This window comes from Macaca mulatta, chromosome 9, assembly GCF_049350105.2.
Source record: "Macaca mulatta isolate MMU2019108-1 chromosome 9, T2T-MMU8v2.0, whole genome shotgun sequence".
In the NCBI taxonomy this organism is placed as follows: domain Eukaryota; kingdom Metazoa; phylum Chordata; class Mammalia; order Primates; family Cercopithecidae; genus Macaca; species Macaca mulatta.
Genome location: NC_133414.1, coordinates 118,496,764 through 119,650,196, shown reverse-complemented (window position 1 = coordinate 119,650,196; position 1,153,433 = coordinate 118,496,764). Strand labels below are relative to the sequence as shown.

The following is a 1,153,433-nucleotide window of genomic DNA, read 5'->3' as shown; positions in this document are numbered from 1 at the left end:
TTCATTTGTTCCAATTTCAGTGCTCTTCCTTTTCGTGGTGTAGATCTAAGTTTCTGTTTAATATCACATTCCTTGTTTCTGAAAACCTCCTTTTTAACATTCAATGTAGAATTAGGGTGACAATGAATTCCCTCAGTAGTTTTTTGTATGACAAAGTCTTTGCTTCTCCATTATTGAAACATATTTTCTCTAGGCAGAGAATTCTAGGTTGAATGTGTTGTTGTCTGTATTGTTTTTCAATTTATCATTTTAAAGATGTCATTGTATTTCCCTCTACATTGATTGATTTTACACAAGAATGGCTAACTACTTCCTCAATAATTCTTATACTTGTTACTCTGTGTGGGATATCTTTTTTCTCTTTTGCTGCCTGCATTCAAGATTTTCTATCTGACTCTTGTTTCCAGTAGTTTGAACATGATATAGCTAAATGTAGCGGTCTTGGTATTTATTCTGCCTCTGTTCTCTGAGGTTCTTAGATCTGTTGTCTGATGACTGTTATTAGGTTTGGAAAGTTCACAGCTATTATTTCTTCAAATGTCCCTTTAGCCTAAATTATATCTCTTCTTCTATGATTCTAATGACCCTTACATGCATTGTTCTACACACGTCTTAATGTTTTGTTCTGTTCTCTTTTTCTATCTTCTGTTTTGTTTGTTTGAAAATTTCTCTTGAAACATCTTGAGGTTCCTTTGATTCTTTCCTCCTCTGATGAGCCTGCTGAAGTCACTGTTCCTTTCTGTTATTATGGTTATCATTTCTAGCTCTTCCATTTGATTGTCTCTTACAGTTCCCATCTCCCTGTTGAAACTACCTACTTTGATCTTGTAATTATTCAACTTTTCCATTAAAAAATTTATCATATAAATAAACATAGTTATTCTAAATCATCTATTAGATAATCCTAAATTCTGTCATATCTTAGTCTCATTCTGAGGACTGGTTTTATCTCTTGGTAGATTGGCCTTTCTTGCTTTTTCACATTTCTTTTCTTTTTTTTTTTTTTTTTTTTTTGAGATGGAGTCTTGCTCTGTCGCCCGGGCTGGAGTGCAGTGGCCGGATCTCAGCTCACTGCAAGCTCCGCCTCCCGGGTTTACGCCATTCTCCTGCCTCAGCCTCCCGAGTAGCTGGGACTACAGGCGCCCGCCACCTCGCCCGGCTAGTTTTTTGTATTTTTTTTAGTAGAGACGGGGTTTCACCGCGTTAGCCAGGATGGTCTCGATCTCCTGACCTCGTGATCCGCCCGCCTCGGCCTCCCAGAGTGCTGGGATTACAGGCTTGAGCCACTGCGCCCGGCCGCTTTTTCACATTTCTTAATGTGCTTTGTTTTTGAAAGCCAGAGATCTTGTACAGGATAGTAAAGACTGAGATAAACAGCTTTTATGCCTGGAGATGGGCACATTTTCTTTCTGCTTGGTCATTAATGCTGGGGTTTGAATTAATCTAGTTAGAAATTTGACTAATGTTGAGATTTCTATTGCGATGGTTACTGCCAGCACATCCACTCTTCAGATCCCTGTAGCCGTACATTGTATTTAAAGACGAGGCTGCTTCCCAGAGGCTTTTGGCTTCGTTTTTGTTTTCCTTCAATGCTCCTCCATTCTCAGGTTCATGCCTTCTCTTTGCCAACACCGTATCTTGGGTCTTGGGGGTGTCCCCTACACGGTGGTCCTGCTCTTACCCTGGCCGTAGTTCCGAACCCAGCACACATTCCTGCCTACTTTCCAGGATAGGGATTTTTTTTCTGTTTGCTTTCCTCAGTTGCTGTGGATCCTCACCTGTACCCTAAGGGCAACCATGTTTTTTGTCCTCCCCAGCATAGGTGAAGGCTTTTGTTCCTGAGCAGAGATAGAGAAGAATGCTTCTCTGCATAAACTCCTGTTCCCCTCTCCTCTCAGCTCTGTACCATAAAGAACATTTAGTTACTTTTTTCCCATCTTGTCTGTGAGCACTCACCATGGTTCGTGGAGAAGAATCCCTGAAAAGGGCATAGACTTCCCCAGTTTGTGTGAGTTTTAGGGGCCTCACATTCTCAACAGCACCTGATCAGCTTCCGCCAATTTAACCAAGGACCCTTGCTGGGTTCTGTGATTGGAGTCCAGTTGTGTCTGTCACAAGTAGGCCAGTGTTCATACACCATCTCTGCCTAAAGATGCCTAGCTTTCTTCAATTTTTGGCTAGGTGCTTGCACTGAAAACTCAGATTGCTGATGAATTTTTTAAAACTCACAAAATTAATATCAATTTGTCTGGCTTATTTTTTGTTGTAATAATAAATATGGTGCTTTTGCTATCCCCAAGTGTCTCAATTAATTTGAGAATATTTAAACCCACATGGAATTCCTGAGTTACACAGGTGGATAATTAAATGAATTGTTAAAAAAAAAAAACACAACTACATGCTATAAATTACTTATATCTAGTTTTACATTTGTAGGTAATCCAATTCTGTGTTCAAGGACAAGGTTACAACCACACCAATTCCAGAGTCTCAAACTTTGAACATCTGCTTTCTAGGACCACTACTGGTACAGTACAGATCAGACTCTAAAAAGAAAAACTGATATTACATTCTGTAATTCAACAGTGAACATTTTACATAAAGTATTGTTAACCCAGACATAAAATGATGAAAGAGCAGAAATGGAACAGTATGGTAACATAGAAGTAATAACTGCAGGAAATAACTAATACCCATAAGGCTGGGAGAACAAATGGATGAAGACAGAGTTATCAAAATCTTGAATTTCGTAGGAGGGGTCATGTACAGGTGGATCAGTGAAGAGAGGTTGGCTCCTAGTTACTGCTGGTACCTCGAGAGCTTACAGAAGGTACCTTGCAGACCTGGGGATGAGACTTCTCTGGAGTAAGTGTTGCTTGTCTGTTGCTGATATTCAGGAGATCCTCAAAGGGATCCTGTGGATCTGGGTTTGGATTTCCAAGAAGTGCTGCTCAGCCTACTTACTGCTAGTGCTTCTGAGGGGCTCCTAAGCTGGTGTTAAGAGTGCTGAAATAACTTGAAGGCAGGAATCAAGTGTTGCTACTGCATTAAATTCCTTCATTGGGTGACGCTGACAGATGTAACAGTTACAAAAGGAGACACATCCCTTTGTCTCTCTTCCTCCAGAGTCTGCCTTTTATTGGCAGATTCTAAAAAGAAGCCTTTGGACAGGGGAAAAATATAGTTTGCCTAATTCGGTCCTGACATTATGACACAGAGTAAATAAATGTAGATAATTAACAGATAATTGTATAATTGTTTAAATCTACATGGCTTTGGAGAAAAGCTTCATGTCACATTTGGCTATATTTTATATAAAATTTGGGAAGAATATATAAGTTCAAGCTCAAGGAAAAGAGAGAGGAAATTAATGTGTACTTGTTTTAGAAGAAGGAAGAGAAAATTCATAAATACTTATATGTTATGTTTATATATAGTATGGAGACATAATGTATGTGCCAGTATGGCTTTAGTCCTCTACGGTCCTAGTTAAGGAAAACCTGGTGTATAATGTGTGTGGTGGAGGCCAGGTGTACATGGGCATGTGTTTCTGCATTGTTACTCCTCCCACAGTATTTGAACTTAAACCAAGAGTATAACTTTTATATACATTTACCTCAAATCAATTCAAGTCTCATTTATTTTGTAATACAGTTACCTTGTTAAGTATAAATCAGAGCACTACAACAAATAATTACATAAAATGATATCAAATAAACATAAAACATAAAAATAGGAGGGGAGGAGAGCTTAATAGAATTACCTTATAAGAGTTCTTCTCTTTCTAAATGTTTTATCTTTCATAATAAAATAGTATATGGGAACCCACATGCAGTGAGCTATTTGTCTGTCCAGTGATAAAAGGGTAGAGCTATTGGAAATTCTTCACTCTATGTCTCATTGTTCTTCCTGTATAGGATACAAACATATCATGGAGATGGTGAAATATTACTCCCTTTATAGGAAATGAAAGGATCAAAAGTGTCTTTTGCAATAGTTAAATAGTTTATAAAAACCATGTTCTGTGAAATAAAGAGAAATAGAAAAAAAGGGTTGGACCAGAAAGGTCTTAAGAAAGGTTAACAAGAACGAAAGCAAAGAGATAGGTTTTGAAAGTCAAACTACAAATTGGCAGGCAGAAATTCCAGACTTCTTTCAAGCTCCTGTGTCTACAAATAATTGCCAGATAACCTAGAACAATCAGGAGAATGACTCACAAAAATAATTTAGAATCAAGAGCAAGAATCTATGAAAATGAGACTTACACTGAAAAACCCGGCTAAGAGGTATGTAGGTTAAATGTATTGTTTAAATTCAACCCCTCAAATGCATTTCTGATTGATGAGCAAGTTCCAGAGACTAGAATAAGAAATAAAAGATAAGGGAAAACAATCTTCTCTACAAACTGCATGTACTACCTCAAGGTTAAAGAGCATATTTCTTCTTTTTGAGACAGGGTCTCGCTCTGTCATCCAGGCTGGAGCGCAGTGGCATGATCATGGCTCACTGTAGCCTCGACCTCCTGTGCTCCAGCAATCCTCCCACCTTAGCCTCCTGAGTGAGTAGCTGGCACCATAGGCATGTGCCACCACACAAAAATTACACTTTGTAATTTTTGCAGAGATGGGATTTCACCATGTTGCCCAGACTGGTCTCAAACACCTGAGCTCAAGTGAACTGCCTTCCTCGGCCTCCCAAAGTGCTGGGATTACAGGTGTGAGCCACTATGCTCGGCCAAGAGCATATTCTTAATTCCAAAAATAGTGACCTTTCTAGAAAAAGCAATATTGTCAAGTTAATAAGGAATTGATTTGAAATCCTGCATGATTAAGATGGGAAATCGGTCTCATTCCCATGTTTGTTGTTCTTGGAAATTTACATTCAACAAAATGTCATCATCCTGTTTCTATCAGGTATTGATAATAGTAATTTCCCAAAATGTTGGTTTCTCAGTCTTGATATTTTTCATGATACATAAACCTATGTAGGAGTTCCTGACTAACACTAGTTTTGGAATTCACTAAATGGTTTAGAATCAAAGACAGTTGTACTTGCTGTAGCCAAGGCTTGGCGGGATCACAATTGTTTTGATCCAAGGTTCCTGAGGGATGCCTGAGTTACCAGCTCTTCTTTTGGTCAATATTCAGCTGTCAGGATATGACCTGGAAGCTGACTGAGTAAATAAAGTCCACTGAGCCAAGAAATTCTAATTCCCTAGCCACCTCTCCATCTATGACTGCATATACTCATTTCTGCTAAACCTGGGCCTGGATTTTCCATAACGTCACAAGGGAATCTCGCATTACTGACACAAGGAATTCAAAGCTGAGTGAAGCACAATACCCGCTCTTAGGATGCTTATAGGCTTTGGAGGGGATACAGGCATACAGAAAGGGAGGAGAAATTCCATATTATGTATCAAATGCTGTAGTGAAGGTGTGCCTAGGATTTGATGGGAACGCACTGGAAGAATGAGAATGGGATAGTAGAATTCCATTCCAAAATGGGTGCTGAAAAATGTAAGCTTTAAGTCTTGAAACATGAATAGGGTCTTCAGAAGCAAAAATATTGAGGTGATAGAAATATTAATATTGATAGTTAACATTATGGAGTGCTTATTTGTGTAAGTAACTATACTAAATTATTTGCATGCACTATTACATTTAATACCCTAAAAACCCTATAAGGTAGATGTCATTACTATTTCCATTTTATTATGCTAATAAGAAAAGGGTAGCTCAGCATCATTAAGTGGGAACTCAACATTCAGAAGCAGAGTATCTAACTCTAACATACTTGCTCTTAAATACCATGGGTCCTCCCTCCCCCATGACACTAGAGGGAAGAACACTGAGGCAAATGGAAGTACCTGTGTATGATAGTGAGCTGAGCAAGAACACAGCAAAATGAGAAAAGAAAGTACAATGGAGGGGCAAGACGGGATCAGATCAGAGAAGACCTTGAATGCTGTAGTAAGAAGCATGGATTTTTGAGTGGGAAACGGTTGAACATCACTGGATGACATTTAGCTGAAGAGATGCCATAATATAGTAAACGTATACCAGCACAACTGTGGATAATTGGATTAAAGACAGATGAGAACAGGAACAGAGAAACAAGTCCAAAAGTTGTATAATTCAGGTTAAAAATAAAGAGATCCTGGAATAATGCAATGGCAGCTGAATGCAGAGATGAAGCAAGAATTAAAAGCCATTTAAAGGTAGAGATGTAGGACTTGTTGAATAATGTGCGTAGGTTGGCGGGGAATAGGAATCTTAGATACTTACCTGGTATCACAATTAGGTAACTGAATAATTGTATTATTCATTTAAATGTAAAATACAGGAAGAAAAAGATAAGTTTCTGAAGGAAATAATGAGTTTAATTTTGTTGTCCATGAGACCCAGGATATACAGAGAGGTACCTTTGGAGAGAATGCCTTGGTGGAAAGGTAAAGAGAAAATTTTATCGGTAGATGGGTGTTTGGTTTAGATGCCACAGATACTGCCTAGTCATTTTATAAAGACTAGGATGCAGTACCAGACTATTTAGTAATATATTTTCTTATGTTCTCAACTAAGAATGATGATAACACATGCAGAATTTTGATAAAATAGACTATCACAATGGTAGATTTATCTTTTAATGGTGACTCCAATTCCCCACTTCTTCATAACTTTGACGTGGGACTTGATGGCTTCTCCACTCATCATCAACAGGTGGAATATATTCCTCCACCCCTTGAATCTGGGCTGATCTTTAACTCACTTCGGCCAATAGAATGCGTTAGAAGTTCTGAACCCAGGCCTCAAGAGACCTTTCATGCTTCTGTTCTCTGTTTCATGGAACCTCATGACTGTTACGGTAAAAAGTCAGGACTAACCTGCTACAGCATGAAATGTCCAGAATAGATAAATCTATCAACTCAGAAATATATTACTTAGGATAACTGGGGTAAATGGGGAGATTTGGTTGAAGGTGAAGAAATACAGTCTTTTTTGAGGGGATGATGAAAATATTCCAAAATTGATTGTAGTCATGGATGCTCCATTGTGTACATATGCTAAAAGCCATGGAATTATATTAAAAGGGCAAATTGTACAGTGTATGAATTGTGTATCAAAGCTGTTTAAAAAATAAAGAAAATAAAACACATCTTTAAGTTTTCAGAATGTTCACTGCAGGTTTCCTTCACATATTGAACTGCCCTAGTGAATTACCTCAATGAATATAATGAGATTAAGTTTATAAAACCTATTACTCTTGTATAAAGCAAGGCCCTGCAGTGTGAGAATTCAACAGATTATATTGCTACCTGTGGTCCAGCAAGGTCTCCTTTCTAAGAGAAATCCCATAAATCTGTCAGCTGTATTTTTTCCTCACAGGACTATTTGGTGTGAGGCTAGCTTTAACCCTAGAAATGTTTCTTACAATTTCGTCCCTGGGAGTCAGCCTTTTATGGCTGCTGATATACCCTTAATGGCTTTTGGCAGAGATGAAATTAGAGAACACAGCAAATACTATCAAGGATGGCCCTGGGGTCTAGGAGGGCCATACTACCAGAAACACTGTGTTGTTTCAGGCTTTTAGTACTTTTTTCTATTAAAAAAAAAAAAAGCAAAAAAAACCTTGGTTGCTACAATCTAAAAGACAGTGGCATTTCCTCAAAAAGTTGTGCAGCCTTAAATTCAGGCCATTACCTGTTGGAAAAGGCAGTGTGTGGCCATGGTGAGGTAGCCAGAGTGTGGAGAGAGTTTGGGAATAAGGGAGGTACTGCCCCAATCCTGCCTACCCTGCTTGGAAACGGTTAAACCCATGCATCTGCCAATTCATCATTTTTATCTCTATACGAGTGAATAGATCTTCATGTGTGTGTGTTTCCAAGGAAAGTTTGGCTTCAGCTAATACTGAGCTTTAAATAGCAAATCTTGGCTTTGGTGCTTTGTTGGAAATATTTCCAATTACTTCAATACCATTTTTATTTTGGGCTGCCATGTGCTGGTACTGGAAGGAATATGGAACATAAGGACCCTTAGTGTTCCAGGAAACCGTGTCTTCATTACAGTTATAGTTAAATATATGGACCCAGATTCACCTTACCAGCTGTAAGTAACCATCTCTGCCCCAAAATCAGAATGAACTTTGTAATCTTTGATCACAGGAGATTCTATCTACTGATGTCTCCTCTGATATCAGGCCTTTGTCTCCAACATTATACCTGCCCTTCTCTCTAAGACCACCAGCCTTGTACTGCAGTCTGATCCCTGTATAAGGAGAGGATATATATATTTGTGCGTGTGTGCACATGTGCGTTTTGCATGTGTGTGTGAATATATCAAAGAATTAGTAGGGAAAATAAAATTATTAGAGGTGTAATAAGAAAACTCACTGGTTTTAGAGTCAGAAAATCTGAATTTTAAACCATCTTAGCAAAAGGATGAGATACAGAAAAATTCTCATTTTCTTAACCTAAAAAATGGCCACAAAGACTGTACCAATTGCAGCCTTGTCCTGAAGATGAAGAAATGTGATGAGATATAGGAAATTATTATAAATATAGGATCGTCTTTGATAATGAAAATCTACGTGCCCCTTGGTTCAATTTTGTGTCGGTACCAGCCAGAGGATGACTTCCTTCCTCACGGGTGTGACTGAGTCTTTCCTGTGCAGAATAGAAGTCTCCCTTTCAATTGTTTCAAACCAGAGAGCAACCAGGGCAAGGTCTGAGCATCCAAAAGTGTGAATCAGCCTTACACTTTCTGTTCTGTCTGCATTTTCAATGGGATTCAGGCAGCTGACCATCTCAGAACAGGCTCTAGCTATAAAGCTTAATTATGTGAAGTATGCACCCTGGGGCACTGGCAGCTGCCAGTGGAGAAGATTTGGGAAATTAGATTGGGGAATTGGATTGAAGTAGTTAAATGCTGCCAATTTGCACTTTGCAAGTTAGGGACTAAGACTACCACTTAAAGGATTAATACATAAATATGTCGGTTCCCTTGCAAGACATGCCATTATTAAACAAATTTCAGTAACTAAAGACCAGTCTCTTCCATGCAAATAGCATTCCCTTGGCCTAAATGCATGTCATCAATCCATAGCCTTGTGTCATTGAGGTAGGTGTGCCAAAACATGGTTCTCAAAAAGGCAGAGGGAGAAACTCTGAACCATCCCTTTAATGTTTGGCATCTTGGGCAATGGAACTCTACCCATTGCTTGAGACTAGAATATGCTGCAGAAATATACCGGCATAATCTGACCCACACCTTAAGATGCAAATGCAGCTGTCTACCTCAGACACCCTGATAGATTAGAAAATCAGCAGAGGATGACTTTGAGACCTTGAGGCACAGCTCTCAGATTTCTTGTGCCTTCCATTAATCATACAATATCCTTCAAGTGTTATATTTTCCCACCTCAGTTCTCCCATTCTCATTGACCTCACCCCCAGCCACATCCCATGAAAGAATCTGGTAGAAGTCATTTACTCTTTATAGTGACTTTAAATTAGGAAGGTGGAATCCCTGTGAAAGGATGTGAGTTTTATCACAGTGTCAACTCACATAGGAAATGATGATCTGGAGCATTACACTGAGATTCTGAAGCAGCATTCTAGGCTCAAAGTGGAGTTTATGGTAGAGGAAGGTGCAATGATCAATGATCAATGGCTAATGTCTTAGAACTTTAAACCAAACCTGAAAGGGTGTTTTAACAGGCTCCTCTTTCTACTTCATTAGTGGGGAAAGTGAGGGCCCTATGTGAACCCAGCTGCCGTAAAAGGAACAAGGGGTTGTCTACATCCTTTCAGACCAAAAGAACTCTGTTTCAAGGAAGGGATGAGTCCTAAGTTATAAAAATGTATTTAATTATAGCACATAGCTTGCTTTCAAAGTAGAAAATTTTATTTTGTACTTCATTTCTGTTACTGCCTCAAAAGCAACCTTCTCTGAAGATTCTGGTGTGAGATAGTTCCACTTCAGTATGGATTCGAGGGAGTGAGCTGTGATATTTAGAATGGAAAATAGGTTTCAATCTTAAAGGTTGCCTGAAGCAATGAACTGAGGAGGATACCAAGACTGGACCATGCCTCTGTTAATTGATTATCAATATCTGCTTTGGGCATAAGAAGGGAGGACTTGGAAAACTGATGACTTGTTGATTGTTGTTTAGTAAAAAGAATACCTGAGACTTAGTTCTACACCTGGCTCTGCTTCTGACAAATTGTCTGATCTTAGTAATATCATGTTACCATTTGGGCTTTGCCAGGACCAGAAAATTATTTACTAATGCATAGAATTATAATCTTTTTTTTTTCTTTTAAACTTTATTTGGACATAATTTCAGGCTTATGAAAAGTTGTAGGAACTGAACAAGACATTTTCACATACCCTACACCCACATTTCCCAAATCGTAGCATTTCCTTTTGTGCTTTCTCTTTCCTTTGTGCACACACATGATAATGTTCCCTCACTCTCACTTTTTCTTTCTCCATGCCCTTCTCCTTTCTTCCTCTGTCTTTTCAATGTGTCTATCTATGCCTCTATGGATATCTACACACACACACACAGACACATGTTTACATACTTTTTGAAACATTTAAGAATAAGTTACAGATGTGATGCCCCTTGTTCCTTTAGAGTATATTTCCCAGAAGTAAGACTATTCTCTTATATAACCACAGTACAATTATCAAAATCAGAAAATTAATATTAAAGCAATATTCTTTAGTTTCACCACTGTTCTAGTCATTTCCAAAGGAAAATTAGATCATTTGTTGCAAAAAGTTATCATGTTTCTCTAATTTTCTTTAATCCAGGAGCCTTCTTAAATTTGAACTACATGATACTAACATTAAAAAAAATAAAATAAAATGTAGGTATTTTGTAGAACATGCCTAAATTGGGCCTGATATTTCTTTTCTTTTTTCTTGTCTTTTTTTTTTTTTTTTTTTAAACTTTCTTTTTTCTGAGACAGAGTTTTGCTCTGTCACCCAGCCTGGAGTTCAATGGCGCAATCTCTACTCACTGCAACCTCTGCCTCCTGGGCTCAGGCAATTCTCCTGCCTCAGCCTCCTGAGTAGCTGGAATTACAGGCAGTCACCACCATGCCTGGCTAATTTTGTATTTTTAGTAGAGATGGGGTTTCACCATGTTGACCAAGTTGGTTTTGAACTCCTGACATCAAACGATCTGCCCACTTCGGACTCTCAGAGTGCTGGGGTTACAAGCTTGAGCCACCACGCCTGGCCTGATATTTCTAAATGATTAGGTTCAGATCATTATTGCCTGGAATTCTTCATAAGGGATTTTTCTGTCCTTCTCAGTGAATCACATTAGGAGGAACATGCTGTTGACTTACTGCCTTTCTGGTGATATTAACTATGATCACTTGGTTTCTCCAAGGTACAGGTACTTATGCTTCCCCTTTTAAATTAATAACTTGTAAAGATATATCTTGAAACTATGTAGTTTCCTTTCAAATATTTGCTTGCCAATGTTTTACTCAACAGTTTCATCATCTCTTGAGGAGTCTTACCTCAAACAATGATTACAATAATGGCTGCCACTCGATTTTCTAATTCCATCAGTCCTGCATGTATTACATTAATTTCTGCTGTAAAGAAGAGCTTTATTTATTGATTTATTGTTATGCATGTGGACACATGAGTTATTACTTTATTGTGTGGATGAAAATCTTTACTATCATGTGTTTAAATGTACTCAAGTGATCCCAGATTTAGCAAGTGGTGCCCCACAGAGCTGGCATTCATTGAGCACTTCATCATTTTATGACACAAAATAGTATTTCAAGTACATCTTTCGTTGTTCCATTCTATCCCTGAAATCAGCCGTTTATCTAAAATGTCTGCACTTTTTAAGTGGAAAATGTGATTAGAAATCAAGACATGGCTACTAGGTATGCCCATTGCTACTGAAGTATTATCACTTCCAGGCTCCCTCAGTGGATAGAGTTAGAAGCCATGTAGATACAAATATATATACAGGGATATATACATACTCATAGTTTTATATTTGTATGTATTTCTTAACAGACCTACATTTAAAGATATTTATATTTATATACACACAACCATACACATACACATATATAAGAATATACATGCAGCCAAAACATTCTTAACTACTTCTTTATTTATGTATATTAAAATCAAGTTCACACTCATTCTTCCAGTCAAATACTAGAGGGTTCATACTATCCTTTCACCTTTCCATATTTATAGCTTCCTTCTCTGACAGTGAGAAATCTGGCTCCTAGTATCTACAATATATTTACTTATTTGCTTAGATCTAGAATACACAGAAAGTAGTTTTAGAACTGTTAACCCATCTGTTTGTGACAAAGAAACCTATTAACTGGAGTCCAGCATATTTCCAAAGTTAATTTTGTCTTTGGCCTGAAGTGTGTAATGTAAATGCTGTTGAAAATTTTCTGATTTAGTTCTTTTTTTCTCTTCCTCCAGTGTGGTTACATGACTTCTCCAAATATGGTTTAAAAAATGCATTTCTGTTTGTGTTTTGTTTTAGACTTCCCCACACATCGTTGTATTTATTTCCCTTCATTTAATTATTTGAAACATTAGCAGGGCTCTAGAAGTCAGACTGTTCAACATGGTATGCTTGCAGAAGCTTCATTCTCCTCCCTATCCCCATTCCTTCCATTGTTCTCAACTAAGCGATGTAACTAACCAATTTCATTAATCTCTAAAGTATCTTTCCTATATGTACAACAAAAAGATACATCCATATTTTCTCACTCCCCCATCTTTCTTACACAAAAATAGCATATGTTTTAGAGATATATAGAAGTTTTTATTATATTTGAATGTGTTGAAACACATATCTGCATTTTTTTCAATTTATTTTAACACTTGTAGGGCACCTATGATATTCCAGGTACTGTACATACAGTGGTGAACAAATCAGAGAAAATTTCCATTCTCACAGAATTTATGGTCTAGCAGAAAAGATAGATATTAATCAAGGAATTTCAGTACTTTTCCTTCTTTTTAAACTGCATGATTGTTAGTATTTTTTTTTTAATTTTAACTTTTCTATTTCAATAGCTTTAGAGCTACAAGTGATCTTTGGTTATGTGGATAAACTGTATATTAATGAAGTCTAGGATTTTAGCGTACCCATCACCTGAGTAATGTATAATGTACCCTATAGATACTTTTTCATCCTTCATTCCCTTCCTCACTCTCCACTTCTGAGTTTCCAACGTCCATTATGTCACTCTGTATGCCTTTGTGTACCCATACCTCAGCTCCCACTTTTAAGTGAGAACATGTGGTATTTGGTTTTCCATTCCTGAGTTACTTCACTTAGAATAATAGCAGTTCCATGCAAGTTGCTGCAAACACCATTATTTCATTCTTTTTAAATGACTGAGTAGTATTCCATGGTATAGACGTATGCCACATTTTCTTTCTCCACTCATCAGTTGATAGGCATTTAGGTTGATTCCTCGTCTTTGCAGTTGTGAATTGTCCTGCAATAAGCATACATGTATAGGTATCTTTTTGGTATAACAACTTCTTGTCCTTTGGGTAGATACCTAGCAGTGGGATTGCTGGATGGAATGGTAGATCTACATTTTGTTCTTTGAGAAATTGAAATCTCCATACTGTTTTCCATAGAAGTTGTACTAACTTACATTCCCACTAACAGTGTAAAAGTGTTCCCTTTGCACCACTTTCACACCACTATCTATTGTTTTGTGACTTTTTAATAATGGCCATTCTGGCTGGAGTAATGTGTTATCTCACCGTGTTTTTAATTTGCAATTCTCTGATGATTAGTGGTGTTAGACATTTTAAAAATATGTTTGTTGGCTATTTGCGTATCTTCTTTTGAGATATGTCTACTTATGTATTTTGCCCCATTTTAATAGGATTATTTGTATTTGTCTTGCTGATTTAAGTTCTTCTTTGTAGATTCTGGGTACTAATTGTTTGTTAGATGCATAGAAAATATTTTCTCTATTTTTGTAGGTTGCATCTTTACTCTGTTAGTTATTTTCTTTTGCCTTGTGGAAGCAGTTTAGTCTAAGACCCATTTATGTATTTTTGCTTTTGTTGCATTTGCTTTCAGGTTGTTAGTTATAATTTCTTTGCTTAGGTTAATGTCCAGAAGAAATTTTTCTAGGTTTTCTTCTAGAATGTTTATGGTTTTTTGGTCTTAGTTTTATGTATTTAATCCATCTTGAGTTCATTTTTGTATATGATGGGAGATGTGGATTCAGTTTAATTCTTCTACATGTGGCTATCCAATTTTCCCAGAACCATTTACTATGTAAGATGTCTTTTCCCAAGTTTATATTTTTGTGTGCTTTGTCAAAAATCAGTCAGCTGTAAGTATTTGGCTTTATTTCTGGGTTCTCTATTCTATTCCATTGGTCTATGGATCTACCTTTATACCAGTCCCATGCTGTTTTGGTTACTATAGCCTTTTAGTATAATTTGAAGTTGGGTAATGTGATGCCTCTAGATTTGTTCTTTTGGTTTAAGATTCCCTTGGCTAAGAATAGTATGCTTTTTCTAATCTTTCTATTTTGGCTTTTTCACTTAACTGTATTTCTTAAAAATCACTCCATATCATAGGAATCTTTCTCATCCTCCTCATTCTATTCTGGGTGTATTGAGTCCATTCTGTGGATATACCTTAGTTTACTGAATCTCTCTCCTGTGTATGAGCACCCAGTTTGTTTCCAGTATTTTTTCTTTGTAATCAATGCTGTAATTAATAACTTCACACTTATGTATTTTTTCATATTTAGAGATATATCTACAGGAGCACTTTTTAGAAATTGATTTCTGGTTTGAAATATGAACATACATGTAGTTTTATAGGTTACTGACAAGTTCTAGTTCATTTTCATAAGGTGCTTACAAATGTTATTTTATACAGAATAGTATGAGAGTGACTATTATCTACATCTTCGCTGAGTATGTTGTCATATAATTTTTTTCATTTTTGCCTATCTAATACATGAGAAAGGGTAAGTCAGTACAGTTTTATTTTCTGTTTTCTCATTATGAGGGAAGTTAAATGTCTTTTTTGTGTTTACATTCGTCTTGTGAACTATCCATTTATATCTTTTGCCCATTTTCTATTACATTTTTGATAACATTTCACTCATTCAAAAAGTTCTTTATATTTAGGGATGTGAATTTTTATCTGTGATATATATTGCAAATATTATCTCACAGTTTTTCTGCTGTGCTTTGAGTTTGAGTATACAGTTATTTTTTGCCATGTAATTATTATTTTAATGTCAGTTTTATGTCAAAATTGTTAATATTTTATTTTATTACATCTACACAGGGCAAGATTTTAGATATTGTTATTTTGGCCCCATTAAATAAATAAGAAAATTGATCCCCAGAGACACAAAATTGTCTAAAACTACAATATAGATAGACATATATATATAATATACATAAAAAATAATATATACAAATATTCACACACATATACTACATAAGCCAAATCATATTCATATAAAATACATATATATGTAAAATTAAACTTATTGAGCTATTTGTTTCTGGGGATACAATGCTGAATATAAGAAGACATCCTTGCCCTAATGAACTTGTACTCTCGGAAATATATTTAAATGTGGTTACAAATATTAATCAAATAGAGAAAAATTCTAACAAGTTAGGATTTAATTTTTGTGCTTTTAGAGCACATGATAGAAATGATTGATCCTGTCAGGGAGGTTGTTATGAATTTTTCTGAAGAAATGGGCTAAAATGAGCTTGAATTTAAAGGATGAATAGGCTTTAATTAGGAGGTGATTGGGGTGGAGTAGAGGACTGGATCAGAGAGAGGACACCATGTCTGTAGAGCGTATGGTGAGTGGAAAGGGCCTAAAGCAGCCTGGTGGTTGTTGCAGTGAGGGAAATGAGAGAGCATGGGATGTGATGGCTTTATAAAGAGAGAACTCAGATAATTGATGTGGTTCTTGAGGATTAAGATTTCATTTACAGTGGGAAAAAGTGAATGACAATCTTATTTTGTTGCATAAAGCTTCCAGCTAATTGGGAAAGTGGGTAATTGTTATAGTGGTGTAAATCTGTACTGAAGAGATCAATTCAGAAGCTCTTGCAGCAGGCTAGGCTTTTACTAGAGTGTTGACGATAGTGATTCTTTAATTCAAAATTTAAATATTGAGTTCTTGTTATATGCTGGGCCCTAAATTAAGGGGTGACAATGAAAAAAAAAGATGAATAGATATAAACAATATTTAAGAGGTAAAATAGATACTATGTATGATACATTTGATATTAAATGTAAGAGGGGCTATTTTCAAGATACCACTTAAGTTTCTAGTTTGAGGGAGAAGAATACATAGTGATTTTGGAGGAGGTCCATGCTTGGGAAAGAAACTCAGACATTTAGACTAGACATTTTGGGAATTGAACTAAGATTAGGACACATCTTTTGGAAGATGTCAAAGGTTTAGCTTATTAAGTGAGTCCAGAGTTTGGAGGAGATGTCTGAGTCAGAGTCACGGGCCAGTTTATGGGATGCCTGTAAAAAGAGGGCATTCAAGGCTATAGCTGTAGGTGAGGTCTTCTAGAGAGAGTTGATGGAAAGAGGAAGGATCAAAGCTTATACTGAGCCTTGAGGGACACCAGCATTTAATGACTGTGGGTGAAGAGGAATAAACTTGTCAATAGAGATAAGAAGGAAACTAGAATAGTATAGAATCCCTAACTGGATATAGCGTTTAAAGAAGGAGGATGTATCAATAGTATCCAATAATTATGATAGGTCAAGAATGAAGACAGCTAAAACTACTCATTGGTTTAGTTACATGGAGCCCATTTTTGACTATAGTAAACCTTACTTGGGTAGAGTGATGGTGCTGTAGCTAAAATAGAGTGGACTGGGAGCAAGAGAGTGGTGAGGAAGGGGAGGAGACATCTGGGGAAGTTTGGCTAGGAAGAGGAGAGAGGGAGACTGGAAGCTGGATAATTGTCCAATGAAAACACGCAAGTTTGTTATGGGGCTGAAATTCTTAAATTTTTTGTTCGTTTCTGTTTTTCTTTAGATTTCATGCTTCAGCAAACCACAGAGGTGTAGATCTCACATTGTCACAGAAATGCCCCAGAGGTCAGTTAAGGGAATCTACCCAAGTTCTGAAATACACATGAAGATCTTACACTAAGCAAATCTTATCAGGGAATAAGTGCCCAGGTTGCTGTTGGAAGGGTTCCTAGGATAGGAAGATATCGTTTGACCACCAACATGAGGGTTTATCTTTATTAATCAAAGTGCAGCTCTGGGGGAACATTTCAATAGGAATAATGCAGGATGTTTTGGTTAATGCAGCCAGCATTCAAAAGTAACAAATCCACTGCTTTACATGGCAAACAATAGTGACAGCTCTGTTTTCCCTAAATAATACATCTCATTAACTGAAGCTGTCTACTTCCTTAGCATTAACTCAATGCTGTCACTTGGATAAACACTAACTGCCTGAAACATGTATTTTCTTTATGATCCCCCAAACCCTTCTTCTCTATGGCTCCTTTTGTTTTTATTGAGTGAGTTTATGGTGGTAAAAATGTTGCAAAGTGAAACTTGTCACTTTCTGATGGTAGTAATCTAGCATCTAATGAGCTAAACTCCTAAGCACTGGAGAAGTGCAGTAGCTCAGGAGCTGATTCTGGGGACACAAATCGGGTTGACTTTAAAATGGACTGCATGTGACTCAGACATGGAAATTAGGCTGAGAAAGCATTCTCCAGTGTGTACTTGAGAAGGAACCAGCAGGGAATACTGAAGTCAGATTATTGAAAGATGTTAAACAACTAAAGAGGAACAGCTGATATTATGGTAGTAAAGTTAACAATATATTAATCATAATATTGATAATGACCCTTATTTATCAAATGCTGTAAACTACGGTGTCCTACACTGCACTGTGGGTATACAGGCTGAACTCATTTTATCATTACCTGATGACTTGTGCAAACATGTTAACTTCTTGGAAATTCAGTTTACAAATCTGGAATGTTAAAATTAAAATATAATGAAGTCACAAAGGAAGCTTCAAGTTGTGGAGATAGATTTTTTAAACTGGGGTCCATTGATCAACCTCTTAATCATCATGTCTATCATTCAACTAGTAATGAGGATCCTTCCATAATGACTACAAACCATATGACTTGGTAAGAGAGGTTAAGTAACATCTTCTGAGTTTCCCAATGTATAGAATAAGGAGACTGAATGAAACAGATTATCTGATCCTATTCTGAGTTAACAATTAATTCTTTTTGTTGGTAGAAACTTCTTCAGAGGGGCTGATTTTTAAATCCATTATTGCCACTAGGAAAACAAACCCTAAGTAACCCTTTACTGCTGAAAACCAGGATGTATACATGAAGGACTAAGCAGGTAAATGAATGATCAGGGTCCTGTGTGTATGGCACTGTATTGGGTACTTTGGGGTATAGTGACATGTGAGGCTGAATGACCACCATCTCTCCCTGACACCCCTGGCCTGAGGTATTTTCTTATATAAGAACTCATAAGCTAGGTGCAATGCTCAGATATCATCAAAAGAAGCTTGCCCTAATATTCTTGATGTAACCAACCTTTTGATTTATTTTTTCATTTTGATTTCCCAATAATCAGAGTCTCTGGAATGCACAATCACCTTCCCATGAGAGAATAAATATAGGTTTTATTGATAAGATGCTGTCATGTGAATATTCATAAATACCAGCATGGTTATATGTCTAGGCTTGTATAAATACAAGGATCTCTGAAACTAAAGAGTGTGTATGAATGTAAAACATGCAGCTTTATAATACATGTCTTATATATTAGAAAACCTTATATTCAAATTGATTTTATCTTATATTAATCTTGATATACTGGATGTTTGCCTACTACTTGAGTTTTCTTTTCTCTCTCTATTTTTATTAGTTGTATCTCTTTTAATCTGCATATAAAAATTATTTTAAAATGTTAGATTTTTTAACATGCAGGTGTTATTAATTTACATTTACTAATTTACTTTTTACCTTTACTAATTTATTTTTCTACTTTATTATCTTGTTTTGTTTCTTCTCTTTCCCTTCTCCCCATCTTACTACATTCTCTAGTCTTTAGTTTCTTCTCTTTTTTTTATATTATGCTGTGTGAATTTTTTTCTCTAATGTTTTTCAAATGTTATGTATGTTGCTATTTGCAATTTTTTTCTTCTCTTCCCCATTTGACAGTTTTAAATAGTGATAGCATAATTCCCTTTCAATGGTTTTCCTTTCCTTTTGATTATTTAGATAAGCAGTTGGTTATGAAACTGGAAAATTTCCCTTATCCCCTCACAGGGCGTGCGATGGGAGTGAGGCTTGCTTCTGCGAGGCCCGGCTGCTCAAACCTCTAGGGAGTATACAGACGAGCAAGCTGTGGGGCTCCCACCCCATGGCAGCATCTGGGGTGAATGTTTACAGCTGAGGCCCCAGTGGGCGTGTGTTAGAGGGTACTCTTTTAGTTTAGCCGTCCATAGGCGGCTTGTGTTAGTCAGCTCAATTAGATCCCCTGTCTCATCGCAAGGACAGAGGACTTCCTGTATCCCAGACTTCTTGCCTTGGTGTACCGAAGAAACGGATCACATGTGGGCTTGGAGAATGAGTGCAAAGTTTTATTGCGTGGAAGTAGCTCTCAGCAGAGAAGGGAGCCTGAAGGGAGAAGGAATGAGAAGGGGGTTTTCCCCTGGAGTTGGGCCGCTCAGCAGTGGGGGCTCTCCTCTGTCCACCCCGCCAAACTCCAAGTTGTTCTGCAGGTCGATGGCCTGCCAGCATCTGTTGGTGTGCTTTTCTGTCCACATGTTCCCGTCGACGTCCTCTGTCCTCTGGATGTCCAGCTGCTTGTGTCTCTGCCAGCTAGGGTCTCAGGGTTTTTATAGGCACAGGGTGGGGGTGTGGCAGGCCAGGTAGTCTTGGAAAATGCAACATTTGGGCAGGAAAACATAAATGCTTGTCCTCACCTAGGTCCGTGGGCACAGGTCCGGGGATGAAGCCCAAGCTGAGGACCACGCCCTTCCCTTCCCAGCACTTCCCTGACCCCCTCCTGTATCAGTTATAGCCTGTAAATTTTACTTTATATTATTTTAAATCTCATCTTATGTAGAGAGATTTTTCCCTATGGCTGATCCATGCATTCATGTGTCACTACTGAGAAGTTTTACAATTTCTTCTGCCAGGAATCCAAGAATTCATTGGTCCTGGGTTAGTTTTTTGTTTATATCTTAAATAGCAATTTCAAATTCATGTGCAGTTCTTAAAACTGAGTCACAAGTCCTGTGTAGTCCAAGCATAGATAAAAATTTTTCAGAGTTTTTCTCAAAAACTCTTTATATACAAACATTATCACAAGTATTAGTTATTTCAGCAGCTATTTAAGATAGGGATCATTTCATCAACTTAGCAAAAAGAAGAAGATGAATTTTAGAAGTTAATTCAGCAAGTCTATTCACAACCTGATAAGAAAATTGAAGTAGAATTTGGCTTTGTATTTGTTAATTTTTAGTTACTTCATGTTTTTATATATCTGTATACAAACTCATGACGTAAGTTAAGCTACAGACTTAGCATATGATAAAAGGATAGAAATAATTGCTGAAATTTTAAGTAAAATATGTGTGTTACACCTCTTGGTTGAGTAATTACACCCTATATTTTATTCTAAGTATGTAACTGGAGAATTGTGCAAAGCTACAAATATAAGAATGTTCATTACCACATTGTTAATAGTATTGGAATATTTTCAACAACATTAATGTTCAACAATAAATAATTGGCTAAATAAATTATGACACTTCTATGCAATGGAATATGATAAAACTATTAAAGTATTATTTAGTTGTTTTCAAAAGTTCCAGGATACTATGTTATAAGACCATTTTTGAGAAAAAATTGGAGAAAAATATGTAGTTTTACATGGCAAAGTTGACAAAGCTCTTTATATGGTAGATTTATGAATATTTTTTATTTACTTCTTAATGCTTGGGTTTTTTATTTTCTCTCAGTATACATAATAATTATGCAGTCAAATAATTTAAAAGAATAAAATACATATTAATAAAGATTTTGAACATTTAATATATTTCTCTGAGTTAGGTTTTGCTGAAATTATTGCTTACAATTGGCTAATAAATATGAAACCTAGTATCTCATAATTCTTTTTTTTCCAACTGAGAGCCAATTAGTCAAGATAATATCCAGCTTTTAGAATTAAAATGTGATATATGAATAATTTATAAATCAATTTTGTGTGCTTCTCTGCTGAGGTCATGTACCCACCCACAGGCTGCCAAAAATTGGAGAGAAAACAGACAATGTGCTCTCTTGGATGGACTGTCATCTGCATTCTTATTCAGAGTCATTGTTATCCCACTCAAGCCTGTCTCCTGACAGTAAACACTTAACGGGCTCCTTTTGAGGTTCTAATCGTAAAAAGTATTCTGCTTTGTCTGTTTTTCCATCAATAAGAGTTGATCACATGGAGGAAATATGATTGTCTGAGCAACTAATAGCCCAGAGAAAACGTCCTTGACAGAATGGAGACTGTGTGGTCTCAAATTTCTGTGAGTAACTGTTTCACTTTGTGTAGTTGTGAGTGAGATTCTGAGTCATAACCCAGCTTACAGATCAGCTAACTGGTCTGAAGAATACCAAACACTAAATGGCTAAATGAGTGGTATAAAACATGCATCATGACAGTAAGTTAATTCCTTAATGTATAAAATCTTGCATTCAATTTATATTGAATTTCACTGTGTTGTGTTGAATGGAACTGATCTGAGAATGCTAAATGCCATGAATGAACCTATAGATTAACCTTAAAGTGAGTCTTTCTATAATGGTGAAAAGGCTGGGACCTTAAGAAACTCTTTCTCCTTACCCCAATCTCCTCTTCTTACTGTCTACTTTATAATTCTTTCTCATCCAAATTAAACAATATGTGTATCCAAGTATTTTTCATTCCTGTCCTTGAAATTTTACTTGTGCCATTTTGGTCCTGAGTACACACCCAGATGAAGTGGCTGAAGGTTCAGTCTTAAGGTCTAGAAAGGATCACATAGAAGGCCATGGTGCAGGCAAGACATCTACTTAGAAGATTCTAGCAGCAGACATTTAGGACTAGGACTACTCTGAAATGAAGGCACTCAGCCATTTGGTATGGTAGAAATATGTTGTGGGGCCATGGATTTGTGTAAAGCATTCATTATAAGAAGCTAGAATTTAAAAAAAAAACAAAAAAACAAAATCACATAAAAATAAAAAAATTTATGATGCTATCATGATACAAAAATTTAACATTTGCTCGGTAAAATAAATAGAGAAAATAAGTTGTTTCTTTGATAGCAATAATAAAATTATACTCCCCATCAAGACTTATCAACAAAAAGTATAGATTAAGTAATGGAATATAATTTCAGATTTATATTGAAATTAAAAATAATGAGTACATAATATGATCAGATGTCATTATGAGTGGTGAAATAGTAAATGATTTCCTGCTGAGTTATGGACAAAGAAATGTATGCCCTCTATAATCACCTTGGTTTAACCTACTGGAGGTTTTAACCATTTCAATAAGATAAAAAATAAATAAAAAGCATAAGTTTGCAAAAATTTTAAAAAACAAATATCTCAATTTTTTCAAATAATGCATATGTCCTTAAAATATCTAAAAGAAACCTACATAAAAATATTAAATTAGTAAATTAATTTAGAAAGGCAGTAAGGCTTATATATGAAAGTCAGTTTATATATCAGCAACAAAGAAATATAACCAGAAACTTTAAAAATTAATACTATTTAAATGACATAAAAGTCATCAAATATTTGGGAATAAATCGTTGCTAAAGTATCCAAAAGTATGCAAAAAATCACACGTGATTGATACAAAATGTTTAAAGTTATGTTAATGTGGGCATTTATCTTTTACAAGTATTGGAAAATCACTATTATGAAAATATTTCAACTTCTCTCAAATTTTTATAAAATCAATACAATCACATTATAGATATCATGGTGTTATGAAAGTGATGAGTTTATTCTAAAATATATATGGTATTTCATAGTGGGAAAAAATAGCCAAGACAATCTTTAGGAAGACCAAACCTGGAGAACTTACACTACTGGAAAAAAACTTTTAAATATAAGCTAGTGTAAGAGCAACAATGTGGTACTGGCACAAAGATTGACAAATAGAGCATTCGAGCACAGTAGAAAAGTCAGCAATGACCCACGCTTATATAGTCTCCCTATAGGGCAAAAGAGAATTCTATAGTATAAATGGGAAAGGATGAATATATCAATACAGGATGCTGACCAGTGGGATATCCATGTTGGGACAAATATAAACACACGTACACATATGCAGACTTCTTTCTACCAGAAAATAAAAACTCAATTCCAGATAGATTGCAAATGTAAATTATAAATGAAAAATAGTAAATTTGCTTTAAAAAAGCATAGGGGTATCTTTTTGACACAGAGGCTGGCATTTTTTTCCACAAAGATTTAAACAAAGAAAATACTGATAAACAGGACTATATTAAAATTAATAATTTTGTTAATTAAAGGAGACATTGTGAGAGTAAAGCCTTTTAATAACTGTTACTGTGTCATTTTCCATATCTATATGTATTATGTATATACCTATCAATATAACCTTGATCCCGCTTTCACCGCACATTAAAAAAATCAATTTGAAAATGATAATAAATTAAATATTTTAAAAGTATATCTTCTTTAGAAAATTGAGGAATATTATGTTGGGGAAGACAAAGATTACCTGAATATGTTTATCAAAGAGTACTAACCACAAAATAAAACATTAATCATACGTTTCATTAAAATTTAGAACTTTTATTCATTAACCAATACTATTAAGAGAATGAAGGATACCACAGACAAGGAGAAAATGTTTGCAATATGTATATTCAATTAAGAACATATACCAATCAAATAACAATCATATAACAATAACTTCAAATTAATGATCAAAAGGCTAAAACCCAATAGAAAATTGATAAAATAATTGAACCACCACTTCACAGAAGATATGACAAGCAATCACATAAAAAACAGTGGTTGTTCCTAAGTTATCTGTGACGTGTAAATTAAAAGCACTGCGAGATTATTCTAAACATACTCACCAAAATCACTAAAATGATAAAGACAGACAATATTAAGTAGACATAAGGATGAAGGTATCTGGAACACTCACTGCTGGTGTGGGTATGCATTGGTAAAACTCAATTTAAATGTCTTCGGTTGCACTTATTGTTTCTGGTTCCACATGTACGGAGCTTAGAAGTCATCAATTTATTCTAACAAGTGAAAAGCTGAATGGATTGAAAAACAAACTCTTGTTGGATCAGGAAGAGAGTGGAGAACACAGGGCAAACCTCTGTTGTCCCCAGGATTGGAGAGACAGACAGGCAACTACAGGGAATGAAGGCTTACTGGAGCAGAAATGCAGGGGCGGAAACTGCCAAGAGAACCGGGGTTCGGATAGGAACATCTGAACAGTAATTGACAAATTGCTGAATTGCTGGAGGCTCAGTGCAGACAAGTATGAGAGTTAAAATCTCCAGAGAGACCAGTCACACCGCCCACCCTCCACTTTTGTAAGTTTTCCCTCCAGGCACGCAACCCAGTTGTCACAGTAAATATCAGAGAAAAATCCCCTTGTGTTTCCAGCAGAGGGAGGGGAAAAGGAGCCATTTTGAAACGCAACAGAACATTCTGTTCTTCTTAAAGAGGACTGCACTCAGGGAAAACTAGTTAACCAGAACCTAAGCTGCTGGGGTATTCACAGCCTAACTGACCTGGGAGAAGAGAAATACTAAATTCTAGTCAGGTCTAGCCTTCCAATGAGAAGGGAAACACACAACTCAAGCCCACTCCAGCCACTCTGTTTCACCTAGGGGGAGAGAAAAACAATGAGAAATGGTTGTAAAACTGTCAGTTCAGAGGCATACATAGGCTTAGTAAAAGACTAACCTAATCAGAGAACTACACAGTATGTCCTCAAAGTCACAGAAAGGTTCTTGAAAATTGTGACTTTAACTGAACAGACTATAAAGATACCAATTTTATTACAGGCTAATTGACATAAGCAAGAGTTAAGTTCCTATGGCATATTTTTGGTCATAAGGAACATCATCAAACTTCTAAATAAACCCAAAACACTTCTAATATTAAACATTAAAATAAATACGAGCTAGACCTACATTTCCCAAAGATTAATAAAAACAAGATAATTATTTACTTCTTTATTCTAGTTCAGAATCTCAGGTGGCTGGACAGGATGTCATCCCATACCAGGACACACTCATACACACACACACACACCACACACACTCATTCAGACTGGGACTCTTTAGACATGCCAGTTCACCTCAGGGGCACAGCTGTGGGATATGGAAGGAAACTGGAATACCTGCAAAAAATCCCACAGACATGGGCAGAACATGCCAACTCCACATAGACAGTGACCCCAGCTGGGAATTAATTTTTTTTCTCACATGTTTTATAACAAAATGATGTCGAAGGAAATGGTGTTATTTCAGGACCTGCTGTAGAATACTTCCCACATCCACAGCTTATTGCCACATTACTAACGCCCTATTTGAAGCAGTCGCTTTGACATGGTATATCATGGCCTATTAAAAAAAAAGAGAATACAAAAGCATACTAAAAAGCAAAAACAACAACAACAACAAAACAGAATTTGAATAGACAGGATGCATCTGAAACACACATGGTAAAGATGTTGGAAATCGACTGAGAATGGCTTGTGCCTCTCTTTTAACACTGGCATTTCAGCTGGTGATGTTCAGGGTTCTCACATGGCTTCATTGCCGACTGGACTGCAATTTAGGACGTCTGACCAAGGGTCAACCTGTGCTTTCTCAGCTTACAACTCTCCAAGTGGACGTTACAGAAGCTTAGCCTCAGGGCAGGGCCAGCTCTTCTTGGCAGTGCCCTGTGAGGCCAACAACATCATTCTACACCTAGAAAATCTGTAAGTCTCTGAAAGTTTGTCTTTTTTTTAATTCTTCTCCCACCAATTCTCTCTATTTTATTTTCTTATTCTTTCCTCTTTTTCGTTTACTTTCTCTCATCTGATTCTGTTTTCCCTCTTTCTCTCCCTCCATCAAATCCTTCCATCAGTTGAAGTTCCCATACTACAGATTTCCTGATCAAGTCCAGTCTTTACATGTCCTTCTTCTTTTCTTCCTACTAAGAGTGCTCTCGGCCCTTATCTCTATGTTTTGGTCATGCTTAAACTTCTAAGATCAGCTGAACCCTCATTCCCCTTAATAATCCTTTTCTGAGTTCTCCAGCTGACATAGATCTTTCCCTTTTCTGAAAACCTGTACCTCTGAGAATCTGTTCCACTTCTGCCTCTTACCCACCATCGCTCAAACGGTATATACACCTTAAAACATGCATCTGTGGGAACACACATAACACATGTGCCCAGCAAATAGTACATGATCATTCATTCGGTGCTTGCTGATGAATTCAGCGATGACTGGTTAGGAGTCTAAAACAGGAAAACAGAGACATGTATTCAAACAGGTCGGGTATCTGGCCTCTCTCCTATGCCTTTCCATAATCTTTTCTCTACACACTTTTTCAGTTATAACCTGTCCCTTGTTCGTGCTTTCTTGGCTCTCTATTTTATTGCTTTACCTGTTTTATTCTCTTACTTTCTTTTATCGTCTGACAGGTGGTGACATATTTTTTCTCTTATTTCTTCTTTGAAAGAACTCCAAAGCTTTGCAGATAGTTTTTCCTTTCACTTTCTCTCTCTCTCTCTCTCTGTCTCTCCCTCTTCCTCTACCTCCTCCCCCTTCCCTCCCCACTTCTCCTCCACGTGAATCTCCTGATGACCCTCCCAGAATTATCTTCTGGGTAACACAGGTTTTATTTAGAATGAGTAAAAATAAAATTGCTTCAGGGCTTAGACCCTGTAGGCCAATCTTTGCCTGGAGATAATGTTTACAACTTAGTGATAAATTGGGATTGTTATCAAGGGGTTGACAGACTGGTACCTAAAGCGCAGCTGGAAATAATGCCATAAAAATTGCTGAACATGGGAAAGTAAATGCTAATGGCTCCTACAGTAAAAACAAGTTGGTAAACAGCAATCAACACAATAAGAGTTACTGTGGTCAGTTTGGAGATGGGGTTGTGATAAGGTTAGGGATGTCATAATAGAGTCTTACTGGCCTGGAGAATATCCTCCAGGACAAGACAAGGATTGGCTGGGACTGAGATCTAAGAGCTGATCCCTGGATAAGTAGTGGCTAAAGGATCTTTCTAAAGGTATCAGAATGTTATGTCACAAAATACTCTAACCATATAAAACCTGGGATTCAGACACAGAGAACAAGGCAAGAAGCTCATTTTCTTGCATGCGGACATAGACTTTTTTCCCCTCACCCCAGGAAACAAAATGGAACCACTCACTAGATTCAGGGAATTAGGTTTAAGCTCCTCTGTGCTCAGAGATAAATTACATTTCTCAGTTGCCCTTGCAGTTGTGTTCAACCATAGCCCTGTGTTCTGACTAATGAAATGTAGGTGGAAGTCATATATGCACATCTGGGCCTGTACCATATAACTCACTCATGCACATTCCAATTCTTCATACTTTTCCCCTATCCATGGCTGGTTGGAGAAAGCTTTGAGATGAAGAGTCTTAAGATAGAGGAAGCCTGGTACCTTTAGTTATTCCTCTAAAGGGGAGTCATGCAGAAAAAAGAAAACAAATAAAAATAAAAGAAAGGACATGCACAGGCACACGCACAGACACATGTTCAATTACAAGAACCAAAAAACAAACTCACCTTAGCCTGTAGATTAAAAAATAAACCTTTATTTTATGACGAAAATACATGATGAACAATTAGTCTACAGTTGGTTGATCATGATGATCATGAGTGGACTGTGATTTCCAGTTTTGCCATTCCATATGTGTTTTCTGGTAAGAGCTCCTCTCTATTCCTAGAAAACAATTTCCAATATCAGTTCATGTGGTTTGGATTGGTTCATTCCAACTTCCTCTGTATCTATATATAGTATATATATGACTCAGGTCTAGATGATCCGCCTACTCAATCTCCAAGCCTCCTACTTACATGCAGATTCATAACCCAAAAACCGTCTCATCAAAATGAATTTTGAGAGTTGCTGGTGTCAACCAAAGGAGTCTCACTAAAGGATGTGTAGCTACAAGAGTGTCAGCCTGTATCTTACAGGGTCTCTATAAGGAGAAAGCCATTTTGAGAATGAAACCAACATAGCAGAAAGCAAAACTGAGAGGTAGAGATAGCTCCTGATGACATTTTTGAACACACAAATCCAACTATTCCTGAAATGAGGTAGCGTTGAGCTTTTCCTTTTTCCCTTAAGAAAGTCCAAGTTAGGCCGGGCACAGTGGCTCACGCCTGTAATTCCAGCACTTTGGGAGGCTGAGGCAGGCAGATCACGAGGTCAGGTGATCGAGACCATCCTAGCTAACACGATGAAAACCCATCTCTACTAAAAATACAAAAACATTTAGTCTGGCGTGGTGGTGGGTGCCTGTAGTCCTGGGTACTCAGGAGGTTGAGGCAGGAGAATGAGGTAAACCCAGGAGGCTGAGCTTGCAGTAAGCTGAGATCACGCCACTGCACTCCAGCCTGGGCAACAGAGCCAGACGCCATCTCAAAAAAAAAAAAAAAAAAAAAGGTCCACAGGGCAGGGTATCTCCCTGTCAGGTCATCATTCAAAGGAATATGTAATACTGAGCTGAGCACATAGAGGACACTCAATAAATGCTTTTGAGGGATCATCTGCATATCCTATACCATGTAAATAATAGTTGATTGCAACTATTTTATTTCTTGCACAACCTCAGTCATAAAACTTTCTTATAACTAGGATGCCAATATGATTTACCATCAAAACTGAGATACTTTTGAGACTAAGAGTGAAAGCTATTAATAATTAAACCAGAATTATAGGCATCAATGGGGACTTTCTTGGGCAAAGCTGAGCATATATTTTTTCTTACATGTAAATAAGGATTTTGATAAACTCATGTATAAACGTATTTGTTGAAATCCCAGATAAGATATCCAGATCTGATTTGTGCTCTCTATGAAACAAACAATAGAGGGAAGTATGAGTATGTTTAAAAATATGAATAAATAAGGATTATCCAGTAAGGATTTTTATTTCTCCTAAGATAAAAAAAATAACCTGTGAATCAATATAGAACACTGAATTGTCATAAGGACAGTGGCCCTTAGAAAATCTTTTGCAAATAATGATTTCTCAATGCACAAAATCTTGAAAGTGGTATTTCTAATGCTTTCTTTCTCATTCCTTCTCTTTCTTTCTTTCTTCTTTCTTTCTTTTTCTTAAATTTTTAATTAAACTTTAATGTTTTATTCACTGTGCTCAAACATAGAATAGCCATAGTCATTTAAGGACAATAAGAAATATAAATACAGAAAACTGAAGGAGGAAAAAACACCTGAGAAAACTAGGAAGAAGTTCGATGAAAAGGAAATTAAAGGATATGTTGTTTTTGAAGAAGAAAGACATGTTCAACATAATTTACATTGCGTTAGATAGAGATTATCGAAGGGAAAGTAGAATGACTTCAGATCTTTAAAAGCCAAAGATTGAGAATTTGCCTTTGTGCCTGTAGTCAAATCAGTAGAAAGGCCTTCAAGCATGTGAGAGATATGATTCTGAAGCCTATGTGGCATCTAAAATGCCATAAGGCTAAAGTTTATGATGAAAATAATAATGATGATGGCTAACATTTATAGGGTCCCTACAATTTTCTGAGCACTGTCATAGTCACAGCTTTACATGTCACAGGTGCTTTACACGTTTTAACTCACATAATACTCATGCAATCCCATAAGTTAGTTACTATTACTAACCTAATTTTATATCAGAGGAGAACAAGACACTAAGATATTAAGAAGCCATTCACATCATAATGATTTCAAGTAGTGCTGCTTAGATTCAAATCCAGGCTCTCTTACTTCAGCCCCAAACAGGCAATCACTAAATTGTAACATGACCTCTCTGAGATGAATAAGTCCTCAGATAAGAGGAATAAACTTAGGAAATCTGTGGAGAAAAAAGCTAGAGGATGTATCTTTGAAGTGGCAGGGTTTTGATTTTCTGATCTTATGACAGCATGGTTGCAAGGTCCAGAGAGAGGTAATTTTTGAGGTGCAGAAATTAGAATATTGGTTGGATGGTATCAGGATAAAAAACCAATTTCATAGAGCAAGGAGTAATAATATTGAGCAGAAGTCGACAATGAGACTCAGTGGATCAATACAAGACAGGATATTAATCATTGCACAGCAGCAATGAATAGGAGTCTTGGCTTGGTAGCACCAATTCCCCTGTCCACAAGGCCCACAGAGTGATGTGATGGGCCAAGACTGCAGCTACACACTCAGTGGGTTGCATTGCAGCTGAGGAACCCAGGGCTAAGGGCCCAGTATATTTTATAGCAAGCACTAAATAGGACAGTTCCCAGTCTTTGGGGAGCAGGTGGTCCTACTGCATCATGTTGCAGTGATCTTGGCCTGCTTAAATGCCTGTATGACTAGCAATAGAAATGGCTCTGGGTTAGAGAATGATTAGAACTTTGGGTACTCTTGCATACCCAGCAAGAACGGGCAAAGACACTCAGGACCAGGGCAGAAAGCTTCTCCTAACAGATGGTAATGACCTTAGTTGAGACAGGAGCTATACATAGTGCTTATTTTTTTATGAAAAGATAATGCTCACAATATATGTAAGAATGTGTTAAATTTGAGATATTATTAGCGTATCTGGAGAGAACTACTTTCCCAGAGTCAGAGAGAGGAGTTGGGGATGAGGACAAACATATGGGAATTATCAGCAAGTAGTTACATCTACAGCTAAGGGAAAATTGAATATGATTTTTTAAATTTACACTGACACCCAATTAAATACATAGGGAAATTAATCCCACTTTCTCTACCCTCTCCATACCCTTCCTATTTACCTTTGAAGGCCCAATGCAAACATTACCTTTAGTATGGCTTTTGGAACAATATTGGCATTCACTAATATTAATAATTGACAGGCTGACTTGCAGATGGATGGACTAAATAAAACAAGAAAAGATTCTCTGTTAAATGTTTTCCCATATCGTTTCACTCTTTCATCTCAGTTCCTGTAGCACTTTTCATCTTGACTGTTCATTTGACCCCTATACTGCCTTTTGCAACTCATTTTTTCCTGCTGTGTTTTACTGGTTTGGAAGCTATTTAAAGACAAGGGTTACTAAATAAATTTCTTTGTATTCACTAGAGCTTCAGCACACTGCCTTGCCTAAGTTCAGCATTAAATAAAGGCCTTCACTTTGACAGAGTAGGCAAAGGCATAATACGTATTTTATGTTTTTGTCTATATTCCTGAAAGATGAAAAAACATTAAAGTAATAGCTTTCCTATTTGAACATTTAGCATGTGTTCATTACAATACTCACCTCATTATATATTATCTCTTTTAATAATATTTAATTAAAATGAACTAGAAAAGCTGGGATTATTATCCCATTTAAAGAGATGATGAAACCAAGATTGAAAAAGACTATGTCATGTACCTAGAAATATAAAGACACTGAATAGTAAAGCTGGGTTTTGTATACTTGATTTCGAAGCCCATATTAAGCCCAAGGATAACCTGTTTACCTTTTTTATGCTGCTTGCTTTTTGCTTTGAAAAAGACAGCTCACACCAGAATTATTTCTGGAACCCGGATTTCAGAGACAAGCCCCCCTCTTTGCTAGCCAGAAAATTTCCAGGCCACAGCCACTGAGTAAGTCTCAAGTGCAGACAAAGTTATGGAAGCAGGTACCTAAGGAGTCAGAAAAGTTCTTGACCTCGTTCCAAGTGCTTGGGCTGCCCAGCTTAGCCTGCACAGCAAGACACTGCTGCACGTGTTCTCCCAAGGATGGAAGGGCTCAGTGGACGAAGGTAGCTCTCCACTTCTCCCTCCTCTGGACAGTAAGGACAGCAGGGACTTGCCTAGCACACGCTCTGATGAAGACATTATATTAAGAGTAACCATCCTTCTATGCACCAAGTCTTCTTAACGCCACCCCCGCCCCAGCCCCCCACCACTGGAAGAAAAGTCTGTGTCTTAGACTTCAGACTTCTTCTGACTCAGACTGTGGAACACCACCATTTAGGCTGATTATGCCATGATCTATACAGGTTTGCCCCGCAGCCTACAAAAGCCCTCAGTTGCCTGAAGTTGTTTCATCAAATCATACCGATCTCTAACCTTTGTGTATATTTATTTGCATTTTATGGATGTTTTAATGTGTATTTCCAATAATCAATTGTGGTAAATATTAGAATGATTTGTAAACAACTTTAGTTAAGTTCTAAGAAAAACCCTCATTAATCTTCACAGAAATCCTGCGAGAAACTCTGTTTCTCTATTTTTCAGATTAGAAAACTGAAGCTCAGAGACTTTAAGGGACACGCATAAGCTTACTCTGGCAGTCAGTGGCATCACTACAATGTGGGTTCAGTCCTTGTTAATGTGACTCTTTCTCTAGAAGCAAAGCTTCCTGCCAAGTAACAATGCTTTCCATTTGTTTCAAGCTTTATAATTTAGTTGTTTTCTCCATTTTGAGCTTCTGATTTCATCCTCCCATCAGCCCTCATGAACGCAGAAGGCAGCCAATGTTTTCTTTTTTAATAAATGAAGAAACTGAGGTACAAAGCATTTGAGATACTTCTCTGAGGGAACTTCATAAATGAGCAGCTGGGTCAAAACCGAAAACTGCTCCTAGGAAAGTTATATGTTTTGCCTTCCCGGAGCATCATTATGTAACCATTCATTCCAGAAAGTTCCATTTTATAGCTATAGCTTTTCTGTTAGTGACAAGAAGACATGGTTTTGTAAATTTTCAAAGGGGCACACGGTTGACTAAGAAGAAAAGGCAAAGGGCATTTAGGGGGCACAGGGACAAATCAGGGGCAAGAGAGCCATAGTGGGGAGCCCTGGGTACCCTGAATCCCAAGTAAGGAGCAGCAGGCAGGCAGCCCTCAACTCCAAAGCCTGTGTGGCATAGCCTTAGAAATCCTTTAGCAAGACTTTGTAGCCAGATTTTAGCATCTCACAGAGGTGGGCTAGGGTCAAGGCCTGCCTTTGCTCATTAAAGATGTGTGACCTTGGGCTGTTCACCTGTCTTATCTCAGTATCACTTTCCTCATCTGGGAAATGGGGTAACAGTAATATGTGCTTCACGGAGAATTTGAGAGAAGGGGAGTTACAGTATTTGCCACTAAAGAGAGAAAAAATGAAGAGTTGTGTTAAAATTGGAGGCAGTGATGTGCATGGCACTGGTATGAAAAAGAGGAGTCCTGGAGGTAAAGTCTAGTGCTGTCTATTGCCTTGTTGCCATAACTGATTGTAAGTCAAAAATATCAATTGTACTCTATGCTCCTCAATCTCAATTTGACACTGTCTGTGACAATTTACAAAGAACTTCTATAGAAATTAAATCATTAAATCTTCACAGCCATTCAAGTGAGAGAGATATTGGAGGGGAAATCCAGCAGCCTTTCTGTCCATCCACATGGTGTACTCACCATATGCACCACTAAACAGAGAGAGGAACATACCTATGGTTATTTGGTGATGAAATCATTAAAGCCCATTATTCCCTTGGCAGGCCTTCTAGAGGTAAGCCACAGAAACTAAACAGGAGAAAAATATCAGAAGTTATCTACTCATGGTGCATCCAATTCAAGACTTCCCTGTGATGATGGTGTTGAGGATGACCCTGCAATCTTAGATAGACTTTTCCTTCACTGGAAAATTTTTCTTTGTCCTCAAACTTCCTTCTACAACCAAATTCTACCATTAACCTATAAGGTTAATCTTATTATGTCCTCTGTTGATATAAACAACATGAATCTGCTCCAGCCAAGAGGACCTACTCACTGCCAATTAGAAATGCCTACCTTTCCAAATACCATAACTTCCCCAGTTTATTCCTAGGTTTGCAATATCCGTTCCTTCCTTTTAATCCGGGAAAGACGCATTCACCCTATAAGATCTAACTTGGGATTTTACTCATCAGTAGTGCTTCCATAGATCACAGCAGTCTCTCTCTCTCCTTTGGATTTTAAGTACACATGGCTGGTACAGTTGGTTCAGTAATTCATTATAAACGGAGACAATTGTAATATATATTTATGGCTTACTATCTAACTTGGGGTTAGGTAATAAACTCAAGTTTATTCGCATTCAATTAGATAATAAACAATGAATAAACAATTATCTAATCCAATGTGAAGGTACAATAGTGGTTATCAGGGACTTGGAGCAGGAGAAGGGAGGGGCATAGATTTGTAATCGGTACAAAGCTGCAGTTTCTGGGGAGGAATGAATTCTGTTGTTCCACAGCAGTGTGACTGTCTAGCTGATTTTTCAATAGAGCTAAAAAGGAGGGCACTGAATGTCTGACCCATGTTGCCTGCTCCTTAAAGGAAGGAAGCATCTTTTTTTTTTTTTTTTTTTTTGTCATTCACATCATATAGACTAATGTCTAGCACATTTTAAGAATTGGATATGTCCCACACAGCTGCCACCAGCCTTCGAATCCTCAGAAGGCGGCTCCTCTGAATTGAGATGTGTTGCAAATGTCAAATACACACAGGATTTAGGAGACTTTGTACAAAAATAATGCACAATGCCACATTGGTTTTCTAAAAGCAATTTGAATACAATTTGAAGTAATATTTTGTATGTTTTGCGTTAATTAAAATCTATTCTTGAAAAAAAGAATTTGATAAATATTTGCTGAACAATGCATTTGAATTCAAAATGACAATAACAGTTTTTGGCATTGTGATTGATTTAGTACAGAATTAGTGCCTCAGACAGTTAATAATGACAATGTCCATTTATTGGGCCTTCATTATCTAATTATAAAATCTGATAATCTTTTCAGATTTTATAATTTTATACTTTCAGTAATTCAACTTATGACAGAAGAGAAGAAGAGAGAGGTTAACTCAGTTGTCCAAAGATAGTGATAGATGGTAACTATCTGGTAAGATGATAGAATTGAGCCTTGCTTGATCTCGGTGGTCTGACTTCAGAGCACATTTTTAGCCACTAGTCTGTATTGCTCTTTGGTACTGGGGTGACCCTGTGATTCTTCTACATGCAATGGTTACTCAGTAATTGAGTTTTCTTGTTGGTCATAGTGTTGGCTGGCAAGATGCCATGGAGGAAAGCTATTCTCACTTCAGATTTCTGGAGCAGAACTGTATGTGAATAGATGTCTAACCCAGTTTAAAGTCTTTCATATCTACAGTGAAAGAAAAAGTGATCTCAAATGCATCTACTTTTATACCTGCTCCTACTACTTTAGCCCCAAATCCCCTTTCCATAATTATGCATCTGTCTTTCTTGCAAAACATGCAAATATCCAAATAACCTGAGTGGAATTTCATTTTCCATGGCAGCTCCCTTCTAGCCATAATAGACCAGCTGGCCAATTTCTCCGGAGTATGCATAAAACATATATTTTTATCAGTAATAGAAATGCTACTTGTCCTATTATTCCCTAAAGCATCTGGGGAGGGAGGGAGAGAGAGTGTATGTGTGAGAGAGAAAGGAGAAAGAGAGCCTCTATTTATTGTAATTCTGCTTTTAAAATGCATAGCACTTTTACCCCCCTCCAAACAAATGTTCAAACTCTGAAGAGTTTTTGGGTCCTGGGCTGGAAATTTTTTTTAATCCCTTGCAAATTCCTCTGTAGTCTTGGCTTATTTGAAATTCAGAGTCTTCTTTTAAAAATCAAATTAAAAAAAAAAAAAAAGAAAGAGAAATATACTTTCTTGGCATGTTTTGCTCTGGCAGGTCAAAGGCCATTCCTCCTATTAATTAATGCAGCCCTGCAGGGCCCCAGAGGAGCAGCCCTGGGATCTAGCTCCATCGGTAGGAGTAGCCCTGGCAGGGAGGCCTTCGCAAGCTTACCAGGGGCCTCAAGCAAAACAGGCTGGAAAGAGCTGTTTTCATATCATATGTGTCAATCCACTGTGTCCACGCACAGCCTTGATATGGAGAACTCAGGAAATGATTCTGACTGCAACGAATGTCAAAGTGAAAGCAAAAGAAGGACCAAAGAGGGTCAGACTTCTCTGCAGCCACTGCAGAATGTGTCAGTGCCTCACTTGCCTGGTCCGTGTCTCTGAAGTAACCAACCTCACATCTCCACTGCAGAATGTATCAGTGTCTCACCTGCACCGTCCGTGTCTCTGAAGTAACCAACCTCACATCTCCACTGCAGAATCTATCAGTGCCTCACCTACATGGTCCCTGTCTCTGAAGTAACCAACCTCACATCTCCACTGCAGAATGTATCAGTGCCTCACCTGCACCGTCCGTGTCTCTGAAGTAACCAACCTCACATCTCCACTGCAGAATCTATCAGTGCCTCAAATGCACTGTCCGTGTCTCTGAAGTAACCAACCTCACATCTCCACTGCAGAATGTATCAGTGTCTCACCTGCACCGTCCGTGTCTCTGAAGTAACCAACCTCACATCTCCACTGCAGAATCTATCAGTGCCTCACCTGCACCGTCCGTGTCTCTGAAGTAACCAACCTCACATCTCCACTGCAGAATGTATCAGTGCCTCACCTGCACCGTCCGTGTCTCTGAAGTAACCAACCTCACATCTCCACTGCAGAATCTATCAGTGCCTCACCTGCACCGTCCGTGTCTCTGAAGTAACCAACCTCACATCTCCACTGCAGAATGTATCAGTGCCTCACCTGCACCGTCCGTGTCTCTGAAGTAACCAACCTCACGTCTTTTCTTTGTCATGCTTCTCACTGAAGTCCATCTCAGCATGTCCTCCTTTCACTACCCCCTTTTCCTGGAAAATTCCTATTCACCCTGCACATTCCCTGCTTTATCCATTCATTCAGCATATTTCTTACCTCCCAGAGTCAGTTACTATCCTAGACACTGGATAAGTCAGGGAACAGAACCAAGCGTCGGCTCATGGAGCTTACAACAAATTCCAAGAGAAAGAAGTCAACACTCAAATAGACAAACACACATACTATTTCAGGGCTTCCAGAATGCCTTGAAGAAAAACCAAATAAGATCAGACAACAGATAAGGAGAGGTGAAGAGGGGGTTTACTTAGGCTTCCGAGAAAGCTTTCTTTGATAGGATCACATTAAAGCTGAAATCTGAGGAGAGTGAGGACAGGGGCCAGGCTGACATTTGGGAGAAAAGTGTGGGTCGAGGGAAAAACAACTACAAAGACACTGGGGCAAGAGCAGGTTTGGTCAGCTTAAGAACCGCAAGGAGGACAGTGTGGCTGGAGGCGAGGGCCTGTGGCGGAGAGGGAAGAGATTAGAGCAGTCGCTGGGGCTAAACTATAAAGAAGCCTGTAGGCCATGATAAGGATTTTAGACTTTGACAGAGATGGAAGCCATTGGCATCTTATGAGGATAGATGTGACATAATGTGACCTATGGTTCATTGGGCTAGCGTGAGGCAAGCAGTCTGACCACAAGGTAAGTGGCAGGAGATGAGTGGGCACTAGTGCAACATTCCAGGTGAGAGAGGACAATTTAATCCAGAATTATAAAGGTGGAGTTATTATAAAGTTATCAGAATTGAGTCTCTGCAATAATCATGACTTACACATGATATGAAAACAAGGGGAGAATTAGGAGTGATTTTTTTTTGTTTGCTCGTTTGTTTTTGTTTTTATAGAGACAGGATCTCGCTATGTAACCAAGGCTGGCCTCAAACTCCTGGTACTCTCTGGCCTCAGCCTCCTGAGTAGCTGAGACTATAGGCACACGCCATCGCACCCAGCAAGAGTGACTTTAGTGATTTTGGCCTGAGAAAATTAAGACTAGGAAACAGAAATTGCCATTTACTGAAAGAGAAAGGATATCGGCAGAGATGATTTGGGATGAAATATCAAAATTTTGGTTTTGAAACTATTAAGACGTCTATCAGATATAAATAAAGAACATTCCCTTGATTCCTCAGAATACAACAGTCCCATTATTATATATTTTTATGTAACATGGTTTTGTCCAGAAGTTTCCAAAACTGGCTGCTCATAAAACACATCCGAAGATATTTGTATATTTCTGCGTCAACACGGTTGTCACTACTCGTGCAACTGTATCTGATGTAATTTGTTTCAGCAGCCCAGTGACCACCCACAAGTTCAGTGCTTCCCTAGCAGGACCCAAGGGACGCAGCACATAATTTTATTCATGACTATGATTTATTGCAGTGACACAGTAAGAAGATATAGCCAGATCCACAAGGCAAAAATGCACATCAAGCAATTTCTAGTTTCCAAATCCACAAGCACCCTTTCTAGTCTCGCTCCAAAGGGGCAATGCAGAGCACACTCTCCCTCCAGTCCTGAAACGCAGTAACCTGCATGTAGTTCTTATGCCCCAGGAAGTTTACTTGAAACTCAGAGTCCAGGATTTTTATTGGGGATGGGTTACATAGACACAATGATCTGTAATAAATATCAAAACTCCAGACTCCTAGAAGAATATCAGGTGATCAGTGCCCCAAGCAGGCAAATATTCTTATCACTTAGAGAACTTTATAGAATCTAAGTACTAAGATACCAGCAAAGAACCAGCATGGAAGAAGATCCTCCTAAAAATCAGACTTGTTATGTTAACTCTTCTCTGCTCAATTACAGATTCTGAGACAAAAACACTAGCACAGATTTAGATATCACACCGTGTGGAATGGGATCTGGCAGCCTGTAGGTTTTTAAAATATTTACAGCTAAGTCTGATGATCACTCAGGTTTAGGAATCATTCACCAAAGCCACATGGAGTTCATCATAGCCCAGCCCACCTGAAGCAAACTTTTCAATGAATGAATAGCAAGGCACAGGAGAGGGACTTGGAAACACTCTCTGTCAATATCCAACTGAAGACCTAGGCAAGTCACCTCACCACTTGATTTCTTCATCTGTAAAAGTATTGGGGGTGGGAGGAGATTAGGTGATTCCCCGATGTCCCTTTCAACCCTAATAATCTTTGGTCTAGGTCAGAGAAAGTAGTATGAAATGAAAAGATACAGGGATCTTGGCCAGTGGTCTTCCCCACTTTCTCCTCCCACACTCCTTGAAATGCAGAAAGCAAAGCCCATACTCTCCCCTCTAGCTGTGTTTGCACTTGAGGATACCTTGGCTGAGGCATGCTGCAAGATCAAGAGAAGCAAAGGCTGCCTTTAAAAGATTTCTCCTCTACGTTAATGTCACAAGTGACAAGACAATTTCACAGTGGAAGGAGGAAATGTACTTGTTTCGTGGAAATGAAAGAGAGAGATTAAAACTTGAACAGTCACAAGGGCCTTTTGGGGAATTTTAAAGACAAGTCTACCCGAAGACAACTCTACCGATAAATCTTAGATTTCCGGGGGGAGCTTTTCAGCCTATTTTCTGTCTCTAATCTTTTATGGTCTTTATAAGAAAACTGTGGCTGCATGTTACAGAACAGAAGTGATCAAGATGAAATAAGAAAATTGAGTTTGTAACTCTGTCATAGAATTAAGAGATCTTGATGTCAAAGCTCTTCCTTTGCAGTTAGAAGTTACAAAGTAGTTCACTGAGTCCAGGTCCCCCAGCCACTAAAAGGTAGATCAGGACTAATAAAAATAATAACACCTCACAGGTATTAAATTCCCACTAATGGAGCAAGTAGCCAATAACAATATAATGGTAGCTTTTTCAGAAAATTCTCAATTTGTAAATGTCTCTTCTTCATTCATCCTTCCTCTCTTCTCCTATCTCAAATTTGTCTTATCTGTTGAATCTTTCTTACCAATATACAAGTCTATGTTAGTATGTTAGTATCCCTAATCTTAAGCTACTCTCTCCTGGATTAACTTTTTATTACCAATCAGTTTCTCTGTTTTTTTTGTTTTTTGTTTTTTGTTTTTTGTCTCGCTCTGTCGTCCAGGCTGGAGTGCAGTGTCGGGATCTCAGCTCACTGCAAGCTCCGCCTCCCGGGTTCACGCCATTCTCCGGCCTCAGCCTCCCGAGTAGCTGGGACTACAGGCGCCCACCACCTCGCCCAGCTAGTTTTTGTATTTTTTAATAGAGACGGGGTTTCACCGTGTTAGCCAGGATGGTCTCGATCTCCTGACCTCGTGATCCGCCCATCTCGGCCTCCCAAAGTGCTGGGATTACAGGCTTGAGCCACCGTGCCCGGCCTCTCTGTTATTTTTACACACAAAGTGTTATATCAAATCTTACACATCAATGTATTAATTATACATATCAAGTGTTATGTATGAAGTCTTACATATCAATCAGTTATTCATTCCTTCAACAAAATATTCATTAATATCTGTCACAGTCAGTGGATGAGGCACTATAAACCAACTGATGAACAACACTGGCTTGGTTCCTGCCATCATAATGTAATGTGACTCACTGTTGTAGTGGAGGTAAGTGGGGAGAAGATACATGGACAAATCTCTCTCTCTCTCTCTCTCTCTCTCTCTCTCTCTCTCGTTCTCCCTGTATTTAGCAAAAGCGAGAACATTTATTTGTAATGTGGCTTTGCAGCTCCTCTCAATAAGAAGTAGAGTCTCTTACGATTTTAATCCAGGCTTGTGTGTTACTTGATTTGGCCAATGGGATATTTTCTGTCTGTAATCTTTTGTGATCTTTATAAGAAAACTGTGGCTGTGTGTTATAGAACAGAAGTGATCAAGATGAAATTTTAAAAAGCTAGACTTTGTAACTGTCACAGAATTAACAGATCCTTATGTTAAGACTCTTCCTTTACAGCTAGGGATTATAGAGGGATTAACTGAGTCTAGGTCACTCATCCATTAAAGGGTAGATCAGGACTAATAGAAATGATAACACCTCGCATATATTAAGTTCCTACTAATGGAGCAGGTTGCCAATAAAAATATAGTACAGTAGTACTTTTATTTTAAAATTCTAAATTTTTTCAATGCTTCTCCTTGGTAAGACTATAGATGGCTATAAAAAATAGAATAAAATACATGCTTCCCCTTCATTTATCCTTCCCCTCTTCTGCTATTTCAACTTTGTCTTGTCTTCTAGATCCTTCTTATCAATATACAAGCATATGTTAGTATCCCTAATCTTAAAACACTCTCTCCCAAATTAACTTTTATCACCAATCCATTTGTTTGTTACTTTTAACAAAGTATTTAAGAGAGTTATTTAAATGTGATACCATCTCAAATTTCTCACCGCCTATTCACTGTTAAACCTACTCCAAAATGGGATCTCTCCCCAACTATTTCCATGAAAACTGTTCTCACCAAGTATATCAACAACCCCCACATTGCTTGATCCAGTACAAACTTACTATTTTCATCTTACTCAATCTTTTGACCACATTCATCATAACTGAACATGATTATCTCTAGCTCCTGTGATACTATACTCATGCAATTTTTTTATAACTCATGAACCATTGCCCCTTGGTTATGTGTGTGTGCATGTGCATGTGTGCACATGTGTGTATATAAACAGGGACAATATGCATAAGTGTAAGTCCTTAATTTTTCAGCTCAATTAGTTTTTACATATGCACACACCTGTTTAACTACCACCCAGATAATGATATGGAATAGTTCCAGAACGCTCCTTCATGCCACTTCCAAATCAATACACTCTTGTCCAAAGAATTAATACTATTCTGACTTATGTGAACATATATTGCAGGGCTACCAATAACATCAAGAGATGGCAAAGTCCATTGACACGCAAATTGCATGCTTCTTTCTGAGTCTAAGAAGCATTTTTTAAATATCCCATTGGCCAGATCAAGTAACACGGGTAAGCCTTGATTAAAAGAATAAGAGATTCCACTTCTTGCTGAGAGAAGCTGCAAAGTCATTAAGACAAAGGAATTTTTCCATTTGTGCTAAAGAGAAAGAGACACACAGAGAGAGAGATTTGCCTATATAACTTCCCCTCATTTACCATCATTCCAACAGTGAGTCACATTACATCAAGGCAAGCATTAAGCCAGTGTTGTTCACCAGTTGGTCTCTTATCCACTGACTGTGGCAGATATTATTAAATATATAGTGAAGGAATGAATGACTAAATGATTTATATTTACTTAGTACGCGGTTCTGTAACTTTTACTTGGTGCTTAGAAAATGGCCCTAGAACAGGGTTGTTGTAAATCTGCAGAAAGAAGAACTTGAGTTAGGGGTGCATATTAAAATTCAGGTCAATATTACAAACAGACTGAGTTGTGATGACAATCTGTCCCCAAATCCGTATGGTTCCAAGCCAACGAAGGATCTGTATCCCTTTGTTCTCCCAAAATTCCCTTCTACTGTTTTGTTTGCTTGTCAGTTTTCTGTTGGAGAAATTGTTTATTATTCCTTCTGCTTTCAATTGTATTCACTAATAATGATAATCACAGCTCTCGTTCACTGAGTGATTGAAAGGTGGCAAGCACTGTACTATATACCTTTGTTATGTTTAGTGATCAAAATGTTTCTACTTATCAATATTATTTATTATTTATTTATTAATGTATTATTCCTATTTCATATGAAAAGATACTGAGACTCCAACATAACCAAGAAATTATATGGCAGAACTGGGAATGCAATACGAAAAACATGACTCCAAGCTCACAAGCCTAAGCTATGCCCTCCTGGCCTTCGTGAATACATTTGTTTGGAATTTTAGAGTTAAAATTTAGTGGAATTTATCTATAAAACTGGAATCTTGGGATGTACACAATTTCCAATGTTATCTAGTTCAATATTCAAAGTTTAACACTTCTCTCCAGTATACTTGGCAAGCAGTAGCCTGGTTATTTTTGTAATTCCTCCAGTCATAAGGGAGCTAACAACTTTACTAGAAAGCCCATGCCATTTCTAGGGTAGAAAATGTATTTTATAGTCATGAGTGAGTGAAGGAGAGAGGAAGAAAGAAATAGAGCCAAATAGATGGGCCCCACTCCCTGTACTTCAGCCAAGTGCCAATGCCTTCCTGTTTGGGATAATCCAGTTGATGTCAGATTGTCCCCAATATCTCTTATCAGGTTAGTGATTCCTTTTTTAGAGGGGGCAGAGAATGAGAGAATTGGCAACATGAAATAAAAGTATTCACCCAGAAATCCAAAATTTGGAGTCTGCATGTGTTTCCATGCACATTTGTAAGGATCAGGAATCAAATAAAAATCTCCTTGGAGAGTCATGACGCATAAGAAGTAACTGTCTCAACCTACCCCAACAGATACTTATACATCATTTGTTAAAAAAAAAAAAAAAAAAAAAGGTAGGCTTCTCTTCCTTAGCAAAGCTGAGGTAAAGGGCAGTGAACGAGGAGACGAAGGGTGTCTCTTTAGGTGAGTGTTGTTCCAGATCCATTTCACAGAATATTTTCCCGGTAGTTGGTCCCTGAAGAATATGTTTTGTTTATTTTTCCCCTTGGGCAGAGAAAACTGAGGAATGTAAATATCCCCCTGTCTGGACATCCATAAAACCCATCAAAGGATATGACAAGTACTATAATGGAAACAAAGCAAATACAAATTAAGCATAACTATCTATAATCCACTGCCTTAGATAAAACTTTTTAATAGTCTGTGGAACTAGTAACAGAAAACACAGGCCACCACTTACAGCTGTTTAAGATGTACACTGCACCAGTCCAGAGGGTGACTTTCATCTTGTGTTCATTAACAGACTTGTGTGCCTATTTTTCCAATTTCCCGACAGGTGGCAATACTGTTTTTTTTATTTGTTTGTTTTGTTTTGAGATGGAGTCTCGCTCTGTTGCCCAGGCTGGAGTGCAGTGGCAGGATCTCTGCTCACTGCAAGCTCCGCCTCCCGGGTTCATGCCATTCTCCTGCCTGAGCCTCCTGAATAGCTGGGACTACAGGCACCCGCCACCACACCCAGCTAATTTTTTTTTTTTTTTTTTGGTAGAGACGGGGTTTCACCATGTTAGCCAGGATGGTCTCCATCTCCTGACCTCGTGATCCGCCCACCTCGGCCTCCCAAAGTGCTGGGATTACAGGCGCGAGCCACCGCGCTCAGCCGGCAATATTGTTTTTTAAGGAAGGCAAGCCTTTTTGTTGTTTTGTTTTCCCCTAATTCACCCAGATTCTCCCATGATGATAGGAAAATATCACCACGCATCTCAGAAGCTATGCTCCTCACTGGCACTGGAAGAAATCCTGCACACCAAGACATGGTTCTTTTAAGGTAATAAGCTCAGTTGCATTCCTTCAGGGTTTTTACAAGACATAAAATTGGTGTTCCGGGAAATATTAAATTCAATTGCTCTCGGATAGCCCAATACCTTCCACTGGCGATAGGTATATTTTTTTCTTCAGAACTTAATAAAACCAGTCAGCAAACAAATGGGTTTCATCTCTGACCTGGGACAATGAGCCATGCCAAACACCAGTGTTCTCCTCCCTAAGGCAGTGGGATTTGTGAATTTCATTAGTTTAAGAGTCCAGTTACCTATGGATTTATAGAAGTAGTGTGATGCAGTGATTAGACAATGGGCTGGTAGACAAAGTATCTTGGTTGCAATTCTGACTTTTGCATACATGTGACTGGCATATCAATGGCCTTCTATCTACCTCCTTCTCCTCATATGGAAAACTTGAGGTGACCATATCTACCATTCCTGCCTTTCATAATTGTGGAGCTTAAATGCACAAACTTGACACAAATCAATCTGATAAAAGGACATTATAGATCATAATGTATTATACAAATATAGGGGCCTGTTAAATATTTTAATTTTATCTTTAAGGCCAAGATTACAAACTCTAGCTGGCAAAGGACCAGTTAGATAGCTGTAGCAGCCATTAGGCTATTCACTTCCATTTTCAAAACCTCTTTCTTTATGCTATTTTGTGATGCTAGGGCCTGATCTCTGAAAACCACATTTTGACTTAGCCAACTACTAGAGGCTTAGCTCACAGAGGCACTAGAAGGTGGCTGGAAGGCCTGAAGAGGATGAAAGAACTTAAGTCTTTTCTGTTTTCTTCCTGTTTCTGTTTTATTTCAGTTTTAGTTTTCCTTCTGTTCCCATCAGTGTCCGCTTAGCAACATTTCTCCATCCTAGTGACAGCAGTGCATTCCAGGACTAGCAATGCTGGGATTATAATTTTCAGTGTGTCCAACTTTGGCAGAATAAGTCTCATCATTTCTCATCAAAGACACCCATACTAGCTGGCACTACTTTCTGCAAAAGTCTGGGTTTCAGCCTCACCGGGCCCCTTCTCAGAGGTTGATCTGAACTTTGCAGAGGCCCCTCACATACCTTCAAACTTGAACAAGTACAACGTTTTCCTTGATTTTCTTCCAGCCTCTGGGGTCACAGCGACTTCCTGCATTTGCTATCTGTGATTCTTCAATATCCAGTTTTGTTTTTTTTTTTTTTTCATATTAAATCCTCTCTGTTAAACTAACTGGTAAGAGTTACATCTCCTCACTGGCTCCTTACTAATACAGAAATAAAAATTTGTTAAGCAGGTTTGATATTTCTTGCACACCTACACGTGTTTTCTGTTAGCTTTACATTGCTTGTTTTTTCTTATATAGTGTATTTTTTTCATGCATACCTGTGCTTGGTTTGCATAGTAAACAAGAACTCCATTTCAACAGACTTATGTGCTCTTTTTCTTTCTCTTTCTCCCTCTTTGTTTTTTTTTTCTTGTTGAAGCTTGCCTCTATCTTGCACTACCTTAATTTACCTACTTCTGCTAAGTATGTGTATCCAAATAATATTTGACTTTGCTCTAAACATTAGGGGAAAATTTAAGCATAATTGCAACAACAACAACAAAAGACAATTTTCACTGGAACTCAGGACCCAGGGGAAACAGGGAGAAGTGGAGAAAATGACAAACTAGAGAGTACACGCTAAAGGCCAAGCTTGACTTGGCTCCTGCTGATGGTGATGGGGAAGGCAATGTGAGCTCACTGGGACCAGATTCCCACATTTTTCACAAGAAAACAAAAATCCATATGTTTGTGTTTTGAAATGAAATGCTCATGACTATTTTTAAAAGAATATTAAATATTGTGCTGGCTGACATTGTGCAGACTAAAAAATAGCCATCAGTGCTAAGTAGTTGCCAGGGTTGCTTTACAACTTCCAAATCTTATTTCTATCAACCAACTTTTCCTGCATCCTCTATACTCTCAGATAATCACATTACGGCAGACGGCGCACAAATGCCCTGCCACCAAAAAGAAAAACCCAGTTATTAATAGAAGCCATTGATCAGATCATCATGATTTGAGAAAGCTCTGTATGTATTCTCTATTCTCGAAACAATTTAGGAAAAAGTTGCTGTTGAACGGTTTTGAGGAATAGAGGCTGGATTGGAAATATAACTCTAAATTACTGTTTTTAAATCACTTAAATATAATTGGCATTTCCTTCCAAATATGAACCTCAGAATAATAACAGTAAGTTCCAGACCCACGAATGCTATCACAGTTACAGAGCTACTGCTGGTCACTAGAAGATCTCTGACAAGCTTGGGAGAAATACTGATGGCAGACTATCATTTTTCAGGGGCATATGATTTTGGAACTCTTTAATGGTAGTGAATTGAGGCAAATTTTGATTAAGGGATCTTCTTGCATATGATGGTGGATTGTGAAGACTATATTTACACTGGAACTATGCCAATTTTAGTTTACAATTAACTAACTTCTCAATAAATCATTTAATAAGACTCTATTGCTCCTAGTTGGTTGAAAAACTGTGAAGACTTTGTTTTTCTTCTTCCCTGTCACTTTTCCTCAAGCTGTTTCAGTTGCCTAGATTCCCTATATGTTATAGTTTGGATGTCTGTCCCCTTTAAATCTCATGTTGAAATTTGATTGGAATGAATTTGATTTGAAATCTGATTCCCAATGTTGGAGGTGGGACCTGGTGGGAGGTGTTTGGATTATCCGGGATGCATCCTTCGTAAATGCCTTGGTGTTATTCTCATGGTAATGGTGAGTTCTCGCTTCATTAGCTCCCAGGAGATTTAATTGTTAAAAAGAGCCTGGCTCCTTCCTCCCATCTCTCTTTCCTGTTTTTTTACAATGTGATGCCCGATCCTGTTCACCTTCCTCTATGAGTGGAAGCTTCCTGAGATCCTCACCAGAAGCAGATGCTGACACCATGCTTCTTATACAGCCTGCAGAACTGTGAGCCAAATAAATCTCTTTTTTTAAAATAAATTACCCAGCCTCAGGTATTTCTATATAGCAGCACAGATAAACTAAGACACCATCTTACCCCATTTCCACCTGAATTTTACTGAATATTCACTACCCACATGCCTACATAACCATTTTTATATCCTTCATTGGTTTCTTTGGAAAAAAAATAATGTATTTCTTTCTCCTCCCTAGATAAACGTTTTGTATGGTGGGCTTCCATAATTTCGTATTTTCTTCTCCTTGTCAGAATTTTTCAAGTAAGTGTTTTCCTTAAATATTTCTATTTTCAAAGTTTGGTGTTCAGACTCTCTCCTTCTTTCTCTGTACCGTTACCCTGGACAATTTTATCCACACATTTATTTTTAATTATATTCTATGTGTTGATGGATCCTAAAGATATAGATTTTATTTTAACTAATTTCCTTTATTCAAGGCAAGTTTTTCTATTTGACTGCTGGGGGTTTTCTCTCAAATACACGTTTTCATCACCTCAAAGTCATCACAACAGACCCTATTGTCTTTTTTCAACCAGTTCTGTTTGTCCATTGATTTCTGTTATCTCTCTTGCAGTTAAAGCCATTCAACTTCTACAACAACTTTACTTCTTCTTCTCTCTTATCCCTCACAGGAGTCAGTCAAAAGATGTACTCTGTTCTTGCCTTTTAGCATTTTTCAAGTCTCTCTAACTTCCTCCCATTTCTACTAACAGAGACGGGAGGCAGCAAAGGGTCCCTCGGTGAAACTCTACCTTCAAACCTAAAACAGCCTGAAGGCTGAAAAACCAGACTGCCATCCTAGGTGAAGCCCACCCTTTTCCCCAGTGATTCTTTCTGAATAATGGCCACCTACAGACTGGGAGGACAGGGTGGGGCCTCAGGAAGTTGGTGCAGTTTGCAGGGGAGAGGAGCCTGCCTCTCCTGTTCCTGAGTGGTAACCTGCGATTCAGTCTGTGAGATGGAGGCCTCTTCACAGGAACCCCTCTTGCTCTGCTGAGTTTTTCCTTTTCGCCCAATAAATTCCATTTCCCCTCACCCTTCAGAGTGTCTGCGAGCCTGATCTTTTGTGGTCATGTGACAAGAACCCAGTTTTTCTACAACACTACTACTGCTGTTATCTTAGCTGAAGCCATAATTTCTCTCACTTATATTCCTTTAATAACCCATAAAAAGGTCTTGCTAGCTCAAGCCCTGCCCTAAACCAATCCATTGTCTTCATTGTGGCCAGAAGAATTTTGCTGAAGTATAGTTGTGGTCCACTTCGCTGATTGCCAACCATGAATTGGCTTGGCTTATGAGATTTTTGTCATGTAGCCGGTGACTGGCTATATGTATTTTTCTGTATTCTCCCGTGTATCTTCTACTTCTGTGTTGCTATGGGATCATCTTCATTTCTCTGATGCTGACTCCTTGAAAAGCCCTTCTAACTTCCTTCTCTTTCTTCTTTTATATATTAAGGATTCTCTTCTATCTTTCCTTCCCTTTATTCATAGTGTTGAAATTATCTATTTGCTTGCTGTTTTCGCCTATTAGGCAAGGAACAATATAAAAATCATAAGCTACACACCAACTTCATTTTAGTGGGTAGATATTGTATGAAACTGTGTAGAGAAGATTTCTGAAGTTTAACTAATCCTACTGGAGGAAACATAAGAAGAGTGAATATTAATGTCTACTCTGAACAAGAGAGCAATGGACCTTTTTTTTTTGCATCATGTATATTATTTTAATTTTACACCCATTCTCCGTGGAACATATCCCAGCTTTTCAAATGAGAAGAATAAGATTACTAAGGTACATTCTTATAAAAGGACATATAATAAAGGGCAAAGACAAGATTAACCTGGTATCCTCTAACTTGAAAGACCTTATTTCTTTCAGAAATGCATTCTACCCCCAATGTTCACAGAATTAATAGATTAATGGTAATACCTGATATACATCCAGACCAGTACCAAATATTGTGAGACTAAAAAGAATCTAAAAGAAGACATTATCCCCGCACTCAAAGAGCTTGTGTGAAACAGACAGAAAATATGAAATAAACAAGATTCGATTCTGCATTCATGACTATTTGAGAACAACCAATGACAGAAAGGAAATGGAAACATTTAAAACCTACAAGCTTGTGATAATGGTGATGTAAAAGCAGATGCTATGTAATCTCTCATGAAGTTAATTACCCTCCATTAAGACAAATCTCATTCCTTTTTAGAAAAACAGACCACCTCCTGTCCATTAGGCTTTGTTTTTTTTGTCTTTTTTTTTTTTTCCTTTTTGTGGAGAACGGGGTCTCGCTATATTACCCAGGCAGGTCTCGAACTCCTGGGCTCAAGCTATCCTCCCGCCTCTGCCTCCCTGAGAGCTGGGATTACAGGCGTGAGCCACCGCGCCCGGCAGGCCTTGTTATCCCTGGCATCCTTTAGCTTCCTTGAGGAAAGGTAGAATGAATGATGACCTTGCTTTTGGAGCTACAATTAGGTGGTGGGAATTATCATGATCCCCTTCTGCAGAAAGGCCATGTAAGGTACAAGAAAGAACTTTGACTCAATTCAGCCAGGTGTAGATTCAAATTCTTGCTTTACCAGTTATAAAACTTACTAGTTTTATAATATTTATAAGTATTATATTCTCACTGAGCCTTGCTTGCCTTATCTATAAATTGAGGATGATGATACTTACTTCCCAGGATTTTCTTGCATGAAGATTAAATGAAATAATGCATGCAAAGTGCCTTGCATGAAGTAAGTGATCATGAAATCATAAGAACTGGTAGCAATGATGATGTTAATAATGACAATGACTAGGGGATAATGATGATGCCATCAATGACTTTGGTTGGGATGCAAACCCAGGCCCTCCAGGCTCTTTATCCCAAATATAGCTCTGAACCCTGGATAGTCTCTCCAGGCCTCTTTGGCCTTCATTTTCTTTGACCCTCTGCCAGCATGTAAATGCTACACCACAAAATTTATTTCAGAAGCTCATTCCGTGTCGAAGAGTTAACTTCTGCTTGAGGTAGCCTCATGCTCAAGAATAGCAGTCACACTTTGATTTTTAGAATAGTTTGTAGTTCACAGATTTTTTTCTTAGTAAACCAATTAATAGAACACACTTGAAAGAATGCCTGGCACATATTAAGTGCTATATAAATGTTAGCTGTTTTCAGTATTCATGTGACTATGAATATTATTTGTTAGATCATTTAATTCCTGCAACAACATACTATGAATAGGTAAAGCCAATGTACTAGTGTCAGTTGAGCATATTAAGACAACAAATCTAACAAAAGTCTACTGATTTTGAGCACTTAGCTCTGTGTTCAAGGGCAGGGTATTTTCTGCTTAAGATTATTTTCCCCAGTGCCTAGTACAGGGCTGCTCACACAGCAGGTGTTTGGTCAATATTGGTAAATGTTTACATAGCTGATATATAGGGGACATAGGAAGATATTGACTCAGGAGCCGAATTGAGTCTATGCCAAGAATAGCAATCCATATTAATATCGAAATAAGAATTAACAACTTTCTTCAAACATTTATGTACAGACAAAATAAACGACTAGTTAAACATAGATACTGTAGGAACTGCTGGAAAGCATTGATTAAAATCACAAGGTCTTGGGTATCCACTGATCCTTCAGATATCCTCAAATGACTTTCATTTACTTGCTTTTGTTACTTTGAAGGGAAATCTGAAAAGGGCTGGTGATCAATACTGTACTTAGACAGTTGGACAAAAGATAAAAATGCGCAGGCCGTTGACTGGGGCAAGAATGATTGAGATGCTCGCATAATTATCTCTTAAGATATGGTCCACCTACCGAGAAGACCTTGTCCTTTTCCTTTATATACAGGGTGTGGTAGAAAAAGGCAAAAATCTAGAAACTAGCAGCTGTGCTTGATCACAAAATCCTATCATAGAAACATGTAATTGAATCTGAAGAAAAAAAAAAAAAGAGTTCCATATTAACCTATCCAAATGGTGGAAGACCATTTAACAGTCTCAAGAGGGGACCCACCTGTGGCAGGCTATGCACTGGGGGTGAGGTGGGGAGTCTGTGCTACACAAATAATTCATAAAGCTATGTTTTTTTGTTTGTTGTTTTACAACAACGTTTATCACTCAGTGTGGAACATTATTTTGACAAACATACCATGGTAATTAAGATGATAATTGATGAACAAGTCTGTAGGATATCTCTGTATTATTTTTATAACACTTCTGTAAATTTAAAATTGTTCAAAAATAAAAAGTTTATTTTAAAAGGTCTGTCAAATTTCCTATGCTACTGTAGCATGAAAATGAGGAGGATGACTAAGGTAGTCAGGCAGTATTTTCAAGACACAGTGGTACTCGAGCCAAAAAAATTAAAATAAAATAAAAAATAAGGTCTGGGTGCAGTGGCTCACACCTGTAATCCCAGCATTTTGGGAGGCTGAGGCAGGCAGATCACAAGGTCAAGAGACCGAGACAATCCTGGCCAAAACAGTGAAACCCCGTATCTACCAAAAATACAAAAATTAGCCAGGCGTGGTGGTGTGTGCCTGTAGTCCCAGCTACTCAGGAGGCTGAGGCAGGAGAATCACCTGAACCCAGGAGGTCAAGGTTACAGTGAGCTGAGATCACGCCACTGCACTCCAGCCTAGTGACAGAGTGGAGGAAAAAAAAAAAAAAAGAAAGAAAAAAAGTGGCAAATAAGGTGGATAAAGGATAGAAAAGCATGTGTTTAGTAAGCTAGTTTTTTACCCAATAATATTTCACAGACATCTCTCTATGTCAGTTACTAAAAATCTATTTCATTTTTGTTGGGTTCATCATAGTTCTTGGAATAAACATGAGAGTTACTTATTTCTTTATGATCATTTTTCTCCTTTTATAACCAAATCTACAGGAAACTTACAATACTATTTCCACTTATATTTTAAATACCTGTTTAAGTTTTTTCCTACTAAACCATTATCTTTCCAAGGACAAAAACCGTGTTTATCTTGTTCACTCCTTAAGTCCCCAAGATATAGTACGAAGTTGAATAAATGAGGATATAGAACATGCAAAGACATGGAATGAAAAAGTAGAAAAAGTAGCAAGGAATGTAAGAGACTTGCAAGCAGTTTTCTACAACTGGAGTAGAAGATTCTTATTGTGGAAGTTTGAGAGGCAGGGAATTAATTGAAGAAGTTGACATTCATTCTCTAGGAATCATCAGAATGTTTATTTTGGACTCAGTCTGTATTAGTCTGTTTTCACACTGCTATAAAGATGCTACCTGAGACTTGGTAATTTATAAAGGAAAGAGGTTGAATTGACTCCCAGTTCCACATGGCTGGGGAAGCCTCAGGGAACTTACAATCATGGCGAAGGGCAAAGGAGAAGCAAGTACTTTCTTCACAAGGTGGCAAGGAAGAGAGAGAGAGATCAAAGTGGAGACTGCCAAACACTTTTAAAACCATCAGCTCTTGTGAGAACCCACTCACTATGATGAGAACAGCATGGGGGAACCGTCCTTATGATCCATTTATCTCCCACCAGACCCTTCCCTTGACAACTGGGGATTGCAACTAGAGATGAGATTTGGATGGGGATACAGAGGCAAACCAAATTACCGTCTATATTATGCACTGTAACTACAGATACAAGGAAAACATAGCTGTTCAATCAGGAAGTTTATAGGATTGCAGGGCCCACAATATAAGGGAACTTTTTTCCTCTTCATCCTAAAGACTACTGGAAGTCTCTGGATTATTTTAAGTAGGAACTTTAGAAAGATCTTTGAATCAGTTGTTCTCCCGCAGAAGGAAACCGAGAGAGAAGGGCAATATTAGGAAACAGAGACTCCATTAGAAGTTTCTTGCAACATAAAAATAATGAGAGATTCCACGAAATTGCTTGTGTGGAGACTGAGAAGTGGCTGCAGCAGTCACTGATATTAGGAGGATGTGATGTGGAGGCAGCTGGGAGAGGATTTTTCAGGAGGAGAGGGTGGAATTGAGATCTATCTGGAGGTTATATCAGCTCTGCTCTATAACTGACTTGATGTGGAGGGTGATGAGCAAAGAAATTGAGTATGATTCTCAAGTTAATGGCTTGCATCACTGGATGGGTGAAAATGGCAGACAGTAAAGAAAGTAAGATGGAAGACAGTGCAATCTATTATGTGTTTGGGATGGGTTAGTCAAACTCTTTGTGGTGGAGATAACTCCAAGATCCTAGGTGAAGGTACCCAGTAGATAGTTAAGGACACTGGTCTATATGGAGAAAGCTGATGGGCTATATATATAGATCTCTGACTGAGTAGCATATGAGTTAATATTACACAAAGTCTCACTGTAAATGAGACCCCCTCAAGGAGACTAGGTAGAAGAGAAGAGAATCCAGAGTGAGCTCCAGAGAGCACCAGCATTTAAGATGGAAAAGAAGAAGAGCATGAGAAAGAAACACATTTAGAAGTCAAGATGAGGGTGATGAATGGGAGATAGGTGAAAAATTCAGAAGAGCCCACTGAAGTATGATTGAGGAAAGAAAAAGTATTCAACACTGCAAGGTGCAAATGAGGGTTAATGTGATGAAAGCCTTCATAAGTGATAGGATTTTTCAATTAGGGTGCCATCCACAGCCTTAATTAGAGCAATGCCAGACACTTCACACAGATAATTGCATTTAATTTATACAACAGCTGATGAAGCAGGTAATATGATCCTAATTTTACAGATGAAGAAACAGTAACTTAACTAACTGACTCACAGACATGCAACTAGTTATCAGCAAAGCTCAGATTCAGACTTAGGAAAGCCGATGCTGAAAACTGCACTCCGAATAACTAAGCTCTACTGTGCCACCCACTGACGCATCTAATTAATTTCAATTCAGCATGTCACTTCACAGTTTACGGTTTTGTTTTGTCCTCTAATTTTTCATGAACACAAATATTAGTTCCCCAGTGCTATTCTAAAGCATTATCAGAACTGAGACATATATGTTGCTGTGTGTTGGCGTCAAGTTTTTAGTCAAAAGCAAGGTAGTCCCCATAGGTGTCCCGTAAATTCCATTAAATAAATGATATTCAAAAGAAACGAGCATTTGAAGTGTTAGAGTAAATGCAGATCAGCCAGGTTATCCTCCAATGACACACATAGCAGCTCAAAAGAACAATGCAACTATGGACTGTGCTCCCTGGTCCTAAGTACTAGATCATTGCACTTCTCTAATGATTTGTGTGTGAAATTTCCAAGGTTATATGAATAGGTCATAAACAGACCTTGATACACCCATAATGGGTTAATAATGCATACTCCATACTTAATGCATAAGAAAGTAAACCACAGAAATTGCACAAAAAAGGACAAACTCATATCTCTGGTGAGCAGTTCCTTTGAGCTTAGAGTCTGGAACAAACTATTGTGGAAGGAAAATGCTTGTAATCTTCCTGCTGATGAATAAATCACAGTTTTTTTTTATATTTTAAAACATTTGAACAGCACCCCCCCCCCCCAGGGCTTCATACAAGCTCTGTTTTTTAGTTCTATCAGCATGCAAGCCATTCTCTTAATTGTGTACATAGCCACGTACACAAGCAATGCCATGGATTTTGCACACTTCTGAACAATGGACACCATAGATATCTTGTGTGTAATACCAGCTGCCATGGTGCAATTAGAAGAGAAATCAATCTTACCATCTTGATGACAGCCTGTGCATCCAAAACCAGGCAATATAGATGTCTTTGAGAAAGCGGAATCTTGTATTCTTGGACAATGTAATTATTATGCTCTGTCAGCTCATTTGACTTTTTCATAAAAATCACTTAATACTTCACAAGGATATTACTTTTGCCATCAAATACCACTTTGGGAAATGTTAATAATTTAGGAACTCCTATATTAAAAATGGCTAATTCACTAAGTACATGAAATGCCATAATCTGAGAGGCTTTCTAACCTAGAGGATTTCCCCTTCCCCATGCTTTATTTAGGTATAACTAGCATACAACACACTGCATACAATTAATATGTACCATTTGGTGAGTTTAGACATATGTATATACTCATGTTACCATCACCACAACCCAGGTAATAAATAGATCCACCACCTCTAAAAATTGAATACTTCAATCCCACTATAAGACATTGGGGAGAACAAAGGGCTGCATTAAGGAGCTATTGTCTGGTATTTAAAGACTGAATAGTCAACAACTCAATTACAAATGATTTAGGAAAGAGATGCAGCTATATTCAGCAGAGAGTTTTCTTCTCCGGCACCAAACTTATATGTTATTATATGCTAATTTTTAAAAACTTAAATCTAAAGCCTTGTCTAGTAAAGACTCTTTTTGAGTTGAATGAAGTTCATGGGCAATAGAAATTGCATATTTCACTTTTTTTGTTGCCTTTCTAAATTTAATTACATAAGATAAAATTCACTCTTTCTGAGGTAGATGACTGTGAATTTTGACAAACGCTTTCAGTCTTGTGATGACCACCACAATCAAAACACAGAGCAATTCTGTCACTCCCCAAATTTGTGCTACCCCTTTATAGTCAAACTCTCTCTCCATCCCCAGCCTCTGACAACCACTGACCTATTTTTTGTTCTTATAGTTTTGCTTTCCACACTGTTGTATACTAGTTCGTTAATTTTTATTGATGAATAGTATTCCAATGTATGGAATATCATAGCTTTTATATCCTACAAACTTGCATTTGTGATGTGACGATGGCAGTGATAATAATAGTGACATCTGACATTATGGGAATCCTTATTGTGAGTCAGGCATTGTTCCAGCTCTGTCAACATACTACCTCATAAAATTTTCTCATCATATTAAATAGGCAATATTATTATTCCACTTTAGAGAATAGAAAAAGGAGGCAAAGAATATTAAGTAACCACCCTAGGATCACACAATTTGTAAATGTCACAGCCTATATTCGAATCTGGGCAGTCTGACTTCAGGACCTAACATAATAGCCACCATCATAAACTGCTTCCCAGTAATAGCTACCAATTATTGATCATCTGCCCTTGGGCTCCATGGCAAGCATTTCCTTGATCCATTTTCACATGAATAAGGTAGGTAGTAGAAAATGAGACTTACAGAGACGAAGCAATTTGCTCCAAATCACTCTGATAATGTTACCTAATTTTTAACCAAATCATAAAAACTGGGTCTTAGTACCTATAAGGGTATTTAATTTTGATTAGTTTCTGGATTTCAATTTTTTTATTATTATTTTCTCTTACGACATTGCATTTCCAATTCGTCTCAGCATGCACAGAACCTTTTGGAGTTGGACTAACTTGTTGGGCATTGGTACAAATCATCTTCTAGGCTTTAACATTAGATAATAAAATATATTTGGTATAGAAGAGACCTTGTCTCTATCTTGATTTATCCCTGCCTGTGGGAAATTGAAGGGATGAAAAAAAATATCTGCTATCTGAATTAAACTCCATGGAGTGACATGTGGAAAAAATTTATATACATTTTAACTTTGGGTTGTTCCTCAAGAGGTTAAATCTTTGTTCCAGCATGAAGATAAAAATAAATTTTGCCGCTAGATTGCTTATGTTATCACCTTATCATAAGCACTGTAGAATTGGAAGCAAAAATCTCCAGTAGAGATGTCTACAGGGAGAATGTGATTGTATTTTTCAATTTGTATTTATAGTAATAATAATGCACTCAGCTCACATCTTTAAGGAAAAGTCCTCGAAGTACTTTACGTATTTTAATTAACCTTCACTGTACTCAGGACATAGACAATATATCAATTTTATTAAGGCATAGCACGTGGAAAGCAAATTTAAGGTCTTAGGGTCAAAGTCATGGCATGCTGGTGATGATAATAATGTTTCAGGGTGGAGACAAATCTGTGAAAAGAAAGAATAGGAAACAACCCAGCAAACTCCGTGGTCTGACATGTCAGCAGCGTTGCACCCTTGCACGCTCCAATGGCCTTTTGAATTACAAATTTCTCAATATAAGAAACATCCTGAATATCCTGAGTATTCTTTCCTACTGTCCTCTCTGGATTTATTAACAGAGTGTAAATGTCAAATATGGGTGAAGGTGTGAAGAATGGAGGGCTCATCTGTTTTCTGAACAACCCTAAATACTCTGGTCAAATTTCAAACAATTCCTAGTTAGACATTTGGACGCCTTTGATTTTGAGTCCTGCATACATTCTCATTATCATAAGAGATATGCCACAGGAAATAAAAGACATGTTCTGAGTCAGAGTTACAAGACCAGATAGGGCAGAGTGGGATTTTGATATTGTTTCTGGATCTTCAGACTAGTGGTAGATATTACTTATTTGGGAATTTAAGCTCAATTATAAGGGGATTTTTTTTTTCAGATAATTGGGGTCATCCGGGGTGAATTAGCTTATCTAGAAGGCAGTGAATTAAGAAGAGGAGATTCCTGCATTGAGTGGGTAATTGAACTACACGCAAAGCAAGGCCTCCTGCAGTTCTAAGGTACTAACTGGAAAACTGATTTGAACTTTCATTTAACAGCTTTATTAAGATTTAATTCATATAGAATAATCTTTATATATATCTAAAATATACAACTTAAATGTTGTTTATTTTTAACATCTTGATCATTTTATGTGTACAGTTCAGTAGTGTTAAGTACATTCACGTTGTTGTACAACAATTCTCCAGAACATTTCCATCTTATAAAACTGAAACTGCATACCCATTAAGTAACCGTTCCCCATTTCCACTTCCTCCCAGTTCCTGCAATGACCACTCTACTTTCTGTTTTTATGAATTTGACTACTTTCGATACCTTATATGTGGAAGCATACAATATTTGTCTTTTTGTTACTGACTTCACTAAGCATCGTGTCCTCAAGTTTCATTCATGTTATAGCATATGGCAAGATATTCCTTCTTGTTAAGGCCAAATAATATTCCACTGTTTGTACATACATTTTGTTAGTCCATTCATCTGTAGATGAACATTTGTATTGCTTTCTCTTCTTGGCTATTGTGAATAATGCTGCTATGAATATAGGTATGCAAATATTAATTTGATATCCTGTTTTTCATTATTTGAAATATGCACCCAGAATGGGGATTGCTGGATCTTATGGCAATTATGTTTTTAATTTTTTTAAAGAATTGTCATACTATTTTTCAAAGTGCCTGCATAATTTTTCATTCTCACCAATAGTGTACAAGTTTTCCCTTTCTCCACATCCTCATTAACATTTGTTAATTTCTATTTGTAGTAGCCATCCTAATGGGTGTGAGGTATAGGTTAAACTTTTATAACTAGAAAATTTAAAATCTGAAAACCATACAGTTTTTCTGGCTCAGGTTGTTATTATTCTGTTCCTAATGATAAGTTTGACCTTGTAAAAGCAACTTCACCTCTCCTTGCAAGTTTTCTAAAATATTAAATAAGAATAATAATGCACATCCTAAAACCAAACAGGCATTTGAAACTGTTCCACACACCCTACATATATGATATGTGATTATCTGTGATATAATTTATATAAGTATATATAATATAGTTAACCATATAAATATAATATATATAACTCTATAACTATAGTTATATAGAGAGATATAGATAGAAATACAGGTGATTACATATGATAGATAATTACATGTGATTCAATTTGCATATATAGTAAACTATACTATTTCAGGGTATGGTAGCTTTCTAGGTAAGCATCCCTCTACAGAGAAAGACCCCTCCCCTCCTTTCTCTGTTTTACTTACCCACTTCACTGGAATCACTTCTCAAATTAACTCCTTGCCTGGAATCCTTGTCTCAGGGTCTGCTATGGGAAAACCAGACTAAGACAAGTATCTGTTCACTCTTACTCATTCAAATAATACTTAAAGTGTAAATTAGGGAGTGAATATTAGATGGACCTACTATGGTTCTTGGCAGTTATCTTTATTATATTATACTCATCATGGAGTGTGAGGAATGCTTTGTTATCCATTATCAGTACCTTATCTTTTCTTCTAGAGGAATAATGATAGACATGTATACAGCACTACACAGTCAGAGGCTGAGAATAACAGGCCTGAGCAAAACCAATCATAGCTCAAGGTCCATTTTTTTTCATAGCTATTAGCAAATATAAGTGCTGTATTTGACAGTATCTTTTTTTCATCAGCATTTTCTCTTCTGATCATCAGAAGATGAGGTGGGATGAAACAGCAATAGAATAACAGCAATGGAATTAATGCCGTGCAGGTTTGAAGCGCATTTGACCTACTAAGGCCAATTCCTGGGAAGAAGCAGCTGGAAGTGGATTTTTCTGCTACTGAGGTCTGCTTGAAACACCCTGGTCTACTGAGAGTGAATGGGGAACAAATAACTTTACCAGCCAAAATGCACTACAGGTATGAGAGTGCAGCCTCCAGTTTTCTTATGAAACCCTTCTTATTGATTTCTGCCTGCTCTAATCTATCTCAATAATCATCTAGATACTATACCTGAAGGATTAAAAATGAAAGAAATCAATGTGTTCAACCTCTGTCTGACAGCAACCTCTGAACAACTCAAGGTACAAATCAAAGCTTTCTCCATTGAGTCCTCCCTTCCATTCACCCGTCTCCAGGCCAGATTCATTCTACTCTCCGATATGTTTCCATTGCATTCTACACTTACTTCTGCCACAGTAACTAAATTTTGTCTTAGATTCTACTTACTGTCACCCTGGTTTGAATGTAAGCTCCTAAATGATAGGAACTAAGCTCTTTTCTTCTTGCCTTCTCTGGGAACCAATATAATACTAGGAATATATGCATAGATAAAAGTTTTAATGTCTAATATTGAGTTTATAAACTGTCTTATTTTCAGTTATTCTGGGGAACAACTGACATTATAGACCTAATACTCCACACTAGCATTGTGCTAAATACTTTATAAATGTCAGTTCATTTCATCTCACGAACACTATCATTTATCTTATGCTGTACAACAGACATGAAAACTTGGTTCTTAAAACAAAAACTACCAAGTCTCTGAAGTTGCTGATCAGAGAGCACAGCCACTTCAGAATGCGCTAAGTCAACCTGAGTTGATAGCAGTTTTAGCAGGTCTCTCTCAGACTCTTTCCCTAATCTCTTTGCTAAGTTCTATGTCCCTGTTGGTATCACAGCGACCTTTTAGTTTCCTCTATTTGATGCTTGATTGTGCCAGTGTTATCAACTATGCCCTAGGGCATAAATTACTACACAATCTGAACCAATTAAATTGGAGCTCTTTTGCTGAGGTAGTTTTTGAGACTAGTCTTTGAGGTTTGTTCTGTCCGTGGAGAAGCTCTTCTTAGTGGTCTCTTCTCATTGTTCTCTCTGGTAAACTAGCTAGTCTGTGGTTTAGCTACATGACTTTTCTCATTTGCTTGCCATCACATCTTACGTGGGGGAAAGGTGGGAAGCACCCGTAGGCTTGGGCTATTCCATGCTCTTTTTCAAATAAAGTTTGTTTATTTGGGGACAGCTTCAGAGCTCTCTGCCCTTGTGGACTAGTTCTACCAGTGAGGAAATTCTCTGAATTACTGATCTGAAGCTGCAGGTTCAGGAACAGTGGTCTACTTTTCTTACAGGGTACCTCTGCTTTATGAGAAGAAAGCTATGTTGGGGAAGTACCTTCTAGTCTTCTGGCTTGCCTTTCCCCATTAGGAAGCTTCACTCTGTGAGTGAGCTGGAAAAGGGCAATTGGAGCCCTATTATTATTAGCCTGCTGTGCCTAGTGTAGAGCTTCTGCTCTATTTGTAAGAGGAAGAAGGGCCACACTCTTGGCAACACTCTCTTGGATTTGAGCCTCTGTAATTTACTTGGAGGATGTGAGTGAGCTTGTAGGTATGGGGATGAGAAATGCCTACCTCTCTTGGGGAGATATTGACCTTATCCTTTATTTTGGAACTCAGAATAGAAGGAACCCTGTTTTTCTTGACCACATCCTCCCAAAGTGGGGGCATCCAAAATGCTGAGCTGGAAACGTTAGGATGAGAGGAGCAAGTTGTAACTCATATCAAACAGACTCTTACTGTTCTCACTGAGGTTTAATGGATTTTCTTTTAAGAAATATTTCTTCACCCCACAAGCACAGACAACCAAAATAAAAATGGACAAATGGAATCACATTAAGTTTAAAAGCTTCTGAAAAGCAAAGGAAAAAAACAACAAAGTGAAAAAAACAACCTATAGAATGGGAGAAAATATTTGCAAACTACCCATCTGACAAGGGATTAATAGGTAGAAAATATAAGACGCTCAAACCACTCCTTTGGAGAAAAATCTAATAATCAGATCAAAAAATGGGTAAAAGATCTGAACAGAGATTTCTCAAAAGAAGACATACAAGTGGCAAATGGGCATATGAAAAGGTGCTCAACATCACTGATCATCAGAGAAATGCAAATCAAAACTACAATGAGATATCATCTCACCAAGTTAAACTGGCTTTTATCCAAGAGGAAATCAATAACAAATGCTGGCAAGGATGTGGGGAAAAAGGGAACTCTCACGCACGATTGGTGGGAATGTAAACGTGTACAACCACTATGGAGAAGAGTTCGGAGGTTTCTCAAAATACTAAAAATAGAGATACCATCAATCCCATTTTTAGGTGAATATCCAAAAGAAAGGAAATCAGTATATTTAAAAGATATCTACACTCTCATGTTGTTCACAATAGCCAAGACTTGGAAGTAACTTCAATGTTCATCAACCGATGAATGGATAAAGAAAATGTGATACTTATACACAATGAAGTACTGTTCAGCCATAAAAAGAGTAAGATCCTATCATTTGCAACAATATGGATGGAACTGGAGATCATCGTGTAAAGTGAAATAAGCCAGGCACAGAAAGACAAACTTCACATGTTCTTACTTATTTGTGGGAGATAAAAATTAAAACAATTGAACTCATGGAGATAGAGAATAGAAGGAAGGTTATTAGAGAATGGGAAGAGTAGTAGGGAGCGTGGAGAGGAAATGGGGATGGTTAATGAGTATAAAAAGTCATTAGAGAGAATGAATAATACCAAGTATATGATACCACAACAGGGTGGCTATAGTCAATAATAATTTAATTGTACTTTTAAAAATAATTAAGAGTATAATTGGATTGTTTTTAACAAAAGGATAAATACTTGAGGTGATAGATGCCTCATTTTCCATAATATGATTGTTACATATTGCATGCCTGCCTCAAGGTATCAAATGAACCCCATAAATATATACACATATTATGTACTCACAAAAATAAAAATTAAAATGCTTCTTCATTTGTTGTATGCTCTTAAGACAATTCCAAAACTTTAACTCTTTTTACATTAGAAATATTACCAATTACACTTGTTTTTCCAAGAAGCAGGTCCATGTAGCTGTTTATGTAGCTATTCCAAAACCAGGACTTCCCATCATCCTGTGATTTTAAGTTATAAAATTGAACAAAATCTATGAAACAGCTGCTTTAGGGCATTGAGCAATATTACTGCATGGCTCTGTTCCTTGAGAAAGAATAAATAAATAACCTGAGCCCTATGATAACCCCAGGCAATCTACCTAGGAATACTTTCCAGACAAAATTGCTTGAGTGGAAAGGCTAAGGAGACTGCAGTCGTCTCACTGAGTTGAAATTATAGTTCTAGGTAGTGAGGTGGCTGGAAATGAAGGTACTATAAGAGACTTCTTGAGTCTTTGTCTAAAAACTAAGCAGCAAATATGTAGAATTAAAGAAAATGAGGATGAACAACAATTTCTGGGGTGAAAATGATAACTACCTGAGAGCTGTCAGCTCAAAAAATCTTCCTAAATCTCACGGAAAGCTAAGAGATGCTCAGATTCAGCCAGATAGATAAAGGAAACTCATTCAAAATACAGGTTATTCATAGATGCCAAAAATTACACCTCTGATGATGTGGATTAAACTAGACCTAGAATGACTATTACTCTTTAGGACTTAACATACCGTAAAAACAATCTAAAGAATATCAAGTAGATCAAGAAGATGAGAAAAGCAATGCCACTCAACAATGTCACTCAACAATGTGACATTAAAAACATCTGACATCCAATAAAAATTACTAGATGTGTGAAGGAGCAAAAAAATTGACGCACATTTTTGCTTATATCAGTAATTCATACCTTTTTTATTCCTCAAATGTATTTTATTGTGTGAATATATGCAAATGTTAATCCATTGACATTTGGCTGTTTCAGCTTTTTATCGTAAATAAAGATGCTGATGCTGGGATAATTGACCCTCTATATGCAGAAGATTGAAACTGGACCCCTTCCTTACACCATATTCAGAAATCAACTCGAGATGAATTAAAGACTTAAATGTGAAACCCAAATCTATAAAAATTCTGGAGGATAACCTAGGAAATACCATTCTGGACATAGGACCTAGCAAAGATTTCATGATGAAGATGCCAAAAGCAATTGTAACAAAACCAAAAATTGACAAATAGGGCCTAATTAAGAGACTCTTTTTCAACACAGTAAACAGACAACCTACAGAATGCAAGAAAATATTTGTGAACTATGCATCCAACAAAGGTCTAGTACCTATAAGGAACTTAAAAAGAGTTACAAGTGAAAAACAAACAACCTCATTTAAAAAATAGACAAAAACCCAACAAGGTCAGAATCTATAAGGAACTTAAAAAGAGTTACAAGCAAAAAACAAACAACCTCATTAAAAAAAAAAAACAGACAAAAGACATGAACACTTTTCAAAAGAAGACATACATGTGCCCAACAAGCATATGACAAAATGCTCAACAGCACTAATCATTACAGAAGTGCAAATCAAAACCACAAAGGCATACCATCCCACACCAGTTAAAATAATTTTTATTAAAAAGACAAAAAATTACAGGTGCTGGTAAGATTGTGGAGCAAAGGGAATGTTTATACACTGCTGGTGCGAATGTAAATTAGTTCAGCCATTGTGGAAAGCAGCTTGGCGATTTCCCAAATAACTTAAAACAGAATTACCATTTGACCCAGCTATCGCATTATTGGGTATATACCCAAAGGAATATAAATCATTCTACCATAAAGACTCATGCATGCATTCATTCATTGAAGCACTATTCACAATAGCTAAGACATGGAATCAACCTAAATACCCATCAATGGTACACTGGATAAAGAAAATGGAATACTCTGCAGCCACAAAAAAGAATGAGATCATGTCCTTTGTAAAAACTTAGCTGGAGCTTCAGGCCATTATCCTAAGCAAACTAACCAGGAAGAGAAAACCTGATATTGCACATTCTCACTTATAAGTGGGAGCTAAACACTGAGTACATATGGACACAAAGAAGGGAACAACAGGCACTGGGGCCTACTTGAGGGTGGAGGGTGGGAGGACGGTGAGGATTGAAAAGCTACCTATTAGTACTGTGCTTACTTCCTGGGTAATAAAACAGTCTGTACACCAAACTCCTTTGATACAAAATTTACCTATATAACAAAACTGCATATGTACTCCTGAACCTAAAAAAAGTGAAAAAAAAGTAAAGCAAATTTTAAGTTAATATATCTATACATCTGTAGTTGTAGCACTAGTGATTGATTTAATAAATTTATATTTGCAAGCATGAAATAAAATACAGAAGAGCAAAAAGTACATAAATAAAGATGTTGTAAATATTTTTGCATAAGACTTTTGGTGAATACAGGTGTTTATGTATTTTGAAGCTCTATTTGGTGCATACTATTTAGAAAAATTATATCATCTTCATGAATTAACCCTTTCATAATTATGAGATTATTCCTCTTTATCTCTAGTAACATTTCTTTTTCTAAAGTCTACTTTGTCTGATACTAATATAGCCAGTCCAGGTTTATTATAATTAAAAATTGCATGTTATGCATCTTTATTTCATCCTTTTACTTTTTTTCTGTGTCTTTATCTTTAAAGTCCAATTTTATAGACAATGCATGGTTGGGAAATACTATTTATAAAGTTCTATAATCTCTTTCCTTTGATTGGAATGTTCAGATCATTTCAATTTAATGGAATTAGTGACTGGGATTCAGAATGAGATACATTTAATATCAGATATCAGAGTTTGTACTCATCACCAATGGTATTTCAAGTTCCTAGATGGAAACTATAGCCTATACTTGTGTCTTTGTTTCAAGTCATTTTAGTAACCTGTACCCCCTCATTCCTGCTCTCATTTTTAGCAATGCAAGCATTTTTAAAAGTTGTTTGGAACACAGAGCTTGACATATGGAAAAGTTCTTAGGTATTTATGTAACAGAAGAGAATGCTGGACATTTATCCAGTACAAACACCACCTCCACCATCTTAGAAGTTAAGAGACTATATCAGATATTATACAAACAATTCACAATTATGGTAAACATTTGAAGGAAATATATATTTTTCTACTTTCTGAATGTATGCTGAACCTGTTACAGATTTTGCTAAGTAATTTAATGTCTTACGTTTTTCCTTAGTTAAATGGGGATATTTGCTTAAGTCTAGACAAAAAAAAAAAAAAAAAAAAGGTTCTTTCTTTTGAGCCTTGAAAGCACACCCACATCTGAGAGACAGTTAAGTAGGGGTTGTATAGAGGCTGATTGTCTAATTATATGACTCTAAAATATTCTTTAATTCTGAGATCTAAAGAGAAGAGAGTCAAACTATTACTTTTTTTGACAAAATGGAACATTCTGCAACAAATCTCCCCCATCACCTTCCTGTTACTGAGACACATCAGAATAACCAAGGATTAACTGGGAAGATGTCAAATTTCATTACTCATTTGGATTCTGTATAGCTGAAAACAGAAAACCCATGCGCATGCTCTTTCTCCCCTTCCGCTCATTGAGCAACCCGGTGCTCAGACTCAGAACATGTTCAAGGTCATACCACTTGCTTGATGAGAAATTCTTAGCAAGTTTTCTATCAGTGTTGGTTTCCTCTTCAGTGAAATGAGACTAATAAAGATTCCTACCACACAGAGCTTTGTGAAAGTTAAGTAAGATAATATATGTTAAATACTTAGCTCTATGAGTGGCTTAAATAAGGTCTCGATAAACAATATTTACTTTTGTTATTTTCATCACAGTTTCTTTTTTTTTTTTTTCTTTTAAGACGGAGTTTCTCTCTGTCGCCCAGGCTGGAGTGCAGTGGCACGACCTCGGCTCACTGCAAGCTCCGCCTCCCGGGTTTACGCCATTCTCCTGCCTCAGCCTCCCGAGTAGCTGGGACTACAGGCGCCCCCACCACGCCCGGCTAATTTTTTGTATTTTTAGTAGAGATGGGGTTCCACCGTGTTAGCCAGGATGGTCTCCATCTTCTGACCTTGTGATCCGCCCACCTCGGCCTCCCAAAGTGCTGGGATTACAAGCATGAGCCACCGCGCCCAGCCCATGGTTTCTATTTTTAACGTACAAATCCAGAATCTCATTCTTCAAACACTTCACAGATCCTCCTTGGATTCTTCCATTTTAACCACAGAAACAAAACTAAACATCACCTCTTCTGCTTCCCGATTCTTCTATACACAGTACCTCGTAAACGGCACAAAGGAAATTTAAATCCTGATATGGTGATGTAGAAAGCAAATTAAATAGTCATAGTAAGGGAACTCAGATCTGGTCCAAATTTTCCCCGAGTTCTGGTGTAGCCATAGTCAATGTCTTAAATCTCTGAGTTTCAGGGTTTTTCCCTCCATTAAATGAGTGATTTTGGGAATAGTCCTCGAGGATGCTTCCAGCTGTATGTGTTTATGTGCCTTCATCCAACTTCGTTTTTATTTTAATACGTCCTGTTTTATTTTAATATGTCCCATCACAGACATAGAGTCACTATAAAATAATATAGAGGCCTCAAAGTATTATTAGCAGAAAGTCCAGGTAAGTTTTTTTCTCAGGTGATCTTGGATCCATGAATTAAATCTCAAAGGACAATCTACAAAGTCTCTTGTAAAACAAGATGAAAATAAACATATATTTTTTAATTCTACTTTTTTAAAGGAATATGTTGGTTAATTAACAAACTGAAAGGAAAATGGATTTGAGAAGTTAACTGTAAAGCTAGAAGAGCTCTGTAAAGTATAACCTTTATCTGCATTGGTAAATAAAATCTAGAGTAGAAAACGGATGAGGGAAGAGAATTGGAATGAATCCAGCAAGTAACTGGGTTATAGCTCTGAGGCGAAGAGAATCAAGCCCTCAGGGAATGTCAGTTGCACTATCAATTCTTTAGGAAAGAATGATAGCCAGCAGCCTCTGCAAGGTGTACTTCCATGTGCCTGGGAAGAGCATAATTCACAGGAGGATAGGCTACACATGCGATTATTGAGCACAGGGTTCCTGGGTTCAGTACTATTAGGAATGACAATTCAGAGACACATAATTTATAATCAAATAGGAAAAAAATAGTAAATATATGACACAACATTAAGAATACATTTTAGAGGGTCTATATTCCCACTCGCATTTGAATTCTTTAAGAATAGGAACTGGTTCTAGTTTGTCTCCATCCGTCCCATACAAAATCACAATTCTTGGCACATTTCAGGTGCTTAATAGAACTATACATTTTGAACAGCATTTTGCCACACCATACAAAACCATGACTGTGAGTAGTAATGGAATGCTAGGTAATTGGTTGTAATTAAAGTTGTGGGGTTAATGAAGAAAGAAAGTACTGGAAATTCTGGGCATATTTTTACTGAGATAAGAGGCCAGGATATTGAGGAGCTTACCTGCAAATTCTGAATACAAAATGGACTTGGGAAATCTCAATCTTGACAGGTTATTTAAATTACTCAGAAGCGGGGGTAGCCATTTTGATCTGAGAGCTGAGGTACAACTTTTACTTCAAATGGGCTTTCATAAGCAAGGCATGAGGTAAATTCTCATTTTACCTATCCCCTTGAGGCAAGAGTAGAGCAGAAAGTCTGTCAGGCACTAGAAGTTGCAGTCAGTTCAACAACTAGATGTATGTGTTGTTTTAAAATGTGAATCTCCAAACCTTGCCAGTGAATCAGCATGATCAGGGACATTATTAACTACATTCAAGAATATAGGAAGTCCAGGAAGTTTTCTGCTCTGCATCTCTTTTACTGGCAATTCCTCTACACATTCTATTCTGCTAAGTTACTACCTCTTCACAGGAAACAACATTTATTTCCTAGTGTCATGAAGGGATGGTTTATTTCAGAGATGTACAAGTAAGGGGTATGAACAAACATTCCCACTAGATGGTATTTTCTATATTCCTACCCAAGCTTCTCAATATTCTCTTATAGCATCTTGTTTGTTTCCTTTTTAATGTAGATCACAAGTAATCATTTTGTTAATGTTTTGTTAATATCTATACATATTAAATTGTAAGCCATGAACAAGAAAGACAGGTAAATCGTTTACTACTCTTTCCTAGGGTCTTATACAGAGTTTGGGTCAGAGTTAGCACTTAAAATATTTTGTGACTAAATTAAGGAATGAACAAATCAGTACGAAAACAAAGAGATGAAATATCGTAAGAACTATTTTCTTTGGCATCTTAAAGGCATAACTCATTCAATTATGCCCAGAAATCTCAAAAATAATTTTCTTATTATCCCAGGAAAAAATATGAAATCTAAAGAGGAGATATTAGAAGTGTTATCTATTTCTCCTTTGCTCTCCTCTTCCTTCACCACTACTGCCACCATCACTACTTTTTAAAGTGAAAAAATACTTCTTGTTATAATATGCTGGTTTGCAGGAGAAAAATAAACTACCTTACCCCTCAAAATTAGGTAGGAGTAAAGTTTAATCAGTATGAAATGTTTCAAGAATTTTCTATTGATGTAAAAATCATTTCAGCACTATTACTTTTTTGGGAAGTGATGGGGAACAGGGGGGGCAATTAAAAAAGACTTTGCCATTGAGTCTCTGTCTTTTTTAACGTCAGAAGCTCCAAAACCCTTTTGAGTGATGGTGCAACAACTACCAAAAGTAACTCTGGGAACTTTAACACCATGGATATAGGGTACATTTATTTTTAGAGAATTGGGTAATACAACCTGTGGGCATTTTAAGTTCACAGCACGAAATCAAACCCATTCCAAACACATCAATCCAAATACCAAGGCAACATTTTAGTGACAGATGAAAATCTGTCTTAATTACTATACCAGGGTAACTCCATCCAAATTGCCTCCCAGATTGAAAGAGGTGGAGGTCATTAAAGAAAATTACCTTTCTTAGTCAAAGTCTGTAGGAAGTTAACCAGTGAAGGCATTGGTTCTGTAGAATAAGAGACAGGATAGGAGGGAAAGACTGTTTTGTTTTGCTTTCCTCTTGGGAGTCTTAGGGCCAGAAGAAGGTACCAGGAATGTTTACTGGCCTGACAGACAGCATCTTGGAGATGTCCAGCAGCGGTGGAAATTGAGGTAATTCCCACTAATGTTCACTGACTGGCAGTTCTTGTGATTCCCATGAAGAAACCAAAGTAGAGACTAACTCTTAGCAGGATTGAGGAATTTGTAGCGATTTTAAACTCTAAAGGTGGAAAGTTAGCTTAAAATTTACACTTCATTTATTTTGGTGGGTATTTGAAAGAGCTTTGAAGGTTTCCATGGGGATATGAAAGCAATATCATGATAGCTATTTAAAGTATCACAGAATAGTATTATTTTTTTCAATTCACTGCTAGATGAATTTGTCCAAAGTGGAATAATTTTACTGAGGATAGGAACTAATCAAAACCCCATTTATTGTTTATTTATTTTTTCTTCCTTCAAAAATCACTACCAACAATGATCCAGAAATAAGACTTCTGGATATTTACCCAAAAGAACTGAAATTAAGAAACTGAAAAATCATGAGTTTTAGTGAGTTATAATTGATATAAAAAGAACTGTACATATTTAATGCATACAATTTGATGAGTTTAGACATATGCAAACACCTGTGATACCAACATTAAAATCAAGAAAACAGACATATCTAGCATAACCAAGTTTATGCTGCTTAAATAAAACACACTTGGAGCTCTATCCATCTCCTGCCCGATGGCTTCATGGGGATCCTACCATGTCTCAGGTGATCCACATTAGACCAAGTGGTGGGGGAGGGGAATTGTCTAGGAGGATACAGTGAAATTCCCAGAACTTAAAGAACTGTTGCTGGATTGACAGGAGAGGAAATAAGTTATAAGAGGCAGGAGCATTGTTTGGGCTGCAGAAACCATTATCTTATGAGTTATAATTTTGAAACTGACTAGTGGTTGGCAATTTATAGGAAAAAAGGCAGTCTTTGTCTTCGATAATAATATTGGTGGCTTGTTACTTATTGGGTGAACTATATGCGAGAAATTGTTCTAGACAATCCATTTGTTTTAACTCATTTAGTCTTCGTATTATACCTATGGATTAGGCACTGTTAGTATGCTTGCTTGCTTTATGAGAAAGCTGAGACACATACAGCTGAAATAATTTGCCCAAATCAACTGGCTTTTAAGAGAAAGCTTTGAGGTTTGAACCCAGTCTTTCATTACAGCCCATAACTTTCATTGTTATAGAAGGGGTATGAAACACACACACCTAAATTATTATAATATATTACCAATGTAATAAAATAGTTTAAATTTTTTACCCAATGAAAAGGAAAGGAGGTGATTAAGGGTTTCTTAAGGGTAGAAGAACTCGAATTGAACCATGTTGGAAAACACAAAACAGAATTTTTTCTTATTTTTGTTTGGTTGGTTGGTTGTTTGGGTTGGTGAGTTTGTTTATTTTAGTAATGGTTAGAATTTCAACAATCAAGGATAGCCATTTCCAGTTAAAACTAATCATTTGAGCAAAGTCACCATAGTAGAAGAAATGATAATAAAGAGTTGTATAGTGTTTTTAATTTAACTTTTATATCCTCTCACTTTATTCTTATGACAACCTTTTGAGAGAGACATTTTTATCACCTTTCTCAACTTCCAGACAAGGAAACTAGGTTTCAGTAAATATCTTATGGAGAGTGCACAAGTTGGGTCCTGAGCAACCTGACTGGAACTGAAAATTCAAGTAAAAAAGAAGACAAGATTAAAATGGCAGTGTGGAAATTGACTTGCCAAGCACTGAATACTGACTCTCCTTACTTACCATCTTCCCTGGAACAGTATTCCAGAATACTCTTCTATTATTTGACTTAACAATAATGGCTAATATTTATTAAGTATTTACTACAAGATCACACTGTACTAAATGTCTCATTTATCCTCACATGAAGTAAATAACTTTACAATGAGCAAGCTGACGCTTATAGAGGTGCGAATAAGTTGGGCACATCACACGGCTAATAATAAGCTGTGTGTGGAACTAAGATTTTTTCGATGCCAGAGTTCAGGTTCTTAGCCTCCCACCACACTGCCTAATGTGTCTTGTGGCGTTCCTCTAAGCAGATTCTAAGTTCCTTGGACGTATGGACTTTTGTTTTTGTTTTCATTTTGTATAACCCATGTCCAGCACAGTACTTGGCACATAATAGATGGTCAATAACTTTTGCATTTGCAAGTAAATAATAAGAGAAAGAATTGACTAAATTAAGTAATCTGGCAGCAGCAGGAGTGTAGGAGTTCTACTGAGACATGGTAGGACACAGGTGAAACCATCCAGGCAAGAGATAAATAAGGTTCCACGTGTGTTTCATTTAAACAGCATAAACTTGGTTATCATGGATATGTCTTTTACCTTGATTTTGGTGATGGTATCACAGGTGTTTGTAGATGTCTAAACTTGTCAAATTGTATATATTAAATATGTGCAGATCTCTGTATGTCAATTATACCTCACTAAAACTTCCATAATTTTCCAGTTTCCTAATGTCAGTTCTTTTGGATAAACACTCAGCAGTGCGAATGCTGGATCATATGGTGGTTCTATTTTTTAATTTTTTAGGAACCTCCATACTATTTTCAATATAGGCTGCACGATTTTGCACTCCCACCAACAGTGTACAAACATCAGGGAAATGAAAATCAAAGCCACCATGAGATATCCTTTTATATCTGTCAGGATCACTATTATCAAAAACACAAATAATAATAAATGTTGGTGAGCATATGGAGAAAGCAGAATCCTTGTATTTCATTATGTGTTGTGAACTCTGTAATACTTTGCAGTTTCATTTGGCTTTAAGTAGTCACTCATTCTGTCAGTGTAAATTTTAAAAATAATGTTTTACCACATATTTGCCACTCTGGTCCTTTTATTACTTCATAAAGATTTGGCTTTCATCTACCCAGATTTCATTCAACCTAAAGAATATACTTTTGCATTTCTTGTCATATAGGTCTCCTGGCATCTAATTCTTTAAGCTGTTATTTATATCAAGTTATTTTTATTTCAGCTTTATTTTCTCTCAACAATATATAGAATTCTAGATTGTCAAGTTTTTAAAATCATCTTAAAGAAACAATCCTGTTGTCTTTTGTTCCCAATAAAGTATCAAATGGCATTTTTTTTTTGTTCTCCGAAATGTAATATGTTTCTGTTTCTATGACCCCTTTTACAATTAAAAAAATTTTTTTTTGATTTACCTTGCTGTAACCTTCTTTGTATTTCTCTAGCTTGGGGCTTACTGAGTACTTAGATCTGTGGGTTGATGTCATTCTTTACTTTGGAATACTTTTTGCTCGTTACATCTTCAATGTATCTCCATGTGCAACTCTAATTTATGGAGTTAAATCATTTAATTTTGTCCTGCAGATATCTAATGGTCTGTTTTTTAATTTATTTTATTTTATTTTTGTCTTTGATTTTTAGTTTAGATAATTTTGATTGACCTATCCTGGAGTTCAATCATCTTTCCACTTGTGTGTCATTCTGCTGCTAATCTTTTCTAATGAATTTTTAATTTTAGATGTTGGGGTTTTTTAATAACTTAAATTCAGAAATGTCTATATGTTTCTTCCTGAGAGTTTTCATTTTTTATCAGAATTTCCCATATGCTCCCACATGTCTATTTTTCACTTCAAACTCTTTAACAGATATGTGATACATGTAAGGTCCTTGCCTGTTAATTTTAATACATAGGTTGTTTTTGAGTGTTTCTATTTATTTTTTTCCTTTCTTTATTGGGAAATTCGCCTCTTGAGTATGGGTTGTATTTCCATGCTTTGTTGTTTATCCTATGTTATTTTTTATTGTATGGCAGACACTTTTGTAAAACATTAGAGACTGAAGTAGACAATATACATGTTGTTTTTCAAGAGACCTCATGCTTTTTCCTCTGTCAGGCAGCTATGAGGAAGGGCTCATCACTTAATTTTAATCAGATGCTAATCTGAATAGGGCAACCTGAAGCTTTAATTAGTTTCAATTCAACTTCACTTTTGAATGTTTTCAGGATGAGTTCCATTCTTCTCTACAGCAGGTCTTTGAGATCGAAGCACCACAAGATGTAAAAACTATGAGGAGCGAGAATTTTGTGTTTAAGGGTCTGCACTGTTATGGTACTTAACAACCCATAATGTCATTAAAAGTTTCCTGATTTCTCTTTGTCCCAGAAAACTCTCTTCACATATTGTAGGCCTGCTCTCCCACTCACCCATACAAAGAATAGGCAACTGATTCCAAGCACAAAAGCAGCCAGTGGTCCTTGCTCACCTAGGAAAATAGACTGATCCTCTTTGAAATTTAGTTGAAGTTTCTTTGTGTCTGAGATTCTTTCATGGCTTTAAAAGAAGGTGTTATCTTGTTTTCATTTATTCAGGCTTTTGTATAGTTAAAGAAGGAGTGATGGCTTTTGATAACTTTCTACATCCTAACTGGGAGCAAAGAAAGCTCTATGTTGTACTATTATTTTAACATGGACTGAAAAGGAAGAGGTAGGAAAATAACATGACAAATGATATAAATTGCAAACTGAGGAAAAGGGAATAGATGTATTTGGTATGAACAAAGTGGGTAGAAATGTATTTTGAGCTAATTTGAGAACTAACTTTTCAAATCTAGGACTGTTCAACGGTGAAAGAGTTTCCTTGATGTGGTATTGCAAGTTCCTTGTCACTATAGATACTCAAAGCCAAAGCGTAATGGCTACTTGGGCATTGCAGAAAAGGAAAGGAAATTCAAAACTTGGGTTTAGTTTGGGTGATTTTTAGAGTCCCTTGTAGCACAAAGGTTTTATGACCAACAGTATGACTAAATATAGTTTTTCCACTGAATTCCCACCTCTAGGAAACAGCAGGTGCCTTTTGAGGCAAGGTGTTGCAAATAAAAGCAAATGTTATTTCATGTTGAGAGTGCCTTTTCAGGGAACTACTGCTTCCCATAAATATTTTTGGCAAGCAACTAGTGACTCTAGAATGTCTTAGGACCTGGTATAGGCAAGACATATGGACCATTTGTAAATAGATTTTAATAAACCCTTGAGTAACATTACATAGTAACTGACTGTTTACTTGCATGTCTTTCTTTTCAGACTATATGTATGAGGCTAGTGAGTTAGAGTTTTTTGTTGCAATTACAAGATGCTGACTCTGCCTAATTTGAGCAGAAAGTGAATTTACTAAGACATATTGAGTAGTTCGATGCATTTCTTAGAGAACTGAAAAATCATGCTTGCACACCAAACAGAAAAAAAAAATAGCCAAAGTCATGCCACATATCCCATGATGATACCACTGTACTCAGGTACCTAAGAGTGAGTGAACTGTTACTGCTTCTGGATCTCGGATATGCATTTTTTTTATTTTTTCCCTGTTGCCATCTTCACCAAAATGAACTCCATCATCTCTTGTGTTGTACCTTTTTTTTTTTTTTTTTTTTTTTTTTTGCCTCACTAGCTTTGGAATCAAAGTAGATGTGAGTGCACTTGTTTTGCAGAGTCTAGATCGCATCCCTGCATTCTAGCTGTAGGAGAAGTTGGAAAAGGGAGTAGCTAGCATCTTCACTTCAGACTAGGAAGTAAATTCTGCCTTCTTTCAATACTTATGAAGTGAGAAGTTTCCTACACATAGAAGGAGAGTACAGATACTTGTTACACATGTTTATGGAAAGTATAAGTTGAGTTAATGAATGACAGAACTAGGAATAGCTATTAAGAGAGGCTAGGCTGTGCTTAACTGGAAATGGGAACTTTCCTCAGGTCTTTCTCGAGGATAAAGAGCAGGATCACAATGTGCTCATTCCTTTAAGAAGCCAGTGAGAAGACCAACCTGAGTTTCATTTTTCCATGAGTTTATTGAATTCCTTCTGTGTCCTGTCCTTGAAGCAAATGGGATTCAATGGTGAGGACAGACATATGTTTGCATTGATAGTGACTACAGTCTAACAGAGGATAAAGATGTCAAATTAAAAATGTATTCAATATTTTACATGTGTTCTGAGAGTGTGCCATTGGGGATATGACCTGGGTAAGAGACTCAGAGAAAGCTTCTCTTGGGAAGGAATGACTGAACAAAGATCTAAAGAATAAAGAGGAAATAATAGATAAAGGGGTAGATGGGGATGATATGTGAAAAGCATTCATGGCAGAGGAGAGGTGTTTACAAAGGTCAAACATTTGCACAGGAGGCTGGAACAAGGTCTCTTAGACACTGAAAAGAGACCAGTTTTTAGATTTCCCTAGGGTTTTGTGCAATTTTAAAATACAAAAGGAGACAGGGATAAAAAAACATTGACTATTGGAGAGGTTATTGCTTATTAAAGATATAGACATTTGTCCTAGGGAATTATGGGAAGTCATTGAGGTGTTTTTGTTTTTGTTTTTGTTTTAAGAGCTCATTCTCCTACAGTTGTATTTGGGTTTGGAAACAGTTACTCTAAATCCAGTGAGGAGAATGAGCTACAGGGTGCAAGAGTAGCTACAGGACACCAGCTAGAAGGAAATTAAGACTAGTGCCGATGGAAGAGGATGGTGGCTTTGCCTAGGGTGGTGGCAATGAGGATAGATATAAAAACATATGAATCCGCAGCTAAAGCTGAGGGTGATATTGTAGAAGAAGGTAGTGAAAAAGTACAGACACCAGCCTTGTATTCACTGACACCTAAGTTAATGCTACACCAAATATGTTAGCGATAATGCAGTCATAGCAGATTTTTCCCCAACTTCACTATTTGCTGCTATTTAAAATAAACTTTTGGCATATAAAATGAAATATACTTAGAGTTTCTGTATTTCTCTCTCCTAAAACTTGAAACATCCATTTGGTCCAGTAAAATTTTTAATAAACCTTTTTTTAAATTCCTACTTAAAAAGTTATCTTTTACATTTTTTAACTGTTGTAAGTAAAACGGTTATTTACTGGACAACAGTTTCTTAATCCACAATTTCTTTATTAAATATTGCTAACTTTCTAGCTTTAAAATGCTTACAATCCAAGATCTAACAAATATGTTTTTATTTAACAAAATATTAATAAAACAATTAAAATAAAATTGTTAAATTTTAAATAAAATATTTACAGTAATTTCCTCTGAAATTAAGGTATGCAAGGGACATTTAATTGAACTGAGAAGCTCTGGTGTTTATGTATATTTAGACCTGATCTCCCCTGGCACAAATCAGGCAGAATCAACCAAAAGAAGAAGCAGGATTAATCTTTGGCTTTGTTTCTTGCAGAGTATGAATGTGCGTGAATATGTGTGTGTTAATTTGTGTGAGTGTATGTGGTATGGGTCTGTGTGTATGCAAGCACATAGGGTGTAGCTTGTCATAAAAGTATATTTCACTAACAGGTGGGCCGCATGCTGAGTAATAACACACTTGAGTCTCAGTGGACAGAAGTTGTTAGTAAGTGGTTTTCTATATGGCCTGAAAGCGTTGCCACCTGGATCCCATTCCCTGAAATATCCCTCTCCAGTCTCTATCTCAGTATCTCAGATGTCTTTGTGTTAAACATAAATACTCCTTAGAGAGGTGTCATGGAAATTTGGATCAAATCTTAAAGACTGGATGGGAACATAATTATGAGATATTTTGCACTTGCCAGTGGTGAAAAGCAAATCATAGGGGCCATGGAAACTTTGGAAGATGCCATGTTGAAATCATAAATTTTGGTGCTGTGTTACTTCTGAGACTGCAATGAACAAATATAGGATACTGGACAATTATTAGTGCAATAATGATTATGGAAACCTTAGGGAACCAAAAACAAACTTAGCTAATTTCACAAATTTGCTGAAGCCAGCTCTGCCTCCTATCTTGATGGTCTTTCCAAGTTCTTATTATGACTCACCCTTTTAGAAACAGTCTTGTGATTCTTCAGAAAATAGCGCTTCTCGAAGTATGGTCCTCAGACCAGCAGCATAAGCATCCCAGGTAATAGCATTCACTACTCACATTTTACAGCAAAATATACTTTACTAGATATTTTGGGATAAATCAGAGGAAGGGGACTGCATGTACAGAAAAGAGTGTCTGCATCTCTGTATCATGTCTATTCCTCATCCTCTCCCTTCAAGGCTGCCCTGGAAACTCCAAATCTGTTTCCGTTATAAGTTTAGGTTACCCACATTTAGCATCAGATACTCAGAGCATTGCCTTCTACACATAGCTTTTAACTAAAATGACTCAACAAATCAGTCTGTCACCAAGAGAGAAACTAGTGCTTGCTGTCAAGGTAAGCAATTTTCTCTATGTCCATTTTTTCTATTTTGTTCCTCTGATTATATACTACTTGAGAGCATAATTCTGTCTGCTTTATTCATCTCGCTGAATTCCAGTGTGTCTGGCACAGGGTTCTTGGGGTTATTTATTGAACAAGTAGATGAATAAATGCAAAGTTGATGATTAAATTAGCAAAACATCCACCCACGAAAGTGACCAGATTCTGTGGCTGTGTAACATTTTTTATCAATAAATGTATGGGAAGGTGAGCCCTGTAGGGAGAAGCTCAGTCAAGGTAATGAGGGGAAAGGGAGCTCAGTGTGCATGCAAGACAGGAAAAGGTGATGAGCCAATGGAAAGTAATATGTATATTATTTATATACACTTGAGAAACATGAAAAGGGAAACATGAGAGCCACAGCCACATAAGTACAATCTGGGGTTGCAGATGCCTGTGTAAGAAGACAGACGGCAAATGAATTTGGGCCCATACCTTTAAGGCATAAGGAGCCACTATTGGCTCTTGAGCAGATGAATGACATGATAATAACTTGGGCTAATTTTCAGGAAGCCATTCCTCTATATAAGACATCTTCGTACACATCACTCATACCCCTCCCAACTACCATTTGGGTGAGAGCTTATCTGTGTTTCAACAATCAGAAGATGGAGGATCAGAGAGGCTGAGAAACTTTCCCAACATTATGGAGCAAGTGAGCGACAGAGCCTAGATCCATCCCAGATACCCTAATCCAAGGTCAGTGCCCTTTACAGAAACATTAATTACGCAGTAGTGTGTGAGGTGGCAAAATTTTCAGAAAAGAAAATGATTGAGCCTTAAGGCAGTCCTCTTGTTTCTAAAGGGTGGGAGGAAACAGTGGGGATGAGAGAGAAGCTCTCAGTAGGTGAGGACCTCACATAGCAAATATGCAGAAATACCGCAGGTTCTCCATCTACTCCAAACTGAGGGCCAGGAGGCAACCAAGGAGTCTGTGGAAGAGAGCAGTCTGTGGGTTCCTGTAAGTTCTCAAAATAGCATCTCCCTTCTCAGGGCTGTGAATTGTGCCCCAGAAAAATCACAGCAGGGGCAGGCAAGGTGGGAAATGAATATATCATTCCTGAATGTGAGCAAATTCTGCTTTGTCACTGCTGTCAGTCCCTGATGACTTTCTTGGCTGAGTTTATGTTCACTTTGGGGTTTCCTGATTTCCTGCTATGTCTCTACATAGTATATGTACCCCCTGTGCAATTATGAAGGCAGGGAAAGGTGAGGCAAGGGCAACGAAGTGAAAAAAGAGGAAAAACAGGAAAGCAGCCATGTACAAAGACTCTAAGTGTGGCCAGTGACAGGATCCAGGTATTTATATAGACACTGAAGCAGGGAGGAATGTGTGGAGGATGTTTCTGTGGAGGCCTGTGGGCATCAATATGATTACAGGAGAGTGTTGGTGGCCCCAGCAGGTCAGGTTGCTGCTTTGATTCAGGAAAGGTAGGAATCACCCAGAGAGGAAGTTGGATACTGCTTCTGAACTCTCCCTAGTCAAACACTGGCTTCTGTTGACGATACCATGTGAGTGCTTCCCTTCAGTGTTCCCAGGGGGACTGTACATTCATTATTTCTTGCTTACATGGGATATGTCTTTCTTTCAGTCCATTGAATCCCTTTTGTCAAGGTGAGAAATGGCCCCTTGCCCTATAGGTTTTAAGAAAAGAGAATATTAGTCTGGGCGCGGTGGCTCACACCTGTAATCCCAGCACTTTGGGAGGATGAGGTAGGTGGATCACCTAAAGTCAGGAGTTCGAGACCAGCCTGACCAACATGGTGAAACCTCATCTCTACTAAAAATACAAAACAATTAGCCAGGTATGGTGGTGCATACTTGTAATCCCAGCTACTTGGGAGGCTGAGGCAGGATAATCATTTGAACCCAGGAGAGGGGTTGCAGTCATCCAAGATTGTGTCACTGCACTCCAGCCTGGGTTACAAGAGCGAGACTCCATCTTAAAAAAAAAAAAAAAAAAAAAAGAATAGAGAATATTTGCTCATACTTGAGTTTCAAGAATTATAATATGCATAGAAATAATGAAAATAATTATATTCATATAATTAGTTTTGGATATATTTCTCATTTATCAATGCATTTTTTATGAACCAGGCATTGGGCTTATTTTTATATACAATCATTAATCCTAACCAGGCATTTTAAAGTAAATGTTATGTTTTCCTGTTTTCCAGTAAAAGAAAACAATAATCAGAGAGCTAAGGTGACTTGTCTAAGATCAGTTAGCTCATCCACGGTAAAATTGGCATAAAGACTCTAGAGTATCTGTTTCTGAAATTTTAACTTTACTGCAACACTCTACACTGACAGCTCAATCAAAATATTTAGGGGCTGATGTCACAGTGAGAGCTTTCCTTGGAGTCAGAAAAATGAAGTGTATTCTGTATGTCCTATTTCCTGATCACGAGTTGTTGAAAGTTTTTTTGTTTTTGTTTTTCTTATTCCATAATTGATATGTCTGATTATTTCTTCTTAGAAAAAGGCATATTTAACAAAATGTTTTATAAGTAGTTCTATCATATAAGTTAATGAAAGCTGCAGAGATTTTTTTACATTTTGCTCTTTATCCATATAGTACAAAAAGCTGTTTCTGTATGTAAGAGCTTCCATCTCATGTGAGACAGTCACAAATACAGAGTAGAGAGATCCCAGGCAAGGAAGGAACCCAACGGGAGCAAAAACTGGATAGTCTTGGCCTCTGTATTATAAAGTAAAATGATTTCATTCTAGGGATCACAGGATTTCTTGTTATATGTTACGGGGAAGAGAAGGTCAGAAGAGTTAACTATGGGACACAGCAAACTGGAACTGAGTCCTGTTCCTACGTGTACTACAGCCCTAGTGAAACAGGAAAAGAGGTTTCTACCCTCTGGCTCTCAGTGAAGTCATATATAAAGGAAATAGCTTGTTTAATTCACATTTACATTGATTTAAATTTCACACAAAATTACGAGCAAAGTTAAAGTCTTATTCGAAAGCTAATATAAATACATATAAATGTAAATGTACAACAAAAAAATTTTCAAACTCTCTATAAATTCCTACTTTATTTGTAGGAATTACCCATTCGTACAAGAATTCTGGAGGCGAAATTAACTGTTAGTAAAGAAAAAAATATCAGGAATAGTGTCAGCTCTGAGACAGAAGGCTCCGTTTTAGGCAGTAAATTCTTAAATGATCAATTAACATATGTTTTTCTTTGAAGGATAGCCTGACTACTACAGAGTTCAAATTGTTTTAATAAACTGTATTATAAACATTAGAATATTAATAACTTGAAGATAAGCATACCTAAGCTGAAGCCCAGCTTGTTACATGAACCAGATAATCTAAACAGCAATGTTATTGCTTAAGGTGTTATGATCCCCCAAACAGGATATTAAGGATGTCAAAACACAGGAGGAATAGGAGCATATGAATTAGATCCCCAAAAGTCATGTTAACATAGATAGTATTTAGATAAACACAGTCTATTTTTATCTTAAAGGCAGAATTCAATGATGTTAGAACTTGTGCATAAAATGAAAAAGCTCTGAACAGTTGAAAGTTAAGAAACAGGAATTCTTACATGTTGGACCCTGGGAAATCATAGTAACTTCAGATCATGCCACTGTAGTAAAAGAATAAGAATCCTGTTGGATCGAGGAAGAACGGGGCCCTTGTCCTTGAATAGATACCAAAGATTTTTTAAGAGCATTGAGAAACAACGCTAGGGCAAGTTTGGCAGCAAAGAATATCCTCTGATAGAAGTCAGAGCCCAAAGTATCAAGAGCTAGTATTGGAAAACTGAAGTTTTTAATGTGAAGATTCAGAGTAATGCAAATTTTACAGTTTTGGAGTTTCCTCATAGTTCCTTTCAAAGTTAGGGTAAGAAAAGTTATAACCCAACAAATACATTTGTAGGGGTACGCCTAGCTAATTCTGCTCAAATATGCACACAGAAAGATCTATAAGAGTATTAAATATCTTAAACGCAATCTTGATTCCTTTCAATAGTAGAATGGATAAATAAATTGCAATATGGTTATACAATAGAATGCTATTCAGCAGTAAAATCAACTCATGTAGAAAGCATTATCTGAGGCCAAGTTCCCAGAAAACAGTCTCTGACTCAGACATTGTACCAAGAAAATTTATTAGTGATTGCTCTTGGGAACAACACCTATAAAGGAATAAAGGAAGTAGGACTGGGCAGAAGGAAATGTTTACAGTGATGCAGTCAGAACAAAGAGCTCAGCTTATCCTATGTGGAGCTCTGAAATAGGGATAACTTTTCAAAGTCAACCAAAATCAGGAAAGGGGGTTATATATTTGTAATTTCACCCACCAGTCATTGGACAGTTGCTCCTGGGGAGGTGTAACATACAGCAAGTCAGATCCCTTTAGCTAAGGGAATCTAGGGAAGGAAATGCCTGGAAAGGGTCTCAGCAGAGAGTGATCAGCAGCCAAAACAGCCAGCTGCTGAAGGAATGAGTAGCTCAGTTCTAAGGATCCTGAAAAGGAACTCTGAATAGTATACCACAGTATCCAGAACAGACATATATATCAACATGATTTGATTTCCTAACATAATGCTGACTGCAAAAGGCAAGTTGCATATGAATACAGAAAAATGCAATTTAATGAATGTATAATATTATCATATCATTTTTAAAATATGCCAAAACAATAATTTATTTCCTGAGACATCCATAAGGAAGCAATAGAAGGTAATGAAAATGCCAAGATCACTATAATAGTTACTTTTGAGTACACAGAAAGGCTTTCTATCGAAGTGTCAAAGTGGTAAGTTTAGTAATGCCTTCTATTCTTTACAAAGGTATTCTTTATGTGTTTGTGTGATGGTTAATTTTATGTGTGAACTTGACTGGACTAAGATTTTCCCAGAAAGCTGGTAATACATTATTTCTGGGTGTGTCTACAAGGGTGTTTCTGGAAGAGCATTTGAATTGCTAGACTGGGTAAAAAAGTCACCCTCAACAATGCAAAGGCCATCTATTGAGGGCCTGAATAGAACAAAATGGTAGAGGAAGGGTTAACTCATTCTTTCTCTCCTTGAAGTGAGATATTCATCTTCTTCTGTCCTCAGACATCCTTGCTTCTATTTCCTGGGCCTTAGGACTCACAGTGAGTAACACCATCAACCTTTCTGCTCCTCCAGATTACAGGCAGCAAATTGTGGAACTTCTTGGCTTTCATAATCATGCAAGCCATTCCTGTTGGAATTCAGGGGTGATTGAGGCAGATATAGGTGTGCTTTCAAGTAGGATATAATCTAAGGAAGAAAATAGGAAAATGGAAGGACATAGTCTTTTTTTTTTTTTTTTTTTTTGCCAGAGGAAGTGACCACCCACACTGGTCTTTCCACATTTATTTGAGGGGATTAACCTTTCATTGACTGAAAAAATTGGTAATGGCATCCCCTAAAGCAGTTTCCATGCAAGGCAATGCTGATTCTACTCCTGACCCACTCCCAACACCCATCTTTGCATCTAGACCTATATCTAGACCCTAGCAGGCCCCTAAAGGTGAAGTACAATATATGACTTCTAGTGAGGTATGCTATAATCCAAAATAACAACTTGAATTTTCTAACTTACACAAGCAGAAATCTGGGGAACATGCATGGGGATAATATTAAGGGTATATAATAATAATAGAAGGAGCATAAAGTTGGATCAAACCAAATTTATTGACATGGACCCGCTAAACAAAGATTTTTCATTTAGCATTACATCTCAGAGAGTTGAAAAGGGCTCTAACAGTTTGGCTGGTTGGTTGGCTGAAACATGGATCAAAATATGGCTCACAGTGAATGAATTAAAGGTGCTTAACCTTTCTTGGTTTAATGTACAGTAAGAGATACTAAGGCTTGGAGCGATTGGAAAATTAGAGTAAATTTGTCATATAAGACCTACTCTCTCACACTAGGAGGTTCCAGAAGACATACCTTTCACCAAAATTTTGAGAGATAAATTTGTGAAGGGAACCCTAGCATCCTTGAAGTAGTCCATGAATGTTCTTCTCTGTATGAGACCTCACAGTAAGAACTGCAGCCACTGAATTGGAGACCTAAATACAATAGGAATAATTGGATCCCAGAGTGACAGGGGCCAAGTGGAGGCACCCAAACAGCAAAAGAAAGTCGGGCATAGTTTCCTTACTGGACAGCAGATTCAATGCAGCAATCAGAATAATCTGACTCATGCAGACCTATGGTGTTGGCTAGTTAATCCTGGTGTTTCTCGAAGCGAAATAGATAGGAAGCCCACTCAATGTTTACTTGACCTGTAAGCAGAAAAGTTCTTGTCCAAGTGAACAAAAGTCTAACTCAAATCATATAAACAAAGTCAAAGCCTCTCAATCAATTCTAAGTCCTAAGGCATTTACAGACCCAGAACCCCTTGAGTGAAAGCAAGGCTATTCCTCCTCAAGGAAGGACCCTGGTACACTAACAAAAATTTATTTTAAACTGCTAATATTTCTCCCAACATTCCCCAAAAGTACCTACAGCCTTTTAAACAGGGTAACTATGCACTGGAGTAAAGGAAATAAATATACGTTTTAAGGACTACTAGACACTGGCTCTGAACTAACATGACTCCAAACGATCTAAAATATCACCATGACCCTCCATCCAGAGTCGGAGCTTATGGAGGTCATCTGATCCATACAGTTTTTGATCAGGACCCTCTCACCGTGGGCTCAGTGGGTTCCCAAACCCATCCTGTGGTTATTTCCCCAGTCTTTAAGACATAACTAGAATAGACATACTTAGCAGCTGGTAGAATCCCTGTATTGGTTTCCTGAACTGCAAAGTAAGGGCTATTATAGTGAAAAAGGCCAAGTAGGAGCCATTAGAACTTCCTGTACCTAAGAAAATAGTAAATCAGCAGCAGTGATGCATCCCTGGGGGGACTGTAGAGACTTGTGCAGAATTTGAAAGATGCAGGGTTGGTGATCCCTCCACATCCCTGCTCAATTTCCTATTTGGCCTGTAAAAAGAACAGATGGATTTTGGAGAATGACAGTGGATTGTTACAAGCTTAATTAAGTGGTGACTCCAATTGCAACTGCTGTACCAGATGTGGTTTCATTGCTTGCACAAATGGTCACATCCTCTAGTACCTTGTATGCAGCTATTGATCTGGAAAATTCCATTTTCCTACCCTGTCCCTAAGGTACACCAGAAGCAGTCTGCATTCAGCTGGCAAGACCCACAGTATACCTTTGCTGTCCTGCCTCAGGGGTCTATAAATTCTCCAGGCCTGTGTCAGAATTTCTTCTGCAGGGTTCTTGAACATCTTTTTTTCCTACAAGATGTAGCATGAATGATATTATGCTGATTGAACCCAGTGAGAGAGAAGTAACAACTGCTCTAGACTTATTGGTGAGACAGTTGCATGTCAGAGGGTAGAAAATGAATTCAATTGAAATCCAGGGGCATTCTACCTCAGCAAAATTTCTAATAGCCCAGTGGTGTGAGGAATGTCATGACATCCCTTCCAAGGTGAAAAATATGTTGTTCCATCGGGCTCTTCCCTCAATCAAGAAAGAGGCACAGGACCTACTGGGCCTTTTGGATTTTGGAGACAACATATTCTCATTTAGGTGTATTACTCTGGACTCTTTACTAAGTGATCTGAAAAGCTGCTCATTATAAGTGGGCCCAAGAGCAAAATAAGGCTCTGCAACAGCTTCAGGCTGCTATGCAATGTGCTCTGCCTCTTGAGCCATGTGATTCAGCAAATTCAGTGGTGCCTGAAGTGTCAGAGGCAGAGAAAGACACCAATTGGAGCATTGGCCTGCCCCTATTGATGAATCACAGCATGATCCTTTCGGATTTTAGAGCAAGGCCCTGCCATCATCTACGGATAAGTACTCTCTTTTTGAGAGGCAGTTCTTGGCCTATTACTGGGCCTTAGTGGAAACTAAATGTTTGACCATAGTCCACTAAATTACTATGCGACCCAAGCTGCCCATCATAAACTGGGTGTTATCTGACCCACCAAGTCATAAAACAGCTTGCATAGCAACACTTCATTATCAGATGGAAATAGTATATACATAATCAGCCTAAAGCAGACCCTAAAGATGAAATAAGTTACATGAAGAAATGTCTCTAATGCCCATGGTTCTTGCTCCTGCCATATTGTCTTATCTCTCCCAACCTATACTTATGTTGCTTTGGGTAGTTCTCTATGATCAGTTAACAGAGGAAGATAAGACTAAGGCCTGGTTTACAGATGGTAGTATTCATTGTCCTCAATGATACACAGGCACTACCTAAATGTGGAGAGTTGCATTACTAGAGTCCCACTCTGGGACATCCTTGAGGACATTGGGAAAGGAGAATCTTCCAAGTAGCAAAACTCTCAACAGTTTACTGGCTTCATACTTTTCTGGGAAGGAGAAATGGCCAAATTTGTGATTATATTTTGATTTATGAGTTGTGGCTAATGGTTTAGCTAAATGGTCAGATATCTGGGAAAACATGATTGAAACATTGGTGACAAATTTGGGGAAGGTTTATGTTCACTTACGTAGGTAAGTGAACAAAACATACGAAAGTTGTATCCCATGTGAATGCTCACCAGGGGTGAGCTCAGTAGAGGAGGACTTCAATAATCAAATGGATAGAATGACCCATTCTGTGGATACCAGTTTGTCTCTTCCCCCACCCATCCTTGTCATCACCCAATTGGCTCGTGAACAAAATGGGGCCCTGGTGGCAAGGATGAAGGTAATGCATGGGCTCAGCAAAATGGACTTCCACTCACCAAAGCCAACCTGGTTACAGCCACTACTGAGTGCCAGGACTGCTAGTAACAGAAACCAACACTGAGCCCCAATATGGTAACAGTCCCTTGGGTGATGAGCCAGCTACCTCGTGACAGGCTGATTACATTGGATAAACTTCCATCATGAAAACAGCAGTGTTTTGTTCTTGCTGAAACAGACACTTACTCTGGTTATAGACTTGCCTTCACTGCATGCAATGTTTCTGCAAAAACTACCATCAGTGAACATATATAATGCCTTTCTAACCATTATGGTATCCCACACATATTGTTTCTGATGAAGGAACTCACTTCACCACAAAAGAGGCATGGTAATTTCATGCTAATGAAATTCATGTCTTACCATGTTCTTCACCCTCCTGAAGCAGCTGGTTTGATAGTACAGTGGAATGACCTTTTGGAGCTTTGGTTACAGCACTAGCTAAGTGGCAATATATTTCAGGGCTGGGGCAAAGTTCTGCAGAAGGCTGTATATGCTCTGAATCAGCATCCAATTTATGGTGCTGTTTCTTCCATGTCCAGGATTCATGAGTCCAGGAATCAAGGGGTGGCAACACACTGTTACCCTTAGTGACTCAATAACAAAATGTGTACTCTGTTCTCAAGGTTTTATGCTCTAAGGGCTTAGAGGTCTTAATTCCAGAGGGGAAAATGTTTCCACCAGGAGGAACAATAATGAGTTCATTGACCTGGAACAATAATGAGTTCATTGGCCAGTTTCAGGTCAATGAACTGGCCACTTTGGGCTCCTCATGCCTCCGTGTCAACAGGCCTAGAAGAGAACTATGGTGTTGGCTGGGGTAACTGATCTAAACTACCATTGTAAAATCATACTACTGTTCCACAACAGAAGTAAGAAAGAGTGTATCTGGAATACAGGATACAGGAGATACCTTAGGGTATCTGTTAATATCCATGCTCTGTGGTTAAGGTCAATGGAAAACAACACCACCACCATCTAGGCAGGACTACAAATGACCCAGATTCTTCAAGAATAAAGGTTTTTTCAACCCACCAGGTAAAAAAAAAACACAAAAACAAACAAACAAAAAACCAGTGAGCTACAGTACTTGCTGAGGGCAAAGGGAATACAGAATGGGTAGTAAATGAAGGCAGTTTTAAATACCAGTTACAACCATGTGACTAATTGCAGACATGAGGACTGTAATTGTCATGAATATTTCTTCCTTGTTATGTGATATATACAATTATTAAGCAAATATCTGTGTATTCCTCCCTCTTATTCGCTTATTATATAAGATAAGATGTACTGACTATATATCGTTATTTAGGCATTGTTAATCTTAAAGCATGATATTTAATTTATACATTATCAGGAAAATAGTAAACATCACCCAAAGACTTTACCCCTTCTGAGGAAGGGATTAGTGTGGTTTGGGTTGACTGTAGGATAGTTGTATTATGTCACCAAAATTATGACCGTTACTATCTTTATTTGGAGATTAAGTAGAGTTTAAGGAGATGCATATGGGTGCCAGTTTGAGAAAGGGTGGACTTCTGATGATTAATTTATGTCAACTTGACTGGGCTAAGGGTTGCTCAGATAACTGGCAAAACATTGCTTCCAAGTGTACCTGTGATGGTGTTTCTGGAAGAGATTAGCATTTAAATTGTAGCCCTAGTAAAGAAGATTGCCTTCACCAGTGTGGGCAGGCATCATCCATTCTGTTGAGGGCACAAATAGAACAAAGAGGTGGAGAAAAGTTAAACACACTCCCTCTCTCTGTTTGAGCTGGGACATCCATCTTTTCCTGCCCTCAGCATTGGAGCTCTTGGTTCCTAGGGCTTCATTACACCACGGGCTTTTCTGTTCTCTAGCTTGCAGATGGCAGTTCCTGGAACTTCTCAGCTTCCATAAACACATTAGTCAATTCCTCTAATAAATCATATATATATTAAAGTATATACTTTTTTCCTGCTTCTCTGGGAAACCCTGACCAATACAGTTTGACATCTCATTTAAAAATGTTAAATATTTAATCTGAAAAAATAAAATTAGGATTTCTCCATAAATTCACATATCATTCGTTCATTCATTTGTTCTTTCTACATATGTATATAAGTAGTTAGATAATACACATTTTTTAAACTCAGGTCAAACTTTGAGACCAACCTCCTAAATGCTGAGAGAAAAACTAGAGAAGTACAAGGTGTGTCCCTTGCTTTCAAGGGACTTTAGTCTCATAAAAATATGAGACACACAGGGAAATTAAAATAGCAACTTAAGATTTATAAAGGGGAACCTGTGTGGAAAGCAAAGATACAGCTTTAGGGCCATGGTGTGTGTGTGTGTGTGTGTGTGTGTGTGTGTGTGTGTATAGATGTGTGTATATATATGTGTGTATATATATGTGTGTGTGTATATATATATAGTGTGTATATATATGTGTGTGTGTGTGTGTGTCTTTGTGTGTATATATATATATACACACACACTCTCTCTCCAAACCCCGCTAAAAATGAGAGAGATCATGGGTGTGAAGCAAGAGCATAGGAAAAATAAAACCTTTATTGAATCCTTCACTGTTCTTTCTAGTATACAGAGGAATCCATTGACTTGACAAGTGCCCCCATCTGAGCCTCCGTTATATCGCAGTCTCTTACAATGACCTGAAGTCCTCCACTGGAGTGATTTTCAGGCAGCGGCATATGCTTTGTCTAAGTATCACAGCTCTCCTCTTGGAGGTGTATCAGAGACAGGCATGGTTTTAATCAGTCATTATGATGTCTCCTGTGACATAGTATTTGTAGCTGTTTTTCTACCCAAATAACTTTTTCTATAAGAACATATTGGGTCATACAAGAGCATATCCTCCTCTTCAGAAGAGAACAAAGTGATTTATTGTGGAAGGATTTCCTGTCCTTGACAACCATGTTTGAAGGATTGTATAGGTAGGATTTACTTTCTGCTAAAGGCAGTGTCTAGAACACAAAGGAGGCCCTATAGGTTCTGATATCCATTAGTTTCAGCTCTCAGAAGTCAGGGCTGTGTTTTAAATATCACTGGCCGCCTTTGAGAATTGTTGTGCCTTCCTCTTCTATGGATATCTCTAATCCCTATGATCCATTATAGTATGATAGTTGTTTTGTTGTTTATGTAGGAATGGCATGCATAATCTTGAAAGTGACAATTTCAAAAAAAAAAAAAGAAAGAAAGACTTCCATTGATATAAAGGATTGATATAAAGGGGAGGGGAGGGCTTAATAGTTTTTTGTTTGTTTGTTTGTTTGTTTGTTTTCCCCTAAAACTATCTCATTTGAGATTCAAAGCAGACTTCAACTTTCTAGTATTGCAAAAATCATTCAACATTTCTGAGGTTACCTCAGATGTATATGGGGTTAAACTACCCATGCTTATTGTGGCTTCAAACTCAGTTCTTCACTCTGCTTTCATTTTTACATCATGAGAAGCTATCTGATTTTGAGGTATACTTTACATGTTTTATTTATTTTTTATTTTATAACATCCTTATAGTGTTTCGATGAGGAAACTGAGGCCCAGAGAAATTATGATTTTGCCTCAGGTCACACAGTGATCATTGCAAAACTGAATTTAGAACCAGAAACATTGACATCAAGCCGTCTTTAATAGATACTTAATATACCTAGGGAAATATCCACCATTCCATATTACATTGAAGTGTGAACCAAAAGAAACCTAGGAGATTGTATTAGTCTATTCTTACGCTGCTATGAGGAAATTCCCAAGACTGGGTAATTTATAAAGAAAAGAGCGTTCATTGACTCACAGTTCTGCATGGCTGGGGAGGCCTCAGGAAACTTAAAATCATGGCAGAAGGCAACTCTTTGCAGGGTGGCAGGAGAGAGAATGAGTGCCCATTGAAAGGAAAGGCCCCTTATAAAGCCATCAGATCTGGTAAGAACTAACTCACTATCATGAGAACAAGATGAGGGAAAGTGCTCCCATGATTCATTTGTCTCCACCTGGTCCCTCCCATGAAACATGGGGATTATGTGAACTATAATTCAAGATGAGATTTGGGTGGGGACACAGCCAAACCATATCAGAGATTATCAAGTTTGAAGGATCCCAAAGAAAGTTGATTAGATCATTTCATCTGAGGGATCATTATCAATGGCTGTCAGCCAAGGATAAAAAATTATCTCATTAAATTAACCTGAGATAAACTCTGAAATAATGTAAAGCAGGTTTCTGCATCACAGAACTCTTTGGGACCTTTAGAATGTTAATGGTTACTTTCCAGGTGAAAATATAGGAAATATGAAATATGTGATCTTCCCAGATTTGTTTGATCACAGAACTATTTTGGGGATTGATGTATTTGCCAAACACACTTCGGGAAACATTGATCTAAACAAGATCTATTAACATGTGAAATGGGAAAACAATGCACAGGAAAAGGGAATGATTTGTCCAAGGTCACTGCACTAGTTAGTGATACCAGAAAACAAGGAAGGGAGGATAAGGAGTGCTCATTAAGTAGCATTTGCCTGAATGTGTCTAAAAACCATGCAGTCATTTTCTACAGCCAATGTAATGCTAATGAGAAAAATATATCCGTCTGTGAAACAAAATACGGAGTAATGTGCAAAACATACGACTTTTTTCATATTTTCAAAGATGTCCATCATCATTAAATGCTAGACAGAAAACCCTGGAACAGATTATGGCAGCGATAATGCTACTCTTGCGTTAAATGTCTATTAGACATCTGGAACACAGAGGAGTAGCTTAATATTACTAGCTTAATTATCCTCTCACATGGAAATTATTTCATAATATACATGTTGCTATAAAAGTGTGCTTCCCTTATTCAAGATTGTTAAAGGAAGATGAGACTTAGAGATCTCTTAATCTAAATTTTGGTTAGTTTCAGATCTGGAAACTGAGGCCCTGTTTGGGAAAACAGCAAGGTCAAATGACTAATTTGTGACAGCACTGGGCTGAGACCCCAGGTTCCCACATTTTCACAGCAAAGTGCTTTCAATCTCATTGTATGAGTGCGTACAACAATGCCAAATTACTGGAGATAGCTCCTAGGGTGCCACATTTTACTCTGATTTAAACTTCCATTTGGTTTTTCAGGAAAGAGTATGATTTTTAAATGAGATGACTTATCATTCCCTGGCAGCCAGGGCCCCTGTTCAGTTGAGCCAGAGAGTGAGGACTGTGGCTTTCCCCTCTGGTTATGAGAGCTGGAGTGTCGCTGCTTACTGCATGCAGAATTCATCAACCACAAACCACTCTTTAAGAAATATTTCTAAATGCATTTTGTTTTTCCCCTTTCTAGGGGAATAATATAGCCCTTCTTTGTCATCTGTAAATTCATCTGTGTTGCAAAGCATAAGTAAGAGCAATAATCAAAAGAAATAAGAATATGATCTAGCTCAGAACAAAAGAAGAGCAGATGGCAGATTTCACTCCTCGTTATAATATACAGTAGAGGGAAATACTGGGATGCATTTTGTTATTGTGATTTTTGACTATAGGAGATAGAAAGATCTAAGGATGTTGCTCCTCGGCCCCTTGAACATTTGTCTCCGGATAGATTTTGTGTCATCATGAAGGCTCATACTGTAAGAGGAAGAACCACATTTACCTTATCAGCTTCACAATAACAGACTGCACTATCTTGTCACACTGTAGTTTTACGTTCAGCAAAAGCTAGGTAATAGAATGCAGCATACATTGGATTTACCTCACCAAAGATTAATTCTACCTCTTAGAGCTTAGTAAGTTAGCTTTTGTTTTTAGGTGGCATGTACTCTATGGCATAAAAATTAGACATGTAATGCAGATTCGGAAAACTATATGGATACATAAGTGCAAAGCTCATGAATTTTCACAAACGGAATGTGCCACCCTGATCAAGGAACAGACCATTACTGGCACCAACATACTCTTCTTACGTTGACTTCTAGCCACTGGGTCCACTTTGATAAATACTACCCTCACTTCTGGATTCGTTTTGACAACTTTTGAGCTTTATATGGATGTAATCTTTTTGTACAAACCATAGGAAATAGTTTGGTTTCTTTTGTTCAACAGTTTGTGCATGTAATTTATCAATATTATATATAATTATAGACTGTTCATTCTCCTTGCTTTGAAGTATTTCATCATCATGCATTCAACTGTTGATTAGCTTTTAGGTTGTTTCCAGTTCTTAGCCTTTACAAGTAATGCTGCTGTGAACATTCTAGTACATATCTCATAATGTATACATATATGCATTATTTAGAATAATATAGATAAGAATGGAATGTATCTAAAATATATACATGTGTGTATACTCATATGTATATATGTCTAACTTTGCTAGATACTGACAAAATGTTCTGGGGGCTTTACAGCTTCTAGAACACTTGATATTTTTTAGCTTTATCATTTTGCTTATTTTAGTGGAAGTAAAGTAGTATTTCTTATGTTTTTAATTTGTATTTACTACTAATTATTAAAGTTGCATCTTTTCATATATTTGTTATTAAAACATGCCCTTTGTGACATGCCTGCTAGCCTTTTTTGCCCAATCTTCAACTTTTTTTCTAATTTTTTATTGATTTGTAAAAGTTAGGTATGTGTGTGTATATATATATGTCTACATATATGAGTGTGTTATATGTATATGTGTGTGTATGTAGTGTATATATAGAATGAATACAAGTTCTTTAGCAGGTATATGTATTATAAATGTATTCTCCATCTTTCTGGATTGAATGTTCACTCTCTTATTGGTACCTTTTGATAAAGAGGATTTCTTAAATTTGTCATTTTTTTCTTCTTTGGATAGCAAACTCTGTGTGCTGTCTCATAGGTTTATCAACACTGATGTCATCAAGACATTCTCTATTTTCCTCGAAAAGGCTAATGTTTGTGAATGGTTTGAAGGACAGATGAAATACATTTTTTCCATGTTCTTTTTGTCTGTCTATTGAAGCAGCACCATGCGTTAAAGAAAAATAGCATCCTTTCCTCACTAAAGTCTCACTTCTGTCGTAAGTTGTTTAACTGTAATTCTGCAGAACTGTTACTGGGTTATATTCTGTTACCTGCTCAGTTGTCTAGCCTTGTGTCAGTAGGACATTATCTCATGCACTCCCTATGATGGGTCTTTCTATTTGGTAGTGTAAGTCTTCTGGCTTTCTTTGTCAAGATTGCCTTAACTACTCTTAAATATTTGCATTTTTAGTCACCTTTATTTTTAATTTTTAATATGTAAAGATTATACATAGTTCTGGGGTACATGTAATGTTTTGATACATGCAAATAATGTATAGTGATCAAATCAGGGTAATTGAGATTTCCGTCACCTGAAACATTTATCACAGATGGAACTGGAGGATATTATATTAAATGAAATATGTCAGGCACAGAAAGACAAATATCACATGTTCTCACTCATATGTAGAATTTTAAAGTTGATGTCATGGATATAGAGAGTAGAATAGTGGTTACCAGAGGTTCAGAAAGGTAGGGAAAGGGAAGAGTACAGAGAGGTTGGTTAATGGGTACAAATACACAGTTAGACAGAAGGAATAAGTTCTAGTGTTCAGCAGCACAGTAGGGTGACTATCATTAACAATAATTTATTGTATATTTCAAAATAGCTAGAAGAAAGATTTGGAATGTTCTCAATACAAAGAAATGCAACATAAAATATATAATTTTGATTCAGATTGAGTTTGGGTGAATTAGCATTTTTACACTATTGAAATCCTCAAACAGGACATTCCCCTGTATTTATTGCACTCTTTTTAAATTACTTTCATTGGAGATCTATAATTTTTCAGAGTAGAAATCATACACGTGTTTTGTTTTATTTTCTAGACTTATTCTATTTTTTTGTGGTATTACACGTGTGTTTTTCATTTTTTGTTGAAAAAGTCATAGAAGTAAAATGGATTTTTATTAGCCTGGTGCTCTGAAATCTTATTAACACCCTTTAATCATCTTAAATTTGTTTATAGATTCTTTTGAATTTGACAATACACAATTATTGATTCTAAGTAATAACTGCTTTATTTTCTATTATCCCATTCTTATTTTGTTTTCCCTGCCTTATTCCACTGGGTGGCCCTTTAGCAAAATATTAAGTAGAATAATTGAAATCAGATTTCTATATTTTTCTTGTTCTCACAGATACAAAATTTTCATCATTTTATTACTATTCATGATTTTTAGACATATCTTATTGGATAGGGAAGTTCTATTATTAGTTTGCTAAGAGTTTTATCATTAAAAAGTGCTGCATTTTGCCAAAAGTGTTGGCTCTGTCTGTTGAGATGATCACATTATGTGAAGTTTGTCATTGTGGAGTACAGCCTTGCATTATACACTGTTACATACACATATGCAACAGTTACTGGAGTAGTGTCATGGTTCCCTTTGGGAAAAGTACAAAGGAAGACTTAAAGTATATTATACTTTATACTATATATATATATAAATAATATATATATACACACACATACACATAGATATATACAAATTAGTTCCAGCTTGTTACTTTTACATCTTCTATATCTTTACTGATTGTATCAGTTCAGTTTCTATGGAAGAAACAGCCATCAAAAGTATTATGGACATAAAGCAATAAGGTGGGAGGAACCAAGGAACTGAAGTTCTGGAAGGGAAATTCACAGTGTCAGAGAAAGAATCACTCACTACTCAGTCGGCCTGAAGTACTATTGTAGGTGGACAGGTTGGAAGCTAGAGGGAAATTTTTAAAAGCAAGCATTTTCACCCACCAACATGGGATCACATATCAGGGGCTCATGAAGAGTTCTGCGGGAAGCGGTGCATCTGTGAGAAGCAGCTCACACCTCAGCGGATCTACTGTCTACCAGAGGCCTGGGGTCACTTTTTGTAGGAAAAGCCAGCAAAGAAATATCAGATAAAATGTACTTTAATGCAAACATGATTACTAACAACAAACAGGGCAATCTCATAATAATAAATGGCTAATCCAACATGGCAATATCAAATTCTAATTTACCCAATAGCATAGTTTTGGAATAAAGTAGAAACTGACAGAACAAAAAGGAAGAATGGAAAAAGTCATAATACCAGTGTGCAACTTTAACAAACCTCTGCTGACAACTAATTGAATAAACCAAGAGAAACAAAAATTGTGTACTGGACTGTGCTGTAACAACTTGGCTAAGTCTGGGAACTATGTTTCTCCGAACCCCACCCCCCTCTTTTCTGCATTGTTCTGGATTACAGATGATGAATAGAAGAACTTACATGAAACCTGGAAGGCAGAGATGAAGCAGTAATTATCTCTCAAGAGTTTGTCACAGGTTGGTATGCTGCTGGACAGATGTAGAAACACCCCTGCAGATCCCTGCTTGCTCTAGTTCCTCACTCCTGTAGGCCCACTTTGTCTTTTAGACTGATTCCCCTGCTTACCAATAGCATCTCCAGGCCCACCACCAGATGCCTGATTGTGAATCAACAGTAAGTCACTGATGATCAGACATGGTAATGGATAGATGCAGAGGTGCCTGAAGCATCCCAGAAGTTAAAGACAAGGTACTACACCTCACATTATATACCATATAAAATAAGCATACTGCGTGATGGGCCTTTCTAGATTGTGAAGGCAACATATAATGTATTTGAGTGTGTGATTTCAACCCATCTATCAAAGTAAAATAAAATTGCTTCTTGGTGGTTCTTACAAATTAGAATGAAGAAAAAATAATTAGCTGGATCAATGACTCACTGTCAACTGTCAAAATCTGTGCTGATATACCCTAGTAAATCTAAATCTGGAGTTACTCCCTAATTAGGCTCTACATAGCCCACAGTCATTTCCCAAGATCCATCTGATTTATTCACAGGGAAAACAGTAAGTTAAAGAAGGGTCGATGATTATCATCAACACTGTGTCTTTCAAGTCTTTAGTGGTAGCACTAATCCGTTATCCTCCAAGGGATACACCATTGTTCCTTGATTACTATTTTGTAATGGAGAGAAAATTCCAGGGGCTTCTACTTAGCCCTTCCTATTATAATGGCTCTTATCCCATGGGTGAGAGATCCCATGTGAGAATTCCACCAATTGTCAAGTATATCTATTCTAATCATACATTCAGGAATTGGGGAAATAGTCACAGGATAAGTCTGTAGAACAATTGAGCTGACTGTAAATGGAATGTGAACTAAAACCACCACAGTCACAACTTTGGTTATCTATGGTAGCATTTTGGGGTATGAGAAATTAATGTTATTTCAGAGCCAGTGTCTGGTAATATCAAACATGTCTAGAAAATCCCTTTGGTACAGTACACAGTTATTTGAGTAGTGTCATGGTTCCCTTTAGGGAAGATACAAAGGAAGACTTAAAGTATGCATTTGTATGAAGTTGCTTCTATTTTCTGACAACATGATCTTATATAGAGAAAAACACAAAGGCTCCATACACATACACACACACACACTATTAAAACTGATAAATTCAATAAAGTTACAGGATACAAAATCAACCTACAAAAATCAGTAGCATTCTGTGTAATAAATACAAACTATCCAAAGGGGAAATTAAGAAAACAAATTTACAGTAGCAACAAAATAAATACTTACGTGACAATTTAACCAAGGTGATGAAAGACCTATATACTGAAAACTATTAAACGCTAATGAAATAAATTGAAGAAAACACAAATTAATGGAAAGATATCCTGTGTTCATGGATTAGAAAAAATAATGTTGTGAAAAAAATCCATACTACCCAAAGTGGTCTATAGATTCAATGTAATCCATATTAAAATTCTAATGTCATTTTTCACAGAAATAAAAAAAAACTGTACCTAAATTCATATGGAACCACATAAGACTTCAATAGTCAAAACATCTTACGCAAAAAGAGCAAAGCTGGAGGCATCACATTCCTCAGTTTCAAACAAATATTATAAAGCAATTATAATCACAACAGCATGGTACTGGCACAGAAACAGGTACACTGACCAATGGAACAGAATAGAAAATCCACAAATAAACCCATGCATTTATAACCAATTGATTTTGGGCAAAGATGCTCAGAACACACAACGGGGAAGACACTCTCTTCAATAAATGGTGTTTGGAAAACTGGATATCCACATGCAGGAGAATAAAATTAGACACTTATTTTACACCATCTACAAAAAAAAAAAAAAAAAAAAACCCTCAAAATAGATTAAAGATTTAAATACAGTACCTGAAACTGGTAAAACTACTAGAAGAAAACAGGAGAAAATCTCATGACGTTGGTCTGTGCAATAACTTTTAGGATATAACCCCAAAAGCACAGAAAACAAAAGCAAAAACAGAAAATGGGATGGCATCAAACTAAAAGGCTTCTGTACATCAAAGGGAAGAATTAAGAAAGTGAAGAGATGACCCAGAGAAAAGCAGCAAATATTTGCAAACTGTGTATCTGATAAGGGGTTAATATCCAAAATATACACCGAACTCAAACAACTCAATAGTAAGAAAACAAACTAACTTTAAAAATTGGCAAAAGAGCTGAGTATGTATTTCTCAAATGAAGACAGGTACATTTAAAAAAAATGTTTAGCATCACTAATCATTCAAGAAATGCAAATTAAAACCACAGTAAGATATCACCTCACATGCTAGAATGACTTTTAGCAAAAAGATGAAAGATAGTGTTGGAGAGAATGCAGAGAAAAGGGAACTCTTATACATTGTTTTTGGTGGGAATGAAAATTAGTACAACCATTATGAAAACTGTATGGAGGTTCTTCAAAAAACTAAAAATAGAACTAACAGATTATCCACTAATCCCACTTCTGGGTATATATCCAAAGGGACTGAACTCAGTACTTCAGAGGCATATCTGCACTCTCATGTTCATTGTAGCAGTATTCACAATAGCCAAGATATGGAGTCAACCTAACTGTTCATCCACAGATGAACAGATTAAAATTGTGGTATATATCCACAATGAAATACTGCTCAGCCTTAAGAAGGGGTAAATCCTGTCATTTGTGACAACATGAATGAATCAGAGGACATTATGCTAAGTGAAATGAGCCAAGCACAAAAGGCAAATACTACATGAATTCATGTATATACAAAATCCAATAAAGTTTAACTTATAGAGAAATAGATTATAATGATGGTTATAGAGGTTGGAGGGATAGGGAGCAAGGGAATGGGGAATTGTCATCAATGAATACAAAGATTCAGATAGAAAAGAGAAATAGATTTTGAGATCTATTGCACAGCAGGGTCATTGTAGTCAATAGTAATGTACATTTCAAAATAACCAAGAGTAAATTTTAGATGTCTCATCATAAAAAATAAGGAAGGCGATGTATATATCAAAAAGCTTGAGTCTGAAAACTAGGAGAGAGACCATGACTTTCAATTGTGATAAGTTAAATCAGGATTTGGGTCATTAGACCCAGAATATTTCTATTATGTAGATTTAAGAAATATATTCTAGATGATTTCCTATCTGTATAATTCCTAAGAAAATTGTTTTCAAATAACCATACCCACAGGTCTCTGAAGTTTAAAACAATCCTGATTATCTATACCTTTTTGCTTCCTTTTAAAAATAATGTGTCCATTTTGTCTGTGCCACCTTGCCTCTGCTACTCCAGAATACCATCTACTGAAGTAGAAGGTGGTGCTCAACTCTGGAGGCAGGGCTCAGACAGTGGACCAGATTCAGGACTAGAGAAGACAGAGAAGAGGTGAAAGCATCTCCCCATAAGAGATGCCAGGACAATGGCAAACTGATATGGTGCAACCAGCAGTGCCATTTTGCCATTGTCCTGGAAACACCTGGAAGTTACCACCCTTTTCCATGACAATGACACAATGACCCAGAAGTTACCAACTTTTTCTATAAATTTCTGCATAATCCATTACCTTATTTATAATTAAAAGTTTGTACAAATATGACTGCACAACTAAGCTGCTACTCTAGGCACACACCTATGGGGTTGCCCTACTCCACAAGGAGCAGTACCTCTGCTGCTGCTGTACACAAGCTGCTTTCATAAAAGTTGCTGTTTTAAAACCACCAACTCACACTTGAATTCAGTCCTGGGTGAAGCCGAGAACCCTCCTGGGTTAAGCCCAATTTGGGGGTTGACCTGCCCTGTGTCATTACCAGTAAAATGAGAATGTTTATCTAATAAGAGAAATTACCCATGGTCATACCTAGCCTACAAAGAAGAGAAAATACAGTGATTCAAGTTTCAGTGTATTCCTCTCACTGATATATTTATCAACCTTCTAATTGAAGGAAGTATCTACTAGGCCTTTACAAAGAATGTAACCAGGTTATAGGTATGCAAGTTGCAGATGATAAATATGTCCATATTTCTATATAAATCTGTCCATATTCCTCTTCTGAAATACATTATTTCTGGGGGAAATTAAAATGTGGTGCAAAGATCCTTATACTTTGGGTTTTCCCCATATATTATCCATATACTTCTTTCCAGAACCTTTTTCCTATTGATTTTCGAATGATAGTCCTTCAAGCCTCTGAGAAAACAACCCAGTCATTTGCTATTCTCTAGAATTCCCTTGGGCGGTTTCCCTTTTCCCCACACAAAGTGCAATACTTTAGGCTTTACCTACTGAGAGGATTTCTCCTCTTCACTGTCTTTCAAGGACACCCATAGGCAAGATATAGTGCACCATTAATCTATTATTGTTGCCTTAGAATAATTTACACAGATAGCCCATTAGTGAACAAAGCCTGGGTATGTTTTCCTCCTTCAAATTGTCATGCAGAATCTTTCAGGAGCCATGGGAGTTTATAGGAGCAGCACTGGTGCAACAATGGTGGGTCACATGGGAATCTGATCCTCTTTTTCACGCAGCTTACTAGTGCCATTTCATCCTACTGCAGGCTGATTCTTGATGTACTGCTTTAACTGTATAATAAATTATTATTGCCCTGCCCGATCTTACGATTGTGGGTAGGAAAGCTCTCAGCTCATGATGGACAACACTGGTTATATTTATTTGATGTATTAGTCCATTCTCATGCTGCTATGAAGAAATACTAGAGACTGGGTATTTTATAAAGAAAAGAGGTTTAATTGACTCATAGTTCCACATGGCTGGGAAGGCCTCAGGACACTTAAAACTATGGTGGAAGGCATCTCTTCACAGGGATAAGGAGAGTGAAAGAGGGCCAGCAGGGGAATGCCGGACGCTTATAAAATCAACAAATCACTCGAGAGTTCACTCACTATCAAGAGAACAGTACAAAGAAAACCACCAGCATAATTCAATTACCTCCCATGACACATGGGAATTATGGGATTAAAATTCAAGAGGAGATTTGGGTGGGGACACATAGACAAATCATATCACTTGCTATATCATGGCCAGTTACTGGGTCTCTACCATAGCCCAGTAGGTCATCAGGAGCTTCTATTTAAATGGTTAACAATTATCTGCTAAAGAATGTATGCTTTTTTGCCTGAGCCCTCTGCCCTTCTTATTGGGTCTTTCAGGAGATCTATACAGTGCCTTTATTTACCCAATGAAGATCAATTACTATAATATCCACTGGGTCATATAGTCCAAGAAACAGGGCTGCTTTTATCACAGCCTGTACCTAACGCCAATCCCTTTCTTCCCCTGGCCTTCATGCACAGCTGGCAGCTATCAGCATCACTGTGTAAATGAGACATAGCAGTATTTCTAAGTGCAGTATTTGAACTTGAATTGGTCTAACAACTTCTGTGTCCCTTTTATTGTGATAAAAAGATTCAAATGCAGTAACTTGTCACTTACTTTGGAGTGCTGTCTCATCAATGCTCCAAACCACTTGAGCCCTAAAAGCTTTTCTAAGCTGGGCACATGGTTGTGTATGCCTGTAGTCCCAGCTACTAGGGAGGCTGAGGTAGGAAGATTGTTTAAGCACAGTAAGGAGTTCAAGGTCAATCTGAACAACATATCGAGACCCCCATCTCTAAAAAAAATTAAAAAATCAAAACTTTTCTAATGTGTCAGAACCCTAAATAGTTGTACAGTTTATCTCCTCCCATTTGGTGTACACATGTGTTATCAGACCTATTCCTGTTCAGTAGGTCTAAGGTTATTGATACAGTTGATCATCATGAAAATCTTTGGGATATCTAAATGATCTGAGACCTTTCTGACTCTACTGTTACAAAGTAAGAGGATAGCACAGCCCTGAGGCAAGACAGTGAATGTTTACTGTTGTTCATCCCAGGTAAATGTGAAACTCTTGTAATTCCCCTGTAATGATGATTATCAGAAACAACATATGAAGCATTTCAAGAGCCAAATTTTATGAACCAGAGATCAGATTGCTCAGTACTAATCTATCTAACTATCTATGTATGTATCTGGCATAGAGCTGCATTTGAAGCTGCTCATTAGTTCAGTTTACAGTAGTCCAATAATGTCAACTGCGACTCATCTGGATTGTTGAGGAGTCATACAGGTGAATTAAAGAGAGAAATAATGGGGACCACCATTCCTGTGTTATCCAGGTCCTTTAAGATTGTACTAATCTCTGCCTTTCTAATTCAGTTGCCTTTGATTTAATATGGCCAAGACATATTTTCATAGGCTTTCACCTTTCCTACAACAATAGCTCTTCCTTCAACATGTCAAAGAACCAATGTGAGTTTTGTGCCAAGTTTTAATTATGTCCATTAAAATTATGTGGATGGGAAGCAAAGAAGTGATTACTGTGCTACAGTCTAAGCCAGGTATCCATTAGTTACTTGACCCGCAGGTGCTCTTACTTTAACAGGGGTCCCTAAAAGTGCTTTTTTCTCCTAGTATCTGAACTTGTCTTACGAACTCAATGTTATACTAGAGCATCTCTTGAATGATTTCAGATTTTCCAGCATTACAAGTAGACATCTAAGAACTACCTATGACACTGACCTAGGTCTGGATTCTACTCATTACTTGAACCCCATACACTTCACTTTATTGGAAGGAGCCTGTATTAGTCAGGATTCTCCAAAGAAAGAGAAGAAATTGGATAGGAATAGAAAGTCCAAAATCTGCAAGGTGAGCCAGCAGGCTGGAGTCCCCAGAAGAGACAGTGTTGTAGTTTCACTGTGAAAGCCTCTGCCAGCCACATTTCTTCTTGCTCCAGGGAAGTCAGTCTTTTTTTCTATTCAGGCCTAAACTGATTGGATGAAACTTACCCACATCATGAAAAGCAATGTGCTTTACTCAATGTCTACCAGTTTAAATATTAATCTCATTCAAAATCATCCTGGCAGAAATATCAAGAATAATGTTTGATCACATATTTGGGCATCATTTTCCTGCAAAGTTGGCACCACTACTGAGTCTTATAAAATTTTATTTCTCCTTGTTTCAGGCTAGCCCTTGCATCTAACTGGCTCTGTAGAGATCTAAGTATCCTGCTTTCCTGCTTCGTCTTATGTACAGTTAATTTGGTAATTCAAGGAATATTGACTTTTAGAAAGAATCACTGCCGTTGCACTTGCTAAGCTACTACAGGTTTTACTTGTTTGTTTGTTTCTCAAGATGTATTCATCTCTCTTTCAAGTGTTTTGTTTTGTGTCTCAGAATTAGCTCAGATCTCGAAACCAGGCAAGGTATAATGCGTTTCATTGGCACATCTGACACAAACCTTCTGTTAACCTATTATTTATTTCTTTTTATTATATATATAATTTATTTTATATATAAGAATATTTTATTATATATAATTTTAAAATATTTTATTTTGTGTATATATATGTAGCAATTTCTTGTCAGATATTCAACTCCCCATCTTTTTTGAACTGAATACATGATTTGTCAGCCATCTCCACAAATCAAGGCCCGCTGAATGTCTATGATAATTATTCCCACCATTTCTCTGATATTTATGTTCTAACCCTGCCTTCTGCCATTCTAGAATCCTATCTACCCCAGTGAAACTAGGGAGCCCAGTTTCTTAACAGTATCTCCTACTATCATCTCTGGCTTAAAAAGGGTATCCATAGCCACACTGCTCAGCAATGCCAATGCATTCTTCTCCAGCATGCTTCTTACCATTTTAGTGGGGAATATCTTTTGTGCCCTCTTCAATAACATGGCTTGATGATGACAGTTTAAGTCTTATGTAATATTAATAGATTTATTTCAGCATTTCAACTTACCTAAATCCTTGATCTCTACCTAGATATTCTGCCAAAGTAATTCTGGCATATCTATTTCATTTATTGTGAGCTACTAGTTTTTCCAGCCTTCTAGTAGCCATCCTAGATGCACGTTAGAACCAGTTCCAGGAGTGCTGGCTTGGGTGTCAAGGAGAAGGTCCCTATATAGACAAGATCTACTGTCAAGGTGTTATTTTCCAGCTCCCACCTGGATATATTATGCAGGTCTTCAGTGTATAATCTCTGAATATAAACCCGTCTCTCCTTAGCGGGCACAGTACTTCCCCAATAAGGCCATGTTAAGACTTGACCTTGGTTGTTGTTCTGATATCCAGAGGATGGACCTTGTAGATATCTGCCTCGTTTGAGGTTGCTGAATACTCTTTAGCTAAAATATGGACTACAGTCTCAAACAGGGGAAGCAAACTGCTGCTCCAGGTCCAAAGGCTTCTAGGGAATCTGGAGGGTCAACGTACCCAAGCCCAACCAAATATTCTCATCCTACGTCTAAGGGTTCCACTTATTTCCTTTCAGGGGCCTGATTTGGCAGAGCTACCAAGCCTGCAAATTCAGCCTTTTCTCAGGTTCTGCTATTTCTACAATTAAGTTCCATCTTTGGTGGTCACTACATTTTCCCCTCTGGTTACTGGTAAAGGACACTTTAAATGCTGCCATGTAAACCAGGATTTAATACATTGCCTCATGTTGTTAACTGGTCACATTTGCCATTTTCTCTCTCAGAGCTTCATTGGTGCTCAGCAGCAGCCACTCAACCCCAGTGTCCTTATAATTACTATTTTCCTCATATCTCACAAGTCCCAGAGATACTGCACTACCTCTTCCATCAGTATCCCATCCCAGTTAAACAGCGAAAAAAGCCTTAGCAATTGTAATGCTGCAGCATGCCAGTGGCTATCACCACTCCACTCTCCACCCATGATGGATTTTTCATTGCCACTTAGTGAACGAGTGCACCAACTCCAGAATCCTATTCTTAGAAGTATCAGCTGTTGGCTGACCAGGAATAGTGGCTCATGCCTGTAATCCCACCCAGCACTTTGGGAGGCTGAAGCAGGAGGATCACTTGAGGCCAGGAGTTTGAGACAAGCCTAGGCAACATAGTGAGAACCCATCACTACTAAAAAAATACACAAATAAATACAAGAAAAATTAGCCAGGCATGATGATGCATGCCTGTAGTAGGCTGAGGTGGGAGGATTGCTTGAGCCTGGGAGGTCGAGGCTACAGTGAGCCATAATCATACCACTGTACTCCATCCAGCTTGGGTGACAGAGTGAGACTGTGCCCCCCCCCCCCAAAAAAAAAGTGTCTTAGGTCGTATTGTCTAAAAAGCCATCAGAGTTAGAGTACATGTTCAAATAGTTTGTTAAGGGAATACCACAAGATTAAACTAGTAAGTAAATGGTGAAAAGTACATTAATGAAAAGGAAGAAATCAAACTAAGACTAATTTCAACTGAAGCTCCATCCTCAGTCTGATCACATGAGAAGCTCTAGGGTTTAAATTTTTCAGTTCATCCCACATTGATAAAAGAAAGCTGGGACTTTGTATTCCCTAACCAAGTATTTATTGGCTGTGAGCTTCTGTAGAACAGAGGGCATGCTATAACCCCCAGGACTTTCTGGATGTTCACAAAAGTAAAGTGCCTCTAGTACCCAAGGGGCATACTCTGAAGAAAGTCGTGGGTGGAAACCCTTAAGTGCAAAGCTCTCCGAAGCTAAAATGGTTTAGAGGCCCAGAAAAAAAAAGATCCAAGTGAACCTAGAAAGTACTCTAACCATCTGCTATGCCTTCATAATTTTTCCAAGACCCCAGAGAGCACTATGGCAACATACGATGGGATTAATACCGATATCTAGGAATTTGCATGGCATTAAACATTTTTCATGTCTACAATATTTTTGTAATCACAATATTCAATTAGAATAGGCAGAAGAGATATCTCGTATGATTGATGAAGAAACGTTGTTATAAGGTCTTCAAATAAGTTATCCCACAGATAGGGCCAAAGCCCAGATTGCCTAACTCTTTGTACAAGAGTCTTGTTCTCCCATTAATGGATGGGTCTTAATATACTTGAGCATCTCCCAAATTTGTTATTCATCTGTCTAAAGATGTTTTCTCATCTATGAGTCTTTTTATGTTCAATATTCTACAAAATCAATATTCTGTACCAAACATCAAATATTAATGTGATCAACACTATGCTGGAAGACCCAGGTGATCCTGAAGATGACCAGGAACACCTTCTTTTTCTATAAAGGACTTATTGTCTGTTATGGATTGAATTGTGTCCTCAGAAAAATATATATTGAAATCCTAATCACTAATATCTGTGAATGTGACTTTAATTGGAAATAGAGTCTTTGCAAATTTCGTCAAGTTGAGATGAGATTACCAGGGTGGACCTTAATCCAATATGACTGGCGTTGCTTTAAGAAGACAGCTATGGAAAGATAGTAACACAGGGAGAATTCCATGGGATGACAAATACAGAGATTCCACTGCATGTCAATGAACGCGAGGATTGATGGCCTCAGCTAGTGCTAAGAAGAGGTAAAGAGGATTCTTCCCTATAGGCTTTCAAACGAATCATGGCCCTGCCAACAACTTAATTTCAGACTTCTAGCCTCCAAAAGTGTGAGAGGATAAATGTCTGTTGTTTAAGCTTCCCAGTTTGAGGCATTTTGTTATGGCAGCACTGAAAACCTAACACATGTTTTATGTAAAGAGTCAAGAATACTACACATGACAAGATTCAACATAGAGCTAATTATACGTTTGAGCCCAGTGTAAAAAAAGGAACATTCGAAGAATCATTTTAGAATCTTGATTCCGTGAGGTCCAGTTTTTAACTTCTTGTAAATCATTCATCCTTTCTGAATCTTAAGTCCTTCATAGAAGCTATTTTGTTCATTCCTTAGAAGGAATACTAAGCCAAGTAAAAAGAGCTGTTAGGAAAAGAAAGATGAGCAGTATTACCTGCTTAATTTCTGTTTTAACCTGAGGGGAGAGATTTACATTATTACTTCTGAATGATGGTATAAAAGCAACTTCTTCTGTATGAATTCTTATAAAATAATTTTTAAACAATCCAAAAATACAAAAGGCTCTCTGGGTTTGGGCTGCATTTAACTTTTCCATTTCAAATTTCCAGGGACTGACATTTGGTTTGTTAAGGCTCCTTGTTTAACTGACACACATTCATATATTTGTGCTGCACTGAAGAAAAGACAGAGATAAAATGAGAGGAGAATATTGTTAAGACATCTGCATGATGGCAACCCATCAGAAAAACGCTAAACCACCTTAAAGAGACAAGAACATGAACAGACTTGTTGGAAGTCACTTGTGTCATTGGAATACTTTACCGAGTTACTATGCACAGAAGAGAGACATTTGGATCACAAGTGCTTCCAGAAAGTGGAAAGTTCTAAATATATTCATAACCGACCCCCTCAGGTTTGGGTTTTGCTCCAGATCCAGTTTAAGAGTCTTATTTTAAATAAAAGTTCTTACTCAATCTGTAATGAATTGAGATTCCAGCAGGTAGAACTCATTGAGGGAAATTGCTTCCAGATATGGTATATGATTCATTCATTTACCTCTCTGAGCTATGTAGAGGAAATTATCCGTGGGATTGTGTCATTAGTTTAAAAACTATTGTAATTGTTTTCTTGTCAATATAATTTTAAAACATGTTTTAGTTGGAAAAATATGTTGGACAAAGCATCTAACTATTTTCTTATTGTTGAAATTAAAATTCCAGAGATTTTTTTTTCCTTTGTAACCAATTGGATGAATAAGCCTGAGAAGAGTCAGTGCTCTCCTATATATGTCACAAGATTTAATTCCCCCTTTTAAATCCTCTGTTAGACAAACGATGCCAGATCCAAGTATAATGACATAAGAAAAAGTTTTCAAGAAAAATTTTCTTGAAAGTTGCTGTGATTCATCACCTGGATATGACAACTGGGTTTCTGAGTTCCATGTGGAATTTGAGCTACTACTCCAAAATCTATATGGCATTAAAGTTACTCCTCTGAAGTTCTCTTTGCTAATGGGACAGAAATGGAAAATCATATTCATAAAGTGATGTGGTTTGGCTGTGTCACCCAAATCTCATCTTGAATTGTAACTCCCACAATTCCCATGTGTCATGGGAGGAGCCTGGTTGGAGATAGTGATTCATGGGGGCGGATCTTTCCTGTGCTGTTCTTGGGATAGTGAGTAAGTCTCACGAGATCTGATGGTTTTATACATGGGAGTTCCCCTGCACAAGCTCTCTTCTCTTGTCTGTCCCTATGTGAGATGTGCCTTTCACCTTCCACCATGATTGTGAGGACCTCCCAGCCATGTGGAACTGTAAGTCCATTAAACCTCTTTTTTTTTTTTTTTTTTTTTGTAAATTGCCCAGGTATGTTTTTATCAGCAATGTGAAAATAGACTAATACATAAAGGAAGCATTAAAACATTGGGGGAAATAAAGGATGGGAAAATTATGCCTGCGTAACATGCCATTTTGTTATTTCTCATGGGGGAACCCTAAATGTCTAAAAGAAGCAAGTAAATAAAATCTAAATAAATTAATACACCAAAAAGCAAATGAATGGTGAAAGAAAATTCATTGAATATTATGTCAGTTTTTGATTCAAATAAATAAAAGTATCTTAGTTTTGATTATTTGTTTGCTTTGCATTTCCAGTAAGATATATTTATTTTTCTACAGGGAGATAGTGGGTATTTTTCTTCTTTAGACAATGGCAATAATATTTAACATTTAAAGTTTGTCTTTTGGGGTCTTCAAGATGGCTGACTAGAGGTATCCGGTACTTGCCTTCTGTATTAGCACATTTTCACACTGCTATAAGTACCTGAGACTGGGTAATTTATAAGGAAAGAGGTTTAATTAACTCACAGTTCCACATGACTGGGGAAATCTCAGGAAACTTACAATCATGGCAGGAGGCAAATAGAAAGCAGAAGCCTCCTTACATGGCAGCAGGAGAACGATAAAGGGGAACCACCAAACCCTTTTAAAACCATCAGCTCTTGTGAAAACTCACTCACTGTCATGAGAACAGCATGGGAAAAACCATCCCCATGATCCAATCACCTCCCACCAGGTCTCTCCCTCAACACATAGGGATTACAATTTGAGATGAGATTTGAGTGAGGACGCAGAACCAAACCATATCACCTTCTGCACAGAGAGAGAGCTCAAATAGTGAGTAGATAATCACAGTTTGAATAGATCATCTAAGATAGAACAACGGAATTGAACAGAAGTGACAGGAAACACCTAAAGTAAGGAAGGAGAGGGAAGCAAGGCAAACTGTTTTGCTGGGATTTTCTAGAAGCCTGCATAGACTCCCCATTATGGGGAAAGGGTCAGTGAGAGGCCTCCAGCAGTCCACATTCCCATAGCAGAACTCCTGCAATGTCAGCCAGTAGAGAGACTTTACACCCTCATGGACTCTGAGATGAACATAGGTTGCTGACTAGAAAATGTGCAATGGCATTGCTCTAGAGAGGGAGCTCACACTGCATCCCACGGAATCCACAGAAACACGCCATTCTGAGGGCCCAGCAGCTGCATCCTGCCCTGGGGCTCAGAAGCCCCGGCATTTCCATATTCATGGAGCCCCATTGACATCCCCCACCTGTAGCTATGCCACGGCTGGCTGCTGCTGTCAGGGCCAAAACACAAGCCATTGGCAGCAACCTCATTGCCTGCAGCAGCAGAGTAAACACACACTTTTACATAACCCAAGAGCAGACTCCTCTACCCATAGCCACCACTGCTACAGGCCGCTGTTGGGGCCAAAGTATGAGCAAAGCATGTGCTCACCAGGCATCTTCCTACAGTTGCTGCCACCAAAAGCAACCTTGTCCTCCCCAGTAGTGGGATTTCAGCACAGCTGCTGCTGCCCCTGCTCCCACACAAGTCTGCTGGGGGCCTGTGCATCACTCCACCCATGCCTACCACAGCCAGTACCTGCATGTACCACCAAGGTCCCTGGGAACAGGGCTGCCTGCACCAACTCTGCAACCCCAGTGCCCAAGCATGCTGCCCAGAGGCCTAGGGATTATCCAGCCCACTCCATCACCATTTACATGTAAACTTTCCTCCTTGGACTTGAAGATGGATCCACCCAACCTGCCACTACCACAACAGCTTACACCCACCTACACATACCACCTGTGGACCTAGGGACTGCCTCACCCAGCCCGTCACAGTCATCACCAACAACTACATGAACTGCTTGGGAGTGAAAGATTTGTCCCACCACTGCTATTGCCATTGCCAATGCTACATCCACTGCCTACAAGCCCTGAATGTGCTGACCTACCTGGCCCACTGCTGCCACTACTAGCATTCCAGCTATGTGCCTGGAGGCCAAGAATAAGCCTACTGGGACACACTAACACTGGCACCAGTGCACATGACCCTAGGACTTAAAACAGGCACAGTCAGCCCACCACTACCACCACTGGGGCCTGAGAACCGCCCACCTGGCATCCCTGTCCCCATTAAAACTTCACCAAAGCGTTCACTAAAAACTGAACCCTAGGCCACAAAGGAAAGTGTAGCAACCACTGATGTTACAGCTAAAGAAATCATAGGTAAATTGTAGTATCACATGCACCTAAAATCAATGCCAAAGGACCCTAACCAACCAAAACCATAGATTCATGTTAAGAAAAAAATCTTCTCCTACAAAAAGCAAATTGAAAAAGTTGAAAGAAGCAACTGTTATACCAGATGTGCAGATATCAGCATAAAGACACAAAAAACATGAAAAAAAAAAACAAGGAAATATAATACTTCCAGAGGAACACAATAATTATCTAGCAACATATTCCAATGAAAAATAAATTGATGACATTCTGGAAAAAGAATTCTAAATAAAGGTATTAAAGAAGTTCAGTGAATGTAAGAGAATAAAGAACAATTATACAAATAAATAAATAAATTATAAAGTAAATGAAAAATGTACCAAGGAGAAAATAGTGTACAAAAGAACTAAAGAGAAATTCTAGGAGGAGAATTAAGGAAGAGTTAGTACTCAAATGTTACCACCACAGAAAACCACCAAACCACCATGATAAACAGTAAGAGAGAAAGAAAGGAACAAAGGATATAGAAAACAACCAGTAATTAATTAATAAAATGAGCCTTCATGTATCAATGAGTTTGCTGAATGAAATACAAAGTACTTTAAAAGGCTTTAACAATGGACTACATCAAGTAGAAGAAAGAATCTCAGAACTTGAAGACAGGTCTTTTGAAATAACCCAGTCACACAAAAATAAAAAAAGAATTAAAAAGAATGAACAAAGCCTACATGATATATGAGACATCATTAAAGTGACCCAATATTTGAATATTTGTTGACCTAGATGGCAAAGAGTAAAGGAAAGGGATAGAAAATCTATTTAACAAAATTATAGCTGAAAACATTCCAAGTCTAGTAAAAGATTTAGATGTCCAGATACAGGAAGATAAGAGATTCTCAAATAGATATTAATCTAAAAGGTCTTCTCTATGGCACATTATAGTCAAACTGCCAGAAGTCAAAGACAAAGATAGAATTCTAAAAACGGCAAGAGAAAACCCTTCTAGTCACTTATATGGGAACCCCCTTCAGACAAACAGCAGATTTCTCAGAATAAATGTTACAGGCCGGGGAGAATGGAATGATGTATTCAAAGTGCTGGGGGGGCGGGGAACATCTGACAGTCAAGGAAACTACACCCAGCAAGGTTATCCTTCATAAATGTAGGAGAAATTAATCCTTTCTTAACAAGCAAAAGCTGAGGGAATTCATTACAAATAGGCTGACCCTAAAAAAATTTTTAAGGGAGTCCAATACCTGGAAGAGATGATATCTACCAGCAGGAAAATGCGTGAAAGTATAAAACACACTGGGAGAGCAAACGAACAATTAAGGAAGAGGGTAATATTCAAATATTACTACTATAGAAAGCCACCAAACTGCAATGATAAACAATAAGACAGAAGGCAAAGAACAAAAGCTATACAAAACAGCCAGAAATCAATGAATAAAATGAGCCTTCATATATCAATAATAACTTTGAAAATAAACAGACTAAACTTTCCAATTCAAAGACACAGACTGGAGGAACTCTTTTAAAAAGTATGTTGCTGGCTGGCACAGTGGCTCACGCCTGTAATCCCAGCACTTTGGAGGCTGAGGTGGGTGAATCACAAGGTCAGGGGTTCGAGACCACCCTGACCAACATGGTAAAACCCCTTCTCTACTGAAAATACAAAAGTTAGCTGGGCGTGGTAGCGGGTGCCTGTAATACCAGCTACTCAGGAGGCTGAGGCAGGAAAATTGTTTGAACCTGAGAGGCGGAGGTTGCAGTGAGCTGAGATTGTGCCACTGCACTCCAGCCTGGGTGACAGAGCGAGACTCTGTCTCAAAAAAGAAAAGAAAAAAAAAAAAAAAGTATGTTGCCCACAAGATACTTTTGTCACCTGTAAAGACATAATAGACTGAAAGTAAAGGAATGAAAAAAAGACATTTCATGCAAATGGAAGCAAAAAGCAAGCAGAACTAGTTATGCATATATCATATAAAACAGATTTTAAATCAAGAGTAAAAAGAAATATAATGATAAAGGGATCAATTTAGCAGGAGGATATAACAATTCTGAACATATATGCACACAACATTGGAGCAATCAAATTCATAAGGCAGATATTACTGGATCTAAAAGGAGAGACTCCAATACAATAATCGTTGAGGGTTTAAGACCTTACTTTTAGAAATAGATGACCTAGAACAAAAATTAACAAGAAAACATTGGATTAAACTGTATATTAGGTAAAATGAGCCTAAAAGACGTTTACAGTTTACACATGATTTCTTTAGCTGTAACCATGTCAGTGGTTGCTGTGCTTTCCTATTTGGCCTAGTGTTCAGTTGTTAATGAACGCTTTGGTGAAGTTTTAATGGGGACAGGGATGCCAGGTGGGCGGTTCTCAGGCCCCAGTGGTGGTAGTGGTGGGCTGACTGTGCCTGTTTTAAGTCCTAGGGTCATGTGCACTGGTGCCAGTGTTAGTGTGTCCCAGTAGGCTTATTCTTGGCCTCCAGGCACATAGCTGGAATGCTAGTAGTGGCAGCGTGGGCCAGGTAGGTCAGTGCATTCTTGGGCCTGTAGGCAGTGGATGTGGCATTGGCAATGGCAATAGCAGTGGTGGCACAAACCTTTCACTCCTAAGCAGTTCATGTAGTTGTTGTTGGTGGCTGTGACAGGCTGGGTGAGGCAGTCCCTAGGTCCACAGGTGGTATGTGTAGGTGGGTGTAAGCTGTTGTGGTAGTGGCAGGTTGGGTGGATCCATCTTCAAGTCCAAGGAGGAAAGCTTACATGCAAATGGTGATGGAGTGGGCTGAATAATCCCTAGGCCTCTGGGCAGCATGCTTGGGCACTGGGGTTGCAGTGGTAGAAATACAGAATATACATTGTTCTCGGCACATAAAACTTTCTCCAGGATAGACCATATATTAGGACACAAAACAAGTCTCAACAAATTTATAAATTCAGGTTTTATCAAGTATCTTCTCAAACCACAGATGAGTAATTCTAGAAATTAGTAACTAGGAGAAATTGGAGGAAATTTGGAAACTGTAAAAATACATGGAAATTAAACAAAACACTCCTGAATGAACACTGGGTCAAGGAAGAAATTAAGGAAGTAACCAAAAATTTCTTAAAACAAATGAAAATCAAAACAATGTATCAAAAGCCATGGGATACAGCAATAGCAGTGCTAAAAGGGAAGTCTTAACAGTAAATACCTATGTAAAAATAGAAAAATTTAAATGAACAATCTAATGATGAACTTCAAGGAATTAGAGAAGCAGAACAAACAAAACTCAAGATTAATAGAAGGAAAGAAATTATAAAGATCATAGAAAAATTAAACAAAATAGGGATTAAAGAGAATACAAAGGATCAACAAAATGAAAATGATAAAAGCTTGCAGTGGTGGACACCCAAATACGCTGACTTGACCATTAAACAATCTATACATGTGACAAAATTTCAAATGTATCCCATAAAGATGTACAAATGTGATATATCTGTTTTAAAAATGAAAACTTATTTATATATTCTAGATACAAGCCATTTTATCAAACGTGTCATTTGTAAGTACTTTATCCCAGAGGGCTTGTATGTTCTTTTTCTTAACTGTGTCTTTTGAAATACTATTTATCATTTTTTTTCTTTTTATAGATTTTACTACTGTTGCTATATCTAGGAAATCTTTGCCTGATATAAAGCTTTGTTCCTATGTCTTCACCTAGCAATTTTATAGTTTTAGGTGTTTTACAGTGAAGTCTATAATCTATTTACAGTTAATTTTTATATGGTATAAGGATCTTTTACTGTGTTCTTTTTTTTTAAGATTGCTCTAAATTTATTATCTTTTAATTCATACATAAGAGTTATACATCTGAGTATATTGATAAGTTTCAAATAATCTTTCTAGAAAAGCTGTTTATTTTGGAAACAAATAAACAAGGATCTAGTTAAATTTGAATCTCTAGGAGTACTTTAGGACATCTGGTATTTTCCAACTTTAGTAGCATACCTGAAGCAGAAATAGATCCTGCCTTCCTCCCCCAACACACACATACATACACACGCACACACACACATACACACAAACTAGGTGGCTGTGGTTACTCTGAAGTTTCCAGTCCAAATCCACAGTTCCAGTAGAATTTGTGACCCTCCTAAGGATCCTGTGGTATTTCTTTACTCCTTTGAGTCCTCTTCAACATGATGTTGGTGCAGACACAGCTACTTTGGTCTTCAATTACCTTCATTTTAATGAGAAAATTTAGTAGACTATTTGATGATTTATTCATTTTCAGTATCCATGCCTTGAAATCATTCAGGTTTGTCTCATCTGCACCATGTGTGCTAGAGTCCATTTATCTGTGAACTGTCTTTTCTAACCTTCCATTCAAGTATATATATTTCCTGGTTTCCAGATACAGACAACTCCTAAACCAACCACTACTTTTGCCTGAATTAAGAAAAATGCTTTGGATTTTTATACATGATGTCAGACTAGAATGGTGAGTAAAATTTTCAATTTTTTTTTCACAGCCAGGGTTGCTATTTTATGGAAATAGTCTTTAGATTTTTTAATATGGTTATAGTAATATGGCAACTGATCTGTCTGGCTTTGACAAAGGAAAATGGCATTTTGAGTGACAGACCATTTGTTTGCTAGCCTTGCGTATCCAGAGGATTGGAGGGAGTATTATTCTGTCAATATGCACAAAATAAATGGTCTATGGAAATAACAATTCATTCATTTTATAATGCCTCAGTGATCAATGATGATCACTACTTGATTGATCCAGTTGTGGTGATCAGAATTAATCAGGAAAATGGCTGAAATTAATGGATTGACAGTGATATAATATGTTTGCTGCTACCTAGAGTTTGTCGTAATAATTCAAACAACACCCTGTTTATTGTTTGTTTTGCTTTATTGTTATTTTTGGGCAATTTTGCTGTTAAAATGGGCATTTATTTGATAACAAACCCATCAATGTGGTGAATATAATAATGTAAGTGTCTCTGATTGTATTTATAATGACAATCAATTTTTTCCTCTAATTACATTAATTATAGCATTACATACCTTTGTAATTTGCACAGGATTATACTCAATTAAGTTCATGTTGTATTTCAATAAAGCATTTTTGCCACTGCCGTAAATCTTTGCAACACTAAGTTGTAGAGATAGTGGCAACCAAAGATTGATCGGAAGTGCTGGAATTCAGTGGTAAATCATGTCTTGTTATTGATTACTAAAAGGGTCATTAATTTATGGAAACTGGTTGGAGATTTTGGCAAGTTTAAAACTTATTTCAAAATCATTCTTTTTTTTTAATACTTTTTATTCTTTTACTGTTTTCTAAATGTGGATATCCAATTTTTCCAGAAGCATTTATTGACATGACTATTCTTTCTTCTCTAATTGTCCTTGTACATTTATCAAAAATCAATTGACCATATGAGTAAAATCAATTTCTAAATTCTATACTTTGTTACTACTTTGTTTGTTTTATTTATCTATCTGTCAAACTTTAGGCTAATTGTACATTATCTTGATTTCCCTTTATTTACAAAGTCTTAATATAAGGTAATGAAAGACACCAAATTTATTCTTTTTCAAAGTTATACAGGCAATTCTAGATCCATTTCATTTCTTATGAATTTTAGAACAATTTGTCAGTTTCTACCAATTATTGCCTACTGGGTTTGTAGAGAATTGACATCTTAATAACATTGAATATACCAATCCATGAACATGTTATATCTTTTCATTTATTTACATCTAGTATAATTTCAGTTCTCTGTATTTTCTAGTTTTCACCCTACAAAATTTGCACCTTCTTTTTCAGATTTACTCTGAAGTATTTCATATTTTGAGACATTGTAAATGGTATTATTAATTATAAACTTTTGTTTTTTATTATATGAAACACAATTGGTTTCTTTTGGTATACTATTTCATATTCAACCATCTTACTAAACTTACCTTTTAGTTCTAGTAGGCCTTTTTAAAATTTAATAAATTTTTCGACATAGGGAATCATATGTCCTGTTAATAAAGTCAATTTCATTTTATTTATTTATTTATATTTAACTTTTTTTTATTTAGAGATAAAGTCTTACTCTGCTACCCAGGGTGGAATGCAGTGGTACAATCACGGGTCACTACAGTCTCAACCTTTAGGGCTCAGGCAATCCTCCTGCCCCAACCTCCTGAGTAACTGGGACTACAGCCACATGCCATCATGCCCAGCTAATTTTTTGGTCTTTTGTAGAGACAGCCTCCTCCCATGTTGCCCAGATTGGTCTTGAACTGCTGGCCTCAAGTGATCCTTCCACCTAGGCTGTGATTACAAAGTGCTGCATTACAGGCAGGGGCCACCATGCATGGCCAGTAAAGTCAGTTTTAATTCTTAATTTGCAATCTGGACTTCTATTGTCTTCTTTCATTTTATTATTTTATTGTACTAACTGGAAATTCAAGCAATAAAAGTAAAGAGAGCATTAAGTTTTTCATCATTAAGTCTCATAACAGCTTGGTCAAAGATGTTCATTACCAGGTTAAGAAACTTTCTTTCTATTCCTATTTAGCTCAGAGTTTTTGCACAGATAAAAATTAGATATTTGATTTTGTTAGATAATGTTCAGCCTCGATTGATTTTTTTTTTAATTAAAACAATTGGTTTTGTTTGTTTGTTTTTATTTCAAGACAGCCTTGGATTCCTGAGATAAACTACACTTGATTATGGTGTTATCATTTTAAAATAAATATTGTTAGATTCTATTTGCTAATATTTTGTTAAGACTGTTTTTTATCTCTGTTCATGAGGAACATTAAAAACCTTATTGTCTTGTAATGTTGTCTTAGTATCAAATAATGCTGATTGCTTGCCTCATTGAAAGATTTCGGGAGTAATATCTCCTCTCTCTTTATCTGGAACTTTAAAAACAGAACTTATATTAGTCTTCCCTAAATGCTTGATAGTATTCACCAGTGAAGCCATATGGCCCGAAATCTTCTGAGAAATTTTTAAACTATAAATTCTACTTCTTTAGTAGATTAAAGGCTGTTCAAATAATATGTTTTGAATAAATTTTTGCTATTTTGAGTATTTTATGTTGATCCAAATTTCCATCTGATAGAGTTTTTCTTCTGCCTGATATATTTTCTGTAATATTTCCTGTTCATGAATTCCTTCAGGTTGGATGTATCAAAACTTTTCCCCCCATCATTACTGAAATATATTTCTACTATTTATAGAATGCTACTTTAACAGATTTTTTTCAGTACTTTAAAAATGTTGATCTACTATCTCCTGGGATGCGTTGTTTCCAAGGAGAAGTCAGTTCTGATTTTTATCTTAGTTCCTTTGCATGTATTTTTTTTTTTCTACTGACTGATTTTAAGGTTTTCTCATCATATTGATTTTGAGAAATTTCAGCAAGGGGACTTTGTATAGGTTTCTTTGTATTTCCTGTACTTTGGTTATATTGAGCTTTGTGGATTTGTGGAATGATAGTTTTCATCAAATTTGGAAAATTTTAATCTATTGATTCTTCAAACATTTTCTGCTTGTTCGTCCCTTTCTGTTCATTTATTCTTAGAGATTTCAATGTATATCGAGCTGCCTGATGTTATCTTAAAGTTCACTAATGAACTCAACAGTTTTTCAATCTTTATATTCCTCAGTGTGTTTTATTTTAGATAGTTTCTATTGTTATGTCATTCAGTTTACTAATTATACTTTACCTTAAATCCCCTCAATTATATTTTTTATCTCAAAATGTAGTTTTATTCTCTAGAGATTCTAGATTTAAAAAAATATTGTCTCTGCTTTACTTAACAGGTACAACTTTTACTATAGCTTCTTAAAAATAAGAAGTATTCTTAAAATAACAGTGATAATAGTTATAATAGCTATTGCAATGCCATCGTCTACCAGGTCTATAATTTTTTCATTATTTCTTTATGTGTTCCTATTGATTAATTTTCTGATTATTATGGGTCTTTTTTACTGCCTCTTTTCATGCCTGATAATTTTAAAATTAGATGTCATACTTTGTGAATTTTACTTTTTGTGTGCTGGATATTGATAAAGGGCTGAAAAAACAGATACTCTATCACTCTTCTTTGAAGTTAGAGGAATCTATATGACATAGATCTGATCAAAAAAATATATAGATCAATCTGATCTGAGGGCTTCTAGAAAATACTCCATGATAAAATGACAGTCATAGGGAAAACCGTATTTTCTTTCTACCCTCATTTTCCTATTTTGGACTTTTATTATGTGAAAAATTGTTTCCTGGAGGAAGGCATCATGTTGCAAATGTAAGCAGTAAATTCACCAGCTTAGAGACAACGGAAGAGTAGAAAGAATTTAGGTTCTTTATAACATTGTTGTAAAAACCATATCATGCCTACAAGTGTTCAACTTTCAAATTTAACTATAAATGCCATTATAGTTGAGGCCATTGCTATTTTTATTAGTGGTGGTATATATTGTTACTTACAGTCCGAATACCCCTAGATTTTTAAGTACTATGTTTGTGTAGAGCATGATGTTTTATGGGGTAGTAATGTGTTCAAACCTTTAGCAATGATGTTTAGTATTGAGAGGAACTGTGGAATGTTCCTTGGAACGAATTTGAATTGATCATAGATATGAGAATCTTTAATTAGCTAATTCTCTCGCAGAAATGCTAATGAAATTTTTTGTAGAGCACATTATTGAAAATTAGATGTTAAAATTCAAATTATCCTCAGAAAAAAATAACCAAGTCTGTCCTATCCTTGAAACCTCTCCACAGCAATCTACAATGATAATTCATACATTGAAAAAAATCCTGAAAGTTCGAAGATACTTCTAGTAGTTCAGAATACAACTTAAAAGTAATTTCTGTACAATCTTTAAAGTAGCTATGATTATAAAATACAGCTATGTTATCTCAGGAAAATTCCCAGAAGACATCCCAATGGTTTATTATTTTATGTGTTGTTTCATGATAAAGTAAACTTAGTCTTCCAGGTGTGATGATATTCTTGGGAGACTGTGTCTGTTTTCTAACAGCTTCTTTGGTCGTGAATCAGAAAACAGTACCACTATTTCCATCTCTGCCCAACTTGAGGCTGCCTTTATAATTTATGTATCCATGTCACCTGCCCCCTCTCCCTATATATGACAGTAGAGTTGAATAATGCAGTAAAATTCAGTGTCCGTTTCTCCACAGATAACTCAAGTTTTTAGACCATGGGTTGACGGAAAACTAGGATGGCAATGGATAGACATGAGTGTTTATTTTGAGAATATAAAGTCAGAAGTGAATTCTAATAGAAAGTCAGAGATTAGGATAAAGTGAAAGAAGAACCAAAAAGTATTAAACAGAGACCCTTGTTTAGCACTATGTTAAAGGAGTTGGGCAGGTAGAATCAGGGGCTCAGAAAATCCTGCGAGAACTATGACATCCTATTTCAACCCAATAGTTGCTGATTAAATCTAAAAATAACTCTAATAAAACAGAGACACTCACAGATTTCAAATAAATGCATATTTTATTTTCTTTTTGAAAATGGTATTTTTAAAGTCACATAAAGGAAAGAAAGGGGAGAGAAAAGGCACATATATACCATGGAATAATGAACAGTCTCATATTTCTATAAATCTCAGAGGCCAAACCTTAGAGACTATTTATAATCATTACAATCACTAAAAAGGTCAACTGGCATGGGGTGGTAAGCCTGAGCCAATTTCTTTGTTTTTTCACACTCTGCCATTATGTGAGCTACGATCGAAGGGAACGTTTGATTTTATGGCTCCCATACACTAAGATGGAGCAGGGGCTCTAATGATGTTGAATTTTAGGGATGGGAACTTGGCAAATCTTCCAAAGCATTCATGCCTCTCCTGTAAGAATGAACCTTCCAGTCAGTTAGACAGTCAAATCTCAACTTTGTCCATAGACCAGTGATTCCATAGAGATAAATGGACCTCTGAGACGTATAATCACAACCTCTAAATTTGAGTTAATAATACCTAATAATAAAGTTTTGTGAACTCAATAAAATGATATGTGTAAAATTATTAAGGTAATGTATATGAAATACACATTGTCTGGGTCATATTATTAAGTGTCGAGGAAAGAATATTTATATGTATGAGGAAACGAAAGAGAAGGCCCCATCCTAATTATTTTTTCTCAATTTGTAATGCAGTAAAATACACACACACACAAATTTGCCATCTTAACCACTTTAAATGTACAATTCAGTAGTATTACATTTAGAACATTGTGCAACCATAACCACCAGGGTTCTAGCTCTAGAACCCTTCATATTGTAAAACTGAAACTCTATACCCATTAAACAATTATTACGCCTTTCCTCCTACCTCCAGCACTGGGAAACCACCATTTACTTTCTGTCTCTCAGATTTTGACTATCCAAGCACCTTATATAAGTGGCTCCAAACAGTATTTGCATTATTGTGACTGGCTTATTTTACTTAACATAATGTTTTCAAGGTTCATTTATTTTGTAGCATGAGTCAGAATTTCCTTCCTTTTCAGACTAAATGATATTTCATTGTAGGCATACACCATATCTTGTTTACCAATTCATGCACTGATAAACACTTGAGTTTCTTTTACATTGTTGCTATTGTGAATAATGCTCCTATGAACATGGATGTACAAATATTTCTTCAGGATTCTATTGTCAAGTATTTTGTATATATACCCAAAGGTGGATTACTAGGTCATATCTTAATTTTACTTTTAATTTTTTGAGGATCTGCCATAATGTTTTTCACCGTAGCTGTGCCATTTTACATTCTACCAATAGTGCACAAAAGTTCCAGTTACTCTATGCCACATCCTTAGCAATACTTGTCATTTTCTGGGTTTTTTTTTTCTCTTTTAATATAGTATCCATTCTAATGGGTAAAAGATGGTATCTCAGTTTAGTTTTGATATGCATTTCTCTAAGAATTAGTGATACTGAACATCTTTTCATGTGTTTATCAGTCATTCGTATATCTTCTTTGGAGAAATGTCTATTAAAGTCTTTGCCCATTTTTCAATCATTTTGTTGTGGTTAGTATTAGAAGTTATTTATGTATTCTAGATGTTAATTCATTGTCAAGCATATAATTTGCAAATATGTTCTCTCATTCTATGGGTTGCCTTTTTACTCTGATATTGAAAAATCGAAGAGAAATAAAACATGATTATTTAATTGATACAGAAAAAGCATTTGCTAAAATTTAATACATGCGTATCACAAAAACCTTCAGCAAACCAGGAATAGGAGGAAATTACCTCAAAATAATAAAAGTCATATATAATAACCACAACAGATATTATACTCAATGGTGGAAGACTGAAAGCATTTTCTGTAAGATCAGGTGCAAGGCAGTGATACCTGTTTGCACCCTTTTTTCAACATCGTAGCCATAGTAATTCATAAAGAAAAAGAAATAAAAGACATCCCCATTGGAAAGAAGTAAAATTATCTCTGTTTACAGATGATATGATCTTATATATAGAAAACCTTAAATATTCCACTAACAAAACTGTTAGAACTAATACACGAATTCAACAAAGTAACAGGATACAAAGCCAGCACACAAAAATTATTTGCATTTCTATAGACTAAACAATCTGCAAAGGAATTTATAAAAGCAATTTCATTTACAATAGCAGCAAAAGGAATATAACACAGGAAATAACTTAACCAAGGATGTTAAAGGTTTGTACAATACAAACTATAAAACATTGCTAAAGAAGATATAAATAAATGTAAACACAGTTCATGTCCATGGATTAGAAGGCCTAATGATTTAAAAAAAATTTTTAAACATTTTTCAATTTAATAGAAAAATATTTCCAGTATTCTAATTCATAGAATTACAGAATTAAACAACATATTTCTGAACTAATTTTAAAAGAAAAATTTACTGTTTTGCTGTTGAAAGTACATAGAAATTTGATATAATTTTATGGAATCTTTGGATTTTTTAAGAATAATTACTGGCAAAATTTTAAGACTGAAGGATTAAATAGCATGGTGTTATAGTGACACAGAGGCAATGGCTATTTCTATCATTTCCCTTGATATTAGGTAAGAATATGACTGTGCGAGGGAGAAGGCAAAACAAACAAACAATCAAAATGTCAGAAGAAAACATAGAAAAGTTATTTTTCCTCCACTTCCCAATATGGGTGTACAGACACACACAATGGGCGCCTGTAGCTTTTTATCTGGACTCTGGGTTATTTTCTTCTCCCTCAAAGTTACTTTTCCTTTCTCAAGAAACATGGCTGGTGTTTGCAGCTGAGTGGCCTTGTTCCTCCCTGTAGAAGACTGGATATTCAGAGGTCCCTTTTCCTTTGGAGCTGTCTCTGTGCCTTTTAGTCTAGAGTGATATAGTTTCAGCTTTGGATCACAAAAAGTAACTAATGGATACTAGGCTTAATACCTGGGTGATGAAGTCATCTGTACAATGAACTCCCATGACACAAGTTTACCTATAAAACAAACAAGCACGTGTACCACTGAACTTGAAATAAAAGTTTAAAAAAATCTAATAGATGAGATCAGGTGCCTTCAGGGTGATATGGCTGTAGGCAGTGTACAAAACTCAGCAGAATTTCTACACACCAATAATAATATTCAAGCTGAGAACCAAATGAAGAACTCAATCCCTTTTATAATAGCAACATTAAAAAATTAAAATACCTGGGAATACATCTAGCCAAGAAGATGAAAGATCTCTACAGGGAGAACTACCAAACACTGATGAAAGACACAAACAAATGGAAAAACATCCCACACTCGTGGATTGGAAGAATCAACATCGCTTAAATGATCCCCCAAAGCAATCTACAGATTCAGCACAATCCATATAAAGTTAGCAACATCAGTTTTCACAGAATTAGAAAAAGAGATCCTAAAGTTCAAATGGAACAAAACAAGACCCTGAATAGCCAAAGCAATCCTTAACAAAAGACCAAATCCAGAGATATCACATTGCCTGACTTCAAATTATACTATTAATATAAAGCTACAGTAACTAAAACAACAGGCTAGGCACAGTGACTCATGCCTATAATCCCAGCACTTTGGGAGACTGAGACAGGCAGATGGCCAGGAGATCGAGACCATCTTGGCTAACACAGTGAAACCCTGTGTCTACTAAAATTACAAAAAAGCAAAATTAATCAGGCATAGTGGCAGGCACCTGTAGTCCCAGCTACTAGGGAGGCTGAGGAGGGAGAATGGCATGAAATCGGGAGGCAGAGTTTGCAGGGAGCAGAGATAACACCACTGCACTCCAGCCTGGGCAACAGAGTGAGACTCTGTCTCAAAAAAACAAAACAAAACAAAACAAAAGCAGCATGGTACTGGTACAAAAATAGGCACATAGATTAATGGAACAGAATAGAGAACCCAGATATGACACCACATGTCTCAACCAACTCATCTTTGACAAAGTCAATAAAAATAAATACTGGGGAAAGGACACCATATTAAATACATTGGGCTGAGAAAATCAGCCAGCCATATGCAGAAGAATAAAACTGGACCCCCTATCTCTCGCCATATAAATAAATTATCTCAAGACCACTTAAATACTTAAACATAAGACCTGAAACTATACAAATCCTAGAAGAAAACCTAGGAAAATCTCTTTCAGACAATGGCCTATGGAAATAATTTATGATGAAGGGCCCAAAAGCAAATGCAACAAAAATAGACAAATGAGATTTAATTAAACTAAAAAACTTCTTCACAGCAAGAGAAATAACCAACAGAGTAAACAAAGAAACTACAGAATGGGAGAAAATATTTACAAATTATGCCTCTGACAAAGGACTAATATTGAGAATCTATAAGGAACTCAATAAGACATAAAACAAAAACAAAACAAAAAATAAACTACCCTATTAAAAACTGGGCAAAGGACGTTAACAAAACAAAACAAAAAAACTACCCTATTAAAAGCTGGGCAAAGGATGTGAACAGACATTTCTCAAAAGAAGAAGTACAAGCAGCCAACAAATGCTGTAATGAGAAAAAAAAAGCTCAAAATCACTGATCATCAGAGAAATGCAAATTAAAACTGCAATGAGAGATCATCTTACACCAGTCAGAATGGCTATTATATAAAGTCAAAAAATAACAGATGTTGGCATGGATGTGGAGAAAGGGGAATATTTATTCACTGTTGGTGGGAATGTAAATTAGTTCAGTCTCGATAGAAAACAGTATGGAGATTTCTCAAATAACTTAAAATAGAGCTATAATTTGACCCAGCAATCCCACTAATTGATGTCCACTCAAAGGAAAACCAATTATTATATTAAAAAGACACCTGCACTTGTATGTTCTTCACTCTGGGCATCACTATTCACAAGAGCAAAGTCATGGAACCAACCTATGTGTCTGTCAGCAGTTAACTGGTAAAGAAAATGTGGTACATATATACCATGGAATACTATGCAGCCATAAAAATGAATGAAATTATGTTTCATGCAGCAACATCAATGGAACTGGAAGCCATTATCCTAAGTAAATTAACACAGAAACAGAAAACCAAATACTGCATCTTCTAAGTGGGAGCTAAACAATGGGTACATATGGTCATGAAGATGGAAATAATAGACACTGGGGACACTGGGGAGGGCAAGGGTTCAAAAATTACCTATGGGTACAATGTTCACTATTTGGATGTCCATTACACTAGAAGCCCCATCCCTACCAGTATGCAATAAACAAATGTAACAAACAAGCACAGGTATCTTCAAATCTAAAATAAAACAACAAGAAAAAAGAAAAATGAATAAAATATTGTGAGCTTTATATGTATCAAATTATAATATATCAGAATAGATAAAATGTACAATCATAAATATCCTGGTTTGTGTATAATTTTAATTTTAGTTCTTTCTCTTTGTGGATTTAATTTTTTGTATTTCCATAACTCAAAATAGATAACTATGCTATCTCTTTGTATAAATATATCCATTTTATATTATGTAATGTCACTCCTTTCTCTGTCTTTTTCTCATTTCCTGAAGTCCTTGTAACTATTAGCTTCACTGTTTATCACATTATCCTCCCTCTATTTCACTTTGTAAAGAGATGTGTTATTCTTCTCTCCACAAGTTTCTTACACAGTATATATCCTTTCCTGTGTTTAGATTTCTTCATACAGGAATCACATCATTTTAGTTCATATTTTTTTATTCTCTATTGAAGTCTCATAAATACAACATAGTTTATTCAGCTTATCTTCTCTGTCTGGATATTTAGGCATCCAATATTTGGCAATTAAAATAATGCTAAAATGTTTTCATACAAATTTTGTATTGTTGAGAGTGTGAGGAATTCAGAGTGAATTCCTAGAAGAGTAATTTCTGGGACAAAACGCAAATTCACACATAGTTTTGTTAGATAGTGCCAAATTTCCTTCCCCAAGCTGCACTTACTTTCAAATTGTTGCCAATGTGGTGGGTGAGAAATGGTATCTCAATTTAGCTTTAATTTGCATTTGAATATCTCGTAAATTTCAGGTCCATTTTAATATCTCCCTGGTGAATTGTCTGTTCACATCTACGGCTTACTTTTTGCATCTATTGCCTAGTTTTCTATGGAATTTTTAGTACTTTTCTCAATTTTTATAAGTTATTTTTATGTTAAAGATATCAACCTTTATCTATGACATATGTTACAAGTATTTTTCTAATTTTTTCTCTTAATTTTTTGCTTATAAGGCTTTTACCATGAAAAGCTATTTTAAAATTATTTATAGTCAAATTTATCAATCTTTACTTTTATGAACTCTAGATTTTTGAGTCATACTTACAGAGCTTTTCCTTATATTTGGGTTGTAGAGGAATTGGATTTTCTTTTAGAATTATATAGTTAATATTTGTATTTGTGTATGATGTGATGATTAAATCTAATATTGTGAATTTTTAAATAGTTATGTAATTATTCACTTTAAAGTCCATCTTTGATTTATTAATTAGAGATATCACATTTATTACATACTAGATTTCCATAGGTAGTTGTGTCTACTTGAATTTCTGTTCTATTTCACTGTATTGAATTGTCCTGCCTATTCATTTGTAACAAAGTTTTCATACAGAAGCTTTGTAATGTTTTCAAGTCTGATAGAGCTAATTCCTTTCATAGCTCTTCCTTTTCAGTATTTTCCTGTTTTTGTGTGTTTATTTTTCCATACAGATTTTAAAACCAACTTTTCCAGCTCCATAAAAACTTTGTTGGTATTTCCTTTGAAATCACTCAAAATTTATAAATTGCTTAGGGAGAACTAGACTTTTGATGACTTTGAGAGTGCTAAGCAACACAAAGTCAGTGCCTTTTCATTTTTCAAGTTTACATTTTAATCTAGAGGGATGTATTTTATAGTTTTCCTGATAGAGGTTTTCAAAAAGAAAAATTGTATTATCATAACAGCTGATGCTTGAAATTCTCTCAGCGAAAAAGTTCTCTTTTATTTGTAAAGGAATACCGTGATCATTATGTTGGATAGAAGGGAATAGTGGGTGCCAAAGTGTCAAGATGTCAGAGAGAAGATAAATTGCATTATAAACAGAGAAAAATTTTGAATTCTTGGGAATAATCCCTAACAAAGTGGAAAGAAAGCAAATTGATAAGCAGAGGACAGCACAGCCAGAAAGGTAGTAGAAAGCTTTGCACAGCATAATGTCAACTTGGTCCCTGTCAGATCTCCTCAGGAAATCTAAAAATCCTCTGAAAGATCTACTAGAGTCACAGGAAAACACTGGGATTCATTCAAGTTGATAATTGTTAGGGAGAGGGTACACACAGAGAAGCAGAAATGTAGTGATTCAGAATGCGGAATCAGAAGTAACGCTGAGTCAGAAGTCACATGGCGCTTTGCTGAAATCTTCAAAAATACCTCATTTGTTATCCAATTGATGGTGGTGGTAGGACTAAAATAGTTTGTTGTTTTTTTTTTTTTTTTTTTTTTTTGAGATGTAGTCTCGCTTTGTTGCTCAGGCTGGAGTACAGTGGCGTGATCTCAGGCTGGAGTACGGTGGCGTGATCTCAGTTCACTGCAACCTCTACCTCCCAGGTTCAAGCAACTCTGCTGCCTCAGCCTCCTGAATAGCTGGGATTACAGGCACATGCCATAATGCCTGGCTAATTTTTTTGTATTTTTAGTACAGACCAGGTTTCACCATATTGGCCAGGCTGGTCATAAACTCTTGACCTCAAGTGATTCTCCTGCCTCGGCCTCCCAGAGTGCTGGGATTGCAGGTGTGAGCCACCAAGCCCAGCCCAAATTAATTTTTAAATTAGTTTCAATTTGTTTTAAATTAGTTTAACCTGGATATTTGGTGACTATGAGGGCCTCTAGGCATCTGGATTATAAGAATAAACAAGAAAGAGACAGTCATAAGTAACTATCACATACTAACTTATAAATAGCCATTAGGATTGTCCTGATAGTTAATTTCAGGTGTCAACCTGACTAGATTAAAGGATACCCAGATACCTAGTAGATCATTATTTTGGGGTATGTTAGTGATGTTCTTTCCAGAAGAGACTGGCATTTAAATCAGTAGACTGAGTAAGGACGATCTCCCCTCATCCAATGTGGGCAGGCACCATCCAATTGGTGGAGGGCCTGGTAAGAACAAAAAAGCAGAAGAGTAAATTCATACTGTCTCTTCTGGAGCTGAGACACCCATCTTCTTCTGCTGTGGGACATCAGATCTCCAGACTCTTCAGCCTTCAGACTTCAAGACTTGCACAACAGCCCCCCAAATGCTGTGGCTTTTGACTGTGGACTGAGAGTTACACCATTGGCTCTTCTGGTTTTCAAGCCTTCAGACTTGGACTGAGCTATATACTATAAACCTCCCTTATTCTCCAGCTTGCAGATAGCTTATCATAGAACTTCTTAGCCTCCATAGTCACATGAGTCAACACCCCTAATAAATCCCCTCTCATATATCCCTTTCTCTCTCTCTCTCTCTCTCCCTCTCTTTCTCTCTCTCTCCCCACCCCCCTCCCTCCCTGCCTACCTATCTACCTATCTATCTCCTGTTGCTTCCATTTCTCTGGAGAACCCCAACTGATATGGTGGTTTTGTTCCATTATCCAGCAAGAATGATGTTCTTAGAGATATGTAGGTAAATATATTTGCAGATGAGGAAATCTTTCTAAACTGAGAAAGGCCAACTTTTCAGTACCATAATTGGCAATAATATAATAATAGTTAATAGTATATAGTTATACGTAATAGCTGTCATAATAAAAGCCCTATAATATAATATATAATATAAAAACTATTATATAACTATATAATATATAGTTATATATATTATAATTATATATTATAGGTACATGTAACTATAATATATACTAGCTCATTTACGTATATTTATATGTGTAATTTATTTTATATATACACATATATATAACATATATACACACACACACACATATAATTTAATATCCACTGTAACCATTTGGAATAGCTGCTGTACATCTACCAGTATTGCAGATTAAGAAATTATAGTTCAGAAAAACAGAGTAAATTGCCCGAGGTCACATAGCTAGTAAATAACAAAACTGAGAGTTAAAATAATTGTTTGATTCCAGACTGCAAGTAACTACACCACTATGCAAGTGCATCCCAATCTGTTACTACATCAGGCTAGATGGAGACTCACAAACTCCAGGAAAGAATGCATAAGTAATGATGACATTTGAAGAAAGACTATGCAGATTTAAAATAAAGGTCAAGGGTGGACTGAAAACACCATTCACTGACTCTCTTCTCCTGCCAAAAAAATAAAAGAACATCAGCCAAGAAATAAATCACATGTGTAAGTGACACTTAGTGTAGTAGACACGTGAACAACTTCTCTGTTCTAGAATAACCTGATCCACCAGTAAAAGGTAATCAGTTGCTGTCTTTTCTCTTGCCTAGAACAAGAGTTGCTCTTTTTAGAAGAACTTAAAAAATGCATAAAAAAATAAAAGGGAAAAATTATTTCCAACATATTTATAATTTCTGTTGTGTTCGGGAGAAAAAAAAGCAGGTAATTTTTTTTTCAAAATTTATCTGAGTTTGCCATTGTTAGATCTAAAAGCACTGCCACAGGATCTGTTAAAATTGTTTAATTCATGTTGTATAATGTCTCATTTTTTCAATATATGCTTATTATGCATTGCCAAAATGCAATAAAAGAAAATTAAAATAACCAAGGAAGCATAATTGATGACATTTTGGAAGCATGCTTTTAAATAACATTCAGTCAGATCAGTGTCATCCAAAGCATTTGGGGGTTAAACACTGTATTATTAATTAATGGTTTGGGTAAGATGAATTGTGCTACCAGAGGCAACACAAGTTAAATGCATATTTCACAATGTGAAGAAATGGCTTCCTGGGGGAGAGTGTTGAACATTTTTCATCTGTCACCAAATGAATCCTAGAGCGATTAGAGAAGAGGCATTGAGAAAGACTCAGAAGATCTGTAGAGAGGGTGAGTCGGAACCGCATCCATCTCAAATTCAAGTGAACTTTGACTCAAGAGAAGGATAACCACCAGACTACAAGTGGGATGTAAAACCAGGTGTTGTCAGTATCTACCATCCTACACCTTCAAAGAAGTCCTGTCCTAAAGATCCTGTGGTGGATAAATTAGTTCTCTGTCCATAGGAAAATTCTTATGGCTCTGGGATTCACTATAAACATCATGGCTTCATTAAGGCTATGTCTGGATACCTGCTATGTGCAAAATCTTGTATCTCCAGGTAGAGATGAACAACACAGAAAAGATGAGAATGGGGTGGTACGTGGGTAAGAAACAAAATAGCAGGGAGTAAAGAGAATGCACCTTCTTTCAATATTTGCAGAACTAGGAGATGAGGTACACGAGAGGCAGAGAAGAAAACTGAAAGCCGTGGTACAGAAAAGTACGCACTAGCTCCTTAGAGGACAGCTAGTTGTACTGGAAAAGGGAGCATCTGATGGATTTAACGTAGGAGGAATTCAGAGTATCTATACCGGAGAAGTATGCAACTGTGAGGTCAGCTCAACCCAAAATGGTAGTTTGTGAATGTGTGTTTTTAAATTTTGATATATAATATGATTGAAGGACAGAGCATCATTCATAAATACACAGTTTAGTGAATTTTTACAAACTAAACCCATCCAGACAAAATATAGGACATTAGTAGTACCCAGAAGTTCTGCTCATGCTGTCTTCTAGTCACTATCCCCCAAGGGAGTACACTACTCTGACTTCTAACAGTATACATTAGTATTGCCTGCTTTGTACTTTATGCAGGCGGAATTCTATTACTTTTTGTGTCTGGTTTCTTTCACTCAACATTGTTGTTTGTAAGATATGATTTGTCCCTAGTGTAAGATCATTCATGGATATTTTATTCTCATTGCCGTGGTGTATTCCATTGTGTGGATAGAACACAATTTTTTTTTTATCCATTCTACTGTTGGTTAGAATTTATATAGCTTCCAGTTTTGCTTATTAAAAAACCTTCCAGTTAATGTCCTTTTTAAAATGTTTGTACATATTTCTCTTAGATATAGAACGAAGAGTCGTCTTGTTAGTTCAGAGGTTGTAAATATGTCCAGCTTGAATAGTAGTGCCAATTTTCAAAATAGTTGCACCAAATTACCCTTTCTCTCGCTATCATAATATAAGAGTTTTAATATTCTGATTAGAACTTGATATTTCCCATCTTTAACAATTTACTGTTTCTAATGGTTTTGGGGTGCTATCTTATAATTTTAATTTGCATTTCTCCATGACAAATGAGGTTGAGCACTTTTCAGTTTCATTGGTCATTTGAATATCCTATTTTGTCAAGTGTGTAAACATCTTTTGTCCATTTTTCTACTGAAATATTTCTGCATTTTTCTTATTGAATTTTAGGAGTTAACAATAAACATGATTACTTTGTCCAATGTACCACAAATATCTTCTTACTCCTTGCATTTCCATCTCCAATATGTGTTTTAATTAGCCAAAGTTCTGAATTTTAATATAGCAGAATGTATTACTTCTTTCATTTCTTAACGTAGTGCTTTGCTTGTCACTCTACAAGAAAATCTAGTCAACTCCAAGGCAATCAAGTTTTTCTCCTTTACTTTCCTTGAAAGCTTTCATTTGTCTTTCTAATTCAGGTCTACAACCAATCATCTGGCAATTATTTTTATATATAATATGAGGTAGAAATTCAGATTCATTTTTTTCCGATATGGATATCTAACTTGTATAGCCTAATTATACAAAAGACCATCTTGAGAGTGAAGCCAGATGGTGGAATAGAAGCCTACAGTGTTCTTACCCACGTAAGAATGCCAAATCTTAACAACTATCTGCACACAGAAAAGCACCATCACAAGAAGCAAAAATCAGATGAGAAATCACAATACCTGGTTCTGACTTCATCTCCTTGAAAGATGCATTGAGGAGGGTCAGAGACAGTCTTGGATAGCAGATGCCACTCTTTCCCTGACCAACACAGTCTCTGTCCCCACCCCCTGACAACCAGAGAGAATCTGTGCACTTGGAGGAGGGAGATCACAGTGACTGGGGAACATTACATTGAATTCAGTGCTGCCCTGTCATAGCAGAGAGCAAAGCTGTGCTGGGCTCAGCCAGTGCTGGTACAGACAGGGAGCATTTGGATCAGACCTAGCCAGAGGGGAATCACCTATCCTATCAGTCAGAACTACAGCTTCTCAGCAAGCCTGGGCACGACAGGCCAAAGTGCTCTGAAGTCCCAGGTAAACTTGAAAGTCAGTCTAGAACACAAAGAATGCAAATCCTCAGAGCCAGAGGACTAGGGTGGCACATGAGCTAGGTAGACACAAGCCAGGACAGCTAAAGAAGTGCTTGCATCATGCCTCTCCCAAACCCAGGCAGTGCAGCTTGCAGTCTGGAAAGTGTCTCTTACCTTCTGAATAAGGGGTGGAGAGCAAAGAATAAACAGGACTTTGTCTTGCATCTTGGAAATCAGCTCAGCCACTGTAGGATGGGGTGCCAGACAAAGTTATGAGGCCCCCTTTCCAGGCTCTAGCTCCCAGACATTTCTAGAAACACCCTGGGCTGAAGGAGAACCCACTGCCTTGAAGAAGGGACCCATCCTGGCAGGATTTGTCACCTGCTGACTAAAGAGCCCTTGGGCCCTGAATAATCAGCAGTGATGTTCAGGTGGTATGCTGTGGGCCTGCGGCTCTGATACGTGCTGACTATTGGTGTGGCCCAGCACATTTCTAGCTGTGGCGACTGCAGTAAAAGACTCCTTCTGTTTAAGAAAAGCAGACGAGAAAGTAAAGGGGACTTTGTCTTACACCTTCGGTTCATCCAGAGCCAGGTAGAGCAACAATCAGGCTCTTGGGTCCCTGAATCCAGGCCTAGCCTCTGGGTCTGCATTTCTGGACCTGCCATGGGCCAGAGGGAAGCCCACTGCCCTGACCATATCTTAGACCACAAAAGAAGTTTCAGAAAATACAAAAAAGTAGCAGTCATATCAAGTATCTTCTGGAATAAATCTAGAAATCAGTAAGAGGAAGAACCTCAGAAACTACAATGATGCATGGAAATTAAGCAACATACTCCTAAATAAGCAATGGGTCAATAAATAAATTAAAAAGAAAATTTAAAAATTTCTTGAAACAAATGAAAATGAAAATACAGCATGCCCAAATTTTGGGGATACAACCAAAGCAGTACTAAGAGATACTGCTAAATGCTAAGAAGTACATACTAATGATTATATCAAAAAAGTAGAGTTTTTAAGTAAACAACATAACAATGTACCTCAAGACACTAGAAAAATGAGAAAAAACCAAATGCCAAATTAGCAGAAGGAAAGAAATAATAAAAATCTATGCAGAAATGTATGAAATTGAGACTAAAAATAAGTACAGAAAATCAACCAAAAGAAAGGTTGTTTTTTAGAAAAGATAAAATCTGCACATCTTTAGCTAGAGAAAGGAGGAGAAGATTTAAATGAATAAAATCAAAAATAAAAAAGGAGAGACAACAACTATGATTATATAAATACAAAGAATCATTAGAGTCTATTATGTGCAACTTTACACCAACAAATGTAAAAATTCAGAAGAAATAGATAAATTATTGGACATATGCAACCTACCAAGTTTAAGCCATGAAGAAATAGAAAATATCAACATACCAATAATGAATAAAGAGATTGCAACCATAATAAAAAGTCTCCCATGAAAGAAAAGCCCAGGACCTGTTGACTTCACTGCTGAATTCTACCACCTATTTAAGAAGCTAATACCAATTCTATTCAAACACTTCAAAAAAAAAAAATAAAGAGCAGAAAATACTTCCAATCTCATTCTATGAATCCAAAATACCCTAACAGCAAAACCAGACGGAACACAACAACAACAACAACTACAACAACAAAATACAGACCAATATCACTGATGAACATAAATACAAAAATCCTTAACAAAATGCTAGTAAACTGAATTCAACAATACATTTAAAAAGTCATTCACCATAATCAAGTGAGATTTATCCCAAGGACACAAAGATGATTCAACAAATGCAAATCAATAAATGTGATACATCAAATTAACAGAACCAAAAACAAAAACCATACAATCATTTCAATAGATGCTGAAACAGCATTCAATAAAATTCAACATCAGTGCATGATAAAAACACTTAGCAAACTGGCTATAGAAGAAATATACCTCAAAATAATTAAGAACGTGTATAACGAGAAACATGGTACTGAATGGGGAAGATTGAAACCCTTTTTTTCCCCCAGATCTTAGAATCTGGAACATTAAAAGGATTCCCACTTTCACCACTATTATTTAACATAAAAGTTGAATTCCTGCCCAGTAGGCAAGAGAAAGAAATAAAGAACATCTAAATTGGAAAGGAATAAATCAAATTAGCCTTCTTCAAACATGCAGTGATGTTATACTTAGAAAAGTGAAAGATATATACACAGAAAACTATAAACACTCATTAAAGAAATTGAAGAGGACACGAACAAATGGAAAAGATATTCTATGCTTATGGACTGGAAGAATCAATATTGTTAAAATGACAATACTACCCAAAGCAATTTACAAGATTCAGTGTAATTCCTAGTGAAATACCAATGACATTCTTCATAGAAGTAGAAAAAATACCCTAAAATTTATGTGGAACCACAAAGGACCCTGAATGGCCAAAATAATCCTGAGCTAAAAGAACAAAGCTGGAGGCATCACACTAACTCACATCAAAATATATTGCAAAGAAATAGTAATCAAATCAGTATGATACTGGCATAAAAACAGACACATAGACCAATGCAACCATATAGAGAACCAAGAAATAAATCCACACATTTACAGCCAATTCATTTTTGACAGAGATGCCAAGAACATATACTAGGGAAAAGGAAGTTTCTTCAATAAATGGTGCTGGGAACCGTTACCCAACCATATGCAGAAGAATGAAACAAGGCCTCTGTCTTTTAGCTGTCTATTGGTCTGGGTATAGATATTTTTGCATAAGATCTCAAAAGCATAGGCAACAAAAGCAAAAAATAGACAACTGGGATTATGTCAAGCTAAAAATCTTCTGTACAGCAAAGTAAATGGTCTACAAAGTGAAGACAATCAACAACCCACAGAACGGGAGAAAATATTTGCAATCTATTGTAAAGAATTGACTAGAATACATAAGTAGCCTAAACGACTTAATGGCAAAAAAAAAAAAAAAAACAAACAAACAAACAAAAAAAAAACACCACCCACAAATAATTTGATTTAAAAAATGGGCAAAAAGCTTGAATAGATGGCCAGGTGCAGTGGCTCACACCTGTAATCCCAGTACTTTGGCAGGCTAAGGCAGGTGGATCACCTGTGGTCAGGAGTTTGAGACCAGCCTGACCAACATGGGGAAACCCTGTCTCTACTTAAAACAGAAAAATTAACTGTGCATGGTGATGCATGCCTGTAATCCCAGCTACCAGGGAGGCTGATGCAGGAGAATCATTTGAACCCAGGAGACAGAGGTTGCAGTGAGCCGAAATTGCACCATTGCACTCCAGCCTGGGCAGCAGAGCCAGACTCTGTCTAAAAAAAAAAAGAAAAAAAAAAGAGTAGGTATTTCTCAAAAGAAAATGTACAAATGGTCAACAGATATGTGAAAAAATGTTCAACATCACTAATCATTAGAAAAATTCAAATCAAACCCACAATGAGATATCATCTCACCCCAGTTAAAATGTCCTTTATCAAGAAGACAGTGGATAAGGATGCTGGTGAAGATGCAGAGAAAAGGGAAAACTTGTATAATACACTGTTGATGGAAATGTAAAATTAGTACAGCCACTATGGAAAACAGTATGGAGGTTCTTCCAAACACTAAAAATAAAACTACTGTATAATCCAGCGATTCTACAACTGGGTATATATTCAAAAGAAAAAAAATCAATATATTGAAGAGATATCTGCATCCTATGTTTATTGCAGCATTAGTTACAATAGCCAAGACAAGAAATCAACCAAAGTGTCCAGCAGTCAATGAATGGATAAGGTGAATGTTGTATATATACACAATTGAATATTGTTCTGCTATAAAAAAGAGTGAAATCTTGTCATTTGCAGCAACACAATTGGAACTGGAGGTCATTATATTAAGTAAAATACATCAAACACAGAAAGAAAAATGTTGCCTGTTCTCACTCATATGTGGGAGTTCAAAAAGTAGATCTCACAGAGATGTACACTGATGGTTACTAGAGGCCAAGAAAAGTAGTGGGGAGGGTGGTTACCAGGTGTGGGGAAGGGAAGGAGGAAGGGAGGGAGATTGATTAATGGTAAAAGTATACAGTTTGATAGAATAAATAAGACCTAGCGCTTGATAGATCAGTAGAATGACAACAGTTTACAATAATCTATTGTAGATTTCAAAATAAGTAAAAGAGAATAATATGACTGTTTCTAGCACAAAGAAAACACAAATATTTAAGGTGACCTATATTCCAATTATTATCATTTTGTCTTTGCAAATTATGTAAATGTATTCAGTTATCACAGGTAACCCCCAAATATCTACATACTTAAAAATAATTTTAGGCCGGGCATGGTGGCTCACACCTGTAATCCCAGCACTTTGGGAGGCCGAGGCAGGCGGAGCACCTGATGTCAGGGGTTCAAGACCAACCTGACCAACATGGAGAAACCCCATCTCTACTAAAAATACAAAATTAGCTGGGCATGGTGGTACATGCCTGTAATCCCAGCTACTAGGGAGATTGAGGCAGGAGAACCACTTGAACCTGGGAGGTGGAGGTTGTGGTGACCTGAGATCGCACCATTGTGCTCCAGCCTGGGTAACAAGAGCCAAACTCCATCTCAAAATAATAATAATAATTTTTAATTAAAAAATTAACATACACTTAAAAATTGAGTCTCTTGTAATAAATAAGTAAATGAGAGAGAAGAGACAAATCTCCGCAGAATTCCAAATAATTTATACATACATATACACACACACACACACACACATATATATATATATATTCTGTTCTCAAAAGGTGGAGCAGAACGCCCCACTCTTTAAGTGTGGTTTGTGCATATTGAGCTTCTTCCAAAGAATTCAATATGGAAAGAGGGGAGGAGAAAGGGAGAGAAACCTTACAGTGGAAAAGTCTGACAAGCAAAACCTCAGCCAGATGATCAAGGTCAACATCAACAGTAGTAAGCTATATTAATCATATATCTCTTTGATATAATGTGATGAAGGTATCATTTTATCTCGAGGTTCTTTGTATTCCCCAAACCCATAATCCCAGTCTAAATATGAGAAAAGTATCATGCAACTCTCAGGAGATATTCTACAGAATACCTGACCAGTATTTCTCAAAATTTTCAAGGTCCCCAAAACCAAGAGAAGTCCAAGAAACTGTTGCAGCCCAAAGAATCCTAATTCAGAAATACAAAATCAAATACGACATATTCTAATTTATAAGTGGGAGCTAAAAAATGGGTACACATGGATGTAAAGATGACAATTATAGACAACTGAGGACTCCAAAAGAGAAAAGGGTGGGATGGGGACAAGGGTTTAAAAAATTACCTATGGTGTACAGTGTTCATTATTTAGGTAATAAGTACACTAGAATCCCCACCAACACACAAACTACCCCAATAACACACCTGCACATGTACCCCTTGAATGTAAAATAAACGTTTTTAAAAAGTATGAGTAATGCATCTGCAAAGGCCACGACTGGGCATTATCCTAAGGAAATAGTTAAAGTTTAAAGACAAAAGTTGAGAAAAAAAAAAAAAAGAAATGACAAGCAAATGTAATATAAAGAGGTATGCTGGATGGGATTCTACAACAGAAAAAGTAAAGTGGGCCAAAAAAAGTAAATCTTAATAAGGTGTGAACTTAAGTTAATGATATTATTTCAATATTGGCTCATTAATTGTAACAAATGTGTCATACTAACAAGTTGTCAATAATAATAGAGAAAGCTAGAGGGTGCAGAGAGGTATATGAGAACTATCTGTGTTATCTTTATATATTTTTTTAATAAATGTAAAAGCATTCTAAATTTTATTTTGATAAATTTTATTTCAAAATGAAGTTGAGCACCTTTTGATTGTTTATTTATATCATTTTTCTTTGTTTATAGAATGCTAAATAAAATACATTCTATGTTTCTATAATGACCTTGAATCCAGGGACCTCATTTAATTCACGTATAGTACAATCTTTTTTTTTTAAGATTTGTTTTTGGATTTCTTGGTACAAAAATAAGATCATTTGAGGATGATACTTGTATTTTCTCTATTCCCATTCATATGACTTCTCTGTAATTTGTTTGTCATATGACATTGGTTAGGACATCCAGTACAGTCTGTAATTTGCTTTCCTGTAATGTCCTTGTCAGTTTTTGGAATCAAAATCATGCGGGCTTCAGAAAAAGACAGTCAGAACTTGCCCTGCCTTTTTTATTACTCGGAAGTGTTTGTTAAGACTAATGACAGTCTTTTCTTAAATATTTTGGGGAAACAATAACGAGTGAATTCATATGGATTTGGGTTTTTTCTGCTGCAAGTTTACTTTTCAATAATACTCTCCAATTCATTAACAGATACAAGTATCTTCAAAGCTCTATTTATTTTACTGTCAGATTTGGCCAGTTTTATTTTTAAAGTATTTTGTTTGCTACACTCAATATTTTTAAAATATTGGCATAATATTTTCACAATTGTAATTTTTACCATTTTTTCACAGAGTTTTAATTTTTTTATGCCTGTAGGATTTATATCAATGTTCCTTTCTTTCCAGTCTGGAAGAATGAGAGAGCAGTAGCAGATTAACATATTAGAAAATATAAATGTAAATATAAAATGATCGACAGCCATGACAATAGCAAATCTTTAGTCTAATAAACATCAATAGACTGTATAATGATAGCAAAATGCGAGCGCTAATATATTTGTAACTTGGGAAGATTCTAAAATTGGGACATGGCAAAAATATAAAATATAGACTATATATGTTAAAGATGACCTTTTAAAAAATTTCCAGGTAAACCACTCCACAACTAATAAATAGGGAATAAATACTACACAAGACAATAAAAATTACAAAATAAGTGATCAGTGCAAATGAAAGTGATGAATTAATAGCAAAATAAAATATTTTAAAAATAGCAAGATTACATACACAATAACAAACATGTCATCCTTTACCTTACATGTGAATGAAATAAGAACTTTAATTAATAAAAAAGGTTTTCAGACTGGAAAACCATCTATGTATTGTATAAGTAAACAAACTTAAAAATTAAGAAAATAGAAGTTAAAAGAATGGAAAAGTCAGATACCAATCAAAAGTAAATAAAAAAGAAATACAATGTAATTATACTAATCTCTGGCAAAGAATATTTTTATAAAAATATATATTAAAAACCAAAAAGAGGGAGATTCATGAGAGAAAAGATCACTCTAACAAGAAGATATTACAATTTGAAATTTGTATGCACATAATAACACTATATATATACCTATTAGACCAAATTTAAAAAATTAAAACTCTATCAAATATACTGTTAAATAAATGTGGCTGGGCACGGTGGCTCATCCCAGCATTTGGGAGGCCAAGATGGGCGGATGAACTGAGGTCAGGTGTTCGAGACCAGCCTGTCCAACGTGGTGAAATCCCATCTCTACTAAAAATATGAAAATTAGCCGGGTGTGGTACTGGGTGCCTGTAATTTCAGCTACTCTGGAGGCTGAGGCAGGAGAATCACTTGAACCCAGGCGGCGGAGGTTACAGTGATCCGAGATGGCACCACTGCGCTCCAGCCTGGGCAACAAAAGCAGAGTGGGAAACTCTGTCTCAGTGAATGAATGAATGAATGAATGAATGAATGAATGTATGAATGAATGAATGAATATATGAATGAATGAATGTAAAGAGGTCCACAGACTGTGAGAAGATATTTGCACATAATATATATGTACACACAATTATATAAATGAATTGTAATCAGACTATACAAACAACTCAAAATTTAATAAATAATAAAACAGAGAACTAAAATAAAAAGTACAAAAATGTGAACAGACACTTTGCCAACTATGCTATATAGATTACGAACAAAGACAAGAAAAAGCCACAATTTCATTAGGCACTAGTAAAATGCAAGTGAAAACCATAATATATTTCTATCACATAATTATTGTGATAGCTAAAATCAGACTGAACTATACCGAGTGTTGTCAATGATGTGATGAAACTGGAACCCTCGTACATTTCCAGAGGGAAAATAAAATGATATAAAGAATTTGAACACCTTTGAAAGATTATTAAAAACTTACATATGCATCTATCATACAATTAAGCTATTCAGCCTGTATATTTACTCTTGAAAAATTAAAGAATATATCCATAAAAACCTAGTACACCAATATTTACAGCCACTTTATTTGTAGTAACCCAAACCGGAAGTAAACCAAATGTCTATCAAGAGGTGAACAGGTGAAATGTTCTGTTATATCTGTGCAACATAGTGAACAATATAAGGAAATGAGCAACATACTGAGAAATATAAATAATTATACACAGCAACATTGGTGAATCTCAAAATAATGATGCTCTGAAGAAAAAAAGACAAAAAAGAGTACATGTTTTAAAATTAGATTTCTATAAAATTCTGGAAATGACAATCAATAAAATTCTAAAGCTTACCCTGTAGCATATAATGAAAGACTGAATATTGTTTTCATAACTTTATGAACATAGCGAGAATGCACTCCCCTATCACTTCTATTCTGAAGGTCCCAGGCATTAGAATAAAGCAAGAAAAAGGAATAAAAGCGTAATAATTTGGAATGGAAAAAATAAATATTTTTCTACCTGCAGGTAACTTGAGTGTTTACATAGATAATGAATATACAAGATCTATTGATTTAGCATTTGTAATACGTAAGTAAATGATTAAAAATTATATACATATATATATATAAGCACAAGGTGATTGGAACTGCAAGTCAAAAAACTAAAATTCAATGTGTGATAGTGTATAAAACAAAAAGCTTAAGAATAAATTTAAAGTTTTCAATAGTTTTTTGCACAGGAAACTATAAAAGATTGCCGATTGAAAATTTAAAAGGCCTTATTATAAATAGAGAGATAGACTGTGTTCATGATTCAAAAGAGTCAATATTTTAAGGTTTTAATTATCCCTAAATTGATCTATAAACAACAAAATCCCAATCAAAATGTTAGCAGATGTTTTATAGAATTTGGCAAACTCAAAATTGTATAAGGATACACAGAGTCCAGATTGTGTAAAGTAAACTTGGAAAAATAAAGTTTGAGGACTTCAACACTTAATATACAACTACCATAATCAAGATATGCTGAATACTGGAATATAAATTGAGAATAGATAAATAGAACAGAATATATAGTCCAGAAATGGACCTACACTTAATAGAGCACTTTCCTCTTTTACAAAGTTGCCAAATAGAGATGGAATGAAAAGCATTTTTAGAAATGGTGCAGTATATCTACATGAAAAAACATGAAACTTATCCCTGTTTCACTTGATATAAAAAAAAAATCAGACCTAAAGGTAACATCCATAAGTATTTAAAACAACAAACAAAAAAAGAATATCTTTATGACTTAAGGTTTAACATAGGCCTTTGAGACTGGTTACAAAAATAAATAACTATAAAATAAAATTATGTTACAATTAAAACAAAATACAATCCTAAGATAATAAATAGCTAATTATTTGGAGAGAATATTTGCAAAGCATATATGACAAAGGACTAGTATCCAAGTTATAAAAATTATTTAAATATCCATAAAATAAGATCAGGCCAATATTACATTAATACCAATCTATTATCATATGGGCAAAAGAATCAAACACTTCATAAAATAAGTTATGTAATGGGCAATAAACACGTTAAAATGTGGTCAATATCATTAGTCATTAGGACACTACAAATTAAAGCTACAACAAGATGACACTACATGCCCCCTCCCACCTTAGAATGACTAAAATGTAAAAATCTGACAATACCAAGTGTTAGCAAGGATGTGGAACAACTAAATCTTCACACATTATAAAAGAAAGTGTAAAATGGTATTACCACTTTCAAAATTTTCCTAGTAGCTTTTAAAATAAGACTTAACATACATTTCCTGTGTGATTCCTAGATGATTACATACAATCAATAAAAACATATGTTCATAGAAATAATTGTAAAGAATTGTGAAAGAATCTTCATTTTACCTTTAATTACAAAAGCCTCAAACTGGAACAACTCAGGTGGTAATGTTCTATAATTTGGTAGGAATTTGGGTTACATATCTATATGCATTCACCAAAGCTCAGTTAAATGTAAACTGAAGGTTTGTGTACTTTCTTTTATGTGATGTTACATCAAAGGAAAAAAATGGAAAATACTAGTTAATTTTATAAGTAACATACCATTTATAGGGGTACAGATGTCTACAGTGTATTTTTTAATGTATGAAGATTTATTAGTAATCTGGATAAAGATGGTATGTAGGGAGGAAGGATGGAAAAAAGAAAGGGAAGAAACAAAGATGGAGTGGGGAAGGAAGGAATATTATCAGACAAATATAGTGAAATATTAATAGTAAAATATAGAGTGTGAGTAGTGTTATTTACCATAAAATTTTCTGATCATTGCTATATGCTTCAAAATAATTATAGTAAAATGTTGGAAAATTACAACAGCAATTAGAAGAGAAATTTACAGTCAAAATTCAAATTTTAAAAAAAGAATACAGAAGATCTCAGGTTCCAATTGTGAACAGGAGTGAAAGAAATACAAATTAAAACCAAAGAAAGTAGAAAAAAATGAAATAGAAATAAAAGAGATACAATAGATATAATAAAATTAACTTTAAAGGGAGATTCAATAGATAAGGCTAAGGATTAGTTCTCTGAAGGGATTAAAGTAATTAAAAAAAAAAAAACTCTATGAATCCCAATCAAGAAGAAATGGGGGGAAGGGGAACAGAGAGAGAGAGACGAGAAATCCGTAACGAGAACAACTATATGGTCTATAAAGTGTACATTTTGCCTTTTCAATTTCTGAATAATGTCCTTAGATAAATGAATGTTCTGAAATTCAATAAAGCCTATTAAGAACATCTGTCTATCAAAGTACATCATTATCTAGGCCAAATACTTAGGGAATATATTTGACAACAGAATTTGACTCCTCTTTATTCAGAATACAAAAATAATTGTCAAATATCAGTAACTGAAAAAAAAACTAAGTAAAACTTAGGGAATAACCAAATGACTAATAACCATATCAAAATTTGCTCAACATCATTACTCATCATGGAAATGCAAATATTAGCATAATGTGATAACACCACAAACCATCAGGTAAGTAAAATAAAGAATATAGTGCCAATGCTAGCAGAATAATAGCAACTGGAAACTTCAAATATTACTGGGAGCGTGAATTACTTCTATTACTTAGGAAAGCCATTCTGTAATTTATAAAAGATAAGTATATACCTATGTTCGAGTTCCACTCTTAGGAACATACCCAACAGAAACTATACATAAATCCCCCAAAATATGAGTGTAACGTTATCTACAATAGCCAAAGTCTAGAAATATTAAATGTCTATTAACAGTGGAATGAGTAAATCATTGTATATTCATTAGAAAAACAAATTATAACACAAATTATTGATACACATAGCATGAATGACATTTACAAACATTATGTTTAGTAAAAGATGCCAGAAACAAAAATAGTACAACATACCAATGTGCTTACATGATACTCAGAAACAGGTTAAAATAACCTACACATTAGAAAGTTCAATTCAGGACTACCCCTGTGGAAATACTGACTTGAAATGAATACGAGGGGATTTTCCAGGTTCTGGATATGGTGTATATCTTGGTGTTTTAGATTTACCTAGGTGATTACATGTGAAGAATTCAACAATCTGTGCATATAAGATTCATTTAGGATAAATTCACTTATACTTAATTAAGTGAATGAATAAAGCAACATCTGCTGTGCTACCTGGTCTTGTATGTATTAAGCACTTGACCATCTCATATATTGGAGCTGTCCATCATATGCTAAATATGATGACATCCATTTCACTGTGAAGGAGGTACAAGATAATGCAAATGACCAGGAAATCTACTCACACTCCCATATATTGTATCTCTCAGACATTACCAGTTAAGAGAATCTTGAAATGACCTTGTAAAGCATATCTAAGGTACTAGAGGGAATCGTTCTCTGAGGTGTTAAGGTGCTGCTCTTTAAAAACTTGTTTTATAACTTGAAACAACAGCCACTGTATGACGTAATTTCCCTAGTAGGGAAAACATGTGAGTGAGAAATCTGAAGGTGGAATTAGGAATGGATTCGTCATCACACCCAGTGATACACTTGGGGACTTTGTTCTGCTGCATTAAAAATCTGGTGGTGTGCACCTGTAGTCCCAGCTACTCGCAAGGCTGAGGCAGGAGAATCGCTTGAACCTGGGAGGCGGAGGTTGTGGTGAGCCAAGATCACACCACTGCACTCCAGCCTGGGCAACAGAGCGAGACTCCGTCTCAAAAAAAAAAAAAAAATCTGTTTTTCCAAGGTGAGAATGTTTCTGCTGAGAGACAAAATAAAAGTTCTATTAAACCTAAGAATATAGATGTTACTGGCCATTTGGTCTCTTATTACCTGGTTGCTGCTACACAATGGGAAGGAAGATTCGTGTCTGTAATTCACTTGGATATATTTTTTACTTCTATCCTCAGTAATAACCACGAATGGGCAACTACAACAACCTTACCCTAACAAGGTCATTATAAATAGACCATACCTCATAGCGATACAGGTCTGGTTTATGCTACAGGCTAATCAATCTAGAGTAGCCAAAGTGCTGTGCAAGTTTGAAGGGGATTTTAGAATGGTTGGCAAAAAAGAAAGATCTTGTATAGCAGTAGATGTTTTAGTAACAATGGCAGTGGTAAAAACTATAGTTCTACCTCTGTCTCTCTCACTCTCTCTCATCACTGACAGGACAAAGTAAACCTAACACATCCCTGAGATACACGGCATAGGAGGTGGACTGCAATAGAGTCTGTGATGCCTAGCATATATGCTCTCTATACCCCACTGTCTTCTGACTACAATCACATGCTTCTCTTTATCTGAAGTGTTCTTTGATCACTTCTGCTTGGTCTGCTACATGTTCAGTATGCTGGCCACTCTAGAGAGTCAGTACCACTTGGGAATAACCTTCAATAAAGGACTAAGTAGTAATAATATGCAAATGCACATTCTTTTTCATTCTTTGGGTGAAATAACTATGTCTCATTCTGGCTTCAAGAGTTCTCCAGAAGGATTAAGCCTTGTACACCGAACAGTGCTTTGCTTGACAGTGCTTGACAGTCCACTATTGACTGCCTCCTCTTACTAACCAATATTTCTCCCCACTTTTTCCTCCAGTATGTCTTAGAATAACCCCCCAAATAAAATCCCTATGTCAACATTGGCTTTTGAAAGAACACTAAACAGAGTGCAATATGCAACATTCCTCATTATATTTTTGAGAATGAGAAAAGACTATTTGCCAGTGAAGTAGCTTATCTTACCTTTTGGGGAAAATAATTATTTTTCAACAAAATCATTGCCTTAAGGAGACAGGAACTAAAGCCCCAGCTATAGTTACTGGGTGAACTTGGAAAAGTCACATAACCTCTCTGCATCTCATTTTCTTTCACTGTAAAATGAACTCTTAATGATTCAACATTGGTATTTTCTAATTCAAATATTTGCATTATTCTATAAAGGACTGAGATTGTGTGTTTTTTGCTCTCTCTTTCTTCTGTTCCTCCCAGGCATGGCCTCTGCACCACATCATTTTCAAATGTATTATTCAAATTATATTTTTGTCTAGTTACTATGGTGATCAGTGCAACTTAAATCCTTAGATAGGAGTGCTGAATTTTTCTCTCATCAAAAATAATACTTATTGTTCCTGCTGCATCTTTTGAGGAGCAGAGAAACCTAAGAGCTGGTTGCTGATGGTACTTCAGAATCTGAACACATGCTGAAATCTTCTGTAGTAGGGGAAATAGAGGCATAGCAGAAGAATTTCAAGGGAGTAGCATCCTTAATAATTGTAAAGTAACATTGTACAGAGGATCAGGGATTTTCTGTGACTATGGAGGAATTTACCTCTCGACTTAATTTCAGCAATAAACCAATTAACTAGGTAGTCAATTTTGGCTTCTGGAAGATACCAACAAGCTTCAAAGCTGCAATGAAATTTCAGACTAGTTAGTTCTTCATAAGCACAGTTATTGTTTCTTTAATGTCAAATAATACATACACATGGCATTGCCTCTACCAATTCTCCAACCCCGGTCTGCAATACTTGCCCTTAAAACTTCACAGTGGAAATGGAACCCCTTACATTTCCTCAAAATGAGGAGTTATATGCTCTGAAGTTACACATGGCAGCCTTTGAGCTAGATATGACCCTATGAGCTAGAAGGAGTGATCCTATAATGAAGGTGACCAACTGTCCTAGTTTGTCTGGGATATAGGACTTTTAATTTTAAAACTGGGATAGTCCTGGGCAAATCAGAATGAGTTTGTTACTCTAAAATTTTTCTTTGAATTTCACAATATTTAAATATGTGTATTTTTGAATCAATAACCTGCATATAAACATCAACACAGTTGATTTTTATACACAGTTATTCAGAATTTTAATTTCTCTTGCAAAAATCATACCTGACAACATCGGATCCTCAAAGGCTCACAGCAGTGGAGATGTGCATAGTGCCTGTTTGCCCTGTAGACGGGGCCTAAGCTCTTCAGTTAGTCACTATTCTTACCTTTACTATAGTCTACCAACAATGAGGTCAGAACCTTATCTTCTCTATTATGCTCTTTTTCTCATCAGTGACCAATTTCACCTATGTGTTACCTGCCTGGACATAAGTTTTTGTGATTATAACCCTGGTTTTTCAAATATTTTATTTTTACGTATTTTCCAGGAACATTCACCCTCCTGCTATACTCAGAGACCATAATCTTACCTTTTAAGACAATTCAAACTTCCTTTGACACTGACATATTCTAAAGCTTGGATTCATTGTTCCCTAGTTTTCCTCTCTACTTATCCATAGCACATTCATCGCACAATGGCTCAATTATTTATTAATATTTGTCTCACATGAAACCATGATACACACTCAGAGAAAAAGAGAGACTGACTCTTAATAAGCATTTACTGGGATCATCAATTCACTCTGAAGGTAAGATTTGTTAAATGTGAGTTGAAGTAGTTAGGGAGTTGGTACATGGATTAGAATTGGAGAACTTTGTTTAGAAATGTATAATTCTGATGAGAATGCAAATTTATAAAGACATTTTGGATAGCAAAAATAATCTGTGTTCCTTACAATCCATCATTTTCACTTCTCAGCATCTATCTTAGAAAAATTCACTTGTGACCCCAAAAATATTCACAGTGATGCTTATTTTAGCATCTATTTAAATTGCAAAGATTTGGAAACATGTTAAACATGTTAAATAACCAAAAAAAAATGGGAGAACAGATAAAGAAATTGTGACTGTCTATATCACAAAATATTTTACAGAGTTAAATAAGATCTTTATATTTTATATAGAGATATTCATAACTTAGCAATTCAAAAGAAAAAACAGTGGAACAAAATATACAGTATGAAAATATTACATAAACATAAATAAAAATGAGACTCCATACATAGGTATGTTAGGACATACATAGAAAAAAAGGTCTGAAGGGAGACCCACCAAAGTAGTGTTATAAAAACAGGTATCTCCAGGATAGGAACAAGATTTTGAATGTCATCAAAGGATATTTTACATGTATATCTTCTTTGAGTGGGAAAAGATAAATTAAAAATACAGAAACAAGAAGAAAATAATAAACATCCTTATATCTACAGTTTACTACTATTAACTATTGCATTTTGCTTCTACTTTTTCATTTGTGAAAATGATGCCTGTTTATTTTAAGCATTTCAATGTTCCCCGCTACACATTTAATATAACATTCCACATCACACCACTCAGAAAGTAACCATCTTTTATATTAGGTGCACACAATTCCAAAATTATGAATAGATGGTTATACAGGTATTATTAAATATGACTTTATACTGTAGAGAGATGCTTTTTTAAAAGGAAAAGTATTAATTTCAATTTTATTTAACTTAAAAGAGAGTAAACTAAAGGAGTTCTTGAATTTAAAATGTATGATGCGTTACCATAGACATATTATTACCTAAATTATAGCTTAAAAGTTGAAAAACACTAAGGGAAAAAATCAAGAGAAAGTGTTTACTTAACCTTGTGTTTTAGTTTAATGTAATAACACTTCACTCCTGCTGAGAAAGACAAGGATAATAGATTGCTCAGACTTGCTTCTTCTCCCTTACCTCTTCCCTCCTGATGCTTTAAGTTATTTTACACTGAAAACTTTCTTTTAATAGTCTCTTCTATAAGCAAAATTTGACATTGTCTTATGTATACATTTATTTACTGCCCACCATCTATCCTGAATGTGCAGTTTATCCTTTTTTGTGTGTGAGATTCCTTTTCATAATATCTTAAATCACAAGATTTGATCATTGGATTTCTTTTAATTAGAGAGATTCATGGATGCTTCATTCCCTGTGATATTTCATGTTTTTGAGGGCCTTTATATTTGAATACCTTGGCTGGTTATAATATTCTTGGACCATAATTTCTTATCTGCAGAACAGTGTTGCTGTAGAGAAATCTGAGGCTCATCTGATTTATTTTTACCTTATAAGTGTTTTTCTATTTTTGATGCCTGAAATGTCTGTCTGTATTCTTGATGCTCAATACTTTAACTGGCAGCTTGAATATCTTCTATTAAATTGTCATGGAATATTTCATAAGCTTTCACTATTAGGATACAGTTTTTTAAGATTCTAAACATGTCATCCTGGCTAACATGGTGAAACCCCATCTCTACTAAAAATACAAAAATGAGCTGGGCGTGGTGGTGCATGCCCGTAGTCCCATCTACTCAGGAGGCTGAGGCAGGAGAATCACTTGAACCTGAGAGGCAGAGGTTGCAGTGAGTCGAGATCACGCCAATGCACTCCAGCCTGGCTACAGAGTGAGATTCCGTCTCAAAAAATAAATAAATAAATAAATAAATAAATAAATAAATAAATAAATCTGGAGTTGTTTTATTATATAGTTAATTGAATTATATTTCATATTAAGTACTCCAATTATCCTTACATTGAAAGATGTTTATCAATTTATTTTATATGCTCTTGTTGTAATTAAACATTTCCTTTCCATCAGTAATTCAATTCAAAACGATGTCAATGTCGTTCTTGTTTCCATTCAGGTATTACTTTTGACGTTGTTTTGAATTTGCTACTCAAACCTGCAGTGTTCTCTGCCATCTCCTTCTGTCACCCTTTTATCTTGTCTTTCAGTTATTTTATTAATAGAAAATTATTTTTATGAAGTAAATTATTTTTTTGAAGTAACATAAGATGAGAAATTGTGAATAACTTTCCTCTCTTCCTTGAAATATATTTTTCTTTCAGATCTATTTTTATTTTTTCATGTTTTTTTTAATTTTCTTTCTTTTGTTTTCTTTCTCCTCACCTACCCATCTTATCCCCCACCACCTGTGTCACCTTGGCAGAAGGAACCCAGGGAAATTACATCAGTTCCACATTTATTTTTTAAAAATTTATTTTTAGGTCATGGGTACATGTGCAGCTTTGTTACATGGGTAAATGTGTGTCATAGGGGTTTTTGTGCGGATTATTTCATCTCCCAGGTATCAAGCCTAATACCCATTAGTTATTTTTTCCTGATCCTCACCCTCCTCCTACCTCTGCCCTCTGTTAGGCCCCAGTGTGTGTTGTTCTCCTCTATGTGTTCTCATCATTTAGCCCCCACTTGTAAGTGAGAACATGTGGTATTTGGTTTTCCGTTCCTGCATTAGTTTGCTAAGGATAATGGTCTCCAGCTCCATCCATATCCTGGCAAAGAACATGATCTCATACTTTTTAATGGCTTCATAGCATTCCATGGTGTGTATGCAGTACATTTTCTTTATCCAGTTCATCATTTATAGGCATTTAGGTTGGTTCGATCTCTTTGCTATTGTGAATAGTGCTACAATGAACATATGTGTGCATGTGTCTTTATAATAGAAGGATTTATATTCCTTTGGATATATGCCCAGTAATGGGGCTGCTGGGTCCACATTGCAGTGTATCACCCTGAAGTCTCAGTCTTCATTAGAGGCAGTCTGTTCACTACCTTTTTCACCAGGTTCCAGTTCTCTTAAGTCAAGGAAAAAAAAAAAAAAACCCTGAAACTTATATATATATTAATCATGCTTTTTTCCACAATTGAGTGCATTGGTAAGAATCCTCAAAATGTTGTTGACACACAGGGCTGGTGGGATCTAGGTGAGAAGCGCAATCTCACCATAGCTCCTACCTTCCTCTATACTCATCTGTTTCTTTCATGTGCCCCCTGTTTCCAAAGTCCATCAAATTCAGTTCTCAATCCTACATGTATGTTAGATTCATTTGGAGAGTTTATTTTATTTTTTTACGTATGTTAGACGTATGTTAGATTGATTTGGAGAGTTTTTTTGTTTGTTTTTTTGTTTGTTTGTTTTTTAATGCTAACACTGATTTAGACCTATGCCCTAGGTCTAAATCAGTGAATTTGATTTAATGGATCTGGGGGATGAATCCAGGCATTCTGATTTTTTGAAGTTACCTGGTAAATTCTAATAGCCAGACAAGTTTGAGGGCTCTTGCATTTTTCTATAATTTTCTTCTTATTTGATGGCTATTACTAATTACTTTTACGGAGATGGGGTTAAATTTTTTTCAGTTAATTAAGGGATGCAGTATCAATTCACTCTCTCAACCTTAAAATTTCTTACAACATGTAGAATCGGATATCTCTATAGTAAACAGTCCTCAAATTTCAGAGTCCTATAAGAAGAATGGTTTATTTTTCCTACATCTTAAAATAAAAGTTCAATGTAGATGTTCCGGACCGTATAGCTCTCTTGAGTGGCTCTTCTTAAAGTGGTGGCTCAGAAATCATGGCTAACCAAGTTATGGTTCTACCATAATGCCAGGTTCAACATGTAATTTGGAAATTATCCTGTCATCCTCCAGCTGACTGATGGGGAAAGAGAGAGGAAATGGGGGAAGCACACCCTCTTCTCAGCACCGCTGTCTGGAAGATGCTTTATGTGGAGTAAATTAGATGTTAGGTCATGGACCATTAAGAAAACATAGATTTGTCTGAAAACCAGCCAATCTCTGCCACGCAAGCTCTCTAATGTTTTAGCATTTTTCCACAGCAAATATCCACGTATTATTTGCTATAACTAAATTGAATTTTTAAAACAAAAAATAAATTAAATACTTTTGACAAAGATGTCTGGCAATGAAGAGACTAAGCTTCCTGGAAAAGAGTTTTCTGAAAAAGAGAAAACTAATGGTGAATAGGGTAGAATAAATCAACAAACAGAGAAACTTAGACATCCAGCCAGAGAGTTTACATTAGATACAATTGACAGCAGCCACAAAGTTCCTTGAGCAGGTGCAGAAACATGACACATTATGCCAATTTGAGTTAAAGTGCAGAAAATTAGACAAAATATTTTCCAAATTCCCCAACAATATCAGAAAATAGTGTACATGAGCAGAAATTGTAGTTCTTCTTGTCGTCCTAATTTAGTCACAATTTCCTGGCAGAATGAGTAAAATGGAACTTCAATTTCTATGCTCCCAATCATTCCCTTCATCTACAAGTACAAACCTGTGGAGACAGGAGTGTTTACAGGCAAAAGAAAACACATCCAGAAGGCAAACACCATATGCCAACAAGAGTTTCCCAATTTTTATAGAAAAAGAAATAATAAAAGGAGATAAGTAAGTGTCCACATAATCTGGGAGGGAAGAACGGCCTCGATCCCTGCAGGTGTTTGCAACAAAACTGTCAAAACGAAGCTCAACTTCTGTCTCGAACGAATTCCAGAGCCTCCCTCTAAGAGGAGGCTAGTAAAGTTGCAGTCTACAGCTGAATAATCTCACAATTCCTGCTTTTATCCTTTCTCTGCATATTCTGATTTTTCAGAAGCAATGGGTAATGGTTTCCCAAATGATGGTGCTGTGTCTTATAGGCTAGGCTCACTGGGTGATGCCAGCTCTGGGAACTGCTGCAGGATCAGGATATTGCAGAAAGCTTCCCTGGGCATAGAGATCATAAAGCTGAAACTTAGTCCAGGATCTCTCTTCTTGCCAAACCAGGAACCTCTGCCTCACTCGATCCCCAAGGTGGTACCCATGGGATCCCTTGACACTGTAGGACCAGGGTTTTCTAACCATTGTTCTCCTGGAGAAAGTGACTGTTTCCAGTCTGCATAAAGGCCCCATAAAGAGAACTGTAAACCATTCCAAATAGGAGCGCTTTCCGGCTGATACTTGATCAGAAGTGATCCCTGTCTTTGAGACAGCATGACAAGTTCTTTATTGTTTTATTTTTCTGGTCATGGCCAGGTTGAAAGTGACTTTTCCTATCCTCTATCACTTTACAAGGGCATTTTCTTGCCAAGGATGAGACCTGGGACTTTGCTTTTTTTTTTTTTTTTTCCAGAGGCCTATCAGATCATTCACTAAACTCCAAGTAGAAGCCTTGTTTTTGTCATTCATATCCTATGGTAATAGTCATAGTTAATATATTTGAAGTCTTTCTATAGACTACATTCTAGGCTAATCACTTTACATTCATAGATTTACCTAGGTCCTACAACTGGTCTATGAGGTAAATAGGATTACTCTCATTTCAGGGAGAGACCCAGAGACAATTAAGTAACTATTGCATAACAATGCAATAGTTAACTTGTATTGGAACCCGTATTTCTGTGACTGAAAGGTCCATATGCCAATCCAACTTCCTGTACACGCTGACTGTAGCATTTCAGTGAAGGTTTATTGAGATCGTGTCTGCAATATATGATGCTTAAAAGGAAAAACAATGTATAATCACTATTTGTTCTAGTCTCTCTCAGTCCTTATCAGTGGTGTAATATCACGTCTATCATAAAGCCTCTTTGGATTTAGGTTATTTTGTTATATAATCAGGATTTTAATCCCTATTTTCTTCTTTACGTTGTTTCTGAAAGGTCTAGATTCTCTTTGTCCGTTTTTTTATATTTCTTCAAAAAAAAAATCTCTGAATGTTTCTATATGTCAGGAATTGTTCTAAGTGCGGGGGATACAAAGATAAACAGACAAGAACATTGCCCTCATGGAACCTGTAGTCTCAGTGAGGAAGTCCAATAAAGAAGAATTAATATGACAGGCAATTCCCAGAAGTGTTTATAAGAACTGTCTCTCTGAAAAGGTGACATTTGAGTAGAGAGAGACCTGCAAGCATGAGGGAAGAAGCCCCACTAAGCTTTTCTATTTTTTATTTTATTTTATTTTTTGAGATGGAGTCTTGCTGTATCACCCAGGCTGGAGTGCAGTGGTGTGATGTGGGCTCACTGCAGCCTCTGTCTCCCAGGTTCAGGCTATTCTCCTGCCTTAGCTTCCCAAGTAGCTGGGATTACAGGCTCCTGCCACTCCTGCCACGCCCCGCTACTTTTTTCTTTTCTTTTTTTTTTTTTTTTGTAGTAGAGAAGGGGTTTCGCCATGTTGCCCACTCTGGTCTCGAACCCTGACCACAAGTGATCCACCCACCTCGGCCTCCCAAAGTGCTGAGATTACAGGTGTGAGCCACCACACCAAGCCCCCACTAAGCTTTGAGGAGAGACTATTTCGGTTGAAAATCAACACAAATTTCAAAGACTTGTAGAAGGGAATTAGTATACTTAAGAAACAGTATGTTTAATTAAGGCTATGTTTGCAAAAATGCTTTATAATTTGTTCTTATTTCTTCTGAATTATACTTGATTTATATTATTTATTTTTAATTAAAGAAGCAAGTGGCAAAATTATTGGAATTTCCTGCAGGATTGTGAATCAGTGGAATCTTTGCCACTATGAATACTTTGATGTTCATCATAACAATACTCCTCAGCAAGAAGCTCCAAGAGCACCTCAGCCAGAGGGAGAAGAATGTGAGAAGGGAGATGCTAATCAGAGGAGAATGTAGAAATGTGGTTGGGAATCCTCCCATCCCATATTTGGTGTGTGTCTGGTGTATGTGTGCATGTTTGTATGTGTGTGTGACTGTGGAAATAGTTCTATTAGATGGCAGAAAAGGACACTTTCAGTACCCTATGATAAAATATAAAATAGTACAATAAAGTAGAAAAAAGACTTGGGGTAGGTCCATTTAATGTAACTCTAGGGAAAAAAAAAACAATCCAGAAGAATACAGGGACCAGTGGATAATAGATTATAATGTATACTCTTACAATAGCCAATTATTTATGATTGCACCAGTATTATCCACAGATGTGGCACATCATTATGTATTGATGTTTCGTTTCTTCTGTTCAAATTGGCACTTTTGTGGGACTAGTGCCCACCCCACCCACGCTCCCACCATCAACCTCACGGTTGCCATAAAGAAGCACAATTTTGCCGCATGTTGTTCTGAATTCCTGCTTACAGTTGATTGATTCAGGTTAGACACTAAGACCAAACTGTGGATTCTCTTCCCATCATTTTTTGGACTGAAAAAGAAATTGTTTCCTCATGGTTTTCATGTCCATGGGGGAAATAATAAAGATCTGGAACCATCGATGAACATATTTTCTGTCCAATGACCAGAGAAATGGAAGGGAAAATTTTGCATTAAAAGGTGGGGTGGAAATGAAGTAGCTATGGAGATGTGATCAGAGACAAGAGACAAGGAATAAATCCTTGTTGAAGTATAAGACATTGAAGTCCCTGGTTCTAGTTGTTTGCAAAGCCCGGCAGGTTTCCTATCCTTGAATTCCTTGAGACAGTCTCATCCCCTATTTGTGTTTTCCCTTTATTATTTAAGGTCGTTGGTGTTGGGATTTATTTTGTTGTAAATGAAGAGTACTTACTAGAATTTTCCATATATTTTCTATTTTGATCTTTGCAATATCTCTGTGGGGTATATATTTCCTCCTTATTATGGATAAGATCTCTGAATAAGAAAGTCTAAGTGAAGAGTGTACAATCACATAGCTTTGGAGTGAAAGGCCCCCCTTCAACATGGTCTTAAGCATAAAACTGTGCAAGAGGAGGATGAAATTATGTGATGGATTCAACTCACAATTTCTAAAGATTTCTAAAAATTTGTTATCCAACCAGTCAGAAGGATTGCTTCATGGCAGGTCTGGCACTTATTGCTGGCTGCGACATCTCTCTTCCAGGTTGCTTTCACAGAATTCATATTGGTTGGTGTGTAAAATTACACACAAGGAAAGGACTGAGGGGTAATACAGGTGGAACCCTGCATCTTTGTACAGTAAATCCCTTGTACAAATTGTGGTCCTCCATCAGTACCAGCTAGCTCCAAATCCCAGAAAAAAATAGAAGCATTTTTTAAAAGTCCCAACATACTGGTCCAGCACGCATAAAATGGCCTCTATCAGTGCACACCTTCTTCTCTTTCTCTCTTATTTCAGTAAGAAATGTGTCCATTCTCCCTCCAAGACTAATCATTCCATGTATGTTTTTAAAATCTTCTCTACCTGCCCTTCCAGGACTTTGTTTTCTTGGCTAATTTTCCACCCTTTATCCTTGCTTATGTCTCTCTCGATAGCTAGCTAGCTAGCTAGATAGATAGACAGACAGACAGACAGACAGAGAGGTATAGTTTGTTTTGAGGCGGAATCTCACTCCCAGGCTGGAGTGCAGTGGTGCAATCTCAGATCTCTGGAACTTCTGCCTCCTGGGTTCAAGCAATTCTCCTGTCTCAGCCTCCAGAGGAGCTGGGATTACAGGCACGCAACACTGAGGCTTCACCATGTGTCCTCTCATGGTAACAGGTGAAAGGGCAAAAGGGACTAATTCTCTTCCTCAAGCTTTTATTATAAGGCATCAATCCCATCTATGAGGGCTCTGCCCTCATGTCCTAATCGCCTCCCAAGGGCCCCACTTAATACCATGACTGGCAGGTTTAGAGGCACCACATGAATTTTGGAGGAACACGTGCATTCAAACAAAAAATCTTAGAAGAGAAAGCTCAATACATTTTCAACAAAGCAAAATGGACCTCCTACATTCACAACAGTTTTATTTTCCTATCTGAATAATGTTTAATGGCATCTATAATACCAACTTATTTTGTTTCCACTAACATTATTATAAATAACATCAGAATACTTCATTTTATGTTTTTTACTGAATTGCAATTATCACCAACTGGCAATGGAAAACTAGGGAATGATATGTTATTTCCTGGGTACCCTGTCACGCATAGTGGCCAATATATTAACAATATTGCATTGACTACCTTAAGAATTATTAATGATCAGAGTAACCACCCATTACTTTGTTATGACAGATATATTTAGTATCCATATACAGAAGTAACTAAATATAAGTTGCTGCTTAGAAAAATACATGAAATCATGGCAGCTGCGGTTGTTATTCTTAATAATATAATATGATCTTCTCAGTCTACTTTTTACACCAGAGTCAGATGTCAACAGTAAAATTAAGAAAAAGAGGAGAACAGGTTATCTTTAGCATTTCTCCAGTTCTTTCAACTTTCTGCCTCTATGTGGTATCACAGTCAGTTACACCACAGTCAAATCCAGCCTTCATGCTGTATTCTGGGCACTCAAGAGGATCCATTCACAGTTCAGGCCTCTTCAATTGATGCCCATGTGCAGGATTCTCCAGTTCCTCCACACCAAGGCATTTCAACTTCTAGTTCTGTGTCTGTTCATTATTATCTCCTCTTGGATGGTGTCAATTGAAAAGGATTGTGGTACTTCATGAGGAGTGCTGTTTATTTGCTTTCTTTCATTCCAGTAATGAAAAAAGGGTATTGAAGGTCTGCTTCCCATCCTCTATGGCTCTGTCCTTCACTCTTTTGTGTTTTTGTTTTTGCTTTTTTAATAAGAGGAGTGATTTATCTGACTGTGTAAGCCCAATCTCCTGACCTTATTTTCTTGCCTGTGCTGCATGCTCTGTGAAGAGAAAAGCCCTGGGAATGGTTTTGGCTGCATCTCCCATTTGGTGAGAGGACGAAGCTAGACCTGCAAGAGAAAATCTGCCACCCTCCATGTTCTCATCTTGTCACTAGGTGTGAGTTCAGTTCATTTCAATAGGGAAAGAAAGAGAAAGGCTTTTTCTTTCTTTCTTTTTTTATTATACTTTAAGTTCTAGGGCACATGTGCCCAACGTGCAGGTTTGTTACATACGTAAACATGTCCCCTGTTGGTGTGCTGCACCCATCAACTCGTCAGCAACCATCAACTCATCATTTACATCAGGTATAACTCCCAGTGCAATCGCTCCCCCCTCCCCCCTCCCCATAATAGGCCCCGGTGTGTGATGTTCCCCTTCCCAAGTCCAAGTGATCTCATTGTTCAGTTCCCACCTACAAGCGAGAACATGTGGTGTTTGGTTTTCTGTTCTTGCGATGAGAAAGGCTTTTTCAATCCTCTGTTCTAAGATGGGTTCTCCCTTCTAGGTTTACTGTTAATGATGCCTCTCCCTGTTTCTCTTTGATTTTTATAACCCAGAAGAGAGGAGAGATACTCAGAGCTACTCAATATGCATAGCAAACTATACCGTGTTCCCATTAAAACAGTATGTTATACAGTAGTTATTACAATGAAATACATCTTTTAAGATGTTTCATTTATCATTGATAGCCTGAAGAGGAAGATACTTGAGGTTAGGAGAATTGTTTAATGCACCACACATACAGCCAAACAGTGATCTCTCCATAACTCCACCTCAAAGAAACATATTTAAGGTTAGCCATGCTGTCAGATTTTGTATCATTTTGCTTAAAAATGCAGACTCTACATTCAGTGCATATGGCATCTGTTTCTTGCATATATCAGTGACCTTGACCAAGTTACTTACATTTTCTGTGCCTCAGTTTACATATCTGCAAACTGTGGATAATATTGCCAACTTCATAGAATTATTTTGAGGGGTGCATGAATAATTGAAAACTCATAGAATATGAACTAGAACAATCATTCAAGCTCAATAAATGTTTGTTACTGTGATTATGGTTATAATTATGATTATATTTTGTTCCTTTTTTCAGCTCTTCAACCTTTCCCTTGTATCTTCTTCCTTCTTCTCCCTTCTTTTCACTCTCATGAGTTTCTATCCTTCATATGTATCCATCATATATCCTACAATATATTGATTGCCTTATTTCTTCCTCCTTGAGATGTGTTCTCTTCTGGAGTTTGGAGGAAATTGACATTCACAGTTCGTGATTAATGTACTACAAATTAGGTAGACACTTAGAATACACTGCACAACTGAAAGTATTGCAGACACTTAAAGGTGTTAAAGCTAATTGCTCCAACTGGAATTTATCCAGAATAGTCATGGAAAATGCATCGTGAAGATTTTATTGACTATAAGTGGCAAAGACCTTGGTTATATATGTCCTCTAAATGACAACACCTCTCTTTTCTCTGTTGTCTGCCAGAAGTAGATGGCAATTTTAGGCTCCTCATGGAGTTGGGTCCAGCATTACTTGGACATAAAATGTCACAAAACTAATTCTTTTCAGGCATAGCAGTAACGTTATAAAGTATGTGGGAAGCCATCTGGCAGAGACACACAATCTGGGTTTCTCTGATCTGCAATTTTCAACCTGTTATTCACTAGCTATGAGGCTTGGACAAGCGACTTACTGCTTCTTCACCTGAAGAAAAAATGAGAATTAAAACATCTGTATAACAATTTTGCTGTGAGGATGAAAGGAGATAAACAGTACCAATGTTCCTTGCACAAGGCCCAGATCAGACTAAGTAATCCGTAAATGTTACTCTTATTCACATGATTTGAGAAGATTCCTTTGTTGTTTTCAGACTTCACTTTGGCTGAAATCTAGGTGAATAAGTCACCTATTTGATGTATCAGTATTCAAAAACATAGAAAGAGTAAATGATATCCTCAAATCTAAGCTAAAGTTTAAAAGGACCCCTTTTCAAGTCTTTATAGACGCTATCGCTTCTGAGACATTTTTGTGACCAGTCAATAATGAGGATGCTGAGTTATTTATTATTCATTTATTTCATGCATTAAATAAAGGATTTTTGACACTTTTTATAGGTTGGCCACTATTCTAAGTGCTGAATAAGACAACCAAGTTTCCTGTTCTCAAAAGGCTTAATTTTCAGTGACGAAGAGTTAGAACAAATAAGCAAACAAGCAAGATAATTACGGAATATCAAGAGTGCTATGAATAAACTAAAACAGGAAAATGTGAGAGACAAACGTCTGGGTGGGGGTTATGATTTGCTTATAGGTCCCTCTGACAAACATTTGAACTAGTTCTCAATGTAATGAGAAGAATACAGCTTGTGACAATCTCTGAGAAGAGTCTTCTAGCCAGAGGAGAGAAAACCTTCAAAGGTCTTGAGGTAAGACTGAATTTAGAAGATTAAAAGAATACAAAGAAGGCCCATGCAGCTGGAGCAAGGAGACTTTAGAAGAAATAGTAAATACACCAGAGAGGGAAACAAGGGCCAAGGCAGAAGAACCTTGAGACCAGGAGCCAGGCTCAGGTCTCATTCCATATGCAACAAGGAGTGACTGAACAGGTGTAAGCATGGAAACACCTTGATCTGAATGCTTCTAATATTTTCCAGAATCTCTTTAGTTTAGAAGTGAAAAAAGATTTAGATTTCTAGATCTGAAAGAAGCTAACAGGTCTTTAGCCCCAAATTCTTTATTTTAAAATGAAAAAAACAACTGCAGCCACAAAAAAAAGGAAATAATTTATTCAAAAGCTTAAGTTTCGTTAGTAGTCAAAGCAGGACCCAAACTCAGAACTTTAGTATCTTGGCCTATGCTGTTTCTACACAGGGGCCCCAAACTTTGCTTAATGTTCCTTAAGTCCTCAATGATGCTTAATTTCAGGAGAATAAAGTAGACAAAATACCTCATCAGAACCCTCCCAAGAATCTGTAAGAGTCTCCAGGGATGGCCCCATCTATCAGCCAGTTAGTCTATTCTAATCTGTCTCTCCTCTCTCTCATTCCTTTCCATTTACTGTTCTTGTGAGAACACTAATGCATTGTATCTGGGGAGCCAAGCTCCATGCTCCAAAGTCCGTCAATCCCAAAGTTAACAGCGGGATTTCCTGCAGCACTGGGAAATAGCTCTTTCCAAGCTCCACACAGCATTGTGTCTTCTGAGCTGCTATGCAGAATTTACGTTACTTTGGCCACAGACTCACAGAACTCCAATTAAAATAGCATCTTCACAGTCTCCCCTAACCATTCGCTCTTCAGGAACCAAAACTGAGCCAAGAAACTGGACAGGGATATGTTCCCCTCATTTCTCTCTGCTCCATCCTCTCTTTCCCCGTCCATCCCTCTTCCATCAATCAACAATTAAATATCCTCCTGCCCACATAAAAACACAAGAGAAAACGTATGCATTTCAATTTATGCAGTTGGGTACCCAAGGAGTAATTTCTCCATAGTTTGGCTTTTCAAACAGCTCAACTTTGGATCCCATTCAAGAACTCAAAGATTCCATGCTGAGTGAAAACCAAGGAAGATATGGCTGCTGATTGGAGTTGCAGACACTGCCTTAAATCCTTTCTGCTGTGGCCTTAGCAAGTAAACTTTTGATTTTTAGGAAGGTGTTAATGTCACAAAGGGAAGCACTGTATTTCTCTGGGACTTCAGCAATGCCATTACTGCCCAGAGAATGCTGAAAGCATTTAGTGCTTGAAAGACTTCTTAATAAGACACTCCTCAGCTAAGGAGGTTTTCCTTAATCAATAGAGGAAGTAATCAATCACTGCACTAGAAAATACATCCTACCCATTAAAGTGAGCTCTTGGACCCCTGCAACGTCCATCCCACTGGACTGGATGGTCTGGACCAGGGCATGTGGGGCAGCCTCTCTCTGCCATTGGTTTTCAAGGCACAGTCATGAATTTTGTCATTGCATCAGAGACCTTAAAACCTAAAGGAGCAAAGATTTGAAAAACAGGTGTGTGGGGTGATATATGAGGTGAGAGGAGGTTATCTTTTCTGGGACTAACTAGAAGAAAAAATTTCTAGGTATTCCTGAAGGTATAACTGACTCTTATGCCTGTGGACAGTGACCATCTGTAAAATTTGGAAACTGGTTGTTGATGATCAAACTAGGGACTATAAGATATACAGTGAACACAGGGTTGTTAAACACCTGTGACTTTCCTTTTCAAAATAAGGGGAAAAGGCAGAAGGAATATAGGAGGAAACAGAAAAAAAAAAAACAAGAAGAAGGACAGGAGAAATGAAAGAAAAAAGAAACTGTAACACTTCAAATCAAGGAACCTGAAGAGACAGAGGAAGGTGAAATCTAGAATCACAATATGCCCATAATTGCTTAGCAGCCTGGTTAACTTGAGCCAAATCTTGTGTCATTCTTATTTTCAAATACTCAGGAGCTCCAAGCAATAGCTGTTCCCTGTATCATGTAATTTGTGAAAATGTAAAAACACAGACTCCACAGCTGCTCTGCAGGCACACCACATCATACTGGCCTGAGCTCTTGCTGGTTTTTCTGACCACATAGATAACTCTAGGGCTGCTGCTTTCTGACCCCCAGGTCCTAGATGTGATCCTTACCATCCACAGAGAAGGAAGGCTTTGGCCATTAGGAACAGCCCAGAGATAAGTCACCCTTCTGCTTCCACTGAGGCATTGCTATAAGGGCCTCTATGGACTGAAGCATGAAGTAACCACTCAGTATTTTCGTTTCCTTCACTCAGGACTTTAATAAGAGAAAGCATTAACTCCTGCCCCAATAAAATCTGTTTTCAGAGAAATCATTTACATCAAGTCATCAGAATAATTCCCTCCCATCTGTGTTTAGACTCTAAGTTGAAAAGAATGAATTGCTAAGCGGAGAATTTTAGTTTCTAGCCAGCCTTATGAGGAGTCTTTTGTCACCTGGATCGTAGCAAAATCATCCTTGATATTGTCTTTAAGATTCTAAGTGATATGGCTTCTTCCCAAGTCCCTAAATTTTATCCTGCTACTTGTGACACTCCTCTTTCTTCTCCAGCCACCATCCCATCAGTCACAGGACCTTGGTCCGTCCTTCCTTCCTTCCTTCCTTCCTTCCTTCCTTCCTTCCTTCCTTCCTTCCTTCCTTCCTTCCTTCCTTCCTTTCTTCCTTTCTTCCTTCCTTTCTTCCTTTCTTCCTTTCTTTCTTTCTTTCCCTTCAACTTTTAAGTTCAGGGGTACCTGTGCAGGATGCACAGATTTGTTACATAGGTAAACTTGGGCGGTTTACTGCACCTGGGTACTAAGCCCAGCATCCATTAGCTATTTTTCCTGATGCACTCCCTCCCACAGACAGGCCCTAGTGTGTGTTGTCCCCCACACCCTCATTGTGTCCATGTGTTCTCATCATTCAGCTCCCATTTATAAGTGAGAACATGTTCTTCTTTCTATCTGGAGCTCTCTGCTGCTACTCTTCATATAGATAAATTCAGCATAGCCTTCACATCTCGGCTCAAGTGTCACTCCTTCACAGAGGCTTTCACTGCCTCCAAAGATCTGGCCTCCCTACTACTGATGCTCACGGAACCATGTGCTACTTGCTTGTAGTGTTTATCAAGTGTTTCTTATTAGTATCATTTGATCAATAGCCATCTCTTCCCCTACACTGTAAATGACTTGATGTTAGAAATTTCTGTGATTTTTTTTGTCTTTAGTGTTCTCCCAGAACTGCATGAAAATTCAGAAGGAGAATATTCCTGACAGAGTCAAAAGCTATTCTAAAGATCCTAAGCTAAGACTAAGCCTGGCATGCTCCAGGTAACAGAAGAGGGCTAATGTGGCTGTTCAGTGGGCAAAGGAGAGAAATAGTGGGAGATTAGATTAAGGAGGTAGACGGGGACAGAGGTTGTTGGAACTTCAAGGTCTAGTTCTGGATTGGACTCTAGGAAGATGAGAGAACACTGAAGAGGATTTTTTAAATGTTTGTTTTATCGTACTTTTTATTTTCAAATAATTTGGCCTACAAGAAGTCACCAAAGTAATATAGACAGTGCTCCAGCATGCCTTCCAACCAGCTTTCCATAACTATAGTACCTATGCACTGTGAAAACCAAGAAATGTCCATTGACACAACACTACTAAAACACTACCAGCTAAACTGCAGACCAGATTTCATCAGTTTTACGTGTAGTGTGTGTGTGTGTGTATGTGTGTTACTGTGAAATCACATCACATGTATGGATTTATATAACTCACACCACAATCAGGATATGGAACTGTTCTATCACCACAAAGAAACTCCTTCGCTACCCCTTTACAGTCACAAGTACTGATCTGTTATTCATTACTGTAAGTTTTTCATTTCTAGAATGTCATATAAACAGATTCACACAACATATAACATTTTGCAGTTGGCTCTTTTTCACTCAGCATAATGCCCTTTTGTTATGTTCATCTTACAGAGATGAAAAGAACAATTGACCTGAAATTTGGTTTAGATGCCACACACCGACCAAAAGGCTATGAAAACATTTAATGCTCACACCATGAGGCTTTGGGGGAGAGCAGGGCATGCTTCCAAATGGGTCCGGAACTATCTTGAGCAAGCAAAAAAGGAGCTACTGGCTTTGCTTTTTACTGTTGATTGGATAGAAAGTTGGACTGGGGTGTGGGTTCCCATGTGCAGTCTAGAGCATGTGTGGTTTGAACTTTCCACCAGCACTAAAAGAAAGGTACTTCAAGCCTTTTTATCAGCTGCCCCACATAGAGGGCAAGAGGGGAAGAGGGAGTAGTGGAGTTTGAAAGAGTCAGCAGCCAAGCATCAAAAATGATGTTACATACTTTATTTACACCTTTAAATCCACCCTAGTTGTTGCATGTATTAATAGTTCATTTTATTGCTGGATAGTTTTCCATTTTATGGTTACTTTATGGTGTGTCTATCCATTTACCCACTAAAAGATGTTTGGTTATTTCTAGCTTTTGGCTATTACAAAGATAGCTTCTATGAGCATTTGTATAAATATTTTTATGTGAATATAAGTTTTCACTTCTCTATGATAATTACCTAGGAGTGCAATTGCTTGTTTTATGAGAAATATGTGTCTACCTTTATAAGAAACTACTAAACCATATTCCAAAGTGGCTATTCCATTTTACATTTGCACCATCAATGCATGAGACATTGAACTGGAGAGTTTTAAGTATGACAACCACATTGATTTATACTTTTAATGATCCCTTTAGCTACCCAGTGAAAAACGGGTAAGGAAGAGTTAGGGGTAATACTAGGATAAGGGAAACTAGTTAGGAGACTATTGTAGTAATCCAGGTAAGAGATGATTATGGCATGTGCAGAATGATGGTAGTAGAGGTACAGAGGAGTAGATAAATTCAACACATTTGTTGTAAAAAAAAAGTTCAATGAATTTAGTAATATGTGTGATATTTTGTTGTGGTGGTTGAGGGGAAAAGAAAAATCAAGAAATTAAGATTTTTAGGTGGAGCAATTGGATAGCAAATAATGGTTTTATTGACATGGAGAAGATGGAAGAACAGTTTATAGAGGGCATCAATTGTTATATTTTGGCCATTTTATGTTTTCAGTGCCTTTTTCCATGTGAAAATGCTAAGGAATCAGGTAAAATTGTTAGTAAGAGTCAGAGTTGGAAATAGATATTTGGCAGTAATTGACATAAAGAGAGGTCTAACCAGATTTGAGTTTTTCCATTCAAAAACAATGAAGAGAGAGGGTTTGGATACTTCATGTTTTTATGACACAGTATAATAGACCATACTGACAGGGTAAAAGTGGTGTGTAGGACATAAGAAGAGTAAAGAAAGTGAAAAAATAACATCAAAAAATTGACAACCACAATGAGTTGTATAATTGGCAAAGTGGAAGTGGTATTTTATTAATTCCTCCCAGTGATATGGAATGACAGGAAGCAGTGGTCATTGAATGTAATTCAGGAGTCAGAAACCACCATTTCAGGATATACATGTCCAGTATATTTCCAACCTCAATTCTTGACTAAGGTGAGGTGTTGTTATAATCTAGGATGCTATGGTGGCTAATTTTGGCTATAATTGCTAATTAGCTCTAATGGCTACTTTTATGCCTCAATTTGGTTAGGCTATGATGCCCAGATACTTGGACAAACTTAGTATAGATGTTTCTATGAAGGTATTTTTTAGATGAGATTGACATTTAAATCAGTGCACTTTGAGTAAAGCAGATTATCCTCTATAATATGAATGGGCCTCATCCAATTACATAAAAGCCTTAATAGAAAAATACTGAACTCTCCCAAGCAAGCCTGAATTCTGCCAGCTAACTGTCCTCAGACTCTCTCCAGCCTGATGGTGTATTCTGCAGATTTTGGACTTGCCAGCCTCCACAATCGTGTGTGCCAATTCCTTAAAATAGATCTCCCTCTCTGTATACACATTCTATTGATTCTGTTTCTCTGAAGAATCATAACTAATACAGATGCCTCTCCCTCTTTTTAGATGCCCATCAACCCACAGTTTTGAAGCTAATTCTGAAATTTTAAAACAACTTGATATTGCTGTGGCCTACGTATACACTCACAAGTAAAGGAGAGTTAAAAACTCTCCAATGCTGTTTGTGAAAATCTTTCGAGATCACTTTCTGTTTGCTGCTGTCTTGCTTGATTCCTAAACTCTTTGTTCTTTGTTCAATCATCCATTTGGAGTCCTGCCTCCAGCCTGGGATTGTCCACTCCAGTCAGTCTCTTGGATCTCAACCTCTAACTAAGGGGCATTTCAGCTCAGGTGAAGAACTACCTCTGTAGTCTTTCTACGAGAAATCTCTCATGACCCCCATCTCCACTCTATCTTCTCCCAATATTCAGGAATATGTTCCTTCATGACTGCTCTGGTTATTCTACCTGACTGTTTTGTTCCTTTCGAATTGAGTACCATCCCTGCTACCCACAAGGCTGTTTACCTTCCAGGCTCACATCCATCACAACTCACTTTCATCTTTTATTTACTCCCACTAAGGCAGTTCTCTAAGCCCTCCCAACTTTCCTATCAAGAATCAAGCATATTCACACCACACACACACACACACACACACACACACACACACACACACAGTGTCTGTTTATAAAAATGATCAAAATTATTTTATTTTCTATATTCATGTCCTTATGTTATTGTCTCTTTATATATTTGTTTTTGATGCTCTATAGTTTGTTTTCTAGTAGAAATCCCTAGAAGAACTCATAGAAACAATATTCCCTAAGTTATATGTTATATATAATAATTATTTTCCATCTTTATATTTGGAAGTCAGTTTGTCTGGATTAAAAAATCCTTTGATTCCATTTTTCTTTCCTTGGGAATGTTAAAAATATCACTGCATTTTCTTCTGGAAACAACACTTCTTAAAGTGTTGTTGTAGAAAAGACTGATAATAAACTGATTTTCATTCACTTATAAGCATTGTGGCAACTTTGCTGGGATACCCAGAAGTGTTTTTGTTTGTTTGCTTTTCTTTTTCTTCTTCTTTAAAGTCTAGAAATTTTACTAAATATATCTCAGTATTGGTCATTCAGGGTCAATTTTCCTTAAGTATGCAACTAGCCTTTTTAACATATAATTTTAAACCTATTTTTTTTTCAGAAAACAATACTTAGAATTATAGTTTTTACTCTTTAACCTGTTTCTATAATTTTTGTCATTCTTCTGAGACACCTATTTCATAATGCTGAATCTTCTTGCATGTCTTTACTACTTCCTCTCAAATCCTTTTTATGTTTCTTCATCTTTGTTTTTGTATTATTATTCACTCTCTATTCCTTCATAGTTAATTTTAATTGTAAAATAATTGTTTAAATTTTATTGATAATTCTTTACTGAGATCTAAGACATGTCCAAGAGTTTCTAATTATTACTTATGCTATATATGTTGCATCATTATCTTTACATAATTTATCTTTCATTGATATATAATTCTCATCTTTTTCTGGCATGCTTTCATTGAGGTAGAAATATTATTCTACTACTTATTCTCTTTTTCTTATAAGAACTTTTATATGATTTTCAAAATTCTTTTGTTATTCATTATATAAGAAATTCATTTTTATATGCTTTGTGGCTCTAGAGTATCCTTTTCTGTTGTTTTGGTGTGATGTTCAAACTATGCTTCCTTATTTCCTGATGGCTCTGAATCGTGTTTCTCTCTCTCACTTTTTTTTAAGACTTTCTTTTGTCTCGATTGTACTACTCCTCAGTGTGGAGATTTTAATGAAAGGGCACTTTGAATGATTGACTTTGAGAAGTTGTGTAACTCAGAGAATTCATCCTCTTTAGGACTTATACCAACCCCCTGCAGTCACTCACTTTTGGAGTTTGCAAAGCCTCTAGGCTTCTGTAGTTGCTTTCAAGTTGGCTGTGAGGCTCCAGTGAGCACATTTTTATTCATGTATCTTTTTTGTTTGTATTGGGGATTATCAATACTAGAAAACTAGGTTTTGCATTGTGTAACCCAGTAAATATTATAATACCATCGTTATTGTGGTTGATGATGGTTTTATCCCCATATTCCTGTATTTTGTGGTTCTTGTTGAAAATATTTTAACCAGTGTTAACACAGATGTTTTCCAAGGTGGTTGTATAGTTTGTTTGTGGGTTTGTTCTTATATAGACACTACCCTACTTTATGGGCCATTGGAAAGATTTTTAAATCATACTATCATTTCCATTTTCAAGAAATTTATTGGACTATCTTATTTTTTCCACAGTCCTCTAGCTATTTAAATTATTATTTTCACTTTAGGGAAGAGGAGACTAAGGCTTTAGAGGTTAAGCAATTTTTTCAAGGTCAAATCTCCAGTAAGAGAAAGAATTCAGATATAAAATTGTCATGTTTTCAACAGAGTATAAACTATTAAACACTCTCATAGACTGCTTCTATGTCTAACTGAAGCTGATAACCCATGGATAAGTAGAAAGTGGACAAGTGAAGAATAGAAAGACGCTTGTGCTAGTTGTGTGTTGTAAGACTGAAATTGTCAAAAGCCATGATACTTAGCTTCTCAGAAACTGAAAGAAGGTCAGTGTGGCCAGAGCTTGGTGGGTTAGGAGAAAAACAGGAACTGACCGATGAGAGGTAAGCAGAGATCTACCATATAGAACATCGTAGAACATAGTCAAGACTTTGGATTTTATGGGAGGCCATTAAAATGTTTTACAGTGTGTACAAAATGGCATGAGAGCTCAGAAGGATAAATTAGGTATTACTTATCTTAGGCTTTGAATCATCATTGATTAAAAGTTCAAGGGATGGAGGATAGGACATGTATAGGTTACTCATGAATCAGCGGGGTCTTAACCAAGACTGAAATTCAAATGGTGCACAACGTGTAAAGAAGACACAGAAAATTAGGCTGGAGAGTTAGACCAGGTGAGGCCAGTCCTTGCTTGAAGGATAATGAGAACAACGGCTCTGCCATCACATCAATTGCTGCTAGAAAAAGAGTCAGTTTGTGGGCCCTGGTACCATGTGGCATAGTCAGAAACTGAAGAGAAATGCCACTTTAGTTTGAAATAGGAAGGCACCTATTTTAGAAAGCTACATTACCTTTTATAGTTTTTAGGGCCTTGCATTGGAAAGTCCATAATATACACATATGAAGATATTGTGGCAATAATGACTCTGCTTCCTTGCTTTTTATATCAGCTATTTTTTAATACAGCCACTGTGACTTTTTGAGTGGGTTTTGTGATATCTTTTAGAACACTGTAACATTTGATACTTTTCCCATTTTTATTCAACAAAGCAAATACATCAGGGAAAACAAGAGGAAAGGAAAATGCCTGTGACTCACATGGTATTTTTATATGTATTCACATGAGTGAGGATATTGAAATGCATGTAGCTCTGTTTATGCAAGACTTAATATGTAACATCCTTAAAAGAGAAATTTATAAATGCATAAATTAAAGCCACAGTTTTACATTCCACTAAACATGTATTGTTAATAGGAGTCTTAAGTGTCTATGTAAACTTTGGTTTGTTCTTTCATCCTTGGTATTATTGAGAAGTATTTGTGTGAGAAACACTGAATAATGTGCTGCAGATTAGGTAACATTGTTACCTTCAAGAAGCTGTCAGTTTATAATTAATTGTTTAAAAATTGTTTATTTTTAGTTCTGGGGTACATGTGCAGATGTGCATGCTTTTTACATAGGTAAAAGTGTGCCATGGTGGTTTGCTGCACCTATCAACCCATCACGTAGATATTAAGCGCAGAATGCATTAGATATTTTTCCTAATGCTCACCCTCCCCCCACCCCACCTGCTGAGAGTCCCCAGGGTATATTGTTCCCCTACCTGTGTCCATGTGTTCTCATTGTTCAGTTCCCACTTATAAGTGGGGACATGTGGCGTTTGGTTTTCTGTTCCTGCATTAGTTTGCTGAGAATAATGGCTTCTGGCTTCATCCCTGTCCCTGCAAAGGACATGGTCTCATTCCTTTTCATGGCTGCATAGTAATCCATAGCGTATATCTACCACATTTTCTTCATCCAGTTTATCATTGATAGGCATTTGGGTTGATTCAAATGTCTTTGCTATTGTGAATAGTGCTGCAATGAACATACATGTGCATGTATCTTTGTAATAGATGATTTATATTCCTTTGGGTATATACCCAGTAATGGGATTGCTGGGTCAAATGGTATTTCTGGTTCTAGATCTTTGAGGAATTGCCACACCATCTTCCACAATGGTGGAACTAATTTAAGCTCCCACCAACAGTATAAATTGTTCCTATTTCTCCACAACCTTACTAGCATCTGTTGTTTCTTGACTTTAATAATGGCCGTTCTGACTGGCGTGAAATGGTATCTCATTGTGGTTTTGATTTGCATTTCTCTAATGATAAGTGATTTTGAGCTTTTTTTCATATGTTTGTTGGCTGCATGGATGTCTTCTTTTGAGAAGTATCTGTCCATGTCCTTTGTAAGGACTTACTTTTTTAAAGTGTTACATTGGTCTGTATGAGTCATCTCACCACCTCCAGGAGTTGAGTGATTATGTCTTATTCTTCTTTTAAAAATTTATTTTATTGTATATATAGAAGGTATCCACATGATGTTTTGATAGTTTTATATAGTTTATATACATAGCTTATAAATTGTTATTACATGTCAAACAAATTAATATATCCATCACCTTTATAGTACCCTTTTATCTGTGATAAGAACACTTAAAATCTATTCTCTTAGCAAATTTTCTGTATGCAATACAATATTATTAACTATTGTCCTCATGCTATACAACAGATCTTTGTACTTAGGTAGAATAAATAAGGCAATAATGGTAATAGTAGTAACCTACTTCTAACCATTTTTTCCCCTCCCTGCCCCTGGTAACCATACTTCTACTCTCTATTTCTATTTATTCAACACCAGTTTTTTAGATTCCATATATGTGTGAAATCAAATAGTATTTTTCTTTCTATGGCTGGCTTATTTCACTTAGCATAATGTCCTCTGGGTCCATCCATGTTGTTGTAAATGGTGGTATCTCTTTTTTAAGGCTAAATAATATTCTGTTGCATAAATGTATATAACGTATGTTTTTAATTCGGTCATTTGTTGATAGGCACAGATTATTTCTATACCTTGGCAATTGTAAATAATGCTGCAATAAACATGAGAGTGCAGATATCTTTATAAGGTGCTAATTTAATTTCCTTTGGACATACAGGCAACAGAGGGATTCCTGGGTCATCAGGCAGTTCTACTTGTAATTTTTTGAGAAATCTCCATACTGCCTATACCAATTTACATTTCCACCAAAAATATCTAAGGGTTTTATTTTCTTTACTTCCTTGCCAATATTTATTTTTTGTCTTTTAGACAGCAGCTATCTTAAATGGTACTAGAAAATTTCTCATTGTGGTTTTAATTTGCATTTCCCTGATGATTAATTATGCTGAGCACCTTTTCATATACCTATTGGTCATACGGAATTCTTCTTTTAAGAAATGTCTATTCAGATTCTTTGCATTTTAAAAATCAGTTTATTTGTTTTTTTTAACTCTTGAGTTGTGTGAGCTACTTACACATTTTGGATATTAACCCCTTATAAGATATATGGTTTGCAAGTATTTTCTACTAATCCAAAGGCTGCCTTTTTAAAAAATTTTAGGTTCAAGGGATACATGTACAGGGTTGTTACATGGATGTATTGCATAATGCTGGGATTTGGGCTTCTGTTGAACTCATCACCACATAGTGAACACAGTACCCAATAGGTAGGTTTTCAACTCTTGTCCCCTCCCTCACTCCCTCCCCCAGTTTGGAGTCCCCAGTGTCTATTGTTTCCATCTTTATGTCCATGTGTTCCCCTTATTTAGCTTCCACTTATAAGTGAAAATATGCAGTATTTTATTTTCTGTTTCTGCATTAATTCATTAAGATAATGGCCTCCTGCTGCATCTCTGTTGCTGCAAAGGACATAATTTTGTTTCTTTTTTATGGCTGTGTAGTATTCCATGATGTATATGTACCACATTTTCTTTAATCCACTATTGCTGCACACCTAGGTTGGTTCTACAACTTTGCTATTGTGAATACTATTGTGATAAACATATGAGTGCAGGTGTCTTTTTGGTAGAATCATTTCTTTTCCTTTGGGAAAATACCCAGTAATGGGATTCCTGGGCCAAATAATAGGTCTAGTTTTAGTTATTTAAGAAATCTGCAAACTGCTTTCCACAGGGATTGAACTCATTTACTTTCCCATCAATAATGTACAAATGTTCCTTTTTCTCTGCCTGCTTACTGTTATTTTTTACTTTTCAATATATTCATTCTGACTGGTGTGAGATGGTATCTCATTGTGGTTTCAATTTTCATTTCTCTGATGATTAGTGCCATTGGGCATTATTTCATATGTTTGTTGGCTGCCTGTATGTCTTCTTTTGAGAAGTGTCTGTTCATGTTATTTGCCCACTTTTTAATGGGGTTATTTGATTTTTCTTGTTGCTTTGTTTAAGTTCCTTATAGATTTTAAGTATTAGTCCTTTGTCAGATGTGTAGTTTGCAAATATTTTCTCCCATTCTATAAGCTGTGTTTATGCTGTTGATAGTTTATTTTGCTGTGCAGAAGCTTTTTAATTAAATTATGTCCCAATTGTCAATTTTTGTTTCTGTTGCATTTGCTTTTGAGGTCTTACTCTTAAATTATTTGCCTAGGCCAATGTCGAGAAGAGATTTTTCTAGTTTTCTTCTAAGAATTTTATAGTTTTAGGTCTTACATTTAGATATTTAATTCATCTTGAGTTAATTTTCATATATGATGAAAGTAAGGGTCCAATTTCAATGTTCTCATGTGGCTAGCAAAGGCTGCCTTTTTAATTTTGTGGTTTGTTTCGTTTACTGTGCAGAAGCTTTTAGTTTGATTCAATCCCACAGGTTTGTTTTTACTTTTGTTATCTGAGCTTTGGCTGTAATATCCAAATAGTCATTGCCAGGGCCAATATCAAGGACCATTTTCCTTTTAATAGTTTTTATTTCTTTTAATTGTTTTACAGTTTTGGGTCTTATATTTAGGTCTTTAATCAATTGAATAAAAGTAGAGATCAATAACAGCAAGAATATGGGAAAATTGATCAACAAGTAAAAACTAAATAACACACTCTTGAACAACTGCTGGGTCAAAGAGGAAATCAAAAGAGAATTTTAAAAATATCTAGAGACAAATGAAAATTAAAACACCATCTAGAAAAAACTCATGGATGCAACAAAAGCAATAATAAAATGGATGTTTATAACAATAAACAGCTACATTAAAAAAAGAAAGAGAAAGACTGTAATTCCAGCACTGTAGGAAGCAGAGGCAAGAGGATCGCTTAAAGCCAGAAGTTTGAGACTAGCCTGTGCAACATAGTGAGACCTTGTCTCTATCAAAAATTGAAAAGTTAGCCAAGAGTAGTTATGTGTGCCTGCAGTCCCAGCTATTCATGGGACTAAGGTAGGAGTATTGCTTGAGCCCAGGAGATCAAGGCTGCAGTGAGCTATGATCATGCTCATGCACTCTAGCCTGAGTGACAGAGCAAAACCTGTCTCTTAAAAAAAAAAAAAAAAAAGAACAAGCTTATGTAAACAAGCTACTTTATACCTCAAAGAAATAAAAAAAAGAACAAACTAAACCCAAAGTTAGCAGAAGGAAGAAGATAATAAATATCACAGCAGAGATAAATTAAGAATTTTTAAACTACAGAAAAAATCAGTCAAACTATTATTGGTTATTTGAAAAAATAAACAAAATGGATAACTGCTTAGCTAGACTAACAAAGAAGAAAAAAAAAAAGAAATAAATAACACCAGAAATGAAAGAGGCAGCATAATAGAATAAATAGGCTCATAAGTAAAAGGATCATAAGGAACTGTTACGAACAATTATAATGCCAATAAATTGGAGAACCTAGAGGAAATAGATGAATTCCTAGAAACATACACCATCCAAGACTGAATCAAGAAAAAATAGAAACTCCAAACTGACCAATAGCAAATGAAAGGATTGCAGTAGTAATACACAAAAAAACTACTAAGAAAGAAAACCCAAGGACCAGATGGCTACACAGCTGAATTATTCCAAACATTCAAAGAAGAATTAGTACCAATCCTTGTTAACTCTTCCAAATAATAGAATTACAGAAAATACTTCCAAACTCATTTTGTGCAGCTAGCATCACCCTGATAGTAAAGTGTCTAATGCATTTTTAGCTGCCCAATTGCATTCTGTATGGCTGTAGAACTCTCTCTCTCTGATAATTCTAAAGATTATACACATAACTGGACATCTGCTCTATGCCAAGTACTATTCTTGATGTAAGAGACTGTAAAGTTGCAGATGCTATATTTGCTGTTATTGGGCAGATAGACCTGTATGCTCAAATTTGGGCATTTTAAGCAACTTTAGATAAAGTAAATAACTTGACATATGTTATAATTATTTTTCTCTTGTGTTATTTTTCTTCACCTGAAACTTCTGTGAAAGCATTGGCTACAACCTAATCAACTCTGCATCCCTCAGAGTGCCTAAAACTTAATATATTTTTTGTTCAAATAATCATCATGTTGGTAAGACAACAACAAAATACCTGAAAATTTTAACATTATGGGGATATAATAAATATACAACACAACAATTCAGAAATGATCCTAAATATTTATTTCTCTGAATTTCATTTTTAAAGACCATGTTAGAAATATAATTCTTATCTCTTCCTTAAATGTACCTGGCAACCTTATGGGAAAGTAGGAAAAAAAAGCAATGTAAACCCACTGAAACATTAAGAAAAACCTTACAGACAAACAGGAATACAAAGTGCTTACAGTGAGAGAGGTTGGTGTGAAGACTGTTCCTTTTTCTGATATTTTGCAGTAGTTTTATTTATTTTGCAGAAATAGTACTTCAGCCTAATGGTGAATAAGAGGGAAAAAATGTGGTATTGGTTAGACAACAGGCAGTGAGGTCCAAGAAGCAACAGGTGTTTGTTTTGAATTTATATTGTAAAACAGCCACAATACATGACCTACTGGGGCATTGTGAAAAGATTCTACTATCATTAATAATCACATCTCATACAGCATCAGAAAGTCTTTACTTCCTTGCTTCATCCTGTCACTTCAAATTGATAGTTTTGCTTTCAGATTTCTCTCTTGGAATATACCCGGTGATTTTAAACACTCTGTTAGCTGTTTCCTTTGAAACGCATTTTTCTTTGAAATCCTGAAAAAAAAAAATCTTCCATTTTACTTTGTGACAACTTCTAAAAAAGACAAGGTTAGCAATTTAAACTAGTATGTGCAGCCCTACTGCCCATTTTAAAAGTCTCCAGTGACCCTACATAGTGAATTATTAGTTTTCTTTTCTATGGATTTTAGGATTTCTCCATAAAGTAATTTTATTAACTCCAAACCCATGTTTAAGGTCTAATACCCCTATTTTACTTCCTACTAGTGCCACAATAATATCCTTTCCAAAGAAATTTGGACTTGGGGTGGAGCAAGATGGTGGAATACAAGGTTCCATCTATTGTACCCCCCACCAACAAAGACACCAATTTAGCAACTGTCTACACACCTTCATAAGAACCAAGAATCAGGTAAGAACTCACAGTACCTTGTTTTAACTTCATATGGCTGAAAGGGCCACTAAAGACGTAGGAAAAACAATCTTGAATCACCAACAACACTCCTCTCCCATCCTCCAGTAGCAGTAACTTGGTTCAGAGAGTGATTCTATGCTTTGGGAAGCAGGACAGCACAGAAATTGTGAGACATTGAAGTCACCACTGTCCTATTAAAGCAGAAAGCAAAACTGGACCGAAATCAGCTGATGTCCACCTACAGAGAAAGCATTTAAGCCAGCCCTAGCCAGAGGGAAATTGTTGATCCCAGTGATCAGAAGTTGAGTTCCTGCAAGCCTTGGAACTGCAGGCTAAAGTACTGTGGGACCCCAAATAACTTAAATGGCAGTCTACGCCACAAGGACCATAACTCCTAGACGAGTCATAGTGCTGAACTAGTCCAGAGCCAGTGGACAGGAAGAGATGCATGTAACCTACTAACACAACAGCCAGGGTAGCCAAGGGAATGTTGGCATTACCCCTGCCCTAACCCTACGCTGCATAATTTGTGGCTCCAAAAGAGATCCCTTCCTTCTGCTTGAGGTGGAGAGGGAAAAGTCGGAAGGACTTTGTCTTGCATCCTAAATACCAGTTCAGCCACAACAGGATAGGGCACCAGTCAGAGTCATGAGACCATAGCTCCAGCACATTTCCAGATACACCCTTGTCCAGAAGGGAAACCACTGCATTGAAGCGAAGGACCCAGTTCTGGTAGGATTCATCATCTGCTAACTGAAGAATCTTTGGGCCCTGAATAACCATTAACAATACACAGGTAGTACATAGTGGGCCTTGGGTGAGATTCTGTGACTTGCTGGCTTCAAGTGAGAGACTCAGCATGTTTCTAGCTACTACTTCTTCTGCTTGAGGAAAGTGAAGGGAAAAGTAAGGGGGACCCTATCTTCCACCTTAGGTACCAGTTCGGCCACAGTGGGTAGAGCACAAAGCAGACTCTTGGGGTCCCTGATTCTAGGACTTGGCTCTTAAATGGCATTTTTAGACCTGCTCTGAGCTAGAGGGGAGACCATGGCCCTGAAAGGTGAGTCCCAGGCCAGGCAGCATTCCCCACAAGGTGAGTAAAGTGCTCTTGGACCTTAAGGGAACACAAACAGTAGTCTAGCAATACTCCACATGGGCCTGTGGTGGTGGTGTACATGGGTGCTCCTGTGCCTTTGGAAAAGGGAGGGAACAGTGGGAAGGACTATGTCTTATGCTCTAATGCCAGCCAAGCTACAGTACAATAGAACAACACATAGACTTCTAAGGTATTTTACTTTAGTCCCTGGCTCCTGAACAGCACCTCCAGACCCATCCAGGGTCTAAGGGAACCCAGCCTCCTGAACAGAAGGACACAGGTCTGGCTGACATTGACACTGGCTGATTGTAGAGCCCCTGGGCCTTAAATCAACCAGGGATTGGTTACAGCAGACCTTAGGTGACACCCAGTGCTGAGTTGGCTTCAGGTCTGACCAAGCACAGACATAGTGGTAGTGGTCACAGGGGTGCTTGTATCACTCTATCCACAGATCCAGGTGGCTCAGAATAGAGAGAAACTCTGTTTGTTTGGAAGAAAGTAACAGTAGGGAACAAGAGACTCTGCCTCATAATCCAGACAAGTTTTCTGGATCTCTTCAAAGACCATCAAGGTGATACCTCCATGCGTCTGCAAGAACCATAGAATTTCGGGGTTTGAGGTGCCACCTAAAGCAGATACTCCTTAGATAACAACAGTGAAGTTCTTTTGAATATCTGGAAAGCCTTCCCAAGGACAGGTACAAACAAGTCCATACTACAAAGATTACAATAAATACCTAACTCTTCAATGCCCCAAAACAAATAAACATCTACAAGTGTCCACAACATCCCAGAAAACATGACCTCACCAAATGAACTAAATAAAGCATCAGGGATCAATCCAGGAGAAATAGAGATATGTGACCTTTAATACAGAGAATTCAAAATAGGAAACTCGAAGAAATTCAAGATAACACAGAGAAGGAATTCAGAATTCTATCAGATAAATTTAACAAAGTGCTTAAAATAATTGAAAAGAATCAAGCGGAAATTCTAGAGGTAAAAATTGCAATTGACACAATGAAGAATGCATTAGAATCTTTTAACAGTAGAATTGATCAAGCAGAAGAAAGAATTGGTGAACTTGAAGGCAGGCTATTTGAACATACATGGCCAGAGAAGACAAAAGAAATAAGAATTTTAAGCCGGGCGCAGTGGCTCAAGCCTGTAATCCCAGCACTTTGGGAGGCTGAGACGGGCGGATCACAAGGTCAGGAGATTGAGACCATCCTGGCTAACATGGTGAAACCCCGTCTCTACTAAAAAATACAAAAAACTAGCCGGGCGAGGTGGCGGGCGCCTGTGGTCCCAGCTACTCCGGAGGCTGAGGCAGGAGAATGGCGTAAACCCGGGAGGCGGAGCTTGCAGTGAGCTGAGATCCGGCCACTGCACTCCAGCCTGGGCGACAGAGCCAGACTCAGTCTCAAAAAAAATAAATAAATAAAAATAAATAAGAATTTTTAAAAAATGAAACAAGCATGTCTATAGGATCTAGAATATAGCCTAAAAGGGAGAAACCAAAGAGTTATTGGCCTAAAAAGAAGAGGTAAAAAAGAGATAGGGTGGCTCACACCTATAATTCCAGCACTCTGAGAGGCCGAGGCAGGTGGATCGCCTGAGGTCTGCAGTTTGAGACCAGCCTGGTCAACGGGGTGAAACCCCATCTGTACTAAAAATACAAAAATTAGCTGAGCATGGTAGTGCACTCCTGTAATCCCAGCTACTCGGGAGGCTGAGACAGGAGAATTTCTTGAACCCAGGAGACGGAAGTTGCAGTGAGCTGAGATCATGCCACTGCACTCAAGCCTGGGTGACAGAGTGAGACTCCATCTCAAAAAAAAAAAAAAAAAAAAAAAAAAAAAGAGAGAGAGACAGAGAGAGAGAGACAGAGAGATGGGGTAGAAAGTTTTGTAAAAGATAACAGAGAATTTCCCAAATCTAGAGAAATATATCAATATTCAAGTACAAGAAGATTATAGAACACCATGCAGATTTAACCCAAAGAAGATTACTTCAAGGCATTTAATCAAACTCCCAAAGTGCAAGGATAAAGAAAGCATCCTAAAAGCAGCAACAGAACAAATGGACATAATAGATATTTACAGAACATTTTATCCAACAGCTGCAGATTACACATTCTTTTCCTCAACACATGGATCATTCTCAAAAATAGACAATATGTTAGGTCACAAAACAAGTCTTAAAACATTCACAATAATTGAAATAATTTTAAGCATCTTTTCTGACCACAATGGACTAAAACTATAAATTATTAATTAAAGAAATTTTAGAAAGTATACAATTACATTGAAATTAACATGCTCCTGAATAACCAGTGGGTCAATGAAGAAATTAAAAAGGAAATTGGAAAATTTCTTGAAAAAAATGATAATAGAAATACAACATACCAAAATGTATGGGATACGGCAAAACCAGTACTAAGAGGAAAATGTATACCTATAAGTGCCTACATCAAAAAAAAAAAGAAGAAAAACTTCAAATAAACAACCTAAGGATGCATCTTAAAGAACTGAAAATGCTAGAGCAACTTGAACCTAAAGTTGGTAAAAGAAAAAGATCAGAGCAGAAATAAATAAAATTAAAATGAAGAAAATACAAAACATCAATAAAACAAGAAATTGATTTTTTGAAAATTTAAACAAAATTGATAAACCTTTTGCCAGACTATAAAAAAAGAGAGCAGATGCAAATAAATAAAATCAGAGATGGAAAGGGAGACATTACAACCAATACTGCAGAAATGCAAAGTATCATTAATGGCTACTATAAGCAACAATATGCCGATAAGTTGGAAAATCTAGAAGAAATGGACAAACTCCTAGACACTTGCAACCTATGAAGATTGAACTAGGAAGAAATCTAAAACTTGAATAGACCAATAAGAAGTAATGAGATCAAAGCCATAATTAAAAAGCCATGTCTTCACTGCTGAATTCTATGAAACATTTAAAGAAGAATTAATACCAGTTCTACTCAAAGTATTACCAAAAAACGAAGGAGGCCAAGATGGTTCAACACACACAAATCAATCGATGTGATTACATTGTATCAACAGAATGAAGGACAAAAACCATATTAATTTTTCAACTGATGCTGAAAAAGCATTTGATAAAAATTCAACGTTTCTTCATGATGAAAACCCTCAAAAAACTGGGGATAGAAGGAACATATCTCACCATAATAAAAGCCATATATAATAAACCCACAGCTAATATTATACTAACTGTAGGTTAGATCTGGAGCATGACAAGGATGCCCACTTTTGCCACAGTTATTCACCACATTCTGGAGGTTCTACCTAAAACAATCAGACAAGAGAAATAAATAAAGGAAATCTTAATTGGGAAAGAAGAAGTCAGATTAGCCTTGTTTGCAGATGATATGAGCTTAAATTAAAAAAATATATATCCATTCTAACTGGTGTGAGATGGTATCTCATTGTGGTTTTGATTTGCATTTCTCTGATGGCCAGTGATGATGAGCATTTTTTCATGTGTCTGTTGGCTGTATGAATGTCTTCTTTTGAGAAATGTCTGTCAGGAAACAACAGGTGCTGGAGAGGATGTGGAGAAATAGGAACACTTTTACACTGTTGGTGGGATTGTAAACTAGTTCAACCATTATGGAAAACAGTATGGCGATTCCTCAAGGATCTAGAACTAGATGTACCATATGACCCAGCCATCCCATTACTGGGTATATACCCAAAGGATTATAAATTATGCTGCTCTAAAGACACATGCACACGTATGTTTATTGCAGCACTATTCACAATAGCAAAGACTTGGAATCAACCCAAATGCCCATCAGTGACAGATTGGATGAAGAAAATGTGGCACATATACACCATGGAATACTATGCAGCCATAAAAAAGGATGAGTTTGAGTCCTTTGTATGGACTTGGATGCAGCTGGAATCCATCATTCTTAGCAAACTATCACAAGAACAGAAAACCAAACACCGCATGTTCTCACTCATAGGTGGGAACTGAACAATGAGATCACTCGGACTCAGGAAGGGGAACATCTCACACCGGGGCCTATCATGGGGAGGGGGGAGGGGGGAGGGGGGAGGGATTGCATTGGGAGTTATACCTGATGTAAATGACGAGTTGATGGGTGCAGCACACCAACAAGGCACAAGTATACATATGTAACAAACCTGCACGTTATGCACATGTACCCTACAACTTAAAGTATAATAATAATAAATAAAAAATAATAATAAAAAAAAAATAAGTAAAATGGAAAAAAAAAAAATATATATATATATATATATATCCTAAAGACTGTCCAAAAAATGTATTTGAGCTGATAAACAAATTCAGTTAAGTTGCAGAATACAAAATTAACATATAAAAATTAGTAGCATTTTATATGTTAATAGTGAACAATCTGAAAAAGAAATCAAAAGTAATTTTATTTATAATAGTCACAGATAAAATTAAATACCTATTAATAAACCTAACTAAATAAGTGAAAGATACCTATAATGAAAACTATAAATCACTGATGAAAGAAATTGAAGAAGACACCAAAAAAATGGAAAGAGGTTCTGTGTTCATGAATTGGAAGAGCAAATATTGTTAAAATGTCCATGTTATGCAAAGCAATGTACAGATTCAATGCAATCTCCATCAAAATACCAATGACATTATTCACAGCAGTAGAAAAAAAAATCTTAAAAGTTTTGAAACCATGAAAGACCCAAAATAGCCAAAGTTATCCTAAGCAAAAAGAACAAAACTCAAGGAATCATATTACCTGACTTCAGATTATACTACAGAGCTATCATAACCAAAACAACATTGTACTGGCATAAAAATAGACATATCAACCAATGGAATAGAATAGAGAACCCAGAAACAAATTCACACACTACAGTGAACTCATTTTAGACAAAGTTGCCAAAAACATACACTGGGTAAAAAGACAGTCTCTTCAAAAAATTGTGCTGGTAAAACTTGATATCCATATGCAGAAGAATGAAACCAGACCCTTATCGCTTGCCATACACAGACATCAAATACAAATGCAATAAAGACTTAAATGTAAGACCTCAAGCTATGAAATTTCTGCAAGAAAACATTGGGGAATCTCTAGAGGACATTGGTCTGGGCAAAAGTTCCTGAAATTAAACCCCACAAGCACAGGCAACCAAACCAAAAATGGACAAGTGGGATCACATCAAGTTAAAAAGCTTCTGCCCAGCAAGAAAACAATCAAAAGAGTGAAGAGACAACCCACAGAGTGGGAGAAAATGTTTGCAAACTATCCATCTTACTAGGAATTAATAACTAGAATATAAAAGCAGATCAAACAACTCTATAGGAAAAAATCTAACAGTCTTATTTTTAAAATGGCCAAAAGATTTGAATAGGCATTTCTCAAAAGAAGACACACAAATGACCAACATCATTGATCATCAGAGAAATACAAATCAAAGCTACGATGAGATGTCATCTCACCTCAGTTAAAATGGTGTATATCCAAAAGACAAGCAATAACAAATGCTGGTGAGAATGTGGAGAAAAGGGAACTTCTATACAATGTTGGTGGGAAAGTAAATTAGTACAACCACTAAGAAGAACAGTTTGGAGGTGCCTCAAAAAACTAAAAATAATATGATCCAGCAATCCCACTCCTGGGTATATACCCAAAACAAAGGAAATCAGTTTAACAAAGAGATATCTGCTCTCCCATATGTCTGTTGCAGCACTATTCACAATAGCCAAGACTTGGAAGCAACCTAAATGTCTATTGATAGACAAGTGGATAAAGAAAATGTGGTACATATACACAATGAAGTACTTTTCAACCATTAAAAAGAATAAGATCCTGTCATTTGCAACTGTATGGATGGAACCAGAAGTCGTTATGCTAAGTGAAATAAACCAGGCACAGAAAGACAAACATCACATGTTCTTACTTGTTTGTGGAATATACAAATCAAAATAATTGAACTTATGGAGATGCTAGAGGGGTAGTTATTAGAGACTGGAAGGGTAGTAAGGGGCTGAGAGGAGGTTGGGATGGTTAATGGGTACAAAAAAATAGTTACAAACAACGAATAGTATTTGATAACACAACATAGTATTTGATAGCATAACAGGGTGACTATAGGCAATAATAATTTAATTGTACATGTTTAAATAACTAAGAGTATAATTGGATTGTTCATAACACAAAGGATAAATAATTGAGGGAATGGATACCTCATTTTCCATGATGTGATAACTATGTATTGCATACCTATATCAAAACATCTTATGTACCCCAAAATATACACACCTACTATGTACCACAAAAAGTAAAAACAGTTTTTTTAATGCTACCCATCTGTTGTGCCTCTAACCATCTCTCATATTTGATGGGCAATGCTGCAATTGAACCTGTGAGACCCTGGGACAATGACAACAGTCATCTGGTTTCTTTTTTCTGAGTGCCCCTCTTGCCTTGAGCAAAGTTAAGGCAGCATGGAAGTATTCAGCGAAAACCAAGTGGACATCCTCATGGATGCATTTCCAGACTTCTAGTCAGTCATTCTAGAAGAGGTTATATATAGGAGGAAGGTAGAGTTCAACTTAGGTTTTTTGGGGCCTAAGCTAACAAAATTTTGTGAACAATTTTAAGAAAAATCATCCAAAAGTATCAATAACAATTGGATTAAAAAGTCTTTTTTAAAATATGAAAACAGGGGCTTTGTTTTGATGTGTGTTTAGCAAGGTCATTAGTCCTGGATCCCTTAAACAGAAGTTCTGGGATGGGGAATGGAATGGAATGAAATGGAATGGGGAAAATGTTATTCACCAAAAAATTTCTTAGAGGAGTGTTTCTTGGCTAGAAGGAAAGCCTCCAAGTGCAAACTCAAGTTAGCAAACATAGTCACTGGACTGTTTTATTAGGTCAAGTAAGAAAATGTGTGGCTGACAGACAGCAGAAGAAGATGAAAAGGAAAAGAAGAAATGAAGAGGCTTGCTAGAATATTCTAGTCTTGTCCCTGGTGGAAGATTGAACAAAAATATCTTTTAGGATAATATAATTTCTAACAGGTGGATTTTAGATTGTTTTTCTGGAAAACATACACTATAGAAAGAAGTCTATCTCCTCAGTCTATCCTTACCTCCCCCATGAGAACTTCAGCACAGGCTGCTTTGCTCACTCATCTAGCACAGGAGAACCAGAGGATGTGCCTTTTTTGCATCTAGAATGTCAACACCAATAGACACGGGTCAAGCATAAGCTGCATCTTACATTGTAAAACCAGAATAAGTATGAGAGAGTCATAGGGGAAATGAAGCAATAAAAGATGAGAAATTCCCTCTTGTGTTAGATTAATACAGAAGCATTTTGTTTCACATCCATTATTCCTCATTTTACCAATGGAGAAAACACAGTAAAATTTAAGAGTATGTGTGTGTTACATAGGCTAGATTATATTTGTCCCACAGCACAGGTCTTTTGACTCCAAGTCTAGCACGCTATATGTGGCTAACCATTTTCATTCTGATTAGCTTAATGAATACCTTTTTTTTCCCTCTTGGAGATAAAAGGAATATGTATACCTACAGTAAGATCTAAGCATTGGCATCTACTGAGTATCTATAGATGGAGCCAGCAGAAGCCCTTTGGCATCTGACTTTTGTCTGAGTTACAAGCCAGTGGAGCCTTGGCATGAAGACATGAGCATTCTGTTGCCTATGCTCTGTATCCAACTTGCTCTGGTCTCCAAGCATGTCTTTATCGAGTGTGGAATTGACTTGGAAAAATAAAACTTTGATGAGACCCTTCTCAATAATGCTACACGTTTCTATGTGTTTCAAATTTAATGATTAAAGAGAAAAGAAAAGAAAGATACTCAGATTTATTTTGTTTTTCATTGGGTTGACCAGAACTCATTATTCCTTAAATGTCTTTCTAGGTGTTCTCACAGTTTTCATGAATACAATAAAATGCTGAGGCATTCGGTCTCCTCTGTCTGACAGCCATCTCCTTCTTGAAAGCTTGTAGGTGACTCATCTCAGCTGTTCTTTGTTTCACTGTATTACCATCTATTCAGGCTTAAGAGAAAGGCACATCAAGCAAGGTGTAGATTTTGACTAGGTGGCCTAGGACAAGAAATCCAACTGTGTTTTCAGGTTTTCTGGGTCAGAGAAACACAGGTCAAACTTGATGGAAGCAAGGCTGGAGAAAGCTGGTAAATAAAGAACCTTTATACATCACTTGAAATCCTTTTGCCATTTGTAATTTTGAGATTCCCATTTTCTCTCTGTATAGAAAAATTTTCAATCTGCAATTAAGAAAACATTGGGTTTATCGGGTTTCTATGTTGTCATGCCTTTTACATTTCTGAATGTTTTTTCTCCAGCCAAAAGTATACCATTGTATCTTCTTAATCCTTCCAGAGGTTCTACACACATACATATATACATACATATACACACTTTATGTTTGGGGATACATGTGTAGAATATGCAGGTTTGTTACATAGGTATACACATGCCATGGTGGTTTGCTGCACCACCAACCTGTCTTCTACATTAGGTATTTCTCCTAATGCTGTCCATCCCCTAGCTCTCCACCACCTTACAGGCCCCAGTGTGTGATGTTCTCCTCCCTGTGTCCATGTGTTCTCATTGTTCAACTCCCACTTATGAGTGAGAACATGCAGTCTATTTTGTTTTCTGTTCCTGTGTCACTTTGCTGAAAATGATGGTTTCCAGCTTCAACCATGTTCCTGCAAAGGACATGAACTCATCCTTTCTTATGGCTGCATAGTATTCCATGGTGTATATGTGTCAGATTTTCTTTATCCAGTATATCATTGATGGACATTTGGGTTGGTTCCAAGTCTTTGCTATTGTGAATAGTGCTGCAATATACGTATGTGTGACATGTGTCTTTATAGTAGAATGATTTGTAATCCTCTGGGTATAGACACAGTAATGGGATTCCTGGGTCAAATGGTATTTCTGGTTCTAGATCCTTAAGGAACCACCACACTGTCTTCCACATTGGTTGAACTAATGTACACTCCCACCAACAGTATAGAAGTGTTCCTATTTCTCTACAACCTCTCCAGCATCTGTTGTTTCCTGACTTTTTAATGATTGCCATTCTAACTGAAGTGAGATGGTATCTCATTGTGGTTTTGATTTGCATTTCTCTAATGACCAGTGATGATGAGCTTTTTTTCATGTTGGTTGGCCACATAAATGTCTTCTTTTGAGAAGTGTCTGTTCATATCCTTCACTTACTTTTTGATGGGGTTGTTTGTTTTTTTTCTTGTAAATTTGCTGAAGTTCTTTGTAGATTCTGGATATTAGCCTTTTGTCAGATAGATAGATGGCAAAAATTTTCTTCCATTCTGTAGGCTGCCTATTCAATCTGATGATAGTTTCTTTTGCTGTGTGGAAGCTCTTTAGTTTAGTTAGATCCAATTTGTCAATTTTGGCTTTTGTTTCCATTGCTTTTGGTGTTTTAGTCATGAAGACTTTGCCCATGCCTATGTCCTGAATGGTATTGCCTAAGTTTGTTCTAGAGTTTTTATGGTTTTAGGTCTTACGTTTAAGTCTTTAATCTGTCTTGAATCAATTTTTCTGTAAGGTGTAAGGAAGGGGTCCAGTTTCAGTTTTCTGCGTATGGCTAGTCAGTTTTCCCAGCACCATTTATTAAACAGGGAATCCTTTCCCTGTTGCTTGTTTTTATCAGGTTTGTCAAAGATCAGATGGTTGTCGATGTGTGGCATTACTTCTGAGGCCTCTGTTCTGTTCCGTTGGTCTATATATCTCTTTTGATACCAGTACCATGCTGTTTTGTTTACTGTAGCCTTGTAGTATAGTTTGAAATCAGGTAGCGTGATGCCTCCAGCTTTGTTCTTTTTGCTTAGGATTGTCTTGGCTATACAGGCTCTTTTTTGGTTCCATGTGAAATTTAAAGTAGTGTTTTCTAATTCTGTGAAGAAAGTCAATGGTAGATTGATGGGGATAGCATTGAATCTATAAATTACTTTGGGCAGTATGACCATTTTCATGATATTGATTCTTCCTATCCATTAACGTGGCATGTTTTTCCATTTGTTTTTGTCCTCTCTTATTTCCTAGAGCAGTGGTTTGTAGCTCTCCTTGAAGAGGTCCTTCACATCCCTTGTAAGTTGTATTTCTGAGTATTTTATGCTCTTTGTAGCAATTGTGAATGGGAGTTCACTCATTATTTGACTTTCTGTTTCTCTATTATTGGTATATAGGAATGCTTGTGATTTTTGCACGTTGAGTTTGTATCCAGAGACTTTGCTGAAGTTGCTTACCAGTTTAAAGAGATTTTGGGCTGAGATGATGGGGTTTTCTAAGTATATAATCATATCATCTGGAAACAGAGACACTATGACTTCCTCTCTTCCTATTTGAATACTTTTATTTCTTTCTCTTGCCTGATTGCCCTGGCCAGAACTTCCAATACTATGTTGAATAGGAGTGGTGAGAGAGGGTATTTTTGTCTTGTGCCGATTTCCAAAGGGAATGCTTCCAGTTTTTGCCCATTCATTAAGATATTGGCTGTGGGTTTTTCATACATAGCTCTTATTATTTTGAGATACATTCCATCAATACCTAGTTTAAGAGAGAAGAATCAAATAGACACAATAAAAAACGATAAAGGGGATTTCACCACTGGTCCCACAGAAATAGAAACTACCATCAGAGAATACTATAAACACCTCTAAGCAAATACACTAGAAAATCTAGAAGAAAAGGATAAATTCCTGGACACATAAACTCTCCCAAGACTAAACCAGGAAGAAATCGAATCCCTGAGTAGACCAATAACAAATTCTAAAATTGAGGGAGTAATTAATAGCCTACCAACCAAAAAAAGCCCAGAACCCAACAGATTCACAGCCAGATTCTACCAGAGGTACAGAAAGGAGCTGGTACCATTCCTTCTGAAACTATTCCAAACAATAGAAAAAGAGGGACTCCTCTCTAACTCATTTTATGAGGTCAGCATCATCCTGATACCAAAACCTGGCAGAAACACAACAACAAAAAAGGAAATTTCAGGTCAATATCCCTGATGAACATTGATGGGAAAATCCTCAGTAAAATACTGGCAAACCAAATCCAACAGCACATCAAAAAAGCTTATCCACCACAATCAAGTCGGCTTCATCCCTGGGATGCAAGGCTAGTTCAACATACACAAATTAATAAATGTAATCCATCACATAAACAGAACCAATGACAAAAACTACATGATTATCTCAAAAGATGCAGAAAAGGTCTTGGATAAAATTCAACACCTATTCCAGAGGTTCTTAACAAAGAGTATGACAACCATATCATGAACTTTCTTTTGCCCTTAAGCTATGTCTTAAAGACAACATCCACAATTTGGAATTCATCCTAAAACTTTGTATTTTAATGGCCAAATATTTGAAATGATAAAGAGATTTATTTTTTAACTTTGTAAATCTTGGAATATGTGGACTGTATATATTCCTCAATTATATTTGCAAATTGTTTTCCTGATTTCAGTTTTTTTCTTAATGTAACTTATCAAATTCACCTAGTAGCCATCAACTAACATTTTCAATATAAAGCTTCTAAACCACCTGGCAGAATATTCAACTTTATTAAGAATATTTTCTGTCTTCCAATTTACCACAGGTGAGAGACAGATTTACCAAATATGTTGCTACCACATAAAATGGATTTCCACTTTTCCTAGCTTCATATCAGTGTTTTCTCACCAATTACCATGAGTCCTAAAAACAAGATTTTAGACATCTGTTATGTTAACACTTCACTTTCAGTACCAATTTCTTTATCAGTCAACTCTTGCACAATAACATTACATACTACATCATGCCAAAGTGTCAAAAGATTACAAGAAGTACTTATTCATATTTTATGGGTCTGCAAAAGGACTTTGGTCTGGGTTATGTAAACTGGCTTAGTTCCAGGTTGCAAATTTGGTTTATGTCTACTCCATGTATGTTTACTCTGAGGTCCAGGCTGAAGGAACAGAGGCAATGTAGAGTACATTCTTCTATTGGCAGATCACTGGAGCATAAAAGGACAACCGTCTGAGCATAGTTAAAACTTTTGCTTCTGCCATATCCATTTAAAGTCCATTAGGCAAAGTAAAGCAAATCACATGCCAATGCCCAAAGATAGTATCCACCCAACATAAAGGCATAACAACAGTGTGAATGTTATTGTTCTTCTACAAGGAAGTGACAAATTAGAACCAATAATTTAGTCTACCATAACATCCAATACAAAGTTGGGCCAATCGAAAACTTTCATTGATATTGAACAACTACTCTTGTTCTACACAGACAAAGAACAGCCCTTTCTACCATGTAATTAAGTGTAAGTGTAGGGGAAAAGCTAGTCTTCAGAGAAAGACAAAAATGATCATATAAAGCAGAAATGTGAGAGGCCCAGGGAGCTCCCTACATGCCTAACACCTTTCCCTTTTCTGCTTCCATTCCTTCCTGAGACTCAGAACCTGTCTTCTGCCTCATCGAGACCTTCTCTTAACCTCTAAGTATATTTTAATTTTAATCTTAAACTAGCTCAAGAGGTTTTCCTACAACTTAAAACTAAATACTAATGAATACAGAGGAATATCTGTTACTGAGGTCAAAGTCCTGTATTAGATTCTCGTTGGGCACAATATCTCAGCCCTGGCCAGTGTAAAACTAGACTAGAGTGTTCCTCAGGTCACTTTTAGCTTAGAAGTTCTGGAAGGTGTTCCCTTGAGTGATTTGGCTGACATGGAGAAACTGTGCCTCCATCACAGTAGCAAGGCTTGCCTACTCATTGAATACCACTCCAAAAATAGGTGGATAATTTAACATACTGCAGTGTTTCACAGACAACTCAAAGCGTGTATACCCATGTATACCCTTCTGGTACAGCATAAAGATTACCTAAGTATCCACTGAGTATCTTCTTTCTGGGTTCAGAGTAAGCACGTTAACTCCAGTTTATTGTCATTTTAATGCACACACACACACACACAAATACACAATAAATCAAGGAATAAAGAGCACAGTGAGTTTACTTTATAGATGAATGTCTTTGCAGTTAGCAATGAGCTGAGTGTAGAACATGGCTCAGGTTTAAAATTGCTTTGTTGTTTTCTAGGCACAGGATCATTCAATCAATCAACTTCACTCACTCTCCACTTCCTCACAAAACTGGATGATAAGTTGAAGGATCATGGCCTTGGAGACATTGCTGATGAACATGACAGAGATGCTGTCTCCCGCAAAGGACAGATAGCAACAGTCTGATATGAGCAAGATTTATTTTTCTTATTTAGTCATAGAGCTACACTACTGAAAGATACATGTGAGTTCCAGGTTCCTTCACACAGCCCAGAACAAAATATCCTTCAGTTTGTACTGAGATGGACTATAGAGTTCTCCAGAATCTGTAGAATTGGACTAAAGAGTTATCCAGAATCAACTTATCCAGGTGTTAGATCCAGCCACTTAACAAAAAATACGGAGTGGCACCAGTCTCCTTCCCTCTTGGGGTGGCGGTGTTATTTACATCACAGTGAGTTGGATTGGAATACAACATATATAATTTACTAGTGACATGACATTAAGCAAATTACTTAACCTCTTTAAGGCTCATGTGTAAGGTGGAGATAATAATGCCTGCCTCATGAAGCTATTGTATTATAAGAAGATATGTGCAAAGCATTCAGCACAGTGTCTGACAAATAGTAAGATTTGTTTTTATCTCCCCTACTATTTCCTCTTATCTTGCCTTGTTGCAGTAACATTATATATGGATACAGTATGGATGATACACATTTTTAGGGGAAAATAAAGGCATTACCTTTTGACAGTTTAATATCTATTGATCTTTCCTTCAGCCTTATATGTGTATTCACTGGACTAGAGCAGCTGTCTCCCTCTCCAGACTCTCTAAGGTATTCTGACTTCTATGTCTTCATAGAATATTAGAGAAAAAGGAGCTTTAGAGTTATTTATTTTACCGATGAAGAAAGGGACACCTGAAAGGATGAAGTAGCTTGCTCAAGGTCGTTCAGCTAGGTGGCAGCAACACAGAGATTAGACTCTATTCTAGACCACATTTCACTCTGCCATCCAACCTAATGTCTAAAAACAAAGTCGCAAGTTTCTCTGGTTAGCTCCCTGCAATTTCTTAGCTAAAACCACAACACAAAAATAAATATAATAATAATAATGAAATGAAAAAGGTCTATTTTTTCTACTTATTCTTAGCTCCAGATTATGTGCTTATATATTAAAACTAAGGTTTCACAAGCAGAAGACAGAAACACAAATCACTTTGGGTGGATTTCAGAAATTAGTGTGAACTAAATCAGTCTGTAAAAACCAAATACCTTAAAAATCAATAGTCTTTGAAGAGTCCACCACAGAGTCCAATAACAGAAGATAGAGGCCCTCTCAGAAGCTCTACAAACTTAGGACCCAGGAACACTCAGCAGGGAACCTACAGTATGACTCAAAAACAAGCTTTGTTAAAACACACAGCAGTGAACAAAGCTGGACCACCTGCATGGCTGAGATCTACTATTTGATTTAAACAAAACAAAACAAAACAAAAAATCCCATTGTTTTAATTAGTCCCGGGAGAGCTATGTTGTGGTTGCTTTAACATCCCATGAGAGGGTGTCTGTATAGATTAGCCAGGCCTGAAACTTTAAGCCTGTTCAGCAGTGGGACCAAAATATATAAGAGGTGGCGGTAGGATGTGCCTGGAGATTATTAGTACTGGAGGTGAGAATAATGAAATGTGACTTAGATGCAGAGAATGACTGTTTTCACACTTGACATATCTTTCAGCCATGTTTTATGCTATGCACAAAGAAAGCAAAGAGAATAGCTAAAGATGCTATATTCTGAAGATAATGACCACCAGAAGCATCAAAATCTCAGTCTTTTGGATAAAACAGGGAGTGAGTACAGCAGAGTCTAGGTGAAAGGAAATGACAAGGGTTGAGGACATCACAGGAAACTGGGATCCCCCAGATCCCACAGATTTGGGCTGAGTCTGTACCTTATCTCTGGTCATCTTTTGTTGGATCTTTGGCCATTTAATTTAGGTTGTTACAGTATCATGCTTGGCTAAACTTTCAATTCCAACTCATACACTTTCTAAAAATTGTGATTATAAAACCTTATTTCTGAAATAGATTCATTGTTTTCAGCTGTCTCTACTACTTTGTGTGGAATGCCCTTCACCAATGCAGACTTAGTACAATAACTCTTTTTAAGCAATTTTTATGCTTCTGCTTACATAATTTTCAAGTTCCTCAGTTCTCCTATAAAAAAGCTCATCAAATATTTTTTACTCCCTCATAGTTTTACAAATACCCATGTCCTTTTATCCCAGCAATAACTCTGGAATAGATTTCTCCTCCTAAAATTACTAGCATTGCTTCTTTTTAAAATTGACACCTGTAAATGCTGGATTTTAAATTTACCAGTTCTCTGTATTCACATCTTTGAATGATTCAGTTTCTGAATGTGGAGAAATTTTTCCTATCTCTAACAGGGAATCTCTTCTAATCCAGTATGTACATCTATAGAATTTGAGTCTCTTAATTGATATATCACAGTTAGCAATCCACTAACTATAGACTACTCTGAGAAACTATTAATTTTCTCAAGATATAGGCAATTATTGTTAACCTTAACTAGTATTATAATCATTTTTCACTGGTAAATGCTAGCAACAGACTCTCAAAAAAAAAAATAGCCCTGATTTCTAGTGTTGGCCAATTTTCATGGTGTAAATACTCCCATCATTTCTGACATCACATTACATATTTGACATGATTGAACAAAGTTAATCAGAGCACACAGTCACAAGCCAATATAACCTAGCTTCAGCACACCACTGAAGAGAGTTTACTTAACAACACACTTTCTGCTGTAAAAAGTAAATATATTCTTTTTAGTCTGTTTACAGATTGAATTAGAAATAAAAAATACACACATATGCAAATACAAACACGCGGACACATATATGAAAAGATACAGAAGCATAGGAGAAAAATGTCCACAATCCACAATAGAAAAGGTAACTATTAAGTAGAGATATTCTACGTGTTTGAAGTGGAGTGTGGGTGTTCTGTTGTATAAATGGGAATTATAACAATATATTTGCACACAGTTGGGATATTTCTTTGATGACTTAAAAAGGCAGCAAACATGTTTCCACGTGGAAAATGCTTTGTTTTCTCAATTCAATTATTTTTAATGGTCTCACAAAGGTCGTTGAATTTGGGCAGTTGCTCTCCATTCATTCTCTGATATGGTTGTAACATACAGTGACTAATCCAACAAAAAGCTGTACATTATGTACTCTGTAGCAGCACGGCCCTAAGGACTAGTGGTACCAGACAGTGAAATAGACAGGATTCTGTCTTCATAAAGATTTATTTCCAGTAGGAAAAAATACATCTGCATGTTTAGCTATGCAATTGTGTGATTAACTATAATTGCTTTGGGGGAAACGTATAGGATCTTATGAGAATTTGTGACAGAAAAACTGATCTAGTATGGGAGTAAGGGTGGTCAGAGAACTTTTCTCTGAGGATGTGATAATTAAGCAATAATACAAAAAGTAAGTGGGGTTTCATTGGAGAAGGAGGATGGTATTGGATAACACAGTAAAATCCAAGGAAACTACAGCATGTGGAGGCCTCTGAGGTGTGGAGGCATGCGCCACTCTTTAGAACGTAGGTCATGGGCAGTGTGGACAGGATGCAGGGAAGATGGCCAGAGATGAGGCTGGAGGGACAAGCAAGGACCAGATCAGTCAGGGTCTGCTGTTAAAGATTTTGAATTTTATTCCAAAAACGACATTAGTTGTGCTAGGAGATGGAGGGAGGGCTAACAGGAGAGTAAAAGGCAGGAAAATAGGGTCTGGAGGCAGGGAACATAAGGCCAATCGATTCACACTTCCGCTGTGACAGGAAATATCCTCTCCATAGGGCGTAGACCAAGTAAATGACTTTGTAACTTTACTTCATCCTCTCCGTTTACACAGGGCATACACCAAGTAACTGATGGAATCCTCTAGGGGGTAAACTCCCAAAAATTCTGTAACATGTAACAGGGCTTTTGAGCTCCTATACTTGGGCCTGCTCCCACCCTGTAGCGTACTTTCATTTTTCAATAAATCCCTTCATTCCTTCCTTGCTTGCTTTGTGCACTTTGTCCAATTCTTTGTTCAAAATGCCAAGAACCTGGACACCTTCCACCATTAACAAAAGTGTGGCATCAAATGGATAAGATGAAACACATCTTGATTTCTCTTAAAACATTGCTGCTTTGGGGTGACATAAAGAAATATTTCATTGAGCATCACTCCTACAACTGAGTATCTTTTTACAAGCAAACCCTAAGAATGCCATCAGATGCCTTTACCCTTTGTGGCACCCACCTGGAAACTCTGCTTCCCACTACCCTAACGGGAACAGTGGGAAAGAATCTGGTGCATTTTGTAATCTCTGGAAATGACAGAGCCCTCTTGAGTGCTACCTGCTAGCCTCCTATTAGTTGAAGACATTGAGTACCTTGAGAACTCACAGTTACAAAACTGAGAATAGGAGGGAATTTTCAGGGGTTGGGGAAGGGAGTGAAGTGGTTGTGGGCGAAAAAAGCAACAGACATGTTACAATTTTAAATTTGGAAGAGATAAATCTCGTTCAAAACTGCCTTTCTTGCTGCATTCCCCAAACTCTCCAGAGCTAATGTTCCAGATTTGTTAGGCAGATTAACATGGGTACAAATGGATTTTTAACTGGTTAAATATCAATTTGAAGTTAACAACCTGAGACTCGACCATATCCACAGAAATTACGAAAATCAGCACCTTGAGGTTCATTTCACATGGAGAGTGAAGAAATTAGACAGAGAATTTGCTATTGATTCTTGGCTGCTAGTGCCTCCTCAGATCCATTCGGAGAGACATGTTTTATTTCTCTCTCCTCAACCCATCCTTTCCTTTAATGTGTCCTGGCACTACCTGTCTATATTCCTTCCTCCCCTCTAGCCAAAACAAAACCAACCCAACAAACAAAATGCCACTCCCTTACCCCTGTGCTTTTTGCTACCACTTTCTTTTCTTGCTTTTTAATTTTTATACTTATTGATCTCCTTATTGAGGTTAAATTGACTAAAAGAAAATTTCTCCAGAATTGAACGTAAGAATATGATGTCAAGAACTCCTTAATAGCTTCATTACATGGTGGAATAAGATTCCAGGAAAAATAGTAAGAGGGCAATCATCTGAATTATTTAAAACCCAACTGGACAAAGTCATGGAAGATGTGCCACCAGAAATGTTCCAGCTTCAGCCAAATGGGAATGAAGAAAATGATCATAAAAGATTGCTAGCCTCAGCTCCATCTTTCTCTAGGCTAAAATCTATACATCATACTAAAATCGGCTACATGTATAGACCAAAATATTCCTTGCTTTTTCTGCTACCACATACATTAAACTAGGGGGGAAAAAAAGAAAAGAATTATCCCTGCTTCAATTACCAAGAAGCAGCCTAAATTCACAGGCAAAAATCTGGACTTGGGTTTTAGGATTCAGGTTCTAATTCCAGGCCTGATGCTATAGCAATTCTGTGCAAATTGCATGGGGAAAGGTTGTATGTAACATTTCATGACAAACATGTTTACTTATATACATCACTTCCTGCAATTCTAAGTGTCATTTCTACCCACAAATGAATAATTCTTTTTTCCATAAGAAAGTACCATTTTACAACTGCAAAGTATCATAGCAATTACTCTGTGGTCAATTAATAATTTTTTGTTGGTTTTTTTTTTAATGCATCCCACCTGCCGAGTCTGGCCCAAGCCAAAATCCTATGTGTGATCTTTCAGGCCTGACCATAGACAATTACAGGGCTTTGCCTGACAGGCCTTATGGGTGTAACCTGTACTTGCCAAACGAGACCTAGTACATAGTCATTGCACTGCAGTTCTCTGAAGGGAATTGCAGCCAAGGACTCAGGCTCAGCCAAGTCCATTTAAAGGCTTCCATATTGGAGGCTCCAAGGTGCTTCACAGGAGCCTCTCCCAAGACCTTAACTTTTCTTCACTCTGACTCAAAATTATTTCACTTCTGTGGTGAAAAGGAAACCTTTATACACTGGTGGTGGTACTATCAATTAGTATAGTCATTTCAGAAAATAGTATAGAGGTTTCCCAAAAAAAACAAAAATTAGAATTAACATAGGATCCAGCAATTCCACTACTGGGTACATATCCAAAGGAATTAAAATTAGTATGTAGAAGAGATATCGGCCCTCCCTTGTTCATTACAGCATTACTCACAATAGCCAAGATATGGAAACAATTGAAGTGTGTATCAACAGATGGATTTTTAAAAATTGGTATTAAACACAGTGGAATACCATGCAGCCCTTAAAAACAGGAAATTCTGTCATTTGCAACAACATGGATAAACCTAGAAGACATGATGCTAAGTCAGATAAGCCAGGCACAGAGGCAAACACTGCATAATCTCACTTCCATGTGAAATCTAAAAATGTTGAACTCATGGAAGTAGAGTAGAATGGTGGTTACAAGGGGCTTTAGGTGGGGTTTGTGGACTGGGAAAGGAGAGGAGTTGGTGAAAGGGTACAACGTTTCAGTTAGCCTGCAGGAATAAGTTCTGGTGTTCTATTGTACAGCATGGTAACTATTAATAATAATGTATATTTCACAACAGCTAAAAGAACAGATTTTAAATGTTATCACCACCAAAAAAAAAAGATAAGTATTTAAGGAATGAATATGTCAATTAACCTGATTTGAACATTCCATAATGTATACATGTTTTGCAATATCACATTGTACCCCATAAATCTAATGAATAGTATTTGACAATTGAAAATAAAATATTTTTCCACTCCTGCCTTTTCCCCCAATCCCTTCATCTGGTCCCCTGGGTGCAGAAAAAGGCAAAAGCCTTTTCTTCGTGGCTTCTCAGCAGTGAGGCGACTCCTTCATCTGCACTGCATGTCATCCAATCCTAGCCTGGTACCATTCCATGCGGAAAAGCGAAACACTGAGGATCTGGAACCTATTTTTTCATCTGCCTCTTGCATGCACTGTCTCAGGGAATAAGGGCTTGACTGATAACTTTCAATTTGGCTCATTGTCCCCACATCTGGCAGCTTGACAGCAGCCTTCCAAAATATTATGGAAAACCTTTTAAGCACAAAATATTTTAAATAGACCGATCAAGGCATGGAGATAAATGAACCACCCTACCTCTTAACATACTAGGCCCCAGGAAAGGTGAAGTGGCTTCTAAGACAACGGTGAAAGTGAGATAAACATACCTGACATCTCTACAACTTTTCAATAAAAACCCACTATGTTCCAATAAGCCAATAGCACCATCTGCAGAGCTCCCATATGTTTGGGGCTCTATAGTAGACAAAATAATGTTTTCCCTAAAAATGACTGCATTCTAATCATTAAACCCCCTTTCATGACAAACAGATCTCAACAGATCAGATTAAGTCAAGGACCTTAAGAATGAGAGAGGATCCTGGATTAGCTAGGTGGACCCAGTGTAATCACAAGAGTTCTTAAACGTGGAAGAAGGAAGCAGAAGAGGCATTCAGAGTGACATGATGAAAAAGGATTTGACCCACAATTCTTGGCCTTGAAGATGGAGGAAGAGGGCCTTGACCCAAAGTATGCAGTAGGCTTTAGGAACTAGAAAGGGCAAAGAAGCAGGTTGTCTCCTGGAGCCTGCAGGAAGGAATGCAGCCTTTCCAACAGCTTGATTTTAGCCCACTGGTACTGCATTGCCCTTCCATACAGCAGCACAGTAAGATAATAAATTTGTGTTGTTTTAAGCCACCAAGTTGCGGTAACTTTTTACAGCAGCTATAATAAACTAATACAAACTCTTTCACAAACACCTTTTCACTTCATCCTCAAAACAGTTTCTTGAGGCAGGTATTATTATTAACACTAACTTGATTTTAAAAAATTACTTCCCATTTCTGAGCTTTCGTTTGTCCGTTTTACCTGAAGCCTAGCAAGGGGAAATCGTTTGCTCAATGTTTCATAGCTATAAGTAGAGCTGGAACTCAAGCACAGGTAGATGTGATTGTCCTCTTTCTCTTATATCCTCTGACTTTTCCAGTGTTTTTGAGACCTCAGACTCAAAAACAGATGACTCGCATGACTAAATACTAGTGCCTCTCAACCCAGTACTCGATAAATGTCTGGTGCTCCAGATTGTTGATATGGTTCCTCCCTCACTTTATATGTTAAAGCCTAATCCTCAATGTGGTAATATTTGGAGGGTGATTAGGTCATGATGACAGAGACCTCTTGAATGGGATTAATGTCCTCATAAAAGAGACCCCAGAGAGCTTGCTTCTCCTTCTGCCGTGTGAGAACACAGCAAGAACACAACCACCTATGAACCAGGAAGTTCACCAGCACTGAGCCTCCCAGCATTTTGATTTTAGTCTTTTCATGCTCCAGAACTGTGAGAAATAAACCTATGTTGTTTATAAACTACTTTGTTCATAGAATTTTGTAACATCAGCCCAAATGGACTGAGATATCTGGCCAAATAACTACATGTACATACAATGTTTTAATCAGTATCTCCAGAAGCAACAGCTTCTTATCTACTTGCAATTGATTTTCATGCATAGGAAAATGCTCATGGAAACTATCTTGGATTATATGTCACTGGGATGAAGACAATTCACCCTGCACCTGATCATCACCAGGGTCACGTTGCAGGGTTGTCTGATCCCTGGCTTCCTTATCAACTCAACCTCCACCACCACGGACCAGGGCACTTAAATACCTCTTCATGTGCTTTCAGCGAGCAGCATGTGTGGGTAGCAACTACTTACTGTTGATTAAAATTAGCAAAGAGGCCAAGCAATGTTTATTACCCCACTGTCATGGGCAAGAGCTTGCTCTCTCCTGTGGCTGATGGGTTCCTTTTGCGAATGATAAATAACCATAAAAAACTTCAAAACTCTGGCCTAATGGATGACAAGTGCAAAAGTAGCAAACTGGTGGATGTGGAATTAATGCTCTGAATATAGTGAATTTTTCTCCAGAGAAAAATGTGCCTCAATAAAGAAATTAATCAGACCTCTGCTCGGTTGCCCTTCAAAGGTGAACTACTCAACATTCACTTCTCTTCTCCCTGCCAGGAAGAGTGCTATGCTGTCACCTGCCAAAACTAATATGTGTTTTCCTAATCTACTGTATATCTTTTTCCATTGAATAATTCCTATATTCTTAGGTCCTGCCTTCTAATTCTTAGCAAATATTCATCTCAGAAAAAAATAATAAACAGAATTACTTCTTTCAATTTTTGTTTTGTGTTTCTCTGCTCTCATGGTTCCCTGAGAAAAGACTTGCCTTTGTAGGAAACAGCTGCCTCCACAAGCAGCCAATAGAGCTGGAGTCCCAGATGCCAGGCCAGAGTGAGTCAGCAGGCAACACTCTTTGAATTCTCTAAAAGTTGCCAAGAAATGAAATATCTGGAGTTGGTCCAATTACTTGGGCCCATTGTAAATAGTGGTACTGATACAGCAATAAGCATAATAATACCATTACAATAATAATAATGCCATATTGTTATTGAGTATTTCTTTTGGTAGGAATAATGAGAAGATTTAATTTCTGTTCTCACTTAATCATCACATAAACCCCAGCAGGCACATATTAATATTCACACATTTTTCTCAGAGGAGAAAATTGAGCTTTAAAGAAATGAAATGCATTTCTGAGGATCACTTGCAGACAGACCTGGGTTTGATGCATAAGTGAATACTCTTTCCACTACTCCTTGGCAGAGTTAGAGTGCATGACTAGCTCTCATCGTTAGTGACTTCCTTTAACTACATGTGTCTGATTCCATCTCACCTTGTAGCCATTACTACAATTCACAAGAACTGGGTTAAATGGAAGCAGATAGAGAAGCATGGTCAAAATGAGGAGCAGTCCAATTAAAAGGCCAGGCAGACTACTAAGCTAAGTTTTCAGTCTAAGGTTAAGACAGAAAGAGCAAATCTGTATTCAAAGCTAATAATATAGAAATTAATCCAATCAGGTAAAAGCCAAGGTTGGAACAAAAGGTAAGAAGTGGAGCTTGGATTAATTACCCAAGCTGCCTCACACCAGGAATGTTATCTAATTGCAGTACAATGTATTTCTGCAACTCAAGAAGACAGAGTAGAAAGAAGATCAGACTGCCCTAATCCCCGTATGTTCAGTACAGCCATAGTGACATGCAGGAGAATTTGGGTGGTACAGAAAAAAATTATTTAAAATAACAGTTTTTGCAGATATCAGGAAGAAATAAAGCTTAAGTAAGCCATTTAACTAATGATTTTATGTTTGGGATGAGGCTAAATGTGCATAGGTGAGTAGTGTTTACAGAATTTAAAGTCAATATAAGGAAGAACACTAAGTAAACAAAATAGTGGTAAAGGTATGGGAAACTGGATAAGGTCAAAGTCACTAAGCTCTTGCGATAATATTGCTTAAAGTAGGGGTACCATTTGATTAGAAAATATAATTGCAACATTCCCAGCCAGGAAAGACATATGACTCAACATTTAATTGGACAATATTTCTTATGATTCCCTTGTAAGCTCACCAAGGTGCTGATTTATTGAGTGTTGAAAAAATAAGAGACAGATAAAACCCCTACTACCTCTCCTCAAGCAGCATCTATTATGGGGACAGAATAAAATCCACAGAAAAAAATTGGCAAATAATAGTATGAATCTCAGAAAGCCTAATGATATATATTCAGAGACACAAGGAAGCAGTGAAGCATGGAGTGGTTAGGGAAATTTTGTGAAATGGAGGAAATATAGCCTGACCCTTGAAGGATCCATTGAATTTCTCAAAGTATGGGGAAAAGGAGAAATATGTAAGGCTAAAGAGTATTAGTCAAGGTAGAATGAATGTGTTGCATTTTATGAGGATGTACAGGTGAGGTAGGAAGGAAATGTGAATTAAAGAGGGAAAGTGGTGTTGGGATTAGTAATCTTACTATAATTAATATGTCCAAATAATTCAACCAACTTGAAAGCCTGGGATTAGTACCTGTTGTCTATTGGGAAATTCCCAGACTGCTAGTGACAGAAGAGACTTACCATCTCATCAAGTCCTTCTCTTCAACGAATAATAGGGCTCAAAGATCACCTCTTTCAAGCAGTCTCTTTGAAGACACAATCTATAGTGACAGAAGCAAAACTATTCATTGATAAACCAACTACAAAATGATCTAGCACGTGTCATGTGTCAAGCACTATAATAGTAGGCTCTGAAGATATTGAAAGGTACAAAAGAGTCACTCTTAATTAAAAAAACACCTCACAATCTGGAGAAGAACACATAAAAATAAACATCTGATTATAATAGAGGATGAAACTCCTCTATTTATGGAAGCAGTCAACAGAAATTGTAGGTATCATATTGGAACATCAAGTAATTCGTCCTAATGGGAGAAAAGAAACAGGTTGGCCAGGCGCAGTGGCTCATGCCTATAAACCCAGCACTTTGGGAGGCCGAGGCAGGTGGATCACCTGAGGTCAGGAGTTTGACACCATCCTGGCCAACATGGTGAAACTCCCTCTCTACTAAAAATACAAAAATTTTCCTGGCATGGTGGCACATGCCTGTAATCCCAGCTCCTTGGGAGGCTGAGGCAGGAGAATCGCCTGAACCCAGGAGGTGGTTGTTGCAGGGAGCTGAGATCCCGCCATTGTACTCCAGCCTGGGCAACAAGAGCAAAGCTCCATCTTAAAAAAAAAAAAAAAAGGTGGCTGAGTACTAACTTAAAGAATAAGCAGACCCCTACAAAGTCAATAAGGTAAGGAAAATTATTGAAAAAGGACAAAATACCATATGTAAAAACAAAGGCGTAAGAGAAAGCAGTGTTCAGAGAATAACAAAAAACTTTAGTACACTAAAGTGTAAGCCACATTGAAGTAAAAGATAAATGAATAAAGTTAGCAGCAAAGGCAGAGATCCAGCTTATAAATTGGATTAGACGAACTCTCCCACTGAAGAGAATTATCAATATAGTCCTCCCTTGGTATCTGTGGAGGATTGGTTCCAGGACCTCCTAAGGATACCAGAATCTGCAGAGGCTCAAGTCCCTTATATAAAGTGGTGTATGGTTGCATATAACCTCTGTACATTTTCCTGCACACTTTAAATCGTCTCTAGATTACATATAAAACCAAGACCATGTAAATGCTATATAAACAGTTGTTATACTGTGTTTTTAGGGGGGAAATGACAGGGGAAAAAAATCTGTACATGTTCAGTACAGATGCAATATTTTTAAAATATTTTTAATCCACAGTAGGTTGAATCCATGGATGTGGAACCATGGATATGGAGGGCCAACTGCACATATATACACATACATACATATATGATATATATGGTTATATGTTTGCATTGAAGAGCAACTAACTCAAACAGTGCCTGAGGGGCCATAATATGAGAGATAAGGAAGATACACAGGTGAGCAACACATGACTTTTGACTTTTTTCTGAGGGCATTTTCCACTGTGCAGTGCAGGGAACATATCTCCAAGTACTAAACACCAATTTCAGTGGATTTAAGAATCTTAAGTGTCAGCAATTACATTCCAGAACCACCAGACAGCAGAACTATAAGAGACAAAGTCTTGAAAGAGAATCACATGGAAGTCCAAAAATATCCATACAAATATTCTCATTTTTATTCTCATTGAGTATCTCCAAAATTCTTCACGCACTAGGAAAACTCCATGAAACGCAGCACAAAATATAATCTAAGGAGCAGAGATACCAGCAGTCATTCAATGCTGGGGAGATAAAAATTGGAGTTCAAATATTGCCAAGAAGGGCCTTAATAAACACCCTGGGATCTCTTCGCTATCCCAAAAAGGCTTAGCTTTAGGAGTCAGGACCATTCTCTAGAATTAAACACAATACTGAAGTAGATCAATAAAACCTAGAAGCATTCTTGAGAGAATAAAGCTTACTTGCTGCAACATGACTTGCCTGGCAAAATTTAAGCATCTTTGCAGGAAGAAAGCATCATCAAGATTCCCAACTTTCTTTCATTTATAAGTCCATCATTCAATCAATAAATTATAATATATGTCAAAAACAAAGACTAAGTGACACGCACCAAATAAATGGAGGAAAAAAGAGGAAAAGTCAAAAAAAGTTAGACTTTCCAGACAGGAACTTTAAAATAATTATAATTCATATATTCAAAAAATAGAGGAAAGGAGGGAATTTCTCAACAAAGACTTGATACATGAAAATGTGTCAAAACAAAAATTTTAGAAATGAAAAATTCAATCCCTAAAATTAAGTATTGGGTATATATAATGTCAGATTTGAAATAGCAGAAAGCCTGTAGAAAATATCTAAATTTAATGCAGAGACCAAAAATGATAGAAAATAGAAAAAAAAGAAGACTATAAAAAACTCACGAGATATATTTAAAAGATATACAACGCATGAAGTAAGACATTTCAGAACAAAAATTTGAAGAAACACCATTTTTAACTGACAAGATTCAATCATATTTAAGAATCCCAAGGAAGAAAAATTACAAAGAAAGCGCTAACTAAGCAAATCACATGTAAGCAATAATTTAAAAAACAACAAAATGATAAGAGCGTCCAGAGGTGGGGGAGCTGGGTGGGGGGATGCATTACCTTTAAGAAAACAATAATAGCCTTTGGGCTGATTTAATCATGTGAGTAATTAAAAACAAAAAGCAAAGTGAAGGATCTAGTTAAAGTGCCAAAAGGAGAAGAAAAAATTTCCATTCTAGAATTTTATACGTGAGAGACTATGTCCCACAGTTTACAGCAATGTATAGGCATTTTCAGATTAACTCACTGGGAAGAATCTATTGCCCATATATCTGCCTACAAAACATACTAAAAGCTTAAGAATAATTATCCCAGGTGTTAAGTACAAAACTACAGCAATGCATGAAAGGCACAAGACAGAGAAAAGGTCACAGGTTAACTTCCTGGGATGTATACAGGAAGTACACAGTGGGTTACTGTCAGAATCAACACCTTTGGGAATTAAAGGAAGCAGGATGGGCATAGGAATAAATTTGACTGCTGTACAGTGACAACAAAGGCCTCCACTGATCCTCCAAGCCGATCTACCCTCTTATCTCCCACTCACTGATGAGGCCTGCCCAATCTGGGACAAATGGCTCTCTTCACCCCAGTGCGAATGCTAAGAAGGGCAACCAGGTTTTGAGTTATTGGCTATTTACCTACGGGCAGCTGAGACAATGGGTGTGCTAATCCGAAAGGGATTAGGTATGGGCAGTGCAACACTCTGCTACAATCTGCCTCTTGGGCCTCTTGGGGGCACTTTGATCTGCTTATATTATTTCTGGAAGATTTTTCAGGATTCTGGCAGGCTACCCTTTTTTTTTTTTTCCCCTGGATGAAATGTCTAAGGAGAAGATGTGTGATATTAACTAGAACCCTTACTACCACAGCGGGTTTCTAGGCCTAAACAGATAACTTATTTTCTTTTTCTACCATCGATTTTATATTCTCTCTATGCCGGGGCCACTGCTGATATAGGTGAACTTCCTGGTGGCATGACACAGACCCTCATTCCCAGTTAAGTTAGCAGGCCTTTCTCTGGATAAAGCTGCTGTTTTTGATCATTTGCCAGTGATGCTGGCCAAGAGACTCCCATGCAGATCGTTCAGGGGCCAAACATATGCTTTCCTGACCCATTTTGTAACAGTAGCCTTAGATCTTCCTGGTGATCACAGCCTATGACCCCTTTCATCAGCCGAAGGGTTGGGGCACTAAAAATGTTTAGGTGACAGTTACAGTTTGTAATTTAGTTGTGCCGTGGCTGTCTGGAAGTTAAGACCTCTGAACTTAACTCAGAATAGGTTTTTCTCAGCAGACGCTGGGTCATAAACAGAGGCTCCACCCATCCCGTGCTTTCACCCCTCATCTACCACCACATGATAATGGAGGTACCTGTACCAGCCTCCACCCAGGAAGGAAACAATCAAGCTGCCTTGTTCCTCTCATCTAAATGTGAACATTACAAAGAACTCTAGGGCTCCGGGCAGGAAACTATGGCACCTTGCAGTACTTGGCAGAATGCCATAATTAGTTACCACCTCCGACCTAAAGAGTTGCACACGAGAGACTGATGGATGTGAGATGTTTGCGGCAAGACTCAGCCTTCCCTTCAATGTTTCGCTTCTTCTTGATGTTGCCAGGTTCCAGCTTGGCTCCCACGACATGATCTGCTATTTACCGACTTGCGTCGTGACTAAAATAAAAAGAAAATCAATAAGCTGTCTGTCCCGCGTCTGAAGATGATGATATTTGCCTTCTGGCTCACCCACCTCCTCCACACCACCGGCTCCGGGAGACTCGCTGCCGGCTCCTATTACATCCTCATCATCCTTCTTGGTATGTGGTAAGGAAAGCCACAGGATTGCCTGTTTTCCTCTGATTCACGGTGCGTTCTCATCCTCCCCAGATTTTGTATCTAGCATATTATTGGAGACAGTTGGAATCACTGCAAAAGGATAGAATTTGGAATTTGGCAAGCTAAGCCTCTAGTCTTCCAACGTGACTTTGAGCAAGCATCTTATACTTCGAGGCATCTCAAACAGGAAGGAGTTGAATTGAAATATTTTCACTTTGCCTCTAGCTAACTAGTTTTGTGATTCTGTGATCAAAGATATTTCAGGAGCCGGGCGCGGTGGCTCACGCCTGTAATCCCAGCACTTTGGGAGGCCGAGACAGGCGGATCATGAGGTCAGGAGATCGAGACCATCCTGGCTAACACAGTGAAACCCCGTCTCTACTAAAAAATACAAAAAAACCAGCCGGGCGTGGCGGCGGGCGCCTGTAGTCCCAGCTACTCGGGAGGCTGAGGCAAGAGAATGGCGTAAACCCGGGAGGCGGAGCTTGCAGTGAGCTGAGATCTGGCCACTGCACTCCAGCCTGGGCAAGAGAGTGAGACTCTGCCTCAGAAAAAAAAAAAAAAAAAAAAAAAAAAAAAAAAAAAAAAAAGATATTTCAGGAAGATATGCCAAAGATTTTTCAAGAAGGAACAGGTGTTTTACATAACCTTAAAACGTTGTAAGAATGAGATAGGCCTGGTTCATTGCCACTGCTTCTGTCACAGGACACCTATTTGATCACATCTAGATTATGAATGAACATGAGTGCATTTAGTCAGCTAATTGTACCGTATTGAATGAGGGTGATGTGGAATCAGACATGGGGTAACTCACATCACAAGTGAGTGGCCCTAGTTAACCCTCAGTTTCTTTATCTGTAAATTTAGGATATTACCTGCCTCACAAGGTTTCCATAATGATAACATGAGACATAGGTATAAAGTACTTAGCACAGTGCCTAAGTATATTAGCTGTTTAAAATACCTTGCAGAACTCTGTTGATTTTGAATATAATCACGATTTCAAGGGCAATAGTTATGTGAATAACAAGTAATAGTCATGTTTACAAGATTACCAAGAATGTTTCTTGCCTCCCTTTGATTAATCAGCTCTCATAAGCAGGACTATGAAAACTATTGAGTTGTAAACCCCCAGACTTTCTAAACATGCAATTAAAAAATAGACACATAATATTTAAAGCTATCAATACAGTAAAAGCATTGTGAAGGATGGGGGAATTGAATCTAAAATGTTTGTATCTTTATGGAAATGTGCTGCACAGCCCCAGGAATCATGGACAACACTGTAGAAGCCTCTACCATGGGCCCTTCACATTTACAATACCCCTTCAAAGTAGCTATTAATACCACCCTCATTTCAGTGGAGATAGTCTGTGCTAACTTTTAAACTTATGCTAAGTTTTTTGGGGTTTTTTGTTTTGTTTTGTTTTGTTTTGAGACAGAGTCTTGCTCTGTCACCCAGGCTGAAGTACAGTGATTCAATCTCAGCTCACTGCAACCTCCGCCTCCCAGGATCAAGTGGTTCTCTTGCCTCAACCTCTCAAGTAGCTGGGATGACAGGTGCACGCCACCATGCCCAGCTAATTTTTCTTTTCTTTCTTTTTTTTTTTTTGTAGAGGTTGTGTTTCAACATGTTGTACAGGCTGGTCTCAAACTCCTGACCTCAGGTGATCTGCCCACCTCGGCCTCCCAAAGTGCTGGGATTACAGGCGTGAGCCACCACGCCTGGCCAAAAGATAAATCTTATGAAGTCCACTTAATCAATTTTTTTTTCTTTTGTGGTTCTTGCTTTTTAGGGCCTATTGAGGAAAATTGGGATTCCTTAATGATCATGGAGATTTTCTCCTATCATTGCTGAATATTGTATGGTTTCAGTTTAGTTATATGATCTATTTGAGCAATTTTTTTTATATAGTGTAAGGCTCTAGGTTATTTTTTTGTCCAAATGGATAACCAGTTGTTCCAGCTTCATTTCTTGAAAAGGTTATTCTTTCACATATTGAATTACCCTGACACTTTTGCTGTAAATCAATTGAATACACACACACACACACACACACACACACACAATTCCTCTGATCTTACTGTTCTATTCCTTTTATTTCTATATCTATTTTCAATGGAAATATGATATTGTCATATCTACGTTTACAGTAATATTGAAATCAGGTGTTATGTTTATCCAACTTGCTCTTTTCAAAATTATTTTGAATATTTTAAATGATTTACAATGAAAAATATTAATATCAGATTGTATCTATTTTTAGGACTACCACTCAGATTTTGACATGGTTTGTATTGAACATATAGATACATTTGGACAGAACTGACATTTTAATAGGATTAAGTCTTCAGTCCATAACTATGGCATACATCTCCAATTAGTTAGGTCTTTTAACATTTCTTGTAGAAATATTAGTTTTAGTTGTCACTAATTTTTGGTCTTCTGGCCATGCAATATTTTACCCTGTTTGCTCTGTTTATATCTAAGTGGTTCATGTTTTGATATGATTATAAATGTTATTGCTTTTGTAATTTCATTTCATTTGCAATTGTTTATTGCTAGTATATGGGAATATAATTAATTCAAGAGTATGAAACTTGTATCACATGAGCTTGCTACATTCACTTCTTAGTCTACTAAACTTTTTAAAAACTTACTGACATATAATCTGTAAATTAAGACAGCTATATTTCTTCCTTTCTAGTCTTTATGCCTTTAATTTAATCTTTTGCCATCATGAAACTGACTAGGACCTCCAGTACAATACTGACTAGAATTGCTGAGAATATATAGCCTTGTATTACTCCCATCTTAACCAGATGATGTTTATTCTTTCATCTGTAAGTATGATTTTAGCTGTGGTTTTTCACAAATGTCCTTTATCAGATTGAGGAAGTTCTTTTCTATTCCTTGTTTGTTCCGTTTTTTTTTGTAATGAATATACGTTGACTTTTGTCAAATCCTTTTTCAGCATATATTGAGATAATCACATGGGTTTTCTTTTCATTTTATTAACATGATGAATAAAATTGATTGTTGCTCAGGAGTTAAATCAATCTTGCATTCTTGAAATAAATATCCATCAGCTATAATATACTATCATTTTTCCACAATTTAGATTTGATTTTCTAATACTATCATAAAGATTATTTTTGTCTATATTCATGAGGGAAATGGTTGGTAATTTTTATTCCTTATAATGTATTTATCTGGTTTGTTATCAGGATAAATGTGGTCTCAGAAAATGTGTTTGGAAATGTTTGTTTCTCCTCCATGTTCTGAAAGCATTAGTGTCCAATTCATATTATATTCATATTATTTTCCCTTTAATATGGTTGGTAGAATTGACCAGTAAAGCCATCTTCATCTATAGATTTTTTTTTAAGCAATCAAGTATTTAATTAAGATCTGTGCATTTCTTTGGACATAATGCTATTGCACATTAAGACTACAGTATAGTGAAAACATAACTTTTTTTATTTCAATAGGTTTTTGGAGAACAGCTGGTATTTGGTTACATGAATAAGTTCTGTAGTGGTGTTTACTGAGATTTTGATGCACCTATCACCCGAGCAGTATACACTGTACCTACCCAGTGTATAGACTTTTATCTCTCACCCTTCTCCTACCCTTCCCCCCAGGCCCCAAAATACTTTGTATCATTCTTATGCCTTTGCCTCCTCATGGCTTAGCTTCCACTTATGAGTGAGAACATTTGATGTTTGGTTTTCCATTCTTGAGTTACTTCACTTAGAATAATGGTTTTCAATTCAATCCAGGTTATTGCAATTGCCATTATTTTGTTCCTTTTTATGACTAAGTTGTATTCCATGGTGTGTGTGTGTGTGTGTATATGTACACTATATATATATATATATATATATATAGTGTACATTTTCTTATCCACTCATTGAAGGGCGTTTAGGCTGGCTCCATGTTATTGCAACCGCAAACTGTGCTGCTATAAACATGCATGTGCAATTATCTTTTTTATACAATGACTTCTTTTCCTCTGGGTAGATACCCAGGAGTGGGATTGCTGGATCAGATGGCAGATTTACTTTTAGTTGTTTAAGGAATCTCCACACAGTTTTCCATAGTGGTTGTACTAGTTTACATTCCCACAAACAGTGTGAAAGTGTTCCTTTTTCACCACATCTATGCCAACATCTATTTTTTTTTTTTTTATGGCCATTCTTAAAGGAGTGAGGTGGTGTTGCATTGTGGTGTTGATTTGCATTTCCCTGATAATTATTGATGCTGAGCATTTTTTTCATGTTTGTTAGCTATTTGTGTATCTTCTTTTGAAAATTATCTATTCATGTCCTTAGCACACTTTTTGATGGGGTTGTTTGTTTTTTTCAAGTTCCTTGTAGGTTATGGATATTAGTCCTTTGTCAGATGTATAGATTGCAAAGATTTTCTCCCACTTTGTGGGTTGTCTGTTTACTCTGCTGATTATTTCTTTTGCTGTGCAAAAGCTTTTTAGTTTAATTAAGTCCCATTTGTTTATCTTCGGGTTTTTTTTGTTTTTGTTTTTTTTTTTTGGTTTTTTGTTTTTGCATTTGCTTTTTGGTTCTTGATCATGAAGTCTTTGGCTAAGCCCATATCTAGAAGGGTTTTTCTGATATTGTCATCTAGAATTTTTATGGTTTCAGGTCTTAGATTTAAGTCTTTGATCCATCTTGAGTTGATTTTTGTTTAAGGTGAGAGATGAGGATCCAGTTTCATTCTTCTACATGTGACTTGCCAATTATCCTTGTACCATTTGTTGAATAGAGTGTCCTTCTCACACTTTATGTTTTTGTTGCTTTGTTGAAGATCCGTTGGCTGTAAGTATTCGGCTTTATTTCTGGGTTCTGGGTTCTGTTCCACTGATGTATATGCCTGTTTTTATACCAGTACCATGCTATTTTAGTGACTATAGCCTTGTTGTATAGTTTGAAGTTGGGTATTATAATGCCTCCTGATTTATTCTTTTTGCTTAGTCTTGCTTTGGCTATGTGGGCTCTTTTTTGGTTTCATGTGAATTTTAGCATTGTTTTTTCTAGTTCTGTGAAGAATGATGGTGGTGTTTTGATGGGCATTTGATTGAATTTGTGGATTGCTTTTGGCAGTACGGTCATTTTCACAATATTCATTCTACCCATTCATGAGCATGGGATGTGTTTCCACTTGTTTGTGTCATCTATGATTTTTTTCAGCAGTGTTTTGTAGTTTTCCTTGCAAAGGTCTTTCACCTCTTTGGTTAGGTATTATTTTATTATTTTATTTTTTACTTTTTTCTGCTATTTTAAAAAGGGTTGAGTTCTTGATTTGATTCTCAGCTTGGTTACTGTTGATGTATAGCAGGGCTACTGATCTGTGTACATTAATTTGCATCCTGAAACTTTGCTGAATTCATTACCAGTGGGAGCTTTCTGGATGAGACTTTAGGGTTTTCTAGGTATACAATCATGTCATTAGCAAACACGAACAGTTTGACTTCCTCCTTACTGATCTGAATGCTGTTTATTTCTTTCTCTTGTCTGATTGTTCTGGCTAGGTATTCCAGTAGTCCGTTGAATAGGAGTGGTGAGAGGGGCCATCCTTGTTTTGTTCCAGTTCTCAGGGGAAATGCTTTCAACTTTTCCCTGTTCAGTATAATGTTGACTATCAGCTTGTCATAGATGGCTTTTCTTAAGGTATGTCCCTTCTATGCCGATTTTGCTGAGTGTTTAATTATAAAGCGATGCTGGATTTCGTCAAATGATTTTTCTGCATCTATTGAGACGATCATTGATTTTTGTTTTTTGATTCTCTTTATGTGGTTTGTCACATTTATTGACTGGTATATGTTAAACCATCTTTACATCCCTGGTATGAAACCCACTTGATCATGGTGAATTACCTTTTCGATATGCTGTTGGATTCAATTAGCTAGTATTTTGTTGAGGTTTTTTGTATCTGTATTCATCAGTGATATTGGTCTGTAGTTTTCTTTTTTGTTATGTCCTTTCCTGATTTTGGTATTAGGATCATACTGCCTCCAGAAAATGATTTAGACGGGATTCCTTCTTTCTCTATTTTTTAGTATAGTGTCAATAGGATTGGTACCAATTTGAATGTCTGATAGAATTCAGCTGTGAATCCATTTGGCCCTGAACTTTTATTTGTTGTAACTTTTTAATTACCATTTCAATCTTGCTGCTTGTTATTGTTCTGTTCAGAGTCTCTATTTCTTCCTGGTTTAGTCTAGGAAGGTTGTATATTTTCAGGAATTTATTCGTCTCCTCTAGGTTTTCTAATTTATGCACGTAAAGGTGTTCATAGTAGCCTTGAAACATATTTTGTATTTATGTGGTAGTATCTCCTGTTTTGTTTCTAGCTAAGTTTATTTGGATTTTCTCTCTTCTTTTCTTGATTAATCTCTCCCATGATCTATCAATTTTATTTCTCTTTTCAAAGAACCAGCTTTTTGTTTCATTTATCTTTTGTATTGTTTTTGTTTGTTTCAATTTTATTTAGTTCTGCTCTGATCTTGGTTATTTCTTTTCTTCTGCTGGATTTAGGTTTGGTTTTTCTCCTGTTTCTCTAGCTCCTTGAGGTGTGACCTTAGATTGTCTATTTGTGCTCTTTCAGACTTTTTGAGGTAGGTATTTAATGCTATGAGGTTTCCTCTTAGCACCACCTTTGCTGTATCCCAGAGGTTTTGATAGTTTGTCACTATTATCATTCAGTTCAAATAATTATTTAATTTCCATCTTGATTTCATTGTTGACCGAATGATAGTTCAGGAATGAGTTATTTAATTTCCATATATTTGCATGATTTTGAGGGTTTCTTTTGGAGTTGATTTCCAATTTTATTCCACTGTGGTCTGAGAGAGTACTTGCTATAATCCTAATTTTCTTAAATTTGTAAGACTTGTTTTGTGGCTTATCATATGGTCTATCTTGGAGAATATTCCATGTGCTGATGAGTAGAGTGTATATTCTGCAGTTTTTGCATAGAATGTTCTGTAAATATTGGTGAAGTCCATCTGTTCTAGGGTATAGTTCAAGTCCATTGTTTGTTGGTTGACTTTTTGTCTTGATGACCTGTCTAGTGTTGTCAGTGGAGTATTGAAGTTCCCCACTATTATTGTGTTGCTGTCTATCTCATTTCTTAGGTCTAGTAGTAATTGTTTTATAAATTGGGGAGCTTCATTGTTAGGTGCATATATATTTAGAATTGTCATATTTTCCCATTGCACTAGTCCTTTTATCATTATATACTGTCCCTGGTTTTGTTTTGTTTTTTTTTAATTGCTGTTGTTTTAAAGTTTGTTTTGTCTGATGAAGCTACTCTTGCTTGTTTTTGGTGTTCATTTGCATGGAATATCTTTTTTCATCATACTATATGTTGCCTAAACACCTCGTTTTTTGTTTTTTTTTTTTCATTATGTTGTTGTTTTATAGGTCCTGTGAGATTTATGCTTTAAGGAGATTTAATTTTGGTGTATTTCAAGGATTTCTTTCAAGATTTAGAGCTCCTTTTAGCAGTTCTTGTAGTGCTGGGTTGGTAGTGACGAATTCTCTCAGCATTTGTTTGCCTGAAAAAGATTGTATCTTTCCTTCATTTATGCAGCTTCACTGGACACGGAATTCTTGGCTGATAATTGTTTTGTTTAAGGAGGCTAAAAATGGACATCAATCCCATTTAGTCTGTAGAGTTTCAGGTGAGAAATCTGCTGTTACTCTGAAAGGTTTTCCTTTATAGGTTACCTGATGCTTTTGCTCCACAGTCCTTAAGATTCTTTCCATCATTTTGATTTTAGATAACCTGATGACTGTGTGCCTAGGTGATAAACTTTGTGCAATGAATTTCCCAGGTGTTCTTTAAGCTTCTTGTATTTGGATAGCTCTATATAGCTCTCTAGCAAGGTCAGGGAAGTTTTCTTCGATTATTCCCTCAAATATATTTTCCAAACTTTTACATTTCTTTTCTCCTTTGGGAACACCTATTATTCTTAGGTTTGGTTTACCTCTTCTAGGACCTTTGAATTTGCTTAGAGATTTTGAAATTAGTATATAAATGTCTACTAAAAAAGACAGCTGGGATTCTGAAAGAGATTGCATTGAATTTTTAAATCAACTTGTAAAGTATTTACATCCTAAAAATATCAAGTCTCCTGGTCAATAAACATGAAATGTCTTTCATGTACTTAGTTTTCATGTACCTTAATTTTTATCAGTGCTTGTAGATTTAGAGTATAATTTTTTGCTTTTTATGTTATATGTATTGCTCTTTATTCTTTTTCATGTTATTATAAATGTAGTTGCTTTCTTAATTTCAATTTTGGATTATTCATTGCAAGTGTATAGAAAAATAATTGATTTCTTTATATTGACCTTGTAATCCTCTAACCTTACTGAACTTGTTTACTAGCTCTAATAATTTTTAGTGTATTCCTTAGGATTTTCTATATACAAGATGATATTATCTGCAAATTGAGATAGTTGTTGTTTTCTGATCTGATGCTACTTATCTACATATAGTACCTAATTTATCTGTATAGAACCCACAGTACAAAGTTAAATAGAAGTGGAGAGAGAAGTTGTTCTTGTTTTTTCCCTGATCTTAGGGGAAGAGCATTCAGTCTTTTGCCATTAAGTCTGATCTTAGCTGGGGACTTTTCATAGAAGTCTTTTATCGGGTTACAGAAGAGCTCTTCTATGCCTGGCTTGTTAAGTTATTTATCATGAAGGAGTGTTGAATTTTGTACAATGATTTTTCTATATGTATTGAAATGATCATTTGGGTTTTGTCATTTATTCTATCAGGGATGTATTGTATTAATTTATTTTTATATGTTAAAGAATCCATATATTCTTGGGATAAATCCAACCAGATCACAGTCTATCATCCTTTTCATATGTTGCTACATATGGTTTACTAGTATTTTGTTATAGATTTTGCATTTATATTCATAAGGATATTAGACTGAAATTTTCTTCTTATTTCATGGTTTTTCCTACTTTTGGTGTCAGAATAATATGATCTCATATAATTATTCTGAAAGTGTTTCTTCCTTTTTTTTCTTTTAACTTTTTGAAGATTTTTCTCTTTGTCTTTCAGTATTTTTACTATGATGTGTCTTGGTGTGGGTCTGTTTGTATTTATCCTACTTGGATTTTGTTGAGATTTTGAATTATTAGTGTTCTCATCAAAATTGAAAAGTTTTCAACTATTATTTCTTTTCTGTTTCTTCTCTCTCCTCTCCTTCAGTCATTCTCATAATGCATATGTTAGTGTACTTAATGGTAGCCCATATTTCTCTGAAGCTCTGTTCATTTTCCTTCATTCTCTTCCCTTTCTCTTCTCAGATTGTATAATCTCTACTAGTCTATCTTCACTTTTGCTGATGGTTTCTTCTATCAGCCTGCCTTTCATCATTTATCACCAAAATCCCCATTATTTTCAAGAGTGGCTTTAGTTTCAACTACTCCACCCTCTTTTTCAAATGAAATCAATTCATTCAGAGAAAGCTTTGGAGCTCTTTCTCATGTACAGCTTCTCTCCTTGGCAACATTTCCAAAACACAGCTCCAAACCTGTGGACAAGAATATAAAGTCTGCCTCTCTCAAAATGACACTTCAACTTTGTAAGTAGAGAATTGTGCAGGGTCAGTAGCTTCTGATGTTCTTGGCTTGGCTTTCCCAGCATAGAATCTCCAGTTTACAAGCAAGCTGGAGTAAGACCAATAAAGGCTCAGCATTCTAGGCCTGTTGTACCTAAGGTAGAACCTCCACAACATGACTAGGGACTGAGTACAGGAAGGGATTCCCTGACTTCTCAGCCACCCTTTCCAGGAATCTACTCTCTGCAATTTGCAGCTGAGGGGTGATGTGAAATATGGGGCACATGTCCATCCCAGTGAAAAGTCACATCCTTTGACTGAGAATTGAGGATAGAGGGACCATTATCTTTCTGGCCCTCCCCATCTAGAGTGGTGCACCATGCTGCACTAGGGAAGGTGGAGGGAGGGACCAGGTCACAGATCAAGTGCCACAAATTCACTGTTCTTTCTAAGATTTAGTAGATTTCTTGAGTAAATGTTTCTTCATGGTATGCCCATAGGATAATTTCCAGAAAATTTAAATTGTTGTTGTTGCTTTCTAATAGTATTAACAAGATATGTTTGTTTCACTAGGGAGCAGGTCTACAGATCTTCTCACATAACCTTTCCAGAAGTGGAATGACTTTATTTATTGTATTACTAATGACTATAGGATTTATAGTAATATCCTCCTTTCTCATTATCCTATTGGTAATTTGTTTGTTCTTGATTTGTGCTTCATCAGTCTACCTACAGAATTACTAATGTTATTATTTTCAAAGATACATATATCAATTTTATTGAATTTTCTCTATTTTTGGAAACTATAGATTTCTACATTTATATGATTTCCTTCCTATTGTTTATTTTTTTCTCCTTTTTCCATCTTCACAGGTAACATTCTCAATCACTTATTTTTTTGGATTATTCTTTTTGTCCTTTATATGTATTTAAAACTATACATTTTCTTATATGCACTGATTTAGCTATAAGGTCAAAACAGAGACATCAGATGAAATAGGAAAGGAAGAAGCAGTTATACAGTTCAGAAAAGTATTTGCTACTTCTTTGGCCTGAGAACAAGTAAAAAGAAATAAACAGCCAGGCACAGTGGCTCACGCCTGTAATCCCAGCATTTTAGGAGGCTGAGGTGGGCAGAACACAAGGTCAGGAGCTCGAAACCAACCTGACCAACATAGTAAAACCCCATCTCTACTAAAAATCCAAAAATTAGCTGGGCATGGTGGCACGTGCCTGAAATCCCAACTACTCAGGAGGTGGAGCCAGGAGAATCCCTTGAACCTGGGAGGTGGAGCTTGCAGTGAGCCAAGATCACCCTATTGCCCTCCAGCCTGGGCAACAGAGCCAGATTCCAGCTCAAAAAAGAAAAAAAAAAAAAAAGAAAGAAAGAAAGAAAGAAATAATCTAATAATCTGGTACCCCAAACCTGCCAGGAAGAATATGGAAGCTTCTATTTCCTTAAGGATAACAGACTTAGTTGGTCAAAGAGCTATCAAATTTGAGTATGAGTTAAAAGAGTAAGAGGTTGAAACATTCTTTCACAGCCAAATGCATCATGACCACCCCCCACCTGCCTATCTCTTTCATTCAACCATTCTTTAATGAGCACCCAGTCTGTGCCAAGCATTGGACGAGGTCCAGGGCACTCCACAATGAACAAGGCACTACTCTTAAAAAGTTCAAAACCTCAGACACTGTTTCCTTGTGGAAACTAAATTAGATTCCTTGATAGGTTAACACTTAAGGTTTGGTATAATAAAATGTCCCTAGTTCCAAACCTAACTTTTCAACTTAGTAGTTGTGTAAAAGCAAAACCAGTTGCTTAACTTCTCTGGTTCTCAGGTTTGTCACCTTTGGAAGTGAATTAGAAGGCTCCTTGACTCATACGGCTGTAGGGAAACCATTTACTATGCAGAACTGAGGCAGTGCCTGTCATAACATAGGTATGAATTTATGTTCTCTTTTTATCAACATCGGTGACACCTCTGAAGATCTTTGTAGAGAACATGGTGAACAGGCTGGACCCCTGTGCAAGGAATGATAGAAAAGCCAGAGGTGGAAATGCCTAGGAGGGAAGTGTATTTAGGTATAATACATTTAGCTTTTTGGACTATGAAAGAGATTATTTTGCATAGAAGGTACCTGCTACAGCACTGAAAGGATGTTGATGAGTTCCCTAGAATTGAGAGCATTTCAGAATTTCTGAGATTCTGATGCATGGACCTCAGCTAAGGTCTCTATTTTCTGGAAGATGCAGTGAGGTGTTTGGGTATTATTTTAAGGCACGGATTGTTTTTTCTAGATGTTTTATATTGCTCTGACATGCTTTATTGCTGGAGAATGAGTTCAGCCTGTTGAGCTTGTAGTTAAAAATCCTAATTTACATTTTCATGAATCTGGGAATACATTTTTCTTCAGGAGAACATGTCAGTGATTTATAAGAAGAATTAACTCTCAAGAGAGCATAAGAATGATGTGAATACTGTGGATGGAAGTCATAGGTAAATTTGCAGAATAGGGCAATGTTTTAAGGAGCCATCTCTGGGGGAGGCCTTAATGCATCCATTGATGACCAATGTATAGACTATAACTTCTTGAAAGGGAGACATGAATGTCTTCAGGTTACTTGACATGCCAGACCACATGACTGTGGGAGCCCAGGGGAATCTTACCTCTCACTTTATGACAGGAAGGAAAAAGGGATACATAATAGGAAAAAAGAAGTTCACATTTATTTTGTTCAAAATAGTGGAGCCCAAGATTTTTAAAATTCAGTATGCATTAAACATCTTCTGCTAAAGAGTTGCCCAAAATTCATTTGAAGAATCACCCTTTACCAAGGCTCAGGTCATGTGTTTGAAATGAGCTTGCCTTAGTCACAACTTCAGGTTTGGGTCCTAAATTATTTGAACTGCAGTTTGTCAAACCAGGATTCACACTGGAATCACAAAGGGAGCTTTAAAAAAAATAATGCCTGACTCTCACTCCTAGATATTCTAAGTTAATTTCTCTAGGGTGGGAAACAGTGTAAGTATTTTTCAAAGCTCCTCAGGAGATTCTAATGTTAACTCTTATACTTATGGTATAAGCTTGTAAACAGATCTAATCTCCCTAGCGATAGTGATTGGTTCACAGATAGGAATTCAACCTCATTGAAGTCAATGAGGGCCTGGCTCTGCACAACTGCCAAGGCCTAACGAAGAGGAAGCTTCCTCTATCCAGCTGGACCTCAAGATAAAATGATATAAGATGTGGATCTTCTGCAGTCACATTACAAGGAGAAAGCCATTTGAGAATAAAGCCAAAAAATGAAAAGCAACGCTGAATTAAGAGATGGAGAGGAGGGGATCCTGGTCACATGATTCAAGCTGCATCTGAAACCAGCCCTAAGTTGGAACTTTAAGTCTGAGAGTCAGTACATTCTTTAATTTTCAAGCTTGATCTCCCAACAATATAAACCAACCACACAGTTATTGAAATTACGGATTTCTAATCAATGTTTTTTTAAATTTAGAAATGAAAAGACTAAGGTCTACAATGACTAGTTAGTGATAAACTTGCATCAAATTCAAGGTTATTGACAGGAAGACAAGTGCATTGTCTTGTCCATCACCCTATACTACTTTAATATTACTCAAAAAATAGACTTGACTTTAACTATTGAGAGCCAACAAAATGCTCAGCTTTATGTGTTGTTTCCTGCAGTAGAGCAAGAAAAACTAAACAGACCCGTAGCCAAACATCAATTCATTCAATCAGCATTTGCTAAAAAATCTTACATGTCTAACAAAATGTTAAGGTGTGCGGAAAAAAACATATATGCAGCATGCTTCCTGTCCTCAACAAGTTTACATTCAACCATATAAACTAAAGAGACAGTAATTGGACATACATTATGTATACACTGATTCATAGAAGAGAAGAGTTATGCAGCATGGCATTAATGGTCAGGCATCAAGACTTAATGTAAGGTGTACCCTCCATCCTGCCTCTTTTACTTAATAATATTTTGACCTGTACTGGCTACTTCATCTTTTTAAAAACCTCTGTTTTGTGGTCTAAAAATTAGAGATAACCATGTATTTCTTCCCAAAGTAAAGATTAAATGAAATATTATAGGTTTGAGTGCTCAAAACAGTGCCTGTTAAGTAATGTTCGATAAAAGAATTAATATTTTCTTTCTGGCATAGAATTTACATAATAAAATTCGTGATTTAAATATCCTTATAAGACTATCGTTTGCAAAAGATGTCACAAAGTGGCAGATGCATGCTATTCAGAGGTTACACATTGGCAGCTTGTGGATTCAATCTGTGTGACAGGTTCTTTTGTTTCACCTATACAGTGTTCTAAAAACCCCCAAGTTATTTGCTAATATCCAAAAATAGGAAGATTTCACATGAATAACTGGATTATTCTCTTCTCTTGGAAAAACAAAAGATCTGAAAATACTATGGTGAAATTTCTGCATGGCAGCAATCAGCGGGAGCAGAGCAGTGGCTGCTCACTTTTTATGAACATGCTCTTCCCAATTTGTGAAAGTCCTTACCTTGTCTCCTTTATCCATTTGCAATAGATGTCTTATCCTTGTAGGTACTTGAGTTTTGAGATTCTAATCAGTGTTGTCGACCGAGAGGCAAAGTCCGTAAAATATTTGAAGAGATTTATTCTGAGCTAAATATGAGTGACCGTGGCCGGTGACACAGCCCTCAGGAGGTCCTGAGAACATGTGCCCCAGATGGTCAGGGTGCAGCTTGGTTTTGTACATTTTAGGGAAGCATGAGACATCAATCAAACACATTTAAGAAATGCATTGGTTTGGTCCAGAAAGGTGGAACAACTCAAAGTGGGGGTGGGTGGGGGTGGAGGTGCCTTCAGGGTACAGGTAAATTTAAACATATTCTGGCTAACAATTGAGTGAGTTTGTCTAAAGAGTTGGGATCAATAGAAAGGAAATACTCGGGTTAAGATAAAAGATTGTGGAGACCAAGGTTCTTTTGGAGTGTTATAGTGACTGCCCTTAGAAATAATAGATGACAAATGTTAACTATACAGACCTTTGAAAGGTGTTAGATTCTAAAATAATCTCTTCAGGATTGAGAGGGCCTGGAAGAAAAGGATCTAGCTATGTTAATAGAGATTCTTTACAAATGCAAATTTCCTCCCACAAAGGACAGCTTTGCAGGGCCATTTCAAAATATGGCAAAGGAACATGTTTTGGGGTAAAATATTTTGACTTTCTTCCTTGTCACATAATGTTATGCCAGAGTCAAGTCAAATTGGAAAGTCATGATATACGGGGTTAGATAAAACTCATCTGATGAGAATTTGTGGTTTGTAGGGCATGACTCCATAGACCTCTTAGATAGGAACTTGGGCAAGATAAAAAAATCAGAGCTTAGTCATCAGTGTGCATCAAGGTGTTGTATATTCCATGTATGATAAATAGTTTTTACATATGCACATGTACACACACAATTACATAAACACACAAATAATTACTTAGTCAAAAATAGTTAGAAATGTTTCATAATAAATTCTCACTCCCTTGAAGCATCACAATTGATTCAAGCTCCAAGAAATGCTTATGTACAGAAACCTATTTTTTAAATTAATTTAACCGAGTTTTTTCAAACCTTCTCCCCCAAAGAGATGGTGCTCAGCAGTGGTGTTTCTGCAATACAATTGCAGTCCGCTGGTACAGATGTAAACAAACCTGTGAGGTCGTAAGTGGGAAAGTTTCCTAAAAAGTTGATTGTGTCATATTTCTGATATTTATATACATTCTCTAAAATAGGGCTTCAGAATGGAATTAATTATCTAAGAGTAAGGAAAAGTTGGGCACAGGAGAGGCAGAAATAATGATGTGCAGTGTAGAGATACACGTTGAATTCTCATGAAACATAAGAGTTATGGGGAATTAATCCAAGTACAGTTTTTACACTATTCCTTGAGATGAAGGGCCTCTAGGGCTATATAGTATAATATTTTAACACAATCCTAGTTTTGTGCTGTTGTCATCTTTGTCTGTCTCTTTTCCCTCATATTTTAAATTATGATGATCACATAGTTGACATCAAAATGTGTCTCTCCTTGGACACATTTCTTTGAAAACCGTATATTTTTCTGCTTGTACAGGTCATCAAAAGGATTGGAGGATTGGAGGGCTGGTTTGCTTTTCTTCTCTGACATGAACTCAGGGTGATCAGTAGACTTTTACATAAATCCTTTGTTCACTGACCTCATTTTTCCTTTTTCCCTCTGGGGCATGTTACTCAAAGAAGCCTTGTTTTGTTCTGCACCATTGGTTGCACATGGTAAGTTTTCAGTTATTAGCAGATGTCAATAATCTATAATGAGACTAATTAAAATATTTATTACAGATAGAAAAAAATTAAAAATTTCAGAATGGAATAAATGCAATGAAAAATAAATCAACCAGCAATGGTGTTATCTGGTAATATTTTAACGTGTTTCCAATGATCAATATTATCTTAGCGTTCCCCTTAGTTTACTAAACTTTAAACTTGTTTCTTCCTCACCATAGGCCCGTCCCCTCCTTTTTCCTAGAGCATTTACTTTAGAAAATTTGCAATTATAAATTCTTTCTCTGCCTTTTTGAGATGTAAGTCTTCTCCTTGCCACTTGCCAGTTTTATAACCAAAGTCTTTGTTAAGAACCTGGGAGTTATATCTTTGAAATGTAATCATCAAGTAAGGAAGTGTCCCTATCTCCTGTCTCTGTAGGAAAGTACAAACTAACTCCAGTAAGAGCCAATGAGCAAACACAGGGGCTAATCACATAGACCAAGCTAATCTCCACCCTAATGTCCTCCAGCACTATCCCACTAGCTCATTCCAGTGATTAAAATTTAACCTGCCTTTTGTTTCAGTGGAGTTGACTTTAGTCTCCCTTGCCTATTGCAATATTCTTGATTAAAGTCTTCCTTGACTGTTCAGTTCTGTCTGATACAATTTTTCTTTGACACCTATTTGTTTGTTCTCCCAAATTACAGTTTATTATATTATTTTGTATCTCGTATAATATGTATTTCAATTATAGACTTATCAAAAGTTCACTCAAACATCATTTAAAATGAATCTAAGAAAACTTCTCAAATATCAATCAACAATAGAAGAAAGCTTTGTAGTATATTTACAAAATTGATAATATATACAATAAGAGTAAATTACAACTACATGCAGAAGTGTGGCTGGATCTCATACACACCATGTTCAACCAAAGAAGACAGATATAAAAGAGTAGATACTCATAGATAGTTTATTTATATAAATTCCCAAAGAAGCAAAAGTAAGCTATGTTAATAGAAGTAAGAATAGACATTCGGGGAGGGGGGTGGCAATAAAGACTGAGAGAGAATATGTGGGTAGGATTCTGGAGTATGGGTAATGATCTGAGTTTTGATCTGGGATGCTAAGCTGTACACTTTGGATGTATGCAAGCTTCCCTGAATGCATTTTTTTAAACTACACACAAACGTACATTATATACATTACATACATGTGTGTATGTACATACATATATATTATATATAACATATGTATGTGTGTATAAATACAGTTATTTTAAATATGAATTCAACTGCAGTTGGAAGCAAATAACTTGCTTCTTGAAGATAACCCTCACATTTATTTATCACAAAATAATTCTCATTTTAATCTTTAAATAAAATTAAAATGTCTGTTTTTATAAAGATAAACCAAGACATCGGTCTCTCTTGGTTCATTTTTGGACATTATTTTCTAAATTTTTAGAAGATCAGGGATAATTGATGCCCATTTCCTGTTTTATTTACTTTCATTCAGCTCAAAAAATATATGATGCTGATTCCAAAAGGCTGTTTCATTCAGCAAGGGAGTTTCTATCATCTGTGTGGTTGGAAAGACTAGGTCAGCAATGATCCATAAATATGAATTACTGTTACATGAGACACAAGTTGGTTTCAGGGATCTGTTTCAATACACATAATTATGACATGTATTGTCACATGTAAATAAAGAGTCTGTTGTAAAGGCAGCAGCACATTTTTTCCTCTTCAGATTAATTCCTATTTCTTATGTGGAATTCTCTCAAAAGACAACACATTGATGATTTGGCATTCTAAGGCTGAAAAATTATTTTCTATGGCATGCAGTTGTTACTTGTGATATCTGAGAGATGTGCCTTTGGCATGATCTTTCAAACTGAGAATTGTATCCTTACTTGAAAAAAAATTTTTTTAAAGCAAATTTACCTACTTGGGACTGGGGCTCCTCTCTTCCTGTTTCAAGGGGTGGAGATAGCCTTCCGATTTAAGGTTTCTATAATTTCTCCATGTGCATTGTGGAAATGTTCTCCCAAGGGCTGCAGCCTAGGCAGAATTTCCCTTTGGCCTCTCACAGGCTTTCGCTGAGTATGAGACAGCACGAGAAGGAAAGTTGGCAAAGTCTCCCTAGCAACTTTCATATTAGAATATATTATATTAATTTGCTAGACAATCCTGGCACTTGTCATCATCTATTAATTCTCAGAAGCACAGGCATTCTTCTTAAATGGTAAACACAGTTGTTTACTACCGTCAGAGCAAGTCTTGCAATTATAAATCTAATTACTAAGAGAAAGAAAACATGAAAATAATGAATACAAATTCTAAATGAAGTTTTTCAACAGCTTATTGTCAGGAAGTAAGTGGACTGACTTTCGCAGGCATTAAGAAATGGTCATGGCAAGATTTTCTAGAAACTGGAGTAACTTTTCACTTGATGTCTATCTTACTTGATCACAGATTTGGAAATGTAGGATAACTGTAAAGGCAAGAGTTTATCAGTTAATAAAGAATGGTTGAGTTCAAAGATATGATGAAGAAACCTATATAAGTTTACTGGCTCATAAATTGCTAGACAAAAAAACTATTTTCAGGCTAGACTACTATGAAATAGAAGATAACAGGGCCAGGTGCAGTGGCTCATGCCTGTAATCCCAGCACTTTGGGAGGTCGAAGCGGGCAGATCAGGAGGTCAGGACATCGAGACCATCCCGGCTAACATGGTGAAACCCCATCTCTACTAAAAATACAAAAAATTAGCCAGGTGTGGTGTCGGGCACCTGGAGTCCCAGCTACTTGGGAGGCTGAGGCAGGAGAATTGCTAGAATCCAGGCGGTGGAGCTTGCAGTGAGCTGAGATCACGCCACTGCACTCTAGCCTGGGTGATAGAGCGAGACTCCATCTCAAAAAAAAAAAAAAAAAGAAAAGAAATAGAAGATAACTAATTGCCAGTTGATTTTTGAGAGGGATGGAAAGAGGATTGTCTTCTTGAACTTGAGGAAATTGCTTTGCAGATGATCTGGTACTGAATTCACCAACATCCAGAGTATGTGATAATAACGCCAAGAGACCTTGGAAATCAAGACTTAAACATGACTTGGGTTTCAGATTTCTATGCCTTTAGAAGACTTTGTAAATACACTTTATTTTATAATAAAACACATAGGTGCATTATACATTTAAATGAGAAAATTTGTACAAATTTGAAAACTGAAAGTCAATACTGCAAAAAATTTTTACTGGCTATTGTAAGTTGCTTAGTTTGTGCTAGAACCCACAAGCAGCTGCCCTCACTCTCCTCTGCCATCAGGAATATCAGAGAAGTGCAGTGTTCTGCCTTTTCACCAATTTTGAGGAAACTAAAGTGACTTATCCAGATGATAGAGTGTTGTCTATAAGCAGAGCCGGAGCTATGTACCTCTCTCTCCTCCTCCTGGACCCCTCCAGTGATTCACACAAAGGGACAGGGGCCGTACTAGTGATTGCTGAGCACACCCACATAGCAGACGCTACCTGACCCCACTTGCTCTAGCCTGCATCTCAGGGCAGAGTCACTATATGTGTCCCTTCTGGATTGAAATCAGCCCCTGGGTAAATGGTATCAGGTCTTGCTTTAGGAACCAGATCTCCTCCCTTCCCATCCCAGCTCCAGCCTTTTGTAACGTTCTTGCCCTAAAAGGAGCCAAGTCCCTGCACTCTGCATGGATCATTTTTAAGATTATTCATTCATTAATTTCCTCCTATGTTCAGGTTTATTTAACAAATGATTATTAATCACGTATTAGGTGCCACATATGATTTTACAGCTAAGTATATACCCAAAAGAAATTGGTACAGATAACCATGAAAAAGACATGTAAATTATGTTAGAGCAGCTTTATTCATCGTAGCACAAAAGGAAAGCAGCCCAAAATGTATTTACAACAAAAGAATGAGCATGTTAACGGAGATACAGAGCCAGGTAAGCCAGCCATCATCTCTTCCCTCTAGGGACAACCAGTCTAATCTAGGAAGAGAGAAGAGTGAATCTGTGTCTCTTCTCATATATTTTCCTCATGGACCTCATCCCCCAAGAGCAGGTTTACCTTCCTTTGTTATGTCACACTTTTTATTGAGAAATTACGTACACAGAGTGAGGTGCATAAATCTTAAATGGCCAGCTCAATAACTTTCCCATCTCTATAGAACATTTCCAGTTCCTTTGAGGTCTCTCAGTCTCTTTCTCACTCAAAAACTGATCCAGAATTTACCACTATTTTGACTTTCATCACCACATACTACTTTTGCCTATTCTTTAACTTCACTTATGTGGAATCACATAGTGTGTTTTCTGTTAAAGCACTGGCTGTTTTGCGTAATAGCATGCCTATGTGAATCACTCAAGTTATGGCATTAGTAACAGTTCATTTTAACGGTTCTATAGCAGTTCCCTGCACCCATATACACAATTCATTTTTTAATTCATTGTGGGTAAACATTTGGGCTGATGCACATTCTCATGCATCACGATGAAGCAGAGAGTGCCATGTAACCTTTCTCTCTTTAACTAACTCCTTCAGAGGAGGGGAAAGACTTCGCATTTCCGAGGCAAACCTGTTCAACAGAGTGTACACTGCAGAAGAGTATCTGTGAATAAATATTTAATGGGATTTTAAATTCAAAATATCTCATCATCTTGCCACACCCTACATTTCTCTAGAGTCTACATTTTCCTCAGAAAACCACAAGGAACACTTCTGCTTTTTAACGTAGGATGAGTTAGATTTTTCTATTCTTATCGAGCAGCTGAGGAGGAAATGAGCTTGGGTTCTCACAACACTTACATTCCAGCTGTATTAACAAGGATCTCTGTGGTTGCTAATACAGATGATATTTGTCTAGTTGAGAGATTAGCAGAACTTCTGATATGTGCAGAGTATGTTTTAGTCAACACAGAACTTTCATACACATTATCTCACTTGATTCTTACAACAAATCCATAAGATGGAAAGCACAGATACCATTAACCTCATTTCACAGAAGTAGAAATCTACTCAATTAATATTTATTGCGTCTATTCAGTGTCATCACTTGTTGAATACTGCAAATACAAAGTTGAGCAAAGCACATTTCCCCTCTTGAGAAATTAATAGTCTGTTGCAGAGGATGGGTATGTAAACAGAAGATTAAGATCCATATTTTAATTTGCATTAAAATGCAACATATTATAGATAAACCCTATAATTTTACATACATGAAAACAATAAGTGTTTTAAGTTATCATTATTATTTATACATTTTTTAGAATCAACCCTACATGGAGAAATAAAAGGGAATGTCTATTAGAGGTGAAACTTGAACGAAGAGGAAGAATTTACCAGGAAGACTAAAGGGAGGGGGGCATTTACAACAGAGATAGCACCTTGTCTGAAGGCCTGGTACATTATGTAGTAAGCAGCACCAGCACATGAAGATGCAATTATTAAAGATAATGCTCAGGCTTAAATTTGATGTTTTTTTCCAAAGGATCTTTCTCTCTAATTACAAGTGTTCAAGCTCTGACCAACGAATTGCTTTGAGCTTCCAGAATGAAATACTGCCTGAGGAATTGCCTCTAAAATGGGTGCTCAACACAAACCACTGCTGGCATTCTTGATTTCAAGCCACATTACATTTGGGAAGAAATCACTCTGTACTGAAATATCACAACAGTTATGAACATAGTAATAATATAACAAGAATAATCAAATGCAATTGAAATGAACATGCATCAATTCAAGCTGAGTTTTAGCTATTGCAATATTCATTCAAGTTTAATGTACCTTATGATTTTCTGAAAGCTGTGATAGACTGCCTTCAGTAATTTGGTTTTGTTTGGCAATTTGTATTTCCAACCACAGCCTCAAATTTTAAAAGGAAAAAAAAAAATCCACATACTGTCATCTGGCCATACACAAATTAAGCTAGGGGTGTGCTCATGAAGCATGAGCAATTTATAATTATGTTTGATCTATTATCAGACTCAGATTGAACTAGTATAACTTTATATATGAATAATCATTGGGAAGTGATTTTTTAAAAAAAATTTGATACTTTTGTTATTTTGTTGAGGCTGATCAGAGACTGTAGAATATTGTCCAATATTGATGATTCTATTCTGGTTGCTTGATCATTTTAATTATCTTAATTGGTGACAGTTTCTGCCATTAAATTTCTCTTTTTTTAAAGTATGGAGTCTCCTCAGAAGTGGGGGCTACTAGACTTGTTTTGAAGTCTGCATTGTTTTTACTTAGACTGAAAGGCTGGAGGCAAAAATCAGGGAGCTTGGTGGCATGGCCAGAGCTCTCCCATTTAACCTTTCAGTGGTAACCTGGTTAAAGTTCAGGTTTCCCTTCCCTCCCTTCTAGCCTTCTTCTCTTTCTCAGTGGGGTAAGCCTCTTCCAGTCACTGATTTTGTGTCATAATTAAGTCAGCTGTGAACACATCCTATAAATAGCCTAATGAAAGAAGACATTCTGGGTATGAGACAATGCACATCAAAAATCGAAGACTTAATATTTTCCACCCTGGATTCTCGCTCATTTGTATGTGAAGAGAAAACAGCACATCATTTCTACTCTTTCTTTTTCATTTAAGGTCCAATGGACTAAAACTGGAGGCCCAGTACGGTCACTAATTTTCTAATGAAGCATTTTCCCAACAAAGAAACATAACCTGAAAACACTAGATTGACATGCTGAAGTTAGTTGTTGAATCCATTTACCTTGGCTTCATGTCCTATGATTGTCTTGCAATTTATGTCTTACTAGCCTCTATGCCAAGCGTATACTTCTTGATATAACTAGGTCATCTCTGTGTGGGAAGAGGATAGCTTTTCTAGAGTTCCACATGTCAGCTCTTAATGGAAATTATAGTGAATCAACTTTGATTCACCTATTCCACTGTGACCTCAGATGTGCTATGCAAACTGTAACCCAGGGACCAAATCCACACCTGCGTGTGTGTGTGTGTGTGTGTCTGTGTGTGTGTGTGTGTGTGTGTGTGTGTGTAGTTTGTTGTTGTTGAGCACATATGTACAGTTTATTATAAGGATAAAGTGGTGTCTCCTGGATGCTGGATGGAAAACAAGCCCTTGAAAGCCACTCAAATGAGGCATCACTCAATGGTGAATTTCACTAACTCAGTACTTTCCTTTGGCTTCACTTCCTTCAGGTCACTTCCTGTTGTTGTAAATAAAGTTTTATTGGAATACAGCCATGCCCATTCATTTATGGTTCAATAGCAGAGTTGAATATTTATGACAGAGGCTATGTGTTGTCTTCAAAACCTAAATTATTTATTGTCTAGGTCTTTACAGAAAAAGCTTGCCAACTTCTCTATTTTAACAAGATTCAAACACAATGATCTCACTCTTTTGTATTATTTTTAGAAATAATAATGGAATTTTACATATTAGAAATTCTATTTTTCTTGCACTTCAAAGGCATCAAAGAAATAGTTGAAGATTGACCCACTAAATTGACCCTAAGTCCACAGTCACAAGAGATGGAAATAACTATTTGTATGATTATTCCTATTATTGTTATTATTATTAGGATGCATTACCTATGTGAATGTTACATGCAGAACACATTGCGAACATCTCATACAATCCCCACATCAATCCTATGAGATAGGTAATATTATTATGCCTATTTTGTAAATGAGGAAATTGAAACAGGAGTGTGGCATTATTTACCCCAAATACACACTTCCCCAACTGTATGATTGCTAAAATCAGATTCTGAGTCTTTCTGATTTTAACTACAAAGATAAGCAGCTACATGGAATATGTTCCATAAAGTTGCATTCAGTAACATTAATTCCATTTGATTGCAGTGAATTCAACATTTATTTGAACTCTTCATTTATTCATGCACTATGGAAAATATGGAGGAACACAGAAACATGGATAAGACCCAAGTATGTTTTTAGGGAATGTAGGCTTGGGTTAGTATGTACTCTCCTTTAAAAGGTAAATTTTCCATAAGTGATGCAACTTCATTCTTATCTCCAACTGAACCTCTTTTATTAGTTTGCTTTCCTCTAACTCTTAGCTAAGTAAACTGGTTTCTAAGGAGGTATAACTGATTGATAGCCATAGAACTTTCTGAACATAATTAGGGAATGTAAATTTAGCTATTAGGAGGGTGAAGGGATATGGGTTTGAATTGAGAATAATAATATTAGAGAAAGAACAGAATGTGAATCTCGGCTGGGCCTAAGGAATGCAGCATGAGTGCTTTAGGAGTCTATGTAAACGAGAAAATGAGAGATAAGAAAAGACCAAGAAATTGAATGAGAAGACCCTCCACAGCAAACTAACCTAATGGATGATTTAATCAAAATCGAGCTGGGTGGGTGATTTGATGTGAGAAGGTGAGTGAGTGCAATGGCAGCTTCAAGAATTTCTACACCATGTTGCTAAATTTGGAGAGTCCAGTTGATTCGAGGGCTATATCAGGTCCTGAATCCATGAAACACACTGTGATGTAGCTCCAGCAAATGAACCAATAAAAAGGGTGACACAACGTCACCTCCAGGGATGTCCCTGGTGGAGCAGTTTGGAGATGTGATCACCTGGATGAGTGAATACTTGTCCTGCTAGCAACCCTACCTCTCTGGCATGAAGATCACTCCTCATCTCCAGTCTGATGTTATCCTGGGACACAGTTCACAGGTCTATCCCTCAGCAACAATGAAGCCATCTTTGGGCTTAGAACTCGCCCAAGCTTTCTATCCTCAGAGAATTTCAAGTCGTTAAATGGAGAAAATGTGTTCTTCTTTTATGCTGCCAACCTTCATTTGTCCTGATGTCTTTACCTCCAGTATCCTAGGTCTCATCTCGAGATGCCAATCTGAACATAAGAGCTTTAAACCCACCAAGACCTTCTTTAAAATTAATGAAAAGAAAGGGAAAAAAAACCTCAGTGAGAAAAGTGTACAGTACTGAAGCCATCAGGAGAAATGAAGACTGGCAGTTTAATTTTACTAAATACCGTAAGAGAAAAGATGTCAGCCACGATGGCTGGTATTCCCACCCTGGGTGACAGCAAGAGACTGCTGGAGAAAATTAATAGTTATTAAAAAAAAAAAAATCAAGATGAAAAGCCCTGGGAGTGACCCCTGTGAGTAAAGACTTCAGTCTATCCGTTGCTTCTTTATCCCTGATTTCTCCCATATAGGTTGAACTGGGCTTATTTATTTGCTAATGCATAAAACAGAATTCCAAAATGCCTCTTCATGTTCATCTTACTTAGGTGGTGTGCCCTCTGTGCATCCTCAGCTCATGCTGTCTTTGAGGATGATGTCTCAGCAGTGACAAGTACATTTACAAGGCTCAGGTCTTCTCATTTCAAATGCTTCTCAATTTAGAATCCATCAGACACATCAGGTGCAAGAGGTTTGACATTATTGAAACGGGCAAATAGTGCATACCATGTTTTTACTTTCACTTGGACACAGGGACTACAACCTTGGAATTAATTGCAAAGGGCCAGTTTACTGAACAGAGGTAGCAAAATCAGCACCACAGATTAAAAACAAATCTCCACTTAGTAGGAAAGCAGTGAATAAAATTAGGAGTTTTAGATAATTCAACCTGTATGCAAATGTGTTAGGGGACAGTAGAAGAGTGACTTTTAAGGTAGGGATGGTGCAGTTTGGGGAGGGAAGCTGTCCAAAATCAGGGTACCCAGGAAGTAGACTCTGGAAACAATTTTAAGGAAAGGTCTCAGGATCAACGCCCACAGAAGAAGTGAAGGAAGTAGAATTGTTAAGGAGAAATTCAGTTGTGATGCAGTCATAACAAAGGGCTCAGCTGATCTTAAGGGGAACCCTGAGATTGGAAAGACTCTCTGAAGTTTTTCTAAATTTGGGTACAGCTGTGTTGAGCCTCTATATTTCCACATTTGCCCCCAGAGAAGAGGGTATGATGTTGAGCAAGGTGTTTCTCTTCAGCTGAAGGCAAGATCTGGAGGGTATACCTGTAAAATATTAGTCTCCAAAACCATGTGCAGTTGGAGGAATAAGAGCTTCAGTTCTGAAGTGGGGGGATTGGAAGGTGCCACGCAGCATCCACAGCAGCTTTTCCCATGAGTCACTTGGATTTACTTGCTTCATATATGTTCTGGAAGCCACTTCTTCAGGATTCAGGTGACGTCTTTCATTAAAGTAAACTTACAAGAGGAAGTATAGGAAAAATTACCCCTGCCACTGCCTCTTGTCTTGAGGCCACAACTACACTCATCACCTTTCATTTCGTTTTGCCTTTTTTGGTGGTGTTGTTAAGAGACTGGTCTTGCTGTGTTGCCCAGTCTCGTCTTGAACTCCTGGCCTCAAGTGATTCTTCTGCCTTGGCCTCCCAATGTGTTGGGATAACAGGCATGAGCCGCCATGCCTGGCCATCACCTCCTTTTTATACTATGCATTCTAGATTCCTCTTTGCTTGTCTAGATTGCTTGCTAGTAAGGAAACTCGGATCTGTATTCCTAAGAGCTTGAGACCCTTCTCAGGCTGTGGCTGTTGCTCTTGTCTATTAACTGCCCACATTGGTATCAAGAGACAAAAATGTGGATCATATTTTTCTTCATCTTCATGGTAGAAAATTATCTCTACTTCCTCCCAGTGATCATGTTCATTACTCTTGCTGTGATGACAACACCTCCCCTTTCCTGCTGGTCCCTCAGTTCAAGGGGCCCAAAGTAATGGGGATGTAGTCATAGCTTACGATTTAATGGTTCTCTTAGTGTATCCCTTTTTGATGCATTCATTCTCTGAGAGCCAAGTCTTTTAAATCTGCAGAGCCCAGGACTGGGAAGACAGAAAACAAATCGTTCCGAGTGGGTCATTGGGAGTGATTTCATGGTAGACTACCACTATTTCTACCCCTTACTTACCAGATCCATGGACTCTAGCTGTTAGAGACATAGTACAAGATAAAAAGCGTTGATTTAGAGGATGTACATCATCTTACAAGTTGGTGCCTACCCTCACAAGGTGTCCACTCCAAGCTGGGGATTTAATTATACCCTCTACAAGCTGTTTCTTCACTTTGGCAGGTCAGCAGCTTCTGGGTGGTGTGTTTATAATTGAAGCAATGGATAGCATGGTCATATGTGCGCTGCTGCACCTCCTTTGCTGAAAAGTAGGACACTTTCTCTAATGCAATCTCGTATGGAAGCCCACAGTGGTGAATCATACATTTTGTAAGACTTATTGTAGTAGTACTGGCTAAGGGAGGGTCCGTTAACCCCAAAATTAAACTTATTCCTTGAATTTGAAAAAAATACCTATTCACATTAAAAGGACCTACTACCCTTTACAGAATGGAAGAGGATAAATTGGCACACTTGGCACCAGGTAGGTAGGTAGTTATTCTCAAAGGATGGTGTCCTACTCAGTACCGTCTCTATCTGGATAGTTGGGCATTCAGCGTCTGGGTTAGTTAGAACAGACATTGTAAATGGGAGCTCAAGCTGTTGGCTCCAAACATTGCTTCCATGCCTGCCACCATAGCTACTTGGCTCAGGAGTTTATTGTGACAGCACTGGGGTGGCCAATTACAGAGGCTGACCGATATCAGTTGAGCAAGTCATTTAGTCTGCTTGATTGTATAGAATAACTAAGCTTGAATTTCATGCTTCTCTATCAGAGAATTATGAAGACCTTTCATGCAGCCACAATCAGGGACTGGTAGAAAGTCACCGGGGCAACAGTGGTGAATAATATAGGAGTCTAGGCCACCTGCAGTTTACCTGTGCCCTCTAGCTCTGCTCATGCCTGACTTTGGATGTACCGCTTCCATCTTAGTGTGCATTATTGCTAGGCCTTCATGCCCTTGTGGCTTGGAGGGTGTACCTGAACCCAGCTCATGGTGAACACCTCTGCCTGAACGGACTTTAATTTCTCATTATCAAATATCCTGTATCTATTAGGGTTCAGTTGCCTGCCAAGGGCTGTTTCTAAAAGCTTAATACATTACTGCAGATTACCTAGTCACGCTCCAGAACACTACAGTATCACATTGTGAGTCTCCTACTTAGCCTCACTAGAAATTCCTGATGCATCTTTTCCTAACACAGCCATTTCTAATACACAGGACCTTACATGTCATATAGAACAAGCAGCAGGGCTGCTTGTATCAGAGCCTGGTTCTACTACAGAGCCTTTTCCTGATGCTTTTCATGTGCCCTGATATGCGTGTCAGTACAGTGTTCCCAAGATACAGCTGCTGCCTCCAAAAGTCAAAAAGGTCTGCTAAGCATTGTGCTTCCTTCTTCATGTGCTGCTTCTTCAGACATTGTGAGATGCAATAGTGTCCTCTACTTTGGAGGTGATTTCCTGGTATGGCTCATTGGATCCCTAAATAATTTACTGATGTAGCAAGTTTCCAAATATTCATGGGTTTTATATCCCACTCTCTGAAGTGCATGTCTTTTACCAAGTCCTCTAGTGAACTTGTCACTTCTTATCTGGTCTGATTAGCTTGATATCATCAATAAATTCATTACTGTGATTCTCTGTGGGATGCCCAGGTGGCCTGCATCTCTTCAGACTATATAGTAACCAGGGCCAGGAGAGGATAGTGACCTCTGAGCCTCTCAGTGACACTGGTTTTCTGTTCAGCAGCACATTCTTCATTGCTTTGATAAGTGGATGGTCTTTCAAGTCTTCCCATGGAAAAACATTCATCTAGTGGATTTTCAAGACTTATGTGGCATGTAACTCTAAGTACACTTCTCTATGTCTTTTGATTCCTTCATCTACCTTTTCCATAAAACTTCTGGCATTTCTTCTTCATTCAGTGAGGCACCTCACTTTCTTCAAATCCCAAGAAAGAAGATTCATGTCAAGAAACTCTCCCAAATCGAACTCTATATTCTACCACACTTTATTCCACACCCTCAGAATCTGGTTCCAAATATACTCTCCCAAATTCTGTCTATATGTTTGCTATGTCTTGCAGTTATTTTTATAGTCCCTTCCTCAACAACCCCAGAAATTGCATGCTATATTATTATTGTGCATTAACCCTGGCTATTGATCTAGTGGCCAAGAATGGAAGTACTGTCTAGCACTGCATTAGTCCATTTTCATGCTCCCAATAAAGATATACCTGAGACTGGACAATTTACAAAAGAAAGAGGTTTAGTGGACTTACAGTTCCACATGGCCGAGGAGACCTCACAATCATGGTGGAAGGTAAAGGCACATCCTACATGGCAGCAGACAAGAGAAGAGCTTGTGCAGGGAAACTCCCATTTTTTAAAACCATCAGATCTCACAAGACTCATTCACTATCAGGAGAACAGTGCAGGAAAGACCCAGCCCCATAATTTAATCACCTCCCATGAGGTTCCTCCCATGACACGTGGGAATTGTGGGAGTTACAATTCAAGATGAGATTTGGGTGGAGACACAGCCAAACCATATCAAGCAAAGCAGAGGCTTTTGCATAATCTTCAATGAAAAGGGTGGAGGTGTGGAGTAATAGGGAAAAGTAGTACACTTCTCTAAGCATAGAGAATTCAAGGGAATCTAGTGAATCAACATGTTTTTGCTCATCAACCTAATCCTATTCTTCGAAGTCCTATTTCTTCCCAGTTAGGATCCTGACCTTGGCTTAGCAGACCTACCAGAACTGAAAACCCCACACCCTCTTTGAAACTCTGTTAGCCTTCTAAGTAAGTCCTATGACTGTCCTCCTCTTTTTTTGCCTTCTAGTTGCAGGATATGTGAATCTCTATAAATGCTTACAAGGAGGTCCTCTGGCTTTCATTTCCAATTTTTAATTACTGATGAACTGCCCCCAGCCTTTTATTATCTTGTGTTTTTTTGTTTGTTTGTTTTGTTTGTCTGTTTTGGGTGTTTTTTTTTTTTTCTTGTTGTTGTTGTTGTTTTTTTGAGATGGAATCTTGCTGTGTCACCCAGGCTGGAGTGCAGTGGTGCAATTTGGCTCATTGCAACCTCCACCTCCTAGGTTCAAGTGATTCTCCTGCCTCAGCCTCCTGAGTAGCTGGGATTACAGACACGTGCCACCATGCCTGGCTAATTTTTTTCTATTTTTAGTAGAGATGGGGTTTCCCCATTGTTGGTCAGGCTGGTCTCAAACTCTTAACCTCATGATCCACCTACCTCAGCCTCCCAAAGTGCTGAGATTATAGGTGTGAGCCACTGCACCAGGTCTTACTATCTTCTTCAAAGTATCTATTGCATCCAGTAACAGTGTTCTTCTAATTTCTATTTCCCAGTATTTCTCAAGTATCAGATATATTGCACCTTCTGGTACACTTCTTTTCACAGGTGTATGATCTCAGTTCCCTACCTGCAAAACGTATAATGTTGTATTGCTATCTTGTGCCACGGCCTATGTATGCTGCACATAACACCAGTGATGGGGTCCTCACTGTCAGCCTGCCAGTGGGTGCTTCAGCTCTGAAATCCCATCTTAAGATCTCCTCTTTCAGACCACTCCTGGCCACAACTGTCACAAGTTTTGTTCCTGGGAGTCAGATTCTGGGATGGATATTGGGGTGCCAGGAAACGTATTGGAGAATGTTCTTAGAATCAACTCTCGTGGGAAAGTGAAGGAAATAAGACTGAGCAGAGGGAGAAGTTGTGCTGGGATGCAGCCACAACAAAAGCCTCAAACAATCCTCCAAGGACTTTTGATAACCCTTTAGAGTCTTCTGAAACTGGGACAAGGGGACTAGACCTTTTGGTCCCACACCTACCAGTCATTGTATGTGGATGCCCTGGGAAGGGCAATGTGATTGAGACAAGGCAGCTACCATTAGTTAAGAGCGATCTCTGGAAGGGACTCAGCACCAGTATGAGATGCCAGTAGCTCTTGGCCTCTGTGGAACTGGCCACTCTAACCCTTAGCCAGGGAAATCTAGGCAGCACAACACAACATCCAATATAGGAGCAGAAATATCAATAAGAGAATGAGAATGTATTTGACACTGGGAGTGAGGCACTTGTCTCAGGGGCAAATTTTAGAAACTTCCAAAAAAGCCAGTAATCAAAAGAAATCATGTCTTAATCCAATGCTTTTAAATCAACATTAATGCAAAAACAATCAATGTTGAATAATACATAAAAATTTTAAATGGACACAGGATCCATATTACTGGCTTTTTCTTTTGCCTCAGGCATATGGCTTGGCACATCATTGATGTGTATAAATTGGTTTTATTTCTTGATAATTCCCTAAAAAGTAACTTACTGTTCATTAACCCTGGGAATGATATACCTCATAATGGAATCACAGGAAAAATTTACTGAGAATCTTTTATACAGGGATTGCGATAGGAATTTTAAGTAAAGCGCAGCTCCAATATTTGCAAGCAAGGTATTATAGCCCCCATTTTACAGAGGAGACAGGAACAATCCAAGAGATTAAGAATTTTTATGCACAGGAAATATCTATTTTTACACAAATCATAGCCTATGTTTTTAAATAAATCAATGTCATTATTTTACAGTCATACCACAAACTCAGGAAATGACTCAACAATCTTGATAAATCTTCACACAAGCTATTATGAAATATCACTGCAAATAAGAACTCCATAAAAGTTTTTACTTGACATGTGGTAAGTATAGAACCACAGCTTTTGAGGCCTTTACAGCCTTACTCTTGGGGGGAAAAAAACCTTGCTTTGGGATTCAAGTTCATATTAAATTCCTCTTCCCCAAGGATCCTCCAGACAGCACACATTGACTACTATTTCTCCATCATCACAGGTACCAGGGAATATTCACCTTCATTAGTACACTTTTCTCAGAGCGCCCTGGATTACAAAGAGCCGGGCTTACAATTACCAAAGGTTACATATCTTTTCTCCATTAGACCATGAGCTCTCAGAAGACATAGTGACATATTCATTATTATCCTACACATATGTTAGAGGGTGAATAAATGTATGTTGAAATGCATTGAAAGAAGAGATGCTGTCTGTACACCCCTGTGTGACTGCTGATTGTCCTTCTCTCTAGCTCATTCTCTGTCTCCTCTGCTTCTCCCTCTCTGTCTCTACCTCTATATGTATGTACACACACACACACAATCTTAAGTTATTGTTTCTTCAGAGAAAAATAAATTAATCCTGACCTTTCCACCTGCACCAGCTCTCTAGTGGTGTCCTATTCAAAAATAGGACTAAAAGGACACCTCCAAAGGAGGGACTTTCATCAGTTATTTCTAACTAAATTGGTTTTTTTTTAAAAGGTGTAATATGCACATATCACGGAGAGTGTTAATCAAAGAGGTGTGAAAAAATGAAAATAGAGGTTGTGTGTATGTGTCCTACATTGGATTCTCCAGAAACAGACCCTGAGATGAGGATTAGTGTGCAAGTGATTTGTTAAGTGCATGCTCCCAGGAGAAGTCGGAAGAAAGAGTGGGATAATAGCACATCAGAGAAGAGGAGAAAGCCAGGAAAAGATGTGATGATTGGCCAAAAAAAAAAAAAAAAATCCAAACAAAATACAACATCAGCCTTATCTTATTGGGCACTCCAGAATAGAAATCTACAACTCAGGGTTTGCCCCACTTTCAGGCAAAGGAGTTGAGATTTCATTGACCTTTCAGTCAGTAGCTGAGATGCCAGTCAGATAAAAGTTTCCAGGAGCCTCTAATATGAACCTGCAGGTGAGGAGGCTCTAGTAGCCCAAGGTCAGTCTTCTGGAGAAAGTCACAAGGATGAGACATAGCAAAGCACATAGAAGCTGGGAGTGGGCTCATAGAAACAGTAAAATGGCTCTGAGGCAGTTGGAGCAAGACAGCACCAGCACCCCCTCTAGTCTACCACTGGCGCCACTGATATCCACTTGCTTCTCACATTACATTTACTGCATGCTGTGATACATTTTCTTTTTTTTCTTTTTCTTTTTAATTAATTTATTATTATTATTATACTTTAAGTTCTAGGGTACATGTGCATAACGTGCAGGTTTGTTACGTATGTATACTTGTGCCATGTTGCTGTGCTGCACCCATCAACTCGTCAGCACCCATCAACTCATCATTTACATCAGGTATAACTCCCAATGCAATCCCTCTCCCCTCCCCCCTCCCCATGATAGGCCCCGGTGTGTGATGTTCCCCTTCCCGAGTCCAGGTGATCTCATTGTTCAGTTCCCACCTATGAGTGAGAACATGCGGTGTCTGGTTTTCTGTTCTTGTGATAGTTTGCTAAGAATGATGGTTTCCAGCTGCATCCATGTCCCTACAAAGGACACAAACTCATCCTTTTTTATGGCTGCGTAGTATTCCATGGTGTATATGTGCCACATTTTCTTAATCCAATCTGTCACTGATGGACATTTGGGTTGATTCCAAGTCTTTGCTATTGTGACTAGTGCCGCAATAAACATACGTGTGCATGTGTCTTTATAACAGCATGATTTATAATCCTTTGGGTGTATACCCAGTATTATCACTGGGCACAATTTCTGAGAGAAAACTTCAAGAGAAAGTTTAGCCAGATGAGCTATAGTCTCCCTTGCTGTAATCTCCAGGATGTAACTGGTCTTCATCTTCCTCGCTCCAAAAAATAGCTGACCTGTTCTACCACATTCCACTTACCTCTGGCTGTACTTCTTTTTTTAATCTTCTTGGTGTTTTGTTTTGTTTGTTTTGGTCATTCTTCTTTTATTTATTTCTTTAACATATAGAATTGTGCATATCGATAGTTTACAACGTGACGTTTTGAAATGCATGTACATTGTGGAATGGTTCAATCTAACTAATTAACAAATCCATTGCGTCCCATAGTTATTATCATTTTTGTGATAAGAACATTTTACATCACTCTCTTAGCACTTTGCAAGAATATAAGATGTTATTAACTGTAGTCCCCATGTTACACAATAGATCTCTTGAACGTCTTCCTCCTATCTAACCGAAATTTTGTATTATTTGACTTCTGTTGGTTCAAGTGAGTTGCCGGGTGGCATCATACAGACCTTAATGACTGAGGCATCTGAACCCTGGGTTACCATCCATATTTTTGACCATGTCTAGTGTAATTACTGATTTCAGGGGAAACATTTTCAAGGAAGTAGCAAGAGATGCCTGATGTATCACCTGAGAAACTGAAAGAAACTGTGTTGTCAATTTCATATTGAATGGCAGTTATAATTTACTGAGGTCAAGCAAAATGAAGATGCTGTTTGTTTCTTTTTCTTTTCTTTTCCTTCTTTTTTTTTGAGACGAAGTTTTGCTCTTGTTGCCCAGGCTGGAATGCAATGGTGCAATCTCCACTCACTGCAATCTCTGTCTTCTGGGTTTGAGCGATTCTCCTGCCTCAGCCTCCCAAGTAGTTGGGATTATAGGCATGCGCGACCACATCCAGCTAATTTTGTATTTTTAGTAGAGACAGGGTTTCTCGATGTTGGCCAGGCTGGTCTCAAACTCCAGACCTCAGGTGACCTCTCTATCTCGGCCTCCCAAAATGCTGGGATTACAGGTGTGTGCCACCACGCCCAGCTGTTTGTTTCTTGTATAAAAAAATTAATATAAAAAAGGTAACAATGTTAATAGACTTCACAGTAAATACACAGTGAATATAGTATGTGATACAGTGTATAATAGAACCAGTGGATACCCTGGTCAGTGGCTATAACTGCACTTTTCTTGCCATAAAGTGGTAACTTTGTTTGAGGTGATAGTATCCACTGTACAATGTTATTCAAGCAATGCATGAACCCTTGGATAATTATGCTAGCCACCACAATCACGAAGAGCAAACCATTACTCACAACCTGTGTGACTCCTGGTCAGAATAAATAGTTGCCCTTTTCAAGCTGAAGAGGACCAACAAAATTAGCCAACCCTCAAGAATTTGGTTGGTATACTTATGAGATAGTATCATATCAAGTGGTCAGGGTTTGCCTTTGATGCTGAGGTTGCATGTCCGTCAGCAGCAGTACTTAGTGGCCTTGGTGAAAGGAAGCCATGATATTGCATCTATGCATAGCCTTCGTCTCTATCATCATGGAGACTTCATTCAGTGGTCTTGTGTGTAAGGATATATTTCTGGACTCAATTCAGCCCCATTGCACTATTTTTGTCCTTGCATAAATAGGACACCTTCTTGATGACTGTTGCTTTATAATTAAGCCTCAAAAATATTGTTACAACTTCTTTTTCCAAATCCTTTAGGCTACCTCTTTTATAATTGCTTAAAAATTTTAGAATCATCTTGTCAATTTTATTTGTAACAGCCTGCTGTAATATTCATTTGTTTTATGTGCAGTCTATAGATCAAATTGAGAGACATTGATATGTGAATAATATTGAGACTTCAGATTCATGAACATAGCACGTTTCTATTTATTCAGGTTTTCTTCTCTTTCTCTCCGAATTCGAGTTTTAGTTTAGTTTTCAGCTATTTTATCAAATTATTCCTAATTGTTTCATATTTCGATACTATTATGAGTGATATTGTTTTTTAATGTCACTTTGCGATTGTTCCTTGCTACTGCATACACATTCAATTGACTTTATGTATGCATCTTCTTCTATCTTCTAAATTTGATAAGTTCATTTATTAGCTTTACAATTTTTAAATATTATATAGTACTTTTCATCATGTCTGAGAATAAATTCAATTTGACTTGTTTCTTTGCAAGGTTTTTGTTTTTTTATTTGTTTTACTCGTTTTATTGTAGTGACTAGGACCGTTAATATTATATTGAATAGAAGTGGTGAGAGCAGATATCTGTAACTTATCTCCAGAGTTTAGGAAAGGAAATCTGTCTTTGTACCTTAAGCATGTTATCTGTAAGCTTTTAAGTTGCCCTTTGAGAAAATTTCATTTTGTTTTTATGTTACTGAAAGTTTGATTGTAAATATATGTTGATTTTTGTCAAGAGCATTTTCTGCACATCTTTATATATTAAGTGCTTTTCCTGCACATCTTTATATTTTTTTAAATGTAGTGTATTACATTATATGATTTTCAAATGTTAAGCCAACCTTGCATTCCTAGGATACTTAATTTGATTATGATGAATTAACCTTTTTATAGTGAATTTGATTTTATTAAGAACTTTTGCTTCTATGTTGCTGGAGGATATTGGTATGTAGATTCTTTTACTTTAATGCCTTTGATTGATTTACTATCAGGTAAACTGGGCCCATAAAATGATCTGGAAATTGTTGAATTACCTGAGAAACTTTATGTAACATTGTTATTATTTTTTTCTTAAATATTTAATAGAATCCCCCGTGAAGGCACCAGGAAAGCCATCTGAGCCTTTAAGCATTGAAGGTTATGAGTTTCATTTTAAGCACTTTTTAAAATTTTAAATGTTTACTTTCTGTGAGTACCTAGTAGTATATATATTTGTGGGGTACATTAGATACTTTTTGATATAGGCGTGCAAGGTGAAATAATCATATCATGGAGAATGGGATATCCATCCCCTCAAGCATTTATCCTTTGCATTACAAGCAATCTAATTACACCCATTTAGTTATCTTAAAATGTACAGTTAAGTTATTGTTGACTATAGTCACCCCATTGTGCGAACAAGTAGTATGTCTTATTCATTCTTTCTAACTATATTTTCTTTTTGCTTTTTTTATTTTGAGACAGAGTCTTGCTCTGTCGCCCAGGCTGGAGTGCAGTGGCGCGATCTCGGCTCACTGCAAGCTCTGCCTCCTGGGTTCACACCATTCTCCTGCCTCAGCCTCTGGAGCAGATGGGACTACAAGCGCCTGCCTCCGCCCCCCGGCTAATTTTTTTTTTGTATTTTTAGTAGAGAAGTGGTTTCACTGTGTTAGCCAGGATGGTCTCAATCTCCTGACTTTGTGATCCACCCACCTCGGCCTCCCAAAGTGCTGGGATTACAGGCTTGAGCCACCACGCCGTGCCTCTAACTATATTTTCTTATACCCATTAACCACCCCATCTCCCCTCAACTCTCTTGCACTACCATTCCCAGTCTCTGGTAACCAACCTTCTACTCTCTGTGTCCATGAGTTCAACTGTTTTGATGTTTAGATCTCACAAATAAGTGGGAACATGTGATATGTGTCTTTTTGTATCTGGCTTATTTTACTTTATGTAATAATCTCCAGTTCCATCCAAGTTGTTGCAAATGACAAGATCTCATTCTTTTTTAGGGCTGAATAGTACTCCATGGTGTAGATGCACCACACTTTCTTTATCCATTGATGGATACTTAGGTTGCTTTAAAAAACCAGCTGCTGTGAACAGTGCTTCAATAAATAAACAGTGCTGCAGCTATTGTAAACGGTGCTGAATATACCCAGAAGTGGGATTGCTGGATCATGTGGTAACTCTGTTTTTAGATTTTTGAGGAACCTTCAAACTGTTCTCCATAGTGGTTGTACTAATTTGCATTTGGTGAGAATATAGTTAGAAAAGGGTTTCCTTTTCTCCACATCCTCACCAGCATTTGTTATTGCCTGTTTTGGATATAGGCCATTTTCACTGTAGTGAGATGATATCTCATTATAGTTTTAATTTGCATTTCTCTGATGGTCAATTATGTTGAAGGCCTTTTCATATGACTGTTGACCATTTGTATGTCTTCTCTGGAGAAATGTCTATTCAAATATTTGGCCCATTTTTTAAATCAGATTATGAGACTTTTTCCTATAGAGTTGTTTGAGTTCCTTATATATTCCAATTATCAATCCCTTCTTAGATGGGCAGTTTGCAAATATTTCCTCCCATTTGGTGGGTTGTCTCTTCACTTTGTTAATTGTTTCCTTTGCTCTGCAGAAGGTTTTTAACTTGATGTGATCCCATTTGCCCATTTTTGCTTTGAATCTAAGCACTTTTTTGGCTTCATCACACAAAAATTATGTTCTGTTTTAATTTTTACAAAGCTCATTATTTATTTCATTAATTTTTTTTTCTTGAGACAGAGTCTTGCTCTGTCACCCAGGCTGAAATGCAGTGACACTATCTCGGCACACTGCAACCCACGCCTCCCAGGTTCAAGCGATTTTCCTGCCTCAGCCTTCCGAGTAGCTGGGACTATAAGTGCCCACCACCATGCCTGGCTAATTTTTTTTGTCGTTTTAGTAGAGACAGGGTTTCACCATATTTGCCAGGCTGGTCTTGAACCCCTGACCTTGGGATCTGCCTGCCTTGGCCTCCCAAAGTGCTGGGATTACAGGTGTGAGCCACCACTCCCAGGCACTCATTTAAAAAAAAAAAAACAAAAAAAAAACTCGTCTGTTTTCTTTGATTGAGGGATATTTCATGAGTTTGTTGCTCAATTTCTAAATATTTTGAGATATGCAACATATTGTTCCTTTATTAATTCCAAATTTAATTACATTGTAGTCAGAAACCGTGCTTTGTATGGTCTCAACCCTTTTAAATTTATTATGAGACTTATCATATGGCCAAGAATATGATCTCTCTGGGTGAATGCTATTTGTGCACATTAAAGTAGTATGTATTCTGTTGTTTAACATTGAATGTTCTCTTAATATCACTTAGGTTAAGTTGGTTCATTGTTTTGTTGAATGTTATATATATGTACATAACATGCGTGTGTATATATATATATACACACACACACACACACTGAATGTGTATATATACCCTGAATATATAGAGAGAATATATATTTATATATCAATTACAATATCTCTCCTTATTCCTGAGAATCTCCCTTGTCCTGAAGAGATGTTATCTGATAATAATATAGCCATAGCCCACAAGAAAGGTACTGTGTTTGTATGTTTCACTGTTTTAAAGCCTTTTAATTCAAACCTACCAATGTTCTTATATTTAAAATGTATCTCTTAAAGAGATTACATAGTTGGTTCTTGTTTTTGTTATCTAGTATGACAAAATCTACCTTACAATTGCAGTAGACCTGCAATAAAATAAATAATTAAAAGAGTTCTTTTATAAGAAAGAAATAATACTAGATGGAAATTTAGATTTACACAAAGGAAATCTTTTCTTTTCTAGTATAACAAAATCTACCTTACAATTCAGATGTTTAGAACATTTACATTTAAAACAGTTATTAATGTGATTGGATTTACCATATTGTTATTTGTTTAAGTACTTATTTCACCTATTATTTGTTCATTATTTTTCTGCCCCAAATTCTTTTAAGTTGTTGATTTTTACTCTGTATTTTTTAACTGTACTAATGGCTTTTCAGCTATGCTTCGTTTTATTTGTTTTTATAAATGCTGCTCTAGTGTTTCCTATACACATATTTGTAAACTTTCACATGATATTAATCTATTTCATGTATATTTTGAGAACTTTCAAATGTACAATTTCATTACTCTCCAGTTTTTCAATTATTTGTAACATAAATTTTACTTCTATAGCTGTTGTAAATTACATAGAATTATTTTTAGTTCAAACAATCAATAATCCGTTCAAAAATTTTTAAAGAAGATAAAATTTGTTTTCAATATTTAATCACATAGTAACAATTTCTATTGCCCTTTCCTTTGTGTAAATCTAAATTTCCATCTAGTATTATTTCCTTCTTATAAAAGAACTCTTTTAATTATTTATTTTATTACAGGTCTATTGGTAACACATTTTCTCAACTACTTTTTCCTCTAAAACAGTTATTACTTTGCCTTCATGATTGAGAGATATTTTTGCTGGGCCTTTATCAAGGCCCTGACTTTGCTATTGCAGATTGCTGAGAATAAAAATTCACCTTCCCTATAACTCTCTTAAAATTAAGCCAATTAGTCTTTTAGCTACAGAAGATGAGGGTCCATTTAAATGCCACGAAAGATATTCAAGCCAGTCTATATTCTATAGAATATTTTTCCTTTAAGAGTTTCTTGCTTGCCTAGTATTTTACCAATAATGTATAGTAAGTCCTATCTCATATACACTTAATTTAGCCTTTTTTTTTCTTGTTCCCAGGATGCTTCTGAAATCCTCTCTTTTTCCCCGATCATCAAAAATCTAATTATGATGTGGATTGGTATGACTTTCTTTGTATTTTTCCTATTTGAGGTTGATTGCGGTTCTTAAATCTGTCCTGTCTCGCTTCCTGAGAGCCTATTATAGGGGAATCAGGCTGAATTAGCAGGCAGGTGGGACTCGACTCGGGACCAAATTGAGGACTAACTGAAACTGGATAGAGGCATAGAAAGCCCCTCTCCATAAGACATGCCTACCAGTGCCATTACAGTTGACCATTGCCATGGCAACAACTGCAAGTTACTGCCCATTTTCTATTCCTGAAAACCCCATCCCTTAATTAGCATGTCGTTAAAATTGATATAAATATCATGATTCAATTATCTCCCACTGGGTCCTTCCCACAACAGGAGGGAATTATGGGAACTACAATCCAAGATAAGATTTGGGTGCGGACACAGCCAAACCATATCACACTGCTTGAATCAGTCTTCTAATTGTGTAAAGTCTAGTAACTAATATTGACTTTGCAACAAATTCATAAACTGTTCCATGGAAGGGGCGTTCTCTTTTAGTTTTTTCCTGCCCTTTATAGTTCAATTCAAATTTCTTAGATTGATTCTCCTGGGTGTATACCCAAAAGTAGAATGGTTGAGGCATAGGGTAGCTGTATATTTACATTCAGTAGCTATTACCAAAACATTTTTCAAAGTAGTTGAACAGATTTCACTTCCATCAGCAAGATACGAGTTATCCAGTTGCTCCATGTCCTTATCAGTACTTAGCACTGTCAATTATTATAATCTTTGAACTTCTAGTGTGTGTATAGTGGTATTACATTGGTTTGGGTTTTTGTTTTATTTTTTGTAATCTCACTGATGAGTGAATTGCCTATAGACCATCTAGATATTCTATTTGTAAAGTACCTGATTAATCCCTTTCTTTATTTTTAATATAATGGTCATCTTCCTATAGATTTGTAGAAGTTCTTTATTCTAGATGCAAAACAACTTTCAGATATATGTATTGCAAATATAATTTTTTTTTTTTAATTTTAGAGACAGGGTCTCACTTTTTTGCCCAGGCTGGAGTACAGTGGCATGATCATAGCTCACTGCAGTCTCAAACTTCTGGGATCTGGGGATCCTCCTGCTTCAGCCTCCTGAGCAGCTAGAACTACAGGTGCACACTACCATGTCAGGATAATTTTTAAATTCCCTTTTTTGTAGAGCTGGGATCTTGCCATGTTGCCCAGGCTTGTCTCTAACTCCTGGCCTCAAGTTATCCTCCCAACTTGGCCTCTGAAAGTGCTGGGTTACAGGTGTGAGCTACTGCGCCCAGCTGCCCAGCCACATGTGTTGCAAATAACTTCTCCTAGGCAGTAGTTTGCCTTTTTGCTCTCTTAATATGTTGAAGAACATAAGTTCTTAATTTGAATGACTTCTAATGCAGTTTGGGCTCTCCAGACAAGAGGTATTTTAGAGAGTCTGGTGCTCCTGACAGTTATAGAGACCACCCTTTGGATCAAGACTTACAGAAAGAAATAAGAAAGGGAGAAGTTGGGCAATGATTCAGGCCCATTAGTCTCACCTATGCAAAGAAAGCTCTGGAGCACATATAACCTCTTAGAATTGTCCTGCATTGGGCGAAAATGACAGAAATTTATACCTCTGTCTCAATCAGTTTCTGATCATAGCTCTCTCTGGAAAAACACGGTCTTGTACAAATGTACTCACTGCCCTGAAGACAATCCCTAAAGTGAGATGATGGCTGAATACTGTCTACTGATAGCCCTCCCAGCAGCTGGGCAGCAGCTTTTTCCTTAAAGGGGTATCTGGGTATCACATCTCTATGTCCACCTCAGTATCCAAATCATAAATCTTTTATTCTATGACTTGTGCTTGTGGTGTTATGCTTAAGAAATTTTTTCTACTTCAACATTTTTGTTCCCCTATGTTTTCATTTAGAAGATTTAAATTTATTTTTCATGTTTAGGCCTTATAATATGTCTAATTTTTGCATATGGTATGAAGAAAGGATCAAAGATACTTTTTGTCTATATGGATGTCTAATTGAGCCAACACTATGTATATAAAAGATGATTGTTTTTCCACTGCATTTCAGTGGTCTCATTTTGTTTTTTGGTTTGTTTTATTTGTTTGTTTGATTTTAGAGACAGAGTCTTGCTCTCTCACCCAGGCTGGAGTGAAGTGGTGTGATCTTGGCTCACAGCTCACTTCACCCTCCATCTCCCAGGTTCAAGTGGTTCTCATGCCTCAGCCTCCTGAGTAGCCCGGACTAAAGGCATGTGCCACCATACCACACACAATACCAATTTTTTTCGTATTTTTAGTAAAGAGGGGGTTTCGTCATGTTGCCCAGGCTGGTCTCGAACTCCTGAGCTCAGTCAGTCTGCTGCCTTGGCCTCCCAAAGTGCTAGGATTACAGGCATGAGCCACCGTGCCTGGCCCAGTGGTCTCATTTTTATTTTAACATTCAACCAAGCTTGAAAATTATAGATGAATTTGGAGCTCTCTATCAGGTCTAAGACTATAGGTACAAAATAATAGGCATGCAAGTGTAAATAAAGGAAAGTTGTGACATTGGTTACTCCAAAAGTGGTCAGTAATAAAGGTATGTAACAAATAGAAGTTATGGCAACCTAGTAATTGTAGAAGAATGTCTGTGAGGCAGAACTTGTCAAAACAGTGTTCGAGTTAGTGTAAATAAAATTGAATTGGTGATGAAAAATTTGTTGGCTATGTGCACGTTACAAAATACAATGGAGACATATAAAGTAGGTATAGATGCCAATGGAAAAGTCGTCCAGAGTATTTAGAGACAATTAGATACACAATTAGAAACATAAATAAGTTTTTTCTTTGGGCATCAGTAAATGCTTCTTGGAGTAGGCAGCATTTTTATCAAGTATTTTAATAAAGAATAGAGCATGAAGAATATGCACATGAGAACTCAAGATTGAAGCTTGAAGACATTTGAGAAATGAGAAGCTCTGCTAAGTTTTGCATTCCACCAACGAACACTGAAGTCTGATTCGTTCTTTACCCTCTTTGAGCTGTTTCAACTTTCAATGCCATTAATCTTTTTTTTTTTAAGCCCATCATTCTTTAAGAGTCATCCCAGGGCTATGTCCTCTAGGAAACTGTCTCTTGTTAGTCTCTCTCCCAACCCGTCACTGCTTGCAGCCATCATAATATTTACCATGTCAAATCCTCAACTAGGCTGAAAGCTCTTCAGAGGTGAGGGCCATTAATTACCATCTTGCTCCCAAGTGCCTGTCATGCAGACTGGATCACAATAGGCCGTCAATACATTTTCGTTAATCTGGAGTAAAATTTAACAAAGATAAATCAAATGGTGTTATTTCTTAGCTAAAAAGCCTAAAATTGGACATCACACATAGTAGACTCTCAATAGTTAAGAAGAGTGAAAGTATGTGTGTTGGAAATAATGACTTGTTAATTTGATTAATGTATCATGCTTGTGAACTAGAGAAGTGAAAGAAAAGGCCAAGTGTGAGTGGTACCAAATCATGAGAGATGAGACTATCTTTAAATACCAAATCCCTACATTTGTCACAATCTTTTTGTATTTATGAGCAAAAATGAATAGATGAAGTGGGATAGACTTCTAGAAAGCTGTATAATTAACTTATTTTCCAGAAGTTTGCATTTCACAAAAATCATGTCTGTCTAACAACCCTAACTTTGAGGATTTAGCTGTGGCCATGCATTTTAGCTGTCCAAATCTCCAATGCATAAACAAGCTAGGTGCTTTTTAAACGTGTTGACATTTAAGCACATATGCAGAAGTTTTCACTTTCTTTAAAAAAGAGAACATAAAGTTGGAACTAGAGAAAGTAGTAAGTATATCTTCCCTTGTCATTAAATCAATAAGGAAGTTCAGAACATTAGCAAAAATTACGGCTCTTGGAAGATAATTCCAATTGTTATTTTTATTTTTGCCTTTATTTTTACTAATTACAACATTTTTCAGTAGTCACCAAGTATAAAGGTTCCTAGAATGAAAGGCATAGCAAGATGTAGAAGAGATACTGTTTTTGCCTGAGTTTTATGAAGCTGATATCAATCTTGTTTCATACTCTTCAGACCAGTTATTATCTTAAACACAGGCTTTCCTGCATTCAATTGACATTGGCAGAAATACAAATAAGAGACTTCTCAATCATGCTAACCGGTGGATCTGGTGAGGACTGCTTTCCTTCTTGTGCCTAAAAAATGGAATACAGGAAAGGTCACAAAGTAGTCAGGCTCTGGAGATAAATATGAACTCAACTGGCTCAATGAATGACTCAGAGGTACAGTTTTTGCTGTTGTTTCCCAATAAGAGGAGAAAGAACAAAGGTTTGCATTGAGCCTCAAAATATGGGCTGAGGGTGGTGTAATTGAAAATTCCCAGGCCCAAAGTCAGAGATCAAAAGGCTTTTTTCTGACCCAGCTTCTAAGGATCATGTGACTTTGGACAAGTCATTCAACTTCCTGGACCTCAGAGATTTTTGGTACAGTTTGGGTACATTCCATTTCTGTTATTGTTGTTGTTGCTTGTTTGGTTTTTTGACCTGTGAAATGACAGCACTGAATTTCTAAAAGTCCTTTCTGGCTTAAATTTTATTATTGGTCAGTATCAGTAATCCTTAATACATGTGAAATACCTGACTATACCAGTTGACCACTGACAACCAGAGAGGGATGAAGAGCAGATACTATTATCCCAATTTTATAATTCAGTAAACTGAAGCTAGCCTAGGCAAATGACCCATAACTGGCTAAAGTTGTTAAATATAGTTCCAGCCCTCATGACTTAAAGTCACATGCCTTTTCTTTCCTCTCACACTGCCATTCAATGGAGAAAATATATGATTTTTTTTCTTTCATTGATCAAGTAGATCTGAGTCTACTTGACCGTCCAGGTCTGGACATTCAGTCAGTCTCCTGGTGACACCAAAGTATAGGGGAGAAAGGGAAATGAAGTGTTTGGTGGAAGGGCCCCATGTTAGATAAAAAACCTTATTTTTAACAAGGAGAGGATGGATAATTGTGGGTCAACAACAACAACAAAAAAATCAGTCAAAGGGAACTACCAAGGTCTTTTAAGCAAATAATTCTGTCATTATATTGTGTGGGGAGGAAATGAATATCATGAATATTTATGTAGTCACATAAGACATTTCAAAATATATTGTGTAACTACTTAAACTTTACTTTCTTCAAGACAAGTTGAAGTGAGAAATAATATATGTAAAAATTAAGCATGAGCCTCAGGAGCCAAGATGGCTGACTAGATGCAGCCAGGAAGAACAACTCGCCGTGAAAGACCAACCCATCGAGAAGACCTGCCCACTCTGTGCAGATCTTTGGAAGGAAGACATTGAGAGTGGATGGAGGGAGGACACAGACCCTGGGCTGAAGGGGAGTGGGGAAGCTTGGAGCCCTGCACAGAGCTGCCAAGTACGAAGAATCATTCCCAGCCCTCAGTGGCTCCTGGAGAAAGAGTGAGTTAAGTAGGCAGGGAGTGGCCCATTCTCACCATGGACCTCCAGAATCCTAGCTGAAGGAGACTCCACAACCTCCATGGATAATTGAGCTGGCAGGGAGAGGTACTTGAAGAAGTGACAGGGACAGTACACCACCCTGCGTGGAGCCCAGCATGTTTTGTGTAGGAATGGCTGCAGTGGAGCACAGCCAGGGACATCCATCCCCCAAAGCCCGCCATGCTCTTCTATGTGTCTTTGGCCTTTATTGACTGTCAGACCTGGGCAGTGCAGTACTGTCTTGCACATGGGATGGGGCCAGTCTAATCTGAGGACCCCACTGTTGGCCATCCTCTTCTGTGTCCCCTCCTTGGTCACTCCCACTTGCATTACAATTTTGAATTCTACTGGGGACACTTCCTGGAATCTGCCATCATAGCTCCTTCACTGGCAGATCCCACCTAACTATCAGAGAGCTTTAGCAGATGGGTCTCTACTGAAAGTTACCTACCCACAGCTTCCCCCAACTGCCTTTCCACTGCAACTTGCCCGTAGACTACCCCCACCTTGTTGCTGATGTGCACTCATCACAGCCTACCCCCACCAATTTGCTGGTGTGCTTTCCTGTGCAGACTCTGCCACCACAGCCCCACCCTGTGAGTGCACACACACACACACAGACTCCACTGCCCCACTGCCACCAAGGCAAGCACTGGAACCCCACAGTGCTGTTGCCCCATTACCCCTGCCACACTGCTGCCCTGCTGCTGGCACACATGCTCACATAGACCCAGCCACACCACTACCCAGCTCCTACTGGTGCACATGTTCAAATGTGGACCTAACTGCCACTGCCCCCAGTGAAATGTTTTTGCTGACACTCCCCAATCCGAGTTTGTTGTCAGTAGACCAGGAACACCTCAGACATTCCAGTGCAGCCGGTGCTTAACCTTGAGGGCCAGAGAACAAGCCTGGTCCCAGCATCCCAGAGTTAGAGCATGAAGCCCAGGAGTGGTGAGCTGAGCCTGGGACCCCAGAAATCATTCAGAAGTGAAGCCAGTCCATTGAACCCAACTAATACCACAATCAAAACCTCAAGGACCTCAGAGAATATAATAGCAATAAGACCCATCCAAAAGACAGCAACTTCCAAAATTAAAGAACAATTAGCCCACATAGATGAGAAAGAACCAGCACAAGAACTGGCAACTCAAAAAGCTAGAGTGTCTTCTTTCCTGCAAATGACTGCTCTAGCTCCTCAGTAATGGTTTTTCACCAGGTAAAATGGCTAAAATGACAGAATTCAGAATCTGGATGGCAATGAAGATCACTGAGATTTAGGAGAAAGTTGAAACCCAGTCGAAGGAATCTAAGGAATATAGTAAAATGATACAAGAGATGAAAGACAAAATAGCTATTTTTAAGAAAGAATAAAACTGATTGGTCGAACTGAAAAACTCACTACAAGAATTTTAGTGTACCATCAGAAATATTATCAGCAGAATAGACCTAGCTAAGGAAAGAACCTCAGAGCAAAGACCAGTTCCTCAAATCAACTCAGTCAGACAAAAGTAAAGAAAAAAGTACAAACAAGAATGAACAAAACCTCCAAGAAATATGGAATTATGTAAAGAGACCAAACCTACAGCTCACTGGCGTCCCTGAAAGAGAGGGAGTGAAATACTATATAAGAAGACCATCCTCAAGACACATAGTCATCAGAGTCTCCAAAGACAATATAAAAGAAAAAAAAAATTAAAGGCAGCCAGAGAAAAGGGGCAGACCACCTACAAAAGAAACCCCATCAAGCTAACAGTGTACCTTTGAGCAGAATCTCTACAAACCAGAAGACCTTGGAGGCCTATATTCAACATTATTTATTTATTTATTTATTTCTTCCTGAGATGGAGGCTCACTCTGTCGCCCAGGCTGGAGTGCAGTGTCATGGCTCACTGCAACCTCTGCCTTCCAGGTTCAAGCGATTCTCATGCTGCAGCCTCCCAAGTAGCTGGGATTACAGGCATACGCCACATGCTAGATTAATTTTTTTTTTTTTTGTATTTTTAGTAGAACAGTGTTTCACCATGTTGGCCAGGCTGGTCTCAAACTCCTGACCTCAAGTGATTCACCCGCCTCCACCTCCCAAAGTGCTGGGATTATAGGCATGAGCTACCATGCCTGGCCCAGCATTCTTGAAGAAAATACATTCCAATCAGGAATTTTATATCCAGCCAAACTAAGCTTCATAAGTGAAGGATAAATAAAATCCATTTCAGATAAGCAAACTCTAAGGGAATCCATTACTGCCAGCCCTACCTTAAAGAGGTCCTTAAAGGAGTGCTAAACACAGAAATGAAAGACCATTACCAGCCACCACAATAACACAGTTAAGCACATAGAACATTGACACTATAAGGCAACTGCACAATGAAGTCTATATAATAATCAGCTAAAAACGTGATAACAGGATCAAATCTGTACATATCAATATTAGCTCTGAATGTAAATGGGCTAAATGCCCACTTAAAAGACATAGAGTGGCAAGTTGGTTAAGGAAGCTAGACCCAACACTGTTTAAAAGGGGCCCATCTCACTTGCAATGACACCAATAGGCTCACAGTAAAGGGACAGAGAAAAATCTACCAAGCAAATGGAAAATCAAATAAAGGACTGATTGCTATTCTAATTTCACACAAAACAGACTTTAAATCAACAATGATCAAAAATGACAAGGGAATTACATAATGTTAAAGGGTCAAATTCAACAAGAAAACTTAACTATCCTAAATATATATGCACCTAACACTGGAGCACCCAGGTTCATAAAACAAATTTTTAGAGACTTACAAAGAGATTTAGATAACCACACAATAACAGTGGGGAGACTTCAACATTCCACTGACAATATTGGACAGATCATCAAGGAACAAAACTAAAGAAACATATTCAGGACCTAAACTCAATACTGTGTCTGGGACACAGCAAAAGCAGTGTTAAGGGGAAAATTTATAGCACTACATGCCCATATCAAAAAGTTAGAAAGGTCTCAAATTAACAACCTATCATTACACTCAGAGGAACTAGAAAAACAAAAGCAAAGCAGCCCGAAAGCTAGCAGAACACAAGAAATAACCAAAATCAGAACTGAACTGAATGAAATCAAGACATAAAAACCATTCAAAAGATCAATGCAACCAAAAGTTGTTTATCTGAAAGAATAAGATTGATAGAGCACTAGCAAGAATAATTAAGAAAAAAAGAGAGATGATCCAAATAAAGACAATCAGAAATGACAAAGGGGCCACTACCACTGATCCTACAGGAATACAAAACAAAACCCTCAGAGACTATTACAAACACTTGTATGTGCACAAAGTGGAAAACATAAAAGAAATGGATAAATTCCTGGAAACATACAACCTCCAAAGGTTTAACCAGCAGGAAATTGAAACCTTGAACAGATCAATATTGAGTCCTAAAATTTAATCTAATAAAAATCTTACCAACCAGAAAAAGCCCTTGAGTAGATGGATTCACAGAAAAATTCTACAAGGTGTGTAAAAAAGAGCGGGTACCAATCCTACTAAAACTATTACCAAAAAAATTGAGGAGGAGGGACTCCTCCCTAACTTATTCTAGGAGACCAGCATCATTCTGATACCAAAACCTGGCAGAGACACAACAAAAAGAAGATGACAGCTTAATATTCTTGGTGAACTTAGATTCAAAAATATTCAGCAAAATATCAGCAAACTGATTCCAGAAGCACAGCAAAAAGCTAATCCACCACAATCAAGTAGGCTTTATTCCAGGGATACAAGTTTGGTTCAATATATACATATCAATAAATGTGATTTGTCAGATAAACAGAACTAAAGACAAAAAACACAGATCATCTCAATAGATCAAAAAAAAAAAATCTTTTGATAAAATTCAACATCCCTTCATGTTAAAAATCTTCAACAAACTAGGCATCAGAATTTTAAGAGCCATCTACGACAAACCCAACATCATATGAAATGGGCAAAAGCTGGAAACATTGTCCTGCCCTTGAAAACTAGAACAAGATAAGGATGCCCACCATGACCATTTCTATTTAACATAGTACCAGAAGACCTAACCAGAGCCATCAGACAAGAGAAGGAAATAAAAAGCATTCATATAGGAAGAGAGGAAGTCAGACTATCTCTCTTTGCGGATGATATGATTCTATACCTAGAAAACTCCATCTTCTCTACTCAAAGGCTCCTAGATCTGAGAAACAGCTTCAGACAAGTTTCAGGATGCAAAAGCAATGTACAGAATTCAGTGGCATTTCTATACACCAATAATGTCCAAGCTGCTAGCCAAATCATAAACACAATCCCATTCACAATAGCCACAAAAAATTAAAATACCTAGGAATACAGCTAACCAAGGAGGTGAAAGATCCCTGCAATGAGAACTGCCAAATACTGATAAAAGAAATCAAAGACAATACAAGCAAGTAGAAAAACATCCCATGCTCATGGATAGGAAGAATGAATATTGTTAAAATGGCCGAGTTACCCAAAGCAATCTACAGATTCAATGCTATTCCTGTCAAAAAACCAATTACATTCTTCCCTCACAACTGCAAATTTTATCTGTTTCTGCCTCATTGTTACCTAATATCACATTTTCACTCACACTATGTCCCTTGCCTATAAAGGTATTCACCTTTACGTGACTAAAACTGCTATCTTTTTAACAAGCAAACCCTGGTTCTCTCAACTGGTTATTCTCTCTCTCTCTCTCTCTCTCTCTCTCTCTCTCTCTTTCTCCCTCTCTCCTCTTTCTTCCCCCGCCCCGCTCTAAAAATCTGTGGCCATACTATTTATTTTCTGTATTATAACCATTCCTGAACTTGCCTTATCCACTCCTATTAAATGCTGTATTATTTCAGGGCTAGAAAGTTTTGGACTTCAACAGGACATGGAATTAGGGGTTCAAAGCAAACTTGTCTATTGTTCCAAGTCTTCAGAAGACCCAAGGGGTGGTCTGATTAGATATGTTTGACTACCAAAGACGTTGTAAGATAATGTGTTCAAAAATGTTTTCAATTTTGTTTCATTGATTGGTTTGAGGCCCATTTAACATTTAATTTCTTTCACTCATTATTTATGTATTTAATTTAAACTCTAAGTACCAAATATATGTCATTTCATAGTATATTAGTTTCCTATTATCGTTGTCACTAATTATCACAGACTTAGTGGCTTAAAAGAAAGCAAGCAGTATCTTATAGTCCTGGAGGTCAGAAGTCTGAAATGGATTTTACTGGACTAAAATTGAGGTGTTGGCAGGGCTGCATTCCTTCTTAAGGTACTAGAGGACAATCGCTTTCCTTTCCTTTTCCAGCTTCTAGAACTTGCCTGCATTCGTTAGTATGTGGCCTCTTCCTCCATTTTCAAGCCTGTAGTGTATCATCTTCCAACATCTCCCTCTAATTATCATCCCTAATTCCATGGTCACATCCCATCTCAAGATCTTTAATTTAATCACATTTGCAAAGTCTCTTTGCCATCTACAATGATATATTTACATATCTAGGGGTTAAGGGTTAGGAGTTGGACACTTTTGGAGATATTAATATGCATACCACAGATATAAGAACAAATTTGTGGTCTAACTGAAAATTTGTAATTAGAATTTTTCAAAACATTTTCTCCTAAAAATAAAAAAAAAAAAGAAAGAAAAGAAAAGGAAAAGGAAGGGAGAATTGTGTACCAAGACTCAGAACTCTTTTCCTTCTCTCTTTGGAATTACTGGGAGAACTTTGGTTTTTGTCCTAATGTATCAAAAATAAAATGAACTTTGTGATGTATTTTCAAAGCTCCCAGATAAAGACAAAAAAGAGAAATTTTTCATTTTGATGCTGTAAAACATTATTCAGTTGACTACTAAAACATACTTAATCGTGGTACATTTATAAAGCCATGAAATATTTATAGTCCAATGCTTCAGGCAGATGTCATATAGTATATTTTTTCCACCGTTCAGTAAATTATGGATACAAACACTCAAACAGATGCTTTCAAGGGTAAGTGAAAACAAACCTTTCCTTAAAAGTTAGTTTTTGGAAATTATTATTTTTTATTCTGAAAAATGCTGTTGTCTAGACACTTCTAAAGTGACATAAGTAAGCTTAGCCTGTAAAATTATCTTTCAGTCAACAGTAAGTGTCTTGGTTCTATCATTTCTTTTTTTTTTTTTTAATTTTATTTTTGGACTTTTCTCACTCTGTTTTATGGTGCTCATCTACCATTTCTATGCATATGAGATGATCTAGCTATTCTTCACCAGATATTGTTACTCCATGACACATAATTTAAATAGATACTTTTAAGTGAATTTAAAAAACTATCTATATATAATTATCTTAAATATTTACAAAATTATTTTCAATGAGCTGATTTGCCCAGATCTCTCAACAATCCTTTACTACTGATTTGGTATCTCAAAAGTAGTCCTGGCTTTATGCATGAGTGTGTTGTCCCTAGGAAACCAGAAGCTTATGACAAAAGGGACACATACACACAAATGACTCATACAAGAAAACTTTCCAAGGTAGAAGACTGAACTTGTTGTAGTAACGTTTATCCTTTATATATTTCCTTTTTTATATTATATTGATTTTATGTTATGGTTCCATGACCATTATTCTTTCTTTTCTCTTTTCATTTTTTTAATTATACTTTAAGTTCTAGGGTACATGTGCACAACCTGCAGGTTTGTTACATATGTATACACGTGCCATGTTGGTGTGCTGCACCCATTAACTCATCATTTACATTTTAAGCAATTGTCATGAATCTAGTTTGTGGTGCTCAGTAAATATTTATTTAATGAACAGAACATTATTTATGAAAACCACTGTGTACAAAATATGGTACCAGGTTCTGGGATGCAATCCTAAAAAAGATGACATTTTTCCTGCTCTCATGGAGAATATAATCTAGTGGGAAACGTGGACCTTAGTAAATCATCATGGAAATAAATGGACAATTACAGCTGTGATAAATGCTGAGCAAGAAAGGCATGTGATGATATGAGTGTTTATGACAGCTTAACAGGAAGGTCTGAGATGAGCTTTTCTTAGAAAATATACTTCAGCTGAGATCTGCAGGATGAGTAGGTGATCAGATAAAGAAGAGAGGAGCTAGGCATTCCAAGCACGAAGAACTGCGCATGCAAAGGCCTGTGTGGGAAGTTACCAGCAGCTGAAAGAAACCTCTTTTTGTGCAACTAGAGCAAAAAGACTTACAGAAAATATGATGAGATAAGGCTGCAGAAGAAGGGAGACATGAGATCGTGCTTGTAACTCCATGCTATAGGGTCTTTAAGAATTGTGGGAAATCCTTGAAGGAGGCTAAGCAGAGGGGTGACATAATCAGTTTAGATTTCAAAATCAGTGTTTTGGGTTTCAAAACCAATGTGGAAATTTGTGAAGACCATGGTACAAAACAAGAAAGGCAGCAGAACTGTAAAGTCAGAAGAAGGAAATATTAAGCAAATGATTATAATAATTTTAATACAGGCTCATTTACTTATCTCTTAGTATGTGCCAACCATCTTGCTAAATTGCCATTTCTAATCCTAAAGGAAGAGCCCATTTCTAATCAATTCCACATTTATCCTTGCCAACCTGACCTCTTGTTCTGACCTTTTGGCCTTCAGAGGCATTATCTTTTCAGAGAAAATAACAATGAAAAAGATAATGGAGAAAAAGGTCATCATTATGTTGCCAGAGATTTGAAAGTGTGATGCTCATGTCAGTGGTCATTAATTATTTCATTCAGCTTCAGCTGGAGATTGGAGCTCAGAGGCCATCTGGTGGGCAGCCCCATGACCTCATGGGCTGGCCAGTTTCACATTGTTGTTGTGCTCCAGACTTCCTACTACGATGACCCTTATGTGAATGTGGGTCATTGTCACAAGAAGACCAGCTGGCCGAGAGCTACCACCCCTGCAGAATCTCAGAGTATATGATTTATTGAGCATAAGCCAAAGGCATTATTTTGTAAAGAAAGAATGGCCCATTCGCTTACCATCTGGGGAATCAATACGAATGGTACTCAGTGGAGTTCTAAACTCCTAGCTCATGCTACAGAACTGTCTGTTATGTTATATAGGTTGATAAATAAGGATTTTACCTTACTGGTGATTTTAATCACTTTTTCATAGTTTATGAGATGAATGTATTATAATTTAGTTAGGAGTCCTCTCTGTGTACCAAAGGCATTCTAATTAAATATTTGAGTCTACTACTATTAACTTCTGTCTTTCTAATTAAACTGAACAGACTATCGCCTGAGGATAGTGTCTCATTGTTTGCCAGTTCTGACATATTCGTGAATCCAAACACAACTCACTAGTATTTCCTCACCCTCTTCTTCAGGGTTGAAATCCCACCCAAACTTCAAGGTCATGCTTCCCACAATACCACATCTGTCGAGTTTTTGCTAAGCACTATTCCTCAGGTGGCTCTGAGGATTGTTTCCTGTGAATTCACAAATCCTTTTGCCTCTTATGAATTATGTCATGTTGCCCTCTATAACAGTAATCCACACATATTATAATGTTAACGGACTTAGAGATTTGGCCCCAGAAGAATTTAGTGCATCATGTTATAAATGCTTCGTATATTGATTTAATTTTCACAAATTTCAGGAGAGTCTCTGGGGTCCCTAAACTCGAGGCAGGATCCTCCCACGTTACCGTGACTCAGTGGGAAAATAAGCTCCCTCGTTTTAAAGCCGGGCCAGGTCTCCTTGCTGCCAAGCAAATAATAAATGTCAATCCAAGCTTCTCAACTCAGAGAAGCTTTTTAGCTGAAATGATTTCAATCCTAAGCGTTAAAATGTGTGAAAATAGCCAAAAATAGCAATGAGTGTCAATTACTGTGTATAATGGATTTCTTTATTCATTTCTTTTTCTTTTTTAGCAGTTAGTGTTTTGTTCTTCTTACAGTAACACTGTAACACTGCTTACAGTAACCATATGAGGAGGAGGACTTGCTTTTATTAGTTGATTGGTTGTTGGTTTGCTTGTTTCATTACCTTCATAAGAAAATATTTATGTCTAGAATAATAGTTGCTATGAAGAACTAATATAAATGGGTTGTGATATGGACTTTAAAATTTCACAATATGGAGAAAAATAGAGACTATGTAAATCAATCAACCTGTTAACAAGTGTTTAATAAATATCTTTTCCCTGCATTAGGACTTGTAATGGCTCTTTTAAAAAAGTGGGTTGCACTTACTACATGGAGGGCACTGTTCTCCGTGCTATTTGGACATTACATCATAAATCAAGCTTTTTCATCCTCCAATAACACTATGAGTATGGTTCTATTGTTATTCCCATTGTATAGACAGGACAGAGAGGCAACGTCCACAAGGTAATACAGATAATGAATTGTGTAGCTGAGAGAGGCAATTCAAAAAACTGATGAACTAGGCTGGGCGTGGTGGTTCATGCCTGTAATCCCAGCACTTTGGGAGGCTGAGGCGGGCAGATCACCTGAGGTCAGGAGTTCGAGACCAGCCTGACCAATATGGAGAAACCCCGTCTCTACTAAAAATACAAAATTAGCTGGGCATGGCCAGGTACTCGGGTGGCTGAGGCAAGAGAATCTCTTGAACCTGCGAGGCAGAGGTTGTAGTGAGCTGAGATCACGCCATTGCACTCCAGCTTGGGCAATAAGAGCAAAACTCTGTCTCACAAAAAAAACAAAAACAAAAACAAAAACAAAAACAAAAAAAAACCCGACAACCTCCACTACATTATGTAGTGAAGCATTAGCCCTTCCGAAAGAAAGGAGATAAAAGCACTTCCAAAATACTTTAGAGCTGTTATTTGAAGACATGAAGTAGAAAGCATAATACATTTTTAGGGAAGAGAAATCAGTGTGATCTAAACTAAAAAGTTGGGGAGGCCTCTTTAACTAATGTCAGTAATATGAACCAGAGTTCGGCTTTGGAAATAAGGATTTAGACCATCAGAGGGAAGGGAGAAGGTTATTCCAGGTAGAAAAGAGAGCATGGCATAGGGGATTTTAAAAAGCAGGAGTAGGGCCAAGTCTAGTGTCTAGTGAAGATATTAGTCCCTCTGGAGGCAGAATGCAGAGGACACCCTCCAGCGGAGGCAGTGGGAGGTTCAGTGGTTTGAGACATCATGCCAGACTCTGGACTCACTCACTTATCATTTTAAAATATTATAAATTTTGATGTAATTTCAAACAGGATGCTTGAAAGAATATTGCAAGATATATTTATATGTGTTTAATCTAAATTCTCCAATTTTTAACACATCGACAAATTTGTTCTATCTGTGTGCATGTGTGTATACACACACGTATTTCTCCAGAACTGCTTGAAGGCAAATTGGAAAGATTATGCCCCTTTATCCAAAATTATGCAATATATATTTCCCAAGAAGGAGGACATTCTCTTACATTATCATGGTATAATTTTCAAAATCAGGAAATCTAACATGATAAATACTTTAAAAAAATTTTTAAGTTCCAGGGTACACGTGAAGAATATGCAGGTTTGTTACATAGGTAAACATCTTTCATGGTGTTTTGCTGCACCTGTCAACCCATTACCTAGATATTAAGCCTGGCATACATTAGCTCTTTTTCCTAATGCCCTTCCCCACCACCCCCCACCCTCCTCCAACAGGCCCCAGTGTGTGTTGTTCCCCTCCCTATGTCCCTGTGATCTCATTGTTCAGCTCCCACATGTAAGTGAGAACATGTAGTGTTTGGTTTTCTGTTCCTGTCGTAGTTTGCTGAGGATAATGGCTGTCAGTTTCATCCACATCCCTGCACAGTATTCCATGGTGTATACATACCACATTTTCTTTATCTAGTCTGTCATTGATGGGCATTTCGGTTGATTCTATGTCATTGCTATTGTAAATAGTGCTGCAATGAACCCACTTGTGTATTTGTCTTTATAATAGGATGATTTATATTCCTTTGTGTATATACCCAGTAATGGGATTGCTAGGTCAAATGTTATGTCCGGTTCCAAATCTTTGAGGAATCACCACACTGTCTTCCACAACTGTTGAACTAATTTACATTCCCACCAACAGTTTGAAAGCGATCCTTTTCCTCTGCAACCGCACCAGCATCTGTTATTTCTTGACTTCTTAATAATTGCCATTCTGACTGGCGTGAGATGATTATCTCATCGTGGTTTTGATATGCATTTCTCTAATGATCAGTGTAGCATCATACAATATTCTTATCTAATTCAAAAGATGATATTCAAATTATGTCAAATGGCCCAATATCATCTTCTATAAATATTTTTACCAGGTACAAGATCTAATGAGGGATTAAGAATCATGCATAGATGCCAATCAAGTTTCTTTAGCTTTCTTTAATCTATACAATTTCTTAATATTTCTAATTCTTCTTTGACCTTGACATTTTTGAGCAGTACAAATCAATCATGTTTTAGTTTGCTCCTCAACTTGGTTGTCCAGTGTTTTCTGGTGATAAAGTTCAGGCTATATAGTTATCACAGAAGTATGGAGGAAGACATTCTTTGTCTGTCTTAGCACAGCATATCAAAGAACACAAAATGCAAATTAGTTCTAACAATGGTTGTGTTAGTTATGTGGTCATGTAGCAGTGTGAGTTTAACCAAGAGACAGAAGATACCAGGGGATTAAATAGGAGAAACTTAACATAAAGCAGTATTAACTGCAATGAAAGAGCAATTTTAAGATACAAGGAAACATTCTCTGGTATCTTAGGGCTGAGGGAGGGTAGCCAAGGAAGCACAAAATTAAAAGGAGTTCAGGCCCCTTTTGTGGTTCAGCCCACCAGATAGCAGAAAAGTTTGCAGGTTTGGCCAAGCTAGAGCTGGTTTGGAGTAGGTGGGCAAGCAATAGATGCCATTCTGTAGAGAGGTGACAGAGGTAGTAGGTCATCAGAGCATGCAGGCCATGGGGGCTTGCAGATCTGTGGGACCACCCAGGTCACAGGTAGGCTGCTAGCAGGCAACTTCACAGGTGGTTTTGCTTCTATTTCTAGAGAGCTGCAGAATGGTTATTAAAAGTCTGTGGCAGCAAAGTTGCAGAAGAATCACATCTGGCATTCTGGACTCATGCTGGGGCAGACTACTGGATATCCGTGTGTGTGTGTGTGTGTGTGTGTGTGTGTGTGTGTGTGTGCAGTAGTCCCCCCTTATTCATGGGGTATACACTCCAAGACCCTCAGTGGATACCTGAAATAGTGAATAGTACTAAGCTGTAGGTACTATGTACTAAGTACTACGTTTTTTTCCTATTCATACATACCTATGATAATGTTAAATTTATAAATTAGGCATAGTAAGAGATTAACAGCAATAACTAAAATAAAATAGAATAATTATAACACTATGTAAGCATCATTATTCTTGTGCTTTGGGGCTATGACTAAGTAAAATAAGGTTTCTTTGAATAGAAGCACTGTGATTCTGTGACCATGATTCGATAACCAAGATGGCGACTAAGTGACTAAATGACGACTGGGCAAATAGTGTAGACAGCATGGATACTCTGGATAAAGTGATGATTCAAGTCCTGGGCAGGATGGAGTGGCTGTCACGAAACTTCATCACACTGCTTAGAATGGCATGTGATTTAAAACTTATGAATTGTTTATTTCTAAAATTTTTCATTTAATATTTTTGGACTGTGATTGACCACAGGTAACTGAAACCTCAGAAAGCCAAACTGCAAGTAAGAGGGGGACTACAGTATATGTGTGCGTAATTGGAAATATCGCTATATTTATATTGATATTTTCAATTCTAATTCAACACAATACCGTTTATTGTGACATTCTCCCATTTTATATTTGTAACTCCCTTCTCCAACAATGAGAACTGTTGCTCCTCTTAATTTCCATATTCACTTCCTCAATCCCACAATACATGAAGGCAGCCTTGCAACAGCAAACACACCATGACAAAAATAAACATACTAGCTAGAGATCAGTGTTTATGGCTCTTCCCCTGCCCCCACTCCCGTTTTTGGTAAAACATTCATACAATGAAATTCACAAATTTTAGGCGTGAAATTGAAGAATTGTTAAAAATGCCTACATTTTCGCCACCCCAGCAAAATGTGTTTGTGCTCCTATCCCAGTCTGGCATTCTTATTTCCTAATTTGATCGGGGCCAGCCTCAATGACTCACGCCTGTAATCCCAACACTTTGGGGGGATTGCTTAAGCCCAGGAGTTTGAGACCAGCCTGGGCAATATGGCAAAATCTATCTCTACAAAAAACACAAAAATTAGCTGAGCATGGTGGCACACACCTGTAGTTCCAGCTACTTGAGAGGCTGACCTGGGAGGATTGCCTGAGCCCAGAAGGTCGAGGGTGAAGTGAATCTTGATATGTCACTGCGCTCCAGCTTGGGAGACAAGCTGTTGTTGTCTCAACAACAACAAAAAAGGTTTAAGTATGTGTTTTCTCTAAAAATAATAATAGTGATAGCTAATGTTTATTGAACCTTTACTCTAAACCAGGCATGGCACACATAGTACATCATGAATTAAGAGAATGATTACTATTAATTCACACATAAATTTTATAGTAAAGGCAATATTATAATCTCTACTTTCCAGGTAAATAAACTAGAGTTATAACAAGGGAATTTTTTTTTTCTTTTGGATCCCAGAAGCAGAAAGTTGAGTTAACTATTCTTTTTAGTGTGGAGCCTGTTATTATAGTTCATCTGTGTAGTAAAAACAGCTTTTATGTAAGAGTAGTTGCTTAATGTTAGATCAAAATAGGTCTTATGCTAATATCTTGTTACCAAAGTCTTGACAGTCATCTTAACAAACTATGAACTTGAAAAATGTTGAATGGGAACCACTTTTGGAGAATTTGTGCTAAAATTTTGAACTTTGTCTGTCTGACTTTAACATTTAAACACTGAACCACCAAATCCTGTTATCCTAAGTGCTATGGAGAACATTTCTTACCATTGGTCACTGTGTATTCTGTCTCGTGTAAGAGAAAGCACACATTCCCATAGTTTCAGTAACCCCAATCTAACTTCGAACTCAGCTCCTTTTGCCCTTCATTGTGCTAAAGTAGTCAAAGCTTCTCAGACACTGACACACTTCCACTAAATTGAATTAAAATTAAAGGATGTGTGAAAAGTACATAAAATGATTCTCCTAGACTACTTAGATTTTGTCCCCATTGAGATTCCTTTGTAACACTTCCCTTTTTATTTTTTGAAAGTAATATTTTCATTTTTTATGAAATCATTTTCTTTTTTCCTTTAAAAGCAAATCTGGAAAGAGTAGCATTTCTGAATGTCTGAGGCAACCCCCCCGCCGTTTTTAAAGGAGACTTTGTGTCTCATTACACACTTTTCTCTTTAAAATGGTGACTCCATGAAGCAGGTGGTCCCCAGATGGATAATTATATCCTCTGAATTCTCTGGGTGCCTTCCCAAAATTATTGCCAGAACTTTTGGTGCTAGAGGTAGAGAAGGCTTCTTAGCATGGAGGCTCAAGTCTGCAAGAAAGGTCTGGGAAATGCTAAGTCTCTGCTGACTTCACATCTTTCAGTGGAAGGCAGCATCTCCTTTCCACGAGAAGAAAGCAAGAGAACCATGGGAAAAACAAGGGAAGCTGAAAACTAGGCAACCAAGTGTACCCTCATATTTTATAAATCACAGTATCGAGAGCACTAAACAAACAATCATTCTAACATTATACCACACAGACATGCCAAAATCCCCTCTGGATCTAATTAAAATTTTTTGACCAACTACCAATCACCATGATCAACCCTCAAAACCTGAAACATCCTAAGATTGAACAAAACGTAGGACCTTCTGAGAGATTGTCTAAACCATCAAACCAAATGCATTCACTATCATATTTTATTTTTCTAGCCTGGAAGCTACAAGAGGACAATTCAGATGATGAAAATATTATTGTTTATTGGTTAAAAGAATTTGAAGTCACAGAAGCAAGGGAGAAAGGAGATCCAGCTGTGTCAAAATTCTGGAGAATAAATGTTTATATTTCTAAATTTAGGAATGGTTGAAGGGAACTTTAGTGCAAATCATAGAACCAAATAAAATGTAAATTAGCTAAGCCATTGTTTGTTTATGAAAATTGTAGTTACATAATCTAAGATGTTAAGTGAGAGACTTTTGTACATGTAGTATCACTATTAGTTGTTTGTTTATTTTAATTCTCTGAATAGAAAATCATCCCACTTTGTTCTTTGGAAACATTTTCCTCCTTCAATTTCTCAGTACTAAATGGTCAGGAAACATTAGCAAAGTCAATTTCACAAACATATTTCCATTTAAGTGTCAGTCAGTTTCCAGCCAGAAGGTGGAAACAAAATCTCCTATTTTAATGGAAAGAATCCAATAGAATGTATTGTTACTTGGTATGAGAGAACTGAAAAAAAGAAAATAGGAACTGGAGGTATCATCACAGAGGTAGAGGAAACAGTTACTACCCCTGAAACTGGGTGGAGGAAGGGAGGGAGTTGGGCTTATTAAGTGTACAGGCTAGCAGTAGCTACAGAAAGCTGGGCACTCAGGTCTTTGAGAAGGGTCTGTTGTTTGTCTGGTACTTGTACCCCAAAAGCTCAGAGGAGTTCATTCAGAGCCAGGACTGGGACCACTGATGAGGAACTATTGCTAAAGCAGTAGCTAAGGAGCTTGGAGGTCAAGTTTTGTGGAGCTGAAACTCAAACCATGGAAGGGAGAGTGCTGGACAGCTGATGTCTCTCTAGCCCAGTGGATTTCTCAGTAAAAGAGTCAGAATAGTACACTAAAATGTATCTAAACTGCCTGCAAGATTTAAACAGCCTCACCAGTTACTATTAAATGTGCCTCCCATTTAATAGTAACAGTGCATGATGAAGCAACTTGTCTTGCACCTTGAAGGGGATATCTCAACAAACTTCAGACCATCAGACATTAAGAAATTGCCCAAAGATGGTGTGTCACTGAAGTTTCATAAAGTTCATCTCCCATCATCTGGCTTGCAGGTGTCTTACTAAAGCAACTGAAGTAATTGATATTTTGTGCTCATCTGGTTTGATCGGCACAATACCCTCAGCATAGTGGCCATTCTTAAGGCATTCAAAATTTCTGCAGCCTATGAGTGACAGCAAAAGATTTGATGTTGCCAGGAAGCAAGTTTGTGAAGATGAATCGTGGGGTGAAATTGAACTGCCTCTGATGGATAGGTCTTGCAAACTGAAATAGAGAATAAAAGCATGTTCTAGCTGAAGAGATGTGTTACAGTTGCTGGCGGCTGTGCTGATTTGCTTCTCGAATCACCTTACCATATCTGCAGCAGCAGCTACCATTATAGTGGTGACCTAATTGTGTGTATGATACTCACATTTGTTCTTAAAGTTCCATCTCCCTTTATCATAGGCTAAATAGGAATACTAAATGAGTTACAATAGGTATCCACACTTACAAATATTTCAAGGTTTTAGTGGTAGCACTAACCTTTGCAATCTATAAGGATATGGTATGGTTTTTCCTTTGGTATTATGGTAGGAGAAGATAAATTCCAGGGGCTTCCACTTGGCTTTTCCTTTCACAATAGCAGTAAATTTATGGGTCAGAGAGACAATATGTGCCTTCTGATATTTTAAGTCTGTCTATTAGAATTCCTCATTCGGGAACTGAGGAAATATACAAATATACACAGGGTGTGGATAAAACTACTGAATCTACTGTAAGTCAAACTTATACCGATACTCCATCTATTGCCTAAACTCCATTGGCCTCTAATTAACTTGAAGACCACTGTCATATTATGGATTCCTAGGAATTATTGTCAGATTGAAATGGTTTGGGTCTGTGTCCCACCCAAATCTCATGTCAAATTGTAATCCCCAATGTCAGAGGAAGGGCCTTATGGGAAGTGATTGGATTATGGGGGCGTATTTCCCCCTTGCTGTTCTCATGACAGTGAGTGAGTTCTCATGAGATCTGGTTGTTAATTAAAAGCATGTAGCACCTCCCCCAACCCCTTCCTCCTTTTCCAGCCATGTAAGAGGTATCTGCTTCCCCTTTACCTTCTGCTATGATTGTAAGTTTTCTGAGGTCTCCCCTACCATGCTTCAAGAAGAGCCTGTGGATCCGTGAGCCAATTAAACCTCTTATTTATAAATTACCCAGTTTCAGGTATTTCTTTATAGTAGTAGGAGAATACACCAATACACAGATCAAATATAATGTCTATTGAGCCTGATAAATTCTAAGTATTTCTATTTCCTTTGTTAAAGTGCTCATACCCTTTGGGGAAGGTGAAGGAATATTTACATATATACTTGTGGCTACACGGTAGGTCCCATCCTTAAGGAGAAGAGATTCCTCCATTAAACAAGTGACTGCAGGTCTGTTAACTGACTGTGAAAGAAAAACTAGGTGAGTGTCCATGATTCTCAATGATAGCAATTAACCCACCAAAATTAGAAGTTTTGTTTGCTTGCTTGCTTGCTTGTTTTATGTTGCTCAAGTAATATCTATTAGGCCAACCATTTATTCCTAAAACATTTTCATCAATTAGCAAACCTCAAAATTTCCCTATAGGTCCAAATACTGTGATTTCCACCACATCCTTACAGCTCATTATGGTAAATATTCCCACGTTGTCCAAGATAGTTATGTGCTGCCAATTGTCTTTTGTTCTTCTGGGATCCTATCATCTCCTTTGACATCAGGGAGTTCTTGCTCATCTTCATATGCAGCCTAGATAGGAAAGCGACCACAGAGCTTATCAAGGACACTAGTACTCTCATTACTAATGTATATCTCAATGTCTTAGTAAACCAATCGTCTTCTGGGCACCCTTAAGGGATGTCGTGGGGATGATGAATATCCAAGCCTCAAATACTAATTACATTCCACATTTCCATCTTCCTGAAACTTTGAATTCTTTCCTTTATGTTATTTCAGGGAAGTTGGGCATCTCAATTACATTAAACGAGGGAAACCATTACGTTCTAGTTTTAGTCAACCAACAAAACTTGTCAGCTCTTCTAGATTAGTGAAAGTTAAGTCTACTATTTGTGATAAATGTGCATGCATCAAATACTTGGACTAGTCAAGGATTATATTCAGTCTTAGTTAGTTTGGGCTGCTATAATGAAAACACAGACTGGGTAGCTTAAAAAAGTTCCATTTATTTCTCACAGTTCTGGAGGCTGGGAAGTCCAAGATCAGATGTCTGGTGAGGGAAGGCCTGCTTCCTGCCTTACAGACAACCACCTTCTCACTGTAGCTTCACATGGTCTAGAGAGGGCAGGAGAGCTAGTGCTCTATTATGTCTCCTCTCATAAGGGCACTAATCCAATCATCAGGGCTCTAGCCTCATGGCCTCATTAACTCCCCAGTCCCATATCTCTAAAAACCATTTCACAGGACTTCAGCTTTTCAACATATGACTTTAAGAATTTGTGGGAGGGGGACAGAAATATTCATTCTACAGTATATTCTATCCTGCTTTATCTTTAAGGGGCTACCAAAGACACTGTTAAAATCCATTCTCAGACAGGTGCAGTGGCTCATGCCTGTAATCCCAGCACTCTGGGAGGCTGAGGTAGGCAGATCATGAGGTCAAGAGATTGAGACCATACTGACCAACATGGTGAAACCCTGTCTGTACCAAAATACAAAAAATTAGCCAGGTGTGGTGGTGTGCTCCTGTAGTCCCAGATACTTGGGAGGCGGAGGCAGCGGAATTGCTTGAACCTGGGAGGCAGAGGTTGCAGTGAGCTGAGATCTTGCCACTGCACTCCAGCCTGGCAACAGGGCAACAGAGCGAGGCTCCATCTCAAAAAAAAAAAAAAAAAAAAAAAATCCATTCTCATATGTATTTCCCAGGTTTCTGTTGGTGTAAATTAACAAAATCTTGGAAACTGTTTAGAATATTTGCTATTTTCTTCTGGATTATAGTTTGTGCTTGTTCTTCTAAAGGATTCTAAGATGTGACTACTCTAGGATTCTAATTTATGACCCTAGTGACAATAAGGGTGTGTATATGGTGGGAATGAGAAGAATAGGCATTCTCCTGTAAGATACCCTCCTCTCCATGCAGTTATTATAATGTCTTCAAGAAAGAAATACATAGACTCTTCAGACACAAGAGAATAGATTGTGTCTATTAAAAGAAAAGGATTCAAAATAAATTGAAAATTCAAGATTTTCAGCCTTATCTCAGTCTACTTACATACTCCCAACCTTAATTTTATAGCCCCAGTACTTTTCAATAAATGCCCTTTCACATGAGATCCTTGGCAAAGCTGCGAATCCAATGTAAACTGAAATTTTGCAACTTTCACAATTAATCTCTGTGTCTGGATCATTAAATTTAACCCTGTGGCTACAAGAATAAGACATTCTTTTGGGAGGCAACCATAGAAGTATTTTGGTTCCTTAACTATGGCCTGTGCCTGTGATTTCTTTCTTTAAGCACTCCACACCTCTCAGAAGCAGTTATTACACACCAAAATCCTTGTTAGCATCCTTTGTGCCATTATGGCACAAGGTCACTGAATCACACGAGGTCACTGAATCACAAACAGCCAGGATGATCACTTAACTAACTGTCATTTCACTAAATGCTATGGGTTACTAGCATTCCAGTCCTGCCTACCAATATCAAGGAGTACAGCACTGCATTGAATCCCAAAGACATGGACAAACCAATCTATAATTCCTATCTTTGAGGGTTTGCTCCTAGAACCATTCTTGTTATCCATTTCCATATTATTCAGGTTGCAGTCAAGAATAAAGAACAACTGACCAAAATTTTAATAAAGCAAATATAATTAACCAGATGTTAGATAAGCGAAAAGGCAAAAGGAGATCACAGAGCAAGTAGCTATGACCCCGAGGGTGGGGAGAAAAAATGGAAAAAGATGGAAGAGAAGGGAACCCCACAGAGCTGAGACTCAGCCCTGGAAGAGGGGGGTCTGGTAGGCTGGAACTAGCGTCTCAGAATCTCAGAAACGTACCCCCATCAAGGTGGACCTCAAACCTCTAAGCAAGACATGCTGATATGTCTGAAGCAGCAGTAAGGGACCAGTTCTGTATCGTGGAAGAACGACAAGCGGTCATCAGCCACTGATACAGAAACCAGCCATCACAGCCAGGATGAAGAGCAGTTTCTGTGGTGACACAAACAGGAGCAAGTTTGTTTGTCATTCCCAGTCTTACAAATTCTATCTGGCTTTCCTTGTTGGTTGAGCCTAACAGCAAGTCAGCCCACAAAGGAGAAATGCAATTTTCACAGTCCCAGGCCCAGTATCATAGAGCACGGTATAAAAGGGTGGGTTTTTAATTTAAAAAAAGAGGCACTACCTTGACAATCACCAAACTTTGAAAAATGGAAATAATCCCAATATCCAAATAAATTGCAGATGTTACCAAAAAACAAGAATAAGGGACTAAATTTTGGCATTAGCTCAAAACTTACTGAATGTGGGAATAGATTCCCACATTAATGTATAGAGAAAACTTTGTTATTCTTCATGCTAGGCCAACTAAGTGTAAATTAATTAGGTGCTTTATGAAATCTGTCCTTATTAAAATAAAATGAATTTTACCATAATAAAAATTGTGATATTCTGGAATTGGTGACTAAAAGTATTTGCTGAATTTCTATGCATGAAGTATTTAAGAGCAGAATATGCCATCTGGATCAAAGAAGTGAAAGAAGCAAGTGAAAGAAGCAATGAGCAGTGAAAGAAGCGAGGTCTCTAGATAACCTTTAGTTTCTTCTGCATTTTGGTAGTATTCTGGTTTTTTTTTTTTAAATCAGTGTAGGTGTCACATCATTTTAGAATATCTATCTTTACCACTAGTGGAGCCTGAGTTTATATAGAGTTTTGAACTTTTAATAATGTTCATACTTGCATTAGTTTTCTGTGGCTGTCGTAATAAATTCCCACAAATTTATTAGCTTAAGCAATACAAACTTAGAAATCTTAAAAGTCTCACTAGATGAAGATCAGGGGATTAGCAATACTGTGTTCGCTCCTGGAAGCCATGGGGGAAAATCTCTTTTCTTGCCATTTTTAGTCTTAGAGGCCATCCACATTCCTTGGCTTGTGGCTCCATCTCTCCATATTTAAAGCCAGCAACTTTGCATTTCTCTGACCATTCTTCTATGATTATGTCTCCCGCTGACCACACCTGGGGATGGCTATCATATTTTAAGGAGCTGTGTGATTAGATTATCCCTACCTGAATAATCCTGCATAACCTACTTCTCTCTGTGTTTTAATTTAATCACACATGCAAAGCCCCTTTTCCCATGTAAGGTAATATATTCACATGTTCCAGAGACGAGGGCAAAGCCATTTTTGGAGGCCATCATTCTGATTATCAGAACACTTATAATCTTGGTGAGATGCACAGCCACCTGTAGAAATGCAAGCCAGGCATTTTATGGGTAAGGCAATTGTAACATAGAGAAGTTAGGAAACTTGCTAAAAATCACACCTCAAGTAAATTGCCAGAGCCTGAACAAAATGCACATTTCAGATGTTAATTTGTTTTTATACTGATGTCATGAAATCATAACTGCCAACATTTAAAAATTACCTAGCCTAGTTCTTCATTACACAAAGGAAGAAATGAGACCTAAAGAATGTCAGCTTTCTTCCAGATCAGTGCCAGTGAGTGAGAGACCTAGTTTTCAAAGAAAGGACCAGAAACAAAAGCAGAATCTCCATGTTTATTACACCACTTTGCCTCTACAAAATTGTCTCATATTTTTATAAATTGTTTTAAACATAAAATTCACAGTCAACATCCCTTTAAGCATCTGGGCACGTGTCCGCATGTGGACTTGCTGTAGGACAGGCTTCACATGCAGAGAACTGGTTCAGCTCTGATGTTTTTAGAATTCCTGGACTCGAATCAAATTGTTTAAGGCTCAATATGTGTGTAACCAGTATGTTGAACAAGCACGACTCCTGACATAATCAAAACACAACTTTATTTTTGTCTCTCGCCATTCTTCAGTTCTGATAGTTTTTCTGCCCCTGGAAGAAAACTTCAAGTCCATGATATTTTTATTCATTTTTTTCTGGTAATAAAATAGCCTGGAGCTACTTTAAGTAACAAACTGGTCCCAATTCAGAACTTAGAATGTCCAGTCCAAATCATTACTGCAGACTTTGAATTTGATTTAGCATTAAAATGCTCTCATCTCCCCAGTCTACAGAAGCCTGCATCTCCTGGAAGGATGCAGTGGAAAAGAGGCGAGGCGTTGACTTATTTTTCATTTCATTACCTAGTGCTTTCACTCCTTCACCACCCCACCTTGCTAGATAGTTTCTGACTCCTACATAGCTGGAACAGGGTGAGGGTGGAGCAGAAAAGAAAAATGGAATCTCTTATTTTAAAAGATAGTTCCATAAGCTAGTTTTCTGCTCTGTGTGCACTTGGCAACTATTTAGAGCTAAATTGTTTTCTTTGGATGCTCTCAGAGACTCTCTGGAGTTTCTTTGCTGACCCCTCAGTCTGTAGATCATATACCCTCAGCATCAATTTGTGGGTAGGGGCTTAACCCTAACCTCAGCAGCCCCTAGATATCCAGGGATGCACTTTAGATTTTGCTGCTAGGAGTTGAAACTCTTATTCCTGAAATCTCTTGTTGGCACTACTGGACTGGAGTCACAGTGAACCCAGGCTGAATATTACTCTTCCATATGTCCAATTCTGGTCCAAGAGAAAACCCTGCAGATCCTTTGCATTAATCAATTTTGGAGGTACATGCTTATTGCAAGATAACTACAAAATAGCCCTCCCAGAACTATCTCTATTTCATTAATGGGAGTTAGACTGTGCATTTGGTCACAGAAGTCATGTATTAAGTGTCTTGTGTTGTTTCAGGAATGCCTACTTAGCAAGGATTTGTGTGAAGGAATGAGAGCACCCTTCTTCCAGAGTTGCTTGTTCTCTCTTACAAAATCCTTTCTTTGATATGTATATATGTGTGTAATGTGTACATATGCACATGCAAACTCATACACTCATACAGACAGACACAAACACACAAATGCATATAGCTATTGATATAAATACACAGAGACGGTTGTGTGTATATATCTGTATAATCTAGCTAAGAGTTTCAAAATTTGTGGAACTGGTTTAAAGAATTTCCTTTGACCATTTCCATGAATTAATTTGGAATGCAACTTTAGAGGTTTTCGTCTCTTGTACCTTGATGCCTAGTTAGAATATCACCTTTAATTAGCTTTTCTGTGTGATTCATTGCCAATTTTAAAAAACACATATCCTAGAGAAGTGACTCTCCAACTTTTGTGTGCATCGTAATCCTTTGCACAGTTTTTAAACTTTCTGATTCCATGAGTTTAGTTGAGGACAAATAATTTACATTTCTAACAAGTGCACAGGTGATGTTGATGCTGCTGGTTCGGAAACCACACATTAAATTCCACTGCTATAGGGCAACAAAATGGAAGGGTAGCTCTCATTTGGTACCGTTTTTGGACTTGCCTAACACTTAAGAATATAGAACATTTATGAGTGTGAAGTTCTTATATAAGATTCAATAAATGTAACCCGTCCAACCAACATCTGTGATCCTAATGCTATTTTGAGTTAGAAACTTTGCTTCCAACTTGCAAGTGATACAAAATAGCAGCATGCATAAATTTTGCTTATCAATCCCATCTATTTATTTAACTAATCAATAAACATCTATTAATACCTATTGCATGCCAGGTATCATTCCTCTGGGACAGTGTTTCTTGAAGTATAGTCTCTGGACCACCAGCATGAGTAAAGTGATTCTCAGTCTTTCGCATGCATCAGAATCACTTGGAGGGCTTGAAAAGCACAGAGGACTGGGCTCCGTCCCCAGAGTTTATAATCTAGTAGGTCCAGAGTGGGCATGAGAATTCATGTCTCCAACAGTTTACCAATTGTTGCTGAACAAATGTGGGTAGATACTTCTAAATTGTCTTACAGTATTACTCATTTCTGTTTACTCTTTACAGTTTTCAAAGTGAGGGAAAAAATATATCTCTTTAACAGTGAAAGTCTCCATCTGAATCATCTTGAAATTTTTGCTGATGGTTGAAAATGAGTGATATTTTAGCAGCACAGAACATATATCTTTAATGTCAAAAAAACTACAGAGTTCACAGATCATTATAATTGCAATCTTTTTTTCCTCATTATTTTCTTTCCTCCAATTAGCTGTTTCAAAATCAAGTTAAGGGCTATAGGTGACAGGGATGGACAAGAATTTCTATTATCCTGTCAATAAAAATAAATGTCCAGCATGAAAATGTCATACATTTTTGGCAATGACTGAAATCCAGTGATGTATTTAAAGGGGTCACATGAAAACAAAAGAGCGTTTTGATATTTTGGACTCCTGGTTATAATCAATATGTAACAGCTTGAATCAGACCAATCCCCCTGTTGAAAACAACTGAGAACTTAGGTAAGAACATAAAATAACTGCTTAAAATGCCTTGAAAATAAACTATGCCTAGAGGACTCAAGGGGCTACAATTCACAAAATGAGTTAAGCTCCATGTTCCCACGGTTTTATTCCTGAATCTGTCAACTCCTGCATGGAAGAAAATTTTCCTAATTTAAAGGAGCAAGCACACTGGGCCAAGGAGACAGAAGCTTGAGTTTAGAGTGGACAAAGCAGCTAGGACTTTAAGGGCAAATATTCCAAATAAAGGAAATGTGTAACTGAGTATAAAATATGCATGTAATCTGCCCTTGAGTTGTTTGCAATTCAAGATATGCATATTGCAGGATAAAACTTCAAGAAAAGTAGCAGAAATTAGCAGCTGCTGGAATATTAAAGAGTTGAGAGCCACAGTGATTTTGTACTAGAGACATACCAAAAAAGTTGAAATTCAAGGCCCTTTGAAGTAGAACAGCCCCTTTCATAGTTTTGTTTCAGACCCCAGAACATACAGCAGCTCTAACAAACTCTAAAGCCAAATCTCACCCAGATAAAGGTTGTGTACTCTATCCTTCATCCAGAAGAAATAGTTATACAATTATAATAGAGATAACATCATTTGCAGCCTCTAAATATTTGTGTTTTGTCTAGGACCCAAATAAAAGTACAAGCACAGAACAAAACAGGACAAAAAACAGGGACAGAGACAGCATGTGAAATAGACAATAGAAACAGATACACAGATGATTCACATTTCACATAGACAGGTACTTTATGATAATTACAATTAATATGTTCCAGAAAATATAGGAAAAGGCTGGGTGCTGTGGCTTATGCCTATAATCCCAGCACTTCGGGAGACCAAGGTGGATGGATCACTTGAGCCCAGGAGTTTGATACCAGCCTGGGTAACATGGCAAGACCTCATCTCTACAAAACATAAAAATATTAGCCAGGTGTGGTGATGCGTGCCTGTGGTTCCAGCTACTCTGGAGGCTGAGGTGGGAGGTTTGCTTGAGCCCAGGAGGTCCAGGCTGCAGTGAGCTGTAATCACACCACTGCATTACAGCCTGGGTGACAGAGCAAAACTCTGTGAAAGAAAGAGAGAAAGAGAGAAATACAAGAGAAGAAAGAAAGAGAAAGAAAGAAGAAAGAAAAAGAAAGAAAGGCTGCAAGCCCTAAAAAAAGTCAATTATAAATTTTACCACTGAAAAAATTGTAATTTGAACCTAAGAATTTAACAGAATGTAATAGAAGAAAAAACATTGTTTCACTGGAAATTATGTCAGAGTGCTATAATCAAAAGGATGGAGATACATAAAAGAGCATAACAGTTTTATTGCACTTCTAATTGCAGTCTAGAAAGAGTGGAGAGGCGAAAAGATTCTGAAGCAATATTGGAAGAAGTAATAGTGAATAATTTTCTAAAACTGGCAAAACAGTGAAATAAAGCATCAAGAATGAATAAAGAAAGCATAATCATGAACTTGTAGACTGGTATCATTAGTTAATTAGAATTTTGGGGTCTTAGTTTAGTTGTGTGACTTACTTTGTTCTTGTGGAGCGTAGAGTGAGCTTTTTAGATCTTTGGGTTTGGGCTCCATCATGCAATGTGCTTAGGCTAATGAGATGATAGCATATAAGACACAGATGAGACTTGAAATACACTTTGATAGTCATGCTTGCTTTCTGTGTCTTCTGCCATCATCACGAGAAGAAAATACTTCAGAGAGCCTGCTGATCCAAGGGAGATGATACACATATAGACCACTTGTGTGAACAATCTTCCACCTTTGGCCACTTCCTGCTAAACTGACCAAAACTACCCAGCCTCACCCAACCTACAGATGGATGAATATGAATAAAAGACTATTGTTTGTGATTTCAGCTTTAAATTAGTGGTTTGAAAAGTGATTTCTTATACAGCACTATGCAGCGACAGCAAACAATATAAAATACTAAATTCTCCAGTTAAAAGACAAAGACTGACTGGTTTCTGGGAAGATGGAGTAGACATACTTCTCCATATTCACGGTAGTGATACATTTAAGAACTTAAGCCATTACATATTAAGCAAACGTAAAATGACTTTGAAAGGTACAAACAAGATGGGAGATCAGCTAGGGGCCTTGAAGCACAAATGAAGACATAGTGGTGAATTCCCTTGTTTTCTTGTTACCTCATATATTACAGTTATGGATTTGAAAAAATTGGCAACCTAGTAATGCCAACAGACACACACACAAAAGTCCTAATGAAAGCCAGGTCTCTCCAGCCAAAGGACTAGAAAAGATGCAGGCTAGCAAGACATAAAACTTTTACTCAGCAACTGTGCTACTTAAGCCAAACATCACAGAAAGAAAAACTGTAGCCCCCTCCCACCCATGTCAGCTAATACCAAGTGGAGAGACCAAACTTTCATCTTTCTCATGCTTTAACACAGTGCGCCAAGCACCCCCGACCAGAGAAGACAATGTAGGAAGCCAGGATTTTCATTCCCACTAAGCAGTAAAGAAGCCCTTCTCTCCCTGTAGTAGAGATCATGTGGAAATCCTGGACTGGAGACGGTCAGTGAGGAGTTGGAACATTCACTGCTGCCCGTTGGTAGCAGGGGCCACTCTCACTTGGGTGTCATTGAAGGCTATGCAAGGAGAAATACAAGACTCTCCAGGTCAGTCCATTCTTGCATTGCTATAAAGCAATACCTGAGGCTGGGTAATTCATAAATAGCAAAGGTTTAATTGGCTCATGGTTTTGCAGACTTTACAGGAAACATGGTGCTGGCATCTGCTTCTGGTGAGGTCTCAGGAAGCTTACACTCCGGGCAGAAAGTGATGTGAAGCCATCAAGTCACATGGCATGGAGATGAGTAAGATAGAGACGTGGCAGGCGTCAGGCTCTTTAAACAACCAGCTCTTGTGCAAACAGAGTGAGAATGCACTCATTACTACAAGGACAGCAACAAGCAATTCATGAGGGATCCACCCTCATGACCCGAACACCTCCTACTAGGCCCATCTCCAACATTGGAAGTCGTATTTCAACACACAGTTTGGAGGAGATAAACATCCAAACCGTACCAAACTCCTGCCAGTCAGGGAGGAAACAGTGCTGGCCTAGTGAAGAACCAGAACTCCCACTCCAACCATAAGTATTGAGGAAGACACCCCTGCCTCTGTCAAAGAGACTGAGAGGGGAACATGGAATTATTACCTCTTCTGTCAGTAATGAGGCAGCCCACTCCCCACCCCTAATCTTTCCTTTTTGGGAAAAAGTAGCTGAAACAGAAAGCTTAAATAAGAGGCCAGGTTTCAACCAAGAATCTCTCAGTATACCAAGAACCTGAAAGATCTCAATCTCAATGAAAAAATGACAAGCAATCAATGCATACGCCAAGGTGACAGAAATGTTAGAATTATCTGAATACAATTTTAAGGTGGCCATTAAAAAATATTTCAATGAACAATTATGATCAGTCTTGAACCAGATGTAAAAACACAAAGTCTCAACAAAGCAATAGAAAGGCACAGAAAAGAAAGGGAACATAGAAAGAACTAAATGGAAATTTTAGAGCTGAAAAATTAAATAACTAAAACACAAAACTCAATAGATAGACTCAAGAACACAATGGAGAGGACAGAAGAAAAAAGTAGCAATCTGGAAGAGAAGCAATGGAAATTAAACAATCTGAATAACAAACAGGAAAAATGATGAAAAAAGTTGAGCACAGCTTTAGGGACCAGAGGGACTACAAGTAAATATCTAACTTTTGTGTCATCAGCATCTCAGAAGGAGAAGAGAAAGAGAAGAAATAAAAAATCAAAACAAATAATGGCTGAAAACATTACAAATTTGGCAAGAAACTTAGAGTCAAAACCCAAGTGAATATGAAGAAGAAAAATGAAAATCCACACCAAGACACAGTATCATCAACTTCTGAAACTAAACACACTCAAAAAGTTTTTAAATGTCTTTTCTGTTGCTTTTTAAAAAATTGTTATAAGAACACCCTGAAATCTATCCTCTTAAATTTTTCAGTGTATGATACAGTGTTGTTAACTATGGACACCATCTTTCACAGCAGATCTCTCAAATTTGTTCATCTTGAGTAACTGAAACTTTATGCGTACCGAATAGCAACTCCCCAGTTACCCCTGCTCCCAGTCCCAGGGAGCCAACATTCTACTCTTTGCTTGAGTATGACTGCATTGGATACCTCATATAAGTGGATTCATGCAGTAGTTGTCCTTCTATGACTGGTTTATTTCACTTAACATAATGTCTTCAAGGCTCACCTATGTTGCTATATATAGCAAAATTTACTTTTTTAAAAAAGCTGAGTAATGTTCCATTATATGTGTATACTATATCTTCTTTTTTTTAACTTTTATTTTAGGATCGGGGTACATATGCAGGTTTGTTATATAGGTGAACTCATGTCACTGAGGTTTTTTGTACAGATTATTTCATCAACCAGGTACTAAGCTCCATATCCAATACTTATTTTTTCTGCTCCTCTTCCACCTCTCAGCCTCCACCCTCAAGGAGGCCTGTGTTTGTTGTTCCCTTCTTTGTGTTTGTGAGTTCTCTTTATTTAGCTCCCACTTGTCAGTGACAACATGTGGTATTTGGTTTTCTCTTCCTCTATTAGTTTGCTAAGGATAATGGCCTACAGCTTCATCCATGTTCCTGCAAAAGACATGATCTTCTTCTTTTTTATGGCTGTATAGTATTCCATGGTGCATATGTACTACATTTTCCTTATCCAATTAGTCATTGATGGACATTTAGGTGGATTTGATGTCTTTGCTATTGTGAATAGCACTGCAAAGAACACATGCATGCATGTGTCTTTATGGTAGAACAATTATATTCCTCTGAGTACATACCCAGTAATGGGACTGCTGGGTTGAATGGTAGTTCTGTTTTTAGCTTTGAGTAACTGCCACACTGCTTTCCACAACAGTTTAACTAATTTACACTTCCACCTACAGTGTATAAGTGTTCCCTTTTTCTCCGCAACATTGCCAGCATCTGTTATATTTTGACTTTTTATTGATAGTCATTCTGACTTGTGTGAGATGATATTTCATGGTTTTGATTTGCATTTCTCTAATGATATTGAGCTTTTTTCATAAGCTTGTTCGCTGCATGTAGGTCTTCTTTTGAAAAGTGTCTGTTCATGTCCTTTGCCCACTTTTTATTTGCATTGTTTGTTTTTCTCTTATAAATTTGTTTAGGTATCTTATAAATGCTGGATATTGAACCTAAGTCAGATGCATAGTTTGCAAATATTTTCTTCCATTCTTTAGGTTGTCTATTTACTCTGTTGATAGCTTCTTTTGCTGTGCAGAAGCTGTTAAGTTTAATTAGAACCCATTTGTCAATATTTGCTTTTGTTGCAATTGCTTTCAGCATCTTCGTCATGAAATCTTTGCCTGTGCCTATATTCTAAATGGTATTGCCTAGGTTGTCTTTCAGGGTTTTTATAGTTTTGGGATTCACATTTAAGTCTTTAATCCATCTTGAGTTAATTTTTTATATGGTGTAAGGAAGGAGTCTAGTTTCAGTCTTTCACATATGGTTAGCCAGTTACCCCAGCACTTTTTATTGAATAGAGAGTCCTTTCCCATTGCTTGTTTTTGTAAGTTTTGTTGAAGACCAGATAGTCATAGATGTGTGGCCTTATTTCTGGGTTCTGTATTCTGTTCTGTTGGTCTATATGTCTTTTTTTGTAACAGTACCATGCTGTTTTGGTTATTGCAGCCCTGTATTATAGTTTGCCATTGAACACTGATGCAAAAAAATTTCAACAAAATACTTGTAAACTGAATTCAGTGGCACATCATAAAGCTAATTCACCATGATCAAGTAGGTTTCAGGTAACGTGATACCTCCAGTTTTGTTATTTTTGCTTAGGATTGCCTTGGCTATTTGGGGTCTTTTTTGGTTCCATATGAATTTTTAAATAGTGTTTTTCTAGTTATGTGAAGCATGTCCATGGTAGTGTGATAGGAATAGCATTGAATCTATAAATTGCTTTGGGTGGTATGGCCATTTTAATGATATTGACTCTTCTTGTTCATGAGCATTGGATGTTTTTCCATTTGTTTGTGTCATCTTTGATTTATTTGAACAGTGTTTTGTAGTTCTCCTTGTAGAGAACTTTCAGTTCCTTGGTTAGCCATATTCCTGAGTATTTTATTACTTTTGTGGCATTTGTGAATATAGTTGCATTCTTGATTTGACTTTTGACTTGGCTGCTGTCAGTGTATAACAATGGTAGTGATTTTCGTACATTGATTTTGCATCCTGAAACTGCTGAAGTTGTTTATCAGCTGAAGGAGCTTTTGGGGCAAAACTATGGGGTTTTCTAGATACAGAATCATATCATCTGCAAGCAGGGGATAATTTGACTTCCTCTCTTCCTATTTGGGTGTCTTTTATTTCTTTCTATTATGTGATTGCTATGGCCAGAGTTTCCAATACTACACTGAATAGGAGTGGTAAAGAGAGCGTCCTTATCTTGTGTTGGTTTTCAAGGGGAATGTTTCCAGCTTTTTCCCATTCAATATGATATTGGTTGTGGGTTTGTTTGTCATAGATGGCTCTTATTATTTTGAAGTATGTTTCTCCAATATCTAGTTTATTGAGGGTGTTAAACATGAAGAGATATTGAATTTTATTGAAAGTCTTTTCTGTGTCTATTGAGATAATCACGTGCTTTTTTGTCTTTAGCTTTGTTTATGTGATGAATCATATTTATTGATCTGCATGTGTTGAACCAACCTTGCATCCTGTGGATGAAGCCTACTTGACCATGGTAAATTAGCTTTTTGATATGTTGCTGAATTTGGTTTACAAGTATTTTGTTGAAAATTTTTGCGTCGATGTTCATCAAGAATATTGTCCTAAAATTTTCTATTTTGGTTGTGTCTCTGCCAGGTTTTGGTATCAACATGATGCTGGCCTCACAGAGTGAGTTGGAGAAAAGTCCCTCCTCCCCAATATTTTGGAATAGTTTAAATAGGAATGGTACCATCCCTTCTTTGTACATCTGGTAGAATGCAGCTGTGAATCCATCTGATCCCAGGCTTGTTTTTGTTGGTAGGCTATTTATTATTGATTCAGTTTCAGAGCTTATTATTGGTCTGTTTGTAGAATCAATTTCTTTCTGTTTCAGTCTTGGGAAGTCATATGTGTCCAGGAATGTATCCATCTCTTCTAGGTTTTCTAGATTGTGTGCATAGAGGTGTTCATAGTAGTTTCTGATGGTTATTTGTGTTTCTGTGGGGTCAGTAGTAACATCCCTTTTGTCATTTTTAATTGTTTTTTTTTTCAATCTTTTCTCTTTTTTTCTTTATTAGTCTAGCTAGCAGCCTATCTTACTGTTTTGTTTTGTTTTTTGTTTTTTTTCTCAAAAAGCCAACTCTTGGATTCATTGATCTTTTCAATGGTTTTTTTTATGTATCTTAATTTTATTCAGTTCTGATTTTGGTCATTTCTTGTTTTCTGCTAGCTTTGGGGTTGGTTTATTTGCATCTCTAATTCTTTCAGTTTATAGAATATTTTTAACCCATTTATTCATTAAGTTGTTTTCACATCTTGGCTATTATGAAAACTGATAAAGGGAACATGGGAATGCAAATATCTCTTCTGGATTCTGATTTCAATTCTTTTGGATACCTGTCCAGAAGTGGGATAGCTGAAACATATGGTAGTCTATTCTTAATTTTTTGAGGAACCTCTATTTTCCATACTTGTTGCACCATTTTATATTCCTCATGACAGTGTACAAGGGTTCCAATACTCCTTCATCCTCACGAACACTTTTTATCTTAATTTCACAATAATAACAATTCTTAAATGTGGATTGACCATCCTTACTGTGGTTTTGATTTGCATTTACCTAATGATTAAGGACATAGAGTATTTTCTTAATTTACTTGTGGATCATTTGTATTTCTTCTTTGGGAATATGTCCATTCAAGTCTTTTGCCCCTTTTTTGAAATTAATTTTATTATTTTATTTAGTATGGGTATATAATAGGTATATGTATTTATAGAGTACACATGATATTTTGATAGAGGCATACAATGTGTAATATAGTCACATCAGGGTAATTGAGATATTCACCACCTCAAGCATCTATTTTTTTGTGTGTGTTAGGAACATTCCAATTCTACTATTTTCACTACTTAAAAATATAGAATAAATTATTGTTGAGTGTAGTTATCCTGTTATACTATCAAATAGTAAATCTTATTCATTCTATCTAACTGTATTTTTACACCCATTAACCATCCCCACTCCCTGCCGCCCCAGTCTCTGTTACCCTTCTCAGCCACTGGTAAAAGTCATTCTATTCGCTATCTTTGTGAGTTAAATTGCTTTAAATTTTAGCTACCACCTATGAATGAGAATATGCAAAATTTATCTTTCTGTGCCTGGCTTATTTTACTTCACATAATGTCCTATAGTTCTACTCATGTTGTTGCAAATGACAGGATTTCATTCTTTTTATGGCTGAATAATATTCCATTGTATATTTTATCATTATTTTAGAGTGTACTTCCTCTACTTATTAAAAAAAAAAAAGTTAGCAGTAAAACTGCCTCAGGCAGTCCTGTCAGAAATAAGGCATTGCTATCATAGGAGATGACAGCTCCATAGGTGTTATTGCTCCTGAAGACCTTTCAGTGGGACAAGATGTGGAGGTGGAAGACAGTAATGCTGATGATTCTGACCCTGTGTAGACCTAGGCTAATATATGCATTTACATCTTAGTTTTTACCAAAAACTTTTTAAAGTTAAAAAGTTAAAAAGAGAAAAAAGCTTATAGAATAAGGACACAAGGGAAGCAAACACTTGTCTACAGCTGTACAATGTGTTTGTGTTTTAAGCTAAGTGCTATTACAATAGTCAAAAAGTTAAATAAGTTAAAACATTTATAAAGTTAAAAAAATACAGTCAGCTAAGGTTAATTCTTATTGAAAAAAGAAAAACATGTTTAATATACAGTATTTATAAAGTCTACAGTAGTGTATAGCAATGTCCTAGGACTTCACATTCACTTATCACACACTCACTGATTCACCTAAACAAGTTCCAGTCCTGTAAGCCTCCTTCATGGTAAGTGCCCTACTCAGTTATACTATTTTATAATAATTTATACAGTATTTTTACTGCACCTTTTCTATTTTTAAATATGTTTAGATAGACAAATACTTACCATTGTGTTAGAATTGCCTACAGTATTCAGTACAGTAACATGCTGTAACATGCTGTAGCCTAGGAGTAATAGGCTATGCCACATAGCCTAGGTGTGTAGTAGGTGATACCATCTAGGCTTGTGCCTAGATGTGTGTGCAACTACAAAATAGCCTAAGGAAGCATTTCTCAGAACCTATCCCCACCATTAAGTGTTGCATGACTGTGTTAGAAAAAAGGAAAAATCACAAATCAAAATCTAAACTCTTATCTCAGAAACCTAGAAACAGAACAGAAAAATAAACTCAAAGTAAGAATAAATATGTAAATGACAAATATAAGAGCAGAAATCAATGAAGTTGAAAACAGAAAATGGTAGAAAACATTAATGAAACAAAGAGCTGGTTCTTTGAAAATATAAAAGAAATTGACAACCCATAGGAAGACTAACAAAGGAAAAAGCCATACATTATCAATATCAATAAAGCAAAGGTCAGAGCCTTTCAACTAATAGTTCTGGAGCAACTGAATATCCATAAAAATACAAATAAAATGAAATAACTTTTTTTTTTTTTTTTTTTGAGACGGAGTCTAACTCTGTCGTCCAGGCTGGAGTGCAGCTCGACTCACTGCAAGCTCTGCCTCCCGAGTTCATGTCATTCTCCTGCCTCAGCCTCCCGAGTAGCTGGGACTACAGGTGCCCGCCACCATGCCCAGCTAATTTTTTGTATTTTTAGTAGAGACGGGGTTTCACCGTGTGTTAGCCAGGATGGTCTTGATCTCCTGACCTCGTGATCCACCCGCCTCGGCCTCCCAAAGTGCTGGGATTACAGGCGTGAGCCACCATGCCCAGCCAAAATGAAATAACTTTGACCTAAGCCCAATACCTTTGGCAAAAATTAACTCAAAATAAGTCATGAACATAAATGTAAAGTGTAAAGTTATAATACTTTTTCAAAGAATAGGAGAAAATCCTGGGACTCCAGGATTAGGCAAAGAGTTATTAGAATTGACACCAAATCACATTTCCACAAGACTAAAGATGCTTGTTCAAGTCAGTCTCAGTGGCTCACACCTGTCATCCTAGCACTTTGGTAGGCCAAGGCAGGAGGATCGCTTATGCTCAGGAGTTTGAGAATAGTCTGAGCAACATAGTGAGACCTCATCTCTATAAAAAATGACCAGTTATCTAGGCATGGTGGCAGACATCTGTAGTCCCAGCTACTCAGGAAGCTGAGGTGGGATGATTGCTTGAGCCCAGGAGGTTGAGGCTGCAGCGAGCTGTGATCACACCACTGCACTCTAGCCTGGGTAACAGAGAAAGACCCTGTCTAAAAAAAAAAGTCCATTTTGTGAAAGGCCCTGTTAAGAGGATAAAAATACACGCTGAAGAGTGGGAAAACATATTTGCTAGCCATATATCTGACAAAGGACTAGTATCTAAAATATGTTAAAGAACACTCAAAACTCAACAATGTAAAATCAAACAATTTAATTAGAACATGGGCAAGAGACACGAAAAGTCATTTCACTGATGATACACAGATTTCAAAAAACGCTTCAAGTTATTATCCATAATAGAAATGCAAATTTAACTCATAATGTGAGGTCACCATACACCTATTATAATGGCCAAAATTAAAAATAGTGACAACATCAAATGCTGGCAAATATGCAGAGGAATTGGATTACAGTGCTGAATACACACAATGATCTGAATTAATTTCCACAGAATCATGCAGAGTAAGAAAACCATTCTCAAGAGTTTTATATTGTACAATTTTTTACATAACATTCTTGAAATGATACAGTTATATAAATGGAGAACAAATTAATGGTTTCTAGAAATTAAGGAGAGTATGTGGTGTCTCTACAAGGGCAATATGATACATGTATGCATTGTAGAATGATTAAATCAGGCTAATTAACATATCTATTGCCTCACATACTTTTCTTTGTAGTGAAAACAATAAAAATAAATTATTTTAGGGCATTCAAAAGACCAATAGGTATATGAAAACATGCTCAACATCACTAATCATCAGGGAAATGCAAGTCAAAGCCACAGTGAGATATCATCTTACTGCAGTTTGAATGGCTATTATCAAAAAGACACAAAATAAGAAATGCTGTCGAGGATACAGAGAAAAGGGAGCTCTCATAGGCTGTAGGTGGGATGTAAAGTAGTACAGCCATCATGGACAACAGTATACAGACTCTGCAGAAAACTAAAAATAGAACTACCATATGATCCAGAGATCCCACTACTGGGTCTTTATTCAAAGGGAAGAAAATCAGTATATCAAAGGAATACCTGTACCCTCATGTTTATTGCAGCACTATTCATGATAGTTGAGATAAGGAATCAAATTAAGTGTCCATCAATGAGTGAATGGATTTTTTTTAATGTGGTATATATACACAATGTAAATATTGCCATTCAGCCATAAAAAAAAAGAATGAAAGCCTGGCATGGTGGTTCATGCCGGTAATCCCAGCACTTTGGGAGGCCAAGATGGGCAAATCACTTGAGGTCAGGAGTTTGAGACCAGCCTGGCCAACAATGCGAAACCCTGTCTCTACTAAAAATGCAAAAATTAGCTGGGTGGGATGGCATGCACCTATAGTCCTAGCTACTCAGTAGGAGAATTGCTTGAACCCAGGAAGCAGAGGTTTCAGTGAGCCTAAATCATGCCACTGGGTGACATTGAAGCCTGGGTGACAGAGTGAGACTGTGTCTTAACATATATATATATATATATATAATGAAAAAAAAAATGAAATCCTGTCATCTGCCCCAACATAAATGGAACTGGAGGTCATTACGTTAAGTGAAATAAGCCAGGCACAGAAAGACAAATATCACATGTTCACACTCATTTGTGGGAGCTTAAAAAATTAATCTCATGATAGTAGAGAGTAGAATGATAGTTATCAGAGGCTAGGAAGGGTGACAGGGATGAAGCGAGCTTGGTTAATGGGTACAAATATACAATTACACAGGAGTAAGTTCTAGTGTTTGCTAGCATAGTAAGGTGACTACAGTTAACAAATATACTGCAAATTTCTTTCTTTTATTTCCAACTTTTAAGTTCTGGGGTACATGCACAGGATGTGGAGGTTTGTTACATAGGTAAAAGTGTGCCATGGTGATTTGTTGCAGAGATCATCCCATCACCTACATATTAAGCCCATCATTAGCTATTCTTCCTGCTGTCCCTCCTCCCACCCCCAATGCTCCAACAGGCCCCACATGTTGTTCCCCCTCCGTGTGTCCATGTGTTCTCATCATTCAGCTCCCACTTATAAGTGAGAACAGGTGGTACTTGCTTTTCTGTTCCTATGTTTGTTTGCTGAGAATAATAGCTTTCAGCTCCATCCATGTGCCTGCAATGAAATGATTTTGTTTCTTTTTATGACTGCATAGTATTCCACAGTGTATATGTACCATCTACTGCAAATTTCAAAATAGCTAGAAGAGAATATTCAAAATGTTCCCAACACAAAGAAATGATAAATATTCAAGGTGATGGATATTTTAAATGCCCTGATCTGATCGTTACATATTATAAGAGTATATCAAAATCTCACATGTCTACCATAAATAGGCACAATTAATATATAAATAAATCTTTTTAAAGTAAAAAATAAATTCTTTTAGCAATTTTGAAATATACTGTATATTATTATCAACTATAATGACCACATTGTGCAACAGATCCTATAAATATATATAATTATTATTTGTCAATTAAAAATATATATATTTTAAAGGACAACATAAAGATCTTTGTGGTGATGAGAATATTTTCATATTGTGACTTTATGTCAAGATGTCATAATAGCAATATCCTGGTTGTAATTCTGCAAGATGTTACCACTGGGGGAAACTGACTAAGCAGTACATGGGAATACCCTGTATTTATTTATCACCACTACTGTGAATCTGCAATTATCTCAAAATAAAAAGTTGAATTTATAAAAAAGACAAAGAATGGCAGGCAGAAAGAAACAATATAGTATTTTAAAAGAGAGACTTCAAGGTAGATTGAAATGAAAAAAATGAAAATACAGTACATATTAAAAAGGCAAAACTATATGAATATACAAAGTCAATTTTAAGGCAAAAATAATATAAAGAGGAATTCATAATAATGAAAGAATGAATTTTAAAAGATGATATGGCAGTTCTAAATATATTTGACCCTAATAACACACCTTCAGAATATCAATAAGAAATTGAAAACCAATCACACACATATGATTGGCAATTTTGATACACCTCTCTTCGTAACTGCAAATTAAGCCGAAAACATTAATAAAATTATAGAATATTTGAAAAACATAATTAACAAACTTGACCTAATGAACATATATAAAACACTAAGTGTAAATAATGCAGAATACACAGTAATCCACGTGTGCTCGGAACATTTACCATTATTGATCAAAGCAAAGGCCATTAAGCAAGTTTCAACAAATTTCAAATAACTGAATTTATACAATATTCTTTCTGATTGCAATGAAAGAAAACTAGAAATTTTAAAAAACATAATTAGCAATACTTGTCTAGGTGTAGTGGCTCACATCTGTAATCCCAGCACTTTGGGAGGCCAAGCTGGGAGGACCGCTTGAGACCAGGAGTTGAAGACCAGCCTAGGCAGCAACATACTGGGACCCCATCTCTAAAAAATAATGAAAAATTTTAGCCAGGTGTAGTAGTGCCCATATGTAGTCCCAGTTACTTAGGATGCTGAGATGGGATGATCACTTGAGTCCAGAAGGTCAAAGCTGCTGTAAGAAGTGATCACACCACTGCACTGCACTCCAGGCTGGGCGACAAAAGGAGACCCTGTTACAAACAAACAAACAGAAAGAGAGAGAGAGAGAGAGAGAGAGAGAGAGAGAGAGAGAGAATGAATGAACAGAGAGAGGGAGGAAGGAAGGAAGGAAGGAAGGAAGGAAGGAAGGAAGGAAGGAAGGATTACATATAGTATTTTAATAATTCATGAATCAGAAAAGAAATAACAATGGAGATATTTTAAAAGTTAAACTAAGTGGTAATGAGTGGGTCATATCAAAACTTGTGAGATGTAGCTAAAGCAGTGATTATAGGGGAATAAAAAGTTTCAAATATATGTACACATATGTATGTGTGTATATAAGCAGAAATAAAGCAAAATATACAAAACAAGAATAACTCAAATTTGCTTTTAACAATTAATAAAACTGATAAACTTCTAGTAAGTTTGATCAAGGAAAATGAAACAAAACAAAAATTACCCATATCAGAAATAAAGAAGAGGACATTAATGTAGATCTAACAAATAGCAAAATGGTAAGAGTAATAGAATAATAAAACAAATTTATATCAATAGATTTGAAAATTAAGATGCAATGAATAAAGTATTTGAAAAACACAATGTACCAAAACAAACACAAAAAGAAACAAATTGACCAGGCAGGATGGCTCACACCTATAATCCCAGGACTTTGGGAGACCAAGGCAGGCGTATCTCTTGAGATCAGGAGTTCAAGACCAGCTTGGTTAACATGGTGAAACCCTATCTCTATCAAAAATACAAAACTTAACCAGGCATGGTGGCCCACACCTGTAATCCCAGCTACTCGGGAAGCTGACGGGGAGAATCACTTGAACCTGGGAGGCAGAGGTTGCAGTGAGCCGAGATCATGCCACTGCACTCGAGCCTGGGTGACAGAGCGAGACTCCATCTAAAAAAAAAAGAAAGAAAGAAATCTAAATAGGTTGATAGTCAATTAAACTTCCCATAAAGTAAACTCCAGATCCAAGTAATGTCAGGGGTTATTTCATTCAAAGAAATAAGGAAGAAATAACACTAATCTTACATGAACTCCCCCAGAATATAGAGAAAGTGTGAACTCTTATCAGCTTGCTTTATGATGCCACCACCCTAACCTTGATTTCAAAATCCATTAAGGACATTATACAAAAGGGAATTAAAAGACAGGATATCTCACGAATATACTTGCAAAAATCCTAAACAAAATATAAACAAATCAGATTCAACACTGTAATAAAATAAAATGTTTTAATCAAGTGGCGTTTGTTCTAGGAATGTAAGATTAGCTTCACATTGGATAATTAGTTAATATTGGCAGAAGAGAGGACAAAAACGTGACCATATCGCAAGATGTGGAAAGGCATACAATAAAATTAAAAACCTATTCATGTTGTTAAAAAGTCAGCAAATTAAGAATTTAAAAAATTAATATGATAAAGTCATTTGCAAGAAAAACTCCAGTAAACAGCATACTTCATAGTGAAATAATAAAACCTTCCCCCTGCTCTTTTGAGCCAATTTTCCCCATACAATATTGTAAATTATTACCATTTCTATTCAATATCATGTTCATCTTCCTAGCCAAATAATCATCAACCAATCAATCAATGGTAGATATATTTCAAATAGAGAAGTAGAATTTTAATATGCACATATCCTTAAGTACATAAAAATTCTAAAGGGCCCTAAAAATTATTTAAATTAATAATTATAAGTAAAAATTTCACCAGATATAAAGTCAATATAAAATTAATTTTATTTTTATATTCTAGCAATAATGAATTGAAAATTAAGATAAAGAGATCATAGTCACAATGCCACCAAATGCCTTAAGTAACTGAAAATAAATGTATTGAAATATGTGCAGGATTTCCATATTGGAAAACTAACAAATATTGCTAAGAGAATTCAAAGATCGGAATAAATGCAGAAAAATAATATATTCATGGATGGGAGGACTCAATGCTTTTAAAATACTAATTTATCCATAACTGATCTATACATACAATGCAATCCTATTAAAAAGTCCGTCATTCATAGAAGTTGACAATGAGATTCTAGAACACGCTGGAAGAACTAAGGGACTTCATATCAGGTTTTATGATGTATTATGATGTTGCAATAATTAAGAAGTGTATTTTAGCACAAAATTTAACAAACTTCATCCAACAGGAAGGATAGAAAATTCAGAAGCAATCACACACACATGCAGTCAGTTGACTTCAATAAATGTACCACAGCAATACAACAGGAAAAGGATTTTTAAATTTTAAATTAATGGTGCTGGGTTCATTGATATCCATATAACACAACATGAACCTTCAACCTTACTTCATGCCATATACATACAAAGAAATTCCAGATGGATTATAGATAAAAGTGATAATACATCTTCTAGAAAAAGTTTCACAAACATGAGGTAGGAAAATATTTATTAAACTGAAAATAAAAAGCATTAGCCATAAAGAAAAGGTTTGAAGTAATTGATCAATTGGATTAAATCATATTAAGAACTTCTTTTCCCTTTTAGCTCTTATTGAATATATTTATGATGTATAACATGTTTTAATGTATATATACATAGCGAAATCATTACTAAAGTTAAGCAAATTAACATATCCATTCCCTCACATGGCTACTCCTCCTTCCCCTACCACTTTTTTTGGTGTGGTAAGAGCACTTAAAATCTACTATCTTAGCACATTTCCAGTGTATAATACAATATTAATAACTATAATCCTCACTGTATATTAGATTCTAGACTTATTCATCCTATATAACTGTAACTTTTTACTCCGTGACCTACATCTACTCATTTAACACCCCCTGCACTGCTAGACACAAGAGTACAAACTGTTTGATTTAATTGAATAAGTTCAAGAACAGCAAAATTAATGTATAGTTATAGAAGTCAGAATCGGCATTATTTTTGTCGGGGTGGATGCACATGGGCGTTATTGACTGAGAAGGTACAGGATCCTGTTCGTATGCTGAGAAATATTTCTTTTTTTTTTTTTTTTTTTTTTTTTTTTGAGACGGAGTCTTCCTCTGTCTCCCAGGCTGGAGTGCAGTGGCGCTATCTCGGCTTACTGCAAGCTCTGCCTCCCGGGTTCACGCCATTCTCCTGCCTCAGCATCCCTAGTAGCTGAGACTACAGGCGCCCGCCACGACGCCCGGCTAATTTTTTGTATTTTTAGTAGAGACGGGGTTTCACCATGTGAGCCAGGATGGCCTTGATCTCCTGACCTTGTGATCCGCCTGCCTCGGTCTCCCAAAGTGCTGGGATTACAGGCGTGAGCCACCGTGACTGGCCGAGAAAGAGTTCTATCTTCATCTTTGTGGTTGCATTTGTGCATAAAAATAAAATCACAGAAGCAATATATAATTAAGATTTTGACAGTCTTATTCATGTGGGTTAAATTTTAATGTAATTTTCAAATATTTAAAAAATGCTAACAAACATTGTCAATGCTACCGGGCAGGGTTCTCTTTAAACTAACTTCAGCTAATAGCCATAGGTTAGAAAAGAGGAACATTTTCAGTTGATGATGTTTTGCCTTAAATTGCCATATTCATTGATTCATGTTTTCTCTTAGGTGTAAATTTAGCTTTATGTGACATTTGTGGTGGGTGTTTATGATTCATCCTAGTGCTGATCATCTGACAACATTAAGAAAGGCTATTAAAGATATGGGAACATTAGCTTTGTTATTCTCATTCAAGAAACACTGTCTTCTCTGCCTGCATTAGGTTATGGACTGAGGTTAAGAGATAGATGACACAACCCCTAAGCTATAGGAGTTTGCAGTCTAATGGAGGAGATGGCTAACTTAGAAGATGAGAATAAAAAAAGTACAATGTCAGAATAGGCACAGAGTGCCAAGAGAATACAGAAAAAAGAGATACCGTTTACCTACTTAGCACTACAACAACAGAACCACAAAGTACATTACAAGATGATCTCCATAATGAGAACCTTTAAAAGTCTGTGGATAAATTTCAAACATTTCCTAATATCATGCCAAGATCTAGCGGATGGTGGCACAGGGGGTGGCAGTCACAGACCAAGAATTGTGCTGCAAAGAAGGAGGCCATCAATTTGGGGTTAAATCTATGGTAGCAGATATCAAAGAAATAAAAGTAGTTCATGTAAGTCTAAGTAGATAAAGCTACTAAAATCTAGAAATATCAGTGAGTTGGATGAGAGATGGAGAAATGGAGAAAAAGATTTTGGCCACAGGCCTCTACAGAAGTTGGGCCTTTGGATAGCAGGCATAAAATACCAGTTTAACAATGAACCGATTGACTTCTCAGATAGGGGTTCATTAAACCACCCCTGGAGAACCACAACTCCTTTTAGAAAATGAACAGGCCTCAGCTAATAATGTACATCATAGAGATATACCTGGTGATAGTAACTGAGCAGGTAAAGGTAGTTGAGTGGATCCTAATAACAGTTTTTCAACAATTATGGATCTACGTCTAGGCAGTTTATTAAAGTTCATTCATATCTTCACACTTTATAGTATCTCCACAAGATAAATTGCATGTGTTGAATAAGGGATGTATTAAGGGATTTCCTGGCTGGGTGTGGTGGCTCACTCCTGTAATACCAGCACTTTGGGAGGCCAAGGCAGGTAGATCCTTTGAGGTCAGGACAACATGGTGAAAGCCTGTCTCTGCTAAAACTACAAAAATTAGCCAGGCATGGTGGCAAAGCCTGTAATCCCAGATACCTTGGGGGCTGATGTAGGAGAATTGCTTGAACCTAGGAGGCAGAGGTTGCAGTGAGCCAAGATAGCACCAAAGCACTCCAGCCTGGGAGACAGAGTTACACTCTGTGTCCGGCCCCCCCCCCAAAAAAAAGGGATTTCCTTGGACCTTTTCTAAAGTTAATTTCTCAAGCTGCAAAGGATAATTCAAGTGCATAGTTAAAAGCTCAGTCTCTTGCCCAATCTACTGTTGACATCCTAGAAGCTTGCAAAGATGCAGATTGATGGTACAGTGTTTCACGTAGAAGACCGGCTTGGCAATAACTAAGAAGGCAGTAGTTTATCCCATTCTTTCAATTTGCTTCCAGAGTGAAACTTCTGCGTTCCAACACCTGTTCTCTACTCTTCTTTTTATATCTTCCGGGATATGATGGTTTTTAAATTGTATTTTTACCCTAACTGGAAATAAGTTGATTTTTTAAAAAAAACTGAATAGATTTTAACTCCTTATCTCCCATCTAGAGAAGCATGTTGAAGAACAGTGTCAAACTGAAGTTGGTATTTTAAGTATGAAGCAACTTTAACAGCTACCATGTATTGAGTGTTCACTCTGTCTCAGGTAAATTAGTCTTACATGAGGAAGGTGATATAACCTACATTTTGCAGATTAAGGAACAGGGATTCCAAAAGTCAAATGATAATGTACAGTCAGTGAATGACATGCACGGGATTTAAAAGCAGGATTTTGACTTCCAAGTTTAGGATTTTAAGCCACACACTGTTCTGCTTCTCAGCACGAGACAGACAGACACAACAGACTTTGTGCCTTTGACCGCCTCTCTTCTTTTCCTCTTTGGTGTCCCTCTGTGCCACTACCAGAGCTTAGCATACTGTTGGGAATATCTGGACTGGAGGCCTGCTCTTGGTCTAGATCAAACAGAGAAATGCAAAGCAGCATAAAATAGTTAATGTCTGTTCAACTGTGCTACTGATTCTTTGGTTTGTTTTCTCCTTCTTCTGCAAGACACTCTTTGCTCTGAGTGACAGTCCCAAAGATCTTGTTTGTCAGTGGCTACTGTACATTTTATAGAGTTGTATTCTGCTGGGATATTATGCCCCAGAAGTCTACTGAATTTGACTTTATATTAACCTCGTTCATCTTTGGATAGGTTCTTGTTAAAGGGGACAAAAATAACCAAAGACTTCTTATCATATAGAAGCTTTTGGTTGTGTAATCATTGGCCTTTAAAGAGTTTTTTGAGGTAGCGTTCTGTTTCCTTTGTCCTCTCTCCTCCAGTCAGTATTCCTGAAGCAACAAAAGCAAAATGTAGCTCCAACTTTAGTTTAAAATAAACTGAGTTTATTTTTCCTATTTGTATTTCTAGGGAAGTTGGACCAGAAAACGTGTTATGAAGTTGGTTTCGTGATTTAGTACATCAAAGTCTTTTTATGTTAGACTTACAGACTAGAGAAAGACAGAAAAGAAATCACAGAAGTTACATTATACACTTTTCAGATCATTTTAAGACTATAATAAAGTTATGTTAATGCATTCTCAGACTTTTTGGTAAAGGTATATTTTCAAAAATCTAATAATACAATCTTTAAATAAACTTATTTAATCATAGTATATTTTTATCTATTTCACTTTAAGTATGAATATTAAAATTGGAAAAATATATATGCATATGTGAGTTTACATAATGACAGTGATATTATTTCATGCTTCTCTTTTCCTATTTAATTATGCAAACTATCCTTTGAAACCTGAAATGATTGTATAAGCACTGCATAATAGCTACATAAAAATAATGTGGAATTTTAATTCCTGAATATACAAATTGGGAACAGAATTGGACAAAATAGGGGGGAAAAGGATAAAAAGACAATCTGTTCTAAGTCTTGTCTCTAAGTCTGTGACCTTAGATAAATTTCTTTGTATTCTGTAAGATACAGGCAAAAACTGCCCCCTATCTATCTTTTGGAGCTGCTGCAAGATTTATTAAACTAGGGGGAAAAAGGCAAAACAAAAGCTGTTTAGAGGTGTGATGAGATAGAGGGTACACAAATCCAAGACAGTTTTGTTATCTCCAAGGGGTGTCTAAAGTAGAATTAACTTTCATAACATCCTTATGAGTTAGGTAGATAATCTTAGCCCTATTTTTAAAGATAGGAGGGCTTATGTTCTCCTACTAGCACCACTTACATTGGGTGTATGAGAAGGGATACAATTATTGTATTCAGAGCTAGGTCTGTATTTGTTGATATCTGAAAGTATTTTAAGGAGCAGATTTTAAAAAATCCCATCATTCTGTTGGCAGGCAATGAGAATAGCCTGCATATTATTCTTCCCAGTTTTCTTTCTGTGGTTCTTCATGAAATTGATCTGAAATGCAAGACAAGACACCTTGTCTCAATTGTATCCAAGGGGAGCCAAGTATTTTGAGAACTATTAAAAGACATTGTTCCAATGATGAGGTGTATAATGTGATTTAGTGCAAACTGAAGCCAAAGTAGCCATCAGAAATCAAGAGACTTAGGAGAGAGGGAAGACAAAAAACCAGTGAGACAGTTAACCTGTAGCTTATGCCGTAAGATTATGTGGGGAGTGGTTATACCACTCTCTTTAACATTACTCTCCACACACTAAATAAAAGCAAATAGAAATGGCGAGTATATATACATTCCCCTCAGCCTAAAAAAAGTGTTCACTTGTTCCCAAAATTGCTTGCTCAACATTACTAAAAATGATTCAAGCTAATTAGAGAGCCTGACACATAGAATATCATCAATAAGTGTTATCTGTTATTAGTTGGATTTGGAGTAAAACAGTATTTCATAAAACTAAGAACATACTAGGAATAAGAATGCCTATTGCAGAAGCCTTGTCTCTGCACTAATTGCTGTGTGACCCTAGATAGTTACTTAATATCATCTGTGAAGTGGGGGAAATGATAGTACTTATCTGAGATAAGCTTTGTAACAAAAAAGGCATGAGCTGGTACATTTAAACTCCATAGCATAGTTTCTGGCAGAGAGTATATATCTGATTTATGAAATATTAGTTACTAAGAGTTGTGCTCCTAGGCTTGTTATACTGGTACCGCCCAGCTAGCCAGCCATTATTTCCTGGGCACTTAATAAGTTAGTCAGTGAAAGAAATGTTGAAATGAGGTTAATAAGGAGGATATGGCCTTTATCCACATGTAGATTTTTTGGAAGTTATTAACAAAAAACAGGTTTAAGTAAAATTATTAAATGCTGTAATACACACTTAGAAAGATCTGGCAAGAGACTGATACAGAAAATGTAGAATAAATTTCTTCTTTAGGCAGAGGTTCAGGAAAGGTCTCTCTAAGGTTGTATATTTAAAGTGAAGGTCTCAAAGGAGAGGAGTCAGCCTTGTGAAGTCGGTTGGAGGGTGGATGTTCTAGGCAGGCGGAACAGCATGGGCAAAGTCACGAACTGGAAAAAACCGGGCACATCAGAGGAAAGGATAGCCCCTAATGGTTGGCGTTTTAGAATGAGGGTAAAGAATCCTGCCAAGTGTGATTGAGAAGTGAGTACTTGGTCAGCCACGGTAAGGAGTTTGGATATTATTCTGTTTGTGATGGTAAGCTGGCAGGAAGTATTAAGCAGTTATAATAAATTATATTTTTGATACTTTTGAAAGACTACTTTTGCTGCTTTGTAGGTCAGAGTGTCCACACTTTTTTGATTGTGCATACCAATCAGTATACAATGACTAAATGTTCATATTCATTGTCTTTCTGCCTCTGCTTCTTTCTCTATCTGCCTCTGTCTCTCTCTTTATACATATATATGCATACATATACATGTTTATATTGTATATAAAGCTATATATAACATAGGTATATTCATCAATAAATATTTTAGCAAAATTTTAATCCTTCTGATTAAAACTAAATATATCACCAAATTATTATTTTCATTGTGCACAAAAATGGATCATCTATGTGTGCTTGTGCCTTTGTACTGATGCCATCTTTGGAGATGACTATTGGAGAGAAGGAATGGAATAGTGCAATTATGGAGTAGAGTGAGCAGGAAGAGGCTGTTGTGGTAGTCCAGATGAGAAATGATGATAACTTAGACTACGTCGTGGCGTATTTGTCACGTTCACTATGAAAAGACTCCTTATTGGAATTACAGATTTATGTTCTCTACTAGCCTTTGATATCAATTACTTTCCTAACAAGTGACTCATTCTTATTATATTATATTATATTATTAAAAATCTATTGGATTGCTTAGTGGGTTGTTGGATTGAAAACATCTTGAAATAGACTTCCCTCCATGATTAGCCTATTTATTGTAGTCTTCTGCAAAAGGGGAATAATTTAGGAAATTACTGGTACTTTCCTCTTCTATTTGTTGGCAGAAGTAAATGGGGAGCAGAGCCATAAAAAATAAAATGAATCTATCTATCTACATAAGAACAATACAACTTGCAGCCAATTTCATCCACACTTGTGTAACTTCTGTCTCAAATGAATAATTAAAATCAGGCATTAAAAACTTGCCTGCTCTCTATGAACTCCCAGCAAATGGACTGCAAATGCTTTCACTTTAAAGGGATCATTCTGACAGGTGTGTTTGAAAAGAGGTTGTAAATTCTGGGAAGGAAAAATCAACTCTACTTGTACCAGCATTCTTCAGGATGCTCTTCCATTTTGAAACCAAAATAACATAAATTTTGGTAGGGCAATAATAGACTAAGGCCAGGAAATCTGAATCTACTAATGTCTTCTTTTCCATTTTGCTTCTTCCAGCCTATATTTGGATGAGAATTTATTTGGGTTCTGATTCTTTAATCTGGTTTTCCTTTCTTGGAGGAATTCCCACATACTTATCCAGACTGGAAAGGAGGTTAGCAGGGCATAGAAAGAAGTCATTAAGTAAATGATCCTGCAAAGCTCTAAAAACCTTTCTGAGGAAAGAAAAAACGACCGCTCTGGGTTTTGACAAAGAACATTTGCAATTTGGGGAGGAGAGAGGACCTCTGGTTCTCCTCTCCTCCATCTAGAGGCCATAGCCTGCCAGACAGCCTTTCTGTTTTAGAAGATCCAGGCATAAAGGTGTTTTTGCTTGTATTTCTTCTGTAACGACAAATGGAACATTCTTTTGTCGTTTTAGGTACTCAAGTTTAATGGCTGAGAAGCCTGCCCTCCTTGCATTTGCAGTTTTCCTGCCCTGGTCATAAGAACAATAACTTAGGTCAATATTTTACAACACCTCTCTGGATTGGTATAACAGACATTTTCTTGGACATTAGAAATAATTTAATTAATTGAAGAGTAATTATCCCTCAGTATTACTTTGAACAAAGAATTCTGAAACCATTTCAACCCTTAGAAGCAAACTGTCTACTTTAAAAAGGATTGGATTTTGAGAAATTCTTTGCCATTTTCAAAGCCCATTCACCTGCTATAAATCTTCATCTGAACTTATGAACAGTAGCAGAGGTGCTAGGCTGGGCACATACTATAATCATACAATTATAGAATTTTAGGAGCAGTAGGGATTTTAAAGGTCATCTAATGTGACCATTTAATTTTAAAGCTTAGGAAGCTAAGAGATTGTGATTTGTCTGAGGTCCCAAAGCAAACCACTGGCAGAGCACCATCACAGACTTTCTAATAGGGATCGCAAAGCATGTGACAGTAGCACTGGATCAGGCACTGAATGACACAGAATAACTATAAGTACTGTGCCTCCTTTCCTGTATTTATTTGTTATGCAGATATGCGTTAGACTCACAATACACATTTATTGAACTAATGACTGGCAGATTTCCTCCCATGTAGGATACTGTGCCATGTACTGAGGAAAATGATAAATAAAAACCAGATCACTTCCTCCAAGTTGCTCTAAATTTGATCTTCCTGTCCTCAGTGAGTTTGCAGTCTCTTAGGGAAACCAAGATATATCTGCTTAAAAAACGCCTAGTGGAAAACGTTTTCTTAAATATGATTGCATGCACGAAGATTGGGTTCAAATTCAATGAATGCTTTAGGAGGTTAGGAGATAAATATAAGCGTTGTAATTGATGGGAAAAAAATCCCCCAAACTAAAACACACACACACACACACACACACACACACACACACACACACACACGATCATTTAATTACATCACTCTCTGCTGCTGCCTTTCCGAGATCTCCCCCAGGCTGGGACACACAGCCTGTGCTCCGGGTAAGGTCAAGATGCCAACTCAGGAAGCATAAGAGAGGGGACGAGCAGAAGCCCACCCATCTGTATCTCCTCAACTAGCAAAGGCGAGAAAGACGGAGAAAAAAGGAAACAGCAACACAGACTGATAGAAACAATAAAGCAGGAATAGGAAGCTCCCGACACAGCGACTGCTCTGGGAGCCCGGGGTCGACCGCCCCCGCGGGCAGGGTGCGCGGACTCAGCGGTGGGACCCGCGGCCGCGGGGGCACAGAGTGGGCGGCAGGAGAGGCGGCGGCAGCGCCTGCGAGGCCGAGGGGAGGTCGCCGGAGGCGCCTCCAGCGCCCGGAGACCCGGTGCGCAGCGCAGCTCGGCCGCGGGACGCGGCGCCCGGAGCCCCGGCAGCGCCCGCCCTCCCTCCCGCGTTGCCCGCCAGCGCCCGCGCCCGCTCCGCCAGTGACTTCAGCTCAGCTCCACCCCCGCGCGGCGGCGGCTCGCTCCGTCCGGACCCGCGCTCTGCACAAGCCCAGCCCGGGCGAGCGGCCGCCACCTGCCTGGCGCCGCCTCCGCCCGCCCCCACCGCGGCCCAACTTGGATGGAGTTGGGGTCCTGAGCGCCGGCCCCCCACAGCCGCCAGCGCCGAGCTCCGCGCCGCCACCTTCGGTCCGGGACCCTCTCTCCGCTGCTCTTCGCTCCCGCGATGGGAAAAGTTGGCGCCGGCGGCGGCTTCCAAGCCCGGCTGAGCGCGCTCCTAGCCGGCGCGGGGCTCTTGGTCCTCTGCGTCCCGGGCGTCTTCGGCGGCGGCTCTTGCTGCCCCCCGCCGCACCCCAGCTCGGCCCCACGCTCGGCCTCGACCCCTAGGGGCTTTTCTTACCAGGGGCCGCCAGGCAGGGCTCCTGCCACGCCCCTGCCCCTCGTAGTGCGCCCCCTGTTCTCAGTGGCCCCCGGGAACCGAGCGCTGTCCCTGGAGCGGGCTCGGGGCACTGGAGCATCCGTGGCGGTTGCTGCACGCTCCGGCCGGAGGAGACGGAGCGGTGCGGATCAGGAGAAGGCAGAACGGGGAGAGGGCGCGAGTCGGAGCCCCCGGGGAGTGCTAAGAGATGGAGGGCAGCAGGAGCCTGGTACTCGGGAGCGGGACCCGGACAAAGCCACCCGCTTCCGGATGGAGGAGCTGAGGCTGACCAGCACCACGTTTGCTCTGACGGGAGACTCAGCACACAACCAAGCCATGGTCCACTGGTCTGGCCACAACAGCAGCGTGAGTAGAATGGGACTAAGGGCAAAGGAGTGGAAAGATGGAAAGGGTTAAAGTCGGCTGTGTGATCTGGTGGAGAATTGGGGGGAAATAGGGTTTCTGGACTTGGGAGATGCTGCAAACTGGTCTTTGCCCACTTCCCCCAAGAGTTAACATCACCTGCTAGGAGACTAGCCTCCCCATCTCTCCCACCAACACCATCAGAGTCCTCTCCAAATGCCACAGTTTCAAACTGAGGAGTCAAATCCCTATTTCTTGTTGCCTTGGTCGCACTGGTGTGTGAAACTGAAGACCAGACAAACAGAGGGGTTAAAGTTCTCCTAATACAGAGACGAAAGGGTTAAATTTCCAGGCAGGCTGACATCCCCTCAAGTGACTTTCCCTTTACTTGCCAGACTTATGTACTGGCTCAAGGAAGATTAAGAAGACCCATGTATGTAGGCGTTTTATTTTATTTCCATTTAATTTCATGCAGAGCTCCTAACCCCTTCTTCCCCACAAGGGAGAACTGCAGTGGAGAGTATAGGGTGTTCTTTAGTGTATCCTCTGCTTTAGGGGACCAAGTGGATGCAAGTTTCAGGACAGGAACTCTCCAGCATCTTCTAACAGCACTAAGCGAGTGTGTTTTGAGAACTGGGGCTTTCCAGTCTGTGAATGAGCGGTTGTTCTCTGGCATGGTCAGTCTCAGGAAAATCAGATATATCCCAGTGACAACAACTCCCTGTTCTCCCCCATTGCCTGACCTCCTCTAATGAAGAGCACAAATAAAGACTTAACATACCCTTTATGAAGGCAGGAAAGGGATTGCTCAATTCCAGGAGGCTGGATTCCAGGGGACTTAGGATGCAAGTCCATGAGCTTTGGTCATATCAGGAAAGGTTTTAGATTTTCAGAAAAGCTTGCTTGTCTGCAATCTGAGGGAGCTATTCCCATTGAAATTGAACCTGGAAACTTCAGTGAGTAGAAATAATAAAGAACCAGCTTTGATTCTAATAACTAACAATGATTTTAAAGTGTGGAAACTTCTCCAGGCATAGACAAGAACATAAAAACCAAGGATGGGTAAAATGGGGGAAAAAATTTTCAAGTTTTACAGCTTCACCCAGGTAATTGAGATTGTAGTGTTTGTAATATGCACAATCTACACATTCTGGTACCTTTCAGAACGTTTTCCGTTGTGATGTAATTCCCAGAAACCTTCCCAGAGAAGTGCCACTTTAGTGAGTTGTGCTCATTGTCAGCTTTTAAATGAGAGTTGTGAACATTTTAAAATGCTAGTCTGTCATCATGAATTCCTTGGGTACTTAGATATAAATTGTATTAAGGCAAATCATGATAGATAATATTTAGTATTGATTGATGTATCTGTCCTGAGAGCGGTAGCAGGGTTTTCCCTACAATTCCTCCTTCATGACAGAGGCTGTGGTTTTATATGGTTCTCAGGAGTGGTTTGATCAAATAAATGAAGCTGAAATTCTTTCCATTCAAGTTCTGGAGACCCTTGCCCTCATCCCTTGCCTTAACTATTTTATCTTTCATATCATAGCCACTAAAATTAATCCTCTAATTTGAACTCAAATCTTCTTAAACTGATTGAATAACTTTCACACTGCTTTAAGTGATAAACTCAAAGCTTCTGGCTTTGAGGGGAGATTTTAAACACATCAAACATGTTAGCTCTTGTTGTATTAAGAAGTAAAAGACCTTGGACTCAAAATGTTTCTGGCTTTTAATGTAATTCAAGCTGTAAAATATCACTCACCCATTAGACCTCTTTTTTTTTTTTTTTTTTTTAAGCTCATCTCTTGAAAGATCTTGGAAAGAAAGAGAAAAGTAGAATACATCTTTGGCAAATTTTTAACCTCCATTTAGGAAATGGTGCCAAGCACTGCCAGCATTAAAAAATAATAATAAATGCTGCTTATAATTCTAGTAGGGCTTGTTAGGGTCAGGGCATTGAACATGCAGGCAAGTCTGAGATAATGTAGGAAATAAGGTGATAAGTGTTAAAGTTTTGATCACTCAAATCATGTTAACTAATGAGGTGAGATTTCTGCCCTCTGAAGTCTCTTATTCCATAAAGACGTCTTCTGACCCAGTCCCTGCTCTGGTCACACACACAACGGTGTTTCTTCTTTTTCTTTTGTAAGTGTAGACATACAGATAGTGGAGAAAGAGAAATAGTCTTTATCTGTGTCCTCCAAAACAAAGCTAGTCCTACGTATCTGGACCAGACTCAGAGAAAGTTTAAAATATTTTTTAAAGGAAAGAAAGCATAAATAAACTTTTTTTTTTGGCAGTTTTGTAGAATGCAAAGCAGAGTGGAGACCTGAATTCTAGTTCTGCTTATTTGTGGTTAGACTGAGGCAAATTGTGGATTTTTCCATCTCTAAAGTGGAGGCTATGCCAGTCAGATTAACTAGAGAGAATTAGGAGCCAGGCTATACCTAAGAGGGCAGCATGACTTTAAAGCCTCATACACTTGTTTGGGACTCTGAACAGCACTTCACTTTACCCCAGAGTGGGAAATCCACTAATTTAAACCCGAGGGCCAGATTGGAGTGGTGGGGGGCATGGGGGACTCTTATCTTTTCACATTTAGGTGTCCTCCACTATAAATCTGCCTCCAAACCCATTCAGGGCCACAGGCAACACACATCCTGTGAAGCCCTCTCACCTTTAGCAAAAAGCCTTTGCTAAGAAGAGTCTCTGATTATGACAACACCTGCATTCAAGGTGCAAATGCATGGTAATTATAGGCTGCCTGTCAATCTGGTGAAGAATTCTGGATGGTTCACTCACCTCCTTCCCTTCTCTTTCCTGCCCCCTCAGCTGTTGGACTTGAGCAGTTGTATAAAGACATGTCTGTTTTGCCTCGTCTGTGGGTGTGATGTGATTCCTCTGTACTGCAGTCTCGATTGATGGAAACTGTTGCTAGAGTTGGTGGAACACCTGGGGGGATCTTCTGGCATGAAAGGTGCTGGGTATGAATCATTTGTCATGAGCTTGGTGTCGTAAGCAAGAACATATTGTTCCCACCCTACTCATCCCAGGCATGCTGTGCCCTGATCTAAATTTATATAGTAATCCTTAGAGTGTTAAAATATATATTTGCCTTTATATGTATGCATAATGGTGTATGTGTTTATTCCTTATTTCTAAGGGATTTTAAAGTGCTGTAGCATTAATCTTTATAAAATTCTTTGTAGGTAGTAAGTAGATGATGAGTGTTAATATCTCTTTTTCATGTTTTTATGCCAGAGTTAAGTTTAGTATTTCAATTCACCACTCTGCCCCTTTCTCACTGGCAATTATATTACAAGATGTGTTAACAGAGGGTTTTACTTGACTTCTATTTTGCCATGATGACATCTTTAATGTTACATTTCTCATAGCACGTGATGGACTGCTTGATTTCTGTGTACCTCTTTGCTTCTAGTTGTTCTGGGATTTGACATTTACCCTCCAACATTAGTGAATAAATTGAGTCCCAATCTGGGCCAACTTCTGGGATAGATGCCTTACATTCATCATCTCACTTAATTTTTCACAGAAATGTCATGAGTAGGTGTTATTATTGTCATTACATACAGGAAGAAACTGAGGTTCCAGAAGGCTAAATGAATTGCCAAATAGACACAGGGGGTCAATGGCAGAACAGAGACTGTCACCCAGGGTGATCCTGTGCCCAAACTGCACAGAGGTCGCTTGTACAATGGACTTTAAAATAGAACAGAAAAACTCAGACCTTTTGGAATCTATATTTTAGATAATCCTATCTTGAGTTGATTTCTGATGATGGTGGAGGAGGATGTACTCTTAGCTGGAAGCTCCATCTTCTTGTAGAAAAGCGAGGACATTAACACGTGCCTGTCACATTGCACTCTTTACCTTAAGTAGTGATTTGGTTGTTCTCTCATCCACCCACCTCTTCATCTTCAGTGAGATGTGGAATCTGCACCTGGTGATTCAGTGAGCAAGAGGTAACCTGCGATCTTTCGTCTTGCAGCTCAGTTGTTCTTCGGGAATAGATTCCTTTTCTAATTTAATGACAAATCTGATATTATAGGCATGTTGGCTATGAATGCTTGACTTGGCTATACATTTTGATACAGTTTTTTTTTTTTGGTGGGAGGGGTGCTGACCTTTTAAAAAGTAAAATGATAAAAGATTTTAGCATTATCTAGCAAGCCTACATAATTCCTTCTCTCAGTACTTAATGCTATATGAATGCTAATGTGGTGTGATTTGGAAGGCAGTGGGTTTAAAATCAGACAGATTTGAGTTTGAATCTTAGTTGTCCTACTAAATCAGCACATTGCCTTGAGTAAGTCACTTAAATTCTTCGAGCCTCAGTCTCCCCATCTAAAATATGAGGATAGTATATCTTCTGGAGGCTTTTTGCTAAAGAGGCGACATCGTGGATACAAAGTGCTTTGTTCATAGTAAATGCTCAATAAATGCTACTTACTTTTCTTATGGGAAGAAAGAGTTCTCTACTGGGAATTAAGAATTGTTGGTTATAATCCTGGCTGTATACAAAAATTATATATGTAGTCATAGCATGTTGAAATGTTGTGGCCTCAATTTCATCCTCTGTAAAATGGCGCTAATAGACTAAAATCCTTTACAGGTCAAAACTAATTTAATAGTTCGTTCATACAGATACTGTGTACCTACTGCATTTACTAAGTAAAGTGCACTAGGAGTGTTGGGGATGCAGAAATGACACAAAGACCTATACCCTTGACCTGTAAGGGAACAAACCTTTTATTTCACAAGGTTCTTCCTTTTTTCTCAGTTCATATGCATATCTATTTAAGGAAAATGAAGTAATTTGAGATCCCAGCAGGCCTTCATTTCAATCTGGGCACATGGTTTGCAGCAAAACATAGTTTATTAGGTTTGTTGTATTACATCTTCATGTTAAGGAACTTGCTATCTTTGGACCTCCCCGTCCCGCCAAAAAATGCCCTAATGTGAAATTGGAAAGTAAAAATCTCTTAGTTATTGAATGGGATTTTCTAGCAATCATTGACATGAATGTTGACTGTCAGAACTATATCCACATTTTTTAAAAGAGATGCCTTAGAAATTCATAGGATAGGGCAAGAAAGCAGATACACCAATCACATTTATATATAAGAGTAATGATTGCTCCCATTTAGGAGTAATTGCTATGTGTCAGCATTATGCTAAGAGGCTTATACAAATTGTTATATTTAGTTTTAATTCAACAAGTATTTATTGAGTTCCTAATATTTATCATTCACTGGCATACTGATATTTGTGAAGTGCTACACAAGATGAAAAGAAATAATTCCTGCCCTCAATGAGCTCTTGGTCTTGTACACAAAGAAACTTCTTAAGAGACAGCAGGGGATGTGCATTTTCTGAGGACAGAACATGCTGTAGGAGGTCAGAGGAGAGTTGGACATCTTCTGGCTGGGGTGGCCTTCAAACTGGATTGTAGAGTATGTACTTCAGACAAACCTTGAAATGTAGAGAAGATTGAAAGTAACAGTTGGAGATTATTACAAGGATATTTTTAGCTGAATGGATGTCATGACTAAAGGTTGAGAGATGTAAACCTTCCTCTTTATATCCAGGAATTTAAATTACTTTATTTAAAAACTATGTTTAACTAAAGTTTTAACCTTAGGAATGACTGAAAAATATGAATTAAGCAAAAAATATACACATCAATCTTGTAGTAAATTTGGGTACATTCCAAGCCCAGTAGGAAAATAAAAACCTTTATGGTCACTGAGAGACATGACTGCCCTTATTTGCACATTAAATCTTAGCTGGAGTCATCATCATTTCATTTTTACCTTGACATTTTCCACACACAGTTTTCACAAAAGGACTTTCTTTTGTTTAAGTTGCTGATGAGAGAGATCACTGTTCAGGCTGCCTTGAGGATAAATTGATTTGGCTCCCTGCCAGCTTATATTCAGTCACTAAATGTATGTAAAATATTTGTCCTGTTTTTGGGTATGTCTCAATTACTGTCCCTTATTTTGTGGCTCAAAGGTGTAGAGAAGGCACTTTTGTCTCCTGGAGGGGAAACTGCCAAACAGCGTCTCTACAGTGACTAAAGGGGATGGCAGAGAAGAGATGTGCTCATTGCGAGGTGAGCCCAGGCTCCATAAAAGTGCAGTGGTTCCTGTTAAGGAGCTCAAACTCTGCTCCGATTGTATGGATGGAGTAAGCAAACAGTTGGCAAGAAGCAAAGGTGGAATCTTACTGTGCAACGTTTAGAATGAAAGAACAGAGCTTATCCTAGAATGTAGATAGGAATAAAAAAAGACGTGGATGTTCTGTCGGAAATCCTATGTGAGATTTTACACACATATGAAAGATATTGTGTCTATTTCTATAGCACTCCTGAATGTTTTTATACCACTTTAGATCAGTTATAGCCCTTTTTTCTCTTTGCAAAATGATTCAGTTTTCGAAGATCAACACATTACTTCCATTACTTAAGGTATTTTTTCTCACCACAATTCTATAAGATAGGAAAGACAAATGTCATCTACACTCTCAGATAAAGAAACCAAGATGTTCCTATTAAGTAGGTCAGTTAGTGGAAGAAGAAGGTCAAATAACATTTGGTCACACTGTAGGAGTGATTCTTGGTTTGGCACACTGCTGGCTTGCCACAGGCAAGAGTTAGAACACAGCTGCACCCTAGCTTTGTGGTTTGTCTGAAGCCTATGCACCTGTGTCCATAAGGTTTTCCATTGTGGGAAGAAGAGTGAATAATGGCCGTAGAGCTCCTGAGTTCTAGGTTCAGCTTTTCAAGTTGTTTGTCTTGGGCTTTAAAACAAGTAGCCTCATGAAAAGTCATGCTCTTGGCATTGTTTAAACCTCTGAAGTTCCCTTAAAGAGTGATAATGGGACCTTCTGGAAGAGTGATGATGGGACCTTCTGGAAGTGAGGTTCCTAGTAATAACCTGTCTGCCATATATATTCCACTGCTAATGAACTTCAGAGATGAGACTACTTATGACTGGGTTTATTGCAATAGTGGCTTGGGGTAGAAAGGAGGTACAGCTATCTCTTCCTCTGTTTAATTTTCGTATGCAGATAAAAGCTAGTTAAAAATAATATTAAAGGTGGTCTCACTACGTCTTCCCATATAGGAAACCTAGAGTATTAATCAACATTTTGGAGCAGCAGTAGTCAAGCTGAAGGACTGCCTGTTGATGCTAATGGGTTTTACTTGCTCAAGGATTATAATTGAGTTACCAGCTATAGCTTTTTCTACTTCTAACTTTTGGGGTGAGAGTGGAAGAAGAGAGCAAAGGAAAGTTTGCTGAACATCAGGGATAACTCTATCTACATAAGACATATTGATTATAACAGATGTCTCCTTTAACAATATTAATATGAATAACCACCAATTTAGTGAATAGCTTCCCCAGAAATATGATCTGGAACATCACCACATGATTTCTCTTGATTCTCACAATACCTTTATGAACTACATATTGTTGTCCTCATTCTAAAGCTGTAGAAGTCAAGCATAAACAACTTGCCAAAGGTTACCCAGCTAGCAGGTGGCAGAGCTGGGATTTGATTTTTGCCCTTTCTGGCACCAAAGCTCCTTCTGCTAAATCATGCTTTGTATGGGTTTATTTTTATATAAATTCATTTTTGAATGGGTTTATTTTTGAGTTTCTTTTTTTTTTTTTTTTGAGACAGAATCTTGCTCTGTCACACAGGCTGGAGTGTAGTGGTGCGATCTCTGCTCACTGCAAGCTCTGCCTCCTGGGCTCATGCCATTCTCTTGCCTCAGCCTCCCAAGTAGCTGGGACTACAGGTGCCCACCACCATGCCCAGCTAATTTTTAAAGAACTCCACAGTTCAGTGCAGATGGGGTGATAGGGGAACTCTTGATATGAATGACTTTTCTTGGGGGTCTCCGTTTCACTTCACCCCACTGTCAGGTCAGTGACACTTGACTTGGCAATAACTCGCTCCATGATGCAGTTTGGGTTGAAACCCTCACCTCTGTCCATCCCCACAAGTGGCTTCTGGGGGTTATTAATGTTTGTCATCTTGTTATCCTGGAAGGATGTTTGGGATGGGCTGTTTGGTTTCTCCCTGCTGACTAATGACCCTACAGTGACAGTGTGTACAACGTGTACACTTTTTAAAGAAAGCGCTGATAACAATCGTGTTATCAGACAACCAACTAATCATGTTGTGCCCTGGAACCAATAGATTGATGCCTCTAGTCATCTTTCCCTAACCAGAGTAACGGGAGCTGTTGAGACACAAAATCATGGGCTATCAATCCTTCTGCTCCAGGGCCTTTGGTGGTTTGGGGCTGGGTGGTGGGTGGCTGGGGGGGCAGATTAAAAGTGAAAGATTTTATCCTTACCTCAGCATTTCCCACTGTACATTCTTGATTATAATCATTAAAGGGAGAAAGGCTATTTTAGGCACATTCAGCACCCTGGTTTAGAAATTTATCGTCTGCAGCCCTGCTTGCCCTGACTTGCATTTTGCTGAAACGATAGAAGAACTCTTAACTGGGCAGGCATGGGCTCACTCATAGGTGCCTGGGGCAGCATTTCTCAAAGTGCTGTCCTCATGGGTCCTGCTTTGAATGCCCTGATGGGGAGAAGGGACCAGGAATCTGTATATTTTACGAACTCCCCAGGAGATTCTTGGGAACACTCAAGTTTGAAAATCATTTCCTTAAGATTTACGCATGAGTTTAAGAGTCTGTGGACTTCTTCCATTGTCTGCATAATTTTGTGTTAATATGCTTTACTTTTTCCCATGGAGAGATGCAGCCCACAGTGTTTATCAGCTTCTCAATGGAAACCATGTGCAACAAAGACATGTGGAATGGAAGGCTCTGTAAATCACACGGGACAGTACAGTGCCGCCCAGGTGAAATTTCTGTCATTCAGTGTATACTAAAAAACTATCTTCCATGGCTGTCCACGTAACCACGGGCAAAATATGTCTTAAATGGCAAAAAGTACACATGATTTAAAATATAATTTATTGGGTTAATTGCCGACTCTACTATCCACTAGATGTATGAACTTGTGCAATTAACTTTATCTCTGTCCTTAGTTCCCACATCTGTAAAATGAGGATACTAATGGTATATTTCTTATATGGTGGCTTGATGGTTAACAGAGATAATATAACTTCTTAACGGAATATCTGGCATATACCAAATCATCAATAAGGGTTAGCTGTTATTACAGTTTCATTGATATTAATAGTGCTCCAGTAGGGCCTATTAAAATATGGTTGTAATATGACATTCGTGATGTTGTTTCTGTTTCTGCATGTAGGTTCTCTCGCTCCAGTTCTATTTCCTTATATTGAAGATTAGGGCACTGTCCTAATCCTTTTAGCATCCCTCTCAGCATCTCTAGCTGTTTCTACTTAATACTTGCTTACTAAATATTTGCAATTTTATTTGCTATTTCCTTGGGAAAGTTTTTTTTTTTTTTTTTCCATGTGTTATGGATGACCTGTAACTTTGTACCTGTGTGTTATGGAATAATGAAGTTATTAAAAGGTTGATTATGTAAATATATATTTTTAATTGGAAAACTGTCCACAAAATATCAGAATAAAATATTACAAAATAGTACAAACATAAACCCATTAAGTCAGAGTTTTTTGTCTGTGTTTTTCTCTCATATATCCCAAGTCCCCAGAAATATACCTGGAGGCCAGGCATGGTGACTAATGCCTATAATCCTAACAGTTTGGGAGGCTGAGGCAGACAGATCACTTGAGATCAGGAGTTTGAGACCAGCCTGGCCAACATGGAAAAACCCCATCTCTATTAAAATACAGAAATTAGCCAGGCGTGGTGGCAGATGCCTATAATCCCAGCTACTTGGGAGGCTGAGGCAGGAGAATTGCTTGAACCTGGGAGGTGGAGGTTGTAGTGAGCTAAGACGGTGCCACTGCACTCCAGCCTAGGTGACAGAGCAAGACTCCATCTCAAAAAAAAAAAAAAAAAAAAAAAAAAAAAAAAAAAAAAAACCTGGAAATAGTAAGGGTTTGAGACAGTTTTTTTTTTCCAATTATTATGTACTGTAAAATTAAACTTTTGTGGAAAAAAAGCAGGAAAGATACGACTCAAAATGTTTGCCAGTGATTATGATGAATGTTAGGATTCTATGCAAGTTTCTTGTGTTTGTTCATTCTTTTTGTCATTTCTCAATAAATGTGTATTGCTTGAGTTATTTTTAAAAGTTATTTTTAAATGAAAATAAATGAAAGAGAGAGCAAACGAGTTTGTGAACTTGGCCTCATTAAAACTGAATTCCGGGCAACAACTGTACAAGAGCTCACATTCAAGTTGCCTGTTTCCCTTTTAATCACTATTGTTGGGAGACAGTCTGGTGTCCAGGCTTTTTGCAAAAGAGCAAGATCACTCTGTGTCTGTCTCCTGGGTATGCAGCAGCATGTGCTACCAGGCCTCTTGTTTATCATCACCTTTGTTGATTCCAGAGAGAATGATTCATGGTAGTTTCATCAACCTGATTATATATCCCAGAAATTCCAGTGACCTCCATTCACCCAATAAAACAACATATATTTCAGTTTAAAATCTCAATCTCTGTCGTGATTTTGCTATCCATCTCCATGTCATGTAAGTACATATAAATATATACATAATAAATATGTGCACTCTTGTATGTCTGTATACATTCACAGCAACATAAGCACCAATGTACAACATTTAAGTCTCCACTCTTAAAAATGAAATATTAGTATCATAAGGCCACAGTAAGGATGTTTGCTGATTGTGAATGCTGACTGGAAAGAGAGCTCTAGAACAAGGAGAGATGAAAAAAAAAAACAGAGAGAAGGAGACAGAGAGATGTCAATAACACATATATGGAAGACAGAAAATGAATAAGAGAGAGAAGAAAAGAGAAAGGGAGAAAATGAAGCAGGGAGAGGGAGGGAGATGGGAAGAGAAAGAACATAAGTGCATGACAAAGGCAGAGAGAGACAGAAGGAAAGCCAGAAAGCAGAGGCAGATTGAGAAGAGGAGGAAAAAGGAAAGATGAGAGACAAAGAGACACGGAGAGACCACAGGCAAAGAAAGTCATATTGGGAGACAAAGAAAGAGCTGATGGAAGCATGTAAACAAAGCAGGAGAATCACAACAAGAGAGTAAGAAGTGAAAATAAAAGGCAAAAGTGTTAGTAAGTGTATTAGTCCATTCTCACACTGCTAATAAAGACATACACATGACTGGGTGATTTTTAAAGGAAAGAGGTTTAATTGACTCACAGTTCAGCATGGCCAGGGAGGCCTCCAGAATTTTACAATCATGGCAGAAGGGGAAGCAAACAGATTTCTTCACATGACAACAGAAGAGAGGGGTGCAGAGTGAAGGGTAGGGAAAGCCCCTTATAAAACCATCAGATCTCGTGAGAGCTCACTCACTATTATGAGACCAGCATGGAGGTAACCACTCCCATGATTCAGTTACCTCCCAGTAAGTCCCATGTGTGGGGCCCCCGTCCAGGCTGCTTACCTTGGCTAGCATTGAGTGTCTATAGCTTTTCCAAATGCATGGTACAAGCTGTCAGTGGATCTACCATTCTGGGATATGGAGGATAGTGGTTCTCTTCTCATAGCTCCACTAGACAGTGCCCCATGGGGACTCTGTGTGGGGACCCCAACCCCACATTTCCCTTCTGCTCTGTCCTAGCAGAGGCTCTCCATGAGGGCTCCACCCCTGCAGCAAACTTCTGCCTGGACATCCAGGCATTTCCATGCATCCTCTGAAATCTAGGCGGAGGTTCACAAACCTCAGTTCTTGTCTTCTGCATACCCACAGGGCTAACACCACATGAAAGCTGCCAAGGCTTAGGGTTTGCACTCTCTGAAGCAATGGCCTGAGCTGTACATTGGCTCCTTTTAGCCGCAGCTGGAGCTGAAGCAGCTGGGATGCATGCAGGGCACCATATCCCGAGGCTGCACAGAGCAGTGGGTTGTGGACTGGGTCCACTAAAGCATTTTTCCCTCCGAGGCCTGTGGGTCTGTGATGGAAGGGCCTGTCGTGAAGGTCTCTGAGATGCCCTGGAGACATTTTCCCCATTGTCTTTGTGATTAACGTTTGGCTCCTTGTTACTTATGCCAATTTCTCCAGCAAGCTTGAATTTCTCCCCCCAAAATTTCTCTGCTTCCCCTTGAATGCTTTGCCACTTAGAAATTTCTTCCACCAGATATCCTAAATCATTTATCTCAAGTTCAGAGTTTCACAGATGTCTGGGGCAGGAGCAAAATGCTGCCAGTCTCTTTGCATAGCAAGAATGATATGTGTCTCCATTGAAATCTCCACTTGAATTGGATCTCCCAGAATTCCCAATTATTGTGGGAGGGACCCAGGGCGAGGCAATGGAATCATGGGGGTCAGTCTTTCCTGTGCTTTTCTCATCATAGTTAATAAGTCTCATGAAATCTGATGGGTTTATCAGGGGTTTCCACTTTTGCTTCTTCCTCATTTTCTCTTGCTGCCACCAAAAGTGCCTTTTACCTCCCACCACAGTTCTGAGATCTCCCCAGCCATGTGGAACTGTAAGTCCAATTAAACCTCTTTTTCTTCCCAGTCTCAGGTATGTCTTTATCAGCAGCATGAAAACAAACTAATAAAGAGCTGCCTTTACTCCAGTTTGCAACAAGTTTCTCATCTCTATCTAAGACCACCTCAGACTGGACTTAATTGTCCATGTAACTATCAGCATTTTAGTTAAAGCCATTCAACTAGTTTCTAGGAAGTTCCAAATTTTCTCACACCATCCTGTCTCTGAGCCCTCCAATTCTCTAGGAAGCTCCAAACTTTCCCAGATTTTCCTTTCTTATTCTGAGCCCTCCAGTTCTCTAGGAAGTTCCAGACTTTCTAACATCTTCCTGTCTTCTTCTGAGCCCTCCAAACTGTTCCAACTACTGCCTGCTACCCAGTTCCAAAGTTGTTTCCACATTTTTGGGTATCTTTACAGCAGTGCCCCACTCCTCAGTACTAATTTACTGTATCGGTTCATTCTCATGCTGCTAATAAAGATATTCCTGGGACTGGGTAATATATAAAGGAAAGAGGTTTAATTGACTCACAGCTCAGCATGACTGGGGAGGCCTCAGGAAACTTACAATCATGGCAGAAGGGGTTGCAAACACCTCCTTCTTCACATGGCAGCAGAAGAGAAAGGTGTAGAGTGAAGACGGGGAAAAACCTCTTGTAAAACCATCAGCTCTTGTGAGAACTCACTCACTATCACGAGAACAGCATGGAGGTAACTGCTGCCATGGTTCAGTTTTCTCCCACCAGGTCCCTCCCACGGCACGTGGGGATTATGGGAACTATAATTTAAGATGAGATTTGGGTGGAGACACAGCCAAACCATATCAGTGAGTGAGAAGAACTTATAATCAAATCAAGGGCATAGAAGAACTTGGGTCCTAAGAAGACTGCCCTTCCAAAAGCACAGTACTTCACTTGCCTCTTGCTTTGAGTGATTTTGCACCCAACCATGTCAGATGGTTAGCACAGGCAGCAACTCCTGCATGTGTGATGGCTTTGAAGCCATATGTTGGTCAGATGGGTGTGAGTGGAAGGGGTTCATGTAGGGTTTATGCATTAAGAATCTTTTACGAGTGATTTTGTTTTGGAAGTGGGACTGATGTTCTGAATGTTGGAAAGACAACTTTTAACCTTTCCTTTTATACCAGTTATGCTGTTCTGAATTTTTAACATGGGCATGCATTTCTTTAATAATAAAAATACTAAAACATGTTTTAAGTGGCTGTTGTGTCAGCACTGTGCTGAGCACTGGAAGTACAAAGATGAATAAGATCTGATCTTTACCCTTAAGGGTGCACATTTTGGTGGAAATAGACCCATAAACAGATAAATTGCAATTTACTGTGATAAGTGCATAATAGCCGTAATAGAGTTTTGTGCAAAGTGCTATGGGAGCAAAGATGAGTGGGGGACAGCTAATTTTGCCTGAGAGTGGGAGGCAAGGTTTTAAAGGGAAGTGACATTTAAGCTAGGTCTTTATAGAAGATTAAGAATTTTGCAGACGGAATAGGGCAGGGTAGGAGAAAGGTCATTTGTGCCTGTTTTTAACTCTCCATATCTTGGGTCTTGGGTTGATCTTAGGTTGTTAGCACAATCACCAAGCTGTGACTGGAATAAACTTCCTTCATCGTCTCAATGTCTAAGATATTTGGAAGCAAGGCTAACAGTGTTTTAAAATATCAGATTAGATCCACATCTTAGAATGTCCTGTTCTTGTCGTCAAACTGGACAAAGGAATCTGATTTTCTCAGAGATAAATTGCTCCCCTAAATCTTCACCCAACCAACACACAATCAAGAGTGCACATGCATGTGCACATACACAAAACCATTTTAAAGCATCGCCATTTTCTCTCTTCACAGTTAAATCTGATTAGCACAATGGTGATGGGATTTTTTATTGGTTATTCTGTATACTTCTGCTTTTAAAGACTTAAAAGTGGTTGTTTTTGGTATGTTCTTGAACATACTGCCCAAATCAGTATTAGAGACGAGTATATTGGGATGAATCGGATGGTTAACAGTTATGATTAAAGCATGATTTTTTTTTACAGCAGTAAGAAAATGCAGTAGAATATTCCACTCCAGTGTTAGCCATACTTAGTTATGCCTTGCCAACTGGAGACAGTGTATGTACACTAAACACATGGAAAAGTCCCAGAAAGTGAAGTTAGCTTTTAATTGGTTGGCCCTTTCCGTTCTTCTTGTCTACCTTCTAAATAAAAGAAAAAAAAAAGAACAGAAAGGATGAAGCTGGGGAGGAAATGTATGTATAGCCAGAGACAGAGGGAGTATGTGCTCTCAGAGCTGGCTTACCATCCAGTGAGTAGTTGAAGAGGTACCTTTGTGGTCTTTCAGTTCCCTCCTTTCCTTGCACATAAGTCTCAGCAGTCTGTTGGTTGAGATGATGTTACAAGGTCCCGATCTGGCTTTAGGGTGTTGTGACTTTAGAAATTTTTGCCTAGCATTTTTTTTTTTTTTTTTTTGCTAGGTAGTAGAGAATCAATTTTAGGAGTTTCATCATTTTAAGACAAAAATTAGTTAAGAAAGAGATTTTCAGCAGTCCCAAATATGCCCTGAGACAAATAAATGACTATCCCCAGAGAGTAGGAATTAGCTCCCTTCCAATCACCTAATCCTTGGTTTAACACCCTCTATGAAAGTCTCCTTGACATTCATTTAATTTAGATTAAAATCTTAGGGCAGGGAGAAGGGAAAATTATATTTGCCTTGAAAACTCACCAACTTTATAAGTACCCTAGTACCTCTTACTCAACTTAATTCCAGGTGTTGAAATATCTTTAAAGAAATGCTTGCATTCCCCATTAGAGGGAAAGATATAATTTATATTTTGTTGCAGGTAAGATTTGATGTAGTTTAACATAGGGGTTGCCAAATTATAGCCCATGGGCTATATCTGTCCTGCCACCTGTTTTGTATAGACTGCAAGCTAAAGACAGTTACTGCACTTTTAAGTGATGGAAAATCTAGAGAAGAATGATATTTCATGACGTGGAAATTATTTGATATAAAATTTTATTGGATGATGGCCACACTCATTCATTGACATATTGTCTATGGCTGCTTTCCTGCTACAACAACAAAGTTGAATAGTTGTGACAGAAAGTGTATAGCTCACAAACCTAAAATATTTACTCTCTGACCCTTTACAGGAAGGAAGGTTTGCCAAGGCCTGATTTAGGAGACTGGAGAGAATGTAAGCAGTGAGGCACAGCAAAGGTCCTGTGGTTGTCATCTGCATGCCAACCTGAGAGTGTTTTTTGGACCCTTGGTTTTCCTGCCTCAAAGGCATACACACTCCTAACCGTTGCAGACTTCCAGTCACAAAAGGGATCATTTCTTTTCCGTCCCTGCCCTTTTGCTCAAGCTGCCTAAAACTTTGCTGCCTCTCTTTAAAAACTCAGTCTGCCATGTCTGTGTCCACTTAAATCCTTTCCATTATTTAAGTCCTCATTTGGATAACCTCCTTTCTGAGGATTTCTCCAACACTTTCAAGAAGAATGGAAGCCTGAATATCATGAAGAAAAGATCTGCTCTTATGTGCCAGGTCACTTTCTCTATGCCTCCCTCCAAGCACTAAGCATCACGTAGTGTGTGCTCCAATTAATAGTGAGTTTCTCAAGGGCAAGACTTCATTTCATTCATTTTAATACGCCAGTATTTGGCACATAGATGGTTTGCAATAAGCATGTTTTCTTCAGGACACTAAAGCAATATAGAATCTTTTTATTTACCTCTCTTGGTATAGAAGATAATTGTTCAGCATTGATATACCATAAAGAATGGCTGCCTGGATAGTTTTCACTGTCCTGATTCTTGAAGTATAAACTCTCTGAGTTGTTTCATCCAAATTGTTCTACAAAAGTGGCCAAAAATGAGACTCAGGAAGAGAGAGAGGGGAGAGAGAAAGAGAGACAGTGAGAGAGAGAGAGAGAGAGAGAGAGAGAGAGAGAGAGAAAGAGAAAGAAGCATAGATTCAGATCAAATCAGATGCATTGGAGGCCACAGCTCCCTTGTGGCAGGAAGGACAGGGGGGAACTTTGATAAAGCATGCTGCTCCAGTGGATAGGATGGGCTGATGGCTGTCTAGTCAGTGCTAGGACTGCCAAAGGTCTGAGGGAGAACATAGCTTCATGCTCTTTGTTTAAGGAGCTGAACTGAGAACCAGCACCCATGATGCAAAGTCTCAGCCACGCAAGAATGTTTGAAAAATGATGAGGACGTATTGCATTATGAGAAAGATAAAATTGCATTTGTAATAATGGACTAAACTGAGAGCACTATGACAATAAGAAAAAGAATTGCGGGTTAAACTTACATTTTCTTTCAGGCACATTTACCTGAAGGGGTAAATTGAGTTGCTGGGTTTATCAAGTGAGTTTGGGTATAATAGAATTTCAATTAAAGGTAGGTAAGGACTTAGGGCTTGGGTGATAGTTAATATAATAATAACTAACACTGGGTTTTTACTATGTGCCAGGCACTATTTGAGGGGAAACACATATCTGCAACAATAGGAAGTAGGTACTGTTATGATTTCCTAGACATGAGTACAAGGAATTGTACTATTCCCAGTACAACAGGAAGTAGTCACAATCATTGTTCTCTAAATTAAAGTCTAGGTTAAGCTACTTAACATAGGATGAGAGATTAAATAACTCACCCAAGGTCACATAGAAGGCAGATGGTAGAATTGGGAGTTGTGAAGTTGGGGTCTAAAAACACCAGACAGTTTAGACCCCATGCAGTTGGGGTCTGAAAAGCTCAACCCTTAACCACTATATTCTACTGCATTTAGAACACTATAACAGATCATCTTCAAGTAGCCTCAAGTTTTTCCCGTGTTTAGTGATTGTTAATTGGATACCTGTTGTATGGCAGGCGTACACCAGGTGCTTGGGATTTATTCATGATCAAAACCAGTCGTAGCCTCCATCCTCCATAAGCTGAGAGCATGGGGCATCCACTTACGCTCTGTAGGCTTTGAGACATTATGATCCAGGATTCTTTTCGGGAAGTAGACATTTCAAAACTCTCAAAGCTAACTCATTCATTAGGAGTTAATTGAAAACATTTAGAGGAAACATTTTTTGAAATGAGATGAACATTTTTAGGCAATAGGTGGAGTGGTGGTTGTCATGGTTTAAATACTGTAAAAATGCATTTACAGAAATCTATAAAGAGACAAACACTTAGGGTTCTTATCATGGACATTGGTGAGTTAGTATTTGTGTGTGTGGGTGTATGTGATGGACATTTATGCAGACACACATGTCTCTGCTTCTGCTTCTACACCTATATTATAAGCTATACTTATACCTGAAACTGGATAATTTCATTCAGTGTCTCTGCTTTGTCTTCAAATTCTGAGGCAAATTCTGTTATATAAAGATGCAATAAAACTGTAGAGCTACTTCCCTGTGAAAACCAGGTTGCTTGCTTCTGTGGTATGATTAAACAAACAATTTATGTGAACATGACAAAATGGTGAAATTGTTTAAAGTTCAATAATAGTGAAAGAAGGCACTGACTTAAAAATAGAGCTAAAATGATAGTCATTTTGTAAATAATTTGGGGTCCTTTCTTTTTGTAATAATTTCTTCTCTCACCTGGAAAATGCTTCTCTCTGTTTAAAAGTTGTCCTTTTTTCTCCCAAATCAGAAACTGTTTTAGTTAGATTGTGTGTGTTCATTTGCTCACTTGCTAAATTTCACCCTAACATTTAAGTTGCCTGAATTCAATCAGAACAAATTTGAATGGTCTGACCTTGATTTATTATTAAAACTTCCCTGTAGCCAACTTGTTTGTATTTTTAATGGACTTTATTATGTTTAGATCTGCTTAAATTTTATTTATGCTCAATTGTTTTCAAAATCATGAGTTTGTAATTTTATTTTATTTCTTTGTTAAAACACTTGGTGCATGCGGGTAAATTTCCTGCACAGTGATTTGGAGTAGGACAGATGTTCTTAAAGTGCAGTATTTGGAACACCATCAAGAAAGAAAACCAGGATAATAAATGGTTTTTGCATATTTTAGACAAAACCATTTTTGTAATCTGCCAGTCTGGGATGACTGATGAAATGTTTCCTTCCCAGAAGTTGCTGGTCTCTGGCCTTTCTCCAGGCTCCTCATTTTCTTCTTTTGGTCATTTAATTCAGTCACATTTGCTTTTTCCAGAATTCCTGGTAGTTTAACTAACTTGTACCATCAGGAAATACCAAATATGTTTGCCTAAGACTTTCCTACCAAACACTCTGCTTTATTCATTGCTTGCCCCATCTCATATCCCACTACCACCCACCTTGGTGTTTATCACATTGTTTGCTGATGGATATGAGCAGAGAAATGTAAATGCTTTTACACCTCCCCCTGCATCCACTGGAAGATAGAGATTATTGCCACCTTGTTGAAAAGGGAGATAGATTAAATAGCACCATGCATCCTGATGGCTTAATTCTTTAAAGGAGACACTGCAGAAAGCCTTGATGTATTGACATAACTATTCCTCCCCCTTCCCCCCCACCCCCTTTTAACAGCATGATGTGGAGATTTGTCACACATATATCCTTATAATCCTGTAAAAAATGCAGCTAAGTGATGAAATGCAAAATGTCTTTTTGACCCTACCATGATGCTGTCATTTCTCAAAATTGTGACCGCTCTTATATAGATAGGTTCTAGCAAAGCTGTGCTGAAGGCAGAGAGGAATGTCAAGGAGTTCAGCAGGTGGAGCTGTTCCCTATGAGACAGTGCTGAACCTGACTTTTCAGTTGGGGCTCAGCTGCTCACTACCGAGTACCCAATATGGCAAGGCTGTGGGCTCTTGTTTGTTTGGCAGAGGCCAGCTAGCTGCAGAGTCATGCTTTTTCTTTAAACCCAGGTGATGTTCCACAGGGATATGCCTTGTATATGATGAGATGGAGGAGTTGTGTGCCTAGCTCTCTGGATGGCCATTTTGATACTCAGGCACATCATCTGTGGTCAGCAAAGAGTTATAGGAGGAAGAAGATAGTAATGGTTAAAAATATGGACACATGCACCCAACAGTTTTGAGTTTTGTTTACTAACTCTTCCTCTTTGTTTTAGTATTATTAACCCTATCATGTGCTTAACTTTCTGGCAGGGCTAAGAACACAGAGATAGTCCTCTTCTCAAGTAGTTCAAAGTCTAAGAGGAGAAATAAATAGTTGAAATATAATTTGGTATGTGCAATACACAGGTATGTACAGAGGAGGAGAATCTAGCCAAATAAGAGTGGAGTAAGGGGAGGGTATCAGCAAAGATTTTGAAGAAGATATCACATAAAAGATAAATAGGATTTTCCAGATGAAAACATGAGAAAAGCAAGCTCTAAGGGGAAGGATAAGCATGTGAGGCCCCTCAGAGCACAAAAGGAAACAGCCCATGAAAGGAAGGGAGAATACAGAGTGGAAGATGGGATGGGAGATGAGGCTGGAGAAAAAAACTGGCATCACATCAAAAAGGGCCTTGCAAACTAGATTGAAAGAGTTTGGGGCTGGGTGCGGTGAGCTCATACCTGTAATTCCAGCATGTTAGGATGGTGAGGTGGGTGGATCGCTTGAGACCAGCAGCCTGGGTAATATAGTGAAGCCCCATCTCTACAAAAAATAGAAAAATTAGGCCGGGTGCAGTGGCTCATGCCCGTAATCCCAGCACTTTGGGAGGCTGAGGCAGGCAGATCATGAGGTCAGGAGGTTGAGACCAGCCTGACCATCTCTACTAAAAATAAAAAAATAATAAAAAAATTAGCCTGGCATGGTGGTGCGTGCCTGTAATCCCAGCCACTCAGGAGGCTGAGGCAGGAGAATCACTTGAACCCAGTGAGCAGAGATCAAGCTACTGCACTCCAGCCTGGGTGACAGAGGGAGACTCCATTTCAAAAGAAAAGAAAAGAAGAATTAGTTGGGTGTGGTGGTGTGCATCTGTAGTCCCAGCTACTCGGGAGGCTGAGGTGGGAGGATGGCTTGAGTCCTGGAGTTGTAAGTTGCAGTGAGCCAACATCGTGCCACTGCAGTCCAGCCTGTGCGACAGAGCCAGACCCTGACTCAAAAACAAAAACAACAAAACAAAACAAGAGCTTGGACTTTATTGTGAAGGTATTAAGGCATGACATAATCAGCATTTTAGTTGGGAAGAAAAACATGTATAGCAAAAATAAATTGGATGGGTGAAACATAGGAAAAAGGGAGACCAGTTGCAAAGCTACTTGTAGGAGTCATTCATCCATTGAACTCATTTTCAGGGCATTGTGTGAGTGCCTGACCATGAATATTGATGGTGCTTGTGATTTTTACGCCTACTTTCTCAAGATAACACTATAGAGGGCAGGGCCAGTGCACACAGTCTGTCACAAAATATGTATGATCAAGGGTGATATCCTTTTTCTGTTTTATACTACTTCATCCTTTGCTTTTGGATGTATAACATATGTGACCTTAGCAATTTTGGAAGCTAGATACAGGGATGCCTGTGCTAGGAGTCAGTACACCTTGGTCTTGGCCCCAGTTGCACCACAAATTTCCTGTGTATCTAATGATAGTAATTTTAGTTCGCTGGATTATTTCCTTCATTCCAAAATGAAAATGTCAGACTGGACAATAACCAAGGCCTTATCTGTTCCAAAACCCTGTCAGTGTCACCCTACCTATGACCTAGTGATGATGGCATTGAAGAAGAGCTGGGAGAAGAACCACAGGTGAAACTGGACATTAGACTGAAGTACTAATGATTGAGAGGACTTTCTAGGAATAGAAAGTATGCATTTGAGCCATACTAAGACATTTTAATATAGACTAGTGCACAAATAAAATATATAAATTTAGGCTGTGGATAAATCTTCTGAGCATACGGGTGATGTTTAATAAATATCCAAAGTGAATACTAAGTAGCTTTAAGGAATAGAGGACATCTACTTTCTTCATCACTATGCCTAACACAGTGCCTTTCTCCCGCTAGTATTTGAGAAATGTCACTTAACGAAGAGGATTTAAAACATTTTTGAGTGTAGCTGAACACTTAGGCAAGAAGAGCACTTGTGGTTTCAGCAGCTTCTTGCAGCACGGGTTCTCTGTGCCACAAAATCCAAGCTTCCCACCACAAGCTGGTGTTCGTAAAAATCAATCACTAGTAGAAACTCTGCTAGAATCTGCATCTCCTGGGCACACATTTTAATATCATTTCCTCCTCCCAAACCTCTGCCAAAGGCTGCACTTGGAAACCACAAGTAAATAGAGAATGGCCCCTGGGAAGTAGCAAATGAGGGGGCCAAGCCAAGGTCCATTTCCCTAGAATTGAATAGGAAAGCCATGGGAGATTAAAGTGATTACATTGGTTGGGGAGGATAATTCAGGGTGCCCCAATCTCTTTTCCTCCTCCACTTTATCTTCCCACTCCTTAGAATGAAGGAGATTCAGGTGTGTTTTAAGCTGCCAAGAACTGCTTTCCCATAGCAGTGCAAGTATAGGTGAAGGAATGAGACTATTTTACAAGAAGGTGAATGCTGGTGCTTTTGATTGTGCAATATTCAGTGAAGTGGAGGGCTGGTGCCACAGACAGAAAATCACTCTGCTGCCTCAGCAGAGTTCCCTGGGTGCAGGACCTGCTGCTGGGACTGTGCTGGGGGAAGCTCCTGAGTGCGACACGAAGCCAGGCGTCTGGGGAGTCATGATCAAAGGCAAAAACTCGTTGTTACAGGCAGCCTTTAAAATAGACCCAATTAGGGCCTTAACTGGAAACCCAAGGGATTCCTCTGCCCCATGCCCGATACCACTGCAGTCTGCGTGGGACTTCTGCATACACACAGACTAGGAACAGTAATAATAACTTATTTTTATTACATGATAATGAGCCAGGAACAATTTTGAGCCAGTGATCTGAGCACTGCCCCAGAGCAAGTCTGTGTTACATAACTACCACCTTTTTGAAAAATAGTCCAGTAATCCCCACTGGGCTCACTGCATACTTCCTCAGCTTGGAGAGTATGAACAATGTTAACAATAGGCTCTGGAAGGAAATGCTGAAGTTTATGTTATTAGATGGAGGAAACAATAATCATTTTAATTGATTTCAGTATTAAATAACGTGTGTGTGCCCCTCCCCACCATGGAGCTCCTCTCTACAAAAGTGGCCAAGATAAAACTTGGCCCAAGGGGTTGCTTAGTCCAGAATCTTGTGAACTCCACTTGAGTGCACATGGGATTTTGCCAGACACCTTTCATTCCTTGCGTTTCCACCAGTCTGATTTTGGTAATTGAGTGTAGTTAACTTGGGTCGCTTATGAAGAAGAAAGATCTCTGAGGTCATTTTCTCCAGTGTCCTCATTTTACAGATGAGAAATCTGAGGACTATAGAGACTGAACTAAATATGCTGTGAAGGACTTCAGAGTGTAGATGCCCTTGCTTTTCATAAAGGGTTCAAAACACTGGCAGTGTAATGTGATGGTTGAAGACTGGGTTAGAATTCCTGGTTCTGCCATTTACTAGTTGGGAAATATTTGATGAGTCATTTAATTTTTCCAAGATCATTTCATCATTCATAAAATGAAACTAATATTGTGACAACTAATAGGGTCAACCTGAGTATGACAAGAGTTCATTCTTGTAAAGCGTTTTGTCCAATGCTCAGCCAAAATTACTATGTGTGTCATATGTTGGGATATCGAATGATGTCTTGAGACAATATAGCTATAGATGCCTTGAAAGCAATTTCTTATGGGACTATGTATAGGTGTATGCAAGGATATATATATATATAATATTATTTATCACAATGGTTGGTAAGACAGCTGGCCTTCATAATCTAAGAATCTTCTACTAAAGGCAGGTTGTAGAATGCATTTCACTTAAAAAACGTTATAGGCATTCACAGTAAACATGTGGAATTTTAGCTCAGTCTGTGACAACATGGGCCAATTAGAACAAATGTTTGTTCATTTGTTTAAAAACTCAACATTTACAAGTCAGTCACAAAGAAGCAAACCACAAAAATGATATTGTGGAATTATTGCTGACAGCAAAACTGCATATGTCATGAAATTAGAAGTTTGAATTTTAACAACTTTTAACATAGCATACTTTTAGAAGTTTTTGAAGCCCTGTATTGCTGGAATCAGTATGTAAGAATAATTGTGATGTTGTGGTAAACTCAACGTCATAGATTCTGCAAGGAAAGTTTGATAGCTGAAACTTGAGATATTTAATGTATGTTCACTTAAACACACATTATATAAACATAGACACACATATATTTTCTTTTTGAATGGTAGATAACAGAAAAACATGACTGGCTGTGAGGTCAAGATGGAGATTATTTTATTACTGGATTTAATTTGAATGCTGTTGTAGTATTAGCTTTGCTCTGGTGGAGGAGTGGAATGTCATGCTTTAGAGAATCACTGGAGGCCCATGAACCTGGGTTTGAGTCTTTCTCCACTTTTTACTAGCCAGGTGACTTCAAAGAAATTACTTAAACACTCTAGATCTCAATTTCACCAAATGCAAAATGGGACTGATGATAGCTACTCCATAGGAGTGTGGTGAGGACATACGTGAAGCACTTAGTGCTTGGCCAGGTGCATGGAGCTGCTGAATGTGAACCAGTTATTAGCTATGTCTGGGTTATCATTATTATGTGTTGGTCACACCAGGTTTCTCGGAAAGGACTGTGCAATCACTATAAATAGTTCAGTGAAGAGCTTGCCAAAAGACTAGATGATATGGTTTGGCTACATTCTGTCTTGTGAAATATGGGGAGCATCATAGCAGCCATTTGGTGATGAAACTGCCTCATGTATACGGGCGTCACCAATCTCTGCTGATTGTGTATATGTGTCAGGGCCTGACTATACCTTTAAGAATCTACTCTCTGTTTTTTTCCCTCTGTCTTTCCTTTTCTCTTTCTCTCCCCCTCTCTCTTCCCAATCTCCCTGGCATCCCCTAGGATTTGCTAGGCGCTCGCTGCAGTCACCAATTGATTGCAGGACCAGATCACAGGGTCTAGGTGGCAGTGTCTTTATTTCATTTAGAAAGATTTTAGACAGATAAATAGTAACAGAAATTGCATTTTGTCTTGACTTTTTTTTCTTCAGATTTTCCAAATAAGCCAATCTTATATCAGCATGGCTAAAACTAAGTGCACAACTCTGCCTATTACTAGCTTCGTTCCTGTTTTTAAAAAGTGTGTTTCTGGCTTTCTGAGACTAGTGACTTATCTTCTTTTCTACCTGGAATTTCTTTTTAAAGAAAGAATATCCAGATGATTTAAGCAAATGGGAATTTAATTCATCAGATTTAATCTTATTTTCATGCTTAGATTCATAGCTTTAATCTGTAAACAAGCACATCATTAGGGAGATAGGTAATTACACAAATTAGATTGGAGAAACTTTGCCAGGGGAGATGGATTTTGTTTACCCTCATTTGGTTGGCACCAGAGGAATTTCTCACACAAAACTCCATCTTATGTGGCTAGAGAAGAGGAAAAGAGTGAAAAGTCTAGGAAAGGAATATGTTTGTCCCCAGGATGAAATCTTGAAGCAAAGAATGCTTGTTCCAGCCTGCTCATGGGGGTCAGTCTGCAGGGAGAGACAGCAGAAAGTATGGACCCCATAGAGGCACTGAGGCTTCACTTACCCAGGGGCCTGGCACATACATTTTTTTCCTCAAAATATGTTATTTGGCTTCAGTGAGAAATCTCCCAAAATTTTAAGATGTGCTCTGCACATGTTGATGTGCACTTATGAACAATTAAATTGCCCTGAAAATCTTTACTCTTAAAAATAATTTCTAAGCCTGATAGAAGATATTTTGTCCTCAAAGTGTGGATAATTTACATGATAGATAAAATGAAAATACGAACTGATGTCTCTGTCTGCCTGTCTTAAAAGAAGAATGGGTAAAAGATTGATGAGTGGTGTAGACCATCAACCCTGGGCACAGTTTACCAGAAGATAGGATTACTGAGGGTTGGAGCAAGCAAGGAAAAATAGGATGGGAAAAACTGTGTATGAAAAGGATGCAGTAAGAAAACAATTCTCTTTGGACAGATGGACCCTCATAAAGAATAATAAACAATGAATCTGCAAAGATAGTTTGGATCCTAGTCATTAACTATTGTCTTTCTCTTACGGACAAGTGGGGAGCCAGTAAATATTTCAAGTAAAGAATGAACTAAGGAAAGTCACATGAAAATAAGAATGGTTAGTCATGAAATTCAGAAAGGATTTGAGGGGTGGAGAGATCGTTTAGGAGATAGAGGTTTCATTGTTTTATTTTAAAAAATATTAATTGACCACCTACTATGTGCTAGTCACCATACCATTTGCAGAAATGAAACTATAAGAGAAATTATTTTGACTATGATTATTGTGATAATAATGGAAATTTATGCACTCAGTAAGTTATTTAACACATATAGAAGGCTTATTATATTTCAGGAACATAATAATAGGTGTCAGAGATCCTGTAATGAACAGAATACACATGGCTTCTGCCTTCATGGAACTTGGAATTTAGTAGGTAAAAAAGGTTATAAAATAAATAACAGTATTAATTTTTTTTTTTTTTTTTGGAGACGGAGTTTTGCTCTTTTTTTTTTTTTTTTTTTTTTTTTTGAGACGGAGTCTGGCTCTGTCACCCAGGCTGGAGTGCAGTGGCCGGATCTCAGCTCACTGCAAGCTCCGCCTCCCGGGTTCACGCCATTCTCCTGGCTCAGCCTCCCGAGTAGCTGGGACTACAGGCGCCCGCCACCTCGCCCGGCTAGTTTTTTTTTTGTATTTTTAGTAGAGACGGGGTTTCACCGTGTTAGCCAGGATGGTCTCGATCTCCTGACCTCGTGATCCACCCGTCTCGGCCTCCCAAAGTGCTGGGATTACAGGCTTGAGCCACCGCGCCCGGCCGGAGTTTTGCTCTTGTTGCCCAGGCTGGAGTGCAATGGTGTGATCTTGGCTCGCTGCAACCTCTACCTCCTGGGTTCAAGCAATTCTGCTGCTTCAGCCTCCCAAGTAGCTGGGATTACAGGCATACGTCACCACGCCCAGCTGATTTTGTATTTTTAGTAGAGATGGGGTTTCTCCATGTTGGTCAGACTGGTCTTGAACTCCCAACCTCAGGTGATCTGCCCACCTCGGCCTCCCAAAGTGCTGAGATTACAGGTATGAGCCACCACGCCTGGCCTCATTCTCCCAGTGGTGCGTACTTGAGTTGTTTTCAGTTTTGGGCCAGATATTTTTGCTATGAATATTCTTATAACTGACAGTATTGCAGCACTTTTGATACATTCTAGTACACATCAAGGGGATTTAACCTAATCTGACAGGGCAGTAAAAAAAATTCAAGGAGTTGAAATTTGAGTTGGTGGGGGGGAGGGGGTGCAGAGTCTGGTCAGAAAGAATGGAATGCTGTATGCCGACATCCAGGACAGGATGAGATTGGATTAAAGTGTTCCTCTAGGTCAAAAAAGGCTGGGACCCAGTGGGATCAGTACAGTTGGCCTCGGAATGCTCTGGCACCTGTGTCATCCAGTGTCTACGTAACACCCAAGGTCTGCTTCATACTCTGCCATTCCTACCTCTCAGCATTCTCTGGTGCCTGGCTTCCAGGCTGGAGGAATGATGGCTGTGTCTCCAGGCTGGTAACTACATAAGGGATACCCTTATGGGAACCAAGAGTTAAAGGGCCTTTGGGGAGCCTTCTGACCACAGAGTCCCAGATTCTTAAGTTGGTGAAACATTCCCTTTCCAAAATGGAACACTGGGCAAGATTTTATCTAGAGTAGGGGCTAGACTGTGGTCTTATACCTGTCTAAGTTAGAGTGATTTGAAGATAATTTGTTCCCAGATAGAGTTAGGTGGAGCTGACTGGTCCTCTCAAATTTGCAAAAGGAAGCAGGACACGGAGGGGAGTTTTGGTGGAGTGCAGGGAGGCTGTTGATGTAGACCGAATTAGCCACGACTATGAAACCAGAGGTCACATAGCGTGTGCTTGAAACCTGGTGCTCCTGCTTACTAGCTGGGTGATCTGGCCATGATGTTTCACCTCCCTGTGCCTCCGTTCTCATATTTAACCTGCACTTAATAATCAGTGTGTTTATGAAGATCTAATGATATATGTGAGGCAGTTAAAACAGCATCTGCTGTACCTAAGCACCTTGTAAGTGTTGGATATTATTGTTAACTGGGCCCCTCACTTACCAGTTATGACTTTGGACGAGTCATTTTCCCTCTCTAAGCCTCATTTTTTTTTCTGCACTGAAACTCTGAGGTCTCCAAGACCCTTGACTACTGCAACATTTATGATTCCCCAAAACTAAACGATTTGATCGCACAGCTCAGTACACAAAGATGTTTTGTGTGCTCCCAGCATTGACAATTATAGACCCAAAGTGGTCTAGCAAAACCCGCTGCTTTCAGGCTTTGATGGCATGCAATCTGAACGTGATGCATTTTGTTTTTGTTGCAGGCTATGTGGAACCCCTAATTTGACTCAGAAAAATAAAGACTTCTTGTCTGAGCTGCGTTGTCTCATTCTTTCTGCTTTTTAAGATTTCAGCAGATCACTTGTATGAAGCAAGCCAGGACTTTTGTCCTCTCCCCTGTGTATGGGATCCAGGGTCACTCCTGTGAAAAGTCTTTGATGAAAAATGTCCTCCGAAGTTTTGCGTAAATGAATTTCTCGATGTTGCCTCCTTGATTTTAAGTTATCTTTTCTTTTCATCCTTTTTTTGTTTCTTGCTAAATTTCTTTTTCTACAACTGCAGTCTTTACTACTAAACAAGGGCCACCTTTTCCTTTCATCTTGATGAACAACTTAAACGAAAAACCAGAGGTTATTTATTTGAAAATAGGATCGTGGTGAGGGGTGGGAAAGAATGAGAGAGAGATCAGGGGCTGCTTTCAGTTGCTATAACAACCATATGTAATATCTGTATTTTCTTCCCTCTTTGCTTTTAGTAGCTTCTCTAATCTGTCTTCTGGCTTTTGATTCTAGAAATCACCTGGGATTATTTTATGAAAGGACATGTGATTTTAATAATACTTTAAAAAAGAAACATAAATGCAACAATGGCTGTCTGGCATTGTGGGTCTCCTACTGGCCAGGCACTTTACTGGGTATTTAATATATGTCGTTTCATTATAATATTCTCTTCTACGAAACTGTAGAGTATAATGCTTGGACATAATTGCTCTCTGGACAATACAGTGTTAATCAGATACACTGATAGTTGGAGCCATTAGGAAACTTCAAATGTATATTCTATATCAGAGCTTCTATAAGGAGCACCCTTCTGGACTGGCAGGTGCTGGTTAAGGAGGATAGCTTGATAAATGCCCTTTCATGATTTTTCCAGAAACTTGTGTTTATTTGATACAATTAAAGTTACGTTTGGTGACATAATTGGGTATATTTTTTGTTTGTTAAAGGGAATTCTGATCTGTGTGTATGTGATACTTTTGCCTCTTTAATGCTTAATGAGAAGAGGATATCGGCCATTTTTATACTTCAGTGCATTTAATTTTGCATGTACTATGTGCAAAGCACTGTGCTCAGTGCCATGTGGGAAAGTAAAAATAGTCTTCAGCCTTCTGGACTTCATATTTCAATAGGGGAGAGAGGCACATATGTGAATAATGCAAATAATTTTCCAATTGTTGTAGAAAGGACATAAAATCATTAAAAGAAACTAATGATCTTACCATAATAAATTATTTACCATAACAAATAATTACCCGTATATTAGTTCTTTCCCACAGTCCCCTTTTGACTATTTGAATTCAATTCACAAACATATAGGGAGCTCCTATTATGTGTTAGGCCCTGTGTTCAGCCCTGGGTTTACAGTGGTAAACAGGACAGATCCTCACCCACGTGGAGTTGTGGGGAAAGATGTATTTGTACATAGTTACCTGCAGAAAAGCATGAATATGATTTCCACAGCACCTTTTTCTCCTTTCCAAATCTCTTCCTTGTGTGTTTCTTATCACAGGCAAAGCCATGGTCACTCAACTAAGGGCCCAAGACATCATCTGAACAACTAGAGTTAAGTTTCTGAAATATGCATTCGGTTGTGTTGCTCTGCTTAAAATCCTTCAGGGTTCCCTATAGTGTATCTAGGAACAATAACGACTTTTCCTCTGCTGACTTGTCCCATTTCTCATCCCGCCCCAACCCTTACATTGTGGTCTAGTTATACTAAGCTACTGTGGAATGATGGAATGTAAGTCTTTTTTGTGGGGAGGGATGGAGTCTCGCTCTGATGCCCAGGCTGGAGTGCAGTGGCGCGATCTGGGCTCACTGCAACCTCCACCTCCCAGGTTTAAGCCATTCTCCTGCCTCAGCCTCCCAAGTAACTGGGACTATAGGCGTGTGCCACCATGTCCGGCTAATTTTTTTTGTATTTTTAGTAGAGACGGGGTTTCACCGTGTTAGCCAGGATGGTCTCAATCTCCTGACTTCGTGATCCACTGGCTCAGCCTCCCAAAGTTCTGGGATTACAGGCGTGAGCCATCGCACCTGGCCGATGGAATGTAAGTCTTAAATTATTCACTTTAGTCAGAAGTGGAAAGACAGGAGGCTGGTCAGTAGGAGTTAAAAGTGTAAAGTTTAAAGAGTTGTGAAATATTTGTAGTAAAGTGATACTTACTTCTTCATGGAATTAATTTGGCCACACAATTCCTTTTCTTCTTCCTGATGTCAGTTTCTAACTCTCCCTGGTCCCCAATCCATTAGAGTGAAAGTATGCCAGTTACTTTTCCGAGGGCCAGGAAGACCCTCTGACTCCTTTATTGTCACCAGTACTATCAGTACTGCTACTACTAGTAGTAGTAGTAATAGCAACAGTAGCAGTGCATAGGGAGGGAATTCTGACTCATACAAAATGTCAGCAATTTGTGGCAAAGTTTGTTGGAAGCTATAGTTCTGCATATGGTTTCTTCATTCAGCAGTCTTTTGACACAGTGTAAAGGATTGCTTTAGGCTTAAGCTATTTATGTTTGTTAGAGAGACAGAAAGGACAAGAAAATCTAAAGTTGAAAGCTGGGGATCTGTTGGGCTTCCATTCATTTCACGGATATAGCTAGATTTGTTTTTGGTTGGCAAATTTCTAAAGTTCTGAATGTTAGAAAACTGCAACAGTTGTCTCCAAGTGCCAACAGTTACATACGTGCACCAAGGCTGGTGAAAGAGACGCAAGGGAAGAAAATAAGAAATGCAACGAGGCTGAGTTGTGGGTTCTTCCCACAAAAGCCTTCCAGCAGCCTAGGTTTCTAACTCCTATAAAAACATCTTTTGTACCTGATATTGGGACTCAGAAAATTATATCCCCAAATGTACTGCTTCAGCACACTGAGTACTCTGAAATAAAGGATGTTGAAAGGCTTCAGAAATAGCCTCAGAATCAAGGTCTCTCTGACCTTCTCTGGCACTTTACCCTTCCCTCCTGAAACACAGGGAGGGGCTGTCTCTGAAGTTCCCTTATCTGAGTAAGGGAAGTTTCTCCAGAAGGAATGCAGTTGTCTTGAGCCCCCTCCCTATAATATCAAACAAAAGAATAGCTCACTGGAAAGGAGACCAAAGGTCCATGGATCCTGTTCTTCTGAAGACTGCTGCCTGAAAAACCATATCCGCCCGATAAGGCAACCTTTGTTCACAGTGCAGTTCCTCCCCTCACCTTCTCATTGTTTGTCTGCAGGAACCTTCAAGCCCCTATTTATTTCTGTAGTTCAAAGTGCTATTTAAGATTCAGCCAATCTGGCCTTTCTTTGAGTCTCATATTTTGTTGGACTCCGTGAATATGAACGTAATACATTTGTATGTCTTTTCTCCTGTCTAGTTTATTCCAGAGATTGAACCTTCAGTGCGTGTAAGGAAAGGTCCCTTTGTCCCCACACTGATAAGAGGGATAAAACAAAATTGCTCTGACTCTTCCAAAAGTGTGATTGTTGTTTCAAAGGGAGGGAAAACCTTGTGTGTATGTTGAGTTAGTTGTGCACAGTCTCATTTTTCTTGATTTTATTCTTGAAATATTGTTATACACATAGAGTAACAACGGGGCTGTTGAACGTGGTAATCTTAGTGAATCTGGTTAATGCTTTAACAAACAGACAATAATCACAATCAGCACATTGATTCTTTGAATGGAAGTAGGCACGGAAGTGCTGCTTAAAATAGTGTGTTGATTTTCACATAAAGTAGGCCAAATTCTCTATGTTTACAGTATTAATTTGCTTAGCCAGCCCTTTATTTCATTGACAGTATGGAGATAAACTTCAGCCCAGCTGTGACTGAATTATCGAATCAAGCAACAAGTATTTGTTGTCTACTGTTAGTGTGCTAAAAGTTGCTTGCCACCATGATGGGTACATGGTATAAAAAATATCATAACTCCAGTTTTCAAGGAGCTTGAGTCTAGAACTAAGAAACTACTAATTTGAAAATTAAGTGCTATGTTGTGTAAATTAATATGTGGCACCGGAATTAAGAGCAGAGTGGGTGGGATTGTGCTAAACAAAAGGGGCTCTCACTGAATTTTTAAGAATAGGTGGGTTTGGATAGGAAAAATGTGCAGTTGTCTATTCGTAGGTAAAGCTTGGGTATAGGAATAAATAATGGGATTACCTGGAGTTTGTAAAACTTGAATGTCTTGAGGAGATAAGGATAATGGGTGGGAAAGATGAGAGAGAGGAGAAAGAAGAGGGAAAGGGGAGAGATAGAGAAAGGGAGGGAGGGTGAGAGAGAGGGAAATTGACCTGTATTGGATGCCTTTAAATGCTAGGCAAAAGAGAATTATCACAAGTTCTTACTCAGTTGAGTCTGAGAAGTTTAACTTTCTAGGTTTTTCTTTGCTACTTTCTTCTCAAAGAAGGAAACATTGATGGAAAACAAATTTTCTATTTTTCAACCAATAGCAGTGGTTCATGGTGGAAGGAGGCTGAGGGCAGTGGACAAGAAGGAAGTGGACAAGGAAGATACAATTTTTCCCACTTATCATTGTGCCTCGGCTGCTAAGTCTGTAAAGTGGATTGACAATAACTCAGTCACAGAGGATTTCCATGATAGCATCCTCTGTGTAACAGGCTCTTCCTAGCATTATCCTAAAGTGTAAAAGAAAGAGACTTTTGTTTATGAGACAGTCTTGCTTTGTGGCCCAGGCTGGAGTGCCATACTGTGATCTAGGCCTACTGCAACCTCTACCTCCTGGGTTCAGGAGATTCTTGTGCCTCTTGAGTAGCTGGAACTACAGGCACCTGCCACCACACCATGCAAATTTTTGTATTTTTAGTAGAGATGGGGGGGTTTCACCATGTTGGCTAGTCTGGTCTCAAATTCCTCACCTCAGGTAATCCGCCTGCCTTGGCCTCCCAAAGTGCTGGGATTAAAGGCATGAGGCACTGCATCGGGCTGAAAGAGAGAGACTTTCATCCAAAATGCTGCAACATCCAAGAGACGGTCTGCAGCTAGACTATGGGAGCAGCAGTTTTTGAGGGAGCCTCTATAGTTGATAGATTTGTTTTAAGAAAAGAGGTAAAGCCGGGCGCGGTGGCTCAAGCCTGTAATCCCAGCACTTTGGGAGGCTGAGACGGGCGGATCACAAGGTCAGGAGATCGAGACCATCCTGGCTAACATGGTGAAACCCCGTCTCTACTAAAAAATACAAAAAACTAGCCGGGTGAGGTGGCGGGCGCCTGTGGTCCCAGCTACTCCGGAGGCTGAGGCAGGAGAATGGGGTAAACCCGGGAGGCGGAGCTTGCAGTGAGCTGAGATCTGGCCACTGCACTCCAGCCTGGGCGACAGAGCCAGACTCAGTCTCAAAAAAAAAGAAAAGAGGTAAGACTTGGAGGAGCAGGAGTTGGGTAAGAGGATAAGGCAGAAATGTGATGTGAAAGATCTAAGTCAGAGACCTGGGAAGAAGATATGCCAATAATAATGTCTGTGTCAACACCAGGGGACAAACATTAAGAGAAATACAAAAGAAGCCCAAATGCAAGAATGCTCAGAGCTAAGGACAGGTAGTATAAAGAGCAGGAGAGTGTATATAGGGCCTGGACACCTACACGTGGTGTTTGCAACAAGGAGGCTTTGAAAAGTGAGTTCAAATTCTAGCCTTTATCACTTATATGAGTTACACAGAATAGGCAAATTTGTAAAGACAGAAGAAAGTAGACTAGAAGTTGCTGGGGGACTGGGAGGGAGGAACGTGGAGTTATTGCTTAACTCCAGGGTTTCTGTTTGGGGATGATGGAAACATTCTGGAAATAGATGGTGGTGATGGTTGCACAACATTTTGAAGGTACTTACTACCACTGGATTGTACATTGAAAAATGGTTAAGATAGTTAATTTCCTTTATGTATTTTTAAATTCCAATTGAAAGAGTAACCTAGTCTTTAATCTAGGATTTTAAAAAAAATTACTTTCTGCGAGGAAGGAGCTCTGGGGCCCAGGGTCCATAGGGAAATCTGTTCACCTTCAGGTAGGATAAGGGCCAAAGTGGGAGCAAAAGATGTTAGAGAGATTCTAAGTCGAAAGACTTCACATTTTTGTGCTCCCATCCATTGCCTGTCTGCTGCACTAAAGTTCTTGTCAGCTATATGAGGCCGTTATTATGACGTTGAACTCCTCTTACAACTCTAAGTAAGTTGCTCCCAACCTTTGCTCTTACGGGTAGATTTGGGAAAGTTTTTGATTAATCATTTAATACCTCATTTACCTCTCAAAATTATTTAACATCTGTTACTGCTTTTGTAATATGTTTTCTACTTTAAAACTATTGTAAGTATGAAGCTTGATTTTGAGAAATGCTGATTATTTGTTGCTCTGCAGTTTGTAATTGTATAGCAGAGTCCCCTTGTTCCTTATGCAAATAAAAGTCGCCATAAGATGAGAAACTTATTTTTTAAGGAATTTTTCTCTGCTTCTACATAAGGATGCTTGAGTGACTAGGTTATCCAGATTTTCTCATTATTGGTGGTTTGACTGAGAAAGTTTGGGTTCTCTTAACTTACAATGAAGTCTCAAAATTAGGATTGGAAAACAGTGATTCCCTCCAGTTGGATGGTCCTTTATCGCATGTGAAACATTTTTTCTTCCTTGATAGTTTGTTCTTTTTCTCTAGAATATATAGAACATTTGGACATGCTGAAGACATTATTAAGTCTGCTCAAGTTAGATGAGGTGAATCCTCCTCTGTAATGCAGAGCAACATGATTTCATTCCTAATGGATAAACGGACATCAACAAGCACAGAAACTCCCTCTTGAGCAAAGCAAAGCTTTTGTGAAGTTAAAGAAATGATCAATGGTCTCTCACATAGAATCCAACAATAGCAATATAGTGAGTGATGGGGTAACTAAAATCAATAAGTAAAAAGAGATTTCATCCAAGCCATCAAAGAGGTTATTAGGGGCAGTGAGAAAGGAGAATAAGAAGAGCAGTTGGAAAGGGTCTTAAAGATCTTCCTTTGAAGAGGTTTGTTTCGAAGAAGCCTTTGGAATGTAAGATGGCAAGAACATACTCCCATTTTCAAGTTAAATGACAAATTGGAAAGTGTGGGTAAAATTTAAAACTTAAATTATGCTCGTGTTGAAATATTTTCCTAATTAATACATTAAACCGTCTCCACCTGGTTTCTCCCTAATGAACAAAGGCAATTATGTTATTGTTCAGGCTCATGTGCAGCCTTTGATAACAACAGAGTTATTTGTACATTCTTTTTTCGCCCTTCTTTTTATGCCAGTGAGCAATTGAACCCAATCATTGTATTTCTCTTAACGTTGAAGGAACTGGCAGCTCTCGCTTGAGCCTGACGGATTTATTCTATGTTCTTTCATCCCACGGCAACTAAATTCTAGTTAAATTTATTTTTGAACAAAGGTAGTCAGCCTCCAAGAGATTCTCTTTTAAATGAATGACAGCAGACAGTTCCAAGACCATTCATTTGCTTATATCTATTTGCTGTATCTAGACAGCTATTATCATGCATGTGGTACTTCAGAACCGTTTCACCCAGTCTGCTGTCAATAGCAACCAGCTGAAGAAGCCTGCTCCAGCAAGACTTGTACTTGGTGTCTTGAATCTGAACGGAAACTTTTGTTATTGCTGTGATATTTGTATGAGTTCGTGCTCAGAGACTGTTGTTGAGAAAGAGCATCTTTTTGCAAATAATTTATTGGTTTAAAAGGACTTCAGATGAGCATTATATGTTTTTAGGCAGCCCTGTTATTAAGAAGTTTGCAGAATTTAATGTATTTTTATCAGAGTCTCATCACCAGGAATAGTGGCACGACCTGGGAGTATAAGACCCAGGACACCTTATTGGAGATTGAGATCATAGCTAAAGGGCAGTGGGGAGAAATGCCAAAGAACTAATGTTACTCCACATCACGCATCAGCATTATGAAGCAAGGAGAAAATAGAAGAAATGCTCTATCTCTACGATACAGGGGTATTAGAATTAATGAAGTCCCAGCTAGGAAAATGTTCCTTAAGAAACTAATGGTAGCAGTTCTTCAGCAGTTCCCTATGCTGTGGTTCAGATGTGTGTTTGTGTGTTTTTGCTAAGCACATTCCATGGATTTGTTTCCTTATATTTAATCATCACAAAGTACTGTTGTTACTTCCATTTTAGAAACGAGAAAAAAAGTTCAGACACTTATCCAAAGCCAACAGCTCGTAAATGACAGTGATGGAGTCAAACGCTTAACAGGAATGATGATTTCATAATCTATACTCCGTTGCCCCTTCTGCCTTTCTTCCTTGCCTGGTGACTGTGAAAGGTCACTCTTGAGATTTGCAACTTCCCTAACTGTGAGAGTAAGATGGGACTTCATGCAACACATTGTTGTGTTCACCCAAAGGACACTTTAATCTCTTGTTTCTTTTGTGTAGATTCTTTCTCATGAAGAACATGATTTAGGCTTAGTTTATTTCTATCTGGAAGTAGGGCTTATATTTATCTGGAGAAAAGGATGACTTAAATTTCCTAAGGAGAAATGGAAGCGCTATGGAATTTGTTTCCTGCCTATGAAGATTGTAAGACCTTATACTTATCTTGAAGAGTGTACAAGTAGTAAGTAGAAATACTGGAAGGAAAATAAAATAATGTGTTGAGATCCTCCTGAGTTCCAGTCCCTTTCATAGCTATTTTGCAGAAATACTTGTATTCTATCTATGAAATAGCTGAAATCACTATTAGTGTGACCAATTTACAATGAAGAATCTGAGGTTCCAAGATGATATGTTACTGGCCAAAGTTCACACAGCTAGTAAATGAAAGAGACAAGATTTAAAGCCAGGTATGCCTGACTCCAAAACCAGCCTTTATTGCCACATTCACCCCACTCTTTCAGTGTGCCTCACATTCAGAGGTGGAGGTGGGCCCTACCTACCAGGTGGAAGAAATCTGGTAAGGCCGTATGCCTCTGAACAGAGCCAGATGGAAAGGCAGCCTTTGAGCAGGAGGGCGGAAGGGGAAAGCTGTCTATACAGGACAGAAGCACAAGTGAGGTGATGCAAAATCAGAAAAGGCATGAGATGCACACAGAGGACTTGACTAGAGCCAATTGTTTGTTTAAGCTCGTCTGCTGTCTTCAGGAACATGATCCCATTTCCCTACTGTCCTAAGAATTAACCAAATCATAGACAAAGTTATGCCTGTGGGGAAGATGCACAAAAAGGATGCAAAAATACTTAAGACAATGAATGGAAAGACATGCCAATGACATAGAATCCCCTATGCACAACCTGTTTTCTAAGGAAATCAAAGTAGTGGAAGAGTCCAGACCTATGGAAGTCTAAACAGATATATCCTGGAAAATTGGAATTTCAACTATGGTGCTGAAAGTAAGGGAGCTATGTTCAAGCAGAAGTGCATTCATTGGTTCCAGCCACATAAGAATAAGAAATGCTCCAAATGGCAGCATAGAATCCTGAATCAATTAGTTTTCATCTAGAATTTCTCTTACCTAATGGCAAGATCTGGCTCTTTATCAGCAAACCTCCTTGAAAAGCCAACGTAACATGAGCATTTTTTTTTTTTTTTTTGCAATTACGTATCTTTGAATAATCAGCCTGCCACAAACAAGATTGGGGTTGGCATCTCATTTACTTCCAAAGCCATCAAAGATCTGTAAATCACGTTAACCACTGCTGGGCTCAAGTGAGTGGGCTGGGGTGGAAAGGCTACTTGCCTGTGGCGCTAAGTTGTATGCTGTTCCCTTGCTGTTGCTATTTATGGCAAGCAGAGTGCTTGCAAGTATTCTCCCAATTTACTCATTAGTTCCTAACATATCTTTTAGGCTCATTTTTCTGTCATGGACAGACTGTGTCCCTTCTGCTTGGAACTGATTCATTAATACAATTTTGTTGAGGTCACAGATCCTCCCTCTCAACTGGGATGCAGGGAAATGCCCACAATTAAAGGAGATAAAATCCACATCCATCAAAAGAAGTGCCTCTGCAATGAGCAGAACTGTTGTGTCCCCTCTCCTTAGTGTTTCATAATGAGCTGATGACATGGAGACAGGCTCTTCACAAATATGCAGAGAAAGGTCCCTAATGAGGATTTCTGACTTCATCCCAAAGGCTGGAAATGGTTTAGATTAACTTAATGGAATACAGAATATCACAAGGGTCTTCTCGTTTAAAGGTCAACAGGAAGCCAGATTATTTTTATTTTTCATTAAAATTAATCAATTTAAATCTAAGAATTTTAATAACGTAGATACCTGTCTATCGAAGATGTTTTTCTTATTTATGAATCACAGTTTTCTGGGTGGTGCAGGCCAGTTTTCGAAGATGCTGACTGTATGTCTTGGAACTCTTGGTAAGTCACATTTTTCTAGGCTGGTGATCTAAGTGTTTAATTGTAACTTTAAAAATTAGGAGCAGACATTGGAGACTGTGTTGTTGTTTGTTTGTTTGTTTTAGATAGGATGAAGTGATTGTTGGTTTTCTTAGAAGAGGTTAGGCTTAAAGTGAGCCTAAAATGAAAAGGACTGTTGTCACTCAAGGGACTCTTCCAAAGCAAAGTCTTATTCAGGAAGGAAAGAAAAGGAACAAGGTCAAAAAGGAGGTAATAAAGTCAAGCAGAGATAAATGTGACCTTAAATAAGTATTTAATTAGATTGAATTGTGTTTAATCACGTGTTACAGACATTTGCCCAACATGTTAGCTTACTGGAAAATCACCTTAGGGACAAAGGAAGGAAGAACATTCCAATTTACAAGCATTGGTAGCATTTCTTCTGGGACCTGAAGCATTTCCCATTATGATGGTTTAATACAATTGTGGTCAATTACCTCTTCTGAGAGAGCTAGGGATATGTGCCAGTTTGCTGGAAATGTTAAAATCCTATTAAACTTCCGTTATTAGTAGCAGAGGGGGAAAAAAAGACCTGAATGATTCAATTAAAATACAAACCACCAGGTGTCGGTGGTACTGAATTAGTTTTCCTGTTATGACCAAGAAATACTGATTTTCAAGTTGGCTAAAAACCTGTTTTCCCCCTTATTTCACCTTCATTATTTGCTTCCCGGCCTTCTGATGCCATCCCAAAAGCCACACTTTCAGAAATTTTTCCCATATGCAAATGCATGAAGCAATGTCTTCTGTATGCAAAAATTATATAGCCACCACTAATAAGATGAGTGAGTAGTGACTGAGTGAATATCCTCGCTCCTGACTTTTCTAAGCCTTCCTGGTCAGACCAAGCACATCCAGGCAGAATGCTTTAAGCTGTTCCCAACTTCCAATGGTGAATCCAAAGCAGTTTTCATGTTGAAGTAGTCAAATATCATTACAATCCTTGAAAATGTCTAGCTCAGCAAATTTGTGAAGCTTCCAGGCCTTTCTGAAATAAAGAAAATGGGCATTTTTGTTTTAAGAAAGCTGAGCGGGGCCGGGCACAGTGGCTCATGCCTGTAATCCCAGCACTTTGTGAGGCTGAGGCGTGCAGATCAGGAGATTGAGACCATCCTGGCGAACATGGTGAAACCTCATCTCTACTAAAAATATAAAAATTAGCTGGGCATGTTAGTGCATGCCTGTAGTCCCAGCTACATGGGAGGCTGAGGCAGGGGAATCACTTGAACCTGGGAGGCAGAGGTTGCAGTGAGCTGAGATTGCACCACTGCACTCCAGCCTGGCAACAGAGCAAGACTCCATCTGAAGAAAAAAAAAAAAAAAGAAAGAAAGAAAGAAAGGAAAGAAAGTTGAGCAGAGTGGGCAGTGAAGTAGAATTCAGCTTTCCACAATTGCATTTTGCTGACACTTCCTTGATCAAATTGGAGAGATGCTGTCTGCTCTGTGAGTTTTGTAAAGAGAAAATTACACGTTTCATACACGGCCGCTTATTTATCAGGTTTGGCTGGTTTTCTGTTTTTCGTTTTGTTTGTTTTTCACTTTTGATTTTGTTCTTATATGAGTCCTCAAGTTGATGGATCCCTGACTCATAGACTCAGATTACCTGTTTTTCTTTTATCTTTTTTTTTGTGCTGCTCCACTAGTGCTCACATGACATCGACCACCAGTTCCCAGGAAAGTTTGCAGGGAAGAATTGATGCCCTTAATGGTTCGTTTACCTTGCTTTTCAGTTTTCTGTGCTCAGTTAAGAGCATTTTGGAGCTAGTATTCATAGTCACCGGTTTGGGGGGAAAACAGGAAAAATTAAAACCTGACTGGTCCTGATTCCATTTTATGTTCCCTATCTGACAGGTTTCTAATTACATACCTAATTCTAACATTGGAACCAGGATTGCAAAGGGAACAAGCCTTAAATACATTTCAGATGGATTTATCTCAATTGCAGGCCGTGGTCAAAATTAGGACCTGATTTTGGAACGAGTCATGAACTTGGAGGCCAGCTGAACACCCCTCTGTTCCTGGGCTCCTGGGCTCAGCAAGAACGATGACAGCGCATAGCTGTAAACACACTAGCGCTGAAGCATGGTACAAAAAGTTTTCATGTGTTATTTAATTCTCACTCTTACCTTCACAGGCTGCATTGTCTCCATTTTCTTTTTCTTTTCTTTTCTTTTTTCTTTTTTTTTTTTTTTGAGATGGAGTCTCGCTCTGTTGCCCAGGCTGGAGCGCAGTGGCACGATCTCACTGCAAGCTCCACCTCCTGGGTTCATGCCATTCTCCTGCCTCAGCCTCATGAGTAGCTGGGACTACAGGCACCTGCCACCACGCCTGGCTAATTTTTTTTTTTTTTTTTTTTTTTTGTATTTTTAGTAGACACGGGGTTTCACCGTGTTAACCAGGATGGTCTCGATCTCCTGACCTCCTGATCCGCCAGTCTGGGCCTCCCAAAGTGCTGGGATTACAGGCATGAGCCACTGCGCCTGGCAACATCGTCTCCATTTTCAAGTGAGCTAACTGAAGCTTCCAGTAGGTAATACCTTCAAGTCCCCTAGCTAGTAAATGACAAAGCGTAGTTAGACTGGTATTTTCTGTCTCCAGGGCCTGCAAATTTAAACACTAAGCTATATCATGTAGGTAAAAGAAAATCCTCACATTTTGAGTTAAATTAAGCGTTCTAAAAATTATCCAGTGTATCATCTTCAACTCTGGACACATCTCAGTTTCTTGTTTATATTTGCAGCGTTAACTTATAATACATTATATTTATTGTGTTTCTCTCTTGTGCTAAGTACTGGGCTAATTTTGACACATTCCCTGCTTTCAAAGGCTTCTGCCTTGTGACTTCCCATCTATCCACTGCAAGGTTCTGTAACTGAGCTTACTTTCAGGAATTAACATTCAAATATTTCCAGTACATTTTAGCTTCTTTTACTGTTTATTGAACAGTATGGTTGTCTTCTATATTGCTTCATTACATATGCATATTAGTTCATCTAGTCTAAGCTTTCAATATCAGATGTGGGTAAAACTGTGAATACAAGTACCAATTATTTTATTATTTACTGGGGACATGCAACGTCATTGAGCATGTTTATTTACCACATACCCCCTTGTAAGTTGGGAGCCGCTTTGGCTCTTGAGACCCTTTGGGCTTCATTCAGTTTTGTTGTGTTTGTTCGTTTTCTTCCTTTTCTTTCTTTCTTTCTTTCTTTTTTTTTTTTTTTTTTTTTGGCCAGTTTGTCTTTGCCTCATGATTTTTAGATGTTTCAACAAAGTGAAAAAAAGAAAGGGGAAATTGTGGGTGGAGAGGAATATGATTTCTCATCTTACATGTGAAAGAAAACCTCCCTGGGAAAGCAGTAACAGTGAACAGAAGGGGCTTGTCAAAATGACTGATATTGTCTTTGCTTCTCTAACAATGTCTAGGATGACATCAACAACTCTGAGCGTTTGCTTGTCATTATTTCAACTTGAGTTTTCCTTCCTTTTCCTCTTCATGCCCAATTCTTAGCTTATCTCCAGCTGCAAATTCAGAAGAGAAGGCAAGTGCTAAATTGGTGCCTCACTTTGGAGCCTGAAACAGGACTATTTTTTTCTTTCCTGCTTTTAGTCCATAAGGAGATGATAGATATTTTATAATGACACAGAGGTGCCATCATGCTATTGTGCCATCGGTGTCAAAGTTAAAGAAAATTAACGTAAAAAGCTATTTTATCCATAAAAATAACTAAATGCTACAGCTATTCGTATATGCATAATTTAAGATTAGAGTCTTACCTTATTTCCTTCTTCAGATAAAAGCACAGACACTCAAATGCCATGCTATTTTTATCTATAATTAGTTTGAGTAGCTTCTTCCTTACCTTTCCTGGTTAAGTGATCAGAGAGGCAAGAGCCACAGAACCCTGATGCTGGAGTGGAACTCTTCCTACATACTCCTCAGCACTTCTCTTTTGAATGGGAAAAGAAGGAAGGAAATGAAAATCAGACTTCCAATGGTTTTACTTGAAGGAAAAGTACATGGAATAAATAGTACATGAAAGAAATACCAGGGTTGACCAAGGTCAGGAATGGCAGGCACTTGCTTGTATTGTGCTTAGTTGTGAGAACAGAGAGACAGAAATAAGAATGTCATTTGAAAGGATATTTTCCCTTATGAGGTGACCTCTTCATGCCCTCTGGAATAGATAAAACCAAAACCAGTGTTCCTAGCACTTCTCAAGACTGGCACTAAGTACGGAGGGTTACATCTACATTCACAGCTGATGGTGTGGCTGATGCTTTTTCTCTTGGGGCACTCCCTGTCCACCAAACTAATTTTTGGAGGTAGATGTGCTTGCCTCCTTTTTTTCTTTTTCTTCATTTTTATTATTATACAATAAATACATTTTTGTATTAAAAGGTGAAAATAGTAGATAAAAATACTGGTTTCCTTTGATAGCCCTTCTCCCCATGCCTAAAGCACAGATAGTCCTTGTGTCAAAAGGAACCAGTATGTATTTCTTTCAGATATTTTTTATTTGTTATGTGTAGAGATGCATACACAAGAAAATAATGTTTTTGTCCCTTATCGTAACAATTCTCCAACTGTATAACTGTATGTATTGTTATGCCAGTTTTATCTTTTCTCTAAATAACATTCCCTGGGGAATTGATATGATGTTACTTAATACCCTGTGATTTTTTTTTTTTCTGTAGAATTGTGTTTGATAATGTTGTTAAATCACAGTTAGCCATTTTACATTTAACGCTACAAGTCTTAACAATAATGTGATAACAGGCACCATCTAGCCTTTGTGGTACTTTCCTTTAAACAACTTAAAAGCTAGAAGGGATGGTCCCAAAGATGTCATTGTATGAATTTTGTCCTGGAGAAAGAACCCAAGTCTTTGATTGAGAGCAGTGGGGATGCTGCTTCTGCTCATATAACCAGCTCTAGCTCTGAGCTCCTGCTTTGCCTGGGTCCATGCATTTTATGGATCCTCTAGACATTCTGAACATTTTTGTTTTGTCAAAAATGGCTCTCAGGATTGACAGAGAGAGATTATATTTTACTGAGCTACTGTATTCCAGACAATCTCATGAATAATCACATGGCATCCTATGGCAACCCTGAGAAACAGGTGGTACTGTCCGCAATCCATAAGGGAAACTGAAGCTCAGAAAAATGAAACAAACTGCTTGAGATTGTAGACACTAAGTAGCATGTTATAAATGTAAAGACTTCAGCTCCAAAGACACCTGTGATTTTCACTGTGCCATGTTACCTTCTAACATGAATCTCACTTTCGAAGTGCTGGTCACTTTTCTCTTTATCCTCTGCATTTTGGCATATAGACCCTAAGCAAAGCCTTCATATCCCCATCTCTCTCTTCTCCTTAGCATAGACCATTTTTTCTTGCTTTTTTTCAGTTGAGACCTGAAACGTAGAACCTAGGGATTCCCCACTGTGGTCTCCTCTATGAGAAGCATGTTACAAGAAGGGATGTTGTATGGAAATTAAATGGGTTTGCTTGAATGTGGATAGCCTGCTTTCTGCATTTTCAGTTGTAGTAATTTGGTACCAGTGATGCATGACTGGTTTAAGCAATCGTGCTTTGCCTCTCAAGTTAGTCATCTTTGGTTTCATGGAAAGATTCCTCCCTTAGAGGAATAACAGGTTGAAAGATCTATTAGGTTATCCTGTGCATGAGATTGCCTACTTCTGTGAATTTCCTGGCTCTTTGCTTTATCCTTATTTAAAGTGACCCATCTTATAAGTCTTTGGTCTCTGTCTATGAACTAATAAGTATCACTGCTGTGATTTGCTTAGTCTCAATGTCCTCTTACTTGTTTTGAATTCTCTACTCTAAATCCAGCTCTTGCCATCAGAGAATAGAATAATATCATACTGTACAATCATGTCTTCCAGGTACTTTCCAACAGGCAGTGAATTTTTTAATTACTTTCTTTATTCATGTATTTATTTATTCATTCAGCAAATACAAATTACCTGCCCGCTATGTGCATAGCACTGTAAGAGATGCTTTATGCTGTATTGATGTATAATGTATGATACATTTATATATGATATATGAAGGTGCCAAGTAGTTAACATTCATTCAATACTTACCCTAAAAAATCTTGACTTCTAATTATTTCTGACATTAAGTATATTCACTTGCAAAGGTAAAACCAATTTGAAGTCTAATAAACAGTAATAATGATAATAACACAGGAGATATATTATAAGGCAGGCCATGCTGGAAAGCCTGGTAGTCATCCTAGATGTCATGTGCTTTGTGCTCTGAAAAGATATTAATACATACAGGAATTAACTGGAAGAAACCGTGGACTGATTTTCTAAGTGAGGGCAGATTTGCAGTTAGCTGTGATCAGTCTTTGGCTGTAAATGGATAGCTGTACAGATAGAGACTCTCAGGCCTCCTTCATTTTCTACCATTCCATTTTTTGGATGATAAATACACTCACTCTTTCATCTATCTGAAATTAATTTTGACTTAGCTTGTGACCTATCTACTTGTTTAGTCCTCAGGAGATATGAAAAATACCCAAATTCTATAGGTTGGAAGACATTTTTCTTAGCTCCTTGACATGGACAACTAGGTTAATCTCTCTGTGGATTAGACTTCCTACTGTAAAATAAAATGTTAGAAGGCTTCTAACAATAATTGAACTTTTTCCCTCGCCAAAGATTTTCTTGGATTATTTAATATGATTATCTAATCAACACCGTATATAGGTGTAATAATCTCCATTTTTGTAATAAAAATCAAGGCCAAGCAAAGCAAAGTAATATTTTCAAAGCCTCAGCCACAGTAAGGTATTTCTGAAAAATCAAAGCACATGTTTTTATTATTCCCTTGAAGGGTTAAATTGGATTACTGCTAGAGACTCTTGAAATGCAACCCTTATATATAAACCATAGCCTTTCTTTAAAACTAGTTGCAGTACCTCAGCTGAGTGCATGAAATGTACAAAGTACCACCATTCTGTAGGTAAATAATAAAAGCACATTTAATATTTCTTTGCTGTATCTATGTCTATCCTAGTCACTTTCATGATTCATCTCTAAACCCTTACCAATTCTTTTGCAGTTTTGAAAGTGTACTTCAAAATCTGCCATTAAATTTTGATATTTTGCCTTTTCCATTCACTTCCTATACTACCAATTCAGCTACTTTGGAGGCTTGTCCACCACTTCCATTTCACTGGCTCTGTACTCATTTCATTGTGGTATATAGCCGTCAGGATAGATTAGCTGATGCTGCTGCAAAGAACAATATGACCAGTGTGAGTCATGTGGGAGCTCTCATCTGCATCATTATCACTCAGGGACCCAAGTGTTAAAGAGTCCACCAATTGTGGCATTGCTGGTTCTTGAGATTGGAAAAGAGAGCCATGGAGGACCTCACATTGTAAGTATTCTGACCTGAAAGTTACACGTGTCATGTCTTGTCTGTATCCATTGCTCAGATATAGTTATATGTTATTTCATGGTACCAAGAAATAGAAGAGACAACCAAAATGCTGACATAGTATATGGTTATTTTGACAAGAAAAAAATGTGGTCACTACTACAGATATCCTCAAAGACTAAAAGGAAGTGGAAATGGATAAGGTTGCAAAGACCTGAATAGATATTATTTACCTAGATATCATTTCATCGGCATGTACCTGTTGATCTGTTTATCCTTTCATATAATTTTTTGCAAAGTCCCTCACAGACTTGTGAAATGAGATAGAGTTAATTTTTAAATCAAAGGACATTGAATGTTAGATAAAAAAGTGGAGGAAATAATAAAGCGCAAGGATAAATGTGTCATTGGCATATGCATATGATATGGTCCCATTCAACTGATGGATTTTCCCCCAGATTTACTGCAAACTTTCTAGTAGCTAAAGAAAACACAAACACATTGTCTTAGTCAGTTTTGGCTGCTCTAACAATACCATAACCTGGGTGGCTTATAAACAACAGAAATTTATTTCTCACCGTTTTGAAGGCTGGGAAGTCCAAGATCAAGGCAGCAACAGATTTGGTGTCTGGCGAGAGCCCACTTCCTGGTTCATAGATGGCTGTGTCCTCACATGGTAGAAGGTAGAAGGAATCGTATCTATAGAGTCTCTTTCTTAAGGACACTAATCCCATTCATGAGGTCCTGCCCTCATGACCTATACACCTCCTGTAGGCCCCACCTTTAAATATAATTGCACTGGGGATAAGGTTTCAACATATGAATTTTGGGGGGACATAAACATTCAGTCTATAGCATTCTGCCCATAGCCCCTCGAAATTCATGTCTTTCTTACATGCAAAATACATTCATTCCATTCCATTAGCCACAAATATCTTAATTCATCCTAGCATCAACTGTAAAGTCTGTAAGTCCCAAGTCTCTTCTAACTCTCTTCTAAATTAGGTATGTGTGAGACTCGAGGTATGAGTCATTGTGAGGCAAAATCCTCTAAAGCTGTGAACCTTTGAAACAAAACATATTATGTGCTTCCAAAATACAATCGTGTGACAGGCATAGGCTAGACATTTTCATTTCAAAAGGGAGAAATAAGAAAGAAGAAAGGGAGTAACAGAAGCCAAGTAAGTTGAAACTACAAGGCAAACTTCATGAGATCTTGAGATGGGAGGGAATTAAGGCTCAAGAACTGTGGCTACATGCTATGGCTCCATGCTGTGCCTCCAAGCCCACTGGAGCTAATATTTCACCTTCTAGGCCCACCAAGGAAGAAGTCCTGTACTTGCAACTCTACTCTGCAGGGTTCTCACCCGCAGCGCTTTCCTGGGTACTCATGCCCTCACAGTTCTGGGGGGCCTGATCTCACAGCTTTGAGAGAGGCTTTCTGGCCTGTTGAAAGCAAAGCAATGATCCTCCATTTTGAAACTGAGAAAGCAGGCCTGAGGGTCTCTGAATTGCCTCCCAGGATCATTGTTCTTGTCTTGAAGAATAATGTCTGTTCTCAGATAATATAACTCTCTGGCTCCATGCTGCAAAAACAAGAAAGGCTGATAGCTTTCCTTCATTACTTTTTGTTTCTTTTCTTTTCAGTTCTAACTGGCAGTTTTCCTATTTGGATGGTGGATTAAGTTCATAGTTCACACCCATATTAATCTTCTTTTTCAAATAGGCAGTTGACCACGCTTTTTCACTTTTTGCAATAGGGATAGGCTAAGAATTTTTCAAATCTTTAAGTTATCCTTCCCTTCTGCTTAACAATTCCCTGTTTAACTAATTTCTCTCATTTTCTTTTTTATACTGAAAATTGAATTTTAATTCTGACAAATTTGGATATCAACAATAATTGTGTTACTCTGTAGTGTATCAGTTTATATATAGTTTCTATGATTATTCATTAATACCAAGCTCTTGGAATAAAATTAAACCAAGGCAGTTAATCTGTTGATAGCAAGATTATTTCTTTTTATATTTTAAATAGTTAATTGGCAAATAAAAATCATATGTACTCAATATGTACAACGTGAAGATTTGATATGTGTATACTCTGTGTAATGATTATACCACATTAATTAATTAAACCCATTACCACCCATGCTGTAAATTTGATCCCTGGAATTTGTTCATCTTCAAATTGACATTTAGTACCCTTAGATCAACATTTCCCACTTTATTGCATCCCCTAGTCCCTGGTAATTTCCTGTTTCTATGAGTGTGATTCTACATGTAAGTGAAATTATACAGTATTTGCCCTTATGTGTCTGGCTTACTTCACTTAGCATAATGTCCTCCAAGTTCATCTGTGTTTTTATATATGGCAGGATTTCCTTTTTAAAGCTGTATAATATTCCATTGCTTGTGTATGTACATATGTGTGTATATTATATATAATGCATTATGTATATGTATGTATGTGTATATATAATTTTCTTATCCATTTTTCCAGCAATGGACACTTTGATTAATTCCATGTCTTAGTTGTTATGAGTAATGCTGCAATGAACATGGAGATTCTGGTATCTCTTTAAGACACTTACTTCATTTCCTTTGGAGATAGTCCCAGGGTGAAATTGCTGGATCATATAATGTTCTACGTTTAATTTTTTAAGAGCCTTCCTACTATTTTATATGATGACTATACCAATTTACATTCCAATCAACAGTGGACAAGCATTTCATTTTTTCCCACCTTCACCAATAATTCCCTTTTGTCTTTTTAATAATGGCCATCCTAATATGTATGAAGTGGCATCTCATTGTGGTTTCATTTTTCATTTCTCTGATTAATAGTGATGTTGAGCACCTATTCATATTTTTCAAAGAAAACATACAAATAGCCATTTATATGTTTTCTTTGAATAAAAATGTCTACTTAGGCCCTTTGTACATTTTTTAATCAGGGATTTGCCTTTTTTGCTATTGAGCTGTATGAGTTTCTTAAACATTTTGGATATTAACCCATCATTATACAGATAGCTTGCAAACATTCTCTCTCATTCCATGGGCTGCCTTTTCACTATGTAGGTTATTTTCTTTGTTGTGCAGAAGCTTTTTGGTTTTATGTACTCCCATTTGTTTGTGTTTGCTTTTATTGCCTGTTCTTTTGTTATCATATCCAAAAAATCATTGCCAAAGCCAATGTCAGAGAGCTTTTAAACTATGTTTTCTTCTATGAGTTTTACAGTTTCAGATCTTACGTTGAAGCCTTTAATCCATTTTGAGTTAATTTTTATGTATGGTGTAACTAAAAGAATTCTGTTTTTCTGCTTATGGATATTGTTTTCCAAGCATCATTTATTGAAGTGATTTTTTTCCCTACTGTATATTCTTGGCACTCTCATCAAAGATTAGTTGATGACATATGTGTGTGCTTATTTCTGCAATCTCTATTTTGTTCCATTGGTCAGTGTCTCTGTTTTTATGCCAATACCATACAGTTTTGATAACATGACTTTGTAATATACTTTAAAATCAGGCAGTGTGATGCTTCTAGCTTTGTTCTTTTTCTTCAAAATTGCTTTGACTATTTCAGGTCTTTTGTAGTTCTATATGAACTTTAGGATTTTTTTTTTTATTTTCATGAAAAATGTCATTGGAATGTTGAGAGAGATCGCACTGACTTTGTAGATCACTTTTGGCAATATGGACATTTAAACAATATTAATTCTTCAATCCATAAACACAGGATATGTTTTTATTAGTTTATGCCTTCTTTGATATCCTTCATCAGTGTTTTATAGTTTTTAGTGTAAGTATCTTTCACCGGCTTCACCAAATTTATCTTAGGTGTCTTATTTTTGATGCTGTTGTAAATTGAATCTCAATTTCTATATCTCAATTTGGATATAGTTCTTTGTTAGGTGATAGAAATGCAACTGACATGTGTATGTCGATATTATTTCCTGCAACTTCACTGAATTTATTTATTAGTTCTGACAGGTTTATGGTAGAATATTTAAGTTTTTCTGTATATATTATTATGACTTCTGCAAACAGAGACAGTTTAACTGTTTCATTTCCAATGTGAATGCATTTTCTTATTATCACACAATGTTTCTGGCTAGGACTTCCAATACTACGTTGAGTATAAGTGATGAGAGTGTGTATGCTTGTCTTATTCCTGATCTTGAGGAAAAGCTTTAAATTTTTTCACCATTGAGTATTATACTACCCAGAAGCCTGTCATGTATGGCCTTTAACATGTTGAAGTAAATTCCTTCTATATCTAATTTGTTGAGAGTTTTTATAGTGATCATTGAATTTTGTCAGATGCTTTTTCTGCATATATTGAGACTATCATATGATTGTTGTCCTTTGTTCTTTTAAAGTAGTGCGTCACATTTATTGATTTGCATATGTTGAATCATTCTTCCAACTTGACATGGTGTATGATCCTTTTAATGCGCTACTGAGTTTGTTTCACTAGTATTTTGTTGAGGATTTTTGCATCTCTCTTTGTTCATCAAGGTTTCTGGCCTGTAATTTATTTTCTGGTATTATCCTTACCTGGTTTTGGTTTGAAGGTTATGCTGGCCTCATAAAATTAGTTCGAAGATGTCTTCTTCTCTTTAATTTTTTGAAAGACTTTGAGAAGGATGGGCATTAATTATTTAAACGTTTGGTATAATTGATCCTGAAATTTTTTTGTTTGGAGGTTTTTGATTACTGATTCAATCTTCTCACTTGTTATTTGTCTATTCAGATTACCTAGTTTTTCATGATTCATCTTAGTAGGTTGCATGTTTCTAGGAATTTATTTATTTCCTCTAAGTTATCCAATTTGTTGGTGAATAATTGTACTCAAGTAGTCTCTTTTGATCCTTTGTATTTTTGTATTGTCAGTTTTAAGTCTCCTTTATAATTTTAGTTTTATTTATTTGAGCTCTCTTTATTTTCTGATTAACCTAGTTAAAGCTTTGTCTATTTATAGCTTTTCAAAAAAAAAAAATAACTCTTAGTTTTGTTGATCTCTTCTTCCTAGTCTCTATTTCATTTATTTCAGCTCTGGTCTTTACTATGTCTTTATTTCTGCTGACTTTGGACCTAGTTTATTATTTTCCTAGTTCCTTGAGGTGTAACAATAGGTTGTTTGAGTTCTTTCTTCTTCTTTTTTTTTTTTTTCTGAGACAAAGTCTTGCTCTGTCACCCAGGCTGAAGTGCAGTGGTGCAATCTTGGCTCACTGTAACCTCCGCCTCCTGGGTTCAAGTGATACTCCTGCCTCAGCCTCCCAAGTAGCTGGTACTACAGGCACACGCCAACACACTCGGCTAATTTTTGTATTTTTAGTAGAGATAGGATTTCACCATGTTGGCCAGGATGGTCTCTATCTTTTGACCTTGTGATCCAAACGCCTCAGCCTCCCAAAGTCCTGGGATTACAGACGTGAGCTACTGCGCCCGGCCTCTTTCTTCAGTTTGATGTAGGCATTTATCACTATACAGTTCTCTCAGCACTGGTTTTGCTGTATCTCAGAAATTTTGGTATGTTATATTTTACTTTCACTTGTCTCAAATGCTTTTCATTTCTATTTTGATTTTTTTCTTTGAACCATTGATTGTTCAACAGTATGTTGTTTAATTTCCACATATTGGTGAGTTTTTCATAATTTTTCTCATATTAATTTATAGTTTTGTACCATTGTGGTCAGAAAATATACGTGGGTTGATCTTAGTCTTCTTAAATTTGTTAAGAATTGTTTTGTGGCCCAAAATGTAATCTATCATGGAGAAAGTTCCATGTGCATTTTAGAAGAATGTGTAGCTGTTGCTGTTGGTTGGAATGTTTGCTGTAAGTCTGGTAAGTCCATTTGGTTTATAGTGCTGTTCAAGCCTGCTGTTTCTTTATTAATTTTCTGTCTGGATGATCTGTCCATTGTTGCAAATGGGGTATTGAAGTCCCCTATTATTATTTGATTGCTGTCTATTTCTCCCTTCATTTCTGAAATATTTGCCTTATATATGTTTAGGTGTTTCAATGTTGAGTGCATACATATTTACAATTGTTATCGTGTAACTACCTTTTTTGTCTCTTCTAACAGATTTTGACTGAAAATCTATTTTGTCTGATGTAAGTATAGGCACCCATGCTCTCTTTTGGTTGCCATTTTTCATAGGATACCTTTTATTATTTTTTTTTACTTTCAGTCTATGTTTGCCCTTAAGGCTTAAGCAAGTCTAGTTTAGGTAGCATATTGTTGAGAGAGATATATATATATATATTTTTTTAACCCATTCGCCCACTCTTTATCTTTAGAGAGTTACATTCATTTACAATTAAAGTTATTGTTGATAAGGATTTACTATTGACATTTTGTTAATTGTTTACAATTTTGTAGTTCCTTTGTTTCTTTCTTCCACTCTTGCTGTTTTCCTTTGTGATTTGTTGAATTTTTATATTGGTATGCTTTGTTTTCTTTCTTTTTATGGTTTGTGTATCTACTGGAGATTTTTTCTTTTGCGGTTACTTTACCATGGAGCATACATAAAACATCCTAAAATTATAATATTATAATTTAGCTGATAACAAATTACCTTCTTTTGCATACAAGAACTCTACATTTTTACTGCCCCTTTCCCATTTTTATATTGATAGCACAATTTCATCTTTTATATTATGTGTTCATTAACAAATTATTATAGCTATAGTTTTTTTATGCTTTTTAACCTTTATACTGGAATTAAAAGTGATTTGCAAGCCACCATTATAATATTAGAATATTCCGAATTTAGCTACATACTTAAGTTTGCCAGTAAGCTTTATGCTTTAATATGTTTTCATGTTGTTACATGAAACAAAAATAACTCTTTTCTTTCAAATTGAAAGAATCCCTTTAGCATTACAGTTGCTGAGTATAGTATTGTTAGTTGGCAGTTTTTCTTTTGACACTTTGAATATATTACCTTATTCCATTTTGACCTGAAAGGCTTCTGTTGAGATGTCTACTGTTAACCTTATGTGGATTTTCTTATATGTGACACGTCTCTTTTCTCTTGCTGCTTTCAGGATTTTCTTTGTCTTTGACTTTTAATAATTCATTTATAATGTGTCCTGGAGTTTCTTCTTTAGGTTGATCTTAGTTGGGATCCTTTAAACTTCATGAATCTGAATACTCATATTTCTCCAAAGGTCTGGATAGTTTTCAGCCAGTGTTTCTTTAAATAATTCTCTGTTCCTTACTCTCTCTCCTTTCTCTTTCCAGAAATTGCACAGTTTATATATTTGTACAGTTGATTTTTGTCCCATAGGTCCCTAATGCTTTCTTCAATTTTTAAAAATCTTTTATCTTTTTGGTCCTGGACTTGACTAATTTCAAATGGTCTGTCTTTGAATTCAGTAATTATTTCTTCTGCATGGTGTAGTTTGCTGTTAAAGTTGTCTATTGAATTTTTTAATGTTGTCACTTTATCCTTCAGCTTTAGGATTTCTGTTGGTTCTTTATTATGGTTTATATTTCTTTATTAAACTTTTTATTTTGTTCATGCATTGTTCTAATTTCATCAAATTGTGTTTTCTTATATTTCACTGAGCTTCTTTAAGATGATTATTTTTTATTCTTTTTTTTTAGGAAATTTCTAGATCTCCATTTCTTTGGAGTCAATTATAGAATGTTCATAGTTTCCTTTGGTGGTATCATGTTTGCCTGATTTGTTGTTATCTCTGTAGCCTTGCATTGATGGCTATGCATTTGAAGGAGCAAATACCACTTCTAATCTTTACAGACTAGTTTTGGCAGGAAAAGCCTTCTCATGTTGAGTCTCTGAGCTGATGGGATTGCCTATAGGATTGCAGTCTTGTGGCAATTGAGCTGGATCACATGAGTCCATGAGGGGACCCACAGTTGACAGGCCTGTTACCAGTGTCTCTAGTAGGCATGGCTTTTGTCTGACCTCTTGGTGGACCAAACACCATTAGTACCTTGTCCAGTAGAGCTTGCACTGAGATGAAGAATTGCTTGAAGGTATGCAGACAGCAGGCCTGTTACCAGTTGCACAAATGGGAGCGACTTCCTCCAGGTCCCTGGGAGGGCTCCTACTAGGTCACTGAATATATACCTGGGTAGGCAGTCCTGGCCCTAACCATGGCTTAAAGGGACTAAAACCAAGCCACATTTGATATAGTTTAGATATTTGTCCCCACTGAAACCTCATGTTGAATTGTAATCCCCAATGCAGTGGTGGTGGGGGTGGGAGGAGTTGCTAGGAGGTTTTGGTTATGAGGGTGGATCCTTCATGACTTGATGCTATCTTTGTGATAATGAGTCAGTTCTTATGAGATCTAGTCATTTAAAAGTGTGTGGCCCCTCCTCTCCAACTCTCTAGCTTGCTCTCGTGTTTGCCATGTGACACGCCTATTCCCCCTTTGTCTTCCACCATGATTGAAAACTCCCTGAGGCTTCACCAGAAACTGAGCAAATGCCTGCACCATACTTTCTATTAAGTGTGAAGAACTGTGAGAAAATTAAACCTTTTTTATTTATAAATTACCCAGTCTCAGATATTTCTTTATAGCAATGTAAAAATGGCCTAATATAGAAAATTGGTACTACAGAGTTGGGTATTGCTATAAAGATACCTGAAAATCTAGAAGCAACTTTGAAACTGGGTAACTAGCAGAGATTGAAAGAATTTTGAGGGCTTAGAATAAAAAAGAAAGATGAAGGAAATTTTGGAACTTCCTACAGACTATTTAAATGGTTGTAAACAAAATGCTGATAGTGATATGGACAGTGAAGTTCAGGCTGCTGAGGTCTCATATGGAAATTAGGAGCTTATTGGGAATTGGAGCAAATAAACTGAACTCTTGTTATACCTTGTCAAAGAAGTTGGCTATATTGTGATCTATGTCCTAAAGATCTATGGAAGTTTGGAATTGAGGGTGATGACCTGGGATATCTGGCAGAAGAAATTTCTAAGCAGCAAAGTGTTCAAGATATGTCCCGGCTGCTTTTAACGGCCTACTTATCAGATGCAGGTGCAAATAAATGACTTAAACTTGGATGTTATATTTAAGCAGGAGACAGAATGTAAAAGTTTAGAAAATCTGCAGCCTAGCCATGTGACAGAGAAAGGAAAAGCTTTCTCAGGAGAGGAATTCAAGCAGGCTGTGTAGCAACCACTTGCTAGAGAAACTTGCATAACTAAAAGGGAGCCAAGTGTTAATATCCCAGAGAATGGAGGAAAGGTATTTCAGAGACCTTTGTGGCAGCCCCTCTCATCATAGGCCCAGAGGTCTAAGCAGAAAGAATGGTTTCAGGGGCAGGGCCCAGGGCCTCACTGCCCTCTATAGCCTTGGGATGCTGCTCCCCACATCCCAGCCCCTCTGGCTCCAACCTTGGCTCAAAGGGCCCCAGATGTAGCTCAGGCTACTGCTTCAAAGCGTGCAAGTCATAAGCCTCGGTAGCTTCCATGTAGTGTTAAGCCTACAGATTCAGAGTGTATGAGTAAAGGAGGCTTGGCCTCCGTCTAGGTTTCAGAGGATGTATGAGAAAGCCTAGGTGCCCATGTTGAAGCCTGCTGCAGGGGTATAACCCTCACAGAGAACCACTACTAGGGCAGCACAGAGGGGAAATCTGTGGTTAGAGGCCCCACACAGGGTCCTCACTGTGGCACTGCCTAGTGGATCTGTGATAAGGGCCTACCACCTACCAGACCCCAGAATGTTTGATCCACTGGCGGCTTGCACCATGCACCTGGGAGAGTCTCAGGCACTCAACACGCTGTGAGAGCAGTCTCGTGCTGAACCCTGCAAAGCCACAAGGGCAGAGCTGCCCAAGGTTTTGGAAGCTCACCAGTTGCACCATCACCCCTGTGGATGTGAGACATGGAGTGAAAGTAGATTATTTTGGAGCTTTAAGATTTAATGACTGCCGTGTTGGTTTCAAACTTGCATAAAGCCTGTAGCCCCTTTCTTTTGGCTGACTTCTCCCTTTTGGAATGGGAATGTTTATCCAATGCCTATATGCTCATTGAATCTTGGAAGTAACTAATTTTTTTTTATTATTATTTTACCAACTCATAGGTAGAAGGGATTTCCTTTGTCTCAGATAAGACTTTGGGTTTTGGACTTTTGAGTTGATGCTAGAATGAGTTAAGACAGGGGGACTGTTATGAAGGCATGATCATATTTTGCAATATGAGAAGGACATGAGATTTGAGAGGGACTGGGGTGGAATGATATAGTGTGGGGATTTTTTTTCGTGCCCAAATCTCATGTTGAATTGTAATCGCCAATGTTTGAGGTGGGGCCTGGTGGGAGGTATTTGAGTCGTAAGGTTAGATTCTTCATGGCTTAGTGCTGTCTTCATGGTAATAAGTGAGTTCTTTTGAGATCTGGTCATTTAAAAGTGTTTGGCACCTCCCCACTACTCTCTTGATTGCTCTTCCCTTTGCCATGTGATATGCATGTTCCTCCTTTGCCTTCTACCATGATTGAAAGCTCCTTGAGGCTTCGCCAGAATCCAAGCAGATGCCATCACCATGCTTTCTGCAAAGCCTGCAGAACAGTGAGCCGATTAAACATCTTTTCTAAATTATCCAGTCTCAGGTACTTCTTCATAGGAATGTAAGAACAGCCCAATACACACAAGGATGCTTCAGGATATACAACTGAGACTAAAGTCTGCAGTCCTGTCTATAGGATCATAGATAAGTGTGTTTCCTTCCAGATGCCTGGGCATGTAGGATTGCTCACAGGCTACAGCTCAGAGAGGTTGTAGCTGAATTTCAGTATCTGCTGTAGGGCTGAGTTTGGCAAGCTAACCCAGGAGACTCAGGCAGGCATTTCTCCCTCTGGGTTCCTAGTTGAGAAGGCCTACTCTCAGTCCACAGCTAAGAGTGTCTAAAACTGAGTTTCAGAGCTGTTTCAGGGTCTACATCCAGACCAAACTTTGGCTGGCCTGTCAGCCAACATACTAGTGTGCGTGAATTTTTCTGGCCTCTTTGCTGATGATTGTTATAATCAGATCAAGACAAAATGGGGCCATAGCTGAGTCCACAAGAGGACAAAGCTATTTCCAGGTCTGCAGCCAGGACCATGGTGTGCAAGTCTGCCATCTGAGCATGAGTCGACCCTCTCAAAATGGCCCTACTAAATATTGGGCTCCCCTGGAATTTCACAACCTTCTAAATTAATCCAAGGCTCCTACAAAGGCTATTTTGTCTATGGATGGCTGAAAAATTATTGTTGCTGTGGGAGATACAATTAGATGAGCTCTTATCCCACTATTTTGCTGATGTTACCTCATTTCTTTCACACTTAACTATAAACAGTCAGGAGGAACTAAGCCACTCCTTCAGTGCTTTGTTTAAAGATTTCCTCAGCCTAGTATCCAATTGCCTTGCTCACAAATTCTACCTTCCACAAAGCACTGAAACACAAAAACAGTTCATCCAAGTTATCTGCCACTTTATAACAAATATTACCTTCCTCCACTGTCTACTAACATGTTCCTTATTTCTGTCTGAGACCTCATCAGAATGACCTTTGCCATTCATATTCCTAATTTCAGGGTTACATAGGTATTTTCTAAGATTGAGGCTTTCTCTGCATCTCTACTTTTTTTCTGAGACCTACACAGAATCACTTTTAAAGGTTCTTTACAGCAATGTAGATTTTTTCTAGCAGCCTCTACCCATTGCCCAGTTTCAAAGTCACTTGGACATTGTTAGGTGTTTGGGATAGCAGCACTCCTAGTTCTGGGTACCAATTTCCTATCTTAGTCTGTTCAGGCTACTATAACAGAATGCCATAACTGAGTGGCTTTTAAACAACAAAAATTTATTTCTCGAAGTTCTGGAGACTGGAATCTTGAGTCCCAAATTGCTTCACTAGTAATTAGGTATCTGGTGAGGGCCTGTGTCCTTGTACATAAATGGCCATTTTCTCTTTGTATCCTCACATGGCAGAAGGGATGAGAGAGATCTCTGGGGCTTCTTTTGTCAGGATACTAATCCCATTTACGAGGGTTCTGCCCTCAAGACCTGATGACCTCCTCAAGGCCCTGCCTCTAAACACCATCATGCCAGGTATAAGGCTTAAACATATGAATTTTGGAGGGGAGGGTAAACATTCAGTCTATATAGTACACATATATTCCTAGGATTGATAATTTTAATTTGACTGAAAATATGGTTAAAAAGGAGAATCTTTATTCCTGATACTGAGAGCTGAGTGTGATTTTTTTTTTCCTTGGTGATTCTATAAAAGCCATCCCCAAAGATATTTAATAGATATAATAGTTTTTTGTTATAATGCAATTCAATATTTAGATATATAGTTTGTAGAAGAAAAGCACTTCTTCAGGAGATAAATAAATGCAGAATAAATAGGTAGTTGTCAAGTCTGGTTTGACCCAAAGTAATAGGCATTTAATACTCATCTGTTTATAACATCTATTTAACAAACATGTAGTGAGCTTGTGATATGCTGGCACTGTTCTACATTTGGGAAATACCAGAATGAGGTACTCATCCTGTAGCTAAATTGATTAACTTATTGCATGATTACTATTGGGGAAAAGCATCTTGCTTTTGCCAAATGTGGAATGATGGTCAAATCTTTTCAGTATAATACTATCTGAAGAGTGAGTCTCATTTATATCATCTGAATGTACCTAGTATTCAGACTTTTGAGAATATTTGACAAGGAGATCGTCATCCAAATTTCTCATTTTCTGCACATAACCAGCAGAGACATAACCATGTCTTCCTTTGATCGGCTCTGGGAGGTCCACGGAAGTCCAGATCCGGTCTAGCTTATGAATGTGTTTTCTGCCTTTCTAACTTCCTGAACTCTTTTTTGTGCTTCTCTCCCCTCTTTGCACCCTTCTCATGTGGTGCTTCAGCCATCAAGAATTACCCTTTCCTTCCTAATCACTACATTCTCAGACCTACCACAAGAACTTTGTGTATGCTCTGTGTGATGATTAATATTGAGTGTCAACTTGATTGGATTGAAAGATGCAAAGTATTGTTCCTGGGTGTGTCTGTGAGGGTGTTGCCAATGGAGATTAACATTTGAGTCAGTGGATGAGAGAGGCAGACCCACCCTCAATCTGGGTGGGCACCATCTAATCAGCTGCCAGTGTGGCTAGGATAAAAGCAGGCAGAGAACATGGAAGGAGTAGACTGGCTGAGTCTTCCGGCCTCCATCTTTCTCCCATGCTGGGTGTATCCTGCCCTCGAACATCAAACTCCGAGTTCTTCAGCTTTTGGACTCTTGGACTTACACCAGTGATTTGCCAGGGGCTCTCCGGCTTTCAGCCACAGACTGAAGGCTGCACTGTTGGCTTCTCGATTTCTGATATTTTGGGACTGAGACTAGCTTCCTTGCTCCTCAGCTTGCAGAGGGCCTGTTGTGGGATTTCACCTTGTGATTGTGTGAGTCAATACTCCTTAATAAACTTCCTTCATATATATATCTAGCCTATTAGTTCTGTCCCTGTGGAGAACCCTGATACACTCTGTTGCCTGTAGATCAGCCTTCCTTACACTCTGACTTCTACTTGCCCTTTAGTTCTTAATGAGACACTATGTTCTGTCCTAAGGCTCTCCTGACCCTCCAGACAGTTCATTGGAGCCACATCTGTGTTCGCCCCCAGAACTCATTTCTTCATTTAGGCAAGATATGTTAAGTGCTAAACACAGTTATTAACTCACTACTCGCTAAATACATGTTAACTGTTTGAGTGTTATGATCAGTATCAGTATTATCAGTATTACAATTATCATGCACTTTTCAAATATATGTTGATTATTGAGAAATAAAATTAGAGTTTCTGGCCAGTGTTTTTTTTTTTCCTGCTGATTCTTTTGAATATACCACAGGCAGTCAGGTCACTCTTGGCTCCTCTAGTTCATCTCTTTCAGATCCTATCTCCCACACAACTAAGGCTGTTTCACACTTGCCAGTTCTTTGTTTCTTAGCTCTGGCAATAAACTCCTGACCTGTTCTTTCCTATAACTTAGAACCTCACATGTCTCTGAAAAAGATAAGCAGTACATGTGGATTTAGACATAACTTTCCTGCACTCCTTAGGGAATTTGGTAAAGGATGGCAGAGCAAAAAAGGGAACTCTTTCATACTAGGATCATGTGAGGCTAAGTACTTTTCCAAATGGCCAAATCCTGGAAGGTCTTTCAGCCATTCCTCTCTGGAATGGACATCTCTGGCCCTGGCCTGGTAGTCATGCTTCTTTTTTTCTCCTGGGAACATCACACTTATGTTCCTTTACTGTTCTCCAGTCTCAGTCCATGTATGTACAGTAGAGTGGTTCCCACACTCCAGATTCTGAGGTTACAGGTGGCCCTTGTCTGCCAGTGAGGCCATACTATTTACCTTGGCTAGAAACACTGTTTCAGGAGAAGGAAGGTGACCAAAGCCAGACCTTTCAAGCCAAATATATTCAGTTTCCAAACTTCTTTTGGAACTATTGGATAATAGGAACTTCTTTCAAACTAGGGCTGCAAAGCAGGAGAGGTAAAATTGAGTGGAAGAGGATTAAACTTGGTGAGAATGTGCTTGAATATACCCAAAGCATGGAAAGCTGATCTGAGAGGTAGGGAGAGACTAATTCCTAACAGTATCACTTAGCACCCTGAGGCAGTCAGACCTGGGGATTCATTCCTTGAATTTCTCAGTTGCAATGGCAGTACATTTCCTTGAATTTCCAGTACAATTCCTTAAATTTCTTAGTTGCACTGGCAGTACATTCTCTTTGTTGTTGAAGTTTCATACAGTTGGGTTTCTATCATTTGTGTCCAAAAAGGTTCTGTCAAATCTGCAATCCATTAAGGCAGGAGAAAAATGATGCGTGCAATCTTTTGTCCAAATAGAAGAGTGGCCTTTGAGGCAACTCACAGTAAAATGATGGTCTGTTATAATTTGACATTTCCTGGCTCTAAAATGGATCCCATGGCAGTGGCCACGGGTGCTTAGGAGGATTTGGTCTTTGAGTTTTACATGAAGGAGCACAAAGGGGTTTTATAATGGCTACTAGATTCCTCTTTGGGATTCCCTTCTCTGCTTCCTACTGAAATGTAAATGCCTGCACAATGCAGATGGCATATTTCATTAATACAAACAAAAGTCCAGGCAACAGATGCTTTGGGGACTGAGGGGAAAGGAGATCTCTGTATTTCTCCAACAGCAACAACTCCGATGATAAATTTCTCCCACTGAGCATATTGAACCAAGAGCAAAGAAATGTGTAGTTTTCAAGCCTTAGGCACTCTACAGTATTTAAAAGTAGGAAGATCAAAATCAGTATTTTTGGACAAAGAGATCTTATGTTGAGGAAGCTGCATTGAAAAGCAATGAGCAAGAAAAGCTGAGTCCTGCTTTGTGAATTTCACAGGGCTTGGGGATGGGCAGGACTTCCAATGTTCTGTTTGTCTAGAGAGCATATATTAATAAACCTTAGTCGGGGCCACTGCCATCTACAATGACAAAAGCCAGGCCAGGCCAATTATTTGCACATCAAGGACTGGGTTAGCTGTGGCTTGTGTTCCTTTGTTTCTTATATTGTTTTGTGGGAAATGTAATGCAGAGATGATTAATTGCAGAGCAGATCCAACTCTTTCTCTGCTTGTGATCCGTTTAAATAAAAATGCCCAAGTCTAAATTATGAAACTATGTCAAGGTGTAATAATTCAAAAATTTATAAAAATTACACCATGCTTTCTGGTCATATTCTTCTGAGTTTATTGTGACTATGGGCAACTACTCGGGCAGGAGTGTTGTAAGGAGAAAGGTATGGGGGTAGAACGAATTAGAAAGGCAGAAAATGTTATCTGCATTATTTTGGTGCTATTTCACTGAAGAGGGAAGATTGATAGCAAGCAATTGGAAGCAATATTACAGCAATTTTTGTGACTCCTCAGTAGGGTAAGCATAATGCTAATAAAATATTGTGGACAGGGATTGTAGGACATTTTTCTGTTCACAAAATGTAAAGATTTTTACATTATATTTTATAATATATTATAACATATACTCTTTAAAATACCTGCCCCTCTAATTGTGTGTGCATTTTTAGCCTATTTAGTTATCAGAATAGAAAAGGCTGAGTTAAGCCGAAGAACCACAGTTTATAGCTTTGCATCTAAGATGTAGATGCTCAGAGTCTTCTGGTTTTGTAAGGCTTTTTCCTCCTTTCTTCTTTGTAGTGCTTAAATAAAATGCTAACTAATTGCCCACTGAGTGCAGGAAGCAAAATAAAGCACCTTTAACAAATCCTAGTTAGATTCCCTTTTTATATGTAACTCAAAGAATTGATGCCATTAAAAATGTCAACCACTGACCATCCAATATCTTGCCACTGCTGGAAACCAGTCTTCACTTGGTAACACCTGTTTGTTCTGTATATCCTGATCCAGATCCCAACACCATGACATTTTGCATGACTTCCCTATATCCAGAGGTCTTCTCAAATCCAGCTTCAGGACAGTGAGCCATACAGCTTGACTTGCATGAGAAGGGCCATACGTTTTCCTTTCTGTACTTCAAACCCTCTACATCAGAACCAGCTCCACAGTGTCTAAATGAATCATCAGATTAAATAATGAAGGTGCGATAATGACAAGTGCTTAAAATGCAATGACTATTACTAAACATGCATTTGTTCATTCTTCACTTATTGATGTAGCAAATACTTATTATGTATTGCATTATGCTAGTCATTAGGGGGAAATGATGACCAAGTAGATATTGTTTCATAAGGTCTAGAAAACTCCCTTATCTTTGATCCAGGCCATACTGAAAACACACACTGAATATTCTATAGAAATAAACTAAGGTGATAGGCAGAATCATTATAGATCAGAGATTGCAAACTGAAAGACTAAATGGGCCATGCAGGTTACATATAGATACAAATGTAACTGGGCCAAATGAGAGTTGATAAAGCATGATAGAATTTATAGCTAACTGAAAAATGTCATACTTAAAGACATTTCAGTTATTTTTATTATAAAGAATATTGAGTCAACTCTCCCCAAACAGAAACACACACACACACACACACACACACACACACACACACACACACACACACAATTAGCCCATGGAAGACTTGTGTCTGGAAATGTTAACATACTTAAATTTTAGGTTACTATTTTTTATTCAAGCATATTCAGCCCTGGTGCATTGGCTCATTCCTATAGTGCCAGCAGTTTGAGAGACCAAGATGGGAAGATCACTTTAGGACAGGAATTTGAGACCAGGAGGGAGGGCTGCCTAGGTGAAGTACAGGGGAATTTTACTTTAGGGAAACTATTCTGTATGAGCCTATAATGGTAGTTTTACGTGACATCATACATTTGTCAAAACCCATAGAGTTTAAACACAGTGAACCTTAATGTAAACTATGGATTTTGGTTGATATAGACATGTCAGTGTTGGTTCATTGGTTGTAACATAGTGAGACCATGTTTCTACAAAATATAAAAAAGTTGACAGGGCACGGTGGCTCACGCCTGTAATCCCAGCACTTTGGGAGGCCAAGGTGGGTGGATCACCTGAAGGTCAGGATTTCAAGAGCAGCCTGGTCAACATGGTGAAACCCCATCTCTACTAAAAATATAAACTGTCAGCCAGGTGTGGTGGTGGGCTCCTGTAATCCCAGCTACTTGGGAGGCAGAGGCAGAGAATTGCTTGAGCCCGGGAGGTGGAGGTTGCAGTGAGCCGAGATCGCGCCATTGCACTCCAGCCTGGGCAACAAGAGTGAAACTTGGTCTCAAAAAAATAAAAATAAATAAAAATTTAAAAAAGCTAAGTGTGGTGGTGCATGCCTGTACTCCTAACTACTCAGGAGGCTGAGGAGGGAGGATCTCTTGAGTCCAGGAGTTCCAAGTTATAGTGAGCTATATGGTTGCATCACTGTTCTGTAGCAAGACCCTGTCTCTAGAAAAATAATTTTAAAAATACATGTCCATTATTTCTCAGCAGAAAGAATTATTATTTTCTTAAAAAGGGAGAAGTTTAAAGTAACATTAAGAATCTTGACAGATAAACTTTTGCTTTTATGTGGGTATTCCCTTGTTCTTTCTCCCGAACCGTCTGTAGGAGTTAGATCTTAAAATAATGTCAGGAGAGAGTAATCAAGATCCAGCCCACTAACCACCAGAGTCCTTGGTTAGAACTGGTGCTCCCTCCTCTGAGGATTGTTCAGCTCAAACAGCTGAAGATAAGAACTATTCTCCCACCAACTTTCAAACTTACCCAACCAAAGGCTGATTTTCAAGCTCTTTCTTTGAGATTTTCAATACCTGATCTTTTCTCTGAAGTCCCTAGACACAAGATAGCTTTGACTGTTTCATAAAGGCTGCCTAAAATACTATTTACTTACTTTTTTTTTTTTTTCCCCGAGGCTGAGTCTCACTCTGTTGCCCAGGCTGGAGTGCAGTGGTGAGATCTCAGCTCACTGCAAGCTCCACCCACCAGGTTCATGCCATTCTCCTGCCTCAGCCTCCCCAACAGCTGGGACTACAGGCACCCACCACCACGCCCAGCTAATTTTTTTGTAATTTTAGTAGAGATGGGGTTTCACCGTGTTAGCCAGGATGGTGTTGATCTCCTGACCTCGTGATCTGCCTGCCTGGGCCTCCCAAACTGCTGAGATTACAGGTGTGAGCCACCGCACCCAGCCTATTTACTTACTTATTACAATTTACAAAATGTTCTCATGTTTGAAAACCTCATACTTGAATATATGTGAGGTGAAAACATTTAAATGCTGGCTGTTAAATTCACGTCTCAAAAACCTACGGAAATTTCTGGAAGGAAACTTTCCTTTAGTTAGCATGATGGTTTATGTGACCCAGAAAGATTGTAGCTTCTCAGGGACAGACGTGTCTGCTCCTTTCTGCATGTGCAAATGTAAAAGAGTCTCCACTTATTGTGATTGTGACAAAATTAGAGGTAATAGCAAATAATCACATTCTGTTGAAACTACATGTTATGTTATCTGTATTCCCTCCAGGTTTTAAGATCGATGAGGTCAGAAATCATGTATATTTTGCTAATTAATCTCTTACTTCAAGTACAATGCCTGGCACATAGTAGGCACTTAATATGTACGTGCTAAATCCATACAAAACAAATGAAAGAGTGAATTTAGATCACTTTTACTTGTAATATTTTATTGTCTTCTTTATGGTTTTATTAGATGAACCTATAGTTCCTTGGTTCAGTAATTTTAAGGAAACAAATTTCAAATGCATACAAGCATTGTTTAATACACACTTCTGCAGTGATGGAATACCTGCTTTGTTCAATATTGTAGCCACCAGCCACGTGAGACTATTAATAGACTATTAAGTGTGATTAGTATGACTGAGAATCTGAATTTTAAATTTAATTTAATTTTAATTTGATTTAATTTACATTTACATATTTATATGTGGCTAACGGCTAAAGGTCTGTGCATAGCACATAGACCACTCCTTTAGGGAATCTTGTTTAACTGTTGATTAGGTCAGTATTTGGAAATGCTCATTGGAAGGCTCACATATTAAGAGATGGACATTTAGACTTCTTGTATTTTCTGATGGTCTTACACTCAAAAATCTTCTCAATCAAGAGTCCATGAGAATTGAATTTGAGTTAACATAAAGAGAATTATATATTATGCAGTTAATAGAGAAAGAAAATATCCTGTTACCAAGCTGCCCTGAAAAACTTTTATCTGCCAGTCAAGACTGAACCCAACTTTACTACTCAGAATTGTTTCTTCTTTACATCCTCTGGAATGCCGTAGAATTTTGTCAATACCTTTAACACTATATATGCCTTCACTATAGATTGTTTACAGAGCAACTAAAACTTCCTTAATTAATGGACACTATATCTTACTTTTGTGCAGAAGCTCGTCATGGGACTAATTCAGTACTGTACACATTGTTGGTTGTTCATGAAGAGTTATTGAGTGAAGAATGAAATTTGGGGTCCAAAGATTTGCGTTCTAGTCTTGTGTCTGCTATTTGCCTAGTGACCTTGTGCCTGGAATTTAACACCTCTAAGTTACAGTTTTCTTATTCTTAAAATGGGAATATTAATATGTGTTTTCCAAGAGTAATGCATGAGGGCCACATGGGAGAAGTCATGCATGTGTAAAGATTACCAAAAATAAATCTAATTATTGTCAGTATGGAGCTTTAGAGCAATATCTTCAAGGAACTAATTTCAATTCCAGAAAGAAGTCATTCCAAAATTATTAGAAGTTATGCCACAAAGGCATTAATTAAATTTCCTCTTCCCTTATAAAATAGTGTCATCTTTAACAACGAGGTGTTGGCTGAGCCCAGACAGAAAACAGTAAATTCTCAATTTGATATGCATAACTGACACGTGATACATATGCACTCACCAGATCTTTTATGGAGATAGCCTAAATGCTGAATGGTGGGGGAAAACAAAATAAAACAAAACAAAATTATTGATTTAGACAATATAATTATTGATTTAGATGATAGAGACAGCTCACCAGTCTGCATTAGGAAAACTGACTACTTCTTCACTATGGCAAGTAGCCCTCAGAAACAATAGTTGTTTCTGGACCTCTTATTGTCTACTTAGTGATGTGCTAGATGTTCGCCAAAGAGGTGTGAGACTAAAGAGCTAAGTTAGATTCACTTGGGAGGAAAGATAAAAGACCTAAATATAGATAAGTTGGTAAAGAAAGACATACTGAGAAACATCATGATAGCCTAGTAATATATGGCAACCTGGATATTATGCCTGACATAAACAACAATAAAAACCAGATATTAAAAAACTTGGCTGCTCTGCAGCTTACCTAATGATTGTCTACATATGACTAAGACATGACCTGCACAAGGAGAATGCTTATCACAATAGTGCTTTGCAAAAAGTAACTGTTTTATAAGTAAGAATTACCAGATATTCATCAATCACCCTACTGTATAACAGGCATAAAGTGGGGCATTTTTACCTATATTACATTGTCTCATGTTTTTATAATAGCTCAAGGATGTAGATTTTTGTGTGAGTTAGGATTCTGGCAGAAAAGAGATGGCACACTCAGATGGAAATTAGAAATTAAAGATAACGTAACGAAGGGACTATTTAAAAGTCAGAACTAAAGGAAACCTATAAGCAATAAGAAAGCACCCAGGCACTAGCCGGTGTGCAACTATCACCTCTAGTCCTAAAGAGGCTGAGAGTTTGGTAAGCAGAATTGAGAGGGAACCATAAGAGCAGGGAGGGCATAGATGAGGAGAGCTGCAGGCACAGGTAAGAAGAATATGGCCCCTGCTAGTGTGTGGCCTGGCAGAGAGGCTGGGGCTAGGGGTGGAGTGGGATGGTGGAATAGAGTATAAAGACTTTGGTCTTTCTCTCATTCCAGCTTTGGAACCCTAGCCAGTTGCTCCCATGAACTCAAATGGACACCTTGCAGGCCCAGTTGTTATAGCACCAAAATTGGCATCCTATGACACACAGTAGGGAGACGGAAAGTAGGGAAGGACCTGGAAGGCAAATGGAAATGATCCAGCCAGTTTTGTTGCCTTTATTTTACAAATAGGGAGATTGAGGCCCAGAACAAATAAATAATTTGCTTAAAGGCATGCTACAAAGAAATCATACGAAAGATTTCTGATTCCAAAAATGTGTCTTTTAATTTCTTCATTTCTCATTCACTTGTTAAAAATAAATCACAAATTGGGCTGTGCTCCTGGATTTCATTCCCTGAGCACAGAGGTTTTTATTCAGTTCCTTTATTGAAAACTGTGTCCTAACACTGGCCAGACGTTTCCCAGAACCTTGCATTCACCACAATTGGACATGGCAAAAGTGAGTGTGTGTGTTTCTGTGACTTTGCGAAAAGATCTCAATACTGACAGAGGTTATTCTCCTTAAAGCACATTAACTGTTGTTAAAAACAATTGAAGATTGGAGAAAACTAGTGTTGGAATAGCATAGAGAAGTGAATGGGGAAATGAGATGGTCAATCTAAATGGAAACTAGGAAAAAGGAGCTTCTGGAGAAAATCTTGGGTAAAGAATGAGTTGATGATCCGTTTTGTTAGGAATTTGGCCTTTAACAATATTGATAGGGCCGGACGTGGTGGCTCACACCTGTAATCCCAGCACTTTGGGAGGCTGAGGCGGGCAGATCACCTGAGGTCAGGAGTTCGAGACCAGCCTGGCCAACATGGTGAAACCCCGTCTCTACTAAAAATACAAAAATTAGCCGGGTGTGGTGGCGGGTGTCTGTAGTCCCAACTACTCAGGAGGCTGAGGCAGGACAATCGCTTGAACCTGGGAGGCGGAGCCTGCAGTGAGCCGAGCTGCACTCCAGCCTGGTGACAGAGAGAGACTTCGTCTCAAAATAAATAAATAAAATAATAAAAATATTGATAGGTGTAGCAAAGCTTTACTGAGGGCGTATGATATGGTAAGTTGTTTTGCTGAAGCAAAGTCTTCATGTACATGATCTCTGTGTTCCCTACAGGTAACTGCTTAACCTTTTCAAGCTGAAAGAAGTTGAAAGTCATATCAATAGTATGTGGTAAAACATGATTTCAAATCTAGTAATCCATTTACCTCAGAGCCAGTCCCTTTTACCTTTTAAAACTTGTTAAAGCAAAGCACAAAGGCTTCAACATCTTATTCCTCATTTATTGAATGCCGGTCAAACATATCTTCGACTGTTTCTTGCTTCTTGCAACAATAACTTAGCCATACATTATCTGCATTTATGGTGACTGCAAACACTGGATAAAATGCAATTCATCTATTAGCAAACCGTGAGTAACCATGTCAACTTAGTGCTGTATATTTTATAATGGATATGGTTGTTTCCAACTGGATGGAAATAGAGAACAGACAGGGAGGGTTTCATATATACAAGAGGAAAATTCCTGGATAAGTTGTAAAGTGTACCTTTATTCTTGGTTTTTTTTTTAATGCAAATTGAATTTCACTTACCAATTGGAAATAACTGTGTTGAGGCTATATTATAGGTTTATTGTAAGCAGGGCATAAAATATTTTTCGTATTTGGCTTTACAGTATTTTAGCTGAATCACCTTTTACCGTGTTTCTCCTTGGATGGGAGGTAACTTTTGTTTTTTAATATTCGTTGTGATTTCTGCCCTATACTTAGCCATTGGTAACTTTTTAAATTTTTATTTTACTGTAAAACTCAGCACTGATAAATCACTGGCCCTTACATATAGAGTGGATTTAAAATTTATACACTGTGACTGAGGTGGGTAGAAATATAACTTTATTTCTTCATAACTGAATACTGCTTGCTCACCAGCACCCATTTCTGCTTAAGGAAGGAATACTTACACGCCACTTGAATTTATCTTACTGACTTCCAGTTAAAATCCATCACCTTTTGGATAAATCCAACTCTTTAGAACAGACACTTAAACTTTGAGCGTTTTTTTTCCTCTGCTCTTTCTTCTTTGCTTGGGTTCAGGGAGACTATGAGTTTCATAGCTACATGTGGCATGATGAGGTGGGGAAGTGGCATCAGGTCAATGTGTACCCTTCAGTTGTTGCAGGCTCCCACTAAAGAATGTTGCCCCTTGGCCTTTCATATTGACTCTGTGTCTGATGCAACTGCAGATGAGACAGATTGCCTTCTGTTTCCTTGTCTGTATTATGCATTGGCATCAGCCCTCTGATAGACTAAATCCCCAACATAATGCTTGCGGGTGCTATATTTTTTCCCAAGACTAGCTGTGACTGCCACTTAATTCCTAGCTTGGGCCATTTACCCTAACTCTTTCTCCTCCACAGTCACTTTACCTCTTGCCTTAATGACCAGCCAGTGTATCTGTGTCCTACACTAGGCCAGGGGGAATTTTCACATCTTGTTAGCAGCGTAGAGCTATCACAGGTTGGTGAGAGACACTCTGCAAGACTGCCTTCTCTCATGTTCCAGAAGATCATGCAATGAGTTTCCCTTGCCGACAGATCATCAAACCTGTCTATGACACTTCTATTACTTTCCCAAACACAGGTTTCCACTGCGAAGAGTGAAGGGGCTGGCTGTGTCAGGGACCATGCTTACATCGAACCATATTGCTTCTCTTGTTCTTAGGGGTCCTCCCACCAAGTCAAGTGCTACTCTTTCTTTTGGTCTGGCAAACTATATCCTTATCATTCCCTATTCAACACATATTGTCCTCTCTGATACTGCCAACTACTGATATATGGAGCCTTTTAAAAAAAATTCTAAACAAAAGCCATTTCTATTTCTTGTATCTAATTATTGCCAATCAAAATGTCTTGGGCTCTAAATCTGTTGTAGGATCTGTGACCTTGAATGAAAACCATTTTTTGAAAGTTACAGGTGAATAATTTTTATCCTATAGTTTATATCTGTCGTTCCCCCTTTTTTGAAATTATATACCTCACCTTCGTAGCCTATTAGTGAGAACAAAGTGCTTAAGGAAATATATCATGAAGCAAAAATATGATTTCAGTAATATTTAGAAATGTTTTTCAACTGCAGTAATAAATTGGAGTTTCATAATGTCAGTTTGGAAGAATACTTAACAGAAAGGATTTCCCTGTGATTTTAGGTTCTCTATTTGATTGAAGGATGTTTCTTAGAATATTAAAGACGATATATTATACATTCATATGATAATTACCATATGACACTGAGTGCTGGGGATGTAGCAGAGAATAAAAAAAAAAAAACTAAAATGTTTGCCATCATAGATCTTATGTCCTTGATTAAAAAAAGAGAAAATGTATACATTAGTGAAATATGAAGGGCATCATATGTTCGTCACTGTTATGGAGAAAATAAAGTAAGGGAGAATGTTAGAAAGTCTGGGAGAAGTGGGGTTTTTGAGGTTTTAAATAGAGTGATAAGAATTGGAAAATCTCGAGGTAGCGAAGGAGTGAGCTATGTCTGCTTCTGAGGGATAGTGGTCCAGGCGTAGGAATGGTGACTAAAAAGTTCCTGAGGCTGAAATGACCCCGCTGCATTCAAGAAACAGCAAGAACATAAAGTTACAAGAGCTGGAGCAGAGTGAAGGAGGCAGAGAACCTAAAGGGATGAGGCCAGACAGATCATGGTGGAAGAGGAAGTGATAGGCAGGTTATGTAAGGCTTTTCCATCCATCACAGGGAATGTGGCTTTTATTCTGAGGGATATTTTAAACAGGGAGTGATATGAAAGACTCACTTTTTTTTTTTTTTTTTTTTTTTTTTTTTTGAGACGGAGTCTTGCTCTGTCGCCCAGGCTGGAGTGCAGTGATGTGATCTCGGCTCCCTGCAACCTCCTCCTCCTGGATTCAAGCAATTCTCCTGCCTCAGCATCCTGAGTTGCTAGGACTACAGGCACCTGCCACCACGCCCAGATAATTTTTGTATTTTTAGTAGAGATGGGGTTTCACCGTGTTGGCCAGGATGGTTCCTATCTCATGACCTCATGATCCACCTACCTCGGCCTCACAAAGTGCTGGGGTTACAGCCTGGAGCCTCTGTGCCTGGCCGAAAGACTCACTTTGTAAGTCAGTTGCTCTAGTTGAGAATAGATTGAAGAGGAAAGGGTATAATGAGGAGATGCCATTCAGGACGCTATTTCAGAAATGGAAGCAAGTGATAGAAATGTTTCAGACCAGGGATGCAGCACTGTTGGTTGGAGGGCATGTGTATGTGTTGGGTATGTATGTGGAAATCAGTCATATGTTTTGGGAACTAGTACTGCATCATGGTTAAAAAAAAATCATGGCTCTGCAGTCAGGCGGCTTGAGTTCAAATTGTAGTTTGAGCACTTACTAGCAATGGAATCTTGAAGAATTCCACTAAAGCATAAGCCGCATGAGGCTTTTGTAAGGATTAAATGAGAAATGACTGAAAAGTACCAAAGAAAGCTCCTTAGCTCATAAAACTTAAATCATTACCTGGCATCATTATTGCCATGGTTTCTTTTCTTACTGAACTTGAGAAAAGTTGGAATCATGAAGCAGTTAGGGTTTTTTTTTTTTTTTTTTTTTCATGGTCTTCTTTTAGCCCGTGAACCTGGGAATATTTTCCAAAAAGCTGAAAGTGCTTTCAGGATTTGTCTGGCATAGGTACTTAGAAGTAAAATATAAAGCCTTCTGTTTCTCAAGTCCTGCACTTGGTTTTCCGGTGAAAAGCCACAAGATATACTTGGCATCTTATGGTTATTGAGAAAAGGGTGTAAAAATAAAGTTGTGATAGCTCTCTCACAGCAGGTTGCTTGGTTCTTAAGCCTGTTCTTTGCTAATCTGTAGTACGTGTTTGATTCCTGAATGGGGAGCTCAGTAAGAAGAATGAAGGAGCCTAGCGTCTGACTGGCAGGCATATTGGACTGCAGCCTTGTCATGTGCAAGGCAGGGAGAATGATACTATTGAGAGTAGAGCAGCACTAGCTGTCATGCATTCAGCACTTAAGTGTGTGCCAAGCCCTACGCTTGCATTGCCTCTCACCATGCAATATGGATGATATTATCTCTCAATACTACTCAGCTTCCATAACCATAAACGACGATCTCCTGAAGAATTCTTGTCTCTCATCCTGGTTTTCACTGCAGAAAGAGCTCATGTCAGTCTTTGGTAACATCAGCTCTTGAAGCGTTCTTGGCATCTTAGAATCACACAGAGAGTGTATCATGCAGTTTGAGAGTTTCTCTCTTTCCCGAGCTCCAATTTTGCGGTTGCCTTTAGTATGGCTTCCAATCCTCCTGCTTAGAAGCATTTCTGAACTTCAGATGTATGGATGTACCTGCTTTACCACATTTTCATAGTTGGCTTAAGCAAGAGATCTTTTTATCTTCCTTCATAAATCAACTTTCAATATTCTTAAATCACCTATGCAGCTCTTCTTGGAAATCTCTTAGATTTACTGGCCTCTTTTGGTCCTGTAGGTACTCTGATAGGTACTGATGTGCAGTGTCGTGTGCTCTGATCGCATTATGTAGGAGCTCATTCATACGTAAAGACAGGAAAGACAGGATAATCAGAAAGTGAGTGATGGGTCATGAAACTGTGTGGCAGCTACTTGGCCATTGTGGAATATTAAGATTTTTGCATTTTACCATCTGAAAGAGTGAAACGAGTTGAAGAAAATAAAATGTAGCCAAATGGATCATTTAGGCTTTGAAGGACCAAAGTCCAGCTGTTAGACGCACATGGGGGTCTCTAGCAGTTACTATATCTTGAAGGGACTACTCTCAGGTAAGCAATATTTGAGAAGACGATTGAATCTCAGTGACTTATTCTCCTCTACCTGGATCCTTAATGTAGCAGCAAATGAACTCAGTCTCTGGAGTTTGAAGTTCATGCCCATGCATAAAATGTTAAAGATGACTTTAAAACAGACACTCCATTCATCTTCCCAAGTTTATGGGACTGTCAGGAGGCCAGAGGCACAAGTTTAGAAACATCACAAGAGTTATCCTCCAGGAAATGGAAATTAATGTACCATCTTAATCTCAGCCATCCTCCTCCTATTTATATGACCACATTAAATGATGAAACAATGGATTGTTATCATCAGAAGGCTGACTCATAGAAAAGGGAGAGAGAACAGCAGCATTTGCTTTGAATCCTAAGGCGTCAGTCGTCACCGATGCTGGGGAACTCATAAGCAGGTGGTGAGGATTATGGGATTTATCAGGGAAGGCTCAAATGGGGCTACTCACCAGCCCTGTGACATACGCAGGAAGGGATTAGTAGAAGAGTCATGTCAGCAGCAGCTGCGTGATGAGATTTGTGACAAAATGTGGTAAAGGATGCTGCATTAACTGCTTTGTTGGTATTTTCCCATGATGAACCATAACAGAGGGCTTGGGTCTCCCTTGCTTTTACTTTTTCCTCCAGACACCTCATGGAGATAGAGCTTTTCTTTCCCATGTGTTTACTCTCTTCTAGGTCACTGGCTATCTTTTCTTTCATTTCACTCACCAATTGTGTGTGTACGTGTGTGTGTGTGTGTGTGTGTGTGTACGTACGTACGTATTTTAGAATAGATACCTGGATGTATTGTTTTGGACAGTACATTCTAGATCCAGTGTTGCTTCTGACAGTGTCTCTTTCCATATCACTTCCACTGGAAATAACCTGAGTTCTACATCCCAGCTCAGAATCTTACTGTCTAACCCTTCCAGAACTCTGTTTATCAAAATAAGGGCTTTGGTTCAAATTATGTGTGCAGTCAATGAGGCTGTTATTTCTAATTTTACCATCTCTATCATGCCCAGAATCTCCCAACCCCAGCTAAGCATCTAGGCTTAGTGTTGGAAGGTTCTGCACAGTTGAAAAATAATAGCTAACATCTATCTGTAGCTTTAAATTTTACAACGTAATTACCTTCTGTCATTTAATATCTCCAAAAATATTGGAAGATAGAAATGATTTTTATTGTTATCAGTCATAATTGTCATCATTAGTACTATCATTATTTTACTCATGAGAAAGGTAATGTTCATGAAGCAATGACCCAACCCAAATTACAAGTCCAAACTACTCTGTGCTCTCTTCCTACAGGAACAATGCTAAAAATAATTAGTCATGTAAGGGAAACATTTGATTCCTCCACAACTTACATGGTAACTGGAGGCTGCCATGTCCCATTCCATTTTCCTTTGTCTTTTACTTCCTCTCTCATGGTGTCCAATTAGGCCCATGCTTCTCCAGGATTCTCTTTAGGGATGCGTAAACTAGGACAGAGCACTGTTGGGGAAAGTGCTCACAATATTCCTGCCCCCTGTACAAGGAATTGCAAGTGAGTGGGAAGAGATTAAGAAGGGCTTATTCATCCCAGAGAGAGACCTGAGCCTCTCTGCGTGGAAACCATCAGGCTCTCCACATTCTTTCATTCTATAATGCCTCTATGTCATTGTTGGGTGAGTTGCAAAGTGAAATAAACACAGGCTTAAGGGATTTGGTGGGTCAATGGGTCATTCTTCCTACTGCCCTCTTCACAATTAAGTCTGAAAACAGCTGCAGCAATCTGACAGCCCTTTTAAAAATTGTAACGATGGATGGAATAAGTATTGCTAGACATGGGTGGGTTCATTTTAAGACTTTAAGAACTTACAGTAACTTGAATCTAGTTTTGTGCCATTTTTCTTGAGTTCAGTGCTTTCTGTGGTTAAAGATGGGGTTTGGGAAAATATAGATGTGACAAATATCATTGTATTCATTTTACACCTGGAATAACTTGTTTGCCTTTGTCTGACAGCATCAGACTTAAATCCTTTTGTCTTTTTATTGAGTTATTTTACCTCTTTTTCATTTGTGTATTCCTTCATTAATTTATTTATGTAAGAACTAGTTTGAGTCCCCTGTTCAAGGTTTGGCTCTGTGCTAAGTGATGAGGATACAGCAGTGAGAAAGAAAGATATTTTCTGACTCCCCAGAAATAGTATCTGTTAGATGATATTAAAGCACGTGGAAAAGATGTTTTAATTTCTGCAAATTTTTAAAGACAAGATAGATTTTCAGGTGTCTAGGATAATTTAAACTTGTCTTTTCTGAAGGTCAGAAAGATAGGCTATGTACACTACTCATATGTGTTGGATGGGAATCACATAATAACTAGAATATCTATACCGCTTTTTGTTTACCCCAATAAACATTTTTTAGTTCATGTCAAATAATATCAGCTTTACTACTAATATTTGTTAATTTTATGAAAACATTGGCTTTAACTTTTAGTTTGCCTTAACAAGGACACCAGCAAAACAAAATTAAAAAGTAAAATTCTAAAAAAAAAAAAAAAAAAAAAAAGATTTCTCATATACCTAAATGAAAAATAAAGGAATTTGGCTTTGGGTGATTATTATTGATGTTTTAGAGGTTAGCAGTTGATCGATCCAGTCTATTTTCCGTGAATGTCTTTTGTATATCACAAGATACTAAGTTAGATGGTAATGGCAATCTGAATTAGATTAAGGTATCTGTTAATATTAGTAATAGAATTAATAATATAAATAATAGTAATAAGAAATAATAACTTGTTGAAATTAGCTTAGAGGAGACACTGACTGGAAAGTACACAGATACTTAAAATTCTAGGAAAAGCTGAACAGGAAGTTCCTGGGAAATGGAGGAACCATGACAATTTCAGGGGCTACAATAGAAGTTCGTGAAATTTTATTGTAAGGCCCTACCATTTATGTAACTCACACTCTGCATCTAAATTACAGATGAGTAGGAGACACATGCTAACTGTCCCAGTTTGGTTCAGTTGTCCATGTCTCTTCCAGTGATCTGTGCTCAGAGAGTAAAGGCAAAAATCTGCTGATTATCCAGCAGTAGCTGTCAGAGCTGACCCTGAGAAAAGGTGGGTGGAAGAATTGAACAATATGCCTACTTTGTTACATCGTGGGCCTGCCATATCTGTTTGCATTACTTCCCCGGTGAACTGGAGATAACTCTAGAATACGAAAACCGGTCACAGACATCAGACAGACAGAGTGCCTGCCATGCCCCACCCAATCAGGGAAATCCCACAGTCCCAACCAGGCAGGGGCTGCCTCCAGATGCAATGCATTGAGTAAAAGCTGCTTGTCAGTCATTGCATTTCCTGGGTGAGGTGCTTGCCTCCCTAATGTTTATCTTAATTTTGTCTCACAATTCTGAGATCTATGGATAAAATGGTGAATTTAACTACTTCTAGTGTAACTGTGTAGAGTATTCAGGGGAAAGGGTGGGAACAACAACAACAACAACAACGAAATCAAGCCTTTTAAAAAAATAAATTCATGCCGGGCGCGGTGGCTCACGCCTGTAATCCCAGCATTTTGGGAGGCCGAGGCGGGTGGATCACGAGGTCAGGAGATCGAGACCATCCTGGCTAACATGGTGAAACCCCGTCTCTAGTAAAAATACAAAAAGTTAGCTGGGCGTGGTGGCAGGTGCCTGTAGTCCCAGCTGCTGAGGAGGCTGAGGCAGGAGAATGGTGTGAACCCGGGAAACGGAGCTTGCAGTGAGCTGAGATTACACCACTGCACTCCAGGCTGGATGACTTTGTCTCAAAGATAAGATAAGATAAGATAAGATAAGATATCAGCTGGTTAAATTACCCAACCCACAGCAATTGAGAAACTCTATCAAACAAAAGGGAAACAGGCAGGGGCTATGGGAAGGTTTCTGCAGAGAGTTAGGAGGCCTAAGACGATATTTATTTTCCCTCCTTTACTATTAATTCCATCTTTGCCATGTCTTCATAATACATGTTACCTTTGTTCTTCAAACGCTTGACTTCTCATGGCCATCCCAATATAAGGTTCTAGAAGCTTTCCAGTTAATCTTGTGCTACTTGTCACCTTCTTTATCTTCACTATTGCTGTGTATTGAGCATTGACCAGGTGGTAGGAAATTGACTTGGTATGTTACATACATTCTTATTCAGTCTTTACAATGACTCAAGATATTGGTATTATTTAGAGAGGAGCTAGTGACTATTCCGATAGGTTAAAACTGTGTAATATTACTGCTGGGAAGTAATAGAACCAATCAACATAGATGTATCAGGAACTTTCCATTATATTACATTGTCTTTTATTTATTAAATGAAAACATGTTTCTCCAGGAAAACTAGACATATGGATCAAGGATGAAGCTACTTAGTAAGACTGGACTGGCTAGAGCCACTGTGCAATACCATGATTTACAGGAAAAAAAGCAAGAAGGATTGTTTTACCCCCCAATAAGGCTTCATGTTTGAGGGGACAGCCAAGCCAAGTGGTGGCAGGTGAAATGTAGTGAGTTTCTTCTATTTTGTAGGGGACAATTATTTCATCTCACCAAAGACAACCCCAAGACTGACTTAAAGTAAAAGAGATGAAGCCACAGAAGAATAAAAATAAAATCCTCAATCTAGTGTTATTTCTATGTGTGTGTGTGTATGTGTGTGTGTGTGTGTGTGTGTGTATTATTATTATTATTATTTTATGAGACAGAGTCTCTCTCTGTCGCCCAGGCTGGAGTGCAGTGGTGTGATCTTGGCTCACTGCAAGCTCCGCCTCCCAGGTTCACTCCATTCTCCTGCCTCAGCCTCCTGAGTAGCTGGGACTCCAGGTGCCCACCACAATTCCGGGCTAATTTTTTGTATTTTTGGTAGAGATGGGGTTTCACTGTGTTAGCCAGGATGGTCTTGATCTCCTGACCTTCTGATCCACCTGCCTTGGCCTCCCAAAGTGCTGGGATTACAGGTGTGAGCCACTGTGTACAGCCTGTGTCTGGTAATATTTTCTAGGTGGAGTTAAATAGTGTGACTAACAGAATGCTGTGTTCCCAAACCATGCTGGTAGGTCACTTAATACAATTAATGACTATATGATGTATGTGTTCTTCCAATTGCTTTAAAAAAAGAGAACCATATAACCCAAGAGATAATTCAGATGTACCTAAAGTCCACAGCTATAAGTGGCAAAGTGAAAATATTGAAAATGTTGAATCTAGACCTACTTGACTCATAATTCATGGTCTTTCCAATATGCCATATTATTTATAGTTTGATAAATTTATTATTTGAAGTATAAACAATATAGGATAATTTTAGGATATCTCAATATTTTAAGCTGTTGTGTAGTAACTTCCCTTAGTTATTAAAAACTGGTCTTTAAATGAGGTTAAGTATCTGCCCCTAACCTCCCAAAATAATCCACCTGTGTCATAAAATTCATCATCTGCTCACTTCCAAGCTTTGAGAAGTGGATTAATTTTGCATCTGTATGTTCACATTTTTTGTAGTCTTAGCTGGGTTTTACTATAATATACAATGGATTAGGACTTCTGTTTGAATTGTGAACCTATTAAATGATTCCATGTCTCTGGAAAGCAATGAGCCCTCTAGGTAGTGTGCTTAGATGAGATTACACAGATGCTTCTCCATTGCCCGAATTCTCTTCACTGTGAAAACTAGCTTTGAAAATCCTTATTTTGACAGCATTTATGAAGTGCTTTAAACCTCAAGTCACTTCCAGGCATTGGACTTCTTTATTCAACTGCATTCTTTTCAACAATATGGCTTGGAAATTTGTTTGGTAATGGGGAAAAGGCCTTGGTTTGTTTTATTGTCAAATTCCAATTGCTTTGTGAGTGATTGTAGAATATAGAGCTAGTGTCTTTAAGGCAGTTGCCTTGGCATAATACAAAATGCTCATTGTCTAGTCTTCTTGAGAAAAACATTGTGTGGTTGTTAAAAAGTATTCTTCATATAATTCTACAGTGTTCAGCCAAGTAGGATTTTTAAACATCCATCTTCAATGTGTCACATATGTTTGGGTGTCAACAAACTTCTGTATTTTCTGAGCTGGAGTAAATGCTCTCAGAAACTTGTTTTACTTACCCAATTCTCTTCAAAACTGCCCTTGGCATTTTGTTTATCCCATATGTCTTCCGAGTGACATCTATCTCCCTTATTGTAGCTTTTAACGAGGATGTTATTTGATAGTAAATAAATTATTTAAGGGTTTAATAAAATAAAGCACATCATGATTGTCCATAAAAGGCAAGCTGCAAAATGAGCTTTAATCATGTTCTTCTGTTTTGGAAGTAGATTTCACATGTATTTACATAAAACTAACCATTTTCAGTCTTAATGATAAGTCACCCCAATTTGAGGAGAGACATGTTAAGTCAGTAGAGATATTATATGTTGATACTCTGGCCAATTTTTGTTTGTTGTGTTTAAATGCTATTACCAAAGGACAAATCAGGCTTTTCTAAAAAGACAATGTAGTTTTCAGAGTCCTCGAGACAGAATGATTTAGAGAAACCTAGAGGCAGAAGAAATATTTAGTGACATCTCTGTCTATCTGCATCTATCTCTGTCTTTCTCTGTCTCTCCGTCTCTTTCTCTTCCATTGTGAATAGGCTAAGGTACTTGTGCTTTTAAGATTTTATGAATCTGGAACCCAAGATCTCTTCAATAAAACAAAAGCTTTGAGGGCTTCACACTACTGTGAATGCTCATCAAGACCAGATACTGGTTTCAGAAGCTGTGCTTCTGAAATTTTGCATGCCCTAGAGTTTATATCTGGTGGATCATCAATGTTTTAGTAAGCTTGTAATCAGAGTCTCATGAACGATTGATTCTAGTGTTTTTCAGGAAATGGGATAGATTAGAGCCTCAGATAATCTTGAAAGCTGTAGTTTTTTAAAACAAACTCACAGTAACTTTTGAATAATTTTACTTGTGGTTTTGTAGAATTTACTTCGTCTCATTATGGGTCAGGAGTTAGTTGAGAAATGCATCAAGGAATGCATTACTGTACCTCTACCTTTCAGATGGAGAAGTCAAAGTGTGGATTTGATTAGCTTGCATCTGTAACTATTGTAGACTATTATTAAGCATTCATAAATAAATAAAAATAAAATTACATTTTATTTTTTCATGTTCTATTTTTTTAATGCTGGGAAATTCAGTATTCTCTCTTCTCTCTCCCCTCTTTTCTCTTCCCACACATATACATACACAAACACATCTGTGGTCTTTATACATACTGAGGCTTAAACAGAGATTTGTCTTCTGAGACTAAGAAATAGTATAGTCCTTGTCCATTTAAAACCGTTTCTCGGCAGGGCACGGTGGCTCACGCCTGTAATCCCAGCACTTTGGGAGGCCAAGATGGGCGGATCACGAGGTCAGCATATCGAGACCACCTTGGCTACGGTGAAACCCTGTCTCTACTAAAAATACAAAAAAAAAAAAAAAAAAAAATTAGCCAGGTGTGGTGGCGGGTGCCTGTAGTCCCAGCTACTTGGGAGGCTGAGGCAGGAGAATGGCATGAACCCAGGAGGTGGAGCTTGCAGTGAACTGAGATCGTGCCTCTGCACTCCAGCCTGGGTGACGGAGCAAGACTCCATCTCATAAAAACCAAACAAACAAAAACCAACCAACCAACCAAACAAAAAAACCCACCTTTTCCCCTACTGTGGACATTCACATCAGCTCTAGGTAATATTCTGTTAGTTTTAGATGAATACAATTGAGAAAGTTATGTTAGGTAGAAAATGGAAGGATATGTCATAGTCATCCAAGCCTGAGTGAATATCCAACAGCATTCCATACATTTCACCTTAACAGCAGGTTGAGAGGCCCATGCTAAAGCCTTGGTGTCATGTTCAAACCCTTCATATAACCCCATTCCAGTCAGAATTTTAATAGATTGGCATGAGTCATCCCACTCCCCTCAAGGGCCTCCTTTTACAGTGCTCATATGCAGCCCTCATCCTCCTGCCCTCTTTCCTTTAAAGCTGTGAGTTCTTTGTGAAGAAGAAAGGTTTTCACTTAGAATAGCTCTGCTCACCTATAAGGCTAGGAGTAGGTTAAGAATCTTCTGAAGATGTAGTGTCTCATTTCTTAGAATTGTGGAAGTAATTGGTCTGAAGAATTCCTTGGGTTCACAAAGTACTAATTGCCACACTTTAGCTTTCTAAAGATAAAGAAAAAAGTATGACCCATGACAGTCTTATCCTTTAAGTGGTTGTGTCTTAGTCATCAAGGGTTTTAACTTAAAAACGTGTTTAGTTAAATGGGATTGGAATAATAATATGAAAAACAATACCAACAATCAAAATCATTTGAAAATCAAATGGAAAAAATTGAAATAAAACACAACCAGAAGTCTAATTTGAAATATATGAGCTATAAGATTGACAGTACGCAATGCTTTTACCACATAGGATGTTGCTTTAGATTTAAGTATTCTTCTTTTCAAATCTGCTTACCACAGTTCCTAGTTCTCCCCAGAGTCAGAGGCAATGAGCCAGGAGAGAAAACCTCTATCTTCATGTTGTTACCTTTCCTTTGGTAATAATAATAAACCCTTTCAAATACTGTATTCAAGCAGTAGACTTTTTTTTTTTTTTTTTTTTTTTTTTTTTTTTTTTTTTTTGAGACGGAGTCTGGCTCTGTCTCCCAGGCTGGAGTGCAGTGGTGCGATCTCAGCTCACTGCAAGCTCTGCCTTCCAAGTTCACACCATTCTCCTGCCTCAGCCTCCTGAGTAGCTGGGACTACAGGCGCCCACCACCACGCCCAGTTAATTTTTTTTGTATTTTTAGTAGAGACGGGATTTCACCGTGTTGGCCAGAATGGTCTCAATCTCCTGACCTCGTGATCCACCAAGCAGTTGGCTTTCACAGATTTCTTCTCACATCAAGAAATCTGGCTCTTGGACTTTGGACTTAAAGGACTTATTTGTAAAAACAAAACAAAATGAAACACCAGGCCAGGCACGCTGGCTCACACCTGTAATTCCAGAACTTTGGGAGGCCAAGGTGAGCAAATCACCTGAGCTCAGGAGTTCGAGACTGGCCAACGTGGTGAAAACCTGTATCTACCAAAAATACAAAAAGTGGCCAGCCGTGGTGGCACACACCCATAATCCCAGCTCCTTCGGAGGCTGAGTGAGGCAGAATTGCTTGAACCCAGGAGGCGGAAGTTGCAGTGAGCTGAGATCGCACCACTGCACTCCAGTTTGTGCGACAGAGTGTGACTCTGTCTCTAAAAAAAAACAAAAAAGAAACACCACTTCTTTGGGGTAGTAAACAAAATAAAACAAAAGTCTTCACCTTTGGACAGCACTGTGTGTGAATTAAAATGATAATTAAGTAGTATATATATGCCATATATATACATATATATGATGTATATATGTGTGTATATGTGTATATATGTTGTATATATGTAGTGTATATATAGTATATATACATCATATATAAAAAAGTAGTATAAACAACAATAACAAAAAACTTTAAAAGCAAAACAAAATAAAATGAAACCCAACCAAACAAAAATCTCTTAAAGAGTAGGGAAAGCAAAGTTCCAAACATTTGAGGCCATTTCATTTCCACCTCAGGGCCTCTGAGGGCAGACAAGGCCCTGTTCTGACAGGTGGGAAACCATGCCTTGAGGACGGAAAAATCTTTGCTATGAGAGTTTCCAAAAGTGCAGAAGTGATTAAAAATCAAACAAACCCTGAAATTAAATGGAAGGAAAACTAGGCTATTCACAACAAATTGGACAATTAAGAAATGGCACTATTACTTCAAACATGCCAAACAGGAAACTGCTACTGTCTCTTTGGGGGAAGTCTCTTTTATCAGTTTTATAGTGATTTTCTTTCTACCCAGACATACAAACACAATATTCTGCATGTTATCTTTGCTGTGAGTCCAAAGACAGAGAGGATTTTTCTAGCACTTTCCCGCTAGTTCATGTAGCTCACAGCAATGGTTTCCTTTGTGAATTCTTCTCTGTGGTTTTCTGGTTCATGCTAATAACTTATGACTGAGATAGCCACAGGAAGGGCCAATGATCTTTGAGTTGTTCTTGCATTTACGGTTGATGCTATTCATGCAGTTACTCCCTTATTCTGTTTTTCTTCTGATCATACTTTTTTTTCACTCTTTTTCTTTGTGTCTTTGTATATTTATTGTCTCAAAAATCTGCTGCATTTATAAATAGACTAAGTGATAGCCATAAGCAACAATACATGAACTATTAGTACCTTTTTCAGAAAAAGGAGAGAATTAATTGCTATGGAATGCAAAGAAAGAAAGCAGCATTCAAAGGTCTAAGTTCTCAAGTCTCTCACCCACAGGAGGCAGACTTGAGGGGTGGTTGAGAACAGTTCTCTAAATGGAAAGTCTTGTGGGTCTATGTAACAATGGTGTAGTATAGTGATAGATATGTTCACATCATGTATAAAAAGCAATCAAGTCAACTTTCTTCTATTTCAATGAATTATGGAACATTCCCTGTGAAGAAATACATGGTGGATTTCTATTAGATAATTTTATTTGGGGTTAGCCTGTGGTGTGGTGACCTGAGATGTACTTCAGGAAAAATTTTCAGATGTCTTCTTATTTTACCATTATCCATTGAGTTGTAAAGCTTGATGAGATTGGATTCTTCTAGTACAGATAGGGAAAGATTAAAGAGATAGTTCAGCAGAGTGTTTAGAGGTACAGCTTTTAGGATTGGATCTGAAACTGAACTGTAGTTATGGTACTCACTAGCTTATGACCAAGTTGGTTGACTTCTCTGAACTTCTGTTGACTCATGTATAAAATGGGAGTAGCAATGATATATCTTTTTATGGTTGTGTGACTAAGTGTTATGATAAATGTAATATACTTAACACAGTAACTCTTAAGAAATATATTAGTTATAATCACTAAAGACAGAAAATGCAGAATAGAAAGAAGGGTCCTGGTGAGGACTGACACTCTGGGAACAATACATACATTTTGAGTTTCCTATAAGATTTTATTGAGATCAGTTGACAACATGAGGTTAAAATTCATTTAAGAGATTGTTATTATAGTTTTAATAACTGGGTTTTAAGGATGAAAAAGAACAGAACTTGTTAAAAATTGCTTTTTGAAATATCATAGCAGTGGAGCAACTTTTAGCTCTTGTATGTAAAATGCCTCTGATGGAAGTACAATACTTTCTTAATGTGTTGGTTACAGAACTGCTGAAGGCCTTTCACATACAACGCTCTTTATAAAATGATGCACTGATTACTCAGCGGAAAACCTTATCAATAAATATGTTGTTACTAGATCACACAGTGACTCAGAGAAGAGTTTGTGGGTGGTTGTTCAAAGACTAAACTACATGATTTTTTTAACCTAAGGAAAAAAAATGTCTTTAAATTGAAAGTATTATTAGTATTCACAGTCCCTTCTGGCTAATGCTGGAATGACTTGGGGTCAAGGGAGATAATCTCATTTTACTAGTTGCCTAGAGGTTGCAGACAGTATTTCTGGGAGAGATTTAATGCAGGGGAACATAACAGAAAACCCTTGCTTGGCAGTGAGAAGACTACACACTGCAAAACAACATTATGGCTTAATGTCAGCCACTCAGACAAAGCACTGGAGGTTTTGTCATTCATTGGAAGACTTTGAGGAAGCTAATAAAATACATTAGAAGCAGGTTGTTCAAAATGATCCTAAAAATGGAAAAGAACCCAAATGTTTATTGCAGCAATTTTATTGCTGGGAAACATGGGCTTTATGACCAGAGTGTTTGTAATATATTCAGTTGGGTCTCTGAGGAATTTCAGACTGCTGAGAATTATTTGGATTGCATGAGCATAATTATGTTACAATTTGAAAGCTAAATCTCTCTTGTTTTTTATCATACATTTTATTTTGTTAATCTTTTAGGTGGGAGCTGCTCATGAGGAAAGTTGTAAGCCAGCCAAAGGCAAGAGCTGGGGTCCATCCAAGATACCTTAATTATTGGCCAGTAAATCCTGGCTTCTGTGTTAGCTTGAAGTTCTCCTTTTAGTGATGTTTCTGTGGCATGTGTACTGACTTCCACAGAGCTGTCAGTTTTCTAGGGTTCTAGTCAGGTTGATTGAGGTTTCTCACTCTGGGCCATCCTGGTTTGCTTCTGAAGTATCTGTGGCCTCAAATTTTTATCACCCATTTTTCGGAATTGGGGTGCAAAATTTCTTCCAAGGGTTAATTAGCTGATATCCCAGCCTCTAGCAGCCTTTCTGTGTTCTGGCTCTTTGCCTTACACTGGCAAGATGTAGCAAAAAATTGTTAGCAGTGGTGGTTCCTAGAGCAAGTGGTGATTGTTCTCTTCTTTCCTATGTTCTTCAGGAATCAGTACTGGGATCAGGGGAAGCACCAATACCAACCCTCCACTATTACAAACGATGTAGAATGTGGCCATTTTAAACATGTGTAGTGTGTAGTCACTTAACAATAATGGCCTAATTCCTGAAAGGGTCTGTATTGGCGCATCCATGGAACTCTTCCAACGAATGGTAAAATTCCTGCATTTAGTGAGAGGGATCATGTCTTTCAGAGTCTTTCTTTATGATCTCAACACCATTTTTTTTTTTTTTTGAAATGGAGTTTTGCTTTATTGCACAGGCTGGAGTGCAGTGGCGTGATCTCAGCTCACTGCAAGCTCTGCTTCCCGGGTTCACGTCATTCTCCTGCCTCAGCTTCCCAAGTAGCTGGGACTACAGTTGTACACCACCATGCCCGGCTAATTTTTTTGGATTTTTAGTAGAGACGTGGTTTCACTGTGTTAGCCAGGACGGTCTCGATCTCCTGACCTTGTGATCTGCCTGCCTCGGCCTCCCAAAGTGCTGGGATTACAGGCGTGAGCCACCATGCCCGGCCGATCTCAACACCATTTTTAAGCAGTTAACTCCTTGAGTATGTTTTGTATAATTTGAAAAATATAGTAAGATAAAATATGACAGCTGACCTCAGAGGATTTCAAGCTAGTTGCAGAGTACTTTACACAAATACAACCACAGTGAAACTGTAAGTGGCCTTAATATTGTTAGTGCTAAATTAGGAAATATGGGATGTAGTTTTCTCAGAAGAGGAGAGGGGTGTTGATAAGTCAAGTTCAGTGATGGTTCTGAAGAAATGATCAAGTACAAAGCTTTAGGTAATTCAAAATATGAAGAGTCCCTGGGCATAAATGGGAGAAAAATGAAGAGAAGACCTGATACTGAGGGAATGATAGAGAACACAACTGAATGGAAGAGGTGTGTCCGGAACAAAGGCATTCATTGTTTTTGGAATTGTTTTCATCACGAGAGAATACTTCAGCCTGAGATCTGGGCAAGAAGCTATGTCTAAGGCGTTCACGTGCAAAATCCCTATCCCATAATTCAGTGTCCACAAACAAGCTCCTGTCCCTTGAATGATAAATTAGCTTCTCATTTCTAATCTTATTGTGAATTATCTGGAAGCTGAGCTAGAACTAGGCTAAATTGAATGAGTAATATATTTATTTTATTTTATGTTTTTGTCCCAAACACTTCTACCGCTCCAGCATGGAACCTCCTTTTACTCAGTATAAGTAATTTAACACAATGGTCTTAGAACATTTTAAATTGCTATAGTAAAATATTTTTATTCGTGAATTACTGAAAATAGACCCACTGTCCCAAAGTATTTTACACAGTATTTAATGTTGTACATTACCTTGGAAAGACACTTTGAAACTAATATTGAGTGTACTTTAAAATTTTCTAATTTCTCTTTACTCACCTAACACTGTATATTCATTGCAAGTGATTAGGAAATAACAATTCCATTTAACAGATGAGGACCACGAATTTCCCAGACATTAAATGATGGTTTGGAATTGCAAAATCAGTGAAAAGAATTTTCCTGATTTTTAAAATTCTCACCCTAATTCTCTTCCTAAACACTTGCCTAACTTTCTTCCTAAATGCTCCTTTCTCTTCTAATTATCACATTCTCATCTAAATCTCTTCTTTTGCATTGCTATATGTAGCATAGATTAGATTGTCCTTTAGAGTAGATTGTCCTTTTCTGGAGGCAGCAAAGCATAGTGGTTAATAGGGAAAGCTCTGGAGTCAGAGAGATCCAGTGTTGAGACCTGCTTCTGTGTTTCACAGCGGAATGGCCTTGATCCAGGTACTCAACTCTGCATTTCAGTTCTTTTAACTGTCAAATGAATGTAAGAGATTCTTATGAGGATTAAATGAGATCCAGTATGTGAAATGCTTAATACAGGGTTTACTATATAACAAATATTAAATAGACATCACTAATTATTAACTGTCTGTATGAAATATGTATGTTTTCCTAAGTTTCATCCTACACTTGTTCTATGTAAACATCTGAAAAAAACACAGAAAAATTGTGCCTTTAAATTTATGAATTTGAAAATAACTGGTGGTAGATAAGTAGTAGCAGTTTTATAAGAATAGCAAGAGTTTACAGTATGTATTTCTTAAGCATTTTTGAGACTGAGTTTAGAATGTATACAACAGGTAGCCTTAAATATGTCACCTAATTGGACTGAAAATAGTTATTAAATGGTATTCAATATTGAGGATTTGATTTCTTAATTAAATAATTACTTTCAGAACAAGAAAAATGGCTAAACTATGTAGAAGACCTCAGAGACACCACAGGAGAAAAGCTAGTAACACATTAGAGGGGAAAAATAAAATAGAAACATGTGAAACTTTAGGTCAATAGAAACAGTCTGAAAGTATGAAGGAAGATAAAAATGATTGGTTGTGAAAAAATAGAGCAGATCCCTCAGAGGTAGAGTCATTAGAAGTAACACATGCAAATAATCAAGCTGCTTTCATCTTGAAAAAGTATAACAGGAGTGTACATATCAAATGTGAGCACTGCAATATAAGATTTTTCACAAGGGAGTTAAATGTATTGAATCAACACGCTAACTGTTCTCATGATAAAAATGTTTTATTCATTCCAATGTCCCAGACTCCACCTACAACATTGTAAAATATGGCTTCCGGGATATAGTGGAATAACAGCCACCATCAGAACCTCAGAAAAGTAAACTCCAGGGAACACCTAGGAGAGTCCACCTCACCGTGATGTTCACCTCAGTGGGAGCTAAAATAAAATATGTACCTTAATTTACCCACAAAGAGCTACGTGTTGTTCTCTCAAAAGCCCATCCCTGGGCTCATTAAATGTTGATTCACAGCCGGCCAGTGAATTATGCTTATGAACCATGTGAATAAACAACTTGCTTTCATATATTAGTAATTACTAGGAAATGTTTGTTGGATGAATTAATTAAAATTTGTTTAAACATTGTGTGTTATAGTTTTGTTCAAATATTGCGTGTTACTGTTTTGTGCTCCCTGGTGTATTGTACGTATAGTTTAGAAGAGATTACTATGAGAAATACCAGTGCTGCAAAATATTAATAGGTGTTAACCAAAATGTTAAAAAAGCTTCCAAAGTCAAATATGTTTGGGCTATGCTGGCTTATGCAATATTAAGTAGATTCCTTGACTGTAGGACTTTGGAGACTTTAATATGCTAATATGCTCTATGAATCACCAAGAAGGCTATATTGCTAAGTTTATTTCACTATAGCATAAGTATCTAGATACAATCTTACAGTACTAATGTTCTAGCAAATACGGTGCTGAAAACCTAGCAACAGACTTTAGTATTCACAGTGTCACTAACTTGTGGGCAGCTGGCTCTCAGAAGTCCATGATCTGAGATAATTGGCAATTTTGTCAAAGTTAGTGTTTGAATTTCAAGCACTGTGCAGAAAGTCACTTAATTAGTAGCTATTCCCTATATTCTTGATTTTTTTTTTTATGGTGTCACCCTTTTGAAGTAACAAAGTTTTGTTTCTTTTCGCAAAAGGACCTCAGAAGAAAGTCAGCTGATATGGCTGGTGACAATAATAAAATGAATGTGAAGCTCCCTAAGAAAATCGTTGCCTGAAAATGGAAAGTGTAGATATATTAAAGAGCAGAAAATTGAATTCAGCTGTAGCTTTTCTTGATGGGAACACACCCACCATGTAATTTGTATGGAAACAAGAAAGAATGATTGAAGATTAGATTTCACTGAGTTCCCCAGCTACTGCAAAAGTTGCTACCCATATATGTATTTTTAAAAATTTATTGAAAGGTACAAAGTTAGACAGTTTCTCTGTGAATCTATGCATAGGAAATGTGTAACTTTAGAAGCATATGAATGGAGAAATTCAGGAGCCCGAAGATATATTTCTGTGTTTGTGAATTTGGGAATTCCCGATAGTCTTCATGATTTTTTCTGTGACAGTACCAACAACTCTGCTTCTATAGGATAATGTTTATCAAATACCCTCTGCCATCTTCTGTGCCTAGAACATTTATTCTAAAGAAAGCATTGATGTCAACTTCACAGATGAGGAAACACGATTCAGAAGGCACTTAAACTGCGTCATACAAGACCTTTGCTTTCATTAAGCTTTGCTTTCAATCCCTTTCATCATACAAAAGTTGGAAAGCAAAGTCAGACTAATTCCAAACTCTCTTCACTGCATCATGCTGTTTTCTAATAAGCAAAGGACTTTTTAAATTGGGATTAATTATGGAGCCACCATTTCTTGCTTGTGCTATCACTACCTCAAGTTCTCAATTTTAACATATAAAATTCAAATTCGATAAATTCTGATTAGTTACAAAACCAAACTGCCCAGTTTACAAAATTCCCAAAGAATATGTTGAAGTTTATTCCTTGCAAATGTACTTATTGAAATGTCAAATCAGTAAGGCTGATTGATGGAGATGTAGATCATCCCACTTTGGATAGATGTGCCTTGAATATCTACTATCTAACAAACAATAAAACACTTTTCAATAAAGGTGAGTTACTGTTATCGATGAAAACAGTCAGATAATATACTTTATTTAAAAAACATTTACAAAGAACTCTTAAAACTTAACAATAAGAACTTAACAGACATGTCACCAAAGAAGTTATACAGATGACAAATAAGGATATGAAAAAATGCTCCACATCATATTTCATTCGGGAAATGCAAATTAAAACAACAATAAGATACCACTACACATCTATGAAAACGGCCAAAATTGAGAACACTGACAACACCAGAAGTTGACAAGGATGTGGAGCAACAAGAACTCTTTTTCATTGCTATTAGGAATGGAAAATAGTACAGCCACTTTGGAAAACAGTTTGGTGGTTTCTCACAGACGAATCATACTCTTACCAAATGATCCAACAACTGCACTCCTTGGAATTTATCCACAGGAGTTGAAAACTTATGTCCACATGAAAACTTGCACACCACTGTTTATAGCAGCTTTGTTTATAATTGCTGAAACTTAAAAGCAACCAAAATGCCTTTTGGTAGGTGAATGGACAAAGAAACTGTGACACCATCCAGAAAATGGAGTATTGTTCAGCCCTAATCAGAAATGAGCTATCAAGTCATGAAGAGACATGGAGTAAATTTAAACACATATTACTAAATGAAGACAGCCAATCTGAAAAGGCTACATAATGTGTGATTCCAAATACGTATGACATCCTGGAAAATACCAAACTATGGAGACAGTAAAAAGATGAGTGGTTGCCAGGTGTTGGAGGAGTGCAGGAGATGAATAGGAGGAGCACAGATGGTTCTTAGAGCAGTGAAACTACTTCATATATTATAATGATGGATACATGTCATTATAAATTTGTCCAAATGCATAGAATGGACAAGACCAAGAATGAACCTCAAGGTAAACTTTGTACTCTGGGTGATGATGATGTGTCGATGTGGGTTCATCAGTTGTAATGAATGTACCATTCTGGTGTGAGATATTGATAATAGAGGAAGCTGTAAATGTGTGGGAGCAGGGAATATGTAGGAAATCTCTGTACCTTCCGTTCAACCTAAAACTGCTCTGAAAAATAAAGTCTGTGTTTAAAAAAAATCCAAGCTCAGGTGAAATGTCATTTTCTCAAAGTAACCTTCTTTGATTTCCCAACCATACAGTACTGGTGTCCACAGTGCTACATGACGTTTAGCATTTCTTTGTTGTTTTTATGGGAGGCAACATGGCCTAGGTAAACACAGAGGATTGGGAGTCAGAGTACCTGGAATTAAATTCTGCCTCCAGCATTTATTAACTATGTGACTTGGGTAAAATAGCTTAAATTCTCTGAGCCTCACTTTCTTTATCTGTAAAATAGGGATACTAAGACTTTTCTGCCTTATAGATTGTTGTGAGCATTTAGTAATTTAATACATATCAGACATTTTGAACAGTGACTGGCCAGCATTAGTATTCAATACTTAGTAGTTGTTATTGAATTCATGACTAATTGAGGGTAAACTCAATTAGAGGGTAGAATCCCCTCAATTAGAGGGCAGAATCCTTGAGGGCAGTGGCCATATCTGAATCCCCTCTATTTGGCAAATTATAGGTGCTGGATAAATATTTTTATTGAAGAAATGCATTAAATGAATGCCTATGGAGATTTTTCTCATAGAATTTTGCTGCATTTTTAAAAAGTGTTTTTAAAGAATTGTAAAAGTCAGCTGAATGCCCCTTAGAAAATTAGTTGCATCTCTTTATGCTTTTATTCATGGTCTTTCCACCTTGGCTGATCCCATCTCTCCAAATCCTTTTCTATGTTTAAAGTAGTATCATTAGGAAAGAATTATATGAGAATATCTGTGCTATATGCAATTGAAGCTGTAGCTCATTGTAATTCAAAGTAATTGAGACCAGACAGTGAATGGGTTTTAATAGGAATACAGCAGACATCACCCAGGCAGTGTCCTGGTGCTTTCCTAGCCCAGTGAACTCTAGTAACCCTGCAGCGTTAGGGCATAAAGGGCCTTTGTTTCAGTGTCATTGAATATCACTGAGTGCCCTACTAGGAAAGTGGCCTTTTAGAAGGAGATCTGGTGTCCCGAGCTGGCTGTGCATAGTAATATAGAGCAGTTAAGAGCACAGGGTTGGAGGTCAGATTGCATATAGGTTCCGGGCAATTATTCAAACATTCCCAATCTTGTTATTTTGGTGGTTCCTTTTTTTGTTTGTTTATTTATTTTGTTCTGTTTAGGAATAAATATTACACTAGATCTCTAGAGTTAACCCAAATAATGCAAGTGTTCTCGTTCTCTCCCTCTCGCCATATGTCTATATATGTGTGCATATATGTGTGTGTGTGTATATATAAATATATATAAGTATATATAGATATATGTATACATACATGTATGTGTGTATATTCAGAGAGCAGGGAATTTGTGTTATGAAGATTAAGTGAAACTACAGATTATATTAACTAAATCGTTACACTCTGGAACATAGAGAGTGCTCAGTGCAGGTGGCAGTGTTATTAGCCGTTCCAAGGCGTCTATTATGTAGATGGAACTTTTTCAATTGCTGATTTCAGAATTTAACAAAATCTAGAGACTTTTCATTGAGATAATTTGCGTGCCAGTTATTATTAGCTCCAAACCTACCCCTCTGCACTCTGCTTTGGGAAGCTGGAGAGGCCTCTGCAGCCTTCCTGCTTTGCCTGCAGGCTCCGTGTTAAGCTCTGCAAGCACAGGGTGCTTCAGGAAGACTGCAGGGTTGGAGGAGGGGGTCAGGGCTGGTTCCTGCTTTGCTCCCTGTCTCCTTCCTGTTACCCTGAGCTTCATCCCGGCAATGCATCTTCACTTGGGCCGCAGGAGTTCTTTCCTGTAGCTGCAGCTGCATCCAGTTTGCAATTTTTCCAACACTCCAGGAACAAATTGCATGGTGTTCCACCAGAGATGCCAGAGGAGACATGCTGCATCCCGTTTTCAGAGTTTTAACTCATTGGGTCTCTCCTCTGTATTTCTGAGTTTTCATATTGCCACCCTCTTTCCATTTTTCCCTCAGCCCTGGGATAGCTGCTTTCTGCAGTTGCTTCCTCTGTAGTATCTTCAAGTTCTCTTTTTACATCTTCAATTATCTAGTTAACAACAGTATAATAGGTAACAATTCTTCCATTTAAATTCTCTCTGTTTAAGTAAGTGACGTGTTTTCTGTCCGCTGACTACACTGACTCGTGTGAGTGTTAGGACCTGTCTTTGTTAATAGTGCCAACTGGCAGAAAGCTAATTGAGGGGTGCTTTCCTAAGTGAAGTTCTTAGATCCAAGGAAGTGGATTAATCTAGAGGGATGATTTTCCAGGGATATGGTGCCCCCAGTGACAATTCAACAAAGAAAAGATCACATTTATCATCAGAACACCTGTAGGAGGACATCCATCCTCGTTCACATTGCAAGGGCTCCAGGGGTGAAATGACTCACCGTAATGCAGGCAGGTGTCCTTGAAGAGGTTCATAGGTTGGCTTCAGGGGATTCACATAAGCTCTCACAACTCTGTGTAGAAGTTGAGTACACAGACACTTTTCAAAAGAGAAGTTTTCTTTTTGTTAAGTTTTCAGTGGAGCCCGGGCCCATAAAAACTTCAACCCTGTTATGGTAGGAAAGGAAATATAGATGGATAGAAAAAGAAGAAAAGGCTTGAGAATTATTTGGAGAGTGAACATAAATAAAAATAACCACTTAAAAAAAATACCAGCATTTTTTCTGCTGTAAAGGCTGGTGCTGCGGAGGACAACCGGTTTTCTCTGCCAAGGTCCATGCTCCTTTTGGCGACTTGACTCTGAGGCAGATGGGCTGTGACTCTGACTCCTGCTGATCATTGCCATGTGCCCAGCCTCAGACTGGATATAGCCAAAGCAAATGTTTACATTTTGCATTTTGCATTATAGCGTCAAGCACCTAGTAGATGCCACATGAAAGCTTCCTGGTTACTGACTTAGGTCAGTAGCAAGCCTTGTTTATGGGACCTTTTTTTTTTTTTTTTTTTTTTTTAACATATCTTACCTTCTATTACAATAATTATTGGGAGAGAGATTTATACAAATCTCTTTATATAGCATTGCTATTCATAGGAAAATTATATATGTATGTGTGTGTCTGTGTACATGAATTAGATTCTCCAAAAGAATATTCAGTAACATAGTCATTCAGTAAGTGATAATCACAACTTTTGTTTTGAAATTTTTGCTTTTTGAAATTTTATTGTGAAATTTCGCTGCAGTTCAATCACAAATGAGGTATTATTTGTCTGTATTACTTGTGTTCTATGAGAGCCAGCAGAGTGGATTTAAAGAATAAAAGAAATGGATTTTTTTAAATGATGAAAGTAAATTATTTGTCTTTCTTGGAACTCTGATTTTGTAGCCACCAAATCATAGTAGGAGGCCTAGGGAAAGATGCTTTAAATGGAGGATAAGTGCATGACACTTAGCTTTTAAATTCTGCAATTTTGTTCTGTTATTTTTCATTAACTCTTTTTCTCTCAGAGTGCAGAAAGAGGCCAGTAAGCGGAAGTGTAAAACTATGCAGCTACTGTGAAAAACAATTTGATAGCAAAAAATTAAGCATAGAGTTAACATATTACCCAATAATTTTACTCCTAGCTGTATACACCAAAGAACTGAAAACATATATCCACACACAAAAACACTGTTTACGAACGGTCATAGCAGCATTATTTGCACTAGGAAAAATGTGGAAACAACCTGAGAATAAATAAACTGATAATGGGATATTACTTAGCCATAAAAATGAGGTATTGATACACACTACAGCATGAATAAACCTTGAACACATTATGCTAAATGAAAGAAGTCAGGCACGAAGTCACATATTATATGATTCCATTTATATGAAATGTTCTGAGTAGACACTTCCGCAAATAATACAGACAGAAAGTAGATTAATGGTTTTCAGGGGCTGAGGAATTAGGACAGTGGGAAGTTACTACTATGGGGTTTCTTTTGGGTTGATGAAAATGTTTTGCAGTTAGATTGTGATGATGGTCACACAAATCTTTGAATATACTAAAAAGCACTGAATTGCATGCTTTTACATAGTAACATTAGGATACGTGAATTATATCTTATTTTTTAAAGAGGCAGCTGGTAAATATTCATTCTTGGCATTGAAGGTGATAATCATTTCAGAAGACATTGTTTGGATTCTGTACTAATTCTTTCAAAGACTAATTTATCTAATTCAAAGGTGGTTTTTAAAAATAGGCACATGGGCCGGGCGAGGTGGCTCACGCTTGTAATCCCAGCACTTTTGGAGGCCGAGGCAGGTGGATCACCTGAGGTCTGGAGGTCGAGACCAGCATGGCCAACATAGTGAAACTCCATCTCTACTAAAAATACAAAAATTAACCAGGCGTGGTGGTGGGCGCCTGTAATCCCAGCTACTCGGGAGGCTGAGTGGGGAGAATCACTTGAACATGGGAGGCAGAGGTTGCAGTGAGCCGACGTGGCACCACTGCACTCCAGCTTGGGCAACAAGAGTGAAACTATCTATAAAAAAAAAAAAAGAAAAGAAAAAGAAAAGAAAATAGGCTTGTGATTTTTAAAATTTAGTCTGCAATAGAATTTCAGAAATATGGAAATAATAGAGGTGAATTCAGCTCTAGAGGTGCTGATAGGGTCAGCACAGATATCAGTTTTGTGATCACATCCCCTCTTCTCCGGGTCATAGATCTCTCAGTGCATGTAGTGGATGACCACCTTAGCTGGAGGATGCTGCACTCCTCTGGAAGTGCTTATTCAATCAACAGTATACCCTCAATTTCAGAATAAATTCAAGACACCTTTTGGATTGAGAACTCAGTTTATAGTCAGAAAGATGGATTAAATAACCAACTGCAACAACAAAATAGCAAGTATGTGTTGAGGCATGATTGGGAATCTTTCAGTGATGTGCTGTCTCTCACGAGTTAGGTTTCATATATAATTGCTTATTGTACTTGGGTGATGCCACCTTCTGCCCCAAGAAAAAAAAGATCATGGTGAGCTTTCTTTTCTGTTTTTTTTGTTTCTGTTTTTTTTTTTTTTTTTTTTTTTTTTTTTGAGAGAGAGTCTTGCTCTGTTGCCCAGGCTGGAGTGCAGTGGCGCTATCTTAGCTTACTGAAAGCTCCGCCTCCCGGGTTCATGCCATTCTTCTGCCTCAGCCTCCCGAGTATCTGGGACTACAGGCACCCGCCACCAGGCCCACCACGCCCAGCTAATTTTGTTTTAGTAGAGATGGGTTTTCACCGTATTAGCCAGGATGGTCTCAATCTCCTGACCTCGTGATCCGCCTGCCTTGGCCTCCCAAAGTGCTGAGATTACAGGCATGAGCCACCACACCCAGCCAGATCATGGGGAACTTTCTGAAATGGATTATAATTCTTGAGGTTTAGAGTCAGGCCGACTTATGCCTGAAATAATGTTAGTTCAAATACTTACTGGTCACTTAACCTTCAGAAAAAGACTAATCATGTTTAGTACCTGGTGATTTGTCGTAAGGTTTAACTGGTATAAGGCATGTGTGGCTCCATAATATCCTGAGGAGTTAATCTGTTGTTTCCCCTTGTTATCATCCACTGCTTCACCAAATACCAGCAGGTAGTGTGCTGTGAGTTCAGTTGCCTCAGTGAGGAAATTGGTAAGAAAAACAGTGGTTGTCATTGACAGATCTTTCAAGGCTTTCTTTCCAAAAGTCCAGATCTTGAGTCGATTCCAGATTTGTAGTAAAAGGTTTCCCCAAAGCAGATTAGAAAGAATTCCTCCAAACTAGGGAGGGGAAGGAGGATGATGATTACTGAAAGCAACTCTCATGCCTCTCAGTAACATCTTTTTGGTAGGGGCAAGCAAAACCTTGGAGAAAGAATGAGAGAGGGAATCTTAACAAAACTATTCTCTACCAAGCTTGCCATGGAAGCAGCGTTTCTTTTTATTTTTCTTTCTTGTTCCTCTTGACACTTTTGTGAGATAGGAGCTTTGAGTCATCATCATCATTAATGGTAACACTTGAGATAGCACTCTTAATGTGCCAGGCACTTTCTGAGTACTAGCATATATTTATTTATTTAACAAATATGTAATCCTGACAAAAATTCATGTGAGGTTGGTACTGTTTATCATCTCCATTTCACTAATGAGGAAACTAAATGAGAATCAGAGAGGTAAAGTGAGTTATTCAAGATCCCACAGTTAATAATTGTAAAAACAGGTATTTGAACTCAGTCCGATTCCAGTTGCTTTTACATGCTGTTGCATGCCTCTCTTAATGATAAATTAAATCTTTTCATATAAAATCATGAAAGTAGCAGTTTCTAAAAGCTGTATTTATGGGCTGAATTTCATGCCTACTCTTCCTAAAAAGCACACAGCATCCCATATATCTTATCAGTATAGTTATATGCATACAAAAATTACACTGGGATGTTTTGGAGTTCTGGACTAATTTATTTTCCATTTTGAAGGCACTGTTCCTGCCTGCAGTTTTGCAGCAGGAACAAGTCTATGAGGCCAATGTGATCTTTTACCAGATACACGCAAGGATTAGGAGATGGTTACCCAGAGAAGTGTCTGCAAACTGCCCAGCAACCTGTGAGAAAAAAAAAAGTAAAGTTGAACCAACTAGCTACTCTTTTTCCTAACGTTTGGATTTGAATCCAGGGAAACTATGAGTATGTCAGTAAGTAGAGTAAGGAGAAGTGATAGTACACATTTAGAAAGCAGGTGAGTCCGTGAATGCCAGAACTCAGGAAAAATGACATCAGAATCCCACAACTGAAATCTCTGGAGCTGCTTCATCTCCAATATGAGTTTGAGTTTCAGCCAGCTCCCATGAAACAATGCTACCCTACAAATAAACTCTTTGTGGTTTTACTGTACCCCTCCCACATTCCCCATTTTTTAAATCTCTGAGTTGTTTCCCAACTAGCGAAGAGCTGTGATTGTCACAATAGGGCTAGAACTTCTCTATGATAATACCACCTCTAGTATTAGGGTTGACTAATTAGGTAAGCAAGATTATACTACAGAGGGCCCAACTATGGCCAGAGAGATGATTTTCCATATCCCAAGATGACAAGTCAACAGTTGTCAATTCTCCTTTCCTTCCATTTATATGGTTGGGAACACACTATTTATTCTCCCTCCTTTTATAGCTCTCAATCCTTTTTTAGAGAACTCAGTCCCATTTTGAGTTTTTCCTAAAAGGATTTGGACAGTGTTAAAAAAATAATGATAGAAATGATGAAATTACAACAACAAAGTAGGCATTTAAATCAAAGCTTAACAATAATTAACTAAATGATTCTTGATCATTGTACTTCGTTCCTCACTAGCCTTGGGTTTCCAGTGTCTAGTGCAATAGACTCGTTTGTAGAGCCTTGTAGCAGATGGCTGGCTTTTCACTTTCAGATAGATATCATATTTGAAAAGGAAGACTAAAGATACTAAGTAATATTTCTAGATTTCCTTTCGGCTTGCATAACACATCCCCATTTCACTCAAAAACATTTTTATTTGGTAAAGCAGTTGAAGGATAATGAACATGGTAGCAGCTCACAGAGTAGTTTTCTGCCTGAAGGGATTAGAGGCTCTTGGATCAAAGTACAGTGACAACTCCAGGGTTAAATGTAGAAGATATTTCATGAATAAATGGTAATAGAAAGTGGTCATGATGCCTGGAACCCCAAGCATGGACTCAGAGCTACAACTGCCCTCTCTGTTCCAGACCAAATGAGAAAAGGAGTCAGGTAGATTAATTTGATGCAAACTTAACACTTGAAAAAGTCATAAAAACATTAGTGACCATTAAGAGTTCCACCTCTCTTCAAAGATTCAGTCTCTGTAGAGACCGAGCGCTTACTTTATGAAGATTTAGAAATATGTTTTTATTAGAATGCCATTGGTGCTAGAATCAAACAGGCTGGGTTTGAATCCTCTCTCTTGCTACTCACTGAACTTGGGAGTTTGAGCCTCAACTTTTTAATCTATAAAATGAGGGAAATTATAGTACTCATCCGTAGCATTTCTGGCAGGATTCAATGGGATTATTGATGAAATGTTCAGCATAGGGCTGGGAGTGGTGGCTCATGCCTGTAGTCTCAGCACTTTGGGAGACGGAGGCCAGTGAATCTCTTGAGCTCAGGCATTCGAGACCAGCCTGAGCAACATAGAGAAACCCCATCTCTACAAAAAAATACAAAACAAAAGCAAAGCAAGCAAACAAAAAAAACCCAATTATCTGGGCATGGTGGTGCACCTATAGTCCCAGCTACTTGGGGAGCTGAGGTGGGAGGATCGCTTGAGCCCTGGAGGCGAAAGTTGCAGTGAGTTGAGATTAAGCCACTGCACTGTAGCCTGGGTGACAGAGCCAGACCCTGAAAAAAAAAAAAAAAAAAGGAAAAAGAAAGAAGAGAAAGGAAGGGAGGAAGGAAGGAAGAAAGGAAGGAAGGAAGGAAGGAAGGAAGGAAGGAAGGAAGGAAGGAGGGAGGGAGGGAGGGAAGGAAGGAAGGAGGGAGGAAGAAGGAAGGAAGGAAGGAGGGAGGAAGAAGGGAGGGAAGGAGGGAGGGAGGGAGAAAGAAAGACAATATTCAGCATAATATTAGAAGTTTTGAAGCACTCAGTGTTAACCATGGCTCTTTTTATTAAGTGTGATTTGCTGCATTCTCTTGACTGAGCCAAAACATTACTTAGGGATACCGAGTGTGTGCAGAGCTCTCTTAGGCTCTGTGGGGTTGGTAGGGAAAGTGAATGCTCATTCGTGTTACAGACATTTCTTGGATTTCTGAACTGGAAGAGATATTAGAAATGATTTACTGTTATCCGTCCCATCCTTGCCTCCCGCTACCCTCAATCAATTAATGTATTTGGCTTGATTAATTCCCGGTCTTCAACAACCTGTCAGTCAATGATATACTTTTCCTACCTGAGGGAAATGGTGAGGAGAAGCAAATCCACTCGAGCTCACAGTTCCAGCTATTCCCAGGGAAACAGTGCTTGGAGACCGGAGTTGCCTTCCTTCAGGTTCTCTACTCTGCCACTATTTAGATTGTGTCCTTACACAAACCCTGAAATTCACTTTCTTCCTCTATTAAATAAGAACCACAGTAACTGACCCTTAGTGGTTTTCTGGAAGATGTGTGGAGATCATAGAGATGGAAGCTATTTGCAAAGATAGTTACTTCTTTTAATCTGTTCCAGGACCACTAGGCATGTATAATAAAGTCTTGTAGAGCTTACAGAGATGGTATAATTACACAAAAATATAATACAGTGTATCACCACCAAAACAGGTTGTTGTCTGCAAGAGAAGAGAAGGAAAGAATTTAGTAGATCTTACTTCTGGATAGATGTTCAAAAATACACCTTCAGAGGATTAAGTATGAATAAAACTCCAGCATATAAATGCAGGTCAGTATACAAGATTGCCTGCATTAACTGGGGCATGATGGGAAGCAGACTAGAGCAAAGGCTTTGTAGAGCAGTCACTTTACTGGCTATCACCTCTGGCCCCCAAACAGTGTTCCCTTGGGAACAGCTGGAACTGTGAGCTGGAGTGGAATTGCTTCTCCTCACCATTTCTCCCAGGTAGGAAAAGTACATCTTTGAGTGTCAGGTTGTTGAAGACTTAGAATTAATCAAGCCAAATGCATTAATTGATTGTGGGTGTGGGAGGAGACAAGGGTGGGACAAATAAGGGTAAATCATTTCTAATGTCCCTTCCAGATCAGAGTTTAGGATTCTAAAAAGGTAAGGCCCAGCTGCTGGTATAGTATTCAATCTTTTCTATCCCTGGCCAAGAAAAAATGTCTAAATGTTAAAGTAGAAATGACTTCAACCCCTTTCGAAAGGAGAATGGAAAACCACAGATTGCTGTCTAAAAGGATTTTAAAGATTTGTGAACAAAAACTATTAGTGAAAGGAGTGGGGATAGAATAGGGGTATAAATAATGAAGATGGTTGGTTAATGTCTTTCGACATAATGAGTCCTAGAAAGAGTTGAATTCTACTGAACATTTTAAGTCAGATACCTTTACTGTTCTTCCCATTCTACATTCATTTCAAGTATTTTAAAATGCACTCAGCTTTCAATGCAGCCAGAGAGTTACTGTCATGAACTCTCCATTTCTCATTGGGAATATGGAGGAATGAGGAAGAAGTTGCAAATTCATTCAGCTATGTAACTTTGGTATAAGACAGCTAAGGATTGATGTCACAATCTTACCATCTGCTCCCACATGTGCTTATAAAACTGATAAACATATAAAGCTAAGTCCCTTTCAGGAAGAACACAAAAATGAAAACTCAAATAAACAGGCTTCTCTTAGACTCATAGTCAGTGACAATTTGTGTTTATTATGATGACTATGAGGGACCATGAGATTTTGAATTGCCTTTCAAATTATCAAATAGGATATTAAATTGTATTAAACATCTTCTAGTGTCAGACATCCTAGTGCTTGAGAATTGATTTTCTGGATAGTGTACACATGGTTACTTTTTATTAACCAGAATGGAAAAAGCCACCAGCTTTTAAATGATTTTAAATGATTTGTTGTGCAGAACTTTGTCAGCTGTCCATAAGCTTGGAGTGTTCTTCTCTGATAGAAATAGTAATATGCAAGTATTCAAGTATCCTCATTTCTTCTGAAACTTTTTCTAAAAGTTTTATTTTAAAACTACTATCTATTTTAGAAAATATGAAAATGGAAAATCAACTACAGAAGAAAACAAAGATCCCATATTCCACTAATTAGAAGTAACTCCTTGTATGTTGATGCTTTTCCTTACCTGCCCATACCCATTTACATTTATATTTATTTATGCATATTTTACAGATGTGAATAAGCATGTAGGTAGGAATATAACTATACTAGCACATATTCCTCTCTTAGCTAACTTTGTGGTGTCTCACAGTCATTCATCACAGAACCTCTCACAGAGCCTAGTACGGTTCTTATGAGTCAAGGAAAGGTCATAACCTTCCCCTAGCTGATTGGCTTTATAGAAGCATATTTATTCCTGGGTAATTTGAAATAGACAATATGGATTTTTCCCCTTGGCATAAAGAATTATTTGAAGAAACAAAAACAAAACAGCAGACTGAACCACTGTAAAAAACACCTGCGTCTTCACACATCCTTACCACTGACTTCACATTTCAGGATGCAGTATCCTTGATCTTGTTGAGTTATGGGAATTGGAGAGAAAAGAGATACTGATGTAAGAGGAAAGGAGGTGATAAAGGCATGTCATAAACCCAGATGCTTTGCAAATCCAATCACAATAGAGCAGTTGCATTCTCTCTTTGTGGCAAAGTCTCTCTGGGGTGTTTGAGCAGCTAACTTCTAGTTTCTTGGCTCTGAAATTCTGACCTCATGTCCCAGCTAGGCTGCATTAATTATCATTAGCTATGGTAGGTGGGTGATCAAGAGTTCTAGCTTCCTGTGGTTATTTAACATTACATCTCCTTCTGTTTTCATGAGTATTTTAATTAAAAAGGTGCCTTAATTATAATTATGCTTATAATTATAATTATAATTATAATTAAAGTAACTGTAATTATAACCTAAATGTGCCACCACCCAAACTAATTTCATCCACTCATTCCTCTGCCATGTTGTGGTTGAAATACTAGAAAACAATACTATTGAAATATTAATAAATTAAAAATGTTAATGTTAGCAAAATATGCTGAAGATCAAAGGGATAGCTTGTATTTTTCCATGAAATTTAGAAGAGATTAAATTCAATGTCAATTCTCCTTATAAATAATGATTATTGCTATACATTTAAGCTCTTTTAAGTTAAGAAAATAAACTCTACATATTAAAATTTTATACAGGTAGCTTGCTAGCTGCATGAATTTGGAAAGATCACTGAACTTCTTTGTGTGTTTCCTCATCTAAAGATGAGGTACTTAGGCGTGGGGTGCCAATACCTACCCCCAAGGGTAGCTGTGAAGATTAATTGATATAATAAAGTGTGACATACATTTAACAGTGTCTAATGCAGAGTAAAATCTCAATAAAGGCTAGCTACCAATATGTACACTCAGATTAGCTTCTAATATTTATTTCACATATATTATTCACTTAACCTTGTTCTATAAATGTATTTCTCTATTGCCATGTAATCAGCATATTTGCAATTTTTAATGAGTCATGTTTTTAGTATGCCCTGCTTATTTCCAAAATAATTTTAAGTTATTTTAACCTTATGTGAGAGAGATAAAATGAAGCCAGAAGTTATGTGAGAAATAAAGCAAGCAAATAATGAAAGGAGTGAAAGAATAATTAGACCGGAACTCAAGATCTATTATATTGGAGCCTTACATTTTGTTCTGACTTGTTCACAGAAGGCAAAAAGAAAAAACAACAAGTTATGGAGCTTTTACTATCATCTTAAAAGGGGAAGAATGTTGGCTTTTTAAATGTAGGGTTTTTTTCTCTTGTACTGTAGTATAAATGGGATGTATTGCGTTGGCCTTTACATAAGAGATGCCAAAAAACCTGACGGATGGTACCTTCACTTTACTAAAAAATAGTGTGTTCTAAATTTTTTAAACTATTACTAGGAAAATAGTCATTTTTTTCTTTCATACACTGAAAATAAGCATTTTAATGAGATAGGTTGTTTTTTGTTATGATGCCATACTAATGTTTGCTTGGGAATTTATTCCTTTTAGTTTTCATGTTATAAGTAGTCATTATGGATATTTTTGAACAAGTTATTTTTCTTTTATCCTTTATCTTTTATTTGTATATGTTCTTCCCTGATACAGATGATAAGAAATGGCAAAAATTCTTGTTAAACACCATCAGATTACTTTGCAGAGAGTGAACTGGTTCATTTTTGTGTCTAATTTTCTTTAAAATTGTCTTTCCTTTTTCTTGATGGAATACATCACGAGCATGGCTCTTATACTTGTCAGGCAAAATTACTGTTATTTTTTGCTCATAGATATATCTGGCTGAAGTGGAAACAGAAGATAATTTTTTTATTTAACTTGGAAAGAGAAAGGGAAAAGATATTTGAAAATGTGAGGACTTCATTCAGTACACATTGATTGAGAATTTTTAAGACATTAGTTTAGAAGCTTGTGATTCAGCCGGGCGTGGTGGCTCACGCCTGTAATCCCAGCACTTTGGGAGGCCGAGGCGGGCGGATCACAAGGTCAGGAGATCGAGACCACGGTGAAACCCCGTCTCTACTAAAAATACAAAAAAAAATGAGCCGGGCGCGGTGGCGGGCGCCTGTAGTCCCAGCTACTCGGGAGGCTGGGGAAGGAGAATGGCGTGAACCCAGGAGGCGGAGCTTGCAGTGAGCCAGGATCGTGCCACTGCACTCCAGCTTGGGCGACAGAGCAAGACTCCATCTCCAAAAAAAAAAAAAAAAAAAAAAAAAAAGAAGCTTGTGATTCAATAACATTAACTAAAATATGGTATTTAAAGCTCCTTAAAAATCTCATTGAAAAGAAAGATATGATATGAGATAATGAAGGAAGTGCTCAAATGAGTTACATTTAATACTTCTTTTTATGTAAAAAGATATTGTCTAAGAGTAAACATGACTGCAAATGTCAAGAGAGGAGAAACCTGTGAGCCGGGGACTCATGGTCACAAATATCACAAAGTAAAGGAAAAGGGTTGTTGGCAAAGATATAGACTGGGCAGCTCCTCTTCCTGATAACAGAAAAATGCCTTTGATCCCAAGGAGGGTCCTTGAGGCCTGAGGGGATGTTGGGAAATATGAAGACTGAACTATCCTATCTGAGCGGAGGGCAGAGAAGGTCTGGAAGCTTCCATTTTTAGGTTTGCTATGTCTGAGACTTCAGTAAGTGCATGATAATAAAAGAAAATATAGCAAAGAAATTTGCCTCAGTGTACATTTTGCTGTCCTCAAATGACTTTCCCATCTATTAATGAATTTTAACCTCACAAGAACCCTCCTCAGTACTAGTACCCCACTTTTACAGATGAGGGGAAAACAGATTATTGGATGTGTTATAAATGATTGAAAATCAGATGGATAAAACATTCTGAAGACAGCATGTAAACTTCATATCCTTAATGTCATTTCCATCCTTCTGTCTACATTTTAATATTCCAGTGTGCATGTGTACATATCTGATATGGGATACTGTGTGTGTGTGTGTGTGTGTGTGTGTGTGTGTGTGATGAGGTCTGGCAGGAGATTTGTCAGCTAAAGTACAGCTATGTGCTATCAGTGATAAGGATTCTGTGTATGAGGACAAATGGTAGATTAAAGATCACTGTGTCATCCGTCAGAAGTGTTCTTTGACCTTCATAATAATCAAATCTCTGGCATTCTAATGTACTTTGTAACTCAATTTTATTTCATTTAGTAGAATGTCTACTCTCAAGTCTGTGAGTAGATTACTGAGGGTTTTTTTTTTTTTTTTTTTTTTTAAATCTGCTTTTGTTTTTAACATCCAACAGCGTAAAATAAAGTAGGGTCTCTACTGTCTGGATTGTGGATCATAAGCCTGCTTGATGGTAGAAGGATGGGCCAGACGGACTTCTGAGGTCCCTTTCATTTTACAGAATTCATTACTGTCTCATCTCCTATTGCTCCAAAGGTTCTTTCATAATAAAGCTCATAGTCAAAGCCCTAAACAGGCCCATCCTTTATACAGAATCTCTTGGATTCTTTACAAGAGCAGAGCTGCAGGTCCTTGAACCTGACATCCACAGCGTTTCAGTGGCTTTTTCTTTTGTTGTCACTTATGACCTCACAGGAAATCTGGGCTTCTTGTTTTACTGGGATTTTGTGCATCTCTTCTGTTATCTGAGCAGTTACCAGGCAGCACAGAGCCTTTGTCTCAACCAGAGATAATGCCTTTAAACAGTGTAAAACAAAGCAAAGTAATTGCTTTTGTTTTAAGGTCCTTATCTGGAAATAGAGAACATTGAAAAATAAGATTGTGTAGGAAACTATAGCCATATCATGTCACAGTTTCAGCGAAACTAAACTGCTTGCATTTGTCACTTTTGCTGAAAGAGTGTCTTTATAATGTGTGCGTGGGATTTGCTTTTGGCCTCATTCTGGTTCTGTGGAGTGAAGTCCCTTGTTTTGAGCTTGTTGGCTGGCCTGCTTGTAACCCTAGGTTCCAATGAGAAAACAACAAAGACAGGTTTTTATGTCTTGTGTTAGAGATGATTTAGATTATGCTAAGGAATTTTTATATGAATACTAATCATAGAAACAAATTCAGATCAATGAAAATATAAAAATTGCGTATTGGTTTTCCATCACTATATGCATTATAGGGAAGAGTTTTGGCACATGATCAAAACCCAGTGCAGCGCTATTAGCAATGTGCTTTTTTAGTTGGTGATGTCCCTAGTTTTCTCGAAAAAGTTGCAAAATTATGTTTACCTTATTGCCATTTGATATTCAAACAGAGTAAAATTTGAAATGCTTTAAGTTGTATTTTTTGAAAATAAAATCTTAAGTAACTGGAACTATGAACCAAAATTTTATGTCAGCCAGTACTTTCATATAATGGTATTTAGTAATTCTAGTATTTGTGATTGCTAACATTTATTTTTTGGATTCCATGTGATGGGCATAGGTCTATATTCTAACTCACCACCCTATGAGATAAGTATTATTGTCCCATTTTACTGATAAGGAAACTGAAGCATAAAAATGGTGAGTAACTTGCTCAGGATCATACAGGTGGGTGACAGGGCTGGGATTCCGACTCAGCCATTCTGCACTGGGAGTTCCTACTTCCTGAGACAGTAAGACAGCCTGGAGTGCCTTCTGAATCATCGAAGAAAATTATAGTCAAGGTAATTTCATTGTTAATAATATACTAACACGTTCTGTTTTTTTTTTTTTTTGAATGACAATCCATGTTGGCTATTTAAATAAAAATTATATATTAGCCAGAATGTATATTAACCAGAAATCCCTAGTTCTCTGTCATGTTGAATAAAAGTTGATTTTAGGTCTCTTAGATAACTTTAAAACAAGGCCAGTAAGGCCAGGCACAGTGACTCATGCCTGTAGTCCCAGTTTCTTGGGAGGCTGCAGCTGGAGGATTGTTTGAAGCCGGGAATTTGAGGCTATGAAGTGCGGTGGCCATGCCTGTGAATAGCCACTGCACTCCAGCCTGGGGAGAATGGTGAGACTCCTCTCTAAACAAGCAAACAAAACACAAGGTCCATGGACATATTTCCACTATAGGAAGGTTGTTATTTCTGTCCTTTGATAGTTGCATTGTGAAAAGGATGTATGTGTTCTTTTTCCATCAACAGCAACAAAAATGCTCGGCAAATCAAATAATGCAGTTCTATTAGACATTGTTAGAAGCCAGATTTAGAAAGGGCAGGAAAGAGGGAGAGAAAAGGAGAGAGGGCAGAAGAGAGAGGACACCCAATGACAGCTCATGTGTGGAAACTCTGTATCTGGCTCAGTTTAACATAAGAAAGAATTACTTGGTTTGGCTTTGGAGTTGAATGCAATTGGGCCCTTGTTTGCAGAGGTACAAATTGGGAAAAGTGATCTCCAGGTTTGAGGATATGACTCCCAAGAGACAGAGACTGATAGCATTTTATAATGCCAGGTATAGAAAAGAACAGGGCTTTATCTTAATAAATTCCTTTCTCAGAGAACTAAGCCTAGATATTGAGCTGTGTGTTTCTGTGTGTATAAGAAATAATACATTTTCTGAATTTATAGTGATGACCCTTTGTAAGTAAGATTTGTGTTCAAGAAACTCATTCTATGAATAATTTTTTTCTGGGCATGGATCTCTCATAAAGTGTTTATCCACTGATGATTTAAGAATCAACAGTCTTGATTTCATTCTTTTCTAGTCTTTCATGCTCTAGTGGTGTGTTTTTTTACTTCTTTGTGTGTCCTAGTCATGCTCTTTGAGGTTTTAGTGATAACACTCAGGACAGGGAAAGGTCAGTGGTCAAGCGATTGAGGATTTAGAAAGCAGAAACAACAAGTGCTGGAGAGGATGTGGAGAAACTAGTTTAACCATTGTGGAAGACAGTGTGGCGATTCCTCAAGGATCTAGAACTAGAAATACCATTTGACCCAGCTATCCCATTACTGGGTATATACCCAAAGGATTATAAGTCATGCTGCTATAAAGGCACATGCACATGTATGTTTATTGCGGCACTATTCACAATAGCAAAGATTTGGAAACAACCCAAATGTCCATCAATGACAGACTGGATTAAGAAAATGTGGCACATATACACCATGATACTATGCAGCCATTAAAAAGGATGAGTTAATGTCCTTTGTGGGGACACGGATGCAGTTGGAAACCATCATTCTCAGCAAACTATCTCAAGGACAGAAAACCAAACACCGCATGTTCTCACTCATAGGTGGGAATTGAACAATGAGAACACTTGGACACAGGAAGGGGAACATCACACAATGGGGCCTGTCGTGGGGTGGGGGGAGGAGGAGGTATAGCATTAGGAGATATACCTAATGTAAATGACAAGTTAATGGGTGCAGCACACCAACATGGCACATATATACATATGTAACAAACCTGCACGTTGTGCACATGTACCCTAGAACTTAAAGTATAATAAAAATAAATAAATAAAAGCGGGAACTGGATGCTAAAGCCAATCAGGAAAGTCTCCATGCACATGGTGACAAGAAAGCCACCCCCGGCATGCTGAAAGGGGGATAGGCATAAAGAGGAAATAAACATAAACTCAGCTTAAATTGTCTTGTTTGAAATATATCAATTATCTGGCTTTTTGGTGACATGAGACTCTCCTACATTGTTGGGTTAGGGTTATTTACTGTAAAACTATAGTAAAGTTAGACACAGAACTCTGACTTTCTCTGTCCTGGAAGAAGTTTGGGTGAGCAGAGAACACGTTTTACCATTGCGTCTGCAAATTGAATTAACTTATCTCCCCGTTTCTTGTCCTCTTGCTTTTTATCGCTTATAAATGGTTGAGTGAGAAAGAGAAATGTTATTTTGCTTTCCATAAGTCTTTGAATTAGCTATCGATGGTTATGTGCTAATTATATGATAAGAGACAGTTTTCCCTTGTCCTCATAAGTTGCTGCCTTCTGCAAAGCCAACTTTCTGTGCCTCCAGAATACATGGCACATCATTCTCTTTCTCAGAAATTGGCAGAGAACAATTAAAAGGAAAACTCAGTGGCAAGAGAAGGATGTTATATCTATGTCTTGCAGATGGATGGCTCCTAGCTCTCCTTTTGCGTCACCCTGCAAGGTGGGGCAGTGATCGTGCTTCATGCTTTCCCAGTGAGGCAAGAGAGCAGAGTTCAGTAAGTGACTTGTTCTTTCAGGACATAGTGATAGTTTAGAATCTCCAGAGTCCTGGCCTATTGCTCAGCTTACTAAAGCATAAAAGGACATTGCTTCATCTAGGCTCCTTTAGGAGGTCCTTTATCATTCCTGAGCACATTATTTATAATGGTTGATGGGATGTTTATTGTGATCAAAGCCCCCCCGACACTTTACCCTGTAACAAACAGTGTCTACAAGCAGCTCATTCCACAACTTCTCACTTTTTTTTCTGCCAAATGTCATAAAGAAACTACTGGGTTCTGAAATTAAATAGCTTTGTTTCTTCATGGCTGGAGCTCAAATTGTCAAAGGAGGGTCTGTAAAGAAGGGCAATCTCTCAAAGCAATCCCCTTAGGTGACTTCAGTCTTCAGAAGAAAAAAAGGTAGTTATGGACTGGCTCTGATAGAAACTCCCTTGAACAGAATATGTCTCCTTGTTTCTGTCTTGACATGGCTCATGCTGAGCTAGTCTGTGCTCTTAGCAGACTGGTGCCTGGTATATCCTGATCTCATCTCTGTTTCTGAAGAAACCACAAGGTAACTCCAGGTGTTAATTAGAAACGTTCAGCTGTATTATTTTTCTAGTCTCCCGTCACTCTGATGGGTCTCCCTTCCCTTTGAATCAAATGGCTATTGCTGCTGCCTGGTAGGAAAAAATGTGCAGAACTTTGTATATTAATGGACGAGTTCCATCACCTGCTCAGATCCTGCAGAGCACACTTACAACAGCACTCATATGCTCAGAGCAATATTTTCTGCCCACTGTGAAGGGTAAAAATACAAGACTGGCTTTGTTTTTTAAAAGTGGTTTTTAAAATTATTTTTCTATAAGATATACAAATGTACCAAAGTCATCTTCATTGCAAGTAACCTAGGAAATCTCTGGACATGTATTAAGTCCTGCCTATGTAACTTAAACTCACTATCTACTCCTTTACATCAATGCCTCTTTCCCCTGTGCCAGATCTCTGCTTCACTTCTAAATTCTGGCTTAACATGAGAGATTACTAGTAATTTGATGTTGAGTTTGATGCTGTTTAGAACACAGAAAGTAACAGGGATAAAAGAGTTGTTGATGTAGGCAAAATAAACCAGAAGAAACTAGGAAGATGATGTGGTATGCTTTTCAAGGCTTCTCTCAGACACCTCCTTCTCTCCCCATGAAGGCCTCCCTGGTCCCATGATTCAAAATTAATCCCTTCCACTCTGCGCTCTTCCAGCATTATATTTCAGTTCCCCATGGTCCTCAGCACATTCTCTGTTGGTTCAGAAGTATCTGTGTTCATGTCTGTGTCTCTATCTGATGGGCTCTCCTAAATTCTAATAAGAGTGGCTAACACTTATTAGGCATGTCGTATTGACAAGGGCTTAACAAATGTGATATCACTTTATCTTTACCTAGTAAGCCTGAGGAGGAAAGTTCACTATTAATTGCATTATACAGATGCAGCAAAGAGATGGTAAATAATTTGTTCCAGTCAGATCAAAATAGATGTTGGGGCTGAATTTCACAACTCAGACAACTCCGGTTGTTGACTAGCATAGCTCATGCCCTGTGATTCACTGCTTGGCTATTGATTAATGGATGTCCCAGGGAGTAGAGTTCACAGCATTTGGATGACCCAGTTCACTTCCTGCCCCAGACTGTCAAGTTAGACTTTCAGCAAAGCTCTGAATGTGACATTTTCCTGGTTATCCTTGACTCCCTGTTAAAATTCTAGCCCTTTTGCACTCAGTTCCAGACTTTCCTTCTTTCTGTCCACCAAACGTGTCCAGCTCTTTTCTGTGATATAGGTGATATATACATGGGAAATCTCTCTGCTTGGACTTTTTCTCTCTTTACGTGGTCCATTTTTTTCCCATTCTTTAGATCTCAGCTGAAGCTTCCTCAGGAAACCCACCGCCACCGCCCCCCCACCCGCCCCCCGCCGCCCCGCTGCCAACAAAAGCTCCCAATTATTACATATACCTTTTTTTTTTTTAAAAAAAAAAGTCATTACAGTTAGAATTCTCCATTGTTCCATGGTCTGCCTCACCAACCTATCACAGTAAAAATGTTAAAAAGATTTGCATTGTTGTTCACATTTTCACTTGCATCACCTCTGTTGCGAAGATTTTTACTTCTAGCTTCCCCTCTCTGAATCATATTGCATATTCGTTTTCAACCACTTGTTGTCGAGTCATTTAAAAATAAATTTCATCTAAATCAGTAAACTTCAACACTTGATACATATTAGATTCACCTGGAGAGCTTTTAAAAATTCTTGTGGTTGGGTCCTATTGATCAATTAAATCGGAATCTGTTTGGGATGGGTTCCAGGTATCAGCAGTTTTTTATTCCCATAGAGGATTCTAAAGTGTGCAACAAAGGTTGAGAACTACTGACTTCAGTGGTGATTATACCCCCATAGGGACTCTGTATAGAAACCAATGCTGTTTGCCAGACGGGTGTGTGCATTTCAGAAATGCAGACAAGGTATGTGCAGTAGGAGGTAAACTATATGATTGAAGGAGCTCTTGGAAACCCCTAGCAGTGAAGGTAAGAAAGCAAAATCTTTACAAGACACCAGGGCTTCTGCTTATTTGTATTTATAATGAAACCTATTTTGCTTCTGAATCATTTGATTTGCCTCTTCTTTTGTCCCAGGCAGGTTTTTGCAAGCATTTTCAGTGAACTCAATGTGAAAAATTTGTATTGCTATCCATATGTGAGTTTCAAATATTGTAGCTCTTCAAAGATACAAGTCAACCCTCTTTTCCAGTTGGAGAGTTTTTTTTTTCAATTGACTAAAAATTCTAATTGGAGAAAAAATATACAACTGGTAAAGAATAAATATTCATGTTTGGCTCACTCTGTAGTTTATATACAACTACCTACCTAATCTTTGCCTGTCTATCATCATTTACTTGTGGCAAATTGTGACCTGTGGATTGTTTTTGTTTCAAACTAAAGATTTTAAAGGCTTCCAGTAATGGCAAAAAGCCTGCTAAAAGCTGTTCTTATTTCAATATAATAAATCATAAATGTGTAAAGTAGATTTCCCTGGAGGTATGCATTTTAAAGTTTAAGTGGGGGGTACATATTTGGAGCGACTAATGCATCAGTACTCTGCTAGTGGAAATCACAATTAAAGAGTTTAAACAGGAGAATTTGGCTTGGGACAGGGTTTCTTAGGCAGTGGAGTGAAATAATTGAGTGGCTATGATCGAGGGAAAAGCATGATTTTTGCCTGTAGGCTTTTGATTTACAGATAGAAAATGTATTCCGAAGTTAGATGTATCATTGACTCATGGTTTTGCCATATTCAGAAAGTAGCTGATATTTGATTTGTGTGGATTACATCCTTAAAATAATAGCGAGCCACATGGCTTTCCGTAAAAATGGTGACAGGAAAAAGAGAAGAGTTCCTTTGATTGCTGTGAATCTTCTGTAGAATTCAATGAGAAAGAAAGGATCATCTTCTACAAATACTGATTTCAGGCCTTTTTCTATCACTAATGTTCTATTAAGGGCCTATTTCACTAGAATATAATTTACAAATTTCATTGAAAAAAAATTCCCATTATAGAACAGAAGTTGACAGGTAACAGAATAAAAATTCACAGAGATATATGAGAAGAGGAAAATCAATCCTTGGGAGTCCAGAAGCAGATTTAAGATTTCTGTAATGTTGTTATTCTGAAAGTGTTTCTGTGACCATGGAGGCTGGAATTTAACTTATGTCTTTGCATTATCCTTTAAAATGCTGATACTTATAAATGTGCTTACCAAGTAGTAGGTGCTCAGTAAAGAATACTTCAATCTGAAGATGTAGAGAACTAAGGTGACATTCAGCCTGATTTATCCTGTAGGGTTTCATCACATTTGTTGTCTTGAGTAATTATACCCCCTTTAACTTTAAAAAAATCCCAGTAGGTTGATAATTTATATGGTTACTTTTCTTAGAAGCAGTGAGTGATACCTCTCAAGGTTCAGTTACCTGAGATGCAAGTTGATTAGACAGATCTTGAAATCTGAAAATGATCCTTGATTTGGACTGGAGTGTCATCCCCAAGTCTGAGGCTGTCCATAGATTCCCAGCGCTGAGAAATGATAAATGAGTCTCTTGTAAGTAGCCAGCAGGCCTCCACAGGGAGGTCCAGAACCAGACATACTTAGCAGCTTCATTAATGACCTGGAAGAGCTGTAATAAGCAGCTTGCTAATGAAACCTGCAGATGACACTGAATTCTAAATTCTTAGGTGTGGGTAGCAGCAATTGAAGCATGAATAACAAAAGATCCAAGGCTAGACTGAGGCTAGACTGTAAAAGTCCATTTAGGGTGACTTTGTAAAGCAGTTCTGTGCAACACCAGTAGTCCATAAGACCAAGGTAGGGTAGGACATAAGAGATGATTTATGTCACTGAAAAGTCTGTGCCAACAATTTTCTTGGTCCCTAAGTCAGGAAGAGGATATCGGCAAGGTACGATTAGCATCGAAAAAGTTGGGTTCAAATACCAGCCCTTTCATGAATTAGCATGTCTGAAGCAACTCACTGCATCTCTGGAATTCTTGGTTTCATTTTATAAATGTTAAATTATTAATGTATCTGAAAATGCTTGGCACAGACTTGCAACCCAGTATGAATTAGTTCAATCTTATTTTGAGAGCAGCATCGTAACACCAAAAATCATGCTACCACTCTGACAAGAGTCCATGAATCTCCAGGGCTTATACAAATGGTCTTCAAAAGATCCATGAACCCTCTGAGATAATATACTAAATACTTAGTGTGTGCCTAGAAGCATGGATGGGCGTTTTTCTGGAGAAAGTGGCTAAACTTTCTTCATATATCCATTGGTGTTGACAACTAGAAACATGAACCTCTGCACTGGATTGTAAACATCTTTCAAGTTCCAATTCAATATTCTAGACACATACTGAGCTTTCTGTACTATGGACTTGACAAAACGACTCTCAACTCAGAGCCTGGACAATTGCTCATCTACTACATATTTTTATGGCTGGTAAGATTTCAGCTCTTTGGAAAGATCTAAAGTATTACATCAACTTTAGGCACTCTCTATCCCAGTGCCTTGTTTTCTTATCCTGATAGCACATGGCTATCTGAAATTTGAAATGTTCTCATTTGTTGTTTCTATTTACTTGTGTGCTGCCATCCACTAAACTATAAGCTCCTTGAGAACAATATTCTAGACTTTCTTGCTTATTGCTGTATGCCTAATACTTAAAAGAGTGCCTGATCCATTGTAGGTGCTCAATTTTTAATTGTTGAAGGAAGGGAGGGAAGGAAGGAGGGAGAGAAAAAGGAAGGAAAGAAAGAAGAAAGGAACTTCATGTCACACAGAACCTGGCTCATACTATATATTAAAGGATTTAATGAATAAAAGACTGAAAGGATATATGAATGAATAAGGAAGACCCATCTAGATTGTTGTAAAGATGTGGAGGGAGGGATGATGCCTGAGCAATGGGAAAATTCAGCCCGCTCTTCTTTGACACAGTAGAGAGCTTCACTCTCTAGCCTGCAAAACCATATATATACTTAAGAAGTTCTGATTGACACTTTTGGTTCTAAAAAGAAAATGGACTGAAGTGTCCATTGATCCATTTCTTGGAAGTACACAGGAGCTTTGGTTCAACTGCTGACAAGATGGACTTGTGGCATATTAAATTCTATAAAGAATTCTCTTTTGAGGAGAGGTGCCACTAAAGCCATTTTGTGCCTACTTTTAGCAGGACTAGAAGGTTCTGGAAATAAAGCCTAAATAGAGTGTCATTATTCTCGCCAGGGTTTCTATTGCGGTGTTCTACAATCAAAATACATCCCTCAGAATCAGAAAGCAATGTCTTAGGTTCTTCTCACAGGAGTCAACTGCTTCTGATTGTGGAAAAGGAATTTTCCTTATGTCTGAAGCATACTCCTGTTCTTTGATTGATTCATTTCTCACATGTGATTTTTCTCTGTCAAGTGTTTAAAAGTGACCATTTTCTGTAAAAACCTGTCAGCCCTAGATAGTTAAGTTGCAGGAAAAAAAAAAGAGAGAGAGAGAGAGAAAAAGAAATCTAACCATTGTATGTAAGCATCAGCTATTAAACTGAATCCGCTAATACCTAAGATTCAGAAATACAACTAACAAATATATCTGTTTTGACTGACTCTCCCCCTTAGGCTAATTTTCAAAGTTAAGGGTTAAGGTTTCTGATTGATTAGACCTTTTCTCACAGGGTCATGTTTTAGTGGGCCAGATTCCTTGAAACACTTGGGATATGCGTGTACAGTTGTGGAAAAACTAATTTTATACACTGGTATCCCTCATTAAATGGGCTTGAAGCCAAAATTCTAAGCTGAGGTATATTACATTTTGTTTATTGATTATTCTCTCTTCACACAAGACATTAGCCAAAGGTGGAATTTTGGTAGCGTTGTACTTATACCCAAGACACCAGGAAAATTTTTATTCCTAAAAATCCAAATTCATCTTTAGCCTCTTGTAATTTTTACTGCATAATTAACAATAATGTTTGACACTGTCATCCACTTGACAGAATCTAATTTGGAGCATCTGGTGTTATTTAGCCAAGAGCCTAGTTCTATTCTCCCAGTACAAAAGGGTTCTGATTAATTAATCATTGCCCAAACCTGAATAATACATTAAAGATAAACTTCAATGCTAAGTGAAAAACAAAAGGGCAAGTTCTCTTATTTAAAGAAGCTGGAGTTTCCTAGTAATAGAAATGTAACAATGAGTAAGTTTTAGCACTTAAACTTGTGACAGGCCTCAACACAAGCATGTAGCAGACAAAATATTTTCTTAGATGGCTGAAATTTTGGGTTCAGCCAGCAGGGCTCACCACTTGCCCTCCAGTGTATATCGTCTGCTTCTCTCTCAGACACACTCTTTTGCCCTTGATGTGTTGCTATTCTCCTTTTAAAGGGTCCTTAGTATGGGTTTCCGAAACACACAGTTACTGCTACTGTCATTAAACATGGCCTTAGTGTCATGTGACTGTGTCAAAATAACTCCTTCATAAAAGCCATCCTTCTGTTTCTGGTTCTGTCCCTTCTATGGTTTTTCCTTTGGGCTGAATACAGATTGCTTTTCTACTTCATCCAAAAAATGTTGTCACTTACGATGTGAATGGGTGTGAAAAGTTACACTTAAGGTAAGCTTCCATAGAGGAGATAGCTCAACTCTGAAGGTCATGAGATATTTTCCATCTTCACATACTCCATAAAATATTTATTTATAAGTACTTATTAGATATTATTAAATAATTCATTGAAAAATATTTACTTTGCAAATATCACATCCCTGGAAAGTTCTAGGCATTGGGGCTACAGCAGTGAACAAAACAATGCCCTCCTACTTTCATGGAACTAATACCCTAATTGAAAGACAAAGTAACAAATGAATGTAGGGTATAGGATTTAAAGTAGTGTTAAGTACCATAACGAAAAATGAGGCAAAGTGAGTAGAAAGACAGTGAGATGATATGCTAAGGTAATTTATGTTGTTACAAAGACCTTGTCAGGCATTACTGAGCACCGCTTATATGTAGTGCTGTATACTACAGCTCACTCTCTGTAATGCACTGTCTTTCAGTCCGATAATCAAGATAGAAAATACCTAATCCTAAATAAAATACAATGTCAAAATGATTGAGGCAATAAGAAAAGTACAAAACAGTATCAAAAGACTTAGAAAGAAGGAAAGACCCCATCCAGGTAGCCAGAGAGTAAAGGCTTTTTGTTGTTGTTATTGTTGTTGTTGGAGACATGGTCTCATTCTGTCGCCTAAGAGTGCAGTGGCATGATCGCAGCTCAGCTCACTGCAGCCTTGACTTTGTGGGCTCAGGTGATCCTCCCACCTCTGCCTCCTGAGTAGCTGGGACTACAGACATGCACCACTACACCTGGTTATTTTTTGTATTTTTTTAAGAGACAGGGTTTCGCCACATTGCCCAGACTGGTCTTGAACTCCTGAGTTTAGGCAATCTGCCCGCCTCTGCCTCCCAAAGTGCTGGGATTATAGGTGTGAGCCAGCGCACCTGGCAAGTGTCCTAAACAGGGGCATGAGAGATGGGCTTGGGTAAAGATGGGACTCCATTCTTAGGGAACAACTGGCGCAAGGACATAACATTGGGAAAATATTGGCAATGCATGGCAGTAACAAATGGTCCATTTTGGCTAGCATGCAGTAAAAGCAGGATACTATTGAGAGAACAGAGTGTGAAGTTAGCTTGTAGCCAAGTGTTGAAGGCCTTTGAATGCCAAAGTGAGAAGTTTGAATATAAGAGCAACTTTAACAAAAATATGTAAAGTACTTTTTCTGATAATCAGAACCCATTTTCATTACGTAAAATAGATACCATGCCTAATAATACGATTTCTGGTAGAAAAGTGAGTTAAAGCTACAGTAACAAAATAATAACCTATCAGGGCTGTATAGACAATCTTAAAGTGGAAAGGGTTGCACAATGTCATGTGGGCTTATGGGCATCCACTATGGTAGTTTTGTTTTTAATGATTTATTCTACTGACACCTGGACTTTATCTAAAATAAAACAGAATGCTGGCTGGGCATGGTGGCTCATGCCTGGAATCCCAGCACTTTGGGAGGCTGAGGTGGGCAGATCACTTGAGGTCAGGAGTTCAAGACCAGGCTGGCCAACATGGTGAAACCCTGTCTCTACTAAAAGTACAAAAATTAGCCAGGTGTGGTGGTGCATACCTGTAATCCCAGCTACTTGGGAGGCTGAGGAGGAGAATGGCTTGAACCCGGGAGGCAGAGGTTGTGGTGAGCTGAGATCGTGCCACTGCACTCTGGCCTGGACAATAGAGCGAGACTCTATCTCAAAAAATAAATAAATAAAATAAAATACAACAAAACAAAACAGAATGTCAGATGATCCTTTTCTGGAAACTTTATGAAATCCAAGTATGTAGCCACCATCATGATAGAGGGACTGTTTATGAAATATCAAGCCTTCTTTGCTTTATGCTGTTTCATGCCTTCTACTCTAACTGGTAGACCCAGAGTGTTTTGGGTCCTCATGAGAGGCTTATCCTAATTCAAGATTGCATTTTTCTGGGAGGTGTTTAGATTTCAGCAACTAACACAGGAATTTAGAAAGCCAAATAATCTCTTGTTTGGAATCAAAGCCCTTCCTCCTTTCAGATTCTTTGCTTCCTGTTTATATCAAAAATATGCTTCTTTCCCCACCCTCTGACATACATGGGGCTCATGTCACTGCCCAATGTGTAAAGAGTTTTTAAACGTCTGCATTTTCTCACCCATCCGTTCTGGGTTGTCTGTTGATTTGTGTAGACCTTAGACACTTTTGCCTTTGAGGTCTCTTTATCCATAAAAATGTATTTTGATTATATTTATATAGATATATTTTTAGTAGTATAGAAATGTATATTAAATATATTTATCGATAAACATAAATATGTTAAATATGTTTATCGATAAATATATTAATGTGGCCAGATGCAGTCGCTCATGCCTGTAATCTCAGTACTTTTAGAGGCCAAGGCAGGAGGATTGCTTGAGGCCAGGAGTTCAAGACCAATCTGTGCAAAATAATGAGTCAAAAAACTTAAACATTAGCCAGGTGGCCAGGCATGGTGGCTCACACCTGTAACTCCAGCACTCTGGGAGGCCGAGTTGGGAAGATCACAAATTGAAGAGATCGAGACCATCTGGCCAACATGGTGAAACCCTGTCTCTACTAAAAATACAAAAATTAGCTGGATGTGGTGGCACATGCCTGTAGTCCCAGCTACTCAGGAGACTGAGACAAGAGAATCACTTGAACCTGGGAGGCAGAGGTTGCAGTGAGCTGAGATCACACCACTGCACTCCAGCCTGATGACAGAGCAAGACTCCGTCTCAAAAAAAAAAAAAAAAAAAAAAAATTAGCCAGGGATGGTGGCAACCACCTGTAGTCCCACCTACTCGGGAAACTGAGGTGGGAAGGATTGCTTAAGTTCAGGAGTTCAAAGTTGTAGTGAGCTGTTATCATGTCACTGTATTCCAGCCTGGGTGACAGAGTAAGACCCCAACTGAAAAAAAAAAAAAAAAAGAAGATATATATACACAGAATACACACACACACACACACGAATATATATACATGTTATTTGTTTAAACATTTTTCTCAAAAGTTTTTTTCCTGACTTTAAAATAAATTAAAACATTGGCATGGCCCCTTAAAACTATTGTGTGTCTTAGGCATTCTGAAAACTCTGCCTAATGGGTAGGTTGACCCTTTTCCCTTTCTGTGGAGAATTGGTGATGAGCTGAATTGAAAACCAGAATGCATGGCTGGGCCCAAGTTGTCCATGCCCTATAACACTCTACAAATATGAAGTTCAAGTCAGATATTACACACCCTGAAAAGACCTCCCAGTTGCACAGTAGGAACATTGGGAAAGGTCAGATTCATTTTACTGACCTTTTCATTCTGGTCAATATTGGCAGCTGCAATTTCCTATTTGCAGCAAATTTAGGAAAAGTATGGACCTCAGAGTACTTACATGAAAACCACCAGGGTTCATTAAAATTCAGCTTCGTAGGACCCTTATAATGAAATCAAGTATTTTGAATCAGAATCTCAGTGTTTGATGTATGTAAATCTTACGCATACTTAAGCTTATAGCCATTGTCCTAAAACAAAAATCTGATTGGATTGCTCCCCTTTAGCAGTTCCCCATTGCAGAATAAAGCCCAACTCTGGCATTGATGGTCCTTCATAATACGGTCCTGGTCTCTCAAGGCCTGATACCCCAGACTGAAGGATCTGAACTTACTCAAATGCTCATCCTTCTCTTTTGGCCTAAAACTCCCGATCTTTCAGGGCACTATCAGTTTCATACGCCTTATATCAAATGCCATCCATCTCCTGCAGCGTGTGTTAGCCCTTCGATATAAAACTGACCCCCCTTTCCATCTATCTGATACAGCACCTATAATACATCATTGCATTTGTTTAGCTGTCACTTTTTTTTTTTTTTTTTTTTTTTTGAGACACAGTCTCGCTCTGTCTCCCAGGCTGGAATGCAGTGGTGCCATCTTGGCTCACTGCAACCTCCGCCTCCTGGCTTCATGCCGTTCTCCTGCCTCAGCCTCCCAAGTCGCTGGGACTACAGATGCCCGCCACAACACCCGGCTAATTTTTTGTATTTTCAGTAGAGACGGGGTTTCACCATATTAGCCAGTCTGGTCTCGAACTCCTGACCTTGTGATCCACCCGCTGGAAAAAAAAGCTGACTTTTTTTTTTTTTTACAAATCAAAATAATCATTTTTTAAATGCAGGACCTATTTCTTATTTATTTGTTTATTTCATAAATTACAATGCTTGTTTTTTAAAATTAGGCCACATTTCTTATTTATTTGTGAGTTTTCTTTTGTGGGGGAAAGCATGTGTGTGTGTTTATGTATTTATGTGTTTATGTATGTATGTATGTATGTATGTATTTATTTTTTGAAACAGAGTCTCGCTCTGTCGCCCAGGCTGGAGTGCAGTGGCGCAATCTTGGTTCACTGCAAGCTCTGCCTCCCGGGTTCATGCCATTCTCCTGCCTCAGCCTCCTGAGTAGCTGGGACTACAGGCACCTGTCATGCCAGCTAATTTTTTGTATAGTAGAGATGGGGTTTCACCGTATTAGCCAGGATGGTCTTGATCTCCCAACCTCGTGATCCACCCACCTCGGCCTCCCAAAGTGCTGGGATCACAGGTGTGAGCCACCGCGCCTGGCCCTATGTATTTATTTATATTTTGAATCCTTAAGGCTAAACACAGAATTTGGCCAGTGTTAGTCATGCAGGATATCTTGACTTCTTTCTTTTCTTTTTCTTTGTTTTATTGTTTAATGAGGAGATGACTAGGTATTTATTTGGTTAGATAAGGTTGAGATTGAGAATCAGGGTGAAGATCACCAGAAAAATATTGAAAACAAATGGTTAAAAAGAAAGATCTCCTGATGTCATTATACATAGTTCTCCATCGCAGGCTTTTGTTGTTGTTTCCAGCAGGATAAAGAAGAGAAAAATTAGAAAAGAATTGACATTGATGGTTGTAGGCGACCTGTTGTTCGTGTGAACAAGAATGGGAACAAGAATAGGAACACCCACAAGGAAAGTCAAACCCCGCCAGGAGAATATCAGTGTGGACAAGCTGTGGAAGTCCTCCTTGTATGGAACGTTACCAAAGACCTAGACGTGAAGTGAGCAGGGCTTTTGAAAAGATGATTTGGTTCAATTCAATGACTATTTATTGAACATAGACACGGATCTTCCTTTATGAAGCTTTTTATCTTAGTGGGGTAGACAGGCATTAATCATGAAATCCCACAATTAAACACTCCATTGCCAACTTTAGTAGGTATCATAGACAGTTTCCTGTGGAAGGGCTGGCAGAAGGGGCTGGTGGTGGTGAAACGTGAGGCTGAAGGGATAGGACAGGGCCAGATTGTGTCAGGGAAGAAAGTGGCTTGGGGGCCACGATGACCTTGAACGGCTGAAGACAATAGAGAAAGTAGACACTTAGCAAGCTTGACAGGAAGGGAAGGAGCCCACCACAATGAGTACCAAGACTCGTTAACTTGTTAAATAATGTTAAAGAAAATCAGAAAACCTGTATTGCTTTGTTTGCTGGAGAGCTGTTCTTCCTGAAACTCAATGCGGTTATTGTGTGTTTCCCTTATGTCTCCATGAAAAGAGCATCGTTTTATCTGGCAAGGGAGAACATGAATCATTCAGTTGGCAGAATCAGCATTGTAAGACTTACCTTCCAACATAAAACCTGCAGGTTGAATGAAAACCCGTGACGGAAAAGTCTTGTTAAAATTCCCATTGCTGCGTCCTCCCCTCTGAAGACATGGGGTAAACAGGGGTTTTCTTTTTCCTTAGATGCTTTCCAGTTTTTTACCCAGCCTAGATCTTAATGACTGAGGATCCAGAGAGAGATCTTAACGTTTCCCTGGAAATAGTTTCTTACGATTAAAAAGGTTTGTCTTACAGAATTCTCTTTTATTATTTTTTCCTTCTGACAAATTTTTTTTAGCTTAATTTAATAGTGTGTTTGAAGGGTGACAGAGCATGAAAAAGAATGAATTAGAAGCCTGGGATCTTTGGGATAAATTGAGAAATCTAGTTTAAATATCTTAATAAATAAATTTATTCTTGGGATAGCCACAGAAGCTCCAGTGTGGCCTTCTTGCCCATAAAACTGTGTCGGTGTTTAACAGTTCACTTCTGGCCAGGCGTGGTGGCTCACACCTGTAATCCCAGCACATTGGGAGGCTGAAGCAGGTGGATCACTTAAGGTCAGGAGTTCCAGACCAGCTTGGTCAACATGGTGAAACCTCATCTCTACTAAAAATACAAACATTAGCCAGGTGTGGTGGCAGACACCTGCAATCCCAGCTACTTGGGAGGCTGAGGCAGGAGAATTGCTAGAATCCAGGAGGCGGAGGTTGCAGTGAGCTGAGATTGCACCTCTGCACTCCAGCCTTGGCAACAAGAGGAAACTCTGTCTGGAAAAAAAAAAAAAAAGTTCACTTCCCCGCTGGTAAAATGGAAGCCGGAGCTAAATCAGGGGTTCCCTGTACACAGCATGAGAACCACCCCTCTATTTTTCCATGTGAAAGGAAGATACTGCCCATCTGTCACAACACATTCATGTGGAAGTAGGATGGCCTTCAAAAGTAGTCACCACCCAACAGATCCGAGTTAGCATAAGAGAGAAAACTTATTTACCAGCCTGATTCTAGATGCTCTCCAAAGATCTTTATAACTCCAGATGATGTGACTCTCTTTGAGATTTCTGTTTTAGAATTTGGTAAATGCCGGGCCCTTTCCTGCCAGGGTAGAGCTATTCATTGTTATTACTGTCGTTCCATAGTTCTTGTTTTTGTTAAGCTGCTGGATAATTCCACAATGCCAGAAATGATTACACCAGACTCACAGAATGAAATTGATAGATACAAGTTCTACATCACAACAGGAGATGCGTGGCTGTCTGATTTGTCATCGGCTTTTATTTACTGTGATTATTTCAGGCATAATTACAGGAGATGTGCTTAAGAGTTTGCCGTACTTTAGGGTTGACAGCACTGTGTTGAAGGCTACCATCTCTTTGCTTAAAATAGTGCATTTTAAGGTTAATGAAATCTTTTATTATGGACTCAGATTTGAAACTGGAACAAGAATTTTTAATTTAAGAAAGAGTTGCATTTTTCCAAAATGCCTTAAGCGCTGTGCTTTTCATGTTATCAAAGCCTAAACGATCGATAGGGAACATATTATTATTCTCATTTGGGATAAAGAAATCGAGGCACTTTAACACTAATTGCTTTGTCTAGGAAACAGAGACACATGATCTGAAAGCCTTGTTTGAAACGTAGTGCCTTAGCCCCTCCGTCGGACCAATCTAAGGGTTCTGAGGTCTGTGTTCTCACTTCCTCACCTTTCGCTAGATAGCTGGATTTACATACTGGGCTTCTATATAAAATTCTATTGAATATAGGAACAAAAATGTTTAAAAACCACGGGTATAGGGGAAGGAAAAAAAGCTGGGAGTTTGAGTGTATTTCAATTGCAAGTTAAAAATCACGTGTGGGACTAAAACTGACTCCGTAACTAGAGGAATTATTGCTCCTGTAACTAATATGTCAAGCTGACAGACCTAGCTTCAGGCCCCCTTGGATCCTAATGCTGAAGTTATCAGAAATCTCCTTTCTCACTTTTATTTCTTTTTTTTTTTTTTTAATCCCCTTTAGAAGTTGTCCTTTCTTGCTTTTCAACTCAACGTTTATCTAAATATATTTCATTCTTGGCCAAGACGTTTCAGAAAGTGGCAGAGATAGACAACATCATGAAATGCTTACCTGCGGCAGCAAGAGAGTCCCTGTTTCCAATGTGCTGTCCTGGGTAAATCACTATGTGGGAATATATGTGGTAAAATACATTGCATTTTACTGTTTTTTTTCCCCTAAATTCAAATTATTTCCTATTGTATTTTTCTTCCTGCTTAGCGATAATACATCTTAGAGATTTTTTGTATGTGTCAATATGTGTAAATCTACCTTATTCTTATTGCATAGTATTACATTGTACAGATAAAATATTATTTAATGATTTTGCCAATAATGGGCATTTAAGTTGTTTGAGGATTTTTTTGTTGTTGTTGTTGTGTTGTAGCAAACAATGTATTCTATTAACGGCCTTTTATATGCTCCTTGGACTGTGTATGAGATTCTTACTCTAGGATAGATACCAGGAGATAGATTTGCTGGGTTAAAAGGTTTTGGCATTTCCAACACTGGTAAATACCATCTAACTTTCAGAGAGTTTCACCAGTCTCATTAGGTTTTTAAATGCTAATGATGCTACTGCTGCTACCAAATCCTTTTGGCTGCTCTGCCAGGTACTATGCTAAGTGATCTATCTACATCATCTTATGTAATCCTTACAACAACCCTAATCAGGTTTCTTTATGAGATACATGCTGATATTATCATGATCATTTTGCAGAAGGGGACATTGAGGCTTAGAGAGTTCTTGTCACTGGCCTAAATTCAGAAAGGTGCTTTTCTTGTCTTTATAAACTAAAGATTGGCTTTACATACTAAAGTTAGAGGGTATTTTACTTGTGACATCCCAGCTGCTCAGTGAAGAAATTTGTCCTTGAGTCTTGGGCCAAATATGATTAAGGGGTGAGTTCACAAATGTTCTGTCCCTGGGTTCTGGATATGTGATTTGGATTGCATATAGTATTTCTGCAGTTATTAGCTGGCATAATTAAATGTGGAGTGCAACCCAAAGTCAATAAGAGAAAATTGCTGCTAAAGTTCCTACTGATCTGAGCATAAGACCCCAGAGAAAATTAACATGACAAGGAGAAAACTGAAAAAGCCCCCAAAACCCTGGGCCATTAGTTAAAGTAACACTCGTATCGTAGAGTAGGGTGTTTCTCTTTGGAGTCATTGGCTATTGTGTAGCATGGTTAGTGTGGTGATAGCAGTGACTTGGGAATTCTGGAAGGATATAAATGTTATCACTTTGCCACTGGCTTAATAGGTTTAGTGGTTACTTGTTTATATTTATTAGAGATGGGGTCTCACCCTGTCACCCAGGCTAGACTGCAATGTTGTGATTCTGCCTCATGGCAGCCTCAACTCCTGGACTTAAGCAGGAGCCTGGCTAATTTTTTCTTTTTAGGTAGAAATGGGGCCTCACTACATTGCCCAGACTGGTCTTGGACTCCTGGCCTCAAGTGATCCTCCCACCTCAGCCTCCCAAAGTGTTGAGATTATAGACGTGAGCCACTGTTCTGGGGCCTTAGTTGTTAGTAAGTAGCCTGATTTTACTATATCCTGTGAAGAAATGCGTTTATTTAACTTTCAGTTATTGTGGTCAGATGTCTAGTTCTATTTAACATAGATTGCAGCGGTGGAAGATGTCTAGTCTCTTTAAAAAACAGATCAGCTGCTGAGCTCTTAGGAGGTGGTTAACTGGTGACTGCTGAGACTGAGAGGCCCCCCATCCCTTCCAGCTGAACCCGCAGGGGAGCCAGAGAGGAAAGAAGGATGCTGCTTCCTGCTGCTTTTCCAGAAAGATCGGGCTGAGCTCAGTTATTCTGAGAAGCAGGAAAGAATCAGACCAGACATTTAAGTGACTTTGGCTCATGCTAAAGAATATTAAAATATTCTTGGCACATTTACATTTTAGAAGTTTCTACAGGACAAACAAGAGGACAGCATTATATAGGGCCAGAATTTTCGGTTAGTTTGGCATACTTTCAGAAGTTTGTCATTTTTTTTTTTTTTTTTTCCAGACAGAGTCTCGCTCTGTTGCCCAGGCTGGAGTGCAGTAGCACCATCTAGGCTCACTGCAAACTCTGCCTCCCCAGTTCATGCCTCAGCCTCCCAAGCAGCTGGGATTACAGGCACCCGCCACCATGCCTGGCTGATTTTTTGTATTTTTAGTAGAGACGGGGTTTCACCTTATTAGCCAGGATGGTCTCGATCTCCTGACCTTGTGATCCGCCCACTTCGACCTCCCAAAGTGCTGGGAAACAGTCGTGATTTCTTTTTTCTTTTTGTTTACCTGGAACAAAGAAAGTGATCCTTTTTTTATTTTACACTTTTTAGATTACGTTCATATTATTTAGCTTAATTGTGCTTAGTAGTTTGTTTATGTTTTGCTTTGTAAATGACTCCTCTTTATTTTGCATTAACTCTAAAGGCGTTTCCTTGGCATTTTTATTAGCATTCAGGATTGAAAGACTGTCATGCCTTAAGCTTTGGTTAAAGTTCGGTTTTGGTAACTTTTCTGTTAGTCTCCAAAAAATAACTAATTGTTGCTGACCTATAAGCAGGGATTAAAAGACAGAGTATAATATTGAATATTCAATGTGTATTATCTCATTTAATCCTCACTACCTCCCCCCCGTGGTGGGGTGGGGGTGGGGTGGACGGTGTCTACTTTCCTCTTTATCCCCATTTTACCAGTTTAAAACAAAGAGAATTTAAGCAGTTTGCCTGAGACCACATAGCTACTAGGCAGCTGATTCAGAGCTGGAAGTCACCTCTGTCTGATTTTAGGACTCCTGTACATTACATGGCTAAGTGCTTGCTTGCTCTTCCTTCTCAGCTTCTTCTCCCTACATTTTTTCCTACACGTTTTCTACAGCTGTAGGAGAAATTTGTTTTTCTTTTCCTTTTTGTTTTCCCCATCTAGGGAAGCTTATGAAGTTTCAATTCAGGCTTTGATGAATCTCCCCGTTTTTCCTCTATAGCTTTGTTTGGTGACACCTGGCTGTAAATAACTAAATGGAGAAATTAAAAACAAATAAAGGGCCGGGTGCAGTGGCTCATGCCTGTAATCCTAGCACACTGGGAGGCTGAGGCGGGTGGGTCACCTGAGGCCGGGAGTTTGCGACCAGCCTAACATGGTGAAACCCCGTCTCTACTAAAAATACAAAAATTAGCAGGGCCTGGTGGTGCACGCCTGTAATCCCAGCTACTCAGAGGGCTGAGGCACAAGAATCGCTTGAACCCGGGAGGCAGAGGCTGCAATGAGCCAAGATCATGCCACTACACTCCAGCCTGGGCAACAGAGTGAGTCTTTGTCTGAAAATAAATAAATAAAAATCAATAAAGTGACCTCAAAACAAAGCACATAGAAAGTTTCTCCCTTTGAAATTTGGTTTGGCTCTTAATGAGCAAGTTTCTCCTATTAGCCTCTCTAGCTGAAGCAACTGGGACTAATGATCCTTTTCTGGTGTTTACCTCAAAGGGATATTATAAGAATTGGATGAGTCATTTGCAGGAAAAACAATATAATGTTCATTATTCTGAAAATTGCACCAAGTTTCTCCATGATTTTGCCTGAAACTGATTTTATATGAGAAAGATGCTGGGTTTCCCCACTCCCACAGCTCATTTATAAAATGTGCCAATATTTATTCAAGTTTCTTTGAGTCCGGGAGCCACATAGAAATGCAAACATATTATGGTTGTTTGATTCTTATTGAGCTATCAGGGCTGTATGCAGTTCTGAAATGAGTACATTGGCCTATTGCTTCTCCCCAGGAGCTTGCGGTAGCCTGCCCTCACGCACTTCACAGCCAGTTACATAACTTGTGTAACCATGGAAGCATCTCACCATCACTGAGCCTTTTGGTAGACTGACTTCATATATTTGGTTCCTAATGTTTTGTTTTGTTTCTTGAGACAGTCTCAGTCTGTTGCCCAGGCTGGAGTGCAGTGGCACAATCTCAACTCACTGCAACCTCTGCCTCCCAGGTTAAAGCAATTCTCCCGCCTTAACTTCTTGAATAGCTGGGATTACAGGTGTGTTCCACTGCGCCCAGCTGATTTTTGTATTTTTAATAGAGTAGGGGTTTCACCATGTTGGCCAGGCTGGTCTCAAACTCCCGACCTCAAACGATCCACCTGTCTCGGCCTCCCAAAGTGTTGCAATTACAGGCGTGAGCCACCGCGCCCAGCCTGGTTCCTAATTTAAAACATAAATGATCACATAGAAAACCAGCAAGAATGGAGGCTTCTTTATAAATAGAAGCCTGAACGATAAGGAGGATGATTATAGCACTCAATTAAATGTTTCAGAATTTGGCATTTTCTTAACCACGAGATTTCCTTCACTCAAATGAGAGTTGGGTGGTGGTCTGGGTACAGATATTTTCACAGAGCATATTCATGAGATGCAGGATGAGAAGGAAGCGCTGCTTAAAGAGGTCTCAGTGCTTTGGATCTCAGGTAGTAGCTATCAGGTATAGCTCTCACGTGTTGAAGTCTCCATTAAGAACAGTCCTATGGAGCCAGCTCAGGGAGATGCAATGACTCTTTGAGCCAGTCAACCCAAATAGCTTGATGAGGTCACCTCTGGGCTTGGTGGGCAGAGGACTTAAGTTCACTTATGCCAGTGTCATCAACTCTCTCCTCAATGTGTTATAGGTCTGTATTATATGTGTCTGGGAACATAGAGAATACTGGCACTGGTTCAAGTCTCCTCATTTCTACCTCATGAATGCAATTGTCCCTCAGTATCCATGAGAGATTGGTTCCTGGACTCCATGAATACCAAAATCTGCAGATGCTCAAGTCCTTATATAAATGCTGTACTATTTGCGTAAAACCTACGCACATTACATCAAATTATCTGTAGATTACTTAGAATGCCTACTACAATGTAAATTCTATGACAATAGTTGTTATACTATTTTTATTCATATTTTTATTGCTGTATCAAAATGAAAGGATCTAATAATTCAGCATTTCTTTCTTATGACCAAAGTATTAAGTATTAAACATTTCCCTCTTCATGCAGGCTAGATTAAATGAAACTATACATACAGATGGGCTTTTAATTTCACTCTACTCCTAGCAAATATAACGTTACGGGATACTGGAAATATGTAGGCTCAAGAATCACACTGTCTGGGTTCAAATCCTGATTCTGCACTTAGAAGCAATATATGTATTATTTACAAACTATATTATATATAATATGTTATAAACATATAATATATATTTTATATATTGTTTGTAATATATAATATTGAGACATAAAATGGGAGATCTATACTTATAAGGTTGATTTTATAAGATATTTGTGAGGATTAAAGGAGACCAACCAAGTAAAGCACTTAAGAGTGTAAGTATTCTAGAAGTGCTGTCCCTTTACCTATTAGTCTGTTCTAAAACACATTAGTGATTTAATGATCCTCAAATGTGAAATAGCTTTTAAGGGAGATATGAGCTTTTCCATTGATAGGCAAGGCAAGTTAGAAGAGGAAAAGCCCAAATTGTAGGTGATGTTTGCAATCAATCAGTGAGCCCTGTGCCTCATCTGTAGAAAATCTGATTGACCGTGGAGCTCCAGATGATTTAACACTATGCGTAGTTCCCTGATTAACTTTTAATCTATTACTAATGATAAATATGAGATTCTTTTTATCTCCATTCTGCAAAAGCATGGTTCTGCTGGTATGGTGTTGCTTGAATGGTAGGGCGCTAAGCTGCTGGGTTCAGGTGAAGGTACTCTCATTTAATATCATGTAATGGGAAGAGACATTCTTGATGAGAAGCACAGCACCTGACTCACCATGCTTTCCTCCAAAGAGAACCATGCATAATGTTACATGTGAAGTTTTAGTGGTTTTTTTTTTTTTTTTTTTTTTTGACGATTCACTGGACCAAATGCTCTAAGTTGCCTTAGAAAAACGCTGGCTCACAATGTAAGTCTCCACATCTAAAAAGATGTCGGGGGCCTGGAAATCATCTGGATCTGGGTCAGTGTATTCCATCTAATCTAGAAATTGCTTGGGATTTTAAAAAAAAGGTGGTAATGAATATACTAAGCTTTTTAAATGTTACAGATGCCCAATTAAAATTGTACATGCATTTGTGTTCTTGATTATACAGAATAGTGAAGTCATTCCAGCTTTTAGATATATTTCTTCAGCTGGATGATGATTACATTGATTATATCACCATGATCCAGAGATCAGGTTAGCATTCTTGTATAATTTAGTTAAAAATGAGTGAATAGATTAAATTATTTTATATTTGAGTACAAAAATTAAACATGCTGTATATGGGGAAAACTTGTAAAAGGAGTTCTGGTGGAAAAGGCTGGGAGTCAATGTCCAACTAACTCATCCTGCTGGGGGAGATGGTTCTTTCATTCTTTAGGTTTTAGATGGAGCTGCAGAGAGGCTTTGTTTCTTTTATGAACATTTTTTTTTTTGTTTTTTTGTTTTGTTTTGTTTTGTTTTTGAGATGGAGTTTCACTCATGTTTCCCAGGCTGGAGTGCAATGGCGAGATCTCGGCTCAGTGCAATTTGTGCCTCCCGGGTTCAAGCAATTCTCCTGCCTCAGCCTCCCAAGTAGCTGGAATGACAGGCTCCTGCCACCACACCGGGCTAATTTTTGTATTTTTAATAGAGACGGGGTTTCACCATGTTGGCCAGGCTGGTTTCAAACTCCTGGCCTCAGGTGATCTGCCCGCCTCGGCCTCCCGAAGTGCTGGGATTACAGGTGTGAGCCACGATGCTCGGCCTATTAGTGTTATTTTTAATTGATGTATAAAACAAAGAAAGGTGGAAAGCGCACAAATGCCTCTCATCCACACTTCCCTGATGAAGCAGTGTGTGTGCTCCTGACTCTGGGCTCTTTTCTGATACTTGGAGCATGGTCAACTGTATTGACTTGCTAGCCTGCAGCTCCCTCTCTACCCCTCCACACCATTTCTGTTTATAAGATCTTCTTTACTACACAATCTAATTAAGACTTAACCAGGGTGCTTCCAGATGTGACAAATAAGAGATTTTCCTGTTGAATTGATCTGCCTATGTCTGTTCTCTCCAAGCTGTCTCTTGGAAACCTCTTTCCAAATGTGTTTGTGATACTGATTAACAGTTTTCCCACCCCACTACCAATGAACTAGGGGATTAACTGGCTTATAATTGTATCTCACTTCTCCCAAGGCATCAGGAGTGATTAATGTGCCACATGCAGCTGCCTTGCTTAACTCTGTATTCCTTTATCTGGAGGCTCACCGGCTCCAGGCTCCCTCACCCCATATGGCTGGAAAGTTCTCCTGGAAGCAGAAACCCACTTACTTGTGCTAGAGATTGCAGAATTGTGAAAATAAGAGAATAGGGATGAGGATTTCAGAAAAGCAGCAGAAACTTCGATAAGCCTCCAGGAGGGGAAAACAACTAGCTAGCTAAACTCTAGTGACTTTCTTTATACTGTTAATGGGAGTATTTAATCTCTCTGATCTGTAGTCTGTAAAATGAGAGAATCTCTATCTTATTGAACTGTTATGTGGTAATTTGCTAACTTAATTGGAGTAAGAGCTTAGCATAGTTGTTGGCATATAGAAATTGGTGTTTGCTTTTAGGTGAATGTGTTTTTGTTCAAGTTCTTTATCATCACCTGTTTGCTATAGAGATCAGACACTTTGCTCAGCCTATGCTATGCCCCTGCCAAGAATCATACTATTGTCTTTTTGTAGCTGCGAGACTGAGGCTTTATGAAAAATAAGATTAGGAAAGCATTATACTGGCTTTTAGAAACATGCTGATATGGTTTGGCTCTGCGTCCTCACTCAAATCTCATTTCGAGTTGTGATCCTCAGTGTTGGAGGAGGGGCCCGATGGGAGGTGATTGGATCATGGGGGTGGGTTTTCCCCTTGCTGTTCTCCGGATGGTGAGTGAGTTCTCACGAGATCTGCTGATTTAAAAGGGTGTGGCACTTTCCCTCTGCGCACATTCTCTTTCCTGCTGGTCGTGAGAGTATGTGCTTGTTTTTCCTTTGCCTTCCACTGTGATTGTAAGTTTCCTGAGGCCTCACCAACCAGCCCTCCTGTATAACCTGCAGAACTGTGAGTCAATGAAGCCTCTTTTCTTCACGAATTATCTAGTCTCAGGTAGTTCTTTATAGCAGTGTGAGAACAGACTAAATACATATGCCTTCCTTTAAAAAAGAAGATGGTGAGCTTGTTGTACAGGCAGATTTCAGGGTGGACAGGTTCAGTGGTGATTGTGGCAAAAATCCTTCCAGTAGTCAATTCTTATTTCTAGGCTGATGACTGCAGCAGTAAGTGTGAGGGTATCATGTAGTTTAAGGTGTGCTGAGTAGAGAGAAGAGGGTGGGAAGGAGCCTTAATTGTGTTGTTTCAGCCCTGAATGATTGCCTCTCTCAGTGAACAGTTTCAGCAATAACAGCTCTGTTGTCATTCCCCCTGTGGCGTTAGATGCTGTGGAGAACCATCCAACTCACAAGACCCCTCTTTTCTGGAGACATCTGCACATATCCATAGGGCAACAAGGGGAGGTTCCCAGCAGGCTTATTTATAATAAGTGATTCAGCTCTCCTAACTCTTTGCTGGTTGATATCAAATTTCCCATTCCAGGAAACTAGAGGTAGAATTGAGGGGCAGCGGCCGTTTCTGTAATGGACAGAAAATAGAAACTCTAGGAGTTCTAGGGTGGACATGGTCTACCCAGAATGTGAACTGAAGAGTGAAAGAAAGGAAAAATTGCAGATAAGCAGAGAGAAATCAAGGAAAAACATGGACAATGAGCACTACAGGGATCTTGATGGTTTTTATGTCCTAATTTCAGCCCTCAAGGCTTTTGATCCATGCCATGCTTCTTTAGAAATGTAATAACTTTCCCTTTATTTGTCGTTTCTTGCTTAAATTGGTCCCAGCTGATGCCTGTTAATTGTTGCAGCAAGAGTTCTTACTAATGAACATGTGTGTGTACGTGCTTATGTTTGTTTATATATATAGAATGCAGCTTAGGGCAACAGATCCAATTCAAACTGCAGTCCTTCAGAATCTTAGTCCCACAGAGAAGCAGCAAGGCTCTCCATTCTTGGCTCTATCAAAAGGTTGCAAATGCTACCACTGATTCCTATGGATACTCTTTTCACTCCATGGATACACCGGACTATGCATATATCTGGGATTCTAAACATGATGGAATAACATAGGGAGAAGAATAACATGTCAATGTTAGTTCAGATTTCTGGCTTTGGAAAACAGAAACACAGGGTTCTAGTGAAGAAAAGTTGGGAATGGGAGCTAAAGAGAAGCATATAAGATGCTGAGTTTAGTGTGGAACACAAATATGGTTTGAAATGTTAGAGGTAAGCTCAGAGAGGATGTCATTTTGGCCAGGCATGGTGGCTTACGCCTGTAATCCCAGTACTTTGGGAGGGTGAGGAGGGAGGACTGTTTAAGTTCAGGAGTTCCAGCCTATAGTGCACTATGATTGTGTTGCTACACTCCAGCCTGGGTGACAAAGTGAGACCCTGTTCCCCCCCACCAAAAAAAAAAAAAAAGAGATACAAATTGGTTGTCATTCACATTTTGAGGCTATTAATGCAATGTTTTTCTTTTCTACTAACGTCACAGAAACCTTGCAGAAAAGTCAGTCTTTTTTCAATAAGAATGGAAATAAAGTCATTCAAGGCAGTTTGCCAAGTGATGTTACTCTGTGCCTCCAAGCCCTAGGCATTGATTCTTGAAATGACTATAGGCATGATCAATTGCTTTCGGATTGCTAATTTGATGATTATTATGGGCCATGGCTAGAAAAAAAATGCATTAGAAATGGAAAAAAAAATCTGGCAAGGGTTGAAAAGGATCACTGGAAAGTTACTTTTTGATGAAACCAAATGAACTAGCTTAGCTATAAATGAAAGAAGAAACTATTGACACATTTAATAATTCTCATGGTCCAGGAGTTAGAAAAAAAGAGGTTGTTCTATCAATATTTTCAAACCGAGATGAGAAACTTCTGACTTTGTCTAATTTTATGTTTAGACCTCTGCTTCTGTCTGCATGAATACCCTCCACATAAGCTGAGCTGTCCCTTCAGAAACAAACCAGTTTCTGAGAAAAGAACAGTTTGAGAACTGTGAGCAGTAGTTTTTAATCTAATTGTTTCTCTAAGAATAGTAATGGGAAGCATGAAATTCTGAGATTTGGGTGAATTGCAGAAGATTTGGCATCTCTTGCACCCTCTACAGTGTGACCCTTTTCATTCATTCTTCTGTCCTGTTCCTTTTTTGTCCTTGTGATTTTGTCGTTTTCTTAGTTGTCATCCAATCATTTTTCCTTCTTGTATAGCTTTCCCCTTTATTCCCATCTCCCTTTCTTTGGTTTTTAAAAAATCTTTTCAGTTTTAAACTCAGCATAATGTAAAAATGAGGTCTGCCTTTAAAATGATGACTTGTATTAATTGAGAAAAGTTTTATTCCCGTTCAAAATCAAGTGAGTTTTGCCACTACTGTGTTTTTACATTAACTTTTCAATATGCCTCCAAATAAAGAAAACACCAAATTAAATTGCTTTTTTACTTCTGTGAAATTCAGCTTTAAGACCTCTTATGAATATGTGCCTACACATGTTATATTTGTGATTTTCCTTTGTCCAGACAGCGGAACTATGGGTGTGGAGAACTGAGACACAAAGTGTGGGACACAGGCAAAAGCAAAGAGAAGTTAGAATCGTACAAATTGGGGTTTACAAATTGACTGCAGGCAAGATATTTAACTGCATTTTCTTTTCTGTCACTTAGGGACAAAAATAATGCCTACCTCAGGGTGTAGATAGAAGATGAGTATTATGTGATGGATATAGAGTACTTAGCTCAGAACTTTAGGCATTCTCAATAAATGATAGCCATTACTTTTAATAGTGCTATTATTATGCTTCTCTGCGGTCACCTGGTACTTAGGTATTGAATGTGGAGATTGGCACTTGACCCAACAAAAGAGACGTTCTTAAAACTAAAAAAAAAAAAAAAAAAAGGCAACATGGAGTAGACCACTCTCAATGTCTTTAATTTTTTTCAAGTAGAAAAACGGTTAAAATACTTTTAGAACTTCTAAATTATTGTGCGACATGCCACTGCTTGCTGCATGTGTGTGTCCCTCCAAGGCTCACTTTAGGCTCCTCTACTTTCCACTCCCTGCTTTCCAAACACATCTTCCATCAACTCTTTCATTACTGTGATGTTCCTTGCTGACTCAGAGATGTCACGTAAGCTGTTCCCTCTACCTAGAATGTGGCTTTTGTTTTCAACACTAGTAAGTCCCTAATACAAGAAAAAGGACCTGACTGCCAACCTAAAACTTGGATAGGGGTGAGAAAATAGAATGAGTTTTTATGCATATATACATGCAGGTATGTGTGGGTGTATTTGGTTAGTGTCTGTTCCCCATTCTTAATTGTAAGGTCTAAAGTATCAATGGGCCTAATTTTTTTTTTTTTTAACCTTCTCCCATATCTAGATTACTTAATTCTTACCAAAATAAAGTTTCAATATATATCTGTTGGATTAATTGAATGATGCATTGAGAATTCAGGCAATAGGCTTAAAATGAAGTGGCTCTCCTTTCACTTTTAGGATTTTGCTGGAAGGGAGAGAGCTAACATTTTACGGAATGTTTGCTACATACTATGGTTATGGAGAATTGCAGGAAAAGGAATACCAAGACTGATATTTGCAGTTGAATGCGTGAATGAGAAGTGTATGGTGAGGAGGATATGAGCTCCCACATAAGTAGATTTAGTGGGAATTCTTCTGACGAATGTGCTCCAAAACAGGTAAACCCATTCTTCTGACTAGGGAAAGAGAATATTGGCCATCATGCAAATGCCTTTATGGTATCCTCCCAGTGTTACAGAATGATGCTGGTTTGCCAGTGAATGACCAAAACATCCTCTCATAAAAACAAACATAAAGTCAGGTTTGTCTAGGAATTTGCTTAAAAGAAAATATAACTATTGATTGACATTTCATAAGAGCATCTAGCAAAGTATCAATACATGCTATGGGATTACTATATAGTAATCTTCCCACTAAAGCAAAGTTAAGAAAATTATTTGGCTTCAGTTGGTTTAATATTTTTTAACTGGACTGACTTAATTGATTTGGTATCTAGGAACTATGAGTGCTCATTTCCTATAATCACAAACCATTGAGCCAAAAGACCTGAGAGATTGTCTAGTCCATCTGATTCATCTTCATGATGAACAAAGAGAAGTCAAGTGAGGTTAAGTGGCTTGCAGGAGTCACACATCTACTTCCTTCTTCCTTGATTTAGAAGTAAGCATATGCAATCTATGTTGCCCTTCAGTGAAAAGGAGAGAGAAAATGAGAGAATAAATTGCTTACAGATGAAAACCTTGGGGTACACCAGCAGATGTAACACATAATTAAAACACTGTTTCCATGGTTGGATTGTTGGTTGGTTTCTACAACAGTGCCTGATTGAATTATGAAGGGGTTCCTGAGGATTTAACAAATATAACCCATTACTCACACAAACCAAATATTGCTAATCTCTCTAAAGAGAATTGATTGATTAAAGTGATGTCTTCTTACTAATGAGCAACTATGAAGTCCCAGGAAATATGTTAGAAACTTTACACTCAGCATTTCACTTACACTGAATTGTAGTGACTAATATTGCATGTGGTCTAGATTACTACTCTGGTTTTACAGATAAGGCAACGGAGGCTCTTGGGAAACCAAATCTGCCAAGGTTACAGAAATAGGAAGTGGTGCAGATGGGAGTCTAACCCGTGTGTTTGCATATAAGCCTCTTTCTCTTCCCTGAGCCTGTTTCACATGAGAAGGATGGGGAATTGAGCATTTAAGGGTAGTCTTATGAGAAACTATTTAATGCTTTCTTCCAATATATGTTAGCGTAAACCCTGGAATGAATTCTCTTGAACCATCTGAGTAGCCTTACTAGATTAAGATACAGTGGCCTCTGATTTACCAGGCAGAAGTCAATCTAGAAAGCACCTCCTTCCTATTAAGAGCTGTTCATTAGTTCAATTCATGAGAGAGAAAATAAGAAGAGAAGCAAATTTAACACCAACTTCTGTTTTCTTTCTTTGATAAAATAACCATTATCTCATTCACCAAAACTCACTCATTCATTCTTTCACTCACTCACCATACATATTTTGAGGACTTCTCTTGTGCCGGACACCAGGTAGAGAACTGTGAATACTGTTCTTCCTATCAAAGTGTTCACATCCTCACTGGAGGCTGACAGGCAGGCCAACAAGTAATTGTGATGCGATGCTAGGGGTACCTTGACAGAAATCCATTTGCCACAGAGATAATGGTTTGTGTTTGGAGTCTCAAGTAATTCTGTATATATGGACCTGCCACAGAAGTGGAGAAAGGGTATCTTTCCCTGCAGCAGTTGGTGACTGAAACTTCTGCAGTGCCCTTGCTGATCCTGATAATAAATCAGGCTGGATCCAGAGTGTGGCTTTCCGTGGCTGTCCTTGAGGAAAGGTGTCATACAGCTGCTCGGGGATGAGTGTAATGGTTTATGACTTCAGCACCTGAAGTCCTATCACACAGCAAGTTCCCTGGAGATGGTGATCATACAGAACGAATATTGCTTAGCTGGTGATAATGTCACGCTGCCACGCTGAGTTACACGGATTGCCTGATTCCTGCAGCTAAAAAACTCCTGGCTGATTAATCCCGATGTCATGTAAATAGAGTCGGTGTCAAGGAGATCATAAATGAGAAAATGGATGCTCGGATGGGGACATTAGTGAGGAATGGAGAGCCACCATCACCCCACTCATCCCTCAGTCAGCCCCTAACAACATCATTATCCAGGTGAGAGGAGGCACATCACTCAGCCAGATCCTGGAAGGCTTCCAAATCTTCCTTCCCTATCTCATCCCCTGACTCTATTTTAACCAGTGAATATTACAAATCACATAACCAGGCTTTCTCTTTCTTGTCATGCCTTCAGAGAGGAGTTACAGGACCACTCTATTTTATATATATATAAAACCTGATAGTCAAGCACCTTAATTACCAGCTAGATAAATTGGGTCATGATTTATTCATATTTTTAAAGACTCATTAGAGAGTCCCTTAAAGAAATGCTCTCACATTTGACTTACAGAAATTTAATTGCACATGTAGGCTAGGTTTCAGGTTTGTTAACAATCAGCTCTTTAATTGGTTTATACCCAGAGATGTACAAGTTGACCCATGTCAATTATCTTATAATTTGGTGGCTTTACTGTCAATGTGAAGGGTCATGGCATGGCAGGGTGTCACATCACACTCAGCACAGCTCCTCTTCCCCCATGACACTTGCTCTCCTCTTTTTTCTTCTTCTGTCTTTCTCCGTGTCTCTTTCTCTTTAACAAAACCCAAAAACTTTCTTTTAGGAGTAGCCTCTACCATGATCTTTAATCAGGGCATCTCTTTCAAATAAATTTATTCCTGTAAATAAATGATTTATTCTGCTCACCTAAAGAAATCCAGGTGAACAACATTTTTTCTCCATCTTGTTATACTTAAACTGTCTGAAACATTCCAGTGTGTAAAGGAAATTTAACCCAAACTCATTTGAAAGTCTGCAGATTTGGGTCATTTATTTCTTACCTCCATGCCTGTGATTTCCTTTTGACGTGTGTTGGGGGAGTCTCAATCCTACAACATATGGTGGATTTTCAGGTTGGAATTCGTGGGGTCCTGGATGGGAGAGACAAGAGCTTTTGTGTTGTGTGAAGACAGGCTGATGTTACTCTCAAGGCTGACATTCAGTTGACCTTCTTCAACCATTCCAGGGCTTATCTCTTCATGCCAAGATTATTTCAGCAATCCCTTTGCTGGTCCTCCCACCTGTGGGCTCTCACACTTGCTGACTGCTGTTGTCAGATGCACCTTCCTGAAGGGCTGCTTTTATCCCATCAAAGACTCCCGTGGTTCCTCCTGCCCGTGGAATTAAGTTCCAGCCCCTCAGCCTGACATCAAGGGTCCTCTAGAAATTAACCTTTGCCTGATCATCTGGATTTATCTTCCTGAAACATGTCAAAGTTTTAAAATTCTCCTTGGAGTACCCTTGAAACAGAAATTGACCATTTTATTTTACCCTGGAATCAGTTATTTTGTTTTGGGTCTTGTATCCAATGTATCTGCTTTGCTTCATCTTCTCTATATGCAAATACACTAAACATCATGAAACAATACCACCACACCTGGCCCTCCTTTAATGCCCCCAAATAGCTTCCAGGATAGTTTATTTCATGTCCAGGCTTCCATTGTAATTTCAGTCACCTGATTCAGAAGAGAGACGCTATCCATGAAAGCCCACAGAGGTTACAAGGTTTAGCTGGAGTCTGCTTGAGCCTTTAAGAACTGTTTATACCCAAGCTAGCATTTATTGGGGTTGATTCCTTCTTTTAGACTTTGACAGGCTTACAGTTCTAATTCTGTTTTAGCAAGAACTTTCAGCAGGAGTGTTAGAAATTTATTTTTCTTTATAGACGAACCATTTGCAGGGTTGAAGGTTTTAACATTTTCAGTACCTTTTACTCCCTAAGCAACCTATTTATAAGACTGTGCCTTTCATTTTTTTAGATTTTCATGTGTGACCCTTGATATAACACCTGACAGAAGTCATTGGACATAATTAATATTACTGATAACACACTGTGTTTCACATCAGGTGACTTTGTGGTTGATTATTCAACTTCACAACACTCTAGTACTGACAATACTAACCCTTAGCCCCAAGCCAGCTAGTTAAATCTTGCCGGTTCTTCCAAAATAGAGTATCTTCTCCCTTACCTGTCTAAATCTTTCCATAGTATTTAATAATAGTCCTGAATTACTATATTTAGGTGCAGTAAATGTTTTGCAGTCATTTTTTTTTAAAGGACTTTTAAAGATGTACTCTGTGAAACAGTTACCAATGAAGTGATAGAGTATATGGGATTTCCTTTAAAATAATCCAAAAATAAAGGGAGAAAATGGGCAGAGGTACAAATATTACAAGATTGACCGGGTATTGGTAATTGTTCAAATTGGGTGATAGGTACTTTTGTGCTCATTATGCTACTACCTCTCAAAGCCTACACACAAATCATGTGATCTTATTAAAATGTAGATTCCTGTTACAGAAATCTAGAGTTGGCATGGAATTCTGTATTTCTACCAAATTCCCATGCTGCAGTTTGGATATTTGACCCCCAGTGTTGGAAGTGGGACCTAATGGGACATATCTGGATCATGGGGGCAGATTCCTCATGAATGTCTTGATGCCATCTTGGTAATAATGAGTCCTCAATCATTAGTTTCCGTGAGATCTGGTTGTTAAAAACAGCCCGGTAACTCTCCTCTCACTCTCTCGCCCCTTGTCTTGCCATGGGATCTGCACACACCAGCCCTTACCCTTCTGCCATGAATGAGAGCAGCCTGATTCTCTTATCAGATGAAGATGCTGGTGCCATACTTCCTGCACAGCCTTCAGAACCATGGGCCAAATAAACCTCTCCTCTTTATGAGTCACCCAGCCTTAGGTTTTATTTTTTATTTCTTTTCTTTTTTCTTTTCCCTTTCCTTTTTCCTTTCCTTTCCTTCAACACAAATGAACTAAGACATTCCAGGTGACACTGATGTGGCTGATCTCTGACCACACATTTGAAAGCTTTAGGAAGTAAGAATTAGTTTCTCTTAATTTGTAAATATTTGAAATTTTTCAAAATAACAGCAAATTCCTCTATTTTTCCTTTCTTGACTGAGGTTCCATGACCTTTTTGAGGTCTTTTCCTCCCATTTTAGGACAAATTGACCTCTCCTTGTTTTAAACTTCATTAGTCCTTCTGGTCTCTACTATGTATTAATATATAATCATGTACTATCTTGAATTATTAGTTTGAATTTGTGTTATTTTTCTAAGAGTATAAAAATTCTCATGTCACAAGCTATGCTTTGTGTTTTTTGGGTACCTGCATCCTCTAGCACATGTTTATGGGGTTAAAGTTGGTGCATGAAAAATAAGGGTATATATTGCCTAAAATTATGAAGTGCTAAAATGAATACAACCAATTAAAATCCCCAGAGAAGTGGTTTGGGGACAGAGTGGCAGAAAACGAAAGAAAAATTATTAGCCTGAGAGGGAGAGGACTTGATCATTTCAGTTTGATGCAGGAAGGTCCTGGAAATCCTCATGTGGCGGTGAAAGAGCAGTGTACTGAGAATCAAAAGACCTGGGGTTTACCCGGGTCCTGATTCTGCGATAGTGCACCATATGGCCAGCAGCTAATGATGCTAGAATTACATATGTCCAGGCTCTGGACTCAGCAATTTACGTGAATTATCTGATGTAACTCTCACAATAGCACTGCAAGTAGTTATTATGACTCCCTTTCTACTGAACACACACTGCACTGTGAACTTGGACTGACCACTTATCCTCTCTGAACATGCGTCACATCAGGATTCAGATCCAGGCCTCCCACTCTGCAGCCAAAGCCTTTCATTACTGGGGTTTTACTCTACTGAAAAGTGCCTCAAGTGTGTTGTGCTGTACCAGAGGGAGGATTACCTGCTGCGTTTCAGCTCCTCCCATCCTACACCTTGAATCAAAATCTTGGAGGTAAGACCTAGAAATCCACACTTTAAAAAGTGATTCAAGTGCTTTCTTTACCCTAAACCCTAAACCACTGCTGTGTTGTTGTTCTGACTGGTCAACTTACTATGCATTTCTATAGACCACAGTTAACCCACAGGCAAAATGAAGGTGGAGTTGAACTATCTAATCACCAGTGTTTAACCTTGACTACAGAGTTAAGTCACTTGTTTGGTACTGCTCTATCACCTGTGTCCACTGCCTTATTGTGTCAGTGGAGGTGTTAGACATGCTAATGACTATAGGAGATCTTTGAGCTCACTACTTTGTAAACTCCTTGAGTCCAAGGAGCTGGCCTTAAGGATCTCTTATGTCCAGCATATGGGACCTAGCATATAAGGGACCTCAATGATCATTAATTAAGGGTTGTTTCTAAAGCTAACATTCGGAAATTCTGCTAAATAATCTTTCACTTATCCTTTACAGCTGCCGCTGGACCTCAGTCATGGTTCCACTTAAAGTCTTGATTTAAGATTGGTCTGGACTCTGGACCAGTGTGTATCATCATTTGTGTTATTCTAATGAGAATGCAAGTTAATTAACCCAGCCTTCACCAAAGTTCTTTGGAAGAAGTGAACATCCTAAACAAAAGAGAGAAGAGATGCCCAAAATTTGCATATGGCAGAGGGTATGCCAAGAACCACTTGCTTGTGGGTTCTGAAACCTCCGTATTCCTTCCCTTGAGCCTCTGCAGTCCTCCTCCGTCCTGGAAGTGAGGGAGAGGGCCATTAAAATTTCATCAAAACTTCTCATGGAAAGACAACTCAAATGTTAATTGCTCAATATTGGAGATCAAAGTGATCTCCACAAGTGGGAGTTGGCAGAGCTATTCTGATTCCATGTTTGCGACAATATCATTTCTCTGCTTGTTAAATCACTACATCTTATTAAAAAATCTTAATATAAAATATTTATAAGAAACAGTTTCGCCAATCACATAAAGTAGAATAGAAGATGATATTTGCTTAAACCAAAGCGAAAGGTGGTTAATATGGAACTTCAGGAAGGCCATGTAAATAATTGATCAGGCTAGTGAAAAAGTTCGTGAAATTTCACTGAAAGATATTTTAACTCTTAGGGAAGATACTTTATCAATTGCCTATAACAGTTTGAAATGATAGAATTAGGTGTCAAGGCCAAGCCTACCTGACTCTAATATACTTACTCTTAATCAATTTTTGGATCAAGAAGGTCACAAAGAGACGTGAAATCTCTAAAACTGCCCTGCATTTGGGAGGAGGAATTGGGATAAATATGTGTATTCTTAAATTCACAAACAGTTTTTCCACATAGCCAGTCTTCCTTCCCAGGTGTAGCTACTGTAGGGACACACACACACACACACAGTTTGCATTTATACTATGATCTCAAATGCAAGGCTGTTGCTTCATGTAGTATATTCATGTGTGCACCCAAACCCTATGCCTGTCTGTATGCGAAATATCTGGAATAAAATTGACATTCAATAAATAGCAAGACTTTCTCCCTTTTTAAAATTACTTCCTTCTTTATTAAAAAAAAAAAAGTGAAGAAACTTCAATTACCGAAATGAATGCTCTATATCTTATAAGTGTGTATAATGTATGTAGAGATAGGAAAAGTGAAGTTGATTAAGTTGAGAATTTAGTGCTGTGGAAAAAAATATATATTTTGCTTAGAAAGTTTAGGGATTGCTGCTCTGTGTTGTCCAAAATTCCTCAAAATAACATCCTCTGAATAAACCACCCAATCAAGTCTGAAGTTTTTCATAGCCTCCAGAATTCTTTAGAAAGGTCTGTTTCTTGATGAGTAGGGGAAGCTATAACAGGAAGAAAAACAGGACACACAAATTCAGCTCATTTATTTTCCCACACTGCCTGAGGGCTTAGGTTCAGAAAAATAAATCCCCAAACAGAATTCCCTGAGAGCACCTTTTGAGGTATATTGATCACTGTTAATAGATTATATTTAATCAAAAAACATTTAGAAATGCCAAATTAAGCAGATTTTCTTCCCTAAAGCTTTGTTTTGTGTCTTTAGTATGCTAACATCTATACGAACAAAAGTTAAAGTCTTCAAACTTATGGATACCAGCATTCCTTCTTCTTCCTTCCCCAAGCACTGTAAGAGGACATATTCCAGATAACACTTCTGGGTATCAGATTTGAACAGAATCCTACAAGCCTACTGATTTTGAGTTTGTTCTGATTCTATACTGCAGTCCATTTACTACATGCAATTCTAAAGAAAGGAACATTTTTTATTTTAAAGGCCATTAGTGAAGTCCTAAGATTAGAGGCTGTGCATTTGGTTAGCATAAAAGGTAAAGACATTTGTCCTATTCATATCTTGTTTTTATCATTCTTGTGTGGGCAGAGTAACTTGGATAATTTGAGGTAAAAGCACTTATCCCAAATTGACTTCATCTCAGTGGTCATTGCCTTTGTGGTCATTGCCTAGGAAGAAGGAGTGGGATGGCCTTGGCTCATTGAATTTTAGGTCCATATGTTTAATGATTTCATTGCTTCTAAAATGCCTCGTCAGATTTTCTGTAGCTCACAATGATTGTTCCTTCCTTGGGGCCCCAGAGCACTCACTCTGTTTGCAGCTTTTGTTCTGGCATTTACTTTCCTTGTCTATCTAACAGACTTCTGTGCAGTAGCCGCCTCCCTAAGTAGATTGTAAGTTTCAAAAGGGCAGAGATAGTCATGCCCCAGTGGGCTCAGTACAGCACACCTCACGAAGTGCATGTCTGACAGATACCTGCTGTTGGAAATAAATGCACAGCCCATCGTAGCATGCCTTTGGCATTTCTGAAATTCTAGTTATACATTTTGATTGAATGGCATTTCCTCTGCTTGGATGGTTAGGGCATTAAATGGGTTGCCTGCTAGAAGGAGCCTGCGGAGACTGGACTATGCATCACAGGAAAGAAATGGCAGAGTGAATAGGCTCTCTCTCTCTCTCTCAACAGATCCTGAACCAAAGGTTTAGTCTGGAACTTTGCGATCTGATTGAGTTTTCTAATTTAGACAAGTTTTCAAAAATCCTAGCAATAACATTTTCTGTGGATCCCAAACTCATACTTCTGTAGTAATCATTCTGTCAATAAAAATGAATGATAGGGACTACAGTGAGCCAGAGTACATGGTCCGTTGAAAAATAGATACTACTCAACCTTTACTCAGCTATTGCCATCAGGAATTTGAGCCAAAGACTGCATGATTGTCTAATATTTAATAGTAATTTGAAAACTAATATTTATGACAAATCTGATTTTTCAAAAATGTTTATTTAAAAAAAAAATACAGGCCATACATAATGGCTACAGACTAGATCTACAATCTACAAATACAATTTACCCACTAGTCTGCATCATATATTTATGTGATGCTGAGGAGTTTACAAAACAGTTCACAATTGTAATCTCATTTAATATTTACAGCTGAGATAATGAGCTGGGCTCTTCCTCACAGATGCAAAAAAAGCGAGACTTAGATTGGTAAAGTGAGTTCCTAAAATTATATGGCTATTGAATAGCAGAGCTGAGCCTAGAAGCTGGAACTTCAAGTTACTTGGTTTAGTGTTGCTTCCACCAAACTGCACTGTTAAAAGCCTGGATTGTTTTTCTTTTGGTTTTAAAAATATTCTTTCTTATTAAACTGTAATGTACATACAGAAAAATGCACAAATCATGAAGTCACTGTTCAACAAGTTATTTATTATAAAAGAAACATTTCTATAAAACCATCATCGCTATCAAGAGGCAGAACTTCCTAGAACTCCAGAAAATCTTGTCCTGCTGCCTGCTGTTGGAGAGGAAAGTTTTGTTTTGTTTTTTCTTCTTTACCTATTGCTAGGTTCGTGGCTGAGGCACTTATAACAAAAAATTGATTAACAGATGAAAAGCATACAAGTTTAATGTAAGTTTTATATGACATAGGAGCCTTCAGCAATGAAAACTCAGAGAAACAGGGAACCCTTTGTATTTTTATGCTTAGGTTTAATTAAGAATGGAGTTGTGGAGAAGTGTGCTTGGACAAAGGACATGTGATCTAATGGAAATCAACTAGGGAGAATTTAGCAAGACCAGTCTGTTCAGTTTCTTCTCTGTGCCCCTGTGTCTTTAGAGATAAGGACATGCCTTTCCTCTGAGTATAGGGTGGGCACCTGTCTCATGAGAGCCTTTTGACCTGCTTCAGAGGAAGGTCAGAAAATTTTTTTGTGCCAGGGCATGGTGGCTCACGTCTGTAATCCCAGCACTTTGGGAGGTCAAGGCTGGTGGATCACTTGAGATCAGTTCAAGACCAGCCTGACTAACATAGTGAAACATCTTCTCTACTAAAAAAAAAACAAACACAAAAAAACCGAAAAAACAAAAACAAAAAAATAGCTGGGCATGGTGGCACGCACTTGCGCACTTGTAATCCCAGCTACGCAGGAGGCTGAGGCAGGAGAATCGTCTGACCCAGGGAAGTGGAGGTTGCAGTGAGCTGAGATTGTGCTAATGCACTCCAGCCTGGGTAACAGAGTGAGATGCTGTCTCAAAAACTATATAAAAATTAAAAATGTAAAACTTAAAAACAATTATTCTGTGGTCTGCTTTGGGGAAGAAGGCAATAGAAGATTAGAGAGTGACTTCCTGCTTTTATTGTTTCCTCAAATGTCAAGGTACCATATTTTGGAGTAGTGAATCCTGAACCTCATCACTGCCTTTTCTGTCAAAGCTAACTACACTCCTGACTTCAACTCCATATGTTGATGTTGCCTGTTTTTGTTCCATTTGTAAATAGAATTATACACACTATTATTTTGTGTCCGTTTTTTGTTTTATTTGCACAGACTTGTGATTCTGAGATTTATTTATATTGTTTATTTCATGTAGCAGTAGTTTGCTCATTTCATTGTTTTGTAATTTCTATTGTATAAATATTCCTGAGTTAATTTATCAGTTTCATGGTTTATGGGCATGTGAATTGTTTCCAGTTTTTACTTGCTGCAAATATTGCTGATACAAACATTCTTGCATGTGTTTTAGGCTCAAATATATGCATTTTTGCTGGTTATATCTAGAAGTGGAATTTCTGGGTTGTAGAGTAAGCATGGCTTACTGTTGATAGACTCTGTCAAACACTTTTGCAAAGTAGTTAATGCAATTTACACTTCCATCAGCTGTGTAGGAGAGTTCCAGTGGCTCCACATTTCACCAAGTCAATATTTTCATGTCTTTCTATTCTTTGCTAGTCTCACGGGTATGTATAGAATATCACTGTGATTTTCATTTGTGTTTTCCTAAAGAATAATGAAATTAAACATTTAAAAAATGATTATTAGCTGTTTAGCTCTCCTCTTCTGTGAATTTCTTGTTCGTGTTCTCCCTCTTTTTTTTTTTAACTGTTAGACTATATTTTCTTTGGATTGGAGAATTCTTTATATATTTATGGTATGAGTCATTTATTATTTATATGGATTGCAGATATCTTCTCCTACTGGATACCTTCCATTTTCACTCTGATAGTGGTTTTTTTTGATGGGTAATGGTTTCCAATTTTAAAATAGTCAATTTGCTTTGCTTTTGCTTTTATGGTTAGTGCTTAAGTGTCCTATTAACTTCTTGTTTACTCCAAGGTCACAAAGATTTTCTTTTATATGATCTTCTAGAAATCTCATTTTGTTGCCTTATACACTTAAATATCCACCTAGAATTGATTTTTTTTTTTCTTTTTTTGAGACAGAGTCTCATTTTGTTGCCCAGGCTGGAGTGCAGTGGCACGATCTTATCTCACTGCAGCCTCCGCCTCCCGCCTTCAAGTGATTCTCATGCCTTAGCACCCCGAGTAGTGGGGATTACAGGTGTGCAGCACTGCACCCAGCTAATTGAATTGATTTTTGTGTGTAGTGTAACTTAAGGGTCAGGATTCATTTTTTGTTTTCCCGTATGGACGTATCCAGTTGACCCAGTGCCATTTATAGAAAAGGCCATCTTTTCTGACTATTCTGCAGTGCAACCTTTGTCATATATTATACACCTGTATCTTGTGCGCCTGTTTCTGAATTCTGTGTTCTTCCATGTTTGTCAATTTGTCTCTTCTTCCATACTATCTTATAGATTAAAAATATTCATATCTGGTAGTGTAACTCTCTCAAATTTTTATTATTTACGACAGTCTTAAACCTGGTTGGCCAATTGTCTTTTCATGCTAATTTATAATTGATTGCTAATTGTCTATTTTTAAACATTTGTTTTATTTCAGTAGGTTTGTGGTATAAGTGGCTTTTGATTACACAGGTGAAATGCATAGTGATAAAGTCAGAGATGTTAGTGTCCCCATCATCCAAGTCATTTACATTACACCCAATATGTAGTTCTTATATTAATAGTCTATTTTGACTTAGGTATTTTCTATTCGAAAGTGGCTTCTTTGAGACCTTTACAGATCTGTCACCTTTACTCAAAATTATACAAATAAAGTCTTCTAATTCATGAAATGTTCTCAAGGAAATAATGGGGAAAGATTCCTCACAAAACATCTGTCCTCGTTGTTGAAGACTACAGATCATTGAGAGAGCCAGGAGGCCATGTGTTACATGATATTGTATTATTATAGTTTCCATTTTGAAATTATTTGTGAGTATGGATATTGTTTTCATATACAGCACATCAATTCTCAGTATTTTAATTCCAGAAGAACTGCCACTGTCCAAGACCAGGATGTTTCTGCTTTTGAGCCTTTGTACTCACTGTCCTGATGCCTTGAATGCTTTTCCCTCAGTTACTGGCATGCCTAACTCCCTCACCTTTGTCAGCTCTTTGCTCAAATACCACCTTCTGAAGGAGACCTAAGAACATCACTTTAAACCTCCTTGCCCTGCTCTATTTGTGTGTGTGTGTGTGTGTGTGTGATGGCAGTAACACAAGTCACCTTCTGACATACCATACAATGTACTTACTGAGTAAGGCCCATCTATTTTCTGTCTCTCCACAACAGCAGAGGTCTTGGCTTTGTTGGCTAACATATCCCCAGGGAAGAACAGTACCTTGTACACAGTAGGTGCTCAACACATATTTGTAGAATGCGTTGAATGAATGATTTCCTTCATGAAGTCATAGGGTTAAGTGTAATCTGCCTCTGCCTGTGATTTAGACATAGGGTACACTCTGGCAAAAGGGTGTAGCTGCCCTAGAGAAGTTAGTGTTCATGAGGGTCTGAGGAACCTCCTTGCAAAGAATGCATCCTGACCCTAAGCATAGGATATTGATTCAGTAATATATTCTCTTAGTAGTTGCAAGGGAAGGTGATCTTGACAATATTCCAACCACAATTGGCTATTCCTTCCTTTAGGAATTCGTATCAGCATCCTCACAGGGAGAAAAGAATGTGGTTTAAGAATATGTGCATATCCAAACTCATCAAATTGTATGCAATAAGTTTATGTGGTGAAAAGGTAAATTTAAAAAAGTAAAACTTGTTTATTCTCTAGAAATTCTGTAAAATATCTTCAAACTTGAATGTCTATCAGAATTACTTGGAGGGCTTGTTAAAACACAGACTGCTGGGCTCCACCTCCAGTATTTTAAAATTTTGTTATTGGACCAGACAATTTGCAATTCTAACAGGTTCCCAGGTTATGCAGATGCTGTAGGTCCAGGGGCCACAATTTGAGAACTGCTGCTATAAGATAACAGAAAGCAAGGGACTTCAGTTCCATTTTGGCTGTGACCTATAGGAGGAAAGAAGCATTTTGGCAATTCCTAGTTTCTCATTTTGCCACAGAAAACTCTGCCTCCAGGTTCAAGCAATTCTCCTGCCTCAGCCTCCCAAGTATCTGGGACCACAGGTATGCGCCACCACACCCAGCTAATTTTTGTATTTTTAGTAGAGACGGGGTTTCACCATGTTGGCCAGGATGGTCTCGATCTCTTGTCCTTGTTATCTGCTTGCCTCAGCCTCCCAGAGTCCTGGGATTACAGGCATGAGCAACTGTGCCTGGCCTTTTTTCTCTCTTTTTAAGCCACCTCCAAGGGTAGCCAGAAATAACTGGATGGGCCTTCTCTGTGGCAATCTAGAGGACTAGGGTCAAGAGTCACATGGGTGATTCATTTTTACAGACTTTTAAACCGTGATAAGCTTGTTAGAAAGAAAATCTTCAGGAACCTGGTTCTGTATCCTTGTAGTATGAGGAGGTCAGGCATGCTGGCAGGAGGAGTCCTGGAGGAAATTTATGAAGTCATTGCACAGTGGATGTTTTATTTAATTCTGTCTTCCAACCACTGGCCAAAGGTAGCCTACAAGCTGAGGTGGTTCTGCATGCTAATAAATATCCCTAAAGAGCTCTTTATGTTTCATCTAGGCTTAATTACAATGTGTAAATACAAAGACAGCCCCATTATTGATGTTAATCCTATTGATACTGCAGGAAGGGAGAGAATAGTAATGAAATAAAATACGATGGATAATGGCCTCTTATTAGCTTACTCAAAGAAAAAGTGAGTCTCCTGCTGGCTGGCTGTGTGTGACTCCAGGTTAACCCAGATCTGATTACCTTCTAGTTGGTGGCAGGTTCCATCTCAGTGCTCAGTGGAGTTCCTGGCTAGATCTGAAACCTTTCCACGCCATTTATTTTAACTTCTGCAAGATTTCTTGCTGTATTTCAGTGAAACCTGGACTCAGTCAAATGTGACCCACATTACCCAACTTTTCCTAGTAGTTTGATCCCTTGCCCTACCTCTTCCAAATACACTTAAGGCAGGTGAATTTTAATTTTGTGAAGAGAGCCTGCCAAAAGCCAAGGGGCAGTGTTCAGACTTCTATTTGTTTATTTATTCAACATTAATTAGCTACCAACTGTGTACCAGGTACTCTACAAGCCCCTAGGGATATGGAATTGAATGCTATTTCCCCGACCTTAAGGAACTCGATCAAGGGGGAAAATTGGACACATTGACAGATAATAGGAGGCCAAGACATGAAGTGGCATTAAGGAGGTATAGAAGAGAAACAAGCAACTCAGCCTGGAAGAGACAGGTGCAGGCATCTCAGTGGAGCTGATAGCTTAGGATGCATCCTTCATATTTGATAAGAGTTAGTTAAGGAAAGGGGGGAAGAGAGGAGCTTGCCAAAACATGCACAATGTTATAAATAAAAGTATAAAGATGATAAATCCCATGGTATCTGTGGGGAACTATAGGATCAAGAAAGCAATGGAGGAAAAGGGTCACAGTGAGTTAAGTCTTTCTGTACCAGGTTCTGTTTATAAAGTAGTGGTGGAGCATGTGGACACTACAGGCAGATTACCTGAGTTCCAATTTTGATTGTTCCATGAACTAGTTCTATGACACTGGACAAGTAACTTAACCTCTCTATGCAGGTTCCTTAACCTCGTCATGTCTCAATCGCCACCTGTAAAATGAGGATGATGATACTATCTTTCTCATAGCTATGGTGAAAACAAAAGAAGTTAAATATATAGAAAGTGCTAGCATAATAAAAGCTAAGTGAATACTAGCTTTCATTATTTGTTATTATCAAACACTTATGTATCATCTCCATTATTCCCACCAAAACCCTATGAGCTGTGAGCATCCCTGTTTGAATTTTTTTTCTCAAGCCCGTTCAACTCTAGGACTTTGGCTTTTAATTGTTAATACTACACTGCAGTTCTGCAAGCCTCTGCTGACATATCTCAAATGTCCAGCCATAAAGATGGGAAGAGGGTCCGAGGGATGAGACTGGATTGATACCCAAGGCTATTCCTTGAGGCTAAACCACAACTTGGAAAAATGGAAGGAAAGCGTGAAATTGCAACTAAGCAAAAATGTCCACATTTCAGTCTTAGACAAAGTCTCGGAGGAACTCACGAAATCAAAATCTGCTGCAATAATAGTTGATTCTACCTGTTGTCTGGGCACATTTAAACAAGCTATCTTCAGAGAACTGCTTCTGATGTTAAAAATTACTAAAAAACGATACAACAGTAAACATATTTGTGGGCTTTTCTTTTCTTTTAGAAATGAAGATCTCCTTATTTCACCAGTCTTGTAAATATAAAATTGTGATATCTCAATATTTAAACAGACAACCTTGTGATCCAGTGCTTTATAACCCAGAATATTCCAGGTATGGCGAATTAGCTGGTTCTTTACTTAGGACCTCCATGGCATACAGTAAAACAGCCTGGGGATAGAGAACCCCGCATACAGTCAGTGGCTTTTGGTGTTTGGGGAAGTTAAAAATAAGTAGGAGATTTTTAAGGAGAAGGTGAAACATTCTGTCTGTTCTCCTGTATTATCTGACAAATCTCTAGGCATCTCATTGGTCTCCAGTTTTGCAAGAGGTACCTTGTCAAGTTCTTTGGAGCATTGGAATTCTGCAAGGAATTGTGGATAGCCATGAGGTAAACCTTGTGGCTACAACGATTGAACAAGAGTCCATGTAGCATCTCATGGAGTGGTCACTGGGTAACTTGCAGGGCAGAAGCAAAGACATAGCATTTACAATAGAAGGAGAGCAATTGTCTGAGGCTTGCATGAATGTGTACTAAGGAGACAAACATGCTTTTCTCCCTTCTATGTGGAAGGTCTTGTTTCTGATCATCTGCTCTTGATGAGTTTAATCACTACATTCCATTGCAGACTTTCAATTACTCCCCCATAGGAGGCGGCATTGGCATAAGAAGTGAAGAGTGGTTTGAGAAATATGAACTGACAAGTTTTTCATGCTGTGGATAATGCTCTGTGAAAGGGAGAGTGGGTCTAAAACAGACCCAAGAAAGAGGGCTTTATTTTCTCCACAGCCAAAAAGTTAAGAGGTCCATAAAGGAAGCTACTATTTATCAGTCACCTGTCAGCATTACTTGGTGATTAGGGAAAAATTATTATTCTTTTCTTTCCTCCTGAGGTTCCTGTCCTCCTCCTCATCCCAGTCTGAGGGAATTGCCCTCATCTGTCTAGGCAGATCTTACAGCATGTTGAAGAATCACAAGGCTTAGCTCCATGTGGTTCAGTTGACTTATGCATTTTCTGGTGGGGCATGTGAAAAAATCATCGTCTTCCAGTCTCAGTGGGGTGATACCTGGTTTGAAAGCTCCGTGAGAGAAACTAAAATTATCTGCAGGACACGTTCACTATAGCGGAAAAGAAGCCATGCAGGACAGCTCTGCCAATAGACACTGCGATTGCCCATTATCTCCATTGGAAGCTGCTTATGAACTCTGTCTTACAAAAGGAAGGGGACAGCCAACTTATTCAGAGATCTGTGACATCTCAAAATGACCACAGCCCCCATGGCTAGCTCAGTTATTCTATCAGCTCCTACTTAACTTTCCTGAGTTGGGCCGATGGTCTAAGTTTTGTGCTTTGTGGATAAGGCAAAAGCCTGATACAGCTTGACGTCACAAAGCTGTGGAGAAACACATCAGCAGGGGAGATGAACTGAGTGACGGATGTTCACCGACACAGGGTGTTTAACTGAATGGCATTTTCTTTCCCATAAAATGGAAGAACTCATTCAGAGAAACTATGAAAAAAAAAAAAAAGTGTTATGCCTTGTGAGCAAGTAACTAGGCCTCAACTCAGTGGAGCATGATTAAGCATGGCTGGGATTTTCTTTCATATTCTGTCCTGCAGAGCAACTGTTTGAAAAATTTTCTGGCCCAGTGGGTTTTCAAACTTATTTAGCAGGGAACCAATTTTATAAATGAAATCTTTTGTGAAATCTCCCCTATTCCATCCTTCAGAAAAGATTAAAACAGCATTTCATTTAACAAATGTATAAGTTCATGTGCTTACAAACTCCATAGCCTCAGATATTGAAGTTATTTTGATGAACAAACATTTGAAAATGTTGTGGATGAATGTTACTAATTTTAGAAATATGTTTGATGCAGTGATTAGATTCTTTTTTCAGAATTGAGACTATACTGGCTTCCATACATAGTTCCACATCACAAGTTTTTCAACAGTTCAAATTTCAACCTTAAGATATACTTCAGCTTTTCTACTAGTCTTCTTTCGATACTGAATCAGTACCACATACACTTCTGAGTTCCTACTTGTGACCCTCCTGGGTTTCTTTTACTTCATTATTTACATTACATAGTGTCTCCCTATGCATCTATTCTTTGTCGCTCTGATAATAATTATTTGCATCTCTCAGTAGGTGAAATAGCAATTTAAAGGAAGTCAAAAAACAGGTTCTTAGTAAGTCTAACATTTGCATCAGAAAATACTTTTGTGCATATTATGAGATGGTGATATTTTCAATCATATATATATATTTAAATCTTGCATATTTTGGTGCCTATCTCAGCAAGTACATGAAACAGAAGAATTTATTTTGCTTTATAGGTTGAGTACAAACTTGACTTTGGATGTCATTCCAGTCACTTTATCCATAGTCCTAAACTCAATAACATTGTGTCCTGTGTTATGCTTATTTTGTGTACTAAAAACTGTATTCTATTAGGGAGAAATAAAAAAGTAGTAATTTCTCTTCTCAATTTAAACATCTATACTTGCCCTTTGTGTTGATCAGAAGAGCTGATCACTTCCGTTAAAAAATAAAAATCTGGAACTCTCTGCCCAAATAAGTCTGAAATGTCTGTAATTTATGAACAGTATACATTGTATTATCTAAGCAACTGTAATTGAAGATGGCATCTGAAAAAGTGGTGCTACTCCATGCAACACACAAAAACAACCTGATAATATTTGGGGAATAGCTTTTACAAGGGTCACAACATTTTACAGTTTTTCCTATTGTTGCTTTTTCAACGTCTGTACACAGGTGTCATTGCATTTTTGCCGTACTTGATCATATATTTAAAAAAACTGATCCAGACCCTTCAGATTTCTTTTTGTATCAATGTGGAATAATTTAACCAAACAACAAATCTTTCTGGTATCGCTGTATAACCACCAAAAGCAAACAAAAACTTACCAAAGCAAACAAAATAGAGAGTTAAAATAACCATTTGTTTTGTTTTGTTTTTTCGAGATGGGGTCTCGCTCTGTCGCCAGGCTGGAGTGCAGTGGCGCAATCTTGTCTCACTGCAGCCTCTACCTCTCAGGTTCAAGTGATTCCCCTGCCTCAGCGGCCTGAATAACTGGGACTACAGGCACTCGCCACTACACCCAGCTGATTTTTTGTATTTTTAGGAGAGATGGGGTTTCACCATGTTGGCTAGGATGATCTCGATCTCTTGACCTCTTGATCCACCCACCTCGGCCTCCCAAAGTGCTGGGATTACAGGCATGAGCCACCATACCCGGCCCACATAATAACCATTTTTAAGTGCTATTGAATTCAGATGATCTCATATAACCCAGACTTAAGCAAATTTATCCAGTATGCAGAATGTACTTTCTTAACTCCATCTCTGAATTACATTATCAAATATTGTTTCTAATTGTACCGTTTAACACAACCTATTCTTCAATCTACTTATTGCAATGACAATATTAGAGGCATTAACTTTTTGTCTGTTGTGGGAACATCTTTCATGTTATGAAGCAATTTATCTTAAATGCTACAACTGCATTTTAATCAACGTATTTGACTTATCTTTGCATGCTCTTTTAAATAACATTTACATGTTTAGTTGTCCCAGAGAAAATTTAGAATGTGTATTTGTGTTTTATATAAAAATGACCTTGTGACTTGGCTGGAACACTATTTTGCAAAATCATACTGCATAAATTACATTGAGGGCTTGGACTTATATCACCTTAAAAATGGAAACCAATGAAATTGTACTGTCTTTTTGAGTGGCTTTATGAAAAATACTGGCAACACTACTATTTTATATACTGTTGAAGTTGTCACTGGAACTAGATGAAGAATCATATATGATGTTAGTATAGAAAAAACTCTCATTTTGAATCTAATTGATGTTATCACAGCCTTTTTTATTAAAAAAATTTATAAAACTAATACTACATTTCTACTGTGGATAATTACTTAACCTACAATAAACAAACAAATAAATCTTAATTTTAGATAACGTACAAAGCACTTTCTAATATTATCATGGGAGGAGCTAAAATTTAGATCAGCACTGAAATTCTACAAGAATACGTTGTGTATATTCATCACTTCTTGGCCTTTTGACGAAGAGAGAGTGAAGTATATGTTGTATATTCATTTTTTTTTTTGAGATGGAATCTTGCTCTGTCGCCCAGGCTGGAGTGCAGTGGCGTGATCTCGGCTCACTGCAAGCTCCGCCTCCCAGGTTCACGCCATTCTCTTGCCTCAGCCTCCAGAGAAGCTGGGACTACAGTCGCCAGCCACCGCGCCCGACTACTTTTTTCTATTTTTAGTAGAAACGGGGTTTCACTGTGTTAGCCAGGATGGTCTCAATCCGCTGACCTCGTGATCTGCCCGCCTTGGCCTCCCAAAGTGCTGGGATTACAGGCGTGAGCCACCATGCCTGGCCATATTCGTTATTGCACAGCTATCAAGTAAGTGTAATGTGGGCCTGAGCCTTGCATGGTATTCAGTGGGATGTGGCACAGAGCTGCTGAAGTGTAGCTGGTGTATTCTCTACCAGAAGGCTCATGTGTGAAGGACAAACACAGGTCTGAGTTTTTACAATGTTTTCTAAAGATTCATCCAGAATGTTCTACTTACCTATTTCTGTGTTACCAACCACCCTAAAACTTTATGGCCTACAACCCCAACATTTCTTTATTTTGGTCATGAATCTTCACTTTGGGCAGGACTTGCCAGTGGCAGTTGTATGAAGAGTGAACTAGAGAGGGTCAACGGGGGCTGGAGGATTTGTTTTCAAGATGGCTTACCCACATGACTGGTAAGATGGTGCTGGCTGTTGCCTGGAAACTCAGCCAGGGGACTTCTTTCTGCTCCATTAGGGTCTCTCTAAAGGGTTCCTTGGGCTTCCTCACAGCATGGCATCTCGGTTTTAAGGCAGAGTGTTCCAGAAGACAGAAGTGGAAGCTAACAGTTAATGCCTAATCTGGAAAATGGCACAGTGTCACTTCTGCTATGGTCCATTGTCAAAACAAGATCCTGCACCAGTTCAAAGGGACAAGACAAAGACCCCCCTCTGCCTTGGGAGGAGGCCAAAGAAGGTGTGATTGTCTTGGTCACCACACACAGTTACCGCCTTCATGGTCAATGAACCTTTTGAAGAAATTTCAAATGGTTACACAGGGATTGCCAGGAAGTTTTAGACCAAGGTTAACACAAAAACTACTACAAAATTGAGAACAAACTAGATGCTAAGCATAGATCTAGTCGGGACATGGAGATACAAGGAAAATGACTTAACCTCGAAAAAATTAACACTTTATCTCTGGAATGTTAAGATTTGCTCTAAGTGCATTTGAGTATGTAAGTTTGAGACAGAGTCTTGCTCTGCCACCCAGGGTGAAGTGCAGTGACGCAATCTTGGCTCACTGCAAGCTCTGCCTCCTGGGTTCATGCCATTCTCCTGCCTCGGCCTCCCAAGTAGCTGGGACTACAGGCACCCGCCACCACATCCGGCTAATTTTTTGTATTTTTAGTAGAGATGGAGTTTCACTGCATTAGCCAGGATGGTCTCGAACTCCTGACTTTGTGATCTGCCTGCCTTGGCCTCCCAAAGTGCTTGGATTACAGGCGTGAGCCACTGCACCCGGCCAAAAGTTACTATTTTCATGTTCTTTTCTTTCAAAGTCCAATTTCTTTTGCCTTCCAGAAAGAAACAGTTCTGAGTTCCTACTTTTTACCCTCCTGGTTTTTTTCACTTGTTCATTACTTATATTAAATAGTGTCTCCCTGTGCCATTTATTCTTTTGTTGCTCTGATTTAATACACCTGTTTTTCCTCCCTGTCTTCCTCCTTTCTTTCATTGAAGAGCTGCTTTTCTAGTACCTGCCAGGTGCTAAGCACAGGGCTAGCTGGGATACAGACATACAAGGATATAAGTTAAGAGCTTTTTGTCCTCCACACCTCCCTCCCCCCTGCTGCATTGTTCTACTAGGAGGACCTAGAATAGGGTTTATGGTATCAGGGTGTCAATAAGTATGTGTTGAGTACGAGAATGAGAGTTCAGTCTTCAAATAACTCAAAATCTAATAGGAGAGAAATAAATAATTAAAGCTGCTGTGCTAAGTATTAAATTGGACAATGCAGGGAAATATGAAGGGGAGGTAGGTTAAAGTGCAGCCTAAAGATGACATGCCTCAGCCCTGAACAAATTACCACAAAATCAAGATTGGGCAATTGATATAATTTTCCATCATGGTGGTATAGAAATTGAAATATTTATTGATTCCAAATCATTCTAGGTCCTCATTTAGATGGTTATAGTTAGGTGTTAACAAACTTGAATAAAAATGGGACCGAAATCTTCATGTAATTTTAATGTCAGAAAATATGTGAGAATCATATGCCTATTTTTGTCATTTTAAAATATTGTATGGTCCCACTCATTAAATACAATTTCCCCAGGATTACAACAGTAAAATAATCTTATTGTAGAAAATACATAGGGTACAGAAAAGTACGAAAAAGGAAAATAAACTGTGCTGAATTTTACCAAGAGATAATTATGTTAACATTTATTATAAAGCATACATAATATGGAGGTATTCATATGGAAAAAAGGAGGAAATACGATTTTTAGAACATAATGCCTATGCAGTTTTAAAAAAATTCCTATGTCTTTCAGTTAAATTTTTATCTTCAGCCTTTATTAGTGAAATAGTTTTCACAAATACCATAATTTATCGTATCTATATTATTCCACATTTAAAATTTCTGTATTTAGAGCAATCTCTAGTTTTTAAAGTTTACATGGTGTTCAGCTTTTTCTCCACCCCCTGCCAAAAGAGACAAAGTCTCATTCTGTCTCACCAAGCCTGGAATACAGTGGCGCAATCATAGCTCACTGCAGCTTCAAACTCTTGGGCTCAAGTGATCTCTCACCCCAGCCTCCCAAAGTGCCTGGATTATAGGTGTGAGCAACCACACCTGTCTTGGCTTTTCATTTTCTATTATAAATAATGCCGTGATAGGATTCCCTTATGCAGAGATCTTTGACCGTATCTCAATTATTTCCTTAGAATTGATTGCTGTAGCTGGAATTTTCTTAGCTGTGACCGTCCCAGGGCTCTTACTCTGTATAGGCATATTGCTTTTCAGTGGTTTGTATTAAAATGTCTTTCCATATTGGCAGGCAACTGGAGAAACTTTAATCAGGACCGGATGACTTGCTGTTTTTGTTTTGTTTTGTTGGGTCACTGCTTTGGCTATCTTTAGAAATTCACTTTCACATACACGCACAGGCCCACCCACACACATACCGGCATATTTATGGGAATTTACAATTTTGTCCTTTAAAAATGTCCCAACCACAGTACAGATGAAAAGTTTTATATTTTTAATGATGCCAGCCTGCAACCCAAAGTATGGACCTATAGAAGAGTATTGTAAGGAGGGCTTCCCAGAAGAGTAGCCACTTCTGGTAAATCATGAAGTTTAATCAGGAAATGATATAGTTTGGCTGTGTCCCCACCCAAATCTCACCTTAAATTACAATAATCCCCACAAGTCAAAGGTGGGGTCAAGCGGAGGTAATTGACTCCTGGGGGTGGTTTCCCCCATACTGTTCTCATCATCGTGAATAAGTCTCATGAGACCTGGTGGTTTTATAAATGGGAGTTTCCCTGCACAAGCTCTCTCGTCTGCCACCATGGAAGACGTCCTTTTGCTCTTTTTGTCTCCGCCATGATTATGAGGCCTTCTCCACCATGTGGAACTGTGAGTCCATGAACCACTTTTTCTTTATAAGTCACCCAGTCTTGGGTATGTCTTCGTTATCAGTGGGATAACAGACTAATACAGGAATTACCAAAGAAGGGAACTGAAAAATGATTGTAGAGACCTGTTTAAAAATCCAAACTTGGATATCGGGAGTTATTACATACAATGTCAGTAGTCTCTGCTTTAAAAAGGGACTTGCTATAGATTGCTTTTGAATTATGAGTTTCTGTTATAATATTCCCTACCCCCTTCCTTCTTCCCAGCTATTCAGGACCATGTTAATTATGTAATGAGAGGCACACTAGTCCTGAGCCAGAGGTAGGATCTTCTCTGTGAGATGCCTTCATCTCAGGCAGCCTCCTTCGCAAGGCCAGAGACTCTATCCAGAATTAGACCGACACTGCAGATAATGTCATTACCCTAAGGATTACAGTACAACATGATGGTGCATTTTTATGGCTAGATTTTTAAATCTGAAATAGACACTAAGAATGCATTAGATCTAATATTCTGCCTTGGGCATTTATTTAAAAGATTAATATTCTTGTTGTATGAGATAGCTAAGAGGAAGTGAGTCTCTGGATTTCTACACACACACATACACACACACACTCTTATGAGAATTTGTCATTCTGTCTGTATACACAACACATGCATACTTTGGCTATACATAAATATACGTCATATTCTTATATTGCTATCCCATTGGAAGGATGCTGATATTAGCTGCAAATGTATTACTTATGCTGCTAAGTACCTATTGTAGAACAACTTTTTTTTTTTTTTTTTGAGATGGAGTCTTGCTCTGTGGCCTAGGCTGGAATGCAGTGGTGTGAGCTCGGCTTACTGTAACCTCCGCCTCCCAGGTTCAGGTGATTCTTCTGCCTCAGCCTCACAGGTAGCCAGGATTACAGGCCCCCACCACCATGCCTGGCTAATTTTTGTATTTTTAGTAGAGACAGCTTTCACCATGTTGGCCAGGCTGGTCTCGACCTCCTGACCGCAGGTGATCTGCCTGCCTTGGTCTCCGAAAGTGCTGGGATTACAGGTATGAGCCACCACGCCCTGTGTAGCACAACTTTTTATAGTAATGAGTGAGCCCAGTGCTACAAACCAAAGCTGATTTCTATAAGACTGTCAGTCCCCTAATGGAATCTCAGTAACAATCCCCGCCTTGAATGATGCATGTCAGCAATTAGTAGGACAAAAGGTATTTGGCACTTTTACACCTGTGTTTAAAAATAACCCTAGTTATCTCCTCTAGGTTTTAAAATCAGACTTGTTCCATTATGAAGAGACAATTGTGGAACCTCCTGCTTGCCTCTTGGTAGACACAGATGACATTCTCTGTATGGAATGCAGCCTGGATTTTCTAGGCATAATTATCTTAGTTTGCGAGTATGCAATTCCAGCAAACATACAATTCATGTAATATAGCATATTCAGGAAAGCTATGCTGTTTTCTTACATTCTCCCAGGTTTTTGGAGCTATAGAAATGAGAACTCATTAGCTATAGTTTCTGCTTCACTACGTGCTATGTGGGCTGGAGACAGTTGTTCACAGTGAGAGAGACAAGGCATCTAATAGCCCAAAAGAGTGGCTGTTTCTCAAAGCTTCCTAAATTAGTCTCAGGTAGGAGCCTTCCCAGGCTCCTGGTCTGACACAGTAATTAAAGGAGACTGGGAAGAGTCACTCATTCCATAATTATTTTTAGTTCCAATATGGTCTGACCTTACTAATTCAGAATTATTGAGAGAGATATTAGTTTGGCTTAATGAGAAGCATGAAAAATGTAACATTTTAAATTGAAACATGGCTTTATTACTTGGGGCTATATTCAAAACCACAAACTAATAGCTTAACACCTTTTGTGGTGATGCTCCTGGGCGTGCTTTAATGATGAGATTAGGATGATTTTTAATTTGCTCAGGGCCGTTCTTGTCCTAGGCATACAAATTCAGTGGTCTTCACTGTGTTCCTTTGCTGTGTAACACGTTTTTTTAAATTTATATATTCTTGGATTTTTTCCCTTTAGAATCATAAACGTGACACATTACTACTGTAAGAAGACAAAGGAAAAGAAAGTACATGAAGAAAGAAAAGTTAATAAATTCCTTCTCTTTCAATTCAAATCTCACACATAACCAATAATAACAGACTGGTGTGAATCCTTTTAGAGCCAGGTTTAACTGCCTTTGCCAGAGAACATAGGAGATTCTTAATACGTAGCTGTTAAGCTGACTTGAAGCAAATACCTGCTTATAAACAGTTTATTTCAGCCGGTACAGTGGCTTACCCCTGCAATCCCAGCACTTTGGGAGGTTAAGGCGGGCAGATCACCTGAGGTCAGGAGTTCTAGACCAGCCTGACCAACATGGTGAAACCCTGTCTCTGCTAAAAATACAAAAATTAGTCGGGTGTGGTGGCACGTGCCTGTAATCCCAGCTACATGGGAGGCTGAGGCAGGAGAATCACTTGAACCCAGGAGACGGAGGTTGCAGTGAGCTAAAATCATACCGCTGCACTCCAGGCTGGGCGACAGAGGGAACCTCCATCTCAAAAAAATAAAAATAAAATAAATAAATAGTTTATTTCCATCTCTTACAATGTCCTACTTCTTTCCTTCCTATTACTCCTATTCCAGATTGAACCCCAATGTCTTTGCTTATAAGTAGATTACTAAAAAGGCTTCTACCAGGCTTCTACATCAGCAAATTTGACCCCCCTCTGTTCTGTATGTGATGTTGAAGTAATTGGTCTGAAATGTGCCTCATCTTACATTTCCCTGGCCAAGAGTCCTCCCATTGCGCTCCCCACTGCCTAAAGAGGTAATGACGTTTCATTTTAGAGACCTTTACATCTGGCACCAGCCCAACATAACCATATTTCCTTTGCAACATTCCCCGTCACACATCTTAAATTCCAGGCAAACTACATGTTTAAAAATGCCTTGTCTACACTCTGCCCCTTCTTGCCTCTCTGCCTGTTTTTATGCTGAGCTTCATTTTGGGATTCAAGTAAACATTAAGGATCTCCTGTGTTCAAGACTTGGGCTAGTCACTCCAGAGACTAGATGGGTAGTCATTAGGAAAACATTTTTATTATCTTTCAATCCAATGTGGCAAGATGTCAAGAAATTTGTACAAAAAAAACTCTTAATAACATGATCTCTATTCCATCTCCCACTATTGTGGCTTCTACAAATAACATCCATCTTCTAATATTCTCTCAAAATAATCACTGATATCTTCCTTTCCTACCCTTCCCTCAACTGGCATTGCCCCTTCCCCTCACCCCTAGTCTCACACTTCATACTTGGCATCATATTATATGTATTTGAGCCCATGTGTTGAAGAGTATCTTAGATATATGAATATAACTTATTATCTTGTATGTATTTGTTCAGTCTTCTTGCCTGTACAAACTAATTGAAACCTTTATTTTGTGTAAGCCAGGTGTTAGCTTGAAGCATACAGAAATTCAGGTTTGAGGTAAAATTGACTATTTTTTTTGAGATGGAGTCTCGCTCTGTTGCCAGGCTGGAGTGCATTAGCACAATCTTGGCTCACTGCAACCTCTGCCTCCCAGGTTCAAGCGATTCCCCTGCCTCAGCCTCCTGAGTAGCTGGGACTACAGGCGCCCGCCACCATGCCTGCATAATGTGTGTGTGTCTTTTAGTAGAGACGGGGTTTCACCATGTTGGCCAGGATGATCTCAAACTCTTGACCTCGTGATGCACCCGCCTCAGACTCCCAAAGTGCTAGGATTACCGGCATGAGTCATTGCGCCCAGCCAAATGGACTCTTATACCTAAAGATCTTCCCAACATTTCAGTTGGTTTGTGGGGGAAAGATGGGAACATGTTCTCAGGACCACTTTGACATCAACTGCTGGGTGTGCATTGCACACAAGAAGGTACAAACTTTTCTCTGTTTTTTACAATAACAACATTTTTAAAACTTATTTCAAATCATTGTTAATTCTGCAGACTTAATTGCTGATGGGAAGAGGGTGCTGTGGTGTCACTGGGAGTACAGTTTTCTGCCCTGTCATAAGTGGCTTTTCCCCTTTCTCCCCTTCTCTGCTTCCCTCCTCACCTGCTTCTTTCTAGCTTGCCCCTAGAAACCCCATACTTTGTCTCCTGTGATGCCTGGCCCAGCTGACATCTGCTGAGATTTTTTTTTTTTTTTTTCCAAATAACAAACCATGATCCAGGTATATTTTCAACCAAATCCAATGTTACTCTTAAGAAGAATTTTGGTATCAGTTAAGATAATAAAATTTCCCCCTATGCTATTACACTTGAGAAATCCCATTTTCATCATGAGGAAGTAAATTTGAGCTCAGCCCTTGGCTGAATTTGTAAAGCCTGAATTAAGGAGGTATAATCTGGAGGCTAGTGCCTGATTTGGAAACAAGAATGGCTCAGAAGTCCCTGAAGCTAAATTATTGTTTGCCAGAGCCAAGCTTCTGCTGGTGCAAATGGAAACAGTTTGTCTTGTAAGTCAACTCAAAGTGATTTCTCTGACAAAGTGAAGAGATGAGAGAATAAATATGTACCCTGAACTCCAGAATCCTGTTTCTTCTGTGTAATTTAAGGCCAGGGACTAAGTACATTTTCTTAAATGAAACAAATGGTGCTATAAATGGTAATAGAAACCATGCATCTTCACTTTTTGATGTGGCTCTGATGAGCTCCTGTTAATGAAACAGGACACAGCAGATGCAAAATTGTCAGAGTAGAAGACGGAAAATGGAATTCCACGTGAAATACAGACTTCAGTGCCCAGAGATCTGATCTTAGAGAAGACTAATGATGTTTGCCTATTTGTGTGTGTGCGTGTCTGTGTGTGTATGTATGTTTGGTGGTGGCAGTGGTGTGTGTGTGCATATTTGCCAGTTTATGTGTGTGTATGATTGTGTGTGTGTGTGTGTGTGTGTGTGTGTGTGTGTGTGTGTGTGTTTAGTGGTTAGAAGTGCTGGGCATTACCTGTTTTTTTTTTTTTTTTTCCGTTAAACCCGAATTATGTAAATCTAAATTTTAATGCAGGCTCTTGGAAAAGCATTTTAGGACCTGTCTTCATTTTACAAAATGTGGTACTTTAGACGTTTTCTTACTGCTTATTTCTGAAGAATTTACTTAGAGTCACCTCTAACCAACCTCAGATTCCAAGAATTATTCAGCACCAAACTTCTATAGTCAGCAACAAAAGGGAGAACTCAAAAATAATACAAGGACATACTTCTTAATTGTTCCTTTATTGTCTTTGCAGTCTGATTCTACTCTAGAGACTGTTAGCTTTACTGACCACAGAAATTAATCTTTGCAAAGTCCTAAACTTTTGGAGCTCAGTGTATCAGAGAGGTTATTTTTAGAAGAGATAAAACCACCAGTTATTTAAAATGAGGTAATGGTGTGTGTATGTTGTAGGGGGTGGATTGGAAACATTTCGTGCTGATGAATAATTCAGTTTGATTTACTGGAGAAATGAAAGGGGATAGCATTCTGCCCTTCTCAATGTAAAAAAAGATAATAGTGGTTTCGCATTAACTGTATATCTGAAAGTATCTAATACAGCTTATTTTTGTTCCAGGTCAAGTTATCTTTAAAATAGTTTAAGACTGGCTGTCATATTAAAGTGCACCTTTAAGAATAAAAGGAGTGTGAGATGAAATTGTGCCATTTGCTCCATTATCCCACCCCTACCCAGGTCTCCTTGCAAAAACAAAACGTGTTTCTTAATTATTTAAAAACATGAAAGAAGTCAGAGGTTGGGAATCCTGATGACAAGAAAGGCCATCGTGAATGACCCCAGTAGTTCAGGTAACCAAGCCAGCTTTATGAGTGCTGTTCCTTTGACACTGCAAAGGCATGGACTTTCAGAAGCTGAGCTTATTCTTGTAGCTATTGTTTTGCATGAATAGTTCCACACTAGCCTTAGCTCAGTCACTTTTAAATAAGAGGCCAACTAATTATGTAAAAGCAGCGGATATAAACATGTGAATGTATGTATTAGGATATGTTGATGAAATTATGAGGCCTGACATTCACATAAAGAGGCTTTGTACATTAAGCGTCTGTTCTTCTATTTGCAAGGCTACTCATCTGTTGCGTTTAACTGAGGTCTTCTTAATTAGAAGTAGACAGTGAACATATCTGCTGAATCTGAGAGGCAACCAGAATATATGGTCACGAATGCAAAGTCTTTCCTCTTTCCCCTCCCGACCCATGCACTTCCCACCAGGGGAAGTGGCCATTTGAGAGGGCGGTTCCTGGGAGGTAGTGGAGAAGGAGCTTGGGAGACAGCGGAGAAAGAATGCTGCTTAGTATGTGGGAGAGAGGTGGTTCACCAAGGAGAAGCATGGTTTTGAATTTATTTACTGTCTTTTTTTGTAGTTGTTGTTCTGCAAAATGGCGAGGTTATACTCTTACCCTTTAAACCACCGTGTCTGTATAAACATGTTTATTTCAGGAAAGCCATTAGTAGAGGAATATATATTTCTCTCATTTATGATGCCACTTTGACAGGTTTCCTAAGTAAAGGAAGCTGTCTGTCTTCTCTTGTTTGTAGTTTTCCTACAGATGACTTGGAACATGACTTCTGTGTGGATGAGTGTAACATGCTTAGAGATGAGATGAATTGGGCAGTATTTTACTGGGGCTGAGTTGGGGAGAATTATTCTGTGGCAGCATAAGTCATTTAGTATAGTCTAGATGTAGTCAAAGAGAAAAGCAGTTGGTCAAAATAACAGAATCTGTGGCAGCAGTGAAGTGTTAGAAGCATATCAAAGCTGCAAGCGTGGAAAAATGAGTCGTAAGTTCGGAGGCAGTGACAGTCAGGGATAGAGCAGAGACACAGAGGTGAGGGCAGGCACGGAGTGAGTGGCTCAGGGGACAGGCGAAGTTCATCAGCTATTTATAAGACACCCACTGTGGGCCGGACAAGGTGCTGAGTCTAAAGGTAAGTAATGGATAGTTCTTGCCTTCAGGGGAGTTAAAATTACCAGGAGAAAGAATATCAGAGAATAGTTTAATGTGCTACCTGCCTTGCAATGGCAGTGCTATATGTAAGGGCTTAAAGGAACAGGCTAATCTGGTGCAGCTTTATAAAGAGAGAAAAAAAAAAAAAAAAAAAAGGATGTAAAAGAGAATGTTATGCATTCCTCCTACCTCTTTCCTTTTCCCTAAATGAAAAGAAAATCCAAGAAAAAAATAGCAATGGAAATTGAGTCCCATATGTTTCTCTTGTGATTTTAAACATATTTCCTTTCATTTTTAGAAAAAACATGGATATTACTTTATAACTGCAAGATAGGCACTAAGCAAGGTTTCCTGAGTATTGGAAACATTGAGTTTAAGTCGTTACAAATTGGGCTTTCTCATCCTTCCAAAGAGTACCAGCACTAATCACATTATGCAGGCGACACACTCTGGTCATATCATCCAGAACGATCAGCACTTTTCATGCCTGCTGTGGTTTCACTGGGATGCCTCATTTGCAAATGGGAAAATTGTAGGGCTAAAAACAATATGCTTCTGATTTTTTTCGTACAGCGAAAGGCAAGCGGTGGTCAGGATAATGTCTGAGAGAACTTGTGCATGTGACTTTCATGTGGGGTTGTAACTGATTTCTAAGGATCTTAGTGGCCAAGGTTGAGCTCAAATAATTCACTGGTATAGGGAGAAAAATGTGCCTCGGCAGAAAAATACGCATTTTGTCTTTAGTATACCCTTCTGGTAGTTATCTGATTCTATGAAAGCTATTTTATAATTATTTAAATTGTAGATGAATGATAGCAGTGCAAAATTGTTAGCTATAGACAAGCAAATTCTGTTCTGTTGTTTAGAGGCTCAGTTGACTCCCCTGACCCCAAGTAGTTTTGCCAGCATTTGTGCATTCAATTCTACATTCTGTTTTTTGTTTGTTTGTTTGTTTGTTTTGATACAGTGTTTTGCTCTGTCGCCCAGGCTGGAGTGTAGTGGCGCAATCTTGGCTCACTGCAGCCTCCCTGGTTCGAGCAGTTCTCTGCCTCAGCCTTTCCAGTAGTTGGGATTACAGGCCACCACATCCAACAAATTTTTGTATTTTTTGTAGAGACAGGGTTTCACCATCTTGGCCAGGCTGGTCTTGAACTTGAACACGATCACAGAGTGGTCATGATCTACCCACTTCGGCCTCCCAAAGTGCTGGGATTACAGGCATGAGCCACCGTACCTGGCCTCATTTCTACGTTCTTTTAATCTGTAAAAAGTGGTGCTTTTTGAACTTCTCCTTTGACTGGTCATAACATTTGCCAGGTTCCCTTGTTATAAGTAGAGTAAAATCTTCAACCCATATCCTTTTTATGCATGTATGAAAATCATGATTTTGCCTTTTTTTGAAAATTATCGCTTAGCATTGTATTATTGTTGCTGTTACTGTCACTACCACTGCTGCTGCAATTGCTTACTGTTTCTACCATGACTAATATTTTTTGAGCAATATCAGTGCTCAACTTCCTATGTAGCCCTAACTTAGGAAGGAAGAAAAGAACAATTTGATGTGTTAGAAAAGCAACACTTCAGATACCATTTATGAACATATATCTCATCCAGTGAAGTGAAGGCGAAATTCCACACCCACACCGTACTTTTTTTTTCCCCATACCTTCCCAACTTGTAGGATAACCTGGTAGTAGCTTCACTTTGATAATCCATGCCAGAGCATAGCAGAAAAAACAAAGCAATACAACCTGCTGAACAAATCCTGTTGGTTTTCCTGCCCGTACAGACAGATGCAGTACCTTTTGATTCAAACTCATTTCTAAGGCTGTTCTTCTATTCTCTGTTACCCTGTTCTTACTTTTTTTTTTTTTTTTTTGAGACGGAGCCTTGCTCTGTCGCCCAGGCTGGAGTGCAGTGGCGCCATCGCGGCTCACTGCAAGCTCCGCCTCCCGGGTTCACGCCATTCTCCTGCCTCAGCCTCCCCAGTAGCTGGGACTACAGGCACCTGCCATCACTCCCAGCTAATTTTTTGTATTTTTTTTTTTTTTTAGTAGAGACAGGGTTTCACCATGTTGGCCAGGATGATCTCAATCTCCTGACCTCGTGATCCGCCCACCTTGGCCTCCCAAAGTGCTGGGATTACAGGTGTGAGCCACCACGCCCAGCCGGCTGTTCTTACTTTTTAACTGCTAATGTCCACTGTCCTATATGTGTTTTATTTTCCTTCTTCCAGTTATTGCTAATAGTCATTCTGTTGAGAAGGTTTCCATTTAACTTTTTTTTTTTTTTTTTTTTTTTTTTGAGACGGAGTCTCGCTCTGTCGCCCAGCCCAGGCTGGAGTGCAGTGGCCGGATCTCAGCTCACTGCAAGCTCCGCCTCCCGGGTTCACGCCATTCTCCTGCCTCAGCCTCCCGAGTAGCTGGGACTACAGGCGCCCGCCACCTCGCCCGGCTAGTTTTTTTTTGTATTTTAGTAGAGACGGGGTTTCACTGTGTTAGCCAGGATGGTCTCGATCTCCTGACCTCATGATCCGCCCGTCTCGGCCTCCCAAAGTGCTGGGATTACAGGCTTGAGCCACCGCGCCCGGCCTCCATTTAACTTTTATGAGAGAAACGGATAGATTCACTTTGCTTTCTATGCAGAAAGGGTGGACAGCAAGGGCAAAATACATTTTGGTGCCTGCCTCTAGGAAATGTCAGCTCTTAAGCCAGTTTGCTGTCAATGAGTTATTGCCTCTTCATCTTCTCCTTCTCTTCAAAAATATTCAGCACCATTTCAGAATGTTATATCCTGAGTTGTTAAACCTTCACCAGTATTTTCACTTTCAAGTAATGCTAAATAGCACGTTTGCCAGCAAAATGTAAATTGAATCTGAACCATTACTTTTACTTCAGGGCAAAAACAGCTCAGTGGCATATACTTCTGTCTGAAATAGTTTTAATCAGCTGCTAAAATCAAAATTGCCATTTACATTGATAGCATTTTCAAGAAAAAAAAAATGGTTTCAGAGTCCTTTTCCAAACTGTCTGTTGGCTGAAATATGGGTCAATTGCTATAACTGTATCTGTGCCATCCTTATTTGATACTTCTATGGTATAATCCTATTTTTTTAATTCCCAGATTACTTAGCACTGAATTACATACTGAATAGTAACATATACTGGTAGAGAAACGGATACCTGATTATATTACTTTCTTTGACTCTTAATTTTTAAGACATTCAGCATATTCCAGACAGATTTTTGTCATGCTGTAGTCATTTTACATAAAGAGCTGACCCCCCAAAAATCAATTTTGTAGGTAGGAGAATTTCAGTATCATACAGGTTTCCTGAAAGTCCTTGGGACTAGATCTAATTAGTTTTAATGGGCTTGTATTAATAGCAAAGTGGGTTTATCGTTTTCACTAAGACTATGAATTACGAATTTGCTTCTCATTTTCTCTCTCTCTCTTTTTTTTTTTTTTTTTTTTTGAGATGAGGTCCTGCTCTGTCACCCAGGCTGGAGTGCAGTGGCACAATCTTGGCTCACTGCAGTCTCCACCTCCCAGGCTCAAGTGATCCTCCCACGTAACTGGGGCTACAGGCATGTGCCACATTGCCTGGCTAATTTTTGCCACTTTTGGTAGAGATGGGGTTTCACCGTGTTGTCCAGGCTGATCTCAAACTCCTGAGTTCAATCAATCCCCCCACCTCAGCCTCCCAAAGTGTTGGGATTACAGGCGTGAACTACCGCTCCTGGCCTCATTTTCCCTTCTACATATGAAAATTTCCCTTCTTTATGTTACAACCTTGGAAAAATAAAATTTACTTAGTTGCTTTTCAACTTTTAAAGGAGTATTTTTTTTTCCTTATATGTACATTCAAACAAAGTGTTAACAGTTTCAACTGTGAACATTGGGTCATGATACTGTGCCAGATTTGAGCTAATACTTGTTATAGAATGAATAAAGTACTATCCAGTTCTTAGCTTTTTTTTTTTTTTTTTTTTTTTTTAAGACAGAGTCTCACTCTGTCACCCAGGCTGGAGTGCAGTGGTGCAATCTCGGCTCGCTGCAAGCTCCGCCTCCCGGGTTCATGCCATTCTCCTTCCTCAGCCTCCCGAGTAGCTGGGACTACAGGCACCTGCCACCATGCCCGGCTAATTTTTTTTTTTGTATTTTTAGTAGAGACAGGGTTTCACCATATTAGCCAGGATGGGGTCGATCTCCCGACCTCGTGATCCACCTGCCTCAGACTCCCAAAGTGCTGGGATTACAGGCGTGAGCCACCACACCCGGCCCAGTTTTTAACTTTAAGAAAATATCTTTTTAAAAAGAAATTCCTGCATACTCCTCTAGAAGTCAAAAATTCTAATTCAGAGGTTAGCCTCTATCATTTCTTTTGTGTCCTTGAGAGTTAAGTCATTTATCTCTGTGCGCCTCAATTTTCTCACCTGTAAAACGGGACTGAGAAAAGTAACGGCTGCTTTGAGAGTAGTATTCAAGTGTGAGTATAGTTTGCACTGAGATGTAATAAAAACCACCAGTGCAGCTTTGTGTAAAGCTGATGTCACAAACTGAAGCAAGTGAGGAGTCTACTGTCAGGGACCATGCACAAAGGTTTCCTGAAAAGACATGTATGGGTAGGGTTTCCAGCCCTACTTGGGCATCTAAAGAGGTGCTTAGAATGTTGGCTCAAGATACAGTATCTAAACCTGACATGAAAGCCCTGTAAGAAATAAGCTAGGCCCAGCTGGGCGCAGTGACTCATGCCTGTAATCCCAGCACTTTGGGAGGCTGAGGTGGGCAGATCATGAGCTCAGGAGATCGAGACCATCCTGGCCAACATGGTGAAACCCCATCTCTACTAAAATACAAAAATTAGCTGTACGTGGTTACTTATGCCTGTAATCCTAGCTACTCAGGAGGTTGAGGCAGGAGAATTGCTTGAACCAGGGAGGCGGAAGTTGCAGTGAGCCTAGATCACGCCACTGCACTTCAGCCTGGCAACACAGTGAGACTTTGTCTCAAAAAAAAAAGAAAAAAAGAAAAGAAATTAGCTAGACCTGGTGCAGTGGTGCATACCTGTAATGTCAGCACTTTGAGAAGCTGAGATGGAGGATTGCTTGAAGTCAAGAGTTCCAGACCAACCTGGCCATCATAGCAAGATCCCATCTCTACATTTTTTTTTTCTTTTTTTCTTTTTTAATTAGCCAGGCGTGGTGGTGTACACCTATATTCTCAGCTACTAGGGAAGTTTAGGTGGGAGGAACACTGGCGCCCAGAAGTTCAAGGCTGCAGTGAGCTGTGATTGTGCCACTGCACTCCAGTATGTTAGGCAACAGAGCAAGACTCCATCTCCTAAAAGAAAAGAAAAGGAATTAGCTGGATTTTAGAGTCGACTAGAAAAGGGTGGTCTGCAACAGGTCTGCAATACAGATCATTAGGAACTACCTATAGGTTGTCCATCTTGGAAAAAATTTTAGTAAATGTATGGTATTTTTGTACTCTATCATGATCTATTGCTTTTAAGTCCAAAATCAGCCTCTATTTTCCTGGCTTGAGCTTATCCAGAAGACCACTCCAATTCCTCATTATCATGACCGGGAGAGGAAGTCTGAGCACTGCGACTATTGGGATGAATATACAGAAGTCAGGGGCTCCTTTGTCCATACCTGTGCTTTTAAAGTCATGCCAAACACTGCTTGAGAGTGGTGTGTACCGAGAAGTAAATACACACAAGCATCCAACAGCCTGTCCACTGTGATCCTGTGTTGATTGCTCAGTCTTCACCTTTTTATTTTCTATATCTCTCTTCACTGCTAAGATTTTGAAGCAATATTCACAATGAGTCACATTATAACATGCAAAGTTTAATTGCATGAAACATTTCATCTTTTTCAGATCTGTCACAGGTGGAAGTGGAGATAAAAAAGACCCAAAAGAGTAATTTACTTTTACTCTCAGAATCAGATTCTAAATGTAGAAATTAATGAGACGTTTACATAGTTTTAAAATGAAGCTACAAAAGAAAAATGCAAAAATGACTTTATACAACTTCAGCTTCGTCCTCCCTCTTCTTGTCTCTCCTCTTTCCCTATCTGTCTTTTTACTCTCTTTCTCCCTATTCTTTTCCCTTTCCCCCTTCTAGTGATTTTTGTAATGTACCTAGGAGTTAAAATCCAGCTCTGCTCCAGGAGTAATACTTTTTAAATCAAAAATAGATAATTATTAGTGATATTCAAAGCCAAAAATCATGGATTTACCTATTCTTGGTTCTGTTGACTCCATTTCAAAAGGCATAACTACTTTTGTCAGCGAAACTGACAGGCACAAGTAGAGGACTCACGTGGAGAAGATCTGTTCAGAGAAAATCAATTTTCAAGTAAGAATTGCCCACTATAATTTAGATCTGTGCACTTTCAAACATCTCAGCCCAGATCACCAGTTAAATCCAACTAGAAGTGTTCTCATTGTTGTATGTTTTAGTTTCATTTATTTGAGGAATAGAAAGGCCAGGATGTGGGTGTCATCTTCCTGTCCAGCTTGTGAAACATGTCACCGTGGGGAGAATTACTGAGCCATTTGACTTCTGCAACCAGAAAACATGAAAGCTGAAATAACACTCTGGCTGCTAGAACACGTGCCGAACAGGCATTGGTGTGGATGGGAAACTCTCCTGTATCCCGAGGGCCTTCCATGTCAAATATAAAATGTAAGTCAAAGGCAATGGAACATAAAGTGCTATGCTGTACCTGGTATTTGACAAATGGGTGAACATAAGCATAAGTCAGATTAGTTAGTCTCATGGAATACTGAACAGGCAAAAAAGTGGCAGCTTTCTTTTCAACATGATGTAGAAGAACTGAGCTCCAGTAACCAATGGCTAGGCATGAGAGTCCCTTTAAGCAAGATTATTTTAGCCACTGTCCTAACTGTGAAAAGCACACATTTTAAGTCATTATTCATTTTGCAAAAGGATACTGTGCCTCAATTAAAAGAAGTGTTTATACAGTTTCTTAAGTTACAACCTCTTTTAATGAGATTTTATTTTAATTGGTGGTTTTTGTCTATTTAACAGTGTACTCACAATTTTTCAGAAGTAGACCGTATGCATTAACTAAATAAATGAGATGCAGGTAGAAATGGAAAATAGTAGATGAAGGTCTACATTTTCTCTGATCTCCTTAAGTCCTGTCATTCTTAATTACTAATGTTTGGTCCCCATTTGCCCTTGTAATTTGTACTATCATACATCATGACAAAAGGAGCAGCATTCATTCTGAAGAAAGAAAAACTTGGCTGGGTGTGGTGGCTCACGCCTGTAATCCCAGCACTTTGGGAGGCTGAGGCAGGCAGATCACTTGAGGTCAGGAGTTCGAGACCAGCCTGGCCAACATGGTGAAACCCTGTCTCTACTAAAAATACAAAAAATTAGCTGGGCGTGGTGGTGGGCCCCTGTATTCCCAGCCACTTGGGAGGCTGAGGCAGAAGAATGGCGTGAACCCAGGAGGCGGAGCTTGCAGTGAGCCGAGATGGCGCCACTGCACTCCAGCCTGGGCGACAGAGCAAGACTCCGTTTCAAGAAAAAAAAAGAAAAAAAGAAAACATGAGTATATAAAGAGAAGTTTTGCTTTGGAACGGTTATATAAATGAAGGGGCACAGTGCCTCTTGCTACAACCAGAAAGCCCTATGCAAGAAGGGGGAGAGGATGAGGATTAGAAAGTAGAAAGACTCCTGGGAAAATTACATTCTGAGTGGGCCTTAAAATGTCAAAAGTGCCCTGCTGAATGGAAACAAGGAATAGATCATGCTTGAAGATGGGTAGTAGAGAAAAGGAGTCAGAGTTAAGTTCCCATACATCAAGGTTACTGCTGTTAGTGGACCTGGCAGAATCAGGGTACTGCCAAGGGATATAGATAGCCTCTAAGGAAATTTTAGGGAAGGCACTTGCAGTATTCTTTTTTTTTTCTTTCCCCAGATGGAGTCTTGCACTGATGTCCAGGCAGGAGTGTGGTGGCACAATCTCAGCTCACTGCATCTTCTGCCTCCCAGGTTCAAGCGATTCTCCTGCCTCAGCCTCCTGAGTAGCTGAGATTACAGGTGCCTGCCACCACGACCAGCTGAAATTTTTTTTTATGTGTGTGTACTTTAGCAGAGGCAGGGTTTCACTATGTTGGTCAAGCTGGTCTCAAACTCCTGACCTTGTGATCCACCTGCCTCAGCCTCCCAAAGTGCTGGGATTACAGGCATAAGCCACCGTGCCCGGCAGGCACTTGCAGTATTCTAACACCATTTACATTAGAGGAAAAAAGCCCCTCCTAGGGACGTTTGATCCTTGTCTCATCAGTATGAGATTCTACTTTATAGAATATTCTCCACCACTTTGCTTAGTATATTGTAGTTTTAAGTGATGGGACTTCTGGCTATTTCTCCTGGGAGGTTATTACAAATTCTGAAGATATTTCAGTGTTACAATTGTGTTAAAAAGGCACATTTTGAGACCTGATTTTTTATTTATTGTAGAGCATTGCAACCATTTATAGTGCTATATGAGTGTTAAATATTAATGCATTTTTCCTAGTCTACCAATTCCCAGGCATCCTGCAAGTGTATAATTCTGGAGAGGCAGTCAAAAGATTTCTAGGAGCTGTCCCACATTAGCCTTAAAAGGTGACCTTCTTGCAGAATTCTAAAAAAAAAAAAAAAAAGTAGCTTCCTAGATAAGGGATTCTCTCCAGAAGGACGCAGATTTTTTTCAGATGCTAAGATGTCCAACTGACAGACTGGTGTAATTCTCAAACCTCTAATTCCAACTAATGTTAAGCAGTCTTACCTTAGCCAGTGGTAGTCAGAGATAATATATTTTTCATCTACCAGCCTTCTTATCAGCTGAGATATGAATGCTGCCCTTGCTCTGGTTACGCATCTGAAAAAAATAACAATTTTAAAGTACCACCATTTTAGAACTTGGAAGTAAGTGGCTACATTCCTTTGTTCCCTGGGTGAAAGTAAGTATGGTATGACTCTTAATTTATAGAATAAAGGTGCTGTCCAAAGTTGGCAGGTGAGCTAGAGATCAACGTCTGCCTTTCCCCCTACCTCTGTTGATGGCTTAATTGGACACAATACAGAAAAGTCACAGGGCATGGAAAGAAATGGCAGATTGATAGCTTCCCATATTCTTCTGTAATAGAGTGAGAGAGAGGAAGATGAGTCTGGTGAAATGGCCTTTACTATAACAGGATCAGTATATTTCTGTTTTTATCACTTTTTGTTAAAATTGGCCCTGAGGGAATTCGCCTTGGATAAATTCAGAAAAGAAAATAAAAATCGTCGTAGAACATAAGTGAACAAGTGATTTTGTAATATAATAACAATTATTATCTTATTTAAAATAGGGTTAAGAAAGTAGACAGCACTTGAAAAAGACGGGGTGGTTATTTTAAGAAGGAGCCCCAGAGTGATGGTGGAACAGCTTATTACTAGGTTTTCTGCAGATAATAATTATAAATTCTGAGGAAGAAGAAGAAAAAATGTTTGAGGGCACTGGAGAGGGATCAACAACAGACAGAAACTGTGAATGGGTTTTAACCCATGAAAGAGGACAACCTCAGTAGGCGGGAGCTATGTTTATACAGTTTATTCCCTGAGGACACCGCCCAGTCCATAAGGCATTGTCTGGCTATGTGCCAAGAAGAGAGTGCTGCACACAAGGTGTCCGTGGGTAGAACTTGGGGCTTCCAGAGTAGCTAGAGATTGTGGAGAAGTTCCAAGAATGAAGAAGCCACGGAAGTTAGAGTCCCAAAATCTGTGTCAAATACTTGCTGATTCCTGAATTCCAAGGAGCAAATAGAAACTGCTATTAAGACTGAAAGAACTGAGAAAGGATTTCAGTTTCTGGTCTCTGTGGGGGAAACAGACTTTGGAGTTTGAATTCTGCCATCTTCAAGGAGCTTAGTAAGTAGCTGAACCTTTCATGAAAACACACCTTACAAATAAAGACTATGTACCAGAATAAAGGAATTTTCCAGAAACCTAAGTGAAAATCCAAAGAGTCTCATCCAAAGAAAATGTAAAGCTAAGCCTCTACATGTTCCAGTTTATCAGCCAGTAATTTTTTAAAAGCCTATTAGGAGTGAAAAAAATTCTTCAGAAGAAGATAAGATCCGGTTCCTGCAACATCAACCATAAGGTTCGATGAACAATCAGAAATTACTAGTCATACAGAGAAAGTGGAAAATGTTACCCATTGTCAAGGAAAAAAGCAACCGAGAGAAACCAACCTGAAGATATCCCAGTTGTTAGAGCTCACAACAAAGACTTAAAGCAACTATTGCAAATATGTTTAAGGGCTTAAAGAAAAAGATTGAGAGAACAGACGGGGGTCACAGAAGAGAAGTGGCAACTATCATGAAAAAAGCAAAATAAAAATTCCAGAAGTGAAAACATACTATCTAAAATGAAAAGATGTATTGAATTTGCAGAGTGCAGACTGTGTAAGGAAAGGTCACTAAACTTGAAGATAGATGAATAGAAATTATCCAATCTGAGGAACAAAGAGAAAGAATAAGTCTCAAAAAATAAACAACCAGAGCTTTAGTACCTTTGAGAAAATATCAAGCAATTTACAATCTGTGTACATAGAGTACCAGAGAGGAAAGAGAGATGGGGTATAAAAAAGTTACACACACACATACACACACACGCGCGCGCACACACACACACCGTTGTATATATATTCTTAAGAATCAACTTCATATTAGGTAACAGTCTTGTCTAAAATAAATTATGGAAATAATGAATACTTTTTTTTAGCAGTTTGATTATGATATGGCTAAGTATGGTTTCCTTTATATCTAGCCTACTTTGGGTTTGTTGAGCTTCTTAAATATGTAAGTTTTTAAAACCAAATTTGGAGATTTTTAGCATGTATTTTTACATGTGTGTTTGTATATATATTTGCTCTGCATATGTATGTGTATATATAGGTTATACATGTATGAATATACATGCTATATGTATGTATATATCATGTATATGTTAAAAGTTCCAAATTTGTTTTTTAAAAATTTACGCATTTAAGATAGATGTAAAGGAACTCACATTTAGCCATATCATAATCAAACTGCTAAAACACAGTATTGTTTCAAAATTCATTTTAGACGTGACTATTACCTGATATGAGGTTGATTCTTTAAATTGTTACATCATGATCACCACTAGAACACAAGCATATGGAAGGAGCTTACTAGATTTATGAAGAGATAGACAAGGATTGAGTCCTGTGTCTTATGCTTAATGACTGAACCCTTGGGGAAAGGGGCACTCTGTGTCACATATTCATCCTCTGTAAGATTGCCAAAAACCATAGGGTTGTTGTGAAAGCTTAAATGAGTCGAGGCGTGGTGGCTCACGCCTGTAATCCCAGCACTTTGGGAGACCAAGGCAGGAGGATCACAATTTCAGGAGATGGAGACCATCCTGGCCAACATGGTGAAACCCTGTCTCTAAAAATACAAAAATTAGCTGGGTGTGGTGGTGCATGCCTGTAATCCCAGCTACTCAGGAAGCTGAGGCAGGAGAATCGCCTGAACCTGGGAGTAAGAGGTTGCAGTGAGCCAAGATCGTGCCACTGCACTCCAGCCTGGTGACAGGGCGAGACTCCCTTTCAAAAAAAAAGCTTAAGTGAAATAATAATACATGAACAGACTTCATGTGTTGTCTTGAACATAGGTGACAGTCTGTAGACATTCATTTCCTTTCCTCTTTCCATTCTTTTCTTCAAGGCATTTAGAGTGCTTTTTAGCATAATTCTGGGTTTTCTATGTAGCATAAGACATAAGGATATGTTTTATAAGAGAAAAAATACACTTCGCAATTTCAAATCAAAGGCCTCTGATACCTTCAACTTGATTTATAACGTATTTTATGTAATGTTTCCACTCACAAGTCATTGGAGGACATGCGTGACACTCATAGAACTATGACTACATGATTTGCTTGCCCTATTTATTTATTTATTGAGATGGAGTTTCAGTCTTGCCCCGGCTGGAGAGCAATGACACAATCTTGGCTCACTGCAACCTCCACCTTCCAGGCTTGAGCGATTCTCCTGCCTCAGCCTCCTGAGTAGCTGGGATTACAGGTGTGCACCACCATGTCCAGCTAACTTTGTAATTTTAGTAGAGACGGGGTTTCACCATGTTGGTCAGGCTGGTCTCGAACTTCTGACCTCAGGTGATCCGGCCACCTTGGCCTCCCAAAGTGCTGGGATTACAGGCGTGAGCCATGGCACCCGGCCTGCTTGCCCTATGTTTTTCAACAACTTAATGAGAAGGTGGTTCATGTTTACTAATGTTTCATCATATTCCTGTGTCTATGAGGTTTCAAGATTGAAATCAACTGTGAAATAAATATATAAATGTGTGTCTATAAAGAGAAAATTTCATGCCCTTTACTACTACATGAACGATGGTGATAATAGTAACTTTTACAATTAAGAATGGTAATCACTATTTAATTTCTGAGAAATTAAGTTTAGCTCTGTCTAAAGTCTTGCAAAGGTATCAGAAATGCTTTTGATATCTGTTGGGCAATTTACATGTGAGTTAGTGAATAAGCTCGTGTCCCTGGGAGAAATATGTAAAAAAATATAAATTAATCAGTCTTACCTATAAGATGCCATGCTATGTTCCTAAAATATGACTTTCTGATTATCGAGATAAACTTCAGTAGTACGTCCTTGTCTTTATGGTTCCCTTTTATAATTGACTAAAATACGTCAACCTATTAAAATATGTGGTCCAAGTCCTGTGATACATAATGTGTATTGTTAATTTCCATTAACCCAGGAATTGATAAAAGCCATTAGTTCCTGCATTTACAATTTTTTAATAACTGGCTTTTCTTTAAAATATTTCACCAGCTTTCTTATTAATTATCACCCTACTTATGAATACCAAGTTAGATATGACCTTTACAAGCTGCTATTAAGGCCCTAGACAACTTAAAGGTAACAAGAATTATAGTCTTTGGTCCTCCTGCTAGAAAATTGCCTGCAATTGCTATGGTTTAGGTGATTTAGGCTTCAGTTTTGCTGTTGCTGCTGTTCTGTGTTAAGTTCTTCAATTTAGTGTTTTGTAGTAAAATCAGACGCAGAGATGGCAACGCATGTATGAACTTAAATCTTTACCAGGGAACACTATTCCTAGAATGGTTATGAATAGGGGCAAAATCTGGTTTCAGAGACCATGGGCAGTGTTGCTTACGGGACCTCTAGTAGTGAAGCAAAGACAAATAGCTCCTTGGGAAATAGGTAGTACTTCTTACTTAGATAGCTGACTCTTCAATTATTGTATCACAGAATAAAAGCAATGCTGATAGGGTCCTCACTGGCCTATGGAAAGAGAAGAACCATTTCCTCTGATTTTAGAATTCTACACATTAGGTTGTCTACTACCTATGAGGTACAGTATATAAGAAAATCATACTAGAGTGTAACTCTAAATAATACAATCAACTATATATATATCAGAATATTATCAGTTTAAAAGTCACCCATTAATATGTTGCTCCCCTAGTGTTAATTTCTAAGAATAGAAATACTTATGTATATTTATTTGTATAGAGAAATATATATATAACCTCCTCTGAGATAATGAGGATATAAACTGTATATTGATGCCAAAATAAATATTTAAAAATCACTCATTTGCATGTCTTTTTTTTTTTTTTTTTTTTTTTTTTTGCACCTTTGGTATTTCACTCGTTTGATCAACAGTTATTAAATCTCTGTTCCAGGAAACTAGGCACTTGTGATATAATGTGAATATAATAAGATCTCTGGTATCAAAAAGCTCTCAATAGGCTGCCTTCAGGACTAATCAAATGTTCTTTATTTGGTTATTTTCCTATTCTTAGAAATTAACACTAGGGGAGCAACATATTAATGGGTGAATTTTAAACTGATAATATTCTGATAATTTTGGAATGCAGTTTTAGTAAACTGCAATCAGCAAGCCAAAGCTTTGTTGTTTCTAGAATATTTAATTATCCTGGCTGTATCTTTTGCCTGTGATACTGATCCCTTTAAGAAACTGAGGGCAAATCCATAATCCATAAGAAAGGCAACAGAGAGTTTGTCTTAACAGTTGAATGCCTTGAAAAGATACTGTTCTTAAATGTTGAGTTCAAATACATTTCTGGAAATGGTAATAGTTTGATGAAAGATGTGTACCCCTTCTCCCCCTTAAAATCTAAATCAGCTTGTCATCCTTGAAACTGGGCACAGTTCTCTGTTTACATTTCTGCATTTCACGGACTAACATACTGTGAAATCTCAAGCTAAGCTGTCTTGGCTAATGAATATACAGTATGTTGAAAAAGTATGATCCTTACCATGGAAGGCAGAAGTACAATTTTGTTAGCAATTTCTCTATGTCAATATTTACTTAGCTATATGTATATATACACACATACAAATTAATATTATCCTTACAAGTCGGCACAGTGAAAATCACAGGCATCAAGTCTTGGTTGAGTCTAAAGATTATATTTTCTTTGACTAGGTTTCAGTAATGGCCTTTCTTGTGGTTAAAGGATCTAATTGAACCTTTTCTACACAATCTCATCGAAGACTATGTTCCAATTTTTTAAATTATACCTGAGAACTCCTAGGTACCAAATCCTTAACAGAAATAATTACTGTGCCTCGGCTAATGTATTGATGCCTGATTCTTGGTGACCTGGAACTTGGAACTCCACAAAAACAATGAAAGTCAATACGTTTCAATGGGTCTTGGGGTCAGAAACTCAGGAACCCACATTGGATGTTTTGTCCTTAAACCATTTCGTGGGTTTCTCATAGGAGATCCATGAAAACTTCAAACCCTAATAGACACCAGAAGCATCGAGTAGTTGGGAGGGCATTCACAGGAAAGAGGGACAGGAAGATAAACAACAAAACAGTCTGTTATATGCTCCTTGGCAATGTGATGAGGAACCTTGTCCTGCTTTTTTCTTTTGGATATTGGTTATTTTCCTGAGCGCGGCCATTTTTTAGTATGCCTCAGGCTATTGTTGGAGATGAGAAAGAAAATTCTTAAAGATGAAAAATGCAGCTATTCTTTTGGGTCCTCTGAGAATGTAAGTACCCAGGGGAAGTGATTACATCATCTACCTCGGTGCTCTATTTTGAAAGAATGTTGGTTGTATGAGAAAGATCATCTGCATCTCTATAATTGAAGTTCTTTACCTAGAGTTAAATAAATGAACTTCAGAAGGTTGTCCGAGCATTTTGTTTGTAGTTGGTGTTTATTAGAAGAGGTGTATGTCGCATCCATAGCTCTCATCAGGCACTCAAAAAAGTTTTTAACCTCAAAAGAGAGCCAGGTGCAACAAGCTCCACACTCACAATTGCGCTGGAATTCAGATTTAATTACTCTCCCAAAGAAAGCATTTGGACAGACTCCTGGTGGCACACAATTACCACAAATGCATTCTTGCAAACAGATTGAAACCCCTTCAGCTTTCAGTATTCAGTGTTTTCAGCAACATTTCCTTCCTGTTTTATTTATTTATTTATTTATTTATTTATTTATTTATCTGGAGGGAGGGGTCAGTGTTAAGCCTCTTGCATACTGACAACCTAAACACATTTTCTAGAACACTACACTCCTGGAAAATAGACTTTCTGAGTCATTCCTACCTAAATTGTGATCTTTTTACTGGTTCAGATCCCTTGAAACTTAAGGAATTGCTTGCATTGTGTCACCCAGTTGTTTGTTTTCCTCATAAACAGATGAAACCTTCAGTTCAAAGTTCAAGGAATCAAGCTTAAATGAAATAAATTAAAGCCCTCTGGGGATGAGTGTTGAAGGAGAAGAATGAAGAATTGATGACCTGTTAACAGTTGTAATTCTCCACTTTGAATTATTGACAGCATGTGACATTATAACCTTACGAATTGCAATCTATGAAGCTTAGAAAATATGACCTTTGCATTACAGTTGGTCTTGTGAAGCTTTCAGCTTATTACAAACAGCTACCACCAGCATATTTTCATGTAGACTGCAGAAAAGAGGGAATATGTATAACAGGAGCACTGGATACTATTTAGACAGAGCTCAGCAAGGCCATTACAGGCAGAGTGATAGATGGTGAGTGGCAGAAAATTTCTCAGCCAGGGTGAAGGTATGAGCAGTTTGCTTGTCATTGATTTACAGTCACCAAATAGAAAGAACTAATTAGCAAAAGTTGGTTGACTTTGCACTTTTTCTCCTCCACTTTTGAAACAGGCAGGGACTGAGAATTTATAAACAGGACAGAGTTGCTCCGGGGTGTTTTTGCCAGTGTTTCTAGCTACTATTGTTCTCCAGAATAGAATGTAACTAAAAGTCGCCAAACTTGGTTTAACATGTGGCCTGGTTTTTACTTTCTGTTACCAATGGTAGAATAAATGTTTGTAATTCCTTTATGTGGCTTTGGCAAAAAAAGTAGCTCACAGACGTACAATTATTATATGTTTGTTCCAATGTGCTGCATTTGGACATAACCCATGGAAATGGTTAGACCCTTTGGCCCAGCATCATCTCTGATTTGCTTGTTTTTTGTTTCCCTTCTTGGTTCAGGGCATGCGTTTGTTAGATCCTACAAATAATCCTCAATGTATTTGTGGTGGAATGTGCTCAGGGTTTTGGAAATTGCTCTAGAGTCAGTGGTTCTGCCACCAACTGTCAATGTGGACTTGGGCAATTTATTTAACTTTTTAAAAGCTTTCATTCACCATAATGATGATAATCACAATATCTTACATTTGAATGGCCGGGCTTCACATATTTCACTTGATTATCATCATCATCCTATCAGGTAGGAGCTGATAATATTCTATACCTTCATGATGAGGAAACCAGAGCATCTAGAGGTTAAGTTACCTCCCACGGTGGCAGGGTCAGGGTACCATCCTGGCAGTCTCACTCCACAGCCTGTGCATTGAAATCAGCCTATGCAAACTTAAATGCCTGAGAGGGCCACACGAGTGATGGTAGAGGGCTCCGGTGACTGAATGGAGAGCCCACATCCTTCAAGCAGCAATTAGCTGTTACACTCTTCCAACTAATTTTGTTATGTGGGAACATAAGCCCAGTACTTCCAGATCTTCCAGGTTTTTGTTTGTTTGTGTGCTTTTTTAAGAGAAGCAAAAACTCCAGTCTGGTATTTTTCAATGCTGAGAACTGAGCCACTTTGTTTTACAAACATACTGAGGGCTAATACTGTGTAGGACCAACCAAACATGATTTGAGGCCACTGTTGTTTGCTGGTCAGGTCATCTGATACAATATAAAATGAACTAAATAATCTCTAAATCCCCCTGTAGCACCAAAATTCTCTAGAATTCTGTGATTATCTTGACTCTGGGTTCCACATGCATATCTTTTCAAATTGCTGTCTTCCAAACTTCCTAAGGAAGTTTTTCTGGAGTGGGTAACTAAGAAGACGTTGCCTGTCAAAGGTACCTTTACGCTCCCAGTTCTCTTTGTTTAAAACCATGAAAAGATATTGTATGTTTTCCCATAAAGTATGCAATTATTCACCCTCTTTTTCCCTGGAACATCTTTTGTTTTTTGGCTCCATTTCAACTCCCACCACCCTGAGCCAAACCTCCAAAATTTTATACCAGTACATTTGAATAGACTCTTAAATGTCTTCTCTACCACTTATTTTTCTAGACCAGGAGTTGGCAAACTACAGCCTGAGAGACAAAACTGGCTTATTGCCTGTTTTGTAAATAAAGTTTTATTGGAATACAGCCATGCCCATTTGTTGACATATTGTCTATTGCTGCTTTTGTGATACAACTGCAGCATTGAGTAGTTATGACATTTTGTGGTCCACAAACCAAAAATACTTACTATTTAGTCTTTTTTTTTTTTTTTTTTTTTTTTTTTTAAGATGGAGTCTTGCTCTGTCGCCTAGGCTGGAGTACAGTGACACTATTTCTGTTCACTGCTACCTCCACCTCCTGGGTTCAAGCGATTCTCCTGCCTCAGCCTCCTGAGTAGCTGGGATTACAGGTGCACACCACCATGCCCGGCTAATTTTTGTATTTTTAGCATAGATGGAGTTACACCATGTTGGTCAGGCTGGTCTCGAACTCCTGACCTCATGATCTGCCTGTCTCAGCCTCCCAAAGTGCTTGGATTACAGGCGTGAGCCACCATGCCCAGCCACTATTTAGTCTTTTAAGAAAAACTTTAATACCTGCTAATCCATTCCTTACATAGCTGTCAGATTAAACTTTCTATTTCTAGTACTGTATGTATCACCTCTGTGCTCAAAAATTTGTAATCATTTTCCATACTTTATTATACACATAAAGACTCCTAGGGATTACTTAGTCTGGAATTAGAGACCATTCACAAAGGCCATCTTGTATCTTTTCAGTCATATTTTCTAACATCATTCTGATCTCCATCCTGGCTGGTTAAAATGTTTAACCACAGGTCAGGCACGGTGGCTCATGCCTGTAATTCCAGCACTGTGGGAGGTCGAGGCGGGTGGATAACCTGAGGGCAGGGGTTCGCCACCGTCCTGGCTAACATGGTGAAACGCTGTCTCTACTAAAAATACAAAACAGTAAAAGAGGTTGTAGTGAGCGGAGATCGTGCCATTGCACTCCAGTTTTGGCAACAAGAGCAGAACTCCGTCTCCAAAAAAGAAAACGATGAACCACAAACATATCATGCTCACTTGAACTCTGACATTTTGAGAATGTGCTACCATTCTGCAAAGTAATTTGCTGTTCGACAGTCTTTATGATATTCAGTGGACATTTATGATTTGGATTAAACAAGTTATTATTGAAACCCTACTATGTGTCAAGATTGCTGGTGTTTCAGCACAAATAATCTCATTTGTCCCATATTGGCTCATATGTAAAAGATGCATATTTGTATATTGTATAATTATTCACTGACAATATACTGGTGCTTTCTTTATGTCAGGTTCTGTCCTTGCACAAGAAATTATCAAAACAAAACAAAATTCAACAGGAACAAATTCACAATCCAATGAATGACACAGGTTAAACAAATAATGAAAGTAATTTGCTTCAGTCATAATAGAAACATGATACTAAAGAAGCACAGATGATTGTCTATTCACTCTGATGAACAGACAACCTACAGAATGGGAGAAAATTTTTGTAATCTACCCATCTGACAAAAGTCTAATATCCCGAATCTATAAGGAACTTAAACAAATTTACAAGAATAAAACAACACCATCAAAAAGTGGGCAAAGGATATGAGCAGACGCTTCTCAAAAGAAGACATTTATGTGGCCAAGAAACATATGAAAAAAAGCTCATCATCACGGATCATTAGAGAAATGCGAATCCAAACCACAATGAGATACCATCTCATGCCAGTTAGAATGGTGATTATTGAAAAGTCAAGAGACAATAGATGCTAACAAGGCTGTGGAGAAATAGGAATGCGTTTACACTGTTGGTGGGAGTGTAAATTATCTCACCCATTGTGGAAGACAGTGTGGTGATTCCTCAAGGATCCAGAAACCAGAAATAATAAAAACCTTCAGTGTTTCTGAAGAGGAGAGAGGCAATCAGATTCTACCTAGATTGTAAATTCCTGCATGGCAGAAATTACATTTTGTACATTTCTTTTTCTCCCACGGGGTCTACCAGCTCTTCCTTGAACATAGTAAACCTTCAGTAGATAGTTGTTTATTAATTTCCTCCTGAGGGTGAAGCATTTCTGGCTGGCTGGTAGCCAACAACATTTTGAGTTTTCTCTGAGCCCGATAAAGTGCTGACACCAACATAGTTTTTAAAAAAGCAGCAAATATTGTTAAGGTGATGAGAAGCATCAGATTCATGACATTTCTCAGTGCCTGTCACCTTCATTCTAGTAGCCAGAAGTGTTGTTTTCAGCTTTCAGCAAAATGTTAGCAAAGTTGAAACTACCTAAAAGAAACTGGAAGTTTGTTCTCATTTAAACCACTTGTAAGGTAAGGTTGGGAAATGGTGGGTCTCCAAACTCTGAGGGAGACATGCAGTTACTATTATTATTTAAATCAGAGGGAAATGAGATAATCGAGAAACTCCCTGAAGCAGTTGATAGAATGGGAGGGTTTGGCTTTTCCTCCAGATGTGTAAAACCCAAGCCTTTGGCCTTCTGTGTTGTAAGCGGTAGGAATTATCAGCCTGTACTAATTGTCAGGAGCTGCCAGGAGTGATGGAGGGCTGCAGGCATTGCTGATGTGAGTGTTCGACCTCAGGTTTTCTTTGTGGCATTGACAATTTAAAAAGAAGAGACATTTTGAAATTTGTCATTTGAGGTAGTTGAACTCCCAAGGAACGGTTTTGTTTCCGTCCTCAACAAAACCTTGGATTGCATTTTCATTCTCAAAACTGCGTAAAGCTGGGGTAATAGAGCGGCTCTACCTTTGACTTGATTTTAAGAAGCGTACCAGGATCCTTCTTTCTTTTAACCTGAACCAGTTTCTCCTACTGTAGTTCTGCTGCAGACAGACTTGGTAATTAGCAAGGCTGGTAAATAACAGCTTCAAAACCTTGGTTTGGAGACCGAGTCTGGTTTTGGCTTCTGGTGTCTAGGGCCGATTTATCCAGGGGCCACAGTCTCTAGAGCCTGTGAAGGTCACCCTGCATCCTTGTGGATCTCTCGTTAAGCTTCTGCCACCCTTCTCTCATTGCTGTCCTCACCGTCACTGAGTTGTACCACATACCATACTCACTCTCCACCCAAACATCTCTGGGCTTCACATTTGCGTTCCTCTGGTCTCACAAAGACTTCTGTATTGAACGTGCTTCACATTTTCCAGCACTTCGGCTAAATAGACCTGGATACAGTGAAACCGTCTTTATAAAACTTTCCAGATTCCCATCCCCCTACTAGGCATTTTGCATACACTTCTATCATAATACTTATCACATTATATAAAGTTGTCTGAAGAACCCAAAGATCAATTTAAGAGCATAGAACTCACTGTGTTGTTGCAGTGGATTATCCCCATCACTTAGTACCCATGTTTGGCCCACAGTAATTGCAATCATAAAATAAATAACAATAGCTATGATGTCATAGCAAGTTACTCTGTGCTAGTCATAACATCAAATGTAGTAGCACAAGTAGATGCTCATTTAACCCTTGGAAGAAAAAGCCTCATGACTGACTCTCACTCCAACCTATCCTACTCCAGATCCAAACAAATTCCTGTTATGCAAGGACATCACCTTTATCTTTATTGTGCCTGCCTCCCTGCCAGGCACTACCATTCAATAATTCTGCCAAGTGGTATCTTTCCTCCTGACAGAGTGCTAAACAGTGATTTATTGCTTGAATACACATTGCTTTCATGGAAGTGATTTGTTTAAAACAACATAAAACACTAAATAAATTATTCATTCCATGCTAATTCTTCACGTTTATGTGATGTAGTAAGCGTCAAAATAAGCAGCCTGTGGGGCATTTTATTTTTGCCACATTAATCTTGGACGATTTAAGGAGGGAAAAAGTTGAAGGAAACCTAAAGAAGAGGTTCCATTTTCAAGAAAATAGAATTTTTTTTTTCTAGAGCCGCCAGCAGCAGCAGTTCTAGCAGACATGCTTCTCTCTCCTGTCCCCAGGGGCTCTGTGAGTTACCTGCAAGACCCCCTTGCCCTCTTATTCCATGTTGTGAACAGTGACTCTTTTTCTTTGCAAAGAGTGATTCACAGTGGCCCCAAGCCCTGTCACAAGGGCAGGAAACAAGTGGGCTCTTTCCTGGAAGATTTGCATTTTCTGGGGCAGACAGGATGTTGGGTTTCTAAATTTCACTGGTGTCTTGATTTCAGATTAAGGGATTATAAAGTGAAAGAAGCAACAGGGATGTACTTACCCATTCCTGCAACTGTTTTTCAGCTTGGAATAGAGGTATCATTTGTTTCTAGCCTTCCTTAACCGTCTTTACTAGAAATCTCCTCTCTTTGAACTGCGGACATTGGAGTGATTTTCAGTTTAGGAAAGTCTTCTCTTAGCAGAGGAGAAGACAGATGGTCTTGTTGTAAATTCTTGGGAAGCTTCACTCTTCTTTTCTGAACATGACCCCTTCACGTTTTATACCTGCTGAGGGGTGAGCAAGGGCTTGTGCTCTCTGCCTGTGGAATCCACCAAGATCTCAGTGAATGTGATACAAAGATGACCCCTCAGCCCCAATGGTAGAAGAGCTGGCACAAGCCATCCTTCAAGGCCCTACTTCCAGATCAGAAGCCAAGAAGATCCAGGATTAAATATGTACTACTCAAGCCCCAGCCAATTTTTATCTTCTGTAAGAGAGCAACAACAACAAAAAAAACATCTCCCCAGTGCTGTAGGATGGATTAAATGACATACTGTGTGTAAAGCGCCTAGCTGGATGTAAGAGCTTGAAAAGGTCCCTACCTGCATGTAGCTAGAGATTGTCCCCTCCTCTTTATTCCCATAGTAATTCATCTCGAAAGCATTCAACTCAAACCTGTCAGCTCAGTATGTCACTACACAGCTATGAGGGGTAATGAGAGCAGTCATCTGTTTACTCTTGTCTACAGCACTGAGCTTTGGACTCAGATTGTTCAGGTTCAAATCTCAGCCCCCCCACCTAGCCGATCTTGGGCAAGTCACTCAAACTTTATGGTCAAGAAAAAAGAAGAAAGGTAAGAAATATTGCTTTAAAGGATAGTTGAGAAGGTGTATAGATTATGTTATTCAAAATGCTTAGGAGAATGACACAAATAAAAAATAAAGTCAGTGATAATCCAGTTAGAAGGGGAATTCCAATTTTTTTTTTTTTTTTTTAGACAGAGTCTCACTCTGTCACCCAGGCTGGAGTGCAGTGGTGCAATCTCAGCTCACTGCAACATCTGCCTCCTGGGTTCAAGTGATTCTCCTGCCTCAGCCTCCTGAGTAGCTGGGATTGCAGGTGCACACCACCATGCCTGGCTAATTTTTGTATTTTTAGTACAGATGGGGTTTCACCATATTGGTCAGGCTGGTCTCGAACTCCTGACCTCTGGTGATCCACCTGCCTCAGCCTCCCAAAGTGCTGGGATTATAGGCGTGATTGATTACAGGCATGAGCCCCTGCACCCAGCCTGGGGAATTCTAATTTTATCATTCCCCTTTAATAATAAAAAGAGGTTAAATGAATTAACTAAAGTCATACAAGGTGTTAGGATTGGCCCTGTAACCAGAATCCGGCCCTTTCAACCTCTTGCATTAGCCCTCGCCCTGCCACCATACATACTCTATTTGGCCTTGCTCCTGTTACACAGAGGAAGAGACTTTGAGAGTCTCAAAGGAAATAGTTGAAAAATATGGAATTCAGACTTTGATTCAAAATCTGCACTCTGTTATATTTGCACTGACCCAAGGCTGTCTTTTCCTAGATAGAAGAAACTGACAGAATGGGAAGTGGATCTCTGCAGTGTCCTGGCCAACCTTCAAAAATCCCACAGAGCTGTGCATGAAAGCTAACACTCTTGAATGAAAGGACAGGAAAATCAATAAACTTTTGGATTAGATCATAGACATGTTTTACAACTACTCAGCCCTCACAGAAGAGTTACACAGCATTGAATTATGTGTAACATTTAATCCTTTAATCAGCCTAAGCTTTCAAGAGGAAATCCAAAGTATTTGCAATGTCATTCCTAAAATTGGAATTTGATAAAATGGCAATGCTGGTAGATTGCAGTTTCTCAGGGTATTGTGATGTGACTCAACTCAAGAGGCTAGTTACAATAATTGCTCATGTAACTGAAACATGTTGTTAATGCCTGGAAAAGCCCATCATCAATATAACCACAGTCATTCAGTCAGATGATCAACAAATACTGACATTCCTTAGGTCAGTGAGAGGATATTACGTATTAGTTCACATGGAATTGTGAGAGGATATGGGGCACTGGCGTGATGCTGATTTGAATATGAGCACAGGAGCCAGGCCATTCTTAGAGATCATATTTTGAAATTTAAACTTTAAGATCAGTGAAAGCCACAGACGTGTTTTAAGGAGTGAGGAAAGTTGTTTAGACTGCTATTTTTTAAACTATTGTGGTGGCAACAGTGTAAAGGGTGACCTGAGGAAAGCAAGATGAGACGCTGTAAAAATTGTTGGAAGCAGGCTGGTCTTGGTGGCTCACACCTGTAATCCCGGCACTTTGGGAGACCGAGACAGGTAGACCACCTGAGGTCAGGAGTTTGACATGAGCCTGGCCAACATGGTGAAACCCCATTTCTACTGAAAATTTAAAAAAAAAAAATTAAAAAAATTAAAAAATTATCTGGGCATGGTGGCGAGGGCCTGTAATCCCAGCTACTTGGGAGGCTGAGGCTGGAGAATTGCTTGAACCCGGGAGGTGGAGGCTACAGTGAGCTGGGATCATGCCATTGCACTCCAGCCTGGGCAATAAGAGCGAAACTCACTCAGTCTCAAAAAAAAAAAAAAAAAAGAAAAGAAAAAAAGAAAAGTTGTTGGAAGCATTGTGGTCTTCTGGTTGATGTAGCCTAGGTCAGTTGAGGTGAGGTTAGATGGTAGAGGTATATAAAACTTAGAGATTGGTCGGGTGTGGTGGCTTATGCTTGTCATCCCAGCAGTTTGGGAGGCCAAGGCAGGCAGATCACCTGAGATCAGGATTCCAAGACCAGCCTGGCCAACAAGGTGAAACTCTGTCATCTCTACTAAAATTTAAAAAATAAACCGGGTGTGGTGGCACACATCTGTAATCCCAGCTACTCAGGAGGCTGAGGCAGGAGAATCACTTGAACCCAGAAGGCAGAAGTTGCAGTGGGGAGGGATCACGCCATTGCACTCCAGCCTGGGAGACAAGAGTGAAACTCTGTCTCCAAAAAACAAAAGAGAGATTGGTTACATTTAGAGGGAAGAAGGAGATAATAGAGTCAAGGGAGACTCAGAATTGTTAGTTTGAACCATGACAATAGTACTTACTAAGACTGGCAACACTAGAAATAGAGTAGGCCAAGGTATTCCACATTGAATGGTATTGTAATCGGAAGAGACCCTGGCAAACATGTAGTGCAGCCATGGAGGAAACAGAAGCCCAAAGAAGTATGTTGACTTTCTCCCATCCAAGAACTAACCAGGCCCGACCCTGCTTAGCTTCCGAGATCAGACGAGAACGGGTGCGTTCAGGGTGGTATGGCCGTAGAGTATATTGACTTTCTTAGTGTCACAGAGTATTGGCAGCAGAGCGTGGGCTCAGGTCCATATCTCCTGATTCATAGCCTAGGACTGCTAAAATGGATAGTTTCATTGAAAAGACTTAATGAGCATCTAATGGGGAATCCTATCCAAAGGTGAGTTTACAGTGAAGCTAATGAAGCTTAAGATTCAGGGCCTTCATGGGCACTGGCTGCTATGAATGCTGGGAGTTTGGGGAGTTGTCAGTTGTGCCAGGCGGAGAGAGGAAGCCAGGGTGCAATCAGAAAGCATTTCTGTATACTTATTTCTGCTGAACCACCTGAAGGCATCTCAGAACAAAAGTATATCTATCTCTAAAGCACTATTAATTTCTTGTGATCTAATTTCTTGGCCTAGTAAATATGAAGTTTTAGATCTCATTTTATTTATGACTTTGTATTATTTTTCATAAAGAGAAACTCAACATTAGATAACTTTCATCCCCACAAAACCTGGGTCTAGTCCTGATCCTGGATCTACTTCTCCCAACTCTTCCATCTCAGAACTGGCCCAATCCAGTCCTTCCTTCTGTACCTAGCTAGGCCTGCTTCAGGGACAAAATCAGCAAATGGTATATTAAGATTATTTTTTGCTCTCAGATATTCCTTATTCAAGAACTGGTTCTTCTAAAAGTATAACCTACACTATTTGTGAAATGAGGTGGTTGGAGTTAGATAATCTTTCCAGTCCCTTCCAATTTTAAGTTTCTTTTAAAAGAATAACAAAATTCTAAATTTTTATACCCACCCACTAGCCATGCCATTGTAAAGAATTAGAACTAGAATCACATGGAAACATTTTGGTTCTGTGACTAAAAGACAAGGAATATATAAAAATCACTTAACCTCTGTGGGATTTTTCCCTAACAGAAAGTCTTGTTATTTATTAACACATTTTACTTGGAATTTTAAGATGTTACTTAAATTTTAGTTTCAAGCCAGATTTTTTTAAGCTTTGAATTTCCTTTTAGGCAAATTGTGTCTCACCACACCTTAGCACTCAGACAAGGCAAACAAAAGATCTGCTAATAGACAAGTTAGTTGTTATTGTTGATTGATTATAATTTCTTAAGAGAGTAAAATGTTTTTCTTCCTCCCTTGCCTACATTAAGACTTTCCCATAGTAAAAGATAAGATCTGACACTTGCTTATTGACTATCTCTGGTGTTTTATTCTTGTTGCTTTTGTTAGTTGTACTTTATGGTAAATGAGAGGAGACAATGAGAAAAAAAGTTAAAAGCTTGCATTCTTTTCAGTTTTTATTCCAGTTTCTTATTGAGGTTTATGTTCTGACACTTGGAATGCAGTAATATGCATCGCATTATTTATTAGCTTCCTGCAAGTGTCTTGTGTTAACCTTGAAAAATAATACTTTTTAGAGTTGAGTTGACTTCTTCAGACCTGTGAATAAACAGCATAAAAAAACAAGATGGTGAAGTGGAAATGGAAAGACTTGCTTCATTTCTTCCTATTGAAGCTAAATATATAAAGGCTTAGGAACAGAAGGGCCCCTCATCGTTAACACACAGTTTGCTGCTTAATGGTGTGTTCACTTTGTGTGCGGGTTCTCACATAGGAAGAATCTTAATATTTAGATAGTGTCTGTAATTCAGACAGATACTGATTTGAGAGCATGGAAATCTGTCTTTCTCAGATCATCACCTCAGGGAATTTGGAAGAGAATTTCTGTAGCCCTTACTTCCCTTCCATCTCGCTCCTACAAAACCTGGCTTGTATCCCTCTTAAGTACCTGGTACATCTTTTCTCTTTTTTTTTTTAATAGACTTTCAGAGAGAAGATAATACAGTACATATTTTCTTATTGTTTTACAGCTGTAAACTGAGAATTCTGTGCATTGTCTGTGTTTGTGCAGCTGTGTATCAGTGAGCTAATTTGAGTAGATACTAGCTTGAAGAAGGTTATAATCTCTCTTCCCTTCTAAGCATTGGAGGGGAATGAGAACAGGGTTTATAGTTTGTTTCTTTAGCTATAAAACAATGGGCTTGCACAAGATATGCTAGGTGCTTTCCTCCAACTGCAGCTCTGGAGGCAACCACACTAAGTTGCCAGCTTCTCCCCCTATTCCCTAGCCCCCAGTTAATGTCAGGTCTTGAAGCTTTGGCTTTTGGTCTCTAGGTCTGTTTCATTTTTCTATTTTACTATCCATATGTAGAAAGATCTTGTCTTGAATATGCATTTTCCTCACATTTTGTATAATTATCTCATCTTGGTACTCTTTTGGGATTACATTGGTACAGCTATTTGGTTTTTTTCTAGAAAAAATATTTAATTTAGCATCTCCCTTATTTTCCTGGTTTAGTGTAGAAGAAAGTTAAAATCATTTGGGGCAGAATAATTTACCAAGAGGAAGAAGAATATGCAGTGGTCAACTAGGTACTGTATATGGATATGTATTTTGAGAATTATCCTCTTTTTATTATTCAAAATAAAAATGAACAGGAGAAGGAGGTGGCAGAGGAGGAAACAGGACAAGTGTCCTCAGTCTCTCTGGTCTGGCAATGTGAAATTAATAGATTTTGGAGGGAGTGCATTTTTTGTTTGTTTGTTTCAGTGGATATCATCTCTGAACTTGGGAAATAGAAGAACCTGTCAAAGGTTAAAGATTGTGTTTTCAAGATTTGCATCAAAAAGCAACTTAAGTCTAGTGGATTTGACAAGTTTAGTTTTGTTTACTAAATATAAAGACCTGACTCTATGACTAGAGTCTGATAGTTTAGCCTTATTATAAGGTGGTTTTTTTTTTTATTTGTTTTTGTTTTTGTTTTGTGTTTTTTGTTTTTTGCTTGTTACTAACAGGAAGGAACTTAGCTTTCAGCAAAGGGAGAAAACACGTGAGTTCCCTTGAGTGACAGCTGCAGTATTTCTCACATGGCAGCTCCTGGGACAGGAAGACTCCTGCAACTCAGGTGCAGATTTTATGTCTTAGCTACAAATGACCTCTGGCTCTGTGGGGAAACTGAGTCAGGGGGATATACCAAATTTACCAAAAAGTTTTTTGCTCTTCAGGACGGCTCTCCACGTGCTACAATTTGCTGTGTCTAATGTCGATTCCGTTATCTGTATGTCCCTAACTTTGTCTGCATCACTGTTGTTTGGCTTGCCTTTTAATTTCCCCAGGGGGGATGCAGTGGCTGTTTCACTCACTGAATTTCAGTGCCATACAGAGGATTTTACATAAACAAACATGACATTAAATTTTGTGTGGGCTGCTACAAAATATAAAGGGCATTTGGGGATTAAATACTTTTCAGAGGCAAAAATATACTAACTGCTTTCTGGATGCTTTCTTGTACCCCAAATTAGTCCACCGTTCTTACTGTTTTTTCATTTCCTCAAGTATGTTTGTCTATACCAGATTACTTTTGTCTGATGACTTCAGATGTTCATGTGTGTGAGTGTGTGTGGTGTGTGCGTGCACATGTATCTCCATCAGCCTTTCAACTCTCCTCTGGAGCACCATGATCCAGCTTAGCCATTATTGATTTCTTTCCCCTTTGTTAACTCAAAAAGAGTGTAGTTATGCATTCACTTAAATCTAAACGATTATACTGTAAAACCATCTGTGGAAATCTGCAGTTAGCTGCGTTGGCATTCGCTGTCAGGAACCCCTGATCTGGCAGCAGCCAAGTTCTCCAGTAATTTAAATGGAAGGATCAATTCCTAAAGAGGATTTTACCAGGGTTCAAAACTTTAAAAATGTAATAATTAAATTTTAAAATGACCCCAAAATGCCATTGACTTGAGGTCAGTAAAGAGTAAAAACTCAAGCATGTCTATGATCAGGAAAATATATTCCAGCAATGTCTAGAAGAAGGCAGAGTGAGAGAAGGGTTTGTGACCTAGTACCATGTCTGACAGGTAACAGGGCTTCAATAAATGTTTTTGAAATGAACGGAAAGTGAGGGCATTTCACTGGTTCTGCCTTGCCTCTAGTCATCATCATACCCATGGTAGACAGGATACCAGAGAGGAAAGTTTAGCACAGTGATTAGGATTCCATATGTGATGTGAGTTAGACTTCAAATTACTAGCTCAGTAATTTAACTTACTTAGCTTCTCTCTGGCTCAATTTCATCATCAGAAAACAATGAGATAATTGACATTTCTTAATTATGATATCTGGCACACAGAGTAGACATCAAATAAACGCTAGATGTTAGTTCAGGATTCAGGTGACTTACTGAAAATCACACAGTGGTACACCCTCGTATTGGCTACTCAGCGGCTGTTCCCCACTCTTTCTTTCCTGGCAGAACCCACCTCTGATCATAGTAAATGTCAAGTGGAAATACCAGTTCCTTGTTTTCTCCATCTTTATTGCAACCGCAGGTGGGCATGTGGCAGAATCCTGGTTGGTGAGGGTAAAGGGAGTTTACTGGCAGGGCTTTTGAGAAAGAGTTTCTTCCCTAAGTAGAAAAAACAACAAAAACAACAAAAACCCATGTATACACCAGAGGCCCTTCTTTACTCTGCTGAATATAACCACATCTTCAGGTGATGAAAAGAAGTGTTATGATCGCTTTGCAAACATGAGGGTAAGTACCACATGTGTCAGAGAGGACACATGGACACTGCTTGGGTCCTTGATGACATTGTTGGGCTAAATTAGTCCTGGAACTGCATAAACTCTGCTTCCTGCTATATGACATATTGAACCACTTATTGCTTGAGTCACTATTAGCATTCTGGTTTTTGCTGCAAACAGCATTCTCATAGATCTGGTGGCTAAACCAAGACTCTCTGGTCTTGGCATGGTGGCTCACACCTGTAATCTTAGCACTTTGTGGGGCTGAGGCATGAGGATCACTTCAGGCCAGGAGTCAGAGTCCAACCTGGGCAACATAGCAAGACCCTATATCTGGCCGGGCGCCATGGCTCGCGCCTGTAATCCCAGCACTTTGGGAGGCTGAGGTGGGTGGATCACGAGGTCAGGAGATCAAGACCATCCTGGCTAACACGGTGAAACCGCGTCTCTACTAAAAATACAAAAAAATAGCCAGCTGTGGTGGCAGGCGACTGTAGTCCCAGTTACTCGGGATGCGAGTCAGAACGGCATGAACTTAGGAGGCGGAGCTTGCAGTGAGCTGAGATCGTGCCACTGCACTCCAGCCTGGGCGACAGAGCAAGACTCCGTTTCAAAAAAAAAAAAAAAAAAAAAGCAAAAAATTAGCCAGGCATGGTGGCGGGCACCTGTAGTCCCAGCTACTCAGGAGGCTGAGGCAGGAGAATGGCGTGAACCCGGGAGGCAGAGGTTGCAGTGAGCCGAGATCACGCCACTGCACTCCAGCCTGGGCGACAGGGTGAGACTCCATCTTAAAAAAATAAAATAAAATAAAATAAAATAGCCAGGCATAGTGGTGTGTGCCTGTAGTGCCATCTACCCAGGAAACTGAGGCAGGAGGATCACTTGAGCTCAGGAGTTCAAGGCTGCAGTGAGCTATGACTGCATCACTGCACTGTAGCCTGGGTGACAGAGTAAGACCTTGCCTGTAAAAAAATAAATTAATTAAAAATCAAAATCTGGTCATCTTCTGGTTCCGAAGCCTTTTCTGTTTTGAGCAGAGCACACTACCAGCCTAATATTTAAGGTCCTCCACAATAGTGCCAAAGCCTATCTCTGTATTCTGATATTGTGTGGGTCCTTACTCATACTCTAAACTTTAGGTAAACCAGAAGACTTGACCTTTTCTTAATGCTTTCTGAGCTTTCTCCCTCAGTTCCTTTCCTTACAGTACCCTTTGTATACCTCTCATCTTCATCAGAATCACACTCATCTGGGATTTGTCTTAAATGCATCCTTTTCTAAGAATCGTCTCCTGATTATACCTCTCTTACTTGCTCCTTGAAAGATAGAAATACTTGGCCGGGCGCGGTGGCTCACGCCTGTAATCCCAGCACTTTGGGAAGCTGAGGCGGGTGGATCACAAGGTCAGGAGATCGAGACCATCCTGGCTAACACGGTGAAACCCCGTCTCTACTAAAAATACAAAAAATTAGCCAGGCGTCATGGCAGGTGACTGCAGTCCCAGCTAGTCAGAAGGCTGAGGCAGGAGAATGGTGTGAACCTAGGAGGCGGAGTTTGCAGTGAGCCAAGATAGCACCACTGCACTCCAGCCTGGGCGACAGAGCAAGACTCCGCCTCGAAAAAAAAAGAAAAGAAAAGAAACACTTTCCTACTGCTTCACATCTTTTCTCCTCATATTTTGTAAGTATCTGTGTACAGGTCTGCCTCTCCACCACAAGACTGAGCTTTTAGAGACTCATATCAAATATCATTCCTTTCTTTGTATCCTCACAACATGTATTTAAAAATTATTGCCTTTTAACACAGCTTAATAAATGTTTATTAAATTTAATCTGCAGAATTTTGGAGCTGAAAGTTCTTCTAAAGAAAGCTCTTATTTTCTGAGAATTATGGAGGTTCTTATTCTTGGATGTATGACCCCTCCCCCCAGGATTCAAGAGATGAGTAATATTATTAAAGTTGTATTTATTGTTTTATGCCCATAAATTGTATCAGATAATATTCTTAAAGGATTCTTGGATCCCCATAAGAATGAGAACCTCTGTTTAAGTTGGAAAGTCAAATAAATGCTTACTGAGTCAAAGATGCACAATCTGGAACATGCATATCTTAAGGAAAACTAGTGTGAGTTGGCTTCTTTTCCCTATAATTGGAGTGCAAAGAAAACAATCAAAAACAAATCTCTGGCCATTGAACACTCCCCTCTTATTTTATCCAACTCTTTGATTCTCATGAAAGATTACTGCAGATCTCTTCACGCTCCTTATTATTCTCTCCCCCCATATTTGCTTTCATCAGGATCTGTAAATACATCTAAACAAATGATCTCTAGCAAGCTGCTGAAATAAGCAGAGAGGTGGCTGTCTGAGCTTGGACTATGAAAAAACACTAAGGCCTACTGGAAGATGGTGGGGACAGGACAAAGGTAGCCAGCATCAGCACCGCCCAACCTGCTGGCATCTTCAATATGGTTGTTCCCTTGCTCACCCAAGCCAGACTATGGCCCACCCCAGGCAAGAGCAATTATGACCATTAGTATGGCTAAGCACTGTCGAGTCTTCCCATGTGTTACAAGAAGCACCTGCCCATGCCATCCCTGAATCACCAGTGGTTCAGAGGAATGCAAAATAAATAGTGTTGTTTTATAGACTAGGACCTAGTCGTCGTCTACATTATTCAGGATTTGGAAATAGAGACCATAAGGAATGAAAGAAATTTTAGGATCTTGTGCCCTAATCCTAAGCCCATACTTTTGTTTCTTTTGAGATTCGATACTGCTTTCACAGTTGGACATAGAGGAAAACAGGAATGCAAATTATTATTAATTGAAGAGTGAAGAGATATGTCCCCTTTTTCTTTTTCTTCCTCTTCTCTTCTTTTTTCTTTTTCCATTTTCTTTTCTTTTCCTTTCTTTGTTTTTTTTTTGAGATGGTGTTTTGCTCGTTACCCAGGCTGGAGTGCAATTTCGTGATCTTGGCTCACCGGAACCTCCACCTCCTGGGTTCAAGCAATTCTCCTGCCTCAGCCTCCCAAGTAGCTGAGATTACAGGCATGTGCCACCACACCCAGCTAATTTTGTATTTTTAACAGAGATAGGGTTTCTCCATGTTGGTCAGGCTTGTCTCCAACTCCCGACCTCAGGTGATCCTCCCACCTCGGCCTCCCAAAGTGCTGGGATTATAGGCATGAGCCACTGAGCCCAGCCCTGATATGTCCCCATTTTCTAAGATGTCCTTGAGGTGAGCAGTAGCCAGGTGAAATATCCTTACAAATCCACTGACACCCCCCCAACTTCCTGATGCAGAGCAGGTGAACCCCACAATTGGGGCTTAGCCTGGGAGGGTTCTTCGCTCAGGAAAGAATTCAAGAGTGAGCTGATGGTAGAAGAAAGCAGGTTTATTAAGTGGCAATGTACAGCAGAGTGGCTACTCCTTCCAGAGCGGGAGTAACCCATAGGCAGTGTGCCCAGAGTAGCAGCGTATGGGCTGTTTGCTAGCAATATTTATAACCACTTTTAATTACATGCAAATTAGGGGGTGGGCTCTTCACAAATCTCTAGGAAAGGAGTGGTAACTTCCAGCTCTGGAATTTCTCAACTGTCATGGCACTGGTGGGAGTGTCTTACCCTGAGGAGCAGCGAGGGCAACTAGAGATTGCCTTTGGTGCCATCTGCTAGTTCTGCAGGTTTCTTCATTTCACCCTGCCGAGACCAGGAAATAAGTTCCTCCAGTCTCCTGCCTCACTTCCATCCCACTTTCTGTGGGGTGAATTCTTTAAGTAAATAAAAGGAGGAAGATACTATGTTTTTGTTTTTAAGAAAAGAAATGGAAAATTCCTATGCTTCTATTTAGAAAAGCATAGAAAAATTTTGGTTCTCTACAATCTACTACTTAGTTAATGCACAAGTTTTCAAAAGTTGCTGTGTGTAGAACCAGATTACCAGGAAGGTGTTCTCAGGTTCCTTAAATGTTTGGGGTTTCATTTCTAAATTATATGTTATGTTAATAATAAAAACCATGCTGTCATAGTCAAAGGTGTTACATGACTGATAATTGGCATGGTAGAGATGGCCTGTCTTATGGTCCTGGCAGGTTAATTCATTTCAGTGCATACCTGTAAATAAGCTTGCCCTAACGTTTTGATATAACAGAATATTTTTCACTGACTTTTGGTAATTTACAGTAGAACAGTCTTATTAGTCATCCACATACCAGCATCTGTTTGTGAATGTTTTTGTTCTGTAACCCAGTGCAGAAAGAGGTTGGGGCCAGAAGGGAGGAATGAATTGACATTTTCCTCTCACAGAGTCCTTTGTGATGGTTTCTCAACTCCTCGTCCAGAGGGAGTGAGGGCTAGACTTGATGGAATTATTCAGTAGGAGCTTTGTAAGGGCCTGATCAAAGGGTCACTAATCGTTTGGGAGCCCAGGTTATGAAAATGTGGCTCAGTGCTGTGGGAGAAGCCCTTGCTCACTCCCTTGGACCCTCTCCCATTCCTGCACAGAACCTGACCTGTTACTGTTTCTGGCACCCTTCTACCCTCCAAGGAATGGGTGATTTGAGAACAGTAGCTTGGCGAGTGGGCACCGGCATCCTCTATGTACCAGCCGGGTGCGGTGGCTCATGCCTGTAATCCCAGCACTTTGGGAGGCCGAGGCAGGTGGATCACGAGGTCAGGAGATCGAGACCATTCTAGCCAACATGGTGAAACCTGTCTCTACTAAAAGTACAAAAATTAGCTGGCTGTGGTGGTGCGTGCCTGTAGTCCCAGCTACTCAGGAGGCTGAGGCAGGAGAATCGCTTGAACCCAGGAGGCAGAGCTTGCAGTGAGCCGAGATTGCGCCACTGCACTCTAGCCTGGCGACAGAGCGAGACTCCATCTAAAAAAGAAAAAAAAAAAAAAAAGAAAGAAAAAAAAAAGAAGAAGAAATGTATGGACCAAGTGAAGTTCCTCCCAAAAGTTTTGTAAGCGATAGATGTGGCAAGAAGGAATCACGCAGTGGAAGATGAAGTGCAGATGTCATATGGTGACAGCAAGTCCTAGACTGGCGAGGGGCATACTTGAAACATGTTACTGTGGAAAGTCCCAGAAATAATTGGATGCTGAGGTCCTGGTACAGCACAGGTGGAGGTTATCAAGTCTTAGATAATTTGGGTTATAGCTATTTAAAGATAATATCCTAAGATTTAGAGAGGAACCTTAAAAAGCTAGTACCATATGGTGACCACTTGAATCGGGGATGTTTTAACACTATATAATGAAAATAAGACACAGAAATAAATGGGATGCTGATGGATATGCCACTTTGTGTGGGGGTATATGTGTTCATATGCATTTTGAGATGTATATGTGTTCATCAAAATAGCCTTGCTTTTTGATTGAAGTTATAATTGAATGCTATACACTTAGAGTTTTTCTATACATGAAGATTGTGTGCTGAATGAATAAAAATAAATTATGTGTATATTATTTAAGCACATACAACATTTCACTTAATTAAAAACTTCCACTGAAAGCTGGATGCAGTGTCCTGCACCTCACTCCCAGCTACTAGGGAGGTTAAAGTGGGAGGATCCCTTAAGCCCAGTAGTTGAGACCAGCCTGAGCAATAGAGCAGAACTCCCATCTCCAAACAAAAATGAAAGCAAACAAAACAGCTCCATTGTGTTCCATTTTGAGTTTGAAAAATACACAAAAACAACAGAGAATAAGACCAGAGTAGCGAGGCAATTGCATTTTTTGACATTTTCTCATTTAAATGTAGTGGTTTTGGCTCTGGTTCCCTTAACAGAAACTGCTTTGTTAAATAGTATTGGCATAACAGAAAAGCAAACAAACAAACAACAAAACATACCTAACATAAAGATGCATCATTGTTCAGGAATAAGATGGTAAATAATGCAGAGAGGCAGTAAAGGGAAAAAATAAAAAGAAATCTCAAATAATCGATTGAAAACATAACTAAAGGTTAGCAGTTCTCCCTTCTTTCTTGCTCTCGTTATGAAAACAGAAAGATTAAATAGATTGATTCAAGCAGATATGCTTTCAAATGCCATAAAGGACTCCTCTTCTGGTGCTGTATTGATAAACTGCCTGAGTGTATCACTGGCATTTCAGTTTTACTAGCCCTGCAAGAAGAGGCAGGGAGCGGTTTCTACCTCCCTGCCTGCCTGCCCTGGGATTGCTTAAACAATTTGTGTGTGCTTGTGCGAGTGGCTCCACACCATTACATGCTGGGTTAAAGGGTTCCTTCTCCGGGGCGCCTTTGAATTCCCTCATCACATGAATGGGAGACACAGCCTGTGACCAGCTGAACTTCATTATTTAGTTTACTGCGGTATTGTATCAGGAGAGCAACTACCTAGAAATGCTTTATGCCCACACCCCTATTTTCTTGGTGGGGGATTTATAGGCTTATTCGGCAAAATTGTACTGAGGTGGAGTAGCAACATCATTCTGTGTCTTCAAACAAACAGCCACCCTGCTGCCACTGATCAGTGTTCCTGGGATGGCAGTGATTGAAATTTAGCACTGAGCGCGACTTAATTGGCACATGGATCTGTTAAGCATATGCCCCCACCACAGGCATGCCATCTGATGTGCCCATAGGGTGTCCCGCACCTCACACATGCTCACGTTTTGCTAAAGAAGCAAGTTTTGAACAGGACCTGGAAGGAAGGAAGCTGTGCTGTAGTTCAGGAGAGGGGTGGCCTTAGATGACAGGTACTCAGGGATCTCTGCCTGTTTTTAAGTTATTGTAATTTTTTTTTCCCCTTGAACTCAGAACAAACCTAAGGTCAGGGAGTTCCAGTTTGCTTGCTGTGAAATTTAAAAAGTTAAGAATGTGTTCACTGATGCTTGTGCCTTCAGTAAATCAAACGCTGTGCTAGTAGAGTGGAACTTGGATTCAGCATTCCTCAGCAGCTTGCAGGCCCGGAATTTAAGGTTGGAATGTTCTCTGCTCACTGTGGCTAGAACTGATCCCTTGGCCTTCAGAGAAGAATTCAGGAAATCAATGTCAACGTGTTTCTGCTGAGTTGGAAACAGCTGGGCTGAGCCAAATGTTCTAGGTTATGAGTACCAGGAGGAAAATACGAACTTCGACAGAAAACTGAGCAAACCCATAATGTTTTTCCCTCACGTAAGAAGAGCAAGTCAAGTGGAGAAATCAGTGGTTAGGAACACACACTGCTCTGTGGAATCTTCTCAAGTGTCCTTGGGCTCATGTATTTCAAGTAACCAAGTGGACTGCGTTCATTGCTGTAGACACCAAGAGAAGCCGTCTTCTGGAGCAGCTGTGATGGGAAGAGTTGCGGTGTGACTGAGAAGGGGTATATAGCTCTTCATCAACTTCCCTTTTCTTTCATGAGCGCTTCTGTCCTAACCGGATCACGGACTCGTAGGCTGAATCTGTTTTTCTTTGTGTTCTCTTCTGGCATCAGACAAAATCCTGGGCTCCTAATAAACGTTTAATATATGTTTGTTGAATTCTGAAAGAATGAAATGGTTTTTAGGTTCCTCTGGGTAAAGTTGAAAATAGTGCTGCTTTCGATGTCAGAGGAGGATTTGCTGCGAAGCGAATATAGCTTAAATTTAGCCTTCTGCAATTCTACGGCTTCTTTCCTGAGACCTGTTCCTAATTTTTGATTTTATCTGTTTCTTATGGAACCCTCCATTAGAGTAATCATCTGGACCCCATGAAATAGATTTGCTCCTGTTAAAATGCTGTTGTTTAGCCCTGCCAATGTGGCTTCTATTTTATGGCTTTCCTAGAAATTGGAAGTCAGAAGAAAGTTAAAACCAAGCTCACACAGGGCAAAGGGAAGGAACTAACATTTAAGAATCCCATGCTAGGCCAGGCGCAGTGGTTCATGCCTGTAATCCCGGCACTTTGGGAGGCCAAGGCTAGTGGATCACCTGAGGTCAGGTGTTCGAGACCAGCCAGACCAACGTGGCAAAACCCGATCTCTAAAAATGCAAAAAATTAGCCAGGCATGGTGGCGGGTTCCTGTAATCCCAGCTACTTGGGAGGCTGAGGCAGGAAAATCGCTTGAACCTGGGAAGCGGAGGTTGCAGTGGGCCGAGATTGTGCCATTGCACTCCAACGCGGGCGATATGAGCGAAACTCCATCTCCAAAAAAAAAAAAAAAAAAACACAACAAAAAAGACAAACCACCATGCTAATTGATATGTAATTTGTATTTATTTCCTAATTTAACTTCAAACAGCAATTCTTTTTGGGAGATAGCATTACTCTTCATCCCCCTTAATAAATGGGCATACTGACTTTCAAAGAATTCTTTGCTCTCTCCCAAAAAGATGGTAGCTGGGCACATTGAGGTTATCCAGCCACCTCAATGCCCAGCTACTAGGGCTGGAAACTAATCATTGACCTTCCTTTCTCCCAGGCATCTGCTCAGTGAGTACCTGAAGTGTGTTCATATTTGGCAGTTCTGCCAGCCTTCCCTAAAAGCATTAAACCCACTAGGGAAAGAAATGCCTGGAGGAGCAGTTAACCCTTGCTGCAGGGTGACAGGGAGAAAGGTAGGGAGAGGATAGGCCTAAGCAGTTCAGTGGAAAGGCAGAAAGGCACGCCAACCCTTTCCCAGTCAGTGCCGCAAATGCTGTAACAATTCATTCAATTATGCTAAGCGCCTATTAAAGGAATCCTAAGCCCTCCCTTGGGCCATTTCAGTTCTAAGAGATTGTAATTGTTTGAGACTAACCATGATTTCTTCTTTTGCCTTCAGGTGATTCTCATTTTGACAAAGCTCTATGACTATAACCTGGGGAGCATCACCGAGAGCTCACTTTGGAGGTATGTAGATAAATGGAGCTAATAATTACCTTGTTATTTAAGCATGATGCCTGCTACTGCCGTCCCACTCACTTTTTCCTGGCAGGATGGTTCCTGGTAATGTGTACTCCTTGCTTTCTCTCTTTAGTGATGCGCTGGGGTTTATCTCCAGGCAGTCCAGAGCTTTACCTTCTTTATAGATCCCTTCTTTTAGTCAGTCAGATTCTTTTGCTAACCTGTACAATGGGTTGTGTTTATGCACCGTCTCACTGACCTTTAAGTTTATTGGATCAGAAGTGAGAGTGGAAGTCTCTTTGCAGAAGGACTCAGCACAGCCTCTTGGTCTGTAGAATGAGGCTCTCTACCAGGGAAACTTTTTTTTATTTTTTTGAGAAGGAGTTTTGCTCTTGTTGCCCAGGCTGGAGTTCAATGGCACGGTCTCGGCTCAGCGCAATCTCTACCTCCCGGGTTCAAGCGATTCTCCTGTCTCAGCCTCCTGAGTAGTTGGGATTACAGGCATGCACCACCACACCTGGCTAATTTTTTCTATTTTTGGTAAAGACTGGGTTTCTCCATGTTGGTCAGGCTGCTCTTGAACTTCTGACCTCAGGTGATCTGCCAGCCTCGGCCTCCCAAAGTGCTGGGATTACAGGCATGAGCCGCTGTGCCCAGCCCAGAGCAACATTCTTTTACTAACTTCCCTTCCATGACGGTCCTGCAGCTCACCAGCAGCACAGGCATACCTACCCACACTCATGCACACCCTTATCCTTAGGATACACACTGTATTACTTCACACATGTAGAGTGTGGAAATGATACAGGATTTTTTCAGTGCCTGTTTGCCAGCCAGAGACCTCTGCAGCCGGCAGTGCCTCTGATTGAGTTTTGCTTGTACCTACAGGGCTTGCTCTGCCCACTTGGCCCATCAGGCTGCACTCAGCTCATGCAACTGGTCTATATCTCATGCCCGCCAAGGGCAAGCCAGGCGCGCCAGCTGCTGTGGTGGGGTGGGCAGCTCCAGGCATTGGCTCTGTGCAAGGCTGTGGCTGGACCAGGTGTACGGCAAGGGGCTTCTGCCTTGGGCGCTGGTGTCTGGATGAGGGGAATGCGGTGGCGCCCTAAAAACTCGGAGACACCAGCAATCACGAGACTCCAAAGGGGGTGTTACAGCATGGCACACAGCCCTGGCTTGGGGAGCTGAGGTCTGGGTCCCCAGAAGGGTCACAGCTCTTCTCTCCTTCTCACCAGCCACAGTGCAGCAAATGGGGTGGGGGTGGTTTTTAGCTCGTTCGTGTTACGGCTTGTTCAGTCCCACTGCTCTGCTCTAGCCCATGGCTCCTAGGCTGGCCCGGCCCCACTGCTACTCCCTGTTGTGTGGGGCAGCTGCCTGGCACCAACAGAGGACAGGAAGGCTACAGTGTTACAACTCCTTTCTCACTCGCTGTTTGGTGGGTCCCAGGTTCGTGTCCTGCATCCAAGAAGAATGAGGTTATACGGACAACTGGAGAGTGATGCAGGCAGAGAGAGTTTTATTGAGTGATGGAACAGCTCCCAGTGGAGAGGAGACCCAAAGCGTGTAGTCCCTACCAGAAGGCGGGTAGTCCCAAAGTGCGGTTGAGGCCAGGGTTTTTATAGGCTCAAAATGGGGGAGGTGCAAGCCGTAGGTAGAAAGAAAAAAACATATTGGGTCTTGGAGGAGTTTCCCAACCATGATTTTGGATCCTTGGTAGCCCAACTGCCCAGTCATGCTGGTATTCAAGGAGCTCCTCTATGCTAAGGGATTTGTACCTATTCATTTGAAAAATTATTGTGATAGTGGTAGAAGGCAGACAGATTCCTAGGCAGATAGGGGCAAGCACCCAGTGAAACCCAACCTTCAAGCCATAAGACAGCCTGAAGCCTGGAAACCAAGGGGCCACTTTTGGGTATAGTTCCTAGTTACAGGGATGTAACTGAAAGTGTGCGAAGTTTGGTAGGGGCCTTAATAAAAAGTATAATTTTTTAGTGCTTTAAGGAGCCAGCATCTACTATATTGCCTCAATTCTATAACCCTTCATCAGAATCTCTGTGACTCTGATCAACTTCGTACTTCCCTGATAGATTTCTCTAATGGATCTCCATGTATAAGAGTAAAAGCCAGCGTTTTTTTCTGCCGTGTATCTGCCATATAAAACATAGTCTGCATATTAGAAATTTAATAGATAATGCAGTTTTGTCTCACTGGGACAGAGGCTTTCAGCAGTTGTAACTCTCCACCTGCATAGTGGAAAGAGCATGCTTGCGGGGCCTGAGGAGCTGGTCGCCCCAAACTGTAGAAGCTCAGGTTCAGTGTGCTTTTCTCTCCATGATGGGGCATTGTTACCGACGGCTCAGTCTAGGAAGAATGTCCTTTTTAAACTTGGTGGAAAAGGTTAATTTAAAAAATGGCATCACATTCCATTAGTATCAGGCTTCCCTTCTGAAGGAGCAGTCTGCTTGGGTGAAGTCTGGGAAAGTGTGGCAAGAATGGCCTGCTGGCTTCTGAATCTTAAGATGAATTTCACTGAAGGATGTATACTGTCATGCACTGCATAATGACGTTTTAGTCAACGACACCATATACAACAGTGGTCCCATAAAATTATACTGTATTTTTCCTGTACCTCTTTTGTTTAGGTATGTTTAGGTACACAAATACCATGATGTTACAATTGCCCACAGTGTTCAGTACAGTAACATGCTGTATGAATTTGCAGTCTTGGAACAATAGGGCATACCTTACAGCCTAGATATGTAGTACGCTACACCCTCTAGGTTTGTGTAAGTATACTGTATGATGTTCACACGATGAGAAACTCACCTAAGGTCATGTTTCTCAGAATGTATCCACCTCATTAAGTGATACATGACTGTAGATACACATATAGTCAGCGTTCTCTCTCTGTGAGTTTTAGATCTGTTAATTCAACCCATCTTGGATCAAAACTGTTGGGGGAAAAAATTAAAAAACAACACTAGCACTAAAACAAGTAAAAAATACAGCATAACAACTATTTACATAATATTTATATTGTATTTAGTGTTACAAGTAATCTGGGAATGATTTTAAATATACTAGGGAGAAGATCAGTACATCATATGCAAATACTACACCATCTTCTATCAGGAATTTGAGCATCTGTGGATTTTAGTATTCATGGGGGGTTCTGGAAACAATCTCCTCCAGATACAGTGAGATGACCATGTGTATACGCCCACACACTATACCCATAGATACATAATATATTTTTAAAATATACCCCAATAGTCATTTGCCATATGTCATATACTGGTGTGACTACTGCAGGTATGTGATATATTAGAAGCTGGTAATTTTATTTATTTTAAATTATTATTATTATTATTATTTGAGAAAGAGTCTCACCCTGTCACCCACGCTGGAGTGCAGGGGCATGATCACAGCTTACTGCAGCCTCAAACACCCAGATAAAAGCGATCTTCCCACCTCCACCTCCCAAGTAGCTGGGACTACAAGTATTTGCCACTACCCTAGGCTAATTTTTAAAAATTATTTTGATAGAGACAGGGTCCCATTTTGTTACTCAAACTGGTCTTGAGTTCCTGGGTTCGAGTAACTCTCCCACCTTAGCCTCCCAAACTTTCAGGATTACAGGCATGAGCCACCACGCCTAGTCATTTTAGTACTTTAATAGGAATGGCACGTACCTTACTGAAAATATAATTTAGAAAAGAGAGAATAAGGTGGAAAATATGTATAATACTTCATATTATAATATATAATATGTCATATATAAAACCTCAGTAGGACTTTTGAACAGCTCACGGTGCCCATACTCAGAGGTTAGGGAACCTCCGTAGTTACGCTAATACAGAGGAGGAGTGGGACAGGCCTGGGTGGGTAGACGACAGGGGTCAGGAAGAGAAAGCCTTATGGTTCTGAGTTGTCTAGCACATACTTTCTTGAAGGAAACTAGATGGCCTAGCACAAACTGACTTTCTCCTGCACCAGCTCATACTGTTACCAAAACACCAAGGATCCAGTCTCAGCCCTGCTGCTCACTGCACAGAAAGCCAATCACCGAGACGACAATTATTGCCAAGGAAGAAGGCTTTAATCAGGTGGTGGAGCTGAGGAGATGGGCGATCAGTCTCAAATCCATCCTCCTGACTCACTAAACTTAGGGGTTTAATATAGTGGGATAGAAATGTAACAGTGTGTTGGAACTCAGGAACTAGGGAAAGGTAAGGAAATGAAATGAGGGGCCTGGCATCTCATTGTCTGAATGCGATGAGCTGGTGAGTTTTAGTTCTTTGATACCTTTTGAGAGGCTTCCAGGGCCTTTCCTGAGGAAGGAACTCAGATGAAACAAATGTTAAGTTTCAAGCTTTAAGACAGGAAGGGCCAATTCCTATTTTTATCCAAAAGAAATGTGTATGGGACTATTGGGGTGGTTTCAGTACTTTATGTTCAGAAAACCTGCCTGTGCCAAAAATTGGGGACTATGACCTCAGGCAAGTCTTAGACATCTGCAAGGTACCCATGGCCCTGAGTACAGGAGTTAGCATATAAGCTAGTACTCAGTAACTCTGTTTTTAAACAGAGCAGTGAACACAACAAACTGAATGGTCATCCAAATATTATTTTATTATATTGTATTTTATTTCTTTTATTCAACAGTGTTGTATTGATTAACTCCTTTATGCCTTGGAATGATCTGGTCCAGCAAGGGGAAGGTATGTGTGTGCCTAGATCAACAGCAGATAGGCTCTGTCTTCCAGGTGTTCCTTTTTAGAGGGGGACAAAGATCTGTGGACAGTCAAGGTGAGAGGAAAATACACTTGCATGTATCCCTCCTTATGTAATTGTATAGAATAAGTTATTGAAGCAGCCACCCAGAAATGCCAGATCCCAGAATAAGATAGATATAATGTAAATAGACAGACTCTCACACAACTGTAAGTGTTGTAATAAGAATATGAGATAAGTGTTGCTTCTTTACTTCGCTCATGTAGATATTTTCTCTTCTTAACTCATCTTTGAGTCCTTGAACCCAGCACCTTCTGGTTTAGTGATAATGATGATAATGGTAATAATGACAATACTGAAAACTTTTACTGGGTATTCACTATGTGTCAGACATGATGCTGAGTGTCAGACATGTGTTATTAGATCCTCTTAATTCATTTTTATGGTGTGCCCAAGGTCACACAACTAGGAAATAGTAGCCTACAGACTTACAGACATGTTACTGAACTCCATCCGTTCATTGCTTATCTGTCTTCCAGAGCTCTGCCTTCTGGTGGATCTTTCTATACCCAAACAAATCAACAGAATATTTTATAGAAATATATTTGTATATTATTATATATTATCTATATATGTGTTGTGTATACACACACACACAGACACACACACACACACACACACACACACTATATACAGAGCGAATAGGGTTTTCTATATGCTGTAACATTCTGAGCAGCAGTTGCCTTACTCCTGAAAATACTGGGCGACAGAGAAATGGCTTCTTGTCCAACAAATAGATGCATGCAGTTTTCAATTGAGCCCTTATTCTTTACAAGTTTTAGCAGCTAAAGAGTCAGAAAGGGGCAACTGGCAAATGCCCTTGAGGTGGTAGGGTAGGCAAGAGGCCAAGAGGCTGTTGACCTTACAGTGATGTCCTAGGGCTGTAAGCCTTGCTGGATATTAACAAACCAGGGAAGACAGAGCGAGACATCACTGTACCAAATTAATGAGCTTTTGCTCCCAGTTGGTCTTGTCATTGATTACACCTTAATCTTGGAGCAAGTTGGTGATTTCTGTTTCATTTTGTGTTGTTCATCACTCGGGGAGTCAAACCGAGAGGAAGAGGGGATGATTTGATGCAGAACAATCAACTGCACCTTAAAATTGTCTTCACTTTATAGTAGATTAAGCTTTGCGAATTGGAGAGCGTGGTGGTTTTACCATATTGACGCAAGATAAGCTTAAAGGTTGAGAAAAATAAAATGTCAAAATCTTGAATATAATACTTCTGAGAAGAAATATATTCATCTTTTTTTCCTGTTATACTGGGGCAATCAGCAGTCTGTTGAGAGAGGCTTAGCTTGTGAGAAAGCCCTAGGCAATTCTGGAAGGAGCTGAAAGTCTACTCTCTTAAAGCAGCACTCAGCCTGCAGTACCTGTCTGTCTTAGAGTTTGCCTGACATGGCTGACATCTCAAATGCAGTGTCCTATTCTCAGATCCACATGGGACACAAGCAGGCTTCTAACTGGGTCTCCAAAAGTATGCACTTCTCAAACAGCAGAACCTGCTTTTGGAGGGGCACAAAGCAAGTGCAGTTTAAGTACAGAGAATGTGTTAGGCTTTTGATGTGATTCTGTATTGGCAGCCAACCCTGTCCCATTTTCTCAGGGGACACATTTTCTTGGGCATTACACATCGTGATTATCAAGAGAAGTTCCCCAGTAGTGTTTGTGAATAATAGCCTTGAGGCAGAGACTGTGTGGGGATGAGGGCAGCCTGTGCTCTCTGAAGAACTCCTTGGGTTCAGGCTGAAGGGAACTCATCTGTGTGTGTGAGCCCTCTGCCGGCCCTGTGGGTGAGTCCCAACGCCTCCCTTCTACTCCCACACCACATCCAGGGGAAGAAGAGTGGGTGGCTTGGGTCAGATTGTTAGTCCCTGCTTTGAAGGATGTTTTGCTACCAAATCCAGGTTTCACTCTGCTATAAACACAAGGCTATATGCACATCCTGAAATATTAATAATAATAATAATAATAATAATAAAACCAGAGTGTGATAACTTCCAAGCAAGAGAAGTCTTGATGCCACACAGATTTAATGATGCAATTCACACCTGTGTGTACAAATGTTTAGTACCTCTCCAAGGTCCAAGGGAGCTAGTCAAGCTCCCAGGCAGGATCCGGAAGTGTTCTGGATTGTGGCTCTTTGGATTCTCGATTCTTTTGTGTTTTGTAACTACCATTCCATATTTGTGTCACTTGGAGTTGCTTGTGGTTCCTGAACTTATACAATTAATTTTTTTTTTTTTTTTTTGAGATGGAGTCTTGCGCTGTCGCCCAGGGTGGAGTGCAGTGGCGCGATCTGAGCTCACTGCAAGCTCTGCCTCCCGGGTTCACGCCATTCTCCTGCTTCAGCCTCCTGAGTAGCTGGGACTACAGGCGCCCACCACCACGCCTGGCTAATATATTTTTTGTATTTTTAGTAGAGACGGGGTTTCACCGTGTTAGCCAGGATGGTCTCAATCTCCTGACCTTATGATCTGCCTGTCTCAGCCTCCCAAAGTGTTGGGATTACAGGCGTAAGCCACTGTGCTCGGCCTACAGTTAATTTTTTTTTTATGTTTTAAAGAAACAGGGTCTTGCTCTGGCACTCAGGCAATGGAACAATCATAGCTCACTGCAGCCACAAGCAATCCTCCAGCCTCAGCCTCCCAAGTAGCTGGTGCTACAGGTACACACCACTGCGCCAGATTAATTTTTAAATTTTTTTGTAGAGACGAGGCCTCAATTTGTTGCCCAGATTGGTCTTGGACCCCTGGCTTTAAGCAATCCCCTTAACTCAGCCTCCTAAAGCACTGGGATTACAGGTGTGAGTCACTCCACCCTGCCGACATTTATTTTAGTAAACCTTGTTATTTTTTAAAAAATCACAAATGTGTGCTCATTACAATGAGCCAGAAAAAAATACAGATATATATATTTTTTTAAAACTGTGAATAGTTTCTTACATACCACCTAGATCGAGTTTTCCTGATATCTGTGATGTTGAGTTATTGTTTTTTTCTCTTCATATCTTTATGACTCAACTAAAAAGTGCCAACAGATATATACATACCGTAGGTCTACTTTTTCATTTGTTTAAGAAAACAGAAGTATACTATTCACTCGACTATGACAACCTGATTTATTTCCCTTAACAATGACTCTTGGGTGTTTGTCCAGATTAATGCATTGAAAAAAATGGTCCAGGCTTATAAGCATCCCAGAGTATGCATATTGTACAGTATATTGAATTAAACAACTGCATGCTTAATTAACTTATGTATTGCTTCCTACATGCCAAGAAGTGTTTTCAGTGCTTTCATCCTTTTAACAACCCCACAAAATAGGCACTGTTTGTAGCTCTAGTTTCTTTCTTTTTTTTTTTTTTTTTTTGAGATGGAGTTTCATTCGTGAAGAGTGATGGCATGTTCTCGACTCACTGCAACCTCTGCCTCTCTCTGGTTCAAGCAATTCTCCTGCCTCAGCCTCCTGAGTAGCTGGGATTGCAGGTGCCTGCCACCATACCCAGCTAATCTTTTTGCATTTTTAGTAGATACAGGGTTTCACCCCGTTGGCCAGGCTAGTCTCGAACTCCTCAGGTGATCCGCCCACCTTGGCCTCCCAAAGTGCTGGGATTACAGGCATGAGCCACCACACCCAGCCTGTAGCTCCAGTTTCTAGATGAGAGAAGTAAGACTTAGAAAGATTTAGTAGCATGCTCAATGGTCTGACAGCCAGCTAGTCAGATAGAGCTGACTCCTGAGTATTCTCTGAATGCCTGTGCTACACTGCTTCTCCATTACCTTTCTGATGGATCTTTAGTTCATTTCCTCAAGAGTTGTTATTACACATAGTGCTCTGACAGACATATCTATAAACATATCCTTTTACTTTGGTAATTTTACGTTTATAAAGTACAATAGAATTCTTAAGATGATATTGTTGTATCAAAAATGAATGCATTTATATTGTAAATGATACTCGAGATTACATTCCAAGAAGGCTGCAACAAATCATACACGTGCAAGCAATAATAGTTTGCGGATTTCCCCAGGCTTTCATCAGGACTGGAATTTTCAATGCATAACTTTTAAATCAGTCTTTTGGATGAAAATGATGTCTTGATCTCCGTGTATTTTAATGGGTATTTTCCTGACCACAAGTGATAGTGAGCATCTTTTCATATGTGTATTGGTCTGTGGCACTGTGGACCTCTCTTTTTCCCTCACTCCTCCGGCAAAAATAATTGCTTCTTCCTCATTAATCTTGTAGTGAATTATGTATCTTTGATTTACAATGGTTATTAGATGTATATTTATTTTGTTCAACAAACATCTCTTAGACCCACCTGTATGGCATACCAAGCAATGTACCAGGTAGTCAGTGGGAATAAGCATATAAATAAATAATTGTTCCTGTGCTACAGAAACCCCAAATCTAGTGAAGAGCAGACTTTCAGTGCATAGTTACAGAAGTGTGCTAAATGCAGGGTAAAATGTATGCATAAGTTATTGTGATGTTTGTCTGTTTCCATACTGTGTTAGTCTGTTCCCATGCTGCTAATAAAGACATACCTGATACTGGGTAATTTATAAAGGAAAGAGGTTTAATTGACTCACAGTTCCACAGTGCTGGGGAGGCCCCACAGTCATAGTGTAAAATGATGGAAGAGCAAAGCCATGTCTTATATGGCAACAGGCAAGAGAGTTTGTGCAGGGGAACTCCCATTTACAAAACCATCAGATCTCGTGAGACTTGCACACTAACACGAAAACAGTATAGAGGAAGACCCGCCCCCATGACTCAGTTACCTCCCACCAAGTCCTTCCCTTGATATGTGGGAATTATGGGAGCTAAAATTCAAGATGAGATTTGGGTAGAGACACAGCCAAGCCATATCTCATACTAACCTGGAATTCCAAAGACTATGACCATGTCTTATTTTCATTTGGTTCACACCCAAAATAGAACTGGTCTTATTAAGCACCATTAAATGCTTTTTGCTTTGAAGCAGTATGTTATGAAATGATTTAGTGTCACTGAAAGCCAGGCCTACATCATATACTTATTTCTATCCTAAATTTTTAACCTACTGTCTTATGTGTAGGCGATACAGTTCTGAATAATGTGCTACATGACCTCGTGAAATTCCATGACATTGCAGTCAGAGAAGAAGAGCATAACCAGTGCCAAGTGGGAAAAGCCCAGCGATTCAAGTCAGGAATCTGTTATTTCCATAGAACTCTAGGCATTCCTGTTCAGCCCCCTTGATTTTAACAAAATGTTAGAACTCACCACATAAAAGCTGGTTCTACAAGGATCTACATGTATTCATCCAAAAGATGCTGTAGACCTTCCTGAGATCTGTGAGACTGTCTGTGAGTCTGGTCTCAGCTTGCACCCCTGCTCTCCTTGTTTGCCTCAGTGATTGACACCCTGCTGAGCTCCCCACTTCTCCTTTTAGCAAGTAATAGATGAAATACACAGTAAAGCAACACTGTCCTGAGGTCCTAATAACTTTGCCAATATAAGCTGAGAAAGCAAAGGCAAAAAATTTTACTAGAGAAAACAAAGCAACTTACATTCTGCTATCAAACCTGTTTATATATTTCTGGAAGTATTTAGAATATTAATTCCCATTTTAGTACATTGATATGAACACCACATGGTAAAATTCTACATCTGTGAAGTCCCTTGAGATACAGATCACCACCATCCAGTTACCTTCCACATCCTCACAGTTCCTCAGAATGCTTTCCTATGTATTCACTGTTTTGGATTATCCTTTTATGTTAACATTTAAGCTTATTAATAAGCAATCAAACAATGGAAATTAAGTGCTATTTGAGTATAGTGTCCTGTATTGAGCACAAAGAAAGTCAGAAGATCCTCAGAACACAATTTCATACCTTCTAGGAAGACAGAGTCTCTTTATTCCTTCAGCATGACTAGATCCTCCATGTTTTTCAGGTCATAGTCCAAATACCAACTTCTTTTTTAAGAAGCCATTAGTATCTATACTATTAAAAGTAGACTTGGGTGGACATGGTGGCTCACTCCTGTAATCCCAGCATTTTGGGAGGCCAAGGCGAGTGGATCACTTGAGGCCAGAAGTTCGAGACCAGCCTGGCCAACATGGTGAAACCTTGTCTCTACTAAAAATTAGCTGGGTGTGGTGGCTGGAGCCTGTAATCCCAGCCACTCGGGAGGTTGAGGCAGGAGAATTGCTTGGACCCTGGAGGCAGAGATTGCAGTGAGCCAAGATCACAGCACTGTACGTCAGCCTGAGTGACACAGTGAGACTCCATCTCAAAAAAAAAAAAAAAAAAAAAGGCTCTTGCTTCTTTCTACCATAGCTCTTTGTTTTTTTCATTCACTACATGTATCATGATCTAGAATGATTTTATTTATTACTTGTCTATTGTCTGATGCCACCATTAAAATATAAGCTCCCTAAGGGCAGAGACCTTGTCTGTCTTATTTTCGGTGTCTAGGAAATTGCCTAGCACAAAGGTATTCAAGTGAGATTTGGCAAATTAATTGAATATGTAAATACCTACATACATGGACCCATGCTAACTGGTATAAATCCAGATATAAATAAGGTCAGATTGTTGTCCTTAAGCAATTTGCAGTCTGTTGGGGAGACAGGTAGATAAATGAGAGATTACATCAGTATGTATGTCAAGTGCCATAGTAGAAGTACTATAGGTTCTCTGGATGGGGAAGGAAGAGCTTCCTGGAGGAGAAGAGACCTGAACTGAATCTCAAAGAAGGAGTAGGAATTAGACTAGTAAGGGAGGCTGATTATTTAGTGAGTACCTCCCATATTTCAGGCACCTCTAGGTGCTGGCAGCATGGCATATTGAGGAAATTGCACCAAATCACAATACAGTCTGTGTGTGCAATGGGTCAGTTCTTTGCTAAGTATTCTGACATTTATCCCAGAGGAAGTAATGCATCTCGGAAAGGTCTGGGGCAAGTAAAACGGTTGATGAGATGTGAATTTCCCAAAAAAAATTACCTTGGTGTCATGTTGTGGATTCACCTGGCAAAGAACAAAATTGGTGACCATGAACAAAGTAGTCAATGAAGTGAGAAGTAAGAGATGAGAAGGGGCCAACCTTGTCAGAGAGTGAAAAAATGGAGTTCAATATATAGAGGGTAGGGGTGATTTCAATAGATTTTGTAAGGGAAAGGTGAACAGAACCAGTTGTTTGGTGAGTAAGAAGGTGAAAGAGAGAGACATATCTGCAATGACTTTCTCAGTTTTGTCTTGGACATTCCAGAGGATGGTGAGATTATTTTCTAGGAGAAGATGGAGGAAGACAATTTTAGAATGGGAGATGCGGATGAGGTGAAGAGAATATTAATTAATTAATTAATTAATTAATTTTATTTTTTATTTTTTTTGAGATGGAGTCTCGCTCTGTTGCCCAGGCTGGAGTCCAGTGGCATGATCTTGGCTCACTGCAAGCTCCACCTCCTGAGTTCACGCCATTCTCCTGCCTCAGCCTCCCAAGTAGCTGGGACTATAGGCGCCTGCCACCATGTCCGGCTAACTTTTTTTGCGTGTTTCTAGTACAGACAGGGTTTCACTGTGTTAGCCAGGATGGTCTCGATCTCCTGACCTCATGATCCGCCCACCTCAGCCTCCCAAAGTGCTGGGATTACAGCATGAGACACTGCGCCCGGCTTATTAATTTACTTTTTAACAGATTGAGGTTGAGGTAGTTAGACAACTCAAATGGAAATTTTCAGCTAATTAAAGTATACATGGCCTTGGAGTCCAGACAGAAGGACTGATGCGAAGACATATTTGGAAGGCATGAACTTGAGCAGTAGAAGCTGTGTTCATAGGAGCCTAGGGAGAGTGTGCAGAAGAAAATCAGAGAAAAACTGAGAAGATCCCCAGTTCCTAGACAAACAGAAGTCTGAGGAGGAGTTGGAGGAGTTGCTGCTTGAAAGTTGGAAGAAAAATTAGGCAGAGGAACAAGTGAGAAGAACATTAAACATCACAGATAAGTAAGAAAAATATGTGTGAAATAGCCACCAAATTTGTCAGTTCGGAAGACATTGGCTCAACAGAAGTGGGGGAGGGAAAGTTGGGTTACAGGGGGCTGAGAAGGTGCATCTATCTATCCTGGTGATGCCTACTGAGCACCTCTGACTAGTGGACGAGCAGTCAGGGAATGGGGACAGGATATGAAGACAGCTCTCTCAAGAAGGAGCTGTGAAGGGAAATAAAAGGAAGAGACGTGAGTTTGCAGAAAGGAGGTGACAGACAAAAGGAACATTTTCCTTTCTTTAAATGAGAACAAACCTGGCCATGTTTGCATTTTCCAGGGAGAAATCAGTGAAAAGAGATTGAAAATATAAAAAAAAAAAAAATAGTGGAGAATAGAACTGATAGAGAACTGTTAGAGAATTGAGTGGTAGAGAGGGTATGGAATCCAAGGTCAGGTGGAGGAATTATCCAGCCATAGTACATCAGGGAGGGCAAGGGGTGGACCGAGGGGAGCTTTCCTTTCACCAAGCAAGGAGGCAAGGAGACCAGGATAGGGACTCCCACAAATCAGCTTTCCTGAGCGATGTGGGTTGGGGGGTGTCCTGCCATTTGGTTGTATGTTGAGTGGGAGATGGACGTGAGATGGGACTTGACATTTTGGAATGAGAATAGAGGAGAGGGACAGCTCAGGGGCTGGCTTGCACTGCACTGAATAATGCTGAGATCCAGATGAGGCTACACTCTGGGGCCAACATGGCTGTGCTTTTGTTCCAGTGAGCCTTGTGTAACACACAAGAAGGCATTTGTTTATGATTCCAGGAGGAAAGACAAGAGGTTGGGGGAGCTGATGGGCTTGAGTGGTAGATAAGAGGTCTCGACTAAATAGAGAAAGAAGAAAGGGAAGCCGGAGGTGGGAGGAGGACAAACAGTGAAACAGTAGGACCTCCTATCTATTCATATTTGAGAGCCTAAAGAACACTTAAAAAAAAATATTACCCAGAGGAGTGTGAATTTTTGTATTATAAAACTTGGAACATATCTTGTCCCCAGGGAACTCCGTGAATGGGAACTGGTCAGAGCAGGTGGAGTTAATCAGAAAAGCCTTATTATAAAAGCTACTCTTAAGAAATCCACTCAACTCTCTAGGAGAAGGAGCTGTTATTTTTCTGTATGTATATGGAACAACTAGATCTACTTGTCAATTCCCCCCACATCCCTGAGTTATTTGTGAGTGACAACCCACCTCCACACCTTTGGGGAACACTAAGAAGCCTTCTCTATGGGAGATTTTCTCCAGGCAGCTCTCTATTCCCATAACTAAGACTTATAGATTAACCACAACTGGCAGTCCCTGTGATACCATTGTCAACACAGAGCGAGTCGCTCAGATGTGAGATTGAAGTAATTCTGATTTTCTTGCTAGTCACCATTTTTCACCCTACTACTTACTCGGAAGCCCATTCCAAAATTTCCTTTCCTTTTATATTTAAAAATGTATTTTTTAGAGTTTAGTTTTCTGGAGTCTAAGTTGACTTTACTTTGGCTTCTCCAATCCCTCTCCTACTGGGAGCCGCATTCCTTGGTATCGTTCATTTCACTTACTAAAATTCTCAATAAAGAAAGGGTATTGTGTGTTCTAGCCATGGTGAACTACTTATAGGTTCTGCCAAGGCAACACGTGCTCTTGGAAGGCCATCCATGTCATGGGTCAGCACGTGGGCTTTGACCTTGGGCTGTCTGGGCAGGAATCCTGGTTCTGTCCATTTACTAGCTCTGAGACTGTGGGAGATTTTTTTTAAGTCTCTCTGCTTCATTTCCTCATCAGAAAAAGTATACTTATCTAATAGGCTTGTGGTGACACTGATGTTGAGTGTGGGTCACCTAATAAACATACATTAATAATACAACAATAACAGACAAACACAAATCTTGGATTTTGTACCTCTTTGGTCTTTGCTGGAAATGCCTTTCCCCTTCTATTCAATTTGCCTAAAAAATAATTCTGCTAGCCATTTATACTGACATTTTACTATATGCCAGGCATGCCTTCAAGTGCTTTATATGTATTGACTAAACAAATTCCCAAAATAATTTTATGAGATTGATACTATCGTTACACCCTTTTTGTAGATGTGGAAACTGAGGCATAGGGCGGTAACCCAAACAGGGTCATTAGGATACTAAGCAGTAGAGAAGAGATCTGAATCCAGTCTAGCTCCAGAGCCCAGGCTTTGAACCCCACAAGGACCATCTTTTGTAGAATCCTTCCCTAGCCATCTCTATCCACACAGAGAATAATTTTTTTATTATTATTTTTTCAGGTGGAATTTTGTTCTTGTCACCCAGGCTGGAGTGCAGTGGAACAATTTAAGCTCACTGCAACCACCACCTCTCGGGTTCAAGCAATTCTCCTGCTTCAGTCCCCCCTGTAGCTGGGATTACAGGCATGTGCCACCACATCCAGCTAATTTTTGTATTTTTAGTTGAGATGGGGTTTCATCATGTTGGCCAGGTTGGTCTTGAACTCCTGACCTCAGGTGATCCGCCTGCCTCAGCCTCCCAAAGTGCTGGGATTACAGACATGAGCCACCACGCCCGACCCACACAGAGAATAAATTACTGCTCATGTGCTCTTTCTGTTGTACATATTTTTCCTTTTGAATGTATTGATTTAAGTTGTAAGCACTTTCTATTAATCTCTTACCTTTACCAGGAACATTTTGAAGGACATATGCTACCTTCTTCATTTTTGCATACCCAACACCAAGTACAGACCTTAGTGCATAGTAGTATGTTCAGTAACAAGAAGCAACAGGTTAAATGTAATGAGGAGAGGAGATTTTTAAAAACATATATTATCTGTGTCATCTGTGGGTTTAATTCATATAAAGCGTGTCCCATATTATGTAGCACAAGTAATCAATGGTTAACAGAAGATAGTTTACTCAAATGTCATGTTTTGCTCTAATCTATTGTAATTGCATTTGAGGGAGGTGACAGATATTAATCTAATTTCAGCATGTAACTTGACACTGCTATGCTGAATGTCTGTAATGATGCTTCATGAGTGCTGTAGCTAATCTAATGGTAATGCGGAGGTACGTTTTTTCAGATACAAATGTAACGTCTGGCCCATTGAATTCCCAGTTCCAAGGGCTGCACCTTGTGCTGTCTCCCGACAATTCACTTTAGGAAACAGGACACAGGACCCCACTATGGACCTGCCTCAACTTTGAGCAAAGGCCACTAGAGCTATGTGTGACACTGAAGCGAGTATCCATGGATGGCTCAGGGGGCATTGTTCAGTATATCGTAGGACAAGGAGGATGAGCGCAACAGTACTGGAGACCTTTAGAAAAACCTGTTTCTTATTTCAGGTGAAGTTTCCGAAATACAGTACTGCTCATCCATAAATCAGGCTGGGGCGCTTTCAACGCTTCTCCTCCTTCCAAAGGGAAATGGTGTGCTGAAGAGTTATTCCTCAGCACAGCTTTATTTCTTTCTCCTGCTGGGATATATTAGCAAGGTCATCACCTTTGGTTTATTGGCTTCAAACAATCTGTGATTGCAGAGGATTATGACTTCTTAGCTTGCAGAAGCAGGAGATGCAATCAATTCCTGAAAGGCACAGGACTGCGTTTTCTTTCAGAAATGTATATTTATTTCTGCCATCACTTCTGGGGACCAAAACTTTAAAAAGACTTTTGAAAGGAATTTATCTTTGAATGTCCTGCGTCATCGCCCCTTTCAAATGAGAACATTGAGTCAGGCCAGTGTGAACTTCGCTTTAACTATCTGAGTTTGAAAGAAATAAGATGACTTCACAAGTTTGTCTTTCCCATCTCCAACCCTCAAACAAATTAATTGGGAAATTTATACTCATTGCATTATTCCAAACATATACCCTTTGAAATAATCAAAGACTTGAATTAGCCATGCCTGCAGGTTGATGAATACGTTCTCTTTGCTGGGGCAAGGAAAATGTGGTCCAGAAATCTTTGGAACTCGATTGGTATTTATTGTGATGTCAGTTTTCTTTCTTATTTTGCCATCATCTGTCAGTTTCCTAGCTCATTTTTCTTAAATTTGGTATTGCCCTTCTCCCAATTAGGAATTTATCACTTCCAACCTCAAAAAAGAGTCAGAATTTACACTATTCTCTTCTTTCTACATTACATGGGACATTTTCTCTTTAGGGTTACAAAAAAACAGTCCCAACAATCTGTCTCTTCAAAACTTAACAAATTAATGTTACAACATGGAGGCTGTACTTTTGCTAGGCAGCAGGAGGTCCCAGCCTACAGTAACCTCTGCAGTCAGTTTTGCTGACACCAAGTGCTGCACTATTAATAGAGGTCTGGCCTCTGAGTTCCCATTTTGGCAGCTCCCCAGAGGTCAGAGGTTGATGTTCTGATGCAGATATGACATAGGAATTTGTGGACTCTGCTAAGAATAACCACTTTGTTTGTTTATTTGAGTAGCTTTACAGAATCTGCAGAACGGCAAGACTGTTACTTAAAATGGGGTCGCTGCCTACTTATTCTTTGGGCCGTCTAAGCACATGATACAATCGCTCCTCATGTCACCAGGAAGCATGTGGGAAGGAGGAACGAATAGTGAGATCAGCTACTGTCTGGAGTGTAGGACGCAGGGTGCATCTGCAATGGCTGTATCCATGCTGGTCCTGATTAGCTTAGCTTTACTAGCTAGCGTGGTGGCCTGAGGTCCATCAATTTGCTACTTCTGCTCTTGGGAACTAATTCATCCATGTTCCCCATCTCTCCGAACATAAAACTCTACAGGATGTCATCAGACCGAAAATATCTTCAGGCTATTTTTCTTATTAGACTCATTGTAGTAGGGCAAAGATCAAGGTACAGGTATGAAGCTGGTGTGTAATGACAAACATCAACTTGATGTGCTACGTTCCTGAAATAGGCCTATATACTAGAGCAGATTGGGACTGTGAAATTTGATTCCTTTTCTCTCTACTTCCTGGGCCTGCTTTCTTCATTGATTTGACACTCCTTGCCAGGCCCTAGTTTCTATATCCTCTTCTCTTCTGAATTATTTATCCTTGTAAAGAAGATAGAGTTGAGATGGATACTTAACCTGTCCAAGCTAGGGTTAATGATGCACTCTCTGGACCTCATTTTCCTCATCTGGTATATTAGACCATTTCCTTTTTTTTTTTTTTTTTTTAGACAAGAGACTTGCTCTGTTGCTCAGGCTGGTGTGTAGTGGCTTGATCTTGGCTCACTGCAATCTCTGCCTACCGAGGTCAAGCAATTCTCCTGCCTCAGCCTCCCAAGTAGTGGGGATTACAGGCGCCTGCCACCATGTTCAGCTAATTTTTGTATTTTTAGTAGAGACAGGATTTCACCATGTTGGCCAATCTGGTCATGAACTCCTGACCTCAGGTCATCCGCCCGCCGTGGCCTCCCAAAGTGCTGGGATTACAGGCGTGAGCCACTGTGCCCAGCCTAGGCCATTTTCATACTGCTATGAAGAAATGCCTGAGACTGGGTAATTTATAAAGAAAAAGAGGTTTAATGGACTCACAGTTCCACATGGCTGGGGAGGCTTCACAATCATGGCAGAAGGTGAAGGAGGAGCAAAGGCATGTCTTACATGGCAGCAGGCAAGAGAGCATGTGCAAGGGAACTGCCCTTTATAAAAACCATCAGATCTGCCAGGCACAGTGACTCATGCTTGTAATTCTAGCACTTTGGGAGGCCCTCGAGGGCAGATCACTTGAGATCAGGAGTTCAAAACCACTCTAGCCAACATGGTGAAACCCTCTCCTACTACTAAAAAAAACCAAAAAACAAAAAAAAGTAGCTGAGCATGGTGGTGGGCACCTGTAATTCCCAGCTACTCCGGAGGCTGAGGCAGGAGAATCGCTTGAACCTGGGAGGCGGAGGTTGCAGTAAACTGAGACTGTGTCACTGCATCCAAGCCTGGGCAACAGAGCAAGACTCTATCTCAAAAAAAAAAAAAAAAAAAAAAAAATCAGATCTTGTGAGACTTATTCACTGTAATGAGAACAGCAATGAGAAAAACTCACCCCCATGATTCAGTTACCTCCCAATGAGTCCTTCGCATGACACATGGGATTATGGGAGCTGCAATTCAAGATGAGATTTGGGTATGGACACAGCCAAACCATATCATCTGGTAAATGAGGTTATTAGTACTCCCGCATTTTAGACTGGAGTGGACACATATATGCTAGTTTAAGATTAGGTTGAGTTTATAGTATTTAACCACAGCATAAATTTATCAGAAGTAGAGTGGTCACCAAGAATTGCTAGTAATTTTGTCCTTGAAGAATAGTTTCCTACCATATCTGAAAAGTCAACTATTTTGTTTTCCATTATCCCTTTAGAGTTGAACCTTGCATTATGTTCAAGAACAGTGTTTGCAGTTGGTGCTTCCTCTTAGGGGAATGAAGATACAACTTTTCTTAGGGCTTTGTGCCAAACTTCTCATCATCAAGGCCATACCTGATCTTTGGAGGAAATCAGAGTTCAGGAAATTCCTGAACAGTAGCTCTGCTTCCAGCTTCCCAGCATTCACAAAAACTTATTCCCTCTCATATATGTCTCATATAGACTTATTGCAAGGAAGAAGATATTTGAAACTCCAGATGAATAGTAGAATCTCATTAAATGTGAGTTCCCTCCATTAGTGGCATGTTCCATACATTCTTCTCTTCTTGATGCCAGAAGGTATTGGTGTTGGTCCACTGAAAGATGCACTAGGGTTAAGAAAAAGCCTGCTCTGAGATTGTCTAACCAAATCTATGTTCCTGTCTTGGACTTGAGTAGCTCTTCACTGGATTTCGTCTCAGTTTTGTGCTGTTTCTGGGAACAGGATTCCGTGGAATAGTTAGCAACCATCTTGTTGCTTGCCTTAGAAGATTATGCAAGTGAGTGCCCATGAGATACTGGTCAGGATGTAAATGGAAACAGGAAGGAAAAAGATTGGTGAAGGGCTGTGTCCCAAAGTCTAAGCCCAACTGATGGCTTGAGGCCAAGTCAAAAATTAGAGAAAAGGGGAAGTGAGATTTCCAACAATTAGTCAGTATTTAAGAATAGATAGCTTCCTGCATCATACTGCAAAGATCACTCTTGCAGATTTTCAGGAGGCAGTAAAGAATAGTTAACATTCAGATATGCTCCAATCAGATGATAATAGGGGTAATTTGAGTTTACAGGCTACCAGTTCTTAAATTTAATTCTCAAGTTTCAAAGTACTTTCTAGAAATGTTAGAAATTCTAAATGCAAATTGAAATAGCTTCACCTACTTGAATTTCCCTCAAACTTTTGCAGACAATCAAAACAGTAAAAAGTGACATTATCACTTTGATGAATGCTGTGAAAAGTAAATAGTATGTTCTGTGCATATTGAGAGTAGGTGTGAGCATGTCCTGTGTTCTAAACTTAGCACTGCCACTAATTGTGTGATCTTGGGCAAATTGTTTTATTTCATAGAATCTTGGTCTTCTCATTTTTAAGACAGAAACTTCGTACTAGACAGACTGATTTTCAACCCAGTTCTAACATTCTATATTTCTAATAATTGCTGCCCAAACTATTTGCCTTGTTTACAGCAGGTGTCCTTGTGTATTTTAGAATGCTAATGATAAAACATTGCTACTCCTATTTCTTCTAGGAATTTTTTTAAAAAATGTATCCATTATAACTCATTATTGGTTGACTACTGGTAGACCCAGACAGGTCAACCCACTATCGTTTTGCAGGTAGGAAGCCAGGTATTTCATGACTACTAAATTAGAGGACTTAAAATGGTAAATATTAGAATATTATCTCCACCAAGTTTCCATATCTCTTTGGATGTTTATTTCTATATTCTGTATTAGGGAAAATAATAATTTAATCAATTAGGTTACAGTGAAGAGTAAATAAAATATTTTAAGGACTCGCTAGGCACATTCTAAGAGGTAGAAACACAACTGAAATTCAGGTCTTCTGATTGTAAAAGCAAACTGGGAAGAACTAACTATAAAATACCTAAATGCTTCTGAGTCTCAGTTTCCTCATTTGTAAGTGGGTATTCCAAGAATTCTTTTCTTTTTTTATTTGTAAATATTTTTAAATTTCAATAGTTTTGGGGGTACATGTGGTTTTTGATTACATGGATGAATTGTATAGTGATGAAGTCTGAGATTTTAGTGCACCCATCACCTAAGTAGTGTACATTGTACCCAGTATGTCATTTTGTATCCCTTACTCCCCCTTTCACCCTCCCTTTTCTGAGTTTCCAGTGTCCATTATGTTCACTCTGTATGCCTTTATGTATCCATAGCTTAGCTCCTGCTTATTAAGTGAGAACATATGGTAATTGGTTTTCCATTCCTGAGTTACTTCACTTAAAATAATGGCTTCCAGCACCATCCAAGTTGCTGCAAAAGACATTGTTTTGTTCTTTTTTATGGCTGAGTAGTATTCTATGGTGTATATATACCACATTTTCTTTATCCACTCAATGGTTGATGGGTATTTAGGTTGGTTTCATATCTTTGCAATTGTGAATTGGGATACCCAGTAGTGGGTTCCTGGATTGAATGGTAAATCTACTTTTAGTTCTTTAAAAAAATCTCCATAATGACTGGGCGCGGTGGCTCATGCCTGTAATCCCAGCACTTGGGGAGGCCGAGGTGGGCGGATCATGAAGTCAGGAGATACAGACCATCCTGACTAACATGGTGAAACCCCGTCTCTACTAAAAATTTAAAACAAAAAAAAAATTAGCCAAGCGTGGTGGTGTGCGCCTGTAGTCCCAACTACACAGGAGGCTAAGGCAGGTGAATGGCGTGAACCCAGGAGGCCGAGCTTGCAGTGAGCCGAGATGGCGCCACTGGACTCCAGTCTGGGCAACAGTGCGAGACTCTGTCTAAATAAATAAATAAATAAACAAAATAAAAAATAAAAAATCTCCATACTGTTTTCCCAAGAGGTTGTACTAATTTACGTTCCCATAAGCAGTGTATAGACATTTCCTTTTCACCACATCCATGCCAATGTCTATTATATTTTGGCTTTCAATTTTTTTGTTTTTGAGATGGAGTCTCACTCTATTAACCAGGTGGGAGTGCAGTGGTGTGATCTCGACTCACTGCAACCTCTGCCTCCTGGGTTTAAGTGATTCTTCTGCCTCAGCCTCCCAAGTAGCTGGGATTACAGGCGTGCATCACAATGCTTGGCTAATTTTTGTATTTTTAATAGAAATGCGGTTTCGCCATGTTGGCCAGGCTGATCTTGAACTCCTGACCTCAGGTGATCCGTCTGCCTTGGCCTCCCAAAGTACTAGGATTACAAGCATGAGCCACTCCCATCCAAAAATGTTTTTCATAGTCGAAGTTGCTATTAATACCTGGTAAAGTTAATGATGGTCCGTGTGCTCTACAAGTTGTAGAGTACTCTGTGGATGTTAGCTATCCTTACATGGGAGCTGGAGCAGGTAAAACTTGGACTTTGTGCTTTCCTCTGCCATAGCTGGGGGTGGGGGGGGGCATCCTGGATACAACTGTCTGTTCAGATATCATTGTGTTTCGCTATTGGACTCCTTGAGAGTAAGTGTTCAGTTTGCAACTTCTTGGCCTTGTAGCACCAGAGTTACCACATATAGTGGGTACTCATTAACTAGTTGTTTAATAAATCAATGAATTAATAGATCATTGATTATATTTTAGCTACCATTCTATTGATCCTAAGCCTGGAAATATGCTAAATACATTTTATACTCAGTGGCTGTCAATCCTGTAAACGTTAAAATCTTCTGGGGAATATTTTAAAATAGTGTATATGTGGCCCCACCCAAGACCAATTGAATCAGAATCTCTAGGACTGAGCCCAGGACACAGGTAGTTTAAAAGCTACCCAGGTGATTTTAATCTGGAAAATACATGGAACTGACGAACTTTGGCTTGTTATTTTTCTGGGGTTTGCTTGACTGTCCTGTTCATTAATGTGGCTGATACCTTACTTCCGGGCTTCCTAGTTTCAGTGAACATCTTCTTCCATCTTGCCATTCGTCATGGCTAAAATATTCTGCATTTACAAGGATGCCAATTCATCATGCACATGTAATCTCCTTTGCATTTAGACCTGAACACAATCGTGCTGTCCATGTAAATCATACACTTAGATCACTTTGTGGCGTGAAAGAAACGTAAATTAGGATGGGGAAAATGAATGTTGACAAAGATCACTGATATGCTTTAAATTGCAGAGGCCCAGATCTCAGATTAGTTTTGGAATCACAGCTATTGGTTATCATTCTATAACATTATAAAGTGAGGAGGCAGTGCCTGGAAAGTGGTTTGAATTGGAGTCTAATCCCCACTTAAGGATTTAGCTTGCAACTGTGTTGGCACAAACCAGCTAAAATTTACCATTGCTGCGAGGGGAGTGCTCACCTTGAAGGTGCTTCTGATTCTACAGAAGGCAGAGGAGACAAGCTCACTTTGCGTGTTTTTTAGGGGTGTCCTTAGAACAAAACTTCGTCTACATTTCTTGGAATTATGGTGCTTTGCTTCTCTGGGATAGTTAACATTTTCATTTTCCTGAGTCTTGCTGAGGTGTCATTTTGTCCAAGAAGCAAGCATAAGTTGTGCTGGAGACAGGCATACACACGTGTTGGGAACTGGGGAGAAAGATCACTATGACCCTAAGGCAGCAACGTATACCTTTGTCTTGTCACCAGTGACAAAGTTAAATAACAACTTAAGATTCCAGTAAGAACACAGGTGACAGCAGTGCTGTGAGTGGCTTCAGGAAAGGAGGATTCGATGCCAAATGAATAGTATCAGGGGAGCTATCAGCAGCCAGATGTGAAGTTATTTTTACTCAAGACAATGCTTTCTACTTTGGTTTTTACAAAATTTCAGGATATACTCAAATATATCAAAAAAAATCATATAATTCTCAATAATATATTTGTAGACTATATTAATACTTTAGTATGCTTCTACCAGTGTGTATGGAAGGGGGTGAAAATTCACATAACATCAGTGCTTTGTAAATGGGGCATCATATTGACTAATCTGCTTGACACAACCTTTCCCCATGAGAACATCCCCAGGGTATAGCTGTCAACATCCCCAAACCCGGTGCTTTCCTAAGCTTCCTGGAAGCATGCAAGCCTGTGAATATTGCTGTTATGAAAAAATTGGCTTTTGTTTTTCCCCATGAGATATTTTTTCTATCTTACTAGCACATACGACCAGCATCTGCAGTGCATTTATCTCCTATCACCCTTTTGTTTTTCTTTTTGCTGTTACCTTTCATTCCAGAAATGTTTTTTAAAATAATGGATGGTAGTTAATAAACAGCATGGCAGGCAGGAAAAATGAGCAGCAGTGAGTTCATTTTGATAGACTATGCTGTCTGCAAATAATTTACCAGGGCAGAGTGCTGACATACCCAACCCTAAAAAAAGGACTTATCCTTGTTCTTAAACCAAAATCATTCTTGAAAGTTTCCATTATTCATAAGGCACCAGCTCTGAAAACTGCAGGGGGTTTCCCATGATGATGCCTCTGAGCTAGTGGCTCTCCAGTTCAGGAGTTACAAACGAGCAAACATCTGTATTTGTGCACTTGGGGAGACTGCCAGCTTTCAGAGGACTTACACTGAAGGCCAGCGTGGTGAAACAGTTTTCTGTCCTTATTACCAATTATTCTCCCTACCCGCTTCCATGCTCTTCTCAGTAGGTTCTGCCTTCTGAGATTCTGCTCTTGCAGTTGTTTTTTTAGCTCCATTGTGTTGACTATATTTCATCACTTTTCTGTCCCACTGCTACTGTAAACCCCTTGATGGTAGGACCACGTTTCTTTTTATGTCACTAGTTTACTGGAGTGTACGTTAAGTAGGCTTATCACCATTAGATTCATTAATTAACAGCCAAAAAAATTATTTCTGGAGCTCCCTACATAGGATTTAAGTACAAACACCTCTCAAGTATTTTTGCTCCCTGAGAGTCTTCTAGGAGAAGGATAGGGCAAGGATTTTTATGAGTCTTCTTAAAATTAGGAAGGAAATTAGACAACCAGTATGTATTTTTCCAGGATTTAACTCCACAGCATGTGGCTTTTCCAGAATCACACAGCTATAATTTGTGGTAATTGGTGGGGATTATAAAACCACAGTATCTGCATTAATATATTTCATAGCCAGTTCCACCACAGTTGTATCTTATGAAACTCTGCTTGCAGAAATCCCCTGAGATCTGCTGAAATTACCTTTTCTTGGAAGGGCAGATTCCCCATGTCTTGATTGAGAAGGCTTTGAGCAGATGTGGTTTCCAAAGGAGTTAGTTGGGGAAGCATTAGAACACTAGGTTCCCTGGATGTTTGATGGAAGTTTCACCTAGAAACCTTATCTGACTAACCATATTAAAAAAGAAGGAAGGAAGGAAGGGAGGGAGGGAGGGAGGGAGGGAGGGAGGGAGGAAGGAAGGAGTCCTAAGAACCATCATATCTTTCCAGATTCTGAAGAAAAAACCAAAACAAAGCAAGATGAAACAAAATTCATTCAACCATGTGATGTAAAGCCCTCCTTTGTTGGTGTTGTGCCTGTGAGCTGGCTATTTTCTTTAATGTGAAGATAATAATTTATAATGAGATGCTCAAATACATAAATATACACATGAACATACAATGCCAGCTTCCATGTATCCCCAGTAGCAAAATGAAGCAAGGATAGCTGAGGGTTCTGCAAATAATTTGTATTTATATACAGCAGCCCTGCCACTTATTTTGCAGGGTAGCTGATGACTGTTTACCCTAAGCATAATGACTCTGTTATGAGTGACCTTTCTTGATTTTGTAACCAATCTGTCTTAACCCTTTAATTAATTAATTTTCTTAAGCAAAAGAGGTCCTTCCATCCCTTCTTTGTTAGCAGTCATTCATTTTATGCCGTATTCAAAATATTAGTTTAGGAATTTTAATGACCATACTCCATTTCTTTCTTGCTGGGATCTCAGCAACTGAGTGCTCTGATTAATACTTGCGTGTGTGTGTGTGTGTGCGTGTGCGTGCACACACATGCGCATGCGTGTGCCCTCACAGTTGTGTGTGGTCATTTGTTTGTTATAGGAACCTTGCTGACTACTCCAAAATTCAGCCAGGAACAGCAGCTTAAGTTGACAAAGTTTGATTTCCCATAAACTCAGGCTACTAAAACAATGGAGGGAAAATGAACCAGAAAGCCTGCAATGTAGGCTTTTTTGGTTGATCTGCTTTTCCAGAAGCTGATTAGCACTCTAATCTGTCTCAGTGTGGCTTCATTGTTAGAGAGGGAAAAAGAAAAGAGACAGAGCTTTTCTTTTTATGAAAGTCCATGTTAGTAGGGAGGGAAAGTAAACATAAGCCATATCTCTGTAGATCTCAGTTTTCTCTAATGGGCCAATTCACATCTCTCTTTAATTCTGATACCCCAGGTCTTTTTTCTTCTTTCTTTCTTTCCTTTTGTGATTTGAATTTTTCTATTAACTGCCACAGGGATACCCACATAAAATGTATAGTGGAAAGAAGATGGAAAAAGGATGAGTAATGCACAATTTCTAAGGGTTTTAGAAATCATTTGTTCTGGGGGAAAAATTCATTCTCTTCTGATCTAAAAGTATAATCCCCTTCTAAGTCTCTTCTCTAAGGCTAAGCCACCCTTGAACATGAAGCAGTTTTTAACTACTGAAGCATATTCATGGGGACAAAGTGACATAGAAGGAGCCATTGCTTTCATACCTATGAGAGCCTGTGCATTTCTTATGGATGATTTCATATGTCTCACCATCAGTATGCTTTAATTGCATGTAACTGCAATTTTAAAAAGATTTGTTCTTTTTTCCTATAAAATTATATATTTAATTTTAATTTTATAATTCAGTGAATGTATGTGTATAGGTATATATATTTTCACTGAAAAATTAGAAAACTATGGAAAATTTATTTGCTAAAAGGCAAAAAATAGATAGATAAAAAATAGGTATTGGGTAGGTGTTCAGAAGCTGTTAATTCCCTTTCCCCTTTTGTGACACCTTTTAGCCTTTCTTTTTCCTACTTCTCTTTCTCCCTTCCCAGGAGAATGGGACACCTCTGCCCATAGTCTATGTGAGATGTGAGGTTGCATGCTTACATGTGGCTTTGCTTTTGTGGGGTATTTATTTAAAAAGCACATGTTCTTAATGGCTGCATAATGGCTCATATGGATTTACCTTATTTTTATCTTAAAAATATTAAACCCCTGATTATCATTTAGGTTGTTTCTGTTCTTCCATTACAACAAAGAATGCTGTGATAGACATAACTCTAAGGATACAAATAGCTCTATGTTTTAGCTGGGATTGAATGCACTTGCAGTATCTTGATCTGCTCCTGTGTTGTGCATTGATGGGTAATATTTGTTATATGTCTCATGATTTACCATCTAGGAAATTATTTTTCAGTCTGTTTTTTTCTTTCAAAGCGTCTTATTTTAGAATGTGCTTTTTAAATAATTGTGTGCCTTGAATAAAAAGACTAAAATCAAAAATAACCGAGTTTTAATAGTAGCTTGCTTCCTAACCAGCTATTTAATGCTGAACTCATCTCTTTATCTTCCTGAGCCTCAACTATCTCATCTGAAAAGTGGGGATTTAAAAAAGTAATTATGAATGGGCTGCTGTGAGAATTAAATGAGATAATACCCTTGAAGTGCTTAGCCTATTTTAAAGTTACCTTTTATTGAACATTTACTGTTATTAGGATGAGGCACATAAAATTGCCATTTTATAGTTCCAGTGTAGTCAATATTTAGAATTGTTTAAATATCAAATTTCTGGTAAAGTCTATAAAACATTATTTATTTTTCGTAGATTGTTTATACACAGTTGTCCAGGAACACATAGAGAGCCCAATAAACCTTTCATTGCAGCCCCTTACCAAGTCTTACCAAAATCATTGCCTTTACCTCTCCATGGAATGGACCCTCCCTTGGGCTCTAGTGTTACCATCAAATATACAGTGCAATTGTCCTCTATTGTGTTGTTTTGCTGGGAAGGTACAATTTCATCATAAAAACACAGAAATACACTTGAAGCAACTATATGTAAAATGCTGCATGAACAAATTTTAGATTATCTAGATACAAAAATAAAAACTTGTTGTTTGAGCTAAAATATTCTCACTTCTCCAAAGCAGTTGTTAAGTGGAGGGAACAATGAGGGAAGAGATTGCTGCTGGGGTTGGAGACACTCAATCTGACTTTGTCTTGGGATATGAAGAGGTTACGTATCAGTAAGCAAGCTTGAGGCCATCAGGAGGGGCTGCCTCTTAGCCTCTGTATTTCAAACTAATTTCATGCTAAGCAGGGAACCAGTATAATTTGGATAAGTTTCTGCTGCAGGGACAGCCAGTGAAGTGTGGGTCCCATCCAGGAATCCAGAAGCATGGAGTGAATGCTATACCTTGTGCAGCACTAATCACGCAGAGAGGGCAGCCTGAGTGCTGGCCCACAAAGGGCCCTGGAGGAAAATCTGAGGCTGCTCTGGCCCCTGGCAGAGGTAGATAGGATAGGGGAAAGGGCCTTTCTGCTGTACCAAAAAAAAAAAAAAAAAAAAAAATAGAGAAGACAATCACTTATGCAGAATTGTGAGTCTTCCTCTTCTCCAAATGAGCAATACTGCCAGAGCTTTGATATTTTAATTTGCAAATAATCATTACAAAATGATTTTTAAGTACATAAGATATGATATATAATATAGCATATAAAAGTACTATTTTAAAAATAATTTTTGGCCGGGTGCGATGGCTCATGCCTGTAATCCCAGCACTTTGGGAGGCTGAGGCGGGTGGATCACAAGGTCAGGAGATCGAGACCACGGTGAAACCCCGTCTCTACTAAAAGTATAAAAAAAAAATTAGCTGGGCGAGGTTGTGGGCGCCTGTAGTCCCAGCTACTCGGGAGGCCGAGCCAGGAGAATGGCAGGAACCCGGGAGGCGGAGCTTGCAGTGAGCCGAGATTGCGCCACTGCACTCCAGCCTGGGCGACAAAGCAAGACTCCGTCTCAAAAAAAAAAAAAAAAAAAAAATTGAAGTAGATATGGTTTAGAAAGCATGTGTGTCTTTAATGTAAATATATCTTGTGAGTGAGGAAAAGAAAAGAATTGTCATTTTGCATAGATCAGAACATCTGAAGTTTGTTGAAAACAATGAAAATATATAAACCCGAGACACTTATGAAAGTTACACAAGGAATACATCTTGCTTTTCCGTTCTTGTCAAAATAAAAAGCATTAATTCACACTGCAATCAGGTTGCCTTAACATAAAAACAAAACAAATCCATGCAGTTAAATGTAAAAATTAAAAGTAAAAAAAAAAAGCCTTGGGGAATCCCTGTTAATCTGTTTCTCCAGGCTCACTAGCAGCAGCACCAACATCTGTAAAAATAGAAAGTGAGGATGGTGGAAAGTTATTTTTGACAAAGTCCTTCCATACCACCTATCCTCTTGTTCTTACGCTTCTTTTCTTTCCAATTTCCTCTTTTGCCTTTTGCCTCTGTATGTTTTGGAGTAGCTCCTGCCCAATGCAAATTAGATAGGCAGATAGATAGATAGATAGATAGATAGATAGATAGATAGATAGATAGATAACTGTGGAATTTTCATACTACTAAAAATTGTCAAAATTTTATTTGCTTGTTTTAATTTTGCTTTGCTTTATTTTTACCATATCATTTATCTAATACAATAAAATGTTCCTTTCCATCACTGAACAATTCCTCAGACACTGTCATTATCATGCATTTCTCACTAAAACAACTTGTTTTTAATGAAAAAGTAAATTTTTTTTTTTTTTTTTTTTTTTTTTTGAGATGGAGTTTTGCTCTTGTTGCCCAGGCTGGAATACAGTGGCGCGATTTCGCCTCACTGCAACCTCCACCTCCCGGTTCAAGCGATTCTCCTGTCTCAGCCTCTCAAGTAGCTGGGATTACAGGCATGCACCTCCATGCCTGGCAAATTTTGTATTTTTAGTAGAGATGGGATTTCTCCATGTTGGTCAGGCTGGTCTCGAACTCCCGACCTCAGGTGATCTGCCCATCTCAGCCTCCCAAAGTGCTGGAATTACAGACATGAGCCACTGCTCCCGGCAGATTATTATTTTAAAGTCATTTGTCAAAAGAATGAGAAGACAGTGCACAGGTTGGGAGAAAATATTTGCAAAAGACATATCTGATAGAGAACTGTTATCCACACTGTACAAGCACTGTTACAACTCAATAATAAAAAGAGCTCTCTTTAAAAACAAACAAACAAACATGCAAACAAACAAACAAAAATGGGCAGAAGATCTGAACAGATAACTGGCCGAAGAAGATATGCAGATGACAAATAAACATGAGGAAAGATGTTCAACACCATGTAAGAGAATTGCAAATGAAAACGACGATATGCCACTAACACTTATTAGGATGGCTAAAATCCAAGACACTGACACCACCAAATGCTGGTGAGGCTGTGGAGCAACAGCAACTCTCATTCTCATTACTGGTGGAAATGCAGAGTGGATCAGCCACTTTGGAAAACAGTTTCATAGTATCTTATAAAACTAAGCATAATCTTACCTTAAGATCCAACAATCAAGCTGCCTTTACCCAACTGAATTGATGAAAACATATATTCACACAAAGTTCATTCAAAACCTGAATGCACCTAAGATGTCCTTTAGTAAGTGAATGGATTTTGGTATATCCATACAATGGAATATTATTCAGCTAAAAAGAAATGAGCTATTAAGCCATAAAAAGACGTAGAGTAAAATGCATATTACTAAGCACACACCTCAGCCTCCCAAAGTGCTGGGATTACAGGCATGAGTCACTGCGCCCGGCTGGGCCTAGCTAATTTCTTACAGGGCTTTCATGTCAGGTTTAGATACTGTATCTTGAGCCACAGACCATTATCCTTTCTCTGACATCTTAAAAATATCCATCATTTGGCTGGGCATAGTGGCTCACGCCTGTAATCCCAGCACTTTGGGAGGCCGAGGCAGGCGGATCATGAGGTCAAGAGATCAAGACCATCCTGGCCAACATGGTGAAGCCCCGTCTCTACTAAAAGTACAAACATTAGCTGGGTATGGTGGCGTGTGCACCTGTAATCCCAGCTACTCAGGAGGCTGAAGCAGTGGATTGCTTGAACCCAGGATGTGGAGGTTTGAGGGAGCCGAGATCGTGCCACCGTGCTCCAGCCTAGTGGAGAGTGAGACCTCGTCTCAAAAAAAAAAAAAAAAAAAAATTAAAAAAAAAAAAAAAAAATCAGACTGCCTGGTTGTCATGCGTTGCAAGAAGGGAGAGATGAATAGATCAAACACAGAGGACTTCCAGGGTAGTGAAACTATTCTATATGATACTAAAATGGTGGACACATTGTTATTATACATTAGTCCAGACTTGTAGAATGTATACATCTAGGATGAACCCTAATGTAAACTGTAGATTTGGGCCATAGTAATTTGTCAGTGTTGCTTCATCAGTTGCAACAAATGTACCACTCTGGGGTAGATGTTGATAGCAGGGGAGGCTGTGTGTGTACAGGGAGGGGGATAGGAATCATATGGGAACTCTCTGTACTTTCGCTTAAATTTGCTGTGAACCTAAAGCTACCCTTAAAAAAAGCCTAATAAAAAAACGCCCCAAATGTCTTTGAATAGTTTGTTATTTGATGGTATCAAAGTTTTGACTTTATTATCAACAGGCTTTTTTTTTTTTTCTTTGTCTATTTGCATTGTTTGTTTATTGTTGGAAGCCCTTCAGGGGATGACAGAAGATCTATCCAGGCGCCAGAGTCTGCTGTAGTCTTCATGTTGAGAAGTCAGCTGGTCTTATCTCCCACATCCCTAGCAAGGCAACCCTGTAATTTCTTACTCTGTTGAGGTTCTATGTAATAGTGCTCAGTGGTAGTTTTATGTTTAGCGTATGTCACCTGGAACCCGCCTCTGAAATTCATAACTTTGTCCTTGGCTCAAAATTAAAGTGCTGAAAGAAACTTATCCCTTTCATTCTTTCCTAAACTCTAATGTAAGCTTTGTTCACCACCTGAGAAGACCTGTCTACTCAATAAGACTGTCCATTTACAAGTGGCATTTTCAGAGTTTTGACCTTTCTTATATTTCTTAATGTTTTCCTACTTCTGGGACTTCAAAAGTTCAGCAGATCAGAGGGGATTTCTCAACTCGGTATGAGATGCAGCACAATGGAAAGCAATTTCTTAGATTTCCCTTATGGGAATAAGGTGCGTGAATTAAATGAGGTCAGACCCTAGAGAGGGCTTTTCTGGAAACACAGGCAACATAGTAAAGAAATAAGCATTGTTCAGATTGAATTTGCAATAGGAGGAGGATAGATGTCTGCTTGCTTACCTGGTTTTGCCTTTTGGAGCACCAGACCCTTAGCATTAATACCCACAGAGGGTTTATAGTTTCTTATTGTTTTTACTGAGTCCTTATAGTTTCTACAGGGGTAGCAATGCAATGGATGTCATGGTTCCAAGGCGTGTGTGAGATAGACTTTCTCCGTCCTCACCACTCCCCGTGTCCCTTGCGCTGATTTATTAGGCAAATGATTATTTTTTAGGCAATGGAAAAATGCCTTATATTTATTAGGCAAATGGAACCTGTTTAATAACATTTGCACTCTTCAGTCAAATAGAGGAGTCAGATAAAGAATATTGAAATGGATCAAGAGAGGAGAAGGTGAGAGAATATTCGAAGTCTGATATATCCAGATGAAGTTATGCTCTGAACTCCATTTTCCCTATTTCAGGAATTGGTTCAAGGGGCATCAGTGGAGCCTGATAAGGATCAGGGAAGCAGAGGCATTCTGTAGGTCTTGTATGTAAGGAGCTGAGTGAAGTGAACTTCTTGAGAAAGAGTCATCAGAGTTCTGGGCTATTTTCTTTCCCCACGACATAGGGGTAGGAGGAGTCTTCCCCTCACTTTGAGCCACATGAATGTATGGGCTTCAAGAGAGCTTCACCTGTATCTCTCCAAATTTGGGGCTATAAAAACTGGAACATAACACTTGACTGAGATAATCAAAATGGTTTGTAGATTGAGATCTGATGCCTGCCAGGGAAATCGAGAGGGAAAGTCAAAAGCTGACCATCTGCAAGATGATGAGCTAGAGATGTTCTTGCCATGGTGCCTTGGAGCTGGAAAAATGGGAGTGTTTTCCCAGGAGCATACAATGGAGAATGTTGCTGGGGTCCTCTTAGGTCTTGTTCAGCAGACTTCTCTGGAGGGATGAGTAGGCCTCACGGTGAAAAGGGCTGGAGTTGAGCTGCCAGGTGACAAAGCAGGTGAGGAGGGTGTCTCCATGCACTATTTGGACTGGAGATGCATCCATCCAGGTCATAAGACCACAAGGCAGAGATCCAGCAAGAGATTCTAAAGAGCATGCCAAACAAAAAGAGTCACTTTCACCATCTGCCAGGCCCAGAGTGCTGGAAACTACCCAGCCACAAAAGAACAGCGCTCACTTCCTACACGCTTTTCTCTCCTACTTTCCTGGAGCAAGGTAGCAAGTTGAGTCAAGAAACTCCATTAGGCTCCTTAAAGAGCAGATGTCCACATACCCTTTCTGCAGTGCAGGTGTCAGCCTGAAAAGGCGGGGGAATTCAGGGACAGGATGGGTGTGTGGATGAGGACATGGGAGGGAGAAGGGGTGGCTTTAATACAGTTGTATACTGGATTTTGATGACGATATCTTCAGCCAGACATTTTATTTATGGAATTAAGACTGTGCGTGTGATTTAAAGTGACTCTGGGACTATCTTTTATAAAAGAATAAATAGAAAGCCCGGGGGCCTGCCAGAGATTATATGCAGGAGCAAGGGAGATTGCTCCCGAAGAATAAAACATAAAGAAAGAAACGGCTGGGCATGGTGGCTCACGCCTGCAATCCCAGCACTTTGGGAGGCTGAGGCGGGCAGATCACGAGGTCAGATCGAGACCATCCTGGCTAACACGGTGAAACCCCGTATCTACTAAAAATGCAAAAAAGTAGCCAGGCGTGGTGGCGGGCGCCTGTAGTCCCAGCTACTCGGGAGGCTGAGGCAGGAGAATGGCGTGAAGCCGGGAGGCAGAGCTTGCAGTGAGCTGAGATTGTGCCACTGCACTCCAGCCTTGGGGACAGAGCGAGACTCCGTCTCACAAAAAAAAAAAAGAAACCAAGACCATGCTTTAAGTCACTAGTCATGTTTGCTTACCACTGTGGTTACAGACACAGGTTTGGATGTGGATGTTGGCCTTGAGTCCTAGTGGCTGGGTGGTGGCTCCCTGCAGCTCTTGCCCACTGTCTGCTTTTCTCTTTGCTGGGGTCATTGTTCTGGCATTAAGTGGTGACCGGGGGTAACAGTGGTGGCTGTCCAAAGCTGCTTGTTTTGGGAAGTGATAATATAACTTTGAAAGGAGGAGGCATTTACCACCTACTCCCTAAAACCTTTCTAACATCATCAACAGCCTCTGAGGAGGAAGCATACCCCCTTTAAAAGTGACTAAACCTGAAACCTGATAATATGTTAAACCAATCAGGTATGTTGTGAAACTCAAGCCATATTTAGCATAGTATCATTTATCTTGATCAAACTAGAATTCTTTTTAAGAATGGGTATTATAAATATTCATATTGAAACAATGGGAATAAATTAGAATTGTCCTGAGCAAATCAGGACATACATGGTCACTCCACTCATATTCTGTTGCTCCCAATCTATAGAAAAAAGCATGACTTTATTTATGTATTTTTATTTTTTTGCTAGAAGTGAGAACTAAAAACATACCCTGCTTTTCGGTAGCTTCATGACATTTACTACGTAGTACCATTAGGTATCCCCTGAACCTAGTAACTCAGGGAATTTCCATTTTTTTCACTTCATGCTCTGTGGTATTGTGGGTTACACACATACCTATCAGAATCCAGCCAAGACACTTAAACCAAGGTATCTGATAATGAAGCAATGTGTATCTTTTCAGGAATCCTTACATGTTCCTGGACAGGGGTCCCAGTAAACATCCTCTTCCCAGGCAGACCACATTCCAGAGTAAGAGAGAGAGAAAGACTACAACTCGCAGGATAGAAAATGGGAAATCAGTAGTATTAGATGTTTTCTATTTAAGAGTCACTGGGATCAAAAGGGGGAAAAACCCCATATGATTTAAAATCAGAAGACCTGGGTTTAAGTACCTCACACTGATATTGGGTGACGTTTGGCAAATATTTTACCTTTCTTCAGTGAAAAGGGCATAGCTATCATACCATCACCTCTTTATATAGAAGTGTTTAAGTGGTCAATACTGTAGAAGACATTAAAATGTACACTGTGGAGACCGGGCATAGTGGTTCATGCCAATAATTCCATCACTATGAGAGGCCAAGGTTGGTGGGTCACTTGAGACCAGGAGTTCGAGACCAGCCTGGGCAATGTGGCAAACTCCATCTCTACAAAAAAATACAAAAATTAGCTGGGTGTGATGGTGCACATCTGTGGTCCCAACTACTTGGGAGGCTGAGGCAGGAGAATTGCTTGATCCCAGGAGGTCAAGACTGCAGTGAGCCGAGATCATGCCACTGCACTCCAGCCTGAGCAACAGAACGAGACTGTCTCAAGAAAAAAGAAAAAGTATAATATGCTATACAATTTTCAATTATTTTGCAATTATACAACAGGAAGATATTATGAAAGGTCCTGGTAGTTAATTTTTCAGTAAAATTAAGTATAAAACTTTTTCAGCCTTGCCTATTCTGTTCATCTGAGCCCAGATGTTGAAACTTCTGGGGGTGAGATAATTGCTTGTTTTTCACTTTTTTGACCACTGAATACTCCCCCATCTCTCTCTCCCCTTCTCCCCTTTCTCCCTCTCCTCCTCTCCCTCTTTTCCTCTTGCCCCTCTCCCTGTCTCCCCTCTCTTCAGTATGCATACTGTTCAGTGAGACATTGTATGTGAGAGTATGTAGCAAATGACAAAGTTCAACCAGAATATTCGCTATTAAGAAACATCTTTGGCCAGGCGCAGTGTCTCACACACGTAATCCCAGCACTTTGGGAGGCCGAGGCAGGCGGATCATGAGGTCAGGAGATCAAGACCATCCTGGCTAACACGGTGAAACCCTGTCTCAACTAAAAATACAAAAAAAATTAGCCGAGCATGGTGGCAGGTGCCTGTAGTCCCAGCTACTTGGGAAGCTGAGGCAGGAGAATGGCGTGAACCCAGAAGGCGGAGCTTGCAGTGAACCAAGATCACACCACTGCACTCCAGCCTGGGTGACAGAGCAAGACTCCATCTCAAAAAAAAAAAAAAAAAAAAAAAAAAAAAAAAAAAAAAAAAAAAAAAAAAGAAAGAAAGAAAAAAGAAAAGAAACGTCTTTGCTTGGGTTCTCTGCTGTCTAGCAGAAGGCACTGCAGTGAAACAGGTGCATATGCTTACTCTCAGGAGGATGTCCTGGACGGGAAGATTTTTTTTAAGTTACAATGATGGAAACTTAATTGGTGAGTTCAAGGAATAGTAAATAAGATAAAAATTTATGTACTGTTCCAAGGATGTTCAAAATGAGCTGTAGCTATTGAGAAAACAATTACTAAGGAAGAAGTTAGCATAGGCTCCTGGCCAAATTGGCATCTGTTTCAAGCACTTGAAGTGAGCACCACTCATAGGAGCTGACAGATATTTTTAGATATTTGTTCTATACCTTGTCTGTAGTGGAACAATTCGTCTCAGAGTCTGAGGGACTCTTTAGAACTCAGAGATTGCCAAGCCACATTGCAGTCTATTCACCAACATTGATTAAATTAATCACTTAATCCACTGCTTCTCAGCAGGGTGTCAGGGGCAGATTTTGCCCACATAGGGTATTTGGCAGTGTCTGGAAACATTTTTGGTTGTCACAATAGGGTGTGGGAGATGCTACTGGCATCTGGAGGCCAGGGATATTGCTAAACATGCTGTAGTACACGGGGCATGTACTGCATGAAAAACAATCGTCTGTCCTCCAGGATTAATCCCTGGCCCTAATCTAACTGTGGGTTTAGTACCAAGGGGCATACTAAACAAGCAAACATATCATGTCTTTCCTCAAGAGATGTAGAGTCTGGATGCAGAGGATACCAAAGCTATAGGCCATTTAGTGGAAGTAATTTTTCAGCCAACAGTACTTACTGAGCACCAACTATGTACCAGGAACTCTGCAACATTTCAGTATTAATTACAATTATAGCAAAATAGATGTAGTGCCTATCCTCAAGAAGCTTAGAGTTTATCAAGAAACACAAATGTTAAAAAGAGAAGCACAAAATTTGCTGTATCTTGGGGTAATCATATTTGGAATGGAAAATTAGAGCTGTCCTGAGAGAGATTAACAGTTTTGTTAGATTGGATGGTCTGGGAACACCTCTCCAAGAACATCATACTTCAGCTGAGAAAGAGCTGGCCAGGTGAAAAATGACAGGATAAAAAAGAAAAATTGGAAAGTAGGCTGAGTGCGGTGGCTCACACCTGTAATCCCAGCACTTTGGGAGGCTGAGGTAGGCAGATTACCTGAGGTAAGGAGTTTGAGACCATCCTGGCCAACATGGTGAAACCCTGTCTCTACTAAAAATACAAAAATGTGTGGTGGCATATGCCTGTAATCCCAGATACTTGGGAGGCTGAGAAGGAGAATTGCTTGAGCCTGGGAGATGGAGGTTGCAGTGAGCTGAGATCATGCCACTGCACTCCAGCCTGGCCGACAGAGTGGGACTCTGTCTCAAAAACATAAAAGAAAAACTGGAAAGTAAACCCTCTTCTTTGTTTAACTGATATAAGCAACTTTATGTAGAAGATATCGCTAATGGGAATATGTATATATATATATTTATACAATTTATTATTGTGTATATATTTTTTCCAGGTCCAATTTCTCATTTCTAATTGTGCATATGTGTGTGTGTGTACATATACAAACAATTATATGTAATACATAATTATGTACATAATTATATGTTTTTAATATACATAATACATATATACATAATATATAATCGTATATTTATAATCGTGTGTATGTGTATACACACACACCCCTACACAATTAGAAACAAAAAAATTGGACCTGGAATAGCAAATAGTATAACGAAAAAAAATGTATTGCCATCAGTTAACTTTCTACTTCATTCATTCATTAAATAAATAGTTTGAGTGCCTTTGATGCACTAGATCTTGGAAACATATTAGTGACCAAAAGCAGAAATGATTTCAGCTTTTAGAATGTTTACATTTTAATGAAAGGGAATGCACTAAACTAAAAAAAATAATTAATTGAATAAAGTATTCACAGAGTTAAGTGCTGGGATGTGCAGATCTTTATCTTTATGAAAGCCTATGGTAGAGGATTCTACCTAGGCAAGAGTGACAGGGAAGATTTTTTCAGCAAAGTAATGAGCAAGAGGTGTGTAGACATTGACCAGGTGAAGCAGGTTAGAAGGAACCTTCTAACCTCTTGATAGAGGCATCGAGGTTTTTAGGATACCTTTCATTGCAAGCAATCTTTTCCTGCAACTTTCTTATCAATTGGCTTTCTCCTAGAAGTTTCCATTACTCCTCCTGGAGGAGGATTTGGAGCCAGGTCTCTTCAAAATAGGTTATGGCTCACTCTTCGCACTTCGTGGCTCTCACTTGGTCCGTGTGTCCCGAAACACTCTGGGAGTGCAGCAAACTGGAAGGGGGCGATGAAGTATTGGAAGTCAGACATCTGTAATGAAGCCACTCTTCCTCACTTAAAAAAGTTAGCCACGCAGCCTCAGTTTTCAGCTTTTTTTCAGTGTGAGTCCACTATGTTCCCCAAATATATCATGCATATCAAGTTCTCTGGGAAATCGCCACGACAAGAAAGAGGAATGGAAATGCCTCCAATGTGACTAGAGTAGAGTGGGCCTGGGAGCATGGAGTGTGAAATGAGACCACAGGGGTAGGGAGGATGAGGAGGGAGGTGGGCAGGATGGCAGTGGAGTGGTATGGGGTGGGGAAGGAGTGGCCAAATACGTATTTTGAAAGGTCGAAGAGGAAGTGCTGCCAAATCATGTAGGAAAATATTATAGAAATAGTGGAGGGATAATGCATAAGCTAAGATGGCATTGGTAGAAATGCACTGGTTTGTTTCTATTTAAGAAGTTCTCAGGGAGTAAATGATAGGGCTTGGGGATGAACCAATGAAAGGGATAGAGGTGTGAAAGATGACGGCCAGGTGCCTAGCACGCCTAACAGGACAGATAGTGGTACCATTCACTGAGAGAGGAAACTCTAGAACAGGACCCATTTTGGAGGAGAATATCACAAGTTCAAGTTAGAAAAGTTGACTTTGAGGTCAGTTTGAGACACTTAAGTGTAGTTACCAAATGCAGGTCTGGAACTGAGCTGAAAATAAGCAACCACTGTGCTCCTGCTTAATGAAAAGCTGACGCTCATCCCTCTGTTAGTGGATGTTGTCTTGCCCCAGTCAGTCTCTTATCTGTTACTCCACATGCTTGAAATGGGTACATCCTGCTGTCAGCACGACTGATTGGAAACTGAGCAAGGAGCCAATGGGAGTATAAATCCAAGATCAGTGTTGAGCATGTGTTGAAAGGAGAAAGTGAAAGGCTAGAAATCAGATTTGTCAGCATGAGGGGGCACCACTTCCACCTGCCATAATTTGGAGAGATGAGAATTAAGGTCCCACACTAGTCATTCATGTAAGCCCTGAGGTAACCGATTAATGTTGTGCTTGCTGATCAGCTAACTGGATAATTTGATAATAGGACTGTAGCTTGGATAGGACTTTAAAAGTTGGTCAATCCATGCCTTTTTCAGTTGAAATTGAGGTCCAGAGAGGATAAATGACTTATACAGAGTCACCATGCACAATAATGCCAGAGCATGGCCGCCATTGATCTCACTTTATTTCACAGTCTTTCTTGGTTCTGTCCAGTATTTTGAATGTGAGGGGAGTGACATACAGTATTGTTTTACTGCCTGGCACTTTGTATATAGATGTTGGTCATATAGCCCCAGACCCCTTTAGTTAAAAGAGACAGTGTTTTGTGGCTTTTTGATAGCACATACTTATAAATCACCCCCCAGAAATCCAGGATAGCTTGGATAATGATATGAACCTTAACTACGAATTTAACAGTCTGTAACAACATCTAGCAGTTTTAGTTTATCACTGTCCCAAGGGGAGAAAGGAGAAAAAAAACAGCATAAGAAACAAGCTAATAAATTTGTTTTTAAAACCCAGCATCCTCCTCCCTCCCTTCAGCAAATGTTGTAAATTCTGGGCGTTTATGGTTTGCTTGAGGAAGCAAGCTCAATGTCAAAAGTGTTTTAATAGCCTTTGATTTACTTTTTAAGTGCTTATTAGGATGATTGACGACAGCGTTTTGAAGTCAATCACAGACTTGGGAGAGACGGGAGCTTCACAGCCATCTTCCCACTGGCTGGATGTGTGTATTGGTTGGTTTGGTTTGGTTTGGGGAGGACCTCCACACACATAAGGGACTCAACTTGTATTTTCTTTTCTCTGTGAGTGGCAGGTGGCTCTTATTTTTCCCTTTTGCCTCCTAAAAGAATGTGGCAACTCAAGGACATTTCTTAAGCTTCTATCCCTCAGATGCCCAGTTCCAATGGCCACCTACTGAGTAAGATTTGAGTGGCCTGCTCTGGGGGCTTCACTCTGCCTTCAACATTTACAGGAAAAATGATCTTTCTGTGTGAAGTTATGAACTGAGACAAGAACTAGTACTCCATTTTGCATGCCTTAAAGTCCTACTGAAAAGCACACCAGGCAGTTGAAGCCATAATTGGCTTGAGTTTGCATTTGTTCATGCCATAATAACCTCCTCACCATACACAGCACCCAGCTACGAAACCCCTCTCTCCTTAACAGATAGAATTATGTTGCATTTCATCCTGTGCTCATTCAGGCAGCCCCAATAGCCAGCATAACTGAGAAAGCTGTAGAGTAGGCTTTTGAGATGTAAATACTATCGCCTCCACATGAAAATCCGTGAAGTCAGTTCCCGGGTCTTTACTTACAAGACATTTAAATGAAGAATTGGTGTATTGCAGTTCCAGCAGCATCTTTCTTCTCTCTAAATCCAGCCACAGTGTTCATCAGTGTGTTTAATAATGCCTGGGGAGCTTTTGGTTCCGGCATTGAATAATGAACATTCGAAGTGCCCACTGCTTTAAATACTTCCTAAATTTGTGTCCCTTTCTGTGTGCAAAAGGCAAATGGACAAGAAGGAGACTTTTTCTTACTCTGAAGATAATTGACATGGAGGAGTTTGTTTTGGAAATGACACCTGGTCAAAGAAAAGACACTTTAGCAATGTAAGCCTTGCATTTTTTTTTCTTTACAGTCCAGTGGCGTTGCCATTATCACACAGGCTCACAATCCGGCTTTTAATCAGAACTCTATATGAATCTTTAAAAAAAATTCAGCGATGCCCGGTCGGGCGCAGTGGCTCACACCTGTAATCCCAGCATTTTGGGAGGCTGAGGCTGGTGGATCACGAGGTCAGGAGTTCGAGACCAGCCTGGCCAATATGGTAAAACCCCCATCTCTACTAAAAAATACAAAAATTAGTTGGGTGCGGTGGTGTGCGCCTGTAGTCCCAGCTACTCGGGAGGCTGAGGCAGGAGACTCACTGGAACCCAGGAGGCAGAGCTTGCAGTGAGCCAAGATTGCACCAATGCACTCCAGCCTGGGCGACAGAGCGAGACTCCATTAAAACAAACAAACAAACAAACAAAAACAGTAATGCAGGTACTACATCAGAATGCGTGGAGTAGAACCAGGAATCTGTATTTTATATTTCTTCTTGTTTTGCAACCAGGGCAGAAAACCCCAGAAGGATTATACAAGGATCCTTAATGCAATCACTTAGAAAGCAGTGGTCTGAAACTTTTATGGGCTTAGGTCCTCTGGGGTACCTATTGAAATGCAAATCCCCTGGCAAACAGAGATTCTGATTCCTTTAGGTTGGGAGTGAGAATCAGAAATTCACACTTTAACAAGATCTTCCCATGTGAGAAATAAAAGGATCATTTCATAAGAAAAAGCGGTACAGGTGGACTGTCGGGTGGGCACTATTGTGTTTTGCTTCATTTTGTTTTGTTTCATGTTCGGTTATTCTGACTTACAGGATTTGGCCAAACTAAGCACTATAATTCGATTTCATTCTTACTTTTCTCCATGCTCAGTAGGTGCAGCCTTACCGTCTGGCCACAGTTAACCTAAAGCAGCAGCAGAAGCCTTTACTTCTGAGCAGCTTTTAATATAAACTGATGCCTGAGTTCCCCACTTCTACCAGCAGATCCTAATTAAATTGGTTTGGGATGGTTCCCAGTTATTGACATTGAAAAAAATCTCCCCATGTGACTCTAATGGACAACCAGTATTGAGAACCACTGGTGTAAGTACTCTGCAAAGCCACAGGAGTTCTTGGACCAGCCGAGAAATGCCAAATGCCGATGCTGTGACTACAGGTGCTGACAGTATTTAGTAGGGTCAGTGGCATCGCCTGTGGGGACTACACTGCCCAATACTGAGTTCGTGATCCTGGCTCTGTGGTACTGATGCATGCAGCTAATCTATAAATAGGATAGGGCTGAGGCTGTGTGACTGAAGAAAACAAAATTTAAGAGAAGAAAAGGACATTTGCAGGTTTTGTTCTCCTCAATGGACACGAGGGTGGTGTTATCTGTACCGGCAGTGACCCCACTGCTACTACAGAAGGGAGTCCCAATGTGTCACCGGATGGTGGTACACTCTGCTATAAATCCTGAGTGAGACACATCAACCAGGGAGCTTATGAATAAAGGACGTTCACTTCCCTTTGAAAAGCCAGCTTTTCTGTTGTTGAAAGCTAATCTACTGGTGTCATCAGCTGCAACAAAGAGTTCGTGGACATTTACTGAAAATTAACACCATGCACTTGCCCAGTGCTTTACAGTTTACAAAATACTTTGACATGCATTTTCTTCCTTGATCTTTACAAGAGATCTGTGAACTGGACCAAATGAAGTACCTGGAGCTTAGAGAGTTTAAGTGATTTATCCAAGAACAGGCATCAGAAACATAGAAGATCTAGATGGGATGGTAATTCAAGTCTTACTATTCTGCTTCCAAATCCAGGTAATTATCCTAGTTGAAACGTGGATAGACAGATTTAAAATGTTAGTTATTGCTACTTATGCACGTTAAGCAATGATTAACAGCTCATTAGACCTATGATGTCATAGTTATTTCTTAGAACAAAGAAATATCATTGATTTAAAGAAAAAAAAATAAAAAGTGAACAATAGCACATGCCATGGTCCAGGATCAGGTAGAATCCTGCTGGCAGCACACCGAAGGATCATGGTTCGGCAATACTGCTCTGGTCACATCATCATTGTATGTGTATCTTTGTTCAGTGGATAATAATTTGATATGTTCAGTGGAGGAAAACTGTGCTATTGAAAAACAACTGTCAAATTACTAGAGCTGTTTTTGCCTTCTGTGAGAGACGGTTATATTAACTGATATCATTGGTAATAATCTATCTGTATACTATACACTTCTTCAGTGACCGATGGGATGAGACCTCTTGCATGACCCCCTGTCTAAGGCAAACATTTAAGAGGATTAACTCTGTGCCAGATGAGCACATTTTCCTCTCATTTAAGCTTCATGCAACCCCATAATATGATACTGTCATTAACTATATGAAATGTGGCACGCTCTCTCTCACTTGTGAGCTCTCTCTCTCTCTATGTATATATATGTATGTATGTGTATATATAGATATACACACACACACACACATACACTTAATGTAAAGAGATGGAGGCACAGAATTGTTAAGTAGAATACCCTAAATTTCACATCAGTAGGAAATCAGGCTTCTTGTATCTAGAGCCCAATTATCAACTACTTTCTTCCACCTCAACTATATTTAAAACTTGTTGCATTGCCAAGGGGAGCAAAATCAGGTATTAGTTTAGAGGTAGAAGCCACAGAAAATAGAATTGCTTTGCATTATATATTTAGATAAGTTATTTTGCCTTGCTGAAACAGAGGCATGGCTATTAAAAAAATTCCAGTATGTAGGTAAGAGTCAGTGAAAATTGCTACACAGCTTTTAAAGTCATTTTTCTTGCCATGATATACAACATGGATTCTTCCCCACTGTGACCAGCTCTGGAGACTTAACCATTCCCCCCACATCAGCAACCACATGCGTAGCAATACCTGCAATCATATGGGGTGGATAAGTATCATTTGGTCAGTGCATATATATGTGTGTGTGTATGTGCATAGATATTAAGGAAAGGAGAATAAATTTCATGGACAGTGGAGGTCCACTGGAGGTGATTTGTACAAGAGATGGAGAAACCAGGTTGGAGCCAAAAATAATTTTAAAAATTAATCATTCACAGAATGCACAAAACTCTTGGGAAGGATGTGGGATAAAGGGATTTTAAGCTGTCAACTGGATAGATAAGCACACACCACCACCCCCTACTTAGACAGTAATGCATAGTAAGTAGGAAAGGCATGCCCATATGCTGTTTTGCAGAGGTTAAGTAGAGAAATGAGAATGTGAATTTTAGAGTTGGTCTGATGCATGGTCTGGGGGCAAAGAATCCCTCTCTCTGTAACCATCTGGGTGTGAATGTGCATTTCTACCTCTCAATTTCTATTCCTGAGTATATTCTTCTCTCTCTGTCTCTCTCTTTCTCTCTGTCATTTGTATTCTCCTTCCACTCTATACCTATAGCTACTTTGCAAGGAAAAGATGGTGACTTGTGACAAAAGGAAATGCATTCTTTTCACCCCAGTGAAATCAGCAAGGGTCCTCAGCATGAGAGCAATATATTGAGGGCAAGCAAGGCGGCCAGGCAGCCGGGAGAAATTGAATGTAGTCCTCAAAGACCATATGTTCTGTGTATTTTCAAAAGCCTGTGTCAGAACCTCTCTCCCAAACATCAGGGAGCCTGGGATACCGCACCCAGTGAAGGAAAAGGGTGGGAAGGGCAAGGCACTGCTTGCCTGCCTAGTGGCTGTTGTGTGGTTAGCTGAGGTGTGCATCTGAAGAAAGAGCTGACCTTGGAAGATAGGCAAACATTTCTTCCAAAGCGTCTGAAGAAGCAGAGAAGACAGGGCGGATACAAGTACCATGAAGATAAAAAATGGATTAAATGGACAGTTTAAAGATGGCTGAAGAAACAGAAATTGGGTGGTGGAGGCTGAAGATGCCTAGGGCAGATTTTAATGTCTTCCCTAGATGTAGGTTGGTGTCGTTCTTGAAGTCACAAATGAACTGCTCAGCGGCTGACTGGGAAAAGCGGAGCTGTGCAGCCTGCTCACCTCGGGTAGTTTCCATTGCCTCAAAGAGCACCATTCTGTGACAGGCTTCTTCCATTGTTCAGGGCATGCTGTGTGTAAGGGCTACTAGGCTCTTGGGAAAGAATGGACAGAACGGATAATGAATCCCACTGAAGATGCATCCAGCTTGGGCCTTGCAGGGGACACATCCGCCCAAGCAGAGCTTCAGCCATAGCTCTCTTCAGCTGTGGCTGAATCAGAGAAGGTTCTGTCATCCACACCAGCCCAGAGAGGGGACAGAAGTCATTCATTCCAGCCCAGAGAAGGGACATAAATGCTCATTAGAATAAAAGAGGATTCGGTGGAAGGCTCCTGGAAACCATCAGTGTTGATAGGCGATTACATCAGCTTCAAGTTTGACATCTATATTCTACATGATTATGTGCTCATGAAACTTCTTAGTACAGCTCAATAATAAAAACTCCTAACCTGTATTTAAGACATATGCCAGTTAGGAAGTTAGGACAAGGGATGCTGGCATATGCCCACAGCTCATAACCTGTGGAACTGTTACCCGACAACATTAGGGGAAAAAATGAAAATACTTGAGTGTGACGCTATCTCAACTACCATTTAGAAGCCAGGGATTCAAATACATAGACGGACATATAAATACATACATATAAATAATGACGTATAGTCCTGACCTGTATAGAGAGACCTCTACCCAGAAAAATGGTCAGTAAGAACTTAAGGCAACATATGCTGAGTGGCAAATGATGGATACTTTTTTTTTTTTTTGAGATGGAGTATCACTCTGTCACCCAGGCTGGAGTGCAGTGGCACGATCTCGGCTCACTGCAAGCTCCACCTCCCAGGTTCACACCATTTTCCTGCCCCAGCCTCCTGAGTAGCTGGGACTACAGGTGTCCGCCACCACGCCTGGCTCATTTTTTTTTTTTTTTTTTTTTTTAGTGGAGACGGAGTTTCATAGTGTTAGCCAGATTGGTCTCCATCTCTTGACCTCGTGATCTGCCTGCCTCAGCCTCCCAAAGTGCTGGGATTACAGGCGTGAGCCACCACACCCGGCCAAATGATGGATACTTTTAAGACGTCAGAGAAAGCATCATGGTCTGTGGCTGTTAATAAAACTCTCCCAAGAAATTTGGAAATAGGACTGTAATTTCCATATTAATAGAGTTTCTGTATATGTGACATAATTTTTTTTTTTTTTTTTGAGTGCAGTGGTGTGATCTCAGCTCACTGCAACCTCCACCTCCCAGGTTCAAGTGATTCTCCTGCCTCAGCCTCCTGAGTAGCTGGACTACTTGGTGCATGCCACCATGCCTGGCTAATTTTTGTATTTTTAGTAGAGACGGGGTTTCCCCATATTGGTCGGGCTGATCTCGAACTCCTGACTTCTGGCGATCCACCCGCCTCGGCCTCCCAAAGTGTTGGGATTACAGGCATGAGCCACTGCTCCCAGCCATGATGTAATTTTTTAACCTTATTCATGGATACTCATTTTTGTTATCAAAATAAGAACATATTTACTATTTTGCTGATTATCAGAGTAATATTTAATTATTTTTAAGATTTCAATATTAAAATAATTGAAATAACATAAAATTCACTATAATCTTAGCACCTTCAGATTAAAAACTGTTCATCTTTATTAGGTATATATACTTCTTTTTTTCTGTATGTATGGACACAAATAGCTAGTTTAATGACAATATATTTCAACCGTGTCCTTTATTTCTTCTTTCAGTGTGTACTAATCATATTTTTATGTCAGTCAATATGAATCTATATTATTTTAATATGTCACAATATTTAATGGATATGTCATACAATATTTATTGGTTTTCCTATAATTAGGCATTAGAGTCTTTCCAGTGTGTTATTATTGTATGTAATACTGGAATAAAACCCATTGACCTAGCAAAGTCACTGCTAGGAAATAATAAGAAAATCTTGCAAAGATTCAAGCAAAATTATTTACACAGTTACTCTCTAGAACAGTCGCACTAAATATGCATCTACTGGCAAGTTATTTGGGTGCCTGTTTCCCCACACACTTGGCAGCAATGGGTATTATCATTCTTTTTCAATCTTTGTCAATATGTTAGCTTGGAAGAAAAAGCACGGTGAAATAGCATTGTTTTAGGTCTATAATACCTTTATTGTGTCTGGATGCTGATTCTTTGATATTACGGCAGCTTAGTCCATGGCACATTTCCTCAACCAAGTACTCAATCCCTTCCCCTGAGTGTTACAGCTGAACATCCCATACTTTATTGATGACAGGTACTTTGGGATCCAAGTAGGACATTGAATTTATGTATCTGGATTCTCAGGTTTGTATTTGAAACCAGACTTAACTGTTATTATTCTAATTAAGTTATAGTCATGATATGGTTTGGCTGTGTCCCCACCCAAATCTCAACTTGATTTGTAACTCCCAGAATTCCCACATGTTGCAGGAGGGACCCAAGGGGAGGTAATCATGGGGGCCAGTCTTTCCTGTGATATTCTGGTGATAGTGAATAAGTCTCATGAGATCTGATGGGTTTATTAGGTGTTTCTGCTTTTGCTTCTTCCTCATTTTCTCTTGCTGCTGCCATGTAAGAAGTGCCTTTCACCTCCTACCATGATTCTGACTGAGGCCTCCTCAGTCATGTGGAACTGTAAGTCTAATTAAACCTCTTTTTCTGGCCAGCCACGGTGGCTCACACCTGTAATCCCAGCATTTTGGGAGGCCAAGGCGGGCAGATCACCTGAGGTCAGGAGTTCAAGACCAGCCTGACCAACATGGCACAATCCTGTCTCTTCTAAAAATACAAAAATTAGCCAGACATCATGGTGGGCACCTGTAATCCCAGCTACTCGGGAGGCTGAGGCAGGAGAATTGCTTGAACCCAGGTGGCTGAGGCTGCAGTGAGCCGAGAGCATGCCAGTGTACTCTAGCCTGGGCAACAGAATGAGACTCTGTCTCAAACAAATAAACAAAAACCTCTTTTTCCCTTTTCTTCCCAGTCTGGGGCATATCTTTATTAGCAGCATGAAAATGAAGTTATACAAGTGGTTAAACCTAAAAGTTTTCCCAAAGTGGAGAACAGTGTTGATGTGAGGTAGATGAGATTCAGTTATAAGAGGATAGAAATTAAGTGAGTTATGACCTCAGATAGTATAAAAAGTTTGCAGATTATTGGAGAGACTGATAATACATTGTGGGATTGTTTTAAAGCTAATTAGAGCCTTTTAATTCTAAAATTCAGTGTTTCAATGTTTGATAGAGTTAGCAGACATGCAAGACATGCAATAACATTTATCATCTGATAATCTGACATCATTTTGATATACACACAAATAATCTGACATCATTCTGATATACACCCAAATGCGTACAGGCACACGTGTGTAAACATACACCCTCTATTTGTATTGAGATATTCCCTTCTAGATGGAATATCTTCTAGATGGAAGATATTCCATCTTCTCTAGATGGAGAAGGTGAGACTCACAGAAGTGCAGATTTGACCAAAGCCAAATGATGTAGTGTTGGAAAAACAGCCCTAACCCTCTCAGTTTGTTTTGCAAATATGTTTTCTTTTCCATTATAACTATTTTAATTAGAAAATTACCTGGAGTGAAAATTAGATTTATATATGTTTAAATCACTTGCAAAATAGCCATCCGCTACAAACTTTTCTTGAACAGGGCGATGTAGGAAGGAGGAAAGAATAGTTTTCTAATTATGGGATAAGAATAGTTTTATAATCTTGCTCCATAATTCTGGTAACATTTAAAACTTTTTCTTTATTTTGATAATATCTATTTTCTTAGAAATGTATTTATTCCACCTAGATTTCCAAATATATCGACATGGAATTGGAAAGAGGAATCTATTTCTAATTTAAAGATTGTGCGTTTATCTTTCCTTCTCCAACTTAATTTTCTAAATAAATTCACCAGGTTCATACGTTAATGCTTAATATAATATACTAATTATGTCTTCCTAAGAAACAACCCTTGGATATATTGAGCAATTTAATTTTTTTTTTTTTTTCCTTCTCTAAGTCAACCTTTTCTGCCTTTACTTTTATTTCCTTCCTCCTGCTATTTTAGAATTGCAGTTATTTCTCTACTTTCTTCAATTAAATACTTACTTTTTAACTTTGTTTAATTATGGAAGTATTTAAAGTTAAACATTTATTCATCTACACAGTAGAGTTGTGTTATATTCCGTTTTTGACAACAGTGTTTGCCTTTTCATTATTTTCTAATTAGTCTATAATTGCAGTTATTTCCTCTTTCACTCAATACTTTTTGTAGGGCATTTTTGAGTTCTGAGTATAACATTGTTTTTATTTAAAATGTGTTAATTATGTAATTTTACTTCTTGAAGTTAGCAAATTAACATTGCTCAGTACAGAAGTCCTCGGTCCCAACTTTTCCTCTTAGTCTAGATGGAATATCTCAATAGAAATGGGTCAAAACAGATCTATCAGTTGGATCCATTTGTGGGATAATTAGGTAAGAATTTTCTAAACATGGCATAGTTTAGCTAAAATCTTACTTAGATAGTTTAGCTGCATTACGCCCCATGGCTGTGCATCTTTTTATGACTTTGTGGGTTTGTCCAAAGTATGAGATGGAGATCTGGATGCCCTGACGGTTAATGATCTATTCCAAGTCTCAGTTTAGGCACCAGGCTTGCTCTCCTCAGCAATCCTCTCCAATCCTCACACACCCAGAGCTGTGATTTTTTTTTCCCATCAGTTAACGCCCATGGTACTTACATGCATTCCTCTCTGTGGCACTTTTTGTTTTTCCTCTTGTTGGGGCTGAGCCTTGATATGTTTATTTCCTTTTCTCCATTAGAAGGTAAATTCCTAGAAGGCCCTTATGTGTCTTGATTAGAGCTGAGGATATACCATGACCATAATAAGCACTAAATAAAGGTTTGTTAAATAAACGTTTAGACCAAGTCTAACTTTTAAATTTGGTATGAATCTGCTTAATTTGTCAAATTCCATGGCCACCTATAAGATAGGTAGTGATAATAGATCTGTATACTGAGGATTTCCCTGGTATCTACTACTGAAAGTATTCTGGAGAGAAATTTAAAGGAGCTGGATTATATCTATGATTTCAGTAGCAACTTCATACATTTAGGCAATGCCAATTAGTTTATCTGTTTCATCTATAAGCACAAAAATAGCTGTGTTTTTCAAGAGGTAAGGGTTCTGATTGCTGGATTCTAAATGAGGATTGAGGGAAGGATGATTTTTCTAAGTTGTTGTAAGGAAAGCAATGGTAATGATGCAACCCATCATTTGTTTTAGAGAGACCATAATAAACAGGCAAATACAACTATTTTGTCCCATGCATACAAGCATGGATATAAATTATGAGATTTGCAGATATCTATAGAGTAGTCCCTAAAGCAGAACCAACCAAAGCAGAAAGAAAACCTTTTCCCAAGCTAATGCAAAATCTCATAGTAAGTAGAATTTCATCCCTTTATCCTACTGAGAATGTTGTTATTAATGTAATTTAAAGGTAATTAAAAATACATTTGGTTTATTGTTGCTTTCCCTTCAAAATCTTCACTCTTTCTTTTCTCTGAAAAAGTCCTGCTGAGTCGGTTTGATCTTCCAAAACAAACAATGTTCGTTAATTTACAAAATTTCGGGCAAATTTGTTGATTATGGAGAGATGATGGTATTGGAAATTAACACAGAGCCAAGTAACAACAGGATTGTCTTGTGGTTTTATATTCTGTAACGTTTGTTCTGCTGCAACTCTTGGAGAGGACAAGAAGCAACTGGCACTCACAGTAAACCTCTTTTTTCTCAGTGAGGAAAGCAATTCATTACCAGATGTATGGCCTTGGCTTTACTGCTTTGTATACTTGTCAATTGCCACCTTAATGGAAACGGCAAAAACAAATGCTTTCATAGAGTCCATGAACCCTTAGAATTAGCGCATGCCCATCGACCACAAGATTCTCCAATGGTAGATGTTATGGTTGGAAACATTAAAATGGAAGGAGAAAGGAAACATGAACCCTCCAGATTTGGAGAATGAATTAGGCAAAGAGAGCACTACATGAATTATTTTGTTTTATCAGCTAGTTATTTTATTATTTTTATTATTATTATTATTATTATTTTTTGAGACGCAATCTTGCTCTCTCACCCAGGCTGGAGTGCAGTGGTGCGATCTCCACTCACTGCAACCTCCACCTCCTGAGTTCAAGCGATTATCCTAACTCAGCCTCCTCAGTAGCTGGGATTATAGGTGCCTGCCACCACACCCGGATAATTTTCTCTATTTTTAATAGAGGAGCGGTTTCACCGTGTTAGCCAGGATGGTCTCAATCTCCTGACCTTGTGACCCACCCGCCTCGGCCTCCCAAAGTGCTGGGATTATAGGTATGAGCCATTGTGCCCTGCCCAGTAATTTTAATTTAATCCCTGGTGTCTTTTTATGCAGGAATAACCACCTATAGGTTTACTTCCTAAGTATAGCAAATTCATATTTTAAAATGACTTCATATAAATATTAAAAAAATTCATGCATTATTTTATAAATGTAAATTAAAAAGTAACCCATAAGACCACCACCAGTTATAACTATGAATCTCTTCATGTGATTTTCTTTTATCTTGATTTATTAACATTTAAAATAAGTTCATGCCATATATGAAATTATAAGCCTTGCATTTTTTATGCTCTCTATATTATTTTCTCATGCCATTTTATGGTTTTCAAAATCTCAAACTTTTAAGTATTCTAATATATGGTTAAATCATTTATTTCTTTTTCTCAGTGGGCATGTAGGTGATTTCTTTTTAATTAGCTATTACAAATAATTGATGATTTTCAAGACAAATTTTTGTTGTATGTAAGTATACATGGGTGTGAGTTGTCTTCTTTTTTTTTTTTTTTTTTCGAGATGGAGTCTCGCTCTGTCTCCCAGGCTGGATTGCAATGGCGCAATCTCACTGCAAGCTCTGCCTTCTGGGTTCACGCCATTCTCCTGCCTCAGCCTCCCTAGTACCTGGGACTACAGGCACCCGCCACCACGCCTGGCTAATTTGTTGTATTTTTAGTAGAGACGGGGTTTCACCGTGTTAGCCAGGATGGTCTCGATCTCCTGACCTCGTGATCCGCCCACCTTGGCCTCCCAAAGTGCTGGGATTACAGGCCTGAGCCATCACGCCCAGCAGGGTGTGAGTTGTGTTCTTAAGGCAAATCCATGGGGACAAAATACTGGACTGAAGCTTAGGGACTATTTTAAAAATTGCTAGGTCAAGTTTAGGGTCTGTATCAAGAAACCTATTATAAAATGCCAAATGCATTTTCAAATAGATTTCACCAATTTATATTCTCATTGATATTATACCAGAGTGCCTATTTAACTAATTACATGAGCATTGTACCTTATCACTTTTAATCTTTGCTAAGATTGTGACAGAATAGTAAAATCTAATTCTTTTTTTTTTTTGAGACAGAGTCTCACTCTGTGGCCCGGGCTGGAGTGCAGTGGCGCAATCTCGGCTCACCGCAAGCTCTGCCTCCCGGGTTCACGCCATTCTCCTGCCTCAGCCTCCCGAGTAGCTGGAACTACAGGGGCCCGCCACCACGCTCTGCTAATTTTTTGTATATTTAGTAGAGATGGGGTTTCACCGTGTTAGCCAAGATGGTCTCGATCTCCTGACCCTGTGACCCACCCACCTCGGCCTCCCAAAGTGCTGGGATTACAGGCGTAAGCCACCGCGCCTGGCCAGTATTATCTAATTTTTTAAACTTTGTGGCCAAGGAAAGTGGCTCATACCTGTAATCCTACCACTTTCGGAGGCCAAGGTGAGCAGATCGCTTGAGCTCTGGAGTCAGAGACCAGCCTGGGGAACATGGTGAAACTCCATCTCTACAAAAAATACAAAACAATTAGCCAGGTATGGTGGTACATGCCTGTAGTCTCAGGTACTTTGGGAGGCTGAGGCAGGAGGATCATTTGAACCCAGTAGTTTTGAAGCTGCAGTGAGCCAAGATCATGCCGCTCCACTCCAGCCTGGGTGACAAAGTGAGACTTTGTCTCAAAAACAAAACCAAAAAGCTGTATAACTTAATTTTTATGAAGTTGAACACTTTGATGTGTTTTCCTCTCCATTATTTATGTTGTAGATAAATTTTTATCTCTTACATAGCTTTCTACCATGTCTGGTTTGCATAAAAATTACAAATCAAGGCTGGATGCGGTGGCTCCAGTAATTCCAGTGCTGTAATTCCAGCACTTTGGGAGGCTGAGGCGGGCGGATCATGAGGTCAGGAGATCGAGACCATCCTGGCTAACACGGTGAAACCCCATCTCTACTAAAAAAAAAAAAAAAAAAATTACAAAAAATTAGCCGGACGTGGTGGCGGGTGCCTATAGTCCCAGCTACTCGGGAGACTGAGGCAGGAGGTGGCGTGAACCCGGTAGGCAGAGCTTGCAGTGAGCGGGGATCGCACCACTGCATGCCAGCCTGAGCAACAGATTGAGACTCCATCTCAAAACAAAACAAAACAAAACTCTAGAAATGTACTTTTGCTTTGTGCATTGGGCTGCTTTCTAATACCTGTGAATTAATCCCTCCTATCCTGGGTAATCACAATGGCAACCCTGTTCCTGTGACTCCCTTGGGTGATCTCTGTGTTATTTTAGGGAGAGGTTTAGTTTACCACTCTACTGAGTTGTCAGGCTCCGCTATTTTAGGTGCTGGGCTATAATCCTTCTCCAGAGGGCTGCCTTTTGAATCAGGGGCACCATCAGCCACTGGTATGTGAGCATTTTCATTAACGATGCTAAAGAGATCAGAAGAAGAAAGTTGGTGGGGAAAAAGCACAACCACACGCACAAACCAAAACCAAAATGTGCAGACCCATTTGTGATAGATTGTCCCTTCAATGACATGCTCTAAATTTACCGAACTTTAACCTCTCTGTTCCTCAGCTTCCTCATCTGTGTAATAAGGATGATATGAATTCCTACTTCACTGACTTATATAATGGTTTCTAAACTTAAAAACATAGTATTGGATACTGTCTTAGTTGAGTTCAACCAGAAACAGATTCTGAAGGTAGGATTCTGGTATAAGTCATTTATTTGCAATACAACCCCTGAAAATAAAGTTTGGAGAATGGGGAAGTTAGGGATGGAAAGTCAGCCAATGTTACGGAGCCATCGGAGCCATTCACCACTGGGGATGACTGAAGCTTCATCTCACTGGGAGAGTGTAGGAGTCAGTGTAGGGCACACTTCTGAGTTATCCTATATGAGGGATGTATTCATATAACCTCTTTTTGGCCATTGGTCGAGGACTGCTACAGTGAGTGTTAATTCACCTGCATGTACTGCCTGACTCTGTTATCACTGAAGGGGGAGGGAGACTCTTGCAACTAGAGAAGAGCCACAGAGAGCAGTAGGGCTATTAATAGGATATAAGTGGATATTGTATATTGTATAATCAAAAGCAATATAGCTTTTGATTTCAATTCTATTCATCAGGCATTGTTACCAGACACAGGGAAAGGTACCGGGGATATAATGACTGAGACATGGGCTCTGAACTCAAGTCGCTCATAGTTTTGTTTTTACAAACAGAGGAGTAAGCCAACATTGTGGTAAGTGCACACTGTTTCAAATGCAAAAACAGGATGTGATGAAAATTCATAGGAAGAGCAATCATGAGAATTCATGCCGGAAAATATGCCTATTTAGTGTGCGGTTTGGGAAGGATGGTTCCAAGAGAGATGTCCCTTGAGCTTCTTCTTTGAGGTTTGAGGAGTAGGTGATAGCCTTACAGAGAAGGAAGAGGTGGATATCTCATGGGGAAAAAGAAATATGTGTGTGTGTTTGTGTGTAGATCCACATATACATATACGTATATATTATATAGAGACGAAGAGTGCAAAAGGATGGAATAGTGAAATAACATGGCTTATTCTGCTATTTACATGTAACCCTATATACTTGGAAGGAAGCATTCATTTGGGCAAGTGGCTAATTGTTGAATCTAAAGATCCATGCTGGTGCCAGGACCTTATGAAGGAAGTTAAGGGATTTTGAATCTATCTTGAAAGCCCTTGGGAGTCATTAAAAGACTCTACACAGTAAGATCTTCAAGTGACATTTGGAAGGTACTTTTGGAAATGCAACCCTGGAAGCACAGAGACCAGTTCAGAGGCTACTGTAAAAATTTTGGCAAAAAAAAAAAAAAGAAGGAAGCCCCGGAGGCAGAATGGATTTAAGTAATAGTAAACAGGTGGAATGAAAAGGAAGTGAGTGAGATGGCGCAGCCCTGGGTGATTTTTAGAACTTCAGACTAGACAACTGACTTCGTACTCCTGCAGCTCGTCCACACGGGGTGCTGGAGAGAGAGTTGGCTGGTTTTGAGGGGAGAGGACTGGGACATGTAATAGGGCAGGATGTTGCTTATTTATCTTTCTTTAGGATCCACCATTCCTTCTCTCATTCTTCTTCTGTTAATGCCTAGTTTAGTTTTCAGTCTACATAGAGAATTTTTACTTTTCTTGCCAAACCCATATTGTTAAATCCCCAGAGGGTAGTGAGGAACTCAGAGAGGGAACTTCATGCCTGCCACTTGGGTTCATGTGTAGACTGACAGGAAGAGCAAATGTTTTAGAATAGGGTTGGCTTATAGCTGTTACAGAAAAAATATGGCTTGGTTCTGTGTTCTCAGCAGTACCACATTCTACCAGTAGGACTTTGGAATGGGTCCTTCACTACCTGGAAAGATTATTGTGAGAAATGAATGATTTATGGAGTAAGAATCCTCCTGGTAAACCACTAAGGACCGTGTAAATCTAAAATCAATTAATCTGTAAACTAGAGAAAGAAATTAGGCCAAAACCCAGCACTATTCTGACCAAAGAAGTCAAGACCAGGCAGTGAGTTCCTTTACTTAGGAGCTGGGGATAGAGTATAAATAAATGGGGCTTTGGGTTTGTGGGAAAAGGTGATAATAAAGATAAAGGCAACAATGAATGGCTTAGAACGGAAGAAGAACCGTCACAATCGATCATTACAATTAGGAGCCATTTCTTTGGCAAAAAATAAGGAAAACCCAAGAGGGAATAAGAAGAATGATGTAATCAGGCTGGCAGCCCCGTGTCTTCCACTCCCCCACAAGTCTGGCTCCGACTGCTGTCAGCCACACCACCTACATCTTCTCAGCAGTGTATCCTAGATTTGCACCCTGACAGCTACCCCCGACCCCCTACGCAAAAATTATCTTTTGATCAGTGACAGTGGCCATTTGTTTGAGGCTGGGAGGTTTCCAGTGCCATGCTCATTTTGGAATGGTTGAAATGGTTGTCTTTTCATGAGTAAGCAGAGGAAGAAGATTATGATGTAGGTGGTTAACTGGTTCCTAATGTACCTGTAAAACTCGTGCATAGAAAGCTCAGCAGAAGGACAGCAATCCTGCTGAAGTTGGCTGTCAGATATCTAATTAGGTGGGAGGGTGATTAGCAGGCTCTGCTGTAAGTGGGTTTATTTTAATAGATGATTTTAGGACATCATTGGGCAGAACAGTATCTGATCAGCATGGAGTTAAAGAAATCTGAAGAGCAAAATGACAAGACTGGAATTAGAAACATGCAGATATTTTCAAAACCTTTCCGTATAGAACCAGGAGAATAGGGATATTTCACATTGCCCTAGGAGCTTGAGATTACAACCACGGCATTGCTCTTTTGAAAGAGCTGTGGAAATAAACATTGTCAGGCAATGTTTTCTAGTTGAAAGCAAAAACAACCACCTGTGACTGTTTTCACTGAAGGGGAATGTATGTGCAGGATAACTGGTGTTCACAGAATCGCCGTGGGTCCCAGGGAAGGAATGACCAGTGGCCAAGGCTGCACCAGAGGACTGAAAAATAGGAAACTTAACAAGTCAGGTTGCTGTTTAGCAAATGCCCAAACGCCGAATGTTTGTTCCATTCTTATGTTTCTCAAAGTTCAAAGTCCTGAGCTCATATATCCCACTGACTAAGCATTGGTTACAGTCTCACTCTGTGACTCCGCATAGTGGAAGGACAAGGATTTTGGCCCCTTTAGTTCCGACCCCTGCTTTTAACCATCCTATTCATGATATTTTTTTTAGTGATAGAGAGGTTAATTTCCTGAAAGGAAACTTGAATGTTGGGAAGGAATAATGAGTTTTGAGTTGCATACACAAGCACACATACAGTACACACACACAGGCGAATTTCCAATGTGGGAATGGTATGGAGGTTTTGGGAAAACCCAACCACAAAAGCTGATGTTTTTATGATGAGATTGTAAAATATTAAGATTTTAGGACAAGGAGAAGTGAATAGAAAAGGTACATCTTTTTTTAATGTAGGACATACATTAAGGATAAACTGAAAAGATAGAGGATCATAAACAGCAACAGCAAGTTGATCATGGACAATAAATTCTAAAAACCTTTGTCATATCTGGACCAATGCACATAAATTAAACAGTTTTGGGGGCCAGGTATGGTGGCTTATGCCTGTAATCGCAGCACTTTGGGAGGCTGAGGCAGGAGGATTGCTTGAGCCTAGTGAAGTATGATGACACCACTGCACTCCAGCCTGGGCAACAGAGCAAGACCCTGCCTTTAAAAAACAAACAAAAACAGTATTTGGGTCATAGATTATGGAAATAGAGTGAGCAATGTGTAAGAACATCTGAACTTGTGACCTTGAGTCATTTCATCTCTCCCTATGAACTCTAACACTGAGCTTCAGTTATATAAACTGTTAATATTTGTAATATGTTATGGGTTTGTGCTTTAGTTGGGGAAAGTTTCCAGGGAGAGTGGATCTAGTGTGTTTTCAAAGTTCATTTTAATCTGTTTTGTAAAAAAATGTAAAAAACATATAACCTAAAATTAAGCATCTTAATTTCATCTTATCTATTTCTAACTGTACAATTCACTAGTGTTACATATATTCACAATGTTTTGAAGCAGATCTTCAAAAAATTTTCATCTTGTAAATTTCAAACTCTGTATACATTAAGCAACTGTGTTTTCTCCCCTATCCCCATCCCCCTGGTAGCCACTGTTCTGCTTTTCGTTGTTGTTTTTTGTTTTGTTTTGTTTTGTTTGTTTGTTTGTTTGTTGTTTTTTTTGAGACGAAGACTCATTCTGTCACCCAGGCTGGAGTGCAGTGGCATGATCTCGGCTCACTGCAACCCCAGCCTCCTGGGTTCAAGCAATTCTCGTACCTCAGCCTCCCGAGTAGCTAGGATTACAGGCACCTGCCACCACACTGAGCTAATTTTTGTATTTTTAGTAGAGATGAGGTTTCACCATGTTGGTCAGGCTGGTCTCAAACTCCTGACCTCAGGTGATCCCACCCACCTTGGCCTCCCAAAGTGCTGGAATTAAAGGCTTGAGCCACTGCACCTGGCCTCTACTTTTTCATTTCTATGAGTTTAACTACTTTAGATACCTCATAGAAGTAGAATCACACAGTGTTTGTCTTTCTATAACTGGTTTATTTCACTTAGCATAATGTCCCCAAGTTCCATCTATGTTCTAACATGTTTCAGAATTTTCTTCATTTTTAAGGCTAAGTATTATATGTGTGTAGGCATATGTGTGTGTGTGTGTATATATATATGTTTGTGTACATATATATGTATGATAACATTTTGTCCATTAATCAGTGAGCAGTTGGGTTGCTATTGTTGGCTATTGTGAATAGTGTTGTTATAAACATGGGTGTGCAAATATCCCTTTGAGACCCGGTTTGGACATACACCTAAGAGGGGGATTACTGGATCAAATGGCAATTCTATTTTTAATTTTTAAAGGAACCTCCATACCATTTTCCATAGTGGTTGTACCATTTTGTAATCCCACCAACATTATGCAAGTGTTCCAGTTTTCCACATCCTCTCCAATTTATTATTATTATTATTATTATCATCATCATCATTATTATTATTGAGACAGAGTCTCTGGAAGACTCTGTCTCCCAGGCTGGAGTGCAGTGGTACAATCTCAGCTCACTGCAACCTCTGCCTCCCAGGTTCAAGTGATTCATCTGCCTCAGCCTCCCGAGTAGCTAGGACTACAGGTGCACACCACCATGCCTGGCTAGTTTTTGTGTGTTTAGTAGAGATGGGGTTTCACCATGTTTGTCAGGCTGGTCTTGAACTCCTGACTTCAGGTGATCTGCCCACCTCGGCCTCCCAAAGTGCTGGGATTATAGGCATGAGCCACTGCACCTGGTCATCTCCAATTTATTTTTACCTTTTAAACAAAACCTAAAAGTCACAGGTCATGCACAGAATTAATGAGGGTCTAGGGTAAGTGAGGACCTCTAACACAGCTGTTTAATATCATTTCCTGAGAATTCCAGATGTTTCAAAACCCCTGCTACAAAGGGAAGGGACAGAGAAAGCACAAAACGGACTTGAGGAAGGTGAGCAGGAAATCATCTAACTTTGAGGTCTTAACACTGATCTGACAAATGAAGTAGGGTGAGTACAGTATGAAAGCTTGACCAGGCCAAATTTACCTGGTTTTCTTCATCAGGAATTCTCCCAGTTGACATCTGGTTTATATCAATCATGAAAAAAGCTAATAGGTTGGGGTACTTACAAAAAAAGACTCATGTAATCCTCTCAAATGTCAAATAAGATATGTACTCTCATTATCCCCATTCCATCAGTTGAGAAAGCCAAGGCTTGTGACAAAACTGTTTACTCAAGATTATATTGAGTGTTTCTGAACTAGCCAGAACTCCTGGCTTTCTTCTAGAACTTAGGCTCCTTGACAATGTCAGTAATGTGATAAAATAACAAGCCTTTCTTTTATTTTACCTGCTTAGAAAGGCTGTTTTTCTGGTATTACATGTACCTAAAGCTAAGTATAACTTTGGTTGAAACTCATGAGCATCTGCTTTTCTTAGTGGAAACTGTCAGATTGATGGCTCCCTCAGTTCCTCATCTTCCTTCATTGGCTACACAGGTTTATTTCACATAGCACTTGTAACTCTACCATGGAGGTCTCCAGCATTTCTGCTGTCAGTCTTGGGGCTTATTTTTGTATATCTACTTCTTTTAGGACCTGCCTGAGATCACCAGATCTCATTTAATAAAGATGGTCTCTCCAGCCCTTATAATTCCTTTAGACTGCTGTCAACATTGATTGGAACTAATGTCTTAAAAAGAAGAAAAAAAAAGTTTTCTACCCAGAACATGTAACAGCAATCTTTTCCCCTTATCTCCACCAAAGAGGCCTTTCTATTCTCCCTACACACACACACACACACACACACGCATGCACACATGCCCCGCTAACTTGCTACATGCTGACGGATTTTCCCAATTTGCTCTTCATTAAGTTACATCAACTGTGGAAATAAAATGTCACATGATCAAATGTTATTAGATAAAAATGAATTTGCCACCTGCTGCTTCCACCCACCCCTCTGGGAGAGAAAAGGAATTGAATTTGCTGAAAAATCCTCCTAATTTGTGTGGTTTTTTTTTCTTTTAAGAAGCTCCATATGTCAGGGAGAGAGCCACAGCTGTAGTAAGTAGCTGAAAGTCCATCTCTGTTATTAATGAAAAACTTCTGTGCAAATAAAAAGCTCCATTTTATAAGATAAACTTCCTGTTTACTTGCAAACTCATGTTTTAATATCAGGACTGATGATGTATTCAACCTCATGCTGCTGGCCCGAAGAGCTGGAGAGATAATTATCCATTTTTGAAGGCTATGAAGTATTGAATAAAAATGTTTAGTTTGTCATTTGAGCTGAACTCCACTCTTTCTCCTATTTTTTTTTTCCACTTGCATTTTTTTTTCCTGTGAATCTTCTACAAAAGAAAAAAGGAAATTACCTTTCCTGGTGCACTGAAATGATCTGCAATAATCTTCTAATAATTTTTTTGCATGCAACATGTGGCAACATCATGTTTTAATTTGAAAGCTATTTAGAGATGTTTATAATTTTCAGTGTGTAAAATTATACTGCATTGATTTATTTCATCATTAACTTATTTATTCCATAATTATTGCATGTAATATATGCCAGGCATTGTGCTAGGTGCAGATAATACATGAATTATCAGAAGTATGTAGCCCCTGCCTTCAGGGAGCTTATAGGCTAATAGGGAAAAAACAATAAAAAATAAATATAGTTAAATGTATGTGTTGTTATAAAATCTGAGCTAAACTAAATGTTTTAGATCAAAACAAATGTTTCTCATTCCTTTTGTTGGCTTCATCCATTATTATTTTTGAAAGTATTTATTGAAGGTGACCAAAAACCCTATGCGTTGGTGATGATAGGGGAATGGCAATTGATAAAAGTTTTCAAGGCTAGGTGCGGTGGCTCACACCTGTATTCCCAGCACTTTGGGAGGCTGAGGTGGGTGGATCACCTGAGGTCAGGAGTTTGAGACCAGCCTGGCCAACATGGTGAAATCCCATCTCTACTTAAAAAAAAAGTACAAAAAACTAGCTGGGCGTGGTGGCAGGCACATGTAATCCCAGCTACTCGGGAGGCTGAGGCAGGAGAATTGCTTGAACCAGGGAGGCGGAGGTGGCAGTGACCTGAGATCATGCCATTGCACTCTAGTCTGGGCAGAAAAAGCAAAACTCCATCTCAAGAAAAAAAAAAAAAATGCTTTCAAAATGCCCCCTTTTTTTCCTGTGATTTTATTGAGTGAGTTTTAGACACTATAAAAAAATACAGTTAAAGTTTTTCATTTGAAATGTGTAGTTCTTAGATAATCTATTTTGATAAATGGAGTTTAATTTATCTGGAGACATGTAAAGGTTAGAAGGCTGGAGACTTGACTTCTTTATTTGGCCAATAATCCTACACACTATGAACTCTGGCAGGGTTGAACTATCCTCATTTATATTTATTTCTTGCATAAAGAAGACTCCATGAAAAATTGTGAAATAAGTAGAATGAGTGCATAAATGAATGAATAAATGGGTGGATAAATCATGGAGTCTTGATAAAGTCCCAATATATTTATGTACAACTTTGTTATTCAAATTTAAAGCTTTGAACTGTGAAAAAAATTTGGTAAGTGCCTGCACTTGTGAAATGTGCTAGGTGTTCTGTGGAGCATAAAAACTACACAGTCGCTGAGCTTTCCGGTTAATATGCTGTGATGGAAGGCATTGTCCAGAGACTATTTGAAGTAGGTAAATAACCACATCTGTTTAAACTAAGTCAGACTCCAGGTGACTTAGAATAAAAGGTTGTTTACGAATAAGAGAAGTAGATTGCAATTGCAATCCTATTTGAACTGTTGTTTAACTCTAGGGTCACCAAGGAGTGTTGGTGACTTGTTGACACATGTTCCCATTTGATTTGCCTTCAAGGGAAATCTTGGTCCATTTCATTCAATTTCACATCTGCAGATCAGCCTGGTAGCAAACTCATGTAGGTTATAAAATGCCAGGAACCTTTGCTCTGACACATGGAGAAGGCTTTGTGTGAAGCATATTCAGGGTCACATGCAAATGTAGTCTGGCGTAGAATGTTACATTTGGAGTGAATTGGTCAGAATTAAGGCCATTTTGCTGCTTACCCCATTGAGAACACTGTGGTAGTAGAAGGAATGGTTTACCTCCTGCTCCCCAACCCTGGACCCTCACACAAAATGAAAGAACAGTACATTGCTTAAGTGGTTTAGGCATGTGAGTAGATTGTCAAAACTACAGACCTATTAATTCTCCTGTATGTCTTTAATAAAGGAAAAATGGATTAGTTTAGTTGAAGCCCTAAATTAAGACAAAAATCTTCTTTGATGTTGATTCCCTTTGGTCTGTTTTCATCTTTATTCTTTGTAATTTTCAAAGAGGACTGTTATACTCAGTTTAAAGAGGATCCCTGGCAGGGCGCCATGGCTCATGCCTGTAATCTCAGTGACTTAGAAGGCCAAAGTAGGAGGATCACTTGAGCCCAGGAATTCGAGGTTATAGTGAGCTATGGTGATGCCACTGCACTTCAGCCAGGGCAACAGAGCAAGGTCTTGTCTCAAAAAAACAAAGAATTCCAATTGAAACTTCTGATTATTTTGTTGTCTTGATATAGGTCAAGAGAGCAGGAAACTCAAATCTGTCCATTCATTCATATATTTGATACCTACTTGATACTTACTGTACAAGAGGCATTTTCATACATTCTGATCACTCTATCAACTTTTTGCTAACTTATTCATCTAAAAATATCTTTTCTTTACATTTCTAAGGGGCCACCGGTTATTAGCACAATTTACAGGTGCACTATGAAAACAGCTTCCTATCACCTCCAGACCAATCATCAACTTAATTAATTTAATCAAGCACTCCAGTGTGACACTTCATCCTAATTAATAATATCTGTTTGTTAGCACTTTTAGGACCTAGATATTTTTGCTATGTAAAGTAATAAGGGAACCATATTGCTTTCCTGTTCTTGAAGGCCTGGGGGTTACTCAAGTACAGGATAAATTCAGAAGATATGTTCCACTAAGAATGAGTCAGAGAAGAAAATGTATCATAAAGACTACTAGAGAAATTATCCTTGAATCAGGAACACATGTTGAGTGCTGCTCTTTTTGCTGGAGCTGTCATGGTTACTATAAAGTAGAATCGATGCTCTGAACTCTGCTTCATTGGATTATTTATTCAATTCCTATTGAGATGTGGTCTCAAGCTTTTACTTTTAGCATGATTTTCCAGAAAAAAAAAATATGTATATAAATGTAAAACCACAAATGGTGCCAATAACTGACATTCTACTTTGGTTCATAGAGGTACAAACAGGGCCAGCATTAGGGCTCTCTACATCATAAACCAACAGTGGATTTGTTAATTTCAGAACTTCTGATAACTTAAGAATTGAGAAGAGTCCCTTGTGTTTCTATTCAGCATTCTCCCCTAGTAGCCCACGGATTTATTTGACCCATTTGTGTTCCTTTGTCTTCCTAAGATGTCATTTAGAGAAGTTTTCTCATCACTAATGCCTCTCAGGGCTGATTTTACATACTCATCGCCAGCGATCACATTTTAATTACACAGACCTTTGTTTTGTTTTCTCCTTTTTAATAAGGCTTCACTGAGGAAATTTTCCCCTTTCTAGGTATAATCAGGTTGTCAGATCAATTAAGGTAATTGATGGCAGGCTTATCGCATTCCTTAATCAAGAGTGTAGCCGTTTTATTAGAGGAAAACAATTCCTAGATTATTTAGAGATAGAAAAAAAGGTTCAATCTGTGTAAATGGTGAGTGGGGAGAGGGAGAGAAAGACAACCTGAAATCTCAGAGCTCCAAGTGAGAAAGGGAAATGCGAGGGAAATAGCCAAGGGTTTTCAATCACTAACGAAGAATAGTGCACAAAATTAATTGTGCATCAGAATCACCTTGAGTGATTATTTAAAATGCAGACTTCTGCTCGCCATCCCAGTAACTTTAGTAGGTATGTGGTAGAACCCAGAAGTCTGTATTTTTACAAACACCCCAGATAATTTACCCTTAGTTTGTTCCATTGCCTGCTGCACTTCGAGAAACAGTAGTGAAAAGTCATCAGAAGAGCAGGATGTCCTAATATCAAGCTGGGTCTAGGGAAGTGCTTTTTTTTTTTAATTTTTAATTTTTAATTTTTTTGAGACTCAGTATTGTTCTGTCGCCCAGGCTGGAGTGCAGTGGCGCTATCTCGGCTCATTGAAAGCTCCGCCTCCTGGGTTCACGCCATTCTCCTGCCTCAGCCTCCCGAGTACCTGGGACTACAGGCGCCTGCCACCACGCCCGGCTAATTTTTTGTGTGTGTTTTTAGTAGAGACAGGGTTTCACCTGTATTAGCCGGGATGGTCTTGATCTGACCTCGTGATCCACCTGCCTCGGCCTCCCAAAGTGCTGGGATTACAGGTGTGAGCCACCGTGCCCAGCCAGGAAGTGCTTTTTGTACCTTAATGGACACACACATTACCTGGGGCTCTCTTTTCTTATGGATGGTGTATGGTGTATGGTGTGAGTCTATACTCCTAACGCGCTCCTGGGTGACGCCATTGTTGCTGGGCAGTGGGACACATTTGGGGTGGTAAAGCCCTATAACTGCTGTGTGTTTTTCTTGGTTCCTTGGTGCTGTGCTGAAAAGAGAGTTGGCAGGGGCAGTGGCTGGGTTGTCTGTCCATTAGGGTACTAAGTGTCTTGAGGCAAGGATATTGGGCTTTCTGCCAAGCTTCTGGCTGCCTGGGGAACCAGAGAAGAGGATGCTTAACCTAGTATCTCAAAAAGTAACAACTTGCCTTTCCCCATGTTTCTCTGAAACTATAGAAAATTGTTTCTAATTTCTGAATACTTTTGAGTAAAGACAAGTATTCTTTCTACAAAAAATTTTACCTCCTATTGAAAAACAGTATTTATTGGAATGACCTTGATGTTTTTCACATCTTTATTCCCAGTACTTTTTTGTGTCACATAAACCTTTCTAAAACCGCACTTGTGATTTTAAATACTTTCACATTTTACAGATGCTTTCACATCTGTGGTTAATTAGTTTATCCAGTGTAAGCTCTGTTCCATTTCTGCAGTGGCTGGCACAATGTTTGGAGCAAGGTCTAGGACATAGATTCTGCTACTCTTACCAGCTTACAATCTATTTGAGGATATAAGATATCATTTCATGCTTTGCATTGTTGGTTATATTTATCTTTTGACATGCAAGTAGGATATTCAGTCCAGTCAGAGAGTAGGTTATTTCCATTTGAGATGGTCGTCGAAGTGACACTTAAATTGGTCATGGAATGGAAACTTGTGAAGCCAACAAGGCACATTATTACTACCCTCATTTTATGTAATGTAACCAAGGCTAATTGATTTCCCACTAGTAAAACCAGGATTGAAGACTTTCATTCAAGAAATATTTATGGTCATCTATGGTTTCCAGGTACTTAGCAAAATACTGACCCTACTTTTGTGGTAAATAGGGCTGTCTTAGTTCTTTTGCTTATGTTGATGATAGTCTTGATATTTTCTTCTTTTCCAGTGCTGTTTCTACCATGAAAAATTTTTTAAAGGCACTAACCTCCATAATGTACAGGCACCAGTACCTTCCAATTGTTGAGCAGCCTCGGTCAGTTTGATCTTACTAAGGAGACTATGAAGTTAGAAGGCCTGAGACTTAACTTCTGTATTTGGCCAACGATATTTTACTTTTTTTTTCTTTTCCATCTATTCTATAAACTGTTTACTACCTCAAACCAGCTTCTGAAGAATGGAAGAATAGTTTGTGTTCCATATTTTTCTATAAAAACCCAAAGAACATTCTCAGATTCTATTTCACTTATCTGTATGACACCATGGATCGCAGAGAGGAGCCAGCACTATCCCCATTTATATAGTTGGCAAGACTAAGGCCCAAGGAGTTGGGAATTGGGAATTTGCTTCATGTTACACATTAAGTCAATGATAGAGGCAAGAGTAAAAACCTGTCCAGGTGAGCATGCAGTTTGCAGCTTTGTCTATGTAACCACTCCATCTTTAGTTAGAGTGTATGTGTATGCAACAGAAAGAATACAGAATATGACGTATATCAATATGTTGCCCATATGTTAGAAAACAATGCATTTGTAATGAAAAATAATAGTCATGTAGACATTATAGAATGTAGTTTAAGAAAGCAAATCTCCAAAGTCTTTAATACTAGATCCTTTTAAGAGTGATTCTGTAACTGTTAGACCATGAGTATGTTTTAAGTTAATTATTTGTCTTACTGCTAATAATTACCACTTATTAAAAAAGCTATTTTCTAAGCACTATATATGTGCTTCTTTATTGGGAGGTTATATTTATTTATCTATTTTTGAGATGGAGTCTTGCTCCATCGTGTAGGCTGGAGTACAGTGATGTGATCTCGGCTCACTGCAACCTCTGCCTCCTGGGTTGAAATGATTCTCCTGCCTCAGCCTCCCAAGGTTATATTTAAATTTATAGTCTCTGTGCCAAAGTAATAACATTTTTCATTTTCTGATAACTCTCTAATCCATCTAAGATTACTGAATGTCAGGCAAGATTTTGCCATCTTGCTCTCTGTTTTTTCACCCAAGATATTATAAAGATGATGTGAATTATTGCTAAATTCAAATAGTGATATTATTTCAAAATAGTATTCATTAACATATTTTAAATGTCATTTTCATTTTAATGTATCAACAGTTGCTTAGTTTTAACAATTCGTTGAATGTTATTACATGTATTGAAATAGGCACAATTATGGCCAGTTGTTAAACAATATATTAATGTTAATTAGTAATAATATATTAATAGTGTCTCATGTGACTGATGTGTGCTTTCATTGGTACTCTGTTGGTGTTTGTGAATCTGTTGGTGAGACTTGTTATAACTGATATTTCTACTCTGTTTCAGAAGCCATCAACTCTCATTTATGAAGTCCATTATATTTTCAAGGTCACAGTCTCTAGGTCCCTGGTCATCTTTTTCTAAACATTCTCTGCTTAGTGCCTGGCATAGTCCTGGGCACATGATAACTTAATAAATAACTGCTGGTTGCTGAAGACAACTACTCTAGCCTTTGCTTTGCTCAGTTATTTGTATCATCTAATACATTTGAGCTTCCATATTACACTTTCACAGTAGAAACTTCCACTTATATCTGTCTGAATTTTATGTCATTATAGGGTCTGGATTCTAGAAAGAGAATGGATCTGCTGCATAATTTTTCTGTATGCATGAATGTTGGTACATTTAGTTTACTTCTAATGAATGATACCTGCAGAGTAGGTATTCAGAATCTTTAATAACATCCATCTCTCTTCCTTCTTTCATGACCAGCCTGGTAAGGTTGAGTTGCAATGAGCTGAACAGATCGATAGTAATCACAGGGTACTTGGAAAAGACAGCCTCCTCTGTAATCTTGGGACAGCTTAGTTAGCGTTGTCACTCAACCCAAGATGACAGACTGTGTGTGTGTGGGTGTGTGATGTTTGATTCAAAGAATTACTAAGAAAAAATCCACAAAAAAAATGTAGAAAATAATTCACCATGGTGTATTAGTCCATTTTTTGCTGCTGATAAAACATACTCGAGACTGGGTAATCAATACAGAAAAAGACAGTTTTGGGTTTTGTTGTTGTTATTGTAGTTGTTTTGAAACGGAGTCTCACTCTTGTCGCCCAGGCTGGAGTGCAGTGCTGTGATCTCGGCTCACTGCAACCTCCACCTCCCAGGTTCAAGCAATTCTCCTGCCTCAGCCTCCTGAGTAGCTGGGATTACAGGTGCCTGCCACCACACCAGGCTAATTTTTGTACTTTTAGTAGAGATGGGGTTTTGCCATGTTGACCAGGCTGGTCTGGAACTCCTGGCCTCAGATGATCCGCCCGCCTCGGCCTCCCAGAGTGCCGGGATTACAGGAGTGAGCCAATGCACCTGGCCAAGAAAAAGAGGTTTAATGGACTCACAGTTCCACATGGCTAGAGAGGCCTCACAATCATGGGGGAAGGTGAAAGGCACGTCTTATGTGGTGACAGGCAAAAAGGGAATGAGAGCCAAGCAAAACCCCTTTCCTCTTATAAAGCCGTCAGTTCTCATGAGACTTACTCACTACCACGAGAACAGTATGGGGGAAACCATTCCCATCATTCAATTAATCTCCCACCTGGTCCCTCCCATAAGACATGGGAATTATAGGAGCTACAATTCAAGATGAGATTTGGGTGGGGACACAGCCAAACCATATCACATGGCTACCATTACCTTTTCTTCCACTATGTCAGAAGATAAGCATGAAAATTATACAGTAAGCATCCTTGCTTCCCCTACTCTGAGGCTGCGTGTTCCTTCACTGTCCTCCAGATAGCCTTGTTAGTTGCTCACATTTCCTGCAACAATGAAAGAAGCGTTCTGTAAGACCTGCCAAATCTCTTTCCTTTGCGGCTGACTTCATGGGCAAAAACCATTTTTAGATATTTGGCCATGAATTCTTTTCTTCAGACTAAATTTTGAAGCACTCAATAATTGAGATCCAAAAGGGAGAAAAACCAGAACATTCAGTTCTATTTGATCTGAGGGCAACTAGAGGAAATTGAAAATCAATTTTTTTTTTTTTTACTTTTCTTCAGTTTCCCCCCCACCCAACTTTCTCCTTAAAAACTTTATTATATTTCTAATAAAAAATAATACATATGGTTGAAAATAAGAAAATACAGAGAAGCAAGAGGAAAAAAAAGTATATGATTGTCGTAGCTCTTAGTCTCTATTTATCTGTCTAAATTGGCTATTTACAATATCCTTCTTGTTTTATAAAGCCTTCCACAGAAATTCTAAACAACATAGCTTTTCTACTATCTAAGATCATAGACTGTCTTCAGTATAACAAGGGATTCATGATTTTATCAAGCTTTATCCTTGATGATTACATGTTAATTTCTAATTGCTCAGGTGCTTTTGTATCCCAGTGAAACTCATAAACTTCAGTAAAGGTTTAGGCCCTGCCCTGACTTCTTTCCTCAGTAGTAGATGTTCACATACTTATACCATTGAACTGATTTTGAGTATCCAGTAAGACAGTGTTTTATTTTATTTTCTCATTGCCACCATGAGATAGATCACTTTTTAGTAAGAAAAAATATTCTAACTCTTAGATAAATAAATATTCAGGTCTTCTTTTAAAAACTTCTCAATTATGATGTTTTTTTGGGCAGGGTGGCAGTTTTCCTAATTGACAACCACTGGTGATATTCAACATTGAAAGTGTCCATGCTGCAGACAAGTGGAGGAAAATTTAATTTGTCTGGTATGGGCTTTAACTGACAAATGTTAGAAATTGACCTTTTCAATGGAAATTTACTTGGAAGTTCTAAGTGAAGCTCTGCTTTAAGCTAAATTTGTCACCAAGACATGATTAAATTCTCTTAAATGTAGATCAATTGCACATATTATTAATGGGAATTGAAATCTCCCTAAATGGTATCTATAAATTTAAAAGAAAAAAAAATAGAATGTGAAGGTTAAGGTGCCTCATCTGCTGAGTGGGAAAGCGTTTCCAGAATATAAGACAAAAGACAATCTTTGATGCTTCCAGAGAAAGGTGGTTATAGCTTAGATAATCTTACATTATCTCAGCACTCTATTTGAGGGGAAGTTGTTTTTTCCACCACAGGCTTTGGCTAGACCATTCAAAATCTTATAAAAAGGAATTTAATGCTTAAATTTTCATATCACTGGAATCCAAGAGCCTTAGCTCTCACAGCACATTGTAAGAGTGACATGAATATAGTTCAAATGAGAGAAAGAAAGAAGGAGAGAGGGAAAGAGAAAATAAGAGAGGACAGAGTAAGTTTTTACAACTTTTCTAAATGCTAAGTAGTTTTACAGAATTAGGGAGAGGAAGCAAGGTTGTAGATGTATATTATGGCTTGAGATATGACTTGTGTTCTCAGCAAAAAATAAAAAATAAATAACAATCTAGTGGCTCAGAACTCCAGCTATGGATGCATTATGAATTTTGAGCAACTCTGTACTGGACTGCAGATGCCAACATATAAAAATAGTGAACAAGCCAGGTTCTTCCTGCTGTGACACTGTATGAAAGGTCAACTTACCTGTGCAGGATCAGAAACATTATCGTTTTCTTTTTCCTGGTGAGTCAGAGAAGCTTAAGTCAAAGAAATGAGTAGAGCTGGCAATAGATATACAACTAGGACCATTGGTTAATATATTTGCAGGCCAGATGCGGTGGCTCATGTCTGTAATCCCCGCACTCTGGGAGGCTGAGGTGGGCGGATCAGGAGGTCAGGAGATCGAGACCATCCTGGCTAACATGGTGAAACCCCTTCTCTACTAAGAATATAACAACAAAATTAGCCGGCTGGCGGGTGCCTGTAGTCCCAGCTACGCAGGAGGCTGAGGCGGGAAAATGGCGTGAACCCAGGAGGCAGAGCTTGTAGTGAGCCAAGATCGTGCGGCTGCACTCCAGCCTGGGCGATAGAGTGAGACTCAGTCTCAAAAAAAAAAAAAAAAAAAAATAGGGTCAACAACAGCCAAATTCTGCCTACCACTTGATTATAAATAAAGTTTTATTGGAGCACAGCTGCACCTATCTGTTTACATATTGTCCATATTCTAATGGGAGAGTTGAAAAATTGCAAATGAGACTCTATGACCCACAAAGCCAAGAATATGTAGTGCTTGGACCTTTACAGAAAAAAGTTTGCCAGATGTTGACCTAGACCAAGCTTGTCCAACTCACAACCCAGTTTTGAATGCAGCCCAACACAAATTCATAAACTTTCTTAAAACATGAGAGTTTTTGGTGATTTTTTTTTTTTTTTTTTTTTTAGCTCATCAGCTATCGTTAGTGTTAGTGTATTTTATGTGTGGCCCAAGACAATTCTTCTTCGTCCAATGTGGCCCAGGGAAGCCAAAAGATTGGACACCCCTGGTAGATCATATTCCCAATAGTATGCTCAGATTCACAGCATAATGGTGGAACCAGGGGAATTGCAGTTCATTCTCCAAGTATCTTGGGTGAAGCTGGGAATGACAACTAAATAACTCAGAAGCAACTGTACTAAATCCAGAGGCAGAGAACTTAGGTATTTATTGCCTCTCTGGAGCATCTGAAAGAGGTAGTAACTTAGATTTCACTTTAGCTAAGCTTGCCCTCAGAGATCCTAGGGAACAACCAACCAACTTCTATTCATTTCTGTGCCCACAGTATTTTGCAGGGCCTATGGCATACAATAGAATGTTCAGTACATGTTGGTTGAATAAATACAAGCATATCAAAGGGGGATTGTTACCATAATTATTACCAATTCCCAGGAGATAAATAGGATACTGGGTAAGAAATCTATTCTAAAAATGGTGGCTTAGTAAGGTGGCAACAAATTTGAATCTTCTCAGCTTTTGCTGTTAAGCCCATTGGTCTCTAGCGACATTAGCTGTCTCATTTTAATTTCTTCTCTACTTCATGAATACATGTTGTAGATAGATAATAGGTTCGAGTTTTATTAGGTGGGATTTGAAGAAGGCATTTCTGGTATAAATGATGTTACTGGAACAAATGACTAAGAGATGTTAATGAATTTCCTTTTCTGGCCTTTAAAACATAATGGGATGCAAGCTTTTTTCTCTGAAAAGGTTAAAGACCAGGAGTGGGACTAGTCAATTTGGAATATATTTATCACCTTTGGAGCTTTTGTTTCTAACAGAGAGCAGACAAAAGAATAGATATTTATTAAATAGCTATAGTTTGCCAAAATGACAATAGTTATTTTAATCTTCAACACTTACTTAAGGATTAGGCACTGCTGTTCCTATTTTGCAGAGGAGGACAAAAAAAGATAGAGAAATTCCTTGTGTAGTTACCTTGTGAGTGAACCAGTAAGGATGTTAATGAAGGTCTAGCCGTCCCTAAAGCCCAAAGTCATTTTACTGGACCGCATAGCCTTTCTGTTCAAAAGTCATTGCTCCTCTTTGTCATGTCTTTTGAGTAGATTTATTCTGCTTTTTTTTTTTTTTTTTTTTTTTTTTTTTTTTTTTTTTTGAGAGTCTTGCTCTGTCGCCCAGGCTGGAGTGCAGTGGTGCAATCTCGGCTCACCAGAAGCTCCACCTCCCAGGTTCACGCCATTCTCCTGAGTAGCTGGGACTACAGGGGCCCACCACCATGCCCAGCTAATTTTTTTGTATTTTTAGTAGAGACGGGTGTTTCACCGTGTCAACCAGGATGGTCTTGATCTCCCAACCTCATGACCACCTGCCTCAGCCTCCCAAAGTGTTGGGATTACAGGCGTGAGCCACCGCACCCAGCTTATTGTGCTTTTGAAACTGGGCCTACCGCTTGTTTCTTAGGGTAGTAGCTGAGTTTGCACAAACGGGTATATTGATATTCTTGTTCCATTTCTCTTCTACTTCATTGTTTGTTAGGTTATTTTTAGCCTATTTGTTTATCCTATGGAGTTTCAAACACTCTTCATATAATTCCCTTACCTAAACCTTTTCTCGAAGTAGACTATACTAATTCTAGGAAGCTTATTGAACTATATATAGATTTCTGAGCACTTCCAGGACCTGTTGGCTTAGAAGCTTTGGGAAAGAAACCCATGAATCTGAATTTTTAACAGACTGCATCCTTCTCCCCGCTTCATAAATGTCAGACTGTCCTTTAGAAAATTGGCCCTTTAGTGTCCTTCAGAGACATATTTAGGAACTCTTCAACTGAAAAATTTTGTTTTCCTAAGTATGTTCTAGGTATTTTTTCTTTTAACACAAAAAAGATGATTTTATAGTTTTTTAGCACCAAAGCTAGTCTTTATTTCATAGTATCTTTAAATGTAATAAGACTGAGGTGCAACAATTCTTTTTATGCCTTTGACTATCAGGAAGAACAGAGCATGCTTATTCAACAAGTAAAATGGAACTCTCATACCTAAAGACTTCATTTTGAACTATTACTGGAGCCTGATCAATATCTGTCCCAGGTACCAAATAATGATACTGTGAACACTTTGCATTCCAGCCACCTTAGCCACCAACCACCTTGTGCTGTCATTATTAGCTTTATCAGAACTAATATCTCACATGAAACTATATTAGGTTTCTATTGCTTCCTAACAAATTACCATAAATTTAACATCTTAAAAGTGTATCCGTGTATTACCTCACACAATTCTGCAGATCAGAAGTCCAGATGAGCTCAGCTTGCTCACTGCTTAGGGTTTCACAAGGCTGATGTTAAGGTATCAGCTGGCTGGACTCCCATCTGGAGCTCTGGGGAGGCATTCTCTTCTGTGCTCATTCCGATTATTGGCACATCCAGGTCCTAAGGCTGTAGGTCTGAGTTCACTGTGCCTTTGCTGACTGACAGCTAAGGCTTGTTCTCTGCTCCTGCGCACCACCCACAGCTCTCCTCACTCGGCCCTCTCCATCTTCAGCAATGGCAGGAGCTGTCCTTCTCACACTTTAAATCTCTCTTTTTCTTCTGCCTTTAGGAGCACATGAGATTATATCAGGTCTGCCTGGATAATCTAGGATAATCTCCTGATTTTAAGGACAACTGATCAGTAACCACACTTACATCTACAAAGTCCCTTTTGTCATGTCATCTTAACATATTCATTAGGGAAGAACATCTTCAGGGGAGGAGGAGGAGGGAAAATTCTGCCTAGTTACACTCACCTACACATGTGATTAAAAATAACCAAATAATCCCCTAATTGTAATACAATGTAGAGATAAAAGGAGTGTAATATATAATAACTGAATGGATTAAAAATGTATTTTAGAATGTGAGTGTTTAGACATTACACTGCCAAAAGTAATAAAGTTGTCAGAAGAGCTGTGACAACTGATACAAGTGAGTTGGGTTGGCAAGTTCCGTGAGCAGTATGGTCATCAGTTATGTGACTTTCTTTGTTGTTTGTTTTTGTTTTTGTTTTTTTTGAGACGGAGCCTCGCTCTGTCGCCCAGGCTGGAGTGCAGTGGCCGGATCTCAGCTCACTGCAAGCTCCACCTGTCAGGTTCACGCCATTCTCCTGCCTCAGCCTCCTAGTATCTGGGACTACAGGCACCCGCCACCACGCCCAGCTAATTTTTTGTATTTTTAGTAGAGATGGGGTTTCACCATGTTAGCCAGGATGATCTTGATCTCCTGACCTCGTGATCCACCCGCCTCGGCTTCCCAAAGTGCTGGGATAGTTATGTGACTTTCATAAATGACTTGCTCACCATTGCTCACTCTTGATAAGTTATCAATGAATTTTTTTTTTTTTTTGACGGAGTCTCACTCTGTCGCCCAGGCTGGAGTGCAGTGGCGTCATCTTGGTTCACTGTATGCTCTGCTTCCCGGGTTCACACCATTCTCCTGCCTCAGCCTCCTGAGTAGTTGGGACTACAGGTGCCCGCCACCATGCCCGGCTAATTTTTTTTTTTTTTTTTTTTGTATTTTTAGTAGAGACAGGGTTTCACCGTGTTAGCCAGGATGTTCTCGATCTCCTGACCTTGTGATCTGCCAGCCTCAGCCTCCCAAAGTGCTGGGGTTACAGGTATGAGCCACTGTGCCCAGGGAAATTTTTGAAAAAAGAATACAAGTATTACCTCACTTTCATGGGAGTCACATTCTGTAAATATTAGTATATGTAAAAAATGCAAAAAACCTGAAGAATTTTATATGTAAAATTACATATAAATTTTACACAAAATTACACAAAAAGCTAGAGGGACATATAAAAATTATGTGTGATGACATCAACTTCCTGTCTTAGTCCATTCAGGCTGCTATAAAAAAACATATATATATATACATACACTAGGTAGTTTATAAAAAGCAAATTTATTTTTCAGTTTTGGAGGCTGGGAAGTTTAAGATCACGGCACTGGCAGATTTGGTGTCTGGCAAAGGCTCCTTTTGGGGTTCATAGATGATGTCCTCACATGGCAGAAAGGGGCAAGGCAGCCGCTTAATAAGGGTGTTAATCCCAGTAATGAGGTCTCTGCCCTTATAACCTAATCACCTCCCCAAGGCCTCCAGCTCCTGATACCATTATATTGGTAATTAGGTTTCAACATATGAATTTTAGAGGGAACACAAACATTCAGAACATAGCATATCCCCAGGCCCCCTGCGGTATATATCCCTAATTACTGTGACAAGTTTATAATCTCCCACAAGGAGTCCCCCAGAAGACAGTGGTGCCCCAGCTGAGAAACAGTGGCAAGGTGAGGGAATTTTGTAGTATCTGGATTTAAAAACAAAAAAAAAAAAAAAAAAAAGCAAGCCTTGTCTGCTCTTGGTCTGCTCCTAAAAATTTACTACCTTGCCAGAAACAGAGACCTGAAGTCATGTATGGTGTGACCTGGCCATTTATACCATGGGGACATTCATAGACTAGGAGTAGGAGTAGGAAAACCAGCAATATTCAGTTCACTCTTGGATAGGATGTTAGAGAGATAGTATCGGGTAGAGATTATGACTAAGGACTTGGAGTCAGACACACTGACATTTGGAACCCCCCTTACTACTCTGAGGTTGTTTCCACCCTCTGAAAAGTAGGACACTATGTCTGTAAGAATACTCTGCCAGGTATTATGGGAGAATCTTCCTGCTTTTTTGTGGCATGTCTCCTCCCATTGCCTCTCTTCTCTGCACCACAGAACCAGAACACGGTTCTGCATTTCAAAGGTGATTCATCTCTGGGAGTAATTCCTCACTGAAGCTGCACACTGAGTGTGGCTTCCCAGAGGGACTGGATTCTGCCAGGACCTGCATATTCCCAAGTTCTAATCTAGAATTTGAATCCCACAAATCCTAGATACATAGATCAAATATTCATTTTATTTCCCACCTGTCACCAAACATTACCCATGGTTCTGCTGGGCCTATATTCAGTTTTTGTTTTGTTTTGTTTTGAGATGGACTCACTCTGTCACCCTGACTGGAGTGAAGTGACACAGTCATAACTCACTGAGAAACTGGAACTACAGGCATGCACCACCATGCCCAACTAATTTTTTTTTTAAATTTTTTGTAGAAACAGGGTCTTTCTATGTTGTGCAGGTTGGTCTGGAACTCCTAGCCTCAAGCAATCCTCTCTCCTCGACCTCCCAAACTGCTAGGAATATAGGCATGAGCTATTGCATCCATCCCCATTTTATTCTTTGAATAGAATTCTACTTGTTCAAAAGTAGACTGATACTTGAATTTTCTCTTACAGCCCATTAACCAGCCTGAGTTTGATCCCTGAATTTTTGAGAAGATTTTGTATTATTCATAATTTGTATAAAAATCAAGCTGTGGCAAAAGAAAAGTTCTCTCCAAAGATTTTCAAACATTTGAAAGCACAAAAGAGTTGAAATGTTTTCTGCGGTATAAAAATAGCCGGTGATTCTCATTAGCCTCATAATTATCAGAATCATTAGGTAAATGTCTAATTAGTAAAGACTTTATGCTAGGCACTTTACAAAGGAAACAGTATAGGCACAGTCTTTGTCCTCCAGAAGCTTATTCTGGAAAAACCTCTTAATGACATGAGAATGCCACATTTTCAGTTGTCAGAAGAGGAGGACTGATTAAAGTGGTTGTTCATATTGGTGGTATTTGCAAGAGACACAAAAAGTTATATTGTGACATGTGAAAGAATTTTAGAGCAGAGCTAACCACATAAATGATATAATAAAGAGCTGAAGACTGAACGAAGTAAGTAATGAGTCCTGGAGACTTCTTTCCCAAGCAGTCTCTGAACAGGATTTTAGGAGATCATAACTCATTTTGAGAAAATTAGCCTCATGCACTCTGATGCCAGACCACTCGGGCGTCCTGTCCGTCATTCCACTGCCACCCACTCTGTAGATTTGACACACAATCCACATTACTTACCATTTTTCTTCTGGGAAGCAGCCAGAGAGGGCATTCCCTTGAGCACCCAGACTGGCATTAATCTCCAGCAATGTGCTTTCCTTTCACTTCCTGTAAAAATCCATTTCTAGCTCCTGTGCTTGACCTAAGGTTAGATGTCAGAGGAACAAAATACTGATTCTCATTTCACGTCTCAATTGTTGCTATAAATAGCGAATTTTATAACCTGGTAGATGCAAGGGATGCAGAGTGATGGATGAGCTTCTGCTGATTAAAAAAAAGTCCATAACTTCAAGTTGAAGTAAACGATAATAAAGCACAAATAATGCACTGCTGAATTATTCATGTTGATTATAAAAACCGCACCCTCAATGTCAGAGAAGCTGCATTCCTTGCAGTGTATCTTTAACCAGAATGCTTCAGGAATTGCCTGGTTCTAAGTGAAAAGGTAGGTTCAGGCACTGAGTCAGAATTATGCTGAAGAAGAGCTTAAATTGAAGAAATATTAAAAGTCATAGCTAAAAAAATCATATAAATAATAAATACAAATTATTTTGATTTATAAATCAAACTAATTATAAATGACATTTTGAGGCAAATGATAACTGATCATAGTCTATATTCCTAACTGAAGAATAAAGCCCAGAAATGACTCCTAGCATAAGTTCCTAGTCCATTCCTAACTGAAGAATAAAGCCCAGAAATGACTCCTAGCATAAGTTCCTAGTCCAAGCCATCAATGTCACGTAACTGGCCTCCCTATTTCTTCTACCTCTGTCACTCTGTATTTTATTCAGCAGCCAAAATTATCCTTCAAAAATGTTGTCAGGAATAATCCCATCAAACAGTGGGCAAATGACATGGACAGACATTTCTCAAAAGAAGATATACAAATAGCCAATAAACATATGAGGAAATGCTCAACATCACTAATCATCAGGCAAACGCAAATTACAGCCACAGTCAGATACCACCTTACTCCTGCAACAATGGCCAGTATTAAAAAGTCAAAAAACAATAGATGTTAGTGTGAATATGGCGAAAGGGGAACACTTATACACTGCTGGTGGGAATGTAAATTAGTACAACCTCTATGGAAAACAGTATGGAGATTCCTTAAAGAACTGAGAGTAAATCTACCATTCAATCCAGCAATCCCACTACTGAGTATCTACCCAAAGGAAAATAAGTCATTATATGAAAAAGACACCTGAACATATATGTTTATTGCAGCCCAATTCACAATTGCAAAGATATGGAACCAACGTAAGTGCCCATTGACCAATGAATGGATAAAGAAAATGTATATATACATCCTGGGATACCATTCAGCCATAAAAAGGAAGGAAGCAGTATCTTTTGTGGCAACTTGAATAGAGCTGGAAGCCATTATTCTAAGTGAAACAACTCAGGAATGGAAAATCAAATACCATTTGTTCTCACTTAGAAGTGGGAGCTGAACTATGAGTAAGCAAAGACACACAGTGACATAATGGACTTTGGAGACTCAGGAGGAGGAGAGTAGAAGGGGGATGTGGGATAAAAACTACATATTGGCTACAGTGTACACTACCCAGGTGATGGGTGCACTAAAATCTCAGAATTCACCACTATGTAATTCATCCATGTAACCAAAAATCACTTTTACCCTAAAAGCTATTTAAATAAAATAATACATTAAAAAATACAAACAAAGCAAAACAAGCAGATAAAACACAAAAATGTTGTCAGTTCATGACATGTCTTTGCTGAAATCCCTCATATGACTTCTTACTTTACACATAATAAAATCTAAATGTCTTATCTTATACTCCAATAAAGGCCATACATGATCTAGCAACTGCCTGCCTCTTTCTATTCATCACCCTCTGAACTATAAGCATATGACTCTGTCGTGGTTCCTCTAATACATCTTAAAGGCATTTGCACTTGTAGTTTGTTCTGTTTCTAGTGCACAGCCATGTGCCTCCCAGCTTATGTCATCTGCTAGGAGAAGTTTTCCAAGGTCATCCAGTGTAAAGCACTGTCACTTCTTACTGCAACACGGTTTTGTTTTCATCTGAGTACTTACGTAAACAAGAAAATGTCAATAGATTGGTTGGATTGATCATCTCTTATGCTAAATTGCAAGCTCTTGAAGAGTAGGATCCTTGCTTATTTTATTGAGTATTTTATCTGAAGTAACCAAAACAGTGTCTGTGGTATATTGTCCTTAGTTCACTTGGTTTGTTGAGTGATAAGCTCAGTTGTACACACACTTTATTATGAGTGTCATAATAATTTCTTTTCTGCTTATAATTATGCCACTTTAATGGACTAGAATCATTATTTTCTTTGACTTGTAAGTGACTTCTAAAGCTTCCCTGATCTAATTCATTCTCCTCACTTAGGATAAGAAACCGAAATCATCCCAGAATGCTGATAATATATAAGATTTAAAAAAAATTTCAGGCAGAGTGTTGATTGTTATTGTGGGGTCCGGACAGAGTTTTCTGTGGCTATGCAAATCTCCTGGCTCTTAGATGCAATGACCTCATTGTATATTATTAAATATTTTTAAAGTACTCTATATTGACTAAATGTTTCACAGTCAGGTTGATTAGTAGTAATTCCTCCCAGCAACCTTGTGAGGTCAATCATCATTTTTAAAGCACAGCCCAGAGAGGTTGGGCAGCTTGCCCAATGTCACTCAGCAGGTCATTGGCAAAACCAGCACTGGCGACTTCAGAGCCCATTACTGTGACAAGCCCTGGCACTGACTCTCTTTGGAAGGGTGACCCCTAATCACTTTTCTTGTAAGGTAGGCATATAAACACTAAATGTTCTGAAGTGAGAGAAGTACAAAGGCCTTGAGGTGAAGGAGTTATTGGTGCAATTAGAAATTGGAGCCAGCTATTGAAAATTGAAAATGCTGCCTAATGGAGGTGAATTGGAGGATATATTATTTTTTAAGAGAATTAGAGAAATATAGTTTGAAAAATAGGAATCCAAAAAGCAGGAACGTATGTAGAAAATTAAAGTAGGTGACTTTGGCAGGGGTAATAAATAAGTCATAGGGCCAAAATGGTTTAGGAAAAGTTTATGTAGGCCATGGTATCAGAAAGTCTGTTCTCTAACATTATATGCCACCAATTCACCTTCCTCAAGCAGTGTTTTCTGAAGTTTTGTGAAAATGATAACTGGTTTCAAGTATGGAGTATTTCAGTCCTTGAAGCCCAACATGCAAATTACATAGGCCCTACTATTAGTTTCATGTCCTGCTAAATATCCTCTAGGAATATATATATCAAGGAAATTATCCTTTTTTTTTTTTTTTTTTTTTTTTGAGACGAGTTTTGCTCTTGTTGCCCAGGCTGGAGTGCAGTGGTGCGATCTCGGCTCACCACAACCTCCGACTCCCGGATTCAAGCCGTTCTTCTGCCTCAGCCTTCCTGAGTAGCTGGGATTACAGGCATGCGCCATCACACACAGCTAATTTTGTATTTTTAGTAGAGATGGGGTTTCTCCATGTTGGTCAGGCTGGTCTCGAACTCCCAACGTCAGATGATCTGCCTGCCTTGGCCTCCCAAAGTGCTGAGATTACAGGCATGAGCCACCACACCAGGCCTTTTTTTTTTTTTTTTTTTTAAGATTGCGTCTCACTCTGTTGCCCAGGCTGGAGTGCAGTGGTGCAGTGGTGCAATCTCGGCTCATTGCAACCTCTGCCTCCTAGGTTCAAGTGATTCTTCTGCCTCAGCCTCCCAAGTAGCTGGAACTACAGCCACCCACCACCATGCCCGGCTAATTTTTTTGTATTTTTAGTAGAGACGGGGTTTCACCATATTGGCCAGGCTGGTCTCAAACTCCTGATATTGTGATCTGCCCACCTCAGCCTCCCAATGTGCTGGGATTACATGCATGAGCCACTGCACCTGGCCAAGGAAATTATGTTAATTTTAAGAAAACATGATGCATCTTTACTTTCCATTCCTTTCCTTTTTTCTTTATGTTTGTTTCTTCCCTTGAGATTTCAGATAAATAGATTCAAGATAGTGATACATCTCTGTCCTACCCAATTTTGTCTTTTGGTACCTCAGATTATATCTTCTTTGTTCCCTGGAAGCAAATTATTATGACTAACCATTGCAACCACAGTGGTAGCTGCTTATTTTGGTAAATGCTTACTACATGCTGAAAACTTTCTAGGGAGTATCTCATTTAACTTTTCCAACATTCTTATGAGAATAGGCATGCCTATCCCTATTTTGCATTTGGGAGCAGAGCTCCCAAGTATAACTCCAGAGCCATTATTCTATTAAAATCTTAGTAAAATCTTCTTCTCCCCTTTCTCAGAACCCTCCAGTGACTTCACATGGTCTGCAAGGCTTATTGTGGTTTAGGCACAGTTATCGTGGTGAACAATCATCTTTGCTACAACTCTCTTCCTCACCTGCAGACTTTGCCTCAAATATGCTCACCACCTGGTCATAAGTCAGATATCCTGAGCTTGGTCTGACTTGGTGTCCTTGAACTTGATCTTCTCTCTGCCTGTTATATACTTCCTGAACACATGCACCTGGCCCAATTATGTCATTCAGATTTATCCTCAAATGCCATTTCAGGAAGGCCTTCTTTGGCTATGCTGTATAAAGTAGTACATTCCGATTTAACTATCTATTTTCCATAACTGCTTTCTTTTTCTTCATGGTATGTACCATCCCTTTAAAATTATTTATACGTTTGCTTATTGTTCATACTCTATTTCCACTATAATTTAAGTTCCATGAGGACATCAATTTTGTATTTTATTTTCTTTATTTGTTTTATTGTCAATGGCCAGAACAAGTCATGGAACATGGGAGACTCTCCATAAATAATTGTTGAATAAATAAATGAACTATCACACCACATTGCTACACCAAGTTTTTTTTTTTTTTTTTTTTTTTTTTTAACTGTAATTTTAGGTTGGGGGATACATGTGAAGCTTTGTTGCATACGTAAACTTATGTCATGGGGGTTTGTTGTACAGATTATTTCATCACCCAGATATTAAGCCAAGTAGGCAATAGTTGTTTTTTCTGTTCCTCTCCCTCATCCCACACTCCACCTTCAAGTAGACCCCAGAGTCTATTATTCCCTTGTTGGTGTTCATGAGTGCTCATCATTTAGCTCCCACTTATGAATGGGAACGTGGGGTATTTGGTTTTCTGTTTTTGTGTTACTTCCCTGAGAATGATAGCCTCCATCTCTATTCATGTTCCCCTAAAAGACACAATCTTATCCTTTTTGATGGCTCTATAGCATTTAATGATGTATATGTACCACATTTTCTTTATCCAGTCTGTAGTTGGTGGGCATTTAGGTTGATTCCATGTCTTTGCTATTGCGAATTGTACTGTAATGAACATTCACATGCATATGTCTTTATGGTAGAATGATTTATATTCCTCCAGTAATGGTATTACCAGTAATGGGATTGCTGGGTGGAATGGTAGTTCTGTTTTTAGCTCCTTGAGGATAAGTGGAATGGTAGTTCTATTTTTAGCTCTTTGAGGAATTGCCATACTGCTTTCCACATGGTTGAACTAGTTTACACTACCACCAGTAGTGTGTAAGTGTTCCCTTGTCTTTGCAACATTGCCAGCATCTGTTATTTGTTGACTTTTTCATAATAGCCATTCTAACTGGTGTGAGATGGTATCTCATTGTGGTTTTGATTTGTATTTTTCTAATGATCAATGATATTGATCTTTCTCCATATGCTTATTGGCTACATGTATGTCTTCTTTTGAGAAGTGTCCATTCATGTCCTTTGCCCACTTTTTAATGGGGTTGTTTTTCTCTTATACACTTAAGTTTCTTGTAGATAATGGATATTAGATCTTTGTCAGAAGCATAGTTTGCAAATATGTTCTCCCATTCTGTAGGTTACCTGTTTATTCTATTGATAGTTTTTTTCTTTCTTTTCTTTTTTGCTGTGAAGAAGTTCTTGAGTATGATTAGATTCAATTTGTCAATGTTTGCTTTGGTTGCAATAGTTTTGGTATCTTTGTCATGCAATCGTTGCCTGTTCCTATGTCTAGGATGGTATTGCCTAGGTCGTCTTTCAGGATTTTTATAGCTTCGGGTTGTTCATATAAGTCTTTAATCCATCTAGAGTTGATTTTTATATACGGTATAAGGAAGGGGTTCAGCTTCAGTCTTCTGCATATGGCTAGCCAGTTATTCCAGCACCATTTATTGAATACAAAGTCTTTTCCCCATTGTTTGTTTTAGTCAACTTTGTTGAGGATCAGATGGTCATAGGTGTGTAGCTTTATTTCTGGGTCCTCTATTCTTTTCCATTGGTCTATGTGCCTCTTTTTGTACCAGTACCACACTGTTTTGGTTACTGTAGCCCTGTGGTATAGTTTGAAGCCAGGAAATGTGGTGCCTCCAGCTTTGTTCTTTTTGCTTAAGATTGCCTTGGCTATTTGAGCCCCTTTTTTGGTTCCATATGAATTTTAAAATAGTTTTTTCTATGAAGAATATCTTTGGTAGTTTGATAGGAATAACATTGAATCTGTAGGTTGCTTTGGCCAGCATGGCCATTTCAAAGATGTTGATTCTTCCTATCCATGAGTAAGGGATGTTTTTCCATTTGTTTGTGTCTTTTCTGATTTCTTTGGGTAGTATTTTGTAATTCTTATTCTAGAAATCTTTCACCTCCTTCATTAGCTGTATTTCTAGGTATTTTATTATTTTTGTGGCAGTTGTGAATTGAATTGTGTTCCTGATTTGGCTCTCGGCTTGGTTGTTGTTAGTGTATAGGAATGCTAGTGATTTTTGTACATTGATTTTGTATCCTGAAACTTTGGTGAAGTTGTTTATCAGCTGAAGGAGTTTTGGGGCCAAAATTATGGTGTTTTCTACATACAGAATCTGTCATCTGCAAACAGGGATAGTTTGGCTCCCTCTTTTCCTATTTGGATGCCCTCTGTTTCTTTCCATTGCCTGATTTCTCTGGCTAGGACATCCAATAACATGTTGAATAAGAACAGTGAGAGAGGGCATCCTTGTCTTGTGCTGGTTTACAAGGGGAATATTTTCAGCTGTTTCCCATTCAGTATGATGTTGATTATGGGTTTTTCATACACAGCTCTTATTATTTTGAGGTATGTTCCTTCAATACCTAGTTTATTGAGAGTTTTTAACATAGAGGATGTTGAATCTTACCAAAAGCCTTTTCTGCATCTATTGAGATAATCCTGCGGTTTTTGTCTTTAGTTCTGTTTATGTCACGAATCACGTTTATTGATTTGCCTATGTTGAACCAACTTTGTATCCTGGGCATGAAGCCTACTTGATCATGATGGATTAGCTTTTTGATGTGCTGCTGGATTCAGTTTGCAGGTATTTTGTTGAGGATTTTTCCATTGATATTCATCAAAGATATTGGTCTGGAAATTTTCTTTTGTGTGTGTGTGTCTCTGCTAGGTTTTGGTATCAGGATGATGTTAGTCTCATGGAATGAGTTGGGAAGCAGTCCCTTCTCCTCAGTTTTTTGGAGATGTTTCAGTAGGAATGGTACCAGCTCTTACTTTGTATGTGGTAGAATTTGGTTGTGGATCCATCTGTTCCTAGGCTTTTATTGGTTGGTAGGCTGTTTATTACTGATTCAGTATCAGAGCTCATTATTGCTCTGTTCAGGGAATCAATTTCTTTCTGGTTCAGTCTTAGGAGGGTGTATGTGTCCACAAATTTATCCATCTCTTCTAGGATTTCTAGTTTGTATACATAGAGGCGGTTATAGTAGTTTCTGATCATTACTTTTATTTCTGTGGGGTCAGTGGTAGCACGTCCCTCATCATTTCTCATTTTGTATATTTGGATCTTTCTCTCCTTTCATCTCTATTAGTCGAGCTAGTGGCATATCTGTCTTATTAATGTTTTCAAAACACAAACTCCTGGACTAATTGATCTTTTGAAGTTTTTCATGTCTTGATTGTCTTTGGTTCAGCTCTGATTTTGGTTATTTCTTGCCTTCTGCTAGCTTTATAGTTGATTTGTTCTTGCTTCTCTTTCAGTTGTGATGTTAGAGATCTTTCTAAGTTTTTGATGTGGGCATTTAATACAGAAATTAATGTCTTTCTTAACAGTACCCTAGCTGTATAACAAAGATTCTGGTATGTTGTATTTTTGTTCTCTGTTGTATGATGTTCAAAGAACATCTTCATTTCTGCCTTAATTTCATTATTTACCCCAAAGTGATTCAGGAGCATGTTGCATAATTTCCAAGTAATTTCATGGTTTTGAGCAATTTTCTTAGTCTGCAACATTTATTGCACTGTGGCCTGAGAGTGTGTTTGGTATGAATTTGGTGCTTTCCCATTTGCCAGGGATTGTTTTATGTCCAATTATGTGGTCGATTTTAGAGTTATGTGCCATATGACAATGAGAAGAATGTATATTCTGTTGTTTTGGGGTAGAGAGTTCTGTAGCAGTCTTTCAGATTGATTTGGTCCAATATTGAGTTCAGGTTCTGCATATCCTTGTTAATTTTCTCCCTCAATGATCTACTACTGTCAGTGGAGGGTTGAAGTCTCCCACTATTATTATGTGGGAGTCTATGTTTCTTTGTAGATCTCTAAGAACTTGCTTTATAAATCTGGGTGCTCCTGTGTTAGGTGTGTATATATTTAGGATAGTTACGTCTTCTTATTCAATTGAACCCTTTACCATGATGTAATGTCCTTCTTTGTCTTTTTTTGATCTTTGTTGATTTAAAATCTATTTTTCTGAAATTAGGATGGCAACATCTGCTTTTTTCTCTTTTCTATTTGATTTTCCTCCATTTCTTTATTTTGAGCCTATAGGTGTCATTACATGTGAGATGGGTCTCTTGAAGACAGCATTTCATTAGATCTTGCTTTTTCATCTAACTTGACACTCTGTGACTTTAAAGTGGGGCATTTAGCCAGTTTACATTCAAGGTTAGTACGGATATGTGTGGATTTCATCCTGTCATTGTGTGTTGTTAGCTGGTTATTATGCTGGTGTTTTTGTGGTTGCTTTATACTGCTACTGGTCTGTGTATTTAAGTGTGTTTTTGTATTAGCTGGTAGTGGTCTTTCCTTTCTATACTTAGTGTCCAATTACTCACTCAACATTTACTTATTTGAAAAGGAACTTATTTCTCCTTTACTGAGGAAGTTAGTACAGCCAGATATGAAATCTTTGATAAAGACTTTTTGTTTCTTTAAGAATGTTGAATATAAGCTTCCAATCTGTCCTAGCTTATAAGGTTTTAACTGAGAGGTCTGCTGTTAGCCTCATGGGATTCCCTTTGTAGGTGACCTACCCTTTTTCTCTGGCTGCCTTTAACATTCTTTTTTTTATATTTCGACCTTGGAAAATCGGATGATTATGTGTTTTGTGCATGACCTTCTTGTGTAGAATCTTGCAGGGATTCTCTGCATTTCCTGAATTTGACTATTGGCCTCTCTAGCAAAGTTGGGGAAGTTTTCATGGACAATAACCTGAACTATGTTTTTCAAATTGCTTGCTTTCCCCCTCTCCCCTTCAGAGATGCCAGTGATTCATAGATTTGTCCTCTTTACATAATCCCACATTTCTTGGAGTGTTTGTTGTTTTTTTTTTTTTAATAATCTTCTTCATTATTTTTTCTTTTTGTCTTACTGTCATATTGCAGATAACCAGTCTTCAAGTTCCGAGATTCTTTCCTCAGCTTGTTCTATTCTGCTGTTAATACTTGTGATTGCATTGTAAAATTCTTGTATTTTGTTTTTCAGCTGTGTCAGATATATTAGGGTATTTTTGTATCAGCTGTTCCCTCCTTTAGCTCCTGTATTGTTTTATAGTGATTCTTGGTTTCCCTGGATTGGGTTTTGTCTTTCTCCTGAATCTCAATGATCATTTCTGTTTATATTCTGAATTCTATTTCTGCCATTTCAGCTAACTCAGCCTGGTTAAGAACTCTTGTTGGAGCACTGGTGTGGTCATTTGTAGGAGAAGTGGTGTGGTCATTTGTAGGACATATGACACTCTGGCCATTTGAGTTACCAGAGGTTTTGCATTGGTTTTTTCTCATCTCTGCATGTGGGTGTTCGTTTAACTGCAGTGTAGATTAAGTACAGTCAATAGATGCCTTTTCTAAATGCTCTCACAGGGTTGAGGTTTTCTGCAGTGTTTTTATTTGAAGCTGACTTCTTGTTTTTGGTTTCACGTGGGGTTTTTAGCAAGATATTTTTGGTGCTGAGGCTTTGAGGTATGATCCAGTGGGTGGTGGTTAGGTGTATTTGTCAGTTGGTAGATCCTTGCTCAGTTGTGTGGCTCCCCCATGTTTCCTCTCAGTTGCACTTGTTGCCTCTCAGTGCTCTGAGAGTGTGGGCTTTTCTCCCCCTTGAGTTCTGGCTATAGATCGCCGCTTGGCACTCTTGGGCTGCCCACTGCAGCTCTGGGGAAATCTCAATGTTTATATTTCTTCCCCAACTTGGAGATAGCAGAGGAAGAGACCTTAGTAGTGGTGTGGCCAAAGGTCTTTTGCATGTCTCCTGGGGACTCCACCCCAGAGAGATGCATGTCAGCAGTCACTCAGTGTAATCAGCCCTGGATGGAGGGTCTGTGCTATGGGCCCAAGCTGGAGGTTCCCTGTCTGGTAATGATTGGGGTTGGAAGGGATCCATGGGAGATGGAGTGACCTCCTCTTCTTGGGTTGACTGCAGCTTGTTGGAGGTATGGAAAAGGCACTTAGGGTCTTTGCTCTTTTGTTTGTTGGAGGGTAGCAAGGGCAGTTCCACTGCAGAGTCAGTGGCAGAGAGGCTTTCAGTTACTCCTGGGGGCTCTGTCCAGGAAGTTACAGAGCTGCTCTTGGCTCAATAGCTCTAGTGGGGGGTGGCTAGAGGACCCAGTGAGGAGATATGGGAAGAGGCATCCACATAATCTGGCCACATTTTTTTTTTTTTTTTTTTTTTTTTTGGAGACAGAATCTCATTCTGTCACCCCGGTTGGAGTGCAGTGGTGTGATCTTGGCTCACTGCAACTTCCGCCTTCCAGGTTCAAGCAATTCTCCTGCCTCAGCCTCCCGAGTAGCTGGGATTATAGGTGCGTGCCACCATGCCTGGCCAATGTTTGTATTTTTAGTAGAGACGGCGTTTCACCACATTGGCCAGGCTGGTCTTGAACTCCTGACCTCAGGTGATCTGCCTGCCTGGGCCGCCCAGTCTGGCCACTTATTTATTTTATTTTATTTTATTTTATTTATCATTTATTTTTGAGGTGGAATCTCACTCTCTTGCCCAGGCTGGAGTGAAATGGCGCAATCTTGGCTCACTGCAACCTCCGCCTCCCAGGTTCAAGCAGTTTTCCTGCCTCAGTCTCCCAAGTATCTGGGATTACAGACGCCCGCTGCCAAGTCTGGCTGATTTTTTGTATTTTTAGTAGAGATGGGGTTTCACCTTGTTCTCCAGGCTGGTCTTGAACTCCTGAGCTCAGGCAATTCACCCATCTAGGCCTCCCAAAGTGCTAGGATTACAGGCATAAGCCACCGTGCCCGGCCCAGTTTGGCCACTTTTTAATAGGGCTGCTCTGGTATGTTGGGGGTCTGCTTCAGTTCCTAGTCACCATGGGTTTTCCAGTACCTGGAGGGATCAACAGTGAAGCCTGTGAAACAGCAAACATGGATGCCTGCCCCTCCCTCTGGGAGCTCTGTCCCAGGAAGTTATGGCCCCATTGCCAGCTCAAATGTGCCTATAGGAGGTAGCTGGAGATCCAGATTGGGAGGCCCCACACAGTGGAGAGGAACTGCATCAGGGACCCGCTTCAAAAGCAGTCTGGCCATGTTTTTGTATAGCAGCTGTGCTGTGCCCAGGGGTCTGCTTCAGCCCTTGGTCACCTATGTCTCTCCAAAGCCCAAAGGGCAGGACAGCTAAGTCACCAAAACAGCAAGGTTGGTGGCCCACCCCTCCGTCTGGGAGCTGTCTCAGGGAGGTTTGAAAACTCTGTTGGCCAGTGAACACCATTGAGGGTGGCTGCAGATCCTGGTTTGCGAGGTCCCACCCAGTGAGGAGGAACAGGATCAGGGACCTTTTTTAAAAAGCAGTCTAGTCACGTTTTCATAGAGCAGTCGTGCTGTTCTGGAGGTCCACTTCAGCCCCTGGTTACCTAGGTCTTTCCAAAGCCCGAAGGCTGAAAAAGCTAAGTCTGCCAAACAGCCGACAGGGCACCCCCTACCCCCATCCCCCAACCCTAGGAGCTCCCGCTCAGTGAGGTGCAATTGTTGCTACCAGTGGCTGACTGGAGTTCCACATCAGCAGGTCTTATCCTGAGGTGTTGTGGGAGTGGGGCCTGCAAACGGATGCTACTCATTCCCCTGGATTCAGCCTTTTCCTAAGAGTGTATACGAGGGTCTAACCTCCTGCCTTGCCAGAGTTTCAGCTGCTTTTTCCAGGAAGTTCAGAAAGCCCGAGTATCTAAGCTCCTGCATCTCTGCATGTGCCCGAGTGGCTGCTCTGCCAAGCCTCCACTTAGCTCTCTGTGTTAGACTAAAGGCCATGGTGGAGTGGGTTCACATGGGGATCTCCTGACTCGAGGGTTGCAGATATCCACAGGAGACGCGTGGGTTCCCAGAGCCACACATTCACTCACTGCTTCCTGAGTGGGGGAGGTTACCCTGGCTTTGTGTTGCTCCCCAGTGGGCCGTCATTCTGCCTTGTCTTTTTCTCTGTTCTCCATGGGTCGAGTTGTTTTCTTGATTAGTCTCAATGTGAGCACCTGGTTGTTTCAGTTGAAGATGTTGTATTTACTCACTACTTTCATTTTTCTCCATGACAGCCAGGCACGCTAGCTGCTTCTAGTGAGCCAACTTTTGATTTTTTTCTATACTAAGTTTCTAATAATTGGATTAACTTCCCACAGGCTACATATTGTGCTGGTTGTGAAGAATCAAAGTCTTGGGCTTTGTGTGAACATTTTGCAGCATCTGTTACTGGCTATTCAAAGGTCTTGCCTTTGCCGCAGAAAGAACCCAAGCCAAGAAGAATCTGAGTGTTTTTGTCTACACTGTGTTCATCTCAAAGCATTTAAGAATCCAGGGAAGGGACTCTGGAAAGATTGTGAGATGGGCCTGGCAGCTTTACCTGTATTACTTTGCCTTTTTTTGGAAAATCTGAAGGCAGTGGGAATCTGGCAGTCCTCCTGGGGCTTGTGGGCAAATGTCAGTGTGTCTAGTGTGATGGTGCATGTTAGAGCTCCACCCCCTGTCAGCTGTACCATCCAGATTTTGTGAAACAAATACTGCCTGTGAGTTAGTTGGGAATCACTGCATGCAGACTGGAGGAATAGAGATCAGTCACTGAAGGGTATCTTGGCAAAAAAAAAAAAAAAATCTCTATTTCATGAGGGATGCTGGAATGCATTCTCTGTAAGTTTTTTTTTTTTTTTTTTAATGGAGTCATGCTCTGTAGCCCAAGCTGGAGTGCAGTGGTGCGATCTCAGCTCACTACAACCTCTGCCTCTTGGGTTCAGGCGATTCTCCTGCCTCAGCCTCCCGAGTAGCTGGGATTACAGGTGCGTACCACCACACCTGGCTAATTTTTGTACTTTTACTAGAGACAGGGTTTCACCATGTTGGCCAGGCTGGTCTCGAACTCCTGACCTCAAGGGATCCGCCCCACGATCCCCACCCACCCCCCGCCTTGGCATCCCAAAGTGCTGGGATTACAGGCATGAGTCACTGTGCCCAGCCCTCTGTAAGCATTTTATATAATATTTTATTTTTAATATCCTCTTAGACCTTGCCTCTTTCCCAAATGTAACTACAATTTTCAGTTGGGTGTGATTCTGAAGTATAGCAGGACACATTTTTTTACACTTGTAGACTTCTTTGTTTGTTTCTGTTTTGTTTGTTTGTTTTGTGGGAAATCAGCTTCTACAGAAATATTATCACGTTTTTTCTTACAGCATTAGCTAATTCTAAAATGGATAAACTTTACAAAAATTTTTAAAATGGCCGGGCGCGGTGGCTCAAGCCTGTAATCCCAGCACTTTGGGAGGCCGAGGCGGGCGGATCACGAGGTCAGGAGATCAAGACCATCCTGGCTAACACGGTGAAACCCCGTCTCTACTAAAAATACAAAAAGAAACTAGCCGGGCGAGGTGGCGGGCGCCTGTAGTCCCAGCTACTCCGGAGGCTGAGGCAGGAGAATGGCGTGAACCCGGGAGGCGGAGCTTGCAGTGAGCCGAGATCGCGCCACTGCACTCCAGTCTGGGCGACAGAGCGAGACTCCGTCTCAAAAAAAAAAAAAAAAAAAAATTTTAAAATGATGAGTTGAAGTTGCCTTTGCATATTTGATAATGTATAGTTCTAAGAAATACCTTACCATGAGAATCAGAAAACCTGGATTCTGTTCATGACTTTGGTCTTAACTAAATGCTTGACTTGCTTTAATCTAATCTCAGCTACTTCAGAATGCTGAAACTTATTATATGAAAACTGTATTTTACTGATCCTATGAAATGGTATGAAAGTGTTAAACAGTTAATAAAGAAGGTAAACTGTGTGTGTTGGTGTGGGGGTGAAATGGAGAACAAGTGTTTTAATGAGGACTAGACTTGGGTTTAAACACTTCTGCCACTTTAAAAAAAAAAAGAACATTGAAGAGAGATGAGATTATTTCTAAAACATCATTGAAGCTGTAATTTTCTAGGATTTTTAGGTTTCCTCAAAGTAATGGGTAGGGGCAAAATAAATGGTGATATTAAAAGACATTGTAATGATATGCACAAATAGGCAAACCATGTTTTCTGGATAGCATCAATTATTTCACCCTTCAAGAAATTAAGCAGAAAACAGACAGGATGTAATACACAAAAAAAGATATATGTCCACCTTGACACTCTGACCCTGAATATCTCCAGTGATTTGGGGATGATATTTATCCATAAGCTTAACTTCTCACGTGTGTAATAGGTTTCACTATAGATGTTCAGTTCCCTAAAACTCCCCGATACTGAAATTCTTAAATGCTAGAGTCAAAGCTAGAGATCAGCTGGTCTAGTCATCTCCAATTACAGATGAGGAAGCGATTTACTCACTTTTCATCGCATTCAACCTCTAGAGAACTAAAGGTAGCAAAAGCTCAGTTAAACATGTATCTTATGAGACTGAAAATCCCATCATCTATGGTGAAAAAAAAAAAAAAGAAAACTAACAAGTTGACCTTAGACTATGACAACTAGAGAATAGCTTACACTTTTTTTGAGATAGAGCCTCACTCTGTTGCCCAGGCTGGAGTGCAGTGGCATGATCTCGGCTCACTGCAACCTCCACCTCCCCAGTTCAAGTGATTCTCCTGCCTCAGCCTCCCAAGTAGCTGGGACTACAGGTGCATGCCACCACGCCTGGCTAATTTTTATAGTTTAATAGAGATGAGGTTTCACCATGTTGGCCAGGATAGTCTTGATCTCTTGACCTCATGATCCACCTGCCTTGGCATCCCAAAGTGCTGGGATTACAGGCATGAGCCACCGTGCCCAGTCAATTGAGGATTTTTAAATCATTTTAAATTTAAGGGATCAAGTAAATTCCATTGTCACTGCTATATGTTTAGTAGCTTGTCCTTCTAGAAGACATTTTTCATAATTTGCATATGTATGTTTTCATGGAATTTGATGGAAAAGCTAGGAGAGCCAAGTAACGCTGACTTCATTTGGTAAGTATTTTCTTTATTTTTGCATATTCTTTTCTTTCCTTTTTTTTTTTTTTTTTTTTTGAGACACAGTCTCACTCTGTTGCCCAGGCTAGATTGCAGTGGTGCAATCTTGGCTCACTGAAACCTGCCTCCCGGGTTCAAACAGTTCTCCTGCCTCAGCCTCCCAAGTAGCTGGGACTACACGTGCACGCCACCACGCCTGGCTAATTTTTTTGTATTTTAGTAGAGACACGGTTTCACCTTGTTGCCTAGACTGGTTGCAAACTCCTGTGCTCAGGCAATCTGCCCACCTCGGCCTCCCAAAGTGCTAGGAGTACAGGTGTGAGCCACTGCACTCAACCTATTTTTGCCTATTCTTAAGGCAGGACAATAACACTGTATCTTCAGCCAACCGAGTACCACGTGAGAGGAGAGTGAAACACGCTGGCAGAAACAGCACATGATAATGGGCAGTTGGAGCTCCAATTCATTTTCTAACAAGAGCTTTAAGATAAAAGACATGTATATGTATGCCATTTCATTTCAAGTACGGTGCATTCACAACTGGGGGAGAAGTCTGCAGTAATCCCTGTTACCTTCAATACAGTTGAACTCCTAGTTTACTCGAAGCTTGGATTAGGGATCCTCATTCTAATAAAAAATTGAATTGAGGATGACAACTCACCAAGATTACAAACAGCAGTGGTTTCTTGTTTGGAAGGCAGGTGATGTGAGTTCTGGGAGCGCCACTGGGAAAAATCTATTCTTTTTCAGACACACTACCATCATTCTATGAACAGTACCATATCTAAATGGACAAGTCACCATATCTCTGTATGAAACATACTGACTTTGGAGCATAACTGCCTGAGTTCGAAGCTAGGCCATATTGATGAATATGGCCTATGTGGCACCGTACAAGCTGATCATCTTCCTTAAGTCTTGGTCTCCTCATCTGTAAAATGTGGATCATACCAGTACTTGTGCGATGTTAGAGAATTCAGTGAGGTAATCCTTGTGAAGTGCTTAGCCCAGTGTGTGGTATCTTAAGCATTCAATAAATATTCACTATTATTCATAAACCACATAATTTAGGAGTGTAGGGTAATGCAGCCTATGAAGATTTGACCCCAGTGTGATGAAGGATGTTCTACCTGTCAGACTAGAATTACCTGGAGATTGGGGTTGTATCAAAAGATAGAACATGTCACAAAGCTGAAAAGATATGGTCCTCTCCTTCCTAATTTATCTTAACCCCTATAACTGACAAATGGATATTTTATTTTCCATAGCTATATTTATAGACATTTAAACAAACTGATATATAATACATTTTGCATGTGCATTTGTTTGAGTTCTTCCTTAGTGAGTCACTAATCTCTCTTATATTTATGTCTCATAATTATTCCTACCCAACACAAACTCAGTTGGAAGCCCTGAAGTTTTCTTGCTCCCAAACCCTCCAAAAAGAAATGCAAAACCCAAATGTGAAATTTTTCAAACTAAATTTTCTGGTGATAAAGGAGAACTTTACAGGATAGTGTGTTCAGTTCAACGTAGCAACACTGAGCACCTTCTGGATTGTAAGAAGCAGCTAAATGGTGGAGAGAGATGCAGAAGAGTAAGCATAAATGCATTTTGCTCCTAGTAGATGGCCATCTGGTAACTGAGATCAGACCCATGTAAATGTAATACATGGCAGCATATAAAGGCCAATAAGGAGAGATTCAAAGAATCACATGTGGTATGAAGGAGAGAGGCATTCCATTCAGCAGAGGGATGTGAAAAGTTTCAATGAAAGAAGGGATATTGGCCAGGCACAGTGGCTCATGCCTGTAATCCCAGCACTTTGGGAGGCTGAAGTGGGCAGATCAGTTGAGACCAGAAGTTCAAGACCAGCCTGGCCAAGATGGTAAAACCCGTCTCTACTAAAAATACAAAAATTACCTGGGCATGGTGGCATGTGCCTGTAGTCCCAGCTACTCTGGGAACTGAGGTAGGAGAATCGCTTGAACCCGGGAGGCAGAGGTTGCAGTGAGCCAACATCGTGCCACTGCACTCCAGCCTAGAGACAGAGCGAGATCCCGTCTCAAAAAAAAGAAGGGATATTTGAGTCCAGCCTTGAAGTATATGAATGAATTGTGATCAACTGAAAGAAGAGGGAATGGATAAATATTATCTATCCCTACCTTTAGAAAATGCGATCTATTAGCACAGACAGCTGTGAGCATTGACGATGATGATACAATGCCAGGGAATCTGGGGCGTCATGGAAGAAAGAACAAAGGCTGACTGCTAGTTGATTGGCATGGTCAGGAGTGGCATCCCTTGGAAGAAAACTGTGGAGCAGAATGTTAAAAGATGAGAAGGAATACGTGCCCTCTGCCCTCCTCACCAGTACCAGCTTGTCTGCTTAGCAGTGGATATAGCATTTGCAAAGACATGGAGGTATGAGAGAGGTCGCATCTCTGAGAGGGAGCTGCTAGTAAATTTACCTGGACTACTGCAACAAGTTCTAGCCATGGCACAAATAGTAATGGCCTGCCCTAGGAATGGCAGTAGAACTAGAGTGGAGGGTACATATTGGATACACTGGGCACAGACAATTGTGTGTTTGTATAAGAAGGATGTCATGGACATTATCTAGTGAAGGATAGTACTCCGATTTGCTCCTAAAAAGATGAACAGGAGACCTCTGCTTAAATTACTTTGCCCTTTCTTTCTTATGCAAAATAGAGATCCAGGTATCAGGGCCAATGTAGGTTACTTTTATACTCAAAAATAAGCCAGCAGTGTAAGTGGTAAGGGTAACCTACAGCAGAAAAGTCACTGTCTGCACACAACCCCAATCAAATGCACTGAAATTTCTTTTTTTTTTTTTTTTTTTTGAGAAGGAGTGTTGTTCTGTTGCCCAGGCTGGAGTGCAGTGGCGCGATCTCGGCTCACTGCAAGCTCCGCCTCCCAGGTTCACGCCCAGCTAATTTTTTGTATTTTTAGTAGAGACAGGGTTTCACCGTGTTAGCCAGGATGGTCTCGATCTCCTGACCTTGTGATCCTCCCGCCTCAGCCTCCCAAAGTGCTGGGATTACAGACGTGAGCCACAGCGCCCCAGCCAAATGCACCCAAATTTCTTATCTCACTGCCTCTGTATGACTAGAAACATCAAGAACACAGAATAAAGATATAATTAGGAGAAGAAAAATGGAACAGACTGCTAGATAGATGAGAACTTCTATCACTTACTAACACAAAAGTAACTTATATTTAAACAATAAAAGCTTTCGATGTGATATTAAAAATTCTGTGACATATGACAGAATAGAAATATTTTTATGTCAATTTTACATGACTTCCCCTTAACCTCCTATTTAATTCCCTTAGCTAATTCTACAAGTTAACCTGAAAGGTTCAGGGAATCCAGGAAAGAGAGAGAAGCTCATTCAGCTCAGGATGCACCATAATGTCTCAGCAGCATATTTAAATTATATGTTTAGGCTGACAGGCAAACGTATTTCAGGGCAGAATCCTTAGAAAGCAAGAGACAGTTTCCTTCAGCTCCACGTCATCGTTTGATGTAGATTGCCTATTATATTCTTGAGGTATTATGAAAAATGGATTTGAAGATACTTTCTTGACAGTGGGTAGACGAATGGAATCCAGTGACTGTATTTAAAATGTGCAGGGGTTTGTTATAACATGGTAATAGAAATATCAATTGCACTGACAGGTTAAAAATAATCTGTCAATGAATGATAATGAAGTTATTTAAATGTCGACTCACTTGCAAACATTTTCCAAACCCTAAATTATTCTCACTGCTTTAACCTCATGCATCCTAAGTTATTAAGGAATAGAGTCTGTGATGCAGCCAATGCGCCCTTGGCTTTCAGAGCAATTTTTATGCCGCCAAATGAACTAGGAGCAATGAAAGTGGCTGCTCTTAATGATTTTAGGAAAGAAACAAAACACAGACGCAGCAGCTGCTTGATTTAGAGGTGAACACTGTTCCGCTTTCAGGACATCTCATTGGCAGTGATTTGAGTAATGCCCTGATGCTTCCTGTGCCCAAGCTTCCCTCTATAGCCTGAGTCTTTGCTTTGTGACCTTGGCAGGATGGCTCTGTGTGTCTGAAACAAGGAATCTTCCCTCTGTGGGGTTTTGGGTAGGGAAGGAGATGGTCAGGATATTTGTATGCTTTCTAAAGCCTTACTGAAGGAGCAGCTTGGCTCATCCCTGGTTCAGTATGTGCCCGTTAGGCATTCATTCACCCTTCATGTGGAGAAGGCACCTGATTGTGCCAGTACTGTCCCGGGGACTGGGGATCTGGCGGTGAACAAAGGTATGTTGACTGCTTTCAGGGCACTTAGAGTAATCAGGAAATGGGTGCCAGGCAGAGATTTTCTAATTAAAAGGAAGAGAGGGGAACTCCTGGTTTCTGGTCCAGCATGTAAGAAGTTCACAGTTTGTCCATTTTCCTAGCAAGTTAAAAGCTGTAGAAACTGAACAATTGACAACTCTGTTCCGATCATCCTACAAGTGAAGTCACGGGACAAATGCTGTCCCCCGAATTGGAAAGACCAACAGGCAGACACAGAAAATCACAGTTTACCTGAGAGAAACTCACAAGCAGCAACTTCCACAGCAACCAGTGCCAAGTTACAAAAACTTAAACAGTAGTTGATGGTTTGCTGGAGGCTTAGTGTGGATACGTCTGAGAGTTAAGAACTTCGCCGGGACCTAGTCAGAGGGGCCCTCATACTTTTGTGAGTTCTACCTCCAGGAGCTTTACCAGCTCCCCACAGTGATAATTGGTGGGGGAACTTACCTTTCTACTTCCAGCAGGGAGGGGGCAAAAGTAACCATTTTGAAATACGCCAGAGCATTCTGTCTTAACAAGATCTGCTCTCAGGAGAAACTAGTTAACAGAACCTCACCTGCTGGGGATCTATCAGACCATAACTGACTAGGGGGAAGGGAAGTAAGCACCTGCAACTTCTTCTAGCTATTATGTTCCACCTAAGCAGGGAAGAAATCTGAGAAGCGCTGGTAAAGTTCACATTCCAGGGGCAAAGGCTCCCCAAAAATCTGAGAGTTTATCATAGAACTAAAGAGTGTTTTGCCTGGCTGGGCGGGGTGGCTCACGCCTGTAATCCCAGCACTTTGGGAGGCCGAGGTGGGCAGATCACCTGAAATCAGGAGTTTGAAATCAGCCTGGCCAATATGATGAAACCCTGTCTGTACTGAAAGTACAAAAATTAGCTGGACGCGGTGGCACATGCCTGTAATCCCAGCTACTCGGGAGGCTGAGGCTGGAGAATGACTTGAACCAGGGAGGCTGAGGTTGCAGTGAGCCGAGATCACGCCACTGCACTCCAGGCAGGGCCTCCCTCTTCACCTCCCCGTATTACCACCACACAACTAAAGGCCTATTGACTGTGGTTCCTTTTACCTAGTACCTCATATCAGCTGTTCAGGCATTCTAAGAGGCAAACAATCCAGTTTCTAAAGATTAAACAAGCATCAGAACCAGAGTCATATATGATAGGAATGTTGAAATTAGAAAAACCGATAATTTTTATAAATGTGTGATCAACATGCTAAGGGCTTTAACAATAAAAGCAGACAACATGGAAGAACAGATGGATAATGTCATCAGAGAGATGGAAATTCTAAGAAAAGATCAAGAAGAAATGCTAGGGATCAAAACCATGTAATAGAAATGAAGAATGCCTTCGATGAGCTCATTAGTAGACTGGACATGACTGAGAAAAGAATCTCTGAAATTGACGATACCTCAACAGAAACTTCCAAAACTTAAAAAAAGACAATCAAAGTGCAAATACAGAACAACAACTGGGGCAACTACAAAAGTGTAATATAAAATTATAATGGACATAACGGAAGGAAAAGAAAGAGAGAAAGAAACAAGCAATATATGAAGCAATGATAACTGAGAATTTCTGCAAAATAATGTCCCAAACCTCAGATCTAGAAAACTCAGAGAACACTAATCAGGATAAATGTCAAAAAACAAAACAACAACCACAAAGCCCACCATAACCCCACCTAGGTATATCATATTCAAAATTCAGACAATCAAAGATTTTTTTAAAAAACTGTTTTTAAGGCAGAAGGAGGAACACCTACCTGTAAAGAAGCAAAGATGAAAAACACATCTGACTTCTCAGATCTATACAGGCAAGAAGAGAGCGGGATGAAATATTTAAAGTGTTGAGAGGAAAAAATAATGGGAAACACCAAGAATTTTGTACCCTGCAAAATTATCTTTCAAAAGTGAAGGAGACGTGCAGCACACCAACATGGCACAAGTATACATATGTAACAAACCTGCACGTTATGCACATGTACCCTACAACTTAAAGTATAATAATAATAAATAAATTTTAAAAAAAAGTGAAGGAGACATAAAGACTTTTCTCAGATGGACAAAAGTTGAGGAAATTTGTTACTGGTATACCTGCTTTGAAATAAATGTTAAAAGAAGTTCTTCAGAGAGAAGGAAAACAATATAGGACAGAAACTCAAGTCAATGTAAGGGAAAGAAGAGCATCAGAATGAATAAGTGAATGTACCACAAAAACCTTTATTCTTCTAAGTAATAATCTCAAAGATACTACTTTGTTCAAAATAATAGCAACAATGTATTCAATTATGTATGCTCATATATATATACATATATATACACACACACATGCACAATATATATACACACACACACTTAGGTATGCTTATGTACAGGTGAAATGAATGACATCAATAATACAAGGATTGGGGAGGAGAATTAGGAATATGTTGTTATGACAGAGTACTTGCACTACCCATGAAGTAGTGTGTTTTTATTAGAAGTGAACTTCATTAGTAGTAAATATGTATTGCAAACTCTACAGCAAGCACTAAAAAGAGTCAGAAAAGAAAAAAAAATAGGCTAAGAAAGGAGAGAAAATAAATTCATATAGAATGCTCAGTTAAAATCACATGAGAAAGATGTTAAAGATAATAGGAACAAAGAATAAAGGCAGAAAACATGTGAAAGATAATAGGAACAAAGAATAAAGGAAACAAAGAGAAAATAGTAAAAATGTGATAGGTAATAATCCAACTATGTTAATAATCACTTTAAATGTCAGTGGTCTAAATATACCAATTAAGACATAGATTGATGGAGTGGATCAGAAAAACAAGCCCTAGCTATATGTTGTCTACAAGAAACTCACTTCAAATATAAAGATATATTCAAATTAAAAGTAAATGGATACAAAATGGTATACCATACTAACACTAATTAAAAGGTCTTTGGAGTCTTTATATTAATTTTACACAGGGCAGATTTTAGAGCAAAGAAAATTATCAAGGTAAAGAGGGGCATTACATAATGATAAAGGGGAGTCAATATGCCAAGAAGACATATAAGTCCTTAATATACACATGCTTAACATGAGTGTGTCCAAATACATGAGGCAAAAACTGATTAGTACTGCAAGCGTAAAGATGAATTCATTATTATAGTTGGAGACCTTAACGTCATGTTTCAAAAATGGACAGATCTACTAGACAAAAATTATAAGGACGTATTTGAACTCGACAACACCATCAACCAACAGGGTAAAATTGATATCTCTAGACAGTATCACCTGGCACCAATAGATCACCCATTCTTCTCAAGCTCACATGGAACATTTAATAAGACAGACCACTTTCTGAACCATAAAACACACCTTAACAAACTGAAACAAATAGAAATTATATGTCTGTTCTTCAACCACAATGAAATTAAACTGGAAATCAATAAAAGAAATAGCTGAAAATTTTCAAAATAAGTGGAGATTAAACAACATGTTTCTTAAATATCACATAGATCAAAGAAAAAAATCTCAAGAGAAATTAAACTATAATTTGAAGTAAAGGAAGATGAAAATATTGAAGTTTGTGGGATGCTGTAAAAGCCATGCTTAGAGGGGAATTTACAATGTTGAAAGTATATATTTAAAAAGAAAAATATAAAATCAATCATTTAAACTCCCACCTCAGAAAATTAAGGAAAAATGAGCAAATTAAATTTATAATAAGCAGAAGAAAAGAAATAATTAAAAAGAGCATAAATCAACAAAACTGAAAAGAGATAATCAACAAAACCAAAACCTGGTTTTTTGGGGGAAAAAAAACACAGTAAAATGGATAAGCCTCGAGCCAGGCTAAGAAAAAAGAGAGGGGGCACAAATTACTAATGTCAGAAATGAAAGAGGAGAGAACACTACAGATGCTGTGGATACTAAAAGGATAATAAAGGACTATTATAAACACTTCTACTCATAAATTTAATAACATAGATGAAGTGGACCAATTTCTTGAAAGACACAATCTGTCAAAACTCATATAAGAAGATGTAGAAATCTGAATAGGCTTGTAACTATTAAAGAAATTGAATCAATAATTAAAAATCTTCCAAAACATAAAGCACCAGGCACAATCAGTTCACTGGTGAATTCTCCCATACATTTCAGAAATAAATTATGCCAATTTTCTACAAACTGTTGCACAATACAGAAGCAGAGGGAATACTTCTCAGCTCATTTTATGATGCTGGTATTATTCCAATATCAAAAACCAGACAATGACATTAGGAGGAAAAGGCAAACTTACAGACAATTATCTCTCATGAACAAAGATGCAAAACCCCTCAATCCAATAGTGTTTGAAAAAAATTGTGCGTCATGACCAAGTGGGGTTTATCCAAGGTATGTAAAGCTGGTTTAATATTCAAAAACCAATTAATGTAATTATCACATCAACAGGCTAAAAAAGATCACATAATATACCAATAGATGAGGGAAAATAACAAAACTTGATACCAATTCATGGTAAAAACTCTCAGCAACCTAGGAATAGAGGAAACTTTCTTTTTCTGTATCTCTCTCTCTTTTTTTTTTTTTGACAAAGTCTCGCTCTGTCCCCAGACTGGAGTGCAGTGGTGCAATCTCGGCTCACTGCAAACTCCACCTCCCAGATTCCAGTGATTCTCCTGCCTCAGCCTCATGAGTAGCTGGGACTACAGGCGCGCAACACCACTCCCAGCTAATGTTTGTATTTTCAGTAGAGACGGGGTTTCACCATGTTGACCAGGATGGTCTCAACCTCTTGACCTTGTGATCCACCTGCCTCGGCCTCCCAAAGTGCTGGGATTACAGGTGTGAGCCGCTGCACCCGGCCGAGGGAACTTTCTTAAATTGACGAGAAACATCTACAAAATACCTTCAGCTATCATCTTACTTAGTGGTGAGAAACTCAAAGTTTTTCTACTAAGATCAGAACAAGGCAAGAATATCTCCTCACCACTGTTTTTCAGCTGGAAGTCCTAGCTAATACAATAAGACAAGAAAAGGTAATAAAAGTTATACAGATTGAAAAGGAAGAAATAAAACTGTCTTTGTTGCAGAGACATAAGCACCTATGTATAAAATCTTAGAGAATCAACAACAATGAAAAAAACTAGTAAGTAATTGTAGCAAGATTGTAGTTAATATAAAAAAGTATTATATACTAGTAATGAACAAGCAGAATTTGAAATTAAAAACACAATACCATTTACATTAACACACCAAAAAAGAAAATAGACATAAATTTAACAACATATGCACACAAGATCTGTATGAGGAAAACTATGAAACTCTGATAAAAGATATTAAAAAGCTAAGTAAATGAAAAGATATTCCATATCCATGGACAGAAAGACTCAATATTGCCAAGATGTAAGTTCTTTTAAACTTGATCTATAGATTCAACACAATCTCAATTAAAATGTAGCAAGTTATTTTGTGGATGATAACAAATAATTGTAAAGTTTATATTGAGATGTAGGAGACCCAGAATAGTCAAATGAGTAGCAAGGGAAGGAAACAAAATTGGAGCACTCACTACCTGACTTCCAGACTTACTGTAAACCTGTAGTAATCAAGACAGTTTGTTATTGTGTGAAGGAATAGACAAATGGATCAATGGAACAGAGTAGAGAGCCCAGACATAGAACAATATAAATATAGTCAACTGATCTTTGACAAAAGACCAAAGCCCATACAATGAGAAAAAGAAAGTCTTTTCAACAAATGGTGCTGAAACAACTGGACACCTACAGGCAAAAATAAATAAATATAAATAAAAGGAAGTTGGAACACAGACCTTACAGCCCTCACAAAAATTAATTCAAAATGTATCACAGACTTAAATGTAAATTGCAGAACTATGAAATGCCTAAAGATAACTAGAAGAAAACCTACATGACCTTGGATATGGTGATGACTTTTTACATACAAGACCAAAGTCACAATCTATGGAAAAAAGTGGATAATCCAGACTTCATTAAATTTTAAAACTCTGAGAATGACAATACCAATAAAACGAGAAGACAAGCCACAGACTGGAAAAAAATTATAAAAGACCTATCTGATGAAGTCCTGTCATATAAAATATACAAAGAGGGCCGGGCGTGGTGGCTCACACCTGTAATCCCAGCACTTTGGGAGGTCAAGGCAGGTGGATCATGAGGTCAGGAGATCGAGATCATCCTGGCTAACACGGTGAAACCCCTTCTCTACTAAAAATACAAAAAAAATTATCCAGGCATGGTGGTGGGCGCCTCTAGTCCCAGCTACTCGGGAGGCTGAGGCAGGAGAATGGCGTGAACACGGGAGGCGGAGCTTGCAGTGAGCCAAGATCACGCCACTGCACTCCAGCCTGGGCAACAGAGCGAGACTCCGTCTCAAAAAAAAAAAAAAAAAAAATATATATATATATATATGCACGCGCACACACACACACACACACACAAAGACATACAGCAAATGGCATTGGAGAAACTGGACATTCACTTGCAAAAGAATGAAATTGTATCCTTATTTTATATCATACATGAAAATCAATTAAAATTGATTAAAAACTTAAACATAAGACCTGAAACCATGAAACTGCTAGAAGAAAACATGGAAGAAAAGCTACTCATTATTGGTCTTAGAAATGATTTTATTTTAATTTGACACCAAAGGCATAGACACCAAAAGCAAAATGTGGGAATATATTAATCAAAAATGTTTCTGCACAGCAAAGGAAACAATCATCACAGTATATAAGAAACTTATACAAGTAAATAGCAAAATTAAACAAAAAACCTGATTAAAAATGGGCAAAGGACCTGAATGGCATACAAAGCTGGCATACAAAAAGTCAATAGTATATGAAAAGATGTTCAACATCACTAATCATCAGGGAAATGCAATTTAAAACCACAATGAAATATCACCTTACAACGGTTAGGATGGTTTTTATCAAAATGTCAAAAGATAAGAAGTAATGTGGAGGAAAGGGAACCCTTGTACACTTTTGGTGGGAATGTAAATAGGTAGCCACTATGGAAAACAATATGGTGGTTCCTAAAAAATTAAACATGCTCCATATAGATCCAGCAATTTTATTCCTGGATGCATATCCAAAGGAAATAAAATCACTATCTTGAGATAGCTGTACTTCTGTGTTCATTGCAACATTTATTCACAATAGCCAAGTTATGGAAACAACCTAGGTGTTTGAGAAATCAATAGATAAAGAAAATGTATTATATATACAGTGGAATATGATTCAACCTTAAAAAGAGGAAATCCTGGCCGGGCGCAGTGGCTCACACCTGTAATCCCAGCACTTTGGGAGGCCAAGGTGGGCAGATCATGAGGTCAGGAGATGGAGACCATCCTGGCTAATGGTGAAATCCTGTCTCTACTAAAATACAAAAACAATTAGCTGGGGTGGTGGTGGATGCCTGTAGTCCCAGCTACTTGGGAGGCTGAGGTGAGAGAATGGCATGAACCTGGGGGGCGGAGCTTACAGTGAGCCAAGATCACACCACTGCACTCCAGCCCGGGCGACAGAGCATGACTCCGTCTCAAAAAAAAAAAAAAAAGAAAAAGGAAATCCTGCCTTTTACCACAACATGAATTACCTTGGAAAACATTATGCTAAGTGAAATAAGCCGGACATAGGAAGACAAATGATGCATGATCTCACTTACATGTGGAATCTATAAAAGAGCCAGACTCATAGTAACAGAGAGTAGAGTGGTGCTTACTAGTGGCTGGGGGTTGGGAGAAAGTGGAAATATGAGTCAAAGCATAAAAACTTTTCATTATTGGATGAATAAGTTCAGGATACTTCATTTACAACATGGTAACTCTAGTTAATGCAATGCATATTTGAAATACGCTGCTAGAGAACTCAAGTGTTCTCACTGCATATACAGACAGACAGTTAATGTTTGAGGTAATAGACATATAATTAAGCAGATTGTGGTAATTATTTCAAAATGTATACCTATATGAAAACATTATGTTGTATACCTTAAATACAATTACATTTGTCCATCATATTAGTAAATTGGGGAAATACACACACACACACACACACACACACACACACAGGCACATAACTCTTAAAACTCAACAGTAAGGGCCAGGCGCAGTGGCTCATGCCTGTGATCCCAGCACTTTGGAAGGCCGAGGTGGGCAGATCACCTGAGATCAGGAGTTCAAGACCAGCCTGGCCTACATGGTGAAAACCCATCTCTACTTAAAATACAGAATAATCCCTGGGCATGGTGACACATTCCTGTAATCCCAGCTACTCAGGAAGCAGAGGCAGGAGAATCGCTTGAAACTGGGAGGCAGAGGTTGCAGTGAGCTGAGGTCGCACCATTGCACTCCAGCCTGGGAAACAAGAGCAAAACTCCATCTCAAAAACAAAACAAAACTTAATGTAAAGAAATTTATATTTAAAGCCATTTTAAAAAAATGACAAAGACCCTGAACAGACATCTCATGAAAGAATAGGCCAGATACGATGGCTCACGCCTATAATTCCAGCACTTTGAGAGGCCGAGGTGGGCAGATCACCTGAAGTCAGAAGTTCGAGACCAGCCTGGCCAACATGGCGAAATCTTGTCTTTACTAAAAATACAAAAATTAGCTGGGCCTGGTGGTGCACAAGGGTACTCCCAGCTACTCGGGAGCCTGAGGTAGGAGAATCACTTGAACCTGGGAAGTGGCGGTTGCAGTGAGCCAAGGTCATGCCATTGCATTCCAACCTGGGTGACAAGGTGAGACTGTCTCAAAAAACAAAAATAAATTAGTAAAATAACATATACAGATGTCCAGGGCGCATATAAAATATGTTAAACCTCATATGTCTTTAGGGAATTACAAATTTAAAAAAAATGATACACTGCTATACACCTATTAAAATGGGCAAAATCTAGAACACTGAGAACACCAAATGCCAAGAAGGATGTGAAGCAACAGGAACTCTGATTCATTGCTGGTCAGAATGCAAAATGATACAGTCACTTTGGGAGACAGTTTGGCAGTTTCTTATAGAACAAATACACTCAATATACAATCCAGGAATCACATGCCTTGTTATTTACACAAAGGAGTTGAAAACATGTTTACACAAAATTCTGTACATGGATGTTTATAGAAGTTTTATTTATAATTATCGAAACTTGGAAGCAACTGAGATTTACTGAGATCAGTAGGTGACTGGAAACTGTGGTGCACCCAGACAATGGGACATTATTCAGCACTTAGAAAAAAAGCTATCAAGCCATGAAAAGGCATGGAGGAATCTGAGATGTATATCACTAAATGAAAGAAGCCAGTCTGAACAGGTTAGATGCTGCATCATTTCAACTACAGGCATACCTCAGATACTCTGGATTTGATTCCAGACAACTACAATAAACCGGATATCACAATAAAGCAAGTGAATGAAATTTTGGTTTCTCAGTGTATATAAAAGTTATGTTTATAGTACACTACAGTCTATTAAGTGTGTAATAGCATTATGTCTAGAAAAATAATGTGTGTGTATGTATGTGTATATATGGGGTTTTACCATGTCGGCCAGGCTGGTCTCAAACTCCTGACCTCAAGTGATCCGCCCTCCTCAGCCTCGCAAAGTGCTGGCATTACAGGCATGAGCCACTGTGCCTGACCACCAATGTACATATCTTAAAAATATTTTATGGCCGGGCGTGGTGGCTCATGCCTGTAATCCCAGCACTTTTGGAGGCCAAGGCAGGCGGATCATGAGGTCAGAAGATCTAGACCATCTTGGCCAACGTGGTGAAACCCCGCCTCTATTAAAATGCAAAAAAATAGCGGGGCGTGGTGGCGTGCACCTATAGTCCTAGCTACTTTGGAGGCTGAGGTAGGGGAATTGCTTGAACCTGGAAGCTGAAGGTTGCAGTGAGCCGAGATCATGCCACTGCACTCCAGCCTGGCAACAGAGCAAGACTCCGTCCAAATATATATATATATATATATATATATATATATATATATATATATATATATATATAACTTAAAAAATGTGAATAATTATCTGAGCCTTCAATGAATTATAATCCTTTTGCTGCTGGAGGGTCTTGCCTTGATGTTGATGGCTACTGACTAATCACTATGATGTTTGCCAAAGATTAAGGTGGCTCTGGCAATTTCTTAAAATAAGATAATAATACAGAGTCCTACATGAATTGACTCTTCCTTTCATGAAAAATTTCTCTGTGGCATGCAATACTGTTTCGATATCATTGTACACATGGTAGGACTTCTTTGAAAATTGGAGTTCATTCTCTCACATCCTGCTATTACTTTATCAACTAAGTGTATTTAATATTCTAAACTCTTCATTATCATTTCAACAATGTTTACACCACATTCACCAGGAATATATTCCATCTCAGGAAATCACATTCTTTGCTTATCCGTCAGAAGCAACTCCTCGTTGGTTCAAGTTTGATCGTGAGATTACAGCAATTCACTCACATCTTCAAGCTCCACTTCTAATTTTTTTGTTATGGTCACCACATGTCCAGTTACTTTCTCCACTTAAGTCTCAAACCCCTCAAAGTCATCCACAAGTATTGGAATTAACTTGTTCCAAATTCCTGTGAATGTTGGTATTTTCATCTCCTCCCATAAATCATGAATGTTCTTAATGGCTTCTAGAATGGTGAATCCCTTCCAAAAGATTTTCAGTTATTTAGCCCCCAGATCTGTCAGATGAATCTCTATCTATGGAAGTTGTGGGCTTACAAAGTGTATTTCTTAAATAATAATACTTAAAAATTAAAATGGCTCCTTGATCCATGGACTACAGAATAGATGTTGTGTTAGCAGGCATGAAAGCAACATCCGTTTCCTTGTACATCTCCATCAGAGTTCATGGATGACTAGGTACATTATCAGTGAGCAGTAATACTTTGAAAGGAATCTTTTTATCCGAGCAATAGGTCTCAATAATGGGCTTAAAATATCCGGTAAGCCATGCTGTAAACAGATGTGCTGTCATTCAGACTTCATTGTTGCATGTATAGAGCATAAGGATAATAGACTTAGGATAATTCTTATGGACTCCACGATTTTCAGAAAGATAAAAGAGCATTGACTTCAACTGAAAGTCACCAATTGCATTAGCCCCCAACAAGAAAGTCAGCTTGTCCCTCAAAGCTCTGAAGCCAGCATTGATTACTTTTCTCTAGCTTTGAAATTCTATATGGAATCATCTTTTGATTGAATGTTGTTTCCTCTACATTGAGCATCTGTGGTTTACTGTAGCCACCTTCATCAATGATCTTAGCTAGATTCTCTGTATACAGTGTCTGTATCGGCACTTGCTGCTTCACTTTGCACTTACACGTTATAGAGAAGACTTTTTTCCTTAAACCTCAGTGAACCAAATTCTGCTAGCTTGAAACTTTTCTTCCACAGCTTCTTCAGCTGTTGGCCTTCATAGAGTTGAGGAAAATTATGGCCTTGCTCTGGATTATGTTTTGGCTTAAGGAAATGTTGTAGCTGGTTTGATCTTCTAGCCAGACCACTAAAACTTTCGCTATATAAACAATAAACCTGTTTGACTTTCTTATTCTTGTATTCAGTGGAGTAACACCTTTAATTTTCTTCAACAACTTTTCCTTTGCAGTCACAGCTTGACTAACTGTTTGGCACAAGAGGCCCAGCTTTTGCCGTCTTGCCTTTTGACATGCCTTCCTCACCAAATTTAATCATTTCTAGCTTTTTATTTAATGTGAGCGATGTACAGCTCCCCCTTTCACTTGAACACTTAGAAGACACTGTAGAGTTATTCACTGGCCTAATTTCAATATCATTTATCTCAGGCAACAGGGAGGCCTGAGGGGTGGGAGGAAAGAAAACGAGGGTGCCGGGCGCGGTGGCTCAAGCCTGTAATCCCAGCACTTTGGGAGGCCGAGACGGGCGGATCACGAGGTCAGGAGATCGAGACCATCCTGGCTAACACAATGAAACCCCGTCTCCACTAAAAATACAAAAAAATTAGCCGGGCGTGGTGGCGGCGCCTGTAGTCCCAGCTACTCGGGAGGCTGAGGCAGGAGAATGGCGGGAACCCGGGAGGCGGAGCTTGCAGTGAGCCGAGATCGCGCCACTGCACTCCAGCCTGGGCGACAGAGCGAGACTCCGCCTCAAAAAAAAAAAAAAAAAAAAAAAGAAAACGAGGGAAAAGGGCGTAGGGAATGGCTGGTGGGTGGAGCAGTCAAGACATACATAATATTTATTAAGTTTGCCATCTTACATGGGCACGGTTCAGGGCACCGCAAAATTATTATAATAGAAACATCAAAGATCACTGATCACAGATCACCATAACAGATGTAATAATAATGGAAAAGTTTGAAATATTGCAAGAACTACCAAAACGTGGCACAGAGAGTGAGCACGTGCTGTTGGAAAAATGGCACCAACAGACTTGCTCCCTGCAGGATGCCACAAAATTCCAATTTGTAAAAAATGTAATATTTGCAAAGTGAAATAAAGTGAAGTGCAATAAAACAGGGTATGCCTATATATGACATTCTAGAAAGGGCAAAACTATGGAGAGGATAAATAGATCCATGGTTATTATGGGTTAGGGGGATAGGAAGAGGACCAAGCATTCTTGATATAGTGAAACTATTCTCTATGATATCAAGTGGTGGATACATGTCATTATGCATTTGTCAGAACCCATGGAATGGGTAACACCAAGAGTATACCCTAATGTAAACTGTGGACTTTGATTGACAATTATGCTTTGTTGTAGGTTCTTTGATTGTAACAAATGTAACACTCTGAAGGAGGATACTGCTAATGGGGGAAGCTATGCATGTGTGGGGGTGGGCTATATGAGAACTACTTATTTTCCACTCTGTTTTGCTGTGGACCTGAAACTGCTCTAAAAATCAAGGTTATTAATTTTTAAAAGGTAGAGGGCATAGAACCTAGTCACCACCCTAGTCTGCCTTCTTTCCGCACAGCTGATTGTATCTTCTAACAGCAGGGGCTATTGTGGCCGAAAGTCCTCGCCAAACCATATGAGCTTCTCAATTTTTACTTCATGGAAGTCCACTAGGTAACACAAGAAAAGCAAGCATCCATCAGGCTAGCAAGTAGTCAAAAACAAATAGTGCCTACTGTGCCCAGGTTGCTGTTCTAAGTGCTAGGAAGACGTCTGTGAACAAAACAGACATCAGCCCTGTTCCCATGGAGAAAGACACGGTAAAAATAAGTAAAAATCTATGCTATGGGGATAAATACTGTGAACAGAAAATAAAAGCACCTAGGAAGTGCAGAGTGTGCTGAGGGGTGGGTGAGGGAGGCTGTTACTTCATATAACATGAGCATTGTTCAGAAAGCAGTAAGACAGTTATCTATTAGGTATCTGGGAAAAGAGTTTTCCAAGTGAAGGGACAAGGCTGGAATGGGAGTGGAGTGGGGAGGAGGCAGAGAAAAGAGAGGGATTGGGTATCAGGCAGCTCAAAATTATATTGCAATCCTATTAGGTGACAATTGGAATGCAAATTATACATGAAATTCTGTGGAGTACTGAGAAATTTATTTGTTGTAGAAACCAGGGCACTGATTGCCTACTAGATAGTGATGTTATTGGGGGGTCTCAGTTACCCCAAAGAGGGCTTTTTCCTGTTTGGTGTTGCAAAGCCAATATACAAAACTGAAAGCAAGTGTCAAGCAACACTTTATTCAATAATCATGGAATTGGAGAAGTGGGAACATAGCTCACAAATTAATTTCTCGGCTCCTGAGAACCAGGCAGTTACAAATACAGGGTGTCTTTAACGTAGGGGGTTGGGTTGACGAGCAAGGGGAGGAATATTTTGCTTTTCTTTTGAAGGGACTGAGACTTTCCTGGAATCAAGGAGCTGCATCTTTTCTGTTTTTTCTTGGTCTCCTCCAGTCATTGTCATGGTGACTGTCAACTGTCATGGTACTGGTGGGAGTGTCATTCAGCATGGAAATTGGATTATAATGAAGCTAGAAGTTCTTCAGAGGTTGAGTAAGTTGAAGTTGTGGATTTTGCTAACTTCAGCTGGTTTATTTCTAAGAAGAAACTTCTGACCACAGACATCCTGTTTGCTAAAAATCAGCAGAATTAAAGCTGAATAGGAATCTAGTTTTGACATATTGACATTGCACTGGGCAACATAAGTGGGCTAGGAGTCCAACTAAGTCGTGTAGGCACTACAATGGGTGTAACAGTGAGTGACTGATTCCAGTTGTGTTTTGCTTTAAGAACTTGCTTTTTCTATTAGACTGAGACATCTTGCTAATCTTAATGAGGCATCATCAAGTCATTAACTGGTTGGCCCCAATCACTTTGTGCATGGTTTCAGCTTTCACAGGAGCCAGGCTGGATCAGATAAAGGATACACCGTCTTTTCCTCATAGATCCTTGTGAGAGTTTCTGCTTATACTTGTTTTAAAAAAAAATCAATTTTCCCTGACAGGCCTGCCCTTTAGTAGGTATAAAGAAAAGCCAGACTTTGGTCCACACCATATACAACCTCAAAGAGTTTTAGTTAATGGTTTTTTTCCACTAAAGAATGCTCAACTAAATTTTCTGAATACATCTCCTTAACTGCAAATGTCTCCTGGTGGCTTTTGATAGACGCACAGCAGTATGGAGTTAAGGTTGCCGGCCAGTGCGCACTCAGCACCTCCCATGTTTTTTTTTTTTTTTTTTTTTTTTGGACGGAGTCTCGCTCTGTCGCCCAGGCTGGAGTGCAGTGATGCAGTCTCGGCTCACTGACAGCTCTGCCTCCCAGTTGCACGCCATTCTGCTGCCTCGGCCTCCCGAGTAGCTGGGACTACAGGTGCCCGCCACCACGCCCGGCTAATTTTTTGTATTCTTAGTAGAGATGGGGTTTCACCATGTTGGCCAGGATGGTCTCGATTTCCTGACCTCGTGATCCGCCCGCCTCGGCCTCCCAAAGTGCTGGGATTACAGGCATGAGCCACCGCGCCTGGCGTACCTCCCAAGTTCTTTAGTTTTAAGCAGACTGGTTACGCTTTTTAGTCTTCCTTATTTGTAACATGTGATATTAATATCAGTGTCCATCTCATGGGATTCTGCATGTGAAGAACTCAGATAACATTGTATGTACCCAAGGAGTATTCATTTTTATGTTATCTGTTAGAATTTTTTTTTTTTTTCAAGACAGAGTTTCACTCTTGTTGCCCAGGCTAATGTGCAATGGCGCGGTCTCAACTCACCGCAACCTCCGCCTTCTGGGTTCAAGCAATTCTCCTGCCTCAGCCCCCTGAGTAACTGGGATTACAGGCGTGAGCCACCACGTCCGACTAACTTTGTATTTTTAGTAGAGATGGGACTTCTCCATGTTGGTCAGGTTTGTCTCGAACTCCCGACCTCAGGTGATCCACGCTCCTTGGCCTCCCAAAGTACTGGGTTTACAGACATGAGCCATCACGCCCCACTTCTGTTAGGATTTTTAAGCATAATGGTCTATTCACCAATGGAATTCTGACATAATTATTATAAAAGCAGAGTGTGGAATCTTTAATTCTTATATTCCAGTTCTTACCATTAACTCTGTGATCCAAGCACCAAGTAAAACTACTAGCACATATCCTTCAAGACATGATAGACTAAATTATGCTACATTTTTAAAATGTTGTGATTGCTTTATGAATATCCTTTCTTCTAAGCAACCTAAGTCAAAATTATGTTTAGTGATTGGGGTTTTCCTTGAGGGTTTATGTTATAGGTTTTTAGTAAGTATTGAGCAAAGAACACCAAAAACAATCAAGAAAAAAAATGTTAGAAAATGAGTAACAAAAGCTATCATTTATAGTTTACTTATGTGCCAATCATTGTGCTTATGGGTTAATTTAAATTACAATGATTCTGTGTTTATTTAGTATCCCATTTGATGGCATAAGATTATAGTGAAGGAAATCCAGTCACACATTGCATTTCAGCAACTCCTATCAAAACTAGCTGTATCCTATGCTGATCCTTTTTTTCAAGCGTGATAGGAGATTTTGCCACCTCAAAAAGATCATAACCTCTTGGAAGGTGGGTGGGATGCCTCAGATGGTGGTTTCTGAATGCCACAGAGCAACTTATTTCAGCTCTATGTACATAGTAAATAATTAAATAGAGACATACTTTCAAATGTTCTAAAAGCCACTAAGATATATTTGTAAAAACAGTAGTGTGAAGATTAAAGATCAAAAGCAGAAGAAAGTGAACCTTAATTTATTCACTTGCATATTTATTTTCATGGAATGCTTATTTTGTTAAGCTTTTAGCCTCTTCTGGCACAGTATAAGTGTTGACAGAAGCTCTCTTTTTCATTTATAGATAAGTCAACCTGTAAACAAAGCCTGAAAATAAAAATGCTTGCTTTGAAATGATTTTTTTAAAATGGTACAAGTGAAGAATTCAAGGCTGCATATGTCGCATCTTAATTATGAGTGTTTAAGATACACATTTTAAGCTCCTTTCCTTTTTTTTGTTTTTTTGTTTTTTTGTTTTTCTATTATAATAGTAGTCACTTTATGATTAGTACAGGCTGGCATTTCTGTTTGCAATTTTCATTTGAGATACTTTTATAGTTCCTCTTTCTTATGAAATTAAGATCTATACCTTTCTTTTCCTTTCTTTATCTTTGATCTTATGCTTCCCAAAGTGTGTTGCTCAGAACACTAATCTCATTAGATATCCCTCAAGAATGGATCCTATCATCAAATATGTTTAGAAAATGTTGTATGAAATATGCTCTTAAGAGGTTCAATATATATTAGAATAATATAGTTTGTGAAACGTTATGAAGTAAAGGAATATTAAATGTTGCCTAATCACACATTTCTCAATATTTTTTGTTCTTGGAAAATGTCCTCCTCTTCCATACCTAGGGTTGATAGTGAAAATATTTAACCAGCACATCCACTCAACTCTTTGTTAGGTAAAAGGCATCCTCTGCTCTTTTGGAGCTCATGTCCATAGGTGACTACAGCTCCCATAAATGTGTGAGTAGAGCTGGAAGCATCTCTTAGCTGTGAATCAGGGCTTACAGATGGGCACTAGAAATTGCCTTCCATGATGGCAATGCCAACCCAGGGTCACTGAGTCCCCCACTGGGGTGCAGCCTGATTGGCAAAGGCCTTGACAGATCAGCACAGGTGTCTGTGCTGGAGCAAGTTTGTTGAGGATCTCTGCTGTGCCAGGCCTCAATCTTTTGTTTGCTATACTGTGAGGAAACTTGAAAGGCCCCTGAGTGGCATGGTGAAAAGGCTCACAGGAAAAACTACTCAGAGAACTTGGTGCAGTAACTATTTATCAACTGGTTTGAAAGTATTTACTATTTTTACTTTTGTACTGCCATACCAATGTACGCCAGCTGATTGTTGGTTCTGCCAATGAAACTTATCAACACTATCTAATTCTAGTTCTGTGGGACACCCTTGGACAACCGCTAATCTATACCACTTGGATATATGAAAATGCATCATTTTCTATCAATTGCTTATTACAAAGCCATGATGTTTAAATATTCAATTCTGCTCGAGTGGAGAATTATCAAAATTTGGGTTAACTTTTATGCTTTGTAAAATCAAGAAACAAGAGATGGCACCAAAAAATGATGGATACCTTGAAGCATCTGGATTGCTGGATGAATTATGTTACAATAAGATAAAAATGTCCAATAACGTAGTGTAAGCTTCCTGAAAAAAAAAGTTGCTAATGTAAATCTGACTAAGTCACTCAATTGTCATCTTGTCACATTAGGATTAGAGTTTAATACGCACCCACTCACCCACCCACACAGACACACACACATGCAAATAAGGATGATTGTATGTAGCATCCTTATAATCCTCATTTGCCTTTCTATGCCTTGTTTTTTTAAATGTAAAAGTATTCGTCGAATAGCTCAAGGATCAAGTTAATAGAAATTATAAGAAACTCGTCACACTCTATATAGACTAGTTCCTACTTTTGTAGTCTCTTTTTCTCATTATTCCACTAGGAAAATTGAACCATTCTCTTGTCTTTAATGTAGTCTTACTGATTTCCACCTATCATCAGGCTAAATTTATTAATGTAGCAGTATTTACACATTTCATTCTTTTCCTGCCACCCCCCAGGTAGATTTTGCATCTGTTTTTTTTTGTTTTTTTGTTTTTTTTTTTTTTTTTGGTTCTGGAACTTGGGAGTATTGTTCAGAATAATGAATAGAAAAAACACTGTACAATAAAAGGAGGTAGAATAAGGCTAGCAACATGTGAGACACACACAAGACCTTCTAGAAAGAGAATGTTGACTCAGGAGGATAAGATAAGAATGGAAAAAAAGACAAAACACCAAGAGTGGACTAGGGGCTGAGTGCCTTGACTCACGCCAGTAATCCCAACACTTTGGGAGACTGAGGTGGGTGGATCACCTAAGGTTAGGAGTTCAAGGCCAGCCTGACCAACTTGGTGAAACCCCATCTCTACTAAAAATACAAAAATTAGCCGGGTGTGGTGATGTGTGCCTGTAATCCCAGCTACTCAGGAGGCTGAGGCAGGAGAATCGTTTGAACCCAGAAGGTAGAGGTTGCCGTGAGCCGAGATCACCCCACTGCACTCCAGCCTGGGTGACAAAGTGAGACTCCATCTCAAAAAAGAAAAAAAAAAAAAGAGTGGACTGGGCTAGGGAAGAAATCTTAGACATTTCTTAGAGAATACCAGAAAATTCCCTCAAATAAGCTATGAATTTTTGAGAAAAAGATTTGAAAGGAAGATTTTAAGAAGTTTTGTTGTGATTCATTAATAAGATATCCTGTGAAATAGTTCTGGAATGCTCCTCAAATATTCTTGGCTATTAAGCTAATGTGTGTTTGATTATAATAGTGCAGAGACTGGTCCTGAAATAAGCCAGGTATATATTTTTGTTACAAAGGTAACATCTAGTCTGTGATGCTCTAATTTTGTTTTCTAAACTTACCCGTTTTTGAGGTTCATAGTTATTTCAAGAAGTTTTGCATAGTACTTTATTCCTCAGCGATTAGGAATGGCATCTCAATCCTCTAAATTGTTGACCCTTTTTCTGTTTGCCATCTATGTATAAATTTTAGGAAGAAATATCTTGAATCTCCAGCCAGAATAAATCCTAAATTCCTAGGTCCAGGATCACTTTTATACAGCTTTCTTGCTCCAGTGTTTGGTCCACCATATATACTGAACGGACTGTAGTGAAGTTGTTAACACACACTTCTACTTAGTCGTTGTGGCCTGTAAGAATTTGTAACTTTTACCAGTATCAGAAATTAATTAAGATGCTTACAATTTTTGTGTTTTTCTAATTAAATCAACTTTAATTTCTAAGCATTGTTAACTCATATCTCTGTCTTTGCACTTAACATATTCTAAATATTTGTTTATATTTCTTTCAAATAAAAGTGTGACATACTTGATAGTAGAGGCTGTGTGCTGTGTCCTTGCACTTAGCAACACTGGTATGCCTTAGGAGCACTACAAAATGTGAATGAATGAATGAATTTTATCAACAATCTCCTAAGTAAGAAAGCTGAAAGGAAATTTTATATCATTTTATATCTATCTTCTTCTTCTTCTTTTTTTTTTTTTTTTTTTTTTTGAGATGGAGTCTTGCTCTGGACAAGACTCTACCCAGTCTGGAGTGCAGTGGCACTATCTTGGCTCACTGCAAAACCTCCACCTCCCGGGTTCAATCAATTCTCCTGCCTTTGCCCCCTGAGTAGCTGGGATTATAGGCACCTGTCACCACGCTTGGCTAATTTTTGTATTTTTAGTAGAGACAGGGTTTCACCATGTTGGCCAGGCTGGTCTCAAACTCCTGACCTCATGAACTGCCCACCTCAGCCTCCCAAAGTGCTGGGATTACAGGTGTAAGCCACCACGCCTGGCCTTTTTTTTTTGTTTTGAGATAAAGTCTTGCCCCTTGGCCCAGGCTGGAGTGCAGTGGTGTGATCTTGGCTCACTACAACCTCTGCCTCCTGGTTTCAAGTGATTCTTGTGCCTCAGCCTCCCAAGTAGCTCGGACTACAGGTGTGTGCCATCACACCAGGCTGATTTTTGTATTTTTGGTAGAGAATGAGTTTCACCATGTTGGCCAGGCTAGTCTCTAATTCCTGACCTCAAGTGATTGATCCATCTTGGTTTCCCAAAGTGCTGGGATTACAGGCGTAAGCCACTGTGCTCAGCCCTATCTTCTTTAAATTAAAAAAAAAAAAAAAAAAAAAAAAGAAAAGAAAAAAGGGAAAAAAAAAAAGTTGAGGTATAATGAAAGCAACATGGGGCTTAGGCTAAAATACCTGAATTCAATTTCTAGCTGCCCATTTATCAGGAAAATTTTTAAATTTCTTCGAACAAGTTACTGAAGTTCTCTCAGCCATTGTCATCAAATACAAATAATAATCCCTGCTGTACATAGCTGTCATGATGATACAATAAGATTAAAATTCTGAAATAGAGTAGACCTTCATAGAGAAGGTAATTAAAAGCAATTTATTTAATCTGCATGAATAATTTGTTGACCAATGGCTAAAGTTGAGAGGCTCTATAGGAAAAACAGAGTCAGTGTCGAGAAGTCATGTCCTCCTGACTTCAGATTGCTTAACACTGGAAAAGGCCATGGAGTAAGAAATTAGTGAAATCTCACTTATTATTGAGATATTTTCTTGCCCTTAAATAATAAGACTGACTGACCTTTAAAGGGACTGATCCACCATATATTCCCTGACTCATGAAAGAAAACACAATTTGTAGATAAATCACGAGAACCTGCTTTTCTACTGCGCCACACATAAAGTAAAAGTTTGGAAATGTCATATCTAACTAAAAACTCTTTAATTATTTGGTCAAATCAAGGGGCACTCTCATCTCTTATTATTTTTAAATTAACCACATTCTTTATGCAATGTGCATACATTAAGGAGCAGTAGAGAGATGGAGTTTTAATTTTTACCAATTCAATTTAAATGCAGATTTTAACCACTCACATGATGCTACTGTGTACATCATTAAGCATCATTATATACTACATGAATCATTGAGAAATCTCCTGAGAGCCATTCTACTATGTAAAATATGCATTATACTGACAAGCAGTCAAATGACGTCTACTTCTGTCCTCATTAATGCTCTTTTTGAATTACAGGTCAACCGATTATGGAACAACCTATGAGAAGCTGAATGATAAAGTTGGTTTGAAAACCATTTTGAGCTATCTCTATGTGTGTCCTACCAACAAGCGTAAGGTAAGAAATGTATATTCAGTATGCTACTCCTTCATGATGTGACTTCTGTCTTGATTGGCTAACATCTCTAGCTACCTAAAAATCCATTATAGTTAAGCTGGGATTAGAAATGTAAAGATGAGTTGATGGATGTTAAGGTTGTAAAATGTGTGACACATCATAATTTTCAGATCAGCAGCTGTGAATGTAAAAGGGCGAGGGGGGTAGGTAGATCATTACCATTTCTGAAAGGCAGCTACAAAGAATGAGTCTTGTTGGGTGGATGCTGCTGACTCTCTAGTAAGAGTTCTGACCAGTCAATCACAAGAATCCGAATGAGTCTTGACAAGACAGCAGAAAAGATGGATTTTCATCTGATGGCCCAGTTTTTCCTCGACATGGAACAAATAGATTAACTAGAATGTAAGTGAATGCATTGTCCTACAGCAGATATGAAGTTTCATTTTTAAAGTTTGTTCAGTCTGCACACAAATGTCAGGATGAATGCAATGCATTTAGCAGAATAGAGTAGCTTGGAAAGAGTGATAAGATTAGTCCCTTCTGAGCATGGATCTTAGCTGCAAGAAGCCTTGGAGATCATCATATACAACACCCTTATTTTACAGATAAGAAAACTGAGATTCAGAGGAAAGAAATAGATTGTGCCCATTGCAGAGTTATGGCCATGATTAGGACTAGAATTAAGGTGTCTTGGTTAGCAGTCATACTTGTTCCACTATGTCATACGTCTCCTATTAAGAGAGCTTATCTACTGCTCGGATATGTCATTTTTTAGGAAGAAAATATTGCTTTTAAATGAGAAAGACATTTATTTGTCTCAGAAGGAGAGTGGTACTACATCTGTACCTTTGTTTTTATAAACTTGCATTATCAAATTCTGAATTCTGACATACAATTGATAAGTAGTACATAGGTTACATGAACTAATAGTATTAATCAGGAAATAGAAACGTGTCATTCATTAACATACCCTAAACCATAATGTGTTATGAAGGTAGCACTTGATGTCTATGTTCACATCTCAGATTTTTCATTAGCTACTGTTAGTGACCTTGGGTAGGGTCTGCATTTTGCCAACTGGACTATGGAAGGTGATGAAAATATCTCTTAAGCAATCACTCTTGATTCTGGCTGCATGTCAAAAGGTGCACTCTCAATTCTGGCTGCATGTCAAAAGTGGTCCCCAAATTTGCAAGCCTTAGCCCCACTGTGTCCGGAATTGGTGGGTTCTTGGTCTCGCTGACTTCAAGAATGAAGCCACGGACCCTTGCGGTGAGTGTTACAGTTCTTAAAGATGGTGTGTCCAGAGTTTTTCCTTCAGATGTTCAGATGTGTCTGGAGATTCTTCCTTCTAGTGGGTTCGTGGTCTCGCCGGCTTCAGGAGTGAAGCTGCAGACCTTCACGGAGAGTGTTATAGCTCACAAAGGCAGCGCAGACCCAAAGAGTGAGCAGCAGCAAGGTTTATTGCGAAGAGCAAAAGAACAAAGCTTCCACAGCAGGGAAGGAGACCCGAGCAGGTTGCCACAGCTGATTCGGGCAGCCTGCTTTTATGCCCTTATCTGATCCCACCCACAGCCTGCTGATTGGTCCATTTTACAGAGAGCTGATGGATCCATTTTACAGAGAGCTGATGGATCCATTTTACAGAGAGCTGATTAGTCTCTTTTGACAGGTTGCTGATTGGTGCGTTTACAAACCTTGAGCTAGACACAGTGCTGAATGGTGCATTTACGATCCTTTAGCTAGACATAAAAGTTCTCCAAATCCCCACCTGATCCAGGAGCCCAGCTGGCTTTACCTAGTGGATCCTGTGCCGGGGCTGGGGGAGGAGCTGCCTGCCAGTCCCTCACTGCGCGCCTACATTCCTCAGCCCCATGGAGCAGAGGGTGGTGCTCGTCAGGGAGGCTTGTGCCACGTGGGAGCCCACTAGGGTGGGGGAGGGGCTCAGGCATGGCCCGCGGGGAGGTGGCTGAGGCCCTGCAAGAATTTGAGTGCCGCATGGGCGGGCCGCACCCTTCGCAGTGGCTGGCACGGGTGCTAAGCCCCTCTATGCCCAGGGCCGGAGGCGCTGGCCAGCCGCTCTGAATGCGGCCCGCCAAGCCCACACCCACCTGGAGCTTGCACTGGCCTGAGAGCACCACAGGCAGCCCCAGTTTCCATCTGCGCGCCTCTCCCTCCACACCTCCCCACAAGTAGAGGGAGCCAGCTCTGGCTTTGGCAAGTCCAGAGAGGGGTTCCCACAGTGCAGTGGTAGGCTGAAGGGCTCCTCAAGTGCGGCTAGAGTGGATGCCGAAGCCAAGGAGGTGCTGAGAGTGAGCAAGGGCTGCTAGCACATTGTCACCTCTCAATCCCCCCTCTAAACAGGACACCCCAACTACTGTTGGGAATTTGGCCAATGACTGCTCTAGCTACTTCCTGCTGGATAGGGGCGATGAAGGGGCCCTGTGGTTGTAGTGTTCTCCAGAGGGGAACTCTTTAGGCCAGTGAAAGGGCCAGCAGATCAGTCCAGGGGTCCTCAGTAGAAGTTGTTAGTTGAACTCATTTGGGGTTCCATTTGTAAGACCATCTGTAGCTTGATGGCCTGGATTCTAGAGGAAACAAGTTTAACAAGGAGGTTAAAAATACAGGGTCCAAAAGCGAGTAACAGCAAGATGGCTGCCATGGGACCTAGAAAGGGGAGAAGCCATGTTGCCCAACTCCAGAGGTTGGTATAAGAATTTGAAAGGCGTTGCCTGATTTCAGAAGCCGTTTCCTGTAAATGCTGGGCAGCATCTCCTACTATCGCTGACTGGTTAGTATAAAAACAACACTCCTCCCCTAAGAAGGTGTAGAGTCCTCCTTTCTCCACAGTGAGGAGGTCCAGGCCTCGGTGGTTCTGGAGAGTCACTGCTGCCAAAGAGTCTATTTGGGATTGTAGAGTAAGGATAGATTTTGTTATCTCTTGCAAACTGTCTGAGAAATCATTTGAGAGTGTGTGGTAGTAGGATAATGAAGTAGATAAACTGGCTATTCCGGTTCCTATAGCAGTAGCCATTCCTAACCCTATAAGTAGGGGTATTAGTTGTATGGCTCTAGATCTTGGGCCAGTGCCTGACCAAACAGATGAGGGCTATCCCTAAACCCCTGGGGCAAGACCATCCACATAAGTTGGAATGTGTGGTCTGTGGGATCCTCAAAGACAAAGAGAAACTGGGAGTCAGAGTTCAGGGGAATATAGAAGAAGGCATCCTTGAGGTCCAGAACTGTGCGCCATTCTGCTTCCTCTGGTATTTGAGAGAGCAGAGTATAGGGGTTGGATACAACTGGATATAGAGGAGTTACTGCCTCATTGATGAGCCTAAGGTCTTGCACTAGTCTACACTGACCATTCGGTTTTTATACTTCTAGAGTTGGGGTGTTGCAGGGACTGCTGCATTTCCTTACTAAGCCTTGAGCTTTTAAATGTTTAACAATATCCTGTAAACCTTTATGAGCTTCAGGCCTTAAGGGATATTGCCTTCGATAAGGAAAAGTGGTGGGATCCTTTAACCTGATTTGGACTGGGTGGGCATTTTTTGCCCTTCCAAATTGTCCTTCCAATGCCCAGACTTGAAGGTTGATTTCCTCTTCAAGTAGGGGACAACAAATGGGTAACTTGTTCCCCATATTCATGTAGATAATAGCTCCAGCTTTGGCTAATATATCCCTCCCTAATAAGGGTGTGGGACTTTCAGGCATAACAAGAAAGACATGTGAAAAGAGCAAAGTCTCCCAATTACAACTGAGGAGGTAGGAGAAATACCTGGTTACAGGCTGTCCCATAATTCCTCGGATGGTAACAGACTTTGGGGACAGTCGTCCAGGAAAGGAGATCAACACTGAGAAGGTTGCGCCAGTGTCCAGGAGGAAGTCAATTTCCTGGCCCTCAATGGTTAAGCATACCCAGGGCTCAGTAAGGGTAATGACATGAGCTGGTGTTTGTCCCAGGCACTGTCAGTCCTGTTGTTGGATCATCTGGTTGGGGGCTTCTGTCCCAGAGAACCTTAATCCTGTGGGGCAGTGCACCTTCCAGTGATTGCCTTGGCATAGTGGACATGGACGAGGGGGCAGCTCATTTCTCACTGGACAGTCTTTTTTAAAGTGTCCTTGTAAACCACACTGATAACAAGCCCTACCGGGTGATTGGCCTGCTCCATTTTCTGTCCTCTCTGAACCACCAAGATTTGTTTGTCTGGGGGCCATGACTAAGGCTGCGGCCTTTCTCTGATCTCACTTTTCCTTTTGGACTTGTTCCTCTTGGTCCCTATTATAGAACACCAAGGCTGCCAGGTTTAATAACTCCTCCACATTTTGTTCAGGGCCCAAGGGCTTGCTTTTGGAGTTTTCTCCTGATATCTGTGGCTGATTGGGTAATAAACTTATCTTTTAGAACCAGTTGACCCTCGAGTGATTCAGGTGACAGGGGAGTATATTTTCTTAAGACCTCCCATAGCCGCTTGAGGAAGGCAGAAGGATTTTCTTCCTTTCCCTGAGTTACGGTAGACATCATTGAATAATTCATGGGCTTTTTCCTAATTCTCCTTAGTCCTTCTAGAACACAGGTCAACAGATGTTTATGACTCCAGTCCCCATGATCTGAGTCGAGGTCCCAGTGGAGATCCATACTAGGGATGGCTTGCTGACCAGTAGGGAATTTGTCCCTTTTTTCCATTATCATTCTATCCTTTACGTGACTAACATACCAAGTATCTCCAAACTCTCGGGCTGCAGCTAAAGCCGCATTCTTTTCATTAAAGGCCAGGGTTTGATCTAACAGTAACATGATATCTCTCCAAGCGAGGTTGAAGGTTTGCCCTAAGCCCTGTAGGACATCTGTGTACCTATGAGGATCATCTGAAAACTTCCCCAGGTCTACCTTGATCTGCTTCAAATCAGAAAGAGACAGAAAGGGACATGTACCTGGGTTGGGCCAAATTATCCTCCCCCTACAGCTTGAAGGGGACATAACCAATAGCCTGGTGGTTTTTGGTGCTTTAGAGATTTCTTTGCTTATTTTCTTCTGGGCAGGGGAGATTAGAGGGGGATTATCATTAATAGGAAGGGGAGCTATAGGGAAGCTAGGATTTGGGGGTAAGCTGAAAGTTCCTCCTGTGGGATGTAAATTGCAAGCTTTGCCTAGCTGTGTATTCTCCTTCAATGAAAAGAAAGCTTGGACATAAGGTATTTCACTCCATTTGCCTTCCCTCTTACAGAAAAGGTCAAGCTGCAGAATAGTATTGTAATTTGTACTTCCCTCAGGTGGCCATTTTTTCCCATCAGAGAGAGAATATTGGGGCCAAGCCTGAGTGCAGAAAAAAATGAGCTGCCTCTTTTTCAGGGTTTGTGGGTCAGACTGGTCCCAATGGCTTAGGATGCATTTCAAGGGTGAGCCTGTTGATGCCTGAGTGTTTCCCATCTGAAAGACAAAACTGCCCGCGGTTTTGGTTTGTTTTGTTTCTCCCCCTGCCCAAGAATCCGCAGCGGTCCCTGGACCCTGCTGATTGGAATAGTTGCGCTCACTGACACAGCAGCAGAAACACTAGTTTTCCTCCCAGACCACAAGGAGGACCGAGGAAGATCGGATTTAGTGACCCTTACTGACGCATTCTCGAAAACCTGTTAGAGTCCTAAGCATTCTCCTGTTAGTATTGGGACCTTGCCCATGTCCTGTAAAGATGTTATGCCCCAGAAATGAAGTGGAGGACCATGCCCTGAGGGAGGGAAGGGATCTTGAGTTGGAAGAGTGACACCTTTTGTCCTCACTTATAGGAATAGGAAGGACACAATTTCTGAGACTCCCCATATTGTAGCTTCAGGAATAGCTTTTGTTAAGCCTGCTAGTCTGAGGTGGGATCCTAAAATTCCAGATAGTACCCCCTACCATGGGACTTTGGGCAAAAATTATGTCTTTCTGATTGGTGAGCCCAGGTGCCTAGAGAAGGTAACAGAGTCCTGGAGTTTATACTAGAAATCATTCTTATGGGAGAAACTAGTAAAGCACCAGAGACAGGGAGCAATTTTTAGAAGAAGGACTAGCCTCAGAGAAGAGAGGCAAGAGGAAGTTTGTCTGACAGGCGTTAGGATCCAGGAGACAAGGGTCAGGGTAGGTAGAATAGATGGGGGAGTCTTGCTTGGGCGACATGACTTTGAGAGTTCCCCTCATGGCTGCAGGGTCAACCAACTTGTTGTCGGGACCCCAGAGCTCAATGGCTTTCCTTTGTGTCGACCCTCGGCTCAGCCCAGAAGTAGAGGAAAAGTGGAAACTGGTTCCAGGCAAACCAATACTCCCAACTCCAAAGAGTTGGGGGTTGTTAGAGAGCCCTTTCCCAGAAAGCCTGACACCCATGTCTTTAGTTCAGTGGCCACACTAGTTGCTTTTAACTGGCCAACAGGTGCCCAGTATTTAGCCCCTGAATTCTAAGGAAAAATAGGACAGAATAGCAAGTGAAAAGGATCCAGTGGTACTCACTGCTTGGTGATAGGCAATGGTCTCACTGCTTGGTGATAGGCAATAGTCCCTTCATGGTCACCAAAACGTGTTTGGAATTGGTGGGTTCTTGTTCTCGCTGACTTACAGAATGAAGCCATGGACCCTCACGGTGTTACAGTTCTTAAAGATGGTGTGTCCGGAGTTTGTTCCTTCAAATGTTCAGATGTGTCCAGAGTTTCTTCCTTCTAGTGGGTTCGTGGTCTCACCTGCTTCAGGAGTGAAGCTGCAGACCTTCGCAGTGAGTGTTACAGCTCTTAAGGCGATGCGTCTGGAGTTGTTCGTTCCTCCTGTCCGGAGTTGTTCATCCCTCCCGGTAGGTTTGTGGTCTTGCTGGCTTCAGGAGTGAAGCTGCAGACCTTCGTGGTGAGTGTTACAGCTCATAAAGGTGGCACGGACCCAAAGAGTGAGCAGCAGCAAGATTTATTGTGAAGAGGGAAAGAACAAAGCTTCCACAGCGCGGAAGGGGACCCGAGCGGGTTGCCACTGCTGGCTCCAGCAGCTTGCTTTTATTCTCTTATCTGACCCCACTGACATCCTGCTGATTGGTCCATTTTACAGAGAGCTGATTGGTCCATTTTGACAGGGTGCTGATAGGTGCATTTACAAAACTTGAGCTAGACACAGAGTGATAATTGGTGCATTTACAATCCTTTAGACAGAAAAGTTCTCCTAGTCTCCACCCAACTCAGGAGCCCAGCTGGCTTTGCCTAGTTGATCCTGTGTCTGGCCCTGGGCAGAACTGCCCACCAGTCCCGGGCTGCACACCTGCACTCCTCAGCCCTTGGGCGGTGGATGGGACTGGGCGCTGCAGAGCAGGGGGTGGCGCCCATGGGGGAGGCTTGGGCCACGTGGGAGCCCATGGAGGCAGGGGGCGCGGCTCAGGCATGGTGGGCTGCAGGTCCCGAGCCCTGCCCCGCAGGGAGGTGGCTGAGGCCTGACTAGAATTCCAGCACAGCGCAGGCGGGCCGGCAGTGCTGGTGGACCCAGCCCATCCTTCCCAGCTGTTGGCCCCGGTGCTAAGCCCCTCATTGCTCAGGGCTGGCCGTGCTGGCCGGCTGCTCCGAGTGCAGAGACCACCAAGCCTGCATCCACCTGGAACCCGTGCTGGCCCAGTTCCCACCCGTGCCTCTCCCTCCACACCTCTGGCAAGCAGAGGGAGCCGGCTCTAGCCTCGTTCAGCCCAGAGAGGGACTCCCACAGTGCAGCGGCAGGCTGAAGGGCTCCTCAAGCACGGCCAGAGTGTGTGCCAAGGCTGAGGAGGTGCAGAGACCAAGCTAGGGCTGCTAGCACGTTGTCACCTCTCACCACCACTGTTGCTCTGGATTAGGGTTTAGGTAACTATATCTTGGTAAAGCTCCCCAGATGCTTCTGATAGGTATCTAGGATTAAGAACTACTGATATAAAGTGTAATGTTCACTCTGGCTGTAAGCATTTCAAGTTCTTCAGTAGAGACAACATAACTTTTCAGTTGAGCATAGACTCTGGAGTAAGAAGAAGAGAGAAAACCCGGCTAAACCGATTACCAAGTATATAAGCATGGTGATTTACTTAATCTCTCCAAGCACAGTGGGATTCAGTTTAAAAGGGGGACAGTTATAGTACCTACCTCATGTGGGAAGTTTTGAGGATTATATGAAATTAGGCATTTCAAATGCTTAGCACAGAATAGTAAAAGCTTAATTAATGTTTTCTCTGCATTTCATTCTTTTTCCTTCCTGCAGTGTCCAGCAGAGCTTTCTGTGATGATAGAAATTTTCTTCTAAGCTCTTCTGTACTTTAGACATTAACAATTTATAGCTGTTGAGTATTTGAAATATGGCTAGTGTAACTGAGTAATTGGATTTTAAATTTCATTTAATTTTAATTAATTTAAATTGATATAGCCATGTGTGGCTGATGGCCACAGTACCACACAACCAATAATGTCAACCTCACAAATTAGAACTATACCCCAAACATTCCTATCCTCCCTTTACTGGCTGGTTACTTCATTAACAATTACGTCTAAACAATTTTGATCTGCTGTATTTAATCCCAAATTGAGGAACTGAACTTATATCTTTTATTTTTATGATGAGATTTAGTTGTTTGTTGGCTTTGTATCGATTTTTGTAATCTCTATTGATTTTTCTTCAGTTCATATTTTTAGCAAATTTAATTTTAACAATCAGCAAACTGTATGTTAGGCAATGTGCTATGCACTGTAGGATATAAAGAGAAATAAGCCAGCAACTCATCCTCAGAGGTCCTATGTTCTAGTACTGGATGTGGCATGACGTTTTGTAATTTAAAGATCCCTGAACTAAGATTCAGGAATCTAAGTCCCTGTCTTGAATCTACTTCCACCTAACAGGTGGCTCTGGGTGAATCATTTACATTTTCTACATTTGTAAAGAAATATAGGAAAACAGAATAACTTTATGCCTGGAAGAGACCTCAGAATAATCAATGATACTCTCTGTTTCATTGATGCTGTTAGAGAAAAACATGAGGGAAAAAAAAAAAAAAAGATGCCAAATACCGAATCTGACTATAGGCTTTTCTGTAGCTGCAGAATATATGATGATGATCCAGAAACTCCAGGATTGTTTTCAGGAGCAGGACTTAAGGAGTGAGATGCTCAAGTCCAGATGTAGCTGCTAAGACTGGAAGGGAAACAGAGAGGTAATAATACAGCAACAAGCCCAACCATCGAATCCACTCACGTCAATATACCATGAATCAGGCTGCGTAATTAGTCCATAGTTACCTGAAGGACGTTTAAAGGGGCAGTTAGCCATGGGCATTTTACTGATCTTAAGACTTGACGCTCCCTAGTTCTAGAAAAAGAGAAGTCCCTGTGCACGACTATGAGGGAATGGCTTTCTCTGGGACTGTTACCCTTCAGATCAGAGGTGGTCCTGAGCTGTTTAAATCACAGTGTTATGAGTGAACCTAAAGGAAGGGATCTTTTCCTCTGTAGATAAATGAGGCCCCTATAGTCACTTTCTGAGATGCCAGTAGATTGAAGAAATATTGGAGGACGATGAAGGTCTTAACAATGGTACACAAATCAATAAAGTTGACATAGCAGTATATTTGTGCACAGTTTTTCTACTTATGAGGTGAATTTATTACCATGAAATATGTATTCCGCCCACCCAAAGGACATATTGGAATCAAAGAGATAGTACTTGCACAACATTTTGAAGTGTGAATATATCTTCTCCAGTCAATGAGAATTTATGTTAAAACAAAAAGAAAAAAGAAATTTCAGGCTCTGTTAATTATGCAGAACAAAGGCAGTGCTCAAATGTGCTCCAATTCTTCTAGGACTTATGCTATCCTCCAGTGATAAGGGCAGACTCCTTTAAAAAGTTGTATTAATTCTCTCAGATCTCCAGGGTGCTATCTAGCAAGTAAAAATCTTTTGTACCAGATACTTCTCTCTGCTTTTCACACTAGTGGGAGCAACTGGAATAAAACTGACAACATCAGGGTAACTCTCTGCATTCCCCGAAACCTGTTTTTTGCCTTCACATTCTTATAGCTATTTTTAGCTGTTTGTGTGGACAAGAGCAGTTCTTCAATCATCATGTTGGAAACAGCAGGCTTCATGCCTTGGCTTTGCAGGCAGCTTGTTAGGGGCACTACCGGAGATCAGAGTCCAGAATAAAGCAGGATCTTATTTACAGTTTAAATTAATGATCATCCATTGGCTGTTTCCCTGCAAGCCTGCTGTAAATTACAGCAGCTTTTCTTGGCTAGGTCTGTTACAGTAAAAACTGTAATCTCAACATACATCAGTGTAAGAAATCTTGACTAAGAGATAGAAAGAGGGGTCCTAGGTATTAGCCTAGATCGTGCATACTCTCTTTTAAAGGAGACCTGCATCTGGCCGCTGATATATGAGGTTGGTCCAAAAGAAAAGGCTGAGTGGTCCTAGTGCCAGAGGAAAGGCAGGCTGGCTGTCACCATGTCTCAGAGGGAGAACAGTTTCCCCCACCCCATTCATGATAAATCCCAAGGCTTGTTTGTGTCAGCAGAGGTTTATTGGTCACCTACAGTCTGCTATAAGAAAAGATGATTTAACCTGTACCGGAAAGGAACAGCTGGGATGCAGAAGGTGATGGGAAGAACTAATACAAATGTAGCAAAGAAAAAAACAAAAAAAAAAGTTGGTTGGGCACGGTGACTCACGCCGGTAATCCCAGCACTTTGGAAGGCTGAGGCAGGAGGATCACGAGGGCAGGAGATTGAGACCATACTGGCTAACACGGTGAAACCCCATCTCTACTAAAAATACAAAAAAGTAGCTGGGCGTGGTGGTGGGCGCCTGTAGTCCCCACTACTCAGGAAGCTGAGGCAGGAGAATGGCGTAAACCTGGGACGCAGAGCTTGCAGTGAGCTGAGATCGCGCCCCTGCACACCAGCCTGGGCGACAGAGTGAGGCTCCGTCTCAAAAAAAAAAAAAAAATTGAAATCTCTGTTTTATTCTCAAATTCTCTCTGAGTTGACATGTATTCTGCCTAAAAAGAAAACTTCTATAGACTCTGTGTGTCTTTATCAGCCATACCTTTCCCATCACCCCCAACCAACCTGAGCTGTTCTCCTTTCACAAGGGATCGTGTAACATCTTCAAGGATTAAAGAATATAAAACCACTAGTAGAATTCACTAGGGAATGAAAGGAAAAAAAGAAGTGTTTTGTTTTGGTTTTTTACTTGGAAAAGCCAATTCTTTTAGTTGTTTTATCCTTGTGGTCTCAGCACAGTTATATTCTAGCAAAGAAAAAACATAGACAGTATTTGTTCTTTATGTTTCTGCACCCCCTTCACACTCCATTTTTTCTCATTTCTGTGTTATCACCACTTAATTTACATCATTCCTGCTGAGAGACTCTTCCAAGACTTTCATTCTATAAAGAGGACCCTAGCTCCTCAGAACACATTGGCCATTCCTACGCGTCTCTTGGTACATACCAGCATTAAACATTGTTTGCGTTTTCTCCAGATGTTTAAGTTTTAGTTACCCTATTGTATGTGACACTTTCTAAATGAGGATTTGATTATTGACTTCTTGTCTCTTTAAATCTGAGCATGTTTAATTCCTCTTGTCATTTGGTTGAGTGTTTTGTGTATCCTGTAAGTGACTTTTTTTTTTTTTTTTGAGATGGAGTCTCACTCTGTTGCCCAGGCTGGAGTGCAGTGGCACAATCTTCGCTCACTGCAACCTTGAACCCAGCCTCCTGGGTTCAAGCAATTTTCTGCCTCAGCCTCCCGAGCAGCTGGGATTACAGGCATCCACCACCACACCCAGCTAATTTTCATATTTTTAGTAGAGATGGGATTTCACCATCTTGGTCAGGCTGATCTTGAATTCCTGACCTCGTGATCCACCCGCCTCAGCCTCCCAAAGTGCTGGGATTATAGGCATGAGCCACCACGCCTGGCCTTTTTTTTTTTGAGATGGCTTCTTGCTCTGTTGCCCAGGCTGGAGTGTAGTGGCACGACTGCAACCTCTGCCTCCTGGGTTGAAGCGATCCTCCTGCCTCAGCCTCCTGAGTAGCTGGGACTAAAGGTATGCACCACCACACCAAGCTAATTTTTGTATTTTTGGTAGAGACAGGGTTTCACCATGTTAGCCAGGCTGGTCTCGAACTCCTGACCTGAGGTGATCCACCCTCCTTGGCCTCCCAAAGTGCTGGGATTACAAGCATGAGCCACCACGCCAGTCCCATGTGTGTAACTTTTGAGAACAAAGAGGAATGAATAGTTGATAGGATCCACCACCTTCTCTTAGGAAGAATCATGTATTTATACTCATTAAATCTGAACCTAAAAGATTTTGGGGATATTAAAAGTCTACTCTTTTCTTTAACAGATATGGAAACTGAGTCCCAGAGAGTTTAATGACTTGTCTGAAGTTACATGCAGCTGGGGAATGATAAGCCAAGATCATTAGACCTTGAAAGTAAATCTTAAATGCCACATCTTCCATAAAATTTAATCAGTTTCCCTGATGAGACTTGCTCACTCCCTCTTATCTCCAAGACATCTGTTTTCTTTTTTCTAGCACTTTATTCTCACTTCTGATTATAGTTCTTGACCATGTCTAATCCTTCCTTTAGAATGCAAGGTCCTAGATGGCATAAAGTGCCTTAATCAGCTATGTATTCTTTAATGTGCTGAGCATAGGATTTTGGTATACAGTAGGTGTCCAAAACATGACTGAGTGTTTGAGTTGAACTTTGGTTTGCTTTTGGACTCCTAGGCTGAAACTTAAATGAAATGCTCTGTGAAATCAGCTTTAACTCATTTATTTTCTCTAACTATAAATTTAATTATTTCAAGTGAGTAAACAAGAACAGTAAAGAACCTCTGTAGGTTTTAGTCATTTCTAGGTCATAATGTATAATTTTGTCTGTTCTAACCAAGAAGAACATGATTAATATTTAAAATACCAGGACTTTGCATAGCACTCACTTGACATTATCTAGCGAGGCCAAAAGGAGCTAGCGTATTGTATAATACATCAAAGCGGGTACGTGACATTCCCTTGGCGGACAAGCAACACTTGCTTATTCCACCCTAACCCTTTCATCTGTCCCTTTGTACACAAGATCATCCATTTGCCTCTAATCTTTTTAAAAAGAATGTATGTTTCATTGATAAAGAAATGGACCAGGTGCTGTGGCTCACACCTGTAATCCCACCACTTTGAGAGGCCGAGGTGGGTGGATCACCTGAGGTCAGGACTTTGAGACCAGTCTGGCCACTATGCTGAAACTGTCTCTACTAAAAATACAAGAAATTAGCCAGGTATGGTGGCAGGTGCCTGTAATCCCAGCTACTTGGGAGACTGAGGTGGGAGAATCCCTTGAACCCGGGAGGCAGAGGTTACAGTGAGCCGAGATCCTACCACTGCCCTCCAGCTTGGGTGCGACAGAGTGAGACCCGGCAAAAAAAAAAAAAAAAAAAAAAAAAAGCCACACATGAATTTAGAGACATAGTGGAAGTGGCATTTTCCAAACTTCAATAAAAGTGACTTGTAGTAAATAAATCCTTACTTCCCTACACTTCACCTGAGGAATGATGGCCAAAGGGAAAGGTCCTCTCCTTTGATCCTTTTTGGGTACAGCTGAGTGTTTATACTGTTTCAGTCCATGAAGCATTGTTCTGTTTCCTTCTTGAGCATTAAAAATATAAAATCCAAGAAAGCATGCTGCATCTGTCTTTTTACTCGGAGTGATTTTCCAACAGTTATCCCCTGGGTTTCAAACGAGCTACAGAATAATAAGGGCAGAATGCTCTCTTTGAAACAGGGTTGGAGGGCCAGGAGCAGTGCCCACTAGACAACCCCTTGTCACTCCAAAAAGTCCCTGCGTAAGCCTCTGGAACTTGTGGGCTCTTTGGAACATAGAGAAAAACAACACTGATCTAAGACACTCTTCTCTCTGTACACTGACCTGTACCTGAAATTGCCGTATATCCCGTATTAGTTTATATAAATCAAAGCACCTACTATAACATTCATAAATTTAAACATGCTAATAAAGCTAACTCTTAAATTTTAATACAATATGTTACAGTACACAGTAAGTACCTAGTTGCTTTTTCTGGGATATTATCTGTGTCTCTCTAACACTGATGTTATAAAAAAACAAATAAATTAATGATAAATCAGGTTCAGGCAATAAATTCTGATCAATGCATACATTCCAAAACTTACTTTTTCCTTCCTCGTGTCTTTTCTTGTTCCCCATATCTGCTAATTTGCCTGGTTCTCAAAACTGATCAGGTTAACTGGTGGTTTACTGTTTTACTTTATGCAACGTTAAGTAGTACTAAGTACTTTTTTTTTTTTTTGACATGAGATCTTGCCCTGTTGCCCAGGCTGGAGTGCGGTAGCGCAATCTCGGCTCACTGCATGCTCCGCCTCCTGGGTTCACCCCATTCTCCTGCCTCAGCCTCTCGAGTTGCTGGGACTACATGCGCCTGCCACCACACTCGGCTAATTTTTTTGTATTTTTAGTAGAGACGGGGTTTCACAGTGTTAGCCAGGATGGTCTCGATCTCCTGACCTCATGATCCGCCTACCTCGGTCTCCCAAAGTGCTGGGATTGCAGGCGTGAGTCACCGCGCCTGGCCTAGTACCAAGTACTTTTCTGATAGAAAGAAGCTTCCTGCTTAATTAACATAACACATTTGTTATTCTTCATTTGTAAGGTGTTATGTCTATCACATATAAGAAGAATCTAATACATTACATATTAATCATGAATTGGTGACTTTAAAAACTAAGTTATATCTGTATGATGATCAAGTTTATATGTTATTGGCATTTTAATTCAAAATTGTATTAGCTACATTTATGTATTTTTAAAAGATACAGGTAGTTAGCTAGCTCAATAAATAACTAGGTAGAAAGGTAATAGATAGGTCCACCTATAAATCTCTTCTAAGTTTAGATAATGCTTTTTTTCATTAAAAAGTAGAACTCTATCTTTTGGTTTTATACCTTTTTGACAAATGAAATTAATCAAGGTAGTAATAGCCTGAATTACTCTCTAAATATTATGAACATTGATCTGGAAACTGCACATTTTTTATATGACCGAGTGGTTCTTGGAAAATAGGTTGCCTCTGTGGCCAAGTGATCAGAAATTCTCAAATACAAAAGGAAACCTTTTGGAAGCTGACCATTCTTCAAAGTAAGCATAATACACTATCTGTGTAATCTTCTTTGAAAACAATTTGTTTTTAAAGTTATCTATCTACTTATTTATTTATTTTTGTCTCATCATCCGTCCTTATTAGAGCTCATGTTTTCTGAGGTCTGGCTGGCCAAATATTAAGTGCCCATCCATTACCCTTTCATGAAAGTCAGATGCATTATTTCTCATTGGTTCCAAGTTATGCTCTGCTGTGGAAAATGGTCAGAGGTCTTTTCAACATTCTGATCAGTTTGCTTCCAGCACACTCCCTGTGGTTTCTCAGGGGTTTCCATCATCTTGTGTTTGACATACTGTATCTAGAACATTTGTTTCTAGTGAATAGTCTGTGCTGCTCTTATGATGGATGGAGATGAATGCTGGCCGCTACAGGAAATTTGCCATATTTACTAGGGTGGAGATGTTTCACTCCAATGTATCAGAAATGACCCAAGCTTTCTCCTAGTGCTGTCATGAAAACAAACTCAATGTGGATGAATCTTTAATAAAACCACTATTTCTCCCCTGGAGAAATTAAGAGTACACCACCAGCCTCAAGAGCTAAATTGTTTCTATTCAAATGTTTCTTTTGCTGACCGACCTTTCCCTTGACCAGATCTTCTTTTCATAGTTTTGTCCTTTTGTTCCTCAAAGCATCGCTTCCCTATTTTACCGGGTCCTTGACCTCTAATGTGCATCTTGTTTTATAACCTTTCAAGTCAACTACTTAAATTAAGTTTTGCAGAACAAAAACTATAGCTCGTAGGTAACAAGTAGCCTTAGATGCTCATAGGTGAAAAGTCCTGCTGTATGGGATATATACGATGCAAGAACTGGGAGAGAAAAATCTTTTCCTGACTGCTTGGGGCAGTGTTTGGAGAGTAGAATACTAAGTGTTACCTTGATTGACAACATCTGGCACCAGAAAATGAACATGCTTGTAGTGGAGAAAATGACCATGTGGATGAATCCAAAAAACAAAAGATATGTAAAAAGAAAACATCTGGAATACACAGCCTCTCACAGATAAGAGGCATAGAAGGAAGGATATAGAAGTAAAGCCAAGAAATGGAGGATGACAGATTACTATGAAGAATTTAAAGTAACCAGAGTAATGAGAGAATGCTAATACAAAGAGCACAATGAACACAGAGGGTAGAAGAAAAAGAAACAATAAAATTGTAAATATTTTCAGCAGTAGAAGTTTAAGAATCTCTTGAGATCTCTCAGAGAGAGGAGAGCTAATTTACCAGGAACTTATTAAGGCTTTCAGAGGGAGTACAATTTACCCTTATCTTTCTGTTCTTCCTGAGTGGTTTCAAAGGGGTAAAAGATGTTGATGGCTGTGGTTGAAATTGGTTTTGCCAGGAAAGAAAACACAATTATGACTCAAGTGTCGGGGTGTGGCAGGCCTAGATCTAGGTTCCCTAGCTCCCCTGCAGCAGATTCAAATATCATCGCTGCTGCCTACACTTAATGAATTTTTGTCCTTTTATTGCTCTTTCTCTTAGCTACTCCCTCATACCACTGTGCATTGATCTCTTGTATTTATATGTATACCTTGTATTTTCTGTACTCCTCATGTATACCAACTCAGCACGTATTTCCTCTCACTGTGGAGCTACACTTCGTTATTTGAAAGTGGTCATTATGAATTTTTGCTCAGGGGCGTCCTTAGTTGTGGAACAATGTTTAATATGATGGACCCTGGAGCCAGGTGGCCTGGCCTTAAATTCCAGCTAAGCTACGTACTAATTCTGTGCCCTTAGACAACATGTTATTTGTTGGTTTGTTTGTTGTAAAACCGCCCATGACACAGTTTCCTCCTCTCCAAACTAAAATATAATGATTGTGTCAACATCCTAAGGTAGTTATGGGAAATAAAGAGTCAAAACTAGCAAAGAACAGTGCCTGAGACCTAGCAAGCATTCAACAAATGTTAGTCTCATTGTTACTCTTCTTAACTGTTTGAAATTATATGGCCATGCCTTTATGCTGTCTTTTGTCAACTCATCCAGAAGGTATTAAATGCCTATTTTGTTCCAGATCTTTTTTAAGAACTGGGAAATAGAAATATAAGACATTGTTCTTCCTCTTAATGATTGCACAGTCTGGTAGAGGAGATGAATGTATAAACAATCTCCTACAGCACAGTACTTACGTATCATGATAGCTATGTACATAGAACTCTATCTTTGGAGACCAGGAAAGTTTCACAGAGATGCAAATATTTGTCAAAGGAGAAGGGGAAAGGAAAATGAAAACACTCTTTCAGTGTATGTACTCCCAGTGTATGGGAAACTATAGTTTCTCATAGTACAAGCGCACAATGCATATCTTGGAATAGTTTTCAGATTTAAATGATTGAGTGTCTATTTTGATTCTTAAAACATGTTAATTTCCACTGATATCTGACTATACTAATTAAATGCTTAAAATGTCCGGCTGGGGGCGGTGGCTCATGCCTGTAATCCCAGCACTGTGGGAGGCGAGGCTGGTGGATCACAGGTCAAGAGATGGAGAACATCCTGGCCAATGTGGTGAAACCCCAGCTCCACTAAAAATACAAAAATTTGCTGGGCGTGGTGGTGCATGCCTGTAGTCCAAGCTACTCGGGAGGCTGAGGCAGGAGGATCGCTTGAACCCAGGAGGCAGAGGGTGCAGTGAGCCAAGATCTTGCCACTGCACTCCAGCCTGGTGACAGAGTGAGACCCCATCTCAAAAAACAAAACAAAACAAAAATCCTCATGACCCATTTGAATTACAGTTTTTATATAATAGTGTAATTTATTTTCAGTTGCAATAAATTTTCTTCCTGTCTTGCTTATAAAATCAATATTTGGGCAGTGGTGATGTTATTAATATTGAATTAATAGAACTAAAATTCACCTTATTATAGATTTGACATATTCAGCATGTATCTTAAGTACTATTGGCCAGTCAGAACTATTGATGAAATTTGGAGGTATAATATTAAGAAGAAATTAATTGACGTATTTTATTGAACACCTGGGTTGTGCCTTGTTCTCTGCCAAAATGAAGGTGAATATAAAAGAAGCATGAACCTTGCTATGCTCTTACAGAGTTTACCATCCCAGTTCAGGGATGCAATTAAATAACATAAGGTAGTAGAGTGGGTCGTACAGATGACAAAGGCTTTAAGAGTTTAGAGAGGGCTGTAATCTCACATAGTCAGGGAAGCAGCATAAAAGGGCTTAAGCGGACCAATGAAGCGGATCAGCGTAACACAAAGTCATGACATTCACAACAGAAAAATACCCTTTAGTTGAACTAATATTTATTGACTGCCAGGCAGTGGGGATACAAACATGCCTAACACAGGGCCCTGTCTGCAGAGAGCTCACAGAAGGAAGGGAGAAGTATGTAGTTGGAAATGAGCATCAAGTTTATACTGGTAAAGGTACTATATCTTTCATTTTCTAGAATCTTAAGAATTTGAAGTCATATGTTACACATTCTCCTCTTTTGCCTCCTAAAGCTTATAAAATGTTCCTTTGATGGATCGTTTATGTAAATTGTTGATGTGGAGAATACAGTCTCTCTAAACTTATTGGACCCTGAGGAGGTGGCCTGGATCACGGGAGTGGGTGAATATTGGGAACGATGAGGAAATGAGAAAAATGGAGTAAAACATAGCAATAAAAGAAACAGCCAAGCATTTGTGGGGAAGCAGGAGGGACGTGGTGTTCCAATGATTAGTACCTCATCTTTTTCTCTACTACTTTCTAAAAAGGGCCCAAATTCCCTTGAACAAGAATAACTACAACTTTAAATGCAGATGCTATCCCCATCAGCATCCAGATTTCGCTGGGATGGATGTAACTTTTCTTAGGAGCCAAACCCATCCAACTTGACGCAAATAATTAAAGTGTTTGGATTCAAGGCTGTCCAGGAAAACAGCTGAACCTGTGCTGGGGAAAGACGGACTGGATCTTACAGGAAGGCATGTATTTGATATTAAAGTAGTCTGCTTTCTTTTGAATCTCTGTGATGTGTGTTTGTGTGCGTCTACCACTTTTACTTTATTAGTGCATTATTTAACCAGCTGATTTACATATTTTCTCCACTGGCTAATACTGTCTTTGTTCCTTGGGCCCAAGCCCTTTGTGCTTCTATTTGGAAGTACATTGCTGACATTTACAGACTCCCACAGAGGACTCAGTCAATTACTACCATAGATGCCCATTGTTCCAAGAGAGCTGACCTTTGCCCCTAGGCACCAATTAAAATCCATTGCTTCTTACCCCTGCAGTGCCAGTGCTTGCTGTAATTCTGGCTCGATGCCCAGTGCAACTGGTGGGATGCATTCATTTTAGTCTTCTTTTTATTATTGTTATTTTTTTTCAAACAAGAAGAGAGAGACCTGCAAATGAAAATGTATGCTTTCTTTAAAAGAAGGGTCAGACCACCAGAATTACCAATCATTTTCAAATAATGACCTTTTGTGTCAACATAAATAATGACCCTAAATAAATAAAATAATTAGGAAAAAATTGGGAAGTTGCCTGTGGGATTATCCCAGCTTCAAAAAACAGCAGAGCTCTCTAATTACTTCCTGATGATGATTTGTTGCTAATTGCAGGGCTATTCTGCCCTAGGCATAGCTGGGTATGCTCTATGGCAAGCTGACAGAGAGACCAAAGTCCCAGCATGTGGGACATCAGGCACTGAGCCCTCTACCTGTCAAATAATATGAGTTACCAACACACTGCTAGGCTGGTAGCCTCTTAGGTAAACATAAGTTTCTTCCTAGAATCAAATTTAGGATTAGGGCATTTAGAGCCAGAACTAGTTTGTCTGAAATCACAGATGTTCATTGTAGCAAGAGTGATACCTCTGACTGACCAGTAGCCTTAAAGATATGCTAATTTAGAGAAATAAAAATGGAAAAGTATTGAAACATTTATAATTCCCGTTGTAACTTTTTTCACTTTTCTATTTCCGCTACCTTCTGCTGTGCTACGGGTGTGATGCTGCTGACATTTTAATGGGATTCGAAGCCAAATTCTACCAACCAAGTTATTTTGGTAGAAATGGCCACAATATAAACACAGTGGCCCAGAAAGAAGTCTGAATATACTCAGATTGAGACAAGAAGTCCCGATTTGCTAAAAAGTAAATGGAGCTTGAAATTTGCCTTTCCCTGTTTGATTTAAAATTCCAGATCTAAGCAAGTTAAAGCTTGACAGAAAGAACTGGCCACTTCTTGTAGAGATAGCCTCTTCCTCCCACTTCCTCCTTGCACTTTTAGTGCTAACAACCACATGCAGAAAATGCAATTAATTATTTGATCTGCGGAGGAAGTGGTTTCTGCAGTTATATTTCCCTTCTCTTCCCCTCTATTTACTATGTGAAATTTTATAGACTTGTGAAGATTATACTTGCATGAGGGCTTAAAAATTCCCAAGAGCCATAGCATCTCACTTATCCCACCCCGTAGGCCTTCATGGTATAGACTGGGAGTATAATATGATGAGTAGGAGGCCACCTGGCTTCCTGGAGACCCAAGTCAGCATTCTCTTACCCAGGTACCAATGGAAACTGATCAAGCTCATTTGATAAAGCCCAGAAGATTATCAAAACCAAACCATTTGGCTTCAATTATTACAAATACAAAGTTTTACCCATTGTTCGTTAGGTTCCTCCCATACATACCTAACTCGGGGGAGTTACAAAAAACACTGAAATACGTAGGAGAAGGCCTTGTTGAAATTGGATATTACCTATCTACAACTGCTTAGTTTGTTGCTTCTATCATTTATATTCTTCCCTCTCTCCCTCCCTTTATTCCTTACTTTTTTCTTTTCCAAGTATCATTTATTTGAAGGACAGAGGCCAGGCAGGGTGGCTCATGCCTGTAACCTTAGCACTTTGGGAGGCCGAGGTGGGCAGATCATGAGGTCAGGAGATCGAGACCAGCCTGACCAACATGGAGAAACCCCATCTCTACTAAAAATACAAAAATTAGCTGCGTCTGGTGGCACGTACCTGTAATCCCAGCTACTTGGGAGGCTGAGGCAGGAGAATTGCTTGAACCCGGGAGGTGGAGGTTGCAGGGAGCCGAGGTCGCACCACTGCACTCCAGCTTAGGCAACAGAGTGAGACTCCATCTCAAAAAATAAAACTTACATAAAAGGACAGAATATAAGACCACCTTGTGTATTTACAACATAGTATATTTTCAGAATTATTACAGAACCATGTGTGTGAATGTGTAATCATCGCATCCTTATAAAAATACCATGAGGTGGGTAGGAGAGGTTAAGGCAGTGCTGCTTTATATATGAGGCCTAGTTAGTGACTGGTTGCCTTTAACTGGAACCCCAATCTTTGCATTTCTGGTCTATGTTCTTCTGTCATAGTTTACTGTTTTCCAAACATTGCTCTAGTTTTCTTGTCTGGAAGGTTAGTTTTTACTAGTGTTCTTCAGGCTGATTCCTCTGTAGATCTTCAATAAATTTCACGTTTTAAATATGAATTATATAATCTCAGATAAAATACAAAGCACAGAGAAAATGTAAAGGCAAACCATATGTCATATTTTTAAGTTGCCTTATGTAAAATAATTCAGCCTCCTGCTTGTCATTTCTGGATAACAGCCTTGACAGATTTATAGAATAAGTTTGATGCTTTTAGAAGGCTGAAAAGGATTCTATATCGAGGATCCCAAGAAAACCTTGTAACTCCAGGTCTCAGTACTGGTTTCTAGGAAGGACTCAGTAAATACTTGCCAATAAGTCAATGAGTAAATACATGCATGGATGAATGAATATAATAGATAAAAGGAAGTTGATGGATTTTCTCCTTGGTATTTCTTTTGTTTTTGTTTTGAGACAAGGTCTCACTCTGTAGCCTCAGCTGGAGTGCAGGTGGTGTGATCATAGCTCACTGCAGCCTTGAATTCCTGGGCTCAAGCAATCCTCCCACTGCAGCCTCCACTGTAAGTAGGGATGACAGGCACATGACACTACCCACTGTTCCCTCTACCAGCTAATTAAAAAAAATTTTTTTTTGTAGGAACATGGTCTCCCTATGTCGCCCAGGCTGGTCTCAAACTCCCGGGCTCCTGCCTCAGCCTCCCAAAGCTTTGGGATTGCAGGCGCAAGCCCACTCCGCCTGGCCCTTGATATTTCTAAGATTAGAGTTGCCAACAATAATCAAGATAGATTTTCAATGGCAGGGCGATGTCATGCCATTTCTGTAACAAGACAATATTTCTTGTTCTAACTTTAAGATTTCCTGGTGGCCTGCAGCTGCCTCTCTTTACTCACAATGTACATTCATTTACTCTGGGTTTCTTTTCTCTGTTGGAGGGAATGCGTTTCAGAAACGCGCCTGTCAGGCCGGGTGTGGTGGCTCACATCTGTAATCCCAGTTCTTTGGGAGGCCGAAGTAGGTAGTACCACGAGGTCAGCAGTTCGAGACCAGCCTGGCCAACATAGCGAGACCCCCGTCTCTACTAAAAATACAAAAAATTAGTCGGGCATTGGGGCGGGTGCCTGTAATTTCAGCTACTCAGGAGGCTGAGGCAGGAGAATCGCTTGAACCTGGGAGGCGTGCGTTACAGTGAGCCAAGATCTCACTATTGCACTCCAGCCAGGGCGACAGTGCAAGACTCCATCTCAAAAAAAAAAAAAAAAAGAAAGAAAGAAACAAAGAAATGCGCCTATCCTACTCACTTATCTATGGCCAGTGTCATGAGGGACAATACAATTTGCTGATGTTTGGTGCAAGGATCTGCTTCGATTCCATTGCCCTAAATGATGCTCCTTGGAGAAGCCACAGCTGAGAAATGGTTATTACATTATTGCATGTGCATGCTGAGCAGAGCTTGTTCTTTCCCTTGTACAGCTTTATTCATGGGCTCTGATCAAATCTTGTGGCTCTATTGTTACCTTTAACCTTTGAGATATACTACCATTAAATCTGCAGGCACTTGCTTTTTCTTTAGGAACTACTAGTCTTTCTCAGCTCCCTAGAAAAGAGAGATCCTATTCTTCCATGAAATTTCCTCTGTAGTATAAATAGCTATTAACATATACATAATACACATACATGCATACATATATGTTGCATTTGCTCTATTAAACATTGAACACATGAACCCTAATGAATAACCCTCCCCTACTTTTTCAGTGACAGGCACTTTTTCTGTATCAGATTTATAAAAGAAACTAATAAAACTACCACAGGGAGAGATATAAAGAAAAATATTAGAAAGAAAGCTGTTTACAACTAGACCTAAATTGGAACTAGAAATCTGCCTTTGCCTTTTGAGCTAAGTGGTATTTAAAGTAACCCACACTCACACGTTTTAAAGAAGAAATAGAACAGCAATGGTTCTGGCTTCTCAAATCAGTGATTATAATAAACTGTAAGCTCTAAGACATGCATATGTGAAATGTACTGAGAACATTCCCACGTATGGTGGTAGTGGATGCAGAAACAAAACAAAACTCTGAAACCATCAAGATAAGTGCGATAAACTCCATTTTCAAGTTGAGGAAATGAAGGTTCAATGAGTGGATTGTCCAGGTCATGTAGCTGGTAACCATGCAAGGATATGGCAACCTGGAGATCTTCTCCAGCTTTTTGGTTAACTTTCACATTCTCCACATAGTAACTAAAGAGTATAATCTCCCTAGGGCCACAATTATTTCCCCAAGGGTGCATGGGAGTTAATAGCAACTGCTCAATGAAGCAAGCAGTAACAGTAATTTCTGTTTCTTAGCCATTTATAGCAGAGTGCTGCTGCTTGAATGTTTTGATATCTTTTGCTTTTCCCAATGTAAATGAAAATCCTGAAGATATGGCCAGTTGCCTTTCAAGGGATTAGTGGGATGAAGTGGCTAAATTACTACTGAGGTTCTTAAACCTCCGCATATATGAAAATCATCTAGGGAACTTGTTAAACTGCAGATCTGGGGGCCTATTTCTCAGAAATTCTAGGTTATTAGTTCTGAGAATATGCATTTTAACAAGCATGTGCCACTTTTCCATCTCTCTACAGTTCTGTTGCACATAGACCAAGTACTACACTTTACTAAACAGAAGTGAGCTGTGCCAACAGGAAGGTATTATTATTCAGTGAAACTCTTGGTTACATTCTTTCTTTATGAAAAGGCTCTTGATATTGGTGATGCAAAGATAAAATATTGAAGGTATGTATTTGAAACTAGTTGTCCTCTACTGGACAGTGGAAGTTTTGATTTGAAAACTTCTGGTGGCTCACGCCTGTAATCCCAGCACTTTGGGAGGCCAAGGCAGGTGGATCACGAGGTCTGGAGATCAAGACCAGCCTGACCAAGATGGTGAAACCCTCTCTCTACTAAAAATACAAAAATTAGCTGGACATGGTAGCTGGCACCTGTAATCCCAGCTATTCAGGAGGCTGAGGCAGACAATCGCTTGAACCCCGGAGGTGGAGGTTGCTGTGAGACGAGATCGTACCACTGCACTCCAGCCTGGGTGGCAGAGTGAGACTCCATCTCAAAAAAAAAAAAGGAAAAAAGAAAGAAATTACACCCTTTTTCTCCATTTGTCCATTTTACATAAAAACTGGCCTCATGATTTCTCTCCTAGAAAGACAGCTGTATTTTGCATTTGGCTGCTGGATGGGTGAAAGAGAGTACGTAGACATGCTCAGATCATCTTTGAAATTTAAGGATCTGGGTAGCCACAACTTTTAGGAGTGCATTAGGAGAGCACAGTGAGCAGGTAGCCTTTTCGCGTCTGCTCTTCCACCTAGGAATGAAGTAGGGACTGGAATTCATAATTCTTAGTTACTTCATGGTGTAGAATGCTTACTAGCAATTGAACTTTCCAAAGCCCTGGGAGGCCACTTTTATGGTGCATTCAAAGACATTTGTTAAGCCCAGGGAGGGGAGCTTCTTGGAATTTTGTTTTTCAAAAGTTCCACTCCATTATTCCAGAGTTCTAACTTTATTCGTTAGCACAGCAAGTGACTCTGTCTTGGTATGAAACACAGGCATCCCACACAGGCTTATTAGATACAAACTGCTGTTCAAAGAGTCCTTGAAAGCAAAACATTTTTTAAAACATTGCAGGTATTTTTTTAAAAACAAATTTGGGAAAAAATTCTAACGTGTCATTGCCTGCAAGATGAGTGAAGAGGGGGCTATCATTGCTTTCAGTTTGGACTGATGTAGTTTTAAGACAGCTTGGACTAGTGGGCTATTGCCTGTAACTGAACTTAAACATTTTTTTTTTTCTTTTCTTTCGAGACGGAGTCTCATTGTGTCACCCAGGCTGGAATGTAGTGGCATGATCTCGGCTCACTGCAACCTCTGCCTCCCAGGTTCAAGTAATTCGCCTGCCTCAGCCTCCCAGGTAGTTGGGATTACAGGCAGGCACCACCACACCCCGCTAATTTTTGTATTTGTAGTAGAGATGGGCTTTTGCCATGTTGGCCAGGCTGGTCTTGAACTCCTGACCGCAGGTGATCTGCCCGCTTCTACCTTCTGAAGTGCTGGGATTACAGGCGTGGGCCACTGTTCTCGGCTAACTTAAACATTTTTCACCTCCCCACAGAAAGATGCTATTAATCACAGACATGTTTCATTCCATAAGTGTAGTGCCTCCCTTCTGCCATCCACAAACAATAGATGTGCCTTAAAGTGAAATAACAAAACACAAGGGAAGGAGAGGACTGTTGTTTGAAAAGAGACAGACACAAATACACAGAAGAGGGTTCTTTCATTTTAATAGAGCGCCAGGTGCTCATTTAATAGAGCGCCAGGTGCTCATATCAGCTTACAAACAGATTCTGGAGATTTTATATATATATATATATAGTGAAGGGGAGTCTATGAAGGCTGTAGAACTAATGGAAGAATAGATGGTCCAGATACCACCAGATGTCCCCTTTCCTAGCCCCTTCCTTTGTACTCAGGAGCTCAGCCTTCCTCTGCCCAGTGCTGCCGAAGCTGGGCTGTCACTCATCTCCATTTTGCATTTCGGCTGTCATGTCTTTCAAGATCCTGCCGTGAGGAGTGGAATTGTACAGGGCTAGCAGGGGGATGCTGGCATGATGTGAGAGCCTTCCTGGGAGTCCAGTACAGATTGGATCATGCCATCTTCTCAAAAGGGCAGCCTGCCTGCAGAGCATCTAAGCCAAGAGAAGAGTGAGCTCCTCCATCCCTGGCATCTTCTGTCCCTGTGCCAAGCCCAAGGTCAACTTCGTTTCCAATGTCTAAGAACTTGGAGACTTTTAGTCTGGGAGGTTTTTTTTTTTTTTTTTTTTTTATAACTGTATACCTATTACTCCCCATTCTCATCCCTCCCCCCACAACCACAAAAACAAAAGCAAAACAAAACAAAACAAAAAAAGAAGAAAAAATAAAATCATCATGCAAAGACTGAATCTGAGTCTGATGACTTGGCTTGAGTCCCATGTCTTGTTTACTTTACAACTGGCGGTTAAAGAGACAACTGCTTCCTGATTCCTGGAGGCTTATACCTTGAAGTTATTATTTTGACTTGGTTTATTCAAACACATGCAAAGAAATTGCCACCTCTAGAGTGGAGGGCGTTTCAGAATGAGAACAAAGATCTCTACATGGGATGAAGGCAGTGGAGTCCTCTGGTTTTGATTACCGCTCCAGCTAACAAAAGACATTCAGTCACTTTGCTTTAAATATACTCTTTTCTGTTATGCACACAAAACCACACAGCTTTGGGTGCCATTCTTTCTTTATCTCCAAATACTGACAATAATACATATTCTGTTAGCTCATTGCATGGGAGTGAGGGCCAGGAGGTCACAAACACAAAAGGATGTGCATTTATTGAGCGGATCACCTGAGGTCAGGAGTTCGAGACCCGCCTGACCAACATGGAGAAACCCCATCTCTACTAAAAATACAAAATTAGCCGGGCGTGGTGGTGCATGCCTGTAATCCCAACTACTCGGGAGGCTGAGGCAGGAAAATTGCTTGTACCCAGGAGCAGAGGTTGTGGTGAGCCGAGATCATGCCATGGCACTCCAGCCTGGGCAGCAAGAGCGAATCTCCATCAAAAATAAAAAATAAAATAAAAAAATAAAGGCACTAATACCTTTATTAGTATTAGTGAAGAAGAAGAAGAAGAAGAAACTCGGGCCAGGTACGGTGGCTCATGCCTGTAATCCCAGCACTTTGGGAGGCCAAGGCAGGTAGATCACAGGTCAGGAGATCGAGACCATCCTGGCTAACATGGTGAAACCCCGTCTCTACTAAAAATACAAAAAATTAGCCGGGAGGTGGAGCTTGCAGTGAGCCGATATCATGCCACTGCACTACAGCTTGGGCGACAGAGCGAGGCTCCGTCTTAAAAAAAAAAAAAAAGAAAAAAACAAAGAAGAAGAAACTCAGAAAAGGGTGCAATTGCTCTCAATCTGAGAGTCTTTTGAAGGACTCTTTGGAAGAGAGATTTGGGCTGAATCTTGGCAAATGGGAAGGTGTAAAGAATGCACTGACACTGCAAACTAATACAGCAATCATTGCAGATGACAAAGGAGCCTATTGCAGTTGGGCCCCACTGTATGTATTCTTTAAATGACTTCACTCCAGAAACAGTTTTGACCCAAACATAGTTAGAGCTTAGCTGCTGCTGTATTCTTGGCAAAGATGCAGAAGACTGCATGGGAAGAGGCTTTTGTTACAAACTACCTGGTGGAATGCAATTACTTGGAATGGATTCTGGCCAGGGCAATTGCTGTTAATATTACTACCTTTTGCAGAAAATTTCCAGGGAGTCTTCCTTAAATGACTGAGTAGTCAGGGCCTTTGTTTTACATCTCAGTGAAAAACCTGCAAAACCACAGCCAGAAATCACCAACCAAGAGAAATTACTTTTCTTGCATGGATCTACAAACATCTGAGCTCAAAAAGCAGAGGCAGGCAATAGGGCCTTGGGGCTCTTCCAGGAGAGATGTAATTGGGAGTTCCCGTGCTTAGTGAATGAAACAATTTATTTTGTCATGTCTTAAATGCCATTTAAACAGAAGTTTAAAGTTTCAAAAAAGACAGTTTATCATTCAGTGCTGCTATGTGGTCTCTGTCTAAACACAAACATTAGGAGGAGAAAGTTCTTTATCTGCAGTCCTTGCATTCTCCGACTGAGATTCCCTCTCTCTGCTTCTCTCCCTCCCTCCCTCCCTTCCTCCCTCCCTCCCTCCCTTCCTCCCTCCCTTCCTCCCTCCCTCCCTCCTTCCCTGCCTCCCTCCCTCCCTCCCTCCCTCCCTCCCTCCCTTCTTCAGAGCAGATTGTTATGTTGGCAGAAAACGTTTGATAGTGTCATTGACCAACACTGCAGTACAAGCTAAGTATTTCGAGAAGTAATCTAAAGAGAAAGACAAAGAAAGGGAAAACTAGTTGGGTTTCCCTGAATTAATCTTATACTAAATTATGACGAGAAGTAGGATGGTGAACATATGTGCTTTTTTTCCCCATGCCTTTATTGATATTGTGTCAGGACTATGGGAATTAAAATACACAATCTCAGCTCCACTTATAGCATGATAGTATGTGAGTAAGGCAGGATGTTGAAAAGAGCCAAGCAATTATGCATTTGTCATGAATAATAGGGAAGGTGGAGTTTTCTTTATTTGAAAGGCTTCCTCTCTGCCGGGCGCGGTGGCTCACACCTGTAATCCCAGCACTTTGGGAGGCCGAGGCGGGCGGATCACGAAGTCAGGAGATCAAGGCCATGCTGGCTAACACGGTGAAACCCCATCTCCACTAAAAATACACACACACACACATACAAGAAATAGTTGGGCGTGGTGACGGGCGCCTGTAGTCCCAGCTACTCCGGAGGCTGAGGCAGGAGAATGGCGTGAACCTGGGAGGAGGAGCTTGCAGTGAGCGAAGGTCACGCCACTGCACTGCAGCATGGACGACAGAGCGAGACTCCAACTTAAAAAAAAAAGAAAAAAGGAAAGGCTTCCTCTCTCATCAGATGGGCTGTAGTCCCTCAGAATGTATACCCATGGGCAGAGGCTACTCCATGATTTTTTTTTTTTTTTTTTTTTTTTGAGACAGAGTCTCACTCTGTCTCCAGGCTGGAGTACAATAGCGCGATCTCAGCTCACTGCAACCTCTGCCTCCAAGGTTCAAGCGATTCTCCTGCCTCAGCCTCCTGAGTAGCTGGGACTATAGGTGCCCGCCACCACGCCTGGCTAATTTTTGTACTTTTAGTAGAGACAGGGTTTCACCGTGTTGGCCAGGATGGCCTTGATCTCTTGACCTCGTGATCCACCCACCTCAGCCTCCCAAAGTGCTGGGATTACAGGTATGAGCTACTGCGCCCGGCCTACTCTATGACTTTTTTTTTTTTTTTTTTTTTTTTTTTTTTTTTTGAGAGGGAGTATCTTGCTCTGTCCCCCAGGCTGGAGTGCAGTGGCGCGATGCCGACTCACTGCAAGCTCCGCCTCCTGGGTTCACGCCATTCTCCTGCCTCGGCCTCCTGAGTAGCTGGGACTACAGGCGCCCGCCACCGCACCAGGCTAATTTTTTGTATTTTTAGTAGAGACGGGGTTTCACCATGGTCTTGATCTCCTGACCTTGGGATCCGCCCGCCTCAGCCTCCCAATGTGCTGGGATTACAGGCGTGAGCCACTGCGCCCGACCTCTATGATTTTTTTTTTTTAAACCTATTTCCTTTAGATCATTATGATGTATATGTATATATCCAGAAAAAAATTAATAAATGTCACATTCAGATACCTTATAGGCAAATAAATCATTTCTCTCATGGCATGAGCTCAGTATTGGAAGCTATAGATGGCAAGTGAATCAACAGGCAGGGTGGCCTTGGACAACTTGTCTAATCTTCCTGGCATTGGGAATAAAGCACTTAGCATCATAGGATCTTTTTTAAATGAGTTAAATGGATAGTAACCTTAAGATCTCCTATAAATGTCATGAGGTCCTTTCTACTTAACATATTGTAGTTCCTTTGATGTCTACTGCAGTCTGCTCTCTTTACTTGACCTTTACTTTGTAAAACTAAGTAGTAATATGCAGCTGCTGGCTTTCTGCACAGGGGCCCCAAAGGTAATAGATTCCAAGCCTCACAACATCAGAGGTATCTCTTCAAGGAGTAAGTTAATCCTTTCAAATCTCCCTAGTTAGTTTCTTACCATCCTTATCAGGTTCTCTGCTACTTGTTTGATCATATCCTTTAATCTAACTCATTGATTTGTTATCTCTAAACACCATTTTAGTTTAATTTGCAGCTCTGATGTCCATTAGCAAGTGATTACAGTGAATGAACTTAACTGCTGTATATTGAGATAAAATACCTTTTCAAATCCTTTGGAAGGCCTGGGGAGTGATAAATCTGTAGTGCTCAGGAAGGCTTCAAAGGTTATGACAATTGGGTTCTAAGGTTGATACAAATGGTTTTGAAATTCACTTTCTCATATTTATAGTTTGCATGTAATCTTAGGGCATCAGTGAATGGTCATGCTGAAAATATTGAATAACCAGGAGCTAGTTTGCAAAAGTAAATATAAATGAATACCATTTTCTTAGTGCACTTATATCCTATGTAATGGGTTATCTATCTTTAGGAACAATGATATTCTTTCTGGGACCAACTGCTTTAATTCTGAGTACACTTCTGTACCAGGGGTTGCTGTCATATTTGTTCATTAAGAGGTCCATATATTTCGCTATCGCTTGTGAGTGCACCAAGCTAGGAAATTTCTATGCTCAATTTAAGTGGATTTCCTAGATAACTGAAGCTTATCTTCTACTTAAAAATATTTCAAAATTAGATTACATTCTCACCTTCCTTTTTCAAGTATCTTATATTTGGCATTTCTTTTATGAATTTTAAATATGTTTTTGTTCTTTGTAATGGTTCTGGTATATATTTATCACTTCTTTTTACTTTCTTCATTGAATTTGTGTGTGTGGTGTTTTATTTTTTGTTGTGGTTAAGTGATATTTCTTGCTTCTGTTTACCATGTAGAAGGATTATTCTTATAACTAAATTGTGAAGATTTTCAATTTGTTAGGTTTATTTTATTTTATTTATTTTCTCTTCGGAGGTGGAGTTTCACTCTGTAGCCAGTCTAGAGTGCAGTGGTGCAATCATGGATCACTGCAGCCTTGACTTTCCAGGCTCAAGTGATCTCCCACCTCATCCTCCCAAGTAGCTGGAGCCACAAGTGCACACCACCATGCCTGGCTAATTTTTTAAAATTTTTTTGTAGAAACAGAATGTGGCCCCGGCTGGTCTCAAACCCCTGAACTCAAGTGATCCTCCTACCTTGGCCTTTCAAAGTGCTGGCATTACATCAAGAATACTACTGTCATTCTTGAACCATGATTTTCATTTATTGGTACATTGGTTAAGCTTCTTATAAATATTGCAAGCTGGCTGATTCTGGTTTGGTGAGCAGAGGTTTGGGCCCAAGGTCTGTGTTCTAGGTTGGTGTGAGCCTTCATGCCTAGCCTCATTTTGGTACTTTTAACAAGGAATTTTAAAATCTGAAGTTAGAAACAAATGTTTTATAAATACTTAATCTGAAACAATTACATTTTGAATTGGCCTCTGATTAAAGTGAAATAATTCTGTGGACCTCTAAACAAGTGCCTTCCATCCACACCTGCAGCTTCTCTGTATTAAGGAGGGTCATTCTTATTAAATGCTGTACATTTTTCCTGCCTTGCTTTTGACTCCCATCTCATAACACTTTCGGATGGTGGTATTGCTCCTCACCTGTTGCCTCACCTGTGAAACTGTAGCTTGATATACCCAAATTTCTAGGATGCAGAAATTGCCAGAGTAGTTTCTATATTTGAAGTTCCATATTGGATCTTCAGAGGACAGTAGCTCAATATACCTGAAGCAGAGAAAATAAATAGGTACCTTCTCACTTCTGATTTAAAAAAGAGACAAGGAACCATCTTCCTGTGCCTACTTTCATCCCCACCTTTACCTCCAAAGTGAATGGCAGAGCCTCACAGCGATGGACCTTGCCTCTATCAGTGTGTCATTCCTGGGCTGGATAAGAGTTTTCTGTTGGAGAAGGAACATGACCTAATCTCACATCCCATCCCTGCACCAGTGACAATGCACCAGGTGACTTGTGGTTTTCACTCTGGGATGGGAGTAAAAGGACTTCAAAGAGCAATACAAAATATATCTGAAGAGGGGATCAAATTACATCATGCGTTTTCAGATTACTTTCAGGCCACTCAACAATATTTACCAAAATTGTATGGTCTTGTGCTGAGCTCCCAGCTCTGTCTCCAACAAGGTCATGCTCTTTAATTGATTCAACCAGCACTTACGGAATATCTACTGTATGTGAGACAGTATCCTAGGTATGGGGTAAGATGGACAGATACATCTTCTCTATAGTTTTCAATATAGAGGAAAATGCATATTATGTGGTAAATGTTTAACTTCCAGGGGTTATGACAAGTAAGAGAAAGGGTTCCTTAAAAGCCCATGAGACAAGTACCTGGCCCAGATTTGAGATAGACCGACAGTTGGGAAAGATTCCAAGGGGAATAATCTCTGGATAAGATTAAGAAAATAAAGAAGAATTCAGCTGTTTTCAGAGGGGGATAAAATAGTATGTCTGGCTGAGCAAACAGCAATGAGAAAGAGAATCCACAGGCTCACAGACTGTTCATGAGCAGGGAACCTGGAGTTGTGGATATAAGAAGTAGAGTTATGAGTAGCTGAGGAGGGAGGCAGGAGTAAGATCATAAAAGATATTGTGCACCAGCCTGCTGAGGGGTTTGAATATTATGCTGAGAAAGACTGGAATGCATTGGAAATCTTAAGCAGAAAATGAACTAAATGTCCATTTTGGAAAGTCAGAGAGGAGCAGGAGTGGAGGCAGTGCAAGTATTTGGGAGCCTGATGCAGCAACCTCTGAAAGAGAGGATACATTTCTATTTACCAGGCAGCTGACTTTGAGTGAAATAAATTAGCAAAGGAAACCTACTACCTAGTAGAAACATAAGATCTACATTATTCATCATGAATGAGACACAAAGACATATCTGTAATGGAAGTTGTAGGGTTGAAACAAGAGAGTTGATCAGAAAGTATACGTCAAGTCCGACGTGATAGCTAATGCCCATAATCCCAGCACTTTGGGAGGCAGAGACAGGCGGGTTACCTGAGGTCAGGAGTTGGAGGCCAGCCTGGCCAACATGGTGAAACCCGACTCTACTAAAAATACAAAACTTAGCCAGGTGTGGTGGTGTGCACCTGTAATCCCAGCTACTCAGGAGGCTGAAGCAGGAGAATCGCTGGAACCTGGGAGGCGGAGGCTGCAGTGAGCCGAGATCACGCCTCTGCACTCCAGCCTGGATGACAGAGTGAGATTCCGTCTCAAAGAAAAAAAAAGCATAAGTCAAGCATATTAAAATATGAAAATTTAAAGTTTATGAAAATAAAAAATAAAATAACAAATTTTTCATATCAGTAATGTCCTGGTGTAAGATGCTAAGAGCAGATGGAATCTACACCCAAGAATTTAAAGAATTCCCACATTCCTAAGTTGCTATGTAGAGACTGAGGTAAGCACCCTTCTTCCCATTGATAAAACTCTTAAAATACCTAAAGTTTACTCCGAGACTTCTGTGAAAGGATTTGGCTTTGGTGATTTAAACCCAAAGTCCTCTACATTTAAGAATAATATTACTTGACCTTAGGTTTCAGAGGGATTTCAGGGATCTCTCTGGATGTTTCACTTTTTATTTTTTTTTTTTTTTTTTTTTTTTTTTGAGACAGAGTCTTGCTCTTTTGCCCAAGCTGAGTGCAGTGGTACGATCTCAGCTCACAGCAACCTCCACCTCCGGGGTTCAAGCAGTTCTCTGCCTCAGCCTCCTGAATAGCTGGGATTACAAGTGCCAGCTACCATGCCCAGCTAATTTTTGTATTTTTAGTAGAGACGGGATTTCACCATCTTGGCCAGGCTGATCTTGAACTCCTGACCTTGTGATCCACACGCCTCGGCTTCCCAAAGTGCTGAGATTAGAGGTGTAAGCCACCGTGCCTGGCCTGTTTTGCTTTTTAGTACGGAGTTCTTTCATGGTGTTTGGATGTGTGTTGCTAGAATACATTTGTCCATCTCTTGTCCAAGAAGACACCCAAGAAATATGCAAACCGGATTCATGATACTGCTAACCTAGAAGTTTCTCCCTCCCAACCAATGTTTACAGATGTCCAAATTCCACAACATAATCCTCAGTTGTCTGTTCTGAAAAACAACATTTCACTATAAATTTTCCCCAAGAGCACAAGATTAATTATTTCCATACACAGTTGTTAATTATGTTTCCAAGCTGCAGCTGATATGGCAAGTAGCCAAATTTGTCCCCAAGCACACTGTCCTCATTTTTGATAATAAAGAGATTTTCTTTGATACAATAATTACGATGAGTACTTTTTCACTCCCATCAATTTGTTTAGATCACCTGTGGCTTGCCCAACTGACTTCCTCTTTCTAATGAAACACTCAAGTTTTGAAATTCCTTTCTTTTTCAGGTGTTGTCCCCAAAAATTGGCCCCATGTTCTCCTGGAATTTAACCTGTAAAATAGGCTGATGGTTAAATGGTCGCATGTCACTTTTGTTCACATGAGTCGTCTGTACAGTAGATGTTTGGAGATTTTGATATGAAAAAATAGATGTTTGGAGATTTTAATATGAAAAATGTCCTTGCAGAAATCAACTGTAATAGGAAATGGTTCCCAGCAATTCTCTGCTGCAAGCCTAGATTGGGAGCCAGGGAGAAGATGCACAGTAATCTATCTCATTGCATCCCTTGGCTGTAACAATTCTGACAGACACTACATTCAGAAACTCTTTTATCAGTTGTTCATAACTTTCAAAGAATGTTCTACTCTCCCTACACTATTTGCATCAGTCAACAAACAATATATAAGCTGGAGAGATACCAAAATGTGTCACTGAGATAACGAGACCTAAAATGTTGATAGATGTTGGAGAGAAGATACTGAGTATGACCAGTACCCAGAACAGATTGGAGTCTGACCAACAAGCTTGAGCCATGCTATCGAGAGGACAGAATCTAATCACTCAAATGTACAAAGTATTGTGAGAATGAAAACTAGTGCTGGGCATCAAAGCTTCTGCGTAGGTGAATGATTCGATAAAAACTAGCCTTTTACAATAAATACTCTCGTAAGTGTGGTTAGGTGCCCTGGTATGTTTTCCATATAAGTGTGTGTCCCTTTTGTAATGCAAAATATACTTCTTTGTAAAGATATGGGTATTTAGATGAATAATTGTGTTATGATAAATCTGTTTCATCAAGGATACTACCCTCATCCTTGAACCACCGTTTTCATTTATTGGTACATTGGTTAAGCTTCTTACAAATATTGCAAGCTGGCTGATTTTGGTCTAGTGAGCAGGGCTTTGGGCCCAAGGTCTGCGTTCTAGGTTGGTGTTGTGTCAACATATGTGACAGACTATTGAGACCATCACATGTGATCAAGTGAAAGAGAAGTAACCCAGTCTCCCTAATCAGAAGGGAGAAGATCATTCCTGATTAAAGGATAGTTCTTTCCTTTCTGTCATAATTTGCATTAAACCAGCATTTTAATGAAGTTTTTAAAAATAGTGTAAAGTCAGGCCGGTCATGGTGGCTGACGCCTGTAATCCCTTTTGGGAGGCTGAGGCGGGAGGATCACCTGAGGTCAGGAGTTTGAGACCAGCCTAGCCAACATGGTGAAACCCTGTCTCTACTAAAAATACAAAAATTAGGCTGGGCACAGTGGCTCATGCCTGTAATTCCAGCACTTTGGGAGGCTGAGGCGGGCAGATCACCAGATGTCAGGAGTTCGAAACCAGCCTGGCCAACATGGTAAAACCCCGTATCTACTAAAAATACAAAAATTAGCCAGGCATGGTGAGGCATGCCTGTAACCCCAGCTACGTGGGAGGCTGAGGCAGGAGAATCACTTAAACTCGGGAGGCAGAGATTACAGTGAACCAAAATCATGCCACTGCACTCCAGCCTGGGCAAAAAGAGGTAAACTCCATCTCAAAAAAAAAAAAAAAAAATTAGCCAGGTTTAGTGACTCGTGCCTGTAATCCTGGCTACTCCAGAGGCTTAGGCAGAAGAATTGCTTGAACCCAGGAGACAGAGGTTGCAGTGAGCTGTGATCGTGTCACTGCACTCCAGTCTGGGTGACAGAGTGAGACTCTGTCTCAAAAAAAAAAAGAAAAAAAGTGTAAAGTCAAATTTCGCTAAGCAGCCCATTGTACATATATTTCTCTGCCTTCTGTGTATGCAAATCTTCCCTGAAGCCAAGTTCACCTTATCGCCCTCATAATACTTTCTATGACTCCATCATCCTTAAACATTTCTTCTGACTCTGTACTCCTACAGTATGTATGCTCTTTTTGGGACTCGGTCTTTACTCTCCATATGCTACTTTCTATCTTAGAAGATATGACATGTACTTGGTAAAGAAACTGATAATATAAAGCAGTGGCTTAGACATGTATATCCCTCCTGTGCCTGACCAAATGGCATGAACTTTGAGAAGGAAAGTGCTCAATAAATGCTTGCAAATTCAAGAGGGAGCCGCATAGCATAATGGATGAAAACATTGACACTAGAGCTAAACTAACTACATTCAGTCCTGATTTGGCCATTTATCATCTATGTGATCTTGGGCTAGTCATGAAACTTTTCTGTGTCTCAGTGTATTAATCTGTAAAATGGCTATACTAGCTGGGTGTGGTGGCTCACGCCTGTAATCCCAGCACTTTGGGAGGCCGAGATGGATGGATCATAAGGTCAGGAGATCAAGACCATCCTGGCTAACACGGTGAAACCCCGTCTCTACTAAAATTACAAAAAATTAGCCGGGCGTGGTGGCGGGCACCTATAGTCCCAGCTACTTGGGAGGCTGAGGCAGGAGAATGGTATGAACCCAGGAGGTGGAGCTTGCAGTAAGCCGAGATCGCACCACTGCACTCCAGCCTGGGCGATAGAGCCAGACCCTGTCTCAAAAAAAAAAAAAAAAAAAAAAAAAGGCTATACTAATAATTCCTGCCCAATAGATTTGTGGGTTTACATGAGTTAATATATGCAAATCCCTTAAAATAAGCCTAGCACGTAGTAAGGGCTATTAAGTGTTTGCTATTATTGTGATGTTTTATAAATTATTTTTAAAAATAGACCAATTATGGTTAATATATAAAGCACATTTAGAAATTTTTCTTAATTCCCCAAACCATACTATTTAGAAACTTTCTCCTTACTTCTCTTTCCTTTATTCCTTCCCTGTTTTCTTCTTTCTGTTTATTCTCTTGTCCCTCCTACTTTCCTTAAAATTATAAATAGTACATATTTAATATGACAGTATGTGAAAATTAGATGTTCATATAAATAATGAGTTAGTTTATGAATAAATATTATAAAATTTAAAAAATATTTTGTCCGTTCAATCATCAGATATTGATTAACAACTTACTATATAGAGACCCTAGAGATACTGAACAAAAGACGATGTATTGTGGTATTGATAGTCCAGTCTGGAAGAGGAGATACACAAATAAGGAAATAACGACAAAGTAGAATTGATTTGGGGTTAGCATCAACCCCAGGGTGCTTTTGAAGGACAGAGGAAGGTCACCTAATCCAGCCCACTGAAGGCCTAGGAGACTCTCTGTTTCTTTTTAAGATTCACCTAGAACCGGCTAGGTGCGGTGGCTCATGCCTGCAATCCCAGCACTTTGGGAGGCCGAGGCAGGCGGATCACAAGGTCAGGAGATCGAGACCATCCTGGCTAACATGGTGAAACCCCGTCTCTACTAAAAAAAAAAAAAGAAAAGAAAAGAAAAGAAATTAGCTGGTCCCAGCTGCTGGGGAGGCTGGGGCAGGAGAATGGCGTGAACCCGGGAGGCAGAGCTTGCAGTGAGACAAGATCACACCGCTGCACTCCAGCCTGGGTGACAGAGCCAGACTCACTCCATCTCAAAAAATAAATAAAGTAAAATAAAATAAAATAAAATATTTAACTAGAACCTATGTATCTTTTGGCCCCTCAATCTCTGCTGTTGATGGTATGTTGGTGAGCTATAACACACAGACACAGAAATCCCTTGTATATAGTATTGTACACAATCCTAGAAGTGTTCTGTTAAACAGAGGTATCAACCCTTAGGAAGTATTACAGTCATATGTAGATTTTATGTAAGTATCATTTAGCATATACTATTTTATTTTTCAAAATGATTAATGGACATGACCAATTACTTTACATGATGGGTGAGTCCTACTGGTGCATTTAATTATTTATTAATAGATTTTTTTTTTTTTTCTTGAGAGATTAGAGCTAGTGTTAGAAGGTATCACCCTCTATAGGTCAATTATAAATGAGACAACATATCCAGTTGTAACAATGCATCAAAATCAAGAGCCTGGTCTAAGTTGTAGAAGAATAGGGCAGGCAGACAATTCTGACCCCCGTAATAGGTCCTGTTTGATCTTTATAACCAAATCTTACGTTTGTGGCAATGCATATAATAGTTCTGCTTTCAGTCACTTCTGAATCTAGGCATCCTAGGCTTCTTGCAGGAAATTGAAGAATAAAGTGACAGAAGGCAATTGCCCTCTAAGGACCTGTTTTAGTCCGTTTTCATGCTGCTGATAAAGACATACTCCAGACTGGGCAGTTTACAAAAGAAAGATGTTTAATGGACTTAAAATTCCACGGGGCTGGGGAGGCCTCACAGTCATGGCAGAAGGTGAAAGGCACGTCTCCCATGGCTGCAGATAAGAGAACAGAGCTTATGAAGGGAAACTCTGCTTTATAAAGCCATCAGATCTCGTGAGACTTATTCACTATCACAAGAACAGCATGGAAAAGATCTGCTCCCCAGGATTCAATTACCTTCTACCAGGTCCCTCCCACAATATGTGGGAATTCAAGATGAGATTTGGGTGGGGACACAGCCAAACCATATCAGGACCCATAAGAAATGGTACCTCATATTTCAAGGAAAGGTCCAGTAAACTTTCTGTGTCAGATTGCTTTATATGTTAGTCCATCTCTGCCTACTGGTAGTTTTAAAGACATATTTTAGAGGATTACGTGGTTTTTTTTACTTTTTACACCTGTGTGCCACTCTGGGGTTGCCCTGCTCCCTGGGCGCCTGGACTGCACAATCAGAAATGCAGTCTGAAAAAGCCATCATCTGGGAGCATCTGGCTGCAGGGACTGAAGGTGGTAAAAGCAAATTGGCCATCTGCTGGGGCTGGTATAGACACAGAGATGATACGGGATAATATTCAGATTGATGTTTTACCCCAAGGGTGCTTGGAGAGGTTTTGTTTTGCATGTTTTTCGGCAGACTTGGTTTAAAAATTCATGAATGCACCTGGTTGGTTGTTTCTACCCTCTGTTTTTCACGTATTCTGGCACAGCTAAAAAACTCCTCAGCAAGAGTCTAAATTGGAAAGGGATTGTATTCAGAGTTTAGAAGAAAATCTATGTGGTTTTCATGAAAATCACCTAAGTATAGATGTTGGGGTCAAGATTTCCAAGAATTAACAGCATCATGTAGTTTAGTTTTCAGTCTTAGAGAAATTTAGCCAAATGATATATTCGAAAAAAGAAAATTAGATATTTGGGTTAAATGCCATTGTCTAGGAATTCCAAAATGCTCAGAGATTTTTGAAACACTTTGATGCAGATAAAAAGAGCCAGAGCAAAATAACAATGTTTTTCCCAGTAAAGAATCGTACTGAATCTCTTAGAATAAAGATGAAAGATAAGTAAAAAAGTGGTTGTTATCCTGTCTGAGAAAGGTACATTCTTTTAGTTTTGTTGTTGTTATTTTCTTGAGACTGAGTCTTGCTCTGTCGCCCATGCCAGAGTGCAGTGGCGTGATCTCGGCTCACTGCAACCTCTGCCTCCCAGGTTCAAGTGATTCTCCTACGTCAGCCTCCCCAGTGGCTGGGACCACAGGCACACACTACCACACCCGGCTAATTTTTGTATTTTTAGTAGAGACGGGGTTTCACCATGTTGGCCAGGATGGTCTCAATCTCCTGACCTCGTGATCCACCCGCCTCGGCCTCCCAAAATACTGGGATTATAGGCGTGAGCCACTGCGCCCGGCCAGGTACATTCTTTTCTAGGTAAGATTTACTTTTGGTTTGAGTGGAAACTCTAGTTAAACTATGGATGAGACAAATTAAATTTGGTTAGGATCCAGGGAACCAGTTTCAAATCCATTAGTAAAAGTTTCTATTTCCCAAACTCTGCTTGCTCTCTTTCTCCCCACCCCCGAATGTCTCTGTCCCTGTCAATCTTTGTCTCTCTCACTCTTTCCCAGGAAAAGGGAAGAAAGATATTTAGCCTAAAGGCTAATCTTTAATACAGAAAATGACCTTTACATTTTAGCTCAAAGAAGTAAATATAATCTTATAAGTATCATTGGCAAGTGAGGCTTGCTGGGATGGTACTTATGAGTATAATGCAGCACTGGAAGAATTTACCTTCAGGGAAAAAAACAAATTTGATAAAGGGACTGGTGAGAAACGTTGTATGTCAAGAAGATCTACATCTTCTTAAAAATTTCTGATCTTAGATTTAGAAACATGCTGAAGTTCTATAACTTAAAGCTTCCATTTAGCACAGACTTTCTGTCTGCTGTGTCCTTGACACCCTGGGTTTACCTTGATTTTAGAAAATCTGAACTATCAACATGTAAATGTAGAAATTCTTCACTTTACACAAAGAAGCAGCTCAGACATTTTAAAAAATAGCAGGCAGTCCTTGTACGTTTTGCTAAACAAGGGCAAAACTTAAGACTCAAATGCTAAGATCCAGTGCCACAAGAAGATCAATTAATGGTGAGAAATGGCATTTTTGGAAAATTTAATGTCAATGTATAGATATATAAGATTGGATTCACTAAAATTTGATTTGCTCATAACCTCGCTAGCATGTATCTCTCACCCCAGAAAAACCACATGATGTTTGAACTGGAAGATCACTAGAAACTTTCTCTTCTAACTCAGCATTTGACGATGATGAAATTTGGGCTCACAGATGTTAGCTGGTTTTCTCCCAGTGTCTTAGAACTAGGCAGTGGCAGAGATGGTCCCCGTATCTCATTCCATGGCACACTGCCTCCCCCTGCTGTCTCTTAGAGGTTGACCCACCTTTACAGAATGTTCCCATTGAATCTCTTTTAATTCAAGAGTTGTAGCAAATTTCCTTCATTATATTGGATAACTTCAGAATATGTAGCAAATACCTTGATCCCTATAAATACCAACGATCACACGAACACCCATTATTCTAATGGCTCAGAATGATGTGGATTTGATATCTCCCGAAACAGGAAGGATCATTATAGCCAGAGCTTCTTACCCCTCTTTTAGCCAGCAACCCCACATCACGTGGTCTAGTCCTCAGTGTTCCTAGTGTTACTGTTTTGCATCTTGTTTTCAAAGATAAACTTGAAAAAACTGCATTTGATCTAAACCTTACAGAAATTCTAGATCCAGTTCTAATAATGAATTAGTAACTCTTAAGTATCTGCTATGTGCCAAAAAAGGATACTAACCAATCACTAGTATCCCAAAGTATGTTTCTCAGAACCTTAGTTCTCTAGAAGCTTCCTTGGGGGGGAGGAAACTAGATTATATCTTTGAATACATTTGGCAAATTATCTTCGACTCTTCTTGCTGCAGGATGCACTTTCCAAAGACTTTAATAAACCAAAGGAACCTGTTTTGTTTTCTGTATTCTGATATCCCTCAAATTTACATGACTGTTGAATTCTTATGGTGTTATAACTTTTAATTTCACTTAGAAAATGCTACATTCATTGTGTTAGCTCCGTCAAATCATAACGAACACCCATTCTGTGAATTGGGTATTGTTAGCCTCATCTCATAGCTACAGAAGTAAAGGATCAGACATAATAAGTGATTTCTAAGGTCATGTGAATGAACAGAATTGGTACCCCTGGTTAAGTTTATTTGATCTTAGCTCCTACAGGAGGCTCAACTCAAATACCTATTGACTTGCACAGGTCATTGTAGATGAATGGAGTGACTAGGGATTCTATGAATACAGAAACTTTATTTTAAGAAAAGGAAACAATGAGGACCGGGCGCGGTGGCTCACCCCTGTAATCCTAGCACTTTAGGAGGCAGAGATGGGTGGGTCATGAGGTCAGGAGATTGAGACCATCCCGGCTAACATGGTGACACCCCATCTCTACTAAAATAAAATTTAAAAAAATTAGCTGGGAGTGGTGGTGTGTGCCTGTAGTCCCAGCTACTCGGGAGGCTGAGGCAGGAGAATGGCGTGAACCCGGAGGCAGAGCTTGCAGTGAGCCGAGATCGCGCCACTGCACTGCGGCTGTGGCCATAGTGCGAGACTTCCTCTCAAAAAAAAAAATAAGAAAAGAAAAGGAAACAATGAGAGTGAGCATAGGACGTTGTAGGAAGTGAGGAATATTTCCAGTGTTTAATGTGCTCTTGCCCGCTAAATCTGTTTGTTGTTCTGTTTGAACAGCCAGAAGGATACAGTACTTTGTTTTGGCTAAGAATGTATGCTTTTTTCCCCTTGTATCAGTAAGAAATGCCAACAGAGACCTGCTTTTAGTTTTAACAAGATAACAAAAGATGATGTAGGTGGTGGTAACCTGGAAAGCTTATGACCTCTCTATAGGGGATAGCAGTTCTAGAGCTCTTGTAGAATATGGCCATATGGGAATAATGTCCAGGACATCTGAACATTGTTGGAAAATCTGTTAAACAGTGCTCTTTGGGCCAATATTATCTACATCAAACAGAACTTGGGTGCTGATCAGAGTCAGTCTGTGGACTATGGGGTTCTAATGTTTGCATTTCACTATGCTACTTGCCAAAGAAAAAAAGTCTCTCACTGAAATCATTCTTTGTAGCCTGATAGTTTCCTTTGTGGCAGTTCTACGTTCTGTGGCTTGAGGAATTTGTTGAACATTGAAAAGGCACATGTGCTCATTTACATTGTTGGCAACTGTTAAATTGGGGAGACATATGTTTTGTTTATTCTCTCTTCCTGTTAGATCCTTAAAGAAGATTGGTTGTCAGGCTCGGCAGTAGCTTTGTAAGTAGTGTGTTTCGGAAAAGTATTTTCAGAATTGCCAGTACTTACACATTTGGCTGGAAATAACTATAAAGTATGCTTGGAATCCCGGTGGACATATTTTAGGTAATGCTTAACTGGTCATCTGCCTGGATTTGAGAGTATTTTTATTTTGCCTAACACTGTTATTGTGTGTTTCTGAAACACTCCTCTCAGCTGAACCAATGTAATAACCTCTTAGCTTGAACTTCCTGCCCCCCCATTTTCTTGTCTTTAACACAATCTCTGTATTACCTCCAAAGTGATCATTCTGAATGAGCTATACTCTTTCTATTCCCCTGTTTAAAAATCTTAATTCTGTATGTATGTCCTAGAATAAATAGGTTCTATTGCTATTTAAGTCAAAATCCCTTTACTTGGGAAGTAAGGCTCTTTCAACTTGGCTGTAGACTGCTTTGCCTAACTTTCGCCAAACTGAGGAACTTGCCATTACCAAAACATGTAATGCATGCCTGCATTCCTCTGTTTTTGCATACATGATTCCCCTGCCATGAATCTTTCCTACTCATTCTATTAAACACCTGTACTTCCTTCAAAACTAATTTTAGTGTCAGATATTCTGTGGTTCCATCTCTTATTCCAGCAACAGAAAAAAAAAAAAAAAAGATGCTTTTCCGTGTTCTAGTAAAATTTTGTATGTCAATAGCTTTGCAACTGTGCTTTCATTTATCTGTTATTTTTGTGTTCCCTGTTGTAATAAGGTGTTTAGTGTCTTTTTCATAATTTAATCCTAAGTCTTAAGCACAGGGACTGTCACTTGTTTCCAGAAACTTCTTAAATTAGATTAAAAAAAATGAAATGAATGGTTGAATGATGAACATCTGCTCATCCCACAAAGAATGAAAGTTTCCTCTCAAAAAAGTCATGTTTTTCCAAAAGTCTTCTTTTTCTATTTGTTCTTGAAAAGCCTAAAACAGAATTCTAATAATTTTAATGTTTTTGAGTATTTATATATATTCATTAAAATATTTTATAGACAAGGCAAATTATAAGGTTCCATTTAGTGTATCACTTATGAATTGAGTGTAATGTGTGTCAAAGAGACACTTTCTATTATTTCACATTTTCACTTATGTTTTAGACAAATTTTAAAATGTTGGTTAGCTACTCGATAAGCCCATGCTTACCCTTCAGAAGACCTGCTTATTATGTACTCTAATGGTTAAAATGCAGGCCTGGGAAACCGGGTACTTGGGTGTGAGCCATGGAAATGCCAAGGATGCTCTAGAATAATCTTGGAGGAATGATTGTGCCTCTCCATGCCTAATTTCGCTCTCTTGAGGTTTGCTTCAATTTCCAGTTGGAATATCCTAATTAACATTTGTGAAGTGCTGTGTGATGCTTAAATGAAAAACATCATGTGAGTATAAAATCTTTTAAAATAGCAGTTTAACAAATTTGAGTTTCTCGTGCAGTGAGCTATTTCTTAACATCTTATAATTTATGATAAAAGGATAACCAGAAAGGTTTGGCTGGGAATTGATGACATAGTAAAAAAAAAGGAGAAATAATGTTTTTCTACAGCTCCTTTATTTAGGGAACACAATTACTGAAATATGCAGTTTAGCATTTCTAATTTCTTAATTGTCTTCGAGCTTGAAATATGCACTTGGGATCACGCATGTCTATGTGTTATAATATGCGCAGAATGCTACTGTATTGTCTTTTTCCAGAAATGTAGATGAAGATAGAAAGTGTGCCTAAGCAGACTTGTAAACAGACTATGAAGTAAGAATAACAATGTATATAAATCAATAAGAAAAAGAGACATACCCATAATTTTAAATGGAGAAAAATATGACCAGTATATCAAATGAGGACTTCAAGTGAGTAAACATAAATGACCAAAGGATAAAGGGAGAGAAAAAGCAATGAAAAAACTCACTGTCATTAGGAATGAAAGTGGTACGTATTGACACAAAAGACATCTTTTTCTCCAGTCTTCTTAGAAAACAATATAAAAAGACAGACAAACCTAGTGTTGTGATAGGCATTTACAATGTCCCAACCAAGGAACTATAAATTGGTATACTCTTCTGAAAAACATTTGGTAGTATGTATCAAAAGTGGTTACAAAAGTCATATTCTCTTTTTTGTTGTTGTTGTTGTTAAGATGGTGTCTCACTCTGTCGCCAGGCTGGAGTCCAGTGGCGTGACCTCAGCTCACTGAAACCTCCGCCTCCTGGGTTCAAGCAATTCTCCTGCCTCAGCCTCCCAAGTAGCTAGGACTACAGACATGCACCACCACGCTCAGCTAATTTTGTATTTTTAATAGAGACAGTTTCACAGTGTTGGCCAGGATGGTCTCAGTCTTTTGACCTCATGATCCATCTGCCTGCCTTGGCTCCCCAAAGTTCTGGGATTACAAGCATGAGCCACCGTGCCCTGCCCAAAATTCATATTCTTTATTCATAAATTTTACTACTAGGAAATTACTTGAGGAAATAGTAATTGACATACAGAAATATTAATCTACATTAATCATAATATCAGTGAAAATTGGAAACCTTGTAAATAATAGATTAATTACATAGTGGTATATTTGTGTAATCAATACTATATTACCAATAAAAATGATAACACGGAAGAATATTGAATACCGTAGAAAATCTTTGCAGTGTGGCTTTAAAGTGGGAAAAGCAGGTTAAAAAGCAGAAAGTGTCATGTGACACCCTCTTGCTATATAAATTTCCCCTTCTCTCACTTTGTGTCTCTTTCTGACACCCACAAACATTTATGTATATGTGTGTATATCTATATATGCATAAAACAAAGATTGTGAAAACAAATATCAAAGTGTCAGTGACAATAATCTCTGCATAGTGAGGCTTAAGTGATTGTTCTTTTATTCTGAGTATGTTTTTGGGGACATTTTTCAAAAATGTCTGTAATTAATATTTTTTCTTGTTCATATTTGAACACAATACCTAAACTTTAAAGCAAATAATATAACTAAAAAAGAAACAAAATTATTGTATCTTTGACACAAAGATTCATACCTAGCAAGAGCTAGACATCGGACAAGTAGCTTAAAAACCTGTCCTGACATCACTAGGAGCACTGTGTCTTCATTCTTTTATTCTGAATTTGAAGCCAACCCAATAGTCCCATAGACTGTCCTTTTGGATAAACATAGAAATTGACCTTTCTGGTCAATTCAAGCTTGAAGCTTACATTTGTTTTATCAGAGTTCCTTCCTTAGGAAAGGGCCTTCAAGCATCTCAAAAAAAAAAAATGTATCAAATAACTGAAACTAACCAGATTACCTTTGATTGCTTCTTTCACTTTGATTGCTTCCTTGCCCTTCCTTGCCCTTCCTTAGTTTCTGTTTTCTTACACACGATTACATGTCTTCCCTGCTATATAAACCCCTAGTTTCAGTCAGTCAGGGAGATGGATTTGAGGCTGAACTCCCAGCTCATTGGCTGCAACACCTGATTAAAGCCTTTTTCGTTGGTAATACTCATCATCTCAGTGATTGGCTTTCTGTGTGGTGAGTATCAGGACCTAGACCAAACCTCTGGTGTTACAGTAACAAATTGAAGGAATTAAGTCTAGTACCAATTGTTTATGAATTGAGGAGACACCATGATGTGGTTAGGCTTTGTGTCCCCACCCAAATCTCATCTTGAATTGTTATCCTCAGGTGTTGAGGGAGAGATCTGGATCATGGGGATGGTCCCTGCCCCCCCTCAAACTGTTCTCATTATAGTGAGTGAGTTCTCAAGAGATCTGATGGTTTTGTGTTTGGTAGTTCCTCTCTTGCTCACCTTTTCTCTCTCCTGCCACTCTGTGAAGAGGTGCCTTCTGCCATCATTGTCAGTTTCCTGTGGCCTCCCCAGCCATGTAGAACTGTGAGTCAATTAAACTTCTTTGCTTTATAAATTACCTCATCTTGGGCGGTTCTTTAGAGCAGTGTGAGAACAGACTAATACAGTGAATTGGTACTGCAGAGAGTGGAGTACTGATATAAATTGAAACTGCATAACAGGCAGAGGTTAGAACAGTTTGGAGGAATCAGAAGACAGGAAGATATGGGAAAGTTTGGAACTTCCTAGAGATTGGTGAATGGTTTTGACCAAAATTCTGATTAGTGATATAGACAGTGAAGTCCAGGCTGAGGTGGTCTCAGATAGAAATGAGGAATTTGTTGGGGACTGGAGCAAAGATCACTTTTGCTATGCTGTAGCAAAGAGACTGGTGGCATTTTGCCCCTGCCCTAGAGATCTTGGAACTTTGAACTTGAGAGAGATGATTTACGGTATCTGGCTGAAGAAATTTCTAAGCAGCAAAGCATTCAGGAGGAAGCAGAGCATAAATTTGAAAAATTTGCAGTCTGACAATGCAATAGAAAAGAAAAACCCATTTTCTGTGAGGAATTCAAGCTGCCTGTAGAAATTTGCCTAAGTAGCATGGAGCCAAATGTTAATTGCCAAGACAATGGGGAAAATGTCTCCAGTCTCCAAATGTCAGAGACCTTCACAGCTGTCCCTCTCATCAGACACTTGGAGGCATAGCAGGGAAAAATGGTTTTGTGGGCCAGGCCCAGGACACTGCTGCTGCTCTGTGCAGCCTAGGGACTTGGTGCCCCCTGTCACAGGCATGGCTATAAGGGACCACCATACAGCTCAGGCCATTGCTTTGGAGGGTGCAAGCCCCAAGTCTTGGTGGCTTTCACATGGTGTTGGGCCTGCAGGTGCACAAAGTCAAGAGTTGAGGTTTGGGAACCTCCACCTAGATTTTAGAGGATGTATGGAAATGACTGGATGTCTTGACAGAAGTTTGAGGCAGGGGCGGAGGCCTCATGGAGAACCTCTACTAGGGCAGTGCAGAAGGGAAATGGGTCAGTGCCCCCACACAGAGTGCCCACTGGGGCACTGCCTAGTGTAGCTGTAAGAAGAGGGCCACCATCCTCCAGACCCCAAAGTGGTAGATCCACTGATAGCTTGCACTGTTCACCTGGAAAAGCCACAGACACTCAACACCAGCCCAAGAAAGCAGCTGGTGTGGAAGGGGGTACTCTACCCTCCAAAGCCATAGCAAGAGAGCTGCCCAAGACTATGGGAGCCCATGTCCTGCATCAATATGACCTGGATTTGAGACAGAGAGTCAAAGGAGATCATTTTGGAGCTTTAAGATTTAATGATTGGGCCGGGCGCGGTGGCTCAAGCCTGTAATCCCAGCACTTTGGGAGGCCGAGACAGGCAGATCATGAGGTCAGGAGATCGAGACCATCCTGGCTAACACAGTGAAACCCCGTCTCTACTAAAAAAATACAAAAAACTAACCGGGCGAGGTGGCGGGTGCCTGTAGTCCCAGCTACTCGGGAAACTGAGGCAGCAGAATGGCATAAACCCAGGAGGCGGAGCTTGCAATGAGGTGAGATCCGGCCACTGCACTCCAGCCTGGTGACAGAGCGAGACTCTGTCTCAAAAAAAAAAAAAAAAAAAAGATTTAATGATTGCCCCGCAGGACTTCAGACTTGTGTGAGGCCTGTAGCCCCCTTGTTTTGGCCAATTTCTCCCATTTGGTAGGAGCATTTACCCAATACCTGTACCTCCATTGTATTTTGGAAGTATCTAAGTTGCTTTTGATTTTACAGACTCAGAGGTGGAAGGGACTTACCTTGTCTCAGATGAGACTTTGGACTGTGGATTTTCAAGTTAATGCTGAAATGAGTTGAGACTTTGGGGGACTGTTTGGATGGTATGATTGGTTACTAAATATGAAAAGACATGAGATTTGTGAGGGGCCAGGGGTGGAATGATGTGGTTAGGCTTTATGTCCTCTACCCAAATCTTATCTTGAATTGTGATCCCCAGGTGTTGAGAGAGAGACCTTGATCATGAGGGTGGTTCCCCTCATGCTGTTCTCATGATAGTGAATGAGTTCTCATGAGATCTGTTGGTTTTATAACTTTTTGATGAGTTAATTTATCATCCAAGTCATATCTGAATGTCAGTAATAATATTTATGATGGTGCCATAGGAATAAGCCACGACTTTCAAAGTTAACATGTAATGTATGTTCACCCTATTCATGACATATTCAAAGAAAGTCAAACTACCTATGAACTGTATTTCATATGATCAAGGCAGCTCTTGAATCAAGATCAGCCAACTTTTAAAATGATAATATCTTCATGAGCTTATTCAACTTATCATGAATGTGAACCTGGGTCTGAAAATGGCTTCTGTATAGTCACAAAACAGAATTGGAGCTTTTATAATTGGACTTCATGGTAGCCCCTTGATTAGGAATTATTCTGATTGATGAGGATCCTAACCTATAAGCAATTGTGGTGACTAGCTGTATAAAAGTTACTAGCCCATATCCATAAAAAGATCGTGTTTTTTGAAAAGATTTAAAGAAGGCAACATTTTTGTTCCCTTTGAATACAAAATACTTTTGGGGTGTTGAGAAATACCACTGAAGTCAAGAGAGCTGATTTTGTGGTTATTTTCTTAAAGTGTGGATTCCCTGTTGGTAATAACTTGGAGCAGATGAATGTTTTATAGGGTTGGCATAGCAGCAGTAGGAATTGAGCTATGCAGCAGGATGCAAATACAATTTTAAAAAATATAAAATAAAAATTTTAGATGGTTTTATGTGGGCCTGGGCATGATAAAAATTGAACTTTCTGTGTGTTTCTAGAATACATTTACCATTCACTTTCAGACCTAAATGGCCTTTTGTTGTTGTTAGCCCAAGGCTACCTAAAAATCAGTAGGTTTATTTTAAGATCCATTTTTCAAACTGAAGGGAACACTAAGTATCCTATTTTCAGTTTCCGATTTATGTTGTAAATGATATTTGTGCTTTTCCTGTGAGCATACAGGAACAAGGACTATTTTGCTTTTAAGAAACCCATATTTCATGGTATCAGATCCTTAATTAAATAGGGGATTATAATGCCTAGATGTAGATTCTCTTATTAGACTTACTTATACACACTTTAATGAACATTGAACTTGTCTATTCATCTATAAGTTAATATGGGTAATTTATGTACCCTGAAAATTCGCACACCGAAATTATTCAACCTTGGGTCCCTTAATGTCCCTGAGAGGGACTAAACAATGCAATTCACTTGGTCTTCGATAAATATACTCACCTTAAACTGATAACAGATTAGAAATTTTCAGTCTTCAAAAGTTTAAGGTAAGAGCTATTTCATAGCTAAAACCCAATGAAAAATCTGGCAACTTCAAGATATCTATATTGCAGGAATACTATGATTATGAGGACTTTTTAATTCATATTGAACATAATAATTACAACTCTTTATCGTATCTATTATATCATATATAAAAAACATATACTTTTAAAAATTATAAGTGACAAGTTTTACAGAAGATAGTTGTGGTTACATATCTTCAATACGGCTTGCCTTCTGTGTGTATGTGTTTATGTTTGCATGTGTGTGCGTGTACATGCTTTTCTTCCCTTAAGAGGTGAAGTCTATTTTTTCCTCACATTAAATCTGACTCAGAATTCTTTGACCAATAACACATGGCAAAGTTGATGTCCTGGGTCATCTAAAGATGGGTCATGCAAAGCTTTGCACCTTCCACTTTAGCCCTTTGGAACACTTGATCTTGGGACATTCACACTGAAGGAAACCACTGCTATATAAGAAATTCAACTATTATGAAACTGCCATGTTATGTGATATTCAGCCACATGGCGAGTCCTGGAGGATGAGAAGCCATGCAGGGAGAACGAGAGAGGCTAAGCCAGATACAGGAATGAAGGAGCCATCTTGGAAGTGAAATATCTAACTCTGGCCACCACAGTTGACATCATGTGGATTTGAGACTACCTACTTAGCTCAGCTTTTCCAAAAGTCCTGCCCCACAAAATCTTAAAACAAAACGCTTGTTTGAAGCCACTGTTCTGAGATAGATTGTTCTACAATACATAAGTGGAACAAAACTCCTTTTCTCTTTAATATACTATGTCAGTTCTACTGCTTCTGAGGTATGTATATTAAGATGGAATTAAACCTAGAATATGCAGTCATGAAAAAAATCATCTGCGTAAAACACCACACTACTATCTTTCCTGCTGTGACTGAAATCAAAAGAGAGAGAGGAAAGCAGCAGATGATGTAATTATGCTCTGGCATGTCAATTAAGCACATTGACCCTTTTCCACCTCTGAACAACAACTTGAGATGATCAATGTTTGTTATTAAATAACTGAAGAAGGAAGGAAAATATTACATGAAATGGACCTCATTGTTAACATGAGAGACTTCTTCCTAGATGACCCCCTCTAGGCCCATCTTCCAAAGAGCTCTGCAGTAGAGCTGCACCAGGCTCTTCTTACTTCACTAATCTGCAAATCCTGTATAAGAGAAATCCCTCGTAGTCTCCATAGTCTTTTCAGGAAAGCTTTAATAGTCAAATACATTAGCAAGGTCTCTTGCGGCTGAGATTTCATTAATCTTCCCCAGTATACCCTAGTATATTTGCCAGTCTATCGTGAAGCATTAATATAAGTAAGTAAAATTAAAACATACTTGTTAGTGTAGAAAAGGGAAAAATTTCCCTTTACCCTCTGAGTGCTTTATAATTGAGTCCATGAAATAAACCATCAACCATCACTGGACAGATTAATAAGAGAAAAGGTAAACAAATGTATTACATGTACAGGGGCGTCGCATGAAAGAAAAGTGAATACCAAAAACCCAGTGAGATCTAAAGGCTTATGTGCCCACTTCATAGGAGGGAGGAGAGGAGGGATGTAGGCAATTTAGGGAAAAGTAAATGAGTTTTGGGAAAGACCAGTTGGCCCTCAGAAGAACAGGTGATAGCCAGTCTGGGTGTAATGTCAACTTCTAGTCTCTTCTGTAATCTGAGTTCATCTTTGGTTGATGAGATTCCTGGGGAAGAAATTTATGACAATTGAGTTATTTTAGGAGGATCAGTCTTTAGATAGATAAGGATAGATAGAAAGCTCCTCTGAGCTTTCTCTGTTCCCCAGGTGCCCTCAGTTTGAAGTAATAAGTATACCAAAGCAGCATCTTTTGGGGTGGCATTTCCTGAACTCCTTCATTAGGATGATGATACAAATACAGCAAGGGATGAAGAATGTGGGTGAATCCTGTTCACTGATTTTTAGAGTGGATTAATGTCTATGGATTTTTCATTTTACTTTCCTGACTTTCAACTTGACACTTATTCAGACTCTAAAATCAAGTACACAACTTTTAGATTTTACGAAAAATGGATTTCCCTCACTTAAATCAATGTTAAAGTATACTGATAGCTTCTCTTTCCTGCTCTCTCTTCCTTCTCACTTGAGTTTCTTTATCATTTCTTGTGGAATAAAGAGATTTCTTATCAGAATAAAGAGATTTCTTATCATTAAATGAACATCATTTCTTGTAAAGTTTCCCATGAGCAAAGAAGATGAATGTCCATTTCTCTTAGCATCATGGCTCCTTCTGATAGCAGCTAACATTTAAAAATGATGTAACCTTTTGGCATTTATAGATCTTTGGGGATTTAAAAGAGAAGTTACTTTGGGACTTGCAATGGCGATGGAAGTGTGTTTTGATTGGGTTGGAGCAGAGGCTAGGGGATAATGATGAGATTTTTAAGGTGGCTCAAATATTCTCAAGGTATTTAATCCGTTCTCATAGTGACTGCAATAATAAAAAGATTCTTTGAATGTGTACATCATTCTTTCCTTCTGAAATACCATGTTTAGTTTGTTTGTTTCTTTGTTTGTTTGTTTTGAGACGGAGTCTCGCTCCGTCACCTAAGCTGGAGTGCAGTGGCGTGATCTCAGCTCACTGCACGCTCTGCCTCCCGGGTTCATGCCATTCTCCTGCCGCAGCCCCCCGAGCAGCTAGGACTACAGGTGCCCGCCACCACACCTGGCTAACTGTTTGTATTTTTAGTAGAGATGGGGTTTCACTGTGTTAGCCAGGATGGTCCGATCTCCTGACCTCATGATCCACCCACCTCAGCCTCCCAAAGTGCTGGGATTACAGGCGTGAGCCACTGCACCCGGCCCCATGTTTAGTTTTTTAAACCAGATGACCCAATGCTAAGCATTAGTTAACATTCCATATTCCCCACTATCACCTCAGTGTGATATTAATAATAGCTATTTCTCCAGCAAAATGAGTCTTTTTTTTTAAAGTGACAATTAAGCATGGGATGCATTTATTAGGAAAACAGTTACACTGTAATAGTTCTTATTTGCTTTAGCATACAATTATTTGGGAACTAGCATGTGGGAAAATGTTTGTTTCTCCACCAATAAGAACATTACATCAGAGATTTTTGACCGTTTCTATTATTCTTTTCCCATCCATTTTTATGATAAAGCATAAAATCCAACCTATGGGAGAATCATGCTGGAAGGACAAGGTAAAGGAAGTCAGAGCCATTGTGAAAAATCTGGGGTATGAATCATGACTGGCTATTTTGATCTTCTGACTGTATATTTAAAACCAATAAATTATTTTTGTTTATTCAAGAATGTAGTGTATTAGTAACACTTGTTACTGAAATTCTCCATTATCTTGCACCCCATTTCTTCTTGCTGCCTCTTTTTTTTAAAATCTAGGCAATATTTTTATGAGATATTTGCAATGCCAGATTTATATGTCTCTCCCTCTCTTTTTTGGCATTCAACTATCATATTTTAGCAGAACACAAAGTACTAAATATGCCATCCTTTGTGGGGTAAACGTAGTAATATTTGCACAAAACCTAACAGTGTTTTTGCACAGAGAATCTTATTTGATCTTCACCCAAATCTATGCAGGGCATGACATAGATAACCTTATCACTGACTAGCTGTGCAACCTTGAGCAAATTGCCTCATCTCTCTAAGCCCGATATCAAATGGACATAATGATATCTACCTCAAGTAGTTTTCATAAACAGTTTAATGGAATAATTTAGTTTAAAGCTTTAGCAGAGAGCCTGATACACAACAGCTCAATAATTGGCAACTCGTTTATGGTATCACTACTATCTTCAATGAGGAAACTGAGACTCAAAAAAGGATTAAATGAGCTATAAGGCATTCAAAGTGGCACAACTGATAATGGCAGAGAAGAAATTCAAATCCAAGCTTTTAAACCCAGACCCCCTGCTATTTCTTGTGATTGTACTGTACCCTTCTTCTCATGGTGTGAATAACCTTCACTAAGCACACTCCCTTCTTTTCTCTTTTGTGAGGAAAAGTACACATTCATGGAGACATTGACTAGAGCCAAGTTTAGGATTAGGTTATGGCTATTCCTGTGGAACACAAGTCAGTGGTGCACCAGCCCCATGCTCAGCCCTGCAGATCAGCCCTCCATGGAAATATATGCATGGACAGATATTTCCTTATAGAAGTTCAGTGCCATTCACAGTGGTGGAAGCAGATTCTCACAGTAAAATAGTGTTTGTAAGTTTGGGTTTCTCTAAATTGTCTCAAAGGAGAAGACTGTTCAGTAGTCCCAAGTGAAATAAGAAGAGATGTCCTATACGTTTTCTTTTTTGAATCATCTTCCAAGGACTATAACTCACATGTTGTCATTCCTGGTAAACCTTACTCATTTCCTATGTACTCTATGTAATTGGGCAAGAGGTACTGAATGACTCCTCATTATTGTTACAAATAATCATTAATGGGTTGGGTCTCCTGGCAAGGCAATTAACACACATATAAAGGACTGAAATTACATACTCCTTAAAAAAATGTTTCTTCCCATCTTTCCATGGTGGCTAATGCCTATAATCTGAGTGTTTTGGGAGGCCGAGATGGGAGGATCCCTTAAGCCTAGGAGTTTGAGGCTGTGATCATACAGCTGCACTCCAGCCTGGGCAACAGAGCAAGATCTTGTCTTAATAAAATTGTTTTATGCTTGTTTTTTTTCCCTTAAAAAAAATCTAAGTCTGTGGATCCTCACTAGAAAACCAGTTTGAAAGCAAAAGGACAGAATAAACTCTTTAAAATACAATGCCATAGTTTCCCAGTCATTTCACTGAATCACTTTGCAGGTCACAAGTAGACGGTCTGTTGCCCAAATGTTCTGTTCATCTCTTAGTATTGAATGATGCGATTTTGTGCTAATAAACAAAGATAGCACATAGGGAAGCTTCACTAAGTTTGGAAGGGTGGGATTTAGGAAAATTGGTTTGGCATTTCCATCTTCTTACCAGACTCATTTCTATCAGTGTGTGCTTGATTTGAGCTTTTTTCCTTTTAATCCTCTTCCTCCCTTCCTTCATTGTTTGTATTTCTGTGATTTTCTTTCCATGGATCATTCTGGGATCCTGTTCAACTTTCCCTAACACTGTCCTCCAAATAGTTGCCAGTTGATAAGCACTTACTGCTCTTTCCCTCAGCTCATCTGGAAAGGATAAGTGCTCAGCCCACATTGAGAATAGGTAGCTTTTCTACCCTCATTGGTCAGCAGATGACTTACTTTCTCTGATTACATTTTGCTTAATTTGTTTTCAGTTTTGAGGTCACAGGTTTGCAAATAGACTTCCATGCTGTTTATAGAGAGAAATATTTCTGTTTGAGTAAAGTGGGTAGCAGTAGATAACTGGAGTGCCTAATTGCTGCTGTTGCTGTTCTGCTTTGCTGTTGTCATTATCATTATGAAAAGCATTTATTATGCACCTGTGATATGGGCATCTGGAGCTGAATTAAGCTCTGAGTAAAGCAAGAGAGATATCCACACAGCAGCCCATTACCTCTGCTTGATTCCAGCCCATTTATGATAAGGAGTAGTCAAATGAGCAAACAAATAATGAACAACACACAAAATAAATACTTTTTCCATTAGGACCAAAGAAATGGTACGAAAAAGTATATGCCCAGAGGTACTGAAGAACTCTTTATTAACTCCATGCCACATAAACCAGTAAATGGTGAATTCCAAGAACAACATATCTAGGAAAAGAATTTGGAAAACTAGATAGTAGCAGCATTCCTCTGGGAAGAAGGTCCACAGTAGACGACAACTTGGAAGGATCAGAAAGCTGCCTGCCAACCTTTTGTAAAATTACTTCCTGTAGCCATATGTTGAATCTGGCGCAAGTCAAAGACAGTGAAAGTGCGTTTAATTTTTGATGGCACCGAGCTGTCAGAAGGACTAATACCAAAAAAAAAAAAGAGAGAAGTGACGTATTTGAAATCTATAAATTGCATTTCATGTTCATTTGTCTGCTCTAGGAAAAGCAAATAAAGTTTCTTCCTCCTCCTGAAGTGGGTGATGAATGATTGCTTGGAGTTGGGTGGCAGGATCCTGTGTTGCCATTATTGACCTTCTGTGGAAACAATTCATCTGCAGGTGCAGTCAGTGCAGCGTCGGCACACCCTGCAAGGCATAAGTAAACGGACTGTAATCACTCATGGGTGGATCTGAACAGAGAATAATTACTTTCCTGTTAAAGGCAGTCTCTTTCTCTTATCTTCACCTTCCTTACCTCAAGTAGAACAGCGAGGATTTGCTCAACGGGACTGGAACTCCCAATGTGACAGGGGTCCCTGGCCTCCAGGCAGCAGAAGGCAGGAATGAAAAGGACTCATTCATTCATTAGTCCATTCCTTTATTCATTTACAGTGATATGTGGACCTACTATGGAACAAGCTTTGTTCCAGGCAAACAATGACCTCTCTTTTTTAGAGAGCTTACTTTAGCAATCTGCAAAGCTTGGATTCCTGCCTTTTAGAAAGGCCTCCTAAAATTCTGTTGTCCAGAACATACTCCAGAATACAGGGAAGTAAACACAACAAAACATTATTTGTTCAAAGTTACATGAAGAGTCAGAAGGGGATAAAGAGTCATTCTAAACTAGCAAAAATAGGAATGTTAGGCATCTTTAAGAAATGTAATCTATTGTTTTTGAGGAGTATTTGATAATTTGAACTTACTATTTTGAAAATATTTCCAAGTAGAAAATCTTGTGAGAAGATATGACTTATTCATTTATGAAAAATATCATCTATGTCTAAAGACTGGATCACATTTCTTATTTACAGTATTTGTTTCTCAAGTATGTTAAGCCTTTTTAATTTAGATCTCATTAAATTTTTTACTTATTAGCTTATTTATATTTTATGACTGATAAAATGATAGGACAAACATCAATTCACTTGAAGCAAAATTATTAAATAATTTGAATTTAAGACTAAATAAGGTTTTACTTATTCAATTAATAATTAGGTACATACTATGTTTCAGCCATTACAACAATCATAATTTAATTAATTTGAAGGTTGTGATTAATTGGAGTCGATTTTAAAGTCATGCGTGTTAATGTGTGTGCATTTGTGTGTTTATGGCTCAGTTACAAATGAATATTTGGGGGTCCGGGCACAGTGTCTTACACCTGTAATCCCATCACTTTGGGAGGCCGAGGTGGGTGGATCACTTGAGGTCAGGAGTTCAAGACCAGCCTGGCCAACATGGCGAACCCCAACTCTACTAAAAATACAAAATTTAGCCAGGAGGCAGAGGGCAGAGGTGGCAGGGAGCCAAGATTGTGTCACTGCATTACAGCCTGGGTGACAGAGGGATACTCTGTCTCAAAAAATAAAAGAAAAAAAAATTGGGTCATAATGTCAAACTTAAAAAAAAAAAGAAAAGAAAAAATCATCAATTCTCAATCAACAATAGGATATAGAGATGTGGATAAAGAAGTAGAAAGAAATACAAACATAGGGTCATAATTTTTTTTTCCTTTTGAATTCTACTAGAAGTCTTATGGAGTTGTTTCTGCAATAAGAAAAATAACTAATGAAAAATGGATCCAGATTGACCTGTTCATTTTGGGTAGAATTGAGCAGAAATTTGAGAGAGAAACCACTGGAATGTTTCTGTAGTACAGACATACCTATAAAGCTCACTGGGAAATTTCTCACTATTTCCCATTATTTCCAAAATGTCAAATTCTCAAATGGAGAGTTTTAGCTGAGGGCTGCAGAGAGAAGGTGGGATTTTGGTCTGCCTATTTTCAATATCCAGAAAAAAAGCCAAAGATATGAGTGGCTTTATTTTTATAACATTAAGTTTCCATCTGTTGCGAAATATGTGCATTACTCTGCCACTCGCACCCAAGATTACCTGATGTAGGACGCCTTATGCAGTCTGATCATGTGGAGTATAAATGAGTATCAACAATATTTTAAAGTGATTGATAAAAATCAGCTTGCTTTGGGAATATTCTGTAGGCCTAGTTTATAATTGTGTTTAATTTTATTTTGATTAAGTATTCTGCCAGGAGAAGCAGGTGGGGAGATCTGTTCTCATGGAAAAAGAGGAAAGCATATTCTGGCTAACAGGGAACTAGAAAATCCGAGTAGGGGAGGGAATCACCTTGCCTGAGACAGTAGATGTTCTATAAAATTGAGCCTCTTCATATTATCATGGAAATGACTTTTTGGCAGTAGTGCAAAAAGGTTGTTTTACATTATTGTTAATTGTGGTTAGAGACACAAAGCAATATGATCATTTGATGGCTTATTTGTTATTCAAAAAATGACAGCTTTTATGTGCCCATAAATATGAACTCATCTGGAAATATTCCTGTGAATTAGGAGCCATCTAAATATACTTGCTTAATGCATACACTAGATTTTAATGAAGCCATATGAGTTTGTACTTAGTAGATTACCTGATGGCTCCTTGTCAGCCATCTGATGAGGGAACGCTGTCTGCTTGGTGAACGTGAGACAGAGAAATCCATAACTTTGTCAGAATTTATGGTTGGTGAGCAGTGGCTTTCCTGGAACATGGTACAAGAGGCAATTAGTCTTCAATTTTGTGTGCACTTTTCATCTTGTCGGGAGTGTGGCTGACAGCAACAGCATTGCCTTCACCCCATTACATCCCTTTTCTCCTCTTCAAGAAGGGGATGTTGAAAGAACAGCAAGGAACCTTAAATTCGTACTGGATAACATAAACAGAGTTTGGGCAGAGTGTCTGACATGCGATCCTTTTGTGTCATTTACAGCGACAGGACACCACTTTCAAAGATGACACTAACTGTTCAGAGGCTTTAATATGATTGCCTCCAAATGCCTGAGAAAGCTTCATGTGTTTGCCTGGCACTCTGCTCTTTTACGATATGACTCTATTCCACCCCTCTCTCTCTTTCTTGGAAGTGCAGCATCCTCAGCTTGTAATCTTTAAACCCTGGGCTGCAGTGATTTCTCTTCATACAGCAACACATTAAGCACATATTTCATGCTTCCCTGAACCAAATTCAGAAAGTGCCAATTAATAAGTTGATGGGGAAGAGGTCAATGGGTAGCATTAAGGCCACCTGTCTGGAGACACTAGGTGCACACTTTGTGTGAGTGAAAGGAGACCCACAGAGAGTTGGGAATGAAGTAATTTATCACAGATTCCTGGAGGCATAAAACGAGAGGATTTAAGGTAGTTTTGAGGGCAGCTCCTCCGTCTTGCTGCTATTATGATTGATCCCATTCCTCTGGACAAAATTGGGCATCCCAGTGAGACAGTGTAAAACATCTGAAGCTGTGAATATTTACATATTTGTAGCTTCTTCTGTGGTGCAGGTTGTGAAGAGCAACCAACTTTTCTTGCAGAGAGTTTTAGAGACTCATGTGGACTTAGAAGTTGTGAAGCTTCCATCCATATCTCAGAGTGTTCTGGGCATCTTTCTATGTACTCATCTATTCGTTCATTCATTTGACAAATATTTATCAGTGTACCATACATACCGGACCTTAGTCTAGCTGCTGGAAATACGTCTGTGAACTCTACAGACAGCTATCTCTGTTCTCACAGGGTTTATTTTTTAGTAGAGGATATGTAGATAAGAAACAAAATAAATAAGTAAATTATGTAGTAGGCTAGAAGTGAAGAGGGTGGTGGGGTAAAATAGCCTTTGTTAAATTCCTAGAGAAAGCTTCAGAGCCTACACTTTGACTTAAGACTCAGAAAATCAGGCTAAGTTAGGATGACATAGGATATCATTGAAGTGGAATGAAAGGATTTGAGGCAGGGAAGAAAAACAATGGACTCCATCCTCTTTCTCTTCCACCTTTCTCACAACAGACTATAACCAGTCTTTTAGTCCCCCAAAATGGAAAGTACATAAGGCACAGTAGGAAGAAGGGAAGAAGGGTAAGTATGCCAGGTTTAGGAAACAACCTTGGAAATAAAACAAGGAGTCCCCTAAAAGAGAAGAGTATACAGTTACCTATTTCATCCCTCATTCTTTCAGCTTCTCCTACTCCCTTCATTTCTTTGTAGAAATATTTTTGTAGCACTGATCCAAGATGGAAGAATAAGCCTGACAGAGTCAAGGTCCCTGTTTGGCCAAGCATTATTTACCTGCCCCTGTCCTTCCCGTGTCAAAATTTAGCTAATTTTCAAGTTTTGCAAATTTGTAAACTTAATTTTTCTTTCTCCAACAATTCTTTGCTGCAGATAATGTTACTCACAGACCCGGAGATTGAGAGCAGCTTACTGATCAGCTCAGATGAAGGCGCAACTTATCAAAAGTACCGGCTGAACTTCTACATTCAAAGCTTGCTTTTCCATCCCAAGCAAGAAGACTGGATTCTGGCATACAGTCAAGACCAAAAGGTGAGCATGCTTACCTTGTTTGAGACAGTGAAGCACGGTTCTCCGGGGAAAATAGTGCTAATTTAATTATCTCTTCATTTCACCTCAATGATCATTTTTGTTCTGAGCAGTAGCCTGACCTCTGTGCTAATGGGACAAGGGGAAAGCAAGGAGAGTCTCAGGTTGCTTGTTTAAATCATGTAAATATCTGAAACCACTTACCAAATAAAGATTAGGTGTACTAAGTAAGACGCGGTGGAGAAGCAGTTCTTAGCATAGATGCTTAAGACAGTCAGGAGTCTCTGACCCCCATTGAGTAGGAGACAGTGTCTTAGTGGATTGGTGATCATTTCTCTTGGCAAAGGACCCATGGCTTTTCTCAGACTCTTAAAGGGAAGCATAACCCTGAAAAGGTTAAGAACAGGAAGTAAGGTTTTGCTGAAACACTGAGAGAAATGGCCAGAGGAAAAATAATGATGTATGTAGGTAACCTTATGCAGAACCTAGTCATCTCAGAACTTTTCTTCACTTGGTGGTAAGGTTGAAGGAGAAGTCACTTCGTGAGAAAGGATTAAATGAGCTCATGATATTAGATGTGTGTATGTGTGCATACATCCCATAAAATGTCATCCTATAATATATATTATGTATTCTATACGGCATATATGCTATAACATACATATGGTCCCTGCCTTTAAGGAAACTTGTATTCTCGGGTAGAATAAAAGGCTAGCGATAGCTAATAAAATTAAATTAAAATGAAAAAGGAGTAGCATTTACACAGGCAAATGTGAGAGAAACTCTGGCCATAAAAGCCAGAGGGATAATTGGTGAAATACTAGAATACTCGTTGTGAAATGCATTATTCAGTGAAGTCATTCTGAGAATTCTCCTTAGAGGAATCATGAGTTAGAAATTACATATATTTAAAGAAATACTGGACTTAACTAAGTGAGGGGAATATTCTGGGGTTTTATTTGTCTGGGTTTACATAGATGTGGCATTTTTGAAGGTAGGAGCATGGTACAAGCAACTCCCCAAGGTCTCTACTGACAGGAGCATTTTAAAGGAAGCAAATTAAAATTCTTAAGATTGGAGTTTTATTCATACTGCCCCTACTGCCAAATAAAATGCACATTAAGCCTAAAAATAGAAAGAATTTACAATTCATTGTTTTTTTTTTTCCTCTTGAGCAGCCTGGCTACCCTTTCAGCAGAATGTACAATTTTGTTTCTGGAGTCAAGCCACAGTGCATTTCGTCCAGGATGGTGCAGTTAACAGAGGCAAAGCCTGACCAGCTCAGACAGAGTATTAGTCATTTAATCCACAGGGTTGTTATATTTTATTCGACAGTTGGTTAATTTTTCCCCCCTGATGCCAGAGGCACAACGAGGGCCAGATTTACCTGCCTAAGTAAAAACTCTGCATCTTTGCAATTGTGCTGGAGGAGATGCCCAAATATGTAACTCTTTCGGTCCCAGCACTTCAAAGAGTGCCTCCCGTGGTCACTGTGGCAGAGTGGATGATATGAGACCAGTCAGGACGCCTGGGCTGTGACTTCAACCCAAGGTCAACAGTATTTAGCGTTGGTTTCCTTTGCATTAAAATGTGTTTGTATGGATAATTATAATTGTAGGTACCCTTCCAAAGTGATTTAAAAAGAAACCAATATTAGATGCCGCATCTCTTTTAAGTGCCATGAATGATATAGTGTTGATATAAAATAACAATATTCTGTCCATCTGGAGATAGATGATTAACACATATGAGTTGGTCAATAGTTTAAGAGAGGCCACAAAGGCAGTGCTGTCACTGAATGTTATATACAAGTGACTGGATGAATTACATTAAATTGGTAGCCCAAAGTTCAGGAGATGGAGCTCTGGTGATCTATCTACTCCAGAGGTCTTACAAAATGACTTCAGCTGGACTTTAATGGGTATGTTGGATTTCTGTTGTGATAGTAGGGGAGGCCAATTTTTTACAAAAGGAATGTCACATACATGAAATTGTAAAAATCAGGTGTACAAAATTGCAAAATTTTCTATTTGGCTGAAACTAAAATTTGTTACAGCTAGTTATAATTTACACACATACACACACACACACACACACTTTGGAACCTAATCTTTACTATTTTTCACTGTTTTGGCTGTTTGATTTTTAGGAAAACTAATTTTTGTTTCCTTACTTAGGAGCCTTCAGAAATTTGGGTCCAGAGAATGATATATTTAGAGCTATAGCTTTCAAGGGTTAATCGGTAGTAATTATGAGTATAAACTGTGGTAATATGAGGTCAAAAACAAGACCGGTTGGGATGATATTACAGCAGTCCTGGCATCAGATGCTCAGGGTAAGAACCAAAAGGTATCCTTTGTGACCACAGACCCAATGAATCCTGTCATTTTAGAGTTGGATGCAGTCTTCATCTGTTTGTTGTCACTAGGTTTTTTCTGTATGAGGCTAAGAATCTAAATATCTAAGAGGTTAACAAATTTTCTCAAAGAGAAAAATCACTAATTAACATCACATGTGGATATTCTACAATTGGGGTAAGGGGCTACCTGACATTTGATAGGGTTCTCATTCTTTTCTTTTTTTTTTTTTTTTTTTTTTGAGATGCAGTCTCACCCTGTCACCCAGGCTGGAGTGCAGTGGTGCAATCTGGGCTCACTGCAACCTCCGCCTCCAGGGTTCAGGCGATTCTCCTGCCTTAACCTTCCGAGTGGTTGGGATTACAGGTGTGTGCCACCATGCCTGGCTAATTTTTTGTATCTTTAGTAGAGACAGGGTTTCGCCTTGTTGGCCAGAGTGGTCTCGAACTCCCGACCTTGTGATCTGCCCGCCTCGGCCTCCCAAAATGCTGGGATTACAGGCATGAGCCACCACGCCTGACCAGGGTTCTCATTTTTGAAGGTGATATTTTGAGATGAACAGATGGGTAAAAGCCAGCCTTTCTACTGACTTCTCTGTTTCTTTAAGAAAGGATGAAGGATAAATCATCCTGGAAAAGACACATTGTGGATAGCCAGCTATACAAGTAGGAATCAGAGAAGACCTCCATATCTCAAGGCTTGAATCACAGAATAGGGAGTGGGGCATTCGCTGGAAGGGAGAGAGCTGCAGCCGTTAGCTGATGGTATCGGCTGGAAGTCAAGTTGAGAGGGTCTGTGGCCACTCAAGTGGGTCAGTGATATGGAAATAAAAGCTGACAGTCACCCATGGGTCATGGAGCTTTTAGCACTGATGAGATGTGGCAGCAAGGAGGACCATGTGCTGGTGTTGGCTGGCCAGTGATTGCACTTGTCCAGGAAACAGGAACATTTATTCTTTCAAGTAAGTATTGCCCATCAGTTTTTCTGTGACAGCTGCTAATGTCCCTGCTGCAGATCTCCCAGCTAGGATCTTAGTCAGTATTCTCTCTGCTGGATGCTGTTTTACATCAAATTGTGGTGAACAATCCCTTAGAAAATGCCTTATTGGCCGGGCGCAGTGGCTTACGCCTGTAATCCCAGCACTTTGGGAGGCCGAGACGGGCGGATCACGAGGTCAGGAGATCCAGACCATCCTGGCTAACACGATGAAACCCCGTCTGTACTAAAAAAAACTACAAAAAAAAAAAAAAAATTAGCCGGGCGTGGTGGTGGGCGCCTGTAGTCCCAGCTACACGGGAGGCCGAGGCAGGAGAATGGCGCGAACCCGGGGGGGGGGGGGGGGGGAGGCGGAACTTGCAGTGAGCCGAGATCGCGCCACTGCACTCCAGGCTGGGCGACAGAGCGAGACTCCGTCTCAAAAAAAAAAAAAGAAAGAAAGAAAATGCCTTATTGAGGTGGCAACTCCTATGAACAGGGTCTTCCTCTTTTCTCTTTTTCTTTATTTGCTGGCTTCTTTGTTTATTTAAGGCATACTCTTTGTCTTTTGAACACATAGCCACATTTATTTTTCCTTTATCTCCCTGAAATTGCTTCTTCTCTCCTTCAGTGAATGCAACTTTTAAGCTCCTAAGGACAGTTTGGAGCTCCGGCCTGCAGGATAGACCCGAAATGAGCTGTGATACCCTGCTCTGACTGTGTTTCATCTTGGGTGCCTGAATCCCAGTGGAGGCTTTTTGATGTGGACATTATAAGGGACTCAAAGAGTTTTGTTGAACAAACGTTCCTTTCTGGCCCAAGATAGAATTTTACTGCATATCAGTTCTATGGAAAGTCATATTAAGATTTAAAAAGGTGGTTTTAATCAGGGAAAAATATGTATGGCCAAATGTCCTCAGAATTCACAAAACCAAGGTTTTTGATATTTTTTCTTTTCACTTAGAGAAATCTGTGTGTGATATTCAACATCTAGGTGGTTGTATTATTCAGGGTTCTCCAAAGAAACAGAAGCAATAAGGGGAGGGGAGAGAGAAAGAAAGAGGGAGAGAGAGAGATTGGGGTGGGGGGTGGGGAGAGAGAGAGAGAGAGATTGATTGATTATGGAATTTACTCATGCAATTATGGAGGCGCCTAAGTCCCAAGATCTGCCTTCTGCAAGCTGGACAACCAAGAATGCCAGTGGTATAATTCAGTCCAAGTTGGAAGCCCTGAGAATTGGGTGGGGGTGGAACCAATGGTGTAAGTCCTGGTCCAAGTCCAAAGTCCTGAGAACCAGGAACTCTGATGTCCGAGGGCCAGGGGAGACAGATGGATATCCCAGCTCAAAAAGAAAAAGGGAATTCACCCTCCCTCTGCCTTTTCTATTCAACACCTCCAAGGATTAGATGATGCTGGCCCACACTGGAGAGGGTGGATTTTCTCAGCCTACTGATTCAGACACTAATGTCTTCTAGAAAATCCCTTACAGATACACCCAGATAAGTTTTATCAGCTCTTTGGGCATCACTTAGCCAAGTCAAGTTGACACATAAAATTAACCATCACCATAGTTGCCAAGAGGTAAATGCTATCTTGTCTGGGGATGTGGCTATCCAGGCACCACTAGAATGACTGAAAGGAAAAGGTGTGGAGCCTTTTACCCATTGTAATTCTTAAATAAATAGTCTGGGTACATAGGAAACCCTGCCCTGAGACTTACCGAGTAAAGATATAGGAGCTGGACTTGGCCTCTGAAGAGCCTATGTGAGGATGTGCCTTTGGAAAGCCCTGAAATTTTCAGAAAAAGGAACATTATAGATACAATTCTAGAGATTCGGTTTCAAATGGACAGGAGGCTACTTGGTGTATAAAATCCCACCCCTTGCAGTTTTAAAACAATGAATCCTTGTGGAAAGTATGAAGAATTCTATGGCATTTATTATAGGAGCACCAAAATCTTGCTTTCTTTTATTAACTTATTTTTTATTTCTATAAAACAGTAGGCAAACCAGGCATTCTACCCATTTAAAAAAATTTCTTTGTATTTGGAAACTGAGCTGATAAGAGAAAGGAGATATAATCCTTTACTTCATTGCTAGCTGACTTTCTTGCCTCAATACAGGAAACCACCCAAGGAAGGCTTAGCAGAAGGCTGAGTCTGCCAGATTACATCTTTATTTTAATTTGGCAATAAACTAGTGTACAAACTGTGCTATAAAACATTGCCTCCAACGGCATCTCTCAGTCTGTCTTAAACACCTCACTAAACATGATGTGTTGGGAAACATTTGAAAGGAGAGAAAACAAAGAGCAGATGTGACTGTAAGGAAATTGAAAAAAAAAATAAAACAGGAGAGAAGTATAAGAATCTGTGTATACTTCAGCTTTGCTGTCTATGCCGGGGCAAGGGCTCTTGGTGCCTCTGTTAGGATTTGCAATGGAGAAGTATTTGTAAAGTGGATTGCCATATTGTGAAACCAGCATGAACACGGTCAGGACTCTGGCTGCTGAGCGGCTGGAGAGCAGAGGCCCCTTGCTGTCCTTATCCGGACCTCTTCTTCAGGTAGCTCCAGAGAAGGGCTGCTGCCCCTGACCAAGAGCAGGAAGGCCTGTTCTTCTGTCCTGTGCAGTCCCCACCCTCGTGGACGTCCAAGACCACCTAGAGCATGAACGCAGTTCCTACACAAACAGGCAAGAAGTACAATTGAACAAAACAGGCTGGGTCCAGACTGTGGGAAGTTGGAGAGCAGGCGTTCATTTAGAAGGAGGGAGGGAGGCTATCAAGCTCTAGCCTGCTCTTCTTGCCATGTAGGAAGGTGGGTCCAATGTCACCAGACCTTCAGAATTCTTTCTTTTTTTGAGAGAAGTAATTCTGCTTTGTTTTCAATGTGAAATTTTCTTATTTTTATATGTGTAACAATGACCTCAAAAATTTCAAAAGAAGCACTGCATAGGACGAATAAACCTCATCTGCTGCCCTGTGGTTGTCCTTTCTTCTTTCCCATTATCTTTGTTTTACTTTGTTCATGGCTTTCCCTTTTGATTTTATTTGAGAAGATGTTATTATTATTATTTTTTTTTTTGCAATTTTTTGAAAAAAGTACATTCAAATAAATGATTGGTTTTATCGAGGGAGAATAAAACCTTTAAGACAGTTTGGTGGGCCACCCTTTATTTTGTGGCAGTTCTAGAATATTTGTAAGTTTATATTGACTCGCTTATTTTGGAGCTCTGTGAGTCCACATTCCAAGTAAGAACATGTAGAAAACTTGCTTCATTCCTGATCTTCTTTAAATTCCAAAGGATCACAGTTTATGAAATAAACAGAAAATCCTAAGGCCTGTATGTTGGCCTTCCCTTCAACATTTTTTGGTACATACGTGTCAGACACCAAAACATTCTTTTAAAGGCGGAAAATAGGCTTTGATAGGGAGATTCTGTTTACAAATAATGGAAAATCTATTTTTTTTTTCTTTTTTTTGGGACATAGTCTTGCTGTCTTACCCAGGCTGGAGTGCAGTGATGTGATCTTGGCTCACTGCAACCTCTACCTCCCGGGTTCCAGCGATTCTCCTGCCTCAACTTCCCGAATAGCTGGGATTACAGGCACCTTCCACCATGCCTGGTTAATTTTTGTATTTTTTTAGTAGAAACGCGGTTTGACCATGTTGGCCAGGCTGGTCTTGAACTCCTGGCCTCAAGTGATCTGCCTCGGCCTCCCAAAATGCTGAGATTACAGGCGTGAGCCCTGTGCCCGGCTGGAAACCTTAAATATTAACAGTCAGCATTCTCTCCATAAATGAAAACTGACTTTCAGTTAAAATCATATGTTGATAGAAAAGGAAAAATGGACTGCCAATGTGATGAACAGCCAATGACAGAATTTTAGTAACATGCATAAAAGTGAATTTTATTTAAAAAGAACTAATTTTAGTTCTCTGCCTTCTCTCTCTCTACCAGTCCTGCAATGTTTTTAAAGTTTCATATCTATTCTACATGTATATCTATAAACATATCTATAAACAAAAAAACTTCTCTTTATTCCTTTTAATCATTCCTTTCTTTTTCTTTCTTTTTCTTTTTCTTTTTTTTTTTTTTTTTGAGACAGAGTCTAGCTCTATCACCCAGGCTGGAGTGCAATGGTGCGATCTCAGCTCACTGCAACCTCCACCTTCCGGGTTCAAGCGATTCTCCTGCCTCAGCCTCCCGAGTAGCTGAGATAACAGGCACGTGCCACCACGCCTGGCTAATTTTTGTATTTTTTAGTAGAGGCGCGGCTTCACTGTCTTGACCAGGCTGGTCTCGAACTCCTGACTTTGTGATCTGCCTGCCTCAGCCTCCCAAAGTGCTGGGATTACAAGCGTGAGCCACTGCACCCAGCCAATCATTCCTTTCTTTTCCTGAGTGAGCCCTCACGGAAGGGAGATACTTATCATGGCTGCTTTGAATGGCGAACATTCCCTGGGAAATAATGACGACTTAATAAGAAAACAGATGCCAGTGCTTTCAAAATCTCAGTCATATTTAGGTTTCTCACCACTGACTGACAGTAGAGTGAGCTGGTAAGAGGATCAGCTGTCTCCTCTGTCAGGTCCTACCCCTGCTCTGTGACCTTCAACAGGTCATTTAAATGTAGTTTCTCCAACTGTAAAGTGGAAATAATAATAAGAGTATCTGGCTCCTGGGGCTATTTGATGATACTGAGATAACGCATGCAAAATATAAACACAGAGCCTGGCACATAGCAAAAACGGCATAGATACCAGCCACTGTATTATCCAAAGACCTGAAAAATAGCACTTCCAGTGTGGTGCAGCTGGAATTAGAGAAAGCCTGTCTTAGTCAGAGGCTGTCTTATCCCAGTGTCTTTCCAGTACGTAGAGCTACAGGCACTTTAATCAATTTAATTTAAATGCCTTTTTAGACAATCACTAGAAGGTCCTGTGAAAGCAGAATGAATGGAACAGGACAGATGGATATACGGTACTTAGAAATATTATTGATTATAATAATAGAACACCATTAAATATTAAAGTATTTATCTTTACACTAACTCTATTTGCTTTTGAATAGACCTAGCAGCCCCTTAATGTCAAAAGGGCGAGTTGAGATAAAGACAAATTGATCCTTGAAATTCAACCCCCTGGGGATATTCAAATGATTTCTGCACAAGCACAAACACTTAGGAAACTGATATCTACCTAATATCATCATGTTTCCCCAAGGCACTGCATTAAGTTAAAAGGCACTCAGTTTTTTATAAGAAATATGTTGAGCAGTATATACCATGCTGGTTTGGCAGGATTTTCATGTGCTTGAAATTTCCCAATGTCAGAGCTGATTTCTAATCTCATGAATATGTAAGTAATTTAAGTATCCAAGTACAAAACTGGCAATTAGAGTGGAAACCAGGGAGCTCGCTAAATGTCAACCCCAACACTTGTTTATAAAACAAATTCTCAAGCTGAAATGCCATCCTATGCAAACAAGGAAGGCCTGCGTTCACCTTAGATACCATGTTTAAACAGGTTGTATCATTATTTTTCAATTGCTACCTTTGATCTGCCTGTTTCTAATGATTTGGGAAAAAAAAAAAAAACAGAGCTCCAAGAATAAGGAGAAATGAACATTTTAAAACAAACAATTGGGTTTAAGATGTGAACAGGCACAATTGTGCTATTTGATAGTTTTGTAGGCTTTGAAAGAGAGGTATTTGTATGTCCAAATTTTTAGCTAGTTCTTCATCTGTTCTATGCCACCAACACTTGGCTTTAAGAACGTTTAAGGGGCCGGGCGTGGTGGCTCATGCCTGTAATCTCAGCACTTTAGGAGGCCGAGGCGAGCAGATCATTTGAGGTCATGAGTTCAAGACCAGCCTACCACCCCCACCCCCCGGCTCTACTAAAAATACAAAAATTGGCTGGGTGTGGTGGTGTATGCCTGTGATCCTAGCTAATGGGGAGGCTGAGGCAGGGGAATCGCTTGAACCCTGGAGGCAGAGGTTGCAGTGAGCCGAGATGGCGTCACTGTACTCCAACCTGAACAACAGAGTGAGACTCTGTCTCAAAAAAATAAATAAAAATAAATAAATAAATAAGAATCTTTAAGGCCAAGATTTTATCTTATCATGTTCCTATATACCTCCAGACCTGGATGCACAGGAGGTGTTCACAAATCAAACTCGCCCACAGTCGTATATTGACCCGCCCTTCCCAACCGGCTCCAGTTCCGTAGTCTAATCTTCTAAGCTTCAGAGCACCACCCTCAACTGTAGTGCTTGTGACAGACTTCAGTGACATCTAGGGAGTGGACAGTGACAAATCTGATAAATCCAACTGCAGGAGAGATTGATGGAACCAGCAATAGGCCATCATTCCCAGCCTTCATCAGCAAAGCCTGACTGCTCAGCTTTGATACTCTTATCTTTTGACTTTAATGACATTTGGATCCAGTCTACATCAGTTCCCCACAAGTATTGGTAAGATTGCATCTACCCAGCCTGGTTCCAGGCTCTCTTTGTAGCCCCAGCTTCCACTTCACTCTGTTATGCATCCCAGCCAAACTGGGTCTCTTGCTATTGACCAAAGAAATGTGAGAACAACACCCTGAGTTTTGCTGCTCTGTTTATTTGCACAGACTGACCCATTCCCCTGGAACACTGTTTCTGCATATCTTCATTCTAAGACATGTTAATTGTACTACAAAGCCCACTATGAATTATTTTGCAAATTCTAAACTTTTCCTCTAAAACATAGGCCACTACAACACAGGCCAGTACAACACTGTACACAAAATATTAGACATTACTGTAGGTTGTGATACCACTAATACACTAACATTTTCTTTGAGAAACTTTATGGGGGCAGGGTTGGGTGTGAGGTCTGGATTGGGCATCATGTCTCTCTCACTATCTGCTCTCTGTACTGAACAGCCAAGGTAAAGACTCATATCAGCTCTTAGTGAAGTTTGCAGAATCCTTTTAAGTGTTGCAGATTTTGGTTCCCCTTAGTGTGGGTTCTGGCCCCCTCCTATGCCGTGGAACGAGAGCATCAGAACATACTTCTGAGGACAGCGTTTTTCTCTGGACTGATTCTCTTTCTTCTTATTGAAGGTGATGGAAAAAAGAACTTGATATTTGTGATGCCTCAGGCCTGGCATTAGGAATTTATATGAAGTCCTTAAGGTACCATCTCTTTCTTGCTAAAAAGGATGCAGGAATAGCAGTGAGAATCAGAGAGTCATGAGGTGGATGAGTGCTTTGTACCCAGGCCATCCCCAGGGCAATATTAGGATGAGGCAAATAAAATAGAACTGGCAGCATTTTCTGTCAGCCTTTTCAAGAAGTACAATTCGCAGGCCCCCTGCTTCCAAAATGTTAAGAGGAGAGAAGGAAAGAGGAGTGGGCAGGCAACCTTGAAAAGAGCCGACAGCAGGATGTTTTCCGCCAACGCAGACGCCTTCTAAGGAGCCTGTGTGGAGAAGCCCCAGGAAACTGCCCCCTGACCGGGGAAGCCGCCGTGGGAAGCTTTGTGGTGAACAACATCTGGTCCCATGAACCAAAGACTTAAAACGTTATCACAACTCTTAGCTTCTATGGAATTCTCCTAGCACAAATTTCTGTGGAATGGATGCTCTTTCACACATTTCCCAGCTGCAGAAGAGAATTCCATCACGTGCACATGTCTAACAATCTGCAAAGAGAGGATACGTTGATCCGATTTAGAAATATTGAAAAGACTTTTTAAGGACACTGACAGTTGCAAGCTTGTGTATCACCACAAGGAGCTGAGTTTCTTATCTAGTAGCAAGTTGTCACTCTTCTAGGGATTTAACCAAAATGTGAATGTTAAGGTGGAAATGAAAGTTGGAAATGGCTGCTCCCCTTCTCTCATCCCATCTTTATCTGCTGTAGACTAGGAATCTTGAGCAAAACCAGTGCATCCCATTCTTTCCCTCCCCCAGTTTATTTTGTCCTGCTGTGGCATCCCTCTTTATCATTCCTTATAGCCGGTGCCCACCATACAACTTGCAGCTCCAAAGACATCCAGAGGAAGGCGCCAGAGATGCCTAAGAGTTGGCTCAAAGCTGTCAATGAAACTAACCCTGGTAATTTCATCCTTTGGAATTAAGTGTATTTTTATCTGCATTCTTCTTAAAGCAAACAAAGACAGATGGCAAGGAAAGAAGCCAATGTGAAAGATGTCTTTAAAAAAAAAAAAAAAAAAAAAAAAACCTTTCAGGAGAGGAACATGTCAGGAAAGAGAGAGAAATGCTAATAGCTCCAGACCAGCATAATGACAGTCTGGAGGGTTAGGCCTTAAGGCTGCTGATAGATCTTGAGCACAGGTGAGTGTTGGGTTTGTGCTCATTAAGTTGTATTTACTAATACAAGGATGTAGTCACAGATACTTTAGAATGATTTTAGACAGGATTTTCTGTGTTGCATTCTTATTGCAGATATAACTAGAATCTTTCCTTGTTCTCTAACATTTCTGCTCCTTCAGTTCTTTTTCAACATTTATAGTAATGTTAGCTAAACAAAATCAAACCCTCTAAGAATGGCAATTTTAAGTTCATGACACGGCACTAGTAGAGGCACAATGGCCTCCTAAAACTAGATTAAGTACTCTTCCATCCTCTTCTTAATCTTTCTGTCTTTCTCTAAGCTTGGCATAGCTAGAGAAAGCTGCTGCTGCTTTCTCTGATGTGACAGATAGTAATGATAGTTCTCAGTTCTGTGTTCTGACGGTCAAACCTTGGAGCCAGAGACAGACAGGCAGGGAAATAAATCTTATTTAGGTGCTGCCAACACTATGAATTTTATTAAAGGACATTGACTCATTCTACAGGGAAAGCCTTCCACTGGTGGCTGAGACAGTCATTGGGTAAAATGCTTTGATACCATTCCCTTCTTTGTGGAGGAGCACTTTGCTGCCAGACTCTGTAGGTTTAATTAACACGTTAACTTGAATGGCTGAGTTGTTGTTTTCTTTTTAGTCAGTATAACACCAGACTGGACAACTAACTTTTTAGGGAGAAAATGTCTGAAGTAGTAGGTGGAGAATACAGAGCAGTTTTGTCTAAAGGTGAGTATTCAAGACTCTGCTTTCAAATCCTTGGGAGTTGCAAATACACTGATATTTATAGGGTTTTGTGGATGTGTGTTTTGTTTGTTTTTAGGTATATGCCTCTAATTATAAATCCATGGAACTAAAATATATTCCTCTGATAAATTTTCTTTGTCCACCAATTGTGAAACCTGGGTGCTTTATTAGGTAGAAACATGACTAGGAAATTCACGTGGTGCCAAATCATTATCTTTTTCATTTATCATCTACTGTTTGAGGCACCTGTACATGTAGAAGGATAGGATTTCCAACATCTAAAAGCTTCGCAATCTCATTAAAGAGGCAGGAAGTGGCCTTAGAAATTTTAGAGTAATTTTAGATAGAAAGGAATTTCTGCCTTGCATTCATGAAAGATTCTCTTGAAAGGCTGTTAAGAGAATTAAATATAAATACGTGGCTGGTAGTTTGATAGCATCTGCTGTTGTTCCACAGTTCTTTGGAGATGAGACCGGTAGGAATCTTAGTAGGTAGAGGAGGGTTCATAGAGGAGGTGGCCTTTCATCTGGCTCTGAAAACAAGACTGGTGTTGAAGAAGGAAAGTCTTGAAGCCACTTTTGCCAGAGTGGGCAGCCTCAGTGAAGGCACAGCAAGGCGCGTGTGGGAAGGTGATAGGGCCAGCCCACCAGGACCAAAAGGTACCTTTGGAGAGAGTAAATTGAAAGAATCTCACTGAGCTGAATGAGAGAGGCTTGGTTTATTGGATTGTTTTGTATACCCACTGCTTGAGGGGCCTCTACATGCTCACAAATAATGAAGTTGCTCTTTGAAGATATAAACAAATGTCTTGGGACATATCTGAGTGGTCCACAGGCTCCAGATTCAAGCTTAGGGGATCAATTTACAAACAGAAAAAAAGAACCACAAATGCTGGCGCCCAACAATTCCTCATAGAGATGAATTCTCTGTGGGAACGGGAATAGCAATCCTTTGGTGTAGCCGTAGGAGCACACAGAGTTTATGTATTATTCTTGCAGCATGTATATGAGTTCAGCCTGTTACCCAGATATATTATTTTGAACTGTCCTGATACTTTAACATTTGCATTAATCTTTGTATGTTACTAAATATAGATATATCTGTTTGACATAGGCACACCACAATGGTATGAACTCTGCTCCCTTTAAACTTATAGAAAGAAGTAGAGCTCTAGGCTTAAAAAAAAAAAAAGAAAAAAGAAAAGAAGACAAAGGGGAGAGAGAGAGAAGTGGATACTCTCAGGTTGGGTGCCTGCTGCTGTTGTACAATTCTCTGTGGTGAAATACCAGGTGTTCAGGACATGCTGGGAACAAGAAGCAGGCCATGCATACACTGCCTGTTTGGGTTCTCAGTTAAGACAGTGTGACCTGTCCCATCTTCTGTTATCTCTATGAGAGGAGGTGTCACCCATCTCTCCTTGGCACTTATAAAATATATCAAACATGAAATGTACCCCGGAAACCAGTCTCCCTCAGGCGTGGCCAAAGAATGAATAATAGGCTGGGCGTGGTGGCTCACACCTGTAATCCCAGCACTTTGGGAGGCTGGGATGGACAGATCACGAGGTCAGGAGATTGAGACCATCCTGACTAACACAGTGAAACCCCATCTCTACTAAAAATCATAGTAAAAAAAAAAATAGCCATGGGTGGTGGCAGGCACCTGTAGTTCCAGCTGCTTGGGAGGCTGAGGCAGGAGAATGGTGTGAACCCGGGAGGCAGAGCTTGCAGTGAGCCGAGATCACACCACTGCACTCCAGCCTGGGCAACAAAGTGAGACTCTATCTCAAAAAAACAAAAGCAAAAACAAAAGAATAATAAAAAAGACTTAGAAAGAAAAAGGTACAGATTCTCCTTGACTGGATGCCTGAATAATGTGTAATTATTACTTAGATAAGCTTACATAGATAAGTTGGCTTATTTATATGTTGTCCCTGTCTATCTTACCACTTTGACTCACGCTGTTCCTTTGTGAATAATGCTATTTTTAGCCATTTGAATGCTGTCATTCATTCAGGTCCCAGCTGTTTCACCACAGCATCTGGGAAGCATCCCTAAATTGGCTCCTGTCTTCTGCATTGTTTTATCACTGGCTGCCTCGTGCATTTCTCATTATGTGAGCCAGGTTCTGGTTACATTGCATGCTCTTCCAGAACCTTGTCTAGATTTTGCACTTCTTTGCATTCCCCACAATTCTCGGCACATGCTAGGTCAAGTGGCACAGCTGACTTTATCGACAGGCAGAACACGGTGTGCATTCCAGTTCATTCAACTACTGACTTGACATGTAATTTCTAACAAGTCAGTTAATCCTTCTAAGCTTCAGTTTCCTCAACTATAAAATGAAGATATTAATCTGCCTTGCAGAGCTTGTGTAAGGAATGGAGGTGGTACATGTGGAGCACTCACCTTGTGTATGGCAGGTGTTCAATAAATGTTAGGTATTATTATTACTATTGATCCAATGAACTGATGCTTGTGTATGTGATGTACTATAGAACCATAGTGTTGAGTAACTTCTGTTCTTTACAGTTATACAGCTCTGCTGAGTTTGGGAGAAGGTGGCAGCTTATCCAAGAAGGGGTTGTACCAAACAGGTTCTACTGGTAAGTCTCACTTTATCTTGTAGCACATTAAGATATGATCTAGTCAGATATGACCTAGTAAATGACCATTGGAATCTTGTTCTCACCAGTGCTCTCACATAAGGTCTGTTCTTATTGGGACATGCCCACATCCCCTCAGGGCAGGATGTGACATTAGAGTAAGAAACACTTTAAGAGAATGTTAAAAAATCTATCACAGTCTTTTTGAAAAACCCCAAATGGATTATGGAGGTTAGTGAACTGCAAGGGCTTTATGAGAATTGCTTTGTTATAGTTTGGTGGAACCGTGGAGAGAGACATTTAAAAAAATCTAATAGTGACTTTTTATTATTAAAAGCCTTATATACACATATATCACATATTCAAATGAAGATTTTCAGTCTAAAGAAGTAGGTTTTATTTAGTCTAAAAGTAGATCTTCCTCTCATTCCTGATTTTAGATCTTGTAAGCCTTCTCCTTGTCATTTATTTATTTAATTATTTATTTATTTATTTAGACAGTCTCACTCTGTCGCCCAGGCTGTAGTGCAGTGGTGTGGTCTCAGCTCACTGCAACTTCCGCCTGCTGGATTGAAACAATCCTCCTGCTTTAGTCTTCCCACTAGCTTGGACTACAGGTGCATGCCACCATGGCTGGCTACTTTTTGGATTTTTAGTAGAGATGGGGTTTCACCATGTTGGTTAGGCTGGTCTTGAACTCTTGACCTCAAGTGATCTGCCCACCTCAGCCTCCCAAAGTGCTGGGATTATAGGCTTGAGTCGCCGTGCCTGGCCAGCCTTCTCCTTGTCATGTAGGACACAGTTGCTATTACTAGTTTCTCAATTATCTTTTTAGAAATGTTCTCTGAATTGCCAAACGTGTGTGTGTGTGGGGGTGTGTGTGTGTGTGTGTGTGTGTGTGTAGTCTTACTTTGCTTGGGCTGCAGTAACAGAATACCATAGACTGGGTAGCTTAAACAACAGATATTTATTCTTCATTGTTCAAGGCTGGGGAGTTCAAGGTGCTGGCAGATTTGGTTCCTGCTGAAGACTCCCTTCCTGGCTTGCAGATGGCTCCCTTCTGTCTGTGTCCGTACATGGTAGAAAGAGAGAGCTCTCATCTCTCTTCCTCTTTTTTTTTTTTTTTGAGATGCCTGCCTCAGCCTCCCCAGTAGCTGGGACTATAGGTGCCCACCACACCTGGCTAATTTTTTGTGTTTTTAGTAGAGAGGGGGTTTCACCGTGCTAGCCAGGATGATCTCACTCTCCTGACCTCATGATCCCCCAGCCTCAGCCTCCCAAAGTGCTGGGATTACAGGTGTAAGCCAGCACACCTCTTCCTTTTTTTTAATCAGGGCATTAATCCCATCATGAGGACCCTATCCTCATGACCTAAGTTAAACCTAATCACTTCTTAAAGACCCTATTTGCAAATACCATCACATCATTGTGGGTTAGGGTTTCAACATATGAATTTTGAGGAGACAAAAATATTCAGTCCCTAATATATATAGATAGAGATACCCACATTTACATAAATGGTAGCAGTGCACACTGTTCTATACCTTGTTTTTTGGTTTTTTTTGTTTTTTGTTTTTTGTTTTTTGCGGGGATGCAGTTTATTATGCATACATCATTATTTTTAGTTGACTACATATCATTTTGCTCTAAGACTATAGATTGGAGGTAAATCTTATGCCTAATTAATGCAAAACATAAACTATATGTTAGTGGGATATATGTATGGGAAAAGAGAAATACGTGAAGAGAAAGAGAGAAGGGGGCAGCAAGAAAAAGAAAGGGACAAAGGAAATAGCATTCCTTTCTTTAACCACCTCAGTTCATCTCCCTAGTTAAACTAGACGTGGCTCTGTCCGTGGGAATGGGTGAGTAAAATTGAAAACAAGGAAAATATCAGAAGTTAACTTTGGCTTTTAAGTTTCCAAGGTCTTAGATTCTCGCAAAGTAAGAACAAAGCACAGAACATTCTAGTGTGATTTTGGTGTTAATATTTATCAATACCTTTGAATATACATCCTACCTCCTGCCAAAAGATGTGATTCTACCTTACCCTAATTTCTCTAATCTGCCTGTGGAAAAGACATTCAGGTTGTTTCAAGATTTTTACTACTATAAACTGTGTAACAAGGAACTAGCTCAGACAGGAGTTTAAATATCCTTTATTCATGTCATTCAGAATCACTGTGACAGTGACCTTTTAGGAGCCAATGAGCTCCCTGCAATGAGGGCAGTGAAAGTATCTCCTCTTGATTCCTCTTGAAATCACACTGCCTCTCATCAGCCTTTAGAGTTACAGGCAGAATAGATCACCAAGGTACATAATAGCTTCCTACCTCCACTCCAATTCTTTCGCTTTTATATGAACTTCTAAGAGGAATGCATTTTTATCTTTCTCATTTTCAAACACTACCCTAAAACCCCTGTGGGAGTTGAAAGCCAGAGAACTACATTAGAGAAATCTCTTAAAAAGCTAGCAAAACTGCCTGAAAAAGTTAGGCCATTTGCAAACAAACTGGCTCTGAGATAATAACACAAGGACTTCTATATGGCAAGATACCACTTTTTCCCCTATCAAAACGAGACATTTGTAACTAAAGGAGGTTTTTGTTGCACAGAAGCTTATTTACCTCTCTCCCTCTGGTGCTCTTGTTCAGGATGGTGTAAGCCTTGCTTCTAAAGTTCAAATTGACATCTCCTGTCTCCAGGAACTCAACTCTGTCTCGTACTGAATCTCCTTTCTCTGGTCAGCGTTTTTTTCTCCCTCTCTTACTAATTTTGTATCGTACTCATGAGAAACCTTCATCTCTGTGTGTTTTGTCCATAAAGTATAAAGTTAGTTTATGGAAGAGAAGGTTCATGTCTTTTTCTTTCATTCTCTCCCTTTTGGGGTACATAGAAAGGCCTCAGAAAATAAGCAAATAAAGGACTGAAATAAATGAATGTTGTCCTCCTCGTTTATCCTGGAAATGCAGTTGCTGCTTTGCTAATGAAAAAGCATGAAGGACAAATCTTTTCTCAAGTCCTACTTTCAAATGACTGCAAATATCTGCTCATGGTGCCTAGAACTATACGGTAGGAAGTAGCTATTCAGAGGACTTGGCAGAAGTTGGTTCCTACCAAAAGAAACAATGAAAAATATTGACAGGATGGGCAAGAAAAAGGAACTGAGATGAAGTGGTACATATATATAGTGTTTTCTATGTCACCAGAGGTCTTATTTATGCATTATTACAACCTGAACAGACCTCACCACTGCTTCCACCAGTGCTGATTGCAATATTTTCTTGCCTATTCCTTAAAGAAGGAATCTTCTCTGTGAAAGCTTGATTAGCAAAGCTCTTCTAATCAAAAGCCATAAAATTATCTTTATAAAAACATTACACATTATTGTATATGAATTCTAATTGATCTGTTAAGTAAAAGAAATAAAACCTCCTTCTTTTGTTTTTGAAAACAGAGACACATCTTGCCCATTCAAGTCTTAATAGTGCAACAAGCACTACTTAAACTTAAGCTATTTAATCCTCATAACAAGCTTCTGAAGTAAGCTTTTGATTATCATCATTAACAGATAGGGAACCTATGGTATAGAGAAGGTAAGTAATTTGGGTAAAGTCACACAGCTGGAAAGTGCCAGAGCCAGAATTTGAGTGAAGGCTGTCTGTCACTGAAGTCTGTGCTCTACTAAATCAACAAATGCTGTTGTCTCTGCCTCTTAGCCTTAGTTCTTGTCTGGGACTGTGAGCCCTGGAAATCTAGCCCCCTCAGACATATGAATGGTGAGAACCCAGAGTTCTTTTGACCACAGTGCCAACTGTGCTTGTCAAATGGCTCACATGGGTTCCTTAAGCTTGGTTGATTTTTCTAGAGAAGGCATGGGAACTCGTAAATTGCATAGTACCATGACTGTTGATGAAAATATCGGTCTCTGCCCACATAGTCTGTATTTTCTAACTCTGAGCAACTACCTTAAGCTGACAGAAAAGTTGTCAGTCAAAGCAATATTTATTAGATTCACTTCTGGAAACCAGTTACTTCAAATTATACAGGAACTATGGGGCTATCTAGGATAATTCAGCAAAGTATAGTTAAAATAAACCTCCTTTAATCATTTCTGCTTGGAACCTGGCTATTGGGGATGTGTATGGGACTGAGGGAGATTTCACTAGTGTTAAATCAAATTGTTAAGTTACCATGGGTAATAACATAGAATTTCCCTAAAGAAGAAATGAAGACCAATTCATATTGTTTCCTCATCACCGAACACATTGATAATTATTTTTATTTCTGGTAGCAATGGTCATGCCACCCCTGGAAGTAATAAATAGCAATTGTTAAATAATTTTGGCATGTAACAGCTTATTCTTTCTTTTTTTTAGTACAGACAGGGTTTCACCGTGTTGGCCAGAATGGTCTCGATCTCTTGACCTTGTGATCCACCCGCCTCAGCCTCCCAAAGTGCTGGGATTATAGGCGTGAGCCACCATGCCCAGCCTGTAACAACTTATTCTTATGTTATCCCAGTGGTTTCTGATAATGTTACCAAAGCACTAGAAGTTTGGTCAAGACCCTACTGCACAAAAAGCCAGTCACTGAGACAGCAAGTATTGCTAAGGAAGAAGGCTTTAATCAGGTGCTGCAGCCAAGGAGATGGGGACTCAATCTCAAATCCATCTCCCTGACTAAAAGTACGGGTTTTTTTTGTTTTTTGTTTTTTGTTTTTTTTTTGCAGGAAATCAATGTAACAGGGTGTAAAACAGGAACTGGGGAGGGGCAAGGAGGCATCTGGTTCATGGTCTGATGAGTTTCAGTTCTTTAATACTTTTTTTTTTGAGAGGCTTGAAGATCCTTTCCTGAGGAAGGAACTCAGATAAAACAAATACAGGTTTCAAGCTTTAACAGCAGAAGGGTCAATTTCTATGTTTATCTAAAAGAACAGTGTATTGGAGTATTGAGCTGGTTTTATTAATACTACCATAGCAACCATAAATATAAACTTTCCTCCAAGGAGTTCAGATTATTTCTAAAACTTACTTACATATATAGAACATCATGTAAGAGACAGAATAATATTACCATTAATAGAATAGGTGTCCTTTTAATTTAACTGACAGCAACAGTGGTCTTGTTCTTTCCTATGCTGGAAACCAATTATATTGGGAGGCAGTACAACTTGCAGGTCAAGGGGTTCAAGGACACTGAGGTTTAATTTCTAGCTTTGCCATTTACTAAGTAAAAAAAAAATTCCTGGGGAAGTTACATAATTTCTGTGTGACTCAGTTTTTTTCCCCCTGTAAAATAATTAATACCTACTTCATCAAATGAGATGATTCTTGTGAGTTGGTTACATGCCTTGTGCCTAAGAATCATCTTGAATGCCTACTGGCTAACAGTGTTAATATTATTCATAATAGCCACCTTTCATTCTCTATTAATTTTGTTTTTCTTTGTGTTGTCTTCATTATCAGGTTTGCTTTTCCCATTTTGTGACAGCAGTGGACACTAGCAGCTTTAGGCTTACTTTTTTTTTTTTTTTTTTGACATTGTCTCATTCTGTCACCTAGGCTGGAGTGCAGTGGCGTGATCTCGGCTCACTGTAACCTCTGCCTCCTGGGATCAAGAGATTCTCCTGCCTCAGCCTCCCTGAGTATCTGGGACTACAGGCGCATGCCACCACACCTGGCTAATATTTTGTATTTTAGTAGAGACGGAGTTTCACCGTGTTGCCCAGGCTGGTCTTGAACTCCTGAGTTCAGGCAGTCCACCTGCCTCAGCCTCCCAAAGTGCTAGGATTACAGGTGTGAGCCACCGCGCCCGACCTAGGCTTACATTTTAACAGCTTGGAAATCCCATCAAGCCAGTCTGTCTCTTTTTCTCTGTTTCCAAGGATTGAATCTGAGAGGCCTGGCTTGGATCAAGGACATACAAGATGATTCATTACTCATGTAGATCAGAAACATATCTACCCCGATAACTGAAATACGGTCTGCGGTTGAGACCTAATCAAACTGCATGGTTCAAGGTTGAAGGAAATGTAATTCCTAAAAAGGGAATAGAAGGACAAAAAAAAAAAAAAAAAAAAAAAGATTATGCTACTGTAAGGGAAGATGGGTTTTCTTATTAGGGAAAATATATATAGATGGGAGAACTGAGTGTCATAAGGATAAAATTCTATCAGGGGATTTGTATTTGCTGAGTAACTACATTGGTGTAGCCACATGATAATCATGCTATTTGATCCTCTTAACAAGATTATATGGTAGTGGTTATTATCCCCATTTTGATGAAACAGAAAAGTGAAGTGACGTAGTTTATCCAACATAACACATAATTTGTTACAGCCAGGTTTTGAAAGATCAGCTCAAATTCAAGACTTATTCCCTTCTCATCCTCCAATAAAAGACAGGAGAAAAAACTTTAAATTCTAAAATTTTATTTTAGTTGATTTTAGTTTAGCACTTTAGTAGGTAAAAGCTAAGGTGCTGCATTTGACACTGAACAAAGAACATGGTGGTGGACGATCAGTGGCATCCAAACGCCTTAAATAAGGAAAGCTCCTGCCAAAAGCTAAATTCTCTACTCAAGGACAGTGAATGTGGTTTGTTAGGATCTGAGTCAAGTTTAGTATAAAGCAGTGGAAGGCATTTCTCATTAGAAACTCTTCAGCAATCTATTAATTATGCAAAAGACAAGGCAATCTCGGGGCTGTTTCACTTAATTAAAAATAGGTTCAGCCTTATCTTATTGATTATGTTACTCCGACATACAGACAGCTGACTTGACATAGGGACAGCTGAACAGTGATACATATTTTCTGTGACTAATTCACACATGGAAAATCAAGAGTTGGCTCAGCAATGAACCTTTGTTATTTTGGAATGCCAGCTATGTTTCAGTGATGTCCCTCTGGGGCTTATATGACATCTGTATTATTTAAACATTTATCCTTCTGCTATACTCAGTGCATTTCAGCATGTTTACCCATTCGCATTCTTCCCCACGGTTCCATGCCAGTCAATGTGAATGACTTCCCATTCTACATCTTTTTCAACAAGTCCCATTTGTTGAGCATTTACTGTGTGCCAAGACTTGTGCTAAGTCTTTTGCACATATTGTTTAAATCAGTCCTCAAATAATTTATGTGAAATAGTTTATTGATCAAGACTCTTTCTAGATACGTGATAGAAAAACGCATCCTGTTTTAAGAAGAAAAAAATTTTTAAAGAGATATTGGCTTATGGATCTGGGAAGTCAGAAGGAACTTTATTAGACTCCACTACATCCATAGGCTTCTTGAATGCATCAGATCTTGATATCTCCCCATCACTCCACTCTCCTTTCCTCTGTTTTAGCTTCACTTGGGCAAAATTTCTCTTTGCAGTGGTCTCTAGAAGCTTCTATCTTCCCAGTTCACTCTAATGTAAAAGAAAAGTACTTCTTGCTTGTTCCAGAAAAACTCCTAGGATTAAATCTTATGGGATCTGAATCGGTAAAATGGCCATAGATAGACCTGGGGCTAGAATCAACTTTACTAAACCACATGGACAGAAAATAAGGAATATGATGCCCGGGAAGAGACTAAGGTGCTTTTATCAAAAGAAGTGGGGAGGATAATGGGAAGGCATCAACAAGAGGTATCCATTATCCAGAGATGTTTCAGTCCTCTTTTTCAGATGAGAAATAAATAAGGTAAATAAATAAATAAATAAACACTATCTTATATAATTTTGCCTAATGTCTCACACTAGTAGACAATAGTAATGAAATTTAAACCCAGGTATGTCTGGCTAGAGAGCCTGTGTTATCTGCACACCATGCTATAATCTACCTCCAGGGTATCTTCATGGCCCCCACTGTGCCATGGACCAGTAAAGTCTGGCTCAAGCTTGAGTTCTCTTCTTACGTGAAACTCCTACGTTGGCAGATACTTTATCCACATCCACCGGGCCTCACTGCTAGTCCTCGAAGTGACTTTTTTTGTGTGTGTATACCTGTCCTATTATCGCTGCCCCAAATTTTCTCCTCTAACCTTGAGTATCAAGGCTGACACAAAAGAGGCAGCTTCATAAACTTTTGCTGACATACCTGTCCATGATCAGAAAACACTCCAGAACATAAAATAGCCTCTCTCTCTCTCTGATTCTGACTCATATCATTACCATTCATTCTCAAGGCCTTGTTGAATATTGCCGCCAAGTCAACTTCAGATTTTTATCCCTCTTATTGTGGTTTGATAGTTTGGTTTATATGCACGAGGTCACCATGGCCATTTCTCTTCCTCCTTCATATATACCAGTCATTCAGCACAGCACCCCCAAGACTTCTATAAGCCACCCACACCAAAGAGGTTTAGAGAATGTGGCGCGAGATGGCTGTAACTCTTTCCTCTTCCCACCCTGCAGTGAATTTAGTGGATTCAGTAACAAGAGACTGAGGCTCTGCATTTTTCCTTCTCCAGGTTCTGCAAACTGGAAATGGGATGAAGTCTAATAAGGTTACAAAAAACGGAGAGAAAGACCGTAAAACTCTGTTAGATAAAAATGACCAGATATACCGATAATAGGAAGGGGGTATGGCAATTTTTTTTTTTTTTTTTTTTTTTTTTTTGTCTCCAAGATACTCTACCTCATCTCTTACTCAAAGCTATGAAGCAGGGCACTGTCTGCAGAAAACTTCGAAATGAATACCATCACTTACTTTCAATTTTATGTTGAGGTTGCAGTGGAATATCTTACCATTTAGAATCAGCTTTTTAAAAATAGGCTTCCATATTTCCTTATTCCTCATATCGCAGCCTAACCACTTTTGGGTCATATTTTTCTGTGCTCTCTTACCTCTTCTTAAAAATGTGGATTTCCAAGTTGCATCAGTTCTTCCCTCATAATATTATCCCTGCCCACTTCCTCTCCCATTCTCCTTTAGCATTACCCTGGTTTAGCTCCACCACCAATACCCTACCGAGAAATAATGAAAAAGCCTCTCCATTCATCTTCCTATATCACTGCCTAAGGACTCTCTTGTCTACCCAATCAAATATTTGTCTCATTCCTCATTGTTTGCAACATAAATTGAAGAGGAAGAATCTAACTAGGTTCTTGCCAATGTGGGCTCAAATGTCCTTTATCTGACCTACTACCCACTCCAGTTCTGTATGCTAAATTCTAGGAGGCCAGGTAAGTAATAGTAAGCACTAGTAAGTCTATGGATCTGTCAATACTTCTTACATCTGTCCTTATTTATTTTAGCAATGATTAATTTTTAGCACCTATTATGAGCCAGGACAGTTTTAGTCTTTGAATACAAAGGTGCTGTCTGAGGATTTTTGTTATTATTAGGATCACAGTGGATCTTTATGGCCTTATACCAAAGCCCACCTCTGCCATGGAGCCGCCTTTGGTTCTTCCTGCTTTGGGGGGCAAAATAAATCTCTTTCTTCTCTGAATTTAAATGTGATGATGTCACAGATAAAATGTAATATATCATACCATGTACTAGATTGCAGGTCTATATATGTGATTGGTAGGAAAAGCACGGATTTAGGATGAACATATTCAGGTGTAAATTTCCAGCTTTACTATTAACTAACTAGGTGATTCCAAGAAACAATTTCACCTGCCCAAGCTTCAATTTCCTGCTACGAAGTCTTGATTTTAGAATTAAAAATGACATATTATCATTATTACCATTAAGTAACTTAGCACTTAGTGTGTTCTCCATATATATTTCTTTATTGTCTTCTTTTCATTTCCTTCTAGAAGATAAGTTTTTTAAGGTTCAAGACTCTGCCATTAGCATATTTCTATCTTGTGTACTACAGTAAATAGAGCAGCAGAAACTTGTGCATACACACATACAGGGTACTAAAACTCATCAGATTTACACATGCTTGTACGTGCACACATATAAATCCATCAACACACAGACTGAAATATCTTGAGTAGACCTCATTAGTTAAATTAGAGAGCCATAATAGGTAACCTCTGTATTTCCCTCTAGCATGAAAATGCCAGAATTCTAAATCACTGAAGTATATATTGAAGGAAGGGAAATTTTAGATCCATAAAAGTCACACTTTTCTATGCACTAGGTTATTTATTAACTCCTTAGGCTGTCCTATGGAGTAATCAGATCCCTGTAACCAGAGAAATTCAAGCAAAACCAGAAAGACTCATCCTAGACTGCTCTCACAGTGTGAGCCTGTCCTTTACTGCTGATGTTGACAGGTCTTGATACATTTCAGAATGTGGAGTTCAGGGGAAGAACTCAGAAAGCCCTTTTCTTTGAGAATGGACTTTATTCACTCTTCTTTTACACTTTCCCTTATTCTCCCAGGCAGTCTCTCCTGATTCTGAGCCCCTGCCCTCTCAGTAGAATCTTGTATGGTTTGGATAAGGAGCAGGGAGAAGTGGCAGAGAACCTTCCCTGAGATCCCTTCCCAAGGTCTGTACTGAGGCATTTCTAGTGCCTGCACTATTAGTGCTAGCTAAGAAAATTTTTATTACCTTGAGAGGCGTGGTATTTCTTCTTCTTTTTTTTTTATTGTTGATGATCTCCACATGAATGCTGTTTGCTAACCCTTTTGCACCTCCTCAACACTTTTTTTTTTCTTGTTACTGTTACTCCGTTCTGTCACCAGGCTGGAGTGCAGTGGCGCAATCTCAGCTCACTGAAAGCTCCACCACCCAGGTTCACACCATTCTCCTGCCTCAGCCTCCCGAGTAGCTGGGACCACAGGCGCCCACCACCATGCCCGGTAATTTTTTGTATTTTTAGTAGAGACAGGGTTTCACCATGTTAGCCAGGATGGTCTCGATCTCCTGACCTTGTGATCTGCCCACCTTGGCCTCCCAAATTGCTGGGATTACAGGCGTGAGCCACTGCACCAGGCCCCTCCTCCACTTCTCAATCTTTTCCTGTGATTAGCAAGTTTTCCCTTCAAATTAAGATAAATTTCCCCTGCTGCAGTGTGAGCCTATCACTTTTCATGTGACCTTCATTCACTAATGGCCATCATTGATTCCTGTCATCCTTATCTTGATGATGCCTGTCCCCACAGACTGCAGCTTCTCTATCTTTGAACAATAGAGATTCAGTCACTTCTCGAGACTTCACTAAGAATTATTATGATGGCAGAATGCGAGTGATTGCCATGAATGAGGGTAAGAGGGAAAAAATATCCTCATAATTGTGTCTTCTTAATTTAGAATTTTATTAGAAGGAATTGACTTGGCCCTAGTGATCACACCTCACTTAGCTTTCAAATTAAGGGCCTCTAGGTTTGCATCCTGTCTTTGTATGGTTATCCTTGTTCATTCAATCATCAACTTTGAATGTTGCCTTTAGTCCATAGGAGATGGTGTTTAATGTGTAAAAATGAGAGTTCTGGAGTCAGAGTACCTTTGGCAGAATCCTGTTTTCAAGGGGCCTGACATTGAGCTCTTCAATTAACTTCTTTAACCATTACAGTATTCATCAGTAAAATGGTCCTCATAAGAGTGTCTTCCTCGTATACTCATTGTAAGGATTAAAATGAGATCATTCAGGTTGGTTACATATATGATGAGTAAATGCTAACTGCTACTGAAAAGAGGAATAGGGAAGAGTTGGGTATTAATGTGTTTCTGAAATGTGGCAATCGCATTTTGATTCGATTGAATAATTTATATTTTCAATGGGAATTTTTAATGTGTGCATGTATTTTACTTCTTTGTTGCCCAGAATCAGGAACCATGGATAGAAAATCAGCCGAAGGTTTTATTTGTAGCTTCTCAAATTTTTTTTTTTTTTTTTTTTTTTTGAGATGGAGTCTTGCTCTGTTACCCAGGCTGGAGTGCAGTGGCATGATCTCCGCTCACTGCAAGCTCCACCTCCCGGGTTCACGCCATTCTCCTGCCTCAGCCTCCTGAGTAGCTAGGCCTACAGGCACCTGCCACCACGCCCGGCTAATTTTTTTGTATTTTTAGTAGAGATGGGGTTTCACTGTGTTAGCCAGGATGGTCTCGATCTCCTGATCTCATGATCCACCCTCCTCAGCCTCCCAAAGTGCTGAGATTACAGACATGAGCCACCGCGCCCGGCCCTGTAGCTTCTCAATTTTATATTATCCAACTCATTTAATTAGTATCAATGGAGTGATTTTACAAGCCAAATTCTGTCCGCAAAGATGTAGGAAACACAGTCCCTTCTACAAAGGGGCTTGCAGCTGCTTAGGTAGGACTACAAAGAGAATGCCATACGGAAGGATATTTCCCCTGCATCGCTACTGCTCAGTGACTTTGCAGCCAAGCAGGTTTGGGACCTGAGGTCACAGGCGGGCAGTCTCAAGTAAAACTGGGCATGGAATTGGGAAGAGAAGAACAAGGACAAACTAGAACCTGTCGGGACATCTGCATCTGCCTCTCACTACCTCTAACTAAAATGTGTCTTGGAAGGAATTGAATGCTGCTCCTTTCCTGCCTTCCAAATATCATATTTCCTTTTGGCGAATTCTAATATGAAATCACACAGAGACTCTGAGAAATATAGTTCAGGCAGAAGTAAATCACAGTCTACCCTTTGAAAACTTGTCACCTGTGCAGGTATTTTGAAACCATGTATAACTCCCAAATAAAAACAAAAGCAAAATTATGCTTCTACCTAGCATGATGGCATTTCTGCTCCTCCATAACTTAAATGTGATAAATAACTTCCCTCAAAATGAGAACAGTTGGGTATGCCACATTACGTATATTTGGGTAATATTCCTCCTCTCGTTGAATCATGTTTCCCCTTTCTATATCCTGAAAGCAAAATACTGAGATGTAGGATTAATCAATATAATCAATATTGACATATGTTTTGCAGAAAACATAGGTAAATGTGGGAGAAGAAGACAAAAGGAAAGGATTCTTACACACACTCACACTCACACACACACACACATGTAAGAAGAAATTGACCACAGAGCGGAGACAGCAAAGTCCCTAGAACAGTGGTGGCAAGTACTGTGTATCATAAAGTCTAAATATTCATCAAATGAAGATGAATTATTTTATGTATCAGCAAAAAAAAAATGCTGCCGATTACACTATAAGTATATCTAAGATATATTGTGAGTTCCATTCCACAAAGAAGTGAATGGTGCAATATTCTTGCATCTCAGGGAATAGGGAGGCCTGAGGAGAGGGAGAGAGATGGGGGCATCTGTGATCTGTGGAGTCATTAGAACACACATGCCATTTATCAATTAAGTTCACAGTCTTACATGGTTGTTGTTTGTAGCACTCCAAAACAATCACAATAGTCACATCAAAGATCGCTGATCACACATCACCGTAGCAGGTGTTATAATAGTGAAAAAGTATGAAATATTGCAAAAATTACCAAAATGTGGCATGGAGATATGAAATGAGCACGTACTTTTGGAAAAATGGCACTGATAGAATTGCTGCATGAAGGGTTGCCACAAACCTTCAATTTGTAAAAACAAACAAACAAACCAAAAAAAAAAAACCCTCAATATCTGTGAAGAGCAATAACATGAAGTGTAATGAAAGTATGCAAGTATGCCTGTAAAACATTTTAGCAATCATAAGATACCTGCTGATGTACAAGATGTTAAAATGAGAAAAAAAATAGCATTTTGGAATGGATGGAAGAGGTGCTCAATAAATATTTTCTGAGTGAGTGAAAAATGTAGGACAGATAATGGGGATGAGGTAGCATTATTTATTCATTTTATTTATTTTAATATTTCAATTGACACAGAATAGTACATATTTATGGGATACATAAAATGTATAGTTATCAGATCAGAGTGATTAGCATATCCATCTTCTTAAACATTTATTTCTTTAGGCTGGGATCACTCTATATCCTCTCCTCTTGCTGTTTGAAAATATATATTGTTAACTGTAGTCATCCTGTTGTGCTACAGAGCAAGAGCACTTATTCTTCCTATCTAGGTGTCATTTTGTATCTTTAAGTACATTTTCAAATTGAAGGTTAAATAGGGTTGTCATAGTAGATAACTACTGAGATATGGAATGCTAAATTCAAGACAGAAGAGTAGAGAAGACCCAAAAACTGAAGGTTGACTTACTTGACTGAGCAGAAAAGAAAGTCAGAGTAGACAAAGGAAAATTCTAAAACCAACTGTAAGACTAGTGAACCTATGTAGGTGACAAGCCCTGATGTATTTAGGCATCGGAATCTCAGGATCAAATAGAACTTAGAAGACATCTCATCTGACCTCCTATGACTTGCAGGAATCTCTTCTAAAAAATGCTAGAGAAATGGATGAAAATATCGTTTTAGTTTGAGAATGGAACTTGGTCTGTCAGGATTCTCTTCCTCTAAAGAATCTCTTCCTCTACACTAGAGGAAATGGATCTGTCCCACTATTTTTTATCGTTGACTTTGGCACTTAAAACATCAACACCTCTAAAGAGAACAATTACATAATTTAGAGAAAGCTGTCAAGGTTTTCACAGGCATAGCAAGATGTGCCCTGGGGTGGGGGACAGAACCTGCATTTATGAGATTTATGGTAAAGGGTTTTACATGAGTGCTGAAGTTTAAGGCAGATAAATCCTAGAAGACAAATACTACCAATAATTGAATTACAAAGCCATTATCATGTGCTCAGCAGAGCAACTTTATGACTCTATTGTGACAGATGAAACTTGTTAGAATATTTATGCGCCTGGGATAGCTTCTGCTTCACCATCCGAGAGAACAAACCAGCTCTTCCATTGCCTTCTATGATCAGTTGGCCTTCCTGAGTAATTCAGTAGCCAAGGAAAGCAAGATGCCTGAGAGAGAGGAATGCAAAAGAGACATAGCAGACAACCACATCAGGCATAAGCCTCACATTTGACCTCACATTTCAGCAGCTCCTGGACCCAACATCTTTAGGTTGTCATCTGCTATCAGGTTCTTTCTGTGGTAACCAGGGAAGCCCTAGAATAAATAAGAACTATGGGTGTCAGCATTGTTTTCTACTTATGAATAAATGAAAAATAAGAACATCCCAGAAATAAGAGCCACTATAACAACCTTAACCTTTTTTTGAAAAATGAAGTAGCTTTATTTTTTTGTGATTGTTGAAATGCCTGAATCATAAATATAGGACAGCTGAAGTGATACAGTTGTTTACCTGCTTTAATGACAGCATACCCAGTCCATTCCATGTGATGAGGCTGACTTACTAAACAGATTACTCTCCTCTCTGAAGGAAATTGTGGCTTTGCTCTAATTCATGCCCTTAATAAGATTTGGGCATAGGATTTTTTTCCTCTTTTATTTAAAAATAATTTTAGAATTACAAAACAATTACAAAGATAATACAGAGAGTTCCCATATGCTATTCACCCAGCTTTACCTAATGTTAACATCTTACATTACCATGGTGCAGTGTTCACCATTAAAAAATTAACATTGGTAGAAAACAATGAACTAAAATAGAGACTGTCTGGATTTCTCCAGGTTTTCTACTAATACCACCCCCCACCCCCAGCTTTTCTTTTTTCCTGACCCAGGATACAATCCAGAATCCCAAATTGCATTTATTTTTCATGTCTTTTTAGTCTCTTCAAATCCATGGGAGTTCCTCCGTCTTTCCTTGTCTCTGATGACCTGGCCAGTTTTGAAAAGTACTAGTCAGGTATTTTGTAGAATGCCTCTCAAATTGGGTTAGTCTGATATTTTCTCATGATTACAGGGTTATAGATTGTTGGGAAGAATATCACAGAAATGATGTACCCTTGTCATCACCTCATATCAAGGAGTACAAGATAACAATATGTCTTATTACTGATGATATTAACTTTGATCACGTGGTGAAGGTGGCATCTCCCAGGTTTCTCCATTGCAAAGTTACTCTTTTTCTTTTTCTTTTTTTTTTTTTAATTTATTTATTATTATTATACTTTAAGTTGTAGGGTACATGTGCATAACGTGCAGGTTTGTTACATATGTATACTTGTGCCATGTTGGTGTGCTGTTGTCCCATATTCTTATTTGTTGGAAACTCCCAGATTTCTCCATTGGAAAGTTACTCTTTTTCTTGTCCCATACTCTGTTGGAAGCAAGTAACTAAGTTCAGCCCACACTCAAGGGAAGGAGAATTAAGCTCTAACTCCTGGCAGGATACGTATCAAAAAGTGTGTGAACATATGTTAATATAACCAGAAAATTGATTAAGATTTTGGAGAGATACTTTGTGAACATGCGTTTGGCCACTAACTTTAGTATTCGCCAATCTTGCCTACAGCAATTATTACTATAGTGTGCTAATGAAGTTTGTCTTTATTTTTATCATTTCTTTCTACTAACTGGAATTGTTCTGGAAGGAATAATTGTTCCTCCTTGACCTTTTATTTATTATACCTTTGTTCAGTTGCTCAGTCAATGAAGAGACCAACAAAAATGGTGAATAAGCTCAATTCTGGATTGTGTTTTGTTGTTTCTTTGTTTTTTTTCTCTCTCTTTTTCTTTTTTGAGATGGAGTCTCACCCTGTCTCCCAGGCTGGAGTACAGTGGCGCGATCTCAGCTCGCTGCAAGCTCCACCTCCCGGGTTCACGCCATTCTCCTGCCTCAGCCTCCCAAGTAGCTGGGACTACAGGTGGCCGCCACCATGCCTGGCTAATTTTTGTATTTTTAGTAAAGATGGGGTTTCACCGTGTTAGCCAGGATGGTCTTGATCTCCTGACTTCGTGATCTGCCTGCCTCGGCCTCCCAAAGTGCTGGGATTACAGCGTGAGCTACCGTACCTGGCCTTTGTTGTTACTAATGTCCCTTTCTCACTTCAGGTGTCCCTCTGCCCTGGCTCTGAGCCGTTGTCCAGAGGATCCCTGTTGACCTACTAATTAAGGGCAAGACTTTTGGGTTAATAAAGTTTTTGTTTGTCTTTTTTTTTTAATTATTTATTATTATTATACTTTAAGTTCTAGGGTACATGTGCATAACGTGCAGGTTTGTTACATATGTATACTTGTGCCATGTTGCTGTGCTGTACCCATCAACTCGTCAGCACCCATCAACTCGTCATTTACATCAGGTATAACTCCCAATGTTTGTCTTTTTTTAAGGAGCGTTTTAGAGTCTGACCTGAAACGGAGGTGTCAGAAGAAAATGCACTTTCTCTGTGACTGATTTTCTTGGTTGACCATGGAGGTGGGGTTCTCTTCCAATAGTTCTGAGCTCTCCTGTCTGTTTAGTTGGCCAACTCACACATCTTTTCCAAAAGGAAGATGTTATACACATACACACACACACACGCACGCACACACTCACAGTCACACTCTATTTTACCTTTTCCTGTCTCTCCCCTCTCTTAGCCAAGGAAAAAAGCAAGCCTGGCTGCTCCCGAGAAACAAAACAGACCTGTAAGAAGGGTACTAACCTCGTGTTTAAGTCATTTTAATTCCCAAAACAAAGAATGAAAGTTCTAAATTGACAGATTAAAAAATACATGAAAAATACAGTATAGTAATAAGGTAAATATTCTAAACATTTTAAGCACTCTTATACCTTATGGACTTAAACCTTATGGATAAGGGAAGATTGCAATATTTCCTCCTATAACAGTTCTTCCTGTTGAAAAACGAGAGAGATTAGAGACACATACAGATATTTACCTACAAAGATCATCAGTGCAGCATCATGTCTAAAAGTAAAACGATGGCCGGGCACGGTGGCTCAAGCCTGTAATACCAGCACTTTGGGAGGCCGTGGCAGGCAGATCACGAGGTCTGGAGACTGAGACCATCCTGGCTAACATGGTGAAACCCCGTCTCTACTAAAAATACAAAAAATTAACTGGGCGTGGTGGCAGGTGCCTGTAGTCCCAGCTACTCGGGAGGCTGAGGCAGGAGAATGGCATGAATCCGGGAGGCGGAGCTTGCAGTAAGCAGAGATCGTGCCACTGCACTCCAACCTGGGCGACAGAGTGAGACTCCATCTCAAATAAATAAATAAATAAATGAAAAACGATAGATATTACCAATACTCTGTGATCAGAAAACTAAGTCAACTATATAATATTGTACAGCTGGCAAAACAGTGCATTCTAATATTACATTATGTGTTATGCTCTGTTCATGATATGATGCAAAAGTCTTAAAAAGAAAAAGGAGTGCCTACACAAACACTGAAAAAGTACTGAAGGATCAACAGCAAAATATTAAAGGTGGTTAATTCTAGATGGAGGGATTGTAAGAATGTTTTACTTTCCTTTTTATACTTCTGTATACTTAATATTATATTTTCAATGAATATATATTCCTTTTGCAGTCAGATTTTTCAAAGCGGTGTTATTTTTAAAGCATGCTATTTAAATAAATTACACAGGCCGGGTGCGGTGGCTTACACCTATCATCCCAGCACTTTAGGAGGCCAAGATGGGTGGATCACTTGAGGTCAGGAGTTCTAGATCAGTCTGACCAACATGGTGAAACCCCATCTCCACTAAAAATACAAAAATTAGCCGGGCATGGTGGTGCACGCCTGTAGTTCCAGCTACTCAGGAGACTGAGGCAGGAGAATCGCTTGACCTGGGAGGCAGAGGTTGCAGTGAGCTGAGATCGCACCATTGCACTCTGCACTCCAGTCTAGATGACAGAATGAGACTTCTTCTCGATAAAATAAAATAAAATAAAATAAAATAAAATAAAATAAAATAGTAAAGTAAAGTAAAATAAAATAAACAAATAATGATAATAATAAAGCAGTCAAGCATATTTCCAGATGGATGGTTTCCAGATGGATGGTGCTGTGGTGGGATTGGTAGCAGCCAGGCAGCAGGAGGGCATGGTGACCCCTGTGGAATAGTCACAGCAAAGAAAGTCTCCTCTCTCTGGCTTCTCTTTCCTCCCTTCCTATCCTCATTCCATCTCCAATGCCTTCATTTGCTCTTCTCCATCTCCTATCCTCTGTTTTGCATGTTCTCTTTTACTCCCTCTCCTTCCCTTTCCCTCCTCCCCTTCTCTCTTTTCTTTGTCTCATTGAGTTATTTTCAAAACCAGCTTTAGGAATTCATAGTGGACTACTGATTTAAAAACAGACCCAAAAATGAGATAAATGAAAAGGTATGTTTTTCATTTTTTGTCATCACACTGGTTTCCTTGGCCAAGCAATTAATATGAGTTCAAAAGCAAACTGGCACAGCCTTCAAAGTATTTTCACAAAATAGCTTCCCTGTGTTTGCCCAGGCCCAAATCCCTTCACACCTTGTACTCAGAACTCCAGGAATTATTCATCAACAAACAAAGTACAGGTAGTACATCCCTAATTTGAAAATCCCAACCCTAAATGCTCCAAAATCTGACACTTTTTGAGTGACAACATAATGTCAGAAGTGGGAAATTTCATACCATACTTCGTGCCATAGGTTCTGGTCAAAATGCAGTCACAACTTGGTTTTATGCACAAAACTACTAAACATATTGTATAAAATTGGCCAGGCATGGTGACTCACACCTGTAATCCCAGCACTTTGGGAGGCTGAGGCGGGCGGATCACTTGAGGTCAGGAGTTTGAGACCAACCCGGCCAACATGGTGAAACCTCATTTCCACTAAAAATACAAAAATTAACCTAGTGTGGTGACATGCGCCTATAGTCACAGCCACTTGGGAGGCTGAGGCATGAGAATCACTTGAACCCAGAAGACAGAGGCTGCAGTGAGCCGAGATTGTGCCACTGCACTCCAGCCTGGGAGACAGAGCTAGACTCCACCTCAAAAAAAAAAGGTATAAAATTATCTTCTGGTTATACGTACAAGGTGTTATAAAACATAAATGGATTTTGTGTTTAGACTTGGGTTCCATCCCTAAGATATCTCAGTATGTATATGCAGACATTCTAAAATCTGAAAAATAAAACCCAAAATCTGAAACCTTCTGGTCCCAAGTACTTCAGATAAGGGATGCTCAACCTCTACTAAGGAGAGCAGCTGCCATTTCACACCCCAGAAATTGCCTCTGCGATGAAGATCAATCTAATTTCCTCCTATATCTAACCCAATTCTATTCTTACTCCCTTCCAAGCTTTACTGACTGGATCTCTTTTCCTTCTCAATTGAAGAATTTGAGAGCAATAGCCTCTTAGTGTATTTTTGCAGAAGTACCAATACCCAACAATAAAGCAAGAGAAGGCTTTGTGTCATAATAATCTGATGAAGTATGGAAAAGCAACTATAAGGATAGCTAAACCAGCCTTACCCACAGGCCAGGCACTGGCTGTCCATGTAAAAAATGACACTGTGTTTTCTGAGAAGGGAAAGAATTTATTAGTCATTTTGCAAGTGACTGCAAAAAAGCCACCTTCAAACTTAGAAACACTGCTATTTAACGTCTAAGCTGAAGAAATTAATATCTAGTCTGTTTCCCATCTCTGGGACATGGGACCCCTCAAATATGTCCAGGCTCATGACTTCCAATACATATAATGCTTGCAGGATGTTGAAATGTCAGTATTTTCCATTATTTCTCCATATATATATATATATATATATATAGAGAGAGAGAGAGAGAGAGAGAGAGAGACAGAGACAGAGACAGAGAGAGACATACACATATGTATACAAATAATATTTTTTTTTTGAGACAGTCTCACTCTGTCGCCCAGGCAGGATTGCTGTGACACGATCTTGGTTTACTGCAACCTCTCTGCTTCTTGGGTTCAGGTGATTCTCCTGCCTCACCCTCTCAAGTAGCTGGGATTACAGGTGCATGCCACCATGCCCAGCTAATTTTTGTATTTTTAATAGAGACAAGGTTTCGCCATGTTGACCAGGCTGGTCTTGAACTCCTGGCTTCAAGCAGTCCACCTGCCTTAGCCTCTCAAAGTGCTAGAATTACAGATGTGAGTCACCATGTCCAGCTCCTCCTTATCTTTTTAGTGTGTAAGACAGGCACATTACCTTCCTAGTTAACACCGTCTTGCCTCAGACACTAAAGGGTAATTTTTTTTTCCATGAAAAGAATTATTGAGATGAGTTAAGGACCTGGGTTAGTAATTCTAACCTTGATACACTCTGAGTGGTATGACTTTGGACATGGTATTTGCTCTCTGGAAGCCTGGGCTTTCTTACAGGAGGTGTTTGAACTAGTTACTCTCTAACAGACTTTCTGTCTCTAAAGGATTCCTTAATTCATACTGTTGACAGCAGTAGTAGCTACACATATTTTGTCTTTTACCTTCACGACAATCGTATTATTCAGTACTATTATCTCTACCCTTTTTACAGGCGGCATATGGAGCCTTAGAGAAATTAGAATGCCTAGGTTCCAGTCTGATTGTATCTTTTATTAGCCATATGCCCTTAGGCAAGTAAATTACTTTCAGAGATAATACTGTCTTTCTCTTATCTTGTCATTATTTTTCTTGAATTTGTGTCATGTGTGAATTTTCTAGGCATACAACATGTATTTTCATCCAAGTTGTTGACAATTGATGAGCAGGACACCGACAAGAGCACAGCCTTGCAGCCCTATGTGACATCAATCTCACACTTAATAGATGGAAACCAGCCATTGATTGACACCATGGAACAATGTTTGTTTTTGTTTTTTTTTGTTTGTTTTTTTCTGATATAGCGAAATGCTTTGTATTTTATATATTTTTCCTAACACAGCTTTCGAGAAGTATTGTGAGCATCACCTGACATGTTTATTTTTAATTTCCCTGTCTTTCCTATTGAATTGTAAGCTTCATGAGGTACAGGGATTGTTCTGTTTTATTCAGTGCTAAACCCCTAATGCCTAGAACTACATCTAGCATTTGTAGTTACTCAGTAAACATATTCAAAAATTTATTCATTTATTCATTAAAAAATTAATTCAGAATCAACCATCTGCCATGCCTGGTGTTAAATATTAAGGATATCCCAGGAATCCTCAGTTTAGAGCAATAGTCTCCATGGTGACTTACCTGCACCCGTACCCTAGCGGGGTAATTGGTGATTTACTGAGGTGTGGGAAAAAGATACTTTCTGATTATTCTTTGCTACTATTTTAGTTTCTATTTTGTGTATATTTTCTAAAGTTAGTATGTAAGTACTGTACTGCATTTCCACAACTTACATCTAAGAAACCATCATGTAGTGGGTGTGCCTACTTTCCCCCTCTTGCTTGAGGTGTTCAAACAAAACGTGTGGAGATAGCTGTTCTGGAATTCTCTTACGGAATATTATTTCCATGGGGTCAGGTTATCTCCAGCAGCAAAATGCTCAGGTTTAAATTTTCTTTTTATTTATTTATTTTTGAGACGGAGTCGGGCTCTGTTGCCCAATTGGAGCTCAATGGCGCGATCACGGCTCACTGCAAGCTCCGCCTCCCGGGTTGACGCCATTCTCCTGCCTCAGCCTCCCGAGTAGCTGGGACTACAGGCGCCCGACACTATGCCCGGCTAATTTTGTTTTTGTATTTTTAGTAGAGACGGGGTTTCACCGTCTTAGCCAGGATGGTCTCGGTCTTCTGACCTCATGATCCACCCGCCTCGGCCTCCCAAAGTGCTGGGATTACAGGCTTGAGCCACCACTCCTGGCCTTGTTTAAATTTTCAATTCCTTTTTTTTTTTTTTTTTTTTTTGAGACAGAGTGTCTCTCTGTCTCCCAGACTGGAGTGCAGTAGTGCAGTCTTGGCTCGCTGCAGCCTCTGCCTCCCGGGTTCAAGCGATTCTCCTTCCTCAGCCTCCCGAGTAGCTGGGATTGCAGGTATGTGCCACCATGCCAGGATAGCTTTTGTATTTTTAGTGAGACGAGGTTTCACCATGTTGGCCAGACTGACCTCAAGTGATCTGCCTGCCCTGGACTCCCAAAGTGCTGGGATTACAGGCGTGAGCCACCATGCGTAGCCAAGATAATGGCAGTTTTCCCCAGGGGAAAAGTGGGCCAAACTCTGGACTTCCTTCTCTGAATTTCCATCTTCTCTCAGTTTTTGGCCTCATAATTCTTTTATTTCCTTGGTAGATCTCTTATTACTTTAAATATTTACCCAACCTTTTTGGTCATCCATAGTGAGTGTATAGTTCAAATACCTAGTCCACTAACCTTGCCTTTTAAAACAGTCCCTGACTGGCCACAGCAGCTCACGCCTGTAATCTCAGTACTTTGGGAGGCCAAAGTGGAAGCACTGCTTGAGTCCAGGAGTTCAAGACCAGCTGAGGCAGTATAGTGAGATCCTGGGATTACAGACGTGAGCCACTGTGCCCGGACTTTTAAAACCTTTTTAATAGAGATGGGGTCTGGTTTTGTTGCCCAGGCTGGTCTCAGACTCCTGGACTCAAGCAATCCTCCCATCTCAGCCTCCCAAAATACAGGGATTACAGATGTGAGCCACTGCACTTATCAATTCCTTTAAACTTATATTTGCTCTACCCTGTAGTCTGAAGTTCTTTGTCCTTAACAGAAATGGATAAAGAGAGGGGAAGTGGAGAGGTTCTCTCTTCTCCCTGTCTTCTGTTACTGTGGCCCCTCTGGCCCCACGCAGGGTCTCCAGCCTCCTTTCTTCCGCTTAATTTAACGTCAACACAAGCATGCCCCTCCAGGAGGTCCTTAGCACTGCTTCTCTGACCAGAACTCTTCCAGGCTTTCACCTTCCTGGTCCTCTTACTAAGATGGTGTCAGACTTGTAAGTATTCAAGATTTAAGAAAATCCCAGGTCTCCTCCCTATGGAAATGCCACTCATCCTTTTTTCTCTCCCTTTGTGATTTGTGCACATTTACTACCCACTTAGACTTTATTTTCCAGATGGAGAATATTTTCTTTTTATTAATAGTACAGATGTATTAATTATTAGAGTATTGCATATATACATCTTCCTTATAAAAATTCTTAAATTACTGATAAGGATAAGGATCCCTTTGACTATTACCCACAACCCCCAAACTCTACCAAAAGTGACTACAATTATGAATTTTTAATGTGTATCTCCAGTTATTTTTCCCATTTATGTATATTTTTTCTTCGAGTCCATCAATAGACAATGACTGAATAAATTGGATATTTTCATTTAATAGGTTGCAATAAAATAGAGATTTATCTCATTAATTTTATGTTCTGGTATGGAACCATCTCTAAGATATATTATTGAGTACATTTAACAAGTTGCTAAAAATACGCAGGGTATGATACCACTAAAGTTTAAAAAGATAAAAAGAAACCTTATTAAAAATATTTTAAGCTTTTCCTTTACCTTAATCTCATGCTCTTTGATCAGTTGAAATGCATTTCTCTGTATCTCATTGGCACTGTGATTTTTGTGTGGGGATCAGGAGCACTGATCTGGGCATGGTCCCTCTCTGGACCCCCACATACTTTTATCCTTTTTTTTTCTTGAGTCCAGTGGCATGATTTCAGCTCACTGCAACCTCCACCTCCCGGGTTCAGGGTTCAAGCGATCCACCTGCCTCAGCCTCCTGAGTAGCTGGGATTACAGACATGTGCCACCATACCTGGCTAATTTTTGTATTTTTAGTAGAGATGGAGTTTCATCATGTTGGCCAGGCTCATCTCGAACTTCCAACCTCAAGTGATCCACCTGCCTCGGCCTCCTAAAGTGTGTAAGCCACCATGGCTGCACCATCCTCCTCTTTAAAAAAAAAATATATATATAGATATATATCTATATATATTTATAGATATATATATATATATATTTAAGAAACAACAAAGAGAGGGAAGCATAAAAGTGGAGAAATAAGAAGGAAACACAAAAATGCAAACACTGATGGAAAAAGCAAAGTCACTGTTGTTTAAACTTTTAGTCCTATTTACCAAGCCCTTTGCTCAATAAACATGTTCACCTCCTCACTGCCCTCCTGAGCTTTATGTATTTCTTCATTCCAGGTCAGACTTGCATGCCTCACTTTGCTCCCCTACACCTACACACACACACTCACATGCACACACACACACACACACACACACACACACACACACACTTTGCTGCAGACATCATAGAAATAAACACTTGGGCTTCTGCTTTGGGCAGTAAAGATGACAAAATGTAGCATATAGAGGGCTTCAGGATGCTGGCAATGCTGATTCTCAGTAGGCCATGATGCATTGAGGAGATTAAGCATCACTTTTATCTGTCTGTTTATTTATTGATCTATGTATTTGTTATTTTTAGTAGGTACCTTTGGTTCTGGGGAACCAATGTGACAGTGTGGGGGGGCCAGGGGAATAAAAGCAGAAAGCAGACATGTTTCTTTGGCTTAAGGGGGAGGTTAAATGGCACCTTAGGCTGCTTTGTAGATTATCTGGCCCATTTGTGCTTGTTGGACAGCAGATGAGACCACAGGCTAAGATGCTGTATTCAAAGACAAAAGCTGTGGCCTTAACCAGGATTATCTTGAAGATGTTTGTCTGAGGGCTAATTATGGTGGCAGGTGATGGGGAAACCTTGACTGTAGGAGAGGAAACCAAGGTATCTCACTGCCAATACCTGCCAGGCACTTTGGTAGCAGACAGGACCTCTTGCCCTCATGGGCTTTGTTTATGAAGAGGGGCTGTGGGAACATGAAGAGGAAGGCAGGGGTCTCTATCCTTCCAGCTCCTGTTCCTCTGCAGGTCCCTCCTCGTTCCTTCCCATATACTATTAACTGCAATTCTGAATCTGAATAAATAGGTGCTATCATATCATGATATTTATTTTGTAATACTTGCTCTGCAGTTATCTACATCAGGACATTTTGTGGCTCTGCAGCATTTATTAGGCACTCTATTAAGCTGGTATAAACTTAGACAAAATGCCAGGCAAATGATAAACTAGTGACATTTCTGAGTTTCTCTGTAGAAAATGTCTACACAGGCTGCATTTGGCCGATTGTATTTCAGAAGGCTGATGTTGCACTGCTCACATCACAGGTATACTATTTCAGGGTGTGATTTATTTTTCTTCATATTCTTGTCTTCAGTGATCTTTAGGCTTTGTTTCAAAATAGCTCCTAAATGTGAACACCTACTTAAGATACTGGAAGCATAGATGCAGGAGGTTTCAATGGGCTTTGTCTTGTTGTCATCAACAAAACTCAGCTAGATGAACTGTGCAACTTCACCTCATACTCCCTCAATAGCGAGGACCACACGTAGACCAGGACTGAAGTCCTTTTCACCTGTTTATAAATGTATATGCTTACCTTTCTTTAGTGCCATCTCATGGCACTAAAGGATCAAATACAAAACCTTAGCATTATGCAAAAGGTGCTTTTTGATTGGAACCCTGGTATCTTTCCAGTTTTCTTTTACTAACCTACTTTGGGAACACTGGATCCAGCCTATTGACTTACAATAGATGCCTATATGGGTCATCCTCTCTTTGAACTAGGGCCCCAGTACCTGCTATTTTCCTGTAATTAGAATGCTGTTCACCCCTTCTGTCCATTGATCCTATTGCTGCATATACTTGAAGATTTGATTCATTTACTCCAAAGGGTTCCTGGACCTTGCTTTTCCTCTGGGTTTCCATATGCAAGTGAAAGGTCATTCCTCCTGTGTCTTCAAATAGCACCTTGAATGTTAGAACCCTTGCTTCATTGGGTTACTGCCTCTTCTGTAGTTCTAAAGCTCTTAAATGCAGTAATTATGGAGCTCTCATTCTTATTCCATAGTAGGGGTTTGGAATGTTTCACTGACTAAATAAATGAATGAGTAATTAAATTTTATATATTCATATAATTGATCTCTGAACCACTGACTCATTTTCTGTCTATTGACTTATGACAATAAATAATTTTGATAAATCATTTCTGTTAGACATCCATGATATGTCAAGAATTTTTTTTTTTTTTTTTTTTTTTCAGACAGACTCTTGCTCTTGTTGCCCAGGCTGGAGTGCAGTGGCACGATCTCGGCTCACTGCAACCTCCACCTCCTGGGTTCAAGCGATTCTCCTGCTTCAGCCTCCTGAGTAGCTGGGATTACAGGCGCCCGCCACCACAACCAGCTAATTTTTGTACTTTTAGTAGAGACAGGGTTTCACCATGTTGGCCAGTCTGGTCTCAAACTCCTGACCTCAGGTGATCCGCGGATTACAGGTGTGAGCCACTGCGCCTGGCCAAGAATTGTTTAATACCAACATAAATTTTAATTTCTTAGGTATTAATATTCCCCCACCCATTTCTTGAAAGAAAAAGGGGGAAAAAGAGAATAAATAAACTATTTTTCCTGAGCCCTAGCTGTGTGCCAGTAATCTTCTAGGTACTTAAAGATGTATATTATAGGAAAAATATAGGAAAAATTATGTTAACTTATTTTAAAGACTAAAAAAGCGACAGCACAGATGTTAACTAACTTAACGAAAGTGACGTATACAGATAAATTAATACATGCTGATATGGCTGGTTTGTGCACTTCTCTTTTCTCAAAAACCATTCAGTTAATGCTTTGTGATAATCTGTCTGTGGCGTGCAGGTGCTAGCACAGAGACACAAAAAGGTTTGAGTCTGTCTGTCAATAAAGGAGATTGACAAAGGACTCACCAATTGTAACATGGCCTAATTTTTTCTGTGCAAAAGTATGTTCATCATTCTGAAAGTCTCAGAAAGGATAACCAACTTGGCTTAAGTGGCACCCCTGCTGAGAAGCCTATTTTCAACTTCAGTCATCTGCAGCTGAGCCACAGCAGTAAGAGTTATGAAGGCAGAAGAAGGATGAGAGGAGATCCCAGGCAGACACCAGGATGTGCACAGAAAGACTCCCTTTCCCTTCCATAAAATTCATTTCAAGAAGGGAGTTCATTTTCCTGGTTCAACATAAAGGCAATATAAAGGTATACAAGATACATCTACCTATTACCTTTTTTTATAATTAAAATATCCTAGACAAAATTTTTATCGTATATTTATAGAGAGGTTCTGAGTCCCAGAAATGAATAACATCCTATATTGGACATTAGTAAATGCTGACTGGTACAAAAATGTTGTATTATATTTACTGAGAAAACTTGCTTCTCTGTACTTTGGTAAGCATAGAGAGTTCAGTGATAAAAGACAGAACATTTGCCTTTGGGAGTCCAGTGTAGTAAGAGAGTCATTTATGCAGACATGTAGCAAATCATTATGAACTATGACAGTGATATGTGCTGGATAACCTAGAGGCATAAAGCAAAGGTGCCCAATCTCTTATGCTTAATACTAGAAGTCAGATTTGCCAATGTCTTTGGATAGAGATGCTTGAGTATCACTCTCAAGATCTCATTCTGCAAGTAAGAACATGAAGAGTTCATTTTGTATTAAATTCTATGTTGATGCTGTTTTTCTTTGATGATTATAATGATGATGATGGTGATGTTTAATGATGAGGATGATGATGACACCCGTAGTTGGTCTCAAAACACACAGAATACCTCCTAACTCCATAGCTCCAGCTAAAATTTAGGAGCATATGTAGGCTAGAGTAATATCATTTGGGTCAACTGCAATGATATGCTTTTCCAAGGTATCTGGTCAATGACAGGACTGTTAAAATCAGCACTTACACAGACATTTAGCATTGATTGGCCTCAGCAATTAAGAACTCACTAGGGCCATAAAGTAAAAGCAGCAATAATTCTTTATCATCTGTGACTGCTAGAGATACTCTTGGACCACAGGTCTAGGAATGAGGACATCGTCAGATAAAAATTATTGGAAACACTGTGGTTTGACTTTCATATGTAAAGTTTTGTTTTGTAGTTTGTAATTGTTTTCCTTTAGATGAGAAAACATGTAGGCAGAATAAGGAGATTTGTTAGCCACAGTAGATTTGGGGAGAACAAAGAACTCTGTTTTGCTCTTTTTTCTTTTTTTTTTTTTTTTTTTTGAGATGGAGTCTCACTTTGTTGCCCAGGCTAGAGTGCAGTAGTGTGATCTTGGCTCACTGCAACCTCTGCCTCCCAGGTTCAAGGGATTTTCCTGCCTTAGCCTCCCGAGTAGCTGGAACTACAAGCACCCACCACCACACCCAGCTAATTTCTGTATTTTTAGTAGAGACGGGGTTTCACCGTGTTGGCCAGGGTGGTCTCAATCACTTGACTTATTATCCGCCTGCCTTAGGCTCACAAGGTGCTGGGTTTACAGGCATGAACCACCGCACCTGACCTTGCATCTTTTTTTGTTTGTTGATAAGGCAGTAGGGGATGTCACTGGAAACAACAGCTTTGCCATTAAAGATAATACAAGATTTAAAAAAAAACTGCTACCATTTATTTGAGGCCATAAGCACGTGGAAAGCTACACTGAATCCAGGGTAATTATTTTGCCTCCCGTTGACACTAGCCATAAGCCGAGCAGATAAGTTTGCATGCTAGTTTTAACCCTGTGTTTCTGGGGTGCTGGGTTTCTCCTGGGAATAAATGGTGGTAGTCATTTCAAGGATGAAACTTAAAACAAGGTGGACAGTTGAACAACATGTAATGGCCCATTTTGAAATAAAACAGTTAACTGCTGAGCTTTCTGGATTTAGGCTTGTCAAGCAACTCATTTTCTTTTTTAATGCTCGTGACTGGTCTTGTCAGAAGAGGTCACCTGTGGATCCAGTTAATGCTTCAGTGTGGGGAGAGTCACCACCCAAAGCCTAGTAGTCGCTGCAGTACTTAACTGAAATGCTGATGAAAGGGTCACTTTCTGCCTGGATTCAAGCAGATTCTATTGATTAAAATGTCCAAATGCACATCCCACGTCTATATGAGGGAAGTTATGAAACCCTTTTTAGGAAATATCTGCTTCCTAGTGGAAGAAGAAAGTAGGATTTAATGTTCCAAGTACAGGCTCTGAATTTCAGGCCATGTATCAATCAGAGAAAACTTATTGACAGCAATAACAGGGCCTTAAGGAGACTTCTTTTCTCCAGATGAAGAGTGATTAAGCCAGGTAGCCCTCAGATTCTTTGAGTTGGGAAAATGAGTTTAAATAAGCAGAGTTCTGGGAATGCCCCTAGGACAATGATTAATGTACTTACTTCAGAAAACCCACAGACCTTTATAGCTCCTTTGCTTTCTTTCTCTTTATCTCCTCCCTCTTGTCCTTCCTGCCTTTCCTCCTAACTTCTTTCCGTTTCTTTAGTCTTTCCTTCATTCCTTCCTTCTTTCATTTCACATTTGACTGTCTGTTATATACCAGGAACTATACTATGAATAGAAAGTGTGTAAAGAGAAGACCTTCCAGTAGCTTCATTGAGTATCTCTGTGTATGTTCTTTTGTATTTGGGTGTTTGTGTGTCTTTCTTGGGGGAAGGGGATGCCTTCACATTGGAAAAACACAAAAATAATTCTTTATAACAAACTCTGATAAAGATCTTATAGGATTTATAACAAACACTTGCTGACAGGAGGAAAAGGCTTTCCCTGTTGTAAATGAGGCATATTTAACAGAGCAAGTGAATTTTCAGTTGTGTCTTAAACTACGATTCAGGGGTTAGGTGAAGCTGGACAAGAGCATCTCAAGCTGAAGGCAGAAGCTTACAGAGGCTCACGGGGTTGGGGGGAGGAATTGAATGTGGTACTTTCAGGCAATGGCAGCATCTTTCAGTGTGGCAGGAGATAAGGCAGCAAAAGTGAGATGGACCCAGTCTGTGTAGGGTCATGGATACCACACTAAGCTCTGGAGGGATGTGGGAGGACGTGGGATGTGCTTTTGTTTTGTTTTGTTTTGGAGACGGAGTCTCACTCGGTCACCCAGGCTGGAGTGCAGTGGTGCGATCTCGGCTCACTGCAAGCTCCACCTCCCGGGTTCATGCCATTCTCCTGCCTCAGCCTCCAGGGTAGCTGGGACTACAGGTGCCCGCCACTACACCTGGCTAATTGTTTGTATTTTTAGTAGAGATGGGATTTCCCCGTGTTAGCCAGGATGGTCTCGATCATCTGACCTCGTGATCCACCCGCCTCGGCCTCCCAAAGTGCTGGGATCATAGGCGTGAGTCACCACGCTTGGCCCGGCCCTGGATAAGTAGTTTTAACATTTGCATTTTCTAGCCTTGATTGAGTGGCTGGGCTGTGTGGCTGGGGACCAGTTTGGAGGCATTTTGCTGTTTTCTGTGTGGAAATGGAATGAATTAAAGTTCTGCAAAGCCTGATTTTTTTTTTAAAAAGTGCAGATGTTCCCAAGTCTAATTAATCTCATTGTATAAAAATCCTAGAGATAAAGCGTGATTGCCCATATTATTTATGTTACAGAATAATAATTATTTTCTATTTAATATAGCTTACTGCAAGATTACACAAAATAATATGTGTCTCCAAGGCGTTTTAAATAAGCTTTTATTTTGCTTACACGTACAGTTTCAGGCACGTTTCAGAAAGTGAGGTGCATCTATTTCTCTTCACACGGGTTCGACAATACAGAGAATCATCACTGCTGTAACTGCTGCTGCATGGGTTGCGTCACAGGGTTTGTTCACAGGGCAGTAGTAGGTGGTTTGGCAAATTTCAGTGAAAAAATTAATTAGATCAGTGTACTATGGAAATCACTGTTCAAGTCACCCAGCTGAAGCACCATGCCTGGCATCTGCCTCATAAGGTTTGAAAGTTTAATACACTGTCACTGGGGTTGTTGCTAGAGTACACACGCACCATGTGTAGGACCTGTATGCAAGTCCCAGCTAATAACACACAACATCCTTGCTAGAACGCCGGCTGCCTTTCATCAAGTGAAGTTTTCATTATCATTTTTATTTTAAGTGGAAATTTTACTGTCAGGCTGTATAAATAAATTGAGTAGATATATTCTAAAGATTGTGGGTTTAGATGCCTGTGGATATTAGTAGTCTGGGGCTCTGCCGAGTTCCTCTAAGGCACATGTGAAGTCGTTAATATGGATGTTTCTTTTCATGTTTCCCCATTTTTTAGGTCTGTGATGGGGTCAAATAAAGAACCAGACCTTGTGCATCTTGAGGCCAGAACTGTGGATGGTCGTAAGTAAATCAACTTTGCCACAATATTCTTAGTAATATTAGTTCCATGACTCTGTCATGAACTGAGTCTGTGTGATAATCTCATGGTGTATGCAGAGTAATAGTGGATGTGTGGTTTCTGGGGATCTGGGGTTGCAGGGGTGACCTGCTTCTTTTGACTCTAAGCTAGTAAAGTGCAGGTATCCTTTGTTTAGAAGAGCTAAGGATAGGTAGGTAGGTACAGGGGCACAGTGGCAATAATCATGTGATTTGGGCATGACGACATCTCCTGTCTTCAGTAATGCAAAATAGTCTTAATAGTTTTTCATAAATATATATTTTCATATATGTTTATAAATATATACGTTATCCAGAAACATGTATATTTGGATAGTGGTGACACCAGCACAGCCCTCTCATCCAATCAAAGTATCTTTCCAGGTAAAGAGAATACCTCCAAACTCTTGATTCCTGAAGTGTTTTGTTGTTGTTGCTGCTGCTACTGTTTTGTGTTGAATTGTTTCTTCAGTCTCCTTATTTTGTCAGATACCATCCAGGCCATCCCTCACTGTCTTGTTCGGAGATTCACAAAACACTTGGAAAGAATTTTGAAAAAGAGAGAGAGAGAGAATTTTTCTGTGTGTCCCTATCAGAGGCAGCAGGAGGAGAGTCAGTTGAGTGAATTGCTCACCCGTGAGTAGTTCTCATCAACTCCGGGTGGTTATGCTGCAGTGAAGGACAGGACTACACCTCTTGGCCTCATGACAATGTTGTAGGTTGTTTTCTTCATTTCACATATGAGGAAACAAAGGCATAGAAAGCTTAAGTAATAATATACGTAAGCTCCTATGGTAAATAAGTAGAGGACAGTGATGTCTATCTCACAAAGCCCATCCAGGTGAGAATTCGAGAAATCCATGCACATAAAACACTTCACACAGTGCCTGACCTACTAACACCAGTGATGAATGTTTCCTTCCCCTTCTCTGGCAAGGAGGATCCTCAGAAGGGCTAAGCATTTGAGAGGGTACCGCTAGACCTAGGATAGAGAACTCCAGGTGACAGGGGTAAAAGAAAATGAGAAAAGGGGGAAACTGTAGATAGAAGAGGGTGGGGGAAGAAAAGATAGGGAGAAAGAAAGAGGTCTCAGATGTAGAGGAGAGGAGGAGAATGGACTATCCACAATTACCACAGAGTAATGAGGCTGGTGTAGGCTGCCCAGCGCTGGCCCAAAGAGGGATCATCTCATTTCCAAGACATTCCCAGTTTCTAAAATATCCCTCACAATTCAAAAGCACCCTAATCACTGCCATTTGTGCCTGTCTACCAGTCCTTAGCTCTTCTGAACACAAAGGCAGAAGATCCTGCACTTTACCAGCTTACAGCCAAACAAAGCAGGTCACCCCTACAACCCAAGCTCCCCAGAAACCACACATTTTTTTTTTATTACTATGCATGTACCATGAGATTTCTCATCTCTAACGGTTTTGTTTACCTTTTTGGGGGGAGTGAATATATTTTTTGACAGCGCCAGTAGGGGCACAGGTCAGGGGTCAAGGCTGACCATCCTCCTCTGTAACCCAGGCAAAGCTGCCATGTGTGACATGCCCAGCACTGTGCCTGACACAGAATGAGCTCAACAGGTCAGAACGGCTTTCCCACCTCCTCAGTGGGCTCACTCTGGTGGTGATCTCTCCGTTTCCCTGGAGCAGATGATGTTATCTTGGACTCCAAGGTCCAGTTCTTACTACATATTTTATTATTTTATTAATGCAAAAGTAAATGCATCATTGTTTAAAAGTCTTGCTTACTAGAGATAGAGACCATCCTGGCCAACATGATGAGACCCCATGTCTACTAAAAATACAAAAATTAGCTGGCTGTGGTGGTACACACCTGTTGTCCCAGCTACTTGGGAGGCGGAAGCAGGAGACTCACACAAACGCGGAGGGCGGAGGTTGCAGTGTGCAGTGAGCTGAGATTGCGCCACTGCACTCCAGCTTGGCGACAGAGCAAGACTCCATCTCAAAAAAAAAAAAAAAAGGTCTTGCTGACTTCCCATTGCTTTGATCATACAGAGCTAAATTCTTATCTTGACCTATAGCTCCAACATAACCTGTGCCTGCCCATTCCCTTAGCCTAATTTTACTCTGCCCTTTCCTCGCTCCTTGTCTGCAGGCCTTTAGGCGTGTTTTCAATTCTTGGAACATACAGGGGTATGTGTCTTGCCATAAAGCCTTGATACTTGCTGTTTTCTCTATCTGGAATATCCTGCTCTCTTGCCCGTACCCTGACCAATCAAGCATAATTGATCACTGTGGATGGTTCAGACCTCAGGTTACTCACCTATTTCTTAGAAAAGCCTTTCATAAACTCTGAATCTAAATGAGTTTTTTATTTTGATTGCTTTTATACAACCAAGTTTTTTTTTTTTATCACGTTCTTCTCTGTTTGAAATTATACTTTCTATTTACATAATTATTCGATCACAACCGTTTCTCCCCACCAGTCTGTAAGTTTTATGAGAGCAGGGACCATGTATGTCATATTCAATATTGTATCTCCAGAGCCAAGAATGGTAGCACACATCTGTAGTCCCAGTTACTGAGGAGGCTGAGGCAGGAGGATCATTTGAGCCCAGGAGTTCAAGACTGTAGTGCACTATGAACACACCTGTGAATAGCAGCTTCACTCCAGCCTGGGGAACACAGTGAGATCCCATCTCAAAACAAAAACATTATGTCTCCAGCACATGCCACGGCATCTACATATAGAGAGATCTCACTAAGCGTATGTTGAGTGACCGCAGACCTGACTGACCAGTTGTCAGAGCTACCAGTTGGCTATCTCACCTCACTTACCAAGTTGTCTGAAAATGTTAGAGCCTCGCATCTTAAACCTTAGCATGTATGCTACCCACCCAGGGACCTTGTTGAGATCTGCATTGTGATTCAGTAGGGGCCTGAGAGTCTGCATTTCTCACAAGCTCCTGGTGATATCCATGCTGCGGGTCTGTGAAACATGCTTGAGTAGCAAAGTTCCACAACTTTTCACTAATTTTAAGAAAAGTAGTGAAAGAGCTTGAGGGTCTGTCTCCCATGATCGCACCCCTAGTTTAGGAAACTCTGGATGGAATTGGTAGCATCCCGGATTGCTTTCATTTTCAAGCTTTTGGGCATATGCTGCTGCTTTCTGGCTTGTGGCATCCAATGCACATGACACTGTATCCTAAAAACAATGAGGCCATCACTCTTTGTGATCTGCACATTTTCATACACCCAGCATTATTCCTGTGCTCCCTGAAGGCATGGCGGTTGATAATGCCAAACTGTCATCTCAGGCTTAGCTTTCACAAGGCATGAAATATATCAGTTCTAATTTTATTTATTTTACTTTACTTTTTTTTTTTTTTTTTTTTTTGCAAAGGCAGCATCTTCAGAAACTATCCAAGGGTGAAAATTCAATAAAAGGATTTAATTTGAAAAGTTAGCCCTGTCAAAACAAAACAGGAAAAAAAAAAAAAAACCTACCAATTGATTTAAAGGGTCTAAGCATAACACCTGACCTGTCACGGTGTTTAAAAAAAAAAAAAAAAGAGAGAGAGAGAGAGAGAAAGAGAAAGAGATTGTCTCAATAACCAAGGCTCCAGTTAAAACAACAACAACAAACAGAGAGGAGGAGGTTGGAAGTCAATAGCACAGAGAGGTCAGGGTAGCCAGGTGTTAGCAAATGTGGCGGCCACAATTTGACAGTGTGTTTATCAAAATCAGGTTACAGTCTCATCAGCTGCGCTAAGAAATCCGTATCTCTGTTATCTCTTTCTCATTTCCTTTTTTTTTTTTTTTTTCCTGAGACAGAGTCTCACTCTGTCACCCAGTCTGGAGTACAGTGGCGCCATCTCGGCTCACTGAAACCTCTGCCCCCCAGGTTCAAGTCATCCTCCCGCCTCAGCCTCCTGAGGAGCTGGGACTGCAGGCATGCGCCACCATGCCAGGCTAATTTTTGTATTTTTGGCAGAGATGGGGTTTTGCCATGTTGGCTAAACTGGTCTCGAACTCCTGACCTCAAGCGATCCGCTTGCCTCTGCCTCCCGAAGTGCTGGGATTACAAGCGTGAGCCACCATGGCCGGCCTCTTTCTCATTTCCTGATTGAAATCCTCTTTTATTCTCCATCCATTTATTATTATTATTATTATTATTATTATTATTATTATTATTAGTTTTTGTGTGTATGTGTGATGGAGTTTTGCTCTTGTTGTCCAGGCTGGAGTGTAATGGCGTGGTCTCAGCTCACTGCAACCTCCGCCTCCCGGGTTCAGGTGATTCTCCTGCCTTAGCCTCCTGAGTAGCTGGGATTATAGGTGCCCGCCACCACGTCCGGCTGATTTTTTGCATTTTTAGCAGAGACGGTGTTTTACTATGTTGGTTGGGCTGGTCTGGAACTCCTGACCTCAAGTGATCCACCTACCTTGGCCCTTCAAAGTGCTGTGATTACAGACATGAGCCACTGTGCTAGACCCCATTCATTGTTTACATATATGGAACCCATTGTTTTTATTCTAGGTTGTACATCTTGTAGAGTATATGCCAAATATACTCTACAATAATGTAATGGTTTTTTTGTTTTGTTTTGTTTTGTTTTGTTGAGATGAAGGCTCATTCTGTTGCCCAGCCTGGAGTATAGTGGTGAGATCTCAGCTCACTGCAACCTCTGCCTCCTGGATTCAAGCAATTTTCCTGCCTCAGACTCTCCAGTAGCTAGGATTATAGGCACCTACCACCACGCCCAGCTGATTTTTGTAGTTTTGGTAGAGATGGGTTTTCGCCATGTTGATCAGACTGATCTCAAACACCTGACCTCAAGTGATCCACCCACGTTGGCCTCCCAAAGTGCTGAGATTACAGGCATGAGCCACCACACCTGGCCATCATGTTTTTGACTTTGAACAAGAAGTTATTTTCTGACCTTAGTGTGTTCACATATTCTGTAGTCAAGACACTGAGACATTTGACACAGGAAAAATCCCTCACTTGCCAGTTTGGCTCTTCCCCATGCAGTGTGTTGTGAATCCTTATCTGGGTTCGTTATTCAAAATTTACTCTTGGTCTATTTCAGATGTCCCTAGATTACATGTTATACATAATTTCTGTTTCCACTGAAGTTCCCATATTTGAGGGGAGGTGAGCTCTGGAAAGCTTTAGTTTTTACATGAGAAAAAAAAATTATATATTTATTTTTACAAACCTTATAACTTACAAGATTACTTTCAATTATAACGGTTGGAAATAAACTGTGGTAGTATTAGTAATATAAGCGACTTTGTCGCAATAGAAATCGCAGAAATTTTTATATAATAATACAGTCATTATATCTGAAAATATTACTTATACTCATTCTTTCCTCAAAATTGTAGTAGTTATCAGACCTGCCAGTAGATCTTGATATATAATATATTAATTTAAAAAGTACATACAAGGGTATTAAATACTTGTTTTTTAATCTTTTAATAACTTTATTTAAATTTAATTGAATTAGTTTTTTTGTTTATTCTGGGTAATTTATTTTATACATTAAAAAAATTCTGAAAAAATGAGTCCACAGGCTTTCTCAGATTGCTGATGGGGTCCATGGCACAGATTCTGAAACTTTGCCCCCAAAACAAGTGTCTGGATAGGAATGTGTGGTTATTTATATAAACTAGTACATTATCTTAGATCCTCTAGAAAGCTTTTGTACTGTGAGAGTCTATGGTTGGCACTGATGTTTCTTACCAGCTAGCCTCTTATATGTAGATATCTTGTAGTTTACATCTGTGACAAGGATGTTATTCTATCTGGTAGAATAACTTTCTGCCTTGGGAGGTGAGCTGAAAAGAGCAGGCTCAACTACAGTCAATCACAGGATGTATTGAAAGTTTTGAACATATTTATTGGATGTGGCATTTATTGTTGGCCTGAGTTCAAAGAGGACAAATTGACAGGTTCTCATCCAGGAAGCAAATACTTTATTGTTTAAATATTCTGTGTGTGTGTGTGTGTGTGTGTGTACATTGTAGGAGCCCAGTACATTAAAATACTAAAAAGGAAACCTACATTCTATTGATTTACCTAACATAGGTGCATTTGTGTATGTGTGTGTCATGCATGTAGTTAAAGAGAAAACATTGACCAAACTGTTAGATTGAAAGCTGTGTGAAAAGTTGTATCTTATTTAATCTCCATTCTATGTCCAAAATATAACTTAGAGCCCGAAACATTTATTTTTATTTTTATTTTATTTTACTTTTTAAGTAGAGATAAGGTCTCACCATGTTGCCCAGGCTGGTCTTAAACTCCTGGGCTCAAGTGATCCTCCTGCCTTGACCTCCCAAAGTGCTGGGATAGGCATGAGCCACCACCCCCAGATGAAACATTTAATATTTGTTGAATTAATAAATATATTAGTGTGTCACTATTTAGGTATATCTACTGAAAGAAGGATCTTTAACTACTGGGTCTGTGGAGCCCTGTAGCACTAACAGATGAATGCAAGAGACTTACTAACTCCCTGAAACTGGGTGCCACATTTTATGCATATTTGATTTTGGAGGAAAATAACATAACTTTTATCAGAATTTTTCACATGGCAATTTCACATGGATATATAGTTGTATATTATGGTCATCTGTAAGAGAACCTGCAGTACCATCTTTGGCATTATTGCTTCTCCCTTTTACTTCTGAAATAAAAGGCCCAAATGTTTTTGTACTGGTGGTGATCTGTGCTAGCAGGAACAGGGGACAGGGGACAATTATTGGTCCCAATGTTTATTTGCATGAGTGAGTAGCCTCATAACAAGTTTCCCAAGGACTAATCTTATACACTGGGGAACAACAAACCTTGGCCCTTTAACCAGCTGTGAAAATGACTGCCCGAGAACTCTGTGAAATGAGCCTCAAACTAGCATTTTAACAGGCAGAAATAAAATAAAAGAAACTCACAACTTTATATAACTATGCATCCCACTAATTCTGGTCTTGGGTGAGAACTGGAAATCTCATTTTCTACATCCTATCCACCAGCTTTCCAACCTAGTTTCCATATTGAACAGTAAGTGTGTCAAAATTTGGATAAGGTAAGTGCTGCTGAAATGCTCTGGGGAGGTAATAGAGACCTCAGTTCTCAAAGTCTTCAATATCTCAGCTATAGAGTGGTTTTACTATGAAAATAGATTACTTTTATACCAACAAAAATAGCAATGATAACAATAAAAAGCCAAGAGGTTATATATGTATGTGTATATACATATATAACATATATTAAATACAGCATATATATATATGCTATATTTCTCCAGAAATTGTTTAGGCTTATACAGATGATTATGTATATGTATACACACACATATACTTACACGAGTGTTCTTGTTGAACAATTGTGGCAAATTTAGTGTTTGTGAATACAAATGCAACTTAAAAATCTTTTCATATCAGCACATATACATTTAGCAACTTCATGGTTAATTGATATATAGAACCCCATTATAAAGTCAACTATATTTAGTAATTACTAAATTATAGAGACCTTTGTAGATATAGAGACTTCTGGCTATTTCAAACAATGTGAATATATACATATACACACATATTATTTATTTGGTTAGTAAGCATTCAAGCTCGCGTAAGCAGCAAACACTACTGAAAGAGAATTTGATGAAGGAAAATACCTGGGTCAGAGAGTATATATATTTCAAATTTTTGTAGACATTGTCAAATTGCCTCCTGAAATATTTGCAACAATGAATAGACTCTCAGTATGAGAATGCCTGTGTTTGCAAGCCCTCAACAATCTTGGACATTATTGAAGACTTTTCAAATATAACCCATCTGAGAGCAAATTTTAAAAAGGCATCTCCTTATTGTTTTAATCTGTATTTATTTAATTAGGAGTGAGGTTGAGAATTTTTTTTGTTTTTCTTCGCTACCTTTATTTCTTCTTCAGTGAACTTTAAAAAAATCAAATCTCTTGAATAGAAAATATGAAACCTTTGGCACTGATATACACATTTAAAAATATCAAACTGGCACCCCCCACTTTGGCCAAAGTTCCAACGCTAGCACAACAGTTACCATTATTAGACCTCGCATTTCATAGTCTTCCTTTATCTTCTTTTTTTAGTCAATTTATTAATAACTTCCAAGGTAGAGCTTGGAAGAGGTTAGACGTTTCCATTTCTGGTCAGCTTCAGATTCTGACAGATCCTTACCACTTCCCAGCATGCTGAGAAAATGCACATTCTCACCTCTCTTCTATCCCCAAATAAAGCAACAAGGTTTAGGTGGTATAGCCAGAATCTAGTACTATGCTTTTTTTTTTTTTTTTCAAGCAGTGTTACTCTGACCCCATATTTCATATTGCAAAAGGCTCTTGATTTCAATGACTAGTGACATCCACTTGACCTCTCTGATTTAGTAACCTGAAGACAGCCCTAACAACCAACCAGAAAAGCATGAAATAAGATAACACGGGCCTCCTAGCACAGCATTGAAAAGCCTGATAGTGACAGTACAACAACCGGCTCTGCTGGGCAGCTTTCAAATTGGGTTCTTTGTAGCCATTATATGCCACTTCCTCTGCTTCCCAGGTGCCCACCCACCTGCATGAAGGTCTATGCCCTTATATTCCATGCTGAGGCTGAGAGAACAAAGGTGCACAAAAAACTTTTCACTCACAGACCTTAACTTTAGGACAAAGATCTAGGCGTCTATTGGGTCCTTGGGATCCCTTGGAATACTATAGCAGCACTCCATATAAGATGCAGATGTGGCAATCCCCAAGTGTTGAAAAATTTCTAATGTTTCTGACTCCTGCTTAAAAAAAGTAGCATCATAAAGACCCTGGCATTTACTCACATATTTTCTTCCTTTGTCCTCTAAATGCTCAAGCAACAGTGATGCTAGGATCATGCATTATATTCCTATTACTTATCTGGTGTGAGCACACTAGGTACTCTTCAGCTGCCTTACTTATAACAACCCTTGGAGGTAGATACTATTCTTATTTTCCTCATTTTCATGATGGGGAAATGGGGCTTACAAATATTTAAGTGTTTTTTTCCATTGTTTCAGAGTTAGGATTTAAAGCCAGGTCTGTTTTACTCTGGACCTATTATTCATTCATTCAAAAAATATTGTTGGACATCTACACCACATCAGATGCTCTTCTAGGCATGAATAAGGGATGATTAGGAGTGGATGCAAAGGCTCTGCTCTCATAAAGTTTACCTTCTGGTTAGGGGAGATGTTATAAAAAATATATGAAGCATTTGTATGAGAAGTGGAGCGACAAATGTATGAGAAAAACAGAGTGGGGAGAATAGAGAGTGATCAGAGAAAGAGGGCCATCAAGGAAGAAATCTCAGATAAGGTGGCATTTGGTATTTAAGCCAAGTCTATATGGAAATATGGGAGAGAGCTGTGTGTCTGCCTGCTGGAAGAGCATTCAGACAGAGGGAAGAGTACATGCAAAGGGTATGGATATGAGCATACTTAGCATGGCTGAGGCATAACAGAAGGCCAGGTGGCTGGAATAGAGGGAGGGGCGGGCAAACGTGTCATCTGTCTTTATTCCACTGAGACAAGGACTGTGCCATACTGTTCTTTGTTGAGCATCTCCTGTGTTTCAGGTATGATAGCTGGTATGGAGGATGATAAAAATAACTAAGAAATTGTTCACTGAGGCCGGGCGCGGTGGTTCACGCCTGTAATCCCAGCACTTTGGAAGGCTGAAGCTGCTGGATCACGAGGTCAAGAGATCGAGACCATCCTGGCCAACATGGTGAAACCCCGTCTCTACTAAAAATACAAAAATTAGCTGGGCGTGGTGGTACTTGTCTATAGTCCCAGCTACTTGGGAGACTGAGGTAGAATCGCTTGAACCTGGGAGATAGACGTTGCAGTAAGCCGAGATGGTGCCACTGCATTCCAGCCTGGCGACAGAGAGAGACTCTATCTAAAACAAAAAAACAAAACAAAACAAAAAAACAAAAAAAAAGAAAGAAAAAAAGAAATTGTTGATTGAATGTGTCCACATGTCTTAGAGGCAGTGTCTCTCTGTTCTGAAATTAATCTTATAGCATGTAGACACATCTAAATAAATGTGCACACCCTCTCCCCTCTCTCCCCCTTCTAAAAATAAAAATAAAACACCTGGAGAAGAAACTGGAAACTGTATGCTTTCTCCTCCATGAGCTAAACAGTCTCATTTCTTCCTGCCCGCTTTCTACTTTCATTCCTGCTTGCTTTCTTTTTTCCCTACTTTTTATCCTTCTCTCTCTGTCTCTCTTTAACTTCTTCCCTTGCCCCCTACTGTCTTTGTAAACTTAATTTGGAAAGTTATGTGATATGCTTCTCAGTTCTCCATGATTGAGTGTGACCTTGTGTGTAATTTTCTGTCTTTATCCAACTGAACTAGGTTCTAGTGTGGGTTTCCAGTAGGACTTTCTTGCAAAACACACAGCCAGTGTTCCCCAAACACATCTCACATTCTCTCATGCCTCTGTGCTCCTGCCCAGTGCTCCTTCTTTCTAGAATGATGAGTTATCCTTGTCATCATTCCAGGCAGCCTTCTAGGCTTTCCCTCAGCTCTTCCATAATGTCCCCATCCCTGACAAAAGTAATTCCCTCTATAACATAGACTGAATAGTAAAATAGTCTCTAGCCTAACGAGGACTAAATAGGCCATGGAGGAATAACAAGTCCACAGCTCTGTGTGATACAAAGTGAAATAAATTCAGAGTCACAGGAAAAGTTTCTAGGACAGAGCAAAACATCTGTGCAGAGGTAGGAGGCCTGAATGTCTCACCAGCAAGCCCATAGCACTTCCATTCCTCCTAGGATGCACTCATCATGCTGCACTGTAATTGGACAGGGAACTTTCTGTATTTATATTATCAAATTGGTGCAAAGGTAATTGCCGTTTTTGGCAATTACCACAGTGACTCTTTGCACCAACCTAATAGTATGCTTTTCGTTTTCTCTCTCATGTTCCCAGTTTTTAGTTTCACGCTTGGCTAAATTTGATGATCCCAGAATTTTCCCTGTAGTAGTCATGGCCTCCTGAATGCCTAAAGGCCAACAATAAAATACAATATTTAGTCAATTACACTGGTCCCAAATCAAGAAATTTCATAGAAGAAAGCAATGCTAAATCACAAACTCATCATGCCAAGCTAGAACATCTGATGTCAGTTTATAATTTTTACAGAAGTAGCTTGTCCTCTGTGTAAACTTTCTGGAGCCAAGACTAGAATCTCACTTTTGACATTCTCAATTTCTAGCAGGTACGTGTGACAGAGGGCACTAGAATAATGATAGGAATTAAATGTATATGAACAGCAGCGTGGTGTGTGTGTGTGTGTGTGTGTGTGTGTGTGAGATGAGTACATTTAATACAAAAGTTTCAAAACAAGTAATAGAGCAGTAGAACAAAAGGAGAAGTTATATGCACCTGTATGGGCTTTACAATCTGTTCTGCTTTTAAACAGATTGCTTAAATTGCTGATTTAAATTGTTTCCAAGTGGAAACAATGAGGAATAGGTGAGTTTTAAAGTGCTTATGCTTGCTTGCATCGTTTCTAGCTTTGTTTATAATTAAACTTCTGCAATATTAGGGAAAATTAAAGTATTTGGTGCTAAATAAATATGTGTTGAATGATAGAATGGATGGATAGGGTCCCAGAGATCTGTAATATATTTTTTTGCTCTGTTGGTCAGGCTGGTCTCGAACTCCTGACCTCAAGTGATCCACCTGCCTCGGCCTCCCAAAGTTTGGGGATTACAAGTGTGAACCACCGAGCCCAGCCTGGATTTTAAACAAAGTTTAAGAGAGAAAAAATCATGTGATCCACTTAGCACAGTTCCTGACCCCGAGGAAAGGTTGCTCTGGTTATTTTGGAGGTTAATGCTGCTGCTGCTGTTATCAGTGACATTCTGGGGATGGAAAGGTTTGTCTAAGCCCCAGGAAAAACTTCACAGAAGAAGGTCCAGGAAGTATTTGGACTGAATAACAGGAAAGGAAAAGACAGTTGAAACCAGCAGAACTCTCTGAATGAACATAGGGAGTCAGCCAGGAATAAGCATGCCGTTTAGAAATAGCAGAAGCCCTCAAGACACAGACTTGCCAGCAACATCACAGAGCTTTGTTTTGTTTTGGCAGCAGTGGGAAGGAAACAGGTTTCAGTGGATAATTTATGGTAAAGATTTATTGGATCCTAAAGTCATAGTCTGATTTGTAGCATCCTTTTTGTTTCTAAGCTTCTAATAACTCTCATTATGGAAAGAAATAGTCTAAAACCGAGCTTGGTCAATGACCTTCTCAGAGTCACACGCCATGCTGGAGATGGAACTAGGACCCAGAAGATCCCTCCAACAGGAAGACGAAACACCTGCCATACCCACCGATTGGCCCTGTGTGTTGGGTGCAGAGGTGACTTCCACATTCTTCTTGTAGCCCTACTTATTTTGCAGTGCTGTCTGCTAACCACTACCACACACTGTACTGGCTATGCAGATTTGTATTTATATTAATTATTATAGAAGGAGAATATTTTTTCATGGTGTTTTTAAAAACATACTTAAAAGAAAAAAATCTTTAACCCAAATTAAAATTGAATATAAAAAGAAAGAAGTGGCCAGGTGTGGTGGCTCACTCCTGTAATCCCAGGAGGTCGAGGCAGATGAAAATGAGGTCAGGAGTTTGAGACCAGCCTGACCAACATGGTGAAACCCCATCTCTACTAGAAATACAAAAATTAGCTGGGCATGGTAGTCCCAGCTACTTGGGAGGCTGGGGCAGGAGAATCGCTTGAACTCGGGGGGTTGCAGTGACCCGAGATTGCTGTCACTGTATTCCAGCCTGGGTGACAGGGTGAGACTCTGTCAAGAAAGGAAAGGAAAGGAGGGGAAGGCAGGGGAGGGGAGGGGAGGGGAAGGCAGGGGAGGGGAGGGGAGGGGAGAGGAGAGGAGCTGCCTCAGGTAGAAATATGCTTAGTACTTTACAGGTGGTTAGCTTGAGACACAGTGAGCAGTATTGATGATTGAAGAGAGAGGACTTAAATACCAACTACAGCTACTATTATGTGAGTACAGTCTAACCTGGTGCTAGACTCAACACATTTCAGGACTAAGGCAATCAAATGTCATAACTTCTGGCAAGACAGATATTGTTTATTCTCATTTTGTAGATCAGAGTTTGGAGATGTGGAGTGATTTACTAAGCTAGCAGGCCTTGAGCCTGCATTTAAACCTCTGATCCTCTGTTCAAAGCCTACCTTTTTAAAAGCAGCTTCCCTTTTCTAGAACAGCACAGGTTTTGGGTGGATGGGGATTGCATTATTCTAAGCAGCAGCTGTTGCGTAGAGTGAAGATGCTTGAAAAGAACAGCACAGTGTCCTAATTACCTATGGCAAGGAAAACATCTGTGTAGGAAAAGTAATGAAATTAATTCTAATGTCTAGCAGTTGCATGCATTAATTGACATTAATTAATGCCAAATTACAAGATACTTCCTATGGAATCACATCATACACTCACCAGAATTGAATATGGAAAGAGTTCATCATACTTAATGCTATTACAGCAAGCCCCAGGGGGAATAAGAGTGATTGGTCCCTCATTATGAAGTGCAGCCAATTTCTTTCTGTTTCCATTAGGAGGAGAAAGGGAACAAACCAGGAACACTTTACCATGGGCAGACTGTTCAAAATGAATCATTTCCCCTTCAGCTTGCAAATTTCACTTTGAGCCACTCAGAGGAAGAAGTGGTTTGAAGACCTCTTCCGGGGCTTTTCTTGTGTCCCTACTTTCACACTTGGTAATTCTCAGACCAAAGGTAGCCGTATTGCACAGCTCAACAGCAATATGCGGCATGGGAAGTAGAGAAAGAACAAGCAGAGAGAGACAGTTGATCTCACAGCCCATCTTGACTCCCCCCTCCCCTACTTGCCCGGCTATAGAGGGGCTGGACTAGGGATTTGTTGTACAGATTGCCAACTCTTTCACATTAGTGCCTCTCCGCTGTTGTTGACATCTCATATATATCTTTTATTCATTTTTCCTGTGCAAACATACATTTATAGATATCTATATATACAACCTGCAAAAAAACCTCAGGTCCATAATGCACATATTTTGGTAACCTACTTTTTAAAAACTTTTATTTTGGAATAATTTTAGATACACAGAAAAGGTACCCAAGATAGTACAGAATACATGTACTTTATACCCAGCTTCCTCTAACATTAACGTTTTACGTAACCATGGTATATTTTCCAAAGCTAGGAAATTAACATTGGAATAATATTACTAATTGGTAACCTACTTCTATAATATAAAATATATTCAGCATTCCCTCATAAAAGCAAGATTTTAATAGCAAACTCTAAATGTTCCATAGTTTATTAAGTTCTTTTTCTATTGTTGCCCATTATGTTTTCTCCATAATTTTTTATTATACATAACACTAATAAATATCTTAGTTGTTAAATCTTTGCATTGATCTTTGACTTTTTCCTTACATAGAATTCTCAGAAATAAACCCTAGGTCAAAGGGTATCTCTTTTTTTTTTTTTTGACAGAGTTCACTCTTGTTGCCAGGCAGGAGTGCAGTGCCATGATCGCGGCTTACTGCAACCTCCACCTCCTGAGTTCAAGTGATTCTGCTGCCTCAGACTCCCAGCCAAGTAGCTGGGATTACAGGCACATGCCACCATGTCTGGCTAATTGTTGTGGGTTTTTTTTTAGTAGAGATGGAGTTTCACTATGTTGGTCAGGCTGGTCCCACATTTTTAAGTATCTTGATTCATATTGCCAAATTACCATTCAAAAATGTTAAGGTGTTCATGTTTTGTATCTAGGGGTATCTGTCTGAACCTTAGATAGAAGCCAGACTTAACAAAGATTGGCCCCAAACTCACTGGGATTTTTCATGTAACATAGTATAGTAGAAATAAACCAAAGTTGGAGTCAGTCTAACCATGTTGCAACCACATACTGCCATTTCTACAAATCACTAATTTTTAGCTTCATTCTCTTTATCTGCAAAATCAGTTGATATACTCTGTAGTGTTGTGAATATTAAATGTACTATAGCTATGTGAACATGTTTCAGACTGCCTGGCTCATAGATGATTAACAAATGTTAGATTCCATCTTTGTTTTCTCCCTAAAATCCCTTAGATAATAATGTCTATATAGGCCGGGCACGGTGGCTCACGCCTGTAATCCCAGCACTTTGGGAGGCCGAGGCGGGCGGATCACAAGGTCAGGAGATCGAGACCATCCTGGCTAACACTGTGAAACCCCGTCTCTACTAAAAATGCAAAAAATTAGCCGGGCGAGGCGGCGGGCGCCTGTAGTCCCAGCTACTCGGGAGGCTGAGGCAGGAGAATGGCGTGAACCCGGGAGGCGGAGCTTGCAGTGAGCCGAGATCGCGCCACTGCACTCCAGCCTGGGCGACTAAGCGAGACTCTGTCTCAAAAAAAAAAAAAAAAAGAAAAAGAAAAAAAAAAAATAATGTCTATATAGATGAGTTAGAAACATGAAAGGAGTATGTTATTATTTTCCATCTTATGTTTGTACAGGGACCTCTGAAGAGGAGATTTAGGTCTTAAGGAAAAGAAAAGAGCCATCAGACATTAATACAAATAAAAGAAGAATTGTGTATGCATCAAGTCCTCATTAGGTGTCAGTCTTAGAAGTTCTAGTTGGAAATTGTATTTGTAATTAGAAGCTCAAGACCTCCTAATCAAGTTCATATTGTGTTTAGCCATTGTTTTTTGTTCATTATCTCACATAACAAGAGGCACAGAGGTTGGGCAGCTTGAGGCTCAGTACCATCAACAGCTCAATGATGTCATTAGGGAATGGGTACTTTCCATCTAGTTGTCATACTCATTGTGTAAGCTTGACTGTAAGACTGGCTCCTTTGGGCAACCAGAAGCCTAGAGCCATTCACATTGAGACACAGTGTTTACAGAGGCAGAAGATCTTCTGCTGTATCTCCTGATATCTCTCAGCTTCCCCTTAAAAGCTCTCTCCTCACTTCTCATGTACCAATACTAGGTTTAAATGCCCCCTTCTAAAACAACCAATGGCAAGTGGAGAAGGAAGGCTTGAGTGGGTTTAGAGTGACAACATTCATTCCTGCATATGGGAACTTCTGAGTCACATGGAGAAAAGAAGAGCTGACGGATCCAATATTGGATATTTCAGCAAAAAGGCAGAGAAAAATGGATGTTCAGCAGCTCGCCAAAGTACCTGATTCAGAAATACAACTGGAATATTTAAATTTGGCTTAACTAGTCTTTTTTTTTTTTTTTTTTTTTTTTTTTGAGACGGAGTCTCGCTCTGTCGCCCAGGCTGGAGTGCAGTGGCGCAATCTCGGCTCACTGCAAGCTCCGCCTCCCGGGTTCACGCCATTCTCCTGCCTCAGCCTCCCGAGTAGCTGGGACTACAGGCGCCCACAACCGCTCCCGGCTAATTTTTTTTTTTGTATTTTTAGTAGAGACGGGGTTTCACCGTGGTCTCGATCTCCTGACCTTGTGATCCGCCCGCCTCGGCCTCCCAAAGTGCTGGGATTACAGGCGTGAGCCACCGCGCCCAGCTTAACTAGTCTTTTTAAGCGTGTTCCCAAAGCTCTCATCATTATGAAAGGTAGCAAAACAGAAAACAGAAGTATTATCATTCTTAATCATAACAACTAACATCTGTATGAGTTTGAGTTTCAAAACATTGAGCATATATGTTATTTTAATTCTTACAGCTAAAGTACAAGATAATTGATATTGGCATCCTCCTTTAATAGATGAAGGAAGCAGTGAAACTGGCCCAGTTGTCCCATAGAACATGATGTTTATGCTTTCTTTTGAATGACACAGAAATTGATCCTCCCAGTCTTCAAACTTGAGAAAGTTACATTTGTTTTATCCGAGTTCTCATCTGAGTTGCTTTATCAGGAAACCAACCATCAGGCCTCCCAGATATCATCAAGGAACTTAAGCTTACCAGATCACTGCATCTAGACAATAAGACGCCAGATCCCTCACCCATCCTGATTGCCTAACTGACAACTTGCTTGCTGTTGACCAGCTCTTCTTCCTTACACCCCTTAATTCCTATTTTCCCACACATGGTTACATTTCTTCCCTGCTATATAAACTCCTAATTTTAGTTTGTCAGGAAGATAGATTTGAGACTGATCTTCCGTTTCCTCAGCTGTGGCACCTAATTCAAGTCTTCTTCCTTAGCAATACTCATTGTCTCAGTGATTAGCTTTCTGTACCACGAACAGATAAACCAAGACGGAACATTGGTTAGCACTGCAGTAACAGCAAGGCTCGGGAAGATGAAAGGGTTTCCTATGAACTACACAGCTAATAAATAAACCACACCAGAATTCAAGCCCAGTTCTTATTGTCATAAATCTCCGTTGTTTCTATGACCCCCAAGCTATATTTTGGAAAACAGAAGTCACTTAAAAGCTGTCAAATGGTCTGGCAGAGTGTAAAATTGTGAGGTAAAGATTTTGTGTGCTAGAGGGAGGATCGTTCTGGGAAGGGATGAGTCCCAGAAACTGTCTTTAAAAAGATCCTGTGTTCTGCTCTAACATGAAATTACAGGAATGCCTGAAAAAGGAGATGAGGAAGGAAGAATAGAGGACTCTAATTTAATTTTGGAGGTGGCTTCACACCAGGACTAGACAGGTTAAAGCGCTTGAGAGCTATCCCCATCTTGGGAAATGGCAGTGGGGTGAAGGAAGATGGTGTGTAAGGCTCTCCACTGTCTCCTGAGAGTTTATCAGAAACCCCATCAGTCATTGGTCAGAGGGAGCAAGAATATATGCCGACCCCTAGTGGCACTCTTTGCAGAATACAGTTACACACAAGTTCCTTAAGTAAAGGTGGTCCTGGACAACTTCGCCTTCCTAGTTTTCTTAAGAGAAATCTTTACTGAATCCTTATATCTAGCTTATCTGTCTCTCGACATACTATTCCCCACCTCAATTTCACGTAAATAATCATCTTCTGATATTTTCATTTGGAAAAGTGGATTTCTGCATAAGTCTCTGGTATCTTAAAATCAAACCCACCTACTCATTAAGCATCAAAAACAAGTAAAATAACTTCTTTTTTATACTCTAAAGGATATATTTCAATAAGTGGCATGTTCCGACAAATATTCATTTATTGGCTACTGTGTGCCGGCAACAATATTAGGATCTGGTGGGCACGACAGTGAATAACAGCAACAACCAAAACAAAAAAGGCATTTGTCTTTATGAAGATTACATTCTAATGGGAGCAGGGCTCAGTAAGAAAGAAATAACAAGGTAATTTTATATTGTGATAAATTCCATAGAGAGAATTAATGGGATGGTGCGTGATAAAGAATAATCATGGAAGATCCTCAGATGTAACAGTGAGCTAGCCAAAAATCTAGAACCTGCTTTGAGAACAGCCTGGGGAGAAGCATTTTAGGCAGAGGGAATACAAATAAAGAGTCTTTAAAGTGGTAGAAGGTTTGGCCAACTTCCTGAACATAAAGTAGGGTGGATTAGAAGAATTACAGAGAGAGAAGAAGAGAGCATGGTGAGAAGTGGGGGAGGTTGGAGGGTTGGCGTGGTGGGTGGTGGAGAGTTTGAATTTATTCTCAAGGCAATGAGGCAAAAGGCATTTTACGTAAGGGAGTAACATAATCTGATTAGATAGAGACCAGGATAGTGTGCTCAAAAAACAGGAATAGCCTCCTTCATAAAATATATTTCCAGTAATAGAGATCAAACTGATGTAAGAGTTCTCATTACTGATATTGTATTTATCATCAGATGATCGGGTGAGATCCAGGGTCTCAATCGATCCAATTGTAAAATAAAAACAAAGTCTTGACTCAAGGAACTCCTCCCAATTCAGTTTTGCTTTTTTTTTTTTTTTTGAGACGGACTCTTACTCTGTCATCCAGGCTGGAGTGCAGTGGCGTGATCTTGGCCCACTGCAACCTCCGTCCCCTGGGTTCAAGTGATTCTTCTGCCTCAACTTCCCAAGTAGCTGGGATTACAGGCGCCTGCCACCGCGCCCAGCTAATTTTGTATTTTTAGTAGAAACGGGGTTTCACCATCTTGACCAGGCTGGTTGTGAGCTTCAGACCTCATGATCCGCCTGCTTTGGCCTCCCAAAGTGCTGGGATTATAGGCATGAGCCACAGTGCCCAGCTCTGTTTTACTTCGAATGAATTATGAAAGAAAAACCCTTATCTTAACCTAGAATCTTATAACAACATCATTTTATCATTAGATGATGAATGATCAAATGTATGTGTGTTTTCCTGTTTGTCAAAGATCAAAGTGTGAAGGTGAAACCTACTAATGAAAAAAAATTGACCATGAAATCGCAAGTATTATTGCCAGTTTTTTGAAAATATTTTCATTTGGGTTTGGGAGGGAAAAAAATAATTAGCAAGAATTTAGTATTCTAGGATATCAAGACTTGATGGAAGCACCAGGAGATGTTGTAGGTGGTATTGAGAGCAAGTGAGTAAAATAATAATGATAATAATTTAAATAATAATAACAATGACAATAATGTATTTCACAAAGATTATGAGACTTGTTTAGAGAATTGGAAATGGTGGCGGGACGCGGTGGCTCATGCCTGTAATCCCAGCACTTTGGGAGGGGAGGCCAAGGCGGGCGAATTCGAGGTCAGGAGATCAAGACCATCCTAGCTAACACGGTGAAACCCCGTCTCTACTAAAAATACAAAAGATTAGCCAGGCATGGTGGTGGTAGCCTGTAATCCCAGCTACATGGGAGGCTGAGGCAGGAGAATGGTGTGAATCCGGGAGGCAGAGCTTGCAGTGAGCCAAAATGGCACCACTGCACTCCAGCCTGGGCGACAGAGCGAGACTCAGTCTCAAAAAGAAAAAAAAAAAAAAAGAATTGGAAATGGTAAGGGAAATAGCAAACGTCCACCCTGACTCTAAAGCTCTATCTGTATATCCCCCTTAACCCCATGTTTTTTATTTATTTGTTTATCTTCAGATTCACATTATCTAACTTGCCGAATGCAGAACTGTACAGAGGCCAACAGGAATCAACCTTTTCCAGGCTACATTGACCCAGACTCTTTGATTGTTCAGGATCATTATGTGTTTGTTCAGGTATGAAAAATCCACTTCTGTTGATTGTCTCAGAAACCTTTATTTTCCTTGTTTCTGTCCCTATTGCAGTCCCTTTTGCCTGCTTTACACTCCATTAAGAGTCAAAAAGAGAGGAAGGGAGGGAGGGAAGGAGGTAGGGAGAGAGGGGAAAATCACTATCTTTTCAACAAAAGGATAATTACTGAATGTGGAATCTTCTGTAGTAACAGAATAGTGATGAGTTTCTTTGGGCTGTGTCCGGAGGATCTTATCCATATGGGGTCATGAAGGCATCACAGAGAGGAGTGAGATTGTCTCTAGGATGATGCACAGTACGATCTGTCCCCCACACCTGCATTCCAACGAAGCTTCCAGTTATCAAAGGGACTGAACAAATATGTCAGTCTCTTTCTATCTGGGGAAGGGTCAGCCAATCAGCCCCCTCCCCAATACCCACTTTAAAAGTGGAGAAGCAGGAATGGGAAGGGAAGCTGTGGGGTGGCTGGAGATAGTGGGAGGCAGAGGCCAGGGGGTGAGTAATCAGCTTTTATTGTCATGCACCAACTGTGATTAGAATAAAGACACTTCAGAGCAGATATATTCAGCCAGGTTTTTCACCCCCAGGAGAGTGGAGAACAGTTTAAGAAGCTGAAGTTTCCTGAGTTGTTAGTAGAGACAAGAAGCAAATATGCTGCACTGCTTTTCAGCATTCAAGGAGAAATTTAAGCTTGTTTGGACAATGCATTTAAAAACTCAGTTACCGCCTTCCATGTTAAAAATGACAAAGGTACAATTACTAAATAGCTTATATGTATATATAAAATTATACATAAAGACCCATTCTAGACAGTAATACATTTATTTCGACAAGAAATTGGAATTTAGAATATTTAATTACATGCTTCGAGGAGGCCATTTGTTTAAGTGCCCATTGGCCTGTGTACTTTTAACATGTTTCACATGTGATCTCACACAGACACACACACACACACCCCATTTCTTTATTCTTCAGGAAAATTAGTAATTAATACTCGGACAATTTCAGCATCAAGTTGTCAAGGGACATTCGAATAGTTACACGTATTGGTTCTGTCTATAATAATTCATTTCTGTTATCAGTGCCGCTCCCAGGAACCTTTTCTGGTTTCTAATAACAGTTTGTGATCCACATCTATGACTTACAAATGAGAATCAATTCTGCATTTGGAATTTCATACAGTCTTTACCTATGCCACCATGAACATCCTATAGCCCCTCACTAGACCTAAGAGGTGATCTGGCCACATGACAGTGAAGATGATAACTTTCCAAGTCACATTCCTAATGTGATGAACATGCACATTTGTCGACCTTGGGTATGCAAACTCCAGCTGTCATTGAAACTCCAGGCATTTAAAGAGTTTAAGGGTGGCTGCGAAGGAGCGAGAGAGACTGGTGGTGGTGCCCTTGACACTGTGCCCTGCAGGTTGCTCATATGCTGGGCTGGAGACCACACCCCTTCCTGCCTTCTCTCACACCCACCAGGATTCATTGAGCTGCATGCTTTGGACAAAATTGGAGGGGAGCTGGCTGTGGTGGCACCTGCTTTTAGTCTTAGTTCCTGGGGAGGACTGCTTAAGCCCAGGAGTTGAAGGGTGCAGTGAGCTATGATTGTGCCACTGCACTCTAGCCCTGGGCAATACAGTGAGATTTAGCTTTAAAAAAATTTTAAAAAGGCTGGGCGCAGTGGCTCATGCCTGTAATCCCAGCACTTTGGGAGGCCGAGGTGGGTCGATCACCTGAGGTCAGGAGTTCGAGACCAGCTTGGGCAACGTGGTGAAACCCTCCATCTCTACTAAAAGAATACAAACATAGCCAGATGTGGTGGCAAGGGCTTGTAATCAATCCCAGATACTCAGGAGGCTGAGGCAGGAAAATCACTTGAACCTGGGAGGTGAAGGTTACAGTGAACTGAGATGGTGCCATTGCACTCCAGCCTGGGTAACAGCAGTGGAACTTAATCTCAAATAAATAAATTAATTAATTAAATAGAAGAGACCTACATTGAATTTGGACGACAATCCTAGCCTGGTTTTGTGTCTGATACGCCAGCACTCCTGTCTGTGCCATGTGCCCATAATCATCAGTGTAACACCATCAAACTGGAATTCAGTGCCCAGAAATGTGAGCCTCCAGCTCTGCCACTGTTTGACTTGGGCCGTTTCATTCTGATATGGCACAGGGACCTACCTACTTGTAGGGTCATAGACTTGGGTCTAGAGACCTGGGCTGGTGATGGCAATCAGCCAGTGTACCCCAAGGTAGTATCATTTGAAAAAAATAACTCAAAATGTTTTCTGGCATCTGAGCCACAGTGCAAATTTAAGAATTGTATTTTTGTCCAGTAGGTTCAGTTTGGGCCTCTGACCAGCTCACATACTCTTTATAAGTTGTGTTTGAACTGAATGCCAATTCTTTACACGTGTCTGCAGTAGACATTAATGCCATTTGTTGTGTTGGAAGCTACCTCCTTCCATTCAGGTCGCTGTTCTGTGACCTGTGTCTGTCATCGTAGCTTGAGCTTCTTACAATCTTGTTTTTATGATCCAGCTGACATCAGGAGGGCGGCCACATTACTACGTGTCTTACCGAAGGAATGCGTTTGCCCAAATGAAGCTTCCGAAATATGCTTTACCCAAGGTATGGCCTAGATCACTTCCTTCATTTCACTCTTGACTCTCATTCACAGAAGCCAGCCTCCATCCCTTTCCCAAGGACTCTTTCAACCTCTCATAGTCATGTTTTATTTACATCTCTCATCTCTGTTTCCCAAGTTTGCTCTGCCTACTGTCTTTTTGACCATTCTTATTATCCTTCTCTTATTTCCTCCCTCCCTTCCTTTCTCTCTCTCTCTCTTTTCTTTTTCTTTTTTCTTTTCTCTTCTCTTTTCTTTCTCTTTCTTTCTTTGTTTCCTTTCTCATTCTTTCTTTTCTTTCATCTTTCTCCTTTTCTCTTTCTTTTTCTCTCTCTTTCATCTTACTTTCTCTTTTTCTCTTCTCTCTCTCTCTCTCTGGGATTGTTGCTATAGGAGCATTCATAAGAATTTAAATAATTGATTTGATTTTCAGTAGTAAAGATTTTCAAGCCGTATGTATTGGTTTTCTAACAAGACAGAAAATATTTTTTGGATGTGTTATGTATCAGTGCAACAGCTGCAATCCATTTCTGTCTGGTTTGATTATCAGTTGTTTACTGAGCGGCGATGCTGTGACGTGGCACCAGCCTTTGCTTTCTCTCTCAGCCAGTCAGCTCTCTGTAAACTTATGTGACTGGTTGTCTTTAGAGTTCTGAGGCGCAGCTAATTTTTTAGACTTTCCCAAAGGCATACCCTTTGGAAGACAGAGACAAGCAAAAGTTAAAGACCCTCAACTGTTGACAGCCCCAGGCTGTCTTTCCAGAAGGTGCTGAAGAACTGCGTTAATATGGAGCGCCACCTAGTGGAGGTCAAACTGACTTGGGAGCTCAAAGCTGTGTGTTTGTGATCTTGCTGCCATTGTGATGTATTTGAAGTGACTAGGAACTGTAAATGTATTGTGCCTTAATCTTAGAGCAAAGGAGATGTATGTGGCTATAAGAAAGGGACTCTGCAGGTTTAAATAGAGTTCTAGCTCAACTTGGAAGACTTTGGGTTGTACAAAGAACATACATAACTTTTTTTTTTTTTAATTGAGTTTCCATGCCTCTTTCTCTTATATTTTCATCCATGACTTTGTAGTATGTTGACTTGAACCAACACCAGATAGCTGCCCAGGAAGTCATATAATAGACATAACACAAGGGCACAGCAGACCTCCTCTCCCGGGAGAGCTAGTGGTGACAGATTATTCTGGCTTCTCCAGGCTGAATTCTCTCTCTTGGCTACCACCCTACCCTAACCCTAACAGAGTGAAAGGTGGGCTGTAAGCCTCCATCCATTAGAGGTAATAACACACATTGAGTTGCACTATTAACTCCAAAGAACTATAGCTATGCTTGTAGTTGTTATTTTCAGGTGCTGAGAGATTGATGACTGTGGTAATTATCCGGAACTGTATGTATGTCTGTGTCTGGATACATTTAAGTTCTTGTTCTTGATTTGGCTTAAGTGTTTTTCTTTTTTTTTTTCCAATAAAACACGAATTTACAACATTGAAGTTGTGCCTTAGATAAGAATTGGATAACATCACTATGTAAAAGGAAAACTGAGTGTTGTTCAAATTACCCCTGATAATCTCTTAGGAAGGTTTGTCAGAGAAATGAACATGTTAACTCAATAAATACAACAGTGCCGGGTTTTTCTTTTTTCTTTTCCTCTTGAGCATTGAAATAAATTGTTGTTTCTTTGATTGACTAATAAATGAAGTAGTTGACTTGCAGGATTTGCACCTTAAAAAAAAGAATTATCCTCAATGCAATGACATGCTGCTGCTGTTCAAGAGGGATGTGGAAATGGAGACCATATCCTCATCTTATGTGCACTCTTGGGAATAAACTGTTTTTTGTTTGTTTGTTTGTTTGTTTGTTTGTTTTGAGACGGAATCTCGCTGTGTCACCCAGGCTGGAGTGCAGTGGCATAATCTTGGCTCACTGCAACCTCTGCCTCCTGGGTTCAAGTGATTCTCCTGCTTCAGCCTCCCGAGTAGCTGGGACTACAGGCACATGCCACCAAGCCTGGCTAATTTTTATATTTTTAGTAGAGACAGGGTTTCACCATATTGATCTGGCTGGTCTTGAACTCCTGACCTTATGATCCACCTGCCTCAGCCTCCCAAAGTGCTGGGATTACAGGTGTGAGCCACCGCGCCTAGCGGGGTATAAACTCTTTAAGTGACATAAATTTCGGTCAAAATCAAATGCTATTTGTAGCATATCTGAGGCTAGAACTCAAGTCTCCTGACTCTCAAGGTAGTGTATTTTTTATATTATACTTTCTTACCTTGAAGGTAAATTTATAGCTTCTGTTATTAAAACATAGCATCATCACCTCCTCAAAATTCCATATACTGTCAGGGGCATTAAGAAGAAAATCCCATTGACTTAAGGAGCCCCAGAAATCATACTTTAAAATCGAAGAAACGTTTGTAGAGTCATTGCTGGAGGGTGGGGAAACAGATACTTTGCATTGCTTGTTCATAGCCATCTCACAGATCATTGCTGACAGTTGCCCCCAGTGGCATCTAGCCAATATGGAAGGAAAACGTTTTACTTTGAACCCGAATTTACGTCTGTCTTCTTCCTCCTATTCTCCCAGAAGATCATGTTCCATTACTCAGTCTCATCTGGGTTCTGAGGGTAGAATGCAGTGATTAATGTAGCTTGTTACCAGAAAAAATAGGGGCTAGTACAGCAAACGAATGTATTATTTGATCCAGGTGGGTGTTTATTATTTAAGGCAATGAGATTCTTTATTATAATCCCATTATACCTTCGAAAAGAAACCCCAGCTTGGGTGGAGTGGTCTGCGACAAAGGTGCATGTATTTCATGGCCTTCTGTCAGAGTCAGGGCTGGTGCAACTGGAAATGAACAACACTTCATGCCGAACAAAGGAATCGAGACAAACCAGCACTTTTATGCTCAATTTTCTTTAATCACCCACTACCATTGTATCAGCTCCTGAAAGATCATAGTCACCCTGAGCTGTGCTCAAAAAAATGTTTAATAATATAATAGTAAAGAATGATAAGCGGTAGGGAGATTTTAATATTGCCGTTGCCGTTAAGAGCACGTGGCCCTCCAGACAGGCAAATGTAGTGACAGTCTTCCTTAACTTGCTCGAAACCCATTCTGAGCTACTCAAGTGAGATAAATGAGGCAATACATATGAAAGTGCTTTGAGCATTTTGGAGGACAGATACTCTATAAAAGCAAGGTAATATTATTATTAGTATGGATCTAGTTGTCTCCATGGTGGAAGATCTATGTGGACCAAGATGCAGGTGATGTGAAGGCTGCTTTATTTGCAGCAGGAGACCTGGATTAGGGACCCAGATCTGTCACTAACTTGCTTTGAAACCTTGGGCTGGTTTGTCAATGCCTCTTTTCTTCATTTTTTTTTTTTTTAAATAAGGAGCTTAGATTCACAACAATATTTTCTCATGTGTGTTACTTAGAATAAAATGTCCTTAGTAATCCTTCCTGAGAATTTGGCGGTGTGGTCAAATATGTCTGAAAAAAGAAAGAAACTCCATTCTGTGTTTCTTGCCTAGAGAGTAACAGTAGCTCGCTGGTATGTTGAAGGTTTAGAATGTCCAATGAGCAAGAAAGCTCTTTAATTCACCGTTAATTAAAATGTTTTACCGTTTTAAAGTGGTAAAACATTTTTCAAGTTTTCCAAACTTGAAACTTGAAAATTTTCAAGTCTTCTAAAATCCTAACATTGTTTTTTTTTTTTTTTTGAGACGGAGTCTCGCTCTGTCACCCAGGCTGGAGTGCGGTGGCCGGATCTCTGCTCACTGCAAGCTCCACCTCCCGGGTTTACGCCATTCTCCTGCCTCAGCCTCCCGAGTAGCTGGGACTACAGGCGCTCGCCACCTCGCCCGGCTAGTTTTTTGTATTGTTTTAGTAGAGATGGGGTTTCACCGTGTTAGCCAGGATGGTCTCGATCTTCTGACCTTGTGATCCACCCGTCTTGGCCTCCCAAAGTGCTGGGATTACAGGCTTGAGCCACCGCGCCCGGCCTACAACATTGTTGTCCTACGGAACAGACTTTAGAAATGCTTCAATACAAAATCTGTAAGATCACAGTTGCTCTCAAATTCTGTGATTTGGTTAAAGCATTCAACATAAAGTGCCACATTGGGAGAAAAAGCACATTTTTCCCAATAGAAACAGGGTTTAGGGAAGGAGAAAAAAGATGGTATATAAATATTTTAAACTTTTCAATTAAAATATTTAAGACCAATATCATTTGAAAATGGCTGTTCAACATAATTATATGAAACAAAGGAAGGATTGGAACTCAGCCCATATCTAGAGATGGTCATTTTAATCTGTTATCATTGTGTGATTAGTTCTCTAAGTGACCTAGACCACAATATTTGATGCATCTGTGTTTTCCTTTCCAAATCTACAAAATAAAAGCTTGGGAGAAGTGACCGGTACAGGTCATGCACTTTACTCTTCCAGTGTAGGATTATTTAATCAAATATCTATTGTGAGAAACTCAGAGGTTCACCAGTGCAGAAATTCACTGTAAATCACAGAAGTGGGAATTAGCTATGCGGTCAGGTTATTGTTTAAATATTTTAACTTGGCTTCAGGGATTATGCTGCATCTTACTGACAAGGAAGGGAAGATGAATTGGGAACAGTTGTTTGATGCTTCTCAATGTCAAGGTAAGGATTTAGGTCTTTGCCCTATAGGATGGAGAGCCATGGAAGGTTTGGTCATCAATGCAGGAACAGCTCTGGAGCTAATTTCCACAGACAAGTCTCTCCGTTAGAAAGAAACCAAACACTTGGATGTAGCTTCTCCCGGTTCAAAGAATTTTAAATTTTATTTTAAACAACAACAAAGACACTTGGGTGAACCACTTCTTCTCGTGTATGTAGTTAGGACTTGAGTATTTGCAGTAAACAGAAAGGCCAAATGAACCTGGATTAATCAACAAAAGGGATGTAAGGGCTCACTTAACTGAGAGTAGCTAACATACCTAGAGCATATGCTAAGTGCCAGACACTATTAGAAGTGCTTAACACTTATTAATGGATTTCATCCTCGCCACTCTATGGGGAACCTACTATCCTTGTCTCTATTTTGCAGGTTGAAATTATGAGATACAGAGTGTCCAAGTTCATGTGGCTAAGATATACAGCCAAGATCTGAACTCAAGTAGTTTTACTCGAAAGTCCATTCTTCAGTCACTTTGCTAGACTGTCTTCTTTAACTGAAAAGTCTGGCAGTGGGATCAGCTGCTTAAATGTCCACATTTAGGGACCAAAAAATGTCACAGGATTGGGCCCTCTCTCTCCATCCTCTGACCCTGTTTTCATAAGGATTGGTTTCATCCTTTACCTCCAAGATATGTCTCCAGCAGATGTGGACTTTTCTCTTTTATTCTTACTGCTTACAAACCAATAGTGAGAGACTAATTTTGTCTCTCCCTAATGACTCCGCAATCATTCTAGAAACATGTCATATTGACTTTATGTGGGTCACCTGCCCATCCACCTATTCAGTTGCTGTTGCCGAGAAATGGAATATTCTGAATGCCAGTTCCAAAAGCTCATTTGTTGTGCTGCTGGTAGAAGAAAGCAGAAAAAAGTTTAGATGAAATATAGAAATATATCTGAGAGGAATGCGGCTGTTTTTCAAAACACATCAATCCGTGCAGTTGGACCTGTGTCTCCTCAGGTTCTGCATCAGATTGAAAATATTTTAAAATATACAATAAAAAGTAATACGAATTAAATAAATGATGCAACTATTTACATAGCCTTTACATCGTATTAGGTATTGTAAGTAATCCAGAGATGATTTAAAGTGTACAGGAGGATGTGCATAGATTACATGCAAATCTTATACCACTTTATATAAGGAATTTCAATTTCTGTGGATTTTGGTATCTGAGGACAGTCGTGGAACCAATCCCCCTGCAGATACCTAGAGAGAGCAGTAATTACCAGGAGAAATGTAAATAGACATTCAATGGATAGAAGCACACATTAAATTAATGGGCAGGATTCATTTTTTGGCCTCTCCAGTTGGGGTTCTTTCTACAAAAATGTTACCAAACTCGAGTGTGTCATATTGAGCCTGAGTAGAGGTGAGGAATATAAAGCCCTTTGGATATGGACTTCTCCCTCTGGAATCGAGTTTACTGTGATAAAGGGTAAAGAGGAGAGGGAGTCTTGTGCCTACACGTCTAGAGCAGAGTCAGAGCTGAAATGCTGCTTGATTGAGAACATGAGCATATATGACAATGAGAAATTTAGGTTAGTAGTTAGGTAGAATTTCCCCGCACTGGAATTGTTAACAGGAAGATTGCCAGATCTCCTAAAGCTTTTCAAAAATAGAGTGTGGTGCATCTGGAAAGATTAGAGTACTAAGCAATGCCAAAAACAAGAATTGTTCTACGTTGTTCTTCTACCTTTGTGGTTATATGCAGTCTTTGTTTTTGTTTGTTTTGTTTTGGTTACTTAGCTTTAATTTTTGGTTTTTGGAAGTTGTTTTATGTCTACTCTCTTGGGCAAAGGGTAAAATGCAGCCAAGAACATATTAACAGACATCCCCTAAAGAAGAAAGCAGGCTTTGGTCTGAGTCAGCAAGCTTCAGACTGTGGTAGCTTCCATTGTTCTTCTCTAGAGTTACAAATGGGGGAAAAAGAATTTGAAATTCCCACCCCGGGGGCATTTGCTCACTGTCTCCATGCTACCTTTGCTTTAATTCTGTCTTCCAGGACCATCAGGGTCTGAAAACATCGTCAGTTATGCAGACTATCTTTTGCCCTTTTTCACTGGAGGATTCCTGCAGAACCTCTCAGTTTAGGTTTTGATAAGCAGCTAAGTCTTTGAACACATTAACATGAGGATTAGTACTTTGGGTTTCTCTGGTGAATATTTTCTTAGGGCTGAGGGTAGAGGAGACTGGCTGGGGGTTGCTGAACCTTAGGGCAGTGCTTTTCAAACTTTAATATGCATGGTAATTATTTAGCAATCTTACTAAAATGCAGATTTCCATTCACCAGGTGAGGCCCAAGGTTCTGTGTGTTTAACAAGCTTACAGGTGATGTCCTTGCTGCTGGTCCATGAGCCACGCTGAGAGATGCAGCGTTTGTCTATTTTCTCTCTGTCCCTCCAGCTTTTCCTCATGTCTGCCCCATATATGCCTTCTGAGCAAGTATCATATTTGTGCTTGGCAAAAATATCAGGATGCTTGATTCTCCAAATCATACATATTTAAGAAAGTATTTTTCAAATTATGTAATGAGGCATTTAAAACTGATCTATCAAACACCCCTCCATCCTATTTTTTAATGACCTTATTGCCTAACCCCACAAGTGACAAAGGAAATATATGATTAATGCTTAACTAATTATTATTTCTCATATATGCAAAAGGAAGCTATGTTCTATTAAAGTGCTCATTCTGGTATTCCTCATTTGATGCCACACTCTTTGGATGCCTGCCAGGTTAACGTGTAAAACTCTTCTTCCCTCTTCACGACCTTGTGTCTTTTCACAGGACATGCATGTTATCAGCACCGATGAGAATCAGGTGTTCGCAGCGGTCCAAGAATGGAACCAGAATGACACGTACAACCTCTACATCTCAGACACACGTGGTGTCTACTTCACCCTGGCCTTGGAGAATGTCCAGAGCAGCAGAGGCCCTGAGGGCAACATCATGATCGACCTCTATGAGGTATGTCACGAGGCATATGTGGTCCTAAGCCACAGCAATGCCCAGCTGGCTGATGGAAGCCCCGCATGGACTCTTTTCCTGGTCATTTTAATACAGTTCCTTATGTGGCCTCATTTCTCTTGGGAAATGGAGAGATTTGCAGAACATTTTTATAAGTTAATTTGCAATCCACAGAACATCTCTGGGAGGGATTCTGGGAGAGTTTCTTTTTTGACAAACTCCACAGGACATGAAGGCTTAGCGGACTTGCGGAATGTCTGGGGAGGCAGCCAATTACAGGGTGTGACGAGAGTGGCCTGCATGCAATGTTTGGACATAGTTTTGAAAGGCAGACAGGGCCGGGCCATGAGTAAAGGGATGGTGGATGGCACTCCCTTGTCTCTCAGAAGAAAGAGTGAAGGGGATCAGGTCTCCTGCATCCAGTCAGAAGACGCTTCATTTGGACTTGAAGACCTTTCTGGTTAAATAAGCTCCCTTGGCTAATGGCCTTTTTCTCACAGGGCCAGAGAGTGAGATAAGATTAGCAGGTGTCTGTCTCCTAAATCCAGAAAAATAAAATAAACAGCTACTACAACAAGAACAGAGCTTAGCAGACTCTTTGTTTCTCAAGATGGCTAAGATTCAAAAGAAAATCATGTATGTTGGATTGGTTAGCTTTCATGATAAATACCAATGCTTTAATTGCCATTGAAGGCACAGTTAGCTAGAAAGAAAACTTCTGCCTTGGGATGGATTTTATCCATTCGTCAGTCTTATCATGCACTATGAAAGATTTATAATAGGTTATAATAAGCCATTTGAAAACATTCAGAATTTGGGAAGTGCAACAATATACCTATATTCTATCTGAAAAAAAAATCTAAAATGGATTCAGATATGTACAGTCATAATGACACTATCATTTAGTCAAGAATAAGCACAGTGAGTCAAGAGGTTGCTTGTCTAAGAAGTAAGGATATATCTAGTATGAAAGAAACTAACTTCACTTAAGAAATTTTAACCTGTCATTGTAATCCCTTTCAATGTGTTCTATCTTCCTCCTCCTTCAGAGGTTCTTAGTGATTTTTTTCTAGTATCTAAACTTTTATGTATGTATAAAAGCATATTAGTAAACTGTATGCCAAAGTTAGAGCCCAGGTATTTGTAATAGAAATTATGGCAGACTAGCATAGGGTCTAGTTTATATGTATATGTTTAGAAAATTCTACTGCAAACTTTTTCATACTTTCACAAGTTTTTCCACTTCTTCTTCTGCCCATGTTTCAGATAAATACAGTATCATGTATGACAACCTCAAACTGTATTCTAGAAGAAATTTACATATTGTGATGATTTAGTTTCAACTTCATGTTGAATAAAATTTAATTTAGAGTACAGATTTTGGATTTAGGTTGCCTAAGCTTAAATCCTAGCAATGCCACTTGTATGTATTCTTGAGACAAATCCAGTAACTTCTGAGCCACAGTTTCCTTGCTTAAAATATGGAGATAAATATGATACCTACTAGATGTGATTTTTCTGAGGATTAAATGAATTAATCCTTTCAAAGCACGGAGCACAGTGCTTAAAATACAATAATGCTCAACAAATTATAGATAGCATCATTAATATTATGTTCCAGTGTGTTCAAGCACCACTGCAGTGTTCTACTCTCATAGCCTTAACATCTACCCACATTATTTAAATGCCCAAAACATTTTTATTATTTCGGATTCCTACATCTTCCCATATTGCAATTAGTGCAGCCATATGACATTCTTCATATCAAGTAGTTGTCTTTTTTTTTCTTTTCTTTTGATATGGAGTCTCGCTCTGTCACCCAGGCTGGAGTACAGTGACACGATCTCGGCTCACTGCAACCTCTGCCTCCTGGGTTCAAGGTATTCTCCTGCCTCAGCCTCCTGAGTAGCTGGGACTCCCACCATCACGCCCAGCTAATTTTTGTATTTTTAGTAGAGACAGGGTTTCACCATATTGGCCAGGCTGGTCTCAAACTCCTGACCTTGTGATCCGCCTGCCTTGGCCTCCCAAAGTGCTGGGATTACAGTAGTTGTCTTCTTATAAACAAGTGTAAATTACCACATTTCTTTTTCATTGGTAAATAGACTATAAACAATAGACTATAAACATTTTAACTTGAAGTGTGTTTTGTTGAAATGTCATGCATTTTCTTGCCTTGACTCAACACTGAGCATGCTCTGCGCATTCACTGGCATGAAGTCAAAGCAACTGCCCAAGCTTAATCACCCAGTTTTCTTGCCTGGCCCTCATTCTATCCTTGATCTCCCAAAAACATGTTCTGACTTTCAGGTTCCATCTTCCCCTTCCTGATTATCCTCTTCCCTCTTTTTGAGTCAATATGGAATTGATTCTCTGGATAAATTTTGTTTCCTGCCAGAAATAAAAACCATTTTAATTGGTCCCTTGATGACGAAAAAATGACAAGTTTAGACAGGAATGACTTTGCAATGTCTTGTTATTTGCAACTCTTTTCATGACTAGTTTTCTGAATTCAAACATCAGTAACAGGTATGGAATGAAAAGAGGAAACAAGGCGACCTCTGGACATGCCAAACATGGCTTTGTTAATCTTGTGCTTCCCCTTTGTGCCTCTTTTGCAGTTGACTATCTGTAGGGAAACTGCTGGCTCTTATTATCATCATTTTGGGCAGTGGTATGACTGTATTGTGTAAAGGTGCTCTGCATCCTGGGGCTGGGAGAGAGGAGTCTTTGTTTTATTAGCCTGACAGTTCACGGCAACTTGAATTGAAATTGATGTGATCAGAACGGCAGTGCCGTATCTGCTGATTACCTAGATAGAAAGAATATTGGCTGACACGGAGCCTGGCACAAATGTTCCCTTAAATCTGATTGTTCTGGCTAGCAGGAAGCTGAAAGCCATCCAGCATGAATTTCCCAGTAGAATTGTAATGAATGATGAGAGCTTAGAGATAAATGAGAAGTAAGAAAATCCATAAATGAATTACTAAGGAGCAAGGATAAGCAACACATGAGGTGGGGGTTACAGAGACAGCATACATGGAGTGCATGCCTGCTCACATTTGGGGTGACTGAGGAGGATGGCCTTTGTTCTTTGTTTGCTTTTGCATGCCAATTATGTGCTATTCCTGCATTTGTGAGCTCTTCTGGCTATTTTAGCAGAGGTGAACTGTATAATGTATAAACATGTAGATGGGTCTGTGCGTCACGGATGTGCACTGCTGATGGGTCTTTGTAAAAAATGCAGAAGGAAGCACTGTGCTTGTTAAAATTAAGCATTTTGTTTGCACATACGTTGGAACCTGGATACAGATTCTGTGTTCTCTACCCTAGAACTATGTGTGTATATGGAATGAGAGAGAGAAATGCTAGAGACAAAGTGTTGGGGGTACAGCCTTATATGGTTTAGTTATTGAAATACCAGAATTTTCCATCAGTGTGAATTGGACTCCATTCAAGAGAGCCAAGAAATAAGAGACAAGAAAGTTGGCCTCAGAGCAAAAATACTAGAAATGGATTTTGTTGATATTAATAATGTCTAATATTTTGGGCCACTTTGTGCCAGGCATGGTGTAAAAAACCTTCCGTAACGATCTCATTCAATGCATACATTAACTTTATGATGTAGGAACTGTTGTCACTTTCACTTCAAATATAAGTAAATGCAGGCAGAGAGAATACAGCAACTTTTGCAAGCCCCCAAAGATGGTAAGTGGCAGAGTTAGGACCTAAACCCTAGAGTATGCAAACTCTCAACTATAGACTGTCATGTTTTCCCTGAAGGATCCGCATCTGGGCTCGTATTTGGTTGTGATACGAGCATTAAGACTGAAGAACATAGAAGGGCAGGGTAAATAGAGTTAGACTTTGCATACCAGTTGAAAACAGAAGACTGGAAGAAGAAAATGATGAAAGTCAATGTAAAGAGAATCAGAAGTTTGATTGCCTGAGACCCATCTACGCAGCGCCTTTAGTACCAAGTGCTGAGTTACAGCTAAGTTCAGGCCATATTGACACATGGCTCACAGTCTTGTCGGGTGGATGTATTTGTGTAAGAAAAGCCTGGAAACAAGTGTCCTAAAACTCCATCACACCTGAATAGAATGAATGTTCCAGTGGCATCGTGTGGGTTGGGGAACAGAAGACTGCATGTCTGGTGGTGGCCAGAGCAAAAGAAATGTGCTGAGTGTATCTGAGAAGAGTGATGCCTGATGTATTTGTGTAGTGTGGATGATGAGAGGGAGCCTGACAGGTTTGGATGACACCTTCTCTCCTTTGGGAAGGGAATATTAATTAATGATGATGAAGAGCACTTTGGCTTAATAGATAATGACAGTTCACCCCAGCTGAGTGCAAAGGGTTGTGTTGGGAGTGAAGCCACTTGGCTGACAAATTCAGAATACACAAGAATGTGTGCATACATGAGTGAGCCCTGGTGGGTGTCATGAAGGACAGCCAGTGACCAGGGCATGTTCTGTTACACACAGTGTCTTCTGTATCCTCTCTTTAAAAGAGAAAACTCAACGGTTATGATAATATAGCATACACCTTGATTTCTTGGAGAAAGACTGCCTCTTACAATCTAGGTTAGGAGGTAGGAAAGAAAAATGCTCTCCTATTGAAGATACATTTATTACAGGATATTGAATGTACTATTGGCCAGGTGCAGTGGCTCACGCCTGTAATCCCAGCACTTTAGGAGGCGGAGGCAGAAGGATCACCAGAGGCTAAGAGTGTGAGACCAGCCTAGTCAACATGGCAAAACCCTGTCTCTACTAAAGATACAGAAATTAGCTGAGTGTGGTGAAGTCCCAGCTACTTGGGAGGCTGAGGCAGGAGAGTCACTTGAACCCTTGAGGTGGAGGTTCCAGTGAGCCGAGATGGTGCCAGCCTGGGCGACAGAGCGAGACTCCTCCTCAAAAAAAAAATAATAATAATAGTAATAATAATAATAATAAAATAAAAGAATGTACTATTATTTCAGGCTACTGTCTCTTGAGGAGGAGAGTGCTGTTTGAGGAGGAGAGTGCTCTTTGGTTGGGGCAACAGAGAAGGAAAGAACATTTAGGTTTTTCTTGGCCAATGGTTTCCCTGATTGTGAAGGCACCCCGGCCTCATGTCTCTCCTTCCTGCTATCCTCTCTTGAGAAGAGAAAAATATCCCATCCACAAAGCCCAAAGAAATTGTGGCCATGACTATGTTCTCTTTCTTGCCACAGTTGTTGTTTCATCTTTTTAATTTTTTTTTTTTTTCAAATTTTGGCACTTAGGATTTGTAATTTAAATCTGAGACTGAGAGGGTGGTAGTATTCATCTTTTAGTCAGCATTCAAGGCAGAAATAAGCAAAAACACCTGCACAGGAGTCTTCCCAACTTAGCCTCTGCATGGAGCTTACAAAGGGTTTTCTTACACAAATACATGAGTTCCTTTGAATTAATTTATGATAAAGAGTATAAGGAGTACTAGAGATGTCTATAAGAAGATTCCTGATTCCCTTAAGAACAGGACAGAACCATCCAGAAAGTAAACCTAAAAAACACGGGAGAAATTCCCAGCACCTAGCACATTCTAACTCTTAAAAAATGTAGTTGTTGAGATATTCTACGTATTATATCTGCAAGTGCCTAGAAGATCGTATGATACTTAGTAGATGCTCAGAAAATATTTACTGAATGACTAGAGTAAATGTACTAATGACTGAATAAAATACAATTTATTTGAGTAGAACATTCTGATGCGATATTTCTCTCAGGCGATATTTCTCTAGGATAAAAGGAGAAGTTCGAAGAGGCAGTATAGCCACAGGCCTAAGGGTGTAGATAGACTCTGTAGTTAGACAGACTGACTCGGAGTCCAGATCTAAGATTCTCCAGGGGGATGACCTTAGGCAAGTGATTAGCCACATCTGAACTTCAGTTTTCTCATCTGTAAATGAGGATAATATGAACTCTAATGCATGCAGATATTCACAAGTTCCTGTTTGCAAAGCCTTTCATGTACAGGTTGAGGATACCTTATCTGAAATGCTTGGGACCAATAGGGTTTCAGATTTTAGATATTTTTGGATTTTGGAATATTCACATATATATAATGAGATATATTGGAACTGGGACCCAAGTATATACACAGGATTCATTTATGTTCCATACACACCTTATCACATAGCCTGAAGTTAATTTTAAATAATATGTTTAATAATTTTGTGCGTGAAAGTTTTTGTATTCTAGAAATTTATTTTTTATGTTTTATTGGTACATAATAGGCACACATTTTCAGGGTATATATAATAATGTAATTTATATAATTAGTAAATAACATATTAGTGTACTTGAGATTATTCATCACCTTAAATATTTTTCTTTTCTTTAGAGTTTTGATTGTGTTTTGCCTGTGACCCATCACATATGATTAGGTGTAGAATGTTTCACTTATGGCATCATGTCAGTGCTAAAACATTCTAAGTTTTGGAGCATTTTGGATTTTTAGATTAGGGATGTTCAACCTCTGGTACCTGAAATTTAATAATCAATACATTTGGGTTGCCATTATTGTGATATCTTTCCTCCAAAACAGCTTTAGTAAAATATAATTCACATATCGTACAATTTATCCACTTAAAATGTAAAATCCAATGGTTTCTAGTATGTTCATAGAGCTGTGTGGCCACCACCACAATTTTAGGCCATTTTCATCATCCAGTACAGAAGCTCCACAACCATTAGTAGTCACTCCCCGTTTCTCCTCCTCGCATCTTCTCCCCGGTCATGGTTACCAGAGGCTTGGGTGTCGCACCTTCTAATGCAGAACGCTCACTGCCTATTTCAGTAGGAACAAAGACAGGGGCTGGCGCGGTGGCTCACACCTGTAATCCCAGCACTTTGGGAGGCCGGGGCAGGTGGCTTGCTTGAGCCCAGGAATTTGAGACCAGCCTGGGCAATGTGATAAAACCCTATCTCTACCCAAAACAAAACAAAACAAACAAACAAAACCCCAAAAATTAACTGGGCATGGTGGTGTGCAACTGTTGTCCCAGCTACTTGGAAGGCTCAGGTGGGAGGATCACTTGAGCCCAGGAGGTCGTGGCTGCAGTGAGCTGTGGTCACACCACTGCTCTCCAGCTTAGGTGCCAGGGAGAGACCCTGTTTCAAACAAACAAAAAAAAAACAAGGTTCTTTGTATAAAGTTACTTTACTATTATTAATTTTAAAGAGTAGCTTGGTAGAGTGAATGACAATCTGAAGGTTGTGTTAGAGTAGGAGACCATAATGTGAGAGGTCACAGGGGATGACAAAATTGGAATTAATATATGATAAAGAGTATAAGGAGTACTAGAGATGTTTACGGGAAGATTGAGTCCCATAGGAAGATCCCACAGTTGTTGACAGCCAAGATACAGGTACCATCTGTATGAGAGACAAATTAAAGAACAGAGAATAAGTGTGGGGATAATCAGGATGAAAAGAGATTCTGGTTTCTGGAAAAGGTTTATGAGCTGAATCTTGAGGGATGAATAGGTAGAGGCATATCAGGAGGCTGTCCAAGGGAGTTGGGGGTAACCTTTGTGAACAAAGAGAGTCAGATAAGAGAAGAGAAGAAAGTGTTCTGAGACCATCATGTTGGCAACAGGAAATGCACCAATGTACTTTGTGTTAGACTTAAGGTTTGAGCTGTAACACTTCACGTTTAAAGTCTAATTAAAATGATATCTTGACTTATATTAAATAAGAAATAACTGGTAATTACTTTTGAGATATCTGGTAGCACATTTCTCTATATGAGAAGCAAAGACTAAAGTAGCTTTCCAGCACACTCAGAATTCTTAAAGTTCTTTATGCAGAATTCAGACGGGCAGTAAAGGCAACAATTCTTTTCCCAAAGGAGGACAGACTTCCAGCAGTGGGATGTACCATTCCCATGGGAGTTTTGTCATCAGAAATTCTGTGTCTATGGGAAGACATGGCTTTGTAGGAAATACTGCTTTACCCCACCCTACCCCATCCCTCAGCTCCACTCTATTCCATAAATATGCATGCAGTGTGGATACGGAGAGGTTATCTAGAAACATAAACATGTCCCCTCATCCTCAGTGGAACCTCAGACCCTACACTCACACAGAGAGAGACATATACTACATGCATAGGCAGGTACACACATGTACACCCACGCACATTCCACATTTGGGGCACTCATGCTTGGTATTAGTCCCCTTGATATCCGAAGTCCTACAGTGAGAGGATAGAGGTTCCAGGAAACATAGGATGAGACCTTAGAATAGAGCACTGGAAGAAAGTGGCTCGTGCATGCCTAGGGGTTTCCATGAGACACACAGAAAGATGGATTTCTCAAGCTCAGAGTGAAAGGAACAGTGAATAGCACAAAAACCTAAGACTAGGGCTGACTACCTTTGCAGACCAGGCCAAAGCAGCAAAAGAAAACAACAAAACAAAACAAAAAAACCCCTACCTTAAATGGATAAAGTGCCTTGGCTGCAAAAGGAAAATAAGCGATAAGCAGACCCTCTCCAGCTCTATCCTGTGTTGATACACATTCCCTTTACTTTGCCAAGTTTTTATTCCTCAAGATAAGCCTGAAGGCCAAGCTGCCAGAGATGAATTACAAAGCACAGCTCTTTGCTCAAGTGGCATTTGATAATGCCAAGCAGTTGGGGGCCAATAAAGTCGCCACTTCTGCAAATCAAATGAACCAGCTCCCAAACATGCATAACCCTGTGCTGGCACCCTTGCCAGAAGAGGGAGAGGGCAGGAAGGAAAATGGGCAATGAAACTACTGGAATAGGTAACATTTTTATTCCTTCTGCACTTATTGTCACCCTCTTGAGTGCTGAATGGTTAAGACAGGGTCATTTCTCATTCCTGGGAATGGTATAGAGGAAAGACCAGTATGACTTTGTGAAATTGTGATTTACGTAATTTAATTTTTTAAAGAACTGGCAGTATATTCATATTTAAGTATGTAACAGCTTCTTGAACATATGCAAAACCAATATGGAGTTCCCTGGTGGGCAGCCCTTGCGGAGCTGGTGCAGTGAATTACTAAATATTATTTGTAATTAACACACTGCTGTTGGGAGGTAGAGTGCTCCTGGAGTTTATGCCTTCCACATTTGTTGAGGTTAGACAATGCACAAGAAATTGTTCTGGCTGCTATTGATTGCCCAGAATGCACCGTGTTTCCTGAGTGTAATAGTTCAAAGTATTCCTCTCCACAACTCATTTATACCATTTAGTTGTTTAACATACTTGTTGTTTCAAAAGAGTACAAATGTGGCCCAACTGTAAATTATCCCAGATGCCAGATCAGCGGGTACACACTAATGAGGTCTGACTGTCAAAAGCAAAGGAAAAATGTGTGTCTTCTATCGATTGAAACCCAACCTCTTAGAATTAACAGATTCAAGCTGTATTTGAAGTCAGGCAGATTTGGGTGTGAATCTCAACTTTGTGTGATCTCAGTTTCTTCATCTGTAGAATTGGGGTAAAAGCTGCAGGTGCAGGTTTGTAGTAAGTATTAGAGGTTTTATAAATAAAATACTGGACATAGTGCTTGGCGTTTGGCGAGGTCTGAAGAGGTGACAGCTATTGCCTCACTATTCTGCTTAAAATTTTTTCATGTTGTAAAGGGCCCAAGTTAAGTAGGTTTAAATATGCTTGTTAGCCTGCTCACTTACTCCCTAGGTGTGTTCCAGAAAGCCACCAAGTCAAAGTGTCTATTTCCTCATCCTCAAAATGTGGCTAATGATAATTATTCCATGGTTATTCTGAGTATTAAATGAGGTAATGTACATGCAGCGTTGGAATGCATTACTCAACATGTTTCAGTCCTTTTCCTCACTGTCCTGTTCTCCTGGGTTGTTACAATTTCAAGCAGGGTAAAATGTGCATGAATGTGTTTGATAAACTCCAAAACACAAGAAAAATATAATGCACAATTATTTGCTTTTGCAAGATTTTGACAACTTACTAATGATTACTTCTTACCTAACATATAGAAGAGAAGAGACAATCATTTTCAGAGGCAAATAATTAAGAGCATCTGTTTAGGCTGAGAACAACGGTATTTTAAAAACAAAGTAGGGAGTATTTGATGATTTAGGAAAACCACCATTTATTTAAATTTAAAAGCTGTCCTCTTATATTCAGTGCATTCTGGTGGCTTAACAGAGAGATCTTACACAGAAATAAAGCAACAGTAATTGGATCAGGAGCTTTAACTGACCTCTTTCAATTGCCCTAGCCTGCAGATAGCTTGATAATTGAGGTAGGCATTAAGAGCATAAGCTGTGAAGCCATAGAGGTGTGAGGTGATAATCCTGAGTCTGATACTTACTGTGTGCCCTTGGGCAGTGTGACCTTAGGCAAGTCACTTTATTTGGATGAGCCTGAGCTTTCTTCATCTGTGAAATAGAATAAACGATACCAAGGAGGACTGTTTTAAGGATTAAGTGAGATCAAGTATTTGAGACTCTGGGTGCTACCCTAGCATACAATAAAAGTAACCCCTATTTATTTATTATTACTTACCAAGCAACAGAGCTGAAACCATGAGAATTTATCTCTTGGCAACTGCAGGCTCCTGTCAGCCTATGTTAGGGGTAATAAGAAGCTGCTATCAAACTCTTATTGTCACCCCCATATGATAAGGATCACCAATCTGTTGTTGTTTGTCCAGTAGCCTGGGAAGTCATTATACCTTGAGTGTCACCTCCTTCCCCCATCGCCAACCTTTCTTTCCTCCAAGATAAGTGCTCTCAGCTGACTTTGACAGCCTTCTTTTTTTTTAAGTAAACAAATATATCGCTTCTCAAATTGATGTATTTTTCAGCCATGTCAATTTTTCCCAGGTAGCAGGGATAAAGGGAATGTTCTTGGCTAACAAGAAGATTGACAACCAAGTGAAGACTTTCATCACATACAACAAAGGCAGAGACTGGCGTTTGCTGCAGGCACCGGACACAGATCTAAGGGGGGACCCCGTGCACTGCTTGCTGGTGAGTCTTCATATTGAAGCAGAATGCCTCACACAGTAGAGGGACAGAAATGGATATTTAACAGAGGATGAGGATAGTTCTGGGACTTTTGCTCAGTTCATGAACAAAAGGGAGTGGGGAGGGGCGTGAAGGCAAAGGGTATAGAAAACTCACAGCACTGCCTAGTGTGATGTGCCAGAGAGATAGGAGAACGTGGGCAGTTTCTTGTGCCCTTCCAGGATCCTTGGTTCCTGCCCAAGTTCTGATGAGGGCCTCAAATGGTAGTTTGAGGGAGAATAGGACAGTTTCTATCCCTGGTGATGATATACCCCGAACAACCTACTTGCTCATGAGTAACCTGTTACAGAACTAATGATACATAAATTCAGCTGTAGAGTTGATGAACTGAATGCAGAGTCGTGTAGGTGTATTTTCCTGTGGAGATGTTTAATCATATTTTCAGAGGAGTTTATGACTCAAAAAAGGTAAGAACCACTGATTTATACCCTTATTGGTATTCTTTACAATATGTTCTGTTCATTTTTGTCTTATTCTATAAAGCTGAAGTTGGCAAACTATAGCCTGTGGGAAAAATATGGCCCACCACTTGTTTTTCTAAATAGGGTTTTATTGGAACACAGTCATGCTTATTCATTCACGTATTGTCGATGGCTGCTTTCACTGTACAAAGGCAGAATTGAGTAGTCGTGAGAGAGACTGTTTGGTGAACAAAGGCCAATGTATTTATTTTCTGTATCATGAAAAAAGCCTGATATTTATTACCTGGCCCTTTACAAGGGTTTGCTGACCCCTACTTTAAAGTATGGCTTCCTTTTAGTTGCCTTACATTTGGGCAGTGTATAGATTCGTAGGAATTTATTTATATATTTGATATATGATGGCATCCAAAAGGAGGATCAAAGATGAATCTTGCTTTCAAGGAGTTTGCAGTCTACTTGGCTACTTGAATGTGACTAGATTAATAAATGGAAGACTGCAGAGTCACATCTCATTCCTCTTAGTAGCTCTGATGCCTGCCCCAATTTTGACACACAGATAAGTACTGAGTGAATGCAGAAGGAGGTGAGGAAGAGACAAATTGTAAATTGCAAACATTATTAATACTATCAGTGTCTGTAAAACACTTCAGAAGTTGTGTCTAAATTTAGAAAAAGGAGAGATGATTGTGTAAGCCTAGAGGGAGGACCACTTCATCTGAGTAAGAAGGGCTTGTAGGGGATGGGGGTGTGTGTGTATGAATTACACGTATATAGTTGTTCACACTCTTCATGCAGTTCTGACTTTGATGTTATCTGCACTCAGCTTGCTTCCTTCCATCCTGTAAAGTCTGGACAGTCACTTTGCAGGTTCATCTCTCACAGCTGTAGGCGGGTCACCCTCCTAGTTGAGAAGATGCCAGCAGCCATAGCTTGACCTTATTAGTTGCAGAGAATATCACAGTTGTCACTGTGCATCAGGGAAGCAGTCTAAAATTCAGCTTCCCACTCAGCTTCTATCCTTATTACTGGCAACTTACAGGGGGAAAAGGCCAGTTGTTATAGTAATGGCAGTGACAGAGTAAGTAAATGTAGCAACTATTATTGAATACCTACTCTATGCAAGGCACAGTTCAGTGGCATTTTAAAAAAACAGGATCACCTTCCTAGTTCAGCTATAGCAAGTTGGAGCATAGTGCTGCTTAACCAAAGATGCGTGGGATATGCCAGTTCCTTAAGCTGGTCTCTACTCCACAATTTGGAGATTAAACACCTATGAGAGAGAATTATGGGAGAGAATTAACCATGTCACCTAAATGGGCTTGCCTGGGGACTCTGGCATCATAAATGAACCACTAAAAATGGCTTTTAAGCCCTTAGCAAGGTATTCCCTGCTTCACCCCTAACCCAGTGTCAGAAACTCTTATTGTTGTACTTCCAAAATATAAATGTAGTATCAACTTACTTCCCTATCACTACTGGGACTGCCCCAATCCAAGCCAGCATCGTTGCTCACCTGATCCACAGTGACAGGTTTCTAACTGGTCCTCCCACTTTTACTTGGCAATCCCTTCTCTAGACAGCAGCCAATGGGACCATTTTTTAAAAAATCAACTTTGTTTTGAGGTAAAATACACGTACCTGCAATTTTAAGAGTATAGTTCAGTAAATTTTGACAGATGTATATACCCATATAACCATTACTACAATCAAGACAGAACATTTCTGTTGCCCTAAAAAATACCTCTTTGTGCCTGTTTGCAGTTAGAACCCACACTCTCAGCCCAGCACAACCAATGATCCACTTTATTCTCCTGTATAATAGATTGTTGTTTTTTAAAATTGTGTGTAAATGGTATCAACTTGAACTTTTGAAAAATCAGATCATATCGCTTCTTTCCTTAAACCTTCTAATGGCTTCTCATACATGTAGAATAAGTAAAAATACTTTATCATGACCAATGAGACTTCACGTGATCTGGCCTCTGTGTAGTTCTCCTCCCTGGTCTCCAGCCTCTCCTCTCTCCCTTTCTTCCTTATATGTAAGCCAAGGTGGAGGAGGGGTTTTTCTTTCCATACCGTGAACTCATCATGTTCATGTATGTCTGAGGGTCTTTGCATTTGTTATTATTTCTCTTAAAATGTCCTTCTCTTTGTCTGGCTTGTTCTTGGCATTCAGATCATTGCTTCATTATCTTAATTTTAGAGAACTTTCTTGAGCATCCCCTAAAGTTGTATTTGTCTTAACTCTTTTTATTTTCTTCATGGTCCTTACTGTTATCTGAAATCAGCAGGTGTACTGCTTAATTTTCTTGTCCATCTTATCTTCTGAAGTGTGAGCTTCATGAGCCTAGGGACGGTGCCTGTCTTTGTGACCATTCCAAAGAATCAGCTCCAGGAATCATACCTGCCACGTGGTAGGGGCTCAACATGAGGGGTGCCATGTCTGGAGTATGCACTCCATCGAAAGGTGTTGTGACAGTTTCACATTTGGATTTTAATGGAAGCCGTTCATTCCCTCTGAGAGTCCACTGGAGGATTTGTCACATTGTCTAACTTCTGAAGCTCATGGGCTCAAGTGGAACCCAAAGTTAACAAAAGCAGGAAGCTCATTAAGATGAAAGAAAGATGGATTATTGGGATACAGATGTAGGGAGCTCAGGAGTCTTCCAGCCTTCCTTCTTTGTTAACCCTGTTGTTTAATGTAGTTTTAACCTGAGCTTTAGAAAGCAGGCTGCAGGTGAGAAGGGGAAAATGACAAAGGGAAGCCGGGAGGAGAGACCAAAATCACTTTACAAAAATCTGCCAAAGGCACTAAATAGGAAAGGAAATTTTTGAGCTACAGGAGACGAAGACTGTTAAAAACCTTCTTTAGGCTTGGGAGCTGGTGGCAAAGATGAGATAAAAAGTGATTTTAGATTGTGAGTACTTGGAAAGTGACAGTGTCACTGAAAGCACAGCCTAGTGATTAGAAAAGAGATTTTTCCAGCAGGACTGTTACAGATGTGGAATAAGTTCAGAATTACAGCCCGAATGCAATGTTCCTGGCAAAAATCTATGCTATAGAAATAAGACATCTAGGGTAATTTGGGCTGTATTTTTAGGACTTTTAGACTGATTGCCTGGAAGGCCCAGCTGGGATTTCTTTCCTCTGAAGACAGAATTGTACAATTAGATAGAATATTACAGGTCACAGTCCACCTGTCTCCAAAGCCTCAGGATTGGGCTCCCAAGAGGCAAGATGTGAGCTGAACTGAGCCTGTGACAAATCCTTGGGCCCTTAGGGAAAGCACACTGTTTCGTGGAAAGAGGCGCTGACTTTGTGGATTCGTCTGGCAGTTTTCTTTTCTTTTCTTTTCTTTTTTTTTTTTTTTTGAGACAGAGTCTCACTCTGTCGCCCTGGCTGGAGTGCAGTGGCGCGATCTTGGCTCACTGCAACCTCCGCCTCCCGGGTTCAAGCGATTCTCCTGCCTCGGCCTCCCGAGTAGCTGGGATTACAGGCATGTGCCACTACGCCCAGCTAATTTTTGTATTTTCAGTAGAGACAGGGTTTCACCATGTTGGTTGGCCGGGATGGTCTCAATCTCTTGACCTTGTGATCCACCCACCTTGGCCTCCCAAAGTACTGGGATTACAGGTGTGAACCACCGCGCAGTTTTCTATTGGAACCGATCTGGCAGTTTACTATTGGAACTGATCTGGCAGCTGCCCCAGGAGAATCTGTTTTTCACCTTTCTTCCATTGTCTCTGACTCCATATATTTTGCTGATTTGGGCTGGAGCTGAATTCCCCATACCCAGCCAGTTGATCCAGGGGCCTCCTTCCTCTTTGCCATTGACTCTTTATTGAAGATGTAATAAATTCGAATTTCAAGTCAGAGAAAGAAATTATACAAATGAGTATGTATTTCGGGAGGGAGAGTGTTAGGGATACTATTTGGGAGCTTGTTCTTTACAAAAGCTCTGATGTGTCTTTTCAGTACAGTATTCAGATTAGATACCATGGAGATAAAGGTACCATGAAGAAACTAAAGGCAGTTGATACAGAGCCTGAGGAGAAAGAATTGGGATTTGAAGCTGGTTGACCCTTAAGTAATATAACAGCTTTTAAAGTTGACTTATTACATGATGGGGAAATGTCTTCCATTATATGGTAATTCCCCAGTGGGATCTACAATGCTAGAAATAATTTATGGATCACCTGGAGAACATTATGCTACGTGAAATAAGCCAGGCACAGAAAAACCAAGTCTGTGTTTCTTCTACTTGGAACCTAAAACAATCAAACTTATAGAAGTGGAGACAGAATGGTAGTCACTGGAGGCTAGAAGTCGGAGGAAATAGGGAGATATTGGGCAAAGGGTACAATGTTTAAGTTAGACAGAAGGAATAAATGATAAATATTTGAAGTATAAAATAATAATGGATCAGTTAGATTCAGCAGACATTTATTGAACACTTGCAATAGCCAAAGTATTTTGTTGGTTAAAATAAAAGAATCAGGCAAAGAAAGGTAACTAGTAACTAGAGGTCCACTTACGGTTTCACGGGTTTGCAGACTCCCTGAAATTAAGTGCAAGACTCTGTGTACTTGTCTGTGTGCACTTTTTCTTGGTCTTTAGTTTGCATCAGATGCCCAAAGTTTGTACCTGACCCAGAAAAGATTACAGACTAACGATCTAGTTGCTCCTAGAATTGGTATGCCATAGATAATTGATATGCCATGGCCTGTGACTATGTGTAAGGATGCAAAGGGCAGCTTCTAATAATGTGTGCTGGTCATTCTATCCTCTGTAGGTCAGCTGCTGGCATTGGTGGTTTGGGTGTACATTTCTATATTTTCTGAATGTGGAAAAGTCAGGAAAATAGAGAACTGCCTTTGGAACTGCTTTGACTCTATTGACTTGGAGATAACCCTGGAAAGAAAAAAGCAACTATTGCGACTATTAGCCTGTGTAGGTAGTCAGCACATATTTGCTAATGAGGTGAAAGAAGGCAGGAAGACAAGAGAAAGGAAGAGAGGGGCCTATGATGTGCCCCCAGCCTTGGCAAAATGTGCGTAAGAACTGGAGAGCTTTGTCCTGTGTCCTCCAGGAACTTGGAGGGGTTTGATAAGCATTATAATAAAATATACTAATATAAACTATATTAATTGTTTACGACTTGACTTGGACAAATGTCCAAAACTGGTCAGTACAGCAGCTTAAGTTGAAAAAAGTGAAGATGAATCACTTCACACTGTTTTTTCCTTAAACATTTGTGTAGACTATAACTGCCTTGAAGAAAATGAAAGAAAAAAAGCCACAGAATATTCTCCTTGTACCAGCTGGGGGCAATCCAGTACTACAAATGTGAGAGTGGAGAAAAAAGTGCACCAAAAGATAATTTCTTATGTTGCTGTTACTGCGTGAACTGGTGTCTTTTTTTCTCAGATTAATCGATTTCAGTCCTCTGAAAGCGATAGCAACAGAGGCATGCTGAGGTAGCCAATAGAAAATGACATCTTTCCTTTGTTTTTGGTTTTGGTTTTTATTGTTGTTGTTTTGTTTTGTTTTGGTGTGGTTTGGTTTTGTATTAGAGATGGAGTCTTGCTCTGTCACCCAAGCTAGAGTGCAGTGGTGTGATCTCGGCTAACTGCAACCTCCGCCTCCCGGGTTCAAGGGATTCTCCTGCCTCAGCCTCCCGAGTAGCTGGGACTATAGGTGCCTGCCACCATCCCTGGCTAATTTTTGTATTTTTAGTAGAGACAGGGTTTCACCATGTTGGCCAGGTTGGTCTTGAACTCCCGACCTCAAGTGATCCACCCACCTCTGCCTCCCGAAGTGCTGGAATTATAGGCCTGAGCCACTATGCATGACCTGACATTTTTCCTTTGTAATGGCAAATGCCCCTTACCAAATAATCCTTAGGTCAGGTGGAAAATAACTTTCAAAATCTTCCAGCCGTGGCAAGCAACTGGCTTAAGATTGCAAGTTGGGTGCTCTCCTGGCTAGGAGAGCCAGGTGCACCTGTTGCAAAAAGTCCTTGGTGATGCAAAATGTCCTCTGTTCAGCTCATATGTCTAGGGATAATCCCCAAGCAGTAGTCTACTTCTTGGAATGCCATACAGATGCTCACAACATTATTCAGATTATGTGGTTTATATTCCTGCCCACATACTTCTGGCATTGCTCTGAGTAAAATAGTAAAGTGATATCTTTCATGTCCTAACAAAAAAGCATTACTTGATATTGCAAGCTTCTATTTATTATCTTGTTTAGATTCTATGCTAGGTTTCACAAAAGATGCAAAGCACTACGTAATGAGTTATCTTTATTTATAGAGTATATTCTTAGAGGGATATAATTGTATATACCTGAAATAGATAATACAAGATTGTGCATAGTGAAATAAATTGTTGTAGATTAGAGGAGGGGAGACCCTGATAGGCTGCAGTTATCAGGAAGACTTTCATGGAAAACTGGTTTTGCACTCCTGGTTTATCCTGTCTTACATCATCTGAGTGTTGTACTATGCTGTTCTGGAACATCCACCGCATTTAATTATATCTGTTCTAGTCTTCCTCATGGACAAATAAAAGCCAAGCGTCTGGGCCTAATATTTCTTCTAATAGGGGCTGTCTTTTTTACTCTTGTAGAAGATTATAAAATGGAAACTCCTTTTTTTGAAAGATTTACATGAAATTTTTTATGCAAAACCAATCATTTCTTACTATTGTTCTACCTTGAGAGTTTTACTTTGTTGGCAGTAAAGAAAATTGTGATCTGCTGTTTTATTTCACCAGCGTTGTGGCTGCTTTTATTCCTGAGTTTCATTTTCACTTTGTCATTTACTCCATCCTATATAAATTTAATCATTTCATCTGTAGGTGTCTGAATGTCTGCTGGCTGAAACTTACAGAGCAGAATAAAAGTAATAACAGAGATACATTGGTGATTCCAAAAACTCCAGTTGATAAGATTAGAAAGTAATCTTCCTGAGAGATGAAAAGAAATGTGGGTTCAAACACAAACTTGTATTTTTTGACAACTCAGTACAAGAACTATTTTAAACAAAATTCATATAAGATTTATTATCCATTTTTTCTTGAAAACTGTTGATATCTCAATCAGATAATTTGACTGAGGTTTCTGCACAGATAAACAAGTCCCTTACATTTTCATTTAAATTTTTACTACTAGTGCATTTTGTTTACGAGTATGACTTTTATATTGAATGATTCTGATTCTGATAATATCCTGGTAGAGATGCTGGGTCAGTTGTTTGGCAGGTGTTTGGATAGTTTCATATACTATACAACTGAGACCAAGGTCTCAAATGGAGGATGACTAAGAGATGCCAACCTACTTTTTCAAAATCCTCCCACCCGACTTGACCTTCTCTCCTGGCTTCGTATCCCATTTCTCCTCTTCAGTCTTTCCTGATGACATACTGTGCTACTCACCTTTTCTGCTTCTTTTTCTTTGTTGTCGCTATTACTCAGGCCTGAAATATTCTTTAACCTCTTGAACATCTACCTACTGTTCATAACCTATCCATCTTTGCTTCAGGCACTGTTTTCTTTTTGGAGTCATTCGTGATTCAAACTTCAGCATAGTATCTCTACCTTCTACAATCTCATACTATTTTGTCTCTACATTTTTTATGGCTGTTAAAATATTCTCTTTTATGGTAATTAATAGAAGGATCTCATGCCCTCTATATAAACTGTAAGCTCTGTAATGACAAAGACCAAATTAGATTATAACTAAAATGAAGGTGATCTTTCCTTTACTAACTTGAAGATTGTTTTACACTTAGTGGACACTAGATATTTGGGGGATGAAAGATGATGGGTAGGTATAGGTACAGTGGGTGGTTGGAGTGGTGCATGGATGTGTGGTAAATGGGATGGTTGGTTAGATGGATGGATGGATGGATGGATGATCTAATTCTGAGCTTCAAATGACCATTTTGATTATGTGATTTTGTGGCACTTATTATTTCTCTTTTCAGCCCTATTGCTCACTACACCTTCACCTGAAGGTCTCTGAGAATCCCTACACGTCAGGGATCATTGCCAGCAAAGACACAGCTCCAAGCATCATAGTGGCATCAGGTAAGAAGCTTGCCTGGTTTGCTGGCTGTGGTAAATAGTGTTTATTTTAAGAAGCTAGATATCTGTACTTGGAACTTAATGAGCAAGCTAAAAATATTTTTGAAAGGCACCTAAGCCATTGGCCCTGAAGCAAGTCTGCAGAAAACTCCTGCACAGACAGAATGCTTGCAGTCAAAATCTTTCTCAGGCAATGCACCTGCCAATATAGTCCATTGTTGCTTTTGCAGAAAGTTCTTTTCACTAATGTCATCATTCTCTTTCTAGGTAATATAGGTTCTGAATTGTCAGACACTGACATCAGCATGTTTGTCTCTTCAGATGCAGGAAACACCTGGAGACAGGTAAGAAAATACCCTGGGTCAAATCACTGAAGTTTAAGTAACATAAAAATTGCCCAGCTTGGTTCAAATCTGGGAACTTTTTCAGCAGTGCTACACATAAATGCTAACGACTGTGAATATGTTTGTTTTTCCTTTTTTAATAAAAGTCTTAAATCTTGGAATTTAGCAAATATTTATAGAATTAGATTTTTTATCATTTAATAAAGATGTTCCATATTCAGAGCTTGTATGTAAGGACATTTATAAGTCACAACGAAACCAAATTAAGTCTGACTAAATTTTTTCCTGTAGATGAAAACCAGAATACCTAAGGGTTTATTATATAGGGAATATGCAGCCTTAAGGGTAGATTACATATCTAATGCTGAGTTGGCTCCATAAATTCCCCTTGCCTTGAAGTCAGAATAGGAAGGAATGCAGATATAGAAATGGCCATTACCCAGGTGGTGTTCTGAGATGTTTAAATCTCATGTGCAAAAGACAGAGTAATAACCATCAGGATGCATATGTTAGAGAAAGTAGAAATGGAATACTTTAAACCAGTGTGTTTAGCTTAAGTGCTTCATGCCTTTCTTCTGAATGAAAATTAGGTACCCATAGCTTATAAAACAGGCATTTAATGAGGTTTAGCAATCTTAACAAGACATGCACCTAATGCGTGGTGGTTATACCTCAATAAATATGTTTTAATAACCTACCGATGTTTAATTATCATACAATAACTAGCTGTAAATTGAAATCTAATGCATAGGTAATCACACTTAGCAAGGAGAGCACTCTGCTTTACATTTTAGATAGAGGTGTCCACATTATGTTCCAATTGCCATTTCTTAGCTTCAGACTCTTTATAGATCCTCAGTGGGATTCTGATATTTTGAGCGGAGGAGGAAGGGAAGAAATTTGCATAAGAAACCCCATAGCAATTGATCTTGGAGGTATGTAGAAACTTGGACTATCCTAAGTAAACTTCCTTTGGAGAACAGAGACCTAGGATCCCATTTTCTTCTTTCCAACACCCCAAACAAGGCAGAGAAGTCTTTACTTCTGTAGTCTTGGGGTGCATCTTGGGTATAAGAAATAAACAAATTGGAAGAAGAGTGTCTGTAATGTAACTCCAGGCAAGCCTATACTAATAATCTGAGAGAACAGTATGTATCTTATACAGAAAGGATCTAGAGATTGTTTCCATTGTGTCTCCATTTGACTTCAAATTTGTTTCTCTACATTTGGAGAAAGACCCAATGACACATGTACCCAAAGATGACAACAGAACTCACCATGATTTTGGTGGAACATCTATTAATTAAACAAGAACAGTTTTTGATAACAGTCGGAAACTTCAGAGTAATAAGATCTGGAAAGGGCACTGTAATGCAGCAAGTCCAAGTTCCGTCCATTACTGTATGCATGATCTCAGGCAAGTTACCACATCTCTCTAAACCTTAGATTCCTTATTTATGAACATGAGACTGTTGGAGTAAATGATTTCTAAGGTTCCCTCTGTCTAGAGATGTATAATATATGACAGTTAACCAATATTCTGGCATCATCATAACTGGGAATCAATAGAAATTATCATGAAAATGAAGGAATCTAAGCATGAACCCATAAATATTCATTGTTCAAATTTATTTCATACACACCTAAAATTATTTTGTGTAACACCAGTGGTACAATAGCCTATGATGGGGAGAATTGTTCTATAACTTTATTTTCCCAAAGATTTAGGGAAACCTATTTATATCATGGGAAGGATTTTTGTTCTCATATGAAGACTTATTCTTTGAAGGCTGGGTATGTGTGGATGTGGATGTGTGTCCATGTATGTGTTTTCCTCATACAGATCTTTGAAGAAGAGCACAGTGTTTTGTACCTGGATCAAGGTGGAGTACTGGTTGCTATGAAACACACATCTCTCCCAATTCGACATCTTTGGTAAGGGCACCTGCTGCCTGTGTGATCTGCACCTGATGGTCCTGCACTGCTAAGATCAGTCTAGGAGTCAGGCTATCGAACTGTGTCTGTTTTTGCAGTAAATCTGTTACCAAAATGCCGAGGTTTGGTTCAGGTCCTCTTACTCTCCACACAAAAGGCTCATCCACTGAGACAACAAATGTTGCCAGGAAAGAAAGCTTTAATTGGGTGCTGTAGCCAAGGATATGGGCAATCAGTCCCAAGTCCATCTCTCTGATGACTAAAATTAGGGGTTTATATAGAGGGAAGAAACGTAACCAGGTGTGGGAAAACAGGAATTAGGGAAGGATAAAGAAGAGGAGGTGAGGAAGAGGAAGTGGTCCACAGGAAGCAAGTTGGCAATTAGACAGTCATGATGGGTAAGTTGTCTGGCTTCTCATTGTCAGATGCCTTTATCTGGTAAGTTTCAGCTCCTTGATACTACCTGGGAGGCCTGATGGTTGGTTTCCTGAGAAAAGAACTCAGATAAGACAAATGTAACGTTCTCAAGTTTTAAGACAGGGAGGATCAATTTCTATGTTTATTCAAAGAAACCGTAAACATTGGTTCTATAGGACAGTTGGGCCAGTTTCAGAATGTCAAGGTCTACTAGAGCAGTGGTGGTAGGAAAGAGAAAGAGACACAGACGGGGGGTGGGGAGGGGGTGATGGGGGGAGAGAGAAAGAGAGAGAGAGAGAGAGAGAGAGAGAGAGAGAGAGAGAGAGAGAGAGAGAGTGAGAGTGTTTTACTCCCTGAGAGAGAAATTGCATTATACTTTGCAAATGTTATGATACTTTCACCCTCACTCCCTCACCAGTATATTGTTCTCTCAACAAGATTACAGGTAGAACAATGTTCACGATCAGGTATAGTCTCTGAATAGCTTGACTTCTTGCAGTCACCTTTCCCAAATAACATCTCCTGGAGTTTAATATCCATATCCATTTTTGCATTCCACACAGAGATGATCAACTCATCACAGTTCTGCTCCAGTCTCATTTCTCCTGATCTTGCTTTCTTGTTTTTCTTTTTTGAGGTGATATTCCACAATTCTGCCTGTGCATGTCCCACAGATGGATGTATAAGGACTAACTTCCAGAGGACTTATCGATAGGCTCTTTCATCCGTGTTTTTGAAAGTGGTTCTCTCCATATATGAGTTTGTCCAAAATCAAAAGCCCAGTTTTCCTTCTACTGTTAGTTATTTTGATGACAGAAGGGAAAGCTGCAAAAGAGAAAAGAAAAACAGGCTAAGCTTGAGCAAGGGCATTCATAAAGAAACGCAGAGCAAAAGAAAGGGTCCTGGGTGACCATCTTAGTTCATTTGGGCTGCTATAACAAAATACCGTCAACTGGGTGGCTTATAAACAACAGAAACTAATTTCTCATAGTTCTGGAGGTTGAGATGTCCAGGATCAAAGTGCTGGCAGATTCAGTGTCTGATGAAGGCTCCACTTTTGGGTTTATAGATGGCACCATTTTGCTATGTCCTCACATGGTGGAAGGGCAAGGCAGTTCTCTGAGGCCTCTTTTATAAGATGACTAATTCCTTTCATGGGTGGTCCGCCCTTATGATTTAATCACCTCCTAAGGTTTCCACCTTCTAATATCATCACATTGGTGATTAGATGTTCAACATTTGAATTTTAGAGAGGACACAAGCATTTAGACCATTCCAGTGACCATCAGGACTGAAGAATTATCTTCTCTTGCTTTCAAGAGCCTATCCTGTACTCATTCATTCAGTGAGGTCAACCAGGATTTATAGTTGTAAGAAGGACACACTGAGGACTTGGTCACTTAGAGATGAGTTGATTGAAATCTAAGTAAGTCTTACAAGGTCATCACTCTTCAGTATCACCTGTGAGACTTGTTAGACAGTAGAGAGGTTTTGGACAGGGTCAAGAGCTTGAGGTCTAAGAAATAAAAAAATATCCAAATTTTCAAAAATTTTATAAAAGACTTATAGTTAATTCCCATTTAATGTAGCTGTTCCTTTATTGATGTTTTAATACATCTGTGTCCCCATGGCTTGGCTAACTGTATTTCTATTTTCTGATATAATTAAGAATACTTATTTATATAAAAGGCTCATTTTGACAATATCTCAGCTACTTTTAAAATGTATTATCTCTGGGTTGACGGTGTCTTCCCTTTGAAATGACTTTTTTTTTTTCCTTCGGAGATCTGATGACTGATATTTTTTATATCATTAGGTTGAGTTTTGATGAAGGGAGATCTTGGAGCAAATACAGTTTCACATCTATTCCACTTTTTGTGGATGGGGTTCTGGGTGAGCCTGGAGAAGAGACTCTCATCATGACGTAAGTTGAAACTATGATGTGGTCCAGCCTTCATAGAAAAGAGTAATCTACAAAAATGTTTTATAGCTAAGCCTGTTTGATTTGTAGCTGTTAGGTTAAGGTTGTTGCATCTTACTGCAAGAGCGTACAGAAAATAGGGAAGAAAAATGTGGGCAGCTATTTTCTTGGTTCTTTGATAGTTTTTAGGAGACCCAGACTGAGGCGCTTAGAGAAATTAGAAGTGACAATTTCAATAGGAAATAAATCTGTACATTTAAAACTTTAATAATAAAGAACCTGCATATGTAGAAAATCTCAGGCATATAGGAATGATTTCGCTTTAAGTCAGAACATAGAGTTTCATCAAAATCCCACAAAGCATTGTATTTTTCCCTGGCTCTTTACCTAACCCAATTGTGACGCATATGAGGAAAACCGTGAGAACAGTCTGTTCTTGTGAAATTGCATTTATACTCATTTTTGTCTGGAATATGATGATCATTAATTTGCAAAAGATTAATGACCCTGCCTATGAGCTTCAGTACATGGACTTTGAATTTCAAGTATGAAACTGTAATAATTCATTCCTTTGGAAAATTGGACAAGGAAAATAGGGATGGTTGTAAAGTAGTTGATCTGTCATCAATGAAAACTTTCAAGCCAAAGTCAATACTTGGTAAGCTTTCCAATTCTCTCCCCTACCACTACTCCTTTTTTTTTTTTTTTTTGAGACAGAGTCGCACTCTGTTGCCCAGGCTGGAGTGCAGTGTCATGATCTCAGCTCACTACAAGCTCCGCCTCCTGGGTTCACACCATTCTCCTGCCTCAGTCTTCCGAGTAGCTAGGATTACAGGCACCCACCACCATGGCCAGCTAATTTTTTTAATTTTTTTTTTTAGAAGAGACAGGGTTTCACCGTGTTAGCCAGGATGGTCTCGATCTCCTGACCTCGTGATCCACCCGGCTTGGCCTCCCAAAGTGCTGTAATTATAGGCATGAGCCACCGCGCCTGGCCTACCACTACTACTTTTTAATGGCGGAAAACAATAATAAAAATCTAATATGACTAATAGCTACACTTTTCTTAATGAGAAACATAGCTAAATTAGCAATACGTTCCATAATTTGTCTTTCTTCAATTTTTATATTTTCAAGACAGAGATTTTTAAAAACTGACCCAACAGGCCACTTCATGGCTTTTCTTCAAACCTCTGATTGGTAATTCAAACATCTCAGTAAATACTTAAGTCTCTCTGAGTAAAGAGAATAGAATGTGCAATGTAGGAAACCATTATTAGTACTTGGCTCTGCTGATCACTTTCGCTAGGGGCTGGTGGGAAGGTAAAATAGCAAGGAAACCATGGGAACTATGTACATGAGCAAGATAACCTAGAAGTCTAATCTTGGACCACATAGAATACAGCATTTATGATTGTTTTTCTCAACCATATTTTCCCAACCAATCTTGTGGCACAATATGTACAAGTGGGCTCTTGAATTAAACACTCTGGGTCTGGTTCTACCTGTTATTATGACTTGATTTTGTTTTTTGCAATGTTAACAAAACTCATTGAACCTCATGTTATCTATCTGTGAAGTGGATCCAGTAATAGTACCCTCCTCAGCCAGGTGCAGTAGCTCACACCTGTAATCCCAGCACTTTGGGAGACCAAGGCGGGCAGATCACGAGGTCAGGAGATCGAGACCATCCTGGCCAACATGGTGGAACCCCATCTCTACTAAAAATAAAAAAAAATTAGCTGGGTATAGTGGTGCATGCCTCTAATCCCAGCTACTCGGGAAGCTGAGGCAGGAGAATCACTTGAACCAGGGAGTTGGAGATTGTAGTGAGCCGAGATTGCACCACTGCCCTGCAGCATGGTGACAGAGCAAGACTCTGTCTAAAAAATAAATAAATAAATAAATAAATAAATAAATAAATAAATAAATAAATAAAATAAAATAAAAAGTACCCTCTTCATGAATGTGTTTTGAGGATTAAATGATGTGATTCATGTAATGTGCTTAGCTCAGGGTGAACACTCCACAAATGCTCTCTGTAGTTATTACTCATGGCATTATTATCATTGTGATTATTTTTATCACCATGAACTCTGTAGAGTGTTTGGACACTTCAGCCACCGCTCTGAATGGCAGCTGGTCAAAGTAGACTACAAGTCCATTTTTGATAGACGGTGTGCCGAAGAGGACTACAGACCCTGGCAGCTGCACAGCCAGGTAGGAGGAAAAGAACTGAGACTAAGGCCTGGGCAGGAAGCATGAGTGGTGTTGGGGGAAAGCTGGTTGCTAAGGTATAGGAACTAGGATGATCTAGGCCAAAATGTCCATCTACTGTTTACTTACACATTTTGTGTTCCACAGCAGTGAACAAGCTCACCATTTATAGCTTGTTGTGAAGTCATTTCTGTTTTTATTGTGCTAAAATATAATGAGATAAAATTCAAATGTGCTTGGCTTAGACTTACAACTCAAAATGAAATACCAATTCAGCACTGAGATCCAAACATAATTCATCTAAGAATGTCATATGGTTGCATGGTGGGGGAGGGGATAAGGAAGAGATCTTCAGTGTTATCTAGCAGTGCAAACAGAGACATAAAATAACAAAATTATGTTGGGTGAGTGTTGCCAGATAAATCCTTCTTCCCATTTGCCTTGATTCCTTGGAACTATATAGTACTTTTTGCCTCCTTGCCAGGTACTCCTGGTATGAGAATGCAGAATTATTAATAGGCAACTTCCATTTGTCCTGGCCTCTCACCTATTCAGCTTATATCAAAATGCTTGGATTGAAGTGTCTCTCCCTTGATTTCCCAAGGTACAAGTCGTTCCGCAGATCTCTCAAAGGATATCGTAGAAGTACCTGCTGCAAAGCCATCACCATATTCAGGCAGAAAAACGTCATATACCTCAAACCTAGACTAAGTAATATATTTAAATGTAGATGTGTAATGAAGCCAGTTAAAGTGAGTTTGCTCAAGAAAGACAGTGTTCAGTAGATTAAGCAAAATTCTACTCTGATCTTTCAGAAACACAAGAGGAGGAGTGTGTCTGATAGTGGGCCCTGCGTTATCTGGAAACACCCACCCTATTCAGAGGCTAAACAATAAAATCGCTCATTTACATTGCTGATATTTTCTCCTTTGGGATGCACAGTCATTGTGATATTCAAAGCTTTTATTTATTTTGTGGGAAAACACTGAATTTAGCTCTCTCGCTTGTCTGGTAGAGGAGCATTAAAATCTGTGCTATAAAGTTGTGTGGGCAGAGGCATAATAAATCGAGGCAAAATGGATCTTTATATTTCTTAGCAATGCTCCTCTTTCATGCTCTCATAAATGACCAACTGTGTAAATCTTTTATTATAGGGGAATTGAACTTAATTACTACAGATTTGTTGGCAATGCACTAGGTGCAGACTGAGTCTTACTTAACTGTGTGTCCTTCATAGCACTGCACCCAGCACTCTGCCAAATAAAGGTTTGGTAAGTGCACACAAAATTAAGGATGTTATTTAATAATCCTCAGTGATTGTTAGGATTGCCTTTATAGTCAGGTTGTATAAGAGGGCTCTAGACCACAAAAGGAAAATGTTGTTAGCACAAAGAGGGCTACCAAAGTTCACATTACACTAAGATTTGCAAATGTCTCCCTAAACGTCACTCATTTGGAGCAGGGAAAGTCCAAACTGTGTGCCCAAGTATTTGTGATCCTCCTCTGCTTACAGGGGGAAGCGTGTATCATGGGAGCAAAAAGGATATATAAGAAGCGAAAATCAGAGCGGAAGTGTATGCAAGGAAAATATGCAGGAGCTATGGAATCTGAACCCTGTGTCTGCACTGAGGCTGATTTTGATTGGTGAGCTTGTGCAGTTATCTCCTGGAGCCATTCGGTGTATCAAATCCACATGGGCCTGAATGAAACCTTAGAATTGAAATAATAGTAACATACATAGGGCTAAGTGGCAAGCTTCATATTCTTATAAAATTACCTCATAGTTTACTAGCTATGTACATGTGTATGTGGGATAATCAAGAGTTTCTTTAGACTGAAAGAGGACTCAGAAGATGGCTGGTAATTATCTTCATATAATTGCTAGATTCCTAGGACCAAAGGAGAGCAGATTTGGCCGGGCGTGATGGCTCATGCCTGTAATCCCAGCACTTCGGGAGGCTGAGGGGGGTGGATCACTTGAGGTCAGGAGTTGGAGACCAGCCTGGGTAAAACCCCATCCCTACTAAAAATACAAAAATTAGCTGGGCATGGTGGCAGGCACCTGTAATCCCAACTACTCAGGAGGCTAAGGCAGGAGAATCGCTTGAACCCAGGAGGTAGAGGTTGTAGTGAGCCAAGATTACACCACTGCCCTCCAACATGGGTGTCAGAGGGAGACTATCTCTTAAAAAAAAAAAAAAGGCAGATTCTTTCTGTGCTGCTTCAAACAGCAACACTGGAAACAGTAAGAAACAGTAAGTGTATTTTTTAGGGAGCAAACAAAACAAACATATTTGTGTTCTAGATGAAAGCTTTCTAGAATCTAGGATTGCCTGTAGTGGAATAATAGCCTTTAAGGGCAGTAAATTTTCTGTCCCTGCAAGTTTTCAAGTCGTAGTTAGCTGACCACAGCTTATGAGATTCATGGAAGACATTCTCGAACTCAGAGCAAGGATGGATTCAATGGCATTGCAAATCTGTAACTCAGTGAACCTAGCGATAAAGGAGACTTCTTGCTTTACCAGGATTAAGCTAATTTAAACTGGAGAAGTACTGAGACATTTAGAGGTTAAACTCTAAATGTGCCATAGAGTGCCATAGAGTCCTTCTTGAGACATTTACTCAGCAGAAAGCTAGCTTGTGGGCACAGTGAAGCCCTTGGCTTGTTGTCAGTGTTAATTGTTCAGGTAAGGCTTACACATTATTGAGGACAAGTAGGTGGTAACTCCCTTGGTATTTTCCATCTCATTTTCCATTGTTTTCTTCCCTCTTCTTTTTGCTTTTCCTTTATTCGTTTGTTTTTAATTTAGAGAACGCAATCACTAAATGTATACATATGTGTTACCAAACTTGACCGACATAAGAACTAAAGTCATTTTTTAACAATTTATTTCTAGCTGTATTGCAATCTCAGGTTGCATACTGAGAATCATTAAAATATCAGTGATTGGACTGAGATACTGTGTATATACTCATCACATATCTTAGAAAAGTTAAACCTTCTCTTGTGGTAGACATCTGGAGATATTCTAGCACTAAGAAGGTCTGACAAGAGTGGCAGCCAGCAGTCAGACCAGTAACCCACAGCTCTACCCCTTGTTGGTGAGGACGCCAAGCCAAGAGCCAATGAAATATCTCTTTGGGCTCAGCCAAAGGGCAACAGAGTTTCAGTTACATTGAAGCTCAAAATGAAATCTTCAGGGGCCTCCCCAGTTGTGACTTCTGTTTTAGTTAGAGCAGTATTATCACAATGACAAATATATTTTATCTTTGTACTACCCTTCAGGACTCACACCCTGAAATGCATTCACAGGGAAAACTGCCATGAGATTTTTAAGTCATTTGTCACATCCCTCTTTCTGAAGCAACTGCTTCTTCTTCTTCTATCCTGTTCAAGGAAGATTTGCAAAGGAAGTTAGCATCTTACATTAGTGGTTTAGCTTTTGCCTTAAGAAACAGCCATTCTTTAGCAGGAGGCAAATTTATTCTCTGGACCCAGCCATCCCATTACTGGGTATATCCCCAAAGGATTATAAATCATGCTGCTATAAAGACACATGCACACGTATGTTTATTGCAGCACTATTCACAATAGCAAAGACTTGGAATCAACCCAAATGTCCATCAGTGACAGACTGGATTAAGAAAATGTGGCACATATACACCATGGAATACTATGCAGCCATCAAAAAGGATGAGTTTGTGTCCTTTGTAGGGACATGGATGCAGCTGGAAACCATCATTCTTAGCAAACTATCACAAGAACAGAAAACCAAACACCGCATGTTCTCACTCATAGGTGGGAACTGAACAATGAGATCACTTGGACTCGGGAAGGGGAACATCACACATCGGGGCCTATCATGGTGGGGGGGAGGGATTGCATTGGGAGTTATACCTGATGTAAATGACGAGTTGATGGGTGCTGACGAGTTGATGGGTGCAGCACACCAACATGGCACAAGTATACATATGTAACAAACCTGCACGTTATGCACATGTACCCTAGAACTTAAAGTATAATAATAATAATAAATAAATAAGAAAACCAAAGAGAAAAAAAAATGAGATGAGATGTCCCAATGTCCTGATTTCTCCTCGAAACATTTGCTTCTCTGGGAATCTTTTCTACAGGCTTCAAAGGAAGCCAGTCTTTTGCTGTTGTTGTTGTTTTTCTTTTTCAATTGTAAGCTAGTCCAGACTGAAAGGAATACCAGATAAGGAAAGCAATTAGATTTCTCCTCTCCCACATCCCTTGTGCCCCTCAGTCTTGGCCCAATCCCTGCATTCGTTTGTGATTGGATCGGCTACTCATCCCACCAGCTGAAATGCATTCTGAGAAGTGGGAAATTAATCACGAAGGAGGCCATTGTAAGGTTTTCTGATCCAGTGGGATTTCCGTAACTGCATGATTTCTGATAATATTTGGGAAGGCTCATCACGACCTTGTTGGGTTTCTACCAGCAGCTGGAGTTTCAGTGATTACACCTGGCTGTAGCGTAATGAAAGGTGATTGTCCCTGAGTGTTTCTCTTTGGTTTGGCTTTCTCCTGGACAGTTCCCCAAATGACCTTGCCTGTCCCTCTCCAGCATTTGTAAAGTAACTCCCCAAAGTGAACACTGGTCGTCCTATAGGCAGCAATTCTGAAGTCTTCCTACCCGTGCTGCGTTGAACCAGCACCAAATCCTGCTGGTATGTGCAAAATTCTAAGTACCAGCTGCCTGGTGACAGGCCTCTGAGCTGAGCCTATTTCTCCCTTCCTGACCCTTGTGTGCCAGCATCTCACCTCCATTACACAGATGGGCCAGTTCATACTAATGCTTGCCGATTGCTGCCTGAGATTTGTCTGCGCATGTGGAGGTGCAATTTGTTGTCATTCTCTGTGCCCAGGTTCATTTGCCAGAAGCCAAGAATATCAGGCAACTCTGAGGCCTCTGGAAGCATGAATGAGAGGAGGCTGAGAGGGAAGTCTTTGACTATTTCCAAAGTAGAGAGAGGATTTAAAGCAGTTAGTTCCAACTGGCAGTGCTAACTGCCTAGTATGAAACATTTCCTTAGGGGAAATGCTCGAGATACTCCTGAAGGACATTTCCTTTTTGGCTGTAACTTTGAAGCATATGGAGTGTACACAGAGAGACCTGGCTCAGCTCTACTTGGTAGATCCAGATGTCTTGGAAGAGCATCCCAAAGACATCACCAGTAATGAGGACTGTGCCACATGTGACCATGTTAAACTCTGCGATGAATTTCTCACCAAGAGTTGAGCCCCACCACTGCCTGTTTTCTCATTACAGCTTTCTCTGGGTCCAGCCATCTGTATTGTGTATCCTTCTAATGAGAACACAATCTACTCGCTCAGCTTAAGAGTATTTAAATGGAATGACCAGTTATATAGGATATTTTCCTGAATAATTGATAGATAGTCTATGAAAAAAGTTCTATTTTTGAGAAGTCATTGATTCAGGGAATGCTTGTGTGTGTGTGTGTGTGTGTGTGTTTTGTCTTGTTTTTGTTTGTTTTGACTAATTGATTAGTGTAGCACTTGGCTGTGGACTGACATGGAATTGTTTTCAGTAATTTTGCCACCTACTGAAAGGTTTTTCTCGGCTCTTTCCTAACAGCGACTATGGTTATGAGCGACACAGCAATGGCCAGTGCCTGCCGGCATTTTGGTTCAATCCATCCTCTCTGTCAAAGGATTGCAGCTTGGGACAGAGTTACCTCAATAGTACTGGGTAAGTATCTGGAGTAGTGACCTTGAGAAGCCAACCTTTGCTGCCTTTCAGCATGTGTTATACTGACAGAATTACTTCTGATCAAAGACCAGGCATATTTCCTTATAGCACGATGTAATTGCTTTTGTTCATTTTAGCAATGAAGCACAACTTTGCACTAATAGTGCAAGTTTCATGTGAGAATAAGATCCCAATTGCAAATTTAAAAAAGAGAAATGTTTATTGGATGAAGATCACGATGACAATATTGAAATAAAAATGTCTTCATTTTCTCGACACTTTGTTTTCAAGTTATTTAATCCTGTGAAGTTACCCTTTACCCTTATTATATCCATGATGAGGAAGGCCAAATAGATATTTCATATTTGTGTTTCCTGTTTTATAGATGTGGAACCTGGAATCACAAAAGGAACTCACTGACTTTTCAAAAGTATAGTAGTGCTAATACGAATGTATCTTGCTTTCTCTTTATGTTCAGTCTTGGCACATTTAAACATGCATTCTGACCTTTGTAAATCCGGAATCACATTCTAAAATTTGGTGTTTAATATTCTGTGTCATGGGGTTTATGCAGTATTATTTAAGAAATACTATAAAAAGGACAAAAAATTCGTAAATTTGTCTCAAATGTAGTTGGTATCTATAAACTTTAAAATAGTGTATGGAACCTATTTAAATTCTGATTCAAATAAATGATCTGTAAAAAGACACATTTGAGCCTCGAGGAAAACTGAACATACACTAATTCGGGTAATGTATTAGTTAGGGCTTTCCAGAGAAACAAAACCAGTAGGATGTATATTTATTTAGAAAGATATTTTTTGGCCAGGCGTGGTGGCTCACGCCTGTAGTCCCAGCACTGCACTTTGGGAGGCTGAGGAGGGCAGACCACTTGAGGTCAGGAATTTGAGACCAGCCTGGCCAAAATGGTGAAACCCCATCTCTACTAAAAATACAAAAAAAAAAAAAAAAAAAAAAAAAATTAGCCACACATGGTGGTGTGCGCCTGTAGTCCCAGACACTCAGGAGGCTGAGGCAGGAGAATCACTTGCACCCAGGAGGCAGAGGTTGCAGTGAGCCGGAATTGCACCACCGCACTCCAGCCTGGGCGACCGAGTAAGACTCCGTTTCAAAAAAAAAAAAAAAAAAGAGAGATTTATTGTAAGGAATTGGCTCATTTGATTATGGAGGTAGGTGGGTCCCAAGATCTGCAGGGTAAGTCAGCAAGCTGGAGACCCAGGAGAGCTGACAGTGTAGTTCTAGTTCAAGTCTGAAGGCCTGAAATCAAAGAGCCAATGTTGTAGTTCTAGTCCAAAGGCCAGCAGACCGAGACCCAGAAGAGCCTTTCAGTTCAAGACCGAAGGCAGGAAAAGAAGCCAGTGTTCCAATTTGAATGCCATCAGGGGGAAGGAATTCTCTCTTACTTTGGGAACTGTCAGCCGGTTGAATTTAAGCCTTCAGCTGATTGGATGAGGCCCACCCTCACTAGAGAAGTCAATCTGCTTTACTCAGTCTACTGACTTAAATGTTAATCTCATTTAAAAACACACAGAAGTGTAACATTTGACCAAATATCTGGGCATACTATGGCCCAGTCAAGTTGACATATTAAGTTAACCATCATAAGTGATACTAAAGAATTATATATTTAGGCATGATAAAGACATTTTGGCTAGACTAAGAAAACAGCCTTGGTTTTAGAGATACATATTTGTGTGAGTTTTGTTTTAAAGTGTTAAAAAACAGGTAAGCACTGATAATTTTTTGGAGATGGGTAATGAGCATATGGGAATTGATTACAATACTTTTCTTCATACATATTTGAAAATTCTGATAATAAAAAGTTAGAAAAGAAGCCGGTGTGGTAGCACGTGCCTGTAGTCCCTGCTACTCAGGAGGCTGAAGTGGAAAGATTGTTTGAGTCCGGGAGTTCAAGAAAACCCTGGATAACATAGGGAAACCCCCATCTCTACAAAAGAAAAAAGAAAAAGAAAAAGAAGAGAGAGAGAGAGAAAGGGAAGGAGGAAGGAGAAAGGAGAAATAAGGAGGTAGGAGCCTTACCAATCCGCCATTTCTACTTGATAAAGCCCCTTCTCCTTTCTCAAGCCAGCCACAGTACAGAGAATCCACTTGACGAGGTGAGACTTCCATTTATGTACTCTGTATTTGAAATGTTAAATATGTTTTTTTTTTAAGATTATCAAAATAATAGATACTATTCTTTTCAAGGAGGGAAAGGCATAGAAAAGGACTGCAATGATTCCTATTTCTGATGTTAGGGATTCCTAGAACCTTTGAATAAAGGAATAAGCTATGATTTTTTTGAATGATAACACAACATCCGAGGAAATACAAGTAACATTTTTATAGCAATGGGTCAGTGAGGTCTTAGCATGGTACCATGGGGGAAAAAAATGAAAAGGTTGATAAAATAACTAAACTTAATGGGGAAGGAATGCAAAAGACAGGAGTTTTATTACTTGCAGGTACTAGCATGTTTAGACACTGTAAAGGGCATTGGAAGCCCCTCAGGCTAATTTAAGAATTGTTTTTTTTGTTTTGTTTTTATAACCAGCTCAATCAGTCAAGGAAGTTACATTAGTTTGTCTTTGGTATTGATGATAGGAAGCTGAAACACAGAGGGATCAAATTGTTCTAGATGCTACTCAATCATAGACCAAGGCTGAATGACACCTGTGACCCCTCACTCTTCAGTTCATTGAGATTTTTTTTTTTTTTTTGAGACGGAGTCTCGCTCTGTCACCCAGGCTGGAGTGCAGTGGCGCGATCTCAGCTCGCTACAACCTCTGCCTTCTGGGTTCACGCCATTCTCCTGCCCCAGCCTCCAGAGTAGTTGGGACTACAGGTGCCCACCACCATGCCCGGCTAATTTCTTGTATTTTTAGTAGAGACGGGGTTTCACCATGTTAGCCAGGTGATCTCCTAACCTCGTGATCCACCCACCTTGGCCTCCCAAAGTGCTGGGATTATAAGCATGAGCCACTGCACCTGGCCCATTGAGATCTTATAAATCCTGACTAACATCAAATAAAACATCAGTGATGATTAAGTAATTTTATATTCAAAAGGAATACCATCTATGCCACATAAAATTAAAAATATAATGTCAATTAAATGTGACTTAGCAATAAGCGTCCATATATAAATGTTGGTCAATGCAGTTGTTATGTTTAGTAGTCACAAAATTACAACTCTACCTTCTAGGACTCCACCTTCGTTCTCAGGGGCTTGTTCATTTCAGTGGGTATTACACGATAGCATCTGACCCCAAATGATTTTTGTTAAGTTGCCACATCCACCAGTTTTGCCTGTTCCAGTTAAACATTTTGCAGAAAAGCATCAGCATTGGTGAGCAAGCTGGTTTGTAAAGAGAACATATGATAAATACCCGCCATCAGCGGGTATGGTAAATGTTCTGCTCTCATAAGTAAGATGCTCATAGGTGGAGGAGTGAATATGCAAATAGGGCCTTACACACTAAAGTCAAGGGAATGGTTGTCAATAATAACCCCACTGATCAGCATGTTGTCTCAACTACACATTTTTCATTAGGAACACGAAGACCCTTAGCTGGGACAGAGGCCTGAAATCATCTACAAAGAAGGCCTCACACCACTGAATTCCTATTTGCATTGTCTGTAGCCAACTCAAGAGTTGGTAAGAGGTAAAATATCGGTGAACTTGGAAAAAAACTTTGTCTCCCTTAATGTTACTCCAGCCCCTCACCACAGATGTCATTTGGCTATGTGTTGATTCAGTGGTATTTTATAAGCAGATTCAGTATATAATGTTGTAGCCACTAATAATGCTGCCACTATACATTTAGATTTTTACTTACAAATATTTAGTCACAAAATAAATGTGTATGTTTTATATGTTTAAAAGCCAATTTACATCATTACCCAATCCTGGCCCCCTTTCCCCTCACAATTGTGATCTGTTTGATATGCATGCTTCTAAAACTTTTCTTTGCATTTGCTAGCAAATACTGGTCCCAAGAGAAAATACACAAATTAATTTGGGAGGTTGTTTTTATATGTGATTTCCTACTAGACACGTTGTTCTTCTGTTTTCCTTTTTCATTCAAAAATATGACTTAAACATCTTTCTAAGTCAGAATATATAAGGATACTTTCTCATTTATTTAATTCCATAGTATTAAGTATTATTATAGTATTATCAGTCATCCTTCTTCCATGGACATTTGGGTTATTTTGCTTTTTCTGCCACTATAAATAATGCTGCAGTTAATATTCTCATCCTATAATACTTGTTATACAGATAATACAAAGAGAATTAAGTCTCTTTTGGCAATTGGAGGTGTTTCTGTTAGCTCATAATGCAAATTCCACTCAGCCAACTGGTTCTGTCTCAGACCTGAGTATCAGGCATTGCCACGTTTCTCCCTTGTAAGGGTTAAAACACTAGCTTCCTGCTCACAGACTGCCTGTGAGTCCCACATATTAGAGATTCATTTGTATTAAGTGCCATCCTCCTTTAAAATTCAGATGCTAGTGGATTCTGTAAAGGAAAACTGAGGGGAAGAAGAAGTAGGATTTAGCTAAATTAATAAGGTGAGGAAGGTCATTTCTTGCAAAGAGAACAAGAGATGATCCTGGGGAAGGGCCACAGTGGTAGTTTTCTCCAGGACAAGCCCAGATGCCAATGCCTGCGTGCTTAAAGAGTTAAACAGCCACTGGGAACCCTGTGTCCAGTGCCATTTTAAGCCATCCATGGTCACCTCATGCTCAGTCAATGCAGAATCTGTATTAGCCTCAGGACAGGGATGAAGCACAAAGGAATCCCAAGTGTAGGGTTGGCCAGAGAGTGAGTGCCTTCATAAATGTTGCTCCCTGGGCACCTCACTTGTCTCACCCTTTTCTTACAGCATAGCTCATGGCACAGACATGCAGTGGGAAAGTGAATTGAGTGGGGTGAATGACAAAACCTCCCAGCATCACCTTTCTGAGAGTTTACTTGGAAGCATGCAGGAAAACTTTCCTGTTATTAAAAAAAGTTCTTAAATACCTCACTTTATAAATGTCTATGGTTACTTTCACTGTCAGCTTATTACCCTGTGTATATAGCAGTGTTCTCAGGTTTACCCACTTCTCCATGACGGGGAAATCCTGGCATCGGTTATTATTGTATTTAGCAGCTTCACTACGTAGAAGTGAATGGTTGCACACTTTTTGTTTTAGAAGTTGGCTAGGACTTAGAAAGGATGGATGGAATAAGAAGTGAACTCAGTGCAGAATGTCCCTCCAGGTGGCTGTAACCACCAGTCCTGCTCCTTGGTTCAGTGGCATCAGGGTTTCTCATACCCACACAGTGGAACAGTAGAGCTTGCTGTGTTCTCCACAGTTGACTCCCTGCCTCTCTTCAACCTCTGCCCTCACAGCTTCTACGTGTCATTTTACATGAAGGTGGAAAGTAAGGAGGCTGGCACTGGGGCCTCAGCCTGTTATGGATTGAGAGTGAAATACAAGTGGGGATGTTTTGTTTAGTGAAAAAGGGAGTAATTGGAATGAAACAATTAAGGATGTTCAATCTAACCTCTGCCATTTACTGTTATGTTTTGCAAGTGACTTTGTTTCCTTGACCCTTAGTTCCTTAACCTATAACATTTTCTTATTTGCCTTCAGAATTTGATTAAATGTGACGCTGTATGTAAAGCATGTAGCACAATGCCTAGCACATAGTCATCACCTTATAAAATGTGTACCATCACCAATAACTATTGTCTGAAGACTCCTCTAGAGTAAAGAAAGAAGGGAAAAAACTTATTTGTATTATGAATCCACAGTCCAGACGTGTATTTGATGTTTAATTGTCACTGCAGTACTAATATCTGGGACCTATTTAATGTGAGTCTCTGTTTTCTCATTTGTAAAACAAAAATAAGAACCTACATAGGCTCATAAAGTTACATAATTAGAAAGTGATGAAAGCAGTGTATACCAAAACATGTCTGTCGCTTTATTCCAGTCGGGTCAGATAATGTGTTTAGCTGATTACTGAACGAATTTCTTTTGCTCAAATAAAATGAAAGCAGTATTCATTTTTATTTTATTTCATGTTAGTGCTGAAATAACCCAAAATTTATTCCTCTTTGTTTCTCTTTCAGTATCTATAAATATCTCAGTATGCACATCCACAAGCACAAGCTCATTTAGTGATACTTATATATGGTTAAATCTTGTTTATACTGTTTTGGAACCAGGGAGCATACTGCAAAATTTAAGTTGCCAAATTAACTAGCATGTTGCTTGTTTCATGCCAGTGGTAAAAGATTCTGTAAATATAAAATAAAGTGGGCATTGGATTGGTTTATTCTAAGAAATCGAGATAATCTTCTCAAGGGAAAGATTTCTTCTTGCTATTAAGCTGAGATATTTCTAGATGTGCTTTAAAAAGTATGTATAGAAATTTCTATCTGTAGAGTTTCTTTATAGGGTCCATTAATTCTTCATGGAAGAAGATACAAAGACAGTTCTTACTGCTCTTCAGGGTTAGTTTCTCAATATGCAATGGGGACTTCTTTTTCTTTTTTTTTTTTTTGAGATAGAGGCTCACTCTGTTGGCCAGGCTGGAGTGCAATGGTGTGATCTCAGCTACTGCAACCTCCGCCTCCCGTGTTCAAGAGATTCCAATGGGTATATTTATACAATAAATACATTTTTAAAAGTTAAAGTTCTGTATCTATTTATAAATATATAGTGGGTCCAAGAAAAAATACACACATAAATTCTAGCAAAATAGTTACCTTTATACTATCAACATACATTTGGAATGTTTTAAAATATGCTTTATATAAATAACTTTTGGTGTTTTATTTCACAGTAGAGTGACTATAGTTAATAATATTATGTTGTATATTTCAAAATAGCCAGAAGAGAGAAGTTTGAATATTCTCACCACAAAGGATAAATGTTTGAGGTGATGGATATGTTGGATTTAATCATTACACAATGTATATATGTATCAAAATATCACACTGTACCTTATAAATATGTATAATTAATGTGTCAATTAAAAATAAAAACTTGGAAACTTCCTCTCTACATAAGCCATAAAACACTTAAATTCTGCTAACCTGCCATTTCCTGGATTTGCTATTTCCAGTGTCTTTGGGGGCTTTGGTCTTTTCCAGATGATTCTGTTTTGGTTGCCTTGTGGGGGTTTTGATGTTTGGTCTGATCTCCTCTCAAGGATATTTTTCAGTGTGCATCAAGGAGAATAATTGGCCCTAAAACTGGTGCATGTATTTAAAGTCCACACAAAAGGCAATCACTTGCATTATTTACAGACTCATCGCTGCAGGGGCCTCTGTAGCTGTTTTCTAGCCAGGAACCATACAGCCTCGCTGCACACACTCAGTAATTGTTGGTTGCTACAGAGTTGACTCTTCAGAGTACCTTTCTTAAATGAGGTTTTCCATCTTTTCATGGATGACATTGGGATTGGGAAATGAAGGAAAAGGTGAATATCACTGTACATGGAGACTTGCTTTCTCACATGGCGATTCTTGCCCACATCAATGGCCTTGGCATTAACAATTCTTACTCAGGTGCTATGGTACAGTGGCAAGAGAACACCAAACTTAGTCCAGAGTCCCAGACGTGCTACTCGTCCCCTGTGTGAGGTGCAACTCTCTAAACTGTGTTTCCTTTTCCTTATGTGAAAAACAAAAGGATAGTATTGGGTGATCTTAGAGACCCCTTCAAGCTTTAACATTTACATGACCAATTGAAAGGATTCAGTATTAGAATTCCTTGGACTGTAGGTGCTCAAAAGATAGAAGACAAATTCATATAACTTAGTTGTACAACTGGTGGGCTCAGACAGTGGATTCTGTGAGGCATTCTCAATCAGTATGATTATCGATATTAAGTGATTTAGTGAAGCGTGTGTGGCCATATGTCCCATTTCACCATTTCATCAAGCTCATCTTCAAAATGAAGTCACATACCCATTACTATTCAAATTAAATGACGTGTGTTTCCATCCTGCTTAATACAAGAGAAGCTTTCTTCTTTCTACCTGGTCTTCTGTCTTATGCCCGTCCCTTAATCCCAAGGTCTGTTTACTCCGTTGAGGGGAATAGTCCAAAGATCTGTTGCCTTGAGGAGAGAAACTTGGAAAGCCTGCTTAGCCAGCCATGGAACTCTATTCCTGATTGCTGATGCCATGGCTGCTACATAAGATTATTGTTGATATGTGGACACATTGCCACCCCTGAGCATACCTTGTCACATGGGATCGCAGTTAAAGAATAAATGGCCATTTTGGGGATGCCTGTATCTATTGATGAAGAGTCACAATGATTAATATACAGCCATCAATGAGATCTGTCAGCCTGGAAGTCTGGTATAAATAATCCTTATTCACTGGAGATCAGGAAATCTAGGCTGCCACCACTACTACTTTTTCAGAAACAGTTTCTCTGGATGCAGGGGTAGAAGAATCTCTCTCTACCCTAATTGTTAAGCCATGCCATCGCAGCCCTGTGTCTTCATGTCAGAGATCTATAGTTACACAGCTCTGTTAATTTACACACATGAACATACACAAATAGCTGTTTTGTCATTGCACACCCACATTACTAAGGTGGTAGATTTGGAAGATTTTAAGTCTTAGCCATATACTCTACCCAGAACTAGCCCCCTTCTCCATCCCCAAGACTTCCTTCATTTCCTGCTTCATTAAGTCTAGTGTCATTGTAACAAGGCAGTATTTTCCCTTGAAAGCAAATGCATATAGCACAAGCCAAGAAATTAAACTATTTATGTTTTTTTTTTTATTGTGAGTGCAAATGAGGAACACCATTGCTCAATGACAGTAACACCCCCTGGGGTACAAGAAGACCTAGAGTTCCAGTTTCACCTTGGTTGCATGTGATAACTACTGTGACAAAAGGGAAGAGGAGGTTTCACAAAAAGCATGATTTTGAAGCTGATTTTTTTTTAAAGGATGAGTAGAAGTTTGTCAGTAGGAAGAAGCATCCTGGGCAGAATGGAACAGCACAGGCAAAAGAAGGCATTTAGTATACAGAATGACTTGGCTAAGAGAGTATGTCAGGCCATGGAATGAGCTGATGCAAGAAAAATGCATTGAGGTCAGGTCATGGATCTTTACTTTAAACCTGAATGTTACTCTTTAGAATAAGCCTATGGGAAATTTTGAATGATTTTAAGAAAGGAATTGACATAATTGGATTTGATCTTAAGACGACTTTGGCAATAAATACATCAGTTTTATTTTGGGGGAACTTGAACTATCATAGCGAGTTAATATTTGATACTTAAATACTTTTTTCTAACTTCTGTTATTTTAATATTTATTAAGTTCTAAATGTGCCAAAATCTATGCCAAGCCCTTTTCAATGCATTGTCTCATTTAATCTTCCCAAGAACTTTAGGAAAAGATTCCATAATTATCCCTAATTTGTAGGCAAAGAATCAAAGATTTGAGAGAGGATGAGTAAATTGCCTAAATTCATGGAGTAAGAGAATGAATTTAAAATCAGACAATTTGGTTCCACAACACTAGTTTTAACCTTCAGTTCAGTAGTGTTTTATTTTCTTGAAAAAAAATACACACACACACACATATATAGTGTTATATATTTTTGGGATATATATATTTATTATATATATATTATTTCAATAGCTTTTGGAGTACAGGTGGTTTTTGGTTACATGGATGGATTGTGTAGTGATGAAGTCTGAGATTTTAGCGCATCTGTCATCTGAGTAGCATACATTGTACCCAATATGTAGTTTTTTCTCTCACCCTCCTTCCCTCACCCATTCTGAGTCTCCAAAGTTTATTATACCACTCTCTATGTCTTTGCGTACCCATAGCTTAGCTCCCACTTATACGTAAGAACATGTGGTATTAGATTTTCCATTCCTGAGTTACTTCATATAGAATAATGGCCTCCAGCTCCATCCAAGTTGCTTCAAAGGACATTATTTCATTCTTTTTTATGACTGAGTAGTATCCCATTGTGTTTATACACCACATTTCCTTTATCCACTCATCAGCTGATAGGCACTTAAGTTGGTTCCATATCTTTGCAATTGTGAATTGTGCTGCGATAAACATACATGTACACATGTCTTTTTGATATAATAACTTCTTTTCCTTTTGGTAGATACCCAGTAGTGGGATTACTGGATTGAATGGTAAATTTAATTTTAGTTCTTTAAGAAATTTCCATTCTGTTTTCCAGAGACATGGTACTAATTTGTACTAATTTACATTCCTACCAGCCATATATAAGCGCTCCCTTTACACCACATCCACACCGACATCTATTGGTTTTTGCCTTCTTAAATTTGTAGTCTTTAACATTGGCTGCAAACTAGCATCACCAGGGGAACTTAAAAACAAAAACAAACTGATGCCCATAATTCTCAAATCAACATTTCTGGTTGCAGAGCCTGGGTATCCATCTATTTTAAAGGTACCTCCAGCTAATTCCAAAGGGTAGAGAGGGTTGAGATCTACTAAGCTAGAATATACTGTCACCTTAATATACATTGAATACTCAAAAACATCTGTATTTTGCCATCACCACCTCAAAATGTCAGGAAAAAAACCTACTAAATAGAAAAGTCACAGGCTACAAAGACTTTTAATGCTTTCTTCCAGTTTTACTTTCACAAAAATATTGCCTCCTTCTTTTTTCTTTCGAGACAGAGTCTCGCTGTGGAGTGCAGTGGTACGATCTCAGCTCACTGCAAGCTCCGCCTCCCAGGTTCACGCCATTCTCCCACCTCAGCCTCCGGAGTAGCTGGGACTACAGGCACCCACCACCACGCCCAGCTAATTTTGTTTTGCATTTTTAGTAGAGATTGGGTTTCCCCATGTTAGCCAGGATGTTCTCAATCTCCTGACCTCGTGATCTGCCTGCCTCAGCCTCCCAAAGTGCTGGGATTACAGGCATGAGCCACCACGCCCGGCCTATTGCCTTCATCTTTTTTAAGACTTCCAGGTAGCAAAGAAGCAAAATCAAAGAGGGTAGGGGCAAAAAAGAAAATGTGACAGAGGCATATCAAGATAGGGAGGAAGAGAATAGCTGAAACTGGGGTTGTTGGAGTAATAAAATCCTATCTACTGATGAACCATCGGTAATATCAAAGGCACATTTGCAGAATGTTTCCTTTTCAGTAATTGTACAAAGACTCCCTTGCCATTACAAAGCACTTTTCTTCTTGGCAGATTGAAGAATGCTTTACCAACTAAATGCATCCCAGTAATATTCAGAGCGCAGGTCCAACATAATCATAAGTTGCCTTGTTATTACGGAGGTAGCAGCCCCATTTAATAACATATTAAATGCATTATTCATTTATATAACTCAGACCCAGGGACAGCTGCTGGGATGAAAATAGAACCATTCTGTAATGCAGAAAGCAGGTGTGTGCTTACTTGAGTAAATGAACTCTGTATTACGGCACAATTTTCTTCTAAATTTCAGGGACAGGTCTGGTAGGGCTAATGTGATGCCATTTTCATACAGGAAATAAAATGGTTTCAGAATGGTTTTTAATGAGCATTTAAAAAAATTACCAACAGCCTTCTCTGTGGCATAGTCCCAGGGGGATGGATTCGTGCTTTGGATTTGAGCAGAACTCCTGTTATTGCAGGATTCAGGAAAGCCTAAGGTAACGATTGATCAGAACAGTGACAAACAAAAGCATGTTCTCTAGCTGATTATACTAGTGGTGATGGTGAACCCATGTTTCTATAGCTGCACACCAAGAGAGGGTCACAGGTGTGCTTGGATGCTGAGTGATTAAAAATCGTAACCTGACTTCAGTTTGTACAGTGCCTCACCTCTGAAACCTGTAGGCAGTCTCTGATGCATGGTGAAACTCACTGAGATACCAAACTTAACCTGGGTGGCATCACTGGTCACTTTCTTGCTACTATTGCTGGTACCAGGATGCTATCATACACCAGTGTATGCATTTTGTGTTTTATTTCCTTCTCTCTCTCACCTGCCCTTATTTTCTCTTTTAATATACATATACTCATAAGCAACTACAAAGGAGTTTTTAAAAAATATATCAGATGAGGCCAGGTGTGATGGCTCATGTCTTTAATCCCAGCACTTTGGGAGGCTGAGGCGAGCGGATCACTTGGAGCCAGGAGTTTGAGTCTAGCCTGGTTAATATGGTGAAACCCCATCTCTACTAAAAATACAAAAATTAGCCATTTGTGGTGGCACATGCCTGTAATCCCAGCTACTTGGGTGGCTGAACCAGAGAATAGCTGGAACCCAGGAGGTGGAAGCAGCAGTGAGCCACAATAAAGCTGCAGTGAGCCAAGTAAAGCCTGGGCAACAGAGCAAGACTGTATAAAAAAAAAAAAATCAGATGGAATGATGTTCAAATTGCTTAGATGTAACAATGACCAACCAGCATGGGCAGTGATCTTATGTCTGGAGCAGAGTTTCGGTGACCCCCCTCATGGGCTAGGTGTTAACCCATAAGTTGCTGAATTGTGAGAAGCAAGGACTGTAAGGACAGGGATCAGCATAGCTGGGTTGGTGAGTGAGATGCTTGGAGGGTTTGGGGATGTGGTAATAACCAATTAATATGCAGATATTTCCACATTTAAACTGGTACAGTTACTGGTATGGCCCTCCTGATTACCAGCTTTGAATGTTTGGAACACAAGGAGGCCCTCAACGAGCTTGAAGTTCACACAGCCACACCAGGAAGAAAATCATACAAGGTATAAAGAATTCCTATCAAGTAAATCATAAGGATTCTTTTAAGGGTTTAGAGGAGGGATAATCTCACTCCATTTAAAGCAGCAGTGCAGTAGTAAAGAGGGGATGTGTGCTACAAATTGTCTAGGGTCCTGGCTATTTGATCTTGAGAAAACTGGTTGGCACCTATGAATCTCAATTCCTCCATCTGTTTATTGGGAATAGTTACAGTATCTTATTACGGATACTTTCAAAGATAAATGAGTTAATTTATGTAAAGAACTTAGCACAATAACTAGGACATAGTAAGCACTCTAAATATGAAATTCCTGCCATTTTACTCTTATATTCAGAGAAATTGTCTTAAAGAAGACAAGAAGTAAGCTGTACCTTAAAGGTGGGCGCGTTTTAGGCAGATGATAGGACACGCAGGAGGACATTGAAGCAGAAAAGGAGAAAAAACACGTACTCTCAAGAAAATTAAAAGGAGAATGGACATGGGCTTATGAGGGAGAAAGAGTCCAGGAAAGTAGAATAAAATTAGCTAGTGGAGGGCTTCATGCCCAGGATTACAGAATTTACAGCTTATCCTAAGGTCATATGAAGTCCATGAAGGTTTTGAACAGAGAAGAGAAATAGTAATAATATTAAACATAAATAATTGGTCATATTTTATGAGCATTTGCAGAGTATTAGCGTACTTTTAAGTACTCTGTGTACATTATTAACCCATTTAATTCTTACATTTAACATATGAAATGAGTTAAGCATTAATAATTGACATTGTAGTGATCCGTAGTGTTCAAAGTACTTTTCCAGACAGTATCTCGTTTGACTTTCTCGCAGAGGAAAGGGCGTTCACTGGACTTAAACACATTGGAAAACTATGCCAGTTTTGTAAATAAAGGTTTTCTGGAATCCAGCTGCACACATTCTTTCATGTGTTGTCTGTGTTCGCCTTCATACAGTAAGTGCAGAGTTAAGTAGTTGTGACAAAGTCTACACAACCTGCAAAACTGAAACATTGACTATCTGGCTCTTTCTGTAAAAAGTTTGCTGACCTCTGGTCTAGAAGAGTGGAAAGTAAGCTTTGATTGCTTCTCATTTGGGCTCTACCACTAACTCTAGGCACTTAAACTTGGGAAATCAAATATATACATACATAAAGGGGTTGCTATGGACCCAACAGTATAAAACGATAATGGCTAGATAACACTGAACCTCAAAAATCTTAAAGGTTTGTCATCCTAAAATTGCAAATTTTAATTTACTATGAATCTGATAAATTATATAGTTAATTTTATAGAATAAATTTTTTCCCATTATAGCTAAAACAAGAAATAAGCAAAAGAGCATCAATCTGCAAAAACTGAAGTCTCTTTAATGTGGTTTGATCGTTTAACCAGTAAAACTTCTCATGAAATATTGAGTAGAAATATCAAATTTAGCCATTGTTGTCTGTGCTATGCCATAACTGTAGCAGTCTGTATGCGATCTATGAATGTCGAATCACATATCCATATAATCTATTCTTTCTCTGAATTGTAAATTGCTTTGCAGTATTTATTACTCATTCTAGTTCTTAATTATATAGCCTTTGAATTATCTCCTAGATTAGCCATCTATGTCTCTCCAACTAGCTTATAAACTTAGTGAGAGTAGGGGCTATATCTTCTATTTCTGCGCATTTCCCACAACTCCACAATGAAGTGATTCATTAATTTAAGAGATGAATAAAACTCAGTTACAATGCTAGTAATAGATACAGCGTGTGACCGTGATTCTCTCTCTGTTGGGTGCTTTATATGAATTAACCCTACTCCTCATAGTAGCATGAAAGATGGTTACATGCTTACTGATGGTCCTCCGGGCTAGGCACTATGTCTAATTTAGAAACGTGGGAATGATTCACATTATAATGAGCTGCCTTACAACTTGAGCTTCTTTCCATTTAGGTACAGGAAGGTGGTTTCCAATAATTGCACTGATGGAGTAAGGGAACAGTACACTGCTAAACCACAGAAGTGCCCAGGGAAAGCCCCGCGGGGGCTGCGGATAGTCACAGCTGATGGAAAGCTGACAGCGGAGCAAGGACACAACGTCACTCTCATGGTGCAATTAGAAGAGGTAGGGCTGATTCCTATCTCCTTGCTACTTTCTGTGGCCAGTGATTTTTCTTAATAAACCATGGTTTTGTTTCCATATCTTTTTCAACTTTCTCCATTTTAGATGCTATTTAAAAATTTTTATTTTACTTTTAGTTCCTTGGTTTTTGTTATCACTTCACCTTCCCTGATCTATTTCTTTAATTACTTACATTTCACCGCAAGTTGTTCTTCACTCATACTTAATCTCTTACTTTTGGAGAATCTGTCAGATTTAATCTTGCCTTCTTGGCAATTTTAGCAAAATCCATTTTCTCAGAATACATAAATAATATTCCTGAAATAATTTAATACATACACATACTAAACTAACCTGAGAGATGCTAATACTTTCATCCCCTCTCAGCCTGCAGGGTTTTCTTTTCCAAGGGCAACATGATGGTCATGCATATAGCACTGAGGCCAATCTAAACATAATTGAGTGTAATTTATCTGGCAGTTAAGAGTTTGTATTGTGTGGCACCTCAGGGATATCATTAAAAGCATGCATTATTATTTGCCAGATTGTGGTTGTCTGAAATGTCTATTTATATGGTGGATAAGATGAAATTTGTCTTATATATTTTAGAATATACACAGGAATTCTGTCATCTTGTAAATGAGGAAGACGGTCTCTAAAGGACAAGTACTGACATTAAATCATCTCAATTATTAAACCAAGCAGTCTTATCCTCAGTCACGTTTTCTGGGTACCTAATTATGGTTACCATTATGTAAAGCCCTGTAAATACAAAGGGATTTTAAGGGCTAACAATGACACCAGAATTAAAATATATAACATTGAGTTACAGCTTCCTCTGCTGATAGTCCAGGGACCCTCAGTTTTTGCCAGGTGTAAGAAAATCACCTGGAGAGCATGTGAAAACACAGTTCTCTTGGCCACATCCTTAAAGATTCTGATTCAGTAGGTTGGAGTCGGGCCCAAGAATATATATTTCTAACAAGTTCACAGGTTGTGCATTGTGCTCAAGAAAAACAAAAACCATGGCAAGGCTAGGGGTATAGAGAAGTCAGAGGTTCTGGAGTGTGACATGAAGATGGAAAGATGAAGCATTTATGATTGCTTTGTCAGGTTTGATGAAAATTTGTAGTATTTTAATTCTCATAGGAAAAATAACTGTGAAATAACGAGTTTGAAACTCTAGCTCAAATGATGTGCATATCTCTGGTCCAAGGGCCATTTACAGAACCACTGTGTAACCCAATACTCCTTTCCTGATTATCTCCTTAATGAGTGCCTTTCAATTGTATTCAATCTTCTAAATACTAAAGTGCCAAAAATTCTTCAGTTGGAACTAGAAAAATACAGGCCAATTTAGGCAAATTGGAGTTGCTCATTTTTCACATAAATTCTTTGGGGATTTCTGCTTGAGACTATGGCAGATTAGCATGCAGTAAACCAAATATATGCATATATATTTAGAGCAAGAGGGACAGAGACAGAGAGAGAAGAAGAAAAATGAAGAGGAGGAAAGGAGGACTAGGAGCTGAGACAACTATGAAGAGGATTGAGAAGCTAAAATTCCTTTCTTAAAAAATGGGAAATTCTCTGCAGTGAGTCCAACATTTTATGCTATATTTTCCTTTCGAGAACTTTACCAATTCATATGCCACACTATAGAGGAGGTACAGATTTCAGATTTCCAGTAAAAGGCCAAGTAGAAAGTGTTGGCTAAACAGGTGTTAATAGACTCTCAAGGCTTGGGAGATAAAAATTGGACTATGAGGACATTCCAAAGTTGGAAGTGATAAGGTCATATCCCAGGGAGAAGGAAAGCACAGGGAAGCAGCACATACCCAGGGCCTTTTTCCTCCGTGAGGTATTTCATGATACCTAAGTAACATAGGAAACATAGAAAGCAGTCAGAGGCTGAGAAGTTAAACAAAGTTTTTAGAAGTATTGCTCTTTGGGGAGATAAAAATTTGAATTCAAGGCCTATCAAGGAGGAGGACCCTGGTGAACTATCTAAGACTTGGTTCTTGGAACTTCTGGAAATCTCTGTCCTAGGAGTAAAGGCAAACCTGAATTAGAACAGGCCCTCTGTACTCAGAAATCCAGTCTGAAATCACTTCAGTCTCTGAATCAATTAGAGTGATTCTCTTCAACTCTAAAATGATTATTAGAAACCAAAGTAAACCTTCTTTAATGGAAAATAACATAACCACAGGTTTACCCAATATTTTTTCATATAAAATGTTGAGCATTTAGAAAAAATCAAATATGTCAAGATACAGGACCAACGGAGGGATAAACAGAAAAGAACAACAGTTGGATGAGAGATAGTGTTTATTTAAGATATCCTGTAAAATAACAGTGATTAATATGTTCACGAATGTGAGAAAAGGTGGAAAATTGAACCCCAGGGCAGTAATCAATAAGAAATACCAAATAGAAATTGTAAAAATAAAGATATAATAACTGATATTAAGAACTTAGGTTTACAGCAAATTGAACCCATAGGAATAGAGGTTAAATGGAAGAAAGGACAGCAGGAAATATACCATCTAGAGCAAAAAAGAAAGAAATAGAATATAGAGAAAAAATAATAAGAGACAAATGGAAAATGATAAAAAAAAGGTCTAACACAGAGGCAACTGTAGCCCCAGAAGGAGAGGAGAGAGATAAGGAACAAGAATCATTTTTGTAAAGATAAGGGCTGAGAATTTTCCAAGCCTGATGAAAGATATCAACATATTAACCCATAGATTTAACAGAATCAGCAAACTCAAGAAGAATATGTGCAAAGAAAAATCACTGAGCTATTACATTCAAACTGCTGAAATCTCAAATCAGACAGAGGTGTTTAAAAAGTCCAGAAGAAAATGGAATGACATCTTTGAAGCGCTGTAGAAAACACAAATGGTTTTTTAGATAAACAATAATGGAGATACCAAAACGAGAAATGTTCCCTTGTCCCCCTCGCAGGCGTGTGATGGGGGTGTGGCTCGCTTCTTCAGCGCCCCACTACTGAAATCTCTAGGGGAGCACACAGGAGCAGGCTGTGGGGCTTTGACCTCACGGCAGAGTCTAGGCGTGAATGTTTACAGGTCCTGAAGCCCCAGTGGGCGTTTGCTACCGTATGCTCTCTCTGTTTTGCGGTCTATAGACAGCTTGTCTTAACCAGCTCAATTAGGCCCTCTGCCTTGTCGCAAGGAGAGACTGCTTTGTGTATCCTGGGTTCTTACCTTGGTGCACTGGAAGAATCCATCACACCTGGGCTTGGAGAGTGAGTGCAAAGTTTTATTCAGCGGAGGTAGCTCTCAGCAGATGGAGGAAGCCAGAAGGGGATGGAGTGGGAAGGTTTTCCACTGGAGTCGGGCCGCTCAGTGGCCTGGGCTCTCCTCCAACTGCTCCAGCTAAATTCCGTGTAGTTCTGCTGGTCGGTGGCCTGCTGGCATGCTGGTGCCTGTCGGTGCATTCCTCTTGACGTCCATCTGCCTGTGTGTCTGCTTGCTAGGGTGTTGGGGGTTTTTATAGGCACAGGATGGGGGCATGGCAGGCTAGGGTGGTCTTGGGAAACACAACATTTGGGTGCAAAGGCAGGAGTGCCTGTCCTCACCTAGGTCCCAAGGCACAGGCCCAGGGGTGGAGCCCTAGCCAGGGACCACACCCTTCCCCCCTTCCGTATCGTTTAAAGGGACCATTCCCTTCCCTTCCCAACACTTCCTTCCATAGCAATATCTCATAAAAACCACTGCCTATAAAAAGAAATACTAAAAATAATTATTCACACATAAAGAAAATGACCCAGACAGAGGCACACACACAAATACGCACAAAATAATGGAAGGAATGAAGAGCAAGAAAGGGGTAAATTGAAGTTAATAATAACTGTGCAGACCAAGAATGATAATCAGCTGTGGGATTTAAAATATATGTAGAATTAAAATACATTAGAATAATAACACAGTATGTGGAGCGAATTAAATAGAGTTAAAGTAGTTTAAAGTTCATGATACATCTATAAAGAGATAAAAGTACTAATTTATATTAGACTCCAACATATCCAGAATGTGTGCTTCAATACCTAGAGTAACAACTGAAGAAGTAGTAAGAGAATCTTATCATCAAGCTACTGACAGGGGAATTACAGTAACTTTAAAATGGTTTCATTAATCCAAAGTAAGGCAAGTAAAAGAGAAAAAAAGAACATAATACAGTTGAGACAAATAGAAAACATCTACTAAAATGGTAGATATAGGCATGGTGTGGTGAATCCCAACATTTTGAGAGACCAAGGTGGGAGGATCATTTGAGTCCAGGATTTTGAGACCAGCTTGGACAACTACCAGAAAAAAATAAAAATAATGAAAAAAAATAGCCAGGCATGGTGTCGTGTGTCTGTGGTCCCAGCTACTTGGGAGGCTAAGGTGAGAGAATCACTTGAGTCCAGGAGTTCAAAGCTGCAGTCAACCATAATTACATCACTGCACTCCAGCCTGGCTGATAGAGTGAGACCCTGTCTCAAACACATTAAAATTAAAATTTAAAAATGGTAGATATATCCTCAAATAGTATCAATAATTACATTTTGAAAATTAGTGGTTTTTGTCACTTCAGTGCTTTTTGTCAGGCTTAAGAAGTCTTTATCTAAACCAACATTGTGAAAACAGTCATACCACAAGATTTCTCTTTAGGTTTCACATTAATGTATATGATTTATCTTGAATAAAACTGTTTCAAGTTTCTATATTTCATCCACACACATATCCAATTGTCCCAATACCCTTGACAGACTATTCATTTCACATTGAATTGCTATAAGCCTTTGTCATAAATTAACTGACTGTCTATTTGTGGTTCCATTTCTAGGCACTCTATTCTGTTCCCTTGGTGTGAATTTCAAACCCTATGTTAATTACTAATTTCAAACACATTATATTTTCACTAGAGGTAGGGTGAGTCTTGATGCCTGGACATGTAAATCCTCTACACAAGTAGAAAATTATGTGTGTGTGTGTAAAATTTATAATAGCATCAAAATACAACAAATATTTACACTCAAATCTAAAAACTTATTTTCAATAGCACTACCCAGAAAACAATACAAATTTGGAAATGAATTTTGGAAAAAACCTAAATGAATGGAGGGATACACCCTGATCATGGATTGGAAGACTCAATATTATAAAAAAACATCAATTTTCTTCATATTGACTTGAATTAAAAGCAGTCTGAATAAAAATCTCTGGCATGTTTCGTGTATTAAAATTGACAATATGATCATAACATTTACACAAAATGTCAAGACCTAAAGAATAGCAAAGATACTTTTGAAGGTGACTCACAAACTTGGATGACTAACATTACCATATATATATATACACACACACATATACACACATATATGGATGTATATCAATATATACATATATGTATGTATATCATTCACAAGCTGAACAAGGAGAGTCAAGAAACATATATACATGCATGTATTATATATATATAGACACATACCTACTTTATGACAAATGAGACACTGTAGTACAGTGGAGAAATTATAATATTTTCAATACATGGGTGCTACAATTTTGAATATCCATATGGGAATACATGAATCTTTATCTCACATAATATACAAACATAATTATAACTGTATTGTCAATCAAAATTTGAAAGCTAATACTAAATTTTTTTTTTTTTTTGAGTCTCACTCTATTGCCCAGGCTGGAGTGCAGTGGCGAGATCTCGGCTCAACTGCAATCTCCGCCTCCCGGGTTCAAACAATTCTCCTGCCTCAGCCTCCCAAGTAGCTGGGACTACAGGCATATGCCACCATGCCCAGCTAATTTTTGTATTTTTAGTAGAGACAGGGTTTCACCACGCTGGTCAGGCTCGTTTCAAACTCCTGAACTCAAGTGATCCGCCCACCTCAGCCTCCCAAAGTGCTGGGATAACAGGCATGAGCCACTGTGCCCGGCAATACTAACATTTCTAAAAGAAAGCACAGAAGAGTATCTTCATGACCTTGTGTTATGCAAAGATTTTTTTTAAAACAGCAAAGAAAACCCATTAAGTATAAAGAAATTATACTAAGAAATTCTTTATACTTTCTTTATAATTATACTTTTTCATAATTTTATTTTTATTTGTTTGGCATGATGTCTACCTTTGTCACCCAGACTGAAGTGCAAGTGGCATGATCTTGGCTCACCGCAACCTCCACCTCCCAGGTTCAAGCGATTCTCCTGCCTCACTCTCCTGAGTAGCTGGGATTACAGGTGCCAGCTACCACAACCATCTATTTTTTTGTACTTTTTGTAGAGACAAGGTTTCACCATGTTGGTTAGGCTGGTCTTGAACTCCTGACCTCAATTGAACTGCCCACCTAAGCTTCCCAAAGTGCTGGGATTTACAGGCATGAGCCATCACGCCCAGCCTAATTATACTAATTTTAAATAGGACTACATTAAAATTAAGAATTTCTGTTATTTAAGGCATTATTTTGAAAATAAAAATTAAGTCCTAGAGGGGAAAAAGATATCTGTAATAATACCTTTTCAATAAGCTATTATTATTAAATTAAGCCCTAGAGGGAAAAAAGTATTTGTAATAATACCTTACTGAAAAGGTATTATTACGGTAATAAAATAATAAAATTGTTTTATTTGTTTTTTATTGTTTATTTTTATTATGCAAAATAAAACAATTTCAAGGAGGGAATCATAATTAGGAGAGTATAAATAAATTCTACAAATTAATAAGGGAAATACTGGTAACTCAATAGAAAATGTACAAATGGGGCTGGGTGTGGTGGCTCACGCCTGTAATCCCAGCACTTTGGGAGGCCGAGGCAGGCAGATCACAAGGTCAGGAGATCGAGACCATCCTGGCTAACACGGTGAAACCCCATCTCTACTAAAAAAAATACAAAAAATTAGCCGGGCGTGGTGGCGGGCACCTGTAGTCCCAGCTACTTGGAAGGCTGAGGCAGGAGAATGGCGTAAACCCGGTAGGTGGAGCTTGCAGCTTGCAGTGAGCTGAGATCGTGCCACTGCACTCCAGCCTGGGCAACAGAGCAAGACCCCATCTCAAAAAAAAAAAAAAAGAAAAGAAAAGAAAAAAGAAAATGCACAGATAACTCAGGGTAACCAAATAGCCAATAAGCATATGAAAAAATTCTGAGCATCCCTGTATAATGCAACTTAATTTATAATAATATATTACTGTGCACCATCAGAAGATGTATATTTAAAAAGACTAATAATAGGCTGGCTGTGGTGACTTACAACTGTAATCCCAGCACTTTGGGAGGCCAAGGTGGGCAGATCACTTGAAGTCAGGAGTTCAAGACCAGCCTGGCCAACATGACGAAACCCCATCTCTACTAAAAATACAAACAAACAAAAATAAAACAACAACAACAAAAAATGAGCTGGGCATGGTGGCACGTGCCTGTAGTCCCAGCTACTTGGAAAGGTGAGGCAGGAGAATCATCTGAACCCAGGAGGTGGAGGCTGCAGTAAGCTGAGATTGCACCACTACACTCCAGCCTGGGTGACAAAGTGAGACTCCCTCTCAAAACAAACAAAAACAAAAACAAAAACAAAAGACTAATAATATCAGATGTTATTGAGAATGTGGAGCAGCTGGTCATTCATATAATGCTATTTGGAGTGTAGATACATACTGCCATTTGGGACTTGTTTGACATTAACTGCTCTAGCTGGACATGTATACCATCTATGACCTGGTGTTTCCACTTTTAAGTATATACTTATCAGAAATGCATACACATATGCACCAGAATGTATGTAAGATAATATGCATAGCAAAAGTATTTGTAAGAGCCCTAACTGGAAACAATCTAAACATCCATGAATAGTAGAATACATAAACTATAGTATATTTACAGAATGGAATGTCATTCAGCAATGAAAAAGAACAAACTAAAGCTATATGCAAAAAACTTGGATAAATGTCATATCCATTATTGAGCTAAAGAAGTCAGACTAAAAAGAATATATGTTGCATTATTCCATTTAATTAAAATGCAAAAATAGTCAAAGCTATTAATAATTTATGGTGGCCAGGTGTGGTGCCTCACACTTGTAATCCCAGCACTTTGGGAGGCCGAGGCGGGCAGATCACAAGGTCAGGAGTTCGAGACCAGCCTAGCCATCACAGTGAAACCCCATGTCTACTAAAAGTACAAAAATTAGCTGGGCGTGATGGCGGGCACCTGTAATCCCAGCTACTTGGGAGGCTGAGGCAGGAGAATCGCTTGAACCTAGGAGACGGAGGTTGCAGTGAGCTGAGATCACAAAACTGTACTCCAGCCTGGGTGACAGAGCTAGACTCCGTCTCAATAATAATAATTCATGTAATAGAAGGGAGAATTACTGTTAACTTTGGAGGCAGGGTGATTGGAGAACTTTGGGTGTACTGACAGTTTTCAGCTGGTTCATCTGGGTAGCAGTTAATGGATGCATTCACTTTGCAAAATTCAAGTTGTATATTCAGTGATTTGTACATTTTTAATGTACAATGAGTACATTACATTAATGTACAATTTGAGTAATGTACAATGTTAAGTACCTTTTACTCAACAAAAAGCTTACTTAAAAGTCATTTTGGAAATCCATTTAAAATACAGTACTTTATATTTACGTCTTTGGGCAAAAAAAAAGGAAAAATAAGAAAAACCTTTCTGGTACGCTTAGGGCCAAACTTCCACCCTGTGTGCACGGTGAATGTGAAGGTTCTCTTCCCAGAGACGTGAGGCACCTGATCCTGGTACCCAGAGGAGTGTCATCTTTTGAAGCAGCAGATGTTTATACTAAGGCAGAGTTCAGAGAGCTTTTCCGTTTCTAAGAACACAATATAGCAAGATCTGAAACAAGAACTTTCACTTCTGATTAGCTCCAGCCTTCGTGCAAATGATAGAGAACACACTTCAGGGACAGAGGCCTGGTTCTCATCTGTTCAACTCTGCTTTCCATGTAACAAAGATCATCATCAGGCATCTCACACTGGGTTGAGTGATGTGGGAACAGATTGGGGAGTCTGGTTCGAAGATATGTGAATTCGTGCCTTCTGGGCACAAGAAGGAAAAAAGATAACAAGTCAGTTCATTCCACTTGAGTGGGCAAAGCTTCAACAGCAGGGATGAAATCTGCTGCCTCCAGCTGTCAGATCTGGCTCCTTGACGCTCTGTTCTCCTGGTGCAGAGCACCAAGCCAACAGCACATTCTTCATATCAGGAGACCCTGGGGACCTCACATGTGATTGTGAGATGCTGTGCTGATGATTCAGACTCCTTCTCGCAGAAAAAGACCCTCAGTTTCTCTGTGACCCTCTGGATTATATATGTAGGCATGGGAGATGCACGTGATTAGCAATGCAGAATGAAGAGACACAGAGTGTCTCAAAAGTTGAGGAGAATTGACACTTGACACAATAATAATAATGTGGTTATCCAACATTCATTGAGCACCACTGTTCCAGTTTGTGAGGCTTTTCATGAATTATCTTATGTAGATCTGACAGCAACTCTATGCAAGTAGGTGTTACCATTATTGTCATTTTATAGATGGCACAGCTGAGGCACAGAAAGGCAAGTAACTTACCTGAGATCACACAACTGCTGACTATCAGAGCCTAGGGTCTAATCCAGGATCTGTGGTATCTTGTCTTTCTACTGCTTCTTTATGGTGAAGGAACCATTTTCTAAGAAGAACTTCATGTAGCTCCTAAGCCTCTGTAGAAACCCATGGCTGGGATTATCAGTAGTCACAAAGATCAAGGAGTAGAAAGAAAAGGCCAAATCATCAATGACCAAGCCAGTTTAGCCTGTGGCTCTTATATTCATTCTTAGACACTAATCAATAAATGTACCAAAATTTTCCCCCTGGCTTCTCTGAGAATACTAATGGCTTGGGATCCATTTGTGGAAGAACACTTCAGCAAAGAGAGATGTGAAATCCTCTCTGGGTTCCCCCTCTTTGGAAAATGATGCCTTCGTTGAATGCCTAGTGTGCCTGACACTGTTTATCTATTCTAAAGAATATTGCAAAAACATAGGATATGAATGCAGCACCCAAGGAATTTAGAATACATGTATTTCTTTACAGGCTTGGGTATAAATTAGGCTATAATATTTTTTAATTAAATCCAAAACAAAAACAAACAATCCCTGGCATGTGCCCCTACTGGCAATACATGGTGTCTTTATTCTCCTCAAAATCTCTATGAGTGCATTTCTTATTTAAATTTGATCCTTCTGAATTTACTTTGAAAATAGTGCCTGACTCTTGCCCCATTTCTGGTACCAACTCTTTATAAAAACAGGGATCTTAAAGTCATGCTTCTGATGCCTGTAAAAAGCAAGTCTTCCAGGTACCAAAGAAACCTAGAGGTCTCTGCTAGGTTCTGATAGGACATCACAGTGTGATTAATGCAAAAGATTCACCTCCCCAAGTTGTTACAGTATTTTTATTTTCATGTGAGTACCAAAGCTTGTGCCTCTATCCATCTTATATCATGGATCAACTTTCTCCCACAGTCTTGTCTTTCGTTTATGGGGCTAGGTTGGGTTAGGGACTGATCTAAGCCTCTTTTCTTTGCCCCAGTTACTTGCATACAAACCCCTCCTTGTAATTTCCATCTCCTTTGCATTTCATCTAAACCATCAGAGACCTGAGGCATCAACTGTCTCAGCAAATAGTTAGATATTTGTGTTTGTTTATTTGTCCTTTGATGAATATTTTACTAAGTGCCAATTTTATATCATGTACTTTTCATTCATTAATGGACTTACTTTAGTTTGTGGGAATATATGTTTTGGTTTGACTAGGATCTCTGTTATATTGAGTTTTAAATGAAAATCTAATGACATGAAGTAGAAAGTGCCCAATACCTTATATCTATTGGAAATAAAAAAGATTAATAATAAATTATCTAAATATAATAAATTATAATGCAGTAATTTATTGCATTATTTTGTAATAATATTTTTGGCATCCCCCAGTAAACTATACTGGGGGTATAGTTTAAAGTAAGAATCATGTCACTCCTGATTGCAGTTCCCACATCTCTGTACAATGTACCTAACATATTGATAGAAATTCAATAAATGTATCTGGATTTGGATAGGCTTCCCCAAGAAGCATAGAGATAAAACTGAAACTTAAAAGGAAAAGACTCTTAACATTTGAAAACCAGTCAAAACATGGTAAAATCTTCATCTGAAATCTAAATCTCTTCCTTAATCCTTTCCTAGTGCATATCCTAATTCTAGCATAAGAATATCAATGAAAAATTGCTAAAACCAGAGCAAAGATAACTTCTTATTGACAGAAAATAATTAAAGGCTAGGTACACTGATACTAGTTTGCAACTTCATATACAGTAGTATATGCTCAAGCCAGAAAATTACAGATTTAATATATGCAAGAAATGGGTTCTTTCCTGCAAATAGCATATGAGGTCACCCTCAAAACCTAGATTACAGAAATGCTTCCATAACACAATTCCTCCAAAATCCCACAACTTGGCTCACCTGATGTGTTACTCAGAAAGCCACATAGCTATTCTGAGGTTGATGAAAAATTCCAATGTCATCAATACCACCTGCCTCATTTCCTGCTGCTTTTAGTGTCCTCTCCAAGTGTACTCTCATGACAGAACCTTCATTAGCAGCACAAGGCAAAGAAGCAGTCGTACTTCCATCCCAGACTCACTGTGGCAGATGAAAGAAGAACACACGTGCGCACACACACAAGCACACACAATACATTTAGGCATCATTATTGCCTTAAAAATAAAGAACAGTTAATCCAAGAACCGACTGGAAGAGGAGTAGAGAAGTCCATAAAGTTGAGTCTAAGATGCTGAACATTTTCAAACTATACCTGACTTTTAGGAAACTGATCGAAGGTGTTTTGCACTGAGATTCAAGCAGGCAGTGAGAGGTGGCATCTCTGTGCTTGGAGACTCACTCAAGATGGATGTCCTCTGGACCACTAATGAGAACCTAATGAGCCTATAGACTTTCAACACAATAACTCAGCTTCCCAGAGAAATCCAATGCAAGGACCTGAAGGCACAGGATAGATGGCAAAGGCCCTAATCAGTCTGAAGAACTCAACAAAACTGATTTGGGAGGCATTTGTTTGAGAGAACTGGTAGGCAGAAGTAGTATCTGCGTGTTAAGGAAGATAATTAAATCTGTTTTAAACAGCTGTAAGAGTAAAGAGATGCAATTCTCTGCATAATTTAAGATTTTTAAATTAAATCTAAGGCAAGGGACGAAAATTAAAACTTTGATCTGTATCTCATTGTCTTAATACTTCAATTTACATACAAAGACTGAAACTTAATAAGGAAAATTCATGATTATCACTTTTGTGAGATTTAACTCCAAAACGTGAGGACTGTGTCCTCGTTAGACAGATTTCAATGATTCATAATTTCATATACATTGAAAGACTTAGGGGAGCATTAAAGTACCCACAGTGTAATAACACTTCATAAATATTGCGGGATGCTGTCAACCATCAGATGGTAGAGAAGATGGCTGTTGATAAAAATTTCTACGAGATACTCACTCGTCTGAATTCATGACAATTTGACCTACTTTCTCATCTGGAGAAAAGGTTATTTGGAGCCTTTAGTGGTGGCACAAAGGGTTAATAAGCAGTGTTATGTTGAGGCAGGCATCAGTTTCTTTTCTTTCTTTTTTTTTTTTCAGACACACCCTGTTGCCAGGCTAGAGTGCAACGGTGTGATCTCAGCTCACTGCAACCTCCGCCTCCTGCGTTCAAGTGATTCTCCTCCCTCAACCTCACGAGTAGCTGGGATAACAGGCACGCACCACCATGCCCAGCTAATTTTTGTATTTTTAGTAGAGACAGGGTTTCACCATGTTGGCCAAGATGGTCTCGATCTCCTGACCCTATGAGGCAGATATCAGTTTCTAAGTCAGCTTAGTTCTGACATAGACACCTCAACTGTTTTCTTCTTCCATACAAAGGAGTGGAAGCTGATTTCAGTGAGCCTTGAAGACTTGAGGTTTTCTCGTGTGTTACTCCTTTCTCCATTCAGCATTATTCTCTTTGACTCTAGCAAGGAAATTGAGCCACTTAATTTCTTCTCACTTGGTGTTGTTGAAGGAAATGAGGCAGGCAATATGGGTTGTCTTTAGCTAGAAGCCTAATGTCTGAAGTTCAAGTTGGATTGGTCAGCAACCCTTTCTAAGGCTCCACTTTTCTCTCCCCTGAAAACAAATGCAACTATATTGGAGTATTGCTGTTCTTTAGGATCTCAATGAAAAGACGTTTGCTAAGAACTTTAGTCTGACTTGTATACCTGGCTCATTACTGACAGTTCCAGTTCAGCAAACATCCCAGAGGCTGGATTCATGAAATAGTCTTCAGTTTGAATTTTCAATCTTCTAGTCTGCCTACTTTAGGCCCTGACAATACTAATGTCCCACTTCATCCACCTGGGTGGTCACCAGCCCTGAATCAAGGTTTCATCACACCATGCAATCCTCATCTGAGTGAGTAACTTCCTCAGGCTTCTGGCTTTGCACTTTGCCATTTGTTACTCTATGACCCTCTGCTCAGCTGCTCAGTCCTCAAGCTGGTCTACCATTAATGTGCAGTGGAAAGTCTCCACCTTATGACAGCAGCACTTGAGTAAGTTCTGCATCTTTACCTGAGATCTGAGCTTATCTCAGAAGCACAAATTGATGTTAGAATATATATGTGTTGATTCACAATAATGCTAATAACAAGAATAATAGAATTGTAAAAATCACAGATTATCTGACTTGGAAGTGACAATTAGGATCATCGGCTCTTCCCATGTTTAATTTACAGGTAGCGAAATTGAGGTCCAAATAAACAATGTTTTTTGAAGGACATAAAACTAGGTCTTCTAATTCCCAGGTTGCCACCTAACTTTTGTAGGGCACGTCTTTCACATGCAGCACCTCTTTAAAATGAATTTCACAACAACCTAATAATTTAGAAGGGGGATGAAGTGACTTCCAGGGCAAGAAATCATATATCCATTTTATAGAAGAGGTCTTATGGCTTGGTTAAGACCACCAAGTGATACTAGGTATAAAAATTTAAGCTATTTAAACATGTTGACCACATAATGCTAAAAACAGTATAGTGATTCCAGTGTTATAGGAATGGTATCTGTGTCCATGTGCATTCTCATTGATTAAAATAGTATTCACCAATATGTTAACAAGGTAATCTGTGGGTGATATAATTATGGGTGATTTTAATTTTCTTTGTCATCATTTTATGTATTTCTATATTTTACCAATGAATATACCATGCCTTTTTTTCTCTTTTTTTTAAATTTCTTCTAACCATGCTGACATATTTCTGTTACATATTTTACTACTAGGAAAACCTGGTTCTATAGAGATTTATTCCTAAAGGAAACTTCCTCCTATTTTTAAAGTATATATAATTTTGTTCTAATTACATAGCTGAATGTTTTTACTTTATGAGTGAATTTCAAAAGTCATTCAAAAACATTTATAAGATTTATGTCATTTGGCAGCCCCCTAGTTTTCCAGCCAGAGCCTGCTGATGTAATTCCTACAGCCACCGTGCAGTGGTAACAGTATAGCAGTGCCCCTTATTATCTAAAAAGTGCTTCCAAACTGCAATGGGTCAAGATTCTGAACCTCTCTATACCACAATATCTAGATAGAGTACAGAGGCCCCAGCTCATAGTCATTATCTGCTTACACACGCTAAGTATTCCTCCTGCCTTATATATTCTGTTCCATTTTAAACCAGACACCAACTACAGAACACACAAAAGGGAAATTTGGGATTCAGTGAAATACATGGTACTATCACCCATTTCCAAGGGAAGGATTAAACCACTTTGTGATGTTGCTATTGGAATGTCTTGATCTGGGCATTAGATCCAGAAGTATTTGGGTTTTTAGTTAGTCAAGTCCCAAGGATCTGAGACCTCACAGAAGGGCCCGAAAAACAGCCATCTTCATTTCATCTGAGAGAAAGTGAAATGTCATAAATCTAGGCAAATGATTTGGTGTATTCAAAGTGTGCTGTCTCTGGAATTCCTGGCCTTGACAGATCTGAGTTCTCTAGAAAAAATGTAAAACCTTCTGCACTATCCTCTTCGCAGTGGTGACTCTTCATCTCCCAGGTCAGAGCATCCAAATTCACTGTAGGTTTTGCTTGCAGAGAAGCTCAGGAGGTGTGCACATTTGGAGAAAGACATGTGCTTTAGAAAACCATCTTTGAACAGACAAGAGGAAAAGGCTGACAATACTCTGTAATTATGTAGGGATTTGAACATCTTGAAGTCACTGTCCAGAGCTCAGTTTTGAAACTGAAGAAACACCTATAGGGTATGATTCAAACCAGACATCCTGGGAGCACTCTGTCCCAGCTGCTCTGGTGTGGAAACTTTGGCTTTCAGCAGTGGCAGCACCTCTTGGAAGAGAAGTCAGAGAGGACAAATAACTTGCTTGGGAACAGAAGATAGGTTGTGTGTAGCTGCCTTTTATCCTAGACTGGTTTTTTCTTGTTCTATAAAAGCTCAGTTTACTATTATAAAATGTCACATGAGAAGGTCCAACACAATTACAACATTTGTTTCCTGATTAGTCATGTTAGACTTTGTCAAACACTCACACCACCAGGAACCCTCACAAACACATTTTGAAGCTTCTGGGGTATTTTATAGAGCCTGGCATATTACACTGGGATCATCTTACATCACTTTGGCATTCCTCTAAAGGGTTGTAGTTAGCGAAGCTTACAAAGTTCTTTGGTTTCACACATCAGTGAATTCATTCTTTAGCACCCATCTGGGAATGAGCACCAGAGTAGTTTGAGTGTTTTCTGTGAACGAGTTGTAAGAGTGCTGGACTCAGAGTTAAGAACAGCCTGATTCAAACTAGTCTTGTGACTCTAGGCAAATTTGAACAGGTCTGAGTTCTTTCAGGGTTGAAGATTGATATGGTTTGACTCTGTGTCCCCACCCAAATCTCATCTTGAAATGTAATCCTCATAATCCCCAGTGTTGAGGGAAGGACCTGGTGGGAGGTGATTGGATCATAGGGGTGGTTTCCTCCATGCTGTTTTCATGATAGTGAGTGAGTTCTCAGAGACCTGATGGTTTTATAAGTATTTGATAGTTCCTCCTACACACGCTGTCTCTCACATGCCAGCACACAAGACATGCCTGCTCTCCCTTACACTATGATTGTAAGTTTCCTGAGGCCTTCCCTAGCCAGGTGGAGCTGTGAGTCAATTAAACCTCTTTACTTTATAAACTACCCAGTCTCAGGCAGTTCTTTATAGCAGTGTGAAAACAGACTGATACAAAGATTAAATAAGATAATATATAGAAAGTAGTTGCTATTATTTCTGATACAGTAAACTTTCAAGAAATGTTTTCTCTCTTCTCCCTTAGTGACCACCCAGGGGATCTTATAGAGCAATTATTTTCCTTTTCTATTTTTTTTTCTTTAATGAGAGAGTGTTTCACTCTGTTATCCAGGCTGGAGTGCAGTGGTGCAATCATGGCTCACTACAGCCTTGACTTCCTGGACTCAAGTGGTCCTCTCACGTCAGCCTCCCAAAGTAGTGAGATTACAGTCATAAGCCACTGCACCCAACTAGATCAATCTTACTTGCACTCTCACTTTGTGTACAAAGTCACATGCCATAGTTCACTGTTCTGAATAAACACAGGAGGATAGCTTTTCTCTCCATGTATTTACTACACTGGCTGATGAAATCTCTTCTTTGAATACCAGGGTACATTGAAATGTTATTTCCTTTTCTACTTCTTATTGAGACTTGCTAACCTGAGTCTACCTCCTTAGAGTAGGGTGTGCAGGATAATGGTGAGTTACTTTTATTTCATATGCTCTACTCTGCCTAAATATCCTTAGTCATATAAAGAAATGGCTGAAATAATCTGATTTCCTTTCTGTCACTCAATGCTGCTTGATGATGTGTGAAAAATCTTACTTTGTGGTCAAAAGAACACAAAAATAACAACATAAATTCAGCTGGTTATATTCCATCATCAGTCAAAACAAAGTCTGTGTTACATTGGTTATTTCCAATGTATGTAATCCATACTAAAATATTTACAGTAGTAATAGAGGTATAATGTTGTATTTTGTAATGTTTCTTGTGTTATACAGTCCTCTACCCGCTTTTAAATTTGGAGAAATAGGTATTTCCCCTCATTCACTCCTTTCTTTTAATCCTGCTGATCCCTTCCTGCCCCTCACTTCACTCCACTTCCAGGGTAATCAATATCAACAGTCTGGGCTACCTTTGCTATCACCTTTCTCCGTACTCACACAAACACACACAGATTTATTATATTTACTGTGTTATTTGTTGCTTTTTTTTAATTAAAAATGGGTTATACTAGTGATTTTTCTGCAATGTAATTTGCTCATACAAAGCTTGAGTCAGGGCCACTGCTGTGCTTGCATGGACCAGGTTCTGATATACGAGCCTGGTATCTGTCTACAATGGGTCTCTGATGCCTTAAGGGACATCTTGGAGTCTCATTTCTGGACTGAGGCTGTCCGTGTTGAGTTTCCATAGCATTTATTTTCCCATTCTTCTGTGAATCTGTGTTACAGGAACTGATAGGTTCACACACCTTTCATTGCTCAGGTTAATATTGGCTTCCTGGTGGCCATTTGATATATTTGTTTTTCTATTCTAGAAGTCAGCAATGCCCTTGGAGAATAGAATCATCACGTGGACTTCATGTGGGTTTTGTGCCTTTCTCAGGAACTTCTTTTGAACTAGTCTTCTCAATTCTGTGTCTGTATTAGGACATGTGACTAAAGAGCATTAGATCTAAAGAATTTTATAATAGTCTAGATGTTTGCCAGCCTGGATTTAGTTTCAGAAATGATTTCTTTTGATTTATTAGATTGAAGTATTTTTCACTTAATTATACACATGACTTTACTGACTACTGATTATGAATACCAATTGTTTGTCATATTCTCTATCTTCCTTATGGCTTAAACATGATATTGTTTTACTAGCGGGTAAACAGAAGCAGAGTGTTGAGTAAATGCCAACCTATCATTGTTAGAGAGGAAGAGTCAAAGCCAGGAATGCAGTCAAACAAGAAAAGAAAATAATACTTTATCTTTGTTACCACCTTCCTCTTGGTCTGAGAGAAATATTGCAAGGAATTTCAATTAAAGAAACTCAAAGAGAACTGAACTGAATAGGTCAAGTCAAAGCACAGATCTTCTTAAACCCTTTTGTAGGTCTCTAACTAGCTGCGTGACTTTATACATCTTACTTAACCCCTCTGTACTCCAGATTTTCTGGTGTATCAAACATAAATAACATCTGTCCTTTCTATCTCCTAGGGTCCTAGCATCCACATGAGATAATATATAAGAAAGAATTTTGACAAACACAATAGAAATGTGCAATTTTCAAATTATATGGAACTAAAAAGGATCATTTGCAGGCGTTGCATTAAGGCACTGAAGATACAGCCATTAACCAGACACTTCTCAGACCCGTGGAGTTCACACAGTCTACCCTAGTACCACCCAGCAACTCATTTTTCTAGCGAAGTTTGCTAATCTTGTCTGCATATGTATTATGACACTTTTGTTTGTGATTATGCTCCAGTCCACGAACAATGAGTTTAGTCTTTCCATTCCCAGCCTTATTACAACCTTAGTATTTACAATCCTAAAGCATCCTGGTAAAGCTTTTTCATCATATTAAAACCAAGTAAGAATAGCATCAACTTGTGCTGTAGTGTTCATCTTCAGATGAATCTGACCACAAGAAGACCTAATATTCAACAATCAGAATGAGAGGACCTCAGCCTTTGCTACAGCCCAGCATCGGCTGCAGACCTCAGACTGCAGCAGGACTGGGCATCCTCTCAGAGACCTCAAAACAGTGCTGGATCTTGGGTAGTAGTTGGACATCAAGATTAAGAAATAAGATTAAGAAATAAAACTCCTAAAAGAGAGGTTGATATCAAAGGCTCAGAATTACTGATTTCAAAACCAATAAACTATGAGAATTAATTTTGACAGAAAGGTGCATATAATTTTCTGCTGGAGCTTGTTTGTTTGTTTGTTTGTTTGTTTAATCTACTATCATCTATCCTAGAATACCTCCAAATTGGCTTTCCGGCACACTTGGATCCCCTTCCAGTTCATCTCCATATCATAGCCAGAGTGATCATTTTTAATTAAAAATATCATCATGCCATCTTCCCTTAAACCCCTACTTAGAACACTTGAATCATTAAGTTGATCTCACAGAATAGGAGAGTAGAATGGTAGCTACAAGAGGCTGGGTAGGGAGACATTGGTTAATGGGTCCAAAATCACAGTTAGACAGGAGGAATAAGTTCTAATGTTCTATAGCACAGTACAGTGTTAACTATCATTAACAATAATTTATCATGTATTTCAAAATAGCTAGAAGAAAGGAATTTGAATGTTTCCAACACAAAGAAATAAAAATGGTTCAAGGTTATAGATGTCACAGTTACCCTGATTTGATCACTACACATTATATACATGTATTGAAATATCACATATACCCCCATAAATATATGTGACTATTATCAATTAAAATTTTACAAACATTAAAAAAATTAAAACACTTCAATGGCTTCTCATTGCTCTTAGGAGAAAGATAAAATCAGGAATTTGACTCACAAGTCCGAAAAGGTATTTTTCTCTGCTTTAACCTCATTTGGTAACATGTTCTTGTTCTCTTTCTCTTTTTCCTCCTTCTTTTTTAATTTCTTCAACTGTACTATCTCCCTCTACCACAGGGCCTTTGCACATCTGTTCCCTCTGTTCCCTGGCCTACACTCTCTCAGTTGTACCTCATTCATTCATCTCCTCCATTTGGTTAATTTACCTGCTTCTTTCAGGTATTCTCAGCTCAGATATCACTTCCTTTTGGAAGCCTACTTTGAAATTCCCAATCAGATCAGCTCTCTAGTCCTGCATATTGCAAAAACTTACAACTCCATGTACCTTTCCTTCATGTCACCCTGCAATAATTTTTATTTGCATAATTAGTTAATTAAAGTACATGTGTTTCACTAGTGGTCTGTAAGCTCATGAAAGCCCAGGCCATATTTGTTTTGTTTGTTTGGCTATTGCTTGCTTAATAACATTTTCCATTTGGTGACTGACATGAGATAGACACTCAATAAATATCTGACAGTTGGGTGAACGAATGACCAGAGAGTTGGTAGGGTGAGTATGCCTAGTCAATAGTTATTAGGACTTGGGTTGTCATCCCTTTGCTCGGTTTCTTTTTCTCTGAAAGTGGCTGGCATCCTTGCTTCCAGCAGTCATTTGAGCCCAGGAACACCAGAATCTAATGAGAGATGAGCCCCAGTATGAAGCTGTTACAGTGGTATTAGTCTTACCACTCACCTGAGAGCTCCTGAAGGAAAAGGCATGGAATCTAGTTTGTCCACCTTTAGTGGAAAGTGACAACAGGAATATAATTTGCTGCCTTCTGCTGTCATACACGGCCCCTTGACATTCTTATCTCTTAGTGCAGAGTCCAAGCCCAGAGGTCTGTCCCAACATCAGGAGGTCCTGGGGACTTCACATTTGGTTGGAGAATTCCATGCCTTTGTCTTCAGGGGCTGTCAAGTGCATGTTAAACTTAATACCTGATTCTATCATCTAAAGTATGATCTGTTATATAATTATATGTAAAATACCTGACCTAACACCCTAATAGCCTGACTCTAAAGGAAACCTTACTAATGCACTAGTCCAAACTTTGAGTAGCTCCATCCTTTCACCTGTTATATAGGCAGAGAACATTCCATGAATGGAGAATGAAGAATCCTATCATGAAACAAAACGCAGCAAGACAGACAGTAGACATCAAGAGAGATAGAAATTGAAGGGCTTTTGTGTAACTGGTCTTGATGCAGGACAACAAAAGGGAAGTGATGAAGACCAGACAGAAAGGGCAAGGCAAGGTAGACTCAAGCAATGGCAGCCAAAGTTGTATTCTTCCCACCTGTGTGTCTGCTCTCTCTCAGTGGAGGCTGAAGTAGAGTTGACTGAAGGTGTGAATCTCCCCTCTGTCCTTTTGCAAATGATGGCCCCTGCCTGATGCTCACTCTGTTGCCACAAAGTACATTAAACTTGTCTGTCTCCCTCTTCCCTCATGTCCTCCCCCTCTCTAGTGGAAACTGCATTCCTTGTTTTATTCCGTGGATAACCCCAGATATCCTTGCTATTTCCCTCAGATACTTGCTTCAAAAGTGGGCTCTCTCCCCATGCCCACACCTAGGGCTGTCTTCCTGGCAACTCTGTTAAAAACTAGGAGTGGAAACTAACTGGAAACAGAATGAGAAATTGATCAGTCCACTTTGGTTGTTTAAATGAAGGACACGTCAACAAGAATAGTTGACATTTATATTTATTAGTGAAGGGAATTCAAGTAAGTGCACAATGTCTGGGCTTGTGGATATTTATTTTGTAGTTTTGAATGGAATTTCTCTTTTTACCCTAGGGTAGAATTTGTGCCTGTGTACTTATTGAGAGTCCACTGCTGTGAGTCCCACACACAATGCTTGGCTGGGCATAGAGCAGAGGAGTAGGTCATACAGATTCATAGGATTTGAACTACTTTTCTTTTCCCTGTGAATTAATCTTTTAAATGTCAACATTTTAAACTTGGCCTTTTCAAAAAATATGATACCATATGAACCTTACTTAATCGAAAATACATTTCTAGTTCAAAGGTTTTTGTTTTTTTCTTTCCTGAAAGTGGGAAAGGCTAACAGCAACAACAAAATTTGTTAAAGGATGGACTGTGTGTGAAGGAAGCTGGTTTTTGTCAATGGGGTCTAAGCAACATTTTTCCTTAAGAATCTAAACTGTTGTTCCAAAAGGCCATTTCTTTTTTTTACAGGTCTGGGATTTTATAATGCAGAATTTATCTTCTTCTGCCTACCCATGGGAAATTTGGAACCACACAATTTCAATTAAGCTTTAAAGGGACAATAGTAGGTCTTTTACAGCTACATTGATTTACAGTCATTTTTATGTAGCATTTTACAGATGACTAATTAATCTGTAATTAATTTCCTGCATATTTTTTACAACAGCTCTTTAAGACAGTAAGGTATTATTATACCCAGTTCATAGATTTGTCACTGAGACTGAAGGAGACTGAATGACTTGCATGAAGTCTTCCAGCTTGTTAATGGCACATGAGAATTCATGCCCAGGAGAGCCTTGATTGCCCACAGTGCTATATTCTCTCTATAATGAGTGACCTGGAAGTGCAGAAAGGTGGGTTAGAATCCCAGGATCGCCACTGACTAGCTGTGTTAACCTTGAACAAGTGATGACATCTTTTTTGACTTCAGCTTCTTCATCTGTAAAGTAGATCTGTAAAAAAGATTGCCTACTCCTCTCTCCAGACTAGACTAAGAATCTGTGAAGAATAACATGAGATCATTTTGATAGTTTGAAATGCTGAAGCATAAAAAAATTAACCATTATTATCTCAAATAATAACAGTGCTGAGTCCAGTGTCATATCAGATATCAGGCAAAGTGTCTTCCATCCTTCCTATGATACAATTAGGGAACGAGAAATAACGAGGGGAATTCGGGTTGAGGGGTGGTCCTGAAGACACAGGAAGTGGAGTGGTCCATTACCATGTCAGTCAGGAAGGCTAAATTTTTTTTTTTTTTTTTTTTTTTTTTTTTTTTTTTTTTTGAGATGGAGTCTCACTCCATCATCAGGTTGGAGTGCAGTGGCTCGATCTTGTCACACTGCAACCTCTGCCTGCCAGATTCAAGCAATTCTCCTGCCTCAACTCCCCGAGTAGCTGGGACTATAGGCATGTGCCACCATGCCCAGCTAATTTTTGTATTTTTAGTAGAGACGGGGTTTCACCATATTGGCCAGGATGGTCTTGATCTCTTGACCTTGTGATCTGCCTGCCTTAGCCTCCCAAAGTGCTGGGATTACAGGCATGAGCCACTGCGCCTGACCCAGTAAGCTAAATTTTCTAAGCTGTGTGTGTACACTTTTATCCTTGTGGATGCTAAGACTATTACCAAAGCCTTTGGAGGAACTGAATATCACATTGCAGCTGATAATGAAGCACTATTAATTTTCAAATCCCTGAAACTTATAGTAGTTGGTGTCCTTCAGATTTGGAGTGTATCCATCATAGCAAACTCTTGCCTGCCAGGGAATGTCACAGGGATTCTGTCAAAGGCAGGCAGATGCTCCTAGCTGTAGGAGTGAGCCAGGGCTGCTGTCATGCCTGAGCCAGGGACTAGGACAAGCCATAGTCCCCAGTCCCCTAGGCAGGAGCAACTGAACACTGACTTCTTCCCTCTAATGTTGGGCTGTTTTTCAGGGTGATGTTCAGCGGACACTCATCCAAGTGGACTTCGGCGATGGTATCGCAGTGTCTTACGTCAATCTCAGCTCCACAGAAGATGGGATCAAACACGTCTATCAGAACGTGGGCATTTTCCGTGTGACCGTGCAGGTGGACAACAGTCTGGGTTCTGACAGCGCCGTCCTGTACTTACATGTAACTTGTATGTTATTACTGTTGTTGGTTTATGACCTATCTTAAACATTGTGTCCTTTCCAATCGAATTCACAATTTTGTATCTAGAAGAAGTGCACTAGTTATCTTTTAGCAGAAGGGGAATGGGGAAGAAATGATTAAGAGACCAAAATAAGGAAAGAGTAAGAAGACAATCAAAGAGAATTTGAATAATCCTGGACTCTCTGGATTGCTTCAAATTCTCATTGCATTTCCCCTGCCTACCCCGGCTGCCTTGAAGATGCGACACTTGAATCTGGAGGCTGGGCCTGAGCAACTTGCAGAGCTATTTGGTTGAAACAAAGAAATTTGGTTTTGGGCGGGTCGGAAATTGTTGTAAACAATCCACATGCACCACTCAATCTAATGCATTGAGAATTAGCCCAAGTAAATAAGTTTCTCACCATCTGATTATTTCCATCTTATCATAATATGTTGCTATTAATAATCCTTTTAGAGTTTTGCTTCTTTTCTAAAAAAAAAAATGTGTTTCCTGGGCTTCTATCTGGGATGACTTGGTGTTAGAGAGAAGGTGGTATAGAGAGAAAGAGTATAAAAACAATGTTAAGGAAACTATGGTAGAAAATAGTTCCAAGAAATGCTAAAGCTTTTCCCTCATTGAGGATTCTAAAGATGTGAGTAAGTACGGTGAAATAACTTCTAAGTTATGTGTGCTCATGTGTCATTCATATGTTAGGTGTAAGGGGTTTCCCAGTCATAGGACTTATGTTGATTACTAATGAAATTGTTTCCTTTAAATGAAAGTAGCTCCTTTATATGAATGACCTTGTTCAAATATCAAGTTTTAGTCAAGAGTCTGAAGGCAGGCATCATTACTCCATGCCTCTCCTCTGCACCTTGCCCATGGAACAAAATTGAATACAGAAAGTATCTATTAGAACATTTTCTTTTTTAGCTGCTGTGGTCCAGTGAGAGAGCAAGACTATTAAGCAATGACCAAGAGATGTTTTGGTTGTTGAGTCTTCCTAACATGTCAGTAATTCTGATCTCTGTTTCCTGTACTGTCATGGCAGAGGTGCTTCAAAGAAACATGCACTCCTTTATTGGGGTCTAGACAAAGTTACACATGATTCTCAGTGTGCCAACTCAGTATGTCTATTTTTGGCTACAGTTTACAGTATGTTCCAGACTTTGTGCTAAATAGGCTCTTAATGTATATTATCTCACTTCTCAAAACAGTCCTATGAAATATGTACTATTAGTAACCCTATTTACAAAAAGTGTCGAGGTTCAGAGAGCTTAAGTTACTTGCTTGAAGTGGCCAACCTACTATCTAGCAGAACCATGCTTCAGACTCAGGTCCACCTGCCGCAAGGATCCTAGCTCTTGCTAACTAAGGTCAGTGTCAGCGCCAAGAGTGGCTTGGGATTGGAGGAGCTGTCTCCATAGCTTTTACCATCTACCCCCTACTCTTTACAGATCATCTTGAAGAAACAAACATTTTGGATAGAAGCAGTGTGCTTGTTACACAACTACATAGTTCAGGACTCACCACGGGGGCTGCCTTCCATCTAACTGCCATCCCTGACTCGTCCTATATAGACATTCAGGACTTGCCACTCACTAAGACATAATACCCCCCTATATGTTAGTATGTAGGGAAATGATAGCAATGGTATCGTAGAAATGGTCATGGTAAAATATTTAACAATACATCACAAACATTAATGATTAGTAACAAAAATAACTTGCAATAAAAATGACAGCACATTTGCCGAGAATGGCTCCTACCTAGATCATATCATATCTCATAGCTTATTCTATAAGGGGTAATTTTGCTAGAGAACTATCTTCCTTACAAATTACAATTGTGTTCTGTACACCACAAATTTGTTATACATCTACCATAGTCCAATCATATGTAAATACTGATTTAAAAGCCAGTATCAGCTTCTGATCTAAATTTTCTGGGTCTCCCATTGAATCTTCCATAGCTTCACCTCTTTGTCACTCTGTAGGCTTTTTCTCATTCCTATGTGTGTGATCATACCCCTTGAGGTGTCTACTGCTCCCCTGCAAGACTCCTCCCTAGTTAACAAAATCCTGGAGAGGAAAACAACACACACAGAGATTGTCTCTGCTCAAGATTAAGGACTGCCGAAACCCTTCTAAAAGAAACTAGTGTCTTATTCACTTGCAATACTTTCATTTCATTAGCCTAGTTGATTGGATAAAATATTTGACCTTAATCTTAGAGGAAGATAATTTGTAATGGAATGTTTCGTGTTCTGATTTTGATTTTGTAGACTCATCTTGGGTTAAGTGGTTGGATAAGCATGCCTCACATAATGGAACTTTTTTCTAAGCCTGGCTCTTTGGTACTAATTGTGTTAAAAACAACGTCATGTTTGAAGCTGTTTGCTAACTCACATACATATAAACTCATGTCATAACTGTTTCAGCAGATTCTGACATGCCCGGTTAGTACCTCCCTCCTAAAGGATCCAGGGCGCTTTGCTATGCACACAAACTCATTTTGCTCATCTTCACATCTATACCGTAATAGACTTCTGGCCTTGTCTTTCAGATGGAGAAATCAAGGATTGGAGAAGCACTGTGACTCTGGCATCACTTTACGCTCAAAGCAAGTCAGAACAAGAACATGACTGAGTCACACTCTCAAGCATCTTAAAGCTGGAGGGTGTCATGAGTGACTGTAGGTGCCAAAGTGCAGAGATGGCTTTATAGGGGGAAAAAAGCATTGGACTGAGTCGGGCATTCTGACTAGGTCCAGATTTTGGTTCAAACTCCTGGAGAAGTCACTCCGTCTCTCTGAGCCTCGATGTTCTCCTCTGTCAAGCAGATGCGCTTCTCATTCCCAAAAGTCCCATCAAGCAAAATATATAGTACCCTGGCACCTAGTAAAACTTGATTTTTCTATCATCATAAAGTAGCATATACATTTGGACTTAGTGGATTGTGAAGGAGAGTAGAATTAGCAGCAACTCTTAGCTCACCAAGCCTGTCCTCTGCCCCTCCCCCATTCCTACCCTGGGGGCAATCCTGAAAGCCCATTGCCTGTCTCACATACATATTCTGACCACTCTCCAATGCAGAAAGGTGATTTGATTCCAGACCAGAGGGTTTGAAAAAAAAAAGATGGGTTTGCAAAGGTCATCTGAAACAAATGGAGCCGATGTTCCTGCCTAGTGTTTCAGGAGTGGACCCGGTCTTGCTGGGTGCCTGGTAATCTGTTGTAGCCTGACAGTTGGCAATTCCTTGGGGATAGTATTCACTGTGCTCTGCTAGTTTGCAAACTAATGAGACACGTGCTGCAGCCAGTGTTGCGGATGGGGCAGAGGATTTACAGAGCATGCAGATTTCTGCTCAGAAAGCTGCCCTGTCGCAGCCAGTCTTGCAGAAAAAGAAATCAGTGAAGACTGCAAACTTGCAGAACAGGAAGTGGAAAAAAAAAAGATAAGGTGGATCTTCTAGTCCTTCCTAAACCACTTCCCTTAGCTGTTCCGTTATGTAGGAGCCATGTGCAGAAGACTTTCTGGCCCCATCTTAGAGTAAAATTATCTGTGTAGCTTGAAAACCCATGTAGTTTTTCAACTGTTCACACCATCATTTTATTGACCAGCAAATGTCAGACTAGGATTTTGTAAAGTGTGACTTAATGAGCCACCTAACCCCAAATTAAACGATAAAAATGTAGTGTTCTGGGTCTTATCCCAGACCCACTGAATTAGGATTCCTGGAAGTATGACATCATAATCTGCTTTGAACAGATTAGTATGATTTTTATGTACACTGGAGTTTGAGAAACTCTGTTTTAGGATCTCAACTTTATGGTTTGAATCACTCTTATTTCTTCTAGTAGCTTTTTTAAACATTGCAGACAAATAGCAATATGATATGTGCACAATATTTAATTAGGTGGCCAAAGGTCTCCGGAACATAAATGCTGCAGGCAGGCCAGAGCAGCCGGTACACACACACACGCACACACACACACACACACACACACACACGCACACAATGTGCAGCCTCAGGAGTCAGTTGTTTCCTGCCGCACAGAAGGGCTATAAACAGGAAAAGAGAAGGGAAACCCAATTCACACAATTCCCCAATTCTTGCAACCACCTTTCCAGAAAGATTCATATGGAATGATGCAGCGCCACCTACTGTCCCTTTTGTGCATTGCAGGCACCTGTCTGAAGGAGCCATATCTGCCCGTTCAGCTCCCTACTTAATGCAGGCAGCCTGCTGGGGGCCTCCAGGGTCTGGAGTTTCACCTCTGTGGCTCCATTAGGGTATACTGCCTAATGGATGATGAACAGAAATGGTCAAAGAATAGGCTTTTGGATAGCAGGAACCAGGTATTTTAAACCCGTGAAAAGTAAATGAATAAAAGATGCTGTGGGAATCTGAAAGATAAATTTCATATGTGTATACATATATAACATATATGCATGTAAGTGCGAACTTATACAAACACACACATACGTATTTCAGGGCCTACAAGGCCAACATACTGTGTGTCTTGAATTTCTCTTACAAAATTCATCACTGGCCGGGCACGGTAGCCCATGCCTGTAATCCCAGCACTTTGGGAGGCTGAGTCAGGCAGATCACCTGAGGTTGGGAATTCGAGACCAGCCTGGCCAACATGGTGAAACCCCACCTCTACTAAAAATACAAAAATTAGCCGGGCATGATAGCCGGTCCTTGTAATCCCAGCTACTCGCGAGGCTGAGGCAGGGGTATCACTTGAACCTGGGAGGCAGAGGTTGCAGTGAGCCAAGATCGTGCCACGGAACTCCATCTCTAAAAATAAAAATAAAAAATAAAAATCGTCACTGACCAAAACGAGGTTATGTGAAAATAAAAGGAAAAAAGAACATTTCTCAAACATGGCAGGCACCCCTCTTCCTCGTGGTCTTTTCCCTTACTCTACCCTCACCCTGGAACTTTCCAAATAGATCCTTGGTGCTGTCTTTCACTTTATTCAGGTCACTGCTCAAATGCCATTTCCTCTGAGAGGCCTTCCATGAACACACTTTCAAAAATAGCACCCTATCACCTACCTCTGCTTTATGCGTCCAGCACCCTCCTCCCTCAGAAATACCTAAGCTCCACCAAATGCCAGGTATCCCCAGCACCTAGAATAGTACCCAACAGATCACAGGACTCAAAAACTATTGAGTGAGGGCCAGGCACGGTGACTCACGCCTATAATCCCAGCACTTTGGGAGGCCGAGGTGGGCAGATCACTTGAGGTCAGGAGTTCAAGACCAGCCTGGCCAACATGGTGAAAGCCCGTATCTACTAAAAATACAAAAATTAGCCGGGTGTCAAAAATTAGCCGGATTTGGTGGGACATCCCTGTAATCCCAACTACTTGGGATGCTGAGGCAGGAGAATTGCTTGAACCCAAGAGGGGGAGGTTGCAGTGAGCCAAGGTCGTGCCACTGCACTCCAGCCTAGGCAACAGAGGGAGACTGTGTCTCAAAAACAACAACAAAAAACACAAACAAAAAGACTGAGTGAATGAATTACCATGTTTTACTAACAAGATTTGAATTTTTTCATTGAGACAATGACATATAGGTATTGTTCTTACTCTGGTTTATGACTTTTAAAAAATGCTCAGCTGGGCACAGTGGCTCACGCCTGTAATCCCAGCACTTTGGGAGGCCGAGGTGGGCAGATCACAAGGTCAGGAGTTCAAGACCAGCCTGGCCAACATGGTGAAACCCTGTCTCTACTAAAAATACAAAAATTAGCCAGGCATGGTGGCATGTGTGTGTAGTACCAGCTACTCAGGAGGCTGAGGCAGGAGGATTGCTTGAACCTGGGAGGCAGAGGTTGCAATGAGCCGAGATCATGCCACTGCACTCCAGCCTAGGTGACAGAGACTCTGTCTCAAAAAAAAAAAAAAAAAAAAAATGTGAGAGACGAAGTGAACCTCTTTAGAATGGAACTAGCATTTCTAGCATAGGTTATCTAGTCATTGTATTCTAATGGATTCATTTAACTCAGATCCAGGGACTCAGGAAGAATTTCACAGAGGAGGGGATGCTGGAACTGAGACTTGAAGACTGACAGGTGCCATAAGAAAGGTGTATAGAATCAAAGGCCCTGGGGTGGACCAGGACGTGGCTTGCTGGAACAAACCATTTGATGGGGAAACAGCAAGACTTGTGCAATAAATGAAACCAGGTGGAAAGTGCATTTTCCAATGCCTGGGACATATTTACCTGATCAGGAAGCAGCAACTCTTAATAGCTATTTCGTTTGACTGGAAAGGTTCTTTCAAACACTTGTCCTCTGGCCAGAACAAGGGATCTGAAACCAAACTGCTCTGGTTCATACCCTAGAATTGATGTTTCCTAGCTGTATGACCTAGGGAAAGTCACCTTACTTTGTTCATCTCTAAACGGGGAGGATATGAGTGCCTACTTCATAAGATTGTTTCATGAGGATAGAATAAGAAAAACAGAGTCCTTAGCAGAACATTTAGTTGTAGTCATCACTCAGTAAATGATACCCTTTTATTATTTCATTGAACTGTTCTGGCTTATAATCAACTGCTTCTCAACATATGCTTTATGAACCAGAAGATCAGTTTGATTCTGTATGCTGATCACCAGACTTTTCATTCTCTAAAGAGGGAGTAGTGTGAGCAAAGGCAGACATGGGAAGTTATATCATTTGTTTTACCTAGTGAATACTTGAGCATCTATTATGTCTTAGAAACTCTGCTAGTCTTTGCGTATGAAGATAAATATGAAGAATTCTTACCCTCAAGAAGTTTTCAGCCTCTGTCTTCTGTCTCACAAATTTTAAATCAATATGTGTTAGCTATCGTTATTATAAATGGATCGTGGGAATCTTTTTTTTTTTTTTTTTTTTTTTTTTTTTTTGAGACAGAATCTCGCTCTGTCACCAGGCTGGAGTGCAGTGGTGTGATCTTGGCTTACTATAACCTCTGCCTCCTGGATTCAAGCAATTCTCCTGCCTCAGCCTCCCAAGTAGCTGGGACTACAGGCACACGCCACCACGCCCAACTAATTTTTGTATTTTTAGTAGAGATGGGGTTTCACCATATTGGCCAGGATAGTTTCGACCTCTTGACCTTGTGATCCACCTGCCTCGCCCTTCCAAGGTGTTGGGATTATGGGCATGAGCCACTGCACCCAGCCGGATCATGGGAATCTTAATTTTGAACAAGTATGAATAACATGATCAGCTTGGCTTTCTAGAAAAATTACTGTTGTGGCCATTTGGAGGATGGATTCAGGTGGTGAAAGGTTAGAGGCAGGAAAATCTGGAAGAGAAATGAGAAAGTGCTTAGAGTATGAACCAGGGTGCCAGATTGGGGAGGGTGAGATAAATATCTTAGAGATATTTATGGAACCAAATCGTCGGTTTCCTAAATGGACGTGAATGACAAAAAAGAAATTGAAATTGACTTTCTGTTTCTGTAGTGGGCTCCTGGATGAATATCAACGTTAATCACCAAACTGTAGAGAATACAGGAGAGGGAAATAACAGGGTCCTTGAGAACATTTGACTGCTGGAGCCAAAGAAGTCTAGACCCCCCGAGAAGGAGTCTAGAGCCCAGAAAGGGGTGTTCAAGCCCTTCACATGCATTTGACATTTGAAGGTTAAGGTACAGATGGTGTTGCCTAGTAGAAAAGTGCGCAGAGAGTGAAAAAGTCTCAACACAGGACTCTGGGAAACACATTTAAAGGGCAAGCAGAAGAGGAGGTAATAAACCAAGTGAATAGGACCAAGGTATTTCTCTCTCTCCTCCATCTCGCGGGACCAAGATGGGGATGGCAAATGCATAGGAAGCTGCATTTTGCTTGCAAACAGTGACTCAAAGAGAAGATTGAGGGTCAAAGGAAAGGTCCTAGTGGTTCTTTATGAAGAGGGCATTCATATCTTTGTGAGGTTGGTACATCTAATTAAGGTTTCCAGTTTTTATAGGCCTCTGTAGATAAAATCATTCTATATTGTAAGTGAGCATCTTCTGAGAACCATAGAGCTCTCTATCTACTCACACACACACCTCTGTCCTTGCTGAACTTAATTCAACCGCAAACAGTATGTGCGCCATGCTTACCTAACTAGACAGCTTTGCAGACACATGCACAAACACATTCACATACAGACCTTTAAAACCCGATAAACAATAAAGGGTAATTACATGGAGAGTGGTTTGAAGATTTGTCCACCCACCCTTCACCAACATGGATTCTATGAGGTCTTCACGACTCTGGTTCACCCCCAAGGATACAACCTCTTGGAAAGACTGCATCGCCTTGTGAAATCTCAAATGATGCCTGTTCTTAAGGACTTCATAAATTACCTGTAATTTTTTTTAACTTTTACACACACCTAACTCAGGCTTTAGAACTGGTAGAAAGATTGGTAAGTGCAAAATATCAAGGTGCAATTGTGCTCAATGTATTCTTTCTCCAAAGTGGGGAAAGCATCTGAACGCTTCTTTTGGGGAATATGGCAGCCAGGTTTTGGGGGCTTCAGGAGTAAATGAATGTTCTCTTCAGAGCAGGGAGGACAGAGCAGAGGAAGCTCTTCCACCTCCATGGCCTCTCTTTCTCTTGTGCCTTAGGTCCCTTGGAGCACGTGCACCTGTCTCTTCCCTTCGTCACCACAAAGAACAAAGAGGTCAATGCAACAGCGGTTCTGTGGCCCAGCCAAGTGGGCACCCTCACCTATGTGTGGTGGTACGGAAACAACACGGAGGTGGGTTCACCTTCCACATGTTCCACGTGCGATCTAGGGACAGAAGTTCAAATTATGCTGCCTGAAGCAAAGAAGGGAATGAAATGGCTTATGAACCCAAGAGGGTAGAAGCAGTCATAGCTTCAAGGACAACAAGCTCCCTTGGTGCTTAAGTATCTCATCATTATGTTCTGTCTCTCTCTCTCTCTCTCTCTCTCTCTGGCCCCTCTTCACCTGCGTTTCATCTCTGCCTTCCTCTATGTTTACGTTTTTCTCCAGCTGCCCTTGTCTTTGCAGTGACTCTTAGCAGCCCTAGCATAGCAGAGAAATTAAACTCTATTTCCTGAAAGTTCTAACAGCAGTCCTGAAATTGAGTCTTACTGGCCAGGCCTTGATCACAGTGCTGGGGGTGGAGAGAGAGGTGAGGAAGTCAGTCTCCTCGGAAGCACATGAACTGCAGAAGGGGAGAAGTGATTACCAAAAGAAAACAAAGCAACTGGATGCTGGACAGGTGCAAGCAATAGATTTCCATTACAACCCACCCCCGACGGCCTCCTCCCCCTAAATACAAACTCTTATTTATTTAGGTCAGCTTTAACTTTTATGTGTTTTTCCAAATGTTCCCTATGCCCAAAAGTCAGTGGCAATTTTAAATCTAGTAGAGACCTAACACCTCATTTACTCTAAGTCTTTCATTTTGCACATGAGAAAAGTGAGGGTGATGCAGCTGGAGTGGTTTGCTTTGATCTCTTCCAGCTGCTTCATAAGAGGTCAAATTTAAGGCCTTCTGATGCCTCCATTAATTTTTCTTGCCTCTGCACCAGGCTGCATGGTCTATTTCAGTTTTGAACTCATTCCATTCTCAGAAATTGAAGTGCTTCCAAATGTAAGGCAATAGAGCTGAGGCCCCAAAGGACACTGGGATGAACTGCTCTGGGCTGAAACCTTCCATCTTCTTCTAGCAGAGCTTCTTTCACTTGGTGACTTTGCTCTTCAAATATGATGTCTCTTATTTTAATAAAAACATTTTTCTACTCTGGAGCTGAAAGTTGGCTTCAGCTGGAGACGTAATTTTGCACAGGCCCAGGAGGAACCTAAACAGTGGAAAGAACCTCTCACCTCTACTGCAAACATAACTAAACTGAAAAGAGACCCTTTTTAATTTCATCTGAAACTATGCGTGTAAATTCAGCCCATAGTGGGCCCTCTATCCATAGTGGAAGAGGAGGAATCTATGTCATCTCCTTGAAAACTAGTACTAGAAGGTGAATGTACTGAACAACTTTCTTTTGTACCTCCTATTTTTTTTTATTTTTTAAATTTTTCCTTTAAAAAGAAAACCAGATTCTCGAGAGACCGCATTGAAAAGGCTTCTCATGCTGGGCTTTAGTCTTCTTTCTGCCATACAGGGAATTAAATGAATTTTGATTTTTAAATTAATTAAGAAAAGATGGAAAATAAATGTTTGTGAGGAGTGTGTCGAGGGAGGTCAGTAGGCTAATATATTCTCCTTTAGGACCCCAGCATTTGATTGTATTGCAGGCACCACTCCAAATTTTTTTTCTTTTTTTTCTGTTTTGAATCCTCAAACCACTATCCAATTAGTGCTTGTTTCCACAGCAGCTACTTCCAGGAAACTACTGATGAGGCTTCTCAGAGGGGGCCAGCACACAAGGCCACTGCTGTTTAACTAGTGTATGGTTTTGGTGTACCAGATTCATGTTCCATTGTAATTCTACAGAAATCGTACACCCTGGAGATGAACACATGGCAGCTTATAGATTTTCAGTGACTGCTGCTTTCATCTGGATTAATATGAGCCCCCATTCTCATTTGCTTTGATCGTTTCCTTGTATTAGGGATCTGCTTGATATGAGTAGGTCATGCATAAAGAGAGACATATATCCCACCAGCAAGCAAGACCTATCCATCTCCCCAGCCCTGAATCAGGGTGATATCAGGAATTCACAATGAATAGGCAGACTTGCTTGGAGTCATTGCTCCGATAGCCTCTTTTCTGTTTTGGACTAGAGATGATGGGGAGGCATAGAGGGACCCAGTGCCATTCCCATCGGGAAGAGCCTCCACTGGGTTAGACAGCCCATTGTTGGCTCAGAGTTAGCGGCTGTCTCAACTAAACTAAAGAGCTTTCCCTTCACTCTGGGCCCTTGTTTATTTTAGCCTTTGATCACCTTGGAGGGAAGCATATCTTTCAGATTTACTTCGGAAGGAATGAATACCATCACAGTGCAGGTCTCAGCTGGGAATGCCATCCTACAAGACACAAAGACCATCGCAGTATATGGTGAGTGCCCATCTCGGTGGATCTGCTGCTGTCTTCATGCTCAGAGGAGGTTCTCTTGTACCATGATTCCCGAGACCATCCCTCAGCTGTGACTTTTACCTGGAGAATGGAGGGCAGTAGTTGAGAAAGAACTGAGGCAAGTCTCATCTCCTCCTGCAGGGAAATTCGAATCACTGGTAAAACAGTGACGGGATCCAGAAATGGTTTTCTTAGAGGTAGAGTGACTATTCACTCACTCATAGGGTAAAGTGGATTTTAGGATGTGTAAGCCTAACTCATTTCACTTAGAATGGTATTTATATTTGAATACTAGTTACAAAATAAAACAGCTAATGTTGAATCTCTTTTTCTTAAGTTCAACTTTAAAATTCTCAATTAATAAGGGAAATCTGCCGTTGTCTAAATACTTTAAAAATCTCTTCCACAAATCTGTATCATAAAAAAAATTCTCTGCTACGTTGAGAGTGATGGAGGAGTCATAACAATTAGATGCCGTGCATAGCCACAGACTGGATATTTGGACAAACGGCTCTACGGAACAATTTTGTGATCAGTTGGGGAAATTGAATATGGTCACAGTGTTAGATGGAATGAAAATGTACTGAAATGAAAAGATGGAGTCATTGATTGAAAACTGGAAAGAAAAAAACACTTGATGGATTGATTTCATTTTGGTAAATCTCTTTCTGCATAGAAAGATAGTCATATAGATATGCACTAAGTGTTACTAGTACATGGCAAAAATGTTTATGATTAATATGGAAATGGTACATATGAATCCTGAAAAATTAGTTTTTGAAATCTAAGAAGTAGAAATTACATAGGAAAAGGAAATGCTGTGCAGAGAGAGGAGGAGGCAGAAGGAGGGAGGAAGGAAGGAGGATGAGAAAGAGAGCAAGAGAGGCTGGGCGTGGTGGCTCACGTCTGTAATCCCAGCACTGGGAGGCCGAGGCGATGGATCACCTGAGGTCAGGAGTTCGAGACCAGTCTGACCAACGTGGTGAAACCCCATCACTACTAAAAATATAAAATGTAGCCAGGCATGGTGGCACATTCCTGTAATCCCAGCTACTCAGGAGGCTGAGGCGGGAGAATCACTTGAACCCGGGAGGCGGAGGCTGCACTGAACCAAGATTGCGCCATTGCCCTCTAACCTGGGCAACAAGAGAGAAACTCCATCTCGAAAGAAAAACAGAAAGAGAGAGAGAGAGCAAGAGAGAGACAGACAGCCTAGCTTGTGGTCCAAATAATATCAATTGCCCAGTTCCAGAATCAATTGATTTTGATGAGATAATTTGGAACTGGACTGTCCTGTGAGGAGTCAGGTTCTGTTAATGTGCTCATCTTGCGAACTTGACGTTCAAATCAGAAAATAATTTGTAAGCAACTTTGAACACATCTAAGGATCAAAAGGCCTTAACACTATTCTTTCATGGCTGGGTGTTAGATTTTATAATTTATTCTCTCTCCCCACCTCCTGAAAGGCTTGATCAGCCCAGATAATAAGAAATAAACCAGGGCTGTGATTTTCCTACCAATGTCCCATTAGGGAGGTACGAGGCAGTCGAACAGTGACTGTGTAGAGTGCGGCAAAGTCTGCCTTTCTTCCCTTCTCCATCTCCTTTCTGTGTGCTGGGAATGCATTTATTCTTCATAACAACCCTAGTTGTTATGAAGCGTAAAGCAGGTGATATTATGACCCCCGTTTTTTCAGAGTGGTGAATAACTTGCCCCAGCTAGCAAGTGGTACAGCTGGGTTTGCAACCCAACCCATCTAGACTCAGGGCCTATGCATTGAAACTATCCTACTTAACTGACTCTCATTTATTTTCACTGGATTTTTTTTTTTTTCCTTTCTCTCCCTCTTGGATGTCACAGGTTGCTCTAATGGGCACTGACCTATTAGCCCAACAGATGTCCTCTTGGTAATGCATGTTGGTGATGTCATTAGAATCATGGAGATAACCTTAAATCTTGGCCTTATCTCATCCAGCCCACATTTTATAGATAGGAAATTATGGCCCAGATATAGGGAATTACTGGATTAAAGTCATTCTGCTGTTTGGTGACAGATAATGATAATAACAATGGTGGTGGTGATAGCAATTAACATTGATGAAGACTTTACTAGCCACTGGCATCTGTTCTAAGCACTTGGTTTGATCTGCTTTATTAAGTCTGCTCAGATTTATGAGAAATATTCTATAATTATGCATTTTACAGATGAGAAAACATGAGATAAGTATAATAAACAGAGCTAAGAATTCTGAATCCAGAGGGTATGTTTGTAAGCACCTCCCATGCCTTGCTATGTTTGCTTCTTCCTCTTTCTACAATTTCTTTAAAGGTATCACCCAAGGGTGAATCCGTCTTTATAAAAATAGGTTATCATATGTCTCTTCATTAAGAGATTGGACAAGGTTGTCTTCCTCTTCTAAGCAAATTCCTGCACCATCAGCCATCCTTAATTTGTCTTCGGCCAGATGAGTTATCCAGAGATTCATATACATAATCAGAAAGTTATTGGGTCTCCCTATGTTTCCCAGGCTGGTCTCAAACTCCTGGCCTCAAGCGATCCTCCCTCTTCAACCTCCCAAAGTACTGAGATTACAGGCATGAGTCACCACACCTGGCTCCATGATCGGAAAGTTTTAATGACAGGTGTGACTCCTTAAATAAAAGTTGCACCAGGCAAAGTTAAACAGGAAAGATTGAACCCAACTAAAAGAAAAGGCAGGAAGATTTGTAAACACTGGGGTTAGCTAGTGGGAAAATACTGGAGGACTTTAGGAAGCATGTGGGTTTTCAGTGTGATTAGACCATCTGTGCGAGTTAATCGCTGCTTAAGGAAGTCAGTCTCCTACTCTCCAGCACAGACAGGGAGATAGGGAGGGGTGCTATCTTTCTTGATGTCATTTCAAAGGAATGGTTCCCAGATCCTTGAGAAGGACATTCATGAGTTGTAGAAGATTTACATCTCAAGGGACAGAGAAGGAATTTACAATTGTAAGTTTTCCAGAATACTCTTAAGAAAAGCGTGTCCAGGAGCTTACAGTCAGGAAGAAACAGAAACTTGTTTGAAGTTTAGTGAGATTGATAGGAACATGAAGACTTGTCATGATAGGACTGAAAAAAGCATCACGTTTGAGAAATTGACAGGGGAAGGTTTGTCTACCCAAAGCGACACAATCAATTAAAAGAAAGAAAATCTAGTTTGCATTGTTTCTTCTAATTTGCTCCAGGGCACAGGTTTGCTTGTAAATTAAAATATGCAAATGTATAGAATCTCTCTCAACAGCTGCAAAAAATATATATTATTGGTATTTACCCTTTTCAGTCCTCCCACACCCATCCCCTATTTCTTGAATCAACTTAAGTACAACGTTTCCCTGCCCCCTCCCTGCCATGCTGTTTAGTATGCTAAGTAATTACCGACGGAGCTGCATCATTTTCTCATTTGTGTCCTTTTACTAAGATAAACATTCTCCCTTGTAGACGAAGTCTCTGTAGTTTGGTAAGAGGTCCAGAGAAAGTGAGAATGACATAAACTTGTATCTTCATAGCAAAAAGTGAGGACTTAATGGGTGATTCTTTGGCGCTGCTGTTTACCACACTATTTAATTAATGTACATTTCATTGTTCTCCATCAGGTAATATTCACATAGGCTATCAGTGACTCATAAAATAGTCAAGCTTTGAACAATACCTCTTTGGAATATATTAACTGCCATGAAAACATAACTTATAATGTCAGAGTCTTCAAAACATGTGTTTGATAACTTCTTAGCATTGTTAGGAAATGTCCAAGTGAGCTTTTATGCTTCCTGAAGGTAAACTGGCATCCCTAACGTCGCTTCTAAGCGCTCCTAATGAAACAAAAGGACGTGCTTAACATAAAAAATGTTTATTAAATAAATAAATGCATTAATTTCCAGGAACCTCCACCATAAGTTAAGTATACATTTATTCAACAAATGTTTATTAATTATAAATGACTCATAGATAGTAACTGAAAACCTGCCATGTGCTAGACACTGTCCCAAGGGCCAGGAACACAGAGCCATCATCCTGATTGAGCTTATATTCTAGTTTGAAGGACATAACAATGAAAACAAAATAATTTAAATAGCACTGAGTATGAAAAAGACACAGAGCGTCCAGTGATGAGGGGAGCATGGGATGGTGAAAGGGAGGCTACCTGAGGTTGGGTGGTTGGAAAGACCTCTTGGGGTGAGACTGAATGATGAGAGGGGAGTTTGCTACAGTCCAGTGAAGTAGAGAAAGCTGGTATGGACAGAGCCAGCAGAATTGAGGAGCACAAGGAAGTACAGGTCCTGGAGCACAGAGAGTGCAGGAAAGCCAGTTAGGACAGGAGGAAAGAAAGGAAGTCCCCACCAGGTTATGTGGGGGCAGGAAGGCTGTGGTAAGAATCTAAATTTTATTCTAAATGCAATGTGGAGGCACTGGCAGGTTTTAGGGGAGCCATATGATCTGAATCTATTATGTGCCAAACACTATGCTGGGTTAGGGGTGTCAAGGCCACAAGAATGGGCTTCACAGACATCCAGCTCTGGAGAGTGTAATTGACCAAGGCCACCAGTGCTGTCCTCTGAAGCTTATCACCAAGCTAGGGCTAGGGCTCCACCTTCCAGGGACTTACCCCTGCCAATGACAGAATATAGCAGGGATACTAAGGCTGAACCATTCCTGGGACGCAGGGGACTCCTCTGCCAGCTGACTTTGGCTCCAAGACGCCTGAACAGCTTCCTGAACCTTCCTCAGACTGCTGAGTAGTCACCCACTCTTTCTTCCTCTCTTTGACTTTCCTGTATGCATGCACGGTGGTCTGATGGTTCTCCCTGACTCCTGTGGCTCCCTGCCCACTTTCTCGCACAGAGAATTTCCCTCATATAATCCTTGCCTGTGTAATCACCATCTTACTTCCTAGAGAACCAAACTAACTCAGGTGCTACAGAGACAATGAAGAAAATCCCTGAATAACATAAAATTCCATTAAATGAAACTTCCATGCAAACAAAATATAGCAATAGAATGATTACAGTGATAATTATAAATATCTAATCATCATAATAATTATTCCATAATCCTATAATAATAATAAAAGTATGTACAAAACAGAGTAGTGCCATAAAAAGGGAAATTAAAATATGATGGGGGAGGGCAGTGAGCCAGGGAGTGCTTGAACTAGAGCTTGAATATTTTGTTCATGGACAGTGGGGAGAATGGGGCATTCTAAGCAGAATAACAGTGTATGCAAAGGCCCAGGGTCATAAACCTGCCATGCATTCAGGTTGCTCCAGATCATTTATTATCTAGGAGTACAGAACCTAGAACTAGGAATAATGGGCAAAGCCTGCAAAGTTAGGCATGGAACAAAGTTAGGGGTTTGTTTTAGAAAATAAAGGGCTGCCAGCTCTTAGAGCTGGCTGGCAACCTTTGATATGCAAATGCTGGCCATCAGAAACTGGGTCTAACCAAACATGGCACTTCCCTGCCCTCTTCTTGCCCTTGCCCTCACATGTGGCTGGCAACATGGTTGCCCCCACACATCCCTACATGTGTAGGACAACCTGGCACCCTGTATTTGCATATTAAAAGGCTAGGGTGGGAGGGCCAGTTTTTTCCCGGTCTACATCATGAATGACATGCCTGGTCAAACCAATCCCCTGAGCCCTATGCAAATCAGACACTGCCTCCTCATATAACTGGCTGGTATCCAAGACCACACTGCCTGTGGTGGGGGAGTGCAAGGGGAAGAGGAGGGGGAGAGGTGGGAAAGGTGGGGAAAGGAGAAGAGGGAAGGGAGGGAAGAGGGAAAGGGGGAGAGAGGGGAAAGGAGAGGAAGGGGGAAAGTGGGGGAAGAGGGAAAAGGGGGATTGGGGGGCTCTCCTCTCTCAACTTTGGAGCCCCCTCCCTCTGTCTCTGTGCAGAGGAGCTTCTTCCTTCTTTCTTCTGCCTTGTTTCTTGCCTATTAAACTCTCTGCTCCTTAAAACAAAAAAACAAAAAAGAAAAGAAGGGGCTGGTGAGATATGTACAGGGTAATGACTTGCCTTCTAAAAAGGTCTCTATGGTAAGTGTGAAGGGGAAGGACCCTCCATTTTGTATAAAATAAAAAGTCTAACAAACGTCTTGACAGGACTATTTGACTTATAGTAATCTATCTACTGTTATATCCGCAGAGGAATTCCGGTCTCTTCGCTTGTCCTTTTCTCCAAACCTGGATGACTACAACCCAGACATCCCTGAGTGGAGGAGGGACATCGGCCGAGTCATCAAAAAATCCCTGGTGGAAGTGAGTGCACACAGTTTCTCCTCTTGCCTGGGTACCTTTTCTCTCCTTGAATAATTTCACGGAAAGGGGAATTTTGTACAAGAAACAAACAAACAAAAACCCAGCAGGAAGAAGCTAGAGCCCATGGGAAGTTCAGTTTACTGGCCTGATGTCTGCATAGCTGAGCCCCACACATGCAGACACATCAAAGGCACTAAAGGGGATGCAACTATGGAACCATGGACAAACATGGGGTCCTTGCCCCCTGAGACGCTTATTCTGCTTAGAGAAGGAGGACAATGACATCCTAGACTCCCTTGTCTACATTTCTGTAGCACAGTTCACAGTTAGGCCATTAGGACGAGTATAAAACCAGCTACTGTCCATGCCAGTGAAGGGACTCAGCATGTAAGTGTCCTCAGGTGAATACAATTAGTAAAAGTGGTCCCAGGTTCCAGCTTCCACTACTGTGAGCATAACAGTGCAGTGAGCATTCAGCATATGACACTTAGTCATATTTCTATTTCCCCAGTTTTTAAAGACATTTCTCTACTGTAACAGCCCCAAAAAGGAATTATTACCCACACTTTGTAGTTGAGGCAACTGAGGTTTAGAGAGGTTAAGTCCCTTGCCTAAACTCTCACATCTAATAGAGGATGAAGCTGCAAAATGAAAATTTAGGGCCTGAGTCCAATGTCTGGGCTTTTGTGTATTTGAGAAAGCTTCCTAAGGTTTCTCAGAGAACAACAGGGTGGTTGTGGTTTATCCCTCCCTGAGCAAATGTCACCGGCAATTAGAGAAGACACCTTCTTTTAGGCACATCTCCCCCTCCTTGTTCTACTTTTTTTTTTTTTTTAATGAGATGTAGTCTCACTCTGTCACCCAGGCTGAAGTGCAGTGGCTCAATCTCGTCTCATTGCAACCTCTGCCTTCAAGGTTCAAGCGATTCTCCCACCTCAGCCTCCGAGTAACTGGGATTACAGGCGCTTGCCACCATGCCTATTTTTTTCGTAATTTTAGTAAAGATGGGGTTTCACCATATTGGCCAGGCTGGTCTTGAACTCCTGACCTCAAGTGATCCACCTGCCCCGGCCTCCCAAAGTGTTGGGATTACAGGCATGAGCCACCACGCCCGGCCCCTTATTCTACTTTCATGAGTGAGCAGAGGAATGGGATAGCCGCTCATGGGGCAGCTTGAGCTTATTGTGCAAACGCGGAAAATCGGAAGTGAGTTATCTACTCCCAGGGTATATTGTTAGCTCAGAATGAAAATCAATTTAGGTTTGCTGAACATTCTTTCCTGCTCCCAACACATGGTGCCACAGGACACAAAAAGATGATGAAATAAAGGCATTCAGATAACCCCTGCTCAGAAAACAGATCTTACATCCAGCCTCTTGCAAGGAGCTGGTCTTCCCCGTCTTCATTACCTTTGTTAATATTTAGTTAGCACTTAAAGTATTCTGGGTACTCTTTTCAGTGCTTTGCATTATTTTAACACATTTAATCCCCCAGATAAGCTTATGATGTTGAACCTGTGATTATTCCCATTCTGTAGGTGAAGAAATGAAACTTAGAGATATTAGGTTACTCATCCAAGGTCATGCACTTAAAGATCAGCTTCTGGAGTCAAACCATCAAGGCCTGAATCTTGATTTTGTGGTTTCCTAACCAATCCACTCTAGGGCTATCCTTTCCCTTGTTCCAAGGAGAAACAGGGATAGATGGAATACTAGGGTAAAGAAGGGGTATCTTCATGTGCCTCTGGACAATGCCACCCACCTCTGTCTCTGTGGCTCTCAGCATCTGTGACGTGATCGGTACTTACACATTATCACCACCAGAAGGCACAACTACCGGACTACAACCCTAAAAGGAATAGGCCTTTCTGCCCTGAGCCATCTGTCTCTAGGGTAACAACTGGTTTTTGTCCTCTGCTGTCCAAGAAGGATGACTTATGCTCTTTAATCAACCCACTGCCCATCTCTTCTCATCTGCAGCATTCTAGGGACATGTGTCCCCAGAGGTCCTCCCCCAGGTGACTTATCAGCCAAGCATTAGCTCAGCAATGTTTAGCCTTCCAGGCTGATTTCTCTTCACACTTATTACCTAGAGATCAGACGCCCTGTACCTCCACCTTTCTACCAGCTGTCCATTAGGCTAGAAATTACTGCTCATCAATATTTCTAGCCTGCTGTGCAGCATAATCAGGAATATGCAGAATAAACAGATTGACTCAGTATCCCTCAGGGCAGGGTTATATCAGCAGTGGTGCTGGTATTAATACCTTCCAGTTTCCAAGGCTCCCTACTTACCTGATCCCAAGAGGCAGCTGATGCAGAGCTTGGTTCCTAGCAATTTACACTGACTTTGAGATCAGTAATTGCACTTGACCACTTTCTTAAGTCCCAAGGGACCACATTGCCAAGTGTACACTAATAAACCCTATAAGAGGTACAACTGAGAGTCAGCTAATTTGTAGTTTTCTTCCTATTCATTATGAAACAAAATTTGGCATTAAATTGTTTGCCTTTTCTTCATCAAAATGACTTTTGCTACTGACATTTCACAATGAAATCTTTAATTGAATGTCATTATAAACATTTTTGTGTGCAATGAAGATTGTTCAGGCACAATCTCTGAGTTTACAGTCTAGTAAGGCCATAAAACAGTATGGGGTTTGCTATAATAGGAGCCATTGTCAGTGTGTGGAGAAGGGAGGTACAGAGCACTGGGTCCCAACACAGGCTTCACAGTCAGACCAGGCTTCAAAAGCATCAACAGTCACTTCCTAGATGGCCTTGAGCCACTGTCTAATCTTCCTACAGCCACCATCTTTCCTGGAGTGGAAATTAAGATGCACCACCCATATCTCTGTTCAGGGAGACACTTACTGTCTTTTCTGGAAGAGCTATGGGCAGTCTTCACCAGCCTGGTTCCAAGTCATGTCACTTCTTGGGGTGATTCATGTCTGATGACAGGCTGGTGCAGTTATATAAAGTCCTGGACATCTCAGCCCAATTTAAGACAACTCTGAAGGGCCATTCTGTCTCCCCTTGGGATCTCTTGAGGTCGTCATGGGCCTACGTGGCAGCTCAATGTTTCCCTTGTCCATGTTTGTTTCCTTCTGTTTGCTCCCATAGGTGTTGTTCCCAAGAGCACTTCTTAATAAGCATCCTGCATTGTAAACTCAGGGTCAGCTTCCTGAGGACCCCAGCATGTGATATGTCCTCACTGCAAAGTGAGGTATAATCATATTTGCTTCCAAGGGTTGTTGGAGGTTGCATAAAATAATATTATAAGTTACTTATAATAATAACGTTGTTGGAAGTCGCATAAAATAATATAAGTTACTTAGCACAATATACCCAGGAAGTACCTGGCATTGTGCTAAGTAACTTACAACATTAGGTGAGGACCTAATACCTGGAATTTCTTGCTACTTCAAAGAAATGCAACACAGTGGAGTTCAAAAACTAAGAATCACCTAATTGGGAAATAATGAAATAAATAAGCTTTAAGATGACTCATGAAGGATAAGTAGCAAAGGCAGAGAAAAGACATTCTGGTGGAGATAACATGCACAGAAACATTTGCAGGAAAAGGCTGAAATATTGAGAAATTGTACATCATCCCATTTGGCAAGAGCATAAGAGTTGTGGCTAATTAGTTTGGAAAGGAAGCGTGGGACCATATTGCAGAAGGCCTTGAATATGTCCTTAATCCTGTTAGCAATGGGAATTCTTGCAAGCATTTTGGACAAGGGAACATGATCTGAATTGGACTGCTGGAGAGAGAAGCTAGGATTATAGCTATTGATTCTAGAAGCATCTAGAGAGAGAATTCAGGGGAAACCCTGGGGTATAAGCTCAAGAGAGAGAACAGTGAGCTAGGATAAACAAGAAGTCCTTGAGTGATATCTGTAATTTCAACAGAAGAATCAGTGTGGCCAAGTGGAAGACTCAGGGTGCTTCAGGGAACAGGGTTGGTCATCAGGTCTGATGCTGCAGAAAAGTCAACAGGGCCCTCCTGAGGGTTGTGATATGAGGGTGTCCTCTTAGGTTAGGTGGTTAGGATGTGATTGGGTCTACTTGAAGAGTAACTTCAGTGGGATGATGAAGGAGGAAGCTAGGTTAGAAAGGACTAAGGCATGAGGGGCAGATGATAAAGTGAAGGTCTTTTCACTGGCGTGGTCCCCACCTTGGAGGTGCTCTCTAGGAAGAAGAGCTAACATTTGAATCCCCAGGCTCTACCATAAATGCTTCATGTGTAACTCATTTAATCCTCAAAATCACCCATGCACAAGGCAAGTACTGCAACTGTCCTATGTTCTATTTAAAGGAATGTAGGCATAGAGAACATGAGCAATGAGCTTAAGGTCTCATGGTGTTGAAGCTGGGATTAAATCACAGACAGCCTGACTCTGGAGCCTGGACCTATAGCCCAGTGCTGCCTCTCACATCCTCTGCCTGATACACCCAGACCTCTGCTTTCAGGCCCCTTATTGTGTCTTCTGCCTACCCCTGATCCCTCCACCAAATACTTGGTCCCTTCTCAGCTTTCTTGTCTGCAGCACTAATGTGAGCCCCTGTGTCTGTCCCTTAGGCCACAGGGGTTCCAGGTCAACACATCCTGGTGGCGGTGCTTCCCGGCTTACCCACCACTGCTGAACTCTTTGTCCTACCCTATCAGGATCCAGCGGGAGAAAACAAAAGGTCAGCTGACGACCTGGAGCAGGTGAGTCCCTTGAAAAAGGAGGCGTTTTCAGCTTCTCTCTGTAGTCAAAGCCATACCCACTGCCAGTCTGAGGGGTCTCTGGAGAACTGGGGCTTAAGAGTGAGGGCACCAACTGTTTGTGGAGTCTTCAACTTTGTGAGCCTCCATTTCTGACCCATAAACTGGTGATCCTAACTACAGCTTCACCAAAAGCACATGCAAGAGCATTCATGGTAGGTGTATTAGTCTGTTTTCACACTGCTAATAAAGACATACCCAAGACTGGGTAATTTATAAAGGAGGTTTAATTGACTTACAGTTCAGCATAGCTAGGGAGGCCTCAGGAAACTTACAATCATGGCAGAAGGGGAAACAAACCTGTCCTTCTTCACATGGTGGCAGCAAGGAGAAGTGTAGAGTGAAGCAGGGAAAGCCCCATATAAAACCATCAGATCTCGTGAGAACTCACTATCACAAGAACAACATGGAGGTAACTGCCCCCATGATTCAGTTACCTCCCACTGGGTCCTTCCCATGACAAGTGGGGATTATGGGAACTGCAGTTCAAGATGAGATGTGGGTGAGAGCACAGCCAAACCATATCAGCAGGGAATGGCTAAATTATTTACTGTGTGGAATACTCTGTGGAGTTTACAATGAAGTAGATTAATCTATGTATACTGACACAAAAAATTGTCCATGATATCAAGTGGAAAAAAAGGCAAGTCGCTAAACAATATCTTACTTGTCACAAGAGTGCCATGAGAATCAAATGACATGATATGTATATCTTGTTTAACAGCTACAACTTTTATACAAATAACGAATCCTTTTATGATCTAATTTGTGTTTGTAATGAATAACATTGGCTCCAGAGCAGCTCTACTGCCCTGTGGGGTTCACCTCCTCCTCATCTCCACTACCTTCTGGAGCATTTGAGTGTGTGTGTGTGTGTGTGTGTGTGTGTGTGTGTGTGTGTGTGTGTGTGATTCTCTTTTTCTCTTTTCCCCTTTAGTCTTCTTTTTTCTTCCCTTTCCTCCTTTTAACTTTAAAAGACTCTCCCATCTCTGTAGTGGGGATTATTATGTTGTTGTTATTCTTCTTTGTCCATTCAGTTAAAATGATCAGTCTTGGTCTAGTTGCCCTGTTAGAAACCAAATGATTTCGATTTCTCAGTTCTTCCAGGTAAATAGATTAAAAATAAGATTCTTCTCAGCTCCTAAGTAAATATTGGCTGTTTCCCTTCCAGTACTTGGAGATTTTCTGTTTACTAAACCCATACTCTAGCCCCATGATCTCTAGTCTTCCAGGATGACTTGAGAACCTTCTGTAATAGTCTTGTTAAAAACAACCCCAAATTATGGCATGGCCTACCTCCTAGCACACACCCTCTTTTCAGCTGCCACTTTCTAACTTGGCAGAAGGTTCACCTGCATAATTTTCTCTGTGTGCAAGTAATGAAGAGCAGAGCTCTCACAGAAAGCCCTGTTGAACCCCATTTCCTAGTGAAGTGGAGTTGAAGGGTGGACTGCTGGTAACCCCTCAGATTTGCATCTAACCTCACTCCCCACCTCAGCTTCCCATCATACTCTACAAATTATTATCTGCACTGCATTTTGGTGGGAGAAAGAATAGATTAGTTCTTATCACAGCATTGCCAAGAACCTAGAGGGAAAGCAGATCCCTATCCAAAGCCTTTAGATAGGAATATTTGCAGTTGTACCTCCTCTAAATCTTACTGGTTTTTCATGAAATCCAGATTTTAATCTTTTCAAGTATGGAAGAGGGTACAGATTTAGAGTCACCTTTTTCCCTAGTTACCACATTGTCTGTGCACTTTTATTTCTCACACTTTCCATATTTTCTTCTAAAAGTGTTTTATTTTCTACTTAATTCTTAGAGGGGAAATTTGGAAAGAAGAGGGGTCCATTCTGTGAAACTTCTTATATTTATGTACAGATGTGTCTTGCTTTGACTATCTGCTTTCTCTAGACTTCTTGTTTCCCTTCATTCTCCATCTCTTCTGTGTGTTTCCTGCAAAAAGCATTCTCAGAGAGCTGAGTGTGGCCCTCAAGGCAGCCTGTATCAGTCATCGGTGAACCATGTCATCAGAGATCTGAAACCAACTAGCTTGCTTGAAGGCTGTGTGACCTAGAATTGGCACACATGTAGAGGAGTCTATTTTGTTAGAACACAGATTTACATAAATATCAACCAGTTTCTAGTTTCACCTCTGATATTTATTATGTCCATTTTACAGATGAGGAAGGTGAGGACAAGAGAAGTTGAATAATTGAGCCAAAGTCACACTTATCTCATGGGGTGTCTGAGAGGATTAAAGAAATGATATAGCAAAGTACTTGGCCTTATAAATGTTCACTGGCGGTATAGAGATAATGGTTACATTCATGCTCATTATATGATAAGAAGATATGTGGAAAATGAAAAAAAAAAGTTTAGGCATATTAAATAGACTGGTATAGTCAAGGGCATGTATTGGAAGAGAGGATGGTGGGAATAAGAGAAAACAGATTAATGAATGCAATTACTCAAAATGGAGAAAAACAAGGGCAATAAGGAAAGAATGTATCTGGCATGAGCTCATGCGAATTATGCAGATTTATAACATGAAAAGAAAGTAAAGTACCAAGCTAGAGACTGTAAATTTGTTTAAGGAAATTGCCAGTGTATCAGCCTATTCCAGGACTCAAAGCAAAGTAGACACAGTGACTTTACAAATGCCAAACATAGCACTTTAGAAATTAGTGTCTTAGTTGTGGAGGACATTATTACCCTGATGGAAAAATGCACATGAAATGAACTTATTACACCAAGGCACATGTCTAGACCCTGTGAGACAGGGGCGTCTCCTGGAGACCCATAGTTTTCAATCCAGGAGGGGTCCTTTCATTGTCTGCTCTGACTTAGTCACTTAACTTTATGGGTAAAAAAACTGAGTTTTTGAATTCATTTAATTGAGAAGTCCAGAGATACAGTTGAGACAGATGAATTCAGAGCCACTCAAAAGTGTCACCAAATTACTTCCCTCTCTTCCTCTGTCTCCATCTGTTTTCCTGGCTACCATATGGGAAGTTGACCTGAGAATGAAACCAACACATAGGAAAGCAAGAATGGCCACAGGCATCCCCAACTTCTATTTACCAGTTTCTCAACCCCAAAGACAGTACCTCTGATCTGATTGCAACAGTGAGAGCTCCAGGTTCACAATTTGCACTGGTCTGACCTGTTTAAAGTGGGCATCTCTTAGCTAGTCCCTGCAGTCATGGGGATAATGTGCTGTCAGTGACAACTCAGATGTTTCATACCCTCCCTGAACCAAATGGACCAGGATTAGACAAGGACATGGATTCCTCAAAGAACAATGTGGGGAAGGGAGAGGGAATGCTGGGAGGCAAATGCAACTGACTTCCGGTGTCATAAATTATACAGAAATTTAAGACAAATGCAAAGCAAACCCAAACAACAGAAATGAACCCCCTGCTTTGAAGGCTGTACTCTAAATCTCAGCTGAAACCTGAGACGGGCTGTCCTTATGCCCTCATTTCACGCCTTGGCCCCTTTCTTGTAAAGGTGCAGTGCAGATCCCCCTGCAGTGAAAGAACTGGGATCCTAGGCAGATGTGTCCTAAAGAATAGGAGGGCAGGGCCCCAGCAAAGGACTCGCAGTCCTCCTTCCTTAGCTTCTTCTGAGAGCCTTCCTGGGGAGCAGCAATGCAGACTTGGATCGAGCTATCTCGTCTGTGAAATAAATTGAAAATTCTTCACAGTGAGAAGTACTTGACCCTGTTATCAGGGTGAGATGGGCTGGGTTAATCAAGTGACCTCTGTCTGGGAGGGTTCCACCAGCTTTTATTTAGGATCTCTGGAGTGAGCGAGAAAAGGCTTTCATGCTCTGAGCTGGGGGTCTCATCAAGGGTAGCACATGCTGCTGTCCTGAGGCCAGCTGCTCAGATGTGGAGCAAGCCCTGCCCCTCAAGCACCCCGTTTCCTTGCTCCCCTCGGCGTCCTCAGGGGTGAACAAATTTGTTTCTGTCTCTCCTGTAGGGAGGAAAGACCACCATGCTCTATCGCAATTGTTTGTGATGCTGTGCCGGGGAGATAAGGAGCCTAGGTGTGTTGTCTTTCAGGATCCTTAAAGGACATTAGAACATCTAAAAAGAACAAAAAAGATGTGGAAAAAATGTCCACCACAAATACATATATATATATTTCTTCCTTGGCTGTTTTTATTACTCTACACGGTTGGCAGATGCAGAACCTGAAACCTAAGGAAGAAAGGAAAGGCAGATTTGAACAGGAAGCGGGGTGACAGCTTTTAAGAAATTAGAAATGTATTATGAAATGGAACTAATAATCTCTATTTTCTGCATATCCACACATTTTGCTTATCAGTCTAGATCTTTTTAGCATGGGGAGTCGAATTATAAAAGTACTCTGGAATTTACAAGGAAGGCCACTGAAGTGGGAGAGCTATAATCAAAAGTGGAGCAGGTAAGAGGTGGACGAGAGCCAATGTGTCAGGAAGAGGTAGAGAGAAGCTTAAAGTGGGCGATGGGAAATCCAAAGGAAACACATATTTATGACTGATTTGTTTCTTCATGCACCATTATCCAGGAGACCTCTTAGGCACTTTAATCAGGCTAAATTTGTGTGCGTGTGTTTGTGTGTTATGAAGGAATGAAACTGAGCTACTGTTAATTAGAATTTAGTATTTAGCTCCATTGCTTCCCTGTCATTCAATGCAAAAAGTGTATGAATTGGGAAAGATCTTCCTCTGCTTAACACAAAAGGAGTATTCCTCAACTGCTACTTGAAGAGACTTTAATAGTGTGATGGAATCAAGATTGACCAACTGAGCCAGCTCCCAGGTCATCCCAGGCAATACCCTCTCCAAACATGGCACCAGAATGCTATTATGTTCAGTAAGATTTGCATTCCTCCTACCACCTTCAGAATAAATATTAGTATTTTGGTCCAGTGTCGCTCTGCCATTAATAAATTTGTCTAAGCACATTTGCATCTGTATTTTTACCTTGTACCACTTATTTGGGTTACATGTCCTATGAATTTATAAACTACTCTACTGTCCTTAAAACTTTTATTTTTTCATGTTTCAAGAATTGCCACTTTGCTTCTGATCATCTGGCAGTGTTTCTCCCTCCTGGTTTCATTGTAAATTGTTTAGGCATTGAATATGTTCTTTGTTTTTGTTGTTTTTTTTTTTTTTTTGAGACGGAGTCTCGCTGTGTCGCCCAGGCTGGAGTGCAGTGGTGCGATCTCCGCTCACTGCAAGCTCCACCTGCCGGGTTTACGCCATTCTCCTGCCTCAGCCTCCCAAGTAGCTGGGACTACAGGCGCCCGCCCCTTGCCCGGCTAGTTTTTGTATTTTTTAGTAGAGATAGGGTTTCACCGTGTTAGCCAGGATGGTCTTGATCTCCTGACCTCATGATCCGCCTGCCTCGGCCTCCCAAAGTGCTGGGATTACAGGCATGAGCCACTGTGCCCGGCCGAATATGTTCTTTGTGTGTTAGTCATCACTGTGTGGCTAAATATTTCCAGCCCACTGCTTTCGGGGTACATGATGGGGCTGTACCCATGAGTCTCTTCTGCTGGGGCAGAGCCTCAGGACTGTGGGAGCAGAAGTGATATGTGCCACTTCCAAGCCAAATTGTTCAAATGCACATTGTAGAATTTTGCTAGCTCCTTTTCCCTCTTGTGCTGTATGTAGTGAATGGAAATATTTGCGATGGCCGCTCCACCAGCCAGTGTCCCTGTGTGACTACAGTGAGCCCAACACCACTGCGTAGCTGCCATGAATACAATGTGTGAGCAAAAAATTGTCCTTTCTTGATTGAAGGCCCTGACCACAGCCATATCTAGTTGATTCTGAGTGTTGCATTCAATCTTCATCTTTTGTGAAGAAGACAATGAGGAACATTGGTGTTTTCCCTGTGGCAGGTCCCTCCCAAGACATCCTTTTGATGGTAGCTTTCGTAAAATTCAAATTGAGCCTCCACCGTCGTTTTGAGTGGTACTCTAAATGAAATGTAGGTTGCACTTGAATAATAGGCATATTTCACCAAATAGGCAGATACCAAGAATAATGTGTTGTTTCTATGGTGGTGATTGTTTAGCTGATGTGGAATAGAAAATGGACTGTGCTGGAAAGCAGCAGAAGAGGGATGACTGTGTACAGGATAAATGAAATTTGTTAAGACAACACGCTTTTCACCAGACAGAAAAAGAAAAAGAAATAAATTCAATTTGCTTTAGCAGGTTCAGTCTTCCTCCTAGAAATCACACGGTGTTTCACTTGAGTCTCTCTCGCGCAAGTGTTTTTCTTCTCGTTTAGGCTATTGCCATACTTTTCAGTAGAATGCAGTGTATTCTACTCCTTTCCATAGCCGAAGACTCTCCCAAACGTTACGCAGTTATGCAACTGGTGAACAGAAAGTGGCCCCTCTGAGGATGGTGTTAGGAAATTCCCACTCCTGTAGCCCGTATCAGTCACTGGATATTGGAACTGATGTTTTAACAACTTCGGGTACTTCACAGATGAATGAGAGAAGGCAGCATAATTAATAAAAGTGCTGTATTTTCTCATCTTGTAAACCTGTCTTGCCAGACGTCTCTCCAAGAGAAGTCTGTCAGCTTGTTCAAGGAAAATATTTTTAATGGAGATACTTTAGGATTAGGAGTCAAACAAAGCTAAAGTCTAGTCTCAACTCTTCAAATATTAACTGAATAAACTTTGGTATTTCCTTTAAGCTCCATGTTCCTTTCCATTGAAGATGCCAGCACTGACACCTAAGATGTACTCTGCTGGAAAAGATAGTAAGAAATAAGCAACTTTACCAAAATAGTGTTCACAGCATATATAATACACTTTAGAATATACGTAACAACTTGTAATCGTTTGAAAAAACACAGGATAAACACTTGTACAAGTGGTGTGGAAAACATAATATTGTCAAAATCTGTCAACAGTTTCATACTCATTTATTTCAGTAGAAAAGCACATGGTTCTAATTGAGATTATTCTTATATGCAATGTAAATTTCATTTAGTTTTGTTTCTTATGCAAATTTTTTCTCACAAAGCATGTGTTCATTGTTGAATGTCCTTTGATGCAAGTTAAATATATGAAACGTACTTTCTGTTACCAGATAATTTTTAAATTTAAATTTCCTTCTTAAAATTTTGTAAGTGATACAGATAGAGCCAATGAAACAATGTTATAAACCAAAAGAAAACCAAGTAGTTAATTATTTTCACAAGGATCTTTCCTGGAGATTATAAATAAAACTATGGTATTTTGATAAACTCCATTTTCTGGTTTAGCTATTTGTATCTCTCACTTGAAGAGAAAACATTCTCAGTGATAAGAAACAAATATTGCGGCCAGGTGTGGTGGCTCACACCTGTAATCCCAGCACTTTGGGAGGTCAAGGCGGGCAGATCAGGATCACATGAGGTCAGGAGTTAGAGACCAGCCTGGCCAACATGGTGAAACACCACGTCTACTAAAAATACAAAAAAAAAAAAAAAAAAATGTAGCTGGGCATAGTGGCAGGCGCCCATAATCCCAGCTACTCAGGAGGCTGAGGCAGGAGAATCACTTGAACCCAGGAGGCAGAGGTTGCAGTGAGCCGAGATTGCGCCATTGCACTCCAGCCTGGGCGACAACAGCCAGACTCCGACTTCATCTCAAAAAAAAAAAAAAGAAAAGAAAAAAAAACAAATATGGCTGCACCTAGTTGAAAGTGGAAAGTGGAGAGTCTCTCCCACTTCCCTTTAGTCCATATGATAGATTTGGCAAAACAGTCTAATTCCTTAATTACTTTTGACAGGTCTTTCATATTTGAATAAAAAATATTTTTCTGCAATTCTGTATCTGTGTGTGTGCATGTATGTGTGTGTATTTCATAGCTAAAACCTTTGTGATAGACCTCTAAAAATTCCACTGTCTGATTCTGACAAAGACTCTGCCAATTAAAAGATAAGAACAGAGAGGAAAACCATTCTATGCAATCTGTGTTAGAAATCCACTTTTCCACTTCTGCTTCTGCTTCTCCTTCCCTCTCTCCTTCCCCCTCCCACTCCCCCTCCTTCTCTTCCCCTTCCTCCTCCTCCTCATCCTCCTCCCCTCCTCTTTTTTTTTTTTTTTTTTTTTTTGAGTCAGAGTTTTACTCCGTCTCCCAGGCTGGAGTGCAGTGGCATGATCTTGGCTCACTGCAATGTCTGCCTCCTGGGTTCAAGTGATTTTCCGGCTTCAGCCTCCCGAGTAACTGGGAGTACAGGTGTGCACCACCATGCCTGGCTAATTTTTTGTAGTTTTAGTAGAGACGGGGTTTCACCATGTTGCCCATGCTGGTCTCGAACTCCTGAACACAAGTGATCCACTCACCTCAGCCTCCCAAAGTGAGCCACCGTGCCCGGCCAGAAATCCACTTCTGTACACCTGGATCGTTCTGGATGATTCCCAGCACCCAAGAAAGGAAGTAGCCTAATATACAGAATAAAGTTGTTTTTGTTTTCAGCATACTTTTTTCACAATCTTGTTTTTCTGCATTGTTTGCTAAATTATGACATTTGAAAGGCTGGGTTTGCACTGGATCCCAGATGCTCAACAACTGGGCAGTGATGGTCATCCTCTGTTCCTGTTGTTCAGGAGAGAAGCTTATCTGTGGGGCAGTTCAGTTCTATCACCAATCAGGGGCTTCTGCAGGTGACTCTCTGCTTCCAAACTAAGCCATCAGGCCCTGCTTAACAAATAAAGGGATTAAAGGTGTTATTTTGGCAACTCACTGGAGTAAATAAAACTCAACAAATAGAAAAGGGAAAAAATTAAGAATTTAATTAGCAGAATGATGGTCAGAAAGCATCTAATTAGACTTAAATAACATGTTAAGTAAAATAGTAAATTGATTATTAGAATATTAAAAATAAGGCTAGCAGACCAGATAAAAATAGTAGGAGTGGGCCGGGCGCGGTGGCTCACACCTGTAATCCTAGCACTTTGGGAGGCTGAGGCGGGCTAATCACAAGGTCAAGAGATCAAGACCATCCTGGCCAACATGGTGAAATCCCGTCTCTACTAAAAATACAAAAATTAGCTGGGTGTGTTGGCTTACGCCTGTAGTCCCAGCTACTCAGGAGGCTGAGGCAGGAGAATCACTTGAACCCGGGAGGCAGAGGTTGCAGTGAGCCAAGATTGTGCCACTGCACTCTAGCCTGGTGACAGAGTGAGACTCTGTCTCAAATAATAATAATAATAAAATAATAGGGATGTTGTTATCCCCGTAACTTTTCAGAAATTCCTCAAAATTATAAAGGAAACAGCAAATGGAGCTAGGTTTTCTACTCTAAACAGACGAACAGGTTTACCTCATCCATAAAACCTTACCTTACACTATTTCTACCCAAATGAAGTTATTTGTCCCATGCTTGGGGTTAAATATTTCATAGTCCAGACTTCCATGGGTCTGCCCAGTACCCGTGTATCAGCCTGAGGTACAGTTTAGATAATATTTATAAGCATGAAATAAAGGTTAGCCAATTTGTTACTTACATTATAGCTGTACTTTGTTTCAATTGTACATTTTAGCAGAACTATATTTACCATACAATAAATATTCATAAAGTGTTTTGTGAAAATCACATGGTTTGGGAAATAGAATGGAAGTAAAATGAATATATATGAATCTTATCAGAATGTGTAAATTGTATATACTTCTTTTAAGTCCTTATGCATAACAAATGTTCTCTCAAAAGACTAGGGGTAAATTTTCTAAGATCATTCAGAATAATTTTTAAAGAGTATAATTATTTTCATTCACTAACAGTTTCTCCTATTTTGTAGCAATTAGCACGTAAAGACAGGTCATGCTTAAAAATAATTGTATCTGCATATTCTGGAATTAATATAAACCTTATTTATATAACTCATGGGTATAATATTGTGATGCCTTAGTGAAAATAGTAAATATTTCTAAGCTTATTGGTTTATAATCTGTGTAACACTTTTGGTGGCACTAACTATGCTTCTTTTTTCAGATATCAGAATTGCTGATCCACAAGCTCAACCAAAACTCAGTACACTTCGAGCTGAAGCCAGGAGTCCGAGTCTTCGTCCATGCTGCTCACTTAACAGCAGGTCAGTGTCCATGTCCCTGGGTTCTGGCTGGTGGCTCTGGCAAAGGGAATCCCAGTCTGTGCTTCCTTCCTCATAAAAAGGCTAGATGGTAACAGTGCTAGTCAGAAATCAGATCAGTCATCAGATCTTGAACGTTGTCTTGCTTGGTGTTTCTGCCTCAATGGAGAACCAGTTAAACAACAGAAAAAGGTGACACTTTTGGCTGGGCTCAGTGGCTCACGCCTGTGATCCCAGCACTTTGGGAGACTGAGGTGGGTGAATCACTTGAGGTCAGGTGTTTGAGATCAGTCTGACCAACATGGTAAAACCCCATCTGTACTAAAAATACAAAATATAGCCAGGCGTGGTGGCACATGCCTGTAGTCCCAGCTCCTTGAGAGGCTGAGGCAGGAGAATCGCTTGAACCTGGGAGGCAGAGGCTGCAGTGAGCCGAGATCACGCCACTGCACTCCAACTTGGGTGACCCAGTGAGAAGGTAGTATTTTATACTTAGTCTCTGGCAACAACTGTCAGAGAACCGCTTAGATACATCTCACATGAAAGCATGCTTCATTTATCTCATCAGAAATCTTGAAAATAACATTAACAAATACATTTGTGGGGGTCTTTCTGCAAAGTCTTATTTTCAACATATTCATATTACAAATCATTTGCTTTCTTTAAGTTTCAGGGATAATGTAACGCAGTAGAGATAGCAGGAACTTAGGAGTGGTACAGGGCCATACCCAGGAACTGAACCTGGAATTGGTCAGGATCTTACAATTTACTTAATGTCATTGAGCTTCCATCTCTTCACCTGAAAAGGTGGTGGTGAGGATGGCGGATCCTCCTTCTAAGCTGATGGAGAGTTTTCAATGACAACACAAGTAACTTAGAATAGATGATAACACAAGTAGCTTAGAATAGTTTTCAATGATAACACAAGCACTTAGGAACAGATATTGTTGTGATATATTAATAATAAATTAACAATGTTTATTGAGTACTTTTTTTTGCAGAGTACCATGCTGGTGCTCCATGGAGTACAAACACCTGTGAAAAGTGGTCTTCGTCTTCATAGAACTTATAACCTGGTTGTGGTGTGGGGAAGTTCGGTGTAGCAATGGCAGTGGTACTGTGGGATGGGAAGAACAGGCAGCGGAGAGTAGTCAATGAGCAAACTGCATACATGCTTATATAGAGAGAGACTATGTAACATATTTAAGCACTTGGATTCTTTTTTTCCAGTCAGAACATTGGTTTCAATCTTGGCTTTGTTACTGACTATGTAATCCTGGGAAAGACATTTAACTTCTGTGTGTCTCAGAGATGGTAATAGCATCTCTGCCAGTGGGATTGTGTGAAGACTAAGTTAATTCAGGTAACGCACTTAGCATAGTGTCTGAAAGATAGCTTTAAAATTCATTTTTATTGTTATTAGCAACTAAAGCTGTATAAGAAATTTAAAGCAGAGATGAGTTATATCCTGTCAAAATGATACAGTATTGTTTCATGGAGTAGTGGTTTCGAGGAAGAACCTTAAAGGATGGATAGGATTAAATGCAGGTGGTCATTCTAAGCACCAAGGAAGTAAAGCCTAAAGGGCTCTGGGCATGCTGAATAAATAAATGAGGATAAAAAGTAGCTATTACCAGCACCATACTCTGGTTTCCTGGAGATTTCACGAGGCACTGCTAGGTCTAGCGGAAGGCCAAGCAGGCTGACCACTGACCTCTCACCCTCTAGGATTTTATATTTTTTCTTTATTGGATTTCATGGAAGATTTTATTGTTCTTGTTGTTTTTTCAATCCCACTATTTAAAGTCACTGTTACTCAGCATGGGATATGGAGGTGTGGAGGGTGAAAACGTGCCAGGGTGCACCGTTTTTACTTACTTTAGCGAGTAAGCCATCAAAGGTCTGGGAAGCCATCGAGACCTTTGAACAGAAGTATGATTCAGAGCATCCCTTGAAAAAGATGACTGTAAGGAGCAGGAGGATTGAGTAGGGCTCAATTCCTATTCTGCATCTTGTCATCCTAACACATCCATTGAACAGACACTTACTGAGTGCCTGCCTACACTGGGCCAAGCAATGTTGTCAACACTGGGGATAGAGTCTCTGCCCTCATAAACTACTATTGTTGGTCAAAGCCGCTTTCTGAATCATATGCTGGTGAAAATTATCTGAAGAAAAGACCAACTTAAGGCATTTGGTGGTCTTGACTGGCCCTTTCCTACCCAGAATGTTGAGCTTTGGTGTTTGGTGAGTGGGGTTAGTACATGGCAGAGGCACACGTGACTAGTTGTATGGGAGAATGATTCCAGAAACAAGAGTTATAGTCATCCTGATAGCCGAGCCACTGACAAATGTTGTCAACTGAATAGAAAGTAACCATTGAACATCGGTTTAAAAAGATTCACTGATTTATTTAATCTAATCAGACCATCGAGCCTGTTTAGGTAGCTGACTGAACTTCATCAGCCACTACTTGTTCCCTTTGAGTTTAGAAATTAAAACAACTAAGCCATACTGAGGTCTGGGTTTGAAGGGATGTGGCCAACTTTTCTATCCTTCGTGATGCAAAATTTGCTTTTACAGCATAAGCAGCCTTTGAATGAACACTATCTTTAGGCTTGATGTATCAGAAAACAGTGCCTCCCTCTGTTGAACAGGAGAGCATTGGAGGTCAAGCTAGGCCTGGAACTAACCCTACTTCTCCCATTCTTCAATTCTGGAGGCCACTCACATTTCACTCTTTTTCTTCCTTCCATACTTCTCTTCCATCTGTGTCTGGTTTTTATTTAACGATTATTGCATTATGCTCTAATGATGGTTCAGATCGTTTTGGAAGATAGTGAATGTTCCCGCCACAAAGAAATGATAAATGATTGAGATGATGGATGTGTTAATTACCCCGATCTGATCACTATGCTTATGTATCTCAGCATCACTATGTACCCCATGAATATGTATAATTGTTATGTGCGAATTTAAAACAATTTAAAAGATTGATATGTTACCATATTTAACTTTAGGGAGAAGTGGGTTGTAAAAAAAAAAAAGGAAATCTTATTTTAAATGTTACTTAAGAACACTTTCTTCAGTGACAAATGGTTTAGAGCTGGGATCAAGCTGAAATATTGAGATCAAAAAGTGGGTAATTAGCTGAGACTGGTTTGGCCAGTAGGCTTGGCCAGAAAAACTGAATACAGCAAAGGCATCCAAAGGTCCTTGGATTTATAGCTCCCTGTGGGAAAGGAAGTCAATTCCTGATAACCATGAGACGTTAATCCCACTGGTAAAAACTCCAGATTGCAAAAGATAATGCAAAGTTGGAAGAACTGAAAAATGTTTTCAATTCATGTTTGTAGTTTATTATATAACTAGGAGTTTCGGAAGCAGGACTGAGATTCCTGAGAAGAAGGACTGGCAAAAGGGAGGTGTAATTTGGGGACCCAGATATGCACACTGAGATATGAAGAACCCCTTGCAATATAGGTGTGTGTAACACAAAGTCACCAAAGGAAAAAAAAAAAAGTCCATTTCCAAGTAAAAGCCCAATCTTAGCCTGGACCAATTTCGAGAGAGTGAGAAAATTATTTGACTTCCAACCATCGTAGAAATCTTTCCTGTTAGTTTTGATAGTAGGGTCTTTCGGCTATGTAATTCCAAACCTGATCAACTGGCATTATTGAGTTTGCTGTCCTGGCTAGTTCAGCAACTGGAGTAGATATAGATTTATATGTGGAAAATTAGCTCCAGTTTGGTAAGTAAACAAAGATAATTTCCTGGGTTAATGGAAAAACTGGAAACTTTGTCTTGGAAACTGTTGGTATACTAAGTTTGGCTATGCTGGTCATAACGCATTAGAGCTGTCAGGGTCCACAGGAACACAGTCACTCAGGGCTCGATTTTCATACGCAAAAGACAAACCTGTCAACTGCAACAACAATCGTGATAAGGAAGTAAAATATGTGAGGGATCTGGGATCTGTTTCCTGTTGGTGATTGCTCCTAAGTTACCTCTAGCTACCTGATTAAAAGAAAAAAAGCAAAAAAACTATTTGAATAGGGTAGTAGACCCTACATATACAAAAAAACAGTGCAGGGGATTACCCTTTCACTCATGGAAAGCTTGGCACTTTGGTAGGGTATCAGTGGGCTGAGACACTTACCACAGTTTTGTTTCTTTTTTTTTTTTTTTTTTTTTTTTTTTTGAGATGGGGTCTCACCCAGTCCCCCAGGCTGGAGTGCAGTGGTGTGATCTCGGCTCACTGCAACGTCTGTCCCCTGGGCTCAAGCCATCCTCCCTCCTCAGCCTCCCAAGTAGCTGGGACCATAGATTCACGCCACGATGCCTGGCTAAGATTTTTTGTGTTTTTGGTAAAGACAGGGTTTCACCATGTTGCCCAGGCTGGTCTCGAACTCCTGAGCTCAAGTGATCTGTCTGCCTCAGCCTCCCAAAGTGCTGGGATTACAGGCATGAGCCACCACAATTGCTTTTATTAGGTTGAAATTAACACATGAATATTTGGGTGGCTAGGAAGAGAAGGAGAAGGAAGCCTGAAAAAAAAAAGAGAGAGAGAAACAGTGGGGAGGAGTATTAGATGCAGAACTTCCGCCTCAGCTCTATTTCTCTTTCTCTCATCCCCCCTGTAGGCTGGGGAAAATAAAAATTCAAAGGAAAAAAAAAGGAAGAACCATTGTTAGCAACATTTCATGTCTCATAAGCAGGATTGCTAATACCTTCCCAGGGACCATTACAACATGCTGCTGCATCCCATTAATTGCTCAGCAGATGTTCAGCAGCCTTCTTTTAAAAATGTTTGAGCCAGAGTATGTTGTTGGTGAGAGAAGCAAATGCATAATTTGGTTTGTCTCCAAGGAAAAAGAACTGTCTCTTTTCAAGAATTTGCTAGCCTAATTTTGGTTTTCAAATTCAGTTCCCTATTTGCTTTTATGGGAACACAAGGAAAGCATTTGCAGATACCTGAATGTCATTAGAGACTGGAGTGTGTTTGCTCCCCACCCACCAACATGTTCCATTTGGGAATTCATTAACTGTGGCATCTAAGCTGAGCTAAATTTTGAATGTAGTCCTCGTTTTGTTCCTAGCCATTCCTATGCTTCTTGGTTTTCAGGCAGTTTTTCTTAAGGGTCTAACCACTCCTGACAGGTATGTTTCTGAAATTCTCTTTGCAGAAAGGAGAGACTTAACCCTGCATGAGAATAAGGGAAAACGAAAAGCATGTTATCCAGAAGGTTGAGGGAGGGTTATGGCCTGAGTGGCTCCCTTTGACTTTTAGTACCTGATGGCAGCTGGCATCCATGCTTAGCAAACAAAGGCTATGATGTTGCAAAAACAATACCAAGAGGTGGAAAAGGGAATAGAAAGCAATCAAGCTAGTGTTAGACTGGAAGCACTGCTGTCTTGACCAAAGGGTACCTCTATTCATGATGTTCCGGATTGGAATATTTCTCCCCACTTCTTCACCTATTTCCCCTTGTCTACCTGTACTTTAAAAAGGCTCAGCTCAATGCCAACATTTGCATGACATCTTTCCAGAGACATTTGCCTAGACAACATCTTCCCCTTGTCTGAAATCACATGGATTTTTAGATCTCTATCTGTCTGATGATGATAATGATCATTACCATCACCTTTTGAATCACTCCTATTTAATTTCTTGTGATCATATCTTTATATCATCTTCTTCATATATCTTTATATCACCTTCATCCTTATACCTAGCAAATAACTTACACATATCAAGTGCTTAACAAATATTGTTTTTATAAATAATTATATACATAATTTATAGCTTGCAGAGATATATTTAAAATCCCATTCCTGCAGTTAACCTTCAGATCCAGTTTATTCAGTTTATTCATTTGTGAACCTGTCTCCAAGACATGCTACTTCTTTTCAAATAACCGGTGAGTGGAGATTTGCATTCATTTATACAATAAGCATCTAGGGAATCTAGGGAATCTCTGTTTTTTTGTTTTTGTTTTCTTTTTTTTTTTTTTGAGACAGAGTCTCACTCTGTCGCCCAGGCTGGAGTGCAGTGGTGCGATCTCAGCTCACTGCAAACTCTACCTTCTGGGTTCACGCCATTCTCCTGCCTCAGCCTCCCGAGTAGCTGGGACTAGAGGAGTCTGCCACCACGCCCAACTAATGTTATGTATTTTCAGTAGAGACTGGGTTTCACCATGGTCTCCATCTCCTGACCTTGTGATCCACCCACCTCAGCCTCCCAAAGTGCTAGGATTACAGGCTAGCCACTGTGCCCGGCCCTGGCAGGTGTTCTTTAAATACACATTGTAATTGTTTATATACACATTGTGGGGAGTGGGCAGCTGAAAGAAAATTGGGCCCATCCTTCCTGGGGTTCTATGTCCCAGAATGAGAGATCTGAGAGAGAATGGGAGAAGGACTGGCAGGAGACTGTTACCAGGAGAGACTGAATCACTGGTCCTTATCTTATTGCTGTGGCTGCTGGAAGACAAGGTTTCAGTATCAGAGCAGCTTCACTTCATGTCATAGCTCGTGGTCACACACCTTGGACTACACCCTCTTCACCTTAACAAACCAGCTAAACCTTCTTCACATCTTTTGTGATGCCTCCCTTGTCCTCTCCATCTCTCATGTATGCAGTTGCCCTGGCCTTATGTATCATATGTCTTAAAAACAATAATGGGCTGGGTGCACTGGCTCATGCCTGTAATACCAGCACTTTGGGAGCATGAGGTGGGTGGATCACCTGAGGTCAGGAGTTCGAGACTAGCCTGACCAACATGGTGAAATCCCATCTATGTCAAAATTACAAAACTTCGCCAGGCATGATGGCATGCAGCTGTAGTCCCAGCTACTCGGGAGGCTGAGGCACAAGAATCACTTCAACCTAGGAGGCAGAGGTCGCAGTGAGCTGAGATCGTGCCACTGCACTCCAGCCTGGGCAACAGATTGAGACTCCATCTCAAAACAGAAACAAAAACATAAAACACTATGATGACATTTTAGAGAGAGGTTTTCTAGCAAGAATCTGGAAGGCTCTGAATCCATCGCAAACCATTTGATCCATAGAGTTACTTGTGGAAAAACAAACCTGAGCTGTTAACAAAATATCCCTAAAATGCCAATAGTTTTCTCATTGCCTCTAGTAACTTGAAATTTACTCAAGGGCAGGATCCATTTCAGATTTATCATCTTATTCTTCACATGACTCTATGCCTTACATTGCAATTATTCCTTTAAACCTATAGTTTATCAGGGGATATGAGATGAGTGAGGGCCCTCACTCACACCGAGCTAGCTAGACCTGAGGCACAAATACTAGTTGCATGAGACTTTACTAAATTCTACATGAGGAGAATGTAAAGATATTCTATGCAGAAGATTCAATAAAGTCGAGTCTTTAAGGTTGAATAGGAATTCACCAAAAAGAGAGCAAATAAGCATTGCAGGTTGAGAGGCCAGGTGGCACAAAGGCACAAAAAGGTGGGATTATATGGTTTCTGTATAAAATTATGTGTTGTCTGACATGGATTGGGGCTTCTAGATATGTACCCTCAAATATTCATAATTAGTATATTTACTGAGGGTAAAATTATGAGCAGAGGGAGAGGGATACAATTCAGGAAAAATAATATGCTGGTATATCATAAACTTTGTTTTCCATCATCCATTGTGTGCTAATGAAGAAATTTTATGCCGGGTGTGGTGGCTCACGCCTGTAATCCCAGCACTTTGGGAGGCTGAGGCGGGTGGATCACGAGGTCAGGAATTCGGGACCATCCTGGCGATCACGGTGAAAACCCGTATCTACTAAAAATACAAAAAAAAAAATTAGCCAGGCGTGGTGGACGGTGCCTGTAGTCCTAGCTACTCAGGAGGCTGAGGCAGGAGAATGGCATGAACCCAGGAGGCGGAGCTTGCAGTGAGCGGAGATTGCGCCAGTGCACTCTAGCCTGGGCGACAGAGCGAGACTCCATCTCAAACAGAAAAAGAAAAAAAAAAAAGAAGTTTTATCAATGCAAATTTGAGATTATAAGGTATAATGAATTTGGAAAATGAAAAAAAAAAAGGATGCTAGAAGGATTTTGGTGTTTTTTTTTTTCCTTTAATAATAGGTTTGGGTAAAACTCCATTATCATTTCTCTTTTTAACAAAGTGTTTACACACAGAAATTTACAACTCAAGTTGCAAGATATGGTAATTTTATTTAGTTGAGATAGAGACCTGGGAGGAGGAGCTTTTTTTTTTTTTTTTTTTTGGTTGTCAAAGAAGATAAATCTGGTGGTTCATGTTAGGTTGGATGTCCTCAAACATATAAGTGAAAAACCCCAGCAGGAAGCTGGAAATGGGGAGTGGAAACTGAGGTGAGAAGACCAGGACCAGAATATACATTCAACTATGAGCTTTAGTTTACCATGTCATAGCAGATAATCAGGTGAGGGGAATCTACTGACAGGTGATACGTTAAAGCCTTAATTGCTGGTTGAAATATTTCAAGCTCTATCAAACCCTGTATCTTTGTTCTCATGAGAACCCTGGGTCATGAGTCAATTTAGTCCTTTTATTTGGTGGGGAGAAGGAGGGAGTGGGGAATGACCTGAAAACCTGTTGACTCTTCTAAGGCAGAATAGGTAAGGTTTTCCATGAGAACAGAAAGCAAAAAGAGGGTAAGCAAGGGGCAACACTGACCTTTTATTTGGGAAGGCAAAAGCCTAACTAGATGGATACTTCCTGAATAGCAAATAACAACCCTTTAGGGATCATTTGCACTTCGTAAGAGTTACGTACTGGGCAAATGAACTGCAATTTGGGTGGTGGGACTTCTGCTCCAAGTACAAAGTCAGGGAGCTGACTAGTTCCCTCAAAGCATTTGAGATACGTGAAACCTCACCCCATAGTTAGAAAACTCTTTCCAACTCAGGATGGGAGATATCTGCTATAAATAGCAGTTGTTCTCAAACGTGACTTTACATTGCAATTAACTTAGGATGTTTTATAAAAATAGAGATTTTCCAAGCCTCACCACACAGAGTGAAGAATCCCAAGGAGCCAGGAATCTTCATTTTTAGCAAGCTCCCCCTAATGATGCTTATGATGGTGGCCTCATCACCAGTCTCAGCAACCACTGTTCACCAGCCTTTCACAGACAGAAATCCATCTGCATAACAAGGAAAGGTGAACGACTATCTCCCGTAATAAATCTGATTTACAACTCAAGGCATCCACTAAAACAGAAGCATGAATTAAACAAGAACAGCCTGTGATATTAAGTACAGAAGGAAATTAGTAATAAACATTAAAATCTAATTTCTTGGAATATTTGGAGCTTACCTAATTGGCAGAATGGGCAAATGACAGTGAGTAAGGGGGAGAAAATGAAACATACCCCTGAATCTGGGGCATATTAAATCCATAATCTAGATGAATGACAAAGGCCAGCCAAGAGCTGTGGCCATGAAGCATTTGAAACATGATTAAAGTGTGAACTGGAATCTTAATGGCAGATGTAATTGAACAGCCATGAGTTTTATGAGAGTTAAACAAATAATATTATCTAGATGCTGTGCATGGGCCAGTGTGAGCATAAAATGATACAGCTACATTTCACTATATTTCTGTACATATTTCAGAATTCAGAGGTTGCCGTATCCTGGGCTTTCCAGTTTGGTCACTGTTCATCTGGAGTTCTGGATACATGTGATAGAAATGGTAAAGGGTTAATATTTATTAAAGGAAGAGCCTCAAACCTCAAGTTAAATAAAAAACATGACAAAAATGATACACAGGAACATTGCTTCCATCCCCTCCTGTCTGTCTATCAGTTGCCTTATTTAAGCTGCTCAGTTTAGGAAAACTGTCCTTTGTCAAGGGTATGTGGGGGTTTTTTAATAAAACTGTTATCTTGTGTTATCTTGGCCTCTATGGCTGCTGCTGACTGGTTTAATTTCTTTTGCAGGTGTAATAAAAAGATGTTATCACAGAGATATTAGAGAATTAATATTTCCAGGCTTCGGTTGCTACCACTGGATGTGTTATGAGTAAATTTGGGAGGGAATAAGAAACTTCAAATTTCAACCTAGGTCGTGATACATTATGAATTCTGCACTACAGTTTCACATTGAGAAAAAGACTTTCCACTTGAAGGGAGAATTACCATTCGTCAAGAAGCTTTAGAAACCTACAGTATAATCTAAGCCACAACATTATGGATGCAGATGCCAAATAGGAGTTGTGGAACTCTGAACTGTAAAGAGAAGTAAATTGTTGCAATAACATTTTCCATTTAGGGATGAAATTAGTACTGATGAAATTCTTCCACAGCCAAGAAGTTTATCTGTCTCTTTAATTTCTGGTCACCGTATTATCTACATAGTAATCATTTACAAGTCTTCTTTAAGTAAAGCCGTGGTACCAATAGTTTTCTTCCTTTTATTTTTCCCCCAAAATAAATATATTTTTTTATCTTCAAGTAATTGGGTAGTTTCACAGATACATAGACCCAGTGACTTTTCATAGTTATTTAATCATTATGGTGTTAGGATTTATCATGTAGGTATATATCTAAATATATCCCTCCCCACAATATGATTAAATGTGATATTTTCATCTACCTATCAGGGTACAGCAATGAGGTTACTCGTTGGCTTTTTTTAGACACAGGATCTAGTTCTGTGATCCAGTCTGGAGAGCAATGGCACATCATAGCTCACTACAGCCTTAAACTCCTGGGCTCAAGAGATCTGCCTGCCTCAGCCTCTAGAGTAGCTAGGACTACAGGCACGCACCACCACACCCAATTAATATTTTTATTTTCTGTAGAGACAGGGTGTTGCTATGTTGACCAGGTTGATCTCAAACTCTTGGCCTCAGGAGATTCACCCACTTCAGCCTCCCAAAGCATTGAGATTGCAGGCATGAGCCACCATGCCTGGTCTAGCTTCTAATAAATTATTTCTTCACTATTTTTTTTTCTTCTGAGATTACGGGAGACCATAAAAGGGGCTGAAATTACCATAGGGTAACTAGACTGAGTTAGCCAGGCTAGAGGATATGTATGGAAACTCTTGGTCAGAGAATGGTCAGCAAGGAACAGTCAGATGAACAGAAACGGGCACAAACATGCATCAGAAATGGTTTCCCAGGGGAAGGCAAGGCAGATAGTCAAGAGAAATCAGTTAAAAAAAAAAAAAGTGAAAGAAAGGGGAAGCATAACACATGTAAAATACAGAGAAGATGCCAGAACATAGGACAAGCTACCCTTTAGACACCAAATGTCTTATACCTAGAGTGATCAGGACTGTCCTGGGTTATCTATGCTGTATCAGCGTAAGCTTTAATAGCACCCCCTTTCATTCTTAAAGTGTCTTATCTTCAAAAATAATATGTATGGTCTTCTTTTTTACTCTGCCACCCTGAGAGTGGGGATAGAAGTCTATACCAAAAATTGGCTAATGTGGAGCCCAAAGGTAATAATTGGCAATTGAATGTTTAGCCAATTGAAAGAGACTTTTGAGGAAAGTAAATAAGCTGTTGCTATGTAACAAACCACCTAGAAGTTCAGTAGCTTAATAGTAAGCATTTATTATTGCTTATGCATCTAGTCTTATCTATGTTCACTTGTCTATCTGCAATTAGCTATGGGTTGTTGGTTAGGGAGCTCTGCTGATCTTGGCTGGTCTGTCTCACATGTTATGGGTCAGCTGCCTGCAGGCTGCTCTAGCATGCCTTGGTTAGAATAATTAACCTGGCTTCTACATGGCCTTTCATCCTTTGACTGTTCTAGGCTTGCTCACACATGGCAGTGGTAGAATTCCAAGAGAAAAAGCAGAGGCACACCATTGCTTCCATTGCATTCCATTGCCACATGCAGATTATAATGATAGCTCAGATTCAAGGCATGAAGAAACAGATTTTACCTCTTGGTGAGACAAGTTTCAAACTCATTGCACAAGGCTTAGACACAGAGAAGGGTAGAAGATTGAGCCAGCAATGTAATCCATATCTACATGAGGCTGACTGCTCACTTAGGGGAGATTTGAGATGCTTTTAGGTAGTTTAAAAAACTTTCTTCTGGAGTCATCACCAGATTGAGCTACTATCAACAGCAAAGGGGCACATTTGTGTGTGTGGGGGGGGGGGGCGGTATTTTTGCTTTGTTTTAGTGATCCAGAGAATATAAAAGTCAGGCATGCCCTAAAGACAGGACTGGAAGTTTTATAAGTGAGAATAACGGGGCCTGCTATGCAGTATTCTCAAACTGTTATACATAATAATTACCCGTGTACCTTGTCACATATATGGATTTTGGAGACCTACTCTCAAAGACTACATTTTTTTTTCTTTTTTTTGAGACAGATTCTCGCTGTGTCCCTCAGGCTCGAGTGCAGTGGCGCAATCTCGGCTCACTGCAAGCTCTACCTCCCGGGTTCATGCTATTCTCCTGCCTCAGCCTCCTGAGTAGCTGGGACTACAGGTGCCCGCCACCACATCCGGCTAAGTTTTTTTGGACTATACATATTTTTTTCAAGTGAAGCCTAGGAAGCAATATTCTCACAAGTGCTCCAAGTAATTCTGATTCAGGTAGTCCGTAAACTACACTTTGAGGAATATTTCACATAATAGCCAGGAATCATCACCTTCCAACCCTAGAAAACCAAGTCATTCTTCTCTTCTTGTCTATTATGATGATGCTTGCTCTTGGAGTTACTGATGTTTGTCATTACTTGGCTAAGTGACCTCAACTCCCCGTCACTGGATATTACTGAAGACTCACCCTCAGTTTAAATTCAGAAACAATGCTTCACTAGTCATTAGAGCTACTAAAGGATAAACTGAGACGCATTAAAATGTTGAAGAGTTTATTTGAGCAAATAATGATTCATTAATCAGTTAGCACCAGACCACAGTTGATTTAAGGCTCCCTGAAAGGCATGAAGCTTTTATGGGGTGAAGATGAAAGCTAGGCAAAGAAAATATTTGATTGGTTAAAACAGAGCAATAGCCTTCTTTGGATCATTCTAGTAGAAAGTCCTTCATTACATTTTAGTTAGTGGTTTCTAATTGATTAAGCTTAAGTTTCGTTTTCCTAGAATATGACTGTTTACTTGGATTTTGGTTTGCTTACATAGGAACCCAGGACTCCAGAGCTGCCTCAGTCTAATGGCCTCCCAATTGGCTACTTTAACAAGAGACTTCCCTGGAAATTCCCACCTAGTCTGGTCTGCAGTCTTGTGGCTTTATACCAATATTGTAGCAAACTTTAAGACTCTCATGATTGGATTTGTTTCTAAATGGAGGAAAGGCCCATTGGACAACCAAGAGTTCTCTGTAAATAGAAGCCTTTCTGCCCATTCTGCATTCTGCATAAACTTTCTCTGTGCTATTCCCATATCACTGTAATTCTTAAAAAATATTTCAGACCACATGGATTTCGTGATATTCAAGGCATGTTACTCAAACCTGAATTGATCTACTTTGGGGTCAGGAGAGGAAAAAAGAAAATCAAGGTATGGTAAATTACTTCTGCAACATCCTGACAACACTAACTCTCTTGGATTAGAATTAGAGTTGAAAGTTTCGGGGTCATAGTGCAAGTAGCAGTTCTCCAGGAAAGTCCTTTTGACAGAATGAAAGTGAACACTGGACAACAATAAGATTATTCTACATGGCTTCACTGGGTGATGCTACCATGTTATTGACCTTAAAACTTGGAGATAAACCAAGCAAAGGGCAAAACTGCAGCAAGGAGGGCAGGGTGTGATGGCTCACACCTGTAATCCCAGCACTTTGGGAGGCCAAAGCAGGTGGATCGCTCAAGGTTAGGGTTCAAGACCAGGCTGGCCAACATGGTGAAACCCAAACTCTACTAAAAGTACAAAAAAAAAAAATATTAGCCATGCGTGGTGGCGGGTACCTGAAATCTCAGCTACTTGAGAGGCTGAGGCAGGAGAATTGATTGAACACAGGAGAAGGTTGCAGTGAATCGAGATCGTGCCACTGCACTCCAGTCTGGGTGACAAAGCAAGATTTCATCTAAAAACAAAATAAAACGAAAAAACTGCAGCAACAGGGAAAGCAGTGCCTGGGGAGAGGCATTTCCTAGAGTGTTACATGGAACCTAGTTCTGCAAAGGGTCTGTGGTCAAATGAGTTTATGAAAGACTATGGTAAAGTTAAATGTGTTCTTTTCTGCAAGGGCTGCTGTGACCCTTTAAGATACTGACGTACATTGTGAATCTCCACATGAGGAATGCTGTATATATCATTGCCCCAAATTATCTCACCATAGAACTGTCATCAGTTTTCAGGATTTTTTTTCTGTAGAAGAATACACTTTCAGAAATACGATAGCATTAAAATGACAAGGTTAGAAATATTGGGCATGCAGTCTGTCCCAAATACTATGACAGTGCTTTATAAATTCCATCTCATTTTAATCTCACGACTTTCTAGACCAAACACTAGTTTCATCTCCATTTTGCAGATGAGGAAACTGAGATTTAATATAAGTCACTTAATCTATAAGTGACGGAGCCAGGTCTGATTCTGAAAAGGGATCATATCATTTCTGAACCCCAAAGGTGGAATTTTGAATTTGTTCTCATACATACTACTATAACCACTTATTTAGCACTTACTACATGGCAATCACTTTTCACAAGAAAATTGTTGTTATTATTGTAAGTGTTCCCATTATTATCATCCCAGGTCCTCGTGAATAAAATATAAAAATTCAATGCATTTCCAAACTCCTCAAAGGATTTTAGAAATGATATGTGCAAGTACACAGGCTTAGAAATGTTGAGTCACTTGGAAGAACTGCTTGTATCCATGTTTTACTTTGTGCATGAATAATGGCAAAAAACTGCTCAGCACTTTTCCTACACGTCTACCTTGTTTAAGCTGCAACTGGAAAGGGATTAATGTATGCTAATTCCACACAACAAGCTAAAGCCCATTTATCACAAGTTTCCATTCCTCAGCAAAACACACACAAATGCACCGAAGTGTTGGGCAAACTAAGAAATGCAGCTGCTGTTGTGTGGAGCAATAATAGGTCTGTTTATAGTCAGGCACAGATCAGCAAACAGAAGCCACCCACAGAACACAGAGGGCAGTGGTAGTCAGTCTCTGGCCACTGCTGCTGACTGCTTCCTGCTTCCTGCTTCCTGCCTCTGAGAAGTGACTGACTGATGCAGAGATGGGGAGGGCGAAAGGATAACACACATTTTAGAACTGGGATACGGAAGTTCATTTTCCCAGAATAATATGCTAATTACTTAACAGTGTTAATGCTGCTTGTTGAAGAATGATGATTTAAGTGTAAATGATTTAGAATTGAAAGACTTAACCTGGGGATGGGGAGAGATAGGAGGAAGGAAAGAGAAGGGAAAAGGTTCATTTGTGTGTGTGTGTGTGTGTGGCGCGCATGCATGCATATGCGAGTTTGCTTTCTGTGTTGCTGACAGCTTGGACAAAGTAATTTTCTCTCTTAGTTTTCCATTTATTTCAAATGTCAACCTTTTCAAGCAAGCTCAGTATTCTTAGTTGCTTCATATCACTGGTATTCTGGTTATGCTGAAAGAGCATTTAGCTGGGAGTGAAAAGTTTAGCTTTATTTCAACCTCTAACCATTCCAATCATCTGTGGCCCCTCTTTGAGCCTCCATTGTTCCCTGAAAAATGAAGGATTTGTGTTAGAAGATTGCCTTTAAAACATCTTCCTAATATAATTTCCTTGATGTGATGATGGTATTGTGATAATAATGAGAGAGAGAGAGAGAGAGAGAGAGAGAGAGATCTTTTAGAGTTACAGGTGGTTAAATTATAGGTTTTCCAAGATTTACTTCAAAATAATCCAGTGGTTGGAGGTTGTGGGAACTGGATAAAATAAGATTGGCTGTCAGTTGATGGTTGTTGAAGCTGGGTGGTAGGTACAAGAGGCTTCATTTCTGTATTCTGTGTGTGTGTGTGTGTGTGTGTGTGTGTGTGTGTGTGTGTGTGGTTGCATGCACACATATCCATACACATATACACACGTATGCATATATGTGTACATATACCTGTCTTCCAAACTTAAGAGTACATGATTTATTATTCCTACTGCTCCTTTTTAAACTTAATATTTTAACTTGTGCCAGTTGTTAATTTGCTTCTTGTGCTATAGTCTTAGTCCTAATCCCCATCCTCAGAAATATATATTTTACTGAAATTAGCCCAGGATTGAGTATATAGAAAGTGTGTGTGTGTGTGTGTGTGTGTGTGTGCATGTGTGTATATGATGATTCGGGTTCAAGTCTTAGTTCTTCCGTTTACTAGTAAGTTCTAAGTCCTTTTAAAACAATGCTAACCAATGAGAACTTCATTGCTATCTGTTTAATGGGATCATAATCACTGCCTTCCATTTGTGAAAATCAATTGTGATAATGTCTATGACAAATGGAAGGTGTTCTCTTCCCCTGATGACATCCTACCAGTTGCACGGTGAGTTCTGAAGAATTTCTGGACCTCTCTACCGATGGTACTGAGAGCTTTCTTTTCTAATTTTGAACCAAAAGAAAATTTGCCTTGGATGTTTCATGTCAGTGGGAACCCCCCCCCCCGCCCACCTCATCTTTTACACACAAACTCACGTACTCCCATTTCAAAACTGAGGTGATGCTTGACTTACAGGGGAGAGAAAATAGTGGGGGGTTCCATATATTCAGTGCCTCCTGAAAGCCAACTCTCCTGAAATGACTATTTTCATTTGTCACCAAAACTATGTGATTAGATGCAATATGCTTTCCAGTATCGATACAGAGTGGCTGAGATGTAATCCTGAAAAAAATAGAGCAGAAGCAACTGAGAATCTTGTCTGAGACCGTCAGTGTTATAGTCACTTATTCTTGAACTTTTTTACCTGGGTGACTAGAACATTGCCCTCTCAGCTCACACCAGAGAAAACCACAGAAAATGGCGATTAAAGGTCACCTGTATTTCTGGGTATCAGGGTTTGCTTAAGTTGATGGAAGGTAAAGGTCAGCACCAAGGCTTCCCTGGAGTACATGTGGCTTGTCTTTTATGCGTGAGCTACGCTACGTTTGCAAAATGTCAGCTTTTAAGAGGATAGAAATTAATTGCAAAGTCTACAGGTACAACAGGTTTGACTGTGAGATGGCAGACGGTGTACAGGTGGAGAGAAGTGTTTTCCAGACTGCGCTTTAAGGCGAAACTCAGGGAGGGAGACTCTTTTATGGAGGCAGAGGCTTCTGTTTTGTCTGGGAGAAAAACTCACTGTATTTGAGAGGCTGGAGCATCTTGGTGAGGGCTGTCAGAGCTTTTGGGAAATTGTTGAGACAGCCAGGTGGCATATCCCTCCTTCAGCATGTCAGCGGCTGGCCTTGTGAAATATTCACTTGGCCATCAGTTTCCTGTGTACAGAAACACAAGCATGCTCCATCACTTTGCTTTTCTTTCTCTCACGTATGACAACTTTCCAATTATTTTTCTCACATGACAACTACTGGAGTAGGGGTGAGGGGGTGGTTGAATTCACAAATATATTCCTGCAGGTGGTTTTAGTGGCAATCTGTTTTGCTTTGTGGAAAAAGTTTACACTCAGAGTATAATAAAATACAATTATTATATTGTTATAAATATTGATTGATAATAATACTAGCAGCAGTAGAAATGAAATCTAGTAATTACGTGACTTACTATGTGCTTGGCACTTTTCTCACTGCTTGACATACATTAGCTCACTTAATCCTCATAAGAACCCAGTGAAGTATATACCATTGTTATTATTTTACCACATAAGGTACATTAAGGTGAAGCAACTTGCCCAAGACCACATAGCTACTTAGAGTGGGACTTGAATACAGACAGCCTGGCCCTGGGGTCTGTAGTTTTCATTGCTTTGCTGCAGAGCAGGAACATTTGGGGTGGGAGTAGGGGTGGGCTTAGATGCATCCCATGTCAGTCATGTGACGTGCTTCTTGTGTGTATACCTCACATGGTTTTCCGGGACTTACCATGCTTGCGTGTGAACCATTTGAACCTCTCATAGTGTCTCACCTGCCCAGTTCTCTACTCATTTTTCTCTGCTCTGTTTCCCCTCCCCAGCCCCCCTGGTGGACCTCACTCCAACCCACAGTGGATCTGCCATGCTGATGCTGCTCTCAGTGGTGTTTGTGGGGCTGGCGGTGTTCGTCATCTACAAGTTTAAAAGGTGCGTGTCCCTCCCTCCACGTCCCCCCACCCCTGACCTCTTCCTTCTCCCTGACAGGTTCAGAAGCATGTGTTACAGTGATGTGCACAGCAGTGATGGTTTCTATTAATATTTTAGGAAGATCCCGGGGATTAATGTTTATGCCCAGATGCAGAATGAGAAAGAACAAGAGATGATCAGTCCAGTCAGTCACTCTGAAAGCAGGCCCAATGTCCCTCAGACTGAACTAAGGAGGCCTGGCCAGCTTATAGATGAGAAGGTGGAATCCCAGCTCATAGGTAAATGATTCCCAGTAGCCACCAGCTGTTCAGCTGAGTAGGCAATGGCTGACTCTCTCTCTAACCCCTTTCTGGCTTGACATAACCACTTTCTTCTGCTCTAACAGCCCTGAGAGAAACAGCTAAGATGGCTTTTTCCCTGCTTCCTCTCATTGGGATGGGGGAAAAACAAACAAACCTCTTGCTTCTATCTAGTTTTTTTCTCTCATTAGTTTATTCCTCCTTTTGCAAAACCCTCCCTAAAATATTGGGCTTAAAATGTTAAAATGTTATATGTTTATGGGCAAACAGAAAAGCATTTGCTTTAATAGTGTATAAGAAGGAGAGGCCTCAGAGGCTAGGGCTGGTGGACCAGAGGGCAGGGCAGGGTTGGCAGGACACGATATGTATTGACTAGAATGAAACGTGGTAACCTCAACTGGATACAGCCCTAAGGAGGGCAGACTGCTCCGGAACACCGGTAGAGGAGTGACATAATGAGAGTGGCCAGCCTGATCATCCGGGGAATTTTTTTTTTTACATCTATTGGTAGTCTAGGAACTTTCCCTCAGGAGATTTGGAACCTAAGATTGAGGACAAGAGGCATAAAGTTTGCAGACATCCAGGGAGTGGAGCAATCCTGAGAGAGACCACTGGTGGGTGAGACTATTACAGAGCAGATTAGCAAATTTCTTCCTCTTTTTTGACTGTCCCTTACCAGAAGTTGTCAAATGGACTTTGTCATATTTCATTGGTGCTCTCTCTGCCTGTGAAGTAGGCACGGGAATCCAACAATGAGGTATAGAGAATCTGACGTTCACTTGCTAAATTCTGCTATTTGTTGCAGAAGCAATTTTCCAGGAAGCTAGGCAAACCCATGAAGCCACTATTGCTGATCCATTTCTCTCTTTGGTTCCTCCTGTCTGTTGGCGTTAGGAGTTGAAGCCTTATATGTTTACATTTAGATCCTGCATTGCTAGCAACAGTGAATAAATTATTATATAACCATTCATGCTCCACTCTAATGTGATAAAGACCTAGAAGGCCTTTACATACAATTTTTAATCTTACTTGGAAAACAATGAGTATGTAAATGGAAACATAACCCTCTTTAAATGAATATGGGAAAGGTCTGTGGCTGTGTTAAGGGGAAATTTAAATGCAGTGACTGGTTCCTATCATAGATAATGATAACTGCAGTCACATCTGGTGTCCAATTTTCACAGTGCACTTTCTTTTATTTGAGGAGACAAGGTAATAAATGTGTAATTGCTTGGGGTTAAAAAGAATAAAAGCCTTTTCTATCTTCAAGTCCAGAGAGGCATTCACCCTGTCTCCTCATTCCTAAAGCTTCTAAGTGCATGTTTTGGGATCATTTGGTTCTCAGCTGCATTTCTGTAGGGTATGAAGCACAGCCTCTACTTGCTTTATTAAAGTAGTAATTCCTCCTTCACCAGGAAGATATCGCAGCACATTGCAAAGTCTCTGACACCTTTCCCTTTCCAGTGTCATTAAATGAGTAAGTGTTACACGTTTTCTCTTAGGAGAGTAGCTTTACCCTCCCCTCCCTCCCCTTCTACTCAACCTGGTGACTCATCTCTCCGATTGCAAAGAGCAAGACACGCCACTCCGCCTTCAACGCCAAAGCGGGGATCTGCTGGGGCACAGTATGCAATTTAAGGAAAACCCCCAAAGGCTACAGGCGACCTGCTGATCAGGAAAGAATTTCGCTCTTGTCAAGTACATCATCCTTCATGACCACTAACTTTGTGTTTCTTTTCTTTCCTTTGTTGTTCTGTTTCCTGTTTTGCCAGGAAGTATTTCCATAGTTGCTGAGAATCAAAGCACAAAAGAAATCCCTACCTATGTAAATGTTTGAATGGAGGACGCCAGTAAAAAAACAAAACAAAAACAAAACATAAAATATAAACAATCAAAATCCAAACAAACAAACAAACACTCACTGCATCGGGACTTTTTAATTCTTCAGACACAGACAACAAGGGTTTTTAGCTTTAAGCCTGTGCATGTGGATGATACTCTGAGAACATGTCTGGAGGGGCAGTGTACAGGTGCTCTATTTTAATGGAAAACACTCCCCTCTCCCTCTTTCTTCTTCTCCTCTCTCTTTTTTCTGATCGGTCGTGTTTGTAGAAAATTCATAACATATATAGGCCAAGGAAATCTGCATGTATTTTTGGAAATATTCTTGGCTCCAGATTATCAGCTATTTTAGCATTAAAGGCTGATGGGTGGATTAGCTACCCCAGCTCCTTTCATAAGACACAAAGATATGCACAGGAGTTTGAAACCCTGAGCTGTTTCTCTGTTCCACTTTCCATATTGTCATTTCCCTTCTAAGTTAGCTTTGGTAGCTCTGTTGGTCAGCAGTGACCACGAGGCTGCTTTCTGCACTCTCTGTGGCCACAGGAACAAAGATGCGAGTTGAAGATCCCTTTGTGCTGGTAGAATAACGAAGGCAGGGAGGCAAAGCATGTCAGAAACGGACCTTGGTTTCCTGTTCACCTCTTTCCACCATGATTGCCTCCCCTTGCAGCTTTCCCTACTCCTGCCCCAACTGCAGTAGGAAATGGAATCCCATTAGTTACCCATTGTCCTGTCTTCACATTTGTTTGTCATCCATGTGTGACCCTGATCTGTTGATATCTTTGAATGTCTTCCTTCCAAACCCCAAGTAAGTTGTCCTTCAACTGTTCTTAATTTTTCTTCCCAAACATATTGCTAGATTCTGGACATTAACCCTGATGTTTCCTAAATACTGGCCTGGCCTCTGCCGCCCCTGCCTCCACCACTCGCAAGTTTCTGAGCCCTTTGTCAGTTTTGTACATTCCCAAGCATGCCAGCTTCTGTGCCCATGGACCTTACTGCATCCTGCACAGCAGGGTTCAGTTTCATGTATCTTTGTCTTTTCCTCTAGAACCTGCCTTTTTCAAATATCCCCGCCTTTTCCCACCTGCAAACTGTATGTGAAAGAGTTGATATATGCAAAGCAATTCAAACCTGGCCATGTACTTTGGAAAAGAAAGCATAGAGATGAATTGTGGTGTTCTCACACCTTAACGAAAATCTCGTGCAATCTGATTCCAGAAGATTCTTGTGAGAAATGTTTTGAATGTGTGACAGTTTTGCAGGGCAGTTTCCTCCTGTGATGGTTGCTGTTACCCGGTATTTCCACTCTCACAATAGAATAGAAATGTTTGTGAAATAAAACTGATTTTAACTAGAAGGAGAAACAGGTTAATGGACTTTGTGTTTAAGAGTGTCAAACAGTCTGAGACAATAAATGGGGGAATTATCTTACGTTAGGGTGAGAGTTTGATTATTTAGGATGATCCTAGTGATTTCATGTGTGCTCTCTGACCTCTGAGTATCGTAATATCATTAAAGGAAAGATTTATGTCTGTATAAAGGAGAAAAGTTAGCTGATTGTCAAAAAAGATTGGCGCAAAGCATGAAGAAACCCCAGTTTTCCCCACGGTAATCATGAAAGAAGGCCCAGAGAAAGAGGGAGACAAAAGCCTGTTCAGCAGAGGCCCCTTTAGTATTACGACTGGGCAGAGACCACTATAAACTATAGGAGAAAGAAGTTCTGATAAACCTCTTAGTATGCTCAGCCTCCTTCTTTGCTATGTCCCTAAGCCAACAGTGTATAACCCAGGCCCTGGTGATAATGAGGGTGTCCTAAAGATCCTGATGTCCATGACTTCATGTAGTTCAGGCACAGAAAGAATAGCAAAGCTGCTGTCAGAAGTTTATCAGGCAGAGATGTTTATGGTTGAGGATACCCCATATGAATCTGGGAAATGGGCTAGGCCTGAGGCAGCCACCTATTTGTAGAACTCAATTGATCCCCAACCTGCCAGGCTTCCTATCTCATAGGAAACATCCTCATTGATCCTCTTCAGTTGGAGCCTCCCAAATTTAATCTGGAAGACAAAGTGTTGGAAAACCAAAAGAGGCTCACTCAGACCAGCACAGGGAGTCCTCAGAGTTGCAGTTCAATTCATTTTAATTAGAAAAGTATGAAAAAGGAATAACACTCTTATTCTAGCACAGTGCCTTGCCTAGAGTAGTAGTATGAAAATTACTTGTTGAAGAAATAAATGAATGGAAAGACATAGGAAAGAATGGGCTGTAAATCCTAATTAAAAATAGAGGTAGACATGAGATGCCTGGCATTTTGGAAAGTGACCAAAGATGGCCAGCTAGAGATCTAGCATCTCCAGGATCCTCATGTGCCTCTCCTCAAAGCTTCCTCCCATCTGTAGGAGATTAGTGAGGCAAGGTGCTGCTCAGAGAGGAGGACCTCATTGTTCTTATGACCTTGGCCAGTTGTTCTCAAAGTGTGGTACCTGAATCAGCAATATCACCATCACTTGGGCTTGTTAGAGATCCAGATTCTGGATACATACTCCATACCTACTGAATTAGAAACTCTAGGGGATGAGTAGTGGTGTTCTCTATTGCTAAGTGATAGTGGGCCCAGCCATCTATTTTAACGAGCCCTCCCAGTGATTGTGATACATACTAATGTTTGAGAACCATTGTACTAGGCCATTCCGGCTGACTCACAAAGAGAAGGCAGTAATGAGGGCCTACAAATGGGAGGGACCTAAGTGCCTACCTACTCACTAATCGCAGGTGCAAACACACAAGGAGTTTGGTGGGCTTAAGGTCAGAGGAATGTGTAGGGAGGAATGTATGTGGAAGCTAAGATTCAGGGCAAGCTAAAAATCTGATACTGCAACGTTTTCCAAAATCCCAGAAGGCAAACTGTGCATGTTCTACCCTGAACCACCCACGCAACACTTTCTCCCTTGCCTTATTTTTAATTGGATTCACTGTCCAAAATGCAGAGGTTTGCTTTGCTTTTTTTCAGAAGTTCCAAACAGCAACTTTGAGAGCAATGGGGTGCTTGGCAGCTGTTCTGTGTTTTCCAGGAATCCAACTGAGCATTGAAATCTCTCATTTGCCGACTTATTTTTATAGGAAGCCAATTTAAAAAAAAAAAAAAAAGAAAGTTTTCTTATAGTATTGGAACTACTTCTAATTTTAAAATGACTTTTTTGATGTATTTTTGGTTAAATACTATGTAGTGTAATGTATAATTGCTCTTGTTTATTGCTTTTACAATCATATTTATTAAACAGATAATGTCTCTAAAGTCTTTGCCTCAGGTATTTTTTTTTTAATCCTAAACCATTGGTGTTCATTCTAAATATAGAAGTGTTGCATGTATAGGATTTCATAGAGGCTAATTGCATAAGAAATAGTAAACACCACAGGCTTGAGGTTTTTTGCTGTTTTTTTTTTTTTTTTCCACTAACAAGGCAGAATGTATGTACTACCTGAATTCTACCTGCATTTCAATTAACTATATAATGTCTGTTTATTAAATTACTTTGATTTAAAAATTAGTCCAAACTGGTTATTTTAGAATGAGTACATGCTCATTATTATTAGTTCAAAATTAGAAATTATGGATGGGGAACAAACTCATAAACTCATTCAAATTTGTTCATAACCTTGTGATTACCAAAAGACCAAACCTGCATGGAATGAACTGAAACATGGGGAGTGGTAAAAAACAGCAGATGAGTAAAAACAGCTGTGAACCTGGAATCAGGAACGAGGAGTTCGCCTCTGGCTATGCCAGCTGTGTGACCTTGAGCAAATCATTTTAACAGATAAGAGCTTTAGTGCTCTCATGCATATAATTTGGAAGAAGATCCCTTCCAGCTCTGCCTTTCCAAATACTATGGGTGAGTCATTCCCCAAGAGTCCCAACTATTTGATTTAAAGTTAGCAGGAAATAACGTGATAGACTGGATCCATCTTTTCAGCCCTGTGGCTCACCTATGTAAGTGGCATTTCTCCGTGGACATCATTGGGTGTTGATATTTGGCTGAAACATTTGTACAGGCATAAAACCCTCCCTAGCCTTCCCGAAGGCCCAGACACAGAGTGGTGTTGCCTCATTAGCTCAATGTCGGCATGTGTGAAACTTCCTGTTACTTTAGGTGGCCCTAAACCTTTCCATTTCCACAGACTAAATTCCTGAATCTTTATTCCTTTCCAGGCCAGAGCCCATGCACCTCCTGCCTATCAGGAGCAATGTATCACCTGTGTCAGGCAATCAGCAAGCATCCCTATACATGTCAAACAGAGGGGAGTTAATGCACAAAATGTGTGCTGGGTTAATGGACGAACAAAAATACCAAATAGGAACAGGTGAGGCAACCCTAAGATCAGCCTCAATAGGAAGCCTCTCACTTCCCTGTGCTAGAGAGAGCCCGATATTACCAGTTCCCTGGAGCCAGGACTACCAGGTTGAAGCTGCAGTCGTGGAGGACTTGTCCGGCAGGAGCTGGAGCCATGGAGGAGACGTGACTACCGCCTGTCCTGTGATGCTGCCCAAGCAGAGGGGTAGGGAGAAGTAGCTTGCTTTTTCCCTTGCTCTGGTCCTCTCAGCTGTTGCCGACCCTTTTAACTGCACAAACCCAGCCACAAGCCAGTGGGCAGTGGAGCCTGGGAAATGTTGTTTTCTGGAATACAAAGTGAACTGGGAGGGAGTGGGAAATGGATTTGAGAGAACACAGGCAGGTGACTGGCACAGCACCCCTTTCATGGCCAGCCCTTATCATAACCAATATATCTCCCCCAACCCAAATGCACCAGGTACTGTAACTCACACCTGTAATCCCAGAGCTTTGGGAGGCCAAGGCGAGGGGTTGGGGGAGATTGCTTGAGCCCAGGAGTTCCAGTCTGCAGTGAGCTACGATCATGCCACTGCACTCTAGCCTGGACAGCAGAGCAGGACCTTGTGTCTGAAAAATAATATGTAATCCCAGCACTTTAGGAGGCTGAGGCGGGCAGATCACATGAGGCTAGGAGTTGGAGACCAGACTGGCTAACATGGTGAAACCCTGTCTCTACTAAAAATACAAAAATTAGCTGGGCGTGGTGGTGCATGCCTGTAATCCTAGCTACTCTGGAAGCTGAGGCACAAGAATCACTTGAACCCGAGAGGCAGAGGTTGCAGTGAGCCAGGATTGCGCCACTGCACTCCAGCCTGGGCGACAAAGTGAGACTGTCTCAAATAATAATAATAATAATAAATAGTAGGTGCTTCTTTCTCTATGACTATGTTCACATATTTTTCTTTAAACATCACGTATTTAGAATTTGGCTGTATGTTTATGTGTGGCACTTATGCCTTTCTCACCAAATTCTACACTCATTTAAAGAAGCATCTTTATTTTATTTTTTTCATTTTATTATTTCAGCACTTAGGACTGGGCATTGCCATTAGGGGGCACTAGATAAATGTTTGCTGGAATTCAGCCCTTGATTTTCAGCTTAGTGTTGTGAGCAAGTCCATTTTATTCAGCGATGATCTCTGAGGTGGCTTCACAGTCCGATTCCTCTAACCCAGCTAGCACCTCTAATTACATGTTCAGTTGGTGTTTGTCAAGAATCAACATATCCCTGCCCATCTCTGTTACCACTCAAGCTGCTGTATTCCCGGAGCTATTCTTAAGACATTAAGTGAAATAATTGCAGGTTAGGAAGAAGAAAAAAAAAAAGGCTAGAAACTAGCATAAAAAACAAAGGTCTAAGTTTGATTTCTGGATTTGATTACCTATTCCCCAAGGAGTTAACAGTACTATGAAAATGCATGTTAGTCTGGGGCTTGTATAGTAGGGAAGTCCAAAATAATTCCAGATGGACAAATACAAGCAAATGGCTGTTACAAGTTTCATGTTAAACACATGAAAAGGGACCCGTGTTTTACAGCATAGAGATATTTATTGATCAGTATGTGGTGGACACTGTTTTAAGCAGTGAGAATCTTCTGTGAACAAGGTAGATGACATGTCTGCATTTATGAATATCTGAGTAGGAACAATGAACAAATAATATAATTTAATGTAACATATGCAATGCCGTCAAACATACAGGAGAATTTCAATCTATCAAAATGTAAAAATAAAACATGATAGGCGACAGGGCGGCCAAAGTGACTAGGGGTGGGGGTGGTATATGGGGAGAGTTGGTCCTCGGAAACACAAATGTCTGGATGCTGTACGAAAACCTCTTCAGGATCTGAAGGCTAAAAAGGAAATAGCCACTTAGACAAATGCATTGTCCCAATATGTTCAAAAGCCACCTTAGAACAACCACGCCCAGAAAACAAACAATTTTGAACCTAAACAACGATTAGAAATGTTTGAGTTTAAGGGAAAACAGCTTTTCCATTGCACACAAGCAGGGTCTTTCCCAGAGATGATCTGTACAGTCAGTTGTACTATCATGTAACATACGTGTTTCCAAAATTACCACTCTATGCCAAATGGCATAATAAAGCCCATAAAGCTTAGGGGAAAAGGCTGGGGCACAACACACAAAAACTTTGTCATATCTCAGTGTAATGTGTCTCCGGACACATTTTTAAAAAGGTACAAACCGAATAAAAATGGTAGCATAGTTTTACACACAATGAATAGTTAAGAAATACACAAAATGCTTACTTTGAAAAACACTTGAAGTTTGCTTATGAGAGTGGGCTTTGGAATGTTTACAGCATGTGAGTTGTTGTGAAGTGGTAGGAGGGAAGTTACCTGAAATCTGACGGAAATGTGCAACACCAGATACAGATAATGTAGCTGTAATACACAAGGCAAGTGGACGGGGCTGGTAGATGTTTGAGGGGTGGGTGTGTGCGTGTGCGCGCATTCTACGTACTTTTACACAGCTGGTTTCAGCTGGGGGCAGTTTTCTGCATTCATCTAATTTTTCTCATTGACAAAATCATGCATAAGCAAACACAGCATTTGAATTATCCTCAAATTCTTCCTTAATATATCAATTACAGTAGAACAAATTTATATTTTCAAAACTGCTTGATAGCAGAACTGACTATAATTTAGGTGGTAGTTTAAAAGTACGGGTGGAGGGAAGAAACCCTACTTGACAGCACAGGAAAAAGATAAGGAAATCGTGCCAATCCTCATTAAAATTGTCATCTCAGACTAAGACCTTTCGGTGTAGGGATCGGCAGCCCTATTAATTTACACAGACTTTAGAACATCATCCAATTTCCACCTACCCCAGCAACAAATATTTAGAAACAGGCTTTGGCCCAAGGAATGTTAAGTTGTGGTCAGAACCCCTTGTTAAAGAAAAACATGGCTGGCCGGGCACAGTGACTGACACCTGTAATCCTAGAACTTTGGGAGGTCGAGGAGTTTGAGACCAACCTGAGCAACATGCGGAAACCCCTTCTCTAATAAAAATACAAAAAATAGCTGGGTGTGGTGATACACACCTGTAATCCCAGCTATTCAGGAGGCTGAGGCATGAGAAGTGCTTGAGCCTGGCGGTTGGTGGTTGCAGTGAGCCAAGATTGCACCACTGCCCTCCAGCCTGAGCAACAGAGCAAGACTGTCTCCAAAAACAAACCAATAAAAAACATGGTGTGAAAAAGACATTTATGAAGTATTTGAAGAAAAGTAAAACAGCTGAAGATTTGAAATGTTTAAAAATAAACTCAAGGCCTCTAGATAATCATAAAACACTTTATAAACAACACTAAGTAAAATATTTCAATATATGCATTTATATTTATCTTCATAACATCTTTCTGTTTCTGTAAATATTAATAACAACTTGTAGATGCAGAAAAAGGATTCAGTAAGCACTATGTATAAACTAGTTAACAAACAATATATATGCATATAATAAAATATAATTTTGTTAAAACTCTTTTCTAAAGAATAAGGACTTGAGAAATTTTTCATGTGATATTAAGAGAAAGCAGAATTTAAGACTTTACGTAGTATCATAGTTTGTACAGAAAATAAGGACAGAACGAGATGAAAAATAGTAACACAAGTTATTTCCAACTTGTAAAACTATTGGTGTTTTAATTCCCTTCATCTTTGTTTATATATTTTCTAAGATATTCTAATATTTGCTAATTAAGTTAATTATGTAATTATTGTAAATAATATATAAAAGTTATAGGAAAATTCATAATTATTGACAGCATATACTTAAATTCCTTTAATAAGTTAAAAACAACTTCTCTAGATCTAAAGACAATTTTTTACCTTATGTTTATCAATTTAAATTCATATCGAGATACAAATATTTTTTGCAATTATGGCACCTGCAGTTTAACTCATGAAATTTCAGATGTTTAAAATTTTTAAACTGTTTAACTCTGTGATCCATGTGTATATATGTATATACATGTACACACACACATATATATGCAGACATATATATACATTTATGTAATTAATACAATTTTATGGTATAAATGTAAGGTAAGTATGTGTACATACATGTTTATACATTATTTTATTTTATTTATTTATTTTTGAGATGGAATTTTGTTCTTGTTGCCCAGGCTGGAGTGCAATGGGGCGATCTCGGCTCACTGCAACCTCCGCCTCCCGGGTTCAAGTGATTCTCCTGCCTCAGCCTCCCAAGTAGCTGGGATTACAGGCATGCACTACCACGCCTGGCTAATTTTGTATTTTTAGTAGAGACGGAGTTTCTCCATGTTGTTCAGGCTGGTCTTGAACTCCCGATCTTAGGTGATCCGCCCGCCTCAGCCTCCCAAAGTGCTGGGATTACAGGTGTGAACCACCACACCCAGCCTAAACATTATTTAGATATGGGCACATACACACAGAAGTGAACACTCTTGCATAGATATAAAACAGCAATATGGTAATGGTAGTTAGCTATGGGTCATAAACATACAGAAACATGTGCTATTAATGGGCCTAGACCCATTGCTTGACTGTGTGTTGAGTATTGCAAACCAATACTGTCTGAAGATGTTGTTGTTCCTCAGTAATCATGACTGGGGTAAGCAAGAGAAGTGAAGGCAGAAGAGTTATTTCTAGGGGAGAAGATGCGAACCTGCTGGAAGATACCCTTTTGCTTTAACTTGTGTAGCAGCCTTCTTAATTGCCCAACCAGCAGTCACTCACTTTCCTTAACACCTTTCAGCCACAAGAAGAATGCCAACCTTAGTTAGTAATAGCACCAAGATATAATACTCATATGCACATACATACATACATACATACATACATACATACATACTTGACTAATGACAGGGACTAGCCTCACCAAGTGTCTGCTGAATAACTGGAGGCAGGAGGTTCTCTTTGGCCAAGGCTGGGGCACAGAAGCAATGCTGATAGTGAGGTTGTGAGTGAACCAAAGTCGCAGTGAAAAGTCCAGGGCCAAACACTGGTGTGAGCACATGTGACTACTAAGTGCAAAGGGGCAAAAGCTACCAAGATTTTAATTCCCAAGCACACAGTTCAAAGTTACCTAAAAATGAAAGATGTGATGAAGCAAAAGTGTAGAATGAGGAAGTTGTGAATGAAAACTATATTGATGTGAGGCCAGGCGCAGTGGCTCATGCCTGTAATCCCAGCAGTTTGGGAGGCTGAGGCGGGAAGATCACAAGGTGAGGAGATCGAGATCATCCTGGTGAACACGGTGAAACCCCGTCTCTACTAAAAATACAAAAAAAAATAGCCAGGTGTAGTAGCAGGTGCCTGTAGTTCCAGCTACTTGGGAGGCTGAGGCAGGAGAATGGTGTGAACTCGGGAGGCGGAGCTTGCAGTGAGCAAGCCTGAGTGACAGAGTAAGACTCTGTCTCAAAAAAAGAAAAAAAAAAAGAAAAATGTATTGATGCAAAAATAGTAAAGGTAAAGCAGCTACCATTTTGAACATAATGTGTCATCTGTGTACCCATTATCTCATTTAATCCACACAAACTCTCGAAGTAGGAATGGTTTTCTTCTTTTACATTGGTGAAAGTGGAGCTTGGAGAACTGAAATGATTCAGTTGTTCATCATGATCATGGAGTAGCAGGTCTGTGTGACACCAAAATGCTCACTTTTCTTCAGTGCTGTATTTTTTCCTAAAAGATGAATAATATGTCAATCTCATCTTTAGGGTATATAATAATTGAAGGATTGGGCTAATTCAAAGAGTGGGTCAAGAAGACTTGAAAACTAGGTGGGCCTGAAGCTTGGGAAACTTAGAAACCCCACTGGATCTGTTCCATATCAAAGCCCACGTACGTGCTCGATTAAATCAGAAAACTGCTCAATACAACATAGACTGTTTTCCGAATTCTTCAGTGTGCTGCATTTCAGATGGCACAAAAGCAAGGCAGACACAGTCGTCCTTAGTGACATGCATGGCCAAGTTTCTGTCTGGAAGAATGCCCAGAAAAGATTCAATTCTTCCTTCTTGCTCTGCGGAACTTTTCTCCTGGTTGGGATTTAATAGATGTCCCTAGGGATTTATGGAAGCAAATCTGGGCATCTGGAGAGGGAGGGTAGATGTAAGTTGATAAAATCTCTCTCTGGTTAAAGTACTACACTGGCAAGCACATGAGAAATAATTAACCTGAGATGGGATTTTTCTATAGAAATAGTCTGACATTGCTGCTAGGATATCTAGGAGGGCAGATTCGGTTTGTTTTAATATGGCAGGCAAATCAGAAAGTTACTTTGTTTAGTGCATCATTCTAGATGTTATTTCCAAAGGTACTATAAATATATCTTCTTTTTAGCCTCTTGAATTTACACAAATATAGTCTAAACAGTGTTGAGACAGACAGAAGAATGAATAGTTTGATTCATAGTAGAGGGCAATGGGCTATAGGAAAGGAGAAGAGTTAAAGTTGGTGATTTGTGGTACATTCACTATGTTGTAAGTAATAAAGGAATACATGATTTAAAACCTGCAAACACTTTAAGGTAGGTATGTTATTTTATAATGTGGAAGCATCAGTCTGGAAAGTTCAATTCACTTGTCCAAGATCACATGGCCAGAAAAGTAGGAAAGTCAGAATTTCAACCCATGATTCCCAATCCTCTTTCACTCTACCCATACACTCCTCCAGTCTTCCTACAGGTAAACTGCAAATAAGAGGTGGTTCAAAACAACAAAACTGCATGCTCATGCAGTTCTGTGCTCCAAATGTGGTTGTTGGAAAGAGTTTACATGAGGAAAAGAGCTATTTGTCTAAATGCATATACCAGATTCTGCCTCAGCCCTACTTTGAATTACACAAATAGAGACTTATTCCTTTCGACCTTAGTTGATATGGTACACAGGGGAAGTGGGCCATCTAAGCTCTCTTGAACTAAAGAACTGATATTTGCTACTCACTTCAGTAAACAAGCGGATATAAAGTATTCTCCAAATACCAACACTAAGTCATCCGAAACCCAGCAGCTCATACAGCACCCAGAGTGCTACATATAAGCCATATATATAGATATGGCTTAACCTATTAGAGATGGGATCCGCTACGTAATTCCCATGCTCATGCATGAAGTTTCTCTTCAGTGACCTCATTGTAGGGCAAGAACTTCCTTCTCCACTTTGGTCCATGACTGGAAAATTTCTTTAATACAGAATGAAGCCTCATGGCTCTATTATATTTGAAAACATTTTACTAAGCTTTTTTTTTTTTTTTTTTTTTGTTTGGTTGGTTTTGTTCATATATGTATATTTGTTTTTGTTTTTGTTAACTGATGAGAATCCACAGTATTATTGCAAATAGCAAAGAACTGGTCTGGGATGTCCTGGTGAGTCATGAGGCATTTTGAAACTCAAGTGGGAAGGAATAAGAAAGCAAGACAGGAGAGGACTGGTGGGGCAGGACTGACCCATCAGAGAGACTGCTTTTTGAATTTAATGTAGTGTCTGAAGAGGCATACAAAACATGGGCTGTGCTGCGCCCAAGCCCATAGGCGAAACACCTCAAGGTTCCAATCAGTGATTATGTCAGCAATCTAGCTGGTGGTTGTAAGCCAGGTGGTCCCTGGGTATCCACAATAATCAATATCAGTCTGTTATGAATAAGAGACCTGGGATGGGAGGTAGGCAAAGGCTAACTCTGTAGGACAGAAGGTGGCAGAGACAAATCAGGGCATCTGGGTTCAAGGGGTCATTGTCAGGTATCTGGAGTCTCAGCAAAAAACTGAGGCGAAGGCCAGGTGTCAGGTCTGCATGTCTAAGCCATGCAGTGAAGACAAAGTAATAGCTGAGATTCACCAAAAATATGTGTTCAGAGCTAATCTCAGGCATACCAGACCCACATCTAAAAGCATCCTAACCTCCCAGATTGAACTGGTGACTCCGAACATGCTTTAATCCTTGGTGGCACTGGTTCTGGGACACAGTGGATTCCAGTTCCTCCAGATTCTCTGGGGATTGATTATCTAGTAGTTTCAGAGCTTCCTTGACAGTCCCTCAAAACTGGCATGAAGAAGGGCCACCTAAATAAAAGCAACCACCCATTTGTTATCAGGTTCAAATGAAATTTTGTCTATACTTTCTTTCCCTCCACATTCTCCACATTATCTTTTTTTCTTTGTTATCCATATTGACTTGGTCCTAGCTTTGCATAGTTTTAGGGGACAATAAATAAAGTGAGTGAACATGTAACCAACTTGCCTTGAACTCTTTTGCAGATGAAACTTTTTGGTGAACCCAGCAGGTTTGTGTACTTTGTGTATATGCAGATGTGCTCTTTTTGGTAGAATGTGTGGTAGGCAGTTTCTAGGAACAAAACAAAAGTGATGCCAGGATGGTTTATTAAGCATATTACAATAGCCCACTCTGCATAATTTCAGAGGCATTACAAATGGGACTGCCATCCACTCCTGGGAAGCAGAGGCAGAAAGTAATTCAGCGTGAGTTCAAATTTTCAGAGCTCAGGGGATATCTATATTAAGAATCAAGTCAGCACTGCTTCGGTAGAATCATAGATGCACAGAATTCTAGAGCCCAAAGGGAAATTAGAAGTAATTCTCTAGGTATTTTTGGGTGCTGATTATGTGCTATGCATCATGCTAGACCATCGACTTGACCAACACCTCATATGATCAAGTTTCAACAATTTCTTCATGAACACATAAGTTAACAGCAAAGCAAAGATTCCTGCATCTTCTTTCCTAACCCACATTGCTAATCTTGGTTCTTTTCTCCATGGCACCTTCCTCTATCTCCATCTATGCAGAACGCAGCCAAGATTCTTAGAATGAGTAGAAAAAAATTCAAGAACTGTGGGAAAAATAACTTCCACAAAATCCATGGTTTGAAGCCATGAGATGTCTCTCTTAACCCATGAAAAATAAAGCATTTGAGGCCAGGCATGGTGGTTCATGCCTGTAATCCTAGCCCTTTGGGAGGCTGAGGAAGGCGGATTGCTTGAGCCCAGGAGTTCAAGACCAGCCTGGGCAACCTGGCGAAACCCTGTCTTGGGAAAAAGTTAGCCAGGTGTGATGGTGCACGCCTGTAGTCTGAGCTATTCAGAAGGCTGAGGTGGGAGGATCACCTGAGCCAGGGGAGGCTGAGGCTGTAGTGACCTGTGATTGCTCCACTGCACTCCAGCCTGGGTGACAAAGTGAGATCCTGTCTCAAAAATAAATACATCAATGAAAAGGAAGAGAAAAAGAAAAAGAAAGCGTTTGTTTATTAGTCTATTCATTCACTCATCCAACAAACACAATCTGAATACTGAATCACACGACAGTCTCTGAAGCGTATAACTTTAAAAGTAGCAATCTAGTCATCAACTAGTAATTAAAAAAAAAAAATCTCTAACCCTCACTTGCATCTTTCAAGGAATATTGCTAGGGACATGACTCATAACTCCAGCAACAATTCTGAAAAGCACCTTTTTTTACACCTCCCAATTTTCCCCTCACAACTGCTTGGGAGTCTCTCAGTCAAACCTGCACTCCTCCAGCTTTTTCTTTATCTTCCACTTAGGCCTGCACTCACCTCCCTGGGTTCTTTATTGTGTAAATCAGTTTAGATTGCTGCTTAAATCTAATCTCTGGTCTAGTCTCTACCCATTCACCTGATTCTTCATTCCAAAAGGTTCCTTTTAAACAACTAGATGAAGGGAAGAGAGGGGAATGCTTACACTTTAATAAATCTTGTCTGAAAATTGTATGTATGAATATGTCACATAAGAATTAATTAAATTGTGTACAATTACATGTCAAAAACAAAATAAAACTTTGAAAAAATAATAATTGGAGAAAGTGACATCAGGAAAATTTGGTAATATGTTAAACACGAGAAACCAGAAATAAAGAGGAGTTAAATGTGAGATTTGGAGTCGGAAGTATAACAATTCTCTTTGAAAAGAAGATGTTGGTAAACATAATGGTTTTGGATTGAAATACATTGCACAGAAGCAATAAGGACTGCTGATAACATTGGTGAGAGTACCAGCAGATGGCATAAGGTAATCAAAATGTTGTAAGAGGCCTGGGAGTAGTGGCTGATGCCTGTAATCCCAGCACTTTGGGAGGCCAAGGCAGGTGGATCACTTGAGGTCAGGAGTTCGAGACCAGCCTGGCCAACATAGCAAAACCTTGTCTCTACTAAAAATACAAAAATTAGCCAGGTGTGGTGGCATGTGCATGTAGTTTCAGGTACTTGGGAGGCTAAGGCAGGATTCTTAAAGCAAGAATCTCTTGAAGCTGGAAGACAGAGCTTGCAGTAAGCCTAGATCGCGACATTGCACTCTAGCCTGCATGACAGAGTAAAACTGGGTTTCAAAAAAATAAAAGTTATAAGAGGCAGAGAAATATATAAAATCCCAGACATCAAAGGCACTTTAATGAAGGAATAAAAAAGTCTTAAATATGTAAGCAGTCCTAGAAGGTGTCTCTATGAACAAAAGGTATATAGTCATAATGGTGGTTCTACTTCAGAAAGATCATTTGAATTGTGTTGAGTCTTTTTTTCTTGGTTGGGGAGGGGCCATGAGTATAGTATATTTTCTAAAGATCCATTGACAATTATTAAATTGCTTTTGGCATTTAAAGTGAAATGCTTCAGTTATTTTTAAATGAAAAAAAAAAAAAAAGCCTTATTTTTGTAAAACTCTTAACGGCCCAAAGATGCCACATAAATAAACTAAATGGAGTGCGACTCTTCTACATTTCAATTATTCTAAAGAAGCAGGCCATTCTGGAGATGTGATTCCTAGACTGCCTTTTGGTAATAACTAGCCATTCTTATTTGTTCAGTTCAGGATTAACTCATTTCTCACCATGGCCAGCTACTTAGAAATTGCTCTAGTAAGGCTAGTGAATGAAATTACAAAAGGAGATTTTTATCAATGTGCACGGGGTCTCTAATGGCAGAGCCTCAATTCGCAAGTTACTAATGGATTGTCCTGCACCGAAGATCAGGGGACTGGTACCAATGTGCCTTTTGGAGTTGGATCTGAATTAATGTCCTAGATCTTCCTCTTGCTGATTGTTGTAGGCCAACAAGGTTTTCTTTTCTTTCTTTTCTTTCCTGGCCCTTCCTCTTCTCTCTTTTTTTAAAAAAATTTTTCTTTTTCTCCTTCAACCCAATTATATAAAATGTAATATACAGCAATTTCAAATGGTTCATGTGTGGTTTAAAATATATAATCTACAGAAAATATTTAGTGAAGGGTCTGGTATGTACTAAGCACTCAATGAATGCTGGTTAGGAGCCATTGCAGTAGTAAGCAATACTAGTAGCAGTACAACAGTACAAGTGTTTATACCTGGTTGTTTAAATTAATAGACGATAAACATGGCATAAATGCAGTATTGTCATGTATTAGTTCGGGTTCTTCAGAGAAACAGGACCAATAGGATATATACATATAGAGAGAGATTTATTTTAAATAATTGGCTCACATGATAATGGGGCCTTAGACTGGAATCCACAGGACAGGCTGGCAGGCTACAAATCCCAACAAGAGTTGATGTTGCAGTCTTGATTCCTAAGACAATTCATTCTTCCTCCTGGGAGCACAGTCTTTTCTCTTAAGGTGTTTAACTGGGTGAGGCTTACCCACAGTATGGAGGGTAATCTGCTTTACTCAAAGTCTACTGATTTAAATGATATTCAGATCTAAAAAAAACAAAAAAAAAAACAACCAAAAAATATGCTGTCATGGCAACATCTAGACTGTGTTCGACCAAACAACTGGGCACTATTGCCCAGTCAAGTAGGCACACAAAATTACCCAGCACACGTCATCGGTACCCCAGACTATAGACCTTTTTTCATATAGGAAAGCTGGTAGATTGTCATTTTCTAAGAAATGTCACACAATTATGTGACAGTCTTGAAGAAGAAAATATAACTATTTTATCTTCCAGATTTAAAAAAATCAAATGATGTTTGGCACCTTAGGAGGATGGAAGCATTTATAAGTCACTGCCTACTTTAAAGGCATATCAGATGGCTGACTCAGGCCTAACTATTCTGTTCCCATGGGAGAGTCTAGCAAGAACAGGCCTCAATTTATTCACATGACTAAATTAAGATTAAATGGACAGAGTGTAACAGGACTTGAGATGCCCCCATTGTAAACCCAAAAGCACCAGGCAGGAGAAATCAAAATTCTGCCTTTGCCAAAGCAGCTACTAGTGCCTAAGGACTGAGATAGTTGTTTTTTGTGTTTTTTTTTTTTTTAGTAAAATTCAAAATGTTAACTGTTTTTGCATAAGTACACTTTCCTCAAAGTAAAAGCATGAAGAACAGCACTTACACATATAACAGATAAAAGAGATAAACAGATAAAGGAGAATAAAGAAAAGGATTAGAGATAAATTTCTCTAGCCAGGTGATGAATGCCATAGAGAACAATTTTTTTAATATCAGGGAGGTTCCATATACATCCTGGTCAAGCAGAGCCAGAGTGGTGGACACCCTTACACAGTTCAGAAATAGCAGCTCTGGAAGAAGTGGGCCCAAAGTCAATAGAGAGAGCAGAAAAGAGGACAGAGTCGCACTCCTGACCAACCAAAACAGTTATTCCAGTGTACTCATCTGCAGAAATACCAGATGACCCAAAACATATTCTTTTTTTTCTGAGATGGAGTCTCACTCTACTGCAAAGGCTGGAGAGCAGTGGCACATGATCTCGCCTCACAGCATTGTCCACCTTCTGGGTTCAAGCGATTCTCCTGCCTCAGCCTCCTGAGTAGCTGGGATTACAGGTATGCACCACCACGCCCAGCTAATTTTTTGTATTTTTAGTAGAGACGGGGTTTCGCCATGTTGACCAGCCTGGTCCCAAACTCCGGACCTCAAGTGATCCACCTGCCTCAGCCTCCCAAAGTGCTGTGATTATAGGTGTGAGCCACTGTGCCTCATTGACCCAAAATATATTCTTATCTTCATCTTTCATCCTAAGTCTCTATCCTTCTGCTGTACTTAAGAGAAGCATTCATGTCTGTATTTCCTTAAGGAAAAAGGTTTTAAATAATGATGAAGATAAAAGCCTCTGTGATCATCATGAAAATGTTGACTACATTTCTTTTAGGAACAGGATTAAGATAGGAAAGAGCATATTAAACAGAGAATAGATCATCTTTCAGATTGGCTGAAACAGCAATGGCAATAGAGAGTATTCTGGGATATAAAGCTGAAGAGATGGGTTGGTGATAGATCATGGAAGGCCTTAACAGACTAAAAAGATAGGTCTTTATTGAGAAGAAAATTCAATTCCAAAGCCTTTAGAACTAGTTTTTAGCAGTGAAGTGGTATACTCAGAACTCCGCTTTTAAAGTTTACTTTGGAGCAGATTGTAAGATGGATGGTGTATTAGTTATCTATCACTGCATAAGATATTGCCCCAGAATTTTGCAGCTTAAAACAACATTGTTATTTCTGCAGTTTCAAAGAGGTAGAAATCCAGGAGTGAGTAAACTAGGTGATTCTGACTCAGAGTTTATGAGGCTGTGGTCAAACTGTCGGCTAGTACTACAATCATACGTGGACTTGAGTGGGCTGCAGCATCCCCCAAGATAGCGCAATCTCATGACTTTTACTGGAACATTTAGTTCCTCCCCACATGGGCTTTTCTACAGCCTGCCTAATTGTCTTCATGACATTTCATGACATAGCTTCCCCTAGAGCATTCCAAGAGAAAGTGAATGAGGAGGAAGCCTCGTGCTTTTAATGACTTAGTCCCTGAAGTTGCACGCTGTCACTTCTGCTCTATTATTAGAAATGGGCCACTGACTGGGAGTGGTGGCTCACACCTGTAGTCCCAGCAGTTTGGGAGGCCAAGGCGGGCAGATCATAAGGTCAGGAGATTGAGACCATCCTGGCTATCACAGCGAAACCCTGTCTCTACTAAAAATACAAAAAATTAGCCAGGCGTGATGGTGAGCACCTGTAGTCCAGCTACTCAGGGGGCTGAGGCAGAAGAATCGCTTGAACCCAGGAGGCGGAGGTTGCAGTGAGCCGAGATCGCCCACTGCACTCCAGCCTAGGCAACAGAGTGAGACTATGACTCGGTCTCAAGGGGAAAAAAAGAAAAAAAAAAATGGATCGCTAAGTCCCGCCCACTCTCAAACATGGACAGGGGCGGGAGTCAGAGGAAGGAATTGGGCTCCAACTTTTGCAGTGGGAGATAGCAAAGAATTTAGGGACATGAATTATTAATAAGACCAATATAGATGATTTATCATTGGAATGTCTTAGAGATTTTTATCTTACCTCTGATGCCTTCCATTCCAACAGATATTTGTGGCAGGAAAACAAAAGTCTGGTGCAATGGTAAAGAGGCCAAACAAGCAGACCTCAGCTAAGGCAATGTGTTGAACAAGAGGAATGTCAGGAGCAACATATATGAGGATAAATTATGAGGATTGTTTTTAGCAAGACTTTCAGTAAATTAGATGTTAAGAACTATTCAAAATTTTCTTATTTTTAAATTATGTGTCGTCATCAGATAGGGTAGATGGGACTGGCCAGATGATGACGTCATTGGCAAGAATAAAGAAGTTAGAGGACATGTTGAGGAGACACAGAGAGATAATGTGTTTGCTTCTGGAAAGATTGACTTTGTACTATCAGTGGGCCTCCCATATGCAAACACTTAGCAGGCTGTTGAAATATTAACCTGGAACTGAACCCATGAAAAATAGGGGGTGAGCAATAATATAAACTAGGCAAGGAATGGCTTGGCCAAAGGGGAAGGAGTGAAGATGTTTTGGTTTAGCCTCTTGAAAAATGGATACATTTACAAGAAGGAGGAAAAAACAGAACTTTTGAAAGGAATCAAGAAAATAGTTTAGAATTGCACGCGACATGATAGCAGGAGGAAAGGGAAGATGAGGTCAGTTTGCAGTGCCAAATGCTGTGAGAGGTCAGGAAGGAGCTGGACTGGGTGAGGATAAGTGTGTTCAGAGATTGTGCTGTCTGTGATATCTAGGGGAAGGTTATAAGCAGGATGGGGAGTGAAGAAAAACACATGACATGGAGTTGAGCAGTGAGAGGAAAACCTCAGTAGTGTGCTGAGAAAGGTCTTAACAGCTGGCTCTCCATGTAGGTGAGTGGGTGGAAACCCTGATGTGTACCATTTGCTGGATTCCAGTGTGTAAATATTTCTACCCTGGCCAATTTCAAGCTACCTGTGGTTAATAATTGCCTCACAAGTTCCAGAAAAACTCAGTCATCGGTTTTCACAAACCTTTATGCGCTGGCTACAGTACATCACTGGAATAATTGAAAGATAAATGCATATATTTATCTTCTAAGCCTTATATTATATGTAAGGCATTCTTTTGAACTTAAAAAAAATATGGGCCTGGCACAGTGGCTCACGCCAGCAATCCCAGCACTTTGGGAAGCCAAGGCAGGTGATCACCTGAGGTCAGAGGTTTGAGACCAGTCTGGCCAACATGGTAAAACCTCATCTCTACTAAAAATACAAAAATTAGCCAGGCATGGTGGTGGGAACCTGTAATCCCAGCTACTTGAGAGACTGAGGCAGGAGAATCACTTGAACCCAGGAGGCAGAGGTTGAATTGAGCTGAGATCATGCCACAGCACTCCAGCTCGGGCAACAGAGTGAGACTCCATCTCAAAAAGCAACAACAACAAAAAATAAACATGTTAACATACACTTATGTCCTATAAATGTGGAAAAGCATGATAGCATCTCAGAAAGCTTTCCATAAACCCCATAATTTTCAGAAGCCAGAGAAAATCTTTTTTTTGTCTTATCCTCTTGCCTCTCCCATCAATGTTACAAGGACACCTGGGGTTCACATAGCAATCCAGAGTTCACATTTCCCTTCTTTTGTCTCTCTCTTCCTTTCTATCACTTTTTCCTTGGGGATGACTTTACCTCACAGCTGCTACATTTTTCCATTACGCATCTTTTGCATTAAATGCTCACATTCTTCATGGATGAAGTATTGCAAAAACAAGCAAGCCTCTTACTTTCTAATACCCACAGTCTTTCAGAGTAGAATTTTGATATGTCATGCTTAAAGCCTTCTTCCACACCAGGGATAAGAATAGTGGGGGACAAAAGGACAAATGAGGAAGTAGCCTAGGTCTTCCCACACTTAGAACATGTGAAAAATTCACAGTGCAAAACTAGCTACTCACTGTCTCCCACTGCTAGAACTTGTATATTTTTTTCATCATCATTGAGATTTTGGTCAATGGTATCCTTGTTTTTGAGCCACCAGGCCCCATGAAGAAATCCTTACAAAAACAATCCAAAGACAAGGGCTTACTTTAACCGGCAAGTATTTCTGCCATGGCAGGGCCGAATATGCTTACTGGGGAATTCTAAAGAAACTCAGTGCCAACATTTATTCATGATATATGTTCTTCCAAGCCTAAAATTACCAGACTTGAAAACTGTGTGATTTTAAAATGAATTGATCGAGACCATAACTGTTAATAAAATGCATGACTACAGTCTGTATATTAACTATGATCTCTGAGAAAATATACTTGGGACTCACAGACCCGTATTTTGCACTTGATCTTAGAATCCTCATTTTTAAAAATCCCACTGCTAATTAAATCCAACTGAATATTTCCTTTACCTGAAGACAGATAACAAGGGCTTCTTGTTTGTCAAATCCCTTTCAGCCAAATAACCACTTAACTAATCTCAAATTGAATATCTTATTTAAAATTTTGAATTATCCTTTCTCTCCGGAGAGCTGCTGTTGAATATTGTAACAGCACCATCCAGGGAAATATTTCTTATCCTCTTGACTGGAGGAAATGGGGAAAAAGCATGTTTCGTTATATCACTGAGTAGATTGAAATCTGGGAAAATGAACAAGCTGACATTTTTAAGCCAAAGAGCATTAGTAGGAGGCAGAAGTGGCTTTCATCACTGCACACAAATCCTAGTCCTGAGCTCAATGAAAAGAAAAGAGGAGTTGGGTCTTTTCCTGCCTAGACTAATTTGATGATTCCTGCTGAGGGTGACCGGGATGTCAGCATATCATAGGGAAAAGAGAAACGGATCTGTCTCCTTCACTTGCTGCCTTTGTGATCTTCAATAATTCACGTAAATACTTTGAACTGCAGTTTAAATGGCATCTTGGGCATGCCTGAAATAGTACCTGACTTTTTGCCATTAAGGCCTATTTGAATTGAAATAATACCAAAAAAAACATATTGCAATTATTTCTCTGTTCATACCATGAAATGGCTCACCATTTCACTCTAAGTTACAACCCCACATCCTGCATCTTTTCAGTGGCCTATGATCTGTCACTCCGTTATAGCTCCAACCTCCTTCCTTGCTCCTCTGTCCTGTGCTCTCACTGTGCCAGCCACACTTGCCTCCTGCCTGTTTTTAGAGAAGTGAACTCTTACACCAGGCCCCTGCACTCACTGGTACCTCTTCCTGTAATGTTCTGATTTTCCACAGGGCTTGTCCTCTTACTTATATCTCAGTAAAGTCTTCTGAAATGGCAACACTTCAACATGGTTGCTAACACTTCTTACCCTTCTGTTAAAAGATAATTTATTGAAAAAATCCTCAGACTCATATAAATATCTGTCATGGTTAATTTTATGTGTCAACTTGCAGTGTTTTGGAATGAAGTTAACACTTAAATTCATGAATTTCAGTAAGTAGGTTCTCCTCCAAAATGTGGGCAGCCCTCATTCAATCTGTTGAAGGCCTGGCTAGAATAAAAGGACTGGCATATCTGAGCAAGAGGGAATTATCCAGCAGACTACCTTCAGACAGGAACTGCACCTCTGGCTCTCCTGGGTCTCTGGCTGCTGGCCAACACTGCAGATTTTCAACTCTCCAGGCTTTGTAGGAGCCAATCCCTTATAATAAACCTCCCTCCATATTGATACACATCTTATCAGTTCTGTTCCTTTGGAGAATCCTAATACAACATCAAAGTAACAAGTGTCAAATATTTTACTTAACTCATTAATTAACGAGTAAACCACTAAGATGTTAAGACAGATGACAATGAAAATTGCACTTACAGTTTCCTTGGGCCAGACATATGGGCATAATTAGTTCCTCTGTGTAGTTGTCTTAACAGGCTGCAATCAAAGTGTTGAACTAGGGCTAGGTTATCACATAGAGGATCAACCAGAGAGGAACCTACTTCTAAGCTCAGATTGTCAGCAGAATTATCTTCCTATAATTGTAGAACCGAGGACCTTGCTTCTTGTTCGCTGTCAGCTAGAGGCTGTCCTTAGCTCCAAAAGGTCACCTGAAGTTCCTGTAGGCTGATCCCCATTCCTTCCCATGTGAGTTTTAATTATATGATCACTTACTTCATTAATCCTGAAAGGAGATCCTCTAGAGCAAGGCTGCTAGCAAGATGCAGATGTATGTAACATGAAGTAATTATGGAAGTGATATCCCACCAATTTGGTTATATTCTGTTGATGAGAGTAGAAGAAAGTCACAGATCCATGATTACTCAAGGGGAAAAAATTACACAAGCACATGAATACCAGAGGTGTACACTATTGTGATATACCTTAGAGTCTGTCTGTCACGCAGCCAAAGTCATTCAAAGACTCAGACTCCTATGGAATCATATACTCCTTGGAGGGTCCACTAGATAAGACAGCAATTTGGAAGAATGTCAGTTTCTTACAAAGCTCTACACAGTCTTGCCATGTGTCTGAAAATCATACTGTTAGGTATTTCAATCATGATTTGAAAGCTGATGTCCTCACAAAAACCTGCATACAAATGTTTATAGTAGTTTATTTCACTGTCATCAAAAACTGATTGCAAGGGGTTCTGAAGAAACAGAGGAAGAGCTGAATAGGACAGTGGAACTATTCTGTGACACTATAACTGTGAATAAATAACATTATGCAATTTTCCAAACCCACTGAAGTTAACTGCACAAAAAATGAACCTTAATGTGTGCAAATTTAAAAAAATAATTTAGAAGTTCTGGAGAATTCTAGGATGGAATGCAGAGTTTGAAGTTAATCAGATTTATTCTTAGGTAAATTACTATATTTTACTAAGGAGAACGTGTGTAAGGAAAGAGGGGAAAAGAAAATTGCTGCTTGTCTAGCAACTCATATCCTCTTCACATGCTAACACATTTGATCACCACAACCATCCTCTTAGGCAGTCCTTACTATATCCTCATCTTACAAACCAAGAGTTTGAGGCTCAGAGAAGCTACATCACTCTCCCAAAGCTGTACCTCAGGTAATGAGCAAAGCCATAATTTTAACTGGAAGAATCTTATGTCCCCAAGTTTTCCCTACCAATCAATGATTCTTATTTTAGGATATAAAATATTTTCTCTGAGATTTGGAAAGCTTTTTCTCCCCTTTAAAAATAAGTGGTCCATTTTTAAGTTTGAACACTACTGCCTATTCTATGGTCGCTCTTGGAAAAATCTTTCATTCTTTCTCCAATTTTTAAATGGTTTCTTCCTGTTAAAACAAATGGGGGAGCAGTAGAGAAATTGAAATGTAGGCACTGGCCTTGAAAACAAGTAGGGAGACAGCAAAAAGGAAAGTATAAGTTTAGGGGTCAAATGGAAAGAGACAGTGATGATGATGGGATCAATTCAGGAAAAGGCAGGATGGTTCCTTCTTAGTGGTTCCTTCTTAATGAGTTCCAGCAGCAAAGCTCCATGCAATAGATGATCAATGCCCAAGATTGAGCCAAGTAAGGTTCAGAGTGGCACAGACTCTTCCCTAGTCTGTTGCCAGCCATGGAGCTGGAGCTCATGGCGTAACTATCTGGACTAAATGAGATGTCCATTTTCTTACCAGTCCTTATAGTCACTCATATTAAAATGAAAAGGACATTCTCTAAACCCTTGTGAGTACCATTTTGCTACCTGATCAATGAGAAAAATGTATTCAGTTTCCACCAATAATGGCTTCTACGATTCCTTTAAGTAATCATCAGAGAAAAATAAACATGGCACCTGTGAGTGAAAATGAGAATGTTTTCATTTGTTGTTGTGTTTTGCTTGTTTGTTCTATACATCTACCATTTGGAGGGATTTTCTTTCCCTATGAAGAAAAGTCTTCACTCATCCTTACATTTATCCACAATGTAAATTTGGCATTTGTTGAGAACCTACTCTGTGGACTGTTTTAAATATTTCATCTGTATTTACTCACTTGACTGTCACAATAATAATGTGAAGTATTATTTCATCACAATAATGTGATGAAGTAAAGTCTGTTATTAATCTACTTTACATATAAGGAAACTAAGTCACAGGGAGGTGACATGCTTTACTCAAGTCACATAGCTAATGAGTGGTAATTCAAACCCCAGCAGCTTATAATTAAACACTCCTAATGAGCGTACTGAGATATAGAGATGTCTGAAGAGGCTGCTTTTTTTCTTGTGTATGTGTGTGTCTGGGAGCGGAGGGTTGGTTTTAATACAAAACAAAAACTTCATACACTTTCTAAAAACACACGCTCAGTTTCATGAGAAAGGAAACAAACAAACTACTGGATACACCCACTAGTATATACTCCACTTAGAACCTTGGAGTCCCAAATGTCGAAATGGTAGAGGATGGTTGAGGGAGAGAGGACTTAATCACCAATGGTAGAGGATGGTTGAGGGAAAGAGGACTTAATCACCAATTATTTATTGAGAATCTATTATGTCCCAGGGATAGTGCTACGTGTTATGATAAATAACAAAGGAGATTGAGTCCTTCGAAGGGGCCTCAGGGAACTTACAAATTAGGTGAGAATATCAGATATAGACATATAGTAAGAAGAGAAAATGTCTATAGAATTATTTAACTAGGTACAGTGTTATTTTCAGACTTCTTCCTGTTGTAAATAATAGAATACCAATTCAAACCGACTTAGGCCCAAAGGGTTTTTATGAGCACATCTGCATCCAGGATTTTGCAAAGTATCATCTGGAAAGTAACTCTGTCCCTTGGTTCTATTTCACTCTGTGACTCTAGAATGGCTTCTAGAAACTTAGTTCTTTTAGCTTAGTAACTGCAGCAGAAGAAGGGTGTCTTTCTCAGTAATTCCCTTCCTAAATGGACTGTCCATTTTCCTACCCGCCCTACTAGTCACTGGTGCTAAAATGAAAAGGACTTTCTCTAAACCCTAGTTATAAATAACACAAGTAAGCCTGGCTTGGATTATGTGCAATTGATAATCCATCTCTGTGACTAGCAGGAAGAAATTCTCTGAAAAGACCATCCCAACCACTTTAACTAAGACTGGTGATTCCCCAACATGAAAATCAGATGCTCTTATGAGATGAGGGAGAAATGTATGCCATATGGGCAGAAACCACAGAACCCTCTCATGTGACTATAGAACCGTGTGTGTGTGTGTGTGTGTGTGTGTGTGGCCATACTTAGTGACTTTTAGACTTGTCACAGCAACATTAACCTCACAAGGTACAGCTCACTTTGTGGAGAACATGGAAGCATTCCTTTGCCTGAATTTAACGTGTAGCTTCTTCTGAAGCCAGTTGGGTGACTTCCAGCTCAGGACATTAGCTTTTTAATTTACACTGGCTCTTGGTCAGTTTCCAAGTCCAAGTCAAGGTGTTGACTTTAATCTAATGTTCAAACTTGTAAAGCACTGGCTACTGTAGTTGCAATAGTACAACTTGCATTTTTGGTTCTGCAGACCTAGCTGCCTTAGTTTGGTGGCTAAATTGTAGCCTCATTTCTAGAGCCCCTACTATGGTTACTATAACCCCTCTTTTTATTCCCTCTGCCTCCCACTCTGAAAAAGAGATTTTATTTAAGACATATTCATTGATGGGAAAATCTAGCACTGGCATCAATAGAATTAAAATATCCGCATGAGCTCTAGGAGAAACCTTCAATTTTGCTTACTGTTTCAACTGCCTTCCTTCCCGCTTTCCTTGTTCCCTTCTTCCTTCCTTCCTTCCTTCCTTCCTTCCTTCCTTCCTTCCTTCCTTCCTTCCTTCCTTCTTTCCCCTCTCTCTCTCTCTTCTTTTCTTTTCTGGTGAAAAGCTATATATATTTAGAATTAGCCAGCCAGACTCAGTTTAGATGATTCCAATTTTGGTGACAACATCCAAAGCACTGTCGTCAGGAGCCAGTTGAACATATATGCCTTCTTCTCTTCATCAGGCCTGTGATGGTTAATATTGAGTGTCAACTTGACTGGATCGAAGGATGCAAAGTATTGTTCTTCGGTGTGTCTGTGAGAGTGTTGCCAAAGGAGATTAACATTTGAGTCAGCGGACTGAGAGAGGCAGACCTACCCTCAACCTAAGTGGGCACTATCTAATCAGCTTCCAGCATGGCTAGAATAAAGCAGGCAGACAAATGTGGAAGGACTTGACTTGCTGAGTCTTCCAGGCTTCATCTTTCTCCCTTGCTGGATGCTTTCTGCCCTTAAACATCAGACTCCAAGTTCTTCAACTTTTGGACTCTTGGACTTATACCAATGATTTTCCAGGGGCTCTTGGGCCTTCAGCCACCTACTGAAGGCTGCACTGTCAGCTTCCTACTTTTGAGGTTTTGGGACTTGGACTGGCTTCCTTGTTCCTCAGCTTGCAGACGGCCTATTGAGGGACCATCACCTTGTGATCGTGTGAGTCAATACTCCTTAACAAACTTCCTTTCATATATACACCTATCCTATTAGTTCTGTCCTTCTAGAGAACCCTGACTAATACAAGGCCTGATGAGGGTGTTGACCTTGGCCACATCAGGGTCATAGAGCTTCTTCACAGCCTGTTTGATCTGGTGCTTGTTGGCTTTAACATCCACAATGAACACAAGTGTGTTGTTGTCTTATATCTTCTTGATGGTAGACTTAGTGGGCAGTGGAAACTTGATGATAGCACAGTGGTCAAGCTTGTTTCTCCTGGGGGCAGAGTCTTTTGAAGATACTTAGGGTGCTTTGGGAGTCACAGTGTCTTGGGCCGTCAGAAGATGGGTGACCTGCAGATCTTTTTTCTTATGGCTGTGGACACCTTTCAGCACTGCCTTCTTGGCCTTCAAAGCCTTCACTTCAAAGCTTTGGCTTTAGGAGGGGCAGGAGCTTCCTTCTTTGCCTTCAGCACTATCTTGTAAAAAAAAGATCAAATGCCTTTATTACATGTATCCACTGTATTTGTTTTTATTGTGATAAGAAGTACACGACATAAGATTTACCATCTTAGCCATTTTTAAGTTAGCCATATGCATGTCATTGTGCAACAGATCATTGCTAGATCATATGGTAATTCTATTTTTAATTTTCTCAGCAAGCTCTATACAGTTTTCCGTAGTAGCTGAACCATTGTATTCCCACAAACAGTGCACAAGTCTTACAATTTCTCCACATGTTTGTGAACCCTTCTTATTTTCTGTTGTTGTTATTGCTGTTTGTTTGTTGAGATGGGGTCTTGCTCTGTCACCTAGCCTGGAGTGCTGCAGTGTAATCACTGCTGACTGCAGTCTTCACCTCTTGGGCTCAGGTGATCCTCTTGCTTTGGCCTCCTGAGTTGACAGGATCACAGGTGTGAATCACCATGCCAGGCTAACTTTTTGTAGAGATGGGATTTCGCCATGTTGCCCAGGCTGGTCTCAAATGCCTGAGCTCAGATAATCCTCCTTGCCTCAGCCTTCCAAAGTGCTGATATTACAGATGTGAGCCACCATGACCGGAAGTTTGTGGGGGTTTTTTGTTTTTATAGTGGTCATCCTGAGAAGTGTGAAGTGATCATTCACTGTAGTTTTCATTTGCATTTCCCCAATGATTAGTCATGTTGAGCATCTTTTCATAGACTTATTGTGAGTCAGCTGTATTTTTTTTATTGAAAGCATTACATTTTTTCTACCTTTTACCTTTTCCCCCAGACAGCAAATCATTCTTCACCATTATAAGACAGCATAGCAGAAATAAAAACAAAAAGAGTACTCAAGGAAATAAGAATAACTTAGCATAGATAAGAGATTTTTGAAAGAATATAAAATAGAAGACAAACTTTCGAATTTGGAACCTAGATATTTTGGATGGAGGAGGGTTGAAGAAAAAGAGAGACAACGGGGATTAAAAAAACTGCAAGAAGAGCAGTGGGACTCAAGGGTTGTTTAGAGATTGGCTTTGGAGGGGCCACACAGACCAGAGACAAGGCAGTATCCAGCACTGTTTTATTCTACTCAAGCACATGTCAACACAGCCTGGGTGCTGATTTAGTGACTACAGACCATATTGTCTCTAGATGCATTATCAACATCCACTATCTACTCTAAGGAGTGTAAAGGGATCTAGTAAAAGCCACTCATGCACATTAACTGCTCTGTCACTAATTTACAACTCAGCAAGAATAATTCCCATCTGCAACTTGAGCTATGTTAGGTTTTCACTGAGTTTACATAATGTGAATAATTTGCCTCACTCCCGTCCCATTTTAATGTTCAAAGATTCAAGAGTCTTGGGAACCTGGAGGTTCCTAATAATTTGGCCCATGACAATAAGTTTTGGGAGCTAATAAAATGAGCTCTATATGGATCCTGATTTGGGAGAGTGACAAAACGTATACCCAATTTGTATATATTTTGTAGGTTGTTCAGACATCATACAAGGATTAACTTTAAAGTCTCCTTTATTCTTTCCTACAATGGAATTGCTCTACGAAAAAGTGAAAGACTATGATTTATTAGCTATTTGGCATGACAGAAATACAAAATTCAGAATTTTATATGAGATTCAGAAAGTTGAAAATTCAAAGTGTCTTGTGAAAATGCTCAATCGTAGTATACTTTATAAAAATTTAAAATACACATGGAAAGTATAGGGTTTCCTTCCATTTTTATACATAAAAGAGCGTGAAAAACCACCATAAACAACTATAAAGCCTGGCAAAATAGATTGACTATCAGTATTCAGACTTCAGATACTAGGAATTGCCAGAATATGATACCTGAGAGATGAAAAATAAATGAAGTTAATACTACAATTTTCCTGACTCTCTACCTAAGGACAGTTTTCGAACCATTGGTACAGGAAAGGGAAAAACAAAAAGGGCCCGGAGATCTTGCTAAATGGAAAAAATGGAGATCAAAGTTCAAGGAGACTGAAGTATCTACAAGTGTAGCTAGAACACTGGAAAACAGAAAGCAATGTAGAAAAAGATATCTAAATATCTGCGTAAGGTTCTTGAAAGGGTGAAACTTTACAAGGATGAAAAAGTAAAAATCACAGAATAATAAGCTGAGCAAGACCCAAAGCTCACAGAAAGTAAAGAGAGGTTGAAACTTCAACCAGTCTGAGTCGTCCTCAGTGATCTGTCACGGTAATTAGTAAATTTCCCAGAAATTTGATACTTCAAGAGTGAGGCTGAACTATCCTGAAATGGTTACTCTAGTTTAGATGCACTTAAGAAAAGCTTAAAAACAAATGGCAAAAGGATCATACATAATTTAACTGCCTGACAGAACAAAGCTCGGTGTTCTTTAAAGGAAGACAACACAATCTAGGCACTCAACAATGTGACATTCACAATAAGGAGCTGTTACCAGACATGCCAAGAAGCAGGTAAATGCACTTTATAACCAGCAGAAAGATAAGTCATTAAAAACACAACCAGTGGCTAGGCGTGGTAGCTCATGCCTGTAATCCCAGAACTTTGGGAGGCCAAGGTGAGTGAATCATCTGAGGTCAGGAGTTTGAGACCAGCCTGGCCAACACAATGAAACCTCATCTCTACTAAAAATACAAAAATTAGCTAGGCGTGGTGGCACGTGTCTGTAGTCCCAGCTACTAGGGAGACTGAGGCATGGGAATCACTTGAACCTGGGAGGCAGAGGCTGCAGTAAGCCGAGATCGTGCCACTGCACTCCAGCCTGGGCAACAGAGTGAGACTCTGTCTCGAGAGAGAAAACAACAACAAACAAAGAAAACCCATAACCAGAAATGATGGAGATAATAGAACTAGTCCAGAAGGATGTTAAAACAGCTTTTATAAGTATGAAAAAGTTTTAAAAGATTAACATGAGAGAAGGAAAAATACATAACCAGTGGAACGAGCACGTAGAAATTAAAATTTTTTTAAAAACCCAAATTTAAACACTTAAGCATGAAATGAATAGAAGATGATAAATATCAGAAGAAAATATAATCAAACTTGAACACGAAGCAATAAATTTATCCAAACTGAGCAAAAAGACAAAAAACAAAACTAACTAGAAGAGTACTGCCTAAGTGACCTATAAAATAGTATCAATTGATCTAATATGCATACATACAATCTGAGTCCCAGAAAAAAAGGGAAGTGACAGAAAAATATTTGAATAAACGAGTACATTTTCTCAAATTTGATGAAAATAATAGACACACACATTACAGAAATCCACATAAAAGCACATTATAATCAAAAAGATAAAAATCTGTAACCAAAAAATTGTAAAAGCTTTGAGAGATAAAAGACACATCAAATACCGAGAAGCAAAGCTAAGAATGATGACAGAGAAAAAGAACACACCAAATGAAGAGGAACAAGAATAAAAAAAAAATAAAAGAAATCTCATAAACTATGCAAGCCAGAAGATAATGGAGCAAAATTTTAAAGTGCTCGTGGGGAAAAATCTGATAATCTAGAATTCTATACCCAGGAGAAAAGTTCTTTGAAAATTAAATTAAAAGAAAACTTTTCAGGCAAGTGCTAAAATAATTTTCTGGCAGCCGACTTGTACGATGAGAATATTTCAAAAGTTCTTCGGGTAGAAGGAAGTGACGACAGAAGGACACTTTGATTTACATAAATAAATGAAGATAATTACCAATGCTAAATATAAAAGACATTTTTCCTCATTTTTAGGTGTCTTAAAAAATAAACTGCTTAACACAAAAGTAACAATTGATTGTGGGTTTTAAAATGTATGTTAAAAAATGCAGGATGATAAGAATAGCCCAAAGGACCGGAAGAAAGAATATTATTGTAAGGCTTATACATTTTTATATTTTGGATGCTTCTGCAAACTTTATAGCAACCAGTCACGAAGAGATGAGATAAAGTGGAAGAAACATCTGAAAGTATAAAACCCACTGATAAAAATAAGTACACAGTCAAATTAAGAATACTGTAATGGTGGTATGTAAATCACTTATATCTTTATTATGAAGGTTAAAAGACAAAAATATTAAAAATAGTATTAACTGCAATAATTTGTTAAAGGATATGCAATATAAAAAGGTATAAATTTTGACAACACAAATTCAAAATTTGGGGAGAGGTGGAGTAAAATTATAGAAAATTTTTTCCAGTCAACTTCATTACTAGCTTAAAATTGTTCTAACTATGAGATATTTTTTGCAGGCCTCATGGTAATGACAAAGCAAAAACCAAGAGCAAGAAAATAAAAAGCAAGGAATCAAAACATATCAGTAGAGAAAAATCACTTAGCCATAAGCAAAGACAACAAGAGAGGAAGAAAGAACAAAGGATTTACAGAACAGCTAGAAAACAATTAACAAAATGGCTGTAATAACAGAAACAGGATGATATTGGCCTAAAACAGAAATTCAGACCAATGGAAAAGAAAAGAGATCCCAGAAATAAATGTATGCATTTATAGCCAACTGATTTTAGACAAAGGTGCTAAGAATGCACAATAAGGGAAGAACCAGTTTCTTCAATAAATGGTATTGGAGAAATGGATAGCCACATGCAGAAAAGTAAAATTAGACCCTTATCTCACATATAAAATCAACTCAAAAATGGATTAGAGATGTAAACAGAAAACATGAAACTCTGAAACCAGAAGAAAACATAAGGGAAAATGTCCATGGCATTGGTCTGGACAAATAATTTGTAGTTATGGCCCCAGAAGCATAAGCAACAAAAGCATAAAATATATATATAATATATATTATATATATACACACACACACAGCCAAAGCCCATTCAAGTATTTGTAGTAAAATTTGTAATATGTCCTAGTGGCCTCTATGTCTTTCAGGAGCAAAATTTCTTCATTTTACTGTCTGATCCTAGAGCAAGAGTTCTAACTTTTCCTAGGATTAAAGCTAAATTGGGCTGAGCTATCTACATTTTACTCTCTGTTCTGCTTTTGATAAAGTTGACATTTATATTAATATATAAGGCTAGTTATCATATGGACCAACAGGGCATGATCAAGGTGCCTGCTTGCCTGCCCAGGACTTTGGTCTCCCTCCATGCCCTGTACAATTGACAAGGCAAATCATTAGAGCTCAGGAGCTCCTACTTACCCAGACAGCCACAGTTCTTAATGCTTACATCTGACATCCAAGTATAGCATTAGAGCCTGATCCTTTCTGCTGTACCTTTAACTCTGAAAAAAATCTGTGATGGTAAACCAAACTCTACCTTTATCATTTAAGTGATAAATTTTATGATTAACTAAATGTATTAAATAGAGTGTGGTTTACTAGAAAGTTCTTCACAGTTAATTTTGGTCCAAGATTTGTTTGCAGGATTATTGCTACATTTAGGTTTATCTCTCTTCCTCAAAGGGAAAAGGACTTTGGCTGAGCTTTGTTCTCTCAATAGTCTAAAAGCATTAATTGATAGCATTGCTCTGTGTTGTATATTATCTTTCCAATCATAAAGCATTTTCTTTTGGATTAACGAATGTACTCTGGTTATCTTATATAGATGGAGGTGGTTTCCCAAGTGGACTTTAGGTTTTTAGTGTTCCCTTACAAGCCTGAATTCTGCAACATACCCCAGCTGTGCTTGGTTTCATCTGAAAAGTACAATAGGCAAAAACATTCTCATCAAGAAATTGGCTTTTTATTTTTGCACGAGTGCACTGACCTTTAATATCACTGATGGTGAATCTTATAGAGCAGTACTTTTAGGTATGTTATACAATTTACTGACAATGAAAACACTTTTTCAGATGCTACAGAGATAATTTTTTAAAATTGTTAATACTTCTGGGTTTATTTTACTATGCATTATAAACTACATGAGCAGAAAATACATCTTACAGTTTTATGGATTATATTTTTAAGACAAAATTTAAGATGGATATTGGCTTGAAGATAAAGCAAGGTAAATAAAAATTTTCATTAATATACGAGCACACAGATGTGGCAAAAATCACAGGATTATATGGAAATGCCTGAATTTTGTGGGTGGTGAAAACGACTTTAAGACACATGCTAGTAAGATTTATTACCTAAACTTAAGCACTGTGATTTTCAGTGGCATGTTAGACAGCCACCCTGCACCTCACTTCCTCTCACTCAGTTGCAGGCACAAACAACCCTCACCTCCTTCCTGGTTATGACAACAGACATGCACACATCTATACCTCCAATGGCAAATGTTCCAACTGGCCAGTATTTTAATAATGGCAATGACTTACTAGTGACCCGAACAGCGTAGGTAGGTATAGAGCCCAGATCTCTGAGCTGAGCCCCTGACCTCTAGCAGGTGTCTCATGTTTATCAAGAGGAGGCTCAAGCAAATGGATTTCAGAGAGCTTGCTGTGATTTATGAGCTTACAAACCAAGTCATGAGTGGGGAAATAAATTCTATTTATTAGCTCTCCAGAGTCAATAGCACAGAGTTGGAGTAAAAGCTGGCTACTAGGCCCAGCAAGGAAATAGCTCCCATCTACCAAGCAAGGCCAAAGAACACTAGTCACCTGTAGCCAGAAGCAGGAACGCCATCATATTTCTCACCAAATACTACTTTGCCAAGTAATTTTTCACTTCCAGTTGGAAATCTTAAAAAAAAAAGTCAAAATTAATGTTGAGAATTGATGTTATGAATAAAAAATTGTGCCAAATTAGCACTTCTGATTTAATTTTATGTGTAGCATGCTTGCCAAGCAACTTGGAACATTTGTGGGTTGTTGGAAAATAGTTAGAAATGGCACACAACCTCTTCCACCACCTTCTGTTTTCCTCCCCTTTCCCCCATAGTGTCTCCTCTGGGAGAGACACTGATACTGGATCTCTCTCTCTCTCTCTCTCTCTCTCTCTCTCTCTCTCTCTGTCTCTCTCCGTGTGTGTGTGTGTGTGTGTGTGTGTGTGTGTGTAGGGATGATAGGTGTCAGAGGAACATGGGGTGATTGTAGGAAATTTTTAGTTTTTTTTCTAATTTGCATTCTTTTTTTTTTCCCACTGAGGCGGAGTCTCACTATATTGCACAAGCTGGTCTCGAACTCTGGGCCCAAGTGATCTGCCTGCCTCTGCCTCCCAAAGTGCCAAGATTCCAGGCATGAGCCACTGCACTTGGTCTCTAATCTGCATATCTTAAGAATTGCAGGAAAAGGAATTCCTTAAATTCAGACACCTGTCCTTGAATTCACATTCCCTTGGAACAGAAAAGATGGGGAAAAAAAAAAAACAAAACAAACAAACAAAAAAACACCTCACCTGTTTTCATAACTTGCTCTCTCCAAGAACTCGTAAGGACACATTGTATAGTGTCTCTCTCACTTGGGTCACACTTTTTAAAAGATGCAATTAAATAAATAAAGTGTACTCTTTGCTTCATAACAACATGCACTTTAAGGCAAACTCATTTTAAAAAATCAAGAAATAAGATAACTTGCTTTTTGTTTACATTGAGCACTGCTCTAGGAGGGGTTCTGAGTTGTATCACAGGGCACCTAGCTTCTTTCCCTCTATTGTCTATAGTCTGACTCCAAATCAAGTGATTATCTTGAATAATGCCAAATGTTGGCTGAATTACATGTGCCTGCTCCACTAAAATGGGGCTTCAATTTTCTTAAACTGAACATCAAAATGCTTCTCCTATTTTCAAGCAAACTCCTTCATGCTGGTCTGGTTTACCATGCCATGTCTCATTCCATGTATGACACATTGTATATTCACATAACTGTACATTTTGAAAGAATGTGAGAAGACATCTGGTTCCTTCTCTTTTGCACAAGGGAAACTGAGGTTCATAGGCAAGTTGCTTACCCAAACTGACGTAGAGAGTGACTGATAGGAATCTGATCCTTCCTGTTTTCACTTTAGGCCCAGATATTTTCGGTGTCGCTCTTCTGTCTCAGGTAGTAGACATGGGGTCTGTTTTCAAGTGAAGACCCACCTGTGTTCTCTCTGGAAAGAATGTCTTGAATGGTGAGTGCTTCTTTCTTTTTCTTTTCTTTTCTTTTCTTTTCTTTTCTTTTCTTTCTTTCTCTCTTTCTTTCTTTCTCTTTCTTTTTTTCTTTCTTTCTTTCTTTCTTTCTTTCTCTCTCTCTTTCTTTCTCTTTCTTTCTTTCTCTTTCTTTCTTTCTTTCTTTCTTTCTTTCTTTCTTTCTCTCTCTCTTTCTTTCTCTTTCTTTCTTTCTTTCTTTCTTTCTTTCTTTCTTTCTTTCTTTCTTTCTTTCTTTCTTTCTTTCCTTTTCTTTTCTTTTCCTTTCTTTCTTTTCTTTCTTTTCTTTCTTTTTGAGGCGGAGTCTCACTCTGTTGCCCAGGCTGGAGTGCAATGGCGTTATCTCGGCTCACTGCAATCTACGCTTCCCGGGTTCAAGAGAGTCTGCTGCCTCAGCCTCCTGAGTAGCTGGGATTACAGGCACGCACCACCATGCCCAGCTAATTTTTGTATTTTTAGTAGAGACTGGGTTTTACCATGTGGGCCAGGCTGATCTTGAACTCCTGACCTCAAGTGATCCACCCGTCTCGCTTCCCAAAGTGCTGGGATTACGGGCATGAGCCACCGTACCCATCTGGTGAGTGCGTTTTTGCACACTTGGCTTCAAAGCTGCTCTTGAATTTTTAATGTGTTTTCTTGTCCATCAACAAAATATTCAGGCTCCTATTCTGCTTGGGTGCCCTGGAGTCTAACTGCCTTCAGCACTGCCAGTGTGAGTTTTATTCTTTCTTAATAAGCCACAGTGGAGTGTAGAACTGAAAGCTGGCTGCCTAGAATATGCAGCAGAATATGAAAAAGGCAGGAGCTGTCCACAGACTGGGAGATAATGCAAATATCAGACTCTTGTCAGGGCAGAGAACAAACAAGTGAAATATCCAGAGGCCACACTCCAGGAGCCAGGTGAGTCACCCATTTATTCATTTTTTCACACAACAAATATGACCGAGTGCCCATCATATCAATGCATTCTGCTAGATGCTATGGAAAACACAGAAACAAATAGCTCATGCATTCTTTTCCCCAAAATTGAATTAGAAAGCCACACCTAAAAAAATTCTAAAAGAGGGGCTCCCCAAAACAAAAAAAGTTTATGCTAATAACCAAATAATGAGCGGCACAGAAAAAAAAATGTTGTAAAATTTCCACACTGAAGAGAGAGAGTTTATTAAGACTTTGGGGATTATGAATTGCAATACAAGTTAACATTTCTCATTCACTTATTATGTGCCAAGCACTGTGCTGAATGTTTTACATCCATTAGCTTATTTAAATTCCTATAGTAGGCTAAACCTTAGTAAACTTTCGGGGTTTGTTTCTATGTTTGTTTTCTTTTTTGAAAGAGGGTCTTGCTGTTTTGCCCAGGCTGGAGTACAATGACACTATCATGGCTCATGGAGCCTCTATCTCCCAGGCTCAAGCCATCCTCCCACCTGAGCTTCCGGAATAGCTGGGACAGGCACACACCACTACTAATTTTTCTGCTTTTTGTAGAGACGGGGTTTTGCAATGTTGCCTAGGCTGGTCTTGAACTCCTGGGCTCAAGTGATCCTCCTACATCAGCCTCCCAAAATTCTGGGATTACAGATATGAGCCACTGCGCCCAACCCCTTGGTAAGTTTTTAAGTAACTAGATCAAACTCATACAGCTATGAAGTATTGAAGCCAGAAGTCAATTTCACGGGTTTTCATTAAACTGCCAAGCATTCACCGAGGAAGTCCGTATTGAGGGTATGGAAATGAAACAAAGATTCTTTGCAGTTTGAGTAGATGAGTATGAAAAAGAAGGGCAAATCACTGGAGGGAGTAAGGGGAAGGAGCAGAGTACTCTATGGTTTAGAAATTTGTCATGTATTTGGCCATTATATCTACTGAGATTATTAATTGGCAGGCTGGTAGTGTGACATAGGAAGACTGAACAGTGGTTGTTTGGAATACTGTGTCCTGGAACCGGAGAAATAGATTACATCCCTTATTGGGACAGATGACTTATGGAGCTACTCTCCATCTGCCCCTTCAACTAAAATGAAAGAAAGGGAAACCTCTTGAACCATCCTCTCATTTGTTTTTTATCTCATAATTTCCTCTGCCCAAGGTTCTGGGTAACATCACTAATCAAACCTTCCCACCTCAAGAAAATCAGCCTGGAGAGAAGAAAAAGACAAAGACGGCCGGGCGCGGTGCCTCAGGCGTGTAATCCCAGCACTTTGGGAGGCCGAGGTGGGTGGGTCACCTGACATCAGAAGACAGAGATGAAATGTCTGTCTGAAACTGGAGAAAATATCATCTTACATTTAAATAGTTCTGTATGATTTTCTATTGACTTTTGGTATATTTTATTTTTGTATTTGATCTGATAATCTATCCTCCTCTTCACAGATGGGGGATCTTGGAAAAGACAGTCAAAGATTTTGCCAAGGCAAACTTAGTGATAGATCTAAGCTGCACTGCGGGTCTTCCAGATTCTACCTGATTGACCTAGAAGGTATTCATCCTTGCTATTTTATTCCCATTTATTTAATACATTCTTAGGTATCTCTTATTGTAGGAAAATTAAATTTTCATCATAATTGCTGCTTTCATTCTTTATAATCAAAATGTTTATTTGTTAAATATATCTATCCTCTTACATTAGAAGTTTCTTGAGTATTGGGATCATGTCTTAACCATCTTAGTATTTTTCACAGCCTCAAACACAAACTGAGGCCCTATTCAACAATGTTCTGATTTATGTGCTGAAGGAATAAATATACATATGCCACTGGTGCTGAGTGGTAGCATCATGGTGGTGAAGAACCTTAGGTTAAGAGATAAACAGACCAGGATGGGTGCAGTGGCTCCTGCCTGTAATCCCAGCACTTTAGGAGGCTAGGGCTGGCAGATCACTTGAGGTCAGGATATCCAGACCAGCCTGGCCAACATGGTGGAACCCCATGTCTTCTAAAAATACAAATATTAGCTGGGTGTGGTGGTATGTGCCTATTGTTATAGCTACTCAAGAGGCTGAGGCAGGAGAATCACTTGAACCCAGGAGCGAAGGCTGCAGTGAGCCAAGATTGCGCCACTGCACTCCAGTCTGGGAGCCAGAGCAAGAGTCTATCTCAAAAAAAAAAAAAAAAAAAAAAAGGTAGGGGGTGGGGTGCAATATACAGACCTGTCTGTTGTTTACCATCTCCAGGATTTGGGGTAAATTGCTTCATCTTTCTAATTTATAAAATTAATTAAGATAGAACTTATAAGCCTCTCTGAAACTTGAACTGGATTAATACATGTGACATGCTTAGCACCATTTATGGCATTGGTAGGTTTTTGATTAATCGTCACTGTTATTCTGCAACCCTACTCAGGTTTGGGAACCTAAGAATCAAAAGGTCTTGCATTGCCACAGTGCGTTACTAACAAGTTTGAATATGTAATGTTTCCATTTGGTCAAAAACCCATTCCTCTGGAAAACGACTATTTACGCTCAGTAAAATGACTAAAAAGGCAAGTGTTAACTTACAAAGAAGTGCATTGTGTTCTTTGAAGACAGCCTTGAGTTTTCTGTGTGTGTGGGAGACAATTTAGTGATTGGTTCTCTTGTCATTAATGCAAGAGAGATGGTTCTTGTGACTTTCTGTCCTTTTCACCCTGGTAGCTGAGCTGCGAGGGAATGGTAGCCTGTGGTGGTGATACTGCATTGATGATGCCCGCCAGCTTCTTTCCCTGTAGCTCCGAGTGTCTGTTTTGTGTTTGGATCAGTGGGTAAAAGGTCTCACTGCTCTTCAGTATGACATACACATTGCCAGTAATTACTTCCCTAAAATGGAAAGGGAATTAAAATAAAAGCCTGAATGTAGAAGGGGGTGGCAGGTTTTTGGAAAAGTGTATTGGCAATTTGAAGCGTGAATAATTAATTTTGTCTTGAGATTAAGTTCAGCCTATGTTTATAATCTTGAAAAAAAAAAACCACCTCTAATGGGTTCTAAATAAATTCAGTATCAATTTAAACTATTAGAGGAAGTTAAATCAAAATAATTAGGATATTAAAATACTTTGTGCATTTCCAATCACTGCCTTATTGAGGCTCTGGATCTTTTCCAAGGAACAATAATAGCATGAATATATTAGGATGTTTGCTCGCCTTACAATGTGACTGTTTGCTCATGTAAAGATGATTGAGAACTTGCAGGAGACAGAAAGCCAGATTGATGTGTTGACATATTCAAGGGATTGGGTGCTATATAAATGATGAATTATTTTATATATATAGATTAAAAACAACATAGTGACGGTTCACTGTTAAAATAGTTGAATTTGATTATTCCTTATTTACAGTAATTGCTAATTTCATATTACAGTAAGGAAGGCATTATTTTTGTGACATCTTAATTACTACAGAATGGGTTGGTAAATCTAAATAAGATTCAGGTGAATTCCAATAGAGCCCAGCGATTGGTCATTTGGTCACTTTGCTTATGGCTGTCAATACTCATTGTAATGTAAATTGAGATAAAGAGATTCTTCCCCCATATGTTATTTATTAGGATTCTTCTCCCTTCCTTCTGCCCTTAATGCTTGCTTGGAGCCTAGCAAGTGTAAAAATTTGAACAAATATAAAGGATTTTGAGACAAGTTTTTCCCCTTTTCTGAGGTAACAGCTCATTTTCTTTTAAATAATTTTGGTAAACTTACATAGTGGCTGCCATAGTGGAGTGATCGTGAACATTTAAGAGCTTATACATTCTCTGGATTTAATTCTAGGGCTTAGATGAATTGGTTTCTAAGAGATTTCTCTGCAATATTTTAATTTTTTGTTTCTTTTCTTTCTAAGCAATATCCAGTTTATATTTAATATCTCTTAAAACATTTTTAATTAATATAGCACTAACAATTTATCACTGGCTATCAAAACAAACTGACAATTATTATGGCAATTTATGGCTTTTCTATTTTTTTCTGCAGAAAGAAAGAGAGAAGACAGAATTTCAGGGCATCCAGAGTAATTTATTCTGAAACTGAAGTATTGCATTAAATTTTTTGCTTCCTGGAGAATCAGAAAAGATAATCAGGATTTACAAAAATGGATCCTCCATCCCCAAAAGACATCAAAAAGTATAATTTCTAGCAGTATTATAAATGATTCAGCAAAACAATAGTATTTTGCATTCCAAAGAGCTCAATAAAAATATAAACAAAAATTAACAAGCAACTGCAAAATAATTCTTAGAAAATTATGAAAATGTTTGTTATGTGTCTTAATGAGAATAAATAATGGGTACTTAATTCACTATTTATATACATACAGTGAGTTTTCCCTTGCTTGAAATATACTTACCAGTTTGTATGTTAATGGAACTGCACTGTTTCTCTGCCTCATTAGAAAGGGGTTGTTAAGCTTTCAAACAATAAGTTTTTATATATTCTAAAAGAGAGCTGAGCATCAATAGCTGGAAAATTATATCTTTCAAGGCCTTTGTCTCACTTCAGAAGCTGTGAATAGAGCAGTCTGTAGTATAGATGAGGGCAATATCTTTTTTTCTGAATTATGTTTTCATAATATTTCTAATAGATAAGCAATGTCTGCATTTGTTTCAGGACTTTGCTTCCTCACCTCTGTCATTTTCTTTCTTAGGGGTCTGTCTATACTCAATTCCTCATATGTAAAATGGAGCTAAAATCACCCCCTTTCAGTTTTCTCCTATATGTGGATATGCATTGTGTAAGAGAAGCCAGAAAGGTTGACAAGGAGGTCAGCCAACATGATGGAAAAACTTTGGGTGTGGAGCCAGATAGTACTACGTTTTCTTGCTGACACCAGCACTGACTTTGGGCAAGTATGTGGGAGTTCAGGCAGGCTGGTGGGAAACATTTTAAAGATAGTTATGAGAAATAGTCACAAACCTTCTTGGAAAGCCAAGGGTGTTGTATAAGCTTCAGTAATACATCTAGCTGAAGGCAGCCTAATCTTTACCTTGAGTAAATAGCTTAAATTAGGTACAAAGGAATGTAAGGGAGTTTATCTAAATAGCTTGTTTACTCGTGTGATCCTAAGACTAAACTTTGATCTTTTGTTAATTACCCTCTAGTGGTGTTAACTCAAAGCCTTTGTCATTTAATGTGTGCTGAATAAATGCCAGCAGGGCCAGCTATTCTGGGCAGTGGCTGCCACAACTCTTTATTATTATTATTATTATTATTATTATACTTTAAGTTCTAGGGTACATGTGCACAATGTGCAGGTTTGTTACATATGTATACATGTGCCATGTTGGTGTGCTGCACCCATTAACTCATCATTTACATTAGGTATTTCTCCTAATGCTATTCCTCTCCCCTCCCCCAACCCCAGGACAGACCCCAGTGTGGATGTGTGATGTTCCCCTTACTATGTCAAAGTGTTCTCATGGTTCAGTTCCCACCTATGAGTGAGAACATATGGTGTTTGGTATTTTGTCCTTGCGATAGTTTGCTGAGAATGATGGTTTCCAGCTTCATCCATGTCTGTACAAAGGACATGTGCTACAACTCTTTCAGGCGGCAGCCTGGCCCCCTAGCCCACTCTTTCGTTGACTATCAGTGTCTGAGTACGTTATTCAACCATCGTACAGCTGGGGTCTGCAGGACAGACCCCAGCACAAGTAGCTATATTTCTCTGAACCTCTGTTTCCTCACTTGTAAAATACCTAAATTGACAATACCTGCTTGTAAATTTCTCATTAAGTACTAGAAATAATTTATATAAAGTGCTTATTATAGCATCTGGTAAATACTGTTTACTCAGTAAACATTGGCTAATAGTAACAGAGGTGGTCAAGATCATAGTCATTGCAATAGTGACTTTACCATTAGGTTAGGTATTCTTTTGTTATAGGTGAGCCTTATCATATACTCATGAATTAATATATATATTTTTAATTTTAGAGCCTTCTACATTCAGTAGAATGTTTCTAAGAGATTTCTCTGCAATATTTTAATTTTTTCATTTTTTTCTAAGCAGTATCCAGTTTATCTATATTTAATATATCTTGCAAAATATTTTTAATTAATATAGCACTAACATAATTTGTAACTTTCAGTAGAAGACTTGTCCACCTACCATACAGGCTAGGTATGCTTTTGTTATAGGTGAGGCTTATCATATACTCATGAATTATTATTTGTTTAATTTAATTTATTTTTTTAAAAATTTCTACATTTAATTTCTACATTCAGTAGAAGACTCATCCACCTAGACAGCTTGGATGAATGTGTTAGATAAGCTGTGATGTGAGGAACAGCATGTGGCATTTGGGCTCTGGATTAGGGAGGCAGCAAGCGGCTGTGGATCTCAGAACACCAGAGAACACATGCCCTGTCTAAACGAGGCAGGCATCATTTGCTTGCTTCCAGCTAACTTTTTTTCTGTTGAGAAACAAAGACCTCTGTTTTATCCATTTTTTTTTCCTGAGAGAATCTAGAAAATCTGGATTTTATGTAAAATATCCCTCTGTAAATATTGACAACAAATTCAAAAGTATTGTGTATGCCAACAGTGTTAGGCTGAACACAACATAATTGTAGAATAGGTTCAGCCTGTGGATGTCAGTTTGAAGTCTCTCATCTATCTAACAGAGAGTAATACAGTTACTATTTATTTACACAACATATACTCTTGCTAGTAGGTACTTTTAAAGCACTTTACATATATTTATATTACGTGTGCTTATATTTAAGCATCCCAATGCCCCTAGAAGATTTGTAATAATAATCAGTATTAGTATAATCAAGTCCATTTTACAGATGAAGAAACTGAGGGAAAGGGAAGTTAAGTTACTTACCCAAGCTGTTATTTAGCAGTGGAATTGAGATTTGAACCTAGGTAATCTGGTTGCAAAGTGTTTGCATTTAATCCTAGAGTTTATATTCTTTGAAGTGAGTTGGTTGGAAAAAAAAAAGAAAAGATAATCCTAAGGTATATATACTCAAGTAATGAATTCTTTTTATTTGCAAGAACTATTTTTAAATGAGATCTTGAAGGAGAAAATTCTATAGGACCTAAATTTCATTTCAGGTACATACCATTCAATAGCATTTATTGAATTTGTTCAAAATGCCAAATTCTCAACAAGGAGCAGTAATGAGGATAAAGACAGAAGTCACGGACCTTGTCTTCAAGCGTTTTTCAAGTAGTAAGAGAGAAAATGAATAACTAACATAGCATCACAATATATAAAAGGTATGGCCGGGCGCGGTGGCTCAAGCCTGTAATCCCAGCACTTTGGGAGGCCGAGACGGGTGGATCACGAGGTCAGGAGATCGAGACTATCCTGGCTAACACGGTGAAACCCCGTCTCTACTAAAAAATACAAAAAAAAAACTAGCCGGGCGAGGTGGCGGGCGCCTGTAGTCCCAGCTACTCGGGAGGCTGAGGCAGGAGAATGGCGTGAACCCGGGAGGCGGAGCTTGCAGTGAGCTGAGATCCGGCCACTGCACTCCAGCCTGGGCGACAGAGCGAGACTCCGTCTCAAAAAAAAAAAAAAAAAAAAAAAAAAAAAAAAAGGTTTCCATAGGATATTTCTAAGGCTTTTGATAGAAGAGGGGGGATTGTGATTAGCTTGATAGTGGATGACTTCACAAACATGGTGGCATTTCAACTAACTTCTAAAAAATAGGATATATTTCAATAGACAGAGATGGAGGTAGTAAAGAGTCAGTATTAGCAAATACTTTGTGGCAGGAGAGACAATACTTTAGCAAATACAGGCAATAGCCTTGTTATTCTACAATTAGGATTTGTGGAGAAATAGAGAGAAAAAGAAGATAGAAAGGTATCTGAGGCCTTAAATGTGCCTGTGAGTGTGTTCTCTGGGTCTCCCTGTTATAATTATATGAGTCCATTCCTTAATCATCATTTCTCTTTCTCTCACACACACATATGCACAATTGGCATTCTCATAAAAACAATAAGACCAAACTAGTATGAAGTTTTCAGAAGGACCAAAATGCTCTAGCAATTGAGCAGAGTCCATTTTTGAAATGTTTCCTATTGTTGCCCCTACAACAGAATTGTAAACAAAGAAAGAGCTATAAAAATTATCCTTGTTTTATTTATAAAATAAAAATCATAGGAGATAGAGATATTTCAGAATGAGACCATAGAAAGGAAGGTAAATTTTAGCCAAAAGGAAGGGGTTATGGATGACCACAAGTGTCAACTGAGAATTACTGGACTGCTACGTAGACTGAATTATGATTCTTTCTCCCCTGCAAGACTAACACTAGCTCTCTGTGATCTATTGCATGCACAATACTCTTAGATAGACCTAGTGATTTCAGAACTTCTTATAAGTGTTAGCTTCCACAATAAAATGCTAATACTTAATGATTACTACTAAGTAGAGGTAGGTCATTCTTTTCCTTTTACTTATTTTTAAAATTATTATTTTAAAAATATAAATGAACCTGCAGGTTGAACTGATGTGAAGCTATTATGACACAATACACAATACTTGCTAGAAATAAACTAAGACTGTGAGGGAAGGTTTTTCTTATATTTTGGCTCTTAAACCTGCCTGCTAAATCATCTCTTCAAGTAAACACATTTTATGTATATAGAATGTTTAGCACACTGCATGGCATGGAAAACTGCTCTATGCATTTGGCTATAAAAGCAATATTACTTGTTCTTATTATTTCTATCATCATCAGTGGCAGATCTCTTCCCAGGCTGCATTGGAAAACTCATGCCTTCCATTTATCTTGGTCATTAACTGCTCCGAAGATGGCACTGGATTCATGAAGTCTGACAAGGCAGAGTTTGGACAACAACCTGTGGAAGGCCATTGAATTTCAGCAGCCATCACTGTGAATCTATTTACTTGCTACCAAAGCCTTTAATTTACTGTGTTAAATCACAACTGTAAAAATTGTCAACTCAAGTATTTCCCATTAACTATAAAGCATTAAAATACAAATTACATTTTTAAAACACACATTTATTATTCTTTCTTATTTCTTTTCTTTCTACTTTATTTTCGCCCAGGGGTTGGGAAGAGTGGTTCAAGAGAGGCCTACCTTTGAAGTTATTTTAAGCTTTATTCTATCTAGTCCTTTCCTGGACTCATTTAATATACTTGATTTTTAAGTCATAATTATATTCTCCAGATACCAATTCATGACATCCTTTTAATCGTTCATTAAAATCTAATTTTTGCCTTCTAATGTTGGCTTTTTAGCTAATGAAATCTGCAGTAATTATAAATATCTATCTTGCAAAACCTTCAAATTATTGGCATTTATATATAAAGTCAGGCAGTGAGAGAATGATATTAACATTGAAGTTACCTCTTTCCTTTTCATTTCAATGAAGTTAAGGTAGTACATATATAGTTATGTATATTTAAATAAGAGAATCTCATTTAGCTTCTTTCAATATTTTTACACTGTCATTAGAACTCTTTTGAATGGTACCCAAGGGATATCACATCTAATTTAAACTTCAAGGCAAAAAAGACATCAGGAAACTTCAGATTTATTATTCAGCCTGATGATCTGAAAAGACTGTAAAAAAGTTTGTGTAGTGTTGGGCTCTGATCTACTGAAGGTGTCCTGTAGTTTTCTGAATTACCAAGTGAAATTTTATCAAAAAGACAAATCATTTATGAAAAGTTAGAATACTTCCCTGGCTCACGAGTTTAAACCATGCATAAGCAAAACAATAAGCTCTAAATTCCTTTCTTGGCACTAACAATGTGAGGGCGGCCAGGCGCGGTGGCTCACGCCTGTAATCCCAGCACATTGGGAGGCAGAGGCAGGCGGATCACGAGGTCAGCAGATCGAGACCATCCTGGGTAACACGGTGAAACCCCGTCTCTACTAAAAATACAAAAAAATTAGCCGGGCGCGGTGGCGGGCGCCTGTAGTCCCAGCTACTCGGGAGGCTGAGGCAGGAGAATGTTGCGAACCCGGGAGGCGGAGCTTGCAGTGAACCGAGATCACGCCACTGCACTCCAGCATGGGTGACAGAGCGAGACTCTGTCTTAAAAAAAAAAAAAAAAAAAAATGCGAGAGCTAGGCTATGCGTCTGAATGCATCTGATACGAAAGCAGTAAACCTGAAGAAAGCTCAGTACTAATCAACATCCAGCCTGTATAGTCCAAGAATAAAGATCAGATCATGAATGAGGAAGTTCCACAAAATATGAGTTCCACCGAAGTTAGCTGTTGGAGGGGAGAATGCACAGATGGTGTAGTAAAGAGAGGACACACTTTACCCAAAGATACAGTTAGAAATTGGCAAAGCCATGTTTCGAATCTAGGTCTATATGACCCCAGATTTATAAGATGTATATGAGTCTTCATTCCATTATCTGCAAAATAAGAATAATAACACCTGCTTAAATAGGTCTGATTCTAAGGTTAGATAAGACATTACCTGTGATTCACTGAATACTTCTTATATGCCAGTTTACCGTTTTCATTTAATAGCAAGTGTGCCCTGCGGACTAGAATGAGAAATTAGCTGCCATTCTAAAGCCTATTGCCCACTAGAATCATATATGAAATAAAGCCCATTGTTCACAAGCAGATGACCCTCAGTTTCTTTCCCTTGATCTGGTGTCTTAGACTCATGCAAATATATCTTTATATATCTTCCTTAGCGAAATACACTCATGTAAATATATCTTAGACTTATGCAAATATGTCTTTATATATCTTTGTTAGAGATAATTGAATGGGAAATACAAACCTCTAAGCCACTGCACTGACTTTCTGCTTTGGGAGGGCAGCTGAACTGACACTGACAGCAAAGACCCAGTACTATGAACATTAATTTTGCTGAAAATAATTTGTATTCTTCTAGCATAAAATTGAAAAAGACTTAACTAGGTTAATGTACTTCCTCTTATTTCCACACCAAACTTAATTTCAAACACCTTGTCTAAATCTGATAGTTCAGAAACAATATTTAATAAAGGGTTCTATCAGCGAAAGTCTTTTATTCCAACATCAAGAAGCATTCAATCTTTGTGAAATGAGTAAATTCTTAATATTATTTGGCTTATTTCTTTCCATTTTAGCTTTAATAATAAACAAATTATTTTCTTAAGGATTTCTTTCTTTCCTTGTTTTTTTTTTGAGACGGAGTCTCGCTCTGTCGCCCAGGCTGGAGTGCAGTGGCCGGATCTCAGCTCACTGCAAGCTCCGCCTCCCGGGTTTACACCATTCTCCTGCCTCAGCCTCCCGAGTAGCTGGGACTACAGGCACCCGCCACCCCGCCCGGCTAGTTTTTTGCATTTTTTATTAGAGACGGGGTTTCACCGTGTTAGCCAGGATAGTCTCGATCTCCTGACCTCGTGATCCGCTCGTCTCGGCCTCCCAAAGTGCTGGGATGACAGGCTTGAGCCACCGCGCCCGGGCTTTCTTAGGGATTTCTATAAAATTTATTATTTTCATATTAAGTCAGAATCCATGGTTATAGAACCATTAACCCATAAGATTCATGAGGTTCGGTGTTACCTATTCATTATTTAAGTGGGACCCAGAGCAAGCACTGTATTTATTCATATATTTATTCATTAACTTAGCATGTGTTTAGTATTTATTAATATGCACCCAGACATTTGCAGGATAAAAATATTTTTACATATTTTTGTTTTTCTTGCCCTCTAAGACCTTAGAGATGATTCAGAAAGACATGATTAATGAGTAAAACTAAGTTACTAGAGAATAAAAATACATAAGTGTAAAATGTACAATGTATTAATAAAAATGATACTTATCACTTAAATGATAGCTATGTACCAAGCACTGCATATTTATTATCACATGTAAAAGTCATACATGATCTTCACTGAAGTCAACAAGATATATCCAATTCATCTCCTTCTAAAGGGAAGAAATAGAAATAGTGAATGATTATGTGGCTTCTGGATGCCACTTTTGCCAAGTTAGTGAAAGAAGTAAGACTGGGACCAAAGGGGATCCCAATTCTGTCCACTCTTTGAGACAGTCTTCTTCACATAAAGAAAGTCAAAGTCAAAGCCCAGGGGAAGAAAGCATGGAGTGAGATTAAACAGGAAAAGGTCCATAGAGATGTATATTCTCTCTTTATATCAATCTATGTCTGTTTAGGTTGTAAGCTTTTATAATGCTATAATCCTTTCAAAAACAAGTTGTTTACTAATTGGTTTGTACTGATACAGAAATGATGCATTTTTCATAAATATTAAAGTCTTTGGAGGCCTATGGATTAGAAATATGGATTTGTTTGCTGAGTGAAGTGAGAATACATCTGCAATTGGGAGACACACAGGCTGAAAGGCCACTGAAATCATAAGGTTTGACCTTCGGTTTTGTAATCAAGGAATGGAAATTCCGCAACGTGTTCAGTTCTGTGTACACATTTAAGAAAAAGCTGAAAAACTGAAATGTGTTGAATACTTACACAACATCTAAAAATGATAAAGACAATAAATGTACAGTGCATTCTCAAGTATGAGATAAAGACTATAAGAGTTATAAATGTATTTCCATAGTGGTCTGTACACACTCAGGTTTGTGCTTATCTCCTCACATTGTAATTATTTACATGTTGACCTTTTCTTCTGAAATATAAGAATTTAAAAACCCAGACCTATGTCATACTAATATTTGCATCTCTGACTAGTGACTTTGTATCTTGCACATAGTAAGTTAATAGTGAGTGAATGAATAAGAGATCAATAAAAGATCAGTAGTTCGAAAAGAGTTCACACAAGACCTGTCCTATTCCATTTTATGTTGCTATAACAGAGTAAGACAGACTGGGTAACGTATAAAGAAAAAGGATTAGTTTCACAGTTCTGAGGGTTGGGACGTCCAATATCGGTGTACAGGCATCTGGTGAGGGCCTTCTTGGTGCGTCATCCCACGGTGGAAGGCAGAAAGGCAAAACAGAATGAGAAAGCAAGAGATCAAACTTGTAGCCTCAAGCCCTTTTATCATTGGTAGTAATCTATTTATGAGGCTGAACCCCTCAAGACCTAAATCCTCCCATTAGAGTTGCATTAAGGATTATGTTTCTGACATGCTTTTCTGAGTAATTCAAGCCATAGCATTCTTTCCCTGACACCCAAAATGTATGTTCTTCTCACATGCAAAATACGTTCATTCCATCCCAATAGCCCCGAAGTCTTAACTCATTTCAGTGCCCACTCAAAAGTCCAAAGTCTCATATAAGTCAGATATGGGGAAGCCTCAAGGCAGGATTCATCCTGAGGCAAATTTTCTTCATCTGTGAGCCTGTGAAATCAAAACAAGTTGTGTGCTTCCAAAATACAATGGCAGGACAGTCATAGGATAGATATTCCCATTCTAAAAGTGATAAATAGGTAAGAAGAAAGGGATAACTGATCCCAAGTAAGTCCACAACCCAACAAGAAAAATAGGCTTTGCTGTCATGGCTCTACTAGGCATTACATTAGTGGTGAATTTGTGTAGCAGCTTGGCCACACGTTTTTGCTCAGCATTACCCAAGTAGGAGATCTTTGCAGTGGCTCTGCTTCTGTGACAAGTCTTTGCCTGGGCCCTCAGACTGTCAGTGAGATCCTTTGGGCAGTGGCTCTGCCCCTGTGACAAATTTTTGCCTGGGGCCCCCAGGCTGTCAGTGACTTTTGAAATCCAGATGGAGGCAGCTATTACCCCACAGGTTGTACATTCAGTACATCTGCAGAGTGAGCACCATGTGGATGCTGCCGTGGTTTAAGGATTTGCTTCTAGAGTAGTGGCACAAGCCATATCTAGGCCCATTGAGCCAAGGCTGGGGTGGCTGAAAAGCACTGTGCTGGAATGCAGGAAATAGAGATGAGAAGGTGCAGGGGCAGCAAATGCTGAGGTTCTGCTGGCACCTCTCTGGAAGCCTGACCTTCAAGATTCTGGCTTGCCTCAAAAATCTCTGAAGGGTTATCAGGGTTATTCTCTTGTTTTCTTGATGAATGGAATCTAGCTTTCTTCTATCCATCCTAATCTCCTTAGCAAACTTGTTTGACCACACTCATAGTTTGTTCTCCTAAACACATCATTTTATTATTTATATAACTAGGCTGCAAATTTTCCAAATCTTTCATCTCTGCTTCCCTTATAAATTCCATCTTTAAGGCATTTCTATTTTCTCACATTTTTCTGTAAGCAGCCAAAGAAGCCATGCAGTATCTTAGATGCTTTGCCGCTTAGATATTTCTTCTAGTTCATCACTGTTGAGTTCTGCATTTCACAGAGTCCTTGGATGTGGACACAATTCCTCCAAGTTGTTTGCAACTGTATAACAAGGATGGCCTTTATTCCAGTTTCCAATATCTTATTTCTCATTTCTGAGACCTCATCAGAATGGCCTTACTATCTGTATTTCTACCAATATTCTGACCCCAATCACTTAAGTAATCTTTAAGAAATTTCAGAGTTTCTACAACTCATCTCTTCTGAACCCTCACCAGAATAGCCCTTACAGCTCCATCCATGACAGTATAGGCTTTTTATAACCTGCTTCTCCAAATTACCCATTGTCAAGTTCCAAAGCTGCTTCCACATTTTCAGGTGTTTATGATAGCAACCGTCCCATTTCTGGTACCAGATTTCTGTCTTTGTTTTGTGTTGCTATAAGAGAATTCCAAAGACGTGGTAATTTATAAAGAAAATTGTCACAGTTCTGGAGGCTGGAATGTCTAATATCAAGGTACCAGCAACTGGCAAGGGCCTTCTTCTCGCTTCATCTCATGGCAGAAAGGCAAGAGAGAGTGAGAGAGCAAGAGATCGAACTCATAGCACCAAGCCCTTTGATAATTGTCAATAATCTATTCATAAGGGTGGAGTCTTTATGACCTGATCCCTCCCATTAGACAGCATCTTCCAACACTGTTGCACTGGGGACTAAGTTTTCAACACATGCTTTTGAGGGGACATATTCAAACCATAACAGGGCCTGAGTCCAGATATCAAAGACTGAGTGGAATTAGAAAGGGAAGAAGGGAGCAAAGAATATTTGCAGCATGGAGAACTTGATGGCATAAATCACAGAGGTGGAAATGATGGTTGAATGTTGATGGATTGGGAAACCTTGAGTATTTCCAGCAGAAACAGGATAAAGATGAGGGAAAGAGAACAATAGGGAATGAGCTTCAGTAGGCCATAGATCATGAAAACTCTTGAAAATCAGGATAAGAAATGGAAATCCACAGGTCTTACAGTAAGAATGAAGAGCATTGGGAACAGGAGTCAGAAGTGAGATGGTGAGAATGATGACTAAATATGTAGGTTGAACAGAGAGATACAGAATGAACGGGAAGGCCACCTGGACAGATCCCATGTGACCAATGTTAGCAACAGAGCAGTTACCTAATAACTTCCAGTAATCTGATTCTATTATTCATGGCTCATCTTACAGAGGTTGGGGAAAGTAGATATTTGCAGCTCTATTGCATTCTCAAAACTGGAGGATTCATTCAGTCATTTATTCAATACGCATTTCTTGAATATCTATTATGTGTCAGGGAATATGCAATTTGTTAAGATTCAAATGTTCAGAAACTGATTAAGGATCTGGAGCTGACTCTGTCACAGAATGTTAAACTCAAATCTCTAATCAATTTGTACTCAAAATTTTTGAATAAAGAACACTTTCTTTTGTAATGTCTTATAATCAATTTTGCCTTTAATACCATGGCATCAAGCTTTTCTCAGTTGTATTATACTGTCATCGTACAACAGTTAGGATACCATCTGATGGCATTGTAGACATGAATATTAGGTAAAGCAATAATAAATGGAGGCAGTATCACTCTAGAACATTCAATTTTCTGAAAAAAAGATAAAACTTCAGTTATAATAGTATACTAAATACTGTCAAAATGGGGCTGAGTTGTGCTTAAAATATGCATCATTTTGCTACTGATGTTGATTTCACTCTGTTAATGATATGAAACTGTATCCCATAGGTCAATATTAATCACTGTGTTGGTTGTTTCTGAAGGAGGTAAACTGCTATAGTATTTATTAAAGAAATTCCAGGAAACAGAAAGTAAGCCAAGAGTTATTAGCACTCAACTAAGAGAAGAGCAAATACATCTGATGCTGTCTAGATATTTTGCTGGCCTGATGATTCCTTGTTTCTAGGGATATCATTACCCAGATTTGCAAATATACAAGTAACAGGAAAAGTTGACTTGTAGGAATTAGGAGAAAATGGCTTATTTAATAAAGGAGTCATAAGACATCCCTATGTATCCATATGTATGGTATACATTCATATGTATGGTATACTAACGTGATCTTATAAAATTAACAAGACTTGTTCAGGGGTAAGCTGAGATCACAATAGTAGTAATAACATAATTTTGTTATGGTTATAGTTGTTTGCTGTGCTCACCTGCAAGAACTCCACTTTCCTCTAATTCTTCCTTATTTTGATGAGGTCACACATGAATTATATTTGCCTTAATTTGTGCCTTTTCTATTTTTTCTATACTGTATGTATCACTTATACTATCAGACTAAAAAGTTACAAAAATGTAGCTCAATCCAAATAGTTATTGAAGTCTCCAAGGGGCATCTAACATGCTCCTGAACTCTTTTTTCTCTTTATGAAGTATATTTTTTATTTTATGTATTTACTTTTTATCATTTTTGTTATTTTTCTGTAGTTTATTGGGGCACAGATGGTATTTGGTTACATGAGTATGTTCTTTAGTGGTGATTTGTGAGATCCTGGTGCACCAGTCACCCAATATGTGGGAGCTAAGCTGTGAGGACGCAAAGGCGTAAGAATGACACATGCTCACGAACTCTTGCTTGTTTTTATTTGTTTTTCTCCTCCACTGTTGTAGTGTCTTCTGCTGAGACCATCAAAGACTTCTCGATATGCTATGCCATTTCCTTCTTTCTCTGGTCTAGCTCTTTGCTCACACTAACTTACATATTTCACATTTTCCAATACATGATGCCAAGAAAGATGATATTTCACTCCCTTACTTTTGATTTATTCTATTACCTAGGTTGCATAATAGAACTACCTCATTTCCTCAATGCTTTAAAAAAGTTCTGTAAAGGCAGCTCTTTTATTTTTACTGATTTTATTTTTTAAAAAAGTTCTAACTAATGGACTTAACTGTCAGATCTAAATTTATAAAGATGGGATGATACAGCTGTGGGTGATGAATACTCTTCTCCACTCAAGATTGACCTTCCTCTTCATTGTTCTATTGTCCAGGTACCAACTCAGTGTTCCTCATCTTCCTTTTCTCTTGAGATGAGTTATTTCTCAGAAGGCCACCAGATCTATTATATAAATAGGCTTCTGGAGGCCCTGAATCACCTGTCTTCAGATATATCTGAAATAATGGAAGAGCATAGTTTAGCTTTCCAACTTGGGAGCATTCACTTTACTATGTAGATGCATCATTATTAGTGCATGTATTTTACATTCAATTTATTTTTCCATTGTGTACACATGTCTGCATGTAAATTTCAATTGTAATATTCTCACAGAGGGCCTGAATGGTGTTCTTTTCATATATTGTTATTATTTGAGATGAAGTGTCACTGTTGTTGCCCAGGCTGGAGTGCAATGGCATGAGCTCAGCTCACTGCAACCTCTGCCTCCTGGGTTTAAGTGATTCTCCTACCTCAGCCTCCCAAGTAGCTGGGATTACAGATGCGCACCACCATGCCCAGCTAATTTTTGTATTTTTAGTAGAGGTGGGGTCTTGCCATGTTGGTCATGCTAATCTCGAGCTCCTGACCTCAGGTGATCCACCTGTCTTGGCCTCCCAGAATGCTGGGATTACAGGTGTGAGTCACTGTGCCCGGCCGCGTTTTTTTCATTTATCATTATGCACTTAATGGTTAATTACAGTGATCACAATGGGAATCAAATTTGGATTATTGTTACTTTCCATTTTAATACTTTAATAATTTAAATATTTAATGGTGACTATTGATTTGGTTCTAGTTAAATTGGTATACATCTGCATTGAGGATAGGGCAGTTAATATCTTCTTATCCAAACAGCAAATGGGGAGAAAACAGAGTGGGGTAAGCAAAGACATACTATTGCTGTTATTTGAGGTTAGGTTGCAAGAAAAGTTTTTATCTATAATTTCCTAACACAATATTTAGTAATCTCAAAAGCAGGTATATCAGCCATTGTGTAGTGGGTCAAACCCCACATGGTTTAATTGATAGAATTATTTGCTATGACAGCACATAGCTGCAACAGTTATATTAAAAGAGGCTACATACTCTTGAAGATCCATCTGTAATTTCACAATGTAAAGACTTTATATCCCTTTACAATTATTTCTATTTGAAAATTGAGGGTTAGGTTTAAGGTACAACTTCTTAGATGCTGTAACTAGTACTCAGTGACCCACAGTGTAGATCTGATTTATTATGCAAATAAGACAGAATAATATATTCTATTTAATCATGTATAATTTTTTTTTTTGCTTGATAGAGTGTCCAGGCACACAATGAATAGTCTACGAACCCAAAATCTTCTTCAGAAAGGAAGATATTTATATGAGGTTGTAATAGCAAGGTGCCAGAAACTTGATTTACAGAATTTGCTTGGTCGATTGTAGAAAACAGTTTGTCTTTAAACAACTGAATCTTATAATGAGAAAATTATCAAAAGCTTTTAGCTACTCAGGTTATTTAAGTGAAAGATGAATTCATCCATTATGAGCTATAAAACCCATTGATTACTTGACTTAATTACTTAAACCTTACAGCCTGAGAATCTTGTCTGACTGAAATATCTCCCCTTCAACCAGAATGTATTTTTGAAGAATGATTTTATGATACTGCAGCATTTCAGGTAAGCACTGTTCTCTCAACAAACATGAGGAGATAATTCACATGGGCAAATGGTAATATTTTTAGAGTGCAGCAGCAGTTTCTTGGCAGCCATTAACCATTGTCACACCTGGTGCCAAAACTCACATCTCACGTCCAAACCTGAACTCAGTGTCAGAACCATGGATAATTTTGTTTCTAGCATTTTTTCAGGATCCAAATACCTTTTAGCAAAATTATCTTTCTTTATATAAAGATTAATATACATGTCAGAAAAGAGTAATTGGGAAAATGGTGAATATGAGAATCATTGCTATGACTAAGTTGATGTGGGTTGTTTGGAGAAGTGAAAACAAATATTGTAAAATTATTTCATTTTTTGTTAAACTTTTAGGTAGGTACTTGTGTGTGTGTGTGTGTGTGTGTGTGTGTGTGTGTGTGTTTGATATGGAGTAGCGCAGACTGGAGTGCAGTGGCAAGATCTCAGCTCACTGCAAGCTCTGGGCTCCGCCTCCCGGGTTCACGCCATTCTCCTGCCTCAGCCTCCCGAGTAGCTGGGACTACAGGCACCCACCACCATGCTCAGCTAATTTTTTGTATTTTTACTAGAGACAGGGTTTCACCATGTTAGCCAGGATGGTCTCAATCTCCTGACCTCATGATCCACCCGCTTCAGCCTCCCAAAGTGCTGGGATTACAGGGGTGAGCCACCGCGCCCGGCCTTAGGTAGGTACTTTTGTACTTATTTTATAGATGGGAAATCTTCGGCAAAGTTAAGTAACATTTTCAAGGACTTTCAGCTGAGAAATAGGAGGGCTTTCTCGTTTGCATGCTCTTTGAAGTGGAACATTATTGGTTTCAGACCTTCGGTTTCAGAAACTATAAGAAGAACACCATGATAAAAGTTAGATGCAGGAAACAACCACCCAAAATACAAAAACTGCACTAATATATTGTTAACATACCAGTATACTATGAACTATATAATTTGATACCTGCGTTTTGGTTTAGTTTGAAAAGCAAACCAGTGATAATGACTAAGTTAGCAAAGACTGCAATATTCATTGCAATTATTTAATACCCAAACTGATTAGAATTCTTCCGATTTTACTTCTGTATCTCCAAACTATAAGAGAGTGATGAATTCTTTCAAGAAGGAAATCTTGGAGCTTTTTTTTTTTTTTTTTTTTTAAAGGAAAGAACATAAAAAGACAGAATTTGCAATCAAACTCCAATTTTAAGGATCTGTGATTTGTGATGTATGAAGCAAGCCGAGGTCAAAATTAACTCTTGATGTTCTTAAAATTATTATGACCATCTGTTTTCCAGTATATTAATGCAGAATAAATCTCTGAAAAATGTTCCTCATTACTGAGATAATAATAATTCAGAGTGTTGTACAAATTGTGTTTGTTTAATTGCTGAATCTTAAACAGTCTTTGATGATTCTGGGCTATCTCTTTAAAAATGTTCTATAATGTTTTGAAATAATTCTGGCCATTTTCTCTGTCTTATTTTCATTATCTTTTTTTCCCTGATAATTCTTCCATAAGTCAGTTAAATGGAAACATAATTTTTACTTTTAAAAGTTTATTCCTACTACTGTATTTCTACCTTAAATTAAAAAGTCTGTTTTTATCATGAGGTGCCATGGGGATGAATGAGCTGCTTTTTTACGTATGATGCATAGTTTTCTGGTTTTGTGATTTGGGAAAGAAGAGGATCCAGTTTCACAAAATCCCTTTTACGTTCTTGTTTAAAACAAAACTGAGAAGAGTAGGAATGAGAAACAGGCCCTCTAGTGATGATTGCCCAAATGCCTTTTCATAGCTTTGTCATTTCTTCCCTGTAGCTGTATTATTATGAGTATGTATCCTTCTTTTCATGGTACAGGTTTGGGGCAGCACTAGAACTAAGAAACAAATGCATAAAAGTGGGGCTTGTAGAGTATCCAGTGGCTAATCAAGATAATGTACCAGTAAACTTTGTCCATGGAACTGTAAATTCTCTGAAAGTAGAGACTACTGCTGTTTTGCTGTTGTATCTCCAGTGCCTAGCACATGGTACCAGGTCAATACTTTTTATTTAGAGAACGAGGTTGGCAGTCCCACTTTCTTTTGCTCTCTTTATCTAGGTGTGCCCATACCATCAGGTTTGTGACTTTTATGATTAGTTAAGGAATTGAAGACTTCTTGGGGATGATAATTCGACTGTTGGAGCTTGTTAAGGAAGGAACGCCTAAATTTTGGGGCAATCCTGTGTGTTGCCAAAAGGGACAAATCTGGTGGAAGGATGGACAGATGGAAAAATAAATTGCAGTAGATTCTTTTACAGCACTATGAGTGCAATAGGAGGAGAGAGAGTCAGAGACTTTCAAAAGAGATTTGAAACAAGTACCAATTTCAGTGACCTTGCAGGACTACTATGAAGGGGCTGTGCTTTGAATCATATGAAGTATGGTAAATATGCCAGAAACTACTGTTGAGGGTTTGAAACTGTTAATCACATGTATCTCCTGTCCAAATTCTGAATCAGTGGAGGAGACTTCATTTCTGCCTGTTTTGATGAAAGAACATAGCAGGAATGAGAACTTAGAATAGGCTTCCTAATAAAACATTCTTCTTGCCTCTCCAAGTCTAAAATTCAAGTGAGAAGACAAGATCTGCAGAGCACACACTTAACCAGCTGACTGCATGGAAGATAGTAGCTGACCTCATAGCTTATCAAGTGCAGAAAGGCCAGCCAAGTGGCACATTGAGCGTTTAACATATTAGTCCTCCCCAAGAGAGAAATAAAGATCAATGACAGTTGTACTTTGGCAGCCTCAACAACCAGAGAAATCATTCGTGTGATGATAATATTAGAACTCTAATACTCCCTCCAAAGGGAGGAAGCTACCAAGACAGGCAACCAGGGGTAGATTCTTTCTTTCCATTACCGCTGAGATACAGAAGTTCCTCCTATACAGGTTGGCAGAAACTGGAGGCAAAGTAATGATTTCTATTAACATTATTTTCCACATTATTATTGTAGCCTCTCTTTTCAGTGACACAAGATTCAGCTCTCTGTGAGGATCTTATAGCACAGGCTTAGTTTCTAACTCATAGAGTTGAGTTAGAAAAGCAGTGGTGATAACTTTAGCATTATTCCTCTCTGGCTTTCATAACTCATTCTAATGACACCAGATATTAAACTCTGAACCCTGGTTATTCCATACTCTGAATATTCTTCCTAGTAGTCTACCTCCCTAGGAACTCCACAAACCCTATAGGAAGGATTGGGTGGAAGTACCTTTAGTGAGTTAGGTGAGTATAAAAACTCTAGAGACATTCCTTTTACAGATTTTGCCCTCTTTTGACTTTCTTTTCATAATTCACAGAGACCATCACATTGCCATAAAATTAGAAGGACGCAAGCTACACGACTTAATCTTAGTAGTGTTTAGATAGTTTTCCTCTGTTGTTCACACACACACACAGCCAAAAAATTGTGATGGCATGATTTATAAACATTCCTACCTAAATGTGGGATGGAGATCGTATATGTACACTTATTCAGGGATAATTATGAGACAGTCATGACAACAGTGGTGACAATTATAAGCTGATTAAGTATATAATTGACAACACAAGTGCATATAAGTTGTATTCCACTTGTTTCAATTGTGTTTAATATAAGTGGCATTCTGTATTTTTCAGCAAGTGAGGCTTCTAATAAAGGCACAAATAATCTTCTAATTAACTGCCTTTGTTTGATCCTCTGAAACAAAATGTAGTTTTGTTTAGGGAAATGAAGTAGGTGTTAGAATCATCCCAGCCTTTATCAGGAGGCCAATCTCTCCTCTTTTCAAAGGCTTTGTTATCAAATCCAGAAAATTAGTGCTTACACATTGTAAGCCTCACACAGTCACTGAGTAAATCATGCTGAATTGCGAGTTGGCCATATTTTCTAAATTTGTATCCAGTGGCATCAATTGTCATCACAATCAGTTTGTAAAGGCATTTCCCTGCCAGTGATGTTTAAGCCTGACTGCACATTAGAATCAACTGCAAGGTTTTTAAAAAAACACAAATGCACAGGTTCCCATTCCGTATCAATTTAATAAGCACTCAAGAGGCGGGACTCCACAGTAGGTGATTTTAAATGTCTATCAGAGTTAAGAATCGTGGACATAGACCAAAGATCAGAAATTTTTTTCTATAAATGACCAAATGGGAAATATTTTAGTCTATGCGGGTCTCTGTCACAGCTACTCTGCCATAAATGCAAACAAACATACACAGTATGTAGACAAATGGATAGGATTGTATCTCAATAAAACTTTATTTACAACCAGATGCACTAAGCCAGACTTGACCTGACGTTAACAATTTAAGTTAGCAACGTATTAATACTTATTTTAGTCTCAGAATCCAGTAATGAATTTAATAAATGAGAACCACTGTGTTTAAAGATGGCAAAATATACTAAAGAAAGCATTAGTCTTATGATCAAAAAGATGTTGTTCAACACCTTGCTTGTACTACCACTATATGCCATATAAAAATACGGAAATGCCATTTAACCTGCCTGAGATGCAGCTTCTTCACTTCTAAAATGGGAATAATGACACTTAAGTCAAAGACCATGGTGCTGCTGGATTTCTCATGAAAATTCAATAGTTTCTCTAGCTAATAGTGCCTTTTATTCATTGAGCATTTATCATGTGTGAGAGACTGTTCTAATCATTTTTTATTCATCAACTTATTTCATTCTGTTCTGAAAAAAGGATAAAAGTGGCAAATACTCTTCTTCAATGAATTTTCACCATAGTGTAGAAAAATATAGTCATAAATTGCTGCATTTCAAGTGGGAATATGGTAAATGCAAAGAGATTTGCAACAATATATTAGGTTTCATAGATGGGGAGGTCATATGCAGGTGGGTTAATTAAAATCTTCAGGAAAAAAACTGGTAACAGAAACTGGTAGCTAAAGTCTATGTATAATTTCATTTTGCAGATCTAGGAGAAACAGAAGGAAAAGTATGGGGAAAAATGTGGAAGTTGGAAAGCACTGGATATGTTTATAGATAGAAGCCAGCAGCATGGAGTTATAGTAGTGGAGTCGAAGGTGACAGGCAGGAAAGTTAGAGTGAGAACATGCAGGACTGTGAATTTCAGGTTTGGGCAGTTGAACTTATTTATAAATCAGTAGAAACATATTTAAAGTTATAAGAGATGAGTGCTATGCTCTGAGCTATGATTTGGAAAAATTAATCTGACAGTGGTGGATATATTAGAAAGGGTGGAAACTGTGGTATTTTTCTTTTATTACACTCATTACATAGAGCTGTTGGAATGATTAAATGAGTTCATATAGGTAAGCCTCTTGGAGCAATGACCTGGCAAAGTGCAAGTAGTATGTAATTGTTAGGAATTATTATGGTTCCATATAAAGTCAAGTATTTTTCTTTATTTAAATTATTATTATATTTTTTGCTTTGCCTAGTTTAACATAGCCCTAGAAGGTGATTATAGATGTATGTGCATCTTATATTCATAACTGATTTTAAGAAACATGCCAAAACTTGGAAATAAGTCAAAGGTGGTGATGAGTCTGTCAATGCCATACTTGTATATTGTTTAATAAACCTGTTCACACATTATTTAACTTAGACCTAATACCTTTGCAAATGGAGCCACAGAAAGCTTTGAGCAATGGCAGGACCCATGCACAAAACTTGGGAATTCTCAAGGACAAGATGATTTATGGTGAAGATGTGGTAAATTTAATTTGACTGTGTTCAATTGGAGGTATTCAGAACAGAACCATCTTGCAGGCAGGTGGAGATGTGGGAGTTAATCAAAACCAAATGGGATTCTCAGTGCCCGGGAGTTGGAATAAAAAGGAGGAACCTGTATTTTAAGAAACTGGATAACCGTAAAAGCCATGAACAAATTTCTGTGCAGAAACTACCTCTTCCTTTCTTGTTGACTCAAGATTTGGTCACAGCAAAGCAAATGATAAGGCATATACTTGATTGTGCATGAAGCCTAATTCACTCCAGCAAATCCCTAATCTATTCTAACTACTATGTTTAGGGTAAGATTTTTTTCAACCTATCACCACTTAAGCAAGTTTTACTCAACACCTCTTCGATGAGATCTGCATTTCATAGCAATGCAGATCTGTTTTCTTTTTTCTGTTTTCTCATCTCATGGTTAATACATTTTATATGCTTTTAAAAATTTACTCAAGGAGAATGAACATTAAACATTTGAAGAAGTCAAAACAATCAATCATAAAAAATTCAAATGAGAAAATGTGCAAAAAGCCCACATAGCTCTCTGTAGTTTTTCCTAGGGAATAGTGGGCTCATCAGTGATGTAGTCCAAAAATTACTGTCAATTAAAAATTTCTTAAGAAATGGTAGAAATGAGAGAAGGTTAAATGAATGGGGAGCAATTGTTGAGGGTCATTGTGAACCAGAAAAAGTTTCTAAGATGAGTATTTGTACATCCATATATTTTTTTAAAGTGTGTGACCTATGCCATATTACAGTAGCAGAGACTAAAAAGAGGTAAGTGAGAAAGCTCTTGAAGTAGTACATAAGGTTGCAAATAATAGAAAAATATATGAAAAATTGCAATAGTAGAACTGATAATGCTTAGCAAATGGTTAGATAAAAGTAAGCAATAGTGAGAAATATGAATCAAAGGCCACTACATTTTTTTAAGCCCGAGTAGCCTGAGGAATGCTGGTACTAGTAAACATCAGAATTGCTGGCAGAAGATGTGATTTTGTTGTTTGTTCTGGAATGGGGAGGGCTTTGAACATGAACATTACATGTTAAAAACATTTAGAGAAAGGAGAGATGATCATAAAGAGATGATTGGGGAAAGGAAAAGGGCTTGGGTTGATCTTAGGGTTGGATTTAAACCTGCAAAGAGCATGCCTTTGTTTTGCTAACACACTAATTATATGATCCACCAGTGGACAACAAGTTCCAGTTTCTTGAGAGTTTCTCGAATCCAACTTCTAGGAAGCATCATTACAGGAGATAGAACTTCCCTAGTCAGTCCTTGTCCCAATAGGAATCCCATATACTTGATGGGCCGCTGCCTTAGGATCACCAAGGGGAAGGCGGGGGTGGAGGTTTGGGGGAGGGGAGGGTGTGTCTGTGCAAGGAGTGGGAAGCAAGAAACTCCCAGACCCATTACAGCTGCTAGAAAACCGCAGGCTCTTTATCCAAGGTGTATACCATCTTCTGATGATGTTTCTTTTATTTTTAATGTTTGTTTTGATTTTTTGTCTCAGACAACCCAAGACTCCCTACAACATGCTTGCCAATTTCTCTAAACAAATGCCTGCTAATATCACTGTAGCAGTTTAGAAAACTACAGGCTTTGGAATGCACTCCTCTCAAAATGTCTGGGTGGCCCAATCTTCTGCATCTCACCTTCCTATCTCATTGAGAAATTAGTGGGTTTTTTTGTTGTTGTTTGGGGAAAGCTACAATTTTTCCTAAGCTTTGTCCTACACATTCAGCTAGCCTAAGAAATGTAATGGCAGCTAAAAATAGATTCTGGTTAAGTAGGCTGTAGGATGGTGCTGCTTGTGATGACCACTGTTTAGAATGATTGAACTAAATCCACCATTGTTCTGTGACTACAGCCCCATATCCTCCCAGCAAAAGAAACCTTCGCCAAAACAAAGCAAACACACACACACACACACACACACACACACACACACACACACAGCCAGGGAATGTCTTCCTACACAATTAGTTTCACAAAGCTAGTTAGTAATCAATTGTTGGGATACTCAGCTGGCATTGTTACTTAGTATTTTTAGCCTGTAATTCTCTCTAGTCCTCCTGTACAGTGAGAACATTTCTCAACTGTGATAATTAAGCTGATGCTTTCTTCAGTTATACTCAATTCTGCTTCCTTCTCTGGCCTTTCTGAAAAATTATTCTTTAAGTGAATAATGTCAACATGGTTGTCTGCATAACCTACTATAATCATGTCTTGTACCAGTTTTATTTTAACGGTGGCCGTTGATCTAGTTAATTTAAATGTCATCAATTGCTTAATTGAATTAACCAAATTTGTGTTGGTAGTTAAAGACACTCTTACACTTCACAAGGAGGATTTATTATCGAGTTAAAGAAAAACATTCTGTTTGACAGCAGCAAACACCTTCTATTATCTTTTCCATTCTTTTTTTTTTTTAATCAGTATTGTTCATTTCTGGTAGCTTTCCAGTTCAGGAGCAATTTCCCATTGTACGATCACTCAAAACATGCAAATCTTTACTTAGCTGTGTCTTTATCCTGTCCCCTTAAAAAAAAAAAAAAGGTAGCTTCCCTATTCCATAATGAGACAAATAGCCTGCTGTAGAGGCGGAGATTGAATAAACCAGTCTCTATTTTGCTGCAACTAGTGACACCACAACCAGGCACCTTCTCACCAGTAATTATTATGTGGCAGCTTTCATTTCAGAAGGTAACAATGAACGGAATCACACCAATCTGTCTCTAACACTGCTGGCATGCCAATAAAAGAAATTGCAGGTGGGCGGAAATCTGTGTCTGAAACAAAACAAACAAAGAATTCAGGGTTCCTAGGATGGTTTTTATCAGCACAAACACTAGCAGTTTGGTGATCATGCCTCATAGAAGTAGGAATAAAGAGGCTCTTATTCTTGGTAGGGGTGTTATAAAAGCAGAATATCCTGTCACATGACAGGTGTTGGGGGGACAACATTTTATAAATATAGGTTGTTTCTTAGAGAAAAAATGTTATTCTTTGTTCACTTGGTGCTATCATTATCTCCTTATATTTTGCACTGCATTGAGATTAAGATGCTCATCATTAACTCCTTAGAACACTTAGCATTCCCTACTCTTCAAATGAATGCAAACTAATTCCAAGGGTGTTAAGATATAGGAATTTTTTTGCACACCTCCCTTTCTCAAAGTCATATCATTATAAAGCCTGGTATTGAAGTTTGCTCTATGCATAGCTATGCTCAGGACCTCAAGTAATATCATTAGAGCTTAGTCTGTTTCTCTCTACGTAACTTCTGTCCTATCCTTGGGTTGTATTCTAAGCATGTTTCTACCTTCTTATGGTATACACAGCTCTGGGTTTTTACCTATCAGCTGAACAAAACAAACAATCCCCATACATGTATTTCAATGGCTGGGGTCCTAGGCCCATCTTTGAATCAGTTACCCTAACTGGATTGCCTAACATGCATCTAATTGGCTAGGCATGGGCCAAAATTTGGGATGAAAGTAGAAGACGGATGGGTTCCCTTTGAAAAATCAGGATGTAGCTATTGCAGTTACTGGTATATGGGTAAATGGATGCCAAACAAACACAAACAACTAATTTCCAAAATCCACCAGTCTTTGAAATGTATTAACCCATGGGTTTTCTTGGCTTCCTTTGTAAAACAAAGCCCCTTTTAGTCCTTGGGCAGAGCAAAGCCTTCGCCACCTGGTAATTTCATAGTACTCAAATGTACTTTGACCATGGCCTTCACTACATTGTTGCATAATTATAATTGACATTACTATTTTTTAGTCATCTGCCTCTCCCACTGAAAAGTGGGATCAACAAAGACAGATAAATATTAAGGTTTTTTTTAGTCTTGTATAAATTCCAGTAGTGTCCAAATAGTAGAACCTCAATAAATGTTCATGGTGCAATGATACTTGGTTCACATAGATTTAAACCATTGGACTCTGGTTGCCTTTTTGTTTTCTTATAGTGAGTCTAGGCTATTTTTTCCCTGAGAAGAATTCATGAAGAGATTTTTCTTTACTCTGTATAATTAACAATAAAATAGGCGAGGGAAGCCTATGCTGTCTCCTCCAAGAAGTCTTCTTGGGTTCTCTTCTCTCAATAGATCATTGACTTTACTATCTGTGTTAATTAATAATATCCTTTCTTGCTAACTTAACACCATTTTATGTGTTTTTAAAAATCATGTCCAGTCACCTATATTGAAATGCCATATCTTACCTCATACTTCCAAAGCTCTTCAGAGTAATTACATCATTGCTTGCTTAATAAATAAAAAGTGTGGAATACAAGAAATAAAAGGAAAGAAAATCTATTAGGAAATCTGAAATGGCTTAAAAGACTCAAGCTCAGGACATAAACTAAAATGTCAATAGTCAAACCTGCCTGAAGGTAAATATGGGTGACATCTCTTACATTTCCTAGTTTTCTACCACAGATATGTTTTATTTGTGTTGTTAGAAAAAAAAATCAGGTTTTAAAAAATTCTAAAGGAGTCGATTTGGCCTAGCACAACCTAATTCTAATTCTATAATTTTGACATAAATTATCCTTTTGTGTGTGTGTTTGTGTATGTGTATCTATGTGTGATTATATATGGTTTGTAAAAAAAATACAAATCAACTTCTTATCATAGCTGTTAAGAATTCTGCACTACTGGTGTTTCAAATTAATAATGTCTTATACTTTTGGATTTACTATTGTATTAATTCCCATGTAAAGTTCAATAGGTAACAATTTCTTTGCCTATATCTCTCCCATGACATATAAATAGTATTTAAATAATAGAGTGATTATCTTAAAGCATTGTATCATAACTCAGTGGAGAAATAGAAGACCTAATAATGGATGTTATTTCCCTATGCGCTGGGCTAAATGTTAGGCAAGGAAAGTATCACAGGCAATTTGTGATACACATATCTGATGAGTGTCCCAAGTGCCTTCTATCCTTCCATTTTGATTAAAGAGAGATATTCATGCTTTAGAGTATTACATGTATAGGTGGAATAAGTTTAATTTTTATTCATATATTCTCTTCTAGTCTTTATTGATTAAATAAAGGAATAAGAGAGTCAAAGGGATTAAGTTTACACTTTCCTGGATAAATTATTTAGTTGAGACTACAGATTTTTGTGCTGTTTAATATAGGAAAGATAGTTTTTATATGACAATATTAATGGTACGTGTTTCACACTCATGGCCTGAACTGTATAGATGTCTCATGTCAAATGGTCATTGAAAAAAATTATAGATTGTCTATTACTCGTCTGGCTCTGAGTAGGGTGCTTGGGACAGGTGAGACATAACACATAGCATCTGTCATCAGAAACCTGAAAATATGGTAGAGGAACATAATAGAGTTTGTTAAATGCAATAATGACTGTAGTTCAACAGACTTTGGTGGCTGGCTTGGGGTTCGGAGGCAATAGGTAAATGAATTAGGCAAAAATAGCCGTAAGAGTTTGCCAGTGGGCAGAGGCAAGTTGTGTAGCATACAATGAGAGCTGTTTGATCTGCAATAGAAACGTTGAGACTTTCTATTGAGACAGTCCCACAGAGGCAGATTCTGAGACAAATATCTGATTGCAAGTAGATTAGTAAAGAAATCAGGGAAGAAGATGGAAAAGGGTAGGAGGTAAATAAAGAATGTGTTATTAAGCTACTTTCCATGGTAAACAACTAGGGTAACTCGTTGTGAGTTTAGCTGGGGAACTCTAAAAAATATGGTGCATATTAGCGTGATTTGGATCACAATTAGATTTCCAATACTAAACAGATATAAAATTAAATTTTTTTTTATCATTGGTCATTGATTTTTTGGAGAATGACTACTAAATACAGTGATTTTTTTTGTTATAATATTAAGGTCATCTGTTTCACTATAATTTACCCGAGTCCAATGTCTTGGAACACTTTGAAATTTTCTAACTTTATAATTGTAAAGTTACAAATCATTATTAAAATATTCTTAATTTTTTTTTGCTAAGGCTATAAGCTTGCTTTTAAATGATATAATACTTTCAAGTTTTAAAATATATTAATAATGATAATCTATATCTAATATGATATAGAGAAATATTTTGTATTGTAATGTAACCTGTAAATGTGATGTTTTGCCCATTTCTGACTTTGACAATTTTTTTTTAATAGGAAGAATTTAGGAACATTAAATTCTAAATTAAATTTCATAGAAACATTACTAATTTAGGATTTGTACTAAGATTATAAAACTCGGTCTAGCTATTATCTATAGAATCTAAGGCTGACAAGAGGCTAGGTAACAGTACAAACAATCTTCCTTTGTTCTTACTCATTTTCTCAGTGATATTAAAGAAATGCAGGAATGTTTAATGATGAAAAAATTGTACTTAAAACTAGTTGCTCCTTATGAATGACATTAGATTAAAAGTTCTAATCTAGGCTGAGCATGGTGGCTCACACTTGTAATCCCAGCATTTTGGGAGGCCAAGGTGGGTGGATCACTGATTTCAGGAGTTCGAGACCAGCCTATCTAACATGGTGAAACCCCATCTCTACTACTACTACTACTACTACTACTACTACTACTACTACTACTACTACAATAATTAGCCAGGTACGATGGCAGACATCTATTATCCCAGCTACTTCGGAGGCTGAGGCAGGAAAATCACTTGAACCCGGAAGGTGAAGGTTGCAGTGAGCCAAGATTGCACCACTGCACTCCAGCCTAGGTGACAGCGTGAAACTCCATCTCAAAAATAATAATAATAATAATAATGATAGTAAAAGTTCTAATCTAGCTTTTTTTTTGAAAAAAGGAAATCTTAGCATCAAAGTTCAAAGTATTGTCTTACATATAAATGAGCTCAAATTGTTTGAATACATATTAGAAGCATGTTTTCTCTACTCTTGATGTTTCTTTTCATGTGGATTAATACCAACTAGTACAGTATTTCTCATTTCTCTTTGCATTTTTACTCTGCCCCAGAGAGATGGAGAGGTATCTTATTGGTGAGGTTAGAAGAAAACTTGGTATGTGTAACCCAGCCCCTTTCTCTTCCTTCTATCAGGGTAATATACTCAAAGACTTATGATTTGCTTCTACTCTCTCTGCCATATTTCCTAAGGGGTGCTGCCTCTCACCTGGAAGGGACAGGAGATACCCTGTCCAGGGATACCTGATACTGAAGGGGCTATTGCGTTGTTATGAAGGTCATTGTTAGGATGGTCATTTGCCCACAAATACTTAACAGATTTATGAGTAATAAAGATATTTCTCGTCTCTACATGGTTTATTCCCTTACAACAACTTTTAATTAATACAGAACTCTGTAGGAAGAGAGGAGTTTTTATTTGGTGTCCTCAGATTCCATCAATGTGATTGTCTGAAGTAATCTGTCATATTCTACAGTTCCACAGAGGCAGATTCTGAGACAAATATTTGATTGCAAGTAGATTAGTAAAGAAATCAGGGAAGAAGATGGAAAAGGGTAGGAGGTAAATAAAGAATGTGTTATTAAGCTACTTTCCATGGTAAACAACTAGGGTAACTCGTTGTGAGTTTAGCTGGGGAACTCTAAAAAATAGTGTGAAACATGGACCCAGAGTTATACTAATGGGGAGATGATGAAATTGGGTCATATATACACCAATTGTCTTCAGTCATTATTTGGGGGCTGCTCTTAATGGGCATTAATTTCCTGATACTTCATGCTGTACGGAAGAGAGACAGAGAGGCTCTAGAGTCCCAACACAGACATGAATGGCAAAGGTATCCATGTGCCAGCAGTTGAAATTCTAGTCCATGTACACTGAAATAGAAAAGAGTTGGGTGACATGTTATAGGGCCTGACAGTGTCTTCTTCTATACAGCTGGACATGTAGGCTTTATTAGGTATTAGGTAAATTATATCATTGGCATAGAACCCCTCAATTAAAATAACATATCAATTCTTCTGATGCTGAGATATCCTGAAAGCTGTTTAATGTGACTAATACATATTTTTTAGCTGATTATGATACCATGTCTCTGCTTTGGAGAACCAATATATAAAATTTGGAAACTTTGTAAAGTCAAGCTTGTCTCCCTGCTAAGCTAACATTGAATGCTTACCACCTATGTCATAACATTAGTTATTTTTCTTTTATATTTCTACATTCAAAACTCAGAATTCTGTCCTAGTGTATTACCTCTACAAGCAAGTATATTATCTCTAGAAGCCAGTGTGGTGCAGCTGAAATTCGAGAGATATTAAAGTCAAGTAGAACTAGATTCAAATTCTAGCTGTGTCACTGAATAGCTATTGTCTCTGGTCAGGTTATTTAACTTCTTTGACCTTCAGGTTCTCAACCTATGTATTGGATATGATGCTAAACACCTATTAGACTATTAAATGAAGTAATGCATGCACATCATCAACAGAGAGCTTATCATGTAGTAGACTTATAGCAAAATGTTTTTTCCCAGCACCATTTTCACATGAGGAAAAGGAGCCTTATACCTGATGTAAATGACGAGTTGATGGGTGTAGCACACCAACATGGCACAAGTATACATATGTAACAAACCTGCACGTTATGCACATGTACCCTACAACTTAAAGTATAATAATAATAAATAAATTTAAAAAAAAAGAAAAGTAGGTTTTTAAAGGTCAGACCTTTAAAAATCAGCTTTGGATCTAAGATTAAATCCATATCTCCCAAAGTAATACGATAGTACCAGTCATCAATAGATCTGTGCTGCTGCTTTTTGCTATTTATAGCAGGTGCCATACCATTGGTGACTATAATTATTTTCCCAGATTAAACAAAGACTTCCCATTGATATCTATTAAAATCCAATTTATGTTTCAGCAGTTTAAATTGCTGATTTAGTGATTTCAACACAAACTTTTAATCTGGATCTTAGCCTTATATGAAGTGCTTGCTATTATTTTGCTGTATCTTGTGATGGGACTGGCATATATTTAACCCCATTGATGACACTTGAATTGTATTAAAGTGATAGAGCTAAGAATTTGGGCTCTGAAGCTAGACTCTTTGGGTTTGAATCCCAATCTGTCATTTACTAGTTATGTTTGTGTCTCAATTGCTTCATTTATGGAGCATACAGAGTACCTTTCTCCACAGAGTTACTATAAAGATCAAAAGCGTGAATAACATACAAAGTGCTTAAAATGGTGCCAAGTCTATAGTAAAAGTTCAACAAATGTTAGTTATTATTTAGTAGAAAGGCTTCCTAAAAAAATGTGTGATTATACTGTAAGATTAATCCATAAAGAAATGTGGGGTTAGGAGGTACTTGACTGGAAATTTAAGTCATTGGAATAGCAGTAGAGAAGAAAGGAAGAAGAAAAAGATCCTACCAGAAATATGAGTATCTAACAATCAAGAGAAAGCCACATAAAACAAGAACAAGATTGAAATTACAGCAAAAGGAGTTTGGGACTGTTTCCTCCTGGCACGGTGTTTCCCTAAGCCTCCAGTTGAAAACAGCCTGGTTGGCATGATTATTTAGTGGCCAGTAAATTCCTAAAAGATGAGAAGAAAAGGCTGGGAGTGGTGGCTCCACGCCTGTAATCCCAGCACTTTGGGAGGCCGAGGTGGGTGGATCACCTGACCAACATGGAGAAACCCCGTCTCTACTAAAACTACAAAAAATTAGCTGGGCATGGTGATGCATGCCTGTAATTCCAGCTACTTGGGAGGCTGAGGCAGGAGAATCACTTGAACCCAGGAGATGGAGGTTGCGGTGAGCCGAGATTGTGCCATTGTACTCTAGCCTGGGCAGTAAGAGCAAAACTCCATCTCAAAAAAAAAAAAAAAAAAAAAAAGAGAACAAAAACAATTAATTTGGTACCTACAAGATGATACCATACGTGACAAAGGGCAAAAATGGCAGCCCTCTGTGACAGACCTAAAAATATATTTACTACCTTTACCTAAGATAGTATGTGTTCTGCATGAAAGAGTCATGAGAAGGAATGAGTCACTTTACCAGGAAGCGTATATCCGAGGAATTTTAGGTGATACAAATAGAGTCTTAGTAAGGAAATGGGGAGACACCATCTCCTATCTTATTTTAATCACTTTCCTCTTCTGGCCCTGGGATCCAACCTGCCTCAATGCTGTTAAATCAGCGACTTTCCACGTGGGGTTTTTCCATTGTTTCTATACAGCAAGGCTGAGGTCCCTTAGTGTACCCAGGCTACCCTGGAACTCAACTCCAATTTTGCATAAAATTCTTTTGCAAAGTTCTCCATTGACACTTGCCAATCAAGGACCATCTTATAACCTTTGTTACAGAATGTTTGGGGAACTTCGCAATGGCCACAGAACGTACCAAGACAGTGCTGCTTGACAGGCTGCCACTCCCAGGGAATTCAGAGGACCTCTGAGGGAAGTTGTTTCATTCTAGATGCCAACCTTATATCGTCTCATCTCTAAACTCATTGTACTGTTACACAAACTGAGTTTATTACAGTGTGTGTGGATGTTACCAGAGAAACAAAGAGCATACTAGCATACTATGAGAGTACATCATAGAAGCTGAGCTAGCCTGGTGAGAAACAGTTAATGTGCCCTGAATTTGTGAGAGTGAAGTAGGAAGAACACGTCAGAGGTAGAACTCCAAAAACAGAATGCTTTTTTTTTTTTTTTTTCATTTGAAGAGTTGTAATAATTTTGGTACAGCTTAATGGGATGAGTTAATTCTAGTAGACTGCCAGAGATTGGAGGTAAATAGACCTCTGTTGCCACAGTTAAAAGAAGATTCTGAATTCAGATGGCCCATAGGCTAGTCTAAGTTCATGTTACTCTGTAAAGCATTACTTGCAAGCACATATTTTGGGTGGGATGCATCTTACACACCTAATGAGAAGGTAAGAGGGTATCATGAAGGTCATAGAAGTAACAAGACAATTCTAAGACCTCTAAATCCAAGCTTAACCATCTGCTAGCTCTCTGGAGGACTGATTTTATTCTTAAATGGTGGTGCGTTTATTTTGTTTCATATGTTAAGTCAACACTAAAATTTACCATATTGACTCTATTTACTAAACCATAGACATAGTTTCATTATTTTCTTGTGTTACTAAGGCCTCTTTTTGAGTAATGCCACCTTCTGTCTACTGTTTAATCATTTAATGCCAGGTTCTCATGGGAATCAAAATAGGCAATTATAAGTGACTGAAATGAAATCATGAATTTAGATGGACTTTCTCTGCAATTGAAGATAGAAACACTGAATGAGGATGAGAGAAAACATGCTATGGATATCGGGAATTGGCCTAATGGTGGATCTATAATGGAGATGGTAGCTTTACCAAAAGGAACCACACCTGTAATTATCTATCAATCCATGAGTGTATAGAAGTATAGAACATTTCTGAATTCTGGAGTTTTTGGCTTTTTATACCTTGCCATATATGATGAGTACAAGCATGGCTTAAATGAAATAGACTTTGACCCTTGGTAAACTAGAGAATAGATTTCAGTTATGATTTAACCAACATCGCATGGTAAACTCAAGAATAGCTATGCATCTGTGAATTAACAAACAACATGTGAAAATGTTACATTCAGAAGGAAAGACCTAGTCCACTAAAATTTCCTTCCCTGTAAAGGAAAGATCTATTTCTATCAACTCTGGTCAGACTATGGGGACATAAGATTCATACAAAAAAATCTCAGGGCACAACATTTAAACCCTCAACATATTGTTTCGTGGTTTTAATGAAGTGATCAAGAATAGAAAGTAGGTTGGATGGATTCCAAAAATATTCAATAAAATGAAAGCAAGGAAGCATTTATGGTACAGTGATACTAATATGATTCTTTCTGAATGGATATAACCAACAGGAGCACAGTCAAAGCTGTGGCAGGCTGGGTGCAGTGGCTCAGGCTGTAATCCCAGCACTTTGCAAGGCCAAGGTGGAAGAACTGCTTGAGCCCAAGGGTTTAAGACCAACCTGGGCAACATAGTGAGACCCCTATCTCTATAAAAACATTTAAAAATTAGCCGGGTATGGTGGCACACACCTGTAGTCCCAGCTACTCAGGAGGCTGAGGTGGCAGGATCCCTTGAGCCCAGGAGGTTGAGGCTGCAGTGAGCTGAGATGGTATTACTGCACTCCAGTAGTCTGAGTGACAGAGCAGAACCTGTCTCACAAAAAAAAAAAAAAAAAAAAAAAAATGTCATTTTGGGGAAGGGAAGAAAAGTTTTATCTTCTGTGTTTCTATCATTTCCCAGCACGTTTGTCACAAATCTGAGCTGGAAGCAGGCCCACACCATCCAGAGTTGGCTATGCTTGGGAAATCAGTAAGGATCAGTATAACCAGAAGCAGTGTAATCCGTGCCTTAATGTGCGTGCTGATGGTATTCTGGACCTGATTTACATGCTGTTTTTGTTCCAAAATGTGGTGTAACTTGGTTGTTGCAAATTCGTAACACATTTATTTTAGAATGATAATTCCTTTGTCAGACCAGGATCCCCAAACTGATTTAACATGTAATGCAACTGAATATATATCATGCTGGTGTGGTCGTTGAATTTTTGAATCACATAATCAAAAGATGGAGAGACGATAAAGAGTAAGAGGAGAAGATGAAGTGAAAGTGAAAGATAAGGTGAAAAGAAAAACAGAGAAAGAATAAGAAGGTGTGAGGGTCTAAAAAGAAAGTAGCACCATTTCTTCCCCATTCCAGAGGAGATGGCTGACTCTAGGCAAACTGAAGAAGAAGGTTTATTTTGGGAGCCTCCTTTGTCTTTCTACTTCTTTTACCTTCTACTTGTCATCTAGGCTTTTATGTGTTCCTAAACCTCCCACTTTGATGGCCCACTCTTGCCTATCTTCCACCCCACCATGTCTCATGCACCATGAGTACACCCTCCTTTCATGTCCCATCTCCTTGGTACTTCTGATCTTATCTATTTGTAAAATAAATGCAAACTGAATAATTCACACAAGATTCAGAGCTACTGATAGAATGATAACACTCCCAATAGCACTTCTATTTTTTAAGAACCATTTTTATTTAACACAATTTGTTTAATTAATGCAACTTCAGATGGTTTGAGGATAAATGAACATATTCGGGTGGTATAGAAGAAAGACAATTTCAGGTTTGGAAGCCTAGTAAACACACGGAACAACATTGCTCAGGAAATTGTTCACAAGCTAGCTGCCCTTGCCTTTCATTAGTTAACCCAAGGAATTTCTAAACATTCTTAAGTTTTTCAAAAGGACCTCTATGCTGTTTCTTAAGTTTTTCTCTTTTTCTCCCATGAGATCATTTGTATCATTGAAGGTAGGACAGTGTTAAGTCATCTTACTCTTTTTTTTTTACTCCTCCCTCCATCTTGCAGCTTATATATGACAATAAGTGTTCAGTGTCTAATAATGTTTAAATGTGCAATACCATTTTCTCTACTTTTCTTCTAAGCATCAAAGTATTTTAAATATTTTTAGTATTGCTTTTCAAAGAAAAGAAAGGATAGCTTTCATTCCTCATTCTAAAAATAGAAAGAGGCTGGACATGTTGGCTCACACCTGTAATCCCAGCACTTTGGGAGGCCAAGATAGGTGGATCACCTGAGGTTAGGAGTTGGAGACCAGCCTGGCCAGCATGGTGAAACCTCATCTCTACTAAAAATACAAAAATTAGCCAAGTGTGGTGGCACATGCCTGTAATCCCAATTACTCAGGAGGGTGAGGCAGGAGAATCACTTGAATCTGGGAGGCGGAGGTTGCAGTGAGCCAAGATTGTGCCCCTGTACTCCAGCCTGGACAACAGAGTGAGACTCTGTCTCAATAATAATAATAATAATAATAATAATAATAATTTAAAAAATGGAAAGAAAAAAAGAAAATAATAAAAATAAACATAGAAAGCAAGCCATGGCATGTTGTCATTTATCTATGATTAAAAAAATGGAAGCTTCCAGTGAAATTACCATATATACAAATATATGGATCTGCTTTTATAACATAGGCCTTTTTCCCTGGACATAGAATTGAGACAACTTTAAATCCATTTCCAAACTGAAACCAACTTTGTCTCCTCTATGAAATAAGGGGACCTTTGAGAACAGGTCTCTTTTAAATAATCAAAGGCATCAAATTTTCAAACAGCTCACTGCCATTCTTAAGGTATTTGGTATAGAAGAGGCTGGGATGGGAAGAGAGACTTCTAGTCACTGGAAAGATCTGCATCCTGAAATGATCTAGGAGGCATTCAGCAAAGAGAGAAATAAAAAGATCGTGACTCTGTAACACAGAGGGATTTTGATTATTTCAGCATGTGGTCTAATAGGCAACAAATTCAGCAAGATGAAGATTAGCATAATGTAATGAGACCAGAATTAAAGAACCAGAAAGCCAAAAAAGAAACTAGTGAGAAGATTTTACACTTAGGCAGACAGATTAGGGTAGAATATGAGAGAAGGAGCAGAAAATTTCTGTCAACTAGACACCATATTCTCTTAGAATCAACCCCTTTCTTAATAGAGAATTCCTCTGAGACAGGAGCATCATAAAAACTGAGGTATTTCATAGATATTTCTCTGGGTGTCAGGATATTTTCTTATATAACTCAGGCAACTTAGGGGAAATGGGACTGTTTTAAAAAAAAGACAAATTAAATTATATTCACGAATGGATCAGTAACAATGCCAAGTTGTCAGAATTTTAAAACTATAAAGAAAGATGGAAGACATTTGCTTCATAATTACGGGAATTTGGGTGACATCACTGGGTGCTAATTGCCTCTTCACAATTGAAGAAGGGGCTTGTTAAAATTGATTTAGTTGGATTTAACACACAGTCCAAGAGCAGGTACATGGAAACGATGTGCTCTATAAAGAAGGTGCTATTAAGAGAAGCAGATTGCTGTTCATGAGGGCACTCCATAAAATAGGCATAAAGAGGTGATGATCAGTTACAATTCAGAAACAACTGAATCATGTCCTAGAAGAAAAATGACAATTTGTAACGTATTTTTGAGATCCTAATGAGGAACTTATAGGCATTTCAAGTCAAGTATCAGTATTTTCCTTTCAGTTAAAAAACAGTATTAAATGTTGGTTCTTTGCGTATTACTACCAAGTTTTCTCTTTGCTGACCAATTGCTGTAATAAGGGCATCAACCATGATAGTCAAAGGGACGGGGAAGAGATTTACGTATTCTTGTCTTTTGCAATGAATATGTTGTACTGTGATACATTTTACTTCAAATAAGAGGACATTTTAAGTGGACTTTGTTTTGTTCCTGGAGTGATTATGGATTATTATGCAGTGTGCCCATCAGGAATTCTTTGAGGTTATCTAGCATGCCCTCACATTTGAAATGATGCTGAGAAATTTGCGGTAACTCTGAAAATCTTCACAGCAAAGACTAGAAAATACAAAAAAAAAAAATTCTTTTTATTATTAATCTAGCTCACATTTCATGGTTTTTTTTTTTTCTTATCTTGGAGGATGAGGCATTTGAGACAATGCATTACATCATGTGTATGCAGTTCTTGCACCACATTTAGTGTGCAAGGCAGGCTTTAGTGGCTTTCTCTGTGATGCAGTAGGGAGGTGGGAAAACATCTCCAAAGATTTCACAGGGAGGATAAAACATGTCGAGCAGTCATTTGTGACCCTATTTAACCCAGGTTTGCATGTTTTTAGATTATGAGCAGTATGCCCTTTTCTTGTATGAGTTTTCGGTGGACTTGCTATTCTCTCCAGTTCTCATGATATGGATAGAGTTAGCTTGTTTGTCTTTCTCTTTTCCTTACTTCCTTCCACTCTCCCTTCCTCCCTCTCTTTCTTCTTTTACTTGCATCGTGCATCAGATGACATATAATGTTAAAAGCAGCTTCAGATCACACCATTTGGGGAATGAAGTGGTACATTATTTCATATTCTTTTGTTGCCAACAATATAAATGGTCAATGTTAAACTTTACTGTAACCCTGGGATCCTGAACACGACAATGTTTAAGAAATCCTCCAAATCTTTTGTGTTCTGGGAGACAGCTTCAAGGAACCACCCTTCACCACATGACTTAAATATGATTCATGGACACCCCCTTTGTTTACCTATGGCAAGACCTTTTATAGACCTACAAATTCCTTCTTCTTTTTTTTTTTTTTTTTTACTTTCATAAATAATTAGCTGAACCAACTGTTCCCACTGATCAATTTCAACAACATGTTTGTTAACCAAACTTTGGTTGAGTTTGTCTCTTTCCCCTAGGCCCCCTGAAGTTCGTCCTATTGTCAGCCTAAGGCAGCAAACAACTCCTTAATAGACCTCTAAGAATAGGCTAGCCTCAGGGCAAAACATTCTCTCTTCTACTCTTCATCAAGCCACCCTCTCACCCTACTTTCCCTTTTCTGGGTTGTTTAACCTTGTTTACTCCTCCATTTAAAAGAAAAACTCTTTTTTCCTAACCTTTGAGAATTCTTGCAGATCTTTTGGTCAGAGCCTTCTCTTTATTGCAACAGAGCCCCTCCTCATATTACATTAACCCCTTCTCTTCCTCTATCCTTCACTGCAATAAACATTTTGAATAAAGTCTCTCCTTACTAAATCTGGATTTTTTTTTAATTTAACAAAAACATGTGAGATAAGATAGTTAATGAAATACTTGTTTTTATTTTTAGAAAGCACAAAATCTAGGTAGAGGTAACAAGCCTTAAAATGGAAAGTACACTGTGATCTCCACAGCTGGGACTGATCAACTCTACACATTTCCCGTGCTTATATTATTCTTCTGAAGAGACAAATTTCAGAGAAAAAGAGTCAGCCTGACCTGACGCATGTCACCAAAATACATGAAAGTCAACCTGGCTAGAAGTTGCACCAAAACCACATACAACTGGGGAGAGGTGATTCCTCAAATAAAAGCTATAATCTTGTAGCAAAAAGGAAGGGGAAATAAGTTGGCTTTGTAAAATCAGCAGTTTACTACAGTTTCTGTAGAAAGCCCACATATGCCAAGCTTGCTAGGTATAGTAGCAAGCTTGGCATATGTGGGCTTTCTACAAAAACTTAAAAAAAAAAAACTAAGGAAATTACAGATTTGTGTACTTGTACAATGGTGCCCCTATGCAAAGGATTCTTGCGGCTAATCTGCAAAGTAGCCATTTGGTGTCACTTTGATACACATGTTTTCACCATTTGTCAAACAAAATATTAGCAGTCATATTTATATAACATAATTCTCTCTATATAGTTACATAACATATGTATCAGGAGCCCAGCCTGTGATACTGTTGGCACCAATGAATTCATATGGGTCTGCAGCAACTTGATTCTCGCCTCTTCAGAGGAAAGAATTCATCTGAGGGGCGTAAGGCAGAGTGAGAGACCGAGGCAAGTTTTTGAACAGGAATAAGAGTTTATTAAGTTTTGGAGCAGGAAAAAGGAAGCAAAATACACTTGGAAAGGGGCCAGTGGGGCAAGTTGAGAGATCCAAGTGCCCTGTTTGACCTTTGACTAGGAGTTTTAGATATTGGTATGATTTCAGGGTTTTGCATCTCTCCTCCCTTGATTTTTCCTTGGAGCAAGTGGTCTGCACTTGAGAGGGGTCCCATTCACAGTGTGTTTACTGAAGTTGTGTGCATACTCCTTTGAGGTGTTTTTCCCTTACCAGTCAAGTGTTCCTAGAGGAAGGGCATATACCAGTTAAACTCCACCATTTTGCGTCTTAGTGTGCATACTTGAGCCCACTTGCCCAAATCCTGAGATCTTGTTGGGAAGCTGCTGATCACCAGCTTCAGCTGTTTTCTATCCATTGGGAGACTTCTTTTCCCTGACACTGACAGGGAACCAGTTATTTTAGAGAGACAGTTTAACTGGCCATCACCTGATGGTTGCCTGACATTTCTGGTGGGGGAAACCGTCTCCCACACTGCTCATGTCTACCTAACTACCAACCCTAACAATACAGCATCAGAGGAATTAACTACTATACAGTTGACTTTTTGTAATCCATGTGTAATTGTGTAATCCATATGCGTGTGGATAAAACAGACACTAAATCCTATAATGATCCCCAGATAATCTTCAGCTTTTAAGCAACTGTGCAGAACTGTTTCACTCTGGCTTTACCTTTTCTCTTCTTTATTTTGGCAATGAACTATCATGGACTAAATTTTGGGAGCTTTTCATTCAATACCAAGAATATGGTATTTTAAATGTTTAGTAACTAAGTTAGACTTTGGTCTGTAGGACAAAGTCCATTTTTTTATAATCAAAAGGCAAGACACTTTAGACATTTTCTCTGTGTGAGCATGTATATTTGTGTGTGTGAGAGAGAAAGAGAGGGAAAGAGAAAAAGAGACAGAAAGAGAGACAGAGTTTTTCATTTTTAAAAGACTAACAATGATTTTCACCGAGGGCAGATTATCAAGACTTGCTTAGAAAGCCCATACATATATTTAATGAGGGTAGTTGCTAGAACTGTTACTGAGTTTAGCCTGATAGTTAACTTAAAGTCAGGACTGAAATGTAAGCCATGGGGTGAGATTTCATTTCTAAAGTGTGTTATGGCGCAAGACATAAGAGTTCAGCTGGGCTGATTCACAGATCAAGGGGCTCAGATATAATACACAACAAATTGGTGGACAGAACCATAAAGGAAATAGAATAAAACAAAGTAAAACACCAATACCATCACCATATCTACATGCGAAGACCTAGACAAAAAAGAACAACTTCCTCAAGATTAGAAAATGATTACATTTACTTATGAGGCTTTCAGAAAGTGGCAAGTATTATCGTAATGTTCATCACTGAGGCTCAATTAACTAGGGAATTGATTGAAAGCAGATCTTTCATATCTGCAAAAAACATATATATGATTGTAACTTGTTCTGTAAATATAGACTCTGAACCTAGACTCCTGGGTTGAAATACTGGCCCTACCATTTGCTAATTGTATAACCTCAGACAAGTTAGTTAAATCTCTCTCTGATATTGCTCACCTGAAAAATGAGTAGCTACTTCATAGTTTGTTTCAGAAAGGACTACATATATAAACATACAGAATGCTTGAAAGAGTGGTTACCACACAGTAAATTCTCAGTAAGTACTAGCTATGTTTATTGCTATTGTTATGTTCATTATCCCATAAGTACTGATCGGTAATAACTCATTGCTTTCGGAAAGTCAGTTAGGTTCTCTGAACCCCTGTTGCCTCCCCTATAAATGCAGCATATTAATCATTGATCTCTTTCTATATGATTATTTCTAAATTACAGGACCATTTCAAAATATGATACCACGCAACCCTCACAACTACTTTAGCAAATAAAGAGGGTAGGTAAAATTTTTTACATTTTATAGGTGAGACAATGAAGGCCTCAAAAGATGAACTGATTTGCCCAAAGTCAGTGTACTGCCATGACTTAAATGGAATATTTGTGATATAAAGTCCTGTAATCACCTGATGAGTTCTTCCTGACCATTACATAGACAAAATCAATTCACTGAGATTGTGGCTTTGTAGTAAAGAGTTTAACTGATGCAAGTCTGGCCTCGTGGGTGATGGAGTTACCACTTAAACCAGTCCCCCCAAAGGCACAGAGGTTAGGGTTTTTCAAGGATAGTTTGATGGGCAGGGGGCTAGGGAGTGGGAAATGCTGATTGATTGGGAATGAAATTGTAGGCAGTGCGGAAAATGGTCCTCGTGCAATGCTTCTGCCTCTGGATGGAGGCCACAGGACATGTTGAGTCAGGAGTTGCAGCCAGAGTAGAGTCAGCTGATCTTCAGAAATGCAGAAGTCTCAAAAGACATCTCAAAAGGCCAATCTTAGGTTTTACAATAATGATGTTATCTACAGGAATAATTGGGAACGTTACAAATTTTGTGACCTGCAGAACAATGGCTGGCTATCCTTTATGCCTATACCTTAGCAGAATTCAGGCCCCTCTCCTAATTCTAACCTGTGGCCTTTCATAGGTTTTATACAGGAAGTTTAGTTTTGGGTAAGGTTATTAGCATCGTTGCATTAAGGTTAAACTATAAACTAAATTTCTCCTCTCAAAGTTAGCTTGTTCTACACCCAGGAATGACCAGGGACAGCTTAGAAGTTAGAAGCAAAATGGAGTCGACTATGTCAGATTTCTTTTAGTGTCATAATTTTGCAAAGGCAGTTTCGGCTGTGTACACTTTCTAGCATGATTTCTAGAATCTGCAAAAATAATGATGCTATGGAATTTCAGCCATGTTGAAGTCTTTACTTTGGTAGGCAGGCAGTCATTCATTAAAAGTCTCTCTCTTTCTGTTTCTGTAGTAGCTGCAGGACTGTATAGTGATGTTACAGTGTTAGGGTCTACTTAAGTTAGTTTGAGCACGAGGCATTTAAGTATCGTTGAGAGCATTAAGCCCATGTGATTCTGCTCCTCTGGTTCACAGACAATCATTTGTTTTTTGTATACATGCCAAAGTGATTATTTTTGCCAATGACTCTGGTGTCAACTGATCTTATGATGAAGCCAGAGCATGCCTCAGAGTCTCCTGTAACTGCTGTGGGATAAAACCAGCTGGAAATTCTTAAGAAACTTGTTCGTTCTAATTTCTAATGTCATGGTTCTTCTTAATAGCATGACTTACAATGCCAAAGTTTTTTAGAATGGTTTGTTAACCTGTCAGAGGTACATCTATGAATAATAATGAAGTCAAGGAGGTGATATTACCTTACAGCTAAAAGAGTATATTGAAGAGCTTTCTCTGCCTGCAGTTTTATCCTATAGAATGTGATCCAGTACAGCAGTGGCACTCTTTCTACCTCAAAGCCTTCTTCATGCCTTGTATTCCTCTAAACACTCAACACCAGTATCCAGCAACCACACAAATAGTAGCTTTAGATTATCAACAATAACTTGTTACAAACAAAGAGGAATTCCTTCAATTCCCCCAACAGCACAGATGTGCACTTTATCCACAGGAATTTCAAGAACAGTGTCAGTTACCCTGATAGAACAAGCCTAGATTGACAGAAAATGTCATACATCAGCTTCTCAATGCTCTGTGAGAGAATTTATGTACCATTATTCCTCTTTAAATAAAATGCAACTAAGGCTGGCACTCAGGTTTGTAATAAACTGAGTACCATTGATGTTTTCTGTATAGAAAGATGGGCAACACATTCTGAAAATTCCCAAAGAAGAAGTCTTATCATTTTTAATGGGAAATAGCAGTCATCTGGCATTTATTGCGCATTTACTTTATTCAGCCCTCAACTAAACACTGTGTAGGAGCCTTAGAGTAAGTAAATGAAGTAGTTTCTCCTTGAGGAATTCATGACTTATCCAGGGAGCCAAAAAATACATGTGGAAAATAATGTTTAAAAAATGATAAATGAACCAACTGCTAAATTGAACATAGGCAAGTGCATTTATGAGAATGATAAAAGGGAACATGTGTTTGAATGACCAGGAAGGGAACAACTCTCTTGTAGTATGGCCAAGGAGGGACGGTAAATCAATTTCATGCCAACCACCTAACACGCAGAAGACAATGTGCTAAACATTTTGTTTATATTAGATAAGGGAGGATAAGAATATCATCATGAAGAATACCTAGGTGAATTGAATTATAGTTTCCAATTTTTCACTTTCTTGTAACAGAGTTATAAGTCTACCCTATTGCTATGATCTGTGGTGGGTGAATGTATCCTTCCTTCACTTTGGTCTGGGCCATGAGACTTCCTTTGGCAAATACGTTGTTAATGAATGTGATAGAAGCAAAAGCTTACAATGTGCTTCCGTGGTTAGTCCCCTCTTTTATTTCTTGATCTGCCATGTAAAGCAGGTTGCCTACGTACTTCCCTTTCTGCCCAAATAGGAAGATACATGGAGCACATCTAAGCCCAACCCTTAGATTGCATCCAAGCACAGCTGGATGGGCATGCTGTGGCACATCTGCCCAGCAGAGCTCAAACTAGATCAGTTAATTTGTGCTTAACCTGCAGAGCAAGAGCAGAAGAATAAATGCTTTGAATGTTATAAGCCACTAAGATACTGGAATTTTTTGTGACACAGAAAAAACGGGCTAACACGGAAATTAAGGCTGCCTTCCATAAGTTTTAATTTAGAGGGGACATAATAGTTTGTGCTTAAATAACTATATTACTCATTAAATAGAGTAAGTGTTTTGAGAGAAGTATAAAGTATTTTAGGGAGGAGGGGACATGGCGGAGGTGAGAGCTCTCAGGTTTATAAAGACTTTATGAGAGTGGTAGGAATGGTGTTGCCTTGAAGGGAAGGTGAGCTTTGAGTAAATTTGTCACCGACCACAGGCTCTTAGGCTTCCCATGTGACTGAAATTAACAAGAGGCCAAGAAGGTTTCCCAGACAAGTCTTTATTTTGGGGCTTGTGCTCGAGTGCACGGGAGATGGCAGAAATGGAAGGATTCTCTGGCTGGCTCCCCAGAAAGAGCATGTAGGGCTTTTTATATGAGGCAAAGTGCAGGAATTGACATTAGGGGTGGAGTATGCAGGTTTGCATATCTGGTTGCCATGGTCATATTGGGTAATGGGCAACCTGGTGGTCCGACTGGAGGCAATAAGGCTGCCAATGAATTGTTCAGCACATCTGTTGGATGTGGGACACTCCGTAACTTGGTTCCATATTTGAATCTCCTGAGGCCGGTTTCTGGAAATGTTTAAGTAAAACACTATAAGAACACTGAAGAACGCTATTTTTCTTTGTATGTATGACTAAAGCCTCGGTGTGAGCGGCTACAGCATCAGTAAGGTAGTGGTGTGGGTTTTGTGATCAGGGGGACATGAGAAGAAGAAAAAAGAAAAAGGAGTTGTGTCCCACTTTTATTCCATCTCAGACTGTGGAGGGGCAAGGGAAAGATGCAGAAGTATCCCAGCTTTACAAAGCAAAATACACCAAGAATAATAAAGCAGTGTATAAATGAGAGCGATCTATTCAATTCCTATTGTTGCCATAACGACTTACCACAAATTTAGTGGCTTAAAACAATACCTGTTTATCACCTCACAATTGTTAGGTCAGAAATCTGGATGCAGCATCACTTAGCTTAGCATCTGGGCACTCTGCTTACAGTCTTACAAAGCCAATGGCAAGGTGTCAGCAGGGGTGTGTTCTTTTCTGGAGGATCTGGGCTTGTATCCACTTCAGGCCTCATTCAGGTTGTTGCCCAGATTCAGTTACTTGCAGTTGTAAGACCGAGGCTGCTCTTCCCTTGCTGAGTGGTATGGTTTGGCTGTGTCCCCACCCAAATCTCATCTTGAATTCCTATGTGTTATGGGAGGGACCCAGTGGGGGGTAATTGAATCATGGGGACAAGTCTTTCCCATGCTCTTCTCTTGATTGTAAATAAATTTCATGAGAACTGATGGTTTTAAACAGAGGCGTTCCCCTGCACAAGCTTTCTCATTCTTTGCCTGTCACCATCTGTGTAAGATGTGACTTGCTCCTCCTTGCCTTTTGGCATGATTGTGAGGCTTCCCCAGCCACAAGAACTGTAAGTTCAATTAAACCTCTTTCTTCTGTAAATTGCCCAGTCTTGGGTATGTCTTTATCAGCAGCATGAAAACAGACTAATACACTGACACTGGTGTGGCCCAGTTTTTACACTTGGCGGCTGCCTGCATTCCTCTTGTCAGAGGTGTCTGAACCAGAGCAACTCCATCTTGAATAGGGACTGTCTGAGACCTACTGGGCTGCATTCTCAGGAGGTTAAGGCATTCCTAGTCACAGGATGAGAGAGGAGATCAATACAAGATGCAGGTCGTAGAGACCTTGCTGATAAAACAGTCTGTATCATAAAGAAGCTGGTCAAAACCCACCAAAACCAAGATGGCAATGAGAGTGATCTCTAGTTCTCCTCACTGCTCATTATACACTAATTATATGCATTAGCATGCTAAGAGACACTCCCATCAGCACCATGACAGTTTACAAATGCCATGGCAATCTCAGGAAGTTACCCTATATGGTCTAAAACGAGAAGGAACCCCCAGTTCTGGAAACTGTCCAACCCTTTCCTAGGAAACTCATAAATAACCCACCCCTTGTTTAGCATATAATCAAGAAATAACCGTAAAAATGGGCAACCAGTGGCCCAGGGTGCTGCTCTGCCTGTGGAGTAGCCATTCTTTTATTCATTTCCTTTCTTGATAAACTTGCTTTCACTTTACGGATTTGCCTTGAATTCTTTCTTACATGAGATCCAAGAACCCTCTCTTGGGGTCTGGATTGGGACCCCTTTCCAATAGCAATCTCATACTTGTCATATGGTCTCCCTCCGGCAGTGGTGGGTTGGTGAGTTCAGTCCGCTTCATGTGTTGAATCTTCCTCTTTTACCTCCCATTCTGCTTTTAAGGGCTCCTGTGATTACATTATGTTCATCTGGATAAACCAGGGTCATCTCCCTATTTTTTTTTTTTTTTTTTTTTTTGAGATGGAGTCTCGCTCTGTTGCCCAGGCTGGAGTGCAGTGGCCGGATCTCAGCTCACTGCAAGCTTCGCCTCCCGGGTTTACGCCATTCCCCTGCCTCAGCCTCCCAAGTAGCTGGGACTACAGGCGCCCGCCACCTCGCCCGGCTAGTTTTTTGTATTTTTTTAGTAGAGACGGGGTTTCACCGTGTTAGCCAGGATGGTCTGGATCTCCTGACCTCGTGATCCGCCCGTCTCGACCTCCCAAAGTGCTGGGATTACAGGCTTGAGCCACCGCGCCCGGCCTCATCTCCCTATTTTTAAATCAGATGACTAGTAATTGTCATTTCATCTGCAGTTTTTTCACAGAGGTACCTAATTAGTGTTTGAATAACTAGCGGGCAGGAATCTTGGTGGGGGTGGGAAGACTTCTTTAGAATTCTGCCTACCACAGGTGGTCCATGAGGAAATTAGTCCTTTTTGAATAAAATTTGAGTAAAATGTAGGAAGCATGTAAGAAAGTATAGAGAGATAAGCCTTGATATATGGAATTATCTGTCCTCCCACCAAAATTCAACGAGTTGGTATAACACTCATTTTTCTGTGTCAGTATTTGTATCAGGACCTCAGATTTCTATACCTGGATCTTTTATAGTCCTTCCTTTATTTTTGGATGGGGGAGTTAGAGATATTAGTAGTTCAATACCAACCCCTCACCTTTTGTTAGGACAGTGTTACAGGGTATACGCCAATACAGGAGAAACTTCTATTTTCCTCATATCAGTGGGGTTTGAAAGGACTCCATGGAGCAATGATGTTCATGTAGGCCAAGTTTTCCTAGGGGCTCACCAGCTTGTGGGTTCATATGGGGATATACTGACTCAAATTTTGTTCGCTCTTGCCTCTCCCTGTCTCCATAGGAACTCAGGCTTCCTAGAAAATCCCACACAGACATGTTTGAAAATCATAGACACGTATTGATGAGGGCTTGTGAACACATATCTCACAGGGCATCTTCCTGTCTCCCTTTCTGATGTCAGTCAGTGTTCCCTTGTCCCCAAATGATCCCTAATAACCAAGAACTCACTGGAACATGGCACGGCAGGGCTACTATTTCTACAGTATCCTAGAGAATGCCAACATATCCTTCTGGAGACCTGTCTTCTGATGTGCCCAAGCAATTGGCTCTCAAGGTGCCAGAGGCTGCAAATTTCCATGCTGCAAATGGAGAACCATCTCTTTTCCACAGGCTATTTCACTTGTGTTTGCATATCTCAATATAAGACCTACATGTAAACAGAAATTCTGGCTGTTGGCTGCAACTCTTCCTTTACCAGGGCTCATGATTAGACTGGGAATAAGGTGAACAATATGCTGTCTCATTTGGTTTGCCATACCGCTTCCTAGTACCTATAAACTTCCTCCCCTCTTTTTCAGCCAAAACCAGCTTATTGTGCAAATGTATAATTTTTCAGCCTATTACTATATTAATATATTTGCCTGTTATGTTTCAATCTCACTTTTTGGGATCAAGATATGTGTAACAGCAAGATGTAACAAGATATGTGTAACAGCAAGATATGTGTAACAGCAAGATGTAACAAGTAAAATATATATCTGTGTGTGTATATATATTATATAACATTTATATAATATATAAATTATATAATTATATTCCCCATTATATATTAAATATATAATTATATCAAATATATTAAATTTATAATATATTATAGTAGATATTATAAATTTAAGATATTTAATATTATATATTTAATATATATTTAATAATCATATATTTAATATAATAAATTATATATTTAATATAATATATTATATGAAACATATGAAATACATATTATATAGTACATATGAAATATATATTTATGTTATATATATTTAATATGTAATATATCAAATATATAACATATTTAATATATAATAGGGGAATATAATTATTATAATTATAATTATAAATATAACAATAATATAGTTTTATATTATTAAATTAAATATATTTGTATATTTATATAATATATAATATATAATTTATATATATAAAATATATTTATACATTACTCTTAAATTATTATTAAATATATATTATATATATTTATATATATATTTACATATCATATAATATATATGAAATATATAATATGTAAATATATAATGAGGAAATATAATTATATATGTAAAATGGGGAAATATAATTTTATATATGTAATGGGGAAACATAATATTTGACAACATTAAGAAGGAAAATAAAATTTATGCATTACAAATGTGATAAAATGGATAAAATGGAAAGGCAAATGAAATACCAGCAAAGCAAATTTGTAAAATTTTTAAAGGCAAGGTACACTAATAAATAAAGAGCTCTTGCATAAACAACCCAAAAGAAAAATTGTATATTTAAAGAAAATTTCAAAAAAGAAATATAATTGATAAGCTTATGAAACTATGTTCAAATATGTCACTAATCTATATATTCCAAATTCAAATATCAAGGTGTTTGTCTCCTATCAAGTCTATAAAATTATATTGTTATACATTTATATAGATTGTTATACATGCTTTGGGCAAGATGACAGTGGAAGGGTTCATCATAGGCTTTTGGAAATACAATTACTACAACTTCCCTGAAAATCATCTCAAACTGTTCACACTTTTGTGGCCACATCATTCCAGTCTCTGGCTCTGAGGTCTCATTGTCTTCTCCTCATCTCTGTTTGTCTCCTCTGTGTGCCTTTTATGAGGACATCTATTAGATTTAGGACCCATGATAATCTTCTCACAAGATCCTGAACTTAATTACATCTGTAAAGGCCCTTTTTCCAAATAAGGCAATGTTCACAGGTTTCAGGGACTCAGCTAGAAATATTGTTTGTCATGGTTACCATTCAACTCACTCTAGCTATTGTGTTTTGGTAAATACATATGCTAAAATATGTAGCCATTAAAGTTACATTTGAGTGTCATGGAAAAATGATAAACATAGGACGATATAGTTGTATAAGCTAAACTATTCCAATTTTGCAAGAAGAAATTAAAGGAAAAAAAAGAAAATACAAACACCTCATGAGCACCCTATCTTAGTCCATTGTGTGTTGCTATCCAGCATACCACAGATTGGGTAATTTATAAAGAAAACAAAATTATTTCTTACAGTTCTAAAGGCTGGAAAGTCCAATGTTAAGGGGTCCACACCTGATGAGGGCCTTCTGTCTCATCCTATAGTGGGAGGGAATAGGGCAAGAGAGCACTAGACCATAAAGGAGCAAGATGGGACTGAACTCATTTTTATAACAGGCCCATTCTTGTGATAACTAACCAGCTCCCAAGATAAAGGTAGACATTAACCCATTCATGAGAATAGAGTCCTCATGACCTAATCGCCTCATTGTGTTGAGAGGCCTTACCTCTCAACACTTGCACTGGGGGTTGTTTTCAATACATGAATGTTTGGGGGAGACATTCAAACTATAGAACAGAGATTTTTTTGAAGAGGACAAAGGCCAGGCATGGTGGCTTACACCTGTAATCCCAGCACATTTGGAAGGTCACAGTGGGAGGATTGCTTGAGGTCAGTGAAAGGACACAAAGATACAAAAATGCGTACCCTCCCTTCCCCCCGCCGCCGATGTTGCCAAACTCTTTGTTCTGCTTTCTAATCTCTGCACGTACCAGAGGTTTTGTAAGTTCTGTAAGTACATGTTTTTCTTTCTGAGGCCAGGTCACAAGGAATGTTTAAGTAAGATAGCCAGGTCACAAGGTGTGTTTAAGCAAGATAGCCATAAACTGGTCGTGCAACCTGATGCAATATAATTAACTGCCTTTGTGTAAAACTGCTCTTCCGCCTCAAGGGTTGTACTGAAATATCAGAAATGGCGGGAACCAATCATAGTTTGCCAAATCGCTTTGTTCAAACTCCAGCCAATCATACCTCTAATTTGTATAATGATTCTATGCCTACTTTCCTTAGACTATATAACATTGTTCGGAGCTCAGTGGGGGAGCTCTCCTGCCCGTCTCGTTTCACGAGCAAGTGAGAGCTCCAGGTTCGAACCTGTAGTAAAGATCCTTGCTGCTTAGCTTTGACTCTGGACTCTGGTGGTCTTCTTCGGGGAATAAACGGTCTGGGCATAACATCAGCAGTTTGGAACCAGCCTAGAAACATAGTGTGACCTCCATTGCTACCAATAAAATAAAATAAAATAAAATAAAATAACCAACACAACAAAACAACTAGCAGAGTATGATGGCACACACGTGTGGTCCCAGCTGCTTGGTAAGCTGAGGTGGCGGGGGTGGCAGTTTCTTTGAGCCCAGGAGTTTGAAGCCACAGTGAGCCATGATCATACCACTGCACTCCAGCCTGGGCAACAGAGTAAGACCACCCTGTCTCTAAACAATTTTTTTTGAAAGTGAAGAAATTTATATTATAATGTACCACAATGCTTTTCAAACTTATCTCTTTCTGACTGGTGGGATTTAAATTTGCTTTTATTCTTTTATTTTGTTGTTTGATTGCAGCATTTGTATTTTTTAATAAGAGCATGCAATTATTTACAACAAGACAAGAAATTTGTTTTATTCTGTTTTTCAATTAAAGAGTAGAATAAACTAAGGCCAAACAAAATTTTAAAAAGTTAACCATAATGAAGTAAATTAAATTAAACATAAAACAAAAAGATGTTTAATTGAAATAACCAATTATATATGAATAAACAAAACACATGGGTCTTTCAAATATTTGTAATGAATTAGAAACTATAAGAGAAAAACCCATAATGCTTTTTAAAAAGTTTAAATATAAATTAATATATTGTGGAGAAAAATTAAAACTCTACCTACATGGAGAAAAATTAAAACTCTATTGAGAGACAAAACAATTAAAAAATGGAGACAAGGTTGCATTATTTGATGGGTAGATGACATTGTACAATGTCAAATCCTTCAAATTGTGTAATGACTTAACAAACAAAGGGGGTTTAGAGAAATATGAGAGATCAGCCCAGGTAAAGGACCATATGTAGTCTCTAACACCACAATAAGGTTAAAGAAAAACCTTGATGTTATGAATGTGTTGAAATAGCAAAATCTCAAACCTGGTTTCAAGTTACTAGCTTCAATCCCCGAGTCAATGATTTATTTTAGCTGAGCCAAGTTTACTCATCTGTAAAATGGGAATAATAATCATCATCTAGAGGTTTATTGTAAAAGTCCATCAATGTAATAGACATAGAAGCACTTAGTAAAGCTATAAAGCAGCCTGTAAAATTTATTATTCTTTCTGCCCACAGTATATGTGTTTAAGTGATTACAGTTTCTGAGGGCTCAGAGGATGTCAAATACAGAGACCTGCCTGAGGATATATTTTGATATTTCTATTATTCCCACTATTCTAAATCATTTCCATTATCATTTTTAAAACAATTTTTGACTCATTTGATTAGTAGACACAATTATTGTTCATCATTTAATCATATGATCATCAAATTTCAGAGGCAGAAGAGAACTTTGGGATTACTTAGTGCAACTCCCTTATTTTATAGATGAAGTAAAAGCCCCCAAGCATTAAGCAATTTGCCCAAGTTCCCCAAGCTGCTGTGTGTAAAAATAATAAATAAGTAGTAATGGATAAGTAAATGGTTACGTCATGGCTTGGGACCTCTTGTCTGGACATTAATATTAGACCTCCACAACCTTAAAATGAGTGAAGTCACCTATATATCAACAACATTTAATAATATCTCATTGGATAAATGTTGGGCAACATTTATCTGACTTAAGGTAAAGGATTCTGGTGGTCACTGTTTCTAAAATAAAAGGGACTCTAATTGTATCTAAGTAATAAGCTTGTAACAGTTATGAGACCAGATGCTACAGAGATTTAGCTGAAATTTTCAGTTAGGGAGATTTAGGACCAAGTGCCTCAGAGTTGCCCCCTCCCCTAAAAATCACTTAATGAAACAAGATCTGGTTTAGCAAAGAGTAGGAAAGTCAATAGCATTTAGATTACAAATGAGATTTGAAACCAAAAAAATATGTGCTTCTGAGCTTGTCTGAGGTTTGCCTTGAAAATGATAAATAACAAATTGAGGATGGATTTTGCCTGAGTCACACTGTGCTCCTCAGATAGGACTTTGGACTCATAAGTAAATGAACCACAGCATCAACTCTAGAGGGGTTGTTCAACTGTAGCCAGTTCTTGCTCCTGGCCCATGAAGACTACCTAGATTATAAAAAATATCATAATTCTTGTACTGAAACCTCTAAAGAATTTGGACCTCCCACAATTGCTCAACTAACTCACAAATTTTTTAAAGAATTTCTGTTTCTGATAAGTCAGAAGACAAATTGAAAGGCTATGAAATGCTTCTTTTATGTAACAGATTGCTTATAGGTTATTACATTTCCCTTTCTTTTAAACAAGGAAAATCACATTAGGAAAGAAGAAAAGTACGTTACATTATCTTTGTACCCCTTTATTTTCCCATAATCACTGGGTAGCCCTAGGCATAACCTGATAAAACTAAGAGGAGTATTAGGTATCTATACAATATGTAAGTAGGGGGGTAGAAAGTAACTCCACGAGATGATAGTCATATTTGTGCTTTGTTTTAATTTTTCATATTCATAAAAATCTTGCAATGCCAAAGAACTAATAAACTCTGACACCCCAAATGTTCTTTGTTTTTTTAATTTTTTTTTTTTTTTTAATAACTGGAGACAAAATGTTACTATGTTGCCCAGGCTAGTGTTGAACTCCTGAGCTCAAGCTATCCCACCACCTTGGCCTCAAAAGTGCTGAGATTACAGGCATGAGCCACTGCAGCTGGCCGCAAATATTCTTTAAATGGTTCTATAACATTTATGAAAGCCACATTTTTCCCCTTGTACTTTAGTATTAGGCTGGTGCAAAATTAATTGTGGGTAAGCCTGCAATTAATTTTACACCAACCTATTATTGGATCAAAAATTATATTGAAAATTTAGGAGCTGGGCACATTAAATGTTAGATAGGTATAAGATAAGGGGTGAGGTCCATTTCTCAACCTGACACTACTTAGGTTTACAGATGTCATAATTGCATTTCTTTTCAGGAATCTTGACTTCCTGATGGTCAGCACCTTAGAGACTGTGCTTGCTCTAAAGGAGACATACAATAATCTTTGGGTAATGGGGGAAAATATTGCCTGTTGACTCTTCCTCTGAGAAATTCTGGGCTCTTGGCATCTTTATCCAGAATTCACTCACAGCAGTGTTAAGAAAATATTGACCACAACCCTGCAAGATCTAAAATGATTTACCTTATCCCATTTTTCTTAGACTGTCCAGATCTTCCAGTAATTAAAACAGAACTGTTTCTTCTGTGAGATTTTAAAACTTGGTAGATTCATTCATTGTTGCTGGGCTTTTTTTGTTTGTTTGTTTTGTTTAGTTGTTTGTTTGTGTGGGGACTTTTTCATTTTTTGTGGTTTTTACTGAAGTTCTCAATGAAACATGAATCCTGTGCTATCTAGTGAAAGCACAGTGTCCAGCTTCACTCTCCTGTAATACAACAGACATATAGACACAGCAAGTTACCTACAAATAGAGTCTAAAAGAACTACTTTTGTTTGGGCAATCCACTCTCTTAAGCATGGACAATTTTTCACTAAGCCAGTCCCAGGAATCTCATCCCCTTCTTTCTGTGAATGGTTTGTGAATTGGTTTACAATATAATTCTGGCCAAATGCAGGCAAGGGAAAAATCTCTCAGGGAGACTTCTAAGAAAGCTTTCCCTAAATATACTAAGAAATTGTCCTTCCTCTTTTGGAAATTTTTACATCTGAAAGTTATATCTAGAATTGTGGAAGCCTTTTTTTTGTGACCACAAGGGTAAGCTAACAAGCTGAAAATGGCTAAGAGGAAGGACCAATATCACAGACATATGATGGTTAATTTTGCATCAGCTGACTGGGCTAAGGGATGCCGGATGCCTGGATAGCTGCTGTAATGTTATTTCTGGTGTTTGAGTGAGGGCTTTTCCAGAAGAGATTAGCATTTGAATCAGTAGACTTCGTAAAGATTTCCCTCACCAATCATCATCCAATCTTGAGGGCTTGAATAGAAGAAAAACACAGAAAAGGGGTAAATTAGCTTTCTCTCTGCTTGAGCTAAAAAAAATCCATCTTCTCGGCCAGGTGCAGTGGCTCATGGCTGTAATCCTAGCACTTTGGGAGGTGGAGGTGGGTGGATCGCCTGAAGTCAGGGGTTCAAGATCAGCCTGGCCAACATGGCAAAACCCCGTCTCTACTAAAAATACGAAAATTAGCCGGGTATGGTGATGTGCACCTGTAATCCCAGCTACTCAGGAGGTTGAGGCAGGAGAATCACTTGAACCCAGGAGGTGGAGATTGCAGTGAGCCAAGATCATGCCAAACATTCCAGCCTGGGTGACAGAGTGAGACTCCACCTAAAAAAAAAAAAAAAAAAAAAAAAATTTCCATCTTCTCTTACATTTAAACATTGGAGCTCCTGGTTTTCAGGCCTTTGGACTTGAACCTGTACTTAGACCATTGGCATCCCTGATTCTTGGGCCTTTGAGCTTGGACTGGAATTACACCATGGATTTTCCTGGACCTCCAGCTTGCAGATGGCAGATCATGGGACCTCACAAGTTCCATAATCATCTGAGCTCATCCTTTACAATAAATCTCTTTCTATTTATCTTTTTATATATCGTGTTGGTTCTGTTTCTCTGGAGAGCCCGGACTAACATACAATGGGTCCATGATGTTGTTGAGCTGATAAAAGCTAATCACTTTGGAGCTACCCTAACTCGGGATTTCTTGTGAGTTATTGTCCTTAATATTAAGGATACTTTGAATTGGATTGTCTATTACTTAGCCTAAATATACTAACTGATCATTTGCCTGTCCAATCTCTTCAAGAAGACAATAGAATGTGCTTTAAAAAGTCAGTAGGATAGAATAGGAAGAAAATCTGAAGGTAAGGGCTTTGGATCATTTTAACACTGATTCAGAGAATATTCTGCATTGTTAGAGGACTAAAAGCAGGGGGAAAAAAATCCTGTCACTTCTTGTTGACATGTATAACTTCTCAGATACAACTTGTAAATGTCAAAGTGCATAGAAAAACTTTTCGAAAACTAAAGTGAAGTCTGACCATTAACTAGTATTATTTAAAGCACATTGCAGGCATTGAATTGAGTGGGATTTTGAATGTGGACCCCTGTCTAAAAGCAGAAGGTTCTGGGCATAAGAGTCTTAGCAAATGGGGCCAAAATAGAATGAGTATGCAAGACTCAAAGTAATAAATAAAACTTCCTAGATTTATGTGGTTTCAACCAATTTGTTGAACTATTTTTTGACCAGAAACCAGTGATCTTAGCATAAGTTTCTACATGCTTGCTTATGGCAAGATGTAGTTTAGCACAGACAAACACACATTCTTAATCTTTCTGAAGGCAGATTTCACTAGAACAAGTAGTACGAGTTGGAATTTGTCTCATAAAGATGTGCCATTTTGATGCAAGCTAAATGATGCCCTGGTATAATTACTGGTTAAAATATAATTACAAAGAAACTGGATTCATAATAAAATTCCAAGACTTCACTGAGGGGTCAAAGGGATATGCATTCTTAGATATAATGTCAGTAGAGAATGTATATAGAAGCTCCTGCTTTTACCAGATTTATGTTGAAAATGTCAAAAAAAAAACAAAAAAAAAAAAACAAAAAAAACCCCAAGGAACCCCCTGGCTCCCCCCCACCCACACACACTAGAGATCTAGGACAAAGAAAAGACAAAACATTGTATGACATTGACGTTGAATTGCAAGTTAAGAGAACTAATAACCAATCCTTGTATCAGCCTGAGGAATATATTGGGGAAAACTTTACTCTGCTTCCATTTTCTGTTTTTTAATTTGACAGTCTTTATATTGAGGTTCAGAACTCAAATGATAATTGGTGTCTTTTCCTATAAAATTTTATTTAACCTCTCAGCAAGGGAGAGGAGGAAAGAGTCAAATTTGGTGTGTGTGTGTGTGTGTGTGTGTGTGTGTGTGTGTGTGTGTGTGTGTGTGTTGGGACTTGCTGCTGCTCTTCAGGGAAAAGTGGAGCTTTTTTTGGTTTAGGTTTAAGTATGTCTTCAGCTTTGGTCAATGCATCTTATATCTGGGGAATGTGGCTACCATATTGTACAACGCAGGTTTAGAAGGCATCTCAATTAGAATGCTTTTGATGAGGTCACTGAAGAAACTCAAAATGGAGAAGAAATAAATACAGAGGCTAGGCGCGATGGCTCATGCCTGTAATTCCAGCACTTTGTAATTCCAGGCCCAGGTGGGTGGATAACAAAGTCAGGAGATCGAGACCCTCCCGGCTAACAGGGTGAAACTCCGTCTCTACTAAAAATGCAATCAATAAATAAAGTAAAAGTAAAAAATAAAATAAAATAAAATTAGCTGGGCATGGTGGCAAGCACCTATAATCCCAGCTACTTGGGAGGCTGAGGCTGGAGAATCATTTGAACCCGGGAGGAGGAGGTTTCAATGAGCTGAGATTGTGCCACTGCACTCCAACCTGGGCAACAGAGCAAGACTGTCTCAAAATAAATAAGTAAATTAAATAAATAAATAAAGAGATGGGGTGATCCTAAGGCAAATTCCATGACATTAAAGATTCAGGTTCTTTCCATTATTTGGTTCTTCACTTCTCAGTAAATTAGCTTTGTACTTGAGGCCACTCCACAAAACAACCAGAATTCCACTGAACATGATCTGATTACCTCTGAATTAGATGCATTTTCATGTTTCTTTAAGTTTTAAAATTCTGATTTACTCTACCCAAATATATTGTAGAGAATCAGCCATATGTCTTTAAATCTGGAATCTCCCAATATACTTTCTGAAACAAACTACAACGATGCAGTTTTTAATTCTGTGAAGGAACGTATGTTTGGTGGAAGTGGAAGGCTAAACATAAATTTAATAGCTCCTTAATGTTAGTGAGCAAAGTATTCCCAAAAACTATAATGAACAATTAAAAGTCAATTAGATCCATTTAAATTATTATAAAATAAAATAGATATTTAAGATGGACTTAAGCTATCTGCTGCTGATTGTAATTTGAAAAACTGATAGATATCAGCAAGCTTTGGGTTTCGTTTATTCAGTACTAGAATGGACAGAGAAACCTTTCAATTCTTTAGGAGTAGTTCCTATACCAGATTTTTAAAGGAAACAGTCGCAATTTGATGAACCTATCCATCATTAAAAATCTGAAATGTAGAGGGTATTAGCATTCTTTGCCTCACATGATGAGAATAATGAACATTTACTCTTTTTTAAATAATTGTACTTAAAAAAACAATTCACTACCCACTATTAGCATTTGGAATAGGCTCTAGTAAATTTTAATTCAAGGAATCAAATTTAAGGAACCTAGAAATATACCATTCATATGTGTCACAATGGCAAATTTTGATAAGGTATCACGGTGATTTTAAACAATAAACAGCTCAATTTTCACTGCTTATGAATAGGTTGTGTTCAGTGCCTCCTGGTTCCAGTCAGTGTAGAAATGGCTCCAGAGTCACTGCTGTAACAGGATTTTGGCTCATTGGGCTTCTGTCAAAACTCACAACTAAAGATACTGCTCTGAATATAGGAAGCAAGGAAAAGCTTTAAGAGTGCAAATGATTTTAAAGCTCAAAATAGATTACACTGACTCTGACAGCAGTTGTTCTTTTTCCTCCCACTTCCATTCCTAACTCAAGCTCATTCAGGGTGTTTTGTAAATAGAATGGACAGTTCGTAACTTCCATCAGTGATCTCATGATGATCAAGACTCACTTTCCACTGTTCTTTTACTGTGGAGAAGATGGGGCAAAGGAGGCACCCACCAGAGGCAGGATGCACAGTTTTGCTGCTAGTGTGATGCTCGGCAGGTTGAGCCTTGAAGCCAAAGGAGGCTGGTGAAAATGCCCACTCCTAGGGTCCCTCCAAGGGTTAAGAGAGTAATGCATATAAAGGAAGGGTCTGGCACATAGGAAATGCTCAAAATCAGCAAATGGATCTGTTCCTGTAGTTTATTACTAAGAATTCTCTTTGTTTGCTACACTCAGCTAACTCAGATGTTCATCGTTTTGATTTTTGCTTTGTATAGGTTACATTCAGTTCTTTAGAACTACTGCAACTATCAAGGCATAAGTCTTAGTAATCTTGATGATATTTCATTCAGTCTTAAGTGGGTAGGAGTCCACAAATCTACCATGGAGAGCTCCCCAGCATCCTGTATCAAGGGATAAATACATGGCTTTGAGAGGGTGAGCAGAGCCAGCTTGCTGAGCTGGAGTTTTGACAGAAGTTCTTGGAGTCGTTATGAAGTCTGTGGGTATGGGGCCAACATTTTTTTAGGTAGACTTTAATCTTTCATCAGGGTTATATTCATTGCCAAAGATGTTTTCAGCTCCTGAAAGCTCACTCATTTTACTTTAGACATATAGCCAGGAAGGTTGTTAGAGCTCCAAATTCTCTTAAATTCTATGGATGTGAAATTCCTCTCAGACAATATCATCGACCTGGAGTAAGTACTAGGTGATTTGTTAACATGATAAAACTAATACACCACAAAAGACAGGCAGCCCCCTGAGGCCTGAAATTTCACACAGCACTTTCACTTTATGGCCATCTCTCTCATCCGGGGCATAAATTCAACTATTTTCATGCTCTGGAAAGATAGAGAATTTGTAGGGTATTTAAGATATGGAAACTTAGTTTGGCCATCACAAGGTCAGATTTCTTTTTTTTTTTTTCATGGTGCTATCTAAACAAATGCTCTTATATCTTTTCTTATGATACTTTTCAGTCAAGGTTGAGAATAAGTTTACATTTTAAAAAGGAAAATCTAAAATTTCCTTTTTTAAGTGCAAACTTAGAAACGGGGGTATTTAGAGACGGGGAGTGTTGCTGTCATGAATTTCCTGCTTTGTCACAAACTTCATGACTTCAGCTATAGCTCTTCTTTATTTTCAAAAGCCTTAATAAGGTGACCTGAGATGAGTTTCTCAGTCACATCCCCATGACATGTAATTAGATAATGAAACTCAAATTTTTAGGGAGGGCTTTGTACTGAGTATGAAATGGAAGAAATGACTTAACCGGGCTCTAATCAAAGAAAAGTAAAGACCTGTGACAGAGAGACAGCTGGGGAGATGCAATGACTTATGAATTTGCCCTTGTTTTAAATTATAACACTATAACCGGACACAGTGGCTCACGCCTGTAATCCCAGCACTTTGGAAGGCCAAGATGGGTGGATTGCCTGAGGTCAGGACTTCAAGATCAGCCTGACCAACATGGTAAAACCCCATCTCTACTAAAAATATAAAATTAGCCAGGCGTGGTGGCACATGCCTGTAGTCCCAGCTACTTGGGAAACTGAGGCAGGAGAATCCTTTGAACCCAGGAGGCGGAGGTTGCGGTGAGCCGAGGTTGCGCCATTGCACTCCAGCCTGGGCAACAAAAGTGAAATGCCATCTCAAAATAAATAAATAAATAATAACACTATGTCTTGGAAAGTGGTGAAAATAAAAAGCCGGGCATTAATTTTGTTACATTTTCATGTTATTGATTTTATTGTAAGACCTACAGAACTTATTCTCAGATTTTAGTGTTCCTAGGAGTCACACCTGATGCCTATTAAGATGACAAAATTCTTTTTCCACCTCAGAACTACTACAGTAAAATGAGGAATCTGAATTTTATGCACAATAAAGTTTAAGATTAGCTGCCATAAATTATCCCCCCAATTCTTCCTGTTCTCAAATTTGCCTTTGCTAAATCTGTAACTGGAGTCAAGTCACCTTCCACTTCCCTTGATTAGACAACAAGTATTTTTTACCGTCTTGAAGGTAAAATCATTCTTACATTTTTGGAGGTGCTAGGATCAATAGGAACTTAAATTCAGTCTAGTTTTTATACTATTTATTTAGCACTGATCTCCTACTACATACAGAACACCTGGTCCTCAGATCCAAACATGAACCCTGCCCTCAAGATCCTTTTAACTAAGTAAAAGATGCAAAAAAAAAAAAAAAAAAAAAAAAAACTGATGGATACCTGAATCTGGTCAATAAACTGTGAGAGGTGCTCAGAGTAGGTTCTGAGGAAGGGCATCCACTCTAGCTTTAGGAGTGTGGGGATGGTCAGGAAATTCATTCTGGAAGAGGTAACCCCAGAGACCCATCTGAAATGATTGGGTTTTAGCTAGGAGTTGGGCTATTCAAAGGATACAGAAGACATTATAGGGTGGGAGAACGATTCTGGCAATGCCATGTTAAAAGGACGTATTATATTTATGGAGATCACACATATTATTAGGTGCTGGAGATGAGTCTGGAAAATGAAGCCAATTTTTGGATGTCATATTTAGGACCTGAGACTTTGTCCTAAAAATAAAGAGAAGGTTGGCAAGAAGCTTTTCGTTAGACTCACCCATATCAAAGATGACACACAATTGCCACAAAACATTATTGAGTGGTGAAATGTTTTGCTCATCAAGTCAGTTTGCATTTAGAGAAAAAGGCATAATTCTTCCTCCTGTTGTGGTAGATAAGAGCAAATGCCCTTTTGCAGCAATCACTCACAATCTTATCTCTGAAATAAATAGATAAGATGAATGCATGGTGTGTATGTTAGCTGGAGATTTATGCAGTTGGTGTAGAGACATCATTGCTTGTACTGGTGATGCTGTAATAGAAACTATTCATTAGCACTGCCAAAGCCATGCTTTAAAGCAGCGGTCCTCAACCTTTGTGGCATCAGGGACCAGTTTCGTGGGAAATAATTTTTCCATGGACCAGGTTGGGGGTTTTGGGATCACTCAAGCACATTTCAATTATTGTGCACTTTATTTCTATTATTACTACATTGTAATATATAATGACATAATAATACAACTCACCAAGATCTAGAATCAGTGGGAGCCCTGAGCATGTTTTCCTATAACTGGATGATCCCATCTGGGGGTAGTGGGAAACAGTGATAGATCATCAGGCATTAGAATCTCACAACGAATGTGCAACCTAGATCCCTTGCATGCACAGTTCACAATAGAGTTCATGTTCCTACGAGACTCTAATGCCACTGCTGATCTGATGGGAGGCAGAGCTCAGGTAGTAAGGCGGGCAAGGGATGGGGAGCAACTCTAAATACAGATGATGCTTCACTCACTTGCCTGCTACTCACCTCCTGCTGTGCAACCCAGTTCCTAACAAACCATGGATGGGTGCCAGTCTGTGGCCTGGGGTTTGGGGACCTGCTTTAAATAAAACAATTATACATAGAGACAATAGAGCATGGCAGTTAGGGACTCAGGCTGTAGATTCAAATGTGAGTAAATTATATAACTCTCTTAGCCTCAATATTCTTTTTTTTTTTTTTTTTTTTTTAAGTCTGGGTGATAGTTCATGATAGTGACCAGCAGTGATGAAAATTAAATGAGGTAATACACTGTTATGGATTGAATTGTGTGCCAGAAAAAAGAGATATTGAAGCCCTAACAGACTGACACCTCAGAATGTGACTGTATTTGGAAACAGAGTATTTACAGAAGTAATAAATTAAAGTGAGTTATTCAGGCAGACTCTGATCCAATATAACTGGTGTTCTTGTAAAAAGGAAAAATTTGGACACAGAGAAAGGTATACAGGGGGAACATATGAACATGAAGGCAGAGATCAGGGTAATGTATTCATAAGCCAAGGGATGCTACAGATTGCCATTAAACCCCTAAAAGCCAGGACAGAAAAATGGTAACGTTGCTCCTACCAGCTCTCAAAAGAACCCACCCTGCCCACACATTGATCTTAGACTTCTAGCCTCTAGAACTGTGAGACAGTGAATTTGTGCTGTTTGGCCACCTAGTTTATAGCACTTTGTTATGACATCTCTAGCAAACTAATACATTCACGTAAATACTCCAGCACATAGCAAATGGGTAACATTATCAGTCTTTCTTTCTTTCTTTCTTTCTTTCTTTCTTTCTTTCTTTCTTTCTTTCTTTCTTTCTTTCTTTCTTTCTTTCTTTCTTTCTTTCTTTCTCTTTCTTTCTTTCTTTCTTTCTTTCTTTCTTTCTTTCTTTCTTTCTTTCTTTCTTTCTGTCCCTCCTTCCTTCCTTCCTTCCTTCCTTCCTTCCTTCCTTCCTTCCTTCCTTCCTTCCTTCCTTCCTTCCCTCCCTCCCTCCCTCCCTCTCTCTCTCTCTCTGTCTTTCTTTCTTTCTTTCTTTCTTTCTTTCTTTCTTTCTTTCTTTCTTTCTTTCTTTCTTTCTCTCTCTCTCTTTCTTTCTTTCTTTCTTTCTTTTTCTTTCTTTCTTTCTTTCTTTCTCTTTCTTTCTTTCTTTCTTTCCTTCTTTCCTTCTTTCTTTCCTTCTTTCCTTCTTTCCTTCTTTCTTTCTTTCTCTCTTTCTCTCTTTCTTTCTTTCTTTCTCTCTTTCTTTCTTTCTCTCTTTCTCTCTTTCTTTCTCTCTCTCTTTCTTTCTTTCTTTCTTTCTTTCTTTCTTTCTCTCTTTCTTTCTTTCTTTCTCTCTTTCTCTCTTTCTCTCTTTCTCTCTTTCTTTCTCTCTCTCTCTCTCTCTCTCTCTCTCTCTCTCTCTCTTTCTTTCTTTCTTTCTTTCTTTCTTTCTTTCTTTCTTTCTTTCTTTCTTTCTTTCTTTCTTTCTTTCTTTCTTTAGATGAAGTCTTGCTCTCATTGCCCAGGCTGGAGTAGAGTGGCATGATCTTGGTTCACAGCAACCTCCGCCTCCTGGGTTCAAGTGATTCTCCTGCCTCAGCCTCCCGAGTAGCTGGGATTACAGTCATGCACCACCACACCCGGCTAATTTTGTATTTTTTGTAGAGATGGGATTTCTCCATGTTGGTTAGGCTGGTCTCAGACTCCCAACCTTGCGTGATCCGCTTACCTCAGCTTCCCAAAGTGCTGGGATTACAGGCCTGAGCCACCGCCCCTGGCCTATCTGTCCTTCTTATTGCTGTTAATACTAAGCTTTAATCACATTTCCAGATTTCTACTCAGACTCTTCTTGTCCAGTCTGGCTCCTTTGATGAGAGCGCATTGTTCTATAGGTCACAGACAGGAAAATCAGAGGTGTAATGCAGAATGGGATGCACAGATTTTTTACAGCTGTGTGTGTAGAGCAGGGCCATTCTGGAAGCATTGAAACCAGTTATCAGCCAGTCGCAGGTAGTGCTAGGATGGTGACATGACAGGGCAGAGTAAAAAGCAAAGGCTTTGGATATGAACAGACTGGGCCTGACATCTCAGAAAAAACAAACTAACCAACAAATGAAACAAAACAACAAAACACAATACAAACAACTTAATGGTTTGATTAGGAATGAAGGAGAAGTTGAACATATACTGATAAGATGCTTACGTGGTTGCGTATCTTATTTTTACATGAATCAAAGATATCTATTTGTTACGTAGTATTGACCAGAACCAAAGACAGTTACAAGAAGACGAATATAAAAGAAAAACAAGAGGGAAGAAAATAGGAGAAGGAGAGAAAAGAAGAGGAGGAGAAAGAGGAGTGTGTGTGGAAATCAGCCATGTAGATTCAGGCAGTTCCTTCCATTGCGAACACAGTACGTGAGCATAATTTCTCAGGAAGGTGTGATGGAAACTTTACCACCACAATTTCATTTCAAGGAGGAGCTTTTGCTTTGAGATTTGTGAGTCCATTCACTCTGAGCTTAATGTAACTGGGCTCTGCCAGTGTCCTTGACCAATAAGCAAGGGAGAACGAAGAGAAAATATCTGGAAGTATTTGTATGCGGTTGGGAGGCCATGGGTAGAAGTGATAAAAAGAATAAAGAAGAGGAGAGACAGAGAGAAAATAAGCAAAATAAACAAATAAGCAAATCAAAGGATGGTCAGCATTATTGCTAAGTACACAGGTTCTAAACCGTAGCTCTGTCAGTACGTGGCCAACCTCTTTTAAGTCTCTGCTCCCCAATCTATAAAATGAAGTTAATAAAAACACTTACTCATTGAGCTAATTATGAAGATTAAACCAGCTAATACACAGAAAACTTAGGTTGTTTCTATTCATGAATTATTACTGTGCTGGGTATTCATCAAGAGGAGACGATTAAATAAATCATGGTATATCTATTCTATGATACCATTAAAGTGAATCTGGTAAGGCTTCATGTGTCGATAAGGCAAAATGTCCAATAAGTCCAATATGAACAGTTAAGTATAAAACAAGAGTTGTATAAGATAGTGCATAATATCTACACATTGCCTTGAAAAATGATGTATTTTCTTGCAGATTTATATATGTAGATAATTTCTGAAAGAATGACCAAGAAATTGGTTATAATGGTTCCTCTGTGGAAGTCATGTGGGAAAACACAGAGTGAGAAACATCATATTTTATTGTATTCCTCTTTGTTGTATTTGAAATTTTATCATTTGCATGTATTATTTTTTCAATTAAAAATAAAGTAAAAAATGAAAAAAAAAAAAACCCAGGAGAGTAAAACTAGCTTCTGTTGTATAGTTTGAGAAGATTAAATGAAATAATACATAAAAGTTAGCCTTATGCCTGACAGTTAAAAAGCCCTACAATTATTATTACTATTATTAATAAAGTCATCTTTAACTATTGAATGTTAAAGAAAGGGATGTTTATGGAAGAAGGAGGCATTGGGCTCATCAATGATGCTGTCAGAGTTGCTTGGGGGTATGATTAACCACACTTTGCATGGTGTGGTTTACAGGTATGGCGAAGTTAGCTTACTTCCATGGCTTCCTGGTCTTTTAATGGCATGGATTCATATCAGAGCACCCATTTTCACATTATCAGTTTAGAAAAGTTTAGAGAAGGCCTCCTGAGACTCTTCACTAACAGGAGGTTTCCTGACCCCAAGGTCTACAGGTTGGCTCCAATGGGGAGCTGCAATCCCATTTCATGCTAGGGTAAAAGTTTTCAATTTAAGGAGGAAATCTCGGAAGAAGGATACATGTTTTAAAGCTAATAGTGTATAAGTTAATTTTGGTTCTTCAACCTAGAGTTGCAGAAAAAGGGAGATTCCCTTAAGCCTTGGATTGTTTCTGTTAAGCAATTTTCTAGAAACACTAGAGACACTATGTGTAGATTGAAAGTGTTTAAATTGTGTTTACACCCTCCCCCCAACACATACACACACATACACACAAAATAGAAACAGAAAAACTAGACTCTTTCAAGGTCAATCCTTACCTAGGTGGCTAACATAAGTTGTTCTCATTTTGATCCTTCACAAACAGTCTTTATTTATGAATTTATTCAAGGAACCACTGTGAGCCGATCTATATCTCACTTATTTCAGCATATTGGTGCTGGGAAATCTGATTTATTTTCTTCTGTTGTACTTAGACCAATGAGAGACTTCTTTGAATTGGTGATTTGTGGAAAAACAACTAGACTAGAGCTTTTTAGTGGCTAAGCTGGTGACTCTGAGGCCACCCATTGGAAATGAGCTGAAAAAGTTGTCCTTTCATTGCAAACTTGTTCTCTTGCAGCACAATCTAACACATGTAAAAACAAACATAATAAACTCAGCACTGGGGAAAATATTTTGTTTTTCTTAAATATATGTGTTATGTATAGTTAAATGTACTGCTATATACATAATATATATATGTGTGTATATATATCATATATCAGGTGAGATATATGTATATATGTGTGTATATATTATATATATGTATATATTATATACATATATATTATACACATATATATATATATATTTTTCACCTTGATAGGAAAATTTCTTTCCATCTTACTTGGCAAGACATCATGCTCCAAGAGCACAAATAGCCTTTGAAAGACTAATAATTCTGTTTCTTCCCCCAATTCTTGGGTTCTTTCATTTCTCTATAGTTTTCAGGTTGGTTAATTGTATTTTCAGTCTGTACATTGCATGGCAAATAGTAAACCTATTTAGTGAAAACACATCTGTTAGTTGCTGAGGTTGGTAAAATGCTGAAGACATTAGTCACCTTACAACCAACGCAAAAAATAATAGGTTTAGCTATTCCCTTCAACTGCTCTGGGAAATAGATGTGGTGGCAAGATAAGTATTAGGTTTCATTTTCTCAAAGTTCTACAACTAGGTAATCTGAACTGTTTCCCAGATAAGTCTGTCTATGTCCTTAAGTGTCAACTAAACTACGAAACTTTAGTTCCTAAAATTGTAGTTTCAGGTTTGCTTGGTTCAATGCTCCTTTCAGAACCATATTTTCATGCATTTATTCATGCATACATGTTTGTTTTCAACCAAAATATATTGAGCACTTATCATATTCCAAGTCCTGGTTAAGATGCTGGAAAAACATGAATGACAATTAATGCAAAATCTGATTTGAACAAGGTTTGGCTTAGGAAACAGACATGTAAATAGATAATTCCACCACAGTGTCTCAGTGTTAAATATAAGGTATTCTAATATATAGAGGAAGAACACCTAATTTAGACTGGACTGGGCTGCGATATAAGGGAAAGATTCCAGGAAAAGTTGATAACTGAACTGAATGTCAAAAGGTAAGTATATGTGGGCTAAATAAAGAGTTGTACAAATTTATTTTTCTGATGTTTTGAATGACCTCTCCTTACTAATTAAAAGAATGTGGTGAAATTAAAGTTCATTGAAAAACTCACAGGAGGAAACAAATATATTTTTGTAATGAAAACATTGAATCTAGAGTACTTGGCAGAGTTATATGTCTAGTGTAATGACACTCTGAATGGAAAGGGAAGATGATGAAGATGTCATCATTGTCCCCTTAGGCAGAAGGATCAACATTTAGTGACTTCAAGAATCTCTCAGCATGCTTTTTAAAAATAATAATTTCTGGGTTGTCTCCATGAATTCTGATTTAGTATGTCTGCAGAGAGGCCTAGGAATATGAATTTGTAACATGCCACCCAGGTAGGTATGGGGTTTTTTGCTCTTTGATTTTTATTTCCATCATCATGCCCTGCTCTTTTCTGTCCTACTACTACCACATTCACAAGAGGCTGCTGTTTTCAAAACGAAATATTTTTAATGCTAAGTAACAATGGGAAAGATATAAAATGAGGAAGTCATACAATTAGTTAAGCTTATACAGTATGAAGGTCCTGCTTCTACTGTAAATGCAATGTAGACTTTGAACTTAGGACATCTTTATAGGGCCATTCTTGGATTATTTTCCCTCCTGGCAAAGAATTTCCCTGTGAGACTGGTCCACTTTATTTCCTGCCACATAAAAGTTTGTCAGTTGTTCATTTTACTTCTAACTAATTTGAGCATAAACATCTAATCTTAACTCTACTGACTACTTGACCTTCTTCAGCTCCCTTTGGGTTTCCTACTCAAAGGAGTGTTCTTACGCTTAGCTGATTTTAAAGGACATACTAATATCTCAAATAAGCCAACCCTGTATTTACGCAGAAAGCGACCTTTGTTGAATCCTTCATAAAGATAGCACCACAGGTTAGAGATACCTTCTCCATAAAATAATAATACCTATGACAAAGCACTTGCACACATAACATCCCAGGCTTATCCATGATACTCAATAGATATTTGTTGAAAACTAGATAATGAAATTCAGTAATTGCGAGTCACTCAAAACATTCTTGTCTCAGGATACTTATGTCTAGGAAAAGTGATATATCATTCCAGATCTTATATTTGACATGGGAAAAAATGACTAATGTCAAAAAATAGCCAAGGTGCTATTTTATTTTTATTTATGTATTTATTTTTATTATACTTTAAGTTCTAGGATACATGTGCACAATGTGCAGGGTTGTTACATAGGTATGCATGTGCCATGTTGGTTTGCTGCACCCATCAACTCATCATTTACATTAGGTATTTCTCCTAACACTATCCCTCCCCCAGTCCCCAACCCTCCAACAGGCCCCAGTGTGTGATATTCCCCTCCCTGTCTCCATGTGTTGTCATTGTTCAGCTCCCACTTATGAGTGAGAACATGAGGTGTTTGGTTTTCTGTCCTTGTGATATTTTGCTGGGAATGATGGTTTCCAGCTTCATCCATGTCCCTGCAAATGACATGAACTCATCCTTTTTTATGGCTATATAGTATTACATGGTGTATATGTGCCACATTTTCTTTATCCAATCTATTATTGATGGATATTTGGGTTGGTTCCAAGTCTTTGCTATTGTGAATAGTGCCACAATAACCATATGAGTACATGTGTCTTTATAGTAACATGATTTATAATCCTTTGGCTATATACCCAGTAATGGGATTGCTGGGTCAGATGGTATTTCTAGTTCTAGATCCTTAAGGAATCACCACACTGTGTTCCAAAATGGTTGAACTAATTTACACTCCCACCAACAGTGTAAAAGCATTCCTATTTCTCTACACCTTCTCCAGCATCTGTTGTTTCCTGACTTTTTAATGATCACCATTCTAACTGGTGTGAGATGGTATCTTATTGTGGTTTTGATTTGCATTTCTCCTATGACCAGTGATGATCAGCATTTCTTCATGTGTCTGTTGGCTGCATAAATGTCTTCTTTTGAGAACTGTCTGTTCATATCCTTCGCCCACTTTTTGATGGGGTTGTTTGTTTTTTTCTTGTAAATTTGTTTAACTTCTTTGTAGATTCTGGATATTAGCCCTTTGTCAGATGGATAGATTGCAAAAGTTTTCTCCCATTCTATAGGTTGCCTGTTCACTCTGATGATAGTTTCTTTGCTGTGCAGAAGCTCTTTAGTTGAATTAGATCCCATTTGTCAATTTTGGCTTTTGTTGCCATTGTTTTTGGTGTTTTAGTCATGAAGTCTTTGCCCATGCCTATGTCCTGAATGGTATTGCCTAGGTTTTCTTCTAGGGTTTTTATGGTTTTAGGTTTTGCATTTAAGTTTTTAATCCATCTTGAGTTAATTTTTGTATAAGGTGTAAGGAAAGGATCCAGTTTCAGCTTTCTACATATGGCTAGCCAGTTTTTCCAGCACCATTTATCAAATAGGGAATCCTTTCCCCACTTCTTGTTTTTGTCAGGTTTGTCAAAGATCAGATGGTTGTAGATGTATGGTGTTATTTCTGAGGCCTCTATTCTGTTCCATTGGTCTATGTATCTGTTTTGGTACCAGTACCGTGATGTTTTGGTTACTGTAGCCTTGTAGTATAGTTTGAAGTCAAGTAGCGTGATGCCTCCAGTTTTGTTCTTTTTTGCTTAGGATTGTCTTAGCTATGTGGGCTCTGTTTTGGTTCCATATGAAATTTAAGGTAGTTTTTTTTTTTCCAATCTGTGAAGAAAGTCATTGGTAGCTTGATGGGGATAGCATTGAAACTATAAATTAGTTTTATATTTATAACTTGGGCAGTATGACCATTTTCACGATACTGATTGTTCCTATCCATGTGTATGGAATGTTATTCCGTTTGTTTGTGTCCTCTTTTATTTCGTTGAGCAGCGGTTTGTAGTTCTGCTTGAAGAGGTCCTTCACATCCCTTGTAAGTTGAATTCCTAGGTATTTTATTCTCTTTGTAGTAATTGTGAATGGGAGTTCATTCATGATTTGGCTCTTTGTTTGTCTGTTCTTGGTGTATAGGAATGCTTGTGATTTTTGCACATTGATTTTGTATTCTGAGATTTTGCTGAATTTGCTTATCAGCTTAAGAAGATTTTGGGCTGAGACAATGGGGTTTTCTAAATATACAGTCATGTCCTCTGCAAACAGAGACAATTTGGCTTCTTCTTTTCCTAATTGAATACCTTTTATTTCTTTCTCTTGCCTGATTGTCTTTGCCAGAACTTTCAGTACTGAACAGGAGTGGTGAGAGAGGGCATCCTTGTCTTGTGCTGGTTTTCAAAATGAATGGTTCCAGTTTTTTCCCATTCAGCATGATATTGGCTGTGGGTTTGTCATAAATAGCTCTTATTATTTTGAGATACATTCCATCAATACTAGTTTATTGAGAGTTTTTAGCATGAAAGGCTGTCAAATTTTGTCAAAGGCCTTTATTGCATCTGTTGAGATAATCATGTGGTTTTTGTCCTTGGTTCTGTTTATGTGATGGATTACGTTTATTGATTTGTGTATGTTGAACCAGCCTTACATCACAGGGATGAACCTGACTTGATCATGGTGGATAAGCTTTTTAATAGACTGCTGGATTCAGTTTGCCAGTATTATATTGAGGATTTTCACATTGATGTTCATCAGGGATATTGGCCTAAAGTTCTCTTTTTTTGTTGTGTCTCTGCCAGGCTTTGCTATCAGGATGATGCTGGCCTCATAAAAGGCGTTAGGGAGGATTTCTCTTTTTCTATTGATTGGAATAGTTTCAGAAGGAATGGTACCAGTTCCTCTTTGTATGTCTGGTAGAAATCGGCTGTAAATCCGTCTAGTCCTGGACTTTTTTTGGTTGGCAGGCTACTAATTATTGCCTCAATTTCAGAACCTGTTATTGGTGTACTCAGAGATTCAATTTCTTCCTGGTTTAGTCTTGGGAGGGTGTATGTGTCCAGGAATTTATCCGTTTTTTTTCTAGATTTTCTAGTTTATTTGCATAGAGGTGTTTATAGTATTCTCTGATGGTAGTTTGTATTTCTGTGGGGTCGGTGGTGATATCCCCTTTATCACTTGATTATTCTCTCTTTTTTTTTCTTTGTTAGTCTTGCTAGCAGTCTATCTAATTTGTTGATATTTTCATAAAACTAGCTCCTGGATTCATCGATTTTTTGAAGGGTCTTTTGTGTCTCTATCTCCTTTAGTTCTGCTCTGATCTTAGTTATTTCTTGTCCTCTCCTAGCTTTTGAATTTGTTTGCTCTTGCTTCTCTAGTTCTTTTAATTGTGATGTTAGGGTGTCGATTTTAGATCTTTCCTGCTTTCTTCTGTGGGCATTTAGTGCTATAAATTTCCCTCTACACACTGCTTTAAATGTGTCCCAGAGATGTCTTTGTTCTCACTGGTTTCAAAGAACATCTTTATTTCTGTCTTCATTTTGTTACTTACCCAAAAGTCATTCAGGAGCAGTTTGTTCAGTTTCCACGTAGTTGTGCGGTTTTTGAGTGAGTTTCTTAATCCTGAGTTCTAATTTGATTGCACTGTGGTCTGAGAGACAGTTTGTTGTGATTTCTGTTTATTAGCTGAGGAGTGTTTTACTTCCAGTTTTGTGGTCAATTTTAGAAAAAGTGTGATGTGCTGCTGAGAAGAATGTATATTCTATTAATTTGAGGTAGGGAATTTTGTAGATGTCTATTAGATCTGCTCGGTCCAGAGCTGAGTTCAAGTCCTGGATATCCTTGTTAATTTTCTGTCTTTTTGATCTGTCTAATATTGACATTGTGGTGTTAAAGTCTCCCATTATTATTGTGTGGGAGTCTAAGCCTCTTTGTAGGTCTCTAAGAACTTGCTTTATGAATGTGTGTGCTCCTGTATTGGGTGCATATATATTTAGGATAACTAACTCTTCTTGTTGAATTGATCCATTTACCATTATGTAATGGCCTTCTTTGTCTCTTTCGATAATTGTTGGTTTAAAGTCTGTTTTATCAGCAACCAGGATTGCAACCCCTGATTTTTTTGCTTTCCATTTGTTTGGTAGATCTTCCTCCCTCCCTTTATTTTGAGCCTATGTGTTGTTTTGTACTCGAGATGAGTCTCCTAAATACAGCACACTGATGGGCCTTGACTCTTTATCCAATTTGCCAGTATGTGTCTTTTAATTGGGGCATTTAGCCCATTTACATTTAAGGTTAATATTGTTATGTGTGAATTTGATCCTGTCATTATGATGCTAGCTGGTTATTTTGCCTGTTAATTGATTCAGTTTCTTCATAGCATCAGTGGTCTTTACAATTTGGCATGTTTTTGCAGTGGCTGGTACCGGGTGTTCCTTTCCATGTCTAGTGCGTCCTTCAGGAGCTCTTGTAAGGCAGGCCTGGTGGTGATAAAATCTCTTAGCATTTGCTTGTCTGTAAAGGATTTGATTTTTCTTTCACTTATGAAGCTTAGTTTGGCTGGATATGAAATTCTGGGTTGAAAATTCTTTTCTTTAAGAATGTTGACTATTGGCCCCCACTCTCTTCTAGCTGTTAGGGTTTCTGCAAAGAGATCCACTGTTAGTCTGATGGGCTTCCCTTTGTGGGTAACCCGACCTTTCTCTCTGGCTGCCCTTAACATTTTTTCCTTTATTTCAACCTTTGTGAATCTGACAATTATGTGCTTTGGGGTTGCTCTTCTTGAGGAGTATCTTTGTGGTGTTCTCTGTATTTTCTGAATTTGAATGTTGGCCTGCCTTGCTAGGTTGGGGGAATTCGGGAGTTCTCCTGGATAATATCCTGAGGAGTGTTTTCTAACTTGGTTCCATTCTCTTCATTACTTTCAGGTACAACAATCAAACATAGATTTGGTCTTTTCACATAGTCCCATATTTCTTGGAAGCTTTGTTCGTTTCTTTTCACTCTTTTTTCTCTAATCTTGTCTTCTCACTTTATTTCATTAATTTGATCTTCAATCATTGATATCCTTTCTTCCGTTTAATTAAATTGGCTATTGAAGCTTGTGTATGCTTCACAAAGTTCTCGCACTGTGGTTTTCAGCTCCATCAGATCATGTAAGCTCTCCTCTGCACTAGTTATACCAGTTAGCCATTTATCTAACCTTTTTTTCAAGGTTTTTAGCTTCCTCGCAATGGGTTACAACATGCTTTTTTAGCTCAGAGATGTTTGTTATTACCGACCTTCTGAAGCCTACTTCTGTCAACTTGTCAAACTCATTCTCTGTCTAGTTTTGTTCCCTTGCTGGCAAGGAGTTATGTTCCTTTGGAAGAGAAGAGGTGCTCTGGTATTAGAATTGTCAGCCTTTCTGCTGTGGTGTCTCCCTATCTTTGTGGTTTTATCTACCTTTGGTCTTTGATATTGGTGACCTATGGATGGGGTTGTGGTGTGGATGTCCTTTTTGTTTATGTTGATGCTATTCCTTTCTGTTTGTTAGTTTTCCTTCTAACAGACAGTACCCTCAGCTGCAGGTCTGTTGGAGTTTGCTGTAGGTCCACTCCAGACCCTGTTTGCCTGGGTATCACCAGCGGAGGCTTCAGAGCAGCAAATATTGCTGCCTGATCCTTCCTATGGAAGCTTCGTCCCAGAGGAACACACACCTGTATGAGGTGTCTGTCAGCCTCTACTGGGAGGTGTCTCCTAGTCAGGTTACATGGGGGTCAGGAACCCACTTGAGGAGGCAGTCTGTCCGTTATCGGAGCTCGAATGCCATGCTGGGAGAACCACTGCCCTCTTCAGCGCTGTCAGGCAGGGATGTTTAAGTCTGCAGAAGCTGTATGCTGCCTTTTGTTCAGATATGCTCTGCCCCCACAGGTAGAATCTAGAGAAGCAGTAGCCTTGCTGAGCTATGGTGGGCTCCACCCATTGCAAGCTTCCCTGCTGCTTGGTTTACACTGTGAGCACAGAACTGCCTACTCAAGCCTTAGCAATGTCAGATGCCCCTCCCCCTGCCAAGCTCCAGTGTCCCAGGTTTATCTCAGATGGCTGTGCTAGCAGTGAGCAAGGATCCATGTGCGTGGGACCCACTGAGCCAGGCATGGGAGGGAATCTCCTGGTCTCCTGATTGCTGAAACCATGGGAAAAGTGCAGTATTTGGGCAGAGGTGTACTGTTCCTCCAGGTACAGTCACTTACAGCTTCCCTTGGCTAGGAGAGGGAAATCCCCTGACCCCTTGTACTTCCTGGGTGAGGTGACTCCCCGCCCTGCTTCGACTTGCCCTCCATGGACTGCACCCACTGTCCAACCAGTCCCAGTGAGATGAACCAGGTACCTCAGTTGGAAATGCAGAAATCACCCATCTTCTGTGTTGATCTCGCTGGGAGCTGTAGACTGGAGCTGTTCCTATTCGGCCATCTTGGAAGTGACTCCAAGGTGCGATTTAAATACTCATTGAAATAGCATGTAAACATCATCTCCTATCTTTCTCAAGTTGTTAGCTGATCTCCCATGATACCTTCAGAGCTGGTCTATTAACCAAGGATTACTGGACAATAGTAACTAGGCTACTCGCTTTTCCCCCAAGAACTCAAAACTGTCAAAGTGACATTATGATATAGATGATTTGAAGCTATTTATTTGACATTTCAGAAGTTCTTTCATGAGCTTTAGAGGTAGAAGAGCAAAATATTGTTGTCCACTAAGAGCTTATAAGTAGACAAAGTTCACATAATACAGTAATGAGCACATTTGATTAAAACAAAAGGAGTCTGTATTTCTGCAGCTATATAGAAACTAGTAAACCTTTGGCATGTGTCTCCAGTACTGAACAGGGACCTTTCTTCAAAGTGAGGGGGCCTAGAGAAATAATTCAATGGTGTTAGGAGATCTGATTTGGAAATACAGTTATTAAATGAAAGTATGTATTATGCTATAAAGTCCCCAAATGCTCAAACAAATGTAGAGATGAGGGAGATCTATAATTTAAATTTGGTTTCAAAATCTTCAAGACAACACCTATTTTTATTATTTTATTTATTTATTTTTTGGGGGATGGAGTTTTGCTCTAATCATCCAGGCTGGAGTGCAATGGGGCAATTGTGGCTCACTGCAACCTCTGCCTTCTGGGTTCAAGTGATTTTCCTGCCTCAGCCTCCCGAGGAGCTGGGATTACAGGCATGCACCACAATGCCTGGGTAATTTTGCATTTTTAGTAGAGATGGGGTTTCTCCATGTTGGTAAGTTTGGTCTCGAACTCCTGACGTCAGGTGACCTGCCTGCCTCAGCCTCCCAAAGTCCTGCGATTACAGGCGTGAGTCACTGCACCTGGCCTACATCACCTATTTTTATTTTTGCAAATTTGGTTATCTGATGTGCACAATGCAATAGGGGAAAGCTTACAACGGGGCCATGTGTGGCCTTGTCTCTTTCATTTCTCCTTTGAATGTCTCTGAGACTATAGCATAGTCAGTCAGTTGGGCTCATTTTCCTGAGTTGGCGGCTCAATTAGGTGTTACGGCAAGCTTTGAAAGAGAAAGATGAAATGCTGACGACCCAACACAGGAATTAACATTTAAAAATTGTTCTGTACCAGCTCACAACATTGGTAACAACAACAGTAATTATCATTGTTATTTTAGAAAGTTGTGAGTCTCAAAGTGGGTGTGGAAAGTCAAACTGGAGAATAAACTTCCTCTGTTTGATTGACATTTTGGGAGCAATTCTTCTTTACCCTAATCATCAGCTCAGATTTGCAGAAACAATCTCTCTCTGAAAAATCACAAGCAAGTTCCAATAAGGTAAGAATTCTGTTTGAATAAAATGAAATAAAGGAAAACTCAAATCTAATTCAAAGTACTTAGCTATTAAAAAATTATTCTTTCTGGCTCCATAGACACATGAAATATATATTTAAAAGTTAATTGTAAAAGAAGGAAAACAAATCCCCAGTACACATTTTCATCCATATACAAATTTTAATGTTCTCTTCAAAATAATTCAATGTTATTTACTATGGATATCATTGAACAGACATTAAAAATGATATTATTCTTGCTCTCCTGCTTTTTTTTTCTTTCTTTCTTTCTTTTTTAGATGTGTCTTGCTCTGTCAACCAGGCTGGAGATCAGTGGCATGATCTTGGCTCACTGCAACCTCCACCTCCCAGGTTCAAGCAATTCTTCTACCTCAGCCTCCTGAGTAGCTGGGATTGTGGGCGTGTGCTACCACGCCTAGCTAATTTTTGTATTTTTAGTACAGATGGGGTTTCACCCTGTTGGCCAGGCTGGTCTCAAACTCCTGAGCTTAAGTGATTCACCCACTTCGTCCTCCCAAAGTGCTGGGATTACAGGCCTGAGCCACTGCCTCCCAAAGTGCTGGGATTACAGGCATGAGCCACCATGCCCCACCTAATTCCTGCTCTTTTGAAACGTGCATTCTATTGTCCTCAGATCTCTTCACAGCATTACTTCTAGTTACTCCCTAGTTGAGCTCATCTGTCTCATAGCTTAATATCAATGATTTTCTTGATCTCATTCTAGATAAAAATCAAAACCCTAAAAATGGCTCCCCAGTTAACTTTAGTTACGACTTATCCCTTGAATTTCATAATCATATATCTAATTCCCTAATTGACATTTTCACTGAGATGATTATTTTGTACCTCCAGTTAACTGTCCCAAACGGAACTCATTCTCCTCTCACCACCCACGTCTCTGAGAATCTATTCTTTCTCTATCCTTCTACCCAAAATGCTAACTTCATTCTTCCGGTCAATCTGGCAGAAAATCTTACAGTCATCTATAATCTCTCTTTTTATCCCTATACCTCCTCTGCCATCTGTCTCTTGCACTTTGATATATTAATATACAATCTATACCAAATTTTCTTAATGGCAACCATGAAACATAACCCAAATTCCATGACTCCTAAATATTATCTCCACTGTTACCCTATCTAAGCTACCATGTTTTCTTACCTGGAATATTGTGATCACTTCCAGCTGGTCTTTTAGCTTCCAATACTGACCCATACATTCTATTTTCCATAGAGCGGCCAGAAGGACCTTTTAAAAAATGTTAGCTCTTGATACTCTTCTACTCAAAACCTTCCAGTGATTTTCTATCCCATTCTAGATTTAAAAACTACACCATAAGAATGAACTTCAAGGCTCAGAATGGTCTGTACATATCAGTCCCCTAGTCCCCAACTCTGTATTATTTCCTGCTTTCCAGTCAAGCTCCTTTCATTTCAGGCACATTTTCTCCCCCAGATTTTGCATGTGGTCTTTGCTTTGCTTGGTATGTTCTTTTCTTCATATACCTGCAAGACTCTTTCATTTTATTTGACACTCTATTTAAATTTCACTTTATCAGAGTGACCTTCCCTGACCAAGCCATGTAGAATAATACATCCACCCTCCTTATTCTGTCTTTAAGTTTTTCTTCATAGTGTGTCTTATACTTCTAGTTATCTGTCATTACAGTTGATTCTCATTATTTGAGGATTCAATATTTGTGAATTTTCTTACTTGCTAAAATTTATTTGTAACCCCAAAATCAATAATCATGGCACTTTCATCATTATTCACAGACAAGGGCAGTGGTGAAAAATTTGAGTAGGCTAAAGTGTACATTTTCAGCTGAGGTCTAACAAGGAGACATTCTGCTTTCTTTTTTCAGCTCCCATACTGCAAACAAATGTCCTTTTCAGTCTATTTAGTGCCCCATTTTTACCATCTTTGTGCTTTTTCTTCTTGATTTTGCTGTTAAAAAGGGCCTCCACAAACATGGTGCTAAAGTACTGTCGAGTGTTTCTAAGTGCAAGAAGGCTGTGGTATGCCTTCCAGAGAAACTATGTGTGTTAGACAAGCTTCATCAGGCATGAGTTAAAGTGCTACTGGCCATGAGTTCAATGTTAATAAATCAACAATACATATTAAATAACATGCCTTGAAACAGAAACACACTTTAAAACAAAGTTATTTATTGATTGCTTGATGAAAATTTTGTGACCAGAGGCCTACAGGAAACTAATGTATATTTCCCTTAGGAGTGATGATCTAGTATTCACTAATTCAGTGTTTGGGATGCCTTTATAGAACATAACTACCACAAATTATGAGAACTGATTATAGCTGGTTTTTCTATTTCTTTATTTTCCTCTGATAAAAAATAAACTTATGAGAGCAAGGACTTTGTGTTCACTCCTATATGTTCAAAGGTACTCAATAAATATTTAATGAAATAGGGAAAGGAAGAAATAAAGAAATTATCATTGTAAAAGAATTACAATAGGTTAGTATTTCGAGAAAAATTCTCTAAACTGGTAAACAAACCAATTAAAAATAGAAATTGTGAAACCCTCTCTGAAGTTGATGTACACGTTAATGAGGTAGAACCACCAGTCGGCAGGGGTGTTGTCATTTGAGTTGAGACCTAAACGGAGAAGAATAAACCATACCTGAGCAGCAATAAGGAAACAACATTCCAGGCAGAAAGAATAAGAAGTGAAGACTCGGTCAGGCACCGTGGCTCACACCTGTAATCCCAGCAATTTGGGAGGGCAAGGCAGGTGGATCACCTGAGGTCAGGAGTTCAAGACCAGCCTGGCCAACATGGCAAGAGCCTGTCTCTACTAAAAAAATACAAAAATTAGCCAGGTGCAGTGGTGCATGCCTGTAATCCTAGTGACTCGGGAGGCTGAGGCAGGAGAATTGCTTGAACCTGGGACGCGGAGGTTGCCATAAACTAAAATCACACCACTGCACTCTGGCCTAGGTGACAGAGTGAGACTCGGTCTCAAAAAAAAAAAAAAAAAAAAAAGAGAGAAGTGAAGGCTCACAGCAAGAGGGATGGCAGCAGAGATTAAATGATAAAGTGAAGCCAGTGCGAGCAATGGGAAGAATGGTGACAAAAAGGTGAAAGACATATAGAAGAAGTGGGAGGGATGCTAGATCAGGAAAACATTTTGTATTTTGGATGTTCTAAGAGAAATAGGAATCCATTGAAATATTTTAAGGAACATGAATTGATAAATGTGATCTATACTCCTAGGAAAACAAAGATAAAGAGGAAAATGATTGGTCAACTAATGGGCCCAGTTTTTAGTTGCCATATATTCTGTCATTGCCAAATAATGGTCTATTCTGGGATGGAACCTTAGCTGGTCCAAGTACTACACAGACTGCTATGGGACCTCTAGTTTGATTTCTTAAATATAAACTTGAAGAAGCTTTATTGGAGTTTCAGGTGTATGACGGGTAGCTTTGGCCAAATAATTCTTCTCCATTTGGAAAGCACCTCTTCTTCAAACAAATGTGTAGATTTGGAAAAATACACAGGGAAACAAATTGAGGAGACAGGAACACTTTTGTAATCAGAATGATCTGTCAAAGGAACCCTGCTGCATGGTGGCTCACACCTGTAATCCCAGCACTTTGGGAGGTTGAGTGAGTGGATCGCCTGAGGTCAGGAGTTCAAGATCAGCCTGGCCAACATGGCGAAACCCTGTCTTTACTAAAAATGTGAAGATTAGCTGGGCCTGGTGGCGTGTGCCTGTAATCCCAGCTACTCAGGAGGTTGAGGCAGGAGAATTGCTTGAACGCAGGAGGCAGAGGTTACAGTGAGCCGAGATTGCACCACTGCATTCCAGCCTGGGTGACAGAAGGAGACTCCGTCTCAAAAAAATAAAAAGAATTAAAAAAAAAGAAAGTGTGCTCATCTGGAAATCAAGGAGTAGCAAATATTACAAACAAACGCACTCAATTTTATTAGGTATATATTTTAAAAGTTTTGTATTATGCTCAGCACTTCAAATGTGCTACGTAAATTGGTAGTGATTATTATTATGAATTCTTATAATGAGTTCAGAGGTCAGTGGTTTTGAAAATTTGAAATCAATACCAAAAGGAACTCTCAAAACCACCCAAGTACACAGAAACTAAACAACTTACTCATGAATGACTTTTGAGCAAATGACAAGACAGAAATAAAAATAAAAATGGAAAGAAATAGAAATAGAGACACAACATGCCAAGCCTCAGGGAACTAGCAAAAGCAGGGTTAATAGGAAAGTTTACAATTATAAATGCCTACATCAAAAAGAAAGATCTCAAATTAACAAGATAATGTCACATTTCAAGGAACTAGAGAAACAACAACAAACCAAATCTAAGCTAGACAAAAGAAATAAGAAAGATCAGAGCAGAACTAAATGGAATTAAAACAAAAAAAAATGTATACAAAGGTTCAATTAAAAAAAAGTTTTTTTTTATTTTTTATAAGAATAAACAAAATTGACAGTCTACTAGCTAGGTTAACCAAGAATATAAGAGAGGAGATTCAAATAAGCACAATCAGAAATGATAAAGGGGATATTACCATTACCATAGAAGTACAAAAGGTCATCAGAGACTACCATGAACATCTCTAACACACAAACTAGAAAACCTATAGGAAATGGATAAATTCCTGGAAACATAGAATCTCTCATGATTGAACCAGAAAGAAGTAGATATCTTAATCAGACCAATAACTAGTAATAAAATTGAATAAGTAAGAAAAAATCTATCAGCAAAAAAAGCCCCAGACCAGACAGATTCACAGTCAAATTGTACCAGATTTACAAAGAAGAGCTGGTAGCAATCTTACTGAAACTATTTCAGAAATTCAAGAAGGGTGGATTCCTCTTTAACTCGTTCTATAAAACCAGTATTATCCTGATATCAAAATCTGTCAAGGACACAAGAACAAAAGCAAACTACCAGACAATATTCCTAACCAATATAGATGCAAAAATCTTCCACAAAATACTAGCAAACCAAATCCAACAGCACATCAAAAAGATAATCCATCATGATCAAGTGGTTTTATTTCAGGGATGCAAGGATCATTCAACATATGCAAATCGTAAGTGTGATTTACCAAAGAAGCATAATTAAAAACAGAAACCATATTATCTCAATAGATGCAGAAAAAGCATTCGGTAAAATCCAGCATTCCTTCATGATAAAATTTCTCAACAAACTAGGCATCGAAGGAACATATCACAAAATAGGAGCCATATATGACAAACCAACAGCCAAGATCATGCTGAACAGGGAAAAGTTGAAGGCATTCCCCATAAGAACTGGAACAACATAAAGATATATACTCTTACCACTTCTATTCAGTGTAGTGCTAGAAGTCCTAGCCAGCACAGTCAGTCAAGGGAAAGAAATAAAAGACATCCAAACAGGAAGAGAGAAGTCAAATTGTCTCTGTTCATTGATGGCATGATCTTATACCTAAAAATCCCTAAAGATTCTTCCAAAAGTCTCATAGACTTGATAAATGGTTTCTGTAAGGTTTTAGGCTACAAAATTAACATACAAAATTCAGTTGTATGTCTATGCACCAACAACACCCAAGCTGACAACCAAATCAAGAACTCAATCCCATTTACAATAAAGACACAAAAAACAAAATATCTAGGAATACATTTAACCAAGGAGGTAAAAGGCCTCTATAAGAAGAACTACAAAGTACTGATCAAGAAAATTGTAGATGACACAAACAAATGGAAAAACATTTCATGCTTATGGGTGGGGAAAATCAATATTGTTAAAATGACCATATTGCCCAAGCTATCTACAGATTCAATGTAATTCCTATCAAATTACCAACATAATTTTTTCACAAAATTAGAAAAAAGTATTCTAAAATTCACATGGAACCAAAAATTGGAGCTTGAATAGCCAGAGCATCCCAAGCAAAAAGAACAAAGCAAAACAACATGTTACCTGACTCCAAACTATACTACAAGATTATCATAACAAAACAGTATGATACTGGTACAAAAATAGACACATAGGTCCATGGACAAAATAGAGAACCCAATAATAAAGCCACATACCTACAGCCAACTAAGCATCAACAAAGTTGAAAAAAATAAACCATGCGGGAAGGACACCCTATTTTAAATGGTGCTGGGAAATCTGGCTATTCATATGCATAAAAATAAAACGGGACCCCATTTCACCATATACAAAAATTAACTTACAATTTATTAGACTTAAATGTAAGACCTTAAAATATGAAAACTCTAGAAAAAAACCTAGGAAAAACTCTTCTGGATATTAGCCTAGGCAAAGAATTTATGACTAAGATCTCAAAGGCAAATGCAACATAAACATAAATGGATAAATTGATTTTAATCAAACTAAAGAGCTCTGCACAGCAAAAGAAACAGTCAACAGAGTAAGCAGACAACATATGCAATGGGAGAAAATACTTGCAAACTAGCATCTGACAAACGACTAATATTCAGAATCTATAAGGAACTCAAATCAATAAGAAAAAACAAGCCCATTAACAAGTAGGCAAAGGACATGAATAGCTATTTTCCAAAATAGTTCATACAAGAGGCCTACAAACATGGAAAAACAATCATCACTAATCATGAGAGAAATGCAAATTAAAACTACAATGGGATATCTCACATCAGTAGGAATGGCTATTACTAAAATGTCAAAAAGTAACAGATGGTGAGGATGTGGAGAATAGGAAAAGCTTATGCACTGTTGGTGGGAATGTAAATTAGTTAAACTGTGGTAAACAGTGTGGAGATTTCTCAAAGAACTAAAACTAGAACTACCAATTCAACTCAGCATCCCACAACTAGGTATCTATCCAAAGGAACAGAAATTGGTTTATCAAAAAGGCCCCTGCACTTGTATGTTTATTGCAGTACTATTCATAGTAGCAGTCATGGAACCAATGTAAGTGTCTATCATTGGTTGACTGGATAAAGTATATTTGGTATATATACATCATGGAAAACTATGAAGCCATAAAAAAGAAGGAAATCATGTCCTTTGTAGCAACATGGATGGAACTGGAGGCCATTATCCTAAGTGAAATAACTCAGAAACAGCAATCAAATACTGCGTGTTCTCATTGTAAGTGGGAGCTAAACAATGGACACACATGGACATAAAGATAGAAATAATAGTTCCTGGGGACTTCATTGGAGGGAGGGTAGGAGGGGAGTGAGGGTTGAAGCTTTTACCTTTTAGGTACATTGTTCAGTGTTTGGATAATGGATTAACCAGAAGCCCAAACTTCACCATTATACAATATATCCATGTAACAAACCTGCACATGTATCCCCAAATCTAAAATGAATTAACAAATAAAAGTCAGTGGTATTAGGCATTTCTAATAAGTTTCAACTCAGACAAAGAACTCTGATTTCTAGAGGCCTCTCAGACCACTATGTTAGGAAGGTGCTACCATAGAATCTAGGCTCAAAGAGTACTGCAATCAACTGCTGATGTCTGCTAAAATGAGGAGAGGGAAACTGTAATGCACCAACAGTTCATCACACCTAAAGTAAAATACCCTGACAAACTAACCTCTGATAGAGCAATATGTTGTACTGAAATCAGCATGTGATTAATATCAGACAGAATCATCTTCAAATCCTTGCTACACGATTTCTAAGTGTGTGTGATTTTAAAAGTACATACACATCACTGCCTCTACACAAGGCGGGCACACTATCTACTTTTGATGTTCAAAATGGTGACCAAAGAAGATCATGGATGTAAGTATATAATTTGAACTTGGTAAACATTAGCTTTCTTTAACTTCCTTCCATTTCCCTAATATCTCTTGGAAAGACCTTTTTTGTTTCAAGGCTCCACAGCCATTTTTGGCAGGATGCTCACTCAGTGGACCATTCATAGAATTCAAGGCTTACTTTTGTTACCTTTCTCCATCGATTAACATTCCATCCCTCCGTACCTCTCCCCATCCAATTTATATAATTATTACCATTTTTTGTTGCTCACCACAGTTCTCATGAGTGTTGAAATCAGGAGACATTTGTCTTCGGAGCCTGCCCTCTACTTTGAGTCAAACCTCCTCCCTTTCATGCAAGTCAAAGCTAGTCTCCTAATAGGGGACCCTGAATTTTTGTCAAAAGACAGGAATTTGATCAATGTAATATATAAGAAAGTTAATCTTTCATCCCTGCGAGAGATATCTGTACTTTAAAATGCTTTTCTATGTGTGAGAAAAAGGTACTAAAACAAACGTTATCAAATGGAAGAATTTTAGGTGTTAGGAAAGAAATGATATATACTATAAATCTGATTTCACGGATTAAAAACCCTATGTTGTAGCCACAGCTAGAGCCTAAGTCCTCTGCACAGACACTCTAATGTGGGTCTTTATATTTAATTAATTCACTTTGTTTTCTCGTATACAAACCCTATGTTATAGCCACAAATCGTAAATCTTATATTCCATAATTTGACATGTTTTTATTGAATATTTTCTGTGTGCCAGGGCTGGGCTAAGTACTACAGATTCTAGGAAGGAGACTGTGTCCTTTCTAATTGCTAAGGGAAATAAGAAATGGACAAGAATTTGACTCTGTGTGGTATTTGACCAGTGGTTACCACAGAACTTAAATGGTAAGTATTCCGAGACCTGAAAGATCATCTTCATCTATGAAATAATCAGAGCAGGCTTCATAGAAGAAGATGGCATATGAAGTTTGCCTTAAGAAATGGAAGGCTCTAAATAATATGGATTAAATTAAAAGGGAGAGAACTTTACAACTATAGGAGCAACATATGCAAATATACCATATATCTTCAGGAAATGGTAAAGAGTCCAGTGTGGCCAGATTTAGGGTATACATTTATATGGAACAGGCTTGGGGCAGGTTTTGAAGTGTTATGTTTTTGTGTGTATGATTGATTGAAAAAATAGAGAACCGTTAATTTTGAAGGACTGGTGCTAATAGAACAGTGATTTAGAAAGAAAACTGCAATTTATATATATAGTAAACTGGAGTTGAAAAATAACGTCTAGAAATATTCCTTAAAAAGCACTTACTAGAATAGGGCAAATATGTCTAGGACCCAAATTAAGGTACCAAGGTTAGGCATAAAGAACATCACAAATTTGAGTTATATTGTAAAGGGATGGTATATTAGAATTTGTGGATTATACTGATTGCTGAAATAGTTTAGATCTATACTTGCATGTGAAAAAGTAAGTCCTGAAGTGACTGGGCATTTTACTTGGATATTTGACAACTACATTGGAAATGCATTGCTGTTACAAAATGAAAGACAAAATAAGCAACTTGTTGACATTTAAGACTTTCAGTGTGGCTGAATCGTGAATAAAACACTTCTGATTCCCATATCTGAAATAGTACATTCGATTTATGATACAGAAAAGGAGTGAAAAAAGTCCTCAGTCACCCATGTAAAATATGCATGCCAAGAGAGCGTGCACTGGGTGCCATTTTATCATATCTTCTCTACACTTTTTAGGTCAAATGAAATGATTTATCACCTCGTGCTAAATTGCCAGTTCTCAGATAATGTATACCTCCAACTCAGATCATTTGAAAGGATTTATCTCCTGGGTTGTTGAACACTACATACAAAGTGGTATTGTTTTTCTTCTCTGACTTTGCTTGCAGTGGAGACATTTAATACACAAAACTATTGATTTTTTTTGTTTCACAAATGCTTCCAAAGCTCTTAACTTGACCTTATCCAGCCAAGGACAACCAGTTTACATTTGTTGGTGATCATATGCAGTTTCAGAACATTTTATGCAGGCTGATTCTTTTATCTTGCCTGTTTTGGGTGATAAGAACTTCAGTGTGAACTGGAGGAAGAGACTATGGGAAACAGTATTAGTGATCTAGAACCCATCATGTGTAGATTTCTGCACAATTTTATAAATCTTATTTTATCTTTTGACCCAAACCTAAATATTGTTTCCTAAATTTTACTTTTATTGAAATAATTATACACATGTACTAATATATGAAAATAATTTAAAAGTACATACAATACAAATGTAAACTTTAACCCTTCCAAAAAACTCAATTAGTTAGCACATTTTGTGCACCTTTCCAGAAAGTTTATATGCATATATGAACGTGTGTCTGTTGTGTTTGTTCTGTTAAACTGTTTATTTTATTTTTAAATTAATATAGAATAAAATTTAGTTTATATTGATGTACAGTTTTATGAATTTTAGCATGCAAATATTTTTGTGTTAACACAACCACAGTCAGTAGAAAGATCAGTTTCTTCATCTGGCAAGCACTGATCAAATAATTACTATAGTTTTATCTTTTTAAGAATGTCATCTAAGGGGAATCAAACAGACTATAACCTTTGGACACTGTCTTCTTTTGCTGAACACGATGCCTTTGAGATGTATTCAAGTTGTTGCATCTATCAACAGTTTACTTTTCATTCCTGAGTAATATTCCACTACATAGATATTTCACAGTTTGTTTATCAATTCACTCATTAAAGGCAATTTGGCTTATTTCCAGTTTGGTCTAATTTCCAGATAATTAGGAACAGAGCTGCTATAAAGATTTATACAGAGGTTTTGTGTGAATTTAAGTTTTAATTTCCAAAGGTTAAAAACCTAGGAGTTAAACTTCAGAGGCCACATGGTAAATGTATAATCTATAAGAAACTGGAAAGCTTCTCTTAAAGGTTGATTCCCACTAGTAATCTTTGAGAATTCCAGTTGCTTCATCATATCCTCTCAGCACTTAGTCTTGTCCGTATTTTTTATTTTAGACATTCTGATAGATTTGTAGTCATATCTCAGGATGGTTTTAATTTTCATTTTTGTAATGACTAATTGTATTGAGTATTCTTTCTTGTGCTTATTCTCCATATATTCTCTTTGGTGAAGTGTTTGTTCAAGTATTTTGCTGATTATTTAACTGGGTTTTTTTTTTTTAATCTCTTTTGAGTGATTTATAATTTTTTTAAAAATCTATTATTGCCGGGCACGGTGGCTCGTGTCTGTAATGCCAACACTTTGGGAGGCCAAGGTGGGCGGATCATGAGGTCAGGAGATCAAGACCATCCCAGCTAACACAGTGAAACCCCGTCTTTACTAAAAATACAAGAAATTAGCTGGGCGTGGTGGCAGGCGCCTGTAGTCCCTGCTACTCAGGAGGCTTAGGCAGGTGAATTGCTTGAACTCGGGAGCAGAGGTTGCAGTGAGCCAAGATCGTGCCACTGCACTCCAGCCTGGGCAACAGAGTGAGATTCTCTTATCTCTCTCAAAAAAAAATTATTTGTAATTTCATTTTCTTAACAGTATCTTTCTGCAGAGCAAAAAAAATTAATTCTTTGGAAGTGTGCCTTATCAATATTTAGTAGTTCAATGCATCATTCTTTTGGAGTCACGCCTAAATGTTTTTTGTTTAAACCATAAAAGAAGATGAAAAAAGACAAATTCATAATTATAGTTGGACATTGATACTTCTCTCCCAGTATAATTAATAGAGTTAGTACATAGAAAATCATTAAGTATATAGAAGAATGGAACAATGACATCAACCAACTGGATTTAATTGACACGTAGGATTCTCCAACCAATAGTAGAATACATATTCTTTCCAAGAGCAAATGAAACATTCACCAAGATAAATCATATTCTGGGCCTTAAACTGAACCTTAACAAAATCAAGTTTTGTCAAGTTTTGAAATCATGCAAAATATGTTTTCTGACAATAATAGAATTAATCTAGGAATCAATTACTAAAAGATAAAAAGAAAATCTGCAAACACTTGGAAATTAAGCAACATATTTCTAAATAACCCGTGGGCCAATGAGAAAGTCTTGAGGGAAATTAGAAAATATTTTTAACTGAAGAAATATGAAAATACCACGTAAAATTTTATGAGATGCTTGAGCAGTGTATGCAGGGTGGGGGGCATTTATAGCACTAAAATTCATATTAGAAAAGTTCTCAAATCAATTAGCAAAAAGGTTTCTTAAATCAGTAATTTAAGATCTGTTTTAAATCTGCTTTGCCTGATATTAATGTAGCCACTCCAGCTATCTCCTTGTTTTATATTTTACTATTTCAAAAAGTATTTCTTATTATTCATTCAACAATATAAGTATTTAAAGCTACACTATTTTCAATAAACTTTGCTTTAGCTGGTCAGTGAAATTGTGTTTCCATTACTGCAGTTAAAATTTTGATTTAAAGTTAGAAGTTCTATTATCTGATACTTGATCATTTGATATCATGTTTTAATTGTACTGAATATCATTCAGAGAATATAATTTTTATTTCCATTTTGGAAAATCTATCAGTATTTTAAAGAAATATGTTGTCATTTTTAGCAAATGTTTCATAGATGCTTAAAAAATATTTTCTCTTATATCAGGATTTATATATTTGGCAGAGATGACTATTTGTCCATTATTCCCTTTTGTAATATAACTTTTGGATTGGCCTACAATCTCTTAGAATAAAGATACTATGTTCAGCCTAAATACAGTTATATGATACACTTCTGGTCAATGGGATATAAGCATGTCATCTTTCAATTTCTAGGAATTTCTTAAGAGATATATATGAGATATTCTTGGCCTGTTTCCCTCAGTCTTTTCATTCTACAATTTGGAATTTGAATATAATTGCTGGAACTCTATCTTATAAGAATGAATGCCACTCCTTTATGACAGAGGAGTACAAAACTAGAGGAATGTGGGTCTCTAAAGACTTTGTAAAACAAATCATATTGCAGGCCTGAATTGCCAACTAGATAGATTTTATTTTGTTTAAAACACTATTATTTTAGGTTTTCTGTTACCTATACAAACTTAATTCCACGTAAAGTATTGTACTATGTTTTTCTATATCTGTATTTTTAGTATGTTGATATGTTATGATGGACATCACTACCATTAATCACTTTAAAATTTATGGTAATTTTTATTGGGTATCTGTAGAGATCTCCTTCTGTTTCCTTCACTTACCCTGGGAGCCTGTTTCCTAGTGCCCTCACCATCTCTGAATATTGTCATTTTTGGTTTACTTAATATTCTATATTAGTTTGAACATGGTTTATTGGATTCCTCACCCATAAGAAAGAATAGGAAGTGTTTGCTCAGACAAAGTGCCTTGACTTTGAAGTAGTTAGATGACTTTATCTGTCGTGGTGCTCCGAATGAACTGTGATAAATCAAGGGCAGATCTTAGAAGGGATTGTATTCACCATGTTTTAAAGGCTTGGAAGAATAGTTTTGGATGAGTTGCTTTATGATTTTGCCGTAAAACATGTGCCACTCATGACCTATGAATATTTTAGTTTCTTCATAGAGCAATTACATTCAACTAAGACCTTTATTTTTTCTTCATCACATCACTTTTAAAGTTTTACAAGTATTTTCTTCATTTGTAGTCAACCTCTATTGAAGTCTATTGGCTAGTAATCAGAATTATGCCAATATCTAGTGAGAGGAACAAATAGCTAAACTTATAAATCCCTCACTAATCTTACTTTTCAATGGTTAAAGTAATTGACTCTGAGCACTGGTAATGTTAGCCAGTTCTAGGGAAAAATCCATTTTTCCATCTCACTCTCTAGGTAAAACTATTGCACTGTAGATAGGACTCTGCCTTTGAAAGAAATTAAAAGCTATCATCACAAACAATAATAGCTTTCTGCAGATTCTAATTAAAAGATAACTTCACACTTTTCCTTTACTTGATTATAAAAGAATGAAAGAGTAGAGAATTTTTATATTTAAATATTATTGTCTACAGTTTTGCATATCCACTCCAAGAGCCAATTTCCTATGGCTTCTGTAAGAGATGGCCGCAAGTTGGGTATCTTAGAACCACAGACATGTGTTCTCTCATAATGTTGGAGGACAGACTTCAGGATCAACATGTAAGCAGGATTAGTTCCTCCTGGAGGTTCTCAGGGATGCCTCTTCTATTCTCTTTTCTTAGCTTCTGGTGGCCTGCAATCCTTGGCATTTCTTTGTTGGTAGCAGCATAACTCTAATCTCTATTCCCATCTTTGCATGATTTTCCCCTCTGTGTGTCTTTATGCATAAGTTTCCCTCTGGCTTTCTCTTACAAGGACCTCTACATCAGGGTGATCTCATCTTGAGATCCTTAACTTACTAATATCTGCAAGGATACTTTTCTCAAACAAGATCACATTCACAGGTTTTGGAGGTTAGGACATGGACATCTTTTTTTTATGGCTGGGGGCGAGGGGTGTGAAGTATGCACTATTCAACCAACTACAAAGTCTATTATTTACTTAGGTAAGTGTGATTCATTTTCACATTCAGAAGCCATAGAAGATGTCCCAGGACCTGAACAGGATGTCTCTCCTATGCAACCAAAAGGAAGAGGTACAAGTTGGAGCGCTCATAGTAAGGGAGGAGATAGTCTCTGAACACAGATTTCACGCTGTGTGTTACTGACGCATATGTTTGTCTTCTTAGAATATTGCTACTTTATTGTACGGTGTGAATATAGGAATTGTATTTCACAGAAAGAAATTGTTTTACCCAAAATCATTATTTTCACTCTAGGATTTCAGTGTAACATAATACTTTCAAAAATAGCTGTTGATTAAAAGCGGGTAAGGGTACACTTGGGCAAAATAAGCATGCAAGGTCTGAATGATTTACCATCTAAGGTGTTAATGGGTTTTGTTGAAAAACTTACTGAACTACTGCTGATGGTATTTATGAAAATTTACTGAGAACTGGGAAATGATAGGATGGAATGCCAATATTGTATCAATTTTCCAGAATAGAAAGAACCGCTATCATGGTAATTATGGTTCAGTGAATGTAACTTAAATCCTTCAGTAACGGAACAACTATTAAAAAAAGAACCTGTAAAAGCCTCTCAAAGGTAACAAAATCATGAACAATGAATAGAATTGGTATATAAAGAAAAAAATTGTGACAGATGGAGTTTAACAGCTTTTTGATAGGATTACCAGATTAATAGACTATGGAAAGGAAGTGATTGTAATATGTTTTTATTTTATTATATGTTATAGTCTCTAGTGAAATTTACATCAATTCAAATTTTCTGGAAAATGAATAGCACCTTGTGGTTTGAAAACTACTTAAGGTCTCAAACAGTAAAGAATCAACAGCAAAATACCTAGTTTGAAGAGGAGTAAGCTATTCCGATCCATTTAGATTTAAAGTAAAGCTGAATTTTAATAACTCATTTGAGGTCTCAAAGAGACAATTTTGCTGCTAGAAACTTTTATCAGTTTAGAAGAATGAAAAACATAAGACATTAATGCATGCCAATGAGACTAGCACACTGTGGCCATTTTTCTCTTACTTGAAAAAATAAATAAGAAGTAGGAAGGTGATAGAATTTGAAGGTGAACAATCTAGTAGCTAAAATTAAGAAAAACAATTTCACCCTGGACTTTAATTTAGCTGCAGATACTGCATTTTGCTTTAGAAGGCTCTCTGCTGTTTTGTATTCCCCTATTTTTTTAAAGAGAATTTTCTTATAAGGACGTTTTCCAGTTTTAGGGTATACAGGAGATCCTTGAGTGATGTTGTTTTGTTTTGTTCAAGGTCATTTCATTATAACATTAATAAGGGGGAAAAACACAATTCCTGGCCAGGGCCACGGTCTGCTGGAGTTTGCACTTTCTCCCCATTTCAGTGTGGGTTTTTTTCTGGGCATTCCAGTTTTCTCCCACATCCCACAGCTGTGCCCCTTAGGTAACCTGGCATGTCTAAATGGTCCCAGTCTGAGTTAAAGTGTGTGTGTGTGAGTACGTCCTAGAGTAGGATAATGTCCTGTCGAAGGCTGATTCCCGCCATGGCCCTGAGCTGTTGGGACAGGTTCCTGCTAACCTTACCTAGAATAAGCAGAGTGGCAGATGAATGGTTTAATTAATAAAAACTATTTTAGAATAAAGTTTCTTGAAGTATATGACATTTATACTGACGCATAACAATAAAAAATATGGTATGGAGGCACTCAGCAAGGCTGCCATATTTATTCTTGTTTGTTATGGAACTGCATGGTAGAAGAGGTTCCTTCCAATTTTTGCTTTGCAAGCATTTGTTCCTTGATTTAACCCACCACCACTACAATTGCCATCACTCACTGAGCAAAAATTTGGTAGATTCCTTCACCTGCATTTATTTTAATATTTGATATTAGAATTGTCTTGTGTCTTTCTTGATTTAGAAGTTTGGTGATGTCTTTGTGACCAGAAATGTGCTATAGGAACTTAATTCTTGTTTATATCCATTAGCCTGTGGTAAAATTGGTTTAATCAAATGTTATTTTGCTTCAAGTCTTGCAAGAACCTATGCACGACATTAATTGAGGGCTAACTATATTTAATCCTTAAGTGATATTGCCTTGAGAAGATTTGGTCCAAAAAAGAGGAAAGAGGTTGTTTGTTTGTTTAATTTTTTTTAATTATTATTTTTTGAGATGGAGTCTTGCTCTGTCGCCAGGCTGGATGTAGTGGCGCCATCTCAGCTCAAAGAAACCTCCGCCTCCCCGGTTCAAGTGATTCCCCTGCCTTAGCCTCCCGAGTAGCTGGGACTACAGGCTCATGCCACCACACCTGGCTAATTTTTTTGTATTTTAGTAGAGGTGGGGTTTCACCATGTTGACCAGGATAATCTCGATTTCCTGACTTTGTGATCCACCTGCCTAGGGCTTCCAAAGTGTTGGACTGGAAAGAGGTTTTTAAGTTTGGAAGAATATGACTTACGTTGGTGGGACTTAGAGGGTTGTATCAGGGGAAAGATGAAATAGAATCAGAAAGGTAAAGAATTTCAATTGAGAAAAAGTTCATCCACAGCATTGCATGAAAGATAGTGTAGCATTAAGCATAATATTCACCAAGTATTTCAAAAGACATAAAATTATGGGATGCATTAAATGAAAACATGTGAAACTGTATATTATAGCATTTGCTCAACTATGTAAAAATATTCATAAAAGATTAAAGAGATATGTTAAAATTATAACAATCATTATTACTGCATGTTAGGATTATAAGTGACCATTATATTCTTTTTTTATAATGAGTTTTCCAAGTTTCTACAATGAAAATACAATTCAGCATTAATCAACCCCCTGAAAAAATAAAATGTTTATACACACCACTAGAAATCCCCTGGGATAGGACATAAAATTGGAGTTAAGAATGAGTAATGTTTAAGTATTTATTATGTGACAAAATGTGATAGGGCTTTATGTATGTTATTTCCTTTAGTCTTAGAACAGCCATTTGAGATCGATGTCAGCTCTAATGATTGCTTCACAATATGACTTTGGGTTTGGGATAACATATTGCTCAAAAGATGCCAAATGAATATAATCAGAGACTGTTTAGAAAAGAAAATGATTAAAGAGCTTCAGGTATTGATTTATGATGTAAGACAGAGTGTATACAGAGTTCTGTCAGGCATAAATGTGGTCAAGAAGGGATAAAGTAAGAGCACAAAATGGCAAAATTATTTAGAGTATAGATTGGGTAAAATTGGTGGAAGAAATTGAATTATCAGGTGATAGTGGAGCATATCTAGGTTGTCATCAGAATCTAACGAGGAGCCTATAGTTTGAAAACAATTATTTTATATTTAAAAATTAATACTTGGGGCCAGGCATGGTAGCTCACGCCTGTAATCCCAGCAGTCTGGGAGGCCAAGACAGTTGGATCACCTGAGGCTGGTCAGGAGTTCAAGACCAGCCTAGCCAATGTGAAACGCCATCTCTACTAAAAACATAAAAATTAGCTGGGTGTGGTGGTACACACCTGTAATCCCAGCTACTTGGGAGGCTGAGACAGGCGAATCACTTAAACCTGGGAGGCAGAAGTTGCAGTGAGCTGAGGTCATGCCACTGCACTCCAGCCTGGGCAACAGGGTGAGACTCTTTCTCAAAATAAACAAATAAATAAATAAATAAATAAATAATAAACATTAATAATTGTTAACAAAGCTATTGCTTTGTAATAGCAAGATAAACTGGACAAGTCCTAAGAACAGGTAAGAAGGTACAGAAGATGAGTTATTTCCACTGGGGCACCAGTTAGAAGGGACAATCCTATGAATAGATCTTCCATTAGAAGACAAGCTGATAGGCACCATTGTAAGTGATGCATCAGACTGACCACACCTAAGCCTACCTATCAGACTTAAGATCACAAAAAGCGGGAACTAGAAATTAGGTGCTCCTGGATGGGATGCAATGGGTAACATACTAAATCACCTATAAAGTGTTCCTGTCTAAAAAATTGAATCTTGAAATATTAAACCTAAATCTGATCATGCTTCTAGATTTAACTTTCAGATACAAACAATATGGGGGACAGAGAAACGGGAAGGAAAATCAGAAAAATGAAGAAAATAGAAATGTCTAGAAAACAAAGATTCAGTTTCTTTAAAATATTAACTACAAGAAAAGAAAAAAAGAGGAACAAAAGGGACATATAGAGTAAAAGACAAGAGGGAGGCTGGGTGCAGTGGCCCAGGGCTGTAATCCCAGCACTTTGGGAGGCCTAGGTGGGCGGATCACTAGGTCAAGAGATCAAGACCATCCTGGGCAACATGGTGAAACCCCATCTCTACTAAAAATACAAAAAGTAGTTAGGTATGGTGGTGGGTGCCTATAGTTCCAGCTACTCGGGAGGCTGAGGCAGGAGAATCATTTGAACCTGGGAGGTGGAGGTTGCAGTGAGCTGAGATTGCACCACTGCACTCTAGCCTAGTGACAGAGTAAGACTCTGTCTCAAAAAAAAAAAAAAAAAAAAAAAAAGAGGTAAAACACCAATTGCTGGTGAGCATATGAAGCAACAGGAATTCCCTCCCCTCCACTCCACTCCCCTCCCCTCCCCTCCCGTCCCCTCCTTCCTGCCTTCCTTTATTCCTTCTGTACCTCCTTTCTTCCTTTTCTTTCCTTAAATCGACTTAAAAATTAAATATACTTATCATGTAAAACATAATGTTTTGAAATATGTTTACATTATGGAATGACTAAATCAAGCTAATTAACCTATATGTCATCTCACATATACTTATCTTTTGTGGTGATGTATTAGTCTGCTTGTGTTACTATAAAGTAATACCTAAGACTGTGTAATTTATAAAGAAAAAAGGTTGAATTGGCTAGCAGTTCTGCAGGCTGTACAGTAAGTGTGGTGCCAGCATGCGTGTCTAGCCAGGACCTCAGAAAAGTTTTACTCATTGTGGAAGGTGAAGGGGGAGCTGATTAGTCACATGGTGAGAGCAGGAGCAAGAGAGAGAAGGCGAGATCTCAGAGTCTTTTTTTACAACCAGGTCTTAAGTTAATTAACTGAGTCTGAACTCAGTTATCATCAAGAAGATGCTGCTAAGCCATTTGTGAGAGATCCACCGCCATGATTCAGTCACCCCCTTACCACGCCCCACCTCTAACGCTGGGAATCACACTTCAGCATGAGATTTGGAGGGGGAAAATATCCAAACCATATCAAGTGAGAACACTTAAAACTTACTCTCAGCAATTTTCAAGAATATAGTACATTGTTATTGACTGTGAATAGATCTCTTATTCTTCCTAATTGAAATTTTTTATCCTTTTAACAGGATCTCCCCACCCCACCCCACCCCCTAGTTCCTAGTAATTACCATTCTACTCACTATTTCTATGAGTTCAACTTTTTAAAATTCCACATATCAATGAGATCATTAAGTATTTGTCTTTCTGTGCCTGGCTTATTCCACTGAATGTAATTGGTGAATTTCCAACTGTTATTACACATGCACTTTGGAAGACAGTTCATCACTTTCTAACAAAGCTAAATAAAGTCTTCATATATGATGCAGTGATTGTGCTCCTTGGTATTTACCCAGCTGATTTGAAAACTTATGTGCACATATAAACCTGCAAACAATGCTTATAACAGTTTTACTCATAAATCATCCCAAACTGAAAGATGTACTTAAATAAGTGAATGCATAACAAAACAGTGGTACATGCATACAATATTGTTCAATGATAAAGATCAATGAGCTCTTAAGCCGTGGAATGACATGAACAAATCTTTTTTTGTTTCTACTATGTTAGGTTTTATTGTTAGGTTTATTTTTCCTGAATTTTCAAAATTAAATTTTATTTTTAAAAAATATTTAATTTTTAATTTTTGTGGGTACATAGTAGGTGTATATATATACGGGATACATGAAATGTTTTGATACAGGCATGCAATGCATAATAATCACATCATGGACAATGGGGGTATCCGTTCCCTCAAGCATTTATCCTTTGTGTTACAAGTAATCCAATTATAGTTATTTTAAAACGTACAATTAAGTTGTACATTTATGACTATATCATTCAGTGAATTGTTTCATATATTTACAATGCAGTTATATTTTTTGCCAAGTTCTGCAAATGTACAAATAAAGTTGCACATTTATTATTGATTATAGTCACCCTGTTGTACAACCATATAGATGATCTTATTCATTCTTCCTGTTTTTTTATATCCATTAACCATCCCCACCTCCCCTCCATCACTCTACTACCCTTCCCAGACTCTAGTAACCAGCTTTCTACTCTCCATGTCCGTGAGTTTAATTATTTTGATTTTTAGATCCCACAATAAGTGAGAACATGTGATGTTTGCCTTTCTGTGCCTGACTTATTTAACTGAACATAATGATCTCCAGTTCCATCCATATTGTTGCAAATGACTGAATCTCATTCTTTTTTATGACTGAATAGCACTTAATTGTGTACATGTACCGCTTTTTGTTTATCCGTGCACCTGTGGATGGACCCTGAGGTTGCTTCCAATTCTTGGCTATTGTGAACAGTGCTGCAACAAACATAGGCGAGCACATGTCTCTTCAGTATACAAATTTCTTTTCTTCGGGGTATAAGCCAAGCAGTGGAATTGCTGGATCATACAGCCATTCAATTTTTAAATTTTTGAGGAACCTCTAAACTGTTCTCCACAGTGGTTGGACTAACTTACATCCCCACCAACAGTATATGAGGGTTCCTTTTTCTCTACATCCTTGTCAGCATTGGTTATTGCCTGTTTTTTGTTTGTTTGTTTGTTTTTGTTTTTTTCAGATACAAGTCATTTTAACTGGGGTGAGATGCGATCTCATTGTAGTTTTGATTTGCATTTCTTTGATGATGAGTGATGTTGAGCACATTTTCGTATGCCTGCTTTCTATTTGTATGCCTTGTTTTGAGAAATGTCTATTCAGATCTTTTGTCCATTTTTGATTAATTTATTAGATTTTTTTCCTATATGGTTGTTTGAGCTCCTTATGTATTCTGGTGATTAATCTCTCATCAGATGGGTAGTTTGCAAATATTTTCCATGGGAAAATATTAGATTCACATTTCTAAGTGAAAGAAGTCTGCCTGAAAAGGTTACATACTATATGATTCCACTTATATAACATCTGGAAAAGATAAAACTATAGAGACATTAAAAAGATCAAGGCTTGCCAGAAAATTTGGGAAGGAAGGAGGGTTGACTTGGTGATATAGCATTTCTTTTTAGGTTTATTAAACTATTCTGTGTACTATAATTGTTGATATATGATAGTATGCATTTGTCAAAACCCATTGAACTTTATAGCACAAAGAATAAAACTTAATGTATGCAAATTTAAAAAAATAACTTAGGAAGCTGGTGGAAGCCCATGATAAAATGTAGAATTTGGCAAAATGTATAACTGCATTATAAATATATGAAACTGCTCACTGAAGGATTTGTGGAAAAGGTGCTGATTAAGTAACTTTGGAACTTAGTGGGGTCTATAAAAATAAAGCAAAATAAACTATGCATAAATACTATATGCTGGTTGAAAAAATTGTTTTCCATAGAGATATGAGGTAACATATCTAATTTTATTATACATGTACCCTGGAATTGAACAATTAAATGGATGGCAGATGGTGTGAGCCAGGTTTGTCACTGTTGAAGTGGGAGTTTACAGATGAGAAAGGGGAGGTGCCTAGAATGACTTATGTGGTAATAAATTTGAGTTAGAGACATCAGTATAAATTTATGTTTGGCTTAATATAGATATGGATGGTTACATATAAATATGTTTATAGATATGTGAATTCAGAGCATTTAATATATGCATATATGTTTCTTTGCTCTGTCAGCTAAGAAGGCATAAAAGAAATGACACCCAGTAGCTTAGTTTTTAATACCATTCTCCAATAAAGGAACAAGAAATACTTGGAGAAATCGTGGATTTTCTGTGGCAGAAAATAACAAGATGAGGTTGGAGTATCTTGTTGTGCTAAAATGTAAGGAAATACTCAAAAACAAAATAAAATACAGCGATGAAGGTATATATCAAAGGGGCACAGAGCCTACTGAAAGAGCTCCCAAGGGCTACAGCTGAAACAGTTAGAAAAGCAAAATGAAGTTGTATTGGATTGTAAATACAAAACAGAGTATACTGGAATATAACCCAAAGTATAAAATAAATATAAGTCTATGCTGATAAAAGTAAATAATGGAATGAATATGTAAGTGGGGGAGTAATGACACATTTTCCATGCAAAAATTCCAAATTAGCTTTGTGGATCCTCTGCATTCAAGAAGGTAAAGCATGATTATCCACTTCTTAAGAAGGGAAAGTGTGATTATCCACTCCTTAAGTCTGGGCTGTACATGCTGATTTCCTTCCAAAAGAAAAAGTATGGAAAAAGAGGAAAAAAATAATGTTAAGATGGAGAAAACTGACAAACACAACCTCAGCAAGGTGATCAAGGTTAATATTAATAGTGATAAGCTGTATAGAGATGTAACTTTGATATGACATGATAAACATGATACCTTTCATCACTCATCTCTGGGATTTTCCCTTAAATATCCACAACTCAATCTAATTATAAGAAAACACTAGACCATTCTAGCAAAGGGACATTCTACAAAATACCTGACTGGTATTCCTCAAAACTGTCAAGGTCATCAATAACAAGACAATTTGTAAAATGGTCACAGCCCAGAGAAACCTAAGGAGGTATGATGACTACATGTAATGATGTATTTTGAGTAAAATTCTGGGACAGTAAAAGATACTATGAAAAACTCTAAGGATATTTAAATAAATGTAAATTCTAGCTAATAATAAAATATCAATGTTGGTTCATTAATGATAACAAATATAACATAGTAATGTAAAATGTTGGCCTTTCCTTTGACTTGTGAAACTGGATCTAAGGCTATGATTCCTTCTTTCCCATATGTCTCTGAGTGCTCCATTCCTTTAATGGGTCATGACTTTTTTATCCAAGTTGGAAGCTTCAGTCTCTCTCCAACAGAAAGACATCCAAGTCTCAGTATCCCCTGAGAAAGAAATCCATCTTTTACTGGCCCTTTTGCCTCCCCAAAGTCAGCAACCATCCCCTGTCCTAGAGAAAATACTAAAGTGACCAAGTCTGTATGGGACACCAGTTCTCCGGAAAGGCCATCAGTGCAAAGCCTGTTAAAATAAAACTCAAGCCAGCCATATGCTACCCATGCAAACTCCAATATATTTGCAGGCCAGAAGCCCAACAGAGGATATGGCCCTTCCTGGAAAAATTTCTACAGCATGAGCTAATTCAGCCCTGCCAATCCCCTTGTAATACTCCAATCCTGCCTGTGGAATACTGCTTTGTTGAAGACCTTAAGGCAGTAAATGTCTCAGTTGTTCCCATTCATCCTATAGTCCCCAACCCCTACACTCTCCACTCCCAAATACCTGGGTGGACTAAATTTTATAACATGCCGTATTGAAAGGATGCTTTTTTTGGTAAACGGTTACATACGGATTCCACCTACATTTTGCCTTAAGTACTAGTCATGCTATCACTATATTATCTTTTATTTACGGCCTGATCCACCTAAATAAATACTACAGGACAAGTAGAGATTGACACTCAGGCAATGTATAATCAGGCAATGTAGTTATACTCTTTTGGTAAAGGGGACCCAAGAGCTGACTCAGTGAGGAATGCTGTCAAATCAGCCTTACCCTTTATAAGTTGGTTCCTTCCTTTCTTAGGGCCTGTATTAGTTGTCTTTCTTCTTTTAATCTTTGAACCATGCTGGTTTAACTTTCTGGTAAAATTCATGTCTTCTGGACTGAAACAGTTTTATGCCAAGCGAATGGTCATGCAAGGCTTCCAGCCTGTTCCAGAAACTGCCATCCAAGAGTCATATAGCCCATTCCATTCAGCCACAAGAAATTTCTACTCCGCCTAGAAACAGATACAGGGACTACGTCCTTGCTCAGCAGAAAGTAGCTCCAGAGGAAAAGATCTTCACTCCTTAACAATAAGGAGCATAAAATCTCTCAAGGGGGGAATGAGACAAACAAGTTGGCTGATTTCCTGTTTGAATGTGGTCTGGAGAAAAAGAACAAAAGCCCCTTACTCAAACTGTAGCTTATTTAATCTCCAGATAATTAGCATCAAAGGCCCAAGAAGCTATTTTTTTCTTTCTTTCTTTTTTTTTTTTGGAGACAGAGTCTTGCTCTGTCACCCAGGCTGGAGTGCGATGGCATGATCTCTGCTCACTGCAACCTCTGGCTCCCGGGTTCAAGTGATTCATCTGCCTCAGCCTCCTGAGTAGCTGGGATTATAGGCGCCTGCCATCACGCCCAGCTATTTTTTTTTTTTTTTTTGTATTTTTAGTAGAGACGGGGTTTCGCCATGTTGGCCAGGCTGGTTTTGAACTCCTGACCTCAAGTGATCCGTTGGCCTGGGCCTCCCAAAGTGCTAGTATTACAGGCGTGAGCCACTGTGCCCGGACCCAAGAAATTATTAACCACATGTATCTGCTTTAGGGGGCTAGAGACGTCCATGAGGCCCTATATGTGCAGCTAGGCTTAAGTTTCAACTCATAGTGAACTTTTCCTTATTTTAATAACAAAAACCACGCCGAGGCATAGAAATTTAAAATGCTAATGTTACATGCAGTGTGTGTTGAAGCATGTAAAGCCACTATGAAAATGCTAGAGAAATCCCTTCTGTACATGCCCCGACATTATCCCTTCCTATAGGAAAGTTTTATAAAACTAACCCACACTGTCCTCGGAGAGGAGTTCACCTTTTTCCTTTCCTGTTGCTGACTTCCCTTGTGCACAAACTAAATCAATCTTTCTCTTTTTCTTTGCTGCTATGTCTGGAGACCTTTCCTGGTTTTTGTTCCGGGAGATTGCAAGAACCCAGGACGCCCATAGCAGATTAGCCATGTGTTAGTAATTATTGGAAGTAGGTAATGGGTATTGGTAGTTTATTATATATTCTCTCTACTTCTGTATATATTTCAAATGTTTTTACCAAAACAGGTTTTTTATTTTTTAAGTTTGAGAAACAATATGTGGAAGAAATTGAAAGAATTACTAGGTATAAGTTAAAAGTCACTGTTGTGAGTTGCAAGGAATGTAGTGCAAATACATTCTGAATTTTATTCTTAAGTTTATCCAATGTTGAGGAAGCTTATATCCTAAATGGTTTCAGATGTCTAGAAATAAGTGTATTTCTCACATTTAGAATAATTTATGAGGGCAAAGGGAAGTTCAGTCGCTGGAAAATGTTTGATTTGACTACTTATAAACCATTGCATTGAAAACATTTTTGTCCCATAATCATCCATAGTCCTGGTCTGCCTACCAATTTATAATCCACTGAATAAGTTCATGGAAAGGGATGCAAAAAGAGTTTTTGTTTATAAATGAGCCTTAAAATCTTTCTTTAAAAACAGACATCAATTATTTTTGGTTTCTATTAATGTTCTCTTTCTTATTCACCAATACTTAGATATGTTTATATATATATATATATATATATATCTGTCTGTATGTGGAATAAAAATCTTTCTCTGAAAAATTTCTCTGTGCTAAGCAATCATTTTAATTATTGCTTCATACAATTTTTAAAAGATAGCAGTAAATGCTGCTTAAATTCCAAGTCAATCTATAGAAACCCCTACTGTTGTGAAAATGGTTTGGTCTTAATTTGGTAGTGTGCGACTTGCTTTAGGAAAATGTGTTATGACCAATTCTGACCAGATGGTATTTATTTCTTCTTTCCCCTTTTTTTCCTGCACCTCTTAGTGTTTTGCAAGAGTGTTAGAGAAAATATGACCACAGTGAGAGCAAAGGTTGAATTTTTGGCAAACTATGAATAATCATGATGTCAGCCAGATGATCCCACATTTTGTACTCAAATAATTTGCTTTATAGTAGATATTTTACTACTTTACTGTTGAGAGGCAGTAAGTTTATTATTGAAAAATTCTCAACTACATTTACTAATTTATTAAAAACACACACTGCATGCTGTATAGTCCTGGAAATATTAAGGACTTAATTCTCTGTCTCAATCACTGGCTTGCTCTAGTTGTCTCTCTGTCACTGGAGATATTTACTCCCTGAGTTGGAAGTGATTTTCCCATGCTCACACTGTTAATTAGTAGCAAAAGCAATCTAAAAATCCACTCATCTTTCCACAAAATCTCCAATGTCTCTGTTGAGTTTTGAATATCTTTATTGCACCCTCTTTGCATGATCCCTTTAGAGAACAAGTAACATACAGAAAATTGTTTTTCCCACTTCAAATGAGTGATTATGTGTGTTTTTCATATGTATGATATTATGTGTATGTGTATGTATATGTGCGTATTTACTTTGCCAAAATATGACAGGGGAAGCAGATGAAAAATGCTGTAAATGAACAAACCCTGGACTCTGAGTAATTGTCAGGTTTACTTACACAGAGTCTATTACGTGTAATATTCATTTAACCATTGGCTAATACCTCTGTCAGTAAGTGATCACAAAATGTGCCTATTTGTGGTTAGAGTTGTTTTTTTCCGCCTTAATGAACATCGAAATGTCTTCATTAATTTGTTATGTGACACCATGATCTATTGCCTCTAGGACAAAACCCTAAAAGCTCGCATTCAATCCTCTCTTGGTCTCTATTTTCAGTATCATCTCATTCTATTCCTCACCATAAACCATGTTTACTATTTCTTAAACATGTCCTAGCCTTTTATTTCTCTGTTTATGTCAGTCCTAGAAATATCTCACTCCATACTCACTTCTTTCACCGGTAATTCTCATTCTAGCTACCCTTAATGTGTGCAGACTCCATGAAGTTCTCTCTGCCTTCACAAGCTCCCCATGATTTCTTCCTTTTTTGAATCCCTGTAGGAACAGCTCTTATTAATAAATGTGCAACTTTCGTGACTGTTGGCAAAATGTGGACAAGGACTGAAGATTATATATCTCTGTATATAAAAGTCCAAAGTAGAAGCAATATAAATGTTAGTGAATCTAGTAAACAATCGGTAACTTTCCCAACACACAGTGGTACCTCCTAAAACCCCAATCATTAGTGAGTGACAAGAAGGAAGAGGCAAAATCACCAGCCTAGAGCAGGGGTTCCTAAAAGCCTATGGACCATGGATCAGCTAAAGGGGCTGCGTCATAATCATTTTGAGGACTTAAGTAATTCAGAGCACTGTCCCAGAGGGCCTGATGCTGGTTTGTGGATGTGTCTCACAATTTGCAAATGTAGTCAAAAGAACACTGAGGTGGGCATTTGCATTCATAAAAAGTTGTCATTTTCTGGCTTTAGGCAAAGGTTTCCAACCATAGCTGCACATTACAAACACCTGGGATGCTTTCAAATTAAATGCATGCCAGGCCTCTCCTCTAGAGATGCTCATATAATTAGTCTAGACTAGGCCCTGGTATCCGCATTCTTAAAAGCTCCCAAAGTGATACTAGTGTTCAGACAGAATTGAGAACTATTGCATAGATATCCTTTTAAATTCAATCCATGAAAATTATTGGAAATGTCTCTCTGTGGCCCCTAATTCAAGTCATTTCCTTTGCCTTCTCTTACCCCACTCCACCTCCCACCCAAGCCAGGAGATACTTTCTTTTTGCTGGCATGAATTTTTTCCCGCTTAGTTTTTATGAGTTTGTCTTTTATGGAAATGCCTATTGGAATTAGTTCACCTGGGAAGGCCTCCGGGGCAGGGATAATGGGTGGTGAGGTGTTTACAGCATGATTCATTCCACCATCCTATTTATCTTCTCAATGAGCAAAGTAGCTTACAAAGTCTTTAAAACTGCTTTATGTTACTAAGATAACTAATTCCCTGGGCTTACATAGTAGTGGGAATTAATTCTTTGAGCATGCCTAAAATAGGTCACCATGGAAGGTAGTTTTAAGAACTAAAAGGAAAAATAAATACTTATGAATCATGTTGCCTGTTTCCTGGCAACCCAAGCTCACTTGTTCCCTTAATCCACAACTGCCATTATTTCACTGGAGACCCATGTGCTTTCTTTCCTAATAATTGATCACTTTTTCCAGAATTGAGAGTTGTCGTTGGAAGTGATTAAATTCTAGGTCAAAAGCAGGAACAAACTCTTACTTTTTAATCATTCTGTCATCAATTTGAGACCTGAGTGTGATGCATAATTTATTCTCTCAAAATAAAAGAAAACAAAGTATCTATTTTTTTTTTTTTTAAAGTGAGCCAAGAACGTGAAGGGGACTGTTGTCTCCTTACAGGTATGTGCAGTTGACAAACACAGGGCCACTCATCTCTAGAATACCACAGATACATGAGTTTTTAACTTCAGGCAATTGCAGTTGAAAAAAAATAAAGAGGAAATTCTGTGCTTTGGCCTTCAATTAATTGAGTCCTCAAGGAACCAAAGGCTGAACCTACTAGTTTTAGAAACAAAATAAAGTTATGTCTCAGAATACAAGGTGTAAGGATGCATACAACCCCCTTTAATGGGAGATTATAATGCAGCTTGTGCTTGGTCTCTTTAAAATTGGCCTCTGTCTAGGGTTGCATTTGTATTCTTATTGCAAGGGCTTTTGATGTGATATTTATGGATATAACCAATGGGGTGTTGATGATGAACTTGCTTGTAGAGCTCCAGCCTTTCAGTCCCAATTGTCTGGTTATTATTGCAGTGATATTCTTGAAGGAAACAATGCCCTTTAATTATTGCAGCACAAAACGAGCCCCAGAAAATGTCTGTCTTATTTCAGGAATATGTTTCTAAACTTTAAAGTGTTGTCTGTGAGTTGCTGAGTGCAAAAATAGCCAAAGAGCAGTGATGTTTTTGGTAAACAGGCGGGGGTTAAGTTTGCCGAGTTCCTTTTACTTTTTTTAACCTTTCCTTAAAAGCATGCCTGTGTTGGATTAACAGTGAAGGTAGCATGGGCTTGTTTGTGCTTGCTATGCCGGGCTGTTAAGTATCGGTGAGGCTTTCGGTCTGATTTAGGCTTATGCAGTGGAGAAAGTATTCATGTTACTTATACTAGCATTATTGCTTCTATAAGGTAATAGATTAATCCAATGTGGTGTGAGGAGTTCAGTTATGTGTTTGGGATTTTTTGGGTGGTTGATGTTGAGCTTGAACGCTTTCTTAATTGGTGGCTGCTTTTAGGCCAACTATGGTAATTGGGGTTTTTACTCTCTCCGCAAGGTTTTTTCCTAGTGTCTAAAGAGCTGTCCCTCTTTAGACTAACAATTAAGCTTACAGGAGGATTAAGTGGTTCTGTAGGTAAGCTTAAGGTCGAACTAAGATTCTATCTTGGATAACCAGCTATCACCAGGCTCGGTAGGCTTGTCACCTCTACCCAGAAATCTTCCCACTATTTTGCCACATAGACGGGTGCGCTCTTTTAGCTGTTTTTGGGTAGCTCGTCTGGTTTCGGGGAATTTGGCTTGTAGTTCTCTTTGTGAAATTATTTCTAGCTAATTCATTATGGGAAAGGTAGAGGAGTTAGTCCTTGCTGTTTTGTGCTTGGGTGGTTTTCTGTCTTTCCCTTACGGTACTATATCTATAGCGCCAGATTAAAATTTCTATCGCCTATACTTTATGTAGGTGAATGGTTTAGTATGTGTTGGTTTGGTATTAGTGTTGGTTATGCTTAGGGCTAGTGTTAGCTCAAGGCAATCGAGTGATATTGAGATCTTCTGGATGTAAGCCAGATGCTTTGTATTAAGCTATACCTTGATTTATCCAAGTGCACCTTCCAGTACACTTACCGTGTTACGACTTATCCCCTCTATATAAATATTAGGGTGTTTAGTTAAGATGTTCCTTAAGTATATTTGAGGGGAGTGACGGGCGGTGTGTGCGTGCTTTATGGACTAGTTCAATTAAGCACTCTATTCTTAATTTACTGCTAAATCCTCCTTGGACTCTTAGGTTTCATAAGAGTTATCATGGGGTTTTCTGAGGTGGAAAATGTAGCCCATTTTTTACCGTCTCATGGGCTACACCTTGACCTAACGTTTTTGCGGTGGAGGGCAATTGCGCTCACTTCGTAACCTTCATCAGGGTTTGCTGAAGATGGCGGTATATAGGCTGAGCAAGAGGGGGTGGGGTGGATCGGGGTTTATCGATTATGGAACAGGCTCCTCTAGGGGGATGTAAAGCACCGTCAAGTCCTTTGAGTTTTAAGCTGTTGCTTGTAGTATTCTGGCGAGTAGTTTTGTTATTTAACTATTGAGGTTTAAGGCCAAGCATAGTGGGGTGTCTAATCCCAGTTTGGGCCTTGGCTATTGTGTGTTCAGAAGTTTTAAAGCCACTTTCGTAGTTTATTTTACATCAGCTAGGGTTTTACAGTTTAGATGGAGTTTAGCTTTATTGCATCAGATCTTAAACACCCTCTACGCCGATCTCTATTGGCTAGGGTTAATCGTATGACCGCGGTGGCTGGCACGAAATTGACCAGCCCTTGATATAGCATAGCTTAAATAAACTTTCGTTTATTGCTAAATACTTGTCACTGCTGTCTCCCGTGGGGGTGTGGCTAGGCAAAGTGTTTTGAGCTGCGTGTGCGTGCTTGATACTTGCTCCTCTTGATCATGGTGATTTATAGGGCGTCTTCACCGGGGCGGGGATGCTTGCATGTGTAATCTTGCTAAGAGCCAATAGAAAGGCCAGGACCAAACCTATTTGTTTATGGGGTGTGCAAGCCCATCTAGGCATTTTCAGTGTCTTGCTTTAGGCGGGTTTAAGCTACATAAACGGGGGTGTGGGTGTGATTGTGGGGTGGTTTCTTTGGGGTTGGGGGGGGTCGTGGGTTGGTGTCAAGAGTGTTTGGTGAAGTAAATATTTATTAGTTGAGGGGATGGCAGTTGGAGTCGTGCACACCTAAAAGATGAAAATATAAGCTCTGGCCGGGCAAGATGAGGCTTTTGTTTTTGGGGTTTGGCAAAAGTGGGTTTCGGATGAAGGTCAGAGATGGGGGTGGGGGGGTTTGGCGGAATTTTTATTGTGGTTTTGTGGTATGGTGGAAATGGTGTCATGGAATTGGTTATTGGTATGTCCTACAAGCATGAATTAAATAACACCTTGCTAAAGTCCGTGTGGAGCTAGAATATTGAACGTAGGTGCGATCAACAACTGCATGTACTAGGGATCAAAGACAGTCACTAGGACTACTTCCCATTACCCCCAGCCCCTGCTTTTAGTGTACATACCCTTATGTGATCCCTGTTCCTTGAGTGTAGGCAGGACCTGTAGTTTTCTTCTAAACTAAAACAATAGCATATGACAAAGGTGATGAGTATCACTCCCCTGGTTGGTTTATGTTACATAGCAAAGATGATGAGCTATTACTCCCATTTACCTCATTTGCATAAGATTCCACCTAAGCAGACTGAAACTCTGTGGGGTTCATGAAGTCAGTAGTCATGTTGGAAAAGCTCATGTGTCCAGGAATTGCAGGGGGCCTCTAGGAACTGTGTGGCCTCTAGGAGTTGAGGATAATCTCCAGCCAAAGAGCCAACAAAAAGCTTGAGCCCATCAGTCATACAACCACAATTAATTTGCCAACAACCTGAAAAAACTTAGAAGCTGATGCTTCTGCAGTCAAGTCTTCAGATGAGAATACAGCTCACCTGACTTATTGATTGTAGCCTTGTAAGACCAAAAGCAGAAGGCTGAGTTAAGCCACATCTAGACTTCTGACTTCCACAGAGTGTGAGAAAATAGATGTGTTTTGTTTAAAGTCACTGATTTTGTGGTAATTTATTATGTAGCAATACAAGACTAATATAAGCAGAGACCCCCTGGAGGCTTTTAAATGAAAAAATTTGCCTAGCTGGCATTTGCTTATCTGAACCAGGTAATTAAGAAAAATTGCAATTGAAATCTGCAACAATATATGATCCTCTGACTTGACAGTGGAGTCTAATAAAAGGGAGAACTTTCACTCATTCCTACCAGAAACCAAAGGTTGCGAGAGGGGAGCAGTGTGGAAATAAAGTTTTCTGTTATATTCTTACCTGCTCTCACTGTAACACTTTGACATTATGCTATCTTTTTGCTATTTGTTCTCATAAATTTTCAACATGGAGAAAAGAGAGTAATCTTCATTTCTCATCAATGAAAGTATTGTTTCCCATCTGCATTTCTCAAGGATCACTTTAGAAAGGTAACAAAGGGTTTTATTATAGAAGCTGGGCTTCTGGGGCTTGATAATTTATCCACCTTGTTATTCACTGTTCAGCTGTTAGAGCTCAAGGAAGGTACCTCCATCTTTGTAATAGGACAATGATATAAGATAATCCAAATCAGTGGATAGAAAAAAGGGTGCATCCCACATGATGTGGAATTCAATTAAGCACACTGGTTGCTAAAGAAGAAGCTCTGCATTATTTCATACACATAGTCCAGCTGTTAGAAAGACAGTATTCATTGCTTTCTCTGTCCAATAATATTTTCCTGTTTCACTGCTCTTAAAAAGTAATGTAATTGTTTCTTTATATATTTACTAGGATACTACTAATTTTATTTTCTATTATAATCTGGGAACTATATAAAAGCTAACAAAAATACTTAAAAGTGTCCATTGATATCAAGACAGGAAAAAATGTAATTTCATCAAGAATTCTATTTGGATCAGGATCTAGGTTGATTTTTTTTACCAATTGCATAGAAGTACTTATAGCCTCTCACAGGGCTGCTTTCCTTTTATACAAAATGAGTAACGTTGAAATTTAAATATACTTCTACCAGATGGCCATTGTTCCTCAGTCATAGCCTAAATAACTGTTTCAAAAATAGTAAAATAACATTTTTAAAACATTGACAGTGATACACATTATTAGCACATACATGTAAGCGGTATGTGAGAAAATGAGTATGTGAAGATTTCTCTATCTACACACACACACACACACACACACACACACACACACACACACACACATCTTTGGGACTTAATTTTATTCAATTGATCTGTACATCTCTCCTTATCCCAGTACTACTGCTTTACGGAGTACTGTAGCTTTGTAGTAAGTTTTGAAATTGGGAAGAGTGACTCCTTGTTCTTTTTCTTTTTCAAGATTGTTTTGGCTATTTTGGGTCCATTGCATTTCCAAATGAATTTTAGGATCAACTAGTGAGTTTCATCCAAAAATGAAGTTGGAATTTTATTAGGGATTGCATTAAATCTGTAGATCAATGTTGGGCATATTGCTATTTTAACAATATTAAGTCTCCTAAGTCATGAAAACACTTATTTCCATATTCATTTATTTCCTTTAGGCAATACTTGCAGTTTTCAGTGTATACGCCATGCACTTATCTTGATAAGTGTATTTCTACTTTGTTCTTTCTAGTGCTATTGTATGTGAAATTATCTTCTTAATTTAATTTTAGGATTATGAGTTGCTAGTGTTTAGAAATACAAATGAGGTTTTTTTCTGTTTTGTAAAAGAATCGCTTTTTACAATAGAATTTTCAATATTCATCTTGTATTTTCTAACTTGCCAAACTTGATCAATAACTCTAAAATTTTTTTGGTGGATTCCTCAGGATTTTGTACATATAAGTTTATGCCATTTGCAAATACAGATAATTTTCTTTTTTCCTTTCCAATATGAATATCTTTTATGTCTTTTTCTTGCCTAATTTCCTGACTAGATCCTCCAGCGACAATATTAATAGAAGCATTGAGGAAGGACATTTATGCCTCGTTCGCGATCTTGGAGGATCAGGAACAGAGTTTTCAGTATTTCACCATTTAGTATGAAGTCAGTTGTGTGTTTTCTTTTCTTTGTTTGTTTGTTTGTTTTGAGACAGAGTCTCACTGTATCACCCAGGCTGGAGTGCAGTGGTGTGATCTCGGCTCACTGCAACCTCTGCCTCCTGGGTTCAAGCAATTCTCCTGCCTCAACCTCCTGAGTAGTTGGGACTATAGGCACACACCACCATGCCTGGCTAATAGTTGTGTGTTTTCAGAGAAAACTTTATCATGTCCTATTTCTAGTTTTTTTTAGTGCTTTTCTCATGAAAATATGTTAGATTTCATCAAATGATTTTTCCGTGCCTTTTGAGATGTGTGTATTTGACTTTTATTAATAATGTAGATTTTGTCCTTTATTTTTTTTAACATGATGTATTGTATTAGTTGACTTTCATATGTGGACTAAACCCTGGATTTCTGAGATGAATTCCACATGGTTATGGTATATGTTATGTGTTTCTTGATTTAGTTTGTTTGTTGAGGATTTTGTATCAATATTCATGAGAAATATTAATCTGTTTTTTTCTTTTGAAATCTTTGATGTCTCCCATCAGAGTAGCAGTGGCCTCATAATATGAGTTGAAAAGTGTTTTCTTCTGGTCTAATTGTTGGCAGACTTTGTGCTGATTTTTCTTTAAATGTATGGCAGAATTTACCAGTGAATTTGGTACTGGACCTTTACTTGTGGGAAATTTTTGTTGTTGTTTTTTTTAATTACTAATTCAATCTCTTGTTACATGTCTATCCAGAATTTCAACTGTTAAAAATCAGTTTTAGTAGTTTGTGTATGTATAGGAATTTATCCATTTCATCTGTTATCTAATTGATGACATAAAAAAAGACATAATTCTTTAAAATCCTTTCTTTTTTCTCTAAGGTCAATAGTAATATCTCCTCTTTCATTTCTAATTTTGATTCTCTCTTATTTTCTTGGTTATTCTAGCTAAAAGTTTTGTCAGTTCTGCCAATTTATTTAAAATATTTTGTTATGTCAGTTATCTCTAGTTTTTCAATTTCTTGTTTTATTTATTTTCTCTCTAATATTTATTACTTTCTACCTCTATTTGCTTTGGGTATTAGTCTACTTTTCTTTTTCTAGTTTCATAAAATGAAGGAATAGGTTATTGATTTGAGAACTTTATTTTTAAATGTGGTGTTTATGACTATAATTTTCTCTTATAATTTTTATTACTATATTTTTTCTTATAAATTTCTCAAGGACTGTCTTTGTTGGATCCAAAAAGTTTTAGTATTTTGTGTTTTTGTTTTCATTATCATAAGTTTTCTGATTTTGTTGTGATCTCTTTTTGGACCCCTTGCTTACTTAGGAGTGTGTTAACTTCCACATTTTCCTGAATTTTCAAACTTTTCTTACATTATTCACTTCTAAGTTTATTCTGTTATGGTAGCAGAGCATATGCTACATGACTTCAATCATTTAAATAGATTGAGACTTATTTTTATCGGCTAACATTATACTGTAACTCATTATTTTGTTTTTAATAGAAAATATATTCTATATGTCACATATTCTTACATTTTTAATGGTTGTGTATTATTCCATTTATATTCCTATGATTTAAAGAATCACAGCTATCAGATCTATAGATGACCCACACTAATCCCAATCATTAGCAACCGTTCATAACCAATTATGGCAGTAAATTAGCTTCAATATATGTTTGCATATTTGAAAATTTACCTTGAGAAATTTATAGAATTGAAATTGATAGATTTAATGTCTTTTATTAGACCCTTGATATGTACAACTAAATTTCTAGTATGTTCCTAGAAAATAGCATAGCAATTTATATTCTAATCAATAGGCTGTGAATACTGATTTCCCTTTTAAACAATACTGGGTGTTCCCACTTTTTTCAATCTTTGCCAATCTTTCTGTTTTACTTTATTAAACAATAATTCTTTGAAAACTAGAGCACCTGTAATTATTTTTATCCGTTGCTTTCTTTTAGATTTATTTTTTCCCCAATATTTTTCTATTCATTTTCCTGTAACATTTGGGGTTATTTTTTCCCTATTAATATGCAAAAAATTTTTATATATTTAGGATATTTACCCTTTTTTTTCTATACATATAGTTTGTTTGGCCTTTAAGGTTGTATGCTAGTTTTGGATTCTTCAGAGAAACAGAACCAATAGGACGTATATATAGAAAGAGATTTATTTTAAGGAATTAGCTTACTTGATTAAGGAGACTGGCAATTCCAAAATCTGTAGGGAGGACTGGCAGGATAGAGATCAGGAAGAGCTGATGTTGCAGCCCAAGTGTGAAGAATATCAGCTGGCAGAGTTGCCTCTTGTTAGCAGGGAGGTCAGTCTTTTGTTGTATTCAGTCCTTTGTTGATTGGATGAAACCCACCTGCATCATAGACGGCTATCTACTTTATTAAAATTCCACCAATTTAAAGTTAATCTCATTCAAAAATAATGTAACAAAAATATTCAATGCAATGTTTGACTACATATCTGGGTATCATGGCCCAGGAAAATTGACACACAACATTAACCAACATGGGTTGTTATATTGTTCTGGAGCCTTCTGTCATGTTTTGACTCTATCTGTCATGACCCTTCCTGGAAGAAAAATTTTATAAATGATGCTCTCATAATTAACATTCAAATTTTAATCTCTGTATAATTTACTGAGGTATAAGTGTGAAGTTTAAATAAGGTGTGTTTGAGTGTGTGTGTATATATAGATATACACACTATAGATATAGAGAGAGCTATAGATGTAGAGAGAGCTATATCTATAGTGTGTATATATAGATATATTTCTATATTTTGCTACATATAGATATTGCTGTCTCTATAGACATACACACACTATATTTAGTGTATACAGTAATATAAATTTAGAGAATCATAGCTATCAGATCTATAGACTTCTCACACTAATCACAATCATTAGCAATCATTAGCAACCAATCATGGCAGTAAATTAGCTTCAATATATATTTGTGCATTTAAAAAATTAGTTTGAGAAATTCATAGAATTGAAATTGATGGATCAATGGCAATCTGAAGAATTGATGACAATTCTTCACACTTCAATTGATGGATCAATTTCAATTCTTCACACTTCAATTGATGGATCAATTTCAATTAGATGATATGACACAAAGACTGTTAAAAGAGAGAAAGAGAGAGAAAGAAAGTTGGGCAATTTATCTTGCATCATGTGATGAATAGAACCCACCCAAAGATGTCTAGACCCTAATCTCCTGAACTTGTGAATATGTTGCCTTGTGTGGCAAAAGGAATTTTGCAGATGTGATTAAGCTAAGGATCTTGAGATGGGACATTACTCTAAATTATTTGGCTTTGCTCAATGTAATCATGGTCTTTATAATAGGGAGGCAAGAGGGGCAAAGTCAGAGAAGGTTGTACTGTAACAGAAGCAGAAGTTGGAGTCATGTACTTTGAAGGTGGTAAAGGAGCTACGAGCCCAGGAATGCCACCCATTTCTAAAAGCTGTGAAAGTCAAGGAAAAGGAAACCTAGCACCTCCAAAATGGACACTGACATATGGACACTTGAGTTTAGCTTACTGAGACTAGTTGTGGATGTTTAACCTGTAGAACTGTAATGGAATAAATTTATGTTGTTTTAAGCCATAAGGTTTTTTAAAAAAATAAATTGCTATAGAAGCACTAGGAAGCTAATATATACCATTTATTGAACAATTTATCATTTTCTTCACTGATCTAATATTCAGCATTTATCATAGCTATTCCAGGGATAATGTTTAGCAAATGACAAACTGATGTATTTTAATCTTAAATCATGTTTACTTGTAGCTTTCCATCTCCAAGGCCTAACTCCCAAGTGTTTTTTTTTTTTTTTTTTTTTTTTGCCTCAAATAAGGAAAAGTAGCTACTTGACTTCTTTAGCAAGACAATCAGTTTGGTAATCAGAGAGACTTCTCCAAAGTTCTTTTGCCTATTACATGCAGGCAAAGTCTTGCTGCTAAATACTAGAACAATACGACACAAAGGCTGTTAAAAGAAGCCAACCCTTTTTAACCCAGTGTGGATTAAAATGATGGAAGAGAGGAGAAAGCAGTAGGAAGGATTGTTCCACATATACCCTTAGCTACCTCTCTGGGAATAAGTGGCTTTCCCTCACACTCTGGGAGAAATTTTTCCACCTAGACCCCTACCTTACAATGTGAGGCCCAAGCAGAGTTAAATGGGAAATGTGTTGCATAGTGAGAAGATAAAGAATTTAATAGTTTGCCCTCACCAGCCTCCCTAGGGAAGCCTCCGTGTATTTGAACACAAAGTTGAGAATCAGTAGATCTGCAACAACGCTCATCAACCTAGCCAGAAGCTAGAAAGAGAATATGGCCAGCTCCAGAAGGTCTTTTTTAATTGTTAATTTAAAAAATCTCTATTATCTTTAATTAACAAATAATAGTTATATGTTTATGAGATATTATGTGATCTTTTGATGCTAGCTAGATTCAGCAGAGAGAAGGCTGCCTGAGTAGGTAGTATCTATGAGGTTAGAAAGAACCCACTGAAAATGTTCAAGAGCTGAAGAAAAAAAAGACCACACATTCATCAGCTACCACCTGGACCAAGCTGCCATATTTCTCATGTGAGTCATTTCGGCAGACTCTTGTTTCCCTGTTTTTACTTTTTGTCCCTGTGCAGTCCATCCTGCATACAGCAGCAAATATTTGTTAACCCTCTGGTCAAAACTCTCCAATGGTTTTCCACTTAGAGTAAAAACCAAAGTCCAATTTGATGTAACTGCTATCATCTTTCCTACCTCAATTCCTACCACTTTCCCTGTCAATCATTCTTCTTCAGCTACCCTGGCCTCCTTTGTTGTTCTTTTAACATGCTAACCACACTCTCACCTCATGAGCTTTGAGCTTTTCTTTTCCTTTCTTGGAATGCTCTTCTTCCAGGGATATACATGGTTCATTTTTTTTTTTCCAATCTCTGCTCAAACATTACCCTATTAGACAGTTATTTCCCTATATTCTTTTTCCTGCTTAATTTTTCTTCTTCTCTTATCATCACCTGAAATATGATACATGTATTTCATTATTTCTGTCTTTTCCACTACAATATCAGGAGAACCATGCCTGGGCCATGGCAAAGACACAATATATATTTGTTTATTTTAATGAATTAATCACCCATAGCCAACAAAACTGTAGTAGAGTGGTGAGGATATGTCTATTATTTAATATTGAGGAATGAACTGTAGTCATTTGGGATATCTCTATTTTTTTAACTCAATTTTTTCTTATCAACTTTAAATGAGGGTGGGCTACATTTGCACACTTCCAAATTATGGCCTTGGACTCAAGATTTTAGAAATATTTCTTCAATTAAGGACAAGAAATAATGAATTATAAAGTTTGACTTTAACCTCAGAAGCTTCTGGTAAAATTTAGATAAGAGGTCATAGAGAAAATGGTTCTGTTGCTTTCATAGAGCAGGAATATTCATGCCATCTTATTCTTAAAAATCTTCCAGAGTTTCTCTTTTTAAAAGTAATGCATGGCTAAACTCTTCTTCTCACATTGTCTTTTTTTTGCCTCCAGTAAAATTAAGCACTCTATGAATGAAAATAGATAGAGATAGTAAAGTACATCTTTTCCAAGAATATAACATAAGCCTGTGAACATTTCTTAGGTCATAGTCATATCCTATCCTCCACCCTCAAACATCTGCTGACATGTCACATGAAATGATTAGCTATTTTTTGGTATATTGGAAAAGTCATTATGATTCAGCGATGTAAGTACATCACTATGTACTTACTTATGTAAGTGCTTATGTAAGTACTATGTACTTATGTAAGTACTCACTTATGTAAGTGCTTATGTAAGTACTTACTTATGTAAGTACTATGAACGAAGAGGTTACCAATGCAGGATAGTACCATGAGTCCTCTGAATCCCAATCCATTGTCTTGACTCAGAAGATCTTCAAACAACTAATTTCTAAAAATCGACTCTATTAGAATTTAATGGGGACATAGATATAAAGATCAAGTTTTAAAAGAAATATCATATACGACTATAAGGCAAAATTACTTAATCTGTTTCTATCTTTGCCCATGAAAATCTCAAAACAGCATAGTTTCTCAAAAGCCGATCAAACTTGAGCCTGAGAAATGTAGACCGGAAGGCTCAGCATGAAATTTTTTATTTTTGTCTAGTTTGAGCTAGAGAACATGTGTGCTAGGATGGAAAAAGTCCTGCTCTAAGAATAAGAGAACCATAGGTTCCATCCAATTGGATCACTGACTACTTGTATGACTTCAAATGCCTGAGGGTTTCAGTTTCTTCATAAGCAAAACAGTGCGGTTGCATAAATGACATTAGGGGCCCATTTCTGACTCTAGCTTATCATAAGGCTGATAAATTACCAAAAAATCTAACTTCTGATGAAATTTTAAAAATAATTTTGATGTTTGGATATGCTAATTTTAATTGGGGGAAGCTGAAGAAGAAATTGAAGAAACTGAATTCATTTGGGATTACTATCTGACCTGTAGTAATAGGGAGATAATTTGGCATTTTGACAAGTAAACAAAATGAACATTTTAGAAAACTCCTTCTGGTCCAAGCATATATGAACTCCAAAGCCCATATTAAATCCTTTCCTTTGTGAGGAACTTTTCCAGATTAAAAATGTAAGAATTCCTTGTGACTCCAAAGCTTCAATCAATTGGATCCAAGCTTTCAAAATATACTCTCCAAATAAAAAAACAAATGACCTAAAACAGTACGTTAAAATACTTTGCCAATATTTTCTCTCCTTTTTTTCCTACTGAAATAGCAAATATGTGAACAAAGAGACTATTTCTCTTTTTTTTTTCTTTTAAATTGCATCAAGTGACCAGTTTTGAGCTCATGTTCATGGTTTGGGTATTGAACATTTCATCATTTTATTATGGTGAATAATATATCCTGCAAAATCAGGTTCTTTCTGGTTTTATTCTTTTAACATCAGATTCCTGCTGTTCCATGAATTAATATTAACTGTGTATCTGGGAATATAGTGATAAAATGAAAGAATAATGATCATTGACTGATGAATTTATCGGAGTTGGTTTGTTTCACTTAGTTTTAGATTGTCAGCATCTACTCTGCTAAAGGGATTGAATTTCAATTTGTAATACATTAGATTTATCTTTAAAACAAATGAACACTGGAGACTACCAATGTCATAGATGAGCTCCTGCATGCTAACCTTCACACAAAAAAATACATTTTGCCTACAATGTATTCCTTCTCTGACATGTTTAGACAACTTTGTGAACTCCATGTGATTTGGTTCACGACTTTCTTGAGATATAAATGTGTTGGCCCTAACATATAATGTATCCCTGCAACCAAGGAGACAAAAATGCTCTTAATGTTCCATATCTAATTCCAGGAAAAAGCCTTTTCAGTTGTCTAGAATGTTATATAGTGTTAATAGAATTCAGTGAAGATTATTTTATGCTTATACAATATTGCTTCAGAACAAGAACAAATGGTACATCTGTGTATAAAAGTTAATTTTTCAAAGGCATGCTTCATTCTAACGTCAAATTTAAAATGCCCTTTGAAGAGCCTTTTGAGTTTGAGAAAACAACAAATGAAAAACCCTTTAGTACATAAGGTTTATCTAGGTGCTGTGCAGAAATTTTGGCAAGTTAAAGTCATGGTCCTCTAGAACTAGTGTTTCAGAAGACAGCTCTGCAAATCTAGAGAGGATATTAGTCAGGAGATGGCAAATATGTGAAAGGAACCAACTGGTTAAAATATGAATAAAGGTTATGCATTTTCCACTTCATATGGAAAGATTATTTTAGAGGAGGTATTGTCTGAGGAAAGAAGTTTATAATAGTAATCCTGGCAATTTATAATAGTAATAGCAGAAAACATTAAGAGAGTGGGAGATTAGAGCATTGGTAGGAATGATTTTTCTGTTTCTACAAAACCATCCTTAGGTAGATCTTTCATGTCATCACATTAAATGTGAAAAGCATTTAGTTAGAGTATTCATAACAAATGAGCATTTTTTGCTACTTGTACAAAAACAGAATGTTGATGTTACTTTTAGTTTTCATCACTGCTTTCTGCCTGTGATGAGCAGAGTATTTACCTTTTTCTCATAATCCATTAAAACTTTTTCTCTCTTTCTCTTTTAGCTTTAAAATGGTGTTATTCTTTCCAACACTTGCCATAGAGGTGTAGGAAGTGTATGTATTTATGAGGTACACCATATGTTTTGATACATGCATGCAATGCATAATAGTCACACCATGGAGAACAGGTTATCTGTCCCTTCAAGCATTTACCTTTTATGTTACAAACAATCCAGTTATACTCTTTTAATTATTTTAAGATGTACAATTAAATTGTTATTAACTACAGTCACCCTATTGTGCTATCAAATAGTAATTCATTTTTTCTAACTATATTTTTGTACTCCTCCCATCCTTCCTACAATTCTGTTTTTAAATGTTTAGGGAAATATTTGCATGATTTGTGGCTCTCTCACTAGGTTTTAAGTTCCACCAGGTCAGGAACTGTGACTGTTATGTTTATCATTTCCCTAGCACAGGCAGGTTATCATTAAATATTTCACAGGCAGGTTATCATTAAATATGCTCTGTTAAAAAATGGGATGAGGAGGAGATTTTTGCTTGATTTGTGAGTATAAGGTACAGATATGGATACTAATTTAGTAAAATTATATGCAATTATATTATGATATAAAATTAATTACAAATTTACTTATCTTTTATTTTTTTCTTTTTAATTTTTATTTCAATAGTTTTGGGGGAACAGGTGGTTTTTGGTTACATGGATAACTTCTTTAGTGGTGATTTCTGAGATTTTGGTACACCTGTCACCCAAGCAGTGTACACTGTACCCAACGTGTAGTCTTGTATCCCTTTTATCCCTCACCTTCCTCCCACCCTTCCCCGCAAGACACCAAAGTCCATTTTATTATTCTCTTGCATCTGTGGCTTCATAGCTCAGCCCCTACTTATAAGTGAGAACATACAATATTCAGTTTTCCGTTTCTGATTTACTTCACTTAGCATAATGGTCTCCAGCTCCATTCAGGTTGCTGCAAATGCTATTATTTCATTCTGTTTTATGATTTAGTAATATTTCATTGCATATATCTATATATATCTACATATATCACATTTTCTTTATTCACTTGTTGGTTGATGGGCATTTAGGCTGGTTCCATATTTTTGCTGCTATGAACACGAGTTTGCAAGTGTCTTCTTCACACATTGACTTCTTTTTCTCTGGGTAGATACCCAGTAGTGGGATTACTGGACCAAATGGTAGTTTTACTTTTACATCTTTAAGGAATCTCCATGCTGTTTTCCATAGTGGTTATTCTAGTTTACATTCCCACCAGCAGTGTAAAAGTGTTCCCTTTTCACCACATCTATACCAACATCTATTATTTTCAATTTTTTATTTTGTTATGGCCACTCTTGCGTAGTATCCCATTGTGGTTTTAATTTGCATTTCCCTGGTAATTAGGGATGTTGAGCATTTTTTCATATATTAGTTGACCATTTATATATCTTGTTTTGGGAATTGTCTATTCATGTTCGTTGTCCACTTTTTGATGGGATTATTTGTTTTTTTTCTTGCTGATTTCTTTGAGTTCCTTGTAGATTCTGGATATTAGTTCTTTTTTTGATACATAATTTTTGAATATTTTCTCCCACTCTTTGGGTTGTCTAACTCTGCTGGTTTTTTGTTTGTTTGTTTTTGTTTTGCTGTGCAGAAGCTTTTAAGTTTAATTAGGGTCTATCTATTTTTGTTTTTGTTTCATTTGCCTTTGTGTCCTTAGACATGAACTCTTTGCCTAAGCTGATGTCTAGAAGAGTTTTTCTAATGGTATCTTCTAGAATTTTTATGGTTTCAGGTCTTAGATTTAAGTCTGATCAATCTTGAGTTTTTTCTATAAGGTGAGAGATGAGGATTCAGTTTTATTCTTCTACATGTGGTTTGCCAATTATCCCAGCACCATTTGTTGAATAGGTCGTCCTTTCCACACTTTACGTTTTAGTTTGCTTCGTCAAAGATCAGTTAGATGTAAGTATTTGGCTTTATTTCTGGGTTTTCTATGCTGTTCCATTGGTCTATGTGCCTATTTTTATGCCAGTACCATACTGCTTTGGTAGCTATAGCCTTGAGTATAGTTTGAAGTGTGATGCCTCCAGATTTGTTCTTTTTACTTAGTCTTGCTTTGGCTATGCAGGCTTTTGTGTGTGTATTCCATAGGAATTTTAGGATTGTGTTTTCTACAATTATATATTCAATTGACATAATGTTAATTTTCTTAAATTTTACTAAGACTTGTTTTGTGACCTATCATATGGTCTATCTTGGAAAATGTTCCATGTGCTGATGAAAAGAATGTGTATTCTGCAGTTTTGGGGTAGAATGTTCTGTAAATATATGTTAAGTCCTTTTGTTCTCGGGTATAGTTTAAGTCCATTGTTTCTTTGTTGACTTTCTGTCTTGATGACCTGTCTAGAGCTGTGTGTGGGGCATTGACCTCCCCCACTATTATTGTGTTGCCATCTATCTCATTTCTTAGGTCTAGTAGTAATAGTTTTATAAATGTGGAAGCTCTAGTATTAAGTGTATATATATTTAGGATTCTGGTATTTTTCTGTTGGATTAATCCTTTTATTATTGTATCATGTCATCCTAATGCCCCTCTTTGTCTTGTTTTCCCCTGTGATTGCTTTAACATCTGTTTTATCTTATATAAGAATAACTACTCCTGCTTGGTTTTTGGTATGGTTTGACCCTGTATTCCTACCCAAACCTCATGTTGAATTATAATTTCCAATATTGGGGCAGGGACCTGGTGGGAGGTGACTGAATCATGAGGGTGGTTTCTAATGATTTAGCACCATCCCCTTAGTGCTGTCTCTAGACAGAGTTCTCATGAGACCTGGTTGTTTGAAAATGTGTAGCACTTCCCCCTTCACACTCTGTCTCTCCTGCTCTACCATGGTAAGATGTCCTTGCTTCCCCTTTGCCTTCCACCATGATTGTTAGTTTCTTGAGGCTTCCCAGTCATGCTTCCTGTACAGCCTTTGGAACTGTGAGTCAATTAAACCTTTTTCTTCATAAATTACCCAGTCTCAGGTAGTTCTTTATAGCTAGTATTTTGTTATGGACTAATACACTTTTGGTTTCCATTTGAGTGGATTATCTTTTTCCATTCCTTTACCTTAAGTTTATGTGAGTCCTTATGTGTTAAGTGAGTTCTTGAAGACAGAAGATACTTGGCTCAAGATACTTGGTTGGTGGTTTTTTATCCATTTTGCCATTCTGTTTTATTTATTTATTTACTTATTTATTTATTTTGAGATGGAATCTTGCTCTGTCACCCAGGCTGGAGTGGTGTGATCTTGACTCACTGTAACCACCACCTCGCAGATTCAAGTGAGTCTCCTGCCTCAGCCCCTCAGTAGCTGGAATTACAGGTGCCCACCATCATGCCTAGCTAATTTTTATCTTTTTAGTAGAGACGGGGTTTCACCATGTTGGCTAGGCTGGTCTCGAACTCCTGACCTCAGGTGATCTGCCGACCTCTGCCTCCCAAAGTGCTGGGATTACAGGGATGAGCCCATTTTGTATCTCTTAAGTGGAGCATTTATGCCATCTATATTCTATGTTTGCGTTCACATGTAAGGTACTGTTCTATTCATCATACTAGTTGTTCCCTAAATATCTTGTTTATCATTGTGTTATTGTTTTATAAGCCCTGAGAGATTTGTGCTTTAAAAAGGTTCTATTTTGGTGTATTTAGAGGTTTTTTTTCAAGATTTAAGACTCCTTTTAGCATTTCTAGCAGTGCTGGCTTGATAGTGGCGAATTATCTCAGCATTTGTTTATCTGTAAAAAACTTTATTTCTCCTTCACTTATGAAGCTTAGTTTTGGTTGATGCAAAATTCTTGACTGATAATTATTTTGTTTAAGGATGCTAAAGATAGGACCCCAAACCATTCTGGCTTGTAAAGTTTCTGCTAAGTAATCTGCTGTTAATCTGATAGGTTTTCCTTTGTAGATTACCTGATGCTTTTGTCTCACAGCTCTTAGGATGTTTTCCTTCTTTAGATAACCTAATGGCTCTATGCTTAGGAGACGATCTTTTTGCAACGAATTTCCCATGTGTTCTTTGAGCTTCTTGTATTTGGATGTCTAGATCTCTAGCAAGACCAGGGAAGTTTTCCTCAATTATTTCCTCAAATAAGTTTTCCAAACATTTAGATTCCTCTTCTTCCTCAGAAATACCAGTTATTCTTAGGCTCAACCATTTTACATAACCCCACATTTCTTGGAGACTTTGTTCATTTTTTCGAGTTACTTTCTCTTTGTTTTTGTCCAATTGGGTTCATTTGAAAGCCTTGTCTTCAAAATCTCAAGTTCTTTTTTTGTGCTTGTTCTAGTATATTTTTGAAATTTTGCAGTGCAGTTTGTATTTCTCTAAATCTGTCTTTTATTTCCAGAAGTTGGGATTGTTTTTACTTTATGATGTTTATTTCTCTGGAGAATTTTTCATCCATATCCTGTGTTGTTTTTTAAATTTCTTTAAGTTGGTTAACACTTTTCTCCGGTATCTCCTTGAGTAACTTAATAATAAATATTCTTAATTCTTTATCCAGCAACTCAGAAATTTCTTCTTGGTTTGGATCCATTGCTGGAAAGTTAGTGCGATCTTTTGGAGGTGGTATAGAACCTTGTTTTGTCATATTTCCAGAGTTACTTTTCTAGTTCCTTCTCATTTGGGTAGACTATTTCAGTGGAAGTTTGGAACTCAAGACCTGCTGTTCAGATTCTTTTGTCCCACAGGGTGATGCCTCGATGTGCTGTTCTCCCCTTCCCACTAAGGATGGGGCTTTCTGAGAGTCAGACTGCAGTGGATGTTAATGTCCTTTGGGGTGTAGCCACCTAGTGGGGCTACCAGGCTCTGGGCTGGTGCTGGGGAATGTCTGCAAAGAGTCCTGTGATGTGATCCTTCTTTACGACTCCGACTCCCAGCAGCAGACACCAGTACCTGTTCTGGTGGAGGTGGTAGGGGAGTGAAGGAGACTCTGTGAGACTCCTTGGTTGTAGATATGTTTAGTGTGCTGGCTTTCTCAAGCTGGTTATGCCAGCAGTAATGTTGCTATGAGGTCCACAGACTCAGGACCACTGGTTAGCCAGGACGTTGAAGGCAGTGGGATTAGCTATTGTTTTCTCTTTCCTGGGAACAGGGTTATTCTGTCATTAGTTGCTATAATGGCCTGAGTTGGTTGGCCTCCAGCCAGAAGGTGGTGCTTTCAAGTGAGCACCAGATGGGTTAGTAGTAGGGGGTCTAAGCTTGCCCTAAGTTGGCCAGGGTAGGTGTTCAGATTTCTCACGTGATGGGCAGGGCCATAAAGTTCCCAAGAGTTTATGTCCTTTGCTTTCTGCTACCAGGACAGGGAAAGAAATACCGTCAGGTGGAGGCAGGGTTAGGTGGGTCTGCGCTCAGACTCTCCCTGGGTGTTGTTTGCCACAGCTACCATTGAGGATTGGGGGTGGTTCTTAGGTCAATGGAATTATGTTCCAGAGGGGATTATGGCTGCCTCGACTTTGTCATATAGTTCACCACGTAAGTGGGGGATAGCTGGCAGTGAAAGACCTCACTAGCTCCCACGCAGTTGGTGAGGCCAGTCTCACTCCTGCAGTGCTCCGTTCAGACCTTGCTGTAGGGCATAAGCTTCCCCTGCTGTAACCTTGTGAAATTTTCAGCAGTGTGCTGCTGCTTTCAAATGATCTGTGAATACTTTTGGTTTTCCTATTATGTTCCTGTGGTAGTTCTTGGAGCAAAAGTTTATGGTGTGAATCTCCATACACTGTTCTATCCATCCAAGTAGGAGCTGCACGTTAGCCCTGTCTCCTATTTGGTGACATCATATGAATAAGAAGGTAAGATCTGACTAAAAACCAAGCCAAAAAATAAATAGTAAAGTCAGGCAGATAGGAAATCCAAATATTGAAATGATCAAATACTGCTTTCGAAATAGCTATTATTAATATTTTTATGGTAATAAATGACAAGCTAGGGATTTTAGGCGTGGGTCTGGAAACTATTTAAAAATAAGCAATGAGGGTTTATAAAAGTAATAATCCAAATAGTCATAAAACACATGAACAGTTACTTATTTTTGTTAGTGGAAGTTAAAATATAACTGAAGTAACAAGTTGCTCACCCATCCAGTTGGCAAAACAAAGAGTGAAAATTTATTTTTCTGGTAGTAGTACAGAGGAAAAAAGTAGTTTTAAATATTCTTGGCAGGATAGAAATGTTACAGCATTTTAGAGAAATGATCTGGTAATACCTTTGTTGTTTCCAAAATTACATGTCTTTTAACCTAAAGTTTTCACTGCTACAAATATATTTCATTGTAAACAAATAAAAGCATCGGTATTTAAATATATATATATATATATATATATATATATATATTCTAAACAATGGAAATGAATATTTTGAAAAGGGGATACTTTTTAAATGCACAAAATAGCTAATGTTGTATATTCATATAATTAAATATTGTGAGACTTAATTGAAGTTTGGTATATATTTTTAATTGAAAAAATATGTTTTAATTTAAAAAAGCATCAGTATTTAAAGATATATATATATCAATATTCTAAACAATGGAAATGGATATTTTGAAAAGAGGATACTTTTCAAATGCACAAAATAGCTAATGTTATCTATTCACATAATTAAATATTGTGAGACTTAATTGAAGTCTGGCATATATTTTTAATTGAAAAAATATATTTTAATTAAAAAAGCATCAGTATTTAAACATATATATATATTCTGGACAATGGAAATGAATATTTTGAAATGGGGTTACTTTTCAAATGCACAAAATAGCTAATGTTTTCTATTCGTATAATTAAATATTGTGAGACTTAATTGAAGTATGGTATATATTTTTAATTGAAAAAATATATAGTACAATTCCATTTTGGAAAATGATCAATTGCTCATATAGCAGACACTTTTAGTGCTCTAACTCAGTGGTCCCCAAACTTTTTGGCATCATGGACTGGTTTCACGTAAGACAAATTTTCCCATGAATGGGGGTAGGGAGATGGTTTTGGGATGAAACTGTTCCACTCTGGATCCCTCGCATGTGCAGTTCACAATAGGGTTTGTGCTCCTGTGACAATATAATGCTGCTGCTGATCCGAGGCAGAGCTCAGGCGGTAATGCTCACTCACCCACCACTCACCTCCTGCTGTACAGTTTGGTTTCTAGCAGGCCACAGACCAGTACTGTGGGCTTGGGGAATGCCTGCTCTAACCAACGTCCATTCACAAACACCCTGTCCATTCGCAGCCTCCAAGCCCCACTCATTCTAATGTAAATGTGAGTTTATTGAGATATCCACTCACTTCTGCATGGTCATGGAATTAAAGAAAATAATTCCATTCCTAACTCAGGGAATAAATAGTAATTGGTTTAGGCTAAGCATGATGGTTCCATCTTACCTCTTCAGCAAGTCGTAGGCTAAGGGGAAATAAAGGAAGTCTCCTGGAGCTTCTTGGAAAGAGTTTTCTCACTGAATTGAGAAAGTGAGAGAGAATATTCCTCCTGTTGATTGCTGTCACGCATGTGTGCATCATTTGGAGCCATAGCAACATTGTGTGACCATGAGTAGGGTCAATTGTACACACTGAGGAGAGCAGATGAAAGAGTATTGATTCTGAATTAGTCAATTATGATACCACTTTACTTCTTAACTTCTTTCTATTTGAAAGAATTAATTTACTATATTGCTTTAGCTAGCTCACTCAGAATCTTCTGTTTTACAGTTGAATATATCTTAAATGATAAACTTACACACACACACACACACACACACACACCCCTTTGTGTGACCATGTGTCCAGCCTGAAGACAAGACCAGATCAACCTGAAGACAAAATTCTTGTCATATTTTTGTGTTGCTCTTTGAACCAAAGCCTTATTTGGAAGCTATTTATCTGGGAAAATAACGGGGGGTAAAATACATATTCCCCAAAACACCTTTCCCTAAAGATTTCTATTTTGAATATATGTATTATCTGTCCAAAGAGCCATCTCAGTGTTAAGTATAGGATGCCTTTACTATTTTTCTTCCTCAGAGTAATAAAACTGTTAGCAGCCACAACAAAGACTATGCATAATGTTTGGTAAAATGGTGAGCTGTGAGTTAAAGAAGAAACAATCATAATTTGTTAATTTTCCTAAAATGCATTTAAAAACCCTTTCACATTAATCTCTGTGATTCATAAAGAAGGGAGCCAGGCTGGCAAAGTGTAAATGATTGAAAATGATGCTGGTGGCCTTCTGCAAAATCTGATTGCAGCTTTGATGATTGATAGCTTGCCATTAGCACAGAGGGGGAAAAAGCCTAGAAATTGAACCAAGTAAATCAAGCAAAATCTTTCTAGTTTATAGGGAACACTTAGACATGATTCAAAAATGTTTTAACCAAGATTTCATTTTCTGTAAATATATGTTGCCTTCGAATATGAAGCATTCATTTCAGTGACTTTTCCCTGAACTGTGCTTTAATCTTGTCTTCAAGAAAGTTCAGCTTGCCCTGTCACCTTCCCTGGGATTCAAGGCTGGTGTGATTTACTTAAGTGACAGTGTGCCACTCTATTTGTATTCCTTTTTTCATTTGGCAGCTTCTAAATGATGCATGTTGCTGTTGCTGGGCAGACATGGACATTGGAAAAATCAAAAGTGAGAAAAGTAAGGAATCTGCTCTTTGCTTGGAAACTTTCCTGCATTTGCTAAATTTCTCATGTCAATTTGACACATAGGACAGGGTGTCACAGATCATTAGCTTTAGGTTTAGTGCAATATTTATATATTCAGGCCTCTCCCTAACATCAGGTACCAGAAAAGACAATTCGTAAGTACATCACAACTACATAGGAGTATTTCCAAGATGGTTTAAGCAGACAATTACAACCATGCTAGGGTTTACTATCAATTGACATATTTCACAGGGCATATTGTTGCAAATTTCCAATAACTGATCAAGCAAGTTACATATAGTTATGGAGAAAATGTATACATATTTGTATACCATCATTGCATGCATATAACATATTTAATACAGCTTAAAAGTATTGAGTAGCCCACCATGTCTTTATTAGCTAAACGTATCTTTACAAGCAATGTTGATAAATCTTTACTGACATTTACTGTATGGGAACACCATAAGAACTTACTACAAGTCATTATTATTGAGAGTTTACTATGTGCCAACGTTGTAGAGTCAATTTGTACTGAGCACCAAGTGTATAAGACTGTAAACTCTTTGAAGGTAGAGGCCATGTCTTTATCTTGAGAGTTTAACAAAATGCACAGTACAGAGCAGTTATCCTTCTTGCAAACACAGTTTTTTTAAATAAGTACACATATTAAACTATACGATTTTTGCTTAACTCTTCCACTTCCTTCTTCAAAAAAGCAAACCATAAAATTGGTGTTTTTATTGATCTTGTTTTACAGAAATTTAAACTGAGACCTCGGGATGATTTTTTAACCTTCCATGAATACACAACTGATTCATGTCTTAAAGTAGCATTTTCAAGATAATTTGAGAATGTGAGGGCGTAGAGAGTCCCTGCGAAATTTTAGAGGAGTGATGTGGCCAATAGAAAAAATGTTCTAAGAATTTACTCTGTGAATGAGTTGATGAACTTCTTTGACCTCCAAGATGCCCTCTTAGTTAAACTATCATTCAAATCATTGGAATGGTTCTGTATTAGTTTTCTATTGCTGCAAAACAAATGACCAAAAAACTTGGTGGCTTAAAACAACAGAAGTTTATGATCTTAAATTTCTAAAGGTCAAAAGAACAAAATGGGTTTCACTAAGCTGATATCGAAGTGTTAAGAGAGCTGTATTCCTTGTAGGGTCTCCAGAAAAGAGTCTGTCTCCTTGGTTTTTCTAGCTTCCAGAGGTTGCCCACACTCTTTGGCTCATGACCCCGCTTCCATCTTCAAAAACAGCAATGGCCAGTGGAATGTTTCTCACATAGCAGCGCTCTGACTATACTTTTGTCATCACATCTCCTTCTGTGACTCTTCCTATCTCTTTCATTTATAAGGACTCTCAGCATTATATACCACCACCCAGATAATCCAGGAAACTCTCTTGTTTCAAGATCTTTAGCTTAATTACATTTATAGATCTATTTTGCTATGTAAGATCACATTCAGAGGTCCCAGGGATTAAGACATGGATATCAGCTGGGCATGGTGGCTCACACCTATAATCCCAGCAATTTAGGGGACTGAGGCAGGTGGATCACATGAGGTCAGGAGTTCGAGACCAGCCTGGCCAACAAGGTGAAACCCCATCTCTACTAAAAATACAAAACTTAGCTGGGTGTGGTGGCGTACACCTGTAATTCCAGCTACTGCGGAGGCTGAGGCAGGGGAAACGCTTGAACCCGGAGGCAGAGGTGGCATTGAGCTGAGATCGCGCCACTGCACTCCAGCCTGGGGGACAGAACAAGACTCCATCTCAAAAAAGAAAAAAAAAAAAAAGACATGGAAATCTTTGGGAGTCCATTATTCTACCTACCGCATAGTCTATACAGAGAATAGAAAGAAAAAAATTTGGGAAAACATTTCAGAAGTTTTATTTAGGAGCATTCCTCAAGAGGTAAGTCTATCAGCACCATTCATCTAATGCAACATATTAAGATTGTTTAGTGAGACATGTTTTGAGTCAAATCAAATGCTATTTTACAGGTATAATTTTGCCTTTGTTTGGGATTTTGGACTACTATGAAAGATATAAACAATTTATGTAGGTTCACTTTGTCATGGATTTGTGAAAATAACTAAGGAAGAACAGTTATGTGTATTTGATTTCATATACAAAAGCATTCAAACTTCTAAAATTGATAAAAGGTAGTAGAGCTCCATTTCCTTCTCTTTGGAAGGGAACACTCAGAGGTACATCCGTATTTGTGGTTAGATCTTTACTGCCATTCACATAATCTTGGTTTCCCGATAAGAATCTTTGTGGGGCACTACAACTGGACTCTAGTTACATTCATTTAATCACCGTGTAGGCAATATTTTAATCTGCCAAATCAGACTCCATCTAAGTCAGATTATTTTTTCGTAACATAACTTTAATTATGTTATTTTTTTGGCTCTAATTTCTCATTCAATTTCCGTTGTGTACAGGCTTACTTAGACTTGTATTCAAAATTCTCCTCAGGCTGCTTCCAGATCAATATTTAAACTTTCACTACTCTTTTAAAGGAGCTCTTGTTTTTATTTATTTTATGTTTCTTTCTCCAAAGATGCTAGGATTCTCTGCAGATCCTCTTGGGCAAAAGGCAAGCTAGTGGGAAGATCTCTGGATTTTCTTCTCCAGCTTCAATCAGAGTGCCTCCAGTTTATCTGGCATATGCATTGGATTTCACTGCAAGGTTATTGTTTTTTTAAAAAAAAGTTTCTATAGGCTGACATGGTGGCTCATGCCTGTATTCCTGGCACTTTGGGAGGCTGAGGCAGGATGATTGCTTGGGCTCAGGAGTTTGAGACCAGTCTGGGCAACACAGGAAGATCCCCATCTCTGAAATTTCTTTTTTTAAAAAAATTAGCCAGGTGTGGTGGCATGTGCCTGTGGCCAGCTACTCCGGAGGCTGACATAGAAGGATTGCTTGATTTCCAGGAGGTCAAGGCTGCAGTGAGGTACGGTCATACCAATGCACTCCAGCCTGGGTGACAGAGCAAGACCTTGTCTTAAAAAAGAAACAAAACCAAAGTTTCTATAAATGTGATGGAATTAAGATGGCTGTTCTCTGTGAACAGTGTATTGAGCCAAATGTCATCCTTTACTGGAAACCAAGCATCTCTCACAATTCTAGCTTCTCACCTTTTGCTTCTGCCCCTTCCTAGGTTATTATTTCCTATCCAGATACTCCATCCTCAAGGGCCAGCTCAGGTTTTATCTTCTGTGGGAGACTGTTCCTAATCACTTCAGCAGAGTCATCGCCCTGGAAGGCTAAATATCGCATTTAATCATATGTTTACTGTCTGGTTCATTTTTATTAAGGAATGGCTTGTAGTGAATTTTACAGAAATTTAAACTGAGACCTGGAGATGGTTTTTAACCTCTAGTGGGTATACAGTACACGGTACATGATGGAAAGAAGGAAGACAAGAAGGAGGAATGGTAGACAGAAAGAAAGAAAGGAATTTGATATTGCCTGCATATTTGATATTGAAACATATTGTAGTGTCACTGATCTCCTTTTTTTTTTTTTACTTGTTTAACTTTGTAAATGTAAATACAAATCTACCCAATTACTTTAAGGGAAGAGAAGGCTGCAGGTTTAACATTTATCAAATGCTACATGACATTCTGGGTGCATTACATGATTATCCTTTTTAATCTTCATGGGAATCCCATGAAGTTTTGCCAAAGAAGCTCAGAAAATTAGGCAACATTCCCCATGTCACATAACGCTAGTGGGGTAGACTGATACCTCAGAGTACACTGTACACATTTCCTCAGCCTCTCTGGAAAGTAGTCACTGCTTTCTAAATGTCACAGACTACCTGGCAAGAAGCAAATACTCATTTCATATTTTATGAATAAATAAATGAATTGCCAAATGATTTATTGAAGAAGGATGACATTAATACTTTTAATTATACTACTACACTTCTACAGTGTTGCTATTACCACCTCTGTTTCTACTGTCATTGCTGGTAAGAGCCCAGATACTACAGCCGTTGCTTTGGTTTCAGTTGTATTCCTACCACATACCAGCTGTATATTCACAGTCATGTTTCTCCATCATCTTCTCTGCTTCTGTCTTTTCATTTGTTGCAGGAGGAAAATAATTGCAGTTATTTTATAGGGTTATTACAAGAATTCAATGCATTTAGCCCAGTTTTTTATCCATATTAAGACTAATATTTTTTGAGAACTAACTACTACCACAACCTCCATCAATGTTTATTGGGTGTTTAATAAAATGTACAGCATTTATGTTAGCATTCTCCTTTTAAACCTTTTAACAGCCTGTAAAATAGGTACTGTTACTGTTCCCTCTTATAGATGACAAAACTGAAGCTTAGAATAGAAATTACTTGCCTAAGATCACTCCACTAGCAAATGACAGAGCTGAACTCAAACCCAGGTCTGCTTGATTTCCATAGCCTACATTAGTAAGACCAAACTGAAAATGTTGGCCTTTAAAAAAAAATTCAATAGCTTTAGGGGTACAAGTAGCTTTTGGTTACATGAAATAATTGTATGGTGGTGAAGTCTGGGATTTTAGTGTGCCTGTCATCCAAATAGCGTACATTGTACCCAATACCAATAGGTAATTTTTCATCCCTCTCTCCAGACCCTCCTCCACCTTTGGAATCTCCAATATCAATTATACCACTCTGTATTGTACTCATAGCTTAGCTCTCACTTAAACATACAGTATTGAGAACATATACCATTTGGTTTTCTGTTCCTGAGTTACTTCACTAAAGATAATTACCTTCAGGGCTGGGCGTGGTGACTCATGCCTGTAATCTCAGCACTTTGGGAGGCCGAGGCAGGTGGATCACAAGGTCAGGAGATCAAGACCATCCTGGCTAACACGGTGAAACCCCGTCTCTACTAAGGGAGGCTAAGGTGGGCGGATCACGAGGTCAGGAGATCGAGACCATCCTGGCGAACACGTTGAAACCCCGTCTCTACTAAAAATACAAAAAAATTAGCCGGGTGTGGTGGCGGGCACCTGTAGTCCCAGCTACTTGGGAGGCTGAGGCAGGAGAATGGCTTGAACCTGGGAGGCAGAGCTTGCAGTGAGCCAAGATCTCACCACTGCACTCCAGCCTGGGTGACAGAACAAGAAGACTCTGTCTCAAAAAAAAAAAAAAAAAAAAAAAAAAATGATAATGGCCTTCAGTTTCATTAAAGTTGATGCAAAAGACATTTTTGTTCTTTTTTATGGCCAAGTAGTATTCCATGGTGTATTAGTCCATTTTCATGCTGGTAACAAAGACATACTCAAGACAGGGAAGAAAAAGAGGTTTAATTGGACCTACAGTTCTACATTGTCTGGGGAGGCCTCAGAATCATGGCGGGAGGCAAAAGGTACTTCTTACATGGCAGCTACAAGATAAAATGAGGAAGAAGCATAAGCGGAAGCCCTTGATAAACCCATCAGATCTTGTGGGACTTATTCACTATCATGAGGATAGCACCAGAAACACCAGTCCCCGTGATTCAATTACCTCCCTGAGTTCCTCCCACAACACATGAGAATTCTGGGAGATACAATTAAAGATGAGATATGGGTGGGGACACAGCCAAACTATCACATCGTATATGTATAGCATATTTTAAAAAATCCATTCATTGAATGATGGGCACTTCAGTTGTTTCCATATCTTTGCAATTGTGAATTGTGCTACAATAAACATACATGTGCATGTGTCTTTTTCATATACTGACTTATTTCCTTTGGGTAGATACCCAGTTGTGGAATTGCTGAATTGAATGGTAGATTTACTTTAACTCTGTGAAAAATCTCCATAACGTTTTCCATAGAGGTTGTGCTAAATTCCCACCAACAGGAAAATATTGGCCTTTATCTGGTCTACTATGGTTTGACTTTTCTTGTTATTGCCTCTGTATACAGAACCTCTCCCAATACATGTTATGGATGGCAAGCCCCTTGTGTTATGTTCATTATTGTCCTGATTCATTCCTTATTTATCTTTATTCAGTGGGTAACCCTATGATTCTTCTACTTTGTTGGAGATTAATGTCAGATATGGAGTTCCATTAATTTGGGAAGGCAGTTGAGTGTTACAATTGCAATCCTTGATTCTCATTCATTTGGTTGGTACCAGTTGTTACACACACACACACACACACACACACACACACACACACACACACACTTTTCTCCTCTGGGTTCACAGAGAAAATTATCTGTTGTGAAAATGGGATGACATCAGTCAGAGGCAGCACCATGGATTTCTTTTAAGTATTCTCATGACTTGGGATATCCTTCCCTAAAATAATGTTCCCAGGAGACTCCCATTTAATTTTTCCTCATAAAAGCAACTTACAATAAGCAATATTTAGTGGGGCTATGTGCCAAATATGTTAATTTGCTGCCCAGAAAATGCTCAGACCAAAACAGGCTGATCTCCACTACTCTGGGACACTGTGGTCTCCTTAGGATGTACCCAGCGAGCTGGGCACAGAGTAAAATATCTGATTTAGGAGGCTTGTTCTTTCAGAGCTACAGCAGTAAACTCTCTTCTTTATCTCTTTTCTACAGGGTAAAGATATAACCCACTGACTTTGTTTTGCAGTATCCCAAGGCAATTAGGCAGTTGTTTTTGTAGCAGTGCCTATTGTATGCTATTTATTCACCATATATATATTTAGCTTTTTCCACATATACAGTGCTAGGAGTTTGCAATACAATAAAATACATATTTTCAAGGGGATTGGAATTCAGTAATAACAGATACAATACTACATGACTTATCATAAATTTTCTTACTTAATTCTCATAGTAGTCCCAAGAGAAGCAAATTATTTCACTTTCTATACATGAACAATAAAAGGCTCTGAGAAATTTGCTAACTGATATATGAATTGAGAATTACATAATTCTGAGACCCATCCACATTATACTATATTACTTTCTCTGCCAATCACCACTACAGGAAGTCTCTGGGACCTTTTTGTAGCATAGTGTTTAAGATTGCAACTTTGACATCAGACAGATCTTAGTTCAGGCACCAGCTCTTTTAAGTTTTATGACCTTGTGTGAATGTGCATACATGCACATATACATGCACAATGATAATAATTTACCTATATCATAGGGTTGCCATGTGGATCAAATAAGATATTGCATTAAACCTACTGAAAACCTAGCCTTTTAAAATGGCAGCTGCCATGATATCATTAGTAAAGGGAGTTTCCGTCTGACTGTCTTGGTTAGAGTACCTGGTATTCAGTATAACTTTATTCTTCTACGGAAATAAGAAACAGAAATTGAATCAGCTGTGGATAAAACAGAATTTTTGTCAGCAGGCGACCATCATTAACACTAACGAGTAAGCCCATCCTTTCCTCCTAAGACTTTCCAGTGTTTTATTTCTTTCACAGAATGATCCTTTTGAAAGTAGCAAGAATGCAAGGAATGTACATTTTCATCATTTATAGCTGGTTGATATTTGGCCTAATTTTTGAAAATTCAGTGTCAAACAACAAAAGATTGGAGAAGTCTCATTATAATGCTATGCTTTCATTTAATGAAGTGTGTCATGAGGAACCTAATAGGAAAATGCACAATCTTTTTGTCTTTATGTGACTTTGTGTGGCTCGTTTGCCCAAGGAAAGAGGAAGCATCACCCCAATAATATTCCTAAGGATCTTAAATGAGCATAGGGCCAATTTTGACATTTTTCCCCTGAGTGATCCACAAATATATTTTTATGACTTGGAGGCTAGCTATGGAATACAGATATTCACTCACTACTTCGTTCGGCAAATATTTATTGTGTCCTTCTCTGTGGTACCTTCCATCACATGGGGATTATACTGTTCGGCGATCCCTTCTCTCATGTCTGCCACTCAGCATGTCACATCTGCAGTTACCTATCATATGCTTATGATGTATATTTGAGTACTACAAGGTTAAAATATTACTATAATTCTGAAAAAAATAAAGGTATATGAAAAAAGATAGCAAAGGACAGTACAAAAAGTGATCACTGTTTTGTACTGGTAAGGTTCTGGGGAATTTTTGGTGTGTGTGTTTGCTTGTGTTTGTGAATATGCATATGTGTGTACCTTCCATGATCTCTAATATTATTAAACCTCATGAGACATATTTTTGTCTCTGGGAAGGTTCCTAAAGTCATCTTTGACTGAGCTTCTACGAACTCTGCTTTATATCTATGATGTCACTTAGCCTTCATTACTTATTGTTCTTTATGTTCATTCTTCCCTCACACACTAGGTGATTTAATTCGGACTGATGGCTTTAAATACCATGTATTGCTGATGAAGCCCCAGCTTTATCTCTAGCCCTGGCCTCTCTCTTGAGCTGCCCACATGTAAATCCAGGTGCCCTCTTGACATCTATTGAGCATCTAATAGGCATGGCAAGAGTGACATGCCCCAAGCAGAACTTCTGATACCTGCCCCACAGACAGGCAGGAATTAAAAGAATTCCTCTTTCTGGATAATTGCAAGCACTACTTTTAAATGAATTGTTGAAATAAAAAATAAATAGTGAGTTTTCCTCCATCCTCCTCTTTCTTTTATACCTTATATGTAATCAGCAAATTCTCTCAGCTTTATTTTCAAAACATATCCCCAATCTGACCACTTCTACTTTCCATCCTACTCCAAGCTGCCGTCCTTTCTGGGCTGGCCAGTGATGCTGATCTCTGATCTGGTTTCCCTGTTTCTTTCCTTGCCTTTCTCACATCAATTCTCCACACAGCATCCAGGGTGACATTTTAAAAATGCACATCAGAGCATGCTACTGATCTGCTCAGAACTGTTCAATGAGTTTCCATCATATTCAGAATGAAATCCTTACTGTGACTGAAAAAGGCTGTTTCTTATTTGTCACAGGTTACCTCTTTGACCCAATCTTCTTCCACCCTTCTTTTCTCTCTCATTGCTTCAGCCACACTGGCTTTCCTGTGGATTCTTGTCCACATCAACTTTATTCCCGACCAGCAGCATGCTGTCGCTCTACCTGGAATACTATTCCCCTACATCTTCATTTCACTCACCCCTCTTACTTTATTTACCACTTTTTCAAATGTCACCACCTCAGAGAATCCTCATATGACTCACCTAGCTAGAACTTCCACCTCCTTTGCCCATTATCCACCTACTTTTAGTCATTCTTTATCTTCATCTGAAATTATATATGAATACACACAAATGCACACATGCATATACATATTAATTTACTATTTGAAGTATCCACAGCATTCTCTTAATATGCCTTTCTTATAAAACTCTCTCTTTCTGCAATGTTGTGAACACCTCAAGATCTGGGGCCATATCACAGTCAGGACCTATTGCAGGAATCAGCATATAATAATTACTCAATAAATGTTTGTCAAATTGAATTGAATCAATATGGTGCCCTTGGCATTTATTATTCATTTACTTGTATAGATTTTTAAATTGACTAAATGATTAAACAGGCCATATTTGCAGGCTCATACAAAGCATTAAAATAGTTAAAATAGAAATACAGGCTTAGCTCTCTGCTTTCAGTTAAATGCCAATCCTTATATAACCGTGCCAATCTGATAGCTTTCATATGTAACAACTCTTTGAGGTAGATATAGAGTAAATATTTTTATTCCCAACTTTGAGTTAAGGAAATTAAAAGTCTATATTGATTTTTAATGCCAGAAATTATAAAAGCACAAATACATATTAAAGATTAACTAGCTAAATCCACATAGAGATGAATACACTAAACTTAGACTAGGAACAAGTGACAAATTTTTCCAAGTTATTACAGACGCTTAGTGGAATACAAGCCAAAACGATGAAGTATTGGAAATGCTGGAATAAAAAAGTATTTTTTTTTCCTCATACTTGTTCTGGAGTTTTTCCATAAGTCTGTCTTGTCTTTTGTTCTCACCTGGGAAGGTGGCATGCTAACTGGCAGGAGACCTAGTGATGAAAATACTGTGAATCTTTACACATTCCTCAAGGCATCCAGGCTGACATCAAAGAGCAAATTTCAATTAATAGTAGAACTTGGCAGCAATGACAGTCCCTTTGGTCCTTTCTCCCCACTGCTCTTCCAAGGTGCCATAGTTCATCATAATATTTAATTATAATTCAACTTGTAATGCACCTGGATGGATATAAGTATGGTTAAAACAGCATATTTTTTTTTTCAGATGTATTGTTTACGTCTTTTAATCCACACTGAGTACACGAATCTTGTCTGAAATAGCCAGGCAGGGTGTCAGTTCAGTTGTGTTATTTATCTTTAATTTATCTGGAAGGGATCTTAGGTTTGGAAATTTATGAAAATAACAGAAAGATGAATTGAGACTGATTGAGGCCATGCTATAGAATAAGCATATACACTTTGTGAGTACTTAGGGAAGAGAAGGGGGTCTAAGACTGAGCCATGGAGCAATGCAATATTTAAAAGCTGAATAGAGGAGAAGCAGTTAGCAAAGTAGGCCAAGAAGCAGCCTCAAAGGAGCCTCAAAGTAGGAGAAAAGCCAGGGAAGTCTGCTGTCCACAGAAGCCAAGAAAACAGAATGTGAATAGTCATGGAATAAACAGCCACAATCAGAGCTGTTGACCTGAGTTTAAGATAGTTTAATAGTTTAAGACAGTTTAAGAAAAGAATAGAGACATAATCACTGTGCTGGCAATGTGAATGTCATCGATATGAAAAGAGAATAGTCTCAGTGGAGTGGCAGGGACTGAAGTACAATTATAGTGGGTTGATAAGAGAATGCAAGATGATAAGGTGGGAACAGCAACTACAGACCACATTTAAAGAATCTTACAGGAGAATAGGAAAAAAAAAAGTGTTGGCAGTGGAGTCAACAGAATCTATATTAGCATAATATAGATAATAATCTATATTAACATGGTTTAATATGGCAACTTTCAATGTTACACAGAGGGATGCCACTATGCATTTTTCTTTTTAATTAAGAGCTGGTAAAAGTGCTTAGCTGAGTAGAGCTGAGAAAAGAGTCCGTGTTTTGATAGAACCTCACTTTATACTTACTTTCTTCCTCATATCCTATGAGCAAGCACATGGCAGTCAACACTGAACTATTCTTTCCTCATATCATCTTATGAGTTTCAGAAGTTTCTTTTTTGTTTTGTTTTTTAGCTTTTTTTAAAATTTTTTTATTTCAATAGGTTTTTGGGGCAACAGGTATTGTTTGGTTATGTGAATAATTACATAAACTGAAATAAGTGATTTTGATTTTGAGAAGATTCTTGACACTGTTTATATATTTACACAATGTTAACTTTAAGACTTGGGAATTTCTGTGTTTCAAAATTACAAAAGTCCCAATGCTTAGGTAAGAGAGCAGACCTCATTATAAGGATATAGGACTTTCTCCTAGAACCGTATGTTGGGAAGTAGAGTGAAGTCCAAGGGTAGTTTGAAACCTGGTACTGTAAAGCTCTCAAGAATCAAAGCAAGTGCACAGAAAGGCCTCTCTTTCTAGACATGTAATTTCAACCTTTTTCTTTTTAGGGGGGCATAATTTAAAGGTACTTATTTATCTTTTCAACATCATATTTGTTAACCCACCTGCATTTATGTAACATACTTATTCTGACTGTCCTTCTCTTACCATGGCTGAATGTGTTCTTGCTCCTAGATGAGACCAACCCTCCCCTTTTAGTCTCCTGAATCTATCCTCTTCTGTTCAAGGACCTCATGTCTACTTTACACAGAATTATTTTTCTAGAATAATCAATTTCTCCTTCTCTGTTGAACAATTCCACTATCACTGTATCCCCTGTTGATATCTCAATATTTCCTATCTTAAAGTACATTCTGTTGACTCCACTGCCAACACTTTTTTTTCCCTATTCTCCTGTAAGATTCTTTAAATGTGGTCTGCAGTTGCTGTTCCCACCTTATCATCTTGCATTCTCTTATCAACCCACTATAATTGTACTTCAGTCCCTGCCACTCCACTGAGACTATTCTCTTTTCATATCGATGACATTCACGTTGCCAGCACAGTGATTATGTCTCTATTCTTTTCTTAAACTGTCTTAAACTATTAAACTATCTTAAACTCAGGTCAAAAGCACTGATTGTGGCTGTTTATTCCATGACTATTCACATTCTGTTTTCTTGGCTTCTGTGGACAGCAGACTTCCCTGGCTTTTCTCCTACTTTGAGGCTCCTTTGAGGCTGCTTCTTGGCCTACTTTGCTAACTGCTTCTCCTCTATTCAGCTTTTAAATATTGCATTGCTCCATGGCTCAGTCCTAGACCCCCTTCTCTTCCCTAAGTACTTACTCTTCTTAGGTGAACTCACTCAGCCTCCTGCCTATAAATACCATGCACATGCCCTTCGCCTTGCAGTTCACTACTCACAACATGACCTCTTCCCACAACTCTGCACCAGTGTATGTAACTACCTACTTACCACGTGTTTAGATTTTTCATAGATATCATAGACTTAAGAGATCTGAACTAGAGTTATTTATTTTAATTTTTGTGAGTACATAGTAGGTATATATATGTATAGGTTACATGAGATGTATCATGCAATGCATAATAATCACCAGGGTAAATGGGTGATTACCCATCACCTCAAGCATCTATCCTTTACATCACAAACAATCCATACTCTTCTAGTTATTTTTAAATTTATATATAATTTTTAAATTTAGTTATTTTTAATTTGATTTTTAATTTTAGTTAATTTAATTTTATTTAGTTATTTTTAAATTTATACTTTTAGTGATTTTTTAATGTGCAATTAAATTATTTTGACTATAATCACCCAGTTGTGCTAGCAAATACTAGGTCTTATTCTTTCTATATTTTTGTAACCATTAACCCTACCTACTCCCCCACCCCAACTACCCTTCCCAGCCTGTGGTAACCATCCTTCTACTTTCTATCTCCATGAGTTCAATTGTTTAAATTTTTAGATCCCACAAATAAGTGAGAATAAAGTCACAAATAACATGTGATGTTTGTCTGTCTGTGCCTAGCTTACTTCATTAAATATAATGCAAATGACAGAATCTCATGCTTTTTTTATTGCTGAAGAGTATTCCATAATAGCCAAAATTTGGAAGCAATCTAAGTATCCATCAACAGATGAATGGATAAAGAAAATGTAGTACATAAACTAGAATTATTGACTGCCACTTATTTTAACTCAACTCTTCCTATATTCTTTCCCATTCCAGTGAATGGTAAAACCACTCACTCAGTTGCAAATGTCAATAAGCTAAGAGCAATCTTTAACCTTATTTTCCCCTCCTCTTACCATATAAGATCCACTACCACATTCTTCTTGCCTCTGCTTGCAAAATGCATCAAATATGTACCCACTTCTCTGTCTCTCTGCTCCTACTGCTGTCATTCAAATCACCACCCTAACTTGCCTGGATGTCTTTAACAAATACTTGGCTTTCAATTTCTGTCAATAGAACCCTTTGTCCATATGCCTTTTATGTTAAATTTTTAAGAAGTTGAAGTCAATAACTTGGCTCCCCCTGCTGGAAATAAAACCCTCCAGTGGAACTTAGATTTTAATCTAACTGCTTACTCTGATTTATAAAATTTTATATGACCAGGCCTGTGACCTGTTCTCTGACCTCATTATTTATACCAGATTTTCCTGAATTTATTGTAATCAAGAAAAACAAAATAAAATCACTAGTCCCCCTACCTCCCACCCCTAATACACACACAAATATACCACACTGAACATATGTGTAGTGGCTTCTTTCCGTTCCCAAGACACCAAGCTTGCTCACACTTCAGGGTGTGTCTCAGTCAGCTTGGGTCCCTATACAAAAATCCTGTAGACTGGGTGGTTTAAATATGTTTCTCACAGTTTTACAGTCTGGGAGGTCCATCACTGAGGTGCTGATAGATTCTGTGTCTGATGAGAACCCTCTCCTGGTTTTCAGATGGCCAGCTTGTTGGATTTTTACATAACAGGGTGGGGTTAACTCTGTTATCTTCTTATAAAAGCATTTTTCCATTTTGAGGGCTCCACCCTGGAACCTTATCTAAACCTAATAACCTCCCACCATTGTCACCTCTAAATATATCACACTGGGGAGTAGGGGTTCAACATGTGTAATTCGGAGGGTACATAAATAGTCAGTCCCTTTCAGGGTCTTTGCACTAGCGTACTGAAACATACTTTATTTTTGCTTGGGTACCTTTCTTGTAATTCACATTTCAACTTTACTACTGTCTTTTAAAACAAGCCTCCTCTGACCATGCAATCCTTTTCTATCATGTTGCCCTGTTTTCATCACCCACAGAGCACTTATCTCCTGAGACTGAAACAGAACCTGTCTTATATCTGCAAGTGCTTGATAAATATTTGTTGTTGCTGTTTTTGCACAAAGCCTTTGACGTTTTGTAGGGCAGGGATTTACTTATTTTATTTTGTGCTCTAAATAAGTAAAAGAACAACATCCAATTTGATTTGAATTATAGTAATTAAGACACAATACAGAAGTGCAATTAAAAATAAAGCAAGGAGCAAACTGAACCCTAAATTGCATATTTCTGGAGGCAGCATGCAATTAACCAGAATGGAATAAATCTGCTTTTGAGAACGTGGGGTGGGAATGAGAATCTATAATGATCGTAGTTCTTTGGATCCTGTTTTTACATTTCGTGAAAAAGAAAAAAAATTATACTGTCTGATTATCTTTACTCTTTACTGTCTGTAAACCTCCAAAGCTCTGTGGTAGGATTTTTTTTTTTTTTTCTTTAAGACAGACTCTTGCTCTGTTGCCCAGGTTGGAGTGCAGTGATGTGATCTTGGCTCAGTGCAACCTCCACCTCCCAGGTTCAAGTGATTCTCCTGCCTCAGCCTCCCGAGTAGCTGCAATTACAGGCATCTGCCACCACACCTGGCTAATTTTTATATTTTTAGTAGAGATGGGGTTTCATCATGTTGGCCAGGCTGGTCTCAAACTCCTGAACTCAAGTGATCTCCCCGCTTCAGCCTCCCAAAGTGCTGGGATTACAGGCATGAACCACCACTCCCGGCCTGTGGTAGGTTCTTTACAGGAAGATTGAAACTAGACAAGCACTTTGTCCTTTTATATCATGCATGACCTTAATAGTAGCCTAGGCGAAGAGACTTTTTACCACTGAATAATCTGTGGAAATCAACAGGCTATGTAATGAGGAGACTCAGTGAACTATAGTTCTCCAAAGAGTTGCTCTTAGTTTTACACATTGCACTCGTGGATATATTCTTCAGGAATTAAAAAGACATGTGTAGAGGTGGAAAAGTTAGATGATTTCCATGTCTATGGATTTAAATATCAACCAACTAGTCATTTTTACCAGGAACACAAATGTTTGTGCTGTTTATATTGTCTAGAAGTTATTCACCCTTTTCCTGATAATGGCAGTTCAGCTTCTCCTGGGGGAACCCCTCTTTCTCCTACTTTCAGCTTACAGGTTTTCTGTGGAGTCAGCTAAGCCACCGCTCCAGGAGCAGACATGCTTCTTAGCCTGGTCAATCAGAATATCTCATGCCCCTGGCTGTGGTAATTGGTTCACTGACAGGCAGATAATCAGAGTCAATACAATGAAATGGGACTGTTGTTGGGATTGCTGACAGAAAAACACTCTTTTCTGTTTCTCCTTCCCTTATCATGACAGAATGGGGACTTAGATCTGCTAGGCCAGAGGTCTCCAACTTTTTTGGTATGAGGGACCGGTTTCGTGGAAGACAATTTTTCCACAGACAGCGGGAGGCGAATGGTCTCGGGATGAATCGAATGCATTACATTTATTGTGCACTTTATTTCTACTATTATTATATTGTAATATATAATGAAATAATTATACAACTCACCATAATGTAGAATCAGTGGGAGCCTTGAGCTTGCTTTCCTGCAACTAGACGGTCCCATTTGGGGGTGATGGGAGACAGTGATAGATTAGCAGGTATTTGGTCCTCATAAGGATTGTGAAACCTAGATCCCGCGCCCATGGAGTTCACAATAGGGTTTGCGCTTCTATGATAATCTAATGCCTCTGCTGATCTGGCAGGAGGCGGAGCTTGGGTGGTAATGTGAGTAACGGTGAGGGACTGTAAATACAGATGAAGCTTCATGTGCTTGCCGGCCTCTCACCTCCTGCCATGTGGCCTTGTTCCTAACAGGCCACAGACGGATACTGGTCCATGGCCCAGGGATTGGGGACACCTGTGCTAGACCATATTGCTACCCCAAAGAGAGTGTGAGTATCAGGCCCAGGGGACACAGAGCAATCAGAGTAGACTTACAGTTGGCCCCATTCCTGGCTTTCTTAGTTATGTAAACAAATACATTTCCATTTCGAGTCATATTTTCTGTTATTTGGTGTTGAAAGTGCTTCTTGAGAGATATTCAACTTATGGCTCAGTTTCCTGTTTTCTGAGAGAGTGTGTGTGTGTATGTGTGTGTGTGTGGTCATCCTTTCTGCCTTGCCTTGTAGGTTGGGATCCAGGAAAACAGATTTACTGTACTCCTGATTTTGAAGGCACAGTTATGTAGACTTGTATTAATCTCCAGTTTTTATTTATGGCTGTCTTATGGTACTATGGCCATGTCAGACTATATTTCTGAGCACTGAACATCAAAAATACTTATTAATATGGATATATTATTGATAATTATCTTTGCACAGTACTTTGTGGATGTCATGGCATTGGGCTTACTGTGAGTAACAAAAAGGTTTAAAAACCAGGTCTTCTTGTCTCCAACTTACATTTCTGACTGGAAGGACAGGATTGCTTATATTGAAGCAGTTGAATTGGGAAATAGCTTTCTATAATTGTGAAAATGGGAGGTAACATTGAATTTAATAGTTTGATAAAGGGATAGATGACTATGGTTTGTGGTATCCATAGAAGAATTCATGGAGTAATGGGGAATTGAATTAAACCTTAAGGGATAGGCAGGCTCAGTGTAGTTGGAGAGGATTCCAGAGACTATTTTTGGTGAGAGGCAAATAGCAAAATTTTGTTGCCTTTGGAAAACAAGGTGATTGGAACAGTGGATGTTCCTTAATAATACAAGCTATTCTTATTACACTATGGCAGGTAAGTCATTTTCAGAATATGATTTAGTGGAATCTAAAACAAAATTTACATGAGAAGGCCTTATTTTTAGTTTATGGTTCAGAAAGTTGAGGTATTGTACAGTTACATAACTTGCCTGCATTACTCAGCTTGTAGGTGGTACAATGATGAGGAAAATGGGCCACAGATCTTACTACAGAGTTTGTGCTTTTGAGAGTTGCACAGGCTAAGTGGTACCAGTTGACAGAGAACCTCCGAAGCTGGCCTGAGGAACCTGGTGAGAATGCTCGAGAGGGATCTTCAAGGCAATCTTCTAGTTGCCCACATAGTGAGGTTTTTGAGTCGGAATTTTGGTGTAATTTGAAATAACATAAGTAACGAGGCATCTTCTTCCATGATGACACTCTGATAAGGAAGATTCCTCTAAACTGGAAAAAGGCTTTCTTTGCTTCATTGCATCCAAATTTCCTTGGGAGCATTCTGTCCTCGTCCCTGTATCCATTCCCTGTAAGCTGGTTTCCACAGGTTAGAGTGAAATTAGAATTGAAACAGGAAAGTTAAAGCCTGGTTTGCATTCAATGTATTTAAAGTCTATTTGTAAATGTTTCAAACAGCTGCAAAGTGGCTTTTTAACACATCCAGTAATTGAAATTATTTTGTAATGCAAGTCTTGTCATACATCATTAAGATCATCCTTCTACCTCTAGGCCGATTTAGGAGTGGCTCAGGCATTTGGACTGCCCCGCTGAATAAATCTAATTTGTTTATAGCTATCAGGGATGCAACATTAGCTCTGGTGATTCCAGAGTGACTGTTCTATTCAGATATTCACAGTTTTACCAGCTCTGGAATTATTTTACAGAATCCATTCTTGTCTTGGTTACCAGGGTGTGGTAATGTTGGTCTCTTATTATTTATTACGGCAATAATCTTTTCCCCTGAGATCTGTGCCTCTGTGTCTACTGTTCAATTTGGAAATAGAGAATTGCTCAAAATGCTGTCTTGCGTTGGCTCCAGTGCCTCTGTCTTTAAAACTCCCTTTCAGTCTTGGACTTTTTCAATATTTTCCATTATCTCCTATTGCTGTCATAGCAGTGCTGTTGCTCATTTACATTCATAGTGGTACCAAGAGTAAGTAAGTTGCAAACAAAAGGTTTCATTTTAGTTAATTTTTATAGAAATACTGGTTGTGTAAACTCTTATCAGTATAAGCATACTAGAATTAAGGCAAAATACAGAATACAGGGATATGGCAACCATGTCATAAGCCAGAAGCAGGCATCAACACACTCACTTGAACAAGTCCAGAGCTGGAGAGAGTAGAGGATAGCCAGGTGATAAGCAGGTGCCAAAACAGAGACATCAGAACAAAGCCAAGGTAAAACCACAGCTGAAGAGTAATTCAGGGCAGTACAGAAGCAGGAGCTTGAAGGCCAATGAGGGTCAAAACCCAGCACACATCAGATGTTTCATTGGGAGCAAAGAAAGGGCACTGAGAGAGAACTCTGTTGGGCTGGGCCTGATGCTGGCTGCTTTTATTTTTACTTGTTATTTGAATCTGTTCCACGTTCAGCAGCTTTTACTTTCAGAGATTCTTTAAACGTCAAGTGATTTATACCACCCTTGATTGAGAACTGATGCATGATGCTTTGCATATATTAACTCTAATCCTCATAAGAACACTCAAGGTAAGTATTTTTACTTAAATTTTACTGATGAGGAATTTGTAACTTGAAGTGATTTACTAAATCTATCTAGGGCTATACAACTATGTTGTGGCAGAGCCAGGATTCATAGCCAGTTGTGTCTGAATCCAGTGCTAGTTTGATTTTCTCTGAATTTTCTCACAGTGCTTTCCCTTCATCTGATGGAATTCCAAGTCAGAACGTCATTTCTTCAGTTGAAATCAAAGCCACACATGCACAGTAGACAGGGAGCTGAAATAAAATGTAGAGTTCAATTAGTTTAATCCATGATCTTTTCAGATAAGCTCGGAGAAGTTAAATAACTTTTCAAGGTTGTTCATACCAGTTTTGCCAACACCAGGCAACTAAAGCCAATGTCTCTAGATTCACAGACCTGTATTGTGCCTCTAGACTGTAGACCCTTTAGACCATGCCACTGACTGTCGTGGCTATGAGAATTAGGAATTTTTGCCATTTAGACTATCTCCTCTGTCACCCCTGACAGCCTGTTCACTTTGAATCCAGAAATGCATTCACTGACTGAGCAAATACTTTGACCTGATCAAGGTTCAAGAGAGGTTATTATCCAAATGAACATTCCTGGAGAAATAGTTTCACATTAAAAGGGTCGTAGGTGAGTGCTTGGTGTCAAAATCGATCCATCATACATGAACAGGCAGCGTGTGATTACATTTTTCGGTGGTGGTTGATGCTCGGTAATAATACATTCCTTTAGCCTCAAGGGATTGTTGCAGCTTGAGTTCTACCATGGACAATTTCATCAGTCTAATGGCAACGAAGTGCTTCTCTAAAAGAGGTGTGCAAATTATTTCTGATATTGTGAAAACAACCCACAGATCTAGTCATTTGCATGGAAATTAGATGAAGCCCTGGAGCCTGGGAACTGGCTTTGTTTTGGACGTCATTGAAAAAGAAAAGTACTTATAAGATGCCAGAGACCAAATAGCATTTTCATTCCGTCAGTTGTAATTTTTAAACTGATAAGAACAACAAAGGTAATGTAATTTTCAGTTCTGCTTGCTAGAATTACTTCAGTCACCAAACTGCCACCTCAATGATCTCTCTAAAATAGTAGTTCTCCCCATGTCTTCCTGGCAAATAAAAACAAAGTTTATAAATTAAAAAGTAAAAATAAAATAGTAGTTCTCAAAGTGTGGTTCCCAGACCAGCAGCACCAGCCCTTTGGCATCACCTGTGAACATGTTAAAAATGAAATTCTTAAGCTGCACCCAAAATGTAATGAATGAGAAACTCCAAGGATGGGGTCCAGCAATCTGTATTTTATCAAGCCTGCCGGGTGACTCTGATACCTGCTAAGGCTTGAGAACCACTGCCCTAGAGTCTGGACCTATTTATGCCACACTGGCTTATATATTAAGATCATGTTGTTTGTGTGTGTCAGGAACTTAATTCAAATTAATTTAAATCCAGATTTTCATTGGCTCTTTTACCTAAGAAGTCAAAATGGGCAGCTCATACACTAGATCTCAGATTACATCATCAAGACATTGTTTCAGTGCAGCTCCTGGGTCTGTTCTCAGGGTTGTTTTCTCGTTAGGCGGTTTCTCTCTATTTGAAAAGGGGCACTGGCAGCCCTAGACTTGCATAATTTTCATAGACCTTTATCATATTAGCCTCAGTCAAATTACAGGGATGGGGGCTACTCACATTGGCTTCTCTAGGCCTATCCCTGAACTATCATCAATGTGGCCAATTAGATGGAGGATTCTGATTAACCAGATCTGGGTCATGTGTTCTACCCGGAGCCAGTGAGTGGTGTCAGCACCACCTAAACCGCATCTCCCGAGTATGGGAGGATCGTTTCCCAAAGAAAAAGATATAAAATAACAACAGCCAAAATTAAAAAGCACAGAAATTCATTATGAAATCCTTCCCTTACAAGGTTGTTTTGAGTTAAAATGTGTCTCCCTAAAATTTGTATGTTGAGCTCCTAACTCCTCAAACCGTAGAATGTGACCTTATTTGGAAGTAGTGTTACTGCAGATAACACTGCAGTATTAATAATGTCCTTATAAAAAGGGAAAACTTGGACATACACACACACACACACACACATACACACAGACACGGAAAATGCCACGGGAAGATTGGAGTTAGGCTGTCACAAGCCAAGGAACTACCAGGAGCTAGGAGAGAGGACGGCATCAGATCCTTTCTTTGTACTTTCAGAGGGAGCATGGCACTGCTGACACCTAGAATTTTAGACTTTTAGCCTCCAGGACTGTAAGATGATATATCTATGTTATCTAGACAATAGATTTGTGGTATTTTATTAGAGAAGCCTTAAGAAACTAATGCAAAAACCAAGTGCTTCTTCCTTCTAACGACACATAAGGTTGCTATCAACGCTATTCAACATTGCCTGCATATTAGAACTCTTCAGGCAGTGTATCATACAGGTTCTCAGAACACAATAGCATACTCAAGAATAAATGATGAGAATTTTGTAAAGTTACTACTTATAGAGATGTGGGCAGGGTTATGGGAACCAACAAAGGATGGCGAAGCATCTAGAGCTACAGGCAGCGAAATGCTGTTAGGAACTCAGCTGAGCTGGGAAAGGGAGAACTAAACTGCCAGGTGTCAGTGTAGCCAATTAAAACAAGCCGAAAATCAGAAAGTTAAGACTTTAATCACTTATTGCAATAATAAAAGCAGGAGTCTGAAACCACAGAAATCACCGACTCCTACTGTTCCATTTTTCCCCATGGAAAAGAGCACCAGGAAAGGGCCAGGTGGATCAGCACTGATTTGGGCAGATTCACACTGTTGAGGGAGCCCCAAACTAAAGATTCTTATCGTTGATGAACCCTGATTGCGTAGGGAGTAGAGTGGTGAAGAAGGGCTAGGAGTTGAAAAGTATTAGATACCGTATCAGAGTGTGGAAAAATATCTTCAGGATTTCCCGAGTCTCCCCACATAAGAAGCTCTTGTCGGAGCACCTGAGGAAGACCTCTGCCCAAGGCCTGAGACACTAACCTAGTACTGAAGCTGCTGAGGCTGGGAATGCAAACCTGTGTTACAGTGTGACTGGCCAGAGGGGCCCGAGTCCTTGGCTGCAGCTCCTCCTAGAGACGGCACTGCACTGGCTGTGCACCAAACCCATGGGGAGACCAGCTGTCCCACGTGAGGCCTCTCAGGTAAACCTTTGTCATTGCCTAGGGGCAGGCCTGAAAAAGCACATGCAGGGTTTTAACCAGAAGCTGAACTCCTCAGATGCCACGAGTACCCCAGGCAAAAAAGGAAATAGAGCGATTAGAGCAGAGTGAAAGTCATTGTCGTGGCAGTGATCGCCTGAGAAACTAAGTAAGCCATGCTTAGAACCACAGTCAGGCAGGCAGAGAGCAGGGTGGGGGGACACATGCTTTCATATCACTCTCCTTCTCTTACTAACGGCTCCCTCAACCCCTTTTGCACCATGACTGGCCAAATCCAACGGGCAGGCAGAGGGTAGGGGAGCTGGAGGGATGCAGTTCTTTCTCTTAAGCCTTCCAGGCACAGATCAGGGCAGAGAATGAGAGGAGGGGGTAACTCAGCACTCTAAACTTTTTTTTTTTTTTTTTTAAATGAGATGGAATCTCACCCTATCACCCAGGCTGGGGTGCAGTGGTGTGATCTGGGCTCACTACAGCCTCCCTCCACCTCCTGGGTTCAGGGGATTCTCCCACCACAGCCTCCGGAGTAGCTGGTACTACAGGCGTGCACCACCATCCCTGGCTAATTTTTGTTTGTTTGTTTTGTTTTGGTAGAGACAGCATTTCACCATATTGGTCAGGCTGATCTTGAACTACTGACCTCAAGTGATCTGCCCGCCTTGTCCTCTCAAAGTGCTGGGATTACAGGCATGAGCCACTGCACCCACCTCAGCCTCCCAAAGTGCTGAGATTACAGGCGTGAGTCACCACGGCCAGCCCAAGGAATCTTCTATCTAGTCATGAGGACAAGTTATCCAAGTGATTTGAGTACAAGGCATTGAGTTAATGAATATTAGTTAATGACTCTAGCATGTTGTAATAGGAATAAATGTGATTTTTTTGTGTGTGGGAAACAAAAAGTGTTGCGTAAGTACAGAATTGAGATAGCAATGTCTAGTTATGCGAAGTAGGTATTTAGACCTTAACAATTCTAAAATCCACCTGCATATTAAAAAGTGTGGCAAAGAATACTGAAGGTCTATTATAAAGAGAGATGACTCATTAAGACACACATACTGAGCGTGAAGGCTGAAACTGTAATGCATAACTCAGTCCAGCCTTATTTAATTTCAAGTGATGAACAGCAATTTGAAGTTTTACATTCAAATGAGACTTAGTTGATTCTTTTTACCAAGTCAGTGTTGTGTGATTAGGGCCATAATGTTGTGCTTAGTGGTTAAATCTAATTATTCCCTTTTTGCACATAGCAAATATATTTAGAACTTAGCCTGAAGAGAATATGTGACAGGGACTTCTCTAGAGAGAATCCTGTTTCCTTTTCTTTAGGAGAGAAACATTTATGAAATAACATCTGCTCTGTCCACATAACTCTGAATAAAGGCCAGCCTTGCACAGGAATGGAGATTGAATGGGCAGAGGAAATACCTTTCTGGTTGAAGTTCATAACTAGACCCTTTCTTTAAATGTTTGTTCATAAGCCACCTTGTTTTAGTTACACATAAAGTCATGCTGATGAAGTGAATTCCCAACGGGATGCTGTGACTAGGAAGCTAATTCAGCTAATACTTTCACTGGGAACAGTGGCTTTTGAAAGCCTTGCTTTAAATTATGCAATTTGCCATAAAACTCTTAAAGCAACTATTTTCCTTTTATTTTTTATTTCAGAAGTTATTTTCAATCTGACAGCTCTGTGCCATGTATGCATAAAACTTCTTTCTAATGACTTTAACACTGTTTTGAGGTTCATTATTCTGAGCAAAACCCCAAATTTTGTAGGTAGTATTTGTAGTTTACTATTCTCATAGTATGGAAAAATTTTCAATATTGACAACATTAAAACAATCTCTGATAGCTGAAATAGTTCTAATGGACTTTGAAGGCAGGCTCACTCTCCCAAATCTCCCTCAGACACTCTATGTCCTTGCCTGCCGACCATGGTCACTCACATTGAGGACTGGGGAGGTAAGGTTTGAAGAGATTTAGAAGACTTGTATGAGCAGAGGTAAATCTATGAACCCAAGAAATGTTTGAAATACATACAATTTGAGCAATAGTAGTGGGTTTTAATAAATAATTCCCTCTGCCAAAGAAAGGATAATGTGCCAATGTGTCTTATGTCCAATAGGTTAAGGGGTGGCAATTTCCAAAATTCTTAAGGTGCTCATTCTAAATAGTATAAGTAAGTGAGTATAAAGTTTGTAGAGCAATTTTCTCCACATACCCATCTTTGGACCAGTACAAGTGTACGGTTGCAGTTTCAGTGGTCTGTACCACAATAAGAACGCTTTCTGTTCTTCCTAATGCTATTGTTATTCATTTTAAAAGGTTGTTCTATAATATTTCCCCTTCCTATATTTTTGGCTTTAAAATGATTACTTCTTTTATGAAATATCGAGATGGTACTTGGTAGATGTTGTTATTATTACTGTTAATGTTTTATTAATGCCCTAACTTGTTTGTTAAAGCAAACAACTTTGAGTGCCATTAAATTTTTTAAAGTCTATTCTGGTAATGACATAACACTAGGAACTGCTGTTTACAAAGTGCTGTTCTTAATGATCAGGAATCTAGAAATAGGTATGGAATTCTTTATATTTCTACTCTGTAGACTGTATTATGCATGTACAATGTAAGACAAAGGATAAGGAAAGTGTACTTTCAAGATGCATTCTTAATTGACAACTTGGCATGTCATCCTCAGTTGGTCACTGTTCCCCTTAAGAGAAGGGTTTCCAGGAATAGTTTCTTTGGTTTCTCACTTGTCTTCATCCCCACCAAAACTACACAAGGAAAAATTGCTATGGATTTGTCTGATTTTTGCATGGCTGTAATTATTGTGCATAGATGTAGCTGGCTTTCTCACACTCTGTATTCCATGTTGCCTGAGTGGTAAGATGATCCAGTCCAGGAGTGGATCTGATTTTACTCTCCATTATCTTTCTCCTTCTATGGTTGTGTATCCAGTGTTTAGCTAGAGTGCAGTAATTTCTGAGACTCATGTTTCAGTGTATGATTTGGGGATCATGATACACTGCTATTCTACTTTGTGGTACCATTATTTCTTGATTATATTGTTCTCTTAAGAAAGTTGGGGGTGGAGATGTATTCTGAAATAGGACTTGAGTATTTCTAGATTTTCTGGCTATTGCTCCACCTAATAGAAAGTCAGTTACAGATTAATAACTAATATTCCAGTGCAGTCATCCCAGTAACCATGGGTGATTAGTTCTAGGACCTCCCTAGGACACCCCAATTCCTGGATACTCAAGTCTCTGATATAAAATGACATGGTATTTGCATATAACCTGTGCACATCCTCCTATAAACTTTAAATCATCTCTAGATTACTTATAATACCTAATAAAATCTAAATGCTATGTAAATAGCTGTTATACAGTACTGTTTAGAGAATAATGAGGAAAAACATTCTGTGAATGTTTAGTATGAAACCATGTTTTTACAAATATTTTTGATCTGCAGCGGGTTGATTGCCTGGATACTGAACTCACAAATAGAGAGGGCCCACTGTACCTGGAAAAACGTCAACTCAGCTCTTCTATTCTAAGAAGAGATTTCTATAAAACTCAAGTTTCTGAACAAGTTTCTGAGAGTATTAATGGCCAGTTTTGTATTCTCTTTTCATTAGTAAACTTTCTTTACTCCATTAATCTGTTTATCCCCTTCTCCATGAGATCACCATTTACCTAATAGAATTGATTCTCATAGCATATATTATGCTTCATTGCAAAATGTTGGTGGAGATTTATGTGTCTCCTAAACACTAAATTCTTGAGTGCAATGGCTGAATTTCGTTTATCTTTGTATCTCCAGCTCTTATCACTGTGCTTGACATGTGATAAAACATTCAGTGAAATTTGTTCAATGAAGACAGGAAGGAATACATGAATGATTTAATTAATTTCATCAACTTTGATATCCATGTAATTGCAATGAATATTTTATTATATTAATAGATATAATCACCCCTGTCCTTAATATTCAATTCCACTCAACCCTAGTTCTGTGAGCTGGTAATAGGAACTGTATTTTCCAACCTTAATAGGTTTGTAGATTGAGTTTTCTTTGGTTTGAGATTCCCTGGGATAGCCATGAAAGTGTCAGTCATTCCTTTGAGTGAGGCCATAATCAATACTTTCCCTTGTCCTTACAATGACATAATATGACTTTTTTTTTTTTTTTTGCATTTTAAAGCAGTGTGACACATATTTAGAAAAATAAATTAATACCCTCATCTGATCTGACTTTATATGACGGTAACAGCAAGTTCTTATGCCAGTGCATAGGCTAATTGACATTATACAGAAACTCTGAATTGCACATATGTTTGTATTTCTATAATGAATATTGCAGCCTCTGAAATTTCATTTTTCTTGTTTTGTTTTCTTAGCACATCAGTTTACCTTATAAAGGCATTCTTTATACATTTAGTCAGTCCCATGTAGGACATTTTTCAGACATGAAATTTCAGCATGGAGAGAAAACTGATTTCTCTTTTTAGTGTCTATAAGTAGTTGTATAATACTTTTTAAAGACACTGAAAGTAAGAGGAAAGAAATCTGGAACCTATTACCTCCTTGTCATCAACAACTACAGCTTTATTAATTCAGAACGAGATGGCTTTTTGATAATTTGTTTTGTTTATTTCTTTCTTTTTGCCAGTGCTACAATTTATTAATATTCAGATCATTGCTTGAGATAATCAGCATGTAACTTTATATTAGTCTTCCTGTAAACCCATAAGTTTGCAACTTTCCTGTAAACCCATCTGTGAGCTGTGTAAGTTACCACCCTGTCCCCTAGCCTCCTTGCCTTTAAAATGAAGATTTGGACTAAAATTTCCTGCAACTCTAATACACTATAAATCTATGAATATTTATTGGGTTTTCCCTACGATCTCAGAGTTAAGTTCCTGATTCTTTTATATATTTTATTCAATAATACTTTCAGGTTTATGTCGCTGCAAATTTGAAAAACAGTGCCTCTAACACCTTCACCAAAGTCACTGACAAAAATATTGATCAAGATAGACTAGGGACCAAACCCTGCAGGGAATCAATTCATTAGTTGCTCCTCTTTGGGCAGGGTACTTCAATCAATTCTGAATCTACTGAATTTTACTAGTGTCTTAAACTTATTTTAATACTTTATATACAGTTATCGGGAAAGGATTTTCAAATGCCTTACTGCAATCCTACTAAATCATGTGTATATCAGTCTGACTTAGCCATCTTTCAACTCTACAAAAATGGAATGTGACTCACTTGATACTGCCCATTTTAAATTACTCATGTTTTTAGCAAACCTATTTCATCCTCTTAAAACCCACAAATCACTCCATTGCAACATCATTCTAGAAGCCTTCCTACACAAAACTTGCCAGTCAGAAGTTAGTAAAATCTGCCTTCTACATACTGAGACTAGAAAAGACCTTTATTTGCCCATATTTAATGTCTTTGTATCATTCCCATTCTATCTGATTCTTCCGAGAAGATGGATACGACTCAGATAACTAATTTCCCTCAGCATCCCAGTATGCAGGTTGAACCTGGAGTTGTTATACTCTGTCTCAGTTTTTCATTCATATTGGAATTCTGTAATTTTTTTAATTTTTAATTTTAATTTTTATTTTTTTTGAGACAGAGTCTTCTTGTTCTGTCACCCAGGCTGCAGTGCAGTGGCACCATCTCGGTTCACTGCAACCTTCGCCTCCCAGGCTCAAGTGATTCTCCTGCCTCAGCCTCCCGAGTAGCTGGGATTACAGGCGCACGCCATCACGCCCAGCTAATTTTTGTGTTTTTAGTAGAGACAGGGTTTCACCATGTTAGCCAGACTGGTCTCAAACTCCTGACCTTGTGATCTGCCTGCCTCGGCCTCCGAAAGTGCTGGGATTACAGGCATGATCCACTGCACCCAGCCGGAATTCTGTAATCATTTACCATAATTAATTGCATATCATTTTTTGTTCATCAAAGAAAGCAGAAAATGTGGGGGTTGAATAGCCTAAGTTAGTATCTGTCAATAACAGCATTACAACAAGAGAATCTTTGTGGAATTCTCGTTTCTTTAGTACTTTGTACAAAGCCACTTTAATTTTGCTGACAGGGATCATTATGATTTATCATGATTTCGTTTTTCATACACTCTCTATATTTCCTCACTCATTTGGGCTGATTGAATTTTTTTTTTTTTTTCCCCGAGAACGGAGTCTCACAGTGTCACCCAGGCTGGAGTGCAATGATGCAATCTTAGCTCACTGTAACCTCTGGCTCCCGGGTTCAAGTGACTCTCCTGCTTCAGCCTCCTGAGTAACTGGGATTACAGGCGCCTGCCATCATGTCCGGTTAATTTTTTGTATTTTTAGTACAGACGGGGTTTCACTATGTTGGCCAGGCTGGTCTTGAACTCCTGACCTTGTGATCCGCCTGCCTTGGCCTCCCAAAGTGTTGGGATTACAGGTGTGAGTCGCCGCGCCTGGCCTGAAAATTTTTTTATGCAACAACGCTGGTTTCTGTTTTTTGCCTCACTGATGTATTTCACAATTGCAAGGTCAAAATTACATTTCTTACAACCTTACAATCAATTATGAATCACAATTCATAATTCCAGCCATCTTCCTTTCAGTGTGATCTGCCAGGGAATCACTCCTATGACCTGAATATTTAAAATTTACCTACTAAAAGTTTATGCAGGTCATTTGATAGACAGACTTCACATCTTTAGATAGCAGATCTTAATAAGTAATACTGTTAATTTTATTCACAATTTTCATTTCAAAATCCATTAAGAAGTTCTCTCACTTTTATTTCATTAATCAATATTCTATTTTGGCTGGAGTTAGAGTTTCCCTTGAGCAGAGTTTCTCAACTTCAGCATGATTGAATTTGGGGCTGGATAACTTCTGTTGTGGGGTGCATTCCCATACACTGTAGGATGCTTAATAGCAGCATCCATGGGTTATATCCACTAAATGCCAGTAGGACCATTTCCCAGTGAGGACAATGCCTCCAGATATTGTCAAATGTCCTGTTAGTGAGAAAATCATCCTGGTTGAGAACCACTGTCTTACTTGGTTCCGTTGCTCTGTGGGAGATACAAATTTCCAGTCAAGATCTTGCTATTTCCTTTACCATCTCGCAAGCAGTCCTTTAACCATTACACTTCCCTTCTGTGACTAGAACATTATAGACAGTAGAGATCCCTTCCCCTTTCTGGGGAAGTAGCTGTCATAAAATATTTTCTCTCTTTTTAAAAATATTTAAACATTGCTTCTTTATTATATTCCTGTGCAGTTGTATATATAATTACAATACAGAGCTACTATTTCCCTTCAGGACATAATTGGGATTTTATATTGTTGTAAAATAATGTTTGCATTTAAACAGTGTATCGCTTGAAGAGTTAAATACTGAAAAAATACTAATACTATAAGATTGTAAATGAATGGTGAGTACAATACTATGAAAGTTTGGGTAAAATATACACAACTTTTAGTGTGACATTAACAAGCTGAACAGAGAAGGTAGAATGTTGCCTGGACTTTAAAGGAAATGTAGGATCACATGAAAGAAAGGGAGAGTGAAAATTTCACCAGTGGTAAAATGGTGAACAAAAGCAAAAAATTCTAGAAAGCAAAAATATAAAGGAGGTATAGTCTGTGAACAAGTTCAGCTGGAGAAAAAGGTCCAGGGAAAATGATAAACATTTTTTGGATGTTGCATTTCTTGTCTATTGCTGCCCTAACAAATGACCACACACATAAGGCTTAAAACAGCACAAATGTATATTCCTATGGTTGTGTGGTTTGGAAGCCCTCGTTGGGCTAAAATCAAGCCATTGGCAGCTCTGTGTTTCTCCCTGGGGCTCTAGTGAAGAATCTGTTTCTTTCCCTTTTGCAGCTTCTAGAGACAAGTTTCATTCCTTGGCTCAGGGCTCTCTTTCTTCATTTTAAAAGCCAGAAACAACAGGTGTAGTCCTTCGTATGCTGTATCTCTCTGGTTCTTTTTTTCCAACAAAGGTATTCTGATTTTAAGAACTGATTTTAGTAGATTTGCATACACAAATAATCCAGAAATTCTCCCTATCTCAAGGTATTTAACTTAATCACATAAATGAAATCCCTTTTGCCATATTAAGTAACATATTTACGGGTTATGGAATTATGATGTGAATATCTTTGGGGCGGAAGACATGATTCTGCCAACCACAGATAGATTGGCTATATGCAGAGTAATTTGAATCACTGCATACAGGTATTTTCCCTACTTCTCTAGGGAAGAAGGAGCTGTTGAAGAGGAACCAGTTTCATAAAGCAACTCAGATCATCATCACCACCATCATCATCATCACACACAATAAAGTGTTTCCATCATTTTACTAACCTTCAAATTTATTTCTATTTTTCCTTTTGATCTGACTTTCCTGCTTCATCTGCTCAATTCTTCAGCACCTGGGACTATCATTCAGCACCTGTGCTACTTACACTGCAACTAGGATCCTACCGTTGACAAATTTTCTAATGGGAGTCTTGACATCCTCTTTGTTCATGTGATCTAAACCAATGTTGAAGATAAATAAACCAGGGTTAGAATACTCAGGAGCAGACCTGGAATAAAAGTATTAGCTCTAACTCACAAGGAACATGCAGCCATGGGGTAAAGCAGAAGCTCACAGGAAACATCCCTCCATAAAAATGATGGTGGTGACTGGCCAGAGGTTAAGGCAGTGAAATGGGTAAAGAAATCAGAGCAACCACAACACATGATATGTGACAAGAGTTGAAAGTTAGCTGGGCGCAGTGGCTCATGCCTATAACCCTAGCACTGTTGGAAACCGAGGAGGGTGGATGAAACCCCATATCCACAAAAAATTCAAAAATTAGCCAGGTGTGGTAGTGCACACCTGTAGTCCTAGTTACTAGGGAGGCTGAGGTGGGAGGATTGCTTGAGCCCAGGTGGTAAAGGCTACAGTGAGCTGTGAGCCTGCCACTGCACCCCAGCATCAGGGACAGAGTGAGATCCTGTCTAAAAAAAGAGACAATTGAAAGTTGAGGCCAAGCCTGTTTCAGCTAGAAATATTGTCAGATTCTCCCTCTTGACTTGCTTGTCCAGATAGAATTAACCTAGTGCTCAAGCTGTCATGATTAGGATCTCTCCCTAAGACCTAGAAGACCTGAAACTCTTCTGATAGGATAAACATAGAGTGTTGGATACAAAATATGCTTAATAATCAGCAGTTTCGAAATATACTTTGTAATCTCCTGGGAACATTTTTAAAATGCATGGTCCCAGACCATCCCAGACTGCTCTATCAGAATCTTCAGGGAGAGGGATCAGGAAATCTGTATTTTTATACAAGCTTCCCAATTAATGACTCTAAAGTGCCTGACAGACCAGTGGACTCACTGTGGAAATAAGAGACATGTCCCTGTGTTCTCACTTTACACTGAGTGAAATTAGGGTCTAAAGGAGTTTAAAAAATTTTCCTAAAGTCACACGCTCCATAAACTAGAAATCCTCAGCCTAAATACCTCAAGTGGAATCACTTGAACACGACAATTTGGAGTCTGGAAAGATATGCAGACACATAGAATATATTCTGGCCAATGAAAGGTTTTATGCATAAAACTTCTTTCTCCTTTGCCCCAGACAATTCTGGACTTGTCATTAAAACATGGCAAAAACTGAAATATGTCACTCAAAGACCTGATGCTAAATGCCTGACTAGATTTATGCTTTCTTTTGCTCCAAAAAATAAATGGACAATTTCCCACCTGTATCATGAAGAACTTAAAGCCACCTGATCTAAAACTGGCCTCTTGATTCCCTCCCTACAAGTCGGTCTATTGTGCTTGAAATGTTAGACTTTCATGACTTTTCTTATTCCTGAAATACATTCTCTGAAATCATTCCAAAGAATAGGAATCTGAATAGCATGATACATTTGAAATGTCAGAGGTCTTTCTACCTCATCTAAAAGAAATCAAAAATGTTGACAGATGTGCTCAGAGATAATGGGAACTGAAGCAAATCCTCAGAAGCCCGTATAAACTACCTTGGTTACTCAGTCTTTCACTTTCAATTGTTTCTCTTAGGATTAAGTAATAAAAATAATGTGGAAAAATATATTAGAAAATATATTTTTTATCAGTTAAACCAAAGTTCTAATATGTTTTATTTAATGCCTCTACACTCTATCCTTCCTTCCCAGACTTGTGTGGAATGAATAGAAAACTTCTCACTCTATTTCACTTTTCTGTTTAAGGAAAAATTGCTTAATGCCAGAGTTTTTTATGGAAACATTAATTCAATTTATTCAATAAATATGGCTGGGCAAGATGGCTAACTTTGGGAGGCCAAGGCGGGCAGACCACTTGAGGTCAGGAGTTCGAGACCAGCCTGGCCAACATGGTGAAACCCCGTCTCAACTAAAAATACAAAAATAACCCAGGCATGGTGGCAGGTGCCTGTAATCCCAGCTACTCAGGAGATTGAGGCAGGAGAATTGCTTGAACGTGGGAGGTGGAGGTTGCAGTGAGCCAAGGTAGTGCTACATGCCACTGCACTCCAGCCTGGGTGACAGAGCAAGACTCTGTCTCATAAATAAATAAATAAACATTTACTCTGCCCCTATGGAACAGACATTAAGGTGAGCCCCATAAGTTTTACTTCCTGTTCATGACCTTATGTGATCCCTTCCTCTTGAGGGTAGGAAGAACCTGTAACTTGCTTTTATTCAATAGATATGGCAAAGGTGATGGGATGTATGTGATTGTGTGATCATGTGTTTATGTCTCATAAGATGGTAATGTCCATCTTGCTATAACCACCCCCCTCTCTCTCTGGCTGGCTGGCTCTGAGGAAGCAAGTGGGGAATCTCACATGGGAAGGAACCGTGGGCAGCCCCTAGAACTGAAGGGGACTTCCAGCTAACAGTCAGCAAGAAAATGAAGCCCTCTTTCTTACAGCCTCAAGAAACTGTGTCCTCTGCCAACAACATGAGTGAGCTAGGAAATAGATCCTTCCCTATTGAGCCTCAAATGAAGCTGCTGCCCTGGCCTATACCTTGATTAAAAGCTTGTGAAACCCTAAGCAGATGACCCAGCTAAGGTTTGTCTGGATTCCTTACCCACAGAAACTGTGAGATAATAGTGTGTGCTGTTTTAAGCTATTGCATTTGTGATACTAATGTACTGCAGCAATGGATAACTAATATGTCCTATAATGCAGCAAACATGGTTCTAAATGTAGGGATAAAATTGTTAGTAAAAAACACACATAAAGTTATGCTCCAGAGGCGCAGCAGATAATACACATACAAATAAAGCAATTATTGCTTATGGTATGTGCTATGTATTGGTGCATAAATGTAGGGGAGTGATATTTTAGACAGGGTTGTCTGGGAAGGCTTTTCTGAGAATATGATATTTAAACTCAGGTACAAAAGATGGGGACCAGCTGCACAAAAAGTTGAGGAAAAAAGAGTTTCAGGCATAGAGAACAGCAAATGCAAAGATTCTATAGCTAGAAAAATTTAGGAATTAGTGCATCAGTATGCATGGAACATAATGTTTCAGTGGGCAGAGTGGCAGAAATATTTGATCTCATGCATTGTTTGCTGGGTTGAGAAGCCAATGAATGATTTGGTCTCAGTGGTTGTTTTCTTTAAATTGTATTTCTCCGTGTATTCTGCTTCCATCAGCCTGTAAGCTCAATGAGGGAAAACTCAGTAGGGCACTGTGCTGCACAGTTAGCAAATATGATGTGTTGGATGCATCTAACTAAGTATGCTTACATTAAAATAGCTTACAACATTCATACGAAGATTAGACTATTCCATGGTAATGGATGAGGGGATTAAGGTCCTGATGATAAAATGTCTTAACCAAGGTTACATGGCTAGATAAAGGTGAGGTCACACAAATCATATGTGTGTATATTTATCTTTTACATGTATACATATTTTAATGATTGAAGGTAATACATATTTTACTGATTCATAATGTCTTATTTATATCTTATTAAAACCTCCTTTCTCCATGTTTATAAGTGCATAGTAAGCTGTTATTATTGTTATTTTAATTTTAGAAAGAAATATAAACTCACACATCACTGTTAAACATTTGGTAAATAGGAATTTAAAAAAAAACAAAGAAATTAGTGATAATCAGGTCACCCAAAGATTATGTCAATTAACATAATGATGAGGGTTCTGTGAAGCTTTTTTAATGCATAAATTATTTATTTTAATTTGTATTGTACATATTGTTGATAATCTTTTTAAATAATATATGCCAAATTATTCCTTTTAAAAATATTTATAAAATATGACTGCACTTTTATTTTGTATAGCTGTGTCATTATTTGTTTTAAATGTCCTTTATTGTTGGAAATTTATACAATTTAAAATTTTCTGATGTTATAAATAGTGCTACAGTGAACATCTTACACATAATTTTCCTCCTACCTCTGAGTGTTTCCGTAAGGAAAATTTCTAAGGAACTGCAATTACAAATAATCAGTTTTCCTAATCCTTAGGAATCAGTTGTCTCCATCTTTCTGGACAGAACTAACATACTTTGTACATATATTGATTGACGTCTCACGTCTCCCTAAGATGTTTAAACCAAGCTGTGCCCCGACCATCTTGGGCACATGTCCTCAGAACTTCCTGAGGCTGTGTCATGGGTGCATTCTCAACCTTGGCAAAATAAACTTTCGAAATTAAATTAGACCTGTCTCAAATGTTGGGGGTTCATAATATGATATACATAAAAAATGGATTAAAAATATTAAATGTAAACTATGAAGCTAAAATAATTGGAGAACACATAGATGTACATTTATCTACTTAATTTAAAAATGTATACAGTTTTTCGGCCGGGCATGGTGGCTCACGCCTGTAATCACAGCACTTTGGGAGGCCAAAGCGGCAGATCACGAGGTCAGGAGATGGGGACCATCCTGCCTAACACGGTGAAACCCCGTCTCTACTAAAAAATACAAAAAATGAGCCGGGCATGGTGGCGGGCACCTGTAGTCCCAGCTACTCGGAAGGCTGAGGCAGGAGAATGGTGTGAACACGGGAGGCGGAGTTTGCAGTGAGCCAAGATCGTGCCACTGCAGTCCAGCCTGGGCAACACAGTGAGACTCCATCTCAAAACAAAACAAAACAAAACAAAACAAAACAAAAAATATATATACAGATTTTCTAACCAAAAAATCAAGAAAAGAATAAAAATACATCAACATCTTATTTATTAAAAACGACAAAAACAAAGATAATTCTGAGTTGGGATGGGTTTAGAGTTTTGTAATCCCTACGCCAAATTTTGACACCTCATGGTATATGGCAGGGAAAAGTATGAAATTGCTTGATTAATAAATGCAAACAAAAATGTATGCTGGCAACTCTTGATTAATAAATGCAAACAAAAATATATGCTGGCAACTCTTAAGATATTTCTAATATTACTTTACCAATAATTTTTACTGCTAGTTTATTTATTAAAGATTTTACTTAAATAAAGTTGAAAAAGCATTTGACTAGTCTTTTCTTTTATAGTATCTGATTTAAATGCTTTTATTTTTCTTTAAGCCAATTAATTAGAGCTCTTTAATATATTTTTAGTGAAAGACTGTGTACACAACATGTAAATACATATAAAGACATACTAGGCATGATGGTGGAAATACATTTTATAGATTTTTTTTTCCCTGTCTTAGACTTTCAGATTCTTGATAACCTGTTTCACAACCCTAGGCAGTTGTCAGCTAAATAGTCTTAAATTTGCACATTAAGGGAAACAACTCAAGTGAAAGTCAAATAGCAAAATTTACAGCATAAGGTACAGACAGAAAAAGTCTGGTGGTGCTAGAGGGAGATGCTTTTATTTTTATGTGAGCTAAATTAAACATAAAATTAAACTACACTCTTCCTTAAAAGCCCTTAAAAACCCAAGAGTAGCCTCTGTTGCAAAAACTATTTTAGTCACACACACACAAAATTAAGATGAAAACAAAATTCAGTCAACTGAGAAGAAAAAGAAAAAAAAATTTTGCTCAAAAAAGACAAGGTCTTAGGACCTTTCAAATTAACAGTGTCCTAGAAACACCAATGAATACAAACAACCTTCCTTCCCCCACTTAAAAAAATATCATTTTGTCATATGCTAACTTCTCTTTGGGAAATGTTAAATTTCTTCCACTAATCTGGTTAACATTATTATTACTATTTTAATATTTGAAAGCATAAGAAGCTTTTTATAATTATTCTCTTTCAAAATGACCTTGTTTTGCCTAAATATTTATTTAGTTTTCCATATGGATTTTGATAAATATGCTATTTCATAGGCATTGTGCACTTACTTTTAAAATTTGTTCCCAGTTATTTTATATCAGTGATTTTGTAAATGACCTTTTTTCTGTGTGTGTGTGTGTGCGCGCACGTGTGTGGGTGCGTGTATACATGTTTTTAACATATCACTGAAGGCAGGTATAAAAACTATTAGTATATAATCATCATACTAACATCACTTTAAAGCACTGTTATTGATTCTAACATGATTTTTTTCTTAATTTTTTTTTTATTTCTGTGATACGTCTTTATTCCAAGTTATCTTTCCTTTGGATTTTAAGTGTCTTTTTTTTTTTTTGCTTTTGTTTTTCTGCTGCAGAATGTTTCATTCATTCCTTCATATATTTCTGCCTGCTTATTTATGATTGATTGAGTAAAAATTTATGGAGTTCTTTACTTTGCAGTCTTTTTTTATATTCTCCTTAATTTCCCTATTGTTCAAATGTGTGCAGTTAGAGATAGATGGAGAGTTGATGTAAGTTTTACTGTCCACTCAGCGATCTGAAGGCCCAGCTGGTTGGAGATGAAGAAGCAGCTAGTGTTGCAGGCACTCACATCAGGAGATCACACCAAGTGTGCTCCCTATCTGGTTCCTATTGTTGCCTGCCGTATGATTCTGTCCAGTTTCTTGAAGCAGATACTTTGGAAAAGATTCCTGCTGGATCAGGATACATTCTCCCTCCTGCTTGGCTTTTTACTTGATGCAGCCTCCGTCCTTCCATTGCAGATGCTTTTACACAATGCTGATCGGTCACGGTATGTGAGTTTCTACATATGTGTTCCTTGTCTTGTCCGTGGTGCTCTCTTACCTTCCTCCTTCCATGTTGGAGTATATTGGTGGGTTTTGTCTGATCCTCTTCCATATATTTTGCCAACTTTTGACCACTCTTCAGAAAAGCTACATGGAAAGGATTCCTACTATCTTCCTCTGATCTTGCTTCAACATTACGTGAAAAAAATTTTCAATTTCATCTAAGTTCATAATATGGGATAATGATCATGTGGAAGACCATTTTAAAATTTGCATATAATCTACTTTTTAAGAGAAAAGCTTGTCTATTTCTTTTATTTTTCTCATAGATTCAACATCCATATTTACATTTTGTCCTAATACTTCCACAAGTACACTAGCATTTAGCATGTCACGTTGACCTGGAAAATGTATTTGCTATACTTTTTCTCTTCATTTAGCTGCACACTGGTTGCTTTCCCTTGTGCTATTGTTAGAAACATTATCACTCTTGCCACAATAACTGCTGTGTGTTGAATATAAGACAGTGTTTCTCACTGTTTTTTTTTTTTTTAATTATTGACCATCCTCCTATAAGGAGAATTTGTAGACATTTTTTGCTAATTAGCATCCCAACATTATTTTTAATGTCATTGATATACTGTATAACTGATTATATACTCTGTCCTTTGGAATGCTACAACCCATCCTAATTTCTACATTTTTTTCACCTCCCAAAAACCAGTTTTCACTTCCTGTGGATAATGTTGCCCATACTGAGGAACATGGTGCAATCTGTATGCCAGGAAATTCACTGCATATTTTGTATTCATATTTATAGTATTTTGTTGTTAATAGATTATCTTTTAGTATGTGACTGGGCATTTCTCTAATTATAGGTGAACATATCCTACTTTTACAAAGTAGCTTATAAATTCTGCCTTCCAAAAGGCTATACAGCAAATACCATTCTTTTGGATCTTCTTTTGATTTTTTTTTCCTGCCCATTCCTTCACCGTATCCACTTCTATATACTTTAACCATGAGAAATAAGTAGTGTCTAAGTACTGAAAGGCTAACACTACATCATACCATGTGGTAAAAGTAGTGTCTGCAACTGCTATGGGATTTTCAAATGTTATTTGCTTTTTATTTTTCTTATCAACAACATACTTCTGGAACGAGGATGAAAAAGATATGAAGCTATGTGTCCCTTTGGAGTTGAGCGGAGTGGAGTTGAGCGGAGTGGAGTGGAGTGGAGTGGAGATCCTGTCTGTCCTAATGTGTTCTACAGAAATCTTCCTTGCTGTGTGCAATGAAGCAGTTCTATTCACACAGCACATTTTTAAATAAAGAACATTGCCAGCACCTTTTGCATTACTGTATCCTCTGGAAGCATAATTTAAGTTATGGTTTCAGAATATAATTGTATTTACTTACAAAGCAGTGATTATTACATCCATACTTATTTGCATTCTACACATGTGTTTTGCAAATTGCTTTACAAATAATTGCATTCAAGGGATATCTTTGCAACACTTGCTCTTGCCCTCAGTTGCCACTGTTAATTGGAACATGGATGAATGGCTGACTCAGGCTTGGCATCCATTGATGGATTGGTTGATTAAATTGCCTATTGAAAATTTGAGTGAAGACTAAAGACTATGATCAAGCAGTAGTTGGTGGGCATAGAAATCAAAAAAATTATCTGGAGTGAGACTAGAATTAGTCTTATGAAAATGAATATTATTCGGCCTTGAAGAGGAATGAAATGTTGACACATGCCACAACATAGATGAACCTTGAAGACATTATGTGAAGTGAAATAAGCCAGTCACAAAAGGACAAATATTGTCATGATTCCACTTATATGAGTTATCAGGAGTAGTTAAATTCATAAAGACAGAAAGTGGAATATCAGTTACCAGGGGTTGGGGGAAAGAGGGAATGGAAAGTTGTAACTTAAATGGCTACAAAGTGTCAGTTTGGGAATATAGTAATAAGCTCTAGAGATGGACAGTGGAGATGGTTGCCCACCAGTGTAAATATACTTAACATCACTGACCTGAATACTTAAAAATGGTTAATAGTAAATTTTATGTTGTGTATATATTACCACAATTTTAAAAGTAAAGGAAATCTCCCTGTTAAAAAAATAAAGAAAACACCACAAGAATATTGACATTAAAAGACAACAAAACAAAGAGCTTGTGGAGTTCTTAGTTTCTGTGGAGCAGTGAAGAGCAGAAACTAAAATCTGTGCAGTTCCAGGGAAAGTAGATAGGATTATTTTCGGGTATTTTGTTCTTGCAGTTGGATTATATGGATACCTTAAGCCCCCTACCCCACTTTTTTGGAGATAACATCTCACACTGTCACCCAGGCTGGAGTGCAGTGGCACAATCCGAGCTCACTGCAATGCCTGCCTCCTGGGTTTAAGTGATTTTTGCACCTCAGCCTCCCAAGTAGCTGGCACTACAGACACCTGCCACCATGCCCGACTAACTTTTGTATTTTCAGTAGAGATGGTGTTTCACTATGTTAGCTGGGCTGGTCTTAAACTCCTGGACTCAAGCGATCTGCCCACCTCAGCCTCCCAAATTGCTAGGGTTACAGGCGTGAGCCAGCGTAGCCAGCCTTTATACCCTTTCAATGGACCTCTGTTTAACTCTGACTTCTTTGATGATAACCAAAGGGTCTTAGCAAGGATTCTTTTGCCAAGAAAACAATTCAGGAGGAAACATATATCCCATAAGAATATTAGTGCCATGAAATTTGTTCATTATGTTGACCATTATATTTCTGCTGCTTAGAGCAATATCTTTCCATAGCAGATGCTCCATAGAAATCTATTAAATCCATAAAAGGAAATCTACATGATTAGCATGCACATGCAATGCAGAATCTGGGATACCTCCCAGATGTTGAAATGAAGACATAGAAGTGGAGTTGTGTGGGAGAATAATCTGAATATGAGGAAACTTATTTCATTTGATCTTTCTTTCTTTGTTATCCTGGTGTGAGGTTTGCTTTGCTTTGCTTTGACTTTCATTTCTTTATAGATTTCAAGTAAGAAACTGAGCCTTGGCTGCCAAATGCCACGCTTCACTATTCTTAACAAAAAGCACTGTAAAGATCTTGAATATTTGACATGCTAAGAACATGTTTTCCAGAAAAAAACCTCAGACATTCTCCACAAAGTCCAAAAAGCACCTTTTAATGATACAGCACTCTTCCTCAGATGTTTAGATTTCAAAGACTATTAAAATTTCAAAATAATTTTTAGGTGTCAATTAAGGTGCTTGTTTTCATTTACCCAAGTAAAAACATTAATCATAGCAAAAAAAAAAATGGATTTAGTTTCATAAGAATTAAACAAAAAGGAAAGAAACACGAAAAGGTGGCTCTCCAGTCAGGACAGATTTATTTTAGAGAAAACGAACCTGAGTGGCGTCTTCTGGCCTAGTTAGGTCAGAGGCACATTTTCTTACAGACTAAGAGTTTTGAAGGATTTGGGGTGGGAGAGTTTATCAGAGGCTGGGGCTGCTTCTGTGTCTTTTTCTTGTGCTTATCTGGGAGGGAGATTTGTGTGTCTGCTTCCATACATCTTTTTGCAGCTGCCAGCATATTCCCAGAGTCTGTTTCTAGCTTTCCTTTCTTAGTGCACCTGAAGGGAAAGGAATGTGCTTCTTAAGGCCCACTGTTTTACTGGGGCCCATGATATGAGGGTAAAGTTTGGCAGTTACTTAAGAGACTTTCCCCCCCACCTTCCTCTGTGCCTGAGCTGTTTTATCTGTGTCTTTCTGTCTGCTCTTTCTGGCTGCTAGTAGTTAGAAGAGAAGTGATCTTCTTGAGATGCATGAGGCTAGAAACGGAGCTGGAAATGGAAAGTGGCCGTGCTTGTCCAAGATGACAGTGCTCCTGCTCTATCAGTTTCAGCATTGTTTTGCAGGGAAAAATGATACTTAAAAAACTCAGTGCAAAGAACATAATTTCAGAATAAAAGATACCTTAACATGAACGTGCTCAATTTAATGTGAGATTTACTACGTTGTTTAATTTTTCTTATTTTCCAGTGGTGTGATGAAAACTCCACCTCTCATAAGAGTAGCTCTTCGTAACCTTTGGTCCAAGATCAGTAAGAGTTGATAGTCTCTTAAAAACACTGTACTTCAAAATCTGAGATTCAGACCACCGAAAGACCAATGTTTTTTGTTTTTGCCTTGCCTTGACATAGACCAACTTACTCCAATAACCAGTAATGATTTCATGCAGATGAGTAATGTTGAATGGCAATTACACATGCTTTTGTAACAAACAATAGTCATTTTAAAGAGTACTTAGTAAATGCCATGTAGTTATTGACACAATGAGGGAAATTACTATCCTTTTTCTATGTTATTATTAAAAAATCTATTTGGCAGACAGCATTGGCAGTTAAGTCAGTGCTGATGGGACTAAAGTAGTAAATTCAGCCTTGTTTGATTTTATCTTCTTGACCATCACAGTACTTTGGTATGACCTAGGCATATTATGTATAAGAAGGTGTCACTGGCAAGTAAGGCCTAGATCAAAGAGGGGGCAGAAATTTCTGGAACATTATCCATACACACCCACACTCTTGTGGGCTTTATGTTAAATGAATTTCTGCCACTGAAGTTACAGACATTACTATGCATATACAAGGGGAAACCTGTGGTCTTTTATGATACATACCTCTAAAGACACTTAAATTTAACAACCCACAAAAAGCCCCATCTATGCAAATTCATTTTGCTATTAATGTTAACTGAGTTTTTACCCAGATTTTTTTTTTTTCCTTTTAAGGGTCAAACACAGTGGAAGTTGAGGTCTGACTGAATTGCTTTTTGAAAAATTTTAACCCAGTGTTACCTCAGCAGGCAACAGATGGAGGAAAAGCCATTTGATATCAGTTCAGTAGCAATGTGCCCAGCACACGATATGAAGCACAGATGTTTATCTGCAATGGCCATGAAGTTGGAAAATGAAAACTTGGAAGACAGCTATTGAGTTCCAAAACCTCTCTAATGCCATATTGTAAACAGACAGGACAGCCTCCAAGGGGTAGTATTAATACCTGATTCTCTTATGATCTTTTGGTAATAGAGTGTGCACAAAAGTGCTTGTGCTCAACACTAAAACCTCAAGTCAGAAATGTCTTCTTCTCATCTTCTGAACAATACTTTCAGTTAATGATTTTGTGTGTATGAAAAATTTCATTTCTTTTTCCGCAGTGGCTCTTTGGAGTTTTACAGCCAACATTTTATTATATCTCTCATGCATTACATGATGATAGTACAAACTGCTTCTCACACACCTTTTTATGCCCTTAAAAATGTGTGGTTTAAAACGTCTGTGTATCAGGTATGTTATGTCACAATTATCCTTCAGATAACTATCTGTTTTCCTGAATGGTTGTCAATTTTTTAAAAATTTGTTTGCTTTTATAATGAGGTAGCGTTTTGCATTCTGACTTCTCTAGACGCTGTTCCTCACTCAGCAAAGAGGGCAAACATTTGAGTGAGTTGTCACTTGAGACCATGAAAATGAATGAAATTATCTGCTCAAAGTGGGATTTCGAGTTTCTAGATGTAAACAGGCCCAGCTCTAACATTTGTGTGACTTGGGAAAAGAGGATGGGTGAGGAATACTTGGTCAAATGTCTAACTCTGAAATTCCTTTCCCTGGTTCCAGCCTGAAGTGTGTTTGTGGACACCTCAAACTACAAGTCCCATCTCTGACAACTAACGCCTTCTTTAAAGAGCTGGCCCTTGAACTACTCCCAGGATATAAGGGTACATACATCATGATGGCATGCTCTGCTTTTGGGAGGACAGACTGAGGGAGAGGGCTCCATGCTTCTGTCAGCAAATATGGGGCTATTTGGGTGGAGAGTTCTGCAGACTTGAGTACCCAGAGGGCAGCATAAAAGTGAAGGTATATGAATTTGTCTTGATCATTGCAGGCTGCTACATTAAAATACCATACACTGGGTGGCTTAAACAGCACACAATTCTCGTGGTTCTGGAGGCTTGAAGTCTGAGATGCCAGCATGGTTGGGTTCTTGGTTAAAACTCTTTTCTTGGTTATGTTCTCACATGGTCTTTCCTTGGTGTGTATACACACACACACACACACACACACACGGGGGGGGGGGGACAGAGAGAGAAAGAGAGAAAGAGTGTCCCATACTCATTACCTAATCTAACCCTAATTATTTCCCAGAGCCTCCACCTACAAATATCATCACTTTGGGGATTAAAGTTTCAACATACATATTTGTGGAGTGGGGAGACAGAAACATTCAATCCAGAGAAGCACTCTAGTTTGGTTATTTCCTGAGCCTCACTTACTTCTTTCTTTATATGGAGAGACACAGCTGGGAGAGTGCTATAGCAGGGACCTCTACAGTACAGGGCCAGTGACAGCAGTCTAGTTGCCCAGATCTAAGGTTGATACTGTGTGTAAGATTTATTCCTTTGTAAACATAAAGAAAAGAAAAATTCGTTATAATTTGTAGTTACACAAATAGAAATGTCCAGTTTATATTTGGAACAATATTATGCCAGCCTAAATAATACATTTATATTTGTTTCTGTGTGTGATGGACACACCCTAAGGTGACTCCCAATGGCCACACCCTTGCATACTCTCCTTTTCTTGAGTATGAATGGGATCCATGTCTTAATTCTAACTGTTAGCCTTTTGCAAATGTATTTGGAAATTACTGTCTTGATCAGGTAACGTTATATGGCAAAAGGATGAGATGCTTATATTGTAAAAGATTCCTTCTTAGGAAGCTGGAGAGAACGAATCTCCCTGCTAGTCTTGAAGAAGCAAGCTGTTGTGTTATGAACAGTCTCTGGAGAGGACTACATGGCAAGGAACCGGGACAGCCTCTAGGAGAGCCTCAGTCCTACCATCCACAAAGAATTAAATTCTGCCAACAACTGTATGAGCTTGGAAGATGATGCCCAACTCCAAAAATGATCACAGGCTGGCTGACACTTTGATTGCAGTCTTGTAAGATTCTGAGCAGAAAACCCATTTATGCTATGCCCCGACGCCTGACACTGTGAGATAATAATTGTGTGTTGTTTGAAACTACTAGGTTTAGTGATAGCTTGTTACACAGAGTAAGATAACAGATACATTAGTTTTTTGGAGATTGGACATTTGTTCTTTCTTGTGTTATCTTCTTTCTGTTTACTCTTTCCTTAGATTTTATGGTCTGGTAATCACTCTATTCTTGTGTACAGATGCTTGTTATATTGGCATTGGACAATCTTTGGGAATCCCCACTTCCCTGTTTGAGTAAAGTCTTTGAAAACACATACTTATTTGATACTATAACTGAGCAAAGATGATCATGTTCAAAGACACCCTAGATTTTTTGAAGACTTTGCTTGTGACACATCCCCTTTCCATTTCTTTCTAATCTAGTCTTCAAATATGCACTCATTCCTCTGACATCTTCCTGATTTCTTATTTTGCCCCTTGACACAGGCAAAAATATGTTTCTTTCTCTTCAGATAATAAATCACTTTCCATGCTCTCCTTTTAAGACTTTTTTCTTTCTTCTTCTTTTGGCTTAATCCCTTACTTAGTAATTTTAGTTGAGCTCTTCCTTTCCTAATTAAATTATATTCTCCTGGAGTGGAGAAAGGGTCAGGGGTAGGTCAAATTTTTTTCTGTCTTTATGACCTGTCCTCAACCCAATCATGCCTTGGATACAGTGGGCTCTCTTTTAGCTACTTGCCTGTATCAATGAAAGTGATGTTGTTGAGCTACGTAGTTTTCAGCTCATAGATTTCTCAGGAAGATAATCAACTTTTTTTCTTTTTAGAATCTAACAAAAAATAATCAGAAGATAAATGTCTCATTAAAACTCAAATGAGCTTTTCCATCCTGAAACTGACATTACCTTATTGATATACTTGTTAATTTTGATCCAGCAAATTCTCATTTGCTTGGATATTTGGATGCCATTAAAAAATACAGCAGCCTTAGAGGGCAGTTGAAGTGAATGATGTGGTTTGATCTATAATACACTGATAAAAAAATGCCTATGGGTATTTTTAGAAGGACAGATAAGCACCGAAATCAAGTGGGAAAATCTGGCGACTAGCTCGTATTTCTGCTCCAGTTATTCCCTCTGTTGGCAAGAGTGAAATGCAGCCTCCTGTGGGTTCTTGTCGTTCTTGGTTGAAGACCTGGATGTTGGCAGACTGTCCCCAAAGGCAAAGTAAAAGGAAGAGTTTAGGCAATACTCAGGGTAATTCAAGCAGTGTGTGTGCTAATAAAGAAAACAGGTGCTTTGAGCTTGGTTGAGCCAGCATGGAATGAATGCCCTGGATAAATGGCCTTCACGCTGCTTTCTGTTGCATGACTAGAGGCAACTTGAAATGTCTGCTTTATTGATGCCTTTACAAATGAAGACAAAGCCTCCTTATGAAAACATCCAGATTGCTCTAAACTCAACCTACTTACAAAAACATTATAAACCTCAGCCATAATTGCAATGTTTTACTAAAGTGCAGATTTTTGCTTCAAATAATATTAATGATCTAAGATTTGAACTATAGGAAAGAAATGATTTGAGGACTCAGATGGCTTGTCACAATAGGGAAAATTCAGCAGAGATGATTTGTGTAGAGGAAACAATGTTACAAGCAGTTTGACTTAAAGTTTCAAGAGCTTGCTTTCTTTGGATTGAGTATACCATTAATGTTTGGTAGTGGTGATGGGGTGTCTTGCTCTAACTAGCCTTACTCCACCACCACTGTGCAGAAGTAGGAAAAAGGGTGGCTGACTCCAGATACTCCATGTACCACTGCTCCTTTAAAATAGCAGATGTGCTCACTCTTTGTAATATTGATCACAACATCCACCTTGGGGCGAATAGATATAGTTGAACCAAGCTTTCTCTGCAGAAGTTCCTTAGACATTAAAGGGAGTATCCAAAAGGATCCATGTGATATCTTCATTTGATTTTAACAAACATTTATTGAAGACCAGTCAACAAAACAAAATGCAGTGGCAGAGCCCATGGAGTTCCCTTATAGAGCCAGCAAATGGAAAAATTTTTAGCTGAAGCAGGAGGGGGAAAAAGATCACCCCAAATCTATGTACAATCAGCATTTATTAATTCTAACACAATTACAGCAGATTAACTCCATGTCAAGGCTGGAATGAAATAACAATGGACAAATCATGAAGACTTATTTCAGAATCATTTTGAATCTCTTTCTTCCTCCTGAATTTGAACATAATTGCTGATTATACTTGAGACTGTAGTTCAAAATTTGTTTTCTTTTAATTTTTCAAACTTTCCTGTAATGTAAGAATTACATTATGATATTTTCTACTTAATATGGTTTTATCAGGACATAATCCCGTTATAAGTCGAGAAGCATCTCTGTAAAGAAATATTGTCTTCTCCATCTCTTTAACTGCATGAAATTTTACAACACATATTATCATCTTTCCATAAACAGTGAATCCATTCTTTTAATAATTTGTATATACTATAGTTCCATACTTTGGATATAACATATTTTATTTAAACATATTCCTACTAATAAACACCACTTGTGACAATTCTGATTTGATTTTATAACAATGCTCAGCAACTATCTACATATATGTGTCTTCTAATATTTCTCCTCTATGACTGATTCTTAAATAGGAGGTTGCAGGATCAAAGTTATGTATGTGTGTGTGATTTCAATGGACACCTAAACACACTTTAAATTATATACCAAGTACTCACAAGCTACAAAAGAGAGAAGATTGGGCCCCACTTGTCTGTAAAGAAAATAAAAGCCTTCATTCCCTCCAGAATCTTAATACCATGTTCATCTTTGAAAATAAGGCAAAAATAATTTTCCTAAAGTACTACATTCTTTATTCTCAATGTGTTAATTATATTCCTATATCCAAACTAAAGCAAAAATCTCATTTAATTTAACTTGTTGAAATGGATTACATTTTACTTCTACAAGTACATAGAACAGTCAATGAGTTAGAGTAAGGCACAATAGCTTGCATCTATAGTCCCAGCTACTCAGGAGGCTGAGGTGGGAGGATTGCTTGAGCCCAGGAGGTCAAGGCTGCAGTGAGCTATGGTCATGCCACTGCACTCCAGCCTAGGTGAGAGGGAGAGAACCCATCACTAACAAATAAAAAATAAAATAAAAACAAAAATAAAAAATGAAAGTGAGGCAAATGATGTGAGATTGAATTAGGAAATGGGAGATGAAAGTTCTTATGTAGAAACACTGGTAATCGTTTCTGGCTGACTTGTTTTTTGGTTAATTGATTCATCTTTAAACACATTTATTGAAATCTACTATGTCCCAAGCATGGTGCTGAGCAATATATACCATATTTTGATATTATACATATAGCATATGCATAATTGGATTTCACTTTTGGTCTAATAGAAAGTTACTCCATCAAATAATAATGTATATATTTTTTAATGAGTATGCAATTATAAGCTGGGATAAATTCCATCTTCAACAAGGTACTTACAAAACAGTTTGTCTTCTCTGAGGAAAAAATACTTGCAATATTAGTAATAAATAGAAAAGAGAGTCAACGAATGGTGAAAGAACATGGAGAGCAGCCACAGCTATACGTATAGAGGAGTGCGGGTTGTCTGAGAAGCTAACACAAGCATTGTGTAGTGGAGATAAGAGTATGGGGAGAGAGTGTTGGGAAGAGTGAGCAGAAATCAGATCACACTGCCTTGCAGGCCATGTTAATGATTTTTTGGACTATTTTATGTGCAATGAAATGCATTGGAGGATTTTAAGCAGACATTGCCATAGTGAGATTTAATCTCTGACGGTTAAACTTGAAAAGTTTAATACAAATAAAGAATCTCCTTTTGAGTTATTGACCCCTTTATTTTTATTTTTATTTATTTATTTTTTTGAGACAGGGTCTTGCTCTGTCACTCAGTCTGGAGTGCTGGAGTGCAGTGGTGCAATCTCAGTTCACTGCAACCTCAACCTCCTGGGTTCAAACGATCCTCCCACTTCAACTTCCGTAGTAGCTGGGACTACAAGCATGTGCCACCATGCCCCCTGCTAATTTTTGTATTTTTGTGTATATACAGGGTTTCACTAAGTTGCCCAAGCTGGCCTCAAACTTCTGAGCACGGGCAATCCACCCGCTTCTCAAATTTCTGGGATTACAAGTATGAGCCACCATGCCCGACTTTTTTCCTTTAAAAAAAAATGGCATTTCTTTTAGTAGAGACCGTGTTTCACCATGTTGTCCAGCCTGGTCTTGAATTCCTGGGCTCAAGCAATCTGTACACCTCGGCCTCCCAACTGACCACGTATTAACCAGAGGTGGTGCTTAGTTTCACATACAGTGAATGCATCTGCCATTGCATGAAACTGATCTGTGCAAAAATTTAGTTGTGCCCTTACGCTTTATAAGAAATGTTTTAACAGAGCCACAACCAAGTATAAAGCCCACAATTGTCTTTTAGATATGGCCATTATCAATATATATTTAGACTGTTTATATGTTCCTTAATTTCCTTTTTTTTTTTTTTTTTTTTTTTACTTCAGGTTATCATAACACCGGACAGAGACTGAATATTTATGTAACAATTTCTAGTTTTGTATTGAATTGGTGAGCCTAATAATTGTTATTGCTAGCATTGGCACAGTTTTAAATTTTTTAATCTTTTCATAAGAATGGCGAAATACAGCAAATTATTAATATGATTGTATAAGTTGATAGTGACTATGGCCACTTGCAGTTAAATTTTTGCACAGATCAATTTCATGCAATGGCAGACAGGAGCTTTAATGATTCCTGCTTCTTGGTGTTCATGCTGTTATGTGATCCCTACCCCTGAGTGTGGGTGACACCTGTGATTTGCTTCTAAGCAATATAACAACAAAAGTGACAGGATGGACATCATTATTTGTCTACAATTATATGGTTAATTTACATAACATTGCAGTGCTGGACTTGCTGGAGTCTCTCCCTCACTCACTTCGAGGAAGCAAGTGACCATGTTGGAAAACCTTGTGTTGTAAGGAATTGTAGGTGGCCTCTAGGAGTTGAGGGTAACCTCCAGGAAACAGTCAGCAAGAAACTGAAGTTCTCTTTACTACCACTGCAGGAGATAGAATCCTGCCAACTATATGAGTAAGTTGAAAAGCAGAAACTTCTTCACTTGAGCCTCAGATAATACTGCAACCAAGATAAATTATCCCTTTTTTGCAGATTCCTGAGCCATGGACACTGTGAGACAATGAACACATGATTGTTAAGCTTCTAAGTGTGTGGTTATATTGTTGTGCAACGCTAGATGAATAACAGATTCTGATGCCAAAATCACACTGTGCAGAGCAAGAAGTATCACCACTCAGTGGGTAAGATGTTTATTGGATGGTCAATACAGGAGAAACGGAATTCAGCCTGGGAAACTTGGTTTAGGGAAATCCATGCATTTTTCTGAAACAATGTGTTCTCACAGAGTCAATTGTATTAATGTAGAAGAATAGTTGCCTGTTATTTTGGGCAAATCACAACTTCCCTGGTTTTAGATTTTTTCTCATCTGTAGAGGGATAATATTTGTCCTTTGTATATGGAGATTGCTATAAGACTAAATTGAGATCACTGTAATTCAACAACCAAGTTTACACTTGTACAGTGCTTTCACATATTATGCATGGACTCTATTGCCAACAGTAGAATCCTAGCTATTCAAGTGAGAGTATCAACATGGTACAAACGAGCTCTCCTCCATTCTCTGTGACCCACTATCACTAATACATCTGATGTGGACAGATTCTCCAGTCAGAGTTCCTGATTTTCTGTCTGAGTTAAGAATAGATGTTTGTTAATGTCTTTGTTGAAACACTCACAGTGTGGCCCTTCATTTTACCTGTGGCAGGTGTATTATTCCAGTCTAAGTTATAGGAATTCTTGTAGATGATTTACCTGCTTTACTCTTAAACCTTATTCTTGGATGCAGTGGTGTACTTGAAATTCTCTTTTGCAAAATCCAGTGCTTTCCATTTGTTCATGCTTTGCCATTAATATTTGCCTTCACATTTGCAAGCTTGTCACAAAATATGAATTTATTTTCAATCTTTCACCATTTGTGCAAATGCTGTTGTCACCGAAGGGTGAAGATATAGACAGACTTTAAAAGTATAATATCACAAATGTTTTCTAAGCCTTTTTATTAATGCAGTTCACAGCACAATTAACATAAATAATATTGTTTTTAGTCTACTGGTTCCCAAAAGCATTAGGATGCAAAAGCAGATTGTAGGGGGAAAGGATTCTCAATACGGTTGAAAAAAAGTTAGTGACTGCATGCAAAATGTGGTTCAACTGCTCCTGTAAAGTTAATAATAATAATAATAATAATATCTGCATTATAAGAGACCTTTTCATTGTTGTTCGTGTGTTTTTCCTATTGGATGATTTTTCAGCTTATAAAGTATCCTTGCTGTCTGGGTGAGCTATCTGTGATAGCTCCATTTAAACTGATTTTCTTTTTGTGTCAATGACAAACCCACATGGGAAAGAGTAAGCAACATAGACAAGTGTTCAGTTTGATGGATATCATTATTTCTTTAAATCAAGGAGACTTGGGAAAAACTTTATTTAAATTAAGAAGTTTCCCTGAAAATTGCAGTCCTCAGGAAATAAGTTCTTTTAGGTTTCAAATTAATACAAAATGTATCATCTATGTAGCCAGCAATGAGCAGGAAAGAACATAATCAATAGAACCTCTTAAAACATCTTAACTAGATTTTCAAGATTTTGCTGTCCTAATAAATGGGGATTAATGACAAAGGAAATGTATTTATTTAATGTAAATATTTTGTTTCCTTAAAAATTTAGCAAAACAACACAATTCACATAGTTGCTGAGAAGTGATACAAAGGAAAACTGAGTCTTGGTTAACATTTATTATATGATTACTATGTGCCAATTTATATTTGTATGTATGTCTCTACACAGATTATACAGTTTATTCCTCACAATTAGTCCTATCAAATGTGCATTATTACCATTGCCAGTTTACAGATGAGGAATGTGAGACAATGAGATGTTAGGCAATTTAGCCACAGGACAGACAATTGGGATTCAAATCCAGGCCATGTAGGAGCTGAGAGTTGAATCCAGGCAGGTGAATTAAAATCTAAGCCAAACATGAATCTTTGGCATAGTGGAAGTAGGGCAGATTTTGTAACCAGTATAAACTGGAACTGAGACCTGACTGTGCTACTCAGTAAACGTCTGATCTTGTGAACTTAGCTCCCTCTTCAGTGAAGGTTGCATTTCAAAATAAGACAATAGGACCCAGGATTACATGAATGTGGCTCAAGTTTCTTCCTTGCATTTTGGAACCTCATGAGGGTCATAATAGTACATCACACCAATAATTTCCTAAATCCTCTCCCAGAATCCTCCTGTCTTCTTTCCTACGCCCATTCTTTTTTTCTTTCTTGTTTTTTCTACACCCATCCTTGACATGCAAGAGATGAGGAGGGATGGAAAGGATATTGAGAGTCACGCCAAAATTCTTCTTAGTGGGCAAAAGGAAAGCTATAGTCTCTAGCACTCATCCTTTACACACTTTTGTTTGGTTACAACATTGTTGTTATACATTTAGAGGCATCCACGGTATATATTTTGGAGACTCCAAAGGTTTAAAATGTTACAGGTTAAAAGTTGGCCCTCTCATATGAGAAACAAAAGTATGTAGATTCATGATGATTTTATGTGGCTTACATATTAGACAATTCCTTCTAATGGAACTCATGTGGATGGCCAGGGATAAAATTAAAGAATAAGATTCCTAATAGATTAGTTGAAGCATGTCTGACCTAATATCAAGATAGGCTGTGGGTTTAAACAGTAAAGCCTACACTATTGTTTTGAGGTTTTGATATAGATGAGAAGATCTGTGTGAGATACACTGATGATTAATACCAACTTACTGGGTAATAACAGTGCTTTAGTAAGTTTGGAATTAAGGTATAATTTCATCTTTACTCTTAAGTGATCCGATGAACATCTCATGAGTAAGCATTTTCTCTACACTTCATGATAACATCACTTTTAAGCCACATATATTGAGGAGGGACAGCTGGCAGCCAACGTGTAATACCTTATGCCTCATCTCTTCAAACCTTCACCTACTCACCACCTGTCAGCAACTTATCTGCTTACTATTTCTATAATTTTGTATTTTCTAGAATGTCACTTAAATCAATTCATCCAGTATGTAACACTTCAGGCTAGCTTATTTTATTTAACAATGACGTTTAAGATCCGTCTGTGTTTTTAGTGGCTTGATAGCATATTTCTTTTTATCATTAAACGTTAATACTATTCTACTGATGAGTATTCCACTGAATAATAATATTTCATTGGACAGTATCTTACAGTATGTTTATCCATTCACCTGTTGAATAACATCTTGGTTGCTTCCCGTTTTGCATGATTTTGGATAACACTGCTACAAGTTTTCATGTACAGGTTTTTGTTTGGATGAGTTTTCAAATTAGTTGGTTAAATACTTAGAAAGGCAACTGCTGGATCATATGGTAGGACTATGTTTAGCTTTTAAGATGCTGCAAAACTGTCTTCCAAAGTGGATATACTATTTTGTATTTCCACCAGCAATGACTAAGAGTTCCTATTGCTCCACATCCTCCCCAGCAGTCAGTATTGTCAGATTTTTGGATTTGAGCCACTCTAATAGGTATGTAATAATACCTTATTGTTGTTTTAATTTGTATTTCTCTAATGATGAGTTTTGAACATCTTCCTGTATGCTTATTTCCCACCTGTATATTTTCTTTAATTAACTGTATAGATCTTCTGCCTATTTCAAAATGTGGGTTGTTTGTGTTCTGGATTTTGAGGGAACACCTGTTTTTAATGTATAATTTCAAACTATAAATAAGAGTATGGAGGACTATCTATATGAGCCTGGCACTCTGGCATGCATCATCTCATTTTTAGCCTCAACCTATTCCTATGAGGCAAGTACTATGATTCTCTGTTCACACCTGAGAAGTCTGAGGTTAAGTGATAAAACTTAATTTTTAGAGGCTACAAAGCCAGTAAGAGGTAAGACAACCCTTTCTTAATAAAGTCTAAAAAGTAGTTTTTATAACCATCAGGTCTAACCGCCTTCTTTTTGTTACAATATTTTTATACTCCACTTACTCACAAAATGATATTCATAAAAGTATAACCTAATTAAATATAAAAATCAAGCAAATCAATATAAAACCTTGTATGTAATATGGAGGAAAAATAAGAGGAAGGAGGAATAAGAGGAAAATAATGACATAATATGTGTTTATATATTGAATACTTTTGCATGATTATATTAGGTACAATAATAATAAATAAACCCACTTATAATAAATACATTTATTTGTAAAAATCCAGAAGCTTATTCATACAATAATCTCAAGAAGTTAGTAGAATTTAAACAAGAAGGTGCTCGAATAAAATCTAATGTTAGATTTACTATTAGCCAACTAGACTTACTTGAGAATAACACAAGAAGGAAAGATAATGCTTTGTGCAATAGGAAAAGCATGCCAGGATAAATTTTAAAATATAGAAATGAAGAAATAAAGTAACAAGAAGTCTTTGCAAGCAAGAGGTACTCGAAAGTCATGTCATGTGTGGCGAAAGTCTTTACTGGATAAAACTTCTTTACTCATTTTGGATGTTTAAAATACCCAGCTACTAGTTTCCAGTCATATGCTTCATTCATTGTAACAACTTAAATCATATTTCAGTTTCTTTACTGCCTCATTCTAAAGCCATACAGTAATTGTTCTCTTTGTAATATGTAATTTGGGGATGACTGTGACATGCCAGGTTATAAAACTTAGGAACATTTGAGACTATTTTGGAAATATTAATTTATGGCCATAGAAATGTCAAAAATTAGTAAAGTTCAGTGTTTAAATTTCCCAACTTGTGGTCTTGAATCAAGTGAGTCTTATCTTTGGTAGCACAGGCACTTTATACAAATTAATAAAATACATTAGCTAGAATAGAGTCAGATACTAAATATTTGGAGCACAATTGGCCAAAAATTCTTTAAAATCATCTCCTTGGTTCCGCTTCATGAGGTCTTCAGCTGAAGATCACCCTTATAATAGTAACACTGAAGGATGGGATGTAAAAAAAGCATTGCTTTTACTTTCATAAACATCCAATACATACTATTTTAGTTACTAAGAAATATGCTAAGTAGCCATGGAGAATAACTATATAATCAAAAAAGTTCTCTTCTTTCAAATTTTTAACTTATTTGACCATAATCTGCAAGATTAAGTTCATGTGACACTCAAAATCTTAAAAAGCCGGTATGACCTTGACATTTTTGAATTTATCTGAATTTTCTTGGCATCAATTTATATTTTCATGCTGGGTCACCTCTTGTGGTCATGCATTTTATAGATTTATTCCCTGTTCTATCCAACAAGTCTTGTGTTTATTAGTCTTCAATTTTGCTCTCTTTATGTTTAAGGGAAATTTTTATCATGCTAGCCAGATAAACAGACTACAAGAGCAGTCAAACTAGAGTGGGAGTGTAGGGGGTTCCAGGGATTTTGAGTCTGAGCAAGAAAAAAGACGTGGCCAAGAGGTGGCAGTAGAAAATTCAAGCTTTTTTTAGGTGACCCTTTGACAAATTTGCGTTTAGGGGGCGTGACAGGGGTGCCACCCAGAAAGGCAGGAAGGCAAAGAACTCCTAAAGGAAAGACAGATCAGAAAGGGAGCGCCTGTCTCCGTGATATCCCTCAACAGCATGGGTGACTCTGGGTCAGAGAGCTGCAAAAGGCATCTGTGTCATGGGGTATGTATAGAGCAGGGGCTTACCTTACCTATGACTAGCAGATGTTGGCACAGTTTTGTGGGGTATGCAAAACAAGCAGGCTCTAAAGGGCTAAAAAAAATCTGCTTATTATGGCCGTGTTGAAACAACTGGACATGCAAAATTCGGGTTTGGTGCCAGAGAGCTTTTAAGCTAATGGGTCTCATCCAGATGTGAAGATCTGGCTCTTTTGCTCTTTTGGCAAAAGAGCAACTTTGGCTCTTTTCTGGCAAAAGTTTGGCTCTTTTCTGGCAACTTTGGCTCTTTTCTATAAAAGGGAGGCCCTGTGGTATGGTGAAAAGAAGGTGGATTTGGAATCAGACAATCAGGATTTGAAATCCCTATTTGATTTCTTATTAGCTGGTAACCTTTGCCTAGTTCATTATCTTTAAGAACCTCAGATATCTAATGTGGAACAAGGGGATCAAAATCGCCGACAAAAGCCCGGGATGAAGATTAAACAAGGTAGCATATGCTGATCACCAGGTACATAGCTTATGTCCAATAAATATTAGTTGCTTTTGTAATTCTTTTCCATACTTTGGGGTATGTTATAATTCAAGTATCACTTGGATAATTTGAGTCTTGGATAACAGAATTTTCGGAAGAGTTTGCATGCAGGTAGTTTATTTTGGAACATGATCCCAGGGAACAGAAGTAAGGGACTGAAGAGAGGGAATCAGGGAAAGAAGAAAAGCTTGTGTATAGGTGTGCTTTATGGTCTATTTTTGTAGTGATCACCTGTGGTCTGAGTAGCAAATTGAATGTGCCACAGGATTAGCCAGCAGAGGGACAGAAGAATGTATCTGCGGACATCTCCCTTCATGCCACCAAACTGATCAAGGGTTACTCTTTGGCATACTAACTCCTTCTCACTTCTAGTTTGAGCATGTGTGAGTGCTGGGTGGTTTCCAGCAGCTCTTCAACACTACCACTGCACACCCAGAGAGGCACAGGGGCAGAAAGCCATAGAAAATGCTGCCACTGAGGTAAGAAGTTTTGTAGTTACACCTGTATGAAGTCGGTTGCTGCAGAAATGTTTGGAAGACAAGGTGGGTTGAGAGTTTGGAGAAGGGAAGGCACATGGCATATTCAATAGAGAATGACAAGGCAAACAAAAGTGAGGTAATTCGTCTATAATGGGAAGGACCATCTTGAAAAACATGGGTCATTTTTAATAAAACCATGAGTTAGTCCATTGATTTTTCAGCTCTGACGTATAACATTTTTGTGAGCTGCATGTTCTACAATTCTCTTTGATAATTTTTGAACAGAGCTAATTTTAGTACTTTCCAATTGTCTTTCCAATTTCTCTGTAAACAAAGTGATAAAGCACACTTTTCAGATTTTTTCAGTCTATTTAGATTCTTTGGGTTGCAAAAGACTAATGCTTTCTTATTTCACTTAAAGCATCGGTGATTATTTAAGAAGATGCACATGTATAAAGATTCAGGGCACATTCTGAGACAGGCACATTTAATTTGTGCAAATTCCATTTTATTGGCTTTTCTATGAGGAGAGGTGAAACATTTGAAATGCATGAGACATTTCTGTGACTATTCCACACTCAATTAGCATATTCCAGAAGTAACTGTAAGCTGGGAAATGGGAATTTGCTATTTCCTTGGTCATTCTCTCTCCTAGTGAAAACATCACATGAAATCCTGGGGGATTACAGAGTTTAAAGAAGCATACATATTTTTTTTTCACATGAAATTTCTTACAAAAGAAGATAGCCACTTCATCTAGTACTCAATGAAAGAAACCACGAACTAGTGCAAAACTAGGAGAAAAAAAAATAGTATTTGTGTCTATATTGCCATTCTCCCAAAGGATTTTTAAGGGAAATGATAACTTTATTCATTTTGGGTAAAATGTAATGCAACTGATGAGACAGATCAACAGGAGGGAAGAATCACTGGACATCCCAGGGCTATTGAAAAGTTTCAGTGCTGTTTTGAGACGGAGTCTTGCTCTCTCACCCAGGCTGGAGTGCAGCAGCTCGATTTCAGCTCACTGCAACGTCCGCCTCCTGGGTTCAAGCGATTCTCCGCAGTAGCTGAGACTACTGGCATGGTGCCTGCTAACTGTTTGTATTTTTAGTAGAGATGGATTTTCACCATGTTAGCCAAGATGGTCTCGATCTTCTGACCTAGTGATCCGCCTGCCTTAGTCTCCCAAAGTGCTGGGATTATAGGCATGAGCCACTGCACCTGGCCTTGTTTTGTTATTTGACACATTCTATAAATTGACATTCCCCCCCCCCCCCCAATGATGCTCCTTTTCCATAAGCTTGGTTTACTCACAATTTTATATATTAGGAGCTGTCATGGATTAATTTCTGTTTCAAGGTATTTTTTGATCATCCCTCTTTTTGATAATGGCCTAATTTTCTGGTTTTGTTTGGTTTTTTTAGCTTAAATTCCTGAGAATCTACTTGACCCAGCCCATGATTTATTTTTCAGGATTTAGCATTTCAGCTGTTGCTGACCAGCCTGAAAATTTACTTTTGGGGGTATCATTGTCCCCCTAAATCCTATTATTCCTTGGGGATAGGGCAAGGGTGTAGGATTTGCGTAGGGTTTTGCAAACAACAAATGAGGGCTATGGGTGAAACAGTTTCATGCAGAAAGGGGCTATGGCTCTGCAGGCAATCTAAGAACCAGTCCATTTCCCCAGTTATTTAGTACAAGGAGTATTCTCTAGTTTCGTGAAAAACAGTCAGCTACATGCAGTACTGTATATCATTCAGATAAAACTGCACTTGGAATTGAAGCTTCTTTAGCAAGAACTTTGTATCTAAAGTTCCTTGCATTTGTCTTCTCCTATTCTTATTTTTGAAGTTGTTTAATTTTACTTGATCTAAAATATTTATGATTCTTATGATCCTTATTCTCTATATTCTCACTTAACTTTCTTTTGATTATTAAATAAATAAACAACAATAAAACTCTTATCTTAAACTTCCCTGTGGACCAGTAGAGAAAGGAGAACTTAAATGTTGTATCATAATTAAAATTCCTTCTGTATCATCATTAAAATTGCTAGACATTTTGAGAATATCCTAAGCTAAAGAGGACAAGGGCTTAGTTTCAATTGAGGACAAGGAAACATCTACTTGAAATCCAGCCATTTTGGGAAATATTTTGTTGGCTTTAATTAAGACGCATTTGTTCTATAGAGAAAGGTTTAAAGCATCCACTCTTTAGACTATTATTCCAAAATAGTGACAGAAATATTATTATTCACTATATATTAGCCAACTTCTTGAGGAATTTCAGTATATTTAAAGTGGATAAAAGAAAAAGCAAATGAGATGATATATAAAAAAGGAGAAAGAAGAAATTCATTAAAATTTAATTTCTATGATTTTTTCACTCATTAGGCACAGCCGAGCATGTTTTTATAGTGCATATAATATATTATAGCATTAAGTTAAATAGTTTCAGGTTTCATATAAATTCTTTTATTCTGTAGGTGCTTCAGGACATAGCTCATTTCTAAGAGAGGTGATCTCATTATGTTTTTAAATGATAGCAGTATGTTCAGGTATTTTGCAAAATATATATTAATTAAATTTCATGTATCTTTCCAGCATGATCTATACCATATAGCCTATATGAAGATTTTCTCATCATTACAAAATATAATGATGCAAAATTTCAATTTAAAAAATATATTCATCCAACCATCCTCTCATCCTTAAACAAATACTAAATGCCCTTAATGAGGAGTAAAAGAACCTATTTGTGTTTGAATAAGATGCAGAGATGAGTAAAATAACCTTAAAGAGGAAGAAAGATATAAATAGTTAAAATACAGATGAATATGTGCTAAGTGTCATAATAAAGGTAGCAATAACAAGTTTTCTGAGTTGAATATTCAAGAAATTGCTAGGTTCATGATCAAGAAAAACTCCATGAGGAAATAGGCATTTGGGATGCTCCTCCAAGAAGAGGTATGAAATTAAGGGGATTAAGGGATATTAGGCAAGGACGAAGAGACTATAGGCAAGAGCAATGGTACACTGAAGATGGAAGCATAAAACACTGGGGAAAATCCATAATAAATATAAAATTGTAAGAGGAAAATTCTGCACAATAGAGCTGAAAAGGAAGAATGAAGCATGAGTGTTGGGCACCTTGAATGCCATCTAAGGAGTTTTGGTTATTTTCTTTGTTCAACGGATGGGAAATGAATAGGTTATCAGATGTTTCAGCAAGTAATCTGCTACAAAAGGACACATAAGACCTCTTTGAACCCTGAGTATGCAAAATGTGAGTTACGTATTTATTCAACTATGTCTTAAGAACAAATTTTTTCTCTGTGCAACTGAAATTGCTATTGTGAGAGGCAACATAGCCCCAAACATGAAAAAGATGAACTATTCTAAACAGCTACACCTTTTGTATATTAATTTTTCTTCACACATAGCTGGAGTAAAAGTCTTTCTTTATTGTTTGATCCAATGAATCCCTGCAAAGCAAAACGACACTTCATGCTCTACAAGGTCAAGTGCATCTGAGAGGAACATCTCAGTGAAACTTTAAAATTGCTGTGTTTTCAGATCTTGGTTGTCAGGAGAATAGAGGTAGGCAGGAGAAGGGGGAAAGAAGGTTGTTCTATGAACATTTGCAGACATTTCTCTCTGGTGGGTGCTCACACAGGGAGATCTGATGCTTGATATGAGTATAAAAATACTAACTGCCATTAGCGAGGAGGTATGGCATCATTAACAGGGCACTATCCTTTGTTGTCTGGATCCTCAATGAAGGATAAATGAAGAGATGCAAAGAATATTAGAAGCTCCAATAAAAGAAAATTAAGCACATTCAGAGTTGCATGTTGAAAACTTATGAAATCAGAAGGGCTCTAAATAGCTTTGGTAAGAATAATGAGGAAACAGTATAATCAATGTAACTCAGCTAAATGGATACTTTGCAAGCCAAATGCAGTATACATAACTTAGAGACTCAGGGAGGCAGTCAATAAATATTAATGATGCTAAGAATCAGAAGACGGTTTAAAACTCATGAAATCAAGCATACATGTCTTTATTGTTGGATTTTTTCTAGATCTAGATAATTCTAGCCATTGCTTTTAGGTTCACATGGAAAAATAAAATATATTATTCTCTTTGGGCCTCAGTTTTCTCATTTGCAAAATAAAAGGTTTGGACAGAGATCAGAAAACTACAGCCTAAGGACCAAACCTGACCTGTTGTCAGTCTTTATAAATACATTTTTGTTAAATGTAGTCATGTCTATTTGTTTATGTATTGCCCATGGCCATTTTTGGGCTACCATAGCAGTTAGGTAGTTACAACAGAGACTGAATGGCTTGCAAAGACAAATATTTTTCCCTCTGTCCCTTATAGAGTTTGATAACTACTGGACTGGATGATCTCTTACGTCAGCTAAAACAATCCAAAGTGTAAGAGTATATTCCAATGTTAATTAGAGCTGGACTCTTATGCAATTTATAAAGGAAAGACTTCCAGAATATGACACATTTGTGTTCTTGACAAACACTGGGTTGAGGGATTTGTATGTGCACTTGAATGAACAATTAGCAAGTACCTTAAAAGCCACAGACTCTTCTTCTAAAGCAAAATAGACCCTAAATAACCATTCTTCTTTCCCTCACTGGGACTGCACAATTATTGCTTCATTCAACTTGATTAGTTCAGACTTCATTAACTTGAAATTTCCCACAATTCAGGCAGACTGGACTACAATATACCATTATTGCTGTTTTTAAAAAAAGGATTTGTTGAAGATGTACATAGTGAAAAAATGGTTATGGGGAAGCATTTTACCCTACCAACTGAACCTCCTTAAAATATGAATTAAGTTGGTAATGACAATGTTTCCCCCAAAATTTTCTGTTTGCTGTTAAAACAGATTCCAAAAAATTTTCCCCATGAAAACCTCAGTTTGCCATTTGAATTAAAGACTTAATGGCCTGTTATTTAGATTGAAAAGATCCGGGTCCCAACTGCAGGATTGAAAGTTCATCAGGTTTCTTAATTTTTCTCTCTCTCTTTTTTTTTTTTTTTTTTTTTCCCGAGACGGAGTTTTGCTCTTGTTGGCCAGGCTGCAGTGCAATGGCGCGATCTTGGCTCATCGCAACCTCCGCCTCCCGGGTTCAAGCAATTCTCCTGCCTCAGCCTCCCGAGTAGCTGGGATTACAGGCATGCGCCACCACACCTGGCTAATTTTGTATTTTTAGTAGAGACGGGGTTTCTCCATGTTGGTCAGGCTGGTCTCGAACTCCCAACCTCAGGTGATCCACTTACCTCAGTCTCCCAAAGTGCTGGGACTATAGGCATGAACCACCGCACCCGGCCTCTTAATTTCTTTGTCTCATCTACCCCAAATTTGTTGATCCTCTTCCCATCAAGTGGTGGGGACTATGTACCTTCCCTTTGAGACTGGGTGGCTTGGGACTCTTCAATCAATAGAGTATGACAGATTTCATTTAGCATAGCATCCTCCAGGTTCATCCATATTGTCACAAATGGCAGGTTTTCCTCCCTTTTTATGTCTGATGTTGATTAATTTGATTGTGGTAACCATTACATGTACACATCTATCACATCATCAGGTCTTATACCTTGAATATATATAATTTTTATTTGTCAATTATCCTTAGTAAAGCTGGAAAAAAATAGGGGCAGCAGAAGTAGGTATGGTCATAGAAGATGATGAAGTTTCTGCCGTGGTCTCTGGAACACTTGTACCTGGGTCTCTGAGCCACCAGGTCAGAAGTCTGACAACACTGAGGTGGGCACACTGCAAGGAAGGCAATCCACTCAGCAGTCTTGGTTGCCAAGTCTTTTCTGACTTGATGCCCAATGTGAGAGCAAAGGAGATCACAGGGGATTCCTTCCTTCAATCCTTGAGTGACCCTAGCCTTCAAGCCTTCCCAGACATGATTTCAGACTTTGGAGAACCAAGAAAAGTCATCCCCACAAATTATAACATATGAAATACATAATAAAATGTTTGTAGTTTTAAGTTACTACATTTTGGGGATAGTTTGCTTAGCAACAGCAATAATAAAACTGTTCTGCCATCTACAAAAGAGAAACAATATTAATCAATGTGATACAACTGTGTTGGGAAGACTAAACAAAATCATAAATAAAACGCTACAATGCCTGATCTATCATAAGCAGTAAATTATAGCTATTCATACACATTTCCTGAAAGTGATAATTTAATTCTACTTTTGTTCATTGTAACCAGGTTCTATATTCCTTTTACGGCTTCTCTATAGTACCCATGCATCTAGTCTCACTACCACACAAATAGAAGCTATGAATTTTAAAAGATCAAGCTCCGATATTCAATAAAGCAGACTGATTCCTAACAGATATGTATACGATAGGAAGCTAGAATGCAGATAAAAAGTTAATATAAATTATTCTTATTATTAACCAATTTATTGGAATAAACATTTATAAAATGCCTACAATGTGCCAGACCCTCTGATGAAGCTCATGATAAACATCCATGGGGAAAATGTCTGCTTTGCCTTTGACCTAACACAAGAGTTGCTGTACTTCCTTATTTAGTAACACCATCCTTTTTAGCTAGGAGTTAGTGATCCATCATCTTTCATCTTCTCAGATCTGACAGACACTGGCATATACCATAAGACCACAAATGATCACCAAATCTCAGGACTTTCTCTCATTGAGGATTCAGATCTAAATGTCTCCTTGAAGTTTATCCTGCTCTTTTGGCTTGTCAGTAAACACAGTGTTGTAGAGTTTGTGAGGCAGATACCACGGGTGAGCAGCATGAAATTCAAATGCACAGTGAATTGAAGTGACTTTTTTTTATCCAAAGCAATTCCACTCAAAGCCACATCATTTCAGAAGGGCACCAGTACTGATGATAACAACTGTGCACTGAGACTACTCTGAGTAGACAAATTGTCTTGCATTTTAGCTAATGAACAAGCACTGTAGTGAACAGTTCTTTGCTTCGGGGTCATAATTCAACTTGCTATTTGCTCCTTTGGACGTTCATACAGGGTTTGTTAAATTAGGCAGTAATTTTTGATTATGTGGTGCCATCCTAATGGTTATGATCTTTGGCAGAACTCTTAACAGATTACAATGGGATGGGACTGTGAAGATATACTAGGAACTCAAGGGAAGGTAGAATTAAGAAGCAATTTGTTGGCCAAGAGGCCTCCATCTTTTTTACCCTGCAGACATTAGTAGAAATAAAAGACAATGTTGGATTGGTGGGGGGTGATGGTAGTTTGGGGTCGATTAAGTGCCAAGCATTGTTATAGACTCTCCATGTACATTTTCCAGTTTAATCTTCATGATAACTCTGCAAGGGAAATACTTATCTTTCATTATCTGGAAGAAGAAAATGAGGTATAAATTAAAGGACTTGCTCAATGTGAAAAGAATTATGACCTTTTGAAGTGTGAGGGTATAGCTGTCTCACAGGTGGAGCTGTTTAAGCCCATAAGTCAAATGGTTAAATAGTAGGCGTAACTCTCTCTACCATATTTTAGAGTATTGGTACATGGTTTAAAATAATCCTTAAACACATTATAAAATTAGTGCATACTTAATTAGAAAACTGGGAAGACAGTAGCTGATAAAGAGTTAAACTGATACTACCTTTAATCCTACTACCTAGAAATAACCATTGATAAGATTCTGATGGACTATGTTTACTTATAACATTTTTGCTATGATTTTGACCTAAAAAGGCTCCCCCTCTTATACTACAAGTAATACACTTATTTATGAAAGGCAGAAATGTATAAAGAAGGAAGTAAAAATCACGAAGAATTTCACACAATCCAGATATATTAACATGTAGGGAAATTTTCATATAAAACATACTTGCATACTTATATGTATATGTTCATGCATAAGTACATAATTTAAATATATTAATTTATATTTTCTACCAAATTGGCATCAAACCCTTTATGCAATTGTATATGCTTATAAAACCACTGTCATTGTCTTGCTAGGGAAATTATCTATTTAAATTACATTTATTAGGGGAGAGGAGGAAGAAGAAGAGAAAAGGTAGAAAAGAGAGAAGGTGAGGAGGGTTGGGAAGGAAGGGAGTGGGGAATGAGAGAGGAAGGCACTAGTCATTAGTTGTGTAAGTTCTGACTCTATCAGTCTTTAGTATAAATGCAATAATTCATTTTCATCTATGTTTTTCTATTTTAGTCTGTATGGTACATCATTATCAAAGATTATTATTAGAACAAATTTATATTGTATTTAATAGCAAAGAGCAAATTTATATCGTATAATCACAGGATATCTCCCAATATCACCATTATTATGCCATCACCATCCTAATCATCACTGTCATCATCATCTAACACTTGCTGAGTGCTCAACCCTGCCAGTTCTTCAGATTTTATGTAAGACATGTCACTTAATCCTTACCACCTTCTAAAGTAGGGGCAATATTTAATTTCATTTTGCAGATGAGAGATCTGAGATGGAGAACTGTTAGATACATTTCCCAAAGTCTCTCCACTAGGAAATAGTGCTGAGATTTGAATCTAGGTTTTCTGATTCCTAAGACCATGATTCCAGTTCTGAAAATTATACTATACTGATCAGCTTGATCAAAAGTTGGGATCATAGCTGTGGTATTTGCCATATAGTTTGCCAGTAGAGTCATAGGTCACAGAAAGATAGAATTGTCATATTTTAGAAAGGGAAATAATCTTGATTGATAGCCTAAGGCTCAAATATTAAATATGAAGAAAATAGAAGCCAGAAAAGCAAAAATGGCCTGCCGAAAATCACCTAGTGGGCTGAAGACAAATCCCACATGACTTTTAGATCAGTCCCCTATAAACTGAAAAGCAACCCAGAACATAGAATGGCAGGAAGGTCAGTGCTCTGAACCAATAGCACTGAGACCATTTCCAAGTCCATCCATGTGTAGACTTGTCATGTGACCTTAGTCTAGATATTTAATCTCTCAAAAATCTGGGTTTTTTTTTTCCTTTTCTTTTCTTTTTCTTGTTGAAGGAATGGGGGTTAGAACAAGTGACACTCAGAGGCAAAGGCTAAAATACAGGCTCTCGCCCCTGAATGTGAAGTTCAGCTTCACCATCTGTGGGTAGATCTTCTTACCTTGGGTAAGTCACTTGGCCTCTCCAACCCTCATTTATCCTAACTTTAAAATAGTGATAAGAAGAGTCCCTCCTCAGGGGTTGATGTGAGGATAAAGTGAGATAATCTAAACAAAATACCTGGCTTATCATATGTACTCAATAAATGATAGTAATCTAAAGTTCCTTTAGGCTCTAAAATTAAGTGTTACAAATCAGTAAATTCTCACTGGATATCTACCATGGCCCAAGGTCACCTACCAGTACTAACTTTGAAATGTACATTGCTTACAGAAATTTTTTATTTTAACTTCCCTGAATGTTAGGTCTTTGAGTTGAAAAAGTAATGTTCAGTTCAAGTTTTCTAGAATCATGCAGAGAGAAATAAAGAGGGGGAGTAAACACACAGAGGCCATTTTGCTATATGCCTTTCACGAGTTTAAATCCTTTAAGCCTGGACGCGCTCTTTTCTCTCTTACAATTTCTATTTGAAATCTCTTCATTTTAAGTGTCGTATACATATTTATGGATGGTTTTACTTTCCTGCATCTCTTCTAGTTCAACTCTTGCTTTTTCAAAACAAAAAGCAAGGAGATAAACTTTTGTAACTATTTTCAGGAAGTAAGAGCTACTTCCTGGTAATATGGTATGCTTCACTGATACCATCTCAACATGCTGCAGTTTGGATACATTTTACACTACAGTTTTGCCTCCAAGTGGCATTGTTCTTTTCTTCTCAATTACATAAAGTATTGGCATATGTTGATGTTTGACCATATCTAATTATTTCTTTCAGCTTCGTTCACAAATACTAAAAGAAAAGAAAAACAATGTAGTAATAATTTCTATGTCCATCCTTAAAAGACCCATCAATACTTAATTCTTAGGTTTTGAGTTTTCTTAAGATTTTTTTTAAGTCTTTCATTCATCTCAAAGTATCCCTTGGTGATTCAGACACATTGGAAGTGTAGCACATGAGGTTGAATTGCCTCCTGAAATTAAGGCATTCCTCTGAATACTAGAAATTTATGAAGAGAAATTCATTTGCCTCTGTTACATCAAAGTGATTAACATGTTCACTAAGCAAGGTTAGGTGACAAAATGCTGACAGTGTGACACTGTTCCCTCTGCCCAAACATATTAAATGGCTTCCATTACGTATGACAAAATATACAAAGTGCCTAATGTGTGGTAGCCACTTTGATAGTTAGGCTATTTCAAGTGGTGAGAATAGAGATTGACTAAGGGGATGGGATCAATTTTGAGGATACACGAGGAAGTCAGGATGCTCAGAAAGCCATGTCAGTAACCTTTTGGTGATTTTTTATGGAGAAATAAAAATTCATACAGACTACCCTTGTAGTCCAAAAGCAAAAGCAATAGCCATTCTAACAATGTGTCTTTTTCTTTCCTTTCCTTTTCTTTTTTTTTTTTTTTTTTTTTTTGAGACAGAGTCTCGCTCTGTCACTAGGCTGGAGTGCAGTGGTCTGATCTCTGCTCAATGCAACCTCCGCCTCCTGGGTTCAAGTGATTCTCATGCCTCAACCTCCTCAGTAGCTGGGATTGCAGGCATGCACCGCCACACCCAGCTTTTTTGTGTGTGTGTGACGGAGTCTCACTCTATTGCCCAGGCTGGAGTGCAATGATGCGATCTCAGCTCACTGCAACTTCCACCTCTTGGGTTCAAGTGATTCTCCTGCCTCAGCCTCCTGAGTAGCTGGGATTACAGGCGTGAGCCACCACGTCCGGCTAATTTTTGTATTTTTGGTAGACAGGGTTTCGAACTCCTGACCTCGTGATCCACCCACCTTGGCCTCCCTAAGTGTTGGAATTACAGGCGTGAGCTACCACGCCTGGCCTATTCTCATTACTCAGCTTTTCTGTGCTTCTGCGCTTCCAAGTCTACTTCTATAGCAATTTCTAATGCTCATTTCACTTATTAGTACACACCTTATACCAGCTACTGTGTCATGCATTTTTTTTGCATTTATGTAATCTTGCCTTCAGCTACCCTAAGACAGAGCTTCTGATGGGCTTGGTTAATGGCTCAGTATGTAATGTTGAATGTCCTTTGGGGTTGAGGGTTTGTTTGTTTGTTTGTTTGTTTGTTTGAGATGGAGTCTTACTCTGTTGCCCAGGCTGGAGCGCAATGGCATGATCTCAGCTCACTGCAGCTTCCACTTCCTGGGTTCAAGTGATTCTCCTGCCTCAGCCTCCTGAGTAGCTGAGATTACAGGCGCCCACGACCGCGCCTGGCTAATTTTTGTATTTTTAGTAGAGACGAGGTTTCACCATGTTGGCCAGGCTGGTCTCGACCTCCTGACCTGGCGATCTGCCCGCCTTGGCCTCCCTAAGTGCTGGGATTACAGGCATGAGCCACCGTGTCCGGCCGGGGCTGAATTCTTATCCCAGGAGATCGCAAAGCTAGAGTCCTGTCTGCAGATAACTTCTTTTGGCTCAGGATTTGAATCAGTAGATAACTGTATGATTGTGTGACAAAGTATCCTTTAGATCAATAAACCTCTTTATCTGTTTTAATGGACAGGAGTCACATGACAAGTAGGCACATCAAAGTTTCTTTCTGATTAGGGCAAAAAGGGAAAAATTGTAGAAACTATTACCAGTAATACTAGTGTTATTATTATCACAGTAGCTAATAGTTGCTAGCACAATAGCTAATTATATCAATCACTTCTTATATGGAAACCTTTCTTCTTTATGGAGATGAAACTTACATACGTTTATGTCATTATATCTTCACAGAAAAAAAACTTAAGGGAGAAATGTATGTTCACTTTATACTAGTAATTAAAGAGTTGGGGCTTCAGGAGATAACCTGGGTTTACTGCAAGTAAGCTGCTCTGATTTGGGGAGAGCAGAATGGAGGGGTGACTAAAACTGCATTTGAAGATAAAAATCTAGTGGAAGCAGGGCCTTTATTTTGCAATGTGTTCACTCGAATTTAGCACACAAAAATAATTTCTTCTGAAAAAAATGTGAGAGTTCATTAAATATGCATAACCTTTTGCTTTTCTTTTTTTTAAATTTCTTGAAAGCTTCTATTCCTTTGGATGTCAAATGCACCTAATTAGTATAAGCTGATGTGTGAATCTTATTCCACTTTTTAAGACAAGAGGGAAAAAGTCTCATTTGTATAAAATTTAGAGTTGTGAATTTTAAAGCATGGTTAAAAAATAAAATCATACATCTTAATTAAACTAAAAAGTTTATTTGTAGAATGACAGATAAAATTGAGTTTTTTAGTAATACAATTATGTGTGATGTAAGAGAAAGTACTTTTGAAAACAAGTCAGGATATCTGAATGCTGGCTTAAACTCTCACTATTTCTGGGATATTGGGCAAGTTATTGAAACTTTGTTGCTTTGATTTAAGTTTCCTTATCTGCAAAGTGATGTATTTTGATTAAATGATTTCCATTTTCTCCAAAAAGTTTGGGAAATGCATGGTATTATATACATATGATCTATTTACATCAATTTTCCTCCCTATTACAATCACAAATATAACATTAAAATCATGAAAAATTAGCAAGAACTTAGATTTCTAATCAAGAATATTGAATTTATATGATTGCACGTATTCAGACATTCATAGGGATTTGGGGAAACATTTAGCTCCTGATACATATTGTTAGGTTTGGAAGGGAAGGTGAGGGTTAAAGAAAGACACTCACACAGAAAGAGGGTGACTCAACAGCAAATGCAGGCTTTCTGCCCAGCATAAAACCTGCAGAAGTAGGGGACCAGCCTAATGCCAGAGCCCACTGCTGCTTATAGGCTGGGGGTACTTAGAGGTATGGGCGGGAGGGATCTGGGCAGTATGACTTGCTGCCCAGCAGGATACTGATAAGATGTTCCCATGATGAGGTGGTTCTGGCCCTCGTTCCGGCGGGATGTCTTCGTGGTGGTCCTTGGATCTTTGTCCAGCAAGAAACGATAGGGATGTTTCTTCAGTTGGGCCTTTGTCGTGTGTTCAGGTGGTTAGGCAGGACGTTTCTCATGGCCCGAACCCCCGTGAAATGTTTCAGTTTGACTAAGGTCTGCAAAATAGCAGGGCGCTTACAAAATGGTGCAGTTTGGACTAACACATGTCAGTATCTTTCTGGTACTTTCATATTTCTTTCTAGCAAGGTTTCTTTCAGTATTGAGCCAATTAACTGAATTTTGGAACAAAGATACCATTTAGCCCACCAAATCTAGAAATAACATTCTCTCTACAAATTGTATGCTGAGTCCATTTATGACTTTCTACCCTTGCTCCACAATTCCTCCTCCACCTGCACATCTCATGGATATACAGGAGGTTTTGTAGCAACATCGAATGATGAAGATCAGCTCTCACAGGACAAAGTTTCAAGCATTTTGCAAATTCTATCCAGAAGAAAAAAAAGATCCCCAAAACTTTATCAATTGCTGTGCTCCCTTAAGGATGAAGATGACAGCTGTTTTAACAGCTGGAAAGTCACGTCTTCTGACAGCTCAGCAAAAGAGCTGTAGACTGCTGAACATATCAGAAAGAAAGTGTGCGTGAGCAAGCTGTCTTAGAACTTCTACAAGACAAATTGATCTAACAGCTTTGCTCCTCTGAATAGTTTATAACCAGAAGCTGTCAGCAGGTTGGATCTAAAACCTGGGAACATTTCCAGCTCTCCATTACTCTGAAGTCCCTCCTAGGGTCCCAGATTAGGCATGCTTTAAGGGGAATGAAAGCTCTTACTGGATAATTAGTGTTACTAATCTGAAAAAACATAAGACCTGATCAGTTGGATTTAATGAAAACTGACTGAAATGCTACATGGGCGAGGGGAGGGGGAGAGGCTCTTGAAAGGTTTTACAGAAAAAGTTATAGGCTAGGAAACGAGGAAATACATACAGTTAATCACTGTTAAGAGTAATATGAATGGTTTTGCCCAATTTCCATCATGAAAGCGTAACATTTTCAATAAATGTCTAAATATAGTTTCTAAGATACCATTCATTTGTTCATTGATTCATTTATGCTTTCCATGTGCTTATTGAGCACTTACTATATCTATCATCTACTATATGTTAACACTAGACTAGATACTGAAATGTATATTACCTGCCCTCATGAAACTTGGTAGGGAGACAATTATTAATTAAAGAATTCTAGTGAATAGTAGGTGCAAATGTCTATAAGCAAAACAAACAAAACCCCCCAAACCCCAATAAATGGAAAGAAAGAATAGTGGTGCCTAAGTGTGTAGGCAAGAGCAAGTCAAGACTTTGTAGGCCACATAAACGTTAGACTTTACCTTAAACATAGAAGCTTTGGAAGCCTCAAACAAGAGAGAAAATGAGCATGATTAGAGTTTCCTTTATTACTGATCTTTCGCAAACAGAATGGAGATTTGTGGACGTGCTTGCAAGACATGATGGATAATTGACTTTAGGACATAAGTTAGGAAACTATTGCTGTGGTCAAGAAAGGAGATGATACTGATGACGTGGCCAGTTGTGGGAATATAGAGAAGTAAACAGATTTGAGAGACAAGAAAGTAGAATGCATGAGACTTGGCTATCCATTCGGGCCGTTGTACATAAGGAACAATCTGAATTATTAATTTTCTCAAATCTATAATAATTTTAAAGTAATACTTTACTGAGTTAATAGAAGTAGCTACAAAGTAGTACTAATTTCTTTCACTCCTGCTTTTGTGTGTGTGTGTGTGTGTATAAAGTATAAAAACAGAGGAAACGATGGTCCATAATGTTCAGTTATATGTTTTATCATAATCATAATATAATTAACTATATGTGTGTGTATATGTGTATGTATATGTGTGTATTTATAGAACTGCACATATAGTTACTTACATATTATTTAAATTTTTACAGTTGTATGGAAAATAATATATATTTATAAATAAATATTATAAAATTATATAGTAATTTGGGCCAGGCGCGGTGGCTCAAGCCTGTAATCCCAGCACTTTGGGAGGCCGAGACGGGCAGATCATGAGGTCAGGAGATCGAGACTATCCTGGCTAACACGGTGAAACCCCGTCTCTACTAAAAAAAATACAAAAAACTAGCCGGACGAGGTGGCGGGTGCCTGTAGTCCCAGCTACTCGGGATGCTGAGCCAGGAGAATGGGGTAAACCCGGGAGGCGGAGCTTGCAGTGAGCCTAGATCCGGCCACTGCACTCCAGCCAGGGCGATAGAGCAAGACTCCGTCTCAAAAAAAAAAAAAAAAATTATATAGTAATTCAGTTATATATTTAATTCAAGCTTCACAAAGGGCCACAAATAATTAAATAATTATATATACACATATTTATATACAGATACAATTATTTAGTTATTTTTGGTCCTTAATGTAGCTTATATAAAAGCTGATGGCTTCAACACAATGATAAAGGCATTATCTTCAAAATGCATATTCAATATCAACTGTTTCTTATTCCTCTATAGAAGAGATTGAAAAATTATAGACTATGCCCCAAATTTAGCTCATGACTTGCTTTTTAAAAGAAGGGTTAATTAGAACACAGATATACTCCCTTTACATATTTTATCTATAACTGCTTTTTAATTATAATAGCAATGTTGAGTAGCTGTGATAGAGAATACATGGCTCACAAGTCTAATATTTATTATCTGGCTTTTTACAGAAAAAGTTTGTCAATCTCTGCTCTATTGGTACATAAACTAATCCTATAATATTCATTTAGTCTGTTGATTAGAACACTTCTTTCTGGATATTTTACAGCATAGAAAATGAATTACATTGTGGGATTGTGAATTTTTAAAATATTCATAAAAATCCTCAGAGCATTAAAGGATTTAGAAAGATATGTTTACCACTGAGAAATAGTTACTACAAAGGAAATAATAATTACATTAGCCAGCTGTATTGTTAAAAATTATGATTCCCTTCAGAAATCTGAAGAAATGGATAACTTTTATAGGCTTTGGTGTTACTTTTGGATGTCAAATTCTATAAGGGTCCATCCATCTCATACTTAAGAATTTCAAAGACTGTGTTGAATGTGGCATACTGAAATGTTTACAGATTTGTAAAATAGATAAATTGAGCCAAATAAATATTTGCCAGTATTTTGCATTTGGAACAGTGAGATCACCAGTTACCTAAATTATATTATTATGGTTAAATAAATATACAGACTTCTCTCTCCCATTCCCACCTAGCCAAAACTGAATTACACATTTTTGGTGTTTATTGATAGCTGCTGGAGTCTTTCTGATGCTATTTAGATATCACATGGCAAAAAAGAGAGGCTTTTAAATTTTTTCCTAAAGTCCTTTCATTCTGAGTGCTTGTTATAAAACTATTAGCCAATGTCAAATCAATTTGACTGGATTCCTACAAAAATAAAGTTTAGGTTCAAATTAACTTTTCACCAAATGATTTTCACAAAGCATGAAATTATCTCAGTGCTGCGAATCACCAACTAAAATTACACCCTTGTCAAAAGTTTCCTAATTAGTCATTACTCACAGCAACTGGCTCTTTTTTTCTTTCCTTTACACAACTGGAGCTATTTGCATTGAGAAAGGATGATGCTTCTGGTAACCAATTGTTACTGGAAACTAGCCCTGTGAATAGATCCCCTTGCAGCTGAGAAATTATTCATGGGATGTGTTAAGCATATCCTTGACAACAGCAGCAGTGATAGCCACATTCCCCTTGTGAGAAAGTACCATGGCAGAATCGTTAGAAAGTTCTAGCAACATGCTTCCTGTAAGCTACACTCCATATATCAATAGCTCTGTTAAAAGACAGTTGTCTTCCCAAAGGAGAGACAGTCTGAGTGTTCTCTGTACCTGCATCATCCTTGGTGTTCTTTATTTTTCAATATCCTTGGCGACCTAATACAAAACTGTTCATTTTTTAACATTATGAATATATGCATTTTTCTGTATGTGGCTATACACATATGTACTAATTTCTTTCACACCTGCTTTTGTGTGTGTGTTTGCACAATTGTATGAACACTGTGTTTATATCCACATAGAAGTTCCTCCTAGGATATATATGCATTTCCCATCCCTCATACTATGTATTTTTTTGTTTGCTTGTTTGTTTGTTTTGAGATGGAGTCTCACTCTGTCGCCCAGGCTAGAGTGCAGTGGCACCATCTTGGCTCACTGCAATCTCCACCTCCTGGGTTCAAGAAATTCTCCTGTATCAGTCTCCCGAGCAGCTGGGATTACAGGCACCCAGCTAACTTTTGTATTTTTAGTAGATATGGGGTTTCATCATATTGGCCAGGCTGGTCTCAAACTCCTGACCTCAGGTGATCCTCCCGCCTCAGCCTCCCAAAGTGCTGGGATTATTGGCATTAGCCCCATGCCTGGCCCATACTATGTAATTTTATGAGAGCTGGGATGTGTGTGTGTAAGATATGTATATACATAAGATATATATATACACACATCTATCTTTCTATCTATCTATCTATCTATCTATCTATCTATCTATCTATCTATCTATCTATCTATCTATATCTTAGTTATTGAGGAATTTCTCACCTGCAAGGAGATCTATTCATAGGGGCTAGTTTCCAGTCACAATTGATTAGCAGAATTATCATCCTCCCTCAATGCAAATAGCACCAGTTGTGTAAAGCGGAATAAAAAGAGCCAAAAAAAAAAAAAAAAACAAACAAACACACACACACACACACACACACAAGACAAATTAAGACCAAAATATGGCTTTTAGAATTCTGAGTACACAGTGTAAAGAATTACATACAATACTTTGTATGTGCTCTTCAGTGGAGGCAAGTAGATTCTTTCCTCAAACTTAAAGATTAATTCTCTCCTATTCCACCAGATCTTAATTTTATTTGCTATTTGTCATTGAAATGGAGGAGAGATTATTTCACAATGTATCAATGTCTTATTAAGCAAACAAAGTCTCTATATTTTCATTCCTTTCTCCAATCATCAAACACCTAACAGAAGCCATCCTTGAGGATGCAAAAGTGAATTCAGACTTTTTTTCTGATAGGATTAACAATTAGCCAGGTGCAAAAGGTAGAAGGAGCGTTAATCAGGCAAAAGGGACCACATGTGCAAAAGCTTGAGGTGAAAAGAGAGCTCAATGCATTTTATATGTGCCTTGAATAAAATCCAGACCCTTAAAGGGGCCTGCAAAGTCTCGGATCATCAAGCCCCTCCGTCCCTCCTGACGTGATATCACTCTACTTTCCATTTCATGATCTGTGATGGTTAATATTAAGCGACAACTTGTTGGGATTGTACCTGACTGTTTCTGGGTGTTACCAGCAGAGATTAACATTTGAGTCAGTGGACTGGGGGAGGAAGACCTACCCTCTGGAAGACCCACCCACAATGTGGGCACCATCCAATCAGCTGCCACGGTGGCTAGAAAAAGGTAGAAGAAGTTAGACGCTGACTTGCTGTGTCTACCGGCCTTCGTATGTATCCCATGCTGTCTACTTCCTGCTCTCGAACAACAAGACTCCAGGTTTTTCGGCTTTTGGGGGGGCTATTAGGCCTTTGGCCACAGACTGCAGGCTGCACTGTCAGCTTCCTTACTTTTGGAACTCGGATTGAGGCACCACTGGCCTCCTTACTCCTAAACTTTCAGATGCTTCTGGGACTTCACCTTGTGGTCATGTGAGTCAATTCTTCTTAATGAACTCCCTTTCGTATATAAATATATCCTATTAGTTCTGTCCCTCTGGAGAATCCTAGTAAGACGGAGGAGTTCCCTGGACCCCTTCACCGGACTTGCTTCAGGGTTGTGGCTTGCTTACTCAGCCACTGCGCTCAAACCCCTCGTGGGAGGGGAAGCACCCAGGCGAGCAGGTGCGGTGGCTGGGGTGAGCTTTGGCTCCAGCCCCACGATAGTGTCTACGGGTGTGTTACAATTAATGCTCTTTTAGCAGTTGCCATCTGCAGATGGCTATGTGTTAACCAGCTCAGTGGAGAGTCAAGGTGAGAAATCTTAAACCCTGCCCTCTTGGTACTCGGGTCCTTGTCCGGTGTCCAGGAAGAATCCGGTCACATGGACTTGAAGGATGGTGAATGCAGAGGTTTTACTGAGTGATGGAAGTGGCCCTCAGTGGGATGGACGGAGAGCTGGAAAGGGGAAGGAGTGGGAAGAAGGCGATCATTCCCTGAAGCCCAGCCGCTCCTCTCCAAAGTCGCGCTGTCTGAAGTTAAGCCGCGTCTATCTGTAATCTCCCACACTCAGTTACCTCTTCTCCTCTCAATATTCAGCTGCTTGTCTCTTCTCTCCTCCTCTGCCCTGCCGCTCTGCTGCTCTGACACTCTGCAGTTCCTCTGCTCATGGAGCCTGGGGTTTGGAGTTCTTACAGGCGCAGGATAGGGGGTGGGGTGGGCCAGAGTGGTCTTGGAAAGGGCAACATTCAGGCATGAAAACAGAAGTGGCTGTTCTCATTTAGGGCTGCAGGCCCAGACTTGAAGGTGGAACCCTTGCCAGGGACCCCGCCCTCCTGTATCCAATCACTAACTTGACCTACGCATTTTTTCCAGGCTTTTGATAAGGCGGGTTCTTTCTTTAACTTCAGATCTATTCTTAACTATCACTTGTTCAGTAAGCCCTAAACCCACCCCAGACTAACTCCTACATCATCCTTCTGTTACCACACCTTCTTTATTTCATCGTTCTTACTACATACCATAATTTTATTTGGTTATTAATTTATTGTCTTTCTCACCCATGTGGACTTTAATTGCCATTACAACTGTGTTCCCAGGGCCTAGCACAATGCTTGGTTCATGGTAGAAATATAGTCAATACTTTAAAAATGCACATTCTAAAAATCTAGTGGACAAAATCCAATGATAATGCTGGACAGTTAATCAGAAGTCAACTCATGTAGACCATAAAGACCTTGTCAATAAGGACTTTAAAGTTTATTTTAAGAGTTGTGGATAGTTTTAAGCTGGGGTTAAACTATTGAACTTAATGAACCACCCTTTCCTCTTTTTTTATACTTTATTGTAATGCCATAGTATCTTCCTGTTGTTGAAGTTTTCCTTGGATGTCCAACCAAGAATCAACACCTCCTGCTGTGTGACTCTTATAACAATACTCTATTGTTAAAATTATTTTTCTTAGGTGTGTGTACTATAAGATTCTGAGCAACAAGAGAGTAATGATCATTTTATTCCCTGTGTCACACATAGTGCCTGCTCAAGAGTTGGTGCCCAGTATTTACAAAATGATGAACCAATAGAACAGAGAAAGTCTGGATACTTGGTTCTATAGAAGTGGGAGGGGTCGAGGACTATGGGTTTTGGCTAAGTTTCCTTGGACAATAGATTTTAGAATCATTACTGTTAAGACATATTTTTAACTCATTGTATACTACTGACTTGGTGAGAGTTAGCTTAAGAGACAAGTTCATTGCTAAGGAAGTCAAGGCTTTGTAATGAAGAAAAATACCCCCTTATTAGTTGCAATGGAAACAATACTCTATTTCCTTCATCATTTCCGCACCGATAATTTTTCCCTCTTAGTAACATGTGCTGATAGTTCCAAGATCTTTTAGTGTCGTAAGGCTGGTTCACCCTCATCCACGGCTGGTAGTACAGACTGTAGTTTCTCATCTCTGTATTTAAGAGGAAAAAGGCCTCCTTGTTTCCATGAGTATCTGTGACTTAGTGCATTTGTATGCTACAATAGTATACCCCCAAATCAGCTCAATTTTGAATAGGTCAGGATGGCTCAGACTCATGAAGATGATCTCCTATAAGGCAGAGATTGATAACTGGTAAGCTCTTTGGCTAGCTCAGAAGAGTCTATGGTTTCTATCGCATTGTCCGACTGTAGCACAAAGGGCATGTTTATTGTTGATAGTTTATGGTACAAATATAGTTGCATAAAGTTGTGGTTTTTTTGTTTGTTTTTTTTTGAGACTGAGTCTTGCTTTGTCACCAGGCTGGAGTGCAGTGGCATGATTTCGGCTCACTGCAACCTCCGCCACCCAGGTTCAAGCAGTTCTTCTGCCTTAGCCCCCCATGTAGCTGGGACTAAAGGCAAACGCCACCACAATGAGCTAATTTTTGTATTTTTAGTAGAGACGGGGTTTAACCATGTTGACCAGGATGGTCTAGATCTTTTGACCTCATGATCTGCCCGCCTTGGCCTCCCAAAGTGCTGGGATTACGGGCGTGAGGCACCGTGCTCAGCCTACATAAAGTCTTAACCAGAAGAAATCATTTGGATATAGGGTAAATCTTAAACATCATAGAAAACACATCAGAACATAGACACACCAATTCTACTTCTCTGAATAGCATTTACAAATCCACTTAAATATTTATTTTTAATAATTTTATTTTCTTTAGGAAGTCATCAGAAGATTTACATATTTCTTTTTAGCAGAAGGCCTTCCAATGGGCTAGTCTATTCAACAATTCAAGAGGAATTGATTTTTAAAAATCATGCCTTCTCCCCCATCCCATAGTCAGAAGGCATAACCATTTAAGGAGTGAAGCTAATTGTATTGCCTTTTTTTTGTTTTATAGATGGCATTTACTACATTCAGCCCCAGGGTAATTACAGTCACACAAACCTTAAAAACAATTTCATCATGACTTTTAAGGACAAATTCTACCCACTTTCATTATAGAAACTGAACAGTATTCTTCCTCCTCTGTATTACTCTTGGAAAACAAACATGTTTCTATGGTGAGTTTTGTGACATAATTTGCAAAATGTTGGCATTTGGGAATGAGGAAACAATTATTTCTTGTCTTTAATTATGTTAAAGTCACCTCTGTGAAACTATTCTCAAGTCCAGGGCAATTAGGATGGTAATATAGCTTATTTTTAATCAAAAAATAAGTCATTAAAGCCCATTTCACCCTAAGTAAACACACAACTTCTGGTTTTAGAAATGAACAATAGTCAACTAAATAAAAAAAAAAATGTACTGCCGGCGGTCACAAAGAATCAGGCTTTGATAGTGTGAGAGATGCAAAGATAAAGGGTAGGTGATTTTTGTCATCTGAGAGATTAGTTTGAGGTTGGAAAAGAGCAAAGACAAATAGAGGAGTAAACATGCATCTGTATATCATAATATGAGTCAGAGAGAGCTTAATGCTCCTTATACAAACTTGTGGTATTGGTTACCTACAATTTTTTTTTTAATGAAACAAATATATTCTCTTTGTTGAACCTCATAAGAAAGTAGGAACAGGTCCCTTGGAAAACAGCGCTTTGTTATTTGCTCAAAAAAATACCAAGTGTGGTTCAAATACCTCTCTGCACATCTGGGCATCATGAGAGGTCTCTGACCACCAAAACAATAGAATGTGTCATGCTTCTGTGTGGTTCAGTGACCACAGAAGCTTGACAAACTTCTGACACCCTCTTTCCCTCAACAACATGGATATAATCTATTGTAGAATTTCAGATAACGGTCTGGGAGCTTTGTGGGTAGAAATAATTTTCTTCTTGACCTTTACAACTTCTATTCGTATGACTGTTACTGACAAGGGGAAAATACATAAAAGATGCTTATTTGTGTGAACTAAATTATTTCATGTTCAGTGGTAATTATGTGGCAAATTTTCTTCTCACCCATAATTGACAGGGATTTTGAAGCTTGCAAACTGCAATTCTGGTTAGAAAATTAAGCAACATTACCAAAAGCTAAAATGTACTTTGAAATGTTTTAAAGGATAGTTACCTTAATATAATGATTTGAACTAAGTTTTCTTTACTGAAATCTGGTTTTCTTTATGGGAATACTTACTGAAAAAAGCAGCATTGTGTTTATACTAAATAAAGTCAAAAATTGGTTATAAGCATACTTTTCTTAGCCATGCCCTGAAATAATTGGCCCTTCAGAAGTGTAAAACATCATCGATAATTTTTGGAGCACCAGAGAATGCATCAGTAATGCTCATGGATGATGAGAAGTGGGATAAAGTATCTTGAGCTGTTTTTGGGGGTATTTATGGTAATAATCCTATTATTTTGTTACCATGAGGATCTAAAAATCTTTCTTATATTATCCCAAGCATAGCATGCTAGAGGCCTGTTCCAATGAAATATTTTCTATCCTAACTCAGTCTAATTGGGTTAACCCAATTGTTAACCCAATCAGTCTGGGATTGAGCAGGATTTTATGTAACAATAAAAAAAAATTAGAAAGTTATCAAATGTCCCTTTGATATGAAACCCTTACTTGTGTAGGGATGTGACAAGAATAAAATAACAAACAAACACTTGTTAAAATTTATTTTGTGCCAGGTAGTTTTGTAAATGCTTTACACATATTAACTATAAACATCCAATACAACAACCTCATGGGGTAGTGAAGATTAGAGTTTCTCTTTAATTTCCCAAAGTCCTACAGTTAGTAAGTGGCAAAACCAGGATTGAAACAAAAAAGAAATTGTATCCAAAACTTATGGTCTTAAACTTATGTAACTGTGGTACATAGTTCTTATCACAGGATTAAATAGTTTCCATTTGTCAGTGAGAAACAATTATGTGGGATATTTAAATTGTCTCTTCTGTGGTTTACTTAAAATACATGTTACCCATTTCTTAATTCTTCTTAGCAAGCTGTTGAATTCTATAGGTAGGGGCTTGCTTTGTTAAAGAAAGAGCTATTCTGACATTTTTTAAAATGGAAAAGAGGACTTTCTTCAACCTATTGCAATAAAGCTATTGCAATAGGGGAGAGAGAATGGACTCAACTCTGAATACAGTAAAGACAGCTGGGGATTTATGGCTAAGGAGCAGGGTGAGGGGAGTCAGTGAATAGCAAATCACTAATATGAGACATTAAGGGTAGAAGGTTCTTGTTAACCTCACCTAACAAGATTCTTGCTGAATGCAAGCCAAGGACTTAAAGGTAGGGAATTTAAGGCGAGAAATGAGCAACTTCCTCAGATTTCAAGGGTAAGGAGATCCTCACTAAATTGTCTTAGCAGGTTTCTTGCTGAGGCTAGGTTAGGGCATCCAAAGAGAGGACAGGGCCAAGGTCAAGGCCTAGTTGAAAAGAGGGGTCAGTGGAGCCTGACTAATGCTTGAGTAAGGACAAGATGCTTGTTCAAGAGACAGTCTTCCTCTGAACAGTATAAGTCTACTTTTTTCTTTTTCTTTTTCTTTTTTTTTTGAGAAAGGGTCTGACTGTGTTGCTCAGGCTGGAATGCAATGGCACAATTTTGACTCACTGCAACCTCTGCCTCCTGGATTCAAGCAATTCTCCTGCTTTAGCCTCCCAAGTATCTGGGACTACAGCTGCATGTCACTGAGCTGAGCTAATTTTTGTATTTTTTGTAGACTCGAGTTTTGCCACGTTGCCCACTCTGGTCTCAAACTCCTGGGCTCAGGTGACCTGTCCACCTCGGTCTCCCAAAATGCTGGGATTACAGGCATGAGTGCCTGCACCTGGCCCGTTTGGTCCTCTCTTATCTATTAAGGAACAGCTGAACTCTCTGTTGAGACTTGGTATTAGAGGATATTTGCTGGATGGTGTGAGCCATCAGGTATTCAATGAGAGGCATTTCTATGACAACAAAATAAAAACAAAAATGAATGATTGTAGCCAACCACAAACCCAGTTTCTGATTCTGGAGAGCAGCTGGTGAAGATGTCTGGATTTCAGACCCAAAGCTTCCTTAAGTGGTCAGGTGAGGACAGTGGTAGCAACGTAACAGATTTCTTGGTTGGAAGTTTGAATGTCTTTCATGTCATAGACATCAGTGACAGAGTGGTTATTTCTGGGAGAAGAGCATGGAAAGTGCAGGTGTTTGGTGAATTTCCTGAGCAGCCTGCACAATAGCAGGCATGAAATTTGCCCAACCTGTTGTAGTAATGAGCTCTTAAAGCTTATATTAAGCTGTGCAGCTTCACCTTCAAAGGTTTGTTTAGATCTTTGGGAGAAAGGTCAACTGCAAGACAACTTAGAGTCCCAGTAAAGTTCTGGGCAGTCAGGGTTTAGTTCTCAGAGATCTAAATCAGGAGAGTGGGAGACAAATTGGAAATGGTAACTTGGAGTGTTGTAGAAAAATATTGAAGAAAAATACAAAATTGAGAATTTGGTTAGAACTGACAAAATGTGCACAACAGCAGGACCCAGTCTAATTTAAGGTAGATAAAGAATAAACAAAATGTAGCTTAACAGGAGGTGTAAAACAGCTCAAAGACTATGAACAGAACTAAATCTTAACAACCCACAAAGGTGTGCTATATAGTTTTCTACTGAAACAAAACATTTCTCTCTATAGTCACTCTTCTTTTTAATTAAAGATAACAATGTGAGATTTTTTCATTTATTAAACAAATCTGGTCTTATTAGATTTGGCCTGATCATTTACATAAGTGTATCAAAAATGGTAATTGGCAATATAGGCCTTGTTAAGTTTGCTTTACTGGAACATTTCGTAAGCAATCTCAGATTAGACTTTTAAAAGTCTCTCACGGTTAGGAGGCCAAGCCATGGCACTCATTACTAGACTTCATCAACAGTACCTACAGATTTGGGTAAATTCCTCTTCTTTATGTCCCCAAAATATCCTAAGATTTCTGTGCCTGCCAGGAAGTCACCCTGTTTACTCGCCTGTTAGATAGGAATAGGAAGGTACAATGCTGGTTTGCCTAATAAAGCTTCATAAGTGTTGGTTTCATAAATTCAACCTCAGTTCTTTAAAACTGCCTGGTTATATCTGATTCAATGCATCGGAATTCTCAAACACAGCTTTGTCAAATACTTGGTTATATAGCCAGTTTTTCCAATTACGACTTGTTAGAAGGAGGACAGATTCTTGTGCAAATAATTATATTGCCATGAAAATGAGAACACTGAATATGAGTTTCTGAATTCTAGATAGATCAGTAGGGGAGAAAAATAATGTTTTATTTCTCTTTATAAAAGTATAATCTAATTGCTGTGAATAATTGATAGATAAAAGAGAGGCCGGGTGCAGTAGCTCATGCCTGTAATCCCAACACTTTGAGAGGCCGAGGTGGATGGATCACCTGAGGTCAGGAGTTTGAGACCAGCCTGGCCAACATGGTGAAACCCCATCTCCACTAAAAATACAAAAATTAGCTGGGAGTGGTGGTGGGCACATGTAATCCTAGCTACTCGGGAGGCTGAGGCATGAGATCACGCCACTGCACTCCAGCCTGGGCAACAGAGTGAGGCTTTGTCACACACACACACACACACACACACACACACACACACACAAATACAATATGAGAAAAGAGAAAGGGGTCCCTTATATCCAGAAAGTAAAAATTAGAAAACTAGCAATGGTCCCCGTAAAAAGCCATTACAAAGAAGTCATTTTTATTAGTTCATTCAGTCTTATGTAATTAATTCTTGTTCTCCTTGATCTTGGTTTAGTAGTTTCAAGAACCTCTTAGTTTTTCTACTAGAGTTTTGAAAATTCTTACATCAGTTCAACAGTATTGACTCAAAGTTGTATAAGCAACTCCATAAGAAGTCTGTGCCCCAAATTAGTTGTCATAATTTAAAAAAAAATATCAAACTAGTCTTATAGGCCAAAGATTTACCCAAATTACATAAATTTGAAAAGTATTTAGGTTAGTTTCTATGTTTTGTGGAATTTAAAAAATATTTAACTTACATAAGTTCTTATTGATCTTGAAACCAATCAGAATAGAGATCCTTTACAGGATGTTATAAACTTATGTGGTAATAACATTTGGAGGTAGAAAAACACCACATATACATAAAATTTACATACCCATGTAAACATATAGATAGATGCAGAAATCTTATAGCCATGAATAAGGTAAAATGAGTAATATGAAACTCAGTGGCTTATATAAAATAGTTGGCTCTCGTCTTTGCCCCAGTTCCTATTTTTATCCTAATTCTTTCTGACAAATGGGACAAATTAAAGTTAACATGTTCAATATTAAAAATAATTATTTTTATCAATGTTTGTGGAGGAGTTTTAAGGTATTTTGTCCTGCTATATAGTTTATTTTGGGGGTCCATGAGTTCCTTGAGAACCCCCAATGGGGACAGGAGCCTAAAGTTCAAGTGACCATAGAGAGTTGAGGGGCTGGAATGTGTAGCAGAAAGTCTCCAGGGGATAAACAGAGGATTAGAAGAGGTAGATGTTTGAAGGGGGGCAGATCAAAGGATTAAAGAGACTTAAGGAAAGACTGAAGATGGTAAGATGGTAAAAGGAGGAAGGAGGAACAGAAGTAATGGAAGGGAGAGCTCTTAAAGGAGCCTGTTCAGGGAAGACATTCATGTTTACAAATTATCCTTAGTGAAATCATGCCAGTAAGAGAGGAAGCAGAAAAAATTAGTGACATAGTAGCAGAGCATATAGACATTAGGGGGTTCTGAAAGGTATTGAGAGATTTCAGTCAATTGAGAAGCTCCCACATTCTTATCATATTTTGCAAGCAAAAAAGTGCAGAACTCTAACACAGCCTCTACGTCTTTTGAACACAGGAGTCTTGAACTCTAAACCAGTGTCTGTTCTTGACGGAGAAACCTGGGACTGTAACTCAGCCTCCGTTTGCCTGGGACTCTAACCTAGTTGCTAGAATATACACAGAATCTGAAAAATTAAAATCTGCCCATATTGTGATCTTTGAAATTTAAGACAAACAAACTTAATTATTAACCCCATTTTGTGGATGAAAAACCTGAAGTTCAGAAAAGTAATCTAAAATTACAAATAAGCCCAATTTGAGCTAGCTTCAAGAAAATATAATTTCATGGCTCATGTACCCAAGAAGTTTGGAATATATCTGGCATCATGCAGATTAGATGTAATATTTAGGTTTAGTATTAGGCCAATATTTCCTTGTCTTACTGAAAAGTAGCTTCTGTCTATGTAGCACCTAAGATGGCTGCAGGTTGAACTACACAATACCAAATAAGAAATATATATGGAAAGAAAGATTGTGTTCAATTATGGCCATATTGAATTTAAGATATTTGGAACTTCCAAGTGAAGATGTACAGCTGACATTTAGTTAAACAAGTTCTCAGAAAGAAAGTAGAAGTTAACATTAAAAGCTTTGGAAAATTTTAGATTATTTTTCTGAGCTTCAGTTTTTTCATCTGCAAAATGGGGCTAATAATTAAGACTTACAGGAATGTTGTAAGGATTAAATATGACAATGGACATTCTTCACAGAATTAGAAGAAACTTCTAAAATTCATATGGAACCAAAAAAGAGCTCACATATCCAAGACAATCCTAATCAAAAGGAACAAAGCTAGAGGCATCGTGCTACCAGACTCCAAACTATACTACAAGGCTACAGTAATTAAAATAGGATGGTACTGATACAAAAACAGACACACAGACCAATGGAACGGAATAGGGAACTCAGAAATAAGACTGCACATCTACAACTGTCTGATCTTCAATAAACCTGACAAAAACAATCAATAGGAAAAGAATTCACTATTTAATAAATGTTACTGGGAGAACTGGCTAGTCATATGCAGAAAATTGAAACTGGGCCCCTTCCTTACACCTTATACAAAAAATAACTCAAGACAGATTAAAGACTTAAATGTAAAACCCAAAACTGTAACAACCCTAGAAGAAAATCTAGGCAACACCATTCAAGACATAGTCATTGGGAAAGATTTCATGATGAAATCACCAAAAGCAATTGCAACAAAAGCAAAAATTGACAAATGGGATATAATTAAACTAAAGAGCTTCTGCACAGCAAAAGAAACTATAATCAGAGTGAACATACAACCTACAGAGTGGGAGAAAATTTTTGCAACCTATCCATCTAACAAAGGTCTAATATCCAGAATCTACAAGGAACTTAAACAAATTCACAAGTAAAAAGCAAACAGCCCTATCAAAAAGCAGGCAAAGGACATGAACAGACACTTCTCAAAAGAAGACATTCATGCAGTCAGCAAACATATGAAAAAAGTTAAACATCACTGATCATTAGAGAAAATGCAAATCAAAACCACAATGAAATACCATCTCATGCCAGTCAGAATGGCTATAATTAAAAAGACAAGAAACAACTGATGCTGGCAAAGTTACAGAGAAGTAGCAACACTTTTACACTGTTGGTGGGGATGTAAATTAGTTCAACCATTGTGAAAACAGTGTAGGAATTCCTCAAGATCTAGAACCAGAAATACTATTTGACCCAGCAATCCCATAACTGGGTATATACACAAAGGAATACAAATCATTCTATTACAAACATACATGCATACAGATGTTCACTGCAACACTATTCACAATAGCAAAGACATAGTGATATGGTTTGGCTGTGTCCCCACCCAAATTGTAACTCCCAGAATTCCATGTATCATGGGGGGAACCCGGTGGGAGGTGACTGAATTATGGCAGCATAATTAGTATACAAATTATACCCATTTGTATACTAATTCTTCTAACTGGCCAAGAATTGTTGGCCTGGACTTAACACAATAACACAGCTACAATCCAGTGTTTTCTTGCCCATCATAGATTTTTCTCCTCTCTTGACAATGTTTGTTTTATCTTTCACAGGATATCCATGACCTATACATATATCTCCAGGGCACACTGTAAGGAGTGTTCCTCAATTTTTCATTGTTTTTATTTTGCCACAAAGTTTTATGAAAGTTTGCTGTACACTTTCCTATACAATCCTTACAAAATAACAATCATGGACCATTTGGTGAAGTATTAGAGGACCTTTTGCCGTCAACCTGGCTCACACTGCAGAATACCTTGAAAACTTAAACTCAATTTGTAGAGTGCATTTGTGACAAAGAAATTACAGCGTTCCGTATCTTAAGCAGATGAGTGAATATAACTGTGAAATGACTTAAATTCTACCTACACAATGATTGAAAATGGAATTCTAAGTGAATCCACTGTTATTTCTTCTCTGCACTAACAGTGAGTTTGACTTTCTTTCCCCTTAATCAACTAGTCATGGCATTCTGTATGCAGAGTCTTAATAACTCCTTCATGGGTATAAGTAATCAGAACTGCATATTGATTAAATTTCAATTATAATGAAACAAGATTGTAAGAAATCCCAGAGGAGGGTTTTCTGAATCAAGACAATTAAGGCTTTTATTGAACTTCCGAGATTTATAATATTCTGACATGCTTCTTTTCTCCTGAGTGATTGATGTTCCTCATAATTTAAAAGGGAAACAAAGGAAATATGCTTTGTCGATGTGCAATAAACTACAATGTCACTTGTACTAAATTATCTTCTTTTAAATAAGGGTTTTTGGTATTTTTTTTCCTTCTTACTATAAGCTTATGTTTTATCTGTGTGTTACTTTAGTGCCTTTACAGTTTGCATTTTCTTAACAGATTTGTTTCTAACAAAAACTTGAAAACACTTTTGATCTCAGATTTCGTTATTATCCACTGAAGCTTCTTAGTCCCCTTTTCACAGCACAGCAGTTTCTTGCAGGAAACAGAAAAGCGTGATTATATTTAGCAAAAAGATTCAAACTCCTTGATGAATTTAGTGTGATCTTAGGTATTTAGCAAAGCCTTTGTGTTTGAGTGTCCTTTCATGCCATCTGGGAATAATGCTGATCCTACTGATTTCACTAGTGGCTTTGTGTGAAGATTACGTTAGGTGTTAGATAATAAAATTGGTATGAACATGCGTTAAATGTATTCAAAATGCAGAATATTATAATAGCTTCTTATCAAAGAGACTCTAGAGAAGAATTTTTTTTTTCTTGCAAGGAATACATAAATCAACACTGAGCAAGCAATGTAGGTTTTGATGACCTTGTGGCCTGTAGGCAATGCATTAATAAGGAGATGCTGTGCAAAGGTTGGATCTTTGCTTTCATTACACTTTTACAACTTTGAAGCTTCTGCTACCCTTTTTTTCAATCCTTGTCCCCATGGCTTTAATCTTGGCCTTAAAAAAAATCACCTCCACTAAGTCACTCTTCCTGTCCGGGGAGGTAAGGGGAGATTCTTTATTATAAAAATTTACCTTACCTAAAGTGCAGAATCCCATTTAGGGATCTATGATTACTTAAATTTTACTTACTTTTTTTTCCCCATGTGGGCATCAATTCCTACTTTCTCAGAGTGTTAGTGGTTCGACTGTAATGTAGTTGCAACAGAAGCTCCGAAAATCACATGGGAAGCTTTAGAGTTGAGATGACCCATCAGAGATTGTCTAAAGTGGCCTGGACCTTTGTACCACGGCACTGGCCAGTCACTGGGTGAGACCTGCCTCTAGGAAGAAAGTACAAACTTGGATGAGGCAATTTGCTTCAGCCAAAGAAAATTATTAGAAAGGGACCCAGTTATTAGCAGCCAAAATGACTAGGGAATGGGCATTCTTTTACTTTAGACGATATCTGAGTGACACCTTATTGCATTCACTATAGGGAGGTATTGGGAATTTTCAAGTAAATGTTGAAATTACCTTGTCTCATAAGCATTATTCTGGCTTCTGTATGAATATGTAGGGTATCACAAATAGAAATAGTGGGACCCCATTAGGGGCCATTTTAGTAACGCAAGAGAAATGGTGATTTGGATGGAGATGGTAGCAATGGAGGTGGTGAGAAATGGTAAAACATGAATATATTTCAATATAGAGCCAGTAAGATCTAGAGATAACTGGATATGGCAAGTGAACAAAAATGACATGGCTGACTCCAAAGTTTATAAGCCAACTGGATAGATGGAATTGTTATCTGAGAATGGGAAGACTGCAGGCATAGCACATTTAAGAAGGAAGTTTAGGGAAACCATCTGGGACATCCAAGTAGACATGTCAGAAATAGGTCAACGTTGATTATATTTATTTGCAGTCAGTGAGGTTTTCTTGCTGCTAAGCTGAAGAAAGTGGTTTTTATTTTACTACTGTATGATTTCAGAACATTCAAGGACTCCCTGTTGAGTGGTTCAAACTTAAACGTTTTAGGCTAGAAATTCTTAATTTGAGTAAACTTAACATTTGCATAATTTTAGTTTAAATATAAGGAAAATGTGGAGAATATTACTAACATCTGTATCTGCCATCTAATTTAAACAAATCTTATATTTTCTGTTTTATATTTAGATTACATTTTTTTCTCCTATTATTGCTCTCTTCATAGCTACAGCTGGTTATGCCTTTGATACTTTCCCAATCTCATTCCATCCTTTACTCCAAAGGTAACCACTATTTTGGATGTGCTTACTGTCCTCATAAATATTTTTTAACCCTAGTCAGTGATATACATGCAGCTGTAAGAAGCAAACTATATGCATGAATATTATATACAATATACCATACTCTATTATATAATCTCCATATTGCATTTTATATGAGTAATATCACACTATATTTTCCATCTGCAACTTTATTTATTTAACATCGCTTTTTTTTCAGATTTATCTAGCTCAATAGATAATGACCTAGGTGTAGATATGAATGTAGCTCTGTAGCTCTGTCATTTACATTGCTGCTTTATGGCAATCTACCGTGTGGCCTTAACCACAGTATATTTCTCCATTCTCCTATCATGAATATTGAGATGTTTCCAATTTTCCACCATTACAAACCATGATGTGAAAAATATTCCTTGATATAACTCCTTGCTCACTTTTCTGAGCTTTTTAGGAATAATAGAATTGCTTGGTGGAAGGAAGTTATACATCTTCTGCTCTAGAAGATATTACCATAGTACTCATTAATAAGAGCTATACCAATTTACCCTCTCCACAGTAAAGTGAGTTCCAGTTTCTCTCTATTTTCAAACATAGAAAAGGACACATCAGCATGATGTGATAAATTATTGTTTATATTTTCATTTTTTATATTTCAAGTGAAATTGAGCATATGTCCATTTTTTATTTTCTATTTGTGTTTTCTCTTCTGTGAATTGTCTGTTCATAATCGCTGTCCGTTTATTGTATGTATTTCCTATTGGTTTATAGGATGTAGGGGAGAAAGAGATTTATATACTTCGAACACAAAATATCGACAGTGTTGTGCATTGCTATTATTTTCACTTTTAATATTACTTGCAGTCTTTTATTTATTACTTATCTGTGTATTATATAAATGTTTTGCTTTTACATAACAATTTCAATAAATCCATCTTTGTTCTTATATTTTATGCTTTTACTGTCTAATTTGTTCTCAATGTTCTGGTCATTTAAATTGTTATATATTTAGAAACATGTTTTTAAAAGTTTGCTTTTTATAATTAGATACTTAATATGTGTGTAGATTATTTTTGTGTACCATATAAAGTACACGTGCATATAAATTACAAATTATTTCAGCATTATTAATTAATTTTACCTCTGGTATGTTATTGTTGTGGGATCCTTGAGGTGTCTTCTCACCAGATGGAAACCTCTGTGGCCAGTGGCACCTTTGCTCGAGTTTTGCTCTGGCATGCTGGGCTCATTCTGCCCACTTGGGCTAGCAGGTTGTGCTCAGCTCACAATACCAGCCTAGATCCCGTGCCTGCCAAGGGCAAGCCAGGTGCAGAGCAGCAAGGGGTATGTGAACAAGCATGGGCTCTGTCCACTGCACACAGCCAGACATACCGGCTGTGGTGGGGCGGGCAGCTCCAGGCACCAACATGGGTGTCAGCTCCCTCTGAGGCTGTGGCTGGACCAGACTTACCATGAACAGCTTCCATTGACACTGCAGAATGTGGTGGCACCTGGAAGCCTGGACATGCCAGGAACCACAGAGCCCTAAAGAGGGTGTCACAGCCCTCACTCAGGGAGCTCCTAGGTCTGAGCTCCCCAAAGGGCTGCAGCTCTTCTCTTCTCTCTTTCTTGTCACCTGCAAGGTGATGTACAAGGGGCGTGTTTTGGCCTTGTTTGTGTTACAGCTCTTTTAGCCCTGCCATTTGGTGGGTCCCGAGTTGTTGTCTTGTGTCCAGGAAGAATGAGGTACATAGACAACTGGAGGGTTAGCAAGATGAAGAGGAGCTTTACTGAATAATAGAACACCTCAGAGGAGACCCACAGTGGGTAGCTCCTCTTCATAGCCAAGATGTCCCAACAAGTGTTTAGCTCTTAGCAGAGAGAGTAGCTCCTCTCTGCAGCTGGCTGTCCTGTTATCTCCAAGTCTGGCTGAGTCCAGGGCTTTTATGGGCCTCAGGGGAGAAAGTGCATGCCTGTTGTTCCATGGGTGGCCCTGGTAGGCCCGGAGAAGCACAGTAAGTTCCCAGTGTGCAGGACCAGGCCCAGCCGGCAACCCCCTCATCCTGCCATGGTGGAGCCGGCAACCCCCTCATCCCGCCATGGTGGAGCCTCTGGGTTTGGGAGAAGGTCCTGCCCAGCTGTGCGAGGGTGGAAGTGATACAGTCAGCTGCATGGGGGATGTGGGGCACAGGGGTCCCACCACCACCACTGCTGCTCCTACAGCCAGCACTCACACCTCCCCGCTGCAGTTGAGTGATGGCAGTGGCCACTCCAGATGTCCTGCCGTTCCCATCATTATCAAGTTTTAAGACATTCATGAATCTGTTTTTCTGCACTTACTATTCTGATTACTGGTCAATTTGTCTATGTGCCAGTTATACTATTTTAATTATAATGTCATAAATTTTGGCATATAGTAGGTAAGATTTCTCCCTTCATTCGTATTCTTTAAAATTTTCTTTACTGCTCTTGATCTTGTAGTAATAGATAGATGCTCAAAGTTTCATGAAAAACACTACTACAATTTTAATGCAACTTGCATTAGCTTAGTTTAATATTTTAATTAGGAAAACACTGGTAACTTTATACTATTTCATCTTCTTATCCATGATTCTAGGATTATAGCAGGTCCTTGAATAGCATGACTTTGTTCAACATCTTTCATTATAACATTGACGAGAAAAATAGGAATGATTTCCAGCACTGGCCCCTGACTGTGTGGCTTGCATGTTCACTCCATGTCTGTGTGGATTTTCTCTGGGTACTCCACTTGCCTTACACATCCCAATGATGTGCACGTGAAATGAACTGGCATATGAACGTGGTCCCAGTCTGAGCGAGTTGGGGGAAGGGGTGTGTGAACATGCAATGGGATGGTATCCTATCCAGGGTGGGCTCCTGCCCTGTGCCCTGAGCTGCTGGGACAGCCTCCCAGGATGGGCTCCCTTAACTTGAATAAGCAGATTGGAAGGTGAATGAATGAATGTTAATTATTGTGAAAGTAAATTTCCGTAAAGATAATCATGCAAATGCATGACAATAAACACTGTGCCATGAAAGCATTCAGCTTGAGTAAATAATTACCTTGTTTTTCTTAACCTTTCTTAAATATACATATAACTCATATTAATATCAGTGATAAATATTAGAAGTGTTTTGGGTCTTTATTTAGAATTTTGGTGATTTTATGACCAGAAATATGCCATAGAAACTTAATTATTATTTGTATCAGTTAGTCTATGGTAAAATTGGTTTTGTTTTATACATTGTTTCCCTTAACAGTCAGTTTCCAAGGACCTATTGAGGATGTTAAGTGAGTACTTACTCTGCACTGTATCTCCACCTTTATTAATGGCTTTATGTCCATCAATATTTTATAATTTTCTCTGTAAAGCTTTGTGCATTTTTGTTTCTTTTTCTGTGTATCTTAATTTTATTATTTTTAATGTTATTGTGAATGTGATTTTTTAAAATAGAAGTCATAACCCTAGGCAGTAATCAATTAATAACTACACTTACATCCTTGAGGAATTGCCACACTGTCTTCCACAATGGTTGAACTAATTTACACTCCCACCAACAGTGTAAAAGTGTTTCTATTTCTCCACATCCTCTCCAGCATCTGGTGTTTCCTGACCTTTGAATGATTGCCATTCTAACTGGCGTGAGATGGTATCTCATTGTGGTTTTGATTTGCATTTCTCTAGTGACAAGGGATGATGAGCTTTTTTTCATGTTTGTTGGCCGCATAAGTGTCTTGGATCTAGAACCAGAAATACCATTTGACCCAGCAATCCCATTACTAGGTATATACCCAAAGGATTATAAATCATTCAATAAAGACACATGTACGTGTATGTTTATTACAGCACTATTCACAATAGCAAAGAGTTGGAACCAACCCAAATGCCCATCAATGATAGACTGGATAAAGAAAATCTGGCTAATATACACCATGGAATACTATGCAGCCATGAAAAAGGATGAGTTCAGGTCCTTTGCAGGAAACCATCAATCTCAGCAAACTAAACAGAAGAAAAATAAGCACCATATGTTCTCACTCAGAGTTTAACAATGAGAACACATGGACACAAGGAGGGGAACATCACATACCGGGGCCTGTCGGGGTGGGGGCGGTGCTAGGGTAGGGATAGCATTAGGAGAAATACCTAATATAGATGATAGGTTGATGGGTGCAGCAAACCACTGTGGTACATGTATACCTATGTAACCTACACATTCTGTACATGTATCCCAGAACTTAAAGTATTAAAAAAAAAGATTAAAAAAATTAATTTTTTTCCATGTACCAATGTGGGGAAAAAGACAGTTTTGTGATGAACAAAGTGGAAAAAAAACTATACTTACAAAAATCTTCTTACATGATAACTACACGTTTACAAGTCTGTTCCACAAGTCAGTTATCTCAGTGGATGCCATACGTTTTGTAGGTCTTCAATAAATGTCAGATAGTTGGATGAATCACTGAATTACTATATTTCAATTACTCTTTCTGTATATCATCAAGAACTCCTTTGTGGTCCATTTCTGTCTGCTTTTTCCTAATCTATCAAATGAGGTTAGTGAGAAATTAAAGCTGTCAGGGTCTGTGACAGGTTATAGATTCTCTTGACTCTGCAGCATTGGACTTGACTGTCTAGAGTTTCTTTCTCAGCACTTAGGATTTACTGTTTGAAGTTGCTCAGGCCTCCAGTTCTGTGGTGTTAAAAGTAACTGCTACCTTGATAAATTCCTTGTGCTGACTTACTCTTTCTTGAGATGAACATGTTTAGAGGTGGCCTTACTGCCAATCAAAGGCACACTGTGAAACAAAAATGATCTGAGCCTGCACATGCAAACACTAAATCTTTAGATGGTTCTCCAAACCTTTCCAACAAATAGATTGTTTCCAGATTTATTTTGCACTGGCCCTGTTGCAAGTAATCTCTGGGGAGCTCTGTCTACTTGTCATGTAGAGCTTTTTGACTCATGAATTCTTCTAGAACAAGGATAATATTAACAAACAGAAAAAAAAAAAAAAAAAGAAATACCAGTGATGAGGGATTTGAATTTGCAATTTGAATAAAATTGTAAGAACAGGCATTGATTTATTCTGAATGTCCTTTCAGAGTTGGACAAAGACCTTCTCATGCTCAAGGATTTTGGTTTTTATGGGGCATTTTTATTAGGAATAAAATATTTCTTGGTGTCCTAGTAATAATACACTAAGTTTGAAAAGAGACTACTTATCAAAATTTTACAGTGCTTTTTGTTTTTCTGCCTAATATACCCCGTCTCAGGAAGGTCAAGTTGCCACCTACATTTTTTTAGTCTCTATCACTTAGAATGAGTGTTTTTCACTAATCCTGTTCCAGATGAATTTGAGCTGTATATCTTCATTTTATTCTTCCATTTCAATGCAAGAGATAATTAAAAGTGCTCTGATGCAGATAAGAAAAAGGCATAGTATGGAAATTCACTCCCCCAAGCCATGAATATTATTTTCCAAGATGGAAGAGAAAAATATTAAGCTAGTCATGGTATACAAGCCTGAAGCTAAGTATGTATCTATATTCTTTAAGTAGCCCAGGGAGCGGAGTCAACTTACTTTGTGAAATAATAAATGATTTTCAACAACAATGCTAACAATCTTATCGTTGCCATCATCATAATAAGTTATATTGAATTATATGTATTCCAGGAGCTATCTATATTATCTCACTTAATACCCACAAATATCTTATAGATAGATACTTTTACCATCATTTTACAAATAAGAAACTAAGACATAAAAAAGCCAAATTGCCGTCCTAGGATCATAACTTATAGGTGATTTTAGCACCAAACTGTTTTTCTGACCTTTAAACCAGTGGTTTTAATTACTGCACTATATATTTTGCTCACTATAATAGTGATAAGACTATGTAGAAAAGGAATACAAAAACATTATATGCTCAACATTATGAAACAAGATCATATAGATCATACTTATTTCTGTAAAATAATTAGAACAATTGGGATTCATTTAACCTTTTTTTTGTAGAGACTGAGATTCAATTCCATATTGAGTGCAAGATAAAATACAACTGGGTGTCATTATAGACAGGTTGGAGTTTTCCCATTGAGAGTATCCTAAAGCCTGCTGAAAAGAATATCCTGTGTATTAATGACAAATATTATTTGCAATTTTTTTGACCAATGTGCCTTTTCCAGGATCTACCTGCCATTTTCTTTCTTTCTCATTTCCTTATTTCCTCTTGATTTTCTTCCTTTCTCTCTCTCTCTCTTTTTTAAATAACTGTGGCTAGTGTTGATGTACCTTCCAAAAGCAAAGGATACTTATTTTAGTTATTAAGTCTGTGCACCAAAGGGGTGTGATTCCACTCTTGATCTAGAGGCAATTTTTCATGGTGTCTGAGATCAAGCACTTACTGTCCTCCTGCTAGTCTCTGTCTATGTTTACTACTTATAAAGATTTTCATGTTTGCTATTCAGGAGCTTTTCGTTACTGAACTGGCTGGGTTATGTACTAAGCTAGATGCCTACATCATCCTGGATCCTCTGGTGGGATTAAAATAAAGTCAAAAGCAGCCATGCAATAAGGGATCAGTGTGTCTGGAGTGCAGGAACTATCTGCTAAGAACTTCCTATTTCTCTCTCCACCCTCCCTCTCCCTGGGAAGATTGTTTACTGTAGCTGAGAGGGATGTTGCAGGCACAGAAACTTGATTTACTGAAAAGGTTTAACACAAATCTTCCCTTTGGTAGGATTAGTTGCACTTGTAACATTGGCAGAAAAGTTGCCATGAAGTAACTATGCAATTGGTAGAAGGGCCCAGACAAGGGGACGGATAGGCAATTTTGAACTGAGTATCTGAAAAAGATCCCCAGTTATAAATTATGCTTAGAAGAATTTTCAAGACAAGAAAACAATTTTAGCACATGTTTCAAGGTAGAAATTGGTTATTAACTCTAGTCACAACTGTAATCACTAGGACACTGATAATTCAAAGCCATCTCTATATTTGGATAGCTTCAGTTGCTTTGCTAAGCATCCTTTTCAGAGATTAATACAATTGTCACATCCAATATTCAATAGTAAAGGAGATAATACTGTACTGTGTATATATGTGCTACTTAGGGGCTAGAACTTGTATGAATTATCAGTAGTTTAATGCAAGTTCTTAATTTCTGAAGTCAAATTACAATGATTTGGGGAATCAGACACTTTTGGCATCAAGCAAAAATTCAGAATGCTGGTTAATGCTTACAAGGTTAGACTGGAGTCTCATTCTGTAACTTTGCTTTGCTCAAGGAATAGGGAAAACTATTCTTGATATAAAATCCTCAATTTATTAGAAACACTTCATAAAAGATGACCAGTCACCATTCCATTTTCAGGCTCCCTATACATTAAGTATACGATTAAAAACAAAAGGAAAGGTATTTTTAAATCACCAATATTTAAAAAACAGAAATGTTGTCTTCTGAAAATTACTTGGCTGAATTTAAAAGATTAAAAAATGAAGACAGGGAAACTGATTCACAAGATGCCAGGGATGAAAAATTTTATGATATCAAGATGCATGGTAATCTCTCTAAATTTTTCCTTCAACATCTCATTTAAAAATTATCCCTGATTGAAAATGAATTCTAAAAGTGCTGTTTTTGTAATTATTGATTATCTTCCCCTGAAAAAAATCCTTCATTGACTTCTGAATATCCTGATTACTCTTGGGGTTGAGTTATAATGATGTGCCCTCAGGACCCTGGCTTCAGGACGTTGTGCCTCCATGGGGCACTCTGAACTAAGAGAGGAAGGGAGAGGGACTTGCTTCTCTTTTCAAGTCTTTGGGTGAAAAGTTTGCAGGACCACCAAGGCCTGCTATTTCCCTTTTGACTTTGAGTTCTTGAAGCTATTTGGGTAATACAGCTTAATTCAATAACAAAAGAAGTTCTATGAACTTTAAAGAGTAACTTCCTTTAACATCGAATAGTCCGCCTTCTGTAAGAGCTTCCTCTTATATGCCTAATTTTTTTTCTGTTGTACATTCACACATCTCTTATTTTTTTTCTTATAGAATATGTAACACATGTTTTTAAAGTCATGAGTACAATACCTTGTTGACGGGAACACTAAGAAAGACTTGAAGAGCTAGACGACATTAGTTTTATCAAGATTCTTTATTCACATTCAAAACATCATCAGTTATTAAATATTTGAGGCGTTTACAATGTTGAGCTGTAAGCATTCCTCTTATTTCCATTGCAAACAATTTTTTCAAAGACCAGAAAATTTTTAATCATTTATATTAATACACACAGGCCTCAAAACAAATACAAGCATTTGTGTTATGGCCTGTGTTAATTTTTAATTTGCTTTTTACAACAGAGATAATCAAAATGAATTTTTTTAATAGTTATTGGCATTTAGCATTGATGTGTTCCATTATTTACAATTTTCTGGACTGTGTAGGTGATCAGCAAGTGTGTGTTTTTAATTATTCTGCAAAAGGAATATTAAATTGGAAAGAAATGGCCAGCTTGACATGCATCATGCAGTCTATTTCAGCCTCATTACCTGAACTGTTAGATTGCAAGTAAAGAATAGTTAAATACCTATTTGTTATCTAATTGCTAAAGAAGCCTGATAAATTTAAGTTGCTGGCTCACTGAAAAAAATAAGATAAATTGAGAAGTAACTGAATGATTGATTCATCTCTGCCAGGGAAAAAAAAGAAAACATAAATGTGTCAAATACAGTTATAGAAAATTGATGTTTTATGTAACTCCTTTTGAAGTAGAAATTAAATTTCCTTAAAAGGTTATATTAAAAAGGAGATGGGATGGAACCATGAACCAACACACACCATTACTCTAATAAATCTGGGGGAAAATACATTTTGAAAACTTTTCTGAAGTGTGATATTAAATTGATTTATTCAATCCTAAGCAGTAATTATAGAATGTGCTTATCTAGAAACCCTCTGCTTCTATTGATCCTCATGTCTTCTGATGAAAAGCTCATAATTCATTACATTCTTGAAGGTTAGTATTGTTAGAATTATTTATGATCCATGGTCCTAGGTGCTGGTAACTAAGGTAGTTGCAGTGATAATTTTACAATGTAGCATACTGGCTGTTTTTCTGAGCCAAGTTAGTAGCTGATGGATCCAGGAAATGTACATAAACAATGTAGGTTTCCTATGAAATTTTGGAGACCCATGAAATTTTGTGTCTTGAAACTAAGGAATCTGTAAGAATGTTAGATGTTTCAATGTAGTTTTCCTCTGTGTTGCTTTGTTGGTTAAGGGGGACTAACCTTCACTGTATCTGCTTGCTTAGATTTGCAAAATACGGTGAACTTATAGTCCTCTGGAAATATAGATCTATAGATTTCTGTTGTATGTGCCGTAGGCAGGCATAGCTCTAAGCAGTGTAGTGAAAATGACATGAAGTGTTAAAGCACTTACCTAGTCAAATTCCTGTTTTCAGTGGCTATACACTGTGACTTAAATCTAGATTAGCTTTTGCTTTTTATTTTAGAATTAATATTGCATCTTGCAATCACTCTCAAATGTGTTCCTTCTCCCCATCTCCTATTTCTGTTGATGGAACCCAAGTTGGTCCAGTCACCTAGCACTTAAACATGGAGGCTTCTTTGACTCTTTTTGCTCTCTAACCTCTCTTATCCAATTAGTCACAGCGTCCCATCAAGTCTGACCCCACATGTGTGTCTCCCATCTGTTCTTTTTTTTTTTTTTTCCCCGCATTCCCACTGTGACAGTTCCTGGTTTCAGGACTTCGTTACATCTCGTTTGGAAGTAACAGTCTTCAAAATGTGCTCCCTGATTTCAGTCTCTTCCTCAGCCAATCCTTCCTGCTGCCAGATTAATCTTCTTGAAGCACAGCTTTAATTATGTCATTCTCTAGCTCAAAAACTTTTAATGACTCCCCTTTGACTCATAAATTAAATTTAAATTCTTTCACTTAGTAATCATGACTCTGGGTGATTTGAACACACTAACCTCACCTTTGAACTCTTCCAACCATTATTCCACTACTTGGTCTAGTCAACCAGTTTCCAGACTTTGGAATTTCTTGCACATTATTATTATTATTATTGCTCTGTGCTTTGGACATATCCTTAATAAGGTCAATAAAGGATTAAAATATCTACAAGTGTCGTCTGCTATAACTGTGTCATCACTGATGAAATAAATATGGCTTTAACTTAAAACGTAGATTACAAATGTGGAAAAAATAATTGTTTTTAAAATGAACCAATTTGTCTTTATAAAACACTAATGATTTTGTTCTTTTTTTAATATATTGCCAAGAACCTATGGATAACTACGATAATGGTGTAGAAACTGCAGGAGCAGATTACTTAGCAAACACATCTTGTGCTTTCCCAGCTTTGGTGATGTTCTTCTATACGTTGGAAGGGCAGGGATTGTGTCTCGTTTTTGTTTGGATTGCCAGAGCCCCATGTGCATGAGAGAACCTCGATGACATTCTCAGCACAGCTGCTGGCTCATATCCAATAAGCTGAACCACGTGTTATTCCTAAGGGTGTTCTACCGTGAAGGATCCTATGATCATCAAGTATTAAATAAATACGGCCAAAATCTGGACTCTTCACTGGGCTGTGAATGAGAAACAAGAACTGGGAGAGCAAAAGAAATAAACAATAAAGAAAAAAAAATGAAGAGCAATACATTCCGGTTTCAAGTGCCTATTTCATTCCATGGACTTGATTATTTTAAGAGTTGAATCATTTTATACTATTCAGATGGGGATTTCTAGTTAGAGAACAGGTTTTTCAAATGATTAGGACACATATACTCATAATAGATGATAATATGTGAAACTGGTGTTGTCTCCAAAATCAGGAATGTCATAAATTGAGGATCCACAAACTTTTTCTGAAAAAGACTGTAGTAAGTATTTTAGGCACCATGGGCCAAACACCATTCTATCTACTCAGCTTGGCTGTTGTAGAGTGAAAGCAGCCATAGACAGTACATAAATGAATGGGCATGACTGTGTTCCAACATAACTTTAAGAGCCCTGAAATTTGAATTTCACATAATTTTTAAACATAAAATATTCTTTTTTTGAATACGTTTTAGCAATTTAACCAAAAAAAAAAAATAATTCTTTGCTCAAGGGCCATATCCAATTACCAAGCCAGATTTGGCCCGTTGGTCTTGGATTACCAACACCAGTCACAGATGTAGTACCAGCTCAGATAGCTGACTATGTTGATTCCAATTATAAAAAGGCCTAGATGTCTTAGTTCATTTTGTGTTGCTATAAAGGAATACCTGAGACTCGGTAATTTGTCAAGAAAAAAGGTTTATTCAGCTCATGATCTGGTTAGAAGATCGGGTATCTGGTGAAAACGTCAGGCTGCTTCCACTCTTGGGGTAAAGGGGAACCAGTTTGTGCAGAGACCACCTAGCAAGAAAGGAAGCAACAGAGCAGAGCGAGTTGGAGAGAAGTGCCATGCTCTTTTCAGCAGACAGTTCTCATGGAAACTAACATAACGAAAACTCACTCACCCCACCAGGAGGGCATTAATCTATTCATGAGGGTTCAACCTCCAGGATCCAAACATCTCCCACTATGTCCTACCTCCCAATACTGCCACACTAGTGATTAAATTTTAACGTAAGATTTGGAGGGGACAGATACCTAAACTATAGCAATAAAGGTTACTTTAGTTTCAATATAGTCAATTGAAAATGGTTTAGCCTAGTTCTTTGATAGCAAGGTTATAACTGGAGCTTTCTCTATCTGTAACTATTTCTGAAATGTTTCTTAAATATACGAACCCCATTTAGTAATCTACTATCTACAGGGGAGAGTGGAGGGAAATTCTTTTATTTTTTTCCTCATGAACAATATTTAAATATCTGATTTGTTTTCTACGGACCAGGGCCTTCGGTAAAGTTGATGATGTGGAAAGACTAACCTGAGCTATAGTGGAAGACTGTCTTAAACTATGCTTTGGATTTGTTTGGTTCTGTGTTTTATATTCAAAGACTCTCAAGTGATTTGATAGTCCATCTCCAAAAGGAATATATTGTATCTAGATTTTAAATATTCACCACAGGCAGAAGAGACCTGACAGGAATTTCTATTACATTTTTTAAGGTAAAAGTCAGCAGTGTTATCCTTTCTAGTTGAAGGTTTTCATACTTTTTAAGGGTACATTTTTAGGCAGTAACTTGTCTTTTTACATACCCTTCTCCTGACAATGTTTTCCT

At 38.6% G+C, this 1,153,433-nt stretch overlaps 1 protein-coding gene and 1 non-coding gene across 5 annotated transcripts; one reads left to right on the top strand and one right to left on the bottom strand.

The window, feature by feature from the left end:
- Window positions 1-300,461: 300,461 nt before the first annotated feature.
- On the top strand, window positions 300,462-890,390 carry SORCS1 (sortilin related VPS10 domain containing receptor 1). 4 transcript variants are annotated; one of them, XM_077945596.1, is made up of 27 exons: window positions 300,462-301,261; window positions 506,480-506,547; window positions 625,357-625,456; window positions 686,271-686,429; window positions 701,394-701,467; window positions 733,277-733,341; window positions 753,394-753,512; window positions 756,081-756,170; window positions 763,694-763,873; window positions 774,735-774,881; window positions 783,352-783,454; window positions 783,719-783,795; window positions 785,639-785,730; window positions 787,964-788,071; window positions 790,171-790,288; window positions 791,799-791,929; window positions 795,907-796,020; window positions 810,724-810,895; window positions 834,334-834,520; window positions 843,137-843,270; window positions 845,431-845,554; window positions 851,756-851,868; window positions 856,453-856,584; window positions 866,640-866,739; window positions 884,843-884,948; window positions 885,066-885,226; window positions 890,106-890,390. In XM_077945596.1, the coding sequence occupies exons 1-27, from the start codon at window positions 300,704-300,706 to the stop codon at window positions 890,183-890,185; spliced, it is 3,612 nt and encodes a 1,203-aa protein (XP_077801722.1). In that variant the 5' UTR covers window positions 300,462-300,703; the 3' UTR covers window positions 890,186-890,390. The 4 variants fall into 4 exon arrangements, with proteins under 4 accessions (XP_077801722.1, XP_001083180.2, XP_015003599.2 ...); XM_001083180.5 differs by having other exon boundaries at window positions 887,020-890,390; XM_015148113.3 differs by having other exon boundaries at window positions 886,750-890,390.
- Window positions 890,391-1,032,034: 141,644 nt separating this feature from the next.
- Window positions 1,032,035-1,032,984, bottom strand: LOC144331461 (18S ribosomal RNA). Its single transcript, XR_013398524.1, has one exon. It is a non-coding gene; the product is annotated as an 18S ribosomal RNA (ribosomal RNA).
- Between the last annotated feature and the right edge of the window lie 120,449 nt (window positions 1,032,985-1,153,433).

What these genes read in the sequence shown, in the direction of transcription:
- SORCS1 (XM_077945596.1), top strand. Translation starts at nt 300,704, where the DNA reads ATGGGAAAAGTTGGCGCCGGCGGCGGCTTCCAAGCCCGGCTGAGCGCG. An exon ending in CAGGAAACACCTGGAGACAG is followed by an intron (nt 783,796 to 785,638) that starts GTAAGAAAATAC and finishes TTCCTCATACAG; the next exon opens with ATCTTTGAAGAAGAGCACAG. An exon ending in CCTGGCAGCTGCACAGCCAG is followed by an intron (nt 790,289 to 791,798) that starts GTAGGAGGAAAA and finishes CTCTGCTTACAG; the next exon opens with GGGGAAGCGTGTATCATGGG.